The 1,153,433-nt window shown below is 43.5% G+C and overlaps 6 protein-coding genes, 1 long non-coding RNA gene and 2 pseudogenes across 21 annotated transcripts; 7 read left to right on the plus strand and 2 right to left on the minus strand.

Annotated features, from left to right (window-relative positions):
* Positions 1 to 14,774: 14,774 nt before the first annotated feature.
* On the minus strand, positions 14,775 to 14,895 carry LOC125158069 (uncharacterized; annotated as a pseudogene).
* A 12,574-nt stretch (positions 14,896 to 27,469) lies between these two features.
* Positions 27,470 to 50,387, plus strand: MSL3 (MSL complex subunit 3). 5 transcript variants are annotated; one of them, XM_047843674.1, is made up of 14 exons: positions 27,470 to 27,620; positions 28,980 to 29,062; positions 29,444 to 29,539; positions 29,877 to 29,977; positions 30,760 to 30,845; positions 31,463 to 31,585; positions 32,280 to 32,440; positions 33,228 to 33,386; positions 35,285 to 35,547; positions 36,206 to 36,315; positions 39,753 to 39,852; positions 40,300 to 40,384; positions 41,320 to 41,421; positions 47,200 to 50,387. In XM_047843674.1, the coding sequence occupies exons 1-13, from the start codon at positions 27,519 to 27,521 to the stop codon at positions 41,417 to 41,419; spliced, it is 1,569 nt and encodes a 522-aa protein (XP_047699630.1). In that variant the 5' UTR covers positions 27,470 to 27,518; the 3' UTR covers positions 41,420 to 41,421; positions 47,200 to 50,387. The 5 variants fall into 5 exon arrangements, with proteins under 5 accessions (XP_047699630.1, XP_047699631.1, XP_047699632.1 ...); XM_047843675.1 differs by lacking the exon at positions 47,200 to 50,387 and adding an exon at positions 42,943 to 42,961; XM_047843676.1 differs by lacking the exon at positions 47,200 to 50,387 and adding an exon at positions 42,289 to 42,912.
* Positions 50,388 to 51,556: 1,169 nt separating this feature from the next.
* Positions 51,557 to 932,862, plus strand: FRMPD4 (FERM and PDZ domain containing 4). 5 transcript variants are annotated; one of them, XM_047843668.1, is made up of 22 exons: positions 82,149 to 82,225; positions 88,179 to 88,375; positions 96,105 to 96,226; positions 116,191 to 116,302; positions 135,697 to 135,826; positions 150,382 to 150,505; positions 744,621 to 744,737; positions 844,306 to 844,466; positions 849,277 to 849,379; positions 891,119 to 891,164; positions 897,548 to 897,652; positions 900,634 to 900,741; positions 904,588 to 904,719; positions 908,408 to 908,527; positions 914,169 to 914,305; positions 917,040 to 917,166; positions 919,115 to 919,204; positions 919,770 to 919,952; positions 921,901 to 922,039; positions 926,767 to 927,831; positions 928,228 to 929,520; positions 931,128 to 932,862. In XM_047843668.1, the coding sequence occupies exons 5-22, from the start codon at positions 135,760 to 135,762 to the stop codon at positions 932,450 to 932,452; spliced, it is 5,442 nt and encodes a 1,813-aa protein (XP_047699624.1). In that variant the 5' UTR covers positions 82,149 to 82,225; positions 88,179 to 88,375; positions 96,105 to 96,226; positions 116,191 to 116,302; positions 135,697 to 135,759; the 3' UTR covers positions 932,453 to 932,862. The 5 variants fall into 5 exon arrangements, with proteins under 5 accessions (XP_047699627.1, XP_047699624.1, XP_047699628.1 ...); XM_047843672.1 differs by having other exon boundaries at positions 931,123 to 931,241; XM_047843669.1 differs by lacking the exon at positions 82,149 to 82,225 and adding an exon at positions 82,908 to 83,260.
* Positions 838,177 to 856,003, minus strand: LOC125157217 (uncharacterized). Its single transcript, XR_007148910.1, has 3 exons — positions 855,892 to 856,003; positions 845,734 to 845,957; positions 838,177 to 838,288 (listed from the first exon to the last, which is right to left on the minus strand). It is a non-coding gene; the product is annotated as an uncharacterized LOC125157217 (long non-coding RNA).
* A 46,495-nt stretch (positions 932,863 to 979,357) lies between the features above and the next one.
* Positions 979,358 to 1,015,430, plus strand: PRPS2 (phosphoribosyl pyrophosphate synthetase 2). The gene is made up of 7 exons (XM_047843989.1): positions 979,358 to 979,543; positions 985,966 to 986,149; positions 1,002,408 to 1,002,506; positions 1,003,375 to 1,003,499; positions 1,009,074 to 1,009,247; positions 1,010,803 to 1,010,962; positions 1,012,652 to 1,015,430. The coding sequence occupies exons 1-7, from the start codon at positions 979,422 to 979,424 to the stop codon at positions 1,012,742 to 1,012,744; spliced, it is 957 nt and encodes a 318-aa protein (XP_047699945.1). The 5' UTR covers positions 979,358 to 979,421; the 3' UTR covers positions 1,012,745 to 1,015,430.
* On the plus strand, positions 991,393 to 991,491 carry LOC125158057 (uncharacterized; annotated as a pseudogene).
* A 13,726-nt stretch (positions 1,015,431 to 1,029,156) lies between the features above and the next one.
* TLR7 (toll like receptor 7) lies at positions 1,029,157 to 1,053,927 on the plus strand. Of its 3 annotated transcripts, XM_047844946.1 has the most exons (4): positions 1,029,157 to 1,029,320; positions 1,029,601 to 1,029,700; positions 1,030,064 to 1,030,164; positions 1,049,417 to 1,053,927. In XM_047844946.1, the coding sequence occupies exons 3-4, from the start codon at positions 1,030,162 to 1,030,164 to the stop codon at positions 1,052,564 to 1,052,566; spliced, it is 3,153 nt and encodes a 1,050-aa protein (XP_047700902.1). In that variant the 5' UTR covers positions 1,029,157 to 1,029,320; positions 1,029,601 to 1,029,700; positions 1,030,064 to 1,030,161; the 3' UTR covers positions 1,052,567 to 1,053,927. The 3 variants fall into 3 exon arrangements, with proteins under 3 accessions (XP_047700902.1, XP_047700904.1, XP_047700905.1); XM_047844948.1 differs by lacking the exon at positions 1,029,157 to 1,029,320 and having other exon boundaries at positions 1,029,373 to 1,029,700; positions 1,030,088 to 1,030,164; XM_047844949.1 differs by lacking the exons at positions 1,029,157 to 1,029,320; positions 1,029,601 to 1,029,700; positions 1,030,064 to 1,030,164 and adding an exon at positions 1,031,285 to 1,031,556.
* A 17,396-nt stretch (positions 1,053,928 to 1,071,323) lies between these two features.
* On the plus strand, positions 1,071,324 to 1,085,844 carry TLR8 (toll like receptor 8). Of its 5 annotated transcripts, none has more exons than XM_047844124.1 (3): positions 1,071,326 to 1,071,407; positions 1,077,886 to 1,077,985; positions 1,082,664 to 1,085,844. In XM_047844124.1, the coding sequence occupies exons 2-3, from the start codon at positions 1,077,920 to 1,077,922 to the stop codon at positions 1,085,787 to 1,085,789; spliced, it is 3,192 nt and encodes a 1,063-aa protein (XP_047700080.1). In that variant the 5' UTR covers positions 1,071,326 to 1,071,407; positions 1,077,886 to 1,077,919; the 3' UTR covers positions 1,085,790 to 1,085,844. The 5 variants fall into 5 exon arrangements, with proteins under 5 accessions (XP_047700083.1, XP_047700080.1, XP_047700082.1 ...); XM_047844126.1 differs by having other exon boundaries at positions 1,071,391 to 1,071,407; positions 1,077,886 to 1,077,975; XM_047844125.1 differs by lacking the exon at positions 1,071,326 to 1,071,407 and adding an exon at positions 1,071,494 to 1,071,561.
* Positions 1,085,845 to 1,130,563: 44,719 nt separating this feature from the next.
* TMSB4X (thymosin beta 4 X-linked) lies at positions 1,130,564 to 1,132,732 on the plus strand. Its single transcript, XM_047844129.1, has 3 exons — positions 1,130,564 to 1,130,676; positions 1,131,778 to 1,131,891; positions 1,132,293 to 1,132,732. The coding sequence occupies exons 2-3, from the start codon at positions 1,131,792 to 1,131,794 to the stop codon at positions 1,132,325 to 1,132,327; spliced, it is 135 nt and encodes a 44-aa protein (XP_047700085.1). The 5' UTR covers positions 1,130,564 to 1,130,676; positions 1,131,778 to 1,131,791; the 3' UTR covers positions 1,132,328 to 1,132,732.
* Positions 1,132,733 to 1,153,433: the final 20,701 nt, after the last annotated feature.

Raw genomic sequence — 1,153,433 nt, forward strand, 5'->3', positions numbered from 1 at the left:
TCTGTGCAGCGGGCAGCTTGGAGCCTGCTTCGGATCCTCTGTCTCCCTCTCTCCCTGGCCCTCCCCCACTTGTGAGCACGCTCGCTCTCTCTCTCTGTCTCTCTCTCTCTCTCTCTCTCTCAAAATATTAAAGAAAAAAGAAAAATAAAACATTCTTTATAAAAAAAAAAACTACAAAAACAGCCAGAAAACCAAGAATAGCAATACGTACATGCCCATCAATAAGTACTTTAAATGAAATGGACTAAATTCTCCAATCAAAAGACACAGAGCAGCTGAATTAGATTTAAAAAAGAAAACATCTATATACTGCCTATAAGAGATGCACTTTAGAAATAAAAATGCAGAAAAGACTGAAAGTGAAGGGATGGAAAAAGATATTCCATGCAAGTGAAAATGGAAAGAAAGCTGATGTAGCTATGCCAATATCAGACAAAATAGACTTTAAGACAAAAACTGCAATAAAAGACAAATAGGGGCACTACACAATAATAAAGGGCTCATTCCAGCAAGAAGATAAAGCATTCAAAAATATATATGCACCCTCAAAAAAATACATATATGTGTGTATATATATATATATGTATATATACATATATATATATATAAATATATATGTATACACACACACACATACATATACATGTACCCAACACAGAAGCACCAAAATATATAAAGCAAATATTAACAGACCCAAAGGGAGCAAATGACAGTAATATAATGTTAGTAGGGGATTTTATCACCCCATTTACATCAATGGATGGATCATCAAAACAGAAAAATAAATAAGAAAACATCAGCCTTAACACATTAGACCAGGTGGACTTAACAGACATATACAGAACATTTCATCCCAAAACAGTGGAATACACATTGTTGTCAAATGCACATGGAAGATTCTCCAGGATAGATTACATGTTAAGCCACAAAACATGTCTCAATAAATTCAAGACGACTGAAATCATATCAAGCATCTTTTCCAACCACTCATGGACTGCAAAATCATGACCTGAGCTGAAATAGTCCATGAGTTTAAGCCCCACATCGGGCTCTGTGCTGACAGAATGGAGCCTGCTTAGGATTCTCTCTCTCCCTCTATCTCTCCCCTCCCTTGCTCTCTTTCTCTCTCAAAATAAATAAACTTTTTATTTATTTATTTATTATTTTTTTTTTTTAATTTTTTTTTCAACGTTTATTTATTTTTGGGACAGAGAGAGACAGAGCATGAACGGGGGAGGGGCAGAGAGAGGGAGACACAGAATCGGAAACAGGCTCCAGGCTCTGAGCCATCAGCCCAGAGCCCGACGCGGGGCTCGAACTCACGGACCGCGAGATGGTGACCTGGCTGAAGTCGGACGCTTAACCGACTGCGCCACCCAGGCGCCCCAATAAACTTTTTATTTAAAAAAAATATCCCAACACAGAAAAGCCCAGGACCAGATGGTTTCACTGGTAAATTCTACCAAACATTTAAAGAAGAATTTTGGCTAATGCTTCTCAAACTCTTCCTTAAAACTAAAAAGGGGTAGGGGAAGCTTCCAAACTCATTTTATGAGGTCAGCATTATTCTGTGTATGTGTTGCTGAAGCGAGCAGAGGCCAGCATTATTCTGATACCAAAACCAGACAAGGACACCACACACAAAAAAAAGAAAATTACAGGGGAAACCTGGATAGCTCAGTCAGTTGAGTGTCCGACTTGGGCTCAGGTCATGATCTCATGGTTTGTGAGTTCAAGCTCTGCGTGGGGCTCTGTGCCGACAGCTCAGAGCCTGGAGCCTGCTTCGGATTCTGTGTCTCCCTCTCTCTCTCTGCCCCTCCCCTGCTTGCACTCTGCCTCTCTCTCAAAAATAAATAATAAACATTAATAAAAGAAAAAATAAAATTACAAGTCAACATCACTGATGAACACAGATGCAAATACGCTCAACAAAATATTAGCAAACCTAATTCAACAATACATGAAAACGGTCATACACCATGATCATGTGGGAGTCATTCCAGGGATACAAGGATGATTCAATATTCACAAATCAATCAATGCTAATAAAAGATAAAAGTCATATGAAGATCTCAATAGATGCAGAAAAAGTATTTGACAAAAGTCAACATCCATTTATTATAAAAATTCTCAACAAAGCGGGTACAGAGGGAACAAACCTCAACATAAGAAAGGCCACAGATGACAAACCCACAGCTAATATCATACACAATGGTGAAAAGCTGAAAGCTTTTCCTCTAAGATCAGGAATAAGATGGATACCCACTATCCCCCCTTTATTCAACATAGTACTGGAAGTCCTAGGCACAGCAATTAGGCAAGAAAAAGAAATAAAAAGCATACAACTTGGAAAGGAAGAAGTAAAACTGTCACTATTTGCAGATGACATGATAATATATATGGAAAACCTAAGACTCCACCAAAAAACTGTTAGAATAAATGAACTCAGTAAAGTTGCAGGATACAAAATTAAAAGGCAAAAACCTGTCCATACACTATTCCTATAGAGTATATTTCTACACACTAATTTCTATATGCTATTTCTATACACTAATAACACTGATACCAATACACTAATAACTATCAGAGAAATGAAGAAAACAATCCCATTTATAAGTGCATCATAAAGAATAAAATACCTAGAAACAAATTTAACCAAAGCAATCTACAGATTCAGTGAAATCCTATCAAAATTCCAATGACATTTTTCACAGAGCCAGAACAAATCGTGTTAAAATTTGTATGGAATCAAAAAAGACCCCAAACTGCCAAAACAGTCTTGAGAAAGAACAAACCTTTCTCAAGGTATCATGCTCCCTGATTTCAAAGGATATTGCACAGCTATAGTAAACAGCATGGAATTGGCATAAAAACAAACACATTGATCTATGGAACAGAACAGAGAACCCAGAAATAAATCCACACATACCTGGTCAATTAATTCACTACAAAGGAGGCAAGAATATACAATGCAGAGGGCTCCTGGCTGGCTCAGTCAGTAGAACATGTGACTCTTGATATCGGGGTCATGAGTTCAAGCCCATGTTGGGTGTGGAGCCTACTTAAACATATACATATATACAACGGGGAAAGGATAGTCACTTCAGTAAGTGGTGGTGGGAACCTGTCAGAATGGCTAAAATTAACAACTCAGGCAACAACAGATGCTGGCAAGGATGGGGAGAAACGGGAACCCTCTTGCACTGTTGGTGGGAATGCAAACTGGTTCAGGCCACTCTGGAGAACAGTATGGAGGTTCCTCAAAAAACTAAAAGTAGAACTACCCTATGACCCAGCTACTGCACTACTAGGTATTTATCCAAAGGATACAAAAATGCAGATTTGAAGGGGCACATGCACCCCAATGTTTATAGTAGCACTATCAACAATAGCCAAATAATGGACAGAGCCCAAATGTCCATCAACTGATGAATGGTTAAAGACGAGACGTATATATACACACACAGTGGAATATCGGCGATCAAAAAGAATGAAATCTTGCCATCTTCAATGACATGGATGGAGCTAGAATGTATTATGCAAAGCGAAATAAGTCACTCAGAGAAAGATGAATATCATGTGATTTCACTCATATGTGGAATTTAAGAAACACAACAGATGAACATAGGGGAAGGGAAGGAAAAATAAGATAAAAACAGAGAGGGAGGCAAACCATAAGAGACTCTTAAATACAGAGAACAAACTGAGGGTTGCTGGAGGGAGGTGGGTGGGAGGATGGGCTAAATGGGTGATGGGCATTAAGGAGGGAGCTTAGTGGGATGAGCGCTGGGTGTTGTATGTAAGTGATGAATCACTGGGCTCTACTCCTGAAACCGATACTACACTGTATGTTAACTAACTTGAATTTAAATTAAAAAAAAAAAGTGGTGGTGAGAAAACTGAGCCACTATATTACATCATGTATAAAAATTAGGTCAAAATGGATTAAGGACTTGAATGTAAGACCTGAAACCATAACACCCCTAGAAAAAATATAGGTAGTAAGCTCTTTGACATCAGCCTTATTAATATTTTTTTAGATGTGACTCCAAAGGCAAGGAAATTGGAAGGAAAAATAAATAAATGGGACTATATCAAACTACAAAGCTTCTGCACAGCAAAGGAAACCATTAACAAATGAAAAAGGCAACCTACTGAATGAGAGAAGATATTTGCAAATCATACAGATTAGGGGTTAATGTCCAAAATATATAAAGAACTCATATAACTCAATAGAAACAACAATCTGCTTTTAAAAATGGGCAGAGGATCTGAATAGATATTTTTACAAAGACAACATACAGATTATTAACAGGCACATAAAATAATGCTCAACATCACTAATCATCAGGGAAATGCAAATCAAAACCACAACGAGAGGGGTACCTGCCTGGCTCAGCCAGAAGAGCATACGACTCTTGATCTCAGTGTTGTGAGTTCAAGCCCATGTTGGGTGTAGAAATTATACCCAATAAGCTTTAAAAAAAAAAAAAAATGAGAGGACAAATTTTAAACAAACAAAAAAACCCACAACGAGATGTCACCCTACACCTGTCAGAATGGCTAGAATCAAAACGACAAGAAATAAAAAGTGCTAGAGAGGATGTGGAGAAAAAGGAACCCTCACGCAGTGTTGGTGGGAATGCAAATTAGTGCGACCACCACTGAGAACACTATGGAGTTTCCTCAAACAATGAAAAATGGGACTACCATATGACCCACCAACCACACTACTGGGCATCTGTCTGAAAGAAATGTTAATGGGATGCACGCTTCATCTCTTTGAAGAACACAGAGAGGTCAGTGGATTCAAAGAAGAGACACAAGTGTACTTTTTTCCAAAGTTGTATTGCTTGTTGAAATGCTGAGTCAATTCAGAGGGACTCTAAAGATTCAAATCATTTTGGAGACCCCTCCATACGGCCTCTGCATACAAACCGCCGTTATTAAAAAACCTGCAGAGCAGTCATTCAGTTGAGATTTAGAACATACCTGCTAATGTAACTTCCTAGGACACAGCTTGCTTCTCCAGTGTTTTCTGGCCTTTTATCTCCAAATTACAACTCTAGTCCTTTACTATGCCTTTATAAAGTCTTTAAGAGGTTGATGATTGCTATAATTTGGAGGGTAACATGCAAGGCTACTTTCAGTTTGTATATGAAAATGAGATTCAAAGGATTAAAGTGTTCTCAAGACTAAAGATAGGGCCATTAGGAGGAAACAGTGATGTCATGGTTTTGAGATTTATTTTATTTTGATTTCTTCCACTAAATTCATGTTAAAGCCCGCTATCTTCATTTGTCTTCCAGAATAATTTGATAGCTCAGAGTAACTTATTAGCCACGTTGGGTTTTTTGTGGGTTTTTTTTGTTTTTTGTTTTTTGTTTTTTGTTTTTTTTGCTGTTGTTCCTTGGAACTTAAAACCTAGTTTAAACAATGTTGACAAAGTGGTGCCAGCTGGCTCAGTCGGTAGAGCATGCGACTCTTGATCTTGGGGTTGTGAGTTCCAGTCCCATGTTGGGTGAAGAGATTACTTGAAAATAAAATCTCTAAAAAAATTTTTTTAATGTTGATATGGACAATCAATGGTGCGGGCAGAATACAGTCTAATCATACGTAAACTGAAAAAAATACATATGTAATATATATTTCAGTCCATATATTTCATTCTGTAGTTATGAAACAACTTAAAAGTCCAAATACTCTACATTCCGTTGTTTTCATGCTCTTGTTTCAAGGTCTATTGGTCTCAAGTCTGTAAGAGACCAATCTGCAAAATAACCAGCTGTCATGATAAAATCGCCTGGAAAATGTCATTGAAGCTAATAGAAGTGAATTAATGCTTAGACCTGGTTGAAATAACACAGTTTAAACAGTGAGTAAAGAATGCATGACAACATCATCCTTGTCTTGCAGCACAAGTATCTCCTCCAGAAAACCCTCCGCTGACCTTCCAACATGAAGTTGCCTGCTTCTCTGTGCTCCTCTAAGCGCTCTCTACTTCCTTTATCGTTATACTTTTTTTTTCTTTACTGAGTTTGTAAATTTGTCCATCAGGCAAGTCCCTCGTTTCCTGAGGCCAGGGATAAGCATTTGTGCTGTCACCTCCTCAGTTTCTCCTCTAGTATCCAGGACATACTAAGTACTTTTCGGCTGAGTTACTGATCAACAGGACCACGGCGCACAATCCTCTCTTCACTAGTCTTGCTGCCTCTCGGTCACTGTGTTTCTCCTGCTGGGACACACCTCTCAAAATGCAAAATACACATTACAGATTCATTGCAGTATAAATGTTTCCCCTTGGTGTAAAAGTACCATTGGGTAGAAAGGGTGAAGGTCTCTTTATGACTCTTGATTTCTGAATTGTGCCCACTGTACACTTTTATGTGTTCATCTCAGTATTCCATCGATCGGGGAAAGTTCACATGTCTTGTTTGACACATTGTTTACGAGTTTGCCCGCCCGTCCATTCCTACCGAAAAGGAAAGCCTTCAAAATAGTGTTCAGGTCTATGTCTGGGGGTTACATTTGACAGGGGGGAGGGTCGGGAGGGAGGAGGAGAAACAGGGCAAAGGAAAGCAAACAATTCTACTTGCCGGGCACTGTTCTAAGTACTTTATAATATGCTACCATTCAATCTTTGCAGTAACCCTAGTTGTTAGAGAGGAATCTCTTAATTGCCACATATGGAAATTGGGATAGGTGCACACACATGGCGTGCACGTGCACACATTACGCAGAATACGGAACCAGCTCAACCCTAGGTGGAATAAAGTCTCCACCACCTGCTGCTTCTGTGTGCCTCTTAGAACAGAAGCCAGCAGAGGCTTCCCGGGTGCTGCCCCAGCTGTGTTCCTGCAGGGCTCAGTTTGGTTACATAAGCTTTCACTTTACAATAATTTGTAAGCTATATATTTACATTGTATGCAGTTTTTGTATGAATGCAATTCCTTGCAATTAAAAAAAAAGTTTGAAAGACAAAAGGAAGGAAAGAAGGGAATAAGGAGGGGAGATGGAGAAAAAGAGTGACAGGGAGAGGAAGACCCGACAAAGGGAGCATTACGTAATTGTTAGCTATTATTGTCTGAAAACAACTCACTATGCTTTTGGATGCATTTTTGAATGTAGGAACAAGATACTGATCTGTAAGATGTATCGAGTGAAGTATCATGGGCACAAGTAGCTCTTTTGTGGAGGGGTTCTACTTTTGTTTGAAAACAGCACAGTGTTTCACCTCTTCTTCCTGTGTAACTTTTTATTGTAAAATATTACAAACAGAGAAAGTTGAGAATAACAACTATGTGCATACTTACCACACAGCTTTACCAATTCTTTATCTTGTATCCTGTGTCAGTTATTTTAAGTACAAAATAATTAGCTATACAATTATGCAAGTGGAACAACCCCTCCCCAACATGTGCATCTTCCTCCCTCCTGTTTGTCTTCTTTCGGATGGGCATCATCATGAATTTATTGTTTACTGCTGCTGTGCATTTATTAAATTTTTTTAAAATTTTTATTTACTTTTGAGAGCGAGACAGAGAGAGAGAGCAGGGGAGGGGCAGAGAAAGAGGGAGAGAGAGAGAACCTGAGCAGGCTCCGCACTGTCGGTGCAGAGACCGGTGCGGGGCTCGAACTCACAAACCGTGAGATCATGATCTGAGCCGAAATCAAGAGTTGGGACACTTAACTGACTGAGCCACCCAGGTGCCCCTGCTGTGCAGTTTTACACAAATATCATACATCATATATACTGTTTTGCATGTTTTTAAAATTATGTTTTACTCATTGTTATGGTTTTAATACAATGTTTCTGCTATCTTATTTGCTGTATAGTGCTCTATTGTATGAACATGACACATATTTATCCGTTCTCCATCTGTTATGTATTTAGATCATTTTCATATACTTTTTAAATTTCTTTAATGTTTACTTATTTTTGAGACAGAGCGTGAGCAGGGGAGGGGCAGAAAGAGAGGGAGACACAGAATCTGAAACAGGTTCTAGGCTCTGAGCTGTCACCACAGAGCCCAACACGGAGCTCAAACTCATGAACCGTGAGATCATTACCTGAGCCGAAGTCAGACGCTCAACTGACTGAGCCACCCCAATCATTTTCACATATTTCTTTTTTACAACAAGCAATGCTAGAAAAAACATTCTCATACTTGTCTCCTGTTACATAAAGTTAAGAATTTTCTAGATATATTCCTCAAAATGGAATTACAGTACATCTTCAGCTTTACCATCTAAGGCCAAATTGTTCTCCAAACCAGATTTGTCCATTTGCACTCCCACTAAAAGCATATAAGAATTCTCCCCAACTGGTATCTTTTCCAGAACTTTGCATTACGTAGCCTTTACATTTTCGCCAATTTGACAATGTGAAACTGGTATTGTGGTTTGAAGATATATTTCCCTAAATGCTAAAGAAGTGATACATATTTTAAAATGCTTCTGCCATTTCAATTTTCTCCCATGTTGACTGCCTACTTTTGTTTTAGGTCATTAATCTTCTATTTATTAATTCCTAAGCACTCCCTAAAAATTCATCTCTGGTATCTCTTTCTTCTCTGGTAAGCAAATTCTTCAGGCAATTTTTTAAATTGACATATATACACACAGAAAAATACACAAATGGGGCACTGGGTGGCTCAGTCAGTTGAGGGTCCGACTCTTGACTTCAGCTCAGGTCATGACCTCACAGTTTGTGGGCTCAAGCCCCGCATCAGGCTCTGTGCTGACAGCGCAGAGCCTGGAGCCGGCTTCGGATTCTGTGTCTCCCTCTCTCTCTGCCCTTCCCCCGTTCATGCCCTGTCTCTCTCTGTCCCAAAAATAAATAAATGTTGAAAAAAAAAAAACCTTATTAAAAAAAGAAAAATACACAAATAGTAAGTGCACAGGTCAGTAAACTTTCACAAAGGTAACCAAGTGGCCACAGCACAAAATAGGACATTACCAGCACCCAGAATATCCTCTTTTGTTCCTTCTCACAAGGATAAACACTAGCTCAATTCTTAATACTCTGCGTTATTTTTGCCTGTTTTTGAACTTCATGTAAATAGAATTACCCAGTACTTACTGCCTAGCGTGTGTGGCTTCCATTCAATAATATTAGCGAGAGATGCATCTGTTTGTTCTCTGTGATTATATTGTATTGTATTGTATCAATGTATCACAATTTATGTATTCAGTCTACAGTTGAAGGCTATTTAGACAGCTGACAGTCTAGGAGCTCTTTGCAACTTGGGATTATCGGTCTTTTCCGTTTAAGGCATTCTAGTGAGCATGAAATGATTATCTTGGCAATGTGCATCTCCCTGCTGAAGTTCATCACTTTTCAAATATCCTCTCCCACACCGTGACTTGCTTTTCCACTATTTTTATGCTGCCCTTTGATGAACAGAAGTTCTTAATTTCAATGTAGTACACTTTTTTCTTTTTAATTAGTGCTTGTAGGTGGCAATGTTTTGCTACCTCCGAAGTCAGTAAGACATCCTCCTATGCTTTCTTCTAAATGTTTTGTTGTTTTTACCATTCACATATACATCTACAATCCATCTGAGATTGATTTTGGCGTATGGCTGAGTGAGAGGGTCAAGATACCTTTTTCATATGGGCATGGAGTTGACTTAGCATCACTTATTTAAAAGACCATCCCTGGGGCACCTGGCTGGCTCAGTTGGTCGAGCATGTGACTCTTGATTTCAGGGTTGTGAGCTCAAGCCCCACATTGGATGTAGAGATCACTTAAAACTAAAATCTTAAGGGGCGCCTGGGTGGTTCAGTCTGTTAAGCATCCTATTCTTGGTTTCAGCTCAGGTCACGATCTCATAGCTTGTGGGTTTGAGCCCCATGTTGGGCTCTGTGCTGACAGTGCGAAGCCTGCTTGGGGTTCTCTCTCTCTGTTCCTCCCCCGCTCACATGCATGCTTTCTCTCTCAAAATAAATAAATAACCTTTAAAAGTTTTGAAAATAAACTAAAATCTTAAAAGAAAAAAGACCACTCTTGCCCAACCACACTGAAGCTATCCCTTTCTCATAATTCAAGTGACATGTGTGGGTCTATTTCTGGACTCTCTTTTCTGTTCAGTTTGTCTATTTTTCTATTCTTTTTTAAAGTTCAATTATTTTGAGAGAGAAAGAGAGAGAGTGTGGGAGGGGCAGAGAGAGAGAGAAAGGGAGAGAGAGAATTGAAAGCAGGCTCCACACTGTCTGCACAGAGCCCAATGCAGGGCTGGAAATCATGAATCATGAGATCGTGACCTGAGCTGAAACCAAGTCGGCCACTTAACCGACTGAGCCCCCCAGGTGCACCTCTATTTTTCTGTTCTTATGTTCATACCACAGTATCTTAAATCCTGCAGCTTTATAACACGCCATGATATCTGACAATATAAATCCTCCAGGTTTGTCCTTGCTCTTCAAAGTTTTCTCTACAATTGCTGATCCTTTTCTTTCACACAAATTTTAGAATGCGTTTGTCAATTTTTAAAAACCTGCCAGAACTGCACTATTCCTCCATTTACTTAGGTCTTTTTCATTTCTCTCAATAACGATGCACTTTTTGCATCTTTTATTAGATTTATTCCAGGTGTCTGACATTTTTTTATGCTGTTGAAAATGGTATTTCAAATTTCATTTTCTACTTGATTATTGCTGGCATACAGAAATACAACTATTTTTCTGTGCCACAACCTTACTAAATGTACTTATTAATCCTTGTAGTTTATCTACAGATAGAGCTTTGGAATTTTTTTTTTTTTTTTTTTTTTTTTACATAGACAATGGTGTCATTTGAGAATAATGATGGTTTTCTGCCCTTGATCATTTGCCCTTGCCTTACCGTTCTGGCTCAGACCTCAGTACTGAATAGGACTGAGGTACAGTCGGCATCCTGGTCTCATTCCCCACCTCAGAGGAAAAGCTTTCCTAATTCACTGCTAAGGGCAATGTTCCACAATGACCTTTTTCTGCAATGACTTTTTACGCTTAGATCTTTAGTATTCACTAGATGGCTAGTTTGCTGCATTTAAGAAGGTGTTTTTATAAAATGTAACCTTGGTTTTTTTGTTTTAGAAGTCAATACCTGGGGTACCTGGGTGGCTCACTAGGCTCAGGTCATGATCTCACAGTTTGTGAGTTCAAGCCCCCCATTAGGCTCTCTGCTGTCAGCACAGAGCCTGCTTCAGATCCTCCATGCCCTTCCCTCTCTCTCTGTCTCTCTCTCTCTCTCTCTCATTCTCTCTTTCTCTCTGAAAATAAATAAACTTCAAGAAAAAATAAACAAAAGTCACCACCTGATAAATTTCTCACATGTGATTTCCATTTTGAGTGTATATTAAGAAATCTTAACAGGATTTATTTTTTGTTGTTTGGGTATTATCTTTTTACTGTATTTTGAGAAATAAAAGGAAAATAAAAATGTATAGATTTGGATTTATATCAAAGCTATTCAGGCCACTTATCCATGTTTTTAATTTAAATTGAAATCAAGAGGAGTTTTGAAGGCACCGGAGACAGAGTTCCCCTCAAAGAGGTCCTATTACACAGGGAGAGACTGAGACACAGATACCAATCACATGGCATGGGAAGTTCACTGACATATACACGCACGTGGTCACACACAGAGGGGAAGTTGACATCTGTGAAGACTGCATAAGAGGTGGTGCCTGAACTGAAGCTTAAAAGACAAATATAAGTTAATTAAGCAAAAGGGATGTAGAAGTAGAAATATTGCATCAGGAGTAAAAGGCCAAAAGTAAGCAAACAAAACAGCATCATTCATTCATCTTCATCAACAAAAACTTACTGAAGTTTTCTTCTGTCACAGACGTTGCACGGGGCACAAGGTACTGGTAAGTAAAAATAGATCTAGTCCCTGTTCTCCTATGTAGCTCTAACATAAAGGGTAAGAGGCATTCATAAATGATATATAAGCCTTTTGCCTAAATATCTATTCATTTCTAAACACTTTCTTATAATATAGTCTGTATGCTGTTGTATTACTAAGACAAAAGTTAATAACAGGTGTATTGAATAGCTATAATTTAAGAGTTTCTAATTTTTTTACTGGGAGGTCTCAGAAACTCATTTACAGTTTGGTGGTTCTTAAACAATATTTTCTAAATGAAACTATATTATAAATGATGCTTATCAGGTTTACCCACTGGTCCCCCAAGCCTACTTAATGCCTATTACACATGCTATAAAGCATTAATAGTCCTATTTCAAATATACTGAATCACCATTATGTCAAGTGAGTGGAAAACTGGAAGGCTCTAGGAATACGCTGTAAAAGAAAAGACCTGCATCTCATAGAAGGTACAATTAAAAAAAAAAAAAAGAAGAAGGTACAATTTAGTGAGAGACAAATCACTATACAAATGAATGTATAATGATAATCTCAGATGAATGCTAAGATAAAACGAAGGGACCAGTGGACATATAATGAGCCTACTCCTGAGCTCTGGGAAGACCAACCTGGCAACCAGGCAAAGGGGTGAAGGAATTAATGTTTTCATTTGCGGGGGGGGGGGGGGATCCTCAGTAGTGGAATCAATGGATCATATGGTAGTTCTAGCTTTAATTGTTTCAGGAACCTCCATGGTGTCTTCCACAGCGGCTGCACCAGTTTGCATTTCCACCAACAGTGCATCAGAGTGCCTTTGTCTCCACATTCTCGCCAACACTTGTTTCTTATGTTGTTGATATTAGCCATTCTGACAGGTGTGAGGTGATATCTCATTACGTTTTGCTTTGTTTTGTGACAGAAAGAGAGAGCGCGAGAGCACGAGCAGGGGAGAGGGGAGAGGTAGAGTAAGGCAGAATTTTAAGCAGGCTCCACACTCAGTGCAGAGCCCAATGCGGGGCTTGATCCCATGACCCTGGGATCATGACTTGAGCTGAAATCAAGAGTCAGATGCTCGACCAACTGAGCCACCCAGGTGCCCCGTCCTCGGCACATTTTCAATTGTATTTTTTCCCTGGTGCTGAGCTGTGTAAGTTCCTTGTATATTCTGGATATTAACCCCTTATCAAGTAATGTACGGAATTGTTGAATCATTACATTGTATACCTAAAACTCATATAGCACTGTATGTTATTTACACTTCGATAAAAAAAAAAAACAAGGGTGACTAAAGAACATTGTGGATAGGATGTTAAAGGAACAGGGACAAGAACAGCATACATAATGTAAGAAAGGAGTAGAGTACCATGAGAAAGACCATATCCAGACGACACAGACAGAGTCTTGTGAACCATGTCATTTTTTGCTAAGAGCAAAGGGAAGCCCCTGAGAGATCAAAAACAATGGAGTATCATGGCAGATTTACATATTAAACACCCCATCTCATCTGCACCATGGAGAAAAGACTGTACAGAGTCCAGACTAGAAGCAAGGCATCCGGTTACGAGGTTACCGTGCTGATCCAGGAGAGGGGTAGCAGTGGCTCAGACCACTGTGGCAATAGCAGAGATGGAAAAAAATAAAATAAGTTGGACAAGTGTTTAGGTGACAGAACTTGGTGTAGGATTAGTGAGAGGGCAGAGAGAAAGGGGGTGTGAAGGATGACCACAAATTTTTAGAGTTGTTTAGGAAGAACTGATTGAACGGTGAAAGTGAGGAAGAAAAGTGAATAGGTGTTATCCAGACATATGACATGAACGATAGAATGTATAATGATTTAGCCATTGAAATTTACTAAGACACAGCAGCAAGTTTAGGGAGAAAGGTGATGAGTTTCATTTTGGACTCACTGCATTTGAGATATTTTGGGTATTCCATGGGTACAAGACAAGCAGGTAGTTTGAAGACCAGGGTCTGACACTGTGAGTAGAGTGTCTGGAGTAGAGACAAAGGTGTGGGATTCCTGATTTTGCAGGTTACAGTTGGCCCCCTCAGTGGGATTGAGATGGGACTCTGGGGGAATACTACCATTAAGAATTAGGATTGCTGCGGTGCCTGGGTGGCTCAGTCGGTTGAGCATCCAACTCGATTTCCACTCAGGTCATGATTCCAGGGTCGTGAGATCAAGCCCTGCGTAGGACTCCGTGCTAAGCATGGAGCCTGTTTAAGATCATCTCTCTCTCCAACTCTGCCCCTCTCCCCGCCTCGCACTCGCACTCTCCCTCTAAAAATAAAAATAAAGGTGCGTGGGACACCTGGGTGGCTCGGTCGGAGGAGTGTGTGACTCTTGATCTCGGGGTTATGGGTTCAAGCCCCACATTTGGTGTAGAGATTAGTTAAAAATAAGATATTTTTTAAAAAAGAATTAGGGCTGCAGGTCTTACAATCTCTTAAATTAGAACCCAACCTCTTTTCAGCCACATGTTTATACAGTCCCTAAGTAAATCATACCTTGTCTGTGCAAACTCCTCAGGTTTAATTACAACCCTTCCTGGCTGGGTGCTAGTCATTGAGAATCTGATTGAGAATCAGATACACTATTTTCCTCCAATGGAAACCAAGTGCTGAGTAAAGAAAAGCAGAAGAATTTAACATTTTTACCTCTTTCTGTTCCTATATGAGAACTGGTCCTTCTCCATCCTCTCTAGCCTCTTCATGCAACAAACCAACATTCATGAGACCGTATGCACAAGCCAGGCTTGTGCGTGCCACGCTCAGAAAACCATGTGCAAACCGGGGATGTGATTTATCATTATACAGAATAATTATTTGCTATTAAACTTTAATTGCACACCCATACAATGAAAAATTAAATTTGGTATAAGGCTTGTTTGTGGACAACCTTGCACCACGCCAGTACCACCTTTGGTACAATCTTTTATATTTTACATCGTCACAGTGGGATATCGGGAAAAGTTTTCAATTAGCAATAATCACAGCTCAGATAAACCTCATTGACTACAATCCTGCCCCTGTACAAGGCTACAATCCTCTACATTTCAAACGTCATAACAAACGTATTTCAAACGTCTAAAATAATTTGGCTCACTTTCCTGCTTTTGCTACATACAAAAATGGTGGCCCTGTCAGCAGGTATTCAGTATGTTGACTATTACATTCATTAGGACTCCTGGTTGCAAGCGGCAAAAACCCATCTGAAACCAACTTCGAGAAAAAAGAACTATTGCCCTTGATAGCCAGGTAGCTCAATGAACCTAAGCAAAAGCCGCAGAATCGGAAAAATCAGGGAACACCACTACCAAGACGCTTTACCCATTGGGATTTCAACTTGTTTCTGCTTCTCTTTATACGTTAGTTTCACACATTGTTATTGTACATCATCCTCTCCATGGGGTGGGAAAGATGTCACCCCAGTCAGGTTTTGGCTGCTTCCTTTCCACTCAGGTTGCTTTCTCCCCATGTTCAGGTAGCAAGAACAAGGAATGATTCTGTTTGGTGGGGAGACACGATATTTCACTGGGCCAGGCCTGGGCCAGAGAGAGATTTGCCACCACAATAAAGAATGTGGCAACTCTTTTGAGGTCTATCAAAGAAAATCATTACCATACAATCCAGTCATTACCATACAATCCACACAACAGTGATGTTGAAAATCTAATCTTTTGGGTGGCATGAAACAAGCTGTGGCAATACCTCAGAATCATCCTTCTGAATGTGAATTCTCATTGGGGAGTATTGTGCGCATAGACAGAGTAAGATTGGGGGTGGAAGCCTCAATGTCCCCAAGCATCCCTAAAATATCATATTTGTAGTAAATGTCAACCTCTAAAAAATGAGATATGAAAATCATTTTCAGTTACTTTTGAACCCAAACTTGCCAAGTTTAGTCTAGATTTTACTACATGCAAGACAAGTTTAATAAAGAGTAATCTAAACCGGTAACTTTTAATTTGGTGAACAAGCTAATTTTTTCATGATCCATTAATCACATACCCATATGGTATTCTCTTCACAAGATTCTGTTTTTTAAAAACAACATCAGCATGACATCTTATAAACATTAATTACAGATTTGAGTAAAGAGGAAGTATACCTCTAGCCATGATTCCTGGGAGAACTGAAAACTAATGAACATTTACTGTAGCTCAATTCTCTTTACCGGGCCTTCTTCAAAAACAAAAAATTAATTATAGAGACCAAAAAGCCATTTTCCAAACATGATAAAACCAAACAACACTGTTTGCAAGATTCACTTACTGGAATGGGAACACTTAAGTGATCAAGAAACTAATATATTTCATAATATGGTTAACAGCAAAATGTACAGCTTATGTGAATTTTGTTTCCCAGTCAAGGTTCACCAGGAATTCAAAATATACAATTAGTTTTATTATTCACATTACAAAGTCATTTTTATGTAAAACTAGCCTAGAATATGTTTTACGCCGAAATGTCATCTGAGTCTTAAGTAAAGCAAATTTGAGATGAATAAGACATTCAGTGCTCCCTTTAAAATTATTGCACCAAACTTCAATTAGGCTTTAATATTCCAGAGGCCTTGGCATGTGGACTCTATTATGTAAGTCAATTTTTTTAAACACTGATTTGATATTTTGGACCTCATATAAAACTATTTTCTATAAATTTCTCTGGAATTCCAACTCTAAGGAGACTTTTTATTTATTTATTTTACTTTTTAAAATTTATTTGAGAGACAGAGAGTGTGTGTGTGTGTGTGTGTGTGTGTGTGTGTGCGCGCGCGCACGCGCCAGTGGGGGAGAAGGGCATAGAAAGAGGGAGAGAGAATCTTGAGCAGACTCTACGCCCAGCATGAGCCCAATGCAGGGCTTGATCCCATGACCTGAGTCGAAATCAAGACTGGGACACTCAACCAACTCCTAGGCGCCCCTCTAAGGAGACTCTGAATCTGGCCATTGTAGCTGATCTGACTCTCAATATCATGAAGACTGAAACGATTCTCTGACTGTAAGCTCCATGTCCTTTTCTCATGCAAACGATATTCTGTGCAAGTGTGCATTTGATATATCACAGGTGCAGAGAGCATAGATGACATGGTAGTGTAAAGACGGACATTTGAAACCCCTTTAGATTTGTGCATGCCTTTTTTCAAGCTTGTAAAACTTGCTGGAATGTTAACAAGTAAACTGAGAAAGTAGCAGGACATGGGAACTGCAATCAGAATGACACAATCATTGACGTGTCTCCTTGGACAAGTCCTTCACTGTCCCCGTGCCTTAGTTTTGTTTTTAAGTGGAGATAATAGTAGTTACATCAGAGGCTTGTTTGTGGCAATAAATAAAATGATGAATGAAAAACCTGGCATGTAGCCACTTCATAAATAGTTACTGTTATTATTTGGTTCTGTTACAAGGAGTAAGCCTCAGCTTTGAGCATTTAATATTAATTTTGGTTGAGAAACAAAAGTTATTTTTTGGATTTATCACTAGGGACAAACCTAATGCCAACAGTGACTTTACTCAAACTTGCCAATGGATGTATATAAATGTAAAATGTCCAGAAGGAATGTTAAATAGCCATGTCCCACAGTTCTGGATTCCTGAGAACCCAATTCCATGCTGGGTGTTGGCCATTAATATTCTTGATCACACAACAGGAAAGTCTGATAAGCATCTGCCTCGGTTTACCCCTCAAAATGCTAGGCTTAGCCTGTGCAATAAGAGTTCAAATTCCTCAGGTGCCTGGATGGCTCAGTTGGTTAAGCGTTTGGCTCTCAATTTCAGCTTAGGTCATGATCTCACAGTTCATGGTTTTGAACTCATCATCAGGCTCTGTATTAACAGCGCAGAGCCTGCTTGGGATTCTCTCTCTCCCTCTCTCTCTCTCTCTCTTTGCCCCTCCCCACGCAAACACATGAGCTCTCTCTCTCAAAAATAAATAAACATTAAAAAATAAAAAGTTCCTCAGGTGAGCAGAAATCCAAATTGTGTTTTGTAATGCCTTTTGTTGCTACTGTATCATTAGCAGTTTTTCCATGTCAATAAGTATCATTTTACAACATAATTTTAAATGGATTCACAATATAGACGTGCTGCTATAATTTGTTTCAGATTTGTGCTTGGCTTCTAGTTCAGGCAAGGCACCTTGTATATCCTTGCTACTTTGTAAGTAGCAAGTGACCTTGACTTGAGTCTTAATGCCTAGGCACAGCCTTCTTATGGTTTTGTAGACCTGACTGGTTAAGACATCGTGGGCTCTGACGTCAGTCTGAACTCACACCCCAACCTTGGAAAAATTGGTTAGCAATGCCGGTGCCGGTTTGTACATCTGTTAAATAAGGATGATCATAATGCCACCTCATAAGATGGGGGTGATTCAACCTGAATATGTAAAGTACTTAGCACAGTGCCTAGCACAACAAAAACACTCAATAAATCTTAACTATTGACAAAAAAAAAAAAAGAAGAAGAAGAAGAAAAAAGCAGCCTTTGGCACCCATAAGCTAGCCAGGCCTTCCCAGCTGCTTCTGGCTGTTTTCCTACTCACCATAAACGATGTCACAGAGTATTAGACAAGCCCACTTTAGTGACCGCGGCCAGTAGGTGACCCACTCTATAATCCTGCCTGAACATGGACAAAACACAAACGTTGTCCAAACCACAAACGAGGAAACAACCCTTCTCCCAGGCAATGAGCGGCTGCTGCTTCCTTGCCCGTTAGAGCCTCAGCATTACTCTGGTGTCCTCCTAGGTAAGATGTCCTCAAATATCCAACCAGAAAAATCCCTTCTTGTTGGCAGCATCCAATGCAAAGCCAAGCCCCAGTTCCTTACCTCCTCCCCGAATAACCTAACACAAGCCCAAATTCTCTAATAAGCCCTTTCTAACCTCCTCACCGAGGGAGACGCCTCACAGCTCCGCAAGGTATACATTCTCCCTGGCCGCAGCGCACGATAAACCCACCTTGTTCCACTCAAGCTGAACGAGTGTGTTCCCGGTGGTCTTCAGCTGGACGGCACTGCTGGTATTATTCTGGAACCCTTTCTTCATAATGGAACTACAACGTAGGAAGCTTGTTTTCACCTTGGAACTACATCCGTGTATCATTTGGAAAAGCAGAGGTAGGAGCCAAGAAGCAAAGGTCATCTCCACTTGACTTGAGAGAAGCATCAACACAGATTAGGGATTAAGAAGCACTGCAACCTTTGGGCGCCTGGCTGGTTCAGTCGGTGGAGCATGCGACTTGATCTCGGGGTTGTGGGTTCGAGTCCCACGTTGGGTGTAGAGACTAAACATAAAATCTTTAGAAAAAAGAAGAAGCATTGCAACTTTTGTAAAAGGGTCACAACTTTTTATCAGAATATTGTTTAACCACAAAACAGACTGTTAGAATGTTGGCCTGCATATTACTCAAGACTAAAAAGTTTTAAGTGTCTAGCTGTTAAGGCCGTAGGTTGTTCCTAATTTATAAATGGATTGTTCTAGAAATTCACTTAAAGTTCGTTGGTAACAGAGCTTCCAATTTAAACCATATCATAAATGATCATTAGGTTTACTGTCCATCCCCAAAGCCTATTTATTCCTGAATACATGTGAAGTACTATTTCAAATGCCCCATCATTTATGCCTTACTGTCCAGGTAAAAATGCATTCTCACTGTGGGACTTCCGTCTCACCAATATAGCCAAAAATAGCAGTGTATATCATGCTAGGTGCCAGTAACCTAAGTTCCTACAAATGTAGAAACGGTATGCCCAGGACAGGGTTTATCAGAGTGCATAGCAAGAACCTTGGAGTTAAAGCGGCAGGGATGGTTAATTCGGTGAGTCGGGAGCTGAAAAATGTATCAAGAAGTCGAGTGAGCGAGCCCACCCCTAGCTCTCTGCCCTTGTAAGAGTATCATGGCGGGCTGCCGCGCTTAGCCACGTTCCAGCACAGACAATAAAGCCCAGAGAGGAAGACGAGACTTTATGCCAGAGCGATCCCTTCCTGAGGCAGGGGAACCTTCTCTTAGAGAAGTGCTCCCCCCTCCTACAATTTCCGTCACCGTGCAAATTTCTCTCATTGGCCCAGGAGTGTATCACATGACCATGCTGAACCTGACCACCGCAAGAGGTAAAGTTCTCAGAATCACCTGGGAGCTTTGGAAACAAAATTCCAATTCTCAGCAACAGTAGGTTTTAAAAGTTCCCCAGCTGTTCCAAGAGTATACTTAGAAGCCAGGCCTACTGCCCTAGCCTCATCAAGTTTCACCCCTGCCTGGGCTTTGGGGCTCTGCCAGCAGCCGTGGCGCAGGGAACAGCTAAGGCCATGGGTGACCCACGAACTACACCCAGCACGCGGACACACCTTTTGCTATAGCTAAGAAAAGGGGTGTCTGCAGCTCGGTCCACCCGCTAGAAGAAGAAAGTAAAAAGATTTGTTAGAAGAGATCTGACGCCTATCTTAATCCTTAATCCCCTGGAAAAAGTGGAAAATGAAGAAAATACCTTATAAACTTCCACTCCTGAGTGTTGTTCAACATACAAGCCTGTAGACCGAGGTGGCTGTAAGGCTGTGGCACCTTACGGAAGCAAAGCAAAATCTAAGTCTCTAAATGCCTCAAGGTTATGAACTCAAAACGCTACGAACAACCAATCACAAACAGCCAACGAGGCTTGAAGCGGTAGCCCATCCACCATCTCCTGGCTTTGCTTCTGCCTTTCCTCCAGAAAATCTCTCGCCGGAGCTCCGGTCCGCGGAGCCCACCCAACCACTTCCGGTTCGGTGCTGCCACATTCAAAAGGACTTCGGCTCAAATAAACCCTTAAGATTTTTCATATGCCACCGTTTATGTTTGGAGAGTTCTCATCTCAGAGCAGGGAGCCGGAGGAGGCCCCCCACAGCCCCCAGCAGCCCTGTAGGGATGGCGGGCAACCCCCTCGGATCCGGGTTCTGGCTCTGCAGCGGCACCTGCAGCTTCCCGCCTCATGAGCTTTCAGGCGTTAATGGCTTATTTGAGCATTTCTTTTTCCACACGGCTCCAGAAAGCGGCTGGCGTTGGACTGGGTCCGACTTCAAAACCAGACCGGGTCCCGGGCGGACGGGTTCCGCCCTAGAAACTGGTCCCGGAAAGGACTGGGTCCGCCTTAGAAACTGGGCCGGGTCCTGTGGGAGACCTCAGCTGGATAAAATTTTGTCTTAAGGCGGAACAAGTAATAAAGATAATCTTCAGTTACAGTGGCCAGCCACAGTGAAGAACTTTTAACCATCTTAGATAATATTATCAATTTACAAGATACCCTAAAGAAAAAGGGGGCTTCACACTCACTGTAAAGGGGAGACAGAGGGGTGCCCGGAGGCTCAGTTAAGCATCTGACGCTTGATTTCCACTCAGGTCATGATCTCAGGGTTCATGAGTCCAAACCCTATGTTGGGGCTCTGCCATGGCATGATGCAGCCTGCTTGGGATTCTCTCTCCCCCTCTCTCTCTGCCCCTCCCCTGCTAGCCCTCTCACTCAAAAATAAATGAATAAACTTAAAAATAAAGACAAAATTATTTTCCTCCTCTACACTTTCTGGCGACCAGCCTAAGACCCGCAGGGCCACCCCACTCACTCTGGAGCGTACAGACAGCATCGTGGGAAAACTGGCACAAGCCAGCAAAGGGTAAGAATTCTTACCAAAGTCAACTCTCCCAGACCTCTGTTGCCTGGTTGAGAGAAAGTAAATTTCATGTTTTCCCTTCCTTTCCAAATTCAGATTGGCAGAAAATATATCAGTTATTCATCCTTTCTCTCCCAGCGACAGGTATTGTGGCCAGATAAGGCTGGGCAGAAATGCGGATGGCATTCCATTTGCAGCTAGGGTCCTACCAACTGTTACAATACCCCAGCAATTGCGGCTCTCAGGGGGACTGTCCAGGTCTTTCTCTCTATTGGGTATTTTTCACAGTGGCTCTGGATCTTGGGTAACTAGTATCATCTGCACCTCTTTGAGAACCCCTCTTAGCTCCATGGGGTGGTTCAATACTGCCAGAAATATTTACTGTTTGCTCCAGCTGAAACCTGACAAGATACTCAAAAGGATTTTTTTAAGTAGCTCTGTGGTCATAAATTAGCCAAATTGGAAGCTGATATTCAGAGCCTGATAAGAACTTTTTCAGGCCTTCTCCCCTAAGCTAAAACAAAAATGTTTGGCCAGAAGAAAGAAAAGCATTCTAAAGGCACTGTGGAAGGATTTACTAAAATGTTGTAAAGAAACCCAGCTGTAAATCTAGAACATACAAATCGTTTGATTTGTTGCAGATCTTCCTGATACAAAGAAGCAAATGGAGGCTCCCGCACTTCCATGGCTGGGTCAGTGGCTACATATTCAGATTGCAACCTTATTCTTTGAAGAATTAAAAACAAATGCACTACAGTATCAGTCTTTCTAAGAACAGAAATGCAGCTCTAGAAACAATACAAGGCCCACCTATCCTCTCTACCAATCCCAAATCCTCCCCTATTCATCTCAAAAGGCTTGCACATATTGTAAAAGATCTGGCTTTAAGAAACAAAAGCTCCTCTTGGAGAAACATTTTTTTCTCTGTGCCTTTCAGATGCAAATGTTCTACCTAGTTTTCTCTAGGAACTCAGAGCCATCTCTTGAAGTACTGACTTCGGGGAGATAATTCTTACCAGAAAAACAAAAAGAAGCTATTTGGAAATTAGGTGAATGAATCCAGAAATATTAATAAAAGCTCTAGCCATCTGAGCAAGTAACCTTAACTTATTCTATCTGCCAGAAACACAATTTAGATACAACCATTCTTTTTAAACTAGTGAGTTTTGGGGTACCTGGGTGGCTCAGTTGGTTGAGCGTCCAAAATAAATAAATAAACATTAAACAAAATAAAAGCTAGTTTAAGTTTGTCGGTTTAATTAAAACAGGCATTAAACAGAATACTTCAATTCTACCTAGGTTTACTAAAAGTCAAATAAGCTAATATGTTATCTGTGTTACATAATATGTCAGCAAGAACGGTTAACTGGGGCTCAGTCAGTTAAGCATCCAACTCTTGATCCCAGCTCAGGTCTTGATCTCAGGGTCGTGAGTTCAATGAGAATGAAATGGAAATGAAGCCTAGTTAAAAAAAAAAAAAAAAAAAAAAAAAAAAAAAAAAAAAAAAAACAACAATGGTTAGCTGTTTAACATCTCATGAAATTTTCATAAGCACAGTAATCTAAATATAATTGTTAAGAACAAGTGAATTAAATAAATGTAAGTGAAAGTTTTAAAAGATATTTTTCAACAATATATATGGTTTGTGGTAGGTCTACTTAAGATAGTTGCCAAAATCTTGAGAACTTGAAACCTTAATTATACTGAGATAAGTTAAATGAGGGCTATTCACTGACTATCTTAGTCATTCCAAATATGATAAAATACTAAAACAGCAAATACTGAACATGGGTTTATCCACTTTTGCCTTTCTTTTACAGAGGAACTAAATATATTGGGATCTATTAGTAAATATCTTTTGTGCCACACTGAAAATTTTACTATGAGAAAGAAGGTACTTCTAGAAATTGTGAAATGTATTTATAAATTTCCCGAATCCATAGAATGCTAGTGTAACAGACAGTCACATCGCTGACTTCTTAGTTTTCACAAGGAATAAAGGATCCTAAGGGGTAAGAATTCTAATCAACATAATTAGTAATTACAACTACTTGGGAATAATAAGGGTGCAAGGAAACCACTGGGTCTGTCTGTAACCTGAACCGGGCCCTGAACTCTCCTAGTTTCCTCAAATGTCTGGCTACAACCCTCCAGACTGACATTTCCCATTTTCTCCCACCCTTCTGACTTGGAATCACTAAGCACAAAGACTGCCCTGGAATCTCCCTGGAAGAAACCATCCCAGGTCCTTCTCACTGCCGACACCACAGCCAAACTTCAGGGACTGGAACCCTGGGTCCACATCTCCCCATTAAAAAGGGCTCCCCCAGACTCCTGGAACCACACACCGGCTGCAGACCTAAAATTAAAGTTGATTAGGGAGGTTCCTCCCCAGAAGCAGATGGCATCTTGAGGTGGACAGTTCCTCCAAGATCATGGCTCAAGAAGATCTTCATCTCCAATATGAAACCTTTATTCCTTTTGCCTTTCTGCTACTTGCCTCTCCTCCCTGTGAATGCACAGGAAGATGATGCTCTTTAACTCTGGCAACGATCACTGAACGTACTGCTAAGGCCATAGCTACACAACAAACTCTCTGGACTTTCTTGCTAAGATGGTTTCAGATAATAGAACTGCTTTAGCTTACTTCTTGGCTGAAAAAGGAGGAGCTTGTGCCACAGCAAATACCTCCCACAAGACCTGGATCAACACCTCTGGTGTTGCAGCAAATATGATAAATTAACACATCAGCCACTTGGCTAAAGCAGGTTGATGTCCCTTCTTTGATGTATCTGATACCAATTGGTTTGGCTCATGGGGGCCCTGGCTAAGGCTTCTCTATAGTTGTCATCGTAATGTCCCTTGTACACTATGTTCTCTCAAATGCCTTAAATGCATGTTCACAGCCGTCAGCAGTACATACATCGAATGGTCTCGCTGGGCTTGGAGAACCAGAAACAAGATAAACGAGGAGATGAACAGGAAAAACATTTTTTCCATGGATCTGACATCATAACCTAGGAGTTTCACAGTGAGACAAAGAGCAACTTTGATGGTGGCTGAGAGCGGCACTAATACCAAAGTTCTGGTCACTCCTTCACGTAGAAGATGACCAAAAGGGGGGAATGGTTAATTCAACAAGGAGGCTGTTAGACTGAGGTAAGTCTAATGCCTTGGCAGCCTGAAACGTAAGCCTGTGAATGTCTCAATGTTATGAAATAAAATACTAAGGATAGCCAATCACAAACGGCCAACCAGTCTTTACACTGTAGCCAATCAATAACTTCCTTATTTCTGCCTTTTCTCTATAAAGTCTCCCTCTGAGCTCCTGACACTGAAGTGCTCTGAGTGCTTCTGGTTTGGCACTGATTCCGACTGATTTTTGCCTGAATTCTTCAAGATTTTTAATATGTTTCAGTGTATTATTTAACAAGGGAGACTTCCTCTCTGGAGTCTTTTCTGACACTCTCCCTCCTCATAGGGAGATGTAAGCACCTGTGTCTGCTCTCTTCCGTCGTGCTCTGTCAGAGAGCATGTGTGACGTTTGCATTTATTTGTATGCTGCTGCGCCCCTCCTGAAATGTGTCTTCTTCAAGGCCAGGGTTAATATCTGCATTCTACTTTGTGCGTCTAGCATCCAGGACACAGGAGTCGTCATAAATCTTTGTTGAGTGGGGCCTCCTGGCTGGCTCAGCAGGTAGAGCATGTGACTTGATCTCAGGGTTCTGAGTTCAAGCCCTCACACCGGGCATAGAGATTACTTAAAAAAAAAAATACATTTGTTGAATGAATGAATTAGGTCAAGGAGAAATGGCCAAGAAGGTCCTAATATTAATGGCAAGCATTTATCCAAAACCTATTATATGCTAGGCCCTATGCAAATGCAAGTACATGGAGTAGATTTAATCCTGAAACAACCCGATGAGGTAGGAGCCACTATTACCTTTAAATGTAAGAGAACTGCATCTCACAGAGACTAATCACTTGTCTAAGGTCACAAACTAGAAGTGACAGGTGTGGCACTGGATCACAGAGCCCACCAAGTCCTTTACCTTTACACTCAAGAGGGAGAAGGATGCTTCACCCACATTAAAGGAGAAGGCTTCTATAGTGGTTCCTAATCTAGAGAAGGCCTGCAGAGGGGACTGTCACTGGTGGGATTTGTAGCTTTGGGGATCCTGGAGGCTTCTGCATTCTTGGATTGTTTAGGGGGAACAGGGAAGAAGGTGTGGCTCAAGGACATAAGAAGGGGTGGAAATGGAGAGACAAGAAAGGATCTAAAGTCTTGCCCTGCAAGGTTAGAATCTGAAGAGGAAACCTCCATTCTCCCACAAGAAACATTTTTTAAAAAGCTAATATTCAGTTGTGGTTTAGCCACGGCAATTCCTTGTGCCCTGGAGCTTCCCCTGTCATTTATGGGGAACATCACCATCAAGGGCTCATTCCTAATAAGCCACAACCTGAAGAATCACAGCTCCAGTTCTGGTCCACCACTGTATTGTCATTATAGACATAGGTCACTATCTGTCCATTTTCCCCCAACCTGTCCCTCTCACGGCCCTTATTCTGGCCAATGGATCTATTGCTTACTCAAATCATTAGGCCAGAAAATCTGGACCTCTCGAGATTTCTCCTTTCCTCTCCCCCGTCACATCCCATGGGTGACTTGAGTTTTGGGGATTCTATTTCATAAATCTGTAATCTGTTTATTTGTTAAACATTTATTGTGTGCCAGGAATGTGCAGTAATGAACTGGATGAGATTCATCCAGTTCCCCGCAGCTCTGCCCTCCCAGCTTCAAAGAGATGGGCATCTTATGGAGGATATTTTGCAAACGAACAGCCCATTGTACTGCGGAGTACAGTAAACACAAGAAACGGAGAAGTAGAGGGCTGGGAAGGGGTATGTAATTCACCTGGGGAAGCCCGAGGGTTGTTCTCCTGACAGTATCCAAATTGAAATGTGAAGGATGTCTACCAGGAAACCCAGTGAAGCGGAGGACAAGTGCAAATTTCTGGAGGCCAGAACAGAGCCCAGAGTGTGGAGAACCGGCAGTTCACCATGACATCAGAGTCTCAGAGCTGGTCTCTAGGCCGCTCTCAATCCAGTAACTACACTACCCACTTTCCACCTCTCAAAGAAAGCAAAAAACCCAGCACCGTCCTTCCTGTGCCTGCAGGTTTGCCCTTCAAGAGTCTCGGAGCACTTGCCATAGGTTCATCAAAGATGTCCTGAGCACCCCCTCAGCGCAGGTACCTTCCAGGACCAGCCTCACAGTACTTTCCCCCTTTAGGGAGTATTCAATGTATTGCACCAGACCTCGAGGGAGGAACTCTTGAGTGCTGGGGGTTGAAAGACCACGCTGGAAGCGGGACTTAAGATGTTAATGACCAGGCAAGGACTCATGGGCCTCACTGCTCACCCGCTGTCACTGGAGGGCTCCAGGTCTGCCACTACCTTGTCCCAACCCAGGTATGCCCCAGTGCTTTCTTCACTCCCCCTTCCTTCGCATATCTACACCCGACTCCGGCCAGACGTCCTCCTCGCGTAGCCACACTCGGCGGCGCGCAGCTCCGCTAAGATGGCCCACGCGGCGCGGCCAGTGGCTGCTGGAGGGCAGCGGCCGGCAAACCTGCCCGCCGCCAGTGCCCACCCCAGTGAGGCTGTCTCCTGGGCGCCTGCCACCCCCGGGCCAGCCACCTTTCCCACGAGGGCGGGAGGGGCCGTTCTGCCGAAAGACCACCGCCGAGGGCAGCGATCCCCGCCGCAGCCTTCACCGGGCCCGGCGGGGACTCGCGGAGACGCGCTCCGGCGGGAGCGCGCGCGCCCGGAGGCTCCGAGGTCCGGCCGCGGCGCGGGGCGGTCCGAGGCGGGACTGAGGGCGGGGCGGCCGCAGCCTCCGCCATTCCCCGCTCCCTCCCCCCACCCCCGCCGAGGCGCGCCACCTCCCCGCCCCCACCCCCCCTCCCCCACCGCGCGCGCTCCGCCCGCCCCGGAGCCTCGCCCTCCGCCACGATGAGCAAATGAGCGCGAGCGAGGGCATGAAATTTAAATTCCACTCAGGGGAGAAAGTGCTGTGCTTCGAGCCTGACCCCACCAAGGCGCGAGTGCTGTACGATGCCAAGGTGCCGCCGCGGAGGGACAGGGAGGAGGCGCGGGCCGGGGACCCCGGGACGGGTGGCGGAGGCGGATGCGGGTGCGGACGGCGGCGCGGCGCAGGGGAAGTGGCGGGGCCCGGCGCTCCATGCCGGCTGCTGCTCGGCTTGCGCTGCGCCGTGAGTTCAGCAGGGGGCGCTCGCGGGACGCTGCGCGGGGGAGTCGGGGCCCGGGCGGTTCCGCTTCCGCCGGCGCGGGGCCGCGCACGCGCTTTCGGAAACGAAACTTCGCGCGTGAAGTGTCGTGAGGCCGGGGCCGCGACGTTGGTTTGCGCACGCGACGCCAGCGAGGGCTGCGCGTCGAGGAGGCCGTTTGCCGGCGGCCTCTACCTTCGTGTTAACACACCGTTCTGCGCGGTGCATCGTTGCGTGGGCTCCCGTGCGGCACCCTGACTGACCGAGCCAGGTCCTAAACTGTAGCGCCAGAGCACTGGCCATCGACCAGCGACCTCGTTGCTCTGGAGCACCAATCGTGTCGGGGCCCGATACCTCCCGGGCCTCCCGGAACCCCTCCCGGGGCCCCCCTGCCCCACCCGAGGGCAGTGTTGACCCGGAGCTTTGATTCCTCAGCGTCTTGCAGCATTTAGGTTTTCGATCCCCGACTCGCGCCCCGTGCCATCTAAGTTTCGGGGGCTGGGGGAAGGTGGGGGGCGGGGGGGAAAGTGAGCCATAACTGCAGCTCCTGGGGTTTGGATGGCGAGCGGGAGTGGACCCCGTAGGCCGGGGATGGGGGCTGGCCCCGGACCCCAGGTGCGTCTGGGCGACGCCGGCCTTGGGGGAATTCCCGAAGCCTCCGGGCTTTGTGAGTTCCGTGTTCCGGCTCCTACCGCCGCAGCCTTGGCTGTTTGCTATCCCACCTCCCTCCCCTCCTCGAGTCTCCCCAGGGGTGACACGCCCCATCGTTTGCCCCAGGTGTTCCCCCTGGGGACTCCGCTGGGAGGGAGGGCGTAATCCTCTGCCGTCCTGGCCCTGGACGCAGCGGAGCTGGGGAGACTACAACTCCCAGAGGTCTCAGGGCTGCAGCTCTCTTGTGTGGATGGACTCTTGTGTTAGTGACAAGTCGGTCGGCCAATGGCTTCAGGAGCTGAACTCAGTCTCGGTGTCCGAGGCCAATCGTGGGTCGGTTGGAGGGATGTTTCCTATTTTGAGGCATCCACTCAGGAAAAAAAATGGAATTGAAAGGGAAAATGTTTCAACCCAGCTTTCAGTCTAAAAAAGGAGAGAATGCGTTCTTTTCTTTTAAAAAGAGATCTGTGATCTAGTTTTCCTGATCTAGCTTGCACTAGTCTGTGTGTTCTGTCATTTGTGGACAATATTTCCTGGTTTCAGATTGTCGATGTTATTGTTGGGAAAGACGAAAAAGGCAGAAAGATTCCAGAATATCTGATCCATTTTAATGGTTGGAACAGAAGGTGAGTGTATTTGTTAAACGGGATTGAAAATTGGTCATCTTTGCAGCACAAGAACATTGCAAACTTAAGTTTTAGAAACACTTGTAGAGAAGCTTCACTTCCTGTTTCTGCTTTTTTATCAAACCTTTCCTATTCTGAAGAATGATTACTTTCAAGTCAGTTGTGTTTGCATTCTGGAAACCCTAGTTATTTCTGTGCCTGAATGAGTTCCTTTTCCAGTTTATTTGCATCTTTTTTGTGTGAATTTAAAATATTTCAATAGCGTTCTAAAACTTCAGTACTTTTGGGACACTTCTGCTTCTGTGAGGTGCTTTTAGTATTTGTTCACACCAAACTAAAATACTGAATTTTATATCCTTTTCTCTTTTTTTGTTTGATTAGCTGGGATAGATGGGCAGCTGAAGATCATGTCCTTCGTGACACCGATGAAAATCGGAGATTACAGCGTAAATTGGCAAGGAAAGCTGTAGCTCGCCTGTAAGAATACAAAAGTCATGAAATGAATGTTATTTAGTGTGCTTTCTCTTAATGTTTCGAATTTTTTAAATCTGGAAGTAAAAATCCGATAGACCTGGTTTGTTAAATAGTCTTATATGTTTAAAGCGTGTTAATGAGGAGTTGCTATTGTATTCGAACTGCCGTGTTTTCAGAGAGGTTACTATGGAATCTTCTGAGGTGGAGGTTAACATTTATGTTCTAGGATTCAATGATTTTTAGGTCCCTAAGAATCGTTGCCGTTATATCTTGTTTGTACCTCCGGACCCATATCAGGTGGCATCGGAATTTATTTCAGCGGCGTTTGGTTTTCTTTCAGAAGAAGCACAGGAAGAAAGAAGAAACGCTGCAGGTTGCCTGGTGTTGACTCTGTCTTAAAAAGCCTCCCTGTTGAAGACAAGGATGAAAATGATGAAAACTGTGAGTGGCTTGACTTCGTTTTCTCTGGCTGAAAGAACTTTTACCTCGTCCTTTTATGCCACAGGATTGAGGGGAGGATTCGCTGCAATTACAGACAGGGAACCAGTTCAAGCTCGAGCTCGTTGTTACGTGTAATGTCTACCCGTTTTGTTTTTGACAGTAGCAGCCCATAGTATCTCATCAGTCTTGCCTGTGACCACTGCCTTCTCAGCCAGTGTCTTTCTTTGTACGAACCCCTTATGTTTCCTTCTTGCCACTTCCTGGGCCTTGACCCCAGTTACGAATGCAACAGAGAAGCACAGGCTCTCCTAGGTGACCAAACACGTTTAGATCATGAACTTGTGTGGTTTTTACCTTCACTGAAATCGGTGTTATATTTCTCAAAATAAATTTCTTTTCCAAAAGGTCCAGTATTTGTGTTCAGCATATAAAACATATGCAGGGTTGGGGCGCCTGGGTGGCTCAGTCGGTTAAGTGGCCGACCTCGGCTCAGGTCATGATCTCACAGTGTGTGAGTTCGAGCCCTGCGTGGGGCTCTGTGCTGTCGGCTCGGAGCCTGCTTTGGATTCTGTGTGTCCCTCTCTCCCTGCCCCTCCCCTACCTGCAATCTGCCTGTCTCTGTCTCTCAAAAACAGACAAATGTAAAAATAAAATTTTAAATATACGCAGTACAGTTAATTATTGCCAGCGGCAGGACACACGTGCCACCTTAGCGAATTATAAGTGTAAAGGTTAAGGAAGTATATGATGCCGGTTTGCCTGATATTTTCTGTTTTACCTAGCAATAAGCAGTTCCTCTGATGACAGTAGTGAAGAAAAGGATGAAGAAATAAGTGAAGAAAGTGATATTGAAGAAAAGACGGAAGTGGTATGAAGTTTTTATTGTAAAATCTCTGTCTTAGGTATATATTTAGTGGTAAAATTATGTGATAAAATTCTCCACTTGTGGATCATTTTCTAAAAATGCATTTGTTTAACCAGATATTATAGAACTGTACTTGATTTTTATGGGAAAATAACCTTTATTTGTATTTATAGTCACCGTATGAACCTCTTGGTGGCTCTTTTTACCCATAAACTGTTTGCATGAATCATGGTTACTTCTTTCTTTCCAATGAAATCATGAACTTTATTTCTGTGATGGTGATTAGTGTTTAAGTGTATCAGAGTTTAAGTGTATCAGAGTTTAAGTGTATCAGAGTTCCATATCTTCCGCCTGCCTTCGAAGTTAACATGTGTCTCACTGCCAACGCTGAAAGCAGAGAGAAACAAAGTAAGCATTTGCAACATGCTCAGTGCCCTAAAACCCGTAAACCTTGGACCTTTCATGTGCTTTTCTCTAGGACATGTGGCATCATCACTGGTATGAATGTTGAGGATTAACTGCGTTTGTTTCATAGTAGCCTCTCATGTGTTTGTCTTTGGATTTGCACCCCCCCCCCCCCGCCATTATAAGTAGTTAAAGATGCAATTGTGACATTGCAGAAGGAAGGACCGGAGCCACACACAAGAAGGGAAATGGAAGAAAGGACAATAACGATAGAAATCCCAGAAGTTCTGAAGAAGAAGCTCGAGGACGATTGTTACTATATCAACAGGAGGAAACGGGTATACAGGGAGAATACATAAAACGTGGATTTGTAATAGAGCTTTCATTTAGCCATATTTTGCAATCACAGACTCAAATAATTAAAAACCTTGTAAGAATGAAATTCATATTTTAAGTTTTGTACTGAGTCAGGTTCTAAAGTTCCCTGACTGTGGCATTCTTGCTGATTGCATTAAGGCGTGCAGTCTTTCCCAGCCCTGGTTGTCCATTAGAACCATCTAGGGAGCTTTGCCAAACTCCTTATGCCTGGGCTTCATTCAAGAGGTTAAGACGTAATTGATCTGTCATGGAGGCTGACTGCGAACATAGTCTCCCCAGGTGGCCCTAATTGATCACTAAGATGTGAGTCACTGCTTACATTTATTTTGAAAACTTACACTGTGATCTTCATGGGGATATGATTAGTAGAAGCAATCAAGGAGCCTCAAAGTATATTTAAAAGATTCTCCTCAAGCAGAATTGGCTTTATTTTTTTAAGATTTTATTCTTCAGTGATCTCTACACCCAATGTGGGGCATGAACTCACAGCCAAGGTCAAGAGTCGAATGCTCTACTGACTGAGCCAGCCAGGCACCCTGAGAACTGGCTTTATTTTTGAGTTAAAAAGTTTATAGAGACAAGAGCACTGTTTCTTGGAATGTATGATTTACACAGTGAGATGTGTGCATCAGATGTCTATGTTTTCATTAACAGTTAGTGAAGCTTCCGTGCCAGACCAACATCATAACTATTTTGGAGTCCTACGTGAAGCATTTTGCTATCAATGCAGCCTTTTCAGCCAATGAGAGGCCTCGGCACCATCATGCTATGCCACATGCCAATATGAACGTGCACTATATTCCAGCAGAAAAGAAGTGAGTAGTGGGGAGGGGGGGATTGGTGGCTCAGTGGCTCGCTCTCTCTGTGTATTAGAGAAGTGACTTCCATTTAGGATAGGTGACACTCTCCTTTTCTCTAATTTGGAATTCATTTAATACATCACTTAAGAATTAACTAATAATTCATTTAGTAACAAATTTAATATCAAAATATCCCTGTTTCAAAATGCCCAATAACTTTTTAGGTGTCTGGTGTGGATACATTGAGCATATGCACTGCCTCAACACCCAAGACCTGGTTTTCTCAGTGATACAATATAGGGAGATAACTCTTTTTCCTCGAGAAGCACCAGAATGGGGGATAACATTTTGCAAACAGCTTGTTTGCAAACAGGTTTTTATTCCAGTCAGGATTATTATGTTCATGGCCTGTGTTCTGCATGTGGCCCAGCTCGATTAGAGTCCGACAGGCAGAGTATTGGATTTGAAACCAGTATTAGGAGTAGTGCATTGGGCTTGCCCCCTTCAGCTCCCGGTAATTGGGTTCTGTCCACCGTCTGCAGCGCAGGCTGCTTGGGCTGCTCATGTGACACTGAACATAGTCATTTGTGTTCAGTGTGATGTTAAAATCACTAGTGTACTTTTTTCACTTTGTATTATAGTTTTGTGTTTGTGCTTAATTTTCTGTTGACAACATCTATAAACTCTTTATACATATAGGTGTAATGTATAGTGTTTAAAACATCGCCTTCTTAAAAATGTGCAACTTGATTCTGATATTTTGGAAAGTATTTACTGCATCTCTAGTCTCTTACTCTCCTAGCGTTGATCTTTGTAAGGAGATGGTGGATGGATTAAGAATAACTTTTGATTACACGCTCCCACTGGTTTTGCTCTATCCGTATGAACAAGTTCAGTATAAAAAGGTGACTTCATCCAAGTTTTTTCTTCCGATTAAGGAAAGTGCCACAAACACTAACAGGTAAGTTAGCCTGCAGTCTGACTGATGTCAGCAAATAGTTGACTCTGTCTTTGAAGATTTCTATCTGATGCTATGGGGCCAATAGGTTTGGAGGAAGAGATTGAAAGGTGGAGTTTTTTCCTGAGTTAGCCAAGTCGTTCACTTTCAAATGGCTCTGAAAGATTTTACCAAGTGAAGATTCCAGTGTGAGAACTTGGTTGGATTTTGAGCAGCTAACTCGTCTTCCCAAAGACAAGTGGGGTGAAGACACAGGGCTGAGAAGGGCGGAAGATGTGGGTTTGAATTTAGCTCCTTTACTTGCTGGTTGTGTGACGTGTGGAAACGCCTTCTGAGCCTCTTCCTTTTGCCTCTGTTCAATGGAAAGAGCGTTTGCCTCCTCGAGTAGTTATTATTAAATGAGAAAGTTCTCCAAGGGCTGGCCACCTTTTGCTTTGAAGTAAAGGTTAGTTCCTCTGCTGTGTCACCACTTTCTTTCCTCAGTCACCAAGCGTGCCCAAATCTCTATTGTTTGGTTGAGAGAGGAGGGTCGGAGATCTCACCCTGAAGTCTGTACCTTCACTGGACAAGCTACTTCCCTATCTTCCTGGGCCTCTTTTCCTGGGAGAGCGGCGTGTTCTCATGATTTCCGCACCTCCATCTCCGCTCGCCTACCTACCGTCTGCCTCTGTCTACCGCTGCCCCTGCTCACGCTGCTTCCCCAAGAGAGGGTGCTGACAGCTGCCCGCTCGCCAGACGTCATGCTCTGCTCTGGCTACCTTTCCCTTCCATCCCCTTCCTTCCCTTCGTGGCTCCTCGTTCCTGGTTTTCTGCCTGCCTCACGATCATCTCTTTTCAGCCTGCCTGCCTGCCTCCCTGCCTCTCCCATTGGTTTCACCCTACGTGAGAGGCCTCTGCAACTCCTTGGGGACCTGTGTTGATGTCCCCATGCCCTGCTTCAAACCTCAGGGTGGACTGTGTGTTCCACAAAGCTTGGCGGATGCTTGTGGCTTTTCTTTCTAGTCTTGTAGTAGTTACAGCGTAACGGAACGACACGGTATTCCTACGCCTTTTAAAACAAAATCTATTGAAGTATAGCAGACCCAGTGTTACATTACTTTGAGACGAACAGCACAGTGATTGGACAGTTCCATACGTTATGCTGTGTTGCCCACCACAAGCACAGCTGCCGTAGTATTCTTACTCTCTTGAGCAGGGTTTCTCAACCTTGGCCCTATTGACGTTTTGAACAAGATCATTCTCTGTGGTGGGGCTTTCTTGTGCCCTGTGGGATGTTGAGTGGCAGCCTTGGCCTCTCTCCATTAGATGCCAGTAGCGCTCTGCCGGTGGTGACAGCCGAAACGGTGCTGTCTCCAGATAGTGCCAGTGTCCCCTGGCAGGGCGAGACGACGTCCGATTGAGAACCATCGGTATAATATATAAAAGGGGCATCAGGCTTTAATGCCAACATGCCTTGCAGAGTTATCAAGGGGATGTAAATGATTTATTAGGTCTGGTTACTCCCTTTTTTTTTTTTATCTTTTCTTATATTTATTTATTTTTGAGAGAGAGAGAAAGAGCGTGAGTGGGGGAGGCACAGAGAGAGAGGGAGACAGAATCCGAAGCAGGCTCCAGGCTCTGAGCTGTCAGAGCCCGAATGTGGGGCTCAAACCCACGAACCGTGAGATCATGACCTGAGCCAAAGTCAGACGCTTAACCAACTGAGCCAGCCAGGCGCCCCAATCCGTTTGGTTACTCCTTAAGAAAACATTTGTTTTGTCACACTTGAAAGTAAAAGTTTATAAGCCTCCTGGAGGAGAGGCAAGAGTGTTTTCAGTGTGAAGGAGGACATGTAAGAACCGCTCCGGGTTTTGCAGAGGTTATGTGTGCCAGTGTGTGCGATGCTCTCTCTTCTTCCGTAGGAACCAGGAGGAGCTCTCTCCGAGCCCGCCTTTGCTGAATCCGTCCACACCGCAGTCCACGGAAAGTCAGCCCACCTCCGGTGAACCAGCCACCCCCAAGAGGCGCAAGGCCGAGCCGGAAGCCTTGCAGTCTCTGAGGCGGTCCACGCGCCACTCTGCCAACTGTGACAGGCTGTCTGAGAGCAGTGCCTCTCCTCAGCCCAAGCGCCGGCAGCAGGACACGTCCTCCAGCATGCCTAAGCTCTTCCTGCACCTGGAAAAGAGTAGGTCCATTCCCAGGCGCAGGGCAGCCATTCACTTGTGCTTGGCCCGTGCCGGCCGCTGCTGTCCTGAAAGGAAGCTGGCCGGCAAGGGGGGCGGGGAGGGGAGTGGGGGCGAGCGCCCAGTCACAGCCACGTTCGCCCGCTCGCCTGTGGGAGCTCCGCTCAGGAGCTGGCTCCAACCGAGGCTCATGAAGCATTTTGCCTGTGGCCGGGAGAGAGAGGAGCCCCCACGCCTGAGCCCTGCAGTCGGATGCTTGGCACCTGCTGGTGTAGCTGGGTCTCGTGGGTCTGGTAGCGGTAGCTCCCCGTTGCCTCCCCCCAGCCCTAATCCAGCAGCCTGGGTGACCACTGCTTACTTCCCGTCCGGATGGATTTGCCTCTTCCAGGCCTCAATTCCTGTCAATGCGGGTAACGCAGTAAGTGGTCTTTTGTCTGTGGCGTCTTTCGCTCAACGTAATACTTTCAAGGTTCATCACATTGTAACGTACATCAGCACTTGATTTTTTTCCCCAGATAATCGAGGTACCGGCTTTTGTGGTAGCAAAGTCTTCCCGTTAAAGATGAATAACTTCTCTGCCGTTGGTAATGGTCTTCCGGCAGTCTTTGGTTCAGTTCCTGTGACTTACGAGTGAATAATTAACACCTCTTCCTTTCAAAGAGACACCTGTGCACAGCAGATCATCCTCACCTGTCCCGCTGACCCCTAGCAAGGAAGGCAGCGCAGTGTTTGCTGGCTTTGAAGGCAGAAGAACTAACGAAATAAACGAGGTAAAGCGTTGGCATTACTGCTCGGCCTCCTATGGCTGCTTGAGTCCTGTGGAAGGAAGTCGGGTTTCCTGAGAGACAGGATGTCGCTCCTGCTGTGGGTATTAACAAAATGCTTCAGATGATGATGCTGAATGTTGGTTTTGGTTTCTAAAATGAGAAAATCATTAGGATTCCAGCCCTGTGCTTCTGCTCATCTCTCAAGTAAGCACGACTGTTGAAATATGCGTACTTTCATTTTCTGGAACAAGCATCAGCACGCTTGTTGTGTAAAAGGCCAGAGAGTAAGTATTGGAGGCTTTGTGGGCCACGTGGTCTCCTTCAAGAGTACCTGATTCCAAAAGCATCTGTAGACACTATGTAAATGAATGGGCGTGCTGTGTTCCAATAAAACTTTATTTAGAGACACCGAAATTTGAATACTTCATTTTCGTGTTATGAAACATGGTTATTCTTGTGTTTTTCCAGTCATTTAAAAATAAAAAAATTCGTTCTTAATAGTAATATTAGTAGCCATCCCTTTGAGGGCATGCTGTATGTCAGCACCGTGCCAGGCACTTGACCTAAATCACCTCAGATTTTCTAGAACAACCTTGCCACCAGGTTTTCATTTTACAATAGGGAAACTTTTCATTTAAAAATTCTGTTTTTAAGACCGGTTAACTGATGTGTAGGTAGTGAGTGTTTCAGGGGTTCAGGAGGCGTCTTAGTCTACTGGCATATTTTGTGAATCTCACTTAAGTAGGATTTCCTTGTTTCTGTGCACGACTTTACTAGGCAAGGAGAACACTAAGTGATGAAGGTTGGCAAACTTTTTCTGGAAAGGGTCAGATTGTAAACATTTTCAGGGTTGTGTACCATATGGTCTCTTTCGAGGTTAGCCAGCTCTAGTGTCGTGTGAGAGGGCTACAGACCACTCGTAAGTGAAGGGGTATGTCTGTGTGCCCCCACAATTCATTCATGGACACTGGTAATTGAATTTCATATCATTTACACGTCCTGAAATACTATTCGTGTGATTTTACTAGCCATTTAAAAATACGACAACCATTTTTAGCACAAGGGCGTTTGGGCTGGATTTGGCACAAGGCCTTACCTAGTTGGCTGGCCCTTGATAGAAAAACTGGAAAACTTAGTTTGTTTTATGATGACATTGAGGGAAGATTAGGAAATTCCTAGGATGAGCAGTCCCTGACATCCTGTTCCTCAGACACGGCCCTGCAGGTGTTATTCAGGAGAGTCCTGTTTCTCGGAAAAGGCAGGGGAATATTCAGGCAAGGCCATTCCCACTCAGGTGAGCAGTGCGAGCCCACCATCTAGTGGTCACAGGTCCAGCCGCAGGCCCTAGTAGAACAGGATTTCTAGTAAATGGTTGGAGGGTGCAACAGGCTCCCAACAGTGACTCCTGAGGCCTTAGTGAACTCCCCCCTCGTAAGTGCCTCTATCTTCGTGTGTTGTAACGAAAGCCCTGCATCCGCCTCCCCTGAGACTCTCTGCCATTGCCGTTTGCTGGCCTGCATCGGGGGAGAGTCTGGATGCACACCTTTCTCATCAGTACTCACGGGTGGTTCTCTGTACGCCCCTGTGGAGACTGCCTCTGCTAGAAACCTGTTGTCCTCTGTGAGACTTACCTTCAGTTAATAGGAGGTGATACGCTGCATTGAAACGTGCAGTTGAGCGAGTGAGGCCGACTGCCCGCTGACCAGCCGAATGGCCTGCTGTCGTACACACGTGCGTTTCATGGTTCCGGCGATTGCAAATTCCTCCACGTTAACTTTAGGTGTCACTGTCAAGACAGTTGCCGAGTTTCAGGTTGAGGTGCCGGGCGTGGAAGAATGATGCCGAAACCAAATTGCCACCCTCAGTGATCTGCGCCACGGATGGGTGTGGTGGGTGGGTGAAGCCAAAGCCGAAGCTAGGACCTTAGCATGGAGTGCCGCGGAGCCGTGGCGAGACTCACTAGCTTCTCCAGTTTCATCGTGTTAAATTGAGTACATCAGCCTTTCTGGGGTCGTTTGGGCATCCTTCTGCTTTGTCTTGTGGAGGATTTCCTTTGGCTCTACTGTTTCCAGATTAAACTTGATAGATCCCAAAAGGCAAAGCAGCAACTCAGGAGAATAGATCTATAATTTGCTGAAGTATTTCTGTGGAATCTCATCAGAGCGCTTTTATTTATTTATTTTTTTAATGTTTATTGTTTTTGAGAGAGGGGGAGAAGGAGACAGAGGGTCTGAAGCAGGCTCTATGCTGACAGTAGAGAGCCCGACACGGGGCTTGATCTCACAAAGCATGAGATCATGACCTTAGCTCAAGTTGAACGCTCAACCAACTGAGCCCCCCCGGGCGCTCCTCATCAGAGGGTTTTTAAATACAGCTCTGACTTTAACAAAACCTTATATCCATCCCCAGTTCTGAAATTGAAAAAGAAGGAAAAGAAATCAATTCCCAGGGTTTCAGTCTATTTTCACTTGATTCAGTGGGTCAGATTAGTTTCCAAAGTCAATCAAATATATTAGGAGATTAGAAAAACCTTGAAACGTGTCTGGGTTACTTTTTACCACTTCATTCTCTAATATGGCATGATTTTCAAGAAAGGAAAGGAGACGAAATGACCAAAACAGTTACAGCTAATTTATAGGTAGTAGCTGTTGGAATCTCACTTAAGTAGGATTTCCTTGTTTCTGTGAACGACTTCACTAGGCAAGGAGAACATTAAGTGATGAAGGTTGGCAAACTTTTTCTGGAAAGGGTCAGATTGTAAACATTTTCAGGGTTGTTGTAGGAAATCAAATAAATTTATTGTTAGAATTTTTAGGTGATTAGAAGTATCTCCATGTTGCCAAGGAAGGTGGGTCCTCGTGTGCTTGGTTTAAAAGGCAAAAATATTTTGAAAAAGTTGCCGTAGGAAACTATAAGATACATGCTGACACGTAATCCATGTGGGAAACACGTGCCTTTATCCTCCCCAACCCCCTAAATCATAATTCCACCAGTAAGACATGAACATTGAACATTTTGGTATGTACTTCTACTTGGTAATTTTTCTGTATTTACATAATCATACACATCATATTGTGTATTTTTTGCAAGCGTTCTTTTGAGCTTTGTTATTTTGTAGTTTTTGATTCTCTTCAACATAAAGCATTATACTGGCCTACATGCTGAGATCATGCCCTTAAATGGCTTTGTGGGAAAGCTAGAGGAGTGGCTTTCAAACTTCTGCATTGGTTTGTTGTTATTGTTTACTCCCATTTTCTGGTCCAGCTGTGAAGCAACTCATGAGGCACCACAAGGACAGGAAGCTTGGGAGTGAGAATGTCACACTGCATGCGAGACTGAGAACCTCACAGCATGTGTATTTCTGCTGCGATTCCAGATTTTGAGATCTCTTGGTAACAGTGTTAAGATGCAACAATTCATGCAACTCATGCTTTTCCCAGGTCCTCTCCTGGAAACTGGTACCGGACAGTTACCCCCCAAGTGACCAGCCGCCTCCACCCTCTTACATTTATGGGGCACAACACTTGCTACGATTGTTTGGTGAGAAGTCCCTGGCCCCTGCTTTCTTCTTCCTTTTTTTTTCCACTTTGGGTTTTTTTTTAAGGTTATTATTTTTTTTTTTAATAATCAAACTCGTGACCCCAAGATCAAGAGTCGCACATTCTTCCAACTGAGCCAGCCAGGTGCCCCTCCAGTTTGGTTTTCACACCCTTGTTCTTTTATGTACAGCTTGTAATTTTGAGGGTCTAAGAAAAAGCACTGAAAAATGACCTCTTTAAAAAAGGCACTGAATGAATCTTAAATTTCATAAAAATGGTGTTTGTATCATTTGTACCACTACCCTGTGTTCAGTAAGACTTTTTGGTTTTATCTGATAACGTAGATGTTAATTTCAGCTTGAGCAGGATAAATAAGGACCCTCAGTATGTCCTACTCATTGCCAGAGTCTGCTGATTGTAAATGGTTTGGGTTTTATTTTTAATGCAGTGAAACTTCCAGAAATCCTTGGAAAGATGTCCTTTTCTGAGAAGAATCTGAAGGCTTTACTGAAGCACTTTGATCTCTTTCTTAGGTATTTTTATTTCTTTTTTTATTAATTTATCTTTTATATATCTTTTCTGAACTTCTCCGTAACAGCGGTGGAAGCTAATAATCTGTGTGGTATTTTTAATAGTCGCAGTATTACCGAAGTATGATTGGTTCTAACTGTAATCGTAACATAGGGGGGTTTTGGCAATTTTTTTTCTGTAATTTATCTGCGTTCTGAGTCCAGGATGTTCGTTGTATTGAGGTAAAATTTTTTGTGTCACACTAGAAGAATCCAGTTGGGTAATTGTGAATAGAAAATTAAATTTTTACAGTAGAAGTGATTAAGATCGATAGTAATTTAGTTTTACATTTTTTCTTTACAAGTACCTTAAGTATTAGACTTTTTTGTTGTGTGTACATAAACCTAAATATTAGCATTTACAGGTTGGGTTCTTGTGTTTATTTTTTTTTTAAGTTTGTTTATTTTTGAGAGAGCAGGCGCGTGAGAAAGAGAATCCCAAGAGAATCTCCACGCTGTCAGCACAGAGCTCAACGCGGGGCTTGACCTCACGTACTGTGAGATCATGACCTGAGCCAAAATCAAGAGTCAGATACTCTACCGACTGAGCCACCCTGGTGCCCCTATCGTTTGTTTTTATAACATGAAAATGTAGAAGTGGTCAGAACCCTTTTTTGCATGAAGCGTTTGTATAAGGCAGCCTGCCACCTAGTGGAGTTTAGGTTGTTTCTATTTGTACACTTGATAGTGGAAGGGTTCTGATGAAATGGTAATTACTGCAGAAGCCAGATACGTGCAATGAAAGTAATCTGTATATAGAAATCAAAATCACGTTCATTTTTTTTCTTTGGAATACCGAGAAGGGGTGAAATGTTAGAGTGCTTGCAAGTTAAAATTTTGCTTGCTGGTGTTCTGCCCTCGCTGTAATGATCATCGGGGCAATGTTTTTCTTCTTCCAGGTTTTTGGCAGAATACCACGATGACTTCTTCCCAGAGTCTGCCTATGTTGCTGCCTGTGAGGCACACTATAGCACCAAGAACCCCAGGGCGATTTATTAAAGGTTTGATGGTTCTGGAAGAACATCTTGTCTGTCTAGCTTTGTGCTCTAGGTTCGCAGTGAAGAGTGAAGGTCTGGGGAGATGGTGGGCCTTCTTTACAGGGATGAGACAACAGCCACCCCCGGGGCTCTGGCGGAGGTGGGCCCGTTTGTTTGAGTCGCTTACATCCTGTAGTTATTCTGTAAAGGTTTACTTCCTGGGTGCCTGAACAGCCTCCAACATCTGACCCTTGCCACTGTATGCGTCGTCTGTGACAGCAGTTAAAGAACAGCTGTGTTCACAGTGAAACATTAATGGAAGTATGTATAGGTTAGGCTGTTTTAGTAGATGTTGGAATTGTTTGTTAGCAATGACCACGTTTTTTAGTTACTCATTAGCATTAAGCAAAATTGTTTTCCAAACTGTTTTCATTCTTGTGACGAGGCTCAACAGCTCTGTCCACCAAATTTCAGTTTTGCTTGGAAATCACAAAATAGTCCCAAAATATTTTAGAGGGAATTGATATCGATGGCAAAAGAAAATTTGCAGCCCCACACTTGCTTGTTATAGTTCCTTTCGTCCAAAACCTTATTTTTGGTGATCTAAATAAAGCGTTGCCTCTCTTGTTTGAGATTTTACAGCTATACTTTGTTGTGTAATGTTATGGTTCCCTTTCTGTAAAACCTTATTTTTGGTGATCTAAATAAAGTGTTGCCCATCTTGTTGCAAAGAAGCAGGAGTTTTCACTCTGGTCTTGGCCTCTTTGTTGCAGAGGGAGAGTGAGGTCACCTCTTGACTAATAACTTTTTGTTGTACTTTTGTGCCTGCTTTGTTAAGGCCTTTTGTTTTCTATCCCTCTGTGATTTTGCCCCACTTGATGGCTTGACCAGAAGGTGACTACTGGGAGATGCTGCACGCTGGGCTGGGCCAACACGTTTCTCCTCCATCGTTACCAGCTGACAGTCTCTGAAGACACCTTTCTAATCCTCATTATAGTCTCTCGTGTGCCTCCCTCTCCCCCAGGATGCTTCACAAAGTTGTAATTCAATTAAAGGGGTACCAGTACCATACTAGCCTTGACTGTGGTGCCTGCCTATTCTTAACAGCTCAGTTCAGTGGACCTTAACTTCCAAAGACCACTGCTCATGAATGACAAAGGCCACAGGGAATTTTGTTAAGAATCTAAAATGGCTCAATGATTCCATCAAAGAGATTTCTGCATGTACTGACCAGTGAGATTCAGAACCTATAAACCAGAGTAAACATCACCTTAGTGCAGTTAGTTGCTGAGTAAGACTCAAGTCTTTGGTGTCTAATCTGGACTAGAACTATACTTCCTACTGTGTTTCATCCCATTTGGTTTATGCAGTGCCTGTTTAAATCTGGTGTACCTGTAGTGTGCTTGAATTGTTAGAAAACTTTAATCTGTAATTGTGGCCCAAAAAAGATTCCCTTACAAGAATCTCCTTATTAAGTGTCCCCAGTGAAATGAACACAGACTATCTGTTGGAACATTTTTTTAATGTTTATTTTATTTTTGACAGAGTGAGAGCAGGGGAGAGGCAGAGAGAGAAGGGGACACAGAATCTGAAGCAGGCTCCAAGTTCTGAGCTGTCAGCACAGAGCCTGACATGGGGCTCGAACTCACGAACCATGAGATCATGACCTGAGCTGAAGTCGGATGCTTAAGTAACTGAGCCACCCAGGCGCCCCAAGGAACGTTTTTTTTTACTATGAATCTAATTTATTGTCAAATTGACTTACATACAACACCCAGTGTTCATCCCAGCAAGCGCCCTCCTCAGTGCCCATCACCCATTTTCCCCTCTCCTCACCGCCCCCATCCCCCCTCAGTTTGTTCTCTGTATTTGTAGAGTCTCCTGATTTGCCTCCCTCCCTCTCTGTTTGTAACTATTTTTTCTCCTTCCCTTCCCCATGGTCTTCTGTTAAGTTTCTCAAGATCCACATATGAGTGAAAACATGATAATATCTGTCCTTCTCTGACTGACTTATTTCACTTAGCACAATAGCTTCTGGTTCCATCCACATTGCTGCAAATGACAAGGTTTCATTCTTTCTCATTGCCAAGTAGTAGTCCATTGTATATATAAACCACGTCTTCTTTATCCATTCATCAGTTGATGGACATTTAGGCTCTTTCCATAATTTGGCTATAGTTGAGAGCGCTGCTGTAAACATTGAGATACACAATCATCCTCAATGCAGAAAAACTGAGAGCTCTCCCCCCTGAGATCAGGAACACGACAGGGATGTCTGCTCGCAGCGCCGTTGTTTAACATAGTGTTGGAAGTCCTAGCACCAGCAATCAGACAACAAAAGGAAATCAAAGGCATCAAAATTGGCAAAGAAGAAGTCAAACTTTCACTTTCGCAGACAACATGATACTCTACATGGAAAACCCGAAAGACTCCACCAAAAGACTCCGAGAACTGATACATGAATTCAGCAGAGTCACAAGGTACAAAATCAATGTGCAGAAATCAGCTGCATTTTGGGGCGCCTGGGTGGCTCAGTCGGTTAAGCGGCCGACTTCGGCTCAGGTCATGATCTCACGGTCCGTGAGTTCGAGCCCCGCGTCGGGCTCTGTGCTGCCAGCTCAGACCCTGGAGCCTGTTTCAGATTCTGTGTCTCTCTCTCTCTGACCCTCCCCTGTTCATGCTCTTGTCTCTCCCTGTCTCAAAAATAAAGTGTTAAAAAAATTAAAAAAGAAAAAAAAGAAATCAGCTGCATTTTTATACACTAATAATGAAGCAAGAGACAGAGAAATAAACTGATCTCATTTACAATTGCACCAAGGAACATTTTTTTTGTTTATTTTTGAGAGAGGGAGAGGGTGCTTGCGAGCCGGGGAGAGGCCTAGAAAGAGGGACACAGAGGACCTGAAGCAGGCTTTGAGCTATCAGTGCAGAGCCCGACACAGGGCTCAAACTCACAAACTGAGATCATGACCTGAACTGAAGTCAGATACTTAGCCTTCTGAGCTGCCCAGGTGACCCTCTCTTGGAACATTGCAATAATTACACACCTTGAGTTTACGATTTATTCTGTTTCTAGTAATGAGATACTATTTTCTTCCCACAAGGCATTTCCTAACCATAACTTCCTTTAAGCTAATTTTTTGGAGCTTGGGTTGATTTAAATATCTTCAAAATGTCCCTTGATTGTATATTACTGATAATTTTTCAAATAATTCATCACTTAAAAATATGATTTAAGTGTCTGGACAGTTCTCATCAGAATTATACTTCATCCTCTTGTCAATTTTTAAATTGTTACTTGCCTAAACTGCCAAACCTTGCAATTAAGTATCATGTTCATCATGTTAATGTTTTCAAGTCCTTTAAAGATGTATCGAAAATAATATTTTAGCAACTTGTGTATCAGGTCCTTGTACTACCAGGCCCTTGGACTTTGAAAAGGACATTCAAGAACAACGACAAAAACAAAAACACTCCTGAACAGAAGTAGATTTATAAATCATTTCACAGAACAGTGTACACAAAAACAAAAGAAAAAATTATCAGGGCGCCTGCCTGGCTCAGTCGTAAAGCATGTGACTCTTAATTTCAGGGTCATGAGTTCAAGCCCCACATTGGGTGTGGAGCCTACTTAAAATGTAAAAAAACATTTTAAAAAGTATCAATTTATAAAAGTTGAGGTCTGTCATAAGACTTTATTATCAACTCTGTAAACATTTGAGGAAGTGAAGTCACCCAGTTTTTCCATTATTGTTTTAATAAGTCGGTGGCCTCTGCCTTTTAATATTTAGCTTGTCAAATAAGTTTATCAACATTTATTGACAACCACCTCCTGGGATACCAAAAACTGTGCGAGGTATTGGAAACATAAGGGCAAATGAGATATGATCTGGGGCGTCTGGGTGGCTCAGTCGCTTAAGTGAATGACTCTTGGTTTCGACTCAGGTCATGATCTCATGGTTCACGAGTTCGAGCCCCGCATCAGGCTCCACACTGCCAGTACGGAGCCTGCTTGGGATTCTCTCTCTCTGCCCCTGCCCTGTGCTCGTTCTCTCTCTCTCGCTATCTCTCTTGCTCTTTCTCTCCCTCCCTCCCCCTCTCAAAATAAGTAAACTTTTAAAAATTTTCAAAATAAATAAGATACAATCCTTGCTGGGGAATATACTTAAGATTGATTCCTCCTTAACTTCTATATCAAGGAAGTGTGTCACTTTAACCAGTTCTTGATTTTAAACAGTATAATGTAACCATAAATGGCAACATTTTCCAAAATTAACCTTCCCATTGTACAAGAAAGAATGGATAATTCTCTTAATTGATTGGTATGTGGATGTCAGTTTAGGTAGGTTTGATTATTAAGTTTTCACTATTGAAAAATCTGGCAAGATGATGTTAAGGGACTTGATATCCATTGGGGAAAGGAGTTTCAACAGATTAAAATTAAAAGCAGTTGGGGCACCTGGGTGGCTCAGTCGGTTGAGCATCTGACTTCGGCTCAGGTCGTGATCTCACGGTTCATGAGTTTGAGCCCTGTGTCGGGCTCTGTGTGGACAGTTCGGAGCCTGGAGCCTGCTTCCGATTCTGTGTTTCCCTCTCTCTCTGCCCCTTCCCTGCTCATGCTCTGTTTCTCTCTATCAAAAATAAATAAACAATAAAAAAAATTAAAATTAAAAGCAGTAATTTGGGGAGATTGTGTTTACTTCACAATGAGAAAAGACTCCTCAATAAACCAATTAAATCTTTTTTTTTTTTTTTTTAAGCAATGCAATTGGAAAGACACCCTTTTACTCTAGCTTCTTTTTGTCTTAACGCTTGTGCCAAATTCTTCCTGATGCTCACCTGGGACAAATCCTTAGTGCATATTTAAGCTAATTGAGTTGGGTCGTTTTTACCTAGTTTCAGTAAAAAGAGAATGCTACTTCCTGCCTCTCTGTTCTCTGGAATCCACCCAAACTCCAACTGACTTTGCAAATGGCCATTTCTTTGCCTCAGCTTTTCCTCTGATTGATGAGCAGAATGTAAGTGCCCTGTGAACGTCCACAAGGCCTGGGATGAAGCTCCTCTCTAGCCCAGATCATCTTCTCAAGATTCTTCTACATGTTGCCGATGTGCCTCGCGCATTAAAAGCATACATGTTGTATCTGTCCTCACACAGCAAGGGCTACAATTAGCATCAGTGGGTGAATAAGCAAGTGTTCACGTGGTGGTAGACAGTTGGCTGTGAACTCGGGAGAGTGGAGATTTCTGAGGACAAAAGGAAGAGAAAAGCGGCCAAGGGCCTGCTTTACAAAATTGGGGTGTTTGGGCTGGATAGTGCGTGGTGGAAGCCTCCCCCCTAAAGCTCTGTAAGATAACTCTGCTGAAATGTCGACCATTCACTTAAAGCTTGAGGAAATGGAGTTGTGGTCTTGACCCTCTGTGGAGATGGGTTGTCAGGCTGAGACTGACCTCTAGGCAGGAGGGGCAAGAGCCACAGCGCCCCAAGAGTTGGTTCATATGTTCTGTCACTTATCAAAAGGGTTCTAGGAGAAGGCAGGCACAAAAGGTCACATATTATATGATTCCATTTCTACAAAATGTCCAGACTAGGCACACCATAGGGACAGAAGGTAGACCAGTGGTCGTTAGAGGTTGGGGAGAGAGGGGGATTGGAACTGACCGCTAATAGTTCTGATGTCTCCTCGGGGTGGTAGAATATTCTGGAATTAGTCGTGATTGTGTACCACTCTGTGAATTCACTAGAAACCACTGGATTGTCTGCTTTTAAAAGGTGATTTTTACAGTATATGAATTCTATCTCAGTTGAAACAGGGAGATCCAGGGATTGGCTGTGCCTGCAACTCAAGAAAAATCCACCATGAAAATGCATTTTTGAGAACTGCAAAGCTGTTTGCTCCAATACTTCAGCATGGCTTCTTTAACGCACCGTTGCCCCGCGCAGGCCAACGTTCCTTTTCTCACTCCACTGAGTTCACTCTTCACCTGAAGGTCAGACAACCAGTGCTATGCCTTCATACGATTTCCTTTGTGAGCAAATACGGAGTTGACAGGTCTTCAAACTTCTCTGACCTCCAAATTCTGCATGGCAGGGCGGAGGGAGTAAGTAAATACTGATATTATGACATAAGCAAAAAAGGTGCACAAGCAGCAGAGGTTAGTAACCGCAAAAATAGTATGCATTGAGAATAATGCCAGTACGCGTTCACCAGTCTTCATGTTTTGGAATTTCTTTGCAACGTCAATCTTTATCCTTCCAGAAGGTCATGAAAAATCATAGGTAGTAAAGCGTTCGACTGTGTTTTTCTATTGATTGTACTTTTCTCACTCAGATTTACAACTTTCGGTGGAATGATTTAATAAGTCATTTAGAGATCTGCTTTGGCACAAGGTAAATTACACCAGCCTGCTGATTCTATTTACTGCTCCATCTTCACTATTGTAAAGGTGACTTCTGAGACCATTACTCTCCAGAAAATGATTTGGGGTGAGATGACTTGTGAGCTGTATAGAAACACACCTATTAATGTTAGAGGAGAAAGGCTGTTCCAGTGTGTTCGGGCAGTACGTAAGACGAAGTCTAAAGACCAAAAATGCTCTATTGGAGGGAAGCCTAGTAAGATTTTCCTTTGATTTACAATAATTCATCTTATCGTTTATATTCCGTAGCATGTAAAGCTTAACCAATCATAGCATTAAAACCCTTTGTTAATTTTGTGGTCCAGAAGAAGCCATGGTGTGGTAGGTAGATTGAAAAATGTTTCCAAATCTTTACACACAAACACACACACAAACGTGTCTCTATCCTTCATCTTTCAAAGGCGAATTTTTAGTTTCTCTTATCAAGAGTTAGGATCTATTTTCCTTCCCCTTGAATTTGGTCTGGCTTTTATTTCTCTTGGGCTGATGGCTGACTTTCAATAGATCACAGCGAGAGGAGTGTTCTGCCCAGTACAAAACCCAGATTAGTCTGGCCTGGGGATTTGCTCTAGCCAAGAAAATAGGGCGGGAGTGCTTCCCTTCCCTTCTCTCCCTCGGAACCTTGCTGAGATGTGAAACGACCCCGGGCTAACCTGCTGGACGATAAGAGACATATTGCCTAGTTATTCTCTTCTCATCACCCAACCAACTACCGGCCAACTGCCCCACACGCGAATGAAACCCTTTCAGACCAGCCAACCCCCAGCCTACCTACGAGTCCACTATAGATGCGTACATAAGCCACCCCAAATCTGCCAGACCTGGCCTAGGTTAGCAGAACCACCCGGTTGGCCTCTACATTGTTGATCAATAATGAACACTTACTGTTTTAAGCCACTGTGTTTTGGGGCGGTTTGCTATACAGCAATATAGCTGTATCTTTGTGGTGTATATGTTTTGCATCCTATGTATGGAAGAGCGCGAGCTTCATTGCCTTAGCTGAAAGAGCTGAAATTCTGGTATGTTCAGAGGCCATCAGCTAACCAAGGGACCATGTACCTGCTCCTGCTCCCGCTCAGGTAACAAGGAAGAAATGGATAGAGACCGCAACCTATCTTTGGGATTTGGTAGCTAGCACAACGTGGGTTTTATTCTGTAAGAAATTTAGTTTGCAGAAAACTAAAGAGGACATAGAATATGTTTTCACCATAAAATTAACAAGTATTATTATTTTGTAAGATTTGTTTCCAGCCACTGTTTTAAAACCAAATGAAACATTTGTTGCTGCCTGGATCTCAATCCCCAGCCCTTCTCCCAGAGGTGATAATTCCCTGAGTTTGGTGTAGTGTGGACTTGTATTGTGCACATGGGATTTCTCGGTCTCGTACTCTACACCTTGTTCCTGACATGTATTGATGCGTATTTACACATATACATGTACGTATAACAGAAATATGTGTGTATATAAGTACATCAACCTGTGTTTTTACATATATACGTATTTAATTTAATCCTGTTAACTGCCGCAGAAGATGATCACATGGATATAAAACCTTTTATTAATTACCTTACCATTGTTGGACGTTCGGATTGCTTCTGAGTCCCCCTTTTACTAACAGTGCTGCAAAGAACAGTGCTTGTACGCAGGTCCTTGTATTCAAACACCAGTCATTCTGTGGGTCATATGCCCAGAATTGCTGGGTGCTCAGACACATGCTTTTTCACATTTTCTAGAGTCTAGAGTTACCCTGTTGGACAGGGAGCTGGCTTTATCAGAGTTTCTGGGTGTTCAGTTTCAGGGCGGTTGTCTTGTGGGACAGATTTATAACACTGGGAGCTAAAAAGAAACTTGAAAACTTGAAATCTCGGAAACATTCTCCACGTTGCCTCATCTCATATCGCCCGCTCCCCCCTGCCCTGTGTTTTTGTGTAGTGTTGGGGATTATTTGGTGGCCTCATAGAAATGAGAAATAAATAACTTCATGGTGGTACAAAGCAGGGTAGGAGTTGATGATCTGCTACTTTGCTCACAGGGCAACTGTCAATGACACCGTGGAAAGGAGTTGATTGGCCATGTGAGGAATATTTCAAATATTGCATGGAACGGGGCAAATGCACCACATTAGGTCATTTCTGAGGGGTATCAGGTTCATTATTCAATAAGGCAAACCAGGGGCTCTTGGGTGGCCCAGTCGGTTAAGCAGCCAACTTTTGGTTTCGGCTCAGGTATTTCTCTCTGCCCCTTCCTCCCCACCCCCCACCGCTTGTGCTCCATCTTTCAAAGATAAATAAACTTTTTTTTTAAGAATAAGGCAAACCAGTTCTTTTGGCTTTCTCAGTCACGAGGTCAAGTCTAAAACCCGGCATTTTCACATTCCAAGACATGAGATGGTAAACATACTATGCCAGGATCAAGGTTAGGTCAAACAATATCATCTCTGTAAGGGAGAGAAAATCATTCTTGTTGTTTAAGGAGTAAATGGCTGAATGTTCTTAGATTTTACACATCCCCTGTCAAAAGTGAATTAGAACATAAGAAGCCTGTCCTCATAATAAATGTGCTTCTCAACCAATTGTGTGTGCCCTTTGTCCTTTGGGTTCAGTCCAGACCAGCTGATCATAATAGGATGATGTCAACCTCACCTTATTGCTTTCAGTGTGTAACCGTATCCGAGAGCTGCCTGAAGTTTCTCGATTTATGTCAGGTTACATTATAGGTGCTCTGTAACGCAGCTGCTCTTAGTTTAAAAATTTTATAACTGGCGATAAGAATTTCTGGCTAGTGGAAGTAATACTCTATCGTGACTTTTGTATAGCAGAATGAGGAGAAATAAATCTATTGAAAAACTACATCCTTGGGGTGCCTGGGTGGCTCAGTCGGTTGGGTGGCCGACTTCGGCTCAGGTCATGATCTCGCGGTCCGTGAGTTCGAGCCCCGCGTTGGGCTCTGTGCTGACAGCTCAGAGCCTGGAGCCTGTTTCGGATTCTGTGTCTCCCTCTCGCTGACCCTCCCCTGTTCATGCTCTGTCTCTGTCTCAAAAATAAATAAAACATTAAAAAAATTAAAAAAAAAAAAAAAGAAAAACTACATCCTTGTCCTCAAATTTCCATGCTAGGCGGGTCACAAAATCATGATTAAAATGAGCAAGAAGATAATATTAATGAAGTAAACTGCGTGCTCCCAGAAAGCACTCTAATAGGAACATCTGGGGACGCCTGGCTGGCTCACTCGGTACAGCACAGCAAGAGACTCTTGATCTCGGGGTGCGGGGGGGGGGAGGTGGTGAGTTCAAGCCCCACATAAGCCGTAGAGCTTCCTTAAACGGAGTAATACACAATAATAAGAGGAACATCTGATGCTCGTTTTCTAGTTCCGTTCTTTAAGATTTTTGGAAACAAGGCTCTGGTTTGGGAAATAGCCAGCGTATTGTGCACACCTGAGGGAAATTTTATAAAGAGGTTTCAGGTGCTGGCCCGTTTTTCAGTGATGAGCTGGCCGCCCCAAATCCACCGCTCTGGGCTGGGTTCCGTGTTTGCGAAAACGCGACGGTGCAAAGCAAGCTCCGGTGACGCGGGCTTGCTTCCCGTTTCTGCCAGGGGAGGGCGCCCGAGAGCAAGGAAGAGCGGGCGGGCTCGCGTCTCCCCGCCCCCGACGCTAGGGCAGCTGGCCCCCCGCGCGCCCGCGGCCCGCCTGCAGCCCACACCTGCCCTCGGTCCTTCCAGAAGCAGCCTCCTGGGAGGCGCCCCTTCCTCAGAAGCCCCTGCTCTGAAGCCCTGGTCCCAGCAGCGGCCGGGCAGCAGCGCCCCTTCCTGCACAGGTAGCCACATGTCTAAAGGCTTTTAAAGTTCTTGATACATTTGCAAATTGCTTTCCAGATGAGTTCCTATGATTTACACCCTCGCTGGTTATGTGTGAAGATACTTCTGGAAAGCTCTCTCCCACACTATTGGTAAGGAACTCATCACGGTCTTCTGCTGATGTTTTACATTTAACTCTTGAATTCAGAGGTTCCCAAATGCCGGCGGAAATTGAGGGGGTGCGACAGAGACCTATGGCCCGCAAAGCCTAAGCTATGTATTGTCGGGTCCCTGACAGTTCAAGTTCGCCAAACCCGATCTAGATTTTCGAAAACATGACGATTGTGCCTGACTAGTTCGTACATTTCCAAGGCTACTTTTCAGTAGCTGTTCTTAAGGTCCAGTTGAACGCTCAGAATGTCTTTTGGAGGCATTTTCTTTTTTATGGATTACATGTGTCAAAGGCCGTCACTTCCTTTTTTTTGTTTTTGAAGAAATTTGCTCTTGGATTTATAAATAATGCCGTATTTTGGTTTTCTAACGTATTTATTTTTATGTTTTATTTTCTTCTAAATACGTAGACTTAAAAAACCATTTCCTAAAACCTTAACGATTTTATTTATTTATTTATTTATTTAAATTTAAGTTAGTTAGCATACAGTGTAGTATTGGTTTCAGGAGTAGAACCCAGTGATTCATCTCTTACATACAATACCCAGTACTCATCCCAAAAGTACCCTCCTTAATGCCCATCACCCATCTAGCCCATCCCCAAACCCACCTCCCCTCCAGCAACCCTGTTTGTTCTCTGTATTTGTCTCTTAGATTTGCCTCCCTCTTTGTTTTTGTCTTATTTTGCCTTCCCTTACCCTATGTTCATCTGTTTTGTCTCTTAAAGTCCTCATGTGAATGAAAGTCATAGGATGTTTGTCTTTCTCTGACTGACTCATTTCACTTAGCATAATACCCTCCAGTTCCATCCACGCAGTTGCAAATGGCAAGATTTCATTCTTTTTGATTGCCGAGTAATATTCCATTGTGTATATATACCACATCTTCTTTATCCATTCATCTATCAATGGACGTTCCGGCTCTTTCCACACGTTGGCTACTGTCGCTAGTGCTGCTCTAAACATTGGGGTTCGTGTGGCCCTTCAAAACAACACACCTGTATCCCTTGGGTAAATACCTAGTAGTGCCATTGCTGGGTCCTAGGGTAGTTCTATTTTTAATTTTTTGAGGAACCTTCACACTGTTTTGCAGAATGGCTGCACCAGTTTGCATTGCCACCAACAGTGCAAAAGTATTCCCCTTTTTCCACACCCTTGCTAATATCTGTTGTTTCCTGAGTTATTAATATTAGCCATTCTGACCGGTGTGAGGTGGTATCTCATTGCAGTTTTGATTTGTTATTTCCCTGATGATGAGTGATGTTGAGCATTTTTCATGTGTCTGTTAGCCCTCTGGATGTCTTCTTTGGAAAAGTGTCTATTCCTGTCTTCTGCCCATTTCTTCACTGGATTATTTGCTTTTTTTCCGGGGGGGGGGGGTGGGTATTGAGTTTGGTAAGTTCTTTATAGATTTTGGAGACTAACCTTTTTATGTCATTTGCAAATATCTTCTCCTGTTCCGTCAGTTGCCTTTTAGTTTTGTTGATTGTTTCCTTTTCTGTGCAGAAACTTTTTATCTTTTAGTTTTGTTGATTGTTTCCTTTTCTGTGCAGAAACTTTTTATCTTGATGAGGTCCCAATAGTTCATTGTTGCTTTTATTTCCCTTGCCTCCAGAGCCATGTCAGGTAAGAAGTTGCTGTGGCCGAGGTCAAAGAAGTTGTTGCCTGTTTTCTTCTGTAGGATTTTGATGGTTTCCTGTCTCATGTTTAGGTTTTTCATCCATTTTGAGTTTATTTTTGTGTATGGGGTAAGAAAGTGGTCCAGGTTCATTCTTCTTCATGCTGCTGTCCAGTTCTCCCAGCACCATTTGCTGAAAAGACTTTTTTCCATTGGATATTCTCTCCTGCTTTGTCAAAGATTAGTTGGCCATATATTTATTTGGGGGTCCATTTCTGGGTTCTCTGTTCTGTTGATCTATGTGTCTGTTTTTGTGCAAGTACCACACTGTCTTGATGATTACAGCTTTGTAATACAGCTTGAAGTTCGGAATTGTGATGCCTCCTGCTTTGGTTTTCTTTGTCAACATTACTTTGGCTATTCGGGGTCTTTTGTGGTTCCATACAAATTTTAGGATGGTTTGTTCTAGCTCTGTGAAGAATGCTGGTGTTATTTTGATAGGGGTTACATTGGATGTATAGATTGCTTTGGGTAGTATCGATGTTTTAACAATATGTGTTCTTTCAATCCATGAGCATGGAATGTTTTTCCATTTCTTTGTGTGTCTTCTTCAATTTCTTTCATAAGCTTTCTATAGTTTTCAGGGTATAGATCTTTTACCTCTTTGGTTAGGCTTATTCCTAGGTATCTTATGGTTTTTGGTGCACTTATAAATGGGATCAATTCCCTCATATCTCTTTCCGTTGCTTCATTATTGGTGTATAGAAATACAACCGATTTCTGTACATTGATTTTATATCCTGCGACTTTGCTGAATTCATGTATCAGCTCTAGCAGTTTTTTTGGTGGAGTCTTTCAGGATTTCCATGTAGAGTATCATGTCATCTGCCCTCAAGAAGGTCGGGATAGAACGATCATACCTCAACATCATAAAAGCCAGATATGAAAGTCCCACAGCTAATACCATCCTCAATGGGGAAGAACTGAGAGCTTTCCCTCTGAGATCAGGAACACGACAGGGGTGTCCACTCTCACCACTGTTGTTCATCATAGGAAGTCCTAGCCTCAGCAATCAGACAACACAAAGAAATAAAAGACATCCAAGCTGGCAAGGAGGAAGACAAACTTTCACTCTTCACAGATGACATATAACCATTAAGGTTGGTATCATTATTATTCAGCCGAGCAACCCCCATTTCTCTTAAAACCACGATACTAACATGTTCGACCCCCAAAGTAGCACTTGGGTTTAACAACTAAAAGGCACCAACACATCAAAGCACAATTAAAAAAAAGGAAAAAAAAAAAAAACCACCCCTTTCCCCCACCGCCATAGCCACTTGCCATAATCATTTTGGAGGTTTTTTCTTCTAGTCTCCTCTCTGAGGCTCATGCGTTTCAAGGGTCAGTTGGTCACTCTGTCCTCTGAGATTTAAATTCAGTTTGCCTGAGTCCCATTTCCACACCCCATGGGGAATCGAATCCCCTGCTCGAAGTTTCTGTGACTACAAGGGGACTTTTATTCTCTCATCTGTATCAATTTCTTCTCTCATTGCCTTTCTCTCCTTGACCATCCTCTCTTTTTTTTTGTGGGAGTAGTGATCAACTTTAATCCTTTGATCACTAGTCAATTACAATCACCTCTCATCAGCAGACTTGAATTCAGCAGCTATGTTTTTTGTTTCCATGATGTCTTTCCTTCTCCTGACCTGTTTTCTGTTTAATAAGACAAGTGGAATGGAGGGGGAAAAAATGCTTTCTTCAAAGATGAGATTCTGAAATCCCTGACACTGAGACGGTAGATTTAAAACGATCTTTCCAGAGTTTAAAGTGTGATTGTATTTTGTGTCTGATGCTGTTGCTCAGTGATTTTTCTCTTTCTTAAACAATTCTCCATGTCTTACCTATAGTTTAGTAGAAGCGTTTTTCATCCAACCTGCTCACACTGCCATCTGAACAGAATGATGTTTCTTGCTTTTAAGTTATAAAAGAAGATGATGGGGTTGGCTTGTTTTAGAACTGTTTTTAAATATCTTAAAGAAAGTTTTGAAATACTAAATGGGACATCACAACCTTAAGTTGAGTTCATTTAGTGCTGCATAATGACAAAGCTTGGTAGTTTCAAACAACAATTCCTTCTTACCGCTCCCTTATTGCCTAGACAGAGCTAGGCAATTCTGCCCCATAAGGCTGTAGCCCTCCTGTGGTGGCATTCAGCTGGGAGCTCATCTGGGGTGGGAACATCCAAGATGGCTTCACTCAAGACTTGGCACTTCCACTGGGCACTGGCTATGTCTGGGGACTGGCAGGACCCCTCTCTCTAGCAGAGGAGGCAGACTTTCAACGTGGTGACTTGGGGCACCCAGGGCAAAGCAAAAGCCACCAAGCATCGTTTGTCATATTCCGCTATCAAAATAAGTCACGGGGCTGCTGCATATTCAAGGGGAGAGAAAACAAACTTCATATCTTAATCGAGAGAGCAGAATGCAACGCGGTGAGCGGAGGACTCTTTGGCGGCCATATTTGAGGATAATCTACCCGAACCTAATGTAAATCCCATTATGTACATTCAGGAAAACAGCACATTACATATTGAAAATTTACATATCTAGTATTTATTGTACCATGGGGACACTGGGGATAAATAATTAAATGTCTAACGCATTGATTGGTAGAGGGCCAGATAATAAATAATGTAGGCTTTGTGGGCCATACAGTCTCTGCTGCAAGCCAACCTCTGCTATTAGAGTGTGAAAGCAGCCATAGACAATATATAAAAAATAGGCAGAGCTGGGCTGGCGGACAGGATTTGTCCTGTGGGCTGTACCTTGGTGCCCCTGAGTCTAGAGAAATAGTGCTTTTTCTGCATCTAAAGGAATTCAAGGGGCACCTGGCTGGCTCAGTAGAGCATGTGACTCGTGATCTCAGGGTCATGAGTTCAAGCCCCACGTCGGGCGTGGGGCCGACTTAAAAAAAAAAAAAAACTAAAATAAAAACAAATAAAATAAAGGAATTTAAAATTAACCACGTAGGAAGGAGATTTCAGATTCTAGTAATACCCACATAAACGATCTGAAACCACCTGAAGTTAATATAATAATCAACACGTAGTGAGCTTGTACTTGTTATTTTTGTATCAATAACATCACCCCATGCTAATTGCATTGCGCACCATGTGTGGAGCCATTTATTACTTGAGCGTGACACATAGCAGCACATCGTTTTTCCTTACTTGATTACCGCTGCCTTTTACATTCTACAAAATCACTCAGTGTTCTTAGAGAATGTTTGATCCCGTGAGATCCTATTTGGTAAGCAAAAGGCAAACAGTGGGACAGTTGCTATTTTCAAAATACATTTCCTAGCTTTATGTTCTCACAACTCCAAATATACGAGTTCTTCAGTTCTTAATAATGAAGCGCTAGGCAAGGCATGATTGCAGAACCCTCTTGACCACTTCTGTAGTGAATGATTTTTTTGACTTCTGCACTTTTCTGTAACGCCCTCGCCATCTCATATTTTATCCATGGCACGTTAGTGCTTTATGAGGTCATAGTTTGTTGTCTTTGTTCATACGCACACATGTCCATATGTGGGTGGAAGTTGCAGAGAGCTTTTCGTCAGTGTGCATACCATTTAAAAGTACAAGACTGGGGGCCGCCCGCGTGGCTCAGCCTGTTAAGCGTCGGACTCTTGATTTCGGCTCAGGTCATGATCTCACGGTTTGTGGGTTTGAGCCCCACATCAGGCTCTGTGCTGGCAGCAAGGAGCCTGCTTGGAATTCTCTCTCTCTCTCTCTCTCTCTCTCTCTCTCTCTCTCTGCCCTTCCCCTGCTCACACACACACACTCTCTCTCTCTCAAAATAAATAAATAAACTTAAAAAAAAAAGTACAAGGGGGGTCGCCTGGCTGGCTCAGTCAGTGGAACATGTGACTCTTGGTCTCGGGGTTGTGAGTTCAAGCCCCACGGTAGGTGTGGAGATTACTGAAAAAATAAATAAATAAAGTCTTTAAAAGTGCGAGAGATCCCAGGGAAAATCATTTCCATCCTCAGCACCAAAGATACTTCTTTACATACATTTTTATGTACACACATTATATAAATCAAATATCCCATTCTTTTCCTCGCTACAATATGGCTTACATTAAATCCACAGAGAAGTATTCCTTTTTGAAATTCAAATAGGGAAGCTAAGAATATGCAGTCTATTAAAAAGCAAATATTGTAAATGTTTCTCAAAACTGTAGTCATATTATTGCCCTTGACAGCTCTCAGATATTACAGTGCAGTTTTGCTCTTAGTATAGTTTCTTCTCTTTTTTTTAAGTTTACATATTATTTTTTCCCCATAATCTCTACACCCGATGTGGGGCTCGAACTCACGACCCTGAGATCAAGAGTCGCATGCTTCACCGACTGAGCCAGCCAGGCGTCCTTTGCGTAGTTTATTTTCTGCCTGCAAGTGAGACCCCGAAGTAGAAAAGCTCTTCCTTCCCGCCTGGAAGAGCTAATGCGAAAATGCTGTCTTTTGTGGCTGTGTTGTCATATTTTCCAGCGTGCCACCTGGGCCAGGCGGTCACCAGGAGCCCCAGCCCCAGGCTGCAGGCGAAGGGGCTCTGGGCACAGTGGAAAGTGACAAAGCCCCACTTCCCTACAGCCTGGCTTTCTGCTGAGTGCCTGTTTTGTAAGTGCCGCACCCTTGTCTGTGGAGCTCATGTCTGAAACAGTGTCGGCCATCGGGTGGCTTTACGCGGACGACAGGTGAAGTGCTTTGGACTGAAAATGTATACACGACTAGAATAGCGTTTCCTGCCTGGGCTTCTCCTGCCCCTGCCGCAGAAGGTTCCTCCTCTCAGCTCCTCTGCCCACCGCGAGTCTCTCCAGGAACTGCCTCGGAAAGGAAATAAACATAAATAGAATCCGTTCCAAACACCTTCCTGGAGACGCGGGTTTTGCCTCCCTCTTCAGCCCTTTCCAGCCCATACTTCCTTTGTATTATCTTTTCCTTTGGTGATTTTACCCTGCAACCCTGAGCACTTAGCCTGAGGGCTGGCTCCTCCCCTCTGGCTCCTTGGGACCAGGCTTCTAGAACCCAGCACAGAGCCTGGGTCTCTGGGCAGAGCCATTTTTCTTTTATGCTCCCTTCAGGAAAATCATTCCACAGCGTGGCACAGACTTTATTCTAGTCCATCCACCAGCCGGCTGACTGGCACTTTTTAAATACATATGAAGTTTCCATGCATTAGGTTAGTTTCTCTAAGCTTCCTTTTGGAACCATCTCCTTCGATTCTTGTCTTATTTCCTTTTCCACCATCTGTTAAACTATCTTTTTTAGAGATACCGAAATTGAGGCATTAAATACGTTTGTGAGGCTGCTGGCTGATGTTGGAGATTTAAGGCTTGAGAGGGCAGTCGGAGATCCACTCTGAAACAGAAACCTCTTTTTCCTATTTTCCAAAAGGCCCACAGTAGTTTGAAAGTGCCAGTAATGAGCTTTTTGAAGGCTTAGAAATGACAGTTATTTCGTTTTGATTTCCTAGATTACTGTGTAAATTGCCACCTCATAAGGATCCGGGCTTTGGCAGGTGCAAAATGAACACTTTATAACATGCCATTCGCTTTTCAGCCTAGCTGCCTTCGTAGAAAGTTCTGTATGCTTTCCTTGGGCACATCACAGTACATGTTTCTGAGAAATGATTCTTCCAATAGGCTGTCCGGTCCTTCTAAACTGATTATTTTATCTTTAATGTCTCATTGTAAACAATAATCTGAAGAAGGACATTCTTTTCCCGTGTATATATTCCTGCTTCCCAGATTTTCCGTCTAAGTGAACCAAATCTAGTATCTTTTCCTGTGATGCACTGCAAAATTAGCTTGTTATCAGGATATGCAAAGAGAGTGATGTGATGCAAATTAGGTTTTCATGTTGATGACCGAGTTGCGTATTTGGATCAAGTCAACCAAAGAGCATCTGAGCATATTTGAGTTACCTTAAAATATGGAATTATTTAAGACAGCATTACACAGATAATACCTCGTAATTAGTGGCAATCACGTGCTTTTTGCTGCAGACTTGCCTCCAGTCAGGTTGAAAAACGTTTGCATGCGCCCTGGGCCCGTGATGGCCAGGTTGACAAACAATACGTGCTTGGGCCCCTCTGACTGCAACACTGTGTTTCGTAGTTGGCTACTCTGTGGCCAATCTGTCAATGGAGTCTGCTCGAAATTGTATTAAATTAAATGGTTTAACTTAGGCATTGCTACATGATTCTGTAATTTTCTTTTTGCATTGATGTAATAGGGAGATTACAAAACCAAAATCTAAAACAAACAAATACGTCTATCTTTTTTATGGTACCTCTTGAATAGAGGACAAAGAGAGGTTTTGTCTGACCAATGAAATGTGTTTCATATGTTTTATAACAGGAAAGGAGGGTGTAATGATTTTTTTCAACTAAAACGAAAACTACAAATGCATCATTTTTTTAAAATTTGGCTTAAATTTATGAAAGGAATGTATCAAATATGTTTATTTTTAAACTTTTTCTTTTTTAAAAATTTTTTTAGGGGCGCCTGGGTGGCGCAGTCGGTTGAGTGTCTGACTTCAGCCAGGTCACGATCTCGCGGTCCGTGAGTTCGAGCCCCGCGTCGGGCTCTGGGCTGATGGCTCAGAGCCTGGAGCCTGTTTCCGATTCTGTGTCTCCCTCTCTCTCTGCCCCTCCCCCGTTCATGCTCTGTCTCTCTCTGTCCCAAAAATAAATAAATGTTGAAAAAAAAAAATTAAAAAAAAAAAAAGAGAAACTTTTCTTTAACAGCTATTTAATTACTCTGTGGTACAGTTGGTATAGGAAATAATAGTCATTCTTTATACTTAGAATTATAATCCTATCATATGTAGGCTTTTGTATACATATATACATTCATGCACATATGTATACATATGTGTACAGATAGATGGATGAGTGGAGATAAGTATGAAAACTTTGGAGCATTTTCTTATACTTTTACTAGTTGTCCTGAACATCATGTTACTGGTTGTGTAATATTCCACTGAGTTCATGTGACCATTCTTTGTTGGAAATTTGATTTTTTACAATGTTACTCCCAATAGCCTGTCAATTGGAAATATTTTTGCAATAAGCCTTTTTATGGCTTTAAGACTATTTTTTTAAGTTTATTTATTTATTTTGAGAGAGAGCGAGAGAGTGCGCACACAAGTGGGGGAGGGGCAGAGAGAGAGAGAGAGAGAGAGAGAGAGAGAGAATCCCAAGCAGGCTCTGTGCTGTCAGTGCAGAGCCAGATGTGGGGCTTGAACTCGTGAACCCTGAGATCATGACCTGAGCCGAAGTCAGATGCTTAACTGACTGAGCCACCCATGTGCCCCAAGACTATTTAAAAAAATTTTTTTTAATTTTTAACTTAAAAAAATGTTTATTTATTTTGAGAGAGTATGCATACATCGAGGAAGGGAGAGGCAGAGAGAGAAGGAGAGAGAATCCCAAGCAAGCTCCTCACTATTAGCACAGAGACCAACATGGGGCTCAATCTCACAAACCGACCGTGAGATCATAACCTGAGCTGAGATCAAGAGTTGGACGCTCAACTGACTGGGCCACTATTTTTTAGATCAGATTCATAAAACTATAATTGCTGAATCCAAAATTATGGGCATTTTTAAGCCTTGATATATTTTTCTAAATCGCTTGCCAAAAAGAATATGTAGGGCCACCTGACTGGCTCAATCAGGGGAGCATGAGACTTGATCTTGGGGTTGTGAGTTTGAGCCCCACATTGGGTATCGAGATTACTAAAAAATACAATGTTTAATAAAAAAAGGAAGGAAGGAAGGCAGGAAGGAAAGGAAGAAAATGATTTCTCCTGGCAACAGCAAAGTCTGGTCACTATTTGACTGGATTCCTGTCAGAGATCTGTGTTATTTATCTATTCAATACTTGTACACCAAACATTCGTGATGTGCCTACTATGTGTTAGGTGCTGTTCATAAAAAAAACTCAACTTTTTTTTTTTTTTGGTCCGGTCCAATAGTACCTCAGAATATTTTGAAAATTTTAGGTCTACTTTAAAAACAATTCTTGATACGTCTTCTTCTCTACCCTCTGGGTCAGGCAGCCATTGGTTTCCCTCTGCTCACCACCACCACCACCAGCCTTACAGTCTACATCTCCGAACCTTCTCTCTCCATCCGTCTCCTATTTTACTTCTTTTATTTCTTTAAAAGAAAATTGTTTTTAATGTTTATTTTTGAGACAGAGAGAGACAGAGCACGAGCAGGAGAGGGGCAGAGAGAGAGGGAGACACAGAATCTGAAGCAGGCTCTGAACTGTCAGCACAGAGTCCGACGCGGGGCTCAAACTCACAAACCGCGAGGTCATGACCTGAGCTGAAGTCGGGAGGCTTAACCAACAGAGCCACCCAGGCGCCCCTGCTCCTTTTGTTTCTTGTAGGCTGGGAAGGCAGATAACCATACTTGTTAGGACAATGAATTAAATGAGGTGACTTTGATTCATCTACAGCCACCATCCATTCTCGTAAATGGAAGTATAAATCCATTTGTAGGCCATATTTTATTTAGCTTGATTTATTATTTCTCACAAGGATAGTTTTCCCTGAAAGTCCTAGAGGGAAAGCAACCTTGTAAAGATGCAACAAGACATTTTCTAAGGAAGACTCTTTGTAACAGAGACTGTCACCTTCTAAACTGAAGAGACATGCACTGGTTTTGCTTTTGGCAACATTTAGGGTGATAAATTGAGAGCAGAGATTAGGCTTCCCTTAAAGTCGGCATCCCATAGATTACATCTTTAAAGGAACCAGTGGTTAATTCCAGACCAAATCATCAAGTAGATTTGTTTCTTTTGAGGGGCAACTATTTGGGTGGCTTCAAGTTCATTTGAGATAACCATCATCCCCCACTCCGCTCTAAGGGTAACGTAGGAAATTTGCAGTCAGAATAGTAAAAAGAAAATAGCCATTGCCTACAGCCCTGCCACCCAGATGTGATCACAGCACTATTTCAGCTTACATCTGCCATGCAGGTATTACCTTTGGCTGCCTATGGGTCATCCGTCAAGATTTGGAATAGATTATATGTTACATAGTATGAAGTAAGAAAAGAGATGAGAGGCATGGGCACCCCATCCTCCCAATATTCCACAGAAGGGAATGTTCAAGTTAAGGCTTCTTGCTGTCTATGCATCGGATCCACGTTCTAGTGGAACTGCCCTGCCCCTCGTGAGTTTTCATTCTTCCGGGAGAGTGTGAGAGCGAGCGTGTCAAGGGTGGAGTAATCCAGAGGTTGGCACTGGGAAGTCTAGATTTGATAGCCAGATGTTTGCAGGACTTGTCTGGAAACGCTAGCTGCCTGGGACCTGAGGCTTTTGGAGTCCATGGGAACTTCAGTGGGCCTATGGGAAGCTGAGTCGAGGTGACGCCCCTTTCACTGGGAGAAAGAGCAGAAGCATCCTTTTTCCGTAAACCGTGATCCCAACCACTTCATAGTCCAGGTGACCCAGATGGGAGTGGGGGTGGGTTCCTGGGTCATCCTTGTACCCTAATTTTTTTTAACTGATTACGTGTATATGTGCCTATTAATCTCTCTTTCTCTCTCTCTCCACCCCGCACTCCCCCCCCCACAGACATGTTTTCTATTACATGGTTTCTATTTTTTAAATTTTTTAAATGTTTTTATTTATTTTTGAGACAGAGGCAGAGCATGAGCACGGGAGGGACGGAGAGAAAGGGAGACACAGAATCTGAAGCAGGCTCCAGGCTCTGTGCTGTCAGCACAGAGCCCAAAACGGGGCTCGAACTCATGAACTGTAAGATCATGACCAGAGCCGAAGTCAGATGCTCAACTGACTGAGCCACTCAGGCGCCCCACATTTGCACAGTTTCTAAAGTGAATTCTGCAGGCGGGGGGCGGGCACCAGGGTGGCTCAGTCGGTTAAGCGTCTGACTCTTGGTTTCAGCTCAGGTCATGATCTCATGGTTCGTGAGTTTGAGCCCTGCCTTGGGCTCCATGATGACAGTGTGGAGCCCTGCTTGGGATTCTCTCCCTCTCTGCCCCTCCTGTTCACGTGCATTCCTTCTCTAAATCAATCAATCAACTAATCAATCAATCAATAAAGTGAATTCTAGTTCACTTTCTGACTAGAGTTCTTCATAGTATTTCCATAGCTGTAAAGCTTCCTATCAATTCTGCTTTATTTTTAGTATGCTTTTAACTTGAATGGTTTTGTTAGTGTTATATTCCTGTTTTTTAATTAAAACAGCAAATAATCATCTTTAGGTGTATAAGCTTTTGTGTGTATTTGAAAGGTAAACACAGTTTGATCGATGAAAACTTGATTTCTTTGCACCTTTCTAGGGACAGAGTTTTTATGTCAATCACACTATACATTGTGTTAATTTCTATTTGTCTTGTCAAGTCTGGCTACCTCTCCACTGTTGGGGATAAAAATAAGAAAGGGTGAGGTCCAGGCTGTGGCTTATTCGTTTACCTCAATTTATTTCTTTAAAAAAAAAGTTTTTTTTAATGTCTTATTTATTTTTGAGGCAGAGAGAGACAGAGCATGAACGGGGGAGGGTCAAAGAGAGAGGGAGACACAGAATCTGAAGCAGGCTCCAGGCTCTGAGCTGTCAGCCCAGAGCCCGACGTGGGGCTCGAACTCACTACTGTGAGATCATGCCCTGAGCCGAAGTCAGATGCTTAACCGACTGCGCCACCCAGGCGCCCCAACCTCAATTTATTTGTGTCAAAATTGGGATTTTTCCACAGAGAAGCCCCAGGTAGCTAGCTCTGAGACCATAATATGATTCCTGTTTAATCCCTCGCCCAGAGAGAACAAAGCAAGGAGGAGAGTTTTAGAAGCTTAGAACAAGGTCAAGGTGCAAATCTTGATGAAGTGGCCCCTGGAATGTCTGCTGATGCCATCTGACTGGGAGCTTGTATGGAGAGAATGGGAGGAGAGAACTGCTGTCAGTTTACCACGTGCTGAGCCACAGCCTAACACGCATGCTCATTTCAGCCTTCCAACAACTCCTGGAGGGATCTCTGTTCCCATTTAGCAGATGAAGAGATTGAGACACAGGCATGAATACCACGGATAACAATAAGGGGAAAGCAGGAATTTCAACCAGATCTGTCTGTCTCCCAAAGACCATGTATTTTCCACTGCCACAGCTGATGATGCCCTGATGAACCCCATCCTCTGGAAAAAAAAAAGTGTATATATATACATATATATGTACATATTAACAATTATTATATTTTACCATCATTTTGACATAAAGACATATATAATCCAGGCTGGGTTTATTATTATAGGTACATTACTATATATTTTTTCTTCCTATTTTTAAAAATATTTTATCTTTAAGTAATCTCTACACCCAACGTGGGGCTTGAACTCACAACTCTGAGACCAAGAATCACATGCTTCACCAACTAACTGAGCTAGCCAGGTGCCCCCCATTTTTTTAAGTGAGCTCCACACCCATTGTGGGGCTTGAATTCACCACGCTGAGGTCGAGAGTCACATGCTCTACCGACTGAGCCGGCCAGGTGTCCCTCTTCTGTTTTCGAAATAAATTAAAATAATTTTCACGGACCTCTAAACATATTGTGGGCCCTGGACTTACTGTGGCTATTGAAGAAGTTGGTCCTGTCCACTCCAACATGATTCCTCCTTCAATTTTTTTGTTTTATAGGGGAGGGAAAGCTAAGGGAAGCCAGAGCTGTAAGGTCAAGAGAAGTAAAATGAGTCACAGCAGCAGAGAATGTCTAGCACTGAGCAGTTTTAAAATCATCATGAATGGGGCGCCTGGGTGGCGCAGTCGGTTAAGCGTCCGACTTCAGCCAGGTCACGATCTCACGGTCTGTGAGTTCGAGCCCCGCGTCGGGCTCTGGGCTGACCGCTCAGAGCCTGGAGCCTGTTTCCGATTCTGTGTCTCCCTCTTTCTCTGCCCCTCCCCCGTTCATGCTCTGTCTCTCTCTGTCCCAAAAATAAATAAACGTTGGAAAAAAAAATTTGTTTAAATAAATAAATAAATAAAATCATCATGAATAATTATTTTTCAAAATGTTTCTCTAGTGTTAGAACTCTTTGTGGTAAAACGATGAATTCTTACAGGCAGAGTCAATGTATAAAACTGGGCAAAGCGGGCAGATACTGGAGCTCCCATTACTGACCCCCCTCTCATCCCAAGGGGCCCCTAAGGGACCCTCGCTGACCCTTAAGGCACACTGGAATATAATCTGAAACCTCACCTCATTCTCAGGGGAGGGCGGTGAGACCCAGAGAAGGTGGGCGGCTCACAATTGCTCAGCAGATCAATAATTGCACTTGGACCCAGTCTGGTGTTCCCTGGTCCCCAGGCTGGGGCTCTTTGCACTGGCCCTCTCTTCTACCTATGCCTGCCTGAGTCCAAAGACATATCCAGTTTTGAAGCCTCTAAATGTGATTCAACAGGAAGATATGTGAAAATAATGATGGTTACCAACCTTCCCTCCATCTTCCGATGACTTTTTAAGCTTTAGTTGCATGTTCCCTTGACGTATTGTTTGGGGACCAGGAAGTTGTGCTGTCAAGTGGAGGGATCCCAGCCACCCCGCTGTCCTTGCTGTGTCCTGTGCAGTGGGGGCTCGTAGACAGAAGCTGAGCCCAGCCCTGCTGTCAGCCCTCCTATCTGTCTTCTTTCCCTGAGGATCAGCATTCCGAGCGCAGGCACTATCCGCTTGTGATGTGAGAGTCACACATAGGAACAGAGTCCCCCAGATGATAGGTTTTGCTTGGTAGCTGATTCATTAATACTTGAAAATGAATAAAAGAATGCATGGGGAAGACTTTCACACACTGGGAAACATTTGGAATTTCTTTGTGAAGTCTCCTTTGGGCTTGAGCCTCAGGCCTTCAGTCCCCGTTATCCTCCCCGTTACCTTCTGAGATTTGCTACTGAAGATCCTGGGGAAAAATAAAAGGCTGGCAAGGAAGACACTTCATCTGGGGAAAGGCGGAAGACTCTAGAATGTGTCTCCCTTCTCTCAGTGCTAGTTCTTCTCTGGGCTTCATTCTCTTCTGTATCTAGAAGTTTCTAAGGAGAAAGTAAGGTGGGAACTTCAGAAAATACAGACATTTGAATGCTAGCTTTGCTGGGTAACCTTGGGCCAAGTACATAATCCCTCGAAGCTTTGGTTTCCCTGTCTCCCGTGGAAAGCAATGATGCCTAGCTCACAGCACCTCTTAGAAGATCTATTGTGATAATATCTGAAATAGCACTGAGTAATCTCTCCCCTGGATGTATGTCTCGCGGAAATTCTCCCGCAGATACATAAGGAGCATTTTAGAAGATGTTTCTTATGACATTTGTAGTAGAGGAGCATTGGAAATGCCACCATTGGCGTTGCGTGGGTGGGGGGGCGTTATTAGTAAACCATGATGAAAGTATAGTCTGGAATACCTCTTAGCAGTCAGGACCACGCTGGATTTGCACACAGCAACATGGGTAGATCTTAAAACCAGTGCTGCGTGAAAAAAAAAAGTCAGAGAATGCTCTGGGTCTAGATCCCAATGCAGCGCATGTAACATAAAATACATGTACACAAACACACTGCTGGATAAGGTCATATGCGAAATACAAAGGATACACATCACATACATTAGAATGGTGGAATAGGGGAAGGGGGATAGAAAATAAATAAAATGAGGCCTTGTAAAGTTCGATGATGAAAATGTGCCATACACTGGGGTAGTTGCTTAATTCAACCCTCTGCATCTAAAATCCCAAAATCAGATTGCTTAGCAGTGAGCCAGTGACACAGTAGGCCTAGTTGTCCCTCACTAGTTATACGGACACTAGAGCAGAGTTTCTCAGACTCAGCACTACTGGCATTTTGGACGGGATCATTCTTTGTCATGGCGGGCTGGCCTACGCATAGTAGGAAATTTAGCCGCATCTGTGGCCTCTAATAAATACATGCTAATAGCATCCCTCCCCCAGTTGGGTCAATCCAAAATATCTCCAGACATTGCCAAACGTCCCTAGCAGTACAGGGTCAGCCCTGACCGAGAACCACCGACTGACCCAGTGGCCGTAGTGACACTGAGACTGGGCTACCCAAAGCAGTAACATTAGCCTCCTGCTATGTGCTGGGTGAAGTTCTAGGTCAAAAATCTCTATTTGGTCTGAGAAATAGGTCCAGGCAGAGAAGCAAAGAAAGAAAAGAGAAGAACAAAGCATTAACAACCGTCAGACCTCTGTACGGCTAGCAAACCAGAGTTCCCTTTCCGAGGGCACTCACACTGGAAGACACTCGCATATTTCATCCGTATTGAAATTAAGCAAAAGCACTTTGTCATTATTAAGATGTGTGTGTATTTATACACATACACACACACACACACACACGCATGCCCACATATATGATTCTTCTTTCATTCATAAGAAGATAGTATCCTGAATATTCTTGTTTCTTCCCCTGTTGGTTCTGAGCGTGGTGACATATTATACTTTTATTTTGAGTCATCTTCTCAACAGGTAGACCATAATTTGACAGAGTGAAAGCATATTAATTCTTCAGGACAAATTTGGGAACTTTATATCATGCAGTGGGTGCTCAGTAAATACCCACTAGACAATATCTCTCATGATTTTGTCTGCCGTGTGCTACGTGTTTTAATGCGTTCTCGTGTACCTTGTTTTCTGTCACTTGTAATTTATGTCCCTTTGGAAAGGTAGACCTTAGGTTTAAATATATTATTAGCATCCCTTGAAAACATCTGTTTTGTAAACATCCCATCAATTCTGTTTCCACGACATGTTTATGATCAAATTGGAAGATGTTAGAAGAGGTAAAGAAAAGGGGAATAAGGATGTTACAGCTTTCTGAAACTCTGGCTGGTGCTAATTGAAAATGAAGGCACTTTTATTCCCCTTGTCATTTTGATGTATCTCTGAATTTTTGTAAACGGATTTTCTTTTAAGCTTCAGAGATTACGCGCTATGCAGTATTCCACCTCAGCTGGTGTAATTGATTAGCCACATCTTCCATTTTAACAGTGCAGCGGCTAGGGTGAAAAGTAATAGATTATAGTCCCAGCCTTCTAAATTGAACTTCAGTCTGTTACATTTCAGCCTGGGACAAAAGACTTTCCTTAGAGTGTCTAAGTTTCTCTTCAACATCAGCGTTTTCAAGTGTGATGCATACTTAATTTTGCAGAAACTATTCTTTCTACTTCAGTCTATGAAGATGTGCTACTTGGCTTTTCTATAAGCTAAAGTTAGTTCCTAAACTCAGATGGGTAGAAGACCAAAACAGGGCCTCTTCCTTTTTATTTATTAAAAAATATTTTTTTAATGTTTATTTATTTTTGAGAGAGACAGTGTGAGCAGAGGAGGGGCAGAGAGAGGGGGAGACACAGAATCCGAAGCAGGCTCCAGGCTCCGAGCTGTCAGCACAGAGCCCGACGTGGGGCTCGAACCCACAAACCACGAGATCATGACCTGAGCCGAAGTTGGACGCTTATCCGACCGAGCCACCCAGGTACCCCAGGGCCTCTTTATTTTTAGACAGTCAGTTGGTTCAGGGTCAATAAATGTATCTGAAAGAAAATGCTTTTATCAGATAACAGAAAAACTTGTCATCTTCCTGATCTAGTACACTATTTATGAAAATGCATTATTATCTCCTAAGCTTGAGTGTGTAGAATTGTAGCAGTTTAAAGGAAATTTCCATGGGGTGCCTGGCTGGCTCAGTCAGTAGAGCATGTGACTCTTGATCTCAGGGTCATGAGTTCAAGCCCCGTATTGGGCGTGGAGCCTACTTAAAAAAAAAAATTGTAAAGAAAATTTCCATTCAGAAATACACCTCAAAAAACCAAATTGAGAAATGAAGAGATTTCAGTGTATCAAAACTCCAGTATGCCCAAATTGTTATGTAAGGTAGGAATTTTTTCAACTGCTTTTAAAAATATGAAAAAGTGATTTATAAACCTGCTAACCTTTCAGTTCTTTGAACCGTTCCCAAATATTAGCTTTCTCATCACTGTGTTCCTGCTCGTTACACATCATCTCTCAACTTCTGTCCAGAGTGATGGGTGGTAGTGAAGTGTTGGTCCCCTACAGACGGGGGTTTGGAATCTGTGGGGTGGAACATGGGATGCTGAGAGCCACATGGTTTATTTAAGGTCCAAGCCAACGTGGAAGCAGCTGAGGTTCAAACTCCTTGAACTTGCCCTTCAGTAGCAGGGCCAAAGGGTTAGAGGTGGGCTGGGGAGAGGTCAAGACTTCACAGTTCAGAGACCAGTGAGGATAAGATTAGGGATTTGGGACTAGGCAGAATAGAGAGACCATTGTAAGCAGAGTTCCTTGCATGCTCTCAACTGTCCCCCCCCCCCCCATTGCGGTTCATGGACATATGTCACAGTTCTGGGGAGAGGGGACCAAAAGTAGGAGTCTTTTTTGTAAGTGATGGAATGCACCCATGTGCTGCTTGAGGCCTGTTGGGATTGTCCAAAGAGGGGGTCACTGGAGAGGCTTAGGGAACCACAGAGCCAACAACATTTTCAGAGGGGACCATGGCCACCTGGCCACAGAGCCCCACAGCAGGTGATGGAGAGCTGTGCAGCTGTCACGATAGAACACAGATGTAAGACATGTGGGGCTGGTGAGACCACATTGATGAGTACAGGTGAGCTGCAGAGAACGCTGTCTGCTCTTCCTTGTGTGACCTTGTGCCTGCTACTCTCCATGTTATTAGACCCCGCAGAAATAGTGGAAAATGCTAGCCACTTCTTATGACATCTGGCCTCTTTCATGGAAAGTAAATGTTAGTAAAACAGTGCTAGAACACTTGCTGTAGTTTCTTAGGATATTGCTCTATGTGGAACCTTTGGGGGAAAAAATCTAACTTACATTCTATAATCTTAACTCTAAGATTCTGGAAAATTTCTTAAGAGTGGGGAAAACATGGAAGCAGCAATGTATGTTACCCATGGGGAAGACATTTCTACTGAGGCATGATGTGCAGGCAGTGAAATGCAAAGATCTTAAGTGCACAGTTCACTGAGTTTTGACAAAGGAATACATCCATGTACCCATATCCTCAGTCAAGATGGGGAGGGAATATTTCTGTCTCCCCAGAAAGTTCCCTCATGTCCCTTTTCATCCAGATCTACCTCCAAGCTTTCTGCCTCCAATCCTAGGTGACCACTGTTTGATTTCTTCACTATAGAAGCTTTGTCTGTCCTAGAACTTGATGTAAAAAGAACCATACTATATGTACTCTTGCACATCTGGCTTTGTTCACTCGGCATACCGATTTTGAAATTCATTCGTGTTGTCGCGTGTATCATTAGTTTGTTCCTTTTTATTTCTGACTAACATAACATGGTATGAATATACTGCAATTTGATCATCTCATTTGTTGATGGAAGTTAGTTTCCAGTTTTTGGCTACCACGAGTAAAGTTCCTGTGAACATTTACATATGTCTTTGTGTAAACATATGTTTTCATTTCAACTGCAAAACTACCTAGGAGTGGAATACTTTGGAGTAAGAGTAGGGAAGATTTATAAGAAAGTGTGAAAACTGGGGCCCCTGAGTGGCCCAGTCGATTTAGTGTCTGACTCTTGATTTCCGCTCAGGTCATGAAAAAAGAAAGCATCAAGACTGTTTTCCAAATATATCACACGCCATTTTTCACCCCCACCAACAATATGTGAGAATTCCTGTTGCTCCACACCCTAGCTATCACTATTATTAATGCTAATCTTTTCATTTAAGCCATTTAATTGAGTTTATAGCAGTAACTCATTGTGCTTTTAATTTGCATCTCCTAATGACTAATAATGCTGAGTATCTTTTCATATGCTTATTGGCCATCTATTATCTTTTCTTGTGAGGTGTATTTAAAATATTAAGTTGTTTGTCTTTTTGTTATTGATTTGTAGGCGCTGTTTTTATCATGTAGATTCACGTACTTCCTCACGGATTACTATTACAAATCTGATCAAAGTTTGTGGCTTGCCTTTTCATTTTCTTTAAGGTGTCTTTTGGTGAGCAGAGGCAGTTAATTTTGATGAAGCGCATTTATCACTTTTTGTTTTCTGGGTAATGCTTTTTGGGTCCTGTTTAAAGAAATCTTTGCTTGCTACAAGGTCAAGAAGATATTTTCTTTTGATTTCTCAAAAACTTTTATGGTTTTTGCTTTTAGGCCTATGATTCTATGAAGGTATTTCTTATTTACTACTTACATACAAATCTGTCAGCGACATGAAAAACAATTTATATGACAAAACAGTTCTTTGTGAAAATAATGGCATGCAAAACATATGTCCTAAAAATAAGCTATTCAGAGTGGCCTATTAAATTGCAATCATGTATTAGTAAGCAAGTGATTTGGAAAATCAGCTGCCTTTCATTCTGTTGGGAGAGCTTGCTAATTAATGTAAAACCCGCTTTGTAATAATATGGGAAAGATTATCTATCTAGCTGAATTCAGTTTTGCTAACAAAAGAATGTGCAGGTTTTTACATGCATTTCTTTTACACAGATGCATTTCGCAATTTGAAATAATTTCTTATCAATGGCATATTGTCTCTGGAAATAGTTCCGGTTTTGGAAATCTCTTCCCTCAGCTTCTATGCAGAACTCATCAGCCCTTTTCTTTTATGAGTGGCACATGGTGAACCCTCCAAGAGGTGCTGAGAACGGTCTTTATCAGCAGCAAGGCCAGCTGTTATAGATGACTTCCATCTCTATTTCCAAGCAGAAACTCCAGAAAAGTTCGGTTTGCGCATGGAAATTCCTTCCTCTATTCTTCCTTCTGTCCTTCATCAGAAAGAATTATGAAGTAGGGGCGCCTGGGTGGCTCAGTCGGTTCAGCGTCCGACTTCGGCTCAGGTCATGATGTCACAGTTCGTGAGTTCGAGCCCCGCGACGGGCTCTGTGCTGACCGCTTGGAGCCTGGAGCCTGCTTCGGATTCTGTGTCTCCCTTTCTCTCTGCCCCTCCCCCGCTCGTGCTCTGTCTCTTTCTCAAAAATAAATAAACATTAAAAAAATTTTTTTTAAATAAAGCTATAGAAAAAAAGAGGAGCACCAAGGATATTCTCATTCATTAAATGTAATTTTCTTCTTAATTTTTACCTACATGATATATGTGAATAAGTAGCTATATTGGTCAGGTTTTCTAGAAAAACAGAACCAATAGGGTATATGTGTATGTATATGTATATGTGTGTGTCTATATGTGTACGTACATACATACATACATACATACATTTAAAAACTTTATTTTAGGGGCACCTGAGTGACTCAGTCAGTTGAGCATCTGACTCTTGATTTCAGCTCAGGTCATGATCCCACGGTCATGGGATCAAGTCCCGCATCAGGCTCCGTGCTGAGCGTGGAGCCTGCTGAAGATTCTCTCACTCCTTCTCTATCTGCCCCTCTCTCTGGCTCGTGCTCTCTCTCTCTTTCAAACAAAAAATAAAAATTTTTATTGTAAGAAGTTGGCCCGTGTGATTGTAGGGTTTGGCAAATCTGAAATCTATAGGGCAGGCTGGAAACTCAGAAGTTGATGTTGTAGTCCTAAGTTCTAAATGCGTATGGCAGACTAGCAGGCTGGAAACTCAGGCAAGACTGCTCTATTACAGTCTTAAGGCAGAATTCCATCTCTGGGAAACCTGTTTTTGGTCTTAATGCCTTCAACTGATTGGATAAAGCCCACCCACATATTGGAGAGTAATCTCCTTTACTTAAAGACAGCCGATTGTAGATGTTAATCACATGTACAAAATACCTTCACTAAACTAGGGTTTGACCATTCCACCGACAATAGCCTAGACAAGTTGACACATAAAATTTAACCATCACAATAATATTGAGCGGGTATTTGACAATTAGGTTATTTGGAACCAATATGTTTTATAATAAAGTCTAATTTTTCAAAAGTAATACCATTTATCACAAATCTTGTCATAAATAACTATATATATTCAATGCTCCGTATAATGAAAATACCTACTCCTGCTTACTTGAAGATAAACAATGTCTACCATATGCCATAGGCATAAAGTTATGGCTTAGTTTCAATAGAAATGATAAAGAGGGAATGGGAGTCTTTCGCTTAGATCCAGGCAGCAAATATACCTAGTGGTGTGATGTGAAAATGTTGAGGTTCAGAGCAAATGGTCAAGAAAGAATTCTTGAGACATCTTCGGTGCAAAAGGGTGGTTTCATTAAAGCATGGGGACAGGACCCCTAGGCAGAAAGAGCTGCACTGGTGTTGTGAGGGGTGGCTGATTATGTACTTTCAGGTTGAGAGGAGGTTAAGGATAGTGTAAGTCTCTAAAGAATTTGGAAACAAAGTTTCTGGGACCTTGAGGGCTTAGCTGTTGTTAGGAAAAGGTCATTTATTACCGTTTAGTAAAACCTCAGCCATGAGACCCTTCAGATGTATATCAGTGGGCCATATGCTTGGGGTATGATTGCTAACATACATCTTGTGCGGGGGTTGGGGGGTGCGGGGAGTAGAAATAAAGGGAGTTTCCAAAGGAATTTCTTTTTTTTTTTTTTTTCAACGTTTTTATTTATTTTTGGGACAGAGAGAGACAGAGCATGAATGGGGGAGGGGCAGAGAGAGAGGGAGACACAGAATCGGAAACAGGCTCCAGGCTCCGAGCCATCAGCCCAGAGCCTGACGCGGGGCTCGAACTCCCGGACTGCGAGATCGTGACCTGGCTGAAGTCGGACGCTTAACCGACTGCGCCACCCAGGCGCCCCTCGAAAGGAATTTCTATATGTTAAAGGAGACTTACAGGATCCTGGAGGTTGGGATAATGTTAAGATTGCCTTTTGCCATTAGTAGAGTGTCAACCTCGAGGCAGTTGAGTTCCTAGAGGAAGGTTCCTCTGCCTGTTTCAAGGACTTGTCAATGGGCTGTAAGTTGTGAGGAAATTTAATTTTTGCCTTTGCCTTTGTTCTCCACATCATGGTGGATAACCCAAGTCTTGTCTTTTCCATGCTCAGCGCAAAGCCTGATGTGGGGCTCGAACCCACGACCCTGGGATCATGACCTGAGCTGAAATCAAGAGTCAGATGCCCAATCGACTGAGCCACCCAGGCACCCCACCTTATGTGATGATTTAAAATATGTCCACAAACTCTTTGACACATTATTCAATAAGTGGAGTCTAATTCCTCTCCCCTTGAGTGTGGCCTTGACTAAGTGTCTTGCTTCTAATAGATAAAGGTGTAAGTGATGATACATGACTTCTGAGACTACATCATAAAAGGCATGTGGGTAAAAGATGCTCAACATCACTCATCATCAGGGAAATGCAAATCAAAACTACAATGACGTATCACACCTGTCAGAATGGCTAAAATCAAAAGCTCAAGAAACAACAAGTGTTTGGTGAGGATGTGGAGAAGGAACCTTTGTGCACATTTGGAGGGAAAGCAAACCTGTGTAGCTGCTGTAGAAGACAGTATGGAGGTTCCTCAAAAATTTAAAAATGGAACTACCCTATGATCTACTAATCACCCTACTGGGTATTTATCCCAAGAATACAGAAACACTAATTCAAAGGAATATATGCACCCTATGTTTATTAGCAGCATTATTTACAATAGCCATATATATATATGTGTGTGTGTGTATATATATATATATATATATATATATATATATATATATATATAACCTCTTTATCCATTTGTGTATCAATGGACACTTGGGCTGCTTCTATCTATCTATCTATCTATCTATCTATCTATCTATCTATATTATATATGTAGCATATAGATAGGTCTCAAGCATGCAGCTCTTGATCTTGGGGTTGTGAGTTCAAGCCCCACACTGGGTGTAGAGCTTACTTTAAAAAGGGGGGGTGGGGTGCCCAGCTGGCTTAATCAGTAGAGTGTGCAACTCCTGATCTCAGGGCTGTGAGTTCAAGCCCCATGTTGGGTATAGATTACTTAAGAATAAAAAAAAAATCTAAAATATATAAAAGCATAAAAAAAAGAGCACACTTATGATGAACACTGGGAAATAAATGGAATTGTTGAATCACTATATTATACACTTGAAACTAATACAATATCATATGTTAACTATACTGGAACTAAAATAATTAATGAGTTAATTAATTAAATGGCCTGAGGCTTCCTCCTTGCCCACTCTTAAATTGCTCATTCTGGAGAAAGGCAACTGTCATGTCATAAGGGCATGGAAGCAGCCCTTTGAAGAAGTTCATGTAGCAAGGAACTGAGGCCTCCTACCAGTTGCCAGCATCAACTTGTCTACCATATAAGCCTTTTTGGAAATAGATCCTTCAGCCCCAGTGAAACTTTCAGATGACTGTATGACTATATCCCAACTAATATCATGACCGCAGTCTCATGAGAGACCTTGAACCAGAACCAGTCCCCTAAGTTGCTTCCAAGTTCCTTACTCACAGAAACTGTAAGATAATAAACATTTTTAAACTGCTTATTTTTAGGGTAATTTCTTATGTAGCAATAGATACCTAATACACTTTCCTTGGTTGAATCCCAATTTGGGCATTTCCACATCCTCATTCCTTAATAAGTCTTCATCCTGACTCACTCAAGGTTCCTAGGAGCATATCTGCAGTTCCCATTACCTTCGAACATCTCATATTTAAAATAATATTCGTTTCACAAATTCCCTTAAGTTATGCCTTGGATTGATTCTCACATGATCAGTGTTATATTTTCTTCTGGTATTAAGGCTTTACACAATGAAGCATGTTGTTGGAATTCTTCCTCATTCTTCAGAGAGGAATTCCCGTAAGTTGGGGATAGTTTTAATGTATTATGTCTATTCCACATTTTCCTTCCGGATATTAAGAATTCAGTGATATGACTTCATTCTGATAAAGTCCTTTGGACATGAAGGAGACACATCCTCCTACTTTGTGGTCTGTGGTTAAGAAATATAACACATATGCTAAAATTTTACAGCATTAGTTCTCAACCCTAGCTACACATTAGAATAACCTGATGAGGGACGCCTGGCTGGCTCAGTTGGTAGAGCGTGCAACTTTTGATCTCAGGGTTCTGAGTTCGAGCATCACATTTGGTGTAGAGATTACTTAAAAATAAAATCTTAAAAAAAATGGAATCACCTGGTAGTCTTCATAAAAATTTACATCAGAATCTCTGTTGGGGTGGGGACAGGAATTTGTATTTTAATAGGCTTCCATGTGCCTCTATTAGGCAGCCAAAGTTGGGACCACGCTTTGGATCATACCCAGCATAGAATTTAGTCCTTTAGTACCAGCTCTAAAGAAAGCACAGTGCTGGTGGTTCTGCTACTATTTAGCTGTGTCATCTTTAGAAAGTCAATCTACCTCCTGGACATCTGTTTTCTAAAATAGAGCAATGGTTCTAAATCTTGATTATAGTACTGGGGAGATTTAAAAACACTAATGTTTTGAGTCCTACCCCTAGAGATTCTAATATAACTGTTTTGGGATGTGCACTGGACATCAAGATTTTGAAAAGTCCCCCTTGGTGATTCCAAATATTCGGTCAAGGTTGAGAACTAGTAAAGAGATAATTCCTAAGATCCTTTCCAACTCTGTTTTTATTTTCAATGCCAATGATTTTGGTGGCCACAGTCCATAATATGAAAATATTTGACACTCATGGGGAGAAGGCATTCTCAAGCGACATAGCTGACTCTTGACATATAGATACCATTATTCATGAGTTATTTGAAGTTATTCAATGAATAGAGTGGTTGGAACTGGAGAGGGTTAATCATGGAACACTTTCAGAGGAGTTGAGATTTTAGCAAAGTTGGGAAGTCAGGGAAGACTATGTAACAACTAAGAGGAGGTTTCATGGATTGTGCATGAACAAAGACAAAAGGCCAACTTACAAACATTTCCCTAAACTACACACTGACTGATGTTTCCATGGTTGCTCCCCTAACAACCCTAGTTGTTTTTTTTTTTAACTCTAACAACCTTATTGTCTTGATACGGGCACCATGACAACAAATAAAGTACACATCTTTTCTTTTTATTCCTTGAATGGTGTGACAGAGGAGTAGTTGTGCTTTCATTTCTAGAAGCAGGAATGGAAACAGTAATTTCAGTAAGAGATATCTGTAGTAGGTGGTCTCTAAGATGTCTTCAATGATCTCCAGCTCCTGGTGGTCATGCCTTTGTGTAAGTTCCTCCCTTTGAGTATGGGCTGAACCTAGTGATATGCTTCTAACCAACAGAATACAGCAAAAGTGACTGGATGTCCTTCTGGTATTATAAGACTTATTTACAAAATAGTCACACTCTCTTTGACTCACCTCATGGGCCATCTCTGAATGAAGCAAACTGGATGAGGCCAAAGTGGCAAGGAACAAAGGGTGACCTCTGGCCAACTGCCAGTGATGACCTGAGGCTCTCCGTCCAACAGCCCTTGAGGAGGTAAATCTTGTCAACAATCACTTGAGTAAGCTTGGAGGTGGATTCTTCCCCATCAAGCCTTCAGATGGGAGAGGCTCCTGGCAATTACATCACTGGTTCAGACCCTAACCTGTATTTTCCTAAATATGAATTTTCCAGTATGCCAGGCTGCATTTATAACCAATCATTGTGATCTGGATGGGTTATTCCCACCTCCATTTACTGCCACACAAATATAAAAAATGACCCCTCTCCCCCTTAATACACACCAAGGTTTGTGGAGTTATCACCATCACCATCATCATCATGTCTATCATTTCTGTGGAGAGAGCAATAAGCAATGCAACCCCTTCTTTTACTTCTAGTTCCAACTTCAGTTGCTAAAGAACAAAAATCCAATGGAGTAAATTTGAAGACCCATTTGGCTTTATGAAACCATTCACAAATGGGGCAGCATCCCATCCAGCAAATAGAGGGGTTGCTCTGAAGAGATGTACAAAATGGAAGGTTTCTTTCTTTGTTACTTTCTTTTTTAATTTTCATCCAAATTAGTTAGCATATAGTGCAAGAATGATTTCAGGAGTAGATTCCTTAGTGCCCTTTAGCCATTTAGCCCACGCCTCCAACTCACAACCCCTCCAGCAACCCTCAATTTGTTCTCTGTATTTAAGAGTCTCATGTTTTGTCCCCCTCCTTGTTTTTATATTTTTGCTTTCCTTCTCTTATGTTCATCTGTTTTGTATCTTAAATTCCTCATGAGTGAAGTCATATGGTATTTGTCTTTCTCTAATTTCGCTTAGCATAATATCCTCTAGTTCCATCCACGTAGCTGCAAATGGCAAGATTTCATTCTTTTTGATTGCTGAATAATACTCCATTGGGTGTATGTATGTATATGTGTATACATATTCATATATGTATATATGTATATGGTATATGGTATGTATATGTATACATATATATGGTGTGTGTGTGTGTGTGTGTGTGTATATATACACACCCCACAGATACCACATCTTCTTTATCCATTCATCTGTCGATGAACATTTGGGCTCTTTCCATACTTTGGCTATTGTCGATAGCACTGCTATAAACATGGGGGTGCATGTGTCCCTTTGAAGCAGCACACCTGTATCCCGTGGATAAATGCCTAGTAGTGCAATTGTTGGGTCGTAGGGTAGTTCTACAAGATGGAAGGTGTCTATGGAAAAGAAGGTGAGGCAGGGAAATTATTGGCAAAACAAACAAAAAAACATTATTCCAGGCAAGGCTACTTTCTCTTAGGGTTAAGACCAGAAGATATTAGCATGTAGATTACCTGCTGTATCTTTGGTGGGGGATGAAGAGGGCCATGTGACAGATTACCTCATTGGTGCTTATGGGGAAATTTCCCGACTGACCAGTTTTGGACTACATTTCTGGGGGAGGTGGAAATTGCAATTAGGTTAGGTACTAAGCCATGGTTTAGTGTTTGGGCCTAAGTGGCTCCATTTGGGGCCTGTGATTTTCCTTTTAATATTTGGAAATAGGTTTCGTTTTGTTGCATCCACACAACTCTTGAAACAGAATGCTACGGGCACCAGTGACAGTCACAACAAAGTTTATTGCAATGAGAGGCAAGGCCGACCGACACTCTTGATCAGAGTGTGGCCTGGAACAGCCGGGGTACAGAGTTTTTATAGCCGACCACATTGTCTTATCATCACCTGGGAACAAAGAAATAGTTCCCAGATGGGGGTGGAAACAGTTCAGACATGCCCTTGCCCCAATCCAATCAAACACTAATCCAGTTGATTTTCCTTGAACTTTTGTTCCCTTGATTGATAGGACAAGGCTGTTAATCTCTTAACCTAGTGTCAAAACAAAGCTGTTATTTCTCAAGGCTACAGGTTAGCCCTACACTACAATTTAACCCTTACAGTTTTCTTTGCCAATGTTAATTGTTTCGTAGTGGTTGCTGGAACTGAGTGTTGAGAAGGATCCTAAGGAGGCCAAGTCTAGGCTCTGTTACAGGCAAAAAGAGTTGTGATCAGAGATTAGTCGGGGGTAGGGTATACTTGACAAGAATCATTCTCTCTAGTAAACGTGATGACGGGGTTTTGGAGTGGTGTTGGGGGGTGGGGGTCCAGAGCTGATGGCCATGAAAGAATTCTTGAGACATCTTTGGTGCAAAAACGTGATTGTATTAAAGCGTGGGGACAGGACCCGTAGGTAGAAAGAGCAGCACTGGGGTCGTGAAGAATGACTGGTTATATACTATGAGTTTGGGGAGAGATAAAGGCAAAAGGGAGGCCTCCAAAAGGACCTTGATATGCTAAAGAGGATTCCTATAGCTACCTGAGGCCTCACTATTGTCAAGCTAAGGTTGTTTTCCCTCTGGTAAGGTATTAACATTGTAACCGTAAGGAACTCCTGGAAGGCTGTTATACTCGGCCTATCTCAAGTATCTGTCAATGGGCTGCAGGTTGTAAGGAAATTTAATTTAACCTACCACTTCCTTCTGGCCTTTGTTCCCGACATCACTGTGGAGGGGAGGGTGATGCTAGGGCTCAGGAAACTGAGTCTGTAGGTTTCTGGAGATTAGGCTATTGATAAGATTGTCTTCTTCTTATAACTTACTAAGATATTTGTAAACGGATGGAGACTCCTGGCCTGCACGACTGAGATCTTTATCAGTTAACCGTTGGTTTTTCCCTTTCCTTTGTTCCTGGGCGGCCAGGAATACCTGAGGAATGTGAATGCTGGCGGGCGGTGGGGGGCTGCTGCTGGCAGGGTGTCAGCTTGCCTTTTGCTCCCTGACTACTGACTGTCAGGCATCTAGGTTGGAGGACCAATTCTTCCTGGTTTTGTCTGGAACTTTCCTGGTTTTAGCAAGGAAAACCAGGAACACCATCCTGGCACCACCCTCAATCCCAGGCAAAGCGGAACGGCTGATCACCCTATACCCAGGTATCTTTCTCAAAGCCAGGAACACTGGGAATTGGGTGTACTGCAATACCTTGCTACTCAAACGTGATCCAGGGACCAACTGTATCAGTATCCTCTGGGAGTTTATTTACAATGCACAATCTTCGGCCCCACCCCAGACTTACTGAAGCAGAACCTGCACTTTTACAAGGTCTCCTGGGGATATGCCCATTAAAGTCTGAGCAGCTGCCCTGCTGGAGGATCACTGTTTATGGATCAGTGGCTCCCAATCCCTTTTCACTTGGAGCACCCAAAATTGATCACATCACCCATGTGACATAATCTCACATACACACTCCATGCTCTGAAGTGGCCAATGGCACACCTCTTTCCCAGATTTATACGAACAGGAGAGGAGGGAGAAGTGAGGCTATATTACACAGCTATGGTGAAACTGCTCTAATATTTTAGTGACACAGCAGTATGTGGGGGTGCTGTAGAGGGGAACTGCTGCTTGACACTTGCTCCAACAGCATGTTGGCCCTGAGAGAAGGGGAGGTTCATTTGTCCTCTCTTGCTCCGTGTTCACCCTTTGGCCATGGGGTCGGTGGCGTCCGTCCCAAGATCCCCCTTCTAGATACTGGTTGGGGGAGACAGGAATTGGATTTGTGAAGTCTCGGGGTCCTTAGACCAGTGGTTCTCAAACTTGAGCATGCATCGGAATCACCTGGAAGGCTTATAAAAGAGATTAGCGGGGAGCGAGAGTTGCGGGGGCCGCCTGCTGAGCGAGCAGGCGCTCTACGGAGAGAGAAGGAACGCACGGAAGGAGAAAGAAGCCGGAAGATCTCACACCGAAAAGCAACAGTGTAGGAAGCTAGGAAAGAGGAGGTGCCGGCGCTCCCTAAGGCCGCTCACCCCAGTTCCCACGCGCCGGTTTCCCAGGAAGAGGGAGGGGGGCCAGGGGGCGAGCTGGCTGGGTTGATGAGGCGGGGCGGAGCAGGCGCGTTTGGAAGCTGCCCGGAAAGCTAAAGCGCGGGTTGGCGGGGCGGTCTCGGGGGGCGGCTCCTTGGGACCGGAGCGCGAGCTTCTGAAGGAGGGATAACCTCGCGAGCTCTGGTGGCGAAATGCCTTTTAGTAATAGTTAATCTTTTACGATTCTCGAGTTTTACTAGGGCCCGTCTCTCACTATTGGGCGAGGGGTCCTTTAAGGGGGGAAAAAAAGAGAAGCCAATTGCGGAAGTCTCTTGCAGCTCCTCCCCTCCAGCCGGCGCGCGCAGCACGGGCGGGCACGTCCTTGCTGCGCCGGATACGTCATCACGGCCTGCGCCCGGGGCGGAGCGGGGCGGAGCCTCTGGGTCAAGGACGAGCCTGCGCAGAGCGTGGGAAAGGCATGCGTTGTGGCGTCTGACGTATCCGTGGAGACATCTTAAGTTTCCCTCAGTGGGCACGAAAAAAAGCAAGTGTAGGTCTGCTTGTCTCCCGCCTGCATTCCCAGCCGGGCTCTGCAGCCGGCTCCTTGTTTCCGGCGACGGGAATTTCCCGGCGCGATCCCTGAGGGTCCCTGAGGAGCAGCAGGCGCCCCCGCTCCGCCCCCTCGCCGCCCCTCGCCCCCGCCTTCCGGGTTCCGGCCGACCCCGCGGGCCCCCGAACCCTTTCTGTGGCGGTAGCCTTGGGGAGCCGTGGGCGCCTGGCGCTCCACACGGTCAGTTTAGGTCGGATTCACGCCACACTGAGAAAAAAAAAGAGGAAAAAAAAAAACCCCAACCCTCAGAAATATTGAAGTACGGCGCCCCGCTCTGGTATAAGTTTTAGGGGACCTGGACTCTAGCAGTAGCTGCGAATATATAATTACAACGCATTTTGTTACTTTAGCGCTACAGTAGTTAAAATGGGAGTAGTTGTTATTTTGAGGAACAAGTAATTCTTGACACGGTATTCATTATCTGGGCCTTAACTGAGTTAATTTTAGGGATACAACAATGGTTTTTAGAAGACCCTAGTAACTGGCATGTAGATCAGCTCTACTGACGCTGAATGAGAAGGATCTATATTGGATTATCAAAATCGATTATCTGTATGGTTGTCCACAGCTATTTGACTGTAAAAGGGAGGGCCATCCTTTTGAGAAGCCCTGTTGAGGTTAATGTTGTGTCCTTCGTGATGGAAGGATTCAAACTTTGAGAACAACCTTAGGACATCTGGATAATATATCAAAATTTAAAGTGATTTTTAATGTGATTTGAATGATATCTCAGTGAATATAGATGGGAAGATTTAGTGTTCAAAGCCTTGTACAAAGTGACTAAGAAACTTGGCTGCTACAACTGAAGATTTTCTGCCATGTTGGGCAGTAGGTTGATTTAATCTGCCTTCAGGCACCTCAAAACTCCAGACCTTGTGAAGTTATGAGCAGAAACTTAGATGAGGATTTCGTTAAAAAAAAAAAAAAGAAGAAGAAGAAGAGTTTGGTGTAATTGGTCTGGAGATGTCAGCTCTGGTAAATGCTACTGAATTGCAAACTAAGCGAATTTCTTACCCCTAACATCTTTTCTACCTGTTCTGTAGTTAGGTTCAATTAATATTAGATAACTTATGTGGAACCGCTTTAAGACAATAAAAGCACTACGTACATTTTTATTTTTTGGCTAGAATGAATTATTCCATTGGCATTCTTGTCAGTAAACTGAGCTGAGAGAATTAGGGCTTAGTGAGACACTATTTAGGTGAGTGTAACAGGTTTAAGGAAAAGATGTATGGAAAAGTTCTTTGGACTTCTTAAACTATTCTGTTTCCAGGGGCTCCTGGGTGGCTCAGTCCGTTAAGTGTCTGACTTCTGTTCAGGTCATGATCTCACGTTCAGGTCATGATCTCACGTTCAGTGAGTTCAAGCCCCGCCTAGGGCTTGCGCTCTCTCTCTCTCTCTCTCTCTCTCTCTCTCTAAAATAGACAAACATTAAAATTTTTTTAAAAAAACTATTCTTCCAAACCTTTGGGATTGAATAGGTGTTATTTGGAGAGTGGAAGTAAAAAAAGGTTACTAGTCTATACAAATTGAATCTTGAAAAATATTTGCTTTGTATCTAAATATTTTACATTTGTTGAAAAGCCCTGATACTTTTTTTCATTTCAGTTTTCTACATTTTTGTCAAGAAGGTAGCCTTCAAGAACTTAATACGTTCCTCAAGGGGGGAAAAAGGATTAGAGCCATAGGAGATAAACTCAAGAGTGTTTTAAAGTACTTTATTAGGGTTTCAAAAAGAGATTAGTAAGTGAATGTCAATGTACCTTACCCACCTAATTTTTAAAATCAGGATGCTTTTGGTTAATGGATTTGAAGCTAACATTTAAAGTTCTTCCCATAAGTTTAAATAATGGCAAATAACATAATTTCCAGTGCATTATAAAATGTTATTTTACCCTCTTGCGTAAATGTATGCAACGGAATTATTTTCATACCTGTCAACCACTTAAAAAAAGCGAACTAGCTCTTTGATAGTCAAAGCTTTATATTGTATTGCTATTCTATCCTTTATAGCAGTGGTTCTGATTTAGGGACTAGTGCTTCCTGGGGGACATTTGGCAATATCTGAAGACATTTTTGGTGTCATAACTACGGGGTGGAGGCTACTGGCATCTAGTGGGAAGAGGCCAGGGGTATTGCAAAACATCCTACAGTGCATAAGGCAACCCCCAACAACAAGGAATTAACCAGCCCAAAACGTTCTTAGTGCTGTGCTGAGAAGCCCTGACCTACAGAATTCTACTCTTACGTAGTGTGGTTTCAGGAATGAAAGTCTTACTGGTTATCATTCTTTCCTGCAGCAAAAATGTGTGTGTATTTAAATTTATTGCATATCTTGCGGTCGTAAAGTTCTAAATGTTAAGTCAATCCAGAGAAACATTTTTTTTGTAATCATTACAAGTATCCTCTGCTTTTTGAAAGTGTGCGTTATACCACTTTGCTTTTCAAAAGACCTACATTAGCATTTGTTTTTGCTAACTGAAAGAAATCCCAAGAGGATTTTTGCTTTTACTAATAAGGTGAAAAGAGAAAATAGCCTCAGCTGCCCGCCCCCAGCAGGGTTCACGCCGAGGGAGAGTGGCGCCACCAGGCTCCTTCCCCAGGAATAACACTCAGCATCTCAGCATCAAGCAGCCATAGCTTTTGAATAGCAACTCTGCTATATCTTCATCTATTTTGTGCATCTATTGGCGAGATATGTTCTAAGGTATCAGAAAAGCCTAAGAGAAGTGGTTGTTTTGGGTCTGGGCACACTCACAAATTTTTCAATGTAAATTAATGGTAATTGCTTCTTCACTTTATGCCCTTTCGGCTTATGAAAGGTTTCATAGGAATGCTCTACTTTCGGATAGTGAGGGAAACCTGTATAACTATTACTAGTATATAGCTAATTAAAAGTATAAATATCCCAATTTTGAATAACTATGAAAGTAATATTTGATTACAATGTATTTCTTAATGAGATGGGGCTTTTTATCATTTAGCTTAAGTTTCCATGGATAGATAGTATTCATTGCTAGAATCTGACAAGAGTTCAACATCAGTTCTTTCTCTTTTATTTTTATTTATTTAAAAAATATTTTAAATATTTATTTGTTTTTTGAGAGAGAGAGACAGAGTGCGAGCAGGGTGGGAGCAGAGAGAGAGGAAGACAGTATCTGAAGCAGGCTCCAGGCTCTGAGCTGTCAGCACAGACCCCAGTGTGGGGCTCAAACTCACCAACTGTGAAATCATGACCTGAGCCAAAGCCAGATGCTTAACCAACTGAGCCCCCCAGGCGCCCCTATTTTTATTTATTTTTTTAATATTTACTTATTTTGAGAGAGAAAGAGCAGGCATGTGAGGGCATGCGTGAGCAGGGGAGGGGCAGAAAGAGAGAAGGAGAGGGAGAGAGAGAATCCCAAGCAGGCTCCCTGCTGTCAACACAGAGCCCAACATGGGGTTCTATCTCATGAACCCTGAGATCATGACCTGAGCTGAAATCAAGAGTCAGATGCTTAACCGACTGAGCCACCAAGGTGCCCCTCTTTTATTTTTAGTTATGTAAAGGGCAGAACATCTTGTTCATTCAAGTTGATAGGAGCAAAAAGAATTTTAATATAGTAATGTCATCCAATTCTTTTTATTCCTTCTGAGTTCTATGTCAAAAACCATTTAGAGTGATCTATCAGGATAACTTAATGACATATTAGTGACATGCTCCAATTTAATCTGGTTTAGAAGTAAAGTACTAGAATCCCAACTTGAAAAATGATTCTACCTAGCCATCAATTTTCTCAGTATTGACTGTTTAGCACCTGGCAGTTATGTCCTAGAACAATGCACCATAGGAAGATTCGGGATGGGTCAGAAATAATTCCTCTTGTAAAGGCCAAAAGGGCAATCTCTGTGTACCTAAGTACCCAAATGTCTGATTTAAGTGATTGTTTATCAGTAGCTGTTGGACCGGTGGATGGATGAACATTTGAACGAATGAATACTTTAGGATTAAATATTATGGTAATAATCCAAGCTAGAATCATGAGTGATAGCAAGAAAGTTGGGGAGAACATTCTGGGTATACTCTGAAGACAGACGTGACAGAATTTTCTCAAGGTTTGGATGCGAGAGAAGGGGAAGCATCAGCAATCGCTGCATGTTTTTTGTCCTAAACCCCCGGGAGTTACCATTTACTGAGCTGGGGAGAAGGAGGAGGGAAGAACAGGGCAGCTACAAGTGCAGTCCCCTGTGCGTTTTCTCGGTGCCACAGTTGTGTTTCCCAGCTTAACCGAGCTGTTGAAACCTGTGGGTTCTCTATCAAAATACATGTTGTATCGTTACTTCTGGTCTAATTAAAAGACTGATGCAATTGTTTTCCCGCAAAATGATGGAGCCTTTCCCCTTGTTTCGAATTCGGGTGCCTCAAATTCAAACACTTGACAGTATTGTTAACTGTGTTACTAAGTGATGTTAATTATTTGATTTATGTATATTAGATGTTCCTTAAGGACAAGTTTTGTAGTTTAAAGTTGTTAAGTGTTTTAATAGATTATTTTAAAGATTTTATGTTTTGGGGATGCCTGGTGGCTCAATCGGTTGGGCGTCCGACTTCAGCTCAGGTCATGATCTCACGGTCCGGGAGTTTGAGCCCCACCTCGGGCTCTGTGCTGACAGCTCAGGGCCTGGATGGAGCCTCCTTCCGATTCTGTGTCTCCCTCTCTCTCTTCCCCTCCCCCACTCACACTCTGTCTCTCAAAAATGAATAAATGTTAAAAAATTTAAACATTTTATGTTTTTAAGTAATCTCTACACCCAGCAAGGGGCTCGAACCCACAACCCTGAGATCAAGAGTCACATGCTCCACTGACTGAGCCAGTCAGGTGGCCCATAGAATTTTAAACATGAATTTTAAATTAATTAATTAATTAATTAATTAATTAATTTAGAGTGTGTGTGTGTGTGTGTATGTGTGTGTGTGAGAGAGAGAGAGAGAGAAGGAGAGGGGGAGAGATAGAGGGAGAGAGAGAATCCCAAGCAGGGTCCACACTGTCAGTACAGAGCCTGATGCGGGGCTCAAACTCACAAATTGTGAGATCATGACCTAAGCCAAGATCAAGTTGGCTTAACCAACATAGCCACCCAGGCGGTCCCTGTACTGTATTTTAAATCAGTCATCCTCTACAGAGGTATTGTTTAGGACAGATTTAATAGTCAGCAATTGGCTCTTTTGGATATAAAATAGATTTCTCAAACTCCTAAACAGGAGAGCCATGATTTTGCTTCACATAATGGAATCCCAGCTTTCTGACTAGGTCAGAGTAATGCAAATTAGCTCAAATGCAAATGCAACTTGTAATTTATGATTTACGTTGACGCAGATGAACATGCAATGTTGCATAGAGTTTTCCACCTTGACAGGCGAATCCAGAGAGACACGTTTTTCTCTTAGTAAATGTTGAATACTTGTTTTTTTCCCAGTTTGTTTCAGCAGAGAAAATAGTATATGCAAAGACAAAAAAATTAACACCATTTCAACGGGAGGGCACTTACATACCCAGTTGTTAAGACCTTTTGAAAAGTGAACTGGAAATGTGTTTACCTGTGTAATGTTTTCAATACCTATTTTATGGATTGGCATACATACTGAGAATGCTCCTTATTCAGTTCCACCCACGTACAAGATTCTGAGGATGTGGGTTCTTAGAGTTCGAAGGGGGAGACAGATGCATGCGTACCAACTTTATTACCATGTTGGTGGTAAATATGGAAATTGTAAGCAAATATTAAGGAGCATAAACAAGGAAGAAATTCCTGTAGCTACAGATGCCATCTTTGCATCGATCATGCTCCTCTTGGGAGAGGGGTTTGTGCGCACTAAGATAATTTTCCCTGTTTCTGCTGTTTCCCTCCTAAGCCTTGCCTCCCGTGTCTCCTACCTCTTGGCATCTCCGGGCTTGTGCAGGGGTGGTCCTGCTGCCTCTGCAGGATGACGGCACCCGCAGCCCCCGCCGTCCTGAGAGAGCGTGTCAGAAAGCTCCGAGGTCCGCAGCTGCCCTTTCAGAGCAAAAACATCCTCTGGGTAGCTGAAGCTTGGACTTCTTTCTAAGCAAGGTATGTTTTACCAGGATCCCTTCATGGAAGCCACATATATCCATAAAAGACCTGTCATAGACGTCAGCCTAATGGCTGTGCCAATTATGAGGACCAGCCACAGCCGAGGGAGGCCTTTTATGTTTTGCACTCGGGTATCAAACAGAATGTATAGTTAGTGCTCGAAATTAAATGGTTGAGACGTGTCGATTTTTGTTTTTGTTATTTCCTTACAAAAGGGCTTATAAACCCTGTAGGTAAATAATTAAGATTTCCCATTTGGGGGAATTAAAGATTCTGGTCACCAAAATAAACAAACAAGCAAAAACCCAAAATGCCTCTGGGGATGTTCCTGATTCTGTAGGTTGGAGGTGGGACATGAATCTTTGTAGCTCTTGCTCATTCCCAGGCGACCTTGCTGTTCAGAGTGTGGTCCATGGGCCGACAGCATCGGCATCAGCTGGTAGTTTGTTAACAGTGCAGACTCTCACAGATTCTCAGGCCCACGGCAGGCCTCTGTATCAGAATCTGCATTTTAACATGGTGCCAGCTGACGGCTGCACCGTGGCCCCCGGGCCACCAACTGTGAATAGCAAAGGTCGGATAGCCCTGAGAGGTTGTTTCTCCTGTTCCGGTCTTGTTGGAGGTGATGGCGGCCGTTAGAGCTGGCTCCCCCCTGAGCCTTGACTTGCTGGTTGGTCCCTGCCAGTCAGTGACCTGCTCTGTGCCGTCCCCTGCCCCAGTGTGACTTGCCTGCCTTGAAATATTCCTCTGTACATCCCTGAATGGAAATACTACTTGGCTCTGCTCCAGAACATTCGTTCTGAAAAAATGTAAAGAAGGCGAATGCCTAAACATCTGCTTACCTTCCTGCTTCCCTGCTTCCCACTCACTTCCCTCAGCTCCCACCTTGGCTAGCTCTCTTCCTCAGCGTCTTCTGGCAAACATGTGGGAGGCCAGAGCATCACCTCTGCACGGCACCGTGACAGGAAGGCTCCACACAGAGATTTAATGGCCCAGAAGAATGAATGGCGGTCGCGTGCCCGTGCTGGGTATAGTGGGACGTTATTTGGCAAGAGTCGCTGACCATCCTGATGGGTCAGGGCTGCACCTGGTGGTCCCGGACCGAGAGGAATCTACAAACATTCAGAAAGAAAGCAAGGACTGCAGCAATGTAATACATGTTAATGTGCTAGCCCAGCACCACACTGGCTGAAATTGAGCCAATCTTTCTCAGATTTTGCCCCCATCAGCCACCACTCGTTTGTCTGCAAAAGATTATAGAGGCGCCTGGGTGGCACAGTCGGTGAAGTGGCTGACTTCAGCTCAGGTTATGATCTCACAGTTTGTGAGTTCGAGCCCTGCATCATTCTCGGTGCTAATGACTCAGAGCCTCAAGCCTGCTTTGGATTCTCTGTCTCCCTCTCTGCCCCTCCCCTGCTCATGCTGTCTGTCTCTCTCTCAAAAATGAATAAACATTAAAAAAAATTAAAAAGAAGATTATAGAAGTATTATTAAACAATGCAAAGGGTTTGGAAAATAGAATAGCAAATATTCACCCACCATCCCACTGCCCTATTATATAGTTATATTTATATATGTATATTTTTCTACCTGTTGAAAACCGTATGTGATTGGCGGAATAATGGACTCTCAAAGATGTTCATGTCCTAATTCCTTGAGACTGGTAATTTGTCAGGTGACATAAAAATTTGGAAATTAATGTTGCAGCAGGAAAAAGTCTGCTTATTGTTGACTTTAAATATGGAGATTATCCGGGATTATCTGGGTGGGTCCAGTGTAATCACAAGAGTCCTTTAAAGTGGAAGAAAGAGGCAGGAGACTGAGGGAAATGTGACTGGAGGGAAGTCAGAGCAATTTGACGGGAATACTCAACTGGCCTTTGCTGACTTTGAAGGAGGGCAGGGCTGCGGGCCGACGAATGTGCGTGCCCTCCAGAGGTTGTGAAAAGCCAATGGATTCTCTTGTGCAGCCTCCAGAAGAGAAGGTAGCCTGGCTGGATACCTTGACTTTAGCTCAGTAGGACCTGTGTTGTCTAAAGTCCAAAATAGTAAGCTAATAAATATGTGTCATTTCAAGCAGCAGAGTTGTGGTAATGTGTTACAGAAGCGACAGAAAACTAATACGTCATATTTCTCATAGTATATCATGCCTAAATATTTTTTATGTTGCTATAGCTTTTATAATTATTTGAATGGGCATATCTTATTCTCTGGGGCTGAAGTACTGTCATTCCTTAACTCCACCTTCATTTGAACATCAGATGTGTGAAATGCTTTCTGTATTTTCCCTTTTTCATAGGTTTCATTATTTTCTAAGGCTATTGTATCAGAAATTACATCCGGACTTTGAATTTCTTCAAATTTTTTTGTAGTTAACTTAAAAAAAAATCTCCTAAGTCCACATGAAATTTAACTTGATAGCTGACGCAAAATAAGAATATACTTTTTTCCTAATCTATTTTTTCCAACAGCATATGTGACATGATTTTTTCTCTTCTGTTGTTTTTCATGCATTATTAAATCTTCAATTAAAAAATAAGCTCATTTTTGGGCTACTGATTCTCCTCTTGTATTAATTAACTTTTGTCTGTTCTTGAACCACTGCTGCACTACTTGAATTCTTGTTGCTTTATAATACATTTAAGTTCCTGTGAGGACTAGTCTTCTCCCCTATTATACTTAAAAAAATAATTTTTTTGTTAAAGATTTTATTTATTTATTTATTTAAATTCAGAAACGAGTCTATTTTTTTTGTTATGCATCAACTCCTCTACTTTTTATTTATTTGTTTAATTTTATTTTTTTAAATTTACATCCAAATTAGTTAGCATCTAATGCAACAATGATTTCAGAAGTAGATTTCTTAGTGCCCCTTCCCCATTTAGCCCATCCCCCCTCTCACCCCCCTCCAGTAACCCTCTGTTCTCCATATTTATGAGTCTCTTCTGTTTTGTCCCCCTCCCTGTTTTTATATTATTTTTGTTTCCCTTCCCTTATGTTCATCTGTTCTGTCTCTTAAAGTCCTCATGTGAGTGAAGTCATAGGATATTTGTCTTTCTCTGACTGACTAATTTCGCTAAGCATAATACCCTCTAGTTCCATCCACATAGCTGCAAATGGCAAGATTTCATTCTTTTTGATTGCTGAGTAATACTCCATTGTGTGTGTGTGTGTGTGTGTGTGTGTGTGTGTGTGTGTGTGTACCACATCTTTTTTATCCATTCATTCATTAATGGCCATTTGGGCTCTTCCCATACTTTGGCTATTGTCGATAGTGCTGTTATAAACATGGGGGTGCATGTGTCCCTTCGAAACAGCACACCTGTATCCCTTAGATAAATGCCTTGTAGTGCAATTGCTGGGTCGTAGGGTGATTCTATTTTTAGTTTTTTGAGGAACCTCCATACTGTTTTCCAGAGTGGCTACACCAGCTTGCATTCCAATTTATTTATTTTGAATGTTTATTTATTTTTGAGAGAGACAGAATGTGAGGAAGGGGAGGGGCAGAGAGAGAGGGAGACACAGAATCTGAAGCAGGATCCAGGCTCTGAGCTGTCAGCACAGAGCCCGACATGGACCTCGAACTCGCAAACTGTGAGATCATGACCTGAGCTGAAATCAAGAGTCAGGTGCTTAACCCACTGAGCCACCAGGTGCCCCTAAAGATTTTATTTTTAAGTAATCTCTACACCCCGCATGGGGCTCAAACTCACAACCCTGAGATCAAGAGTTGCATGCTCTACTGACTCAGCCAGCCAGGTGCACCTACACTATTTTTTAAAATAGTACATACTTTAAACATTTAAACTTTTTTAAAAAAAATTTGTTTTTCCTTTGAGGTATAGTTGACATATAACTTTATATTAGTTCTTGGACTTACTGTACTTTCACTTATTTTTTTAATTAATATTTTCAGATGAGTCTTAATTTATTGTTTCTAGCTCCTGGGGAAATCCCATTGAGAGTTTTTGGTGTCTGTTGCCTTGGAAAAGCCCTTCAAAACCCATAGGCATGCGGTCAAAGCCCTCAATCTTGTGGTCCCACTTTTCCTATTTCCATTTTTCACCAACTTAAGTTATAACATTAGGCTATGTTTTTTCATAGCTTGATTGTTTTTGATCTTAAGTCTTTGTGTGTCCTTTTCCCAGTCCAGGTTGCACTTTTCACAGTGACGTGATGTGTGATTTGTCTTACAAGCTTTTCCTCAGCCGCTTGGTATGCAAAGAGTGTGAGCTTTGGAATCGGACAGCCCTGGGCTTGAATCTCAGCTCTGCTTCTCACTAGTTGGATGGCCTGGAGTGAGTCACTCGTCTCCTTGAGCATCCCTTTCTTCTTTGGAACGAAGTCAACAGTTTTCTTTGCATGGTTGTCAGTTGGATTATAGCTGATGTATACAAAGAATCTAGGAAGATCCCTGCCACTTAGTAGGCCATCAATTGAATATCACTGTTCATCTTAGGACTTTTTTGGTCTACCCTCATTAAACCATAAATTCTTTTTTTTTTTTAATATATGAAATTTATTGTCAAATTGGTTTCCATACAACACCCAGTGCTCATCCCAAAAGGTGCCCTCCTCAATACCCATCACCCACCCTCCTCTCCCTCCCACCCCCAAACCATAAATTCTTTAAACATAATGACGGTTCATTCTTTTTAAATGTATACCCTATGGAGCCTAGGATATAATAGGTGCTTACTAAACATTTACTATTTCGACCTCATCCTCCCATTCATTTTCCCAGGTTCCTGTTGCAGCCCCATCTCCTTTGTGACTCATCCTCACCACCTTTACCACACTTAACCTGGGTGAGTGAGTACAGTTGATGTAAAATGGAGGATACGGGAGAAAAATAGTGGTTCGTGGAGATGATCCATTGGATCCCTTTTAGCTCTAACTTTTTATGTGATTTTGGAATTTTCTGGGGAAGGAGTTATTACTGAGCTCTTGTTAATGTGCCCAAATGTTCCACATATGCTAGGGCTTGTTGTGCCATTTAAAACTCAACCCAGAATGAGAAAATATTTGCAAAAGACATATCTGATAAAGGACTGCTATCCAAAATATACAAAGAACTCTTAAAACTCAACAATAAGAAAACAACCCAATTAAAAAATGGGCCAAGGACCTTAATAGACACATCACTGAAGACAGTGTGCAGATGGTGAACTAAACATATAAAAAGATGCTCTACATCGTATGTCATCAGGGAAATACAAATGAAAAGAACAACAGGCCTCTTTGGCCAAAATCTGGAACAGTGGCAACACCAAATGCTGGCAAGAATGTGGAGCAACAGGAGCTTTCTCATTCATTACTGGTAGGGATGTGAAGGGCTGTAGCTACTTTGGAAGACAGTTTGGCAGTTTCTTATAAAATCAAGTATACTCTTACCATATGATCCAGCACTTGCATTTGTTGGTATTTATGCAAAGGAGTTGAAAGCTTATGTCCACACAAAAACCTGCAACCACATATAGACAGCAGCTTTATTTGTAATTGCCCAAACTCGGAAGCAACCAAAACGTCTTTCAGTAGGCAAATGGATAAACAAACAGCAGTCCATGCAGACAATAGAATATTATTCAGCACTAAAAAGAAATGAGGTATCAAGCCATGAGAAGCTATGGACGAATCTTCAATGCACGTTACTAAGTGAAAGAAGCTGATCTGTAAAGGGTCCATACTGTAGGATTCCAACTATATGACACTCTGGAAAAGGCAAAACTATAGAGACAGTAAAAAAAAAAGTCAGTGTTTGCCAGGGAGTGGGGCAGAGGGGGTGGGGAACGAATAGGCAGAGCACAGAGAACTTTTAGGATAGTGGAACTACTCTGTATGATACTATAGTAATAGATACGTGTCATTATACATTTGTCAAAACCTATAGAATGTCCGACACCAAGGGTGAACTGTGTGGTAAACTATGGACTTTGGGTGACGACGATGTGTCAGTGTAAGTTCATCATCTGTAACAAATGTACCACTCTGGTGGGGATGTTAAAAATGAGGGAGGCTATGCGTGTGTGGGGCAGAGGATATAAGGGAATTCTTTATACCGTCCTCTCAATTTTGCTGTGAACCTACAACTACTCTAAAAAAATCTTCAAAGAAGATCCCCAAAACTCAACCCAACACTTACATATTATATGCATTTTTAGAATAAGGAAAGGGAAAGACAGAGGTTAAGTGGCAGAAGCAGGACTTTCACCTCGATTTCTCTACTTCCAAAGCCTGCGGTCTTTCTACCCTATCAATCAAAATGGTGCAACACTGACAGTGCCTTGTCTACAACCTCTTGGTTCTCACTCTTCCCATATGTGGCATACATGCCTACAGATTCCTATTGAGAGCCCCTTTGCTTCTCCACTTTCTCAGACTGCAGAGGTGTTCTTGGCCCATGTGCCAGGTAGTCTAGAAAGACCAGGAGTCAATATCTGGGGGATCAGCCCTTGAAAATGGTGGGTGGGTATCAGTGGATAACTGTTCCAACCTCCTCACCCGGTAAGAAAGACAGTGGGCAGTTTTTAAGAATTAGTTCATCATGGGAGTTTGAGAAACGCTATTCTATGGCAAGGAGTTGATAAACTATAGCCGTTGGGGTGGCTGCCTGGTTTTGTAACTAATGTTTTATTGGAACACCGCCATACCCATTCATTTATGTATTATCCATGCTTTTGGTCTACAGTGGCAGAATTGAGCCTTTGTGACAGACAATGTGTGGCTCCCAAAGCCTGAAATATTCACTCTCTGCCCTTACAGGGAAAGTTGAGCCAAGCCCTGTTGTACTCTGTCTCCCCTGGTTCCCCAGCTGGCTTGAGCTCCACAGTGCTAGCTTGCTTGCTAACATACCTTCTATCAACTCTTTTCCCTTCCCTGTCTCATTCTTTCACTCCCTGCCAGTGTTTCCAAAATGTCCTAAAGAAATGACTTATACTCACATTCTTGACCCAAAGTGAAGTTTTGGGGGAGCCCACCCAATGCACACATCACATGCTTGTTTGTGCTGATCCCAGGACAGACAGACTTACGAGCAGAGCAGGGACCACTTTCTAGCCATGTCAACTTAGGAACAACAATTCCCCTATCACATTCCTCCCACCCCCACCGTCCTGTCTCTTCTGTAGCACCATTTGATAATTCAACCTTGTGGGTATGACTTTTTCTGGTTCATATATTCTTTCTTATTGAATACCACTGCTGCACCAGGGATGGTGGAGGAGAGGGTAAGGAGCAGCAGGAGGAAAGAAAACCCCATATTGTCCTAGATAGGATGCTCCCTTTTTACAACAGAAGCCTGCTTGGAGCCGATCCCAAGGTGCCCATGCACCTGAGTCATGGCCAGTTGTTCTCAGCCTCCTAGGACATGGCCAAGTCATTGCTCACCCCCACTGTTATAGCTGCTGCTTTCATTTGTCTCTGTCTACCCCTCCTAATTACTTAGGTCACTTCAGACTTTAATTCTGTCTTCTAAAGTGTAACACAGCCATAATTAGGCCATATGTTAATTAGCAAAATGACGTCTTGTCACTCGTGAGAGATGTGGATCATCCCAGAAAGTACCATAGAAAGGGCAGTTCAGCAGGAAGAGAAAGTCTAAGGAGGCTGAAGTGACTATCTAGCTGAAACCACCTTAGAGAGCAGGGGAAAATGGCAGGATGCAAGAGGGCAAAAGGATGGGGTCGCACAAAGAAAAAGAGCTAGAATTGACCTCTTTTCCACTCCAGGAATGAGATGTAAGCCGGGAGACAAGCCTGAGGCCGAAAAGCCACCCGGGATGGCAGAATCTTCTGAAGGACTGGAGGCGGCCAGGGCTGAGGTCAAGGCCCCGATGGAGGCTACAGGCAAGGTGAGTGTCAGGCATGCTCCCGTCTGTTACTCCTGGAAGCGTGTGGGGATGCCAATCAAACATCAAGGCCATTCTTTGTTTATGTGGCCACTCTGAGTGTCTTCCAGGAAATCTGGAAGAGTGGTGTTCTGGTAGCTTGGAGGCCGTTTCTACATGCTAATTACTTACTTAATGTTCCCCATTTTCTGTTAACTTATTTTGTGACATTCTTGGGAAGACAGAGTTGGAGAGAGGATTGGGCAGGTCATGATAATTTCCTTTTTCAGATAGTGTCACCTTTATCACTCAGGAGACAGTTTTCCAGGAAACTAATTACTCAGGGAATTCACGACTGGGTACAATGACATTTGAATTATTAAGATATTAACCTTCCTCCAGTTTGCTCTCAAAACATGATGTGATGAGAACTTGTTCTGTCATCACCCAACTAATGGATAAAAGGGACCAGGACAGCCGTTTCAAGTTGTGTATTTGCCTGGATTTTAGGAAAAGGCATTTGACATAGGAACTCAAAGCATATCAAAGGGAGAATTTTGAGGGGTAAAGTTTGTGTTAATATTGCTTCTTCTTCTTATTGGATTTATATAGTGGTTCCTACTATGCTCCAAACCTTTACAGGCATTACTTCTCATACTCCTGACAATCCTTAAAGGAAAGTATTATTATTCTCATTCAACGTGAGGCTCACACATGTTGGATCATATTCAAACATCACATTGCCAGCTGAGGTGAACTTGAAATCTATGTTATTTGTCTCTAAACTCTAAAATTTGAGCCCGTATCAGTATGCCGGGGTCAGCAAACTTTTTCAGTAAAGGGCCAGATAGTATTTTCAGTTTGCCGGCCACATGGTATGTGTTGCAACTACTCGTTTCTGCTGGTGGAGCACGTAGGTAGCCATAGACGATACGGCAACGAATGAATATGCCATGCTCTGATAAAACTTTATTTACGCCCACTAAGATTTGTTTTTAACATAATTTTCACATATCATGAGTTATCATTGTCCTTTGGAATTCCGCCCCCCCCCCCAACTATTTAAAAAATGGTAAAGTCATTCTGTTCACGGGCCATACATACTAAAGGCCCAAAGCAGGAGACAGCCCAGGTTTGGCCCATAGGCTGTAGTTGGCCGGGCCCTGCCCTCCACAAAAGTGTGTATCTAGCAATGACTTCTAAAAACAAGTAGAAGCAACTGAGCTGTGTCTTTTACCTGAGGAAGTCAAGTCATCTACAGGAAAGGTTATTAAATCCTTTAGGACACAGAAGCCGTAGGAAACGATACTCCTCATTCTGACTGTGCCATCAAGTTTAATGTAGACATGTAGGTACATCTCAAGAACTTCTGGGTCTCGCTCGCCTCATCTCCTGAATGAGACATACCCCTAACAGCTCCACTGTTCTTTGATTCTACACATAGTATGCCTGCACCAAACGATTTCCATAAAATTGGGATTGAAATCTAAGACAATTCCTTGGACGATGCCATCGTCCACGTGGGGAAGACGGGGGGAGAAGCACGTTCGTGTATGCCAGCAGTAGTTTGGTTGTGGACAAGTTTGAGGCCGTAATAGACATAACCGGAGACAGTTGCATGTAAGAACCTGGGATTGGCAGGGCGAGGCAGGACTACAGATTGTATTTAGAAGTGGTTGGCATGTGCACTGATCTGGGTATATCATAGCATTGAGTAAGAGCTTTTAGGGCAAAATTTCATAACCTTGGCACTATAAACACCTGGGATGGGGATAATTCTTTGTCGTGGGGGCTGTCCCATCCTACAGTCTACAGCGTAGGGTGTCTAGCAGAATCCCTGGCCTCTACCCACCCCACCCCCAGCTGTGACTACCTAAAATGGCTCCAGACACTGCCACATGTCCCGTGGGGTGAAAATCACCCTTGGTTAAGAGAGAATCACTGTCTTAAGGAAAAGGCTGAGGGTGGTCCCAAAGGTCCACAGCTTTGGAGGTCAGAAAGAAGAGGACAAGACGGGAAAAGGGATTGAGAGGAATGGCCGGTGAAGTAGGAGAAAAACCCAGCTGTGAGTCCCCAGCTGTTTAGGCTGGACTTGGTGTAATAGTTGATGAAAGGCAGAGGTGGAGGTAATGGCCCATAGCTCAGGGCTGAGCCCCCCGCTGAGCTCCACCATGTTTCCTTCCTGGGACCCCCAGTGGTAGTAGAAGGGACAAGGGCACATGGAGCATTAAGGTCATACATTTTCTAACTGCACGGAGCCTGAAGACAGTGCGGTGGACAGAGTGTTTTCTGGTAGGGGAACTAAACTAAATAGCAGGTTAAAAGTAACATTTACAAACCAAAGATAGAGACCTTTCTGTGTTTCTTCTTCTTTCTGATTTTATTTTTAGAAATAATCCTCAGAGGATAAAAATGTTATTGTCTGGGTGCAGGAGAAAAGCAAGAACAGAAATAGAGTTGCTATGGTTTTGAGGGAAAGCAAAAGGGACTTAAGACCTGGGGCTTTTGCTGTCCTGAGGTGCAGGATGGATCCTCTTTGTTTTGTGATCTCTTCACTCATTTCGTGTCTAACGGTAGTAAAAAAAAAAAAAAAAAAAAAGTGAAGACGTGTGAACTTGTGTGAACTTTCTTTTTATACATTTGAAAATTGAAGAGCTATGACTTAATGAAGGCCCAATATAAAGATTTTAAAAATCAGTCCCTCATACTGAAATTGATGTCATCAGACAAGAGTTCCCGTTAGGCACATGCCTGATGGTAAAGGACCAAAACAAGGGGAGATGTATGCTTTCTCCTTTTTTTTACATGTGTTCTCATTCCAAAAAGGAGATTGTAAATTTACGTCATGATGTTATTATGTAAAATTGCCTAACAGTGTCTAGTGCCTAGTTGGGCTTTCATAAATGTTTTAAAATAATAACATGTATCCTGGTTGTGGTGGTGGTTACACATGTCTAAACATGTAATAAAATTACATAGAACTAGACACTGAATCCCCACCCCGAAAACAGGATAGCAAAAGAGTGAAATGCAATTAAGGTTATTAGTTAACAGTATTCTATCAATGTCAATTTCTGGTTTTGACAGTGTACTATAATTATGGAAGATGTTCTCATTTGGGGAAGCTGGCTGGCTGCAGGTACACAGAACTCTATATTGTTTTTGCAACTTCTTGTCTTAAACTATGTCAAATAAAAAAGTATTAAAACCCCAAAGAATGAGATTTTAAAATAGATTGAAAAGCGCCTGTTTGTGACTATTGCGCATCTCTGGATCCTTTTGTTTTGTCGTAGATTCATTTTTATTTTATTTTTTATTTCAATGGAGACTCCTATCACGAGTAAACCGAATTAGGAGGTTTTATTTATAAATGACCAAGCAGAATCAAATCACTGTATGTTTAGGCTAATGCAATAGGTTATAACCCAGATCGTGAACCTGAATTGATCTTAATAAATATGCAGTCATGCAGCCCAATGACAGGTGAAAGTCTGAAATTAAACAGGATTACCATTTAGCCTTTAGTCTTGGAATATTTTATTTTTGGATGGTCCAAGACTCATCTAAGTTTGCCAAAGATTGAAATTTTCACACAACACATCCTTAAATTCCCCGAGAAGTAGAAAGTAGAGGTGGCTTACGTACTTTTTTAGGTGAGAATTTCTACTTCAGCAGACTTTGGGGAAGGCAAGCCTCCTCTATCTTGCTGATATGCCTGAGATGTGATCTATTTATATTACAAACCATATGCAGAGCCTGGCAAGCCTTTCTGTAAATGAGCTCATCGGTTCTACCCTAAAATAGGAGGCTGAAAGGAGGGTGCCAAAGACATTAGGGACCTTTCACAACCATTACACCTCTTGGTGGTGATTGAGCAGGAAGGATAAACAAAATCTATGGGTTCTGATAGGAAGGATAAATAATAAATACCTGTCAAGGGGAACAACATGCTTTCCTTGCTCTTTGCCATCAAAGTCAAGTTCTTAAAGACTCGAGTGCTTTTTAATGGATTTTCCTTTTTTGTGTATCGTACAAATTACAAGTAAAGATAATTTCAAATTTGTCATACTGATGGGCCTCCTTCAAAGTGTGATGAGTTTTATCTAGAGCTTCATTCAGAGCAACCAGTATTTATAGAACATTCCATCCAGTGTTAAGTAATTAGATTTATCTGTAAGGAAATAGAGAAGAGCAGTTGCTGACCTTAAAAGGCTCCCAGACAAGTAGGAAAGAGATGAGAAAACAAAGAAGTGCGTTACAAAATGGCAAGCACGGCGAGAGAGGCACATGCAAGGTTCAGAGAAAGGAGTAAGAGGGGGGTCATTAACCACGTAGGACAGCATGGCTCAAACTGGGCCTTCAAAAGCACGCATTCTTGGAGTGTGTCGTTTGCCACAAGAATGTAGAAAGGTTGTGTCTTCGTTAGGGGGAAATTATACGTATGCATATGCACACGTAAATATGTAATTTTTCTAGTTCTCTGGATGCGTGTGTTTGAAAAAATTTCTTTTATTGCAGTAAGAACATTTAACATGAGATCCACCCTCTTAACAAATTTTGAAGTGCACGTTGCAGTAGTGTTGACTGTAGGCACAGTGTCGTACCGCAGGTCTCTAGAGCTCACTCATCTTGCAGAATCGAATCTTTATCCCCGTTGAGTAGGATTTTGCCATTTCCCCCTCCCCCAGCCCCTGGCAACCACTCTTCTACTCTCTGCTTTTATGAGTTTAACTACTCTAAGTTCCTCATATAAGCGGAATCATAAAGTATTTGCCCTTCTGTGACTGGCTCATTTCACTTAGCAGAATGTCCTCCAGGTTCATTTATGTTGTAACAAATGGTAGAATTTCCTTCTTTTTAAAGGCTGAATAACATTCCATTGTATGGATCGACCACACTTTCTCTATCCATCCATCCATCCCTGGACATTTAGGTTGTTTCCATAGCTTTGGTATTGTGATTTGGATGAACCTGTATGTTATTGAATAGCCATGTCCACATGAACTATTCAGACAAGAGTTTTGCTTTAGTTTGGATAGAGGGAAGTGGATAAGAAAACTGACTTATTCCACAGCACAGGGTAGCTGGAAACATGGAATTAAAGAACCTGAACTAGGGGGTATCTGGGTGGCTCGGTTGGTTAAGCGTCTGACTCTTGATTTCAGCTCAGGTCATGATCTTACGATTCTTGAGATCAAGCCCCACCGGAGCTCGGGATTCTCTCTTTCTCTCTCTCCCTCTGCCCCTCCTCTGCTTGCACGTGCACCTGTGTGCTCTCTCTCTCTCTAGATACATAAAACTTAACAACAACAACAACAACAACAACAACAACAAAGAACCTGAACTAGAACATCAGTGGCAAATTGTGAGTTCCAGGGGATGTTCTGCAGAGACACCATCTTTATTTGTTCCAACTAGCAACCCTTCCTTAACAGGACGTGTGGTAGTACCTATTCAGTGAAGAGTTAGTGTACTCCTGACCTCAACCACAACTGGTTAAGAAGTCCATTCAGTTTCTGAATAATGCCCCAGTGCTTACCCTTCCTTTAACTGAACAGGAAAGCTGTGCCTGTGACAGATCCTTTCCCCTCTCCATATTCTTGTAATAAGCAATTTTAATACTTTAATGAAAAGGCCAGAGGAGTTATAGGTACATTGACAGTATATGAATCAGAAATTGCATTCAGCCGCTAGTAATAAAATCCCATAAAAAGGTGGCTTAAAGTATGGCTGTATTAGTCCGGAGTGGGTTGTCTAAGACTGTTATGGTAGTTACATGATATAACTAGGGACCCATACTCCTTTTGACTCTATGCTTTGACATCCTTGTCCTCCTGTTCTCAAAAGGGCTGTCAGAATTCTAGCCGTCGTATGTTCATTTGGGGCATAAAGAAGGGGGAGAGCAAAGAGAAAAGAAGGTATATGCAAACCCCTAAAATTGCCTTCCTAGAAGTCCCCTTCAGTGACTTTTACTTACATCGCATTGACCAGGACTATCTCAAATACTCCTAGTTGTAAAGGAAACAGGAAATGTCATTTTTAGCTCGTCACATTATCCCTTCAAATAATCTCAGGGTTCAAGTAATACAGAAAAGAGAAAATAGATATTTGGTAGACAGCCAGTAGCCTCTGAACATTGAGATCTCATTGTCATTGGACTTTTTTTTTTTTAATTTTTTTTTTCAACATTTATTTATTTTTGGGACGGAGAGAGACAGAGCATGAACGGGGGAGGGGCAGAGAGAGAGGGAGACACAGAATCGGAAACAGGCTCCAGGCTCTGAGCCATCAGCCCAGAGCCTGATGCGGGGCTCAAACTCACGGGCCGCGAGATCGTGACCTGGCTGAAGTCGGACGCTTAACCGACTGCGCCACCCAGGCGCCCCTGGACTTTTGATCCAACTTGAGCAGCTACCTACTTCCAAACTTCTTGATTTATGAAAGGCAAAACCCCTATTCGTTAAAGGTACTGTTATTTAGATGTTTGTTATTTGCAGCTAAACATATTCCTAACTGAAACAAATGTAAACACTGCTTTCAATAACACTTAAAATTGACTCATTTAGGGGTGCCTGGTTGGCTCAGTCGGCTAAGCAGGCAACTCTTGATGTCAGGGTCTTGAGTTTGAGCCCCACATTGGGTGTAAAGATTACTCTCAAAAAAAATTTTTTAAGGGGAGTGGCTCAGTTGGTTAAGCGTCTGACTTCGGCTCAGGTCATGATCTCACAGTTCATGAGTTCGAGCCCCACATTGGGCTCTCTGCTCTTAGCGCAGAGCCTGCTTCAGATCCTCTGTCTCCCTTTCTCTCTGCCCCTTCTCTGATCGTTCTCTCTCTGTCTCTCTGTCTCTCTCCCTCCCTCTCTCTCTCAAAAATAAACATTAAAAATTTTTTTTTTACTGAAAATTGACTACTTTACCAGGAATCACAAATTCAAATATATTCAGAGCTAGATAGGCAATGTGAGTGAGTGATGTTGGTTAGGAAAGAGCTCACGACAACCTGGAGAGCAAGTAGCCAATTTAAAGTGGGCTGCTGCTGGACTAAGAGGGTTGTTTTCATACAGGATGACCGACCCCTGTTACCAGATAAAGACATTTCAAGAGAAGGAGAAAGCTGGATCTTTTTTTTTTCTTTAGTAGATTTTATTTCTAAGTAATCTCTGCACCCAACGTGGGGCTTGAACTCACAATCCTGAGATCAGAAGTCACACGCTCCACCGACTGAGCCAGCCAGGCACTCCAGAAAGCTGGATCTTGATGTGTATCACAGGGTCAGAGAATCCCTTTCACACCACATTGTGGATATGAAGAAATTAAGCTTATTTATATAGTCCATAATTTTGGCCTCTCCCCACTTCCTTCCTCTCGTTAGGGAAAAACCATAAGAAGATACCAGCAACACCTGAGTGTCAATCTTGTGTAAGTGTTACTGCACTCTGAAATTTTAGGAAATGTTGTTTTCTTCTTTTCTAAAGTATTAAGGTATAATTCAAATGCCATAAAATTCACCTTTGAAAGTTTATAATTCAGTGGTTTTTAGTATATTCCTAAAGTTGTACAACAATTGCCACCATCTAATTCTAGAACATTTCATCACCTCAAAAAAAAAAAAAAAAAACAAAAACAAAAAACCCATACCCATTAGTAGTCACTCTCCTCACCCCAGCCCCTGGCCACCACTAATCTACTTTCTGCGTCTATGGATTTGTGTGCCCTAGACATCTCCTATAAATGGAATCATGCGGTATGTGGCTCTTTGTGATTGGCTTCTTTCATTTAGTACAGTGTTTTTTAGCAATTATCCGTGTGTAACATGTATCAATACTTCATTCTTTTTTATGTTGGAATAGTATTGCATTGTATGTGGCTAGACCACATCCTGTTTACCTGTGAGTTGATGGACATTTGAGTTGTTTCCACTTTTTGGCTATTATGAATAATGCTGTTATGAATGTTCACGTATAAGTCTTTATGTAGACATACCTTTTTGCTTCTCTTAGGTATATACCTAGGAGTGAAATTGCTGGGTGAAATAGGAACTTTGTGTTTAACTTTTTGAGGAGCCGCCCAACTGTTTTTCAAAGCAGTTGTACCAATTAACATTCCCTTCAGCAGTGAATGAGGGTTCCAGTTTCTCCCCCTCTTTGCCAACTCTTGTCATTGTCTTTTTGATTATAGCCATCCTAGTGAGTATGAAGTGGTATCTTATTGTGGTTTTGATTTTTTTCCTTCATGGCTTAGGTTGAACATCTTCTTATGTGCTTATTGGCCATTTGTATATCTACTTTGGAGAAATGTCTATTTAAATCCTTTACCTACTTTTAAAAATGGGTTAGGTCTTTTTATTATTGAGTTGTAAGGTTTTTATATAGTTTGAAACATATGTTATTATCATATTTTATGGATGATTTCAACCATTTTAACAAATGGTTGAAAATTGGCAACTAATGTGGTTCTGGTTCAAACTAATATAAAAATACTCAGTCTCCTACTTCTTTTCTCCCTAGAATAGCACTGAGGTTGGTGGGGCAGGGTGTAACTTTTGTAACCTCCTGGCAGGAGGGAAGAGTCAGGCTCTTTGGATCTTCTTCTGGGCTCACTTCTTTGATGGGAAAATTGGTGATGTGGCCACTCTTGGCTCGTGAGGGTCTTGTGTGGCTCTGGCTGCTTTGGCCTTAGATCTCCCTCTGTTGTCACTGCAGATTCATCTGTGGTCTGACCCTGACTTTCATTTGGCCCTTAGTCCATTTGGGCTGCTCTAATAAAATACCAAAGACTGGGTATCTTATAACAACAAAAGTTTATTTCTCACAGTTCTGGGAACTGGAAGTCCAAGATACAGGTGCCAGTATGGTCACATGAGGGTCCTCTTCTGGGTCACAGACTTCTCATTGTATCCTCACATGGTAGCAGAGGCTAGGGAGCCCTGTGAGATCTCTTTATAAGGGCACTAATCTCATTCATAAAGGTTCCAGCCTCATGATCTAATCACCCCAAAGACCCTCCTAATACCATCACCTTTGGGGGTTGAGGTTTTAACATATGATTTGGGGGCAGGTCACAAACATTGAGACCGTAGCAGTCTTGACTTAAGTGGTCTTCTATAGAATCTCCAGTGGCTACCACCTTACCCCCACTACGGCCATTCTCTTTAGGAAACTCTACATCTAGATACTCTGCTGTTTTCCATGTTGGAACCCAGGGCAACTTGAGCAAGCTGAATTTCAGGGTCTTCTCTTGCATGACTTGGTTATCAGGCAAGGTGATATGATTGCACTGCAGAGTGGGGTGAGGAAGCTTCCTCTCAGATTTGTAGATTCTCTCTATTCTCCCACATTTGTCCATGATGTCTCTCCTTTGCCAGGCACAAGATAAAGAAGTCAGGAGACCGAACTCTGCACTTGGCTCTCCTGCTTTTTTCTCTCTTTCTTTCTCACAGTTCCTCAGATCACAAGGCAGGAGGGTGTAATAGTTAGGGTTCTTCAGGAAAACAGAGCCAGTAGGGTGTATGTGTGTGTGTGTATGTGTGTGTGTGTGTGTGTGTGTGTGTGTGTGTGTGTAAAGATATTTACTCTAAGGAGTTGTCTAATGCAATTATGGAGGCTGACAAATCCCAAGATCTATAGGGTGACTTGGCAGGCTAGAGACCCAGGAGAGACAATGATGTGGTTCAAGTCTGAATCCAAAGGACTAAGAATCAGGAGAATCAACAGTGTAGTTCCAGTCTGAAGGCTAGCAGGCTCAAGACCCAGGAAGAGCCAGTGTTTCAGTTAGAGTCCACAGCCGTGAAAAAGCCAATGTCCCGGTTTGAAAGCTATCAGGCCAGAAGAGTTCTCTCTTACTTGGGGAAGGGTCAGCCTTTTTGTTGTCTTTAAGCCTTGCATTGATTGGACAAGGCCTAACCACATTAAGGAGGGCCATCTGCTCTACTTAGTCTACCAGTTTAAGTGTTAACCTTGCTCCAAAACACCCTCCCAGAAATTCTGAGAATAGCGTTGGACCAAATAGCTGAACACCACGTGGCCCAGTCAAGTTGATGTATAAAATTAACCATCACAGAGGGCTGCCCCTTTACTTCCATTAGAACCAGGATGGCCCATAAAATGTATCACGTGACCTGGAACACATTTGAGAGTTGAAAGGAGGCACTGCATGGGTGGGATGAATGGACAAGTGTAACCTGGGACTGTGCAAGCCAAACTGGGCTGTATAGTGACCCTCCTTGTAACGTCCTCTGACTGCCGTAGCGCGTGTCCAGCTGGCTGAGATGGATTGCCTACTGTCAGGCTACTGTAGAAGTCTGTGAGGCTCGGTCCTCAAAGCTTGATCCTTAGCAGACTAAAGAGGGACATAAAGTAATTTAGAAAATCGTCTCTCAAGCAAAGAGCTCGTTTTGGAGGATTAGTGTCCTGCTTTATAAGCCTGATTTTGAAGACCAGGAGATTAATATTTCCTTGGGTTTTCTCTTCAGATTTTTTTCTTTAATGAATTCTAGTCTGTCTCCAGGCAGCTAGATGACTGAACAGGCCAAGGTGATGGTCATGAAATTCAGAAGGCAAAACAATGAAGCACAAAAGAAATAAGAAAATAGTACTTCAGTTACAGGTGAGATTCCTCAGCTTAAAATACTAGGAATCTAATTTATAAATTTCCATTTAAATTAAACGAAAAAACGTCTATGTCGTTGTTCACTCAGGGGCCAACAGTTTGCGATGCTTGCTGGGCAAATCACAGATGAGTTTTGTTATGGAATCAGGCTGGTGGGGACAGTGAAGGATCAGCAGAGGGGAAAGGAGAGGGCGTTACTGCTTCTTTTACAGAATGAAGAGACAAGTGATGGGGCCTTTGGTGGACAGAACATGGAACAGAGAAACAGAAGTGTACTTACTAGCAGCACTGACCAGTGGAGGTCTCGATCTGGAGGTATAACTGCAATATATGCCCAGAGCTAAGTGGGCCCTGATTATAAGTGAAGACATCCTTCTCCCAAATGAGAGAGTTGAAAACAACTCTTTTTTTTTTCAACTTGAATATACAATATTTAAAATTTTTTTTATGTTTATTTACTTTTTTGAGAGAGAGAGCGAGCGAGCAAGCAGGGGAGGGGCAGAGAGAAAGGGAGACCCAGAATCCAAAGCAGGCTCCAGGCTCTGAGCTGTCAACACAGAGCCCGATGTAGGGCTTGAACTCACAAACCGTGGTGAGATCATGACCTGAGCCAAAATCAGATGCTCAACTAACTGAGTCGCGCAGGCGCCCCTTAACATGAATATACAGTAATCAGGGAAGGAGTTTAAATAGCCAAATGTCTACTGACAATATTTAATTGAACTTTAATTATGTCTATATGTTTTAAATCTCATGCTATATAAAATATACAGAACTGTTCTTTTTCACTCACATTTCATGATACAATTTTTTTTCAAACTCCACATATGCACATCGACATTCATTTCTCCTTCATCAAGAGCCACTTGAAGACAGTGCCATATTCGCCTCCACTCAGTTTGATAGCAGCGTTTTTTGAATCTGAGCATGATGCTGCCATTAGAGAGTTTATCATAATTCACACATACCCATTCATTGTAGTAAGCTTCACAGCGTATGCATTTAATGTATTGTAATAAACTGATATTTTAAAAAGGCTTATACGCTGGGGTACCCAGAACTGCAGTTTGAAGTCATTTCTCCAGAAATGGTGACTCAATCTGTGTTAAATTTATTTACCTTCCCCCATCATGTCAAGTGACCTCTATAAGCATTGAAGCTGAGTTTGATTGAGGTCATTTCAGGTTAATGTATCTTCCCCAAATAGCACTTTGTTGTTCAAAAGTAAGTAATTGAGTAATTGAGAGACTGCCTACTGCCTGTAATATGAAAATCTTAATAGGGACTTGATTTTATTTTTTTAGGACTTTATTTATGATGGGATAATTTTGAGGAAAAATCTTGCCTTATATTTGGGTATATACAGAATTTGGGGAAGAAGGGCTCCTGGAGATTTGGGAGTCAGAGAGATAGGTTAAATCTCATTTAGAGTAGCAGAAAATTAATAGAAATTTTATTTTGATAAACCAAGAAGTTGTGACATAAAGCATACTATCTAGAGATACTGTGGCAACTACCAGATGATCAAATACCTGTAATAGTTTCAGTTAGCAGCTTGTAGGGAGCTAGACTGGAACAGGATAAGATCGAGTGAAGAAATTTGTTTTTCATTATAAAAGCACTAAAACTGTAGTATAGTATAACGAAATATGTAAAACTTAAAGCAGGATGTTACAGTAGTCCCAAGCGAGAGACGATGAACCATGTTGTTGGTGATGAGGATGGGAGGAAGAGGCAGATTTTAGAACTGCCTGAAGATAGAGTTGATGGGACTTCATGCCTGGATTATGAAAGTTCATGGAGAGGGAGGAGTACAGGACGACTTCTGATTTCCCAGGTGTGGAGACTGGGTAAATATGGTGCCAAGTTGAAAATGCATGAACAGGGGAGTAAATGACAATGGGATCCATTGTGAGCACCCATACTCTTGGCATCCGTGCCCTGTTTAGGTAGAGGTGAATTGGGAGTGCAGGAGAGAAGCTCTTGGGGAGATAGGCATTTGGGATGCATCAACATGTAAGTGTAGATACAGGCATGGGAGTGGATAGATTGCTCAGCAAAGGTGTTTTATTAGCAAGGCTGGGGACTGGGCTTTGGGAAAACCACCAGTGTTAGAAGGAAGGGGAGAGAATCCAGTGAAGGAGGTTGAGAGAAGATAGGCCGGAGACAAAGAAGGTCAAGACAAGGAAGGTGGGGCGGGGGGTGGGGGGCACCTGGGTGGCTCAGTTTGTTGAGCATCTGACTTCTGCTCAGGTTATGATCTCACGGTTCGTGGGCTCGAGTCCCACGTCGAGCCTGCCCTGGATTCTGTGTCACCCTCTCTCTCTGCTCTACCCTGCTCACACTCTGTCTGCCTGTCTCTCTCTCAAAAATAAATAAACATTAAGAGAATGTTTTTTTAAGGCAAGGAAGAGGAAAGCATCAAAGCAAGAGTATTTAGTATAGATTTCTAAGGAATACCAAGCAAAATAAGGAATGAGCAGTATCCCCTTGACTTGGCAAAATTCTTTTATATTTTCTAAGTAAGGCTGTGAACTTGTTAGAAGATAGATCCTTCTGTCTATAATCAATTTAAAAGAACCTTTTGGAGAAGGAATGATACAGCAATGTTTAGTTGAAATAGGCTCAATAGTCGTCAATAGGACGATGACCCTCCCAAAGAACAAATGAATGTGCTCTTTGCCCATATTTGCCTGTGGCCCTACACAGTGATAACCTTACAAGCACCTAAAGTGAGGTCCTGCCTCTGTCCTTTAGGACCTCAAGGTCACTGTGAGTCTAGCTTGCTGTCTGGTTTTCCCTGATCCCTGCTTCATTTTCTTGAAAAGTCTACCTGTAAGGCAAGGGCTTCACATTTACTGGTGGGATTTCTGTTGAATAGATATTAGATTTGCCTCCAGACACTTACTGCTATCTTTCTGATTCCAGTTGATATATCTAAAGAGTGGGAATTATGGGGAGACAGGTTGGTTCAATGCTAAGATGACTCTCAGGGTGATTTGAGGAGGTATTGAAAGAGTTAATCAAAGAGGCACCAAATTTCCATTCTCTGAAGATCGTCCAGCATAGATTAGATGACCTTTCAGCAGTCATGCCACAGAGAAAAGAATTCATCCATTGGATGACCTTTAAAATCCCTTTTTGTCCTGAGAGTCAGTGGTCTCTCAATATCAAACAGGGCATAGAAATCAGGGAACCTCAGGGTTGGAAGGGACTTTAAGAGGTCATCTGGGGGCGCCTGGGTGGCGCAGTCGGTTAAGCGTCCGACTTCAGCCAGGTCACGATCTCGCGGTCCGTGAGTTCGAGCCCCGCGTCGGGCTCTGGGCTGATGGCTCGGAGCCTGGAGCCTGTTTCTGATTCTGTGTCTCCCTCTCTCTCTCTGCCCCTCCCCTGTTCATGTTCTGTCTCTCTCTGTCCCAAAAATAAATAAAAAAAAAAAGTTGAAAAAAAAAAAAAAAAAGAGGTCATCTGATTCACTTTGTACCGAATAAATACATCCCTTCTACTGCCTTATTGATGAAGAACATCCCTACTTTTTTTATTAATAAACTTTTCTGAGAGCCTTTTAGATTCACAGAAAAATTGAGGGGAAAGCACAGAGAATTCCCATATACCCCCTGCTTGCATACTTCTGTAGCATCACCCACTATCAACACCCCCCAACTAGAGTGGTACATTTGTTACAATTGATGAACCTATATTGATACATCATTATCACCCAGCTATAAAAAGCCATGGAAGAACCTCCTTTCATTTTAGTGCCAAGTAATATTCCATTGTCTGAATATACTACTGTTTATGGATCCATTCGCCTACCGAAGGCCATCTTGGTTGCTTCCAATTTTAGCAATTTTAGATAAAGCTGCTGTAAACATCTATGTGCAGGTTTTTGTATGGGCATAAGTTTTTGATTCATTTGGGTAAATACCAAGGAACACAATCGCTGGATTATATGGTAAGAGTATTTATAATTTTGTACGAAACTGCCAAGCTGTCTTCCAAAGTGGCTGTACCATTTTGCATTCCCACCAGCAATGAATGGGAGAGTTCCTGTTGCTCCACATCCTTGCCCACATGTGGTGTTGTCAGTGTTTTGGGTTTTGGCCATTTCCCAGCTTCTGTTTGAATGCTCAAACAATGGTAATCTACCATGTCAGAAATTCAGAACTTACTTAATGGCTGGCAAGGAAAGCCTTATAAGGTAATAAGCTGAGGTAAAGAATGTGTGTGGCATCTCTGCCTGGAAAGGGTTTTATCTCGGCTGTGGGCAGTGCACCCTCCAATAACTGAGCTCACTGAAGTCCATTTCCTTCCCTGCATTTCCTAGCCTCCCTCATAATTGGGCTGGAGCATATGACTAAGCTCCAAGGAGCTTAGGAGAAGAAGTGAAGCCTCACTTTAGTTCCCGGTCACTTAAGAGTCCATGTGCTCCTGCCTTTTCCTGTTTCTTATATTCAGAGAAATTGGAGCCTCTGTGATACGGTGGAAGCAGCTATAAAGCATGAGACAGACCTCTGTGAGCCTGGACCTCAGAATTACTCTGGGAAACAGAGCTCCCTACCTACCTGCTTTGGAACATGTATTTTTTTGGTAACGTTTATTTATTTTGAGAGACACAGAGAGAGAGGGGGAGAGGGAGGGAGGGAGGGCAGGGCAGAGACCAGTCTCCATGCTGTCAGTACAGAGTCAGCGCAGAGCCCAATGCAGGGCTCGATCCCATGAACGTTGAGACTGTGACCTGAGCCGAAATCAAGAGTTGGATGCTTAACTGACTGAACCACCCAGGCACCCTAGAACGTGTATTTTGAGCAGAAAATAAACTTTGTTGTGTTAAACCACCAAGATTCCAGGGCTAATTTGTTACTTCCACATCGTCTAGCCTAACCTGGCCTCTCTTTGCCGACCCTTAAGTTTTCTCTTGGGGCTCAATCCCTTTCTCTCCATCCAGTTGCAGTTCCTTTCTCTGTTTATGCTAAACTTCAACTTCAGAACTCTTTAGTTATGTTGGGCAACTTGACCCTCTCACAAGGCTTTTGGAATCTGTCCATGTCAATAAGATTTCCCAGTCTCCCAATTCATTCTTTGTAACCAATCTTTGTCTTTGGGCTCTTTGGGAATCTCTTTGCTCACTCTTCTGTCCAGTCCTTCCATTGGCTCTCCGCTGATTTCTCAGAGTCTTACTAATATCGGCATTCTTGGGCTCTCTCAGTGACAATGCCCTTCACTTGACAATTATAAATGGGGTAGCCATTCTTTGTCTAAGAGGAACTAACTGATAGCAGATACCAAGTTTTTCCTTAAGTGAGTTTAATGTGCCTCATGAAAATTGTCTTCTATTTGTTCAGCCTGTATTCTCTGGGCTTGTCAAAATATCTTCTTCTTTTTCCATGGGGTAGACTTCTAGGTAACTGAAGATGGAAAGGTATCATGTTCTTTCTAATTTCTTCTCTTGCGTAGAAGATCTGTTTTTATCCAGATGTATACATATATATTTTTATGAAAGTGAAACCTTGATAATGTGAAAATGGAATGATAGAAGGATATATATTTCAGTACATAAGTATAATTAATATTATACATTTAACACAAGAGAGATGAACTTGTTTAAAAAAACCATAACATGTGTGTAGGCGGTATGATTATACCTATAATCCATCTGCTTTTTATATATCTTTCAGTTTTCTTGGTAAGATTTCACTTAGGGTTGAAACTTGGCAAAGCCTTAGTCTGACAGCAATTTTTAAAATACAAAATGTGAGAAAAGGAGAAAAGGATCTGTTATATTTTTCAATTACAAAAGTACTAGGGCAAGAAATAGCTTGCTTATCTTCTTTTCCTTTTTATGAACTCATAAAGTCAAAAAAAAGGGAGGGTTGGAACAATAAAACCCTAGTGTCTTTTAACTTTTTGAAAAAAACTTGTTCTAGGTATTTAAATGAGAGAAGTAACCAATGACCTCTCAGAAGTCAAGGAGGCCACCATAATTTACAAGTACAGCTGACCCTTGAACAACACTCGTTTCAGCTGCATGGGTCCACTTATATGTAGATATTTTACAGTACAGTACTATAAATGTATTTTCCTTATGATTTTCTTAATAATGTTATCTTTTCTCTAGCTTGCTTTAGCTTAAGAATATAGTATACAGTACACATGAAAACTATGTGTTAATCAACATATGTTATCTGTAAGGCTCCTGGTCAACAGCAGGTTATTAGTAGTGAGTCAAAAGTTATCTGCAGATTTTCTACTGCATGGTGAGGGGTCAGTGCCTCTGATGCCCACATTGTTCAAGGGTCAACTGTGCATTCAAAAGAGCCCATTGTGCCATATTTTCCCAGTGTTTCTTGTCTTCGAAAGCCAGACGGGCTATATATTTCTTTCAAAGTTCGGAGGGGCTCTGGGAGCCTCTTATTGCCATCTTGTTCCATTTAACTCAAATGCCTTTTCCTATTTAATCTCCTCACTATTGGGCTTTCCCTCCCTCATCCTTTTTTCTCCTTATCAAAGCAGCCAGATTACACCAAGCCAGCAGGGTAAAGGGAACAGCTATATTTACACGTATATATATACGTATATGTATATGTATATGTATATTTCTAAAATCAGGGGATGAAAGTAGCATATACAAGGCAGCATTGTGGCTCTGAGGAAGTGGAGAGTGAGCTGGGGCTTTGGGAGGAGCAGAGCCCAGCCAGGGAGCTGGAGGGCCAGGTGGCTGGGGTAGGAAGCCACATGGGGTGAGCCCGGGGATTATTTTCTCTTCTTCCTGCCCTCCCTCTTCCTTTTCCCGCCTTCTTTCCTTTACTTCATTTTCTCTCTTTCCTTTCCCCTATTTCGTCCTTTCTCTGCTTTCCCCAGTTCTTACTATTCTTCTTTCCTGAAGCTTCTGCCCTCTTTTCCCAGTCTGTCACTTGCCATGTGTGCAGGAAGCCTGAGGCTGCCTTCTTTCCAAGGCTGGCCCTTGGCTGGCACCTGGGAACTTTGCGTTTGGGAACATTCTCAAGTGGTGGGCACGAAACACCTCCTCCCTTCTGGAAACCTGGCAGTTTGGCAGTTGTCCTGGGTCATTATGCTGATGTGGCAAACTCCCAAGAAGACCTTGAACTCTGAGTCTCAAGAAGACTTCACGGGGTGGGACACTGGGTACATGTCCCTGCATGCCATTGCTAGAGGAACACATTCCTTCCTGCTGCTGGGGGGTGAGCAGGAAACGTGGGCCCGGGTTTCTCTAGACACCTCCTGATGAGTCCTTCCCCCTTGGTGATTGCTGTAATATGCTATCACCCTGAGTGCAACTCTTTCTGAATCCTGTGAGTCCTTCTAGCAAATCACTGAAGGTATGAGTGGTCTTAGGACTCCTGAAACACATACCAAAGCTAATGTTTTATCTGGTCCATCTTTGTGGCCTTCAAAGTGGCATTTAAAACTCAGAAAAAGGACTGCTGATTTTTTTTCTATCTTGTAAAAATTATTACTCTTCCTCATTGAGAAGAAATTTGTGTTAAAAGAAGAGGCGAGGGGAGTGGATACTGCTATATAGCAGGCACTGTGCTAAGTTCTTTCTACATATTGTGTCATTTAATTAACATCCCTGTGAGGTAGTTCTATCATTCCTACTCTGTGCGAAGTTGACTCACTAAAGATCACAAAGATGGGAGCTGGAGAGGCAAAACATCAACGCTTTAGTTTTGCTTAATCAACACGTATTGAATAACTAATAGATACCAAGCATGTGTTCGGCACCACAGAGAAAGCGATAAATGAGACTAAGAACCGATTATAGAGTTGCTCACTGTTTAGGGAGGAGACAGATAAACCTAACAATTATGCTCCGGTGAAGGCTTAAGACAAATACACACCTGGTGGGCTGTGGAATTTAAAATTAGGCTTTTTCAAGTTCATTATTGCTATGGCCCTCCTTTCTTTCAAGGGACATACATATGAGGAAATGGAAAAGTTCTCTGTTCTTGAATAATTTTTACTAGGTTTTGAAACGTAAAAGAAGTATATGTGCATGACAAAAATGTCTGACAGTCCAAAAAAGCAAAGCAAAAAGTCGAAATCCACATCCATGTTTCAATAATATCCCCCATTCCATCCCTCAGAGAGAACCACTTTTCCATTTTTCTATTGTCCTACTCACTCCTTAATGCCAGGAGATGTCAAATAAAAAGATGTGAGCCCAACAATTCCTAACTTTAATCCTTAAAATAATAAATGACTTTTCTCCCAGCCTTTCCGGGTACAATTAAAGCATCCTGCCAGCCCATGGCCATGTTGGACTGGATATACGTTTGTGACGATGAATTCTATTTCTGACTATAAATTCTATTTCTGACTATGAATTATATTTTAGTTTATCTTTGAGTTCATTTTTAAACTGAAAAAAAAAAGAGTTGTATTTCAATGCATTTCTGTTTTATTTTTAAAAAATCCTACTGGTTAATGCTTTACGTTAGGAATCTCAAATCTTTATGTCGATGTTGGATTTTGAGAAAGCTATTTTGAAATGTTCCTGGATTCAGCTTTTAAAAAGCTGAGATTTTGTGTCTTCTATTCTGGATTTGAAAAAAAAAATCTTACTTTCCTAAGGATTTATTCTTGGTAAAAGAATAGTGTGACAAAAATAGATTTATGCTCAGCTACTACAGAACTAGGTGATAATGGGTAGAAATGATAAATAATAGTCAGGAATAATAGGGGGTCATGATTTATGTTAGAACTGGAAGGAAGCGGGGCGCCTGGGTGGCGCAGTCGGTTAAGCGTCCGACTTCAGCCAGGTCACGATCTCGCGGTCCAGGAGTTCGAGCCCCACGTTGGGCTCTGGGCTGATGGCTCAGAGCCTGGAGCCTGTTTCCGATTCTGTGTCTCCCTCTCTCTCTGACCCTCCCCCGTTCATGTTCTGTCTCTCTCTGTCCCAAAAATAAATAAACGTTGAAAAAAAAAATTAAAAAAAAAACTGGAAGGAAGCTTAGAGCTCATCTGGCACGTCCCCTCATTTTACATGTAGAACTCTCCATGCTGCTAATGATGAAAAGCAGAAATGAATATTAATCCACAATGAGATTACAGCTTGTGGTTTGGGGTTTTTTTTTTTTTGTTTCTTTTTTTAACTTTATTTACTTATTTATTGAGAGAGAGAGAGAGAGAGAGAGAGGCAGAGAGGGAGAGCGAGATCCCAAGTAGGCTCTGTGCTGTCAGTGTGGAGCCTGACACGGGGCTCGATCCAACGAACCTTGAGATCATGATCGGAGCTGAAATCAAGAGTCGGATGCTTAACCTACTGAGCCACCCAGGCACCGGTTGTTTCTTGTTTTTATCCTAGAGTCTACTTTTTGTTTGTCCCTGGATATAAGTATTCTTGTGTATGTTTGCAGAATTCTTCATGATACAAGCTGAGTCATTAAGGAGTAGAAAAGCCACTATGTTTGATCCGATTCAGGAGAATGGCTCGGTTTCACCACGCTTATTCTGATGAACTTAAACCAAGTAAGTTTAGTTCAAATTAACTCATCAATAATTTGTCACAAATTCTTGCCTCATATTTACTTCATCTTATGGGAAATAGGACCCTCAACATGAAAAGTTAGAAAGCAATATCAGAGTTCAAATACAAGACACAAAGCAAAGGTACTAGAAGGATATTCAGACATTTTTATGGGCTGAAGAAGGCAATTTTCTTATTTTTAAATAAAGATTTTGGATTAAATTGACCGAGTGGTTTTCTTTTAATTTTAGTAAATTTACAGAGTTGTATAACCATTATCCCAATCTTCTTTTAGGATTTTCCCATTACCCTCAACATTTTCCTTGAGCCCATTAGTAGGCAAGTCCTAGCCCTATGCCCCCACCCCCGCCCCAACCAGGCCCAGGCAAACACTGATCTGTCTTCTATCTCTAGAATGGAGTTGCCTTTCTGAAATTTCATATACACGGAATCATATAAGATACAGTCTTTTGCATCTTGCTTCTTTTATTTAGCATAATTTTTGAGTTTCATCCATATTGTAGCATGTGTCAGTAGTTTGTTTTTATCGCCAAGCACCACTCCATTGTGTGGGTGCATCACATTGTGTTCATGGAGTCAGCAGTTGATGGGCACTAATTTACTTTGTGACTAGTATGAAGAACGCTGCTATGAACATTCACCTGCAAGTGTTTCTGTGGACATATGTTTTCATTTCTCTTGGGTAGATTCCTGGGAGTAGGCTTGCTGGTTTGTATGATAAATTTAATTTTTAAAGAAACTGCCAAACTGTTTTACAAAGTGGCTGTACCATTTTTTATCCTCCCCAGAAGTATATAAGTGTTCTAGTTTCTCCAAGTGACTGGTGATGTACATCCTTTCATGTGCTTATTACTTATTTGTGTGTCTTTCTTGGTAAAATGACTATTTATGTCTTTTACTCATTTTTACTTTGTTTAATGTTCTGTTTATTTATTTTGAGAGAGAGAGAGAGGGAGAGAGAGATCCCAAGCAGGCTCCATGTTGTCAGTACAGAGCTCAATACGGGGCTCTATCTCAAGAACCGTGAGATCATGACCTGAGCTGAGATCACGAGTTGGGTGCTTGGGGCGGTTAAGCATCCGTCATCGGCTTAGGTCATAATCTCACAGTCTGTGAGTTCAAGCCCTGAGTCGGGCTCTGTGCTGACAGCTCGGAGCCTGGAGCCTGCTTCGGATTCTGTGTCTCCCTCTCTCTCTATGCCCCTCCCCCACTCCCACTCTCTCTTTCTCCCTCTCTCTCTCTCTCAAAAATAAATGAACATTAAAAAAATTTAAAAACAGAGTTGGACACTGAACTGACTGAGCCACCCATGTGCCTCTATCTTTCATTCAGTTTTTAAATTGACTTGTTTTTATTGAGTTGTAAGAGTTCTTTATGTATTCTGGATAGAAAGAACTAAAAAAATAAATATTTAATTTTTGAACTCTTCTTATGGATTTTGTTAACAAAGGATTTGGGGAAATACTTGGGTTTAGCTTAGGTATGATGACAGTAGAAATTTTCAAGAATGGCTAAACTCATACCTTGGAATGCAAATTATATATAGTTTACCTATAATAGCAGGTATAAATATATACAAAAAAACCCCAATTCTAACAGATATACAGTAAGGTTCTGTTCTCAACTTCTGATTCTTTATCACAAGGAAGTTAATGAAATCCTTTCATCTGGTATGGCTAAGAAAAGAGTTGTTGTGGTCCAGTTGCAAGACTTCCTTCTTCATTGTGTATTAGCTGAAAATAAGAGGCCAGCCCAGTTGCCTGAAAAGTGGATATTCTCGTTTGGGCATTTCGTGCCATTTGGGGCACATAGTTATACCTTCTATTTGGGAATGACTTCTATATGAGTAGGAGGAATCACCAGGCTTCATTAGTAAAATGGACCCACTCCATTTTCTCAGAGTCTATGGTGAGAACACCATTTGTACACCTTCACACTTTTCAAATTTATTGTGACTTTAAAAAAATTTTTTTATGTTTATTATTTTTGAGAGAGGGAGAGACAGAGTGCAAGCAGGGGAGGGGCAGAGAGAGAGGGAGACACAGTATCCGAAGCAGGCTCCAGGCTCTGAGCTGTCAGCACAGAGCCCGACGCGGGGCTTGAACTCACGAATGGTGAGACGGTGACCTGAGCCGAACGAAGTCAGACACCCAACCAACTGAGCCCTCCGGGTGCCCCTATTGTGACTTATTTGGTGGCCCAGTCTATAGTCTATCCTGTGGAATGTTTCATGTGTACTTTTTTTTCCATATGTACTTTAAAAGAATACTTACCAGGAAACTCTTATGAAGTTGATTCAGACTGTAAAGTAGCCTGTGAAATGTACTTTGAATGTTTATGATACCCTTGTGTAAATGAGGCTTCTTTCTATTCTCCTAAGGTAAATTTAACAAGGAGATGCATATTTATGATGCAGATTATTACGAAAGCAAATATTATACTTGCAGAAATCCTTAAAAATGTAGCTGTCAAAATAATTTATTTTTTCCTCTCCCTGGTTTTAATAAACAGTTGAAGGTATGAAAATATTATTTCTTCCTCAAAGTGTTCTTCAACATTTGTGTACACAACAGAGGCTTAGTAAGGCCATTCCCATGCCTGAACTAAGCTATTTGACATTTATTTAATTAAAAAATTATTCATTTACTGCACATGGGAAGTAAATGTGGCAGACTATACTGGCAGACAAGGACATAATTATCCAGGATATCAATTTTTATTCTCTGCAGTATGAAGTTGATAATAAGTAAAAGTAGGAAGCACAAAGAGGCAAAGCATAGCATTATGTAATGTTTTGAGGCTTTGTCATGCAGTGTTAAAAAGAAATTTCAGGTTTTCACATGACAAAATTTTGCAAAATATATTTACTTTTGTTCCTTTGAACTTGGAATTGATCATTTTGAGATTTGAACTTGGAATTGATCATTTTCAGAGAAAGTCTTGAGATGAGGTGGACATTTTCCATAGTAATTACAAAAAATAAAATCCATGTTAGGACAACAGAATTCCTTCATTTTGCATAAAGTAAGGAAGACCTCTTTATAAGACTTTGAATTTTTGCCTTTTAATGTTTTAGAAGCTAGATAGTTTAGACTGCTTTATTATTCAATTTATCACTTCTTTAGAAATAATGTTGAAGGTCAGGGAAGAATTACTAAAATTGTTTTCTCCATGTATTTTAAGAGTTTTGCTGGGGTGCCTGGGTAGCTCAGTCTGTTAAGCATTAGACTTTGACTCATGTCATGATCTTGTGGTCCGTGAGTTCCAGCCCTGCATCAGGCTCTCTGCTGTCAGCACAGAGCCCACTTCAGATCCTCTGTCTCCCTCTCTCTCTGCCCTTCCCATGCTCGCTCTCTCTCTCTCTCTCTCTCTCTCTCTCAAAATAAATAAACATTTTGGGGTGCCTGGGTGGCTCAGTCATCCAGCTGATGTTTCAGTGTCCAACTTCGGCTCCAGTCATGATCTCATGGTTTGTGAGTTTGAGCCCCACTTGGGGCCCTACACTGACAGTGCAGAGCCTGCTTCGGATCCTCTGTCTCTGTCTCTCTCTGCCCCTTTCTAATATGCACGCACGCTCTCTCTCTCCCAAAAATAAACATTGGGGAGAGAGAGAGACAGACACAGAGCACCAGCAGGGGATGGGTAGAGACAGAGGGAGACACAGAATCCGAAGCAGGCTCCAGGCTCCGAGCTGTCACCACAGAGCCCGACGCGGGGCTCGAACTCACGAGCTGTGAGATCGTGACCTGGGCCGAAGTCGGATGCTCAACCGACTGAGCCACCCAGGTGCCCCCATAATAAAATCTTTTTTTTTTTTTAAAAAAGCAAAAATATGGGGCACCTGGGTGGCTCAGTCAGTTGGGCGTCAGACTTCGGCACAGGTCACGATCTCACAGCTCGTGAGTTCGAGCCCCGCGTCGGGCTCTGTGGTGACAGCTCGGAGCCTGGAGCCTGCTTCGGATTCTGTGTCTCCCCTTATCTTTGCTTCTTGAGAACCATGCCCATGCTCTGTCTCTGTTTCTCAATAATAAATAAACGTTAAAAAAAATTAAAAACAAAACTCCTTGTTAAAAAAATTATTTTTAATCTTTATTTACTTTTGAGAGAGAGACAGTGTGTGAGCAGGGGAGGAGAAGAGGGAGAGGGAGACACAGAATCTGAAGCAGGCTCCAGGCTCCGAGCTGGCAGCACAGAGCCTGATGCGGGGCTCAAACTCATGAACCGTGAGATCATGACCTGAGCCCAAGTCGGATGCTTAACCGACTGAGCCACCCAGGTGCCCCAGCAAAACTCCTTGTTTAAAATAAATGTTTATTGGGGTGCCTGGGTGGCTCAGTTGGTTGAGTGTTCAACTTCAGCTCAGGTCATGATCTTGCAGTTTGTTGGTTCAAGCCCTGTGTCCGGCTCTGTGCTGATAGCTTAGAGCCTGGACCCTGCTTTTGGATCCTGTCTCTGTCTCTCTTTCTCTCTCTCTCCCCCTTCCCCGCTCGTGCTCTCTCTCTCAGAAATAAATAAACCTTTAAAAATTTTTTTAAATAAATAAATAATAAAGATTTTATTTTTAAGCAATCTGTACACCCAACATGGGGCTCAAACATACAACCCCAAGATCAAGAGTCACATCCTCTATTGACTGCACCCTAAGAGTTTGCTTTTGGAGTTATCTACCACACTGCGTCTGCCCTTGTTACATCAGCTGGCTTACCATCAAGTTTAGGCTAGCTGCTGCTGCTGCCACTTCAAATGAAATAATCCCTTCTGTTTCTTGATGTTTTCACTCTGACTGCGTCCTTCTCCTTCTTTGGAGATATATTCCTATCGTCTGTGTGCTTTGTCTGGTCTTTATATTCAAAAGGATTTGGACTGTCACTTCTATTGACTTTGCTTGACTTTTGCCTCCTGTGTTGCAAACTTCCAAGAATTATGGTTGACTTAATGACTCAAATTAGCAATTAAATGCAACAAGGATACTTCTTGGGACAGTGTAAAATTAAGAACACATTTGCCAGAGCACCTGACAGCTACAAGAATAGGCATATATTGTGGAAATAATAGTTTCTCAATTTATTGTTTTCTCTCCAAGAATGTGTTGCTGTAGTTCTGGGCTGTCTGTTTTATTCTGTGCAAACGTACTACATGTGGTTACTATTTCTCAGGTTGATCACCTTCTTGAGATTGAAGAACTTTCTGTTTGAGGATTTTCTATGGGATGTTGGTCTAAAGTTCAGCTTCTTCCAGAGTGTATCTGGACTGTGTGCTTGAACCACTCCATGCCTCAGGTGGTATTTGTAATCCTGATTCATCCCTTGCAAGCAGTATATTGATACCAGAGAATGTCGCCCGATAATCATCAATGTTCTGTTTGCTCAGACATACTTGGTTTTTCCAGGAAAGAGAGTCGGCAACTTAGAGCCAGTTGGTACCTGACTAGCTAATGGTGATGTGTTCTTTTCCCTCAGTGTGTCAGTTCCCTAAGGGCTCTGTGACAATCACACTTGAATGATATTTAAAAAAGACGAATTTTCTTGGAGAAAACATTTCTGCCTTGAAAGCATCTTATGAGGTTCTTGAAACCTGATTATAAATGAACGCATGAAAGAGATAATTTTATAAAGCAGTTGGATTTTCTCTAAACCAAGTTAGGGATAGATGGTTTGTTCATTGCTTCAGGTATGGTGAGCTGAGTTTTAAGGGCTTTCTATTAAACTCAAATTCCTGGTTATCGGAAGGTAAGGTTATCTTGAAGGTAGGGATTGATTGATCTTCATTTACTACTGATTATTCTTTTATTGAAAAGTTTACAAGGTTCTCTATTTACAGAAGAGTAGAATTAATTTGGAGATTTTCTTTTGAGTCTGATACTCTTGAATTCAACTGAAATACTTTCTCAAAGGATTTAATTTTAAAAACAATATAACAACAGTTATATCTTTGCTTTGAGACTCTTAAGCAAATTCAAGCCATTTAATGATTTGATTTCTTTGTATTAATTGTGGATTTGGTACAAAGCTGAACAAGAGCCAAAGGCCCAACAGAAGATGGAGACTGAGAGCTAAGATGTGTGATATAGAGATAAAAAGGACATAGATAGCTGAAGGGGTTTTAGTAGGATTGTTCAAAGATAAACTGAGGCATATTAACAATTTTAAGACTTTGAGCAAACATCAGTTGGAATTGGGAAGCACCAAACTGAAAGTGGTTAGGAGCCCTTCGCCAACAGGAGCTTGCGGGGCGGGGTGGGGGGGGGGGGGCGGGGGTACTTCTGTAGAGCAAAGGAGGAAGCAACGTAGCAAAGTAAGGAAATTATTGAATGGCTGTACCTCAAAGCCTAGTGGCTGTTTGTGCTTGGTTATCCTTAGTGTTTTGGTTTTATAGGCCTAGATTTTGGTTTCCTTCCATAGCCTGCCACATCATGACAGCCACCTCAGTCTAATGACCTCCTTGTTTCATTAATTTAACAATTTCTCCTTTTGGTCATCCTCTCAGAATGACAGATTGAACATGTCTTGGTATTGGTGGTACTCTTTTTTTTTCTCGTTTTTAACATCTTTTTGAAGTAAACTCCACGCCCAACACGGGGCTCAAATCCACGAGCCCGAGAACAAGAGCCACATGCTCCACCAACTAGCCAGCCACGTGGTTCTCGGTATTAATGCTACTTTTTTTATATACAGTTTATTTATTTATCTTGAGAGAGGGGGTCAGGGGCAGAGAGAGAAAGAGAATCCCAAGCAGGCCCAGCGTTATCAGTGTGGAGCCCAACATGGGGCTCAAACTCACGAACTATGAGATCATGACCTGAGCCAAAATCAAGAGCCTGGCAGTTACCTGACTGAGCCACCCAGGCGCCCCAGTATTAGTACTATTCTTAACCACCATCAGAGTTAAGTTGTTCTTGTCTCACTGTGAAACTCCTAGGTTATGATGTCAGATCCATGAAAGAAATGTTTTTGCTGTTCATCTCATTAATCATCTTGTTTCTGGTTCTCTAAGCCCGGTGAAACCATCTGATGTACTGCTGATGGCTGTGAACATGCATTTAAGACCTTAGAGAGAAAATAGCATACTAGAGGACTAAAATGATGACTTATTATAAGGATAATACCAAAAGATTGAAGTATACTCCTTACTAGGGCCCCCATGAGCCAAATCAATTGGTATCAGATAAATCAAAGAAGGGACATCAACCTGCTTTAGCCAAGTGGCTGATGTGTTAATTTATCATATTTGCTGCAACACCAGAGGTGTTGATCCAGGTCTTGTGGGAGGTATTTGCTGTGGCACAAGCTCCTCCTTTTTCAGCCAAGAAGTAAGCTAAAGCAGTTCTATTATCTGAAACCATCTTAGCAAGAAAGTCCAGAGACTTTGTTGTGTAGCTATGGCCTTAGCAGTACGTTCAGTGATCGTTGCCAGAGTTAAAGAGCATCATCTTCCTGTGCATTCACAGGGAGGAGAGGCAAGTAGCAGAAAGGCAAAAGGAATAAAGGTTTCATATTGGAGATGAAGATCTTCTTGAGCCATGATCTTGGAGGAACTGTCCACCTCAAGATGCCATCTGCTTCTGGGGAGGAACCTCCCTAATCAACTTTAATTTTAGGTCTGCAGCCGGTGTGTGGTTCCAGGAGTCTGGGGGAGCCCTTTTTAATGGGGAGATGTGGACCCAGGGTTCCAGTCCCTGAAGTTTGGCTGTGGTGTCGGCAGTGAGAAGGACCTGGGATGGTTTCTTCCAGGGAGATTCCAGGGCAGTCTTTGTGCTTAGTGATTCCAAGTCAGAAGGGTGGGAGAAAATGGGAAATGTCAGTCTGGAGGGTTGTAGCCAGACATTTGAGGAAACTAGGAGAGTTCAGGGCCCGGTTCAGGTTACAGACAGACCCAGTGGTTTCCTTGCACCCTTATTATTCCCAAGTAGTTGTAATTACTAATTATGTTGATTAGAATTCTTACCCCTTAGGATCCTTTATTCCTTGTGAAAACTAAGAAGTCAGCGATGTGACTGTCTGTTACACTAGCATTCTATGGATTCGGGAAATTTATAAATACATTTCACAATTTCTAGAAGTACCTTCTTTCTCATAGTAAAATTTTCAGTGTGGCACAAAAGGTATTTACTAATAGATCCCAATATATTTAGTTCCTCTGTAAAAGAAAGGCAAAAGTGGATAAACCCATGTTCAGTATTTGCTGTTTTAGTATTTTATCATATTTGGAATGACTAAGATAGTCAGTGAATAGCCCTCATTTAGCTTATCTCAGTATAACCTTCAGGTTTCGAGTTACTAAAAAGATTTTGAAAACTATCTTTTTTGACCCCTCAAAATGTATTAATCATTGATAATCATAATATTAACAAAATCTACAGTGTTTTTTTTTTTAAGTTTATTTATTTATTTTTGAAAGAGAGAGAGAGAGAGAGCACAGATGGGGTATGGGCAGAGAGAAAGAGAGGGAGAAAGAATTCCAAGCAGGCTCCACTCGGTCAGTGTAGAGCCCGACGTGGGGCTCGAACCCACACACTGTGAGATCATGACCTGAGCTGAGATCCAGAACTGTACGCTCAACTGACTAAGCCACCCAGGTGCCTCAAATCTATAGTGTTTTTTATGTTCCAAGCACTTTATATTTAATTTTCATATTGAGTCTATGAAATATGTACTATTAGGGGTGCCTGTCTGGCTCAGTGGGTAGAGCATGTGACTCTTGGTCTCAGGGTCATGAGTTTGAGCCCCACGTTGGGTGTAAATAAATAAAAAAGAAATGTGTACCAATATATGTACACACAAATACATACGTATACACACACACACACACACACACACACACACATAACCCACAGAGAAACATACATATATAATTGCCAAGAATACATATATGGTAAAACCTTAGCTTTCAAGCATAATTTGTTTTGGAAACATGCTCGTAATCCAAAACACTTGTATATCAAAGTGAATTTCAAGAACCATTGGCCCAGTTGTGATCATGTGACATTCAGTGTCACATACTACTCGTATTGCAAGATATCGCTCATTTATTAAGTTAAAATTTATTAGAAATGTTTTCTTGTCTTGCAGAACACTCACAGAACAAGTTACAATCCAAGGTTTTACTGTATTATTGATAATTATATACATAATTTTACATTTGTTTTATATCTTAAAAATAATTTTTTTCCACCACTAAAGTAATAGAACAGATGAGTTTTGGCAAATAAAAATATATACATAAAACACGTAACAAAATTGTACCACAATTCATACTATAAAAATGGCTTGTGGGGCGCTTGGGTGGCGCAGTCGGTTAAGCGTCCGACTTCAGCCAGGTCATGATCTCGCGGTCCGTGAGTTCGAGCCCCACGTCAGGCTCTGGGCTGATGGCTTGGAGCCTGGAGCCTGTTTCCGATTCTGTGTCTCCCTCTCTCTCTGCCCCTCCCCTGTTCATGCTCTGTCTCTCTCTATCCCAAAAATAAATAAACGTTGAAAAAAAAATTAAAAAAAAATGGCTTGAGTTCTTCATTTCATTGTTTTCTTAATATACTATATAGATTTGTTTGCATTATCTTTTTATTTTTATTTATATTTATTTATTTTTATTTTTATTTTTTTAACTGTTTATTTTTGAGAGAGAGATTGAGAGAGAGGGAGAGAGGGAGAGAGAGAGAATGAGTGGGGGAGGGGCAGAGAAAAAGGGAGACACAGAATCCGTAGCAGGCTCCAGGCCCTGAGCTGACAGCACAGAGCCCAATGCAGGGCTCGAACTCATGAGCCGCGAGATCATGACCTGAGCCAGAGTCAGCCGCCAAACTGACTGAGCCACCCAGGCACCCCATCTTTCTATTTTTATTTTTAATTGTACTGTTGGCAGGTAATATTAGTTTCAGGAGTACAACAGTGATTCAACAATAGTAACATTATGAAGTGCTCACCACAAGTGTAGTTACAATCTGTTGCCATACAAAATTATCACAATATTACTGGCTATATTTCCTATGCCATACTTTTCATCCCTGTGTCTTACTTTATAATTGGAAGTTTATACCTTTTAATCTCCTTCACCTGTTTTGCATATCCTCCCACCCCTTGGATTTGGGAAGCTGTTTTTTGGTAGATATATCATTAGGCATAATTATTATTGAAAAGTGCATTTATAAACCTTTATCTTCCTTACATATATTTAATTTACTTATTCTTAATTATGTTTAAATTACTTATGAAAATTTTATAAGGCATTAAACAGCTAAACATCATTCTTGCTGACATATTCTGTAACAGAACTAATATGAGCTTATTCACTTTTAGTAAACCTAGGTAGAACAAAAGTATTATATTTAATGCTGTTGACTCTAAAGGCGTGCTTATTTTAATTAAACTAACACACTTAAACTAATTTCTATTTACCAAAGATTATCCTAGATCACTTTGTACTTGAAAACCATTTGAGTTAGTTCCTATATTTCTGAGAGTATAATGATTTATGTAAATACCTTTTGACTTTAAGCCTATTAAAGAAAGCCCTTTACAAATTAATTTTGGCAATATCATCTGGAGGTAGAAAAATATCATATATCTGTAACATACATAGACATACACAGAAATCTTATAGCTTTCATTTTTAAAAATTTTAGCCATGAGACCAACAGACACATACAAAGATGCTCAACCTCACCAATCATTAGAGAAATTTGCAAATCAAAACCATAATGAGATATCACCTAACACCAGTCAGAATGGCCAGTCCCAAAAAGACAAGAAATAACAAACACTGGCAAGGATGTGGAGAAGAGGGAACCCTCATCCTCTGTTGGTGGGAATGTAAATTGGCACAGCTACTCTGGAAAACAGTATGGAGTTTCCATAAAAAACTAAAAATAAGACCTACCATATGGTCCAATAATTTCACTTCTGGGTATTTACCCAACGAAAATGAAAACACTAATTTGAAGAGATACATACACCTCTATGTTTATTGCAGCATTATTTATAATAGCCAAGATATGGAAGCAACCCAAGTATCCATTAAAACATGAATAGGGCGCCCGGCTGGCTCAGTCCATAGAGCATGTGACTCTTGATCTTGGGGTTGTAAGTTTGAGCCCCACATTGGGTGTAGATATTACTTTTAAAAATCTTTAAAAAAATGAATAAAGAAGATATGGTGTATATACACAATGGAATATTACTCAGCCACAAAAAAAGAGTAAAATACTGCCATTTATGGGGCACCAGGTTGGCTCAGTCGGTTGGGTGTCTGACTTCAGGCCAGGTCATGATCCCGTGCTTTGTGGGTTCAAGCCCTGCATCAGACTCTGTGCTGACAACTCGGGGCCTGGAGCCTGCTTCGGATTCTGTGTGTCCCTCTCTCTCTGCCCCTCCCCTGCTTGCACTCTGTCTCTCTGTCTCCCAAAAATAAGTAAACATTAAAAAAAAAATACTATCATTTGTGACAATATGGATGGACCTAGAGGGTATTGTGCTAAGGGAAATGTAAGAGAAAGACAAATACCATATGAAATCACTTGTATGTGGAATCTAAAAAACAAAACAAAGAAACAATAACAAAACAAAAATAGAAACAGATTCACGGGGCGCCTGGGTGGCGCAGTCGGTTAAGCATCTGACTTCAGCCAGGTCACGATCTCGCGGTCCGGGAGTTCGAGCCCCGCGTCAGGCTCTGGGCTGATGGCTCGGAGCCTGGAGCCTGTTTCCGATTCTGTGTCTCCCTCTCTCTCTGCCCCTCCCCCATTCATGCTCTGTCTCTCTCTGTCCCAAAAATAAATAAACGTTGAAAAAAAAATTAAAAAAAAAAAAAAGAAACAGATTCACAAATATAGAGAACAAACTGGTATTTGGCAGGAGGCAGGGAAGGAAATAGACGAAATAGGTACAGGAGATTAGGGGCTTCCAAGTTATAAAGCTTCCAGTTATAAAATAAATTAGTCATGAGGATAGAAAGTATGGGTACAGAATTTAGTCAATGTAATAACTTTGTATACTGACAGATGGTAACTGCACTTATTGTGGTGAGCATTTCATAATGTTCATAATTGTCATATCACTATGTTGTATACCTGAAATATTATATATCAGCTATACTTAAATTAAAAATACATGGGATACCTGGGTGGCTCAGTTGGTTGAGCATCTGACTTCAGCTCAGGTCATGATCTCACAGCTTGTGAATTAGAGCCCTGCGTTGGGCTCTGTGCTGAACCTGCTTCAGATTCTGTGTCTCCCTCTCTCTCTGCCTCTCCCCCACTTACACTGTGTCTCTTTCTCTCTTGAAAATAAATAAACATTAAAAATTTGTTTTTAAATACAGATAAATTTTGGGGCACCTGGCTGGCTCAGTTGGCAGAGTGTGTGACTCTTGATCTTGGGGTTGTAAGTTCAAGCTCCACGCTGGGTGTAGAAATTACTTAAAAAAAATCTTTAAAAAAATACAGAAAAATTTGAAACAATAAAAATAATAAAAGATGAAAAGAGGTGCTATAAAAATGTAAGATAACATTTTAGCAATTAGGTATGATAATGCAGAACTTTATAAAAGAATGGTTGTATATAAATTGTGTTTCTGGCAGATAGAATAAGTTTGCTTGCTCAGGTGGCTAAAGCTTTTACTAATATTTGTGAAAAAGACTTTTAAGATTTTTCATTTACCTAATTTTCAAATAGCTTCTTTTTTTTTTCAAATTTTTATTTAAATTCTAGTTAGTTAACCTACAGTGCAGTATTGGTTTCAGGATTAGAATTTAGTGATTCATCACTTACAGACAACACCCAATGCTCATCATAACAATTGTCCTCCTTAATACCCATTACCCATCTAGCCTATCCCCCACCCACCTCCCTCCATCAACCCTCAGTTTGTTCTCTATCTGTATTATTATTATTGTTATTAATGTTTATTTTTGAGAGACAGAGTCCGAGTGGGAGAGGGGCAGAGACAGAGGGAGACAGAGAATCCGAAGCAGGCTCCAGGCTCTGAGCTGTCAGCACAGAGCCCAACAGAGGGCTTGAACCCACGAACCACGAGATCATGACCTGAGCTGAAGTGGGACACTTAACCGACTGAGCCACCCAGGCGCCCCTGTTCTCTATCGTTAAGAGTCTCTTATGATTTGTTTCCCTCTCTCTCCCACCTCCCATGTTCATCTGTTTCTTACATTCCGCATATGAGTGAAATCACATGGTATTTGTCTTTCTCTGACTTATTTCACTTAACATAATACACTCTAGCTCCATCTATGTTGTTACAAATGGCAAGATTTCATTCTTTTTGATGGCTGAGTAATATTCAATTGTGTGTGTGTGCATGCGCACGTGCGCACCACATCTTTTTTTTTTAATGTTTATTTATTTTGAGAGAGAGAGAGCACATGAGCTGGGGAGGGGGGCAGAGGGAGAGAAAGAGAAAATCCCAAGCAGGCCCCACATTCAGGGCAGAGCCCGACAGGGGGCTCCATGTCACAACTGTGAGATCATGACCCAAGTCAGTATCAAGAGTTGGATGCTTAACCAAGTGAGCCAACTAGGCTCACTGCTATTATACCACATCTTCTTTATCCATTCATCACTTGATAGACATCAAATAGCTTCTTCTTTTTTTCTTTAATTAGAATTATCTTCCTGAAGTTTGCATTTTAAGATGGCTCTGAGTTCCGGGGCACCTGGGTGGCTCAGTGGGTTGAGTGTCTGACTTAAGTTCAGGTATGATCTCGTAGTTCATGGGTTTGAGCCCTGGGTTGGGTGGGTTGTGTGCTGACGGCTCAGAGCCTGGAGCCTGCTTCAGATTCTGTGTCTCCCTCTCTCTCTGCCCGTCCTCCACTCATGCTCTCTCTCGCTCTGTCTCTCAGTAAATAAATAAACGTTAAAAAAGATGGCTCTGAGTTCCTAGAGAAAACCAGGTGGAACATCTACATCTCAAAGGCACAGAGAAAGGATGTAAGTTTCTCCAAGAAGGGCTTTTGCTGTCTGAATCCAAATCTTTTACAATATCTGCAAGCCTTTGAGATGGATAGAGGGGGATTGGTAGAGAGGATAGCTGGGCTTTGTATTGTTTCTAGAGCTGCATGTCTGTTCTTAGAAAGACTGATACTGTAAGATGAGTACATTTGTTTTTAATTCTTCAAAGAATAAGGTTGCAATCTGAATGTGTAGCCCCTGACCCAGCCATCAAAGTACGGGAGCCTCCATTTGCTTCTTTGTATCAGGGAGAAGATCTGCAACAAATCAAACGATTTGTATGTTCTAGATTTACAGCTGGGTTTCTTTACAACATTTTAGTAAATCCTTCCACAGTGCCTTTACAATGCTTTTCTTTCTTCTGGGTAAATAGTTTCGTTTTAGCTTAGGGGAGAAGGCCTAAAAAAAGTTCTTATCAGGCTCTGAATATCAGCTTCCAATTTGGCTAATTTATGACCACAGAGCTACTTAAAAAAATCCTTTTGAGTATCTTGTCAGGTTTCAGCTGGAGCAAACAGTAAATATTTCTGGCAGTATTGAACCACCCCATGGAGCTAAGAGGGGTTCTCAAAGAGGTGCAGATGATACTAGTTACCCAAATCCAGAGCCACTGTGAAAAATACCCAATAGAGAGAAAGACCTGGACAGTCCCCCTGAGAGCCGCAATTGCTGGGGTATTGTAACAGTTGCTAGGACCCTAGCTGCAAATGGAATGCCATCTGCATTTCTGCCCAGCCTTATCTGGCCACAAATAGGGTGTAACACAGATTTATGTTCAGCCATCTTTTGGGGGCCCCTAATCTGACAGTTGCCTAGCTAAGTTCTCAGGGTACAAAATGAGACAAACAAGAAGGCAATAGTTATCCTTGTTTGAGAAAGGATGGATAACCCATGTTTTTTTCTGCTGATCCAAATTTGGAAAGGAAGGGAAAATGTGAAATTTACCTTCTTATCTTGACCAGGCACCACAGACAGTCATCTGGGAGGGCTGACTTTGGTAAGAATTCTTACCTTTTGCTGACTTCTGCCAGTTTTCCCAGAATGCCTTCTTCATGGCTGCATTGCGAGTGAGGTGTCCCAGCTGGTCTTATCCTGGCCAGCAGAAATTATAGAGGAAGAAGAATAATTTTCCCTCTACTCTTTATAGTGAGTGTCTGGCTGCGACCCTTGTTATCAGGGCACCTTGTGAATTGATAAGATTACCTAAAATGGGTAAAAGTTTCCCACTGAAGCCAGTATAATTGAAGATTATCTTTGGTAAGGTTAACCTACTTGTTCAGTCTTAAAAGAAAGTTTTATTCACCTGAGGCCTCACGTGGGCACCGGTTCATTTAAGTCAGACCTAGTCTGACTCCAGACCCAGTCCAGTTTTTAAGTCCGACCCAGTCCATTTCCAGCAGTTTTGAACCCAGTCCGGAAGTAGAAATGTTGAAATAAAGTGGGAAAGCTCATAACGCGAAAGCTGTGGAACCTGGATCCAGGATCCGAGTAGGACTTGCTCACCGTCTCCACAGGCAGCAGGAAAGCAGCATGCTCCAGGGGCTCATGTTTGCTTTCCGTGTTTGGTTTCTCATTGCTCTGGAACTGGTAAAAGATAAACTGAGGCATATTAAAACACTGTAGAGTTTATCTGAGCAAAAATCAATTCGAATCGCGCTGCACCAAACTAGAAGTGGTTAGAAGCATTCTTTTCACAGGAGCTCGGGGAGAGATTTTTTGTGAAGAAAAGATGGAAGCAAAGTATGGAAATTATTGATGGGCTGTCACTCTAAGCCTAGGTGGCTGTTTGTGATGGGTTACCCTTAGCGTTTTGATTTTATAACTGTGAGGCATTTAGAGACTTAGATTTTGGTTTGCTTTTGTAGGCCACGGCATTAGAGCCTCCTCAGTTTAACAGCCTCCTTGTTTAATAAGATTTTATGTTTCAGTCTCACAAAATATTCATTTATTGGGTCAGTTTCCTATGTCAGCTAATTATACTGTGTGGATTCTCTATGACTACAGCAGTGATGATGTCCTTTCCCAGGTAGTTGGGTTTTTTTTTGCCTTGAGTTTTAGAATCACTATTACCTTGGGTTTGATAGTTCCTGTTATCCTATAATTTTTTTTTTTTAAAGTCAACACAAGGGATGGGCTAAATGGGTGATGGGTACTAAGGAGGGCACTTGTTGTGATGAGCCCTGGGTATTGTATATAAGTGAGGAATCACTAAATTCTCCTGAAACCAATACTACACTATATGTTAACTAACTTGGATTTAAATAAAATTAAAAATAAATAAATGAATAATCAATACAAACATGAAAATAAGAAATAAAAATGGTCTTTAGGCCTTATTTTTAGGCCTGGATCAATAGATATGCACCAGGCCAGAATTTGTCTGTCGTTAATTCATTTGCTTTTTTCAGTTTATCTTTTGCACAATAGTATGGGAAGACACACTTGAAATGTGGACATTCCTCCTTGCGATTTGCTATGGAGATAAAACTTGTAAGAACTAAAGCAAGTAGAAAGTGCTTAATACTCTAAGTACAAGAGTATATGAAGTTCCATGGATGTTCTAAGGAGGGAAAGAACGTTTCCACTAGGGTAGCAGTTAAGTAGATGGGGTGGAGGCAGGAGTTTTGAAGATGGTCTTAACGTTGGGTTGGCATTTCAGAATGACCTTACAGAGTAGGTAAGATCTTAAAAAGAGGTTTTGAGGTGGGAAAAGTATTACAGGGAGGAAATAGTATGAAGGAAAGCATTTTGGTCACCAGTGGGACTGATAGGAAGACCAACGGGTTACTTAGACTAATGTGAAAGTGCCAACAAAGAAAGTGCCAGAAACTAAGTTTACACATGAGTTATGCGGAGATCAGGGAAACTTTGGGTGCCAAACTCAAGGTTTCTTGCACAGGAATAAACTTTTGAATTTCTACGTAGCAGTGGTATACGGGCCCTGAGAATGCACCTCATAGGCCTCCTGCACGGGGGCAGGGGTGCGGGGGTGGGGGGGACAATTGTCCCAGGACCCCAGCCTCCGCCCTCTGGAATCCATTGTAGTTCTTGCCTCCCATGGGCTGCTCCCCAGCAATGACTGAGTGGGGACACTGAAGCATGCTGTTTCAGGACACAAACTCTTTTGTTGGTTGACCTTGGATTAAGAACTCCCAGACAGCTTTGCTGAAGCTTCCTTAGACAGTAAAGGTGGGTCTGTCAGCTCTCTTAACCTTGCCTGACCCCATCTGTTATTTCCCTTTGTGTGGCATTTCTATTAACAAAATGGTCATATATTTTTTTTTAATTTTTTTTTTAACGTTTATTTTTGAGACAGAGCATGAATGGGGGAGGGGCAGAGAGAGAGGGAGACACAGAATCGGAAACAGGCTCCAGGCCCTGAGCCATCAGCCCAGAGCCCGACGCGGGGCTCGAACTCACGGACCGCGAGATGGTGACCTGGCTGAAGTCGGCCGCTTAACCGACTGCGCCACCCAGGCGCCCCGAAAATGCTCATATATTTAATCTTGGCTTGATTCCTGCTCCTTAGATAAAGGACCAGGACTAAATCAAGGTGTTTAAGGGTAGCAACCTGGTTGGAGGTGTAGGACTTGGGAAATTGTCTTGAAGATGTGTTTGTATGGCAAGCACACTGCTTTTATTTACATCACGTAGATATTTGAAGACCCTTTGATGGAACTGGTGGCAATTATAGAGGTCTGTTAGCACCCCCCTAGGTTACCCTGGGTGTTGGCAGTGGGAGTCACTTAATAGTTTTGACTTATTGGGGCACCGTGGTGGGTCAATCAGTTGAGCAACCGACTCTTGGTTTCAGCTCAGGTCATGATCTCAACGGTTCGTGGGATTGAGCCCTGCATCAGGCTCTGTGCTTACAGTGCAGAGCCTGCTTGGAATTTGCTCTCTCCCCCTCTCTCTCTGCCCTTCCTCAACTCATGCTTTCTCTCTCTCTCTCTCTCTCTCTCTCTCTCTCTCTCTCTCTCTCTCACAATGAATAAACATTAAAAAAAACATTTTGACTTACAGGAATGGTGACACAGATTATTTCATAGTTCAGTCATTAACTATTATTACATAATAACACTAATTCTTGCCTCTAGTTCAGCGCTTCTGACTTAGAAAAAAAACTAACGTGTTAAGTGTTTGACAAAGACAGCTTAGAAATTATTTTCTCCATTATTTTTTCTCCTCGGTATCCTTTTAATACATTTTGTCAGGAATTATGGCATGGCTGTACAATTTCTTAATTTGTATGTTCTTTCTTTGTATAATTCATGAAAGAACTCTCGTGGTGGCCAAAAATTACTTTGACTCCATTTAGTATTAATAAAGACATGTGTTAAAGCATGCGCTCTGTTTGCCTGTTACTCAGCTTTGGGTTATGCTTGGTCTTGCATTGAAATAATTCTATGTTAAGGACCTCGCCGTTGGTTGCCTTGGATATCATGGTACTGTCACAACTTTAGGCTGTGACTTTGCTGCAGGTGCTAACAGGAGGAGACAATAGGCTGCCAAGCAGAGGCAGGGAGGGAAAACTGGATTCCCACACATACCGCGGCCTTGGCATGTTGCACACATTGCATGAGTCTGTGAAAATAACTTCTACTGGGAATATGTGCCATAAATAAACAAAGACTGCTCAGAAAGTTAACAAGAATGAAGGAATGAGGGAGGAAGAAGAGAGGAGTCTGGGAGAGGACTGACGGCCCTTGAAGGCCATTGCAGTGGCAGCGCTAAATGGGTGGTCAGACACAGCAGAAGGCCCAGGACGGAGGAAGCCATCTGCGGGACACTAGACCCCACAAGAATAAGCCAAGACCATGAACAGGGTAAGTAGAAGTGAGGGGAAAATGGCCAGTTGTTTTTGAGTCGTGTGCACAACTGGAGAATTGGGAGCTTTTGGCCAAAGCAGCCAGGCCTATTGTCTTTATATGCAAAACCATCCTGTCATTCTTTTGTTGCTCTGGGAACTTCATAGAGAATCAGTGCCTCATTTATCCATGGAGACTTCCATTCATCTGCTAATCCCCTAAGAACAAAGCTGCATTCCAGAATTGAAGAGTTTAATGGACATTTTCCATTGACCTTCTCACTCTGATTTTGTTGGCATTCTTAAGTTCTGTTTATAGTAAAATGTGTTTCCTTGGGTTGTAAAATGGACTTTTTCTCTAGTAAATGTCTGTGCCTGTGTAGAAAAATGTGGAAGAAACTTTATTATTCATTGTTACGAGTAGTTTCATAAAGTTAATCATTATTTAAATTTAGTAGAGATAGGAAAAGTCAAAAGAACATCTGTTTGTGACATTTTCAGGAGATGAGTTCTTGCCATGAGTAAAAGGGAGTGGATTATACTGTTCTTTAAAAATCTGTAACACATTTTGTATGAAGAAGATAATCAAAACCAGATATCATTTATCTCATAGGTGGATGGAAAAGAGACCAAGAAAAAAAAATAAGTGGCTTGGTGACCTAACTTTACCCAGAGAATGGAAAATAAAATGCAAGACTCCAAACCCTGCCCTTCTATTTCATCTTCATTTTGGAAAAATACAGGTGAGTATAGTCATTCTGAAAATTGATCTAGGGGCTGTGAAAACAAAGTCGCCAAGACAGCAGTGCAGATGTGAGTCAAAGAAGTTTTTGGTTTCCTTGCAAATATAATTAGAATGGTATTGTTTTCTTATTCATGAATGTGGAAATGTGCGACTTGATTATTTTTTATTTATTCATTTATTTATTTTTAGTTATTTGAAATTCAAGTTAACATATAGTGTAATGTTGATTTCAGGAAGAGAATTGAGTGATTCATCACTTATGTACAACACCCAGTGCTCCTCCCAACAAGCACCCTCCTTAATGCCCTTCACCTGTCTAGCCGAACCCCTTACCCACCTCTCCTCCAGCAGCCCTCAGTTTGTTCTCTGTATTTAAGAGTCTCTTATGGTTTGCCTCCCTCTCTGTTTTTATCTTATTTTTCCTTCCCTTCCCCTATGGTCATCTGCAGTGTTTCTTAAATTCCACATATGAGTGAAATCATAGGACATCTGTCTTTCGGTGACTGACTTATTTTGCTCGGGATAATACACTCGTTCCATCCGCTTTGTTGCAAGTGGCAAGATTTCATTCTTTTTGATTGCCGAGTAATATTCCATTGTGTGTGTGGGGGGGGGGTGGATATATGTATATACCACATCTTCTTTATCCGTTCATCAGCGACTTCATCAGTAGTTGTACGGGACATATGAAGGTGTGCTAACACAGAACTCGGTCTGCATAGAAAAGGCGACTGTGACAACAGTAATGGTGACAGTCACAGCCTAGGGCGTACTCATTCTATGCTGAACATTGTACTAAGGTGTGCTCCATAGGTTTTCCAATCAATCCTTATAATAAGATTAATTATTTTCAGCATTTTATGAATATGGAAACTGAGGCATAGAGAGGTTAAGACACCGGCTGAGCTTCATGTATCTGGTATAACGAGTCCAGGTTTGTTATCTCTCTCCAAGGAAAATTCTCTTAACCAGGGCAGATTGTATAACTGGTGTACTGAGTGATGATTGGAAAACACCAGCTTCTTTCACACATTTGATTCTTCTGAAAGGATATCCAGATTGTAGAGGAAGCTGAATCAGAATGCGCTGATTCATACAAGGCTTTGGCATAGGAATGACTACTATGCGGCCTGGTCTTACGAGATCTTAGGTCCATCAACTACTTGCTTTTGGAAGAAGGACTTCACCAGGAAGGTTCAGTTTCTAGGCAAGTAGTTGGAGTAATGAAGGACTGCAAACATTGAATTTAGGCAATAGCAGGAGAAACAGGGTGAAAAGCGTAGTTCTCAGTTCATGGGTCCCGGAAATCCAGACAGCATCAAGTTTAGTAAAGTTTTGTAAAGTAATGGACTGAATGTTGTCTCATGGTTTTTTAAAAGTTTTAATTCCAATATACTTAACATACAGTGTTACATTAGTTCCAGGTGTGCAATATAGTGATTCGGCGAATCTGTGCATCGACCCAGTGTTCATCACAAGTGGACTCCTTAATCTGCATCGCCTGTTCCCCCATAGCACCTCCCCACCTTCTGCCCCCCTGGTGACCATCAGTGTGTTTTCTGTAGTTAAGAGGCTGTTTCTTGGTTTGTCTCTCTCTCTTTTTTTTCCTTTGTTCTGTTTCTTAAATTCCACATATGAGTAAAATCAGATGTTATTTGTCTTTCTCTGACTTATTTTGCTTAGTGTAACACTCTTTAGTTCTATTCATGTCTCATGTCATGGTAGACAGCAAGATTTCACTCCTTTTTTATGGCTGAATAATATTCCCCCTACATCTTTATCCATTCATCTATCGATGGACACTTAGCCTGCTTCCTCATGGTTTTTATTTTTACTGAAAAAATATGCTAGTGGTGTGTTTTTATAGTCTGGATATTTAATTTTAAAAGATTTCACAAATTTTGATGACTTTGTGCCACCATTAGCCAATTTCTCAGGTAGAAATATACTTTTGTGGTGCGATTGATGGTTAACAGTAATGGATGTTAATTAATTCATATGTAGGGAGTCTTTTTAATTTTGATGTCCTGTAGCTGATTTCTCCTCAGATCTGATTGCATGAGTATTTTTCAAATACTGCATATCACAACCTATCGTGGGTTATAATAGTAATAGTAACTAATACCAGTTTTTAATAAAATAGAAGGGAAAATGTTAGAGTACGTAATTAAGAGGTATTGTTTTGAGAAACTCTTATCTCGTGTATATACCTATATCTCTATATTTGTAAATACTTACATGTCCATAGATACATATCTAAATACTGAATCAGTATGTGAAATGTGGCAGTCACACTTTTGAAAATATTGAATTAGATCATTATTTTTTACTCAGGACTTGTCATTGTTAAAGAGCTTATGCTAGGTGACAGAGAAAAGTAAACTATTTTCTCTTGTTTTTTAAAAAAAAATTTTAACATTTATTTATCTTGAGAGAGACAGAGAGAGACAGAGTGCGAGTGGGGGAGGGGCAGAGAGCGAGGGAGACACAGAATCTGAAACAGGCTCGAGCCAGTTTCAGCGCAGAGCCCGATGCAGGGCTCGAACTCAAGAACCGTGAGATCCTGACCAGAGCTGAAGTCGGACACTTAACCGACTGAGCCACCCAGGTGCCCCTATTTTCTTTTGTTTTTTTAATGTTTATTTATTTTTGAGAGAGAGACAGAGTGGGGGAGGGGCAAGCAGAGAGGGGGTCAGAGGATTGGAAGCTGGCTCTGCACTGACAGCAGAGAGCCCAATGTGGGGCTCAAACTCACAAACTGTGAAATCACAACCTGAGCTGAAGTTGGATGCTTAGCCGACTGAGCCACCCAGGCACCCCAAACTCTATTTTCTTACTTTTCAATTATGCTTGTGTAATTTGCGTTAGTGTCAGTCCTTGACAAGTAGAGAATATAATCTGTAAATTCACTTAGGTCCACGTTAGGACCTTAGGTCCGCTTAAGGTCCACATCAACGGCAACAGAACAAAAGTATTCCGGGTGCCTGACAGACCCCTTGATAACTCATTTCCCTCGGGAGAGTTCCAGCAACGTACCAGGTTCATGGCCTTTAGACATCCCCACTGAGAGAGAGTGCCACTGACAATCTTTATATGACCTGTTAGCAAAGCTTAATTTCTTTCCTATTATTTTAGACCAAAAAAATGCATTTAAATAAAAGTGCTGATATTTTTATCCTGCACCCCAGTGGATTGTGTTGAGCCACACCCTGTGGAGCACAGTCTCTGCTTTGTAGGCACGTTGTCCACTGGCAGCCACCCCTGCCTTCTGTTCTGACCTCATCTCACACAACTGTCCCTGCTCTGGCCTAATCACACTGAACACACCAAACAGATTCCTGTCTCAGGGCATTTGAACCAGTGGTTCTCTTTACCCGACATGATCCCTATGAGTCTAGCTCTTTGTCATGATGCAAGATTTGGTTCAAAGGATACCTTCTTGAAGAGGCCTTCCTGATTACTGTATTTCACAGAGCCCCCTCCTCTTTCCATAGCCCCCAGTTACTCTCTCTTCTCTTTCTGTTCTATTGCTCTCTTTGATTTATTTATTTTCACAGAACTTACCACTATCTGTTTAATCTCCCTCATACATTCTAAGCCCCTTAGAATGGGATCTTGTCTCTACAGTCCACCCCCCATATCCCCAGGATGTTTTGGGGGCTGGTAAATATTTATGGAGAGATTCAGCATTTCTCCTGTCCCTCTGCGTCACTTGAACCTGTGCCTTTGGATCTAGTTTTTTCATTTGTGTCTGAAAACAGTTCCTCCCCATGACATCAGTTGGCAGAGACACTGTATTAGGAAGGATGGGGTGGTTGATTGTAGGGTAAGCTGGATGCTGTGAGAACTCCCTGGAAGTAATACTTGTGACCTAAGGATTGGGTAGGGATGCTTGTCCTGGAAATCCTGATGACTTATTTCTGGTAATGAAGTGATTAGTCCACTTATGTGTCTGAGAACAGAGACCTTCACAACTGCAGGTGAATTATGCTCTTAGCTCTAAAGGAGATCAAATTTTTGTGTTCCATAGATAATTTCCACGATCAGAAACTTGATCTCCAACTGGAGATGTTTTCTTGAGACACAATTAATAGAGTCTGCTAAATTTTATCCCTGAAGACAAAATATTACACTCTGAATTTGGAGTTAACCAACTGTACCTAAATTCCCTACTATCCTGCCTTATGTCTGGTACTCAGTAGACCCTTAATAGGTATCAGTTAGATGAATAAATAAATAAACATAGTCATGGGGGTTGGGTCTGATCTGGCTCTGACATTATTCAGCTGTGCTACCTAGATCAGGGTCTGACAAACTGTGGTTCATAGGCCAAGTCCAGGCCACCACAGTTTTTATAAATAAAGTTTTATTGGAACACAGTCATGCTCATTTTTTTAAGTATTGCCTTTCACACTATAGTGGCAGAGTTGAGTAGGTGTGACAGAGATGAGATAGCCCACAAAGCTTAAAATATTTACCCTCTGGACATTTACAGGAAAAGTTTGCTGACCCCTGGGCTGGGGAATGCCACTTAACTTCTCCAGGCATTGATTTTGTCATTCATAAAATGAGTTGAATGGACTCAGTGATGTCCAAGGTCCTTCTCAAAGCTTACATCCACATTTTCTAGATTGTAAGATACTATGTTCCTAAAGAAACTCAAAGTGAATGGACTTAAGGTTACCCTCACTGTCTTCTTAGAAAACATGATTTCATGAAGCTGTGTTTTCATTAAATGGAGATACAGGTTTTGCCACATTTATCTGAAAGACATACGGAATGTTGCAGGTTGAGTTCATTTCTCTGGTTTGGTGTTTAAGTGTTTGGAGGAGTAGATGTATTATGCTGCTTAGTACCTTCCCACCGCTTTTGCCAAGGGCTCTGCTGAAGTAAAAGTCAAGAGTTTGTAAAGAAACTGATAAGTGGGTTTGCTTACAATCTATAATGCTTTAAGTGGGGGTCTGGTATATTGAGCTAAGAAGTAAAAAATAACATTAAATATAACATTAAAATCTCAGCTTGGCTTACTGTGAGGTCTTTCATGGTCCAGATAAGAAAATTATTCACTGCTACATGTTGCAGGAGAACAATTCTGGTCTGGGAAGAAACAAAAATTGTCTTTGTTAAGTTAGAATCAATTACTCTATCTTGATTGGTTTTCTTGTTTGGGCTTAAATTATAAGTGCTTAAGTACATAAAAGCCTCGTGGATCCCTTTGAAAGATCATCAGCCCTGCAAAGATTTTGTTCAGGTCACGAAACTTGTAATGGGTATTTCTCCTCATACTTGCCTTCCGCTTGCCTTCCTCCAATTACTGTTGACTGCACGCTTCATCACAGATCACAGAAAATGAGCATCACCATCAGATCACGTAGTCAGGACTTTCTAACAGACTGAACAACAACAAAAATAGAATACATTGAACTTTTATGAGAGGATAAGCAATGAATTGCAATTCTGGGACTCTGTCCCTCCCTCTTTCAACATTTCCTGACCATGTACTATGTGGCAGTTCTATACCAGGAGCTGGAATATCTCAGGTATATGTTATCTTTCACAGATTGCACATCTATAGCAATTTAGAGATTTCACACCATGATCCCACTTGGTTCTCACACGAGACTTTGGGAGGGAATCAGAACAAGGATTCCATCTACCCCTAAGGTTTATGTGGGACCCCTCTGTGGGAATACTGGAGTGAGGGAATGGAGATGGGAGCTCAGCCTGACTGCCTGGAGAAACTCCGGCCTCCTCCATGTGAGGATTTTGTTTTGTTTTGTTTTGTTTTAGAAGGGATCTTGTTGTGCTCTGGCGAACGCCTGGCACCTCCATCTCACTGATCTGAGGGTAGGGAGCAGAAAAAGGTCAGTGACAAGGTACAAGGGCCCTAATTCCTAAGTTCCACCCTACTCTGTCTTCCAACCCCAAGCAGGAGGCTGGATTTTCAGCTCACAGTGAGAGTGGCCCTTCTGAGCCTGCAGAATTCCCAGATAACTCTGGTGCTTCCCCAACACCCCCTCTCCTAACCAAACTCAAAGAGCTCCTTCCTCCTTGGGTGTAGAGTGCTTGCACGGGCATCTCTGAAATGTGAAAATTCTTTGCACATCATCCACCAGTGCTTGATGGTGACCTGGCAGTAATAGAAACCGCATCTTAGACCTGTCAATAGGTAACTCTGCCTTTGGGTAAGTGACTCTCTGAGCTTTAACGCCCTGATTTGTGAAATAGGGGAGTTGGACTAGATTATCTTTGAGGTCTTTCCCGGTTCTTGCTTGCCATGCTTTTTGGACTTACATTTGATTCCCAAATTAACTCAGTTTATATAGGGCTCCTGATCCAGAGATATCACTATAGCAGATGCTGTCACGGCAGTGCGTGTTCATATCCCCTTGGCACTCACCGTTTCTGCAGGCTTTCACTATCGCTCTGCCAGAGGCTTTCATCTGGCTGCCGAGACATGCTTGGCTGCAAATGCTGGGGAATTCAGATCCTCAGGAGTGGTCCTCAATTAATGCCAAATGCGAACTGAAGAAGGATATTGCAGCATCCTTTTTCCTTGGGGGAGACATCTCTCAAGCAGGTTCTTGCTTATCCACAAGCAGTAACTGGTTAGTTAATGTACACTGCATTGACTTCTTCCCTTCCTTCTGTTACATCACCTCCCAAATGAACCACTTGCAATCAGATCCTTAGCTCAGGGCTTGCTTCTGGGGGAATCCACCCTAAGATCAGTCCCAAGCAAATCCTATTGTGATTCGTCTAATAGCACATGCATTGGTTCACAGTGGTCAGTTCCTTGAGGAATGTGTCTTGTTTACCCGGACTAGGGTTACCAGATTTAGCAAATAGAAATACAGGAACTCTAGTTATTTCTCAATTTCAAATACTGTCAAATAATTGCTTAGTGCAAGTATATCCCATCTCAAATATTACATAATGAATACTTATACTAAAAAAAATTCATTGTTTACTTGAAATTCAAATATAATGGGAGTCCTGTCTTTTATCGGTCATCCTTAATCCCAGTTCTCATTGGGAGCAGTGGGCATTGCACCTAGACCAACACCAGGGCTGAGGAAAGGAGGGTGATTGGGATTGGCTTAGAAGATATAGAGCGTAGAGGGAGGGAGGGAGGCAGACCTGAATAGCAATGCTTAGAGATAAAGACATGTTGAGTACCAACTAGTAGATGGGTGTGAGGTGGTAGATAAGGAATGATCAATTCAAAGAGCTGGGGCAAGGAGGCAAAAATGGGGTACAAGAAAACTGCAAGCTGCAGTTTCAAACATTGTGGGGAAGGAGGTGCCAAAGTCAGCGAACTTGCCGAGACGTTATCGATTTCCCTAGCCCTATTGCCTCGCACAGTGCCTGGCTCACTCTGGGTGCTCAATAAACATTAAATGAATGATGGGGTAGGAAGATTGGTGGAAATAAGAAATTCTGCCATTGTGAGCTTTATGGAAAATGGTGCCCACTAAAAAATGCACAGGGCCTTTTAGAGCAATGACTTGCATCTGATTATAGAAGCATAGAAAATATGAATTGCTATGTGAATTCTAAGTAATGAGCTTTTCTAATCCTTTCCTCATTTTTCATTGCAGGTACAATTCAACTTAAATCTTTCATGGCTAGTCGGGTTTTTGAATGCCACTTGTATGTTCAAAGCTAATTTACTTAATAGCTAACTTATCTGAACCTTGACCAATATTATTGGAGCATTTAGATTGACAGAGAGTTTGGGATGAAAATTCCCTATTCAATTTCAGAAGATTGTAATCAATTTATGTTTTTAATGACATTTCCTTTTCTTTCTGCAGGAAGGATAAAATCTCATCCTAGGTCTATTATTTCTAGCTATAAGTTCAAAGTTGAAAAAGATTGGTTTTATCCTCAGCAAGCGATGTGATATTTCCTAACTCTTTGATAGAGAAAATGAAGAGAAATACAAAAATAAACGTCAGCATTTAGATAATAGAAAAGTAGTGCTAACGCATCCTCAATTGTCATTAAAGTCAGCTTTTATTGTTACTAGAGAAAAATGGTTTTTTTTTAATTTTTTTAATGTTTATTCAGTTTTGAAAGACAGAGAGAGACAGAGCACAAGCAGGGGTGGGGCAGAGTTGGGGGGCAGACACAGAATCCGAAGCAGGCTCCAGGCTCTGAGCTGTCAGCACCGTGAGATCATGACCTGAGCCGAAGTTGGATGCTCAACCGACTGAGCCCCCCAGGCGCCCCAAGAAAAACGTTTTTATGAAACAATAAGCAGGCTGGTCTCCAAAGGGTGGTTTCAACTTAAAATCATTTCTTCTGTAGATGATGTATCTTTAGAGTTAATATGCTCATTCTGTGTTAACTGTGTGTCAACTACACGAGAAGGGCAGAAATCTGTATATGGAGAAGTACTAAAAATGCACCTAGGAATTCAAAATAATATACATTTTAATGTAAAATTAAAGATGTACTTGTTCTACGCTTTCTATCAAAAGTAAAAGTCTTCTCCGATGCTATAGAGAAAAGAAAGCAGAAAACCATAAACCCAAAACGGAGTCACTTGTGCTAGGCCCGTGTCACCAAATCAGGGCTTAATACCTAACATAACTGCAGTTTCCGACTTCCCTGGGAGTGTAGTCTTACCGGGTCAGTCTGGAGTTTTCTGGTTAGTACCAGCGAGGTAATCTGCCACATAGAGCCTCTTCTGTCCCCCAAAGGGAGGTGAGGTAATCTGCTCACTCTTTATCGCTGCTCCCTTCCGTCTATAAACGCCTTCCATTTTGTATAGCTCCTTGGGCTCCTTTCTACTTACTAGATGGGATGCTGCCCAATTCATGAATCGTTCAGTAAAGCCAATTAAATCGTCAAGTTTTACTCCACTGTATGTTTGGTATTTGAGGGAGCCGATGATGTTACTTTGAGGTGTATTACCAAATCTGTGTGGTACTCTCATGGAAGTTTGCAGAGGAAGTAAAAGGAGGTCTCCTCTTTCTGAGAGTGGCAGGGTCAGTTATTCAGACCAATTCTCTGGATGAAATCTTTTTAGAAAGCTTAAAATTACTGAAGAGCTGACCAAAGCACAAAAGTGAAGGAAAATGTAAAATATGGTGTAAAATGTGGTGAATTGAAACCCGCTGTGGCATCGCTGTGGGAATGAAAAATGGTGTAGCTGCCGTGGAAAACAGTTTGGCAGTTTCTCAAAAAGTTAAGCAGAGAAATACCATATGATCCAGCAATTTCGCTCCTAGGTGTATATTCAAAAGAACTGAAAGTAGGAACTCAAACATACTTGTACACCAATATTCATAGCAGCATCTGTCACGATATCCAAAAGATGGAAACAACCCAAGTGTCTGTCAGCAGATGAATGGATAAAAATGTGGTCTGTCCATACCGTGGAATATTATTCATCTACAAAAAGGAACGAGGGGGGCGCCTAGGTGGCTCCTTTGATTAAGGGTCTGACTTGGGCTCAGGTCGTGATCTCAAGGTTCATGGGTTCAAGCCCCGCGTCGGGCTCTGTGCTGACAGCTCAGAGCCTTGAGCCTGCTTCGGATTCTGCATCTCCCTCTCTCTCCCTGCCCCTCCCCCGCGCACGCGCGCACACTCTCTCTCAAAAAAGAAATAAACATTAAAAAAAATGAAAAAGGAATGAAATTCTCATACATGTTACAACATGGATGAACTTTGAAGGCATTCTGTTGAGTAAAATAAGCCAAACACTAAAAAACAAATACTGTCTGGCTTCACTTATACCAGATCCCTAGAATAGGCTATTTCATAGAGACAGAAAGTAGAACAGAGAGGACCAGGGGCTGTGGGGAGGGGCAGTTGGGGAGTTGTTGCTTAAGGGGTACAGAGTTTCTTCTGGGGATGATGAAAAAGTTCTGGAAATGGATAGTGGTGATGGCTGCATGGCATTGTGAGTGTACTTAATGTCACTGAATCGTCCATTTAAAAATGGTTAAAACAGCAAATTTAATATTGTGTATATTTAATCACAGAAAAAAAAGAAGGAAAAAAAAAATGAAGGAGAAACCTGACAGGTAAATGAGCACAGAAGCTGCTTTTGACCTGAAGGCATTTACCAATTTTCAGAAAATTAAGACCTGTTCTTCACAGCCTCCTGCAGCAGGAGACAGAAAGCAAAGCACAGAGTCTTTTTGTTGGGTTTTTAATATTCATCTCATTGATTTTATCCTGATTGTGTCCACGAAGTTTCTGAATCAGAGACAGACTGTCATTAGTGTTATTTACATAACAATCATTGCATTGACCGCCCCTTCTTGTCCCAGACCTTACTCCCTGGGGCCTCAAAATGAAAGTCAGGTGGAAAAATCTGTCCTGTGAGGGGCCAGATGATCCATAGGTGAGCAATGGAGAAGAATGGATTTTCTCTGCATATATACTGGAGAATGAAATAGCTGCCTCCTCGCTTCTCTCAAAAAGAGGGAATAAAATTTTGCCTTCTGGGGATGGGATGAAAGGATCCTGGGTTCTCACTCTAACCTTTTAGTATGTGATTAAATCTTTTTAAGGACCAGATAAGCCTGAATGTCTCTGGCTCTCCAAGGCCCTGAGCCTCATTTTTCCCTTGCAATGTTAACACATACCTCCAGAGTTAAGTGAATCTCTCCAGAGTTCTCTCACTATCTATACAGTTCTAAATTACCTTCCCAAGGCTGCTCTTAGCTCTGGATCCCAAGTTTTCAGCAAGATTTATTCAGAAATCCCCACCTCTGCAGAAGCACAAAAATATTTTCTCTGCACCCACACTGTTGAAGACCAGGCTTTAAAAAAATTTCTTTGTTAAAGTCCTGTTTATCAGCTCTTTCTAGTACTTAAGAATGATTTCCCCTTCTCACCACTTCTATTCAACATTGCACTGGAGGTTCCAACAAGTACATTCAGACAAGAGGAAGAAGTGGGGAGAGAAGGACTCGGAGAGGAAGAAGCGAAATTGATTTCATGTGCAGGTTCCACAATCATCTATGTAGAAAATGCTAAAGCATCTACAAGAAGCCTACTAGAACGAACTATAAGTGAGTTTGGCAAAATTGTACACAAGTACCTCTAACCTACGGCAGAACGTGATAGCTGCTTTTATAGAGGTACTGTGTCCTTTAGAAGTACTGAAGTGGGGACATTAATTCTCTTGGAGAAAGTAGAAGACATCATAGGAGGTAAGCTGTGAATCACGTGTTTGAGGAAGGATTGATCTGGGTCAGGAAGAAGGCAGTTGGTGTTCTGATGGAGGACAGGGAAAAACACAAATGTTTGGAGGTGGAAAATCGTGGTGCTGAAATGCCAGACCTGGAATGTCAGACCCCAAATTAAGGACTTTATCTGAACGACTTGAAATAATTTTCCACACCTTCCTTAGAGTGTTATGTAATTATCTTCTCAACTATAAAATAGTAGGCTTACTTCTTTTTCTATTGGCTAGTCAAAAGAGATGATTATGTTCATAAGTAATTTAAATTGACCTTAGTATTTTGAAGCAGGCAAAATAATCCAGTTTGATGTAAAAGCAAATGAAAACATGAAAGGAACATTTTCCAATCTGCTGCTCTTGGATATTTACCATCTTTCTACATAATCCTAGAATATAAGCTTTTCGAGGGTAGCACCATGTGATCTGAGTCTTTCACGTTTGCCACTGTGCAGACCATTCAGTAGGCGTTTAATCCTTGCTCTCCAGCGATGATGTAAAACTGCAATAATCTAGGTGGTAACTCTTGACATTATTAAAAAATGAGTGCTTCCAAGAAAGGAAAAATCCACAGCACACAGCCAAACAATAAATATGGGAAATAGGCTAGAAATAGATTTATTTCTTAAAGCCCCTGCTTCTAGGACCCAGCGCGTAACTGGAGTGTCCTTCCCCCATCCAGGTCACATTGAGCAGCCTGGACATTTCCCAAGGCAGACAGCTTCCTCCTCCTGTAATCCAGTCCGTAGAGGAGGACGTGGTTTTCCCTGATTCCGAACACCATTCTGCTTTATTAAAAACTCTTTTTCTCCTTCCTATCCCAAAGCAGATGGGGCATGCACCTCTCTTTCCCTGCCTATTCAGTACTTTCTCATAGGAGCCTCCGAGCACAAACCTGAGCCCTTCGGAGCCGACCCCTTCACACCAATTTCCAAAATAAGCCCTGGAGTGGACAGACAGCCGTGCAGACACAGTTGACCATGTGAGCAACTCGCCTTCCTTGGGATCACACCCGCTCCTACTCAGAAAGGAAATTCTAAGGCTCTGAACACTGTTCTTTCTCCCAAGACAACTTTCCGTCTGTAAGATTTCTCCCTTAGGCATGCCATTCTTAATGAGAAGATGTCCGCCATCGCCTGTGGACTTGAACTGCACTTTTGCTTTTGAAACCACGTGCCTCATTTTCTCAGTGTTGAATTTAAATAGACTGCTGTTATTGTATTTAGTTGAAAAGACTTTTTTTTTTTTTTTGCACTAATATGAGGCTCATAAGGAAACATCCCAACTGGGTTGGTTAAGGTTACCCGAATAGGCAGGGAATCTATGTCCTCATTATCTCTGCCTTGATTTGGCTGTCAAAGATCTGCTCAGAATAGTTTGCCAGAACAAACCCTACTTGCAATGGGATGACAGAAACTGAGGTAAAATGAAGAATATGTAACAAAGGAGAAACTAGCATATTAAAAAAAATTTAATGTTTATTTATTTTTGAGAGAGAGTGCGCTAGTGGAGAAGGGGCAGAGAGAGAGGGAGACACAGAATCCCAAGCAGGCTCCAGGCTCTGAGCTGTCAGCACAGTGCCCGACGTGGGGCTTGAACCCACGGACCGTGACATCATGACCTGAGTCGAAGCTGGACGCTTAACTGACTAAACCACCCAGGCGCCCCTAGTGTATTTTAAACAGCAGGTTTGGGAGACTTCCAAACTATAGTAGTGTGTTGTTTCGAAACAGAACCAATAGAATACATCCACACACACACACACACATATATTTGGACAAGGGTTCATAGAGCTGTCTTATAAGGAATTGGTTCACACGATTATGGAGGCTGAGAAAACCCCATCATCTGCCATCTGTAAGCTGGAGACCCAAGAGAACCAATGGTATAAGTTCCAGTCAGAGTGCAGGCCCACCCACCCTGGCGAGGGAAATTCCTTTATTCCATCTACTGGTTCAAATGTTAACCCATTGAGATGCACACTCACAGGTACACGTAACATGATGTTTAACCAAATATCTGAGCACCCCACGGCCCAGTCAGGGAGACACAGAATTAGTCATCACAGGTAGTGAGCAGTTTAGCGAAAGTCCATGGAGATTTGATATTCCCCACTTAAAATGTGTGTCAATTTGGACAAATCAAATTGGCCACCTGCATATGAGTCCTGTGGCTCACCCACTTTGACTTGACTTTGCCTGCCACCGGTCTTTGGCATGAGCCTATCTCAAATGTAAATGGCATCTCTCCTCTTTTGAACAACTTCACTAAAGCAATGGGTCTAGAACAGCAGTTTCATCCGGGGGTGATTCTACCTCAAGGGGATATTTGGCAGTGTCCAGAGACATTTCTGGTCATCACAACTGGGGAGATGCTATTGGCTTCTAGTGGTTGGAGGCCAGGGACGCTGCTAAACAACCTCCAGTGTGCAGGGCTGCCCTATAACAAAGAAGTATCCAGCCCAAAATGTCAATGATGCTGAGGCTGAGAAATCCTGTTCTAGAGAGAAAGAGACATTCCACACTGCTCAACACAATATGCCCCACATGTCCCCTGTCTTTGTCATGAGAAACCAATGCTTTCTGAAAGCTTTCTAGATCGGGATTTTTCCACTGAGTTTAAATTACTGGGTAGGATCTAGTGTTAAAATTGGCAACTTTGGAATAACTGCATTAAGGTAGACACGTTACATATCAAATTTGGATGAGATGCAGGAAAGCCACGAGAGAAGTTAAGCGGCACTTTGAAATCTAAGAGAACTGTGTGAATGGTGTGCAGGTGGCTTTATTCCAGCTCATAGCGCAAAATACCCCACAGTGAGTTCTCAGATGAGGAAGAGCAAATACTCATTTTCGTCAGAGGCAAATTGCTGAAACTGCAGTTATGACCTCTTCAGACCTTCAGAAGGTGCCAGTTCCTTCCCAGTATGACACCACTGTGATTCTAACTGCACTGGGTTGTCTTGAGCCAATAGGGGTCAGTGGGCAAAACTTCGGAAATCTTGTTTCTTGACTTGCCCGTTTGTGTGCTCTATTGCAAACCTGATTGCTTTTTTCTTAAATGGGTAACCTGTACATCTTTGCTCATGGTCAGGAAAAAAAAAAGTCCCTGTTAATAATTTACAAAAGACAGAGCTCCTCCTCTCTTGCATCCTCAAATCTCTCAAAACACGTGATCGTCTAAGCATATCTGGTTTCCAAGTAGCTGAGTGAGGAAATATGATTGGCCTCTCAGCATTGATTCCTCCTCTCCTTCCTCTCTCACTCTTCTTGCCTAGCAGTTGTTTGCTACGAGACGGTCATTCTTCCTATAAACGAATAAAGAACAGAGTTCTTTCTTTCCATCCTTAGGAAAAGGTGGGCTTTTTTGCCTTCCTACCATGGACGAGGATCTTGAAGGAGAAACTTGGCAGACCTTTTCCATTCCCTGGGGCTTCGGCCAGGCAGTAGAGGATGAAGGAGGACATACATGCCAGTGAGTAACAGTCCTCAAGTACAAATAGCAGGGGTCCTGTCATTGCTTCCTGAGATTAGCTCCTGGTTTTCAGTAGGATGGATTTATTTGGACAAGGGTTGAAAACCATGTGTCAGAATTATACAAAAATGATGCCTTTGATAGAAAAGCGATGAGATCCTTCTGAGTTTTGTCTCAGTAACTGTAATTTTTACAAAAAGAATATTTGGAGGTGAGGCAGGAATATCCTGCAAAAGAAAAGCATAACGTCATACACTACTCTGGCTGTTTATTTCCTCACGGCTACATGTCCAGAGGCACGCTTTTGGGAAGAGAGAAACTGATTTTAGCTGCTCATCCTTATATATGGTATTCTAATCGGCTATCACTCACAGTAAACTTTTGACTGCACTTGTGCACTTTTTGCAAGAGAAATTGGGTTGTGCTGTGTTTATTTTCTTTTGAAAGTGGTGTCTTCTCAATGACAAATGTATCTATCAAGATGAAAACTTTTCATTGTTAAGCAGAAAATGCTATGTTGGCTATACAAATTAGTTTGTATTTAATTGCTTATCTTCAGTGGTCTTGATAAATAAGTGTTTCTCCCTTGGAAACCTATTTTACACAAAGTGCAGATCCTTGATGAGTGGCTGATGGTTTATAGAAATATGTAATTCTTTCTTGATTTTGTCTAAGTTTCAAGTATTTTGAGATTCTTGAAATTTGTCAGTGCTGCATGCATTTTGGAATGCAAATTGGAAAGTTTCCAGTCATTGTGCTATTCAATGCTTTCTCATTAATCACTGGTACTTGTGAGTTTGTTTAAATGATATTCTTTCGGCAGATTCTGTGATTATCGAGTGTTGCAGCATTGCAATAAGAACGTTATGTGAAGGGGCACCTATAAAGGAACTGCCACAGGTTGAGAGAAGCTCTCCAAATGGGTAGAATTCATTACCCTGGACTTTTATCACTTGGGACTTTGAGCCAAATGTGTTTAGAGTTGCCATCATTTTCCATAATAGTAATCACTTGGTGGCACTATGTGTTTTAAAACAGTTTTGACAGTTTGCATGGGTGCAAATGAAACCTCTTTCCTTTCGTTGTAAGGAAAATTTAGAAAGTGACGTTGTCATTCTTTGGGACTAGAACATACGAAACAGCCTGATGTTTTGGAGCGAGCAACAGTGATCTCCCAAAAACTACTGTTTGCTTATGATGTAATTTCATTGGACAGCTTTTCTTTGTAGTGCACACATTTTCTTCCCGATTTCATACCTGAGAGATGAAATGATTGAATATACTTAGGCTAAAGAGAACAGCCGCTTAAGACAGGATCCTGAGATTTGTGGCTCTTGCTTGTCTGATTAGTACCATGAAACGAAATAGATTCGGCTCCGAGCTCACTGAAGCATGTTGTTTACAGGTTTGGGAGAAAATAGATAATGAAAGGGATAAGGAATATTTTAAATCAGAACACTAAAGACAAACCACTGAATTCCAGTTGGATAGTTTGTTGGCCATACTTTTAACTCCATGTACCCAGTGAAAAGTCTAGTGTGTCTCGTTTTATTAGAATTAGTGCTAGATATGTCTCTAAAGACTGAAGTTCCGTGTTATCCCTGGATGTGCTTAGTCATTAGATGATTCAAGTTAATATATTATTAATTTTAATTTTATACATAAAATACTATTTTATTTTTATGACTCAACACAAAAAGCAACCATTATTATAACTTCAGCTCATTTCTGCAGTGGACAATGCTCTCAGGTATAGAACCATGTAAATGTGGTTCAAGATTCAGTAGGTGGGGACAGTCTTCGTAGAGCAACAAGTGAGGCTGGCCCAATTCCCTCAATCGAGTCTCATTTGAGCCTGCTGACTTTTCACAGGAGTACGATCTAAAATCCTTAGTCTGTCGTCCAGTCAGGCAGCGCAGGCTCCCTCGTCTGGGAGGTCCCTGCAGCCCTTCTCCACGTTGCTCATTGCTGATCCGAAGAAGCTATCATAAGACTGAAGTGAGGACGAGAATGATTCACTTTCCTGAAGTTTGTAACCTTTAAAATTAAAGCGACTTGAGATTGTTTTTGTTGTTGATTAAAGAGCAACTGGTTGCCCAGTAGAGCAGCCACACAGAATGGTCAGGTTTCCGGAACGGGTCTGACCTGGCTGTGTGCCCTGGTGCCTTCATTTATTGCCTATATGGCTTTGGGCAAGTTTGTCAGTTTCATTAAGCCTCAGTCCTCATGTCTGTAAGATGAGGATAATGCCTACCTCATGGGGATGGAGGGCTAAGTTAGTTATTGTAGGAACATCTCCTAGCACAGTGCCTGCCTCAGCCAGTTATCTGATTACCGACGGTCATTCTTAGTATTCGTATTAGTAGCAGTGATAGCGGAGCCTTTCAAAAACAATCTGGATCACAGGCGTTCAGGTTCAGTTTAAGTTTGAGAGAAAGTTATAGGTTATTTGGCTATATCTTCTGGCAGGAAGATCCTAATCTTCTAGTAGGAAAAAGGATTCATTTGGAACCTCACCTACTAGAATGGCAAACAGGGATAACACTGAGAATGCCAAGTGCTAGCCAGGGTATGGAATGACCGGAACTCTCATGGATTGCCCGCACGATGTACCCGCAAAATGGTAGAGCCACTTTTGGAGAGCACTTGGTAACTTCTCCTAAAGCTAAATGTACATTTGCCGTAAAACCCCTACAGTCCCACTCGTGGATATTTCCCCTAGAGAAATGAAAACTCACGTTCACAGAAAAAAACTATCACGAAAGTTTAGAGGAGCTGTATTCAGAATTGCCCTAAACCGGAAACACCGCAGATGTCCTTCAACGGATGCATGGATAAACGAACCGTGTTAAATCCTCACAATGAAATACCACTCGGCAAAAAAACCAGAACAAACTATTGATACACACAACAGTTTTGGATAAATGTCAGAGGCATTATGTTGAGTGCAGGAAGCCAGTTTCAAAAGGTTATATACTGTACGATTCCATTTATATGACATTCTCAAAAAGACAAAGCTATAGTGACAGAGAACAGATCGATGGGTGCCAGGGGTTAGGGGTTGGAGAAGTGTGTGAAAGTACCTTCTGTAATGGAGCTATTTTGTATCCTAATTTTGGTCATGGTTATAAGAACCTATACATGTGATAACATTTATATGGAACAGTATGTCGAAAAGTTAAATTTACTATGTGATAATTTAAAACATGAAAAATGAGAATACCAGCTTTTGGCCCTTGAGGAGTTCATAGGTGCACTGAGGGACAAACACAAATACTTGGGTGAATGCAGTGATCGCAGCACGCTGAGAGAAGAGCTAACACCTGGTGTGGCATGCCGTACTGGTCTGATGGGACTGGGTTACAAGCGTACCCAGATATTGCTGCGCAAGGATTGTGGGGTCCCGAGGCCCGGGCCAGTTGTTTATGGCCATGTGCAGCCTTGTCCCTGTACCCTCAACCGTCTTCTATGTGTACCAAGACCTGAAAAAGTCTGGGGGGGTCCTGGATTAGGGTATGATGAGACCCCTTGGCCTCGTCGCCTGGGAGGAGGAAGGTACCGAGAAACCTCCATAGGGGAGGTGGTGCCCGCAGTGCGAATAAAGGGTAAAAAAGAGAGAGCTAGGCAGAGGCAGCAAGGCAGTCGTTGCCTGACAAAGGCACAGAGGAGAGAAAGTGAGTACAAGTTGGGGGCCCTAGGGTATCCAAGATGACAAGAGTACGAAGTGTGAGGTGTGGCTGGAGAACCGAGACCGGGGACAGGTTTCTGGATAGCCTTGTATAATAAAAGGACATTTGGTTTTATGATAGTGGATTCTGGGCGTATTTAGAGGCACATGGGGGATGAGGCGGCAGAGACAGCAATTTGATGAAAGCGAGAAGAGGCTGCAGGGGTGGGATAATGGGAAGAAGTACAGGGTTTGATCTTAACTGTCAAGTGCTCGAGAACACACTTGTAGCATGTGTAGCATTAATGGCAGACTCTCCCTCCTGGGAAGATCTTTTCACTCATTCGTTCACCACCAATTCATTCAACAAATCATCCACCTGCCTGATAGGCACTATTTTAGGTCCCGGGGATCCAACAGTGAACAAAATCAAGTCCCAGCTCTTGTGGAGCTGATATTTTCAGGGCTAAATGAGCTAAGCTTTGGACAGTTTTGAAGTGTAAAGGGGCTCTGAGGTAATAATGCCTAGTAGACAGGTGCTATAAAGACCAGTCTGAGCTGAAAATTCAAATTGGTGGTCACTGGTACAAAGATAGATATCGGAGCCTTAGAAGTTGATTGAATAATCCATCTTTTGATACTTCAATAAAGCTGGAAAAAACCAATTTTTTTCACCCAAATTCTCAATGATTTGCCATTAAGGCTTGTTTTTCTGTAAGAGGAGGGATCCATCTAGCTTATGCTGTAATCTCAAGGGTGCTCATCCACCCAGATTCCTTTTTTGTGACATCCTGGCAAAGGGTTCTCTAACCTTTCTAGAAGAGACTGTGTTACAATGAACAGATGTGTCTGACGTGTGGAACATTATACTAAGCTCTAGGATGGGGAGGAGATGGAAAAGAAAGAGTAGACCTGGTCCCTCTTCTGAAAACACTGAAAGTCTACAGGGAGAGCTAGCTCCTTAACCCTCTGTAAGTACTTATGGTGCTTGAGAATGGCCATAAGCAAACAAATAGAAATTCTGGGTGGCTCAGGGTGCTGAATCTTACAGTACATATATATACACGGGCAGAGTTGTAAAGCAGTCATCAGTGACTTTCAAAAGAAGTATGTTCTTTTTTAAAAAAAATTTTTTTTAAAATTTTTTTTTCAACGTTTATTTATTTTTGGGACAGAGAGAGACAGAGCATGAACGGGGGAGGGGCAGAGAGAGAGGGAGACACAGAATCGGAAACAGGCTCCAGGCTCTGAGCCATCAGCCCAGAGCCCGACGCGGGGCTCGAACTCCTGGACCGCGAGATTGTGACCTGGCTGAAGTCAGACGCTTAACCGACTGCACCACCCAGGCGCCCCTAAAAATTTTTTTTAATGTTTATTTAGTTTTGAGAGAGAGAGAGAGTGAGAGAGTACGAGGGGGGAGGGGCAGAGAGAGAGAGAGGAAGACACAGAATCTGAAGCAGGCTCCAGGCTGTGAGCTGTCAGCATTGTGCCTGACATGGGGCTCAAACTCATGGACTGTGAGATCATGGCCTGAGCCGAAGTTGGATGTTTAACCGACTGAGCCACCCAGGCGCCCCAAAAGGAGTATGTTCTGAAGCCAGTTATCGATGAACTGGCAATAATTGGAATGACATAGGCCAAATTCTTGGGTTTGACTTTGGACAGCATAAATGGGCACGTGGTATTTTGAAGAGATTCTTTTAATGAAATAGTTTTAACCCGGCTGTGTTGTTAAAGCTGCTGTGACTCAGGTACGTATTCATGCTACCATGAATACGTTGATGTGGCCCCCCAAACCAAAACATTAAAATTCCGACTGTTCTGACAACCAGGAAATAAACAAGTGGTTGTCCTTTCTCCATCATAAGGCCTCATCTCCCTGTGGTGGGTCTGGGATAAGGTGTGAGTCAAAAGTGGGGAGGCAAAAGGGTAGGTTCAGGTACCATCTGGCAGGCAAACTACCCATGACCGGGAATCACGTGCTAACCATTGTCCACAGCTCATAAAGGACTTTTGGTCATTCTGAGCTGAGTGCCCACTCATTTTTGGAGCTGTCATGACAGCTTGGATGGTCTGCATCTCATGTCAATTAATTTCACCTTTAAAATTACAGTGGCTCTACTTGTTTACATATAACAAAGAATTACACGTACTCAACTAAAAATGTGACTTATTTCCTTTTCCATTTGATAATTCAGGGATACACACCTCTGCTATTTAAAGACTTCTTGAGTATACTCAGTTTTATTGACTGGTGTTATGTTGGACACTAAGAGTAAAGAGGAGGAAGAATGTGTTTGTCTTTATTCATTCTCAGCTCCATATTGCACAGCAAATCTTCAAATAAATTTCTAACAGATCTAATATATATTATATTACAATACATACATTCTTTGTATATAAAATTCATTTACTAATGAATTACTAATATTATAAAAATTTCCTTTGAATTGATGTCTTTTTTTTTAAGTTTATTTATTTATTTTGAGAAAGACCCACTGGGGTGGGGCAGAGAGAGAGAATCCCAAGCAGGTTCTGTGCTGTCAGTGCAGAGTCCAATGCAGGGCTTGAACTCACAAACTGTGAGATCATGACCTGAGCTGAAATCAAGAGTAAGATGTTTAACTGACTGAGCCACTCAGGCGCCCCCTGATGCAGATTCTTATCTATTTAAGAATTCTTCTTTGGGGGGGGGGGAATTCTTCTCTGTTAAAGGGCCCATTGCTTTCTTCAGTTCTTCAAAGAGGCATATGACTTCGTCCCCGCCCAAAAAGGCTTAGAAGTGCTGCTCAATGAATTATCTCTATACAATAAACTTAATTATGTACAAAAGCAATTATTTCAAAGTTTTGAGTTGAATATATACCCAAATAAAGCAAAATCTTATTGAGGGACACTTGGCTGGCTCAGTCAGTAGAGCACACGACTCTTAATCTCAGAGTCATGAGTTCTAGCCCCATGTTGGGCGTGGAGCCTACTTTGAAAAAAAAAAAAACATCTTATTGAGGCTCATTTACATGATTTATTATTCCATCTGAACTTTCAGCGGCTGGGATGAATTTATGGCCAAATGCTTATAAAACCAAAGTGCCCTTGTGAGATGCTCAGCTTAGAGGGTGCCTTACTCTACAGGATGCATACGTCCCTGAGGAATCATATTTGTTAGTTTCTCAGCTTTTCTCATGCACATCAAGAAGGTGTATCCAACAGTAATCAATGATTCAAACCCCACTGATTTGTACTCCCCATTCATAATTTTCCTCCAGTATGCACTTCTATTTTCTGAGGTTTTTAAAGATGGTAATTAGGGAGTCTTCTACTCTTTGAGTAAAGTGGATTTCTAGAAGGAAACAGCTGGGAAACATGTTGGAATTACAGAGAGGAGATCGATTTAGACAACCGCCCCCCCCCCTTTTATTCTGGTTACAAAGCACAGACAAACTCAGTGCTTTGAAAAGCAAACAGAGATGTCAGAAGGTCCTTCTCCAGGCAATTCGACATGTACTTGAAGGACCCTTCTCGGACAAGGACTGTGCTTTGCCCTTTCAGAGCCTACTCTCAGGTAAAGATGGTTATCCTGTATTACAGATAATTGCTGATGGGATTGAACACAATCCTCCCAGGAGACTGAGGCTAATGGGTTGGAAGTTCTGTGTGTTTAATATATTTGCTGGGGGGATACCGTCTCCCCTTTCTAATACAAAACTCAAAACCCCGAAGCAGGGAACGTGCACGCACACTCACACACAATGCCAGCTCCAGTAATCACATCTTTCATTTTTTGTTGTTTACTTTTTCTTTTTTGCTTATTCTATTTCTCTATTTTTAACTATTCTATTTCTCTATTTTTGTTGTCATGTGATAATCATTTCTTAATATCACCCTTCCTTTCTGACTCAGCATTTTGTGCAAATCGTTCCCTTCTTCCGGAATGTTTCATCATTCACGTCTGTGTTCACATGTCTCCTTTTTGGAGAAAGCATGCACACGTTGACATTCATTCATTTAATGACTCTATTTACTAACACTGTACCTGGCACTGATCTATATGCTAGTGGAGCCATAACATTATACCATTACTAAGCTGGTCTTCTGTCTCTTTGTGAAAATGTAGACACTTGACTAGGATTTTTTTTTAAGTTTATTTATTTATTTGGAGAAAGAGAGAGAGCACATGGGAGGTGCAGAGAGGGAGAGAGAGAATCCCAAGCAGGCTCTGGGCTGTCAGCACAGATCCTGATGTGAGGCTCAAACCGACAAACTTAGAGACCCTGACCCAGGCCAAAATCAAGAGTCAGATGCTCAACCTAGTGAGCCACCCAGGTGCCCCTCAACTATGATTTTTGATTGAAACTTTCATCTGTAATGGGTACTGTTCTGAGGTCTCACATTACTAGTGTATCAGGAGTGTTTTGTTCCCCTTGAGTTTTCATGGGGAAAGAGGTAGCAAAATGATAACATAGATAAATGGAGTTTTGAGAAGTTGCCTACAAGATTAATTTCTTGTTCTAAAAAAGTAGATTGATTGATTGATTATCCAGTAAAGTTAAAACATGATTTGTAAGTGTATAATTTCCTTACAGGAAATGCTTATAAATATGGTAAAAATAAGTATGATTTTATATTTTCTTGCATCTTATTCTTAAATATTAAACTCATTTTATTGGAATATTATTGGAAAATGTTAATTCTGAGGTTTCACATGACAAATAGCAACCATTTCATACAGCATATTTTCCCAAATGAAGCACATTATGACTGATATGTGGATGAGAGGCCTAAAGGTGATTACTACGTACATCAAATCCTTTATTTCCCAATTCTAGTGTGTGTACGCCTTTCACCTCAAAGTTCTATGTAGTCGTCTTTTGGCTTTACCACTACACCTTCACAATTTTTACCTCCATGACATCTCTGAAATTCTACTGTTTCTCTTTCTGGAGAATATATTCTATAATATCCTTGATCCTCCCAATTCACTAGGTTAGTGAAATAATATATGCCATGTGCCATAGCAATTCATAATTTTAAGAATCTATTTAAAATTGTCATCCTCTGTATAAAGGACTTGGAGAACTTTCTAGGATGTATTTATCGGTAGGGCTGACTTTTTTCAGTTTTCTCTACCAGATGTGATCACCATTGCTCAGTCATTACACACTTGTTTTTACTTCTCCATTTATCTATGTTTAAGTTGAACTTCCTCTATGGGACTGTTCTCTGATAACTCCAGAATATACTAACTGAACTTTTTCTAGGTGTCCATAGAATTTGTTTTTGTAATTTTTTAATGTTTATTTAGTTTCGAGGGAGAGAGAGACAGAATGTGAGCAGGGGAAGGGCAGAGAAACAGGGAGACACAGAATCCAAAGCAGGTTCCAGGCTCCCAGCTGTCAGCACAGAGCCCCACACAGAGCTTGAACTCACAAACCATGAAGTCATGATCTGAGCCGAAGTTGGATGCTTAACTGACAGAGCTACCCAGGTGCCCCAGAATTTTGTTTTTGATGTTAAAATATTTTGATTCCCAAATATATGCTTAGTGCACTATTATTGATTGAAGCATATTTTCTAGTTGTTTTCTTTGTAAAATACTAGTATTCCCAAATCTATTGCAAGTTTCTTAGAATTATGTCTCCAACTTTTCTCACCTTATCCACCAGCTCTAAATAAATATGTATTAAATGGAATTGAATACAGAAAAGAGGTTTTCATGAAGAAGATCTACTCCAAATGTGTGAGTCAGATTTTGCATATATTCTGCCTTCTAGTTGGTAGGCATGTTTCTATATAGTTCTTTAAAAATTTTTTTTTAATGTGTATTATTTTTGAGAGACAGAGAGAGAGAGAGAGACAGAGTGTGAGTGAGGGAGGGGCAGAGAGAGAGGAAGACGCAAAATCTGAAGTAGGCTCCAGGCTCTGAGCTTTCAGCACGGAGCCCAACGCAGGCCTCAAATCCGTGAACTGCGAGATCATGACCTGAGCCGAAGTCGGACGCTTGACTGTCTGAGCCACCCGGGCACCCCTCTGTAATAGTTCTTTCAAGTGTTTTGGCTTTTAAAATTTCTGTTATCTCCTATGCAAGCAGAACATGTATATTTGCTATCAATTGCTGTGTAATGAACCACCCAAAACGTAATAGCTTAAAACAGCAGAGACTTATTATTTTTTTGTAATTTCTGTGGACGGGGCTTAGCACGGTGGTTCATTGGCTGCAGGAGCTCTTATCTGGGGTCACTTGTGAAAGCCAGGAGGTCAGCTGGGGCTGGAATGTCCAAGATGGATACGCTCACATGCCTGGCATCTCAGCTACAGTGCCTAGAGCTGAAGGCTAACTAGTCCTCTCCCTCTTTCCCACTCAGCAGTCTGTCTCAAGCTTTTTTTTTTTTTAAGTTTATTTATTTATTTTGAGAGAAGTAGTGCAAATGGGGACAAGGCAGAGAGAGAGGGAGGAGAGAGAATTCCAAGCAGTCTCTACACTGGCAGTGGCAGTGTGGAGCCCAGTGTGGGGCTCGAACTCACAAACTGTGAGATCATGACCTGAGCTAAAATCAAGAGTCAGTCGCTTAACCGACTGAGCTACCCAGATGCCCTTGGCTCAACCTTGTTTACATGGCAGCTGGGTTCTAAGAAGACAAAAGAGAACTGCCAGGCTTCCTCAGTCCTAGACTTAGAAGTCACATAGCTTTACTTCTGCCACATTGTCATTGTCCGAACAGGTCACAGGACAAGTCAGATTTAAGGGGAGGGGCTCCACCTCTCACTGGGAGCAGCAGTAAAGTCACACCCCAGAAGGACAGGTAGGGAGGGGGGAACTGTTGGCAGCCATTTTTGCAGATAATCTGTCGCAACAGGATAGTGTGGTAGGAGTGTGAAATGATCCAGATACACTTTAAAATTTTTGCAGCTTAGAAAGCTGAAGCCTAGAGAAGTGAGATGGCTTGCCCAAGGTCCCATAGCTGTTTTCCCAGAACTTTGTTACACCAAGTGTGGCCCCTGGACCGACAGCATCAAAACCGGGAGCTCGCCGGAAATGCGGACTCTCAGGCTCCACCCCAGATTTGTTGAACCAGAATCTGCCTTTTCCCAGGATCCCCAGGGGCTCTGAATGCACATCAAATTGTGCTGAAAAGATCTTTTGCGCCTTTTACTTCCAAAACTGAAAACAGAAGACCTAGTTATGAAATAAGAATGTCTTACCATCTGAGACTTGACTCAGCACGACAAAGGTTTTGTTTTACTTAATACCTGTTATATATATTTTTTGAAGCACTTCCCTTAGCTCTTTAAAATTATTATTGAATTTAATTCTCACAATAGCTCTGAAGGGTAATTATTATAATTTACATTTTATAAAAGAGCAGACTGATGCTTAGAGACCCACACTCGTCCATGGTGGGGCTGAATTAAAACCTAGGGTTTTCCGACTCCAAACTCTGTGCTCTTAATTACAGGACCGTATACACTGGCAAGTGCCGTATAGCAGCTGTGAAGGAGTCTAAGTGTTTAGAGGAAGAGATTGTTTGAGGGAAGCCGAGGCATGTGGCTCAGCTTGGTGAGCGGCTGCTTCTCTCCTGATGCCTCCCACTCCCACCTTGCCTAAAGTGAAGAGGCTGGCACGGGCATGTGACAGATGGCGAGACCCTGCTCTGCCGTATGTGCCCTGCTCCCTGTTCCTGGGCACACAGCTGCCTGACACAGACCTTGCCAGTTGGGCAGCTGCCTCTTGAAGTGTCTCCAAGGGCTGTTGCTCAGAGAGTGCAGTCCAGCATTTTTTCTGCTTTCCCTTTTAGACTTGTCTTCCCTCTGCTTCTAGGTCTCCACCCAGAGCAGAGAGTGCTCTTCGGGGACTGAAGGGGAGCCCGGGCCAGACCTTGAGCCGCACATAACAGGTGGCATGTGGACGAAGCTCATCCCGAGGCGGGCCAGCCAAAGCAAGGAGCAGGGGACAGGGCAGGGCTCCTCCTGGATTCCCGCGTCCGGGAGAGCTTGGCGCCTGCCGGAGCTCCTTTCCGACAGCTGTGCGTGGGATGGAAAGGCAATTTCCTCCTTGTTGTTCCCTTTCCAGGAATGAGGAGCAAGTGCAGGCAAGGGCACTCCTCTTCCTAGACCCGGGGGCTGAGGGAAGAGGGGGCCAAGGACAAAAGCTCCAGAATCTTTCCATCTTGGAGTAAAGAGAGCAATATTTATGTTTGCTTTGGTCCGGTCAGCACTTCGTGCCACCGCTGGGCAGGTTAACACTTGCCATCTGACGCTGACAGTGCAGTGTGAGCTAGCTTAGGTAGTGTGATTACCGTGTCTGGAGGAAAATCTACATGCTTTCGCTTTCTTTGGGTAAGTTACTTGATAAGTTTCAAGGTTGTCATCCGGAAACTGGGAATAATAATTTTCTGTCTTCATATGATTGCTGTGAGGGGTAAATGGGAAAATACGTGTAAAGGGATTCATAGCCCAATAACTGGCATTTAATACATATTTGATAAATATTATTTGGTAATGTTAGAATTTTTATGAGGGTAGAAACTGTCTTGTTCGCTGTCATATCCCCAGCTCCCAGAACAGTTTCTGGCACATAGTAGGTACTTGTTCATTATTTGATGAATGAAGGAATGAGTGAATGAATGGATGACTTAAGCGAATTAATGAATATATTCTATGACAGTCTAACAGTTATTTTTGTGCTTTATCAGAGGACTCGATGGCTTTAAGTGTAAACGGTTGAGTGTGATTGTGTTTGTGCACATGTATACATAGCAGGTGTATATATGTATGTATATGGGATAGAGATTTTTCAGATGCTGCCTAGTTAGTCAGAAATGACACGGCCCTTTTTTTCTGGAGCTGTAGCTATCTTCCTGTCCCCCTCTTCCCTTTGCATGCTTGCACACTTGTGTACTCTTGCCCTCACTCTCCCGTGCACTTGCTTCATCTTTTCTTTTCTCTTTTCCTTTCCTCTTCTCTTCTCCTCTCTTCTCTTCCTTTCTTTTTCCTTTCCTTTCTTTTCCCTTCCTTCCTTTCCCTCCCTCCCTACCTGCCCCCTCTTTTTCTTTTTCTTTCTTTCTTTCTTTCTTTCTTTCTTTCTTTCTTTCTTTCTTTCTTTCTTATTTTGGCTTTGGTGTTAAAATCCTTCCTCAGAACCTATCGAAATATATAGCTTTCATACTCACAGTACACCCAAGGTCTTTGCCACGTGAAACAGTATAGCCTTTCTGCTCTGATGATGGTCTTTCAACAGTGTGCTCACTTGCTTTTGTTAAACAGAATTCAAACAAGTAAATTTGGAAATTTAATTGTTTTATTAAATGATTTGTGAATTGGTCAGCATCCCATTTAGCAAGTAGAGGATACCTCCACTGAGCTAAACAAAAGAAAGGTTTTTAAAGGCAGAGATAAGGCATTAAAAAAAAAAGAAATTTATTAGTGAGGAATGCATTGGTTAGGCAAGGTTGCCCTTCTAAGGGGAACGGAAGGGGTCTGTCAGTAAATTTCCAAGTACTGATTGGAATATTCCATGTTGACGGGTTAAAGGTTACATTCCTGGGGCGTGGGGGTTAAGACTGGACTTAGGTTAGGTATTAAGTCTCAGTTTACTGACTTGGGGCCTTAAGTGATACTATTTTGGGCCCATGATTTTCTTTTTACCGGTTGTAATTCAAGTGCCAGGGCAATCATTTTACAGTCCTCCTTGGGTGTGTGAGCCGTCTCCCAGTCTTGGCCTGTTGAAGGCCATGAGGCTCTGACAACCACCCGCTCCTTCACTCCCACATGAGTTGCAAGGAAGACAGGATAAGCACAAAGACACATGTGCACTAGGATACAACCAGAGCCGTAAGAATGAGTAAGTACATAAAAACCTGCTGTGCAGAGAATGGATTTACTCTGTTCAATAATTGAGTTCCGAGATGGTGAAACTGAAGGGACTTTTCACAGTTAAAGAAAGGGCAGGGGCACCTGGGTGGCTCAGTATGTTAAGCGGCCGACTTCAGCTCAGGTCATGATCTCACAGTTCCTGGGGTTGAGCCCCACGTCGGGCTGTGTGCTGACAGCTCAGAGCCTGGAGCCTGCTTTGGATTCTGTGTCTCCCTTTCTCTCTGCCTCTCCCCTGCTTGTGCTCTGTCTCTCTCAAAAATAAACATTAAAAAAAAAAAAAGAAAAAAATTTTTAAAAAAAGACAGTAATCACTAACTGAGTGCTATGAATGAGGTGCTGTCCTCAGTGAGTTGGATATGGTAATGCATTTAACTCTGTGATAGCTTTAGATGTGTCAACTTGGCTAGGCTCCACTATAGTCCAAGGGTTCCCTTCAAGGGAATTGTACTTCTGGTTAGGGCAGGCTACCAGGGGTATTCTCAAAGGCATCAAAGGAAGAAAGGGACACAGTGACTGTTTTGTAGCACATAAGTCTTATCCCAGTTATTCAAACACTAGTCTCGATGCTGCAGTGAAAAGATTTTCAAGATGTGATCAAGACACACAATCAGTTGATTTTAAGTTAATCAAAGGGCAGTTATCCTGGGTGGGCCTGACTTAGCCACCTGGAAGGTCTTTTTTTTTTTTTTTTTCAACGTTTATTTATTTTTGGGACAGAGAGAGACAGAGCATGAACGGGGGAGGGGCAGAGAGAGAGGGAGACACAGAATCGGAAACAGGCTCCAGGCTCCGAGCCATCAGCCCAGAGCCCGAACCGGGGCTCGAACTCACGGAGCGCGAGATCGTGACCTGGCTGAAGTCGGATGCTTAACCGACTGTGCCACCCAGGCGCCCCTGGAAGGTCTTTAAAAGAGAGTTTATGCTTCCCTGAGTCGGAGATGTTATGGACCAGCTGAAGCTTGTGCCCGTGGTCCTGCACCCTGCTTATGATCCTCCCTTCCTGACTGCGTACACTACAGACAGCGGGTCTCATAAGCAGCCTTCACAACTGCATAAACCAATTCCTTGTAAAATACACACACACACACACACACACACACACACACACACACACACACACACAATCTCCTACTGGCTCTGCTTCTCTGATTGAACCCTGACTGATGGGAAGCCTTCTCATATGAGGTAGTTATTCCCATGTGCATCTGGAGAAGCCGAAGCACGAAGAGATTAAATAACTTTTCCGGGATCACATAATCAGTAAATGACAGTTGGAATTCAAACCCAGGGAGTTTAATCCCCAAGCCAAGCTCTTGACTGCTACATTATACTGACTCTTCTACAGGTTGTGAAATGTATAATTGAAAGTAGTCAGTATCAACCATAAGAAGAGTGATTAATCCAGAGTAGTGGTTCTCAACCTGGGCCAAACATTAGAATCTTATGGAAAGTTGTAGACATCCCAGTGCCTGGCGTGAACCCCAGACTGATTACATCAGGCTCTGTGGAGGTGAAGCCCAAGCATCAGTGTTTTTAAAGTTCCCCACAAGATTCCAGTGCACGGCCAAATTCTAGAATCACTGCGCTAGCATAGAACGGCACATCTCAGACTTTGATGTGTGTGAGACTCCCCTGGGCATGGTGTTAAAATGGAGGTTCTAACTCAGTACACCTGGGTAGGGGTACAGCTTCTGCATCTTGTAAGAGGCTCTTCCCCGGGGATTATGATATTGTTGGTGCAGGGACTGCATTTGGGGAGCAGGGCTCTTAAGTGTGCTTCAAAGAGAAGGATATTTGATAAGAGGAGAGGGACTAGAAAAGAGCAGGGTATTCTTGGCTGTGAATAATAGGTATGGAGCAGTCTAGATGGAGCATGTGAGAGAGGGCACTGGGGACAGACCAAGCAAGTGGAGTCACCTGTCTGATGGCTGGACCCAGGCTGGATGTGAGAGCTGGGGGCTCAGGGAGGTTCATTGGTGAAAGGTCTTAGAGCTTCCCCCCAGAAATATGAACTCAAAGGACTGCAAAGATTCCTGAATGGTTGATTTGGACAAGATGATTCTTGTCCTTGCTTGTATAACAGATTATAGTAGAGCGTGGTTTCTTAACAGCGGCACTAATTGATATTTAGGGACAGATGATTCTCTGCTGTGGGGCTGTCCTGTGCATTGGAGGATGTTGAATGGCATCCTTGGCTTCTGTCCTCTCCACACCTGTAGCACCCCCTAGTTGTAACGACCAAAAATGTCTCCAGACATTGCCAAATGTGCCCTGGCTGACAAAATTGCCTCTGGTTGGTGGAGATCCACTGGAATAGACTGAAAATTAGCACAGGGCTGTTGCACTAGGTTCCAAGATCCAGTATTTTCCAATGCCCTCTAATCAAGCTACCCTTCTGGTTTAGATGAATGCGTGAGAGCTGAAGGGTCCTCTCTTTTAGAGGAACTATTCCTTATTGATGCTCTTCGATGTGATTTCTCAATTTTGGACTTCCAGCCACTGGGTTCTGACTGATTTCCCTTGTGCAATTGCACAGATATCCTTCTTGAGCTCTTTAGGCTATTGGAGTTTAGATAATCCAATTAGCTTTCCCTGATCTCAGAGGCATATGTGTTTTTAAGAGAGAATTCAGGGGCGCCTGGGTGACTCAGTCGGTTAAGCATCTGACTTCAGCTCAGGTCATGATCTCACAGTCTGTGAGTTCGAGCCCCGCGTGGGGCTCTGTGCTGACAGCTCAGAGCCTGGAGCCTGTTTGGATTCTGTGTCTCCCTCTCTCCCTCTGTTCCTCCCCACCTCTCAAAAATAAATAAACATTAACAAATTTTTAAAAAGGGAATTCAAACTTGACTACATTCGTTCCTTTCTACTGCAGTATTCCCTCCTTGTCTTTCCACCTTCTAGTGCCAAACTGATGTTTGTAAAGAGGCCAAGCTGATATTAGGAGTCGTTGCTTAGTTTATGTCGAGTGACCAGCAGCAGTGAAATGTGCTCCAGCTGAACCCAGGCACAATAGCCAGAGTGCGACGTGACGACTGCATTACTGAGCCCCTCCTCCTAAGAGTATTTTAACAGGTGCTTCAAAAACCGGAAGGTGCTCACTAATTGCCTGGGCATTTTGTTAAAATGCAGATGCCCATTCAGTAAGTCTGGGACAGGACCTAGGACTCTGCATTTCTAGCAAGTTCCACAGGGATGCTGATGTTTTACCAGTCCCTGGGACAGACCACACTTGGAGTAGTGAGGATTTTTTTTTTTTCAACGTTTATTTATTTTTTTGGGACAGAGAGAGACAGAGCATGAACAGGGGAGGGGCAGAGAGAGAGGGAGACACAGAATCGGAAACAGGCTCCAGGCTCCGAGCCATCAGCTCAGAGCCCGACGCGGGGCTCGAACTCACGGACCGCGAGATCGTGACCTGGCTGAAATCGGACGCTTAACCGACTGCGCCACCCAGGCGCCCCTGGAGTAGTGAGGATTTAAACCGGTCTTGTGGTTGGAGATTTGGAAACTACTAAATTCAGTATTTGAATTAATCTGAGTATAAATTGTTTAATATTCACCCCACCTTACTTTCCTCAAAAACCTTGATAATTATTGTTCCAGCTTTCTACTTTAAGATATGGTATGAACCATGGAGGAACTGCAAAAACATTATGCTGAGCAAAGGAAGCTAGACACAAAAGAGAACATACAGTATGATTTTATTTACATGAAATTCTAGAACAGATGAAGCTAATCTAGAGTGACATAAATTAGATCACTGGTTTCCTGGGGCTGGGGTTGGTAGTGATGGTGGGGTTGTCTAAATTTGTTGGAGGTGATAATGGTCCTTATATTTTAGAGGTAACACTGATATATTTACAAATGAATGATATGATTCCTGGGACCGGCTTTAAAATAATCTGCTGGGGGAAATGGGTGGAGGTGTATGTAAAACAAGAGTGGTCACGTGTTGATAATTGTTGAAGCTGGATATTGGGTATGTGGCCTTCAGTGTACTGTTGTTGACTTCTGTGCGTGTGTGTATATTACCAGAACACTTTTTTTTTTTAAGGCAATTTTCTGTTGAGATGTTTCCTGTCATGATGAATGCCTTTTCCGAAGGTAAGAGATGTTATTATCTCCAGTGACTGCTTTCATTCATTCAACATAGATTCATTGGGCACCTGCTATGTTCCATGCGCTATGTTAGGCAATGGGAATACATCAATGAATGAAGCTCAAAAAAATTCCTACAGCCACATTACTTGTACTCTGGTGCAGAAGTCAGGCCATAACTGATTAAGGTAATAAATATGTACATTGTTTAGTATGTTAGACTAAGTGCTGTGGGAAAACTAGAACAGAGTAAGGGGGGTCACAAGTGGTGGAAGGGCGAGAGGGTGAGAGAGACAGGTGAGGGCTCCTTGAGGAGTTGGGTGCTCAGGGTAGGCCTTCCTGAGAAGATTTCATTTGCATCAAGTCCTGAAGGAAGTGAAGGATTTAGCCCATGCAGATAATGGGAGAGAACATTCTAAGCAAAGAATAACCAGTGAGAAGGCCTCGGGGTGGAGCAGCCAGAGACTGAAGCAAAAAGGAAGAGGCCCTTGTGACTGAATGGGGGGTGGGGAGAGGGCACAGCAAGAAAGAAGATCAGGGTGGTGATAGGTCCAGATGAGTCATTGTAATGACTGACTTTCATTCTGAAATGGCAGCCTCCTGAGAGTTTGGAGCTATGAGTGATAGGACCCTGACTGCTGTCTTGAGAACAAACTCCCGGGGGCAGAGGTGGAAGAAAGAGAGGCTGGCAGGCAGGAGACTTCACTTGCTTGGTCTGTCCCCAGTGCTTTCTCTCACTTGCTGCATGTAGATGGTTCCATATCCTATCATTCACAGCCAAGGATGCTCTCCTCTTTTCTAGTCTCTCTCCTCCTCTCATATATCCTTCAGTTTGAAGCACACTCTAGAGCCTCAGTACCCAAGTGTGGTCCCTGGACCAGCAGCCTCGGCCTCTCCCGGGAGGAGCCTAAGAGATAACCATCACTAATCCAAGTGAGAGACTATGGGAGAGTCAGACAAGATGAAAGTTCCCAAGGTAGAGAGAAGAGTTGAATTCTGGAAATAAGTTGAAAGTAGGACCGACAGGATTTCCTGACCAAACGTATGTGGACTGTGAGAGTACCAGTGAGTGAAGGATGTCTCCAAGGTTGAAGCTTGAGTAAATAGGAAGATGGACTTGCCTTTGAAATGGGAAGACTGCTTTGGGTGTCCAAGTGAGGGTTCGAAGGTTGCTTGATATACCCTCCACTCTTTAGTGAATATAGCATCTAACTACCTTAAAGACTTATGTTTGTGCAATAGCCTCATAAAAACTACCAAGTGGCTTTTCCATCAAAACAAATTTGAAGAGGTTATTGAGGAATGCATGATGTGGGAACTATAAATTTGTGGGACATTTTGTGTGATGCTAGCAGCTAATGGCAATATACTCTACATTCCTCTCTGTAGCATCCTAATTTTTCATGCCTAGAATGCACTTGGGTGATTGAGACTGTATTTGCTTCTTTTCAGGATGTGACTGGTGACTGTAGCAAGAGGAACGTTGTAGAATAATTTGTTAGTACAGAGGAAAATGGTTGAAGGGTTTATTGTAGACTAAAACCTGGCATCAATCCTAATCTTATTTTCAATTGCTGTGACTCAGGAGCAATGTCGACTTGCAGCTGACGCTTTGTGGGGCCAGCCCTCCTTCTCTTTCTTGTTTTTGCCTTTTATTGCCACCCCACTTTCTCTTCTCATGAGAGTTAAGGACTAAGGTTTAAATGATAGGTAATAGAATAAATATTGGTTACTTAGCCATGATCACTGAGTTACCCAATAATACTTTCATATTTATAAGGAGTTTTGAATATAGGTACACATTCACTGAAATGGACTATCACGTGAAGGAATTTTTACACTGCCTACTGGGTCATTTTGCGCCAACAATAGAATGCCCAATTCTAAATGGACGGTATTCTTTCCTTCCCATCACTTTGTTATTCACTATCAGCATAGCATCATATTTCCTTGAATCATTTTCTCCTATTATCACAATCTCACAATAATATAAAAGTGTTGGGTATTAAAGAATTATCCAGATGCGTGGTCTTTGGAAAAATAGTCATTGATTCAGGGGTCCAGGTTTCTGAACAATTTTCTTTCAGGTCTGCCATGAGCTGAGTTCCTTGTTTCTCTTTTGCTTTTTCATCCAGTTGTAAGCAATACTATATGAAAGATGTAATAATTTGACAGAGTATCAAATTGCCTTTCAGTGAGATTTGTTACTTAACTCACCCCTCAGAAAAATACAATTCCTAGGAATCTGCTCTGTGGCTGCTGACACTTGGCATGGGAAATTATCTCTTAGAATGGAATTGGCATGGAAACGGTGGTAGCCTCTTACTTTCCTCTCACACTCAACCGTGAGGGAGAATTCCCAGAAGGAAAATGAATGGCTGAGCCAAGAGCAAAGGCGAGGGCCAGAAGACTGGTTGGGAGGTTGTTGCAGTCACCCAGGGGAGTGCTGAGGCAGACTGGCACACCACTGTGCTTAGCTGGGGAGCTTACGGGAGATGGGTACATTCTGGACATGTTGTAAATACGGGGCTAATGGGATTTGCTGATGGGGTGAAGATATGGTGTGGGTCAAGGGTAACTCTGAAGTTTCGGGCCCGAGTTACGGGAAGAATGAAGTCAATAGGCAGGGTGTTCTTGGAGGCCTTTAGAAAGGAAACTGAGAAAGGCAGGATTTGGAAGAATGAAGTGGCATTGGGCAGGAAGAGCTGCCATTTTTTATTTTGTCTACAGTCTTTGAGGGTGATTACTAGTCTTATCTACCACTGGCCACTTTCCAAAGCTTTCTAATAAATGAAAAATGCTGGGAAAGATAAGTGGTGCATGTTTATATGTCAGTATTGAGCATAGACTTCAACCCCAAAATGGAATATATTGCCCTAGTTTTCTAAACTGTGATATTTTTAACTTTAATATTTATGCTAATATATAATACTTTTTTGAAGAAAAATTGAATCAAACTTTGAAGAGCAAATTGAAGCAAACAATGCTTACATGTAGTCTAAAGTCCTTGAGCCAGAACATCCAGCAAATAATGAGGCTGATTAATAAACCACTTGGAAACCCACTCTTCATTTTTAAGGCCCTACCTCCTCCTCTCCGATTTAAATCCAAATCACAATTCCATTTTGTTCAAGTTCCACCTTTTAAGTTCCATGCTTTCTTGTTTGAAGTAAATAATTTTTTTAATGTTTATTTATTTTTAAGGGAGAGAGAGAGAGAGAAAGAGAGAGAGAGAGAGAGAGAGAGAGATTGAGAGAGCATGAACAGGGGAGGGACAGAGAGAGAGAGGGAGACCCAGGATCCAAAGCAGGCTCCAGGCTCTGAGCTGTCAGCACAGAGCCCGACGCGGGGCTCAAACTCACGAACTGTGAGATCATGACCTGAGCCAAAGTCGGATGCTTAACCGACTGAGCCATCCAGGCGCCCCAAGAAATGTTTAAGTTACAAATTTAAAAGTCATTATATTATATTAGAATCCCAATACTTGAATCATAGTTGTAAATTTAGAGTTTATGTTCTCCAGCCAAAATTCCATAGAATTTTCTCTTTGTAGCCCTACAAGTTGTCTTTTTAACAATTACTGTTATTTTAATTCCTATGCTATTTGAGTTTTAATATATCCTGCTGTTTTGAGTCCAATTTTGAGACTATTAAGTGAAACATCTGGATATTGCAGAAGCATTGTTCATTTATTTTGAAACGGTTACATTTATCCCCTCTGTCTTTCGTTTTCAAATAGGTGGATATAAATAGTCATCATCTGGCTTAAAGCATTGTCACTTTTATGTCTCACAGTGTCTTTCTAGAAAAAGCAGACAGAACCCTCCATCATGAAAGGTAGTCTTCATAAAGTGCTGCTTTACCCACTGAACTCAGGAAACTGAGGAGAGACTTTGCCACTAAGTTTGAGGTGAAGGAAGGGTATTTGTCTCTTTCACCAAATCCTGTTGATCCTTGACCTTTTCAATTGAAGGGCAAGGGACACTGTTAAAATGTTGGCTGCAAGGAAGATAAGAGCTTGATTTGGGTTTTAAATTTAGCATTCAATTCTGTCCAACCATCATTGAGTCAAGTGGTTTTTACACAATTAGCTGAAGTCAATATCGAATTTCCTGTCTTGGTCCTCACTTTCACCCTTCTCAGGAAGCAAGTTGGAATTGACTGCGTCAGCCTTGATTTCCCAGACCCATGGGAGGTCAATACTCATCAGCCACCTTTTAGGAATATCAACAATGACCTTTGATTACTGTTCTCACTTTAATGTTAGGATTCTGAAGTCTTGACCTTGTCCCCATAAGCTCTGGAGCTTTTATAATATGATTATTTTTAAAGATACAACGTAATATCGACATGTAGAGAATAAATCTATTTTTGGTGATAATGGAAGGAGCTCCTCAAATAGCAAGACTGTATTTTTTTCCTATTTCTTTCTGTGGCAAAGTTAGTTCTACCCATAATCACGTTTCCCCTTTCCTCTTGCCACCGGCAACTCGATTTTATTTAGGTGGCAATATACATTCCCACCCCCTGGAAGATGAATCTAAACCAGTGCTCTAAACTCGTGGTCTAAATAAGTGCATGGTCATTCCATTTCCCTTGGACAAATACTCCCTTTTCCACCCCCTCCTGCAAACTAGGCTGTTCGGTGACTTTTGGCCAAGCAGACAGTCTTACGGGGAAGACTGCTGAGGGATATCCAGGAGAGAGTCTACTGCCTGAAAAAAGAGAGTTTAGAAGAGCACCTCCTCGGCACTGCACTTTCCCCCTTCTTCCTGCCTTGAATGTGGTTATGTGATGCTTGGATTTGCAACATCCCTCTTGAAACTACGAGGTTACAAACTAAGGGAAAATGCTGAAGATTGTGAAATGGAAAAGTAAAAATAATCCTGAGACCTTGGTGATTTTGTTGATTTAAGGCAGCAAACCAGCAACTCCCTGCCTTCCTTTATTTTGAGATAATAAAATATATTTGTTTTTCACATTGTTAATAATTCTTTTCCTTAGTAAGAAACATTTCTTATTGGGGTTGCCTCGGTGGCTCAGTCAGTTGGGCTTCCGACTTCAGCTAAAGTCATGATCTCACGGTCTGTGAGTTCGAGCCCCATGTCAGGCTCTGTGCTGACAGCTCGGAGCCTGGATCCTGCTTCAGATTCTGTGTCTCCCTCTCTCTCTGCCCTTCCCCCATTCACGCTCTGTCTCTCTGTGTCTCTCAAAAATGAATAAACGTTTTTAAAAAATTAAAAAAAAAAGAAACATTTCTTATTGATTCAGCTTCTGTTGTGTTCTTCAGGCAAATTACCCATATACTCCATTTTGCAGAAGCAAGTTTTGCCTACTAAAGAGAGCCCTGAATTAGCCCAGACTTGGTCTCTAGTCTTTTTTTTTTTTTAATGTTTATTTATTTTTGAGACAGAGAGAGACAGAGTATGAACGGGAAAGGGTGAGAGAGAGAAGGGGAGACACAGAATCTGAAACAGGCTCCAGGCTCTGAGCTGTCAGCACAGAGCCCAACGTGGGGCTCAAACTCATAGACTGCGAGATCATGACCTGAGCCGACACTTAACCGACTGAGCCACCCAGGCGCCCCTAGTCTTAGAACACTTATATTTGAATGCTGACTATTCATCAGATTCTGTGCTACATATTGGGGATGTTAAGATTGATACTATGTGCTCTTAACCACAAAGGATCTTAGAAACAAGTAGGAGATATCGCCTTTAAATAGATAATTTTGATACAGCGAGTCAAGTATAACAACAGAGGTATCGACTAGAAGTTATTGGAGCAAAATCTGGCATTATGGACTCTATTTTGTAAGGCACAGAGAAAGCTTCTGAATAGAAGCTGATTTTTCTTTTTAAATAAGTTTTATTAAGGTGTAATTTACAAACAAAATTCACCAATTTTAAATGTACATTTTATGTACAGTCATGTAACAGCCATCAAATTCAAGATACAGAGTATGTACATCACTCTGAAAGGTTCCTTGCAATTAATCCTGTCCCCCAATCCTCTGATCCTGGCAAACACTGGCTTTCAGTTTGTCCCCACGATCTTGCCTTTTCTGGAATGTCAAATCAATGTGGTTAGTTCCCTCTCATTTTGAAGGTTAATTTTGCCAAATTTGAATTCTTAGTTTATAGTTTTCTTTTTGTACTTTAAATATATTATCTCACTGCTTTCTAGTCTTCATTATTTATGATAAGAAGTCAGCTTTTTGTTATTTTATTCCTACTCTAGTGAGTTGTTTTCTCTTGCCGCTTTCAAGATTTTTCTTCTTCTGTGGCCTTTAACAGTTTGACTATGGTGTGTTTAGGTACAGATCTCTTTGTCTGTATCTGATTTGGGTTTTGTTCACCTTGTTGGGTCTCTAGATTAATGTGTATTTTCAACTTTGGGAAGGTTGCAATAATTACTTCTTCAAATATTCTATTTATTTCTCTCTTTCATTTCCTTCTGGTACTCCCATTCCATGTACATTGGTACACTTGATATTGTTCCACAAGTCTCTGATACTTGGCTAATTTTTTCTTCCATTTTTTTCTCTCTTTATTCAGATTGGATAATTCTACTGATCTATTTTCAAGTTTATTAATGCTTTCTTCTGCCATCTCAAGTCTGCTGCTAAGACCATCTAGCAAATTTATCATTTCTGTCATTGTACTTTTCAACTCCAGAGTTTTTATTTGGTTATTCTTAATATGATTTCTATTGCTATATTGATAATTCCCCATTTTTTGAGTCATAGTCATTACATTTTTGTTTAATTCTTAAATAAACATGGTTTTTCTTAATTCACTGAGCACATTTATAATAACTGCTTTGAAATCTTCACTGAATCTAGCATCTGGACCCAATCAGAGCCTCAACCCACCCACCCCCCTTTTTTTAAACTCCTTTTGTTTTCCTGTGTATGGGTTATACTTTCCTATTTCTTTGTAGGTCTCGTTTTGTTGTTGTTGCAGCCTGGATTGGGAGCTAGATGTTTTAGGTAATATACTGTAGAAACTATGGGTTCCCTGTTTTTTGCTCTTAGGGTTTTTGTTTTTGCTAATTTATCTTTTTTAGCTTTATTTTATTTAGTAACTTGCTTTGCTAAAGCAAAACTTTGCATTGCTGTGATCTGTGGAATCTTTTCCTCCCCTGTTATTTCCCTTGTTTGTGGCTGCAATGTCTCTGTTGTTTTGTTTTTTCACTTCTAAGTTTTATTTTTATTTTTATTTTTTAAACGTTTATTTATTTTTGAGAGAGAGACAGAGCATGAGTGGGGAAGGGGCAGAGTGAGAGGAAGACACAGAATCTGAAGCAGGCTCCAGGCTCTGAGCAGTCAGCACAGAACCTGACCCAGGGCTCGAACCCACTAACCATTACATCATGATCTGAGCCGAAGTCAGACGCTCAATTGGCTGAGCCACCCAGGCACCCCAGTTTTATTTTTATTTTTATTTTACTTTTGTAAAACTTTTATTTTCATTCCAATGTCATTAACATGTTATATTAGTTTCAGGTGTAAAATGTAGTGACTCAACAATTCCATACATCACTCAGTGCACTCCTTAATCCCCATCACCTATTGTGTCCATCCCACCACCTACCTCCTCTGTGGTAACCATCAGTTCTCAATAGTTAAGAGTCTGTTTCTTGGCTTCTGTTACTCTTTTTTCCTTTGCTCGTTTGTTTTGGTTCTTATATTCTACATACAAGTGAAATCATATGGTATTTCTTTTTCTCTGACTGATTTATTTTGCTTAGCATTACACTCTGTAGCTCCATCCATGTTGTTGTAAATGGCAAGATTTCATTGTTTTTTTTTATGGCTGAATAATATTCCATTGTGTATATGTACCACATCTTCTTTATCCATTCATCTATTGATGGGTGCTTCCATAATTTGGCTATTGTAAATAGCGCTGCTATAAATATAGAGGTGCATGTATCTCTTTGAATTAGTGTTTTTGAATGTTTTTAGTAAATACCCAGTAACATGGTTACTGTATCATGTGGTAATTCTATTTTTAACTTTTTGAGGAGCCTCCATACTGTTTTCCCCAGTGGCTGTCCCAGTTTGCATTCCCACCAACAGAACAGGAGGGTGCCTTTTTCTTCACATCCTCGCCAATGCTTGTCTAAATTTTTGTATGTATGTATATATTTATTTATTTTATGCTCAATGTGGGGCTTGAACTCACAACCCTGACATCAAGAGTTGCATGCTCTATGGACACCCTTGGCACCCCATTTATTTTTAACTTGGCTTCCTATGAGTCACTCTTTTGTCTATATAGCTTTGCTTTCAGTCAGTGATTGGATAGAAATTGTGCTAGAACAACCTACGTCAGTAAGGATTCAACTTTCTGCTGATGGATATGTGTGCGTGTATGGAAACACTTTCAGAGTCTAGGTAGTTTTCAATCTTGTTTAATTTTTGGCCGGGTTCACTTAGGCCTTCTCTGCATGTGCAAGCAGCTTCCTGGTCATCTAGGGATGTATGGAGAGCTTAGACCCACTTAGATTGTCCCCGTGCTTGTACACAATTCTAGCCCCTCTACGCACCTTAATTTTTCGGATCTCTCCGTTAAATTTCTGGCTTTCCAGCTGGACTGTCACTCACTCTCAGTGGGTTTATAGGGTAATATAGCTGTGGACTTTCCTTCTTGGTTTCCTACCATACTTGTAATTTTTACTGACAATACCACTGTTGGTCATGGGTTTTCCACCTTCTGCTCCAGATCAAGGCAGCTCCATCTAGCAATAAGTGTTTTGTTTTATACAACCGAACCCACCTGATACTACTACAGTGTATTACTGTTTCGCTTAATAATCTGGGTGAGTAGATCGGGGTGTGTGTGATCCGTTCCAGGCAAGAATGCCAATGGCTCCTATTATTCTACTCAAAGTTTACCAGTTTCTCATGAATAAATATCTCTCAATTTTTTTTCCTTCCTTTGGCTGATTTTGAGAGCTTTGAAAATGGTTGTTCTGGGCAATTGTCCAGTTTTCTAATTGGATTTTGGGAGGAGATTTGCTGACTGCTTTACTGTGCTATCACTGAAGGTCTTGCTTTTACATTGATTAGTTTTTTTAATGTTAGATCTTACATTCCTAGAATAAACCCTACTTGGTCAAGATATGTTATACTTCTTTATATTGCTGTATTTGATTTACTAACATTTTATTAAGAATCTCCTATCTGTGTTCATAATATTGCGGAAACTGGTCTGGATCACCCGGCAGGAGAACCAAGTGGCGCTCGGAGATCTTGGAAGGAAGGAGGTTTATTTTACACCGGTGGGCTCAGAGGAGATCATTCTCTAGAGATCTGAGCCCCGAATGCAGGTGGGAAGGGTAATTTATAGCGTCATCTTCCTCATTCGTGGAGGCTTTCGCGCGTGGCAAACAGGGCAGGAAGAACCCGGAAGAGGAGTCTCTAAGCTGGGAACTAGAGCTGGTTTTAGTCCTGTCAGCCACCTTATGGTGCAGAACTTTACTTACTTTCCCAACAGTAGTAACTTGGTTCCTGAGGCAAGCTGGGTGGGAACAAGAATCTGGAAGGGAAGTCTTCAGGCAGGGACTGAAATTCCCTTATCAGTCCTGTTGGCCATCATATAACAGATTTTTCCCTAACAATAAGTGATATTTGTCTCTAGGGTTTTTTTTTTTCTTGTACTATCTTTGTTTATTTTGGTATCAGAGTAATGTTAACCTCAAAAAGTTAGTTGGAAACATTCCCCTATCTTCTAGTTTTTGGAAAAGTTCATGTGTAATTGTCTTGTTTCTTCTCCAAATGTTAGGTAGAAGTCACCATTGAAGCTATCTGGGTCTAGAGTTTATTTGGGGGGAAGGTTTCTTTAAAAAAAAACAAACAAGAGACAATCTAATTTCATAGGTATATGTGTGGGGAATCACACAGACATAAAATTCTGAATAAAATGAGGCAACATGAGGCTTATATAAGCTAAGGAGAGGTGTAGTCAGAGTATACAAAGGGGAGTTAGGAAATTAACTGAAAGGTGAGAGATGTTTTACAAAACAAAGTTTGCCCTGTTATGCAGATAAGTCTCTTAGGTAAAGGAGAGAGTCTGTTAATAGCTGTCGTCCTAGCACAGGTTCTCCTTTCCAATGTAAATGTAGGCAGTTGAGGGGCAAGCAGAGAGCTTTTCCTGAATCTGCTGGGTTTTGATTACTTTCAATTTGAAATAATCTTTATGCCAAAGTGGCTCATCTTAGAGAAGCCTGCACTGGGCTCCTATAATTCCCTCCACTGAGGCTTTCTTTTTGGCAAAGGTTTTTAAACTACAAATTGCTCTTCCATTTCGTCTTGAGTGAGCTTTGGTAGTTTGTGTCTTTCAAGGGATTTTTCCATTTTATCCAAGTTTTGAAATATATTGCTATAACATTGGTCATGATAATCCTGTAATATCCTTTAATGTCTGTAGGATCTATGGTGATATCTCCTTTTTCATTCCTGATATTGTTAATATTTGTATTCCCTTATTGTCTTGATCAGTCTGGCTAACTTTTTTTCAATTTTATTTAACTTCTCAGTAATGGTTTCATTGAATTTATTTATTGTCTTTTTTCTATTTAATTGATTTCCATTCTTTTTTAGTTTATTATTTCCTTTTACTTGCTTTGGGTTTCATTTGCTTTTCTCTGCCCCCCTCCCCCTCTACTGCCAGGTTTCCTTGAGTGGAAACTTACAATACTGATTTGAGATCTTTCTTCTTTTGTTAATGTATTTATTTAATGGTACAATTCTCCCTCTAATCACTGCTTTAGCTTCATCCCACAAATTTTGATATGTTGTATCTTCACTTTCAAAATTTAATTTAAAATATTTTCTGACCTCCATTGTGATTTTTTCCTTCAACCTACGAGTTATTTGGGATGGTGCTGCCTAACGAAATATGTGAGAGATTTTCCCAGTATCTATCTTATTGATTTCTAGTGTTGTTTTGTCATAGTCAGAGAACATACTTTTTAATCAATCATCTAAAAATTACTGAGACTTGTGTCCCAGAATATGGTCTATTTTGGTGACTATTCTTACATACTTTAAAAGTATGTGTATCCTTTTGTTGTTGGATGGAAGGTTCTATAAATGACCATCCTATCAAGTTGGTTGATAATGTTTGTCAAGGCTTTTATGTCACTACTGATTTTCTGCTTACCTGTTCAACTTCCAAGACAAAAAATTTCGAAACTTGGGACTGTAATTTTTGATATGTCCATTTCAAGAAATCTTAATATTAAAGATGTGAAGCTTCTCTTCTCATTAATTACATGATTGTAAACAAACCCCTTCAGCCCATGGGACTCAGTTTCTTCATGGTTAAAATGCTAATAATTCTCTTTCTTCCCACCTCAGAGGGTTGCTGTATTCACCAAAATGGATAAATCAGGAAGGAGCATTGTAAACCATATACCACTGTGTAAATGTATTATCTCATTAATACCCACCTTCCAACATTGCATAAGCATAAACATACAAATTTAATAATATAGTAATAGAACACACAACTTTGCATTTGTAATATGATACTCCTACCAAAGTATCAAGCCTTCTTCATAGGTATGCAACATGTTAAGACACAGGGTGATGCCTGGTAGGACTTAAGCGTTTGTCTTTTGTTATTTAATATTAAACATCCATAATAGACATTCAGAATCAACCATTTTCATCATTTTTTTTAAAGCAATGTAGTTTATTTTGCTGTTAAAAAGAAGTGAAAATGTAGCCCTCAAATAAAGTCTGCCAAGAATCCCTGTAGAGGGACTGTCTGTTCTGTTTAAATGTTGTAACAGCATATTTTTGGCTTGTTGTTAGTCTAGCACAAGGGTCAGCAAACACTTCCTGTAAAGGGACAAATAGGAAATATGCTAGGCTTTACGGTCTCTCTCAACCAGTCAAGTCTGCTGCTGTAGTGCAAAAGCAACCATAGACAATATGTGGAGGAATAAGCACAGGTGTGTTCCGATACAACGTTATTTACAGAAACAGGTAGTAGGCCTGATTTGGCCTATTGGGCCATGGTTTGCCAGTCTCTGCTGTAGATAATAACATCGACTTTCCCCTCCCTCAATTCAAACACTGCCTTTGTGTATCTCCATACGTATATTTGGTAACAGAGAGGTAAGAAGATATACTGTTCAGGGAGGGTGACAGGTAGAGAGGAAGAAGGATGAAAGAGGTTAGGATGGCAACTTGGGCTGGTTTTGAAATCCCTGCAGTGAAAGCAATATAGGTGCCAAGGCTAACAAAGTCATTCAAGTACTTTAGGAGACCCTAAGCCCAATTGCAGAAGCTTTGGGGTGCTAACTGCCAAAGTATGGCACCGTGTTGTGGCAAAGGACTTCTCTGTCCTTCTGAATGGACTCCAATTCCATTCTGGCACTTTGGAGAGCATCCAGAGAGAGACTGTGGTTTAATTTTGGTGGGGCCTGATATGTGCTGGCAGCAGGGAGACTTTTGGCGACAGGGGATGGAGACCAGGTTCACAAAAACAAGAAAGAAGGACGGGGTAGATATCTTAGTTGGATTATAGCTGGCAGACATTTTTGTGGACACAGGGGAAGCATCCTCTTGAGAACTGAGAGATACTGTGATGATAATGGTAGGAGAGAGGGCTGGGACTTCTGTCCAGTTGCTTTACGAGTGAGTGTTATTGAGCCAGGAGAAATGTAAGCCATAAGAGGAAAGAGCCAAGATGAGGCAAAGTGGTGCCACAGCGAGATTTGGCCAGAGAAGAGAAGATGGGCCGGGAAGACCTATATACTTTCCCTCAGGGTGCTTTGGTGGTAGCGCGGAGGAGATATTCGGGCTCCGTTTGTGGGTTTAACGGACTGGCTGATTATCTGGAAGAGATTAACAGTACGGAGAGGGAAAAGCTTTCACTGGCTGTTTGAGCTGCATAAGCTGATTTTTCTTCCTCCCAAAGAGGAAGAACATGCCCCTTGGCCTTCTCCATTGAAGCTGGTAGTTAGGGAGAAAGTGAGTTTCTGTGAGCTACTCCCAGATTCTTGTCTTACTCTTTGCTTCTTTGTTTCAAAGTTTTAATAAAACCAGATTGGCCTCACATCTTTCTACGTAGTTTAGCCTTAAGATGTTACCCTTGAAAATGGAAACTCCTGCTTAACAAAAAGGACAAATTGTATTGTCCTTTTCTCAGAAATCAAAAAGGAGATCACTTACCAGAAATATATTTTCCTCCTTGTCTTCCCTCTAAATGACTGATACAATGAACAGATAATTTTAGTTTACTGCTGCTCTTGTAGGTTCCATAGCAAATGGCTTGTTGGTATAATAACACATAAAAGAAATATAAAGGCTCAGATTCTTCTGAGGACAAAAACGCCACTTGACAGATGAGTCCATTGGTCTGACAAGCTAGTGAACTTATTCTGACCTATGGAGAAAAAAAAATCCTATGTATACATGATGACAAAACAAGATTTGGGACTCTGCCTGAGGATTTCCTTTTGGTCGAACAGACTACTTTAAAATGCCCCATCAATTCTTGTAATATTTTTATATGTGGAGGTACTCTGTTATCCAATCACAATTGTAGGACATGACAACAAATTGCGTATTTTCTTTCTTTTTTTTTAATTCTTTTTTTTAAAATTTTTTGAATGTTAATTTATTTTTGAGAGAGAGAGAGACAGAGACAGAGACAGAGACAGAGCATGAGCAGAAGAGGGGCAGAGAGAGGGAGACACAGAATCCGAAGCAGGCTCCAGGCTCTGAGCTGTCAGCACAGAGGCCGATGTGGGGCTCGAACTCACGAGCTGTGAGATCATGACCTGAGCCGAAGTCAGACGCTCAACCGACTGAGCCACCCAGGTGCCCCCAAATTGCTTATTTTCTGATATAGCAGAATAAATGAGATTACAAAACAAGAAGCTTCTGGGGCACCTGGCTGGCTCAGTTGGTAGAGCATGTGACTCTTGATCTCAGAGTCGTGAGTTCGAGCCCCATGTTGAGGGTAGAGTTTACTTTATTGTTTTTTTGTATGAAATTTATTGTCAAATTGGTTTCCATACAACATCCAGTGCTCATCCCAACAGGTGCCCTCCTCAATGCCCATCACCCACTTTCCCCTCCTTCCCACCCCCCATCAACCCTCAGTTTATTCTCAGTTTTTAAGAGTCTCTTATGGTTTGCCTCCTTCCCTCTCTGTAACTTTTTTTCCCCTTTCCCCTCCCCCATGGTCTTCTGTTAAGTTTCTCAGGATCCACATATGAGTGAAAACATATGGTATCTGTCTTTCTCTGCCTGACTTATTTCACTTAGCATAACAGTCTCCAGTTCCATCCACCGTTGCTACAAAAGGCCACGTTTCATTCTTCCTCATTGCCAAATAGTATTCCATTGTGTATATAAACCACAACTTCTTAATCCATTCATCAATTGATGGACATTTAGGCTCTTTCCATAGTTTGGCTATTGTTGAAAGTGCTGCTATAAACATTGGGGTACAAGTGCCCCTATGCATCAGCACTCTTGTATCCCTTGGGTAAATTCCTAGCAGTGCTATTGCTGGGTCATAGGGTAGATCTGTTTTTAATTTTTTGAGGAACCTCCACACTGTTTTCCAGAGTGGCTGCACCAGTTTGCATTCCTGCCAACAGTGTAAGAGGGTTCTCATTTCTCCACATCCTCTCCAGCATCTATAGAGTTTACTTTAAAAAGAGGCTTCTTCTAGATAGTAGCAAAAGAGGGAAGGGAATTAATGGAACATGAACTCTGCCCCAGATATAGGACTGGATGCTATAGTTTTATTACTTCATATTATTTCATTTCTATCTAAAGTCATTACCACTACTCCATTTTAGAGATAAAGAAACTAGGGCACCTGGGTGGCTCGGTCATTTAAATGCCTGACTTGTGATTTTGGGCTCAGGTCATGATCTCATGGTTATGAGATTGAGTCCTGCATCAGGCTCTGTGCTGACAGCTCTCTCTCCATATGCCCCTCCCCCCTCAAAATAAATAAATAGACTTTAAAAAAAAAAACAAAAACTAATGCTAAAGGTTAAGAAACTGACACTTACAGGGGGCCCATGGCCAAGTTGGACTTAATATCTGTATCTGCCTCCAAAGCCAGTTGCCCTTGTAGTGCTGTACTTTTGTCTGGCCTGTGGCTCACAGTCTTTATTGGGCTTACATATTTCAGAGGGAGCTGGGAATATGCAGATTCCTGAACCCTGGCCCCAGAGATCCTAATTCTGTTGCTTTTTAGGGTGTACAGTCAGAAATTCCCATTTTCTAAGCATGCCTTATGATGGTAATGCTGACTGTCTGAACACAGTACTTGGAGGAGTGTTGGTTTGGACCTGAGGTCGTCCATGCTGGCTGCACACTGATCATGTAGGAAGTTGACAAAGTACCAGTGCTTGCCATCTTACCCCAGATTCTCTAGAGTGGGGCCCAGGCATTAGTATGTAAAAATGAAGTCCTGCCCCCTCTGGGTCATGGTCATTTTGACAGACGGTGAGGGTTGTGAATCTCTGGTCTAGGTGTTTCTAGAGTAATTTCATGATCACTGATAGTCCTTCCTCCTCTGTAAGGTATTAGGCCGTGATGGTTAATTTTGTGTCAACTTGACTAGGCTAAGGGATACTCAGGTAGCTAATGAAACATTATTTTGAATTGCGTCTGTGGGGGTGTCTCTGGAAGAGATCTGCGTTGAAACCGGTATACTGAGTAAAGAAGATCTGCCTTCCTCAATGAGGGTGAGCATCATCCAATCCACTGGAGGCCTAAATGGAACAAAAAGGTGCAGCAAGAGCAAATTCTTGACCTCTATAACCACATGAGCCAATTCCTATTATAAATCTCCTCTTATATGTATCTCTCTATATCCTATTGGTTCTGTTTCTCTGGAGAACCCTGACTAATACATGGACTCTCCAACTTGAAGATCTCTTCCAGAAAACCAGGTCTTAGAGGAACACTAGTTGATATTGGATGCATTGTTCATCATTCAGTAAAACTTCCAAGTATACTATATATGGTTTTCTGGAATTAAAATTTTAAATATCATTTTCCTTTTGGCAAATAAGGAGAAATACAATATTTGCTGGTGAAATCTGATTTTGTTTCAACACTTCCTGTAGAATGAAGATCAAGAATTTTCTCAAAGATATGAAATAGAATGGGAGAAGAAGGACAGGGCTGAAGATGGTAGATAGAGTGAGTGAGCAGAGGCAGGGTGTGAACCCAGGTCAAGTTTCCCATTTCAATGGGATGCTCAACAAACTCTGGAGAAAAACATATATGGAGGAAAGAGAATGACAGTATTTTTAGATTTGGCAATTATAATCATTTTAACTACAGTAGATTATGAGAGCTGCTAATACACAGGTCTTGAAGAACACAGGTCTACACCTCCGTATCCCATAAATACAGCTCTGTAATCCATAAGTATTTCCTGGATGAACTAATTTCTCCAAGTTTATAAATGGTTCATAGATGCATAAAGGGAATGTGTCCTTTTTGTTTAAGGGATTAATACATCTACCATGGTAAAGTGAACAGCACATTGCACAGTGTCTTTCAATTATGATGTCATTTGAACATAACTAGGTAGGAATATGACATTTTGGAAAGTGCTTGAGCACTCTGAGTTCCTGTTGTGGAATGCTGCCTAACCCCGGGTTGCAAACTCCAGTGTCTATGGGGATCCAGGCAGGTAACGGAGATAGGAATACCAAGCAGATGTAAAAGAAGGGATAATGGGAACAATGGAATATTTGAACATGCAAGTCCTATCTGAAAGCATTCAAATATACATTTCTGAAAAAACATTGTGTAAGCAGAATAAAACACATTCAAGGGCCACCACTTTGCAACCCCTGATCTAAGCAAAACCAATTAGTATCCGGTCGTGGGCTTATATTGTATAGGTTTAAGACCGTAATCCCTTGAATTATTTGAAAATTCTTTACAACTTTGAACATACCACTTTGTTGCCAGGCTCTCTTCTCTCCCTGGGAAAGAAAACAAAACCCCAAACACACAAACAACCCCGTGTGTTCTTTAAACTGTAGCATCTGGTGACTAAACATATGGGAAAATTATTTCTATGGATATTATCATTCTCTGCACACTGTGCCAAATGGGGGAGAAAAATAAACTTTTTAAAAGGTATATGTTAAATAACATGATATAGACAAAATATATATTGCCTTTGTCACTTAGATATTTTACACTGAGTTGTGAATAATGTTCAGAAATTTATATTAATGTAACTTCTTGATACAGATATCTGCCAAAGTTTTTAAGCATAAATCTACATAGGGCATATTTTTTTTATACTTTTTTAAAAGTTTATTTATTTATTTTGAGAGAGAATGTGTGTGCATCTGCACGTGCACAAGACGGGGAGGGATAGAGAGAGGGGAGAGAGAATCCCAAGCAGGCTCCACGTTGTCAGCTCAGAGCATGATGCGGGGCTCAAACCCATGGAACTGTGAGATCATGACCTGAGCCAGAATCAAGAGTCAGATGCTTAACTGACTGAATCACCCAGGTGCCCCAGGATGCATGTTTTTTTTTTTTTAATGTTTATTTATTTTTGAGAGAGAGACACAGAGCACGAACAGAGGAGAGGCAGAGGGAGAGGGAGACACAGAATCTGAAGCAGGCTCCAGGCTCTGAGCTATCAGCTTAAAGCCCGACATGGGGCTCAAACTCACAAACTGTGAGATCATGACCTGAGTCAAAGTTGGACACTCAACTGACTGAGCCACCCAGGTGCCCCAGGATGTATGTATTTTTAGGGATAAAAGAAAAAAAGAGCTTTATAGCAACACAACACAAATAGCTTTTAAGATTTGCTTGTCTTTACTGTAGTTAACTTTTATTTCCTATTCTGAGGCACATTGTGCTGACATTATAAATGTTATTGTTGATCTATAAATATAACTAAGAATTGTCAATAAGTGGAATTGTATTTGTGAACACAGAGGTCAGATTCTTCTCTAAGCTGCATGAAGTTGCTTGTAATATCAAAAGTAATAAAACAATTTTTTGAGAAGCATTTTCAGTTAGAGTGGTTGAGCAGATTTTACAATAATAGGGATTGTTCCACATACGCTACAAAATGGGAACTCGGGAAAATGGTCTTGTCTGTCAGTTGTAGGGGTAGAAAAAACTGGCCTACATTTTTCTGGCCAAAAAGGAAATAGGCCTGTTTCAATCTAACAAACATCAAAAGTGGATTCTGAACAAGCTGTAGTCCCTGCCCTCATACGGAGATGAATATGATGTAGAACTGTGTTGTCCAGTATGGTAACCAAGAGCCACATGCGGCTGTTTACATGTAAATGAAATTAATTAAAATGAAATAAAATTAAGATTCCAGTTCCTTCATCACAATGGCCCCATTACAAGTGCTTAATAGCCACATGTGGTTAGTGGCTACCATGTTGGAGAACAGAGATATATATACCATGTCCATTATCACAGAGTTCCATTGGACAGCACTAGTGTAGAAATCATGAACTCATCTCTAGAGTCAGCCTAACTGGGTTTGAAACCAAGAAGAGTTCCTAAAGATCACTGTGCCTCAGCATCCCCATCTGTAAAATGGGGATAATAGTTATAAGAGGGCTGCTGTGAGGATTAAATGAGTTTATCATACGTAATTCTTTTATAAATACTTCACCCACAGGAAGTATACAATAGGAACCTCAGTAGAGGTTCAATAGAACTTTCTGAACTCCCAGAAGAGGCAGCAAATTCTGACACAGAGATTGAGAAAGCTTCATGGAAATGGTGGCAGTTAAGTTGGACCTAGAGTGATAAATTTTAACAAGTGAAGAAGGGAAGTGGATGGGGAGGCAGGGTATTCAGGCTGTGCAAAGGCACGGAGGCATGAAATTTTGTGCCACATTGAAGTAATGGCAAATTGCCCACCTTGTGTGTGGAAAAAGGGAAAGCAGAAGGTGAAATTAGGAAGGCAGGTGAAGAAAGACTGTGCAGTGTGCCTTGCATGCCACACTAAAGAGGCCAGATTTTATTTTATAAAAACAAATAAAGAGGGGGACCTGGGTGGCTCAGTCAGTTAAGCATCTGACTCCTGATTTCAGCTCAGGTCATGATGTCACAACTGTGAGGTGGAGCCTGGTGGCATCAGGCTCTATGCACTATCAGCACGGGGCCTGCTTGGGCTTCTCTCTCCCTCTCTCTCTGCTTCTCCCCTGCTCACAGATGCACTCGCTCTCTCTCCCTCCCTCTCAAAATAAATAAATATTTTTAAAAAATAAGGAGCCAACAAAGGATTTTGACATCACATCTAAGTTTTGAAAAGATAAGTATGGTGATATTGTGGAAGATGAATTAAAGTGAGGGTCCAACAATCAGAAAGGGAAAAGGGAGATGATGTAATTGTGAACTAAGGCTGAAAGTCTGGAAGTAAAGGAGAGAGGGATGTTGATAAATCTTGGGGGTGAATCACATGTGGGGAGATGGGGGTCAGGCATGCATCTTCCAAGAAGCCTTCCTTAACCTCTCCACATAGCACTGACTGCTCCTGTTTTGTGTTTCTCTCTCTCCTTCCTTCCTTCCTTCCTTCCTTCCTTCTTTTTTAAAGATTTTATTTTTAAGTAATCTCTACACCCAATGTAGGGTTTGAACCCACAATCCCAAGATCAAGAGTCGCACGCTCCACCAACTGAGCCAGCCAGGTACCCCTATTTTTTTTTGTTTGTGTATAGTTGACGCACAATATTATATTAGTTTCAGGTATACGACTTAGCGATTTGATAGGTTTATACATCATTCTGTGTTTACCACAAGTGTAGCTACCATCTGTCTGGAAATATTGCTATTACAATATCAGCTATATTTCTTATACTGTACCTTTTACCCCATGATTTATTCATTCCATAACTGGAAGGCTGTAGTATCTCCCACTCCCCTTCATCTGTTTTGTCCAACCTCCCCTCCTACCCACCAGTGACCATCAGTTTGTTTTCTGTGTTTATAGGTCAGATTCTGCTTTGTTTATTCATTTTTTTCTGATTCTACTTATGAGTGGAATCATATGGTATTTGTCTTTCTCAGGCTGACTTATTTTACTTAGCATAATACCCTCTAGGTCCTTTCATGTCATCTCAAATGGCGAGTTCTCATCCTTTTTTATGGCTGTGTAACATTCCATTATATTGATCTGTATATATGTAAATATATGTGTATATACATACACATACCCCACATCTTTCTTATTCATTCATCTATTAATATTTATTTATTTTTGAGAGAGAGAGAGACAGAGTATGAGCAGGGAAGGGGCAAAGAGAGAGGGAGACACAGAATCCGAAGCAGGCTCCAGGCTCTGAGCTGTCAACACAGACCCTGACGTGGGACTCAAACCCACGAACTGTGAGATCATGACCTCAGCTGAAGTTGGACGCTTCACCAACTGAGCCACCCAGGCACCCCTTTATCCATTCATCTATTTATGGACATTTAGGTTGCTTTCATATGTTAGCTATTGTAAATAATGGTGCAATAAACATAGGGATGCATATATCTTTTTGAATTAGCATTTTTATTTTGGAGAGGTAAATACTCAATAGTGTAATTATTGGATAATATGGTATTTCTGTTTTTATTTTTTTTGAGGAACCTGCATACTGTTTTCCACCATGGCTGTACCAATTTATATTCCCACCAACAGTGCACAAGGGTTCCTTTTTCTCCACATCCTTGCCAACAATTTTTATTTCTTGTCTTTTCTAGTTTAGCTATTCTAACAGGTGTAAGGTGATAGCTCATTGTGGTTTTACCTGATGTGCATTTACCTGATGATTAGTGAGACTGAGCATCTTTTTGTGTGTCTGTTGGCCATCTGTATGTCTTCTTTAGAAAATGTCTATTTAGGTCCCCTGCCCACTTTTTAATCAGAATTTTTTTTTTTTTGGTGTTGAGTTGTATAAATTCTTTATATATTTTTGAAATTAACCCCTTATCACGAATATCATTTGAAAATATCTTCTACCATTTAGTAGGTTGTCTTTTTGTCTTGTTTATTGTTTCCTTTGCTGTGCAAACACTTTTTATTTTGATGTAGTCTCAATAGTTTATTTTTGCTTTTATTTCCCTTGCCTTAGCAGACATATCTAGAAAGATGTTGCTATAGTCAATGTCAGAGAAATTACTGCCTGTGTTCTCTTCTAGGATTTTTGTGGTTTCAGATCGTACATTTAGGTCATTAATCCGTTTTGAGTTTGTTTTTTGAGTATAGTGTTAGATGCTCTCCAGTTTCATTCTTTTATATGTAGTTGTCCGGTTTTCCCAGCACCATTTATTGAAGAGACTGTCTTTCCCCCATTGTATACTCTTGACTTCTTTGTTATAGATTAATTGACCATATAAGCGTGGGTTTATTTCTTGGCTCTCTGTTCTGTTCTGTTGAACTATGTGCATATTTTTTGCCAGTACCATACTGTTTTGATGATTACAGCTTTGTAGTATATCTGGAATTGTGATACCTCCAGCTTAGTTCTTTTTTCTGAAGATTGCTTTGGCTATTTGGGGTCTTCCGTGGTTCCATACAAATTTTAGTATTATTTGTTCCAGTTCTGTGAAAAATGCTATTTGGTATTTTGATAGGGACTGCGTTGAATCTGTAGATTGCTTTGGGTAGTATGGACATTTTAACCATATAAATTCTTCCAATCCATGAGCGTGGAATATCTTTCCATATGTTTGTGTCATCTTCCATTTCTTTCATCAACATATTATAGTTTTCAGAGTATAGGTCTTTCACATTTTTGGTTTTTATTCCTAGGTATGTTATTCTTTTTGGTGCTATTGTAAATGGGATTGTTTTCTTTCTTTCTTTCTTTTTTAAGTTTATTCATTTATTTATTTTTAGTAATCTCTACACCCATTGTGGGGCTTGAATTCATGACCCCAAAATCAAGAGGTGCATGTTCCTCCAACTGAGCCAGCTAGGTACCCCTGGGATTGTTTTCTTAATTTCTCTTTCTGCTACTTTGTTATTAGTTTATTGAAATGCTACCTATTTATGAGTATTAAATTTGTATCCTGTATCTTTACTGAATTCATTTATTACTTCTAGTAGTTTCTTGGTGGAGTCTAGGATTTTCTATGTATAGTATCACATCATCTGCATATAGTGACAGTTTAACTTCTTCATTACCAATATAGATGCCTTTTATTTTGTTTTCTTGCCTGATTGCTGTGGGTAAGACCTCCAGTACTCTGTTGAATAAAGTTGGCAAGAGTGGATGTCCTTGTCTTATTCCTAATCTTAGAGAGAAAACTCTCCATTTTTCACCATTGAGTATGATGGTAGTTATGGGTCTTTCATATATGGCCTTTATTAGGTTGAGGTATGTTTCCTCTCACTCTACTTTGTTGAGAGTTTTTATCATGAATGCATGTTGAATTTTGTCAGAGGCTTTTTATGCATCTATTGAGATGATCATGTGATTTTTATCCTTTGTTTTGTTGATATGATGTATCATGTTGATTGCTTTGTGAATCTTGAACTTTTTTTGTATCTCTGGAATAAATCCCACCTGATCATGGTGAATGATCTTTCTAATGTATTGTGTATGTGGTTTGGTGATATTCTGCTAAGGAATTTGCATCTGTGTTCATCAGGGATATTGGTCTATAGTTTCTTTTTTTGTGGTGTCTGTCTGGTTTTGGTATCAGGATGCTGTTGGCCTCATAGAATGTAGCTTTCCTTTTCTATTTTTTGGTATAGTTTAAACAGAATAGGTATTAACTTTTCTTTATATGTTTGGTAGAATTCACCTGTGAATCTATTTGGTTTTGGACTTTTATATGTTGGTACTTTTTTGATTACCAATTCAGTTTTGTTAGTTGTAATCAGTTTGTTCAAATTTTCTATTTCTTTCTAATGCACTTTTAGAAGATTGTATGTTTCTAGGAATTCATCCAATTCGTCTAGGTTGTCTAATTTTTTGGTATATAATTTTTCATAATATTCTCTTATACTTTGTATTTCTGTGATGTCAGTTATTATTTCCTCTCATTTCTAAAAATATTTATTAGGATCTTTTTTCTTTTTTTTCTTGGTAAGTCTTGTTAAGGGCTTTCATCTTTTCAACCAAGGTTTCATTAATTTTTATTTTTTTTTAGTATCAATGTCATTTATTTCTGCTCTGATATTTATTATTTACTTTCTTCTATTCATCTTGGATTTGTTTGTTCTATCTCTGGTTCATTTAGGTGTGTAAGATTAGATTGTTTAATTGAGCTTTTTCTTGTATTTTGAGGTAAGCCTGTATCACTATATACTTCCCTCTAAGTAATGCTTTTGCTGTGTCCCAAAGATTTTGGACTGTTATGTGTTATGTTTCCATTTTCATTTCTCTCCATGCATTTTTTTTTTAATTTCTTCTTTGATTGCTTCATTGGCCCATTGGTTGTTTAGTGTCATGTTGTTTAGTCTCCATGTATTTGTGTTTTTTCCAGTTTTTTTCTTGTGATTTATTTGTAGTTTCATACAATTATGTTCAGAAAAGATGCATATGATTTCTATCTTCTTAAATTTATTGAGGCTTATTTTGTGGCCTAATATGTGATTTCTTCTGGAGAATGTTCCACGTGCACTTGAAAAGAATGTGTATTCTGTTGTTTTTGGATGAAATATTCCATATATATCTGTTATGTCCATCTGGTCCAATATGTCATTCAAAGACATGATTTCCTTGTTGGTTTTCTGTCTAGATGATCTATCCATTGATGTAAGTGGGGTGTTAAAGTTCCCCAAGTATTATTGTCTTACCATCAATTTCTCTCTTTATGTCTGTTAATATTTGTTTTATTTTTTAGGTTTTCTAGTGTTGGGTGCATAAATATTTACAATTTTAAATTGTACAATATGTACAATTTACCATGTCCTCCTGTGGGATTGATCCCTTTTTCATTATGTAATGCCCCTTTTGTTGTCTCTTGTTACAGTCTTTGTTTTAAAATCTATTTTGTCTGATATAAACATTGTCACCTTGACCTTTTTTTTTTTTTTTTTTTTTGCTTCCATTTGCATGGTGAAAGTTTTTCTTTCTCTTCACTTTTTAGTCTTCATGTGCCTTTAGGTCTGAGGTGGGTCTCCTGTAGGCAGCATATAGATGAGTCTTGTTTTTAATCCATTCTGCTACCCTGTGTCTTTTGATTGGAGCATTTAGGCCATTTACATTTAAATAAGTATTGAGGGTTGCCTTGGTGGCTTAGTCGGTTAAGCATCTGACTTCAGCTCAGGTCATAATCTCATGGTTCATGAGATCGAGCCCCACATCAGGCTCTGCACTGACAGCGCACAGTCTGCTTGGGATCCTCTCTCTCTCTGCCCCTCTCCAGCTTGCACTCTCTCTCTCTCAAATAAATAGACATTAAAAAAAATTATTGGTAAGTATGTACTTATTGTCATTTTGTTATGTGTTTTCTGGTTGTTTTTATAATTCTTTGTTCTTCTTTTCTTACTCTCTTTCTTTGTGATTGATGAGTTTCTATAGTGTTACATTTGACTTTCTTTCTCTTTCTTTTTTGTGAATCTATTGTCGATTTTGGATTTGTGGTTACCATGTGGTTCGTATACAACATCCTAAGTAAATAGCAGTCTATATTAAATTGATGGTCATTTAAGTTCAAACACATTCTAAAAAAATAAATAAAAATAAGGACAGAAAAAATACAAGGAAAAAACATTTCTTTCTTTCTGTTTTTTTCTTCTTTTCCCTTTTTACTTTCTCCTCCACATTTTACGTATATGTTGTCATATTTTACATCTTTCCATTCACAGTTTTTTTATGTCTAATTATGGACATTTCTTTTCCACTTAAGTCCCTTTAATGTTTCTTGTAAGGCTGGTTTAGTGGTTTATTTGAGAAACTATTCTCTTTGGTTGTTCAGAAACTGTTCAGTTGGCTCTCAGCTCTTCTGCAGGAGGAATTGTTTTTTTATATAGGTGTACTTTGGTGTATTCTGTGGAGGAAGTGGTTTTAGAGTCTTCCTATATTGTCATGTTGGACCAAAACCCCCATCCTTACATTCTTTTTTAAATTTTTTTAATGTTTATTTACTTTTGAGACAGAGTGTCAGAGGGCCAAAGCAGGCTCTGCACTGACAGAAGAGAGCCCAATGTGGGGCTTGAACTCCCGAACCATGAGATCGTGAGCTGAGCCAAAGTTGGACACGTAACTGCCTAAGCTACCCAGGTGTCTCCACTCATCCTTACGTTCTAACTTTAATTGGCAGCTGCTGTCAGCCACCAGTGCTACCCTGTGCTAATCGGATTCTCTCTGCAATAGGCTGTGAGTTCCACGTAGAGAGGACCAGGCAGTGAAAGCACTGTCCTGTGCCTTCTTGTGGAACGTCCCACATTCTCTTTCTTGCTATATAACACACACCCTCCCACTAAAATACCAGATACCTGTGTTCCCAGCCTCCCTTGCCGCTAAGGCATGGACGTGGGCAAGTGATTCAGTCCTGGCCAGTGTGAACTGAGGGAACCATTGGAGCTGAGGCTGGGCAAAAACTTTCTTCTTTAACAGAGGAGAAAGTTTAACAGAGGAGAAAAACAGAATGCTTTAAGACATTATTCTGTGAAAATGTTACAGAGCTCTGGCCACCATACTGTCACAACGAGGCAAATCTGAATAGACCAAAGAAGCTGACTACCATGAAATTGTTGAGGTCCTGGATCAAACATGGCACTGCCCTTCTTCTCTCACCTCCTACCACTTTTTAAATCCCCTTTCAATTGGTGTTGTCTTACATATGTCCCCTTAGATGCCAACTCTCCCCCAGTTGAGGATCGCTGTTCCAGGCAAATGTTTTAGTTATATGGCAAAATCTCAAGAGCAAATAATCGAGACTACACAAATATCTGTTATGAATTACTGGTGAGTCCTTGAGAATCTATCAGTCTAATAGATTGGTTGGTGGGGAGGAGAGCCCCCATGGATGGTGGGAGGCTGTGCACAAGGGTCAGGCGGGCTGGGTGAGATCATGGGTGCTATGGAGGGAGGATTGGTCTGGCTGGAATGTTTCACAGAATTCTTAGGGAGTTAGAGTCAATAGTGGGCTCCATAAAATCATGCTTGACAGTTACCATTGCAGGGATCGATCCAACGACAATTCCTTCCTACTTCAAGAGTTGCATTTGGGGACGACTGTTCAGAGAAAATGCTACCCTCGTCGGGAATTTCACCATGAAAACTAGTTCATGTTTCTAATTCAAGGCTAGTCATTGAAGCCACATCACTCTAGTCAATTCTCTAGGTTTTAAAGCCTGAACAGAGAGAGCATCTTTTCAGACAGGACTTCCCTCCTCCTTGCTTCTCTTCAGAGATTATCTGTTCGTACATGGTACACAGCTCAGGATCCTTGATGGCTTTGCATACTTTCTGCAGGATACATATTAAACTCTTCCGGAATGAGTACTGAATGACTGAAGGACAATGTGGCGATGAAGAATAAGGAAATGGATATTTATTAGTGAGTAAATCTCTTTTTAGGCCTATAATTCCTGAATTAAAAACAATACAGCTGGCATCATTTTATGAAACATTACACAAACACACCAAACTCTCCTCCTTCCCACCATCTATATTCCTATAATTTCCAAAGCCACCCCCCTCTTTTTGTTTCTAATAAAAACAGAGTATTTTTCTTCTGGACCATTGAGATTCTGTATGGCTGAGACCAGCCGGAAAATAAGGGAGAGAAAAAAGCGAAGCATGTTTTCAGCTTTTGCAGTAGCTATGGGCTTCAATCACAATTGATGATTAATGCTAACATCTTTATTTAAATGCCAGTGTTGTTATGACAAGTAAACACCAGTCAGCTGCATAGTGGCCTATTAAATAAATGCAGTGAACCTTTCTTCTTGCCTGAAGGTTGGCTCCAACAGCCTCCCTTCTTCCTTTCCCATCTCCACTCTCTCCAGTCCCCAAACAATTAATCACGGTATCTTCTGTACAGTAATTAGTCCTGTAAGATGAGCTCTGATTTGAAATAATGATTTATGGAACAAAGGAAAATGGCTCTTTTGATAAAACTGATACATATTAAGCTTTAAATTCCCTTCAGGATGGATTTCTTCAGTTCCTAAGAAGACTGTAGGAAGAGAGGAAAATAACATTTGCTGAAAACCTACTGTGTGGTAGGATTTTCTCTCATTTACCTTTCACAGCAACCCTGAGAAGCAGCATTATTCCTATTTGGCAAACACAATAGAACTCAATGAATTGAAATTAGGTTCCAGGGACAAAGTGCTATAGCTATGACACCCATCTCTTCCACTGGGACAGCAGCTCATTCTATAAGGTTTAGGAGCAGAGTCAGCCCTGGACAAATGGAGAAAAGAATGTTTTGCTGTTGGTGCCCCCCAAACTACCTTTCTCCATGTGTTGATCTGGACCCGTTGGGGCATTGGAAAAGTCAGGGTAATACTAACTCACTGCTTTAACAAACATCCCGTGATTTTAGTGGCATGATGTAGTAGATGGTTTAATTGTCCCCTATTGTTTGTTTAGTCTCCTACTTTGTAAGAAGACTGTCATGCTCATCCATCACCATGTAACTTGTAATGCCCCTCTGTGGGGGTGTTTTAGGTTGCTAGAGCCGCCACAACAAAATGCCACAGATTGAGTGGCTTAAACAACAGACATTTATTTGTTTCACAGTTCTGGAGGTTAGATGTCCAAGATCAAGGTGCTGGCAAGTTTGGGTTCCCCTGAGGCCTCTCTCCTTGGTTTGCAAGTGGCCACCTTCTCACTGTGTCCTCATATGACCTACTCCTGGTGTCTCTGCCTGGTATAAGGGCACCCGTCTTACCAGATTAGGACCCTGCCTTTATGGCTTCATTTATCCTTAATTACCTCTTTAAAGGCCATAATAAAGGTCAAATAAAGTCACATCGATGGTTACGGCTTCAACCTATGAGTTTTGCGGGATGAGGGGTGAGTAGAGTTCCCACCCTCGTAACTGAGGCTTGGCCACATGAGCAGCTTTGGCCAATGGAATGCAAGCAAATGCAATGGCTGCCATATCTGAGCAGAAGGTTGAAGAGCCTTGCTTGGCAGCTCTGCTGTTGGCTCATTTTCTCCCAAATGGGAGTGGCTCCTTCAGCCTGGATTCTGAAATAAATAAAATGTAAGGAGCACCGCCATAGCCAAAAAGCAGTTATCATGTAATATGAAGTACAAATAAACATCTGTTGTCGTAAGCTACTGAGACTTTGGGAGCAGTTACCACAGCATAACCTAACAAAGCCTAGCTGATGCATGTAACAACATAAAAATGTATTTCTTGGGGTGCCTGGGTGGCTGTTGGTTAAATGTCCAACTCTTGACTTCAGTTCAGGTCATGATCTCACAGTCTGTGAGATCGAGCCCCACATTGGGCTTTGTGCTAACATTGCAGAGCCTGCTTGGGATTTTCTCTCTGTCTCTCTGCCCCTCCCCCATAGGCAAGCACGTGCAACCGAACACGTTCTCTCAAAATAAACAAATAAACTTAAAAAAATGTATTTCTTGTTCAGTTATAGTCTAATGCAGGTTGGATATCTCTCCTTTATGTTTCTCTTTCCAAATAGTGTCTCAGGAATCTGAGCTCCTTGCATCATAGAGTTCTGTGATCTTGTCCTCATTTCTAGCCATACAGATGGAGGCAAGAGAAAGCCAGTGGTTTCTTGGGAGAATTTAGTGGACAGACCTAGAAATGGAATATCTCACTCTTGTCTTCTTTTTTGTTGACGAGAATTAATCTCATGGTCCAAACTTAAATGTAAGGAAAGCTTAGAAATACGGTTTTCCAGAATGCCCAAAAAAGGGAATATTGGTGAGCATTTTGTCACCATCTGCTTAAGCATCTATCCTCAATGTCTACTTCCTGAGAGGGGTCCTCTCTCCCAGCTGTTAATAATACCCCCAGGGTATTAACTGACAGTGGCATAAAGTGTTAGATACATATCTGTTTTAAAAAAGGACTTTAAAGATTAGAAAGCCTTGTGAACCCCAAAGGAATAAAATGCCAGTAACCTACCTGATAGATGGGTATAGAACCTACATGCATCCATTCATAAGCTAAGCTTGACCCAGCTAGTTCAGTAAGTATCTATTAAGCCCTTAGCTAGGACCACGTAAGACCCTGGACAATGTGCCGTGGAAAGTGAGGAGTGGCTAATTTTGCCTGTGAGGTATTAAGAAGATTGTATGGAAGAGGTGACATCTGAACTGGCCCCAAAGACTTTTTCTTCTGCCAAGGCATGTAGCCAATGGCATTCTAGTCAGAAGGGCACTGGCACGTTATTACTCTCATGTAGAAATGCAAATGAACACAGTGTGTCGTGGGAAGTCCAAGTGGCAAAGAGCGTCCAGATCACAGCATGCCCTGGGCCAGGGACAATGGAGAGAAAGAAATGACATGGGGAAGTGGCGTATAGTCGATTAAATGGTGCCCCCCCCCAAAAGATATTTCCACCTGGAACATGTGGATCTGACCTCATTTGGAAAAGGGGTCTTTGCAGAAGTGAATAGATGAAGGATTTCAAAATGAGATTATATTGGATTACCCAGGTGGGTCCTACATCCAGTAATAAGTGTCCTTATAAGAAGCAGGGGCATGGGGGGGAGGGTGGAAAAGTCAATAAATAAAAACGAAGAGGAGAACACAGACACACAGAAAAGGCCATGTGAAGACAGAGGCAGAGATTGGAGTGATGTAGCCACAAACTGAGGGATACCTGGAGATATCAGAAACTGGAAGAAGCAAGGAAAGATTCTCCCGTAGAAGGGTTCTCCCTTTACTTCAGACTCCTGGCTTCTGAAACTGAGAGAATACATTTCTGTTGTTTCAAGCCATAAAGTTTATGGTAATTTGTTGTGACCACCACAAGAAACTAATACATGAGGATATGAAAAGTCTGTTCTATCTTGCTGAGGAGCGTGGAGCAGGGGGATGGGTAGAGGAGGCAATATTGATGATCTTGAAGATGGAAGTGATACAGTCTGATTTGTACGTCAGAAAGAAAGGCAACTCTGGTGGCTCTCTAGGGTATCGGGTGGTTATTATCGGTCTGGTTGTGTTTAGGGAGATGGATGGTGATGAGCTATGGGTGAGCCCTGCGGTGCAGTGGAGCTAAACTGGAAACATCTACCTCTAGAGACACTGGCTGTGCCTTGGCCATGACATTGCATGGCCTCTTCCCACCGAGTGAGTTGCCCCGGCGCCCTCTCAGGGGATATTTAATGGGCTGCCTTTGTCTAGCTCCCAGAATGACCAGTTCATGACTGGAGGGAGGGGAATGAATTCTTTTTAGTGCCTCTTTTCTGGAAAAAGGCAGGACCTTTGCAATCATCTGGCTGTACGTTGCCTCTTCTGGAAAATTGACCTCAGAAATATTCCGAGTGCAGTGTGTGTGTGGGAGTGTCCCATGGGTGAGCCCTCAAATTCCACTGAGACTTGTTTAGTTATGACTGTATAATAAGCTGTCCCTAAACATAGGGGCTTAAAACAGCAGCACTTTCATTCTGTCTCAGTTCTTTGGGTTGACTGGGCTCAGGTATGCAGCTCTTCTGTGGGCCTTCCTTGGGAATTCTCATGGTTGTCGTCAGATAATGCCGAGCCTAGAGTCATCAGGAGGCTGAGCTGGAACACTGGACTGGGATTGCCTATTAGTTTCAGTACCTCTCCTCTCCAACTGCCTTCTCCAAGAAGTCTCTCCAGAAGAGGAGAGGGGCTTCATACATAGTGGTTTTGGGGTTCTAAGAGGGAGGAAATGGTAACTGGCAGTGCTCTGAAAAGCCAGGTCTGAAATTGGGAAAGCCTGGCTTCTGCTGCATTCTGTTGGTTAAAGCAGTCACAGTAAAGCAGACTCAAGGAAGGAGAAATAACCTCCATTTAAAAAAAAATTTTTTTTTTAATGTTTATTTATTTTTGAGACAGACAGAGACAGAATGTGAGTGGGTTAGGGGCAGAGAGAGACACACACACACACAGAATCCAAAGCAGGCTCCAGGCTCTGAACTGTCAGCACAGAGCCTGACACAGGGCTTGAACTCACAAGCTGTGAGATCATGACCTGAGCCGAAGTTGGACACTCAACCGACTGAGCCACCTAGGCGCCCCATAACCTCCATTTTTTGATGGGAGAAGACAAAGAATGGGCAGCCATCTTGAAGTCCATCTCAAGGCGATTTGCAAAAAGTTGTACTTATATCATTTTCCTTCAGCAGAACAGATGGGAGTGGAAGAGGCACGATGTAGGTATTCAATGAATATTTGATGACTAGACTGAATACATGAATACACACACGCAAAGTCAGCATGTTTCAGAATGTCTACGTTACTTTAAAAAGAGAATTTGATAATAACATGGGCATGGTACTGACATTGCCCAGAGGTATTGTTTGAGGGTTAGATTAGGAAAAAGAGAAAAGCTTCTTGTCTGGTTAAGAGTATAACGTCAGCATAGAGTGGTGTTATTTTTTTTTAATTTTTTAATGTTTATGTATTTTTGAGAGAGAGAGAGACAGAGACAGACAGAGCATGAGTCGGGGAGTGGCAGGGAGAGGAGACACAGAATCTAAAGCAGGTTCTAGGCTCTGAGCTGGCAGCACGGAGCCTGATGTGAGTTCCAACTCACGAACCGCGAGATCATGACCTGAGCTGAAGTTGGACATTCGACTGACTGAGCCACCCAGGTGCCCCTAGAGTGGTGTTATTAATCAATTGTGTTGTTAATTACAGGAGGGGTGTGTGTGTGTGTGTGTGTGTGTGTGTGTGTGTGTGTATTTACATACCACAATGCTAAGGCCCAGGAAGACACTGTTGCTTGCCCCTTACCATTTAGTCAAGATACTCATTATAAAGAAATACTAATGACATTTAGTTTCTTTTTATGAATTCTAATCTAGCAGATAAAACTGCTACAGCATGAATTAAGAAAGATGAGCTATTCACTTAAAAACTTCAAAAAATTAAAAAGCTTTTAAATCAATATATATGCATTTCATCTTGACTGAACAATTCTGCATTCATAAATCATATGTCCTTTGCTTACCTGTTTCTAATCTTTACCTGTTTCTCTTTCCTATGACAGGAATCCTGAAAGTCATACATTTTCTAACCTAAAATACTATGATTGCTTTACTATTATAAATTAAATACTACAGTTGTTTTTTTTTTAATTTTTTAAGAGAGAGACAGAGTAGGGTGCCTGGGTGGCTCAGTCAGTTAAGTGTCCAACTTCTGCTTAGGTCACGATCTTGTGGTTTGTGGGTTCGAGTCCCGCATTGGGCCTTGTGCTGATATGATGTGGAGTCTGCTTGGGATTCTCTCTCTCCCTGTCTCTCTGCCTCTGTCCCACTCTCTCTCTCTGTCTGTCTCTCTCTCTCAAAATGAATAAATAAACTTAAAAAAAAGAGAGATAGAGAGAGACAGAGCATGAGCAGGGAAGGGGCAGAGAGAAAAGGAGACACAGAAGCAGCTCTAGGCTCTGAGCTGTCAGCACAGAGCCTGACACGGGGCTTGAACTCATAGACCATGAGATCATGACCTGAGCCAAAGTCGGTCTTTTCACTGACTGAGCCACCCAGGCACCCCTAAATGGTACTGGTTATATTAATGATTCAGGCATCACACAAAAAAGTATACAAAATGCTGAGGGGAAAGTATCAATCAATAAGTTTTTTGGAAAATGTTATTAAGAGATCAGTCAGCTGTCCAAATGGCCGTGTCATTTTAATGGAGGAATCCCCAGCTGTATAATGTGCAATGAAATTCTTCAACATTCACTTCTTTGAGTTGGGCATCTCAAATCATGGACTAAGATATTAAACACCCAAAGCAAATAGTGTTCTGTGTGAACAAAGGGAGGTCTTCAAAGGCACTGAAGGATAAAATAAGAAACATTCCAAATTGCTTTGAACCCAAGAAGCATGTTCCTCAGTGTCTTTGCCTGGCCTACTCTTTCTCCAAATCCTCCTTTGCCTGGAAGTCACGTATTTGGCAGGACTTGCCCCTCGCTCCATTCAGCGGCCTGCTCACATTCCACCTCACTCACCAGGGTCACCTTTCCTGGCCACCCTTGCTAAAGTAGCATCCCCATTATCCTAAGTCTCGTTCATGGCATACACATGGAGTTGTTCGTTACTTTATAATCTGTCTCTCCCCTGAGAACAGAGACAGTGCTTTCTTCCCTGCCACCTTATGGTGCCTGGCACATAGCAGGTGTGCACCAAATACCTGTGGATTATTCATAAGATCAGGCCCCCAAATATCACTTAATATAATGCACACGAGTCGAGGGCTCACACGCTCCAGAAACAGGTACCCTTTTCCATGATAGGGAAAGATAAACACTGCCGATAGACGTGCCAGCCCCAGAGTCTAACGTGGAGACATCTGCACCAATTGTGGAAAAGGCTGCTGGTTCCAGATTGGCCTTGTTATTCATGGATCATAAAAAAGAATGGTTTCTTCCTCTTGGGAGATGGCTCATCATCAGCACTGATCATTTTGTACTAACCATACCCTTGTAATGGAAGACGGGCTTCCTATCTTCCATGGTACTCCCCACCTGCTTTCACTGGCTGCCCTCCTTTTTGGTATTTAAGCTATGAACTATCTCAGCAACCTCAAATGATTCTTTGGAAATATCTTTCATTTGGATCAGTGAAAGTTTTCCAGATGCAAGGGATTGCAATAACTAGGAAAAAGCAGAAAATTCAAACGTTTTATTTTATTGTTGCAAAATGATTTTCAATCCTTCCTGCGCCCAAAGTGGTGCCCAGGAATTCCAAAGGATTAAAAATGGCACCATCTCGGGGCACCTGGGTGGCTCAGTCAGTTGACAGTCCCGACTCTTAAACTCGGCTCAGGTCATGAACTTATGGTTTGTCCCATCGAGCCCCATGTCAGGCTCTGCACTGATGGTGTGGAGCCTGCTTACGATTCTCTCTCTGCCCCTCCCCTGTTCACCTGTTCCCTCCCCCCGCCCCTCAAAATAAATAAACTTAAAAAAAATGTCACTGTTCTCAGTGCCTGCACCATAAATTCTATTTCAGGAACTGGTTGTACCCACCCACTCTCAACCAGGGAAAATAAATAAATCCATTTGTAGGAGTGAAACTGAGTTTCCAAAATACTTGGTGACGTTATTGAGGTTAGCTTTGTTTCTTTAGGGACGATCAATATCTCTCAAGAATAAATGTAGCATCAAATTGTATTATTTCAGTGGCAGGGCTTCTAATTATGATTCCGTTGATAAATCTGGTGCTAACTAAATGCATGCAATAACCTTGCCTCTTCGTTTATGTTTGCCTCTGTGCTAATTTTCTTTTTAAATTAAACTCTTCAGAAGAGAGCTTAAGGTGTGGAATTTTTATTTCAGTTAAGTAGTCCTGGCTCATTCATGGCCTATACCCAGCTTTCCTGGTCCAGTGCTAGTCATACTTAAAGGGTGGGTGAGTTTATCAAGGTGGTTTGATAATGGCGGGCAACAAGTTTACTAGCTGATAATCTCAATTTCAGAGAATTTCAACCAAGGGGTGTGGACTTAGTTTACTGTGCTGGCTAGATGGGGGTGGGGGGGACCACTTATTGGCTTACTGCATTGGGTGCAAGGACTTGATGTTGTTAAGGTTTTGTCTGCTTGCTTACCTTACTTGGGTCTCTGGAACTTTTAAACTAGGAAAGTGTGGCTGAGTTCTCATATAAGCAAGGTTCTGCCAAACCGCACGGCAGTTGGTCTACATAGAAACAGGGAGTTTGGGGCTGGAAGGAACATCCTCACCCCTACTTCTCCAAGCACAACACCGATACAGAAGTTACTGAGAAATGGGGAGCATCTCTCTGGCTGCTTGAGCTTCTAGTTACAGTGGCTTCTAGACTATGGCCCCTCCCGGGGAAGTCTCCATGGTAAGGGTGGTTTGTCTGAAGTTCCTAAGAGAGAAGACCCTCCTTATAAATGTAAAGGGAGCATTTGGGGGAACATTTTCTGTCCCTACACGAAGACAAAAGCTTCTTTTCTAAAATGATACCTTATTTCTGATTATAAGCTCTTTGAAGTTATGGACAATGTCTGTCTCTCCCACTGCTGTATTCCTAACCTGGGACAGGGTCTGATACCTGGCAGAATGTCAATAAATATTTATAGATTGAATGATGAAGGGATGAATGATATCCTTGAGGTTAATAGCAATTTACCGCCCAAGTTCATTTTTGTTGTTGTTGTTGAGCTTATTCTGTTTGTAGATGAAGAAGAACCTACGCCATATGATGTGAACAAAACACGGGCAAGACAGATTACATGCAGTTGGTGTTTTCTCGTGAATGTTGAAGGTCAAGTTCATATATACCAGTTTGTCAGTAAACTTTTGGCCTTTTGTGATACTGGATTTCTAGCAGTCCAATAAACTCTTGGTGAATTTTTTACAGTATTGTTGGGAGGTTTTAAGAGGTGATTATTATGAGAAATGCCATCTGTTTACCTGTAAGCCAGTCTGGTATCTGCTGGTAAGTGCGTTCCCCACGGCCCTCAGCACTTAGTGAAATAGAGAAGCACTCTGCCCTTCCTCCCCCACAGTTAGCCATATGCCACTTCGTATCTATAGGTAATTCTTCCACATCACTCCCTCTTGGGAAAGGAAAACAGCTCCCATATATGAAGGCCCATTCCAAAATGAGAAGCATGTACAATGTTTAATTTAAGGAATACTTCAGCCTCAAGTATTTAAAAGCTTAAAGGGAGCAGTACCTTTGTTGGAACAAATCCAGTGTTCAAAGTTTGAAAAAATCCAGTAGGTTTCAAACAAGCTTCTGGATTTATCCCCTACTTTGAAAGACTTAGGGAAGGGAGGTGAAGGCCCGGAAGTTATTTTTAGCACTATTGAAATCGTCGAGGGACACATTTATTGCTCTGCAAGTTGAGAAGGTTTTTCTGCTACGCTGAAAACAGGTGTGTTTCTTCCTTCCTAAGGCGATGCTAGCTTCTGATCCAGTGTGTGTAACAGAAGCCCTTGTTAATAATCATCAGTCCTCAACCGTCAGTGGTGACCAGGGGCTTCAGGAAGGACACGCAGTGGAGAGGTGAAGAAAACACATCACCCAGATGCATATGAATGCTAAAGCTTTGCGATGGACAAAGGCTAAACATTATTGCCGATTGGCTTCTGATTTTGATGCATATAAAATAGCAGGTAAAGGCCTTTCTACTGATCCCTCTCAGTAAACCTATCTTCGAAAGAGTTGTGCTTTCATGCGAATTTATGCTAGATTTTGCATTTTATTTTTTTTCTTAGCGATTTTATTTTTAAGTAATCTCTACATGCAATGTGGGGCTTGAACTCAAAACCCGAGAGATCAAGAGTCACACTCTCCACTGACTGATCCAGCCAGGCACCCCAGAGATTTTGCATTTTAATAGGAAGTTTGCTTCAAACTCTGACCCTGTGGAAGTTTTCTGAGCAATTATGTTGATTAGTAATTTAATTGTAAGATGCATTTTAAAATCTATCATTACTGTGGGGCACCTGGCTAGCTCAGTCAGTAGAGCATGCGCCTCTTGATCTTGGGGTTGTAAATTTGAGCCCCACGTTGGGTGCAGAGATGACTTAAAAACAAAATCTTAATGGGGCACCTGGGTGGCTCAGTCTGTTGAGCCTCCGACTTGGGCTCAGGTCATGATCTCGCGGTTGGTGGGCTCCAGCCGCTGCGCGCGCCGCCCCCCCCTCCCCCCCAGGGCTCTGTGCTGACAGCTCAGAGCCTGGAGCCCGCTTCGGATTCTGTGTCTCCCTCTCTCTCTGCCCCTCCCCTGCTCGTGCTCTATCTCTCTCTGTCTCTCAAAACTGGATAAATGTTAAAAAAATTTTTTAAAATCTTAAAGATAGATAAAAACCTATCTTGACTTAAAGAAAAGTATTTAACTTAAAAAGTGTCAAAAATTAGGCACAGAGGAAGTACACATAACATTCTGGCTATGGTAGAATTAAGGGAGAAATAGTAACCTGCCACCTCATGTCAACCAAAATGAGTCAGTAGAAGTTTCACTGAAACGAATATAACACTGTACGTTAACTATACTGGAATTACATTTATTTTTTGGAATTAATTTTTTTTTAAAGAAAGTGGAAGTTTCCCCAAACATAGTGACATTTATTATAAATTTAGGACCAGATATTATGTCTGACAAAGGGGTGTTAGGGATTAGGTTGTCTTCTATAATATTGGTCTCTTATTTTTCAAATAAGTAAAAGGAAAGCACATGGGATCATTGTTTTTTTTTACTGTGGTGAAACACATATAAAATTCACCATTTTAACCATTTTAAAGCGTACAATTCAGAGGCATTTAGCGTATTCACAGGGTGGTGCAACCATCAGCACTAGCTAGTTCCCTAACATTTTCATCACCCCAAAAGAAAACCCTGTACCCATTAAACAGTCACTTCCTATTTCCGCCTCCTCCCAGCCCCTGCAACCAAGTATCAGACTTAGGCAATCAGTAAAATATGCTTTCTATCTCTTTGTATTTACCTATTCAAAATATTTTATATAAATGAGATCAATTTGTTTTAAAGATTTTATTTTTAAGTAATCTCTACGCCCAACGTGGGGCTCAAACTCACAACCCCAAGATCAAGTGTTGCATGCTCCACTGACTGAGCCAGATAGGCGCCCCTGGGATCCATTTTTTAACAGGGGAAAATCCAAGCCAGCAATAGCCATTATTTGATAAGTGGGATATAAGCAAATGGTTGGATTTTACAATCTGGAAACCTTCCTTCTGCCAGCTGGCTACACCAGAGCTGAAGGACAAGCTGGGGAATCTTGATAATTGAGCAGAAAGCAATGCTGGAATACCTAGGCACTGTAGATGAAAGTGTAGGATTTCGGGTGAATTCCCAGGTCTCCAAACCAGAAAATTTGGACAGCATTCCATAGTAGAATCTCAAATTGCTACAGTGACCTAAGTCTGGTGTGAAATCACTAAACTGTGAGAACTCAACTTTCTCCACCTCTCCTACCCTTCCTTCCTTCTTTTGTTTTTCCTCCTCTTCCTCCTCCTCCCCCTTTCCCTCCTCTTCATCCTCTTCCTCCTCCTCCTCCTCTCCTTCTTTCTCCTTTCCCTTCCCTGTTCCCCTTCCTGTCCTCCTCATTCTCTTCCTCCTTCTCCTTCTTCTTCTCCTTCCCTCTCCTTCTCCTTCTTCTTTTTTAAGTAAGCCCAGCATGGGGCTCAAACTAACAACCCCACAATCTCCACCAACTAAGCCGGCCAGGCACCCCCTGTTTTAAAACAAACCTTATTGAGGATGTAGTATGGTCAACACTCTGGAAACAATAGTGTACAAAGCAGGCATTATCTCTACATTCACAGAATGCACACTCATGTGAAGACAGACAATAAAATAAGTAGCTACACTGTGCTGTAGGTGTTGAAGGAAGAGAACACCATATTATGTGTGAGAATATGGAAGCGGGAAGCTCCTTTAGACCAAATACTCAGGAGTGGCCTCTCTGAGAATGTCACGTTCAAGCTAGGAGCTGAAGGCTGCGAAGAAGGCAGCCACGTGAAAAGTAGGATACAAGGTTCCAGGTAGAAGAAACACCACGTATAGTGGCATTGCAGCAAGAAGGCGCATGGCACATTCTATCAAGAAAAGATCGGAAACCTAGTGAGTGAGGTGAGGCTGGAGAACTACCCAAGGGCCCAGTATGCAGAACTTTATAGTCTGTGGTACAGATTTTTTTATAAAAGCAATGGCCAGTCATCAGTATCAAGGAGGAGATTGACTTGAACCAATGTTTTTCACTTGCTGCTATGAGGAGATGGGAATAAGGGGACAAGAGTAGACTAAGGGAGACCAGTTAGAAGGGTAACGAAAAGGTCCAGGTGAAAGACAGTGGTGGCCGGACATAGTGGAGCTACATCTATTCATATCATGGTCACTTACGGAATCCTTTGGCTGTGCTAGGCAGAATGGACTGAGCATGGGTGTTCGCATTGGGATATTTGGTCCACGTAACATCCCTCTAGGGGAGTTGGGGACATAGAAAATGCAAACCAGGAGCCAAGTTGGTAATTGGTTGCAGTTTAATAAACATTTATTGAATACTTCTCTGTGCCAAACAGATGGCACCATTTTTCTTCAGAATTTTAAAGGCATTGCTCCCATGTTTATCTTCTTGGTCCCAGTAGTGCCATTGAGAAGGCCCAGATCCCTTGCTTTGATCTGGTTTTCCTCTCCAGAAGCCGGAGGGATCTTCTCTGTTCTGTTCTTTCACGATGACAGGTTTTAGCCTGGGTCTCTGATCATCCCTTGCGCTGGAAACTCACTGGGCCAATTCTGTGGCAACATTCATGCTTTTCAGTGCCTGAAATTTAAAAAATAATTGTATCAATGATTTGGTGTCTCCCATTTTCTTTTTACTTTCTCCATATCTTATTGTATCCAGATATTGAACCATTAGACTGGTCCTTTGTCTTTTTTTTTTTTTCTAATTTTGGAACATTTACTTAATTTTATCTTCTAACCCATCCATTGAGCTATTTATTTTTAATGCCTATGAACCCTCCTTTTATATATTTAATCTCTGGATGTTGCTTTTATACAGGATCTGAGAACCTGGAAATCTAATTGCTTCTTAAACATACTTTTAATCAACCTACTCCTTTTTTTTTTATAACTCCATCTTCTCCCCAACTCCCTGAGGTACTTGACACTCCCGGTTACTGAGTCTTTGGAGTAATCTAGGCAGGGATCAGCAAACTTTTTCTCTAACGGGCCAGGTAGTTAATATTTTAGGCTTTGTGGACCGAGCAGCTGCTTGACTATCAAATCACATCTCCTCTCAACTGCCCAGCTCTGCTGCCGTGTCAGGAACGGAGCCGTAGACAACACCTACATGAATGGGCGTGCAACCTTCATTTACTCACCCCTGGTGCGTGATATGAATTGGGCCGCGTAGTGGCTTTCCCCGCTGCTGCGTCAGGGTTTCTGCTGCTCGTGGTCGGCTAACTCAGCAGCTCCCCATCCGTCCGCTTTCCAGCTTCCCAAATTTTGTCGCTGTCATTTGTTTCCCCTCTAATCCTTATTTTGAGATTGTATGTTTTTAATCCTTTTACAGTCCTTTCACTGGAGTTTCAGGAGCAAAAGTAAGTAAATACCTTGTGTCTTCTGGCGTCTTGACCTGGGCGCTGCAGTTAAGCATGAGGTGTTAATAGAGGGTAGCATAATAAAGGGGCAGCATGAGGTGTTTACATGACTTAGTTCTGTAATTTGACCCAACCACTGTAGGCCGTGTAAATGATTTTACTCGTCTCACCCTTTTGGGGGGCCCCACTAATTCGGGTTCTTCAATCTTTGTTTCTCTTTCCGGCGACACGAATTTTACTTTTATTTTAGCCTTTGTCAAGAAATCTATTTCCAGCAGTCGGCGGGACTTTAGCATTTGTAATTTCATGTGAAAGTAATACAACATAGATTTGAGGCAGCAGAGCAACACATGAGGGTAACTTGCACGGTAGGTCCGAAAAACAGCTCTCCCGAGGTGAGGCCGCACCAGCCAAATGTGCTCAGGTATCCTGGAGACTGCTGCTTCCATGATCACCTACCACAAGCAGAACCGAGGCCCACAGGAGCCGTTGCTAAGCCTCCCATCCTAGAACCTTGAGCCATGGGAGCAAATCGAACAGGAAGCCACTCTCTGAACCAATACCTCCCGATAAGCTGTGTCTTCAAACCATGGCTAAGTTCCAGAATGCCTTCCCTTCCTCTCCTAGAGCAAAACACCAAGTTCTCAGTGTGCTATTGGCTGAGGAAAGAGGGCTGCAAAATAAACCCACTGTTTCTTCCGACTAGAGAATGCTGTTCCGTGTTGGAGGAAACGCCCTAGCAGCAGTGGCTTTCTAACATGATTACACAATGGTGTCACCTGGGGAGTTTTAGAAATCCTAATGCCCAGGCCTCACTCTAGATTATTTACATCAGACTCTGGGGGAGAGGGCGTGCTGGGCATTAGCATTTTCAAGCTCCTGTGTGAGGTCCTGGTACAGTTTGGGTATCACCCTTTATCAGAGATAGGGTTTGCAAATGCTTTCTCCCATTCTGTGAGTTGTCTTTTCATTTTGTTGATGGTTTCCTTTGCTGTGCAGAAACTTGTTTGTTTGACGTCACCCTGCTTGTCTGTTTTCCTTTTGTTGCCTGTGTCTTTGGTGTCATATCCAAGAAATCATTTCTAAATCTAATGTCATGAAGTTTCTCCCTATGTTTTCTTCTAGGAGTTTTATAGTTTCAGGTCTTACATTTAAGTCTTTAACTCTTTTTGAGTGGATTTTTGTATATGGTATAAGAGAAGGGTCCAATTTCATTCTTTTGCATGTGTATATTCAGTTTTCCCAGCATCATTTGTTGAAGAGACTATCCTTTCCCCATTGTGTATTTCTGGCTCCCGTGTGAAAAATCAGTCGACTGTATATATGCATGGGTTTATTTCTGGACTCTCTATTCTATTCCATTGGCTTATATTTGTGCCTTCACCATGCTGGTGGCCAAAGGATTTGAATAGACATTTCTACAAAGAGGACATACAAATGGTTACCAAAGCTATGGTATATGAAATGGTGCTCAACATCAGGGAAATGCAAATCAAAACTATAATGAGACATCACCTGGCACCTGTTAAAAAAGAAAAGATAACAAATGTTGGGAGACAATGTAGAGAAAGCAGAACCCATGTACACTGTTGGTGGGAATATAAAATGGTGCAGCCACTGAGGAGAACAGTATGGAGTTTCCTTAAAAAATTAAAAATCGAACTCCTATATGATTCAGCAATCCCACTTCTGGGTATACATCTAAAAGAATTGTAATCAGGATCCCAAAGAGATATGTGCACTCCCATGTTAATTGTAGCATTATTCATAATAAATAACCAAGATGTGGAAACAAGCTAAATATCCATCGATGAATGAATGCATAAGGAAGATGTGGTATATACATATATAATGGGATCTTATTCGGCCCTAAAAAAGAAGGAAACCTAGGGCCTGTCTCAGTCAGTTAAACATCTGCCTCTTTTTTTTTTCTCAAGTTTTTAATGTTTATTTATATTTGAGACAGAGCGAGCATGTGTGAGCAGGTTAGGACACAGAATCTGAAGCAGACTCCAGGCTCTGAGCTGTCAGCACAGAGCCCGATGTGGGGTTTGAACCCACAAACCGTGAGATCATGACCTGAGCTGAAGTTGGACGCTTAACCAATTGAGCCACCCAGGCACCCCAGCATCCATCTCTTGATTTTGGCTCAGGTCATGATCTCAAGCTTCATGAGATCAATCCCTGCATTGGGCTCTGCACTGATGGCACGGAGCCTGCTCGGTATTCTCTCTTTCCCTCTCTCTCTGCCCCTCCCCTGCTCATGTGCACAAGTGCTCTCTCTCTCAAAATAAATGAACTTTTTTTTTTTTTTTTTTTTTTTTTACAGAATAGGGGTGCCTGGGTGGCTCAGTCAGTTAAGCATCCGACTTTGGCTCAGGTCATGATCTCACGGTTTGTGAGTTTGAGCCCCACATCGGGCTCTATGGTTACAGCTCAGAGCCTAGAGCTTGCTTCAGATTCTGTGTCTCCCTCTCTCTCTGCCCCTCCTTTCTCTCTCTCTCTCTCAAAAATAGATGTTAAAAAAATTAAAAATAAGTAACAAATAAAAAAAAAAAAGAATAAAACTCTGCCATGCACAACAACATAGATGAGCCTGGAGGACATTATGCTAAGTGAAATCAGCTAGACACAGAAGGGCAGATATGACATGATTCCACTTACACAAGGACTCTAAAATAGTTAAACCCATAGAAGCAGAGAGTAGAATGGTGGTGGCCAAGGGTCGGGGGGAGGGGGAGATGGGGAGTTGTTCAGTGGGTATAAAATTTCAGTTTTGCAAGGTGAATACGTTCTAGAGATCTGCTGTGCAACACGGCACCTATAGACAACAACGCTGTGCTGTACATTTAAAAACATTTGTGAAGAGGGCAGATCTCATGTTAAGTGTTCTTACCACAATAAGACAAAGTCATCAAAAATTAAAGAAAAAAATTAAAATTAAAATTAAAAAAACTATTCCCTGGGTGATTTCAGTGCATAGCCAGGTTGAGACCTCCTGTCTTAAAGCGCACCCTTTTTAGGGAATCTTTCTGCCGGAGTCTGTCTTCCCCACATGGCTGCCATTTTTCCCGTAATCCCAAGCATTCCCTTAGAGCAGTGGTTCTCAAAGTGTGGCCACCAGGCCAGCAGCTTCAGCTTCACCAGGAAACTTGTTAGATATGGAGAATCTTAGGCCCCGTCCGGCCCGCCCAACTGAATCAGAAACTGGAATGGGGCCCAGCTCTGGGAGTTTGAACAAGCCCTCCAGGTGATTGGATACAGAGGCATTTGAGAACCACCGCAAGCTATTTAAAAGTGCAACTGCCCCAGGGTGGGGGTGGGGGAGCACCACGTTTGCTTATCAGCTTCCTTTCCTTGGTGGTAAATTGACACCAGGATGTGACGCAGGACAAAGGAGTGTTTTGACTTGGGAGAGGAAGTGAGGAAACTGTGGAACATAATTTTGGTTTTAGAACATAAGATTTTTTTTTAAAGTGTAAGAATATGAGAATTATGTCATATTTTTAGTTAATAATGAATAACAACTCAAATTTAGGCACTATTTTATGTACTTTCCACAAACTGTCTCGCATTATCCTCGCAGCAACCCTATGAGAGAAGTGTTGTCCTTTTTATATTTTTACCACTAAGGAAACTGAGGCACAGAGAGGTTAAGTGACTTGTCTAAGGTTACACACAGGAAGTAAGTAGCAGAGCTGGGAGTCCATCTCCAGGGTTCAAGGTCATGGTTACACTGCTTCCACATTTAGTTTTTAAGTGGATGATGTCTTTATGAAAAAGAATCAAATTATAATAAAATGAATATAAAACTGAGCAAAAGTACACATCCTTGAGCACAGCACAACTCCCTAATTTTTTATCTTAATTTTGAAATGCCCAAAGCTTGAAAAGCAGACAGTTGTGAAGTTTGGTCCCCACACTCATTTGCCTGTAAGCCCTGAACTGATCAGATATAAGGTCATGCATAATCTCTTCTTACTCTTCGTAGAAATATTCACATTCTTGGTGCACAGTTACTGGGTTTTACTCCTCCTTGCTGTGGCACACTCTGCTGGGTTATATAATATGTAGCTGTGGAAATCTAACGTGTTGTGTACCAAATATTTCCAGCTCTCCACTTCTGGGCACATTGTAGGGTTGTACCTCCCCTCTCCTTTGAAGTTAGGTAAGACCATGTGACTTGATTTGGCCAATGAACTGTGACCAGGTAGAATACCTGTCACTTCTGAGCTGAAGTTTTAGGAGGCAGTTTGCCATCAGCTTTAGCTGTCTTTCCCTCAGGAATTCTGACTAGCAGTGCTGCTTGCTTTCTTTCTTTCTTTCTTTCTTTCTTTCTTTCTTTCTTTCTTTCTTTCTTTCTTTTTAATGTTTATTTATTTTTGAGAGAGAGACAGAGACAGAGCACAAACAGGGGAGGGGCAGAGAGAGAGACACACACACAGAATCCGAAACAGGCTCCAAGCTGTGAGCTGTCAGCACAGAGCCCAACGTGGGGCAGAAGTGGGAGAAGTGGGACGCTTAACCGACTGAGCCACCCAGGCGCCCCTGACTAGCAGTGCTTGTGATACTGTTTCCTGTGACCGTCTGAGCCCTGGAGGGGATGCAGAGCAGAGCCCCTCCCACCTGCATTTTGGAGATCTTTGTTACTAGAGCATACTCTAGCCTATTCTGACAGATACAATGATGTAAGTACCACCTTACCTTTCTAAAATCTGAAAGATTCCGAATTCTGAAACAGGTCCAGTACTGAGGATTTCAGATAAGAGATTGTGGATCTTTATTTGACTATATGAAATTAGCATTTTTTTTTTCCCTGAGCAAATCCAAACTGTGTCGTTGTCTTGAGCATAGCCATTTCCTGAAAAGAGTAAACTAGCAGCTGAGCAATGTTCTCTGGACTGAGCTCTTGAAGTCAGGGACGGTCTCATTTATCTTGGTAGCCTCACTGCCTGATGTGGAGTGAACACTTGGTAAATAGGGGCTGAGACAGTTGGTACCACACAGACAGTTCCTGGAGCTCGAGGCTCCCGGGGAAAGAGCAAAAAGGGAATACATGAGGTGAAGGCAGGCGGCGCCTGGGTGGCTCCGTTGGTTAAGCGTCCCACCCTTGGTTTTGGCTCATGTCATGATCTCACGGTTTGTGAGATCAAGCCCCACATGGGGCTCTGCGCTGACGGTGCGGGGCCTGCTTGGGATTCTCTCTCTCCTCTCTCTCTCTGCCCCTCCCCCGCTTATGCTGTGTGTGTGTGTGTGTCTCTCTCTCTCCAATTAAGTAAAAAAATTTTTAAAAAGGTGGAGGCCGAAGTTCTCTATTTGATCTACTTTACAGTTTGGCCTTGTCCAAAGAATGAACTGAAAACAGAGCAAATCCCGTTTGACAGGACAATACAGGGGCTGGAAGTAAGTGCTCCTGTGTTGATAGCAAGATTAACTGAAGTTATTAGAGCAAGCAAGGCTCTTAGCATAGAATTGGTTTATAGTTAACTTGTGGTAATTCTAGCCATTGATATTAATAAAACAAAATAGGTAGCAATCCTTATGAAACTCTGTGTGAGAAGCTAGCACTATGGTTTCTGAAGTGTGCTTTACTGTGTTCCTTGGACTCGGAAGCACCTTTTAATGTCCCCATGGTGGCCAGTCTCGGAGCCCTGGGGAGGCCAAGGGTGCGTGGGGCTGGAACCATCAGTGTCTGCTCCAACCTCAGCAGCTGTTCTTTACAGCCATCATGGGTTAGTTTCCACATAGGACTGTTTGCTTGAAGAAAGGATCCTATGGATGAAAATGACTTTGAAAGCCATTAGAATAATACATTTTATTTTATTTTTTTACTTTTTAGAGACAGAGCACAAGCAGTGGGGAGAGGAACAGAGGGGAGAGAAAGAGAGAGAGAGAGAGAGAGAGAGAGAGAGAGAGAGAATCTTAAGCAGACTCCATGCTGAGCGTGGAGACAGAGGCAGGGCTCGATCCCACAACCTTGGGATCATGACCCAAGCCGAAATCGAGAGTTGGACACTCAACTGACTGAACCACCCAGGCACCCCTAGAATAATACATTTTAGAGAGATTTTCAGCAGCAAGTGTTGAAAACCAAGGTTTTTTGATAAATTTCATTTTAGAATAAATGAATTAGGTATTCATAGTATGGTACTCTGGCTAATTAAGGCTGTAATGCAACATGTTGACATAACATTAAAAAAAATATTTAATGCTCCAGCAATCATAAGCATATGGATCCTCACATTTTCCCTGCCTCCTCAAAACCCAATGAATAGATTTGGAAATTTGTAGGTTAATCACATGAGAGTTCTGCTGTGTTAGAATTTTATGAGATGTTACTTGAAGCTCCTAAAATGTCCTCCTTGGCTCGTGAATTAGTGGCTCTGAAGGGCACACTATTAGTATTCTGATTTAAGGTAAAATCAGAGACTTTGAGAAAAGGCCATTGCGTGGATTCCATTTTCGAGGGCCCACTTATGTGATAAATGGGATGTCACTGAGTGACATTAGCTCAGTCTGGCTTATGAATTGTGTAGGGTGTTGGGGGTGGGTTATTTGTATGGTTCATGAGACTCTCCCCTCATGAGCTGACTGACCCATGAAGTCTCACAAAAGATGCTTTTCCCAGTCACCCTTCCTCACTGTTGGTACCTCAAGGATTCCTTTTTCAGGAGCCCATGTAGGGAAACAAAAAAGAGACTTGGAACTTTCAGAGAGTATTTGTTCAGAAGTGGAAGAGGAAGGAGGGCTGCTCACAACACTTAACCCATTAGAGACTTTCAGAAGGTGGCAGGTTTCCAAAAACAAATCTGATTGCTTGGAAATTTTGTCTTGAGAGAACCCTGCTAAAGTGTGTATGTGCGTGTCGGTGAGGAGTAGCTAGAAACGGAATGGAATTTTCCTCTTGTCACCTATCCAGAATGTCTCTGATTTCCAGGATTCTCAAGTGAGACCAATATTATTAGAAGTCTCCTTGAGGTCAAGTGCAGGCTCAGCGAGGGCTGCTGTTAGCCCAGGACCATGATGGTCCTGAGCAACGTTATCAGAGGGTGTGGAAAAGTGCAACCTGGGCCCAAACTGGCTAAAATGGACTTTTGAACAAACACTCAGCTCCATGCAGGAAGAAAATCAGTGACACAAATTTTCGCATCTCATGTAATGTAAGTCTCTTCGGTGGTCGTTATTTTTAATATTTTTAAAGATTTTATTTTTTTAAGTGCTCTCTACACCCCATGTGGGGCTCGAACCTACAACCCTGAGATCATGATTCACACGCTCCACCGACTCAGCCAGCCAGGCACCCCATTTCGTGGTAGTTATTAATATGCCCATTTAATAGTTGAAGAAACAGACTTTGTGAGTCTAAATGAGAAAACTTGAGTTCAAGCTAAAAATGTCTGATGCCAGATTCTGCCATTTTTCTCTCACTCATGGGAAAACCCTTCCTAGAATAGAACTGAAAATATTTCCTGTTAATTGTATTAATTTTGTTAGTGTTGTGTACAGAGCCTGATAACACCAAAATCAGGAATCCTCAGAGTGCAGAACTAATAAAATCAAGCAGACTTTTCATGCTTGATTGGTTTGGATGAACTGTCTTGACTATTATATCTACTGTGAGTTTTGTTCACTCTCCCACTCCAGGATTGACTGCTGAGTGGGTTTTTAAGAGGCTTCTGTGTGGCGCTTACTGGAGAAGAGATAGGAGGTAACTTTTAAGACATAGGTATAGCTACCAGTTAGGCTGTTTCTAAAAGGCTGGCAACCAGTTGCTTAAAGGGAAATCACACTCACACTGGCCCAGAGGTCCAAGTAGGGTGGGCTGTGGGTGGGCATACTTGCCTAAGAGTTGCCTGATGGCTTCCATAACATCACGTTCAACTTTTAGACTTCCAGAAAGTGCTAAGTTGTTTTTGTTTTTTTTCGGTGTGTTAATCATTAAAGGCAATTTTATTTCTTTTTTTGTAAAATATTTTTTTTTAATTTTTTTTTCAACGTTTATTTATTTTTTTGGGACAGAGAGAGACAGAGCATGAACGGGGGAGGGGCAGAGAGAGAGGGAGACACAGAATCGGAAACAGGCTCCAGGCTCTGAGCCATCAGCCCAGAGCCTGACGCGGGGCTCGAACCCACGGACCGCGAGATCGTGACCTGGCTGAAGTCGGACGCTTAACCGACTGCGCCACCCAGGCGCCCCTGTAAAATATTTTTTAATGTTTATTCTTGAGAGAGACAGAGACAGAGCACGAGCGGAGGTGGGGCAGAAAGAGAGGGAGACAAAGAATCTGAAGCAGGATCCAGGCTCCGAGCGGTCAGCACAGGGTCCGACGTGGGGCTCGAACCCACGAACCACCAGATCATGACCGGAGCTGAAGTTGGATGCTTAACCAGCTGAGCCACCCAGGTGTCCCTGCAATTTTATTTCTTTTTAAAAATTAATGTATAATTTATATACCACAAAATTCACCATCTTTAAAGTGTCCAATTCAGTGGTTCTTAGTATGTTCAGAAGATTGGGTCTAAGCTGCCTAGCCTCCTGTGTGTGGTGGATGAATTGGCTCTGCGTTCATGAGTATTCTAGTCACTGGTCAGTGATTTGAGTGGACCCAGGGCCCATGGGAGCTATTTCCCGCTTTAAGGGAATAATAGGATGCGGGTTTCTTCCCAGGCGAGCTAAACTTGGTGCTTTATTTTGTGAGGCTGCAAAATCGACACTTCTTGGAACATCAGATTAGGAGCATTAAATCACAGCTGGAAGGAAGGGAGGAGGAAGTAGGAGGGAAGTCCTGTTTATCAGGGTAACCTCCCCCTTAAGTTTATCTGAGATGCTGCAGTTTGCATCCCAGGAGAGCAAAACCTAATCTGCCTCTCCAGATCCCGGTTGGAGTCTTTGAAAGGCATGGGAATTGGCAGCTGTCCAGCCAATGTCTCCCTTGTCCTCCCATCACACGAGGTGGATGCTTGAGACTGAAGTGCTCAAAGCTCAAAAGAGTGCGTTTGAGGGACCCTGAGTTTTTGCATTTTCTCCTGTCCTGGAGTCTCTAGGAGGGTCAAAGCTAACCCCTGGGGACATATTTGCAGCCATCACCCTATGCACATCCTATAGCGTCCTCCTGGAGACCAGTACCTCCCTTGGGGATGGCTGCCCTGGCCAGGGCAAAGGCCATCACCCTTTCACTGATGGTGGAATAATGAATAGACCAGTGGCACTCAAGGTGGGGTCCGTCAACACCATCAGCATCACCCTGAAGCTGGTTCAAAAAGCAAACTTTCAGGGGTGCCTGGGTGGCTCAGTCAGTTGAGCGTCCAACTCTTGATTTTGGCTCAGGTCATGATCTCCTTGTTCGTGAGCTTGAGCCCCACGTCAGGCTCTGTGCTGGTGGTACAGAGCCTGCTTGGGATGCTCTCTCTCTCTCTCTCTCTCTCTCTGCTCCTCACCTCCCCCTCCCCCGTCTCAAAATAAATAAATAAACCTTAAAAAAAAAACAAAATTTCAGGCTCCACCAAAATCAGAAACTGAGGGTGATGTCCAGCAGTTGTGTTTTCACAGGCCTCCAGGAGATTCTTTTGCACGTTAGCATTTGAAATGTGCTGAGATGACCCTGATGAGGTGGGGCTCAGAGTGCTAGACATAATGAGGTGGCCCTGAAAGGCAGCGCAGAATCAACAAAAAGAAATCAGATGACCAACTCCAAACCTCTGAAGGTTGTATACACATGGCCACAACTATGCATGCATTGTTCCATTTTCATATAGGCCACAAATGAACGAGACTTCCTCTCTCCTATCTGTATCTGTTTTCTCATTTGGTAATATCCTTCTTCCTTCAAGAAACTCTTTATTGTTGACTTCATTGCAAGGAGATTAAATTTGAAAAAGAAAAAAATAGTGGGGAGGGAGTGAAAAGAAGGGCTTTTTTTTTTTAATCCTGAGATACTTAGGAGTCTATGATTCCTAACAGTGGTTCTACTTAAAATTTTCACCTAGATTTCCATTGTCAAATAAAACCCAAATCTGGATTTCAGTAAGGCGAGACCTTATTCAAAAGGATTATTGCAACAAGGGGAGGGAACTTTGCAGCGGGCCGGTGGGTGGGGGGGGGGGGGGGTGGGAAGAGGAGTCTGACCATAAGGTCTGCAAGTATCTCAAAAGCCAGGCAGAAAGGAATTTTTTTTAAGTTTTCATTTATTTAAAAATTTTTAAAAATGTTTTACTTGTTTTTGAGGGAGAAAGACAGAATACAAGCAGGGGAGAGGCAGACACAGAGTCCCAAGCAGCTTCCAGACTCTGAGCTGTCAGCACAGAGCCCGACTCGGGGCCCGAACTCACGAACCACGGGATCATGACCTGAGCCAAAGTCAGACGCTTAACCGACTGAGCCATCCAGGTGCTGCTCCTAAAGTTTGTATTTAAAATTCTAGGTAACATACAGTGTAGTATCGGTTTCAGGAGTAGAAATTCAGTGATTCATCACTTACATACAACACCCAGTGCTCATCACAGCAAGTGCCCTCCTGTCACCCATCTAGGCCATCCCCTGCCCACCTCCCCTCCAGCAACCCTCAGTTTGTTCTCTATAGTTAAGATTCTCTTATGGTTTGCCTCCTTCTCTCTCTTTCTCTCTCTCTTTCTCTTTTCCCCCTTCCTTAAGATTCATCTGTTTTGTTTCTTAAATTCTACATATGGGTGAAATCCTATGGTATTTGTCTTTCTCTGGGGAATTTTCTTTTATAAGGAGGGGTAAATAAGGCTAGAAAGAAGCAGAATGGGCTAGAGGGACGAGCAGGTGATAGCAAGAACAGCTGAGCAGGAAATGTCTTTCCTTGGGGTCAGCTGATTCTCATGAGTGGTCAGTAAAGAAGGGTTGGCTGTTGGGCATTTGGGTGCTGTTAGCAGGTGAAGCAGTCCTCTCTTATGGGCCATTTTGCTTTCCGTGGTCTCAGTCACCTGCTGTCAACTGCGGTCTGGGAGCAGAGGCTTCACCTCCTGACTTCTCGTCAGAAGGTCCGCGGTAGCCTAACACTACGTCACAAGCCTACATTACTCACCTCACTGCATCTCACACATGGGTCGTATCATGTCACCTCATCGCAGGAAGGGTGAGTACGGAACAATGAGATTTTGAGAGAGACCCTGTTTACGTGAACTTTTATGACAGTATGGTGTTATACTTGTTCTATTTTATAATTAGTTACTCTTGTTCATGTCTTACTATATCATAAGGATGTGTGTGTAGGACAAAACAGTCTATATAAGGTTTGGTACCACCCCCGGTTGCAGGCACCCCTGGGAGGTCTTGGAACCTCTTTCCCATGGATAAGAGGGGACGACCGTGTTTTGTCCAGACTGGTCAGTGGGTATAAGCAGTCCAGCTAATCATTTACGGCCATGAACAGGAATGTGGAGGGTCTGTATCTGGTGTTGAGCTGGAGGAATTCACAAGTCTTTTTGAAGTCCTATGGGAAAGATAGTTTTCTGTGGAAAGGAAGCCGTTTCCCCAGAATACAAAAAGAATGGAGAGATTTCTTTTTTTTTTTTTAATGTTTATTTTTCAGACAGAGATTGCTTCTCGGCCTTTTGGCTAAGATCAAGTGTAGTATTTTTGAGACAGAGAAAGAGTGTGAGTGGGGGAGGGGCAGAGAGAGAGGGAGACACAGAATCTGAAGCCAGGCTCTGGGCTCTGAGCTGTCAGCACAGAGCTGGATGCGGGGCTTGAACCCGTGAACCATGAGACCATGACCTGAGTTGAAGTCCGTCGCTTAACCGACTGAGCCACCCAGACGCCCCAGAACGCAGAATTTTCTTGACCATTGTTGTTTTCCAGGTCCCCAGGGCTCGGGTAAGGTTTAACGTTGTCACCTGTATCATTGAAACATTTTCAAACACAAACCTCTTAGCATTTCTCCAATAAAGCAATTCTCTTTAAAATAAAATACATTTGTTGACTTCATTTTGGTTCACCTGTGTGTTTTGTAATTAAAGAGAATTGGCTTTCTTGGGTAAATGCTAAACGTTTTTTAGGAGAGGAAACAGTAACCAAAGTTAGCAATAAACACATGCAAATATATAGCACAGATTTTTTAAAAGTACTTTGAGGATAGAGTTGACTGAACTATTTAAAGCTGGCTGCAGGACTTTCAACTGAAAAAGATACTTTTTTCCCCATGTCAGTAAACTGGTATACACAATGTATGACTTTGGTGAACAAAGAATGTCAATCATTACAATAATAAGAGAACAATGTGGCTAAGAGAATGTTCACAAGTTGTCCTATTAGCCCCTCTAAAAATGATCATCATGGCTGAAGTGCTTTTTTCATGCGGAAAGCTTAATAATTACAGCAAAACAATTAAAAGCAGGAGACTCTTTAAGTCGAGGTGAGGGTGGAAAAAAGGTTAATTTTTTTTTTTAATTTTTTTTTCAACATTTTTTATTTATTTTTGGGACAGAGAGAGACAGAGCATGAACAGGGGAGGGGCAGAGAGAGAGGGAGACACAGAATCGGAAACAGGCTCCAGGCTCCGAGCCATCAGCCCAGAGCCTGACGCGGGGCTCGAACTCACGGACCGCGAGATCGTGACCTGGCTGAAGTCGGACGCTTAACCGACTGCGCCACCCAGGCGCCCCAAAAGGTTAATTTTTTAACCCAACATTTCTCAGTGCTGTGGTCCACTGTGACCCTCAGCTGACTGCAACGTCTATAAAATAATGCAAATCCTTTCTAAATATCATCCTGGGGTCTTGCCGTCAGTGTTCTACAGTTTGCGCCGCTGTTGTGTATCATTCTATCGGTATAAAATCATAAACGGGTTGTAGGAACTGCTGCTTTCTCGCTGAGGATTTGTTCTTGACCTTGCTAGTGTCCTTGGGGGTATTTTAGCAGAGTAGAAAAGTCCTATCACCAGGGATTAGTCGAAAACTCCTTCAGAACAACCATACTGACAGCAATGACAGGAAAACCATTTATTAGGAATCAGCCAGACACTGTCTTAGGCAGTGATAAAGTGAATTCTTAAACTGGGACCACAAAACAGGAGGTCGCCCCAGCCCACATAGCAAATGTAAACCTAGGTCAGCCTGCACTTACAGGAAGCACCTCATTGTCAGGGAAACCTAATACCAAACGCCATCTTCCAGCTCTGCTTTAGCTAGCTTCCCTTACCCTAGAAAATAGAAGTTTATACATCTTATTTCATTTAAACCTCACAACTTATTAAGTGGATAGTGTTTGACTCCACAGATGGCAAAATTGAATTTCCAGATTAGTCTCAGTCTTTTCACTATGCTACAGGAAATTTCTAAAATGTATGACAAAGAAAGGGGTCATACATTTAAAAAAAGTGTTTTAGGGACCCCTGGGTGGCTCAGTTGGTTCAGCCTCCGACTTCGGCTCAGGTCATGATCTCACAGCTTGGGAGTTCGAGCCCCACATCGGGCTCTCTGCTGACAGCTCGGAGCCTGGAGCCTGCTTCGGATTCTGTGTCTCCCTCTCTCTCTGCCCCTAACCCACTCGCATTCTGTCTCTGTCTCTCTCAAAAATAAATAAACATTAAAAAAATTTTTTTTAAGTGTTTTATTTATTTTTGAGAGAGAGAGAATGTGTGTGTGTGTGTGTGTGTGTGTGTGTGCGCGCGCGTGTGCACATGAGCAGGGAGGGGACGAGAGAGAGGGAGACAGAGGATCCAAAAGGGCTCTATACTGATAGCAGAGAGCCCCATGCAGGGCTCAAACTCACGAACCGTGAGGTCAGTACTGAGCCACCCAGGTGCCCCAAGAGGTTCCCTTTTGAGCCCAGATTTCTGAAGGATGACCATGGGGGCTATGGAGGGAGTGGGAAGAGGTAGGCCTGCTCTTTCCAGCTCCTTTCAGCTGTGGGCCTTGGTGACTTTACATTTTAGGCTCCTCTTTGCCAAGTTGCAGACACCTGTAGGCAGTATGTTAATGGTTATGGGGTTCAGGATACACTACCCCCACATCTGGCACCTCAGCCTTTGAATATGTGAGGCTGAAGGGATCTGGGGAAAGGCAGGCACGCGAAGGGCTGTCTTCTCTTCCCTTGAAACCGGTCAGAGAACCATGTGAGAGGTGCCCTCCTCCGGCCTGGAGGAAAAGGGGCATCCTTGTCTAGAAAGGTAGAGAGGTACTAAGACCCTGAAAGAATGGGCCTAGCTAGGTTTCCCCTGGATTACTAGCCTTAGCTTGTACCCTTCTGTCCTATCACATTTTTCCATTACTTTCAATTCTTTTTTTAAAAAAGTTTTTTGAAATGTTTATTTATTTATTTTGAGAGAGAGAGCATGCATGTGACCTGGAAAGGGTCTGAGAGAGAAAGAGAGAGAGAGAGAGAGAAAGGGGTCGAGAGAGAGAGAGAGAGAGAGAGAGAGAGAGAGAAAGAATCCCAAGTGAGCTTGGTGCTGTCAGCACAGAGCTCGATGTGGGTCTCGAACTCAGCGAACCCTGAGATCATGACCTGAACAGAAATCAAGAGTCCAGCGCTTAACCGACTGAGCTGCTCAGATGCCCCTCCATGACTCTCAATTCTTTTTTTTAAAAAAAAATTTTTTTTTTCAACATTTATTTATTTTTGGGACAGAGAGAGACAGAGCACGAATGGGGGAGGGTCAGAGAGAGAGGGAGACACAGAATCGGAAACAGGCTCCAGGCTCTGAGCCATCAGCCCAGAGCCCGACGAGGGGCTCGAACTCCCGGACCGCGAGATCGTGACCTGGCTAAAGTCGGACGCTTAACCGATTGCGCCACCCAGGCGCCCCATGACTCTCAATTCTTAAACCAAGTATGAGAGCACTCAGGTGTAACTGTTTCTCCAGGTCTTCATTTCATTATGGAGGCTCCCATATCATATAAAACTTGTATTACTTAATTTTGGATGCTTTTCTTTTGATAATCTGCCGTTTGGTATAGGGGCCTCAGCTGAGAACCTAGAAAGAAGGTTAGAGGAAACAGATATTTTCCCTCCTTGATGGCTCACACCCTCTGGAGTTCTCACTGCCTGCCTCATGCTTGATCATGTGTGTGACCTCAGAGCCAGAGCCTCCCCTCACCCCAGTCCCTGGCCTCCCTCTACCTGGAACTCGTTAGCCAGTTCCACTCAGTCTCCTTGTTGGCACACCATTTTCCTCACTGGGACCGGAGGCCACTCTGTTGTCTATTTCTTGCTTTCCACAAAGTGGGATTAGAATACATTCAATTAAAGATGTATGTGAGGTTTGGAGGGGTGAGGACTACTTTAGAGAACATGAGCTACTCAAGCAGGATGTAGAGCCACTCCCTTAGAAAACACTGAATATAGAGACAAGAGGGGCTCACTTTCTTGTTAGTACATAGATTAACCCTTGGTGGGATTCACCGGTGCTATGGTCCCGTGATAACTGTGTATGCACTTTTTAAAAGACCCTCTAGTATAACCTAGTTCTTCCTTCCATGTAGAAAATTCTTTGAAACTTTCTTTTATATCAGTTTTAAATAGCATCTTTGTTCTCTCTTTTTCATTTTTGGCCTTTCAGAAAATAAACTTAGAGTGTTTCAAGAGCATTAGAATTTTTTTTTCCATGTTAAAGTTAGAAAACTGAGATAGAATTGTCACTGAATAGAAGCAGACAGGCTACTAACATATGTTCCAGAATTCGGCCCTCAGGTTTGGAGTTTCACAAATGGGAATCGTGCGGTACTCAGAGTCAGTCAGCCTTCAACGTAGCCTAACCATACTCCTAGGAGGCTGGTTTATCATCTGTGTCAGAATTTGTTTACCCTGAAAAATCTAGTTTGCGGGAAGGCTAGAGTATCTATTGTATCTGATACTGCATTTTCCCCCTTACAGGAAAGCTGTGGGTTTTCGTAAACTGGAGGAATAAATAAGGAAAACCTGGATGAACTCACTGGCTGGCCCCCTTTCCCTCTAGATTCCTTGAATATTAACTTCCTTGATAAAACGTGTTAAGGGAGAATTTGTAACAATAGGTAAACTCATGACTCTCATACAAATAGAAAATGAACACATAAAATATTTTATGTAGCTCATTAATTAAATGAGGGCCCCAGGAAGATGCTATAGCCAGTTCAAAGTCAAATTTGTATGAAGTAAAATGTTGAAATGAATTTACAAATGGACACAAAACTGGTTTTTCCTAAGGGATATGGTGTAGGGAGTCGATTGAACTGCCACCAGAAAATTTATTTGCATGTCTTGGGCAAGAATTATTTTACATTGCTATTACCTGCAATTTATAGAGTTGTAAAATACCTCAAAGAAAATGAAATGCTAGAATCAGCCCAGAAGATTGTGCTCTACACAACGCGTAGTTTTTCTTTTGGAGATACCCAATAATCTTTTTTGCTTATTCCAGGTGTTTTTTTTTTTTTTTTTTTTTTTTTTTTTTTTAATAAACTTGTCTGATCTCTTCTTCTGGTGGACAGTCATAACCTGGAAGGTCAATTGTAGAACTGCTTTCTCCTGGCCTTGAGACCCCTTTCTTCCCTCCCTTCTACCATCACTGGCACTGAGACTCCTTAGCAACATGCCCCTAAGGAAGTAGCTTTTATGGTTTAAAGCATTCCTCAATTGGTCTTCTGTGCAGTTAAAGTTCAGCACTTAGTACATTTGATTCCCAAACCTGGTTGATCAGGATCATCTTGGATTTTCAGAAATACAGACACCCAGGTCCATCTCTGGATTTTCTGATCCGGGTTCTTCAGCATTGGAGCCTTGGGACATGCAAGTCTTTAACAAAAGCTCACGTTAGGAGTCTGTGGATATACTCTGGGATAGAGATGAAGGGACCTGAAAGGAGGAAACGCGGGCCTTGCTGGAAATCGGGGTTGGGTTAGAGGAATATTTGAGGCGAAAATGGCAAGACTTAGTGACAACTAAATATTGTAGCGGATGGTGGGGGAGGAGCAGGAGTTTTCATGAGTTCAGGGTGACTTCCAGTCACTGAGCAACTTGTTGGATGGTGGTAAGGCTCATTATCATCTTTAGAATGTTTAAAGATGATATTAGTATAGCTTTTCCCTCCACCACCAATCTGGGATTAATTCCAGCAGTTACCATTACTTTAGAAAGTTGCATTTTGTGAGAAAATATGATTCTCTATATTGCATATGCTATTTTATAACAAAAAGCAATATGAAAATAAAAGACATGTTTGGTAGTTTTAGACTCCATTAAATTTAATTAAATGGGCATTAAAAAAAATCATGCAAAAAGGGGCACCTGGCTGGCTCAGGTGGTGGAGCATGAGACTGTTGATGTTGGGGTTGTGAGTTCAGGACTCATGTTGGGCATAGAGCTTACCTTAAAAAAAAAGATTATGGGGGCACCTGGGTGGCTCATTCGGTTTCTGCTCAAGTCATGATCTAATGGTTCCTGAGTTCGAGCCCCACATCAGACTCCTTGCTGACAGTGTGGACCCTGCTTGGGATTCTCTGTCTCTACCCCTCTCTGCGCCTCCGGTGCTCGTGCTCTCTCTCTCTCTCTCTCAGAATAAATAAACTTAAAACATTATTTAAAAAAATCATGTAAAAAAATCAAAATGTAGTTTATGTCCCAAAAATAATCTTAAGGGAAAACCCAAACTAGTATTGCAGGTTGTGTTTGTGGTATTGTGATGTTGGGGAGGAAAAAGTTTTCCTTGACCCTCTTAGGGTCCTTGGCTGGGTCTGAAAATTAAACTGACAGATGAACAGGAGAGAAGCATAACCACATGTATTGAATATAAGCTTTACATGATTCCAGAACCCTCATAAAGAAGTGAAGACCCAAAGAAACTTGGTCCTAAGAATTAAATGAGGGGGGCAGGGGCAAGAGGAGTTAGCAAGACCTCTCCATTCACATTCTCCTCGCTTTGTCTTGAGAGCTATGGACACGGCTTTGCTCCTGGAGTAGGGAGACCCCCCTCGCACTTGAGGTTTTATGAGCTGTTTTAGCGCAGCATGGGATGGGGGCAGGGCCAAGAGTGACCTCCTTGCATCTGCTGTCTCCTCAAACTCCTTCGGCTTCAGTATGCCAAGATGCCATATTTTGCGGCATTGTGTTCGGATCCCATCAGTGATTTATAATAAAAAATATACATTTGATCTTCGTCCCATTCCTGGCCCAGAACTCCTAAAGTCCTAGTTGTTTCCTAAGTGATAGAGTGACAATGCCTTTTGTTATTCATAGCAAGTCCCTTTCAAACACTCCTGAGTTTGCTAATGAAGTAACTTTTGAAAAGCCCCAGGTATCCTAAGGATGGGGGCTGGTTGCCAGGGGAACCCATCTTGATTTGAGGGCTGGAACTTTCAGCGTCCCCTCCCCTCACCTCCGGGGAGGAGAAGAGGGCTGGAGGTTGAGTTAATCACAAACAGCCATTGATTTCACCAGTCATGCTGTGTAATGAAGTGTCCATGAAACCCCTAAAGTCCAGGGTTCCGAGAGCATCCATGTTGGTGAACAAGAAGCGTCCGTATGTAAGAAGAGTGACCTACCCCAAACTCCATGAAGACCGAAGCTCCTGTGCTTGGAAACTTCTGGAGCTACCCCTATGTATCTCTTCATCTGGTTGTTGGTGTGTTCTTTGAATATCTTCTGTGATAGGTCAGTGATCTAGTAAAATTGAGTTCTGTTCAATGAGCTGCTCTAGCAAATTAATTGAACTCAAGGAGGGAGTCCTAGAGACCTCCAGTCAATCAAAAGCACGGGTTGTAAGCTGGAGTTGTTATTGGTGTCTGCAGGGTGGAGGGCGTGTGTGTGTGTGTGTGTGTGTGTGTGTGTGTGTGTGTGTGTGTGTGTCTGTCTGTCTGTGATGGAGTGGGGGGGGGGGGGCATGGCAGAACTGAGGCCCTTAACCCGTGGGATCTGATGTTACTCTAGGTAGATAGTGTCGGAATTGAATTGAAATATGGGACACTGAGCTGGTGTCACAGAATTTGTTCGTGTGTGGAAAACCCACACACCTGGTGTCAGAAGTGAAGCTGTGTCGTTGCAGAGTAGTGAGTCAAGGAGACACAGGAGTGTGTTTTCCTTTATAGCATTTCTTGAAGCACTTTCCATAAGTGAAGCAGACCTGCTTTGTTCTCAACACAACTACTTTCTATAAAGGACATGAAAGGCCTTAAGTAACATATGCTCTACATCCTAGGGGAAAAAAATCACCTCCGCAAACAGTAATCCTTGATGCCTCAGACAGTTCTGTTGGAGGTTCAAGCGTCTCCAATGATGGCGCATCATTCACCAAATTCAGGAAACCCTAATCCATCAGTGTTGAAAAGGAACAACATGCACAGAAAATAGCAGGTGTGTTAGCCTTTCAGCAGATGGGGCGTGCATCCAGAGCGGATCCGCTGTAGTACATACCCTGCGGTACTGGTTATTGCAGTGTTGGGGAATAATATATCGATATGCAGCTGCTTCCTTGTGGAGCGTTTAGGACTTCCTGTGATTCCCCTTTCTTTTCCTTCCTCCAGTTTTCCTTCCCAGCTGCTAGGTGTGTGTGGGCATTGCCAGGGACCATTTGGATTTTAAAGGCTGAAAAGGAAGTCAAGTTCTTTTTTCCCAGGGGTTGACCAGTTACCAGCGCTTCCTTCTTTTGGGTGTCCTTGCGTTCTGTCATTGGCAAGGCCACACATGGCCATCACAGAGAACCTCAGAAGCAGTCTGCAGCTGAAATGCACTGATCCATATCAAGGACTTGTTAAAGACGGTTGCCAGTGATCTGTTTTGTGGCACAATTTTCCAGGGACTCTTATGGCTTTAAGCGTGGTTACAAATGTTGATGTCCACATAGGTACTTGAGGATGTAAATGTCCTACCATACAAAGATGGATGTGCCCTGTCTTTTTTGCAGATTTCTTTTGCCTTTATTCTGTAGTGTAATCCTGTGATTTACTCTTTAAAAAAATTTTTTTAATGTTTATTTATTTTTGAGAGGGCAAGACAGCATGAGCGGGGGAGGGGCAGAGAGCGAGACACACACACACACACACACACACACAGAATCCAATGCAGGCTCCAGGCTCTGAACTGTCAGCACAGAGCCTGATGTGGGGCTCGAAGCCGCAGACTGCAAGATGATGACCTGAGCCGAAATCGGACGCTTAAGTGACTAAGCCACCCAGGCGCCCCAACAGATTACTCTTGATGAAGCTCTGCCTTGTACATGCCATCCGCTTGGCACATCTTGATCGTAGCACTCATCACAGAGTATTGGAGCATGTTAAATTCATGTGTATATGTATCTGCTACCTCTATGGAACTACCTCCCATTCTATTCATTTTTATATCCTCGCTGTCTACACTGGTGCTCAATACTGTTTGAGTTAAATTTAATTTATTCCCTATTGCCTGGAAGGATGAAGTCCAAACTCTTTAGCCCGATAATCAAATCCTTATTTAACTTCTCACTTTACTGTCCTTTGATTACCTACTTATAACCGGTATGTGGAACAAGAAGGACTTAAGGGGTGGAATCCAAAAGCAACTTTCATTTTGCTTCCTTTCTCCCTTTAAGTCTGTTCTGTAAGGTTTTGTTTTACTCTTGTGCGGCAACTCTCGGGTAATACAGATTCCCATGGTCGCTTCAGTTTCACAAGACCATCTCAATCCGGTGATTCAGCTGTCTGGTGCCGCCAGACTTCGCGCCTGAGCTTAAACCTACTGCAGCCAGAGGATGCGTTTGACTTGACGTTTACTCTCTTTGCTCCTCTGAAGCTTCTCCTCCCCTCTCAGGTTGTTAACCATGGTTTCTGATTCTTCCAGAGTGGAAAGAGAGGCAGAAGAGGGGTAGGCAAGAAAACTGTGGGGAGGGGGGAGGGCGGAGGGAAGGAACTTATTTATTCAGAGTGTAACACCGTCTGCTTTGTAAGACTTGAAAAAGAACAAAATGGGATAAATACACAGCTAATACTAAAGATGTTTCAGAGACCTAGGCAGAACTTCCCTCGTAACCCTTTCACAAGTATAAAAAAAGAAAAGTCAAGAGAGTGGGGGCGGGGGGAGGGGCAGCGGTCAACCACCCATTGTCACCGTATTACTTTTCCACCGGCTGGGTACTGACAGCATGTGACCCAGGAGAAGCCCTAGTATGCAGATGAGGACGTGACAGTGAGTTTGGAGTGACCATCAGCTCCGGAGGCCATAGAAGCACCAAACAGAAACTCGTAGAGAAGCTGAACGAAGCTAAAGCATTTTAAAACCTATTAAACAGGTATCACTTCTTATCTTGGAATGCTCTCAAGTATCAATCATGTCACTAGAGAACCTCGTTGGCTGGAAAGAGCAAGGCAGTTATAACCTGGGGACATGAACGACCCTGACGCACCCCGCGTCGACAGGAAGACCAGAAGTGGCTTGTTATAGGCCGTTATGGCACAGAGAACCGCAGTGGCAATGTGGATGTAAGACCGAAAAAAGATGACAGCGAGAGAGCATGGTGCCCCCTCAGCCTATCTTCCGGTCTCCACAGCCATCTGCTCCCCCAGCTCCCACCTAAGGATTGTTGGGGCTGCGGGAATAAGATTTTTTTTTCCCCAACTTCCTTCCTCCTGGTGACTCCTCATGTCACCCTGAGGGCCGTGGTGACTATTTGTCTGGAGTAGGAATTCCTGTGATCTTCTTTTCTCCATCCTCTCTCCTGTACAAAATACAGTATTAAAATGGCCTCTACTGAATGTACTGTCATTTCCAAACGTATTTACATGGTAAGATAAAAATATTCTCTTTAAATATTAAAAAAGGGGGGGAGGTGCCTGGGTGGCTCAGCCGATTGAGTGTCTGACTTCGGCTCGGGTCATGATCTTGCTGTCCATCAGTTCAAGCCCCACGTCGGAGCCTGGAGCTGGTTTCAGATCCTGTGTCTCCCTCTCTCTGACCCTCCCGGACTCCTGCTCTGTCTCTCTCTCTGTCTCTGTCTCTCTGTCAAAGATAAGTAAACATTAAAAAAAAAATAAAAATAAATATAAAGAAAAGTCCAAATTGATGAATAGAATAAATTCAAAAGAAAGAATTTTTTCTGCTGAAAAGGAGAACATTCACTTTGCACAGATGACGGTTCAGCCTACAGCAAGGTGCTTCTGGTCTTCCCGTAGACCCGGGATGCATTGGGGTCGTTCATGTACCTGAGTCATAATTGTCTTCCTTTTTGCGGGCTTTTCAACACATCTGTGTGTTTCCCCAGTAAGTCCCCAATTTTCCTGTAATTGTTCCGGGTTGCACCTAAAACTCTCTGGGGTGGGATTGGGGGTCTGTTCACTACATCTGAGGTCACCGAATATGCACGTCCGTACCTCTTACGAAGTTGATTGGTCTTTGTCTGCTATTCTAAATACCAGGAAATGTCAGCTAGGAGGGAGGGCTCTGCCCGTGCTGAAAGGATACAATGATAATTTTGTATGTCATATCCACTGAATAGCTTTCAGTGATTCCAGAAAGTTCTTACGTGCCTGGTACTGCCAGACAGGTCTAGCCTTGGTATCCTCACTAGGCAGGGATATAAAGTTTATTTGTTTTTGTTTTTGTATCTTGAGCATTTTCATCTGTTCTTGTTACTCATTTGTTAGCCCTGACAAATCTGGAAGTATCTCCAGTTTCTCTCTGCCAAGTCTATTTGCCCCTCCCGGTGGTCCTCTTCTATAGGATTAAAGCGACGCTGTGCCTTCTCACCTTCATTCAACAGCTGACATCTAGTCCTTGGGAAGCACTTCTGCATTATCCTTCCCGACTGACACTGGGAGCTCAGATCCACCCCAGGGTTGCCCTTCACCTTTCGCCCTTCAGATTTTTCAAGTGGGAGTTAGACACTCAAGCTGGAGGGCACTCCTCTTAACTCCCCTGAGGATTCCTTTTGGAGCTCTTTCCCCCAGGTGTCCCTCCACATTCCCCTCCTGATTTGTCTGTCCCGTCGGGAGGAAGAAAGCACACCGGCAGCGTGAACAGAGTATCGCTCTGAAACACTTAACGTTAGTCGTTGACTGCTGAAGAGCTACAAGGTGGCCCCTGGGAAGTAGCCATTGCTAAAAACTACTGCCATCTCTATGGGCTGACAGATCCGAGGGACCAGGTCGCAGGTAGGAGAATTTAGAACCTGAGAGGAAGAGCCTCCAAGAGCTGGCGTCTCTGTGACCCGTGCTTCTGGGAAGGGCACTGTTCAGCCACAGGAACAAACTTCTGCTGCGGTGAAGAGGCATTACTGAGCTCCCACTAGGGAAGTGCACGCCAATGGCTGACCTTCAGCAGAACGCGCGTGTCTTCCTGTTCCAGGCTTCCAGCCTCCCTCTGGTGCCCCTCTTGAAAGAGCCTATTGGGGAGAGGCTGGCAAAGCAGAAGCTGACACGGACATCCGGCATCGCAGAGCAGAGTATGGAAGAGTGGGTTTTCAGCCAGATGACGATGACTTTCTTGGCACAGCAACTCTTGGGGTGGAGCTGGACTCCGGGCACGTCAATAGCACACAGTCTCTTCAACGATCCTTGAAACCCCTCTCAATGAGGCTTGGGGTACCCCGCTGTTCCCCCTGGAGGGGCCCCGGGCTCTCGGCAGAGTTCCTGCCCCCTCCCCGATAGTCTGTGCGGGGGTGGGGGGGGGTGAGGGTTAAGGGCCACGTAGCTGCTTTTTGGATATCTCTTTAAAAATTTTCTGTTACGTTTGGGGTGCCTGGGTGGCTCAGTCGGTTAAGTGTCTGACTCTTGATTTTGGCTCAGGTCATGATCTCACAGTTTGTGAGATCGAGCCCTGCAGAGGGCTCTGTGCTGCTAGTTCCGGAGACTGCTTGGGATTATCTACCTCCTCTCTGCCCCTCCCCCCACTCGTGCGTGCACATGCTCTCTCTCAATAGACGTTTAGAAAAAATTCTCTTATGGTCAAGCACTTTCCTTTAAAATATGATCTCTACTGTTTCTCTTTACCCCGTTTTATAGCTTTAACTAACTCCAGCTGCCTCTGTTTCCTCTATTCTCTCCCTCCTACGAGCCCCTCCCACCACCACCACTAAGCAAAATTTGTGCCTATGTTCTTTCTTGCCTTATCTTCCTTATTTTTTATTTATCTCATTTCTTTCAATACCTGTACTAGGGTAGGTGAGATAAGAGAAAGGATAGAATTATTCGGGCATGAATCAGAGATCTTAATAATTTCTAAGATACAAATTGCGAGGCACAGACAGGGCTGGAACCGCTCAGTTATTGCATGTCTTCTTGTGTAGGATACAGTCTGTTAGAGACTTAACATGTGAGGCTCCAAAGCATGTATGCTGCTATATTGATTATACAGTAGGGCCACAAAACATTTATACTTAGTTACATGGCTTAGATTACCTTTCCAATGCCCTATAAATCAGTAGATTCCAGGCTGTTTGCCGTAAACCATCCTAGACCGATCAGGTATGTCTTGCTGAAAGAATTTTATAAATAAGGAATCTTGCACCAGCCATCAGTTTGCCAGGAGGTCTGTTGTTAGCATCATTTCACAAGGATTTATTCAAGTAAACTTTCTTTTAAGAAAGATGACGGATTGTAGGCCTGCCACCATTTCCTTTCCAATGACCATTTCCTTTGCAGCCAGTGAGATGGAACTGACGAGAATTAATACTAAATATGTTGACTGCAGACGAGCGGAACAGAAAGAACAGAGATGCATGGACAAGCTCATTTATGTTCCATCTGAGACGTGTTTTCCTTAAGAAGGTACGGAGAGTCCAGGCCGCAATTGGTAAGCCTCAGGCAAGGAACTGGAGCAAAGCCAGTAACTCTCCACCCCCCCCCCCCCAGCCCCCGCCATGTGTATTTATTGTGAGAGAGAGAGAGAGCATGGTAGCAAGCTTGAGCATGGGAGGGGCGGAGAGAGGGAGGGAGAGAAGCTGGCTCTGCGCTGTCAGCATGGAGCCTGATGTGGGCTCCATCTCACATGACCTGAGCTGAAATCAAGAGCCTGACCGTCAACCTACTGAGCCACCCAGGCACCCCAAAACTGGTAACTCTTAACTGAATTAAGCAGATAGATTGCAAAGGAGGTTTGGGGGTGGGGGATGATAGGAGGCAGAGCCAGCTTTAAGTTTCCAGACTGCAGAGAGGGAAAAAGTCGCTAGGGATCCTAAAGCCCAAATAAACTGCACTGATGTGCTCCCAAGTTTTTCCAAGTTTGTTAGGTGCGTTGACAGGAGATCTCCTAGGAGGTGTTCCCCAAATTTGGCTGGTCATAAGATTCACCTAGGAGATGGGGAAGCTTTTAAAAACTGCAAAATCCCAGCTCCCACATCAGACCTACTTGGATCAGAATCTGGGGGTGGGGCTGGAATTCAGTATTTTTAAGATGCTCCTGAAGAATGTTCTAATGATCTTTGTGGTTGGGAGACCATTTCCCTGTACTACAGATCAAACACAGTGGGCCTTCCCATGTTGCCCTGTCTGGGAACTAAAACACCCAGTCAGTAAGATTCCAGGCCCTTTGGGAAAGTGAGCCTTTCCCTCAGGGTACCAATATCCTGTGAAACGTGTGGTTCCTACCATCTGGCACTAGGCAGTTACTACTGCAGATAGTTATTTTTCTGTTTATAATTACACTTGTGTTAATTTTCTATTGCTGCCGTGACAAATTACTGCAAACTTAGTGATTTAAAGAATGCACATTTACCGTCTTGGAGGTCAGAAATTGGAAATGGTTCTTATGAGGCTAAAATCTAAGTGTTGGTAGGGCTTCATTCCATTCTGGAGGCTTGAGGAGAGAATTTATCTTCCCATCCTTTCCAGCTTCTAATGGGCAACCCATATTCACTGGCTGGGTCTGCCTCCTGCCATCTGTGGAGCCAGCAACAGCAGGCTGGGTCCTCCCTGCACTACCATTTCTTTGGTTCTTCTCTGCCTCCCTCTTCTACTTTTAGGGATGACAACTACAGGAGTTCCCCCCCGCCCCTTACCAGCCCTGTCGCTTTCCACAGTTTCTGTTACTTGTAGCCCATCACAGTCTGCAAGCAGATGGTCCTTCTCCTGATGCATCATCAGAAGGTCACCAGTAAGGGCGCCTGGGTGGTTCAGTTGGTTAAGCGTCTGACTTTGGCTCAGGTCATGATCTTATATTTCATGGGTTTGAGCCTGCATCGGACTCTGTGCTGACAGCTCAGAGCCTGGAGCCCGCTTCAGATTCTGTGTCTCCTTCTCTCTCTGCCCCTCCCCCCCCCCTCTCTCTCTCTCTCTCTCTCTCTCTCTCTCCCCTTCAAAAATAAACATTGAAAAAAAAAGGTCGCCAGTAGCCTCTTAGGCACAATGCCTACATCATTTACCTCCCTTCATCTTATCACATAGGCACCTTACGTCATGAGAAGGTCGAATATAGTACAATAAAATATTTTAAGAGACCACATTCGTGTAACTTTTGTTACACGTATATTGTAATTTTAGTTTATTATTAGTTGTTAATCTCTTACTGTGCCTAATTTATACACTAAACTATCATGGCTATGTATGTACAGGAAATCCATGACATATACAGATCTTCCCGGACTTATGACGGGGTTATATCCCGATAAATCCATTGTTTGTTGAAGATCTCGAAAGCTGAAATGCATTTAGCACGCCTAACCTGCCAGACATCATAGCTTAGGCTGCAGTTGGGCAAAGTCCTCTCACACAAAGCCTCTTTTATAATAGTGTTGACTATCTCATGTAATTTATTGAATACTGTACTGAAAGTGCCAAACAGATGGTTGTCTGGGTACAGAATGGTTGTCAGTGTATCGGTTGTTGACCCTCGTGATCGCGTGGCTGGCGGGGAACCGCGGCCGGTGCCGCTGCCTGGTATCACAGGAGAGGATCTTCTTGCATATTGTTAGCCCGGGAAAAGATCCAAATTCAAAATTCCAACTACCGTTTCTACCAAATGAGTATTGCTTTCGCACCAGCGTAGTTGAAAAATCGTAAAATTGTAAAGCTGGGAACCATCTGTACAGGGTTTTTGGCACTACAGTGGTTTCCGGCATCCACCAGGGGTCTTAGAAGGCGTCCCTCAGGGATGAGGGGGGACTACTGTATTGTGATTGCATTGGGCTCACCTGGAAAACCCAGGCCACTCTCCCATTGTAAAGTAAGCTGATTACTGCCCTGCAACCTTAAGTCCCTTTGCCATCTAATGGAACACAGTCACAGGTTCTAGGATTAGGGTGTGCACATCTTCCGGGGGGGGGGGGGGAGGGGGGGCGTTATTCTGCCTCCGTCATATCCTGTTTTCCAAATTAGATTCCTAGGAGGACAGGACCACATGCTATCTTAACTAGAAGGGTGTTGTGCCAGAGTAATCATTCAATAATTGATGGTTGAATGGTTGGATGAATTTGAGCTAAATGCTGAATGAAAGTGCCTCCATTTCCAAGTTGTAGTTTTCTGCAGAGGATTCCTTCACGTTACTGAGCTTATACACCAGAATAATTTCATGAAGTACATTGTAATCGGGAATAGAACTCATCAATACGCTAGAACTTATCTCAGTGTCCAAAAAGGTATTACTTCTGCCTGTTTAGATCAATACACGTGCTCCCAAAGCTGTTGTCATTTCTCCAGGATCACCCGCTTCTCCCATTGTTTGCGTAAATGTTTTGCTCCCTGAAGAGTCCCTGGAGTGTCTGGCAGGATGAGTCCAGCAAAATCATCTTCCTGTTTAGTCATGTTTTTGGGAACAGAAATCAGCATTCATTTGTCAGTAGTACATGGTCCCCGTAGGTTGCTTTCCATTCTCTCAGCATCTTAAATTTAAAAAGAAAAAGAAAAACAATACACGAATACAAAGGAAAATGGTGTTGCCCGTTCTCACCCCAGTATGGAACTTGAATAGTGTCTTGATTTGATTGTTATTTAGAAGCAACCTTCTTATGTTCCCAATCAAAAAGTTCTTTCCTTTCTAAAAAGGAGGAAATAATAGCTTTTGGATATCTCTCACAATATTGTCACACTTCCTGAACTCCATATTTTAAAATTCAATGAGTCAATAAGGGAGCATTTTGTAAGCACCGTGCTTGATAAAACACATCTAAGACACAAACCTCACCTGAAAGGGGCTGAAAATCTAGTGGAAATCTATGCAAACCTGGAAGGAAAGAAGCCTTTATACAAAGAGTAGATTTAATTGAACCTTTTCTATGCCACGGAAACATTTGCATCTAATGATCATAATGTTATTTTAGCTGTAATAGCCTCAATTTGCTGTGTAACGAGTTGAAAAGATAGCATGGATATGTAACAATCCTCTATGATTTTTTAAATATTTTAACCAAGACTTAATTTTCTTACCAATTTTAATATTTTTCCAAAGTGAAATCAATAAGGAAAACCAACTCGGTTGAATTTCACCTTCTCCTGTTTAACCTTTCCCGTAACGCCAAGCGACAATTCCTTTGATTCACACAGACTCTCACTTCGATCCAAAATCCTCCTGAATACTTCATCTCTTAAATCTCCAGTTTCACTTATATTTAAGTGCCCAACTTGTATGAATGCGGCTGATTTTTTTCAAGTAGGCTCGATTAAACTTTCTGAGTGGCCACACTTATCTGGATTACACTAGAAGATTCTCTTCTAATGATCCTCATTTCAGCCCCTACTTCCCCAGCCATCAGCAACTAGGTGGCTTGGGTGTGAGTTTTAACTGCTTATCTGAGTTTCTTTTATGCTTTTCGTGGCAAGAGGTAACAGCAATGAAAAATATGAACAATAAAATGAAAAAAGAGTATTATTGCCGTCCTGGCGTTGCAGCCTCAAAAACTTTAGATGTAAAGATACCTTAGGGGCGCCTGGGTGGCTCATTCAGTTAAGCATCTGACTCTTGATTTCGGCTCAGGTCATGATCTCACAGTTTTGTGGGTTTGAGCCCCAAATTGGGCTCTGTGTGGATGCCGTGGAGCCTGCTTGGGATTCTCCCTCTCCCCTCCCCTGCTAGTGCTCTCTCTGTCTCTCTCAAAATAAATAAATAAACTTAAAAAAAAAAAAGATATCTTGCCCATGTCAGGGGCTTCTCCCCATTTCATTGCCTCAGAAAGAGGAGACACTGCCTCTCCCTGTTGTTACTACTGAAAACGTGCGAAGTAATGAACTGTTTTGCCCGGACAGCGCTGTTCTATGATGGTGGGTTGTGAGACCCTGACAGATGCGTTTTTGTTAAGTTGAACTTGAGAGTCCCAATTTACTGCCTCAATTAGAACTGTGCCTTCCAAGTTCCTGCTTGACTTGTATGTGCAAGATGCATTCAAAGCAATAAGCTTTTGAATTTGTACATTCTCAATGCCTTGAGCGCTCACCCTAGGCCCTGATCATTTGCATTTTTGCAATGAACACCTGTTGCAAGTGACTCGGGCCTGCAGGGGCAGCGCACCAGCTTCCTTCAGCTTAGACGGGGACTGTCAGAGCCTGGGATACACTGAGAAGTGGAGGACTCCTCACCAAGTGTGGTAGCAGCTAGAGCAGGTTTGTTCCTTGCGGGTGCTCCTCTCACTGACCTGGTTTCCTCCGAGGAGAAACAGAAGGTCTGTAGGTATCTTCACTGAGGGACACGGCCAACTTCTAGAGTTCTGTACGCCCTTTTTCTTGTGACCGCACAGGTCCACCAGTTCTTCCCATTCCATCTTCCTCTTGCTCTTCCATTCCCTTTTTGAGTGACCAGCTGGGGACCCCTGCACCCCCAACCCCCCTTGTTTGAGCCTTGGTTCTCGTTCACGAGAAAAGCTTTTATGTTTTGGGCCAGGCCCTGTGCTAATACCCTCAACAGCCCAATGAGGTGCTGTTATTGTGTAGTTGTTACAGGGAAGTATTTTTAAAAGGTGGCAGAGGGGCGCCTGGGTGGCGCAGTCGGTTAAGCGTCCGACTTCAGCCAGGTCACGATCTCGCGGTCCGTGAGTTCAAGCCCCGCGTCGGGCTCTGGGCTGATGGCTCAGAGCCTGGAGCCTGTTTCCGATTCTGTGTCTCCCTCTCTCTCTGCCCCTCCCCCGTTCATGCTCTGTCTCTCTCTGTCCCAAAAATAAATAAACGTTGAAAAAAAAATCTTTAAAAAAAAAAATAAAAGGTGGCAGATGGTCCCAAGGAAGACAAGACAAGCGTGAGTTTGCTGGCAGGGGGGATGCCTCTGTTGTCTCATGAGGAAATTTAGGATTGTGGAAAACGGTTTTTCCCTGAAGGTTCTGATGATTCCCTAAGTCACTTGCTAGTTTTGAACTTACTGTGTTTTGGTCAAAAATGCCTGTCATTTATCTCTTATCACAGTAATTGAAGCAGAGAAATCTCTCCCAACCGAAAGTCTCCCAGAAGTTGGATCACGTTTTAGGGCAGTTCGTGGCCTCCAGGTTGTAAAGATACTTATAACAGGATGCTAGGGTGGGAAGACCGTGTGTGAGACCATTTCAGGCAAGGCTATTATTAAAGCAAAGCTTACAACCAGGCAGGCCATGGTTGAATATGAATTGGGGCCTGAACAGTCTGGATAATTGGATCTTGTCTCCAGTTGTATTGTGCCAGTGGAGACTAGACCAAAAACAGAGGCTATTTCTCATCAACGTTTCCTCTCTGCCACAGGACTGCTAAGAGGGACCTCTTGTTGGCTCTCTCTGTGGCAGAGTGCCTTGAAAGTCTTCTTGGGTGACACCTCTAGTATGGCCTCAATCCGTTTCCTGAAACCAGGCCGAGTTGCTGAACTTCCTCATCAATACTGATGACTTCAACTGTGGAGGCACATTACCAAGAACATTACTGATGGGGCAATGTCATCCTGGGGCGGGGAATCACCCGTGCATTTCCATGGGTTTAGACCTTCGATCTGAAAATAGGGAGCCTTTCATCAATGACTTGAAGAATGGAATAAAAGAATCATAGGTATTAAGATTCCAAATGGCCTTAAAGCAACTGTAGGGGGTTGTCCTGCAGCTTGGAATTAGGTCCAAGTTTAAAGCTGCCTTGGGGCGCCTGGCTGGCTCAGTTGGAAGAGGATGCAACTCTTGATCTCAGTCTCCCGGGTGAGTTCGAGCCCCACATTGGGTGTGGAGATTACTTAAACAAATAAACTGAAAAAAAAAAAAATTGCCTTGATGGCATTGGTCATCAAGATCACATAGGAGCCCAAGGCCACCTTGATGTAAACTCACTGATGAATTTAAGTGCAAAATGTTGCAGTCTGTGAAAAGCTGGCTAAATTTGAGATTCGGGAGATGCAGAAAGCCTGGAATCTACATGATTTAACAAAACAATGACTTTGCTGTTGAAAAACTTGTAACAAACATAGCAATTCATTCCTACATCTCTCAAGGTAATTAGTTTCATAGATTAAAAGGGTCTATTCTGCTGCTCCCTGCCTTTATTCCTGCCTCTCTACTCTCACAAATCCTCATTGGACTATCCAAAGCACAGGTAGTCTTGTTATGAGTTACAGTAATAAACCATTGCTAGTACATTCCTCCCCTACCCTCAGATCCAGTAGTTGTGGTATTTGGGGGGTTGCTAGGATCCTGTAGCAAAACCAGGGACAGGTATCATTTGCTGCATTTGGGAACGCTTTACTAATTTTGTGATGCCTCTTGGCACCAAGAGATTAGGCAATTTGAGTCTCTTGCCTAGTTCAAGGAAAGACACTTTTCCAAAGATGTATATTATTAAGGTGCCCTTTCAACTCTGTAACCCTCTGTGCAACCGTCTGGATCACTCTTTTGTGTCTCCATTGCCCACACCTTATGGCCTGTGGTCTGGTTAAATGCTTCATCTCACTGACTCTATCTAGAAAACAGAAGAGAAGGGCTTGGTCCCAGCACTAACTGACTGTGCCCAATCACAAAAATTAACTAAGAATGCTCTAAGCCAATGAGCTGGATCACCACTCTTCATAGATAGGAACTACCCCAAGAACCATCAGGGGAACAGAAAGAGTAGGTGTTTAAGCCAAGTCAGGAATAAAATTTCTGCTGACTGCAAGTCTCTGCCACTTTGGCTGGGTGAAATGATTTTTCCCGGAAGGTTTCAGTGATTGCCTAAAGCACTTGCTAGTTTTGCTAATGTGGTTTGACCTCACTGGGGCTCTCATCACAAATGCCTGTCATTTATCTCATGCTACACATAGCTGAGGCAGAGAATTTATTCCCAGCACCAAGAATCTCCTAGAAATTGGATAATCACCCCTTTGGTTCAATCCAATTTCATTTGATTGTCTCCTGGTTTAAGCCTCCTCTACGAATAAATATAGCATTGATCTGGTGGTCCGTTTGTGTAATTGGCAATTGTTCTTCCCCTCTTCCAGATCATTTGTTTGTCTCACATGGTTTACAATGGCTGGATTTGTCAGAGGTATTCCCATTGGGCCTTCTAGATTTCTGCAGGCCATGATCTGATCCCCAGGGTTTCTTTATTTCCTCCCTTCTGCAATCTGTGAGTCACTGTATGTGTCTTAGCCATGGGCCGGCCTGCCATCCTTATTCCAAAATCGGAATGTGAGTTGCTGCCTTGCTTGCACCAGATTTTGTTAGGAGCAGGGAGACCTGTTTGCTTTCACTTGCAGCGAAGAGTTTTGAGTGTGACATTCCATAGTACACATTAGCTATGGCCTTGACATTTCTTATATTTGATGGGTATTTGCTTATTTGCAGAGTATGACTCAGGAATGATTGCAGTATTGTAACTGTATTACTTATGTAGAGATGTGTGTGTGTGTCTATGTAATTTAACACTGTAAATATCAGCATAGGGTGTGAGCTGTTCCGTGGCTTTCATTTTGATGAATACATAAGTGAACGAATGAATGAATGATGTTGCACTGTGAGATTTTTCTCCTTAGTATGTAGCTAGTAACTTCACATTTCCATTGTCTTCCCAACAGTCGTCCCATCCTCTCTAATGGCAAAAAGCAGTAATGCATTTGGTGCAGGGTTTGGGGCCATTCCAGCTCTAGGGACCATTGTTGACTGGTCTTAGGCCTATTGCCCCAGCGTTAGATACCCAAAAGGGCACACTGGTTTAGGTACCACTGAGAAAAAGTGCAGAAAAACCTTGACAGAACTATACATCAACATGTAACGAAACATGTAACATGTTCATCAAGGTGTATTTTACTTCAGAGCTCTTACAGCATGCAGAATATGCATCTTACAATGCGGGCAATATGGTGAGTTGGTTCAGAGTGAAGCTCAGAACTTTTGTTTGATACTTTGGGGAAGAGACACCCCCCCCCCCCTTCTCAAGTACAAGTGAGGAAGTAGTGTTCTGGCCACCAACATCCTATGACTCTGAGGAGGGCTGCCCCAGATGTGGCCAGTTGAAAAGAAACTGGGTTCTAGGAGCTCCTGGGTGGCTCAGGTGGTTAAGCATCTGACTTTGGCTCAGGTCACAATCTCACAGTCCGTGGGTTCCAGCCCCGCATCAGACTCTGTGCTGACAGCTCAGAGCCTGGAGCCTGCTTTGGATTCTGTGTCTCCGTCTCTCTCTGCTCTTCCCCTGCTCACGCTCTGTTTCTCTTTCTCAAAAATGAATACACATTAAAAAAGAAAGAAAGAAAGAAAGAAAGAAGGAAGGAAGGAAACTGGGTTCCTGACACTGTCCTGTCTTGGCAGTGAGTTCTGCGGTTATGTGTATTAGGACATTTTCTTTATTATTGAAGCCAGTTCCAGTTGGTTTGTTTTTTAATTTGGAACCTAAAGCATCCTGTGTCAAGCATGACTTTTAATAAAGGATACTGAGCTCAAGAGGACGGACCATACACTGGGCAGCAATTAGAATCATAAAGAAAGAAACCCAAAGTGTAACACAGTGTAGGATGTGAAAGAAAGAATGACCTGTACATGGAGCAAAATATCCCTTCTGTGTCCTCACTTTTGCCTCGATTCTCTGATCACACCTGGCTCCTGTTCTTGAGTCCACTTGCAGGCCTTTTCATTAGAATTCCAGAGGAGTTTTCCAGGGAAAGTACATAAAAAAGTAAATGGGAATTATCCAGTTTGGGAGAAAAAAAAAAAAAAACCCAAAACAAAAGAAGTAATAGAGAAGCAGGATAGCAAGTGGTTGAAAGTTTAGGGCTAGCGTTAGGTCCTGATTTCAAATCATGACTCTGTTGCTCACTCCTGAGCCACCTCACTGGCTCCTCCTTGTCTTCTCTCATCTGCCAAATGGGTCCAACCCTTGGCACTGTTAAGAGAATTAAACAAGGTTGATGCATGTAAAGATGTTAATGAATGCCTTACAGATGCTAATTTTTTTTTTTTTTTTTTTTGAGACAGAGACAGAGCATGAACGGGGGAGGGTCAGAGAGAGAGGGAGACACAGAATCTGAAACAGGCTCCAGGCTCTGAGTGCTGACCACTGACGCGGGGCTTGAACTCACGGACCGCGAGATCATGACCTGAGCCGAAGTCGGACGCTTAACCGACTGAGCCACCCAGGCGCCCCCAGATGCTAATTTTTAATACTGGCAAAACTTAGAAATCATTTTCAATTATATACAGTATCCAAAAGAGATTGTAATCCAGTGGCCTTAGCCTCATGAGTATGTAAGAATAAATAAAGACAACTCTTCAGCCAGTAATAGCTGCTAGGCCTCAAGATAGATAATAGACCAGTAAGGTTCTTCATTGTCTAGATTCAGTAAAGTCCTCTCTGGAGTTGTCACAGCACAATCTTTGGAACAGAAGGCTTGACTTTGCCTCCCTCTCCCATGGGCGCATGTCTTTGGGGTTCTTCCGTTCTTTCAGGTACAGACTTCAGTAGCTTTATTTTTGCCTGGTTGTCCAGTAACCTCCACTTCAGTGCCTCTTTTCTTTTGTTTTTTGTTCTTTTTTAATGTTTGTTTATTTTGAGGGAGAGAGCGACAGAGTGTGAGCGGGGGAGGGGCAGAGAGAGAGGGAGACACAGAATCTGAAGCAGGCTCCAGGCTCTGAGCTGTCAGCACAGAGCCTGGGGAGGGGCTCGAATTCACAAACCACCAGATCCGAGGTTGGATGCTTAATGGACTGAGCCACCCAAGGACCTCTCAGTGCCCCCTTTCTAATTCATACTTACTCTATCCATTTCCTCCCTTTGTTGAAAGAAACAACTTCTGTGTTCCCATCCATTGCTATGAATAAGGAAATCATTGTTCAAAAACATGGGGTTTTGTGTAAATGTATTTTAAGATGTGATGTTTCAAAGAAAAGGATTGTGGTCTGAATCACAGACTAGAGCTGTCTAATTTTGTGGGTATTGCTTAAGAAGGAGGTCAGGTTTGGGGCGCCTGGGTAGCTCAGTTGGTTATGTGTCCAACTTCTGCTCAGGGTCACGATCTTGTGGTTCGTGGGTTCTGGCCCCACGTCGGGCTCTGTGCTGACATCTTGGAGGCTGGAGCCTGCTTCAGATTCTGTGTCTCCCTTCCTCTCTGCCCCTCCCCTGCTCACTCTCTGTCTCTCAAAGATGAATAAACATTAAAAAAAAAAAAACACTAAGGTATCTTAATAGTAGATACTAAAAAAAAAAGCCAGTTTTAAGTCCGTCTCCAGGTATGGGTGTATCTAGGGCTTTGCTGCTGAAAGTGTTGACCTTAATGTAGCCAGGACATCACATGGGAGCCTGTTAGAAATACAAAATCCCAGCACCCCTCCCCCACCTGCAAACCAGAATCCCTACATTCACGGGGACTTCAAATGACCTTGACACTGGAGGAACTCTGCTCTCAGAAGCAGAGTGGATGAGGGTAGAGAACGGACTGTGAGGCTCATCTTCTGATTGGAAGAAGGCCTTTGTGTGACTTTATGCTAAGTGTTCATTCTTTGTTTCTGTCTTTTGTATTATTCTCCTTTGTCATGAAGAGAGAAAGCTACTCATTTATTAAGAAAGAAACTACTTCAGAGACCAGCCGTGATAAGGGATGCCCTATAGCACTAGGGAATATGCAATCAAACATGGCCTCTGCCAGAGAAAGCTCAAAGGCTGTAAGGATGGCAGTTAATGAATTCCACTCAAGTCTTCAGGAGAATCAGGATTAGATCCAGCAGCAGTTGGCAATGCTAAAAGATTCCTCTGTACCCTAAGATGAAAGGGGCTCAAGGGAAACAGACCCTGGTCACAGCTCAAGGGGGTGAGTGCAAAGAGTCAGGTCCCCGGAGGGGCTGCGAGCTAGGAGTCAGGCTTGAACTAGAGATCTGGACTGAGTGGTTTCCACTGGACTCTGGTCAGCCCAGAGTTGAAGAGTTGGCAGAGAGAAAAGGTCAAAGTCAAGAGAGAGGGTTATGCAAGTGGCATAGGAAAGAGCAAAGAAAAAGATTGAAAGTCCAAAGCAATAATCAGAAACCAGAAGTGCCCTGGGAGTTGAAGAGGTAGGCAGAAAGGAAAACAGGAGATCTGGGACATCAGCCCTTTGGACACTTTGCTGTTGGTGAGTGCTGGACATTGAGATTTGCCAGGAATCTAAGGTTATTACGAAATGGGGGCTCCTAGCTGGAGCGAGGAGAGAGGGTCATGGAGGGAGACAGGTAGTGACCAGGAGCTGTTGACCCAGGCAGACTTCTGTGCTGTGAGCGGCTGGGCAGGAAGGATGAAGTCCACGAGGTCGAAGATGCTCAAGTGAGAAAGGTTCATGGAGGAGCCCTGGTTTCTCCACTATGCCAGGCCAAGGAGCAAAGAGTTCCTGAAGGATTGTTGGGGGCAGGAAAACAACGGAAGGGCAGCCCAGGTCAAAGAGGCGAGAGGAGTGAGGCAAACAAGGCTGTTGACTGGCATGCCGAGATCTGCCTGTTGGCTCTCTGTGCTCTTTCGTAGAGCCTGATGGGCACAGATGACCCTGAGCATAAATCACAGCACAAAGGAGGGCAGAGGCTTGCGAAGAATGCAAGGTACCTCAAACCAGTAATGTTTGTACTTCGGTTCAGTATTTCAGTTGCTAAAGTCTTAATCCAAGGAAAAGGTTATCATTTTGAATATAGGACCAAGCATGCCATCAAGAAAATGTGCAGGCGTTGCAATCAGACACATGGGGGCTTTGGAAAATTATCTTTGGGCTTTCGTTTCCGTATCCATAAAATTGAGAAAATGCTACCTTCTCTGTAGGGCTCCTGGAAAGGTTTAACACATGTGGAACACCTAACAAGGTAACACCAAATGCATAGCAGGGGGCTTGATGCAGCTGGGGAAGTGTGGGAAGGAGAAAGCATTCATGCTTGTCTGCCTGAGCCTTCTACCTGCTTTTGCTCATTATGGACGTTCCACTATTCCTTTTGTATTTGAGGGCTACTAATTTTTTGTTTTTGTTTTTGTTTTGCATTTGCTGCACGAAGAAGATGATAGTTCTATTTCTGGTAGGTACTGAAAGAGGACAAAAGTACTTAGTTTAAAATAGAATTGACCGAGGGAGAGTTGAACTCTACCTAGAAGCTACACACAGCGCAGCCCTAGGATAGACAGCTGCCATCTACTGCCTGCCTCCCTCCTGGTGGGCAGAGAACCTCAAGGAAAATAAGTCTTATAAGCGCTAACCCTGAAAGTCTAGGTCTGTAAAGGGAGGGCCAACATCTCAGCTTGTATCAAGCCAAAAGCTGCTATTTACTTGGTGAATTATGGAAAGGCCAGCTGCTTTCGAAGCTAGTGGGTGGGTATAGTTAGGTCACTACCCTTTCCAGACAGGACGTTGGCATTTTAACCGGGATCTTCAGAGAAAAATGCCACCATTCAAAGCAGTGACTCTTACACTAAGAAGTTTTGATGCTGTGGCAGATCCACTGGAGAAAAGTTGGGAGACAAGGAGACTTTAGGATATTTCTGTCCTTGGTGCTCCCAAACATTCTCTTTCCGGGTGAGCCTCTCTTCTTCCAAATTGATCCTAAACTTCCCTGATGTCGAGGTGGGGAATGGTTTCTTAAGCTGCTTCCTGGCCTTAGAGTATCTGAATAATGTATAGCTTATCACACTCACACACACACACACACACACACACACACACACACACACACACATTAAAGATAGATTCTCCATGAAAAAGTCAGCCAAAGAAGAAGGGCCTACTGGCCTTTTGATAGTGAAGACCACAGAGGATAAAAGTATTGCCTCTAAAAGATACTGTTTCTTTAAAGAAAAATCATGTAGCTCTGATGTGCTGGTGCTGTCTTTTCAAAACAAAACAAAACCCTTTAAAACACAAACACTGTTGATTACACACCATTCTCAGGTAAGCTGTGGCCTTGATCAATACATTGATTTTTGTTTAAAAGGAGAGGAAAACCTACTTTTTGGCAAGGGCGTCAATCTGGTTGACCCTTTAAATGTGTTAATTACAATTGTCAAAGCAATTGGGAAGACATAGCTTTTAAATATTAGATCAATTGATCAATTATAATGTGATTCCTCCGCTCACACACTCTGTTTTGTATCAAACAAGCCCTTGGCTGTTCAGAGAACAGAATTCATGCCAAACAAATTACCAGTGACTAGCCAATTTAAGAGATTAACCTTGCTTAAAAAGAGCCCCTGAATGGCTGTGATTCAGCGGTCTTCATTAGACTCAGTTCTTTCCTCCTTATTTGCCGTGACTCATCAGCTTTGATGGGACCAATTCTGTGATCATTTTCACTTTGTTTTGTCCTTTCTTGTAAATTGCATCAGATTTTTAAATTTTAATTTTCCATCACACAGGACCATATTTATGGTAGAAGGGCTTTTTCTTCTAAAACAAACGTATAAATTCTGGTTCACGGAAACATTGGAAACCATACTACCTAGCAGGTGGTGTTTTTCTCATGTATAATGAGTAAAAAAATCTTAAGGCATTTAGATTGATAGATTTTGCTGCTGCTTCCTATTTAAAAAGTAGCTAAACAGTGGAAAATAAATGGAGCGAATGGCTGCATTTCTGTAAATTTGCTTTTCAGAATTACTCCAGCATGGTCCTGGGTCTCAGAAATGGAGTCTGTGTCCCAAGTGGAGTCCAGGGCATTGGCCAGCCGGTGTGTTTTTATTCTCGGGTATTCTGATGGGTACTCAGAACGATCTGATGTCATGGTGGCTTCACAGTGGTCCTTCCTCCTAAAAAAGCAAAACCAAAAACAAAAACACCTTTCCAAGGCTGACATCCCCTGTGATTCAAAAGGGATTGGTTATCTTTTTCAAAAGACTACAGTATGTTACATGGTGTTAAGTAGAGGTGTGAGACTTAAAGCTAAGAATCCTGCAGCATATCTACTTTAGCAAGATTGACATATATGGGGCATTTTGCCTGTTAAAAAAAAAAGACAAAACAAAATACATTTGGAATTGGAAACCAATTCAAAGAATATATGCTACCCATCTTTGAGGGGAAGAAAAAGAAATCCTTCTAGTAATTACTGCATGAGAAATCTAAACTGAATCACTGTATTAATGAAATGGTTATTATGAGCACTATAATTCAGTACTGGTAAGAAAATTGGAATCTTAATGAATAGAATGTGTTTGTAGAGAATAAATTGTGCCCCACAAATACAAAAATTTATTTTGAAGCAATTATAAAATTAGGGGACAAAACAAAAGAACATCTTTAAGATTTTAAATTTTTTCCAGCTTCATTGAGATATAATTGACAAAAGTTGTATATATTTAAGGTGTACAAAATGTTTTGATATGTGTACATTTTGAAACTATTACAACAATCAAGCCAATTAGTATATGCATCATCTCACATACGTGTGTGTGTGTGTGTGTGTGTGTGTGTGTGTGTGGTAAGGACACTTGAAATTTGCTACTAGAGAAGATCTTAAGGGGCATCTGGGTTGCTCTTTGGGTTGGGCTTCTGACTCTTGATTTAGGCTCAAGTCATGATCTCACAGTTTGTGAGTTCGAGGCCCATGTTGGGCTCTGCACTGACAGTGAGGAGCCTACTTGGGATTCTCTCTCTCTCTCTCTCTCTCTCTCTCTCAAATGTACAGTACAGTGTTGTTACCTATAGTCAGCTTGCTGTGTATCGGCTCTCCAGAACTTATTCATCCCGCCTAACTGAAACTTTATACCCTTGGTCTAACATCTCCCCATTTCTCTCTGCTTTCATGAGTTCAACCTTTTAAGACTCTACATATAAGCGAGATCATGCAGTATTTGCCTTTCTGTGTCTGGTTTATTTCACTTAGCATACTGTCCCCTACGTTCATCCATGTTGTCACAAGTGGCAGGATTTCTTTCTTTTTTGAGGCTGAGTAATATTCACTGTGTGTGTGTGTGTGTGTGTGTGTGCGTGCGCGCGCGCGTGTGTATGGTACATTTCCTTTATCCATTCATCCATTGATAAGCACTTAGGTTGTTTCCATATTTTGGCATCTTAAAGATCTGAATTCACATCCAAGTGAGTGGTTTCTGTTGAAATCTGGCATATATGTAACTGTAGTATTCCTGGTCTTCTCTCCGTACCACCACTCTCCACTCTAACAACTTACCCTGGGATACATCCCTCTTTATTCCCATAGTACCTTGTTCTTTGTAGCACTAAGCACTTTTGTAATTACTACTATCTCCGAAAATTAATTATGGTGAACTATATCAACACCAGGAAGTGGGATTCACTGGGGGCCATCTTAGAGTCTGTCTGCTACAGGATCTAATCCTTAGTAGCATTTTATTTATTTATTTTTGAAATCTTTTTTTCTTTATTTTGAGACAGAAAGTGTGAGTGGGGGAGGGGCAGAGAGAGAGGGAGAGAGAATCCCAAGCAGGCCAGCACTGTTGGCTCAGAGCCCGACACAGGGCTCCCTCTCATGAAATGTGAGATCATGACCTGAGCCAAAATCAAGAGTCGGATGCTTAAGTGACTGAACCACCCAGACACTGCCTTAATAACATTTAAAAATAAGGTCCGATGTTTCAGACATAAACACTCTGAAGTTAGGATTCCATAAACTAATTGTCACATAAAACAAGGAGCCAGCCTTTTACTGTTGCCTGTAAAGATTCCATGCCTCTGAATCTATTTTATCTTTTTCTGGAAGCAGACTTATATGATAAGATGCCTCGATAAAAGACACGTAGGTGCACACTAGAGCAGAGTTTCTAACTTGGTACCTCTATTCCAACAACAGACAGGGATTTAAATTTAGACCCTAATTGTAGTTGAATAGACTTTTAAAGTCAAGTTTAAGGATAGTGATTGCTTCTAAAACTCCCACCCATCTTACATCCACTTGAATCTGAAGTGTTTCTTCTGTGCTTTGAACAGTAAGAAAAATGATTTCCTTTAAATTTTAGTCATTTGCCTTAGTCCCCTGAAAACATTTCATAATTTGCTCCTCCAAACCAAAGAGCAGACAACCCTGTCTTTGACATTGATAAAGCATGTGTTTCAGTTGAGATCCATTATGAGAGTGCACAAGAGTTGATTTTAGGTTTCCTTGCCCTAATTGCAAAGAGTGGCAATTGAAATCATATTGAAGTTTTACCGCAAGTGCACTCACATCCAGATCACAGGGAACTGTTGTATTTTTATATCTAGACTACTATCCAATGATTTAGAAGATAGATATACTCTAATTTTATTCAGTGTGTTCTTTCTGAGTGCTATAATAGGCTTTTGTTTGCATGCGGGCACCTAATTAAGAGAGGGGGGAAAAATCCCTTGTTAAAATCAGCTGGGAATAATCAGAATGATCATTCTGTGGCTCATAAATATTACATGAGCAATATGGGTGCATCAGTAATATTTAACTGTTTTCCAATTCCACTTAAAACTTTTTGTTCTGAAAGTCTCCAAGCCCAGGAGAAGATTGGTGCTTTAAATTCTTAATCTCAAGAAGAGCTCATGGGATTTCTATTTGCAGCAGTTTGGTTTATTTATACACTTTCAAGGATTACAAAAACCAACATGTTATTGCTGTGGCCACGTGTTTGGTTTCTCAGGCTGGGAATCTAGTGTGGCTTACGCTGAGTCCCAAGGGTGAGGTGCCTACATTTCCTGAGCTATTTCACCACCCATGTCTCATGCCTTAATATTTTGACTGCCCTTTTTTGTTTTGTTTGAATTCTACTGCCTTTAGAGAACTTGGAGAAATGGGACACGGTTATATAAATCTTCAAAAAAAAATTAGATCACAGTTGTCATTCAAAAATTTTAGCTATAATTCCAGAAAAGAGATGCAAAGAGAGAAATAGATGGTAAAGAAATTTACTTACAGAGGGAGGAAGATTTAAGCCCCATCTGAGTTCTCTTTACTGCCCATTTTTTGCCCCCACCTTCTAACATGGTGGCCTCCTTGTGCCCTCAGAAGGCCCTTCAAATGATTACCTGTCTGGGAGCTGCCTCCTCTTGGTAGAGGGCAAGGGGGTAGAGGTAGCTCTCCAGGGTGAGGAAGAGTCTTGAGCACCCTCTGGAGGTTCAAGTGCACAACCAACAGATACTGTGTTCCAACATAATCAATGATTTGTGACTTCTATTGCCATTTTTTTGTTTTTGTTTTTTTGCAAATGTTACAATTCATCCATTTAAAAATAGGATTTTAGGGGCTCCTGGGTGGCTCATTGGGTTAATGTCTGACTTTGGCTTGGGCCAGAATCTCGTGGTTTGTGAGTTCAAGCCCCACGCTGGACTCTCTGTTGTCATCTGGGAGCCTGCTTTGGATGCTCTGTCTCCCCTACCTCTGCCCCTCCCCCACTTGTGTGCATGCACGTGCACCTGCACACACACACTCTCAAAAATAAATAAGAATAGGATTTTGTTCCAACCATACTTGAAGTTTTTGTTTTCCCAAGAATGTTTTAACCAAAAAGAATAATGTTCTTGCTTTGTCTTCTCTTTCCAAAATACTGGATTTTTAAAGTTGATTTATTTATTTGGGTGGGGTGGGGAGAGAAGGAGGGGCAGAGAGAAAGGGAGAGAGAGAATCCCAAGCAGACGCCACACTGTCAGCACAGAGCCTGACACAGGGCTCGATCCCACAAACCGTGAGATCGTGACCTGAGCCAAAATCAAGAGTTGGCCACTTAACTGCTTGAGCCACCCAGGTGTTCCCAAAAGACCGGATTTTTCAGGTAACAGTTACATTGGGTACCTGCAATGGATATAACTCTATACTAAGCATCATGGACAGTAAACAAATGGAGAAGACGTGGGTACCATGCCTAGGTTGTAACCAAATCAGGGGTTATGAGTGAGTGTTCTAATTATGTGTCTAGACAGGGATTTCTCAGCCTTGGCACTATGGATAATTCTATGCATTGTGGGATATTTTCCAGCATCCCTGGTCTCCACCCACTGGCTGTCAGTTACACCCCCTCCCCTCACCCCTCACCCTGTGCCTCTGAGTTGTGATAACCAAAATATGTCTATAAACATTGACAATTGCCCCAGTTGCAAACCACTGGTCTTAGAAAACTATAGGGAATGGAGATGAGGAGTACAAAAATAGAAACAAAAATAAACATTCATTTTAAAATAGTATGTTCTATAGATTACTGTGTCGAACTTGAGCTAGAGACATGCCTCGTACAAGTCAGTGATGTAATATGAGAATTTTCATAAAAACAAAGTTTTTGGATGTTCTTAAAAGTTATTTTTCATTTTAACACTTTTTGTGGTGCAGTGATTTCAAGGGCTACAGTGAGTCTAAGGGAATATAGTCGGTTTTTTGCCCTTTACATTTTCAAGTAGATATTTGTAAATCAGGCTGAGAGCAAAGAATGATGATGTACTGAGTCCTTGTTTGAGAATATTATTCATGTGTCAATTTTTCTTCAGTGAAACAAGAACAAAAGCTCTTGACTGGAGTCCAATTCTGCTAATTATTTTGTGACAAACAGGTTTCCTGTTTTGTTTTGTTTTGTTTTGTTTTTCCAAAGAGTGATTTATGTGCTAATAGCAACTGCACAAGAATAAACAACAAAATCTGAGGCAGTGAATTTAAGATTATTGGTGTTTGCAAGCGAGGCCTATCTTCATGTAGACTGGCAGTTCTTAACTGGTGATTTTGCTCCCCCAACCCCCCTCCCCCCCAAACATTTGACAATGTCTGGGAATTTTTTTTTTTAAGTAGGTTTCATGCCCAGCTCAGAGCCCAACCTGGGGCTTGAACTCAAGACCATAAAATCAAGACCTGAGCTGAGATCAAGAGTGAGATGCTTAACTGACTGAACCACACAGGTGCCTCAGGATTTTTAATTTTCATAACTGAGTAAAAGGATGCTATTGACATCTAGCGGGTGGGAACCAGGGATTCCGCTGAACAGTACACACGGCGAGGAATTCTCCAGCCCCAAACTTCAATAGCGCCAAAGTTGAGAAACCCTGGCATATACATATGAGGAAGGAGGGTTTCAGAAGCACATAAGGAGACTTGAGCCTCAGAAAAGTTATTTATTTGCAGAAATTCCTCCCCTGTTGACCTAGGGGAGTTCATTCCTTTGAGTCTAGCATAGACTTCTCATTCCCTTCTTTTAAAAGGCAGATTGTCCTGGGAGAGCTAAACTATGGAGTTACTCAAACACAGTCAGAACCCTCCAGATGGTTTGTTCTTGTGGTAAGAAGACTGCAGGATAGAGCAAGTACAGCTGCTTTGGGGAGTGCATTTGGGAGTGGGGAGAAGTCTTTGAAATGAGGGAGAAGCTGCTGACTGGGTCTGCGGAGTCTGTGTGGTTCAACTCTAGCCTCGCTTCATTTCCTTATGGTTGGTTGTTTTCAGGAGCGTTCTTTTCTTTTAAGTTTTTACTTAGTTATTTTGAGAGAGAGACCGAGAGAGTGAGCAAGGGAGGGGCAGAGAGAGAGAGAATCCTGAGAAGGCTTTGCACTGTCAGTGCAGAGCCCGATGCGGGGCTCGAAACCACGAACCGTGAGATCGTGACCGGAGCTGAAACCAAGAGTCAGTCGCTCAACGGACTGAGCTCCCCAGGCGCCCCTTTTCAGGAGCATTATTAACGTTTATGAACACACCGAATGGCAAGCTCTTCGTTCAGGGGCGTGTGTGTTGGGGTTGTATTTTAGATTAAATCTAAATGACAATTCCTGTAAAATGAATGTCCCATAGTTTCTAATTCTTCAGCTAATGAGTGATAATGGAGCCTACTCACCCCAATAACTCAACTACTCCAAACTTAACATTTTGCTCATAGACTTCTAGAAGACATCAATTCTGTTGGAAGCTCTCGGCTTAGTCCTTCATTCTAGCTCTGTGCCTATGCTCTCTCTTTTCACTGTTGCATATTTAATCCCACATGTCTGCTCTGAAGGAGGCCTAGAATAATTTGAAATACTGGTAACACTTTAAAAAGCCCTTTTTCCCCAGTCCCTTTTCCACCCAGGACTCCAAAATACTTGGAAAATCCTTGCAACCGCTCTCCTTTTTCTCTCAGAACAGCTTGAATCCGTGGTCCTTGGACCATTTCTTTTCCTCCCAGCTTCTGTGTTCTGGGTACTGAAATGTTTCTGATTTTTAAATTGTAGTTATTTATCATGAGAGGTGGGTTTAATTAAGAGTTTAGCCGAAACTTTCAAAAGCGATCTGAAGACCAAAGACAGTCACACTAGAGTGTCCTACTTGGGGGCACAGCTTGCCCTACAATTTGGGTTTCCTGACATCTGGTTTTTCACAGTGGCATACTGTAGCACTTCATATTTTTTCAGTCACAGATCAGCTGGAAGAGGTCCCAGGGAAATTTAATTTTGTCATTCCATCTTTCCCACTCTTGCTTGGGGCCTGCTATCTTTATTTTCGCAGGTTTCCCATTTTAGTTGCCAATGAGCTGTAAATAGAGTTGAATATTCAACATTTCAGACTTCTTCTCCCACCAACAGGCACAAGGGAAGACTCTACTTTCCTTGGAAAACGCTCCTTAAAATTGAAAGATTGAAAATTGAAGATAATGAATTTTCTGATGCTCTTTCATCAGTTAGATTTTTAGGCATGCAGTTATTTAAAATATTAAGAGAAACTTACTTAAATTGTTAAAATCTCACTGTTAATGTCACCATAATTATTAATATTGTCCTTCTTGATCATTTGAAGACTTTCACCCGACAGGTATATCAGCCCCTCCCTATATTTGGCATCTGTCGTAGCCAGGACCATTGTGGATTTGGACTAAAAGCGTGGGCAAAATCATCTACTTCCACAGTTGGTATCAGATTGCATTGGAATATCTAAGACTCCAGCTCTTAGGTTCATTAAATGTGAGTGAGATATTAGAGTCCGGAAGTGATCTTCAATCAAATTGTACCTTGGTAGACATGGGAAGGCTAATTTTCAGGATCTTGGGGCAATGTTACTTTACAATTCTGCTGTTGAGTTCTATTTCATAATCAACAATAGGACTTTATACCTGGCACATTTGGGGGGAAATTTTAAGGCTTTATTTAGATAGCTTCCCCATTTATAAAAAGAAAAAAAAAAGAGAGAAGACAGTGTCCGTAGAAAATGCCGTTCCATTAGTACGCTGCCTCTTTGATAAATTATGGAAGTTACTATCTTTCTGTCAGATGACAAAGGGGAAAATTAAGAAAATAGATTTAAATATTTGTTTCTGGTAAAGTGGAAAACTATAAATATCGCGCTTTAGCAGAAGATTCCTTCCTCAATGCCCTTTCGGCCCTTCCTCACTGCATTGGCAAAGGAAATAAATAAGAATTGACAGTCACATTCCCAGAGTGGTGGCAGTTAGGTTAAGAAAATTCTCTGGGTAAGACATGATTGCGTCTTTAGGAAATGCATCTATAGTGCTCTGCTTCCATCTTCTTAGTCTGGTAATAGATAGAAATATTTAAAATATATGCAGCAAATAGAAGGAAATTCCTTCAAGGGAAAACAGTAATGCTTCCTTTTATATATTTATTTGTTGTTGTTATAAATTGTAAAGCCCTTGAGGCCATAGGTGATGGCTTATTCATCTTTTTTCAGCCATTATGTATCAGTGCCTGGGACATAGTAGGTGATTAATCCATACATATTGAACAAATGAAAGCCTATTTTGGGGTATCAAACAAACATCCATTGCCTTTTGTGTCCAGCCATTCTGCAAAGAACTTTGATGGGAAAGCCAGAGAGTGGAGTAAACTTTGATGTAGTTCTGGCTTTCGAAGAGATTTCAATTTTTTTTTTCGACGTTTATTTATTTTTGGGACAGAGAGAGACAGAGCATGAACAGGGGAGGGGCAGAGAGAGAGGGAGACACAGAATCGGAAACAGGCTCCAGGCTCTGAGCCATCAGCCCAGAGCCTGATGCGGGGCTCGAACTCACAGACCGCGAGATCGTGACCTGGCTGAAGTCGGACGCTTAACCGACTGCGCCACCCAGGCGCCCCTGGCTTTCGAAGAGATTTCAAGGTAGTTTGGAAGATGAGATATATACATATGCATACATACAAAGTCAGCTTGTAACTAGATGCTCCTGTGATATAGACTAAAAATGTCATAGGAGTGGTACAGTCCTTGCAGCTCTAAGAAGTCTTGGAAGGGTGATTACTACATGAAAGAAAGGTGGCTTAAAAAGAAGCTTTGTAGATGGGCTGAAAAGAAGGAAATAATATTCTAAATGGGGTTCAGGGAGAGAGGTTCTTCTGTCTGATCAAAGATATAGCATAAAGAATTACTCTGGGATGCAAATGGGGAAGAGATTAAAGTACTTGGTGTTTTTTGGAAACAAGGCAGAATTTGAACCTGAAATACGTGGCAACAGGAGACCCTGCAAATTGTGAGAGGAGATATGACGTCAAGGTGGCGTTTGAGAAGAATTGTTGAGACATAGACTTCAGGATGGATTATAACTGAGCAAAACCAGAGTCGGGAATATTGGTTAGGAGGCTGTTCTAGTAATCTAATTCTAAGGAAGGATTACAAGAATATCTCATTGGTGTTTTTGATTTGGAAGAAGGGGTATAAGGTTAGATGGGATGTAAAGATTGTTCTCATATTTCCTAACATGCATGTATTAGTCAGCTATTGCTACAGTAATGCTGTGTAACAAATCACTCCCAAACTAGTAGTTTATAACAACGAGCATTTTCTTTTCTTGCTCATAAGTCTTTGGGTTGGCTAAAGTGATTCTTTTTTAGGCTGCAACTTGGTGGGGCTTGGTTCCAGGTTTTGGAATCCATGGATCAGGCTTTGAACTCCAGGCTTCACATCTGCAGCATGGGTGTTATTGTGGGGCTCAGGCTGAAGTGACAGAAGCTACCTAGAATATGCTCTCCTTGTGGTCATCACAGGAGGGCAAAGTATACTTAAAGGTACTATTAAGACTTACATTCCTTTGGTCAAAGTCAGTCACATGACAAAGCCCAAGTCAATGGGACAGGGATGTATATACTCCACCTCAAGTAGAAGGAAAGTTAAGTAAATATTTTCTGAGCAATAACCCAAACTTTTAACACTGATGTGTGTTTTTTGAAATGCATCTGGACATCATTCAAGTGGCTCCTTACTTGAGTATATGTCCAGCTTCTCAGTGAATAGAGTTCTTCACGATCTGCTCACATTCCCATCCCAGTTCTGCTATGTTCCCACCTCTGTCTTTCACTCTGATCATACTGAGCTATTTGCAGTTCACCATGAAATCTCACGCCTTCTTTTCACACATTGTTCCTTTTTGCCTGGAATGCTCCCCTTCTCCTTTGAATCTTTTCATTCTCAGGCTAAGTGTTGTCTTCTTTCAACGGACTTCCTGACCCTCCCCACCCCCCAAAGGCTGTGATTGATGCCACTTTTCTTTATTCCCTGAAACTTTATGCGTTACTCTGTCATAATACCTATCCTGGATGTTGGGCATGTGACTTGTTTTTCTATATCTCCCTTGCATGTGTTGACTGAATAAGGCTAGGATAATGGGGGAGTCTTTAGAAGGAGTTGAAAACTTGGGAAGGTTTTCTTGGCTTTGTTTTTGTGTTTTGTTTTTGTTTTTGCTGTTGTGTGGGTAGATGAAGGTTAAGAAAATGAAGTGTTCCCTTTGGGCCTTTTTAGCTTTGAGGTGAGGGTGGGATATCCAAGGGGCTCTCCATAGCCAAAAGTCTGGGACTGGAGCAAAGGTGAAAGAAAAGTCTGGAATAGGAAATCCAATTTGGCAACCATCTGCAGTAAAACTTGTAGTGAAATCTTGACTATGATAGTATAGTCTTTTCTGCCTAATTGTCATCTAAAATCCTGTTTTCGGAAGTTCTGCCATAAAAGGGGATTTTTTAAAACCTTTTTTTTTTTTCTGGCAGTCAACCCCTAAATCATGCCTAAATAAATCATAGGAAATGTGTGATTGTTCATGCTTGGAGGAGAAATGATTGTTTCAACTTAACATATCCTACCTCCAAAACTTTTATTTCTAAACAGCTTACATCAGGAACAGCTGCATAGTTACTTAAAAGAACTAGTTGACTAAGTGCTTTTCAGTTTGTATGGGATGATGTTTTTCCTTTGCTTAATAAAAAAAATCTGCTTTGGTTTTTTAAAGCAGGAGTAGCTCAGGGTTGCTATGTAAATGGGCTGTTAGTCTTTGCATAATTTCATAGGTCTATGGGACACACAGTAAATAACAGTTGGTCATCTGACTGCTGGTGTATATGGATCTCATCTAGAAAGCCCTTCCACATGCTACTTCCCAGAGAGGCCTTTGGAGATGGTCACCTATGGAACTACCCCACCTACCTCCTCACTTTATCCTGGGTGCCCACATCCTGCCTATACTCACGTCCACGAGGCTCTCTTGACAGTCGCCATATTTGTCCATGACCTGCCACTCAATCCAAAAGCAATAAAGACATCACTATAAAGATCAAAATGGAAGAGGTCAATTTGCAACTTCTCAATGATAAATGTCTTAAAGAAACTTGAGGAAGAAAGAGATCCAGAAATGGCCCAACCCCACAAATTAACATAGAGTTTTAATAATGAAACACTAACATTAACAATTAAATCAGAAAACTTCCAAGTTAAATAATTTTTTTTTTTTTAGCAACTCTGACAAAAGTTCGTACATTAAGACAAATAACATTGGGTATGTTGCAGTGATTCCCTCAAGATGTCGTTAAAACATGTTTGAAACTTGACGGGGGAAGTTACAGAAGTTACAAGTTCAGCACGACAAGATGAATTGGCTCACGCAAAGTGACGTGTGCACCTGGAACAGTCACTCGGGAACTAGGTCTGTATCTCCCACTGCTCATCACATCAGAGACTCTCAAAAGACAGAAAGCAAGTCTGAATGGGAGATTACAGAAAAACAGGCAGAGGAAGCAATTAGCAAATGGAGTGCTTCAGCTCCCCCAACTGAAAACCTCTTCTTAAAATGATTATGAGCATCTGTGCATGCTGTTGATGGCTGCGTCTGTCTTTGGAGCCCATCAGCGATATTCAAAAAGGGGTAAAGATGAGCCTTTCCTCGTCAACACACCAAGCACATCCTGAAAAGATGTTCTGTGCTTTGAATTCTCTTCTACTCTTTGAGGAAAAGCATTCAACTTAGAAATATGTTAAAAGCCCGTGTTTGAGAATTAAGCTTAAAGTGAAAAAATGATAGACCTTCTCAGATTTATTATTTTTTAATTACACAGAATCATGTATTTCAATGATAGTTTTAAAAACTCACTTTTCTGCATCTTACCTCCTTGACTTTTTCTGCCATCTCAGTTCCACCCTCTCTTTGCTCTTACCACGTTATATCTTTTCTGTAGGTTTTGGTACAAGCTTGGATTATTTTTACCCAGTTAATTTGGCATAGAGTAGGGCTCTGAAAATACCTGTGAGGATTTTGACTTACGCGGAGGTAAGGTGCTACATAAGCCAAAGAAACATAAGCCAAAGAAAACAGCTCTTATTTTATTTATTTTTAAAATTTTATTTAAGTCCAAGTTAGTTAACATGTAGTATAATAATGGTTTTCTACTTGATACAATTTGTAACTCATTGGATGCATCTTAAAAACTGACATAAATCCATTTTTAATCTTGGTTTGTCTTGCCCAGTGTGAACGTTCGTGCATTTAGCTGCTGGAATCTAAACGTGCTTGAATGTTAGGTGCTATTCTAGACCCTCCTGGTGGGTTATGTATTGCATGGTATATGCATTGCTCACCTTTCTAAAATCGGAAGAAAGAGGATGAGTTGAGGTATGCATATGACCCTAAGAGTTCCCGGTAGAGGCTGGCAGATCTCTCCGCGTGCACACCATTCCCTGGCCCAGTACCTATACTTAGTGGGCATTTGCATTAGTTAAGGTTGGCTGTGCTAGCTGCTGTAATAAAGACTGAGAGACAACCACATCCGTTATATGATTCCTAATATTCTTTTAAGGTGCACCACCTGGAATTGAACTGAGTTGAAAGTGCAAGGAGTTTCAGTTAGTTGCCTTTTCCTATGATTTACTTGACAATCACACGAGTGTAATTGAAAATAGAGGAAGGTGATAGATGATAGATAGTTTACATTAAGAAAGAAGGGACGATATGAATGACCATCTATTTGTCAGATATTTTATGAGTGTGGACAAATATTGATTTAAGGGAGCAATGTTGCCGTACCATGTACTCCAGCCCCGAGTGCCAGAAACACAAAGAAACTGACGTTATTAAAAAACAAACAAAGCAATCAAGTTATTGAAGAGGAGGGTGAAAGTTAGCCCATCTAGTACACTCACAACACCAATTTTCACTTTGGAATTTTTCCTCTGAGAGGCTTGTTGGAATGACTTGACCTGCAACTCTGATGCATTTTTATCTTTGTAATGAAATGAGACTTTTGGAATTTTTCCCTGTACGTGAATCCTTCAGAATTGCCATTGAATTAATCCTCCCTCCCCCCTCACTTTTTTCCTGAAGACTATTGGTTTTGAGTAAAGCTTGACGTCCCTTACTTAACAGACTAGGACCAATGCCTAGGCTTTTAGAAAAAACGATCTAGAGTGGGCCATGAATGTATTGTCTGTGTGTAACCAGAATCTAGGAAGTAAATAATCATAACCGTGGTTCTCACTCATCCCAGGGGCCAGCAGAGCATCCATAGACACACAAAGCTCTGTGTTAAACACAGGATTAGGCGGCTCCTCAGAGGCTCATTCTCATAATGCTGGAAAGGAAGATTCAAAATGTGACCACAGAGCATTGGACTGTCTTCTCCGTGCATTCTGTAGAGCATTTATTACCTAAATTCTGGACAATGAAGGATGTGTTTTAATTAACTTTCTCTGTCTCTAGTGAGTTCTTGGACCCCTCACTCCGGTTTATGCGCCCGGAATGATATACAGGAGTAATAGCCTGCCTGCCTGCTTCTGCTCATGTGGGTATAGGGATCCGTTATTTTCCTAGGCTTATTCATAGGCAGGTGGCTTTGACTGTGTGTCAAGTCAGCGATTCGAAGAAACTTGAGAGCATCACTCCTAGAATTGTATTTCTAGTCACAGGACAATGCCACAGACTGATTTAAAGCAAGTATGCAACAGAAAAGCCAAGTAAAATTAAGTAATGTTAGCAGTCAAAAGCTATCATGCTATATTCTTATTCCTCTCTACCTTATGCCTAATTTTTAAGCCCTTAATTTGAGTGCAGTGGTGTTGACAACTGAGAGCCTTTGTGCTCATTGCTATAGCTCTGCTTCCTGGAATTGTGCATCAACTATTTGTTGAAGGAATAAAAAAAAAAAAAAAGTCCCTTAGAAACTGGTGAAGGAATCCCCTGAGCGGTCATGCCTGCATTCATTCATTTTCACTCATTCAAAAGACTATTCTTTTTTTTTCAATATATGAAATTTATTGTCAAATTGGTTTCCGTACAACATCCAGTGCTCATCCCAAAAGGTGCCCTCCTCAATACCCATGTCCCACCCCCCATCAACCTTCAGTTTGTTCTCAGTTTTTAAGAGTCTCTTATGCTTTGGCTCTCTCCCACTCTAACCTCCTTTTTTTTTCCCTTCCCCTCCCCCATGGGTTTCTGTTAAGTTTCTCAGGATCCACATAAGAGTGAAAACATATGGTATCTGTCTTTCTCTGTATGGCTTATTTCACTTAGCATCACACTCTCCAGTTCCATCCACGTTGCTACAAAGGGCCATATTAAGTTCTTTCTCATTGCCATGTAGTACTCCATTGTGTATATAAACCACAATTTCTTTATCCATTCATCAGTTGATGGACATATAGGCTCTTTCCATTATTTGGCTATTGTTGAGAGTGCTGCTATAAACATTGGGGTACAAGTGCCCCTATGCATCAGTACTCCTGTATCCCTTGGGTAAATTCCTAGCAGTGGTATTGCTGGGTCATAGGGTAGGTCTATTTTTAATTTTTTGAGGAACCTCCACACTGTTTTCCAGAGTGGCTGCACCAGTTTGCATTCCCACCAACAGTGCAAGAGGGTTCCCGTTTCTCCACATCCTCTCCAGCATCTATAGTCTCCTGATTTGTTCATTTTGGCCACTGTGACTGGCATGAGGTGATATCTGAGTGTGGTTTTGATTTGTATTTCCCTGATGAGGAGCGTCGTTGAGCATCTTTTCATGTGCCTGTTGGCCATCCGGATGTCTTCTTGAGAGAAGTGTCTATTCATGTTTTCTGCCCATTTCTTCACTGGATTATTTGTTTCTCGGGTGTGGAGTTTGGTGAGCTCTTTATAGATTTTGGATACTAGCCCTTTGTCCGATTCAAAAGACTGTTCTTAAGTTACAATGCATCTCATAGTATTAGGTATTGGGGATGTAATGCTGGAGTTCCTTAAGCCTGGGAGGTAGGATTTGGAACATGTGGACACAGTGACAGAATATACTTACCCAAGTTGCTGTGGTACGTTTCTGTACGTTTCTGTATTCCCACTGATAAAGGAAAGGATGGCGATTTCTCAAAGACTCAGGCTCTGAGACACTAATGGGTGGTTTTAGTAAAAGCAGGGACTGAGTAGGTGTCTACCATGTATTCTAAAAGCTGCTCTTACATTAAGCTCCTCTTATCAAGTCCCCACCCATTTAAGGAACTCAAACTCAAAAACGCAAACTACAATGACCCAGGGACAGCAGCTGCACTGAGCCGGGTCACCCCCTGGCATTCCTACCTGTCCTAGGCCAAGATAGTGGAAGGGGGTCTGAGGTCTGAGGGGATTGATTTGCAATGTTGCCTCTGCAAGTTGCTTTACACTTGTCTGATCCTTGATTTCTTTATCTGTAAAATAGAGATATAATAGGGTAATAGAGTCATGGGACTGAGGAAAGTGGGTCTATTGCACCTTACTAGAACCTGGCACATATACACCCATCAATTTCATTTGGTTTGACAACTACATACTGAGATTCTGCTGAGGAACTGTTCGTTCTCTTCCCCATTTGTCACCTGGTTCCTTTTGTTGGTTCCTCTTACTGTGCCTTTTTTATATACCCGTCATCACCCAAACATACATAATTAACGTTATGAAATGCACAGGTTTTTTTTTTCCATCACACTTGATCTCAGGTTGTTGACAACCTATTGAGGGTGGATATTTCAGGCACATGGGCTCCCAACATAGTTAGCTCAACTGTGGTTCGTCACAGATCAGTCCCTTCCCTCCCTCGCTCTACCTCCCCAAAGACGGGCTGAGCCGAGACTGGCTCTTGATGGTTGGTTCTCTCCCCTTGGTTCTGAATGCTGGCTGCCTACTAGAATGATTTTTGGCGAGCTTCCTAAAACTACTTCTGGGTCCCACCTTCAGCCGTACAATTGATCTGAGCCTGGGCAACACCATATATTAAAAGTGCCAGAGGTTGAGAACCACTGCCTGGGCCAGGGTCTGCCAGCCTGATTCAGGTGAATACTGCTTCTGAGTTCAAGCAGTCGGATCCTGATTCTGCTGCCTCTTGGGCTTGCTCAGTCGTTGTAGAATACACGGGTGAAGTTTCCTTGCTTTGGACACACCAGCGGTGTACTGAATTATGAGCATAGCCTCTGATTTGCATTATCACATTTAATTGCCACACAGTCCACATAGTACCTGTCTGGTTATGTTCACCACGAAGCCTGGCCTGGCCCATACCACACAATGAACCAGTACCTAATAAAGTTAGACCCCTAAATCCTTATATTGTTTATCACCTTGGTGTCGAGCCACTTAAAAATGGAAACAGATTGGAACAGGTTAGATTTTAAGCTGGTGATTTACTGTTTTGTCTTGCTGTCCGCTATCTACAGTTGTTCCCTTATATTTATGTGAACTCTCCAGCTCTGCTTCCTCTCACTGCCAGAGGTACATGTTCTGTCCAGCCCAGCTTGGCCCCTTGGCCTCTGTACTGAGAACAGGAACCATGATCTGGCCCAGCACTCTGCCTGACTTCTTCCCTGTTTTGATCCTGACACCCCACATATGACTGTCATCATCATTTCCTGAAACGTGAAATACACCATCACTAATTTGGGGACAAATTATTTTAGCTGATCTATGAACTTGTCCAGTTTCATTGGTTAGCATTTATTCAGATTCTGTCAAACTCTAGGCAATCTTCTAAATAACTAAATGACACGTGTATTAGGCCTCATTTTATTATACATTGTTTGGAATTAAGCCAGTTGTCTATTTTATTAGTTTTCCTTAGCCACATTCCGAATTGGGGCTTCTCACACTATAGCGTGCTTAAGAATCATCTGGAGAGCTACTTAACACACAGCTTGCTGGACCTCACCCCTAGAGATTCTGATGGAGTCAGGGATGGAGCCCAAGAATTTGCATTACCAACATGCCAGGTGATGCCAGTGCTGCTGATCCACGGACCGTACTTTGAGTAGCACTGGCCTAAATCACAGACATCCCATCTTGGGTTGGCAATTTATATTTGAACTTCAGCTTCACCATTACTGAGGCTCCCCAGCATGAAAAAGTTGTGACAAGATAATCCTTTGCTTGGTTCTCTTTGTTTTGCCATTATACGTTTTTGTAGTCTAGACAGAGTCCATTTCATTTCCAGTGTTTCCTTTAGTTCCTAAGAACCTGGAGATGCCGAACCATTCTGTAGAATTTTATTGTCCTAGTTTTTACCCTGATGAATCATCTTTTAACAGACATGTGAGCCTTCACTAAATGCATTATGTCATTCTTCTGAGCTCTGCGGAGAGAATTGATATGCCTTTGGGTCTGATGTGAAATGAAGGCTTCACTGAGTCCATCATGCAACAACTCTGACTTGAGGGGGTGGCCCAGAAATGTGACAGAAATCCCTGTGGCCAGTGCCAAGTGGGAAAGGGATGGCTTGTGACCCTGTTGCTCAAGCCTCCTACCTCCATGCTTGTGCGAGGAGGTCTGTCTCCTCCCAGGCTGCCACATCCAAAAGTGGGATTTATTTTTAGAGAAGAAATCATTAGTCATTAGACTCTCTCCTGCTTCTTTTTTCCCTTTGGGTAAATTTTAAGAACCTGATCTTTTAAGAAAATGTTCAGGCTGTTAGAAGAAATGGTAAAATGATTATAGCCTTGGAACGATCAACCTATTTGCCTCTCTTCCAGACAAAGGCAGTCTTCACACAGGAGCCCCCTGCTCATGGTCCCTACATCTAAACCAGCTTTATTGTTTAGCTTGATGTGAGAATCCCCCGGCTCTTTTGATTTTCTGGCCCCCTCAAACCTAGGATTTGAAAAACTAATTCTATCAGACACTTAACATTTGCTCTTTAGGCCCATTATAAAATCCATAGTGGAAGTTGAATCTTAGCATAATAGCCCTCTGGAATAGGTATGTACAAATTTTCACTTAAGAACAGAAGGATTTAATAGATACCTATATTGAAGCAGAAATAACTGAAAACAAGATTTCTCTAATATCTCTAAATTTGGGGTTGTATTCAAGAACTTTTTGCATGTTCCCACTGCCTCGGGCGAAATAAATGTCATGTTAATGGATTTACTACCAGAAGGCCACAAAAATAGCCAATTTTTTTAAGTTTATTTATTTACTTTGAGAGAGACAGAGAACGTGTGAGTGGGGGAGGCACAGAGAGAGAGGGAGAATCTCAAGTAGGTTCTGTGCTGTCCGTGAAGAGCCCGAGGCAGGGCTCGAACTCACAAAATGTGAGATTGTGACCTGAGCCAAAGTGAAGAGCCAGACACCCAACTGACTGAGCCACCCAGGCGCCCCACCAATTTTTGTTTTTAAATGCCATGTTAATGGTTTTACTACCAGGAAGCCACCAAAATAGCCAATTTTTGTTTTTAATTAACTTGTATCTATAAATATGGAGTTGGGAATGTCATCATTTTGAAGCATCTCAAAACTTCATCATCACCTGGTAGCTGATAGGCCAAGGATCCCCAGGGAGGGACACAGCACATATCATTATATCCTTCCCTCCCTCCCACAAATGTAACATTTTGTTTCTGCAGTTTAATCTTAGTGAGGCAGAGACCATCAATTTTAGGAAAAGCAGGAGGTAGATTTTGCAGAGGGATATGAGCAACCCAAAGTCCAAAGGGTTTCTGTGGTCTTGAGTCTTAGAGGAAGGACCATGTCACTATGAGGTAGCCAATTGGAACTCTACTTTGCTGAGATGATGGAGAAGGAGAGAGATGTTATTTGAGTATTAGTCTTCTCTTCTACTTTAAGGCAATTAAGTATAAGGGGCATCTGAGTTGGAAGAGCATATGACTGGATTTGGGGTTGTGAGTTTGAGCCCCACGTTGGGTGTGGAGATTACTTAAAAATAAAATCTTTTAGAAACCATGTGGTAAATTGAGACGGCCACACATTTTTTTGTGGTGCCTCTTATTGGAAGGTTCTCTGTCCCCTGCACTTGAATCTGGGTGGGCTTTGTGATGACTTGGACAACAGAATACAGTGGAGTGTTGCTGTGCCAGTTTTCCAGGCCCAAAACTTAAAAGACATGAAGTTTTTGCTTCCTGTCTCTTGTAACACCCATTCTTGAAACCCAGCCTCCATGTTGTGAGGAAGCCCAAGCAGCTCTGTGGACAGACCCACATGGAGAGGGACTGAGGCCAGCTTACAGTTGGCACCAACTTGCTAGTCACATGAATAAGCTGGGTTGGACTTGAATCCTCTGGCTTCAGTAGAACTGCCCCAGCTGCCACGTGTGATACAGAGACCAGCGTTCCTGCTAAGTCCTGCTCAGCTTGCAGATTTGGGAGCGATGTAAATGATGGTCATTATCTCAGACTGGTGCATTTTGAAGTCATTCTCTGTATAGCAGTAGACATCCAGGACAAAGAGCATCTCCTTTTTCTACTCTTTTCCACAATGAGGCATTGCTAAGACTACACAATAGCTCTCATGGCAGGGCCTCTCAGGCGGGGTCCGGCTGGAATTTCCAGAACACACGATACACATGAAACTGGTGTCTTAGTGCCCTCCCAGCTCTCGTTCCTGGCAAATGCTCTGTTCCAGACTGCTTCTCTGGACCAGCTCTGTCATCCGTGCACTGTTCCTCACTGTCATTCGGAGTCTGCTGGTTAACCAAGTAATGTGAGGTCAAAAGCAAGAAGTAACCTGTGATTCCCAGCCTGCTGCTGGTTATCATACCAACAGAAAGCTTTTATGAAGGTTAAAATCTTCTCAGTCTTCTGTATCTGCTCCCTCTCCCCTCTTCCTTAGGTGACATAAATATGCCTTTACAGGTGTAGCTAAGATCTGTGACCTTAAATTCTGAGCAGGGGTTGATGACAATCGGGGAAGAGGAAAGACTGGTCTATTGGTGGCCACAGGATGGGACCCGCCCCCTGACGAGTGCCAGGAGGGTGGGGACACTCACCATTGAGAAGAGGAAGCAGAGATATACTGAAGAAAGAAACAGGAAATGTCGGGGGGCATCAGAAATACACTTAAGAGGTTTATCCCCGAGTCACTGCTTGCCAGGCTGGTGATGCAACAATGCCATGAGGAATACTCATGCTCCTTCTCTGCGATGTAGCCGGGCTTTCTTTGTGCCAGGCGATGTCCCAACTTCCTGTAGGAATCGAGGTGGGTGTTACTAGTATCCCTGACTTACGCCTGAGGAAACTGAGGCATTGGGAGGAGGGGCCATTTGGCCAGGGTCACATGGCACAGCAGTGCATAATCTGAGCCGGAACTTGCATTCAGTCCCAGGGGGCCTGGCTCTGTCATCTGTCACCGCTTACCTCAGGACTGTAGGTGCAGACTGCAGGGAGACCAGTTTGAGTTCCCGTTACACTTGCGTTACCCTTTGGCTCGTGTTGCACATCATGGCACATTCCTGTCACACAGGCAAAGAGATGCCTCATTTTTCTTATTTTAAACACACTTTAATCCCAAATATATCATGTGTCCCTTTGTAGGCTGTTTAACATTATCCCCAGAAGAAGATAGAGTGAAAATAAGCAAATACACAAATGTAGCAAAACTGATGTGAAAGGCAACAGAGTAGTTTGGTGTAATAAGAATGAAGATCTGGGGACCCAACCCATCGCCCAGTTAGCTCACTGGCCTTTACTGTGATAAACCAGGAAACCAGGTCACATTTGCATTAGGTAGGTACTCCTGAATTTACAGGCATTCTAATAACCCTTATTACAGTGACTCAAAAATATTAATCTTGGCTTTTAAATAAATAGATGTAGATTTATTTTAGTCTACAAATATTTATTGGTTGCCCACAGTGAGTTGAATGCACATTTGATGACATGTATTTTGCCAATAGGGTAGCCTCCAGCTCAGAGAACCACCTGCTTATATTGAAACCTTTCATTTGCATTAAATTGCATGCATAATTTAAGCTGACTGGAACACCTCAAAGAGGCTCAAAAACAAATCCATTCTTTCTCACTGGGCAGAAATAAGTAGATTCTCGGTAACTGTAAAGAACGTGACCCATTTCAGAGAAGGGGTTTGTTTTTTGTTTTTTTCAATCCTGCTTGTGTATCAAAACACAATGTAGTTATCTAATATAAATGCAAAGACATTACAAATATTTTTTAAACATTCATGAGTTTACTGTTTAATATATTCAGAATAAAGTCAGAATGTTTTTACAGGAAGACATAAAAACAATTGTCCTATATTCTCCCCGCTCTGCTTTTTCCAATGTTTCCTATCAGCTGTGTAAACAGTCGATACTGAATAGCAAAGAGGTGTTGCTGAGCAGATAATGGACTTAAATTAGACAAAGTTGGCTTGGACAGACTGAACATACCATGGGGGCATATTATTCTTATTTATGGTTTAATCTGATAGCTACTAACTTGAAGTCAATAGCTTTACGATGTTGAATGAAAAAGAGAAAACAATTGCCTTTGTAAGGAGGAAAACGGATCAGGGAGAATCAGTGTGAGCAGGGTGGGAAATGTACATTTTCTGTATCTTTTGAAGTTTTGGAAAAAAAGTTCCCCTCATATTTTGTTTTGGGGGGGGAAGTTATTATTTTTTTGCAAGGCTTTTCATATCTTAATTAAGTTGTAAATTTAATTTTAATTATTTTTTGAATTTAGAAACAAATGTATTTTAAACTGACTAGTTCTGGAAAAAAATGTTTCCATTTCGATGAAAAAGAGCCATGGTTTACCTGAGCCTTGATTATTAATATACTAAGTAGGTATAGATGCATCGTTATCGTTATTTGGGGTTCCATTGGCACCTTAGTTCAATTTAAGGGAAAGCTGGTAAGCACAGGGAGGCAGAATGAGGTAACTTGAAGCCAGAAATTGGAAGATCTGGGTTTATGACCCAGTTTTGCAACTCCTTGCTCGCTGTGTGACCATGTGCCTTAATTTTTCACAGTGTAAAAAGTAGATAATGAGACCTACTTTCTCTGTGTCAGGAAGTTATCTTGACTAGGAGATGGCAAAGTGGGTGGGATACTGTTTGCAAATAGCAAATTGATATACATAAGCAGACACTACTATTCCTTATCAACAAAAAATTCATGTAAAATATTTATGATGATTCTGCCATATGTAGGGCAATGCTGTAGGTTTTGCGAAGATTAAAAAAATAAATAAATCAGATAATTCCTGTAGTCCACTCCAGAAGCTTATAGTAATAGAGGACCAGCAAACTTTCTGTGAAGAGCCAGAGAGGAAATATATGAGGCTTTGCAGGCCAGATGGTCTCTGTTGCTATTATGCAATTCTGCTGTTGTAGGGCAAAAGCAGCCATAGGTAATATGTAAAATAATGAACATGGCTGCGTTCCAATAAAACTTGATTTACAGGAGCATGAAGTGGGCCAGATTTAGTTTACAGACTGTAGTTTGCTGATCTTGGGTCTAATCAGAGATGATTGGCACATGTAACTGTAACATGCGGTCAGAGCACCAAATGTTACGAAATAAATGAAGAGTAAAGGACATCCGGCTGATGCATTACAGTCTTGCAGGAGATTGCAGATTTGAATTAGGCCTTGAAGGATGTGGTCATGTTTGATTTGTAAGGTGGAGGAAGACATTCCCGGCAGAAAAGAGTCCAAGGAAAGGTATAAAGGTGGAAATAAGAAGGAGGCATTTAAAGAAGAGTAAAGTTAGAAGCAAGAATTTACTGGAGTGGGTGTAAGAGAGGAAAAGCATAGATAGTCACTTAAATGTAAGGTTTATTATTTCTGACCTCACCCTGCCCCCTAATGAATACAAGGCTGTAGGTGTTAGGAAAGTATTTCTTATATTTTTGCTGGGTTAGAACTCTTACATGTTTCTGTGTTGCAGAATCATTTTAGGTATTTCGAAGGATAGGCTGCAGCTTGTAATTATTCCCAAGGGTGGTTTGTTCATGGTATTATCCCCCATCAGCCAATGAGGAACTACACACAGGTTGGGTACTCCAGGGACAGAACCATGAGAAGGGATGTCTGATTCAGAGCAGAGACTGGCTCTCTAGGGATATACTGTCCAACACGGTGTCCACTGGCCTCATGTGGCTATTTAAATTTTCAACTTTAAGCTGTTCAGTCATACTAGCCTCATTTACAGTGTCCAATATCAACTTTTGCCTAGTGGTCATTGTATACTGAACTATATACTGAACTATTTTCAGCATTGTGGAAAATTTTATTGGACCATGCTGCTCTTAAGAGATAAGAAGCCGGGGCACCCGGGTGGCTCAGTCAGTTTACTGTCCAACTTCGGCTCAGCTCAGGATCTCACGGTTCATGGGTTCAAGCCCCGTGTTGGATTCTGTGCTGACAGCTTAGAACCTGAAGCCTGCTTCGGATTCTGTCTCTCTCTCTCTCTCTTTCTCCCTTTGCCCCTCTCCTGCTTGCGTTCTGTCTCTCAAAAATGAATAAACATTAAAAAAAATTAAAGACAAAAAAGAGAGATAAGAAGCCAAGCAACCATTATGCATTGGCTTAGGGTCCTGGGACTAGAGATCTGGATGACAGTGACATTTAGTGACTGCCGCTGTTAACAAGTACAGGTTTCCCTGGCTATCCAAAAGTATAAAGCAGCGTAAAGTGTAAAGCAGAGACTTTCCCCTACTTTCCCAAAGTTTGCATTAGGCCACTATGCTTTTATGAAAGACCTATTTTAGTACAGTAATGGCTTTTTTGGTGAAAGTGAAAATTCTGTTTGGATTTCTTTTGATTAGCAAAAATAGGTATTCATGTAGGTCTTTTGTAAAAATCAAGTGGGTTAACACGATCTTTTGGGAAAGCAAGTGATATCTGTACATCAGTTTCTAAGTGGAGTTGACCCTTGGATAATGAGGGGATTAGGGACACCAACCTTCGGCACAGTCAAAAATCCATGTATAACTCTTGACTCCCCTAAAACTTAACTACTAGTAGCCTCTTGTTGGCTGGAAGTCTTATAGATAGCATGAACAGATGATCAATACATATTGGTATATGTATTATATACTATATTCTTACAATGAAATAAGCTGGACAAAAGAAAATGTTATTAAGACAATCGTAAGGAAGAGAAAATACACTTAACAGTACTATAATATGTAATATCGAAAAAACAAAACTTCACCTGTCAGTGGACCTGCACAGTTCAAACCTATGTTTTTCAAGGGTCAATTGTATTAGTTTTGTCATCTGTGATCTGGGTACTAATAGTCCTTATCTTACAGGTGGTTATGAGTATAAAATGATGCACAGCTCTTTGAATGCTGTGAAGTACTTTGTAAATATAAGACATTGCTATTATTTCAATGATACCATATCTGTGTCTTTAGTCAATTTCCATTATTTCCTTGTTTACTTTTTTTTAATGTTGATTTATTTTTGAGAGACAGAGACAGACGGAGTGTGAGCAGGGGAGGGGCAGAGAGAGGGGGAGACACAGAATCCGAAGCAGGCTCCAGGCTCTGAGCTGTCAGCACAGAGCCCAACGTGGGGCTCAATCTCACAAACCATGAGATCATGACCTGAGCTGAAGTCAGTTGCCTAACCGATGGAGCCACCCAGGCGTCCCTCCGTGTGTACTTCTGTGGGCAAAATTATGTCCTTTGCAAATAGAGATAGTTTTGCTTTATTTCCTTTCCAGTTGGATGCCTTTTATTTCACTTTCTTGCCTAATTGCTCTGGCTAAAATTTCCAGTACAATGTTGAATGGAGTGGTTAGAGCAGACATTTGTATCTTATTCCTGATCTTACATGGAAAGTTTTCAGTCTTCTACCATTAAGTATGATCTTATCCATGGATTATTTGTAGATGCCCTTTATCAGGTTGAGGTAGGCCCTTTCTTTTTTTAGTCTCTTGAATTTGTTTTACTTTTTATCATGAAGATGTGTTAGTCCTTACTCCCTTCTGCTCATTCAGTTTATTTTTTTTTTACTTTATATTAACTCCTTCACTTCTGTTTTTCCTCTCTTAGCTCCTTATGGGAGTGGAAACCAGCTGGGTAACTAGTTATACCAAGCATTCCCTAAAGAATTTTCTTTCCAGGAAGGCCACACCAGAGTATATGGAGGAGTTAGACAAATCTCTGGCACCTATGTTAATAAGGCTATTGCTAATGAATCAATGCAGAACTCATGTCCTACCACAGTGGGCGACAGATCTCTTGCCAAAGAACCATATACCCTTAGTGTTTGAAATTTATTATTTTCACATGGAAAACAATAGAACAAATAGAATTTGTTTCTTTTTTTTTCTTTAAAAAATTTTTTTTAACGTTCATTTATTTTTGAGAGAGACAGAGACAGAATGCGAGTGGGTTAGGGGCAGAAAGAGAGGGAGACACAGAAGCAGAAGTAGGCTCCAGGCTCTGAGCTGTCAGCACAGAGCCCGACACGGGGCTTGAACTCACGGACCTCGAGATCATGACCTGAGCCGAAGTCAGACGCCCAACCGACTGAGCCACCCAGGCACCCCAAAAGAATTTGTTTCTTGATGTGATAATGTGGTGGTATGGGGAGAAGAAGATAGAAGATGAAGATTTGAAAAGTATAAGATGAAGCACAGGAAAGGAAGGGACTCTAAATTAGTGAAACTGCATGAACAAAGACAAGGAAGTAGAAATGGCCATAGAATATTCAAGGCCGAGTGAGTGATAAGACAGAGCTGATGTATATGAGTCAGGTGATTTCGCTGCATAAATAGGTAGCACGTGAGTCTGTCCATAAAGGTCCCCTCATAAAACTTTAATTTGTGGACAGATCTAATGAGCTCTGATCTGGAATCCCAGACTGTTGATAGCAGTCTCGTGGTTATGTCTTCCCAGAGTGCAAACATTTAAAAATACCAGGACAGCAAGGAGTGGTGTGGTAAGCAGCTTCTAACACAGTCCCCAGTGAACTCTTTCTCCTGGTAGTCACTCACTTGTGTGATTCCCATCCCTTAGTGTGGGATTAGTTTGGTGTCTTGCTTCTAATGAATAGAATTCAGCAAAGCGACAGAATGTCACTTTTTTGATTACATTACAAGTGATTATAACTTCTGTCTTGCTGGAGACACTATTGCTTTCTATCTTCTTTCTTTAAATGTTTATTTATTTATTTTGAGAGAGAGAGAGAGAAAGAGAGAGAGAGAGAAAGACAGAGAGAATCCCAAACAGGCTGCGCCCTGTCAGCACAGAGCCCAATGTGGGGGCTTGATCTCGCGAACTGTGAGATCATGACCTGATCTGAAATCAAGAGTCGGACGCTTAACTGACCGAGCCACTGGTGCCCCCTCTAATGCTTTCCTGATTGAATGCTTTGGTGAAGCAGGCTGGAGTGCTGGGGTGGGGGGGGGGACCCACATGGCAGGAACTGATAGCCGCCTTTGACCAAGAGCCAGTTAGTAACTGAAGCTCTCGATTTAACAGCATGCAAGGAACTGAATCCTATCAAGTTCTTGATGAGCTTGAAGTGGATCCTCCTCTAGTTGAACCTTCAGATGAATCCCCAGAGCTTGGGCTGACATTGTTGTTTCAGTCTCCTTAGAGATGAGGAAGCAGAGGACTCAGCCAGGTCATATCCAGATCCCTGACTCACAGAAGCTATGACATAATAAATGTGTTTTATTGTTTTAAATGGTACAGTGTTTAAGTCATTAAATTGGGAAGTGATTTGTTATGTAGCAATAAGTCATTAATACAAGTGGACAATACCTAATCCTGAGTAGTGACTTCCTAATGGTGAACTTCCAGATACCTAGAAGCAAGAAAGGCAATATTGTGGAGCAGGGGCTATCCCTGGTGCTGCCCCATGGACACTACTGCTAACTCTTCTTAAACATAATGTCATTTTTATTGGTAGCAGCTAACAACCTTACAGTGCCTAGTAATCAACTCTTTAGGATTTGTTTGGCTCAGTTTACGATTACCTGTAGTATATGAAGCTGACAGGCCAATTGCTGAGGTTATTAGTTTTTTCTTCCTTTATGATTTGACCTCGTTATTGTGTCAATTGACCTGCCCCAGGTTTGGACTCACATAGTTCTGCAACTTGTCAGAATTATTTCACCGGCTTCTCTTTAGCTGTCAGCCACATCCTCCCGCCCCACCCCCCAGCCCGCCCTTACCATTATTAAGAAAATACCTTGTGAGTTTTCTCTTTAAGCCCATTGCCTAAATCACACAGAAGCCATCATGGTCTGAGAACTAAGCTTTATGGAACCGATTTCATACAAATCACAAAATAGTACTTCTTTGCAAATGATCTTCATTCAAATTAGGTACATTATTTAAACTATGTTTTCGTAGCTTTTTTGCGAAGCAAGGACCGTGCTGATCAAAAGCCCAACTAGGCTCAGATCTCACTTTTCTCCTACATGTCCCCCAAGACGAGAATGGAAAGGTGTCTGCTGAGGCTTCCTCCACTCCTTCATCCAGACGACAACAGACAGATTTGGCAGTGCGAGTAATGGCTGTCAGCAATGCCTCGGTGTGTCCCTGATAGGAAGCAGCAAGAAAAAAACGGGGGTGGGAGCTTCGGAAGGTCTGTCACTCACTCTGCTCGACCGGAAAGGGGACAGCCACTGCCATGAAGCCTCAACCCACTGTCCTTCTAACTCATAGCAGTCATCATTCTGTTCAATGAGTAGTAATTGACCTGTTTTTGTACCATTTAGATTTTACAATGTCAGGTGAACGCTGCCTGACTTAATAGTTACAAGTTATTATTTTGGATGCTGTGTTCCAGTTGCTGTGGGCGTCTGGAAGCTTATTTCTACCAGCTCAAATGTTTGACTAGTTCTGACTTGTGTGATAGGATGTGAACATGTCTGTCTGCTCAGTGCCTGTTTTGCAGAATATTAAGCCAGGTGTTGTGGAAAGTAAGAAAGAGAGCAAAAGATAGTGTTCCTCCATCAGAGCCTTTACTGCTTTGAAAGGAAAGCACAGAATAAAAAAAAAAAGTCTATCATTGCAAAAATAGGAATCTGTACATACTTGATTATGTATGTGTAGAGTGTGGGTGTAGGTGTGTGTTTAAGGAATTCTAGAGAGACAGCTGTGCCTGAATAGCTGCTGAAAATACGCAGCATCAAGTGCTCCTTCGTGCTACTGAGTGTGGGCTTCCATGGAAGCAGTAACTGTACAAGGACTACACGCTTGACAGAGAAGTGGGATCCAAGGACGTAGAGGTGCAGTTGTGATGATTAAATTGCAAATCTCCCTCCATTTCCCACCAGATAACAGTGTAAAATAACATTCCAGACCGTAAAGGACAGATACGTTAGCTTGACGAGGACTGTGTGGTTGGACCCAAGGATGTATGAAGGAGGGCAAGAGTGGGTGTCTTTGCTGCATTTCTGGAACTGGCAGCGCTAGGCTGGAGTTTGAAAAAAAGGCTTTTCTTTTTTTCTTTTTTTCCTTTTAATTCCAAGAGTGTGGTTAGACAAAGGGATTGATTTTTATGTAGACTAGCTCCGGCAAGATCGTCATGTACGAGTTTAGGAATTTTAAAAACTCCGCATCTGCCATGTTATAGTTCATTCCATAGTAAGTTTTAAGAGCTTGTTTCCAATTTTGGCTGTTTGGCTATCTCCCAGTTTGAAGGTAGCAAGGAGAAAACACATTGCCCCTAACCTAGTTCACTCCTATTTATTTCGGCGGTTCCACGTGTTAGTTTTTTGTGATCGTCTCATCTTAGCCACACTAGATCACATTGTCCCATTGTACCCTCTCCTGTCTGCTTGTACTTTTCCCACTGACCATTTATGAAAGCTTGTTACTGTATATTTTTGTCATTAGCTTCATGTCTCTCACCAGATAGGTGATATTTATTGCACCCCCCCATTCTTTAAAAAATTTTTTTGGGGGGCACCTGGGTGGCTCAGTTGGTTGAGTGTCCGACTTCAGCTCAGGTCATGATTTCACAGTTCATGAGTTCGAACCCCGCGTCAGGCTCCGTGCTGACAGCTTGCTCAGAGGCTGGAGCCTGCTTTGGATTCTGTGTCTCCCCCTTTCTCTGCCCCTCCCATGCTTATGCTCACTCGCTCACTCTCTCTCTCTCTCTCTCTCTCTCTCTCAATAATAAATAAATGCTAAGAAAAAAAATTTAAAAAAAAGTTAATAAATAAAAAATTGTTTTATGTTTATTTATTTTTGAGAGAGAGAGAGCATGCAAGCAGGGGAGGGGCAGAGTGAGAGGGACACAGAATCTGAAGCAGTTTCCAGGCTCTGAGCTCTCAGCACAGAGCCCGACGCAGGGCTTGAACCCACGAACTGTGAGATCATGACCTGAGCCGAAATCGGACGCTTAACCGACTGAGCCACCCAGGCGCTTCTCCCCCCCCCCCCCCATTCTTTATTGAGATATAATTGACATGTAACATTGTGTATGTTTAAGGTGTGCAACGTGTTGATATTGATACATTTATATGCTGCACTGTGATTACCCCCATAGCCTTAGGTACCATTGTCATCATGTCACGTAATTGCCATTTCTTCTTTGCTGTGAGAACATTTAAAATCTAGCCTCAAAGCAGCTCTGAAGTATATCGTACAGTACTGTTGACCAGACTCGCAATGCTGTGCATTAGATCTCTACAACATACACATCTTCTGGTCGCACGTTTGTGCCCTTTGACCAACATCCACCCAATCCCCCCTCCCCTCAGCCTCTGACAACTCCCATCTTACTCTGTTTCTACAAGTTCATCTTTTTTAGATTCCACATTTCAGTGAGATCCTGCAGTATTTGTCTTTCTCTGCTTTATCTCCCTCAGCACAATGCCCTCAAGCTTCATCCGTGTTGTCACAAATGGCAGCATGGCCGCCTGTCTCATGGCTGAATAATATTCCGTCGTGTGTATATACAAACACCTTTTTATCCGTGTATCCGTTGACAGTTTATTTCCATCTCTTGGCTATTATGAATAATGCTGGAGTATGGCAGTGGAAATCTCTCTCCAATATCCTGTTTTTATTTCCTTTGGGTAAATACTCAGAAGTGGGATCGCTGGATCTTAGGGTAGTTCTTTTTTTTTTTTTTTTAATTTTTTTTTTCAACGTTTATTTATTTTTGGGACAGAGAGAGACAGAGCATGAACGGGGGAGGGGCAGAGAGAGAGGGAGACACAGAATCGGAAACAGGCTCCAGGCTCTGAGCCATCATCAGCCCAGAGCCCGACGCGGGGCTCGAACTCCCGGACCGCGAGATCGTGACCTGGCTGAAGTCGGACGCTTAACCGACTGCGCCACCCAGGCGCCCCAGGGTAGTTCTATTTTTAATTTTTTGAGGAAACTCCATACTGTTTTTGACAGTGGCTGCACCAAGTTACATTTCTACCAAGAGTGCACCAGGACTGCCTTTTCTCCACATCCTCACTGTATTTGTTATCTTTTGTCTTTTTTGATGATAGCCATCCTAACAGATGTGAGATGATCTCTCATTGTGGTTTTCCATTTGCATTTCCCTGATGATTAATGGTGTTGAGCACCTTTTCATGTGCCTGTTGGCCATCTGGATGTCTTTTTTGGAAAAATGCCTATTCAAATCCTCCGCCCATTTTAAGTCCGATTGCTGTTGTTTTGCTATTGGGTTCTTTACACATTTTGGGTATTAATCCCTTGTCAGATATATGACTTGCAAATATTTTCTGCCATTCTGTAGGTCACCTTTTCAATTTGTTGATTGCTTCTTTTGCTGTGTAGCAGCTTTTTGGTTTAATGTAGTCCCACTTGTTGATTTTTGCTTTTGTTGCCTGTGTTATTGCCATTTGAATCCATCTAAAATGACTCTATTTTGTTTGAGGTGGAAAATTTTCTATGTAAAATCTACACTTCCTAGGCTCCTATGCATCTATAGCTGTTCATGGGACATAATTCAGACCATTAAGATGTAGGTAAAATTATACAATGAGGATTTGAGGAGTGCTCTTTTTTATTTATTTACATGTTTATTTACTTTTGAGAGAGAGAGAGAGAGAGAGAGAGAGGGAGAGTGAACACAGGAGACAGAGAATCTGAAGCAGCCTCGGAGCTGCCAGCATGGAGCCCGACATGGGGCTCGAACCCACAAACCGTGAGATCGGGACCCGAGCCAAAGTTGGTCGCCTAAGTGACTGAGCCGCCCAGGTGCCCCAGGGAATGCTCTTTAAAATGGCAATAGACACCTTGGACATGGGTGGCTTTTGCCTGTTAGGCTCCCTCTTCTCCTGCTTCAGGCGCAGTTGCAACTCTGGAAGGGGAGCTGCCGCTTTGCAAGCATGAGGCAGCAATCCGCTTGGCGGATTTTTTTTTTTTTTAATTTTTTTTTCCAACGTTTATTTTTGGGACAGAGAGAGACAGAGCCTGAATGGGGGAGGGGCAGAGAGAGAGGGAGACACAGAATCGGAAACAGGCCCCAGGCTCCGAGCCATCAGCGCAGAGCCCAACGCGGGGCTCGAACTCCCGGACCGCGAGATCGTGACCTGGCTGAAGTCGGACGCTCAACCGACTGCGCCACCCAGGCGCCCCCGCTTGGTGGATTTTCATGGCTTTTTTTTCCCAGTCTCTTCTGTAGTGGTACGCAAGGGTAAACAAAGAAGGGATGCTATGGACTATGTTGCCTAGAGGAAGCTGGGTTTCCTAGACTGAGGAGCGATGTGAGGGAGTCCTCTCCCTTCCTGGGAACTCATGACTGAAGGAGTCAGTAGGGGAGAAGGCCGGGAGGGAGGGCAGCACCCCAATCCAGAAGGGGAAAGCGCTCGTTGAACGAGTTAAGTCAAAGGAAGTGGAGGGGAAGTTATGAGGGTCTGCGGTAAATCTAATGTTCCTGTTATGAAGTGTGGTTGAATCGGAGGAGAGAGGCTCCATGCGGTTAATACACTTATTATGTGCATTAAGCAGACCAGAGTGCATTAAATGTGGAGTGAATTGATTTTACACAACTGGCCACTGCCATCTTTTTAGAAAAATAATGACTAATGCAATCCTGCAAATGTGTTTCTCCGGAAAAGCTTTCGGGGAAGAGAGGCTTATTTTATCTAATCCCTTTCATCTGTGTTATAGATTACTTAGTGTGCTTATTTGACCTTGGGAACTATACTCCTGGCCATTAGGCAAAGGAAGGGTAGCCTAAAAAGGAAAATTACATTGAGCACTAGCCACACAAAATCAGCCATTAAAGTCAACTTTTTCCACCTGTCCTGAAATACAGAGTTCCCCTCCAATAGATGGAAGACTGCTTGTGGAAGGTGAGGTCTGCAGGCCAAAGCACAGTCTGTATCATGGAGCTCAAAACATGGCTTACTTTCTACTTCTCTGCACCACCCCGCCCCCCATTCCTTCCTCCAGACAGATTGTCCCCAATGACTCCAACCGTGGGCATCAGATTGTCCACACCAGGGAAAGGCCCAGACTTCCCACGAAGCAGGCCAAAGCCTCTCATTAGAGGCAAACTCTGGTCTCACTGCTCCAGAGCTTGTATCTGACCTCCTGAGTTTTGCACTGTTTCTCTATTTTCTCCCTTCGCTGGGCTATTGTTCGCCTTAGAATAGCGCTTGCCCCATATACCAGTACTATTTATATCCTCCCACTTCTTGCTGATTGACCTAGCTTTGGAATCCTTACTTGCCCTGATCTTGGATAGTTGTGTACGCTTCCTCACTGGCTCGTCTTGTGGCTTCTGATCCATTTCCTGCTCTGACTTCCAGTATTTGTTTAGTCAGCAACTAACACCCTGTGTCTGCCTCCCCGTTTCCTTGGCTGGGCCCTTGTAACTCATTGAGTTCTTTTGTAGGATTAAATGCAGAGAAGCAGAAAGATGAACTGCTTGGCAGGAAACTCATAAGAGCCCATAACCTGCACATGTCCCATACAGTAGAAGCCAGGCTTCCTGCCTTCCACTGTGTTTATAGAATCCCTTCCTTGGCCAGTCAGGAACTTGTTAATTGCTGGAATCTGATTTTATGACCAGGCTTAATTTCAGATGTCCACATTTTCAGCACTTAGCTAACAATTCTTTTTGTTTTCTTCTTCTTCTTCTTCTTTTCTAACACTTTTATCTCAAAGGAACATCAAAGTCAACCCTTCATAAGAGAGCTTGTTCAGGCCAAATAAATGGTCAATGAAGAGTCAAGAGTCTATTGTTCAAAAATAAGGGAGAAATTTATGGCGCAAAACTATTTTCTCTTGCTTTTTTTTTCTTTTACATTTTTAAAATTAAGACTTTGGGTTTGTTTTAGAGCAATATTAGTTTCACAGCAAAACGAGGGGAAAGTACAGAGATTTGTTATAATTGATGAATCTACATCGACACATCATTGTCACCCAAAGTCCACACTTTACATTATGGTTCAGTCTTGGTGTTACACATCCAATGGGTTTGAAACAATGTATAATGACATGTATCAATCATTGTAATATCATAGAGAGTATTTTCCCTGCCCTAAAAATCCTCTGTGCCCCACTGATTCATTCCTTCCCTTGTAGCCCCTAGAAACCACTGATCATTTTACTGTCTGCACAGTTTTGCCTTTCCCAGAATGTCATAGAGTTGAAATAATATAGTACATAGCCTTTTCACATTGGCTTCTTTCACTTAGTAATACGCTGATAAGGCTTTTCGTGGCTTCATCGTTCATTCCTTTTTGGCACCAAATAATAGTGCATTATGTATCACTATTTATGGATCACAGTTTATGTATGCATTTACCTATTGAAGGCCATCTTGCTTGCTTCCGAGTTTTGGCAACGATGAACACAGCTGGTATAAACATCCATGTACAGGTTTTTGTGTGGACGTAAGTTTTCAGCTCCTTTGGGTAAATACCAAGGAGCATGATTATTGGATCAGATGGTAACTGTATGTTTCGTTTGATAAGAAACTGCCAAACTGTAACCAAGGTGGCTGTGCTGTTCTTGCATTCTTCCCACCAAGGAAGGAGAGTTGCTGTTACTCCATACCCTCACCAGGGTTTAGTGTTACCACTCGTCCTGTGTTTGGCTATTCTAATAGTTGTGTAGCGTCCTATATATTGTTTTGTTTTGCAGTTTATTTCCTATTGACAGTGCTTCTGTTGTTCCTAGGGAACAGAAACTAGAGATTATGTGATTCTCTGTTGCTAGTTCAAATTCAAATCTGCCGGTCCTAATCCTTTCTCAAATGTTTAAATGAATAGAAATCGGTAAAGCAGTACATGTAAAGCATTTGGGAAAGTGTCTGGTACAATATAAGCACTGTACAATTGTTTGGTATTATTTTAAGTAACAGTCCATCTGTATTCATGAGAACTGCTGGCCGCATGCACACCATTAGCCCATTTGCTAGCACAGGAATTTTGCTGAGTTGAACCTTTGTTGGCAGCTAGGCCCATCCACTCGTTGCTGAAAAGACACACATCAAAGATATTCAATACTGGGGCACCTGATTGGCTCAGTTGGTAGAGCGTGTGACTCTTGATCTTGGAGTTGTAGGTCCGATCCCCATGTTGGGGGTAGAGATTACTTAAAAATAAAATCTTTTTTTTCCCCACTCTCCCCACCCCCACTAAAAATAAAACCTTAAAAAAGACTTTCAATACCAGAATTTCTCTCAGAAATGGACTGGAAGATGAAATACTTACAGATTCACTCAGCACCTGATCTTCTCCCTTTACCAGGGGATGCTCACTCATGGGTCATTCTCTGTTGTTCAGTCACCGCAGAGCTGGGCTGGGGCATGGCGCACCAGGCCTTCTCTGTCATGCTCAAGACATCATCAGCATCGTTATGTCTCTGAGAGCCCAGATCTAGATGTCTCCTTGGTCATCTCCCTTAGGACTCGGGCTCTCTCCTGTACTGATGCCTTTAATCATAGCGTTTGTTATAGTTTCTTCCAACCCAAGCAAGAGTTGAGCACCAACAATGTCTTTCTTCTTCTCTCGGTTCAGTCTTTCAGTAGGTTATTCAGTTCAAACTACTTATAAGACCAAATCAAAGTTGAGTAGGAGCCCCTGGGCTCTGGCCAGTGTGCAGCTGGCGGGATCACTCTGTCCCCCTCCCTCCCCTCCTTCCTCACCCACACTCACTGCTTTGATGCCACTATTGATGTGCCTTGAAGCTATCAGATCAAATTTAATCCTGTCCTTTATCCCTGTCGGAACTGGGAGTCACAAGAAGTTCAGACTCCGCCGAGTCATCCCTCATCTCCTGACTCTCCTCCTTACACGTGTCACATGTCATCTTATCAGTGAGTGTTCCTGGTGCTCACCTGCATTATTCTTCTAAATTACCATTGCCTGTCATTTCTCTCCTTGCTTATTGTCTGTGTCCTCCTGCTACAGTATCACCGTCATGAAAGCATTAACTTTGCCTTGTTCTCCATGTCTTTCTAGTGGCAAAAACAGTGCCTGGCGCATGGTAGGAACTTGAAAGACAAGTGTCAAGCAGCTCCCTACTGATAATGGGCACATGGCACTTGGGAATAGATGCTTATACTTCCTCATCCACCTCCAGTAATTCTCCGTTTGTTCTTTTCAGCATCAGCTCCTTTAAATTTGTGTTCAGAGTCTCTGAGCTTAGGTCGCCTCTCCCATCCTAAGTCATAACTACAATGACCATACTCTTGAGGCTCCAGCTTCAGCCTGTGTTTTCCTGGCTAAGCAGTTGCTGAAGAGATGCCCACTCTCTTTTTTTTTCCTTTATGCTTTTTTTTGGGAGGCCAGTGGTGGAAAGGGTAGGGCTAGAAGACGGCTTTCTTTTGAAAGTCACGCAACTACAGTCCAGCCATAAGGTTTGGCCAGCTTCTGAAGCTCTTTCCTCTCCTTGTTTCTTTGTACTAATACAGACTGATCCAAACACCACTTGGCAGTATTCCCTGCCATTTTCTTTCTCCTGCCATTTCTTTGATCAGTAATCTATACTCTAGCTAAGCTCTGAAAGATTGTCTTTTTTTTCAGCCCTCACTGTGAAGGTTGAATTATAGCTATCATTTGTTTATTGCCTGCAATACATTTAGCTATGTGTGCATTTATAGGTGTGTATTTGCATATATGAATGTGTATGTGCATATACATGCATACACACACACACACACATACACATGCATACCACTTTATAGATGAGGAAACTGAAGTTCAGAGAGGTTAGATAATGTCTTCAAGATCACTCAGAAGGTGAAGTAAACTTCTTAAAAGAATACACCCTTCATCAACTCTCTTAATTCCAGTATAATTAACATGCAGTGTTATATTAGTTTCAGGTGTACATTATACTGGTTCAACAATTCTATATGTTACTCGGTGCTCATCATGATGAGTGTACTCATCATCCCCTTCACCTGTTTTGCCTCCCCCCACCCCCATAACTATCAGTTTCTTCTCTATAGTTAAGATAAAATCACTCTTAAAAGATTGCCAAATCTTGTCAGTCTCTGTTAATTTAAAATTTTCACTATGAAACATTTCAAACATATAGGCAAAAACAAAAAACAATATCAGGAATACTCCTGTTTTATCCTATATTTAATTCAAACTTTTAAAAGGAATAATACATTACAGATAAGCTGATGTCTATTATATACTTGTCCCTGATCACATGCCTCCACTTCCTCCCAGGTGTAACTGCTTTCATGAATTTTAAAAAATAGTTCCTATCCTTGCTTTTACATTATTCCTATATACAAATGGGTCTATTAAAAAATACTTAGATTTAGATTTGTATTTTAACTTTTAAATGTTACCTCTTTGTAACAATTGCTTTTACTTAGCTCAACATTATGTTTTTGGAATTTTTCCATGTCGATGGGAGTGTCTTTCTCTTTCATTCATTTTAACTGCTCAGAGTATTCCATTGCATGAATGTGCCATAATTTATTTACCTGGCCTCCTGTTGATGTAGAATTAGACTGTTTCCATATTTTGACTTAAAAAAAATGGTGATGTCACTTTTCAGTCTTCATCTTATTCTACCTCTCAGCAACATGTACCATAGTTAGCCATCTTTATTCTTCTACGTTTTTCTCTCTTGGTTCTGCAACACCAAGAATCTTTATTTTTCTCCATTTCTGCTCATGACTCCTTCTCAGTTTTCCTTCCCTTCCTGCCCTCTTCCATTTAACCTGAAATTTGGGGAGTTCCCTAAAAGTTGGTATTGGACCCTTTACTCTTCTCTCTCCCTCCCACCTCCTTCCTAGATGGTGTCATCTATTTTAGGACTTCAAACACTCACAGTGCTGTCTCCTGCCCACATCTCCCCTCTGAGCTCCAGGCATGAATCATGACAATTGTCTATTTGACACCTTTTCTTGGATATCTTCAGAGGCCACTCAAGTTGACACTTAAGACACCTTGAGAGAGAGAGAGAGAGAGAGAGAGAGAGAGAGAGACTCTTTATTTTTTTCTATCTAATCCTGTGGTAAAGCATTTCTACTATAGTTCTCAATGATCCACCTCCTGGTATTCACATTTTCGTGTAATCTCTTCCCCTGAGTGTGGGCTGGACCTAGTGACTGCTTCTAATGAATAGAGGAGAGCAGTAGCCACGGGCTGTCACTTCCAAGAGTAGGTTAGAAAAGACTGCTATTTTGGGGTGCCCGGGTGGCTCAGTCAGGTAAGCGCCTGACTCTTGGTTTTGGCTCAGGTTGTGATCTCATGGTTTGCGAGTTCGAGCCCTGCTTTGGGCTCTGCACCAGCAGTGTGGAGCCTGCTTGGGATTCTCTCTTTCTCCCTCTCTCTCTGCCCCTCCCCTGCTTGTGCTTTCTCTGTCTCAAAATAAATACATTAAAAAAAAATACTGCTATCTTGCTTGTACTCTCTCTAGCTCTCTTTAAGTTCTCACCCTGATGAAGACATTTGTCATGTTGTGAGCTGCTCAGGGGAGAGACCTACATGACAAGAAACTGAGAGGTGTCTCTGACTAACACAAATGAATAATTGCATTCTATCAACAACTCCATGAGTGTGAACTTGGAGGGTGTCCCTGCTGCAGTTGAGCCTTGTGATGGCTGCAGCCCCTGCTGATGCATGGACTGCACTCTTATGAGGCTCTGAGACCAAGGATCCAGCCAAGCCTCACTGGGATGCCTGACCCGCAGAAACTATGAGACAATAAACACTTGTTGCTCTAAGCTGCTAAGCATTGAAGTAATTTGTTACACAGTGTTAGATAACTAATACAAATCCTCTTCACCTCCCATTGGTCCCCATATCAATAAACCATCCACTTGGTAACTCAGGTTGTAAACTAGCTTCTTCTTTGACTCATTCCTCTTCCTCATCCTCTATAGCAATCCATTTGTTAGTGCTATAGTGTCTGTCTTCAAAACCTAACATAAATACCTCTACTTATTTCTTTATTGATAGACACTAGGCCAAGTCATCATCATTTCTTATTTTGAGGAACAAAGAAGAGGTCTTTGAACAAGCTCCTTAGGGGATATTAAGGTCATTTTATCCTCCTGCCCTTTTATCTTATTGATTTATATGTTTGCCTATTTAATAGATTTTTATTACTGACCTCCTTTTAAGTTCCAGGGATGGTGATCAAAACCTAATATGGTCCCTGAGTCCTAGAGTTTGCAGTAAAACAAGGGGGACACATCTTATAAAATTAACAGAGAAATGTGAAAATTCTCTGAAGAAGAGATATCTGGCCCTGTGAGAATAAGATCCCAGTGTACTTGGGATTTCTCAAGAAGTTGGTATGGTGGATCATTCTTGATCAGAGGGGCTTCCAAACTTGTTTGTTTGAGGCAGAACTGCAGAAAATGTTGGTTGGTAAAGCTATGCATGTACCATTATGTTCTATCATCTGACAAGTTATTCTCTTTCTTAATTCTCCTTCCCATAGATGAATCTCTAGGGACACGGCCTTAAATACCAGGAACTATGGTTGGGTGCGCTTCCCCACCTCTACCTTCAAAGAGTTTGGGCAAATTGGCAAGGTTGCATGATACCTAAGGAAAAAAGGCCTAAAGTTGTTCCTATAATACACAATGAGTGAGCGTTCCAATACAAGCATGTAATGGTGTAGGATGTCTCTTTAAATGATTACATCTTTTTTTCCTTTAGAATCATAAGAACTCTTAGACTTGAAATGGAGACTTGATTGGTCATTGGGTTGACTCCCCTGTGTTATGTAGGAATTTCCCTACAGTCTTCATAACCGGTGATCTTCCAACCACTGCATAATCATTTCTAGTAATTGGCAACTCATTGTCACACAAAACATCCCATTTAATTGTTACAAAGATGAAATTGTTGTAACTTCTTAGATTAATTAGAATTTTCTTTGATTTATGTCTGTGGGGCCTGTTTACTTTGAGGAAAGCTGAGTAATTCTAACCTAGGGTCCATTGCAACTCTGTAGATTTATATCAAAAAGCTTCAACCCCTCATGACTAAGTCTTCTTAGGTGGCTTATTATTTCTGGGTCTCCAAAGTTAACTCCGTGTGTCCTTGCATCGGTTCAATGGATTCTGTATAGCAAGAGACAATCTCAGAACTTGAATTGTGTGAAACTATAATTTCCTCAATCACATAGATATTGGATGCAGTCATCTCATGTGAGTCAGCAATATATGTGAGGAAGACTAGAATCGGCCTGCAACAATTCCTTCCTGTTCCATGGAGGGTGACAGAATGAGCAGCAGAAGTCAATACTCATTCCTCAGTCTTGCTTTCTGAAAACAAATTTGCCTGGGGCACAAATAAGATAAGAGTAAATAAGTATGAAAGATAGTCCTAATTAAAAAAAAAAAGTCAAACAGAAATATCTCAGCTCTTGCTTCCTGTAAATTGGATTTTGTGATGCATTTATAGATTTCTAATGCAATATTTTGAACTAAATTGTACCTTCTTTTTCTAGTCAAAAGTAAAGCTAATATCTGGGATACATTACCTGTGCAGATAAAGTTATTGCTGATAAGTGGTCAGTGTAGTCGTAACTGCATGAGAATCATCTGCTTATAAACTATTACATCTTTTTCTATTGTCGGTGTTTAAACATTGCCCATGCCTTTGAGGCTTCCATAAGACGGAAGAAGCAAGTTAATTAAATACGTCACTGGTCTCCTTCTGTTGCCAACCATTGGATTTCATATTTCAACAATTAAGGTTGCATTAGTTTTCAATTACTGCGTAGCAAATTGCCACAAACTTAGTGGCTTAAAAAGCATCCAGTTTATATGAGTCAGGAGTCTATGCATAGCTTCACTGGGCTCTGTGCTCAGTGTCTCACAAATTCGAAAGCAAAATGTTGAGTGGGCTGTGTTCATTTCCAGAGCTCAGTGTCCACTTCCAAGTTCATGTGGTTGTTGATGCAGTTCAGTTTCTTGCAGGTGTATGACTGGCATCCCCACTTGCTCTTGGCTGTCAGCCAAGGGCTGCAACAGCTTCTAGAGATCCCTGCAGTTCCTTGCCACTTGACTTTCTCACAATATAACAACTTTAGACATCTTCAGAGCCAGCAGGAGAATCTCTCTGATCTCTAAAGCCTCTTTTAAAGGGCTCACCTCTTTAGGTCAGAACCACCCAGGACAATCTCTCTTTTGATTAATTCAGTGTCAGATGATCAGAGATTTAATTATATCTGCAAAACCCCTCTACCCTTGACATATAATGTAACCTAATCATGGGAGTGACAGTCTCATGATATTCACAGGTGATGTCCACATCTAAAGGGAGGGGACTACATAGAGCATGTACACTAGGGCAGTGGAAATCTTGGGGATCATGTTAGAATTCAGCCTACTACATTCCATTTGCTTATTGCTGATCCTTCTGTCTCTGAGCCTCACTTTTATCATCTATCAGGTGAGAATTGTTAGGCATTAGGACCTCACTCCTAGCAGCAACTCTGTGTTTCTCTTTATACTATTGTGGTAAAGATAGAAACTAGTCTGGCTTATCGAATCATAAGAAACTTCCCAGACTTCTTGAGGTACACTGGCATTTTGGAAGGAGAAGGAGAATATTATGTCTTCTAGATCATCTCAAAAGAACAGGCTTTCCAGAAAAGTTAATATCTACACTGTCGCATCTTTCATAGTCCTCTTCCAGTTCAGTGCCACTGCCATTAGCACAATACCCCATGATATGTCAGAGCGACATCCACAAACAGGATGGCAGAGTAAACCTCCAGATGAGACCTTTTCCCCCAGTGAGATCTGTTGGTGTTTGGATTCCTTTCTAGTTCTTTGAGGTGTCTTGACTATGGTCATCATCATGGAAAGTGTCATCTTGAGCTACTTAGTGAGGCCTTATTTCTTGACAGTTGAAATTTCTGCAAATCCAGCATCAATTGGTGAGATACGCAATGAACATGGCATATATTCTCTATGGCAAATCTGGGAAGCACAAGCATCTGACCATTGCTTAGTTCCACAAGGAATGCAGACCATTCGAAGACAAATGGACAGGAAGATTGTTAGAGAAGGCACCATCCTTGAGCACTAATATGGAGAAAAAAGGAAACCAAAAATCAAGTTAGAGCCAGCCATTGACTCACTAGAGATAAGGAAAGACAGAATGTTAGTTGAAACAAAGCAAAAGGGTGAGAAATCCAGCTATGCTTTGATAATAGACATTTTCCCTTCAGCTGAGTGCCCAGTAGGACCCCAAATGGAACTGAGCATTTCCTTTTCGAAGATTCCCTACCAGATGCCAGTAAATACCTCTATAAATGAGCTTGGGTGAGGAACACTGATAATGTTTGTAAAATACCTACCCTAATGCTGGCAGATAACGAATGCACATAGCAAAGGCTAACCTGTAGCAGTTGTAGAAGAAATGGTACGAGGAGTTGACAACACCAGTGTTCACAGTAATCATGGGAGGACTGCAGAGAGGAGGAGTGAATACAGCAAAGTATGTTTCAACATGCCTTGTCAGTTTTCAGTAACGGGAGTGGTTGTGCTTTCCCCCCGCGAGTTCAGTCTTCTGGTAGAAAGTGTAGAGAATAGAAACCTGTATCCTCTGTGTCCACATGATGACTGCTATTCAGAGGAAAGAATTCTTTATTAAGATCTTTTGAAATTAAGTCTGTAAGAGCTATTTGGCAGGTTAAGAAGAAATGTGGAGGAATAGAGGAATGTCAAGAACCGAAGCTCAAAATGTTGAAGAAGATCATGTCCATCGTGGTGAATTTCCCATGAGGCCAGTGGCAAGTGGAAGTGATCAGTGGACAGGAGGAAATGGAAGGGTAACAGCTGAGGAGTCATTTGCTTTCAATTGCTGTAGGCCACTGGTTTTCAACCAGCAGTGGGTGTACGCATCAGGTGCCATTCAGCCATGTTTGGAGACGTTTTCAGTTGTCACAACTGGGTGAGGGGGTTGGGGGTGGGGGAGGAAAGGTGGCACTAGCATCTGGTGGGCAGAGGCCAGGCATGATGCTAAATATCCTACAATGCACAGCACTCTAGAGCAAAGAACTATGTGGCCCTAAAGGTCAATTGTGCCAATGCGTGAAACCCTGCTCTAGGGACTTTAATTCTATTATTGGCCACCACTAAAAATAAACATACAAAATGTAGCACCACATTTATGATTTTATTTTGTATGTATGTATGTAATCTCTACACCAAATGTGGGGCTCAAACTCATGACCCTGAGATGAAGAGCCACATGATCCTCTCACTGAGCCAGCCAGGCACCCCCATGACATTTATGATTTAAAAAAAGATAATGTTGGGGCGCCTGGGTGGCTCAGTCACTTAAGTGTCTGACTTCGACTCAGGTCATGATCTCACAGTTCATGAGTTCAAGCCCCGCGTCAGGCTCTGTGCTGACAGCTCGGAGCCTGGAGCCTGCTTCAGATTCTGTGTCTCCCTCTCTCTCTCTCTGCCCCTCCCCTGCTCATGCTCTGTCTGTCTGTCTGTCTCTTTAAAAAATAAATTAAAAAAAGATATTGTTCATGCCCAACATGAAGCATTTAATGTTAATTTCCTTGCTGATCAAAAAGAATACCCTTTGCTGAGGAATGTTCATACATTTCCTGTTTAATAAGATCCACGTAACAGATCTTCTTTCCCCTTTTGCCTTTAGTAAGTGGCCTTTAGTAAGTGGAACTTCAGGGCAAAACTTGAAACTCAGTTGTGCTTTTTGCGCATTTGAACATGATAGCTAGAATAGTTTGTATCTGTATTTTCTTACATTTCCATTGAATTACTATTCATATAATATTCACATATGTGAATATTATACAGATATTATCTATTCACATATAATACCCGTTATATGATTTTCTCATAATCAGAAAGAACCTCTCTTGCTTTATAGAGTTTCTCCTCATTGTTAACATGAACTACCTGAATTCTACGTAGGTTGTTACTGTGGGTCCCTTCCAAGCAATGTACATTCATGCAATTTTGTGCATTAAATGCATTCTTGGAGTGTCTTGGAATACATCCTTGCATCTCTCACAGTGCTGCTGTGAGAACTATAAGAGAGGTATGACCAGAGAAACACGAAGGATTGCCAGTCAAGGGAATTCTAAAGCCCCGTTAAGGCTGGCTGCCTTCAACGTGATGCCACAAATCCATTCTGTTTTAGATTCTCTGTAGCACTTGTCAGCATCTTAGTGAAGGCAGTGTCATTGTGGAGAGTTTTGTCTACTAGGGCCACCGTTTGGCTAACTGGATCTCAGAAAAGGGGAGTGAAGAAAGGGTGTTGTGGAATAAATGTCCATAAAAATAAATGAAATGGAGAAGGAAGTGAAGATGGGTTGGGGGGTGGCAGATAAGGAGAAAACAGTAGAATGACTAAAGAAACCAAGGTCCCCTCTAAGTGAAAGCATAGCTACATGAAAAAACTGGAGGCGGGGGAAGTCATGGTACGGGGTGGGGGGGCTATCCGAGTTTGAGATTTCGGACACGGAGGTGTTGTGAATGAAGACAAAATAAAAATAAAAATGGGAGAAGGCAGAGGTGAAGCAAAGATGAAGATAGTTGCAGGTGAGCAAGTCAAGGGCGTGAGAGACAAGGTTGTTGGGCGCGATATCCAAATTAATGTGGACTAGAGAGGTAGTCATTGTGGATTTTGAAAGGAGAATCACCTTCATGGAATACGGAGAGAGATTTAAAGGTAATGGCAAGGAGGATGCGAGAGGAAGGTGGTGCTGAGTGTCATCCACAGATGAGGTACTTTAACCAAGGATACAGGATCCGTGACTTCCAGAAGTAGGCTTGTAGCATGACGCGGCCCTGGATCTGTTTCTCTACCACACTGAGATGTGGAGACTCTGCAGATTTCGCTTGACGGACTTGGAGGGAACACATGGAGAAGAAGAAAAAATCAGCCATTATTTCATGGTCCTGAGCAATCACTGTTAACACCTTTTAAGGAGATCGCACTAGAGATGGTGTAAGAATTGGTCCTAGTGTTTGGGCGTGCCAGGCTGGCTCAGTCAGTAGGGAGTGTGATTCTTGATCTCGGGGTTGTGAATTTGAGCCCCACGTCAGGTGTAGAGATTACTTAAAAGTAAAATTAAAAAAAAAAAAACACTGGTCAGAGTGGGGAGACACAACTCAGACAAAAAGGTAATGAAGTCTTTGATCTAGGGCCATGGTTGTTGGGAGAGACAGATGGATACAAGCAAGATCAGAAAAGTTAATTTTCCTGCACTTCGATGCCAATTTCTGAACATTGTGTTCATAAGGGCCAGAAATTCTTTCCGTATTCCTCTTGCTTATCCTTCATTCCGAGCTCCAGTCTATCTAGCTCTTGCCTCCTGCTGCTGCTTTCCATTGAGAGTTGATTTAGCTGAAAACATTTTCATCCAGTTCATAATCCTCTTTTACACGAAGCTTCCGGGGAAGTCAGTATCTTTACCAGAGTTTATTTAGCACTTGCTTATAGAGCACCGATTATAATACAGCTGGACCATTTGCCTCCACCCTTTCTGGTTCTTTCACTGGGAAGGTCCACTCTGTCGCCATCCCTGTAGTTTATTCACGAATTGGATTAGATGTACTTATATAACAGCATGGAGGCATCACTTGAAGGGAATTCCACTGTGGTTAACTGATTTGTCGCTCTGCCAGAACCACAGTGTGTACGCACACACATGCGTGCGTGCGCACAACTGAGAAAAGCAGCCCGTGTTTGAGTGTTTGCTATAACCGTGTGTTCCGGTAGCTTCGGCATCACTGTAAAGAGGATGCGGTGGGGAGTCACCAAGCTGGCAGTGGTCCCTCTACTTCACTCCATGAAGTCAACATGGAGAGCAGTCAGTCTCTTGAGAGTTTATGCCTGGTTCCTAGGATCATTAAAATTCTGTTCCGTTCAGTGTCGCTTCATTTGTACCATCAAAATCTTCATTTTCAGACAAAGCAGTGAAAAGTCTTTAATAAATAGATTTTTACTTGACATCAAGTCTAAGTTGGAGGTTTCTTTCATGTGGGAAATAACAATGTAATTGTGTTTTGGGGGGCATTTCCCCCTCTTCGGCTAGCATTTGTAAGTGCTTTAGGGCTTCCAAAGCCCTTCAGTGCACAAGATGTTTTCTTTCTTTATACAGCCCCACAGAGGTAGTCCTGTGAGCCCTGATTTAAAGATGAGTAACTGGATTTTCAGAAAGGAAAAGTGGATTACCAAAAGCGAGCTTTGAGTAATGGATTTAAGGTAAAAACACCGTTTGTTGTAAACTCTAGGGACCTCTCACTTGTAACATGCTCACCTTCAGCAAGTGGAGTTTCTAGTGTGCTACCAGTTCGTATTGTGATAAAGTGTCTTCAACTTGGTCTCAAACTATATTTCAAGGTTAACACTTTATAAATGGAACTAAATCATTGGAGCTTAGGCCAGGGGCTGAAGGTTTATTTATTGATCTAGTCGGGCCTCTTGGGCTTCTCGATATTTGGTGAGGTGGTACATTTGTCAGTACATTGGAAAAGCATTTTGTTTCTTCCAGAATGAACAGCACCGCTCTTGAATTTTAAACAGAAGAAATGACTGTCCAACAGGGCCTATGGGCACGAAGCATGAACAACAAGCCTCACATTGGTACGGGAAGAAAATTGGCAATTTCTCTAGACCTCTTCTATCAACATATACTTAAATCTATGCCTTAAAAATCATAGAAATGTTATTGGGGCGCCTGGGTGGTTCAGTCAGTCAGGTGTCTGACTTCGGCTCAGGTCATGTTCTCACGGTTTGTGGTTCGAGCCCCGCGTCCGGCTCTGTGCTGACAGCTCAGAGCCTGGAGCCTGCTTCAGATTCTGTGTCTTCCTCTCTTTGGCCCTCCGCTGCTCATGCTCCGTCTCACTCTCTCTCTCAAAAATAAATAAACATTAAAAAACAAAAAATAAATCATAGAAATGTTATGATAGTAAGTAAACAGATTTTTCAATCCTAAAACTATATCAGGTGAGGTTATTAGTGGTTCAATGTGTTTATTTTCAAAGATACACTTTATAATGTCATAGCATTTTAATATTACCATATATATAGGGGCTCTTGGATGGCTCGGTTGGTTGAGCGTCTGACTTCGGCTTGGGTCATGATCTCACAGTTCGTGGGTTTGAGCCCCGCTTCGGGCTCCGTGTCTCCCTCTGTCTCTGCCCTTCCCCCACTCACGCTCTGTCTCTCTCTCAAAAAGAAATATTTAAAAAAAGCGTTAATATTATATATATAATAGAACTAAATTGTGAATTATCATAGTATTTCTACGTGGATTACTTATCAACTACAAAGGGTGAAAGATCCCTTTAACATAGAGAAATCTGACAAACACCACCTACACCAAGTGATCTGAGTTCACAACTTCCAATACCAGGACAAATGATCATCATGTGCGTCCTGATGTGATGTGGGGTGAAGGACACAATATCACGACTTTAGGTACCTGCCTAAAATGCTTAACCGCAATCTAATCATGAAAAACATCGGACAAACCCAGACTGAGGGGCATTTTCCAAAAAAAACCAAAACACTGGCCTCTCCTCTTCAAAATGGAAATATCATGAAAGATAAAGGCAGAGGAACTGTTCCAGATTGAAGGAGTCTGAAGAGGTGTGACAACTAAATGCAATGAGTTTCATCTGGCTCAGAAAAACAAAACTGCTATAAAGGATATTATTAGGAGAATTTGCAAAATAAAAAGTTGAGCCAGGAAAAATAGCAGTATCTTTACAAATAATTGAGAACATTTTGACATTTCTTTAGAAATAATATGAATTGATTTGAACATTATTTTGAAAGCAATCTAGAGCTAAGAAATGAACAGCTTGCAGAGAAGCCTCTGAGTTTGCTTCATGATTTCAAAATGCAATAAAATAAGAGATTCTGCCTATTTCAAATGAAACAAATTTATTACAGAACCTTGTTTCAGCTCAGGCATTACCTAACTTAGATCAATTTTACTTGAATGGAATTTTAAGATTTGGGTAGGGTTTCTTTATTTTCATTTGCTTATCTGTTTTCATCTTTACGTGAGTCATTTGAGAGGCATTTTGATCTTTATATATGATGCCTTTTAAAAACTGTTGATCTGTTTACTGGTTTTGGCAGTACAGTTATATGCGGAGATTCTAGAACAGCCATCCGGACACCATTGACACAGTAGTGTGGGGAATTAGATTAATTCATACATTCTTCCGTGTTCCTATTTCACTATTTAATATTCCTCCTTCACACTTGGAAGAGTTTCTGATTTTGGCAAAGTATCTTAGAAACCTTTATCTGTCCATTTGTTATACAGATATTGATCAAACTGCTATGAGATTATGGCCCTTGGCTGGGAAGCGGAACCCTACAGGTGAATTAGAACATGTCTGGGCACCTGGGTGGCTGAGGCGATTAAGTGTTCCACTCTTGGTTTTCCTTCAGGTCATGATCTCATGGTTTCATAAGTTCGAGGCCCACGTCAGGCTCCGTACTGATGGCGCGGAGCCTGCTTGAGATTCTCTGTCTCCCTCTCTCTCTGCCCCTCCCCCACTCCCTGTCTCGGTCTCTCTCAACATAAATCAATAAACTAAAAAAAAAAAAAAAAAAAAAAAAAGAACCTGTCTATCTCCTCACACAGGCAGTGCATTGACTTGTAGACCTTCTAGGTAGTTTTCCAGTGTTCTCAGCTGGATTATAGATAAATCTTTAGAGTTTTTAGCATGAGAGGATGAGGAAACCTACCTCTTTTTTTTCTTTTTTTTAGTTTTTGTTTATTTAAGTATTCTCCGTACTCAACATGGGGCTTGAACTCGTGACCCCAAGATCAAGAGTTGCAAGTTTCTGTGACTGAGCCAGCCAGGCGCTCTGGAGGAGACGTACTTCTAAACCTCTATTTTCTCATGAGGATTATACTTAACAATCCTCTTTTTTTCCCTTTTGTACCTATTCATTTAAGGTGCATTTCAACAAATGTATACATTCACGTAACCACCATCACAACCAAGATGTAATAGAACATTTCCATCACGCCCAGAAGTTCCCTCTCATTCTTTTACACCTATCCCCTCTTCCCCTCACCCCTGGCCCCTGTTCTGATTTCTGTCCTTACTGTTTTGCACATCGTAGGGTGTGATATAAATGGAAACACACAGTGTGTAAATTTTGGGGGCAGGCTTGTCTAACTTAGCATAGGATTTTTGAGATTCATCCGTGATTGTGTATCAGTAGATTGTTCCTTTTATTGCTAAATAGTATCTTATTGCATGGATGTACTATTTCTTTATCCATTCAAAGATCGATGGTATGTTTGCTTTTCTGGTTTTTGGTTATGAATAAACTTAGGAACGTTTATATGCCAGTCTTTTTTGACATATGATTTCATCTCTCTTGGGTAGTTACCTAGGAGTGGAATTTCTGGGATGTATATTAGATCTATATTTAAGTTTTTAATACATCTGAGATTGTTTTCCAAGGGGGCTGCACCACCTCATGTTCCCACTGACAATGTATGAGATTTCCAGTTATTCCGTATCTACCTTAGTACTTCATATTTTCAGTTCTTTTCACATTAACCATTCTAGGACGTGTGTAGGGGGGGTAACATTATGATCTTCATTTTCCATCCTCATATCCCTTTGTCAGCTCATTTACTTGAGTTGTAATAGTTCTTTATGTATTCAGCATACAAACCCTTTAAGAGATAGGTGTCTTGAAACCATTTCCTCTCAGATCAGTGGAGTGCCTGTTCATTTTCTTACGAGTGTCTTTGGTAGAGTAGAAATCTGATGAAGTCCAACTTACCAACTTTTGTTATAGTTTGTGCTTTTTATGTCTACATCCAATAAATCATTGCCTAACTTGAGTTCACAAAGGTATTCTCCAATGTTTTCTCCTAGGCGACTTCGTTTCCACTCTTGTGCTTGGGTCTGTCATCAAAATGTCTTCTTGAGAATTTGTCTGTTTCATCGAATTTGCATAATATGTTGGTATGAATCTGTTCATAATGCTTTCCTGTAATCCACTTAACTTCCCTAGAGTTGGTAGTGATATCTGTTCATTCGTGAGTTTGGTCATTTATTTCTTCTTTTTTGGCACAGGTTGAGTAGAAACTTGTCAATTTTAGTGATTGATTTTCTTTATTGTTTTTCTGTTTTCCATATGATTGATTTCCCCTATAAACTTTATGATTTTTTTCCTGCTGGCTTTGGATCGAATTTCTCTATTTTTCCCTAATTTCTCAAGGTGGAAACATTATTGGTTTGACACCTTTCTTTTTTTCTTTTTTTTTTTAATTTTTTTTTCAACGTTTTTATTTATTTTTGGGACAGAGAGAGACAGAGCATGAACAGGGGAGGTGCAGAGAGAGAGGGAGACACAGAATTGGAAACAGGCTCCAGGCTCTGAACCACCAGCCCAGAGCCTGACGCGGGGCTCGAACTCCCGGACCGCGAGATCGCGACCTGGCTGAAGTCGGACGCTTAACCGACTGCGCCACCCAGGCGCCCCCTTTCTTTTTTTCTAATATAGGTCTTTAGAACTGTAACCCTAAGTACTACATTAGCTACATCTAATAAATTTTTTTTTTTAATTTTTTTTTTCAACGTTTATTTATTTTTGGGACAGAGAGAGACAGAGCTTGACCGGGGGAGGGGCAGAGAGAGAGGGAGACACAGAATCGGAAACAGGCTCCAGGCTCTGAGCCATCAGCCCAGAGCCCGATGCGGGGCTCGAACTCCCGGACCGCGAGATCGTGACCTGGCTGAAGTCGGACGCTTAACCGACTGCGCCACCCAGGCGCCCCTAATAAATTTTAATATATGTGATTTTATTTTAATTCAGTTAAAATACTTGATGATACCCTTTGTGATTTTTTCTTTGCCTATATATACAGAATTTTTAAAAGCATTATTTAATTTCCAAATAATTAGTGATTTCCTAAATTCTATTGTGTTGTTGTTTTCTAACTTAATTCCATTGTGGTTGGAAAACATACTTTAAATCATCTCATAAGTCTAAATTCACTGAGTTTTTTTTTTTTTTTTTGTGGTCTAGGACAAGGTCTATTCAGAGGAACATTTCATGCATGCTTGGGAAATGTATATTCTGCTTTTGAGTGGAGTGTTCTATAAATGTTAATTAGGTGTGTGTGGTCTTGGTCATTGCTCTTTCTGCGTGTTTTTCCCCCCCTCTAATTGTAATTTTGATCTTGGATATATCGATGCCACAGCTCTGTCTGCATAGCTGAACAGTCAGGCAATGATTGGGCAAAGCTTGTGCTCAGACACCTCAGGCTGCCCATGAATGTGTGTGTGGGCTGGGAGCACATTCAAAGTTCAGGCAATTTGAAAGTCTGCCTTTGCTTTTACCTTCCACAGGGCCCTTTTGGCTCTCCCTGCCCATACACATCATTTTCCCAGTCAGCCAGGGATGTGTGGAGAGCCTCTCTTGCACTTCTGAGGCGATCTCATTTCCAGGACTACCTCCTTGTTGACATTTCTGCCTGGCTTCCCGTTTGCCCTGGAACGGGGACGCTGGCGGGGGTATGGGATTTCTCCTTTGGTTTCCTACTGACCGCTGCTACTCTTACTGACAACACTGCTGGGAATAGATGTTCAGCTCGCCTCCAGATCACGTCCTGGCTCTCAGGCGGTGAGGTGGCTGCTCTTCAATCCAGCGGCACACCTGTACGACGACCATTCTCGTCTACTGAACCAGGCAGGGGAGATGGGAGCGCCCGGGGCCAGCAGGCCACAGACTCTCACAGCTCCAGCCTGTACTGGGAGCTTCTCATCAGTCGGGGCTGCTCTCTTTATCATTTGCCTTTGCTCAGTTTTTGGAGCTCTGATAATGGTTGTTTGTGACCATTTAAAAAAACATATTTTTTAATACTTATTTATTTTTGAGAGAGAGAGAGACAGACAGACAGACAGCACGCCAGCAGGGGAGGGGCAGAGAGAGAGACAGACACAGAATCCGAAGCAGGCTCCAGGCTGTGGGATGTCAGCACAGAGCCCGATGCGGGGCTCGATCTCATGAACCATTGAGATCACGACCTGAGCCGAAGTCAGAGTCTTAACTGACAAAGCCACCCAGGCGCCCCTGTTCATGACCATTTTATGCAGCTTTCTAGGTGTTTGTGGAGGAGAGAATTTGCCACAATCTCTACTCTGTCATAGATGGAAGTTCTGCCAATATATGGGTTTTCAAAGAAAAATGTATGGCTTTTTTTGTGGTGAAGGAAATGATGTATGGCTAATTTAGTGAGGTAATGATGAAAACCAATAAATCAGACAAGAAGATAATTGGAATTGATAAAAATGTAAATTAGAAAGTAAATTCAGCATCAAGTTCACGAAAAGTGGAAAGCTTCTGAAAGAACTGTGTTGATGTGTCATGAGGCTTGCTATCTGGGGAGAGGCGTTTATTAGAGATGCAGAAAAAAAATTTTAATTAAGTTAAAAATTTCACGTTAAAAGAGACCTTGAATACTTTGTAATGCAGTAACCCCCAAAACGGTGGGCCATGGATTTTTAGGGCCTTTGGGGCCTGTGAAATTGTTTTCTCTAATCTGTGGCACAATTTTAAAAATACTAACGATTTAACACACTTTCCATAAAGCTAAGTCTATTTGATTTAAAGGACTGCTTTTTAACTAAAATAACATTGTTTTACCATGTTTGGTATAACGTGTCCTGTCTCTTTTATGAAATGGTGGTGATAGAGGAATGTATATATCCCATTGTTGTTTAGCAACATTAAAATCGATCTATTGCATGTTATTCCCTAGCACTTTGAAATTTTACTGCAAGTCCTGAGATGTTACATTCTTTTCTCAATTTCACTCAGACGGTTTTTTAAAAGGAGAAAATAATATCTTATGATATTATAATATGGTTTGTTCTTCATAAGAAAGGCTTTTATATAACTGACAGGAGAAATGAATTACTGCTTTCCCTTCTGTGTAATTTAGCTATTTGAGTTAATTTTTACCAATTTTCCGAATGATAAAATCTTATTTGGGCTTGGGACAAAATTCACCCACAGTTCTTAAGTCTTTCTTTGCTAAATCAATTTAGCAATGATTAGATGACTTTATAATCAGCAATCCAGAATCCTACTCATAGAATTTCATTAGGCTCTCATCACAACACTTGTATTCTGAAGATCCTGAGCTTTGCATTGGGATGCAAGAGATTTATATAGCACATCGTTCTTCTTGTGTTGTGTGATGAGCGACCAGCTCATTCTTACTCTTGCCACTTGGTCCTGTCTACTGGAAATGCATGAGCTGTGCTCTATGGAGACCACATTCATTTATGTAATAATCTTTGAATGAGCCATTCCCAGGTGTCGGCTTCACTGGTCTAGATACGAGAGAGAGGAAAGTCAACAAGGAACACTCAAGCGAGAGAAAAAAGCAAGTTTGCAGTGCACTGCTAAGTGCTACAGGGAGTACATACGAAGGATAAAGTGAGTGCAGATGACAGAAGCATTAATGCTGGCCAGTCCGGGCGAAGGGTCAAGCAGGAGGTGACCAATTTGAGCTGGATTTTGAATGATGAGGAGGGTTCTCTGTGCCACTCTCCTGGTGTCAGACACTGATCAAGTGACTTGAGCATTTCAGTTCCCAGTTTCCTAAGACCTAGCTCTAAAGTTCTGCTTTCCCAGGTCAGTGCAGATCATCTTCTTTGATCAGTAAAGAGGGGGCTGTGGTCTCCTGTATGATGAGCTCTCTCACTTTGCTGTAAGTGGTACAATAAGAGCTTCCCTGGACTAGACTATCTGCTGGGAAACTTGGTATGAAAAGTATCCTTTTTTTCTTTTTTAGTTTGTTTGAGAGAGAGAGGGCACATGTGCACATGCAAGTAGGAGAGGTGCACAGAGAGAGAAAAAGAGAGAGAGAGAGAAAGAGAGAGAGAGAGAGAGAGAGAGAGAGAATCCCAAGCAGGCTCCACGCTCAGCAAGGAGCCCGATGTGGGGCTCACTCTCCTGAACCTGAGATCATGACCTGAGCTGAAATCAAGAGTCAGACGCTTAACCAACTGAACCATGCAGGTGCCCCCAAAAGTGTACTTTTTAAATTAGTGATTATTGATGCCTCTTAGTTTAATAGTAATAGCAAAGACAGACATTGTTCTCTATACAGTACAAAATATCCTACACCAGGGGTTGGCGAACTTTGGCCTGTGGGCTAATTCTGGTTGGCTGCCTGTTTTTAGACTGCCTAGAATTAGTAGTGCTTTTACATTTATAAATATTGAGAAAGAAATAATATTTATTGACATTGGAAATAACACAAAAGTCAGATTTCAGTGTTCATTAATAAACTCTTATTGGGATACAACTGTACTCATTTGATTATGAGTTGGAGTCCATGATGCTTTCGTCCACTCTATAACGGCCAAGCCAAGTAGTTGCAACAGAGACTATATGGTCCACGAAGCCTAAATCTAATACATGGTCCTTTATAGAAACATTTTGCCAACCTGTATTCTAAACACATAATAAGGAATCTTTTGAAGGCCTAGGTTGAAGCTTATTTGTCTCCACATATGTTTGGATTCCTACCATTCACCAACGATATTTTTATTATTTCTTTCTTGGCTTGGGGTTTGCAAGGATGTTTTTTCTTCACTTCTAGGGGCATTATAAAGATGGAACCATTTTTAATTATGCTCTCTCTGGCTTAGAGAGTCTTACATCACATCAACATTGAACATATGAACCCCGAAGCCATGTGAGGGCTGGTCTGGGATTGCAAATTCGGAAGAAGCCTTCTCTTTGTTTTTCCCTGCAAGAGCCCATGTTGAGATGAACACGTTACCCTGTTTACTTTGGGGATTTTTTGTTAGTCTTGTCTTCATTGCTCACGTCTATAACCCTTCAAGGGTCCTTGGCAAGAAGGAAATTAAACTCAGAATTGAGATTTAAGAAGTAAAAATATCACTAGAAAGGTGGGTAAACCTCAATACTATCACTGTATGAGACAATGTTAATGTATAAATTTTAAGGGCAAATAAGTGAGGGGGAAATAAATTAATGGGTTACAGTGACACACAAAATGGATGGGGCATTTGTGGAGTCAAATTGCTCTAAGGTTCCTTTATTCTTGAGAAAGACATAGTAATGTTGAGTAATTTGTGACAAAATATGCTTTAAGTTAAAAACCACTGTTGAGGATAAAGGGGGTCCTGACACAGTGGGAGACATCTACACATCAACCTAAAGATAGACACACTCTAAACTTTTTTTTTTTTTGTAAGTCAGCTCTATGCTCAACGTGGAGCTTGAACTTGCAACCCTGAGATCAAGAGTCACATGCTTTACCTACTGAGCCAGCCAGGTGTCCCCATTCTAAACTTCTTTGATAAAGTAAGAACATAAATGTATAAAAAGCAACTATTTACAGAATTGCAAGGAGAAACGAACAAATCCATAGTGGGAGATTTTAACACACAATTTATTCTCAGTAAGTGGAACATTTACAACACATGACCAAGAAATAGGTCTCAGCAAATTTCCAAATATCGGTATCATACAGACCCAGTTCTTCAACTATGATGCAGTAAAGTTAACAACAAAAGGGGCACCTGGGTGGCTCAGTTGGTTAAGCTTCCGACTTTGGCTCAGGTAGTGATCCCAAGGTTTGTGAGTTTGAGCCCCACGTTGGGCTCTGTGCTGACAGCTCAGAGTTTGGAGCCTGCTTCAGATTCTATGTCTCCCTCTCTTTCCGCCCCTTCCCTGCTTGTGCTCTCTCTCTTTCTAAAATAAATAAACATTAAAAAAAATTTTTTTAATTTGCAAAAAAAAAAAAACCAAACAAACAAAAAAACCCCAAAAATACAACTGAAAAGTGCCTGTACACTTGGAAATTTAAAAGCACATTTTATTTTTATTCATTTATTTTTTTTAATTTTATTTTTTATTTTTTTTAAATTTACATCCAAATTAGTTAGCATATAGTGCAACAATGATTTCAGGAGTAGATTCCTTAGTGCCCCTTATCTATTTAGCCCATTCCCCCTCCTGAAAAGCTCATTTTAAATTAACCCATGGGGGCACCTGGGTGGCTAAGTTGGTTTAGCATCCTACTCTTGATTTGGGCTTAGGTCATGTTCTCAGTTTGTGAGATCAAGCCCTTGATTGGGCTCTGTGCTAACAGTGTGGAGCCTGCTTGGGATTCTCTCTCTCCCTCTCTCTCTCTGCCCCTCCCCTGCACTCACTCTTTCTCTCAAAATAAATAAAAACATTAAAAAAAATAAACCCATGGATCAAAGAAAGTATAATGAAATTAGAAAACATTTGTAAGTAAGCAATGATAAAACAATGCTATATTTCATAACTTATGAGATGTAGCTGAAGTGAATATTGAAAATTAATAATCCTAAATTCTTTTCCTTTTTGTTTCAAAATTTCTTTTGTGTTTATTCAGTTTTCAGAGAGCACGCGTGCGAGTGAGTGGGGGAGGGACAGAGAGAGAGGGAGACACAGCATCCAAAGCAGGCTCCAGGCTCCGAGCTGTCAGCACAGAGCCCGACACGGGGCTCGAACCCATAAACCGCGAGATCATGACCTGAGCCAAAGTTGGGCGCTTAACCGACTGAACCACCCAGGTACCCCCTAAATTCTTTTCTTAATAAAAAGAAGAAAGCTAGGAATTAAAGAGCTAAACATTTCTATTAAGATGTTAGAGTAAACCCAAAGAAATTAGAAAGAACTAATAAAGAGTAGCAATGAAATGGGAGACAACGATACAATAGGAGAACAAATTAACCAAAATTTCATTGTTTGAACACTGTACACATACACAAATTTATGTGTATATATTTTTATATAAGTGTGTACATATATTTGTGTATCTGTATATAATACACACATACATACTCATGCAAGATTGGTCACATCCAAGCAAACATTATTTCGAATTACACAATTTTTATAATGCAAGAAACAAAACTTTAAAATTTAAAATGTCTATAGGCACCTGGGTGGCTCAGTTGGTTAAACATCCAGCTTTGGCTCAGGTCAGGATCTCCTGGTTTGTTAGTTCCAGCCCTGCACTGGGCTCTGCACCGAACAGTGCAAAGCCTGCCTGGGATTTGCTCTATCCCTCTCTCTGCCCCTCCCCACCTCAAAAACAAAAACAACAGCAACAACCAACAACTGTAGCAGATTAAAAATAAATAAATAAATAAAATTTAAAAATTCTGTATTTTGAAGAAAATACAGGAGCATAATTTGAGACTTTAGGGAAAGATTTCTTAAATAAGATACAAAAAACACAAACCATAAAGGAATAGAGAAATACATTAGCTGCATTAAATGTTATAAGCTCCTATGCATCTTGGGGCTCCTGGCTGGCTCAGTCAGTAGAGCTTGTGACTCTTGATCTCAGGGTTGTAAGTTCAAGCCAGCCCCATGTTGGGTGTAGATATTACTTTAAAAATATATATATGTGTGTGTGTGTGTGTGTGTGTGTATCTGTGTATATATGTACATATATATATATATGTACATATATATATATATAAAATTAAAAAGCTTCTATGCATCAAAATACAGTGTAAAAAAGAAAAGTTAAGCCATAAACTTAGAGATGTTTATTATATATAAAACTGACAACAAATTATTTAGAATGTATTAATTAATATCAATAGGAAAAAACCCCACAAACAATGTAATTCAACTTAACCAAAAAATAGAAACAGCCAATTCACAAAAGGGGGAGCCTAAACAGACAACAGACATGATTATCCTTATTAATAATGAGATAATTACAAATTAAGATACCAGTATGTATCATTGAGATTAAGAAAAATGTCTTTTATTTATCTGAGAGAGACAGAGAGAGAGGGAGTCAGCAGGTGAGGGGCAGAGAGAGAGGGAGACACAGAGTCCAAAGCAGGCTCCAGGCTCTGAGCTGTCAGCACAGAGCCTGACATGGGGCTCGAACCCACAAACCATGAGATCACAACCTGAGCTGAAGTTGGAAGCTTAACTGACTGAGCTACCCAGGCACCCTGTGATCATGTGACTCTTAATCTCAGGGGTTGTGGGTTTGAGGACCACGTTGGGTGTAGAGATTACTTAAAAATAAAATCTTCACGGGGTGCCTGGGTGGTGCAGTCGGTTAAGCGTCAGACATCGGCTGAGGTCATGATCTCACGGTCAGTCTCTGTGCTAACAGCCTGCTCTGGATTCTGTGCTCCCTCCCTCTATGCCCCTCCCCTGCTTGCGTGGTCTCCTCTCTTGCGCCCGCTTTCTCTCTCTCTCTCTCTCTCTCAAAATAAATATTAAGAAAAAAAGTGCTACTTAAAAATACTTGAGGGGCAACTTGGTGGCTCAGTCGGTTAAGCCTCTGACTCTAGGTTTCAGCTCAGGTCATGATCTCACTGTTTGTGAGTTTGAGCCCCACATCAGGCTCTGTGCTGACAGCTTGGAGCCTTCTTGGGATTCTGTCTCCTTCTCTCTCTTCCCTTCCCCCACTTGCTCTCTGTATCTTTTTCAAAATAAATTAAAATAAACTTTAAAAAATTTTTAAAAAATCTTTAAAAAAAGGAAAATTAAAAGTTGATGATAATAAGTCTTGGTGAGGATTTGGAATGATCAGAACTTTCACATGTTGCTGGTGGGCATATAAATTGGTACAGTCACTTTGGAGAACAGTGTGGCAATATCTAGTAAAGCAGAGACATTCGTGTCCTATGACTGGGCCATTTCAGTACTCCCTAAACATTCACATTTGTGCACAAGTACAAGAAGACTTGTACAAGATGTTCATATTAACATTGTGAGAGCTGAATCCTGTAGGCAACATAAATATCCACCAAGAGGAGAATGGATAAATAAGTTATGGTATATTACTACCGTAGAATACCACACAGCAGGAAATACGAATGAGCTAGAGCTATATGTATTAACATGGATAAATGCCATGTTGAAAGACAAAAAAAAAAAGCATGTGCTATAATGATGTATATAGTATAATACCATTTCTGTGAAGTTTAAAATCATGTGAAACAATAGTATTTATGGTTTCGGGATACATGCCACATAGCAAAAAAGTAAAATGGGGGGTATGGAAATGGATAAGCAAGAAATTCAGAATATTGCAAACTTTAAGGTGTATAGGGAGAAGAGTACACAAAGAACTATAAATATATTTGTAATATTTTATTCAGATGGGTGATGGGTACAAAAGTATTTTTTATAATGTCATACTTTATTGGTTAGACTGGGTAGCAAAGGAAACCTTACTATAGAAGGTGTATACTGGGGCGCCTGGGTGGCGCAGTCGGTTAAGCGTCCGACTTCAGCCAGGTCACGATCTCGCGGTCTGTGAGTTCGAGCCCCGCGTCGGGCTCTGGGCTGATGGCTCAGAGCCTGGAGCCTGTTTCCGATTCTGTGTCTCCCTCTCTCTCTCTGCCCCTCCCCCGTTCATGCTCTGTCTCTCTCTGTCCCAAAAATAAATAAACGTTGAAAAAAAAAAAATTAAAAAAAAAAAAAAAAGAAGGTGTATACTAATTTAAAAGGACAACTTGGATAAAACATTGTATGGTGGTGGTGCTTACATGTTATAGATATCACAACCATCCATCCATCCATCCATGAACTAAATAAATGCCCAATATTATACCAATCACCGGGATGGTTAAAGTGATGGAAAATAAAGAAACCATGTTCCATTTTTCCCAAGTCTAGCAGAAGCCGACCTAAGAAAGTAAATAGTTACATCACTTTATGAGTAGAGATATATTTCAAATGCTCCAGAAGTACAGAAGAGGGAAGTAATAACTTGGTCAGTGGAGCAGGTTTTCTGCTGTGTTGAGCGTAGAGAATATAAAACAGTTCTTTTCATTAAATGGAGTCTGCGATTTTGTTCATTAAACATTTAGACATATTTTATGGTGTACCTCAAGGATATTGGTCCAATGATACTCCGCCATTTTGATGTCTCGTGCTAAATAAGGGTATCAAGATTTTACCAGGCTCCGTATTCTTCAGGTTATTTCTGCTAGTTGGAGGTAGATTCAAATGAGTCCTTTATAAATCACTGTGTCAGATTTATAGAGAAGGGAAGCTTGTAAAAGTGTTTCTTGTGGTCATTAAATGCCCTTTGTCTCCTGCCTAGCTTGGTATATTGATGGTCTAACCAACACATCAAAGAAATTTATGGGTTGTATCTTTGATCTCACTCTGAGAGAATAAGTAGGGAGTTGGGGAGGAGAGAGCATCTGAGTACTCAAATAATGTCTTTACAATATTTCTACAAATACAGTGTTTTTTGTTTGTTTTGGTGGGTAAAGGAATATATATTTTGACTCTCATCCAAAATGGGTGGAATAGAAAAGCCCTGAAGGGAAAACCAAGGAACATGAATTCTATTGTTTTGTTAGCTCTGTCACTTTGTGACATTGGGCAAATCAATTGGTCATTCCAAAGCCATCATAGAGTGTCCTAGGTCTCTTTATCTGCTTTATCCACAGCCACCCAATAACCATGTAGACAGGATTTCCTCCAGTATTAGGAATCCTTTCCAAGTCTCTTTAAACATTCTGTCAGTTAATTTATTTTAAACAACCAGCAACAACAAAAAGGCACCTATAATAAATTCCATATTATGGACAGTAATTCCATAATATTAATATTAATAAAACCCTTAAATGCCAGTATTCAGGGCCAAGAACCAAGGTATCAAGGAAGGTAGAGGAGTGTTTCAGGGAAATAAAAAGACTAGTCTACAAGGGTAGTCAACATAAAGGTATTCTAAGCTTGGACCATATTTACTCTGGTTAAATCTATGACCTATTGGAAGATTTGGGATTTTTGTAAAACACTCTGAAGAACTGAACCAAAGGCACAGATTCAGGTGGGAAACAATCAAGGCCTACATATCACAAATGAAAAAGGTGAGAAGAAAATATTTCAGTCAACGACCGAACCATGGCCAGTTCTTAATTGTAAGTGTCTGCAAACTCCCTGGATGATGACACTTGGGAAACAAAGATGAATTGGCATTCAATTCCAATAAAGGCCTCTGGGGTGAGAGGCCTGACTGTCTGTACTTGTGGAGCCACAGACAATAGTTTAAAGGACAAGCAGATGGAAATGGATGACAGACAGATGTCTCCCTTCCCACAAGCCAGTACCCTCCCTCTGCAACTCGGACTTGCGATCAGGAGTTTGGTTAGCTTTTGATTTATCCTGGTTCCTCATAAGTTTGTTTAGTTTCTTCAAAGTCTAATGGACACATGCATACCCCCCCCCATTCTCATTTTCCATTTTTTCTCTTCCTATTCCCCTCCATAGAATTCACTGATTTATTGGGTCTGTTGTTTAAGCATTTGCCTCATCTCCCTAGAATGTAATCTTTATGAGCACATCCATCTTTATTCTGGTCACCAACTGGTCGAGAGAGATTTATTGAATAAAGCTTAATTAAATCTGATCAAATGTCGGTATTTTTAAAAATTCTAGAGGTGTGATGTGAAAAGTCCTAATTTATTAGTGTATAGATGTTTTCTGTCTCCCTACCTGAGCTCACTCCAAGGAGAGAAGACTTCCATCTCGTGACAAAGAGTTTTCTTAGGTGTTTGGGGGTTAACCAGAGACAAACTGGAGGAAAATGAGGCCTACGTGCTTGAGGCATGAGGGCTGAGAGAGATATGGTTTAAGAAAAAAAAAAAAAGCTGCATCTACTTCATCCTGGTTGCCATTGGTCGTAAAAGGCCACAGAGCAGAGAGAAGGGCAGTGGACTGAGGGAAAAGGGGAAGGAAATAGGACTCGTGTCTCTGGGGGGTTCACACTTCAATCCAAAGTGATGTTTACAAGATGTGTAAGTAGACATTTTAGAAATTAGACATTAGAAATGAAGCATTTTCAACAATGATTGTTCTGTGTGCATGGACCCTGTGGGTTCAGGACTCAGAGGGGGTGTACTGAACAAAAGAAAAGAGAAATTCCCCAAGTCCTTCCTTCTACTTATGCCTTCTCCCTAAGGGTTATCTTCATTTAGCAGGTTATTTTTTAATCTTTGTTGTTTTATTTTTACACATCTTGTATTTTGAATTTTTTCTATGCACAAAATATAAATATACACATCATATTTTTAACATAAATGCCATCAAAAAATAAAACAAGGGGTGCCTGGGTGGCTCAGTCAGTTGGGCATCCAAGTCTTGATCTCAGCTCAGGTCATGATCTCTCGGTTTGTGAGTTCAAGCCCTGCACCAGGCTCTGTACTGACACCACGGAGCCTGCTTGGGATTCTCTCTCTCCCCCTCTCTCTCTGCCTCTCCCTCATGTGTTCTTGTGCTCAAGCTCTCTCTTTCTCTCAAAGTAAATAAACTTTAAAATAAAAGTGTCATCAAAATACATTACACATTTTTTCATTCAATGAAATATTATGCATATCCAGGTCAGTACATTCTGAGAAGCTTATTCTTTTTCATGGTCACATAGTATTTTATGATCTGAAGGTACCAAAATTTATTTAACAATCCTTGTATTGATGACTATGTGGGATGTTTCTATGTTTTATTAGAACAAATAATGTTGTAATGATCATCTCTATGTATTTTAGGAATTATGCAATTGAGTCTATTCCAATGACTCTTAAAATAGGTAAAAACTGTGGCACTTGGGTGGCTCAGTCAATTAAGTGTCCGACTTGAGCTCAGGTCATGATCTCGCAGTTTGTGAGTTCAGACCCTGCATTGGGTGGCTCTGTGCTGACATCTCAGAAGCTGGAGCATACTTCAGATTCTGTGTCTCTCTCGCTCTGCACCCCCCCCCTTGCATTCTGTCTGTCTGTCTGTCTGTCTCTCTCTCAAAAATAAACAGTCAAAAAATGTTTTTAATAGTAGAAAACTTACTTGAGAGTAAATTATGTTTTCTTGTCTTTTTTTTTGCCACTGTGTAAGTTTAATTTCTAGTACTTATATTTTCTTTTATTTAGAAAAAAAATTTTTAATACTGTTTTAAAATAATTTTTTAAAATGTTTGTTTATTTTGAGAGAGAGCATGAGCAGGGGAGGGGCAGCGAGAGAGGGAGAGAGAGAATCCCAAGCAGGCTCTGTGCTGCCAGCACAGAGCCCGACATTGGGCTTGAACTCAAGAACTGTGAGATCATGACCTGGGCCGAAAACAAGTCAGACGCTTAACTGACTGAGCCACCCAGGCACCCCTAATTTTACTTTTAAAGTTTATCTAAGCAATCTCTACACGCTACGTGGGGCTCGAACTCACGACCCCAAGATCAAGAGCTGCATGCTCAAACCAATTGAACCAGCCAGGCACCCTGCTAGTACTTATTTTTAGGAAAAAAAAATTGATATTATAAAATTCTCTGAAGCAAAGAATATAAACACCATTCACTAATTGTATGATAAATTTAATGTGTACATAATGAAGATAAGCATTTATTTTAATTACCCAAATTTTGGCAGATGTCCCTTCTGCTTTCATTTGTCAATTAGTTACATTACTGGTAATGGTGTTTTTGGACAGAGCACAATTAGTTTCATCAGCATCACTGAAAAGAATTAAAATCAGAATTACTATTTTTAGTTACTTCTCATGTCACTTCTTTTCTTTGTCATAAGTGGAATATACTTAAATATCTAGATCATGAATTTAGACTTGGATATGTTGTCCTGTGTTATGTATTAATGATATATTTCAAGAGGTGGTGAAATACAGAAAACTGTCCCCTTTTCACTGAGCCTTGTTGGGGACTGAGGCTCAAATGGAATGGGTTTTCAGATAAAATAATTGAAGTTGACTTTTCAAGGGCTCAAATAATCTAAGCATTTTCACAAAAGTTATCCTACATCAGTATTAGTTACCTCCTATAGTATTAGTTTTCCTTTCCAGGTAGCTTAAAACAACATACATTTCTTAACTCACAATTTCTGTGCGTCAGGAGTCCAGGTGTGGGCTTGCTGGGTCCTCTGCTTGGGGCCCCCTCCAGGCGGCCACTGACACAGTACAGAGCATGGAGGCCACCTTACAATACTATCTTTTCAAACAGACCATATTATACTTCATTTGATGTTTCTGAAAAGGTACAAATAATAGCATGAATGTCCATTCGTGTACCTTGTTACAGAAATTAGAATCGTGGTACAGTGCAATTAGTAGCTTTTGAGTTATAGTTACAATCAGTTCTTCTGGCTTGCCTTTTTCTCTTTGCTTTAGGGTTGGTTTCCAGAGGACTGAGTTTACTAGACTATCTATTACTAGGGAAGTAAGCAATTCTTGTTCTGGGCTGGTAGGAAAGAATGCCTACTTCCTCTCACAGTGGATCTATGCACCCTTTACGTTGCTATCCTCACACCATTTCAAATCTTCCAAAGCAGTGGGGTCAGGGCTAATAAATTAAAATTATACAGGGAACACAGAGGGTATCATCTGTCATTCAAAATTAGAAATTACTTCAAGAAATATTGTCATAAGACAGACGGATTATATTTCATATAAGACTCAGTCATCAAATAAAATGACTTCAAGTTCATTGAAGGGTAAGTAGGAAAAGAAATGCTAATAAATAAAAATAGTTCACTGTGAAGTGTTATGTCATTTTTCATGCACTGGTTTCATACATAATTTTTATCAAGTATCATACCACAGGGTTGCTTAGTGTTGGTGGCATAAAAACACATTTCCCCTGCGAACAAATTTGTCCTTTGATTCAGCATTTCTGGAAAGTGGACCACAGATATATTTAAAAAATGTTTATTATACCCTTTGACTGAATCATTCAGCCTGGGAGTTTATCCTAAGAAAATCATAAGTTATCCAAAGAATTTTGTGCGTTTCTTATTTATCATGAAACAAATTAAAAGGTAATCAAATGAAAATATCTAATTATATGTTAATATACGTTGTGATATTGTCAAATCATTAAAAGATGCATTTAGAGAATATTTCATGACAAAGGAGAATGTTCATCAGTTGACAAAGTCAGTGATTTTTCAACCTGGGGCCGTTTTGCATACCCTCCCCCCACTACCAGGAGGTATTTAGCAACGTCCAGAGACATTTTTAGTTGTCATCACTAGGAGACAGGGGTGCTTCTGGCATGTAGTGGGTAGGGATGAGGGTTGCTGGTCAATATTCTGCAGTGCACAGGACAGCCCCCCATAACAAATAATTATCCAACTGAATAGTAGCACCAGTCACTAGTGCTGGGGTTGAGAAATTCTGCACTAAGTGAAAGTAGTTTACTAGATTAAATGTGATTCCAGTAGAGTGAAAAGAGTCTGTCTAAGGATTTTCTAGGCTATGTCTATATCTTTAAAGAATGAAACTCTTTCCCCTTGTCTATAAGTTTAAGCAAAGAACATAAAAGTTGCTGCTAAGTGGATCATTGGCCAGGAATGAAAGAGTAAATCTATGAAGCCTCTAACTGCTTTGTTCTCACCCCTTTTCATCTGCTGTGTGTATTCCCTATTCCCCTTTCTCTGTTCATGTAAAGTCTGTTTAAAAATAATGTGTTTTGGGGTCACCTGGGTGGCTCAGTTGGTTAAACCTCCGACTCTTGATTTCAGATCAGGTCATGATCTCAAGGCTCGTGAGTTCCAGCCCCATGTTGGGCTCTGTGCCCACAGCACAGCCTGCTTGAGATTCTATCTCCCTCTCTCTGCCCCTCCCCCACTTGCTCTGTCTCAAAAACAAACATTAAAAAAACTTTATAAGGGGCGCCTGGGTGGCTCAGTTGGTTAAGCCTCCGACTTGGACTCAGGTCATCATCTTGCCGTTCGTGACTTCGAGCCCCACGTTGGGCTCTGTGCTGACAGCTCAGAGCCTGGAACCTGCTTCAGATTCTGTGTCTCCCTCTCTCTTTCTCTGCCCTACCCCCAGTCGCACTCTGTTTCTCTCTCTCTCTCTCCAAAATAAATATTAAAAAATTTTTTAAAAACTTTATAAGAATAATATATTTTTTAGGTATATCATGTAGTTTTATCTTTGTATTTATGTACAATGAGTCATGATTATATTGGTAATTTAATGTGCTATGTATCCAAATTGGCTGCTACACATTTTCCTGACTCCTTGCTGTCTGGGAATAATAATGACTCACATATTTTACTGCATAGTATTTGCCATGTGCCTCACTTAATCCTCATGTGTAATGGGGAAGATTATTATACCCATTTTTGAGATGAGGAAAGTAAGAAATAGAAATCAAGTTCACCAACTAGGAAGTAATGGAACTACAAGAGCCAAATGGGGTCCTACAATTAGGAGAAAAGACAAAAGTAGCAAACAAAAAGAAAAAAATTAAAGCATGCTTAATTTATGATCACCAAAAGCAAGTGGTATTTTTTTTTGAAACCTGAAAATGAAGATTTCACATTTTTATAGTAACAATACATGTAATGATAGTGATGTTTGTGCTAAAAAATCTATTAAGAAATAATTTACTGGGTATGCCTGGCTGGCTCAGTCAGTAGAGCATGTGACTCTTGATATCAGGGTCATGAGTTCAAGCCCCGTGTTGGGGATGGAGATTACACACACAAAAAAATTTTAATATCTTTATGTACTTTTTTGTTCTATTGTATTAAGGAACATTTTTTTGCTCCCAAAACTCAAAGTCTAACATATATTTATTATAAATCAAGGTGTAGTGAGCTGACAGATGAGGGAGATTTTGTTAAAATCTATTTTGAGGGACACGTGGGTGGCTCAGTCATGATCTCACAGTTCGTGGGTTCAAACCCCATGTCAGGCTCCGCACTGTCAGCCCCTCCAGTTCTTTAAAAAAATGGGGAAAGGAGTGCCTGTCTGGCTCAGGAAGTAGAGCATGCTAGTCTTGATCTCAGGGTTGTGAGTTTAAACCCCACATTAGGTGTAGAGCTTACTTAAAAAAAAAAAAGAGGGACACATGGGTGGCTCATTTGGTTGAGCATCAGACTCTTTTTTTAAAAATTGTTTTAAAATGTTTATTTATTTCTGAGACATAGAGAAACAGAGCACGAGACGGGGAGGGGCAGAGAGAGAGGGAGACACAGAATCCGAAGCAGGCTCCGGGCTCTGAGCTGTCAGCAGAGACCCGGATGCAGGGCTCAAACACACAAACTTTGAGATCATGACCTGAGCCAAAGTCGGATGCTTAACCGACTGAGCCACCCAGGTGCCCCAGCATTAGACTCTTGATTGGGACTCAGGTCATGATCTCTTGGTTCATGGGCTCCAGCCCCGCCCCGCATCAGGCTCTATGCTGACAGTGCAGAACCTGTGTGGGATTCTCTCTCTCCTCTCTCTCCCCATGCCCAGCTTGTGTTCTCTCACTCTCTCTCAAAACAAATAAATAAACTTAAAAAAAAAAAAAGGAAATAGATCATAGGAATCCCTGAAAAGCTATACCAGAAGAAAATTTATTCTAGGGCTAGATAAAGTAGTTAGATGAGCCCTAAGAAAAATTGAAAACATGTTTATTTCAGTGGATTAGTATTACTTTTTAATAAAGATTACTAAAAATTCTCTGGTCTGGTTTAGCAAAAATGAGCTAATTTTTGGAGGAAGTTTATGGTTTGTACCCTTCAAGCTAGTAATAAATACATAGAATTCATATGGTTTTTAAATGTCAGTGTGCATAATTAATAACCCATACTTACTAAATGAAGAGGAGACATTTAACATGAAAATAGAGCAATTAGGCTTCTGTAGTTTGTAAAAGGATGCAAAGATTCCTATTTGCAAATACTATTGACTTTTAAATCATTCTCAATTGGCAAATTGAGTGGGTGTTGTGACTTTTGAGAACTCAGTGAATACTAGAAGGAAATAAATTATTAAGCCTTTAAACAGATTTCTGTGTGAGCTCCAGGTATTCGGATTTATACCTTTCTAACTTAGTTGTCCCTGGCCAGTCTCAGGTACTGATTGACGGAGAGAAGTAGGTATCTGGAAATGCAGTGACTTATAGTGGCGGAAGGCTTGAAAAGCAGAGTATGTGGGGGCACCTGGGTGGCTCAGTCGGTTAAGTGTCTGACTGGCGCAGGTCATGATCTCACTGTTTGTGGGTTCGAGCCCTGCGTCGGACTCTGTGTTGACAGCTCAGAGCCTGGAGCCTACTTTGGATTCTGTCTCCCTCTCTCTCTACTGCTCCCCTGCTTGTGTGTGCGCTCTCTCTCTCTCTCTCTCTCTCTCTCTCTCTCTCTCTCAAAAATAAACAGTAAAAAAAATTTTTTTAACAAATAAAAAATAAAGAGAAAAGAAAAAAAAGAAAAGGAGAGTATGTGTTCACCAGATGCCAAACACTGGCGACAAATTTCACTTTGTCATAAGGGAACTGAGGTTTATTCACATGCCCATTTCAGCACATAGGACAGTTCCATTCAAACGGCATGAGCAGGTGGATTGGCTGTGTCTAGGTGGACCAGTATTGCTCCTTCCTCCCTCCCTCTCCACTTCCATATCAACCCTTGAGGTTACTTATTGAATGTAAGTGTCTCTTCTTTGTATATGTATTCCTGCAGCAATTTACCTACTGTGGCTGCTCTCATTTCTGCTTTTGGCTTTATTCTTCAAGGCTACCTTTGATGATTATTTTAAATAAAATATTCCCTGAATATGAATCCTACAGCAAGAGTTGCAGACTTAGACACACCTTATGGTTTGCCCTTGGTTCTTATACCTTGAGGGATGGTTCTCTTTGTATCAAAGTGATTGTAATGTTTATATGTTTAGTAATCATACCTTGGGACTATGTGGGAGGTTCTTCTTTTTTTTTTTTTTTTTTTTTCCAGCCTGTATATATCTCATTTATGCTATGTCTCTAGTCCTACCCATTCAGGTTTAGAAATCAACCACAAGTGTTGAAACGTATAAATCTAACTGTATTCCTCCTCTGGGAGCTCTATTATGTCACAGCTATTGGGTTAAACTATGAGGTATTTCATATGTTTTGGAAATTTAAATCATTTTGTTGGGACCCAAGATTAACCTGCTAGATAACAACATCCTGCAGTGAATTAAGTTTCGGCAAGTTTCCAATTTTGTTTCTTTCTCCTGCTATTTTTGTTAACTTAAATAAATTAAATTTCTTTCCAGAGAATAACATCCACCCCAGATCCTTCTTTTAGGATGTCTGCTCATGTCATCTTCTGTACCTGAAACTTATACTAGGCAGTTTCAGGCTCTTTATCCATGTGTAGGAGCAAAATGATGAGGCACGGATACCAGATTTGAAGGGGTGTTACCTAGGAAACAAATCAAATTCTAAGACTGTGTTTTCTATAATTGTCCATGATTAGAGATGAACCCTTGAAATTGAACTTCCCAGGGATGTGCCTTTTTGTGAGCATGCTGTGCACAGAAACCAATGAAAGGATCAATTAAGCAAATATATTTGATGAGATATTCAGCATTTCTTTTCTGTCTTTTGCCCTTTAAACAGCTTAAGTTCTGTTTGCCCTGTAACAAATATAACTACTTTGGGCTTGCTGATGGGGAAAGAAAAATTTAATTATGGAGCACTGAGGTTTTTGAATATTTGGGATGCTTGAAGAGTAATAAAAAATACAGGATTCATATAGGCCACCTAAGTTCTTGATATAATGGTTTTTAAAAATTTTTTAACATGTATTTATTTTTGAGAGAGAGAGAGAGATCACGAGTGATGTTGGGGTGGGGGGCAGGGGGTGGACAGAGAGCCAGGGAGACAGAAAATCTGAAGCAGGCCCCAGGCTCAGAGCTGTCAGCACAGAGCCTGATGTGGGGCTTGAACTCATGAACTGTTGTTACAGAACCAGGCTGGACCTCTGGTGGAAAAACCAAGCGACACTTGGAAATCGTGGTGGATCAAAGTTTTATTTTACACCTGCAGGCTCAGGGGAGATCCTTTTCCAGAGATCTGAGCCGAACGCACGTGGGAGGGGTAATTTATAGCGTTATCTCTTCTGCATTCAGGGCAGTTTGCACGTGTGTGGAAAACAGAGCAAGAAGAACCCGGAAGAGGAGTCTCTAAGTTAGGAACTAGAGTTTATGTTACTCCCGTGGGCCATCTTATGGTGCAGAACTTTACTTATTTTCCCAACACTGTGAGATCATGACCTGAGCTGAAGTCGGCCTCTCAACCCACTGAGCCACCCAGGATCCCCTTGAAATAATGTTTTATTATAACTTTAAAACAAATTATGGATGATTTTATTTTTATAGAAACAGTATAAAGCAAGCATTATTGGGGGGGGCACTATTGTAAAACTCAAACTCTAGCTCCTATAGTTTATAACTCCAGATACCATAAAAACTGCAAAACAAAATATAGCAACCCCAAGATTTTAAAGAAACGTTGACCTCCATGACAAGTCTCTTGGCACGGTGAACTTCTTTCACATGAGATGAGAAGATGGCCTGCACACCCTTGTTCCCAGCCCCCCCCTACTGGCCTGCAGGCAGTGTCCAGGTCCCAGAAGTGCCCATGGCCGATCAGGGCTGTCAGTAGTCAGCCCTTCTGGCCTTGGTCACTCAAAGCCAAGCACTAACTACATGGATGATGTTTTATGTAAATAATTTGTATATTCTTGACTTCTGCTGTAGTTTTGGTATGCCTAAGTTGCTGATCCGATGGCTCAAAACAGTACACGTTAGGGAAGCATGGGGTTTAATTGGTTAAGCATCTGACTTCGGCTCAGGTCATGATCTCATTGGTTTGTGAGTTTGAGCCCTACGTTGGGCTCTGTGCTGACAGCCCAGAGCCTGGAGCCTGCTTCCGATTCTGTGTCTCCCTCTGTCTCTGCCCCTCCCCTGCTGGTGCTCTGTCTCTCTCTCTCAAAGATAAATAAACGTTAAAAAAAAAGAAAAAAATAGTATATCTTTTCCTTTTGGTCTCACAGTGAATGACTACTGTAGGCAGTATAATGCCCTTTCTCCAAAAATTTCCATGTCCCAGTCCTGAGTGTTATCTCATGTTGGGGAGCAAGAATTCTTATGCCCTCAAAGGTTATTCTAGCTGGACTAAGAATCAAATTGACACGAGAAAATCTAGTTTAATAGGCATACATATGTACAATAATCCACATAGACATGGGAATTCCAACGACAGACAAAATGAGGTATGTATGTCATTCTGAACTAAGGAGAATGGGTAGAGTTCTGGAATTTTAGAAAAAAGAAATAATGTGTGCTCTACCATACAGATAGGTCACTCAGATAAAGTTTATCTCTGCTAATAGCCCTTATTCTTGTGAAGATCCCCAATTTAGATTCTTCTGTGTAGTTAAGGGAAGGACAAAGGTTTCTTTTGAGCCTGCAGGGTGTCAAGTGCCTTCAGCTCAAAATAATCCATACGCCAAAGTGGCACATTCATCACATGCCAAGGAAACTCTGCAGATGTGATTAAATTAGGGATTTTGAGATGGGAAGATTCTCTTAGATTATCTGTATAGTTCCAATGTAAACACAAGGGTCCTTACAAGAGGGAGGCAGGAGGATCAGAATCAGAGAAGGAGCATAACAGAAGCAGAAGTTGGGGAGGGAGAGGGAGAAAGAGAAAGAGAAAGATTTGATGATGTGATTGTGCTGGCTTTGAAGATGGAGGAAGGGGCCATAAGCCAAGGGATGCAGACAGCCTGTAAAAGCTAGAAGAGGCAAGGAAACAGAGTCTTCCCTAGAACCCCAAGAAAGAACAGCTTTGATTTTAGCTATGTGGGATATATTTTGGACTTGTAGCCTCCAGAAATGTAACATAATAGGTTTGTGTTGCCTTAAGCCACTGAGTTTGTTACAGGAGCAATAGAAAACTAATGCAATGACATGTTCGTGTTTTTTCGAATAGACCACTTTTTTTTTCTGATTATAATAATAAGCTTCGATATTCCAAAAATATTTACTCTTCAGAAAAGTATAAAAGGGGGTGCCTGGGTGGCTCACGCAGTGAAGCACCTGACTCTTGACTCCAGCTCAGGTCATGATGTCTGGATTCATGGCTTTGAGACCTGCATTGGGCTCCATGCTGAGTGTGGAACCTGCTTAGGATTCTCTCTCTCTTTCTCTGCTCCTCCCCCATGCTCACTCTCTCTCTCAAAATAAATATTTTTTTAAAATTCTCTTTAAAAAAATATTGAGGGACAAAGGAAACCATGACTTAGAGAACACAGCAGTTCTGTTGAAGATTGATCTGTGTTGGGACCTTCTGACCCTCAACCCCTAACCCCTCCTTTCTTACTGTCAGAGTCTAATGAACACCTTATGCCATAAACTATGGAACTGGACTGCTTATTTTTTGAACTTTCCCCTTAAGTGTGAGATCTTAGAGCTCCGTTTTCTTCCATTGTGTTCCTGGCTTTTAGCAAAATTCTTAACACACAGTAGGTCCACAGTCAACAATTGCTGAACTCATTGATTAGTTGATTAACTGATGCAGTGCTATTAAAACAGTCCTTGTTAAATATTTCATTTGATACTTAGTAAATATTTAACATCTGTTGAGTATCTATTGTGTGTGAGGCTCAATCCTAGGCACTGGGAAGTTCCTTCCCCTGAGGTGCTTATATTTGGAGGGGATGCACAGACAACAAAGAAACAAGAAAAACAAATGAATACACAGCTGTATCAGTGCTTTGAAGGAAAATAAATGGCTTGTGGAAAGGAGGGGGTTGGGTTGCTGATTAGATAGGGAAACAGAGAAGACCACTTGAAGAAGGTGACATTGGAGTAGAACCTGAAAGACATGAGGAAGTGGGCAGTGTTATTAACCCAACTAAGAGCAAGGGTCCTGAGTCGGGAGGATGCTTGGCATATTCAATGAGCCACAAAGTGATGCCTGCGGATAGAGCCCAGTAAATGAATGGCAGACTGTTGGCAGAGAGATTGGAGAGGTAAATTGGGCCGGTCCTGAGGGCCATGGTTAGGACATTGACTTCTACTCTGAGTAGCACAGGAAGCTTCAGGAGGCGTGATCTGATGGTCTATAAATACCACTCTGCCTGCTGCATGGAGATTAGGCTATAGGCAGAGAGAATAGGAGTCCAGGCAAGCGATAATGTTGGTTTAGATCCCAGTTGCTGTGGCAAAGGTGGTGCGAAGTCACCATATTTTGGATATATTTCTAAGCAAGTGCTAATCGGATTTTCTCATGAATTGGATGTGAGATAACAGGATATGAATCTGGAGTTCTGAGAAGAGGTCCAGGCTGAAGACCTGAATTTTGGAAGCATCAGTGGATAGATGGAAGAGATCTGGGCTCAGAGCACCACAATGTTTGCAGGTAAAGGAAATGAGGACACTGAGAGGGATTTTCATTGTTGACCTTGAATGAGCAGTTCAGATAGAATGGTGGAGAAAAACACCTGATTGCAGTAGGTCCAGGGAGAATAGGTAGGCAGGAGGTGGAGAAAGTGTAGGCCACCAATCTAGAAATTTAGCTACAAATGCAAACACTTAGGCAGTAGCTGGAGAATGATGTGGGACCACAGAAGGCCTTTTACTTTTAACACAGGAGATGTTACAGGATATTTGAATGCAGGTAGTGATGATCAAATAGAGGTGGGGGGGGGGTTGAAGGTGCAGGAGGCGTGCGCGTCCTTGCTAAAGTGATCCACTTGAGTGATCAAAAAGTGGGGGTGGGGCCCAAGGGTCCTGTGAAAAGCTTGACCTTAAAAGTGATGAAGGAACAAATCACATATTTTCTGAAAAATTGACAGGGACATATATTTTAACAAAAGGATTTTTATGCCAGTTTTTAGTGTGAGAGGCTTTTCAAAATTTGTAGCTTTCATACAAAAAAGAGAAATACAGAAACTTGTGGAAATTTTCCTGATTTCGAGGGGATAACAGGATGTAACATGTTTTAAAAGCCTGGGCTTTCAGGGGTGCCTGGGTGGCTCAGTCGGCTAAGCGTCTGACTTCAGCTCAGGTCATGAGCTCATGGCTCATGAGTTTGAGCCCCATGTTGGGCTCTGTGCTGACAGCTTGTAGCCTGGAGCCTGCTTCACATTCTGTGTCTCCCTCTCCTGCTCAGCCCTGTCTATCTCTCTCTCAAAAATAAATAAACATTAAAAAAAATTTTTTTTAAAGCCTGGGCTTTCAGAGGAAACCCCTATATACCGACACCTATCTAACTGTCAGTTATTATATCTGGTTTAGCTCATTTTGTTAGAATCGTAAGTTGAGGCCATGGTTCAAGGTTCCAATCCGATGTAGTTCTGTGGGCTTTGAACAGAGAAACAATTGTTCTGTAGCTGTGGATTGCACCACCAAAGCGAGCCATATAAATAAACGTTGGGGAGCTTGAGCACATGAGGCTGATTCATCTCAGGCTCCTCCAAGCCACTGGAAAAAATCCAGCTCCAGTGACAGTGCGTTAGCATCCTTATCTCATATAAAAGATGGCCCTCTGGGCCAAAAAATAGATATATATTGTGGAACTGATATTGTCAATGTAATGAAACAGCCTTTTCAAAGATGAGATACAAGTGAGCTAAATCATTTAAAGTTGTGAAACTTGGAGCTTCTTGGGCATTTGCATTGCAGACCACTCTGTTCCCTCGTCGCACTAGGCTCTATCGGTCACTGAGAATGTCCAGGGGAGCGTGTGCTCTGGATTTATTTTGGGGAGTCAATTTTTCATCTCAGAAAATTACTTTGCAGTATTTTTGAGAGACTGGTTAAATTATCTACACACTGCAGGTGACAATAATAAGATGGTTCAGTTACCTGCCCAGAGCCCATAAATAGTGCTGATAAGAATGGGTCTCTGAGACCTCGTCAAGATTTACCTTTGGAGGCAGGAGACAGGCTTCATTCCCTCCTTCCCTCCCCCTTTCCTCCTTCCCTCACTTCTTGCTTTTCTTCCCCCTTCATCTTTCTCTCCCTTCCCCCTTTGTCTCCCTTCTCCCTACCTCCTGCACTTTCCCTGCGTACCTCCCTTTTCTCTTTCCTTCCTTCCCTCCCTCTTGCCTCCCTCCCCTTTGTAAATCCCATGAACCATGACATACACCACACAGATCACTGGAAATGTTCTCACTAAGTTGCACAGTGCACAAAGCAGCTGGTGGAACAGCTACTATTTTTTACTGAACTTAACCCTTTCTAAAGCATGTTTGCAGAAAATTTCCTTGAAAACATTCCACAATCCTGTGGGTTAGATAGTACCCTTATTAGCTTACAGTTTCAGTCATTTGGCCTTGGAGAATACAAGATGCTCACCCAGGGTTGCACAGACAGCGAGTGGCAGCGCTGATAACAAAATCCAGGTTTCCTGGCTCCAAGAATCTTGCCCTAATGCTGCATAATCTCTCCTCCTCGTCGCCTCCTCATTAGTGAAGGCAAACAGGCACCATCGTGAGGCTGATAGAGCCTGACAGAATAGCCGTGCCTGCTGCTTTCTCCATAAAATTTCCGAGAGCGGTCAAAACTTTTCCAGGGCTCCACCTCCACCCTGACCAGCAAAAGGAAGGACCCACCAGGCAGTTGTTTGACCCAGCAGTGAGTGATTATACAGCAACATGAGTTTCCACGAACACTCGCTGGCACCAGCGAGCCTCAACCTGCCCGGCGGTAAAATAGATGGTGTAAGTTTCCCACCACGTCTGACATCGTTCTCATTAGTACTTAATCATGCTTCGTAGCTCTATCCTTCTCGACTTATAGCCGGGAAGAGCACATTGCTATTTCGTTTCCTGATACTGCTGTTGGAAACGGAGCTATTTTTCACTCACCGTGTCTGGGAAATGTGCACTCTTTATTAACAGAGGGGTGATTGGGAAATGCGCACTCCCCACGAAATATATTGCTACTGAATCTCTTTTCTGTTTCCGTCTCTGTTCCAATATTCATAAAAGATTTGTCTAGGGTTTCAGCAATTATTTTGTCACCCATACCCTATGGTGTCACAGTAATTAGGTGGATGGTGGGAGAACACAGCTTTATGGACTATGTAATTAATCATGCCTGCTGGTGTGCATTGCCTAGTATCCAACAATGCAGGGCTGACACTAACCAAACCTCCCACCTGACTGCCTTCCCCCAGTGTTATGTAATTCAAAGGGCATTTACAGAAAAGGTTGTGGTCAGCTGAAAATGTGGACAATGGAAATAATAGCTATCGGGGTAATTTTGTAATTCTGAGATCATATTTTAAATTGCGAAAATAGTTCATACATTTCAAAGGTATGGATCACATTGCAGTAAACACACATACACCCATAATAAATGTATTGTTTTTTAAAATTTGCTACCAGTACTTTTTTTTTTCTTTTCAAGGCAATAGAGCATTATAGATGCAGATGAAGGTCTCCATCCCATTGCCCTCTCCTCCTCTGCAGAAATAACTGGCATCCTCAGAGTGTTTATTTTTATACTTTTAGTCTCTCTTTATATATATACATATATATACATATCCATATACCATATATTGTATCATTTAAGGTTTTTCAGAATGTATCTAAATGGTTTTATCCTGTATTCTTTTGCAACATTTGCCCTGCATGCAGCATTGAGTATTTGAGGTTTGTCCAAATTGATACATGTAGGTCGATTATTTAAAACCTATTAGAGTTCATTGTATAAATAAACTAAGATTCATTTATCCAGTCACTTCTTTTTTTTTTTTTTATTTTTTTTCAACATTTTTAATTTATTTTTGGGACAGAGAGAGACAGAGCATGAACGGGGGAGGGGCAGAGAGAGAGGGAGACACAGAATCGGAAACAGGCCCAGGCTCCGAGCCATCAGCCCAGAGCCTGATGCGGGGCTCGAACTCACGGACAGCGAGATCGTGACCTGGCTGATGTCGGACGCTTAGCCGACTGCGCCACCCAGGCGCCCCTATCCAGTCACTTCTTAATGAACGTTCGTATTACTTCAAGTTTCTTTCCAATACAAACAACACCCCAGTGAACACTCTCGCACACACGTATGAGAGTTTCTCTACGGCCAGAGTCTACAGTTTTTTTTTTTTTTTTGTAAAGGACCAGATAGTAAATATTTTCACCTTTGCAGTTTTATGTCACCTCTGTCACAACTACTAAACTCTGTCCTGGTAGCGTGAAAACACTATGGACATCATGTAAAGAAATGGGCATGGCTGTGCGCCAATGAAACTCTATTTATGGATGCTGACATGTGAATTTCGTATCATTTTCATGTGTCATTATTACGCATTTGATATCTGTCCTTGGCTACTTAAAAATGTTAAAAAACATTTTGAGGGTCACCTGGGTGGCTCAGTCAGTTAAGCATCCAACTTCGGCTCATGTCATGATCTCACGGCTCGTGAGTTTGAGCCCCTCGTCAGCCTCTCTGCTGTCAGCGCAGAGCCTGCTTTGGATCCTCTGTCTCTTTCTCTTTCTCTCTGCCCCTTCCCCACTAGCTCTCGCTCTCCTTCAAACATAAATAAACATTAAAAAATGTTTTGAGCTCATGGGCTATATAAAAACAGGCATTGGGCTGGATTTGGCCCAAATGATGATTTGCTTCCCCTTGCTCTAAGGAGTATGCCTAGAATGGGGCATTACTGTACCAAATGGCAAGTGGGGCTCCTTCTTTACTAGATAGTGCCAGATTACTCTCTAAAATGGGTGTATTCATTTATCGTTGTACTCTTGTCTACATTTTCCAATAGCCTCGTCTACACTTGTCATTATCAGACTTTTTGCGTATTGCCAATCACATGTGTGGGAAATTGTGTGTCCTTTTTGTTTTAATAGTTGTTTTCTACAAATGGGCATTTCCATCATTTTATTCAGGATTACTAGATAATACTTCATGTGTTCATTGACTTCTTAGTTTCTTTCCTTTTTTGTTTTATTGATTTGCCTGTTTCCTTTTCAAGTGTTTCACTGGGTTGTTGGCCTTTTTTAAAAAACCAATTTGTAGGACTCTATATACTCTGCATACGAATTCTTTGACACAAATAAATGCTGTATTGAAAATGTCTCAAGTTTGTGTACACTGGAATAGTTCACATGAAATTCATCAATATTTTATTCATAGGCTGTATTTTTTGTAAAAGAAACTTCCAGAGTAATTTACTTGCTTTAAAGTCATTGCTGTGTGCAGCTCCCACTCCAAAATCGAGAAGGAGGTGACACTTCTCTTAGCCGAGCCCATCCTCCTGACTTTTCTTCCTGTGTCTTCCCTCCAGCCCCCACCTCCCAGAACTGCCCCTTCCTCTCCTCCTTCTGTGCGCCTTCTGTGTCCAAGTAAATCCTGTTCTCAGGTCCTCACTTAGATACAAATCCCTCATGCCTGCGTAGAGATTTTTCCTAAGAGATCAATGTCTTCACCCAAAGTGATAATTGATGCAAAATTTCAAGGATCAGTCAGCTTAAAAAAAAAAAGGAGGATTTTCTCGATTCCCTGAAATCAAGCCAGTTAGACTGCAGTAGACCTGCCTTACTACTGCAAGATAGGTGAGATTATTCCTTCAATGCAGCATATTACTGATTTAACGTATGGTTCTTATATTCTACTAATGAAATTTGAGATATAAGAAGATGTAAGTGTTGCAAAAACGCATTGCATGTTTTTCTAGCTTTTCTCTAGTGACAAGAGATTGAAACCACTTTTACTCTGCATGGGTTTGCACGATGTAGAGTGCAAGAATTAAGATAACTTCTCTTTTTCTTAAGTTTATTTATTTTGAGAGAGAGAGACCATGAGCAGAGGGGAAAGAGAGAGGGAGAGAGAGAATCCCAAGCAGGCTCTGTGCTGTCTGTGGCTGGAACCCACAAACTGTGAGATCATGACCTGCGTTGAAACCAAGAGTTGGACGCTCAGCTGACTAAGCCCCCCCGGATGCCCATAAGATCATCTCTTTTATCCTGTAACTCTTACAACAGTGTTCAGAAACATTCTTCTCCAAATGTTTTATTTCTTTTTTTACCAAATGTTTTAATTTACGGTCTTTGTAAAGAGAAGTGCAGTGTTTGTGAAGGGAAGAAGGATCTTGCAGCCTCTGTAGGTGTAGAGGATTGTAACCAATGATAAAGAGGTTGAGAGAAAAAAATTTTTTAAAGGGGCACCTTGGTGGCTCAGTCAATTGAGCATCTGACTCTTGATTTCAGCTCAAGTCATGATCCCAGGGTTGTGGGATCGATCCCCGTGTTGCACTCCACATTTAGGGTGAAGCCTGCTTGAGATACACTCTCTCTCTCTCTCTCTCTCTCTCTCTCTCCCTCTCCCCCTCTCCCCCTCTCTCTCTCCCCCTCTCTCTCTCCCCCTCTCTCTCCCCCTCCCTCTCCCTCCGTCCGCCTCCATCCCCTCCCCTGTGCGCTCTCTCTCTTTCTATATATAAAATAAAATTTAAAAAAGAATTTAAATAAGTTGAGGAGTAATAAGCTTACAGGTGGAGGAAGGCAATTTACTTGGCCAGATCATGTCAGAAACAGGTGCGAGTGGGTCTGATGCCTATGAAGGCTATAATTTGAATCTACCCTTGAGCCCGGTGACTGAGCATGTCTACTACCTGGAGATATTCCACGGCTTTGCCTGGGCATAGAACAAACCAGGTAGTGCTTCATTTTGCTCTTTAATTTTTTAGATCGGAAATTATTATCTGTATATGCCTGTGTTCATTGAGCATGAGAGGTGGCCAGAGACCAAAAACTTTGGGCCAAATGTACTATCAATGCTATTGAAGTTTGGGAGGGCACGGGCTGTGGTGGAACATCTCATAAGTTGCTGCCTGGAGGTTTCTGGAAAGACCACAGGAATGGTGATGGTGACATTTGGGAAGAAACCAAAGATACCTTTCAGAGAACTCTGGAAGTCATTTTCTTCCTACCTATAAGGAGAGAATAACGATACAACTCAGGACCACAGAGTAGAGGGAAGAAAGAGTGGAAGTCTGAAAAAAAAAAAAAAACCCAGATCTAAACAGATTTTTTCCTCCTGGGTCAAGGATGTTCTAGATGCCACCAGGCAACGTCAGGGAATGAATGTACCAAGACTCTCCAGCCTGAGTCTTAGAAGGAAAGAGAAGGACAGTCAGCTCAGCAGCCTGGATTGAGGGATGTGCTCAAGATACAACTATTCATGGTAAAAATCCTGTATGAGGACCCAGGGAGGAAGAAGAGCCTTCCTTGCACTGGATGTCACAAGACAGAGAGATAGAAACGGAAGCTTTTAACCTTCTCGAGATTTAACGTCTATATCCATTTCATAGTGGTGGGGGTGCTGGTGGGGATGTTGATGGTAACGATGGTAGTAAATGATGACTCCCAAGGGGGGATGGACAAGACTTCACCGCTACACACAGAATACAGTATTGGTGGGGCTGAGAGCTGAATAGTGCCCACAGGTCTCGAAGCTCAGACCTGTATTTGTGACCTGGGGATTTCATAAAAGGGATGGTCAACGCAAGTGCTATCATTAGATGCGACTTTGAAATGGAGACTTGACACTCCTTCACTGGAACCGAGCTTGCTTCCCCCTTCAGTCTATCTCAGCAGCCTTGGTTAAGAAACTAGGAGGGGAAGATAAACACCTGCTCTCTATGAACTCACCATCTCGAAGAGGAAAGAGAGAAACACGTAACGACAGTCCAGTGGACAGTGCTGTGCGAGGAGCTTGCCGTTGGGCTGTAACGCCTCAGATTTCCCCTGCCCCTCTGTTCCAAACCACTTCTGTCCTCCCCATGTGCACCCATAGATAAAGTGGCTCTTTTCCTCATGGACCCTGCCAGTGACCAAAATAGCCAGGTCAAGAAGATAGATTGAGAGGTCTGGTGGTCTTTTTAAAAAGTCAATTGTGGGGCGTCTGGCTGGCTCATTTGGAAGAGCATGGGACTCTTGATCTTGGAGTCATGAGTTCGAGGCCCACTTTGGGTGTCGAGATAAATAAACTTTATTTAAAAAGTCAGTCATGGGGCGCCTGGGTGGTTGGTCGGTTAAGCGTCCGACTTCGGCTCAGGTCATGATCTCACGGTCTGTGAGTTTGAGCCCCACGTCGAGCTCTGTGCTGACAGCTCAGAGCCTAGAGCCTGTTTCAGATTCTGTGTCTCCCTCTCTCTCTGCCCCTCCCCTGTTCATGCTCTGTCTCTCTCTGTCTCAAAAATAAATAAACGTTAAAAAAATTTTTTTTAAATTAAAAACCAAAGTCATGTTATCAACATAAACAATTAAATCTGTACATGATAACTTATATAAAAGGGTACTTATAATCTGCCAAACACCGTGTTGAGCACTGTACTTAGAGTATGTAATTTATTCCTCACAATGTAGGTTTTTAAAAAACAAAATTTTTTTTTTGGGAGAGAGAGCGAGTGCAAGTAGCAGGGAGAGGGGGCCGCGGGAGAGGGAGGTAGGGAATCCCAAGCAGGCTCCACACTCTGCCCCTTCACAACCGACTGTGAGACCATGACCTGAGCTGAAACCAAGAGTTGGACATGCAAGTTGCCCAGCCATCCAGGCGCCCCTTCTCACAATGTTTTAAAGCAGATGCAACATGGGGCACCTGGGTGGCTCGGTCGGTTGAGCGTCCGGCTTCTGCTCAGGTCATGATCTCGCGGTTTGTGAGTTCGAGCCCCGCGTTGGGCTCTGTGCTGACAGCTCGGAGCCTGGAGCCTGCTTTGAATTCTGTGTCTCCCTCTCTCTCTGCTCCTCCCCCACTCATGCTTTGTCTCTCTCTCTCTCCTTCAAAAATAAAAACACTAAAAAAAATTTTTTTTTAAATAAAGCAGATGCAACAGTGCCTCTTCACTTTATCCGTCCTTCATGATCCTCTGTCTTTGAAAGGCAAGGAAAAAGAGGCTCAGTTTAAGAGAGCTGCTGAAAGAAACACAGCTAGTGCTGGTCACAGCCAAGGACCACAGTGGGTGCCGGATTAGTTTGCCTGAACGGAACTGAGCTTTCCGTGGGTCTGGAGTCAAAGAGCCCTGGGAAAATGAATCTGGAAATGCAAACTAAGACATTTCTCACTTGGCAAGTCCTTTCCTTCCCCTGCCCTGTTGTTAGCAGTGCCTGAACCCCAAATTCTGGCCTCTGCTTCATAATAAACACTTCATGAAATCATTCCGGGAGTTCTTTCCAAAATCGTTGCTTGCATTTTGTTTTGTTCTTTTGAAACAACTGTAATGAATGATTTTCGGTGCTTTCTTCCCTGTCTTGTGAGTAGACCCTTGGGATAGATGATTAAGAACATCTCTCCTTTCTATAGGAGGTTGACTAAAGCATATTAATGTATGAATAAAGCATTTGGCCCCTCTCACTGACTGTTAACCTCTACACAGTAGCACCAACTAGTGTTTTCCACTGGCAAGTTGGTAGTCCTTAGATGGCATAATACTGGAGAAAGCATCAACTGTAGCTTCAACCCTTTCCTGAGAGAGACCGAGAGAGAGAGAGAGAGAAAGGGTGAGGGGTTGGAGAGAGGTATCCTGACCTATTGCCAGGATTCATAAGTGTGCCTGCAGTCTTGAGGCAGAAATCTTCTCTCAAAGAGTAAAAATTCCCTTCAAATCCTGAGGTTCATTTGTTAGAAGTAAGGATGGTTGAGAAACCACTCTCTTAGCAGCTTAAGTGCCCTATTCGAAAACTACAGGTGATCAGACATCTGCTGTTCCCCACTTTGATCTGGAAAGTTCAGATTTTCCCTTGGCAGCCCAGAGAGATCAAAGTCCCCGAGGGCAGAGCCGCTGAAGGCCCTCCGATTTTCCTTTCTCTCTGTAGAGAGAAAGTTTGCCCCACTTAGTCTACTTACTGATGACTTTTCTTTCGCACTTAACCCTGACTGTTCGTGTATCCAGAAACTCCTTGCTCAAATTCCACAAAATGGCTCTATATTCATTCTCTCCCTGCTTCTCTGAGTAGACTTTTCTTCTTGGCTCCCCGCTCTCCCACATCTATGCTCCTCCTCCTCTTCCTCCTCCTCTTCCTCCTCCTCCTCCTCCTCTTCCTCCTCCTCTTCTTCCTCCTCCTCTTCCTCCTCCTCCTCTTCCTCCTCCTCCCCTTCCTCCTCCTCCCCTTCCTCCTCCTCCCCTTCCTCCTCCTCCCCTTCCTCCTCCTCCCCTTCCTCCTCCTCCCCTTCCTCCTCTTCCTCCTCTTCCTCCTCTTCTTCCTCTTCCTCTTCTTCCTCCTCTTCCTCCTCTTCCTCCTCTTCCTCCTCCTCCTCTTCCTCCTCCTCCTCTTCCTCCTCCTCCTCTTCTTCCTCCTCCTCTTCCTCCTCTTTCTCCTCTTTCTCCTCTTCCTCCTCCTCCTCCTCTTCCTCCTCCTCCTCCTCCTCCTCTTCCTCCTCTTCCTCCTCTTCCTCCTCCTCCTCCTCCTCTTCCTCCTCCTCCTCTTCCTCCTCCTCTTCCTCCTCCTCCTCCTCCTCTTCCTCCTCTTCCTCCTCCTCCTCCTCTTCCTCCTCCTCCTCCTCTTCCTCCTCCTCCTCCTCTTCCTCCTCTTCTCCTCCTCTTCCTCCTCCTCCTCTTCCTCCTCTTCCTCCTCCTCCTCCTCCTCCTCTTCCTCCTCCTCCTCTTCCTCCTCTTCCTCCTCCTCCTCCTCTTCCTCCTCCTCCTCCTCTTCCTCCTCCTCCTCCTCTTCCTCCTCTTCCTCCTCCTCCTCCTCCTCTTCCCCCTCCCTCACTGCCTCCAGACTTAGATAGATTCGTATCACCTATCTAAGTCATATCAAGTTTGTGTTACCTCAGTAAACTGGCCTCTACTTCTCTTTTAGTCACACCATGCATCATTTTTTCCTTAATTTGTTTCCTCAGCTCTACGAGCACCCTTCTCATTCTCTTCTTTTTTATTTTTATTATGAATTTTTCTTCTGGTTTTAGCCTGTCTTTTCTTTCATTTCTCTCAGCATTTGAATCGCTGAAAATGGTCTGTTGTTTCCTGGAATAAATCTTCCCCTGATTATTCACATCATCTGCCTTCTCCTTCCAAAAGGCACTCATTCCGTTACAAGCGCTTTTGTTTAGACCCCACATGTGTTTTTTATTGCTTTGTGGGCTTCGTGCTGGGCCAGTTCTGCTGGCACCCACCCCTTTTGCCTCCATAAGCAGCACCAACAGTTTCCTTGATTCACGTGTGTTGTTGCGTGAACACTATTCGAATCTTCCTCTTGGAACCCCACGTAGAGGGCTGGGGCCTGCTGTTTGTGTTCAGCCCCTCAGTTTCCTATAGGAATGAGGAGAGGGTGTGGGGCTTTTCAGCTGGAAATGGAGAATTCCATCTCCTTGAGATTTCCCTCCCTGCCTGTTAAAACTGCACCGCCAGGGGGTTCCTGTGTCAGGCCACACAGCATGGTGCTCTTACTCACTTAGGGGTGATTAGTCACGTTGGAGAGAAAATGGGTGAGAGTGGAACCTGGAGGGTTTTCCATAATTTTGTTTGGTGAAACCGTGGAATTTTCTACGTGCAGCTTCCTTTATCCAGTGCTGTCAATTGGCCTCCAGGTGCCATTTTACAGTGATCCTAAGCCCATGCAACACCCCTGAACCTTCTTTCTCTCAGTCAGAAAGTCAGATCAATAAAGGAGAGTGGTGGATGGCTCCACGCATTTTCTTTAGCACCAGGGACACCGCTCTTCCATGCTGAGTTCATCCTGTCGCTGCGTAGCCAATGACCGGCTTAAAACAACACACTATGTCACCGTTCCTGTGGGTCATGTTCGAGCACAGCTTAACGAGGTCTTTGGCTTGGGGCCTCCCAGCCTGTGATTCTTGAATCAGCCAGGGCTGCAGTGTCATTTGCAGCTTGACCAGAGAAAGACCTTCTCCAAAATTTCCTCAGCTTTTCAGCAGATCATTTCCTGAGCTTTTAGGACTGAGGTTCCTGGCTTTTTATCGCCCATCAGCTGAAGGCTGTCCTTGGGCCCTAGACGTCTCTTAGAAGTTCCTAGACATGTGGCCCACTTCATAGTCAGCTCACAACATGACAGCTTACTTCTTCAAGGCCAGAAGGAGAATTTCTCATTTCAGTCTTCGGAGACTGAGTCTTCTGTAATGAAATATAATCGTGAGAGTAACATCCCATTGGCTTTTCCAAATTATATTAGTTAGAAGCAAGCTACAGGTCCCAGCCACACATAAGAGGACGGGACTCTGCAAGGTTGTGGCTCACTGGAGGTCATGTTAGGGTGTAAAGAATAAGAGGCTGGCCATTTTTTCTTACAGTCCCTCAGAATTTCCTCCCTTCTGGTGCCTGGGTGGCTCAGTTGGTGAAGTATCCAACTCTGGATTTCAGCTCAGGTCATGATCTCCCGGTTGGTGAGATCAAGCCCCATGTCGGGCTCTGCGCTGACAGCACAGAGCCTGCTTGGGATTCTCTCTCTCTCTCTTTCTCCCTCTCTCTCTCAATCTCTCTCTCTCTGCCCCGCCCCTCATGCATGGGGGTGTACACGTACACACTTTGTCAATAAATAAACATTAAAAAAAATACCCAATGGAGGTCTGTTAGCATAATGAGAACTTCTTAAAACCTTCTCTAGAACTGTTGTCTACCGTAGTTAGAGTGGGGGTCCATTGATCTTTTCCTTAGTGTTAGTTGCTTCTGAAAATCTGAATTAATATTTTATTGATGACTTAACCCTGCTCAAGTTCCCCTCATACTGTTTTAATTAATATCCTTATCCAAATTTATGCTGTTTTTTGTTCCTCTTTTGTATTCTTCTATTTTACCATCTAGCTTTAAAATTAGAAGCCTCCTATTTTAACTTCCCACCCATTCTAATTTGCCCACTTATTGAGTGTTTTTAATTTTTAATCCATCTTTATTTTTTTGTTTTTATTTTTTTAAAGTTTATTTTGAGGGAGACAGACACAGTGTGAGTGGAGGGGAGGGGCGCAGAGAGAGAGAGAGAGGGAGAGAGAGAATTCCAAGCAAATCCATGCTGCCAACACAGAGCCTGATGTGGAACTTGAACCCATGAAGCCATGAGATCATGACCTGAGCCGAAACCAAGTCTGATGCTTAGCCGACTGAGCCACCCAGGTGCCCCAGTCAATCTTTATTTTTAATATCAATCTGCTTCTTTAAATCTTAATTTATTTCATTAAAAAAATTCTTCTTGACATGAATAGACACTTTTCCAAAGAAGACATCCAAATGGCAAAGAGACACATGAAAAGATGCTCAACATCACTCATCATCTGGGAAATACAAATCAAAACCACACTGAGATACCACCTGACACCTGTCAGAATGGCTAACATTAACAACACAGGAAACAACAGATGTGGCAAGGCTGTGGAGAAAGAGGAACGCTCTTGCACTATTGGTGGGAATGCAAGCCACTCTGGAAAACAGTGTGGAGGTTCCTCAAAAAACTAAAAAGAAAATTACCCTACAACCCAGCAATTGCACTACTAGGAATTTATCGAAAGGATACAGGAGTGCTGATTTGAAGGGGCACATGCACCCCAATGTTTATAGTAGTGCTATCAACAATAGCCACGTTATGGAAAGAGCCCAATGTCCATCAACTAATGAATGGATTAAGAAGATGTGGTACTTAAATATATATATATATATAATATATATTATATTATATATATTTATATACACACGCACACACACACGTTTGTGTGTGTGTGTGCATGTGTAATGGAATACTATTTGGCAATGAAAAATAATGAAATCTTGCCATTTGCAACAACGTGGATGGAACTGGAGGGCATTATGCTAAGGGAAATAAGTCAGAGAAAGACAGATATATGGTTTCACTGATAGGTGGAATTTGAGAAACTTAACAGATGATCATAGGGGAAGGGTAGGAAAAATAAGCTAAAAACAGAGAAGGAGGCAAACCATAAGCGACTTTTAAATACAGAGAACAAACTGAGGGTTGATGAGTGTGGGAGGGTGAGGAAAATGAGTGATGGGCATTAAGGAGGGCACTTGTTGGGATGAGCACTGGGTGTTACGTGTAAGTGATGAATCACTGGAATCTACTCCTGAAGCCACGACCATACTGTATGTTAGCTAAATTGAGAATAAAAAAAGTAATTGAAAAGAATTTCCTCCCTCCCTTCCTCTGCCAGAAACACCTTCTGAAGGTCCTGCGACACTTTGAATGGGGAGCATCAAACTTCAGCTGCAGTACATTCCCACAATCAGGAAACTAATTATAAAGGTATCTGATGTTACAGCCCATAGGCATCAACGTAAACTGGGTTGTATGAGTTATCAAATGGGTGGGTTCCATCCCAACAAAATCACTTGGAAGTAACAGGCTGATGCCTAGGATAGGATTTCTCAACTGCAACACTACTGACATTTGAGGCTGGGTAATTCTTTGTTGTTGGAGACCGTTCTGTGTATTGTAGGATCTTTAACAACACGCCTGGCCCTCCTCGCCTCCCAGGGATGTATCAACTAAAGATGTCTCCAGACATTGCCAAGTGTCCCTTGTAGGGATGGGCGCCTCATCGACCCCAGTTGAGATCCATTAAGCTAGGGTCTTTCCCCAGGTTGCCATTAAGGAGACAGTGGGCATCTCCTGATGGCAATAAAATCCATGCAGTGTAATTTCATGGGACCATAATTAGGATGGAATTGCTATGAATGTAGCTGTGAGTCCACCCTGCTGCATTACAGCTGATGATATGAGGTAGTGGGAAACTTAGAGCCGGGCTTCTGGCAGCCTAGTGGGGTCTAACGGGTTTTATTTCTCCTTTGGCCTGTGACTTCTCTAAACCCAGGTCACTTCACCTGTAGAATTGTCTACATTTCCGTAAAAGAAGGGCATTATAACCACAGAAATGGTACTTTCATTTGGAAAGGGCTGCTGCATCTACTGACAATCCCCCCGCCCCCACCAAGATGCCTGGCAGTTGGAATATCTGAAGTTACCATTTACAATCTCAGGGCGTTTCTTTTGATTGCGGAAAGAATGAAATTTCACAACTTACATAATTAAACAATGATAAAAAACTCTTGTAAAGCCTCCAATTTGCTTATTGAATCTCTGCACACGTTCCATTTTCCAGACGTTTGCTTCTGTCCCCGTTTTTGCAGTTTAAGACTCCAATTTTCTAGCCCTTCAAATGATAATAAAATGTACAAAACAGGAAATGAACGTCCTCAGACACATGTTTGGCAATCCATTAGGAACTGCAGTTTGTATGGCTGACCCCATAAATCTAAACTATTGGCACTCGTGAAGGAGCATTTCCATTTATTTTGTTTTATTATGTAATTTTTTTCATTCAAATTGAGGTTAGTAGTAAGTCCTGCCAGTTCTGTAGTCATAACCTGATGATTTCATTTATTTTGTAAATATCTGCAGTCTTGACCCACCTCTTCAGGTCATCCCGCTATTGGCAGCATTAATTGAAAAATATTCTGCAACCAAGGTCTTAAAATAGAGAAGGCCCATTTAATAATCTATAGTACAAATTGGCTAGAAACATGAATATCTCTTTGTATTCCAGAGTTTAAATAAAAAGTAAAATCAAAGATATATCATAACTTAATGTACCATTTGGATCATTTACACATTTGTGTAGAAATGAAGTTCTTCCATTTTGAAAATTGTCACTAAACCGATTACTTTTGGAAACTCGTGGAATTCAGGCACCATATCCTTTCAATCAGTAATGTGCTTTATTCTCTGAGTACAAATAGAACGAGGACGTCTTCCCCAATGAGGAGAGAATGATAGCGTTACTTACCAAGGCCAGGACTTTCTCTGTTCTCATCTCCACAAGTTAACAAATTCTATTTCTTGCTTCACTTCAGTTACCCAGGGACAAATTCTCAATTTCTAACTTTAATACCTAGAATGGCCATACATCCCTGTTTGGCCAGAACAGTCCTGGTTTACATCTGTTTTCTGGGTGTCTTTATTTTCCAAATTTCCACTTGCTTTCACAAGCATTTTGGTTTAGACCGTAATGTACATGGTCCTGTTCCTAACCATCACTTCTTGAAGGAGTCTGGAGAAAAGGCTGTTCATGTTTCCTTTTCGGTGGTATTGCCATAGATGCCCACCAGGAGTACTCTTGTTTCTGGCTTACATCCCTCAGTCAGAGAAGGTTTTTTCCTCCTGACAGGTCTTAAGAGAGAAGCTAACCCACGGATGTCTGTGAGAAGACATTAGCTGGGCACACAGCTCTCAGTAGAGCTTCTAAAAGTTGGAAGCAGAGGGGCGCCTGGCTGGCTCAGTGGGAATAGTATGCGATTCTTGATCTCGAGTTGTGAGTTTGAGCCCCATGTTGGGTGTGGAGATTACTAGGAAAATAAATAAACTGTAAAGGATCCTTTTCTCAAAGACGTTAAAAAAAATCAGAAGCAGAAAACAAAAGCAACGTCTACGTTAAAAACACCAGAAAATATCAGAGCCTAAAGAAGGGCTAGAAGACTGTTGTTGAGAAGAAATAATAAGAGGAAGCATCTAGAATTCTAGAAATTATGTTGTGATTACTTGGGAATTATAATTCAAAGAGAATGTATGGCCATGTCCCTTTCAGTAGTGATTACACCTGCTTTTCTAGGTAACTGTAGAAGGTCAATACAATATCATTATAGATTTTTTTTTAGCAACTCAGCTAAATAATGCAAAGCTGAATTATTTCTTTATAAAGGCATCAATATCACATTTTATTATCTTCTGAAAATGTATCAGACTCAACTCCTGTGAATTATTTACCTATTTGTCTGTCTTTCCTCCTATTTAAATGGCTGCCGATTCAAAGCTACCCACTGGAAACTTGATCATGGCAAATCTTTCCTGACTTTCTCACTTTGGTTCTTTTCATGAGCTAAGTCACCTTAGAGTAATTTGCACATGACCAAAAATTAAGTTGTCCTGTTCTGCCATGGCTTGCTGCCCAACACAAAACCCTGGTCCTCCCATGGACTAAGACCACAGAGAATGAAACTAAGCTTTCCTGTGTTGCCTTTATCTTTGTTTCGCTTGTAGATACAAGTTAGGCATTAGGACTTGGTTGAGGTTCGTGCCAACAACATTTTCTTCCCATCTAGGATCATGGTATCTTTCTTTTTTCAACTAAGATTTGCCCAGAAGCTACACTGTAAGAGGACTGCACCTATTTTTGCTTACAGTTTAATACGAACAGAGTAGTCTTTGTCAGGCAGTCTTGAGGTCATGGTTTTGTAAGTAGTGAGCTTGTCATTACTTGTGATTTCTCTTTTGCCAGACCGCTTTCTCAGCTGTGAATTTGACTGTGGTCTTATATACTCTAAGTACTTAACTGGGAGGAAGGAAGCTCATAGATCTAGTAACAGGATGAAAACGAACAGCAAAGCTGCCCAGCCTTTCCTATGCCTGATGACACTTGAGTTGCTGTTTTTAGATTGCCAGTTTCTTCTATTTAATTCTTTGAGTATAATTTTAGATTCTAATGGGGAAGGAGAAATATATGACCATGGACTCTTGTAGGAGTTGTGCTTTTCATTTTTTACTACATTTGAAATCCCCTAATGTCACCAGAATTGACAGCTTCTACCCTCGAAAATTTCATCAGTATTCTATGCTGTGTATGAAACAAATTTCCTCGTTCCTGTGAAATTTATGATGCAAGGAAGGAACCACCATAAATATTCTTCCTTCTCACAGTGACATTATTCAGACACTCTGTGAGTTATACTTTCGAAATTGCCCGATATAGCCCGACTCATGATATTTTTAGTTTGTTTCTTCCAGGAATCAAGAGCAAGTCATTTTCTTTAGGAGACTAATTAATTTTTAAAGAAAATAAGTTTTTAACCAAGTGGGATGATAATGTAAGATACAGCTAATTCCTTATTTATTATTTATGGTTTCTTTGAGAACCTCTAATCATATTTATAGGTGCCTGTGTGAGTGTGTGTGCGCGTGCACACATTTTAAAGCACCCTTCATTTTGCAAAAAGCTTATATTTCACAATGAGTAAATATATGAAGTTATCTAGATGATTTCGGGGCTCTGAAGGAGTGATGGGGAATTTCTGATGTTAATATGGAGTCCTATTTGTGGCCATCAAAAGAGAGCTAGACATTTTGGTGGTTTCATTATCTAAAATAATGAATAATGTCCAACATGTCAGCAAAACCGGTAAGCATTGGATTTTCAAATTTCTTGCCTCTCTACTCTGAATGAAAGCAGAATGGCATAATAGCTACTTAAAGTAATCTTCTTCTGGTGTAGGAAAGTGCCAGAAGAGAGAAGCCACATTGGGTGGAAGCTTTGGAAAGGCCATTGACTTGGGCGTGAGATCCCCTTGTGTGTGGGGGACTCAATGTCACACAGATTTGGTCAGGAGAATAAACAGAACTGCAACGCAAGCTCACATATGACATCCTGAATTTTGGTAGAGCCCAGAAATGTTGAGGAAAAATGTTGATGTTTGGATATCGTCAGGGGATCACAAATATTGGAAGAACAAATAAAATGCTTTTAGTCTGAACCTCGCTTATTTACAACTCAGTGCTCGGGATAAAAGAAATCATGAAACACTAATCTCAAATAATGAACTCTGATAATGGTATTTACTAATGCCCCATAATAGCAGATATATGCTATTACCATATTAGCAGATGGTTAATTTTACCCAGTAAACGTGGCTTCAAAGAATTCAATTAAATGAAGTCTTTTTGTGAACTGACCATAGAGCAATTATTGCACTGAACGTGTGTATTTCAAATTTTAAAAATGGAAACATAATTTAAATGCATGAGGAGGTTAACCTTTTATAGGAACCTGTGGACATCTTTTGAATACTGATAAGAATTGATCGTATTGTCTTGAGAATAATCATCCCTTAATTAAATTAAATTAAAATAATTTCTGGGGGCACCTGGGTGGCTCAGTCGGTTAAGCATGCAACTCTTGATTTCAGCTCAGGTCATGATCTCACGGTTCGTGAGTTCAAGCCCCACGTCGAGCTCTGCGCTGACAGTGCAGAGCCTGCTTGGGATACTCTCTCTTTCTCTCTCTCTCTCTCTGCCCCTCCCCTGCTTGTTCTCTCTCTTTCAAAATAAATTAATTAAAAAAAATAATAATTCCTGGATCAAGATGGATACATGCTAGTTATTCTAATTTTTGTATCTTTTAAAAATGATTTGCAAGCAATAAGAATCATAGAGGAGACAAGTAAATACCCGTATACTCATTGTTACATAATAACTACTGTTATAACTACTATTATTTATAGACATTCAATTTGAATATCTTCTAGTTATTTTTGTATGTGCGTGTCTGCCTGCCTGCCTGCCTGCCTGCCATCTAGGTTGGTGTCCTGTAAGATTCCACACACATACACACGAAAGCACACCCACTGAAAGGAGAAGGGAAATGGCCCTCTAGTCAAATACGCTACACAAATGCTATGTGCGTATCTCCTTTTGTGAACGCTCCAATTTCTTCAGGGTGTCCCAAGCTCTAAAACTCCTGCAGTAAAACAAAACAAAACAGCTTGGTTAACTTTGCTTTGCTCAGCATTTCCCAAACATGTGGGAACACAATTCCCCAAACACAGAATTGCTGTTGTTGTGTTTTGTGTTTTTCTATAATAATTCACAACTCAGGGAGCACATCTGGAAAAATCCTGAGGTTTTCTATTGAAAAGTTTATATTCCTGGGATGGATAGATGACAAGGTCACTAATGCTTAATTATTAATCAGTCTATCAGAGACAAACAATTGTCTTTAAGGTTCTGGAGAAACAAGCATTTCTCTCTCAGGCTCTGTTTGAGGACAGAGGTTTTCGTGAGAGCCTCTTTCAAAGTTTGGACGAAGATAGGGAGGTTTGGGTGCATTGTGACAGGAGGGCCCAGAGAAGTCAAGCTAATCCTGGGAGCACTGGATTTGTTTTCTCCCCTGCCCCACGCCAGCTTTCTCAAGATATAATTGGCCTATGACATTGTAGAAGTTTAAGCTGTGCCATGTGTTCATTTGATACATTCCCTTGTGCAACGTGGTTACCACTATAGCGTTAGCGAACCCATCCGTCCTGTCACATAATTACCATGTCTGCTTTGTGGTGAGTACATTTAAGGTTTACTCTTTTAGCAACTTTCAAGTACATAATACAACATTATTAGCTATCATCACCCTGCTGTATATCAGATCCCCAGATCTGACAATCTTATAACAGAAGGTCTGTACCCTTTGACCATATCTCTCCATCTTGTCCACCAACCAGCCTCTGGTAACTACTGCTCTACTTTCTGAGTTTGGCTTTTTCACATTTCACATACAAGTGTGATCATATAGTATTTGCCTTTCTCTGACGTATTTCACATAGCACAGTGCCCTCAAGTTTCATGTAAGTTGTCACGAACGGCAGGATTCTTTTTTTCTCATGGCTGATTAAGATTTCACTGTGTATATGTATCTTCACATCTTCTTTATCCAGGCATCTGTGGATGGACACTTAGGTTGTTTCCAGATCTTGGCTGTTTTCAATCAATGCTGCTGTAAACAGGAGTATGCAAACATCTCTTTGAGATCCTGCTTTCATTTCCCATGGATATATACCTAGAAGTGAAGTTACTGGATCATATGATAGTTCTATTTTTACTTTTTTGAGGAACCTCCATACTGTTTTCCACAGTGGCTGCACCAGTTTGCATTCCCGCCAGCAGCGCATGAGGGTTTCTGTTTCTCCACATCCTCGCCAACGCTTGTTATCTTCTGGGTGTTTTTGATACTGGCCATTCTGACAGGTGTGAGGTGACGTCTCCTTGTGGATTTGATTTGTATTTCCCCGATGATTAATGTTGTCGAGCGTCTTGTTGGCCATTGCATATTTTCTTTAGGAAAATGTCTATTCAGGCCCTTGGCCTAATTTTTAATTGGGTTGTTTGTGTTTTTGCTGTTGAGTTGTATGAGTTGTTTTTGTATTTGGGGTATTAACCCCCTATCAGAAATACGATTTGCAAATGTTTCTCCCATTCTGTCGGTTGCCTTTTCATTCTGTTGATGGTTTCCTTGCTGTGCAGAAGCTTTTTAGTTTGATGTGGTTCCACTGGTTTACTTTTTGCCTCTGTTTCTTGTACCCTCGGTGCGATACCTAGGAAATCACTGCCAAGACCAATGTCAAAAAGTTTTTTCCCTGTGTTTTCTTCTAGGAATTTTTATGGTTTTAGATCTTATGTTGAAGTCTTTAATATCCATTTCAAATTATTTTGTGTGAGTTAGGTATAAGGAAGGAGTCCAGTTTCATTCTTCTGCGTGTGGTTATTTAGTTTTCCCGGCACCATTTTTGGAAGAGACCACCTTTCCCCATTGAGTATTCTTGGGTCCCTTGTCAAATACTAGTTAACCATGTCCATGAAGATTTATTTCTGGGCTCTTGATTCTATTCCATTGTATCATGTGTCTGTTTTTATGCCAGCACCATACTGTTTTGATTACTGTTGCATTGTAATGGAGTTTGAAATCAGGAAGTGTGATGCCTCCAGCATTGCTCTTTTTTCTCAGGATTGCTTTGGCTCTTTGGGGTCTTTTGTGGCTCCATACGAATTTTACAACTCTTCTCTTTCTGAGAAAAATGTCATTGAAATTTTGAAAGGGATTGCATTGAATCTGTAGATGGCTTTGGGTAATATGGACATTTTAACAATATTAAGTCTTCTGATCTGTGAACATGAGATGTCTTCCCGTTTTTTTTGTGTCTCCTTCAGATTTTTGGTCGAACTCTTAAAGTTTGCAGTGTGCACATGTTTTTTTTTTTTTTTTTTTTTAATTTTTTTTTTCAACGTTTATTTATTTTTGGGACAGAGAGAGACAGAGCATGAATGGGGGAGGGGCAGAGAGAGAGGGAGACACAGAATCAGAAACAGGCTCCAGGCTCTGAGCCATCAGCCCAGAGCCCGACACGGGGCTCGAACTCCCGGACCGCGAGATCGTGACCTGGCTGAAGTCGGACGCTTAACCGACTGCGCCACCCAGGCGCCCCAGTGTGCACATGTTTTATCTGCTTGGTTAAATTTATTCCTAAGTATTTTATTGTTTTTGATCCTATATTGTGAATGGGATTGATTTTTTAAAATTTCTTTTCCAGATGTTTTGTTGTTAGCTATAGAAATGCAACTGTTTTCTGTATGTTGATTTCATATCCTGCAACTTTACTGAATTTGTTGATTATTTCTAGCAGTGTTTTGGTGGAATCTTTAGAAATTCCTCTCTATAAAATCATATCATCTGCAATCAAGAACAATTCCACTTCTTCCTTTCCTGTTTGGATGCCTTTTACTTCTTTTTCTCACCTGATTGCTATGGCTAGGATTTCTAGTACCCTGTTGAATAGGAACACTGAGAATGGCCACCCTTGTCTTGTTCCTGGTCTTAGAGAGAAAGCTTTCAACCTTTCACCGCTGAACATGGTGTTAGCTGTCGCCTTGTCAAATATGGCCTTTATTATGTGCCTTCTATACCCAGTTTGTTGAGAGTTTTTCTTTTTTTATCATGAAAGATGTTGAATTTTATCACATTTCTTTTCTGCTGCTATGGAGATGATCATGCGATTTTTATCTTTCATTCTACTAATGTGATATATCGCATTTATTGATTTACGTATGTTGAAGCATCCTTGCCTCCCCGGGGGGGGGGAAAATTCCACTTGATTGTGGGGTATGATCCTTTCAATGTGCTGTTGAATTCAGTTTGCTAATATTTTGTTGAGAATTTTTGCATCTGTATTCATCAAGGATATTTGTCTGTAGTTTTCTTGTAGTGTGTCCTTATCTTGTTTTAGTAACAAGGTGAATGTTGGCCTTGTAAAATTGGTTTGGCAGTATTCTCTCCTCTTCAGTTTTTGTTTGTTTGTTTGTTTTTGAAGAATTTGGGAAGGATTGGCCTTAATTCTTTAACTGTTGGGTATAATTCATCAGTGAAAATGTCTTGTCCTAGGCTTTTCTATAGTGGGAGGATTTTGATTACTGGTTCAATTTACATACTCAGTATTGGTTTGTCGAGATTTTCTATCTCTTCTATCTACTCTGATTTAGTCTTGGTAGGCTGTGTTTCCAGGAGTTTATTCATTTCTTCTGGCTTATCTAGTTTGTTGGCATATAATTATTCATAGTAGTTTCTCCTGTTCCTTTGTATTTCCGCGGTATCGGTTGTAATAGGTCCTTTTTCACTTCTGATCTAATTTGAGTTCTCTCTTTTATCTGAGTTGGTCTAGCTAAAAGTTTGTTGATTTTGTTTATCTGTTAAAAAATTAGCTCTTAGTTTCACTGATCTATTGTATTGTGTTTCTGGTCACTATTTCATTTATTTCTGCTCTGAACTTTGTTATTTAATTCCTAGTGTTACCTTTGGGCTTAGTTTGTTTTTCTTTTCTGGTTCCTTGAGGTGTAAACTTAGGTTGTTTATTCGAGATTTCTTTCTTTCTCTCGTCCTTTCGCTCATCATTAGGTTTGCTTTATTTTTTATTCTATCCTATCACTATTGCCTCTCTCCTCAATAGAGATATATTTTATTTTTTTGAGATATATTTCTTCATGTAGTCATTTACCACTATAAACTTCTCTTTTAGAACCGCTTTTGCAGCACCTCATGGGTTTTAATATGTTATGCTTCCATTTTTATTTGTTGCAAGATATTTCTTTATTTCCCTTTTGATTTATTCTCTGACCCATTGGTTGTTGAGGACCATGTGGTTTAATCTCCAGACATTTATGAAATTTCTCGCTTTCCTCCTGTTATTGTGTGTTTGTTTTCTGTTGCTCTGTAATAAGTTACCACAAACTTGGCAGCTTAAAACAACACATGTTTAGTGTCTTACACTTTCGGTGGGTCAGGAGTACAGTCATGGCTGAGGTGGGTCCTCTGCTCCTCGTCTCACGTGGCTGCCATCATGGTGTCAACTGGCCTGCCTTACTTTCCCGGATCCCCTTCCGAACTCACCCGCTTGTTGGCAGAACTGTGGCTTGGCATTGTGGAAGTGAGGTCCCTGCATTTCTTTTTTTTTTTTTTCTTTTTTTTTTAATGTTTATTTTTCAGAGCAAAAGAGAGAGAGAGACAGAGACAGTGTGTGTGGGAGGGGCAGAGAGAGAGGGAGACACAGAATCCAAAACAGGCTCCAGGCTCTGAGCCTACTGCAGGGCTCGAACTCACAGACTGTGAGATCATGACCCGAGCTGACGTCGGATGCTTAACCCGACTGAGCCACCCAGGCACCCTGAGGTCCCCACATATCTTGCCAGCTGTCAGCTGGAGCTGCTGTCACGCCTAGAGGATGCCTGCATTCCTCGCCATGAGGCCCTCTCACGACATGGCAGATTGCTTCTTCAGGGTCAGTCAGAGAGTCTGTCACTCCAGCCTCCTAAGATGGAGTCTTACGTAACATCCCATCACCTTTGCCTTTGCTTAATCAGTGGAGTGACATCTACCATCTTTGTCGTATTCTGTTGGTGACAAGCAGATTATACATCCTATTTGCACTGAAGAGGAAGGGATTATACATGGTATGACTCTTTGGGGGTCACCTCAGAGTATGTCCATTAAAAGCGCCGAGGGCCTGGGGCGCCTGGGTGGCTCACTTGGTTAAGTGGCTGGCTCTTGATTGTGGCTCAGGTCACGATATCATGGTTCATGGGTTTGAGTCCGCATTGGGCTCTGCGCGGAGGATTCTCTCTGTCCCTCACTCTCTGCCTGTCCCCCACTCAGCTCTCTCTGTCTCAAAAAATAAATAAATAAACAAAAATAAAAAACTAATAAAAAAAAATAAAAGCCCTAGGGGCCTCAAGATGGGGGTGGGGAGGAGAGGTGGCAGCTGAGAGGTTAGGGGAAAATCAAAGAGAAGAGAGAAGTTCCGAATATGGCAATAACAGGCTTTCTCAGCCAACTTCCCCCCTCTTTCATAATTGGATTCCGTTCCATCCTGCTCTGCTGCCTGTATTTGATGTACAGGTTGATGCACTCAGCGCTCTCCTCTTAGAATTCCTTGCTCATTGTTGATATCACCCAGGGTCAGCATCGAGATGCAGGAAGCCTCCCAGGTAGCTAGGTTTGTTTCCCCGGGTAGGTTATGTAATACTTCGGCCTCTTTTGTAACCTCACCTCCTTCTCGGCATCAGTATGCATTAAGTAGAGAAAGAATACAAAAGCCTTGTGCAAGGAAGAATAAAAAAATATACTCACATCATTAATTTAAACGTGTTTTCCTTGAGTACAAAGCATAGATTTTTTTTTTTGCCTTCAGAATGACAAGGCAAATAACTGCCGCTTGCAAGACTTTCCTCTTTCTTCCCCCCAAAGCATGTAACAACCCTACAACACAATGTACCATATAATTATTAACCAAGTACTAGGTTGTGATTCTGCTGTTTAGCTACAGAAATTAGCACATACACAGAGTGTGCAAGAAACAGTTGGCCCCAAAGAAAATTAAGAAATGTATCCTCTTTGATTAAGTTCATGTCAAGTTTTCACAGAAAAGTGTGGTGACCGAGAGCTCGTGGTACCTTTGCAGCAGGTACTATGTGTGTTGTGCTCCAAGGATAATCGGCCTCCCCAGGAGGGTGTAAACTGTGGACCTTTCCTGTGGAGCTTTGGTAATTCCTAGCAAACGGGAGGCAAGAGTGTAACTGGAGGCAGGCTTCTGGGACCTCACTCTTAGCTGTGAATTCACTGCCTGGTCTCAGACTAACAACTTGGCTCTTAGAGTCTGTTTTCTAGTCTATAAAATGAAGTTCTTCCCAGTTCCCAGTGCTGAGTTCTGTGTAAAGAATGACAAGTACCAGTGTGTTTAGCAAAAGCCTGGAGGTGCTAAGTTGGTACTGGTGAATGGAAGGGTTTTAGTGAGCCTGTGAGTGCAGCATTATAGTTTGTTCTGCAGGCAATGGTGACTCTGGGACCCACGTACTATGTACAAAACAGAAAGTACCTGGAAGGAAAGGTGAATATTGCTAATTTACTCCTCATTAAATCAACCAGAGTAATTTAAATTTATATTGAAGGGTAGTCTACATGTAAAAAGTCTACATATTTTGGGGTGCATGGGTGGCTTAGTCAGTCAGCATCTGACTCTTGATTTCAGCTCAGGTCATGATCTCATGGTTCATGGGATCAACCCCCGTGTTGGGCTCTGTGCTGACAGCACGGAGCCTGCTTGGGATTCGCACGCGTGCGCGCCCTCTCTCTCTCTCTCTCTCTCTCTCTCTCTCTCTCAAAATAAACATTAAAAAAAATTTTTTTTAAAAAGGTACATATTTAATTTCACAACTCAATAAATTTTCACAAATTGAACACACCCATATAACCAACACTCAGATAAAAAACAAAATAGAACATTAGCACTCATCTGTGAGGAGATCTCTCATACCCCCTCTGCAAGAATAACCATTTTCTTAACTTGTAACACCATAGGTTTGTTCACTAGGTTTTGTACTCCATACAAACTGGATCATACACTATGTGCCCTTTTCTGTCTGAATTCTTTCGCTCAATATTAGGTTTGTGAAATTCATCTATACCCATGGGAATATTGGATATTGTTCCTCTTCTTTGCTGTATCAGATTCCATTAGAAGAATGTAGATATTTCTTTATTCATTCTACTTAATCAGCATTTAGGTGGTTTTTACCTTTTGGCAATTATGAACGGTATTACTATGAAAGTTCTAGTATTTAACTTTTAATGAACATATGCATGCATTTTTTGTGGAGAATAAACCAAGGAGTGGAATTGCTTATTCACAGGATGTGCTTATGTTGAGATAGGGCCACAGGAAGAAAAGTACCCATGCTGACACGTGGAGAATAGATGGGAATTAGAGAAGCAGAAACAACCCAAGCAAACGCTAGGGGATAGGCAAGAATCTAATTTGATCAACAGCGAGGTTCCGGGTCTAGTTGGGGTGGGCAGATTTCTGGTGAGGATATACAGTTGACCTTTGGACGATGTGGGGTTTGGAGGGCCCCGATCCTCCACATAGTCCAAAATCCACCGTATAACTGTTGACTCACCAAAAACTTAACTAACAATCATCTCCTGTTGACCAGAAGCCTTATGGATAGCATAAACAATCGATGAACACATATTTTGTATGGTGTATGTATTATATACTGTATTGTTACAATAAAGTAACCTGCAGAAAAGAAGATGTGATTCTTAAGGAAGAGAAAATACATTTACAGTACTGGATAGTATTTACATAAAAAAAAAAATCCTCGCATAAGTGGACCCACACAATTCAAGCCTATGTTGTCTGAGGGTCAACTGTATACACATGTAGGCCTACATAAATGTACATTATTACCTGAAAGCCTTTCCTTTATAGCAGTTTTTAAATGAGACAGTAAATGAAGAAAGCATAGACTTTCTGGATCTGAAATGGCCAGAAAGTACATAAAGCCCATATTAATTTCACTATAAATTTGTATTTCTCCTCTTGGGTTTTCCATCAGATAGTTTAAACTCATATTTTTCAAAGGCTTTTGATTCTCCCCTTCTTTCTTTGAAATTAGCACGTCAAATATTAGAAATGATCGGAGGGGAGAGATTAAGAAGTTGATTGGATGTGAGAAATTTTATTCTTTTCCCAGCAGATTTTATAGTTATATAAATCAGCTCCTTAAGTCGTAATATCAACATGTTTTCTTTGTTTCCCCTCGAAAAGCATAATGCATAGGGTGCCTGGGTGGCTCACTCTTGATGTCGGCTCAGGTCATGATCTCCCAGTTCATGAGGTCAAGCCCCGAGTAAGGCTCCATGCTGACAGGGCACAGCCTGCTCAGGATTCTTTCCCCCCAACCTCTCTCTGTACCTCCCGGGCTCCTGCGCATGCTCACTCGCTCTCTCACTCTCTCAAAATAAATAAACACAAAAAGTATCATCATGCGAACATGTATCAAGTACCTACACATCCCAGGGACTGTTCTGAACGCATCATATGTCTTTATTCACTGAATCCTCACAACAGTCTTGTGAGTTTGTCACCGTTACCATCAGCCCCATTGACTGATTAGTAAGCTGAAGCATCAGGAGGTTTGAGGACCTTGCAGCAAAACATTGGTGATAATCAGCCGAACTAGGATTTAAAACCAAGCAGCCTACCTCCAGATCCTACGTGTGCTATAAACCAAGGATCGACCACGTCGGCTGAGAAGGGACAGGTAGTAAATATTGAAGGCTTGGTGGGTCATGCTAATTCTGTCTCAGCTACTCAAGTCTGCCTTTGTAGTGTGAAAGCAGCCATAGACAATAATGCAAACGATGCGCCTGTCTACGTTTCAGTAAAACTTTAGTCACAAAAACAAGTGGTGAGATGGATTTGACCTGTGCGCCGCCATGCGCTGACCTCTGCTGTAAATTGTAAAGACATACCCCCCCTTACGTGTGCAAAAGATTTAAGTCGCCTTTGTTTTTTACTGCCTTTGATCTCTTGTTTCCTGGTCAGACATCAGTGGTTCTCAACCTGGAGTGATTGAGCCTCCCAGGGGACGTTTGGCAATGTCTGGAGACATTTTTGTTTATCACAACTGGGCGGGGCAGGTTGCTACTGTATCTAGTGTGTATAGGTCATGAATCACGTTAAACATTTTACAGTGTGCAGGGCAGGACCCCTAGAGCAAAGAATTGCATGACCCCGATGTCAACTGTGCCACTTTTGCGTAACCCTCGACTAGTCGAACCAGATTCGTCTTTTCAACCTGTGGAGTGTCCCCTCTTCTCTCTTTCCCTCAGTGTGATGGGACTCTTCCCTCTTACTGCCTCTGAGGCAGATCAACCCTTCCAAGTGACAGTGATGATGATGGTGGTGGTAGTGACAGCTGACGTCCATCGAGTGCCCATTATAGACGGGATAGTTGTACATGATAGGATCCTGCTCTTAAAATATCCTGATTCATTCTAAAACAAATTCGTAAAGTAGGGATTATGATTTTGTTTCTTCGTATGAAGAAGTGAAAGTGCCTGTATCCAAGGTCTGGGTCTTCTCATTCTACCCGGCTGCCTCTTTCTTCTTGTTATAATGAATTATATCGTTGGACATAAGGACTTCACAAAGTTTGGACAATCCCCTTGTACACCATCTATGCCTAGGAAGCAGTGCCGGATTTGTGTATTAGAGTTTTATTTGTAAAGTTGCGTCTCTGACCATCATTAGCTCAAAAATAGCTTTTAAGAGAGTCTGGGATTGAAAATTTGATGTTTGCCTCCTTTTTCCACATCAAGAAATAAGGTCAATGGTCAACCCCATGCCTTCCCTGTTGATAATAGCTTTTGCCTTCTATTAATACATGCAGGCATTTTCCCTTTCTGTTGCGTTCCCTCCTGCTTAATTTGCCTTGGGATGGAGCTCCCACAGTCCTGAAAGAGAGAACAGAGTTTACCAAAGGAAAATCCACAGGAAGAACAGAGCAACTGTGGACTCTGGAGGAGGCCATGAACATTAGATTAGAGCAACAGCCCAAAGGCCAACCAGGAAAAGCAGTGGGGCTTGAGGCTCATGAGCCGAGCCTCACTCCCACCTCACCATGCTGCCTTAGTTGTGTTCATTCATCCAACAAACCTTCAGTGAGCCCCACGCTGCATTGCCTGGCAGTCTTGTGGGTGCAACGACACGGCAGTGATCGGGACCGGACAAAAATGCCAGCTGCGAGAGCCTGTAAACTCAAAGTAACCTTTATAGTATAATGAAAGGTGAAGAGCACCATGGAGAAAAATCAGTCAACAGGACAGGGCGTGCCGGAAGGGAGACTGCAGACTGTCGATGAGGTGTTAGGATGGGTCTGCCTGTGAAGGTGACTTTGGGCAGATTTGAAGGAGGTGAAGAAGCGAGCCACCGGGATGGCCAGGGGGAGAAGTTCCAGGAGGAGGGAACCAGAGGGGTACAGACTCCCAAGGGCGGAAGGTATGTGGTAAATTGGAGGAGGAGGAAGGAGACACATGTGGCTAGACGGCAGTGAGCCACAGATAGAGGTCAGAGAGGTGGTTGGGCAAAAGGCCAGATGGTACGGTGTCTGTAGGTCACAGGGAGGATTGTGGCTTTTGCTCTAGGCAGGATGGGGAATCATCTGGAAGGTTACAAACAGGGGAGCAATGATAGCTTCCCTGTTTGAAAATGGAGCTTTCTGGATGCCAGCTTGAGAAGAGAATGTCTGTTCTGTGGGAAGAGGGATCTAGTCTTGTAAATTTATTTGTCCTTTGAGACTCCGTCTCCTTCCCCACTGCCCCCAGCAAACTAAGGAGCAGTCACCTGTATAAGAGTCTACTTGGGAATTAGAACAGTGGTCTTTCTCTAAATCTCAAGGCCAGAAGAGACGTTAATGACCATCTCTTCCTGTTCTCTCACTGTCCTGATAAGCAAACCAAGGATAGTTTATTGTTTATGGTTATTGCCTGTTTATTGGGAGCCCACACCTTGCCCAGCTTTGTAGTCATTACAGACGAGCTCATGACAAAAACAAATCGTGCCCTTTAGAAATGTCCATTTGCCAGATGGGCAAATCAACTATTTCAAACAGGCATGTGTGGTATGATAGAGGTGTGTGTGGTACTGCTGAGGCACAGAGGAGAGACCTCCAACTCTGCCTGCAAATCAGGGAAGGCCTCATAGACGAGGTGACCAAAAATCAGTGTCCTGCTTCCGTACTGAGCCGGGCCTCAGCTCTCCTGCCTTGTCCGTCCAGCTCCCGTCTTTCTCCTGCCTGCTGCCTCCTGGCAGGCAGAAGATAGCCTTCGTGCAAGGGAGTTCCTGCTCCGATCACTTAGAGAAAAGACAGCACAAGGACCCAAACTGGTCCTGTCATTCATTCCTCTGACAGAGTTGCAATTTGACAGAACTAGGAAAGAGATTTCAAAGATTGCAATCTTGTGGCTTTCCAGGTCTTTTCAGTCACAGTGGCCATTGTGACTTGGCCTTTAGACTTGATTTTCTCAGGGTGGTAGGAATAGTTCTGAGAATAATTACTACACAGTTGCTTGTCTGCAAACCCACCCAAAGACCAGGAGAGTGAGCAGTTTAATAAATGCAAGAGTAAGTACAAATCAGCCGTCCTGTTGTACTTCTTGGCTTGTTTGGTTCCATCTAAAGTCCTCCAGCCGTTTATGGGCAGTAGCTCATGAAGCTTGCAGCCTCGGGGGGTGGGTTTAGTACGGGGCTCGTGAGGCAGACTGAGCTCTGCTCCCAGCGCTTCCCTCTTGTGCGTGTGGCTGGGTTCCTAACAGCTCCGTCTCAGCTTTCATGGTGCACACCTGCCTTCTAGGTTTGTTGATGGACCGAAAGGATATCCAGAAAAATGATTCTGGAGCCTGGCTGCCTGTGTTCAAATCCCAGTTCGTCACTTTGTTGCTGTGAAACATTCTCTATGCTTTGGTCTCAATTAATGTGAGCCATAGTTAGAATTATTGGCTAAGAGCAGAGGAGTTCAAAAAGACACGCCTTGGGGCGCCAGGCTGGTTCTGTAGGTAGAGCATGCGACTCTTGATCTCGGACTTGTGAGTTTGAGTCCCACACTGGGTGTAGAGATTACTTAAAAATTAAACAAAAGAAAATACCCCCACAAACCTTTAAAAGGACACTCCTTGGGGCACCTGGGTGGCTTACTCGGTTGAGCACCCAACTTTGGCTCAGGTCATGATCTCACAGTTCATGGTTCGAGCCCCGCGTCGGGCTCTGTGCTGACAGCTCAGAGCCTGGAGCCTGCTTCAGATTCTGTGTCTCCCTCTCTCTCTGCCCCTCTCCCATTTGCACGTGCGCGCTCTCTCTCTCTCTCTCTCTCAAAAATAAATAAAATGTTAAAAAAAAAATTTTAAAGGACGCTCCTTGTCTCTCAGGTTTTCCTCAAGCTCAGAGTCATAAAACTCAAAGCAAACTCCATCTCATCAGGCACTGGGAAACGACATCCTGTCGGCTAAATCTGGCCCACTGCCTGTATGTTCACAGTCCACAGGCTAAGACTTGTTGGAGAAAAAAATCGAAAGAATAATATTTCATGACACGTGAAGATTATATTAAATTCAAATTTCAGGGTCAATAAATGAAGTTTTATTGGCACAGCGTCATGTTAATTGATTTCTGTATTAGCTGTGGTTCTTTCTTGGTACAGTGGTGCAGCTGAATAGTTGCAACAGACAATGTAGACTGAAAAGCCTAAAATGTTTCCCCTTTGGCCCTTACAGGGCCTGGTCTGACACCTGATCTAGTCGAACACAAAGGTCACCGGCTCGGAGGCTTTTTGTGTTGGCCGATTACTTTATTAAGCCACCTCCTCTGTTGTCCAGGGAAGTTCTCACAAATATCCCCACAGAAAGTCTGCCTCCTGGGGCGCCCCGGGGGGCTCAGTCGGTTAAGCATCTGACTCTTGATTTCAGCTCAGGTCATGATCCCATGGTTCCTGAGTTCCAGCCCCCAAGTCGGTCTCTGTGCTACCAGTGCATGGCCTGCTTGGGATCCGCTCTCCCCCTCTCTCTCCTCCCCTCCCCCACTTGCCCTCTGTCTCAAAATAAATAAAATGAACCTTTAAAAAGAACATAAGAAAGTCTGCCTCCTTGGAATTTCTCCTTGTTGGTCCTAATTCTTTGAAATAACAAATATAAGAGTTGTTCTTTATCCACATAATGACACTTCAGCCACACCCCAAAAAATCTTCTCTTGTCTAAATTACCCATCCCTAGGTCTCTCAACTATGCCTTACTGTTTCCAGATCCTCCCCGCTGAGGTCACCTTCCTCTGAAGGAACGCCAAGGCTAGGGCCACCCTTATCTGCTCTCATTAGCTCTCCCCTCTTCCTTTGAATGCTGGTGATGACGGACTCAAAACCTGCCTTCACAAGGACCAAGACTTTGTTTCCTTGTGTTGTCCTATATTCCCAGTACCCAGCGTGGCGTCTGACACTGAGGCCTCAATTATTTGTTGAAGGCTGTTGAATGGCATGTAAAACCCACTGACTTCTTTTAAGTGAGTGAGTGTGAATCTGGGTCTCCTTCATTGTGTTCATGTGAAATGGATTTATTGAACTTTTATATCTAATTTTAATTTTATTTTGTTTATTTCAGCGCTTCGTTCCAACTTATCAAGATACTTTTTAATCTTCTCTCTATTAGCTAATGTATTCTCTGCTCCTCCTAGTTTTGAGTAACAAATTGAATGAGGACCCTGGCTTCAGCAATGTTGATAACAGACATGGTCCTGTGGCAAGCCACAGGAATCTTCCCTCCAGCTTGATCAAAATCCATTAATCAAAACACTTTGTTTAGTATACATTTGACAGGAACTGTTAGAATCAACGCCTGAGCCAAAAAGAAGGGAGTTGGGGACAGAACAGCAAGGGGAACTCTGGGGGTATGGGGACTTCAAATGCTCCTGAATCCTCCAGAAAGTAGCTACCACCTACTCCACTGGAGTAAATTGATCTGGGATTCCATTATAATGTCACTGCAACAATGAAATCAGAACCTGTAAAACTTGGTATCTTCTCTGCCTCATTAAGTTTGAGGATGCAGAGGGATGCCTGGCATCGGTTAAGCATCTGACTCTTGGTTTCAGCTCAGGTCATGATCTTGCAGTTTGTGAGTTCTAGCCCTGCCAGTGTGGATCCTGCTTGGGGTTCTCTGTCAATAAATAAATAAACTTAAAGCAATTTTTTTTGAGGATGCAGAGAATATTAGAATAGCAGGTGACGTAGAGACACGGGCAAATCTTTTATTGTTGAGGCTTATAGTTAGGCCTCATGAACGGAAGGACAGTAGAAGCTTACAGACTGTGTTTATAGCCTGGTAGGTGGACCTCCATTTTCATTCAGGAGAAGTTTCATCTAGCCCTGAGCAATAAATATTTTTAACAACTTTAATGAGATAGAAATTATAAATCATAGCTGGCGAGGTGTGGAGAAACGAGAACCCTCTTACACTGTTGGCGGGAATGCAAACTGGTGCAGCTGCTCTGGAAAACAGTGTGGAGGTTCCTCAAAAAATTAAAAATAGAAGTACCCCATGACCCAGCAATAGCACTGCTAGGAATTTATCCAAGGGATACAGGAGTGCTGATGCAGAGGGGCACGTGTACCCCAATGTTTATAGCAGCGCTCTCAACAATAGCCAAATTATGGAAAGAGCCTAAATGTCCGTCAACTGATGAATGGATAAAGAAGATGTGGTTTATGTATACAGTGGAATACTCGTTGGCAATGAGAAGGAATGAAATCCTGCCATTTGCAGCAATGTGGATGGAACTGGAAGGTATTATGCTGAGTGACATAAGTCAGTCAGAGAAGGACAGATACCATATGTTTTCACTCATATATGGATCCTGAGAAACTTAACAGAAGTCCATGGGGGAAGGGACGGGGGAAAAATAGTTACAGAGAGGGAGGGAGGGAAACTACCACAGAGAACAAACTGAGGGTTGATGGGGGTGCGGGGGAGAGGGGAAAGTGGGTGATGGGCATTGAGGAGGGCACCTGTTGGGATGAGCACTGGGTGTTATATGTAAGCCAATTTGACAATAAATTATATTAAAAAATAAAAAAAAATACAAATCATAAAATTAACTCATTTAAAGTGTATAATTTAATAATTGTTAGTTTATTTACAAAATTGTGCAACCATCACTGTGTTCTAATTTTAGAACATTTTCATCAGCCTAAAAAGCTTAATACATATTGGGACCTGCTCCCCATCCTTACCCCCCACATGCATATCCAGCCCTGGCTAATATAATTTCTGTCTCTAGAGATTTGCCTATTCTGGACATTTCCGATAAATGGTATCATACAGTGTGTGGCCTTTGTGTCTGGCTTCCTTCACTCAGCATTGGGTTTTCCAGGTTCATCCATGGTATACAGGCGTCAGGACTTCGTTCCTTTTTACTGCTGAAGAATATTCCATTGTATGGGTGCACCACATTTGGGTTCTGTTCACTTTTTGGCTATTATGAATAATGCTGTTCTTTGAGTCTAAGTCTTTGTGTCAACATTTGTTTTCCCTCTTCCTAGGTAGATACGTAAGAGCAGAATTGCTGGGTCTTGTGATAAATGATGTTTTAACTTTTTAAGAAACTGCCAACCTATTTTCAAAGTAGCTGCACCATTTTGCCATCCTGCTAACAATATATGACAGTTCCAATTTTTCTACATCTTGGCCAATGCTTGTTCTTGTCTAGACCTAGGTAGTATTTTAAATGATGCCAGAATGACATTTTGTCTGAGGACTGGTTACTTTTTATTATGTATTTCAGGTAATTGATTTTAGTTAGGGAAGGCTGGAGGTGATAGAAGTTTTAAAAGACGGTTATTAGGGGGGTACCTGGGTGGCTCAGTCGGTTAAGCATCTAACTTCGGCTCAGGTCATGATCTCATGGTTCCTGGGTTCGAGCCCCACATCAGGCTCTGTGCTGACATCTCAGAGCCTGGAGTGTGCTTCCTATTCTATGTCTCCCCCTCTCTCTGCCCCTCCTCTACTCACACCCTGTCTCTCTCTCTCTCTCTCTCAAAAATAAATAAACATGAACAAAAGATGGTTATTATGAATTCCAAGATCATTTAAAATGTATAAAAAACAGGATGAAAAAGAAAAAAAATCAGGGAAAAAATGTTGATCCATTGAGCATTAATATTGACATAAAACCTATTATAGTGAGTGACAAGTGATATTTGATACTATAAAAAATATCAGGAAAGCATGTTAGTGCATACTTAAGATTTGCAAGGAGTTCAGAGCTACAACATAATGGCTACACTTGAGTAAAAAAGGTGAAGCTATGAGTGGGCCCATGGTCCTTAAATAAAGCAGAACAAAAGTGCTCTAACGAGAGCTTACGTGGACTTTTCTTTGCCATTTTTTTGGATTGAGTGTTAAGGTAAAGCCAATGCCAGATGAGTTAGGTTCTGCCCCGGGCAACTTTGCCCGCCAGGGAACAGTTGGCAGTGTCTGCAGACATTTTCCATCGTCATGATTGGGGGTAGGCTATTACTGACATCTAGTGGGTAGAGGCCAGGCCTGCTGTCCCATGTCCTGCAATGCACAGGGCAGCAACTCCCACAACAAAGATTTATCCAGCTTAGGAGTGTCAGTCGTGTTCAAGGGGAGAATCTCAGTATTAACCAATGCTTCTGAAGGTGAAATACTTAGAATCACTTCTTAAGTGTTTTTTCCCCTTACTTTGCTTCCTAAGTGCAAGGGCCAAGTCATTTCCTGACCCTCCCTGGGGGGGTTGAAGCTTCAGCTGGTGGAGGTGAAGCCTGGATGGTATATTTGTGGTAGATATTTCCAGTTATTTCTGTCAGTGTCTCTTTCTCCGTTCCTTCTCCTTGCAACCCAATGGAAAACTACTACTCTTAGGTATTTTGTAAATGCCTGTGGCCCATCTTTAAAGGAAATTAACGTTAGCATACATAATTGGAAGAATGGATACTTTTTTTTCATTTTCATTTTATTTTTTTAATTTAAATCCAAGTTGGTTAACATATAGTGCAACAATGATTTCAGGAGTAGATTCCTTAATGCCCCTTATCCATTTACCCATTTAGCCCATCCCCCCTCCCACAACCCCTCCAGGAAGAGTCTCTTATGTTCATCCCCCTCCCTGTTTTGGTATTATTTTTGCTTCCCTTCCCTTATGTTCATCTGTTCCATGTCTTAAAGTGCTCATATGAGTGAAGTCATATGATATTTGTCTTTCTCTGACTGACTCATTTCGCTTAGCCTAATACCCTCCAGTTCCATCCACGTAGTTGCAAATGGCAAGATTGCATTCTTTTTGATTGCCGAGTAATACTCCATTGTATGTATATACACCACATCTTCTTTATCCATTCATCCATCGATGGACATTTGGGCTCTTTCCATACTATGGCTATTGTTGGTAGTGCTGTGGGATACTTTTTTTCTTAAATGTGTATTTATTTAATTTGAGAGAAAGAGAGGGACAGAGAGCACAAGCAGGGGAGAGGCAGAGAGAGAGAGAGAGAGAGAGTGAATCCCAAGCAGGTTTCATGCTGTCATCACAGAGCCCAACTCGGGGCTTGATCTTACAAACCGTGAGATCATGCCCTGAGCCAAAGTCAAGAGTCGGATACTTAACGGACTGAGCCACCCAGACGCCCCAAGAATGGATACTTTCTTATTCCTGTTTCTTATCCCACGAAGAACCAATCATTCAGTTCCTTTCTTTGTGGCAATGCCCTGGATTTTGGGGACGTATCTCTGGGTTATTGGAGCCCAAATAAGAAAACATTTATTTGTATTTTCAAGGAAATGCAAGTTAAAATTATTTTTTGACATGAATATAATAACTCTTCACTTGATTTTGGCAATACCAAGGTCTCACTAAAATAATACCAGCAAACTCTTCTGAGACTGCAAAGTTTACAGTGAGTGTGGGCCCTAGTAGAATCTTGATCTGTTCTACTTGAATTCTTTGGGCACCGTTTCTGTTCTGCAGCAATTGTGTATTTAGGTGAGTGGAATTTCTTCTCTGAACCATAAATCCTGTATTTAAATGACTGCAAAAGGTATAATGCCAATTAACACAACGCAGCGTGGAGGAAAGTACATGAGCTCTGGGACATATGGTTCTCAAACCCCAGGTCTGCCGCTTACGAGCTAAGTGACTGAGCATTGGTTGCTGGTAATAGGCGCGCGAGCGCTTTGAGCAATAGCTTTTTCATTTGTAATTTGGGAATACTATCCAGGTCAGAGGTCAACAAATTACTGCCCACAAGCCAAGTCTGGACTGCTTTGATAAATCAGGTTGTATGGGGACACAGTCATGCCCATTCATGTACATATTGCCTATAGTTGCTTTTGGACTACTGAGGCAGAATTCAGTAGTTTCAATAGAGAGTATACATTTGTAAAGCCTAAAATCTTTACTGTTTGGCCCTTTGCAGAACAAGTGTCAAGTGAAGCTCTAGGTCAGAGATTTGATGGACTTGGGGCGCCTGGGTGGCTCAGTCGATTAAGTGTCTGCCTCTTGATATCCGTTCAGGTCATGATCTTGCAGTTCATGGCTTCAAGCCCTGCACAGGGCTCTGTGCCAGCCGATGGGCCTGCTTGGAACTCTCTCTCTCTCCTCTCTTTCTCCCTCTGCCTCTCTCTTTCTCTCAAAATAAGTACATAAACTTAAAAAAAAAAAGATTTGATGGACTTAAGTAGAGTTAGTATATGTAAATCTCATCTCAGACAGGATCTCAGAAAAATATCCGTACCTATTCCTTTTTAGAGCCAATAAGCTATTTTTAACAATACCCATAATACCAAAGCCAGGATGTATTCAACACCTGTGAGTATGTACCTATATGTAAGAAAATATTTAATTCTTACAACAGCCTGGGTAAGTATAATCCTCATTTTGTATATGAAAAAGTGGAGTTTTGGAGAGATTAAGTAACTTCTTCCACATCATACAGCTAATTAGGGGAATTGATGATAAAATATAGGTGTTTTGGTTTTTCTTTTCCTTCTATTTAAACAACCCATTTATACCATGTAAGACCTTTTGCAGGACAGTTTTTTTAACGTTTATTTATTTTGAGAGAATGAGAGAGTGTGTGCCTCCATATTTTAGCAGGCGGAGAGAGAGAGAACAGGCTCCCTGCTGTCAGTGCAGAGCCTAACGTGGGGCTCAATCCTACAAACCTTAAGATCATGACCTGAGCCAAAATCGAGTCAGACGCTTAACCGACTGAGCCACCCAGGCGCCCCTGTAGGACAGTTTTTGAAGCATTTAAAAAAAGCAGCTGACTATTTAGGCAAGTGACTAAACCTCAAAGGCCAGACTGTAAATTTATTTTGAATGTTTGCCATCCGTTGTTTCCTACAAGCTTTTATATGTGTATTAATTTGTTGCTATGTTTCTCGTTCTCCATACTTTATCATCCCTTGTTTCTCCTCTTTGATCTTGTGTTTTCTTCTTTCTTGAAACTCTCCCCTTTCTTTCTTAATTGAAAGCATTTTTTAAAACTTTTTTTTAACGTTTATTTATTTTTGAAAGACAGAATGAGCGGGGGAGGGGCAAAGGGAGAGGCAGACACAGAATCCAAAACAGACTCCAGGCTCTGAGAGTCAGCACAGAGCCTGACGTGGGGGCTCAAACCCATGAACTGTGAGATCATGACCTGAGCCAAAGTTGGCCGCTTAACCGACTGAGCCACCCAGGCGCCCCAACTGAAAGCATTTTTTAAAGGGAGGGTCATGCGCGTCTCCTGCATCTGTGAAGCCATAAACCAAGTGCTTGAAAGGAACAGCTGAGCATTACCATGTGGCTCTTCTGAAGCTAATTGTCACCAGTGCTGTTGGATCCAAGGCATTTTTCATATTCATAAAACACTGCTGCCCCTACAGACAGGCTATTGGCTTTGTGGCTTATTATTTTAGGACATATCTCAAAGCTCCAAGGAATGTCTTTAAGGATGGAAAACCAACTTTATGGTCGCTTCTTATGATGGGTTGTGGGCAGGAAGGACATTCCGCATGGGCAGAGTCTGTCTTATATGGCCATTGGTACCTGGCTGTGTATTTGCATGTATGGTCGGTCATTCGGCATCTGGAGATGTGTTTCCACGCTGGTTGTCTAACATCTGGGGTTGTGTTTCTATAGATGGTCATTTGGGAGTGTGCGTCCACAGAGAGGGAGCTCTGTTAAGCTTTTTAGCACACTCTCATCTTGGGAAAGTATTTCTTTCTCGAAGTGAGCTTCAGTGAACCTCCCTTTACTTTTCTACCTATTGGTCCTTGGACAACTCTCTGAAGGTACCCCCAGACTAAAGTTTCATCCCTCCCCTACATAGCTGTTCATTAGTATATTTGGTGAAACTTACCTCATTCTCCAGAGCCTTCAGTATTTCCATGATCAAAATTGCACAGTCCTTCCAGTGTTTCTCATAAGACAAAATTCTGACCTTATCAGGGGGATGCTTATATTGATCCATTCTAGTGCATCGCTGTTTTTCTTTTCCCAATATAAGTTTTTTCTGACTTCAAAGAAAATGAATATTCATTATAAAAAACCTGGACAATGTATAACTCCAAAAGAAAGGAAGGAAGAAAAGGAAGGAAGGGAGAAAGGAAGAAAGTTGCCCTTTATCCCACTACCCCCAAAACACTCAAAAATTTTAGTCCTTGTTTTCCAGTCTGTGCATGTATGAGTGAATAGTGTGTGTGTTTACCACAGTATTCACGAACATTGTCCTCAAGACTACATTTCACTCTTTGTATAGATACACGAGAATTGCTCTATGCCCTTTTTGAAGTGTGACTGACAGAGGCCATCACAGTGTTCTAAGCTGAACTGACCTTGGCAGAGAGGCAGTGGGACTGGCCCCTGCCCTGCCCTGAGTCTACTTCTATTCTCATACACATAAATGGGGGTCTTGAAAGTAATTTAGTTTTCTTTGTTCTGAAGTCAAGCCTATCTTTGGCATCTAAGCATGTTTCACCCATCGATCTATAGGGGAGAGGCACATTTCCAACCGTGATGCATATATATATATATATATATATATATATATATATAGGCTATAAAACATCCCAGAGACAGAGTAATAAATAGGAAAATAATAAAAAGGAATTTTAATAGGTCTTACCACTCCATTTTCAATCATCTTATTCTCTCTTCCTCCTCAGTATCTGTTCCTTTCAAAGTGATAACCTATATATTTAAATGTTGGCTTTTTCTGTTTTGTTCACGTAAATGTGAGCTTTTTAGAAAATTTAGTGGCACAGTTTATCTGCTGCATTACATGTTTCGGACTCCTGGGTTATTCTGTGTACTCCAAATAAGTAGGAAATACAGTGTTTGTGTGTGTGTGCATGTGTGCGTGTGTGTGTGTGTGTGTGTGTGTGTGTTTTAATGCTTTAAAGCAAGGGTTCTTAACCAAGGGTTTATAGATGCCTTAGAATCAATGGGTATTTGAGGAGCAATGGTTTATGAATCCTTGGAATTTTTACTCAAATTTGTGTATGCGCATTTTCCCCTTGAAATAGGGCCCTTACCAGAGTTTCTTGTGGCCCGTGATGATTGCTCCAAAGAGTAACTTAGCAAAACCGTCCTGAAAGGCTTAGTTGGTGTTCTCAGAGTGTTGCTGTCGTCTCAGGAAAACAATGGCTAAGATGAGGGTGTAATTTGAGAGTGCATTAAACTTTCAAAGTGGTGGCCTTTTTGTTTATATGACTTGTCTCATGGCATATCAGGTATCAGTGTGTATCTGAGAGTGTGCTGCCCGCATCCAACAAAGCCTTTTCTCTCAATTATTTCTGAGATTTTTCCAGGAGGTATCTTGAAAGCGTTGAGATAACCCCCACCCCCAGTTTGCCCAGAGGGCTAAACTTCAAGACAAACATTCGCGCTCCTGCCACCCTCGCCGCCTGTCGCAATGACAGCGTCTAATGCAAACACTCATCAACCGACCTTCCTCTGCCGAAGTCCTGGGGGGGTCTCACGTGCCTTCCTAGGCCGAGCGGAGAGGTGAAGGTGAGGGGCAGCTGGATGCACTAGGATAGGAAGGAGCCATCTACGCTGGGGTAGGAGGGGCACGCGCACTCACAGAAACTTTCATTCTAGTGTTTCGCACGCACTATGCCATCCAAAAACATAGCTATGGCAAGACATCATAGGTGGGCCAGGAGTTTGTGACTTGTGTCTTAAGGAAAACCATATTCTTGGCATATTCTTCAAGACAAAATGCCGCAACATAAAATCCTAAATTTTAGAAGACTGAGGTGTCTCAGAGGTCATGCAGTAGGGCTCCTTTTTAATTCCAGAGTTGGGCTGCTTGGTTAAGGGCACAAGGCCTGGAGCTTGGATTTCCTGGGTCTGTTCCTGTCAAATTCAACAAACGACATTGGACAAGGCACACTGACACCTCATCGATACTATGGAAATAATAATAGAATTTCCACTTCAGGGCTGTCATGGTAACTCAATTAGTTAATATTTGTAAACCACTTAGAATAGTGCCTGGTACGTAGTAAACACTCAGTAAAAATAAACCAACCTTCCTTCCTTCTCTGCCTGTCTCTTTCTTTAAATGACTTGTCCAAGCTATCGCATAGACAGTGGCCCATTTGTAATAAGTATTTCATAATGGGCAAGCCAGGCTTGAGAATTTGCTTCAGACTAACTCAGGGTCAACACATTCTAAAGAGCTAAATAGTCAATATTTTAGGCTTTGTGGGCCATGAAATCTCTTGTGACTCCTCAACTCTGCCTTTGTAGTGCCAAAGCAGCCCTGGACAATACACAAACAAAGGGGTGTGGCTGTGTTACAATAAAGCTTTATTTACAAAAGCAAGGAATGGACAGAATAGTTTGCAGGCTCTTTTTTTCCCCTCCTGCTTAGATCAAATAAGAAGATACTACTTAAATATCTTCTGTTCCATAATGTAGAAGTTACATATATATGTATATGTGTGTGTGTATACATATATATATGATATATATATATATATCATATATATATATATATATCATATATATATAGTAAGAATATACATAAAAGTTATATATAGGGGTACCTGGGTGACTCAGTTGGTTAAGCATCTGACTTCAGCTCAGGTCATGATCTCATGGTTTGTGAGTTCAAGCCCTATGTCAGGCTCTGTGCTGACAGCTCAGAGCCTGGAGCCTGCTTCAGATTCTATGTCTCCCTCTCTCTCTCTGCCCCTCCCCTGCTCACACTCTGTCTCTCTCTCTCAAAAATAAATAAACATTTTTAAAAAAAGGAAAAAAAAGGTTAGATATAGGGGGACGCCTGGGTGCATCAGTTGGTTAAGTGTCCGACTTCGACCCAGGTCATGATCTTGTGGTTCATGGGTTCGAACCCCGTGTCGGGTTCTGTGCTGACGGCTCAGAACCTGGAGCCTGCTTTGGATTCTGTGTCTCCATGTCTTTCTGTTCCTTCCCCACTTGTGCTCTGTCTCTGTCTCTCTCAAAAATAAACAAACATTAAAAAAAAATTTAAGTTATATATAGAAATTAAAATTTATAAATTAGCTACTAAAAATCTTGAAAAGTAAACATCACCTATATTCTGCCACCCAGAGATAACTAGAGTTCACATTTTGGTGAATAGTCAATGAATATTCTTTTTTAAAAGTTTTTATTTTTAAGTAATTTCTATACCCAACATGGGGCTTGAACTCACAACCCCGAGATCAAAAGTCACGTGCTCCACCAACTGAGCCAGCCAGGGGCCCCAAAGAATATTTCTGTAGTAGAAAGAGGCTATTCTCAGGGCACCTGGGTGGCTCAGTCGGTGGAGCATCCAACTCTTGATTTTGGCTCAGGTCATGGCTCATGGTCATGAGATGGAGCTCCTGCCCGTGTCAGGCTCCACGCTGGGGATTCTCTCGGTCTCCCTCTGCCCCGCCCCTGCTCATGCACACTCTTTCTTAAAAACAAAAACAAAAAAGATGCTGTTCTCAAACGCTTCCGTCTGTAAATCTCTGAGAACTTGGTTTATTTGTGATTGGCTTAACCTTAAGGTTTAAATCTGATAATTGGCAGGCAGGGCCACTGTCTGGGTCCAGTACCTGTGGCACTAAAGGCCAGGGGATGGGTGGAGAACTAAAAGATAATAGATTTACTCTTTTTGGAGTTGTCTTCTCTCTTCATTGAATAGCAGACTTCCTTAGGTGATTGTCATGCCGGTTGCTTCAAAACTATTTAATCGACGGGGCCTGGACCTATGTCACCATGTTACGTATCAGCGAAAACCTTTTGATCCTTGTCTCGCAAGTTTTATACATGCACACAATAGATAGTTGAATTTCTTAGTGATTTTACAAGTTAATGTGGGGGCACACACATGTACTCATCTTTGTTCTTGTCATACTTCCACTCCTGAGACTCATTCATGATTTACTGAGCACTTGCTGTATACTGGACAGCAGACTGAATACTTGGCGCGTGTCTTTCCCTTGCATCCTTCCCCCAACGTTATGATATATGCATACCGTTCTCATTTTACAGACCAGAAAACTGAGGCTTCCATAGGTTGACTCACTTGTCCAGGACAACGCAGAGTCAGTGGCAACCGGGGATTGGCACTCGCGTCCATGGACTCCTTTTCGCTCTGCATACTCGCTCTAGCTTTGTCCGGTGCTAGTTATCCCCTTCGTTTTTGCTTCAGATGGTGGTCTTCTTTAGAGGAGGGCAAGTTAAAATTCCAGCTGTGAATTACTTCTGTCACTTGACGGGCAGAGATGCACTTAAGACAGAGTTCAGTTATTTGCATAGTTATTAGTATGCGGCTGAAGTCCCCTCCTTACACTTGTGATTCCTTCCATCACATTTGCCATTCCATTTCGCACAGGGGAAAAGCCGTCTCTCTCTTCTGGGCGAGGCGGACTTTTTGTCTCTGCTTTTGTTGATTGAGACGTCCCAGCCCTGCTTTCCTTGCTACTTTGCTCTCCAGTTATGGTGTTGGCACAAACCATAACTGCAGCATCATGTTACTCTCCTGTGCTAAAAATAACCGCGATCCTGGGTGAGACTTCATATATAATTCATGGTTTTGATTTATTAATCTCTCCATTAAGTCAGAAAATGACATTTTTGCTGGCGGCATTCTAATCTGCATTCTCTTAGACATTTAGAATTTGCATTAACTTGAATACCTTCCGTGTGTGTATTTACATGCATGTGTGTGTTTGTGGTTGGAGTAACATCAGAATCATTGCTGTGTATAATTCCTTTAATCTTTCACTTAACCCCTGACTTCAGATTCATAACATGAACGTACTATCAGAAAGAAGCAAGCGTCAAATGGATGTTGATGATAATAAAAATGCAGAAGCCGAATGGAAAAGGATAGTTGTGCCTTTTTGTATAGGCTTAAAGTCAAATCTATATTCGGCGAGCGAGAAAGGGCAACACTTTGAAGCCCATTTACTCATTCAGTGTGTGTTTATAGAGCTCCTCCTAAGTGCTGGGACCCGGTAGGCTGATCAAGAGGATGAAGGTGCTATAGTTAATAGATCAACTTTTCTACTACCCTCTAAGTCTTTCAAGTAGATTAAAAGCCTGTCCTACTCCTACTCATGCATCAGACTTGGTTTCATTCACCTGAGATTTTAAAAGATACCTCGAGGGGCCACTGGGTGATTCCCTCCGTTGAGCGTCTCCTCTCGATTTTGCCTCAGGTCATGATCTCACGGTTCGTGAGTTCGAGCCCGGCATCGGGCTCTATGCTGACAGCTTGGAGCCTGCTTGGGATTCTCTCTCTCCCTCTCTCTGCCCTTTCCCCACTCACTTGCTGGATTGATCTCTCTCTCTCTCTCTCTCTCTCTCAAAATAAATTTTAAAACATTTAAAAAATAAATAAATTAAAGACACCTCGAAAAAAGTGAACACATTTTAATTGCTTTATGACACATCTCTGAGCGCTAGACCCCGACAGTTATTCCAGCGCCTTCCATGAAACCTTTGCCACTACCACCACTTTTCTTTGGGCGTGGCCAGGCTCTTCAAAGCAGGAAGGGAGGACACAGTGATAACAGATCAGTAAATGAAGGAGGAGACTCACTCATCAGAGAGTCCTGATGTTCTCCCATCTCATTCTACCAACCATCAACTCTTTGGAATTCTGACACCCTGCCATCCCAGGTGCCCTTTGAACAGTGGCCATGTCCCTACAGGGGCAGTCCCGCCTTGGATTGAAAACCATGCCACTTAGATATAGCATTTTACTATGGTTTTACCTGTTATTTATGCAATAATTGCCCTTTTTGCTGCTGAGTTACCAAATTCACTTATTAACTTAGACCAAGCTAATTTTTTTAGGAGCCGTATCCATCATGGGGGTGATGGGTGATGGTGGATCAAGGGCATTAATGAAACCACACGTGAAATCAAAGTCTGGAATATTATTTTCATATTATAATAATGTTTTTAAAAAGTTAGAATCAGGGCACCTGGCTGGCTCAGTCAGTAGAGCAGGCAGCTCTTGATCTTGGAGTCATGAGTTCAAGTCCCATGTTAAAGGTAGAGTTTACTTAAAAAAAAAAAAAAAATATATATATATATATATATATATACATACATGTATATGTGTGTGTGTGTATGCACATACATACATATAGTCAATAGCCAAGAGAAGTGCATTAATAATGAATTTTTTGATCAAATACTGAATATGTACTTTTGAAATAGTATGTTTGTTCCCACTGGTAGCTATGATTCTCATTTCCTCAATATCCTTTCCTTTCCCCTCTCCTGTTAACAGCACTTTTCTTTCTTGTGGGGACCCAAGTCTATATGGTTTCTATGGGGCTGACCCTTCCCCATCCTCCTTGCTGCAAACACAAGAGTGAGAGGACCAAGACCTGGCAAATGAAAGTACTGCATACCCTGAGCTAAAGAATTAGTTCCAGGAAAAGGTGTGACCTCTTCCAAGCCAGTGAGATTCCCCCCTGGGCTTTTCTTTATTATGGTGGGGGGAAAGCTCTGGGTTTTCTTCTGGGGTTGTCAGGTTTAAGCAGGGCCACCACACGGTACAGCTCAAGCCTTGAACCACCTATGTTTATCTCTTCTATGACATGGGGAGGAACTGGCTGAAAATGAGACTGGCACAGAGGAAAGCCCTGTTTAGAGATCATTGTCATGGACAGGTTCACGTCAGTTGAACCACTGGATTGAAATGGGCTGGAAGTTAGCTGTACTCTTTGAACTGCCTGGTTACATGAGTGTATGAGTTTGTTCTTGCTGCTGTAACAACTAATCATACACTTAGTGGTTTTAGACAACACATATTCATTAGCTCATAATTTGGAGGCCAGAAATGTCAAACAGGTCCGCAGGGCTACGTTCTTTCTGGGGATTTTAGAGGAGAATCCATTTCCTTGCCTTTTCCACCTTCTAGGGACTGCTCACATGCCTTGGGTCCTCATCGCTTTGACCTCTGCTTCTTCCATCACGTCTTTCTCTTTCTCTGCTTCTGACTCTCCTGCTCGCCTCCCTGTTTTCCCTTATAAGGCCCCTACTGATTATATGGAACTTGCCCCAGATAATCCCAGATAATCATCTCCTCTCAAAACCCTTAACTTAGTCACATCAGGAAAATTCCCTTTGGCATCTAAGGAAGCATATTTTCAGATTCTGGGGATTAGGATATGGACACCTTTGGGAACTTACCATAATGAACCAATTCAGTCCTTTTTAGTTAAATATGGTCTGAGTTGGAATACTGTCATTGGCAATCAAGAGCCTTAAAAAGCACTATATTAAAGAAAATGAAATACTGGGGCAATTTAAGGACATTTATATAGATATTTGGAGTTAGGAAGCATTTTTTTTCCCCGGAAAGATGAAAGAATTGTACAGAACATTAAATTATACGTATAACTTTAAATGGCTCCAGTATTTTCCTGTCCTTTAATCTCTTTATATCTTTTTAGACCATCTTTTTCACTTCTTTTAAGCTACCAACTGGGAATTTTCTGTCACATGCTCTTGTTCTCATTCAAGTTCACCTTTAAAATGTCTTGCTTCCTATAGCCTGTTACATGCTACAGAGCCTTTCTGCAATATTTTTTCGTCCTGTTAGCCATTTTTCTTTTTCCTTCTCAACTATCTCTTCTCTCATTTTTCAGAATATTCATCTTTTCCTTTCTTAAATTTCAACAGTTTTCCCTTGTTCACTGTTTCTGTGAATATTTGTTTTCTGTATGTCTTTGAGGGTGGGAAATCGGCTCACAGGTTTTGGTTTGTTTGTCTTTTAAAGAAAATTGTATTCTTCTGTTGTTCCAGAAAATATTTTATGATAATTCTCTTGGCTGGTATCACAGAAACATGAATTCCCATTTCACAATAAATGAAGAAACAAATCTTTCTTCTCCAAAATTGTTCTTATTCTTTCCTATTTCTGAGTAAATAATATAGCCCAGATTACTTTCCTGAAAAGCTTTTAAAATCATATTTTTAATCTTTACTTGTGCATATTTCAATTGCATCTTATTTTTTATTGAAATATTATTTTACCAGGCCATTTTGACTTTTTGCTCATTAGAATACATAAGGCAAGGAAAAGTTTTCCTGAGCCTTTTAGGGTCCTTGACTGGGTCTGAAAAGTAAACTGACAATGACAGGTTATCAGGAGAAAGCACACACATCAATTTAATGTAAGTTTTACGTGGCACAGGAGACTTGATGAGGAAATGAAGCCTCAAAGAAACAGCTTTGTGTATCGTGCTGAGTTTGATAACGAGGGGGCAGATGTGGAGAAATAGGTAGGTTAAGGAGGAGTGTAAGGCAAGTATAGGAACTGGGGGAGGCGAGGCCTCTTTGCTGGGATTCTTCTCAGTGTCCCTTTGTCTTTGGAGATCTGTATGCTCCTTTCCTCGGGGTATGCGGGTGGACCCTCGCACCTGAGGTCTCAGGGCCTGTTTCTGGGGAGAAGAGCAAGGAGGGGAGGAGTTCACATTGATCTCCCTGCTCCTGCTGTTCACTCAAGCTCCTTCAGCTCGGAAGAATTTGCCAAGGTGCCATATTTTGGGCAGTGGGTCCGGAGTCCCATCAAAGACATTACACAAACTCTTTCGTGATGCAGTGGAGTTTAACTACATTATCTCTGGCACTTTAATCCAACAAATGAAATTTGTTTTCTCATTGTCCTAATGTGTGAGAAATGACTGTTCTAGATTTTATTTTTAGTCACCATTTGACCATCTTCAAAATAAACAAATTATGAAATAGTAAAAATAAATGAATTTTTAAATGATCTTATTTATCTGTATGATTCTCTTCATTTAAGCTTTTTTATTTATTTAAGTAATCTCTGCCCCCACCTAGGGCTCGAACTCAACCCCGAGATCGAGAGTCACATGCTCTTCTGACTGAGCCAGCCAGGCCCCTCCCCCCCCCCCCCATCGGTATGATTCTATGACTGCTTTCCACTTCTTGTTCTGGTACATTCATGGTTGTTTTTTTTTTCTTTTTCCTTTATTCATGTAAATTTTTTGTATATCTATTTGGTCCACAGTGTACCATATTGTTACACATATGACCTGTAACTATATCCCAGCTTTGCTCACTTGTGAGGTGTCTTTTCTGGGTTTTTTTCTTCTGCTTTGTTTGTTTATGCAGTGGACAGTGCAACTATAACCAGTCTTAAATATATTTTTAAGTAATTCCTTGGAATATATTCCTAAAGGTAGTAGACCAGGCCAAACCATATGGTCATAATTAATTATGTCTAGTAGACTTTCAGTGCTGTCAGAGTAAATATCCCAGACAGTACATGAGATTTTGATGGAAGAAAGCTTACACAAAGAAGCAAGGAGACGACGTTATTCTTTGTCATATGAATAATATCGGAAGAAGTGTTTATTGTTTTTAAATGAGACTAGGATCTGAGGAATTTGAGGGGAAAAGAAATAAGATGTATCTCCTTGGGAGAATGTTTCTGGTCTTTGTGATTACTTTCTCTCTTTCTCTCTCTCTCTCTCCCTCCCTCCCTCCCTCCCTCCCTCCCTCCCTCCCTCTCTCCCCCTCCCTCTCTCCCTCCCCCTCCCTCCCTCCCTCCTTCCCTCCTTTTATTTTCACACTTTATTTTTAAGTAATCTGTCCACCCAACGTGGGGCTTGAACTCACAACCCTGAGATCAAGAGTCGCATGCTCCACCAACTGAGCCAGCCAGACACCCCTACTATCTCTTCTTTAAGTGTCCCTTTTCTCCAGTGTTGTATGCCACCCCCCCCCCCCCAACACACACACCCATGGTGTTGCATCTCTGATACTCTCTTCCTGCCCCTCTGTCCCTCTGTTGGCTCCTTTCCTCACTGTATCCCCCAGTGCTGGTCTCTCCATTCTCTTCCTCATTCACTCCACACTGTGCCTTTATGTTTCACATATTGGGATAATTCTGTAGATCTGAGATCGACTCACAACCCTTCCCTTAGCCTTATTATCATTCCTACAATGTCTTCTCCTCCCCACTGCTGCTACCACTCCCTTTTTGCAAAACCTTATCATTTATCACCTAGGTGATTTAAATTCATTTCTGGATGGTTTCCTTGCTTCCTGGTGGTTTCAATCTTCACTCTTCCCTTGCAAGCTGTGCTTGTCTACACTAGTCACTTAACATTTTTGAGTCTTGATTTATGTACGTAGAGTCATGGATGAATAGCTCATTGCCCCTGACATGTCATATATATTTCGTCCTTTCCCTACTATTCTAGTCTTTCCTTCTTATAACTCATTCCCCATCAGTTTTCCTGTTGTGACAAATAAGCCTGATCATGTCACTCTTAAACTTTTCTAACTTCAGTGACTTTCCAGGATGTAGAGGGGTAAGGTCTAAGCTCTGTGAGAACATATCAGACCCTCCATGGCCTGTTCACATTTCGCACCGTATCATCTGCCCTCAACTGTTAGACTCACCATCCGCACCCAGCCTTATCACTCTTCTCGCCATTTCCCCAGCATGCCAAGCCCTTCCAGCCTCTGTCTTTGGACATGATGATCTTTATTTGAAAGACAATTCTACCCCCAATGTGGGGCTCGAACTCACGACCCCAAGATCAACAGTCACTCTACCAACTCAGCAGGCCGGGCGCCCCCATGATGATCTCGTTTTTGCCAAACGTACAAAATTCCCTGTTTTTTTTCAAGATCCATTTTAAAGCAACCCTGTTTAAAGCCTTCACAGATACTTGAACTCTCTCCATGCTCCTGGGACTGTAAATCTTGAGCAAGTAAAGCAATAAGTTCAGAACAAAGGCAGTGAGTAGTGGGTGGCGGAGACCATCTTGTTCTGGTGCCTTCTGCTCAGCCCCCAGACAACCTTTTTCATTTCTTCTTTTCCTTTTCTTTTTTTTTTAAGAGAGAGAGGGAGAGAGCACAAGCAGGGGAGAGGAGCAGAAGGAGAGAGAGAATATTAAGCAGGTGCCACACCCAGCATAGAGCCTGACGGGGGCTTGACCCCCTCACCCTGAGATCATGACCTGAGCCAAAATGAAGAGTCAGACTCTCAAACGACTGAGCCACCCACGTGCCCCCAGACCCTTTTTCAATTGGGGTGTCTCACCTAAGCCACAGAAAATGATTTGAGTGACAGTTTTCTCAGTTCTGCCAGAGATGGCACATAACTAGTATCATTTTATTACTTTTTTTCCTTTTAAGATTTTATTTTTAAGTAACCTCGGCACCCAACATGGGGCTTGAACTCCATGACCCCAAGATCGAGAGTCACATGCTCTACTGACTGAGCTGGCCAGGCGCCCCAACCACTACCATTTTAGATGCATAGGAGAGCAGTGAGGCCATTATACACAATGTGTGCGTTATATGTAACGGTTGAGCTTAATTTTCTCAAGGAACTCAGGTTGGAAAGACTGCTCCGGGGCATTTTTGGATCTGTCATCCTTTTAAGCCTCACCCTCCAAGCTCTCACTGATGGGGTGAGCACCTGGTATTAGGATAAATTAATTCCCTTGATGCCTAAGATAACTACATTCAGTTTGGGTTGCTAATAAATATGACCCTTTTCTGCTATAGCAGCATCAGAGAATATGTATTTGTTTGTGTTTATTGAATTCGATGGATACACCGTTGGAAGTCCTCCATTTTCTTTTTTCCCTGTACCAAGTCAGTCACCACACACATTACTCTTTATTTTCATTGTCACTCAGAGGCTACCTTTTCTTTTTGTTTCTACTACCACCATCCTTGTCTAGGTGTTTCTCATGTCGACCCGCATTCCCGCGGCCGCCTCCTGATGCCACCATTTACGTCTTTCACTCCCTCCCCTTCAACGATACTGAACTCATGTCAATTTTTCCCCCAAACAGAAGGCCATAATATCATTTCTCTCCCAAATACTATAGCGCTGACTTTCACATTATGTTAAAACTCACAGGCCTGGCACTCAGGGTGTCCTATGAATTGGCCCCGTAAATGGAGTGCAGCTTGCTTCCTTCACTTCACTCTGAGAGGTTTCTCTGCTGTGAAGACTTGTCTGCTTATGGTGTACGACCATCCCTTCATTTCTGCAACCTCTATTAACATTTAAAAAATGTATCAGGGGCTCCTGGGTGGCTCAGTCGGTTAAGTGTCCAACTTCGGCTCAGGTCATGATCTCACAGTTCATGGGTCCGAGCCCCTTGTTGGGCTCTGTGCTGACAGCTCAGAGGCTGGAGCCTGCTTCGGATTCTGTGTCTCCCTCTCTCTCTGTGCCTCCCCCACTCATGCTCTGTCTGTCTCTCTCTCAAAAGTAAACATTAAAAAAAATTTTTTTAATCAGATTTGGGACACCTGGGTGTTTCAGTTGGTGGAGCATGTGACTCTTGGTCTCGAGGTTGTGAGTTCAGGCCCCACATTGGGTGTGAAGATTACTTAAAAATAAAATCTTAGGGGCACCTGGGTGGCTCAGTGGGTTGAGCCTCTGACTTCAGCTCAGGACATGATCTCCTTGTTTGTGGGTTTGAACCCCTTGTCGGGCTCTGTGCTTATAGCTTGGAGCCTGGAGCCTGCTTCTGATTCCGTGTCTCCCTCTCTCTTTGTCCCTCCCCCACTCATGCTCTGTCTCTCCCTCTCTCTCAAAAAATAAATAAACATTAAAAACAAAATAAAATCTTTAAAAAATTATCACATTTTACCAAATGATCTTCCCAATGTCCATGTTCCAACCATTTTGTCTTCTGAGCCTTATAACCTGTATTAATTGCTTCTTTTCTTTCTGATTTGCTTTTTATTTTTCTATTTTACATACATCATTTCATCTGGGTGATTCTTTTATGTTTAAAATTATTTTACTCTTAATATAACACACATACAGTGATTAGGAAAAATAAGCAAAGGATGAATTTTAGACTGTTCAAAAAAATTTTTTAAATCATTACTGCCTTCTAAAACACCTTAAAACCATGTCAAAATCTACCTCCTTCCCAAAGCCTACTTGACTCTTAGATCTAAATACTCTTTACTAATTTTATTTCTTACACTCCATTATTGCCTTGTCTACATACTAGTAAGTGGAATTATCCACTGGAACTCTCTTCATCAAGAACCATTAATTAACCTGTTAAGTACTTAAGTGGACAGCAAAGAGGAGACTTTTCTGAAAGTGTTCAGAAGTATTCTTACCCCAGTTTCTTTTCTTTCTTGGAACAAATTTCTAAATACAGTAGTCCCCCTTTATTGGTGGTTTTGCTTCCTGTGATTTCACTTACCCATGGTCAGCCATGGCCTAGAAGCAGATGATCCCCCTGATGAATCATCAAAAGGTCAGTAGTAGCCTTGTGCTGTCACATGCCTATGTAATTCATCTCACTTCATCTTGTCACACAGACATTTTATCTCCTATCATCATAGAAGAAGGGTTGTGTACAGGGCAGTATGATATTTTGAAAGAGAGACTGCATTCACATGACTTTTATTACACTATATTGTTATAATTGTTCCATTTAATTATTGTTGTTAATCTCTTATTGTGCCTAATTGATAAATTCTATCATAGATATGTATGGATAAGAAAAGAAAACATTGTGTGTATACACACACACACACACACACACACACACACACATCTCCATAGGTTTGGTACTATCCATGGTTTCAAGCACCTAGTGGAGGTCTTGGAATGTGTCCATCATGGATAAGTGGGGATTACTATACTTTTTCTGAAAGAAAGAAAGAAAGAAAGAAAGAAAGAAAGAAAGAAAGAAAGAAAAAGAAAGGAAGGAAGGAAGAAAATTAAAATCCACAACAGATCACTGCTGACTGTTAACAAATATAGTAACAGGCAAAACCATTTTCAAGTCACTGTTGGGTCATTGGTATTGTCAATGGAAACAAAAAGGCCTTCTGCGTGTGTGTAGGAGATTCAATGAGAACACCTTCTGCCACTGAAGAGTGAAGGTGGGGGCAGGATTGTCTTAGGTGTCCAGTGCTGTATCAGACTTGGAGCATCATGCATATCCTACCTAAGTTGTCTGGTGATGAAGATGGTCTTGGCTGGGGCTCATTTGGCTGCAAGAGTTAGAAATATGCTCAAACTAGTTCATGGAAATAAGGGAGTTGTAGTATATTTACACTATGTAATCGCTCAGACACAGGAATCAAAGGTGGCCAAGCTTCTGGAGAATGGGAGAAGGGAAGGTCCTAGGACTGACTGACTCTGTCCCTCTTGAATACTTTGTTCAAGATTATAGGATCTCTTCCACTTCTGCTTCTCTTGGTCTCTGCTCTCCAACAATGTTGACCATTTATAAAGGGCTCAAAAGGGCCCAAGTTACATGACCTTACAGCTCTATGACCCTCCATTGGCTGACTGCAGTTTTGTGACTCTGAGTTCAACTTCTCAAGTGGCAGAATTTGGCTAATCTTTGGTGGTTGACCTTAGGCTAAGTGGTCATCATTGGTCCACCACCCTGTGTCTAGGATTGGGGCCACAGATTATAAAAATAAACACTTGGTCCTATACTTTCAAGGGAGATTTGAGTGGAGTCACACATAGTTTCCAAAGTTTCTACTATAAAAAGTTCAGTGTGGTATATGTATTTGCGATTGCTCGTTGAGTAATAATATAAAGGAATAATTTCTTTAAGACCCTATGGCTATTTCTTTGCCTTCTTCCAATTTTAGTAGCTAGTTCACTGTGATATAAGAGAGGAATTGTCAGTTTAATCTTAAAATTAACATGTTACTGATGACTGATATCATCAGTACAAAATGAAAACAATTATGAATTATTATAGTCACATGAGCTGTGTGTTACATGGTTAAAAATCAAACTTATTAGAGGCTGGGTACAATTTGGGCCTGCACATTTAAAAGAGAAGATGGAAGAATTGGAGGGAGTCTATGGAAAGCTAAGGAAAAGATGAAAGAAATTAAAATGTGAGTTTCAAATTAAGGAAGATGATAGGCTTATTTAGCCTGGAGAAGAGAAGACAGAGTAATGATGTGAGAATTTGCCCAAACATATGAAGGTGAAACAGGGATATATTGAGCTTGTCTCTATTGCCTTGATATAATATATACAAGAGAATATAGGTTTTAATGACAGCATAAACTCAACCTTTCAAACTGCATTGCTATGTGTGGAGAAATTCACGGGCTCTCTTTATGTATAAGATGTATAAATGTATCTGTAGGAGCAGAATGTGCTATCATAGTCACAGGTGTATAAATCAGACAATGACTTTGAGATTGCCTCAAGTTCTCTGAGGCTGAGGTCAGTTCTATGCTATTTAGCAGAAATGAAAGACAGAAGTAAAGAAATTTCGTAATCACGTTTTTCTTAATCAGTTATTCCAGGCATGGCCAAATGAATTGTGCTCTCTGAGGGGCATTCAAAGGAACAGTAAGAGTGACCGATCTCTGAAGTTTCTTTTGTAGAGTGGGAGTTATAAACTAAGGGTGATAGCTACATTTTCCGCCATAATAAAGTGGGATTCTAAGTGACTCTGTGAGAAGATAGAAAGGAGAGATGGAGTGACCAGAAATGGGGAAAAAGATGGTGGAAATTTCAGTTAGGGAAATTAACATACTTTCTCGTAAATAGTGTGTGGTATGAGTCATTTTTCTCCATCCCTCTCCCTTGAGAATTCTCATAAAATATTTGTCTGTTGGTTATTGAGTCATGGAGTTGAATCTGTGTTAGGATGCATAGAAGATGCTGAGTATGGCCTCAAGGTGGGATTGGATGAGAGCTGAGGTCACTTGTGGAAGGTCTGCTATATTCAGATTATCTGTTTTCATTAAATTAATAGTGGAGCACATGGATATTTCAGTATAGTATCTGGGCCAAGTAAGAATTTTGATTGGGTAGAAGGAAACCCAAGATTGGGATTCCAGAAAGATTCATTCTGTGACCTTGGGCGAAACCAGTAAACTCTTCATGCATGTTTCTTCTTCAAATGAAGATAATGTGGGATGCCTGGGTGGCTCAGTTGGTTAAGCATCTGACTTTGGTTCAGGTCATGATCTCACAGTTCACAAGTTCAAGCCCCGCGTCGGTCTCTGTGCTAATAGCTCAGAGCCTAGAGCCTGCTTCGGATTCTGCGTCTCCCTCTCTCTCTGCCCCTCCCCTGCTCGTGCTCTGTCTCTCTCAAAAATAAATAAACATTAAAAAAAATTTTTTAATAAAACAAATTAAGATAATGCGTATACCACATCTACCTCAGGATACAATAAGGTATGATCACTCAAAATAAAACACAGGCCATTAATACTACAAGTCTCATCCAATACAGAGAACCGTTTAGAAGTGAGCAAGCACTGGGCGCTGTGGCATGGTCCAGCACTTCCATTTGAAATGTGTGCTGGGATCCTGAGGGTCCTTAAAACTCATTTGATGGTGAGGCACAGGGTCAAAATTACTTTTACAATAATATTAAGACTTTGCTCTTTTCAATGTCATTCTGTCATGAATGCCTGGTGGAATTTTCTGGAGCCTAAAGAATGATGGCGAACGATGTCTCAACAGATTGAGTGCAGAAGCAAATATGAGAATACAGCTGTCCTCTTTAAGCTAGATCTCAAAGAGATTTCAAAAATTTAAAACAGTGCTAGTCTACTTATTAATTTTTTTATTTTGAAAATATAGCTATTTATCATTAAAAATGTTACTTTTTTACTTTATGTTAACATGTAAAGGTTTCTTCTTATTTTTAAATAACTCGTAAATAAACATTTTCAGTTCTAATTTCTAGCATAGTAAATATCAATAGGTATTTCTCATGCAAAAAAATTTTTTTGAGGTCTAGTATTTTTTTCATGTTTATTATTTTGAGAGAGAGAGAGAGAGAGAGTGAGTTGTGAGCAAGGATGGGGCAGAGAGAGAGAGGGAGATACAGAATCCAAAGCAGACTCCAAGCTCTGAGCTGTCGGCGCAGAGTCCGACATGGGGCTCGAACTCACAAACCGTGAGATCATGACCTGAGCTGAAGTCGGACGCTTAACGGACTGAACCACCCTGGTGCCCCTTTTCTATTATTTTTAATGAAATGAAATTGTTGGAGAACCACTGCTCTACCAGTTCACCTTGGCAAAGTGACTTTGTGTAAGGTGACCCATGCACATTCTAACTTTCTCTCCTCCTCCCAAAGTCTTCTGCTGAGTGATGGGGGACCCTCAGGAGAATCCCTCAGAGAATGCATACATTTGGGGTCCCTCTCCAGCTGACACAAAATGAAGCAAACGGTGTGCTTGGTTCCCTAGGCAATACCATCCTATCCAAACCTCACAAAATATCCCATTCTTGTGGTGTAGAGATTCTTCAAGGTTACTCTCCTCTGGGTGACAGAGATTGATGAAGAAAGGGTCCTGGGGAAGATCCGGGCTTGATGACAAAGCCTGGTCTTGTAACACTAGCAGCCTTCTTCTGCACATCTCAGCATGTGCATCGTCAGAATGTTCAAGTGTCAGCCTCAGAATAGCTGTTATCGACACTCATGCCTTGAGAGACATTGTTCTAGGCAATTTCCATGTATTACATCTCACAACACGCTCAGGAGATAAGGATAATTATTACCTCAATTTTATGTACGAGGAAACTGAGGCCAACATTTAAGGAAATTTGCCGAAAGTCTCACAGCTAGAAAATAGCAGGAGTCAGATTCAAACATATTTGGGCTCCAGGTTTTATGGCATTAAACACCATATTTTATTACCCTCCCTATAGATATGATGGGTATATAAGACCCCCCCCCCCTTCGCAATGTACTAGGAAGGGTAGGCTAACTGCTATAACAACCAATCTAAATGTTACAAAAATCTAATACAACAGTTTTTCCTTTGTGTACTAGTACAAAGTGGGTTGGTGAGGGCTCCATATAGTCACTTGGAGAGCCACGATCTTTCCATCTTATGGCTCCATTTTTTTCTGCAGGCCCTTGGGGTTCTCTGCTTCAGCCAGTTGATGGGTAAAGAGAGGATGCAAAACTTCACATAGGAGGTTTTTATAGGTCGAGCTGACACCTCCACTAATATTTCATGGCCTTAAATCACTCGTGTGGCTATACCCAATGGTGAGGGATGCTGGGAAATATAGTCTAGCTGCCCAGAAGGAAAAGGGAAGAGTTGAGCAAACAATTACATGAACATTCTGAAGGTTGTTGTTGTTGTTGTTGTTGTTTGTAGTTTATTTATTTTGAGAGAGAGAGAGAACAGGTGCATGAGTGGTGGAGGGGTAGAGAAGGAGAGAGAAAATCCTGAACAGGCCCCTTACTGTCAGTGCAGAGCCCAGCACAGGGCTCGATCTCAGGAACTGTGAGATGATTACCTGAGCCCAAGTCAAGAGTCGGCTGCTTAACTGGCTGAGCCACCCAGGCTCCCTCTTCCTCTAATTTCTACTTATCCTTCAATGCACAGAACGTATCATTTACTTCAGGAAAACTTGCCCTAACACTCTCCTCCTCCCAAGACAAAGTTAGGTCCTGAGTTCAATGCTCATTGAACATTCTGTGCATTCTCTTCCTCACTAATATTGTATTTGAAAATATATACAATATTGGATAATTAAGTATTTTCTCTGTCACACTAAGAGGTACATTCCATGACAGGAGAGCCCATTGGGGTTGCCAGATCTATTACATGTGACCAAATACCAAGGGCCTATATATATATATATATATAACTTAAATCACAGTAACAAATTGAATGTTTTATTCTGAATAAAATTCAATATAAATATTTTGAAAATCCTTTCAAGAATTGTATGGCAATGTCTATTTATTGTGTGATGAGGGTGCATTTTAATCTTTTGTTTTTAGTTAGTTAGCTGATTATTTACTTATTTATTTTGAGAGAGAGAGCACAAGGAAGGGCAGAGAGAGAGGGAGAGAGAGAATCCCAAGCAGGCTCTGCACCGTCAGCACAGAGCCTGACGCGGGGCTCAATCCCATGAGCCGTGAGATCACGACCTGAACCAAAATCAAGAGTTGGATGCTTAACCGACTGAGCCACCCAGGCGCCCAGCATTTCAATATTCTCGATACAGTGTGGGGTGGTTGTGGTGGCAGTGATGGAGCCCCAAAGCGGAGCATCTCCTAGAGGGTCAAGGTCCTAGAAGCTGCATCTATTTATAGGTCACAGTTAGAACCAGAGAGTCTTATACAGTGCCTTCCATGCGGTAATTGGTCAATAAATATTTATTGAATGAAAGAATGAGTGAATCAACGAATCAGTGAATGCTCTTTACTGTCAAAACCCACTGCTCCAGTAATTTCTGCGTTGCATAGTTTGTTTTCCAGCTGAAAACAAATCAGCTGAAAACCTTTTCACCCTCATTTCTGTCAAGACACAGTGACCTGCCGGAACAGTCCCACAGCCTAGCTGGCTTCCTAAATCATCGTGTAAATGATGGGTCAGTGATACTGAGAGCATAGTTGGGGCCATAGGGCCTTTATAAAAGCTATGTCAGCTCTTACAGTGAGTCCATACTGAGGATCCAGATCTCTCCTCCACTGTGTTAACATCCTGACATATGGCCATAGCTTTTGTTTGTGTGCCAGTGTAGGTCATGCCAATTTTCCAGAAGATTCTCCTGGAGTCTAGTCATCCTGAGCTGTCAGACATCTGGAGTTAGAAGGATATCCCTAGGTTTTACAACACTGGAAAGAAATCATATCTGGAAGGCTTTCCAGGGGTATTATCAGAAAGAAAGTCATCTCGTTATTGGCTAATCTCAAATATATAGGAAGTCCAGAGGACAGTGCCCATTACTTTTCTCACTGAGGAATCTTTCCGGCTTGGCAGTCAGCCTCTGGTAGGTACTTGGGAGGTTTTCCCTCCCTGGTCTCCCTTCTCTGAATTCTTCTACCCCTGGTTCCTTTCTGGAGCCTTCCTGGCAAGCACGTTGGGATCAGGTGGGTAGAAGCTGTGTTTCCTATCTCTCTTCTGGAAGAGATCCAATATATCCCTCCATAGGTGAAGTCCTTCACAGGAATAGATTTACGTCCTTGTGTCCCTTCGAATAACCCTGAGTAGAATAACCCTGAGACAAACTTCCCACTTGCCACCATTGATAGCCTCTCATAACAAGAATACAAATGTTATTAAGCTTAAACGAACAGGCACAAAGTTTTCTCAGGGTGAGGAGGGCCAGGGCTGAGTAGGGTGAGGGGCCCGGAAAACCACCATGCCACACCAAACGACCCTGAAGAATCTAGCTTGGTGGCCCGTCTCCATTTCCCACACTTCTGTTCTCTCAGCTCTCCCCTCTTACCTAGTATTTTACTCCACCCCTCTCAGCTGACCCCTCCCCAGAATCCAAGGGCTTTCCCAAGATCAAGCATGCATGGGCGAATTCGCATCATTCCGTATACGAGTTCCCTAACAATTGCAATGACATTTTGCTAGATTACTTCTGGGTGATGACAGACAAGGCCTCAGTAATAATACCTTGCAAGTGTAACATGTCTGTAATTAGACTGTCCTGTAATTAGGGAGCTGACAACTTAGCCACTGCTTATCACTAGCCAGTGACACAGCAGGACACAGGAAGAACCATAGAGAAGGACATCTGTCTGACGATTGATGGTAAGGATCCCGAGGAAAGCCACAAGGAATAACATAATAATAACTGTAACAGAAAGCCATAGAGTGGAGAAGATCACATGTCTTGATTAGAGACAAAGCTTGTGCATCAGGAAGAATGAGGTCACGGATCTCCCTCTGTCCTCCCGCGATGAAGGATAATGTGTGAGAGGTAGATTTTAGTGTCTCACAGCCAGGCACACAGCTAAGGATGGGTCCAAAATTTTGGTGGTGACTTTGAGCAGTGTGAGAGAGAGGTTCCACGTTTGTGCACGTGGACCAATATCTCTGCCATTTCCCTGAACCTGCTTCTATTGAATTCTTTGAAGTCTCATTTGGTTTCTCCCTTCCACACCATCTCTCACACCCAGTAGGCAAGTCCAGCCACCATCCCAACTCCATCATCTCTTCCACTGTGGATGCCCATCACACACTCTGTTGTCACATCACCCTTCCTGGCTCCTGCTGTCTGGGCTCTCTTTTCTCCATCATGTACCCAGAGCTGTATTAGAAGAGTTCAGTCTTCTGTTGTGACCGCCCCTACAGTCTCTCTTCTAGCATTGCTGGTGGAGCCCCATTGCCTACTGAAATACACTCTTTGGCATGAAATTGAAGACCTGGTTTCAGAATTCTTGTGTCCATAATACCTTTTGTTTCCCTCGCTCTCCCTCTCGTTCTCTCCTCTCTCTCTCCCTCTCTCTCTCTCTGTCTTGTTCAGTATATTCTGCATCTTCCTTTTTTCATCTTTGTGACATTCTCTTTCTGTGGAGTAGTCTTTCCTCTGACATTTTCCTGAATTCCCATCCATCCTTTAAGGCCCAGCTCAAAAGGCATCGCTTCTTTAGGAGGGTCACCTTGTTTCACCACCTGATAAGTTTCCCCCTCTCAACATTGTCTACGCCTCTCTCCCCTCTTCCCTCCCTGCTCCCAGGGGTTCCTCAGGCCCCATGGCCATTGTGCTGACTGAAGTGGCTCCAGGCCGGCTGAAAGCTCCAGACACTCGAAATTGGGATACATCTGTTTGCAGGCCGCTGCTGCTTAGTTTGCTGGTCACGCAATCTCTAGCAAGTGGCTCAACCACATAGAACCCCAGTATTATCATTTACAGATTGGAGGTAATAATCCCTGCCTCACAGGATTGTTGTAAAACCTGAGATGATATGTACAGAAACTTTATTTATTTATTTTGTTTGTTTGTTTATTTATTTATTTTCCCTTCCCTCTCTCCAGAAACCTTTTTTAGATTGGAAAGTATTATACCAATGTGGGATACCATAATGCTCTCTCTTCTAGTTATTTAGATAATTGCCTTATTGCATCTAAACACTATAGGTATTTGCGAAATTTGGCCTCCTTCTCCCACAACCAGTGTTAACTCCTGAATCAGTTAGTTAGGCATGCATTCGGCTCAAGGCTTGCAGACCTCATTGGGAGACTGGAAGCACTGTGGGGCTAGAGGGCTTACCGGTTCAGAGGTGGGCCCTCCCGTGGCCCTAAGATGGATTTCATTTCCATATGAAAAGAGAACTTGCCCGTAGAGTAGGCAACCGTGTCTACCACAGCCCTTGAAGACAGGAATCAGGTCTTAGTTCCTCTGACTTCCTCCCTACAGTGCCTGGTATATAGTAGGTGGCATGTGGAAGGTGTTCAATAAATATTAATTGAATGAATTAATAAGGAATCAATACATGCATGAGAATTCAAAAACCTGAAATGACTGGTCTCAGCTCAGCCATTTTTGCGCATACATCTTCCTTAAAGTTCACGCTCATAATAGCCTTCAGGATTAGAGCAATTTACCCTTCAAGCGGAAGTGCTGTTATTCAAAGTGATTTGATTCGTTTTTGTCTAGTCGGAGGCTAAGATGTAGGAACATTATGTTAGAAAGACAGCATAAAAGTGAGTCTGGATCTGAGAGGTTTAAAATGAGTCTGAAATATTAAAATATGTCTCAGACAACACGAACCTTTATGGTTTTCTTTTTATACGCTGTTGCATAGGAATTCAAAATATTGTTACAGGGTATATCACAGTAAGAATTTATATGCGGAAAATTGTACACCAGCAGAATCTTTTAAATGACCTCCTCCCTCCTTTTCTTTCCATACCTCATCAGACACGAGGAGATTCGTGGGAAAGCAGTAATTATAATCCTTGCCACATTGACAGACTTGTGGCATATGCCTGAGCAGAACGGTGAGAGAGGGTGGGGATAAAGATATAAAGGAAATTAGGTGACCTAATATGGCCTAGTGGAAGGTACATTTAGCAAATGTGGTTCTTATCCTTGAATAAAGTTCAGCTAAAAGGAGGGTAGACTAATAATTTCCTATTTTATTGATATATAAATGACTGGTAAAAATCTGATCTTGAATTTGTTCCTGTAGAACCTAGCCTTTTTAAAAATTTTATATTTAAAAATTTGTATCTTAAAAAAATTGAGATGTAATTGACCTGTAACATTGTATTAGTTTTAAAGGTACAATGTCATGAGTTGATACATGTATATATTGTGAAATGATCACTATAATAAATTTAGTTAACTTAGTCATTGGATACAATAAGTTTAGTTAGGAGTTAGATAACTTAATAAGTCTATCATCATATAGACTTGCAACTTTTTGTGTGATGAGAACTTTTAGGATCTACCCTTTTCATAACTTTCAAATATACATTACAGTATTAACTGTAGTGATCGTGTTACACATTATATTCTCAGAACTTACTTATCTCATAACTGGAAGTGTGTACCTTCTAATGCCCTTCACCCATTTCACCCACCGCTGACGCCAGCCACAAGTGCTAATCTCTTCTCTGTATCTATGACTTAGTTCAGTTTCTTTGTTTGTTTGTTTTAGTCCCACATATAGGTGAGATCATAGAGTACTTGTCTTGCTCTGTTTGAATTACTTCACGTACCGTAATGCCTTCAAGATCCATCCAGGTTGTAGTAAATGGCAGGATTTCCTTCTTTTTATGACTGAAGAATATTGCATTCCATATATATGTGCACCACATTTTATTTATCCATTCATCCGTCAGTGGACCCTTAGGTTGTTTCCATGTCTTGGCTATTATAAATAATGCTGCGATGAACACAGGGCTGCACTATCTTTTCTTGATTACACAGTTACCAAAATACGTGGGATCTCAAAATATCTTCTAAATTTATTCTAACCCGCAAAGTTGACAGATGAGGAAGTTAACACCAAGAAAAGTTAAATAGTATCTCAAGGGTCGCTTGTATTTACACACTTGGGAATGGAACCAAGAAATCTTAGTGCCTTGTCTGTTGTCTTTTCTAATGCCTCATGTGACACCTTTACTTTTTGAGTCTGATGTGAGAGAATAAAACAAAAGAGGGAAAAAATGAATTATACTGATAGAACTTGAGAGCTTTTTGTTCCATAAGTCTTGATTTAAAAGCTATTGTACTGAGGTGCCTGTGGGGCTCAGTCGGTTAGGCGTCACATTCTTGATTTCAGCTCAGGTCATGATCTCACAGTCATGGGATCAAGCCCCTAGCTCAGTGCTGGGTGTGGAGTGTGCTTAAGATTCTCTCTCCTTCTGCCCTTCCTTCGCTTGTGTTCTCTCTTTCTGTCTCTAAAAAAAAAGAAAGGAAAAAATGCTATCCTACTAGTATTAACTTATCCTCAGGAACCAATGCTTCTTATAATAATCCTCATACTTTGTAGAAATTATTATCATCACTGAGCTTTTCTGGTCTCACCTTTTGTCATAACTAAAATGGAATAATAATAACTTCTTGTGTAACTTGTAGGGCTATTTTAAAGACTAATGTAACAAAAGCATTTAGAAAAACAAAAACTTACAAATGTACAGCATGATTCTTGTCCTTATCACTAATAAGCATAATCATCTTTTTTATTAAGTAATCTCTACATCCAACGTTGGGCTTGAACTCATAACACTGAGGTCAAGAGTCACATGTTCTATGGACTGAGCCAGCCAGGCACCCCGAGTATAATAATGTTAAGGGGGGGCCTGGTGGCTCAGTTGGTTAAGCATCTGACTCTTGATTTCAGCTGAGGTCATGATCCCTCATGGGATTGAGCCCCGTGTCAGGCTCTGCTGAGTGTGGAGACTGCTTGAGATTCTCTTGCTCTCCCTCCTGCCCCTCTCCCTTGCTCACACTCACTCACTCTCTCTAAATAATAATAATAATAATAATAATAATAATAATAATAATGATGATGTTTAAAACCAGCTTGTCTTGGCTTCCAACCTCTAGCCTCATCCCTCACCCTTGTAGAATACTAAGATTTACATGCAAGGTCCAAAGTTAAAAATGAAAAGAAAGAAAGAAAATTAAAGTAATCCTTCTTTTGCTACTTTTGTTCATTTTTTTACTTCATTTCTCAAGAATCCCATTGTCTTTGTGTTTCTTTATTTTATTTATTTTTTATTATTCTTGAAGTACAGTTGACATATGTTAGTTTCAGGTATGCAACATAGTGATTCGACAATTCTATACATTACTCAGTGCTGACTACAGTAAGTGTAGTCACCATCTGTCACCATACAGTGTTATTACAATATCATTCACCGTTTTCCCTCTGCTGTATTTTCATCTCCATGACTTATTTATTCGATAACGGAAGTTTGTATCTCTTCATCTCCTTCACTCATTTCATTCATGTCCCCCCACCCCCTTCCCAAGCATCCCGCTGTCTTTAGATGCCTAGTTCATCTCTGAGAATGCGACTTCATTATTCATACCCATTGTGAAAACGTTTGGCAGCTCACTGACATATCACAACTTCCCTTTAGGTTTAGACACGTACACATAACATCCTGTGGACATAACCCATTCAAATTCAGCAACACATCACAAAGCGAACTTCTTGTCTTTCCCTTAAAGCTGTTTCTGAGGCACCCCTGGTCTCGGGAGCATCTCCAGTGGCACAGGCATCCAAGTTAGACACCTGGAGAGTTCCTCGACCCTCCCCCACTTGCTACTCCCATATACAATCACATATGTAGTCCTGGGATTTTTTTCCCCAACAGACTTCTCCATCCTTTGTGCCATAGACTCCTTATATATTCTCTTAACTGACCTTCTTATGTCCATTCTTCTCACCATCTTAAGAAGGATCCAACTACAGTAACTCTCTGACCAGATCATCTACTTCATGCCAGTCAGTGACTCGTATCACTGGCACCATGGTTCTCACATGGGTTCATATGGAGCCCATGGGAATGCCTTGGTTGGAAAGCAGTAAGAAGGCAAAGGGGATGCTATTTGTGCTGGGGTCTACATTACCACTTCAAACAAGAAAATCCCACTCTGTATTTGCTTTCTGCATTGAGGTTCTTGAAAATAATTGCTTCGGGACAAAATACTTTGCTATTAAAGTTGGAAGCCCACTGACCATAAGGTACGGTCCATGTACCTGACCCCTGCCTGCTTCTTAAGCTTTATCTCTCTCCTCTCCCTTTTTCTCACTGTAGAATCAAGCAACATCAAACTGACCACACCTCCTGTATTTACAACACTGTTTCATACCTCTGTTTTATGGTGTTGTGCCTTCCACCGTGAGAGCCCTCTGTACCCACATCGCTACCTTTAGGGTAACTAAATTTCATGTACCTTTCAAGGCACACTATTACCACCTTTGGGAAGCACTCCTTCTTCACCCCCAGTTGCCGCTTCTCTCCCTAACAATCTATCCATTATGCACTAGTTGAGATATGAGAAGTATTAGATGGGATAGTACAAAGCACACTGGGTTCTTCTGATCTTCATTCTACTACTCACTATATGTAGGACTCTAAATAATTCACTTTATCTCTATGGAACATAGTTCATTCATTCATTCCTTCATTCATTCATCCAACAATGTATGTTGATTCCCTTTGCCACCTTTATGGAGCTTACATTCTGATAGGGGAAATAGGAAATTAAAAACAAATTAAAATTATCCTAGAGTATGGAAGCACTATGGAAAAAAATAAAGAGGAGTAAGGAGTTTGGAAGGTATCTCTATTTGAAATGGCATGTTACAAAAGAAAGACCTCTCTGATATCTGGGAGAAGAACTTTCCTGGCAGAGAGAACACGTGCAAACGCCTCATGGCCAACTAGTGTAGCAACTAAGTGGTTGGTATGAGCGAGGGAAAGAGGGACAGTTTTTGTGATTTTGTTTTGTTTCGTTTTTTAAATGTTTATTTTGAGAGCAAGAGAGGGAGAGAGAGATACATGCGAGCAGAGGGAGGGGCAGAGAGAGAGGAGAGAGAGAGAATCCCAAGCAGCCTCCGTGCTGTCAGCACAAAGCCTGATGAGGGCTCGGTATCACAGACCAGAGATCATGACCTGAGCCGAAATCAGGAGTTCAACACTTAACCGACTGAGCCACCCAGGCGTCCCAAGAGGGACAGTTTATGAAATCAGAAAGGAGCGAGGAACCATGTCACCTATGCCCTCGTGAGTGAGAAGGGGAAGCTATTGGAGGTTATAAGCAGAGAAATGGCATGATCTTCCTACTGTTTTGAGAGAAGCCTGCTAGTTATGGAGCGTAGGGGCTCTTGGGGGAGCAAGGAAACTACTTGGCAGGCCACTGCAATTATCCAGGAGAGTGATGGTGGCTTGGACTTAAGTGGTTGTGGTTGAATTTGTGAGATGTGTATATAGTGTGGATCTTTTTGAAGGTAGAATTGAAAGATGTGATGATGGGTTTGACGTGAAGTTTAAGAGAGGGAAAAAAGGCAAAGGTGGTGCCACGATTTTGGAAGTAAGCAACTAGAAAAGTAGAGTTGACATTAGTGAAGATGGAAATGACTGTAGGGAGGAGTCTCCCCTATGGGAATTAGTTTTCAGATATGTGAAGTTCGAGGTGCCAAGTAGACATCGGATGGAGATGTTAAGTAGGTGGTCTGGACTTGAGGGATAGGGGCCAGAGATGAAAATGTGGGGCTTGTCAGCATATAAGACATCATAAAACTCAATGTGATTACCTAGGAAGTAGGTGTAGACATTCAGAGGAAAGAAGGTCTAGGGCTAAATCCTGGGACGTTGCAATGTTTAGAGTTTGGCAAGATGGAGCACAGGGACAGAAGAGTAACAAAAGATATCGAGAAGGAGCAAGCAGCAAGGAAGGAAGAAAACCATCAAAGTGTGATGTCTGCCAAGCCAAGTGAAGAACATGTTTCACGAAAGAGGGAATGGTCAGCTGGGTCAAGTACTAGCACTAAACCATGAGTCGTTGGACCGAGCTCCACGATGGCCCTGGTTATCTCAAGAAGAATCGTTTCAGTGAACTGGTGATTGTAAGAGTGATGAGAAAACGCAGGTGGAGTAGATTCAGGATGTACTGAGAGCACATAGAGACCGTTTTTTTGAGAACTTTCGCTGTAAGGACAAGCAGAAGAATGAGACTTGGCTGAAGGCGACTGGGGGTAGGTGTTGAGAGACTTGTTTAAAGGATGGGATGGGGGCGCTGGGGTGGCTCAGTCAGCTGAGTGTCCCAACTCATGGTTTCGGCTCAAGTCATGATTTGGCAGCTTTGTGGGTTCGAGCCCTGCATTGGGCTAAGATTTTTTTTTAAAAAGGAATGGTTATTCAGAGTATAAATCCGATTTTGCCACTTCATGCTGAAAACCCTCTAGTGGATCCCCATCCCACAATAAAAGGCCAATGACTTCCCGTGGCCTGTTGTGCCGCACGTGATTACGCCCCTGCCTACCCAGACAAATTCACCCACTCTCCGTCCATTTCACACTGCATCCTTCAGGCACACTGGCTCACTTCTGATTCTTCAAACATACAACAGTTCCTGACTCAGGGACTCTGTTACTGTTTTTCCCTCACTGACCATCCTGTGTGGAATGTGTTTCCACATGAATGTCGAGTGGCAGTCTCCGTCCTGTTCATCATATCTCATTTTATTTATTTTTATGTTGTTAAACTGTGTTTGTTTTGAGAAAGAGAGAGTATGAATGAAGAGGGGCAGAGAATAGAGGGAGAGCAGAGAATCTGAAGCAGGTGCTGTGCTGTCAGTGCAGAACCTGATATGGGGCTTAAACCCGCTAACTGTGAGATCATGACCTAAGCCAAAATCAAGAGACACTTAACTGACTGAGCCACCCAGGTGCCCCATCATACCTCATTTTAAATGTCGCCCACATACAGGGGCACCTGGTTCCTCGGTCGGTGGAGCCTGTGACTCTTCATCTTGGGGTTATGAGTTTGAGTCCCACACTGGGTGTAGAGATTACTTAAAAATTGGGTGTAACTGGCGCACCTGGATGGCTCAGTCGGTTAAGCATCTGACTCTTGATTTCTACTCAGGTCATGATCTCATGGTTTGTGGATTTGAGCCCTTTCTTGGGCTGCACGCTGACAGTGCAGAGCCTGCTTGGGATTCTCTTTCTCTCTCTGCTGCTGCTCTCCCTCTTCCTCTCCCTCTCTCTCCCTCAAACTCAATAAATAAACTTAAAAAAGAATCTTTAGGGGCACCTGGGTGCTCAGTTGGTTAAATGTGTGACTTCAGCTCAGTTCGTGATCTTGCAGTTCGTGGGTTTGAGCCCCACGTTGGGCTCTGTGCTGACAGCTCAGAGCCTGGAGCCTGCTTCAAATTCTGTGTCTCCCTCTCTCACTGTCCCTCCTCCTCTTGTGCTCTGTCTCTGTCTCTCTCTCAAAAATCAATAAACATTATGTCACCTACATAGAGAGGTGTTCCTTGACCATCGGACCTTAGTCACCTAGTCACTCCCTTTCAATAGAAATAACTTTAATTCTCTGGAGGCGCCTGGGTGGCTCAGTTGGTTAAGCATCCAACTCTTGATTTGAGCTCAGGTCATGATCTCATGGTTCGTGAGTTCGAGCCCCCCGTCCAGCTCTGTGCTGACAGAGTGGAGCTTGCTTGGGGTTCTCTCCCTCTCTCTCTGCCCCTCCTTCTCTCTCTCTCAACATAAATAAATAAATAAGCATGTAAAAAATGATTTTAATTCTCTGCATATCACCATCTGCTATTCTTCTCTTATTTTACTATTTATCATCTGTCTTTCCATTTAGAACGCAAAGTCTGTGAGAGCAGAAACTTGTTGCCCAGTGTATTCTCCACTGCCTATAATAGCGCCTGGCTCATAGGGGAAGTTTCATGAATATTTGTTGAGTTAATAGATACATTGCTTTTGTTTACTCACTTCGGTTTTGAAGACTGTGATGAGATGGTCAGGATGTACCTGAAAAGTGCATGGGGCTCTATCTTCCAGAATTTGCAGCAAAAGAATGCTAAGCTGCCGTCCTGTACAGAACATCTGGCCCAATAGCAAATTCCTGACATCAGCTTGAGTTAGAGCCTTACTAGTGATGAAGAAATTCCTCCTTCTTTACCCTGAGCCCACAGAGCATAAAGGATGCTACTGCTCAGGGCTTTGGTGACTGGCTAGGCAACAATGAGGTTGATTTTTAGACAAAACAACCAACCTATGATCCATCAAAGCAAAGGTTTTCACCTTCAAAGTAGTGGTCTTAGCAGCTGAAACTTACCCTAATGGTCCAGATGGTCCCTGACTTAGGATGGTTTGACTTGAGATTTTTCAGCTTTACGACGGTACAGAAGTGATACTCAGTACAAACTGTATGTTGAATTTTGATCCTTTCCTGGGCTAGCGCTATGTGCTCCGATCCTCTCTTGTGATTCCGGGCAGTGGTACTGGGCCATGGCTCCCAGCCAGCCACAAGATCACGAGGGTCAACACCTCACCATTCTGTACCCAGGTCAGTTTTGGTACAGTATTCAATAAATTACATGAGACAGTCAACACTTTAGTATGAAATAGGCCTCGTGTGAGATGATTTTGCCCAACTGTCATCTAATGTAAATATTCTGAGCACATTTAAGGTTGGCTAAGTTAGGATATTTGGTGGGTTAGGCATACCCCATCATAAGTCGAGGAAGAAGTGGAAATCCTTGTGAGGTTAATATCCATGTGGCTCAGTTCACAACTATATGGCTCTGAATTGGTGTTCAACTTCAAGGGCTCATTCTTTGTTGTTGTTGTTTTTAATTTTTTTAATGTTTATTTATTTTTGAGAGAGACAGACAGAGTGTGAGAGGGGGAGGTGCAGAGAGAGAGGGAGACACAGAATCCGAAGCAGGCTCCAGGCTCCGAGCTGTCAGCACAGAGCCCGATGTGGGGCTTGAACTCATGGACTGTGAGATCATGACCTGAGCCGAAGTAGGACTCTCAGCCGACTGAGCCACCCAGGCACCCCTTCAAGAGCTCATTCTTTTTTTTTTTTTTTTTTTAATTTTTTTTTTCAACGTTTATTTATTTTTGGGACAGAGAGAGACAGAGCATGAACGGGGGAGGGGGCAGAGAGAGGGAGACACAGAATCGGAAACAGGCTCCAGGCTCTGAGCCATCAGCCCAGAGCCCGACGCGGGGCTCGAACTCACGGACCGCGAGATCGTGACCTGGCTGAAGTCGGACGCTTAACCGACTGCGCCACCCAGGCGCCCCTTCAAGAGCTCATTCTATGTAAGGTAGGAGTGTATTACCATCTCTATTATATAAGTGGAGAAACTGAGTCTCAGCAAGTTAAATGACTTGCTTTGGGTGTGCTGCCCCTGAGTCTCTTATTCACGAATACATTCAACAGTGTTTGAAAGTGTGTTTGGTTTTCAGAAATGACCAAATGTCACTTGGATCCAAGTGAAGCAAATTAAATAGATTCTCCAGGCTAGATAATACAGTTTCCAGTGAGTAAATCTCTACAAGTTCTAGAAGGGGCCTTAGAGAGTATCCAGGCTGAAAATAAAACTTCCGAAAATCACATATGTACTCAAATGCCACTCATTGGTTTTTGTTTGTCTTAGGCAGATCCATTTCACGCTAGATAAAGAAACCCATCCCAATCTCGGCCACACACACCTGGCACAGAGAGGGAACAGAGCTGAGAGACCAGCTACTCAGATCTTTGCCTCTCTGCCAGATGGGCTTAAAGATATAAACTGGCTGTGTTAGCATGTTTGGGGGGGGGGGGAGCGGATTCTTCCATTTGTATGTTAATGAAGAACAAAGGAGAGGGAGAATCTCTTTGCCTTAAAAAAAGACATCCGTCCGTTAGAAAACATAATAGGTAATTAATATTTCCAAGGAGTATAAAGACCTCGAGGAGCCAGTTGTTTCTCCTGGTAGCTGTTAGGCTGTGGAGTCGGCGTCTGCACCATTCATAACCGTGGTGCACGAATTGGCACAGATTGAAGTCCGAGCAGCAAGCTGTTCCAGGTAGACCAGATGTCTTAAAGGAAGGCTGTGTCTCTACAAGTAAACACAATGCCTGTTTCCTGTCATTTTCACCGTTGAATAGCTGGCTATTTGATAATAGGAATAATTCTTGATTGATAGCATTCTGTTTTCAAGAAGGGTAACCCAACTGTTCTCAGAAGGAAGCGCTTTTTCAAAACACATTCTCCACAGGCATGACTTTATCTCCCTTTCCCCATCAGGGGCTGGTCTCGTGCTGCTGGATGTTGACCCAGAGATGAGGGAAGGTGTTGGTGGCCACTGTCTTGGGGAACGGTAGAGAGGGTGGAGGGGAAAGATAACTGGCGAATATGAGAGGGCCTCCACTGACGTCGTCAGCAATCGAAAGGAGGAAGAAGGGTGTTGGGGATGCGAGCAGTAGTGGGGACGTGGACAAATACCAGCGATGGGCTCAGAGAGGGAATGGTATCCAGCACTGGCTTGACTGTGAATCTAACAAGCCCAAAATGCATTCATTGAACACATATTTATTAAGGTCCTTCTATTCCCAAGGAGCTATTCTAGGCATTTGGGATCCATCTGTGACAAACAAACAAACAAACAAACAAACAAATCCCTACCCTTGTGGAGCTTTTATTCCAGAGAGGGCATCAGAGAGGAAATAAGAAACAGAAGACATAAAAACAAATTATACAAAGCATTAGTGGGTGATAAGTGCTATGGAAGCAAACAAAAACAAAAAAAGTTAACGGGTCCTGGAATCCGGGGCATGGGGGCCTCACAATTTTACGTAGGCTTTTCAGGGGTGGCTTGCTAAAAGCGATATTGGTACGAACACTCGGTGTGGTGAAGAAGCCGTTCGGGCAATTATCTGAGGAAAGAGCGTTCCGGGCTGAGGCAACAACGATTGCGAAGAGCCAAGCGTGGAAGGGTACCTGGAGAGTTTGAAGAACGGCCAGGAGGCCCAGGAAGTGTTGAGCGGGGATGGGGCAGCAGATGAGCGGGAGAAAGCGAGGTGAGGAGTAGCATGTCAGAGAGCCCACGGGCAGGGCAAGGCGCCTGGGCCCTTCTCGGTCATGTAGGAGTACAACTTTAGCTCAAAGGGCAATAGAGAGCTTTCGCAGAGTTTCGATTAGACAAATAACCTTATCTGACCCACATTTAAAACCCATCTCTCTCTAGTACATGGAGAATAGATTGTGGCATAAAAATAAAAGAATTGTCTTTTTTAAACATGCTGCCTTACTTCTACGACAGGGTTGCTATGGGACTCAAATGCAAAAAATAAATAAGTAAATCAATAAAACGCTTTAAAGAAGATACAGGACAGTGCAGACCCAAACTATCATTATTTTACACAAACAACAGGGGGTTCAAAAGCCAGGGTCCCCCTTGCCTCCTCTGACCATGTGTGGTAACCCCGTTCGTGAAATGAAACTAGTCTGTCTGTAAGAAGCTAAAGGCAAATTGATTCTATTTTAAAGAATGTAATTTTATGCCTGAGTTTCACATCATTTAGATTTTTCAGACTGCTACTGATTTTATATTTAATTTTTAAAAGAAATGCCTTTAAAAAAAAGAAGTGGAAATCCTAGACTCGAATGCTGAAGACTTTAAATACAGCAACAGACCTGGAGAGGAGCAGAAGTCTGGGAACTTTAAACCTATTTCCTTTTCCCTAATCCCCTCAGAGAGCTAAAAGCGCACTGGCCAGATCCTCCAACATTTCGGGGGTGGCATCTTTTCTTTGCAGTGGCCCTGCCATCAGGTGAACGCTTCTGGGTGGGAGAACACACACTTTGTGCAACCATCTGACCTTCAGAGAGTCTGGGGAGAGATTTTAAAGGATTTCGGAGAAGAGGCCTTGAGACTCCAAGAGAAAGAACAGGAATAAGAGGCCCGGAGAAGCCTGAGCCTCCGGGGAGATGGAACTGAGTTAATGAAGAGGGGTGATTATCCAAGATAATTATGTAAAAGGGAAGGCTAGGAGTTCTACATGGCTGCAACTTGGAGTTTACTCTGCCTAAGGTGAGTGTTTATGTTTCCGTGTTTTTGTTTTTATGAGTAAGGTTTTTTGCTTTTTTTTTTTTTTCCTTTTTTACCGGCTGCTCAATTTGAGAAAGCATCTCAGCTGCCTTCCAGACCCCCATTCTCGTCCCTTCTCTTCCTTTAGATTCTGAACCCCGCTCATCATAGTCCCGTCCCCCCTCCCCCCCCCCCCCCGCCTCCACCCCCACGCCCCGCCACTGGCTCCTGGGACCCTCCTCTCCGTACCCCTGTAGTGAGAAGCAGCTGTGTGTACCCTCCGCCCCTCCAGACGCTTCCCGGTCTTATTTTCTGATTTCTCCAACGCTCCCCCTGTGCCGATGTCCAAAGACACACCTTCCCAGCCAGCCCAGCTGTCGCGGCTAGCTCCAGTGGTTGGGGGAAGCGGTGGGACCTCTGTGCTCTCCCAACCGAGCCCCGCTGTGCTGGGCACCTCCCTCCCCTTCCCCTTGACGGTCCACCCAGCCTGGATCATCCCTGCTCCTTCCCCATCGCTAGTTTTGTTTATGGCACATACCAAGGCTTTGGGCGACCTGCGGTTGCACGGCTCTCCTTTGGTTTGGGGAGGGAGGGGGTAGCGTTCCCTGTCCCCGGTGTGCCCGAGACTGTGAGATCAATCTTTCGGATCTGGAGGCACACGCAGCTGGTGACAGGAGAGCCCCCCCCCCTCCCCGCGGGTGGGGGTGGGGAGAGGAGAAGGGACTCAGCTTGGGGAAGGAGGCAGGGAGGCAGCTGCAGTGCCGCGAGGGGTGCGTGTGCGTGTGCCAGGCTCGCCCGCCACCTCCCGGCTCAGTCTGCGCTCCTCCGCTCGCGGGGCAGCCGGGGCCGGCGGGCTGGGGAGCGGGAGCGAGCGCCCCTCGCCCGGGCCTCGCCTCCCCAGGGCGCCCGGCGGTCCCCGAGGCCGGGGCGCACCCGCCCGGGCCACGCGCCCCGCGCCCCCCGCCCCTTGCACCCTCCCCGGCCCCCTCTCCATTGAGTTTTCCAACACGGGCGCCCGTCAATGGTCCTGCTCTGGGATGCACACGCAGCTCGCGGCCGGAGGGGGGTAGCAGCCACCGCCTCCAGGTGCGGGCTCTCCAGGTCCGCCGCCGCCACCCACCGTCGCCGCCACTCGAGCCCCAGGGCGCGCTGAGGTCCCCGGCCGGCCATGGGGCTGCCGTTGCTGGCGTGAGAAGGGGCGCCGCAGCCTCCGTGCTTGGGGTGCCCGGCTGCCTGCATGGATGTCTTCAGCTTTGTGAAGATTGCAAAGCTCTCGAGGTAGGGGCTGCGCCGGTTCATTTGCACCCAGGGCCGCCGCAGCCGGCAACTTGGTGCTTTATTTTTCGGGAGGCTTGGGGACTAGCAGAAGCTGGAGAGAGCAGCGGGGCTTAAGAAAGGACTGAGACGAGGTGGCCAGGGGCTGCTGCGTTCAACTTCTCTCCCACTGGCCGGTGGGGCTCGTGCATCGGCGGGTGTAGACCACACACACACACACACACACACACACACACTCCCTCAGGCACACACCAATATTCATGACAGTTTCTTTTCCCTTAGGAAAAGCCCCGGTGGTGCTTGGGGTCACATGTATAATTCAGGGCCACCAGAAGATGGTTGTAATTGCTACTGCAAGGGAAAGCCAGAAGTGCGTAGAGTTTGGGTCCGTGCTTTCCAAGCGGCAGCGATCAAAAGTGGCCCCCTGGCCCCCACCCCTAAATTAGACCTCTACACCCTGAAAATTCAGCTTGTAGGTTGACAGGGGTAAGTAACTGTTCTGTGTTCCCAGCAGTGACCTAGATGCTGAAGACAGGGAGCTGGAAGAGAAAGACCTTTAGCCTTTCCCTGGGTAACTGTGTAGTCCCAAGCCTTAAAGATTTAGGAATTTGCTTCCAAGTGGCCATGTTGTTAAAACAGAAGAAAAATCATCAATTCGGGCAGATTTCTCTGGCAGTGCGGGTAGAGGAAGAATATTTCCACTTTTTGGCCTCCTAGGTATCACCTGGTCAGAGCATTCGCCCTAGGTTTTCTGCCCTGCTTAGGCTTCCAAAGTCTTCCTGGAGCCCTGGGAGTAGGTTTGTGCTTCTTGCAGTGTGGCATTAACTGGGACGTGACTGGTATCAGAAGTCTTAGAGGACCGTGCTCCACCTTTTCCGCCCACGTCTTTGGAAGGAGGAGCATTCTGCCCCTTGAGCTAGGCTCTTTGTAACAGTTGCCACCATGACCTTAGGAGGTAGGCAGTAAGAGTTTTCCAGGATGCAGTTTAGACTCCTTTGCAATTACAAGAGAATAGTTCTAGGTTTTCCTTTATTGCTTAGTGTCAGGGTGGGATGTGTTGATTGCACCAGGCAAAGATGAGCAGCCTGGCATAGCCCCAATCAGAAAGGTATGTTGACTTTGCTTTGCTACATCACATTTGGGCCATTTCAGAAACATTCGGTTAGGACGTTGCTCTTCGGACGTGCCTTTGACCAACACCTACAGGTCTTTATTTGTTCTTCTTGCCCGTCTCCACCTTCCCTCTCTCCTTGCACGAGTCACTCTTAATGTCACAGCAGATTTTCCAGGGAAAGGGCTCCAGTGGAACTTGTCTGGGTAGACATGAGGTATAGAGCTGATGGGTAAATGTATCTGTCTTGGAGCAGCCCACGAAGAGGTGTTTCCCCGCACAGCAGAAGGCGAAGGCGGATATGTCAAAGGGTGGACGATTGTAGTGTGGCAAACTGTTCGGTTTCACGTCAATATCATAGAGGGCCGTGGCTTCACACCTCTGTTCTCTTAACTTCCTGCATGCTTCTGCCCATGGCTGGTTTGTAAACAGCTGTCAAGTCACAGACCATGGACGGTAAACGGCTGTGAGCAACAGTTAGTGATTGCCTGGTGCCATCTGTGTGATGGACAGAGATTGCCGAAGGGAAGGAGAAGTTCAACGGTACAGTTCAAAGTAACCAAGATAGATTTTGGTGGCCTCAAATGCTAAAAATGATAAATGTTAAAACCATCTAGAGCCTAGATTTAGTCCTTAAACTTTGGAGTTTGGGAGCGGAACAGTGCCGTACGTCCGTGAAAAGATGGTTTATGTTCCTTTTGCTAAATTCTAGGATGCCTTCATGATACCCACAAATCTGAGCTTTTGCAAAACCCAAGCCAGGCTGTGGGGGATTAGTATCTTATTTTAAAGAGAGGTTAGAATTTAGTAAATGAGTGTGAATTTCACTTTCTGTCCTCAACGTGATCCAAATCGAGTGTTTATTCTAAAGAGAGAAGCTGCACATGTTCTGAGCTTATGTGCCCATTAAGAAATCCTTCATCCATAGGCATTCTTCTTGTTGCTCGGGGTGAGCTCAGCGATGGTCCCCAAGCTGAAATAGCAGTGCGTGTAGAGGGTCAGCAGCGCGCAGAAACACATGTTTACAGCGGCTGCTTCCTGCCCTTGTAGGAATAAAGTCTTGGGTGTGTGTTTTAAACACTGTTACAGAAACCAAGTTCTTTTCTCAGAGGTGAAGTATAAAAGTGCTTACAGTGCAGGATTTTCCTGATTTCAGAATGGATAATCTTCCTAAAGGATTTAGCTTTGATCAGCGTAGTTACTTGAGTGCTTAAAATTCTCGTGGTTTAGAGGTGAACACACAGTTACGCCGGGCCTTAGCCTTGTCTTTGGTTCCCAAGAACTGGAGTTCCTAAATGTTAATTCAGAAAGCGTCTGCTGTAGAAAGCATACCTTCTACTTGCTAAATGTCCTGTCTGTGAGTAAAGACAGTGGTAATTACAGAGGATTCTGAGAGAATATTAATCCACTTTTAACCACTTGTTCCCAGAATCGAGGCCCTCTTAGTCGTGTGAAAAATCAGAATTCAAACTGCCCCTCAAGAATTCGGTACCATCTTATGACCGGCATTAAAAAAAAAAAAAAAAAAAAAAAAAAAAAAGATGCTGCTGAGTGTCAGAATAGCCGGCAAGTTCCGACCCTTTACACCTTTTTGACTTGTGACCCTTGATCGCGTCTGTCGTGGGTGGCATAGCGTATCCTGGTTCTGTCTGGAGCTGTTTTTTCTCGTTCTTCTAATTTTCTGGTTATTAAACTGTTTGATAGTTTACATGCAATTTTACTTCACTGTTTCCTTGGTAACAGTTATATATCATTTTTCATCCTTGTAGATGAGAGCATTACAGATGATTGCCTTATAAACCAGTAATAGTATAAAAATAGGCATATATTTTTATTGTTACTGCTCTTAGTATCGACGATTTCATTTGTAAAGCAGCTGCACTTTTTGAAATGTTTATAGAAGAATGCAGTTCAGTAGAAAAACATATGATTATGCCCCCTTCGCCTGAGGGAAGTGATTTGAAACCCAAAACACATAGGGGTGTTATTAAACTGAGGGATACTTTCAGGGATTGAATAGCTTGACTTCATTTCGTCTCTTGATGCACAATGGCCCACTTTGAGATAACGATTGGGTCCCAATTATTAATACGGAGATTATTTCTTATAGTGGTAGGTAAACTTGTAGGCTGCTCTGTTTCACGTTGTCACGCAGTTGCATGGGCTATTTTGTGGCATATGGCAGTGACTGATATCTGTAATGATAATTTTGTTACAAGTGTCATACATTTGAGGAAGGATAAAAATACGTAGTTACGGCTTCCTCAGATTTTTATGTAAAACCTATTTAGAGACTATTGAACTTCTGTTTTTTACCTTTACTTTTTTCAGAATTCAGTATTTCCTGGGGGGAAAGGGAAGTTAAAGAAGCAACGCAAAAGGTCATATTCCTCGCATCTCTTCTCTTTTTACCCGAGTAATTGCATTAATATTGCTGATAATAGTGAGCTCTAGAGGCTAGCAACCAAAAAACCCCCAAAGACTCTGGATTTGAATTTTATTAAAAATGCTACTTGCTCGTCATCTGAGTCCTTTCTGAGTTCTGCTGATTTCCGTGGCTGTCAGGAGGTGAAATGATGAACAGTTTCATAACAGAACTAGATTCCTGTCTTAGGAATATTTAACTCGACTTTCCCAGGGGTTGGTGGTTTGCAGCTGTGAAAGTCTAGTTGGTAGCAATTCTGGGGGGAAGATGTCTAGTTCAGGCTATATAACATTTCAAGCATCTCTCTCTTTTCCTCCCTCCTCCCTCCTCCCTCCTCCCTCCTCCCTCCTCCCTCCCTCTCCCTCTCCCTCTCCCTCTCCCTCTCCCTCTCCCTCTCCCTCTCCTTCTCCCTCTCCCTCTCCCTCTCCCTCCCTTTCTTTGGGGCCAGTGAATTTCACCTGCTTGCTCTCAGAATTTGATAGAGATTGTCACCTGCGGTGAAATTTACTTGTTTGTTAAATGCATGAGCTAAAAATTATCACTTTCTGCTTATGGACCTTATAGATATTCATTCTTCTCTCTCTCTGTCTCTCTCTCACACACACATACACACACACGCACACACACACACACACACATACAGATGCACTGTTCAACTTTATTACTTTATTATTCCATTTGGAGTTTTCCATGGAAGTTTAGCTGTGACAGAATATACATTATTGATGAGCTAGAAATTTATCTTTAATAATTGACTTAAAATCACTGATTTCGTAGTTGGCTTGAGAGGAAAAATGGAAAGCCAGAATACAGTTCCAAAATCTACTAACCTTACCATCAAATGATCTTGAGCTTTGGGAGCTGATCATAGCAAAGGAAGAAAAGTATAAATAGGTTAACCCAGGGGGTGGCAAACTAATGGCCTGTGGGCCAAATCTGGCTTGCTGACTGTTTTCATATAGAATGTGAGCTAAGAATGGTTCTTAAAATGAAAAATTGTTTTCGTGGTTAAGAGAAATCAAAGGGAGAATGGTATGGAATTCAAGTGGCAGCATCCATGAATAAAGTTTTATTACAACACAGCTCTGTTCCTGCATGTGGATATTGTCTGTGGCTACATTTGCTCTACAACAGCAAAGTTCAGTAGATGTACAAGACCTTATGGCCCACAAAACCTAAAGGATTTACTACCTGGTCTTTCATAGGAAGTTTGCCAACGCCTGGGCTAAATAATGCCTTTTCCTGTTTTTTCTTCTTTACATCACCAGCACGTGTGCGTGGGCACTAGTATAGCCAATTACACACTGCCAAAGAACAGCAAAAGCCAGGCACTACTTAAAGCAGTAAGGACAGATTTTCATCAGTAAGAAAAGTATTGTAATAGGGAAGAGTCCAGTGTAAATTCAACCCAACTTCAATTTGTACAGAGGTGACTGGGCATCTTAAAGGCACAATGAGGGAATAGGGAAGGGGGTGAGCTGGGACTCAGTAGAGGCAGGGAAGTGAACAAGTACCAAAACCGAAGGGGGAGTTGGTCCAGGCGAAACCCTCTGGGTTTGCTAACTGGCACTTATCCAAGGTAGGCTCCTACCCTCCCACAGAGGCTGGGAGACAGGGGCCCTGTCTTCAGGTGTTGACTGGAACAAACAGTACATTCTTTTGGCAGCCTTGAATTTTCTCAGGCAGGCACTTTAAAGGGGTGCTGGCAGGAGGGGATGGGGAGGCCGGAGTCATCCTAGGGATGTGCCCTTGAAATGTTCGAAACTAAGTTAGTGTTTGTTCAGCCTCGTTGAGAAAGGACTCAAAGGAGCCTGGCTAGAGTTTGGTTCAGGAGAGAAACTGTCAGCACAAAATTTAGCATATTGAATACATGAATTCAGTAACGTACATTCACCATTAGTGTAGACCTCCTTTTTATTTAAACTTCTGATCTCAAATTATTTATTTCACTCTTGGACACCAACCATTAGAAGTGAACAGAATTGCCCTTCTGGTATTTGTAGCACTGGGGACACTTTTGCATACTTACTCCCCGGTCACTAGGTTGGCCTGCTTTCTTTGTGTTGGGGAGTTACTTGTGAGAGTGACGCTTGCCTTCGGTAGGCCTTTACACTTCTGCTTTAACACGGATGGAAAATACAGTAGGACACCGACGTGCACCCGTGAGCTGATAAACAAGTCCGTGGGAGGATGTCTGGTATTTCCTTACAGTGTACTTGAGCCCTCCGGTCCCAATGGCTGATGACCTTCAGTAATCTTTTTCCAAATGGAAAGAAAACGAGATAAGTGCGTTTAGTTGTAGGCAGAAGACTGGAAGGAGGCTGCATTAATTTGGAGTTGAGTTTAACCCAACTTTCTTAGGATTTGATTGAGGGCATTGTAACGAAAGACCATAGGCCGCATTGGGCACGGCCAAAACATCTCAGAAGTATGCTGCCTTACTTGTGAGCGATTTAGGTCATTATGTACTAATGCTGCGAAAATCATCTTGAAGAAATCTAAGCCTTCGTTTTAGATAACAAAGTTAACATTCCCATGTTTTCCTGGCAAAGAGATGAGAAGGGTTTCCTGCCTGAATTCTTGCTTTTGAAATACATTTTCAAGTGTGGTTTACGGGATTTGGCATACAATAAATACTCTCTACTAAATAATTAGTGAGTACAGTTCTACACGACCCATTCTAATACTTCGTGCAAGTAAATCCTCATAATTTGTTTAGCTGAACCATTATCATGATCAGTAACTCAGAAGTGTAAAGGAGTACACACATTAAAAATAAATGGACTGCTTTTGGACTAGGTCTTGGAGAATAAACTTTTATTTCTGTTTTGACCTTTGAAGCATTTTTTTTTTTCTGCGATTGATGGTTAAAAAGTCACCAACTTGGACTGCTAAGAAATCTGCGTGTTACTGTTAACAGCTCCACAAGCAATGTTATGGTTGTGCTAAATGGGTTTTTATAGATGTCAGTATGTTTTTATTTTAGGAAGCCCTTTTTGAATGATAGGAAAATACTATCATTTTTATGAAAGAAATATTTCTCAAGTTTGAAAAGGAAAAGCACTTGCCCTACAATTACAATTTACTGTAGGGTTTTAGTTTTTTACTTCAGTCATTTTCAGATGTTTCATAAATTGTGTGAGATTTGCTTAATTAAAAATAAGGACATGACAGGGGTGCCTGGGTGGCTCAGTCAGTTAAGCGTCTGACTTTGGCTCAGGTCATTCATGATCTCCCAGTTCATGGGGTCAAGCCTCATGTCAGGCTCTGTGCTGACAGCTTGGAGCCTGGAGCCTGCTTGGGATTCTCTCCCTGTCTCTCTGCCTCTGTCTCTTCTCTCTCTCTCTCGATAATAAACAAACATGAAAAAAAAAAAAAAGGTAAAAAAAATAAAAACATGGTAATTTTCTGACAGAGATGAGCTTTAAAGAAACAATAGGCCAGAGATCCTAAAATTGTGAAACTGCCCGGCGCCTGTAGGAAGGAGTGTATTTATACGCTTAGCTGGCCGACTCTTGACTGGCGGGAGACTGCCGTGGTGGGGAACGTGAAGCCATCTGGCTAAGTCATGCCTCTTGTGTTGATGCTGCCTTGGCTCATCCATTTTACAACAGGGTGATTTTACAACGGGCCTTCTAACTCAAGTCCATGGTGCTGGTCGCTCCTGAAACTCCTTGTCGTAAGCCCCTCAGGTGACCAACTGAATCGCGGCCGAGGGCAGTATTTCCCTCTGTGGCCCTGGCCACCTGATTTGTTTACCTTGCTTATATATATATTTTTTATTGCTTTTAATTTTTTTACCTTGCTTATATTTTTATTTGCTTATAAGAGCTTTGCTACCAATGTTTATGAATAAAGTTTTATTAAAACACAGCCATGTTTCTATGCTGTCTGTGGTGGCTTTCAGCAGGGCTGAATAGTCATGACAGAGACCACATGGCTGGCAAAGCCTACCCTTTCACCCACTGCCCTTCATAGGAGGATTTTACTCTTTTGCTCAGTCTGCACATTCCCTTCGGGGGGGGCTCGAGGTGTGTCCCAGGCGTTTGCCCCAGGGTGTGTTGCTGGGATGGGGAAGGGTGGATGTGGTGGTGGGGGGGGGTGACCCACACCCAGCTAACCTTGCCATCTTCTCTCTGGGGGTCTTCACCTCTCAGGACTCATGATACCAGTGGAGGGTGAATTTAGAAGTTTTCTCAACTACGAATCTATGCTATCTCCTCACTCCTCACTGCCTTTAGGGCAAACTCCCCATTCTTTATCTCCGCCCTTTTGGGGTTGGCCTTGTTTGCTCTGGCCACCTTACTTCTGGACATGTGTGAGTTTTCTTTCCCAGCCTTAACTTCCTACTCAATCGCCGAAGGCACATGTGCACACGTGTTCACACATCAACACATACGTGCACACACAGACCCCACCTCTATGTTGAACTATTTATTTGTTTATTTATTTATTTGTATGCTGAATGTTAGAAGTCCTAAATGATATCACACCTCTGAGCCTTTGTATATACTCTTCATTTTGTCTAAAACGATCTTCACCTTGCCTCTTTTTCACCTGAAAAAGTACTATTTGTCTTTTATGTTTTAAGGTGTGTGTTTTTTGTTTTGTTTTGTATTTTTGTATGTTTTCCATTTTCAATCTAAGATTGTTCCCTGTAGCCTTCTCCAACTTTCCAACCCTGGCTTAAATGACTTGCATCTTTTGTTAGTTTAGATAAGACCTGGAGCCCCAAACAGGTGCTCCTGATGGGAGGGACTCTGTGAGACTCATTCAGAGAACCTGCCCCATGGGGACTCTTTCATCATCAGCTTGAGATTCAAGGTGGATCTGCCCATCAACATAGAGCTGACAGATGAGCAGGGAGAAATGGGGAAAGATTGGCTGGGAGGTTTTGAAAGGCCATGCCTGGAATTGAAATGTATCATTCTACCCACACTCCATTAACCAAGACCCTGGTTACATCCAACTGCAAGGATCGCTAGGAAAATGTAGTCCACCTGTGTACACAGTGTGCTGGACATCTTGTGTCCTGACTTCGTTGTAACATTTCTTCACTATGTGGTAGATTGCTCCTTGTTCCCAATTCTCTCTCTCTCTCTCTCTCTTTTTTTTTTTTTTTTTGAGAGTGAGAGCAATGGGCAGGGGGCAAGACTCTTAAGCAGGCTCCATGCTCAGCACGGAGTCCAGGGTGGGGCTCGATCTCACAACGCTGGGATCATGACCTGAGCCAACATCAAGGGTCAGACGCTTAACAGCCTGAGCCACCCAGGTGCCCCAGTTGTTCCCAATTCTTAAACACTCCTAAGTCCAGGCCTCTTCTGTGTGACATACAGTTCCTCCTGCTGGAGGTGGAGTGACCTTGCCTGCCCCATTGCTGTTGGGCTTGTGACTTGTTTTGGCCAACAAAAGGTGGGCCAGGGTCACAGAGTGTCAATTTCGGTAGAAGGCCTTAAGAGGCAGCGTGCATTTCTTTTTTGCATCTAGCATTGCCATATAAAGAACTGCCCGGGGTAGCATGTTGGTCCCAGAAGCTAGATTCACATGGTGCAGCACCATCCTGCACACCTGTGACCAGGAAAACGTGCTTATTGTTGGCTGACGCCGAGTTTCGGGCATTTTGTTACACAGCATTACCGCGGCAATAGTTGACTAGCGCACAGTGTATTACAATTCACTGCAGTTTCGGATTATGTCCCCTGGGCTGTTTGAGGGAAGACCCCCTTTATGTGGCACCTCCTTGGTTCAGAGCAGATATTAAGTATTTGGTGAATCTCCAATGAGTCAGAGTGAAACCATGCTGTCACATGGCGTCAGGTACGGATTATCACAGTGATGGCTGCTTTCGTGCTTCATTCAGCAAAGCCTACTGCTCCTGACTTTGAGGGTCTGCCTCCAGTGCTTGCGCTGTTGGACACTAAGCAGGGAACTCTGCCGACCGCTGTGGCTTCCACCAGAACCTCTCATTCTCGCATTTGTTTTCTTTCCTTTCCTTCTCCTAGTCTGCCCCAGTTACACACATTGTTCCTCTACCGCCACAGGAGAATTGTGCATAATGTTTGTAACATACTTAAAGATCTGATAATGAGACTTTTGTGTACTTACATGTCATATTAAAGAATCTATGATCAGGGTATCTTGCATACAGTACATTGAGTAAACAAAATAAATGGAAAGGGGACTACTCACTATACCAAATGAAAGGCACTGTCTTGCTGAAGTGCACATATTTCGGGGCGCCTGGGTGGCTCACTCGGTTAAGCATCCGATTTCAGCTCAGGTCATGATCTCGAGACTTGTGGGTTCGAGCCCTACCCATGTCGGGTTCTGTGCTGACAGCTCAGAGCCTGGAACCTGCTTTGGATTCTGTGTCTCCCTCTCTCTCTGCTCCTCCACCTCTCATGCTCTCTCTGTCTCTCAAAAATAAATAGACATTCAAAATTTTTTTTCAAATTTCCAGTGCACATATTTAGGGGCGCTTGGCTGGCTTAGGTGGTGGCACATACTACTCTTGGGGTTATGAGTTCCAGCCCCACGTTGGATGTAGAGATCACTTAAAAATCTTAAAAATAAATAAATAAAGTGCACATATTTGACCAACAGTTTTCATATCACCCTTTTATTTTATTGTATTAAGTTTATTTCTTTTGAGCGAGCGTGTGTGTGTGTGCAGTGAAGGGGCAGAGAGGGACAATCCCAAGCAGGCTCCATGCTGTCAGCATGGATCCCAAAGAAGGGTTCGATCCCATGACCCGCATGAGGTCATGACCTGAGCGGAAATCATGAGTCGGTTGCTTAACCAACTGAGCCACCCAGGCGCCCCTATTTTATTTTTTTAAATAAGCTCTACGCTCAGTGTGGGCTTGTACGCACGACCCCAAGATCCGGAGTCACATGCTCCATTGACTGAGCCAGTCAGGCACCCATGGCTATATTTATTGTTAGGTGAGAAGAGTAAGGTATAAAACTGTTTACAAATGAGGGAGGATTAAACATGTATTTTTTCTTGTGTTTCGCTAAAAATGACTGGAAGGATACACAAAGACCAATAACAGAATGTAACTCTATAAATCCCGGATACAGGGGATTATATGCAAGAGGGACTGCTCCCCATGTCCCCATTCATACTTTATATTTTATTTTGATTTTTTAGCCCTAGGATGATATGAACTATTAACAAGTAACTTTGAATTGCAAAAAAGCTAATAGGATACTTACATAAATCCAAGGGTCCAGACAACTTCAGCAGGTATTTTAACATGTTTTTCTGATTGTAAAAGTGATGTAACCGTTTTGAAGAAAGTTTTGAGAATAGAGAATATATAAAGGAAAATATATATAAATATTTGAAATTTCACCAGCCAGATATGATCTCTGTTATCTATTTTCTTTAGCCTTTTCATCTATTTTACATAGTTAATATCACGTATATACAATTCCATATTTAACATTTTTATAAAATATTGCTTTTATATCATTGAAAATTCTTTACAAATATAAAATGCATAGCTACACATGCTACGGTTTACTGAATGACTTCCTATTTGATTAACATTTACATCATTTCTAGTGTTTTGCCTTGGATGAACACTGTGACATAATGAATATCTTTACAGCTAAGTCTTTGGATTATGGACATTTTTTATGACAATAATAGCATACTGAGTATTTCAAAACTCATAAAAATCAGAAGGTATTTTGAGATGCCATTAAATGATATTCAACTTTTATGCTAAAATTGTGGGCATTCTAGTTCCTCACAGGTATTAGAATGGACAAGCAGAATTTGTCCTGGACATGAGCCTCATGACAAGACACGGAGCAGGTGCTGTCGGGGAAAGCTTGACTAATGGTTGGAACTTCAGGTGGATTTTGAGCAAGTCAAGGCTTTGTTTCCTTACACTGTATAAAGGGGAAATTGTGTGATATCCTCTCTCTATTTAATTCGATTTGTAAAATGCCATCATTTTACCATAGAATAAGTAATTTCTAAGTCCATGTAGGAGAATTTACATTAAAATAGCATGAAACACTATGCAGTTGTAAAAAAGAACATTCTACGCAGTGATTTAAAATGATCTCCAGAATATATTTATTAAGTGAAAACAAAAAAAATTATACAGTAGTAAGCATGCTTGTATTTACATAAAAACAATGAAATGATACGTAAGAAAATACTAAAAATGTTATGAGAATGGGGGGAGGTAGGGGTGGCTCAGTCAGTAGAACATGCCACTCTGGATCTCAGGGTCGTGAGTTCAAGCCCCACGTTGGGCGTGGAGCCTACTTGAAAAACTAAAAAAGAAGCAGGGAGGTAGGGAGACAAAGTTTACTTGGACAAAAGAAAGAAATTGGGTAAATGTGATCCTTTCAAATAGGATAAAATGGTGAAAAATCTGCTCTGGATGAAAATATAAATTGCTAAGTCAGGCCATTCTAATCTAATAAGTTCCTAGTTTTCTGTATTCAGAACTTATGAAAATAAGAGCTATTTCAATACGTTAAGGATATATATCCAAAAAGTATCATAGAAATTTGAGATCTATAAAACTTTCATGGTAATTTTTGTTAGTAAATGCAGGTCAAGCTGGACGATGATATCATTTAAAAAGTGGTATCGTTTTGTATAGAACTGAGTACTCCGAGACAAAATTCCTTCAGTTTTTCTATCTGGACCAGCTTTTCTTGGATAGGAATATAAACAGAAAAATATTTTTCTTTTGTTCTGCACTTCCCAACAAGGGATGCTTATGTCATATGTTTTTAAACTTAAATTTTATTAGTTTTTGACAGCAATAGTCTCTTCTCTTCTCTTCTGATAATCTCACTCACCAAAAGGGACAACTTGGTGTGTTTTGGAGAACCACATTCTAGGGATGTATTGATGGATATTTCCTGTAGGACTCTGATTTGATTATGATGCCATTATTTCATAATTTGGCTTTCCGGTTGAGATCATGTTGACACACTGAAGAATAGAGGGCTATTTAACTAAGTAGATGGAATGCATGCAGGAGGCAATAAAGTGCCTAATCCTTCTCTACTGGTTAATTTTTTAGTTGACCTCACTGTAGTGCTGTTGCGGTCATGTATAACTCCCTAAACTTCCATTGATCTAGCATATAGAGACGTGTTCAATCAGATTGTTTATTACAGGTATATGTGTTAACGCTTGTAGAAGATAATCAGAACACAAGAAGATACATGCATAAAAGTAGACCGGGGGATGATTTCATAGTTTTATTTCTGACCGAGAAGTCATTTCTGATTTTTTTTTCCTGTGTCCCAGTTAGGGATCGGGGGCTGGCCAGGTACAGCCTACGGACCAAATCCAACTTGTTGCCTATGTTTGTGTAAAGCTAAGACTGATTTTTACATTTAAATGGTTCCCCCAAATCAAAAGGAGAATACTGTTTCATGACATGTGAAAAGTGTGTGAAAATCAAATTTAAGTGCCCATAAATAGTTTTCTCGGCACACAGCCATGCCCATTATGTATTGTCTGTGTCTGCTTCCCTGATACAATAGGAGAGCTAAATGGTTGCTATGGGAAAGCATATATGATCCACAAAGCCTAAAATATCTGCCCCTCTACAGAAAGTTTGCTGAGTCTTGTACTACGTTATCGAATATCAAGTGGTGCTTGGTGAGAAGAGAATTAAAAACGAATATGTAGATGCAGATTTAGATATACAAATATTTCTATCTTTTTGAGGTTTTGGAAATTCTGCATAGGTGGGATGCTAGACAGTATCACTTTGCACTTACAGGTGACTCTACGTAGAAATGTTCTTACTGTGCACAATCCTGTCTCTTCTCCAGTAGATGTCAGATGCCTTCAATGGAAATCATCTTGTAAATAGTTAAATCCTCCTGCTGTGCTCACTTTCTTTCTCACAAAGCAGATGTAATAATCCACATGTGCGACGTAGCGAAGGATTCGAAGCAAAAGGCTGGCAGACTGTTTCCCCTTTGTTTATCGGTGGTTTTGCTACAACAGGTGGAGGCTTTGAAGGGAAGTGTAGGAACCACACTGGAAAAGTAGACATAGGAGGATAGAAGAAATAGAAGAGAACGTGCCCCTCCACCGCAGCCAGCCCCGCTCAGTTATCCTCCCACGTCTACTAACTAGGAATTGTACATCAAAACTCCACTACAACGTGGACAGTTTATTTAGGGACACCTGTACTTAGTAGTTCTTGTATAACCTAAATAGCTTCTATGTTTTAAGGTTAAAAATGTCATCCTTATTATGCTCTCTTGTTATGTGTATCAGTTAGGATATATATTTTTTAACATTTAAATTTACATCCGAGTTAGTTAGCATATAGTGCAACAATGATTTCAGGAGTAGGTTCCTTAATGCCCCTTACCATTTAGCCAATTCCCCCTCCCACAACCCTCCCCCCAGCAACCCCTTATTCTCTATATTTAAGAGTCACTTATATTTTGTCCCCCTCCCTGTTTTTATATTATTTTGGCATCCCTTCCCTTGTGTTCATCTGTTTTGTATTTTAAATTCCTCATATGAGTGAAGTCGTATGGTATTTGTCTTTCTCTGACTAATTTCGCTTAGCATAATACCCTCTATCCATGTAGTTGCAAATGGCACGATTTCATTCTTTTTGATTGCCGAGTAATACTCCATTGTATATATATATACCACATCTTCTTTATCCATTCATCGTCAGTGGACATTTGGGCTCTTTCTATACTTTGGCTCTTGTCGATAGCGCTGCTATAAACATGGGGGTGCATGTGCCCCTTCGAAACAGCATACCCCTATCCCTTGGATAAATACCAAGTAGTGCAGTTGCTGGGTCATACGGTAGTTCTACCCTAGTTCAATTTTTGAGGAACCTCCATACTGTTTTCCACAGTGGCTGCACCAGTTTGCATTCCTACCAGCAGTGCAAAAGAAATCCTCTTTCTCCACATCCTCGCCAACATCTGTTGTTGCCTGAGTTGTTAATGTTAGCATTCTGACAGGTGTGAGGTGGTATCCCTTTGTGGTTTTGATTTGTGTTTCCCTGATGATGAGTGATGTGGAGCATTTTTTCATGGGTCGGTTGGCCATCTGGATGTCTTGTTTGGAGAAGTGTCTATTCATGTCTTTTGCCCATTTCTTCACTGGATTATTCGTTTTTTGGGTGTTGAGTTTGATAAGTTCTTTATAGATTTTAGATGCTAACCCTTTATCTGATATGTCATTTGCAAATATCTTCTCCCATTCCGTCAGTTGCCTTTTAGTTTTTCTGATGGTTTCCTTCGCTGTGCAGAAGCTTTTTATTTTGATGAGGCCCCAATAGTTCATTTTTGCTTTTGTTTCCCTTGCCTCCGGAGACGTGTTGAGTAAGAAGTTGCTGTGGCCGAGGTCAAAGAGGTTTTTGCCTGCTTTCTCCTCAAGGATTTTGATGGCTTCCTGTGTTACATTGAGGTCTTTCATCCATTTTAAGTTTATCTTTGTGTATGGGGTAAGAAAGTGGTCCAGGTTCATTCTTGTGCATGTCGCTGTCCAGTTTTCCCAGCACCACTTGCTGAAGAGACTGTCTTTATTCCGTTGGATATTCTTTCCTGCTTTGTTAAAGATTAGTTGGCCATATGTTTGTGGGTCCATTTCTGGGTTCTCTATTCTGTTCCACTGATCTGAATGTCTGCTTTTGTGCCAGTACCATACTGTCTTGATGATTACAGCTTTGTAATACAGCTTGAAGTCTGGGATTGTGATGCCTCCAGCTTCGGGTTTCTTTTTCAAGATTGCTTTGGCTATTCGGGGTCTTTTCTGGTTCCGTGCAAATTTTAGTCAGGATATTTTAGCTGCAAGTAAAGGAATGCCTCGCTAGAAATGGCTTACACGGTGTATTTCTAGAGGTAGGTGGTTCCTGGATTGGGCTCCATTGACTCAGGCTCTTTCCTTCTTTCTGCTCCACCAGCTTTATGCTTGTTACCTCATGTGTGTAAAGTGGTTGCCACAGCTCCAGGCATCATATCATCATATGACTGGGTCCAAAGGCAGGAAACAGGGTAGCTGGAGCATTGTGAACATCTTCCTTGTCTCTCTCTTGTATCATGGAAGAACATCTTCTGCAAAAGCTGAGGATCTTCCCTTACAGTGGCCTTCACCAGAATGGGTCCCACGGGCACACCTAGCAAAGGGCAATCAGATGTTCATTTCTGACTCATCTCTCTGGAGATCCTAACACTCAGAATCAGAGTTCTAATAGCATGGAAAAAGAAAGGAAGAGAAATTGAGAAAGCAATCGACATGCTATTCTTCTTCAATATTTCCTCTTTTATTCAGAGCTGCACTTGGAGAACAGCAACAAGGCCATTGTTTGCAGAAGAAACACTTGAATTTGGGGGATGGCTCTCAAATGTCCATTTGGACCCTATACTCATATTCTGGTAGAATTATGTGGCCCTTATTACAGTGTGATCAGACTATAAGTGTAGTATTTAGGATGCTGTCAGCAGCAAGTAGTAGACAACTTAACTCCAAGGAGCTTGAAGAAGAGGCCCATTTATTTTCTCACACAAGAATTGCAGAGGTAGGGGGCTCCTGGCTGGCTCCATCAGCAGAGGGTGCAACTCTTGATCTTAGGGTCATGAGTTTGAGTCCCACGTTGGGTGTGGAGATTACTGAAAAAAGAAAAGAGAGAGAAACAGAAGAAATCCCGAGGGAGGGCCATTTTAGGGTTGGTTAACTGGATTCAAGGGTTCTGGGTCTTGTCATCTTTTTCATGCACCATCTCAGCGTGTGGCCTGCATGTCTTGTGGTCACAGAGTGACTCTGCAACATCTCCAGCTATCCTATCTTCACACCTAAAGAAAACAAAGGTGATGGGGCGCCCGGCCGGCTCAGTCGGTGGAGCCTGCGACTCTTGATCTCAGGGTTGTGAGTTCAGGTGCCATGCTGGGTGTAGAGATTCCTTTAAAAGAAAATCTTAAAAAAAAATGACGAGAGGGGAGCAGCATATGTTGTTTCTCTGCCTCTCTTTTTGAGAGTGTGGAAAAATGTCCCTGAAACCTCATAGCAGAGTCCCTTGATCTTGCATTGTCCAGAATTGTCATTGTGTCTCATCTGTCTTACATCTGTCTGGTGAAGGGAATCACCGTGGCTGGTTTAGGCATGCAGACATTGACAAAGTGTGCTCTGAGGACCAAATGCATCCTATCACCTGTTTTTGTAAATAAAGTTTTATTCGAATACAGCCATGCCCATTCATAGACTTACAACTTATGGCCACTTTTGCACTACAACAGCTGAGTTGAGTAGTTCCAACAGAGACCATATGGCCCACAAAGCTCAAAAGATTTACTCCGGGCCTTTAAAGAAAGAGTTTGCTGACTCCTAGTTTAGAGCACCAATGGTCTCAAATGGGGGACAGGTATTGGGCAATGCCCCTGAGCATTCCAGTTGTTTATAATGTTGGAGCCAGTGTTCCTAGGGGCATAGAGTGGGGAGGGACCAGGGATACAATGTATCCTAACATGAGCAGAATAGTTGTGTATGATGAAGAGCTGTCCCACTCAAAATAGCTGTGGTACCCCCACATTGACAAACACTGACTTATGTTAATTAAGAGTCAGTTTCTAGCATGGGAGAGGGCCTCAGTTCCTGCTACCCCCATCTTACCCCCAGCCCGGTATATGGCCATCTGACACCTCTGCAAAATTGAGACTGGGAGGAAATGACTGCTGGTTATGCAACCAAAAGTGTTGGCTCTGGAGAGCAGAGAGGATTTGCTACATTGATACCCAGGAAGGGACACTTGCAGGGGACCTGGTAATTATGGACTGACTCATCAGTTGAGGACAGTGGTTGCCCTTGATGGGGAGCAGCTCATAGTGCTGGAGTTTTACATGAGTGGAAAATGTGCTTCCCTGCATCCCCTATACTACAGGATTGGAGTTTACGTGAACGGAAAAGGGCTTTTTTTTTTTTTTCTTTTCCATGCTGTTCTGTAATGAACACATTATTTCCAACAAGAATGTGTTAACCATATGATTGAAAGTAAGGTTTAAAAGATAATTATAAACAAGTAATTTAAAATAAATTTTCTTGGTGTTTATGATAAAACCAATTAATGTGTTAGACACTTTTCACTGAAAAGAAATTTACAGTTGTGCACTTCTTACCCCTAACAGTTTTGTCGTTGAGTGAATCAGGTGTAACAGTGCATAATAAAAAATGTCTCAAAAAAATGTCTCGGCTATACTTTTTTGGATATGTATAGCCATAATCACATTAGATGAAGGCATGGGGTTAGATATGAAACATATACAGAGTATTCCCATGAATAGGTAAGTGTAGATGCTTAAATGCTAAACAAATCTGATGTTTGATGATTGCCTAGAATATGGTAATACTCTGATTTGTTTTTGAAAAAAAATGTAATGTTTATTTATTTTTTTTTTTAATTTTTTTTTCAACGTTTTTAATTTATTTTTGGGACAGAGAGAGACAGAGCATGAACGGGGGAGGGGCAGAGAGAGAGGGAGACACAGAATCGGAAACAGGCTCCAGGCTCCAAGCCATCAGCCCAGAGCCTGACGCGGGGCTCGAACTCCTGGACCGCGAGATCATGACCTGGCTGAAGTCGGACGCTTAACCGACTGCGCCACCCAGGTGCCCCAGTAATGTTTATTTTTGAGAGAGAGTGAGAGAGAGAGAGAGCGAGCAGGGAGGGTGCAGAGAGAGAAGGAGACAGAGAATCCGAAGCCAGCTCCAGGCTCCGAGCTGTTAGCACAGAACCCGACGCAGGCGCAAACCCATGAATCACGAGATCGTGACCCGAGCTGAAGTTGGGTGCTCGACTGAGCCACCCAAGTGCCCCAGTACTCTGATTTTGTTTTCAACCAAAACTCACAGTGAGAAACTTGTTTTCCATCGTTACCAGTACACGCAAATACCACACGTGTGCACACGAACACATACACACACAATTAAAACAAGTTTCACAAAATAATGATTTGGACACAATCTGACTCTGTTCTGTTTCATCATGTTTCATTTTTTTATTCTGATTTGCAGCTCACTAAACTATAGTTGACCCTTCAACAATGCAAAGGTTAGTGGTGCCGACCCCCCATGCAGTCAGAAATCTGCCTACAACTTTGGACTCCCCAAAACTGAACTACTGACAACCACTGTTGGCCAAAAGTCTTACCCATAGCATAAACAATTGATTAACACATATTTTGTATATGCTCTGTATTATATACTGCATTCTTAAAATAAGCTAGAGAAAACATGTTAAGAAAATCATAAATACATTTGTAGTACTGAATTTTTCGAAAAGAATCTGCATATGATTGGAGCCATGCAGTTCAAACCTGTGTTGTTGAAGGGTCAGCTGTAATTTCTTTTGTGCATATTCCTAGGAGAACTGCTAACTCTGTAACTGTCTTTTGTAGTCACTCCTGTTTCTCCTCTCGCTGGACTGTAAATTCTTTATTGGAGAGCCAGTCTTATTCACTCTCATCTAACCCCTACGCTTTTCAGAGAAGCTGTTGTACAGAGTGCACAGACTTCTTGAACGTTCCTGAAAAGGTCCTGCGTGAACCCTTTAGCATGTAAGCCAGGTAAGACAAAAGTGCTCAGGCAGGTTCTGGTGGCTAGCCCATCTGGACTTAGTAAGGTAAAGCTGCTGTAACAAAATACGTCCAAATGCGTAATGCATCCAATACCAGAATCGTGTCTTGCTCTCATAAGGTCTCCTGCCAGGGGTGATACCGGAACCTCAGTTCCTTCTGTCTGTGGCTCCTTCAACTTCGGCCAATTTTGAAGGGAGGACAGAGTGGACAGGAAGGCCTGGGGCGCCTGGGTGGCTCAGTGAGTTAAGCACCTGACTTCAGCTCAGGTCATGATCTCGCTGTTTGTGGGCTCGAGTCCCGCAGAGGGCTCTGTGCCGACAGCTCGGAGCCTGGAGCCTGCTTCGGATTCGGTGTCTCCCTCTCTCTCTGCCCCTTCCCTGCTCATGCTCTGTCTCTCTTTCTCTCTCTCTCTCTCTCTCTCTCTCTCTCTCTCTCTCTCTCTGAAAAATAAACATTAAAAAAATTTTTTTTAAAAGAAGGCTTAAGCATCACCTCTGCTTTCATCCATTAGTGAGAACTTGTTCTTAGGCTGTTCTAACCACACTGGTTGTGGGGAGACGCAGGGGATCGTAGTCTCGTGGGTATCCTAAACAAGAGAAACTGCTCTGGTGACCCGCTGGCCAGTCTCTGCCACACAGTCCCCTCATGCTTATCTAAGAGCCTGTTTCCTTCCCAGTGCCCTCTCCTCCTCTGACGGGTGAGAGAAGGCTTGATCTTAAAGACCACCACAGTTTCCTTCTGACAGTTGCTCTGGGCCACCACAGTCTCCACCGCCTATAATCCTTTACAGAAGTTTGGCAGGTCACATTTCTGTCTTATGCTGGGGAAGATTTAGAAGATAGATGCGGCCAGTTCTGCTATAATGCAACATAGGCATTCTTGAAATTACAGCATGATTGCAAAGTCCTGTAATAAAACCACCAGGCTTGTAGGGAAAATGGGTGAAGGGCACGGCCCTTAAAATATGAAAAAACTCTATTAGTGACACAATTAAAAACAAAAGACAGGGCCTAATAAAAATGGTAGCACAGTTCTCCACAAGTCAAGTGCTTAAGAGATACATGGGTGCGACAGTACACATGTCGCTTTCCCTTGAAAAGTCGTGGTTGGCTCGCCGAAGTGGAAGCAGGGAGGGCTGCGGCTTGCCTGCTACTGGGAAGGGGTGGAGGAGAGGGTGATCTCTGGAGGTTATAGCAGGAGGTGTGAACGGGCGGGGCTCCTAACACAGGCTGTGAACTGTAGAGCCTGAAGGGGGGGGGGGGGGATGTGTGTGTGCACGTGCACGCCATGTGTATTCCAGTACAGCATTCTTGGGCTGGATACAGCTTTCTCAGTTGAAAGTGCTTCTCCTAGATGAAATTGTGCGTCAGCCAACGGGAAATTTGTACCGCCCTCAAATCCTTCCCCGGTGTATCAACCCCAGTGAAACAAATTCACGCTTACAAAACAAGCGCCATACCAGAACGGACTGTACCAGGAGAGTGCAGGTGACTCCAAGAAGACGTAAGGTGGCCTCTGTTCATTGCAAGAAAGTTCCTGTTAGGACACATCTTCTTGTATGTGGATGTTTTTGCAGAATGTTTTTGACTGCCGTCATTCTCAAACCAGGTAGCTTGCTTCTAGGGAATCAGGAATTGTCTATAGTTTGAAAACTATTGCTGCTAGAGGAATATGCTGATGTCTTTGTTTCAGGTGTCTTCCTCTGTGTTCCTTTCAGAGTAGTGTTTTCTCCTCATTGGTAATCAACACAACTCATAAATAACCTTTACTGTAATGGTTCCTCTGTGGCTTTGATTCCCTTTAATCTGTGTGAAGATTGCTCTCTGTTTTCCTAATATTGCTCCAAGATACAATTATCTTCTTTGAGAAGAAGGCAATAGAGTATCACACTCTTTAAAATACCCCTGTGTTCAAAATAAATGATAATTTTGGGTACAAAATGGGTCAGTTTTATATTGCATTATTTTTATTGACTCTGTGATGGTTTTCAGGGCCGAAAATATTAGTATAATTATGAATACTGGTAATTTTAATATTGTTTGTGTTACTAATCACCAATGATACTATTAGAAATGGTACTATTAGGGTACCTGGGTGGCTCAGTCGGTTAAGTGTCCTGCTTCAGCTCAGGTCATGATCTCACGGCTCGTGGGTTCAAGCCCCACATCGGGCTCTGTGCTCACAGCTCAGAGCCTGGAGCTTGCTTCAGATTCCGTGTCTCTCTCTCTCTCTGCCCCTCCCCCGTTCATGCTTTGTCTCTTTCTGTCTCTCAAAAATAAACACTAAAAAAAAAAAAAAAAAAAGGAAATGTTGCTATTAGCATTAATAAGAGTATTACTAATATTGCTACTAATATTAATATTAACATTAATATTGTTACTTAGCTCTGCAATTTTACTATTACAGTATTTTTTACTCTTTATTTTTTTTTTAAGGAAGGCTTCTTTTTTTTTTTAAGTTTATTTATTTATTTTTGAGAGAGAGCAAGCACAGGCAGATGAGGGGCAGGGAGAAAGAGGGAGACACAGAATCCGAAGCAGGCTCCAGGCTCCGAGCTGGCAGTACAGAGCCCGATGCGGGGCTCAAGCTCACAAGCCGCGAGGATCACGACCTGAGCCGAAGTTGGCTCTTAACCAACTGAGCCACCCGGGCACCACGACTATTTATAGTAATTATTTTACCATTTCCAAAACCTATGGGTGATACCACTCCATCTGCTACCATGACTACCTAAAATGTATTGAGGGCTTATTATGTCCCAGGCACTTTGATAAGCATTTTATCAACAATAGCTCAAGTATCTCATCTTCATAACCACTCAGTGAGGTAGGTTCTATTGTTTTTCCCATTTTGTAGTCGATGACACTGTGGGACAGAGAAGGTAAATAACTTGGCCAAGGAAGAATAGCCAGCGTTGCAGCATCGTCACACAACGATTAAGAAAGAATTCTTGAGGGGCGCCTGGGTGGCTCAGTGGGTTGGGTAGCCGACTCTTGGTTGCAGTTCAGGTCATGATCTCTCGGTTCGTGAGATCGAGCCCTGCATCAGGCTCTGCACTGACAGCACGGAGCCTGCTTGGGGTTCTCTCTCTCCCTCTCTCTCTCTTTCTCTCTCTGCCCCTCCCCTGCTTGCTCTCTCTCTCTCTCTCTCTCTCTCTCTCTCTCTCTCTCTCTCAAAATAAATAAATAAACTTTAAAAAGAAAAGAAGTCTTTAGACGTTGTATGGTGCAGTTAGTAAGTTCATTTAAGTAGCCCTGGGACAGGACCCATGGGCAGAAAGAGCTCATTTTTGCTCTATGGAGCTGGTGGTTATCTGCTTTGTGCTTAAGGGAGAGGGGACGTGCAGGGAGTATTAGATCATAAATGTCTTCAAATTTCTGCTTGTAAACTACTTTTGCAAGATTTCTCTGGTGCTTATCATTCAGTTCAGTATTAACTATCAGTGAGATTTACAGGCAGTCATGAGACCTTTTAAGAACGAAGCAAATTGGGTGCCTGGCTGGCTCAGTCGGAAGAGCATGTGGCTCTTGATCTCAGGGTCATGAGTTTGAGCCCCATGTTGGGTAGAGAAATAAAACTTAAAGAAAAAAAAAAAGGAAGAAGAAGGTAGTAACCAGAATGTGTTTTATCCTTATCAGAACTGTGCAGGCTATAGGTCAGCCTTCTGGGCTAAGAGTGAACATTTTTCTGCTTCTGTCCCTCCTCATCCTGACCATTGCTGCAGAGTCCCTCCTTGGAACCACCATGCATGCTGAGTAAACTCATGCCACTTTGACGTAGGTCTCGTTTGCCTCCTATGATCACATGGAACTGCCTTTACAGATAATACTATATTATGGCAAAGAGAATATTTATAATATTCTTTGTCATATCTTAGTATTTCCAAAGCTATAGAATCAAAATAGTCTCATTTCCAACAGTGTGGCCATTAATGAAAATGGTTTCTTCCCTCTCTTTTTAAAAATATTTTTTAAAATGTTTGTTTATTTATTTTGAGAGAGAGAATCGCAAGCAGCCTCCGTGCTGTGTGCGCAGAGCCTGATGCGGGGCTTGATCTCAAGAACTGCGAGATCATGACCTGAGCCGAAATCAAGAGTCAGACACTTAACCGCCTGAGCCAGCCAGGTGCCCCTCTTCACTTCCTCTTAAAGCAGAATGGTTATCACTACCACCAAAGGACATAGAGCAGGTTGGCATTTCACAAATCCTTAGTAACCCTCTTTCTAGATAACCATGTCATTGTATATTCCCTACTTTCTTTTGAACCTATACTGCCTTTGTACATTTTGTATCTGAATTAGATGAATGCAGTCTACTCAAAAGAACCACAGCTATCATGAGATATCAGAGAATGTAAAGAAGCCTGCGCTGTGGAGGTAATCTAAAATTGTAGGTAAAACTGGTTATTTTCCTCCTGGAATAATTGTTGGAGGTTCTGATTAAGAATTCTTAGTGGCGTGTATAATTAACTCCAGGGTGGGAACAGGTTTCTCATATTTAACAATGTTTATCCAGTTGGGAACAATGTAGAACTCAGAATTAATTACGTGGAGTTGTGTGGTCCATTTTGGGCAGCACCATATCGAGTTGCTGGTGGTTTTTAAGAACAAGATAAAGAGCCTTGAAGGAACAGAGGCTTTGAAATTACTGCAGCAGCTTCTCATTGGAACAGATGTGGCTGCATGAGGCGTGTTCGTTGGAAGACCAGATTCCCCACTCTGAATGCAATAGTAAATTGAATCCAGACTGTTCTATAAGGAGATGGTTTTTGTTTTTTTTTTTGGTGACATTTATAATTAGTGCCCTTGAAACTGAGGACCACGAGTGCCAGGAAAAGTTCGTCTGTGTAGCACTGAGTCACAGTGGTGATAACATATGCCTTGGGATTCACTGCCCACCAAAGACACCCTGACGGGAGCATCTGGGATTGAGTCCCGGGCAAACCTGGGAAGACTCTTCTGCTTCTACCCCTAGTGGGTGGCATGTCCCCTCCCCTGGGGTGAACATGGCATTTTCAGGTCAGGGAGATTCCTTCTTGACCCAACACACGAGCTGCTTATGCTATTTGATAGATTTCTTTTCTCTCTAATTTCAAATGTTATGATGAGCGATAGACCTTATTCAACTACCTTTTTAAACTTTTGTGAATTTCTCTACCATTAAAAGGTCTGGATTGATGGAGAGTGAGGATTCTCCTTTCTCGCTCATAACATATTTTGATGCCTACCCCTTAGGTCACGTCACGAAAGGAGGAGGATGGAGGGAAGAGAAGGCACATTTTTGTGTGTGCACAGGTAAAAATGAAATAGATGATTGCCAGAAGATGGTTTCCAAATGATAAATTGAGCTATTAGGTTCCAATTAGGGACTCTAACCTCCCCAGTGCATGGGTAACCCAAAACAGAGATATCCAAGATCTAAGGATTTTTGTTGGTGACATTTTCCTGGGACTTTGAACAAGATAAACTATTCCAATTATTCCTTCTCCTTCTCTGGAGTGGTGTTTCTCCCTGTGTTTCCCACTCTTTGGGCCTAACATTATCACTATTATTATTTTCGCTTATATGCCCATTATTACTTGATCGTTCTGGATTGTCACAATTGGATTTATTCGCTCCAATGACCTTTGTGGAAAAAAAAAAGTGCTGCTTGAGAGCTTGGGATTTCAAAGTTTGGCTTCATGGGCAGCCTTTGTTCTAAGTCCTCTCAGCCAGGTGAATTGTAACCATTAGGGTTTTGGTGCCATACCAGGCGGTGTTTATTTACACTCAGTGCATTATGCCTTTCACCTCTACAATGGATGACTCCATGGGCTCCAATCTGTGCCAGTTGTAGGCAAAGCATTATTGGTTTAATTATACTACTCTTTCCTAAGCAACCAGTCAATGTTGGGAGGGGGAGGGGGAACACAAAAAGATGTAGGCCTGCCTTTGATTACTTTTAGCAGCTTTGCACCAGCAAGAGTGAGAGGTAATACTGTTTCAAGTGAATTAGGATCATAAAAGTAATTAAGGATCCCAACATTTGGCTTATAAGAACCATATTTACACTCTCGTGGCATTTGTTCTCACTTATAGAAGTGGTTTGGGCATAGATTATGGCCTTCCATTGGAGAGAAGATGGCAGGATAGTGGATTTTAAAGGGAAGAGGAATGTGGTACTCATTGGGATCTAGAAACACTCCAAGAGGAATCCATTTTACTCAGGCTTTTAAAGACTTTTTATGGGATTCATGGATGGAGGTTGTTCCTGCGGCCAATGGAATGGTTCTGAAATGCTTATGAAGTAATTCAAGGCAGGAAGAAAGGGCACCTGCTTCTTGTGGGAAGATAATATAATGGACTTTCCAGCTGAGCGCCTCGTGTCCAACAGCTTTTGGAATCACGTGCCATGTATACTACATGACCAAAGATAACCTGGCTTAATGTTAAAAAACCTTCTGAAATAAACATTACTAGTCCTTGAATCAATGGAACACATAATCTCTGATGAGTGGTAATGTTTTTGAGTAAGTCACTGGTTCTCACCGTTAGGTTGGGGGGAAGACTGTTGTGCCCCCAGGAGACCTTTACCAATGTCTGGAGATACCTTTTTTGTTTGTCACACCCTCGGGGAGGGGTGCTATTGGTACCTAGTGGATAGAGGCCAGGGATGCTGGTAAACACCTTATAATGCCAGGGACAGCTCCCTACACAAAAAACGACCAGGTCCCAAAAGTCAGCACCACCAATATTGAGAAATCCTTGCCTAAAAGGTTTAGAGGAGGGACGCCTGGGTGGCTCATTCTGTTAAGCATCTGACTCTTGATTTTGGTTCACATCATGAGATGGAGCCCCTCGTCTGCACTGACAGCACAGAGCCCGCTTGGGATTTTCTCTCTCGCTCTCTCTCTCTCCCCTTCCCCAACTCGCACTCGCTCACACACGTTCTCTCTCTCTCTCTCTTTCTCTCTTTCAAAAGAAATATTTTAAAAAAGAAAATAAATTTAAAAAATAAATAAATTAAAAGTTTAGAGGAGGCGGAGCCCCCAGATGGAAGATGCCTGGGACCCTGAACAATAGTGTAGAGCAAAACACACCCACACACCTTGCCTACCTCTCTGTGATTTCACTAGACTAGTGAAAACTGACTTGGACTGAGTTCAACCACAGACACTTTGGGATTGTTCTGTGGTGGCAAATGGCCTCTCCTGCTAATAGCAATTCAAAGCTAGGTTGAAAAAAACATTCTCTCTAACCTGTCATGTGATCAAAATGCCATATGCATCAACTGATTTTTTTTTTTTTGTAATGTTTGTTTATTTTTGAGAGAGTGTGAGCAGGGAAGTAGCAGAGAGAGAGAGAGAGAGAGAGAGAGAGAGAGAGACAGAATCCAAAGCAGGCTCCAGGCTCCGAGCTGTCAGTAAAGAGCCTGATGTGGGGCTCAAACCCACGAATCGTGAGATTATGACCGAGCTGAAGTCAGACGCTCAACCCACAGCCACCCAGGAGCCCCGCCCACCATATGCATGCAACTTAGATGAACAACCTTGTTGTCATCAAAAACAAAAGAGTAGGGGCACCTGACTGGCTCAGTTGGTGGAGCGTGCAACTCTTGATCTCAGGGTTGTATGTTTGAGGCCCACATTGGGTATAGAGATTACTTAAAAATAAAATCTTTAAAAACAAAAGAGGAAAAGAAGAAAATTTAATAAGATTTGTAAATGCTCATGTCTGAAGCAGGAGAAACAGATTTTATTAGAGAATAAGGAAATGTAAGTTTCTGAGAGTTATTTTGCACCCTCTTGAGAATCTCAGGAGGTGAAGACATGAACTCTTTATTACCCCTATTTCACTTCAGAGTGTTTGTTTCATCTTGTTTGACAAAACACATCCTGACATGGCTACTGAAGTTATTATTCATGAGGATGCTCACATTTTGACTCACGTGGAGGTGGCTTTCTAATGCTACTAGACAAGAACTTTAGAAGAAAGAGTAGTAAAGAGTCTAGGAATACGTACATGCACAAGGACGTTTGCTTTGTGATTAGTGAAATCTAGAAGAAAGGGGAAGTATTTGGTATGTATGATCCCCCCAAATAGGAAGGAAAGAGGTGGTGGGAAATAAAGATGTAGGTTTTTTTCCTGGACTAGCCATAGTTGGTGACATTGGCATGTACCTCAAATTTTATGGAATACAAGAGTTCATCAATTGCTAGGCATCTTTTTGTGTGCACCGCTAGGAAATTAAGACATAATGTTTTAATACTTTGATCGTCGGTTTGCAAATTGACCTGTGGGTCAAATCTGGCCCACTGCCTGTTTTTATAAATAAAGTGTTTGGGCACAGAGCCACACCCATTCATTTACATATCATCTAGGGCTGCTTTTCTGTTACAGTGGCAAATTAAGTTGCCACAAAAGAGATTGTATGACCTACAGAGCTCAAACTCTTTTCTATATGGTCATTTACAGAAAAAGTTTGACAAGCCCTTATACTTTTATTTTGTATTTCCTGAGCTCTTAGTTTTTTTCTTTAAAAATTGGTTTTTAATGTTTGTTTTTAAGACAGAGAGACAGAGAGAGAGAGAGAGAGAGAGCAGGGGAGGGGCAGAGAGAGAGGGGCAGAATCCGAAGCAGGCTCCAGGCTCTGAGCTGTCTACAACAGAGCCCTACATAGGGATCAAAATCACGAGCTGAGCCATGAACTCATGACCTGAGTCGAAGTCGGACGCTTAACTGACTGAGCCGCCCTGGTGCCCCTCTTAAAATTTTTTTATGCTTATTTTTGAGAGAGAGACAAAGTGAGGGGGTGCAGGCAGAGAGAGAGAGAGGTAAATAGAGAATCCCAAGCAGACTCCAACACTGTCTGAGCAGAGCTTGATGAACAGGCCTCTAGCTCACCATCGTGAGCCGAAATCAAGAGTGGGATGCTTAACCGACTAAGCAATCAGGCTCCCCGTTGAGCTAACTTTTAGACGTAGGCATAGATTGTAATCGTATCATTCGAAAAGTGAAATATAAGCAAACAACTTAGTTAAGGTATTCCTCAGCCTTTTGTAGATGTAACTTAGAGAGCCTGACCCATTTGAATCACTCTTCAATGCAGTAAGTGGTATCCACGATTTTCCACAAAATGTTTTCCCCAGTGCCATGGACACCATCAGCGGTGCAGCATTTCTTGAACGCGTACTTCATTATTGCCTCGAAGATTTTCTTCCAAGTTGCCAAAACCAGTTCTACGATGTTTTGATGCAGACGCTTTCTTGATTTTCCCAGAAGTTTTCAACAATTATTTTTTCATTGACAACCAAGTCTTCTATTCCTTCCTCAAGTGGTCTTTCAATAGTCTGTTGGCCGGATCAGTGAGGAAATGTGGTTGTCCAGTCGTGACTCCAGAATTAACCAAACAATTGTGCGTGCTCCAGAAGGCCAGGGTTCAAAAATGCCATTCGTTGTAAGAGGAACCCAGGGACTGGGGCGCCTGGGTGGCTCACTCAGTTAAGCGTCCCACTCTTGATTTTGCTCGGGTCACGATCTCTTGGTTTGTGGGATTGAGCCCCGTGTTGGGCTCTGTGTTGACAGTGGGGAGCCTGCTTGGGATTCTCTCTGTGTGTCTCTCTCTCTGTCTCTCTTTCTCTCTCTCTTAAAATAGATAAACGTTAAAAAAAAAAAAAAAGGAACCTGGAGACTTGACAATGTGAAAGGCATGTGCTTCTTATAATTCATAAAATACCTTAGCTTGTTTGTTTCCCAGCAGGTGGGCAACGGCTTAGTTTCTGGTTAATTGAGGGCAGGGAAGGAGAAAAGGCTCCAGTTTCGTGTTCCTGCAGGTCTTTTGTAAGCCAGGCACTATTTGTATACTTGAGATTTTCTGTCCAGTCTTTGCTTTATTTTATCAAGCCAAATAGACTTCCTCCCCAGGCTCAAAGTGAAACCTCACGGAAATGGACGTTCTTCTTCCTGAGCCTCGAGATTTTCCGCGGCCCCGCTCCCCTGGGGCCGCGGTGATTCAGATTGATTGCGGTGGAGCTTAGCGCTTCGACGGGGCTGGAGTCCCTCAGCTCAGGCAGCCTGGCCCTGGAGCCTCCATCAGGCTTCTGCCCGGGCAGCTGCGGGACCAGCGGTGAAAACTTGACAAGTTCCCTCAGCCCTCCCCGCTTTCCTGTGTGGAGGGAGCATCAGTGTCCTGTGGAAGGTCTAGAAACCCCTTGTCGGGTTAACAGGGTGAGGTCATTCTTTGAGCGGCTCTCCATTCACTGGTGTGTTTAAAAAGAGTTGTGCCTCACGCACAGGTGTCCCCACTCTCTCTCTCTGAATTTCTAGCCGCTGGGGCCACACTTCAGAGAGGTTTCTCACAGGGAACGTTAGAAAGCATCTGAGGGTCTGTTAAGTTGTTTTTCTCAGGACACGCCAGCATGTGGGGGTCTACAAACCCCTTTTTAATTTCCCCGACGGCTGGGGTTATAATACTATGTAACCCCAAACACAGTGGAGAGAGGGCTACCAATTTTCAGAACTCTCCCTGTGGAGGAGACCTTGCAAACTGAAGAGGTAAATGATCCAAGCCAATGGGAGGCCTCGTGAGCGGAGCCAGGTTTCAGATGCACCAGGTAAGGACCAGGGTTTGGTGCTCGGGCCTTTCTGCCGGTTGTGCGGTCCAGTGCGGTCTATACGTTCTTTTTTTTTTTTCCTTTATGCCAGCTATGGTTATGTGAGCAGCTTTCAAAATGAAAAATAAAGCCTTCGCTTTTCCTATACTCTGCTTTTGTGGGATCCTCAAGGCCTTTCAAAGAGCTGGGGCCGTTTCCACAGCCAAAGAACAGCAGAGAGATCAGTTGTACTTGAGAGCTTGGTGTGTGCGTCGCTAACTTGTTCGGGCTGAAGAGCTCCCTTCAACTTGGCAAGACAGGAGAGATAAAAGGCAGTGTTGCGGCACTGCGGTAGTTACAGATTCATTATTTTAGAGCCCAAAAGAGGCAGGCGAAAGCCGTCACAGACTCCGAAGCCAAAACCTGGTTGAGCTGTTCTCCTTGCAGGCGGGTGAGGCTGGGCCTTCGTGCCTCCCGGTCACCATGACTTGGTAGCCAAAGATTTCTTGGGTTCACCAACCGGTGGAAGCAAAGAAGGTCCTATCGACAGTTACCAGAGCCTTGGGGGTGAAAGAAGGGACTAACGGTAGGGAAAGCGAACCTGGCTATTGGTTAAGGCCATAAGCAGAAGTCCAGAGGCTGGCCCCAGAGGCTTTGTTTCTGATTGCCTCCTACCACAAGTCCTGATTGCCTCCAGAATTTGAATCCAAAAGCTGGGGACAAAGGGCAGCCAAGTCTGTCACAGATAAGAAACTTTTCTTGAAAACCAGCATGATCTGCAGGGATGCACCATTACCTCAGGTCGCCACCATGGCAGTCTTAGCGTTTCAAACTTCTCCCCGACTCGTTAGAGTCTCCATTTCACGTTTGCTTAACTAAGTGTTCCATGCAAGCACCTTTGGCCAAAAATAACGTAATTGTGTCTCCAAAGCATATATCCCCCTTCTACCCAGAAGAACCCCGAGTTGCCGTAGCTTTTGGTTCCAAAGATATAGAATCCGACCTTGGGGTCAGGCCTAAGCTCAAGGTCTCTGACTTTTTTTTCCCCCCCCCTGGCCAGAAGTTTCTGGAAATGGGAAGGTTTTCTATGATGAGGAAGCCTTAAGTGACTTCTGCTTAAAATAGCTATGGTTGTCTGAGGCAGGTAATTGGAAGATATTAACAGATCCTGCACCCAGAGTGTAGTAGTAAATTAAATCTGGGCTGTTCTCCAGCAGATATATTTGGAGCAAGGCAGGGGTGCCTGGCAACCAACCCCAGTGGGGTGCGGTGCTGAGACCGAGGCCACAGGTGTGCTTACACATCTTGCTCCAGGGATCACCAGCTTTTCCCTCTGGCTGTGTGTCAGTAAGGCCAGAAAGAAAAATGGCTTTTAATATTCAAATTCAAGGAGAGCCAACCAAAGAGAAGGTCATCTGAAGTCTGAGCAGAGTGTGGGGGAAACTAAGGTGTATCAGGAAATTCCACATTTCTCTTTTGCTAAATCAAATTCTACCTGGCTTAGCCATCACCTGCCCTACAGGAGGAGTGCATAGTGGGGACAGAGTCCCTACTCCCATACTTGGGCTTCTTAGGACCGTGCAGGTGGGGCCTCTGGTCTGTATTTCATCGTGACTGCTATTGTTGCGACACTCAGGGTCCAAGATGGTGTTGGAAGGCGGGTGGGTGCCTTTCCTGATGATGGCCTGCTCTCCCACCTGGTCACTTTGGCCTCTGAGCCTTCCCTGCAGCACACAAAGCCACAGATCCTGGTAGCCTTTCTCTGAGCCCTTGACCAGATGGTCCCAGGAAACACCTGCTGCCTCTGGGGCCCAGACAGGGGCTGAGACTAGGTTTCCGGGTCTCCGAGGGCTCCATTGTACATGGAAGCCACCAGTTGGCTGACCCAGGCTGGGGGACTCTAACTATGCCTGGGGTCGGGTCCCTCCTTTCTCCCTTACCCTCTAGAGTCTTCTCTAGCTCCAGACTTTGACAGCCTTAGCCTTTAGAATGAGGGTCAGCAAACTGTTCTGTCAAGGACCAGCTTTGCTGGCCACAGTCGCAGGTGCGACTACTCAACTCTGCCACTGTCGCCTGAAAGCAGCCACAGACAATTTGTAAATGAATGAGTTTGCTGTGTTCCAATAAACCTTTTTCATGGACATCGAAATTTGAATTTCATGTAACTTTCATGCGTCACAAAATATTACTCTTTCATTTTTTCCAATCATTTAAAAATTTAAAACCATTTCAAAACCGTTCCCAAGCATTCAGAAACCATTCTTCCCTTGTACGTGGTACAAAAGCGGGCGGTAGGCCCGATTTGGCCAGTAGGCTGCAGTGTGCTGTTCCCTGCTTTAGAAAACCAAAGCTTTTTGACTTTCCTCGGGGGCAGTGGATGCCCAGATGGCCAGGAGGAGGTATGAACAATTCCTCAGTTTTTGGTTTCATTTACTTGTTTTTGTTTTGTTTTTTAAGATTTTATTTTTAACTAATCTCTAGACCCATTGTGGGGCGTGAACCCACAACCCCGAGATCAAGTGTCGCAAATTCACGTCCTCTCTACTCCGGGTCTTCCTGCCATCAGGGACCCTTGATGCTGGTCTAGCACCTCATGTCTGGTGATGATACTGAGTCCGTGGTCCTCTGACTCTGGCGTCCCTCAGAATCACCTGGAGCACCAGGAAGGAACACAGAGGTCCCCAGAAAAGGCCTGAACATCTGTATTTTGACCAAGTTCCCCAAGTAATTCCCTCCTGATTTTGAGACAGCACCCCCCACTGCCTCGGCTTCAGTGTGGTTTCATACCATTCTGCTCTTAAACCAGCTGTTTGCTTTGCCTGGAATAGTTATCTCCATCCTTCCTCTGGTCCACTTTACCTACAGTTACTTTGTAAAAACAAACAGAAAACATATGTCAACTAGTAGTGCCTCTGGGCAGACTCCCTGATCCCCTATCTTAGTTTGGGCTCCTGAAACAAGCTGCGTATAACTTTTTGATGGCACAATTACCAGACCTTACTTTGAGCGGATGTGTATTTGCTTGTCTTCTCAATCACTGTGGAAGCTTCTAGACTGGACCTGGTCCCCTTCGATTTTTTTTTTTATCTTTTATTTCTAACCTTATATCATACCAAACATAATACAGACTCAGTAACCGATGGTGGAATGAATGTGTGAATACACTCAGAGAATGGACGGCAAGTGATAAGGAATGGGCAGGAGTTGAAAGGCGTGAATAGAGACTTCTAGTGTTTAGGTCTTATTCTCCAGCTTTTACTGTGAGCTGTGGTCTATCTGGGTTTCTTTTGCTGGATTTCTCCTCTCAATGGCTAGGATTAAGTGGTCCTCCAGTCAGTTCACACTCATTAAATGACCTACACCAGTGGTTCTTAAGATGTGGTCCCTGAACCAGTTTCACCAACCTCACCTGTGAGAACTGCAACTTTTGCAGCTGTACCCCAGATTCATGGAGTCAGAAACTCTATCGGTGTTTTAGCAAGCCCTCCAAGTGATTCTGATGAGCCCTCAGTAAGGACCACAGTGTCTGGATCAGTGGCTCTCAAATGTGGCCGAACATTGAAACCATCTAGAGAGCTTTAAAAACTGATGCCGTGGCGCCTGGGTGGCTCAGCCAGTTAAGCATCCGACTTCTGCTCAGGTCATGGTCTCGAAGTTCGTGGGTTCGAGCCCGACATCGGGCTCCTTGCTGCTAGCTCCGAGCCTGGAGCCTGCTTCAGATCCTCTGTCTCCCTCTCTGTCCCTCGCTCAGAAATCAACAAACATTAAAAAGAAAAAAAAAGTACTGATGCCTGTGTCTGTGCCCCCATTCCACTGATGTGCCAGTAAGTGTTTCACAACGGACTCCCTGGAAAATAAAGAGCCCCAGTTTATAGTGTGTGCCCATTTCTGTAGTATAAATACTCCACCATTGCACTTTCAGGCGACTAACATTAACGTCACTGAATATAGGGTCGGGGAGCCATGCACGACTGGCTCTTGGGAGCTACTAGGAGCAAGCTGGCTTCAGCACACATTGGTTCCGTCCCCAGAGGTCCAGATTAATCGGTCCAGATCATGACCTGGGTGTCAGGATGATTTAGAAATGCCCCAGGTGATCCCAATATGGAGCAAAGTTTGAGCTCCATAGCAGTAGAGTAGGTGTGAAGTAAATGAGTGAACCCGAGTCCTCTCACCCAGTCATGGGCAAAGCACTTACAGTTTTCTTAATTTCATCTTTTCCATACTATGACGAAACAGGTTTTGTAGGGAAGTCATTGATATTCATACCAAAAAAAAAAAAAAAAAACCTCGTATAAAAACTATGCATTTCTCCAAATTTTCTTCTCAAAAGTGTGGAAATATAAGGCTAAATGTGGGTTAATCATCTGTATAATTACAATCAAATTTAGTTTACATTCAGTCATCTAAATCAAATTTTTTTGATCATCAAATACTATATTTTAAACAATGTTGTTGTTTTGTTTTGTTTTGTTTTTAATTTTTTTTAACGTTTATTTATTTTTGAGACACAGAGAGACCGAGCATGAACAGGGGAGGGGCAGAGAGAGAGGGAGACACAGAATCTGAAACAGGCTCCAGGCTCTGAGCTGTCAGCCCAGAGCCCGACGCGGGGCTCGAACTCACGGATAGTGAGATCATGACCTGAGCTGAAGTCAGACGCTTAACCGACCAAGCCACCCAGGCGTCCCTACAATGTTGTTGTTTTGTAAACAAAACAGTAGCAACACTTTTATCTGTCTGTGCAAGTATAAAGTTGCAGTGAAAACCAGACATTTTGTGTTTTCAAATTAAGATTTTTTTAGAAGAGGAACATTTTAGGTCTTTTTTGAAAGTTTATGTATTTTTAAATTGTTTATTTTATTTTTGAGACAGAGAGTGTGCTTGTGAGCAGGGGAGGGGAAGAGAGGGGGACAGAGGATCCGAAGCAGGCTCTGTGCTGACAGCAGAGAGCCCAGCCTGGGGCTTGAACTCACGAACCACGAGATCAGGACCTGAACTGAAGTCAGATGCTTAACTGACTGAGCCACCCAGACACCCCAGTTTATTTATTTCTGAGAAAGAGAGAGAGAGAGAGAGCGCATGCGCATGAGGGGAGAAAGGGCAGAGAAAGAGGAAGAGAGAGAATCTCAAGCAGGCTCTGTGCTGGGAGCACAGAGCCCTACTTGGGGCTTGATCCCTTGAACCATGAGATCATGACCTGAGTCGAAGTCAAGAGTCGGATGTTTAACCGATTGAGCCACCCAGATACCCCAGTTTCAAATATGCTAAACTTAGGCAAAATAGCAATATTTTGTATTCTGAACATTAGAATAAACCACAATTGGGATATATAGTTTGACTAAAAGGCACAGAAAATATAAAGATGTGGCATTTTGAAAAATCTAGTACTAGTAGAAAAGATAAGCCATAAGGTGATTTTCTTTTATGTGGCTTGTTGTAGTCATGTTTGAAAAATGCAATTTCTCAGATCCTCGGGAAGAAAAATGGCCATATATATATATATATATATATATATATATATATATATATGAAATTGATTAAAATAAAGATGAATAATTTATTCTAGTGTGACATTTGGTTTTCTGTGCATGAATAAAAATAAAGGGTCATAATGCATGGGTTATTCCTCATATACTTAGATGAAGTCATCGCTAATGAAAAGATGCTCTTAATTAGTGTCCATTAAATACAAATAAATCTGGAAGCCTCACCTACTAGATTATAGGTGATAGTGATTAACTGGATCTTAAGCCAATTATTCATTCCAAAATACTCCTACAGTGAGAAAGGAGACAAAGTTGATATGGTTTTCATGAAACAAGATTGGCCAAGAGTGGATGATTATTAAAGCAGAGTGGTAGTCACGTAGAGATTCATTAAATTATTCTCCACTTTTATGCATGTTTGAAATTTTCCATAGTAAAAGGTTTAAAATACTCATTTCCGTTTTATTGTTTATACCTGGTGTCCTAGGCAGAGGGGCGGGGAAAATACAGAAAGAACAAGGAACTGGGGCTGTACCATTGAATAAAGGAGACCAGAACCCCCGCCCTCATGGCATTTTTATTCCACTGGCTGTTGGTGTGTTTAGGTCAGGGTAGGTGAGAACTTTGAATAAGAAGATACACCAAAGAGTTCCAAGTGCTGTACTTTTTCTGGCTGTTATGTCTGTTCTTTGTAGTTAATTTCATCGGTCTCCTTTCACCTTCTATGTTGTCACTTTTGTTACCTCTCAGCCTACTGGGATTTTTTTTTTTTTTAATTAGTTGATGTAGGCTTTCTTGCCTAGCATTTGGGTCATTGCTATTGGAGTCTGCACGATATGATCACTAGATTTGTGATCTAGTAAGACACAGTAGATTTTGAGTGAATTCCTGAGTTGCAAGTGAGTGGCTCTTGCTTCTTGCCTTGCCGTCTTCTTCTCCACCCCCACCCCCCAATTATTTTTGTGTTTCTAGATAGCTAAGGTCCTTAAATACATGAGGCATTCGTTTGGCAGTTAATAGTTACTAAGCACCTACTATGTGCCAAATGCTATTCTAGGAGCTGGGGATACAGGATATAAAATATGAATGTGATATATGCCCTGAGAGCTAGGAGAAGGTACAAGAGTTTTTAATACGCTGTGCTAGACAGAAAAGCATTTGCAAAGGCACCTCACCAGGCTGGGTGTGGGGGCTTTAGGGAAGGGTGTGGAATCTGGAAGGGGATGAGGGCACGTCTCACTGTGAACTTGGAACGTTTATCGTGCTTCTGAGACGTGCAAGTGGAGACATCTGGGAGAGAGCTGGCATTCCTATTATCTCTCACCGTATAACAAACTGCCCTAAAACTTAATGGCTTCAAATAACAAGGTATTATTTCTCACAATTCATTGGGTTTTCTGGACAGTTCTGCTGGTTTCGCTTGAGCTCACTCATATGGCCGCATTCATCCCGGACAGCAGCTAGGCTGGAAGGACCAGTCGAGCCTCACATGCTTGTTTGGCAGTGGCTCCCTGCTTGGCTAGGGGACCTCGGTTCTTCTCCATGTGGTCTCTGATCCTGCGGGACACCAGATTGGCTTTCTTCCTTTCCTGGTCTCGGAGCAGCATTCCAAGGCTGTGGAAGCAGAAATGGCTAGGCTTCTTTGGGCCCAGCTTTGGAAGACCCATAATGTAATTTCAGCTACAGGCCGTTTTCAAGACCAGCCCGGGTTTCAGGGATTGGGAAATAGACTCATTTTCTTACAGGGAGGAGAAGCAAAGGCACTTGCAAAGGGTCATGGGAAGAAGTCATGGCCACATTTTGTGATCTATTGCAGTTGCATAGATGCCTCTGAAGCTCAAGTGATTTGGATGAAAGATAGAGATTTGGATGTTAACAATGTACATATTGAAGGCTTCAAAAAAATAAATAAATAAAGGCTTCTAAATCCTGGCTGCACATCAGATTCCCCTGTGGAACAGGGGCGGTTTTCCATATGCTCCACATGCAATAATGGTGATTCTTATGCAAGAAGGAGATGCCCCCCACCCCCACCCCCACTCCGGGGCGCCTGGTTGGCTCAGTCGGTAGAATATGATGCGGCTCATGCGGCACCTGGGTGGCTCACTTGGTTAAGCGACCTACTTCGGCTCAGGTCATGATCTCACGGCTTGTGAGTTCGAGCCCCACATTGCACTCTGTGCTGACAGCTCAGAGCCTGGAGCCTGCTTCAGATTCTGTGTCTCCCTCTCTGTCTCTGCTCCTCCCCCACTTGTGCTCTGTCTCTCTCTCTCAAAAATGAATAAACATTAAAAAAATTAAAAAACAAATATGCAGCTCTTGATCTCGGGGTCTTGAGTTCAAGCCCCACATTGGGCATAGAGCTTCCTTAAAAAAAATAAAAGAGATACCCCAAAATGTTGGGTGGGAGAACACAGGACTTCAGAGAAAAAATGAAACTTACTAGATACCAAGAAGTAAAGAATTCAGTCTCGCTTCCCACAGTGATTCCGTGGAAACTAGGTTAACACAATTGGCTTTATTCCCTAGTCCTAACAACAAAGTTCAGTGCCCACACATGGATTTATTGGGTTCAATAAAGATTTGTAATAAAATCAAAACTTAATGAATTCGTAAATAGTTTCTATCTTCTAGTATGCATGCTGTCTTGCCAACCTCACCTTAAAAAAAGAAAAATAGTGGGTTTGTTTCTTTCCCAGAATCCATTCAGACATGAGCTGGGTTCTGAGCCCTTATTTGCCATTAACTATCTTTGACGAGATTGACTTTAGCCTACCAGTCATCTGTTGGTACTGGATACCAGAGAAATGAGGGAATTCTCTCAAGGTGGATATAGGGAGAGTCTCTTAAGAGCCCTGAACAAGAAAATGTTGCTTAGAGAGAATGGAACTTTCTTAGTGTTTTTAACTCCCTAATGCTGTCATTTTCACTACAGTAGTACTAGCCACGTGTTCATATTCATATTAATTTTCAATTCACTGTCGTACATTAAATTAAAATGAGTTCCTCATTTGTACCAGCCATCTATCTATATATCTATATCTGTATCTATATCTGTATCTATAGATACCTATATACCTATATATCTAGAGATACAGATAGATCTAGATCGATCTATATATAGATCTGTCTGTAGATAGATCTATAGATAGATATAGATCTATGTATAAAATATATAGAGATATATATAAAATATCTATATCTATATATCTATAAAATATATTTTTATCTATATATATCTATACCTATATATATCTATATCTAGATATAGATATATCTAGATATAGATGTATAGATATAGATATAAAAAAAAAGTAGGTTCTGTATCCAACGTGGGGCTTAAACTCACAACCCTGAGATTAAGAGCTGCATGCGCTACTGATTGAGACAGCCAGGCGCCCCATACCAGTCATATTTCAAGTGCTCAATAGCTACATGTGGCCAGAGGGTACCATCTTGGACAGTGCAAATGGACATTTTCCATCAACGTGGAAAGTTTTACCAGACAGCACCTTTCTGACATGTCTAGTTAAGAATAAAACAGGTAATGCCATTGTTAGATCCCCATGTTGTGGATTGAAATTAAGGGTAAGGGTAATTTCCTATGTGATTAAAAATACCCATTGCAATGCATTATAGATCAATTAAAACATTTTAGGTGAAGACTGTGGATAAGGAATACAACATAATTATGTTTGAGACAATTTGTAGATTAAGAGTTAAAATTTTTTTTAATGTTTATTATTTTGACGGAGAGAGAGAGAGAGAGAGAGACAGAGTGCGAGCAGGGGAGGGGCAGAGAGAGGGAGACACAGAATCTGAGGCAGGCTTCAGGCTCTGAACTGCCAGCACAGAGCCTGATGAGGGGCTTGAACTCATGAACCGCAAGACAATGACCTGAGCCGAAGTCAGATGCTTAATCGACTGAGCCACCCAGGTGCCCCTAAAAGAGTTTAGATATAGGTTACATACTGATGGAATTAGAGAAAATCTAACTAAGCTGGAATGAAGGGCCCAAACTAACAAAATAAAACCTAACAAGGCTAAATTTATATTGTTGACTTAAGTCAGGGCTTGACAAATATTTTCTGTAAACAGCCAGTTAATAAATATTTTAGACTTTGCAAGCCTGCCAGTTTCTGTTGTAACTACTCCACTCTGATATAATAGCATGAATGCAACCATAGACAGTATGTAAACAATTGTACTGGGCTGTGTTCCAATAAAACTTTATTTACCAAGAAACAGTGGTGGGCCGGATTTGGTTTGCTGGCTGTAGTTTGTTGACCCCTGCACTTGGTCAGTTGTTCAAGTGCAAAATGAGGTGGTTTGGCCTGACAGCTATTCAGCTGACAGTGTCCTGGAGGTCTTTAGTTGGCTTGGGGTTTCGCTTGAGCCAGTTGCCTTAGGTAATGCCATTTGTCTGTGCTAATAGACGTGTTCCATCAAAGTCAGGGAATGAAGAATTCTACTGTAGTTTATAATGGGAGTTTGTATTCGGTTTGAATGTTGACAATCTGCATATCGCATGGGATGTTCAAGATTTGGAAACTGAATAGAAGGAGAATGGAAGGAACTGGGGCCTAACTTAACAATGGTGAATTATTGCTAGATGTGAGTATGCTGTCTTCAAGTATGTAGAGTTCTGCCATGTGGCAGCAAGTGTTATTTATCTGAATAATTCTAGAGATTAGAAATAGAACCATGGTGGGCAGCGGGGGGGGGGGGGGGGGGGGCGGTGCGCCTGGGTGTCTCAGTCAGTTGAGCATTCGAATCTTCATTTTTGTCTCAGGTCATGACCTCATGGTTTGTGGGGGCGAGCCCCACACAGGCTCAGTCCTGACCAGTGCGTAGCCTGCTTGGGATTCTCTCTCTCCCTCTCTCTGCCCCTCCCCAACTTGTGCTCACTCTCAGTATCTCTCTCAAAATAAAATTTAAAAAAAACAACCAATAGGCCCAAGTTTATAAAAGGGGAGCTTTAAGAATATTACAGTTGTTACAAAATGGGCTACCTTGCAAAGTAGTTACTTTTCCACCACAGAAAGTCTGTGGAACTGAGTTGATTAAAGAATTTGTTCTAGAATGGGGTGGAAGGTTGTAAAGATGGTCGTCTAAGTTGTTCTGCTATCAGAACTAAGTTGCATATAGAGAAATCTCAACCCGAGATGGTTAAAGAAAAAAGAAAATCTGTTGGCTCACACAACTCAAAGTTCCCAGGGCAGGTCTGACTTCAGACGTGGCTGGGTCCAGAGGTCTTACCAAAGTCTTGAGGTCAGACTGGCTCCACAATATGGGGGACCTAGTACAAAATAAAAAGGCAGGCTCCCTTGGTCAAAAAATAAGAATGTCAGAATGGTGATAGCACAGCGTTCAATCAAGGGCGAGGGCCTTTCCGAATGGAAGGGCCCTATGAACCGGCATAGTCTGCGTACCCAAGAGTCACTGCCTTCAGGTTATGGTCTCTCCATCTTTGCCTCTCACTTCTAGTTTTTTCTAGATTAGTCCCATTTTCAGCAGCTTTTCTTCACTGGCAGCTCAAGGCTTGCCTTTGTTTTAGCTGCAAAAGAGTGTTCCTCTCCCCTGGTAATAGCAGCAAATTATACCAGATAATTTCAAGTAAACTTTTCTTATCTCTGATTTCACATGCATGGCGGCGCTCCCTTTGACCACGACTGGGTGGCATGTTTAACCCTGAAGCTGAGAGTAGAGTCACCAGTACTCAAACCATATGGACCAAGAGAGAAAGGGATAGTTCCAAAATGAAAACTGTGGGGGCGCCTGGGTGGCTCAGTCCAACGTCTGACTTCAGCTCAGGTCATGGTCTCAAGGTTCATGGGCTTGAGCCCCACATCGGGACTACAGATCATCTGTCCCCCTTTCTCTCTGTCCCTCCTCCGCTCATTCTCTTTCTCTCTCTCTCAAAAAATAAACTTAAAAAAAAAAAAAGAAAAGCATGGAGGAATTACTTGGAGAAAGGGTAATGAAGAAAAAGTACAGAATGCAGAGTAGTCCAATAATAAATGTCTGCCCTGTTTAGCAAACCATTGTGAGCAGTCATGAGTTGACTCAGAGGAAGGAAAAGTCTTAATTCAGAAATCTTGTCAATAATTGGACACATTCCTTTTACTCTAAAGAGTTTGCCAAATTTAAAAATTCTGTTTTCTCAGGTATGGAAGCAAGATTTTTCCTGTCTCATGTATATTCAGTATAACATTTGTATTCTTAGCCTGATTCTTACTTAAAAAACTGTCAACATTCTGAGATCCAACCCTTATTGCCCTGCCTTGAAATTATTTTAATCAATGACTATTCCCTGGGACGCTATTATGTTTCTCAAGCACACCTTGCATTCAAAACTTGGTTCAGGTTCTTAGAAGAGGAAATCTATTTATCTGTATGTATATACACATATGTGTCAGTCATTACTTTGTGTTGGTCAGTCCTGCTGCTGAACCAGCACATTGTTTAATAAGCTCTGCTCAGACCTTGACATTTTTGGTGAAATCGTGAGGCGAATGCCCGGAAAGGTGAAGAGAACCAGGTAGCACCAGGACCACGTACAGTTGGCATTATAATGGAGTCGCCACACTTGCAAATCAGTTCAGCCCAGGTATCCAATCTAATCCCGTGATATCTGACTTTATCTTTCTCGTCACACCTGACACTTTTGGGCGTCTGACTTAACTAACAATTTTATTCCCGTCGGTTTGTCAGGAGAGGCAGGGGAGAATTGAGTACAGTCTGCCCCCGCTATAGTTCCAAGCAGCTCCTGGAGAACCCTTTCCTGAAGTCCGCTGTACCGAGGCAGAAGTTAAACACCAGGTATCTGGAGCTGGACCTCTGGGGTTTGATCCCCGGTCCTGCCATTCACAAGCTGTGTTTTCTCGGATGAATCTGCCTGAGCTTTCTTTTTCTTGTCTGTAGAAATGTCATTGTTGCTATCTATGTATCAGCCCACAGCATGAAAACATGAGAAAGAACTTGTTTCCCAGGTCTGCCACACCTGCTGAGATTCACAGGGTACATTTTTCTGGGTCATTCAACTAGGATGCTAGCATAGAAAATGAAATGGGAATGCCTTGATTTCCTCTTAATATAAATAAGTTACCAATTACTAATGTGCTTGGTGAAGCATCCATTGGCCTACATGTACATTGGTTGACTTCTGCCTAACATCTGTCCTGAATCAGCATGGTTCATCCTCCCCAAATCTGTGAGGCATAAATTTACATTAATTGAAAGTTCAAGGAAGGCTTAATTTTCTGATCTCTAACCTGCACATTGAAATCTGGTCTAATCATTACATCAAATCATTTGCTCCCCAAATATATGGATTTTTCCACTCTACAGGTTTGTGCTTAGCTTTGGTTGACCTTAAAGATTTTTTTTAATGTTTTTTTTTTTTATGTTTATTCATTTTTGAAAGACAGAGACAGAGCACAAGCAGGGGTGAGGCAGAGGGAGAGGGGGACACAGAATCCGAAGCAGGCTCCGGGCTCTGAGCTGGCAGCACAGAGCCCAACGTGGGGCTCGAACTCCACGAAGCGTGAGATCATGACCTGACCTGAAGTCAGTGGCTCAACCAGCTGAGCCACCCAGGTGTCCCTGGTCTTAAAGATTTTTAATATAAACTGTAGTGTATGGGTGTGGTCCCTTCCTTCTATCTTCCAAGGAGGTAACTTTAACATTTCTTTCTTCCCACCGATAGGCACACAGGATCCACAGCCTTTTTTTTTTTTAATGTTTGTTTTTGAGAGAGAAAGAGAGAGAGATGAGTGCACAAGCCGGGGAAGGGCAGAGAGAGAGGGAGACACAGAATCCCAAGCAGGGTCCAGGCCCTGAGCTGTCAGCACGGAGCCCGACGTGGGGCTCGAACCGACGAACTGTGAGATCGAGACCTGAACCGAAGTCGGATGTTCAACCGACTGAGCCACCCAGGTGTCCCACAGAGTTCATGGCTTTTTAAGACCAGCACACCAGTCTAGTGTTTTTCAGAATATAAATAGAGACATTGAAAACACACTTGGAGCCTTCTAAATTGACTTCCCTGAACTAAGTTAGAAATTAAAGTTGGGCTGAGGTGCCTGTTTTTGACTCATTAAGTCTCGTGGTGTTTTCTCTGAAACGGCAGGTCTCCTGGGACCAATCGGCAAACTGTTCTCTTTAAATTCCCTGAAAATCAGAAGGCACAATTTTCTGATAATTTTTAATTATTCTTTACTAGGACTACATACTGAAAATGGAGCACATCACCTGGGTAGATAAAGGAGACACATGAAAGAAAGGAAAGAAGGAAAGAAACATTTCTGTGTGAGTTCGCAAAGCAGTCTGCGGCACAGATTTTTTTAAAAGTCCCAAGCTACTGTCCTATCTTTGCTAACAGAACTACACTGATTTAAAACATACCACAGCTTTAGGGAACGGGAATAAAAATCCTGCACATCAAACAAATGCACATCGGGGAGCAGCCTTTTGAAAAATATTTGCCTGACTAGACACACAGAGATGGCCCTGGGCTTCCCATGAATTCCTGGACATACCTGCATTGTGCAGGAGACCATCATCGAGTTTGATTTCAAAGTTCAAGTCACTGTCTCCAGTGGCCACTCACATACTGAAAGGGATAAATACCCCCACTACATGCTCAGCCTTGAAACAAATTATAATAAAAACCGTCACTCGTAGCTATAAAAAATTACAAGAAGAGTTCTGCCAGTCCGTTTTGCGTCCATAAGCCAGGGAGCGAGTGCACCAAGGCACGTTTACCCCCGGAAGTGCTCATGTAAAAACTAACGTTTGTCTGTGTAAGAATATTTCATGGCAAGCAGATGAGGCAACATGTAACTCCTCCCCTTCTACTGATACTCAGCATGGAAGCGGTTATGGACCACAGACAAGCAAAGGACTCACGTGTGGAGATTTTCTAGAGTATAGGTGCCCACCCCACATCCACCAAATCAGAATTCTGGGCATGGTGTTCCGGCCTGGGTACAAAGTTAACGCCCCGCAAGTGAATCTCATTAAGAATTACTGGCGCCAGATGAAGCCAAAAGAACCTTCTCGTCCACCATTAGACCTCATGCCAGGGCTGATGCTTCCAATGGTCCTTCTACATCCGTAATCACCCATCTTCCCCCCCCCCCCCCCCGCCCCGCCCCGTCTTTCTTTTTTTTCCCTTGACTTACTCTTACAATTCCTGGAATGGAAAACACCTTAAAGGGGCAACCTGTTCACAGATCCATTTTTAAAATGTCATTGCAAATGGAAGCAGTTCTGGCCTCACATCAGTCACAAAGGGAAACAAATGGAGTGCTAATGGTGGTGATAGTTTAAGGAACTCAATTTGCTCCCAGGGGCTCCATGTATCAAGTCCCGCTATAGCTTTATTGCATATTCACCAGAAATCATTACATTTTGGTAGTTTTTGAATTACATTACCCGGGGTCATAAAATTCCCTCTAATAAGAAATCACGGCTGTCAAGTCCAGTCTGATTAAAGAGAATGACACATGATCTGCAGCCTTGCAGATGATGTTTTTGGCCGCCCAGTACTCCACATTTGAAAGATGATTAAGTGATTATAAAAGGAAACCCATAGGTACAATTACAGGGACCCCACACCATAAATAATTTTAAAGGTGAGTAATCTGTATTTTTCATGTCTTTTATTGTTTGCATACAGTTCCTTGAACTGCCTCCTATCCCAAGGCATTTCACTGCTATACTTCATGTAAGACACCTGTTAAAATTCTCACCAGCGATGCACACCATGACCAGAAGACTAGAATTAGTCTTCCCTGCTAATGATCTAGAATGCCTGTGTTTTGTGAAGCATGGCATACTCTTCAAACAAGAAAGCAGGGGTAGTCTCTTCTTCCTTCTTACTGTCTTTCTATTGTAGTACTTGAGAGTGGCTGGGATCTTTCATTTTAACAAGTGGCTCCATATAATTATTATTATTTTTTTTAAAACTTTTTTTTTTCAACGTTTATTTATTTTTGGGACAGAGAGAGACAGAGCATGAACGGGGGAGGGGCAGAGAGAGAGGGAGACACAGAATCGGAAGCAGGCTCCAGGCTCTGAGCCATCAGCCCAGAGCCCGACGCGGGGCTCGAACTCACGGACCGCAAGATCGTGACCTGGCTGAAGTCGGACGCTTAACCGACTGCGCCACCCAGGCGCCCCTAATTATTATTATTTTTTAAATGGAATCTCCCAGGGGCGCCCAAGTAGCTCAGGTTGAGCATCCAATTCGATTTTGGCTCAGGTCATGATCTCACGGGTTCTTGGGTTCAAGCCCCACATTGGGGTCTATGGTGACAGCATGGAGCCTGCTTGGGATTCTCTGTCTCCCTCTCTCTGCCTCTGTCCCACTCACGTGACCCCCTTCACTCAAAATTAACTTTAAAAAATGGCTCCATGTAATTATTTTTTAAATGGAGTCTCCCAGGGGCACCTGGTTGGCTCAGTTGGTGAAACGTGCGACACTTGATCTCGGGGTTGTGAGTTTGAGCCCCACGTTGGGTATTTTACTTAAAAATAAAAATCTTTGAATGAAATCTCCCAAAGTGCTTGTTGGTGCTGTTTTCTGTTTTACTTACTGTATGTCATGTAATAATATGATAGTATCCCAAAGAAAGTACTTAAATAATTTTTGGTGATGATAGCAATAGTATATTTTGATACCTTGGCTATTCAAAATTGGTAACAATGACTCCTAACAAAATACTGAATAAAGCCAAGGCTCAAATGTGTCTTTGGTATGTGACATGATGATAGAGAATTTCATCAAGAGGAATATAAATAATAATGCTTTCATTCATAGAATGAAAACTGGGCTGTGAGTTCTGGGAAGGAAATAAAACTATGTTATAACTTTTTTTTTAAATGGTATTTTCTCACTCTCTTCTACGTCGCACGATATCCTTTTTCTCCAACTGTTAAGAGAAAGTTAGACGCATCCACAAACGCATCAATGCGTCTTCATATTTTCCTTGTAATCTTCCGTGTGTATCTCCTCAAACACCATGCACAGCAGGGGGGATTAGGGAGCTAAATTAAGGAGTTTTTGTGAGGGGCATCTGGACAATCTGAATGTATCTTACCTGTATAGGAAAATGCAGCATAATTTTCTCCCCTCTGATCATTAAAAGAAGAGAATAGAGTGGAAAAGGTTGCAATAATGTAAGGAAGTAGGATTTTTGGAAAAACTGTTTTAGAAGACACAGACCACCTGATAATAAACAAGATGTATACCCAGGTTCTCATGCCTTGAATGCATGCCCCCATTTGCCTCCATTCCTATTGGTCCTTCTCAACCAGATCCAGTGTTTTTTAGGGGGCCTTCCCCTACTCTTCCCTACTCTGATGTATTTTACAGTATCCCTTCATAAATGTTTCACATTATCAGCCATGTCACACTGTGTTTTAGTTGTTTCCAAGGCAGTCTTCTCTAAACAAGTCGATGAAATTTACTTTCGTTTCCATAACAAAACCAGACTTGGCTTTTTTTTTTTTAACGTTTTATTTATTTTTGAGACAGAGCAGGAAGAGGAAGGGCAGAGAGAGAGAGAGGGAGACAGAGGGCCTGAAGCAGGTTCCCCACTGCTGACAACAGTGAGCCTGATGTGGAGCTTGAACTCACAAACTATGAGATCATGTCGTGAGCCAAAGTCAGACACTAAACTGAGTGAGGCACCCAGGCGCCCCCAGAGTTGGTTCTTTGAAAATACCAGTAAAATCAATAAGCCTCCAGCTAGGCTAACTAAGAAAAAAAAAGAGAAGATGCAAATTACTGATGTCAGAATTGAAAGAGGGTACATCACTACAGACCCATGGACATTAAAAGGATTATAAAAAATATTATGAAAACCTCTGTGCTGACAGATAGGTTAACCTCAATGAAATGGACCAATTTCTTGAAGGACACAATCTGCCAAATCTCACACAAGAAGAAATAATCCGAATAGGCCTATAACTATTAAAGATATTGAATCAATAATTAATAACCTTCCCAAATAGGAAGCACCAGGTCCAGATAAATGGTGAATCCCACTACCGAACATTTAAGGAAGAAATTAGACCAGTTCTCTACAATCCCTTCCAGAAGATAGAAGCAGAGGGAATGCTTCCCAACTCTTTCTGAAGCCAACATAGCCCTAATATAAAAACCAGACAAAGACATTGCAGGAGGGGCACCTGGGTGGCTCAGTCAGCTAAGCATCCAACTTCAGCCCAGGTCATGATCTCACAGTTTGTGAGTTCAAGTCCCACATCGGGTTCTGTGCTGTCAGCCCAGAGCCTGCTTCAGAGCCTCTGCCTCCCTCTCTCACTCTGTCCCTCCCCGCCCCCCACCCCGTCTCTCTCTCTCTCAGAAATAAATGAAAACATTAAAAAAAAAAAGACATTGCAAGAAAACTAGAGGGGCACCTGGGTGGCTCAGTCGGTTGAGTGTCTGACTTCGGCTCAGGTCATGATCTCACGGTTCATGAGTTCGAGCCCCTCATCGGGCTCTGTGCTGTCAGGATGGAGCCCGTTTCGGATCCTCTGTCCCCTTCTCTCTCTGTACCTCCCCCGCTCACGATGGGATCTCTCTCTCTCTCAAAAATAAAAACATTAAAAAAAATAAAACTGTAGACTGATAACCCTCATGAACATAGATGCAAAAATACTCAACAAAATATTACCACATCGAATCTAACAGTGTATAAAAAGAATTATACACCATGACCAAGTGGGATTTATCCCAGGTAAGCAAGGCTGGTTCAACGTTCGAAAATCAATGTCGTCAATCACATCAACAGGCTTAAAACAGAAAACTCACATGACTGTTTCAATAGATTCAGAAAAAGCATTTCACAAAAACCAACACCCATTTATATAGGAACTCTCCATACCTTCTGCTCAATTTTGCTATAAACTGAAAACTACTCTAAAGACTATTAAAAAATTAATTAAACCAAAAATTGGGGCACCTGGCTGGCTTAGTCAGTGAAGCGTGCGATGCTTGGTCTGAGGGTTGTGGGTTCGAGCCCCATGCTGGGTGTAGAGATTACTTAAAAATAAAGTCTTTAAAAAGCATTGCTTATGAATCAACTCTTTCCTTACTAGAGAGCTTTCCCCTCAAGGTCTGCTTCGGGTTTCGTTTGAATGAGCTGTCTCTTCTGTGCTGGCTAAATCAACTTTATCACGTTTTGAAACACAACCAAAATTTCTGGGCACATTCTTCAAACTGGGGCTCAGAGCCCTGTGGTGGCACTGCTGTGACTGGCCTCCATGCCACTGGATGCCATGTGACCCCGACATCCACGATGATTTAATTAACCTGCCTTGGTTATTTCTGCACTGGTGTACAGGAGAGGTAGTAGCCTTTAGTTACCAACAGGTGTTTTGAAGCTTTGCCCGTAGCAAGCTGTAGGAGTGGCTGAGCACGGGGGAGCGTGTGCAAGATGGCACCTGCATGGACACTGAAGCAGGGTCTGACACGGTGGCAGTGGCGGGAAGGATGTCGTGAATGTTGCATGATCGCTTCTGCTTCGTTTACCAGTCAAGCCTGACAGACAATGATCCTCCTTATCATCTGCTTCTCCCCCCTCGACAAGATGACAATTGGGGTACATCTGCAGTAAGTGTTTCCAAGTTTACCTAGGTGTGTGTCAAATGTTGAATAGTGATTTCCAAGCTTTAGTGTCCATCCGAATCACCTGCAGGGCTTTTTATAATCAGACCCTGGACCCATCCCCAGGGCCTCTGATTCATTAGGTGTGGGGTTGGGCCTGAGAATTTGCCTTTTACCAGTTTCCAAATGATGCTGATGCTGCTGGTCTAGGGACCACATCTTAAGAACTTCTGCTCTGGGGGGCACGTGGCCGGCTCAGTCGGTGGAGCGTGCGGCTCTTGATCTCGGGCTTGTGGTTTTGAGCCCCACGTTGGGTGTAGAGATTACTTAAAAATAAATAATAAACTCTTAAAAAGAAAAAAAAGAACATCTGCTCTAGAAGACGTTTACCTAGACAACAGAGGAAGAACTCAGTAGAAGGTGGTAAGACACCAGAAAGTAGCATCCGTGTTTATCTGACCTTTTGCTAATGGATAAGTAGCTCAGACCAGTTTGTCTTGAAAGAAAATATGAGTGTTCCAGATGAAAAAAATAGAGTGTGCATCTTCCTTTTAAGGCATGGGCAGAAATGGTATGAAATGAGAGCAAAGAGCCAGCAGGAGGTGGAGAGCCATGTCAAATGTGAAACATGAGAACTTTTGGTGCCTGGTTCCCAAATCAGTTCTTACGATTTTTTTACCTATTTGTCTCAGGATGGCTAGATGGTTTCCTCCGTTGTGCTACCTGCATGGCTTATCCGCAACACATAATAGGCTTCTAAAATAAATATGTTGACTTTGAAAACTTTTTCTGTCTGTCTTTCGGATTCATTTTTACGTAATCGCTACACCCAAGCCGGGGCTTGAACCCACAACCCCGTGATCAAGAGTCACATGCTCTACTGACCGAGCCAGCCGCACCCACCCCCCCCCACCCCCCGCCTCCGTCATTTTCTGAATATGGCTTTTGATGAGCCGCTTGAATCCTTGGTAACCAGTTCCTAGTTTTCCTGCAAAAGATTATCAAACGTTCCTTTAATGTCAAAAATATCCAGGTGCTATATGTTGTTGTTGTAACAGACATCTATGCCTTTCAGAGATCATAGGGCCCCGGGCCAGTGTCAAGTAGCAGGTGACGGAGTAGTTGTGAGAAGATTTATGCTAATTGGATAATTGGAGGGTGTTTGTTTCTTTGGTAAAAGTCTGACAAATAGAGGTAGGTGAGATCTCCATCTCTTTCTTCCATAACCCGGCATGTGGGTGGTGTGTTAGGATGCTAGAGTGAAAGCGAGTCTCAGATCAGCGTTTGTCTAGATATTAATTAGCTGGCAGAAAGAAAGAAAGAGAAAAAGGGAACAGATTTACTACCTCTTCTTGGCGAGGTTGGTGACAGCCCCGTGCAGTAGCCACCTAGAGTTCTCTTGGAAACAGGCCTGGCGTCAGGTGTCTAGCTGGACTGGGCGAGGAGCCCTCTGTCAAGTGAGAGGCGGGTGAGGGTGAGGGCTTGGGCGCAAGACCAGATGGTCTGGCAGAACTGAGAGCGTGGCTCATGGGCGTTCGGCCGCTGGTATTGCCCACTTCTTATTCTCGTCTCCCGCAAGGGCGGTGGAACCCGTGGAGTCGTCCTGGCGAGCCCGTTTCTGCCACGCCACCCATTTCTGCAGAGAACGGGGAGGTCTGACACCTCTTAGGCTGATTAGCAAACGCTCCGGTGCAGATTTGGATGACACATTTGGAGTGCTTGCCTCGGCTGCCTCTGAGGTGTGGATTCCCGACTAGGGGCCCTTCCATACGACCTGATCCGCTTTAGGATATGGGTGGAAATGAACTTAGGTGCTCACACAGATATCACTGTTTCATACCCATAAAAGAAAGCTAGAAGAGGTGAGGTATAAAGTTCTACAGGTTAATTACGGAGAGGCTTCAAAAATTTGGGAGGTGATGCCCCTGTATCAAGTGTACGTGTTATAGGGGTTGGAGGTAAAGAAAGAAGTTTGGGGACTGTTAGTGTTTACTAAAGTATCATTCTATAAAATTTGGATGTTTTGTGTATGATTTAGGTTACTATTTAAGAGAATGTTATAAAAGTGATCTTAGTGTTTTTTCTCTCTCTCTTTTTTTTTTAAGTAAACTCTACCCCCAACACGGGGCTCCAACTCACGACCCCAAGTTCTAGAGTCACATGCTCTACCAACTGAGCAAGCCAGGTGCCCCAATTTTAGGGTGTTTTAATTCCATCTTAAAGACCTAGGATTTTCGATTCTGTAAGGGAAAAAACAGCTAGCAAGAGCAAAGCCATGCTGAAAAAGCGGGATCTTTTCACATGTTTCTATTCCTAGCACAACACTTGGGTAATGCTGATAGCAAGCCCTGCATTTAATTATTGAAAACAATGCCAACACGAAATGAAGTTCCCAGTGCTGGCTTTTCCCCTTTATCTGAGATCATTTAATTTGCCAAATAACTTGAATGAAAGGCTGAGGTCGAAAGGTTAAGAAAAGACATGTCGCCCTTGGCTGAATTCTATCTTTTCTCTTTATGCCATTTGATGGACAGCTTAAACTTATAAATTCAGTGACAGGACGATATGTATGTGTATGTGTGTCTATATACATATGTGTGTATTTAAATACTGCTTAGATTTTCTGGTTTTTAAAAAACACTGAGCATACAGGCAGGTGAGTCAAAATTCAAATGAACTTGGAAAAGTAATTTATTTAACCTAATTTAAAATTTTATTTTATCTCAAACTTTCAAATTCACTGACTAGTTGTCTCCAACAGCATAATGTATAAATACCGATCCAAATAGTAGACTATTGGGACAGTGCCATTGTTTTGGGGTCCAAAAGACTACCTGCATGGGGGTGACTGGCTGGCTCAGTAGAGCACGTGGCTTTTTTTTTTAAGTTTATTTTATTTATTTTGAAAGAGAGAGCAAGTGCGAGCAGGGGAGGGGCAGAGACTGAGAATCCCAAGCAGGCTCTGTGCTATCAGCTCAGAGCCCAACACGGGGCTCGAACTCATGAACTGTGAAATCATGACCTACGCCGAAATCAAGAGTCAGATGCTCAACTGACTGAGTCACCGAGGCGCCCTGAACGTGTGGCTCTTGATCTCAGGGTTGTGAGTTCAAGACCAACGCTGTGTGTGGAGACTACTTAAAAAAAGGGGGGGTGGGCAAAAGACTACATATTTGGCATTTTTCTATAAGGGCTCATCAGAAGATTCCTGCATATGGTTTAATTTATTTATTATTATTTTTATTTTTAATGTTTACTTATTTTTGAGAGAGAGAGAGAGCATGAGTGGGAGAGGACAGAGAGAGAGAGGGGGGAGGGAGACACAGAATCCGAAGCAGGCTCCAAGCTCTGAGCTGTCACCACAGAGCCCGACGTGAGGCTCGAACCCATGAACCGGGAGATCATGACCTGAGCCCAAGTCGAACACTTAACCAACTGAGCCACCCTGGTGCCCCTATTTATTTATTTATTTATCGCTGTTCCACAGCAAGGATGCACACTAGAACCAGTGAGAGGGGAAAGCACAGGCAGCTTCTTGCACTGTCCCTGAATGAGGTCACCCAGAGCCCTCTCTCCCCCAGCAGGACAGCGCACAAGTCCTGTACGATGTTTCTGCCGAGGAAAGGCCGTCTGAGCCTCGGTGCCTAGGGTTTTTATTGGTGTTTGGTCACGTCATCACAACGACCTGCCAGTATTTCTGAAAGTCGGGATTCCCCCAAGGAAAGCAGGTGTTTCGAGCCCCAGGTAGGCAAAACGAGCTGCTAGCTAAGGGAAGTCTTCCGAAGCTGAGACCCCAGAAGCCAGCCAAGGGCGAGCCCTACAGCTGACCTTCCTGAAGATAACAGCTCAGGCCTGCGAAGTTAACCCTTTCCTGCAGAGATGTGTGCTGTTTTGAGTACTATTGTAGTATTTTTCGTGTAATAATCTAGAAATGTGTGCTTGCTTGAATGAATACATCACACCATCAGCTCCTTGAGGGCCGATGTCACAGCCTGTTTATCTGTGTTTCGGTGGCACCCAGCATGACAGACGTGAAGAGAAACCTGAAGGTTGTTTCTGGAAACATGAATGAATGCATCCGTGGAAAGTGGGGTTTTAGTCTTGTGTGTAAATTACAAGTTGGATATTTCTTAGATTATAATTTAACTGTAGATATCATTTATAGATGATAAGATTCTTATTTTCTGAACAGAATTCTGGTAGTCTAGCCACAGTAATCTTTTTAAAAAAATTTTTTTAACATTTATTTATTTTTGAGACAGAGAGAGAGTATGAACAGGGGAGAGTCAGAGAGAGGGAGGCACAGAATCAAAAGCAGGCTCCAGACTCTGAGCTGTCAGCACAGTGCCCGACGTGGGGCTTGAACTCACGGACCGCGAGATCATGACCTGAGCTGAAGTCGGACGCTTAACCGACTAAGCCACCCAGGCGCCCCTAGCCACAGTAATCTTAATATGACCTCACTTCTAGACTCTCCAAGCTAACCACTAAGTACTTACAGTGTTGTGTATTTTCCAACTTTGGAGGGGTCATACAGCGCTGATCGCGAGCATCACGGGGGGGCCAGGATGGGTGCTGTACTTCTGTAGGTCACAGAGCTGCCTGCCTTGGCCCAGGTCCCTGCTGCCATCGTGTTTGGCCTCTGGCTTTGGATGGAGCAAACCATCATTGCAAGAAGAGCTTCCGTTTAGGACACAGTATCACAGTAATCACATCAGGGAGGAAGAAAGGAAATCGCAGAAGAGGATATGGCTGTTTACCCACCACATCTGGGCCAGTTGAAGCTCTGGACTGTTTGCAGGAGCCTGAAGCAGATTTAGTACAGACTTCTTATCCAGAACGTTTGTTGTGCCAAAAGAAGCTGTGTGTGTGTGTGTGTGTGTGTGTGTGTGTGTGTGTGCGCGCGCACACACACACGTGCGGGTGTGTGTATACATACATGCTAAAAAGAACATGAAAGTGTGTGTGACCACTGAAGGATGGAGTACAAATTATTTATGACACAGAGCCTCTGAATAGGAAATTAAGACATTTGAATCTGTGTGTTTCTTTCCCTTTTTAAATTTAACTATGTAGGGGTGCCTGGTAGCTCAGTTGGCTGGGCTTCTGACTCTTGCTTTCGGTTCAGGTCATGATATCATGGTTCATGAGCTCGAGCCCCACATCGAGCTTTGTACTGACAGCATGGAGCCTGCTTGGGATTCTCTCTGCCCCACTCTCTGTGCCTCTCTCTCTCTCTCTCCCCACTCTTCTCTCCTTCCCTCCCCTGAGTGCAAGCGCACACTCTGTCTCGAAAGGAATAAAAAACTTAAAAAAAAAAAAGATTTGACTGCCTAGAATGTAGATAGAAACACACTTAAAACGGAATTGAATTGTTAGGCAAGTTTGGAGTCTCTTTAACTTTCTAGCAACTGTCCTTACAGATGTGTCGGAAACACTATTATTGAGCCCCATCGTGATATGGAATGTTCTAGTGTTAAAAGGTAAACTGAGGCATATTACAACTCACTTCAAATTGGGTGGTACCAAACTGGAAGTGGTTAGGAGCATTCCTCGACAGGAGCCAGGGGAAGGAATTATCTAGAGAAGGCATGGAAGCAAATAAAGGAAATTGTGGATTGGCTCTAACTTGAAGCCTAGTTGGCTGTTTGTGATTGGTTGTCCTTAGATACTGATTTCATAACCTAGAGGCTTAGAGTTTGGCTTGTTGACATGGGCCACCACGGCATTAGAGCCGCCTCGCTCTAATGGCCTCCTTGTTTCATTAATTTAGCATTAGCTTATCCCATATTACAGTTTAGCAAAAGTTAGCATGTGTGTGTCACGTACATCGCCTGTTTTCAAATACACATATTTGTGTATTTTTTAAATTCAGGATTCCCGTTGGGGTTTTCTCTGAATGTATGTGGACTGTGAATGTCCAGGGGTAACAATAGGGCTCCGTCATGACGCTTTAAGCCTTCGTTTCCTCATCTACGAAATGGGGTTATACAGACCAAATAAAGCAAAGACTCCTAATTTACCAGCCGTGAAATACTGATATAAGGGATTCTTGCTGTTGTCATAGCACTAGCAGTGAGACATTTGACAAGCCCAGAAATGTGTTCGCTCTCGGTCTTTTGCTTTGTTTCCATTGACTGCTTGTTGTATAGAAGCAGGAAAGCTGGGAGAAGGTGAAAGGGAAGCGGGGGCATGAGTTGAGTGGAAGCTCAAGGAGGCTGCCAACAAGGGTAAGCTTCCTCATGGCGCTTCTAGGTTCTCAAAGACGCTGCTGCAGCATCTGGCTGTAAACGTGATTTTGTTGTGTGTGTGTGTGTGTCGAGGTGACTTTGGTACATAGAAAAGATTATTTTATAAAGTCTTTCTTTTTCATGTTTATTTATTTTTGAGACACAGCATGGGCAGGGGAGGGGCAGAGAGAGAGGGAGACACAAAATGTGAAGCAGGCTCCAGGCTCTGAGCGGTCAGCACAGAACCCGACGCGGGGCTCGAACCCCCGGACTGTGAGATCATGACCTGAGTCGAAGTCGGATGCTTAACCGACTGAGCCACCCAGGTGCCCCATAGAAAGATTATTTGAGGACAAGGTTTTGGACTAACTTGGTAACCAGTATATTCAACTTATGTATTCAAAATCCTGTTTCTTCCTTTAAAAAAATTTTTTAGGGGTTCCTGCATGGCTCAGTCGGTTAAGCACCCAACTTAGACTCAGGTCATGATCTCCCAGTTCACGAGTTTGAGTCCCACATCAGGCTCTGCACTGACAGTGTGGTGCCTGCTTGGGATTCTGTCTCTCTCCCTCGCTCTCTGCCCCTTCCCCACTTGCACGCACTCGCTGTTTCAAACTTTAAAAAAATTTTTTTTTAAAGTTTCAACCCGACAAAATTTCATAGTCACTTTTATGAAGACTTATAATGAAATTCTCTCATGCATTTAAAATGGCATTTCTGTATTTCTTTGACAGTCCTTCCGGTGTCTAACAAATCCTTCCGTGTATTTAAATTACTCTTATAAAGTTAATGTTTTAAGCTTCTAGATACAAGTGTTTCGTTCTCTTGAACGTTCCAGCCCCATTTACAAAATGTCATTTAACGTATAAATCCAAATCTCTTGAATGCACAACCCCAAGATGAAGAGTTGCATGCTCTTCCCACTGAGCCAGCCGGGTGCCCCGCAAGTATACATTTTGAATTAGAATTCCAAGGCTAACCTTTTAGATATTCTCTATGCCAAATTCTCTTAAATAATATAAAGTATTTGGGGCGCCTGGGTGGCGCAGTCGGTTAAGCGTCCGACTTCAGCCAGGTCACGATCTCGCGGTCCGTGAGTTCGAGCCCCGTGTCAGGCTCTGGGCTGATGGCTCGGAGCCTGGAGCCTGCTTCCGATTCTGTGTCTCCCTCTCTCTCTGCCCCTCCCCCGTTCATGCTCTGTCTCTCTCTGTCCCAAAAATAAATAAATGTTGAAAAAAAAATTAAAAAAAATAATATAAAGTATTTATAATGTGAAATATATGCAGATTAACTCTAAACTTAATGCGAGGGTATTAATGCTGTGGGATTGATTTACTCCCATCATTTCCATATTTGATTCTAAATCTTTCTGGGGTTAAAAGACATTCCAGGAAGGAAAAAAATTCATTCTCACCAAGGCAACTTGGGGTTCCCATCTCCATTCACCCAGCTTTTCATTCAGCGAGGGGGGCGTAGGTCTGGGGTTGATTCATTCTCCTGCCCCTGATGAGAAATACCGATCACTGTTAATACCCCTAGTTCCTGACCACCGCTTCTCAATCTTTAACGTGCACACGAGTCCCCTGGGCGTCTCGTGGAAATGAAGCTTCTGATTCTGTTTTGCTTATTTATTTTTGTAATGTTTGTTTATTTTTGAGAGAGGGAGAGCATGAGCGGGGGAGGGGCAGAAAGAGGGATCCAAAGCGGGCTTTGCGCTGATGGCAGAGAGCCTGATGCGGGGCTCGAACGCACGATCCGATCCGTGAGATCATGCCCTTGAGCCCAAGTCGGGCGCCTCTGAAGCTTTCGGTTCTGAAGGTGTGGGCGGGTCTGGGATTCTGCATTTCTCACGGAGAAATCTACCTTCCCTCGCAGTGTGGTTGGTTTTCCATTTCCTTGACTCTCTTGAGATGTTCAAATGTCATCCCCAGTAGACTCTGCAGACTTCTCCGGGCTTTGTGTCACTGTTGTCAGAAAATTAAAAGAACCTTGAAGAGTAAAATTACTCTGACTCATCTAGAAGGAAAAACTGTTGTGAAACGAATGCATAGAAATAATTCACTAGGAAAAAACAAATTAGAAAGAATGGGGATAATGTTGCCAGGGTGATAACGTGAACTCCCTTGAGTTTTAGAAATAGAAGGTAAAGCATTTTTAAAAGTTGGTTCCTGGAAAAAAAAAAAAAGTTGGTTCCTGTATCTAAGTGATTTCTTAGATTGTTTTCAGACACTCTGTATTGATTGAAGATATTAATACAGATGTGGAGTTTGGGGGGTTTATTTGTTTTCACGTAATGGCTATGCCCGCTCTCCCCTCTCCGCTGGGTCCTTGTTTGATTGTCAAGGAATACAGCTTGCTCGGTGACTTTTTCTGTCTGTTATATGAGATACAAGGCACCTCCAGAGCAAGCTCTTTATTTAAACTAGCTAATCCTGGGCCAAATTTCTCACTGACATTTCTTTACTCAATAAATTAGGCAATTTAAATTTTCAGAAAACTCTCTGTACGTGTGAGAGAGAGCGAGCGAGCGGGAGAGAGTGCGAGCCTGTGGTATTGAGAACTTGGGGGCAGGCAGTGAGCACACTTCAGATCCCATCACAGATCATCGCCATGGCCTTACCGAGGCCCGGGTAACATGTTCCTGCTGCCTGCCTGGCCTTTTGGGCAATTAAGTTTGCCACTCTACTAGAAATAGATCCACACAGGGTGTTCCACTTCTAGAAATCTGCCAGAAGAATTAATTGGACAGGTGTGCAGTTTTGTTCAAGGATGTTCATGGTGGTAGCGTTCACCATAGCAAAATATTAGAAATTACCTAAAGGGCCATCAATAGGGAACATTCATGTAGTGGGAATAATCTGCATTCGTTACAAATCTATATTACCGTCATGGAAAAGCGCTTTGTTCAAAGACTAAAGCAGGCTACAACGAAGTAGTTAGAGTGGGATCACATTTTTCGTAAAAAATTAAATGCGTATTAAATTTTCCAAACCAAGTAAAATGACTCTTACACAAATATAGAATGAACGCGTGTTAAGCATTTTTATTTCACTCCTCATTCGTGAGGGAATCACTAGGATGTGCAAATGGTTGCGAAACTGGCCTCTTCAGCAGCAGGAAAGGGAGCCATTGCCCCTGCACCTTACAGCATTTATTTACTTGTCTATAGAAAAGTATTATTCCTCATTGCTTTCCGTCGTATATGCCTTCCAGGGTCGCAAAATAGTTCAAAGGCAATCACAGGGGCAGAACCACCATGGAGTCAGAATCAACTTAGAAAGGCGGGTTCTAAAGTTCAGTGTCTAAACAGTGCGTAAGTTTTTCTTCAGATACACCTGTTTCCCATGTGTACGTATGTGTTCGAGTCTGAAATGAGAACGGAAAAATGTTGGTGTCCATGGATGGTAGGTTTTTCTGTACTGTCCCAGTATTTCTAAAAGAGCATGTAATATTTTTTTTTATAATCAGAACAAAATGAACCCCTACTTCCATATTTCAGAACAACCAGAAACCCCCCTCTTATGCCGTTGCTAAATCCTTCAGCAACCACAACAAGAGCCGCGGATGTGGCACCGCTGTGCTGGGATTAAGATGAAGCACGAGAGCGAGGGCAGGGAATGCGGGCTGGTCCACGATCCCCTTGCTGACCTGCTATTCCTCAGTGGTCCTCCGGTTGATGGCTTCGCCTTCCGTCCCAAAATACCCCCACTTACAGGACGTGGTGATGAAACCAGGGCGCACTGGCGTGTCAGAGGCTCTTCTGGCTTTACGTCGGTGAATAAAGTGCCAAGAAGCTGCTGACGTTTTCTGTCGAGTCAGGAAAAGCCCTGTTTGCTAACAAGCAACTTCCGGGTGGGAGAGGGGAGAAGGACAGTGGCTCCGCGTGGTCGTGGTGTGTCGGAAGGAAAGATGCTTCCCCTAACTGTGTGATGACATTTATTCACCAAGAGCTGTTTCTGACCGCATGCAGCCTCCTTCGGGTTAATGTGTTTATTTATAGAACTCATTTGAAAAATTAAACAGAGCTGTTTCTCTCCCCAGTTGTTGTGAAGAGATAATAAACATGCTGGTGGCATATATTCTTTCGTAAGTATTTGCCTAGGTATCGACTATTGCCCAGAGATCTGTTGTCTTTCACTGCCCTGGGTGTTTTTTTCTTGTTTTCTCTTCTTCTCCCTCTCAGGCCACTGTGCTTCTGGCTGTAATCCTCATGTCCTTCCAGCCTGCCAAACGGCAGCTTCTTTTCGGTGCCAGGTTTTTCTTATAATCCTCATTCTGACTGATGGGAGATTTGCAGACAAGCTGGCCCACACATACAATACAGTGTGGATCTTACTGACGGCGCACACGGAACCTTTTGGATAACCCTAGAAGGTTACACTCATCGCCCGTTGTACGGAAGTGATTAAGATTGCGTCAGTAATTAAACGGCAGTGTCTTGTTCTTCTTGGGTTTAGCTCAGAGCTGTGTGCGTGTCGGTGCCAGAATATTTTTGTTGAATGAATGAACTGAATAATGTGTATGTATATCAAGTGCTGTGTCACCTTTCTGGAGCAGCACTGTGTCTGGCTGTGGAAGCGTCCTGCTCTTTGAAGGAATAACTTCGCCTATTCATTTCATTTCATTTGGAGGTTGAGTTGTAAAACCATTGCATTTGGTACAGTGCTGGGCAGACCTCCCATGATGCTCAGGGCACCACCCGTAGGGCGGGACTAGCCTTGGGAGAGAAGGAGCGAGAGGGGCTCGGAGGCCTCTACCGGAGGGAGGAGTGTCCTCCTAAGCTTCAGGTCCTGGTAACCATGAATATGACCTTACTTGGAAATGGATTCTTTGCAGAGGTCGTGAAATTAAGATGAGGTCGTGTTGGATTAGCGTGTGCCCTAATCTAATGACAGCGTAGGAGGGCATGTGAAGACACGGACGCAGACACAGAGACACCGAGAGAAGGTGACAGATGGACGTAATGTAGCCGCAAACCAAGGGATGTCAAGGCTTGCGGGCAACTACTAGAAAATAGGAGGGAACAGGAAGGATTATTCATCTAGGACTTTTCCCTAGCCTTCAGAGGGAGCATGGCCCTGCCGATACCTTGATTTGAGACTTCTGGCTTCCAGACCGTGAGAGAACACATGTCTGTTGTTTTAAGACCCCCGATTTGGGGTCATTTATTATCCAGCCCTAGGAAACTAATACAGTGTCCCTACTTCCAGGCGGTGTCCCCCTTTCTTAGTGTCTGTCACTCCCCTGGTCTCCCACGCCCTTATCGTATAGCTTCACCCGTATAGGAGTCAGGATTCAATAAGGTAAGTGGAAACTACTCTAAAGTATATTGAGCAGGAAGGGATTGAATAGACCGAATTATCAGCTTGTGCCCTGTTGGAAGAATTAGGTATCAGAGGTCAGGGAAATCTTTCTAGTATCCAGAGGTTGGGAAGTACAGGGAAGACAAGAAACCACGACCTGGTATTTTAGCAGCCTTCTGCACTGAATGGGGTGATTCTCAGGAAGCTTCTTGGAAGATCCCAGCAAAACTCTACATTTATCATCTGCCCATGCCCACGCTTCTGCTCCTGCTACTGCCCATGAATAATGCCTTCTCTCTCTTCCCCTACCAGGTCTCTGTGAATGGCTTCCACTGGTAGAATGTAAATGGAGCCTTGCTGCTAAGGGGTGCTGGGAAATGTAGTTTCCAGGCATTTAGCCCCACGGCACTATGGAGACTGTTGAAGGGCAGGGACAGAACTAACTACAGATGATGATATCTTGGGGCTCCTGGGTGGCTCAGTCGGTTAAGCATTTCACTCTTGATTTTGGCTCAGGTCATGAGTTCAATCCCTGCATGGAGCTCTGTGCTGACAGCTTGGAGCCTGCATGGGATTCTCTGTCTCCCTCTCTCTGCCCCTCCCCTGCTCACTTTCTATCTCTCTCTTTCTCTCTCTCTCTCTCTCTCTCAGAATAAATAAATAAAACGTTAAAAAAAAAGATGATATCTTGCTTACTCATCTCAATTTGTCCCCTCAAAACAAGCACAACAAAAAGTACTTATTTCTCTGGAGGATTCTGATGATCTATTCATTTACACCAAAGGTATTAAGGACCAATAATAAAATGTTCGTTCTCCCACAACTCTTTTTGCACTTTAATAAGATCAAAGATTTAATTCGAAGAAGTGAATCAGTTTATTTGACCCTTAGTTGGAACAGGGACACACTAACAGCAGTGTTTTCGGCGGAGTCCTCAGAGATACGAAGAAATTTTAGGGGGCAGCCTCTGCTCTACAGGATTTGAATCCAGTTTGGCTTTCCCTTTGTGCACGCAATGGCATTCTGTTTTGTTGCTCTCCTTTTGTTTTTATACAAATACATACGTGAGAGCCAGATTCATTCTGGTTAAATGGTTACATTCCTCCAAATAGTCTGTTAGTGGTGGATATCGGTGGGGCAATTTTACCCCCCCCCCCACCTCCCACCTGCCGTCTCCCCAGAGCACACGGTGCAGTGTCTACAGACCTTTTTGGTGTTCGCACCTGGAGTCGAGGGGGATGCTACTGGCCTTGAGTGGGTAGAGGTCAGGGATGCTGCTAAACATCCTGCAGCACACAGAACAGCCCCACAAAAAAGAACGATCCTGCCCCGTATGTGGTCAAAGGGAAGAGAAGGGGTGAAGTAGATCTTTAGCATTGTGACCCTTTTCTAACCTCAGGTGATTTCTGATGCTGCCGCCGCCAGTGTTGTCCAATGTTCACTGCCTTAACCCCCTCACTGTCCTCTGAGGTAGGCAGCCTTGGCGAAAGGCGAGGCCGGCGTTCTCCCCCTGGCCGCCCAGTGCAGAACCAACGTGCTGGCAGCGCGTCCCCTCCCTTTTAACCCCTCTTTGGGTTTGTTCCATTCTGAGATCCCCTCTCTTTCAAAGCCTTCTTCCTCCCACAGTGTGGAAACAGCGTGTCAGTTTGCCCCACTTTTCTGAAGGGTCTCAGGGTCTCATCACACGACTGGGAGGCTCGTTCTGTTCTCTTCCCTTTATCGCTCTCCCCTTCACCCCTGCCCTTTGCCAAATGATCTGTGTCCTCACATTCTGGACGTTCTCATCTTCACTGCATCAGCTGGAGGAAAGCTGATGCTGTAGCAATCCGCTCTTCTCCCCAAATCCCACCCTGCTCATTGACACACACTTGCTCCCCTACGCCCAGGGTGCGATCCTCAATTTGCACAGGTTGTAAATTGCCCCATTTGTGAATTGGGCTAATTGTATTCATTTGTTCATTTGCTTAAAGCTGGAGGAGTCACTTCTCTGGATTACTCAAGACGAATTTCTTAGAGGGCAAAAACAAGGTCCCTGTAGGGCTTTTCCACCAACCCGGTCGCAAAATCAGGGCTAATTAGATGCTAAAGGAAGACTCTCTGACGATGAAGGTGATGATAACCGAGGCTGGAAGGGACCTTGGAAACCCCTGAAGCCTGTTCGCGGTGCACGCAGGCAGACGGCCTCCCATCATCCAAGACAGATGACGATCTGTCCACTTTCAAAGATTTCCAGAGAGGAAAATTTCGCAACCTGTTTCGGCTATTAAGTACCGGGCGTGAAGTGCTTCCCTCTAATCTAACCTACATCTCCAGCCTCTTAAGGAATCAACATTGTGTAAAAATATAGAGCAATGCGTTTTGAAATACGAGTTAGGATTTTCTTTATATATGAGAAATGTATATAGTACAATTTCCCTTCAAGTTAAGAGGATTTTTATTTTTATCCGAAAAAAATTGCTAAGCTAGGGCTTTTGGCAAAGTTTAAGTCTTTCTCTTTACGCTCGGGGTGCTTCCCCACAGCTGACTTCGGATGCCCACGGCTCTTTTAGGATGACTCATATATTGGGGTGTTGATTTCTCGAAAGACGTCACCTCTCCTTCTGTATTAAAGTGGTGCATTGTACTGTTTCCTTCGTAACTTCCTACAGGGCAGCTGTTAAATTATGCAACTTCACAGGGCACTTCTGTCTACCTCAGCATTTCCCCTTGCAGCGCAGAAATGAATTCTCAAGATTTGCGCAGTTTATTCAGCAAACAAGGACTCAGCTTCTCTCGTGTGCTCTGGCACCGTGTGGGCTAATTATAGAATGGGAGACGCCGCTTTGGAGTCGAGCGGGGAATTTAGACACGTGATGGGAAGTTCGGGAAAGGACCGTGGGCTCCGGGTAGCCGTATGTTCAAGATCAAATGGGAACTATTTCGTGTACGATTTTCCAGTCAGGTATGCCTTTCTGCATTTTTCAAGAACATATGCCTTTAAACCAGGAGAAACCTGGTGACAAGTCTGGTCTCCGTGGCTGTGTGATCTTTCTGAACTTCGGAATATACCCTTGCAAATGGAAAGAAATCACATGTGCCTTAAAGACCATTGCGATGATGAAATTAGGTCAAATTCAGTTAGGTTAGATTCAGTGAGATAACAGCCTTTGAAAGTGCTAAGCAAAGGGCCTAATACCGAGTGCTTAATAAATGTTGTTTATATCCTCTCTCTTTGGTCGCTCAAAGATACTGTAAAGGACTTTTATTCTTCTCTTGGGGGGAGCAGGTCACCTGGTTTCAAGACTACCTTCCCGCAGGTGGGGACTCTTCCAAGTCATGAGGCAGAGCCCACCCTACCACAGAATCTGAAGATGCCACAGACTCCTTCCCATCCTTCCTTGCAGCCAGCGGTGGGGCGTGTGGCCGATCAGACACACCAGCCCCTGTCCTTGAATTAATGGCTCTTGGTTTGGAGAAGCAGGGGCCACAAGAATCCGTTCCGATGCTAAGTCACGCTGGTCGTAGCCCGTGTACCTGGCCGTTCGAGGTCTCAGTTGCTGCAGCTCTCGCAGAGACAGCTCAAGTCCACACTGGTGGCATCCACCATGCAAGTTTCAGTGTCTGTCCTCAGTGGTGACAGTAGTGGTGTCTTTTTTTTTTTTTCTTTTTAAGTGTATTTATTTATTTTGAGAGAGAGAGAGAGAGTATGAGCGGGGGAAAGCCAGAGAGAGGAGAGAGAGGGAATGCCAAGCAGGCTCTGCCCTGACGGCACGGAACCCGATGCCGGGCTTGAACCCGTGAACCGTGAGATCACGACCTGAGCCAAAACCAAGACTTGGACGCTCAACCCACTGAGCCACCCAGGTGCCCCAGTGGTGGTATCTTTAGTGTTTCGATTTGTGATGTGACTTCTAAAGATCTTTTTTTGTATTTAAAATTTTTGTTTAAATGATTATTCATTTTTGAGAGAGAGCGAGCGAGAGTGAGAGAGAGAGAGAGAGAACATGAGCAGGAGCAGGGGAGGAGCAGAGAGAGGAAGACCCAGAAACCTAAGCAGGCTCTGGGCTCTGGGCTGTCAACAGAGAGCCCCGTACGGGGCTCGAACTCACGAACCTTGAGATCAAGACCTGAGCTGAAGCCAGATGTGCACTGACTGAGCCACCCAGGCGCCCCTGGGATGTGTCTTTTCATGTTGACCCTGGGGGCATTGCCTCTAATCCTGGTTTTCAAGACCTTCATGAACAGTCATGTTTCATTAATCCCTCTGAGCTTATTTTTTATTTTCTCAATGTTTATTTTTGAGAGAGAGCGAGAGAGAGAGAGAGCGCGTACAAGCTGGTGAAGGGCAGAGAGAGAGAGAGAGAGGAGAACAGAGGATCTGAAGCCAACGCTGCGCTGATAGCAGAGAGCCGGATGTGTGGCTCACGCTCGCAAACCGTGAGATCATGACCTGAGCTGACGTCCCACGCTCAACCGACTGAGCCACTCAGGCACCCCTGAGGTTATTTTATTTAAGTTCATTTATTTATTTAAGTACTCTCCACACCAAGCATGGGGCTCGAACTCACAACTCCAAGATCAAGAGTCACATGCTCTACCGACTGAGTCAGCCAGGCACCCCCCTTTGAGCTTATGTTTATCCACATTTTGTTTCTGATGCTCACAACTCGAACCGGAATGGTAAAAACACTGTTATAATTACCATAATGAGTTTTTTGGTTATGCAATGATACCTGATATGCTATCAAAGAAGGAAAGACTGTTCAATTCTATATTATTATTTAAAAAAAAATTTTTTTTAACGTTTATTTATTTTTGAGACAGAGAGAGACAGAGCATGAACGGGGGAGGGGCAGAGAGAGAGGGAGACACAGAATCGGAAGCAGGCTCCAGGCTCTGAGCCGTCAGCCCCGAGCCCGATGCAGGGCTCGAACTCATGGACCGCGAGATTGTGACCTGGGCCGAAGTCGGACGCTTAACCGACTGAGCCACCCAGGCGCCCCTGTTCCATTCTATATTAAATTGACCCTTATAACCATCCTTTTTCAGTTAGTTTCCCTTTTCTATTTTTAGTCTTTCTGCGTCTTTCTATTGTTACGTGTTATTTCTTATTAGAAAAATAACCGTGTCCCAGAGTTTCCATTCTTTTGGTGCTATAGATCTACATGACAGGAAGATATACCTTGTAGAATTGCCAAAACCTGTAATGCCATATGCAGAGAGCAGACAATTGTGACTTTCTGTTTTTGGTGTGAAAAGCAATGCGTCACTATTCTTCATCAATATTCTATTTTAAACCCCAACTATTAAGCCCCAAAGCTCTTTGCTATAGATAGAAATTTTGCAATATTTTAACCAAAGCTGCGATTTAGAGAAAAGAAAAAAAAAATAGTACCTCTTTAATTAAAAAAACAACAACAGGGGTGCCTGGCTGGTTCAGCATGCGACTCTTGGTCTCAGGGTCATGAGTTCAAGCCCCACACTGGGCATACAGCTTACTAAAAAATTCAAAAAAAAAAAACATTACACAGTAATCAGTCAATCAAAACTAAATCTCTGAGGTTTTTGTTCCAGCATTGGCAGTGTATTATACTATCATTGGACTAACCATTTTGCTGATGACAGTTATAAATTCGCAATCCTAAACTGGAAAAACAAGTGTTTAAAAGCTGTCTGGAGAACAACAATAGCAAACAGGAACTGCAGGGCATGTGACCCTTCACAGAACAGGAGCACATTGGGTGAGATCTACACTTAACTCTTCCCCATTCATGTGGCACACAGGCACGGACCTAATGCAGAAAGTGGTCCTCTAATTAAGCGGAGGACTCAGCGGTTAGAGTTCAGGGCTGCTGAAACACCTGGAGATTGAGAGGCAATCCTGGAAAGTGGGACCCCAAAATCTCCTTACAAATCCCCAATCGATTTCTAAATTGTGCGTGTGCAGGTATGGCTCCGAGAAACACGACAGAAAACAGTAGTTGAGGAGTTAAAGACCTGAGCAGAGATTTCACCAGTTCCCTGGTGCTGGGGAAACAGAGATTGATAAACAGGTTTTCTTTGAAACCCTCTAGTAGCCACCTTAGGAGTAAGGACTGTGTCCAGGAATGAGGACCAGGCCCTTGAAATAAGGACAAAACTGAAATAGACCCATCCTAAGGGACCAAAAACCAGGACTCTATAGAGTTAAAGAAGTGATCCTCTATTAATATAATTGCCTGCTACAACAAAAATTAACACTTTTCGGAGGAAGATAACAGAATCCAGACGGTATACAACATATACATAATACATAAAATGTAACCCATGATCAAGAAAAAAACAAATCAGGGTGCCTGGGTGGCTCAGTCGGTTAAGTGTCTGACTCTTGATTTTGGCTCAGGTCATGAACTTGCAGTTTGTGAGATCAAGCCCCACGTGGAACTCTGCACTGTGAGTGCCTAACCTGCTTGGGATTCTCTCTCTCTCTCCCTCTCTCCCCACCTCCCTTGCTTGTGAGCATGCTCTCTCCCTCTAAATAAATAAACTTAAAAAAAAAATCTAAAATGTAAAGAGTAAAATTATGGAAAAATTCTATTTGGGAAATCTTTGGTAAAATTATGAAATAATTGGAAGAAACTACAATGATTGTGATCATTCTCGTAGGGTGGTTTTGCCAATTTAGAATTAGCTAACCGAAGTAAGTTAGCTCTCAATAGGTATTTAATTTGTTGGTTTTAATCATTGGGTATAAAAACTATGTATGACATTAAGAATCATAAAACCCGGCACAATTAAACTCTAATGGACTTTTGTCATTTTAAATTTTTTTTTTTTTAATTTTTTTTTTCAACATTTATTTATTTTTGGGACAGAGAGAGACAGAGCATGAACGGGGGAAGGGCAGAGAGAGAGGGAGACACAGAATCGGAAACAGGCTCCAGGCTCTGAGCCATCAGCCCAGAGCCCGACGCGGGGCTCGAACTCACGGACCGCAAGATCGTGACCTGGCTGAAGTCGGACGCTTAACCGACTGCGCCACCCAGGTGCCCCTGGACTTTTGTCATTTTAAATTGGTGTAGTTGCTATACTATCTTGTTTTTTCAGCCCTCCTGTGAATCGGTCCAGTGTATCTTGCATCAATATATAAATTATTTCCAATCATAAGATATTTCCCTAATTATCTATAATGTAGTACAGACATTTTTAATCTGGAATTCATAAAACTAAGAGCAGACATCCCTATATATATTTTTTAATTTTACAGAGTAATGTCAAAAAGTATATTTTCTGAAAAGTATATTTTTTGAGATGAACTCTAATTTTTTTTTGTCAGTTTTATGTTGGATATTTGAAAGAGCAAACCAAAAACCAATACCAGGTATTATCTTCACTTCATAAAGGAAACAATGCTACAGAACCAAAAATTAATTGAAGAAACCATAATAACAAGAGAAACTGAAATCCTCTATAAGCAAGAGCTGTAGACATTTTATAGCCACATGTATATATATATATATATATATATACCACATAGACATTATTATTATTTTTCTTTTTCTGCTGCAGAATATTGGACATCTCCTCCCTTAACCCAAATCTACAGCTTACCATTTGCAAACCCTTGCTGTAGTGTTAGGGGTTTCGGTGTAGTCGGTGGGTATAGTGAGTGGGAGTGGGTAGGTCTGTGAGTCCCTTGAACGTGTTTGCAAAAATTTATCTATCTAGGGGCACCTGGGTGGCTCAGACAGTTCAGCATCCTGACTCTTGATTTTGGCTCAGGCCATGATTTCATGGGTTTGTGGGCTCGAGCCCCGCACCAGACTCTGCGGGGACAGCACAGAACCTGCTTGGGATTCGCCCTCCCTCTCTCTTCCTGCCCCTCCCTCACTTGCATGCTCTCTCTCTCTCTCTCTGTCTCTGAAAAATATATAAATAGAAAGAAAAATTTTTTTTTCAATGTTTATTTATTTTTGGGACAGAGAGAGACAGAGCATGAACGGGGGAGGGGCAGAGAGAGAGGGAGACACAGAATCGGAAACAGGCTCCAGGCTCTGAGCCGTCAGCCCAGAGCCTGACGCGGGGCTCGAACTCCCGGACCGCGAGATCGTGACCTGGCTGAAGTCGGACGCTTAACCGACTGCGCCACCCAGGCGCCCCAGAAAGAAAATTTTTAAAAATTTATCTATCAATACACGTTGGTCCTTTTCTGGGAACAGGGTTTGTAACTTTCAGATGATTATCAATTGTGTCTTTGGTTCCAAAAAGGCTAAGAATCTCTACGAATAGTCTTTTCCCGTATTGACAGTGGTGAATTTCTTTCATTTCCTCATTGCTTCTAACTTTTAATAAATGACAAAAGAAGTCGGTTTAAAGAGATAGTCATTTGGTCATTTCTTAGAATTATTTCACTTATCAAAAACGGAGATGAGGGGTGCCTTGGTGGCTCAGAGGGTTAAGCGTCTGACTTCGGCTCAGGTCATGATGTCACGGTTCATGAGTTGGAGCCCTGCATCAGGCTCTCTGCTCTCAGCACGCAGCCCGCTTCGGATCCTCTGTCCCCCTCTCTCTCTTCCCCTCCCCTGCTCACGCGTGTGCGCTTGCTTTCTCAAAAATAAACAAATACAAAAAAAACTGAGGTGAATCTTTTCAGTTATCAGATGTTGCTGTTGTAAACTATGAAAGCTGCTGCCATATTCTCATAGGTTCCACTTAAGTGACAGTTGCTTGGCTTTCTTTCTGCAGTAGTGCCTTTGGGAATAATTATTGGCTCTGTGACTTTGAGCACATCAATGTATTTATGACCCACCTTACTCAAGAAAGGATTTCACGCTGTTCCTAAATACGTGCGCAAAACAATAAGGCAGAATCTGAAGTATGTGATAAAAGCAAGTATGCAAGAAACTTAGATCAGAAAGATGATAGGAAGCCAAATATTAGTGCATAAAACATGTGCCTCAAGTGACCTCGCTTTTGCTGGACACACAATTCAAAATTGGACCAGTCTTCCGAGTAATCAGCACAAAGGGGAAAGTTAGTTGAGTTAGAGGGGGAAAGAATGCAAGTTAGCAAAACTGGCTTGAACCAGCCGAATTCCGCTTGCACGAGCACAAGCCTGCATGGGCTGGCACAAGCCAGTAGGAACCGGTTAGAAGCGCGCGAGTACAGTATCCTTCCCCCAGATGGTGGAGTGCCTCTGGCTTCTGTTCTCACGGAGGGCCTCTGGGACCGAGAGCCAGGGCACATCCAGAAGAACTTCTGGAGCCCTGGGAGTCTCTCCCACCCCTCTCCTGCCCCTCCGGCCCACTGTCTCATCACTGGCTGTCTCCTTCCCTCCTTTCCATTCTTCTGTAAATTTTGCCTGAGCCCCTGTGGCACCAGGTGCTGTGCTGGACACGGGATATAGCAGAGTGAGGAAGTTTGCCTCTGGGGCGCCTGGTCATGATCTCACAGTTCATGGGTTCGAGCCCTGCGTTGGGCTCTGCACCGTCCCTGCGGGCTCTGCTTGGAATTCTCTGTCTCTCTCTGCCCCTCTCCCAGTCGTGCACGCGTGTTCTTTCTCTGTCTCAGGATAAAAAAAAAGTTTGCTTCTGAGGAAGCCGGCAGTCTTCTAGAGAAGTCAGCTGTGACACACTGTGAAAAGTGATCTAAGGCAGGCAAAGGGTACCCAGGGAACCCGCCTTCACACTGGCATGTGTTTCTCTGGAAATGATTGGAATATTTGGCAAAGAGAAATCCACATATTTGAGGGACTTTAGATCTGCCCTGACCAGGTACCGCTGGAGCCTGAAATAACCCCCAATTTACATATGTGCCGGCCATCTCACTGGGACTTTCTGAAGGGGCCGGCCAGGTGACAAGGGTGGACCAGGATGTCCTCGTCTTTCCTAAAAGATGAGGGGGTGTAGCTTCTTAACACACAGTTACAAAGAGCTTGGCAGTGCTCCCAACGAGCACAGTCTGATGTTCTGGAGACTCTGCGGGCAGTCACCGTGTGTCACTGTTGGAACCCTTCCCTCTCGGACACCAACACGCACACGCTCGAAAACAGGGAAATAAAAGCAGACGACCTGCAGTTTGGATTTAGACGTATGACAGAAAGTGACAGCCTTACCATTCGCCAACTTTAAAGAGACAACATGAAATGGTAAGTTGTATTTTGAAAGATCAAACACCGAAATGTTAGACTTTCAGAAATACACAGGTTTTAAAATGTCAAAATGAGGCATTAAAAAAAAAAAAGTTATATAGTTTCAAAGTGACAAAAGGAAACTGAATATTTTTGGGGAAAGGTACTTCTGTGAAAATCAGAGTGTTTGATTCCGGTGGGGGTGATTGTCTCGGTGCTCTGGCTTTTATTTTGCGTTCTCAGCAAGGACCCAGGGGAGGACAGCTTCATGTAATGTGGCAGAGTTGGAGTGACTGGCATTTTTGTAGTTCTCATTAACGGGATTGAATCCACAAATGGAGCTAGTTGCTTGAGCCTCTGGCTATACTCGAATTTTCTTTGATAAGCAATGAAAGGCGGAGCTCTGGCAAGAAGTGGTGGGACTCAAGTTTGGCGAAAGCAGCGGTATCTTCTCTAGACTTGGATGGAGTCTCCTGCTTGCTCCCGTTCTAGGGCTCAGCCCCCACTGTCCTTGGGCTCCACTTGATGTCACAGGGACGCCTGTGTGTATGGAAAGGATCATTTACAGTAACTGTGCTTTGAACCTCAGTGAATCCATTTTATTAGTCCATTTTATTTTTGAATCTAGTAAAATAAAGGCGATCGCCTTTGTCTTTTCTTTGCCTGATATTGAATTCAAGCCAAACAAATGATGCTTATTTAAATAATCGAGACCATTTTCGAAGGTAGTTCATTAGATTCTTTTGAATGTTTTACACCGCTGTCCTGCATTTAATATGTGATATTTTCCTTTCCAGTGTTCCCAGTGACTGACCGGACAGCTGGATGTGCAAACTAAGCACTTAAGAGGGCTCTTACAGTAAATTAAACTTACAAAGCAAACAACCTATGTGAAATGTCCTAATCCTGTTTCAAAATTATCAATTTTCTTACTCTTTTCAGCTTAAAATGGGAAGGCGGATATGATAGGGTTTCTTTTTTCTTTTCCTTTTTAAATTTATTTTGAGAGAGAGAGAGCATGTGGTGGAGAAGGGCAGAGAGAGAGGGAGAGCGAGAATGCCAAGCAGGCTCCACACTGATAGCCTGACACGGGGCTTGATCCCAAGACCCTGGGACCGTGACCTGAGCCGAAATCAAGAGTTGGACGCCTAACCGACTGAGCCACCCAGGCGCCCCTGTTAGAGTTTCTTAAGTCATTTATGTAACAAATATAGGTTGTTCATAAAATTTACTAAAAGATACTAATTGTATGACCTCGTGTGATTTGAGTTGTTTACTTAATTCTAAATATTCCCCGTGTTGAATATTCCACTCTGGCAGAAACTTCCAGTTCTTCTGTATCTTCCTTTCCTCCGTAACAGGCGTTGGCAAACTTTTTCTGTGAAAGGCCAGAGAGTAAATATTTTAGGCTTCGTGGAGCACACACAGTCTCTGTCACATTTATCCTTTCTCTTTCTTTTCTTAACAATCATTTTAAAATGTAAAAACCATTCTTAACCCTCTGGCCCTAAAAACACAATGGGCTGAACTTGGTCTGTGAGTTGTAGTTTGTTGACTCCTGTTCCATAATTTTAAAATCTTAACAAAAATTTTTCTTATGTGAGCTCTACACCCATGGTGGGGCTCGAAGTCACGACCCCAAGGTCAAGAGTCGCACGCTCTACTGACTGAACCAGCCAGGCGCCCCCAATCCAAGAAATTTTAGGGGAGCGTGGCTGGCTCAGTCCATGGAGCATGTGACTCTTGATCTCAGGTTCATAGGTTTAAGCCCGACATTGGGTGTAGAGATTACTTAAAAAATAAAATCTTGAAAAACATTCTTTGGTTTTTTTTTGAGCGCGACACATTTCCCAGACTCCTTGCCGCTCGGCCAGATTAATTTCTGTCCTCCTTCCCTCAGAATGGAATGCAGACCTAGTGGTGTACCATCTTGGACCCATGGTCAAGGACAGCGTGGTGGGAATGGCAGAGCGTCAAGATAAAAGGAGGCTGGTCCTGGGGCAGCGGGATGCTGCCACGCGCCCACAACTTCACCCAGCGGTGTTGACATACCAGCCTAGCCTTTTATGTAAAAGTAAATTCTATTCAGCTGAAGTCTTTATAGCCAAATAAAGCCAAATCTAGTTTTTAAAATTATTTTTTAACGTTTATTCATTTTTGAGAGATGGGAATGAGTGGGGGAGGGGCAGAGAGAGAGGGAGACACAGAATCCAAAGCAGGGTCCAGGCTCTGAGCTGGCAGCACAGAGTCCGATGAGGGGCTCGAACCCACAGACCGCGAGATCATGACCCGAGCTGAAGCTGGATGTTTAATCGACTAAGTCACCCAGGGGCCCCCAAATCTATTTTTTTTAACTAATCCACTTTCTAAGGGGACAGATTTCATAATGCAAGGGATCTCAGGTTAGTGAGTCAAAAGTTCCTAATCACCTTATGGTTGTCATTAGAATGAACTAGGTCTTCAGTAATTGCTAGTTGCTTTCACCTTTTTCTCATTTTCATGCTAAAATCCTGTATCCCTCACCCAGGTGTACAGAAATTTTAATGCAATTTCGTTGGATGTTTAAATTCTCTTCATGGCTTATTAGAAGTCCCAATGACATTGGGGTGCCTGTCTGGCTCTGTCAGTAGGGCATGCAGTGCTCCATCTTGGGGTCGTGAGTTCAAAGCCCTGCGTTGGGCACGGAGCCTTGAAAACAAAAGGCCCAGTGACATTGCTTCGGTGCCTTGTTTTGTGTGTTGGCTTGTTTGACTGGTTTCTTCTAAGAAGGCAGGACTTTTGGGTGTGAGAACATGAAGATCCTGGCTCCTTCTCTTAAAAATTGTGACTGAGATGCGGGGCTCTCTGGGATTGAGAACCACCAAATGTGAGCCGACCCAATGGAGTGGAGGCCGGTGGCGCTGGCGGTGAAAGAGTTCCCCCAAGGCAGAACAGAAGAGATAGATGTTTATTAAATACACCACCTGAGAGCGGCCGGCAGGACCGTGAGGGAGAGACTGTCTCCCGCGGGCGGTGGTGAGGGGCCACGGTTATAGGACAGAGTGGGGGAGTATGGAAACTTACAGAGTGTTCCTTTTTTTTAAAATTTTTTTTTTTTCAACGTTTATTTATTTTTGGGACAGAGAGAGACAGAGCATGAACGGGGGAGGGGCAGAGAGAGAGGGAGACACAGAATCGCAAACAGGCTCCAGGCTCTGAGCCATCAGCCCAGAGCCCGACGTGGGGCTCGAACTCACAGACCGCGAGATCGTGACCTGGCTGAAGTCGGACGCTTAACCGACTGCGCCACCCAGGCGCCCCCAGAGTGTTCCTTTTTTTAGGAACTGTGCCTGGTTGTGATGGGTCAGTTAGGGCCTATGGCAGTTTCCAGACGGGTTTCTTAATGAGCCTGTTTGCATACGGGTGGGTGGTCGCAGTGGCCCCTTTGGCCTTGATCACATTTTCATTGCTCAACCTGTTGCCTAAAAGCAGCCTCCACAAGAGGCGTGAAGGACATTTGGACTCTACTCTTAAGACCCTGGATCAAGTCTCCCTCACTGCCTTCTTCCTGAGACCCAGTGCCTGAACTGGCCGTGGCCATAGCTGCGTTTCTTCCTGGTTCCTTTTTCTGACCCTCAGCTTTGATTGATTTGCTCTGAATTCTCAGGTTCTCGAGCTCTGGCTTATGTTTGCCAGGTTCCTTCCAAAATGGAATCCACCGTGCACTCTTCATCTGTGATACGGTCCCCTTCAGGATGGCGTGTCTGCCACGCAGCAGAGGCTCCATAAAAAGTTCCTTCTCTTACTCCTGTTGCTTTTGAAAATTAGAACCAAATCATAACTTTGGGTGACACTTCTCATTTTTGGCCTTGAAAATAAAAGCATACCATATAAATGCATTTTGCCAGAATTAATTGGTCTCTTCACACATAAAAGTTGAAGGATGGGTGGAAAGCATCTAGAATTTATGGAAAATATTTTGTCCTGAAGAAGCTGGGACATATTTTCCTCAGAAGAGGAATTCACCCCTCTGAGAATACGTTTTTTTTGTGTTTTATTTTTTGGGGATATTTTTTTTGTTTGTTTGCTGATTTTTGCTGTAAGTTCTAAATGACGGATGGGAATTTAATCATCTTTGCTTGCTACATGTTTTTCAGTGGGGGTTCTTGTCGGATGAGTACTGACTTACCTTGAAAAATGGCTTGTATATCAATTTTCGGAGTGTGGGCTTTCCATATTTCGGAAAGCTTTCACGCGGTGCTTTTTACCTGCAATCTCAGGGTACTTTACTTTCTTTGTGGAAAAGAGGAAAGGGTGAAAATGTGTGGCTTAACCAAGTTCCGCTAAGGTAACTTATCGTATCATTTATAAAACTGGAAATGGCTTAAGTGTTGGTCCGCGGTTATTCGTTTCATCCAGTGTCCTGAAAACCTCTGTCATATTTAGGTAGGCATATATTGAAGAGCGCATATCTCCTGGTACATTTATTTCACTTGCCTTTGGGATACATCTTTTAAAGATCTAGTCAAAAGTGGAGTTAGAGGGCTGCCTGGCTGGCTCAGTCGGTAGAGCGTGTGACTCTTGATCTCGCGGTCCTGAGTTCAAGGCCCAGGTTGGGGGTAGAGCTTACTGAAAAAAACAATAAAATCAATACTTAGAAAAAGTGGAGTTAGAAATGTTTATTGAGAATCTGTAGCTACTTTATTTTGGAACATTGAAATTTAAGGGAATATTATAACATATTTCAAATACTTTCCTAGGTTCTTATGTTATATTAACTTAATAAGAATGATTTATTAAATTCTTTATCAAGTTCAAAGTTAATTAAAAATAAAAGCTTTCTAGCAGTATGAACAGTTGAAGTTTTTCTCTGTATATATATTTTTTCTTAGCAAATGGCATTTTGAAATAGTTTGTTGCTGATTATTGACCTTTCAAAATACCAATAAACTTGCCTAAGAAGTATAGGCTTTATGCAGTATGATACTCTCTTGCCATCAGATACATAATATTTTCCTTTTAAAGTCTGATGTCACTTAGCTTTATAGAATCCCACGTTCCAGACTAGGGATAAGTTGGAGCTTAATTTGTACCGAAACTCAATGTATATATATATTTCTTTATCTGCTATGATTTATACCTTGTTGTAGATCAACTTACTACCGACCAATGAATCACAGCTAAAGACACGATATAAAATTTATTCCTTGTTTGTAAGAAATCTAAAGAGTTAAAAGAAACCTGAGGGCAAAGAGTGATTTTACTCAGATATGGCTCTAGAGCACAAATGTCACAGAATTCTTTTGTCACCTTTTATGTAGAGGATCATGTCGTTGTAGATGTCCCTCCTAAACTTTTGGTGTTTCTTATGAAACTAATCACTGTATCTTCACATGGATAATTTTGGGTTGCATATGGCAATGCACATCTTCTACAGTAATGAGTGGGTGGGTTTGTAAGCATCCTTTAAAAATCTTTCTTACAGGGTCACCTGGGTGGCTCAGTCAGTTAAGCATCCAGCTTCGGCTCAGGTCATGATCTCACAGCTCGTGGGTTCGAGCCCTGTGTTGGGCTCTGTGCTGACAGCTCAGAGCCTGGAGCCTGCTTCAAATTCTGTGTCTCCTCCTCTCTCGCCCCTACCCTGCTTGTACTCCGTCTCTCTCTCAAAAATAAACATTAAAAAAAATTTTTTTTAATCTCTCTTATAAAAATGACCTTAATTTTATGAGAAAATACTTAAGAGATCATGTTTAAGTAAAAAACCGATAAATAAATATGTGACATATAATTTTGTTATATGTGTTGATATTTCTATCATTCCTTTATAGTAAGTATAAAATATCATAAAATATTAGAAATATTTATTAATATTTACAGGTAAAATATTATTTTCCCCCTTAGTATATATACATATATATGTGTGTGTGTATATACGTGTTATGTGTATGTTGTATAATGTCAATACTCTGCTAAGTCAAACAACATAAAATTGTTGTGATTCAACCTTTTTTTTGTCCTGCAAAAATGGCAATTTTATTTTTTTTTAAGTTAAAAAAATTTTTTTAATGTTTATTTATTCTTAACGCAGAGAGAGAGTCTGTGCGAGCAGGGGAGGGTCAGAGAGAGAGAGGGAGACACAGAATCCGAAGCAGGCTCCAGGCTCTAAGCTGTCAGCACAGAGCCCGATGTGGGGCTCGAGCTCACTAACTGTGAGATCATGAGCTGAGCTGAAGTCAGACACTTAACTGACTGAACCACCCAGGCGCCCCACAGAAATGGCAATTTTATATGGTTCAGGAAAGTAGCATTGATTATTTCTGAATAGTGAGACTGCATGAGATTTTTCTTTTTCTTTTTTTTTTTAAGTGTTTATTTATTTATTTTGAGAGAGAGAGAGAGAGAGAAAGAGCAAGAGAGCAGGGGAGGGACAGAGAGAGTGAGAAAAAGAATCCCAAGCAGGCTCCGCACTGTTAGTGTAGAGCCCGATGTGGGGCTCAATCTCAGGTACCGTGAGATCATGACCTGAGCTGAAATCAAGAGTCGGACGCTTAACTGACTGAGCCACCCAGGCACCCAAGATTTTTTTTTTTTTAAGTTTATTTAAAAAATTTAAAAAACATTTTTTTAGTAATTTCTACACCCAACGTGGGGCTCGAACTCACAACTCCAAGATCAAGAGTTTCACGCTCTTCCAATTGAGCCAGCCAGGCACCCCTGCATGAAATTTTCTCAACATAGTTATGTTTCCTTTGCTTCAGGATACAGGGTTGTTATCAGGTGCGTTTCTAATCAGGAAGAAACATCCAAGACTGTTGTTAAATGAAACCTAAAGGCCACCCCTGCTTTTCTCCCTCTCTCTGACACTGGCATCTTCCCGTCCCAGTTGGCCGTGTTCGTCTCTTTCTAGACATCAGTGCTCATGGTCTCCCCAGGTCTCCCCGAACATACCCTGACTTCTCCTCTCCTCCCCTTGCTCTAAGGCCTGTATGTGGCATCTAAGGTCACGTATACTAAGTAACCTAAGAGGTAGATAGGAGTATTATCTCCCATTTTAACATGAGATGACAAAACTGAGTTAAGTGGCTTGCCAAGAGGTCATCTGGATCAATAGGCCACATCCTTAAGTACCACGTTGTCCTGATCTCTGAGTACCTTTGTTTGCCTCATTTAAGAGTAGTTTCTGTAATTTTTGGAATTAACAGCCACGTTTCTGCCTCTGGGCCTAACATCGGGTTTCTTCCTTTGCCTGGAATTAGGGGTCAGCAGACTATGTACTGTAGACCAGCCCCGCAGGCCTGTTTTTATAAATAAAATTTTATTAGAACCTTGTCACACCCGTTCGTCTACCTATCGCCTGGCTGCTTTCTCAGTACAACAGTAGAGTTGAGTAGTTGTGACCCATATCACATGTCCTCCAAAGCCTTGAATATCTACCTTGTAGTCATTTAAAGAAAAAGTTTGCTGACCCCTGGTCTGCAATACAGTTTTTAGGGGCACCTGGCTGGCTTAGTTGGAAGAAAATGCCACTCTTGATCTCGCGGTTGTGAGTTCGAGCCCCACATTGGGTGTAGAGATTGCTTAAAAATGAAATCTACCAAAAAATACAGTTTTTATATCTAACCATTCTCGTTACCCTGGCTGAATGTCAAATTGTAAGGAGGGTATGAGGTGCAATATATATTGCTGTGACCATGTCTGGAATATAAAATTACCACCCCCACCCACCTACCTGTCTTTAACTCTAGACATCCCCCAGGACCTTAACAGGGAGATCGGTTAGGGTCCTAGGCTAACAAGTATTCTGCCATGTGCTCCCTCCTCTCTGAAACCTTCGCTTTGTAGCTGGAAGTCACAGTCATCGTTTCCCCATCCTCTGTTAGTAGAAAACATCTGTGATGTTGTGCTTTCTAAAAACATATTTTGGTCATGCATATGAGCAAAATGTATTTCTCCTATATGGTCTTCATCCCCGGTTCCTGCTCACAGCTCCCCAAACCCTTGGCATTTCCTGAGTGATAAGAGCATCTTTTGTTATAATATTGGCTCTCAGGTCCTCAGTGCCTGAAATCCCTTCAGCACCACAGAGGTGTAATGGATGTCTTGTTATTCATAACAAGCCCCTTTCCACCACAATGGGATTTATGTTAATGAGGTGAGTTTTGGAAAACACCTTAGGATGGGGGCTGGTTGCTAGGGAAACCGACCTCTAATGAGGGGTGGGAACTTTCAGTTCCACCCCTTGATTTCTGGGGCCGGGAGAAGGAGTACTAGAAGTTGAACCAATCACCATTGGTCGTGATTTAATCAATTGCGTCTCTGTAATGGAGCCTCCATAAAACCCAATAGGTTGGAGCTCAGAGAGCTTCCGGGATGGTGAACACATCGGGGTTGTGGGGGAAGTGGCCCGCCTGGACGGCCTTGGAGGCCACATGCCCTTTTCCTATGCCTCGCCCTATGAAGCTCTTCCATTTGGCTGTTCCTGCATTATATCCTGTGATCTAGTAAGTCAAATGTTTCTCTGATTTCTGAGTTCTGTGAGCCACTCTAGCAAATTAATAGAACCCAAGGAGAGGGTTGTGGGAATCTGATGTATAGCCGGTTATCAGAAGCACAGGTGACATACTTGGATTTGCAGTTGGCCCCAGAAATCAGGGGGGCGGGCAGTTTTATAGGATTGAGCCTCTAATTTATCCATCCGATGCTGCCTCTGGGTAGGTCTACTGTCGGGATTGAGTTGAACTGTAGGACACCCACCTGGTGTCCCAAGAATTGTTTGCTGATGTCGGGATGCTGCCCCCTTCCCACATTGAAATTGGGTCCCTGGACCCAAGTAACATCAAAATCTTAATCTAAGCCCTGAGGATTACTCCCAGCCTCTAGCTGTGGTTTTTTTTTGTGAGTGTTCTAATCGGTGTGTTTGTTTTTCTGAGTCAGAATCAAATTTTAGAAATCTGGAAGTGACTGCTCTTCCTCTTTGTGCTTAAGCAAGGCCTGTGCTGTGCCCAGCGATTAAACGTCGGACTCTTGATTTCTGCTCAAGTCATGATCTCGTGGTTCCGAGTTCGAACCCCACCACGGGCTCTCCGCTGTCAGAGTCCGCTTCAGGTCCTCTGTCTCCCCCCCCCATCTCTGTCCCTCCCCCGCTCTTGCGTGCGCACGTGCTTTCGCTCTCTCAAAAATAAACATTAAATTTTTTTTTTCTTTTTAAATGTTCAATACCCCTTTGGGCAGTCTGCAGAAATTCTATGTAAAAGGGATGTATGTGTGATAGGAGTGGACCAGGAGACTTCCCTTGGACATGAATGTGTGTCTATGGACGTTAAGACACTTGTGGGTGGTGGAATTGATGTCTTTCTGTCATCCCTTCGAAGGTTCTGCTACTGACTTCCTTATGTTTGGACTAACCTCTTTGCCAGGTATGATTTTTCCTTATCTTTGGGGAGTAAGGTTCTGCAGGGTTCCTCTGAGATTTACCACCTAAGTCAGAGGTCAGCAGACACAGCCCTCCCTCCACCTGCTTTCGTAAATGAAGTTTTAGTGGAACTCAGTCTAGCCCATTCGTTTATGTGTTGTCTTTGGCTGCTTTTGCACGACAGTGACAGGATTGAGCAGGTGTAAGAGACATCTTATGGTCTGCGAAGCGAAATATTTACTCTGGACATTTCCCGAAAGCGCTTGCTGATCTAAAACATGTGTTGCCCCTTGAACTAATTTCGTAGGTTTCTTTTTCCATTTAGTTGACAGCTAATACAGTGAATCGATCCCACGGAAAACTTTATTAATTAATTTTTTCAGTGTTTATTTTTGAGAGAGAGCGCGGGGGGGGGGGGGGTGAGGGGCAGCGAAAGGGGAGGGGACAGAGGATCTGAAGCGGGCTCCTCACCAACAGCCCCGACGCGGGGCTCAAACTCACGAACCTGAGAGAGATCATGACCTGAGCCGAAGTCGGAGGGTTCAACGACCGAGCCCCCCAGGCGCCCCTCACACGGCAAATTTTAGTAGGGCTGTCTTTAACTTTACATTGAATTATGTATTTAGACAATATAAAAGTATCAGGAGAAACCAAGATACCTCTTCCTTCTGGTACTCGTCTGACTGGAGCTGAGAAGTAAGCTGTCTAAAAAAGGAATGTGGTCTTAAGTGTTCATTCCCATCGTTAACTTTTTTTTAAACATTTTCAAATAATTAATGAGAAAAAAAATAAGAGGTCAAGACAAGAAGTTATGAATCTGTGAGATTGAGCTCTTTAGAAAATGCAATTATTAATAACATCCCATTAACGTACAATGATATTTGGTTAAAAGAAACGCGTGGAGAGGTTTCTAATGGCTTTCCAGAATGGCTGCAGCAGGGGCCCTCGCCCGTAAGGACAGAATGTTAGGCAGAGAGCAGGTAGCCCCACGGGGGCCAGGCGTGCTGGGCAGGAGAGGCTAGCGCCTATGAACTCCAGGAAGGGCAGAAATCTTCCTAGTTGAAGCACGCAAGTTGTCTCAGAATTTAGGTACGGTAGTTCATGGGGTCCACGGTCAGGGTTAATAGATCTGTGGAACTGCTGTGTCTCCCCTTCTAGCACAAGCTGCCCTCTTCTCCAAACGGGAGGCAGAGGAAATAAGTCCGCTCTACACGTAGGAAAATCAATGGTAGAGTCGACTTTAATTAAAGGCATTTGAGGGTGATAATCATGAGTGTCCAAATTTCAAGAAAGAGGGAGCCTAAGAGAGGAGCTAGACCGGAGATGGTGAACTCTGCTCCTGGGTCTAGGTTCTGTGGGTCCTGCGGGGCACCTTCAGGGGCCCTTGAGGTTGGAGGCCCAGGGGGTGGCTCAGGGTCCCTTCCCCTCCCTCTCTCCTTCCCACCGAAACGCTATGCTTTTGTTTCCTGTGTACTGCCTTGCACAGAAGATTTGCTTTATGAATAGTTTTCAGTAAAGTGTTTTGAAACCATAGATCGTAGGCCAGCTCTTCACATTCTGTAGATGAAGAGACGGAAGTTACAGTAATTCGGAGGACTTCACCAGGCTCCTGCCGGCCCCTGTGGTGAATTATAATAGCTTTTCTCTATGATTTGCATAACCAGGAGGAGCCAGCCCCCAGGCCTGAATCCACTGAGACACGGGGTAAACCTTTGCCTTTTTGATACCCTTACTAAAGGCTATTAAAACAATAGTTTAGTATTTGTCAGCTATTGTGACTTTTGTCATCACAGTATAATAATAGTTCTCGAGTTTTTGTGTACATAATTACCGGGGAACTCAGAAAAAAAAAAAAAAAAAGAAAGAAAAAAGAAATCAGGTTCCCATCCATCCTTCTTAGAAATTCTGCTGTGGAATATCTGTACTTTAATCAAACACCCCAAATGTCTCTGATACAATGGTCCGTGCACCATACTTACAAAAGTCCTGTGCTAAAGCTTTGCAGTTGGATCTTGAAGGTACCATGGGAACCGTTGGAGGTGAACTGTTACAAAGTAGATGATGTTAGCATATTAGACTGTACAGTAACCGCTCCCATTTTTGGCATTCGACCGGGGCTGCTTGTATGTTGCAACTCTGTCATCAAAAAACATGTGGTGTCCGAAGTGGCCAAGAAGGGGAGAACAGACATACAGAGATACAGAGATGAGCACAATCGCACAGTCCTTGAGTGTGCAGCTGAATGGATTTTCACAGCTGAGCACACTTTTTAACTAGCCAGATCAAGAAACAGAACTTAAACCTTTTGTTTCCTTCTCCAGTCTTTACTCACCTCCAGCTCGAGTAAGTGTAGCTAACGTATGGGAGTTTTTAAGATTTTGTTTTATTTTTTAATCTCTACACCCAATGTAGGGATTGAACCCACAACTCTGAGATCAAGAGTCTCCACAGACTGAGCCAGCCAGGCACCCCTAATATGAAGGATTTTTTGCTGAGTTCAGGTTTAGAAGTAACTTATGTCTCTTTCTACCACACTCCATTGGCCAGAACAATGACATGTGCACCTCAGCCTAACTACAGAGCGTACTGGGAAATGTGTCCTTTGTTTCCAGGAAGTGAATCAGTGTGGTTAACATACAATATTTTATCTGTTACAGTTAGGCTTATAATCTAGAATATAATCTCGTGGTCCAAACAATGATACTTTTTAAAATGTTTAAATGTTTATTTAGCCCCGGTGTGGGGCTTGAACTCACAAACCGTGAGATCATGACCTGAGCTGAAATCAATAGTCAGACGCTTAACCGACTGAGCCACCCAGGTGCCGCAAATAATGATACTTCCTATGCTTATCTGTGGGTGTGGCAGATTAAATAAAAGCTTACATTTTTTCTTTTTTAAAGATTTTATTTTTAAGTAATCTCTATACCCCTTGTGGGGTCCAAACCTATAACCCTGAGATGGAGACTTGTATGCTTCACTGACTGAGCCAGCTAGGCACCCAAAACCTTACATACTTTCTAACTTAATTCTTCTTTTTTCTTTAATTTTCTTTAGACATTAAATTCATTCGCAAATAGCTATATATTTATATTCATGATTACTTGAATATGATTACATGGAGTTGTGGATGGCTGATAATTTATTTATTTTTCTTCTTAAAAATTTTTTAACGTTTATTTATTACTGAGAAACTGAGAGACACAGAGCGTGAGCAGGGGAGGGTAGAGAGAGAGAGGGAGACACAGAATCCGAAGCAGGCTCCGGGCTCCGAGCGGTCAGCCCAGAGCCCGACGCGGGGCTCGAACTCACAAACTCCGAGATCATGACCTGAGCCGAAGTCGGTTGCTTAACCAACTGAGCCACCCAGGCGCCCCTGGATGGCTGATAATTTAGAAAAGGTAAAATAGGGGCGCCTGGGTGGCTCGGTCGGTTAAGCAACCGACTTCAGCTCAGGTCACGATCTCACAGTCCGTGAGTTCGAGCCCCGCGTCGGGCTCTGGGCTGACCGCTCAGAGCCTGGGGCCTGTTTCGGATTCTGTGTCTCCCTCTCTCTCTGCCCCTCCCCTGTTCATGCTCTGTCTCCCTCTGTCTGAAAAATAAATAAACGTTAAAAAAAAAAATTTAGAAAAAAAAGAAAGAAAAGGTAAAATAATGTGTACTTCTAGGGACAATTCGTTTTTCAGACATGTCCCAAATATATTAATTTGATGGGAATGAACATTAATCCCTGTGGGTTCTGGGCTCCTGAAGAATGTCCTGGTATGTACTAGTTGTGTCTTTCTTTAGATCACAAGATAAATTTCTCCACTTTACTTTCTTAACCATTGCTCTTTGACATTTGGAATTGGTAGTCGTCTTTCCAATCTTTGTGAAACACTTACGCTTGCTCCTTAAACACTCGGTGGTCAGCTGTGTCGTTTCACACAGCAGTGTTTGTTCCTTTTTATTGTTTAGTAGTATTCTATTGTAGGGATGTACTACACTTTTATTTCTTCACCAGATGTTGGACATTTGGATTGTTCCCAGTGATTAGCTATTATGAATAAAGTTGCTGTGTACATGTGCATAGAAGTCTTTGTACAGACTTGGACGCACAACCCCGAGGTCAAGAGTCGCGTGCTCCATCAACTGAGCCAGCCAGGCCCCCCTGCCTACAACTTTTGACTCCCTCCCGAGTTAACTGTTGACCAGGATACTTACAGATTACACAGTCAATTAACACATATTTTGTATGTTGTATGTATATATACTGTATTCTTAAAATGAGTAAGCTAGAGAGAAGAAAATGGTTTTAAAATCCTAAGGAAGAGAAAACGCATTTACAGTCCTGTACCGTATTTACTAAAAATCAATATCCACGTCTAAGTGGTCCTGCGCCGTTCAAACCCATGTCGTTCAGGGGTTTTTCCACCATCCTGTTAGCGATATAATATCCTTTGTTGTGTTCCTTTCTGAAATGTATCCAGAAGTCTCTGTTGGTAAGTGGGGGGACCAAATACCTTTTGTGATTCAGTTTGGCTCTGATTTTGTGTTCTTAAGTTCCACCTTTCCGTGTGCTCCTCTGTTCAGAGAGGTTTTATTTTTCTTACTTGGAATTATCTTCCGAGAATGAATATCTATGAATAGTATTACTGGGATAAAGGGCATGACTCTTAAAATTCATTTTAATATGTATTACCTCTTTGTTTTCTAAACTCGTACCAGTTAGGAAATGGCCATTTCCAATTTGTAGAGGCCCTACTCTACCAAAGATAGTCTCTGAATAAAGTGTTCTTTCTCTACATCTTGAGAAGCAGCTGTGCCGGTTTGTAAGCCTCTAACAGTAATAACTTCTCCTTTCTTAAAGATCCTATATATGAAACAAACAGTATGCTAAGTCAGAATTCTAGTGCTAAATAAAATCCCCACAACAGATTAAGATTTGAAGTGTGGAAAGAAAGGAAATGAGTTTAAAAAGATAAATCTGTTGGTGCACACGGAGTAAGGATAGTATTTTATGCAGTAACGCCTCCTTAAGTAAACATTTGATGGAAGGAATAAAATCTTACTTGGCACATAAATCTTTTTTATTAACAGCAAGGTTGTGTACCCAAGGGAAGAGGAAATAGAAGGAGTGATTATGGCAAAATGAGATGAGGGCAGAACTGTTTCACTGTCATAAATTGGTCCAAAATTGTTTAACCAAAACCGAGGAAGGATAGACGGCCATCCTGATGGCACTTTTACGGAGCACAGTGAAGCTAATACTTAATCAGTAGCAACTTTCTCTTAAGGGCTCCGCGTGCTCTAAACTCCTAATGTGATTTGGGTATAAATGGAAAGCCTGCCCTGCCCCGCTTTTTGATTTCCTTAGCTTAACTGAAAATGGAACAACAGAAATCCACACCTCAGATGTAGGTTGGGGAAGGTAGCTCAGTTTCTTTTATACACAGCGGCGCGTTTCAGTGGGTGGGATTCTCCACAGTGCTGTGAGATTCATTTTGAAGACCTTTGGACCAGAAAGAGCCTGCCTCTTGCCCCGATTCTCGAGTTGTAGCAGTTTGTGGCATTTCACAAGCAAGGTCCCTTTTTGCACGTGTGAACACTGAGAGGTAGTAGATGAAGGAAGGGAGAGGAAGAAGAAATGACGATGAAAGCCGGTTGGGCCCCCAAGTGGCGGGCTCTCTTCGGGTTCAGTGCATGCGGGGTGGCGGGCCCGTTGGGTCCCTATGGCATCAGCCTACCTGGTTGGAACGGTAGTAACTACCTCCTAGGGGTGTTTCCGGTGTTCAGTGAAAAAGCCAGTGCCTGGCACGAGAACTCCGTAAGTTTCAAGTATATATTATTGTTGCCTTTTTTTTTTTAATCTAGGAAATTTAGGGCCTCCAGTGAGTTGGAGGGAGATTCATCGCAAAGACAAATGGCTCAGGTGTCAAGGTCTCATCCATGCTGAGGAGGGGCACTCTTTAGGAGTAAAGTGGAGAATTTCACTTGGATTTTTTCTAGTTTAGTTCCAAAATCTGCATTTAGATCTTAATTCCGGACAGTAGGCTCCTAAATATAGGCTCCTATCTAGATCTACGAAGGGTTGGGCGCCTGGGTGGCTCAGGGTGTTGGGCTTCTGACTCTTGATTTTGGCTCAGGTCATGTGATCACACAGTTCGTGAGTTCGAGCCCCAAGTCGGGCTCTGCGCTGGCAGCTTGGGGCCTGCTTAGGATCCTGTCTCTCACTCCCTCTCTGCCCTTCGTCTGCTTGTGCACTCTCTCACCAAATAAAGAAATAAACATTAAACAATTTGAAGGGAAAAAAAGATCTATGAAGGGTTAGAAAATTTTTTTAAGGAGGTGAACATTTTTTAAAAACTTACTGATTTTTTAGTAATCTCTACATCCAACGTGGGGCTCAAACTCACCATCCTGAGATCAAGAGTCACATGCTCTTCCTACTGAGCCAGACAGGCACCGCTCCGTCCCGGCTCAGAGATCGTCTTTCCTTACTTGCAAGCTAACAAGGTAGCCTGCTATAGCTTCATGGATGCTGGCAGAAGACACAACACCTGTGTCAGAGACAAAGGACTGTTTACTGCTCACAGCCAAGCCGTAGCCAGGGTCTCAGTGTTAGTGTCTGCTCCCTGAGTGCCAGTTGTCACAGGTCAACATGAAGAGGAGCAGATGGATGGCAGGACACGCTGTGGTTTCCGTTACAGGAAAGGAGCCCTGAGCTCAGAGGACCCCAGCCTCTTCTAGGGGGCAATCATGGTGTGTATCCTTTGCTCCAGAGGCTGGGACTATCTCTACTTTCCCAGGCTGCAAGCAAACCTGTCCTCTGCTTGGGAGGGAGGGAGGCACTATGCCTCAAAGTAGCATCAGGGGTGCCTGGTGGTACCTTAGTGGAACCGCATGGGAAGCAGCTCTTTCATGGCCTTGGGGAGGCAGTGAGGAGGGGCCTCTCCACAGATGTGCAGCCGAGAGAGGAGTACGTGGTGGGTAATGCATTGGGGCAAACAGGAATTATTCAAGAGCCTATAGGCACTTGTTGAGGGGTCCTAGAAGCAATGGGAGGCAGGTCTGTTAGGGACTGTGAGCTCCCCAGCAGTTGAGGGGAGTGAGATTCAGTAGAACACGGGTTAGATGGATAATGGCTCTGGCTACTCGCGATTTAAAAGACTTGTTTCTATGGTGTGTAAATGTGTGTAGAAATGGAAATTTGGTAAGGAAAAAATGAACAATGATGAAATGGTGATACAAATTGATGTCCCCGTGTCCACTGGTTTTCTGATTCGTTTCCGGTCCAGATTTTATCAATGATACGTAATTACTAATTGTCTATTTCAGTGCTCCCAAAGTATATTTTGGGGTACCCTAGGATATCCTTTCAGTTCCACTACCTTTGGTCCAATGCATTTTGAAAATGCTGGATATCATAGCCTTCCCTCTTGGAGATTTATACTTCACAGTAACATATTAAAGACTCTTAGTTTTTCTGCCTTTAAGGATGCTCATGGGGGCGCCTGGGTGGCTCAGTGGGTTAAGCGTCCCACTTCGGCTCAGGTCACCATCTCACCGTTCTTGGGTTCGAGTCCCAAGTCGGGCTCTGTGCAGACAGCTCAGAGCCTGGAGCCTGCTTTGGATTCTGCATCTCCCTCTCTCTCTACCCCTCCTCTGCTCATACTCTGTGTGTCTCTCTCTCAAAAATACATACACATTAAACAATTAAAAAAAAAAAGGATGCTCATGAACTTTGTTTAAATTGACTTTTGCTAAATTCACCTGATCACAGAATCCTATTTTTGCATAACATTCACGAAAATCTCATGCAACTAATGCCTGGGAGAGCACATTGCAGAAACTGCCTTCCAGTAACGTGATATCACTGTCACAATTGAAGTAGTAATAAATAATACAAGAAACTTGCAGATTACTTAAGACCTTTTCAGTGATACCCGTTGTTTTTCACTTGTTGCTTGTGTCTAAGGTCAGTTACAAACATAAAATCTTTCAATCCTGGCACTGCATTGTAATTATGACCGGCGAGAAGCTCTGGTCCACCAGACATGATCTAGGATTTCTGATACTGATGTGAGAAGCTAATCCGAGCTTTTAATAAGCCACGGTGACCGCATTGAGGTGATACGAATCTGGCGAAAGGCAAACATGGTTGGCATTTCGTAGAGCTTGAGCAGTCTTATGGGGGTAGATTCCCATTTTTGCAACAGGTTTATGGAATATTAAAACGTGCTGACAATCATTTAAATTCCTTGACCGTGTGGGTGGGACACAAGTTTGGTCACCACTGGATAAGAGCATCTTTCTCTCGGATCTGTGTGGGGTTTTTATGACTTTGTCTTTGTTGCCAGGTAAAGTATTAAGAATGTAGTTAAGACTTGGAGAGTGGCCTTGGTTTTCATGTTGAGAAAGCTGTATCAATTGGTGGATTTATTGGGTGTTTTTCATTATGTTTAGTGGAAGATAAATTAGTTTTTTATCTCGTGTTTGCATAAATCATCTATCAAATTTTATGCATGACAGCTGCTTCTTTTGTCGTTATCTCTTAAACAGGAAGTGAGATAAGACCGAGCCGGTGGAATTGGCTAAAAGTGCGACGTGGATAAATTTTTCCCCTAGTAACATCTTTCCCTTTCCTGTTTTATCATGCATTCAAGGCTAGGAGATAGGGAGGTTTCTGTTTCGATCCTGGGGCCACCGTAGAAACTCACTTAATATTTATGAGCCTCAGTTTCATCTTTTGGAAGACTCATTTGGGTGAACTTTAAAAAATGGATACATTTCTGGGCCCCGCCCAGATTTGCTAGTTAAGAACCCTCTCGTGTAGGAGGAATAATGTGCTTCTGTGTGCTTTGAAACCTCCCGGAGCCTAGGTGATTCTCCTGTGAAGCTAGGCTTTTCCACCAGGATTGCGAGCCAACAGATGAGATTAAAAACCCCAGTACTTCCCGCCTTATGAGTCAGTTATTCCAGTTTCTAGTTATTGAGTGGAGCGCTGATTAGCTGGCGTGAATGTCTCTGTCATGGCCATTCTGAGGATAAACATTTGTGTGCTCTACTGGCTATTTCTATGCTACCTTCCTACTCAACATGAGTTGTTGAGTGTTAAGTGAGTGGGATGACCATCCAATCCAGGGTACTTCTGGAGTGTAAGAAAAACTGTTGACAATTACCCGGGACAACAGACGTAAAGCAGAGTTGGCCCAAGCAAACAGGGATGGTCCCCCATAAGGACCTGGCCTAAACCAAAGGAGAGAGAACGAGAGAACGCATTGAAGAAATCACATCGGAGTAGTAGATCTGCCATGTTTTTTCTTCCGCTTCTCTCCTTTCTGTTACATTGTTTGGTGCCCAAGGGAACATACTGGTTTTGCTTAGGGAGATTCGATTGTCAGACGTCACCGTTGGGTGGGATTGGGGCAGGGAGGGAACGATATCAGGATGATCTGTGAATTAGATTATGCAGAGTTGTGCCGCCTTTGAATTCAATCCAGACAGAACAACTCAGTCAACCACAAGAGGGAGTAACTATTCATGCTCACTCACCACATGTGAGGATGTGCTGGGCTCTGGGGCACCAGAATCCACGTAAACCCAGAAATAATATTCAACAGGACCCCAACCACTACCAGGAACCTCATCAAAATTCTCCATTGTTTCCCTGGCCTCTTCTATGTCTTTACTTTTGGTGGCCATTTTGAATTTCTGAATATGTTTTATAATCCTAAATTCTATGTGGCCTTATTCAGTACTAAAGATATAAATGCTTTAAGTTCTAAATTCTCCTGCTCTGTGCTCTTGTACCTGTTCACAAGTCCAGTTTTCTGGGGCCATTTATGTGTGGTGAATACTGTTTATAATAATTGATGTGACGGTGTGACCCTCTTAGGGACTACTTTTAATTTAAAAGCAAGATATCTTGGGGGGCCTGGGTGGCTCAGTCAGTTGAGTGTCCTACTCTTGTTCAGCTCAGGTCATGATCCTGGGGTTGTGGGATCAAGCCGCACGTCAGTCTCTGTGCTGACAGCACAGAGCCTGCTTGGGATTCTGTCTCTCACTCTCTGCCCTTCCCCTGTTGGTTCTCTCTCTGTCTCTCTCTCTCAAAATAAATAATAAACCATTAAAAAGTGAGATACGTTAACCCAAATGAGTCTCAAAATGGCCTATTTGTAAGGTCAGATTTAACAAATAAAAGTAGAAAAGATGCTCAGTTAAATTTGAATGTCAGGTAAACAGTGAATAACTTTTTTTTTTTTTTTTTTTTTTTTTTTTTTTTTTTTTTAGCAGGGATATGTGTTGTGGAGTATTGGGGATATACTTATACTAAAATTAATTCACTGTTTATCTGACATTCAAATTTAACCTGGTGTTGTATGTTTCTCTCTTTTTAAACGTTTAGTTATTTCTGAGAGAGAGAGCACAAGCAGGGGAGGGGCAGAGAGAGACAGGGAGACACAGAGTCTGAAGCAGGCTCCAGGCTCTGAGCTGTCAGCACAGAGCCCAACGAGGGGCTCCAACCCATGAACGGTGAGATCATGACCTGAGCCGAAGACAGACACTTAACCGACTGAGTCCCCCGGGGGCCCCTGGGTGTTCTATATTTTATCTGGCAGCCCTCCATACCTGGAGAGCTATGTTGGAAGCTTCCTGAAACTCTTTGATTTGGTCATTATTTTTATAACCTTAGCCCTAACCATGCCCCACCATGAGATTATTTTCTTTCATTTTTTTCAAACATAATTCATTATTCCTACTGTAGTTTAGGACTCCGAGATACAGAGGTCGCTGTGATGAGTGGGAGTGAACAGTGAAGTTGCCGAATGGGAAGTCTAGGTTCAAGTGTGTGTGGTTGGCTTGCACCTGTAAGCAGTGTGGCTTTACTGAAGCTTCCATGGAAGGCAGTCAGTGGCCGGAGTGGGGTGGAGGAGGACCAGGATCGGGAAGTAGGTTTGGAAATGGAGACAGACAACTATGGACCATGTAAATAAGGCAGGGAAACTTCTCGAAGGCAGGACTTGGGCTATGTTAATTTTGCATTGCCACATGGCTCACACAGTCCTTGCACGTAGCAACGATTCAAATATTTGGTGGATTAAATTGCCTCTTCCAAGGGGCTATCTTCTGATTTTTTTTCCTTCTGTATAATCCACTGGGAAATGAAATACTTGGCTAATTTATTTCTTAGCTGCCTCCTGCATTTGTGTGCTTCCCTTACTTAAGTTTATAAATGGCCCCATGGGGTTAGGCAGAAGTATCAGTATGAGCAAGAATGGACTGGTAGACTGTGTGGCCAGCCATCGTAGGCAGAGGGCTACTTTTAACATTAGGGCTGAATGGGAGGGTGTGTGTGTGTGTGTGTGTGTGTGTGTGTAAAGTGATAGAGCGCGAGCACCGTGCTGAAGATAGATTGCTGTATACAGTATAAAACTTTCATTAGATCCTTTGAAGTATAGAGTAATTACAAAATGAGCCAAAGTCACTTGTGAAGGTGAGAAATGCCAGTGTTACAAGCCATGCGGTGGGCGGCTGAGCATTTGCTCCGGCTTAAGCCGAGAGGTGCGTAAATGCCAACGAGAGATGATTGCACTCAGCAGCGCTCCTCGTTTTCGTCCCCTGCTGCACTGCTTGGCAGCTCTGATTTGCAGCCTTCTGGAATGTTGCCAGCCATCTCCAGGGGTGTTAAGAAGTATCCAAAACAAAATTAAAATACATTCACTTTGATTTAAAATGCAATTTTATATATGTAACACTTTCAGGAGCAGTGGGATTGGGTGTTAGAAAACCAGACGAAGCGATGCGGTAGCAATTACAAAGTTGGGAAGGGAAAAAAAAAAGCCATGCTAACAACTTGCTAATGGATTGGACATTGCTTGGGGAGGAGAGAGAAACCAGGACTAAAACCAGCCTCTCCATTTAGTTTTAATCAAACTCCTGGGGCTTCATCAGTATTCTTGCCTTCTTTCATTTTTTTTTTTTTTTGAGAGAGAATGAATGGGGAAGGGGCAGAGAGAGAGAGAGAGAGAGAGAGAGAGAGAGGGGATATGTTCTGACTTGAAGAGAGAAGATGAATTGTTCTCTTACAAACTAAATTTAATTGTAGTTAATAGCAGTTGACTTTCCCCATGCCTTTCCTGTTGGAAGAGAGGCCTTCCAAACTCTGAGTATAATCACACCAAAATAGAGGCCAGGGTTACTCAAGATTTTAGGTAATCTGATTTTTTTTTGGCTGACCATCAGATAAGTAAATTTTTTTTCATTTAAAAAACTTTTTGGGGGCCCCTAGGTGGCTCAGTTGGTTAAGCGACTGACTTCGGCTCAGGTCATGATCTCATAGTTCGTGAGTTCGACCCCTGTGTCAGGCTCTGTGCTGACAGCTCAGAGCCCGGAGCCTGCTTCAGATTCTGTCTGTCTGTCTGTCTGTCTCTCTCTCTCTCTCTCTGCCCCTCCCCTTCTCATGTGTGCACGTGCGCTCTCTCTCTCTCTCTCTCAAAAATAAACATTAAAAAAATTGAAAACGCTTTTTTTAATTGGGCAAAAAACATTTTCTTTATATGAACTGTTAGTAGATGCTAAATATGAGATGTATTTTAAAATGAAATCGTCTGTGTGTAGTTGTAATCATAAAGGTAAGTACACTAATCAAAAGCTGTACAGCATTAACAGCAAATCCAAATACAAATGAAGGTAATCTTCTGCATTCCATGTTTCATCGGGCATCAAAACCCACCAATCTTTGAGTCCTTTCTGATACATTATTCTGTATTCACATTCCCTGCATCTGATTGGATCCCTGGATTCTATTTCATTTTCCGTGTGACCTTCTTCACAGATACAGGTCACTGGCTGCTACTTTGAGAGTTAAACTCCTTCCTGGTGTCCATGGACAGTCTCTCCAAATCCCACTAGCCGATTCCCTCCTCACACGGCCCAGAGAAACTTCTCGAAACTCTATGCTTCTAAACAGATTCTGATTTGTTGCTCTCTAAAACATTTCTTTAGATATTAAGATTCATGCTTTCTCAATACCAGAAAAACAAAGGAAAATTAGGTTTTTGGCATGTATAACTAATGCGGTAATTAGTGCTATTAAGTTGCTTTAGAAGATTAAACCGTCAGTAATTATGAAAGTAAGTATAAATTGAAGGGCAGTGTTTAGATTTCAGTGTAGTATTTTATATCCAGTATTCAGTAATTAATTTTATTTTATCTAGAGACCTTACTCAACGCATACATTTGAAAGTCAGAGAAGAGTCATAGGAGGATCCTGGCTTTTTATCAGAATATAGAGAAACAAGAAGAAAAACTATGGCACTAAGAATAGATGTGTACATGTTTTAAAAAAAAATATTTAAATAACTCAGTAAAGATATTTTTTAATGTAGTGTAAGTCCAAAGAATGATACAACATACAACCATGTATCCACAACTCAAATGTGTGTATCTTTTTATAATCCTACTACAAAAATGATACAGTGAAGTTAAGAAAACTAAGTTCAGGGGCGCCTGGGTGGCGCAGTCGGTTGAGCGTCCGACTTCAGCCAGGTCACGATCTCGCGGTCCGGGAGTTCGAGCCCTGCGTCGGGCTCTGGGCTGATGGCTCAGAGCCTGGAGCCTGTTTCCGATTCTGTGTCTCCCTCTCTCTCTGCCCCTCCCCTGCTCATGCTCTGTCTCTTTCTGTCCCAGAAATAAATAAACGTTGAAAAAAAAAAAAAAAAGAAAACTAAGTTCAAAAAAAAAGAAATCAGAAGCAAGTAGAAATGAAAGAGGAGAAACCATTCAAAAGTAATTTCTGCATTTGGAAATTAGGCACCAAAAATAAATAAATAAATGAAACTCCTTCAAGGATATATCTTCTATATTTTCTATAAAAAATTACAATGACAAATTTGCATTGAAAAAATTATTTCATTGGAAATAACTTCATTAGAATTGTTTTATGTATTTATACGCAACTTATATGTAATATATATAATAATTTATATATGATTTGAAATAATTTCATTGGAAAAGTGCTTTAAACTTATTTATTTATTTAAAAGCTTATTTTTTTTTAAGTTTATGTATTTTGAGAGAGAGAGAGAGAGAGAGAGAGAGAGAGAGAGAGAGAATCCTGAGTAGGCTCCACACTGACAGTGCAGAGCCCTATGTGGGGCTCAAACTCAAAAACCTTGGGATCATGACCTGAGCCAAAGCCAAGAGTTCGATGCTTAGCTGACCGAACCACCCAGGTGCCCCCAGAAAAATGCTTTATATTTAAATCCTGAATCCTGGGGGGTCTGGCTGGCTCAGTTGGTGAAATGTGCGGCTCTTGATCTTAGGATTGTAAGTTCGAGGCCCATGTTGGGTGTAGAGCTTACTTAAAAGTAAAATCTTAGGGGAGCCTGGGTGGCTCAGTGTAGAGCCTGCTTGGGATTCTTCCTCTCTCCCCCTTTGCCCCTTTCCCCCACTTGTGATCTCTCTCTCTCTAAAATAAAATTAAAAGGAAAAAGAAAAAAAAGGTCATGAATCCTGAGCATGTATGTTTTAAGAAATGAAAAAATGTAAGAGAAAAGGAACATTTTTAGTCATCTTGGGTAGTTTATGACTTTTTTTTTTCTCTTTTTCTGAAATGCATTAGAGACACTATCCTTGTCTTGCCAATGTGTTTCTCTGTAAATTATTGGAATGTTTGGCAAGATGAAATCCACATTTTTGAGGAACTTTTGGTTTCCACTGACTTATACAGGCTCCACTGTGGAGCCTGAAATAACCCCCAAATGAAATATGCACCAATCTGATCCGAAAGAATGCTTCACAACAAGCTTGGGTATACATTAGGAATTCCTAATGACAGTACCTTGTTATGGTCATGGCTTAGGAAATCTCATCCACTTCTGTAAGCCTGCAGGTCCTAGCTTCTTGCAATGCTGATGGATGTTTATTTCTCGGATATTACAACGTGAACTGATCTCTACCGGTTGTTTTCAGCTGGAGATGATGTTGCCCCCAGGGCACACTGGGCCATTCCTGGAGACATTTTGGGTTGTCACAAGTGTCGCAAGGGTGTTGCTCCTGGCATCTAGAAAGTTAAGGTCAGGGATGTTATTATACCTCCTACGATACACACAGCAACCCGCCACGGAGAATTACTTTGCCCAAAGTGTGAATAGTGCTGAGGCTTAGCTTGATCTACAGAAAACAAGAACAAGGATTTAACTGTATTTCCTAAAAATAATGTGAATGTGGATATTTCTTATGCATAGTTTTTCTTTTTTTTTTTTAATTTTTTTTAATGTTTATTTATTTTTGAGAGAGAGACAGAGCTTGAGAGGGGGAGGGGCAGAGAGAGGAAGACACAGGATCTGAAGCAGGCTCCAGGCTTTGAGCTGTCAGCACAGAACCCGAGGTGGGGCTCAAACTCACCAGCTGGGAGATCATGACCTGAGCCGATGCCAGATGCTTACCCGACTGAGCCACCCAGGCACCCCGCATAGTTTTTCTTCTAATAATAATAGAATAAAATTTATTTTTAGAAGTTTGTCTTTATATCTAAGAACTATATTTTTGCATCATTTTTCCAATATATATATCTAAGTTTCATAGCATATGTTCTGTTTTTCCCATTTGTTTTGCAGCTGTATCAGAAAATGGATGATTTAGTGTGTTCAGACATGCTCCATTCATCCTGATCATAAATGAAATGTCAGAAAAGGAGCATTTCATACCATATTTTTGGTGATCAGTGTTGCTCTGTTTCAGGTGTACTCTTAGCATTTGAACAAGTCTCTTCCATATTCACGGGGAGGAAGGTTTATTAAAAGATTGCCAATTACGTTGTATTTCAATTCTTGGTGCCAACATATTTATTTACTTGGTGCCAACATATTGTATTATATGAGTTTCATACTTGATACATTCCAAAAGAGAGGCTACAGTTAGATACTCTGGAAATTTTTCCATTAAATTATTTTCTACTACCGCTTTCTCTTTGATATTTGCTCCAGAGGTTTTTATTTACCCTGATCCCGTTCTCAACAATCCTCTTGGTTTTTGTTTGTTTGTTTGTTTGTTCGTTTGTTTTTAAGTAGACACCACGCCCAACATGGGGCTTGAGCTCAGGACCCTGAGATTAAGAGTCACACGCTCTACCCACTGAGCTGGTCAGGTGCCACAACTATCCTCATGTTAATTGCACCTAAACATTAACAACTATTGAATATCACTCATGCATTTGGTGTCCAAATTTTTAATTGTTTAATTTTTTTTTTTTTTGCAATTTGTTTATTTGAATTAGAGTCCAAATAAAGCCTACACATTATAGGTGATTGATGTACCTCTTAAGTGTCTTTTAATCCATATAGGTTCCCTCATCTCTCTCCTTTTCTCTTATAATGCTTTTTGTTGGTTTGTTTTTTGTTTGTTTGTTTTAAGTAACTGGGTCGTTTATCCTGTAGAATTTCTGGATATTGCTGATTCAGTTCCATGGCAAGGCTTAACAGGTTTCTTTGTTCTTCGTATTTTCTGTAAATTGATAGTTGAATCAAGACATGATTCACTCTTAAAATTAAAATCAAGACAGAAAAACCATTCTCATGTGTTTGCAAAATCTTTTTGAAAGTCTGTTTTTGCAGAGGGGTAATGACTCGACCCACATTTCCAGAAACTGGATAGACAATTAAAGTATATCGTTATGTATTTCCTAATGTTTATAGTCCTTAGAATTTTCTTCCTAAATACCAGTGGTTTAACCAGGTGAGGCAACTACTTTTTTTTTCCTTTCAAGTTTTTATTTAAATTCAAGCTAGTTAACATACAGTGCAATATTGGTTTCAAGAGCACAACTTAGGGCTCACCACTTACATACAACACCTAGTGCTGAACTCAACAAGTGCCCTCCTTAATGCCCATCACCCACTTAGCCCATCCCCCCACCCAAGGCCACTAATATTTTAATATACTCTTTTAGGTTACCACCGGGAATCTGTACAACGGGAGTTGACAAACTGGCAAGGGCAGGAACCTGTTTTTGTAAGTCAAGTTTTACTGGGTCGCAGCCAAGTTTTACTGGGTCATATAGCAACGGCAGAGTTGAATAGTTGCTGCAGAGGTACAGTGGCCCACAAAGCTGAAAATATTTACTATCTACCCTAAAAAAAAAAAAAAAAAAAAGGCTTGTCAACCCTAGCAGTATGAGGTTAGGCCTTTTAAAAAGTGATCTGCGAAAAAAAATGATCTGTAGTCTAGTATAAACTTTTTCTAAAATAGATAAAATTTTTCTGAAAAAGGTTAAGTGTCCTTATTATCTGTCACAGTATATAATTTAAGTGATCGTAATTCAATCATGATACATTTGTACTTTATCATCCTAATGTTAGTTTTATAGCCCTTCTCACACATCAAAAGTTTGCATATTTAAAAATTCAGGGGCGCCTGGGTGGCTCAGTCGGTTAAGCGTCCAGCTTCGGCTCAGATCATGATCTCACGGTCTGTGAGTTCGAGCCCCGCGTCGGGCTCTGGGCTGCCAGCTCAGAGCCTGGAGCCTGCTTTGGATGCTGTGTCTCCCTCTCTCTCTGTCCCTCCCCTGCTCATGCTCTGTCTCTCTCTGTCTCAAAAATAAATAAAACATTAAAAAAAAAATTTTTTTTTTTAACTCAGTGCAGGGACCCCTGGGTGGCTCAGTCAGTTAAGCATCCAACTCTTGATTTCGGTTCAGGTGTTGATCTCACGGTTTATGAGATCTGCGCTGTCATCACAAAGCCCACTTTGAATCCTCTGTCTCCCTCTCTCTGCCCCTCCCCCACTCAACCTCTGTCTCTCTTCCTGTCTCAAAAGTAAATAAACATTTAAAAAGATTTAAAAAAAAGAAAACTATTAGGAATACAAGCTGGTGCAGCCACTCTGGAAAACAGTATGGAGGTTCCTCAAAAGACTAAAAATAGAATGACCCTGTGACCCAGCAATGGCACTACTAGGCATTTGTCCACGGGATACAGGTGTGCTGTTTCGAAGGGACACATGCACCCCCATGTTTCTAGCAGCGCTATCGACAATAGCCTAAGTATGGAAAGAGCCCAACTGGCCATCGATGGATGAATGGATAAAGAACATGTGGTATATGTATATAATGGAGTATTACTCGGCGATCAAAAAGAATGAAATCTTGCCATTTGCAACTACGTGGATGGAACTGGAGGGTATTACGCTAAGTGAAATGAGTCAGTCTGAGAAAGACAAAAATCATATGACTTCACTCATATGAGGACTTTAAGAGACAAAACAGATGAACATAAGGGAAAGAGAAACAAAAATAATATAAAAACAGGGAGGGGGACAAAACAGAAGAGACTCATAAATATGGAGAACAAACCGAGGGTTATGGGAGGGGTTGTGGGAGGGGGGATGGGCTAAATGGGGAAGGGGCACTAAGGAATCTGCTCCTGAAATCATTGTTGCACTATATGCTAACTATTTTGGATATAAATTTTTAAAAATTAAAAATAAAATAGAAAAATTAAAAAAAAAAGAAAACGGTGTGTATTCTCAGATAATATAGTCTATAGTCTTCAAATAGACTATAAATATTTTTATTAATCTTTTCTGTACACTTCTACTGTCCTTAAATATTCTTTTTAACGTTAGCTGTGCAGGTATAAAATCTATAAAATGAGGAATGTTAGAGGGCTTAATTATAGTGTCTGTTCTTGAGTATTTTTTGGATGGCAGAATAATGCTTTTAGGAACAGTATTTTCCAAATTGCATGAAACGGTCTGTTTTGTGGTTCTCTCTGTAGGAAAAAAAAGACTTACTGGTATATCATGTATACAAATTATGTGCTATCAGTTCATCCCATTAAGTCAGAATTGCACCATTGCCAAGAATGAAATTGGGCCTTCTTTGTTTTAGACAGGTACCACTTCTGTTCTCAGGTATCCATCCTTTAGAAATTGGTCACTAGCAGGATTTGTCTGAAAAAATCTTGGGGAGTTATCCCATCAGATTATCCTTGACACGTGTTAAAAAGGGTGAAGGGCACAGTGCCTGGGTGGCTCAGTTGGTTAAGCGTCCGACTTCGGCTCAGGTCCTGATCTCACGGTCCGTGAGTTCGAGCCCCGCGTCGGGCTCTGTGCTGACAGCTCAGAGCCTGGAGGCTGCTTTGGATTCTGTGTCTCCCGATCTCTCTCTGCCCCTCCCCCGCTTGCACTGTCTGTCTGTCTGTCTTTCAAAACTAAATGAACATTAAAAAAATTTTTTTTAATGTTTTTATTTATTTTTGAGACAGAGAGAGAGGCAGCATGAGTAGGGGAGGGTCAGAGAGAGAGGGAGACACAGAATCAGAAACAGGCTCCAGGCTCTGAGCCGTCAGCCCAGAGCCCGACGCGGGGCTCGAACTCACGGACCGTGAGATCAGGACCTGAGCCGAAGCTGGACGCTTAACCGACTGAGCCACCCAGACACCCAAACTTTAAAAAAAATTTTAAAAAGGGTGAGGGGAAGAGGCAGGAGACCAGTATAAAAGCAATTGCCTGCTTAAAAACTGTAAATAGGCTTTAACTTCAGGAAAATCTGCATGCTGAAGTTTGTCACAAGGACCTACCTAGATGGGGGCGTGCATGTTTCTCCAAGGAAAGTCCTTATTCCTTTCTGAAACAGTTTGTATGATAATCTGCTTTCATGATGGTCAAGATTCTGCAATTCTTTCTGTATTAGTCAGGGTATTCCCACTGTAGTCACAAACTCAGAGGCTTCACACAATAAACCCTATTTCTTACTCATGTCCTCGTCCGATGGCGGGACTGTGGGGTTGGCCGAGAAGAGTCTTACACAGACCCTTGCCTGGTCTTTTAGTCTACCAGGGCCAACTATGGCCTCTGGGCTAAGCACAGTTTTTGCATTTTTTCTGATGTGTAAATGGTTTAAAAATAACAAAAGAATAATATCTTGTGACACATGAAAATTATATGCAGCTCGAATTTCTGTGTCCATCATTTGTGGTTTGACTGGGACACGCTACGCTCATTTGTCTCCTTACAGTCTGTGGCTGCTTTCATGGTATTGTGGCAGGTTGAGTGTTTATGGCCTACGAAGTCTAAATATTTTCTCTCTGCACCTTTATAGAAAAAACTTGGCAACCCCAGGGGTTGGTCATCTTCTCCGGTCTCTTCCTACCGTACTGGAGAGAGAAGAGAGAGTGAACACGGTGGATCTTTCTAGGGGTTTCAAGACGAGGGTAGCATGCGCACTGCCTATCCCATCGGCCACAACACCCATGTGTCCCTGGTACCTGCGAGGGAAGCTGGTAAATGAGGTCTAGCAAAGGGCCATGGAAGAGAGAACACAGATACTCCTGGACAGCAGTCAGTGTCCACCATTTTTTTTTTTTAATTTTTTTTTTCCAACGTTTAATTTTATTTTTGGGACAGAGAGAGACAGAGCATGAACGGGGGAGGGGCAGAGAGAGAGGGAGACACAGAATCGGAAACAGGCTCCAGGCTCGGAGCCATCAGCCCAGAGCCCGACGCGGGGCTCGAACTCACGGACCGCGAGATCGTGACCTGGCTGAAGTCGGACGCTTAACCGACTGCGCCACCCAGGCGCCCCTGGTGTCCACCATTTTATACGAGAGATGTTTTTTTGTAGACTCATTCTTGAACCCTGGCCTCACACTCTGACCTCACATGATGTTAAGTGTTTATAAATACATGAGCTCTTTTCTTTACCTTCTCCATGCTGTCATTAATTTCAGCTCATCACACTTTATTTCCTGAATGCGCATAGTCACAAAATGAAAGACGGGTTGTTTGGTTTTTGTTTATGGATTTTTTTTTTTTTTTTAGATCAAGATGAGCAATCTGATAAAAACAGCAGGGGTGTCCAATAATTGAGTTGGGTTTGGCAGGCTCATTTGTGTATTTACTGAACTAGTCATGCAATAGGTGTTTGAAATATCGATCAAAGCAGTGTTTTAGTTTTCTGGATCCTGTCGTCTTTCCTTTTGGTCTGATTGCACCTGCTGATGTTTGTGAATTATTGTCAAATGGGCACCTTCCCAAAGGGTAATGTTTCATGGGAGTATAAATTTCACGAGAGAGTAGGAGTTCCTATAAATTCAAAGACTGTGATCAGCCAGATTTTCCTTTTAAGACAGAAGAAAGAGCCAACACGAATACAGCAGTCAGGGTTGTATATGTCTAAAGGGAGAACTTTCATAATTAAACCCAAGAGGATACTTAAATTTTGGGGGGTTCCTGGGAAACTTCTGACATCAGATATAACTTTTAAAGAGCTGGCAACAGGAGAAATTACAAAGATCTATCGGTTACACCAAAGGTGGTGTACAGAATTGGTGTGTAACGTATTGTGTTCTGGAGATTTATCGCTTTTGGATTCCAGTTGGAGCAGGACTGACTCAGACCTTGTCCAAGTGGGTCACTTTTTTGTGGTGAGCATTGGGTCAGTAGGAGTTCTCGGAGGGCTTTGGATAAATCACGGCTGCACGGAGAGTGGGAGGCAGAGGTGTGTGTGGATTAGTCACTCAATATTGCCTGGCTGCGGACCTGTGAGCGGGTCAATTACTTCTTTACTCGTCATTTCCTTGGTGTCATGTATATTCTTTCAGACCGTTCCAGCCTGGACTTCCTTTGGTCCCCATGTGCCGCTGGAGGGTTTTCAGTCTTCCGCAAATGCCTAGTCCCAAACCACCCAGTAGGGCCCAGGTTCTTCCAGCGCACCATATGTATGCATCAACAAGGGCTCACAGCTATGGGCCTCCCTTTTCTGACTCCAGGCTACTTTCGTGATGGCTTCTGAGGCCTCTGGTGGCTGAGACCAAGCGGTATGTAGCTTCCATCTATGTCAGTGGTTCTGAGCTGGGGTAGTTGCGTCCCTGGAGACTTTTCAGGTGTCTTGTCAGGTGTGCAAGGGGTGTGATCATAGTGGCATCTTGCAGGTGGAGGCCAAGCCCCTTCAGATAGGTCATAATACCACGATTTAGTGGATGTGAGAAGGTTTCTTTTTTCCACCTGAGGTCTCCCTTCTGTTTAGGCAGCAGAAGAAATCTTCATTTTGCAGGTTACGGAAAGATTTTACTGTGGACGGTGAAGTTCACTGGTGTCCAAGTTCTGATTTATAGGAGACACGTTCAGTCCGAACGCCTGTGTATCGATCGTTAACACATTTTGTTGTCAGAGGAGGGCAGAATGGGGGGCATAAGTGTGGGGCTGAAATCCAGTCTAGCTGTGCCTTCTTGCTCTGGACATGGCATCAGTGTAGACTTTAGTCCAGCAAGAAAGCAGAGCAGCGCTGTCTGGTAGAAATCTATCGCCGTCCACAAGTGTGAGCCACGTAGGTAAGTGGAAATTTTCTTGTAGCCATATTGAAAGGCAAAAAGATGGGGCACCTGGGTGGCTCATTTGGTTAAGCGTCCGTCCGTCTTGCTCTCCTGGTTCATGGGTTCAAGCCCCGTGTCGGGTTCTGTGCTGACAGTGCAGAGCCTCCTTCAGATTCTGTGTCTCCCTCTCTCTCTCTGTCCCTCCCCGGCTCCTGCTGTCTCTCACTCTCTCTCAAAAATAAACAAACGTTAAAAGAATTTCAAAACAAGAAAGGCAAAAAGAAGAGGGGGACTTAATTCTAATAACATTGTATCTTATCCAGTGTATCCCAAATATTTCATTAGCTAATCAGTATAAAAGTAATGAGCTGTTTTGTACTAAGGCTTTGAAATCTTGTGAGAATTTGGCACATAAAGCGCGTCTCAGTTTGGGCCAGCCACATTTTAAGTGCTCAGTTGCCGCGTGTGGCTGGTGGGTGGCTCCTGTGGTGGACAATTCTGGAAGGCCCACTTTGGTTCTCCTGTAGGTGCTCCTCTTCCCACGCTTCAGGGAATTTGCGGATCCAAGGGGATGTGTCCTCAGCGCATACCCTCCGGCCCACAGCCTATGTTTGTACATCGAAGTTTTGGGGGGGAACCCAGCCACAATCCATCATTTACATATTATCTCTGACTGATACTGACTCACAAAATAGGCTCCTTACAGGAAACATGTACGAGCTTCTGTTTTAGCTTCTGTTTTGGAGATCTGGGGCCTTGGAATTTTCTTGCCCTAATAGTCTTGAGCCTTCTTACAGGCTCCTAGGGGTAGGACCCCACCAAAGAATGATCGATCGAGTGTGGCTGTTGGCAAAGAGAAGGCAGACAGAGGTGGGGTGCGTGGGCTCAAGCATGGGAGCTGTGGCATGGGAGCTCCAAGGAGTCTAAAATTGCTAAATTTGAACGTGTCTCGCGTGTTATTACAAAGGTACATTTGTCAAATTAGGAGGCTAGAACACCTATTTGATTTAGCAGATTATTCGCTTGGTTTGGAACTTTTACGTATGTAGACGTGTAGTCTGGGGGGCGCCACTCCTGTTCTGGCCCAGACTGGCAAATGTTGAGGATAAGCCCGCACAGAATAGGGGTAGAGGTGCTGTTGTACGTTGGGAGGTAGCTCCTGGCTGAACCCCCTCTTTCATCGGACCCTGCCTGACTTTTACTGTAACCCTGCCCTGAGTTGATAAAGCAGGGAGATAGTGGGTTGGGATTCTTCCCTCACTGGAGAACTGTGTCTGTGGCCTGCCCGGAGGCTCATTAAGCCCATAAATTTCTTGTCAAGGGGAAGAGAACCCAAGGGTTGAGGAGTGCCAGATACTTACTGTGTCTTCACCCAGAGCAGTAGTAATGGACATGACCTACTCAGTCTCTCTTTCCAAACGTGTCTCCTTGCTCACACACTGATCTTTCCTTTCTCCGGGTTCTTGGATCCATCCCATAGAGGATGTCCAAATACCGTCACCGTGGATGGATTGCCACAGAGTCGCCTGGTTGGAAGTACGGTTCCTGTGCCTTCTGATCCAGCCAGACATGCCGATATTGTCCTTTTCCCCCTTGGGCTTTGCACACAGATGTTTTGACAGCTCATCATTGCTGCTTGTGATTCATTTCCTTGGAATTACTGAACCCTGGCCCCCGTGGGGGTACTGAAGAGAAGCCTTCGCAGTCTGATTGCTGCTCTGTTAAAAGTCAGAGAAGTGTTGTTTACATTGCATCAAAATCAGGTGACCAGTCCTTCTTTTTCTCAAAGCTGACTCTCTGCATTCACTTGGCCGAAACGAAGAGTTTCAGTTTCCCACCATCTTCCGACACCTAAAGGTTACGTCTCTGCGCCTCTTAGCAGGCAGAATGCTAAGGTGGTAGAAAAATACCTGTACGATTATTCAGCTCTTGGCATCATTTCTTCACCAGTGGTCCAGGGTACAGTGACCTGCCAACGGAGCGGAGCCACTGTGAATTCCAAGATGAGCCTTTTCGGGCTTTTGGTGTTCACGTCCTTGAAATTGGAGTGAGACTGGTGTGAGGTTGTTTTTAAGGATATCTTTTTCACATTCTCTGATGATGCTGTTAAACCACGTAGAGTCCTTGGAAAAAGCCATATTTTTCTTTGCATAATTCTTATGGTAATTTCTGTTCTTTTTTTCCTACCGATAAGAAATAGTGCAGACAAAAGGAGATGCATATTGCATGAGATTCCTGAGTCAGTTTAGATTTTTTTTTTTTTTTTAGCCCATTTTAGTGTAATCTTTCCTGGACACCTTAAAATTGAGGTCTCACTTTCCATTAACGTGATGGCCATAGAGTACCGTTACATCTGCCAACAGATGGGGTTCCTGTAATTTTAAAAGAAGGGGCTGAAAAATTGAGAAGCCAGATTTCTATCACCCTAAGTCTGTGATTTAAAACTAGAAGCGCTGGCAACTAAAAAGCCTAGGAGGAAATTTTTTGGTCTAATGGACCAGCAGTTGGTGCCAACTGGACTCTTAAGGGGATTTGCAGAGTAGGTGAAATTTGATTTTTCCTGCCTCCCTCTTTCTTTCCCCACTTCCTTCTGTCTAGAGCAGGGATTGTCAACCTCAGCACTAGTGACAGTTAGGGCGGGATGACTGTCGGGAGGGCTCTCCTGTGCATTGTAGGCTGTTCAGGCTGCTCCTTTCTAGGCGTCAATAGCATCCTCTCCCAGTTCTGACAACCAAAAGGGTCTCCGGACCTTGTCAAATGTTCCCTGGGGAAGAGGAACAAAACCCTTCCTGGGTGAGAATTTCTTCTCTAATGGCTGCCAGTTGCCAGCGAGCCCATGCTCCAGAGTCCTTGCTCCCCCTCACCCCCCCGCCAAAACCATGACCCTCATGGAGAGAGGGTATGCTTTGTCACCTGTTGAAAGTGCTTCTATTACATGGAAGTCTCTTGGACTGAGCTCAGACCAACATATTACATTTTATTTATTTATTAAGAAAAAAAAATTTTAATGTTTATTTTTGAGAGAGAGAGACAGAGTGCGAGCTGGGAAGGGGCAGAGACAGAGAGGGAGACACGGAGTCTGAAGCAGGCTCCAGGCTCCGAGCTGTCAGCACAGAGCCCGACGCGGGGCTCGAACTCACGAACCGCGAGATCGTGGCCTGAGCTGGAGTCGGACGCTTAACCAACCGAGCCACCCGGGCGCCCCCAACATACTGCATTTTAAAAGAGGAGCCTGTGGAATGAAATGTGTAGTCAGTAAGAAAAATAAAAATAAATAAAAAAAATAAGAAGCCATTTATAGCATTACTACTTGTCACTTAGTCTTTTTTTGAGACTTTACACAAATTGTATCCAATGGGTAAGGTTATAGGAGAAGAAATTGAGACAGCAGGGAGATTATGTAATTTGAACAAGATCACACAGCTCCCTATAACAAAACAGGAATGCCATTCTGGTCTCTTGGATTGTAGCCTGGTGTTCGAGGTATTGGGAAATACCAAGAGAGTCCCTCTCGATGCTCCCCCACTGCCCCAAGTGGTCACTAACACTCTTCCTTTCTACCTTCCCCCGACATAGAAAAACATCTTCTTTCATACCATGTATTGTTCTGTATAAGTCACGAAAAGTGCTCAGGAGGTGAAAGCCTAAGAAACTGAGTTGGGCGGGGATGGTAATTCAAAGTCTGCTCACTCTAGCTGCTGACACTCGTAATTGTCTGTAAAGGCATCTCTTTCCAGTTTCAAGCATCACTTACTGCAAACAAAAGCAGGAACCAGCTCTTCTTCGTACTACTTTTCTAGGAGAGGATGACATGTTCACCATCAGATGTGCTCTCGCAGAGCACTTTTCACAAGAGCTACTGTGATGGTCCTTGGACAGTCCAGTTGACTAACCTGGTAGTTGATTTCTTGGTTTGTGAGGGACATGTTAAAGGGTCCTAGCTAGGGGCGCCTGGGTGGCTTAGTCGGTTAAGCGTCCGACTCCAGCTCAGGTCATGATCTCGCGGTTCGTGAGTTCGAGCCCCGCGTCAGGCTCTGTGCTGACAGCTTGGAGCCTGGAGCCTGCTTCAGATTCTGTGTCTCCCTCTCCCTCTGCCCCTCCTCCACTCACACTCTGTCTCTCAAAAATAGATAAACATTAAAAAACATTTTTTTTTAATTAAAAAGGGTCCTGTAACATGTTAGTCACCTTCCAAAATCTGGGAAAAGTTAAGGGCCATGTCTGTTTCATATTTAACAGCTATGAGATTAGTATTGAAGATTTACTCTGTTTATAATTCTACTGTAGCAAATTTGGAAACAGTGTGAAACAACAAATAGTAGAGCAAATTACCCATAATCCCACTGCTCAGTCATAATCACTGGTGACATTTTAGTGTCTGTCCTCAGTCTTTTCGTTTTTCCTCATCATGTACGTATATTAAGAAAACAAACACATTGGAATCATAGTGGTCATAGTATTTTTATGCATACAAGATACAGGCATGTTCTAGAATTATGTATTTCGTTATGGTGACTGAATGTGCTCTGTTTTATGTCCTGTCATATGCTCTAGGTATTTGAATATATTCTTCTGTTAAAAATCTTGAACAGGGGTGCCTGGGTGGCGCAGTCGGTTAAGCGTCCGACTTCAGCCAGGTCACGATCTCGCGGTCCGGGAGTTCGAGCCCCGCGTCAGGCTCTGGGCTGATGGCTCGGAGCCTGGAGCCTGTTTCAGATTCTGTGTCTCCCTCTCTCTCTGCCCCTCCCCCGTTCATGCTCTGTCTCTCTCTGTCCCAAAAATAAATAAACGTTGAAAAAATTAAAAAAAAAAATCTTGAACATAATAGACACGAATGACGTAAAAGACATCTTGAGGGGTATGATGTGGGTCCCTTGTGGTAAATTTTGTCAGGAAATTCAAGTTTTGTCAGGAAAATATGGAGAAAGTAGAGGGAAGCACGGGTACCTGGATTTGGGGGTTTGTGAAAGGCACAGGTCCAACAGGGTTCCATAGAGAAGAGTCAGTGTCAACCTCACCTGTCAGACCCATAGTAGGGCAGCAGCGCTTGACTGGAGCAGTGTGGGCAGGGTTGGCTGGCAGTTAATTGGAGGAAGGGTAACCCAAGAAAGATGGGCTCCTTTTAACTGGGGCCACTGCTGGGCATCGGTGCCCTGGAGCAGCAGCCGGAGGGAGAGGAAAGGGGAGAGCGATTTGCTTACTAGCTGATGACGCTTTCTGGGACGAGAAGTGCCTCCTCAACACACATTTATTGACCGTTTTCTCTGGTGAACCTCCAAGGAAAGTGGGATGCGTTCAAAGTGCATCCCCTGTTTCAGGGGCACCTGGGTGGCCCACGGTTGAACGTCCCACTCTTGATTTCGGCTCCCCTGCATCGGGCTCCGCAATGCGCATGGAGCCCGCGTAGGATTCTCTCACTTTCCCTCTGCACCTCTCCCCCCGCTCACACTCTCTCTCTCTTAAAAAATGTTTACTAGAAAGGGGGGGGGGTCTTAGTGATAAGCAGAAACGTATTGAAAGAGACCATTTGGGCAGTTTTTATAGAGATTTAAGACCTCCAAATCATTGCCTCAGAAACTTTGCTAACTCATCAGAAGACACCAAAGGGTATTACTGAGTTATTTAATGGTGGTTAAAACGGCTATGTTAATTTTAGGGCCAAACAACCCCGCACGAGTTTGCATTGTGCAGTTCCGTGTATAATGAGTATCAGTATGCTGATCCCCCGCGATCAGTCTGCTCATTTGGTAGGACTTAGTTTAGAGTGTAATTTTTACTGGGCAGAGTATACATATTTAAGCTTATTTTGTATTATTTATTATTATTATCATATAGATGAATGATATCCTCAAACTTTTAAATATAGTAGGTACAAAAGGCACAAAAGGTTGTTTTTGTTTTTGTTTTTTGCTCTTGGTTTGGTTTGGGTTTTTTTTTGGTGTGCTGCAGGTCCCTTGTGATATTATTCTGGGAGGGAGGTTTGCTTTAGTGACTTAATTTTCAGGAACACACTGTGATACCAACTGGAAACTGTTTGTCCGTGGAGCGAATTATAATTGGGACTTTACCGATGTCCTCTGCCACCCCCAAATGAGGTTTGAGGGTTGTTTTTCTTAGCATTTTCATTTGGCAGTGTTTATATTTTTCACAGCGAAATAGACTGATGTGATCACCAAACATATCTAAACCTGTGATGAGTAGGTTATAACATCTTACGGGTTCTTAAGGTACTTTCCGTCAGAATACCATATGTAAGTAGTTCAGTATCAAATCAGATTTTCGGGTCGACCAGATGTTTCTTTGGCAGGATTCACTGCTGATGCATACTGGAAAGGGAATAGATCTTTGGGGGAGACTTGGGGGCATCTTACAGAATTAATTTCGTAGAACAAAGCAGAATATAGAAATCTCTTAAGTGGATGGGTTCTGTATCTGTCCAATGGAGTACCCTAGAGAAAGAAAATTAAGATTTCCCTAAAGTAGTGAAAATGAAAATTCACTGAAATTAACTTAGAGTCCTCATGCTGTCACATTTTTCCCTTTGGCGTAGAACTGCTATTAGAAAGAGAGATCAGTACTGAAAAAACCACAAATACAGAGACTTTTGCTCCCCTGATTCTCAAATGGTCCTGCCGGTTCATCCACAGGCCAAAGTGCTTTGCCTTAATTAAAAAAAAAAAAAAAGAAGAAGAAGAAGAGGAAGAAGAAGAAGAAAGAAAGAAAGAAAGAAAGAAAGAAAATCTAAAGTAACAGGGTCAAGTTCAAGCAGTGCTTCTTCTGTGAGAGTTATGGAAACGCAGACAAAAAATCCAGAAAGTATACACTGTATCTAGTTCATGCTTCAGGTCAGATGTCCCCACTTGGAGCTCTATTGGCCAAGAGCCCCTTGACTTTCACCCTTCTGTTCTCTTGCTCCTGCTGGAGGAGAGAGGCCTTTGCTCCCAGAGAGTCCAGCTGGGCTGCAGACCTACCCTCCTGTTGTCATCTGGCTTCAAACCAAAGCACTCAGCTATGGTTTTGCTGTTCCCCTGTTTAAAACTAGTGTCACGGGGCACCTGGGTGGCTCAGTCGGTTCAGCGTCCGACTTCAGCTCTGGCCATGATCTCTCAGCTTGTGAGTTGGGAGCCCCACATCGGGCTCGCTGCCGTCAACCTGTGAGCACAGAGCCCGCTCCGGATCCTCTGTCCCCCTCTCTCTGCTCCTCCCCTTCTTGCGCTCTCCCAAACAGAAAGAAATATATTTTTTAAAATGTTTATTTATTTTTGAGAGAGAGAGACAGAATGCAAGCAGGGGAGGGGAAGAGAGAGGGAGAAACAGAATCCGAAGCAGGCTCCAGGCTCCGAGCTGTCCGCACAGAGCCCCACGTGGGGCTCTAACGCACTAACTGTGAGATCATGACCTGAGCTGAAGTCAGTCAGCTGAGCCACCCAGGTGCCCCAAGAAAGAAATATTCAAAACAAAACAAAACAAAACTAGCCTCACTGAGTGCTGATCGGCCATGAAAAGCGTGACAATGCCAAACATTACTGATGGCGTTTAAGATTGGGGAAAATTGCCCGATGTTCAGAAATGCCCTTTAATGAGTCCCAGTCTCTGCCAGTTCCCTCCAAGACCTAGGAGACCGGAGCGATCAAAGAGCAAGGAGCAGGTGTCATCCACAGGGAAACTGGGCAAATGGCCTGTGGTTCCAGGTGGGACAGACCAAGGCACGGTCTGCCTGGCCCCTTCGTAGACTTTTTGCTATTTTTGTGCCCTCCTTTAACTCCTTCCTTCTGGCCTTCCTTCCTTCCTTCCTTCTGTTCTTTTTTAAGGTTTTTAGCTTTAGGTAATCTGTACCCAACGTGGGGCTTGAACTCACAACCCCGGGATTTAGGGTCACACGCTCCACCCGCTGAGCCAGCCAGGCGCCCCTCCTTTAACCTTCCCTTGGTGATTTTTCTCTCAAGCACTAGCGCCCACTTTGAACACACTTGGCTTGATGGAATAGAAAGCTCGAGTACCTGGGAATATATGCCCCCCGCCCCCCGCCCCCCGCCATGCCATACACACAAACCCGTAGCTCTTGACCAATGACTGGCTGGTGGGTATAACTCCCACTCCCGCATCCCCTGTGGGAATCGGGGGGCTGCAGTTAGCTGTGAGCACCCAAGGCAGGCTATCCTGGGGGCTGTCCCTCTGGGCTTCCTCCCCTTCCCTGCGCGGCTTCTCCTCACCACATGTCCCTAGGGACTAGTGCCCGCACGGTCGGTTCCACGCAAGCCCCGCTTTCAGTGTTTGCTCCCGGAGAACTCGGACTAAGACAGTCAGTCAGCACATATATTTGGGGAATTGGAGAGAGCCTAGCAAGCATTGAACCAACAACGCCAAGTCACACGCGTGGCCAGTGGTCAAGAGCAGAAGCTGTCGACTCCCAGAAACCTCGGTTCCACTCCCAGCTTTTCCTCTGTTAGCTGTGGAACTTGAGGCGAAGTGGCCAACCTCTCTGAGCTTTCCTTTCCTGGCAAAGGGGAGGAAAAATTAGAAGCAAACTAATAAAGTTGGTGTGAAGAAATAATACTCGAAAGCATTTGTTCATGGCACATCGTAAACCCTCGGTAAATGTCAGCTCTCTAGAAAACCCTGCTCTTAAGATGCAAAGGAGTCCATATGGTTAGATCATTCTCCATAGCACAACTCAAGGAAGCCTTCGGAGACCGAGCAGCAGCACATGTACCCATTTTGTGGGTAAGCAGATGGGCTCCGTGCTGTTGTGAGTGTGTGTGAAGTCGTATGGTCTGCTGTGGTCTGTAACCAGGAACCAGGGATCTGGACCAGCAGGGCACTGCTCCATCCGGGGCGCACATGGCCTCGAGGCCTCCAGTGGCCTGACAATTGGGAAATGTGTTTGCTTGAACCATTGAGCACATTGGCTTCCAACTATGAAAGTGGACATGAGATTTTTTTTTTTTTTTTTTTTTTTTAAATTTTTTTTTCAACGTTTATTTATTTTTGGGACAGAGAGATACAGAGCATGAACAGGCGAGGGGCAGAGAGAGAGGGAGACACAGAATCGGAAACAGGCTCCAGGTTCTGAGCCATCAGCCCAGAGCCCGACGTGGGGCTCGAACTCACGGACCGCGAGATTGTGACCTGGCTGAAGTCGGACGCTTAACCGACTGCGCCACCCAGGCGCCCCAGGACATGAGATTTTTAAGAAACGAGAAATAGTCTATCACTAAGGAAAGCGGTATGAGACGAAAGAAGAACACAGTAAGAGAATGTTTCAATGCCACAAGCATTGTTTCAATGCCACAAGCAATGACGATATTTCAGGAGACGAGATACTCTCTTCCTTTCAAATGATTCCAATCTCTGGTATTGATTCTTCTACCTTAGCTTACGGAAGTGAAATGATTTTTAGATGATGGTGTTCGCAGAGGCTCTTAAATCTGTGAATTTGAAAATGTCACATGGAAAATGTGAAGGTCATGTGCATAAATTTACATATGATTGAATTTATGTATGTGTTAATTACTCCCAAAGAAATTAAGATCAGACATATGGAAAACCATATGTACTGGGAGGAAAAAAAACTCAGGTGTGTTCAGTCTATCACAGCACAGAAATCTTACCTGGTCTGACTGATATTGGAGGGCACGTGTGAGTCAAGCCTTGAACGCAGAACAGAGAACAAGGGACTGTATCCTACTACTTTAGGTAGGACGCTCAAGGGTAGGGAATCTATTTATAAATAGGACTTTGAATAATAAAGGACTTCAAATTATATTTGAGTTTCCTGGAGGGCTTGAGGCTGCCAGATCTGAGAGACTTCAGCCATCTGAGAACATCCAGAGGACAGAGCAGTTGGGCCAGGAAAGACACAAAATAATGTCATATAAATAAGAGGTCTCTATGGATTGTTTATTTGAGGCAAGGTTCAAATACAAACAAGACATCCGGGAGTGTAGGAATGATGTCTCCTGTTCTCCATCACTAGAGGTGTTTCCCGCTTAGCTAGGATAGAAAGCTCCGGGTAAGACCTGACTCTCCCTGACTTCTATGAATATTTCATTTTAATTTTCATAATCATTTGTGGCCCTTATAATTAAAACATAGGCAATGTCCTTAGTAGGATATTTTTAAAGTGTCCTGAATTTTGTGCCCTTGTGATTTCTGTGAGTCTAGTTAAGAAGCTGTGTCTTGAGTCAAATACACCACATATGATGTCATTACCCTCTACTGAAAGCAATGGATATTAATTATTGATGCTACTTCTCCTATAAAAATGAAGATGATCTTTTTTCAAATGGACAGAATTATTCCAACCATATTTTTAGTTAAAGTAATTGGAACATGTGTGTGTAGTGTAATAATATCTTCTGAGTGCTGGCGGGGAGAGACAGATGGAGGGAGGGAGGGACTCCACACCAATAATTATATGTCCAGAAACGCTGTTTCTCAAGGATGGATTGAAGTAAAAGATACTTTCTGCCAAACAAAATACAAGAGATTTTCTACTAAGAGATACCAAGTAGAGAGTGTACTACAGGAACAAGGTAATATTATTGGGAGAGCCTGTAAATAAGTTTTTTCTTTCTCCTTTCTCCAGAAAGGGAAAGTCACCATGAAGGAGTAAGTCCCGGTTCCCCATCAGTTCAGTGATAGGATCACCGAGTCAGAATATATATGTCTATATTCTACATATAAAATATGCTGGTACAGTATTTCTTGGAAAAAAATGAGATTGGACAAAGGCAAGAGTGGCGGTAGAGAGCCCGGTAGTAGGCTAGTAGAAATGGTTTAGGCTTTGGAGGAAGAGGAGTACAGAAAGTAGGGACGTAAAATGTTAGGATCGATGGAACTCTGCGACTTACAAGATAGGGGGAGTAAAAGTCTAGTCAGTAGGCCATGATGAGCACCTAAGCAGGTGCTGGTGCCTTTTAGCAAGATAGGAGGCAGACAGGCTTGGGGACAGTTCTGAGTTGTTCTGAGTTCTTTTTTTTTTTTTTTTAATTTTTTTAAATGTTTTTTTATTTTTAAGAGACAGAGCATGAGTGGGGGAGGGGCAGAGAGAGAGAGAGAGAGAGAGAGAGAGAGGGAGGGAGACACAGAATCCGAAGCAGGCTCCAGGCTCTGGGCTGTCAGCACAGAGCCCGACGCGGGGCTCAAACTCGTGAACCACGAGATCATGACCTGAGCTGAAGTTGGACACTTAATCAACTGATCCACCCAGGCGCCCCAAGTTGTCCTGAGTTCTGAGTTTAGGGCTGAGACCGGTGAGGATATGTGTGTCCATGAGGCATACGATGAAGATGTCCAATGGGCAGTTGAACATACTGGTACATGTCATACCAGTGAGGCGCCTGAGATAACTTGCTTTTGGGATCCAAATGAAATTATGTGGGACCCTAGTCAACACCAAGGCCACTGCCCTCCCGGTCTCTGCGATTCTTGATAGCAGGGCTGGTGGTAGGGAGGCAGGCATGCAAATTGTTTTCTGCTCTTCTCAGTCTGAATTTTTTTTTTTTTTTTTTAAATTTTTTTTTTCAACATTTATTTATTTTTTGGGACAGAGAGAGACAAAGCATGAACGGGGGAGGGGCAGAGAGAGAGGGAGACACAGAATCGGAAGCAGGTTCCAGGCTCTGAGCCATCAGCCCAGAGCCCGACGCGGGGCTCGAACTCACGGACCGCGAGATCGTGACCTGGCTGAAGTCGGACGCTTAACCGACTGCGCCACCCAGGTGCCCCTCAGTCTGAATTTCTGCTGCTTCTGTTGAATTTGTTCAAGAGATGGATTGTCTCCTTGTCTTTGTGTGCCGTATTTCTCTTCTTCTACATGGTCTCAAGTGTGGAAGAGAGTCCTATTTTTTATAAATGTTTATTTTTGAGAGAGAGAGAGACAGAGAGACAGAGACAGAGAGAGAGGGAAAGTGAGGGGCGGGGAGGGGCAGAGAGAGAGGGAGACACAAAATCCGAAGCAGGCTCCAGGTGCTGAGCTGTCAGCACAGAGCCCGACGCAGGGCTCGAACTCACAAACCGCGAGATCATGACCTGAGCTGAAGTCGGACGCTTAACTGACTGAGCCACCCAGGCGCCCCTAGAAAGTCCTATTTTCATTGAGAACATCAACAATTATTCACACAAGGAATTTATTTAGCAAACTTCAAGTTAGGTCTTGAAGATCTAACATTAGATCAATTGCTTTCCAACTTCCTTGTGTTTCTGCCTTCCTACCAGATTGTTCCGCCGTGTCTTTCTTCAGGACTCTTTGTGTCACTGTTTTCTGGATCCTTCCTGTAGACTCATGTGTCACTGTTTTCTGGATCCTTCCTGCAGACTCTTCTGGGAGTCAGTTTTCCTCACTCTGGACATCACAGTACTTTTAGCTCCGCCCTTACTCCTACCTTTCCCAAGACTCCTCAACACCATCCCCTCCACTGAGATCCAGGCCCTGTCCTGCTGTAGCCCAGGACTGCCATAGGGGTGAAGATTCAGCATTGTCCTTCCTGGGGTTGAGCTGAAAGCATGTCACTTTCTCCTTTGAATGAAATATGGCAAAAGGAAGCAATGATTTTGATGTTAGGTAACTTCTATTCCATCCAACATTGGGTCTTGAGTTCAAAAAAGAAAGTGGGACTAGGGATATGATTTGAGATGACCAGCACGCGGGTCACGAAAAGGGGTGTGGATGGGATGGGCGATGGCATCTAGGCACAAGGTAGAAACACAGAAGAGAATTGTCAGAGTTTTCTGCTCAGTTTGCAGAAGGGGAAAACTGGAGCTTTTCTTTGCAGAGGGGGGGCTCCAGTCATATTTGCCAAGAGAACCTTGCCGGAGGGGGGGCATGGGAAGGGGAGTATAGGGCAATTTCATGGTTGGAATCTTGAAGAAGAAATATTGCCAGATTATAGACCATGATTTATCAACTGCTGTATCATCTCTGTTATTAGAAATGGGAAAATATTTTATGAAGCACTGTGTTTCTGGAATATCAACTCAATTCAATTTCTGTGGTATACAGGCTTTTCTTTAAAGACTCGAGATATTCAATGGATACATAAGTATCCCGTCTGTGCTTATTTTTAAATACTGTGTAAGGGGGCGCCTGGGTGGCGCAGTTGGTTAAGCGTCCGACTTCAGCCAGGTCACGATCTCGCGGTCAGTGAGTTCGAGCCCCGCGTCGGGCTCTGGGCTGATGGCTCAGAGCCTGGAGCCTGTTTCAGATTCTGTGTCTCCCTCTCTCTCTGCCCCTCCCCTGTTCATGCTCTCTCTCTGTCCCAAAAATAAATAAACGTTGAAAAAAAAAATTAAAAAAAAAAAAAAATAAATAAATACTGTGTAAGTTAAAAAAATTAAGTTCCAGTATTTTAGTTATGCAAAACAAAGTGTCATTCTCCAGTGCAGTTAAAAGGAGAATTTGGCCATGTAATCGAATGTCTGTTCATTGAGGTAACAGGTTTGCAGGTAGAGGAAAGAAGCCTCTTTCTTGTTTTGGTGTCCATCAAAGTGGCCATGCTGCACGTGGGTGTTACGCTGTTAACTTTGTTTTGTGAGATGGATGCAAGGGCTGGAAAGAGGGCAAAGCCACGGGCAGTGGTACCGGTCCAGGCATTCCCTGTGTCGTGGGGACTTGCTTCTTGAAGCTGAAAGCCAAATCCTATTTTCGTGGGTCAGATCAGCAACCTGACCTCGCCAGGTGCACAGGCTAGATCTAGAGGTTGGATGCCAATAGCAAAGGCAGGTGGCTAGTTATAACCACATGTGCTCGACCATCACGCTACTGGGAGGCCTGATAGAGTGAAATGTGGGCGTGTAATAAATGTTAGATTTCTGGAGTGGTTGGTCTTTGTGAATTTCTAACCCAAAGCCCTGGAGTGCTCCTTGACAAGTTCCACGGGGATGTTGGCAACACAAATCTCACATCGTTTTTTCCATGCTTCATCCAGAAATGGCCCTGCCCCAGCCAGTGCCCTTTCCCACAAATAGGAGAGAGGAATGTAGAACGTGAGATGGTAGACTGGGTCTACGGATCACCAGGTACACACAGCTGGATCTGTGCCCTGGGAATCCAGCCAGGATTTCCTGTACACTAGGTAGGTCCACAAGCAGGTCCCGGGGACCTGTGCTAATCGCTCCCCGGGTTGGGGGTGAGGCCAAGGTTTGAACCTGGTCAAGTGTGGCTGAGTGACTGTAAGCCTTGGGCCCTCATGGCAGGTGTTCTTGATTAACCTTGTAGTTGACTTGGGTGGTCTCAAAGACCTATGACCAGGAAACAGTCATAAGCAGGTCCTGTGCAAGTGGCCTGTTCCTAAAGTCCTGTTCATGAGGGCAATAGCTCTATTTGTGGATGTGTTAGTTCCAGCCTTTTTACGTCACGACCAAGGCAGAATCCAGTAATTAGATGAGGTTATTTGTGGGAGAAGGTATAGACCCAGAGGCTCCGACTTTCCTAGGCCACTTCTTCTGGTTAAACATCTGGTTAAGAATCTCCGGTTACGTGTCTCTGCACACTTACCATTCATGGCGCACCAGCGTACTTCGATATTGTACGTTATCCCACAATCCTTCCCGATTCCCTGAATCTTTGTTCACCACTGTGGATGAAATCAAATTGTTGTCTCAGTGTTCTCATTTGTTTAATGACCAAGGTGTGGCAACTCTGTACAAATATTTCCCAGAAAAGATGTTCACTGCCAAGTGTTAGAAATACCATCCGGTTTCTCATTTAAATTTTAATGATCATACTAGTTGAAATGACTCTTCATCGTAGATGTTTCTTACTTGGTTTTACTGCTGTGGTGTCTCTTGCCAACATTTTCATTTTCTTTATGCTATAATCGTTTGGTGCTTACAAGTCATTATGTTTCACCAACATTTGGCTTTATGACCTTTCTTTGCAAACGCTTAAGACCCACCCCACGTGCCTGGATGAGGGTAGTCTCCTGACTGAAAATGTTATGTTAGGTTTTATTGCACTCGTGGCTTCTGTTTGTTTTTTGATTTTTTTTTTCTTCCTTTCCTACCACCTTACAAATTCTAGGTATGTGATTTACTCCTTCCTGTGCCTCTAACACCAAAACCAAGAAAAGGTCATGCTTTGATTCTTGAATCATTTTCAATGTATTGATGGTTGAGGCCAAAGACTTTCTTGTTATTTTATTATCTTGCGATTTCCAGCTTCATGGAAGTCAGAATAAATCTTTCGTTTGGTTTGATTTTTTTTTTCCCTTTCTGTTTTTTGCCCATTGGAGCATGAGAAATGTTAGGGTAAACAAAATTAGATGAGAGGCTCCTCTAATCTACCGGGTGCATTAGAAAGGACATGAGATTTTGTTTTTGTTTGGCTAAATGAACCTGGGTTCTGGTCTTGACTCTATTATTTATTAACTTTATGACCTTGGAAAAGAACTTAGGTTCTGAGTCATTTCTTCACCTGAAACAAAGGAGATCCTACTGCTTGCTTCGTGTATCTTGAGGAATTGTTTTAAAGAGTACATGAGAAAACACTTACAATTATCTTGTTCTGTGCCGATGGCCATAGTAGAGGTCAATGATTATCGTGTATGCTCTTGTGGTCTTTTCTACTTAGAAAGACCTCCATACCTGCTTCCCTCCAGTTTCAGAGGGTAAGGTGTCCCTTCTTTATTTGAAGTCCCCCCCCCCACTTCTGTATTCCTGATTCCATCCCCTCTCACCTTCTCCAGGGTCTTGATGTTGATGAGGAAGTGGAAGATGGTGGGTATTGAGTGCCTCGCAAGTTGCTTGATGCCTGTTACCTCAAACCCTCACAACAGCCCTGCCAAGTAGGGATTTTTGTCTCGTCTCATGACGCTGTCCTCGTAGCTCAGTTCATTTTATTTCTCTGCCCCCACCTAACTCTCTTGGGTTTCTGTGCAGTAATAGATCATATATACATTGATGTCTGTCCCTGATTTTGGCACGGAGCTCCTAAATCCCTTGGAGTTTCCTGGTTTTTGTTCTGATGAGGTGACTCTTGGTGGGCTGCTGGATGGGGATTGTCACCCAAAACATCAAGTCATGATTAGAAGCTTGGAATTTTCAGCCCTACTCCTTATTCTCTGTATAGAAGCTACAAATTGAGTTAATGATCGACTGTTACTGCATGATGAAGCCTCCAGAAAAATCTCAAAAGTAAGAAGTTTGGGAACTTCTGGTAAGTGAAGGACGTGGAGGTGCGGGGAAAAAACATGGACGTTCCCGCCCCTTCCCATATACCTTGCCTTCTGTATCTCTTCCATCTGGCTGTCCCCGAGTTGTGTCCTTTTGTAAGAAAAACTGGTAATCTAGTAAGCAAATCATTTTCCTGAGTTCTGTGAGACACTGTAGTAAATTAATCGAGATGGAACCTCGGGTCTGTAGCTGGTTGGTCAGAGCACAGTGAGCGCCGTGACTGGTATGGAAGTAGAGGGAGGGGCAGTCTGAGTATTGCTTCTTTGTTACTCTTAAAAAAAAAACACCATTTTTCTTCTTGAAATGTTGACATACAACGTTATATTTCAGGTGTACGGGGTTGTGTGATTTGACAATTATGTACATTACACAGTGCTCACCACTCTTAGTTATTACCCCACCCCCTTACCCCTCTGGCAACCCCTGGGTATTTACCCAGAGAAAATGAACACACTAATTCTAAGAGGTTTCTGCACCCCTGTGTTTATTGCAGCATTTATGTACAATAGCCAAGATACGGTAACAGCCTAGGTGTCCATCGATAGGTGAATGGATAGAGAAGATGTCACATGTATCCACAACAGAATATTCCTGCGCGATTAAAAAAAAAAAAAGGATGAGATCATGCCATTTGTGATAATATGGGTGGACCTAGAGAATATTATCCTGAGTAAAGTAAGTCGGACAGAGAAAGATAATACCATACGATTACACTTTTACGTGGAATATTTGTACTCTTGTAGGTTTTTCTCATATCTGTGCCTTGCCTTTGGGTGTTTCCTGGCTCTGACCTTGGTCTTTGTTCCTTCTTAGTCAACACGAATTCCCTTAGTGACTTTATCCTTTTGTGGTTTACTTGTGCCTATGTGTTGATGACTCCAAAATCTAAGTCTCCATACCTGAGTTGCAGAATGATATGTGCAGTTACCTAGTACATCTATCCCAGACACACCTGAAACCCAACCTCTCCCAAGAGGTACTTCTCTAATTTCATCCTAAGAACTTCCTTCCTTCTGTATTCTCACAGTGAGTGACACCACCCAGTCACCCAAAACAGAAAACTAGTGGTAACTGTCAGTTCTTCTGGCCCCTTACCGATGTTACCTTCCCTCTCTAACTTTAAATTTGCTCCCTCCACTTCTGAGCATCCGTAGCCTGGTTCTGTCCCGTTATTCCTCACTGGACTTGTTTTCAGTCGCTTTTGATGTTCTCCCTGTTAATCTTGTGTCCTTCAAATCCATTACCCACACAGTAGCAGAATGTTCTGTCTGCAATGTGAGCTGTAGGTACTTGTTCCCAATTCACTCACCGGTGACCCCTTACTGCACCGGTGCAGACTCCTTAGCATGGCCTAGAAGGCTGTGCATGACGTCCTCTCCGTGACTCTTCAGCCTCCTGTTCTGCCCTTAGCCCTGTACTTTATGCTCCAGTGATAACAAACTGTTCTCCTCCCAACATGCCATGCTGTTTCACTGCTCTATGCCTTTGCGGACGGGCTTCTCCCTAGAGAAGCTTCTCCCTAGATGCCCTCTCTTCTTCGTGGCGCTAACTCCTCTTATGCTTCAAGGCAACTCAGGTGTCTGTTCTTACTGTGCCTTGAACTTGGCTCACATCGCCCTCCTCTTGGCTCTCCTCACACCCTATGCTTCTCTGTATTTTTCTACTTGCAGAGAGGTATACAGAATCCCCGTTTATGTGTCTCCTGCCAAGAGTTGATTCCCTGAGGACAGGGAAACATGTCCTAGGTAGGACCTGACGTGGTAGTTTGTGGAGCACAGTAGATGCTGAATACATATTTGCTGGTGGGAGCTGAGCTTCTAACAGAGGATATGGATCGAGATTTTGAGCCTGGACGCGATCACAGGTGATGGTTCGTCGCCCTCACACCCCAAAGGATAAAAATGATGCCTTACTTAGGAAAAATCCATGAAAATTGCATTTCAGAATCATTAAAGATGCCATGCATAGAATGCAAAATGTACAAATCTCTAAATTCTGTCTGATTCCGTGGGTTTTATTGATTTAAGGGGGGGAAAAAGGCAACATTGTTTTGATGCTTTGTAGAACCTCTGACTTCAAAAGCTGGTGATTTGCATCCTCTTAAAATGCCCCCAGTGCATCCTTCCTGCCCAAGAGCCTACCAGCAGGACTTGACATTTAGGGAAGAGGCTATCAGAAGCTAAAAGACGGGCAGACGTTCTTTTGGTGATAAAAACTGTGAACAGCTTATTCCACCTAGAGGTCAGGAGAAAAGCAGAGCTGCCCAAGGAACTTTGGATACCGTGCACATCGTATTCAACAGAAATTAAGGTTTTCATCATTTTAACTCTTTGTTAAGAACATTTTGAGCATGCGTTAAGTAACCAGTAGTATCAGGGCAACCCTTCCCAATATCCAGCTTCAGCCACGATCAGCATTCTGCCATTTCTGAATCCCCTGTGTACCCAGACATTTGCCACCCCCAAGTTCTTTTCTTTTGTGGTGAAACTGTGGCTTTCATTTTGTCTGCTCAGAAGTACAAGGCCGGTATATCTATGTTAAAAATAGTTCCAGCACGAAATTCATAATATTATAAATAACGAAATATTAGATTTGTATTGCTTTACATCATAGCAGTATAGCTACAGACAGAATTTAGAGCTTTGTACATTTTGCATTCCATGCACAGCGTCTCTAATGATTCTGAAATGCAATTTTCATGGATTTTTCCTAAGTAAGGCATCATTTGTCTCCTTTGGGGTGTGAGGGTGATGAACCGTCACCCGTGGTCACTTGATAAAACATGGCCCCAAAAGAAAAAAACCCTCAGAAAAATAATCATTGCTCCTGTGAATGGTATTATATCCATTTCTAAATTCTTTCAGGAAGTTCTTTAGTATAGTGGTTTAGAGTAAAAGCCAAGTGCATCCCAACCCATGGACCAAATCTGGCCCCGCCTGTTTTTGAAAGTCAAGTTTTGTTGGAACACAAGCCATGGCCCATGCCTTCGTGTAATGTCTGTGACTGCTCTTGGGCTGCAGTGACAGGGTTGAGTATCCGTCACGGACTGTGTGGCCCACAAAGCCTAAAACATATTCCATTTGGCTCTTTAAAGGTAAAGTTTGACAACTCCTGGTTTAAGAGTAGAAACTTCCTCTTATCGCCTATGTGCCCTTAGCTGAGTCACTTAATCTCTTCGAGGTAATTTAATAACCTGTAAATGGAAATGAAAAGTCTATTTTAATGGGGTTGTTTTGAGGTTCCAAAGAGTTTTAGCACATGTGAACACTGGCAAGGCTGCTTGGCACATAATAAGCACGGTTAGCTTTGTCATTGCTGTCACTGTCGATATTATTGGTGACGGAGTGGTACTGTACTATTCGAGCCCTGTAAACCGGTGGTGGGCTTCGAGTTCCAGCTGTGCCGCTTAGGAATTGGGGAAGCAAGTTTTCCGGCCCAGCCTGTTTCTGTATCTGCAAAAGGGAGATAATTAGTTCTCTCCCTGGGAGGTTAACAAAGCCTTGGGAGGTGCCAAAGGTTCAGGAACCAGGGGGGCCGTTGTTGTTCCTGTGTTTCTGTAGGCATTCTCTGTTTGGACGGAGGTACTGGGCACCTGGGTCCTTGTGCAGATGTGGCCGACAGGTACTCGAGACCTCCAGGGATAATACTCTAAATCGTGCTTCATTTGCTATAGTCCAGCGTCTAGGCCCCAGCTGTGAAGGTCAGGAGCCTTATTTTCTTATTTCTCCAAGAGTAAGCTCCTCCCTCTTGAATAGACTTCGGGTCATGACACTGATCTATAAACCTGGGTAGTGAGTTTGTACACTTGTGCTTAGAACTGGGACCTCTCTATGGGGCGCCTGGGTGGCTCAGTCGGTTAAGCGTCCGACTTCGGCTCAGGTCATGATCTCACGGTTTCATGGGTTCGAGCCCTGCGTCGGGCTTGCTGCTGTCCGTTCCGAGCCTGGAGCCTGCTTCAGATTCTGTGTCTCCCTCTCTCTGCCCCTCCCCTGCTTGCGTTCTCTCTCTCTCTCTCTCTCTCAAAAATAAATAAACAAATTGAAACAAAACAAAACTGGGACCTCTACAGAGATTGGGTGCAGCACCTCTGGGCTGCACAAGTGAGATCCATACCCCTCCGTGGAAGTTTTCAAATAGATTCAAAACAAGGCACAGATTCAGACAAAGCTGGGATGGGAAGTGCTAGCCTTTGATTGTTTGAGTCTATTTCCAGCAGACTGGGGCTTGATTGGGATTCTTTCTTTGACGATGTACTTGTAGTGAATCCGATTATGGTCTACCCTGCACAACTGTGAGCCAGTCCGGGGAGCCCTGGGGTGCAGAACGGGGTGCACGGGGTGACAGTTACGCACTGTTGCGCAAGGAGCTTCATATTTTACCCTGGGATTTGGTGTGCTGGTTGATGAGCAGAATGTGCCTGGAATTTTATAAGTCTCAAACGCTTGATGGAAAAATATATCCAGAAAGTGAACTCAAAGCCAATATTCATAATAGGGGGGAAAAAGAAGAAAGCTGTTAGGAATGTTCCCATTTATCTTCATGAAGTAAACATTTGCCTCTTAAAATGAGATATTTATTTGGGAGGAAAACAGACTCCATCAGTATATCCTTGCAATAAACTAGATTTGCTTATGAAACCAGTTGTGGGTGAAATGAGGTGATTGTGGTTTCTCATATGCGTTGTACCTGATATACTACCGGTCTTTAATGACAATAAAATGTATTGTACATCTTCCTCCGGCTTGGATGAGTTGTTCACGTCATTAGGATGTTGTTGGTAGATAGATTATAATAATTAATTTATACTATGCTTGGGGAAAAAAAATCTCATTGTGCTTTTTTCAAAAAATTGGATTTTAATGCATATAAATGCCAGAACAAATAGCAAAATGCCTTTTATGTCACACTAAGTGGCTACCTTTCAGTCCATGCTTTCTAAGTAGACTTGGCTCAAATTTCAAGTTTATTTTCTCCCCCAATCACTAAATTTCCTAGGTACCATGGATTTTTCGAATCTCATTGATGAGCTCTCAATATCACTAAGGAGGGACCCTGAGCCAGTATTGTCATCTCGAAACAGTATTGTCCTCTTGGGTTTGTCAGTATTCCCTGGAATATTATTACACAGCAGAAACAAGTATTTCATTCAGCAAATGATTACTGAGCGCCTACCGTGTGCCAGGCGCCGTGCTAGATTCTGGGAATACGGCAGTACGTGAAACAGCCCCCATGGGCTTATCTTCCGGTGGAGGGAGTCAGAGATGAAACTAAAGAAATAACTAAACGTAGAGCATGGTAGATGATGATAGGGCTCTGCGAGGAAGGAAGCGAGAAATTGGGAGAGTGATTGTCGAGAAGGGGAAAAGCAGTCCATTCCGACCTAACAGCCAGTGAAGGTGTCTGAGAGCGGGAGAGACAGGGTGACCTGGTTGGGCCAGCGCTTACTGGTAGTTAGCACGGAAGGTCCTGCGTCCCAGGAACCTTCTCAGTTCCTGATAAACCTGGATGTTGGGGATCTTACAGGCGAGAGCTGCGCGGCATAGATCAGGAGGCCGACCCGCGCCCGTGTGGCTGGAGTGGGTGTGCCCCCCGTGCTGGGGGAGGTGACAAACAGTGAGATCCGAGGCGAGAAGAAGCATCAAAAGCATAGGGCCTCGTCAGCATTTTGAGGACTGGCTTCGACTTGGACGGAAGTGCAAAGCCAGTGGAGCGTTGGCATTAGAGCGACACGGGTTGATGTCTCTTACTGAGAGCCCACGTTGGCTTCTGTTTCGAGAGTCGCAGAGGGAGCCAGGACCGCCACAGGGAAGCACTTTTGGATGCCCCGCGGTGACCTAGGCTCGGGGATGATGGCAGCTCAGGCCCAAGCTGGGAGAAGCTGCCATAGTGACTCGGGAGCCAAGACGGTGTTGGCTCAGGCCACGGGCAGGGTGACCACGGGAGCGAGAAGTGGTGGCATTCTGGGGGTGGGTCGAGGGGGAAACCGTGGCTCCGGGATGTGGATGCGGAGGCCAAAGAACGAGAACGGTCCGGGGTGATGCTTGAGCTTTCGTCCCGCGTTCCCGCCAGGAGAAAATGGCCCTTTCCCGAGACCGAGAGGAACAGCTTTTTCAAGGGAAGGATCAGGAGTCAAGACTGGGGTGCCGGTTCCATATGCACGTGCGAGTGGCACGTAGGCAGTCGGCTTTGGAAGCCCGGGGTTCAGAAGGGAGGACAGGGCTGTTACCACGGGGGGCTCCAGACCTTCCCCACGCTCTCCGTTCGTGATGGGGGGGGAGGGGGTTGCTATTTCACACCACAGCTGCTTTCTGCAAACGTTTCCTTCCCGTTCTGTCCTATGTGAATCTGTCTACGAATGCAGTGTGATAATAAATCTATCTCCCCACAACAGGTGTTGATTGGAATTAAGTGAGGTGTAAGTGTAGGCTACCGTATGTTTGTTTTCCCACAAGACTTTAATGAGTTTGTCTATTAGTTTAACAGAACAAATTTTTGAATCCCAGGAGACAGTTCATTATGCCATAGTTGTTGGAGAATGCCTCAAGCTACCGTTTGGTTGATTGAAACGCGTTCTCTTCCTAATTTCCAAGAGACCATGATTTTCAGTCGCTCTGAATTGGGGGGCATTTGGATGAGGGACTACGGAGTTGGGTTGTATGAAGCCTAGTGTCTACTGTGAAATCGATTCGAGTCCACTTTGCTGTTCTCCCTCCGTCTCCGAAGTAAGCTGTGCTGCAAAGTGGTGCCAGTTTTCCGCAGACGAACATTAAGGCCTGATGCCTCACAATCCCAGGCTAAATATCTCAGGAGAGAAAGGGCGCCTTGCTGACTCTGTTTTAGCAGAAAAGCCTGTGTTTTGGTTGCAGCCTGTGCCCGTAATCAAAGACAAAGTACTTGTCTACCTTGGCTGCCCTTCGTGATAATCTGGGGGTGCTTCAAAACTACCTGGGTGCCACCCTCAATGACTGTGATTTAATTGGCCTGGGGTGTGACCTGGGTGTCACAGCTTTTCCAGCCCCCGGAGGGGATCGTGACGTGCCGCCAGATCCGAGAGTCTCTGGTCCGGAACACGTCCCGATCCTGTGTGTTGCTGGTTCGTCGACGTTGGGAAGATGTTTATGGCAACTGAATCACATTCTCGGAAGGAAAAGGAAGCCCACCCAGTAAGTGTAATAAGAGTCTTCCGTGTTCGTGTAGGTTCTAATTAATTAGAAGACCTAGGGGGGTGTATTTAAACCTTTGAAATATGGTAGGCATGGTCCATGCATGTTTGCATGTCGTTATCCTTTCCTCTGGAAATAATGTGGGAGATGTATTTCCCACGATTATATGTTCCGAGCGGCCCATAGCAGATTTGTGAGACTGAATTAGATGTCTATGTAATTAACCACTGTTCCTCTTCTGCACGCCATAGGTCTTACCTACTTAGGTGAAAGAAATATTTCAAGCAGGACTTTAAAAGCACCTTGTAATTTCCCCAGATTTCCTCCTGAATACAAAGTACTAGCAATGTTACTAAGCTTGGCTATTATGACAGCTTATTCTCCCCCGCCCCACCACCACCTTTTACAATATAAAAAAAGTACGTAGTGCTCCAAATAGCTTCTTCTCTTTGCTAAGACAGATGGGATGCTTGGAAGTGAAATCTTGAAACATGGTTATTAGTGTGAGTTACTGATCAATGCAGTAACAAATTGTTGGTTCACTTTTGGGTTACTGCTCTTGGCAGAGAGATGGTAAGGTGTTACTTATCTTGTTGGTTTACACGTATTTCTCCGTACAGAAGATGTCTGGGAACGGGGGTTGGCATGGATGTTATGGGGTCCCCCATAGTTTTGGGCGGTGAAACAAGTGTTTATTGCCTCAAAGTCTGCTCTCGCTAGGAGTGTTGCTGAGGAGATGGCTAAAGTGGAAAGCCCTTGACAAGTGAAATATTTGAGCAGAGCTAGAAAGGGTTTTCTGATCCTGCCTGCCTGCCTGCTGGGCTCCCGGACACCAGCTGGAGACTGTCCTTGGGAATCTACAGAGGATGTCAACAACAGCCAACAACAGCAGCAACAAAAGATTAGTTCCTTAGGATGTACAGCCTTTACAAGGAGTTGTGTTTGTAATTTGGGGGCCCTAACTGCAGTACTGATGGAGTTTTGATGTAAATGTCAGTTTGAGTCTTACCTTCTTGTTGCGAATAGTTTTTTTTTTTTTTCCCAAGTTTAGTTTTTGAGAGAGAGATGGTGGCGGGGGGTGGGGGGAAGGGGCAGAGAGAGAGGGAGACAGAATCCCAAGCAGGTTCCATGCTGATAGTGGAGAGCCCCATGTGGGGCTCAAACTCGTGAACCGCGAGATCACGACCTGAGCCGAAGTCGGACGCTTAACCGACGGAGCCACCCAGGTGCCCTGAAAATAGTTCTAAGGGTTCCTTAGAATTCCTCACTTTTTTTGTGACAAAGATTCTGCAGTCCTTTCTTTCCACCGGCCGTTTGGTCCCAACCGGCCCATAGGGTGAAATTTGTTATTTTTGGCTATGTTGCCATTTTTATCTTTTATTTATCACTATTCTTTGCTATTGCTTACCAGTATGGAAGACTGGGGTTGTGGCTTTGTATCGCACGAATAGGTAATCTACAGCCTATCGATAAAGTGGTTACTTATTAAATTATGGGGAAAACAATGGGGGAGAAGCCAAGGAGACCTTCCAGGGAATCACACAGCTTGGCTGGTTGGGTTGTGGTGGGAAAATACCTAACCTTTTCAGAGGACCTCAGTGTCTACATTAATAAAAGAAAAAAGTAGTCTTCTCTGAAGCTCTTAAACCTTCCAGCGGTAGGCTCCATTATATATGTCTGTTGACTGGCAAGGGTGGGGGGAAACTTTTTTAATGCTGGAATGGAAAACTTGGAACATCTTTGGGGTCCACTCACATCACTGATAGGTACTGTTTCTAGTCACTTCACACTATTTCTAGTTTATCGTTAAAAGGACTGAGTTTTTGTTTGAAGGAGCATGTGAGTAATACCATTGTAGCCATGGTAACTTTGCCCCCTCCCCCCCAACAAACAATTGCAGTGACTAGAGACATTTTTGGTTGTCTGGTGGGCGAGGCCAGGGAGGCTGTCCCACCCCTACAGCGCACAGGATGTCCCCACCCACCCCCCAGCAAAGAGTTATTGCCTCCAAGTGTCGATGATGCTAAATCTGAGAAACTTGGGATTTGAGACAGAATGCGTAGTCTCAAATTCCCCAGCTCCATGCCATTAGGACGAGGGGATGCCTGTTCAGGAGGAAACGGGTATGTGAACCATGTGTAACCTAGAGTTGGGCATAGATAGATGAGGGGAGAGAGAGATATGGGGACCAGTGAGAAGGTGTCCCTCAAAATCATGTACTGAATTGATAACTTTAATTCCCAGAGTTCTAATGGACCAGTAGGAAGTTCTGTCTGGTGAAATTGCGGATTCTTGGATCCTTCAGAGAGAACTTCCAGATGCAGAGATACCCACATGCCTTTTTATTATTTTATTATTTTATTTTTATTTTTTTAATGTTTATTTATTTTTGAGAGAGAGACAGAGTGTGACCAGGGGAGGGGCGGAGAGAGAGAGAGAGAGAGAGAGCGAGCGAGCGAGCAGGTGAGGGGCAGAGAGAGAGAGGGAGACACAGAATCTGAAGCAGGCTCCAGGCTCTGAGCTGTCAGCACAGGGCCCGACACGGGGCTCGAACTCATGAACCGTGAGATCATGACCTGAGTCGAGCATGCCACCCAAGCACCCCGCCACGTGTCTTTTTAAAAGATCGTTTTGATGAGGAATATTAGTTAGCATACCAAATGCTATTGCGTTGTTTTCAAAAAAATGCTTTAAAGGTTACCTTTCTTGGTTTGTTTTGGATGAACTGCATACTTGAGCCGTGTGTCCAATAATTTTCTACTCTCTTAAAATTCGATGACCATCTGGTTGATTCATAACTCCTTTGAACACCTTAATCCGTTGATTAATTTTACATAAGGAATTGCAAGAGAGGAGAAGATACAGAGCAATCTCAGTATTGCAGTTAGATAAGCGTTAGGACTAAATGATTATGAGCAGGTTAGGTGACAATGTCATGAACAGGAAGTTACTTTGCAGGTTCACCCGATGATGTTTTGCTCTTAAATTTCAGATAGGCAGTTAGAGATACAGATAAGTACACATACATACATGTGTGTATCTGCCTATAGATTTATATGTATACATGTATAAATTCATGTATATATATAGAGTAAGAATAAGGTCTAACGGTAAAAAATTCAGCGGCGTGTTTTTATCGTATTCGTTTATGCCTGACAGTTTCTTTGGTAACTCTGCGAGAGGGCCACAAGGTATGCCAATGGTAGCTAAGGCAGAATATTCATAGTTGGATTCTCCATAGAGTCTACAGTAAATAGTATTGTGCCAGTGTCAGTTTCCAGGTTTGGACACTACCCTATGGTTACGGAAGATTGAGTTACCGTCCAGAGAAGCTGGGTTGAGGGTACATGGAAGCTGTCTATTATTTTTGCAGATGGTGAGTCTAAAATAAAATGTGAAAAAAAAAAAAATCAAAACAACTAGGAAGACCTTCCTGCTTCCAACAGTAAGAACGTATAAATAGTTTTCCTAAAAAGGAGGACATCTTGCTTTTTGGTTGGAAAATGCAACAATACCCCCCTATGTACTGTGTGATTCCTCACACTTAGTTATAAACACGATTATGTCGCATCTGTTAATGAGCCTATTTTATAGAAATATTCCTTTCTTTTTAGGTAAACTTTCATCCACATACAACATGCATGCAGAAATCCCAAGTCCACAGCTCCTGAATGTTCACAAATCGAATGCACTCATATAATCAGCACCCAGATCGGGATACCCAGAGCTGCCACCGTCACCACCCCGTCACCGGTGCCCCTTCTGATCCCTACCTGGGCCCCACCCTTGCCAAGGGGAACCACATCCTCCTTTCTGGTACCGTAGATTCGCTTTAACTGTTGCTGACTTTGGCCTAGGGAGATTTCGAGTGCCTCACATTGTCTGCCAGGAGAGAGATGTGGGTCCAGCACGGCAGCCACCATCAGGCAGGCTGTGTGCTGCACCAGTCGAGAGGTTTCCATTCGTGCACCATGTGCGAAGAGCTGCCCTCCATCTCTTCTCTGCTGCTTACCTGTGCCAGGTGAACGAACGTAGGGCTGGCTACCCCATGTTTTCCTTAATTTTTATAACTTGGGTGTGTGACTTCTGCTTGTCATTTTAAGATATGAGCAGGAGCTTTTATTCAGATGAAAGTGAGAGGTTTTGCCTGGTGATCAGGAAGTCAGTCCTGCATCTGGGGCGTTCAGTCGGCTCAGGTCACGATCACGCGGTTCGGGGGTTCGAGCCCTGCCTTGGGCTCTCTGCTGTCAGCGCGGAGCCCACTTTGGATCCTCTTTCTCCCTTTCTCTGCCCCTCCTTCGTGCTTTCTCTCTCTCAAAAATAAAAATAAGCATTAAAAAAAAAAAGTCAGTACTGCATCTTTGGTCAGTAATGAGTTACTTAGACCAGTGCAAGCCAGACTTTGTGAGCCTTCGGCTCCCCTGGGGATCTCTTTAACATGCAGACTCTGTAGGTCTTTGGCGCTTTGGCGGAGTTGTGAATTCTGCCTTTCTACGAAGCTCCTCTTCCTGACACTGATGCAGTGGGTACAAGGACCACACTGATGTAGACATCTCCCTCCCTCCCTCCCTCCCTCCCTCCCTCCCTCCCTCCCTTCCTTTCATTTGATTATAGTGGACACACTATGTTAGTTTCAGGTGTCCAACATAGCGATTCAACAAATTTATATGTTACACCTTGTTCACCACAAGTGTAGCCACCATCTGTCACCACATGATACTGTTACAATCCCTAATGTAGACAATTTCTTTTTTTTTTCCTGAGTTATTTATTGTGAGAGAGACAGAAAGCGTGAGTGGGGGAGGGGCAGAGAGAGGGGGGAAGAGAGAGAGAGAATCCCAAGCAGGCTCTGCACTGCCAGCACACAGCCCGATGTAGGGCTCGAAACCATGAACCGTGAGATCATGACCTGAGCCGAAGCCAAGAGTCAGACGCTCAACTGACTGAGCCACCCAGGTGCCCCTAGACATTTGCTTATAACCAGGGACAGCATTGTGTGGTGGTTGACGACAGGGACCTGGGCCAGATTGTCCAGATTCAAATCCTTGTTCTGCTATCTACCCGTGGATGGTAAATAAAATTTCCTAATCTTTCTCTGCCTCAGCTTATACATCTGCCGAATGGGACACTCATAGTAGGGTTTTGTGAGGATTGCGCGACACTGTGCACGTAAAGTGCTTCAAGCAGTGCCTGGCACATAGTGAGTACTCAGTAAATCATCATCAGTCAATGATTGGGCAGTGGAATATTCTCCGTTAATCACGGACATCGAACTTGGAACCATTTGGCTTTCTGGGTAGGTCTGTACGTATTTCTGGGAGAAGTGTTGAGGGTAGAGGTCAGTCTCGGCATTTGGATTTGGAGGGCGTCACGAAGGCGTTGACGGTCCTGCGGAACCTGGAGTGAAATAAATGACACGGGAGTGATTGGAATCTTCCAAGCAGTGAAAGAGTATAGGCTCTTGTTACCTGAGCAACACCTGATGAAATAAATGATTACGGTCGTTTGGTTTAGGATGGCTTGTCCAAGCGGCAGTTTGTGGGGCTTTTTATTCATCTTCTCTTTAGATCATCTGATGTCAACGTTTGAAGGTTGAACCGTGACCTATTTGCAATCTGTAACAGTTCTTAGCTAGTAATGAGAAATAAGTCAAGGTGGAAAATAAACACCACGCTCCAGACATTTTTACGAGAAAACACGTTCCTGTGGGAAACCACAACTTGAAGAAAAACGCCTATTGTTTTAGTTGACAGTGATACTGACATACACACTTAGTCTTTGGTTTTCCAAAATCCGGCTCATGCCCCCTGCCAGTCGTGGTCTTGTTCTTCTAGATAAAGATGACTTTATGGAATAGTGGGTATATTTTGTTTGCATTTGTTGTACAAAATGAATGTGGATCAATAGCATTCAGAGAATGCCTAGGAACAGGAGATTTTCTAAGTATTAAGTAAATGCCTAAAATTGTTAAAGAAGAAGGTTACAGTCCATTGTACTCCATTTGCTTGTAATTTATATTTTCTGTCAAAGTGCAGCACAACATCTGTTTTTTCTTTAGCACTTAGGGTAATTTGGCTTTCAAATCCAACACATTCAGAGACACTAAAAAGTTTGCAGTCATAAAAGTTGACATAGATTTGTTTTCCAAATACAGACCGTATCATGAATTTAAAAAATTGAAAATGATATCAATAATGTTCTGGGTAAATGAAGTGTTTAATCATAGGGTATGCTAAGATGATAGCATGCTCTTGCTTTGTAGAAGCTTCTGGTTCTTCTCAGTGCCAGTCTGGTTGTGGGGGGAGGTACTTTAGTGGAAGCACACTAGTGCGTATAGTTTTGCTCTTGTAATATTTGCCCAGCCGAGAGCACGAAAGTCTGTATGTGGCTTTTTAACGCTTCGTGTACCAGGAATTAGTTTGAGAAGCTTTTCTTTTTGTACTACCTTTGCATTGTGGGTATCGAAGCCTCCTTGACTTAAATACTTTTTCACTGGGTTGTCACTGGCACTTGGGGTTTCTTCACAGAGGTGACACTATTTCCACGTCGCTATGCCGTTTCTGTAAAATTGCCTGTTATTCATTATGAAAGAGGAGAGCATCACAGCTTTTCAGCCATATATTAATTCATTTAGTTATTGATTGATTCATTGATTCAGTAAGTGTTATAAACTTTCTGTGTGTGGAAGGGGGGACCTACTAAGAAGAGAATGTGGAGTCAACATATTCCTGTGGGTTGGGGGGGGCCCTAAATGGCGTTTAGGATCTCTCTATCTCTATGTAGATCTCTCTCTCTCTCTCTCTCTCTCTCTCTCTCTCTCTCTATCTAAATATCTATATCTCTATCTTGAGGAAGATTGATAGATAGAGATAGATAGATAGGCAGATAATTGAAAAAAAAAGAGCCTAGGTATCTGCCGTTTGTAGTTAAAAATTAAAGGAGAACTAAAATCAGGCACAGATCCAGGTTTTGTGGAGCTAGAAGCTGTTATATTATGAAAACCCTCTTTGGGAAGAATAATCCAAAATTATGAATACAAATTGGCAGTACTGGCCCAGAACCTCCAAAGGAACCCTGCAATTAGGGAGACGTCATTAGCCTCTCCGTCGATCTACTTCAGAATGAAAACGGGCCACTTTACTCTTAACAAGTGCATGTTCGTTCTTAACTTCTGTAAAAAAGAGATAGCACGGAGAGAACAATAAAGCGAAGCAATGACATGATTGAGTTTTATGGCTTGTGTCAGCAGCCAAATAATCCACTGAGCACAGCCTTCACTTGGTGCATATATCCCTTCTGTAGGGTTTGTTTCTGGAGAAGGTGTTAGAAGAAGGAAGCCAGCACCGGGCTGGTCTGAGGCGCTTTGCCATACAAAGATGGCCCCTGCTTTTCAGCAGTGAGTTCTGGAGAGGAGACGTGCACGTAAATAACCATTGCCCAAGATAGGATGCGTTTCCTTTTTAGAAGGCAGCGAGATGGGGTGTTACAGGAACCCAGAAGAGCTAAGATTACTGCCAGCTGAGGAAATACAAGCTCTCACAGGCAAGGTAACATTTCAGCGTGACTTTGATTGACGGGTGACATTTGAAGGTGTGGGGATGGAGCAAAATGGGATTTCAACCAGAAGACTTGACACAAGTCTTGGAAGAAGGAAAGGCACGAGGCCAGCTCCCTGAGACAGAAATGCAGGGAACGGAGACGAAAAGTGGGAAAGGAGTCCTCTCCGTGGACAGACAGCAGGGCTAGGCGGGACTGTCCTCTCGTTGAAGTGGGTAATGGGAAACGCACGAAGAAAATTGAGTTGGGGGTGACCAGGACCTTTGAGGAAGATTAATTGATGGTATTCAGGTGATTGGAGGTCAGTTTACCTCAACCTCTGACTTAACTGATGAACAAACTTGGGCCCAGGAGGGGCAGCGACTTGTCAAAACCCAGAGCGAATTGGGGAGTTCACCTTGGTCTCTAGATGGACAATTCTTTCTTGCCATTAAGACATTAGGGGTGAAGATCGATCTCCAGCCCTATAACATTTTCTTGTCTAGAGCAAGCACTGTGCCCAACGTGGGGCATGAACTCAGGACTCTGAGTACAAGGGTCACATGTTCTACTGAGTGAGCCAGCCAGGTGCCCTTCCAGTCCTAGAACTTGATTCACAAAAACTTTTCCCCTCCATATACCACGATGGAGGTAGAAGAGGACAAGATAAAACTGATGCTTAGCTAAAATACCAGATTTTTGTTTGATCGTAAATATTAATTTTCTTATGTATGTATATATGTATGTATTTATTTATTTCTCTATCTATTTAAAGCTTTTATTTATTTTTTTTAAATTTTTTTTTTCAACGTTTATTTATTTTTGGGACAGAGAGAGACAGAGCATGAATGGGGGAGGGGCAGAGAGAGAGGGAGACACAGAATCGGAAACAGGCTCCAGGCTCTGAGCCATCAGCCCAGAGCCTGACGCGGGGCTCGAACTCACGGACCACGAGATCATGACCTGGCTGAAGTCGGATGCTTAACCGACTGCGCCACCCAGGCGCCCCTAAAGCTTTTATTTTTAAGTAATCTATACACCTGACGTGGGGCTCAACCTCACCAACCCTGAGTTCTGGAGTTGAATGCTGACTAAGCCAGCCACGTACCCCCATAAATACCAATTTTCAAGGCTTCTTTTTTTAAAAGTTTTTTTTAGTTTTGAGAGAGAGCGTGCGCAAGCGGGAGAGGGGTCAGAGAGAGAGAGGGAGAGAGGATCCCAAGCAGGCTGTGCACTGACACAATGTGGCTGGAACTCATGAGCCATGAGATCAAGATCTGAGCCGAAATCAAGAGTCAGATGCTTAAGTGACTGAGGCACCCAGTGATCCAAGGTGGTTGTTTTTTTTTTTTTTTTTTTTAACCTAAAGTAGTACTATCCGGTAGAAATGAGACACATAAGAAATTAAAAATTTCCCAATAGTCATATTTAATTTCATATATATATATATATATATATATAGTGAAATTAATTTTAATAACATACTTGACTTAACCCAGTAGATCTAAAGCAGGATCATTTCCATGTGTAATCCAATTTTAGTATATGTGCTGCCGAAGCGAGCACTCAATGTGTAATCCATATGAAATGTAACATTGGGGCACCTGGGTGGCTCAGTCGGTTGAGTGTCTGACTTCAGCTCAGGTCATGATCCCACGGTTCGTGAGTTCAAGCCCCACATCGGGCTCTGTGCGGACAGCTCAGAGCCTGGAGGCTGCTTCAGATTCTATGTCTTCCTGTCTCTCTGTCCCTTCCCCACTGATGCTCTCTCTCTCAAAAATAAACAAACATTAAAAAAATTTTTTTAAAGTTTTACTGCTGTTTTGTTTTTAAACTAAGTATTTGTAATTGTACAATTATGGCACATCTCTGTTTGGACTCTCCACCTTATAAGAGCTCAATAGCCATCTGGGGCTGTTGCTACCATATTGAACAACACAGAAAGCCTTAGACTAAGGTGTACAAGAAGGTGATTTCTGAATTTCCAGGATGGCATTTCATATTCTAATTGGTCTTACTTTTGTCTGATATAGCTACTATTAGGAATTGCAAGAAATAGCTGAATAAATGTCCCCAAAGTCAGACCTCTGTGTGAAAGGTAGAATCTCACTTTTTATTCTCTAGTTAAAAATCTGGGTGAAGGCTCTGCGTAGGTCTCAAGTCCATGGCCAATCTTACCCTTAGCTGGTCTCAGAGGGTCCATTTTTTTCCCAAGAAGGTGGTGCCCTTTCTTAATAAAAATGATGCCACCTAAAATTCGGCAGAAAAGAGTTGTGCCCCCCACCCCTGAAGTCCAAAGAAGTACCAAGTTTATTTTTATTTTCTGACAGGAAACACCGGGAAGGAGTTTTTCCCCCCCACCCCCACCCCAGCCTCTATTTGATTTTCACCCATTTCAGCTGCTACTTCTGGTCACAAATGCTTCCAGCCACCTGTTCTCTGAATATATTATTTTCCCAACTGGCTTCCCATTTGTTTTGATATTGGCAAAGCAGATTCCAACCATCACTCATTTATTAAGCCCATTCAATCTGAAAAGCTTTGTCCACATGCAGCCAGGAAGAAAAAGTCACAGGCATCATTTCCAAATCTAATTCAAAAAAAAAAAAAAAAAAAAAAAAAAAAAAAAAAGAAAAAAGAAAAAGCCCATCAATTCATCTAGCCTGCAGCTTAACTCCTAAGGGGAAAACATCTCTCATTGGAGCTGAAGTGGGGGGCTTTATGGTGCCCTGATGTTTATGTTGCCTAGATGATAGGGTATAGTAAATGCTTTCATGGCCCTGCAGGAAAACCCTAGATAGTCCCTGTACCTGGACATGCTGAGGGCTCCCTTTTGGAAGCACCTGGGGTTCACTGTGTGCGAACTTTCTCTGTTTTGCTCTTTAACAGGGAAAGTCAAAAGTGCTAGGCAGTTGACCTTTCTGGGAGCAGCCCTGAGCTACTGACAGTTGGCTCTTGGAGTATAAATACCCCTGCTCCCTCCCTCCTCATGTAGAACAACTCGCAGGCATGTTCTACAGAGTCTCCCACGAGTGCCCAACGGGTCTGAGCTCCAGTTGCCCACCACAGATACTTGCTTATCCACATTCCTTTTCTTGCCTTGATTTTCACTTCTCCACTCTTTCCATCAGAGCTTCCTGGAGCCCTCTCACAGATAAAGTGGTTTCACCCCAATCTTTGCCTCTAGGGTCTGCTTGCCAGGAAGCCAGCCTAAGACATCTGCCCTTGCCATCATGGCCAGAAATCCATCGTGTTTGTTTCCAGAGCATACACATTGGTCTTGGGCTCTGAGTACCTCGAGTATAACATTCAGAGCTCCAAGGCTTATCTATCCCATCCCTTCTCTTCACAACAGCACCCGGGGACGGGTGCAGCATTCTTCTCAGTGGACGTAACCTTCCCTTGCCGTCACTTGTGCAGCCTCCCCTCTGCTGCCACCCTGGCCCCCTCTGGTTCATGGCCGTGCAGTATGTGCTACCTCCCTGCTGGCCTGGGTGCTCTTGGACTCCTCGAGCTGTCCTCTTTCAAGCATTTGTTTTCAGGTATCGCAGTGCTTTTTATAGGCTTTCAAAGAGAATGATGTTGGTCTCTGCTTCTTGAAGACCACCTGGTATAGACTCATGCATGTTAGCCATTCCTAACAGGTTCCTCTCAAGCCACTGGGGACAGGTTCCTTCGGGGCTGACAGGGGAACACCTTGCCTTGTATCTCCTCTGCAAAACTGTCCTCTTCTCTATTCTCAACCCTTTTCTCTTCCATGTGAGGTCCTGCTCTCCTCAGGCCTGGTCCAACATACCAGGGGATTTCGTCACTATCCATCACGACGTCCTAGGGAATGAAATATCCTCATTTCCCATCATCTCAAGAGGTTCCCAGGTGCAGAGATGGCTGGCAGGGTGAGCCAAAGAGCACAATGACCAAGATACACACTCTGAACAGAACCACACCGACTGGGCTCAAATCCCTACTCTGTGTCTTCCTGGCAGGTGCCCCAGGTGCCCCCATGCCTCAGTTCCCTTATTTATGAAACGAGGATAATGACATGACTCACCTTGTAGGGTTGTCAGGAAGATTAAATGAGGTCACACATGTAACATATACTGTGCACAGGGCACACCGGTGGCTTGTTATTTACCACACACATGCACACACATCTACCCGTGAATCTCAGACACACTGGCACGCAACCTTGGGGTAAAAAGAATCGCCTTAATTGGTTCAGGGTTCTAGTCTAAGCTTTGGCTGCCAGTGCTTCATATTTCGTAAAGCTGATTAACAAAGAAAAAGATAATAAAACCAAGTTTATGAGAGAAAAACAAAGCTGTCCAAAGAAACACATCTCTGGAGTAAATGTTGAATCAGAGGTGGCTCTGATGTGAAGACCCAGGTTCTTTGTCTGCAGCACTGGTCGGGGAAGGGGGGATTTCAGGTTCACTTCCTTGGACTTGAACCTCTGGGGTGGAGCCTGAAAGAATACCTATGCCATCCCTGGGAGCCAGACCTCCCCCTCCTGGTAAACTCTCATACCCTACTCTCTAATACAGAGTGTTAATCTGCAGAAAAAGTCACTTTAATTCATTGGAGCCATAATGGCCATAAGGATACTAATTCTGTTCATGTATCTGGAAGCCCCACCACCTTATCGGGGAGCAGCACCCCCAGGCTCCTGAGAGGGGTTGCTTTCCATGCTGCCGCCTTGGCATTTTGGTGTCCTCATCCAGAGGACGGGACACCTTCCCATCCCAGGTGCTCACCTTCCCAGTCACTCCCCATGACTTAATACAAGCTCCTCTACCATTCAGCCTGGTCACCTGCAGCTTGGAGGTACGGATAGCAGACTTGCAGGTGACCCCGTCAGACTTGCAGGTGACCCCATCGTCGCCAGAGTCCCTGTCAGTGCGGTCTGGCATCTCATTTTCAACGGCCCCGCTGGGTCTCCAGTGAGGAGTCCTACCTGCCCTGATACTGCTTCCTGAGGATCCTGGCTTATACCAATTCTTTTCCTTTGCTTCTGCCTTCCATTTCCTGGGGGAAAATAAAAGAAGGTCCAAGGCTTATTAGGGAACAAGGAAACAAAACAAAGCAGAAACAACTGGCAGGCAGTTGTATCTGCTTTGTTTTCCGTAGTGAGTGCTGATCACTTCCCAGGTGGCAGGGAAGTTTGAGCGACCTGAGACCAACTGGTCCTTTTCCCACTTTCTGTAGAAAGTTCCCTGGTGGGTGGGGGATGGGTGAAATAGGTGATGGGGATTAAGGAGTGCACTTGCCTTGATGAGCACCGCGTGATGCAGGGAAGTATTGAATCACTATATTACTAATATTAAACTGCACGCTAAGTACAGTAGAATTAAAGAGAAATAAAATGGAATTAAAAAAAGGAAAGTTCCACAGAGAAGCTGAATTACAACTTTCTTTCCTGTGGAATTTCATCTCCCAAACAAAGGAATTGCACAAGAGAATAGGGAATCTGCCATGATCCACATGAATTAAGTTTTCAAAGCTAAGAATTCCAAACCCCTTGAATCTTTAAGTAAAAAAAAAACAAAAAAAACCCAAAAACAACTTCCTTTCATTCCAGCAACCTTTTGCCGTTTTTGTTAATATTAGTAATGGGATTTATTTCATGAAGGACATTGTGCTTTGCAGACATTATCTTATTTAACTGCCGTCACAATCTGGTCAGGTAGTTATTATTCTATTTCAGTGAGTCATTTGAAAATTGGGATTCAAAGATATTAAATAACATTCCCAAGGTCACAGTTAGCAGTAGACCCAAGATTTAAACCTGAGTTAATGAGATTCCAAAGCCTCTGCTCTTGATCTGAGATTCTCTTCCATACTCACCCTGTATGTACCCACAAGTTCTGTAGTTTGATTACTATCTGTCATGTTACCTAGGAAACAGTCATTAATGGACTGTTGATACAGATGCCATCATAAACGAAGAGGCCTGAGGGATCTCTCTAGTCTATCCTTCCATTTTGAGTCCAAGCATTTTGAAAACAAATGATCACAGATGTCGCCAAAATGGAATTTATGCCCAGGCTAAATGAATAGGATGGTTCCTGCACTGTGAAGCCCCTCACCCTTTCCCTGACTCACAGACCTTTCCACCTGCCAAAGGGCCCACAGGAAGTCACAGATCTTAGAAAACTGGAGGCCCAGGCCCAGGCCCAGGCCCAGGCCACGGATCGTGGCAGGAAGCCAGTGCCAGCTTCCCCATGCGGCACAGGGCGGAAAGACCGTAATATTTTGAATTCTTTTAAATCCTAAAGAGAAAATCAAACTTATAGGTCAAAGAAAAGATTTTAATATATACTAATAATCTATTTGAAATCTTTCTGCCGATACGGTTTTAAACTCTAGTTTTGAATACTTTTGTATGGATGAAGGGGTATGCAAGGGCAAAAGTGAACGTGCCTTGGGCGCCTGGAAAGTATCGTGGCACTCGGTAATGGAAAACAAAGCCTGAAACAAAAACTAGCCTCATGCAAACTCAGTTGTACTATTTTGAATGCTTTTTATGGGCATTTGAACTCTCCTGGGGCAATAACACGACAAACTCCTTTAGAAAGGAAATTAGAATCATCTGGGATGGGAGGGGCTTAATCATGTTGCTCTTGGCTGGACCAGTTAGCCAGACAAACTCTATGCTTTAGTACTGCATGGCAAACGGGTCCCCATCATCCGGACAAGTCTACAGTGGGGACGCCCAAAAAGCTTCAAATCTCTTAGTGTCTATACCTGCACTGTCCAATACGTAGCCAAAAGCTATGTGGCTATTGAAATTTACATTTAATTAAAATGAATATAATTAAAAGCTCAGTTCCTCCGCTACACTGCCACAATTTAATACCTACGTGGGGCCAGGGGCTACCTATTGGACAATGCAGATCTAGAACATTCCCATCACTGCAGAAAGTTCCATTGGACGGTGCCGATCTCTATACCGTATTAAAAACCTCTTTAAGATGGTGGGCGTTGTGGTTTTCCAGGAGCGAAACCTTAGGTTACAGACCCCGCGGAGAAGAATCTTCAGGCTACCAAATCTTCTTTCTGCTGGTATCAGCATCTTTCTGCTGCTCTTGCGATGGCCCATCTGTTGCTGTGATGATCCAACGTTTTAGGGAGGAGGCCAAGTGGAAAACCAAGTAGGCATGCCTGTTTACTGAAAAGATAGGAATGATTTGCAATCAGTTCCGTCGTTATTTCTAAGTGAGTGCTTTTCAAGTCCTTGAGATCATTTTGTTCTCATGGGCAAATGAAGCACGTCTTTGGAAACCTCATTTGTGCCCTTGAACTGATGAATGCGTGCTTCATAGTGCGGGGCTACATTTCGGCTGAGGCAGGGTCGACCAATGCCATGTGCGAAATTGATGGGCTCTTAATTAATGAGGTTTTAGTGGAACTATCATCTTCTCTAGTAAACATTTCATTTCTGTTGAGTTTTCAGAGGTTGCCTAAGTGACTAATTAACACGTCAGATACACTGGATTTCTCTGTAAGTATGTGAACAGTTTTTTTTTTTCATTGCTAATATTTGTTTTCACATCCGTTTCCCAGACTGGCACAAAGTAACGATGAATAACACCCCAGACAGGCCCATGAGCTTACGTATAATATTTGTGTGTTTTTAGGACTCTTGTTCCTGGCGTTCCTATAACATAGATTTAAGAAATTCCGAAAAATCTGTTTGAATGGAAACAAATTATTAGTGGCTTTTGTTGTGTGGATAGCTCAGGAACTGTGTCTTGTAATTCATTTTCCCAAACTGTGCTTTGAGGTAACCAGCTGTTCCGTGAACTGTGATAACGGGTTTTCAGAAAAAAAATTTATAGAACCCCATGGACAAGCCATGTGGCAAACGTTGCCCGTGAATCTAATAGAGTTTGTGGTAAATGAATCTATTGAAGATGTTCTTATTCAGCTTTTCTTATGTTTCTTTGGTTACAGATCGCTGCATCTTAAAGTCCATGAACAGTACGTTAGTGTAATTTCCTGAAACTTCAGAAATATAATATGGGCCTCCAGACAAACTAATGAACTCTCCTCCTTCTCTTCCCTAACTCCCTCTGAAGTAGGCACCCCCAGGTTGGAATCTTTGTTTAGCTAAAACATTCCTTCTGTAAGGTACCCCGGATGCCTTCCTGCTCCCCCATGCCCTTTCTTGTCCCCTCAAACTCTCTATGTTCCCTGGCTAGTGCCTGGTTAGGTTACCCCTTGTGCCAAGAGGAATTGTAGACTGTAGACAGAACTGTCCTTTCCCAAAGTGTCGTAGGCGGGGGTTAGGAAAGCGGAACCAGCCTCAAACTCTGCTACAGCCCAGTGCCTTCTGGGGCTGAGCCTGGGTTTACAGCACTCTTACCCTGTGAATTCGTGTTCCCCTTAGAATCTATCCATCTCCTGTGACTGCGTGTGAAGTTGTAGCCTGCCCGAGTGTGCGGAACCTGGCATCTATCCGTGTTACGCTTTATCTTGCCAGATTTGGCCTGTCCTTTCCAGCTGTCGAAATCCTAAAAGGCCGCTCAGTGACGAAGTTAAGAACACAGACCTCTCTAGACAGCCTGTTTTCTACTTCTGTCTGCTTCCTCCCGAGCTTTGAGAGCTTGGTAAATTTTCACATTTCTCTAGGCCTCAGTGCTCTTATCTGTAAGATGGGGAAACTAAGATGACCTACATCCTAAGGCTGTTGGGAAGACTGTGTAAGTTTATTAATGTGAAGCATGTAAAAGTACGGGGGCGCCTGGGTGGCTCAGTTGGTTAAGTGGTCAACTTCTGCTGGGGTCATGGTCTCATGATTTGTGGGTTTGAGCCTCATGTCAGGCTCTGCGCTGACACAGACTGGAGCCTGCTTCAGATTCTGTGTGTCTCTCTCTGTGTCCCTCTTGTGCTCTCTCTCTCTCTCTCTCTCTCTCTCTCTCTCAAAATAAATAATCTCTCTTTAAATAAATACACATTAAAAAAAATTTTAAATAAGTATTCATGGTATATAATAGGTGATAAGTTAGGCACTGATTATTATTATTTTGAGCTTGACCTTTGGTGAATGTATTATTCAACTATCCTACCTTTTCACCCACTCTAGATTTGATCGGGTTTGATCTAGATTTGATTCAGAAGTACTGAATGGGCAGGGCGGGGCTGGGGGCAATATTTGCCCCTCTGGGGTCCTACCTAGGTGATGGAAACAGGCCTAGTCATTGTTCACCCCCCTTTGAGCTTGGCCATTCATTCAGATAGAAATCTTCAGTAGTTCTAACACACATGGCTCCATCTTGTATCTAAGGAGCAAGGAGGATCTCATCAAATGTAACATTTGTTAACAATGGCCAACATCAACTCAACTAATTTGAGATCATGCTTGTTACAGTGACGGAGAGGGTTGGGTATCAGACTCATCAGGGAAAACCTTGAGTCTATTATTTTCCATTTTGTGTTTTGAGATGTAGTAGAGGACTTTAGGAGCAAAAAGAGTGAGATGAGCAAACACATATTATTGTGTATGATATGTTGGGGAAACTGACGTAGGCAGTTTGATGTGTCTGTGTGTGTGGCTTATGTGTCTCATATAGGCAAGGATAGGAGAGAAGAGGTGGGCGAATTGGGAGAGTATAGAGTGAAGTAAGCTTGGGCAGAAAGGGCCAGTCTGGAGGACTAAAGGTTAAGTGGGTTCTTTGGGCCATTGGTGACCCACATATTTTAAGTAAGGAATCCTCTAATCAAACTCTGGAGAAAGATTATGGAGGAATATTTGAATACTCTCTTGCATTTTAATTCTCTTCTCAGAAGAATTTTCTTCTGATAGGCCTTTTTTTCTTCTTTTTGAGTTTATTTCTTTATTTTGAGAGAGGGAGATCCCAACCAGGCTCTGCACTGTCAGCGCAGAGCTGGATGCAGGAGTCAAACTCACGAACCATGAGATCATGACCTGAGCCGAAATCGAGTCGGACACTTAACCGACTGAGCCACCCAGGTGCCCTGATAGGCTTCTTACCGAAGTCCAGCACCCGGTGGTAGAGATGTCAGGTATATCTCAGGACTAAATGCACATGGGTTGCACTTACCCCATGGTAAACCTCATGTAACCCACTACATGTACTCAAATTTAGGGAAATTCTGTGGACAAATGGGTCTGACATAGGAAATTTCCTGGTTTGGGTTTTATACCCAATAGTGGTATAAATAGATCAGCCCGCATGAAATTTCCCTGTTAGTTAAGTATGTTGTGACACATCCCATTGTCACTAAATCCAGCATCAGCAGGAAATAATAGCCTACTTCATCGCTGATGGATCTTTCCATTTAAATGAGCAAAATACCTTTTGTATACATGCCAGTGCCTACTAAAGAAGCCAAAGTAGGTTAAAGTAACACTTTAATGTATTATAAAGGGTATCACACATATATACACACACAAAGACACTTATATTCAGACACTTAACTGTACTTGAGAGATGAACTTTGGAGTGATTATTTGCATTCTAGAAGGATTTTGGTTTCAGTGAAAAGATCTTGCTACCATTTTCCTCTTAATCACGGACCTTCCCAGTATATATAAAAATAAGCATTGTAAATTCAGCCCAGTTTGCTCATCTATAATAGGAGCAGGACCCCTGCTATGATGTGAATGGTATTGGTGGTGCAATATGCCCAGAATTTGAGGCACTGAATTAGGCATCGCTTTGAACTCTATGATTTCTAGGAGGCTTTTGATGAAATTTATGAAGCTTGCACTTATGCTTTGAGAAGGTTTCATGTATTATCTTGCAATTTTGTGATTGGCAGAATATGGGAATGTGGACATGGGACGCTCTGCTTTTTTGTGCCTTATGAGGATGTCAATATTGTTATAGCCTTGATAAAAATTGGTCATAGATTGAGGGGAGAAATGTATCTTGGGATAGACTTTAGGGGCCTGATTTGTCATTGTGTAGACCACAGTGAGCTAATCAGAATAATCTAGAGAATTTGGAGATTTAAGAGAGTCAAGTGTGTAACATTTTGATACCCTCTAAAGAATGAAAAAAATGGTCCATTGATTTTGTTGTCGTTGTTGTTCATTATAGCAAATGCAGAAATGAAAATACTAGGGCCATTTGGCACATTTCATACACTTGGCCTTCAGGAACTTTGAGTCTGCATGGCAGAAAACCCTCTCTGGAAGGTATCAGTCCTGACTTGGCCTAAGTCATGAACACTTAGGAAAATGGGTCAGTTCGATATGGTATCTTTATTGATTCACATTTGAGGCAGGATGGGAAAGAGGATCCACCCACTCATGTGTTCGTTCAGTATTGTTCATGTAAAGAATTTCTGATCTGTTCTTGGCTCTGTGTAGGTGCAGGAAACACAGTGATGAACAAAGCAAGGCTCAGTGTTTGTCCTTAAGGAGATGACTGGGTTGGGGGTGGAGGGGTTGGGAGAAGACAAGTAAAAATAGGCAGTTATGAAGTTAAAGGAAGAATAGTACAAGGTGGGAGCTCTTAAGAGGGGCAGCTAAACCAGGTCTGGATTAGTCTGGAAGGCTTCCTTTCTAGTGGGACTAGTGACAAAGATGAGCCCCAAGGCCCAAGAAGGGGTTATGCTCAATGGGGGTTAGAGGTAGGGTCAGCTTCCCAGGTGAAGATTTTATGCCAAGAATTGGCAACACAGGTGACCATGGCACATTTAGGGGCCTTGTCAGAATGACTGCAGCAAGAGGCATGGCTGGAAGCCATCAAGGGCCAGATCATGGAGGACTTTATATGCCTGGCAAGGAGTTTGGATTCTACCTGGATGGCAGTTGGGAGTCACTGGGGGAATTTAAAACAGAAAATGTCTCTTTTTGATTTGGATAGAGGTTTAGAAGCACTAAGCCAAGTGCTGAGTTTGTTAAATTGAGACAAGTCTTCTAGGATGGATGTGATGGGTCAAGTTTTATTCTAGATTGTATAGAAAGATAGAGTCAAGAGCTACTAAAGACTTCATTAGGGGTATAGACTGAAAGATAGTTTTATGCTGCTAAATAATGATACATATTTCATTGTTGAGGATAGTTTAGCTGCTAGGGAAAAGTACCCGATTAACAGTGGCCAAGTATTAAATGCCTTTATGACTCTCACATATTAAAAAATTTGGATGTTGTTAGTAGAGTTGCTCCATGATGTCTGGGCTCTGGCTTCGCCAAAGTCCATTTGACTTTTGTCTCAGGATACAAGGTGGCTGCCACCCTTCCAAGGAGCTTGCCCTCCTAGGATGGCATCCAAAAGCAAGCAGATGGGGTGCTTTTCTCCTTACTCATTTCTCATGGAGTTGAATATTCCCTTAAGACTTCTTCCATCGTCTCATTGGCTATTATAATGTATAATATATATTAATGTATATATTATATAATGTATATTATAATGTATATATTAATGTATATATTAATGTATATATTATAATGTATAATATATATTAATGGCAGGACTGGTAGGATTACTGTGATTGCTGTGGACAAATTAAGATACATTCTTTGAGTATAATGCCATTGAAATTCTGAACAAAATCAGTTCTTTTAACAGGGATGAAGGAGAACCTGGCTATGGTTTGGCCATCCAACATAGTATTTCAAAACTATTGATGATGCTTCTTTAAAAACATTGTTTTTAATGTTCATTTTTGAGAGAGAGAGAGAGCATGCGTGCGTGCGTGCATGAGCAGGGGAGGGGCAGAGAGAGAGAGAGGGCAACACAGAATCCGAAGCAGGTTGCAGGCTCTTAGCTGTCAGCACAGAGCCCGACTTGGGTCTTGAACTCACGAACTCATGAGCTCAAGTTGTACGCTTAACTGACTGAGCCACCCAGGCACCCCAAAATTATTGATTCTCAACCAGAGTAGTAGAGTGGCTTAAACTAGAGTTTCCAGTAAAAACTAAGAAAGACATTCTCACCTATTCCTCTCTAAAGTACCAAATATCTTCACCCAAATGGTTTTGTAGTAGAATGCTAGTGTTCAGGCATAATGAGTGGGGATTTGGTGTGCCTGCCTTAGATGAGTGATATTATAGGGATGTACAATTTGAGTTTCCAGTGGTACCCAATGGAAGAAATTAACAAGCTTCACTGCCCTGGAGAAATTATACTTCCTAGTCCCTAAATTCATTGTATCATTTCAATTTTGTATGAAATGTTACGGCCCTATTCTTCTAGAGTTTTTCTCTGCCAAGACCTAGCGTCTCCAGTTTATCCCAGATCAGCCTTCTCTTGGTGAGCAATGAGCTATGCTCCTAGGGTGAATATGTTGTACTTTATCATTCGGCTTGGAAAAGTGCTATTCTCTAACTGAACTGAGTAGTAAGCAGTATTTATTCCTCCACTTAAAAAGAGTGCTTTGATAATTTTTTATTATTTATAAAAATTTTTTTATTCCCACATATTCAAATTTGGCTGTGAATCTTGGGGAAGGCATGGGCACATGGATGTTGACCAATATGGTGCATATGGTGCATGATTTCCAGCTTTGATGGCAAGGGGATGGTGTCTCCCTGGCGGTGTATAAAATGGGGCTAATAATAAGTCCTGCATCGCAGGTGTGTTGGGAGAGGAGTTGACACGGCACGGTGCTAGGATGAGCTCAAAAAATGATGAATATTTTTGTATTGTATATATTTATTTCCCTAGTTTTCTGAGTAAATGAATTGGGTGGGAGGAGGGCGTGGTTTTTACCTTACTTTCTTGTTTTGTTTTGTTTTTTTCTGGGCCATTATTCCCCTCCATGCCTCACAGCCATGAAGTTTCTCTGTTCCTTGGATTTATCTTCACCTAACCTCACTTCCTGTTCCTTCTTCAGTCTTTCTGTTTGTTGGTTTTTATGTTTTTAAAGATATTTTTAATTTTTAAGTAATCTCTCCATCCAACATGGGGCTCAAACCCACATCCCTGAGACCAAGAGTCTCATGTGCCATCAACTGAGCCAGCCAGGTGCCCCCAGACTGTTTTTTTTAATGCCAGCCTCTGGGTGCCTGGCCGACTCAGTCAGTGGAGCGTGTGACTCCTGATTGCGGGGTTGTAGGTTTGAGCCCCAAATTGGCTGGAGAGATTACTTACAAATAAAATCTGAAAGGGCACCTGGGTAGCCCAGTCAGTTAAACGTCCAACTTTGGCTCAGGTCATCATCTCATGGTTCGTGGGTTTGAGCCCCACATCAGGCTCTTTGCAGACAGCTCAGAGCCTGAAGCCTGCTTGGGATTCTGTCTCCCTCTCTCTCTGCCACTCCCCCACTCATGCTCAGTCTCTCTCTCAAAAATATTAAAAATCTGAAAAAGAAATAAACAAATGCCAACCTCACCAGAAAGAGTTCAAAATGTTAGTGTTCAAAGAATACATTAGTATTATTTACCTTTTTTTCAGTCTCTAAAACAAGCTTTTTGACCTTTTTCCCATTTGCCTTGCATTTTGTCTCCTATTTATCGTTGGAATTGAGTCATTTTTGGTTTACATTGTATTCTAATTTCAAATATAACAGTTGCTAGCTCACATGTAGCTACTGAAATGGCATGTTAATAACACTAAACAAAATATAAAAATTGTGTTCCTGGGGAGCCTGGCTGTCTCAGTAGGGGGAGCATGCAACTCTTGATCTCAGGGTCGTGAGTTCGAGCCCCACGTTGGATGTAGAGATTACTAAGTAAGTAAGTAAGTAAATAAATAAATGTGAAAATAATAAAATAAAAATTGTGTTCCTCTGTTGCACCAGCCGCAACTCAATGCTTTACATGAACATATAGCTAGTGGCCATCGTGCCGGGCGATCCAATGCGAACATTTTCATTGTTGCTGAAAATTGTGTCGGAATGTGCCTCTCTAGATGCTTGCTAGTCTTGCCTTTTTTTTTTTTTTATTCTTTTGGGATGTTTGGGGTATGCAGGGTACAAGATAGTAAGATGAGTCTCCTTACATGAGCTAGTGTCAGGGTCTTTGGGGGAGTGTTGGAGGAAGAGCAGGACCTTGCCCTGGATTGGATGCTTCAGAAGTAGGGGCAATTCTAAAAGTGTAGATAGGATTGACACCCTGGATCTAGAAGGCTTAAGGATGCGGAGAAAGAATAGTGGAGGCTTCAATTAATTAGCGAAGAAGCTGTAGTCATTTTTATTGGCCATGCTAGTGACGTTTGGCCAACTTTGCGGTTTGGGCAGTGTTCTTGTTTCGTCCGTATACAAACATGATCGCGGCGGACCCTTGTTTCTGTCGTGTTTCACTGTGGTCCCAGAGTAGCTTTGTGTGGTATCGATGGCCTGAGGTTGTTCGTGTCGGACAGGAGAACCCCCAGGCCAACCCGTGAATGTCTACCAGCACCCCGATGTCAGGGCTACTTTCTTTTCGCCTTTAGCCCACCGGTTCCAGTGGGTCTCTCTAGAATTCTCTGACCTTGACACACACTCTCCTACTCGCTTCTACCGTTTTCAGTGCTTTGAGTCCTGTATTTTTGCCACAGAGGAAGTCTGATAATTTTCTTAACCATACCATGACATTTCTTGCCTTCCGGCCATTGACATTCTCTGGAAATGGACCCTCATTATCGGTCCTGTATTTCTGGCTGGAAAATGCAAAATTGTCAAGTGTCTCCTCAGCAGAGTTATGGCCCTCCCTCCCTTGCACCATAGTGTATTGCTTTCCCTCTCTGTATTACGACCCTTCCCCAGCCAATAACTTGCCACCTGTACAGCTCTGAGCTGGCCACTTAACCTTCAACTTCTTCAGTTTGCTTCTTTGTTAAATATGAATAATAGCAATCAACCCAAAAGTGGTGTTCGGGGTACATATGTACTAGATGCTTGGAGCATTGCCCAGGCTATAGTGAATAACAAAGAAGTGTTATCTGTTACCCTTTTTTGGTGGTGTGGGTGGCTTAGGGCAGTGTTGCTGTATAGGGAAGACCAAATTCTTTCTCTACCCTTTGGGGTCTTTCAGCTGAACTCAGAATTAAATTTGTATGAGACAGAAGGAACAAAAAACAACCAGGTTTATTGTGTATGCCGGGAGGCCTACTATTGAAATAGAGACCTAAGGAAATGACCAAGGCAGGCAGTTTTTATGCTTTTTTAGACAAAGAGACAGTTTATTTGTGAGAAATTGACTGGATAAAGGAAACAGATGTTGGGGAGTTTTAATTGGCGCGGGATTGTAAGCAGAATTCGTGCTGTGTGAGTAGATTACTTCAGAAGGTACCAGGATTGTTTATACAGATTTCTCGGCCGTAAAGTTGCCATCTCTGGTGATGAGGATATCTTTTCCCTTCTTTGTTATAGGCAGGGTACCTTTCCTATGGGAAGATTTCTCTCCTGCTTTTAGGGGGTTGGTGGAGGTGTGAATGTCCTTGCAATTGATCGTTTCCTCTGTAACTTTTATTTGAAATAAGCAGTATGCCAGTGTGGCACTTTTTGGGGTGGCTTGCCCTTAGCCCCTGACATTTCCTAGTTTTATTATTGCTTTAACAGTGTTTCAACAGCGAATTAATTCCGTGCCTGACCCACAAAAAGGTGGTGGAATAAACGTTTTGTGTTTCCATGTTTCCTCTGCAATGTTAAGTATTTGTGTGTTCGTTATGTGACTTAGATGTAGGGTAGTGTAAGGTAATTCTTCACGCCCGCTTTATAGTTGAGGAAACCAGTGTGACGTCATTAGCTGGTCTGCTCATGATCGCACTCAAAAAAATTGAGGTATGAGACTCACACACAATTCAGTGTTTTTCAAACGGAGCATGTCGATTTAAATGACGACGTTGCCACACGAATCACTGTATTCAAACCGTGCTTCCCAGGTTGTGAAGTCTCTTGACCTACATTAGGGAAAAGAGTGAATGATCTCAGTCATCTTAGTATATTGGAGTCTAACTGAGAAAATGGAGCCAAAGGTTGGTTCTCTTCAATGAAACTAATCCAAGTATAAAGGCTTTTGGTGTATGGGTACATTCACCCAGGCACGTATACATATTTTAATCTTCTTGTACGCGATACAGAATGGATTTTTATTTTATTTTATTTTATTTATTTATTAAAAAAATTTTTTTTCAACGTTTATTTATTTTGGGGACAGAGAGAGACAGAGCATGAACGGGGGAGGGACAGAGAGAGAGGGAGTCACAGAATCGGAAACAGGCTCCAGGCTCTGAGCCATCAGCCCAGAGCCCGACGCGGGGCTCGAACTCACGGACCGTGAGATCGTGACCTGGCTGAAGTCGGACGCTTAACCGACTGCGCCACCCAGGCGCCCCCAGAATGGATTTTTTAAATGACAATTTGACAGTACTTGTGACTGCATTTGATGTCTCCGTCACCTCGCAGATTGTTAATACTTAGTGACTGGTCTGTTGTTAGGAAAATTTCAGCTATATTGGTGGCTGACTCATATGTGTACTTCTAGAACTTTGCTGCTGGAAGGAGAAGTTAGCAGCTTACAATGAGAGCATAGAATTGTTGAAAGCAGGGCTGGAGAAAAGAATACTAAGAATTATGACGCAGAAATAGATCAGTTCTGGCAAATAGATTTATCACAGGGGAGTCCATTTGCAGTGTTAAGACTGGTATGCAGTGTAAATCATTGCCTGGAGAGGGGGAACAATTTGAAACCCAATCGCAGAGAATAAATATGCAAATTGTTCCATTCTTTGAAATAGCACGAAAGAATTATACCTTAATTCGTTTGTGGTGTCACTGTCCATTTTAATTCTTACGGAAACACTGGATTCTTTTTACATTTAATTTGTTCGTTGCCTTTGCTTAAATTATTCTTGTTGAAGTGGTTGGCCACTGTTGTAGAGGGAGAAAGACTAATAAATTAAGATTGACAGACTTGTATTGCATACGCCAACGCCGCTGACTTTGGAATTAATATCAAGTAATTTTGCTTGAAGTTAGTGCAAGTCAACTGTTGTGACTTTTAAGTATTATCAGCTGTAGAATTCAGGTGGCAATGATTTTAAATTTTATTTAGCATTTTAGTAATAATTGTGCTATCATTTATTTATTTATTAAAAAAAAATTTTTTTTTTTCAACGTTTATTTATTTTTGGGACAGAGAGAGACAGAGCATGAACGGGGGAGGGGCAGAGAGAGAGGGAGACACAGAATCCGAAACAGGCTCCAGGCTCTGAGCCATCAGCCCAGAGCCCGACGCGGGGCTCGAACTCACGGACCGCGATATCGTGACCTGGCTGAAGTCGGACGCTTAACCGACTGCGCCACCCAGGCGCCCCTAATTGTGCTATCATTTAAACATTTCTACTTTTGTCTTTCAGTTACATACTATTGGATATGACCCAGCATAGGAGTTATTTTACAAAGCTCGCTTTCTCGACACATAGAGTGATTGAACATTTTATGTATTTGTCAATATGTGTCATTTTCATTAACAGTGTCTTAGACACGAATAACAGAGGAACCATTAGAGTAGGGTCCTGCACTTGCAGAATGAATAGACTCTGCAGTCACCAAGTATTTGCTGGGTACTCACTGGTCTAAGGTGGTGAGTAAGTGCTGAAAACACAGCGGGAGACGTAGGCCTTTGAACTTTCGTTTATGGTCTACACCAGTGTTTGGTAAATCTCTTCCTCTCCTTTCTTCCTGTCTCAGAATCTGTTTTGCAAACAAGAGAGCACCAATGTGCTGTTGCAAGGAAGCAGGTTCCAGGGGATCAGGAAAAGGAAGGTCCCTGGCCTGCCTGGGGAGCCGGGAAGGGTGTTCTTAGAACTCTGAAGCCCCTTGGAGTAAGGCGTGAAGACTTGCTCCACATGATGAAGTAAGATGCCCATATGAAAAGCTTATGTGAGTTCCTAGGGGCAAAGGATGCACCCCAATGAGGGACAGACATACAGAGTCCAACAGGAGTTAGAAAATGAACCACGAGGGGAGTGTGGGTGGCTCAGTCAGTTAAGTGTGTGACTGTTGAGCTCAGCTCAGGTCCATGGGTTCAAGCCCCTCGTTGGGCACCACGCTAACAGCATGGAAACTGCTTGGGATTCTTTCTCTCCCTCTCCGTCTCTCTCTGCCCCTTCCCTGCTCATGCGGGTGCTCTCTCTCTCTCTCTCTCTCTCTCTCAACATAAAAAAAAGAAACCTTAAAAGAAAAAGGAAATGAGCCATGAGATCTAAGGAATTAAACTTATCAAAGGAAGGATTTGAAACATTATATGAATATTAAACACTTTAGAAAACACGGTCGTTAACCCATCGCTGTGAACACGCACATGCACACACACACACACACACACACACCTTTGTAATGGGTTTTTCTTCTCCTTGGTATGTAGCAGTATAGTCTTTTGGACCAAGGCACTACCTCCTATGTGATGTGTCTGTGTCACAGGGATTTCACTGCATGGTGTGTGATCTTTTCCGGGATGTCTTTGGTCTCATTTCTAAAAGGTCACTGATAAGGTTGGGGCCTGTCCCACTAGAGGTGGGATCTCTGCCTAGGTATCTCCGTGATGATTTCTCAGTGCAGTCTCTGGTCAATATCTATTAAATGAATACGTAAATTCAGAAGGCCAGGTGATAGCCCTGATGGAGGAAATGATCTTCAACTGTATAATTTGGGAATTCAAGTTGGTTTCATACTGAGTAAAAACTGGCCTCTGAAGGATGATAGAATGGAATCCTGTTTGTCTAGTTCATAAAGTTAAAGTATAAATTTACATATTTCATATATTTATGTAAACACCAGAGATTATATATATATATAATTTCTTCTATTGAAATGTCAATGCATGAATCTCATAAGAAGGAAATACAGTTCTCAAACAGACTGGAATATTCACTTTCTCATATCAATACCTTCCTTCCGTGTAGGAGAGCCTTTGATAAGTTAACTTATAATCAGACTTGCAGTTTATCAAAGTGTAATGAGAAATTTTGAGTCAACTGGAGGGTTCATGTCAGTTTGACCTGCTCACTGTTTCCTTACAGAGAATCTGCAGGAGAAACCAATTTATCAAAAGGCTACTTTGGTGATATTGGAGTCCAAATAGGGGTTGTGAGTCATATCAGTTGATTGTCTAATTACGTCAGGCTTTTCCCCTTCTGGACATACCTGTCAGGAAAGGGGTATTTGTTTGTGTGGAGGGAGCCTGTCGTTTCTAGCCAGTGTATGGACTGTGCTATGGTCTGCCTTCGAGAAAGTACCGTTTCTTTTTTTATTAAAGAATTTTTTAATGTTTTATTTATTTTTGAGAGAGCATGAGCCGGGGAGGGGCAGAGTGAGGGGGGTACAGAAGATCCAAAGTGGGCTCTTCGCTGACAGCAGCGAGCCCGATGCAGGGCTCGAACTCCCTAAACCTGAGATCATGACCTGAGCCCAAGTCAGACACTCAACCGACCGAGCCACCCAAGTGCCCCAAGAACTGTTTCTTAGAACAGTAATAACCTCATACAAGTTTTGTGAGGATCAGATGACACAAACTTTGTAAGGTACTTCCTGGGCATTTAATAAATATTTGCTGTTTGAGTAGGTTGAATTCATCATAGCCTTTTAAAAACCCTTTCGTTGAGAGCAGGCCTTAATGGTATTTGAGTTAAAATTTGGGGCTGGATCATTCTTCGTTGTGGAGGCTGTCCCGTATCTTGTAGCACGTGTGACCACCAAGTGGAGTGGACTGTGTGAACCGTACTCTGCTGGTGGGACACATTTTGGTTAACACATATACAGGCTAAACACTTAAGAAATACTTTAGACTTCAGAAAAGTCATAGGCAGGCAAGACAAATATACATTTAAAGACATAATTGTGGGAGAAGATGGGGAACTGAGGGAGAGAATAGAATTGTGGGAGAAATGAGGAACTGGGGGAAGGAACGGAGAATTGTGGGATAGTTCAGGGAATTGTGGGAGACATGTAGAATTATTGGAGAGATGAGGAATTCTTGGAGAAAATAGAATTATGGGAAGGGATGGAGATTTGTGGGAAAGAACCAAGGATTTTGGGAGAGCGGGAGTAGCACGAGAGAACAAAGGATTGTGGGATAGAATGGACCATCTTGGGATGGAAAAAGGAATTGGGGGCATGGACTTGATTGTGGGACAGAAGGGAGGATTATGGGAAAGAATAGGGAATTGTGAGAGAAAGCAGAGTGTTGTAGGTAAAAAGAAAGCATGGTGGGACATCTGACATACTGTGGAAGAGAACAGAAATTGGCCCTCTGGGGCTTCATCTCTCCAGCTGGGCCACGCTCCTGAGTGTTCCCTCCTTACCAGCCACCTAACCAACCCCCTTCTGCATCCCCCTCCCCCTTTCAGCTCCTCTCCTGCCAGGGCCATACCTGCCCAATCAAGCCTTGCTCCTGATGCATCCATGTTTTTTTTTTTTTCTTCCTCTCCCTGGCTAGGAAGGACAAAAAATGTAATGTAATTCAAAACACTTCTCTATCACAACTCTCAACGTTTTTCGTACTCCAGTTTATGATTAGGATTGGTCATTTCAGTTTTATTCAACAATCAAATATTCATGGGCCATGAAAAATAAGAAGATGAACAAAATATATTCCCTGCCTTTATAGGAAGTTTCAAGGTTGTAGGACACAAAAGTAAATCGTGTTGGCAATAGATGTGTGTAAAGAATGTGAATAAAATGGCATCCGAGCCCAGGCCAAGGCAAGAACCTAAAGTAATTAGATTCAATGAGTCAGTTATGAAACTTTACAGCAAAAGCAAAAGAAAGGAAAAGTTTCTCAAAGGAGGTAATCGAGATAGACCTAGAACAATAGCACAAATATTTAAAGGTGGGTAAAAAGAATGAAGGGGCGCCTGGCTGGTTCAGACCAGGAGGAACGCGACTCTCAATCTCTTGGGGTTGAGTTCTCTTGGAGTTGAGTTCGAGCCCCACGTTGGGGATAGAGATGACTTCAAAAACATTAATTAAAAAAAAAAAAAGAAAGCTCATGGTATTGAATTTAAGGAAGCAGTGTGAAAACAAACACACACAGAAGAGAGAGGTGGAATGGAGCCCACTTGCAGGGACTAGCAGGTAGGATGGCTCAGAGGTGGGTGGGGGGGGGCATCGGTGTAGACGTTAGTGTTCAAAAGCCAAGTGAGGTTCAGATCTTAGAGGACGGGGTGCTATGAAGATTTCAGTGTGGTGATGACTCCAATGCAAATGTCAAGAAGGAGGGTAATGGAAGGTAGGAACAGCATTGGGACTGAGAGCTTTCCTGGTCCCCATTGGGCTGGCAGCCCCCAGGGCCTGGAACCACCAAGGGAGTGCCAGAGGCTCTGGAGGCAGGTCTGAAGTGTCAAGGCTACTTTTAGCCTCTGGCTAAAATGGTACTTACCATCCAGTAGCTGTTCAATGAGTATTTAAGATCAAATTCAGCTAACTTTTGAAATATCCTTACTATATGACAGACACCTCATCATAGGTAACAATGGAAGCTCAATGTGAGCCTTTGGGCCTTGGAGTGAAACCTAGAGAAGGAAATATTTAAGGATAGATAAACAAGTCAAGCTTCATCATGACAATTTAATTTTTTTAACGTTTATTTATTTTTGAGAGACAGAGAGATCACAAGCAGGGGAGGGGCAGAGGGACAAGGAGACACGGAATCCGAAGCAGGCTCCAGGCTCTGAGCTGTCAGCACAGAGCCTGACCCAGGGCTCAAACTCACAAACTGTGAGAGCATGACCTGAGCCGAAGTCGGACGCTTAACCGACCGAGCCACCCAGGTGCCCTCCAACTTCGCAAATTTTATAGGTAGAATATGTACTCCTAAGAAGGAGTTTCTATGCAGCAGTCCGGACAGATCCTGATTGTTGGCATCTAAGCAGGTACAGAGAAATTCACTAAAATATACAAGCACGAGGTTTTCTTCTCAGAAAATGACATGACGTATTTATTTAGATGTGTGAACAATAAAAGTAACGATGCCAGTTTACGAAGGTCACTGCCAAATATCCTCTCCCGTGTACTACGTTCTAAGTTGCTAATTCTCATAATGGGAAGCTAGGGAGGAATTTGGGGCCCATTACCCCAAAGCCTTGCGTAATTAAAGTGGTGACATGACGTAAAAATAGGATCTCTTAACTTTTGCACTATTGACATCTGAGGCCTGATAACTCTTTATTGGGGGAGTGACTGTCCTGTCCGTCGTAGGATGCTTCACCTCCACCTACCAGATGCCCGTACCCCTCCTCCACCAAATTAGGACAAGCGAACATGTCTGCAGACGTTGCCTAATGTCCGGTGGGGAGCAAAGTCACCTGTGGTTAAAAACCACCGCTTTATAGTAAGCCTATGACGACCCAGCCTATAGCTTCCTTTAGGTCCTAAGATAAGAAAAGCAAGAAAATAAGTTGGCGATGAGGGGTGCCTGGGTGGCTCAGTCGGTTAAGGGTCTGACTCTTGGTTTCAGTTCAGGTCATGATCTCCTGGTTCACGAGTTCAAGCCCCATCGGGCGCCGTGCTGGCAGTGCAGAGCCTGCTTGTGATTCATTTTCTCTCCCTCCCTCCCTCCCTCCCTCTCCCTCTCTCTTTCTCATTCTCTCTCTGTTCTTCCTCCCCCCCCCCACTGCTTGCTCTCTCTCTCTCTCTCAAGATAAATAAATAAATGTGAAAAACAAAAAAGAAAAAAAAAGAAGTTGGTGATGACACCTTGGAGGTGTAGAGTTCCTGTCACTGTTCCTTGCGTGGAGACAGAACACCTTCTCTGCCTCCGCCCAGTGCACCTGTTGTAAGGCAGCCCTATCCCCTCACTTAATTCACTCTCTTGAGGTGGAAGCCACTCTGGGCACATTTTTATTTTACCGTCAAATATAAACTATAGGTTCCTGGTGCATGATTTTGAATTTTGAGTCCATGTGTGTCATATGGGATGAATGATTTATGATGAAGACCTGCTACGATCTATTGTAGAACAATATGCCATAGAGAACCTTATTAATTGGGTGACTATCAATAAAATATGAACATTGTAGGTCAGATCTTACTCTGCCATTTTACCAATTAGTTCCAGCCCAATGCAAAACGACGTGTAAAGATGATTAGAACCCAGAAATTGGGAAGCAATACTGATGAAAAAAAGATCCTGTGTGTGCCCTGTCTCATATATAACTCCTCAGTAGGAAACCGTTTTTGTTTTTTTTTTTAAGTTTATTAATTTTGAGAGAGAGCGAGAGCCTGCATGAGTGGGGAGGGAGCAGAGAGAGAGGAAGAGAGAAAATCTCAAGCAGGCTCTGCTGTGTCCGCCCCTGAGAGTCGATTGTGATGAACCCACTGAGCCACGCGGGTGCCCCAGGAACCCGTCTTCATAAGGATTTTCCCCTGACTTTATGCACAGAGGTATATTTGCACATGTTACACTGAGAGCGCTGAAGCGAGTTCTCTCATGGCAAGCAAGTGGCCCCAAGGACTTACGGGGGAAGAGTTAGAATCCTGAACTTGTCCCCTGAGGGCAATGGTAGTGACAGACAACCAAAATCTGATGCCGAGATCTTCATCCATGTGCGGAAGTATCCCGGGCAGCAAAACGTTTAAATAATTTCACATTTAAATGATTTAACCATTGACATCCCTCCGTACTTCTTTGTAGAGCGATGTTTGCAAATTCCTGCACAGGTTTACCATACAAAGCCATGATGACTGTATCTGGGCTATTTTTCAAGGTTCCAAGGGTGACTAGACGCAAAGTTAAGACCCCATAGCCACCTGAGCTGGATTTCCATTTTATAGTTTTGCAGGAAGTTTTGGTCAGTGATTTTGCCAAGTTACTCTGCGCTTCAAACAAATCCTCCAAGAGCGCGACCCAAGAGCAGTTAGCTGATGTGTCAGCATGGATTCTAAATTGACGTTGGCTCTTTTTACAGAAATTCTTTGCACAACCAGAAATACTAATTGTAATTCTTGTGGGTCTCAAAAAGCTTTCCTTATGTGCTTTCTATTTCCTCTGAAGATTTCTCAAACCCAATATTTCCACTGATTATTCTATTCTTACCCGTTTATTTTCCTCAGTGGAATGTGAGATTCTTGAGGACGAAGTTTCCAGTCTTCGGTCCCCACACCCCCCACAGCTCCCAGCTCTGGGCTTTGCTGTGGTCAGTATTTAGAAGCAGAAGGAATGAATATTCATTAGGAGATTGCAGACTGAACAGAACCAATGATCCTTCTCTGCTAATTCTTTTCTTTCTTTTATTATGCCCACAAAAGCCAATGTCTTTTAAAGCCTTGTTTTATGAACATTAACCAAAAAATGGAATACCATCCCACGAATTGCCTTCCTCTTCACTTGCTAAATTCACTCACTGCTTAAGTGATTAAATGATGTATCTGAGTATTTACTTACCGAGAAAGAATTCCGCTAACCCAAGAAGAATGTCCCTAGGAGTGAAGTACAAGTTTGAGAATGGCAGCTGACCCTCCATTCTGTTCTGTTCCGTTCTCCACGTAATTATCATGAAGAAGTCACCCTGGTTAGCACCACTATGCCACGGGACATAGTTGCACAGTGTTCAAATGTTCTGGTCTTCCAAGAAGGAAGATAGGATGTTTTCTCAAGACTTTTTTTTTTTTAAGTTTATATATTTATTTTGAGAGAGAGAGAGAGAGAGAGAGAATGAGCAGGGGAGGGGCAGAGAGGGAGACAAAGGATCCCAAGCAAGCTCCACGCTGTCAACACAGAACCTGGCTCGGGGCTTGAGCTCACTACCTGTGAGATCATGACCTGAGCCGGAATCAAGAGTCAGACGCTTAACCGACTGAGCCACTCAGATTCCCCTGTTTTCAGGTGGCTTCTTGGAGGACCTGTCATTTTTATATGAACCCGGAAGGTTATGGATGTTTTCCATAGGCCTAAATGCAAGGAGTAGGGAGGGGGCATTCATGGCCAAAGCCACCACAAAAACAAAGGCCCCCGAGTGGGAAAGCGAGTGGGGTATGCTTGAGCACCGGGGAGAATTTGTCTGAAACGGCACAATCGTGGATGGCAGAGATGGGCCACAGAGGCTGGACGGTAAATCAGATGCAGTAGCAGAAACTCTTCAACGTTAGAATGAGGAGACGATTTTTTTTTTAACATTTATTTATTTTTGAGACAGAGAAAGACAGAGCATGAACGGGGGAGGGTCAGAGAGAGAGGGAGACACAGAATCCGAAACAGGCTCCAGGCTCTGAGCTGTCCGCACAGAGCCCGATGCAGGGCTCGAACTCACGAACCGTGAGATCATGACCTGAACCGAAGTCGGACGCTTAACTGACTGAGCCACCCAGGCGCCCCGAGGAGACGATTTTTATCTAGAAAGCCAGTGAGAAGCTATTGGTACCTGGTATGCTACGGAGTCCTATAATGGCAGCTTTGTAAGTTCGGCAGTTTGTACAAGAACCAATGGTGGGGAAGAGACTGGGAGTCGGAGACCAATAAAAGGCCACCGTGGGCTTTATGCATTGCAGCCCTGAACTGCAAACAGCTTCCATGTCCATTAGCAGTAAAATAGATAAATACATTGTCCTCTAGTGGCCTGCGGTAGAAATATACCACAGTGCGTCCTCACTCCATGCCACAACTCGGATGAATCTCCTGGACCGTGTGGAGCAAAGAAGTCCTCACAAATCATTCCATTCGTATGAAGTTTGGGAACAGGCGACACTGCTCTGTAGTGTTGGCCGTAAGGAGAGCGTCTTACCGTTGGGAAGAGTCCTGATTATAGAAAAGGGTGTGAGGTAGTTTTCTAAGGTCTGGGAAAGGAATCTGTAGCCATGAGCGTATCCATAGGTAAAAATCCATCAAACTGCACACTTAAGATCTGTGCCCTTGGCTGCACGTATGTTGCGTGGCCATGAAACAAACAGGCCTAGAGCAAAAGAAAAATAAAGGAAACTTAAAAAAAAAAAAAAAACAAACCCGCGTCATTGGGCAGACAGAACCCGGGGCTTGGCAAGCCACGGGCACGAGGACTCCGAGAAGGGAGAGGAGTTGAAGCAGACGCTGAAGTTTTCAGGGGCGGGTACATGTAAGTAAAGGTGTGTGTGTCCGTGTGCGGGTGTGCGCAGGTGTGCCCGCGTGCACTCGCGCCCGCACACCTGCCTGCTACCGTAGTAACCCATACGGGGGGATGATCACGGTGTGTTAGGAACCATAGAGTTAGGATGACCTTTTGCTTTTCAGTGCCACCAACCCTGGCAGAATTTACTTTGGCTCTGAGGTCTGTTCCCTTTGCTCACGCCTGTAGAAATAGAAGGGCGTCCTGGAGGTGCCGTACGTCCCGCAATCTTCTGCATCCCGTTAGCATCCCCCTTGTATGCCGTATGGAGCCCACACTTCACTCCGAGAAAATTAAATGCGGTCTCACTGAGGTTATTGCAAAGCTTCCACAGACACCGCTCCACATCCAGAAGATTCTGTGGTCGGCGGTTATGGGCAGTTTTCTCTTTTCAGGGTCACTGGGAGCCGAGAAATTTTGATGCTCTCTAGCCAAAGTTTCAAAGGCTACTGGAATTCTGTTACCGCCAAAGGTCATGAATATGCGCTTCCTGTTCCTGTCTGTTCTATGTGTACAGCTGGGCCCTGGAGAAATGGGTTTTGGGCTCCACACGTGGCCAATTAGCTGTGTTTGGGGCCTTTGAATTTGAATGGAACAGTAAGTGTTTGAAGGAGCAAGTGCACTGGCAGTCATTGGGGGCTCTCTAATGAGCCAGCAGAGAATGGCGGGACAGGCCTTGTAGGGTGATGGATGACAAAGAGGCCGGGCCGTCCCCGGAAGCCAGGGGCATTGAGAAACGACTGGGAATACCTTGCACGCTTTAGAGAAACGCTCTGACCCTGGCTCACCAAAGCCATCTAGGTGTTCCAGCTGCCCCGGGAGCACTTGATAAGGAAGAAAGGTGGGCCGGGTTTAATCACATGAAGAGAACTGTTTTGTTTTCATAGAAGTCTTGATGAAATGACTCTCTAGCCGACTCTACAAAGCCAGCTTGGTGCGTAGCAGCTGCTGACGGGGCTTCGTGCCCGTGGCTGTCCCACATCTGTGCGTGGGGGCTAAACCCATGTTAGGTGCGCCTGAGAACGCCCCTCCCTGCATTCTGTCAAGAACCAACTTTTCCTGTAAGGGACCGCATGGTAAACAACATTTGGTTTTGACACCTATGGGATCGCTGTTGGAGCTCCTCAACTCCTTTGTCATAGCGTGGCCCGATGCCATTGCCGATACGTTAGCGGATGAGCAAGGCTGTATTCCAGTCGCTTTATTTACAAAATTCAGTGGCCGTGAGATTTTGTCTGTGGGCCGTGGTCTGCCCAGAGTCACATTCTGGTGACCACTGTGGTCAGGCCTCTACGTGCTGCCACTGAGTGTTGTGGAAAGGTTGTTCACATGGAGTTATCTCTGAGAGACCCCTGGAAAGTTAACCCTCACTGTTTAGAGATTAAAAGGTAAACGGTGGGTGGAAAATCACCAAAAAATGAGGTGTAGGGATTCTTGAGGCCAAATGTGTTTGCAGACCATTGGACACCTAGCTCGTAGTCCGAGATGCACAAGAAATGAATTAGGGAATAAATATCGAATGGATTAAGAAATGGGGCCTGCAGATACGATGGTCTGCCGTTTTCGACGAGTTCCTTTGGAAGCAAATTGCTGTAATAGACTTCCAGTGGACAAACCCTGCTGTCCTTCCTCTGGGCCGCCTCGGAGGAGCCCCGGGGCTGGGCATCCTTGCATTGTGTTCTGGTGTTCCAGATTTGCTCTGCTCTGTTGACACAGGCTTGCTGATTCCGCGCCCCCCCCCCCCATGGAAGAGTTGCTGATTGGATTAGAAAGGACATCTGTGCTGGTGCAGGAGAGTAGGGCTAACTGGTCCCCGCAGATTGGATTCTGCTCGTTTGCGTTCTGAGCGCTGTCCTTCCGGCCTAATGAGCTGAGCCAAGTCAACATAACTCTTTACTGGGCTTGGTCCTAGTCAGTCCCCTCAGTAAAAAAAAATGAAGGCCGGATGTGCAAATGAAACTCAGAAGCCAGCGCCGGTCCGGGATTGTGCGTTCTGTCCAATGAATAAAGACCATTGCCATTAAACCAAACCAATAGTTTTTCTTGTGGTGTGTCCCATCTAAAATTGCGTTCATACAGAGTGAAGAAGGAGGGACTGTTTATAAAGCTCTATTATCCCCCAGCCAGTGCGGCTGGGTTTAACTTAATTTGAGAAGTTGGTCATAATGGGTAACTGTTTTCAACTTGAGTAGTAGCATACCCTAATATAACCAGAAATCCTTATCTGCCCAGCAGGGAAGAAGATCAATAATTAGTTTAAATTTTCCACTCTATTTCTGCTCTTAGGTTGATGCTCCCCTCTAGATTTCCTCATGCTCTATTTATCGTCTCACTTTATTTTGCGGTCTTCAATTTTATGTCTTTTATAAGCAGCATAAAGTTGAAAGTTTGAAATATTAATTCTGAGTTTTATCCCTTCACGTGAGCATTTATTTCATTTACATTTAATGTGATTAAAGACGTTTATACGCACAGATTGAAATCTACCCCCTTATTCTGTACCTTGTATTTGTCTCCACGATTCCACGTTCCTTGTTTCTCGTTTCTTGCCTTAACTTTTTGGAAGGAGGGGTGGGATCTGGGCTTACCAATGTCAGGCCCTTCTTGCCACCTTAGGTGACGTGAAGGCTGGGCATGGGTGTGGCATTCCACGGTCATCCATTCTCAGGGCTAGTTGGTTTATTAGCAGGTGTTGATCCTTGTAGTGGTTACCATGGGGGGGGGGGGCAAAACATGAATTGTTAGCTATCAAAGTGTGAAGTTAATATTTTTATTCTCTCCTTACGGGCTAAAAAGAATATTTAAGCTCCATTTGCTTGCCCTTTTCCTTCCAAACCTACATGCTGTTATTGTTACTGTACATTTTAACTTACCCCCCAAATAAGATGATTTTGCTCGATACACTCAGTGTTTGTTAAGAGTTACCCAAATATCTGCTACTTTCTGTACTTTTCTTTCCACATCTTGTACATTTCTTCTGGCATCTTTTCTCTCCTTTTTGTTTTTTGTTTTTTGTTTTTAGTTTATTCATTGAGAGAGAGAGAGAGAGGGGACGAGCAGGGGGGAGGGGCAGAGAGAGAGAGAGACTCCCAGTCAAGCTCCATGCTGAGCCCAAAGTGGGGCTCAGTCTCACAACTATGAGATAATGACCTGAACCGAAACCAAGAGTTGGACGCTTAAGCGACTGAGCCGCCCAAGCGCCCCAAAATATGTACTTTCTTCCATATGTAGACTATTCTTCTCTGTTTGTTTTTTTTTTTTTTTCTTTGTTAACCTGGTTGATGTATATGCTTTAGAATTTCATTTAGACTGGCTCCGTTGGTAGTTAACTATTTTCCTCTGGCTACACATGTATTTATTTTGCTTTTATTCTCAAAAGGTACTTTTGCTGTTTGTCTTATTATTCTAGGTTGGCAATTTTCTCTCCCTTCATTAAGGGTATTATTCTACTTTCTTGGAACTTCCATTGTTGTTGAGAACTGAGATTTAATTCTATATATAGTTCTTTGGAAGACGGCCTCTCTTTTACTCTGGTTCCTTTTTAGGATCTATGCATTTCTTGGTGTGCATTTTAAAAATTTTATCTTTGACAATATGGGAGGGGGGATTTCTTCCAACTGTGGACTGTTGTCTTTTATCTGAACAAGAGATTCTCAGATATTATCTCTTGAAATAGTGCCTCTGCTCAGTATTCATTTGTAAATGTAGGCCAGGTCCTCTAATGGGATCCTGTGTATCCTTTACCCTCTCTTGTATTTACCAACTTGTTGTCTCTCTCTGCTACAGTCTGAGTAATTAAATCTAATTTATCTTCCAGTCCCCTCATTCTTCTTTCAGCTTTGTCTGATCTTCTGTTAAACCTGTCCACTGAGTTTTTAAATTGAGCTTTTCTCTTTTCGTTTGCATAATTCCTATTTGTTTCTTTCTCAAATCTGCTCCATTGCTTGTTACAGTTTCCTGTTCCTTGTAGATTTAAGGTGATGTGTTTATTTACATGTTTGCCCTTTTTCCAGTTGTCGTCATCTTGAAGACTGACCCAAATGACTGAACTGCTCCTTATTGGAAACTGGATGCCCTTGCTTCAGGCATTCTTTCCCCTATTTTGGGAGACAGCATCCTGCAGTACTCGATTTCATCATCCTAATCACAGACTCACCGCGAGTGTAAATGGCCTCTTTCGAGAGGCCGTGCATTTAGTTAAGGCGGGCTTCATCTGCAAACTGATAGCCACCCTTGTCTTCATTTCACCATCAGCAGTCGGTCAGTATGCACCCAGGGTGCAGGGGGAGAACAAAAAGAAAAGGCCAGAGCCTTATCAGGGAAGGCCCTCTTGGGGGAGTGATGGGTGAAGGATGGATTTGGTCACCCAGTAGAACGTGTCACTGAAGAAGAGCAAAAGACCAAGTCTGGAAAATCTTTATGCTTTATGGGTGAGGTGGGGAAAGAAAGGACCAAAAAGGAGACCGAGAAGTGTTATTTACAAATCAGGACAATGGGGCCGCATATGCGGGGAGGTGGGGACTAGTTTATTTTATTTGTTATTTTTTAAATGCTTATTGATTTTTGAGACAGAGAGAGAGGGAGAGAGAGAGCACGAGTGGAGAAAGGGCAGGGAGAGAGGGAGGCACAGAATCCAAAGCAGGCTCCAGGCTCTGAGCTGTCAGCACAGAGCCCGATGTGGGGCTCGAACCCACGGACCGCGAGATCATGCCGGGAGCCGAAGTTGGACGCTTAAGCGACTGAACCACTCAGGTGCCTTGGGACTATTTTAATACTTGGGAAAGCTAATACTGAAACAGGTAACCAGGGAACACGATCAGGCAGTTTGGTGGTCATGGATGACCTTTGTGAGAACACTGTCAGAATCGGGAGGTAGGAGTCAGGACTGCTGTGGTCAGGGGTAGCAACATAGGAGAGGATTTATAGTTTAACACCTGGAACCACGAGCAGCACTCTTGAAACTGAACCCAGGTCTGTCTGCAAAGCCGATCACTGGGACCTCAGGTACGCGGCAAGGAAAAGGTTTATTTGAGAGGCAGCCAAATGAGGCAGGAGGGCGAACTTCAGATCTGTCCTCCTGAGGGGGAAGAGAATGCTTTTTATAATCACAAGGGTTGAGATTACTTACATATTGGTGAAAAGGAGGGAGAAGTTTATGCCAATTCACGTGGAAAGATAGAACATGCGCATTGAGTAGATACATGTAACATACACCCCATGTTCACTTTGGGGTGGAGACTGAACATCAGAGAACAGCAAATTTCAGCCCCTGACATCAAGAAGGGGTATCTTAGGCCAAGGGGAAGGGGCTATGGGTAACGTATGAGAGACTCTATCAACTGGATGGGCCCTTGCGTTCCTTATCTCAGGTAAGAAATACAAAGACCTTGCCTGCTTGAGAACAGCCTGAGGGCTGGAACAATATCAGTTGACCTTGAGTCCAGGCTTCTGTAGCGGCAGCCAATAGATTTATTAGTGAGGTCTAAAAAGAAACGATAGCTGATTAGGGAGCGACAGTTCTCTGAAAAACAAGCTTTAAATTTTCTGTTAGTTTCAACCTCATTAACTTTACGGGGGCACGGTTTCACTTCCAGAGATGGCCTCAGGCTTTGGCAAACTATGGCCTGCAGGCCAAATCTAGCCAACTGCCTGTTTTGTAAATAAAGTTTTATTGGAATGTAGCTCTGCCTATTTCTTTCTTCTTTCGTCTTTTTTCTTTTTCTTTTTCTTTCTTTTTTTTTTTTTTTTACCTATAGTCTACAGAAAGTTGAGTAGTTGGAACAGATTGTATGACACACGAAGCTAAAAATATTTACTATCCGGCTCTTCACAGAAGATGTTTGCTGATCCCTGAATCACACCAAAGGAGTCGAGTTTTGCTTGTTTTCTTTCCAGTAGTACGGACTAGCATGTTTCAGGCAAACTCCAAGGGAAAAGTGGAGGGGAGAGGTCATAGTAGGAGAGTTGTCTAATTGAGGAGTGTGGTTCTCAAGAAAATGGGATGTGGCCACTGGGGGACAGATCAGCTTTTAAGGTGTTAGGAGTTGCCCTGAGTCACTAAAGGCACACGGGAGAGGAGAGATTGAATATATCTACCAAAAGTTGAAATTGAAAAGTGGGAATGTTGAGAAGGCTCCTGACCAGAGTTCAGAGATCTTTATCTTCTTGTAATGTAAAATAGCCAGGAAGTTGAAAAATCTCATCCCTTTGAAGGGGTAAGGCTTTGTGAGTTCTTCCCTGCATTTCCTGTATCTTTATATAACCAACTCCTTTTAATAATCCTGAGCAGGGGATAGTGTCATTTCTATTGTATACGTGTATTTCCTGATTTGAGCTTTCCACTCTTTTTGATTTCTGTTTTTTCCCTCTTACTGTATTCTTATTCATTCCCATAAAATTTTCAGAATTCCTCTGGCTTTAAAAGTTTAAATGGAGCCTCTCCAATATCGAAGGTAATGTGTGTAGCATAATGTAAATGCTGTAAACCACAAAATGGAAGTCCACACCAAAGAGTGGAAGATGGCTGTAAACACGTATCTGGAAGCTGTATTACAGCTGCTCTGGAGTTCAAAGTTGGCAAATATTTCTGGAATTCACGATAAAACCCGATACATAAAAACTTAACCCTCAGTCTCGCAAAGGTGGAAGTATTTATGCAATCAAACAATTATTAATTGCCTTCTATCTATGTCTTCTATCCTTCTTCTGTGGAGAAATGTGTAAATCTAAGGCAGTCTCTTTAAGTAATTGATAGTGAAGAGGGAAGACATAACTGGATCAATTCCACTACAGATAATAAGAGCCGTGATAATGAGCGAACTCTGGGCACCTTGGAAATAGGAAAGATGGGCATTTGAGAAGTCAGCTTTGAGAAGTTGGATCTAATTTTTTTAATGTGTATTTATTTATTTTGAGAGAGAGACAGAGAGTAAGCAGGAGAGTGCAGGAGGGGGAGGAACACACACACACACACACACACACACACAGAGAGAGAGAGAGAGAGAGAGACAGAGACAGAGAGAGAGAGAGAGAGAGAGAGAGAGAGAGAGAATCCCAACCATGAGATCATCACCTGAAGCGAAATCAGTAGTGGGACACTTAACCGACTGAGCCACCCAGTGGACTGGACCTAAATGGTTTTAAAGCTTAGGGCACCAAAGAATCACCTGGAGAACTCAGAAAATATGCACTGCCAGACTCCTCCCAGGTCTTCTAGATCATCTTGAGCAGTACATCTGAGCGCTTTTCACCTGGTGGTCTGTGCGCCCTACCCTGGGGCCGGTGGGCTAGAAAGGAGGCATGGAGGTTGCCTGGCATTCCTTGAGATGATACCTTGTCAAGATGCTTAGAACATAAAAATCTCAATTTCAAATGATCCTCTAGCTGCTGTGGGCAAATCTGAGATTATGAACATGGAGTGCGTACGGTTTATGTGTGTTTTTATGACTTTTATTTTTTTCGCGTGGCAAGAGACCCGTTAGACCTGTGTGTGTGTGTGTCTCTCTCTTCAGGGTGGTGGTCGACTGCAGGGACACGTGACTGAGGGACAGCCTGATTAGAGAGGGACTCTAATTAGTGACACAGCTAACACCGTGAAAGCGGTGGCATCTGCTGCAGTTGCTAAATATAATTGCTAGAGAAAAGTTTATAAATATTCATTTAAATGTATTTCTCAAAGGCTCATGTTTGGAACCACAGCTGCTGGGTTGCCCGAAGAAACCCAAATGCACCACGATGAGTGCATTCTTAGCGCTAGGAAAAAAAACGCTTTATCTTTAACATGCAGGCATTTCAGTAAATACCATGGATCAGCGATTTCTGTAGCTAACATTTTGCATGTCATATTTATTAGTCGGTGTTACTACTTCTACTTTAGATATTCAGTACTTTCTCTGATTATGGCTTTCTCTATTTAACAGTTATAAATTGAACTTGCGTCGAGTGACTAATATACTATTTAATGTCTTGTGTGATTAAGTTTTGAGTTTGCTTGCCAGAAAATTTGGCTAACGACTGTTGAAATGAATTTCAGTTTCTTTTCCAGCAGCGATCTGGAAAACTCCTTTCCTTTTAATATTGCAAACCAAGGTTGTTTTTCTGTTTGTAAAAATGTCTGGGGTTAATCTTCCCTTTTGTTATCTTGAAACGAGTGCAGTAATATTTATGCATTGACCACTTACACCAATCTGTCTCCAAATAAGAATGAAATGACAACATTCCACGGACAGTCTCCTAGTGAAGGGGAGGAAAAAAATTCTTTTTTCTTTGCTCTCTTAGGTTCTGTAGCTGGGACCATGTGGATGGGACTGAGAAAAGACAGATTGACAAGAGAAGAACATCCAAATTTAGTTAGTGTAAGTGTTGTGTGACATGAGAGCCTTCATAAGGACATGGAGACTCCAAGAAAGAGTTCAACCTAAGCATTTTTATGCTAGGTTTGATGAGGTGTGCAGCGCCATGGGAAAATGTGGTAGGGCAAAGGACAGGAGGGAACAGTCGTAACTTAGAGCAAACATAGCAAGGCTTATTTGTTGACTTCCCCTCTGCATCTCCCTATCTTTAGTTGTAACGAGGCTCCTTCAGGGTGTTGGAAGGGCATCTTTGACATGAAGGACTTGGACCTGTTTCAGGGGGGAAGTAGGAGGTCAGAGAGTCCTTCCTGAATCTGGTGGTTCAATATGCCAGGACGCCATATTTTGACTAGGGTGTTCTGAACTCTACCAACGTCATCTCCTCTACAGAATTTGGTGGATTTGCCAGAGGGCACAGAGCGAAGACCGAGAGGCTGTGACTGGCCTGTGAAAACCAGCTGGTGATCCTTGGGGAGACATGCAGGGGCCTGAGAATAGCGAGAGCCAGGCATGGATTAAAAATGGGCAGGACTCAACAGGTAAAGGCAGCGGGACGTAGCAACGGCTTCCTTTCCAGAGCTCGGAGCAAGGGAAAAGAGTACCTGTTGAACGGAAGGCCATCAGAGCTAGGTACCAACAAACAAACATTGTCATCTAAGCTTCATAGAAGGGAGCTCCTGTCACTCAGGGAACATTTGGCAGCGTCTCCAGACATTTTGGGTTGTCCCAATCAGGAGGGAGGGCGAGGTGCTACTGGCTTGTAGTCGAGTAGAGTCCAGGGAGGCCGCCAAATCAGGAGAGAAGCACAAAATTAAAAATATTCTCAACCGTGGAGTGTTTGAAGATGACACAACCATAGTAGTGTTAGGAAGGGAAGAAAAAAACTTACACTGCCCTTAAGGTTCTGCCAGGTGATTTAAGAATAAGTTGACATGAGACAGAGTAACAGGGGAATCACCAACAAAAGCCCAGCAGTAAGTATACCTCCAGTATCCTTGGGAGACGTCCAAGAAAACAGAATAACGGTCTAGAACGCCCAAAGGCATCAGCCTCAATACCTTCTTGAGCCAAATACAAAAGATGTTGGAGGTGGGGAGTCCATCCTGGCACCTAACCAGGGAAAACACAGCACCTAAGTGTATGGATATAATGCAGATTCGAGGCGTTGTCTTCTCTACTAGTTTCTTGACATTTAGAGTCTTCCTGTGCTTCCTGGTACAGCCAAGGGGGACACCCTTACAAATGGAGGTTTCCCTTAAACTTGTAACTTCTAAGAGGAGTGACTTCTATTCAGTTTTTAGAGCTTCTCTTGTGTTTGCAGTTTCCTAAAAATCATCATCCGAAGCGCTCGGTATGCCAAAGAGGCATTATCTTGGGGTGGCAGAATTTGCTCCCCTATTACAATAGCTTTTATTAAACTCCGATGAATTCTTAGTTATAGTATTTCCCCCTGAGCCACCCGAGATCCATTCCAAGACCCCCAGTGGGTGCCTTCAACCACGGATCGCGTACGGATTGCAACCACTGAACCCTGTGTAATGGTTTTTTTTCCCGTACACGCACACCTACAAGAAAGTGTAATACATAAATTATGCACAATAGTGAGGACACAACAATAACTAATAATAAAATCGAACGATTGGAGCAGTGCACTGTACCAAAAGTTTCATGAATGTGATTTCTCTCTCCGTATGTCTTCTTGTCCTGTCCGCACGCTTCTTGTGATGATCTACTTTTGGACCGCCCTTGATCACAGTTAACGGAAACTGAGGCAAGCCAAGTCCTGGGTACAGGAGGACTACTTGTTTTTTTGTATCAGACATAAACAGTTGTGTGGATAGTTTCCGCATTTCCCTTTTCTTATTATTTTAGCTCCACTTAGGAAACGTATTCCTTCACAAGGGTATCCAGGTAAATCCACTGCTCCCCGTGCTTGCTTTTAGCATTACAAAGAGTGCCATAAAAATCCTCCAGGGTTCTAGGCCTTTCTTTTACATTACAAAGCTTGCTTTAAAGACAGGCACATAACTGCCAGAATGTACTGATCACACTGTCTGGTTTGGAAGGGAAAAAAGTCTTTTATAGTTATGGGGATCATCATTGACAATGGTATGTACAGTTTTGCACTTTTTAAATGTTACTAAAATTGTTCAAATTCATATTCTTCACTGAAGAAGCTTTAGTTCTCTCCTTTATTGGCTTTTTGAAATCTCAAGCCAGCAGTCATTTGAATTTTAAGGTCTTTGATGACTGTGGGGAAGGAAACAACTTCCCCTCCACCCTTCTTGGTTGTGGGCTGAGACCACGTTGTAATAAAAGAAAGATCAACGGGACAGAAATGGAAGCTTAATAACATGTATAACTCTCGCATGTATGCTAGAGACCCTGAGAACTTGAGTTAACTCCCTGAAATGACCAAAGCCGTTACCCTAAATACCATCTTCAGGTAAAGACAAGATTTTGGGGGTGCAGAGTCAGGTCTGGAAAGTAAACAGGCAAAGCGCAGTAAACGTGGGTAAGGTTGTGATGCAGATTTGAGTCATTGGTTTTTCATTTTGGTAAGAGTTTCTAGAGATTTGGTCTTCCCCCTTTTCCTGGTGCACACTTGGAGACACCCTTACAAATGGAGATTTTCCTTATAAATGTAAATGTCTCTTCAACAAAAGAGTAACTTCTCCAGGGTTCTTAGAGCTTCTCCCCTGTGTGCAGTTTCTTAAAAATAACCAGCTTAAAATAATCCTTCTGCCAAAGAACCATATCTTGTGGGAATCACATATCCTGCTCACCTTCAACTGCATAAAGTGGAAATCCTTTATTCTGTTTTGATGAGAACTTGGGGAAAATATCAGGAATATTTAGGTGAATTGTCAACTTGAAAATTGTAAGTTTTGGGGTCTCTTGACTCCCTTGTCCCTAAAATATCTAAGTTCCTTGAGATTACAATGCAGCGTCTTTGTCGGAACTGTGCCTACTTAGAGCACACACGTAAAATGAGAGACGGACTTCATGTCACTGCTCTGCCATTTGGTAGTGGGCGTCTTGCAGTTCTAGAGGCTTCAGAAGCACGGTAGCTAAGGGGGCAACATGTGGATCGCGTGCGGGGCCTTAGGTGTGCTTTTCTTCCTTAGAAACTTCTGTAACGTGTAAGATACGGTTGCGTGTTGGTCAGTGGTACGTGTTCAGGTTTCACACGTGAAGGAGTTTTGTTTTGTTTTTGTTGTTGTTGTTGTTTTTAACGTTTATTTCTTTTTGAGAGAGAGAGAGAGACAGTGTGAGCTGGGGAAGGGGCAGAGAGAGAGGGAGACACAGAATCTGAAGCAGGCTCCAGGCTCTGAGCCGTGAGCACGGAGCCCGACGTGGGGCTTGAACTCAACGCACTGCGAGATCTTGATCTGAGCCGGAGTTGGACGCTTAAGCGACTGAGCCACCCTGACGCCTTCCTAATATGAAGGAGTTGTTAACTGTGCTGACTCTCCCTTCCTTTTGGCTGGTGGCAGTGGGCTCTCAGTGGAACATGTCACCACTGACATCCTGTGGGATGTCGGTACAGTGTCTAGTTTAATTAAAACATACCTTTAAGGGGCCACTGGTTGGCTCACGTGATAGAGCCTGCAAGTCTTGATCACATGGTCTTGAGTTCAAGCCCCGCATCGGGTATAGAGCTTACATAAAAACGCAACAAACCAAAAACATACTTGTAAATAGTTGATGCTTTACTCTTCTTAGTAATGAGTAGGGACACGGACAGGAAAATCTGTAGAGGCTTGCTTTTTATCCCATGGCAAAATACTTCTTAAAAACTGTCACTTTTGTTTTCCAAAGTTTCTTTTCCCTATATGCCAGCAGGGTATACTATCTAGTAGATTCTTTTTTTTTTTTTTTTTTTTTTTTTGAGAGACCTAAGCGTATTTTGTCTGTTATTTTCAGAGAAAAAAACACTTATACAGCAAACAAGCAATTAACTCCTTTTCAAGAGAAACATATTTGAAATTCTGGACGATTTTGCAAATGGATGTCGATCAGTGTTTCCAATAGTGTATCTTCTGAAATGAATATATATTGTGAATGAAAATGATGAGTATTATCTATCCATACTCTCCTAGCTGCTTGCTTCCGATTCTTGGCAACAGAACGTTCTAATCCACTTTAAACAAAGCTTCTAGATTTGAGGTTTCACTGGGTTCTGACATCATGTATTAAAAATACGAAAATGAACACATACCAGTTAGGTTCCAGGACAGCTAACTGTGGCCAGGGAAGGTAGGCATTTCCTGTCTGAGGGTCAACAGAAACAATCACCTGGTTCGTGGGCATGGGTTGGAAACTGAGAATCATCGGTTGGAAAATTCAGCCGTACAGCATTTGGGTCAATATATCTCTGTCAAGGTTTTCCTCCAGTCTGAGAGCCGCTGATCCAAGTTTCGCAATGAATTTCGTGCCAGACCTTCAGATTGCTGTATCATGGAGTATGAATCTAAGTTTTTCAAAATTAATTAAACCTTTTAAAATGAATTGCTCTCCATAAAAACTATTAGCAGGGATGGTTCCACAGGAGCACATTCTGTACTGTTAATAATAAAACATGTAGTTAAAGATACATCTATTTTTTCCGTTTATTAATTTTCATCCGTGTGTGTTTTATAATGTAAATAGCATTGGTACAGTGAGACGGGTTTAGTTTGGCACAGACTAGGTCGGGGGGGCCAGCAAAATAGGGCTTAGGTGCCCAAAGAGGCCCTGTGCCCCCTAATTTACATATTGCCTATGGCTGCTTTTTTACCTTGTGGCCCGCCAACCTGAAAATGTTCATAAGCTGGCCTTTGGCAGACATTTTTCTGACCCTTGGTCTAGCTTAATAAGGCCACAATGGGAAAGAGATGTCCTGCCCTGTCTTTCACTCAAGTGTACCATTCTGAATGCCTTGGTGCACGTATTCTCGTACCTGGCCGTGCATTGTGATGGTTCTGTGAGTTTGAAACAAATACCGATGCGTGGCCAAACCCTTAGGGATCCCGACGGAGAGAGTATGGGGTAGGACCCGGACACCAGGACGTTTTCAAGCTCTCCCTCGTAATCTCATGTGCAGCCACATTTGGGAACCAATGCCTTATGGTACTGGACGCTCCTGGTGGGGGGTAAATTTCTCTTTGTAGCTTTGAGATGCCCCCAAGTAGCAATACAGGAACCATTCTTGCCTGCCTGCCTTTCCTAGCTAAGTCATGCTTGGGGTGAGCCGGCCCCACGTTTAGCCGACAGAGGACAGGCTTGGGACCGGTAGCCCATCTTCAAACAAACTTCTTAGGACTGAGGCGAGATGGAAGGAGATCGAGATTCTCCAGACTTCAGGACTTCCTTGCTCCCTTTTTTTCAGTGTTTTCCTTGGCCCTCCGGTGCCTGTTTCCGCCACTAAACAAAGAAATTCTTTTGGCAACTCTCTTGGTCATTCTTTTCCAATCAAATGTCAATGGAAGATGATCTGTAGTTCTAGAAGTTTGGACGTGGTCGATTTCTTTTCCTGCATGGTTCAGGAACTAAGGATTATTTCAGTAAAACCCTCTTTCTGAATGCCTGCCACATAATGTTATTTTGTAGCTCTGCTCATGGCTGTCGTTGTAAACACTGTTTATAGAACCTTTATCAGCGTTTGCCTCTGGAATTTATAAAGCACTTAATATAATTTGCTGTGAAAACACTTGCTCTGTTGTTTGTTTGTTTATTTGCTTCTTTAGCTTAATAGAGTGGCACATATGGAGTATTGGGAAGATAGTAGTTTACATCCTATACAATGGCTTTCAACTCGGAAGCACTTTTATCTTAGCCATTTAAAAGGATTGGTTAGTAAGTTCACACTGCCAGGTACTATTCTTATTTTACAAGTTGGGGGAAAGCAGCAAAAGGAGGACTTGGAGACACATTCGAGGACATGCCCCAAGGCGGGGCCAATGGAGTCTTGCCTGGAGCTCAAGGTCCCCAGCCCCGCGTTCCCCCCCCCCCCCCCATGCCCCCCATCCACTGCCAGGCTGTTATAAAGCCCTCCCTGGATATAGAACCTCCCAGGCAGATGCTTTTGTAGTAAAACACAGAACGAAATCTCTGCTCTTGCCGTAAGGAAAACTTCTTCAAATTTGGAAAGGCATAAACGCAAATAGATCCATTGAGAAAGGGAGATTTTGCTTTTCAAAATGAAACCAGGGACCGTGGATAGGTGGACTGATGTACGCAGCGGTTGTGAATTAATGCCACCGATGTTCTACAGGAGAAGGTGATAATCGGTCGTGTGTTTTCTCAGTGGTATGATTTAGCATTTGGTTCTGCGGTTTATTTCATTTAGAATGCTTTTGAAAGAGGTGCGGTGGAAACTTGATTAGCCAGGAGATAAGATGAATAGAAATATTCCCAACTTTATGGTACCTGGAAAGAATAAAATCGTGAAAAAAAAGGCCTTGTTAGTTTATTAAAAAATTTAATTTCTAGACTAAGTTCCAACGGAGAACCTCCTTGTGTACAATGGAATCATGTTTAATATTCATGGCAGTGACCCTGAGGAAAAGCAATACACTCAATTATCAAACAAGATTTACTTGTCTTTCTGTACTTTCTTTGGCAGCAGGATAAATTTTTTAAATTATCTTAAATATTCTGTAACCATGGCCAAGCCATGTTTATTCACCCAGAACTCTAGTAAATCGAGTATATATGTATTTTTTTATGCTTTAACTGTAAGCATCTCTAACTGTAGGTATTTATTATCTCAAGCAAAGTCTTGTGTCAACCAACACAGTTCCGGAGAACACAGTTTTGTAAAATGAGACCTTTTTGGCCACTAATAAAATGGCTAGAGGGTACCTGGATGGCTCAGTCGGTTAAGCGCCCTACTTGAGCTCAGGTCATGAAATCACGGTTCGTGGGTTCGAGCCCCGTGTCAGGCTCTGTGCTGACAGCTCAGAGCCTGGAGCCTGCTTCGGATTCTGTGTCTCCCTCTCTCTCTGCCCCTCCTCTGCTCATGCGCGCTCTCTCTCTCAAAAATAAACATTTTAAAAAATTAAAAAAAAAAAAAAACATGGCTAAGAATTTCTATAGCGGGGACTTAACTGGATAAAGAAGTAAATTATAGCAGTTGTAAATTATAAACCTAGTGGACAGAAGTATACATTCATACTACCGATTTTAGCATGACCTGATCTCTGTCCTCAGGACGGTTTCAGTCTCATTGCGGGGCAGGGGGAGTTTGGTAATAAGCGGAGGACCAGTAAGTCAAGCTGTGGTTAATGCTGTAAACCCGTGAGCTGCCAGGCTGGCTTTCCCAGTTGCATCAATTAAATCTGTAAGGAAACAGGAAGCCTAAATGGATTTAGTCGGCTACTATTCCGGGCTCGGCAAATTCTCCTTGGGTCCCTTGCCCCCTAAGTTCCACAGGGTCATGTGGAAGCTTCTGGATACATGCTAGGCCCCACAGTAGGTGTGAGTCTCAGCTTAGAGAAACACAGAGCCTAGGAAACTCCCAACTTATAACCAATTTATATGCAGACCTACCCATCCTCCCTTCTGAGAGAGATTCCCTTTCTCACCCTGGAAGCTGAACAGATCGTCTTTGGGGAGAGACTTTCCAATCCTTTCATGCCTCAGAGTACAGCGCAGGTCGGTTGGGGGGAGGTCCGCCCTCTCTGTCTTGGTCAGGAAACAAATCGGTGACCCAGGGCTACGCTGTCTCCAGGTTTTAGGCTGTTTGATTTCTCAACATCCTTGGACAGAGGTCTCCGTGCCCTTGACTCACGAGACATGCAAAATTAGCACCACCCCCCCCGCCCCCCCAACCTGGAAGTGAGGTGATGTGATGGAAGCAGCTTAAAGGGTGTCAGAGGGAAGGGAGTCAACCTCAGAGCTGATCCAGGAAGACAGAGGAAACGACAGCAGTAAGGCAGGAAGGGCATTTCAAGAGAGGACACCATGAGGTGGGCATACCGCCTGGTGTGTTCACGGGACTTCAGGAAGAGCGGCATGGCTGGAGCTTCGTGGACGAGCAGGGAGGTGGGCCAGGTTCAGGAAGTGCAAAGGTCGGGTCACTCAGGGCCTGGTGTGCCGTGGTCTGAGTTGGGCCTCCTTCTTGAGATGGGAAGCCTGTGCCTAACTGCTCGCACACAGGGGACCTTCTGCATTTTCAGAGCCTGGCTTTGGGGCAGGCAGTAGGTAAATAAATCAATGTAGCGGGTCGCAGCACAATTTTTAAATACTGAAATTGGACAGAATGGATGAGAGTGCCTTATATGTAACATATCGAGGATTGTTCTGTGAACTTTTTTTTTTTAACGTTAATTAATTAATTTATTTATTTAAAATTTTTTTTTTTTTAACATTTATTTATTTTTGAGACAGAGAGAGACAGAGCATGAACGGGGGGAGGGTCAGAGAGAGAGGGAGACACAGAATCCGAAACAGGCTCCAGGCTCTGAGCGGTCAGCACAGAGCCTGATGCGGGGCTTGAACTCACGGACAGGACCGTGAGATCATGACCTGAGATCATGACCTGAGCCGAAGTCGGCCGCTTAACCGACTGAGCCACCCAGGCGCCCCTAACGTTTATTTATTTTTGAGACAGAGAGAGACAAAGCATGAACGGGGGAGGGTCAGGGAGAGGGAGACACAGAATCTGAAACAGGCTCCGGGCTCTGAGCTGTCAGCACAGAGCCCGACGCGGGGCTCGAACTCACGGACCGCGAGATCATGACCTGGGCCGAAGTCGGCCGCTCAACCGACTGAGCCACCCAGGCACCCCTCTGTGAACCTTTTAATATTTCCTTTATATTAAGTGCACGTTTTCCCAGTTTTGACGTGTCGTCTACAATCATGGCGGGGCTCGTGATCAATGACGTCACGAGTTGATAAAATATGGCATCAGTGTGCATGTGTGAAGCAGGCTGTTATGCAATATTATTTCTAACGGTGAGTCGCAGTCAGTACTTTACTTCTAGGGCCCCAGCTCATGATAGCGGGTTTGGGGCAGCCTGAGGGAGGTAGAATATACCATATAGAATGGGATACTCCCATTCTGAGTGAGGTTATTCAGAGGAGACGGAAGCAAATACAGTTGTTTCTCAGTCTAACTCTATCAGGTGAGCATGTTCCAGCCAACAGGCTTCAGCATCATCAACCAAGTGTAACAAGAAGGGAGGATGCCCGGTGGACAGAGGGAGCCCACCGTGCACTGGTGGGAAATCAGCAGGCATAAAGATAGCCTTTAGCTTTGACCAAGATGAGGCCTTTGGTAGAAGAAGCAGGTGCAAGGCTCCTTACAAAGCATGGGGCAGACAGTATGTCACACTGGGGAGCCAGCGTCAGGAGGGGGAGGCTGCCCCTTCCTGGGGTCCCCTCTGAGCACTTCTTACCCAGACAGAACATGTGGCTTGCTCACTGCTGCTTCTTTCCATCGGTGTCTCAATTGCCCCTACAAAGGGGTTACGTAGAGTATGTTCAGGGAGAGATTCTGCCTGACTGTGCTTTGGGAGAGTCAGGTTTGGGGCCGGAGTTTCTGGGACTAAATGGAAGACAGGCCAAGGTCTTTCTAGTAGCAAGGGCGAGTGGAGTCCGACACTGTTGGATCGGGCTTAGGTAAGTGCCATCTGCATACACCTGAGTTCAGTTGCTTTAAAGGTAAGAGTGAGCCTCTAAGGTAGATCAGTTGATTTAAGGAAGAGGAGGAATGCCTTGGCCAGAATAGTGGCGGAGCTTACCCCAACTCCTCCCAGGAGAGGATGGAAATAATGGATGGGCAGGCCAGTGACCACAGGTGGGTGGAGCCAACCAATAGAAGGAGGACAGAAGTATCTGTGTGGCGTGCTTTGGAAGTCAAGCCCTGTGCTGCTTTTTCCCTCTCCAAGTTCCGTCTGCTGAAAGCCGATCTTCATTTCTGTAATGTAGACAGGAAGAGGGAACAAAGAATGATCTTTTCAGCATTCTGATAATGTGTAGTTCAAGTTGTGTAACCTTTTCCCAAGGAACTGAATGTAGTCCTAACATACCATTTTCCGACATGTACTACACAATATGCCCTTTATTAATTTTCAGCAGATTATGACCAAAATTAATCAAGTTGCTGAAGGCTACCCAGGGCCGGTAAATTAGCATGTGGTAATTTGTTCCTCACTTAATTCTTCATTCAAACCATAGCTTCTGCCCTTACAGCTGGGCTTTACGACATCACAAGGTATTTCTGGAGCTTGACAAAGTGACACATTTTGCTTGTGTTTGTTAACTGTTCTCTGGGATAAACGTTAGTGTTTGTAAATATAATTTTAATGCGTTATGGACAGAAACTGCCGTTTCAATGTATTATGAAACAGAAGCTGCTGGTTAACTAAATAAGCGCTTTAAAAATAAACACTGTTACAGTGAAAGTCTTCTCCTTTTCTTATTTTGGCTTATCTCTAACAAATTGACTGCTTTATGTTCTTAAATATTAAGGTCTCTAATTATTTCATTTCTCTTTTTTACTGACATTAGACTACATTCATGAGTAGATACGTTGATACACAAAAATTAATTACCTTCTCCTTCATCATTATATTTAGAAAGCACTTTCTATTACTAATAGCATTTTCCAATTAAGCAAGATAATGGATGTGGTTTTTTTTTTTTTCATAATAGACTTTTGCTTAGCAGAATCTGGTATTTTATTGTGTTTTAATATTGGAATGACAAGAGAAGTTCTACACATTCACTAAAATTTTGCGAGGACAGAAAACAGTTTGGTTTGATTCTTTGTCAAAGCTATAAGCCATTTAATGTAATCTCATTTGGGTTTGTTTTTATTTCTATGATGTTTCCCTTACCCAAAACACAAATTAAAATATGCCAGAAGAGGAAAATATTTCAAACTAATCTAATTTGTTTTCCTTTTTCTACTCTGCAAAAGTAGTATTTGCTGTATAACATTATGTCACAGTTTCGTATATTATTTTGAGGTTTTTTAAATAATTTTTTGAATGCTTAGTCTTGAGAGAGAGTGAGAGAGACAGAGCGTGAGTGGGGGAGGGGCAGGCAGAGAGAGGGAGACACAAAATCTGAAGCAGGCTCCAGGCTCTGAGCCGTCAGCACAGAGCCTGACACGGGGCTCGAACCCACGGACCGCGAGATCGTGACCTGGCTGAAGTCGGACGCTTAACCGACTGCGCCACCCAGGCGCCCCACGTTTATTTATTTTTGAGACAGAGAGAGACAGAGCATGAACGGGGAAGGGTCAGAGAGAGGGAGACACAGAATCTGAAACAGGCTCCAGGCTCTGAGCCGTCAGCACAGAGCCTGACACGGGGCTCGAACCCACGGACCGCGAGATCGTGACCTGAGCCGAAGTCAGATCCTCAACCGACTGAGCCACCCAGGCGCCCCAGAATTCGAGTATTTAGAATGATTACACTCGCAGGCTGTGTGGTCTCTGGGGTAACTACTAAACTCTGCCCCATAGCACAAAAACAGCCATAGATAATACATAAACAAGTGGATGTGGCTGTGTTCCAATAAAACTTTATTTACAAAAACAGGCTGCAGGCTAGATTTGGCCCCTGTAGTTTCCCAACCTCTTCAAACCCTTGTTATTTATCAAAAGAAGAGGTCCTCTGCCACTTTAGGAAGTCAGATGATTAGATTAGGCTCCACCTCAGTCCTTCTGAATCAGAGTCTACGTTTTAATAAGATCTGAAGGAAACTACTCTGCTCCTTAAAGTTGGAAGAAAATTGCCCCAAATGACCCTTCAAAGAGAAGCAAAAATAGCTCAGAGAAGGTTCTGGGAAATGAATAGTGTGTTGACTGGCTTAACTCTAGGCTGAGTGGGTAGGGACCAAGTGCTAGAATGTGGAGATCTTTATCTGAGGCACCAGTAACCCCTATTTCCTGCCCTAGATATTCTCAGGGTTTACCCCGTTTTTAAGGGAAGAATCACGTAATTTCTTGCCCTTGAAAATATTGGCTTCGGGCACTTGTGCATGAGAGAGTCGGTGGGGTGATTTTTTTTTTTTTTTTTTTTTTTTTACATACAGATGTTGACATTTCCTTTTCTTTTCAGGCCCTGTGTCACCCCATTCTGTACCTGGCATTGCCAAGTCCCCCCTTTGTGTCATTTTCCCAGTTCGATCAACCTTCCCATCCATTAATCCCTTTGACTGTATCTATGCTGCCCAGTCTCTGTCACCACAGGGGTTCTCAGCCTTCACATTAGGGCCTTTTGGGGCCAGACTCATCCTTGTTGTGATAGTCAAAAATGACCCCAGTAATTGCTTAATGTGCTTTCTGGGGACAAAACTGCCCCAGGTTGGGAACCACTGAGTCACAGGGATACTAAGAAAGAAAGGTCTTGCTCTGTGATCTCGGTGCAGCCAGAAGCCCCGGACATTGGCCTCCAGGCTCAAACATTGTCTGCTCTCATCCAGTGAGGTATGATAATGTTATTTTCCATGTGAGTCATAAAAAGCCACAGCATCCCTGCCCTGTTTCTCCAGGCCCTGCCCCTCCATTAGGTCTTTATTCTCTCCACACTGTCGGCCCCTCTCCAGCTGCCGGGCATCCTCTTTCCTGTTTTCTCTCTTCCTATCGGTTCTTGTTCCTTTTTCTTCTTTATATTCACTTTCAACAATCTCAAGTGGAAAAAGATAAGTATGTATTGTCTGTCTAGAATTTTGAACTGGAATCTCTCATCATAGTATTCTATAAGATAATGTACTAGGGACTGGGAAACAGCTTGACTTTTATACTTTAGGGATTTTCTTTCAAATTAGAAATTTGCTATTGCTTAGTGTTCATTATGTAGTCCATACATCTAGGTACTGTGTTTTAAAAAATCATCATCAAACCACTTAAATTGTGTAGCTGATTTCCGTGACAGGCTCGTCACAAGTCAGGCTCGTAATTTGACAGTTAGTTGTGAGGAAGAGAGCTGGCGTTTGCTCAGTTTTGTGTGAATAACGACGGCCCTCAGAAAATATTCCCGATCTCATCATGCAGAATTCATTTACTCCTGTAAAACAAACAAACAAACAAAAAAAACACCACTGCATATTATGCCATGATTAAAATATTAAGATTCCAAATATTGAACTTTATTTTCTATTTGGTTATTTCCTGAACTTGCGATATGCAAATTTGCTGTTCATTCAATCGGCCCAACTAACCGTTGCCAGAATGAGTGAGTCTGGGTCAGCCAGAGATCTGACTCAAATGTACTACCTGAGATGAAAGTACTTCATAGCAGATCTGATTTTCAGTGTCATTTGGCTATTTAATCACTTCCCAAAGAGAAACAGATGATTACATCTGTACCGGCACTCCCGCTAGTACATTCCATGCCTTTGTGAATGTCAGAGATTGATTACAAAATTGGTTCCATCCATGTTCCTTTCACAGTGACATTTCAGTCTTTGTGCCATCGTGGGAGTTGATATTTCCTCCCATTGAGCGTGGGATGGCCTTGTGGCTTGCTTTGACCGATGGAATGCAGGTGCAGTAATGCTGCACCTGTTCTGAGTCATCTCCCTAAGAGTCCCTGCACATCTGTTCTGTCTTTGTTTTGGGACAGTGCCCAGCTCCCAGGAGAATAAGCCAGAGTAGCCTGCTGGAACATGATAGACCCCGTGGGATAGACACGAGCCATCCCAGCTGAAGACACCAGTCCTAGCCGACCCAATACTGGCTGCGGATGCTTGAGTGAGCCCAGCTAAGACTAGAAGGCCTGCCTCGCGGAGCCCAGCTCGGTTGCGAGCGTGCAGAGCTGTGATATGTGGTTGTTGTTTTAAGCCACCACATTGGGGGTGATGAGTTATCTAGGGAAAGATAATTAAAACAGTGAGAATGGGAAAGCAGTATCCTTATTGGTGTATGAGTTAGATAATGGCTCCCTTACTCTGGCACAGGCCTTTCCAGAGCGCACGCCATTACTTCCTCCCTCGGTTTTCTTGTGCAAGACCGCAGCGTTCCCAATTGGCAGGAGGAACCACGAAATCTAGTGTCAGGGTGCTGCACCCCACTCTGGGCACACGTATAAGAGAAGCCTCGTGGTCTCCAGGAGCGAACATCATGTCTATCATCCTCTGACCACCGGAAAGTACTCACTGGCTACCAGAAATTACTCACCTGAGGCTTTTGTTTAAAGGCAACAGATAAGGTGCGTCAAGAGAAAGCAAATGTGGGCAGGCAGTGGAAGCTGAGAGGCATTGGCATTGGCATTGTTGGAAATGCCTCTCAGACTTTTCTTTGAGGGCCCAGGGCTGTACTGAATCGCTGGCTTCAATGCCAAGATCTGTGTGAGGGATCTTGGCTTTGGGATAGTTCAGAGTCACTGTTAGCGCTCCGCACTCCTGAATCCTCTTGGTCATAATCCAGCTAGTTTCTTCAAATTGGTTAGGTTCTTGCACATGATCGATCAAGAACCTGACCAGGGGCGTTTCTAACCATAAAAAAAAAAAAAAAAAATACACCATGAATCCCATTGCCCTTATCTTGCCCATGAGTCAAAAGCCATCCTTGCAGATAAGACGGAGTTTTCCCTTCCAATTGGAAATACTTCCATCTACAGTGCCTCAGTTTCCTTATTTGTGAAATGGCGTTAACTTACAAACCTTCCAGTAGGATTGCTGTGAGGATTGTATGACGTGATTCCCACAGAATACTTTTAACAAGTGCCTGCAACTGGGTAAACACTCAAAAATACTGTTCCTAATTAAATGAAGAACACTCAACCAGGAGCCAGGCATTGAATTCAAGCAATGTGACCTTGGACACAGCACCTCAGCTACCTGGGCCTCAAGTTGCTCGTATGATCATGGCTGTCCCATTCCATGATTATGTTATGTACACTTTCTATTGAAATAATGCCTGAAAACCCAGGTAAGAGAGCGCTTATGTTATCAGGAGTGGATGCAGGCTGACATGTAATAGGCGGAAGAGCTAGAGAAATGCCTTATTTGTTCTAACTCTGAAGGGATAGTGTATAATTATGTGAATAACCTAGTAAGCGAACTTCTGAGAACAAGTAAACCGGAGGAGGCTTGAGTTGTAGGGAAAGTCATCGAGAAGAGGGAAGAGGGTTGAGAAACTTGGCCTTGAAAATCTGGGCGTCACAGAGAAAAATCTTTCTTGGGTTTGGTGTTGGGACTCCATTGTGGTCCATGAACCACGGGTGATGAGTGAGTTTGTGCTACGCGAGACCCTTAAGTTGGGGTGTCACTTCTGAAACACCCCTGAGCATATGAAAGTAGAAAAAAAGGGTGAGTGAAAATCTTGGTTTGCCCAGTGCCCTTCTTAACTAATCCTTGATTTCACCTTTGAAACAATATTTTACATGTACATAAATAACAGAATTATCTATCTATGTATCTATGTATCTATCTATGTATCTATGTATCTATGTATCTATCTATAAAGCTCCCGCATATACCTTAAGAGGTTGGCATTTGGTTATTTAAAGTAAAACTTTTATTAGGTAAAAGTTTAATTGCTTGATGCCAAAAACTTGTTTTTAGAACTGCCAAGATAGAGAAACAGCAGCCTCATTCAATCTAAATCTAAAGAAACAAGTGAGTTGATCAAATGTGGTCATTGGATCCACAATGAGTAGATGAAATCTGAATACTTACACAAAAATATGATTCAGTGCAATTTGTGTCCCAGATTACTTCAGTATTTGTACTGGGATTTAGTTTGAGGAAAGAGATAAATTGTCATTTGTTTATTGTCATTCGAACCTCAATTAGAGCTAATATTAATACTTAAGCTACTAGTTAATTGATAATCCTGAAATTAGGGGTTGGGTTGTTTTGTTTTTTTTTTTCCTGCCCCTGGCATTTTTAAAAAATAGAATTTTCAAATTGCTTCGCAATATAATTTAACATTTATAAAGTAAAATGAAATCCACTGGTAAATCCCACTATATTGTTCTTTCCTCTTGAAGAGGTCACAGAAAAGCTACTGCCTCAGTAAGCAAGGTGCCCTTGCAATCTGAAAACAACATATGGGCACAGTAAATATAATCCCGATTAAGCTCTATTTTATATAGAATGGCAATATAGCCAGACATTTTAAATACCTGCAACTTGTCAGCCCCTAATTTGTGGTTTTCCACAGGACCAGCACAGTATACTATATTTTTCCTAACTACAGATGTTTGTCATTTTTTACCATAATAAACGTACCAAAAGTTTTCAAAGCATTATATTTTTCTATCCCATTTAAATATAAACATCTGCCTTAAAATTGGAATAAAGTCTATGAGTCATCGAAAAAGTGACATATTTTGTGGGCCATATTGCACTCACTCTAGAAATGGGCTAATTTTCAAAAATTATTATGGACAGGCAATTATGTGCTTGAGATTTTGCAAGCACGTATGATTCATTACCTAATCCACACTGAGTCACTTTTGCGTTCAGAATGTTTTTGTGAGGAGACAGGCGCTAGGGAATGTTTTGTTTTGTTTTGTTTTATTGTTTTGTTTTTTCTACTCCTCCCTCCACCCCCCCCCCCCCCATGGACTCGTTGAGAGTGGACATGATAAAAAGTAACTGAGATTAGCCTATGTTTAGGAAAAAGGAACTGTGGTAGCTTCAGACATACCATTGCTGACAAAATGAATTCTTCTTCGTACAAGTTAATCAGAAAAAGAAATTTGTCAGGATGCTCTAAAGCCTGCGATATGTTCTCCCTTGTGAACATTAAAATCTGGGCTACAGATTGATATTGTTATACTTTCCAGTTTCTGCAAAATTTGGGTTAACCTTTCACGCCCCTTGTGGTCTATGATGTCTAGCCCAGTAAACTTGTAACCATAACTTTTTCCACAAAAGATTAGACACAAGATCCAGCCCCTTTTTATGCTTTAATGCCACGCGACCAAAGTTTGTGTGTGGACAGTATTTAATTGGACCTGGGGAGTCCTTCCAATGTTCCACGTAATTTATATAGAAATCCTGCATGCTCCTTGCTGGAAGAAACATTCACACATGTACCTTTTTATTGTTGTGATTACCTACAAATTTGTTTTCTTTTGGGTCAAAAAACCACAGTAATGTCCACTCACAAGATCATCGGTGCATCAGGTATAAGTAGTGAACAGGCTTTCCCGGGTCCTTAGATAATGTGTAGACTTTTCAGGCGTGGAAGATACAACAAACTTCTGTGGTTCTTTATCCTTTTCCTTGGAAAGATCCCTGTTTTATACTGAGTAATCATATCCTCTTATCAGGAGATCACTGAAAGGGCCTTTATGTCTCTTGCCCTTTTAATGGCAAAATGTCACGGAAGTATCATTAGTATCTACCTTTTCGCTGGCAAGTAGTTTGAGAATAACTCCTGTCTTATTTTCTTATTCGGGGAAAAGTCCTGCCTTCAGTTGCTTTAAATGTATGAATTGACTAGCTTCAACCTAGTCACCTAATTTTCATGCAAATCAAGTTGCCTCCAACCCTGCGTATCTTCTCCTCTTTCTTCCTTTCCTTCATTCTTCCATTCTTCTCTCTTTGTTACTTATATTTTCGTTCTCAGCTTGATGTCAGGTGCAGACTATCTATGTATCTGGCACTTCAAACCTTCACCCCCTCAAGGATCTGGCCTCGTGGCAACGTAGAGGAGGCACTGAGAAGTCCGTGGATCTGACAAGTCAAGGTCAATGACAAGAGTTGAATGCTGTGCAAATTCATTGTAACTGTAGACTTCTTCTAAAGGCATACGTTCTTGGGAAATGAGGAAGTTTCTATACCGTCTAAGCTGTTAAGCTTCTTCTCTGCTCCTCAGTATAAGCAAGTACGGTATTCGTGGAACTATATTCATTGATAAATGAGACACTTTATATAATGGTAGGTAATAGAGATATCGCGGCCCTTGTGAATGTTAAGTGACAGTTTCAATTCTTTCAATTCAATCCAGCAAACATTTATTGTGCACCTGAATGTGACAGCAGTGGTAGGAGGTTGGACGGTACATAGCACTCACCCCCAAGGAGCTCACAAGTGGCAAAGGGAAAGAGATACAAAGATACCATAGTACACCTTGGACAATGAGTATTACTTACTTGCTAAAATGAAACCTTCATGATTTTTATTGTCCCATTGCCAGATGATACAGTTGAGGTTAAATAATTCTTTGAAAGCCAGAACACCCTTGCATTCCTGCCTCACTTATGACTAACCCAGAGGGCTGTTGGTTTTCCATTTTCATGGGGAAGACACTGCATTGGGATTCAGAGCTCTGGGCTAGTTTGTGCAACCTCCTTAACCTCTTGACTTTTTAGAAAGTTGTTTTGGCTTTACCTAAGAATTTTGTTTCAAATAATCTATCAGCTCTCCCCCAACACAAACAATCTATTATGGGTCTCTCCTCTTAGACTAAGGATAGCCCACATTTATTTTCTGGGACCATTTCTCTCCCCACTGACACACTTTTACTAGCAACTCTCTTCTGCTAATTCTAGGATCCTCAAAGGTCAATTTCTATGAGGAGTAGAATGGGCGTTCTTATTGCCTGTTCCTGCAGAGCACATTTTTGTCTTCTCAGCCTCTCCATAGCATTAAAGGGGAGCTGAGGTTTTCATCCTCACATTCCACTAAACTATTTCCCCAGACAAAGGAGTCGCTCTCTCCCAAGGAGGAATGTGGCTTTTTTTTTCTTTTTTAAGAGTAATTAGCTTCCAATAGCATCAGCTCTGACAGTGCCATATAGTTTGTCCTCTGTCACCTCACTTGTAACTCTCATTTGCACAAAGACATTGACTGCATCTTTTGAAGAGAACTGAAGGACTCACTGTAATGTTCATTGTTGGTGACTTGAGCCTTCCTGGTTGGGGTTTTAAATGCAAAGGCTTCTATCGAGTGTATCATATTATTTCTCTGCGAGTGACCTGGTTTAAGGAAATGAACTTTCTCATTTTCAAGATTTTTTTTTTCTATTATAAAGGACAGAGAGATGGCAGGAAGTAAGACTGGTGGCCATTTTAATCATAGATTGAAATCCTCCCCAGTTTTGAGGATTGATATGCTAAGGACTTGTTTTTTTCTGTATCTTCTTTTGGGTAACTGGTCTAGGCATAATAAGGTATGGAATTCAGCTGAATGTTGCCATTGCAGTCCCAGACACGCCTTCTGAAGAGGGGGAGGTCAAGGCAGATACCTCTTTTTTTTTTATTTGAAAAAAATTTTTAACGTTTACTCATTTTTGAGAGAGCGCGCGCGCATGCACGTGAGTGGGAGAGGGGCAGAGAGAGAGGGAGATTCAGAATCCAAGGCAGGCTCCAGGCTCTGAGCTGTCAGCACAGAGCCCGATGCAGGGCTTGAACCCACGAATCGTGAGATCGTGACCTGAGCTGAAGTAGGACCCTTAACTGACTGAGCCACCCAGGCGCCCCAAGATACATCTTTTCTTAAATCGGGGCACAGAGCAATGCCCGACACGTAGGTGATTCACGACTGCAGCTAGATCAGCGGACATCACAGATACTGTTTACAGAACTCTAACATTTCACACAGGAAACCTTATCTTGGGGAAAAGGCCAGAGGATCTTTCCTTAGAAGATCCTTTGTGGACTTCTAAAAACCGTTTTGGATTTAGCTGAGCAAATTTGTCCCATGCTGGGCATGAAAGGTCATACAGTTGGTCCAGGAAAAAAATGTCCCTGCTTCAAAATCAAGCTTTTCTCATTCTTCTGCTTTGAGGAGAGGAGAGGAGATTGAAGAAGGCAAGCAACGTGCTGGAGAGCTATGAGGTTTTTGTTTTGTTTTGTTTTGTTTTGTAAAGTTTATTTATTTATTTTGAGAGAGAGAGAGAGAGAGAGAGAGAGAGAGGGAGAGAATGTGTGTGTCGGGGAAGGGCAGAGAGAGAGAGAGAGAGAGAGAATCTGAAGCAGGCTCCGCACTGTCAGCACAGAGCCTGATGTGGGACTCAAACTCACCAATCATGAGATCAAGAGTTGGATGCTTAACCGACTGAGCCCCCCCAGGCACCCTGAGAGTTGTGAGCTGTTGATGGGCAACAGGTCTGTGTTGTGGGGTAGTGAGTGGTATGCTGTCAGGCCTCCCCGGGGACCAGACGCCCCGGAATGGCACAAGCTTCTGTGTGATGGGACAGGCAAGCGGGGAGTGGAGAGAAGTTCGTGTTTTCAGTGGTTAGGATGGCAGTACAGACTGAAGGTGTGAAAAATAAATCTGTCCACAATGCCCCAACTGGGGAGCAATTCTAGCAACTCAAACATGACAAAAATGATCATTAAGTTCATGCAGTATATATTCCTTAGCTTATGGTTAATGCCAGAATTAAAGATGATCTTTTTTCAGAGGCAAGTATTCATTAAGAGACTCTTATGTTTATTAGTTCAATATCTTTTTAATTGCAAAAGTGAGATAAAAATTATCAGTCCTCCCTTTGTTCAAGAACATGGAGCTATTTAGAATCGTTAATTGAGGATCCTGAGAGAGGTTGGATGTACCTGACTAGAAACAACTCAGTTAGGGGGCACCTGGGTAGCTCAGTCTGTTAAGCATCTGACTCTTGATCTCCACTAAGGTCATGATCTCATGGTCTGTGGGTTCAAGCCCCGCGCTGGCCTCTGTGCTGACAGTGCGGAGCCTGCTTGGGATTCTCTCTGTCCTTCTCTCTGCTCCTCCCTCGTTCACGCTCTCTCTGACTCTCTCTTAAAAATAAATAAACATTAAAAAAAAAAAGAAAAGAGGTAATGGGTGAACATCCTTCCTTTATATGGTTATTTGGTTTACCATCAATTTATAATGCCCGAGCCCACCTTAATGATGAAAGCAGCTTTAAAAGGGGGGATTAGCATATCATCTGTATAAATTTGCTTTTGACTTTGCCTCCGACTGAAAAATCCACCTACATTATTCATCCTGTCGTCCCTTCGCTCAGTAAACATTTCTTGAGTTCCCATTGTCAGCATTGATTGAATACCTACTACGTTACTGTCACTTTTTGGTGTAATACAAACAGAAAAGAAATCTCTTATCTGGAAGCATTCACGCACCGTTGGAAGAAATAGTTCAACTACAAACTGGTAAGCGTTAGAAAGACATAGAAAGTATTTCAGAAATTCAGGAATGGTTGCTTGAAGTTATCCAGGTGCATGAAGCCATTAGGAGGGAAGGTACCGATGTGGAGTAGATACTACCCGGTCAAGCTTTGCCAGGCACGGGGTGTGGTATTTTAAGTTTTACAAGGACCATCAGATGGCATCATTGTGGCCTTTTTTTTTTTTTTTTTTTTTTTAAAGGGAAGGGAGGCTTCCAGAGCGGAAGCCACTCACGCCAGAGCAAATGCCCAACCAGGACTAGAGCCAGGATTTCAGTCTCCGTTCAGTTCGTTCAGGAGACCATCTTGCCACTGTTTCATGTGGGCTTTTGAAGGGTAAGTTAGAGTGCACTGTTCAGTGAGTAGAGAAAAGGAAATTTCGACCTGAGAACAGAGCTAGGGGAAAGGCACTGAAATGTCAGAACATTGTTGACTTGGGCCAAGCTTTTTGGTGGAAGGGCAGCAGGACCTAAGATCATTTTATTGGACCAAATCATGGCTTTTGAAAGTTACAAGGCCCTTTGCCTCTGTTGGGCAGGATACGTATAGTTCTTTTTCAGATACCAGACTTCTCTGTGTGGACTATGGCTCGTTGCTGGTTTTTCCTTTGTTCTTGCCTTTATGCCTCGATGTTTTATATCGCTAATCTTCGTAACCTATGGTAAACCCGTGTCTGTGTGTACATCCACAATTTGCTCCTTACTGTCTGACAGATTTTATTCTCTTGGCATTTCTAGGATCGTACGAAGTAAGAGAGCAGGCATAACGTGACCAACTTGCTGACATAACAAGGTATCATTAGAAAAATTTTAGATTAGGTAATATACAAATTTGGGTGCATTCCACTGTCTCAATGGCAAAGGAGGTTTCTTTTTTTTTAGAAGTTCCTTTTAACGTTTATTCATTTTCGAGAGACAGAGCGTGAGTGGGGGGAGGGTTAGAGGGAGAGGGAGACACAGAATCCGAAGCAGGCTCCAGACTCCGAGCCATCAGCCCGGAGCCCGACATGGGGCTCGAACTCATGGACTGTGAGATCATGACCTGAGCCGAAGTCAGAGGCTCAACCTACTGAGCCACCCAGATGCCCCAAGCTGATTTTGTTTTAAAAGATGTTAACAATCCCTCGAGTGACATTTTTGCAGTGAAAGTCAGTACAACATTTCAGTACTCAATGCTTTTCAAACCTACTTCCATAGTTTCATAAACATTTACTTACGAGGAAAATGGTCTATGGACTGTCATCAAAAAAATAAAGAAGACAGACTGGAGCCAGCAGAGGGAACAATCAGTCTAGGAACACTGAAGGTTGGTTGGCATTTTGGGGGGAAAACTGAGAAGATTGCTGACAAAGAGGTCAAAGTGAGAATTTTGTCCTTTTCCAAGCCAATAGCCATCAAAAGAAACCATCTATGTTCTTACAGATTCTGAGGAAAATCTTGAGGTTTGAGCTGAGAAGTACAAATGACTCGTCTCTGTGTGAAGCTGGGTATAGTTCGTAGATCTTGATTTTAGGCTCTTGTGTGCCTTTAAACGTTTTTTTTTTTTTTTTCAACGTTTATTTATTTTTGGGACAGAGAGAGACAGAGCATGAACAGGGGAGGGGCAGAGAGAGTGGGAGACACAGAATCGGAAGCAGGCTCCAGGCTCTGAGCCGTCAGCCCAGAGCCCGACGCGGGGCTCGAACTCACGGACCGCGAGATTGTGACCTGAGCTGAAGTCGGACGCTTAACCGACTGAGCCACCCAGGCGCCCCTCTTGTGTGCCTTTAAGCGTTTTGATTCTTGCCATCAACATTCATTTTCCGTGAGCTCCAAACGTGCCTTGCCAGTGCTGGTAACATTACCTTTGGGAGATACACATCTGTGTAACCAATAGCCGACCTAAATGGTTTGTTTCAAAGAAATGACTTGTGTTTTTTTTAATGTTTGTTCATTTTTTGAGAGAGAGAGAGAGAGAGAGAGAGAGAGAGCGCACGCGTGCGTGCACGAGTGTGCGGGGGAGGGGCTGAGAGAGAGGGGGACAGAATCTGAAGCAGGTTCCAAGCTCTGAGCTGTCAGCACAGAGCCCCATGCGGGGCTTGAACTCACAAGCCACGAGATCATGACCTGAGTGGAAGTCAGATGCTTGACCAACTGAGCCACTCAGACACCCCTCAAAGACATGACTTCTTAATGCTTACTTTCCCATTACTGCACCAAAAAGCCAATGGCATTCAAGTCATATTAGGTGAACTTTCTGCAGTCAGCGTGCTGGCCTGATAATTGGGATCTCATACGTTGCAAACTTCCTGTTCATTTATAAGCTTCATGCCTCCAGTCTTCAGCTTAGGTTAGATTTTGGGGTTTTAGTTTTCTCTGTTTGCCTTGTTTTTATTTTCAAATCGATTTCCTTATTTGTGAAATGACTGGGCCTGAGGCCATGATATTTCAGGTTCTTTAAGCTTTGGATTCTGTGTGCCTAGAATGATCCTTCATGAAGGTGAAGGGTCTTTGCTTCCCTTCATCTTCACGGCACGAAATAATTTCTCAGAATTGCATTGTTTTAAGAATCGGATCTAAACCGTGATCAGAAAGTAATGATGCAAAGAAGAGAAGCATCCTGAACCTTTGGTCTTTTTTTCTTTGTGGGTACGTTGTTGATTTTACTAAAACCCACAAGGTGAACCCAAACTCGGTTGCTCTCTAATTCATGGGGACTTTTGTGTCTTGATTACGGGCTCTAGAGGACTGGTTTTCCCAATTTGTTTTCCCATTTTATTTCTCAATAAACTGGTTTCCCAATTTATTATTATCGTGTTAGTTTTATTAACATATACCATTTACGGAGCGTGTGTTTGTGTTGCAGGCACTCTCTTGTTGGACCAGACAGTTTGTACTGTCTTCGCTCACAGTTAAGGAACCTGAGGCACAGAGCAGTCAGTGACATGAGGTCACATAACTGGCAAGTGACAGATTCAAGGCTGTATCTGTGACTCAAAACCTTGAGCGCTTAATTGTCTGCCATATTTGTTTTTTGGGGATCAGTTATACCTGTTGCACATAGTTCTGTATTGTTTCAGATCTCCTGACAAAGTGGATGGACCATCCTTGATTCCAGGATCTTGTCAAAAAGTCCTCCTGTCAGATATTTTCATTGCCCTTGGAATTAAAATTCTAAAAGTCCTGGGGCATCATAATTAAATGGAGCTCTAAGCTCATGTAGAATTGCTTTCTGCAGGAGTCCTAGAGGGAACCTTTTTGAAAAGGGTAATTGGAAAGAAAATATTTCATTAACAAAATATTGATTTTTGTCTCTGGATTTTGCCACATATCTTGAATCTTTTAGAATTGACATTCCGTGCAGTCGAGGAACTCAGATTTGTCAGCCTGACCCACACATCCCCTATGTTTGAACTACTAATGCACGTGAGCTGACCAATTGATACTCATTCATTTAACAAACACTTGGCTTTGGTAGTGCCTTCTTGGAGCCGGTTACAGAGCAAGACACTGGAAAAGGAATTGAAACAGCTTTTGTATTCTGGCTTTCACAGTCTAAAAGTGGGAGACGTGTCTGAAAGTAAATAGGCGTATTTCTAAAACCAATCGCTAGGACTTACTGAATGTTTTTCCGAGCCCGCTACTGTTCCATGTTCTGTACAAACACTGTCTCATGTAGTGCTCACAACACTATAAACAAGGTGCTATTTTAATCCCCATTTTGTATTTGAGGAAGAAACTGAGGAGTTTAAATGACTTGCCCAGGGTCACGCAGCTATTGGGGGTAGAAGCAGAAGCTTCACATCAGGCCACATGACCCGGAACCTGTACCCTAAATGGGGTCTTCGGTGGGTGTGAACTCTAGCTGATAAGCTTTGCCGAGGAGGGGGCTTCGAAATTTGGTTGTGATTGACAAGTTGACCCTGCCCTCCAGATTGCGAGACCGGGGATGGGAAGGGCACTCCAACCTGAGGAAATAAATATTTGTAACATAACGGAGGTGGAAAGTAGATAGAAAATGTCTGTGAAGAAGTCAACCCGGTTAGGAATGCCTTGTGTGTAAGTGATGGGGCCCGAAGGTGGGTGGAGGTCAGTTGGTCGAGGTCACCCATGGCCAAACGAGGCAAACTGTCTGAAAACTACACACAACGGACCACGCACCGTCTTAACTACATTACTTCTTATATTTCTCATCATCAGGTCGTGTAGTATTATAACCACGCCCATTTCACACATCAGGGAACTAAGGATACAGAGATTAACGTGCCCGACGGCCCAAGACTAGTAAGAAGAGGTACAGCTGGGAGTCAAAATGAGGAAGCGGGGTTTTAGAGACCGTGCATTTTTTTTTAAGTTTATTTAATAATTTTTGAGAGAGAGTATGCGCGGGGGAGGGGCAGAGGCAGAGGTAGAGAGAGAATCCCACACAGGCTTCCTGCACTGTCAGCGCAGTGCCTGACATGGGACTCGAACCCACAAACTGCGAGATCATGACCTCAGCCGAAATCAAGAGAGGTTAGCGACGTTACTGGAGCTGGGTTGGGATCTGGAAGTGGGAGCTCTAAGTTGGAATTTTGGCCCTGCCCTTCTTTGGTCGCCGTGTGACCTTGGACAAATGGCTGAACTCCTCTGCCCTGATCTGCTCATTCACGGAGCGGCACATGCCACAGAGCTGGGGTAATTAATTCTGTTTTGGCTGCACTGATCGGCGGGTCTCATCAGGCCACCCATCTGGCCCTGCCACTGAGTCAGTTGGAAATGCGCGTCCGCAGCTCAGACAAAAGCGGTCCAGGCTCTGAGCGGGACGGGACTCGGGAGGCATCTCCAGGGATGTGCTTGAAATTGCTAAGTGGGGATGAGCAGAGGGACGAGAGGAGGGAGGGCTGACGGAGCCCACATGCCTGCTCCTGAGATCAGGTCAGGATTGAGAAGCAGGTTCCCCAGGAGCACATCCCATTTTTCTAGGCCACGCGTTCCACAGTCGCTATCTTTCCCGAGATGTGAGACTGTGGCTGCCCTCTTTCCACACTTCAGTGTCTTTTGTCTCCGCATTCTCTCTCAGGAGCTTGAGGGTGCACTTGCTAATGACCCTTCTTTATTGGTTTCCACATTTACTATTCCTTTTGTCTGTTTCTTTGTTTCTGTTTTTGAGGGAGAGAGAGCATGGGAGTGGTTGCCTGCGTGCCCACTGACGCGGGGCTCAAACTCCCGAACCGCGAGGTCGTGACCTGAGCCGAAGTCGGACGTTTAACCGACTGAGCCACCCAGGCGCCCCCGAAACATTTTTTTTATTTTTAGACGTATTTAATTGTTGTGTTGTTGACGTACATCTTTTCACTGTTGACGTCCCAGAGTCCTTTGCGTTTCTAAGGGGCATGGCGTGTTGCTAGTGAAATTACGGTGACGTTCTATTAACGCATTTATTCTGTTAATTTAATGTCATGGGTTTAATGTTGGGAATTTGAAATGTAGTGTGTGACCAAAGGTGTCTCAAGGAGCCGTAGCCCCAAGTTGCACATTTCAGTAATGGACTTTCAATTTCTTCTGTTCCTGCCGTGTTTGGTTTTTGCCCCGAAGGCCCCGGCCCGCCTGGCTCCCGTGGAGCTTGCCAGCCCGTTCTGGCCTCAAGGCTCCCCAGAGCAGGTTGTGCCCTTCGGAAGAAACAAGCACCCCCTCAGGAAGCCTTACAGAGGTGGAGGAAGTCCTGTCTGGAGGTCTGAGGCCTGGTATGTGTGGCTTGTGGGGGCCTCATGGCTTACTGCAAACCTCCCCCATACCCTCCCTGTCGTCCTTCTCTCTCCAAGTTCCAGTCCTGTGCAGCCCTGCTCGGGTCCCTGCCTTTTCTTCTCCCTTGTTCTGTCCCCCACACAGCCTGGCCTTGCCCACTTTTTATAGCCTCTGGACGTTCTCCCTGACTTCCGTCTCCTTTGCAAGTGCACTTGAGGCACCCCTCCAAACCGGTGCATTTTCTTTATCATTCGTCATCGGTAGGAAGGAGGGAGGGGAGGAAGAATGGGAAGGCTTCCTCCCTGTCATGCAAATGTTGATTGTATCATGCTAATTATTGAGAGAGAACTGAGCCTCCTTGAATAAATTATGTAGGATGTATTCATAGTAGAACAGCACTTGTGCCTTTGAACTGGAGTCAGATTTGACTGACCTTTGCGGACTGGTGGTGCTGACCAACTTCCCTTGGGGTCTGTTTTCCGGGTTCAAGTTGCTTTCGTTTTGTTTTGCGGTTTTGTTTTTTCCAGACTTCAGTATATGGCGGGTGCTAAATGTACGAAGTATTTGTAGAGCTCCCAGTGTCTACAATGGCTGGGAGGGGAGGCAAATCTAATTCCGAAATTCTCCTCTGCCCCCTCCCTCAGGACACAGAAAGCAAGAAGAAAATGGTCCTAGAGATGCCTTCTATGTTTCTTGTTTGTTTAAAGACACAAGCTCAACTGGGTTAATAACGGACAAATGAAAATCTCAGTATGATCCGAGTAGGCATTGAGTGGCTAGATGGGTGATGGAGGACGGATGGCTGGGTGGGTGGGAGATAGTGAATGGATGGGTTGGTGGGTGAGTGGATAGGCGAACGGATGATGGAGGACATCGGAGGGACGGTCAGATGGTTTGATGGATTGTTGTCTGGAGGACAGGGGATGGGTGGATGGGTGGGGAGAAGTGTGGGTAGATGGAAGATGGATATGTGTACTGGTGGTGGAGGGCTGATGGATGGATAGCTGGACAGAATGTGTGAAAGCAGGTGGTTTACCCTCGCCCTTTCCTGTCAGAGGTGAGCGGGTGCCAATGGTCCGGTTATGCATGTATGTGAGTTTGCGCTTAAGATCTGTCTAGCATCCGTTCAAGAAAACCCAACCATGTCTTCTAACAGTTGTACCTCTGGCCCTTTTCCCACCCAATTTAGGAAGGCTGAGGAACGTTCCCAATGACCCAGGCCAATTAGTGGCAGACCTAGCTAGGCTTTCCATGCAGAGAATTGGGAGCCGTCCACCAGGGTTAATAATGGTGAATTCTGGGAGAATTCAGGAACCTTTGCAATTAGTCATGTTGTTGACTCGTATTACTCCCTGCTAGTTTCCCAGTGGTCAGGCCTACACTTTGTCATAAGGATGCATGATTTGTGGCATATTGGGAGGCTGGGAGGGATACTCTCACAAAATCTAATCTGTTTCTAATTTAGCCAATTTAGTTCAGTCCTATTAATTCTGTACTTTATTGAACACTAAATCTACTCACATGTTATAAAACATTAGTAATCTCTCTCACTTTTAAAAATACAACGATATATGATATGCTTAAGGCATAGAAACTTGACAGAGAGCCCAGAAATATTTTTTTTCTCTGAATTTATAAAAAGCATTTGTTAAGCTACTCTCTGAACAAGAAATCGATAAGGCGAAAGAATAGGAATCTTCTTTAGTGTCTTAAGCCTCGCAGTACAATTTCGCCTTTGAAATACATTTTCCATCAGAATTGGAAGAAAGGTACAGTTCAAAGTAAATGCTTAGTGAAGATTAATGTAATTGAATTACTCAACATTATGAAGCTAATTATGGAAAAGCAAACGAGTAAGCAAACATGTTCGTATGTCGCTGGGATTGCAAATTGATGGTTCATTGAATGTTATCAGTGCTGAAATATCATTATGATTCACCAAGTGAAGAATACAAAGTGTTTCTTGGGAATGTCAACTTCTGCAGGAAAAAATTAGGTTGCATTGGGTTTCTGTAACTAAAGGACAGAAAAGCAGAGCCCAGTCTGAAGTTATCATATTTGGGGATTGCCAATTCTTGACAAGGCTCAACCATGATTGTTTAGAAGAGAGTCCGTGGTCAGAATTTTCGATCTCTCACTGATTCCTGCTGAATCATTGGCAAAGTTATGTAATTACTTTGCCTAGATTTCCGTATCTGTAAAATTGGCAGGATAATACCTTCTTTAGGGAATTGCTGTGTATGGTATTAATTCTACAGCAATTCTTTTCAGCCTAACTCTTGTCCATACTTAGCTGATTTCCAGTACTCCTTAACAAATACTTAGTAGTCTCCCTCCCAGTTTTGGTGAAAATGGAATATACACTTTGAAGAATTTTCCATTCGCCTTCTTGTTTTGCCCCTTTGTATTTTGAGAGAGGGTACTGATTCCTTGATAGTTTTCCTTGTTTTGTTTGGAAATTAAAGAGAAAAATCCCAATGTTTAGTGGTTCAGATGGATGCTGTCATGATTTTCTCGAAAAATATAATAATAATTACCCCTTCCAAAAAAAAGAAAAAGAGTGTCTTAAGTCTTAAAAAGATTTTTTCATTAGTTCATACTACTAGGATTGGGATTTAAAAATTGGATGTAAATTTATGTGGGTTCTGTTATCCAATATTCTGAGACAAGTAGTTAAGTAATGTTTTTCACTGTCTCAGTGGTTATATAATTTTCTTTTTATGTAATTAATTGAGAGTAGTTTTGATAATGTGGTGATTCAGCCTAGTTAGGAATATTCTGTTTAGTCCAATAATCCAATGGAAGAAACGCTGCTTTTTCTTGATTGGGACACAGGAATGCGGGCGGGGTAAATTCGATATTTCTTCTGAAACATATTCCCTCTCTTGAAAATATGCCTTTAATATTTTATCACCCTTTTCCATGACCTTTGTTATAAAAATTTTGGCAGTATTTATTATCTTTTAGAAGCTAGAATTACAAAAGAAACCTTATTAATACAAAATTTTCACCCTACTATTAGTTCATTTTGACATCTGAAAATATAGTTGATTATTTTTGAGAAGAAATAGAAATAAATACTACGTATGGGGCACCTGGGTGGCTCAGTCGGTTGATCTCACAGCATGTGAGTTTGAGCCCCGCGTTGGGCTCTGTGTTGACAGCTCAGAGCCTGGAGCCTGTTTTGGATTCTGTGTCCCTCTCTCCCTCTGCTCCCCCCACCCCACCCCCCTGCTCATGCTCTCACTCTCTCTCTCTCAAGAATAAATTTAAGGGGTGCCTGGGTGGCTCCGTTGGTTGGGTGACTGGAGCCTGCTTCAGATTCTGTGTCTCCCTCTCTCTCTACCCCTCCCCTGCTCACATCCTGTGTCTGTCTCTCAATAATGAATAAACATTAAAAAAATTTTTTTTTAATTAAAAAAAATTTAAAATAAATAATACATAATACTACTATTCCTAATTTGTATAGAAGTTTCAAAATATTAAATCTTTTAATCTAAGGTGGTGTCAGTTTACTTAAGTTATTGAAAGAGTTCATCAAGGTGAAAATAGTTATTTTAGAATTAAACGACATCTGACTGATGCTATTTTTATATTTTCCGTTTATTTGATGTTTTGTTTTTATATGTACAGAAATTCCAGTTCTTACAATTTTTTCTAAGAATGATTATATATTTTAAATGAATACCATCAATTTTCATGTGATGTATCTCTTACGTGAGGGTAGGTAAATTTGACCCTTCCTTCTTGCTGGGATAATCTATTTTATGAATAACTGTTTAGAGAAAACACTTGTGTGTTAAGGATAGATTTTACTAGGTTAAATTAGTCTAAGCTGGTAACGTTATTTCTTTATAGTCATTTAAAAATATTTACAAACACTTACACTGCATGGTAGCACCTTATTTTTTTTTTTTTAATTTTTTTTTTCAATGTTTATTTATTTTTGGGACAGAGAGAGACAGAGCATGAACGGGGGAGGGGCAGAGAGAGAGGGAGACACAGAATCGGAAACAGGCTCCAGGCTCTGAGCCATCAGCCCGGAGCCTGACGCGGGGCTCGAACTCCCGGACCGCGAGATCGTGACCTGGCTGAAGTCGGACGCTTAACCGACTGCGCCACCCAGGCGCCCCCGTAGCACCTTATTTTAACAATGAACCCATGTGAAAAATAAACTATAGATTTAATATTGATCAAGTTTTCAATGACCCCATTGAAATATCTGGCCAGGACTCTCCATGCACTAAAGCTGACCTCCGAAGATTCTTAGGGTGTAAGTAAAGGAAAATATAAGGCATGCTTCTGTTATTTGCCGTATTTCCATGAGCAAGATGGAAACAGAGAATGAGGGTGCATTGTGATTCTGCTTCTCAAGCTCGGAGAGGAGGGAGAGACAAAATTGGAGCGCCCCAGGAATTCCAGACCACCAGGAAAGGGTAGAGGGATCGGGAAGAACCAAGTGTTTCTCATCTCTTTCTGGCATTAGAACCAAAGACACTGACCCAGGGTCTCCCCGTTCCAATCAGCAGGTGGTAAAGGAAGTTCTTTGAGAAAGAAGTTGGCCTTGATTATTTACTGGCCAAATGGCTTCTGCAACTTTGTGAACCAAATGGAAGAATCAGTACTGCACACGCAAAGGCCAGGTCCCACTTTACTGACTCCTCCAGGTTTCTAAATGGAATAATTGGAGAAATTTGCCTCATTCTGCCAAGTAGAGTGTCCTGATCCCAGTGGTCCCCTCATAAGCTAGTGGAAAAGACAATTCTTTTTAATGTTTGTTTATTTTTGAGAGAGAGAGAGCGCGAGCACGTGAGCAGAGGAGGGACAGAGAGAGAGGGAGACACAGAATCTGAAGCAGGCTCCGGGCTCCCAGCTGTCAGCACAGAGCCCTCTGCGGGGCTCGAACTCACGAACCGGGAGATCATGACCTGAGCCAAGTCGGACGCTTAACCGACTGAGCCACCCAGGCGCCCCACAAGACAATTCTAAGCTGAGAAGTGAATCCTGTCTTTGATGAAATCAGGGAAGCAAGCTATGGTGTTTTGTGACACAAGTCCCCAACTGTCGACCGCAGGAGGGATTTGCCACAGGGAATTGGAGAGGCCCCACAGAGATCTACATCTTAAGGAAGGGTGCTTGTTATATATATGGGGGACTGCATGGTTGAAGGGGCCTGTATGTGTCCCCCAAAGAACAGGACTGAGGCCTGGGTAACTCCTGTCCCTGCCAGAGACCAAAGGGTGAGATAGGGTGGCTGGAAGAGTGGCCCTGTGAAACATAGACAGTGGGTGGTACTCAGTTTTGCAGCGGCTAATCTCCATCAAAGTTGGTAAATAAATTTTAAAACTTGGAATCACCAAAAATACACAGAAGTCTTAAATTTTTTTTAATGTTTATTTATTTTTGAGAGAGAGACAGAGAGACAGAGTGCGAGCGGGGAGGGACAGAGAGCGAGAGACAGAGACGCAGAATCCGAAGCAGGCTTCAGGTTCTGGGCTGTCAGCACAGAGCCCGACGCGGGGCCCGAACTTATGAACCGTGAGACTGTGGCCTGAACCGAAGTCAGACGCTCAACTGACTGAGCCACCCAGGTACCCCCAAAATGCACAGAAATCTTGTGACGTACAGGGCTTCCCTGCAAGTCATTTACAGACCTTCTGCTTGCCTGGAAGTTTCGAGTAGGATAAAGACTTCTATGAGCCCTCCAGCAATCAAGCAAGTCTCCTGGGTAGGGGTCCATATCACCGTCTAGCAGGAAGGCTGCTTATAGAATTCTCCATAGGGAAGCTCAGTGTCAAATTAGCCTGATATGTACAATATTAGGCTCAGAAAGACAATGGTGGAGCCTGAGAATCATGCTTAGCCAAGCTGTCATTCACATACAAAGGCAAATGTGAGACATTAAAAAAAATTTTTTTTTCCAGCTTTTATTTATTTTGGAGAGAGAGAGAGAGAGACAGAGACAGAGTGTGAGTGGGGGAGGGGCAGAAAGAGAGAGAGACACAAAATACGAAGCAGGCTCCAGGCTCCAAGCTGTCAGCACAGAGCCCGACGTGGGGCTATATTTCCTGAACCATGAGATCATGACCTGAGCCAAAGTCAGAGTTTTAACCAACTGAGCCACCCAGCGGCCCCAAGAGACATTTTTGAGTGTGCAAGTGAGTATGACCTCTGTGAGTTCATCTTGAAATAAAAAACTTAATTTTGAGATTTCCTTAACCATTCATTAATAGACATGCTGAAACGAGTATTAAGCCCATTTCAATATAAAAATCTAAACAATTGTGCCAATTTAGGTTTCAGCAGAGAAGGGAAATGTTTCATGTCTTCCTAATGGATCATTAATATAATTTATTTAACTTAATGAGCAAAAATCCAGAGCAGGATAAAATATTTGAGAAGTTTAGACATGTCTATTTCCTCATGTTTAATAAGGAAGAATAAAAAATTACTGCCTAAAATGAATACATTAAGCAATGGAGGCTTAAATCATACTATAAATGTATTGCTTAAAAGTACCAAGATAGAGGCACTTGGGTAGCTCAGTCGAGTGAGTGGCCGACTCTTGATTTCAGCTCAGGTCATGATCCCAGGGTCATGGGATTGAGCCCTGCATTGGGCTCCACACCGAGTGTGCAGCCTGCTTAATGTTCATTCTTTCTCTCTCTCTCCCCCCGCCTCCGTCCCCCCACCCCACTTTCCTGCCCCTTGCCCATTTTCCCCACTTGCACCTGCGCTCTCTCTCTTTCTCTTTCTCCCTCTCTGAAATAAAGCAAAACAACAACAAAAACCCATGCATATCCTTTTAAAAGAAAAAAAAAAGTACAGATACCTAGTAGAGGAACCAAAATCATAATATAATCGGGCAAAAATTTCAAGTGCAGGAAGGAGGGACGTGAGGAAGAAAGGTCCATGCATTTATTTCCCTTAGAGTTGATAGTTAATAACTCTTGTCTGAGATTAGTAATGCGTGAAACAGATATTTGGGTATACAATACACTTAGAAAGGTATCCAATGAAAAGTTGACTGCCTAAGGAAAACAGAATATATACCAAGATAGTGTTCTGGTTGTATGAGTTGAATACGGTATCAGACAGAGGGAGAATCACTTTGACTTTTGTTCCATGTCCAGTTTATTCTGTAGGATTTGATTTCTAATTTTTATTAATATCACGGGTCTGTTTTATTTTGATTGTTACCAAAAGAATAAAAATAGGTGATATTGTTTCCCAGTGTTCAAGTCCCAGATTTGCATGAATGCTTGCATTATTGTTTTCTAAGTACAAAATTTCTGGGTTGTCTTTTTTTTTTTTTTTTTTCTTTTGCCAGATTTCAGTAGAGGAACCTCTAGTTTCATATGTGAGAATTGTTTATAGAGCCCCAAATCTGCCTTGGTCATTGTGACCTCATCTTTATTGAGAAGGAAAGTTGTTTTGGAACCACAATAGTCGGTAGAGATACACTGTCTCATATCTAATTAAATTTTCTAAGTCTTTTTGATTAAAGCTACCCTGATAAGAACTGTATGTTGAAACAGGTTAGACATTTCAGATTAACTTTGTAATAAGTTAAAAACAGGTCAAGAGACAGGAAATGAAAACTGGAGGCGAGCAAAGAAAATCTCAGGGTTCATGGGCAGTTCTTCCAGAATGAGTGTTGTGAAAATCCTTGGTAGAGGAGGCATCATGAGAGATGAAGATGTGCGCAAAATAGAAGACAGCAAAAAATGCGAAAGAGCGTGTGTGCTCATCGTGAGTGATTTTTGCCTCAGTTCCTTCCATAGAGCCCTGTGAATGGAGACTCCAGCGGGCATGTCCTTGTGTTGGCTCAGAGAGAGGATGCTGGTCTGACATGGACCCACCGGCCTAGATAGAAGTAGGTGTCACATGCCTACTGCCACCATTAATGTGCCTGCCATTGACCAACACAAGCGCACAGATTGGCTTTTGGAAACAATGGATCTGACTAATTCTAGAGGCTGTGTCTCATCACGCAGGCACTGTCCTCTCTCTGCCTCGGGTCCTGCCATTTTAGTTCATCACTTAACATCTGCTTCAGAGTCCTATTTTTATCCATCCACATGACAGTCTTCCCAGCAGAGTGACTTCTGCCTTGTGGCTAGAAGCCAGTCACGCTGGACTCACCAGCTGAAGCTTAAAATATTTGGGGTGCTCACCAGAAAGTTGTGTGGGGACAAATTTACCATGAAGTTGCTGACCGTTAAGTTTTAGAGGTTTTCATTGCACAGGCTCCATATAAGATTCTGTGTCTAATTTCGTATTCTTGCTCGTAAAGCAGTCCTGGGCCAATTGAATAAACTTCAGGTCCCATGTAACATGGATCAGAACCGTGCTTCAGATGTATAGCATGTGGCTTGGTGTTTAAATTTTATTTTATTTTAAAATTCGTTTTATTTTGCCTTTGGGCAGTGACTTGGGAATTCAAATAGGCTAATGATTCTTCGCGACAGAATGCTACAATTAGTTGTGAAGTGGTTTCTGTTTAATGAGAATACTGGCCGCTATTTGTTGAGTGCTCATTTTGTGCTCAGTAGTCGTGTGAACAGGCTTTCATTTGACATTCTTGGTACGCCTGGGACAGACTATTAAATTAGTCACTTTTGAAAGGATTTGCCATGGACTTGTTTCTAGAGAGTGGTATTGCCGGTGTGTTTATATTAATAATGAGCTACTAAAATGTTTAAATGATTTCCTGTTGCAAACCCATGTATATCACAAATTCACAAGCAAGCCCAGTATTGGTTCCACTTGACCAACACGCATGTTCTCTGTTGGGAAATAACTGTGTCTAACCCAAGCTCATGGCATCCAGGCCATGTTCTCTGATGGTTCTTCCACAACAGGCAGTATGTTCACGTGTAGACATCAGCCATTTTCACGTGCAGGACAAAATTTAAGAACTGCTGAGCCAGAATTCCTGGCTGCCTTGGTTACAGAAGGTCGGCTTGGCTGCCCCTCTCTGAGGAGTGGGGAGGATCGGTCTGCAGTTTAATGCAGCGTCCCTTGCCTGTTCGGCCTCCGAATCAGCTGACCTAAGGGGTAACTTCCAGATCTTGACAAGCATGGAAGAAGTGGCCACATGAAAACCTGGCCCACCCTGAAATCATTTCCATGGTTTCGATGGTCTTTCCCACTTTACTCCGTTTGGCCAAAGAGTTTAGTTTGTACCAGTGGACAGCATAGAAGTAATCTTGAGCTTTGGATTTGGGCCAAGATTTTATTCCTTTGCCCCTTAATGAAAAACATTCCTGGTTTTATAGACCCAAATCAGATCTTGCTCGTGGTGATTTCGGCCTTTCGAATATGTAGTGCATTGGCAGTGTTTTTTAAGTAGCTGTATGATCACTAACGTAAATCCATTTGCTGAAGATCCCGTTAAATGATGCAAAAGAATTCTCACCAGAACTATAGAATCTGTCCATTGGTGTCCAGTAACAGAGCCAGATGTCATTTCCCATTTTTTTCCCTACTGAAGGAACAGGCATTGAAATGTAGCGAGATGAAAGACGTTTGGGACAGAATCTCGCCAAATCTCAGCTTAATGTGTGCAATTTTTACTTATGGCAGGCTTCTCAGTTTGGGTTTTCCTTGATGTAATACACGTGCATGTAATGTACAGGAATGAAAAAATGACTTGGAAAACTTGCCCTATGGATAGTATGGTAGCTTCCCTCTAAAGCAGATGTGATGGAACAGTTTTCCGTCCTGGTAATTCAGTTTCCTCTTAGCGCATTATGGACACATTTTCTGCACTGAGGTCTGCACCTGCAATGTTCTTCTATTAGTGGGATACTACTTTAAACATTTCATACTTTAAAACGTTCTTTAAAATTCATGCACTTCCATATATACTTAAAGCATATTTTACAGCTCGCAAAGTAGCTGCAAAGTTTTATTAAAAGTATGGCAAATGGCAAACGGCAGATTTTATTATATTAGGAATGGGGAAAGTGGAAGCAATCAGTGAATTTTCTTCCTTCAGAATGAAAGATACATTTTCCAGATGCATGTGGGTAGGGGAACTATTTGATTCCTCTCCAGTCTCGCTTGGAATAGGACTGTACTTTTCCTGTAATAGGAAGAAATTTGTGAGTTTCATATTAGTTTTGTGCATTTAATGTAGTAGCACAGTCAAAGCCATTATAAAAAAAGTGGCCTAGGTGAAAGAGAGATCCTTGGCATGAGTCCTCGCATTTGAACATGAGCTCTGTAACGTGTTGTGTCACGGTGAGGAAGTCACGTACTCCAAGTGCACAACCTCAAGCAACGTGAAGCTACACTCATAAAGGGTGGTGTGAGTTCCTGTTATTTTCATATCTTCAATGTCAAAGGAAAATATAATTCAGTTTCCTTTACATAGAAAAGAGGTTGACAGACAACAAAAGGAAAAAAAAAGAGATAGATTGGACTTGATCAAAATAAAAAATTTTTTGTATCAAAAGACGCTTTGGGGACACCTGGCTGGCTCAGGCAGCGGAGCGTCTGACTCTTCTTTTTTTTTTTTTTTTTTAATGTTAATTTCTTTTTGAGAGAGAGAGCGAGAGACAGTGCATGGGGGGGGTGGGCAGAGAGAGAGGGAGAGACAGAATCTGAATGGAGCATGCAACTCTTGATCTCAGAGTTGTTCGTTTGTGCCCCACTTTGGGTGTAGAGATTACCTAAAAAATAAAATCTTAAAACAAATGCTATCCAAATGGTGAGAAGACAACGTCCAGAATGGGAGAAAATATTTGTATAGCATATATCTAATGAGAGATTGCAATCCAGAATTTCGATTGAGTTAAAGACTGCAACTCAACAAAAAACTCAACGAACCTGATGAAAATAGGAGCAAAAGACTGGGGTGGATATTTCCCCAAAGATGATATACAAGTGGCCAATAATCACAGGAAAAGATGCTCAGCGTAGCTAACATTAGGGAAATGCAAATCTGAATCACAACGAGCTATCACTTCACACCCGTTAGGAAATTGGAACCCTGTGTACTGCTCTCGTGAATGTGACGTTGTGCAGCCTCCGTGTAAATGATGTGGTTAGTTCTCAAAAAAATTAAACATAGAATTGCCACAGCATACATCATTTCCCCTATCGGGTGTATGCCCCAAGGAAACGAGAGCAGACACTCAAAAACAGAGATTGGTACATTCGTTTTAAAAGCAACATTATTCACAATAACCAAAAGGTAAAGGCAACCCAGGTGTTCATTGACAGACGAAGGGATAAACAAAATGTGATTTATACAAATGAAGGAGTATATTATTTAGGCTTAACAGCTGAGGAATGTCTGACCCATGCTACAACATGGATGTAGCTCAAAGACATTATGGCAGGTGAAACAATCCAGTCATAGGTGGAAAAATAATGCCTAGTTCCTCTTGCAAGAGGCACCTAGAGTACTTAAATTCATAGAGGTAGAAAATAGAAAGGTGTTTGCCAGGGTCTGCCACAAGGCAGGAATGAGGCGGTCCTGTTTAATGGGCCTAGAGCTTACGTTTTGAATGATTAAAAACCGCTGGAGATGAACGCTGTTGATTGTTGCACAACAGCGTGGTTGTACTCAAAGGCACACGCTTGTACACTGGAAAATACTTCAAGTGGGGAGTTTTATGTTATATATATTTGATAAGGATAGCCATAAAAAAAAAAGAGAGTCATTGATAGGCTCAGATCACAGTCATTCCTAGCTACTTTGTCTTGGGGGGTTTGTAGAGGAAACAGCAAAATTGTAACTTGGGCTAGGTACCTTGAGGAGCCCAACGTCTAGGGTATTTCAGTAGTAACAACTCTGTCTTGGATGCTTGGCTTAGCATCTGTTTGTTCTGGACTTTCCTGGGCACCCCAGGGCATGATGTACTATGAAGCGTAGATTCTGGGGAAGTAGCAATGAATATGGGAGGTTTTGTGCTATGGGAATGGGTGTCTACGTACCAGTGATCAAGACCAATGTTTGAAGCCTTTCTTGATGCTCAAGAGCAGTGCTGTCCAAAGTGGTAGCTACTAGAGATGAGGTGTGCTTCACTTTCAATTGAGTAAAATGAAAGCAAATGAACAATCTAGTTCCTCAGTTGCCCCACGCGCATTTCAAATGATTGTTTGCAGTACATTCCATCAGCTGATTAATGGATCAAATAATATGGTCTATTTATACAATAGAATATTATTATTCCATCAAAGGGCATAAAGCCTTGATATATGTACGGCTGGATTGAACCTTGAAAACATTATGCTATGTGAGGGAAGCCAGGCACAAAATCCCACGTATTGTATGAATCCAGTTGTATGAAATGCCCTTAATAGGCAAATCCGTAGAGCTAGGAAGTAGATTAGCGATTGCCTAACGCTGGGGGGAGAGAGAATTAGGAGTGACTATTAATGGATATGGGATTCCTGATGGGGTGATCAAAATGTTCTGCAATTAGTGGTGATTGGTTTCACGACCTTATGAATATAAACACCAGTGAATCCACCGACTTCATGGTATGTGAATTATATCTCCCTAAAGATACTAAGTAATGTTATTTACTTATGTAAATTGTATGTAACTGTCAAATGCATGTTATTATTTTGAGTGCAAGTGTCCTTTTAATTTACATAAATACTGTAGTGTTGTTTATTCAAAGAAAATGTATTTACACGTGCCTAGTGTCTGTTGTATTGGACAGAAGAGGTCTGGAACATTTCCATCATCTCAGTAGGTGCTACTGGGAAGCCCTCCTCAGCAGAGAAAACACTGTTTTACAGGTAATAGATTCTCAGAATATCATCCCGGCTTCTCTCCGCACTTCCTTTCTGGACTTCACTGCGAAGCATATACATTTGTTGAAATGGCAGTTTTGAAATCACCTATAAGGTTTGTTTCAGCTCTAATAACATTCTTCCGGAAATCTCTGTGGGAAAGAAATTGTTTTTTCCCCACCATCTTTCTCCAACTCTTCTGATTTTTAAGATTTTCCTTGGAGTCTTTGGAAATTTCATACGTGACGTATGGCCAGAAGCGGCTGATTTCATCCCAGTAAAGGACACCTGGACTGTGTTTAAACTAGACAGGTTAACATTTTGATGATTTACGTGTCTGTTTCCTTTTGTTCCAAGGTTCCTTATGTGAGTATTTCTGAGGTTTGGCCATGTTCTGGTTCTTTCAAGCCATGGCCAGACAGGTTATCATTTCTGTTCAAATGTCATGATCTTATCTATAGCCCACTCTGCCAGGATAAGAGAACACAGAGTTACTATCTCTGTAGGCTTCAGTAGTTCTAAATATTTCAAAGGAAATACTGACTTCATTGGAATTTATTGGGTTTTTGAAGATATACAAAATTTTATTTTTTTTTTCAGGACTAATTTTATAAATAACCTCATTATAAGGGAACATTGTTAGCTCTATGAAAATGACAGGGAAGAACCTTGAACGGATCTTGCCGAGTGAAAGAGACAAACCTAAAAAAGCTGTATACGTTATGACTCTGGCTACGTGACATTCTGGAAAAGGCAAAACTATGGAGAGAGTCAAATGATCAGTGGTTACAGGTGTATGAGGGTGAGAGAGACATGAATAGGTCAGGCGCAAGGGACTTCAGGTCGGGGAAGCTATTCCGTATGATCCTTTGACGGTAGATACGTGACAATATGCATTTGCCAAAGTCCATGGAATGTGCAGCAGAAGAATTGATCCCTCCTGGTAATTTGAACGTTGTTTAATAATGATGTGTTCATGTTGGGTCGTCGGTCGCATGAAATGTAGCTCTCTGCTCACGATGCTGATGATGGAGAGGCTGTTCAGGGGCTGAGTGGAAGCTATGTGACATCTCTTTTTTTTTTCCCATCTCGCTGTGAAGCTGAAATTGCTCTAAGATATAACGTCTATTCAATTGAAAAACTCACTCATGCCATTAAAAAGCTGTAACGTAACTGAATTTGTAATTATTTTTTACACTTTTGTTTCAGTTTATTATTATTATTTTCATAGGCTCTATGCCCAAGGTGGGACTTGAACTCCCAACCCTGAGATTAAGAGTCCTGTGCTCTACTGACTGAGCCAGCCAGACACCCCATTCAGTTAATTTTCTTGTTCAATTTAGTAGCATACTGTGTATATGATATAGATACTGATTTTTATTTTTTTCCTTTTTCTGTCATTTGTGTATTTGAATAATACTAAGGAATTCCAGTGATATCCTCTAAATCACTAGATACTTTTCCAGTAATGGGTTTAAAATTTTACATTATATCATTGGTAAAAATCAGTAACATTTTCATTGGAAAACTTAGCTCTTAATTTTTTTTTTAATTATTTAACTGTGCTCACAGGAAGAAAGAAGCACTAAGGAACATATTGAATGAGCTCTGTGTCCCCCGCCTTGCTTCTTAGTGAGTCTTGTATATTTGGTACCTCATTTAATCCTAACAACTGTTGGTTAGGTACTATTATCCCCCTTTTCCGGACAAATGTGAACTGGGACATGATCTTTAGCTTCTGTGGTCTGAATTACAACTGTCTTCAGTCCAGCTTATCCACATCCAGGAGAGGTGGTCATGGCATTGGATGCTGTCCACTCTTGACCACAGCAAGTGAAATCTCACGAAACTGTAGCTGATGCACTTTCCGCGGTGGTCACAGGTCCTGGCCATTTACTTGGGAATTTACAATGTCTCTCAGAATAGGGAGCATAGAAAGAAAGCAACTGTATTTCAGGACCGGATGTGCATCCTGAGCTCAGAAGACCGCCTCTGAAGGAAGATCTTCAAGAAGCACGTTTAGCCTGTCTTAGTCCTTTAAGGCCGTGCTCCTTCGTAGTTGTGGGTTTTTTTAAACATCATTTAGGTATAATCACAAAGTGTACAGGTCACCCACGGTTCATGTATAAATCAGTGGGGTTTTAGTAAATGGGTCGAGTTGTGCAAACCTCAGTGTAATCCAGATTAAGATCTCTAGTGCATTTCCATTTCACCCTGGTTCCTCCGTGTGGTGCTGGCGACTATCACTCTCCTTCCTGTCTCTGTCGATTTTTCGTTTTCGGAATGGTTTTCGTAAATAGGACCATCCAGGATGTCCTTTGTGACTGCCTTCTTTCACCTAGCAGAATGTGTTCGAGGTTTACACCTGCTGTCGCATGTCTCTGCGCTGTGTTCTTTCTCGTTGCTGCATTGGATTTGTCGATCCATTCTCCACTTTATGAATATAGTGTTGTGTCCATTTTCCTGGCTATTGGTAATAATGCTGCTGTGATGGTATTTTTGACTTACTAATGCTTTCCCGGATAATGTAGTTAGTGCACCGACTTCTGATTTTTCTCACAAGCCTCTCCTGTGTGTAGACAAGGAATACACCCAGACCCCAAGGCCAGCATGAATCTAGCAGGAATATTTCCTGCCTGGAGAAATGGCTTGTGAGTGGAAGTCCAGGTGTCTTGGATGCTACAGACAATTATACATTTGGAAGAGCGACTGTGTTATTTTGTACTTTCTTCTGTGCTATTTGTTGACACAGGAAATGCATTAGTTCCCATATTGGTGACTCCATATCTCCGCATTACAGAATTGCGCAGTAAAAGTGCTCATATTGTACGTGGACTTTATAATTCTGCCCGAAGACTCCCAAATTGTTCTTACGGTGGTTTTACTCATCCTTTCTAAATCCCGTCCTTTCATAATTAATTTTGGAGTTCAGTCATTGGGAGCCTCTGAGGCAGTCTTTACAGACCATAATTGAAATTCAAGGAGGCAATAAATTGTGAAACATAGAGAAAGAGAATTTAATTATGGTTCTCAAAGCAGAAAAGGCTGGCTTCAAAAACTCAGTGCTGGGTGTCTATACGAACAGGTGGGTGAAAGTCTACTCAAAATGTTCAGAGCACCAGGTATCCCATGCTTGTTCTGTTTTTCATGAGTTGATTTTTACCTCACCTGACTTGCCATTCCTAATGACATTTAACTGGATTTCCGGATTGACATTACTTCTCTAACTTCAACAATATTGCAAAATATGTTGCAACGCTTGCCCTGAAGGGAGCCACTGCCTGTGAAAAAATTTTTTTCTAACAAGGGTACAAAATGCTGGAAGCTATCATCAATGTTGGATGGAGAGAATGTGATGTCTGTTTCCATGATGCTATAAATGTGATTGCTGGTAGATCTATTAATAGCCCAGAGTTGATTTTTGACCTTGGATTTGTGAAATTAAAGAAGCTGTATAAAAATGGAGATGAACAAAATGAACTGGAGAAAATCCAGGGCACCTAAGAGTCTTCACTCATGAATATTTAGCATATTGCATTTGAAGATGTAAATATATATAAGTGTGTGTGTGTATGTAGATTTGTGTTTTGTCATTAAACCATTAGAGAATATAAATATTACGTGGAAGTTAATCTGATGGGAAATAATACATCTTGTAGAGTTGATTACCCTTCTCCTTCTACCATTTTGTTTTCCAAGAACCATTCCTATGCCAACGTTATCCTGGAGGGCAGGAAGAAGTGGGGGGGGGGGCGGGGGCTGTGTTCTTCTCTATCTTCTGCTTATGCAACTGGTTATAATCCATGTGTTGGGGGAAAGGCTGGAGACCTAAGTGTCTTTATGTTCCATCAAAGTCTCCACTTCATGTATTGCTGGCTACCATAGAGTTTGTAGGCCGGGGGTTCTATGAAGCCTGTTGAAGCTTCCCCTTGTGATATTCATGGTTTGGCTTAATGCTACTTTTCTATATTTAGAGAATAGACTTTGATGATTCAATGTTGGCTTTTGCTTTTATTTTTATTTTTTCTGGCTGGTTTACCTGGCAAAGGTTGTAAAAATAATGGTCCACGTACATACCACGTTTGGTATTTGTTACTCAAGTATGAGTGAGTTCATGTCATTGTATTCTGAATCTGACTGGGACTAAGGGGCATGGAGATCAAATCCCACTTGCTATAAAATTTTGCAAAACGTTGGCCTCCTCTGTAAAATGAGTTGGAAGTAATAACATATGGTTTATTTGGACATATGGGGCTGGTTTCATGGAGGGCAACCATCCATGTATGTACATTGGCAAGCCTGATGTTTTCAATCTCATTTTTTATATCAAAATTAAACATGCAGAAAAAAATGAAAGAAAGATTCCTGTGTCATCACCCACTTCTGCATATTCCAATTGTGTACAAGTCTTAGTCACTATTGGTTGCCAGTATTTTTAGTCTTTAAGTGTAGTCACAAATTGTCATGTATGTTTCAGTTAAAGGTGGGGAGAGAGGGTGAGAGTAGTCATGTAGGCAACTGAGAGAAATTCCTTTTCACCTTCCCATGACCTAAACTGGTGTTACATGACCATCTTGCCCAGGTTCATTTCTGACATTGCTTTACTAGTTAAAAACTGGTTGGTTGCCAAATTTGGTATATTGTTTTTAATTTTATTTTTTATTTTTTAAAATTTACATCGAAATTAGTTCGCATATAGTGCAACAATGATTTCAGGAGTAGATGCCTTAGTGCCCCTTACCCATTTAGCCCATCTCCCCTCCCACAACCCTCCCATAACCCTCAGTTTGTTCTCCATATTTATGAGTCTCTTCTGTTTTGTTCTCCTCCCTGTTTTTATATTATTTTTATTTCCCCTTCCCTTATGTTCATCTGTTTTGTCTCTTAAAGTCCTCAGATGAATGAAGTCATATGATTTTTGTCTTTCTCAGACTGACTCATTTCACTTAGCATAATATCATCCAGTTCCATCCACATAGTTGCAAATGGCAAGATTTCATTCGTTTTGATTGCTGAGTAATACTCCACTGTATGTATGTATGTGTATGTATGTATATATATATATATATATATATATACATATATATACATATATATGTATATATACACACCACATCTTCTTTCTCCATTCCTCCATCGATAGAGATTTGGGCTCTTTCCGTACTTTGGCTATTGTTGATAGTGCTGTTATAAACATGGGGGTGCATGTGTCCCTTTGAAATAGCACACCTGTATCCCATGGATAAATACCTAGTAGTGCAACTGCTGGGTCGTAGGGTCGTTCTATTTTTAGTTTTTTGAGGAACCTCCATCCTGTTTTCCAGAATGGCTGCACCAGCTTGCACTGCCACCAACAATGCAAAAGGGATCTTCTTTCTCCGCATCCTCGCCAACATCTGTTGTTGCCTGAGTTGTGAATGTTAGCGATTCTGACAGGTGTAAGGTAGTATCTCAGGTGGTTTTGATTTGTGTTTCCCTGATGATGAGTGATGTTGAGCATTTTTTCATGGGTCGGTTGGCCATCTGGATGTCTTCTTTGGAGAATTGTCTGTTCATGTCTTTTGCCCATTTCTTCATTGGATTATTTGTTTTTTGGGTGTTGAGTTTGATAAGTTCTTTGTAGCTTTTGGATACTAACCCTTTATCTGATATGTCATTTGGAAATATCTTCTCCCATTCTGTCGGTTGCCTTTTAGTTTTTCTGATTGTTTCCTTCTCAGTGCAAAAGCTTTTTATTTTGATGAGGTCCCAGTAGTTCATTTTTGCTTTTGTTTCCCTTGCCTCTGGAGACGTGTTGAGTAAGAAGTTGCTGTGGCCAAGGTCAAAGAGGTTCTTGCCTGCTTTCTCCTCGAGGATTTTGATGGCTTCCTGTCTTACTTTAGGTCTTTCATCCATTTTGAGTTTATTTTTGTGTATGGGGTAAGAAAGTGTTCCAGGTTCATTCTTGTGCATTTCGCTGTCCAGTTTTCCCAGCACCACTTGCTGAAGAGACTGTCTTTATTCCATTGGATATTCTTTCCTGCTTTGTCAAAGATGAGTTGGCCATACATTCTTGGGTCTGCTTCTGGGTTCTCTATTCTCATTGATCTGAGTGTCTGTTCTTGTGCCACTACGATACTGTCTTGATGATTACAGCTTTGTGGGATACCTTGAAGTCTGGTATTGTTATGCCTCTGCCAAATTTGTTTTAATTGCTTATTTATTTTTGAGAGAGTACAGTCAGGGTAGGGGCAGGGGGAGAGAGAGAGAGAGAGAGAGAGAGAGAAGAAGAAGAAGAAGAAGAAGAAAGGAAAGAAAGGAAAGAAAGAAAGAAAGAAAGAAAGAAAGAAAGAAAGAAAGAAAGAAAATCCCAAGTAGTCTCCGTGCTGTCAGCACAGAGCCCATTGCAGGGCTCAAACTCATGAACCATGAGCTCATGACCTGAGTGGAAGTCAGATGCTCAACTGACTGAGCCACCCAGGTGCCCCATGGTTGCCAAATCCTTTGTGCATGCTGCATAGTCTTCCATAGAGAAAGTGACCATATCTTTTAACAGCAATTTCAGGAAATAAGTATATTTAGGAATTAGTTTATTGCTCTGTCAATATTCTTTTCTTTTTTCTTTTTTTTTCTAATTTTTTTAAGGTTTATTTATTTTTGAGAGAGAGACAGAGTTCTAGTGGGGGAGGGGCAGAGAGAGAGGGAGACCCAGAATCTGAAGCAGGCTCCAGGCTCTGAGCTGTCAGCACAGAGCCCGATGCGGGGCTCAAACTCATGAACCGCCAGATCATGACCTGAGCCGAAGTCAGACGTGCAACTGACTGAGCCACCCAGGCGCCCCAATATCATTCGTTTCTCATACAGTTCTGCTTTATATGTTCATTTATTTTGTTATCATTAGAGGGCAACACAGGCGCTTGTGTCATCTTCTATTTTATGGCTCTTTTGCTCACATATTAAGTTATGTAAAGAAGAAACCAGTAAGTATTTTGAAGTCTGGAGACCTGAGCGGAGCTCTGAGGCTTTGGAGAACGATCACCAAAGTCACTGAACATTACTCTAGTTTTGTCACCTCAGAGTGATTTAAAGGAACGTGGAGTTTCTCTGGGGGGGGCGGGGGGGGAGTTAATGCAATGGAATAGTTGAGTTTAATAGCCTTGTCTCCCAAAATAATGGAAATCAGCTCTTTCTTTAACTCTGTGAGAGTGTAATCCTGACGTGGCATTTTTCTGACTCTAACATGTAATTGTAAAGAATATTTATGTATTGGTTAAGAGATGGCTTTTACAAATAGCCAGAGCAATGAAAGTTCAGTTGGAACATTAAAGACATCTTCCCTATACAATATATAAGCAATAAAATAAAATTGTCATGGGGAAAAATGGGTCCACCAGCTCTGGAAGGATTCCAGGCTAATGTTGACATCAACTGCATGTGATAATTTAGAGGTCACAGGGGCAGGCTTTCCTTCATACAGAAGAACAGGCAGATGAAACCCCAGTCTTTGCTGAGAACAATGATCCTGTCTTTCTATTTGGTGTCCCATAAGATCTAATCCTTTAGCTTTTTCTGACTGTAGGAGCGAGAGCTTGGTGCAGTAGTTGAACACAGTGAATGTCAAATAGTTTTCGATGGGGACACCTTTTGGCATTATTATTTGTGCTTATGGACTTCGGATGTACATGTGACAGAATATTAGTTTACAGTGGTGTCTGTAACCAAGTGGTTGGGTTAAAATGATAGAAAGGTATTCTCTCACAATTCTGGAGGGCCTAAGTCTAAAATCAAGATGGTGGCAGGGTCACTCTCCCTGTGAAGTTTCTAGGGGTTAGAAACTGCCAAACCTCTTCTTCTTATGGGGGCTCCAGGAATCTTTCCTCTTAGGTAAACATGATTCCAGTTTCTGGATCTGTCTTCTACATACCCTTCCCTTGTGCGTTTTTCCTGTCTCTGCCTTTTCTTTTTATAGGGACACCTGTCACTGAATTTAGGGCCCAGTCAGATAATCCAGGAGTTTCCCATCTCGAGATCTGAAACTTAATTATATATCCAAATATCCCTCTTTCAGATAATTCACAATCTTTGGGTACTAGGAATTGGAACTTTGATACATCTTATGGTTCACATTTCAACCCACTGCACATAGCAAAGCAGACTCGATGAAATTAGTATTTAAGAGAAATCTGTCCATTTATTTTCTTCCCACTCATGTAGGCAATCTTAATCTTCTCTGGGTCTCTCAAAGTATTACCAGAAAAGCTTCTCACCTGGAAACGTTCTTTATCCTAACTTATAGTCTCATAATTCTAAACTATATTTCTACTGGTGGAATAGCTTATTCTTTAAAAACACTTGCCTTGATGCAATATTACAGTTTCACAGGCAGTGTGTGAAGTATTGGCTAGATAGCTGCATTTCCCTTTCAATCGTGGGATATATGGGCCTCCACGGACATCGGAATTAGCAGCGACCACACCGCAGACTGTGGACATCATAGTACCTTAGCCATGGGGCTCACATCTTCCCAAGGCCGTATTGCGCCATCCGGTGTGCACCCTACATGCAATTATCTGGATGTGTCATGGCTGTCATCTGGCCCATGAAACTATTCAGACAGCCGACGTTTGAGTCACTGTGACGTGGTGCATGCCATTGTTGTGGTGTGTGTTTTCTTAAGGAAGAACTTGACAGCCTCTGTAGGGAGTGAAGTGACAAGCTGTCAGCATGACAGCCCCGAAAGTGGCATCTTGCAAATGGAGAGGAAGGTGATGTCCTTGGCCTTCGCTCCGCACGGTTGGAAGCATGAGAGCATATCAGGTGATAGAAAACACTTTAGAATGCAGTCGGCAGACAAGTCCCATTGAAATATCTGTGTGGCAGGTTCATTGTGGCCCAGAAGGAGCCTCACTTGTTTATATTTGGTGTGTATGCAGTGTTGGGAACTTGTATGTTTACAGATCAAGGGAAAAATGGAACCTCCATTTTCCCTCAAGATACCTAGAGAATGAGACCCTCCACCTCACCTCCCCCCCCCACCTTCACCACATACACGGAATTCTAAAATGAATGGTGTTAATAGAAAATTTGAGGTATATTCAGGGTAATAGATCAGGAGGTGATTGCCATTGAACAGGTACGTTATGACTCGCCGTTGCTAAGAAGAAGGGGCCCTGCCATGCCATTTTGGGCCACGTGAGGAAGCACCAGGGTTGGCCAAGAGGTAGAAAGAGCAGATGAACTGTGGCCAGAGACTTTATTGTGTTTTTTCTAGGAAGGACTGGGTGAGGCCGGGCACACCATCTTAGGACTGACAACTTGAATAATTTGAACCCATTTCGGCACATAAGGGCTGTCTGTAGTTTTCTCCAGCTTCATCTTGGGGTAATCAAGGCACGAGAATAATGGCCCCGTGTGTGAGAGCTACATAGAAGAGGTGGTTAGGGGCGTGGGCCTTGTTTTGGTTGGATTGCATTTGAAGTGTGCTTCCTGGAGGAGCACTCCTTGGGAGGATTACATACAGACTACGAGGGAGGAAGAAGGCAGAGGCGCAGTGAGTCCTGCCTGTTGTTGGTTTGTCCAATCAAGGAGTGTCTGGCACATGTATATAGCGCAGATGTTCAAGCACCAAGTTCACGGAAGCCAGGAACCTGGTTAATACACATACACTTACACTGTTATCCAAAGTTCTCTTCCAGAAGGGAGAAGCCAGTTTGGAATCTCGATGCCTCAATTATAAAGTAGCAAAGACTGGGTTAGGGAGGCTCACAGAAGATTCCTTGGTTGGAAACTCCTTGAACTATAGAGTTTCTCATTAATTAGCTGATTCTTCCTCCCTCCTCCCCTCCCTCCCTCTGTCACTCCCCCCAGGCCAGGAAGCTGTTCGAGAAGTCGGCTTTCAGCTCCACTAGTCCTGTTCTAGAGTCTTCTTGCGTGTAGCAAGTGTTCTACTGAGATAGGGCCCTTACTGTGATTCCGTATCTTTGCAAACAGCCCGTGTGACAGTGGATTTGTGGCTGGTAGACTTAGTTCAAGGGGATAGACAGGAAGCAGAACCCCGGAGATGGTGGCCCACTTGAATCACTTGCCTGGGCTGAAGCATTCTTTGCCTTTCTCTGTAGCTTCTTGATGCTGAGACTTCTTGTGGGAGTTAAGGCGGGGTAGAAGAAGCATGACATTTGGGACAGAAGGCCTACGTTTCAGTCAGAGCCCTACAGTTTTGTTCGATGGGGCCTTGGACAAGACATGCCTCTCGGCCGTGGTCTGTCAGCTCTGAAATATGTGTGACACTGGTTCGTGTTGGAGGGGTTGATGAGTTAATTTTGGGAAGTGGTTTTGCAAACGAGCCAGAGCTCTCTTCATGTCTCTCTTGGTTTTGGTTCCTGGTCCCATTGTGGTAGGGACAGGCAGCTGTGAAATAGTGAGCTTGCTTTCTTCAGTACCCTTGGCTTCCATTTTGCTCCTGCTTTTCCTTCATTCCTTGGCTGTGTTTCCTGGGTTCTGGGACCTTCTTGCTGTCTTCCGTCTGGACCTGTCTCTGGTTCTCGTTGTATGCTCCCAGCTTCATTGGCGGTATGTGCCCCCATCTCCTCCTCTGTTCTTCAGAGTTCACCTGGTTGACCCCGTTCCATGAGGCCAGTACAGATGGGGGATGACTGCCCTTGCCACCTCGGGGAAGGGACCGGCAGCCGTTGAGCTGAGGACTCAGGCAGGCGAGCGCCAGGAGTTTGCTGGTCTTTTCCTAAGCTTTCCACCTCATCCCTCCTGCCTTTGCCCCGTCTTATTTCCCACTGCATTATTTTCTGCTTCATTTTCCTATTTTCTGCTACATTTCCTCCTCCCTAAGTCATTCCTGGTTTTCATTTGCGCACTCACTCATTCATTCAATAGCTGCACGCGGCAGGCTCTGTACCCGGCCCTGGAAACAGAGATAAATAACCACCGTATCGCCCTCAGAAGCTCAGATTCACAAATAAATAAGTAACGGTCTTACTTGGTGTTGTGAGAGAGGATTGTAGAAGGTCAGGGCAGAGATCTACTAACTGTGGGTTTTAGGAGAACTTGTGTGCTGGCCAAGCAAGGCTTGGGTGGGGCTTGCCAGGCCAAGAAGGGGTGAGGACATTTCTATCAAGGTAAAGATTATGTGCAGCCTTGTAAGGGCTGTAGCAGAAGTCAGTGAAGGTCGACATAGCGTTGGGACCTGGGTGCCAGGGGACATTAATCCAAAGGTGAGGCTGCGTGATGGAGAAAGTCCTACACCAGAATCAGGGACCCTAACTGTGTCCCACAGCGTTTTGGTGGCAGGTAGGATCGAGCAGGGGAGAAAATCGGACTGGATTATGTTAGGAAAACCAAACTCTAGTGGCAGTGCAGAGGGCGGACTGGAGTGCTCAGAGACTAGTTCCAGAATCTAGAGGCTATGGCAATTGTCCAGAAGAGAGGTGAAGTGATATAAATTAACCCTGGCATTAGCAATGTTCTTGCATGTGTTCATCTATCAGAAATGGTGGAGTCCCTAGATGTGAACACACCCACCCAGGGTGTCCCTATGGGCCAGATTGTATGTCAGATCAAGAAATATGACATGAAGCAAAAGTGACACAGTCCCTGTTCCAATGGACGCAGGAGGGGGCATCGACTCTGACGGGCACACCTCTAAGTGGAGCGTGCCAGTGGCTTTGACTGCATTGAAGGAATCCTGAAAGGGCTGTGGGGGCCCGTCCTTGGGCACTGGGTTGAGACTGGCATTCCAGAAGGGCTGTGAGCCAGTGCCTCTTGGGCTGACTGTTGAAGGGGCTGCGAGTGCCTTGGCCAAGTGAAAGGAGAGCCTTGTGTCAACAGCAAGGGCCGCCTTGCTGCAGAATCCCCTGAGGGGGCTGCAGTTCTGAGCATCAACCACCAAGGGCACCAGCCCGGCCCAGAGAGCAAGGTGGGCATCCTGCCCCTGGCCTTGTGGGGTGGCCCCTTCTGTGTTCATCCTCTATCTGATTGCGGTGCGATCTGGGAAGATGCCAAGGTGGGAGCATAATCGAAGAGCAGGTACGAGAACACTGTGGGCGTCCACAGACTGGGCCTTTGCTTTTTCGAGACCGTGGCTTGTTCTTGATGTGCTTTCAGAGCAGTGGTAGGGATTCGGAGCCGATGGCCAAGAAAGAAAACTCTTGAGACATCTTTGGTGCAAAAAGGTGATTTTATTAAAGCACAGGGACAGGGCCCATGGGCAGAAAGAGTTGCTCTGGGGTTGTGAGGAGGGACTGGTTATATACTGTGCAGTTGGGGGAGATAAAGTCAAGAGGAAGTTTCTTCAAGGGATTTCCATGCACTAATGAAGACTCCCAGGATACTGGAGACCTAGCTATTGTCAAGCTAAAGCTGTTTTTCCCTCTAGGAAAGCATTATCATTAAGGAGTTAAGCATTATCATAGGGAGTTCCTGGAGATTAAGCTATTGATAAGATTGTCCTTTTCTTGTTATATTACTAAGATATTTGTAAACCGGAGACTCTTACCAGTTTAGCCATTTGTTTTCTTTTCTTTCCTTTGTTCTTGGGCAGCCAGGAGTGCCTGAGGAATATCACACCCATCCCACCTGGGCAGGCTTGTCCTTGGCCTTCAGCTTGCCTTATGCTCCCTCATCATTCTTAACCCAGGTGGAGGTGAAACAATATGGAAATATACAACCTTGCTTCTTGATGCCCCTACCTGCCCCAATCCTTGGGAGAAGAACAGAATGTTTAGAAGTTCTCAGAATTTTTTAAAATTTATTTTTCAGAGAGAGGGAGAGGAGAGAGGGATCTGAAGTGGGCTTTGCACTGACAGCACAGAGCCCGATGGAGGGCTTGAACTCAGGAGCCTCAAAATCATGAGCTGAGCCAACGTTCGACGCTCAACCGACTGAGCCATCCAGGCACTCTGTGTCTTGTTACTATTTTAAAGAGTTTAGACTCAGTCGTTGTTAGTAAACTAAATCATCAATTCAGAGTATTGATTTTCCTCCTGTATCTTACATATTATATGTAATTTTTGCCTCCTCGTGAGTCTTAATTGGTCTATTTTGGATTGGCTTGACGTTTTGCATGTGAAAAAGTTCTCTGGTATTGAGCAAATGCTCTTTTTCTCCTTGTAATGTTCCTGTTTTAAAGAAAAGAAAAGCCATATCGGCTAACATAATTCACGTGCCCATAGGGAACTTGCTTCACTTTGGTGCCTTTGTTCATACGTGTAGTACTGGGGAAGTTTTGTAGCTCCTTCACGCTGGGAGCTCCCAGCAGTAGTCCGGGACTGCAGGGACTCTCTGCCCTCGGGCTTGGCCTTGTGGTGGAGGCAGGAGTCCTTGCTTGGGGGCAGTGCTGTGGGAGCCCAGTGTGGCCCCAGGGCAGCACCTCTCTCAGGCCCTCATCCCTTGTGCTAGGAACATCGAGTCACTTGAAAAGGTAAGGTTTCTGGGAGACGCTTGCAAAATGTTCCAAGTGTACATGACAAAGGTGTTAGGTGAGAATAAGGAAAGTTTCCTTCGGACTTTGGGCTGTAATAAGAATCGTTCAAGTTTTAGACAGCCAGACACCCGGTCATTTCTACAATTGCTAGAACCCAAACATGTTTCCTTAGTATGTTTCTTGATTGCTTTGTCTTCAGGGATTGTATCCTTAAAAATATTTGGTTGGCGCCTGGGTGGCTCAGTCCGATAAGCTTTGGACTTTCGATCTCAGCTCAGGTCTGGATCTTGGGGTGAGTTCAACCTCCACGCCCAGGGTGGAGCCTGCTTAAAAAGTCAAAGAGGGCCACCTCGGTGTCTCTGTCAGTTAAGTGTTAGACTCTTGATTTTGGCTCAGGTCATGATCTCTGGGTCCTGAGGTGGAGTATCCCCCGTTCCCCTGCCCCCAGTGGGGCTTGTTGCTACGCCTGGAGCCTGCTTAAGATTCTGTCTCTTCCTCTGCCCCCCTCTGCAGATTGCACACGCTCTCTCTCTCTCTCTCAACTAAAACACAATTTAAAAAAAGAAAGGAATATTTGGAACCCAGAATTCTTCTGTATGATTAGGAAAATACAAAAACAGATCCAGTCTACTATGTTGTCTGGGGAGCCAGGTGATGCATGAATCTTCTTGCCCGGTGGGATTTCTCTGTCCTGATGGTGTGTTCACTGGTATTAGACAGGGAACTTGGTTATAGAATGAGTGTCCCTTTTTGCCTCAAATGCCTTACATTTTCCCACTAGATTGCCACGGCTGTCCTCAGCTTAGGTTTTCTTGCAAAATGATCTCCTTTGCTTTGCTTTGAATGTTTTTGAAAATTTTTTAAATGTTTATTTTTGAGAGAGAGAGAGAGAGAGAAAGAGAGAGAGAGAGAGAGAGAGAGAGAGAACGAGCTCAAGCAGGGGAGGGGCAGAGAGAGACAGAGACACAGGATCTGAAGCAGGCTCCAGGCTCCAAGCTGTCAGCACAGAGCCAGACGCAGGGCTTGAACCCATAAACTGCGAGATCATGACCGGAGCCAAAGTTGGAAGCCCAAACAACCAAGCCACCCAGTCGCCCCCTTTGCTTCGAATTTTGCACCTTATACCTATTTTGGTGATTTTTTTTTTTAAATCATCTTTGCCTCTTTGTATACGTTCTCTAAATAACGTGTAGATTACAAATAATTACAATGATGAATTAGCTCCCCGTATCCCATCGCCTGATGTCCCTGGTCCCCACCAAGGCACAGCCAGATCATATGGTGATGGTTACATCTGATAATTGTGGCAGGCCAAGATAACATGTTTGAGACACACGTGGAATGACAAGATTGGGGGAGGGGGAGGCATAGGAAATTGGGGAGCAATGTCTCTAATTAAATATTATTTTCGGAATGAACCTACGTGTAGGTTGAAGAGCTGAGTCTGAAATTCCTGTATTAAGACTTTGTTTTGGTTCCATTTTAATAGGAGTATGACAAACAGCTCAGTGAAATCAGCTTGTTAAGTAGTCATGACCATGGCGATTACAAGCCTTTATGTGCCAGGCACTGGCTTCGTGCTCTGTAGAGCCTTTCTTGATTCTCATTGGTTCTCATTGGAATCAACAAGAAACCAAACTCCCTTTTTAGCGGGGCAGTGAGGCTGATAAAGACTCACTTTTCATTGCAAGGTGCAAGGAAGTGATTGAGTTGGTGCGCATGCCTAGGACCTCGCAATTAACCTGTGCCTACTCCACAGGAGGAAGGCTAGCTGTCGGGCCTTCAGGTAAAGAGATCTTCCTGGCTCAGTCTTCATATGTGGTCTCTGGGACGCTGAAGGGTGCTTCGGTATGCTAAATGCTTAGCATAGTCAATGCCACATGAGATCAATATATATGCCTGCGATAACAGCTTAAGCGAAAATAGGAGTTCAGGTCCCGCCTGGATGTAGTGAGTAAAATTACAGGATGCGTAGTGAACTTGAATTTGAGATGAATAACAAATAATGCTTTTTGGCACTAGTCTGGCCCATCCAATATGTGGGACATATTTTTAATAAAGGGTGTTATCCCATGCATTATTTGGGAGATACACAAAAACTTTTTAAGATAAACAATATCGTATGTGGGCGGCCATGCCGCGTTTCATCATACAATCCAAGAGAAGAATAACTGGGGAGTGGTGGCCTGTGATAGATGTTGAGATACTTCCAGAAAGAGCCCTACTTCTCTGTGGAGAAGATTCAGCCACTCAGTGTCTCTGGTACTGACCAATGAGAAGCGTGGACTCCATCAGAGTTTCTTGATTTGATTTCGGTCTTCTGTCTTTATGCTTAAATTATCTTCCATCGCATACAACGTCTTGGTATTTGGTATACAAATACAAAATACAAATATGAAAAAATATGGTGACTTCTGGAAATGGCTGGAGATCTGTCAGACTTACACTGGTGTTTCCCAACCTTGTTTGGATGTTAGTAACACCTGATGCCCAGGATCCAGCCTAGACCAATTATGTCAGTCTCTCTGGGGCGGGACAAGGCGTGAATATTCTTAATGCTTCCTACAGGATTCCTAGTGCATGGCCTGGAGTGAGAACCACACCCTAGGCTCACAGGCCCTCTGTCCTTGAGCCCACCACAAGCATGTCAACCCCTCCTAGCCCCTTCTCCATCATTCTTTCTAGGATTCTGTTTCAATCTCGAGGCCATCCCTGCCATGACCCTCTAACGTTCAATTCTCGATGAAGCTGCAAAGCTGGTGTCTTGGGTTCACATAACACTTTGTTTGGGTTAGACCATTGCGTTTTACTCCTGGTGCTGTGAACTTGGGCCTGCAAATGGTTAAAAGAATTTGAAAAGACTCCTAGGAAAATGCCCCCTCTTTGCCCCATGCTGACAGAGCTGGCCTTTCATTCATTTGGGTTTGAGGCTCTTTCTCAGAGAAGGAAAGCGAGCTCAAGAGTTCGAAAATGTCCATGTCTGAATAAATAAGGACATCAGTCCCAGAGCACCATGGGATCTGAGAAGCAGTTACTGGAAGGATCCGCCCATGACCACGAGGCGCCATGAAGTCATAGAGATGCCATTGGGAAACCAGACCTGGTGGGTTAGCTCTTCCTACTGCCTCACCAGATAATTGTACAGTCACAGGACAGTTTCAGTCTGTTTTGGTATTCCTCGGGTTGGAAACGTACAAGTTAGCCTTGGATTTGTAGAGTCATGTGTATCATTGCAATATGCTCAACTTCCTGTTTTCCCGGGGCAAGCTGGTGTGGTCTGAATTATTGGAGGTGTAAGTGAGTGCTTAGGAGAAAGGAAATAATTCATTTTGCGGAGAGAATGTTACATTTCCCTTGCTTTCACCTGAGTATTTAAAAATGCAAACTCTCATGACATTCTGTTCCCTTCTTTGCATTTTAATTATTGTGGAGCCCTTAAGAGTCATTAAGTACTAATCAGATGCTGATTGCTTAAACTCTACAAAGTGTTTGATTTTAAAAAATCTCAGTCCCAGATAATACATGGTGGCAGTTTATCAAAGCAAGTGGCATATACTTTTCCTCTCTATTTTGATTCAGAGGTGTAACAATTTCTACCTGCTGATTTAAATTGGCCCTGAGAACACCTTTTGTGTTAAGCCCACTCACAGCTAGAAGGAACCAACATCAACCTGACAATGAAATAATATCTCCCAACTAAACAAAGCCAAAAAGCCAATGGGACAAATTGTTCTGTCGATAATCCAAAGCCAAAACTGTGTGGTCCCCTGCTATTTTTAGAACTGGAGGGAAAAAGAATCCTCCTTATTGTAAAAATGATACAATTAAATACGGAGTCGGCCACTGGGAAACTCAGAGTTCCCTTTGAGCACCATTTTGGAGACCAATGTTCTGCTTTTATGAAAGCAGAAAATGAGGCCCACAAAAATGATAGTGCTTCAAAGGAGGAACAGAGGGTTCTGTGATCACTGGGTAACCTGTGCACACAGGTCAGTTGGTGGTTCCGGAAAGCTGCGTGAACCACCTGTGTGAACTTGGGGAAGTAGCTTGACCTCATTATGCTAAGAATACAGAAAAACTCTGATTTTGCTGTCCCTGAGTGTAACCATAGCCTTAAATTCAGTTCAACTTTCCTCCTAGTTCGGTTTGATTTTCACAAAGGGAGCTCTGTCGATTTTCTGGATTGAAATTATTCAAATTTAATAGGAAAGCAGGTTAATACTTTGAATAGGCCTAAAGAAAATCAAACTGAACATTTGTAAATCTTTTGAAACCTGGGAATCTTGGACTCGATGTTAAGACTGGATAGAAATCAGACAGATGTTCGTGTAGGCCCAGAATTAGAAAGCTTCAGTTCACACAGCAAACGATTTTACTGTTGAGCTATGTCAGAATGAGCCACGCTGGACTTGAACTAATTCCTGTCCCTGCCTGACACCCCACCCCCCCCACCCCCCCACTGCCTGGTCCACTCGGCTTGGTCTTTATTAGGGTAAGCTAAGTGATGTAGTCGGCTGGTGCGCAAAATATACGAGGGTGCCCCAAAGTGCCTTGCCAAGATGAACAATATTTTAACACAATATGCCAAAAAAAAAAAATCAAAATGGCTGTGACAAAATCCAAAGTGAACACCACGTCAACATTTTTGATAAAGAGAGAATCCCATGTGGTTGCAAAGATGCAAGGTGAGATAAGCATGGTCATGCATATGCAGGGCTGGATCCTGTCTGTAGAGATAGGTAGGTAGGTAGGTAGGTAGGTAGATAGATGATAGATAGATAGATAGATAGGTGATAGAAAGAATGGATAGATGATAGATAGATAGATAGATAGATAGATAGAATGGATGGATGATGGATGGATAGATGGATAGATATAGGGATGGATGGATGGTTAGATAGATAGATAGATAGATAGATAGATAGATAGATAGATATTGGGATGGGTAGATGGTTACATAGATGGGTGGATAGATAGATAGATAGATAGATAGAGGGATGGATGGATGGATAGATAGATGGATGATTGATAGACAAGTGGGTCGGTAGGTAGATGGATGGATGGATGGATGGGTGATATAGATAGATGGATAAATAGAGATAACATGTTTATATTTTGGTAGTAATTGATCTTTCGTCTAGGTATATAGTGCCTATACAAAGGTGGTAGCTTGGATATTCACAACATCTGTGGCTCAGGGTCCCCCACCTCTCAGCCCCGTGCCTCCAAATGGAAGGGATGACTTTATTCTCTGCTCCTGGCATCTCAGTTCTGTGTTTTCTTTTACTTACTTGCCCCATCTCCTTCAATCTATTATAACACCCTTGAAGGCAAAGATCCTGCTTTTCTTGTCTCCGAGTCCCCAGAAGCTAACACAATATCTGGCACTTGTTTGCAGCATGCTTCCCCCTCCCCTCCATCAGTCCTAGAAGCCTGTTCCCACTCCTCGGGTGTCCCTGTGCTGACCTAGCATCTTTCTGGGCTTGGCTTGTCTGTGCAGTGACATCTGTGGCACTGGTAGGGATCACTCTCCCCCAGGATGAGCCAAATGAATGGAGACAGTCTGCAAAGGGGATTGATTAGTTTGTAGAAGATCACCCACCTAAGCCACAGGCATAGCTGGCTCATCAGAGGTCTGCTGTGTAACAAATTACACAGTGACTTCACACGTCCCCATTTATTTTCTCACAAATTGTATTTCTATGTCAGAGGTTCTGCATGCCATGGCTCGCTTAGGGTCTTACCTGGCTAAATTCAAGGTGTCAGCCAGGACTGTGGCCCTCAGCCTGTAGAGCATGGGTGCTCCTTCAGGCTTCCAGTTTGTTGGCAAAAGTCCGTTCTTCGCATCTGTAGGACCGGGGTCTACATTTTTTCTGATTTGTGCCCCCTTCTTCTTCAAGCCAACAATGCTACACTGAATCCTCCTCAGGCTTTGAGTCTCTAACGTCCTCTTCCATTTTCTCCTTTGCCCTTTAGTGCTTAAGTAATTCCATTGGACCCACTCAGGCCATCCAGGACTATCTTCCTAGTATAAGACAAGCTGAGTTATAGTGTGACATTAATAACCTTACTGCAGTCACATCTGCACAATCTCTTTTGCCACCTAACCCATCCACAGTCTGATACCAGAAGGTGAAGGAGACAGCCAATTATTTACAGTTCCTGCTGGTAGTTCAGGGACCAATCATCCTTGGTGTTTTCTCAGATTCTCTCCCCAAGGTGTTTGGGAAGACTGAGTTCAGGTGTTAGAACCACGGGATATTCCTGTTGGGGGAGTCCTACAATGTCATTTTCTGGGATTTTGGCCGAAGTATTCCTTTGGGAAATGAGGAAAGGCATCCTGAGTTCTAAGATCATTAGCCCCATCTGGTCAGAAGGAATGATCTATTCCTCGTTTCTGTGTCCCCTGATGGCCAACAAGGAATATGGCCCATGGGAGGCAGTTGCGAAATGCTATGTGAAGAAATGAATGGATAAGTGAATTGATCAATCCCGAGAATCTTCTAGAAAGTGTTTTTGAACTGATATTTATAGTCCTCACTGCCTACCAGACATTTCCATATTTGCCCAAATGTTGGAAGGTATCCTCCAATTTTTTAGGCTATCCATGAGCAATCATAATCATAAATCCCATGTGGAAATGTGGGTTGGAATGTTTGCCCAAATCTTTTCTTTCCTAATCATTGGTGCTAACATGCGTACCTGTGTCTCGTTCCCATCACCACTCATGCTTCGCAGTCTTATACTAATGGTTTTGACTCTGTGCTAGGATTAGAAATTGAATGTGTATAGTTTTGGCCTATTGTTGAGTCTCCCAACTTACTATATTTTACCTTTGTGATCTATGAAATGTTCACTTAAAAAAAAAAAAAACTCTTTTGGTCATACTTTTAATTTCTCCTTGCCTTATTGGGCGAGACTTCCATAACTTGATATTTATGCTCATAGAAGGTAATGTTGCCCTGTAACAAATGTTGTACTTGCTTTTGTACTAGATTTATTTTTTTCTTTCTTTTGAAGAATGTCATCGCCTACAACAGAAATCCCAAGTAATAATAACCCACCCCCTGCGATCTCAAATCTAGGAGAAAAGGCAGAGAAGTGGGTCAAGCTTGCTGGGTCGATGTGAAAATTCTGGTCCTTTGAAAGACCCTGCTCTTGTCATACATTATTTATTGGGCAAATTTTACCCTATAAATTACCATCTGTTTCATACATCAATCTCTTGTGAGTGTGATTAGCATGACTTTCCAGAGATCTGCAGAAGCCCTCAGTACAGTGATCCCATTGTTGCTTGGCCCGCCGATCGGAGCACAATTCCTTGGACCACGGTGGCCCCATTAACGCAGTGTTCCCTGTGCGGTGCTTGCCACCCTCCTGGTGCCTCTGGCAGCCTCGGTGATCTCAGTCCCTATAACACAAGTCACAGGAAGAGCTCCCCGATACATCCCAGATCCATGTTATCTAAACACAGAGCTTGCAGGAGAAGGTCGGGGTCGGTCCCAGACAGAATCTGTCCTGAACGCCTGAGTCCCAAGGCCCATAGTAAAACACGACCCTGCAGGTGTCGTTCCCAAACCATGCTAGACAGCGGGGCCAACTTGGAGCAAGAAAAATGAGCAGTGTAACAGTAGTGCCTTTTCAACTCAATCAATTATGAACTATATGTGAGGGGGAAATGTAAAATTAAATGTACCGAGAAGACCGGTTCTCCATCACTGCCGGGAGCAGGTCGTTTTAATCAGATGGGATGTTGGCCGTGGCCTGGTAGGCACACGTTATTATGTTATATAACATCACACGCTTTTTGTACAGTGGGATTGTATTAGGCTTTTATTTCATGTTATACGTGAAGGAAGAATTCAGGCTCTGGGGGTCCGTTTTCATGAATCCCTTTCTAATAAAGGCCCACCGAGCAGGCACTTGTCGGGATAAAGCGGACACACCGTGGTACGCCTGGTGCTCATTTTCCCCAGTCCCGAAAGTGGCTGACTGAAAGGGAAATGGAAGCAAGGCAGAGTCCGCTCACTCAACAATCGCATCGGTCCGAGCGTCCCCGGGTGCCTGTGGACGCTCGTGGTGTCTCAGGTGCCTGCGTGTGGATGGGAGGTCGCCCTGAAGGCCCAGGGCTCGCAGAAGGGCAGCGGGTGCTGGCGGAGGCTCGGCGGTGAAACGTAAGCCAGCCGTGTAATAAAAGCTCCTGGGAATGCACAGGATGCCTGGGCATTAGGCATGCTGCTCGGGTTTCACATAAATGCATCCCGTTCTCCGGAGCGGAGGGGCCTTGCGTTTGCGCTGGCTCATTCAAATTGAATGTAGGTAAAAGGAGAGTCCTGAGCAAACAGAGCAGTCTGGCTTTTCTGAAGGCAGGAGCAAGGTTAAGCTGTCGGCTGCGTTCTCTGTTGTTTATTGGATGTTTGTTTGCTCTCCTTTTGCACACCCAAGGCACGTTGCAAAGAGGCAGCGCTAGGCTGACTGATGCGTGTGCGGCACAGGCACCCATGCTATTCTGCCTGGGCTCTTCTGGGCAGTCGAGTTCAAGCCTTCGTACGTGGCTTCACCTGTTGTCCCCAACCCTGGTGGGGGTAATGTTTTGCTGGAAGAGAAAGCTCCTCTGGAGGGGGCAGCTTGTATTTTGTTTTTCCTTTTGTTCTTTACCCGAGTTCCAGCTGTAACTTTGTCACAGCAAGAGTGAGGAGAGCGAGCCTGTAAAGGGCTGTTTGCAGCATGCTTTTTCCATTAGTTCTAACAAGAGCGGAGCATCACCGGCGGCAGCGGCTTGCTCGCTCTCTAGTCTTGTGCTGTGAGGAATAAAGACTCTGTAGGGCAGTGAACCTGAACTTGGCCCGTTCATCCATACCGTGTAGAGGGATTGCATGGAATGGAGTCAAATGCCACTTGGGGGTGAACAGCACGCGTCAACTCGCATTCCTGCTGGATATCGTAGGAAGAACGCTTGACAGAATCCAGTAATTAAAAGGTAAACCGTGAAGTGTGTGCTCCGTGTAGGAAAATGTGGGCTGAGGGGCGATGTACGGGTGAACAGAGACTTGTTTCAGTTTGTTCGGAGTGATGCGTTCCTTAGATGTTATTGCCAGTGGCGCGGCAGAAGAAGGGGGGAGATTTCAACTTGCCATTGACTTATGGTGTGGTACAATCCAGAAGTTACTCTTACACATGATGGTGACTCTTCTTGTCCCCGAGCACTCAGAAATGTGTTGCGTTTTTGTCCTGGAAGCAGGAATGTTCTCAGTGGGAATCTGGGGGAAAAGCAAAGTTCTGACCTAGGAAATGAAATGTACCCTCTGTGTCTCGTTTTCTTTCGTGTGACATCTTTGGAATTCGTTTGGTTATTTCTGTCTGGTGGCTCTGTTTGTTTTTCTAAAACCTGTCAAGAAGTGGCTTTCGGAGACACAGAAAGACTGAGAAAGTTCATTTTCACTCAGGTTCGTTCCTAAAGATGCAAACAGTTAGCATAGTCCCATAGGGGAAATCTTGATGAGTGGCTGAAGCTCTAAGTCAAAGCATGTTATCTGCTCAGTGCTAGTTAGTCCTGTCCGTTGTAAACCATTCTTAACACGTGTTGGCTTCCGGACTATCTGAAGTAAGCAGTGTCTCTTAGCAATGTGTGTTCAGTGCAAGCTATTTGATCTCTTTCACAAGCTGCCTGAGAAATAGGAAGCTGAAATTGTATTTGCCCTCAGGAATCCGAAATGCAGTTATGTGGGCGCGTGGACAATGTGATTCCATTGTTCCTAAAAGACTGGTCATGTAAGTTACAATTTTAAAATAAGTCAGCTGCTCTCTGGGTCTTTGAGGTATTGTTTTTCTTATCACCCCACAGAAGTATCTGTTGCAATTAACACTCAAATTTTATGAACGATAATGGTAATTTGTGATATCATATATGTATACCCTTTATCCATTTACATACACATGATGCATCGATACAGTATGTGTGTTTGTGTGTGTGTGTGTGTGTGTGTGTGCGTGTGTGCGCATATATGTACCTTCCAGAAGATTTTGTTCAAATGGTTAGATCAGGGGCATTAAAAGACCTGTTGGAACCTCACTTGAGAAACAGTGCTGGTGATTACCCAGGCACACAGATCGTTGTTTCTACGCCAAAAACTACGCATCTGATTTGAGCATGAGAGTTTGGAAATAGGGGCAAAGATTAAGAGAAGGAGCTATACGTTGTTTGTGGGAAATCACTCTCAGATATACTGTAGGTGCTTCTAATGGCATCCGTGCTGGCACAGGGATCGATGTATGGTGACATTACAGGAAAACTAATTTTGATTGGTGGTAGGTTCTTCATCATTCTGAGCCTACAAAATTATGTTCACCACTATTCTTGTTTTAGTAACTTAGTCTTTTACTGAAGGTATCAAGTTTTTCCAAGGAATACTTTTTTGCTGAGGTTTATCATAGAGTGTTCTGGAAGGGTTTTATAGTAACATGTCAACGTGAAAAGCAAGTAGGGTATAAAGGCTAAGTAAATTTTCAGAAATAGAGTTTTGAGTAATCAGTACTGAGTTTAGAAAAAGGCAAGGGATGCCTGGGTGCCTCAGTGGGTTAAGCATGTAACTCTTGGTTTTGGCTCAGGTCATGGTCTCAGGGTTCCTGAAATCGAGCCCAGTGTTGGGCTCCCCACCGAATGTAGGGGGCCTGCTTGGGAACCTTTCTCTCTCTGTCATTCTCTGCCCCTCTCCCACTTCCTGACTCAAGTGCTCGCTCTCTAAATAAATAAATAAATAGGCATTAGAAAAGGGCAAGATGTAAGAGCATAGCATAGAAGGAATCATACCGGTTTTCCTTCATTGTCATTTAAAATTTTGTTATCTTAATGCCTTTAATTAGAGAATGTGGTGCTGTGTCAAAGTGGAGAGTAGGGCCAGTCACCTAGGCCTATATTCTAGAATGTTTCAGCCAGTTGAGATGAACCGAGGTTTTGTTGTAGGGACTGTTTTCCTTGAGCCAAAAGGAAGCGTCCAGTCCATTGGAGAACGGTGTCCAAAATCTCACTGGCATCAAAGCTTGTTGCAGCTTTCAGTTATTTGAGGGTCCAGCCTGGACTTGTTAAAACAGACAGCAAGAGGCCCGTGACGTTGGAAGTCCGGACTGTCTGGGCCTGATTTCTTTGCTGGAGTGAGTTATCAAAGCAGTTTTGATTATCTTCTGTTTACAGAGCCACCTTTTGTGAAGAGCTCAGTGTATTTTGGACAGTATCTAATCATCAGAATGCCACAGTGAAAGAGCCCACGCTATCTCTCTTCTACAGGTGAGATTACGGAGGGACAGAGAGGCCGGGCCACTTATCAAAGGTGGTTCAGAAAAACCCTGACACACAGCTAGGAAATGGGTGAGCCAGAGTGAGCTCTGGGGATGGCTGTCAGTGTGCCCGTGGGCATTCCCAAGCTCAAGAGGAACCCGTTCCAACTGAACTTCACGGACCCCATCCCAATACGTTGTGGTTGTGGGATCTCTGTGTTCTGTGACATTCGTGATGGCCAAATGGAATGAAAGCAATGAAGGACAAGGCTGTGGGCTGCAAAACGGGGCTTGCAGAAGTAGCCATCGTCACTAGGGGTCTTTACAGACAGTGCAGAAAACAACAGGACCCAGGGCCATTACCCCGTGTTTAGAGTTGAAAAAGTTTGAACCCTCTCCAGAAGCTCATCATCTTGTTGAGCATAGAGTTGGGTTGGCTTCCCTTGCTTCATACAGGAACCGCTAAAATGACAGGCAACCTGCTTCTTTTGTTTCATTTCGAGTATTTCAGCTTTTAGGCACTAAGGCCGGCTAAGCTTGCTCAAAGTTGAATTAACATTATTGAGTTAATTAGATACAAATTGTCACCATACATTCATGAGGAATGTGTTCTTTTTTTCATGCTCTGTTAAGTGGCGGTTTTGGAGGAAACTATGTCCGTTACAAAATAAGAAAATGATTTCACATATACAGACATTATGTATGGCCTGTATTTGTGTGTGTGTGTGTGTGTGTGTGTGTGTGTGATTTCAGCTTAGAAATAGGGATGCAAGGAGTTGCTTAGATTCACAATCACTTGAATGGCGAAGCAAGGACTTTACACACCATTGCAAATAGAGACTGTCCTGCCTCTGGTCAGATTGAAAATGTGCTACTGACAGTGCTATCCAGTGGTCGAGTCTGGGCAGATGGATGCTAGGAGAATGTTCCACAAAATGGAGTAACTATACTAGGGGATTTGATAGAAGCGTCCATAAGAAGGCCACAGTTCTGGTCTGGAACCCTAAGGTGCTCTCCCATGCTAGATCTTTCTCTGAAAAGGGGTGGGGTGCGCCCAAGTGAGGGAGGAGCCCCTGAGGAGAGCAGAGAAGTCCTGGAAAGGTTTTTCCAGCAGGAGGGGAGACCAAAGAAAGGGGGTAGAATACAAGGTCTGGTGCAGATCGAAGAAACCCAAGGGATCCAGACAGACCTGGGTACTGGCAGTTAGGTATAGAATCTCGAGCGCTGGCAGAGAACTTGGCTGCTTGCCACCCCAGGGAAAAAGCGGATGTGATGCAAGAGAATTTCTGAGAACAGGATGTGAGGAAGTCAGTTTTCAAAGCTCCATGAAAATGAAGCACCTAGGGAAAACGGGGGAGAGAGAAAGCACCCTATTTTCCTGTGATCACAGGTCCTGAGGCACGTAGCCTGGAGAAAGCGGGGGGTGGGAGGACAGTCTAGGAGATGACCCAGATGTGGAGGACAGAGATCCAGGGGAGACCTTTGGAGCTAGGGTTGGCTCATGGGGAGGCAAGTGTTGAAGGTTTAAGTGTCCGGTGCCCAGGGGAGCTGGGGCCTTTTCTCTCCTGCCTTGGTGGACTCCCCTGGTAGCACATATTCATTCTTTACTGACGAAAAGCCACACTTTGTTTTTTTTTTTAATGTTTATTTATTTTTGAGAGAGAGAGAGAGAGAGAGAGAGAGAGCGAGAGAGACAGAGTGCAAGTGGAGGAGGGACAGAGAGAGAGAGAGACAGAGAGGGAGGGAGACACAGAATCCAAAGCAGGTTCCAGGCTCCAAGCTGTCAGCACAGAGTCCGATGCGGGGCTTGAACTCACGAGCCGTGAGATCATGACCTGAGCTGAAGTCGGACGCTCATCTGACTGAGCCCCCCAGGTGCCCCGAAAAGCCACGCTTTGTACTCTATGCTGCTCACTTGTAATAGCCCATGTCGTCTGTAAGGTCAACCTTGTGTGACTGGGGGAGGTAGGGAATGACTTGTCCCTTTAAAATTGCACCCTGCACCCTTCCCAGCATTCCCTACGACTCCCTCTTGCTTTCTTGGAACCAGAGGCATCCTGTGCCATGTCACACGGCGTGTGTTTTCACTATCTGTTAAACACTAGAATGGAGTCTCCATCCCGGTAGCAGTGACCCAGCTTGTACACTGTCTTCTTTCCAGATCCCCCAATAGAACCACTAATAGAATCGGGAATGTTCATTGAGTGAGTAACTTGCTCCTAACTCATTTGATTACACCCCTTCTGGAACTTTCCCCACCTGACCAGTAGTGGAGGTATTCGGTGTTCCATCTGCTCCCCTAAACAAGACAGGCAGAGAATTCTGTTATACTAATGTTTTAAGGCCCTTAGTGAATCAGATAGCACCTTAAACTTGTGGAGGTACTTAATAAATAATTGCAAAATTGCAATTTGACCAAAAAAGGAGGATATAATTGCTATCCTTAGGATTTTATGGTCAGACTCATTTAGAACAGAGCACACAGATAGAAAATTCTCTAACAATAAAAGAATATAGTTAAATCAGTGGTTGTCAAATCAGGGTGATTTGGCTACTCTCTCCCCAGTGCATGTGTGGAAAGGTCTGGAGACACGTTTGTTGTCCTGTCTGCTGGTTGTAGGGGTGTGCTACTGGCATCTAGTGGATAAAGACCGGGGAACATTCTACAGTGCCCAAGACAGCTCCCCCAAGAGAATCCTCAGGCCCCAGATGTCAATAGTGCCGAAGCAGAGAAGCTCCGATTTAAAATAAAACCTTTATGGCAATTCTTATTTGTCTGTGTTTTCGATTCAAGCAGTGGTTCGTCTTACACATGTTTGTGTTGCCCAGGTTCACAAGGACACCTGGCATGTATTAGCCTTTTCATAAATAACGGTTGAACTGACGACTGAATGAATATTAATGATGCCAGAAAAAGATGCTCCAGTATCCTCTTTGGAAGAACATTATAATTCGAAACTGCATTTCTAATCAAGGGCTCGACAGGACATAATCAATAGGGTCAGTGGTAGGTTGTACAAGCAGAGGCACAGCAGCCACACATTCTTGTCCATGAAAATGCTCACGGAACATTAGCAGTGAAGGGGGCTCGAGGGGTCATTCATTCCAACAGTCTGAAATTACACGTGAGGCGATTGAAACCCAGGAATCAGCAATGACTCGCATGAGGTCTCACAGGTAAAGGGTAGAAACAAGACCAGAATGGTTTCTAACTCTTAGTCTTGGCATGTCTTCATCATGCTAAGTTATCACCGATATATCGGCATGACGGAAACTGGGTACAACAGATTGGGTGTAGTGATTAGATAAGGCAGCACCCCAATGTCGTATTGAACGTAACACATAAACATTCTCTCTCTATGGCCTTGTTCAATTTGACCTGAAACGAGTGTGCTGGTTATTTTCATTTTCAATACAGAAGTTAAAGTAATGGAATGTTAGGTTTCAATGAAATTTTGGTATAACCAGCTGCTCAACACCTACATTCTGGAAAGGAGTAAAGTGGGGGGCGGGTGTGTATGTATGTGTGTGCGTGCGTGTGTGTGTGTGTGTGTGTGTGTGTGTGTGTGTGTATGTACGTGTGGGCGGGCATAGAGTTCAGGAGCTTTACCTAGAGTCGCAGAAAGGGGGCGCTGGACCTCTCTATTCTGTGCTCTTCACCATAAGAGTGTTCCTAAATGGAGTACTATTTGCAAAGGGATATTACGTGAAAACAGGGTTACATGGTCAGATAAATTTAGAAAATGCAAGTGTAAACAATCATAAGCAGGCCTGTTTGCACAAGGACACCTCCGAGGTTTTCATTCGTGGTCTACATCTCCAAGAGGGACCTTTAATACATGGCTCCTGTCATAATTACTAAGTAGGAGATCATTTCTATTACACCACCTGTGGTCCTCTGAATATACTTTGAAAAATACCGTATTACCTCTTCTAGTCGGTTTAATTGGTAGAAATGGCGTCAGGGCTGCTTAGGGTTCAGAGGGAATTTGAGGGTAGATTCTTGGTTGGCCCAAGTTTGCTCCCTACCTCCCCATTCTTCCATGTCTTCTTGTAAAAGCCAGCCAAGGCAGTTTGAATCGGTATATTCTGTTCCCTGCAGTCGGTTTCCCAGTCTCAAGACAAGGTTTCAGATAGTCGTTCCTGTGAACGGTCTCGCAGAAATAGGTATTGATGCCTCGTAGAGCCAAAAGACCTCGGGCTGCAAGTCAGAGAACGTTGCCTTGACAAATCAGCTAACATCTATTGAGTTTTCAGTGATTTCCCAAGCAATTACACGCAGCGTTTCAGTGTGATGAGGGGAGACGGTAGGCATAGTAGTTTTTATATTTTGTACCTGTGTAGTTACACTTAGTATCACTGTATATTTTGTATGAGTGTCACAAGGGTCACATTTAAATCGACTTGCATTTCCCATAAGCAAGCGAAACAAACTCTGCCCGTTTTATCCGGTGAACACCTTATCAAAAAGTGTGTGTTTCACAAATATGGTTACTTACAAGAGCCTTTAGTGAATTGACGGAAAGTAAATTAGCATGCAATCAACAACAGCGAAAGAAAGAGAGCTTATAGAGCTTCTAAGAATAGTCCAGATTAGCATGGAGCCAAATGATAGATTAAAAACCTGCCAGTTATCTTACAAGAAAAGCAGTGCAAAGAGAATGAAGGAGTATTATTTGAAAAAACTGTCCGAAGGAGTTTAAATCTTGCCTTGTGTTTCTCCCGAGTTTTCTCTTAATTGTAATCCGAGGCCATAAAAACCATCCTACCGACAGTAGTTTCAAAACCTCCAGAAGTTTACGGATAAATAAGGACTCTGCGCTTTCAAGTGAGTTTGGAGTTGTTTCACTTTTTGCTTCTCTTTATTAAAGTTGGTGACTTTTAAGTTCTCCATGATCAAAAGCTTACTTAGGAAATCACGTGAAGAACACAGGTGTCTGTCTCATGTTAGGAATTATTGATCCTAGCCCTCCACACTGGTTTTTTTTTTTTTCCTTCGTGAGCCCTCATAACATCTGGAAAGATCTCAGTGCAGCTGAAATTACCACCACATGAGCCCCCCCCCCCCAATGATGTAGGACAAAGCAACAACCCATTTCCATGGGAAATTACACAAGGGGCAAAGCTTGGGAGAGACGGCACCCAAATATACACTAAATGGTTTATGCAGTGAGTGAGCACAGGGAAATTTATGAGCAACCAAGGACAAAAGTGTGTGGATGGATTGATCAAGAGGGACTTTTTGTAATTTTCATGGCTCAGCCTTGAGTTTGATAAATGGGCTCCTCAAAGCGTTGTGGGGTGTACCCAACCCTCTCAGAGTGAGTCTATCACGGCCGATTGCTGGTTCAGTAGGTACACCCTTTACCTGTTCCGTTTGCTTTGAGGAAATAAAAAGAACCTGAGTGAATTATCTGCTTGTTTTACAGTAGCCAATTCATAATCACCTTCACATGAAAACGCCTCAGGCACTGCTTGTATGTTGACTGAATCTGTCCTAGGCTGCAGAGAGCTGGTCCCGGAGAATCAAGACGGGTAGCTCATGGCACAAAGGCTGTTTTTTTCATCTATAGTAGTGAATGGTGATGGAGATAAGTAGATGAAAGGGCAAGGAATTACTATTAAAAAAGGAACTTGTAATGAAGAGATACAGCTATTTTTATGGAGTGCAGGCTCAGCCTAAAGAATCATTCTGGAAAATTTGTTTTTTTGTGCTAATTATTCATATCGAGAGAAAAACATTTGGTTAGCATTTTGCAGTTATACTAGAAAGGAATCAAAACATGCAATTATTGGCAAACAAGACATAAAGCAAAGCTTCCTTCATTTTATTGTTGGCTATTTTTCTATACTGTATTTAGTTTTCAGTCCATGTTCACGGACTTGTTCTTTTCTGTTAACTAACAGGTTAAGAATATCATAAAACAATAGGGAAGCCATCCTTTGTCTCGGTGCGAGACGCATGTCTAATGATATCAGAAAGCATTTAATCACAAAATTTGCAATGAAACCGTGATAAATATTTTCCACTGTTTTGGATCCCGCAAATGTTCCCCGAGGACTCAGGTACATTAAACTAGGGTTAACACCATTTCCGGCAAACCTGGTGATTAAAGCCTGTTCATTTCTATTTTACGACATTAAATCTCTAAGCCCCTAGGAAATGCTAAGACAGATTAAATAACGTGAAAGCAGCCGGCTGAAAGATGCACCAAGGAGCACAAGGCTTATCGATTATAAAGTGAAATGAATCTCACTCAGAAGCAAGAAGATTGCGGAAGGAGAGTTATGTCTATGAAGAAACCTTTTTAATAAGGTGTCATGATTGAAGAGAGAAGTTTAAATCAGGTAAAGAAAAGCACAATTAAAACAAATTAATCATGCATCAACATCGGGTCAGAAATCTCTCCTGCTGATGAGAGTTAATAAAAATTATATTAATAATGTTACTCTTCCAAATTTGATGTCCTTGTATCATTTCGGGACCATTTGTTTTTTTCTTCGAAAACAAGTGTTTGAGCACCAAATATGTAGAACAGTGTGATATGAAACAAATTCTGAGGTCATCTAGTATGTTCTGCCCCTTTCCCTTCGTCCCCATGCATATGATCAGTTTGTCTTCTTGGTTGGGGTATTAAGTAGGTCTGATAGCCAGTGTCTGTGTCTAACTGAGGTGTAAGAGTCTAATGGTCACCTCAGTTGTCATTGTGACAATTCTTCTCTTGCTAGCTTTACATGATCTCTGGTCTGTAGGATCCCCCTCACCCCCAACAAGTAGTAGTTTAGTTCATGATGAAATAACTGTAGGGCAGCACAGAGAAGCCAGATAGAAGTTTATGTGCTGTGTGATTCCCGTTTAGCTGAAGAATAAAGACAAGTTCAGCTAATTTACGGTGATAGAAGTCAGAATCATGGGTTCTTCTTCTTCTTCTTCTTCTTCTTCTTCTTCTTCTTCTTCTCCTTCTTCTTCTTCTTTTTGTATTTTTATTTATTTTGAGAGAGTGAGAGAGAAAGAGCACGAGCAGGGGAGGGGCAGAGAGAGTGGGAGAGAGAGACTCAGCACGGAACCCGACGTGGGGCTTGATCCCATGTGATCCCATGATCTGAACCGCAAGATCATGACCCGAGCTGAAACCAAGAGTCAGACGCCTAACCGACTGAGCCCCCCGCCGCCTGCCAGGCGCCTCTGAATAATGGGTACTTCTGAGTGCCAGGTGGCTATGAACTAGAAATGTATATGACACAAACTTGTGGGTGCTGAACACCGTCTATATCCTGGCATGGGTGTTGGTTGCACGGGTGCATACATAGGTGAAAAGTCACTTTGATATACAGTTAAGGTTTTACCTGTTTTATTGTATATGTTAGACTTTAATGAAAAAAATAGAAAAACTAATCGCATATTTTATCATAAGGTGCATTCTTGTGAGTGTGTAGAAGAGATTACTTTCTAAGCAAGATAAAGTTCCCTGACTTGTGACTACGCTATTATTTTATATAATTAGTAACAGTAGCAGGGACCATCCATAACACTTTGCATCTGTTTCCTCGTTTCCCATTCCCATTTTCTATGTTGCCACTAAGAATAGTTCACTGTTGGCTCTCCTGCAGCGGCCGAGAGAGGGGAACAGAGAGAGAGAGAGAGAGAGAGAGAGAGAGAATGAATCTTAAGCAGTCTGAATGCTCAGCGTGGAGCTCCATGCGGTGCTCAATCCCCCGACCCCGGAAACATGACCCAAGCCAAAATTAAGAGTCTGATGCTCAACCAACTGAGCCACCCAGGCGCCTCTGATAAATTACTAACTTTGATTGTTGTAGTTTCTATTATTTCTAGAATATTCCCCATGTAGCTAACATAGGTACGAGGCTGCTATATTAAACTTTACCTTTGTGATGGAGGAATAATGTGGTGCGGGGAATCAAAGGAGGGTTACCCAAATGCGAGCCATTACAGTTTCATTTCATTTGGTCCAAGTGTTCCATCTGTCAGCGGCATAAAGGGGAAAGTGTCAATTTCATAAAGAAAAAGAAAAACTGCATGAAATATAAATTAAATCATTTGAAAATAACGAAGGGGTGAGGTTTTTCTCTTCACTTGGCCATGACCCCCTGTTACCTTTGTGGGGGTTACTCAAACACCCCCATTGATACCAAGTCTTTGTGAGATGATCACTTTTGGTGTGAACTTTTTACCCTTTAACGAAAGTGTAGGTTTCCACTCAGTGTGAATTCTGCATTGCTTGTACCCTCTAGAATGTTTGATGCGCCTACATAAATGTAAGAAAGTAGGGTTACTCCACTTCAGAGGTCGTTTTGTCATTCTGCCTAGATGTCACGATAGTGCCCTGGGACCGGGTCCTTAGCAATCACGTTTGGGACCATGTCACTTCAGAGGAGGCTGGAAGTAGGTGTCCCCAAAAGTACATTACTTTGTTCTTGGCTATATTGCTCAGGAGTGATGAAGGCAATTCTGGAATGAATGAATGACTTGTGATGTTTATGACAAGTCATACCAACGTTCTCTGAATTTCTAAGGTCTCCCTCACCTTTCCGAAATCCTGTCCCATTTGCTTTCTTCTCAAACATTTCTGATATCAACTTAGGGCCTCAAGAGGTTCTTCAAAATGCAGCCAAGAGCATGTTGATGGAAACCTTCTATTAAATTCATTGCTTCTTTTGTCTCACAGAGTTCACTGTGGTTCAGTAATCTCTGAGGTTTCAGAACAGCATGGAAAGAATTATCTGTAGGTGACAGTCAGTCTTGGCACACAAGGAGTGTAAGAGACGCTCCACCAAAATCCCTTATCTTAGAGTGAGACCATTTGAAACTCAGAATCATAAACTTCTCATAGACTAGTTCCTAAGGGAAAATTTTGGAATTCTTTTTTTTTAAGTTAATTTATCTATTTTGAGTGAGACAGAGAAAGAGAGAGAGAGAGAGAGAGAGAGAGAGAGAGAGAGAGAAAGCTGAGGAGGGACAGAGAGAGGGAGAGAGAGAGAAAGAATCCAACATGGAGTGCGATCTCAGGAACCAGGAGATCAAGAGTCAGAGGCTTAATAGACTGAGCCACCCAGGTGCCCCTTGAATTCTTTGAATCAGGAAAATTCTCTAAGGAGAATGATAATCCTTACTGTGGAGGCATTGGTTACCACCCCCCCCCTTATTTACATGATTGAAATGGGGAAGGGGAGAGGAGAATAACAGAAATCAGGCTATTGACGTTTAAAGTCTTTACTTTGTCAAGGAAGAGACAAAGCTCTTCTCCAGGGCGTCGTTCTGAACAGAAGTTATTGCTCCCTGCAGTATGCTCCCTGCTCCTATGAGTACCGAGTGCCCAGCAGGGCCCTTTGGGAACTCACTGGGTTTCCATGATGGCTGCAAACAAATTAGGCAGATTGCATTTCCAGTTATCAGCTAGACTCACTCAGGCTCCCTGTTCCTCCTGTCCCCCAACGCTGTGTACTCACAACCTGATACATGCCATTTGGGAGCCAGAGAAACTTTTAGAAATCATCCCTTTTCTGGCCCTCAGTTTTGAAATGAGGAAACGAAGGTAAACTGAAGTAAAGGAACTTACTAGTGGGCAGAGAGTTGATCTGGAAGCCGGGTTCTCTGACTCCTGCACCAGGGCTCTGCCCTCCCTCGCTTTACCCTTCCACATGGTTAAAATCTCTTTCTGGAACTTCCTGAGGCGTGAGGAGCATCTGGACGCCATAGGACCACAGGGGCCCCACCTAGGATAGAACTGCGAAAACAAAATTGGTGGCCAAGAGGAGCATTACTTTGAGGCTTGGTGAGTCCGGAACACTCCTTCTAAACGATGGCGGCCTCATGGGATTGTACGCTCTTACTGGACTCCTAGGCAACTTTGTCCCATAAAACTTTCTGCAGTGGTAACAACCTATGATAATAGCCATATGTTGCCATTCAGTGCTTGAAGTCAAATGTTGTACAAGTGACAAACCAAATTTTCTATTTTATTTAATTTTAATTAATCTAAATATAAGGAGCCACATGTGCCTAAGACTTACCATCTTGGGCACAAATTCTTCTATGAATTTCCAACTGAGATCGAAGTGGCTTCATTATTTTCTTTTTCCTTCCCATATCCTGGTGATAAAAGCATTGCATTTGTTTCAAACTAAGTCTAGCCATCATTATTACATCACTGTACATATAACGTCATTTTTGAAGGTAACAAATTGAAAAGTTGATAGACAAGATTTTAATGAATTATGTAGGACAGAGACCTACAAATCCAGTTTGGAATGTTTGGAACTTTCTTATTTGTGACTTATAGGTTTATCAGGCTATAGGTTTACCAGGCTTACCTTGATTTCTTTCTTTCTTTCTTTCTTTCTTTCTTTCTTTCTTTCTCTCTCTCTCTCTCTCTCTCTCTCTCTCTCTCTCTCTCTCTTGATTATGGGCACCTGGGAGAGGGGTAACTGGTAAACTTATTAACACACATTTTTAAAACATTTATTCTGTTTTTTTATTTCTTTTTGTTGCTTCAAGGAGAGAGGAAAAAAATGGAGACATTCTTAGAGAAATTTCTATGATCTTTCTTTTTCATTCATATTTCCCTAATAGGGTATTCTTGACTATAGAGGTAATTTTTTAAAAGAAACATGATTAATCTAAATTAAGATAGGCCTGGCCTATCTTACCCTCTGGTGTGTAAGATAATTAAGCAGGCATTGAACTGAAATGTGAATTATAAAGAGTCATTATATATCATTAATGTCCATTGTACATTGTCTATGTGTTTACAGGCCCCAGTCTTAAAATAACCAAGCTATTGATCAATTACTCTTCTTAAGGCAAGAGTATTTTTTTGTGGGTTTTTTTTTTTTGGTATTTTTAGAACAAATATAATGAGGTTTTCAAGAAAATTAGTGGAGATTACATTTCTTATTGACTAATGTCTGTCTCTGAGAAGGATGGGAATTTGCACATACTTTTTCTCAAGTAATACGATTGTCTAGATAGCATTTTCACCCGAGGGAGTAGAAGGTAATAAAATATTTTGGTATAGATCGAACACATGTATTTTCAAAAATCAGAGCTTTCTTTTTTTCTTTTTTTTTAATAAAAATTTCTTTTTTTAATGTTTATTTATTTTTGAGACAGAGGGAGACAGAGCATGAGCAGGGGAGGGGCAGAGAGAGAGGGAGGCACAGAAGCTGAAGCAGGCTCCAGGCTCTGAGCTGTCAGCACAGAGACCGACGCAGGGCTCGAACTCACGGACTGCGAGATCATGACCTGAGCTGAAGTCAGATGCTTCACCGACTGAGCCACCCAGGCACCCCTTGTCACTTCTCATTTAAGTATTCTTTTAGTTGCATTTCGAAACAAAATAAAAAAATACAGTTCCTAAGAAATGGCTTGAAATGGTATTAGTTGTTCCTACCAGACCAAGAACTGTAGAATTCTGTGGACAAACACAGGATATCAGGGGTTATCTTCTCTTTCTCCCTCTCTCTCTCTCTCCCCCTCTTCCTCCCTCTCTGTCTCCCCTTTTCTTCTTCCCTTCTTCCTTCCTTCCTTCCTTCCTTCCTTCCTTCCTTCCCACCTCCCTCCCTCCATCCTGCTCTAGCTTGCTTCTTCCTCCAGTGTGGCAGTTGAAAAGTCTTTTGTTTTTATCACTAAGGCACAATATTGAACGGTCTGGAAAGCATTACGGTAGATTGTTTTCATCCCCATGCTTGAATTTATTTGTGTCCTGACTCAAAATGCTGGTCCATGAAAGATACACAGTGCAGAATACTTCTTTATAAAGATTTTGGGGGTAATGTGGCACACAAGATTTGCATCAGTTGTGCAAGGGATGTGTTGTAGATGAGTGAAATGTTCGGGTACATTGTGTGCATCCAGCATATTGTAGGTTGGCAATTCCAGGATTCAGAGAAACCTGGATCCAGCTTGCCACATCTGAAGCTTGAAATTCCCTATTTACCTGGCTGTGTTGACAAGTTTAACTAACAGACATCTGTTGGTGTAGGTGTTGGGCACTGACCAATAACAATTATATCCTCCAACTGTTAGTTTGAGGCACGGTGCAGACTTAGTTAAGCCCTGCTGACAAGCATACCAGTTGATTAATTAGTTCTTGGTGACTCCTCTGGAAAACTGGAGGTTTGTGGAATGGTAGCAACATAGGCCTCCAAGGAAACCTTTCCTCAGGACTGGCTTGACTTGGAGAATTAAAAGGAGTTCCTTTGGGGATATCAAAGGCGTTAAATTGGCCCCTTTTGTGTTTGGGTATTTTTCCACAAAGAGGATGCTATGGATTATATCTTTTTTTTTTTTTAACTCTAGTAATTTTAGTTTTTTTTTTTAAAATTTTTTTTTTTCAACGTTTATTTATTTTTGGGACAGAGAGAGACAGAGCATGAACGGGGGAGGGGCAGAGAGAGAGGGAGACACAGAATCGGAAACAGGCTCCAGGCTCCGAGCCATCAGCCCAGAGCCCGACGCGGGGCTCGAACTCCCGGACTGCGAGATCGTGACCTGGCTGAAGTCGGACGCTTAACCGACTGCGCCACCCAGGCGCCCCTAGTAATTTTAGTTTTTTAATTTACATCCAAATTAGTTAGCATCTAGTGCAACAATGATTTCAGGAGTAGATTCCTTAGTGCCCCTTCCCCATTTAGCCCATCCCCCCTCCCACAACCCCTCCAGCAACCCTCTGTTTGTTCTCCATATTTAAGAGTCTCTTATGTTTTGTCCCCCTCCCTGTTTTTATATTATTTTTGCTTCCCTTCCTTTATGTTCATCTGTCTGTGTCTTGAAAGTCTTCATATGAGTGAAGTCATTTGATATTTGTCTTTCTCTGACTCACTAATTTTGCTTAGCCTAACACCCTCCAGTTCCATCCATGTAGTTGCAAATAGCAAGATTTCATTCTTTTTGATTGCCAAGTAATACTCCATTGTGTATATATAACACATCTTCTTTATGCATTCATCTATCGATGGCCATTTGGGCTCTTTCCATACTTTGGCTATTGTCAATAGCACTGCTGTAAACATTGGGGCGCATGTGTCCCTTCGAAACAGCACATCTGTATGTATCCCTTGGATAAATACCTACTAGTGCAATTGCTGGGTGGTAGGGTAGTTCTATTTTTAATTTTTTGAGGAACCTCCATACCGTTTTCTAGAGTGGCTTACCAGTTTGCATTCCCACCAGCAGTGCAAAAGAGATCCTCTTTCTCTGCATCCTCGCCAACATCTGTTGTTGCCTGAGTTGTTCGTGTTACCCATTCTGACAGGGGTGAGGTGGTATCTCATTGTGGTTTCGATTTGTATTTCCCTGATGATGACTGATACTGAGCATCTTTTCATGTGCCTGTTGGCCATCGGGATGTCTTCTTTGGAGAAGTGTCTGTTCATGTCTTTTGCCCATTTCTTCACTGGATTATTTACTTTTTGGGTGTTGAGCTATGAACTGTATCTTAATTACAAACTAACAAAGTTTACAAACTACAAAATTAACGTGAAAATTTGTTTCCAGCTACTCATGTAATAAAGGATGAATTTATTAAATGTTTAAACGATTATGTGGATATTATTAATAGGTGGTTTATGCACATTACCTGGAAAATATCCATTTACATCTGTCTACCCTTCCTTGAATATTTTCCCTTGAGACTTTATTTGAGGCTCTGCGACCCTTTCTTTAACTTGGCTGTAGTTTTGGATGGATATGTTACTGAATGTCTGTTTATAGTTTGATATTGCTTTAAACTGACTTCAATGATGATGAGTGTGTTTTTAAAAGAACATGTAACCTCACAAGGTAGACAAAGGTGAAGAATTTCAGAGCTCCTTAAAGTTAAGCAGTGTTTCCATTTTAGTTTATTCCACTTTTGTTGGGATGTTCACAGATGAGAGTGTATTCAATTTTACACTCATAGTATGATATCCTCCTATGTAAGGAGCAGAATTGCATGCTAGTGTTTTGTATAGATTAATTGTATATTATTTAGAGTAATAATGGTGCCTATGACACTCATAATCCAGGCTTAAAACAGTAGAAGCCTAGGTCTCCACAAATATAAAGTCCCATCAGTTAAGGGCGTGTCGGGTGGCCTTTTCCTCCATTTGGTCATTCAGTCACCAAGGCTGAGGGAAGCTTTGCTGTCTTCAATACCTGTGGCTTCTGGGGTTTCCCTGGGCATTGCTTGTCAGGAGACAGATGTAGAAAGAGAAAGCATGGAGACTTGGCCGGTTTTGTGGGCCAGGCATGGGAGCGGTAGACATGATTTTATCCGTATCCCATTGCCCCGAATGAAGTCCCATGCCTTCCCCAGATATCAGGCAGGCTGGAAAAGATAGTCCCTGGATGGCCAGCTGTATCTATCCCAGCTATAACTCTGCAGCGTGGAAGGGCCATGACTATTTGGTGGACAGCTAGCCCTCTTGCACATAAATGGTTTAAAAGAAACCTATTTATGGTAGTCAAAGCTGGTATGGGATTGTCATTGTCTTAGGGCTAAGGGCCTTTTACTGCCTCTTGTTTTCCTGGTCAGTCGCCTGGTCTTTGCTGTTTCCAAGTCTTCTTAGGAAACTGCTGTCAGATTGTAGTTGATAGCACTCATATCTGCTTGCTGGACTGAGGAACCTTAAAAATACAAGTGCTTATTATTTCTCTTGAAGAAAATTTGTGCTCATTAAAGATAATCACAAAAACATAGAAAAGCGGAGAGGAAGAGCAAAGAGAGTCCACAAATTGCATTGTCCAAGCACAGTCAGTGGTATGAGCGTTTGGTTCATTTCTTGCCTTTTTGTTCAACCTGGGTTTGGAGCTTTTTCAGAAGACTTTTATTCACCCTGAAACCATAATTACCATTTTATGTTGTCTCTCTCTCTCTCTCTTTTTTTTTTTTAACTTTATTCATTTATTTTTGAGTGAAAGAGAGAGAGAGAGAGAGAGAGAGAGAGAGAGAGAGAGAGCACAAGCAGGGGAGGAGCAGAGACAGAGAGGGACAAAGGATCCGAAGTGGGCTCTGTGCTGACAGCAGAGAGCCAATGCTGTGCTCGAACTCACGAACCGTCAGGTCATGACCCAAGCCGAAGTTGGATGCTTCACTTACTGAGCCCACTGTGTTGTGCTTCTTTAACATTTGGATTTGAGCATTTTTATGGCAGTGTATTCTTTTCAAAAGCACATGTTGTAATGATTTTTGCTTATCCCATTAATACATGTCCTGTAATTTGTTTATTCATTAACCTATCATTGGGTATTTAGATTGAGTCCCAATTTGTAGTCTTATTTATATGTCAGCGGGATATATCTGTGTGTGCAATGAAGTGTTTTTAGAGAATGAAAGATAAATTGTTTGAAAATGGCATGAGTTCAAAAAGGTATAAACGGTTTTGGGGTATATACGTATACACAGGCATGCATAGTATGTATTTATTGATATGTGCCTGTCTTTATATTACTTTGGAAAGGGGTTCCTTACTTCCACTGCTAAAATCGATTTGTAATAGTTCTTTTTTTTTAAATTTTTTTTAACGTTTATTTATTTTTGAGACAGAGAGAGAGGCAGAGTATGAACGGCGGAGGGTCAGAGAGAGAGGGAGACACAGAATCTGAAACAGGCTCCAGGCTCTGAGCTGTCAGCACAGAGCCTGACGCGGGGCTCGAACTCACTGGCTGCGAGATCATGACCTGAGCCGAAGTCGGACGCTCAACCAACTGAGCCACTCAGGCGCCCCTGTAATAGTTCTTTTAAACCACCATCTTACCAACATTGAGTATTTTCATCTTTACCAATATAGAAAGAAAATCTCATTTTAATCCATTTTCCTTATACTTGTGATGTAAGCATTTGATTTTTTTTTTTTTTTTTTTTGGCTGCTTAAATCATTTTCAGTGTATCTTGTGATGATGTCCATAAACTGCAGGAATGTTATTTCCCAGGTGCCAAAGAACCCAGTACGACGCTGGCTACCATGACTTCACAAGTATGTATGCATGAAATAGTTCAATAGGACTGTCGTTACAAGCATTACCCTGACTCTTGGCCCTTCACCCTCACACGACCACAGTCCCCATCCTGAAGAAAAGGCACAAACTGAGGGTGTGTTCTACGTCCCCCAGACTTGTGTAGCAGCTCTCTAAACTTGGAACACAAGAGCGAAGGATTGGCCGTGTTTTTCAAAATCTTGTCATTCAAGAAACCTGGGAATTTAGAAACAAACGTACATCTCTCTGAACTAGCATTGTGTCGCATCCATTTTGGGAAACACACACCGTGTTATAACAGTCAACTGAAGTATATAGGTGGTGATAAAGCAATGTGAGTAACCGAATAGATTTCAGATTACAAGACAAGTGTACGTTTCAGCCGTTCAAAATATACAATTTTGGAAAATTGATCCAGAAGTCAGGTTTTTTTTTTTTTTTTACTGCAACAAGGATATGAAACAAAACATGTGTCTGTAAGGTAGATGATATTCTTGGTTTCTTTGATTGTCTTTAGGAAAAGGCTTTCTGCTCATGTCTTGTTAGGCTATGACTTAGGTGGCTGTAAGCAAAGATGAGACACTGGGGACCTCAGCCTCCCTTCTGTCTTCTTCTACCCCTTGTTGGCACCAAGGTCATTCTGCAGTGTCCTTCTCGTGAGGACTGGAGTAATGCGAATCCTTCTATAGATGTGTTAGAGCCTATATAAATGTTTCAAAGTCCGGTTGGTATGCATATTAATAGTACATCAAAGAATAAAGAATTTGAACTCCATGAGAGCAAGGGATTTTGTCTATTTTCTCTGCTTTATCACCTGCCGCTAGAGTCAACACCAAGCCAGCTATTTGGTAAATGGATTAACCTACTTGTGTGCATGTATCAGTTTACATTACTATTTGCTCCATAAATGAAGACCGCAGTCTGAGACTAAGGCTGTCGGAGGCATCACCTCTTCTCTCTCCTTTATCTGATGGCCCTTTTGTCCCTATAAGTTAAATGGCATTGGCTATGACTTCCTTGGTTTAACCCCTTTGAAAACCTCTTCTCCTTTTTAAAAAAAATTTTTTTTAAATTGATTTTATTATTGATAGAAAAAGAGAGCACAATCTGGGGTGGGGCAGACACACACACACACACACACACACACACACACACACAGAATCCGAAGTAGGCTCTAGGCTCTGACCTGTCAGCACAGTGCCTGCCGCGAGGCTCGAACTCACCAACCGTGAGATCATCACCTGAGCTGAAGTCAGGCACCCCTGTTCGTCCTTCCTTCCTTCCTTCCTTCCTTCCTTCCTTCCTTCCTCTTTCTTTCTTTCTTTCTTTCTTTCTTTCTTTCTTTCTTTCTTATTTAGAGAGTCAGAGCTTGTGAACGAGTAGGGCGGCGGCAGAGAGAAGGACAGAGGGAGGATCCCAAGTAGGCTCTGCATTGCCAGCTGGGAGCCTCATGTGGGGCTCGAACCCCTGAACATTGAGATCATGACCTGAGCCGAAACCAAGAGTCATTCAGTCAACCGACTGAGCCACTCAGGCACCCCACCTCTTCAATTCTGTAATTAATGTACCAAGTGGGTACATCTTGGTGTATCACATTTCTTAACTGAACTTTCTCAAAATTTAAACCTGAGAGAAGTTCCCTTCAGCGTTTACCTCTGCCATGGTTTAGTAACCAAGAAGATGGAACGAACATGGGATATTTCTGATTTCCTTGTGAGGTGAAATTAATTTAGAAACCATTCTCGACAGCCTGGCCATTTTCAACAAAGAGATCTGTGTCTATCTTCCCTTTGGCTTCCAGGAGAAAAGGTGATGGGGGTACCTGGTTATAGGGTTAATCAGCAGTGATGGTTGATTGGCTTGTATATACTGTGTGGTTCTGGGTCCGTGGCTAGGAGAGTCGCATATTTTAGTAGCAACTTGAATTGTTTTGTGTTGTTTTTGTGCTTTTGGCCTCACAAAAGTGTTCATACAGCCCAAGTTAGTTTGGGGGATAGATAGAGTGAGGAGTCAATTTATGGCGCTATGTCTCGTTTCCGCGTCCTAAATCACGATCTCCGGTTTCGTTGTTGTGAGATGAGCTCCAGAAAAGTTTACTCACTTTGGAAGAAATTATCAAGGGAGAAGAGAAAACCAGTATTTGAAAATAAGGGGAAAAAATAAAACGTATCCAAAAAACGAGTGTTGCCTTGTTGTAGCAACTACATTGCTAGGAAATCTGCAGGTCCGTATTAGGCTGTAATTATTTTACATGTCATAACAATGACATTCTTTTCATTTGCACGACATGGGTGTTCTGTGTGTTATGGTCCCTTTTGTAAGAGGCTGACAGTGATTTCACATGTATCTGTAGACCTGCCTCAAGGCTGTATCAGTAAACACTTGATACCTCGGTTCCGTGTGCGAGGCAGTAATACGAAGAAAGCCATAGCCCCACTGTGAGCGAGGCCTTTCCTTTAAGATCGTTGCATTTCCACTAGTCCCCTTCACCCAGTTAGTTTCTTTTCGGATTCTACATCTTAATATAGACAGCGTGCGTGCTAAGATGATGTCTTCCCTTAGCCTCCTCAGCCTGGTATAGCTGTTTGTTTATGTAAATCTCCCTTGTTCTGCGCAGACTTCCATTTGAATGTTGGTTAAACTATGTGTTTGTCGTATGAGCCTCGAGGCAGTGAGTTCTATGAAATGACATCGTGTCTACCTGCCTCCCTGGTATACGTTTAGTCCTTACAGCACTCAGTAGATTCTATAAGGATGACAAAATATATGTCAGTGAAGGGAAGGAAGGGGGTGTTGAGCTAGAGATGTGGATAGATTTGTAGATATTTGATAAATAGATTTGTAAAAACAGAAGAATGCATCTTAGAGTTCATCAAGGCCACAAAATGTGAAAAAAGGGTGGACGCTGAAACCTTTTCCCAAATATTTATGTTTTAACATTTCACTTTCGTTTTTATTTGTTCTGGAACTTAAGCTTCTGCGGCTATTCCTTAGGTTTAATAGAGTTGTCCCATATTGATTTCTTAAATCTTCATCTGAAAGGTATTTTTTTTTGGCAAAATAGCCTTAGAAGGAAATCAATGCAAATGCTTCCATATGCTTCTGATTCCTTTTGTGGGGGGTGTAACACAGGTCAACTGCCCATTCCACATTTATTAATAAATCTCTTTTCGTGGGAGGTGCCGCGTGGCAGTGTTCTGGTCCCATATCGAAGTGAAATTAAGTCCATGTAAAATGATTAGTAACATTAACCTTCAGTGAGATTTTCAGAACGTGCGTTCAACCATCTGCTTCTTCCTATTTGTCATATTTAATTTATGACGATGGCTTTTTGATTAGAAAATGGGCAGCCATTGGAGGAGTGGTCATTCTAGTGGTCCCCACCTTGGGTGTCACTCCGTGTTTGAATGTAGCAAGCTCCATGACACACGGGGATCAATTTCATTTGGTTTAAAGGACCGGTGCATTAATAATCATCGTTTCACGACTCTAACGTGTGATTTCGTCAGTCCTACTTTACGTGCATTTTATCCTCCTCCCCTTGGGATTATTAGTGCCCTTTTCCACCTGGGATGGATGCCAAGCCACCACTTAAATTTATACGACTATTCTGCCCTTTGTGTTTGATTTCCAGGTTGGTTTACAAATCAGTTCAGGCCAAATATTAAGATGACGAAAGGGTTTCATTTTCTTGAAGTACAGTTTGTCTTATTACTATTTCTGTTTCGATAGTTCATGGTAATGAAAGGTCTTGCGATAGCCCTCAATGTGAAAGAACATAGGAAAGGCATATTATGGCCAAAAATTTAAAGAAGCACAGAGACTCCTGAAACTAAAAATCTCCTAATTGCAATGAAAGTCTCACAGAAAGGGTTAATGCTCCAATTTTGTTAGAAGAACTTAATGAGATTGCATGTCTCTTAGCTTCAGCCAGATCTTAACGGAAGGAAATATGTCTTTAAAAGGAAATCTAATGTTCACGTTACATGGTCATTTAATTTTTTAATAGAAAATTGGACAACTGAAATATAGTTGAAATCAATTTATTGGCTGAACTTACAACCTTCTATGTTGATCAGACTGGAAAAGTGAGTTAATTTCAATCTTTCTCTTTTTTCTCTCCCCCCCCCCCCCACTCCCATTTTCTGCCTCTCCGGAGAATATTATTCTCCATCTATGCAAATAAAAAACGTGCATTCAGATGCTGGACTATTTCAGCAGCTCACGGCAGGTTGAGCGAGGACATTCCGAGGACAGTTGCTTCTAAGAGTTTTTGGCTTATGTTAATCTTCATTTCAGGTCTTCCTCGTGTTCCAGATTTTCCTTGTTATTCTTATCCCCCAGAACTCTCTCCCTGTCTATGGGAGGACCAAATGTGCCAGAGATAAATGTGGAAACAAGAAAAGAGGAGTAAATATCCAACATAAGTTGGATATGTTAGTTAAATTGGCACAGATGATAAAGATATTGGTTTTGTACAGTTAATTGGCCATTAGGTATATTATAGTATGGTTCTTTTTTTGATATAATAATGATTAATGTGACACCGTGAGAAATCTGAAGCCTTCTGGTTCCGATGGTTTCAGATTCGTTCATTCCACAAATAGCCTGTTTGCAAAGTACTGCAACGTGTTGTTAATTCATTTATGTAGAAAGTCATGTACCAGATGCTGTAGTCCAGTGGAGAGGTGACCACAGATGCACTGTGTGTACCAGAAAATCAACTCCTGCTTCGGGTCGGCGTGGTCCTAGAGGATGAGAATGAGGTTAATTTGGGCCACTGGGCCTCCTCGCATGTAGGTGGCTTCATGCTTGGCGGGGGAGCCCATGGTTCCTTGTCCTGCGTTGGGGAATTGAAAGGTGAGACTCCCAAGGTGGCCAAGAAGAAGAGGAAATGTGACGGGGAAGCAAGACACTGGTTGTGCTAAATACAACGAGCGTTTTGTAAATGCCATGCCTACGTTTGGCAAGAAGGGACCCCCTGCTACCTCTCAGATCCTGAGTAATCCTGGCTTTCTCTAACAAAGCCAATTATTGATGCCCATTTCCTGCTGCTTCCCCATCCTGAGAAAGTAGAGTCGTTAGGACAGTATGTTCTGTGCAAGTGGCTTTTTCGATGACATCAGACCAATGAGATTAAGGGAAGAAAGGGTCTAGAAAGAAAGAGCCAATAGAAATCCAGGGACCTTGAGGCAGGATAAAGCTTCAGGTGTTCCAGAAAGAAAACAAATTGCTTTTAAGATGAATACAATCTCCCCGTTTCAGTGAATTGTATCACTTTAGACATGCAGGTCAAACCTCACAGTCCTCCCTGCCTCCCATCTCCCTCTCACTGATTTCCCCACGTCGCATGTGTTAACTAGACTGGAATTTGCCCTTTTTGATAACCTCTACTATTAGTAACCAAGGTCCACCTGTAAAATGCACCTGGGTCACTGCACCTGCTTCTTTATTTCCCTTCATGCTTCAACACTTTACAATTCACTTTTTTTGGACCAGCCAGAAAGTTCTTTCAAGAACAGAATTTCGATCCTGCCATGGTTCTGCTTCTAATGCTTCTAATCAACTCTGAAATCTATGTCAGGCTCTACATGGTTGTGCTGCTTTGGCCCCTGCCTACCTTTCCTGCCATCGTCGGGATCACTGTCCCCACCACCCTTGCACTGTGTGTACTTTTTGCAACACATCAAGTTTATTCCTGTCTCAGGGTCTTTGGCCTGTGTCTCCTCTTCTTAGAACATGTCTTTCCTTAGATCTTCGTACTCTGGTCTCCTGGAAAATGCCAGAGTATCCTGACCGCTCAATCTGAAGTAATTCCCTGCCTTTCTACTCTATTACCTCTATCCCATCTCCTAGTTTTGCTTTCCATATGGCTTTTAGGATCTTAGATATTTGTATTTATTGTCTTGTCCATCACCCCGCCCACTCTCCCCTCTGCTCCTCCTACGGCTTGGAATATCCCTGCAAGCCACGCACATAGTGTGGATCGCTGTCCGTCCAGCATCTAAAACAGGACCTGAACACCCAGTAAATACATGAATAACACAGGTCCCCTTGCAATCCACCAGCAATCCAGCAAGGACCATGCTATCCTGGTGAAGGGACACTGTCTGCTCCATTCTTCCTATTCTTTGGCCTTGATGTCTGGGAACTTCAGTCTCCCATTCCTGTCTTGATAGGTCTTCTCTTCAGGTAGTTGATGGCGTTGGCCCATTTCTTACTGTGTTGGTATGCTGAGTCTGACGCTAGTGAGTCGGTAACCTTTCACCAGTCTCTGACCTCCTATTTGTGTTGTGGATGTGGCCAGATTGTAAACTTGCTTAGATTTTTCATCATGGGCATTTTCTCAGGGCACCTGGGTGGCTCATTCAGTTGTGCATCTGACTTGGGCTCAGGGCATGGTCTCACAGTTCGTGGGTTCGAGCCCCGCATTGGGCTCTGTGCTGACAGCTCATAGCCTGGAGCCTGCTTCGGATTCTGTGTCTCCCTCTCTCTCTGTCCCTCCCCTGCTCATACTCTCTTTCTCTGTCTCTGTCTCTCTCTTTCTCTCTCTCTCTCTCTCATACACACACACACACAACATTTTTTAAAAAGTACAGAGAGAATGGTATGACGACACCTAAATGCCTGTCTTATCTTGGTATCACTTAGGTTTAAGCATTATTCAGGTTTTGCGATATTTGCATTGTATGTGAAGGAAATATTTTAAAACAAATTACAGAAGTCATGATTACATACTGTATAATATATTCGCTTACATATACACAATAGGTTTTTCACACCTAGATAAACAATGCCTTCAAATCATGTAATACCCAGTTTGTGTTCAAACGTTCCCAGTTGTTCCCCAAACACCTGTCTAAATTAGAATCCAAAAATGGCCCATAATTCTAGGTTCCCCTTCATATAGACTAACTGCCTGTCCTTTACCTAATGGCAGTGTTTGAAGAAGTTAGGTCCTGCGGAGTATCTCAACTTCTGGATTTGTATAATTGCATTGTTGTGGTTTTGTTTAACATTTTCTTTTTTATCATCTATAATTTCTGTTATGGGGAAAGTACAATGGAAGGCATGAGTGAAGTGCAAACAACCCTGTTGGGAAAGTTGCCATAAAGCACGTTGTTGGTCTTACATCTCAAATTACATCTGGGTGAGCACAGTTTCTCTTTGTTCCACCATTTGATGCAGGTGATGAAAGCTCGGTCTTTCTCCTGTACGCTGTTTCTTCTTACAATCAGCCAATAATCTGTGGGTTAAATAAACTTTTTTTCTTAAGCAATTCCTCTGCTAGCTTCAATGATTTACAGCAGGGTTCAGAAGCTGTTTCGGGAAAGGATCAGAGAGAAAATAATTCTGACTTTGCCAGCCAGAAAGTATCTGTTCAACTATGCTGATAAGCCACGAAAGTAGCCATAGATAATATGGAAACAAATGAATGTGGCTATATTCCAATAAAACTTTATTTACAAAGATAGGTGGCTGGTGGATTTGGCCTGCATGTTCTAGTATGCTGACCCCTCATTCAAATATAGGCGCTCAGCCCAGGAGATCAATAACCCTTGAAGAATTCTAAAAAATAATGATGTTCATCGTACTGCCCACCACCCCCACCTCCCCAATCCGTTCATCTGTTGTCTCTGGGGGTAGGGCCTTGGCATTAGTTTTAGTGTTTGTGTTTTAAGACTTTATTTCTTAGAGCCACATAAGGTTCACAGCAAAGTTAAGGGTATTATACAGAGATGGTCCATATTTCCCCTGTCCCCATGCACCCGTAGCCACTCTTATTATCGTAGCCCCTATCAGGGTAGTGGAGTTGTTATAATTGGTGAACCTACATTGATCCATCATAATCGTTCAATGTCAATACTTTAGATGGCATGGTAGTTCACCATCAGCGTTGTACATTCTGTGGGTTTGGTCAAATTTATGATGACATGTATGCGCCATTATAGTATTCCACAGAACAGTGTTGCATCCCCCCAAATCCTCTGTGGTCCACCCTTTCATCCCTCTCTCCCTGCAACCCATGGCAACCACTAATCATTTTACTGTCTCCATCATTTTGCTTTTTCCAGAATGGCCTACAGTATGCCCTCTTCACGTCCTGGCTTCTTTCACCTACTAATGAACTTTTATGTTTCCTCTATGTCTTTCATGTCTTTCTTTCATGTCTTTATAGCTCATTTCCTTTTAAGTTTTTTTTAATGTTTATTTATTTTGAGATAGAGATAGAGCATGAACAGTGGAGGGTCAGAGAGAGAGGGAGACACAGAATCCAAAGTGGGCTCCAGGCTCCAAGCTGTCAGCACAGAGCCGGACGCGGGGCTCGAACTCACAGACCGTGAGATCATGACCTGAGCCAAAGTCGGACGCTCAACCCACTGAGCCACCCAGGCGCCCCAATAGCTCACTTCTTTTTAGCACCAAATACTGTTCTACTGTTTGCATGTAACACACTTTATTTATCCCTTCCCCTACTGAAGCACATCTTGGTTGTTAAGTTCAGGCAGTTAGGAACAAAACTTCTATGGACATCCATGTGCAAGGTTTTTCCTGAATATAAGTTTTCAACTGCTTTTACTAAATATCAAGTTTATGGGATCATATGGTAAGAGTATGATTAACTTTTTAAGGAATTGCCAAACTATTCCAAAGTGTCTGTATTATTTTGTATTTGTACCAGCAGTGAATGGGAGTTACTGTTGCTTCATGGTTACTTTCAAAAGCTCTCCACGTAATTTTAGTGCATAGATATTGTTGAAAATGCCTGGTTTAAAAGGAATTATCTCCACTGGAGACATTGAGGACCCAAGGTGAAATAGTTGGGCATGTGAACAACTAAATCTGATAAAAGACCTAGTAAAATAATTGTTAAGAACAAGGGGCGGGGACACCTCAGGGGCTCAGTCTGTTAAGCGTCCATCCCTTGGTTTTGGCTCAAGTCATGACCCCCGGGTCTTGAGATCTTGCTAAGCATGGAGCCTGCTTGGGGATTTCTCTCTCACTGTCTCTCTGCCCCTCTACCGCTTTGTGTGTTGCCTCTTTCTCCCTCAAAATAAATAAACAAAAAACAAACAAATAAATAAAAATTTTAAAAAATAAAAAAAAAAAAGGTTGCCCATAGAAAGAAGGAAGGGAGCATCAGAAATGTTTCTCCAGAGACTGTCACTGTAGCCATCCTTGAATTCCGAATAGGTTTATGTTTGTGCAGACACACTAGCCATCTCTTGTCAACTTTCTGAAAAGTCCTTTGTTAATGTGAAATCAGGACTAGAATGAAGAATTAAGTCCCATTTCCTGGAACCTTTGTTTATTTGCATCTCATCATTATGCTACTCTTCTGGAATTAACACATCAATGACTAATAGCAAATGACTATTTAAATCATATTTAATCCAATATCAGGGATTTTTAAGGAATAGAAAATAAAACCCTAGTATCTGCAAAACCATCTGGAGACAATGGTATGGGTTCTATGGGCTAGCACGGAATTCATTTTCCCAATTTTATTTCCCCAATGCCAATGGTTCTTATATTTATTCACATTTGATTGGTGGGGATTCTTGGCAGTGTTGAGGGTCATAGACATACATAACAACAAGATGGAAATAAGCTTGTCTGGGATCCTGGTAGTCGTTTTCAACTAGGGCAGATTTGGCCCTTCGAGGGACATTTGGCAATGTGTGTAGACATTGTTGTTTGTTGTGAGTGGGAACTGGTGGTGTTAATGGCATCTGGTGGGTATGGGCCGGGGATACTCCTAAGCGACCATCACTACATAGGCCAGCCCCACAACGAAGAACTATGTGGTCCTAAAAGTCAGTAGAAACATTCCTGCGAAACACTGGCATAGGCTAATTTATTTAGACACACAGCTTTTCAGGAAAATTTTTGTGTAATATTTTCCAGAGTATTTATTGTCCCCATAGCTCGGGTTTGTAATCATCTCTGACGTCACAATGATATCTTTTAACAAGGTAGCGGGCGGTGGCACTAATATATCTGGAAATAAAAAAATTTGCTTTTGGTTGCTAGAAGGAAAAAATCAGATTAGAGTAAGTCCCAGTCCTATAAAAAAAAGAAAAACTGCCTCATTACTTGTTTTGACCTTGGGCCAACACAGCTCTTGGGCAAGCTAGCTTGCTTATGTTTTTCTTTTCTCTTTCCGTATCTGTGCGGCTCTAACTATCTATCAATTCCACTCCCAGCATGGTGTGTTAGTCTTCAGGGAAGATATGCAGAATTCAATGGTATTTCATTTAGTGGGGGTTAAGTTTATTTTTGGAGAGAGAGAGAGGGAGAGAGACAGAGAAAGAGACAGACAGAGAGAGAGAGAGAAAGAGAGAGAGATATTGAGAGAGAGAGGGAGAATCCCAAGCAGGCTCCGCGCTATCAGTGTTGAGCCCAACACAGGGTTCGATCTCACTAAGCGTGAGATCATGACCTGAGCAGAAATCAGGAGTTGGTCGCTTAAGACTGAGCCACCCAGGTGCCCCTCAATTCAATACAGAGTCATTCTCTCTATTCCTCTTTTTCGGTTTCTAGGTAGTTCCTTAGCCCCATGGTTATTTATCAGCTGGAATCCCATCTAACTGAGCATCACAGTGCTCTGTGAATCTTTAGTCTTTAGCTTGATTTAGAGTAAGTATTTCTGTTGCTTCTATTTTGTATCAAGTGTGGCTGAAGTGAGTAAAATAGGACTTGTGTTTTCATTTCCTATGGGTGCTGTAACAAAACACCACGAACTTATTATCACAAACACCAATTTATTATCTTAAAGTCTTGAAGGTCAGCAGTCCAAAGTGGCCTTCCCTGAGTGAAGATGAAGGTTCGCACGGGGCTGGTTCCTCCTCCAGGCTCTAGTAGAGAATCCATTTTCTTTCCTTTTCCAGATCCTAGGGACTGCCCACATTCCTTGCTCTGTATCCCTCATCACTCTGGTTTCTTTCTTTCTTTCCTTTTTAAGTTTATTTATTTTTGAGAGAGCACAAGCAAGGGAGGGGCAGAGAGAAGGAGAGAGAGAATCCCAGGCAGGCTCCACAGCATCAGCACAGAGCCCGATGTGGGACTCGAACTTACGAACCTTGAGATCATGACCTGAGCTGAGATTAAGAGACGCTTAATCAACTGCGCCACTCAGGCACCCCTAATTTCTGATCTCATCATCACATCTGTTCTCCATGCCTCTCATGTCTTCCTCTTTCACTAATCAGGATCTTGTGATTACATTGGACCCACCTTGATTATCTAGTGTTCTTTATTTCAAAACACTACACTTAATTACTCTAACAACCTCCTTGTTGCCATGGCATGTACCACATTTGTAACCATGGAGATTAGGACGTGGGTATCCTTGGGGTCCTTTCTCTGTCTACCTTAGCTTTAATGTTACCAAATATGGTGTCAGTTGGTCAGATATTTTAATTTTACTACTCAGAGAAAGGAGCTGAATTCCCATACTGGCTCTTCAGTCTTTGAGCTATGTGGATAAAAGAAAATTACTTCAACTTGCCTCAGTTTCCCTATCCCTAAAATGGGCTTTCCAAAAATTACTTGCAAGGGTTATTGTTGCAGGCTATAATGAAATAATGTACTCATACTAGGAAGTATAACACCTGCCGCGTAATAATTGTTCAATATACCTTAGCTGTTATGAGGATTAAACAAGATAATTGACGGGTCAGCAGAACTTTTTGTAAAGGGCCACGCAGTAAATACTTTTGGGTTTGCAGAGCAGGCAGTTTCTGTCACAACTTTTGAACGTTTAAAATAAGGTAAAAGTGGGTACAGACAGTGTGTCAATGAATTGATGTGGCTGCCTTCCAATAAAACTTTGTTTTTAAATGCAGTCAGCAAAGTGGATATGGCATGTGGAGGTCATAGTTGGCTAATCCCTACTCTAGAATAGTGTAAATAGACTAAACCCTAGCTACATATTGGTATCCCCTGAAGAGCTTTGAAAGACAGAGAATTGTACCACGTGTAATTTTCAGCTTTCTTCTAATTACAAAATACAATTTCTCTTATTTTTTCACTCCTGATTAAGAGTGCTTGGAGACTGCTTTGCAAATAGTAGGGCTTTAACACTACTTTGTTGAAAACACTGATAGTTCCGAGGCCCGACCTCAGCCATATTGAAACATAATCTCCGGGCAAGGTCTAGGCATGGGAATCTTGAAAATGCGCTTCGCATGGCGCTCCCACCAGCCTGAATGAGAAAGCTCCATGTCCTTGCTTCTGTTTTCCATACCAAGAAGAGGGCCTGTCATATCCTGGGCTCTGGATTAGTATTTACTGAGTATGGGTGGGTATTACACGCCATTCACACAATGCCCAGACCATAATTAATCCCAGTAAATTGCAGTTCATCATTTTGGGCCCTTTGACAGGCAACAATAATATCCCAAGCTGGCTAATTTAGTCAATATAGGAAATTATTAGCAAGATATGGAGGGCACCCAAAGAAGATTATCAGAAGGTTGTTACGGACTGCTTGTGGGTCGAGGTCAGGAAAGCCGCAAAAGATCCAACAAGGTTTCCACACCAAAGTATCATGTAGCCCCCAGTGTCAGTCGGGCTGAGGTTGAGAAAGCCTGGTGCATGGTAAAGTACGGGTTATCTGTTGTGTTGATGCGGTTTTCCTAGTTTCGGCGAAATGTGGTTTTCCTAGTCCTTAAACTCTTCCTGTGTATGTCCCACACCCTTACTTTAGCGGTCAAGTTGGATTGAAAAGAGGGGTACTGGAATCTGTGGGTTTATTGAAGACGACCGACTCTGAGGAGGTTATGAAGTTGAAAGTAGAGCAGAGTGATGCAGGGAAATAGAAAGTATGGGACACATTTCCAAAATTTCCCTCTATGACGTGAACCAAGGATTGTGCTAACTGTAAGTTAGCAAAGACATTTGCAGTGACATTTGCAGTGAAATGAGGAAACACATGTTAATGGAATGCAGAAGAATATTTTCATGGTCAAATAGAAATGATTTTAAAATAAAGTCATTTAAAAAAAATTTTTTTTTCAACATTTTTTATTTATTTTTGGGACAGAGAGAGACAGAGCATGAACGGGGGAGGGGCAGAGAGAGAGGGAGACACAGAATCGGAAACAGGCTCCAGGCTCTGAGCCATCAGCCCAGAGCCTGACGCGGGGCTCGAACTCACGGACCGCGAGATCATGACCTGGCTGAAGTCGGACGCTTAACCGACTGCGCCACCCAGGCGCCCCCTAAAATAAAGTCATTTCAAAAGATTCAGTCTTACGTTCTTCAACATTACTACAGGAATTATTACATGCAAAAATCCCGGAATGTAATGAGATCTCAGTTACTATTTTTGGCGGGAACAAAAGGTACATATTAAGTTCATTGGTGTTCAGTAAATATTTTAACTCCTTCTTATGTATAAAATAGTTTTACAATATGGTACTGGCACCCCTTTTTTTCTATTTTATTTTATTTACAAAGTTTTTTTAATGTTTTATTTTTGAGAGAGAGAGACAGAGCATGAGCAGGGAAGGGGCAGAGAGAGAGGGATACACAGAATCCGAAGCAGGCTCCAGGCTCTGAGCTGTCAGCACGAGCCTGACGCGGGGCTCGAACTCGAGAACTGGGAGATCATGACCTGAGCGGAAGTCGGACGCTTAACCCACTGAAGCACCCAGGCGCCCCTTTTTCAAAAAAATTTTTCGTTAATGTTTTATTTATTTGTGAGCCTTCCTTTCTCTTTGAAACGTTAGGTACATAGGGCTTTAAAATATCTCACAGAAGCTTTATGTTAGTCGCCCTTCGAACTTTTAATTTAAGCTGAAACTTTTTTCACGAGGGCGCATCAGATTAAGTTAATTCTTTTATCAGTTTCTGACACATTATCATCACTGATTATTAGACTTCCTCATGTGGTTCGTAGAAGAAATCATTTATTTCCCTTTCTCCCTATGCCACCACCATTTACATAACCAGGTACTTTTTCTACTCTTTTTAATGTAGATCTTTTTGTATGCATTTGTTTTTGCAAATGAGTGTTATTGTTGTACATTCGTTCTTTAATGGGTGATAAGTATCATTGTGTGTATTTTCTGAGCCCTGGGATTTTAAGATATTTATGCTTCTGTATACTTCTGCTCTATGTACTTCTTTGGTTTTGTTGTCTGTTAGTTTTTGAGCGGGAGGGAGAGAGGGAGAGAAAGGGGATCTTAAGTGACCTCGTCCCTCATTGCAGAGCCTGGATGCAAGGCTCAATCCCTCGACCCTGGGATCCTGACCTGAGCTGAAATCCAGAGTCCGATGCTCCACCAACTGAGTTGCCCATGTTCCCCTGCTCTACTTCTAATCTGTTACTTTTTCTAACGGTGGCAGAATGCTTCTTGGTGTTCAGAATACTTGGTTTTTGAGATACAGTCGCTTTGCACTAGTAACTTACGGTTCTATCTTTGCCCCTTTCATGATAGTCACAAATGTGTAATCAAAGAAAAAGTACTAGTTGTGAATAGCACTTAAAATGTCAATTGCAGGTTCCTCAAAACCGGTTCGGCCCATAGCCCCTTAAAATGTTCTTGCTTTTAAACCTATAGAAGAAAAATCTCTGAATGCCCAAGCGTTACTAAATTCTTTAGAGATAATTTTGCTAAGGCAGATAACTGTTCAAAATGCCCCTTAAAAATAAAGGTTTAGGTAGTCGCCTTTCCTTCCTGATGACTTTTATTGCGCTCTTTTCTTGGTATTACTGACATAGGGAATTGGTGTCTGAATTGTCCTGTCAACTTGTCCCTTTCAGCTTTACAGATCTTTTAGTTGCAGAGTTTTTATCTTGTATTACTCTGGAACATATGTGGAAAAGGACATCTAGGGGCACCCTGGATGGCTCGGTCGGTTAAGCGTCTGACTCCGGCTCGGGTCACGATCTCGCGGTTCATGAGTTCGAGCCCCGTGTCGGGCTCTGTGCTTCCAGCTCGGAGCCTGGCGCCTGCTTCGGATTCTGAGTCTCCCTGTCTCTCTGCCCCTCCCCTATTTGTGCGCACTCTCTCTCTCTCTCTCAAAAAATAAAAAAATAAATATGAAACATGTTAACACTGGCTTGTTCTTATTTGGAAGGGATAGGCAATACTTTTGTAAGTGTGTCAGTAGCACACTGTAACACAGCTTCATCTACTCGTGTGGCTATTTTTCTGTCTTAGGTCCCGAATGCCTTTCTTGTTTCGTCCGGTGTTTTGTAAACAGGTTCACTTCTTCCACAATGAATATTTGCTTTTCTAGTATCAAATTCATGGCCTATGGTGCTGTTTCCATGCCTTCTTATTTTTAGTTCATTTCAATTTCAATATTGAATCATAGCGTAGTCTTTGGAGAGACCTTTTATTTTTATTTATTTTAAAAAGAATTTTGTTTAACATTTATTTGTTGTTGAGAGACAGAGACAGAGTATGAACAGGGAAGGGGCAGAGAGAGAGAGAGAGAGAGAGAGAGAGAGAGAGAGGGAGACACAGAATCTGAAGCAGCGTCCAGGCTCCGAGATGTCAGCACAGAGCCCGATGTGGGGCTCAAACTCATGAACTGTGAGATCATGACCTGAGCTGAAGTCAGACGCTTAACCGACTGAGCCACCCAGGCGCCCCTTGAAAGACATTTTAAATGGGATTTAAACTTAACCGGAGGGGCGCCTGGAAGGCTCCATCAGTTAATCGTCCCACTTCGGCTCAGCTCATGATCTCACGCTTCGTGACTTTGAGCCCCACGACAGGCTCTGTGCTGACAGCTCAGAGCTTGGAACCAGCTTCAGATTGTGTGTCTCCTTCTTCCTCTACCCCTCCCCACTCACGCTCTGTCTCTGTCTCTCAAAAATGAATAAACATTAAAACAAAGTTTATAAAAAATAAACTTAACTGGAGTGGTGTCAACACTAGACCTAATTCAATACAAATATGAGTACATTGTTCACACACATGCAGGGCAAACCACTAGTGTTCGATGGTCAGCAATTTAAAATCCCCAGCAATTGTACTTTTCTTCCCAATTTCAAAAATGTTCAAGTGTGGAAATCATGCAACTTTTGTAGGACACATCCAGAGGTATGTTCCAAAAATTCAATATGGTAGCTCCATTGTCCGTCATAGAACTGAGGTTCTTCTTCTCTGCTGTTCCATCTTTACCACATGGTATCTAGTGTCAAGGTGACTGTAGGATCCGTATTGACTTACTAATCTCCAGACCTTACGTCCAGTCAGAAAGAAAAGTCAAAAAGGAGCTACAACTCATGGGGTACCTCTCATTTGAAAGGAGGTTGTCTAGGAAATGCAGCCTTTTATCTGGGCATGTGTGTGCCATGGGAACCAGTTGGGTGTTGTTATTAGTAGAGAGAACGGATGGTGACTCATCAACTAGGGATGTCGTCACCACAGCATTTTGAAAGGTGCAATCCCCATGGAACCTGATGGACAGCCCACTTCAGCCTACTTTAAATGACAGGACAATCAATGCGTAATGCTTAAGGAAAAATCTTAACATTTTGTTCTCACCATAATATTCAATTTAAAATTAAGCACATCTGTACTAATTGGCACTTCATGTGGCATAACCACTCTTGCCTGATGAGTCTTCTCCATCTCAGTCACCTGTTCAACCCACCTCCCACCTGGTTGCCCACTGTCCAAATTAGCTTTCACACAACAAATCCTCCATTCTTGGATTTGAGGTCATCTGGTTTTGGTGGCCTGGATACGTGTTTGCTACCTCTAGCCGATTTGGTGTTAGAGGTTCCCTCTTTGAGTCCACGAGGAATTTAGTAAATGCAGCAGCTTGAGGAGAGGAAATATCTAGGGTTTGCTCATCTCCTTTGGCAAACATTTAATCCACGTTGTGGCCGGCCTCGCTTTTGGGTCAGGCATCTCCATAGCCTTGATAATACAGAAAATCAGCGACAACCTATTGTGGGATTTTTAGGGTCATGCCCAAAATGACAGCCAAGGGAGAGGCAGTGGATTTTCTGAATAAAGACTCTGGTTCCTGGAGTTTGTGTTTTGGGCTGGTGGTACTTTGCGCTGCTTCTCACAGATCTCTTAGTGCACAGAAGCACCTAACACCCAATTGCTCAGTGTGAAACTCTCTGAATATGATTGATCCTAGTGATGATCATTTAATGTTATGGAATAGCTTCTCTGCTGGGAGAAGCAACTTGGTCCTGGTTGCAGGACATAGACAAAGAGACCTGGTAAACGCTGTCCAATGCCTACTTGGGTAGCAAGAACTCTTTCCATTTGCCATACACTGTTCTGTGCACTTTCTATACACGAATTCATCCAGTGCACTCACACCCCTTGCATCATACCATGTCATTGTGTCCTAGAAGACTTCCAGCAGCCTGTATCTGAATCCACATGACTTTGGCATTTTCCTGAAGTGTTGTTGTTGCTGTCCTTTTGTCCAGGAGTATCTCAGAAACGACGGATAAGGGCTTGGTGTATAAATACCCCAATTCCCTTGCTCCCAAAAAGTATTTTAGAGATGTGCGTTTCGAACCATTCCCGGAGTTTCGCGGTGGGTATGAGCTCCAATTACCCACTGTGGTAGCTAGTTGGATAATATGCTAAAACCTTGGGTTGCAAGTAACTTGTTTTGCAAGTGTTGCGCAAGACGAGCAAACATTTCTCATGAATTTTAACTTGATAAACGGGTGATGACTCACAACAAGCCTAGTCTGGGACGTCAAACGTCACATGATGTCAACTGAGCCAATGATTTTTGAAGTTCACTTTGATATACGAGTGCTTTGGATTACAAGCATCTTTCTAGAACAAATTATGCCTGCAAATCAAGGTTTTACTATGTATTGTTTATTGAGGGCTTTCTCTTCCCATTATAGGTAGCTCCCACAGCTTTTCACTAGAATCTTTGTCATAGGGTCTACTTTCGGGAAACCCAAATTAAGACACATACTATTATCAACCCCGTTTATTAGATACCGGTATTACATTGATTTTAGAGACAAGGAAATTGAAACAGAGGTAAAGGAAAGTGGCAGAGGTGGAAATCTAATACTCCCAATGAGCCTGCCCTCTAGTCACACCACATGCGTGCTACATCAGCTATGCAATGATTTAGTTACATTTCCGAAGGAGAATCGTGTTGTCCAATGTGGACGGTGGGTAATGCGCTATTGTGTTTATGACTTGGTCCCTGGAACATTTGAGAAATGCCAGTCTTTAAATGTGCAACCTTTTCTTTTTGAGGACCTGGTGTTTCCACCGATCCAACCGCTTGGAGGGTTGATTTTAAATCAGGTCCTATTTCGGGGTTGCTCAGCTCTCCCAGCCAAAAACCCTTCATAATCGTCGGCAATCTAGAAGGTGATATTTTTGTCTTTTATTTCCTCCCAACTCTGTTAGTGCCTGGATGATAAATGTCTTTTAATGAAAGCCTATAGGGCTATGGATTTACTGGTCTTCACTGGTAAACCGACCTTTGTCAGTATGTCTATAAATACGAGTTTCAGTAGTTTCATATGAGTGTATCTTGGCTAAGTGAAAGGGAGTTAAAAAGTTACCGCTGGAGGGGCGCCTGGGTGGCGCAGTCGGTTAAGCGTCCGACTTCAGCCAGGTCACGATCTCGCGGTCCGTGAGTTCGAGCCCCGCATCGGGCTCTGGGCTGATGGCTCAGAGCCTGGAGCCTGTTTCCGATTCTGTGTCTCCCTCTCTCTCTGCCCCTCCCCCGTTCATGCTCTGTCTCTCTCTGTCCCAAAAATAAATAAACGTTGAAAAAAAAAAAAAGTTACCGCTGGAAAACTTCCTTCAATAACGGTTACTTCTGCTTTTCAGTCTTAATATCCCCATGTCGTGATTCCAATAGGGCTCTCCTAATCCTACCCCCTTAAGATACAAGCCATTAACAGGTTCCTATCAATGTAACTTTTATCTGCCTGTTTTCAATTTTTGGATTGTCCATTTCCTTTCAGATTATGATTCAAAAGGCCTACCATTGATCCTGCATGACTTTCGGTTTTGAGGCAAAGATTTATTTAAGTTGCTGGAAAAGCTTTGTATGTATTGAAGAAGTTGTTTCTTAGCCTAAATTGTTTCTTATTTTATTTTACTATTTGATCCCTCTCAATTTAATAATGATGTCATCCTGAAAATACTTTGTGTCAGTGTAGAGAGCAATGGGATATTTATATTTTCCATTCCTAAATTCCTGGGGAATTCTCGAACCCAAGATTCTGCTTCTCTCGGGTGTTGAGGCACCATTCTCTTGTACATAGAGGGTATGGAATGTTACAGAAGAGGGAGCCCAAAAGAAATGAAGGAGAAAGTCCAATCCTGGGAGGACCTCACGTTTATTAAGAAAGCCATCAGTTCTGAGCCTTACCCTGCTGCTTTACATATCATTTCATTTCGTCTCAAACTACAAGGAGATTAAGTTACTTTCCCATGTTGGTGATAATACTAGAGAAATTTTTGAGTTATTCAAATACAGGTCTGTCTGACTCCGCAGTTCTGTTTCCACACATGAGTCCCAGATTGTCTTGAAAGCCTCCATGGTAAGTGGTAGAGTTTTTGTTTGTTAGATGAATGGGAATGTGTAGTCCTTTTTGGTAACCCTTAGATGACATCATGAAGCAAATTGTGTGAATTTCAGGGTACTCCACATGCTTCATTTAGGTGGCCACCATTGTAAAGGTTGGGAGCACGTTGACGGCCTGGGAAAGCATTCTCAATGCCTTGGCGGTCCCCGTTGTTCCGTGGAAGTCATTCTAAATGACACATTTGACTCTTGGTGTACCCATGTTCTATTTGGACAGTAGAATCCTGCTTGGGTGGTGGTTTGTCTCCCACTGGAATTACTGAACACACCTGAAACTTGAGAAGAAGGGTGTCTGAATTACAGGTTCAGCTGTACTGAATATCTAAGGATGGGTGACGTTGCCCTGGAGAAACAATATTGTTGGACAGTATGCGTGGCTTTCGTAGAGAGATTCCTGAGCCTTGCAACCCTCACCATCTTAATCCATTCTTTCTTTATCAATAGAACGTTCTCAGTTCTTTAGTTCTTAGTGTAATGTATTTGGAGATAAAATGATGAAAGGACTTTGTGTCACAAATCCTCCACCAACACCCCTTCGGCCCCCCCCAGCTCAATTTTCTATTCAACCTGAATGATATTTTCGCGCTATATTTTAACAAGAGGATTTTGTTCTTAATCTTCCCCACTCAGCCCGCACTATCAATGGTGGAAGTTCCAAGGAGGGTTATGTGTGGTTTCCTCTTAGGGAGTAATTGGCTGTAAGAAAACAATAACCAAAGAGTTTCCCCTTAGGTGTTGATTAAAATGAAAGTAGCTGGGGTCTTCCAGAGCAGAATTTGCAAACCAGTGAAATGTGACTTTAGGTTTTTCTATTTCCTTTCCTGTTCTTTGTTTTTTACTACAATCGCAAAGGGGATAAGGTTGATTCCTAAGGCTCCGCCCATTCCTAAATTAAGAGGACCAGCACCCAGTTGCCATTTACATATTATGAATATAAAGATTATAAAATATTTGTAAGGAACTCTTTCCCGCGTTGGGTTGGTTATAACACCTCGTTTTGTATGCGGATGTATTTCACGGCTTTGTAGTTTATGGATCATGTAGCAAAACCTGCTGTTTACAAATGGCTGGGGTTTAGGGGAAGGCTGATCATTAGTACCCAAAAATACACTGGCCATTCACTTTGAAGTATGTTTTGTAATAGTGTCGTTTACCTGTGACTGTGATCATTCCATGTCATAGTCCCTTATCACTACTTACAAGAGTCCACAGAAGCTGAGGCTTCAGGCAAGTTGCTGGTTTTTTAGAATTCTTCGTGAACATGTGAAGAAACTTCGAGTCTTTTGGCTACCATATATAACGTTCAAGGGAGTGAACTTGTCCATCTTGTGGTAAATGCCAAAGTGCTAAACAGCAAGCTATTAGGAAAACGCTAACATTAATTGAGCATCTATTTTGTTCCAAGTCTTGTCCATATTCTCTCGCTCCCTCCTTCCCTCCTCTCTCTCCATATCCCTCCCTCTCTCTCTCCATCTTTTCTGTTGGCCTTTCTTTTTCCCTGTCTCCTCCCTTCTTCCTTTCTCCCCTTCCCCACTCCCTCCTTTTGTTCTTTGCTGGATATAAATGGTACTGAGTTAGAGTTCCAAAACAACACTCTGCCTCCTGAGGTGAGTAAGTGGTTCTTGGCGGCTTGATGGTCTGTTTCTCCCTGTGCACCCTGTCACCTGGTCTCCTTGATGGCCAGCGCTTTCTACTTCTGTTCTAGTTGTGGGAGGCCATCTCTTCCTGGTCCGTTAACAATTTGTTTGATGTTGTCTTTGAAGGTGGGGAGCGACTTCTTAAATTCGAATTTATGCTTCTCAAATGAAAGTTTTGATAATCAATACCTTTTAGATTTACATCAGTTCTTACATCTATAATGACCTTGACATTCTTGCAAGGTAAATTTTCACGAGACTGAATTCTAGGTTCTGATGTTCAAATAAAAAATATGTGTTTCGGGGGCGTTTTAATTGGTGTCTTATGACTCCTTAGTTTATACTTTTTACCTCTTTGGAGATTTGATTACAGTTTGTTTGCTTCCTTTTTGGGTAAGGAAAAAAATAAGGAGGGATCTGGCTTGTTTGAGACGAGGGATATTTGCTGTATGTGCATCGTATGCTCATTTTTTCCTTCAGCCTCTTAGAAGAGAGGTTACTAATACCGTGTATTTTGTCCCTGTTTCTTTAAAATCCCTTGCTTTTGAAACACCAGGAAAAGGTTTTTCACAAGATTTTGTCTGAGCCTCGCGTAATCTCTTTCTGTAGTCATCCTGAGACTATCCCTACTTAATTGAAAAAAATTTTTTTGCTTAATTTATAGATAAGGATGACCTCTCCATGACCTGAGGGCTCAGCTCAGATACCATCTTCTCCTAGAAGCTGTTTCTAGGCTAAGAGACCCTCCTCTGTATCCAGTAGCTTGAGTGTGTTCTCTACTTCGATATTTCTTCAGTCTATTCGATTTCTCTCTTAATAGGTTCTCCTTCCCCATTAAACTGTGCACTTCTGTCTATATTGCCAGCAGTCACCCCCACACTGGACACGTGTATCCCACTACTAGTACTTAGAAATAGTGCTAGATCTTTCTTTGGAAAGTGATAACTATAATGCATGCTTTTTCTGTATTATAAATTTAGTTTTTAAGGGGTAGTAACTATATTTTAATGTAATTGATGGCCTCTGCAATTCTCTCTGTTTTATTTTTTGCATTTAAAACATTGTTCTGGTGGGGCACCTGGGTGGCCCAGCTGGTCGAGCGTCCGACTTCGGCTCAGGTCATGGTCTCGTGGTTCGTGGGTTCGAGCCCCGCGTCGGGCTCTGTGCTGACAGCTCAGAGCCTGGAGCCTGCTTCCGATTCTGTGTCTCCCTCTCTCTCTGCCCCTCCCCTGCTTGTGCTATATCTCTCTCTCTTCCTGCCTCCCCCATTTATCTATCTCAACAATAAACCCATGTTAAAAATTTAAGAAAATCAAATAAAACATTGTTCTGGGAAGGAGTCAGAGGCTTCAGCAGACTGCCACAGGCTCTCGTGGCACGCAGGAGGCCGGGAGTATCTGCTGGAACAATGTGTCCCACAATTAAGAGACCTCTCCACACGGTCTGAGTGGATGGTTTTACATGCCCTTGTCATGGCATCCCCACTTATCGTCACTCTGGAGAAGGCTTTTGGACCTGTGGCTGGTGCAAAGAAGAGCAGGGATTGGGTGAGACCGCCTGCCCTTTCAGGTCAGGCTGATACTTGGCGGATTTGAGCTTCCATCGGTGTTTCTGTTTGTAAACAGTATTTGTTTCTATGTGACATGGTTGGTATATGCGCAGAAGAAAAGTGCTGGGGAGCCAGACATAATCATGTTACTCTCTGGCTGCATCCGATGATAATACCATTATTGGTAGTTTGCAAGAAGCTGAAAATAGCCACCGCTTTTTTGACTTTTCTCCCGAAAGGCCAAAGATGTTGCTTTTCTTTTGCTGTTTCTTTTAAAACCTTTGGCATGAATTTTCCTCTTCCAGGTGGCCTCACAAAGTCTCTCCAAGCACAAGTGCCTTTTGCGGCATCTCGTGTGCATTTTTCCGAGCACACCTCATTGTGTCGGAGGAAAGGGTCGGTTGATTAGTCTTGCTCAGACATTCTCTAGGCGTTTGACATTTTTGACCTCTCCCTCGTGATCCTACTTTTCAGGGAATGTAGACCCTACTGGTTGAAAAGTCCCTCATCCTTTTGCCTTCAAAGGTACTCACTTATTTACAGCCACACCCAGGGTCACCGACCTGCTCTCATTACGATGCAAGGGCAGCTTGTTGTATTTTCAGGTTTCTGGGTGAGGCAGACTTTCTGTATTGCATCCTACTTCTTGTCATACGGCCACACTTGGCATACTAGAGTAGATAGGGGAGACCCATTTTCATCCATCAAGCTGTACATAACACAGTTGTATCTGGAAACATGCTCTTCTTCTCCCCACATGCTTTTGTTTGGGGAAATATTGTTGTGTTGTATAAGAAGATATTACTTATTCATGGAGGTATTGTTATATTTAAATGAATTAATAAACATTTGGAGCGTTTTCCCATTTTAACTTCTAGTGCGGTTTAAAAAAATTTTTTTTAATTTTTTTTTACATTTATTTCTTTTTGAGAGAGAGAGAGAGAGGGAGAGAGCACGCGAGCGAGCGGGGGAGGGGCAGAGAGAGAGGGAGACACAGAATCCGAAGCAGACTCCAGGCTCTGAGCCGTCAGCACAGAGCCCGACGTGGGGCTCGAACCCATGAGCTCAGGGATCGTGACCCGAGCCGAAGTCCAGTGCTCAACCGACTGAGTCACCTAGGCACCCACTAATTGCCAGTGCACTTTTATCAATAGATATGAACAACATGAGGCAAAGAGCTTTGACTAGGCCATCAGTAATGTTCGGAAGCAGAAAGGAGTCAAGAGGCCAGAACGATGGTCTTGGTCTACTCTTACTGACCATACTTCTTCACCTCCAATCCTTGCCGTGATCCTATGTGATGTGGCTTCTACCCTCATCAGTACGCTGAACCTATTGGCTCCAAAGTCACTGAATTCAGTGGGCAAGTGCTTACTAGACCTGGGAAATCATTCCACACTGTTCTTGACCATTTTCTGGACGTGCTTTTATATTGATTCAGGGAAGTCAAGAGAGGAGCGTCAAGCTCAACTCCTGGTGTTCCTTCTCTCACCACCAGTCCTCCTCTGTCTCCTTCTTGTGCTTCCCTTTCTGTGACCACTCTTGAAGGTAAGTAACCCTTGGGGGTCTGGCCTCCTCCCTTGCTACCTGGACAATCCCATTGCTTTGTTGTTTGCAGTGACCATTTCTGGATTGATGAAAGCTGTGTCTTTATCCTTGATTCCCTCCCCACTCTTTGGACCTGAATATTGAACAGCTTGCTTGGATACCTCTACTTGGATATTCCATCAGCACTTACATTGTAATTCGTCACGACCTGCTCCTTCATCAGTATTTCCTTGGCCCATCTTTCATCTAGTTGCCAAATCTAGATTAGACTTTCTTCTCAAAGGAAGCCTTTCTTTGCCCGCATCCTCCTCCTTATCCTAGCAGTACCTATTCATGGAAAGAGGAAGTCCACATTTTTATAAGTACTTTTTTGTTGTAAGGTACAGCAATTACCCTGATTTTTCCATTGTCAAGTAATCATAGAGTGCCTTGAACAGAGAAAAGCAGTGATTTCAGAATTTACCAAATACAACATTCATCGTTTCCCTAAGCCCCGGGTATAATTTCATCTACCGCCCACCAGAAAGACCTAAGAAAGAACACCGATGCGCTGGGGTGGTAGTTGGAGGTGGGCAACATGTTGACCGGGTTCAAAACTTCTGTCTGAACAGAAGGAGGGTGGTTGTAATGAATGAGGATGTGATAAGAACATTTTTTGAGATGACTATGTCACAAAAATAATTCCATTGTTTTTTTTTTTTCTTTCCAGAAATGGTTTTAAATTCTAAAACCCCTAACTAGAAATATGGTGCTTCCATTTAACTGTTTTATCCTGCCTGTGAACAAATGAAACTATAGAATTTATCATAGCACATAAATTCTCTATTAACGTTATCTGGTAGGTCAGGAAGCCCGAGGGAAACAGGGTTTCATGCTAACTTTGCATTTCAGAAAAAGTAAAATATTTCCAATAGAAGTAAAAGGGTTTTTCTCATTTGTTTCTTTTTCATAGATCTGTATCATTTCTAGTCCATTGCAGAAAACGCTAATGCGATTTAAAGATAGATCATGTAACAAGGGTATTCGAGTTTCTGCTTTGTCGTCTTCCTGCATTCCATTCATATGCCCTTTCCATTGTATTTCCATTATTGTCGATAATTGTATTCTATTCCCACTAGTGTGGACGGGTTGAGAGATCTTCATTTCCTTCCAATCATAAACCCTTATGACGTCAATGTGCAATGTTTTCGATTCTTTGAAATCAGGGTTTGTTTATAAAGCATTTCCTTCTGGTATTATAATTTTAGTCATTAATCCTGGAATTTATAAATGATTATGGCTTTCGGCTTAGCTCCTTTGTCTCTTGTGTGCTGCGTTTTCCTCGTTATCCAGCGAATGAAGACCCTGGTCTACAGATCCATTCAGTTGAACAAATATGTAATGGGCATCTTCTAGAAAGACATTGCATAGGATGTTAGGGGCAGACGACAGGCCATCACATTCAGTGTATAAAACCTGATTAGAGGAGGGTTTTTGTCTAATTACTTTCTCTTCCTTCCGCCCCACTTTCTTCATCTGAATAATGGGAAAAATGATACCTATTTTTCAGAAGTATATGAAGAATTAAATTATAGAACGCCCATAAAGTGCCTAGCTCAGTGCTTGGGGCACAGTCAGAATTCAATCAATAATAGCCTTATGAGCAAGATTACAAAAGATTAGGACAGATTCCACGGGATTCCACAGTAAGCTACAGAGAGGTATTTTGTTTTCATCCGAAGTGCGATACATAGACGTTTGCGAAGCAAATGAGGATGCTTCCGTTGGATTGGGAAAGAGGCCAGTGTCTCTCTGAAATTAGCATTTTGACTCTTGTGGTGTCTTCTAATATTCATGAAGGTGATCCGCTGCCAGACTTGAGTGACAGCTCTCTCGCATGTTGGTTTTAGTTGCTTTATTGTTCACGCTTGTCCCTTTTTAAAGGCAGAATAGGGCCAGAAATGCAAACGATGTGACTTTATCCCTAGTGCCGTTGTTTACTGGGAAGGGCAGTCCACCTATGTAGATGGTGTTTGTGCAAAGTGAGCTCAGCTGTTGAGAAGAAAGCTTTCACCAGCAGCTGAGTGTTTCATAACCTGCCTGTGGAAACCCAGTAGGGTTCCAGAAGCAACATCTAGAGGCAATAACCTTGTGTTCCTGGCATTCTCATGTAAAAGGATTATTTTCTGGGTTTGGGAGAGAAAAACACCTTTTGAAAAAGTCCTGCTCCTGAACTACATCTGTGCGGGAGCTCATCCTGAGCCGGGTCATTTGGTCTCGTAAGACCTACTCTTAACACTGTTCAAGCGCACACCCCAAATTGTTCCTTTCGGAGGTCTTGAAAAAAATATCAAGATTAGGGTTTGAAAAGAATGGAACCTTAAATGAGTGTTCCTCCTTAATTATGTTTTCTGCTCCCACTGCAAGGATTATGGACTTTTAAGCTTCTAATCTTCCACCTTTTTGATATGTTTCCTGTTATAATATTATTGCTGCCTTAGTAGGGGGAAAAACGGCTGGAGAGGAAAATGAACCCGTTCGATGTAACTGAGGTGTTTTGTCTCTGGTTCAATCGTTGTCTTTATTTTATTTTAAGAGATTTTTATAATTGCCTTTTAATTACATGAGATTGTTTTTCTTTAAAACAATTTTTTTAATGTTTATTTTTGACAGAGGGAGAGAGAAAGAGAGAGAGAGAGCATGAGCGGGGGAGGGGCAGAGAGAGAGGGAGACCCAGAATTCGGAAGCAGGCTCCAGGCTCCCAGCTGTCAGCACGGAGCCTGACGCGGGGTTCGAACTCACAGACCTCGAGATCATGACCTGAGCCGAAGTCGGACACTCAACCGACTGAGCCAGCCAGGCACCCCTCATGAGATTGTTTTTCATGTAGTGAACTAATTTCCTGCTATGTAGTGATGTTCTTTAATTTCCTGCATGAAACCTTGACTCATCATTTTAAAAGAAGAGCAGTCTTCTTTTAGTGGTGTTACTGTGGGTTGACTACTGCCAAGGCCCCCCAGTCTCCTGGTTTCAAAAGTTTAAATAAAAGCATTCAACCGTCTGGATCACCTAAGCTTGTCAGCAGATGCTAACAAGTATCACCTGTTGTCTTAAGCTCTTAAAAAACAAATTAAGTGGTAAAGAAGGAAGGAACCAAGGAAGGAAGAGAAGCTTTGAAAACCAATGCTCTTTTTGGTTGAAGGGGCCACGTTGAGTTTTTAATGACTTTTTATTTACTTGTTAACGGTGACAGAGCATTGTGTATGTTTGTGTGGAAGAACTGAAACACGTCACCAGTGAGAGATGATGGAGAGTGTCCCATGTGGGTACAGTAACTGATCAGAGAGCAGATTTTTAGAACTTGCAGTATGGCCCTTGTCAATTCTTTTCCAGTGGATTTCTTCTCCTATGTCTAATCAGCCAGTAATGCTTGCCATTGAAAACCGTTTTACTAATATTGGTTTTGTTTTCTCTTGTTACATTTTAAAAAAAAATTTTTTTTAACGTTTATTTATTTTTGAGACAGAGAGAGAGACAGAACATGAACGGGGGAGGGGCAGAGAGAGAGGGAGACACAGAATCGGAGGCAGGCTCCAGGCTCCGAGCCATCAGCCCAGAGCCCGACGCGGGGCTCGAACTCACGGACCGCGAGATCGTGACCTGAGCCGAAGTCGGACGCTTAACTGACCGAGCCACCCAGGTGCCCCTCTCTTGTTACATTTTGTATATGATATAGTATTCCTGGAATATCAAAAGTTCTTTCAAAAATTTTTTTTTCCTATTTTCCAAGAAGTTTTTAAAAGAATATTATGAAAAAATTTTTGTCTTGGTTATCACAAAAAGTTTTACACAATTGTCTTTTTTTTTAAGTTTATTTATTTTGAGAGAGAGAGAGAGAGAGAGAGCGAGCAAGCAAACAGGGGAGGGGCAGAGAGAGAGAGAGAGAGAGAGAGAGAGAGAGAGAATCCCAAGCAGGCTCCACACCGCCAGCACAGAGCTCGACGTGTGGTCGATCGAACTCACGAACTGAGAGATCATGACCTGATCCGAAGCCAAGAGTCGGACACCTAACCGATGGAGCCACCCTGGTGCCCCTATACAATTGTCTTAAGTGATAAAATTGAAGTGTCCAAAGCAGTGCTTCTCAAAGTTTAATGAGTATGATCATTACCTTGGTATGTTGGTAAAATGTAGATTCTGATTAAATGTATCTGGGTCAGGTCATGAGCTTCTGAGTTTTCTCTGAGCTCCCAGGTGATGCTGAAGATGCCAGTCCATAGACCACACTGTGAGAAGAAAGGTTGAAGTCCAAGTCTGAAGGTCATGTTCCATTTCACCCTCACTGCATACACAAGAAGTGAGTGTGTATCCCCCTACCGTCTCAGTCTGTCCATGTGGGAAAAGTTACATTGTCACATCATGAAACTAGGAAAATTCCTCTAACGGTTTTTGAGTTACTCAAGCATTCTCATTTCACATGTCCTCGATCTGGGGTAAAGGTAGTGTTGTTCATATAATGCTTTGGTGTTCTCAAAAACAGGCCGTGGTGTAAAAACAAATCCCGCCATAACTCATTTCTAATTTTTCCCAAGTGTTTTGGACTGAATGTTGGTGTCCCTTCAAAATTCCTAGGTTGAAGCCCTAACGCCCAAGGTGATGGTGCTTGGTGTGAAACCTTTTGGAGGTGAGGAGGTTTAGATGAGGTTGTGAATGTAGTCCTCATAATGGGATTAGTGTCTTTATAAGAGGAGCGAGAGAAACCAGAATGCTCTCTCTTCCAGCCTTCTCGGTTTTCTGGAAGCCTCAAAAAGTGTTCTCTCCAGGTATAGAATCTGCTCCCACCTTGATCGTGCACTTCCCAGGCTCCAGACGTGAGAAATCCACGTCTGTTGTTTAAGCCTGACAGTCTAGGGTATCTTCTAAGTCAGTGCAAGCTGACTTATATGGCAAAGGATGTTTTTAGGCGTTGAATATGTGAAGTCCCTCTTACAAAAATTCCTAAACCACTTTAAACAAGTTTTCCCATTGTTGCTAGTTAGTCCCCTGTTCTGCTGTCATTCTCGAAGACAAAATAAAAATGAACTAGACCCTTGGTGTTCTTTGCTAAACAGGCTTATCTACTGAACTTGTGTTAATGCTTAGCTGTCTTTTAAAACTCTATTCTTCTATTTGGTTAGACCACATTCTTCAAAGAAATGCCACCTCCCTTCTGTTTACTGTTTTAGCTTTGTGTTTTGCAATGTTCTTATGTGTCCTTGGCAAGGTAGTTCTCAAAGTTATTAGAAATTGCCAGTAAACCAAAGTTGGATTTCTCTTCCTTCTCTTCTGTGTTCACGAAAACATAAATAAAGATTACATGTAAAAAGGCACTCTCTTAAGTTTTCTTAGAACTCTGGGTTGGCTAAATCCTGTTCTTGTTCATTGCTGAATGAATCTGTGATCATCATATTATAGATAGCAAACAATTTGTTGTATAAAAAGTACTAAAAATTGAAATCAAAATTGAATAGTTTCATGATAATAGGTTTTACATTTTTTACGTTTCCTTCAGTGGTTCTCAATTGGAGGCCGTGGTCAGGACAAGGACAGTTTGGCTCTCACAGGGACATGGGCAATGTCTGACATTTGGGTGGGCAGGACTGAGGGTGGATGGGGGATGCTGACTTCTTGTGGGTCAAGGTCAGGCATGTTGTTAAGCCTTCCACATTTGTTGTGGCACATTTCTACACAACAAAGAATTATGTGAACCCAAATCTCCAGAGTGCCAAGGGTAAGAAATCCTGGTTTACTGGGGCACCTGGGTGGCTCAGTCCATTAAGCGTTTGACTTCAGCTCAGGTCATGATCTCACGAGTCATGGGTTCGAGCCCCGCGTTGGGCTCTGTGCTGATAGCTCGGAGCCTGGAGCCTGCTTTGGTTTCTGTGTCTCCCTCTCTCTCTGCCCCTCCCCTGCTTGTGCTCTGTTTCTCTCTCAGAAATAAAGAAAAGATTTAAAAAACAAAGAATTCCTGCTTTACTATTACTTCATATATTGTTGCCCGCTTACTGTTTTAGTGTGTGAGGGAATTAGCCATGTGATTCACATCAGATAAAGAAGAATCGTGTATTCTTTGGCAACAAAATTGGATTCTTTGTGATATTTTGATATACTTTGCATAGGTAATTTTTTATGTTCTTAATGACAGGATATATCTGTATATACTAAACCATTAAACGTTTCTCTAATTTCTTTTTCAACTCATAAATACCGTACAACTCTGTCATTTTGTCCTATTTATTTAAAAATACAGTTTTGTAACAACTATCCCTCGAGAAAGACTAGGGTCCCTCAGACTACAGCGAATGGTCCCTATTTCTGGGCAGAATATGGAGTTATGTTTTCTGTCAAAGTATTGTGATGTGACATTGCAAGGTATACATTGTAGAAAGAAGATCACTCTTATTGAATCACGTTGATCCTGAGTCTCTGTGGACAAGATGGCCGACCATTCTGCCAGTGTTCCCAGAGTCTTCCACTGTCCAGGGTGAGCCAGCTTGAGGGATATTTGGGACCAGCCCCCTCACCGTAGAGCTCCGTATTGGCAGTTGGCCACTATTAACCATGGCAACGGTAATGAGATTATATAAAGCAAAGGCTGAGCCCTGAAATCAATGACCTAATTTAAGCCAATATGCACAGGCTCGGTTTGCATAAGGCCTTTTTATCCTTTTTCATCTGAGCTGCTGACTTTTAGAAGGACCTCTGTAGGCCACTCTCCTGCCTCCACCTTCAGTAGGCCTTAGAAAAAGCACCAGGGAACAAGAAACGGAGTCCACCTCACCCCAAACTGAGAAACAAAGCCACGAGACAAAAATGCCAGAGCAGAGGGCAATTAGACGGAGTGATTAAGTAGCTCTGTTGGTCCTTCCAGAAGCACAGACTTCTGCTTTTATGCTGGTTCATGAAGAACACTGTGTCATTCTGTTCATTTCATGCCCTCTGGGAAACCTCTGTCAATTCTGCTCTTTTAGCTATACCTTTCAATCTTTCCTTGGAAATAAAACGTACTCAATCTCGTCTCTATTCCTTAGGGTTTTCGGCTATAGAATTTAGTGTTTGTCGAGTGGGTTCACATCCTTGCTGTCACCCACTGTGTGACCTCAGATAAGGTATATAATCTCTCTGTGCCTCTTCTCGTTGAAAATGAATCCAATAATAGTCAACACATTGGTATTAATCAGCTAAATTCATGCTGGTAAACCTTTTAAGATGATGTCTGACACATTATAAGGACAATGTAAACATTAGCTGTCGTGATTTGTAGATTTAAAAGCTAACTTCTGTTTGAACACCTTAGTCATTAATTTTGTTTTGATGTAATGATAATTAATTGGTCTTGAAATGCCTTTTCCAGTACTTTATCACCACATATGTGAGAACGTTCGATGTCCCTCATACAAAACCTCATGTTTGTCACAAGCCCGGCTTCTCTACCAGTTGTATTTTTGTCTTTCCGTGTCTCTAGTAGAAAAAAGCAAACAATCAAGCAATCAGAATTTTGCTGGCTCAATTCAAGATGCCGGCCAGTGCACACCTAATTCTCAGGGGTAGGCCAGTTCTGTACAGTCACCTCAAGCTAAAGGTCCCAGATGAGCAACTGAGTGACAATGAAATTACAAGGTATAGAAAACCTAGGAGAATAACGCCTCAGCGCCAAAGTGAAAGGAAGCAAGACTTGGGTCAGTCTTTTTGGGGTGTGGGCTTGGGAGATAAAAGGGAGAAAACAGGAAGATGGCGCTCATGCGCTGAGACAAGGCCAAGTTCTTGCCCTCACCACCGGCTAAAGCTACCCTATATCCAGGTGCCGTCTCCAGTCAACAGTGAACGTGACCAATGCCACAAAGGGTGATTTCTGCGAGTCCATCTGGTAAAAGATGCTATTGTTTCTATTTTTATCCAAGATTTTAATTACCAATCATTTTTAACATATGATCGTCCTAAACGGATTATGATACAAAAACCGAAGTCTGTCACTTCCTTTCCCCTGCTTTGCTCTCCCCTGAAGCAAATACATTTACTGTGGTTTAGTTATTCTGTTATTTAGAAGTACATTTTTTTAACATAATGCAGAAATTGCTATCCTGCTTATTCATCCAGGTTTAGCCATTATCTTGTGACCTTTTATTATGACAGATTTTAACCACATCTTTATTTTTGTTACGTCGGCAGAGTGTTTTATTATGGTGTTGATTTAAAGATTATTCTGCCCTAATCTCGGTGTCTTATTGGGATTACGTTTCTTTCCGTGAAGAATTGTTTTGATCTTAAAATTGCCATGGTTTGTTGGTTTGTTTGTTTCTTAATCATCTGGAAAAGTCTTCATACACCCCTAAGAATTCTTGAAACTACCTCTCACCATAGTTTTCCCTAGGGTCCAGTAGGTCAGATAATTGATCAGTTTCTATTTTTTTTCCTGAATTACTGTACCTTCCATCAATCTTGGGCTACTCTGAAGCTCTCATTTTGACTGGGTTCTCACATTTCCATTAAGTCATTCTATAGGTAGCTGGTGTATTGACTTAGTCAATGGGGATGCAGACCCAGGTGAATAAAGCTCTTTCTAGGGATCATCAGTCAAAGGCCTCTTCCTGGAGAGTTGCCTCACCCTTCTTTCCCTTGTAACCTGTGCCTCTGCTTCTTTAAATTCTTGGGAGTGATGAGGAAGTAAAGTGCTTGCTTCTGCCATTTTCACCCTAACTCCTCAAACCAAAGCATCTGGATTCTTCTCTCTGCTAAGTTCCTTTAGCTTTCCTCCAGTTGATTGCTGTAATTTAGAATTGAGGTGCTCCTAAGTTGTTGGAGATTTGTCCTGTTTCTTCAACAGTTCTGAGTTTAATGTCTTTCTTCTTTAAAGTATGACTCTGATGCCCTTTTGTGTGCTTTGAATTTCAGGTGGTAAGCGTTGTCTTGGCCCTTCCTCAAAGGGTCAGTTAATGGACTCCAATGATTTGCAACAAAACTAAGGGTTGTTATGATCTCATTTCCCTTAATCCTATTATGACAAATTCTCTTGTCTTTCCATATCAACTCATTTACCCTTCCCCAGAGTTGCTGTGTACCTTTCGGTAGTTCAAGGAAAACCCGTTCTCAATGTGACTTTCAGGAAAAAAGCTACGTCTTCCTTGTTTTTTGTCTTGAATGGTGTTAACTCTTGGCAACTAGTCCTGCCTTCTCTTTAATCCCATTGTTTGCACATCAGTCTCCAGAACTGCTTCAGGGAGAGACATCATCTCATTTGTTTATTTACCTCTGTGTCTTCCATGACTGCAGAGTTCCTTCCTTAGAGCAGGTGCTCAATCATATGTTCAATGAATGGATGAAGCATACTTTTTTCCGATGATAGCCCTCTAAAAGACAAAGACCATCTCTATCTTATTGCCTTGTTTGGCCTGTTCTGGTGCTAATGTCAGCTTCAGCAGTAGCTGTGGATGGATAATCTCAATGACAAGAGGGAAAAGTTGTTGCTGAAACCCACTTCTGATTAGTGAATTACCTTCTTGAGTTTTACACCCTTTTTTCCACAGTTTTATTGTATCACGAATCGGTTTATCCACACCCTTTGTTTTCTTGATCTTCAAATTTTTAAACATTTTCTTACATCTCTCAGATAGATGTAGCTCTGTCTTTAGGGGAAAAAAATGACATTATTGAAGTCTTCTGTAGATGAAAAACATTCTCTGAAGCATTTAACTGCTGCTGTTAGTTTTCCAGAAAAATATTTCCATTACATTTAGGGTTTAGAAGAGTATTTATATTCAAACTGCACAGAGCAATTCAGTCTTTTCCTTGAGTAACAAATCAAATTGCATCTTAAATATTATATTTAAGAGAGACATAGCTTTCCATTTTGGCTTTTAGGAACATATCTTCAATCCATTTATTCATTCATTTATGCAAACATTTATTGAAAACTATTATGAGTCAAGCAATTTGGGGGATTTAGGTATGCATATGTAAATACGATATGTTCTCTACTCCAAAGGAGTCTTGGAGCGAAAAAACCCATAATTTACAAGCAAAATACAAGGCATTCCATGTGGCTATATAATGGTTCATGGGACCAGTGTAAAAGGACATGAATGCGCTATCTGATGACTGAGCTTCATTAAAGAGGAAATCTGTAATCTTGCTGTTCTCAACAAGTTTTTGAATAGCCCGAATGTCAAACCTGTTCAAGCAAAATTTAGGTTATAATCCATCAACCCTGTATCGACTACTCACTATATGTTAGGTGAGGGTCCCATTGTTTACACATATCTAATAAAACTAGTAGCATGAGTTAAGGTACGTTTGATATTTATAACAGAATGGAGTGAACTAAGTAGGGAAATAGGAAGAATTGGAATTTTCCATTCACTTCCATTCCCATTGGGATTTTGTGGTTGTTTCAAAAGTCTGTGCAGACTAGACTGTGGAGTTCTAATAGAGGTCCATTCCTCTTTTTGTGGTGGCGATTAAGTGTTTGTGTATTCATGAATTACAATACATGATTGTTGTGCCCAAGATCATCTGTGATAAACTGCTTGGTTGATCACTTTATTTACTCTGGTTCATGTCACATCATTGGAAACACAAAAAAGCGATACGTTTAAGAAGGTGTCATTTGTCCTTCATCTGGTGTGACATTTGCTTTTTCTTGAGGATACAAATTTTGCCAAGGAACTTCAGGTTACGTCAAGGCGAACAGGAAGAAACAAGCACAAGGTCTACTTATAGGCAGAGTCAGGCTGGCCAGAGCTGGAAGTCCCCTCCCTGCATTCCGTTAACTTAGGGTTCTAAATTTGTTTTAGATTGATCTTTGCCAGAGTTGGGCATTTCAAGCCCACCTCTAACTTAGGCCTGTGAATTTCTTCGCACTTTGTAGAAAGCACTTCCTCCATATATGAGCACTGTCTTCAGTTCTACACTAACGTGTTTCTTCACAGAGTTCCTCACTGATCGTTCCTGAAGAAACAGGAGCCCTACTTCCACTCTGGCACCTGTTACACTCTTTATCTTTATCCATAGTACTGAACATCCAAAATATCATGTCTTAGTTACCCATTGTTATGTAACAAATTATTCTAAAATTTAGTGACTGAAAACAACTAACATTTAGGGTTAACACAGTTTCGGTTGGTTGGGGATCTGGGCATTGCTTGACTTAGATCTCTGGCTAAGGGTCTGTCACAAGGCTGCAATCAAGGTTTCCACCATGACCACAGTCATCTCAACTTTACATTGTGCTTCCGTGATCATCTACTCAACTCTCATGGGATTCAGTTCCTCCAGGTTATTTGACTGATGTCCTTACTATTTCACTGGTTATGGTTCAGAGGCAACCTAAGCTGTTCCATTAGACTCCCTCTGGAGCAGCCCAAAACATTGCAGCTGATGTCATCAATGTGAGCAGGCAAGCTGCAGTGAGCGAGTGCCCGTGTGATGAAGTCCATGGTCTTCTAAAACTTAACCTCAAAAGTGAATTCCCAACGCTTTTGATGAATTCTTTCATCATAAGTTACCGACTCCTGTCCACACACAGGGATTGTGGATTATACAAGGACATGAATTGTAATCATGTTGGAGGTAAAGATTGTGGGGAGCCATCTTAGAAGGCTGGCTACTAAATTCCTTATATTATTAATTATTTTCCATCTTGTCCTCCAGAAACCGAAATATAAACTCAAGGAGAGCTGGGATTTTGCCTGTTATGTTCATTGCTAATTCTCTGTTACTCAAAGTGTGGGGAAATTACGTGGATATTTGTTGAATGTTGCGTTTCATACAATAAGGGAGCTTTTGGAATGAATGTTAGTATAATTTTTCTAGATGTTTACACTATAGCATTGTATCCCTCTTCTTTAACAAGTGGAGACTCATGAATAACTTCTTGAATTTCTTCCCCCCTCCTCATAATACCCACTTTTGCATTCCAAGCTTTCTGTGCGGGACTTATTTTCAGTTCCCACATGGTAACAAAGTGTTATGGACATTGTAACAAAATCTTCTCACACATAGATTCCTCATCCAAACTTCTCCTCCTCCCAAAGTAGTTAGAGGTACATTTTTCATTCCTCCATCTATCCTCTATGAAACTTAAGATGATATGCTTAATCCTTTGGTTCTTGTCTCACACACTTGAGTATTCACTGAGACTCAACTTGATAATATAAGGATACTATTTCAACTAGCATTTCCTGGATAATATCTCAATGGATTTTTTTCCCCTCCCATCTAACATCTCTTGTTCCCTTATGATAAGGTGTAGCATCACTTCTTTAGCTGAATTTTTGAGATTTTTTTGTTTTCTGTTGTCAGTTGTAAATATCAATGATTAGAAATCATTTGCATGCCTTTGCTTATCCTCTCATAATTGGTTCTTTGAAATGATCCTTCAGGGTTTAATGTTTGTACGCATTTAAAATTCTCGAGACCTATTGGGAAACTGCTTCACCAAAATTATATCTACTTGATCTCCTAGTATCTATCTCCTTTATGATTCCATAGCCTGCATTTTGTAATGTCATCTTTATGGTGTTTTCCAGACTGATAAATTGAAAACAATTTCACACTTAAAGCTATTCAACTCCCAGTGCAATTGACTGGTTTTAATATCGATATTCACATTTCTTTGTCTTGTGAATTAAGTGTTCATTCAGTGATTATTCTTTTTACTTGGGGTATTAGTCTTTTTCTTCTTCTTCTTGGTTTTAATGTTTGCTTATTTAAAGAAGAGAGAGAGCGCATAAGCAAGGGGAGGGGCAGAAAAAGAGCAAGAGAGAGAGTCTTTTTCATATTGATTTGTAAGCACTGTTTGTATATTATGGAATCCATTTTCTCTTGTCAACATTTGTTACCATTAGGTTATCCAGTTTGTCACGTATTTTTGTATGTTGTGATGTGTTGATATAAAAATCGATGTTCAGTTTTCGTACAGTTTAATGTAGCAGTCTTTTGTTTTGTTTTGTTTTGTTTTTTTGTTTATTGATTTTGAGAGAGAGAGCGCGTGAGTAGGGTAGGGGCTGAGATAGAGGAGAGAGCAAGCATCCGAAGCAGGCTCTTCACAGACAGCGTGGAACCAGACACTGGGCTAGAACTCACCAACCGCGAGATTATGACCTAAACCTAAGTCAGACACTTACCAACTGAGCCACCACTCAGGCTCCCCAAGTCTTTTTTTTTTCCTTTAATACATTCTCCAGTGTATGTACTTAGACCTTAGCCTCGAATACATATTTAAATTGAAGTCTTTTACATTTGGAATGACTTTCTTTATTTTTAGGGGCCACTTAGGATTTCTGAACCTTGACACTGTTGTCACTGGATGCGAATACCATTTTTCTTTTTTTGAGAGACAGAGAGAGATAGAGAGCAAGGAGGGGAGGGGCAGAGAGAGAGGGGGAGAGAGAAAATCCCAAGCAGGCTCCACACTGTCAGCACAGAGCCCGATGCAGGGCTCGAACCCATAAATCATGAATTCATGACCCAAGCCAAAACCAAGAGTCGGATGCCCCCCCGACTGAGCCACCCAGGCACCCCAGGAGTGGATAGCATTTTATTTGGAGGAAGCAGGCTCTCCTGTGACTTGTAGAATGTTCAGCAACATTCCCAGCCTCTACTGAACAGCTGTCAGCAGCTGTCTCTTCTTCTCCCAACAATCAAACTTGCTTCCGGTTATTGACCAATGTCCGTGGATGGGATTAAGTGTGCAAAATAGTCCACAGCTCAGAACCACTGTGCCTGAACAATAGGTCATGTAAACTGGGGACAGAGGGGGAACGTATGGGGTGAAGTGCATGTAGAAAGGAATTTTATGTACTATAAACGGAGACACAGTTATTTTTAGTTAGCTTCTAAAGAATATTCTTTTGTAAACAGATTTTTTTTCTCTTTGAAATATGAGGCGTCATGCTCATTCTTTTTGGATCCCATAATAGCAGGTTCGTGAATCTTTGATGAAAATATAGCCAAATGCCTGCTCATTCAATAAAGCACATTTTAACTTGTCACAGACTTTGTGAATGAAGCTTTAAAATAGTCTTTTAATTCATTTAATCACATTCTCAATTTCCTGGCGGTTGATGAACATGTTATGATTAAGTAGGGTTTTTAAAATCAGCCCGTTTAAGCTCTGGTTTAAGTTCACTAATAACTAATGGTAATTATAGTTTTATGTATGGAAAGTTAATTGCATTTTTCTGGTATGTGATGTGAGAATTAGCCACAGAGAGTTGTGAAAACAATATTTCAAAAAGGGAGATGTCAAGGTAAGTATGTGCGGCATTAATATAATTAGGTATCCTACCTCTTTTCAAGTTTTATTGGTTAACATCTGAGTTATGGTAATCATTGTTATTTTAAAAAAGGCACCTAGGTAAGCTTTCAGGAAGAGGGAAGGAGTTTATTATCTTGTAGTTTGTTTTTGTAAATGAAGTCATGGGCAGTATCAAACAGTAGAGAGCAAAAAACAATCTGTTTCTGCTGCCTTGGAAAGGCAATAAATAGGATTAAGCCTGGGGATTGTCATCTCCTGTACTCCCGGGACACAACAGCGCCCCAGGGTACAAATGATTTCCCTGGGTCTAAAAATGTGGAGATTGAATTGCCATCTTGCTGCTGGGGAGATATTAGTCTGCAGAGGTTAGCCACAATTCATCGCTACATCTTCTGAGTCAGCCGATCAAAGGGGAATGAGCAGGTTGTACAATATGGGGGCAAGTTAAAGGTAACCAGGAGTGGAGTCCGGCCTGAAGATATTGAGATACGAGGAAAATCTAGTTAGAAGGAAGACGGTCCAAAAAGCACGATCCCAGAAATCCAATTCTTTTAATCATATTTTCTGAGAGCTTCCTCTGTTGAATGTGTACAGGAACAGAAAGGTATGATGCCTTACTTCTTGTTTCCAGATGGGTTACAATTTATTTGGAAAGAGGATGTGTATTTGAAATGTTAAGCAGAAACAGATCTCAACAGCAGCAGAAGAGACCACATGGAAATACATCTGCAATTGATGTCAGAATGAAGGGAGGGCTCTAGAGAAGGGAAAGAGATGAGTCGTCTAGCGGATCACAGCTAGGTGCTGGCGAAGAAGTAAAAACCTCGGCTGTGTTTTCAAGATGACAGCGTGGTAGGGGATAGGCTGGGGGCCTTCCCAGTCAGTAGAATAGTAGAAATTTATTTAGAAGCTTGTTTATTTGAAAATACAAAGTGTGTTCCAGAGCAGAGAGAGACCTCAGGTTTCCGGAGAGAATGCATGTAGGAGAGTGCTTAATGGGCCTGACTTGCCGAGAATCTCTGAAGATCTTGGTTGATCTGTGCTCCCCAGGCCCTGGTCTATACCAGCTTCTCTTCCACCCCTGTCTCTTCCTTTTTTGTTTCTCTTATTTGCATGCCTGTGCTTTAATTTACATACACCGAATCTTGTTTTCAAGACCCCTTGAGAATTGCTGTGTAGGGAGACCCTGTGATGAATAGTTACGTCTCATTGTATTCAGGAGGGTAATTTTGTAAACATAAAATTTCACAACTTGTTATAAGGGGTGTTTGAGTTGGCTTGACCGGGTGCTGGTGACTGTGTTTCCCTGTAATGGTCTTTACTCCTGTCTCCTCGCTGATGGCGTCATTCTCACACTGATTTCAAGATGCTCACGGAGGGCGATCTGTTCCCATGGCCATGCCACAAAATATCAAAATGAGGGAACACTCTGTTGACTATAACTCTTCAGGCACTGTCTTCTTTCTAGAAGCACCCAGGAATGTTTCCCTGCAGCCTCGTTGGTCTGAATTGTGTCATATACCCTTTCCTGAACCAGCCTCTACCAGATTGGGAATGCCATACCCTGACTGGCTGAGGTCTGGCTTTTGAAACCACATTCCTGCCGGAGTCATGAAATAGACCTAATTGATCTTGGTCACTCGTGGCCATTCCAGGTGTTGGACTTTGATGTGGCAGCTGTACGGTGGAGGGACAGAATGAATGTTGGAGAAAATCAAGAGGCCCAAGTATTCATGGGTTAACTGTGGCACAAATATAGAATTTCACATAATAAGTTTTGCCTTCAAAAACTGTCTTTGCTATTCTGGCACATTTACTCCCCCGTGTGAATTTTCAGATCTTTTAGCTAAGTGCCAGCAAAAGTCTTCTTCAGATTTTGAATGAGATTTTAGTTCAAATAAGAGAATTGACCCCTGAATGGATTTGATCGTTCTCCTCCTTGAACAAATTATGGTACTCTCTTCCTTTTATTTCTGTTAAACCCTTACACTTGTCTTCATATATGCTTCCCCATGAGTGATTTCTTTATAACATAAGTTTTTCATAGCATTCATACCAAGATATTTTATATTGTTTCTTACTATTGGAAACAGGATCTGTTTTTCCATTACATATTCTAACCGGTTAGAATGTGATATTTGAGGCCATTCAGATCTTACTGATTGTTGTGGGGTTTTTTTTGTTTGTTTGTTTGTTTTGGGTAAGATTGTATTTATTTAATTTGAGAGACAGAGCGCACGCCCAGGAGCAGCTCAGGGGCAAAGAGAGAGGAGGAGAGAGAGAATCCCAAGCAGGCTCCATGCTTTCAGCACAGAGCCCAACGCGGGTCTCATGTCACAAAATCATGAGATCATGACCTGAGCCGAAATCAAGAATAGAACACTTAACCCACCAAGCCACCCGGGCACCACTGATTGTTGTATGTTAATTCTTGTGCAGAATTCACTTGTGACTTGTAATTATGCCATGATTATCTTGACAAGTACGTTATCCTTAACTACTGGAAATATGGTCCCTTCTTTCATAATTCTAAACCTCTTACTAATTTAAAAAAATCGCTTTTTTAGGTGGAGTGTCTAGTTCAGTGATGCATGTTTGTTGAATATATGTTGGCACAGGTTTTTAGCTATTTCTGGATATTCACTGGAATACGTCTTCAGTTTAACTACTCTGTACATTGTTTTTCGTACTTTTTACTATGTACCCTTTTACTGACGTAAGAGTATTCATTCTTTCATATTATAAATCTTTATCATGAATAGGTAGTAGATTGCACCATATATTCCTACTGCTTTAATCAGGATTATTTTTACACGTGAATTAGTATGTAAGTTTGTTGTTCTTTTCCAATGTTACTTTTCTTTGGTTTAGGTGTCATAGTTACAGTAGCCTTTTGAAACAAGTTGATAGGCTTGACATCTTTTAACAAATATAAAGCAGGAATTGTAAGACAGAAGTCAATTTAGCAGAAGTTTAGTCTCCATCCAATAAAATCACTCACCTCAGTGCGACTTTTTGTAGTTACTTGGATTACTGGTTTAATCACTTTAATTTCCTAGGTTTTCCATTTTTGTGGGCAAGATTGTATGTAGTGTTTCCATTTTTGACTACAGCATCTATACTTACACCCTTCGTTTTAAGCTTTATTATTTTTGCCTTTTCTCTTTGCTTTTTTTTTCCTCTTTGTAGATTTTTAGGTGTTTCATTAGAATTTCCTACAACCAACATTAGATTCAGTGAACTATTTGGTTGGGAATTCGGTTGTTTTTATCCTTTGTAACTTTTTTCTTCATTTGGCACTTTGTAGCTTTAACAGTTGATTACTTAATTTATTTTTACCTTTTGTCTTTGTTAAAAAAGAAAAACATTTGGGGGCGTCTGGATGGCTCGGTCAGTTGAATGTCCAACTCTTGATTTCATCTCAGGTCATGATCTCAGGGTTGCAGGGTCGAGCCCCACGTCAGGCTTAGCACTGAGAGTGGAATCTGCTTGAGATTCTCTCTCTTTCCCTCTAGCTTTGCGTGTCCTCTCTGTCTGATAAATAAATAAGCATGTATTTACTATTTTAGTCCATCTCACTAATAACTGGTTTTCAATAAAGTTCTGTACTAAATATTATATGATATATGTTTCATTCTTCTTTAACTTTGAGTTATTTAGTCCATCTCGCTAATAACTGGTTTTCAGTAAAGTTCTGTGCTAAATATTGTATGATATATGTTTCATTCCTCTTTAACTTTGAATTATTTAGTCATAAATTTTTGGTTTAAAATGTTTGGGAGTTGAAATCTTTTTCATTCGTTGCATTGTGATAATTGATAATACATAGTCAGTAGGACATCAATTTTGAAATTATGCAGGAATTATTTTGTGTTACTACATAAATGACTTTTTCACAGGCTGCTTATCTGTCTTTTAGTAGGTAGGCTCAACTGATCCAGATTTGTTAGAGGTGGTGAGATAGATACTTGGACTTCTTTGAGTTTCCCTGTATTTTTATGTTTTTTTCTTTTCTGATTTTTTCTTTTCTGAATTGTTTCTTTTTAGCTCCTTAGAAGCTATACATTACATTTTAATTACCTGTGCTTATTTTTTTGATAACTTGCTAACATAATATTTTTCTACCAAAATCTAAAAATCAAAAAGTTAGAGTTTGCTCTCTCAAACAACACACTTTAGTTTGTGTTCATTTTCCCAATCTTGAACCTACTACCAACTCCATAAATACTATGACTTTGAGTTTAGAATTTTCATCGCAGCTGATTATTACACACACACTCACGCACACACACACACCTACACACTCAGTTTCGAAACAGTATTTATTTAGTTTTAGCAATTTATTGTATTTTATTTTGTTTTTCTTCCTGTAGGTCTCTCTCATGTCTTTCTTCATTTTATGCTTTATTTTATTTTATTTTTAAATTTAATATTTATTTATCTTTGAGAGATAGAAAGAGAGGGAGACACAGAATCCAGAGCGGGCTCAAGGCTCTGAGCTAGCCACACAGAGCCTGACGCGGGGCTCGAACTCACGAACCATGAAATCATGACCTGAGCGGGAGTCAGATGCTTAATTGACTGAGCCACCCAGGTGCCCCCCATTTTATGTTTTAAATACACGGTGGCATCAGTTCTAATTTTCTACCCTCATAGATGGGTTTATCAGTTCAAAACGTTTTGAGTTTTACCGTGCCTGAGAATGTCTTTATTTCATTCTTACTTTTGAATGATGGTTTTGAGTTTTAGGTTTCTTCCCGTCCTGAACTTTCTCTGTTTACTAAGCCCATTAAAAGTGTTACTCCGTTATGTTCTGTCTTTTCGTGGTCCTTATCCATCGGAGTGTCATAGTTATTAACCATCTGCCGTTGCCTCTTTTCCTTTGGGGATTCTCTCATACACTCGATTTTATGATGTTTTTGCATGAAGTCTCTGAGACGCAAGTGAGTTTTCCTAGTAGTTTAGACACTTTGTTCTTTTCCTAGGATTCGATGTGAAGTTAGCCTATATTATGCTTCGAAAAGCAAGCCATTGGTTATGTATAAATACAAAGTATAATAATGGTTTGCTTTGTGATTTCTGTTCAAAATCAAGGATCAGAATTTCTTGATGAAAAATGGTATGAGAGTACTCCCATCCATCTTTTTCCTAATCCTAGAAAATAAGGAAGAGAAATAGATACATCAATGCTTCCTCTGGCCTTTGGAGATTTATTATCTTGTGACTTGCCAGCTCTAAAAAGAATTAAAAGCTCTTTGGATTATAGGCAACTGTATTATTTAACAAGTGAGAATATCAGGAAACCAGTGTATAAAAGATTTTCAGATGAACTTTTGCGAAAAATTATCTCCACTGTTTTAGGAAAGCTATATAAGTCATTTGAATCAGATCCAGCATACAAATATGGTGAAATTAGAAATCTCAGAGCAGAATATCAATGAAGTCACTTCACTTCCTGTATCATCCTTGATGCAGTTCGGGATCGGATATGAAATTGGACTACGTCCTTGGTCGTTAAAGTATGCTAGCCCTTTAATAAATGTTGGGCAATACTAGATTTATAGACTTATATGCTCATTATTCCTAATAAAGCTGTGGCCATAGTAAAGCTTTTCTTCTCTGAGAGAGAAGGAAGCCTCAGAGATTCAGGATGTTTGTCCAATAAGAGAAGTTAGATGAAGTTCATGATTGTGTCACCTTAAACTTGTGAAGCCCAAGGCACTTTCTCCTTCCTCAGGTGCTTTTAGTTATATGCCATTATACAGCCAGTTTCAAGGAGGCAAGAAACGGAACTCATCCACATAAGAGGAGATTTTCTAAACACAAGGTGAAGCAGAACCCTATGAGTTAGAATCTATTTTTTCTCACATATAGACAAGGATTCCAAGTCTTAGTGCTGGGAGACAATTCTCCGTGCATCTGTCACCTTCCCACATGGTCTTATGACCATAGACACGGATTATCCTTTTGCTAAAATATCTTTACACGACTGTGTAGAGAAGAAGCTTGGACGGCAGGGTGGTGGCTCTATCCAGAGGAAGTGTACGTTTGTGTGTTGTCAAGTATCATGAGGATAGTAGCTCCTTCCGGGCAAAGAGGAGACAGGCTTTAATGTCCATTGAAACGATGCAAGTTCCCTACATTCAGTGTTCCTGCCCTGTAATGAATTGTATGTAGGTATCATGGGATTTCTTTGTGACTGCCATTGGGGTTTAGGGGTCTGCAGGTGGCACAAATGGTGTCAGTCTCGCTATTGTTATAGCTATTAGTAATAAATTCTTTTTATGTTTGATCCACTGTCTAGTGTCTCGTGCAAGGAAACCCAACACTGCATCCGATTAACGTGTTGTTATCTTGCTAATCGAGTTAAATCTCCGCTCTTCCTCAGATCATAGGCTTATGAAGACTCAAAGCCATTTAGCTAGGAAGTAGTGGGGTTTGAACCCGTGCCTGAAGGAGCCCAGAACCAAAGCTCCCAAACTCCACTTTGTACTGGTTTGTGTGGAAACAGGAATAATCTCGGCAAGAGCCCACAATGTAACTCTAAGTAGTTTATTAGTACATTCTGAACTGATAAAGGCCAGACCTCATTTCGTTGTCTTCCTTTAAATTCTAGCCAACTTTATGCAAAGGCCTTGGAAATGGGTCGTTTACAATGTGTGAGCATTAGACCACTGTCACCTGTCAGCGGATGAGATGTTTTCCTTGTGAATAATTCACATTTTTCAATTAAGGCATTGTTTATTAAAATGCCATTTTTGAAGTTGGCTCAACACACCGAGTGGTAATTGGCAACTGGAACCTTAGGTTTAATTAGTTTGCCGAGTTTTATTTTCCAACAGGAAAGTTGAAAAGTACAGGATTTTAACAAAATGAGACGACAAAACAAAATAGTAAAAATTCCCATATGTGAAACGGAAAACTGCGAAGTCGTTTGTGACCTTTGACAACTCAGGAGAATTCCCTAAACTTGAAATAATTATTTTAATGAGTTGCTGTGAGGGTGTAATAGAAAAGGACACTGGCTTCGGGATACAAAAATACTTTCCATCCATTTGTATTTCAGTTTCAAAGAATAATTTCGTGTGAGCATGTCACATACACTAAACAAATTGTTGTGTACCTCGAATTCAAATTTAATTGGGTGTCCTAGATTGTATTTGCAACCCTATAGAAAGATAATATGTATATTAAATCAACCTTGACTTGATGTCTGTTCGGATGGTTTATTAAGGCACTGCTCCCAGGGAATAGTGTCAGCCATATCTACTACGCTGCTCTAGAAAACCACAGAATACTGAGTCGTTTATAACAACAAATTGACGGGACGTGGGAGACAGGACTCAGTTAAGAAACTGTCTTCTGTTCATGCTGAGATAACAGAATCTCATAGACTAACTTATGAATAATAAAACTTGTAGTTCTGAGCGACCTGAAGACTAGAATACCGGAATCACATTTAGCGACAGATTTCAATGCCTGGTGAGATCCTCGGTCCTGGCTCTTGGACAGCTGTTTTGTCACCGTGTCTTCACCCAGTTGAAGGGCAAGAGAGCTCTCCAGGGTCTGTTCCAACAAGGGCACTAATCCCATCAAGTGGTCACCAGCATTTGGACTTAAATCACTTCCCAAGGGCCACGCCATCTAGTACTACCCCTGTGTGTTTTTTTGTTTTGTTGTTTTAAACTGTGAGGTACTTAAATTTTTTTAATGTTTATTTTTGAGAGAGAGAGAGACAGCACTAGTGGGGGAGGGGCAGAGAGAGGGAGACACAGCATCCAAAACAGGCTCCAGGCTCTGAGCTGTCAGCACAGAGCCCGACGCGGGGCTTGAAGTCACGAACTGTGACATCGCGACCTGAGTCAAAGTTGGCGCTTAACCGACTGAGCCACCCAGGTGCCCCTAGTACTGCCCCTTTGGATGGTAGGATTTCAACATATAAATCAGAAGCGCGGGGCGCAAACGTTCCAACCACAACAAAACCCTAAGAGATACAGGACCTACTTCCCCAAAGATAAGTATCACAATTCTCAGGACACTTGTTTTTCTAGATTGGACTGCTCATTTAGCGCTGTGGATAGTATCTCTTCTCTATTTTATTTGCACATAACTATGACAAAATGAGCATTCCTTGAATCCAGAGAGGAACAGCCTCCTACTTACTGTGGTATTGAAAGCCCAGTTGGAGTTGACTATAAACATACAATCTACAATCTTTGCGGGGCATCTCATGGGGGGATTACAGGGCATAATTTGGAAGGCCACGAAATGCTACATGGCTTTGTGTGAAAAATCATGGAGAGAAGTTGAATGGCCTTAAACTGATGCCCAAATTGCACATTAAAACCCTGTAATTTTAAGGAAGTCTTCCCAGGATGCTGTATGCTTCGCTCGGCCCATAAGACTCAATATTAAAATTAAAAATTGCTTACTGCAGAACTGGAAAAGAGAATTTCTATTGAAATCATTATTTCTTTTATTTGATTACTTTTTGCCCTTTCTCTTTCTTTCAAACAATAACTCTACCACAAAAGCATCCTCTCATGTCATATTCGCTCCCACCCACTCAAGGGTGAGACTCCCAGGATGCAAAATAATAGAGTGCGGGGCAGGGCATTTGGCCACAGTCTTGGGCATCATTTAGAGGCGAATAGGAGAAAATGGAGATGCAAATTGAAGAGTTAAAGAGCCTTTGGAAGGAAGGCACAGGAGAGGTGTTTTTTTTGTTTGTTTGTTTTTTGTTTTAAACTGAGTGGTTGGGGGGGGGGATGTATTTTGTTGGAATAAAGCACAGGAAAAGGTCTCCCAACGGTTAGGGTGTTTCTAAACGTAACGTAATAAAGCTCCTTCTGGGGAGGTAGAGCTTTCTGGCGCAAGCTTCCCAACCAGTGCGCCACAAGTGGATTATAAGGAGGACGATCATATGTCACAGTTTGCCAGGACATTTTTTGTTTATGCCTGAAGTGTTAGCATAATTATTAATATTTGCTCTATTTGTCAGGGTACCTCCACTCGCTGGGCACAGCATGGTTATAAAATCTGCCATGGAGAGACAAGTGGGTTTTTAGGTTGGAGGTGAAGCCAGGAGACAGAATATTAATATCAAGAATCCATGTGAAAACACCAAACGGTCCATGCGGGTTTGACAAATTAAAGCACTGGTGGCAACTCTATAAAACATCTAACCCAGCGCCGTGAAATGAAAATATATTGCAATTCAAACCTCAGTGACATACCACTTCCCCTTGCCTAGGACTCCAAACATGCCAAGTTCGATAAAGACAGGTTTTAATGATTAGGTGGGGAAATTTCAACCCTTAGACACTGCTGGTGGAAATACAGAATGGTGCGGCTTTTTTAACAAACTGATTGAAGGTTCCCCGAAGTGTTAATTGTAGCATTATGGTGTGGCACAGCAATTCTACCTACGTGTGTACCCATGTGACACGGCGCCACATGTACACTCACAAACTTGTACGTGAATATTCACAGCAACGATGTTCATGAAAGCCAGCATGTGGCAACAATACAGATGTCCGTTAAACGATGAGTGGGTGAAGCAAATGTGGTCTCTCCATATTATGGAACATTCTCTGGCCATAAAAATAACAAATTACTGGTACAGGCTACCACATTGATGGACCTAGGCGACGTTATGCTAAGTGAAAGAAGCCAATTGCAAAAGGTCACAAATTGTACAATATTACATCTCAGAAATGTTTAGGATAGGCAAGTCCTTAGAGACAGAAAGTACATTAGTTTCCATGGGTCAATGGGAGGGTTAATGGGGAGAGAGTGTTAATGGGTATAGGGGTATTTTGTGGGTTGATGAAAATGTTCTGATAATAAAATGTGGCGACGATTACCCAACTTCTGTTAATATAGTAAAAACCGGGGGTGCCCGGGCGGCTCAGTCAATTTAAGTCAGACTCTTCAATTTGCCTCAGGTGATGATCCCAGGGTATTTGGACCTCCTTAAGACTTTTTTTCTCTCTCTCTGCCTATGCCCTGTGTGCTCATGCATTCTCTCTCTGTCTAAAACAAAAAGAATTTTTAAAATCATAGTAAAAACCACTGCCCTGTATAGTTGAAAGGTGGAATTTTATGGTATGTAAATGATGTCAATAATGGGTTGATATTCTCTCTGTGTATAACGTAAGCCACACGCATTAGTATAAATTTTGTCGCATACACATTAAGAAAGGTATAACGAAAGAGGTAAAAATAATTCTAGTAATATAGTTTATTTAACTTAATATGTCCAAAATGCCATCTTAAGGTCTATCGATATTTCTGAAATTACTAAAACATTTTCCATTCATGGTCTCGTACCATGGTCTTACGAGTGCCGTTTGTATTCTATACGCAGAAGGACACTCATTTCAGGCTTGCCACATTTCAGAGACTTTGGATTCGTGGCTGCCTTCGTGGTGACTGTGCATCTTCCCAACATTCATTAATTAATAGCTGCTTGCTTCAGGGTTTTGTGTGTCCAGTATAATAAAGTTACAACAGGAGGCTGAAATAACCTAATCTGTTGTGTGAGATCAACCTAAGTGGAAACAAAGGAAAACATGATTTCATTGGGTTTTGTGTATTCTTAGGGCCAGCTTGTTTGTAATTCTTGCACTATCTGTTGTGCCTCAAATAAACATGGGATGCAGATGTTTTTGCTTTAGAGGAAAATAGCAAAGCCACAGCTAGCAACTGCATCCATTCACATTTATAGTTTGGTCTTCCAGAAAAGTGTGGCCCCGCCATAGGGGGGGGGGGAAGAGCTTCCTTTGAACAACTTCAGCTTCCATGTCATTGGCATTGATTCTCACTTCTGTCAAAATTGGCCTAATGCTCATGTCAGCACTAACTCAGCTCAGAACCTGATTTTTCAATTTCCAATTTTCTGTCCACCTGGTGGTTTTGATGCCCTCCTATCTCAACAGCGTGGCATAGAATACATCTTAACTCCTTGTAGATGATCCTGCTTAGCCCCTAATTTGAGAGAGATACAGGATTTGCAGTATCCTGTGGGTTGACCTGGGGGCTATTTGTGAAGCAGAGAAAGGGAAAAAATAACCTGCGGGAAATATGCTCGTCTGTTTCCTGACATTGAGATTTTCTAAGGATAGGGAAAAAAGGTTCTCAAGGGAAAATTCGTGCCCAAAATAAAGCAGAATTATGCCTGTCATTAATTTTTTTAATGTTTATTTATTTTTGAGGAAGAGAGAGAGAGTGTGTGAGCTGGGGAGGGGCAGAGAGAGAGGGAGACACAGAATCCTAAGCAGGCTCTAGGCTCTGAGCTGTCAGCACAGAGCCTGATGCAGGACTCGAACTCACACACTGTGAGATCATGACCTGAGCCAAAGTCAGACACTCAACTGACTGACTGAGCCACCCAGGAGCCCCTAAGTTTTTTTTTTTTTTAAAGTAAACTCCTCACCCAAAATTGGTCTTGAACTCATAACCCTGAGATCAAGTGTCACATGCTCTCCCAGCTAAGCCTGCCGGGTTCTCCCAGGCATTAATTTTTTGATTCTGTGTTCGTGTTGACAGTTGGGAATAAAGGGGTGGTAAGAGATGCTTGGAGCAAAACTCCACAGCGCCTAGGACAGTGTCTTAGGAACATGACAGAGACTGACCTTTGCCCCTTAGTCTAGGAATGGAGACACAGTGTTTGCTTTTTTCCTGGAAAGCTGCTAAAATATATAAAACAATAATGTTGATTTTCTGACTTGCCTGAGTCTAACTTAGGTCAGGACACTTAATCCTAGAAGAAGTGGAATATAAACTGGCAAATGACAGGAGCGTTTCATCTTGTTCAGCATTATTGTTTTATATATTTTAGCAGCTTCCCTATATCTCAGCTCAGCTGCTTTTGATCCGTTCCTGGTGGATTTGCTGTGACTGGGCAGTTCTTCTTGTAATGGCAGCTGCGTTAGTTTTCATAGAAGTCCAGGTAGAATAGTGGTTCTTCAACACTGGACGGAGGTCATGGGCATCACCTTGGCACTGGGTGCAAGTGAAAGCTTGAGGACCCCTTTCCAGATCCGTTGCATCAGGAGTTGCGTTTTAAACAGCCCTTCCTGTGATTGTAGTCTTAGGCCTACATTTGAGAATGCTGATGTTGAGCATTTGATACTATGGATATATTAGCTTCCGTTCCATTTTAGGGGCTGTAAAAATAAATAGCCATGAAACCATGGGAGAAGTCAGGCTTTAAAAGTTTCAATAGCAGAAGTAGAGAACAGATACGTTAATCGAGGTTTGACACTGATGAATCATTCGTTCAATGCCTATGCTGTGGAAGACACTCATCTGCCATGTTTTACAGACATTCTTTCCAGTCTTAAGAAATCTGAAAGGTTGGTGGCATATATCCCATTATATTCCTATTTTATAGCTGAAGAAAGTAGTATTCCAAGAGGTTCATGAATTCGCCCAGCGATGGCCTCTGATAAGAGGCAGCGTTTAAATGGCAGTTGAGTTGCCTTTTGTGCACTTTGTAAGCTTACAGAGGTATAGTGTTGTCACCATTTGTTTCTATTATGAAAGCATTTAATAGATGGCGGAGCATTTCCTGCCCTTTTCCAAGTGCCCGTGTAGAGCTTGCCAGAAGGGTTTTCCAACTGTAGCAAAGAATGCAAGTTTACACATATCTCACACGTTCTTTTTTTTTTTTTTTTAATGTTTGTTTATTTCGAAAGAGGGCGATTGGGAGAAGAGCAGAGAGAGGGAGAAAGAGAGAATCCTAAGCAGGCTTCACGCTGTTAGCATAGCACCAGACACTTGGCTCGAACCCACAAATTATGAGATCGCGACCTGAGCGGAAATCAAGAGTCGGACGCTTAACCAACTGAGCCACCCAGGCGCCCCAAGATCTCATGCGTTCTTACATTTGATGACATGTGTTGTTTGGAATGTGAAAATGAGAGATGGCTCTCCAGTGCAGTGGGCTTCTTGCTGGTGATGTGACTTTGTCTTTGTTCTCAAGGATGAGGGAGTCCTATAGAGAGAGAGATTATAAAGTTAGTCTCTGGATCAGTGCAGAGATCGGAGATGACTGTGTAGACCCGTGGCTGTCATCTCTCTTGGTCAAGAGTCATAGTTGGAAGCACATCTTGCGATACATTTGAGGACAGAAATAACTTGATGGATCTGTTTGTAAAACCACCAAACCTTCAGAGAGACAATACTTCGGTTAGTAGGTATCATGGACCCTGATGTTTGCCATTCTATTTCTTTTGTGTTAGCCACCACCCCCTGTCCTGATTCAGCATTCCACTGATCAGTACCAACTTGCAATGTTGAAAATATTGTAATGTTGGAAAACATTGTCTGCTGCACGCGTTTTGGGGTACTCTAGGATGCTTCGAGTGCCTGGAACAGATAATAAATGTTTTTCAAATGGGAAGAAGAGGATTAATAATCCTGAAACTAATCAGAAAGAGTGGATTCTGGCTCCTAGTGCCCTTTGTTGGGGTTTTTGAACTTCACAGTCGTGGGTAGTAAGGAGATGTGGGTGGTTTCTCACCAGGGGTGTTTCTGTTCCTTTTGGGGGCATTTGGAATTAGCCGTGGGCATGATGTCTGTGAACACTCCTGGCGTTTCCTCATCAGAGTAAATGAATACTGATCTGATGAGGACAATGGGGCTGTGTTGCACTGCAGAGTTTTTACTGCCAAACTTGCCCCTTTAGCTCCAATGGAGAAATGTGATGGGTTTTTCATTGCCAAGAAGATCGCCTGGTCGCCTGCGGCATGGGACGTTGGTAAAGCAGCCAAAGACTAAATCTGTGCGAGTCTTTGGGCTAAGCTCTTGTTTCAAATGACTAAATCAGGGGCACCTGGCTGGCTCAGTTGGGGGAGCATATGGCTCATGGTCTCTGAGTCTTGAGTTTGGGCCCTTTGTTGAGTGTAGAGATTACGTAAATAAGTACAATTACTGAATGAACAATTCCTTCGTAACTCAGGGATGCAAGGACAGCCAAGATGGACGCAGCAGGGATGGCCCAAGGTGGAATTGCTTATTATCTGTGACACCACCGACATTTGGAGCGAGATAATTCCTTGTTCCGGGACCTGTGAAGGTCAAAAATGTTTGTAAATATTGCCACGTGTGCCATAGAGGGCAAAGTCGCCCTTGTTGACAACCACTTGTCTAATAAGGAGATCCATACACAACTTTTAAAATAAATTGCATATAAGAATAGGAAGATCACAAGTAGCTTGCCCAGAACAAGCCTGTCTCCTGCATAAGAGTCACTTAAGGCCCCTTGATGAGGCATAAACCGTGGAAGACTTTTTCTCTTTCCCCTAGAATCACATGTCTTATACCTTCTGTGGTAAACTGTTAGAGATGACAAAATTTAAAGTGATGTGTAAAAACCAACGAAAGTCCAGTCTGTCTCTGCTCTGAAGGGAAATCAATTCCTGTGGAACCAGTACATTAGGAGTTTGTAGTCTTTTTTTGTTTGTTTAATGTTTATTTATTTTTGAGAGAGAAATAGAGAGACAGAGAGACAGAGTGGCAGTCGGGGAGGGGCAGAGAGAGAGGGAGACACAGAATCCGAAGCAGGCTCCAGGCTCTGAGCTGTCAGCACAGAGCTCTATGTGGGGCTCAAACCCATGAACTGCGAGATCTTGACTTGAACAGTCAGAAGCTTAACCGACTGAGCCACCAGGTGCCCCAGGGGTCCGTAGTCTTTAAGAGTGTGATGGGGGAGGGGCGCCTGGGTGGCGCAGTCTGTTAAGCCTCCGACTTCAGCCAGGTCACCATCTCGCGGTCCGTGAGTTCGAGCCCCGCGTCAGGCTCTGGGCTGATGGCTCGGAGCCTGCAGCCTGTTTCCGATTCTGTGTCTCCCTCTCTCTCTGCCCCTCCCCCGTTCATGCTCTGTCTCTCTCTGTCCCAAAAATAAATAAAAAACGTTGAAAAAAAAAATTAAAAAAAAAAAAAAGATGAAATGAAGAATTTAAAAAAAAAAAAAAAAAGAGTGTGATGGGGGTAATGCTTCTTTTAAGTCTCATGTTTCTAGGTGGATAGCTAATCATTTCACAGCTTAACCCCATCATGGATCCAGGGCTTTATCTGTTTACTTACGTTTAGAATAAATATGTAAATTGCAGTCTGCATAGATTCCCGGTGATATCCTCTTTGAAGGAATAATGACAATTTTGTGACCGGTAGTGCTAAGGATATTTGCACTTATTATCAAAACAACATGCTTAAAAAAAATAAGTCTCTTCCCTGTGCTAAGTTCACTTGATTTTCACCCTTTTGTTGTTTTCAATTTTATTTCATCAAACTAAATGTAGTATCGCCTTTGAATGTCAGCTTTCACAATGTAGAGCTGTCTTCCCAATAAGGATCCTACTTCCACCTCTTCTAGGAAATCTCCTTTAGGTTTCTGTAAGAAGGGTGGCAACCGTCCTGGTTGTACAAAGGCGATATTTATAGGATGGGAATTAATTGCGTGCAACAAATATTGCTTGAATGTCTTTAGAATCCACTGACTGTGCATATCTAGGGAATGATGGAGTATTTGTGTACTCAGTTAATCAAAGTGCAAATGTCTTGTTTCCAAACAGAACAAGCTTCTCTTAAAATTTATTAATGGAGAGTTCCTAATGTGGAGAAATGAAATGATCTAGGCAGTTGTGAGAACTTTGTTCTGTTTTAAAGATAACTACGTGTGTAGCTGAGAAGAATAGAAGTTTATTCTTTAAAATTCATGTTGTTGGCCAATAAGATCAGAGCATTTACATGAAAAAAAGAAGGAAAAGACCTACCTAATTTTTGAGCCTGAAACACTTCAATAAACGAAATGAGCACCATTCCTTTAAATAAACATTGCTAAAATGTGTGATGTAGTCTGGCTAAATTCACCCACTGGGTACAGTTTTGCCCCATGTGAAATTCCTGGGTTATGCCTGGGAAATACTCAATTATCCAGGCAAATGGGTTTGCTTTGTCATTCTTTTTTTCTTTTCTTTTTTTTTTTTTCAACGTTTATTTATTTTTGGGACAGAGAGAGACAGAGCATGAACGGGGGAGGGGCAGAGAGAGAGGGAGACACAGAATCGGAAACAGGCTCCAGGCTCTGAGCCATCAGCCCAGAGCCTGACGCGGGGCTCGAACTCACGGACCGCGAGATGGTGACCTGGCTGAAGTCGGACGCTTAACCGACTGCGCCACCCAGGCGCCCCATGTCATTCTTTTTTTCTATTGATGTTTTTTAATGTTTACTTTTACTGTTGGGAGAGAGAGAGAGAGAGAGAGAGAGAGAGAGAGAGAGAGAGAGGAGCGAGCATGAGTGGGGTGGGGCACAGAGAGGGCGACAGAGGATCCAAAGTGGGCAGGATAGTTCACAAGAGTTGGCTCTTATACACGTGAGAAAGCCTAATAAGAATTATTGCTGTCTTTGTGGGAAACACAGGGATGAGAGATGGCTCACGTTGAAAGAAAATGGAGGAGTGTCTCTTATGTATAGTCAACATTTACATATTTGACGTGAAGTGAACTGATAGGCCTAAGATTAAGTATCTCTTGCTGACGTGCGTGTTAGAAGATAGATCTGATCTCAAACCAGTTTTTTTCCCCCATTGAGCACCACTACTAATGCAGGAAGCAGCCCGTCCAACTGTCCGTGTCGAGCACATTTAGAGTCAGACTCCCCTATGGTTTGTGCGTGTAACTCTGAACCTTCCTCTGCCCAGAAAGCTTGTCTCTCTCATGGCCAGGTACTGTGACTGTTAGACGTAAACGAGTTAATTCTCTGACTATTTCAGCCCTGGCTGATCTATCCACTTAGGCAGAGACCCATGGATGAACCCTGTTACTTGGATTTCTGAGCCAAGGGACTTTCTCAATACTTCTTTATCCAAACTGGTTGTGGTCGTCCCCGTGCTGAGAATCGTTCTGCGGGGAAAACATTCTGGGATTAGAACAAACATTGGAGTTTGCATTCAGAAGAGCCCCCTCTAAAACTTCCCTCCTCCCTTCCCGATCGAGTACCCTTGTATAAATTGCTCAAACTGTTTGGTCCTGGGTGTCCTCAAGCGTTAAGTGAGGGGAACCATTTTAACTGCTCTAGATTTCAATATTGTAAGTATTTGGACGGTAATACATCTCAAAGGGCCTTCCAAATGAAAGATCATATTGTCCTTTCTTAGTAATTGTAGTCGTGTTGTCAGAATGGCTAGGCTTGTGGAATGAACCATAAATATTTTTCTTAAGGTAATGACACAAAATCTAATACTCACACAAATCATCCCGGGACCAATAACAATGCCTGAACCGATGATAAGTTTGTTACTTTTATTACATCGTAGTTTATCCTTGTCACAATAAAATGAGATGCTTATTATTCCCTGCAGTTCTAAAATGTGAACCCATTTGCATACGCTGTAAGAGGAGGCAATTCGGAATGAATTTTACATGGAATAATTTCCCCTGACTTTGGTGACGTATGTGGTGTTTCTTTCCAATGGCCACGGCTTATACTACTCCGTGCGTTAATTTGAGCAATGTTCATAGCCCTGCTACGGGCGTCCTGTGCACGGGATCGAGGTGACCACTGAGCCCGGTTACGGGCAGTCCCGCCAATTAGTGTCTAGTCTTAGATTCTCCCTCAGTGGTTCGCTACTCAGTGTCCTTAATTATGGGCAGTGCCGTTTATTTGAACCGGCACTCGTTTTCCCTCTGAAGAGATTTTCTAAATTGGTGATAGTTATTTCGGGTGAGAGATTGGATGTATTATTTAAAGGCCAACAAAAAAAAAAGAAAGGTCGCAAAAAGAAAGAGAGAAAGGTGCCTGCAGGGTTTACCCGACCCTCGTCCTCCCAAACTTTTATGGGCAAGACAAACTTCTTTTTACAATACTGTTTGATTAATAGCTTATCTCCTAATACATGCAATGGAACCGAATTCTAACAGTTACCATATATCAGCTTCATGTTTTTGGCTCCAACTTCCTTCCTTCCTTCCTTCCTTCCTTCCATCCTTCCTTCCTCCCTTTCTGTTTTTTTTTTTTTTTAATTTTTTTTAACGTTTATTTATTTTTGAGACAGAGAGAGGCAGAGCATGAACGGGGGAGGGTCAGAGAGAGGGAGACACAGAATCTGAAGCAGGCTCCAGGCTCTGAGCTGTCAGCACAGAGCCCGACGCGGGGCTCGAACTCACGAACCGGGAGATCATGACCTGAGCCGAAGCCGGACGCTTAACCGACTGAGCCACCCAGGCGCCCCTCCCTTTCTGTTTTATCATTTCTTTGACCTTGAAATAACACATCCATCTCTCCCTCGAAATAACTACCACCACTTTAGAAAATCTCTTCAGAGGGAAAAAGAGTGCCAATTGCTTTCGACGTTCAGTTCATTTGATCTTCTTTTTTTTTTTTTTTTTTTTTTAAATTTTTTTTTCAACGTTTATTTATTTTTGGGACAGAGAGAGACAGAGCATGAACGGGGGAGGGGCAGAGAGAGAGGGAGACACAGAATCGGAAACAGGCTCCAGGCTCTGAGCCATCAGCCCAGAGCCCGACGCGGGGCTCAAACTCACGGACGGCAAGATCGTGACCTGGCTGAAGTCGGACGCCCAACCGACTGCGCCACCCAGGCGCCCCCATTTGATCTTCTAAGATGGCCTGTGCTCTGACCATATTGACCTCTGGTTCCGGAGAGGAAACGGGGGATGGAGAGAGGGGTCGGGATGAGCAGATGGCATGCCATTCCCAGCTTCACCCGCCTTTCTGAGAAATCCCACTCGACACTTTTCCCTGCAGTCTCATTGATTGGAACGTAATCGCGTGGCCTCAACACGTTCTTTCACTAAGTAGGAGGGGGAGGTTCCTACTGGGAAGCAGAATCCGCCATACAACCCCCATGGTAAGGGACACTCTGTTAAACTGAGATAGAGCGTTTGGGGGGCGGATTTCTTTGCCCTAAATAATTCCCACCAAAGCAGTGAGGACACCTACCTTTGGTTTGGACTCAATGTTGTAAAATTTATCCCAGTGAAGGAGAGAGATAAAATGAAGAGAGCCCATGAAGCAAGTGGCTCCCTGCCTTACTTGAGGAAAAAGCCAAAGTCCTTTGCATGAAAAATGCAGAGGGCCCTCCGGGAACCGGCCTCGTCACATCCCCTCCTGCTCGTTCTGTTTCAGACACAGCAACCTTGAACATGCCAAGCGGGCCTCTGCCATCGGATCCGTGCCGTGGCTGCTCCGCTGGGCCTGAACTGCTCCCCGGGGTCCCGGCTTGGTTCCTTCCCTTTCAGCCTTCAAGCCTTTGTTGCGGTTGTCTCTTTTTAGGAAAACCTTAATATTGTGATATTGTGATTTGTAGTAAGAAATGTGTATTTGGCCTTCATCCCCTTTTCTGTCCTAGAGCTCCTAAAAACCTTTATGACGAGAACAATGAAGGTGGCTCTTTTTATGTTAATGATGTCATTTTTGGAGAGTTCCTAAGGGTGGGGGCTCCTTGTCAAGGGATCCGACCATGTAATTAGAGGGCTGCACTTTACTATTGTCTTTTTTTTTACTTGAGGTTTTTATTAGTAATATTAGTGTTGGGTGTCCAAGTAGCGATTCATCACTTCCATACGTCACCCGGTACTCACCAGGACAAGGGCACTCGTTACTCCCCATCCCCTGTTTCCCACGTCCCCCCACCCCTCTATATTCTGGTGACTCTCAGTTCCACCTCCCCGACCTCCAGCGAGGGGAGAAGGGCTAGAGATTGACTTCAGTGGCCAGTTATTGAATCTGTTCTATGTAATGAAGCCTCCATATATTCCCCAAAGCCTAGAAAGTGTTTCCAGAGCTTCCCCATCGGTGAAGACATGGATGTCCTGGGAGAGGGGTGCCCTGGAGAGGGCGTGGAGACTCCTTGTCCCTTTCCCCGTGACTTCCCCTATGCATCTCTTCAATCTGGCCGTTCCTGAAGGTTATATCCTTTTATAATTAAGTGGTAATCAAGGAAGTAAAATGTTTCTCTGAGTTTTGTGAGCTGGTCCAGCAAATTAATCAAATCCAAGCAGGTGGTTTTTGGAACGCCAGATCTACAGCTGGTGACAGGCACAGATCACATCTTGGACTAGCCTCTGGCATCTGAAATAGGCGGGGGGTAGGCAGTCTAGTGGGACACAGTTTTCAGTCTTTGGAATCTGATGCTGTCTCCTGGTAGATAGTGGCCGAATTGGATTGAGGTCCAGAATACCCAGCTGGTGTGGTGAAATTGCTTGTTGGAACGGGCCCCCTCCCCAACCCACCCCACGGTGTTATTGGGTATCAGAATTTTTAGCCTACCTTGACCTAGAGTGTGCAAAATTACCACTTTTCCTCATAGTGTTCCATCCCTCATAAAAGAAATAAATGGAGGCCCCTGGGTGGCTCAGTTGGTTAAGCATGCGACTTCGACTCAGGTCATGATCTTGCGGTTCATGGGTTCGAGTCCCGTGTCAGGCTCTGTGCTGACTGCCCAGAGCCTGGAGCCTTCTTCAGATTCTATGTCTCCCTCTCTTGCCACCACTCCCCTGCTCACGCTATCTCTCTCTGTCTCTCAAAAATAAATAAAGTTAAAAAATTTTTTTTTCATGAAAAAACAATGAAAGAAATGACAGCACTTTGCCTTTTTTCAGATTGTTTGTGACATCGATGAAGAACCTCTTTTGGTTTTCTAACGTTTTCCTTACATGAGAAACTTTTTTCTCCTGGTTAATTGTGCAGGGAGTTCTGGAGAAGGGGATTTTCAAAGAGGGTGTGGCCTTGAAGGACAGGGAGAAAAATAGCAAACAAATGTCACAAATTCTGTCTGATACTTCTTTTTATGTGTATATGAATAGGCTAACAGGATGAAACCGAGGGAAAAAGTCTATTTAAATGTCTATTGTCTTTGGGGCACCTGGGTGGCGTAGTCGGTTAAGCGTCCGACTTCAGCCAGGTCACGATCTCGCGGTCCATGAGTTCGAGCCCCGCGTCAGGCTCTGGGCTGATGGCTCGGAGCCTGGAGCCTGCTTCCGATTCTGTGTCTCCCTCTCTCTCTGCCCCTCCCCCGTTCATGCTCTGTCTCTCTCTGTCCCAAAAATAAATAAAACGTTGAAAAAAAATTAAAAAAAAATATAAATATCTATTGTCTTTGTATGTAATGTTTCAGACTGTTCTCACAGTCATTTCTTAATTTTTCTTGTAAAATCTGGTTTTCCAATTACCTGTTCCTCAGACTTTCCCATTTGTTGATACCCTCAGTGATGTGCGTGTGTGTGTGTGACCCATGTGAATTCTCTTTTCTCTTTTCCATGCTTTTGTAGCTAACAAATCTTGACATATTGAAGAAATTCTCCATATTTTTCTCCGCGTGTATACTCACTCGTTAACTTCCTTATTTTCTCTGAATTGTTTCTCATCCTCGCCTTGAGTTGTTGAACTGTCTCCTCGCTTCTCTTTTCTTTTTTGTCTTCTTACTAGTGCGTCACTATCCTTCAATTGAGTACAAGGAGACCCTGTGTGAACGGTATTAGGACTCATGTCATGTGATTTTCTTAGTTGCATAGTCTCTCCTCTGCTAAGTCCTTGTGACTCCTTTACAGTGATGATTATGTCAGTGAAAATCAGCACCCTAATTGCAAAACCAAGACCAAGAAGTACCACTGTATCTGAAAACATGACATTAACCAGAGAACATCTGTATCTGTACAGAAGAAATACGAATAGCTAATTTTTGCAAAATCTTGCGTTTAAATTGTTATTCCTCGATGAGTGGTCATTTTAATTGTTCTTCTAAGATGCATTTTATAACTTGGAATCAAAATGTGATGTGCAGATGGAGTATGATGTATACCTACTTGGTCATGCATTGCATTATGTGTAGAGTAAGTTTTTAATATTTTTGATATATTCATGGCCACGAGTACTATCTTGACTTTTCGTTAAGTACCTAGAGGAGATGAGCAAAGGGGAGTAATCAAGAAATTGTGCCGGGGCACCTGGGTGGCTCAGTCGGTTGGGCGGCCGACTTCGGCTCAGGTCATGATCTTGCGGTCTGTGAGTTCGAGCCCCGCATCAGGCTCCGTGCTGACAGCTTGGAGCCTAGAGCCTGCTTCGGATTCTGTGTCTCCCTCTCTCTCTGCCCCTTCCCCATTCACACTCTGTCTCTCTCTGTCTTTCAAAAATGAATAAATGGTAAAAAAAATTAAACAGAAATTGTGCCATATTCCACAGAAAACAGCTGTTATACCTGGAGAATGCCAATTGCCCAACATGGCAGTGGTCTTCATTGTCAGTGCCCCGAACCATGTCATTCTCTGTTCTGTTTTAGCCACTGCCATCTATGTGCCTTGTGGTCTGCATTTTAACGAAGTATGTATATCATAAGAAACCCTAAAATACCCGAATATCTCAGACATGGGGTATCGGTTAAAAGCCAAGCCTATTTTTAATATTAATATTCATTTTTTAATGTGAAATTGTCATAACTTTTTATGTCCACTTATAAATGTTGAAGCAGGCCCATGATTCAGCACCATTAAATCATTCGTAAATTACCACTGATGAGGCTAAAATTGCTAGTTCTAAAAACCTACTGCTGTGAAGGCTTCCTGTAGTTCTGTGAATTACTACCTCAAACTCCATTACTAGTTGCTCCCACTGTCTGGTCAGACCTGATGAATGCCTGATGGCTGCTGTCCTGGAGCTACGAATGGCAAGACCAGGCTTCTAGCCCAGCATGGACATAATTACTGCTACTTCTGATTTGGGTAGAGTACAGCGTTCAAAAAGCGTAATTGTATAATGTGATTCTCATTAACTTAAAAAAAAATCAGACACGTATTTTTCATTGTTTCTTAAATGTCAAGGAGTATGGAACCAGTCAACGGTTATGTTCTGTTTTGTTATCCATTGGAAGACCTTGTGTTGATATCCTGTTGTTTTTTTTTTTCAAAGCTCTACAATATGTAGAACAAATGAAGAAAATAAAAGAGAGAGTTTGGCCTTGATAACCACTCAAACTGTAACATGTCCTACTTCTTGAAAAGAAAATACACTTGTAAAACAAAATAGCTACTGAAGGTCTATGTTTTAATTAGTTTTTTTTAATGTATGTTTGTTTATTTTTGAGGGGGGGGGAGAGGTGGCGAGCAGGGGAGAGCAGACAGAAGGAGACAGAGGATCTGAAGCAGGCTCCATGCTCTGATAGTGGAGAGCCTGACGTGGGGCTAGATCCTACAAACAACCAGACCATGACCCAAGCCAAAGTCAGACACTCAACCGACTAAGCCACCCAGGCACCCCTACATGGTTCCTTTATAATGTCTTCTTAAGAGAACCAAAATCTTCCCACATAATTCCGAAGTAGTATTCCTTGATCTTATTGGAGGCAGTAAAAATGTAACGATAGAGCCTTGAGTTCCTTGGTTAGGGTATCATACCTCAGAATCCACTCTGAATGGCATTAATGTCCATGACTATGGCCAGGTTATAGGAAGTTGGTGTTTGCTACTAGGAATAGGTCAGCACCAAATTTTATCATTCATTTTTTCCTTGATTTAGAACCATGTTTTAAGCGCTTGTATGTGACAAGGTAATGTAAAAATAGAGCTTGATTTTACTGTATAGTAGGGAATCTCTTGACTTATACTTTAATGTTTCCCAACTCCCTTAGCGAGCCTAGCAACATACTATGACAATAGATAGCTATTCAAATTTTATTACTCTGTATTATCATAGAAGATTGTTATTTTTATTTGTTGTGTCTTGAAAATAGAGAGGAAATAAATATAGCAAAGGAATTCTTTGGTCGTGAATGGATTTCCTTCTTGTCCACATATTTTTTTTTTTATGAAGGAGAAGAAAAGTAATCTTTATTATTACTTCTTAGAATATTCAACATCTACAGTACTAGTGACCTTGCTAAAAGTTGGTCATTAGATGCATATGTTTCTGTTTGAATGCTGACATTTAAAATAAGTTGTGTTTCTAGAAATGAATCTTTGAGTAAGCTGCTCCCATTTGTAAAATTTCAGTGATGTATCTTTAAGCTTTATTTGTTTTTTAAGAATCCAGTGAGGTTTTAGATAAAATATCTTTAGATAGTTAGATAAAATATCTTTATTTTTTTTTTTCAACATTTATTTATTTTTGGGACAGAGAGAGACAGAGCATGAACGGGGGAGGGGCAGAGGGAGAGGGAGTCGCAGAATCGGAAACAGGCTCCAGGCTCTGAGCCATCAGCCCAGAGCCTGACGCGGGGCTCGAACTCACGGACCGCGAGATCGTGACCTGGCTGAAGTCGGACGCTTAACCGACTGCGCCACCCAGGCGCCCCTCAAATATCTTGAAAGGAAGGTGTTTAAGCAACTTTTGCATGACAAATTTGTATTTTCTAAGCTAAGAAGACTTTTCTTGCTCTATAATCATTTCTAAAAGTCATGTGTGCATTGAACACAATGAGATTTCTGGAAGCACTCCACAATACTGTACAATTCCGCAATGCAATTAAGAATCATCACATGATCATGGACTGCAGAGAATATTAAATGTCAAAGAATGGCTGGAGGGAGATTTTGTAAAGGAAAATGACCTTTTTGATGATCAAGACCAGTTCTGCCAACATAGGTTTATAACAAAAAGAAAGAAGCCCATGTGAGGAGTGATTTTCTAGACATACTGGTGATAGGTTGTAAGAGAGAACTTAGATGTTGAGCTTTGCTGCAGATTATTAGGGATACATTTTAATCCATTACTCACAATTGATCTAGTCAGTATAATGGGAAATCCTTTTATTTTGGAGACAATGAGGTTCAGTGAGTTTAAAGAAAGCCTGTGATTTGGTATTAAGGGTTTTGTATCAGCTCTACCCAATGTTTTAATCTTGAAGAAGTCTCAACTTCCTTATCTGTTTAATGAAGTATTAGTATCCTACCAATCTCATAGGGTTGATGCAAGGTCTTAGGACATGACACACACTGTCTCATTATTTGATGGATAAGTACTACAAGGGCTTTGGAGAAAATAAGAGGTAAAATTTATCTCTTGGCCATCACAAATCTCTCAGTGTTATGTTGGGTTCCCTTAAGTAGCTTAGCATTGTTTCCAATTTGGATGGAACACTTCTTCTGTGCAAACTATTGTGTCTTGCGTTATACATGTGGTAATATCATCTCGGTCATTCCTCCCACCAACCCAGCAAGTTGAGAACTATGTTTGTAAGGCTTAGAGAGGTTAGATTATTTGTGTATGTAAGGTCAACTTCAGTGGCACACGGTATTTCCAACCTGAGATTGCTGATTCCAAAACTTGTGTCCTTAACCATGGCCCATAATACCCACTCCCACCATGTAGAAGAGAACTTGTTCTTGGCTTGTTGCTGGCTGTCTGCATTGTAATTGGCTTTCTACCTTGTCACCAGCGTTTTGGGAATCAGCTAAGAAGAAATGGAAGGTAGATAAACCTCATTGTTACTGATTCTTCTATGAAGTGTTTCATCGCTTCTACTCATATTTTATTGGCCCAAGGAAATTGTTTGTGCAAGCCTGAGTACAACGGGGTGAGGAGATTAATTTGCCCCTAGGGAAAGATCATGTATATAGTGTTCCAAATCACCCTCTGGTTTGATAGATAATCTGTACTGTTGACCTTTAAACAACTCAGGCCTCAGATCTCCACTCACCGAAAATTTAACGGCTAATAGCCTATTGTTCTCTGGGAGCTTTGTCAATAATGCAGTCGATTAACACATATTTTATATGTATATTTATTATATACACCGTTCTTTTAATAAAGTAAGCAAAAAAAAAGAGAAAAAAAATTTTTATGTCTTTATTTTATTTTGAGAGAGATGCAGAGTGCCAGCAGGGGAAGGGGCAGAGAGAGAGAGGGAGACCCGGAATCTGAAGCGGGCTCCAGGCTCTGAGCTCTCAGCACAGAGTTGATGCGGGGCTTGAATTCCTGGACTGTGAGATCATGACCTGAGCTGAAGTTGGACGCTTAACTGAGTGAGCCACCCAGGTGCCCCCCCCCTTTTTTTTATTTTTTGTCTTTATTTTTTAAAAGTGAAAATGTTTTTAAGGAAACCTTAAGGAAAAGAAAATATATTTATAGTATAATGCTGTATTTATCAAAAAAGTCTATATATCAATGGACCCATGGAGTTCAAACTTACTGTGTTCAAGGGCTAACTGTATTAGTTTATCTTACAAATGAAATGCATGCAGGCAAGAAATGCGATAAAAATGAGAAGGAAATACAAAACAATATATATAGGTCCATCCACCATCAAATTTGAAACAGATGATTGTTTTCATAGAGGAAAAGAGAAGACAGTGAATATTATGGATATTTAAAATTGTTTTTGTGGAAACAATACTTAACGCTTTGGGAGCCTCTGCTGTGGTTGGGATCCTTATATTTGACCATGAGCTTAGTAACTCTTCATTACCAATTTTGTTCGGTTACAGATCCTTTAAGCCCTTATGGAAAATCATCAAATATTTGCCCACTTTTTATATTCTCATTATTCAATCAACCTAAATAGACTAATGCACTCTCTTAAAGTGGAGTTTACTCAGTCCACTCTCTTGTCTAGGTTTCGGTGAGTGACATGGTTCATTCCAGTCTACATCTATTAGTAAATGAAGTTGCTATTAAGGTCCTATGTAACCGTTATCAAAGGGAGAGTGGTATATTTTTCTATTGCTATTGTAAGCCAAGGGATGGTGTGTATGGCTGAAACCAAACGCACCCTCCATCCATGAAAATCGGCTAAAAAATTAAATTCTAAGAATCCGATGAACTGAAAAAATGGCTTCATGAAGCCCTGAAGAGGCTTCCGTCTCCTGGTTGCCTCGTTTTGAGCAGGGATCCCCACCTGTGGTTGGTGGACACTAAATCTCGGTAGAGGATGGATAGACTAGGTCTTAGCACCATTTTCGAACACTGCTTGAAAAGCATATGGCTTGCCATCACCACCAAGTCCATTTCTTCTTCATTGATGTACCTGGAGGCGCTGTCCTTCCTGGTCTGTAGCCCTTCGTGGACACAGCGTGTTCCCCTGTCATAATTTCCCCTTAAATAAATGAGGATTCTGAGGTTCAGAATATAAAAGTGATGTAATTTACTCTCAGACTCCAATAAGCCTAGGTTGCGTGGTTGTGGTTTTAACCTAATTACCGTCTTTTGGGAAGCATCCATTTCTACCGCAACCAGCGTACCGTGGGCATTGTTGATCTTGCGTGCTTCCCTCATTACTTTTGTCAACAGACACTGAGTATATGCCTGTGTCTGTAACGTGAGAGAAGGATGTGAGAGCAAATAGTTCATTTGGGAGGTTATTCTAGAGAGCAGGAAGTGGTTAGTGCTACGTTAGCGGGAAAAATGAGAGAGGGATGGCAGAAAATGAAAACAAGAGGAATGAGGTAGGTTGACGGTGCGGGCATCTGAGGCCCCAACCATTTTGGAATTTCTATGAAATCCTATAGAACACAGGTCAACTAATGACATGCTGTAGGCCAACCCTGGCTGGCTTTTTGTAAATAGGTTTTATTGGCCTGCGCTTGTTCTCGTGCTAAAATGGTAGAGTTTAGTAGTTGTGATAGAGACCCTGTGGCCTACAACATCAAATAAAGTACATAAACATATTTGGGTCCATACTGCAAAAGTCTGCTGACCCCTGATCTAGAAATTACCCCACACTTGACCGCTTGAAAGATGAAAGGAGACTATTTATTCACTATTTATTACCATAAGCCACAAGTTTTTCTCACCAACATATGAACTGCATTTAAACAACTTAAATGAAACCTTGGAAACATAAAAGTGGGGAGGCCGTTCAACAAGGACCGTTGGTGCGAGACCACCAGTGGACATCGAACTGTCCACCATAGCTACACTACAATCAAAGACTGGCCAACAAGGAAGCATTATGGATTAGCTTCTTCTCACCCGCCAACATTTGTTTTTATTTGATCAACCAAAAGCTTTGTTGTCCCTTTACCATCATTCAGGATGTTCTGGTTATCCTAGATATCCCGGTTTCAAATGTTAATTGTGTGAGTGTGTTGGCGTTTACATGTTCCCCAGGACATTTTGTTTTGTTTTGTTTTGTTTGTTTTTTTAAGTTCTGTGAAAGAAATTAGACAGACAATTTTACCAAGTTAGAGCCTCTATTTATAGCCACAGGGTAAGGGACAGAATTGACCGGACCCCCTGTCCAACTGATAGCTTCTAAACAATGCATGTAACCTGCCAGCAAGGGTAAGGTCCATGGAGCGGAATATCTCCTAGAACAATTTCCTGTTTGATGTTGCTTTAGATGCTCATTATCTGTAATTATGTACAGACCTAACTATTTTCATAATCCAATTAAGAGATACTTTGGAGTTGGGTTATATAAGAATGACAGGTGGGTTAGGTCCTGCAGTGTTGCACTGGAACTAAAAATGGAGTCATTTTGAGTAGGCAAAGTAATGGATTCAAGATGAAAACAAAAGGTGAATTTCAGGAAACGGAGCCCCCTCCTTTAACATTACCCCGAGTGAGAGTTTATGGCCAATGGTTTCTTCAAGGTATTATCTGCTATAGATAATAACCACTTATGTCATAAATTGCAATGTATATTTTTCAGAATGAACATTTTGAGCCTATATGCAGAGCATTTCTTTTAATTGACTGCCTCTTAAAAATAGAATATAGAACTTGAGAAATCTAGGGAGAGTGGGACCCTGCCACATACTCAAACTTTATTTTCCAAGCAGGAACGTTATCCCCTGAAATTATAGTGAATGGAAACAGCCTAGGAGGTGGTTTTAATTCTTTGTCATTCTCTCCATGATCTACTGCATAGAAGAAACAAAATGTCACTGATTTGGAAAAAAAGTAAATGATCCCAAAGTAGGAAGTGTTTCCACTGTTAGAATCGATTGTCAATGGGAAAGATCTCGTAGAGTGGTCCCTGATTGTATGTTGCTTAATCAGTTAATATCCTGATGGCCTCAAGGGTCCCAGCCTAGTGATACTAGGGCTGCATGGAGAGCATACAACAATGATGGCTAGAGTAGGATGCTTCTCCCAAATCTAATAGGAATTTCACATTCCATTGCTTAGAAGTACCCACGTTTTCACTGTCCTCTGTGTCTCAAAAGGAATGGTGTCTCTGATTTCAGTTGGGTTCTAGATGTTTAATTGAATCATTTTTGATGTTGGACCTTTTATATTTGAAGATACATCATTTAATAAGCATTTGCTTGAGAGTTTTGAGTTGTAAGAGTACATGAAGGAAGAGTAATAAACAAATGACTAATAAATGTGGTGCCTCAAATGTACAGTTTTTGCTGGTTGTAGTTGTTATGGATAACATGTCAAAATAAGGATAATAGTATTTAATGTAAAAAAGAACTTCTGACAGTAATATCGTTCTTGCCACGTCTGTTTGGAAACATAGTAAGGACAGAGAGAATGGGTATCTTTTGCTGTGAGATTGGCACCCCCGGTTCCTTGGGTCTGTTGAAGCATCAAATTACCTCCACCATGGCCCCTTTCTTTCTCCGGAGAATGCCCGGTGTTCAGTTGCATTTTCTTCCTAAAAGGTTGTAGGTATATATAAAGCACATCGAAATTCAATTCTGCGCAGGATATGTTCAGTTTTATTCCCCAAAGAGCTGTTGGCTGTATTTCGAACCGATGGACAGGGAGGGAAGCCAGAATGGTGAAAGTGGATTTCCACTTTGAATATTTTTGGATTTATCAGTATGAATTGCATTGATACTCACGGAGCGCTAGGAGTGCAAATGTAGCTGTTTTTCCGAGAATGAGCCTTTTTGGTTTGCCTTCTCTGCACTGCCTGTGAGACGAAACAGACAAACACGATGTTTTGCCAGGAATGAGCATAGTTGACATTTTTCTCATCATGGCTTGTTCCCCTCAGAAGTGCCTGCAAAAAAACCCAAATGATGAGGGTCATACGTTTAAGCCTTGTGATTAAGAAACTTGTTTTCTTCCCAAATATCTTCGTGGTCATTACTCACAAGGACTAATGGAGAGCTTTCTGGTTTTCTTTTTGATTTCTACTTGCCTACAAATTTCTTTCCTGTCATCTGTTCTTACTCTTGTCTGTTCTCTGAAAACCCATCGGCTTTTTCAGACTGTCAAATGTAAAAAGAACTTCTTCCATTTTTGAATGCCTGCATTCCTCGAATCACAGGGGCAGACAGGAAGAATGGAGAGCGAGAAGCCCTGTTAGGGAAGGACACAGAAAATAGTCTTTTGTGGGTACCTAAAGACCACGCTTCAGGGATCGGACAGGAAGCCCTACATCACTGTTCAGGGCAGTTTCTTTCCTCCTAAAGGAAAAGCCCCCATGGGAATGGCCAGAGTCAGGCAGGAGTTAATTTGGCTGGCGTATTGGGAAGGCTGGGATCAATATAAGGGGCATCAAAATGTGTTTTACAAGTGTTGATAGATTGGAAGCAGCTAATTTTTGGAGACTTATGGCTAGTTTCAGATCCTTTCTTCTTCTCTCAGAATTGGCATTTGTCTCCAACAATGGGGTCAACTAAGTGCCTGCACGTGTGTTTGTGTTACTACAGAAATGTCATTGGGTCCCTGTTATGAGAGTGCATGTCTGATTGCTTGCTCAGCCATACTAATGGTGCAGCCCTAAGGTAGTTGTTGCAAATATCAGTCAACAGATACCTAGGCTTTCTGTCCATATGCTCGGCAAAAAAAATAAAAAAAGAAGAAGAAGAAGAAAAGTAATTTGCATGCATAGACCTTCTCCAGATCAAGTAAGCACAACAGGGCTTCGCTCCAACACAAGCTCCATTGAAACAGACCAACCTGTGCTGTGCAATCCAGCTTGTTGATCACATTTCCAGCACGGTTTCTGCTTATAGAGGGGGGCCGCATTTCACTTCGGGCCGCAAGGCTTAAAGAAGGACTCTTAAAGTCTTTGACACAGCAGAGCATTTTGGGGGGTCTATTCAAAAAGTGTTCATTTCCCGACAAATTGTCCCTTCACGTCATTATGGAAGACCACCCCGGGGGGCATTTGAACTGCCTATCCCCACCAGAGAAACTCCACTGCTGGGTGGTTGTCAAAGTAATATGGCTTCATTGTCAAGCGATGCATGATACATAACTGGTTCATAGCACAACCATGCCTGGTCCGACATAGCGAAATAGATTTAGATAAGACTCTAGTTTATGAGCCATTAGGAAAAAGGGTCTGGTTTACTTCTAAGAAATTAAAAGTGCTTGTTGCATTTCAGCCAAAAGACAGAACACTCCTATCTTTTAATTAAGAGGACGTGTCACGTATTTCCGTGCAAAATTAGGTTAATCCGTTCCAGTTTAATGCAAAGAAGGGGAAAGGAAGACAGGTATAGCGTTCTACGTCAGATCCTTTGTGTGGGTGATGTCTCGCGGAGGGATTGGATTTTACAGCAGATGAAGGGTTGAAGGTGACACTGAATCAGAGCTCCCATAAGTAAAATACAGTGTCCAAAGTAAGACGAAGAGGCTCTTGTTTACATGACACTTGTTGGAAACCAGTTTCTAATTTACTTTTCTACTGATGTGCTACAAAGTACTAATGTACTTTTGCCTTTTCTTCATGGACACCTCCATTTTGTGCAGAGCAGAGAGTAACAGATGACAGCCATGTCGGAAAATGGAATGGTTAAAATAAAATTAGCGGAGATGTGAGCTGGTGAATGTGTAAGAGTTTGTGAGTTTTTGTGAATTGCTTAGAAATCCCATTTACTCACGTTACCCCCCACATAGCTGAATTTGGGGCCTTGTATGAATTTCATCTCAGTGGAGTGACTGCACGGAAGGAGCATTTCCGTCACTTTATTTTTAGCAAGCGTGTGTCAATTTTCTGTCAAGAATAAATAAATGGTTTGGATTCAAGTGTATCTACTTGGGATGGTATCGAAGCACTAGATAGAATAAATCATGCTTTTAAATAGGAAGTGTTTTCGAACAGAGCACAAAGGAGATACTTTGTAAAGTTGGCAAAATCTAACAGCACTAAGGCGTGCAATGGAGATTTAACAGGAACTTACATGGAGGTGTCGCGTCCCAGGTTGATATTCCAGCCATTATGCCTATGCTTAGGGAAATTTATGTGACCTGATACTCGGCGCTTATTACGTGTCCATATTCAGGCCCCATGAATAATCAAGGCGTTGGCTGCTCCTGCAGAAAGGGAATCATTTGGCTAAAGGTATTTAATTCCCGGAAACACCTCATTGGTTGTGGGGAACGTATGACTTGTGGAGTGCGCGTGACAGATGTGCCCCATATTGGACCCAAGTGAAGAGAATATTCTATCCATATCATCACATTCTTACAAAGGGATCCCCAGCATAAGTCACCTTGCCATCCACTTGACAGTCCTATAGAAATTTATGGAGAGATGTTCATAGGGAATGAAATGTCCTAAAAGCCCTCACCGATCTTCTAAGGAAAAGTGTGTTATATATGTGCTTAACACTGTTACACAATGTCTGGATAGGACACAGTGGATGCTAGCATGGCCAAATCGGAGTCCATTAACGTTTGGTACAGCCTGAGGGAAAACTTCAGCCAAATTTGGAGGGGGGGAAGAAAACAGCACATTGATTGCTAAATGAAGTGTCCATTTTGAAAGTGATTTTTTTAGCTCTTTTCTATCTTAAAATTAAAACTGAGTCATGTCCTTTCCTTTGAATGACCTGGACATTTTGATAGAGTGTTACAGGTCTAAAATTTTGGTGAACATTCTGTGGGAAATTAGGACATAGAGCTTAATAGTTCGGTTATTTGGATCTAATATCGATTAATTTTTCCTTCCTTCCTCCTTTTGATGCTGCCTGCCTTCGCTCCCATCCCTCCCTTTTCTTTTTTAATCTCTTCTTTTTGTTTTTCTTTTTAGTCAATGATCTTGTCAAACTGTATCTGTGCAGGGAAAAAATGCTTAGTTGCAGGGGGTCATGATATTTCAGGTTGAGGTAGTCTGGCTGTTATAATTACCTTCTTGAAGCTATGCTAAGCCCTGGCAAATACCCAACAGGTGATGAGTGTTTCAGCCTTTAAATAAGAATGATGGGAGTTGGAAATCTTTGTAGTCCTTTCAAATAAATTATCCATATTTGGCTTTTCATTGGCGAATGTTTGCTGAGAAATAGGAAGTCATCCATTAAGTAAAAATATCCCACAATGCCTGACCCTCTACTGAGAGTGTGTTTTGTCAGGTAGTTAACATGGAATAGTGGGAACACTGGTGCACTCTTATCCAAGAATCCACGTATCCGAAACACTCGTATCCACGAGACTATGAACCTTTTAGTTTGGGACTAGTCCAGTTAGCCCCTTTCAAAGGGAAAGGGTGATACAGCCTCTGTGCTCTCGCAGTTAGGGGCAGATGAAATGAAGGTGTTGAAACACTTCTTAAAGTGAACGCTGTGGTCCAAAATACTCATAGCATGACTCTCAACACTACACTTGCATTATGTTTGTTGTATCGTTACCTCTCTCTATTTGTGTTGGTATCGCGTACTAACGTGTTCTCATTGTGAAATCCAGTAAGGAGCCAATCACAATGGAGCCACAATTAAAACCAGTGTATCAGTGAGTAAAAAGCTGTTCGTTTCCAGTCACTTAATGACTAGTAAAAATCATGATCTCTCAGAAGGTAGGAGTCTTAGGATTTCCGTTTAAATACAATTGGAAATTGAGGGAAATCTTTATATTCTTAATTTGTTTTCTCCCCATGTAATAGCCATCTAACTAATGATCTAATGCCATTATTTTCATAATAAATAAATGTAGTTACAGTCACTTGATGCGCCCCCCCTTTGGGGAGTATGTAAGACCCACTTCTTCTGTATAAACCCACTCATTAAGTTGCAGTTGCATAGGGGATAAATGAATTATTCATTAACATTACTGATTGACTACAATAATTATGATGTTTTCCTTCTAGCCACAAAGATAGAATGGCCTAAAGTCTTTCATGCTAAGCATGAAGTAAGTAATTCTTGTATTGTTATAATAATTTGTAAATATAGTAAAAACCAATGGAATAGAAAACGGTCTCCACAATTCCTTTGGGAAAGTACAATTATCTTTTTCTTAGGCCCTTATGAACAGATCAGGTTGAGTTAATAAGGTCTCCCTTTCAGATATCCCTTCCTGATAGTATTTTTATGTATCTTCTACACCTGTCACATTAGGTAGGTGTTGTTCCTTGTTACAGTCATTCAGCTTCTCCCTGCTGTAAAGCCAGAAACCTAGCTTTGTGCTTCTCTTCATTGATTACGACTCTTAGATGTGTCTGTTCGTCTGTCCATCTGTCCATCCATCCATCCATCCAAGAAGCAAATATTTATTTAGCATGGAATGCCTTCTACTAGATCCTTTCAAAGACCCTCATTCAAGGACTCCTTTTCCTATTGATATTTTCTTCATGGAAACTTTCCTCCTCGGCTTTCCATCAAAGCAGTTGCGATTTTCCAAATCAACCTTCCCAAACATTCTCCTCACCTGGTCTCTCCAAGTTTCCGTGGATAGGCTGCCATTTCATGACCTAAGTGAATTTTGACCTCCCTAAGAGGAGAGGAGCTTGGCAACAGGGGACCTACTTGAGCAGGAACTGCTTTGTGACAAACCACATTCCACCCTAGGGAAAGGTGCTCAGGGATTCAGAAACTCGAAACCTGGTTTTATGGAGCTTACAACTACTGAAGCAAGAATAAATACAGTGAGATACACCTAAAATACTCTCATAGAAGACATCTGAGGTGAAGATGTTTCAGTTTTATAAGTCTTTAGTAAAGTCCACAGAATGGTTTCTACTAGGAAGTTAGATGATGGTGATCAGGGACTAATCGGAAAAGATGTGTAGCATGCTGACATTGCCGGGTTTGGAATGATAAGGGTCAGGGTTGATTTCATGTGGAAGTTCTTAAGTGCAGATGAGAATTCAAGCAGTGTCAGAAGCACAGATAGGCAGAAATTTGCTTGGTTTGCATTGAGGACAGTGAACAGGGAGATTTGGTGTTGGTGAGTTTGCAGAGCTCATCGTTGTCCTTTTCTTTCATTCTTTCTTTATTTAAATGTTTCTTTATTTATTTTTGAGAGAGAGAGAGAGAGAGAGAGAGAGAGCACAAGTAGGGAAGGGGCAGGGAGAGAGACACAGAATGTGAAGCAGGCTCCAGGCTCTGCACTATGAGCGCAGATCCTGACACGTGGCTCCAACTCATGAACCGTGAGATCCTGACCTGAGCAGAAGACGCGTTGTACTTTTATTGAGGAGAATAGTGCTCATCCTCTATCTGTAATCACCAGAACCTCAGGAAGTAGCAGTTGGCCATGCACAGGATTGAAGACTGAAGCTCAATCCACCTTGAAGCTCCATTATATGCCAGAAACAGCGCCTAGACTCAACCTCAGGTCTTCCTGACTCCCAGACCCCCTGCCCACTTTTCCTCCTCTCTCTGGAGCAGGGCTTTTCAATCTTGGCACTCTTATTAGCATTGGTGCCTCAGTCATGCTTTGCTGCGGGGGAGCTGTCCTACGCACTGGAGGATGATTATAGCATCTCTGGCCTCTACCCACTAGGTGCTAATAGTAGCCCCCCCATTTGTGACAACCAAAAATGTCTCCAGAAATTGGGAAGTATTTCCTAGGTAGGTGAGGCAGACAAGTAGGGACAAGCAAGAGTACCCCTAGGGAAAAACTATTGTTCTCGAATATTAGAAGAGTTTTGCAAATTTTTATGTAAGCTTGAATTTTCTCCTAGTTTTAGCCACACTCACGAGTGCACAAGAGAAACCAGAAACCCGTGTGAAAGCCACGTTTACCCAACTCAAAATTCTTAAGTCAGTCACCCGGTTTTGTTCAGTTTTTCTCTAAACCTGATGATTATATAAAAGAGGACTTGTTTCAAGTACATTATGTGTTGTGAGGCCAACACAGAGCCCGAGGACAGAAGTTATGGAGCCAAGCCTTGAGCAGGGTTATTCTGGGGGCTTCCTGTGTAGAATTATAGTATCGAAGGAGCTGCTCACCTCGCCATAAATCATTTGGAGGCCCTGCCATGCTGGGAACGTGAGAAGAAATGCTGGGCAGCCATCGGTATTTTCATCCAGGTTGCGCCCAGCTGCCTCATTGAATACAAATGCCAATTCTGAATATTGAAAGCTCCTTGAGAATAGCACCGTGTGTTAGACACAGTGGGGTTATTAAGAAGCATAGCTCATAATTAGCAATAAATGGGTTGGTATTACAGTCTGTTGTTGACACGTGTTCAGTCCTTGTTAAATAGAAATCAAACACTGTAAGGAGTCTATATACCTATTCACCATCATGATTATTTGGATACTTATCTCCAAAAGTTTTTCATATTGTTTTTGTAGCAATAGAAAAAATAGAGTTTGTAAAGTATTTTTTTAATGTTTATTTCTGAGAGAGAGAGAGAGACAGAGAGAGAATGCAGGGGAGGAGAGTGGTAGAGAGAGAGGGAGACACAGGATCCAAAGCAAGCTCCAGGCTCTGAGCTATCAGCACTGAGCCCAACATGAGGCTCGAACCCAGGAACTACGAGATCATGACCTGAGCCGAAGTCAAATGCTTAACCAACAGAGCCACCCAGGCACCCTGTGTTTGTAAGGTATTTAAGCAAAATAATTAGGAAGGTGATTGCCCCAACTGGAGAATGTCATGCCATTCGAATCCAACCCACTCCTGTTACCTAATTTCCATATACGATGATCAATGTGGCCTGAAATCTAATTGTCTTGTCCTGTCATTGGGATCACACCCAATACATGTACACCGGAAAAATGGTCATGTATTTCTACCCTTGGCAATGGATGCAATATGTGGCTTGAACCCTCAAGTTTATAAGCTCTTCAAAGCAAATATTAATGTGAAAACACCTCCTGAAAGCAGGCCCTTACACGTCTAATACCAGCACGGGGTAATTAGAAAATGTGGATTAAGCTGCTTCATAACACAGACCTTGAAAACAGGACTTACATTGCCTCGCTTTGAGTCTACTTCTGTTGATCTCTCAGAGCGCTCATCTGCGACCTGGAAAGTAGTGTTAGCTGTGTGTTTGGATGACTTTCCTCCACTTGGTTTCAAAGTTCACTATTGAAGTACTGTGCTCAGGCACCCGTTGGCAATGTCGTAAACATACAGACTTTGAATGCTGGCAGAGGGCTTGTGTTTAAAAAGACTTGACTTTCTGCAGTTCCCTATTCCAGATAACCTACCCATATCTAATTATTGAGTTATTACATCTTTAAGGAATATTGCCTTTGCAGATAATTGCAGGGGAGGCTGGATGATGAGATAATTAGATCAGTAGGGAAGCAAGATTTCTTCCTTCATATTCTCTCTTTGAAATGATATGAAAACTTTCCACATTTCCCTTTTTACTGCATTGTTAATAATTATTGCCCATCTCTTATTTATGGCAACACAATATATAATCGTTTCATACAAACTATGTATGTGCATGAGGGGGCATTTGTTTCTAGATTAAAAGGGCCGAACAAGCATCTTAAGGGACTTGTATTATAGCATTTTATCTGTCTTGTTTTTCTTATCTCCAAGAAGAAATGTGTAAAGAACTCCACGTTTGTTTCCCCTTACAATGCTAAAATAATTTCAGAGTTTCTTCCCTAGGGAACCCCCTGAATGATTGATGCAGTCCACAGCCTGTGGCAAGATAGAGACAGGCCAGGAAAGTGCCCCAGGCTCTGAACTTCCCCTTGCCCTTGGCAACACTTGGCCAAGAGAGTATTTACTGTCTTGCCTCTCAGGGACCAGTATTTCAAGTATGAAGGAAAATGATGAGCACAGTGTGTCCCTTCGTGGGTGTTTCTATTCACATGGGAAGGCAGTCCACAGTCGCAAGTTCTTGGTTACCAGGAAGGGACCATTCCACAGTGAGGTGTTGGCTGTGCCACAGAGGCCACAACAAACGTTGGTGAACGGTGATGGCGAGGGGGCAGTAATCCTTTTCTTCAGTGTTTGAAATAAATGTAGTTACACAAAACACAAGTGGAGACCCTGACTTTCAATTCGACCAACTGGGTTGAAATTCGAGTTCCACCCACTTAGGAGCTAGATTACAGTGGACAAGTTGTCTAATGGTTTTCTCATCATTCGAAGCTGCTTAGGAGTAGTGTTATAATAGGGATTTTTAGACGATTGAATGCAAAGATTGTTCTAATGTGTTTGAAAAAAATGTGTAGCCCAAAAGGTCCGAAGACCTAACAACATAGCTAATTTGGACACTCAAGCAGCTTGGTCACATCTTTCGGTTTGTTGACACCACCTGCCCCATTGATCACAATGGGTGGGGAGGAGAGAGGTGTGGCTCTAAGCTTTTTCCTTATAAAGTTCTTAAACACCATCAAGGAAATCTGGGTAAAACCACTAATAATATAGGAGTAGAGAAAGTGAGATGATCGCGGAGCTCTCTAAGAAACCAGGAAAGCATATGACACCGAGCGCAAAAGTAGAATTTATGGGTCTCCTGCTTGCTTCTGTGGATAGAACAGACAAATCTTGATCTTGGCCTTCTGAAATGGAGCTCTTCGTTGGGGGCACAGGTTTCTTAAAAATCAGTCAATCGATCAATCAATCACGGTTCTGTTTCTTCCCCCTTTGTGCCTCTACAACATGAAAGAGCAGCAGATTATAAACTAGATATGTAATAAGTAGTTAGTCTCAAGGGATGAGTCAGCCTTTTGTGTTTGGTAAAAAAATGAAGGATGAGACTCCTAAGGAAAAAGGGAGAATTAAAATAATGGGCTCTGTTGTGATGTAAATGAGTCCCCATCCCTTTCTGGGTCTTTAAGGCTAAGAATGCAGCTGTCTTTACCCTCTGGTGTTTGTACTGGGAAATAGGTCCCCTGATTTTCAGAGCAGAGGAGAAAAAGATGAGATACCGTCTGGTGTAGTGGCCTAAGCTCCTTGGGTGAGGACCCCTTTGCAAGTGAACACTTTGATCATCTTGACTATATGTGCCTCTGTGAAATACTGCCAAAGAGAACAAGGGGAGCCTGCCAGAAAGAGAAATTTCCTAGGGCAAGAGATGAAAAAGAAATGGAACGAAGGGTGAGATTAAAAAAAAGAAGAAGAAAGGAAAAGTAATTGCAAGAAAGAAATTAGAACAATTACATAAACAGAGATTGGCTTCAAGGACACATGGCCAAAATCCCAGAATCAGACGAAGGCAGGTACTGGGTTTGGAGAAAAACACAACAAAGACCTTTGAGAGTTAGAATGTCGAATTCTCCAGTGGTGATCAGAGAAGTTTTGAGAATAGAAGCTTCTGGTAGGCTCTAGTAAAAAACAAAAAAAGAAGTGATACTGGAAAAGTAAAATGTTCAGTTTCCCTTTACACGTGTGACTCCTTTCTCTCCCATAAGAGCTATTTTGATCATAAGATCCCAAGTATCAATCGGAGGAATGCATATGGAATATAATGGAACATATCTAGTAATCATGGATTGTGCATCTTGGTAACGAATTCTCTTGTATGCAGGGTCTGTTCCTTTTTAAGTCTTTCACTCATGTTCTAGAGGAAGCTTCTTTTAGCTCTCTTCTTAGCACTAAAATGAGATTGGCCTGTATCAGGTTATCTTGTGCGTCGTGATTGATGGCTGGCATTCTGTGAATAACACAAATGATCTTAAGGATGCTGGGAGCTCCCATCAGAAACGTTTATCCCAGTGGTGGAGCTAACCTGGACTGTGAGCCTATAAATAATGACGAATTGGACAACCAACCGGCTTTTGAGTTTTCTAAAACAAAAACAAAATGGCCTAAGAAGAAACATACGTTTTGATGTTAATGTTTTTATTAAATCTTTGCAGTTCAGTTGTGTTCTTGGTTGGTCCTTTATAAATTAAGATTGTTTACTTTCCTCCAAAGAGCATCATGATCTGTACAGAATCGGTGACTTGGGATTTTGAGACACGGTCCTGGAGCTAGATGATTCACTGGGTGTAGTAATACACAATCCCTGTTGGGCAGTCCTTCCTTGCCCCTTACTGTATAGAGGAGGAAAGAGAAGAGAGGGTGAGTCCCTGGAAACAGCCCTTCCTGTATACTGGCTTCCTGAGGAGTGTGTGGGAAACTTGCCTAAGGTGCTTTTGGGAGTTTGCCAACACTCCCAGTAAGGTGTCTCTTCTTCCCCCTTCTCACCTGTGGCCCCAGCCCCTGCCCTCGGTCTTTCTCTTCTGAGGGCAGAGATCCCACATTTGTACCTGATTGAAGGAGTCCACTAAGTTCCATAGTTCTTCTTCTGCATCAGGCCCACTCAGCAGAACTTGTAAGGAACTTTTTTAGCTTCCTATTCATTGAATGGATAATGACTTTTCAGGTGATAGCATTTACTGAGTCTTGTGGAAGACCAGAAGGAAAACAAGGCATTTGTTGTTAAATATCCGAGAAAGAAAAAGACAATCTTTTAATAATCCATATTAGATATTTCACTCACTGAATTTAGAAGGGCTGGTGGAGATAATGTATGTTAATCTGTCACAGTCTTCGTGACCTAGGAGGGGGAGGTGACTGAAATTCTTGTTTCTTGATTCTTATTGGAGTTCTTGTCATTCAACAACCATACGTGAATGTTTCCTATGGGTATCATCCTGACCAAGACAACAAGGTCGCTGCTTCAAGCAGCTAACAGAACTCAGAACGCATACAGAAGCCACCTGGGAAATTAAGACAACGAATGGGAGACAGAAACGAATCTGTGGGAAGATCACCTGACCCTCTCCCAGAAGTCTCGAACAGGACAGTCCAATAATAATCTGAGCCACATGTGTTATTTTAATTTTTCTGCCAGCCACATTTTACAATTAAAAAGGAACTGGAGAAATTAACTTGAATAGTATATTTTGCATAGCCCAATTTATATTTAAAATAGCATTGTTTTTTTTTTAAATAGCATTGTTTCAATATATAATGAATTTATAAAAATTTCTGGAATCATTTTATATTCCTTTTTTGCTATTAAATCTTTGAAATCTTACATATATTTTACACATATACCACATCTTCGTGAGTACTCACTAAATTTGCAGTGTTTAATAACTATATGTTGTGTGGGGCACCTGGCTGGCTCAGTCGGTGAACCATGCCACTCTTGATCTCACGGTTAACCGTCAGTTCAAGCCCCATGTTGAGTGTAGAGATTACTTAAGTATAAAATCATCTTAAAAAGTAACTATATGTGGTGTGTGGCTACCATTTTGGACAAAGCAGGTTGACAGAAAGTTTGATGGAGGATGAACCATTAGGCCAAGGTCATTCGGGAATGTGTATTGGAGAGCACTTGTCTGCTTGAGGATTTAGGAAGCTTAAACACTCAAAGGCAAGAGAAGGCAGGCATCTTCCAAGGAATGCATTTGAATTCACTGTAGCCTCTCCGAGTACGAGGTTTGCCACTTATACAATGGGAATTTGTGTGGATGGGGATATTAGGCAGGGGAGTAGGTCTGAAGGAAAGGTCATGAGTTCAATTTGGATGTATTGAATTTGAGTACCTGTGGATGACCAGGTGGAGGAGTTAGATGGTAAAAAGTATAGGAATTTGGAGCCCCCAGCCTGTACTGGACTAGAGCAAGGAAGCTTCAGCAGGGAGGGGAGAATTTTACAGCAGTTTCAAGGATGGGTCTAGCCAGTTCCATTTACCCTACAGAGAGTATGGTTTCCATTTGGTTAGAGCTCTTAGTTTTTGCCATTCACCACAGAGAAACAAAGTTAATTTTGTGAACTATCAAACATTTCTGTCCACCAATTTAGCCTGTATGTATCCTTCATACCTCATCATCTTCTAAATAAAGTAGGTGTTCTTGTTACAGTTGAATGACATTTGGATATAGGGTACCAGATCTTTCATTGCAATATTTATATTCCCATCTTTTATGAAATCAAGGCCCATTCCATGTCCTTTAGGAATTTTATAAATTTTAGAAAAATTCATTTACTGACATGTATAGTTTTTACTGTATAATTTTTTCTTCCATGTCTTTGTCAAGTAAATTAAATTTAAGCATCATACTGGAGCGCCTGGCTGGCTCAGTAGATGGAGCATGAGACTCTTGATTGCACAATCATGAGTTCGAGGACCATGTTGGGTGTAAAGCACCATGCTTACTAGTCTTTTCTATCCAAATTGTTTCTAAGTTTAAAAAAGGCTTTCTATGTTTATGTACTGCTTTTTTCTTTTGCATTTTATTTATAAGTAATCTCTACACCCAAGACGAGGCTCAAACTTTCAACATTGAGATCAAGAGTTGAATGTTCTCCCAACAGAGACTGTCAGGTGCCCCTATATATTAAATTTTGATATAGAAACCGGGTATGGTAAGATTTAAATTTTTTCATTGTTTTTTTTTAGTGGGGGGAAACAAATGAAATAACATGCTTTGTCCATAAATACGAACTTTAAATAAATATTTAAAAAGCAAAAAAGTGGGGTACCTGTGTAGTTCTGTTGGTTAAGCGTCCAACTTTGGCTCAGGTCATGATTTCATGGTTCGTGAGTTTGAGTCCCGCTTCAGGCTCTCTGCTGACAGCTCAGAGCCTGTAGCCTGCTTCAGATTCTGTGTCTCCCTCTCTCTCTGCCCCTCTCTTCTCTCTCTCTCTCTCTCTCTCTCTCTCTCTCTCTCTCTCTCTCTCAAATAAATAAACACTAAAAACATAAATAAGTAGCAAGCAAAAAAGTCACCAGCACCTTGTGAACTCTTTCATTCTGTGATATTAGTGACTAATAGTACTTGTGTGGGTCACAGGACTCACAGTTGTAAAAGTGTGGAGTTTGTTGGAAATGAATGAAATGCTGAGCACCAGAACATACACTAGATGCATACTGTAATTTGGAAAGGATTATGTTCAGTCTTCTTTCTAGTGGCAGTGACAAAAGGTGTATATTTTTGTTTTGTTTCTAAGGATTGGTGAACATAAAGGAGTAAATCTTAAAAGGAGAAGAAAAGTTAATTGCTTACAAAGTGCAATTACTGCCTCTTCTTCCTGCTAGGTCCTTGGAGACTAGCTAAGATTATAAAATAACAGATGAATGGGGGTACAAGAACAGAAGGAGAAATACACAGCCCATAAACCAGCCTGGAAAGGGCTGAGCTTCTGGGTTGTTCGCATTGGAAAGGACAGAGACTGTGTTCTTTATCTCTGCTGTGGCTTAGAAGATGCACCGTTTGGTAGTCCTAATATCGAGCATTTTATGGCGGCAATTCATTATGGAACCTCTTGTAAAATCCTGGTGAAACAAAATGGCTGTAAGAGCCATTTTCATTTTGCTGCCAAAAGCACCATTTGGTTTGTGTTAATTTAGTTACAGGTATAATCAGATGTTTGCTTGCTGCTCTTAGTCATTTCTTCACCCTAAATATCATGGCTTTATTTTTTGCCACAGATCGTTTCGTTCAGCCGTACTGGTTGAGCTCCATGTTTAGGTGAATCCTTGTGCTGGTCATCTCCGACTTCTTCAGATATAACCAGGTTCAGAACCTGCAAGAGAACTGTATCCCTGTAGGATAAAGTGTCATTTATAATGCGAATCATGTTGTCTGGGCTTGTGCACCTGCCTACTTCTGGACCTCGCTTGCTCTCTCTTTCTCTTCTGTCTCCCTCCCTCTCGCCTTCCCCCCTCCTTAGTCTTGAGTGGATTTGAATACAAGACACAATGGAAATTTTGTCAGGATGGTAATTAATTACTAGTCTAGATGAGGGGTTCACAAAGTCTTTCTGTAAAGATCGAGATAGTAAATATTTTAGCCATTGTACACCGTAAGGTTTCTTCCACCCTATTCAATTCTGTCATTGTCTCGAAAAAGCAACCGTACACAATACTTAAATCAATGGGCGTGGCCATATTCCAATAAAATTGTATTCATGAAAACAGGTGGTGGTCCAAACCCATGGGCTGTAATTTACTGTCCACTGATATGGGGAACAGAGGGGAGACACCATTGCTACATGAGATATTTAAGCTTTTGTGAAAGAGGTTGCACAAGAAATGGTTCTAATCAGATGTATATTGTTTTTTGGGGATTCTCATTCTAGATTATTCTTTGATGTTCTTAAATTATGTTATGTATAACAGCTACCTGTCATCAAGTCTTGTATATGTTCTGTGAGAATAGGCGATCGGATTATGTTCGTAGAGAGTTTAGTGGGTTTGTAAGATAAATATGTGCTCAATAAAGTCTTTCAGTCAGGAGTAGGGTTGGATCTTCAAGGAAGGTTTCCCAGAGCTTCAAAACTCTGCTTTTCTAAGGAGCCAAAGCCATGGCCAAAGATGAGGGCCATGCCAGTCTTGTGTACTGTCTCAAGAGTTGTGGATTGTGTTATAGTTTCTGAGATAGACACTTTCCCATAATCTTGCCCAGTTGAGTGAGCCTTTTAAATCCAGACTATAAGTGAGGCTCTCCAGTTTTGAATGGAAATGATTTAGAGCTCAACTTACTGGGTGATCACCATACTCATATAGTAAATCTAAGATGACCACAAATGTGAAGTACCACTTTTATTCATGAGACATATTTTTGGTTTGTTTTCTTTTGTTTTCTTTATTCACACCGGTTCTCCCAGACTCTTTTGCTTTGACCTGAGTCTCCAAAGGTCAGTGTTCAGTAAAGAGTGATTATTGACTTATATCCTGTCAAATACCTGCCAGTCCAACCTCAATGGACTCAGATACAACTGTGACACTATCTACTAGGAGCCCCAAGTTACAAAGTCTAGCAGTGATAGTTTACTTTCTGTTTCAGAAGCATGTTTAAGCCTGCTACTCCCGCTGGGCACCTTGGACCAGCGCCAGCACCGCCACCTGGGATTCTGTAGAAATGTGGAATCTTCAGCCCCAACCTGTACTGTTGAATCTGAATCTTGTCTTTTAACAAGATGCTCAGCTAATATGTATGCATGTTAATGTTGGAGAAGCCGTGTTTTAAGGGACACTTTTCATTATGAAAGGCTTTCCAGTTCTTTTCTCAGAATCGTATCCTGTAGTTGCTAACGTCTCTTATACCTAATAATATTCATGGTCGTAGTATCTATTAGCATTATCAGAGGAGCAGATTTTTAGAACTTGTTTAATAAAAACTGAGCATGTCATACTTGGTTATAATATAGCACTTTCCAATAATTTGGAAGGCTGCACAGTTTGTAAATAAGTGTCTTTCTTGCTGTGGAAGTAATTACTCCGTGATGTAGCAATATTCAGAGCTTATAGTCTTCCCAGTGTTTTGTGTCATTTCTTCTTTATGACATATCGTAGGGAAATGACATGATGGTTTTGATTCTGATTTATAAAATGATCATATGTCTATCCATAAAATGGTTGCAGAGTTTACTTGTGTTCATTTCTCGAGCTGGGGCAGGGATCTCTGGACCTTTTTCTGTGTTCAGTGTTAATATATCTGTATTAGGAACAGTTGGAATGAAAACTATGAATGAAATTAATGGAAAGTGAAAAAGATGGGCAAAAATGAAGCAGCCCTAATATTTTTAGTAATGTCACCATTTATCTTGCTATTGGTTTTCTTGTAACATTCATGATAACTATAATTGTTATCCCGTCTCTTATGAAAACGTACAGGCCAAATGGGAAATGCTGATAATTATTCAAACAATATAGACCTTCCCTTTCACTTGCAGGGTTTTAGGTAGACTCCTGCTCTCAGAACTTTTCTAAACACATAAGTGATCATCATGGCTCCCCCACGTGGAGTCTGGAGACGGCATATGTAGGTTTCAAGCCCATGCTCAGCATCTCCTCCCTGCCCTATTTTTTATTAGTTTGTTCCTTGAGGACAGGGTTTACCGTCTTCATCTGTTGCGATTGTACTCGCGAAATGGTGATTAATAAATGGGATGTTGGAGGCACAGAGCCAAAATACATATGAAGAGGGTCAATACTGGTTGTGAAGCATCAGCAATTGGCTTCCATTCCTACCTGAAAGTTTTCAAATCATCTTTAGCACATATTTTCTCCCTATGATCTTCACAATTGGATAAAGATCCTCCCACCCAAAAAGTAGTAGGACGTCCCTGAGGGATAGATTGCCCCGATGTTTATAGCAGCATTATCAACCATAGCCAAATTATGGAAAGATTCCCAATGTCCATTGACTGATAAATGGATAAAGAAGGTGTGGGTGTGGGTGTGGGTGTGGGTGTGTAATGGAATATTACTCAGACATCAAAAAGAGTGAAACCTTGCCATTTGAAAGACGTGGATGGAGTTAAGAGTGTATTGTGCTAAGCGAAGTAAGTCAGAGAAAGACAAACACCATATGATTTCACTCATAAATGGAATTTACATTTTTTTAAGTAGGTGCCACACTCAGCCTGGAACCCAATGTGGGGCTTGAAGTGATGAATTACTAAATTCCACTCCTGAAGCCAGTGTTACACTGTATGTCAACTAATTAAAATGTAAATAAAAACTTAAGGAAAAATTTTAAAAAATGTGTATGTCTCCTATGAAGCTTTTGTACTTTTCTATTCTAATGTATTTTTGGTGACCTTGGCAGTGTGCAGACACCGAGAAATCTAATGAAATAATGTATTCCCCTTTGTTATTTAAGCATAGTGTTAATGAAATCATTTTAATTTGCTGCACTTAACATTCCGTGTACCTTTGTTGCTTCTACATTAATAGTTTAGGAAAGTGAAGAGAAGCCACGGAAATGCATTTGAATTCAGGGTTGTGATGGGGAGTGCCAACAGTTATGTAAGGGCAGGAAGAAAGCCTGCCATCTCTGTATTAAATGGCTTTCAATGAAATGTCACCAGAAATTTTCCTAGAATTAGATGAAAATAAAGTACACTAGGTTCATGTGTTTTGTTTATATATTTATAACCCATTAACAGCATTAGAAATGCAATCTAACTCTGGGGAAAGAAACCACACAGCACATTTCAGTGCGCCAGTGTCCTTAGGTGGACCTAAATGTATTATTCCCTTCCCTTGTTAAGAATGTCAGCAGGTATTGGATAAACACCTGTTCTTTCGGGATTATAATTCATCGTAAATAAAAAAACAGTTGCCAGCAGACACTGAGATAGCAAACCAAAGTCAAGCATGTTTTTGATTGAAAATAGACTTATTTCCACTTGGAAGATAAATGGCCTTTGGTAGGTTAGAATTTGTGAATAGGTCTCGAACAGCAGTAATGTTATTAGTCATCATACTATTTGGTCTTAAAACCGTATTATAATATCACATTTGAAAACCCTAAAACAATCAGCCTGTGAACTGTTTATATAAGTCACAAAGAATCTTTATTTGAATTCTGGAAAGCAACCACTAGAGTGAGTTTTCCCATTATGGTTTTAGACTGCCTACATATTGCATATTTGAAATACCATTCATCCAGATAGTGGCCCTATTTAGAAGACAAGATAAATGGTTCAGAGATTTAAATCTCCCCATAAATATTCAGGTATGTGATGGATTGAAGTATAAGATTTTATCTTTGGCTCAAATGCTGTGTAAAATAGGAATCTTGTTCACTTTTTGTGACTGTTGAAGTGTTACCTGTGTGTAAAAACAGTCTTGTAGAATGTATCCGTGTGGGTCTCGTACAATCCTGTCAACGGTTGTGGCCTTTGAGAAAGAGACCTATTTATTTTTGAGGGTGAACATTTGGGTAGTAAAGGAACCTCAGAATCATGTGATCCAGCACTTTAATTTTATGATTAAGAAAACCAAGGTGCAAAAGTATAAATGACTCTTCCATGGTGTCATTGTAAATCAGATCAGCAAACTATGGCCTATAGGCCGAATGTCAACTTTCTTTTCTAGATAAAGTTTTATTGGAACATAGCCACTTCTGTTAGTTTCCTTAGTGTCTGACTACTTAGATATCACGGCAGAGTTCTGTAGATACAACATAAACCCAGTTACCGTATGACCCTTAAAGCTGAAAATACTTATTATCTGGGTTTTTAGATCAAAGTTTGCTCATCTCTGTTATCAATGGCCAATGTGTAACTTACTCTCTGGCCTTCCAGGCTCGTGTTCTTCCATTTATATTCTTTCTTCCTGTCCGTTCACAAATGGTCCGTATGGAGTCATATCTGTTCCTTCCTCTGTCTCTCACTTTCTGTTTAGTAATCTTTCCTTTTTATTTCTAATAGTACCAAAGTGAGGATAATTTTTAAATAATATTTTATTATCTTACTTGGAAAATTTTAAAAAACTAATGAATTGGGAGATAGGTAACAGATATACTTTGAACATTCTATTCAAAAAGTCATAAAGTAAGGCTAAGAAGGTTAAGAAAACTACAGTCTATAAAAGCAAATCCTTTATATGGTAATCCGTAAACACTGAAAACTGATCAAAAGATATGTGGGTATCCTCAACAAACAGTGAAAGTATAAGTTTCAGAATGGATAAGTAACTTGGGAAATGTTTGATGTTTTCATCTACCATTCGTGAGGATGTTCAGAGGGACACCAGTTGGATTTGGCTAAGCTTGGTGAGTAGCAGTATTCGGTTATGAGTCATCTATTAAAATGTCAAATGTGAACAGGAATCTGCTTCTCAAATTGAGGAGTGTTTGCAAAAGTGTTTTAACAACACATTGGAAAATTTGATTAGGCCATTTGGCAGATTTTGCCGATAGTGGGTTTTATTAATTTTATAATCACTGTCAAGAGCTATGATGATGCATTTTGGTGGGTCCCAAGGCATTTTTGCCTTCCATATTATAAGGGACAGAAAAAAGTCTGACCCCTCAATAAAGTAGGAAAAAAGCATTTAATTGTCAGTATGGGTGAAATAATTGGCTTGTGGGCCAATTGAGAGGTATAAGGAAGAGTTCCTTGTCTCCTGATACTTGAATTTCCTAGCATGGGACTCCTATCTGAGGAGTTTGAATGAAAGCTCAGGGTGCCTGGATCAACCCGAGCCTGTACCCAACCTGTCGAACTTGGGCGAGCTGTGATATATTGCATGTCTCAGGCTGTCGTGTTCTCAATTCCATGTGGGCAAGCATCCTATCTGCTTGTCACAGCCCTATTCCCATACAGTGACTGACATGAAAGTCCTCAATGAAATGTTTTGAACGATTGAGGGATTCAACTGAGTGTCTTGGGGCACTGGCTGCCTAAAATAGAAAAAAGTTCTAGAACTACTTTATAACCCAGAGAGTAGGAACCATATATTATAGCGTTGCTAGTTCACACATGGTGGACCACAGAACCTTGGAGAAAGGAGTCCATAGCAGTGAATGGTTGTTGACTCACTGGAACGACCTCTTTGTGTAGAGGTTTAGCTTGTAGAATGCCTTGTGTGTCTACTCTGAGTCTTCTGGTAGTCCAGATTGGCAAACCTTTTCCCAACTCCTCAGCCAAAGCAAACTCTTGACTGTCTTTTCCAAAGATTCTTTTGCCACCTCAGATCCTTTCATGGGAGAGGAAGGACAAAATGGACAGATAGGTGTCTGGCCTTCCTCAGACAATGTGACCAGCCTAGTCAACGTGTGCACTGGGTTCATAGCACATCGAGACATCTGTGAGGGGCTGTCTAGTTGAAGCGGAATGTTCTTTGATTTCCAAGCCCTTGTCTGGGCGGCTGTTGCGTGCTGTTGCCACACTCTTATCTGTCTGCCTTCATTGCCATACAACATTTTGGGACCGCTTACTACTGACTGTATATTTTCCTCGTCATAAATTCTAGGCCACTCTGTTTGTTGGTAATTTGGTACTTCATGTTCTCATCTTGGCCTCTGCCTTTACAAAATCTGAGGAGTCTTTGGGACCCTTTCTGCCTTGTCCTAATCATGGTCTTGCAAACTGGCTTCCACCAACTTATATGCCTGCTCAGTCAACGAACGCTCTCTGTTGGGCCACTATCATTGCTTGGCACTTTGTGGACTGCAAGCACTTTGTGAACTCTGGGAGTCTCATTTGTATCAAGTCTATTGTGTGATGTACAAACATTGGTCATCGTTGTTTCTTTGGTGTGAAAAGGCAGCCTCATTTTTTCTGGTCTCAAATTTATGATACTTTTGCCACCTTACATCATGATTTAATAAAGGGACAGCATAACTAAATGGAAGGCATATAGAGCTTGTTTGCATACTGAACCAAACAGAAAACCTGTAAAAGTGGAAGTGTAATTGGGGAAATAGAGATATGGGGTATATACAATATTGTGTCAATATTAAATTTGAGTTTGATAGGCTATTGTGGTTTTATTTTTTTATTTTATTTTATTGTATTTTTTTCAATATATGAAGTTTATTTTCAAATTGGTTTCCATACAACACCCAGTGCTCATCCCAAAAGGTGCCCTCCTCAATACCCATCTCCCACCCCCCATCAACCCTCAGTCTGTTCTCAGTTTTTAAGAGTCTCTTATGCTTTGGCTCTCTCCCACTCTAACCTCCTTTTTTTTTCCCTTCCCCTCCCCCATGGGTTTCTGTTAAGTTTCTCAGGATCCACATAAGAGTGAAAACATATGGTATCTGTCTTTCTCTGTATGGCTTATTTCACTTAGCATCACACTCTCCAGTTCCATCCACGTTGCTACAAAGGGCCAGATTTCGTTCTTTCTCATTGCCACGTAGTATTCCATTGTGTATATAAACCACAATTTCTTTATCCATTCATCAGTTGATGGACATTTAGGCTCTTTCCATAATTTGGCTATTGTTGAGAGTGCTGCTATAAACATTGGGGTACAAGTGCCCCTATGCATCAGTACTCTTGTATCCCTTGGGTAAATTCCTAGCAGTGCTATTGCTGGGTCATAGGGTAGGTCTATTTTTAATTTTTTGAGGAACCTCCACACTGTTTTCCAGAGTGGCTGCACCAATTTGCATTCCCACCAACAGTGCAAGAGGGTTCCCGTTTCTCCACATCCTCTCCAGCATCTATAGTCTCCTGATTTGTTCATTTTGGCCACTCTGACTGGCGTGAGGTGATATCTGAGTGTGGTTTTGATTTGTATTTCCCTGATGAGGAGTGACGTTGAGCATCTTTTCATGTGCCTGTTGGCCATCCGGATGTCTTCTTGAGAGAAGTGTCTATTCATGTTTTCTGCCCATTTCTTCAGTGGGTTATTCGTTTTTCAGGTGTGGAGTTTGGTGAGCTCTTTATAGATTTTGGATACTAGCCCTTTGTCCGCTATGTCATTTGCAAATATCTTTTCCCATTCCGTTGGTTGCCTTTTAGTTTTGTTGGTTGTTTCCTTTGCTGTGCAGAAGCTTTTTATCTTCATAAGGTCCCAATAGTTCATTTTTGCTTTTAATTCCCTTGCCTTTGGGGATGTGTCAAGTAAGAAATTGCTACGGCTGAGGTCAGAGAGGTCTTTTCCTGCTTTCTCCTCTAGGGTTTTGATGGTTTCCTGTCTCACATTCAGGTCCTTTATCCATTTTGAGTTTATTTTTGTGAATGGTGTGAGCAAGTGGTCTAGTTTCAATCTTCTGCATGTTGCTGTCCAGTTCTCCCAGCACCATTTGTTAAAGAGACTGTCTTTTTTCCTTTGGATGTTCTTTCCTGCTTTGTCAAAGATTAGTTGGCCATATGTTTGTGGGTCTAGTTCTGGGGTTTCTATTCTATTCCATTGGTCTGTGTGTCTGTTTATGTGCCAATACCATGCTGTCTTGATGATGACAGCTTTGTAGTAGAGGCTAAAGTCTGGGATTGTGATGCCTCCTGCTTTGGTCTTCTTCAAAATTACTTTGGCTATTCGGGGCCTTTTGTGGTTCCATATGAATTTTAGGATTGCTTGTTCTAGTTTCGAGAAGAATGGTGCAATTTTGATTGGGATTGCATTGAATGTGTAGATAGTTTTGGGTAGTATTGACATTTTGACAATATTTATTCTTCCAATCCATGAGCACAGAATGTTTTTCCATTTCTTTATATCTTCTTCAATTTCCTTCATAAGCTTTCTATAGTTTTCAGCATACAGATCTTTTACATCTTTGGTTAGATTTATTCCTAGGTATTTTATGCTTCTTGGTGCAATTGTGAATGGGATCAGTTTCTTTATTTGTCTTTCTGTTGCTTCATTACTAGTGTATAAGAATGCAACTGATTTCTGTACATTGATTTTGTATCCTGCAACTTTGCTAAATTCATGTATCAGTTCTAGCAGACTTTTGGTGGAGTCTATCGGATTTTCCATGTATAATATCATGTCATCCTCTTCCGTGGGCCTCTCGTCTGTACTTGGCTCCAGAGACTCCGTTCTGCTAGTCTTCTGGCGGTTTTCTGGGTTATTTAGGCAGGTGTAGGTGGAATCTAAGTGATCAGCAGGACGTGCGGTGAGCCCAGCGTCCTCCTATGCCGCCATCTTCCCAGGATCCTAGGCTATTGTGGTTTTAAAGGACTGTGTCCTTTTTCTTAAGAGATACATGCTACAGAATTTGGGGGGGGGGGGGAGTGTCCTGATATCTGTTATTTAATATCAAATGTTTCAAGTAAACATTTCACATATATGAAGAGAGGGGAGAAATACTTTTTTACTTGGAGGGAGGCTGTAGCAGCATCCTTGGTCTTTACCCACTACATGCCAGTCGCATTTCACCACCCCCAGTTGTTGTGACTGACAATGTCTCTAGACATTGTCAAATGTCCACTGGGGGGCAAAATCGTCTCTTGTTGAGAGCCACTTCTCTAGGAGAAGATTCCAAGGATGGCTAACTGTACTCTTTCTACTTTTCTATGTGATTGAAATTTCTCAAAATGGTAAGTCAGGGACACCATCACGGTTGGGACTATAAGCTCGCCATGAATGAAGAGCCATTTCCCACTAAGGGATCCCTGAACAGAAATAATGAAAGCAAGTTCATATCAAGGAACTTAATCAAGGCCTAATAATTTAACATCAGTAAACTTTAGATTTAAAACATTTGCTTTCCATCTGGGTCCTCCGAATTGTGGTGCTGTCTTTACAAAACCAGGAGGCTTTCAAGAATGTCAAGTTACGAAGTGGCTGTTGATTCTAAGGTGTTCCATTCTGGGCTCCAGCGTCCTTCTCTTGCAATCCTGGCCTCTCCTGGGCACGCTCGTATTGCTCATTTTGGAGGACACTACAGAGTTGACTGCTATTCATTCATTTGTTTGTTCAAACAAATGCTACTATAAAATGGTTTCCATTTGCCAGATTATGCCCTGAATACTTAGATAAAGAGTGGTTGTGGATTTCGATGCAGTTCTACAGAACTGCTTGGTGAATATTGCTGACCGGAGAGGTGAGGGTTGTTGGCCTAGGAGTCCCATGAATCCTCTGTGTGGACATTCTCATCATGCACAGATACATCCACCTGGCCATTCAATAACAGAAGGCAATATTAAGAGGTTATGTTATTGCTTTCATGTGTTTATTGCCCACCTCCAAAAGCAATTGCTAAATTTCCCACATCTGTACAATTTTGAAGCAGCTAGTAAACGAAGCGTAACGGGAAAACTTGTGTACCAGCTCATTTAAGACACAGGATGTATTGCACAGCCACCATGGCCAAGTTCTGTGTGAAGTCCAGGGAGATAAAGATGAGGGAGATTCACCCCTGACCTTATGATAATCACAATCAGCTTGGCAATATAAGAGATAAAGAAGAGATTATTCCTATTCAAGGTGTCAAGGCAAATGAGAAGAACTCAAGGTGCAATAAATATATTAGGACACAAGTGTTTGGTGTTTTTTTTGAAATTGTATCAACTCTCAGGAGCTTATCGTCTAGGATTCACACAGTTATTGGTAATTCAGTAGCGTGGATGTCACCTCTATCGTGCAAACCGTTATTTCCAATCATCACGGGGAAGTGAGATAAATCATTTCAAGGGGGTATTCAGGGATTGCTTTATGCAGTTAGTGGCATTTGAGATGAGTTTTGGAGGAGGGATCAAGTGTTACAGGTATGCCGAGGTATGTGGAGTTGGAATAGAAGAAGAAGCGTGTTTGAGCCCAAGGGACTAGCAGGAACAAAGACCTGGACTGTGAACATGAAAAATATGTGTGTTCAGGGAATGATTAGGTAAATTAGTCTAAAAGTCACACAATAGCCTTATACAAATTTAATGTGATGCTAAGTCACACACACACACACACACAGATGTGATGAGTTGATTGGGATGTTTATTTCCTGCATTGATGAGTCTTATTTTCATCATCTGTTTTGTTCACTGATGCATTGCAAGTACCTTCAACAGCCTGTGGCATATACTAGATATTCAATCATTATTAGCTATGTGCATCTATACATACAAGCTATAACCATGGCACCCAATTTCACCACTCGATCATTGTGTTCCTTACAACAGTCCTACAAGGTGGTTAGGATTATCCATAGCGTCCAGATGATAAAGCTGTGGTGCCAAGTTTTAACGCCGTTGTGTTTGAATCTAGACTCTAAGGGTTAGTCTTAGGTGAACTTTTTTAACTCCCTGATTTTATTTTATTTTATTTTATTTTTTAAGGTTTATTTATTTTTGAGAGATTCAGAGCACCAGCCAGCGTGGGGGGGGGGGGGGTCAGAAAGAGAGAGGGAGACATAGAATCTGAAGCAGGCTCCAGGTTCTGAGCTGTCAGCACAGGGCCCGTTGCGGGGCTCGAACCCATGAACCGTGAGCTCATGACCTGAGCTGAGGTCGAATGATTAACCGACTGAGCCACCCGGGCACCCCTAACTCCCTGATTTTAGTGAAATGGTAGTAAGCTGTGTATCTTTCTTCATTTTGTCTGTATTTAATTTTCCCCTTTAGATCAGTATAAAGCAAATCTTTGGGGTTTTTTTTTGTTTTTTGTTTTGTTTTGTTTTTTTAATTTTTTTTTCAACGTTTTTTATTTATTTTTGGGACAGAGAGAGACAGAGCATGAACGGGGCAGGGGCAGAGAGAGAGGGAGACACAGAATCGGAAACAGGCTACAGGCTCCAGGCTCCGAGCCATCAGCCCAGAGCCTGACGCGGGGCTCGAACTCACGGACCGCGAGATCGTGACCTGGCTGAAGTCGGACGCTTAACCGACTGCGCCACCCAGGCGCCCCAAGCAAATCTTTGTTTTTTATAGGCGCTCAGTGTTTTACTTTGTGTCATAGTTTTTGAATCCCTCCCATCCTGATGGGGGCCCAGAGGGTAGACACATTTGTAAATTGGATAGAAGCTGCTAAATTGTTCTCCATAGGGGATTGTTGAAATGCTCTCTGAACGGTATATTATCATGCATATTTACTCATGGCCTCACAGACACCTTGTTTCCAAACTTTCACTACTGCCTTTCTTCAATTTCTCCCCTGAACCCACCAGAAATCCATATGAAATCCTATCCTTTTCTCATTTTCTTTTGTTTAACATAAATTTTTATTTACAAACATAATGCAGTTTTATTACAGGATATAAGTAAAGACACAAGCAGAGTAAACCCACTCCCCACCCCCCAACCTCCCCCAAAAAACACCTGAATCTTGTGAAGGCAGGGAGCCACAGTTTTAATGCCTAAGATTCTGTTTTAGAAGCATCATGTACCTTGGTTTCCTCTTATTAATTCACTTCCCGCTGAGGATCTCTTATTTGCTAGACACTAGTGTGAATAGAAGAGATAGAATGGAGAAAAAGACCCCCTTTGCAGGCCCTCGCCCAGCTCAGCATGCCCACTTGACATCACATGCTTACCTGGGAGCTAGGACTCTGAACTATTGAGCTAGAATGACAGCACTCCAGCAAAAGTGGATCCAATCTTGACTTGTCCAGTCTGTGTCTGTTTCCTTTTGAGTAGTACAGGGCTGATTATAATTGTCCTTCCTGATTCACAGAATTCGTGAATTTAGCGAGCAGATGAATGCAAATGCACTTCGCAAATATCAGAAGTTTAATTGAAGGCAAACCTACAGGTACCCTTAATGGCCGCCACTCTGTGCAACGTTTAGGGACTCTAGGTATGGGTAGCAGGTGAAAGTAATCAGAAAAATGTTTAAATTTGGTTATCAAAATATATATCCAAATGTCTTTTGGCACAGTCAAACTCTTGATTAAGAATACACTCCCGTTTGACTAAAATGACTTTGGAATTTATATATTTTCTCCGTTTATGAGGTTTGACAGGAATAATCAGTTGTTAACTGCCTGCTTTTCCCTTTTTACTGTATTTTTTTCTTCATATTCCTAGTTAACACAGAAGTGAAATCTTATAAACGATGGGTAGGGTGAGTTTTACTTGTGTCTGGAAGGCTTTGATATCATTTTGATTATCGATCAAGCTTTCTACACACGCACCGGCACCGGATGCATCTACAAAAGGGCAGTTGGATGGAAAGCTCTTGTCTCATGTGTGTGAGCTTAATACTGTGACTTTTGTACTGAAGCCTGATTGCATGAAGAGAGTTATGTTCTGAGTTAGCACACTGCATGACTAACTGGAAGGAAAAGACTTCTCCAGTCCTCATCCATGGAGGCAAGAACCTTTGCAGCACAGGGCCCCTCTCGTCCAATTAGGGCACATCAAGGCTGCCACCAAACGTGGAGTGTTTTGAATTCACCCAGAACAATTCTTTATTCGTTTCTCCCAATTCCTTTCCACTTCCTTTACCGTAAACCATCTGGCATGTCAGTGTACAAGATACTTTGTATATCACCTGCTTGCGCATCATTAGGATTTGAAGTTAGGAGTTCTGTGGATTTTGGGGAACTACAACGTATCCACCACTGAAAGCCATAGAAATGAGAAAATGCTTTATATTTTGTAACATCATCTGTAACAGTGTATAACCTTGGGGTATTCTGAAAACAATCCTTGCGAGTCCAGAGAGACAAGGATGATCAAATTCTGGGTCACAATTTGATTTCGTTGGATTTTTGAAGTCATTATATGTCGAGGATGAATAACCAAATACACGTGGCTTAGGTTTTACCGTATCCGAAATGGACGTAATAATAACTTTCTCAACACCACTCTCAAAGGATGCGGGTTGATTCTGGCCAGTGGTCCTAAATATTACCAGGTTTATAAATAAGCCCATGAGTCACACTTCAGTATGACACTGTGTAAGGAATATGGAACTTGGGGTGGGAAGCCCTGGGTTCAGCTGTGTCAGCGAAGCTCCTTCCTCGCTGTGTCAAAGCAGTAGGAACGCTGCATAGGGTGCTTTTTGGGAGGCTGTACCCTCTTCCCCACTAATGCTTCAGCAGGCATTTTGTTGCATGATGAAACCAACTAGTGAATATCAAAAGAAATTCTGTATATAGAAGTGCTCTTGAAACTCCAAAATCAAATACAAAAATTACCTTCCTTGCAATGATAAGCACTTATAACAACAGCATTTGATGAGACTCTTCTCAATGAGTCAGCGACTGTACCTTAGGACTTGGCATAGATCATTCACGTGTGTGACATCACTGAGAGCTGGATGTTGGTGTTTTGATTTTTACGCACAGAAATACAACCCAGAGAGGCCAACCACTTGGTTCCATTACCCCAAGCCGTGAAGCTATTCACTGGCACACCTGGGGTTTGAAGTCTTTCATTCTGATGGAAAGACACATTCTGCTTTCCTTAATTTGACTTTAAGTGGAAACACTGAGAATGCTTGGCGTTTTTTGTTTGCTTGGTTTTCAACCGAAGTGTTTTGAGCACCAGGTATCTATCCAATAATGTGGTAAGAATTGTACATTCATCGTTTTGTTTCTTTTTGTTGTTGTTGTTAAAGTTTATTTATTTATTTTGAGAGGGAAAGAGAGAAAGAGAAGGAGTAGAGGAGGGGCAGAGAGAGAGAGAGAGAGTGGGGGAGTGGCAGAGATAGAGGGGGAGAGAGAAAATCCCAAGCAGGCTCCACACTGTAGGTGCAGAGTGCGACTTGGGGCTAGAACACATGAACCATGAGATCCTGACCTGAGCCGAGATCAAGAGTCAGACGCTTAACCGACTGAGCCACCCCAGCGCCCCCATCATTTTGTTTCTTATTCCCAACAAGTTCATAAGTCAAGCAGGGGCGCTGTTGTCACTTGGTCTTTGTGGAGGGGGCCAGGTCTTGTGCACTGCATGCCTTGTAACCACTACATGGCTCTGAGTGGCACCATTTGAATCTGTTTGAGTCAGGACTTTGGAACCAGACCTCACCTTCCTTGTCGCCAACATTATGCCCTTCTCTGATGTTGAGGTGTGTTTCTAAGAACTCAGGTCACTGTATTGGCCTTCATGTGGTTTCTAAGAGCCTGCCTTCTCCTTGGACAGATTTGCCATCACGATTGGGTCCAGGGCCAGAGACGCGCACGTGTACTTCATGGCTACTCTCACTTCATATCATCTGTGAAGATCTTTTTTGTCCAGGACATTTTCAGTCTGTTGCAAGCAATAGATGTAAGAAGCACAAAGTTGCAAACCAGTTCAGTCATCGGTCAGGAATTTCTGGACTGACTGAAATAGCCTTCGCAATGTAGGTCGCTATTTTTACGGCTGAGCTAAGTGTTTGAAAGTGGTTCACACAACCATGATCTCAGGTTGAAGCGAGAGAACGTTGTGGTTGCAAGAAATCTCAAGGCGTGGCCTGAGACCAGTGGAGACTGGCCCTCTGTACCCAGCATCACACACAGCTGGGGTTATTGGCTCCCCGGGTAAAACTTTCTGATGTTTTCGGCAGCTTTGAGAACAGCTGAACTCAACTCGTGACCTTGTAAGAAGGTATAACTGGCTTGATTCAGCCCCTTCTTGCCCTGTTCCTGCCAGACTGAAGAATAGAAGACTGAGCCTTTCACCCTTTTTCTATTTAGAGAGTGAATAAAGCCACCTATTCCTGCATAACCCCTCAAAATCCTGTATTGTCCCAAGTGCTGGGTTGAGATTTTGCCAGCAGAGACCTTTTAGTGTACTGAGCGCTATACAAAACTACCTTAATATTTTCCCAAGGACCCAGATGTATTACCGCCATTTCCAAACTGGCTGGGACCAGGTAGGTTAGAGGTCGAGGAACTTGGTCAAGATTATGGAAAAGAAATGGCAGAACTTGGATTAAAGGCAGTCTGATTGCAACCCAGTGGTTCTCAAAGCTGAATGGGCACCAGTATTGCCTGGAGGCCCGTTAAACAGAGGTTACTGGGTCAGCCCCATCACCTCAGAGGTTTGTGCCTGGTAGTCTTGGGTTGTGCCCAAGAATTTGCATCTGTGACAGATTGCTTGGTGCTGCTGTAATGTACAGGCTCTTGAGTGCCAGACCTTCCTCCTCTGATGCAATCGGCTCAAGTACAATGGTGGAATTACCTTTCCCGGTGGGCCGCCATCTTGGGGTGAGATACCAATGCCTGCGCCTCATCCTCTGACACTCTGAGTCACTTGGGTTGGCCTTGGTCTCAGGCATCTGGAGTTAACAAGTTTCACCACGTGATTCCAGTGTGCAGCCAGGCTTCACATTGGAAACCACTAACTCGGTCTGCACTTAGGAAACTTTCATGCGTTTCTTAATCGCTTGAAGATCTCGATAAAATACAGCTTACACATTATGCAAAAATCCAAAGATGTGCTTGTGCTGCTGGATATGTTCCAAACCCCATGGTTGCCTGATAAACTACAGGCTTTCCAGTTGAATCTGGATTTTCAGTAAACTGCAAATATTTTTTTTTTCCTACCGATATATCCCAAGTATTTTCATGGGACATACTTATATTAAAAATTATTCATTGGTAAATCTAGCAATCTTACCCCCAAAATAATAATTATGTGAATCGCTTCTTTCAACTCTCTCCCTCTCTCTCTCTCACTCGCTCACTTACTCACTCATAGATTCCTGGTTCTAATCCAGACCTGCTGAACCGTAATTTCTAGGATGTGGTAGTCTTTATAGTTATCCAGCACTGCAAGGGGATTCTTATCCGCTCAATATGGGAAATAAACTTACACCACATGCCTACTTGTAATCCCCCTGTCACCCCCACTGGCACGTAAGGGGCGTGCTCTTTGGTCAGTGAGCAAGCTGAGTGTGCTTCTTACCACATCATAGACTCTGTGATGGTAGGATTTGGTCCCACTACTAGGTGAGGGCAAATCTTAAAGATTCTGGGCTGTGATATTTTAATTCCATCGATAAGCTGTCCTCTTTGATTCTGTGAGAGAATCTGGGTATCCATGTATTTGAGGGGCTAGTGTAGATTTTGCAGATAAAATGCAGGATTCCTGGTACAATTTGAGTATCAGATAAATGATGAATCAATTTTTTTAGAATTTGTTTCCCCCAAATATTATATGAGATATCCTTCTGTGAAAAGATTGTTGTGTATGCAAAATTCCCATTGAACTTGGTGTCCTGTATCTACAGGTGGCAAACCTGGCAACCCTAGGCTGGGGGACATTCTTGCAAATGATCTCAGTCGAGCCAACCTGCTTGCCATCCTCTGTAGTGCTGACAGCTGAGCGGAACTGGAGGTTCCTACTTCTAAAATAGTCTTAGGGTGCCATAGAAGTGGTCAAGAGGGACTTAGTGGCTGATAGGAACTGGGACAAGAAAAGTAGGACATTCTCTGAAGACGAGAAATCACAAAAGGTGTCAGCACCTGGGAAGAATGCCTCCGAGTGGACTCTCAAGGAGGTGGGTGTGGGGAATAAAGGGCATGCACCCCACACTGGGACACAGAGTCAGCATTATTTCCAGAACTGAGGAGTTCTGTACAGAGCGGTGTCGACATAGGTGTAATGCATGCATCAGAGAGGCTTCTAAAGCAAGGCAGGAAGTGAACTCTACTTCAACAAGCACTGGCGCTTCTGCTGCTCTGCAAGATGTCACCTCTTTGCATTCCGGGTAGAACAATCTATGTCTTTTGTGGCAGTTATGGGATGGGGGCATTTGCAAGTGGTGCAGAGTTTAGTGAAGACACAGAGGTTGGAGCCAGGGGAAGAGGTCCCCAGAGCATCTCCCTCGTAAACTGAGAGCAAACCACCAGGTTCCAAGGGTAGATATTGTGGGGAAGGTGTGTGTTCGGGGGAAACCTCCAGCAATCTCCCTCACAGAAGGAAGAGCCCAAATCCCTCCATCATTATGACTCTTTTCCTTAATTTTTGTCAAGACTCTTACGGTTAGATACTTAGGATGGTTTTTTTTTTTGTTGTTGTTCTTTGTGCATTTTAATTGGCCAAGTTCTCCTAATTCCTTCCCAAGCCATTTTTTTTATGTGAACACGTTAACAGATAGACATACAGACGTGTCTGATTTTCGTTATGCAATTTTGTTCTATCAGCTGACGTCCCTTGAACGAATAAGCGTTTGTAGACTATTCTAGTATTAGCTGGCAAAAGGCTTTATTGAAAAACATCTTGGTGAACTGTTGTTCTGTGCTTCCTGAACATACTGGACGGGGAAGAATGTACTTTATGATAAAATTCAGGCTCACTCCAGTTTGTTATAATACCGTATTTTTATGTGTCCATTATATTAGGAAGCCTTCTGTGTCTTTCTTTTAGTGTTTTTGACATTGCTGGGTGTGGCCAAGAAAAGAGAAGAATACCTAAAAGTGTAGACAGTTTGTTTTGAATAGGTTTGCCCCCTCTGAGAACGAGTAACATTATGATACAGCGCATAATGTAGTCACGAAGAATAAATAGTTAACGTTGTTTGCATAGACCACTTTTCACTAGACTAATCTTTGTATCACCTCTTACTGTAGTGTTGTTTTTGGAAAACTTTTTAATAACAGGATATGCTGTATTTATACCAATAAGGACTTTTGTCCTTTGTCCAACCTTAGAAAGCACTCTAAATGCGTTCTCTGGTACCTGAGAGAAATTGGCGTTTATTTGGTATTGCCGCGAGGTGGAAACTCTGTGTGCTCTCCAACTGCCGGGAAGCAGCACGTTTTTATAAAACGTCCAGAGGAAATTGCCACTGCTGAATTTTGCGCGAGTAAGAGGAACAGAAAGTGTGGCCTTGCCTTTTCTTTTAATAGTCAAGGGGCAAGAATGACTCCTATAATGGGATTCTAAATTTGCCAGACCTGTATTAGATTTGTGAACTCTTGCTCACCACACTTCATGAAGGATGTGGAAAAACTGAAAGGAAGGTTGAAAAAAAGCAACAAAGGTGGTTTCAATGAGGCAACAGAGTTCCTCCCTAGAAATCTTACAGGAAATGGGCGTCTTTCACCCACGCCTGGAGAAGTGTTGGGTGTATGATCAGATGTCTGAGTTGGGTGCACGACGGGGGTGAGTTGCCCTGTGTTCTGGGGAAGTAAAAGTTGCGTCCCCACAGCAAAGGTGACACCCCCAAATTGCCTGCTTGCTGCCCTAGAGCTGTCACATACACCTGTGCACATCACGGGTGTCATGCCTAGTGTCCCATAAGAGGCTCCCAGGCGCAGTGCCGAGATGCTGACTGCAAGGCCCTGGAAATGCCATCACTGCTTATCCCCTACAGGGGTTGACCTCAGTTTGCGATTTGGAAGTGCCCCAATCTTCTCGGTCATCCAGGAAGGAAATTCACGTGGCGTGAATGGAGCAAATGAGGAGGGATGTTGGTCGACTCAAAAATGGCTCTACGTATTTCGTGGCCATGGCTCTGCTCCAAAGCAGTTTTGCATGTCCTTGAAAATGGTGGAAGCCCTGCCTGTCACAAGGGCTTATCACATGCAATTACTTCCCCTTCCCTTTTGTTTTGGGAATGCAGGCTTGTAGAAAATACTCTGTAGCCTACCCTTCCCTTTTCCTGATGATTGAAATGTAAGGTTTGGACTGGAAAGTGTCAAAGCTAATGTGTGGATCTCCACTGCAACTTACTTAAATGGAGAGTTTGTCTCCAGTTTTATGACTCACATTGACTGGTGTGTGGTTTATATGAGTGGAAAGTTTGCGCTTTGGTTAGAGGAGTCCAGGAAACTGTGGCTTCGTGTTATGTGCTTAATATCCATCAAAACCGGGGCGCCTGGGTGGCTCAGTTGGTTAAGTGTCCTCCTTTGGCAAAGGTCATCTCACGGCTCGTGGGTTTGAACCCTGCAGTGGGCTCTGTGCTGACAGCTCGGAGCCTGCAGCCTGCTTCGGATTCTGCGTCTCCCTCTCTCTCTGCCCCTCTCCTGCTCATGCTCTGTCTCTCTCCTTCGCTCTTAAAAATAAACATTAAAACAATTTTTAAAAAATCCATAAAAACAGTGCTCACATGTATGTATTTATATTGTGGCAGGATATCTATTTATGTGCTGCGCTTCCTAATGTATGGTATCAGGGTTGTGAAGTGCCATGGAAAGTGTAGAAAACTTCTGTTCAAAATGGCTAGTAGGTCCTTGTCAAGTTACTTCATCTTTCTGAGCCTTTTGTTGTTTCCTCGTCTGTACAATGGAATACGTGTGACGGAATGCATGTATTTAGCTGCTAGCGTGTCTGTGACAAAGGAAGGAAGACAATATAAAGAAAACTGATGAGCGCGGTACCTGTCACAAAAACGTTCTTTATAATTATTCATTTAACCAGGTGAGGACACGGCCCGCAGCCGAAAGGAGCGAGTGCTGTGCTCCACCTGGAGTTTGTTTCCAAAGACATGTTCACCTGTCAGGTGGAATGATGCTCTTCTTTTTCTCTCTTTGTTTCCAGCCACAGGACGAAGTCTTCAGGCTGGCCACCTCCCTCGGGAACCTGGGGCTTGAACCAGGTACCCCCCTATGGATGGGAGATGACTGCGAACCGGGATGGCCGGGACTGCTTCATCAAGTAGGTAGAACTGACGCCGTGAACAGTGAACTCTTTGCTTTTTCCATGTCTCTTTTTCAAGCCATGACTCAGTCACTTAACTTTGCATTAGGGTCTCAGAGACATTGGGAGGCCATTACGCAAAGCATCTTAATCTCCTGTGTCTTCTATGTCTTCCGACATGAGGTTGCTTCATCATTGGTCGTGTGCCATGTGAGAGTAATAAGTCGGGGTATAGTAAGGGCATTCTGGGACGGAGAAACAGTGTTCAGTAGTAAATCTGAGGCCAGTTGTACTCGCTGTCTGAGGCTAGAACTAAAGTGTGACATGGAGGTGTAGCATTTCAATTGCTTTCTAGAAATGGTCAAGACAGAAATGTTACTAGCTCATTCGTAACTTAAAACATCAGCTGCAAGAATTGTGTGCGTTACTGGTTGACTCATAAGTTTCTCACACTAACACTGGCTAAAGTTTTGGAGTTTTGTGGTATATTTTTTTGTGTGTTACAACGCATATAACAGAATGGTAAATTTTATGTAACATCTTAACCATTTTTTGGTGTATAATTCCGTGATATTAGGTACATTCAGAAGGTTATACAACCATTACCACTGTCTGTTTCTAGAACTTTTTCATCATCCCCAACAGAAACTCTGTACCCATTAAATAACTTCCCATTCCCCCTCTTCCAGCTTCTGGTAACCTCTGTTCTACTTTCTGTCTCTATGAATCTGCCTATTTTCTTTAATTTTCTTAAATGTTTGTTTATTTTTGAGAGAGAGAGGGAGAGAGAATGAATGAGCAAGCAGGGGAGGGACAGAGAGAGAGGGAGACAGAATCCAAAGCAGGCTCCAGGCTCTGAGCTGGCAGCACAGAGCCCAACATGGGGCTCAAACTCATGAACCACGAGATAACGACCTGAGCCAAAGTTGAACACTCAACCGAGACACCCAGGCACGCCTGAATCTGCCTATTGTAGATATCTCATATAATGTGAAATCCTAAAGTATTTGTTGTTTTGTGTGTAGCTCATTTCACTTAGCATAATGTCCTCAACATTCATCCATGGTATAGTGTATAGAATGATTTTATTCCTTTTCAAGGCTGAATTATTTTCCTTTGTCTGTATTCTATTGTATGGATACACCTGATTTGTTTAACCATTCATCTGTCAATGGAACTTTGGGTGGTGTCTACCTTTTGATTCTTATGAATAATGCTGCCATCAACATGGCTTTACAAGTATCTGTTTGAGTCCCTGCTTACCATTCTTGTGGGTATATACCGAGCAGTGAAATGACCAGATCATAAGGTAGTTGTATGTTTACCTTTTGGAGGAACCACCAAACTATTTTGGAGGAACCAGTCACTATAGTTTTCTGGTTTTTTGTAATTGAATGAGATGAGTTTTTTTTTTATTCTGATCTTTATTTTTTTAATATAATTTATTGTCAAATTGGCTTCCATACAACACCCAGTGCTCATCCCAGCAAGTGCTCTCCTCAGTGCCCATCACCCACTTTCCCGTCTCCCCCACCTCCCATCCCCCCTCAGTTTGTTCTCTGTATTTAAAAGTCTTCTGGTTTGCCTCCCTCCCTCTCTATTTGTAACTATTTGTTTTCTCCTTCCCTTCCCCCATGATCTTCTGTTAAGTTTGTCAAGATCCACATATGGGTGAAAACATACAATATCTGTCCTTCTCTGACTGACTTATTTCACTCAGCATAATACCTTCTGGTTCCATCCACGTGGCTGTAAATGGCATGATTTCATTCTTTCTCATTGCCAAGTAGTATGGGTAAAGAAGATGTGGTTTATATATACAGTGGAGACGAGTTCTTATATTGCACTCATCAAAAAAGCAGTCAATCACCCCACTTACTTTTACAACCCAAGTGAATCATTCTTTTTGTGTTTTTAAGTTTATTTATTTTTGAGAGAGAGAGACGAAGTGAGAGAGGGGCAGAGAGAGAGGAAGACAGAGCATCCCATGCAGGCTCTTCTCTGCCAGCACAGAGCCTGACCCAGTGATTGAACTCATGAACCACGAGGTCATGACCCGAACCAAAATTAAGAATCTGTCGCTTAACCGACTGAGCCACCAAGGTACCCCAAATATTCTTAAATATCAGAATTAAAAAAATAGATGTGAGATCATTAAGCATGGTTGATCCTAGCCTAATACACCTGAGCAGAGATTGGAGGCCAAAGGAAACTTTTTTAGACCATGGGCTGCATTCTTTGTTCTAGTCAGTCTTACTGGGGACTGACAAGCAGATAGAGTCACTATCAAGGTGCGGGATCATGTTTATAAAGATAAAAATATTTCCAAGATTGTTTTGGGGGATTTGGTCGTTGGACAGCCTAGCACCTCCCAGTGATTATTGGAAGGTATTTACATGAAAAACACATGAATGTTGTGGTCAGGTTTTTGGTCTCTGTGGTTGCAATCTCTCCTCTGTTTTGAATTTCCTGCGAAGGGGAAAGGTGGTGCCTTCAGAGTACAATTTGTTCCTGGGGGGCTTGCCTTCTGGGAAGATTGAAGTGGCCCTTGAACATGACCCACCTCAGGGAGCCTATGGCAGTGGCCCTCTGGCTCTTCAACGCTTTCCTGAGGATGTGCTCCCCTAGAAACTACCCAGGAAATGGTAGTGGAATGGTAGTAGAATCTCCCAGAAAGCTCCAAGACTGGCAGAAAGGCCAACAATTTTGCACATACCCTAGATTCTGAATTGCTCATTTCGTACAGTTCACCCAAGTCCCTTCTATTGCTGGAGAGATGATATTTTGTCATATTCTAGTGTGCCATCTATTTTGTAACATGGTTATACATTTTTGTAATTGGCTCAGTTGAGGTGGCCTGGATGCTTTGACCCAAAACCATAAAAATTTCTGCCAAAGAAATGTACTTCGTACAAGATACAGATGATACATGTATGCAGGTATATCTTAGACTTTTCCGATGGAAATGGATTTTGCTTTTTCCCTCGCTAGATCCGGGCTCCCATACGTTCCGAACCATTTGATCAATATACGTGAAGTCAAACCAAGGCCTATTGGTTATACAGTCCAGACATCCTAGCTAGCTCTGGCCACATGCGTTTTTCCTTGGTGTCATTGACATTTTCAAGGGCAAGCCCAGGTGTAAATTTAACATTTACACTGGCCTAATGCCAGCTGTTAAAACCTGTAAGAGCAAATCAGCAACTTAATGGAAGACACCTGCACTGATTACTAAATAGCAACTCTGAAAACCAATGTCACCAGTGTCACTTTTTCAAATCTCTAGGGTTTGTTTAGTTGAAAAGTAAATTTCCACACGTCTCTCAGACTCATTGTTTTCCCATGTCAAGAACAGTACTTCTTTCAAAAGTGTTTGTTCTTTCTTTATCACTAGTGAGTTTTATAAATGAGAATCATTCTGGTGGGGTGTTTTTTTCTTATCCCTTACAGAGAAATACTCTAATTACGAAAGTTTCTGGGGCACTCTGGTTTGCAGTTTGGAATATATCTCTACTCGTTAGTTTTCTAAGTTAAAAGAACAATTTGAAAATTAAACTGTGACTATTAATTATCACCTTTGCAGTTAATTTTTCACTCTTTTACATATTCTCTTTGAAAGAGATTAGATGTCTTCCCTTTTTTTATCTTAGGATCCAAATGATATCCCACATCAGACAATTGGTTTTGACAGAGGTACAACTTCTTTCAAGTTATTAATAAAGCTATGGGAAAAACCAGGCTTCACACGTTCAAAGTTAGATTCTTCTAGCTCAATAATGAGCTATTTCTAGCATGATGAGTCCTTCAGAATATAGCCCCGGCTCGTTAACTGTGTTCAAGTTTCCTCTTCCCTTTCCCTTCCCCAATTATTTAGGGTAGGACCAAGAAGTTAAATTCCATAGAGAGTTGGTAACACATAGGGTTAATCATTTTTTTTAAATGTCACTATGCACATGGAAATAATTTGAGGAACAGTAGAAACGGCTGATGCCTGGTTGTCCTAGTCTGTTTGGGCCTTTAGAATAAAACACCACAGACTGGGTGGTTTACAGAGAGAAATTTATGTGCATACTTTTTGAGGCTTGGAAATCCAAGATCGGTGTGCCAGTTTGGTTGGGTTCTTGGTAAAGGCCCTTTGCTTGGCTTGCAGATAGTTTCCTTTGCTCTGTACCCTCACATGACAGTAAGAGAGAGACACACAGAGAGAGGGATCATGTCTCTAAGTCTCTTCTTAGAAGGGCACTAATTCTATTGGGGATTAGGGCTTTAACAAATGGATTTTGGAGGAACACAAACATTCAGTGCATATTCCTTGATGTTGGGGTGGAGCCAAGAAATAGAGTTTCAGAAACTCCCCAGGTGATTCTAATGAACAGCAGTGGTTGTTGATGTGCAGCATTTTCCTGTACATGAACTTATTTAATTGACGAATAATGATCCCCTTTCCAGATGATAGAAGGAGACTCAGACTAATCACATGTTGCTTTCCAAAGTTTTTCACATGCTTACCTAGTCCCCACACATCGCACGTTCAAATACACCAAACTCTGCATCAGAAAAAGGACAACGTTTGTTGCTCTTCTTAGAAAAATATGAAATACATTGGTTTGAGCAACAGAGAATATTGTTTAAGAAACATGGGAGATGTAGGAGCGCCTAGGTGGTTCAGTCAGTTACGGGTCCAACTCTTGGTTTCAGCTCAGGTCATGATTTCCCAATTTGTGAGTTTAAGCCCCACGTTGGGCTCTGCGTTGTTGCTGCAGAGCTTGCTTGGGATTCTCTGTCTCTCCCTCTCCCTCTCTCTGCCCCTCCACCCCCCCCATCCCCCGTCAGAATAAATAAACTTAAAAATAAACGTGGGAGATGTAAAAGAAGACTTTCTCAGTTGCTTATTATTACCATTTAAGAGAGAGAACAAAGCAGGGGAAAGGAGAGAGACAGACGGGGAGAGAGAAACTAGATCGAAAGGGAAGAGTCTCAGGACACTGTTGTGTTAAGAAATGGGTGAGAGAGGGAGAGATGGACGGAAAGAGAAAGACCTACACAGAAAATGAGGCACTCTGAGATGTTTGCTATAGTCACAGCATCAATAAATATGTCGGTGTAGATGTAAATATAGATATTTACATAGCTACTGATACAGATGTACAGAGATACAAGATGTAGTTCTGGATATAGATATAAATGGATATAGAATATAGGTATAGATTATAGAAGTGTGTGGATATAGAGGCGTACAACCGTGTCTGCCCAGAAGGGTCCTGGTTTATGAGTATTGTTCCGACATGATTACTGAGACTATATCCTTTTGCTCTAAATATGTTCTCATTTGGGTGAACCACGTTTAGAAAATTCTTGGGAGACCTAAGGTTTCATGAAACCTTGACACCTGACCTGTGAGATAGTGAAGGTACATTGAGGAATCTACTTTTATGAAAAAAGGTGAGTTTCACAGGAAGTGGGGTTGCCACATCCTGTGTCTAGTCAACCAGCATTTGGTCCCCATCATCAGACTATAAGACCTCGGTTGTTTTGGCTTGGTAATGGAGTCCAACCCATGCCAAACCTCCTATGTTATGTAGCTTCAATCATCACCCCTAGGGTTACCCAGCCCTATCGATGTGTGTTCAGCTCAGTTCACCTCCACCCTTCCCTGTCATACCTTCCCCACTCAGCATCTTTAGTAATGGCTATCAGCCTCTTTGTCTGGCCATGTGCTTCCTATAAAAGCACTCCTTGGCCCGCCCCACATAAGTCCACCAAACATTTATTGAGCACTACTATATGCTGAAGATTCCAAGATTAGTATGGCAATTTCTTAGCTTCCAGGATCTCAAGAGTATGGTGGTCATGATAGGCCTGCCATCATTCTCAAGTGAGCAAGATCTGTTTAACCTCCTTAGAGACACATAATATGTATGACAGAGACAAGGGAGCCCTGTGTGTTAGTAATGTACCATTTTTGAGTTAAATGGGAGCAAAAACATGCCTGTTGGACTGTGTGGCTGGGGATGCTTCATGGAACAGTGATGTGCCTCATAAATCTGGCACTTTGGCTTTTGAAGACTGAATGAGTAAGTAAAACATGATCAAAACAAGTATTAGAACACCAGGTGGCAAGGTAGACGATGATGAAGACTCAGCCCCGTTGGAGTCTGGGGATCGAAATGTAGGGGATAGGAAGTGAGTTTTCAAGTTCTACATTTGAGAGGCTGCTTTGTTTTCTTCTTCTTTTGTCTAGCTCCACAAAAGAATAATCTGAGGAAATGAAAGCCGTTTGCATGCCCCACCTCCCTTTTTTATTAATCACAGCAGAAGCAGCACGTCCATGATGATAGGACTCTGTCATCCTGGAAAATGGAAATAGCCTATTTTTACCTCTCCGTGCTTGTGAACCCAAGAATCATCCCCCTTGGTTGTACCTACTTAGTATAATTCACATGTCCCTGAGAGGAAAGAAGCAATTGATTATCAGGCATTCTTTGGTACTTTTAATGTTATTCTTTGGGTGTTGTCTTGCTTTGTTTTTACCCCAAGATATCGTAAGAGAGTCTTATTATAAGAATACTTACCGTATTCTGTCGATAAGTCCCTTAATCTGTTCTCTTTTAAGAGTTCTCTTAAACTTTTCCTTCTCTAAAAATTAAAAAAATAGAAAGGCAACAAGAATGAAGTTGTGTAGTCGGATTTGGACATTGTGGTGGTACCCACCATTCCCCGTAATATTTGTGTATTTGAAATAGATGTCAATTTCCTACTTTACTGATCCTGCATTATTAAAAGACCTCCAACAGGGGCACCTGGGTGGCTCAGTCAGTTAAGGGTCTGACTTTTGGTTTCTGCTCAGGTCACGATCTCACAGTTCGTGGGTTCAAGCCCCACTTTGGGCTCTGCGCTGACAGCGCGGAGCCTGCTTTGGATCCTCTGTCTCCCCCTCTCTCTGCCCTTCGGCTCCCCCCCCCCAAAAAAATAAATACACATACATTTTTTTAAAAATCGACATCCAACAAAGGAAAAATGGATCTGAGTGATTACACAAGTTGTTACCCTTTGATTCTGGGAATGAAATATGCAAGGTTTTTATGAAAATTTAAAGGTGTGCCAAGGATACAAATAGGAGAGATTTATTTCAGGGGGCTTGCTATATTATGTTGTGACTTTTCAACTGTTCAGAGTTACGAATTAGCATTATGTTGGAGAAGAAACAGTTTGCCTCATTTTTTGTGTTTCTGATGAAGAATTCTTAAATAAAATACATTGCTTCCAAGTATACACAATGAATTCTTCATAAAACGCAAAAAATTTCCTCATGGCAAGAGCAAATGCCATTTAGTTAAATGAGTTCCTTTAGGATCCCAAGCATCCATTTAAGTGAGGGAGGTATATTATAATTTTGGAATCGGAGGAACAAACTAAATGTGATAACATCATTACATGCAATGAAAGGTAATTATGTCGTGTCAATGCAAAAGCTTTCCCGGCTGAACATTAGGGGCTGTTTATTCCCTCCATTGGAACAGATTTGTTTTCTTTCGAATCTGACAAAGCACCTATCTGCTGAGTTAATAATTACTGCTCCCAGCTGGAAGATAAGTTTGCAGAGTTGATGGAAGTGCTTTTAAAAGGAAGCCTCCGAAATGACGCTATCATTCCTGTTCTAACCTGGCATATGGCTCACAGAGCTGCGCTAGGCAGGCTTCTCCTGTATCAGAGTCTGTTTCGATTTCTCTGTACATTTGTTCTAGACATTTTGCTGGGTTACTGAATCTGTCCATCACTTGTGCATACATATCTCAAACTCTTGGCTTTTTTTGTCCAGCCCAGCCAAAGTATTGTAATGACCTGAATTTCCTTGGGCCGCTTGATGACAGGGAGAGTTGGGACACACACAGTCAAGCAGAGCTGGGGACAGCAGGTTGGGTGGCGAACAGGATTGGTTCCTTCTTCTACTGAGCGTTTTTGCAGCCTCTAGGGATGTCTGTGAAGTGGGTCACGAAGGCCGTTCATGATCACAGGGACAGCCAAACTGTGAAAAGGAGGAGCACCTGGAGGACCAGGTTTGTGTCACAGCCTGTAATTGAAATAGTTGCTTGAGGCTGCTACCACCTCTTGATTCTTTTGAGTGGCCTCTGGAGCTCTTTCGGGATTGAGCCAGCCCTCGCAGAGAGCAATTTTGATATCATCACCTAAGGCCGGGGCCCAGGCAGGAGATTCTGGCCTGTGCCAAATGCCAAGTGGCCTGTGTGGGTGTTTCTGCCATGTAAATTGGCTGACCTGAAGGGAACACGGTATGACCTTTGTGGCACACGTCTTCTCCCTGTGGTCTGCACGTGTGCATCAGAGCAGGAGAGCACGGCTGCTTATGGAGAGTCTCACTGTGGTCCCTCAGGGCTTTGAAACCACAGTCCCTGCCACGCCCTTGTCCTCTCTCTCCTCTCAAAGCCTCCATGAATCCTTGTTATCAACGGCCATTTTCTGGAGAAGAGTCTCTTCAGTTGGGCGGATGATGACGAATGGCAGTACTTGTTTGTGCCGGTGGTCGCGCGGATGAGCCTGGGTCCAGAGTAGGCATGTCACTCTGCCGTTTCATGGAGGATGTCCCTCTGTGACTCCAGGAGCACAGGCTGGGCATCGGCAGTTCAGATGGTGAAGGCCGCGAGAGACTCTCTAAGACGACTATTTGATCTAACAGATGCCCGTGAGTATACAGGGCCAAACACATGATTTTCAGCACCCACTGCAGACCGAAAATCAGCTCCCTCCCTCAAAGAGCTGGATAAATGTGCTCATAACGGTACTAAAATCTCTAGGTTTTCCCTTCTGTGGTGTGCCAGTATTTCCTACTTTTACATTTGACACCATTCTATGTAAGGAAAAGTAAAAATTTTGAATTATTAGCATGAATCTTACTGATGACTTTTTGATGGAAATGTAAGAGCTTTTCACTCGTATGCAGAATCACTGACATTACACAATTTGTATTTCGTGGCTTATACGTTTATATGTGTTTCATTCCAACCCAAAAAGCAGAAATGGTATACGAAATTCACTTAAGAGTTTTTCTTTTACTTCTCGGTATGAGGACACTCGACCCAAACTCCCTACCTTTGGCTAGGTCTTAGGTCAAGAAGAACTGAAAGGAAATGTAACTATGGGTTGCCCTATCTTTCCCTTTCCTTCTCTGTCTTCATTTTCGGTAGGTCAATGGCCAATACAGGGAAGGAAGACAAGTAAGAAAGGATGTGACAGGATTGCTTGGTCATTCATTTTTCTTAGAAGGCTATAACTGCTAAAGACTGATTAGCCTTCAGCCCTCACCTCCCAAGATCACCTATTGATTTTTTTTTTTTATCATTTTCTTCATGTGGTCTTTTCAATAGATACCTAGCAAAGAGGACAGATTACTTCTGGGTATTGACTCCCTCAGAAAGTTCTCTCTCTGCCCTGTTAATGATGTGATTTCTCACCAAAGGATAGACACTTTTCTTCCTCCACCCCGATGCTTATTTCTGTAGGCCAAATCAGCAAACCTTTTCTGTAAAAGGTCACATTATATATATTTTAGGCTTTGGAAGCAATGTGGTGGCTATCACAACTCAAAGCAATGCAACCCTGCCATTGTAGTGTGAACACAGCCATAAGAAATATGTCAATAAATGGATATGTAAACAAATGTATAAATAAACTGTGTTCTAATAAAACTTTATTTACAAAAGCAAGCTGGGGGCCAAATTTGTCTTGTGGGGTGGAATTTTTTCGCACCCTCACTCTAGAGTACCTTGCATTTGACCCCATTCTTATTATTTCTAGTTCACTATCTGATAAATTTTTACAACCCTCCCGTGAAATGGGAAGCTGCCATTTATTTTATGCACAATGGAATTTATGGTAGACATTGGTAAAGTGCCTTTTCTCAGGTACTGTTAGTAATGCAAAGTTCCATGGTATATTTATTGTAAGTAAGGACTTCTTGCACAGCTCTCACATTCGTGACCTACCTCTAAGTAGGGTTGTAGGAATAGCACCATCAAAATTCAACAGAGAAGTAAAACCTTCACTGTTAGAATGTCATGACTCTCTCCACTTCCTCGTGGTGGGGGCTGAGGGAGAGGAGGCCAGCCGATCACAGGGTTTGCAGCTGCTCCCATAGCCACTCAGACCTTTGTGGGAGGGGTTGAAGGGAAAGCAACAATAGCAACCTAAAACCCAGTCACAATGGAATGCTAAAAGCGAGTGCAAATAATTATTAGGGAAGTGAAAATTACATAGCAACTTGTCACTAGTGGTCCACAGAGAAACAGACCCATTGTATTTTGAAAAAGTTAATTGTCCATAGTGTTTTGAACTAATACTGCTCATTTTCCTTGAGGAATTTTATAATGCTCCCATATAAAAGTCCCCAATTCACTTCTGGTGATGTTCTGTTCTAAGATATTCTCTTGGCTTCTGTGACATCATTCCCTTCCTTTTGCCGCAAACTCACTGCTTCTCTTGTCTCCTCAGCTAGTTCTTCTTTTTGAGCTCAATGATTAAAGTTCAGTTTCCCACATTATCATGCCTACATTTCTACTTGGAACTCACAAAACATTTAAGGGATTTTTTTGATTTCAATATCTTGATACTATTTCATTTCAGTCCTCAAAGTACTGGAAACTCATGACTGTGCCCCTACAAGAGATGAAGGAGGTTAATCAGGGTTGGGTTGCATGCCTAGAATTTTTTCTGGGCCCTGGTAGGTAGTCAATAAATACTTTTGAGAAAAATGTTTAGGTGTATGTATATATAAGTAGATAGACGGGTGACTTAATGGATGCATGAATAGAACTTTTTCTGAAGCATTATATTCAGTAGATTCTTCGGAATAATTCTGATGGTTAACTCAGTTAACATAGTATCCCAATAATATTCTGCTGTATAAATTTCACTACCAGAATTTGAGCACATAGATAAAGCCCTATATTTCCTAAAAGAACCTTGAGACCTTGAAAGGTCATCATGTCCTTGTCACTGATTCGTATCATAGTGTGCCTGTTTATCAAATATCCAAAATTCAGAATGTAATGAAAGGGAATTTCGGAAGTAGTGTAACTACACTGTATCCCATCAGCAAGTGGATTAGAACCCTAAAAGACAGAAATTGGGTGGTCAGAACTCTTGGGCTAGGATCCCAGCTCTTCTCAGTACTAGTTGTGTAATGGTGGGTAATCATTTGGAGACTGTAGGCCTCGCCTCACTTATGTCATTAGAAAATAGTGTGTTTGGACTAGAAAACAGTGCAATTTGGGAATCTAGTGAGTTATGAGCAACAGAAAATTCCTAACAAATTTGGCTTTAATAATGAAAAGAATTTTTTGTTTTATGTCACTAAAAGGTAGTGGTAAGACGCTCATAGGTAAGAGAAGCCTAAGAAAATATGATGACTAAATGTGATGTGATACCCTGGGTGGCACTGTAGAACAGATAAAGGACATTAGGTGTAAAGCCACGGGTAATCTGAATGAAATATGAGCTTTAACTAGTAATAACATATCAGTATTGGTGCACTGATTGTGAAAATTTTCCCATGCTACTGTAAGATGTTAACAGTAGACAAAACTGAATGTCACATAAAGGAGAACTCTATAATTTTATCAAAGTGGTCTAAAATAAGTGTGTATATAAGAAGTACTCAAAGTGGGGTGATGCCAACAAGATACCAGTCCATGATGCTTTGCCACCTCACTCTCCCACAGAGAAACTGTGTTTCTATTATGGAGGAATATACCTTTGTGAGAGTCGTAGAGACCAATTAAGAAGTCGTAGTACCCTGACCAATGTAAAGCAAAGAAAGAATTCAGCAAAAGAGATAGTTAAATTCATGTTCGTGTGCGTACCTGTCCATGTTCCTCCTCCTATGTGAACTACTGTGGTGCAACTAGCAAGACACCACCTACACCAAAGATCCTTACTCAGGACAGAAACAACAGAGCAGTCCTTGCACCCAGTGTTCTAGCTTGTCTTGGGGCTTCCTGGGGGACTGTAATCCTTCTCCCCTGACTTGGAGTGCTGATTGGACTAAAGATTTTGTTTGAAAGCTCTTGAAAACAGATGCTATTGGTATGGACCCTTAGAACTTCAGATCCATTGGCAGGTGTCTGGAGGAACAAGATATCATGGGTTTCTGAGAAGTCAGAACAAGCTGCCCCCTGAATTTCAAATGACTAAAATCAGGGGCACCTGGCTGGCTCAGTCGGATAAAAATACGACTTCAGCTCAGGTCATGATCTCACAGTTCATGGGTTTGAGCCCTGAGTCAGGCTTCATGCTGACAGCTCAGAGCCTAGATCCTGTTCTGGGTTCTGTGCCTCCCTCTTTCTCTGTCCCTCCCCTACTTGCACTTGATCTCTCTCTGTCTCTCAAAAATAAATAAACCTAAAAAAATTTTTTTTTAAATAAAATGACTTTAAAAATCACACTCACAAGTCCAGAGAAGACACATCCTCAGGAAATGGTTGAAATATTCTAGGGTCTCTATCCGGGCTGACCAGTGAAGTATTTCCCTGGATAAAACCCGTCTATAAAGGCTGGAAGAGATTTTTTTCACCCCAAATGCCCACTTCTCAACAACAATAAAGAACAGTGGCATACTAAGATACAGGGAAAGTGGGCCAAATGTAACAACAAAATTAAATGCTAGAAACTGGCTCTAATGAAATACACATTCATGTGCGTGTCTTTGTTTCACATATCATAATAACTGTCATAAAATGTGCCATGAGCTAAATGAGAACAGAGATAGAGACAGCTAAATGAAACAAGGAAAACACTGCGTGAACAAAATGAGAATATCAATAAAGAGATAGAAACTATGACATACTCCCAATGGAAATTCTGGTGTTGGAAAATACAATAACTGCAATGAAAAGAACACTAGAGTAGATGAACAGCAGACTTGATCAGGTAGAAAAAAAACTGGGTGAAATTGAAGACACATTTGAAATTGTGGAGTCAAAGTAGAAGAAAGGAAAGTAGAATGAAGAAACAGGAAGACAGGCTTAGAGACCATGAGACACTAGTAAGCAACGTTGTATTCATTTTGGAAATCCAGAATGAGAAGAGGGTCAGAAGTGGGCCGGGACTTTATGTGAACAAGTAGTAGTGAAAACTTCCCAAATTTAAAGAAATATCCATAGTTATTAAAGAACCTCAAGTAACTTTAATCTAGGATAAATTCAAAAAGTCACACAGCTAGTCAGATAATAATCAAACTGTAAAAGTTGAAGGCAAAGAGAAAAGTGTTAACAAGCAGGAAAAAAACCTCATCATGTACAATGAAGTTTTTATAAGGTTATGAGTGAATTGTTCAGCAAAAACATTATAGGCTAGAACGAGCAAGATGATACATTTAAATTGCTGAAATAAAAAACATAGTTTTCAACCAGAATACTGTATCCAGGAAACCTGTCCTTCAAAAATGAACAAATCAAGACATTCTAAGAAAAACAATTCCTGAGGAAATTCATTACCACAAGGCCTAGTCTTTAAGAAATATTGAAAGGAATATTTCAAGGTGAAACAAAATGATGCTAAACCTTAACCAAAAGTCAAATGAAATTATAAAGTTCTCCAGTAAGGTAAGCATGTTGACAAAAGTAGCTTCTTCTCTTAATGTCATCTTCATGCATCAGTTCGGTTTTAATTCTTGTATAGAACTTAAATAATGAAAACATTTTTAAAAAGCACTAAGTCTATGCAAATGAGTATGTAACATGTAAAGATGTGATGTGGAACATCAATAACATAATGTGCCAGGAGAGGGTGGAGCTATTGAGTGGCTTTTTTATACAATTGGAATCAGGTTGTTATGAGTTTAAAATAGAATGTTATAATATTACAATGTTTTATGTAATTGTAATGATAACCACAAAGAAATTACCTATAAGATATATAATAAAATGGCATTAAGAAGGGAATGAAAGCATGCGTGTATAAAACTCCATGAAACACAAAGGAAGCTAGTAAAACAGGGAAAGAGAGATTAAAAAAAATACAGCTCATATAGCAAAAGTTAAGTCCTTCTATGCCAGTAATTACTTAAAAGTACAAATAGATTAAACTCCCCAACTAAAAACATAGGTAGAAGGTGTTTTAGAAACACAGACTCTGAGTATGTGCTGTCTGTAAGAAACTCACTTTTGATGCAATGATAAAGTGAAAGTATGGGGAAAACTTAAATGCAGTCTGTACTCAGAGAAGCAGTGGCCATCCTAATGTCACACAGAATAGATTTTAAGTCCAAAAGTGTTTCAGGAGACAAAGAAGGATATTATATTATGATAAAATGACAATTGTCCAAGAAGATGTAATAATTACAAGTATTTATGTAACAAACATGGAAGCTTCTAAATATATGAAGCAAACATTGACAGCATTCAAGAAAGAAATATATAGCAACACAGTGATAGTTCGAGACTTTCAATAGCCCACTTCAATAATAGATAGAAAGAAGATAAATAAGGAAACAGTAATTGCACCTAGCAGTCATAACCAGAATATTGTGCCCAACCACAGCACAATATACATTCTTAAGGAATCTTTCAAACATTATCCAAGATAGACTATATGTTAGGCCCAAGAGAACTCGCAATAAATTTTAGAAGAATGCAATTATACAAAATATCTTTTCAGATAACAATGGAATGGAAATAGAAATCAGCAAAAGAAGGAAAACTGGGAGACTGAGGAGTATGTAAAAATTAAACAGTGCACATAACCAACTAATTGGTCAAAGGAAATGTATCCAGGGAAATTATAAAATACAGATTGACAAGTTAAACATGAAAACTCAACGTATTAAAACTTATGTGATACAATGAATGCAGACCTAACAGGGAAGTTTATAGCTTGAAAATATATACTGAAAAAAAAAAAAAGGAAAATATTCTGAAATCAATAAGCTACCTTTACACCTCAATGAGCTAGGAAAACATGAACAAATTAATCCTAAAGCTAGCAGAAGGAAGCGAATAATAAAGATGACACCACAGATTAATGAAATGGAAAATAATAAACCAAGAGAAAAAATTCAATAAAACCAAAGTCGCGCTACTTTTAAAAGATCGATGTTATTGGCAAGCTTTTATCTAGATTAGTAAAAAGGAGAGAAGGCTTAAATAAATAAACTCAGAAATGAAAGAGGTGACATTAGAGTCAATGTCACAGAAATGAAAAGGAATACTAGAGAATACTTTCAACAACTGTATGTCAACAGATTGGATAACAAATGGGCTGCTACCCACAAAACAAAACAAAAGAAAAAAGAAGAAGAGAAAAAATAAATAAAGCTAGAACTTGTAAATATGGGGCCCATGGGTATTTCAGTCATTTAAGCGTCTGAGTCTTGGATTCCACTCAGGTCATGATCTCATGATCCCTGGGTTTGTGCCCCGTATCGGGCTCCATGCTGACGGTGCAGAGCCTGCTCTGGATTCTCTCCCTCCTTGCTCCTCCCCTGTTTGCACTCTCTCTTGCTCTCTCTCTGTCTTCAAATAAATAAATAAACTTAAGAAAACTTGAATAGTGTTTACTACTGTCTGTGGTAAGGACAGAGAGTTGTTTTTCAATGAGTATATATATTCAGTTCTGAATGGTGTCTCAATTCTGGAACTGTTTCCCAACAATGTAAATATACATAACACTAGTGAATTGTGCACTTTAAAATGTTCAAGATGGAAAGTTTCACCATACATGGTTTTTCCATGATAAAAAAAAAAATCTATACCAAGTATTAGCACCAGCTTCGGAAGAGGTTTAAGGAGCACACAGAGGTATCAGGGCTTTGCTCCCCATCTCTGAATTCTCTCTGTTCTGTCTTCACCCTCCAGTTTCATTTCTCTTGAATCCAGTCCCCTCCGGTACTAGCATTCACCATCCACAAGAGAGAGATAAGCTGTGTCCCCACATTCTGCAAATCAACCCCTGGGCTCTCACTGCTGGAACTGGTGGAGGCCACGCACAATCCCCTTTCAGCAAATCACAATGGGTGGAGGTACGGGAAATGCTGGTTGGCTTACAACCAACAGGGCTTGCCCTGGAAGTGTAAGTAGAGTCAGTCCGGCCTGTACCAGTCGGGAGAAGGGTCATTTTCTGCTGATACCAGGGGTCAACAAATTTCTGTACTGGGGCCATATTAGAATTACTTTTCCTTTGCCGGTCATGTGGTTTCCCTGCAGCTATTCAATTCTGCCATGATAGCATGAAAGCAGCCATAGACCTTAAATAAATGAATGTGGCCATATTCCAGTAAAACTTTACAGATACTCAAACTTGGATTTCATATAATTTTCATCTATCATGAAATGTCATACTTTGTTTTTTCTTAACCATTTAAAAATGTAAAACCATCTTAGCTCACAGATGGCTGGTAGGATTTGGCCCACAGGCTGGAGCTTGCAGATTCCCTGTTCAAGATAATCTGTCCAAATGCCTTTTAGCTCTTGAACAAAGGCATTTCTGTGTGAGTTGCAGCAAGGCGTCTGGAAGGTCACGCAATCTCTTTTTCTTTTACCTCGTGCACTGAATTGTCATAACTTTTGGTTGACATAGAACACTTGGCACAGACAGGACAATACACTGTTCAATATTAGGCAGAATGACTCTTCTCCACCATTATTGGAAATTAAAGGGATATCTTCAAATCTGCAGGTACAAATTAGAGACTTAGGTTCAAACTATTGTCGGGTTGCAATGCAATCGATCTCCTGTTTCTGTTCACTTTTACACATGTCTTTTTGTCTGGCTTAAATATTTAGTAGACTCCAGCTGTCTTGAGAAAGATCTATTTCTTAATGGCTTTATTTTCCAGTCACTGATCAGAGGGCCATTATGTAAATGATCGAAATAAGTATTCAAAATGTGGGTTTCAAGTACTTTAGTGTCACAGGGTGACACTGGAGAGAGAGGAATTGGAGATAGAGCTGAACAGTAAGGAGCAGAGGAAGAATAAAGTCAAGGAAGCTTTTAATTTCCTACAAGGAGAGGGTTTATCTGGATCTCTGGAGGAAGATGAAAAGAAAACAGGCTTGGGAGCGAACAAACTTCATTGGAATAGCATTGGTGCTGTAGGAGTGCAATGATCTGTTTTAAAACTAAAATTGGCAACCGTGGAATGATTTGGTCAGATGTATTTTGGCAGCCTTTGAATTGCAGTCCAAATACTTTAGCACATATAATGACTTTTTAAATTTGTTCACTGTTTATGTCCCTCCTACTTGTAAAAAATATCTGCCTCAACCAACTTGTGGGGCTCTCAGTGTGAATTATGATGGCACAGAATTTGCACTCTTGTGTACAGTTTGTGGCACCTTTGTGATATTATTCAAGCTTTCCTGCAAGAAAGCTAGATTTCAAGCACAATGTGGTTCTTTGGCTAAGCTCCAATTGTAGGGGCTCTAATCTGAGGTGGTTCATGATAAAAGACACCTGATTGGGTGGTGCACATGAATCGTTGTTTCCCTGGTGTAATTTTCAAACAGGGTCAAAATGCCACTGAGGGACAGGACGGTGAAGGACTAGGTGAGATTCACCTTCATCGGCAATAATGTATGTATCAAATAGGGATCAAACTGTGTGCTCTTCACAAAGCTCACTTGTCCTAATACCAGCAGATTAAAATTATAAACTGTAGAATTTTTTTTATAGCAATTGCTTGAACATGAAGATTTCCTCGTGCCTAGTAAACAGTTCCTTCCTTTCAAGCTCTTCTGAGCCGCCCTTATGAGATAAACTCAAAGAACGTAGTGAGGGTTAGTTTTGATCCTAGATCTAAATGTTCCCATGATGGTTTTGCTGATTATCTGTTTTCTCTAGGTTTCATTATTGCATTTTTATTTCCTTTCTTTTCTTTTCTAAATTGGAGGATTCCCACATTCCATGGGAATAGTAGCTCCTCCCCAAAATATCCTACAGCCTGCTTCCCTTTCAATTTATACTTTATAATCTCCTAACGACTAGGAAGCCAGTTGAATGAGGTTGTTAGAATTATAAATAAATTAAACATTAATAGTCTGTAAGCTAGATCCTCATGGTCTCTCAGGAAACAAGAGACAAGTTTAGTGGTAAGGTTGTGTATATTTCCTTGATCTCCTCAGAGACTCTTTTGGTTTACCTTGCCATATCCTTTCCAAGACTTGATTTTTGTATTCCATCTAGTTGCGTTGATAGGAAAGTGACTTCCAATTAATGTTATTATACAGGGTTTTTTATTAGTTGGGGGAAAGAAAGCTAAGATAGAGGAAACCTTGGTGGTTAGGAGTGTAACCTCTGGAGTTAGGCTGCTGGCGCTGAATCTTCCATTTCACTTTCTGGTCCTATGATGTTCGACAAGATGTATAATCTTCCTGCCTTCTTTTACGCATCTGTCGAAAGAGCATAATAGTAGCTCATATTTCACTGAATATTAAGAAGATTAAATGCCTTATTCATTTTATGGTATGAATAGGAAATATTCATGTTAACATTATTATGATGAGTATTATCATCATCATCATTATTATTATTTTCATTGGGAAGAGAACGAGTTGGGGAAAAAGTAAGAAAGCGGGCTCTCCCTACAGACTTCAAGTTAAATATCATCGCTGGGAATGGTGCCTTGAGACATAGGATCTGTACTTTTCTTTCCTACTACCTGTCTTTTTGAAATATACATACTTCCAAATAAAGCATGATATTAGTAAATATATTAATCAGCAGTCTGCAGAGAAATGGAACTCATAGGACGATCTGTTATCTGCAAGCTGGAGACTCAGGAAAGCAATGGTGCAATTTTAGTTCCAGGCAAACTGAGTCAATAAGTACCATTGTGAACCTGAGGCCTGACAAACGGGCATGCCAACGTCCAAGGACAGGAAGAGAAATGGGTGTTTCTGCTCAAGCACTGACAGCAAATGTGCCCTTTATTCCCCTGTTGGTTATATTCAGGCCCTCACTGGATTGGATCATGCCTCCCTGCATTGGTTAGGATGATTTTCTTGATGCAGTCTACCAATTGAACTTCTGGCATCAAAACACTTATCTCATCTGAAAACATCATCAAAGACACACCCAGAAATAATTTTAGCCATTATCTGGGCATTTCCTAGCCCATCCCAGTTGACATGAAATGCACAGAGTTTACGGGAGAAACTGAGAATAATGCAGTGATAGTCGGGGATTATAATGACCCACTTTCATCAGTGGATGGATCACCTAGGCAGAGAATTAATGGGGAAATAGCAGACTTTAATAGCGGACCAGGTGTTCCTAACAGACATGCGCTGTGTGCCATCCAGCAGTAGCAGAGTATATTTTCTCAGGCATGCATGCAGCATTTTCCAAGATGGATCAAAAGTTGGACTGTGGAATAGGTCTTGACAAAACTGGAAAGATTGAAATCATATCTAGTATCTTTCCACACAGTGGTATGAAACTAGAAATCAGTAGCAGGGGAAAATGGGAAAATTCACAAATGTCTGGAAAATGGACTGCACACTCCTGGAAAGCCAGTAAGTCAAGGAATGAATCAAAAGCGTATCTTGCCATAGGGAGAAATGGAAACACAACATGACAGAACATGTGCGTCGCAACAAGGGTAGTTCTAAGAGGGAAGTTTGTAACAATAAGAAAAGTTTCAAATAGGCAAGCTGACTATGCCACGAGGGATGAGAAGACTGGGCTTGGCCCAGACTTGGCAGAGGAAGAGAAATGGTAAAGACTAGAGGAGAGATAAATGTAATAGAGACTAGAGACACAATAGATAGGATCAACGAAGCTGGGACTTTGTTTTGTGGAAGGATGGACAGAATTGAGAAGTCTTTAGGTAGAATAACCAAAAGAAAAAGAAGACTCAAGTGAAGGAAATAATGAATAAAATATGGGACACTACAGCTGATAATTGCAGAGGCATAGAGGATTATAAGAGACTACTCTAAACATTTATATACTGATGAATTGAATGACGTAGCACATGTGGATAGAAACACACAGCCTGCCAGAACAATCTTCAAGAAATAAAAAATCTGAATAGGCAAATAATGAGTAAGAAGATTGATTCAAAACCTCCCAACAAAGAAAAGTCTGGGACCAGAAGGCTTAGTGATCAATTCCACCAAATGTTTAAAGAAGAATTAATGCAAATCCTTCTCAAATTCTTGCAGAAATTGAACAAGGGGAAAGGATTCCAAATTCATTTTACAAGGCCAGCACTACCCTCACACCAAAGCCAGATAAGGACACTACAAGAAGAGAATATAGCAACATGATTCTAAAAGTCCTCAAGAAAATACTAGCAAATCTAATTCAACTGCATATCATGAGACAAATCAGTATGCAACAATGAGTTTCACTTTTATTTTTTTTTTTTTTTTTAAATTTTTTTTTTTTTCAACGTTTATTTATTTTTGGGACAGAGAGAGACAGAGCATGAACGGGGGAGGGGCAGAGAGAGAGGGAGTCACAGAATCGGAAACAGGCTCCAGGCTCTGAGCCATCAGCCCAGAGCCCGACGCGGGGCTCGAACTCACGGACCGCGAGATCGTGACCTGGCTGAAGTCGGACGCTTAACCGACTGCGCCACCCAGGCGCCCCTGAGTTTCACTTTTATACACAATGAACTCTCTGTTAGAGAAGTTAAGAACACAATTGCATTTTAGTACATTGAAAAGATTATACACCTTGACCAACTGGGATTTATCTCTGGATGCAAGGATGGTTTAACATCCACAAATCAATAAACATTATACAACACATTAAAAGAATGGATAATATCAAACATATGATCAACTCAATAGATTAAAATGCATCTATAAACTTCAGCATCCTCTCATTATAAAAGCTCTCAACATGCTAAGTATCGAAGGAATGTGCTTTATTATTTTTTTTTTTAATATTTCTTTCTGAGAAAGAGCGAGAAGGAGGGGAGGGGCAGAGAGAGAGAGAGAGAGAGATGGTCTGAAGCAGGCTCTGCGCTGACAATGGAGAGCCCAATTTGGGACTTGAATCCATGGAACCCCGAGATCATGATCTGAGCTGAAGTCAGAGGCTTAACTGATCCCCAACTTAACCACGCAGGCCCCCCGAAGGAATGTAATTGAACATGACATAGCCCATATATGGCAGGTCCACAGCTAACATCATACTCAGTGATGAAAAGCCGAAAGGTTTTCTCTAAGATCAGCAATGAGATAAATATGCCTAGTCTTACCATTCCTAGTCAACATAGTATTCAAGTTCTCACCATAGTAGTTAGGCAAAAAAGGAAATAAAGGTGTCCGATTTGCAAAAGAAGTTAACTTGTCTCTGTCTGCAGGTGACAGGATCTTACATAGAGAAAACCCTAAAGACCTCCTTGCCCCCCCCCCCAAAAAAAACTGTAAGAATAAATCTATTCAGTAAAGTTGTAGAAAATAAAATCAATATATAAAAATCAGTTGCATTTCTATATACTAAAAATAAACTATCTGAAAAAGCAAATGAGAACAACATACTTAGGAATAAATTTAAATAAGGAGTTAAAAAAATATGTTAACAAAAACTTTGATTAAAGAAATTGTTGAAGACACAAATAAATGGAAATGTATATCCTGTGCATTAACTGGGATAGTTAATATTGTTAGAATGTCTACACTACCCAAAGCAATCTACAGATTTAATTGAATTCCTATGAAAATTTAAATGGCATTTTTCCATAAGAACAGAAAAATCAATCATATAATTGGTATAGAAATACAAAACACACCAAAGTAGCCAAAGGAATCTTGAGAAAGAGGAACAAAGCTAAAGACATTACACTTCCTAATGTCAAACTATATCACAATGCATTAATAACGAAAACAGTATGGTACCATCATAAAAACAGACACATAAACCAATGGAACAGAATGGTGAGCTTTTAAATGAATCCCTGTTTATATAGTCAGATAATGTTTGACAAGTGGATCAAGAGCATTCAACAAATGGTATTGGGAAAGGAAACATACATGCAAAAGAATGAAATTGGGCCCTTACACCATACATAAAAATTGACTAGATATGGATTAAATACTTGAATTTAAGGTCTTAATCCATAAAATTTCTACAAGATGCCACAAGAAAAAAACTCCTCGATATTGATCTTGGCAATAATTTTTTGGATAGAACACAAAAGACTCAGGCAACAAAAGCAAAAATAAAGAAGTAGGATTGCCTCAAACCGAGAAGCTTCTGTATAGCAAAGGATGGCTAAAAAAATAAATAAACAAATGACCTATAGAATAGGAAAAAAGAGTTGCAAAGCTTATATCTGATAAGGGTTTAGTATTTAAAATATGTAAGTAATTTTTACAGCTCACTAGCAAAAATTGAAACAACCAAATTGAAAACGGGCACAGTATGAAAATAGTCATTTTCTCAAAGAAGACATACAAGGGATATCAGGGATATCAAAAGGTGTCCGACCCCACTAATCATCAGGGAAATTCAAATAAAAACTGCAGTGAGATACTGCACACCTGATAGAATGGCTAGTCTAAAAAGACAAGAGGTAAATGTTGGTGAAGATGTGAAGAAAAGGGAACCCTTGTGCACCGTCGGTAGGTATGCAAACTGCAACGTCCAGTATCGGAAACCCTGTGGAGGGTCGTCAACAATTAAAAATAGAACTATCGTATGAGCCACCAATCCCATTTCTGGGTAAATGGCCAAAGGAAATTAAATCAGAATCTTCAAGACGTATATGGTGTCCCTTGTTCATCATATTCTCATTCACAATAATCGAGATATGGAAATAACCTAAGTGTCCACCGAGCGATGAAAGTCAAATTCTAAAAATAGAGTAAGATGGCCAGAGTTTGGGGAGGAAATGGGGAAATGTTGGTGAAAGGTTACAAACTTTCAGTTTTGAGATGAATAAGTTCTGGGAATCTAATATAAGCATGCTTATTGTAGATAATAATACTGTATTATATATTTGAAGTTTGCTATGACAAGATCTTATGTGTCCTTACCCCCCCCCCCACACACAAACAAAATGGTAACTTTGTGAGGTTATGGATGTGTTAATTAACATGATTGTGATAATAATTTCACAATGTGAGTGTTTCTCAAATCTTCGTTTTGTACTCCCTTTTAAAAACGGAAATTTAAAATGTAATGATAGAAAGGAAAGAGAACCTTCCCTGAGGAATGGATCTAATAGAACCAGCCATATTAGAGTCTGAATTACTGAGGAGCCAAGGTACTGTGCTTCCCAGGCGTGTTTGCATTTTATTAAAGGTACAATGCCTTTAACCATATAATTAAACCTAACAGTTAAAGTTCTGGTCTCAGTGTCCTTCCTCACTACGATCTTTCATTTTTCTGCTCACCCACCAACCTACGTTCCTATATATATAAATACACTCTTACCTCCGCTTAACCCCTTTGGTCTCATCGTTTTAAAAGAGGAAGCCCCCATTCATCAGAACCCGTTGCTTTCTCGATCCCAAGATGCAAACCCTGCCACCGTGTTTGGAACCTGATTTCCTGTATGATGCCATCTCTTTGCTCTGTATTTAGTAGCTGTGATCCAGGCAACTTCAAGTCATTATTTAAACATAGAAAAGTTAGTATATTAGAAAAGTAAATGTATAATTAAGGGAAACCGCTTTTCCCTTACAGCCTGCTTTGTACCTGTAACTTTTCTTTCTCTATGTAAAATTATTGAAATTAATGACTCCGCTGTCTCCCCCGCCTTGACACCATTCTAGGTCACTAGAGGCTGGCTAGCCACAATGTGCCCAATGAACTGCCTTCACCAAGGTATTAAATGTAGTGAACACGTTTAATTAATTTTTATTGGAAATGTAAACCCCGACACAGAAATCGTGATACCGGTGCATTCAGTACAGCAGTCTCAACTAGAATGTTGAATGGGAAAACATGTTGCCGAAGAATGTCTACGATATGCCGTTTTATAACGTCTTTAAGCCTGGAAAATATACACTGAGTATAGATATATACACCTGTAATAGATGTCTTTCTTTTCCCTTATTCAAACGTAACTTAACATTCTATAACATTGGCGTATTTTGAGAGTACAGTTCAATGCCTTTTAGTAAATTTGTGCTTGTGTAACTGTCACCACAGTCTAGTTTTAGAACAGTTTTATTACTCCCAGTATAATTTTCTGCCCATTTGCAAGTTACTCCCTATCTTCACCATCAACCTCCAGGCATCCGCTATTCTGCTTTTGTCTGTGTGCATTTCTTTGTTCCTTCTAGACACATCATATAAGTGGAATCATATCACGTCTGATCTGTCGCGCCTGGCTTCTCTCCCGTAGCATAAATGTTTTTATGTTTCATCCTTATTTTTACATGTACCAGTATCACATTCCTCTCTGTGGCCGATTACCATTCCATTGTATGAATGTATATCACATTTTGTTTATCTGTCTGTTAGATGATAAACATTTGGGCTGCTTCTGGTGTTTGAACATTCATGAACAAGTCTTCATATGTGAAGATACAACATTATTTCCCTTGGGAGGCGTACCAGGGTTGGAATTACTGGATCATATGGTAACTCTATGTCAATGAAACTGCCGGTTGGTTTCTATTTTACATTTTAGCCAGCACTGCACGAGCGTGCCAGTGTTTCTTCATATTCACCAATACTTGTGATGATCTGTCTTTTTGAATATAGCCCTCCTAGTGGGCCTCAAGTGCTATTTCACTGTTGTTTTGCTTTGCATTTTCCTGATGATTAAGGATAGTCGTAGGCATAGTGTCCATTTGCATATCTTATCTGCAGAAATATTTATTCAGATCTTTTATCCCTTTTAAAGTAGGATCATCTGCAGTTTCTGGGTTTGAGCCCTTCGTCAGGCTCTCTGCGGACAGCTCAGAGTTGTAAGAGTTGTAAGCGTCCCTTATATATTCTGCATAAAACATTTGTTTCTATTTCCTGAAACATTTTGTCATATATTTTTCTCCATCTAAGTGTGCTATAGTGAGGCAATTTAAACTTTGCGGGCCTTCACAGTGCCTCCTTGTGGGTGCACCACTGATTAGCAATTCCCACCAGCACATAAGCCATCTGCAGGCTCCCCTGGTGGCTTCATTCCCTTGGTGTGACCAGTTCATCAAAGTGCACTTTGTCAGTGTCAGTTTCCCAAAAGCAAGAGCTGGTGGGTCTGACATTGGCTGTCATCTGCCCTGAATTGTAATTTTAGGCACCTTTAGTTCTGATGTTGGCTCACACCCAGAGTGACAGGAACCTATAATGAGATCCTTTCCTGGTGTGTTTTGTGTTGTTTTGTTTTGTTTTGTTTTGTTTTGTTTTGTTTTTGAGAGAGAGAGAGCCCGAGCAGGGGAGGGGCAGAGAGAGAGGGAGAGAGAGAGATTCCTAAGCAGTTTCCGCACCAGCAGCCCTGAGCCCGACATGGGGCTCGAACCCATGTGAGATCATGACCCTAGCCAATTAGGTAGCTCAACCCACCGAGCCATCTAGATGCCCCCGGTGTATTATTCTTAGTACATTCGCAAGGAGCCACTTGGGGCAAGCGCGGTGTTAGCCACGGAGCTGGGGAGAGCATGACTCACCTACTGGAGAGAAGTACATTCCTAACGGACTCGAGAGTAATCCTGATGGCATTTCCACTCACCACACGTCTCCCCGTGCATTCTTTTCCCTTTGCCCTCCAGTGCCAACCTTCATAACACTGTCTCTAAATCTTTTACTTATGTGAGCATCGGCCATCTGGTGGTCAAATGTGCATTAAACGTGGCTTTGACAGCGTTGTGGAAATTGTTAATTCATGAACCACGTTGTGTTTCCAAGAGAACTGAGGGGCGATAACAGGTTTTTAATTTCTAGAGGAAGTCATATGAGAAAGCGGTCTGATTTTCTGCTACGCCAAAAAGATTTCTTATGCTTTATAATAATACTGTTTTCTTATACCTACATCAGCATACGTATCATTTGGTTGTAAAGACTCCCCTTCTTACCTATAGTCTGTCTTCATTGCTACATCCAGCTCATGAGTTCATGAGTTTGGAAAGCTCCAAAAAATTAGTACAGCAATCCCTGAAGAAAATAATGGCCTTAGTTGATCATTTTATTTTTTTTAGTTATAAACTCCTAGTCAGTACATCTCTAGAGAGAGAAATATCGGTTGAGTAACTACAATAGCCCCACATACCTCACAGTGCTTAATTAAAGCTTTTACTGGGTTTTTTTTTTGTTTTTTTTTTTTTTACTTGCTGGAAAATGACCTGTAAGTGGCATGTTTCTGCCTGAGTCTGTGCCCAGAGAAGCCACTAGAGGTGTTTCCATTGTGTGGCCTTCTATTTCTGTTTATTTTATTGGCCGTGCTTCTGTTACTGTAAGAAAGCCTTGTGAATCTTTTGGGCTTAGGGCTTGCAGTATTAATTAGTCCCTACCCAACATCAGAGGTCTGAGTCACAGTTTGTTTTTTGTCTTCCTTCTTTGCGAAGCACAAGAAAATCACCCTCCTTGAAATGTGGGTGTTTTCTTATTTGTTGGCCTGTTGGTTGATTTGGCTTTGCATTTCCAAGGGCTCCTCCAATCAAGAAAACAATCCTTTCCCCATCTTAACCATCTTCTGTGCGGCAGTAAAATGTATACAATTCCAACTCAGAATTGGGTCATCATACCGGAAACACCTATGCAACATTCAGTTCCTAACTATCTGGAAGTGAACCACCATAATGCGTGTGTTACGTTCATTTATTATATAAGTAAAATTTACTTGCAGAACTGAGATGTCATGGTTGAAATTTTCCTAAGGTGTTCAGATGAGGCATCTCAAATTTTCATTCCAAAAAAAAAAAAAAAAAAAACAAGTGTTCAAGCTTAGGAAGTGATTTCGGCTTAGTGGAGAGGTGGAAATGTTTTCTCATGCCATCCTTATTGGTATTGAAAAAATGTTGTGTGTTATCCATCAATTCTGTTAATCAACATGAATCTATTGAGCCATTAATGTATGTCAAAAGACATGTTAGGTATCTTAAGAAATAGGAAAAAATACAGAAAATGTGGCTCTGGCTTCATGAGCCGAAATTTGTTCATTTATTCTTTCATTCATTTTGCTAATGGTTATTAAACAACCAGTGTGTGCCAGACACATAATTGAGTTGAGGCAAAATAAGCACGCTGTGCATCTAAGAGCTCTACAGGAGATCAAAGAGGACAAGCCTCCAGGAAGAAGTAGCTGGCTGAAGTCTTATCCCCCTCACAATAGCTAATCTTCTGGTGGCTTCTTTCACTTGTGATGTGTCGGCAAAGCCTCCCTGACCTGACCTAGCCTGCACTGGGTTCCTCACATTACAAATACCTGCCAGGGTGAGAAGAAAAATCGCAGCATTGCTAAGTAGAAGTCTCTTGTTGGAAGTATCTTAACCTCGGGTCCAAGGAATAAGCCTTCACAGCCTAGATGCAGTGTATATAAAAATCCAGCATCGGGATTCCTAAAATAAATTTCACCTTAAAACAACTCTTTTTCATACTCACATTTAACCCAGCATCCAAGATCATCCATAACTATCCTTGAGTCATTTTTATTTGTCAGCACACTCAGATTGCTATTCTTATTGTATTCGTTGTCTTTGCAGTAGTAAATGAACCCAAAATGTAGTGGCTTATAATAATACACATTTATTATTTCACAGTTTCTGTGGGTCAGCCATTCGGACATGACTAAGATGGTTCCTTCACCCCAGCTTTTCTCACTGGGTTGCACCCAAAAACTCGGCTGATGCTTGGGGCCTCATTTGGACGTTAGAGTAGTTCCTCATTGGCTGATGGGCCTGAGAAGTTGCCCTCTGTTGCTCACCGTGTGGGCCTCCCTAGGACAACCTCTCACTTCGTCATAACATACGATCCATATAGGCCATAGTGACAGTCTGCTAGCAATATGGAAATTATAAGTTTTGTAATCTAATCATAATAGTCGAATCACCTCAACGTTGCATATTTTGTTAGAAGCAAGTTGCTCAAAGGGAGGAGATCATGCAAGGCAGTTAATACCACGAGGTAGAGAGTGTTTGCAGACATCTTAGAAGTCGGATCCATAATTATTTCATTCAGCAAACTCGTCAATCATCCATGTTGTCACTAGGGTGAAACTGTGATAATAAGTGGCTTTTGCCCCCAAGACTCTCACAATCAGTTTGTGAACATGAGCACATCAGCCTTTAACTTTAACATGGAAAATTTTACACTAAATCAAGTTCAAAAGACAATAAGCATATGGAAAAAAAGGGATATCTTTGTTCATGAGTGATCCCACCATCGGAATGCCATTTTCTCTCACAGTTAAAAATAAACACGCTGTCACTTGGTCTGTGGAACTTTATATGGCACTACTCTTTTTCCCAGAAGAGTTGCCTGTTGAGATTGCTGCTATGAAACCAAGTAAGTAGGAAGGGCTTTCCAGGTGTCAAACATAGCACAATGAAAGGCATAGAGAGATGGTATCATTTGACACATTCCAGGAGTAGTGGAACTTATAACTAGAATGTTATGAACTTATGGCTAGAGTGTTGGGGATATGTTTAGGGATAGGGAGTTATTATAGCATAAAATGTGTCTAGGAAGATGAATTGGCGTTATAGGAAAGATACATTAAATTCTATAACGTGGGGTGTGGGTATTACCGTATAGAAAGCAAGGGCCACTGATGTTCTCAAATTCATAGAATTATGTGCTGAGATAGATGCCTTAGAAAAGAACTATAGGAGTAGGATAGAACATTTGCTGGACATACACGATAAGAAAGAAAGATAATATTCCGGTGAGAGTTGATTATGATGTAAAATAAGATAAAGAAAAAAGAAAGCCAAGGAAATGGGATGTTCAAGATTAGTTGTTGTTTCAGGGCTGGAATTGACAGGATTGCCAGATACAGAGAGTCATCCAGAATGAGGGAGGGGCATGGAAGAACCAAGTTTTTCTCTGGAATTTCCATTTTAAGAGAATGGAAGCTTCTTAAAAAGGAACATTGTGCTATTTGAGAACGGAATGTCAATATTTTCATGGTGCCTAGTACTTGATTGTTGGCACTCAGTGGGTTGACAGAAGAGTAGATGATGTATGCTTGATAGATGGATGAATGGAAAAATGGCAGATGGGTGGGATGGGTCTATGGATTGTATTGTTGGTCATCCAAAGGAACACAGCAGAGAAATCAGTTTTGGGGATATGTGAGGAAATGCATAGAAAAAAGGAGTAAGAACTTCAGATGCCCAAAGTGACAGTGGAAAGATTTAGGATAGCAATTAGAAACTTAACTCATGTCTCTTATTCATGTTAACCCATGCTTTCATAGTTTTCATCAGGAATTTGTTATTCCATCTGCTTCCACGAATCTTAAGAATGAACAGTTTCGTTAGAGAATAAAACTCTTTAGGGAGACCATATGACTATTTCAGAAACCTATTACATTTCTCAGCACTTTATTCTAAATATGAAAAGCAACTACCAGTCTGGTCACTGGAGTCATCTAGCATCCCTTCAGTTTTAGTTAGGGACATGGGCTTATTGAATCAATTTTTCCAGAAACTCAAATCAAAAATGTTTTTTCTTTTCATATCCTACACTAACCTTACCTTCAACTTTCTATCAATGGCATACCCATACTTCTTGTCAATTGGGAGGTTTTTTGGACATCAGATTTTCTGATGCAGTGCTTCTGAACCTTTAAAGTGCATCATCTGGGGATGTAGTTAAAATGTGGATTCTGACTTTGAGGTCTGAGTTGGGGCTTGACAGTCTCTTTTTCTAACAAGCTTCTAGGCATTTCTCATGCTGCTGATCACCCTTTGAATGGCACGGATGGTAAGGTATCGTTCAATATTGGTGACTTGGCTGACATCAACTATTTTTGGTGACACAGTGAGGTTGTAAGCTGCCTTTCAATCCATAATTTCATTTACCTCCTGCCCTTGTTCATAGCCTCCCTGTGTGAGTTTTTATTATCTATCCCTTCCCTAATGCTTCTAGCTCATCCAACTTAATAATATGTGAGGATAGCTCCAGCTTGCTATCTTTGCCTTCCTCTAGATCCCTAATGAAGCTGTCAAAGCTGACCTTCTCACCATTCCCTCTGCTTTCCCTCACCATTTTTTACCTTAATGCTTTGTTTACAGTTCTTAGATTTAGTCTTCAGTCTCTTGCTCCTTGAAGTCTTCAAACATCCACAATCAATTAAGGTTCAGAGGTCAGAGATCAAGTCTATTTTTTTTTTAAGGAAGAAATTGAGATCTGATAATTGGCGATGTTGGGGAGGTCCGCGGTGAGTGTAATGAAAGCAAATGAGAAAAGCAGCCAGTGTTGATCACTAGGGAATGTTGGTTCAGCTCAAAACAAGGCAGCTCTAGTCTCAACCCTTCTGCTAAACAATTACATGACCTTGAGGAAATTGCTTACCCTTCCTGAGCCAACGTTTTGTCGGCTGTAAAATAGTACATTAAATTTAAATGATCCTCTATGGTCTGTTAAAATTGATTATATAGAGGCTGATTGAGCCTCATTTCTTCCTTATGTGTCTGAACTAAAAGAGAGTTTCCTAACATGAGGTTCCTGGATCTCCAAGAACTCTCTGAATAGAAGTCGGAGAGTACATGAACCTTGATTTGCCAAGGAGGAGGGGTATGGAATTATATTTTTACTTTCACTGCCCTCTGGCTGTTGATGAGCATCTTCTTTAATCAGGAATATAAATGACAGAGCATCATTGTATTTGAAGCGTGTGTGACTTCGTCACCAGTATGAATCACAAGTACATATTATGTCACGTTACGGTTTTTGTAGATATCAAACTATCACAATATTTGCCCTCCACATCAACATTTTGGTGCTTCCTAGATCTTCCACTACCTTTTCTCATTGAACATGCTAGTGGAGAAGTACATCTATGCACAAGACAGTCCCCTCACTGGAAAGACTTAGCAGTCCCAAATCTCCATAGTGCTGAGATTGAGAAACCTACTGTAGGCTTTTAAGAAACATTATGGTGACTCTCTTTTAGTATAATTAATTTCCTTTGTAACCCTGTGTATTTTATTTTATGCCTTTCCGAACGCTGTTCTTAGAAGGGTTCTCATAGCCTTGCCAGACTGTCATAGGGGTCCGTGGCTCAAAATATGTTAAAAACCTCAGTATGGGAAGGAGATAGTAAAGGTCATCTGGATTCAGATCTTCTGGTTTGTAGACTAGGAAACTGAAGCTCAACTATCGGGTCCCCAAGGCAGCCTGACACACTGAAATAAGATAAGGTTCAAGTGCCTGTTTCGCCCATATAGCTTAACAGGACTTTTGTCAAATCATTTATATTTTCTTGGTCTTCGTACATTTGGACCTCTGTAACAAGCTACCAGAGACTGAGTGGCTTGAACAATAGAAATCTATTTTCCACACTTCTGGAGACTTTGAAGTCCAAGATCAAGGCACTGGTACGTTTGTTGTCTGGTTAGAACCTATTTTTTGGTTCATGGTGGGTACATTCTACCTATGTCCTTACACTGTAGAAGAAACAAATCAGTTCTTTGTGGCCTCCTTTATAAAAGCACTAATCCCCATCCTGAGGACTCTACCCTCCTGACCTACTCACTTTCCAAAGTCCCGCCTCATAATGCCATCAATTTGAGGGTTAGGATTTCCACATATGAAATTTGGAGTGACACAACCATTCAGACCATAGCATCTTGGAATCTGTTTTCTCATTTACACGATGGATAAAATTGTCCTTTACCCAGAACCTGCAAACTAGGGCCCAAGGGCCAATTTCAGCCTACAGCCTGGTTTTGTCCACATCTGCTTTTACCGTACAATGGCAGACTTTGTTTGCAACATGGACCATGCAGCCCACAACGCCCAAAATATTTACTATCGGTCCTTTCTCAGAAAAAGTTTGGTCATTGCTCGCTTAGAATACAGCTGTAAGGATGAAAGGACACAGGACATAAAGATTTAGCTCATTCCCTTGTCCAGGCTGAGCCACCTAATAGGATTTTTGTCACCTTTCACTTGTTGGTATAAGATCTTTGTGGGTCTAAAGGCAGCTTTTATTTACAGAAGAGGTTCCTCGGGGGCTTGTCCTGTTCAAATAATCATCTTTCCATGCCTTACATGTTAACTAAATTTATTTAGATTTCAAGTTTAAATGAAAAGACTATTTATCTTCATAGGTCAAGTTCCTTTAATTCTTATAAGGCCATCTAACACCGAATTTGTGCAGACGCTTTTACCAAGAAATACTGATATGGTTATTTTCAGTCTCTCTGTTATTTCGGCTTTCAGTTCTAAAGCTTCCCAGGTTTTAAACATGCTGGACACTTAGGAAGTGAAATGCAGTGTCAGTTTCTGAGTCTTTTGACTAGAGATTTCAACACATCCAGAGCGATTTTTTTTTTCTTTTACACAAACTAACATACTGTCCCATGAAATCTGTGGGTTGCCTTCTCAGCTCACTGGCGATTTTGACCAACCAGCAATTTCAGCCGGGAACTCCCCACCAGATCCTTCTCAGGAACCTTAATGGGTTGTCCTATTCCCGTGTGCCTGGATGCTGTCCTGAAGCCCACAGATTTACAGCAGCGTGATCAGGCCGCCCAGCTCCCTGGAGTTGAATTGTATATAATAACTAGTCCTTTCTTCTCCATTGGCACTGAAAATCCCACCCAGATGAATCCACTTGATTGGAATTCCCAGAGTTTCGCTTCTGTGTAAGTGGAAATGCCCTTTCTGTGTTAACTGGAGCATTTTTGAACTTGGGGCAAAATATTGTTTCTTTTATATTCTTAGCACCCACCATGTTCTTGGATATTTAAATCCGATCCTCTTGACTTGTCTACCTGGCTGTCCAGCCTGTTAACCAAAACTTGCAAAGCTCTTTTGTTAGCATATCGAATCATAGAATTTTGTTGATTCTAAAGACGTTCTCTGCTCCTTCAAACTCCGGCATCCATTCCCCCTGGATCGGCTGCAGAATAAGTGCTTTTCTCATTTATATCGTCTTGTCATCAGGACCAAAGATCAAGATAATGATATTTGGTGACGAAATTGCAAGGGGACAAGCAGAGAGGAGAGGAAGACGGCATGGAGTAAGCTTTCTGTACTTGAATCCATGAGCCAAATCTTTATGAAAATACCCTTTCCAGTTTAGGGCTCTGCAGCTTAAGGAAAGTTTGAAAAAATAAGAGACAAGTGCCAGCCAGTGGCACGTCGTGAAAGCAGGGCTGAAAACGCTCTAATTATCAGTTAGCCACCTGACGGATCTTTATTGTGCCGCAGTTAGCCGTGCTGCTTAAAGCCACTGCTAGAAACAGCTGGAAAAACGGTGATTGGTGAAATGTCATTGAAAGTCATCGTCTCAAGCTGCAGTTTCAATATGTCAATAAAAGAGTCATCCACATTTTGGCATGGCGTTTCCTAATGAATGTTAGTTTTATGCCAGCCATCGTTTTATGAAATATATTGAATCCCAAATTGTTAGAGCTTTCTTTCTTGCCAACAGCCTTTCTTCCTGTTCTCAGTATCCCACAGGCAGCTGTATTACAGTGTGTCCTTATTACCCGAATGTTTTCCAATGAGTGGTTTGTAATCCCCAGATTGGAAGGTAGAATGTAATTTTCCATAGAAATAATGTTAAAAGTGGTGGCAAAGGTCCAGGCTGGCCAACAAAAGGTACTTGGTTAACATATAATTTAGCAACGTTTGGGAATGCAGAATCTTTTGCCCGTATTTTTCCCATGCGACAATGTATTATGACCCATTAATTTCAACTCTGCTTACCCCTGGGGCAGAAAGGGCCAATGAGTCAACCCAGCAAAACCCACAGAGCTGGGTCCAGCTGAGGCTTTATCAGCCACTGCCCACATCCTCCACCCAGGCACTGGTACCTGACTTGTGTCATCATGGTGGGGTTTCTATGTAAATAGGACAAGATCAATCATAAAAAGAGATAACGTTTATTAAATGTTTCTTACGTGTCCATTACTGATTAGGTCACCCTTACAACATTCCTACAGAGTGGTGCTACTTCTGTATTTCACATGTGAGGAACTGAGGCGCAGAAATGTCCAGTAACTTGCTCGAGGCCATAGAGCTTTCAGACAGCTGAATCGGTTGACACTCAAGTGGTCTGGCTTCAGAAACAAGACTCTTGTTTACTATAGTGCAGTGGTCAGCAAACTATAGCCCACGGTCTCTTACTGTATGGCAGGCAAGCTAACTGTGGTTTTACCATTTTTAAAGGTTTGGGAGGGGCGAAGGAGAATATTGCCTGGCATGTGAAAATCATATGGAATTTAAATTCCCTTTTTCATAAAGGCATATTGGAACACAACACATAGCAATTCATATGCATATTGTCTATAGCTGCTTTGAGGCCAGAATGGCAGAACTGAGTAGTTATGACCCTGTGGCCTGGCCTGCAAAGCTTAAAACAGTATCTGGCCCTGGGGCACCTGAGTGGCTCAGTACCTGGAGCGCCTGTTGATTTCGGCTCAGGTCATGATCCCAGAGTTGTGGGATCAAGCCCTGCGTCAGGCTCTACACTGAGCATGGAGCCTGCTTAAGATTCTCCCTCTCCCTCTCCTCTCTCTCTGTCTCTCTCTACCTCTCCCTCTACCTCCCTCCCCTGCTTGTGCACACACTCTCTCACTCTCTGTCTAAAATAAAACATAAACAAACAAACAAACAAATAAATAAGCTGGCCCTTTTCAAGAAGTTTGCCAATCTCTGCTATAGTGCATGAAAAGTTTTTGGACCCAATGTCTATATTATTGTTAATCCGCAATAAATATTGGCATTTAGAAAACCAAATTTGTATCCCTCCCAGTGTTGGAACTAGTGTGTAAGGGTCTCCCATTTAGAAGGTGCCAGACAGCCCAATCCCAGATTTCACTAGCCCTGTAACAGCACCTCCTTGCAAGCCCACGCTGGCTTCTTCCAATGGCAGAGCTCTCTCAACGGCTTTGATCTGGAGGCTTTGCTTGCACTTGTAGTGACAACAGTTACCAAGACATTTACCTTTGACCCATTAGGCCTGACAGCTCCAGGTGGACAGCAGCATTTTCTGGGGGACTATTGGGACTCTAAATCCAGCTGCCTTGGAGGGGCTTAAGGTATTGACAAGAAGGGACACTTGCAATCCGTTCCTAAACAGAGGGTAACTGCCCAGCCTGTAACAATGTAGCCTCTATCATTGAGGAGTTTAATATCTAGCCAAAGAGGTGGTTACTCCTGGAAGGCTCTTACACATGTGTGTTAGGAGATTGCACAAAAGTATTCAGAGCAGCATTTTTATAGCAAAAACCTGGGTACAGTCCCAGTGGTGATGGGGCAGGAGAATAAATAAATAATTGTGGCTCACTCCATTGCATTCTTCCAATCTTTACTGAAATATCTTAAGAAAGAAATCTACCCTGTTGCATAGTCTCTCTCTTACACACGCGCGCGCACACGCGCACCCAAGGGAGTCAGCAGAATATGTATTAGCAAATCCGGGTCAGGTTGGAATTTCGACGTCCATTTTTCTGTGGTTCCAGCTGAGGTAGTGATGACATCTCCCTTCACCTCTGCTCAGCTGTGACCAAGAATCACCGGAGTCTTTGCTCTAATATATGGATGAATCAATTCTCCGCACCCTACACTTTTGTACCCCTGGCACGCGCACTAAAACTTAGCACAATAAGATTTAATGTCAGATGTAACTTGACTGCTGCCTCAACCAAATGCATCTCGGTGAAATAACGCTAAATACTAGAGCTCTGTTCATTTCCAAATTCTGGTGTATCCTCTGAGATCAATTATCTGAAAACTTCAAGTCAAAGTAAGTGGACGAATGAACTTACATGGAGTTGTTATTTATATGCCAATTATTAGGGATTTTGAAAAATTTGTGACCTAAAATTACTGTTTTAATACTATAAACGATACAGTAGGAAAAATAATATTTCATTCCCTTTGGCCTAGTAGAACTACTTCAAGGGTTAAACAGAAAATACTGGAAAAATACACCAAAAAATTAACAATTGGATATAGAAATATGAGTGATTTTTTAAAATCTATTTTCTTCCTTCTCTCCAATGATCACGTATGGCTTTTGCAATAACAAGGTGAACTTTAAAAAGTAAGTAGGATAGCACAGGATAGGTTAATTTTTCAAAGAATACAAGAGATCGTAACTGAGAAAAACAAGTAGTCCTTAATGAAAGACTCTGGGGTCAATGTTTCTAACTGTACCTTGTACATTTTAGTAACCTTTGTATGTAAATAACTTGCGAGGAATTAAAAATTGCCAAAGGTACATTACATGTACCTTTAAAACATTTTTATTACACTTATTTTATTTTATTTTATTTTATTTTATTTTATTTTAATTTTGTTTAAAAAAAATTTTTTTTAAGTAATCTCTGTGCCCAACGTGGGGCTTGAACTCATGACACAGAGATCAAGAGTTGTATGCTTTTCCAGCAGAGCCAGCCAGGTGCCCCTTTGTTCATTATAAGAATTTTTTTTTTTAATAGGCTTAACACCCAGCACAGAGCCCATTGTGGGGGCCTGAACTCATTACCCTGAGATCAAGATCTGAGCTGAGATCAAGCATTAAATAACTCAACCCTCTGAGCCACCCAGGCACCCTTCATTACAAGAATTTTAAACAACACATTCATAAGTATGATCTTCATTTATTTCTGAGTATCTCTATTTTCCATTAATATCCTTATTAATTCTAAAATAGGGAGAAATGTGGACTTTAAGATAGTTTCTTTCATCATTAATAAGCTTCTTAATATGCTTACCCTAAAGAGAAATTTTGCCCCATTGGGTATACTGCCCTACTATGTTATTATTATTGAAATGCAATATGTCAAAAGAGATCACCTCACTAAATTATAACTAAAGATGAAAGTGTCTCATTGATATCTGGGCATTGTACAACAGGAAGAAAAAAATGGGTAAATGTAAAGGATTTTAGGGGCTGCTGGGTGACTCAGGTCACGATCTCTTGGTTCGTGAGTTCTAGCCCCATGTCGGGCTCTGTGCTGACAGCTCAGAGCCTGGAGCCTGCTTTGGATTCTGTGTCTCCCTCTACCCACCACTTCTCAAATAAAAATAAATAAACATTAAAAAATTAAAAAAGAGAGAGAGAGAGAGAGGGAGGACCTTTTACTAGTATACAGATCCAGCTCTGTAAGGTATGTGTTCCTACCTCATGTCATTCAATTATTGCTACATAGTAATTTAATGCTTTCTTAAATTTGAACCTCAAAAAAGTTGACTTGCCCAAAGTCATATAGCTGCTAAATGCTACCGTCTGGAATCGCATCCAGTTCTATGGAAAATGCGAGTCTAACTGCAGTGACTTGTTCCCTTTACCGTCCCCTGGTTCTCATTAAAGGGTGTCATTCCATCATGGCCTCCTTTCCAGATATTTTCTCCACCTCTCTGTGGACTGCTTGAATGGGAAGTAATCTAAAGGGAACCCATAGGGAACTGGGCAGCTAGTCTAGAGCATGGCACACAGTCAATAATTGAAGGGACAGGAGACAGGCTACTGACAATAGATAGTAGACAATGTCTTGTCCAGTTGGGCCAGGCAGAATATGTAGGTTTTAATCACAGTAAGGTGGGCATGGGTCTGGGAAGCGGTTAGGTAAGCCTTTTTTGAGAAGCAAAAATTAGACTGGTGAAGAAAGCAAATAAGGCCCAGGCAGCTCAGCTCAGGGGCTTGACTCTTCATGATGATGTTCTGCTGGAGGCGGCTCAGAACCATGGATAGTGCCTAGGACAGTAAAGGTTAACTGTTCACCCCAGCTCGATTTTTGTGTGTGTGTGTGCAAAACGTTATTTCTTTTATAATATTTATTTATTTATTTATTTATTTTTGAGAGAGAGTGAGAGCACATGCGAGCCGGGGGTGGAGGGGAAGAGAGAGGGGGAGACAGAGAATCCCAAGCAGGCTCCACACATCAGCACAGATTGGGTTTCCCCCAATAGCTTTGCTCTCCTAGGTCAGCTCATATAGTAAAAGCCAGCCTCCTCTTTGGAAGATCCCAAGGAGAAGTTGTTTCATTGATTTCACAGATCTCCCCCCAACAATGTGCGCATTCAAAAATCCTATTTCTTCTCTCATATTGATTGTTCTTTATTTCCTGTAAAATTAGATTGCTCAAATTGTATATCTTTTTCATTTATCTTCTATAGGGGAGGTTAATGTTTCTTTTCTTGATTAATTCTTAAAATTTTATATAAGTCATTTTAATACAAAACCCCCATTGTATCTTTGTAGAAGTACTTTTTTTTTTCCTCTAAATTTGCTAACCTCTGCATCTGGCTCAGAAAATGGAAGTTCTGAGTCACAGCTACAGAAAGATCTAATGGGTTCCATGCTGCTGGATCTCATTACCTATCATTGGCAGTATCCAGGCACCAGTAGACCAGCATTTCCCAAAGTGTGGTTCACTGAGCACGAGTCCTACAAAAAACTCTCTGAAAGCAAAGACTTCCAAGGAATAGAAGTTTGGAAACTCTGCCTTCACTTTCTGCTTTTTTGGAGAATTGCAATACTCATTAGCGTTATATGTTCTGAATAAAAAAATCCATTTCACAATCTTCAATCCAGTATTTTCCCAATCCTTTGAACCACAGAACCCCCTTTCTTTCTTTTTTTTCAATATATGTAATTTATTGTCAAATTGGTTTCCATACAACACCCAGTGCTCATCCCAAAAGGTGCCCTCCTCAATACCCATCACCCACCCTCCCCTCCCTCCCACCCCCCATCAACCCTCAGTTTAGAACCCACTTTCTTTATAAGCAATACTCTCAATATCTCCCTGAGCTGTGATTTACTCTAAAACTCTCTTAAATACAGTCAGTTTATAGGAATATGATTGAGGGGATAATGCATCTAATACATCAAGTTAGCGAGATTTCTATCTTCTAACCTCAGGATATGGATTTTTTTGTTATCCTAGCTTAAATATTTACCTGTGACAGGGTCCATTTTAGCTAGAATCAAAAGAAATTGCATTTGTGTCTTTCTTAAATAGAGCCTTTTGGAAGTTGGGGCAACACTTTCCCTAACAGGGAAGAGGTATAGCCACATATTAGAAAGTGACAGGTCTGTAATAGAGGCTTCAGAATCCTGAGTTTTTCAAACCATAATTAAAATCTATGCTACTGATAGACAGTTAGCTCTATTGATATTCCAGTGTAGAGTTCTGTGCTAGCTCTGGAAAATAACCCAGCTCAGATTTCTGGAATAAACGCACACATAATGACCTTCAAGATGTTAGTTAGCATCTTCCTTGAAGACTGAAACGCATACAAACAAAATAAATAAATAAACAAGACCATTAGGTCCGATGTTTTTCCACGGGAAAGAGTAGAATGATTTATTTTGGGTTCACTGAGGTGTGTAGTATTGTATATTGCACAATAGCAGGCCAAGTGCAAGAACCGTAGTACTGTGTTTGCTGCTCCAACTTTGAAAGCCGTTTTCCAATCCATTTGTTAAAGAGTATTCATTTTCTGAGCCAAATGATGTAGCAAAAAAAATTGTTCTCTGTATAGACACAGACTTTTTTTCCTCTGGGTCCTTGGGTGAGGAAGATTGATTTCATAATACTCCTCAACTCGTAGAACATTAATCATTTTTGATCCACATAATGTCCCCCGATATGCATGCTCATATGTATATCTTTGTACCTCCATATGTAAATATTCCGTTTTACAGTGAGCATAATATATATGAATATGGGGTCTATATTGCCATATATTTCTATATTAGTATATTTCATTTTGTGTAGATATACATCATATACATGTGTTTTTGTGAATATTGGTATATATATTTTATTTGATTCTCTCCTAGGGAAAGACTAGAGATGTTTGGTTACAGTTCTGTGCCTTCGATTTAATTCAAATGTTTCCTTTGTTTACTCTTAGTCACCAACTCAATTCAATTCACAGTTATATTCTGTTTTTTCCTTTGCTTTTATTTATAAATTTTTAAATTTAATCTTGTTCTATAACTACTTAAAACATATACCTGGTCCCAGAGCACGATGTCCAAAATGAGATGTATTCAAAGATGAAATTTTCTCTCTGTCCTTTCTACCTTCTTCAGTCTCTCCCTCAGAGGTAATTTTTCCCCTCATTTTTGTTCCATATCTGGTTTAAGGATAAACTGAGGCCTATTAAAAAGTTGGAGTTTGGGGCGCCTGGGTGGCGCAGTCGGTTAAGCGTCCGACTTCAGCCAGGTCACGATCTCGCGGCCCGTGAGTTCGAGCCCCGCGTCAGGCTCTGGGCTGATGGCTCAGAGCCTGGAGCCTGTTTCTGATTCTGTGTCTCCCTCTCTCTCTGCCCCTCCCCCATTCATGCTCTGTCTCTCTCTGTCCCAAAAATAAATAAATGTTGAAAAAAAAAATTAAAAAAAAAAAAAAAGTTGGAGTTTATTTCGACACAAATCGATCCCAGTGATAGCTAGGGAAAGACTTCGGGAGAAAAGGCTAAGCAAAGTAGGAAAATGACTGATGGGCTGTCCTTTCAAGCCTCCTTGGCTCTTTGTGTTTGGTTGTTCTTAGTATTTGGATTTCATAACCCGGAGGCATAGATATTGGTTTACTTACGTAGACCTCCAGGACGTTAGATCTTGCTCAGTCTACTGGTCTCTTTGTTTTATTAATTTAACACCTCTCTTTGACTTTAAACCTGAGCCCAGGTATGTCTACATATATGTCCAGTTTTAAAATGAACCTTAGTGGGGACACCTGGGTGGCTCAGTAGGTTAAGCCTCTGACCCTTGATCTCAGCTCAGGTCATGATCTCTTGGTTCATGGAATTGAGCCCTGCATCAGATGCTGCACTGAAAGCACGGAGCCTGCTTGGGATTCTCTCTCTCCCCAAATAAATAAACTTAAGAAAACATTTTTTTTTTAAATAAAATACACAGTCGCATATATAACATGCTTTGTTCCATGTTTCCCACGTTCCCATATATCCTAGAGATCACTCACTACAGAACTATAGAAGCAGTCCTGACTCTCTTTGGCGGCTGCAGAGAATACTAATGTACATTTGTGTTGTTTCTAGTCTTGTACTACTACTAATAGTACGCTAACTTTGAGATTTATCCATATCCCAAAATGTACATCTGGTCTTCTACTTGTAACTGCATCAATGGACTCCACATGTGTTTGCCTTCAACTCAGTGCCCCTTCCCCAGGGTCCCAGGTCTTTCCACAACCTCTCGAAGCTGTAGTTGGCATTGAACTTCTAGGCCCAGGTCCTGCTAAATTAAATAAAAGTCTAGGCCCATGATAGCTGGAGTCTTAGTTGAGTCCATTATCTTGCCCAGCCCCTTCATGAAGAAGCATTTCAGGAGAAACATCTCTTTATTATAAGCATTTAAAATAGCTGTGCTTCTGTTAAAAGCTCTGACTTTTCTCGAATAGACCATGTGAGTTGTGTATCTGGTGAGATTTCCCTCCACATTTGCTTTGGGAAAGCTTAGTACCTAATTTATGACCCACTCACAGCAATATGTGAAACTACATGTTTGCATTTTCCCTTCTTTCACTGAAGTAATTTAAAAAAAAATCAGTATTCTGGTGATTATAGTTTTTTTAGGAGATCAAATAATTCTAGTTCTATCGAGCCAAAGTCTTGCTGCAATATACCCATTTTATTTCTAGGCTACATCAGTATTCTAGGAGGACATATGCATATATATAATGTTATTCTATTTAAGAGGATGTTTACAAACATCAGTGCCCTTGAAAAATGTTTCTGACTGCCACTTTCCAATATTCTGTAAAGCACACTTCTCTACTGTTGATGACATTTTGAGGGGATTTCAGAAAAAAAAAATAGTGACCTGACCTACGAAGCTGTGGGGTCAGGGGTTTTATATAGAAAAATATAAATCATGGAATGTAGAGACCTCCTTCATGATTTCACATATTGACAGTACGGGGTAGGGGGATGGGGAAAGTGGTTACTTTGGGGTTTTTCTTTATTATGAACATGTGCTTGCCTTTGTATATGTATAAATCAAAGAACATATTAAGAGACATGTACATATTTTAGAATTTGGCAAGTAGTTAACTCTGCTTTAAAAAACGTATTATCTGGGGGCCCAGTCGGTTGAACGTCTGACTTTGGCTCAGGTCATGATCTCACAGCTCATGAGATCAAGCCCTGCATCGGGCTCCATGCTGACAGCTCAGAGCCTGGAACCTGCTTCATATTCTGTGTCTCCATCTATCTCTCTCTCTCTCTCTCTCTCTCTCTCTCTCTCTCTCTCAAAAAAAAAAAAAAAATTAAATTTTAAAAACTGTACTGTGTTAAACTTATATGTATATATATTTACATTTAATATTAAGCTTTAGCTTGTGTTATTTTCACGTCAAAGATACGATCTAGGGAAATCTGCCTTTGTGTAATAGAGTCTTTTATATAAACTCTTGACATATACATAGTGTGTTTTATTAGCATCTTTGACAAAGTAGATAAGCTATAGAAAAGAGTTTTTTGGGTTCCAGGAGGAGGTTATCTCCAATGCAAGGCCCCCTAATGCATTCAGGAGCTGCCCCAATGCAAGGGATGGTGGTTCGTATGCCAAGAAAAGATTGACAAAGGGGTCCTTGGTTTTCAAAAGGTGGCCAACGCCTGTTAGTAACTCATGGCCTCAGTTTGTTGTGGAATGATCTATCACAGCTGCTAACTCAGGAAAGAAATTGGTGAGCCCTGGTGCTGCACAGCCAATGGCTCTGTCCCCGGGAACCCCGAGGGGTCCAGACCAATGTAAAGCATAGCCCCTGGCCGGCTTTGCCATCAGTGTTGCCAAAGAAGATTTATTTCAAGTACCTGTATGCTGGAGAGGTGGCAGCCTCAAGTCTTAACAGGTGACTTCTCGGCCTTCCAGGTGGACACCTAGGGTTAGATAGGAGAGCACATGATCCTGGGTGGAGGGTCCATGCATGCTCAGCCCATGATCATGGGTCGGGAAAGGTCTTGCGGGGTGTGGTCTTAGAGGCATTCTGTTGCTATCAGGTTTTTTCCTGTCTGGTGGCTGGGATGTTCCAGGTCAAAATACCTTAATCAAAGCCTCAGGAAAGTGCGATAAGAGATAAGCACAATGAGGGGCACCTGCCTGGCTCAGTTGGTAGAGTGGGCGACTCCAGGTGTTAGGGTCATAAGTTCCAGTCCCGGGTTGAGTGTAGAGATTTCTTTAATTAATTAATTACATAAATAAATCAATAATATCAATCAATCGATCTTTAAGCACAGTGAGGTTTAATTGGAGCTTGAGTGAAGCAGTCTTGTCTGTTTCTGGTTTTAACTGTTGGGGTCCATAGTTGAGCAAGAGTGTTCGCGAACAAATTCGATTAAGTCACAACCAACATTTCAATATACGACCTAATGGGGTGCCTGACTGGCTCGTAGGTAGAGCATTAGCTCTCGATCTCAGGATTGTGAGTTCAAGCCCCACGTAGGGACTGAAGCCTATTTTAAAATTATACTAATAAACAAATAAAACTGCGACCTGGATTCAAATTGAGAATCAAGTGCCTTGTGCATAGCATAAAATTTTTTTTGAATAATTTTTGTTTCTCTGTTAAACAAATATGCATATATGCATACTAGGTCTTGTGGGCAGCAATCAAGGAAGTTAGAAGGCGCCCACTCCAGGTGGTTGGGGGTCACCAAGTCAGTGTCATATGAACTTCCTGTGGGTTCCTTTCTCTCCTTTTGGTGCCAAAGCTGCATCCAAAATATGCATCTTCTTCTTTCTTCTTTTCATTTCTCTTCCTGTTTATTTAAAATGTTGTATCTCATGACTGTTCCTGATTTTAGGGGAAAAAAGAAATCTATCCTATTCTCATCCTGTCACTGAACCTCCACCCCCACTTTGAACTCCCACATCACCTGATGAATGTCAGCGTGGATTTCAGGCCTTTGTGCCTTTTGTGTCAGTCCATAGAACTTAAATGGTTTTCTTTCTTACTTATTGTTTAAATTTGTTTTTATGCTATTATAGATGTCAGTAGACTTCATTATAATTTTGCATTTTTTTTTGAGATTCAATATGTAAATTCACTAACATATATGTTACTTTTTCTTTTACTAAACTTAAGAGTGAAATTGAAATACATTGGGAAATTGTATTTTATATGGCCTGACACATTGATGGAATCAGAAGCATTCCTTTTATAGGGAAGGAAAAGTAACTTTTTCTCCATCTTTCTGGGTTTGTGGCTAAGACACCCATACAATTAAAGATAGAGTAACAAGGGGGCACCTGGGTGGTCCAATCTGTTAAGCGCCCGACTTGGGCTTAGGTCATGAAATCATGGTTCATGAGTTGAGCCCCGTCTTGGGCTCAGAGCCTACCCTGTTTCGATTCTGTGACTCAGGCTCTCTCAGCCCCTCCCCAACGAGTGCTCTCTCTTTCTCAAAAGTAAATAAACAAACAAACAAAAAGAGTAACAAGGGGGAAAAAGCAGAATTTTTGTAAGGTTTACCTATTGTATACTGGGAAAATTAGTGACTCCCCCAAATGGCCCAAGTCAAAGCCTTAAATACCATCTTTAGCTAAAGGTGAAAGAAAGACATGGGGGCGTGGGGGGGGCAGGGAGGAAGGCAGGTATTGTAATTTACCAGGATAAGTACAGTGAACAAGGGTCAGTTTGCTATGCACGTTCAGTTGTGGGCCTTCTCCATTGATAAGATTCTTTTCTGACTTGGAGCGATCTGTCTCTTCTTGGTACCCTTACAAATGGAGATGACCTTTGTAAACATAAATTTTTGGTACAAAACAGCGAGAGATTCTTTTGTGTCTTCCCTTCTTGAAGATAACCCTCATGCCAGAAGCATATTTTGATATGACATGTTCTGCTTCCCTTTGTTAAAAGGTACACTGAGGCATATTAAGAATTATAAGGGTTTGTTTGAGCCAAAATCGAATCAAATTGAACAGGGCCAAACCAGAAGTTGTTAGGAGTGTTCTGTCATTCCAGGAGACACGGGGAAGGCATGTAAAGAAACAAAGTTATTAACCTATTGCTTAAAGCCTGCTTAGCTCCTTGTGATTGGTTGTCCTTAGCATTTTGATTTTGTAAGCTTGAGACCTTTATGGGCTTAGGTTTGAGCCACATCACCCTTATTTAATTAATTTATCACCTTCAATCTCCTGAAACAGGGAGTTTACCTGGTTCAGAGGGGGGCTAGACCTGTAAGAAGAAAACAATAAGTCATCTTTGGAAGCCTTCTATGGATCAAGTTCTGTAATATTCAGTCAACTTATTTAATTTTACCAGCATCATCTGGATTAGACATTTTCCCCCCCTTTCTTAGAAATAAGATGACAGTCGCAAGGATACAAAGTCACCCAAAGACATATACTTGGCATCAAGTCTTGTTTTCACTCTATACTAAGCCTGAAGGATTCCAAAAAGCCAGTCTCTTGCCAACCCATTGTGCAATTAGAGACGAACGGCATGTCAAACTTTGCACGTTCTTCCCCAAAGTTACCAACTAAACCATTCGTGAGTGACAATAATGGCTGCCGTTTGTACATCCCTTCTTTGGCTGCAATTAACCTGTATGGGTTTCATTGATCTCACAAAGCTGATTGATCTTGCAAAACTGCCATATGCTTTCCCCTTAAAGACAAGTTGAGAGCATATAATCTGTAAGTGAAAAAGAATAAAAAGAAAGAGGAAAGAAAAAGGCCTTGGGACACTTAGATCACCAACGTTGTTGTTTTGTAAACAAAATAAAAGCGACACTATTATCGATTTCTGCAAGTATAAAGTTACAGTGAAAACCAGACATTTTGTGTTTCTAAATTAAAAAAAAATTAGAAGAGGAATATTTTAAATCTTTCTTGTTTAATTTATTTATTGAGAGAGAGAGAACATGTGCTCGCGGGGGAGCCAGGGAGAAGCAAATAGAGAGAGGGAGAGAGAGAAAATCCCCAGCAGGCTCCATGTCACCAGCATAGAGTTCGACATGGGGCTCGATCCCATGAACCATGAAATGATGACCCGAACTGAAATCAAGAGTTGGACGCTTAACTGGCTGAGCCATCCAGGTGCCCCAACATTTGGTGTTTTTAATTCAAGACCTATCCTCAGGAAATTTTCTGCATTTAAAATATAAATTGGTGTTACTAAATGACATTTGTGAAAGCGTGATACAGGTCAACTTTCTTCAAAAGGAGATAACAGACAAAATGCACACTTCTTGTTTCCTTACACGTAAGAAGGCTGAGCAAAAGTAGTATCTTTTAGGAGACGTAACCATAGTTATTCAATGTACTTATTCAAATAAGGAAAGCGTTAAAATAATCTCACTGAAAAGGGCAAGTTCAGGGCATGAAAAGGTTGGGGAGGAAAATATTTCTCTACTGTACAAAGGTTTTTCTGGCTGGTCTGAGAAATTTTATTATTTTTTTTTAATGTTTATTTATTTTTGAGACAGACACAGAGAACAAGTGGGGGAGGGTCAGAGAGAGAAGGAGACACAGAATCCGTTGCAGGCTCCGGGCTCTGAGCTGTCAGCCCAGAGCCTGATGCGGGGCTCGATCCCACGAACTGTGAGATCATGACCTGAGCTGAAGTCGGACGTTTAACCGACTGAGCCACCCAGGTGCCCTGGTCTAAGAATTAAATTGACGTGACACAGATTAACTTGCAAAAATCAAATTTAATTTCATTCATACAGGGACTGCACATATCTGAGAAGTTCAATGACGGAAATGTAAAGTGAAGTATCTGTACCCTCCTAAGCTGAACAACAGGGAAGCCTAGGGCATCTAAGGGTAGGCTGGCATTTCACAGGGCGATACTAGAAAGAGAAGATGTGTGGTAATTAGGTGTGTGCCCTTCCATACAGATCGGTCACTCAGATAAAACGTACCTCTGGTAATAACTCTCGTTCTAGAAAAGACCGCAGTTCAGATTCTTTTGTGTCGTTAAGGGAGGGGCAGAAGTTTCTGTGGAGCCCGTAGGCTCTCAGTCGCCTTCAGCTCAAAGTACTCCGTGTGCCAAAGTGGCACATTTCTGGGAGACTTTTGGGGGCTCTGAAGCCCTTTAGTGCTATTTTATAGATTTTTACGCTTGAGTTTTATATTGGCATCGAGATTTGAACCATAAGGAATCCGTTAAGTGGTAGAATTTTCCATTTTGAAACTGACAAAATTTGCCTGTGCCGTATCCAAGATAATTCTTAAGCATGGAAAAGTTATTTGGGCTGCACATCCTATACGGTGCCCGATTTCGGTTGAGAAATGGTTTATTGGTGAACTGATGCAGTAGTAAACATACCTTCTAGCCTATCAGTAGTATGTTTGAGAAGACAAAGGAAAAAAGACAAACAGAGGAGTGGAAAGAACTACATGGAGAAATGCTTCGGTAAAGTGCAAGTAGTTACCAAGAATAAGGAGACTTGGAAAAGTGGCAAAAATTGCACACTGTGTGGAAATATTCACATAACCCTTATTTGAGCAAAACTACCTTCCTCAAACAAACATTTAGTTACACACATTTGTGTAGTGTAGGGCACTTGTGACTTGCTTGGTTGAGCAATTATTTTAAATTTTAAATTTAGGGAAGAGAAAGCTGATGTCTTCAAATTAGATCTTGTTCTCGGAAGAATAAAAACATCTCGTCTATTTTCGATATGCCCTGCCTCTTTTCAGTGCACTATACCCAAGGTCTGGTTCAGAGAGAAAATAGAGGGTTTTGGTTTTTTTCGAAATGCATCCCAATTACAGTGCATTCAAATAGATCTTTTACTGAGTTGAGGAAGTCACCAAATTTATTAAGTAACAATTCACAAGACTTTCTTCAAAATCCACTGAAGAAAATATTGATTTGACTCTCACAGTAAATAACAGGCAGCACATGCACAGTTTGGAACTGTTTTCCTTTAAATACAAAAGTCTGTGAGTGTGTAATTAATATTTTTCCCTTGTCAAAATCTGTATTCAAATAGACGATTCTCTTTTCTTATCTGAAGTTCGTTGCTCTTCGAGTTGCCGAAACCATGTATAACAGAGTTGAAAACTCAAGGATCTGCAAAGGAGCACAGCCTGGATTGACGGAGGGAAAGACAACTCAGCAGGAGGGAATTTAGAAGGAACCAGAATAGGCCCTGGTCCTCCTAAGGACCTCAAAGGAGGGATATTGACTTGACTTTACAGTATTTTGACTTCATAACGATGACTCTGAATTTAAAAAAAATTGCAAATAGCCCATACTTTCTTGAAAACCACAAAATAGCAATGGCGTACCTTTGGGAAAATCCTCCTGGAAACCCAGGAAAATAAAATTTTGGAGCTAAAAAGAATTCAGTTTCATTGCCTGCAAATATGGATTATGTGCAATGATTCTCAATAAATTTTTGCTATAGTTTTCTAAATCTGACATGACATGTGTCTGGACAATCATCGGTGCATCTAACATCAATTTCTCAGTCAAATCGAAATTGTGAGTATTGCTTACCTGCTTTTCCTTTTCGTGGCCTTCAGGAAATTAGGAAGTCTAAGTGTCTAAAAATCTGCAGGTTTTCTCCTTTTTCAATTCGTTGATGACTGAAAAAAAAATGCAATGTAGCATTCAAGATTGCAATGATTTAGCTACAATCATCATAAATTACAAACTCCAAGAATTTTGTATTTCACCTCAGAGAATTTTCTGTTTCTGTCAAATGAAACCACATATTGTAAACACACTTATCTATATTTAATTTCACTGCAGGGTGCTAACTTTGGAATCAATTCACGTCCTGTGTTAACACAATCACATTGACCGTGTTTACGAGTATATCTATCCTATTCAGGTCACTATCCTAGGGTTTGTAAAATATTTTTGAAAGTAACCTTTACTCTCAAAAAGCTTTAAATCCGGTTGTCATACACCCCAAATTAACAATAGAAAGTAGTGGGTGGTGCATACCGAGTACAAAAGATTGGCAGTGTTTTAGGAGTTGGAAGTATGCATCATTATAATGATAGCAGTTAATATTGATCTGTTCCAGGTACTGTGTGAATCCCATTGTCCCAACAGACCGGGAACGTAGCTTTTTCTTTGTCAAGACTCTTCTGGTTACAAGTGGCAGAAACTCGAACTCCAAGTGCTTTGAGAACAAAGAGGGCTTTGGTGGCTCCTATCCAGTGGTCGGTCTGGATCCAGGGGGCTCCAACAATCCTCATCACAATTCAGTGTCTTCTTCGCCTTGTCTTAGCTCAGCTTCCCTCTAGGCTGGCTTCATTTTCTGGCAGATACATATTGCAGACTTTGTATCTGACAGCCACAGTGTCTCTCCTTCCCCAGTGTACATCCCACACAAGGTATAGGTCTAACGATCTCGATTGCTGTGGTGTCTGTTACTGAACTGTTACCTGTGGCGGGCAGCATGAGACGCAGGGCTGACCTCACGGGTGCGCAACGTGGGCAAACAGGACCCTGTCCTTAGAAGGGTTCCGTGCTCGTTTTAATCTTCTGCTGTTAACCGTGTTGAACTCCGTATTGATTTTTGAACAAGGGGTCCTGCGTTTTCATTTTATTTGTGTTTAAAGCTTATTCACTTTTTAAGTAGTCTCTATTCCCAATGTGGGGCTCAAACTTGTGACCCCAAGATCAAGACTTGCATAGTCTTCCAACCGAGGGAGCCCAGCGCCCCCATTTCATTTTATTTATTATGTTTTTAATGTTTGTTTTTGAGAGACAGAGCATGAGCGGGGGAGGGGCAGAGAGAGAGGGAGACACAGAATCCGAAGCAGGCTCCAGGCTCTGAGCTGTCGGCACAGAGCCTGACGCGGGGCTTGAACTCACAAACTGTGAGATCGTGACCTGAGCCGAGTCAGACACTTAACCGACTGAGCCACCCAGGCGCCCCTCGCATTTTCATTTTAAACTGTGTCCCACAAATCATGTCACTAATCCTGGTGGGCTGTGATCATTGGCCTACGTCCTATGACCAACACGGGAGCCAGGTTTCGGGGGTCACCTCGACATGGACGTGGGTGCAAGGGGACGCAAGTGGTTCTCTGAAAGAAAACTTGTGGGAAGGTGGAGTGTGCCTGGCAAAGCCCATCAGCTGTCTCCAGAAAAAACATTATTTTTATCACCATTACTCAAAAGCAGATATCTAATAGTAGCGAGGCCGAGACTACCTGCCATCTAAAGCACAAACATAAAGATTATGCCATGGTACTAGTGTGTGTATTTTCCTGATCTATGTCATGGAAGAAAAGGAGACTTCCAAGGAGAAAAGACAACCAAATCAAAGCTGATGATGCCATGAACAGGTTGATGACAAGGAAATAACTTTAGGTATTTTGAGGAAGAGTGAGGAACATGCATCCAGTACAAACTTCATGGCGTTGCTGAGATGGTGGACGATATGGTTGTGCGAGTAAATTTGAGGCTGGCGTGCTGGGCGATGGCCCCAACACTGCTGGCTTCCGCATGGTTAGAGCTGAACTGAGCAGAAGCCGTAGGCAGTGAACTGGACAGAAGGACTCGGTTGTGACCCTGCAGACTGGACATTCTCAATGGAGGTTGTCATCACCCTGACGTGGGCAAGATTTGCTTCTTTTTTTATTTAAAAAAAAATTTTTTTTTAGCATTTAATTTTATTTTTTGAGAGACAGAAAGAGACAGAGTGTGAGCAGGGGAGGGGCAGAGAGAGAAGGAGACACAGAATCCGAAGCAGGCTCGAGGCTCCGAGCCATCAGCACAGAGCCCGACGTGGGGCTCGAACCCATGAACATGAGATCATGACCTGAGCCAAAGTCGGATGCTCAGTCGACTGAGCCACCCAGACACCCCGAGATTTGCTTCGTAGAGACAAAAATCTTTTATCCTTTTCTTGTATAAAGCACAGATGAATATAGTACATAAACAATTTATAATAAATCTTTGGTGAAATCTCATGCGTGGGGTAGGTCTGTTAGGAAAAATGTCTAAAAAGGCTCCTCAGGGACAATAATGAAAAAAGACTGACAATCGCTGCTTTAGACCAAGACTTCTTCATTTGGGTCCCAGATACTTTTGGCGAATCGGATGATAGTAAGGAGCCTGTTTCTAGATCGTGCGTACACAGAATTGTGCATGGTCTTGTGCAAGTGTGTACATTCCCAGCTAAAGCTATAGCCACCAGGCTGGTTTCTGGTAAAAACAGCAAACCTGAAATCCTTGAGCAACAGTGACTCTTTGATGGCCCTCCGAGCATTGCTTTACAGCAAGCACATTTTGTGAGCCAGAGGAAATGGTGTTTTCAAGATTAACACTGGATAGACAATAAGGATCAGAAGTATGGGGAAACTATGGCACATTATATTTGAAAAGAATCAAAAATAAAGAAAGCTATTTCTCTGTGAATATCTCTAAGAGAAAAAGCTCTCACTGACGTGATGACAGATTTTAAGCAATCATGAAGCCAAAGGGCAAATACACATCCCTCACTATAGTAGGTGTATAGAAACTGGGGAGATTTTTCTTTTTTCTCTAATGGACATCAGCCAACTCAAGTCATACCCATCCAGCACTCAATTTTCACACGCTACCCATAACCACTTCAGTCTCTTTCAGCAAAATGAATGTGTTCAAGGATTTCGACTTCATTTTTCAGTAGTTAATGTACATGATTTGGGTTTCAAAATCTACCTCCAGGTTGGATGAACCTATTTGTTTGCGGGGGTGAGGGGAGTTATTTCCCAGAGAGGGTTGACAATAAATGATAATCTTTCTATAACTTGAAATATTATTTTCTTAAGGTACTGTCTTCTTACAGGGATTTCCTCTTACTGTTTTACAAAAGAATTGCCTAACTCAAATGATCTGGTCAAACTTTTGACTATCGCGCTCTATGATATCCAGGAAATTAGCCCGTATTGCTCCTTTCTGGTACTGGCCATAGGCAGAAATCTCTCCAGTTCCATTTCCCTCATTTGGACAATTATGAAAATACTTGCAGTCTATCTACTTAAGAGACTTCTTTCTCAATCTCTGTGGAACCCAGTGTGAAGTCCTTTCATCTCCTTGGGAGGAAAAAAGGAGGAAAAGAAGTACAACGTGTTATGATTAGTTCTTTTATTCTTTTCAGCGGTGTTAGTTGAAAGAGGAAACAAAATGAAACACAGGAAATTGAGGGGAAACTTCACATGTACACACACACTCTGTGAACTGACCGTGTATGCTGAGGCCCAGAGTGAAACGCCATTGAAAGAATTGGTCATGAGGCATGGGGCAGAAGAAAATCTTGGTCTGTTTTGTGTTTGCATGCAATAAGGTAAAGACATTTTTCCCAGGTGAAAGCTTGGAGGTTAGGATGTTTGATGTTTCTCATCATGGGTGATACTCAGCATTTTAATGGCATTTATAGTATACATGCATAGAAATCAGGGGAAACACCGTATCACCAAACCAGGGGGTGTGTATGGAAACACAGTCCTGGTTTTCTTGGGGTATTGGTTTTCATTCTTGAGTCTAAAGCTGTAAAGTGTCTGAAATGTTACTCTCAAGCTACCACATCAGCCTGTCACTGTCATATGTGTATGTGTTTATACACACCACACATACATACCACAGACCTCTGGATCAGATATAGACTGCTCGCATAGACACTTTTCCCAGAGCCCCAATTCTTCCAGGGCAATTCAGTGAAAGCCAGGTGTATCTAGCTGTGTATAGAAGCTTTCCACCACAGCAGAAGAACTCCAGAATTGTGACACCCAGAGCTTATTACATAGGAACTACTAACACATCTGTCCTTCTTCCCCTCTAGAAAGAGAGGATTTCATTGCTCGGAAATGTAGCCAGATCCTCTCTAGGAGAGGAGGCAAAGATCTCCACATCAGTACTCTGGATTGTCGACCCAGGGTCTACATAAGACCGTGTCATTATGGACGCCTGGATCCTTGGGGCTGCTCTACAGTTAGTCTTTAACCCAGGGGCCAGTACTGTTTTCTTAGGAAGGCTTGACCATGCCAAACATGAAAAATATTCATGGCGCATTTGTTTTGGATACATGTTAACTGCCCACTGGAAATCCCGGGAAACTTGACTTCCCATTAATGCTGATGCCCTTAAATGCTTTCCAGATTGGAATAAATGTTCTGATGTAAACATTTACACAACCTGAGTTTAATTGGATAATTTTTGAAATCTGAATGGCTCAGATTTCTGTTTTATGGTAAAATAATAACAAAAGATAAAACGTGCGTTGATCGAGTTTGTTCCATCCGGCAAAAAATTTTTCAGCCATGTGTCATTGTGTGAAGGCACTATTTAATTTTAAGTGCTAATGCTGCACTTAATGATAACTGCATTGACTTCCCCAAAAACGAGCCTTGTCCAGAACCTGCCATTTCACAATTTAATATTTAATTTTAGTAAGCAGGTACTTAGTGAGTTTAATGAGTGCATTTTATACTCCACAAGCCATAATACTGGCATCAAGAAGCAGGATCAAGGCAGGTTAAGGCACATGACTTTTTTTTTTAATGTTTATGTATTTATTTTGAGAGAGAGAGTGAGTGAGTGGGAGAAGGGCAGAAAGAGAAGGCGAGAGAGAATCCCAAGCAGGCTTAATGCTCAGTAAGCCCTGTGTGGGGCTATATCCCACGTAGGTGAGACCATGACGTAAGCCAAAATCAAGAGTCAGACATTCCATTGACTGACCCACTCAGGCACCCCAAGGCACATGGCTCTTATTAAGGCCTGTATTAAACTGAAAGGATTATACCATTTTCCAATATAAGGAAGCAGGGCTCCTTATAGAAATGGCTGATTTGGGGATCCAAAGAGGGAAAATACAGGATAAACCTACAACATCTTGTTGCACTGGAAACTTTGGAAGTGTTTTTTAAAAAAATAAACGAAGGGGTGCCTGGGGGCTCAGTCTTTTAAGCCTCTGACTCTTCATTTCCTCAGGTCATATTCTCACAGTTCGAGAGGTCAAGCCCCACGTTTGGCTCTGTGCTGACTGCATGGAACCTGCTTGGGATTCTCTTTCTCTCCCCCTCTCTCTGCCCCTTCCCTGCTCGCGTGTGCACGCGTGTTCTCTCTCCCTCCCTCTCTCTCAAAATAAATAAACTTAAAAACATAATTTTAAAAAAATGAAGATAAATCCAAGGGACACAGAAGCTGGCCTTAAAGTGCGCCCAAGGGCCAAACCTGGAAAATTTGAGCAAGAAAATAATAGTGTAGTATTACATTGTAACCAAATACAAACAGTAAATAGACATGACTCCATCCTGATATAAATGAATACTTTAATAAACAATGACAAAGGAGACAAATATTCCTTACCAAAGAATTCCAAATAATTTACATAAATATTTCCTCCAGGAGGTGGAGTTTAGCCACCACCGCCTGCCCCACCCCCGTCCTTGATTTGTAAGCTGCGCTTTGTGAGTTACTGCCAAAAAGCAGAATATGTAGACAAATAAACAAACAAACCTTTACAGTGGAGAGAGTTGGCAAGCACTACCTTGGCCAGGTGATCAAGGTTAATATCAGCAGTGATAAGTCATGTTGAGAGCATGTACTGTTGACATAATGTAATAAGAAAGGCATATCACCATAGCGATATTCTTTCCAAAAATCCATAACCCAGTCTAATCGTGAAAAAAATGTCACACCAACCCAATTTTTGAGACATTCTATCAAATCCCCGACCAGTACTCCTCAAAACTGTCAAGGTCATGAAAAATAAGGAAAGACCGAGAAACTGTCAGACCAGAGGAGACTAAAGAGATGTGACAACCGAATGTCATGTGGCACCCCACAATGCATCCTGGAACAGGAAAAGAACATTAATGGGAAAACTTTAGAAATCCAAATAGAGCCTGGAGTTTAGTTCATAGTAACATACGTGTTGCCAATGGGCGAAATGGTGAGGGATTACCTGGAGCTATCTTCATGACTTTACGACAAATCTAGAATCTTTCCAAAATACAAAGTGGGTTAACATGATGGAGTGAAGCTTTAGCCCCTTAACCAGAAACCCAATCTTCTGGATCACTTCAGTCATTCCAGAGGCAAGGCATTTTGTAATCCGGAGACAAGGATGATGTTGGGTGAATTGGGGGAGTGGCCAGGAAACAGTGCTGAGTAGAGAGGTCATCAAAGAGTAAGAGACCCGGAGCACCTACAAGGCAGGGACTGAAAACTGTCTTCTCTGGTGTGACCCAGCGTCCTACACAGAGTGTCAGGCAGCTATAGAATCAAAATGCAATTCAGTGTGGGATCATGTGAATACAATGGGGCCTTGAAAACTCGGGGAAATGCAGCACAAAAGATTTGTAATGGGCTTCTCGTGCTCTAACACGTTGGTCGTATTGGTCGTATTTGAGCCTTTGCTTGACCTGGTCTGCTCTAATCCCCTGGGAGCCCTAGGGAAGACTCCTGCTTTTCAAAGAATTTTGTGATTATGTTCATCAGGCTGCCAGAAATGAAATGAAGGAAAGATGCCTTTCCCCCCTGGAATTTCAAGACAATAAAAACAGCAGCTGTGAGATGAACCGTCTTAAATGTATGAAAGTTGAAGGAGTAAAAATGAATAAGAAATTATCTAAAGTCTTTAATTCACCTTCCTCTTGAGGTGGGAGGGTGGGATTTTTCACATAGCAGATCGTGTTAATAACTGCTCACTGTTCTTTGGATTTAGGAATTGAGTCTTGGGGCACACGTCTGTTTGAGGAGTATTTTGGAATCATTTAGGAAATAGCAGAAACTGCCTTTTTCCCAAGTTCACACACCGAACTGGCCCTCGCGCGTATCTCTTGGTGATGAGAAAGCCACCTTTCTTTTCGCATGTGCAGTACCTCATTCTTATCTTGGTTATAACCCAAAGTTCAGTGATAACAAATAGGAAGTAATGCTGATTTCCTTCATTCTATTTCAGTATACTTTCCCCACCAAGATAGGTAAGCCATTACACATTTTCCTCTTTGTCCTAGATTTAAAAGGAAACATTTTTTTTCTTCACTAAATTCTCCTCCCTCAGCCTATTCTGCCTCGCACAGCCACAGTCAGAACTGCTGGTGATTTCCATTGTCAGAGTTATAATAAATAACTGTCTTCTTACTGCTCTGGGTTACTGAGGAAGGTGGGCTTCTGGTACCTGGGGCTTCAAGGTCAACGATTTGTACAACACTTCTTTTCCAGCAGCCCTCCACTGCTGGCTGTCCTAGGGCCATTTGAAGTCAAGGTAGGCTTTTATTGGAAGTGAAATGTCTGTATCTCTTTGTGATGTTTCCATGACATAGAATTTCTAAGAAAACAGAACCTAAAAATCCTTGCTCCCTCTAACTATTCATTCATGCATGTTTGGACTCATCCATTCCTTAAACACACGGTGGCTACTGTGTGGTAGGATTTAAAAATGAATATAAAGCAAGGGGCTCTACACTAAATAGTTTACTATTTCGTGGAGGGAATCAATATACTATAAGAAGATAATCACCTTAGAGTGTAGCCAGGGCTGAACTAGAGAAATGACCAGAATTGGAGATGGTTTGAGTAGATGAGATGATGCTCACATGATGAGCAGGAATTCACTCTCCATAGTTAAGCCAAGGACTTTGTGGAAAGAGGGAATAGCATGGACTGTCAGGGTCATGACAGGGCTTTGGTGTTCCCCATGCCGGGATCAGTGTCCCTGGATCTTAGTGAGTCACCATGCCAGATTATCGTGGAACAGACAGGTTGAGGCAGGTTCTGAAGAGCCTAGCTCACTATCCAGAAGACACTGGACTTTTCCTCTCCGGCTTGTGAACCGATCGAGGTTTTTGCGGTATCATCGGCCTCAGCATATAATAATGTCTTCATATCTTGGACTGTTTTAAGAACGACCAATTATGTGTATTTAAAGCATTACCCACAATTTTAGAAAGATCCTCTGAAAAATAAGTCTACTGATGACAGCCACGAAGTGGAGAGGCCTCTTTGCTGCCCTCCAGAGTCAGCCAGGGCTCAGTGCTTCTGAAAACATAAGTCGAATCTGCACACACACTTCATTTCGGTGAGCGAGAAAATATTGGCATTAGGAAAAGTTTCAGATAACCAGATCAATGTATAGCATCTTGAATGAGAAACCAGTACAGAAAGCTGCTACACGTTATTGGTAATTGCTTGGCATTTCCAAGTCTTTTAACTTTTAGTTTTATAGTTCATTTGGTTTTCCTGCACAGTTTATTCACCTAAGAGTCCTTCTTCATATACCTTAAGCTGGCAATAAGTATTGCACTTAACAGTAACTTTCAAAATTTAAATAGATGAAGATCAAATACCAAAACCAATGTAAAAGGGAACTGGGAAAATATTTACAATACATATGATCAATTAAAGGCTAAATTAGTACACCTTGAAGAGTTTTCCATAGACCTCTCTCCTCCTTTTTATTTTTATTTTATTTTTTTTTCAACGTTTATTTATTTTTGGGACAAAGAGAGACAGAGCATGAACGGGGGAGGGGCAGAGAGAGAGAGGGAGACACAGAATCGGAAACAGGCTCCAGGCTCTGAGCCATCAGCCCAGAGCCTGACGCGGGGCTCGAACCCACGGACCGCGAGATCGTGACCTGGCTGAAGTCGGACGCTTAACCGACTGTGCCACCCAGGCGCCCCTCTCCTCCTTTTTAAAAGCTACAGAGAATTCCATTGGTTGTGAATTTTGGTATGTCATTAAAATGGCCATTGGAAGGTACACTAGAAAGGCTTAATGCCGATATCTCCTGGGCATTGGGCTGGGGTCTGGAGAACCAGGGCAAGGTCCATATTTTCCATTTTACAGTTTCAGAGTTAGCTGGTCTACAAAAATCACGTCTAAATTTCAAATACCAAAGAAGTTCCTCGAAGGTGAAGTTTCAGGATATGTCCAGAGAACATTTAGGTAAACTAAATTGTGGTAAAGAAAACTATTGATATTAATGCAAGTTTGTGGGCAAATGCTTTCAAGCTGGCTTTCATGAGACTCAGAGTTTCAAATTTCTCTCTTGATTTGAAGCATTAAGCATGTAAGAAGATACTTACAATATAAGGGTAATTAAATATTACGATATTTCTTCTCTATGCCTCGGGTTATCAATAAGCAGAATGGGAATGACCGTATTCACCTATATCAATGAGAGACCAGCATTTTTTATGTATTATTTAAGGTTTTAGAAGTTCAGATTGAGACTTGAAAAATAGGATTTTGAAAGAACATATTCCTAATTTTCTGTCTGCTGCTGTTAGGTTTTACTGCGTTTCTATTGGTAAAATAACATTCAAATTCTGATATTTCTCTTGGTCTAGTGACATAGGAATGTAGATTAGAAACACGATATATGTCAATGGGAAGAAATGAGCACTAGTAAATGTGCTTATTAAATTGGAGAGATCGGAGACATTAGTTTTTTTGTTTTTTTTTTTTTTTTTAATTTTTTTTTTCAACGTTTATTTATTTTGGGGACAGAGAGAGACAGAGCTTGAACGGGGGAGGGACAGAGAGAGAGGGAGACACAGAATCGGAAACAGGCTCCAGGCTCTGAGCCATCAGCCCAGAGCCCGACGCGGGGCTCGAACTCCCGGACCGCGAGATCGTGACCTGGCTGAAGTCGGACGCTTAACCGACTGCGCCACCCAGGCGCCCCAGGAGACATTAGTTTTGATGCTTCACTCTGGAAGTAAATGCCTTAAGTCCAAAATGAATAGAACATATTCATTTAGCTGTAGCAGTATCTGGTACAGCATTAGATATATTAGTAGGTATGTAATAATTACCTATTAAAAGATCATTTTCAGAACAAGGTAAAATCATGACTCTTGTACGGATATAAAATTAACCCCTGTAAAGGATTTTATTTAACTCATTAATTAAGAAGGTGCTGTGATGTTACGAGTACTCCAAAGGAGAATCCAAGAAACAGATACACGTACAGATCAGGAATATTGAAAGAAATCTGCAAATAGAGGCGAAGTCAGCTTGCACTGTCGTGAAGGCAGTCAGTAGAACGGCCCTGACCTTGCAGGAGTTATAAAATAGCTCCCATAGAATCCGGTAACCAGGATCGGTGTGTTCCAGGCAGTTTTTCCCACTGAAGCACAGGCTCCCCCTGTCGATCCTGATGGAATTTTCTATTGATCTAGAAGTGTGAACACGTGTGCACTGAGGCCCTCTCCTAAAGAACACTGCATTTTCCTGGTTCAGAGAAGAAGACCCAAGAAAGACGAGCGGAGGCTGTAGTGACTCCGCTCAGTGCCGGCGGGATGGCGAAACCTATCTGTCACCCGAGCTGGGGTCCAGCCCTCGCTGCCGGGATTCATGTATTATTGCCTATAGATGACTGAGGATCGGAGGGCAGTTAATGTGACAACTATATGGGCTGTTCTCCCAAGAAATGAGAGAGGTCAAAACCATTTCTCGAATGCCTGCTCTGTGCCCAGCACCTCCTTGGCATTTTATAATCCTAGGCTCATTTAAACTTCACCGTGATCCTCAGCTAAGAAAACAAAGGCGTAAAAACAAAGTCAGTTTCACTACCCAACGGGGGGAATCTGACAAGCTGACCCCCAAATCCCTGGTCTTTCTCCACTTATAGCAATACTACTCCAATCATTATGTGACTGAATGAATCTGGAAAAAGAGAAATGAAAATAGATCAATTTTTACCGGCTTGGGAGGGGAGAATATTTGAGGAGGGAACAAAATTAGGTAAAATTTGTCAAGGTTTACAGCATCACCTGTACTGCCTAAACCCCAGTCACTGCCATTTATGAAGCACCTGTTGTGTGTTAGGCGCTGTCCACTAATTGACCTGATGTGAGTCGTCCTGACAACCCGGTGACGTATTATCCCGATTTTACAGATGAGAAACCAAGGTGCGGAAATGGTCAGGAAACGTCCCACAGGCGGTCAGTGGGGTTGCAATCTAGGTTTGGCCGATTTCAAAGCTGGTTGCTTTTGTCCGGAGCCGTCCCCTTCCTAGCCTATCTCCGGGTGCCATGCCATACCCCCAGATGGCTAAATGCTCTGCAACAGCCTGCAATGTGGCCTTGGCCTTGGGAGGCTCCACTGGCCCAACAGGCCTCTCCCTAAGTGCTTGCGGGGCCTTCAGAGTACTTTCTCTCCTGCCTTGCAAGCCCACTCAGCAGAAGCCCCTGGGCCCCCCAGCGCCTCTACTGCCTTCATGGGGGCTGCTCTTCACAGCTGTTTCTCCAAGGCTGTCCCCCCAAAAACCCAAACAACAACGACAACAAAAAAACCCCCGCCGTGAATGGACGCACAGAAGTTCCTGCCCCTTTGCTGGGGAGGGTAGCTACCTCAGTCTTGGAGACATACTCTGCTTCCCCCCTGGAGAGGCAAGGAGGGCCATAGTGGTGTCACAGTACTTCTAGTGATCATCCCAAAGAATTCCCTGCCTACTAATTGGCATAAATAATGTCTCTCCCTTCCCCACGCCCTTTGCTTTCCTAATCTAAATCCAACAAGTCCCCTGTAGTGCTGTACTCTGGCTCCCCCTCTGAGCTGCCTCTTACTAAGATCCGGTGTCTTAAAAAGAGCTCACGTGTGGAACGCGATATGCACTGAGTACCTTCAAATCGCTTCCGTTACCCTCCGTTCCAGTGTTTGCCTTATACTCTTAATTTAGACTCCTTGGCTGTTTAACTTTAAAAGATCGAATAGCCCTTTATGGTTGTTTTTACATTGTTATCCCTTTTGAGTACTTGTAAATTTCCCAAGCATTGCCTGGAGGTAAAGCCACTGGCAGGAGGTAGCCCAGGGCATCTCCTGGTAAATCCGGAGCCTTTCGGGCCTTGCCTTCGGGCAGCATCCAGAAGATGCCTGGGAGACGGGGAGAACTCCACACTCTTAGCTTGAGGACTAAACACGTATCTACCTTCAGCTTTTCCCCGCAACACCCACAGTACAAAACACAGAAGTACTGTTATCGCAGGAAGTAAAAATAAATGTCATTTTCGTTTGAAATGTCTCTAAGTTACTTGCATCCAAATCCAAACTTTGAGGTCAAGATTCTCTCCCCGATCGTTAAGCCTGACCTTCATTTATTGAACTATTGCGCTCCCTTCTCCCACAATGAATAATTCACTCTTCAACCAAGCATGTCTGTGAATTAATTAAATGAAAACTACACAAATGATCATAAGAAAACCCTTATTAAGTTGCATATAAAATATATTTATGCTGTTTACAGATAGATGTTGCTATGGGAACAATTTGTTTTTTTTTTAAATGTTTTATTTATTTTTGAGGGTGAGAGAGACAGAGGGCAAGCAGGGGAGGGGAAGAGACAGAGGGAGACACAGAATCCAAAGCAGGCTCCAGGCTCCGAGCTGTCAGCACAGAGCCCGATGCGAGGCCTGAACCCACAAACCGAGAGATCATGACCTGAGCCGAAGTCGGACACTTAACCCACTGAGCCACCCAGGTGCCCGGGAACAATTTGTTATCTAATTTTTGACTATTTGGCACACGAATTGAAGTATGGGCAGTGTGCAGTTTCTTTCAAGTATGCATTTATATGACATCGAACATGGCAATGGCTTAATGACAACTAGACTGGGGTGGGTTTTTCCCTCTCCTTTCCTGCTTGTTTCCCCTTCCTTGCATGATCCATTTCAGGCTTTATATCTTGATGAACTATCTTTTGGTGGTTCAAGACTACAGCTCACAACAGTAATTCTGGTCTCATAATTGATAAATGTTCATTCTGCTTTGTAATTGGAAGTAATCAGGCCATGTCCTGGCTTTTCTGGAGTACTCCACGAGAGGCCCATGACCTACTCTTTCCTACCCTTCCAGGCAAGCATCTGTCCGCAACTTGTCACCATCTGAATGACTGTGTCTACATTTACATGATATGATATATGTTCTCAAATCTGAAGGACTTTGTAAAGGGGTTGCCTAATTATTATTGTTCACTTGATTGAAAATTTCCCAGCTCTAAAGCTATGGTCTGTCAATGACGATGTCACCAAAACTTTAATCTGCTTCAACTAGGGTCATGTTGTGTGGTCAGTAGTGAACATTTGTATACTATAATAGTGATTTTATTTCTGTTTCTCGTAAAGGTGATATTTTCTAAATTGAAGAAAACAGCAAGAAAAAATTAGTAAGATTCATGAGCTTTTTGCTTCATATATATAAAATTCTGAAAAACAACTTGCGTTGTCTTCAAAAGACAGATATTCCAGGTGTTCCTAAGGGACTCCTGGTGACAGGGCTCCCTAAAGAACGTAATCACTGTTCCCAAAATGCCATACCTTATACACTGCTTTTTGAGGTTCTCAGTTTGTTCTAGACTTTAAAAACCTCTGATGGTTCCATGGGCGCCCGGGTGGCTCAGTCGGTTAAGTGTCTGACTTCAGCTCAGGTCATGAGCTCACAGTTTGTGGGTTCGAGCCCAGTGTCAGGCTCTGTGCTGACAGCTCGGAGCCTGGAACCTGCTTCTTATTCTGTGTCTCCCTCTCTCTCTGCCCCTCCCCTGCTCACACTCTGTCTGTCTGTCTCTCTCTCTCTCAAAAAACTAAAACATTATAGAAAAATTGAAAGAAAAACAAACAAAAAACATCTGGTGATTCCTGCAACAGCAAACCCCGTTTACTCTTTTTCAAACTTAGATTCACACACTGCCTCCCCAATAACTCTTAGACCCTGTGTTCAATTGACATGTTAAAGTGAGCTCACAATGCACTCCGCCGTTTTCAAATCTTACAAACATTCTAAGCCGATCATATTAGGGTTCTAAAAACTCCTTCAGAGATACGATCGGAGGAGAAGTGAGGAAGGTCCCGTTGAAGAAAGCAGAATAAATGCCACTTTCAGAAAAAAGACGGGCCCTCGTTCTAAGATGAAAGTGAAAGCCAAAGTCATTCCTTGTAGCCAAGAGTCGCAGTTGCGGTGCTATTGACGACTGAGGCCCTGGGCTTCTTCGTCCTGGGGGCCTGGGCTGCATGGCGTGGAACAGCATTCCCGGGCTCTACCACTAGAGGCCAGTAGCACGTCCCACCCCCAGCCCGGGCAGCCAGAATGGTCTCCAGACACTGCCAAGGGTACCCAAATGTACCGCGGGGCATAAAATTGCCCCCTGTGGGAACAACTGCCTAAGAGCCTCCCCACAGCGGATAGCCAACAGATCTTTTTTTTTTTTGGGGGGACAGAGAGAGACAGAGCATGAACGGGGGAGGGGCAGAGAGAGAGGGAGACACAGAATTGGAAACAGGCTCCAGGCTCTGAGCCATCAGCCCAGAGCCCGACGCGGGGCTCGAACTCACGGACCGCGAGATCGTGACCTGGCTGAAGTCGGGCGCTTAACCGACTGCGCCACCCAGGCACCCCCAGATCATTTTCTATGTGAACTAACCACAGTTGTTGAAAATCTGACCTGCTCCCTCCCAGCAAGGTCGAATATTTAAGGTAGAACCGCAGAAAACATTTGAAGTTAGTTGCGTAATATAATTGAGAGGCGAGGCCAGGAAATTTCCAAAGGGGACATTGATGGAGTACTTTGGTTTTGTACCTTTAAAGCATAATGTTGCTCTACCTGTTTTACTTATTGAAAGGGGCTTCAAGGGAAACCTGTTTTTATTTGTAGCTCACTGGTTCAACGAACGCCACTTAAAACGCTTCCACTTCAACAAAATCTCAGAGGACAACGAAGGGTAAAAAGTCAACCAGCCCTATGGAGAGGGCATGGTAGAGAAACGAAGGTAGAACAGCCCCCAGAGACTTCCTGAGAGACCAGACCCCCCAAAACACTTCCTGTTACTCCCAGCTTTAAAGGCAAAATTCGGTGTCTCCTGACTGGCTCGGTCAGTGGAGCGTGCGACTCTTGATCTTGGGGTCCCGGTTCGAACTCCTCGTTGGGTAGAGAGATTACTTTTAGAAAAAAAGACTAAATGCGGTTACAGTCATAACATGGAATCCTAGAACAAAACTTTGCTTTTTAAAAAAAATTGTGTTAATGTTTTATTTCTATAATTTGATAGAGAGAGGGGGAGAGAGAGAAGGAATCCCAAGCAGGCTCCAAGCTGCCCGCACAGATCCTGACGGGAGGCTTGAACTCACGAACGGTGAGATCGTGACCTGAGCGGAAATCAAGAGTCAGACGCTTAACCGACCGAGCCCCCCGGGTGCCCCAAAACTTTGCTTGTTAACACAGCTGTTCTCTGACTTCAGCCTCAGCACATATTCTGTGCAACCCATAAGTTTGTCCTTTCTCGGGGGTCCATATCTCCCTGGTGAGAACCGCTAGATCAGCTGTTCTCCAAGTGTGACCTGAGGACCCCAGGGAGTTTGGAAGACCCATCAGGGGGTCCAGGATATTGAAACTATTTGCATAATAACGCTGAGGTTTTAGTTGCCCTTTTTCCTCTCAGTCTGTCACAAGCACACAGTGACATTTTCTGCAAGTGCGATCTCACAAGAGATGGAATACAGAAGCAGAGACGAGCAACCAGCTGTCTTGTGTTAATCCAGGCATTAAAGAGATTTGTGAAAGTGGAAATCAATCCTACCCTCCTCACTAATTTGTCTTGTTTGCGACAATGGTTATATTTTACAAATGTGTGGCTTGTGTTAAAATATATGGCTTTATTTTTTTTTTAAAGGGCAAAGTGATGTTTATTTATTTTTGAGAGAGAGAGAGAGACAGACAGAGCATGAGCAGAGGAGGGGCAGAGAGAGAGGGAGACACAGAATCCGAAACAGGCTTCAGGCTCCGAGCTGTCAGCACAGAGCCCAACGTGGGGCTTGAACCCAAGAACCATGAGATCATGACCTGAGCTGAAGTCAGACGCTTAACCAACTGAGCCACCCAGACGCCCCTAAATGGCTTTATTATTGTTCTTATATATTAATAAGCATTTTAGAAAATTTTCTCAGCTTCTGTTTCCAACATGGTAAAGCTCAACAAATACAACGCATATACGTGAAAGCTCTTTGAAGTCCCCAGCAATTCATAAGCAGATACAAGGGGGTCCTGAGTCCAAGGACCTCAGTCCTCGAGTCTCAAGAGAATGAGAATATTCTGTTGGGTGTATGTGGACAGCGAAAGATCAGACTCAAAGGAACCTGCAGCATGGCGGGGGCTGGGGGGGAACATTTTAAATCCACACTGAAAGGGAGTTAGAAGTCTCAGGGCTGGGATTCATTAACATCTTCAACGCAATAAAATGCCCCATTAAAAATGAGGTTTCTCTTCTGACACTCTCCTATCTCCTGAGGGTACTCATTAAACAGGAAAATCAATAAAGGGACTCTCCTTCCTGACAGCTTTTGTATCGTCTCCACCTTCTCCTTACTCATAAAGAGAAGCTCTGATTTCACAAGAGGGACTGCGGGTCCCTGGGCTGCCTGGTTGTCCCCTCCACCCGATCCATCGTTCCCTGCTGGAAATGACAGATCAAGGCAGCCCCTCAAGTGATGCCGTTCATGGAGAACTAATTAATGTGTATGATTATTCGAAGTTGGGTTGTTGGGGGGGGGGGGCACCCGGAAAGCCCGCTTATGGCTAGCTCATCAGAATTTGCTGTCTTGCCATGAATATGGCAGGTTCATCACCCTTATGTTCCCCGTTTGTTAAGTAGGTTACAAAACCATCCAGAAAACTTCATTTCGTGATGGGCTAAAAAGGAAGCTGTGAATTGATTTTTAAAGCCCGATCTTTCAAGACTATATCTTACCTCGCTTGTGACCCTCTCTGTTACTCAGGCCTGATAAAGTCGAGGCCCACGTGGATGAGCTTAAATCCCTTACCTGGGAACACACAGCAGGTCAGTTACAGTCTTAGCATCAAGCTGTTTTAGTGTTTCAAGAAACCTTTTAGCACTGAACCCAAGTGCTTCTTAAATTGCCCTTCGAAGATCTGTTCACAGCTAGTAACCCGTTCCCCCAGAAAGATGCATTTGGTAGGTAGCATAATGGCCCTCCAAAGAGTTTCATGCCCTCATCCCCCAGAATCTGTAAATACGTTATATAACACGGCAAGGAGGAAATCTTGGTTGCTTGTGAAATCAAGGTGTCTCATCAGCTGACCTTAAAACAGGGAGATCGGCCTGGATCATTCCGGTTCACAAGACCCATTGCATGTGCGAGAGGGAAGCAGAAAGGTGTCAGAGTGATGCAACGTGAAACAGTTGGGAAACTGACGATGATGAAATGTGAACCAATTGTTCGCCATTGGTGACTTTGAAAATCAAAGGAGGCCGCAAGCCAAGGAATACCGGTGGCCTCTAGAATCTTGAAAAGACCAGGAAACCAATTTCCCCCTGGAGCCTCTCCATAGGGTACAATCCAGCAGACACATTGATTTTAGCTCAGTGAGACCTATTTCAGACTTCTGAACTCCGGAAGTATTTGCGGCTAAGTTCAGAGTCCAAGTGGGCTGGTTCTATGTGCTTCTCATAAAAAGAAGGGCTTTCACTTCATGTTGGATGGATTTCTTTGTGCATATATATAATGAAAGCAAAATCGGGAAAAGAGGTTCATTTCAGACTTCTTTGTAATTAATCATGCTGAGGTTGGGGGGAGGAACAGTACCAGAGATTCCCGCTCTGCGCAGAGGCCACATCAATGCAGACACTGAGATATGTCTGGGCCTGCAAGGACACTGGAGGCGGTCCATCTGTCCAGGGGCATTTTCCTTTATATCGTAGTGCATTCTCGGCTGCTTAAGGCCTCCAGGAGACGTTCGTGAAAGTGGAAACCTGTCAGTCCCTTCCTTCCTTCCCGGCAGCACCCTCAGGCACTCTTGTGGGAATCCGAGGGAGCAAAACAAATCCGTTGTCAAGGTTGCAGGAGGCAGGCAGAGTCCTGAGTCCTGGCGCAACGAAGTCCTTGGAGGGCACCTTCTCCGTGGTGCCCTGGGTGCTGTAGGGAGCTCTTCCCCACCCAACCCCATGGCAGCCCACTGGTACCCGGGTCGTGTTTCAAATCTGAGCAATCTTGTTTGCGAACTGAAGAGGAAAGAAAGGAGGATCATTTAATTTGAAGGATCCGTCACTGTTGGGCCACTTTCTGTCTATCGGAAGAACATATGTAGGGGTCGCCATTCCCTCTGAGGCCAGTTGGATGTGCTGTGTCTTTCCTCTGGGCTGGCCAGAGGTCTTTGAGAGACAGAGATGCCTGAATCTCATGAGGGCTGTCCCTGGAAGCCCCTTTGATTCTTGTTAAATTGTGAATCCAGGGACCTGTCTTAAGACACCTACTGAATTCTAAGCCCCTTAAGGAAAAAAAATCATGTCTTCTCATTATCCTTCGATTCCTGCAGAAGCCAAAGCCTCATACCTAGGGGAGAGATGACATTGTGTTAGGTACTCTGCGTTTCTAAAATAAATCCCCCCAAAACAACCTTCTCCTGGAGAGGGCTGCATCTCGGTAGAAGAGGGGAGACCCTTATGCAGACCGCTGTCACGTGAGCCAAGTAAGAGCAGTCCAGTTGGAGAAGTAGAAACGAAGCCAGGAGAGGAGGGGGGGCGGCGGGCTGCGCGATGGAGAGGCCTTATTTGCAGAGTGAGCCTTTGGAAGCTTTGGGGGAAGAGGCTCTGAGTTGGTTGTTGCTGTCTGCACGATTTTATCTCACACAAGGATGGTGGTGAGACATTCCACAATCGGAGGGCTCTGTGGGCATAGAGGTGAGAGACTGTGGGGAGCCTGAAGCCATCACGTTTGGCCAAAGTTGAGGTACCTGCGTGGGAGAGGGGGACAGAGTTCCTAGGAACCCAATAGAACCTAAGAGGGCGGCTTGGATTGGGGCGCAGGCTGCGCACACTTGAGTGTTGCTGATGAGATGCGACGCACTGAGTTCTGCCCAGAACTAGCCTTGTGCGGTTTTTCTCCACTGTGGGAAGTGGTAATCACTTCCCACACGTAGGTTGGAGCATACGTAGCTTTTAAGGCGATCATCGTATTAAACTCACAGATTCACACAGAACACCCAAATGATATAAAGACAGTTATAGATATAAAATCTGTGTCTATCTATATAGCTATAATTGTCTATAGCTAATATGTATCCTGAGATACCTATGTGTGCGTGTGCTGATGTCCGTGTTTCTCAATTTTTTTCATTATTTCCTCCCAAGTAAAAGAAGCTTTCTTTAACGTTTTTTTTTTTCCCTAATTGCCCCTCCATTTAATTTTGATAACACAGGTAATTCTACTGTATACAAGTTTATATATTGCATGTATATCTGTTCTCTCTATATAAGAAGAGTAAGATTTTTTTTTTTTTTTGCCTCTCAAGAACCAATTTCCACCCTCTTAGGAGCGGTATCACCCCTACTGAGAACACATAATATATATGTCTATGTATCTAAGTAGTCATTTGTGTGTTAGCTCATTGCACAAAAGAGTTAGGATGCCAAATCAAATGTTACTTATTCATTCACAATAGAAAGTGTTACTTTCCAAAGGAACGAATACTCCCACCTTCCAACCACCTACCAGGAAAATGGAAGTAGTCGATGGAGGGGGAAAAAAAAGACCGCTTAAAGACCATTGAGTTAAAGAAGGTAATGTGGATAGTCATGGAGAGTAATTCTTCCAAGGTATAGAAATACCTGATGAACTATTCCTCTCTCTTAGCATGTAAAATCTTACTTTAGTGAAACAAGACGTCTATCTGCGATGGATAAAATATTGCTATCTCTTTGACCATGCGGAACGAATTTTCAAAATCTGCTTTTTTCGTTCTGGTTTTTCTAGATACCCTTCATAGCACCCTTCCAATTTTATGATAACACAGCAATTGTCTCATACTTGTTGTAATGCAGGTCAGTTGTTGATAGCCCTTGAGACCATCTTTGTTTTCTTAATTGGATTAGACTGCAGATTCTAGTATCATCAGGGACACACTGCAGAGCCATCTACCAGGGAGAGTTACCTCAGCAGATCCATTATGTGCTGTCTGGAGTCATTTCATGAGTCAGGGAGCGGACGGAATATGTTATACTCAACGTGGTTGCTGATGTTTAGCCTGAAACTTTTGTCATTATATAATAATGCTTTTTTGATATTTTATTTTTTAAAAATCTATGGATTTTATAGACACAAATCCATTTTAATCCATCAGGAGCTAATTAGTTAGTGCCTTCTTTAAATTTGTATTGCACTGAGAAGTTGGATCTAGCTCCTTTCATGAATGCTTCATTGCAGTTCAAAAATATTCCCAGTAAGGAAAATAAGCCTCAATACGCTTCCTTGTTAGGGGGTTTAGAAAAAATCAAGGTTGAAAGAAAAGATGTTGAAAGTAGGAGATAAAATATCTTTGGAAAATAAAATGAAACCTCAGTCCATGAGAAAGCAAGACATTGGAATAGGTGACAAGTTCAAGTTGCAGATTTATTTTAAAAATAATGGGGCTCTGGGGTGGCTCAGTCAGGTAAGCATCTGACTTCGGCCCAGGTCATGATCTCACGGTTTGTGGGTTTGAACCCTGCATTAGGCTCTGTGCTGACAGCTCGGAGCCTGGAGCCTGCTTCGGATTCTGTGTCTCCCTCTCTCTCTGACTCTCCTCTGCTCTCTCTCTCTCTCTCTCTCTCTCTCTCAAAAATAAAAAATAAACATTAAAAAATAAAAATAAAATGGGCTTCTTTTTCCAGTATGGCCAAAGAAATTTCTCCTAGACTTATTTTCCTCTATACCGTAACTATTAATTCTAGACACGATAAGAAAAAAATTTAAACACCTACCACAGGCATTGGAAAATGAACAGAAGTAAGAAGATCCTGGAGGGGTGTTGACACTTTGAAGAAAGGAATGGCAAGGGATGTTTGCCAGTTTTTATGGCTTTTCATCTAAGGGCACGTTACAGTTGGCCCCATGTCAAGTGGCTAAAATTCCAGTTGGAAAAAAACAAAACAAAACTCCTTCATTCTCTCTATAAACCCTGCCCAGATCTCTAGTAGATTCCTAAACCACACACTAGAAGCAGTCTAGCCAAGGTTAAGAGAACCAAACTGAAATTTGAGCTGATGCCTAAGTGATAGAGTATGCAGTTTGAGCCTAACCAAGATAATTGATTGAAATAAATGCTTTTTAGAGAAATACAACAGAACACAGACACCACAATATAATATCACAATGTCCAGGATATAATCTGAAATTACTTGACATATAATCAATAGAGACCAGTATTGGTGATGACTATGAGCATAACCGTGCTCAATGACCTCAAAGAAAATATATGTATGGTAAATGAAAGGCTAGTAACTCTCGGGAGAGTGCTAGAATTCATTAAAAATAATGGAAGTTATACAATTGAAAAATGTGGTATCTGAAAAATAAGTATGGCACAATGACTTTAAGGTTTTTTTTAATGTTTATTTATTTTTGAGAGAGAGATAGACAGTGTTGAACAGGAGAGGGCAGAGAGGGGCACAGAATCCAAAGCAGGCTCCAGGCTCTAAGCCATCAGCACAGAGCCCGATGCGGGGCTCAAACTCACGAACCATGAGATTATGACCTGAGCCGAAGTCGGACGCTCAACCGACTGAGCCACCCAGGCATCCCAACTTTAAGATTTATATAAAAGTGCCACATTAATTGTCAAGAACTCTTGCTTTAAGTAACAGCCAAAGATCATTTGTAACCTGCTTAATAATTTTAAGTAAATATACTATGCCAGTGTGGTAGCTAAAGTTTTAAGAAAAGATTAAAGGGTCTTATACACTCTTTTATTGTTCACTAAGTTGTTTGTTAAATCTCTTATTTTTTATAGAGTACAGTAACAAATTTCATCCAGTGTATGTCCGAGTTATTACAGCTTTTGAGCAGGATAAAAATTGGTATAATGTAACTGTATCTGTGAATTCTTATTGTCCTAAAATGGATTATTTTCTTGCTGTCCTTCATTTGTGTAGATGATGTCTTGTTGTAATGACTTTTTATTAAAGCCAATAACCCGATGGCATTGACTAAAGAGAAATATATGAATTCTCCTTCACCTCTAGAGATGGGATATTTGCTTCTTGTCCTTTTGGCTGAGATCAAGTATAGAGATGGGACACTTGAAAGGAGTTTGGTTATTGACTCTGGGTATCTGGATCTAGTTTGCTTGAGAGGAGACTTTGTTTTCTAGTTTCTGTTGCCAGCAGAGACACTGATTAGCCCAGCTCATCTCTTAGTGCTGGGCCAAATCACAGGACCAGTGGTCAGCCTATGAATTGGATTCCCTTGCATTAGGTGTCTATCCCTATCCAATGAGATGTGGCCCGGTGATAGAGTAGGAGTGACATGGTTCAGGGAATGTAGGCATCGTAGTTCATCGTCTTAGAAAGAGCTATAAGTGGGGCAGACACTAATAGTAACTTTTTTAGGTCTAAATCCTCGTTCTGACCGAATCTTGGAGTAAATTCCTATTTCCCATAAGGCAGTGATCTCGCCAATTGTCATGGACCTTTTTGCAAGATTAGGAGTTCAGTGCAGAACCCAACATGAAGAGTGGAGTTGACAATAGTTCATTTTCTGTCGGAGTTTGTCACGTAAGTGGGCATTGAGAATGTTCTCTTGGCATTTATTCCAGAAATATTTATGGAGCACCTACCATGTCCTAGAAACTGTAACAAATGCTATAGCTCCTGACATTGAACCTGTGGCCCTTGCCATCCAGTATCTCATAGTCTTGTAGGAGACAATGACAGTAGAGCAAGAAGGTCAGCTCTGTGTCATCCAAAGTTTATAGAAAGTAAACTCGGGCTCAACCAGGAGCCCCCAAAGGAGGGAAGTCCCCTAATTTGGCCTGGGGTACAGGGAGCCAAACAAGGTTTCTTGGTTTTGTTTTGCCTTTTTTTTTGTTTAGGTTTATTTATTTATTTTGAGAGAGACCCAGAGAGTGGGAGCACGGGAGGGGCAGGGAGAGAGATTTCCAAGAAGGCTCTGCCATGTCAGTGCTCAAACCCAAGAAACTGAGATCATGACCTGAGCCAAAACCAAGAGTTGGACCCTTAACCGACTGAGCCACCCAGGCGCCCCCCAAAGATTTCTTAACAAAAGTGGTAACAGCACTGAGAGCTGAGAGAGCAGGAAGTGTTAGGCGAATAGATGAGGGGTGGGAACAGTATTCCATAGGAAGGGAAACATGAGGAAAGCAGGGAGCAGGCAGGCCTTCGAGCTCCTGGGCCTGTAACAGTGCCCCCAGTGCCGCGTGTGATGTCGAGGACCTGGCGAATGTATGAGGGAGTGAGGCTCCTAACCCAGCCCTGTGTGGTGGGCCAGCCCGCCCTGATTCCCAGTAGAGTGCTCTATGGCCCACCCCCCTCAGCCCATCACCTGCCTGGGATTCTTCAAGCATGCCTGGTACCTTCCAGCTGTTTCGTTTGCGTTTCTCCACACCGCTTCTTAGCCCCTCCCATTAGGTATTGTCGATTTCCGTATTTTATTGTCCGGCTCACTAAAATGTGAGCTCCCCTGCTGTTTGTTACCTGCTCTCCCTACAGTTCTTAGAACAATGCTCGGCATCTAGTAGGTTAATAAAAACGTTCATGAAATGCGTGAATGAGTGAAAGACCTTTTTCTACCTCCTTGTCCAATATGCCATCACCGTGAATTAACTACCATACTTTCACTGTACGCCCCTGACTCCGAAACTCGGATGTTAAAGTAGATCCCGGAGGATACGGTGGTTTCCTTTCGAGACAGAGAATAGAAATGATCAAACGGATTGGTTTGCCCTGATAAGTTAATAATAATGGCCTGATGAAAACTTATCCGCTCCCCGCCTGCATGAAATGAAGTATGTGTCTCACGTCCGACGATGCAAGGCTCCAGGACGTGGCCCTCGTCTCGGGTTGCATCTTTTTTTTTTTTTCAACGTTTATTTTTATTTTTGGGGACAGAGAGAGACAGAGCATGAACGGGGGAGGGGCAGAGAGAGAGGGAGACACAGAATCGGAAACAGGCTCCAGGCTCTGAGCCATCAGCCCAGAGCCTGACGCGGGGCTCGAACTCACAGACCGCGAGATCGCGACCTGGCTGAAGTCGGACGCTTAACCGACTGCGCCACCCAGGCGCCCCTCGGGTTGCATCTTTAGAGGTAAAACCTGGGACGAGGATTTCTGGCGAGGTGAGTTAGTGGAAAGTTTTCCAGGAGAATCCCGCCGTGGGAGTCAGGAAGCGTAGAGGGATACAGGTCATGGGCCACTGCCAGCATCTATGCCCTTGTAGCCTTCTTCTTACTATTCTCTGGTTGCCCCGATCCCTCCCTACCCCGGGCCTCCCCTCCTGCCATGCTTACTCATCCCGTAAGTCTGATTTCCTCTGCTACCTTCTCAATCAGGCTTTTCCTGGGCCCCAGAACCTCATGGCGCTTTCATTGTTGCCAACCCTCGTCACATGCTCGACCCTGGGAGCTGCCCTTACCCGTGTCACAAAATGGCTATTTGTCTCTGCACAAGTCACTGTGTCCAGATACCCATCTGTCAAGGGTGTGCAGTCTGACCACTGAAATCCCTTCCAGGGCAAAAAATTCTCTGATGCTGTGACTTAGCCATATTCCCGTGTATTAAAATCATGAACGCATGCGTTGGCGTTCGCCAGACTGCAAACTTCTAAGAATGAGAATAGTTTGCTTTCGGAGCTACACCTGTGTCTTCTGAAAATCGGAAATATTAATCAATTCCTGGGCTTCACAACCTAGGAATAATGTATGCATAGGGCCGGGTGCGTACAACTCTCTTGAAATAGATGGTCAATATATTGATATGTCTTTGGGCTTCATGAAGAGCCTGTTACACTGTCTTGTACGTTAGAGGCATTCGAGAAATATTTGCTGCATTATGGAAAGAGAAACTGAAAGCTGACGCGACTGAGTAACAAAGCCAGGCCCCCTCCCACTGCATGCTGTGACCTTCCCTACTCTTCCTTGTTGTCAGAGCCAGGAGTTGATTAAATACTGGACAGGGAGCTTTGGGCAGATATTAAAAGAACTAAAAACCCACATGGAAGCTATCCCAAATCGCTTTGAACCTCTGCCCAACTGCTGGTTCCAGAACAGTCGACTTTCAGTCTTAATCGCTCTCAAAGTTTATCCTTTGCTTTTATTAAAAACAGGAAGTAGGGATCTAACGCCAAAGAGATCATATCCTGTGGTTCCTCAAAAAAAAGTGACCTCTGTGGTGTCTGATGTTTGTATCTTGGTCTCTCTTTGCATGCTGTTCGTATTTTCTGCAGAGTTTAACATTCATCGGCGCCGGCCGCCCACTGAAAGGTTTGATCTGAATCAGTGGCCTCTCTTCTTGAATCTAGCTATTGACATTACTGAGCAGAGAATGCAGACATTAAGCTTTCGCGGTCGCTGTCCGCTCATTGATACACAGGAAGTATGAGGACCAAAAGGTAATTCTGCAGGAAGAAGTCTCCTGCCCAGAATCACAGACGCAATGTATCAGACCCAGAACCTGCCCAAACAGTACCGAGAAACCTTCCAGTACCGGGTAGGATTCATTGTGTCTTTTCTTTCAGATTGTTCCTTCTTGAATACCCTACCCACCTCCTAACTCTCCCCATCCCCTTCCTTAGAAAAGAGCATGTGAATAATGTTTCAGGAAACTGAGTACTTGGACTTTGCACAAGAACATTCATTTCTTTTTAATATTATCCTTCCCTCCTAGGGAGTGCCCCATGGGAGCGTGAAGGGGGACAAGGGGAGTGGAGGGAGCAAATTAGCCCCTCAAAATGAAGTACTTGAGTGCATTTTCTTGCTGTGGTAAAACACCCATAGCCTAAAATTTACCAGTAGTGACATTTGTACATTCAGAACAGCTATGCTCCTGTGCCCTGTTCCACAGTGTGAGACTTTTCCCCACGCCACCGAGCAATTCTCTGACACCTGCTGGGCGTCCTCAACTCAGTTCTGTCTGGAGGTGTCCTCAGATTCCATTGTTGAAGGGCTCAGTTTCACCAGACTGTCCTGACTGTCCTCTCGCCTTCAGGGGCCAGTCCCTGTGCCGGCCGTCCCCTGCGCTTCTGACCAACCTATATGCAACGTCCCCTCCTTGGGTTCGATTAATTTGCTAAAGCGGCTCACAGAACCCGGAGAAACATTGTGCTTCCTGGATCACCGGATTATTAGAAAAGAATGTCACTCAAGAACAGCCAGGTGGAAGAGATACAGAGTAAGGTCTGGGGAGAGGGCGTGAAGTTTCCATGATCTCTCTGTCTCTGCTCTAGGTGGCTTCCTTCATTTGACGGAATGTTTTCGAGGTCTGTCCATGTTGTGGCATCGACCAGGACCTCACTGGTTTTTCGGGCTGAATAATGCTCTATTATATATGTATGTATGCGTGTGTATGTGTTCATATGTCTATATATATGGATAGTAGCACTGTGTACAATAAGGAGCAGGTGTTACCAGCCCAAATTTCCATTAATAGATCAATGATTATATCATAAATAGCAATGCTGTAAACACTTTATGCGCAATTTTTGTGTGTGAGCACTCATTTTCAGTTCGTTTTGGTACCACCTAGGAGTGGGGTTGCTGAGTCATATGTAAACTCTATGTTCAACTTACTGAGGAACTGCAACTTTCGAGACCATTCTGGCTTGGTCTATAGAATTCTTATGTCTTTAATTTGATTTCGGTGGTAGGTAAAGGACAGTAATTAAGAGAATTGTTAACTGAAATGATGAAGGTGTCTTCACGAATCGCAACCTGTCAGAGCCCGGGATTTCCTGCCTTTGGGTATAAAAGACGAAACGAGCGAGTGCCATCTCACACACCCTAGTCTGTTACGGATCTGGCTTTCTCTCTCCGCTAAAAGTAATGCAGAGGGTTCTCCATGATGGAGAGAAGTCAGTATATTTCCAATTCGGTGTACTTATTTTGTGAGGAAACCCTGCATCCGACAACTATGTCGGTTTGCTTAGAACAGTCAGTTGCTTGCCAGTATATTTCATTTAAGTTTATTTATTTATTTTGATTGAGAGAGAGAATGTGCACGCACAGAAGAGGGGCAGAGAGAGATCATGACCTGAGCTAAAATCATCCAGCTGAGCCACCCAGACGCCCCACTTACCAGTGTACTTCAAATGCATCTTCTTTTCAAATATGCTTCAGCTTGTTTCAAATATGTGTGCATGTATGTGTATATATGTATATATATGTGTATGTATATATGTATACATATATTATTTTTGATGGAGAACTGTCAACATTTATAAATATAATTTATAATTTATAAATATACACTTCTTATAAAAAGTACTCTGGCTCCAATGCTCTTATGTATTGTCTAAGAATTTGGGAGGATAATTATTTATCGTCAGCTTTTACTGGATAAAGGGTTTTCCCTAGTCAATATTATCCAAATATTTGGTCGAAAACACATTGAAATATTTTAGACTATTTACTGAGTGTGTTGGATTATTTTCATAATGTAGACCTAGGCATTTTCGAACCACTAATATTTGATAGGTTTGAATGTTAGAATCTTTGAGATAACTTAACCCAATGTGTTTTAAATTAAGCCAATGGCCAACATGACTTTTTCCTTTAGCCCAAAGGCAAGTGTTTCATTTGAAGCTTTTATGGTCTAATGATAATATTCGTGAAAGCGGCAACGCACTTACCTTTCCAGACATCAAACCACTCACTGTTCATTCAGCTGCTTCTTAACAAATTTGCAGAATTCAAGGAGAAAGCTGTGGGGAGAGAAACTTACAGGTGTGAACAGTTTCAGATTTTAACATCTCTGAAATTGAATAGTAAAAGTGATACATTCTGTTTCGCAATAATCGTCACACACAGGAAACGTTTATCTTTTTATGCAACCTAGGTACAATAAAAAGTGTTAGGGATTTTATTATTATCATCTACAAACCCCTAAATTTGATGTGAGCAGGGAACAAGTGTTGAAACTCTTTGTCGCCATAACCTCCATTTTCATTAAACACTTTCAGAGACAGGCCTATGAAAAGTGAATTGTGGCCTTTCCATGCTTAATTTGTTTCTTAATTGTGCATGATTTTATAATGCCCATAAAATAATATTTATAGCCATAACATTTCAAAGGCAGCACTTTTCCTAAAAGGAGAGTTAGCTTTATTTCCAGATGTTTCTACCAAACATTTTCTTTTTTCTTTCCCTCACCCTACACTCCAATTTCATGGTTGTGATTAACAGGGCAGAGCTCCATAGCAAAAATTCATCAGCTGATTCCTTCCACCTACAGAATCCACATTTTTCAGGGCTCAATTTGAGACATAATGAAAGTCTACTTTGCATAATTATCATGTGAGACTATCTATAATTAAATGATGAAGTGTGGTTCTGCTCCAGTGTATAGACAAGGCTGTATGTGAACTACAATCACAAAATTTTATTTCTTTGCTTTAACTTTCCTTTGGTGTTGGGAAGGGGGGGTGTAATATAAATAAGCAATTCATTTCTAACACAGTTTAAGTTCCCATGGGAGCCTTTTTCTTTTTTTAAATTTTCATGAGAGAAGGCAATTCCTTGAATTGATGAATCACTGGAAACTTGAATATGATTGCCTCTTCAATGTTAATAGATATCACTCTCAAACTTTAGAAAGTGCTTATCATCAGCAGTGCATTTTGAGTTTTGCCTTAAAAATATTTTTCTTTTTTCTTTCTTTTTTTTTTTTTTTTAAGAGAGAGCATGAGCACGCACCAGCAGGGAAGAGGGGCAGAGAGAGAGAGTGAGAGAGAGAGAGAGAGAGAGAGAGAGAGAGAGAGAGAGAGAGAATTTTAAGCAGGCCCCATGCTCAATACAGAGCCCAATGATGATCCCACAGCCCTGGGATCATGACCTGAGCCAAAATCAAGAGTCAAGTCGTGTGTTCAACCTACTGAGCCACCCAGGCGCCCTGCCTTAAACATATTTTTAAAAGATTTTACGATAGCTTTTGAAATACCTATACAAAAGGACCTGTTATTCATCATGCAATTCTACAGCCTGAAGTGAACCTTACAAAAGTTTCTAACCCTGATTCATCGTCTTGCTTTATACTCCTTCTGTTTCTTCTAACTAGATAAAGCAAAGCTGGCTATGCCAAGTTCAAAATTAAAAAAAGGGCTCTAAAATTTCATGTGGGGAGTTAACATCTCTGGAATTCTTTGTGAAACATCATAAAATATTATTAACTTAAACTGAGTGTGCCTGAATTGATAAGTTTGGCTGTTATATCTGCATTTTCCAAGTGTGCTTTGCACACCGACTGTATCCCTTCCATTGTGGCAGACAGAGACTGAAATTACATAGACATCATGCAACTTTCAAGGAGTTTATTTATTTTTTAAGATTTTATTTTCTTAAGTAATTTCTATATCCAACGTGAGGCTCGAACCTACAACCCTGAGATCAAGAGTTGTGTGCCCTTCCAACTGAGCCAGCCAGGCGGCGCTTAAGGATTTCAGAACCTAGTGGTATTCAGTTCTAAGATTGCCAAGGGGATGCATTTATCAGTGATTTACCAGGACAAATACTGGAAGAAAGCTTAAATTTAAGTACATTTTGGTCACTGATCTTTCCTGTCCTTAATACTGGGAAAAAGCTTCCATTGTTTAATATTAGTGGAGCATTTCTGTTCTTGACGGGACTTTACGAATCAAGGAAAAGCATTCCTCCTAGGAGCTAAATGAAAAAGTAAATTTAATGTCTTTAATGTCTCTCTCATCTTTAAAATCATGCTCTGTAGTGTTTGTAGTGCGATGATTTCCCCTGTGTATTTAGATCTGGGCTCAGCAAACTATGGCCATTTGCCTGTTTTTGTAAATAAAGTTTTACTGTAACGCAGTCATATTCATTCTTTATACATTTTTTTCATGGCTGCTTTTGTGCCACTTCAGCAAAGTTGAGTAGCAAAGTTGAGTAGTTGCGATCAAGACCATATGACCTAAAAAGGCTTACCGTGTGGGGGCGCCTGGGTGGCTCGCTCATTCGGTTAAACATCCGAGTCTTGGTTTTGGCTCAGGTCACGATGTCACAGTTTGTGCGTTTGAGCCTCACATGGGGCTCTGCACTGGCAGCTCAGAGCCTGCTTATGACCCTCTCTCTCTTTCTCTCTCTGCCCCTCTCCTGCTCGCGCACGCTCTCTCTCTCTCAAAATAAAGAAACTTAAAAAAGATAAATAATTAAAATAAAATAATTACCATCTGGCCCCTTACAGGAAACTACCTGCCAACTCCTGCTCTACGTATTCTGCTTAAACTGGTAGTTCCAAGATTGGCAACTTTAGACCTGATCTACTGTTGCTCGTTCTGTCACATACTGGCTCGATTAGAGGGAGCATTCCCTACCTCCTTCTAGTGCTCCTCTTTTCTCAGGATAGTTGTTACTGTCACTTATCTTTGTGACTTTAATTGATAGACCATACCTTCATTTCTTTTTCCTTACACTGTGAACAGCATGTCCTGACACTACCAACTTCCACTTGGTGAAATGAAAATATATTTCAGGCGCCCTTCTAGCTCCTTACCCTTCTCCTTAACCCCCTTCTTTCCCATATATATATATATTTTTAAACATATTTTGTCCTTAATAATGCAAAGTTTGAAAACTTTTACAGTTGTTCTGTAATCATTACTGAGTCTTTTGGGCCCTATCTGTAGGTTGATTCTACAAGCTCGCTGATAAGTTTTAATTTTTATCATGACTATATGGTATTCGTTGTAGCACTAATTATTGCTGGTTATATTGCCACTACTTTGAAGTTGTTGTTTTTTTTTATTTTTTTTCAACATTTATTTATTTTTGGGACAGAGAGAGACAGAGCATGAACGGGGGAGGGGCAGAGAGAGAGGGAGACACAGAATCGGAAACAGGCTCCAGGCTCCGAGCCATCAGCCCAGAGCCTGACGCGGGGCTTGAACTCCCGGACCGCGAGATCGTGACCTGGCTGAAGTCGGCCGCTTAACCGACTGCGCCACCCAGGTGCCCCAGTTTTTTTTTAATTTTTATTTTCTAGCAGTCTCTGTGTTTTCATTTCCCCCCTTGCATGTCCTGTCTTAAATACTTTGTCCTTCTCAATGGTAGTCAAATCTCTGGAACCACCTTCCTTCCCAACCTTGTCCCCACTGAATTCTTCATCCTGCCGTGATCTGGAATGATGATTTTCTGAGCTACCAACCAAACTGTCATCTTATGACTTTGCTTCCTTCTTTCCTGTGTTGGAGCCCTGACTTTCTTGACCTCTCTCTCTCTTGATTTTATTAGAGTCCATCCTCTGGCCATTTTCTTAGAGAAGATGTGTGAGCGGGCAGTAACCTCTGTAAATCTTTGCATGTCGTGGGCATGTCTTTACTCTGCCCTCTCACTTGACATAGAAATCTCGGTGGAAAAGTATTTTCCCACGGATGTTTTAATTCAAGCTACATTGCCTTCCAGCCTTCAGTCCTTGTAGTCCGATAATGATCTGATTCTCACTCCTTTATCCTCAATGTATCTTTTCTCTGTATAGCTTTAAAGATAATTTCTTCATCTTTAGTGTATTAAAATTTCATAGTGATGCATCCAGGTGTGAAGGTGCTTTTATTGTGAGGCTAAAGGCTTTCCAGCTAAGTTCTCAGTTCATTCAGCTCAGAGACGATTTGGAATCATTTGATAATTCCTTTCTCCCTATTGTTTTTTCACTTTTTGGTTTTAGAAATCCTTACCAATTTTGTGTTGGCTCTTCTGAATTGATCATTTGTAATTTTTTTGTTATTGTTGTTGCCTTTATGTTTCCAACACCTTGTCTTGTTATTCTGATGTCTGAAAGAATTTTTAAAATTTTATCCTTCAAGCTTTCTAGTGAATTGCCTGTGAAAGTATATAGTTTTTCATTTTTGAGAGAGAGTGAGAGAGAGAGAACAAGCGGGGGAGGGACAGAGAGAGAGGGAGACACGGAATCTGAAGCAGACTCCAGGCTCTGGGCTGTCAGCACAGAGCCGAACACAGGGCTTGAACTCATGAACCGCCAAGATCATGACCTGACCTGACGTCTGATGCTCAACTGACTGAGCCACCCAGGCGCCCCCTGAAAGAATATATTTAATTTGCAAGAGCACTGCCTTATTCTCCTCTTCTCCCCCTATTTTTGTTTTCAATAAAGTGCTGCAGTGCACATCCTTAGGTACACAGCACTACCCAGTTATCTTACAGGACACAGGCCTCGAAAGAAAATTGTTGAGACCCATAATATACGGCATGTAAATTTTGGAAGCTTATGACGGCCCTCCCAGAACAGGTTGCAACACCTTATATCTTTATATCAAGGGGAAAAAAGTGATATAGCAGTATTTTACTTTGCGTTTATCAGTGAGACTATCTTTCAGAACGTTCTCGGCCATTTCTATGATTTTCATCTATATCCCTGATCATATACTTCACCATTTTTTATTGGATTAGCTCTGGTTTCTGAATCGTGCAAACTCTTTATCTATTACGTACATTTTACATTTGTTTGTTCTGTATGATTTGCACACATCTTCTGACAGCATTTTGTCTTGCAACTTTGCTTATGGTATTGCCCTTTTAAATTACCGTGTAGTTGAACCTGTTTGTCTTTTCCTGTGTCGCTCTTGGATTTCACATTATACTTGGAAATTCCTGTTCTGCCGCAAGGCTCTAAATGTATTCTTTAGTATGTTTCAAAAAAAAAAAAAAAAGACAGAATTCAACTGAGTAAATTTGAAGATCTAATTGGCTTTATTCAATGACTCCTGACTCGGGCAGCAGTCCATCCAGCAAAGAGAAAGAAGCTCCAAAGAACTGCACAAAATAAAAGGCTTCTACGGACAGAAGGGGTAGGAAAAAGAAATTTCTAGCAAAGATTGTTGCAGACAAAGCCTCCTTCCTAAGGGGGATGGGAGACGGGCAGGGTCTATCAGGTCGATTGCCTCAGTAGTGCTGACCATGCAATTCCAAATAGAGTGGAGAGGTTACATTCCTGGGAGAGGCTGAAACTGTGGTTAGGTTACGTATTCAGCTGTGGTTTGCTGACCTGGGACTTCATACAAGTGACTCCATTTTGAACTTTTTTAAAGAAGTATTTTCGGGGCGCCTGGGTGGCTTGGTCGGTTAAGCGTCCAACTTCGGCTCAGGTTGCGATCTCACGGTCCGTGAGTTCGAGCCCCGCGTCGGGCTCTGTGCTGACAGCTCAGAGCCTGGAGCCTGTTTCGGATTCTGCGTCTCCCTCTCTCTCTGCTCCTCCCCTGTTCATGCTCTGTCTCTCTCTGTCTCAAAAATAAATAAAACATTAAAAAAAAAAAAAAGTATTTTCTTCTAGTACTTTCATAGCTGAAACGTCACCACTCTCTGAGGCGCCTGAGTGGCTCAGTCGGTTAAGCGTCCAACTTCGGCTCAGGTCGCAATCTCACGGTCCGTGAGTTCAAGCCTCGCATCAGACTCTGTGCTGACTGCTCAGAGCCTGGAGCCTGCTTCAGATTCTGTGTCTCCCTCTCTCTCTGCCCCTCCCCCACTCACTCACATGCTCTCTCTCTCTCAAAAATAAATAAATAACAATAATAAATGTGACTGCTCTGTTCCTCAGTGCCCTCAAGTATAGACGATACAAATATTACCCACCTAGTGGCTTCATGGCGAGGATAAATGCAGTGCGTATATATAATTGCAAACAGTGTTTGGCAAGCTCAGTGCATGTTAGCAGCATCTCTTCCTTTTATCGTAAGAGTTCTTTTCCTCGGGGCCCAGCACAGTGCCCGATTAACAGACTGACGTAAAGATTAGGTAAATGAGGGGCACCTGGGTGGCCCAGCCGGTTAAGTGTCCAACTCTTAGTTTCGGCTCAGGTCGTGGTCTCACGGCTGGTGAGTTCAAGCCCCACATCTGGCTCTGCACTGACGGTGTGGAGCCTGCTTGGGATTCTCTCTGCCCCCCTCACACTCACACTCTGAATGAATGAATGAATGAATGAATGAATGAATGAATGAATGAATGATTAGGTAAATGAGTATAAATTATTGAAGAGAATTGAAACTACCTGTGAAGAAGAGGACAGCATGTTATTTCTTTTTTTAAGTTTATTTATTTATTTTGAGAGAGCAAGTGTGTGAGCAGAGGATGGAGAGAGAGAGAGAGAGAGAGAGAGAGAGAGAGAGAGAGAGAATCCCAAGCAGGCCCCGCACTGTCAGGACAGAGCCCAGCGCCCAGCCCGGGGCTCGATCCCACAAACCGTGAGGTCATGACCTGAGCCGAAATCTAGAGTCAGATCTTTAACCCACTGAACCCCCCAGGCGCCCCTTGAAAGCCCATTTTTAAAGGTGAAGAAGGATTGAGGCAGACTCTCCCAGTTTTATCTTGGCTTTTTGACTTGTTTATCCCCATGGTTTGTGTGGCCCAGAAAACAAATGTCACACTAATAAAAGCTGAAAACACTTTTTAGCCCTTCAATTGAGTTAAATGAACACTGCTGTGACAACGTTAATTAGGCATACATAAAATTGCTAAATATATGTCATGGAAAATGCCTATGTTTCATATTTTGTTAAACATCAATTATGATCACAAGAAATCTGCATCTAGTAAAATGGATACTGCTGACACATGTTAATTATTTTCAAAAATAATTGAGCTTTTAGAAAGTTTCAGTATAGATTGAAGCATGTGTGTCCTCTGAAGGCTTGAGCTATTTTGAGTTTATCCAAATGAATCCTAACTATATGAAACAAGGTAAAATTTTGCCTCAAGTTCTCTTTGTAAGACGAAGGGCGACGCCACGTGCACCGGCCAAGGTCTATAAAACGAACTTGGTTTAGACTCCAGATGTTCAGGTAGGAATGTTGTCAAGTCTCAGCAGATCTGGTCTGCGAAGGAGCAGCACAGTAAGATAAAACAAAACAATGAAAAGCTATTTCCTTTGTCCAGGAGTGGATGGCGCACACCAGTTCTCAACCGGGCCGCGTACAATAGGCTTTCGAGAGGCATGTCTCTAATCTATATGCTTTTCACTCCTTGAGAATGTTCCGGACTCGTGCTAATATAATGGCAAATGTTCGTTCTAGCCACGAGATTGTTTTTCATCGCAAATTGCTTTTGCCTCCCACAAATGCTTCTCCATCTGGGAACTCGGATTCTCAAGACAGTCACCGGGAAAAAGATGTAAAGAGGCTGGTAACTACAGCAAGCAAACTGGAAAATATATGGAGGTTGGCTGTCTGTTTTATCCCTGACGCTTCTTCCTAGGATGTGTCCCCCTGACCCAATGGTTTTCACAGTGTGGTCCTGAATCCTGCACCAGAATCACCTGGAAGGCCCTTTTCTGAAAGCACGGATGCCTGGGTAATGCTAGATTAACTAATGGGGAAGAATTTGAAGTATGATTTAGCTTATCATCTAAATCGGGTCTGAAAAATGAAATAGGTTTAAGCAAATAGCATTCAAGGAGAGATGGAAAATATCAGAGTATTGCCGTACTTTCTTGAATGGTTCTGTTTAATTAATATTTTGTTTTGAAACGGAGACCCATGGTGGGAAATTCACTGTCTTGGAATATACTGGCCATTCTTCTCCCGGTGCCTATTCTCTTCATACTGAAATCGAAGGCCTTCCCGGCTTGAATGGGGTCTGAACAACGACATCCTCTGGTTTCTTCCCAGTCTACTTTCCTGTTGCTCACCAGCACCTCGAGTCTAGCTTGACTGCACCCTTCAAACCTTAGGACCACATACCAAGTGTCATGGGAGGAACATGGTCGTACGCTGAAGATCCCCACTTCTGGGTCCTAGTCAGGGTTGAGAATGGAAAGTTGGGCTGACTGCTAAGTCATTTTCTAAACAATACATTCTCCAGGAATAGATTTCCATAGTGGTATTGAAGTGTTCTATAGCCTCCTCTCAATTCGATTCACATGAACTTACACTCCCCCAAGTGTCCCGCTGTCTATGCAGATGATGGCCAAACATATGATTCGGAGCATTTATTGTGGGGCTACCTTCCTCTTTTATTTGTCTTTTAAATTTTTAATCACCCATAAATCCTAATCTAAGGTTCCTTGGGAGTAATGCATACCTGGAGTTGATGGTGTGAGGTGATTATTATTGCCCCTGACACATGAGAGTGTCATTAACATAAAAGTCATCCCTTAAACACATTGAACCGGACTCAATTAATGTAATTGATTACCAGCCTAGCTGTAGGGATCTTGCAGCTTTAGGGAAACCGACAAACATTTTGCCCTTTTAGATCCTACAATTAGATTCACACGGCACAGTCGATAAGCATTTTGCAGGCGCTGAATTCATCATCTTTAACGATGACAAAAATCTGGGTAGATGAACTGGCTGTTGATAAAAGACTAATTGTTGAAGTGGTTTTCAATAGTGGTATTGACAAATAGAACTGAGTCCTTGGAAGATAAATCTGATCATGAATTAATGGAACCTATTTTGGACATCTCATTTGCTAAAGCTGAAGGTATGACTGGAAAATGTTATCAGTCTGGATTCTGTTTAAACTGTGTAATCCTTTGAACTGTAACCCTCAAAATGAACAACAGTGTGATTAATAAATAAAATTAATAGTATACACATTTAAGTTAATACTTAAAACTACGTTGGCCTTATTTTCTAAGGCACTCTACTTTTGGGGCACCTGGGTGGCTCAATCAGTTAAGCGTCCAACTCTTGGTTTGGGCTCAGGTCATGATCTCACGCTCCGTGAGATTGAGCCCCGTGTCGGGCTCTGAGCTGATGGCAGGGAGCCTGCTTGGGATTCTCTCTCCTCTCTTTCTCTAGCCCTCCCGACCCCCTGCTCGCTTGCCCATGCTCACTTGCTCTCTCTCTCTCTCTCTCTCTCTAAATAAATAAATAAACATTTTTAAAAACTTTTTTATTCTACTTTCATCTCCTGGGATGTGGAGAGAATTTCAGGATTTTTACTTTTCCTACCCAGTGCATACCAGATCCTAAGCAAGTGATAGATTTTAGAGCCTGTGATCTTTCCAGGAAGGATGTGCTCATCCTTACATAAAGGGTGTGTGTCTGATACCAGACAGCATTCTAACATGGCTTGTAGGGTTTTTTTTTTCTTGTTTTTTTTTAATTTTTTTTAACGTTTATTTATTTTTGAGACAGAGAGACAGAGCATGAACAGGGGAGGGGCAGAGAGAGAGGGAGACACAGAATCGGAAACAGGCTCCAGGCTCTGAGCGGTCAGCACAGAGCCCGACGCGGGGCTCGAACTCACGGACCGTGAGATCATGACCTGAGCCAAAGTCGGACGCTTAACCAACCAAGCCACCCAGGCGCCCCATGGCTTGTAGTTTTCTTGATACTTCTCTCTCTCTTAAACATTCTCCCCCATTACCCAACAAGTAACACTTACACTTGTCCCAAACACCGGTTTCTTTAATGCCTCTATGGCTCTGCTTCCTGTTCCCTTGGATTGGAATGTAATTCCCTTCCTTGTCCATCCGGTAGTTTCCACTTCACATCTCTAGACTCATCCCCTGGGCATCTACTCTGTGAGGTCTTTCCCAGTCCCCACTGACTGCCCTTAGGTTAGATCAAGTATCCCCATGGAAGGTACCCCCAAAGTATGGGGTGTATGTTTCAGGGGCACCTGCCTCTAGTCGTCTGTTATACTCAGATGTTTGTATCCGTCACTCCTATGGGATTGGAATTTCTTTGAGGGCACAGAACCAAGGAGAGCTTCACAGCACATTGAACTAAAACTTGTTTGAATAAAGGAACAAATGCATGAGTAGACCAATGGCTCGGAGACTATTCTCTCAAGGCCTTTATGCATCTCTCTTCCCTCTGCCTGAGATAGTTGACCCAGGGATCACTTCCCAACGCGTTCCCTCACTTCGTGCAGGTCTCAGAGGTAAACTCCTTAGAGAGGCCTCCCCTCGTGTCTTGTTAAAACAATCCACCCCCTTTCATTCTCTATCCTGCTGTATTTTTGTTCGTAAAAGCTATCAGCCACCAACAATATGAGATATAGTGTATGTTTATTGGATTTTTATTGCCTCTGTCCTTCCACTGGAAGAAGGTTTGTCAAACCTTTTTCTGTAAAGGACCAGATAGTAAAGATTTCAGGCTTTGTGGGCCAGAAAGCCTCCGTCACCACCAGCAAACTCTGCCTTGGTGACATGAAAGCAGCTGCAATGCGTAAATAAAGGGGCATGGTTGTGTTCCAATAAAACTTTATTTACTGAAACAGGCAGAGGCTAGATTTGGCCCATGGGCTATAATTTCCTGACACCTGTGCTAGAATACATACATGTTGGTCTGAATCACAGTCACATCCCAGGTCCCAGACACGTAGAAAGGTTCCATTAAATAGTTGTTGAACTAGTAGCGGTTCAAATTTGATCCATCATAAATAAGCAAAGAGACTGCTTTTGACCAAATTTGAGCAGTCACTTCCTGCCAGCCTGAGAGAAGATGGGAGACAGAATCTTCCAGTGAGCATATCAACTCTTCTAAAGCATGAAAGTGGCGACCCTGTGGGTAACGTTGACCAGAAACAAATGTTTACTCTGAACACTTTCACAGAGACAACCAGAGAAAATGCCTCAGTTAAGAAAAAAGAAGATCGCTTTTCATTTAAAGTAGGCAAATGGAAATTAGTTCTACAGTGGTCAGTACATGAAGCTGAAGTCTTCTATGTGGAAAATGTGTTTCATCCAGAAAGAAATATGTTTCTTTAATAGGTACTTGTTTGGGATTTATTTGTTTTTGAGAACCGTTGGTATAAATATAGGTATGGTTGATATAGTATAAATAAATATTAGTTGAATAATTGATCTCACTACTGCTCTCAATGCAGAAATGTTTATTGTTCTTGGCTAAGAATCAAAGCTGAAGTTGTAATTACATTTTTCAGTGGGAGTCAGGATGAGGACACTCCCCATCAGCGCTATTCCCGAGGCAGCATTTGTTTTGGGAACTTAGAAGCTTTCTAAATTGGAGAGAGGGATGGTGTGCGGTTGAGTCCTGGCAGGGAATGGATAAATGTAGGCACAGATAAAGACGTCAACAAGTCCCACTGAGGCACGCAGAGACTAGCAGCACCTGGGACCTGGGCAAGGGGCCCACGTGATGCCGCCCACAAGGGCAGAGCTCCCACTGCACAGAGCAGGTAGAGACGAAGCCAGGCCTGGATCTGGGGCCGGGATAGAGAGGTTCAGTTCATGTGTATGGAGCTTAGAAGAGAAGAAACACAAGCAAACACACACAACTCAGAACAGGAAAGATACGTAACTTTGGGCAGTAATGGAGATCAACGTCTAAGGAAACTAAATTCTCTAGGTAGGGGCTGAGAATAATTACGTTAGTGCAGAAAAGATTAGGAGATCACAATTTCTTAATTAAAATAGAACTGTTAGCTGAAACCTTTGATTCTGTGAAATCCTTGCCGGCTTCTTTTAACTTCTATCAGAAGTTAGTCATCAAAGGAACCCTTACCACTTAATCACTTTTTCAAATCCTTTGTGTAAAGATTATAAAATCATGAAATTTATAAAGTGTGGCTAATCATCTCTCTAAATGTGTCTTTTTAAAAAATCAATTCATGGGGTTTTTTTAATCCCCCCATTTTATTTATTTCTTTATTTACTGTAAGTAAACTCTGTGCCTAATGTGGGGCTTGAACTCACGACCCCGAAACCAAGAGTCCTAGTCTCTACCAACCGAGCCAGCCAGATGCCGCAAAATCAATTCATGTTTTTAAATATTGTCTTAGATCACGGTTTCTATAACACACACTCTTGTAGTTTGAATCTACAAACCCATGGGATTGTTTTCACTTTCCAAGTATAAAACTATAAAAGAAATTTTCAAATGTACCCAGATCACAGAAATATACAATAGCCCCTTGGGATGGGGAACGGACCCCCTATATCTTCAACCCTCTGCTTCCCCATGTACTGCCCTAAAGTAGGGATAGAATCTAGTTTGATGGAGACAAACTTACAGGCCCACAGGGATGATTTTAACAGGTTTGAGAAAGGCTTTGCTCATTGTTATCAAGTCTTTTGTTCAAAAATGGATTTTCCTATAGGCACAAAAAAATAAGGGTAATCGCTCATGATGAAAAAGTCTCCCGGGCCCTGCCCTGTCCTGTAATACGTCATGCTCTATAAACAATAGGTGCCAAATGAAACAGAAAGATTTGGGGTGGTTGTGTTTCCAACCCCCAAAGGGTTCAACCTTCTGGAGCCCAAAGCAAGAGCACGTGTAATAACCATCAATTTGCCTATCGTTTGGTCACCCAAACCTAGGGCCACCCTGTTTTATCTCGCCTGATGGGATTAGCAAGGATTAGACAAGCAGAATGGAAATGTGCTGCTTCCCGACTTCATTTGTAGGTTTTTATTTTTTTAATGCTTATTTATTTATTTTTGAGACAGAGAAACCCAAGCAGGTTCCGCGCTGTCAGCACAGAGCCACATACGGGGCTGGAACCCACGAGCCGCAAGATCTTGCCCTGTGCCGAAACCAAGAGTCAGACCCTTAGCCGTCTGAGCCACCCAGGCACCTCCACTTGTAGGGGTCTAGAAATGCTTCAGAACAGATCAGAATGTGAGAGCTGGACTTTTTAAGGGCTATGCTGAGCTTTGTAGTAGCAATGATTTTTGTCCATCATGTTTGAGTATGTAAAACATTTTTTGGGTCCGCAGCCTAAGTCAGATTATACAGAATAGAAATCTCCAGTTTCTGCTTTTGTATTCCATTCCTATTAGTAAAAAAGCAAATTCTGAATATGTATTAATTTATTTGTAACACATATATATATATGTATATATATGTACATATACACACCACCCAACTGTAAATGAAATATGGAAGGCATAAAGCATATGTGCAAAAGATGTTACGTTAAGATGAGTTGACGGTGACATACATTTTAATCACTTGTAAACATTTTGCTGTCACTGCTGCATTACAGACTATTCAATATTTTAATGACAGCAAAGTGATTGAGGATCCTTATTTATTTTTGAGCGTCTTAGTTTACCACTTCATCGAATAAAAGTTTCAGGGTCTGTCTGCAAGTTCAGCTTTTTTCTTTGCTTGGTTTTAATCACTGCCATTGGAGGAAAAAAGGAACCGCAGAAACGTAACAATCTCATCTACGCAAGTGACTGTTGAAATTCAGCCAGAGGGGCGCCTGGGTGGCTCGTGATCTCATGGTTCTCTCTCCCTTGCTCTCTCTGCCCCTCCCCCACTTGTGCTGTCCCTCTCTCAAAACAAATAAACTTTAGAAAGAAAGAAAGAAAGAAAGAAAGAAAGAAGGAAAGAAAGAAGGAAAGAAGGAAAGAAAGAAAGAAATTCACCCAGAAAGTTCCCATGTTCCTTAACGTCCCTCAACTGTTCTCACAAACCAAATGGAAGATGTTTCGTTTTATTATATTTAACAAATGAGTTCAACTCATTTAACAAATGAGTCCACTGAAATGCTTCATTTGAGGATTTTTAAACAGGTTAGAAAAATTCATTTCCCCATTTTCCAAGGCTGCTGTTTTTATAGATACATATTTGCATAATTTTCAATAAAACAAGCACATCACGGTAGGATCATTTCTAAACATCTGTTTCCCTACATTCTTACCACAACCCAAGTTTCTTTTAAAAAATTGGTTACTTCCTCATTCATTGTTATGACATCTCCTTTACTGGGAAGAGACCACTCTTTTAGTTCACTGTCACCAGGTAGCAGCCAACAACCTCTGTGTTGGACAAAAGACTTAATGGTTTTGTTTCAAAGCCAACTATATCATTGACATGCTGAAGTACTTCTGTTTCTTTGGTGCCTAGCTTGTGTTCAATTTTTTTTGAGTGTCTAAATTTACCCTGGAACACTTGCTTTGTCCCAGTCAAAGCTGTGACTCCCCCATTTTATCCTTTTCTATATTTGTGCCAGTGTCAGAGCATCCGAAGAGTTGTCATTTCATAATAGGGTCCGGTATTCTTGTCGGGCTAGACAAGCAGTGTTTTTTTCTCGTTCAAAGTGTTCTTTTATATGATCATATAAAATTGAGAATTCTCTTTGTTGCATTCGTTAAAGCGGACTGTTGAAAATATCTTTATTGGATGGCATTCAATCTGTAAATTAGGTTGATGTCAATGGAGATTTTCGTCTTTCGTCTGCCTATTAAGGAGTCCCATTGATTTCAAGCCCTCATAAAATTCTCCAACAGGATTCCTCTAAACATTTTGTGTGTTTTCAGTGTGGGCATTCGGGATGCTCTTAGCTTTTCAAGTACTGCATAAGCTTCCAGGCCTGACTAAACTTTTGTAAATCTTTCTTTTTTTTAATTTAATGTTTTTAATGTTTATTTATTTTTGAGAGAGAGCGAGCAGGGGAAGGACAGAGAGAGAGAGAGAGAGAGAGAGAGAGAGAGACTCTGAAGCAGACTCCAGGCTCCAAGCTGGCAGCACAGAGCCCGATGCGGGGCTCAAACTTATGGACTGTGAGATCATGACCTGAGCCAAAGTCAGATGCTTAACTAACTGAGCCACCCAGGCGCCCCAACACTTATAAATCTTTAAATCCTCCTGATGTGTTATGGAATTGAGTGACAGTGGCCTGTGGACCTGATGAGTGAAGGTTAAGTTCTTCTGAACCCCCAATATGTGTATTCATGAAAGTGAAACGCATGAGACTCAGTATGTTATGTGAGCTGGAAACACATTATGTGCACTTATTTATTTTTATGTTAAAGTTAACTTCTCTCCAGTGGCAGCGTATGGTTGGGCCTTTTTGATCCCCCAAGGGCAGAGGCTTGCCCAGATTTGCTTTCAGAAACATAGGATTTAGTGTCAAAATGCATGTGTCATCAGAGGGATGGGATCCCATGGGCATACGAGAATGGAACTGTAGAGTGGCTGACTAGGAGGTCGTTCCAGATACAAGGGAGTTTCCGGATCTCCTGGTGTGATGTCCCTGCACAGGATGGGTTCCCTCCAAGCTCAGTCACTTCTCTTCCAGCTCCCCTCTCTCCTTCCCCTCAGAGATGCTGTTTACTCACACTGTTTTCTCACTTAGCATACAGATCTTCTCCCTAAAGTCATGTGCGAGTATCACCATATTACATTCCTGTTGGTTGGCAATTGGAATATCATCGTGTTGAATATTCAGAAGTCCTCTGGATCTATGTAGAGCAGAAATTTAAGCAGGCCTCTGCGGTCTTCTCAGTACCTGAGACACCCTAGCCCAAGACTAAGTGGTTCCCTGAAGTTCACGGACTCTGTCATTTCTTTAGGCTCAGCCTGTGGATCTTGGTGTTTCGTTAGACATACCACCAATGTCCTCTCTCCTGAAGTTTCTACCACCTCACAGGGACCATCTGCCCTTGCCTCCTTAGCCATGCCACTCAGACTTTCAGGAAACAAAAGTCGGGAAAGAGGGTTATCTGCAGTCAGTTTTTGCTCTGGACCCTGTAAATGCATCTTCCCTAAGGGAAGGGACTGCCAACCCCTGTCTTTCTCATCAGACCCAGTAGAGGAAAAAACTCCATGAGAACCAAGCAAAAATTACTTTCAGAATGTTATTTTACCATACATATCATCATAATATTGACTTGCTGGAAACCCATGGAGGGGTCTAATCTACTCCGTGACCTCTCTTAGTTCTAATCTATCAGCTGTAATAATCCATACTTCAGCTTTCTTTTTCTTTCCTTGTTCTTGTTCTGAGGAATTCTGGTTTGCCTCATTTAGAGTCATTAGTTTTTTTTGGAGAGACAGAGAACACAAGCGGGGGGGGTGGGGGGGGTGGGCAATGAATCTTAAGCAGGCTCCACACTCAGCACAGAGCCCAACGCGGGGCTTGATTGCATGTCCCTGGGATCATGACCTGAGCCGAAATCAAGAGTCCAACACTCAACCGACTGAGCCTCCCAGGCACCCCTAGAACTCTTGTTCAGAGCTTTTCTTATTAGACCCCCCCTCACAGGCCATGGTAGGGCTTGTGAAGTTTGACCCATGCATTGAGAGCCACTGCTAGTCAAGTCCAATCAGGGATATGAGAAAGTCATGAAGAATAGACCATAGGGTTCCTGTGGATGTCATGTCAACTGAGATACCGAGTGGGAAAGTTTCCTTTGGAAGTGTCTCTTATGTTGTAAAATGTAACGTTCGGTCATAAATGGTGTGGAGAATAAGGTTGCTAGAACCCTCTGGGATGTGAAATTCCAGAGTTTTAAAATAATATGGAAATCACTACAGATTGTATGAGTGAGCTTTTGGTGCATAACAAACATCCTCCAAATTCAGTGCCATAGAGTCATTATTTCTTAGCTCTTGTTCAGCTGCCTGATCTAGGTCGGGGGGGCAGGGAAGCTCTGCTACACTTGGCTCCTTACTGAGTTGCCTGTTCTGGTCCATTCCCCATGGGTCTGTTCTGCAGTCCAAGCTGAAGGGGCGGCAGCTTCCTCGCGACGGTCTTCTCATGGTGTTGACGAAGCAGCGCTAGCACATGCCCAACCACAGGGGCATTTTTTTGTTCGTCACATGTGGGCTCAGCCGTGTGATACGCTTTGGGCTGTGAGATGCGAGCAGAGTCCAGGGGCGGTGAAATATGTAGCATACAGTGGGAGGCTCTGAAAAGCGTTGTGGCATATGGTGGCCGATCACATCCTGGGGAGCAAATGAAGAATAATTCAGTCTATCGCAGAGAACAGTACTGCCAAGATGCTCTCATGTAATCACGGCTGGCCATCCCTGAAAAGTAACCCCAACCACGACCTTCTCGAGTAGAGCTCAGACACATATGTTTATTTATACTTCTTTTCCTTCCAGTCTTCATTCCCCAGGTGCCCTCTCTGCCACCGTCTCCCTACGTTTTTAAATTTTACAACAAACATAATGACTTCTAAATTTAGTTTTTCCTTCCAGAATCTGACCGCTCAGCCCATAGTCCATAAAAGGACCTCGCTGGCTCTAATGAGCACATGGAAAAATGGAATCATCTCAGAGCATTCTATCTACTAGTCCAAGCAACTCTTTGTGACACATTGGAGGTATCAGTCTTTTATTTCTGTGGAGGAAGAAAAGCTCCCAGTGATCAAAGAAAGCCCTGTCCTTTTGTTTTTTTTTTAATCTTTTATTTTTAATGTTTATTTTTAAGAGAGAGAGACAGAGCACGAGTGAGGGAGGGGCAGAGAAAGAGAGGGAGGCGCAGAATCCGAAGCAGGCTCCAGGCTCTGAGCTGTCAGCACAGAGCCCGATGCGAGGCCTGAGCCCACGAACCGTGAGCTCATGACCTGAGCCGAAGCCGGACGTTTCACCGACTGAGCCACCCAGGCGCCCCAAGCCCTGTCCTTTTGTTGTGGACAGCAAGATCGCCATCATTCCTTTTAAAATGAAGCTGTCAGAAACAGGAAGATTATTCTTTCAATCTCAATGGACACGTCTTCCTGGGCTTTCAGGTCCATAGGTTTCTGGCCTATCTGTGTGTGTTTGTTGCAAAAGGTTGGGAGCAGGGGGTGGGGGGTTGTGTAGCTCATCAGTTGTGTTCCGCCAGCCTCAGCACCAGAATTCACTGAAGCATATTGAGCAGGTAGAAGAGATGTTGCTTTCTCGGCTCATTGCAAAGGGACTCAAGCATCTTTCTAAGAAATACTGCAAGGAGAAAGCCAAGAAGTGCTTGCCTTCATACAAAGAACAAAATGATGTTTCATGGGGGAGCATTTTAGTGTGGAGCCATTCCTGGTGGAAAAAAGACAGCGGTTGATTATTTTTAGATCACTTATTTGGAAAATGCCACCTGTAGAGCAAGAAAATAATAATGCCATCGGAACGTTATCCTCAAAATGCAGACAAAACAGGACAAAAAACTATAAACAAAGACGAAAATGCTAGAACAGGCATCAACCACAAAATACACATGCAGTGGAGTTTCAAACGTTGTTTGAGTGGGGGAACAACAATGCAGGGAGGCAGACCCATGTCACGTTGTCTATGTCACTTTGCCCACAATGTGGGTTCCTGAGGCAGCGCTGGTCTCAGCGTTCACTTAGGGTTCTAGAAACATGGCAGAGGAAGACTCACTGATTCAATCCTTGGAGAGCCTGGATTTTATTCTTTCTTCTTTGTCTGTATTCTGGTATAGAATTGACTCATGTGAATCAGTTCATATTTGTGTTTATTGTGTCATTGCTTTTGATAAGACTTTTCACACGAAAGGTCTCAGAGCTTCGCTAGGGTTTGTGTGGCATTTCACCGAGAATTGGGCCATCGGCATTTGAAACGATACTGAGTTTGTTTTCATATTTTAAGAGTGAATGAGTTCATAACATATGAAACCTATTCCTTTCCATTCACTGACCTCAAGAGATGAAAAGGGCAGCTAACGCTTCCCGCGTGGTTCCTGCGTGCCAGACCTCTTGCTACGTGCTTCCCTTCTGTTCATTCGTGTAATTTTTACAGCTGCCTTGTGCGATTGTTACTCTTATCATCACCACTTTTCAGAGGAAGAAACTGAGGCACGCAGTGAAGAAGTGATTTGTGCAGGGCACCCTTCCGGGAAGTGGAGGGGCCAGGACTCGGCTTTAGAGAGTCTGGCTCTAAAGTCTGACTTGCAAAGTACCTTCTCAGTCTCACGTTTGCCCTCTACCTGGGCACTTACATTGGTGTGTCTCTGGTCAAACCATAAAGTGTTAGCTCCTTGAAGAGAAAATGTCTCCTGCGATTTGGAGCCAGCAGGATACAGGAGTCGCTTTAGACAACGTGTAATATGGCCGCCCTCACTTGCAATGTCCTGTGTGTGCAGGAAGGCTTCAGAGTAGGAGTCCCAGCCCCTCTCTGTTGGAGTGGCCTCTGAATACACTAAAACCCCAACGATGTCTCTGCCACTCTGCCATTTTGATAGCAGGATATCAAAAAAAATCCTGATATTTTGTCAGGATTGGTGCAGTGGGTCCTAAGAAGCTTTCCCCGCCCCGCCAGTGCCCCTCCCGTCTGTCTTCTTTAGAGCAGCCGTCAGTCACCTCGCTTTTCCACTCAGAATCTTCCAAAGGCTGCCTGTTTCACTCAGAACAAAACACGAAGCCCTTCAAGAGCCTGTGTGATCTGTGACCTGCCGCCCCATCACTTCCTTAACCAGCGCCCTCCCTGCCTCCCACTGCCTCCTCCCACTGGCCCTCGGGCTACCTGTTAGGCACACCCTCCCCAGGCACAGACCATGTCAGGACCTCAGCCCTTGGTGGCCCCTCTGCCCAAAATGCTCCTCCCCCAGATATTTTTCTGCCCCCCGATAGAATCACGAAGTGTCTCCACCCCGTGACTCTCCCCTTCCTCCCAGCATTATTTTTTTCCTCAGTGCTTCTAAAGACCTGATATGCCATGCGTTTTCCTAATTTATTAGTTCATTTTCTGTCTCTGAACACTAGAGTGAATATTGTATTATTTTCATTCTGCTTTGGTTCCTATTGTATTCCTGGAACCGAGAAGCCCGTGGGCGTTCAATAAGTATTTGTTGACTGAATGAATGCATTATGGAGTTGTTTCGGAGAATTAAATGAACTAACGTATGGAAATAATTTCAAAAATTGCCTAGCATGAAATTAGTGTTTAATAAATGTCAGGTATTAATAAAATAATAATATGATAGTTCTTGAATGAATGACGAATTAAAAATTGGAGGCTATTACTTTATCATGTAGCGGAAAGAGAATAATCAAGCTCCAAACGCTTTAAATATTCTAACTTACATTTGCAGTAGACGCCAGAGGAAGCGGTCCAGGACATCATTTGTGTTCTCTTTTCCTATTACCTCGAAGGAGAGCTAGAAACCACCCTTCCCTGAGCAGGAAATGGTCCCCAAACCTTGCTTCACTTTGGGATTGCCTAGGGATCCTTTCAAAATTGATCCTGGCTCACACGTCCCGATATTGTGATGTGATTGGTCTGGGGTGAAGCCTGAGCATTAGGACTTTTCCATCCTTCCCTGGTGATTCTGACCGTGCAGCCGAGTTTGGGGGCCAGTGCTGGAAGTTTTTCACAGAAGTGGCAATCGTAGAGGGGAAAAGCCTTCCCCAGTCCCTTTCTAAACTTGGAATTGAAAGTTTGGCCAACTGGGGCGCCTGGGTGGCTCAGCCGGTTAAGTGTCCAACTTTGGCTCAGGTCATGATCTCCCGCTTTATGAGTTTGATCCCCACGTCGTCGTGCTCTGTGCAGATAGCTAGAAGCCTGGGGCCTGCTTCAGATTCTGTGTCTCCCTCTCTCTCTGCCCCTCTCCCACTCATACTCTGTCTGTCTGTCTGTCTGTCTCTCTCTCTCTCTCTCTCAAAGATAAACATGAAAATTTTTTTAAAACTAAAAAAAAAGAAAGTTTGGCCAACTAGGGCTCACTTCTCTGCTCTGCAACCCATGCGACCACGAGCAGGTCACTTTACAGTCTTCTTCATGTCGAACGTCTTCTGTGGATTATGGTGCAAACTAAGAGCTCAAGGCCAGGCCCTAAAAATGTGGATATCCCCTCCCTTTTTTTCCCTGTGGTTCCATCTGGGGCTAAAAGGAGAGGCTCATTTCCAAGGGTAGCTCAAGAACCGCATGCTCTGAGGTGATGCTGTCTTATAAAGAAGGCAAGAGAACGGAACAGTGGCCGCCGTGCCTCGGTGGCCCCTTTCTTCACCCAGGCACACAGAGCCATGCCTCTTTCAGGCCTGTGAGGGATCCATGTCAGAGGGTCAAGTTCCCAAGAGCCCTGTCTGAGGCTGCTGTCCTGGACACTGGGGCTCACCCTGCATCAATTGTGCTGATTTCATCAGGGCTTCGAGTTCTGTCCTTTAGCCTGCCAGGCTTCGTCCTGTGACCTTGTGCCGGCCTGAGGTCTGCCCACTGCAGTAGCCATGTCTAATCTCTGGGTCCAGACTTCACAGAAGACAGCCCCTCCCCTTTGACCCTGTAACACCGCCACTCTGGGCTTGGACTTTTCTAGAAAGGCAGTGGGAACGCTGGGGATAGCACACTCCCCGGGGCCCTGGGATGGGTTTCCCATTCCTCTGCCTTGAAGTTCTTAAGTATGTTTAAATGAGGGTTCCCACGTTTTTATTTTGCACTGTCATTGCAAATTAGGGAGCTGGTCAAGCGCATGACATTTAGGAGACCTGGTATGAATTGCACCTGCCTTACATCTGAGAAGCATGTGACCTTGACCCGGTTATTCTTTCTCTTTTGGCATTTGCCATGGGGAGGTAGTGGGGTCAAACCGCCCTGCCTGTGGGGTATTCTGAAGACGAAATAAGAGAACAGATGAGTGTTGGCCTATGCAGCACATAATATGTTTGCCCTCCATTCATTCTTCTCTTGTTCATAGCATTCCAGGCTGCTTAATCGAAGACATCTTTCCTTTCTGTCTATATTTTTTTATGCTTTATTTATTTTTGAGAGAGAGAGCACAAGCAGGGGAAGGGCAGAGAGTGAGGGGGACAGAGGATTCAAAGTGGGCTCCCCGCCTACAGCAGGGAGCCCAATGCGGGGCTCGAACTCACGAACCGGGAGATCATGACCTGAGCCAAAGTCAGACTCTCCCCTGAATGAGCCCCCCAAGGCGCCCCTTTTCCTTTCTGTTTAAAGGGGATTTTAAACTTTTATTTTCTTAGTGGCATATGTGTAAAGAACAGATCCTAGAAGGTTTCCGTTTTTTCTCACCTTATTCATTGCACAAAAGGACCACAGAATTCGTCCTCCTCAGTCTTTTTTTTTTTTTTTCTCCATTTGGACAATATGTTGTGCAGATGGCATAAAGAATAGTGTCTTTCAAGGTATTTAAAAATGATCTTTTACAAAATTATTGAGGATGAGAAAGAGAGAAAATTGAATAAAGTCCCTGTCATTGAGGTAATAGTGCCTCACATTACTTAAAGGAGATTTCTGGTGTCCAAACTAATAACTCTTCCCTCAAGAAAGGCTGCCTTGGATAATGTCCATGAGTGAAGACTTCATTAAGAGTCCCAGGAGGTGGTTTGTGACCCGACACTCTGGCATACAAGGCGTGGGCCCTGAGGGACAATAAGGCACTATTTTGACTTCAGCTTCCGTGCTCTTCTGAGGCTCTTTCTCAGCTTATCGGTTATCAGTTGATAGTGTTCCACAAAGAAGTATCTTTTCCTCTACTTCTTCATTCGATTATTTCTTAAGAAATCCACTCTACGCCGGGTACTGTTCCAGGCAGCTGGGATAAATCGGTGAATGAAGCAAAGTTCCTTGCCCTCGCGGAGCCTACGCTCGAGTGTGGCGGGCAGAAACGAGACAAAGATGTGCGTTCTGTAGCACGTAGGCAGGGGCTGAGTGTTGTGACACAAACGTAGAAGAGGCTACAGGGAGCAGGCTTGCTGCGTTCCAGCGTGTGGCCACAGGGGTCGCCTGTGAGCAGAGACTTCGGAGCGCGGCGGTTGAGCCACACGTGTAGCTGCAGGACCAGCATTGGGGTTGGGGGAACAGCCAGTGGAAAGGCCAAAAGCAGAAGTGGAGCTCGTGTTTTCAAGGAATAAGGAGGGCACGCAAAAGGCGTGATGAGGCGTCTCCCCACATCTTCCCCACTGTCTCCCAAATAGCGAGTGGAAAGTTTCGAAGGAGAGGATGTGATTGCCAAGCCATCGTCAAAAGCTTACACTGATGCCTCTTTTCCTTTGTGTGTGCTTTTCCCACAGTCACATGACGCAGGCCATCCCCTTTGACGACCCTCGGTTGGAGAGCTACCAAATCGTCCCTCCGGCCCCACGGAGTGTGGAGATGAGGAGGGACCCCGTGCTGGGGTTTGGTTTCGTGGCGGGGAGTGAAAAGCCGGTAGTCGTTCGCTCTGTAACACCAGGTAAGCACCCGGCCCACTCCCCGTCTCCCAGGGTTGCCTGCCACACCCTGTCCGGGTGACTGGCGCTCTTTCTGGAATTTTCAAGCTGCTCCTTGTCTAACTGTGGAGCCTGGCTGAGTGTTTGCAACATCCAGATGGCGTCAGACCACCAGAGGGACACAAAGGGCTCTTCAAGCTAGGTTTAAACTGCCAAACGCATCCTATCTCTTGACTTAGGAAGACACTGATCTATCTTTTGTAACCATGGAAATGACCCACTTCTTAAAGTATGAATGTGAAGAAAGAGGCAGGCGCTGTACTGTATTTCACTAAGTTCGTGATAAACTCCTTAGTGAGAAAAAGCAGAAAGTGACACTGAAGTCACAGAAGGATTTTAGTCACTGGAGCGGACAGACAGCTTTATGAAATGCACACTATGCAGAATATATTTCCCTTCCCTGTTGCTGTTGAGCCAGACCAGGTCACTGACTTCAGCCAATGGCGTATTACCAAAGATGACCTGGAAATGCTTGAAAAGTGCTTGTACGGTTGCCCTGCTTTATTGGGCTTCTGCCCTGGGAGTCGAAAGAGCGTTTCCCTCAAGTGACTGTGACCCTTTCAGCCTCGGCCCCAAAACGAACACAAGAGGCTAGCAGCCTGCCATCTAGAGACGAATGTGGCCCGATCTGCGGCGTGAAGCCAGAAGATCAGCCAATCGGTGCTCATCCTAAAGGCCCGTGAGCTTGAGAAGAAGTGATTATTGGACAGCCGACTGAGTTTCAGGGTGATCTGTTATACAGCCATGGCTGACTGACAGAGTATACGGCAAGTCTCTTAAATTCTACAGTACGATCAGATCACGAGAATACATGGCCTCAGTCTCCCTCATTAGACTATGCAGACGTTCGACTGTCAACACAGGTGAACATAACGGACTATGATGTGCTTGCCCGAAATGGGCTGCGATTGCCTTTCCAGAAACAAGGCTCTCTTAATTCTTTCTTTCTTTACAATAAGTATTTGTGTACTTTTTTTTTTAAGATTTATTTTATTTTGAGAGAGAGAGAGAGAGAGAGAGAGAAAGAGAGAGAGAATCCGAAGCAGGCTCCATGCTCAGCACGGAGCCTGACATGGGGTTTGATCCCATAACCATGGGGGGGTCACGACCTGAGCCAAAGTCAAGACTCAGACGCTCAACAGACTGAACCATCCAGGCGCCCCTCATGTATTTCTTTTAATGAGCTTCTATTGGTTTTATTTTCACACAAAACGAAACTCTCTTCCTTACCAGTTCCTCTTTGGAATTTGGCAGGTCGGTGACAGAGGTCAGTAGTAACGTCCTGGGGTTACGAACGTGGACTCCGGCAGCCGATTGCCTGGGTTTGATGGATTTGGAGGTTGCCTCTGCCCCATATTAGACTGTTTGTAGCTTTCATGTTAATTCCTCTGCATTTCAGTTTGACGGACACTTCTCTATGTCCTCTGGATAATGGGGATCGTGGTTGTATCCATCTTTAAGGGCGAGGGAGAGAATGAGATAACGTTAAAAGAGTGCCAGGTACATAGTTCTCATTCCAAAAATATTTTTATTGTGATTATTGTTATTGTTATTAGTAGTAAACTCTAAAATATTTGGGCCACCAAGCCTGCCAGCTAAGGAAAATGAAAGGCATCTGGTGAGTAGGACACATTTCAAAAGTCGATGTCATTTTTCATTCTTTTGACCTAATGTGGCCCAGGGTAAAGCACTGCAGATACGGTCGACCACGTCGCAGACTTGTATGGAGAAAAGTCGGTTTCCTTTTCTTTCCCACCACTGCCTCACCACACAGCTTCTTACCTGTTTGCCAAGCTTTTCGTTTTATTAGCTGTAGGTCCTATCTTCATTCTCTAGGTGGGATTGTGGAGACTGAGGCCAGTTGCGAATTTTATGCTTAAAATGAAAGAGGTTTGTTGCTTGCTACAATAATAAAATAATACAGATGCATCGCACAAAACATACAACATAGATAGTACAGAGGAGAAAGTTAAAAAAAAAAAAACAAAATCACCCGAGCTGCCGCTGCTGAAAGTGAACCACTATTGACATGTGCATAGAGAGTCTATGGAAAGTAGACGATTCTGTGCATATGTATGTATATGTCATGTATCCTATCTATGAGATATATAATGTATTATATGTGCATGTGGACACATTTTTTTTTTCCTAAGCAAGACACCATTTGGCATGCTGCTTTCTAACACTGGGACCCTTGAACATCTCTGGTTCTGAGATTCTCTAAAGTGTGGTTCCTCCCCAGAGGTGACCGGGGATTTGATTGTTGTTTTCCATGGTCTTATATTGCCTCACTGTTCCTTCAAGCTCTTCCCTTCCCTGCCCTCCATGCTCCTTTCGCTTCAGACACTAGCACCTAATATTCAACAATTTCAAGAGTAGTAGACAAAAGTGAAAACAGGTCAAAGAGTACTGTTGCCAGTAATTTTTCGGTGTGAAAATGCTGGTCAGATAAACTGTGTCTTTCATAACAGTGACTCTGCGGAGGTTCCGATAATTTCTTTGGCATGACCAGATTTTCTCTACTTGACAATGCAGCCTTCAGCGCACAGGGCACGAGACGATTCTCTGAAGGGCGCCACTGGTTCATATCTTGGAAGGAACTGTCTTTCCTCCCTCTGAAATGCTTGGTTTCAGTTGCTTGATGAAACACAAATATTTCCATTTGATCAAACAAGTGGGGTCAGAGGTGAAAGGATGTCCTATTAATCTGCAAGTGGTTTGCCCACGAAAGTAGTTAACATCCATCAGCCAGTTAGTATGAACATTTTTCAGTCTGTGATCAGCGTTTGATTTCTAACCATTTGTTTGACTGAACGTGAGTGAATGCTTGCAGATAATCCAATGGTTATATCAACTCTCTCAAGGGATTTTCAGAATTTCTTATGTGTGCAAACACCGAATCTCAGTTCCCGCATCTTGCATTGAATATTTTTTTTTATCACCGACATGAGGAAGCGTTAAGGTTTTCCTCGCTTTTTTTTCTACCCAGGAAGATTAGTTTATGCTGCAGCTTGAGTGACATATATGCCAAGTGTCTCGGTGGGTGGGAAACAACTGACTCACTTCGAGATCCATCTCTGCGTGTGAAGTGTTCATTTCAATTACTAAATAAAGCAATAGCAATAATATTTGAAAGGTAATGTTTGAGCTGCTGCCTATTACCCAGTGGCAGACCTGGGAATAAAGTTAAAATTATCGTACCCTATGAATATGCGGGGACGTAATTCCATTAGACACGTGGATAACGGAAGTATTTATTTATGGGTTTTATTTCATTCAGATGTGTGCTGCATGCAGATGTGGCTTTATGTGTCCAGAAACCTGGCAGTGACCAGTTTTTAAATTATGGGAGCAAGTTCCAAGCAGGTGTTGGCCACCCTGAACTTGGAAGAGTCCACAGACCTAAGCTGAGACACAGTTCTACTCTTTCATCGGGTTCTTTAACCTATGTGAACCTCGGGCATCTCATTATCTGACAGGGAGTCAAGTGTCAGTGGGATTCAAGGCCAAGCAGCCTGGCACATAATAAATACTCAGCAAATATTAGTTCCCTACCTCCTTGCAAAAACTCCTCCACATCTGCTGAGAAAAAGACCATGCTGGATCAAGACAAAAACAAGAGTCCTCTGTCATCACATGTGAGCACAGACGCACACTCCCAGGCACAGTCCCAGCCACAAAAATGACCAAACACCCTCATCTCCAAGCTGATACGAGTGTCTGCTGTTTCCTGATGAATCCCAGCTTGAGTTCTGCTTCCTTCCCCAGACCTTTTATTTTTGTATTTATGTTTAATGTTTATTGATTTATTTTGAGAGAGAAGAGAACATGTGTGTGCACGAGTGGGGGCAGGCAGAGAGAGAGAGGGAGAGAGAGAATCCCAAGCGGGCTCCCTGCTGTTAGCACAGAGCCCGACGCGGGGCTTGATCCCATGAGTCGTGAGATCATAACCTGAGCCGAAACCAAGAGTCGGACACTCAACCGACTGAGCCACCAAGGCGTCCCCCCCTTCCCCCAACCTCTTAGACAAGAATGATTAAGATGCTCCCACTTCTCAAACCTTCCCCAAAAGTATGGAACATAAGGACAAATCCTGTCAGTCTTTCCTAACACCCTCTGATGTGCTGATTGGCCACCCGTTTGGGGAATACCTTCTTCTAGGGGCTTCGATACTCAAGGTATGGTCAGTTGACCAGCAGCATCAGCAGGCCTTGGGATCCTGTGAAAAATCTATGACCTCACCCTCAGCAGACCTCCAAATCTGCTGAGTCAGTCTGCAGGGCAGTAAGGTCCCCAGGGGGTGCATGTGCCCATTAAAGTGTGAGAGGAGCTGCTAGGCTGCCGTGTCTCAAACTTGCCTGGAAAAGTTCTGGAGAAATGCTGATGCCGAAGTCTCCCCTCCAGAGATTCTGATTTAATTGGCCAGCGTGTAGCCTGGACTTACCTAGTGCAGCTTATCCAGAGCCTCTGAGTTCGTTCTTTTTTTTTTTTTTTTTTAAAGTAAGCTCTACTCCCAGCTTGGGGCTCGAACTCATGATGCTGAGATCAAGATTCACATGCTCTACCGACACAGCCAGCTGGGTGCCCCTCCCCAGTTCTTTGCAATGTGCAGCCAGGGCTGGGAAGGACCCATGTGGAGAACACGCGGGTGCGGTCGGGTTTTGTGTCGCCAGACAGCACCAGGTGCTTACAATGAATCGTGATGGGGAACGGAGGACACGGATGGATGAGCGACAGTCTTCTCACCTGTACTTCATTCTCATTTGTCTCCAGGTGGCCCCTCCGAAGGCAAGCTGATTCCGGGAGATCAGATTGTAATGATTAATGATGAGCCCGTCAGCGCTGCGCCGAGGGAGCGGGTCATCGACCTGGTCAGGTGCGTGGCTCACTCCCCAGGGCCCCGTCCTGCTGTGAAGGCTATTCCACAGCCCTGAGACCTCAGCCAGCAGAGGAAGGGCTTCCCACGAGCCACTTTAGGGCAGAAACGCAAGCCCGCGCGTTCACCTTGAAAATGCTGGTGCCATTGACCTCTAACATAAAAACCCATGCCCCCTAAACACAAAACACGGGCACCTTGACTGTTAACACAACGTGGTGACTCCTTTTCCCATCACTATAGCCAAAGGTCGCCTTTTGTTCCCCTTCCCAAACTACTAACGCGTTGCTATTGCATAATCAAGGAGGTAAAAATGCAATGCCCAAGTTCAGTATGAGTGATGAGTAATTTTATATAATCCCATGGATACACAAACATATAGTTCACTGAGTTTTCATACTTGCCTGAGTGATTCATTACCGAATTGTGAAATCATCAACCGACGGAAAAGGATAATTAGGTCAAAGCTGCGACAGTTTAAAAATGTGCTTGGTTTATTGGTTTAGCTTGATCCTAGATAGCAAGCGATTTGTTGTGTGATATTCTAAGTGGGGCACCAGGAAATATATTTTATGTGATGTTACCGTATTGGTCCAGAATCTCCTTAAGAGCCCCCTGGAGTTTCTCTCCCACAGTGTAGTCAGGGCAAAAAGGGGTCATTAGAAGTTTTCCAAATGAAGCCATGCCTATTTTATGAGTGAAGCCGCTTGTGTTCCGGGGGTGTAGGGGGATAATGGGTATGTGACACCCGTCTTTTGTAAATCGATCTTTTCAAGCATCATTGACGCAGAAGCTAAAGCTATCACAACACTTTAAACTGAGAAGGGGGTCTTCTAACATTTATGCTCTTTCATGACAAAAAGTACCCCTGCGCTTCGAAATGGCCTTAAATGGAAGTGTTTCTGGGGTTTTCCGGAGAAAGTTTCTTGCCCAAGCTTCGCTCGGCTTCTGCTTCGTGGAAAAGCACTGGCTGGTCATGCATCCTTGGAAGAACTGGGAGGAGGGTAAGACAGAGAAATAGAAATAGAGGAAGCTTATTTTTCAGGTGAGCAACGGTTCCAGTTTTAGGGCGGGAAGGCCCACATCCTGGGAAACCTCTCCGTCCTCGAACGGCTGGTCACCCTCACGTAGTGTAGGCCTTTTATACTGGAGCCTTTGCAGCTGGCTGGCAGAGTGCTTTGGTGGGGTGTCCGCATCTCCCCGGGGTGTGCCTCCCCCGGGCCCTGAGGCTCGTGTCCGACTCCCCCTGCATCAGGAATGAGACCTCTGATTTTCCCATGGGGCAAGAATGTATGACTCAGGAGTCGCTGGGTACTTTCAAGCCCTGGGGAGGGAGGTGCAGTGTTACCATTTGGAGTCACTTCTTTCTTGAGATGCTTGTGGCTGTCGGCGGGGACAGACCTCATCCAAGCAGGCTCTGAGCCTCCTATAGCCTTGCATCCAGAGTACCTTGTTTGGGCCTGATGGCAGGCCACACGGTTATTTTGTTTTCTCCTAGGTACACGCCTCTATAATCAGTTCTATTGATTTGTGTGTCCGGAGGATCATAGAAGAAAGAAAATGTCTGTGTTTGGGTTTCCTTGGACTGAATTGCTTGCTGTGGGACAGAGACAGAGCCAAAGCTGTCTAAAAGCATGATCATTTCTTAGCAATCCTACGGGGGGGGGGGGGGGGCATCTAAAAAGAACCCCCCCCCCATTTTTCCCTTCTGCTTTAACACATTACGAAGGAAGTGGCCTCTCCGTAAACAAAATCGCTGTAGGTCTTTATGGGCAACAGGGTTTGGTGAATATTCGTTGGCTAAATGCACGACAGCTCACACTCCATACCCAGCCTGCCACCTGTTTCTGCACCGCCTAGGAGCTAAGAATGGTTTTTACCATTTTTAAATGGTTGGGGGGAAAAGGGAGACTATTTTGTGACACACGCCAACCATGTGAAAGTCAAATTCCAGAGTCCGCAAATAACGTCTTGTTGGAAAACAGCCACACTCGGTCATGTGCGTGTTGCCCAAAGGTCTTGTCTCCCTATGGCAGCAGAGTCGAGCACTCGTGATAGAGACCCATCTAGCCCTTTACAGGAAAGGTTTGTCAACCCCTGTTTTAGGAGATCTTGCAGGAACTAATTGCATTTTCTTTGGTGATTACTGCAACATTCCCACACACTTGATGAAGAGGTTCCATTTGAAATGGAATGCATGTACGCTTTTTAAACATCATGAAGTACTTCGGGTGCATAAAACTTCCTGTCATGTGTCAAGGCCCACCCTCCGGGTTGGAGATCGAGAGGGCAATAGGAGAGAGCCGAGGTCTCCTTTGTTCCTCTGACTGGCATTGGCTGTTGACTCCCTTTCTGTCATCCATCCGTAAAAGCTCACTGTCCTGTGAAGTCCATGCATGAATTCTTTGGGGGTGAGAAAGGAGGGCATCCCGGGAGCCACTCGTAGGGCATACTGGGAGCACGGTACCGAGCATGGGGGGTCTGGCGCCGACAAGACCAGCTACCGTTCAGGTGATCTGCTTGACCCCATCACAGAGGCCAGGAGGTACCCTCTGCCCGGATCTCGACCCTCTGACAATGCCAAAGTTCTAGATTTCTTACGTGGACTGGAGGAGTGAAGGGGGGGAGGGGAGGTGCTGGCTGGCAATAAAAGATTACATTGTACCTCTTCCTAGAAAGTTCTCGGGGGTCGCACTTGTTCGCAGCTCACTTTGGAATGGGGCCTGAGTGTCTCTTTGCAAGTGTCTCACTAGTATATGAGAAGAGCACAGTTTCATTCCGGAATGTGGCCTGATGTCGTGGAATCAGGATCCACCTAAGTTCCATGAGAAAAGAGACCTTGTCTGTGTTGTCCCCTCACGTGTCCCCATGACCCGGCCGCAGGCCGGGCTCACAGGAGGCACTCAGTAACAATGCGTTGAGTAAGCGGGCAGGCTCTGAAGAACACTCTGTGAAGAGTATTGACTTCGATGGTTTCCCCCAGCCCTTCCTTCAGCTCGTGTTCTGCAAGTGTGAATGTCAGCTGAGGGCTTTCATTCACTGATTTATCAAACCTTTTTAGGCACCCAGTGCATGCAGGACCCAGAGCTAGGCACCAGCCACAGGGGGCTCACAGTCCTCACTACCCTAATGAGTCATGGTGGACCTCCTCAAGACAGACAAGACCCCCACATCGAACCCTTGGGTGAATTTCTCAGAGTCAAAAAAATTTTGCTAGTGAGGAAAGCACCTAGGCCCTGGACGCTATTGAGATGGCCATCTAAAGATAAATGTATTGCGCTGAGATTAAAGGGAGCAATACATTTATCTTTAGAAGAGTAACAAGGTGCTTTCTTTTAACCTAAGAAAGCCTAGTGCGATAACACGGTGCAGTTCCCCGGGATGGAACGCCCTTGGTTGTAGCGTTCCTTTGGTGGCCGATGCCTTCCAACTCATTAAGCCAGAATTTGGAAATAATGCATTTCTCACTAATGAAAAAAGTTCAAGTATTAGAAGATGTTCCTGTGCCTTCCCATGAGCTCAGTCGTCTGTCCGCCATATGCATACTAACCTAAAAATGTAGCTTGTGTACCATCGTCTCTGGGCTTCTCAGTCGATATGTGTTTTAATGTCTGTATCTTACACAAGATAAATTCCCTTTCTGTTCAATAAAATATCCCATTTTCTTAGCCACTAAGGAAATTCGGAAAAACACTCATCATTTTAATAAGCCTGTAAAATTCGCTCTTTAAAAATTGGCATCCATTTACTCCTGTAAGTGGTTCAGTCTTGTTTTGTTCTTTTTTTTCCCTCCCAGTACAGCATTTGCTCGTGAATCACTTTTTGTTTCCAGATACTTTTGTGTTTCTTTGTGCGTTCTTTTTCTTATCATTTGGTTGCTCTATGATAGCAAATTATTTATTTTTCTAGAGAAAATAAAAGAGTTTCTCGGAGACCAATTTACTACTATAGTAACCACATTTGGGGTTTTTCATGTAGCCTCAAAAAGCTGTAATTGCTGTGCTGAAATTAGACGAGTTCTGTTCATTTCACAGTTGTCTAAGTTGTTAACTCTCGCTCATACTTTCGAGTGGTTGAGGAGCAAAATCTTTGAAGAATCCGTGCCCTTTGCAAATTACCAGATCTTTCTTCTTTAGAAGTATCCAAGGATAATTTCCCTTGGCTTTTCATAATTAGGCAAATTAACTTAAAAGAGTTCCCAACATTTTATTTTTGAAATCTATGGAGTATAATTGCTCATAGGCGTTATGAATTGTGCCCCATCCCTCAAGGCTAGCCAATCCAGTTGAATTTATTTGACTTCAGCAAACAATTATTGAGCATTAGCTGGGTACCAAACGTCATGTAGGATACTGGCGATGCATAAATACCAAAGACGTGATTCCTGCACTAAAGGAGGAGACTTCTAACTAACTGCACTGTATTTACTAGTGTTGCAAGGCTGCGGGGGAGGGTAGTGTTCGGTGGGAATGTTTGGTGAGGGCAGATGGGGATGTGCAGGAATGTAGTGAAGTTGTAAAGGGTGGCTGTTGACCCTGAGTGGCAGGGCAGGTTATGGCTGGAGAGGGGGCTGTAAAATCGATCTCACCTTTGTCCCCCGAACCCCCAGAGCCTCCTGATGGACACTTCCTTTCCAGCGTGCAGTTACGAAGATACACATTGCTAATGTGGCTGTCCTAAACCACAACCTCAAAATCTGGTCCTGCAGCCGCCCCTCTAATGCGGCAACAAAGCTGCTGGCTTGCTTTAGACTGGAGGCACTGGTCTTTTGTGATTCAAGATTGGATAAAAAGCATGGACTTCTGCTTCCTCCACCCAGGAGAATCCGCGTGCGCACGCAGTTTCGCATAGAGTCAGAATGTTCCTGGAGTCCCAGCAGGCCAATCCCAGTCTTCGAGCCCTGGCAGCAGAATCTGAACGTGCTGGCTCCCTTCCGTCCCTTTTGTTTCTTTCCGAGTCTGAAGGTAACGGTGAAGAGCCAGATATGCGAGCAGCTCAGTCTTCCCCACCCTTCCAGCAGAGCAGTGAAAGCTGAGGGTTGCCCAGCCCGTGATGAGAAGGCACAAGGGTTGAACTGGAAACTAGCTCCCCTTCTCCCAACTCTGCGACAGGGCAGCTCACCATCCCTCCATCTGTCTTCTGTCACCACCCAGGTTGATTATGCCTGTTGGTCTATGTAATGAGCTGTGCTCCAGGTACAGCCACATCTAGAGAAGATTGTCCACATCTCTCGGACGCATCAGCCTTTCTATACTAATGTTCTGTGATTGCGGAGCAGTAGGGTTCTTCCAGTAAGTATAATAAGAATAAGACTAGATGGTAAATTACTAGCCATCACTTTAATTCACAAAGGACAAACACTAATTTTTAGCGGCATTCCTTTTCCCTAAGTGACTATAATATATAAAAACACGCCAGGCAATGTACAAATTTCCTTCTAAAAAAAATTTTTTTTTTAGTGTTTTTTTTTTTTTTGAGAGAGAGAGAGAGATACAGTGCAAGTGGAGGAGGGGCAGACAGAGAGGGAGACACAGAATCCGAAGCAGGCTCCAGGCTCCAAGCTGTCGGCACAGAGCCCGATGCGGGGCTCGAACCTACGAACTGCGAGATCATGGCCCGAGCCGAAGTTGGAAGCTTAACCGACTGAGCCACCCAGGCGCCCCTGTACATATTTCCTTCTATGGTCAGGAAGATTATTCCAATAATTATGACCAGAATGCCCAAAAGCACAACTCATGTCTTCCCTAGAACACGTACCTCTCAACAAGACGGATGAGCCAACTCACCCCCACAATCACAGCCAGAGCTCTGTGTATAGCTTTGAAGGGTAACGTTTTTGACATTCAGGAGGAAAAAAGAGAATATTATCAATCACATCCCGACTAATGATGAGAGTTAATATGTATTAAGTCCTTCTTATATGCTAGACCCTTTCATTCCTTCATACGAAGACCAGACAACACTTAGACGGCGCTCCCAATACGCTGTCCTGTGTACATTTTGTATAGTAACTCATTCAGTCCTCACAGTGATTAATGGATGCAGTGGTTACCTCTGATTTACAGATGGGGAAACTGAGGTGCAGAAAGGTTAAGGGAAGTGCCACCATCCCGCAGCTAGTAAGGGGTGGAGTGAAACCCAGTCTGGCTCCTGTAGTGACTGCTTTTAACCTGCTCATCACGTGTACTGCTTAGAACAGCCCTGTGAGCAAGGAGTGTTGATAGTACCCCATTACAGAATGGGAAAGGGGCTTAAAGAAGTTAAAGCACTTGCTCAGGGCGAGGAAGGAGGCGCACAGTGGGGGGTGGAAGAAGCCAGTATGAATTACCTGGACCTGTTCGTACCGAGGGGACCAGCCTGGTTATCTGGCATACAGAGTCCTCACTCCGTAGGCCCAACAGACAGCAGAGCTATACTTGGCCTCTAGAACCCGGATCTTAGCACCCACACCCTCCATTTGGGGATTGTACGCAAAGAGCCCGTCTCCCGTCCCAGGTTGGCCAAGCACTCACTTTGATTTTAGCAGGAAGTGCTCAGGAGTACCTGGCTGTTGTAATTCGTGGAAGACCGGCAAGCTTAATAAGGGCGAGAGAAACCATTTAGAAGGGACCTGTCGAAAAATTAGATCTCAGCCCATCTGTCTTCTTATCAGTCTCTCTCCTCATCAGAATTATAATGGAAAGTCAAATCAGATCATGTTCCAGGGGCGCTGTGTCTGCAAAAGAATATATTAGGAGGGTCACCTTCCTGTCTAATTTCGGCTGGGCTTAGATGCATCACGATGCTGCTTAGTAAAATAACAAAGCCAAGAACATCTACGGAGCATCGGGCATATAAAATATGCATGATGATGTATGATACAATAAGGCCTTATTATGGAAAGACCAGCAAGCAATTTCAGTGAAAACACGAAAGAACAGCCCCTTGGTATGCTGACACCACACCTTGTAGACTTACCTGATACGTTTTCTGACAATTGCAAATTACAGAGCCTGGGGAGAAAGAGGTCGGCAGTTCTAGAAAATGGAACGTGTGCGAAAACATTCTAATAAGGACAAAGTAGAAAAGGCGATTTGGGTCCATAGTTCATAAAGGTGATAATGAAAGTTAAGAAGAAAAATGGTGTCGTTCAGATTATTTCAACATCCCCTATATTTTGTTAACGAGCACCGCCAACTCTCTCGGCACATCTCGCCATTACCGTACATGCTCATGTGCAACTCGTGTGTGGAAAACGGGCGTCGAAGATTGAAGAGTCACAAAAAGTTTTAAACTAGGGCATGTTCTCAATTAGCTCATATGGTTGACACTACTGAATATCTTAACATCTTATCTATATTAAGAAAAAAATGGTAGGGGCACCTGGATGGCAACCAACTCTTGATTTTGGCTCAGGTCGTGATCTCACGGTGTGTGGGTTTGAGCCCCGCGTTGAGCTCTTCACTGACAATACAGATTCTCTTTCTCCTTCTCTCTCTGCCTCTCTCTCTCTCTCTCTCTCTCTCTCTCTCTCTCTCTTTCACTCACTCAAAATAAATAAACTTAAAAAGCAAAAATCAAATATTAAAAAAAAAATGGTAGAAGATGATTATTGGCCCTATGCTGTGTTCTGTTAATCCTTTTGAAGTACAAGTTTATAAATTAGTCCACACACTTTCTATATATAAGTACTGAAAAGACCAAACAAAAATCTTGGTGAGCCTTCAGTCAGAACGTGACCAGGACCAACTCTAAGCCCCATTCCCTAGAGATTTTACTAGAAGGTCTCAAACGCTCAGCACCAGAGCCCATCTCTTCAGGCAAACCAGTGGGTGGGCAAGAGTCTCTGTCCCAATGCTCAGATGTGCAAGAAGCGTATTTTTTTTTTAAGTAAGCACTATGCCTGGGGCACCTGGGTGGCTAAGTCGGTTGAGCGTCCGACTTCAGCTCAGATCATGACCTCACGGTTTGTAACGGTTATAACTCTTTAATATATGAATATCCTAGTATTTAAACATCTCTGGAGATCTTCTTTTTAGTCTTGGTCATGTTCATCCAGGAAAATGACAAGTTCCCCTGGAGAAAGAAGGCTTAGGGGAGATTCTGAGTTTTGCCACATACCAATTCATTAATTCTAGGGTATTTCCTCAAGCATACCCTTTCTTCATTAAAAAGTTCTGCATCTAGGGGAGCCTGGGTGGCTCAGTCAGTTAAGCATCCGACTTCAGCTCAGGTCATGATCTCAGAGTTCATGGGTTTAAGCCCGTGTCGGGCTCTGTGCTGACAGCTCGGAGCCTGGAGCCTGCTTCGGATTCTGTGTCTCCCTCTCTCTCTGCCCCTCCCCTGCTCGTGCTCTGTCTCTCTCTGTCTTTCAATAATAAATAAACGTTAAAAAAATTTTTTTTAAGTAAGCACTCTGCCCAATGAGGGGCTTGAACTCAAAATTCCAAGATCAAGAGTTGTGTGCTCTACTGACTGAGCCCCAGAAGTGTATTGTTATTTATCCATTATATAATAATCCGAATTTTATTCCAAATCCCCACCCTAGTGTCCGATCGGTTCATTCCCTTGCCACAGTGCCGAGTCTCCATCTGGGGGCATTGCCGCAGCAGGAGGAGGCACTGGGGGAGGTGAAGCGTGTCCCCTCTGCCCGCATCATCCATTTTGCTAGAACTTGTTGGGATATCTTTGTGCCCAGCTGGTCTGCCTTTGCTCAGTCACCTAGGCGCGGAGCTGCCGTGGCATCCCTTGTTCACCACTGTCGGCTCTTCCTTAGCCACCTCTCCGTCATCGTGGGTGTGCTTACCCCTCCTGAGCCAAACTGGGACATAGACTACTCTCGGGGGCTCTTTTCCTCCAAGATCTGGTCCCCCCTCCCAGAGTTCTGACTACGAAAGAAAGCCCAGATCATTGTAGTCTTTAGTTCCACCAGACTATTTGAAGGTTCCCAGTGGAATCTTCCTGGAGGAAAAGCTCTTGAAAAGAGGGGAAGGATGCCTGCTCTTGGATAGGCACCCACAATTTGGTGCTTTTCTGCACACCCTAAGATCCACTCTGTTCCCCCACCCTCTGACCAGTGTCCATGCCGGAGAGGAGGAAGCTTTCCTCTGATTTGCTGAATGTCCTTCCCAGCCTTTAGTTTTTATCTTCAGTTCTTAGAGCCTAGATATTTTTCCACTTCTGTCACAGCCCTGTCCTGGACTGATGAGTGGCGTGTGATCTGGCTGACCCCACGGGCAAAGAAATGAGAGGAGAATGTCGGTGAATATTCCAAAATATTATCCTGCTCCCTGATGACAAGACCTGTTGTGGCATAGAAATCAGAGCAATTTGATTTCAAATGCCACCTCTGAAATGGATTAGCTGTGTCTGATGTTGGACAAGGGCTTAATTTATAGTAATCCTGTGTCTTGACCCATAAAACGAAGATCTGTTGTAAGAATTAGATAAACCAGAATGAGAGAATGTATGTGAGAACACTGTGCGACTTGTAATCGGTTAGGTCTTTGTGTCAGATGTTGTCATTAATGCTCTTGACGTTGCAGAGTAGGAGGTTGGAGCACCATCCAGATATCCCGTCCAAACCATGGAGAGGAACCTGAAATTTAGTTCCAAGGAAGAGAACTAGGAATTTAGTCTTTCAGGATAAAGAGAACTTGAGGAACGATGAAAAAACCCAGAAGGCCGTCAGTTGGTTTGCCGAGGCTGGCCCCCAGAGCTCTAGAACCCAGCAGTGCTAATCGTGAACTTGACTTGGGGATCCACACAGGTGTGCAGCCGTGCGTTGGATGAGGTGCTGGCCAGAACATGAGGGATTTAACTGTTGTGTCCTATGTGTGAGGTGGTTGTGGGGCTATTGGCATGTGCCTTGCTGAGGTTAAGATTAGGTTAGGAACGTCCTAAATCAGGAGTCGGCAAACTTTTTCTGCAAAGGACCAGGTTGTAAATATTTTAGGCATTGCCGGCCATATGGTCTCTGTCACAGCAACCCGATTCTGCCGTTGTAGCACGTGAGCAGCCATAAATAATATGTAAACAAAGTGGGGGACCAGATTTAGCACCCCCCCCCCAGCTGCCTGCCTGTTTGCTAGGGATCATCATAAACAAAGCAAATATTGTGGACTCCCTGGCCACCTAAAATCCTTTTTGGAAAGTGGAGAGATGGGGGGAAAAGTAAGAAAACAAGCAAACAGGTAAACATCACAGACTTCTGTAGCGTTTTCACTTATCCTCCCTAGTCAGCCCCCAAAGTTAATTACTCCCGTATCTTCAGCCGCTGAAATGTACATACATCTTTATTATAATCTATACCACACAAGGTTATCTGTGTTTGTGAACTTGTCCGTCTTTGTCACAAGTGTGTGTTTTTGTTTTGTTTTGAGAGAGAGAGGGCAGGGAAAGAGAGAGAGAGAGAGAGAGAGAGAGAGAGAGAGAGGATCCCAAGCAGGCTCTGCACTATCAGCTCAAAGCCTGACGCAGGGCTTGAACTCATGAACCCCGAGATCATGACCCGAGCCAAAATGAAGAGCCTGATGCTTAACCGACTGGAGCCACCCAGGCGCCCCACAAATGTGTGTTCCTTAGTGACAAAGACCAGGATTAGGATAACACTAGCTGCTGTGACAAACCCCAGACTCTACGGTGCTTCAGTCACAATAGGAATTTGTCAATCACATAAGGTCCGTAATGAGTGTTCCTGATGGGCGGACCGCTCTCCTTCCGCGGAGAGTCCAGGGACCCAACCCAGACCCTACCTGTTTTGTGACTGGCCATCTTCAGCACACGGCTTCCGGTTTGTCCTTGTCAGACTGCACAAGGGGAAGAGCTTGGAAGGGCACGTGGAAGGGTTGCCTGGGCCAGGCCCGGAAGGGGCGGGGCGGGGCCGAAACGGCACTTCCAGTCTCCTTCCTTTGGCAAGAAGCCAGCCACATGGATGACCCTACCTGCACAGGAAGCTCTGTGCTGTCCGGGAGCCTGATCGGTGGCGGGAGCGGGCATGCAGAGCCCAGAGCCACTTTCTGCACAGACGCGATTTTATGTGTCACGCTAGCCTTCCTGCCTGGTGCAGTGCTCAACGCAAAACTGAAAAGAGATTTTTTTTTTTTTTTTTTTTTTTTTAGGACTACCTCTAAAAGCGAGTGTAACACAGACCTGCCTTTTAAAAGATTATGTGCAATTTGTCTCATTAGTCTTTTCATCAAACCTAAACAAGCCGATAACCTTTTCAGCAGTGGCGCCAGAAGCAGGTGCATTGTTTGTCCCCCGCTTTCACATATGTGTTGGTTTTAGTCTTGCCACCTGTGTTCCAAACGTCTCCACCACTTCACCAGCATGGCTCACGGTCTTATCTCTATCCGCCTCACTTTTACTGGCTGCATTCTTTCTTCTCAACCGCCTCACACCACCTTAGACTCTGCTCGTAGATTTGAAATGAGGCGTCTAGGGAGTGGTTTCAGTTACCGTTCTGAAATTCAACTACCCTTTCTGCAGCGTCAGGTCTCGTACCCAGCATAACCAGAGTTACATTTATGCCTACGCTGAAGGTGACCTCTGGTGACTTATCTTTTCTTGAAGAAAAGCAGCGGGGGGCTCTAAAGGTTGTATTTATGCCTTCTCTGCATTGTTTACATGTGAACTTGCAGACCAACCTCCTCCCTTCCTAACTGAGTCGGCATCCTAGCTACGGGATCTCCATGTGCCCCCTTGGCGTGGCTTTGCAGAATGTAGTGGCGTGAAACAGGCAGCTCTCAGCCAGCTGTCAGTCGGGGCGGGTAACAGCTTTAGAGTCCCCATCCCCCAGAAGTTTGTGATGGAAGATGATGGGTGTTTTGTGGGAGGCCATTCTTCACCACGCAGGTCTGTCCTTGAATGGAAGGAAACTTAACATCTGTGGCCCCATCTGCTAAATCCTAGTGGTGCTCCCCAACACTTGGGGATGTTCTCACCCCATTGAGGACCACTGGAGATGACAGTTACGAAGTCTCGCCTTAAGCGTACTATGATCGGTAGTCGACCCAACTCACCTTCTTCTCAGAGGGTGCAGTTCCAAATCCCTGCAAATGAACGATTCCCCGGCGAGTGGGAATGTCCAAAGATGGTGAAATATCCGTGAAATGGTTGAGAAGAGAAGAGGGGAGGTAATGAGGCAAGTCCTGTCCCGTTCCCAAGCAACAGAGCACGGAGCAGGGAGGCAGCAATTACCAAGAGCCACCCTCTCCCTGCTGGGAGTCCAGATGGTATGGTAGCAGAGACCCCGTGTTCATAAACTAAATGGTAAGACAGTGAATTTTAGTTATAAATAGGATCTATAAAAATGTATTGGCTTATAAATCTCCGGCAGAAAAAGATTCTTTGAACAAGTAAGATGCAGGCAGAGATTTTGTCCTCCCTTGCCACTCTTTCGCTACCGTGTTTTTTCAAGCAAACAAAGTCTGCTGGAAGAGGCACTGGAACCAAATTTTTGAAGACAGGAAAAGTGAAGCAAGCACCATTTTTTGAGCCCACCCGTGTGCCACATACACCAAATCCTAGCACACCTCTGTGATCGGGAGGAAGGAGAGTCATTTACAGTTAAAAAAAAAAAAAAACAAACACGGTTAAACACATGCTGACTGTATGCTAGGCTCCAAGCTTCGCTAGTGAGTTCCGGAATTTGCTCAAGGTCACTTAGCCATACTTGAGGAAGCCAGGAAGTCAGTCCAGTGTCCATCTATGGTACTCTCTGTTACTCCATGTTGTCCCTTGGTGCCTGAGTCACATCCCCAGGACCCTTGCATGACCTGAACAAGACGGGAACTCTCCCAGGACACAACTGAGAATATGTTTCCCGCCAGGTCACTGGGTAGGAATTATTTTTTAATTTTTTTTTTTTATCTTTTAAAGTTTATTTTTTGAGAGAGAGAGAGAGAGAGAGGGAGGAGTGCACACTCACATGAGTGGGGGAGGAGGAGAAGGAGAGAGAGAGAGTCCCAAGCAGGCTCCCCACCTAGAGCACAGAGCCCGACGTGGGGCTCAAACCCACACACCATGAGACCATGACCCGAGCCGAAGTCGGACACTTAACCTCCTGAGCCACTCAGGTGCCCCAGAAATATTTTTCAAAAGGATGTTTTTTATAACTGGTCTTAGGGGGTTACCATTTTGTACACACTACCTAGTCTCTTTTTTATGTTAGACAACATGCATACCCACGGAAAACGGAGACTGTCTTTGACACCATTTGCCCGCTCTGAAATAATTTTTGATTCCACATGCAAACATATGAGCCTATCAAATCGGCTTTTATTTCATCATTTTTGCATATTAGTATCCTGTATATTATAAATCAGTCTTTACTAAGCGTACCAAATTATATTCCACGACGTAGTAGTCATTAAAAAGCAGTTAATAAGCCATTTGATTACAACTTAAAAGATGAAATAGGAACTCGTTTACTCTGTGAGTTACTTCTGTTTGGACAGGCAAGTACAAAAAAAAATGCGGATCTTGGCATTTAGACAGAAGAGGGTGTAATTTATTATTATTCTGAACAAGATTCCACTTCTATTTCAACACCTTTGCCTTTTTGTATTCTGAGTATTTCCCATGTAAACAACCAAGGCAAAATTCATTGCTGATTCTAGATCAAATAATAAAGGATCCAGCAAACAAAAGATTTGTTAGTTTCCCCCCATATGAGAACTTATCACTATTAAACATCTTTCTTTTCCTTTTACCTCCGTGGTGACGTCTATTTATATTTTTATGCACAAAAGAGGCTACATCTCTGTGTCTAATAAATGGGATTGCTCTGTGGACTGAGCATTCTTGGGTTTTTACAAGAAGCATGTCAAAGCTGAATTTTCATCACCCGCTCTGAAACTCTGCCCCAGGGTGTTTTCATTTATATTTAATGTTAAATCAAGTATATTAGAGGTGGAACAGACTGTTCTTTATCGAACCCAATCAACAGTATCAGCTCACTTTGAATTCCCGGAAATCACATAGGGAATGTTCTTTCTCATAGAGCACTTCAGGGTATCTGGGTGACTTGGAGCTTGGTAATTTCAAAACTGAATAGCCAAACACAGGAACAAAGGAAACCTCTCTTGGGATTTATAATAAAAAATAAATAAATAAAAAATACCAAGCTTGCGGAAAGATTCCAAAAGTGTGAAAATTTCGAAAAAAACGCACGCGCGTTTCTCACCCTTTAATTTCCTGCATATATTATGTTTCTGAAACACAGCGAGGTACCAGTTTCCATTATTTTGCAAAGTAATACGATACGTGGGAGGCCCCTAAAAGTGCGTTTCCTCTGTAATTTGTTTTCTTTTCTCCATGAAGCCCCTTTCCTTGGGCTCTCGAATATACAGTTTGTCTTATAAGTAGCACAGCTGTGATTACTAAGAGCCTTTCAGGTAGAAGTGAAACATAGTTCAAACTGGCTTAAGTGAGAAAGCGAGTCTACTGGCTGATGGAAGTCAAACGGACCTAGGGTGGAGCTGGCCAGGCATACGGGGAGGCAGCTGCTGAAACCCGATGGTACCATGAATCCTTTGCCCCCCATCTCTTGCCTTGGCCCACTTTCCCGTGTGGGCTTCTTTAGGAGAGCTCTCTCCCAGTAATAAGGCTAAATCAGAGCTCTAGGTTTGCATGCCACCACCTCAACAGCTCAGAGGGGTGAAAGACCACCATTTCCCACAAAAACGACCCCAACAGAGCTTTTACTTGTCCACTAAGGTGACTGTCTACCCCTAAATAAATCACTGGCACTAAGGGAGTAGACTCTGCCTCCCGTGCAGAGCCGGGGTGGCGGGGGGGGGGGGGGCATTTTTAGAATCCAAGAGTTGGAGAGGTGGGTTCTGCCAAGGAAATCTGGGGGCCATTGCTAAAAGAATGGACCGGATCCTGGTCAAGCAAAGGAAACACCTGCCACTATTACTGGTCGCTTGAGGCTACAGGTTGTTTTGGAAACGTTTGATTATGGAAAACCTTGAAAAGGATCATAAGTGTAGAGAAAAGTATAGTCAACCCATGCTCCCATCACCCAGCTTCAACAGTCATCAACTCATGGCCAATCATCCATACCCCAAGACACCCCCCCCTTACTCTTTCATGATATTGAAGCAAACCCCACATATCATACCATTCCGTCTATAATAATTCAATATGTATCTCTAAGAGATCAGCATTCTTTATAAAAATTACAAACCCAGGGGCGCCAGGGTGGCTCAGTCAGTTAAGCGTCTTGAGTCTTGTTTTTGGTTCAGGTCATGATCTCATGGTTCATGAGATAGAGCCCCTCGTCGGTCTCTGTGCCAACAGCCCTGAACCTGCTTAGGATTCTCTCTCTCTCTCTCTCTCTCTCTCTCTCTGTCCCTCCCCTGCTTGGGTGCACACACTGTCTCTCTCTCTCTCAAAATAAATAAATAAACATTAAAAAAAATTAAAAACCCATAATAGCATTATCACACCTAACAGTATACAATATAATCAAATATTCACAGTATTCCTATTTCTTCCATGGTGTCTCATAGCATAATTTCTTGTTATGGTATATGTTTTTTTTTATGTTTATTTATTTATTTTTTTTTTAATTTTTTTTAACGTTTTATTTTGTTTTTTTTGAGACACAGAGAGACAGAGCATGAACAGGGGAGGGTCAGAGAGAGGGAGACACAGAATCTGAAACAGACTCCAGGCTCTGAGCTGTCAGCACAGAGCCCTACGCGGGGCTCGAACTCACGGACCGCGAGATCATGACCTGAGCCGAGGTCGGCCGCTTAACCGACTGAGCCACCCAGGCGCCCCTGTTTATTTATTTTGAGAGAGACACAGAGAGCATGAGCAGGGAAGGGCCAGAGGGAGGAGGAGAGAGAATCCCAACCAGGCTCCACGCTGCCAACGCAGACCCCCACATGAGGCTGCATCCCATGAACCAGGAGACCATGACCTGAGCCAAAATCAAGAGTCGGAGGCTCAACTGACTGAGCCACCCAGGTGCCCCATTATCAGAATAACTTAAAAGAGAAAATATTTGGTTACCCTGGTGAACAATTCAGTTTTCAAAACGAGTTGTTTCACTGTCATTTCTCCCCACCCCCAATTTTTTTAAATGTTTATTTTTGAGAGAGAGAGAGAGAGAGAGCACAAGCAGGGGAGGGGCAGAGAGAGAAGGAGAATCGCAAGTAGGCTCCGTGCTATCAGCACAGAGCCTGACGCAGGGCTTGAACCCACAGACATGTGGGAGCTGGACTGGAACTGAAATCAAGAATCAGAGGCTCAATGGACTGAGCCACCCAGGTGCCCCAGGACAAAAAGGTTTTATCTAATCCCATCTATCTTTAATCTTTATCTCCTTTTTCTCAAACTAAATCCCAGTTCTCGGTGACCCTATCATGATTTCTCAGCTTTATCCCACACCACACACATTCCGGCCTCAGAATAACAATGCTGCCACAAATAACCTGATTACCCAACTCGAACTTGAAGATATTTTTGTTGCCGTTCTATTTGTCTTTATGTCCTATCTCACAAGGATGCTCAAAATACTGTTTTAAAACCACTTGGGACAGTTCCTCTCTTTGTCACTCTGCCTCTAATTATGTGCGGCTATAACCATGCGTCCAACAGGATACACGGGCTCTTTATTTCATTTTACAAGCAATATTTAGGGATTTTATTTAGCTGTGTTTTATAATTATGTCTGTTTTCATGATTCCCCAGCCAAAGCTACAAAATGTATGTCCAGGGAAGTGTAAATTCTGTCCATGTCCTCTCCTTCCCTATTTCCTCCCATATATATGTAACGCTTATTTTTTTTATTTTAGGTTGTGGTTCATTCTTCCACTGTTTAATATGAGCACATGCTCCCAATTTCTCTCCATTCTTAGAAATAATAGTGAACTAGACATACTTTTTTCACTTAACTATATATCCTAGCGATCAATACCTCATGTCATCATGTTTTTTACACACACACGTGTCTGTTTGCTGGTGACTCATCATAATTAGGAAGACGTGTATTTTTATTCAGGTGGTTGTCGTTAGACCGATGCCTTTATGTAATGACCTAGTCTCCCCGCCACAAGCACACCCCCACCATTTTTTATTTGTTTGTTACCTATTGGTGTCCTACTCTCAACATTTTTTCAATTAGCTAATAACCTCATCTTTGCCCTTCTTGCCATCTCCTTGAACATTTAACTTGAACTAATATCTTTATACTCACAATCCATGTTCATACTCAGAAGGCCTGCGTCTGCCTACCTCTGCTCTCTGTCACCTTTCCTTTTTCTCTCCTCATTTTTAGATAGATGTATTAGATACCCACCTCGTAGAATCGAGCCAACACAGGGGCTCCCTGTCACCCAGCATCAGAGTGGTAGTTGTACAGGGACCGTGAGCTTGTGCCCCACTGCTCCGTAGACATGTCTATGGCGTGTGCTCCCTGGATGGGCATCTCTCACTTCTTGGGAAGACCTGTAGGCAATTCCAAGGTTTTTCTGGTCTCTGAGCCTACCCCTTTGTCATCCCTCCAGTTCCTCCCACACAGACACCATTGGTTTGATTTGGGCACCCATGGCGATATCTCACACCTAGTTTTGCTGGGATGTTGTCATGGGTTTTTGGCTTTGCTGTCTGAGTTGCTTTCCCTCTTTTTGTGGGGTGACAGCATGATTCCAATACTATTTCACCAACTTCGCGTAATCCTCCAATGGCAGCAGGTTTTATCAAAAAGCATGACATCTGGAGAACTATTTACAAATATTCAGCCTCTCTTCTGATCACGTAGCTCTTGAATTTCAGGAAGTCTCTTGCAGTCCTAGCAAACATACGATCAAAGGGTAACGATCATGGGTTCGGGTGAACTCCTGCTCTTTTTCATAAAGCAGAAACGATCGTATATTACGGAAAAAACAAAAAAACGTAGCTGTTTTGTTGGAAACAAATGTTTTCTTTTTTCCTTGGACGTGAACAGCAGACCAGTTCTTATGGCACGCCTATCATTTGCCATCTGAAGTTTAAATGCTGAGAATTTTTTACTCGTGGACATCAAACAAGGCATAGGTTTAAAAATTTGACTTCCGGGGCGCCTGGGTGGCGCAGTTGGTTAAGCGTCCGACTTCAGCCAGGTCACGATCTCGCGGTCCGTGAGTTCGAGCCCCGCGTCAGGCTCTGGGCTGATGGCTCGGAGCCTGGAGCCTGTTTCCGATTCTGTGTCTCCCTCTCTCTCTGCCCCTCCCCCGTTCATGCTCTGTCTCTCTCTGTCCCAAAAATAAATAAAAACGTTGGAAAAAAAAAAAAAAAATTTGACTTCCTACAATGTAAAGAGTCTATTCATAAAGTAGTGTGGGAAATATTTGATCCCCTGAAGGCACTGCCTCCTGCCAGTGCTATTTTCATGCTATATGTTCTGTGATTAACATATGTGAGTGAGTAGCAGACTCACGGTAAAGATTTCCTTTATTTTCAGAATGATGATTTAGAGGCTCAAAGGATACAGTATTTTCTTGAAGGTATGCAGTTGTCAATAGCAGAGCCCAGAGTCTAAAACTGATGCTAAGTGGAACGAAAATGGAGAACCATTGAACCGGGCCAGGCAGAAGCTATGCACACCATTTTCCACACAAGAAGGGATTCTAGCAGTTTCCATTGGAGAAGAGGCCCTGTACTTTTCATTTGCCCCAAGGATGGTGAGGAGAGGAGGGGGAATGAGAAGCTTGTTGAAAGGCTCGGGTAGTCTAAACATTGCGGTTCAATAGATCTCTCTCTCTCTTTTTTTTCTCCCAAGTTTTATAAGCTATAATTCAGAGAGGCACTAGGGTGGTATCTGCCCACCTCTGGATTGAAAAAGAAACACGGAATCAAGGCTATTTTAGGCATCTGTCAGGCTGTAATTACCTCTTTGCTCAGAGAAATCTTTATGTAAGACTAATGCAGATTGGCATTCCTTCGGTTTAAAAGAACATTTCCAGTTATCCTTTTAAAAGAAGGATCCTTATTAATGATGGGTCTTTCAATATGTTTTGATAGAGAGAAAATGTTCCCAAGATGGCCTTGACGTGGGAGATTTTACTTTTAATCTGGTCGGTTTCTTATTTACTGGCAAGCCCCAAATACTTTGAATTTTCTTCTTCAACTCTTTCTAGTTCAGAAATCCTCGAACGGCATTTATTCAAACCTGGACTTGTCCATTTAAACCCTCTACAGAACGTTTGCCTGCATTGTGACCACTTGTTTGCTGGTCTTGGGTCGGGCTTCCAGAAGTTCACCCTGAGAGGCGGATCCATGTGCCAGTGATGTCATAGGAAGGGTTCCCAGGAAAAATAAATAGGGGAGTGGGGGAATTCGGACTTAGAAGAAAAGGAGGCCAAACAAAGATGCCATGTCAAGCCAGATTCCAGATCGGTGTCTTTGGCTCACTCCCCAAGGGAGCAGAGCCACCTGCTATCCTCCTCTACCACAGGATAGTTACTGGCCAGCGTCTGCCCCCAGAACATGTAAATTCCCATTGAGGCAGTGGCCAACTCCGTAGCATAAGGATGTTTCCTGGATGTTTCCTGAACAAAGGGTCAAGTCCAGTCGCTGGATGATGGGAGTCAAAGCCCTGGGGATCAGCATATGCGCTGGATACTGACTGCTGGTGCTGCTTCCGCTCGGCTCTCTCGAGCAGACAAGGGTGCATAAGAAATGCAAGTTCAGCCGTGTTTTCCAGAAACACATCCGATATCAGAGACCCCCTGTACCTAATCCAACATTTGTTTCTAGCCCAACGTTCCATACTTACTGACCATTATCTCTAGAAAAAGGACTTGAGAGTGAATTAATCTAACTAGAAAAAAGACCTGATATAAAAAGAAAAACATGCTTTTCTAATCTTTAACTCACACCATAAATATGCGACTAAAGCAGCCTGAATGTTTTGACTGGGGTGATAGATCCCCAGCTACTTGAATGCCGCTGGAAAGAGTGGATGGTTTTTAAAAGAAATGATCCTATCCATTAACTGTAACCGTGTCGAAGAGAGCCGAATGCAAGGAAAATGTCTGAGTCCGAGCACTATCCCTGGGTGCTTGAAATATTTAAGCAACACGGCCATCCTGATACAAGCCAAAAGTCAAATCCTATTGTTACTGCCATTTTAGAGGTGAGAAAACTTAAGACTCAAAGAAACAAAATGTGTTCATTCGATAACTATTTATGAGGCACCCGCCGTGTGCCAGACCTGGTGGTATTTGCTGGGTATGGAGTAGCGAACACAGACCCGGGCCCTTCCTTCCTTCCTCGAGCCTGTGATCTAGTGAGGAAGTTGGACAGTAAGTGGTGAAGCGAGCAAATATATAGATAATTACACGCACGCTAAGTGCCGTGAAGGAAGAGAAAGTGACACTAACAGGAAGAATGATGGCATAGGAGTAGGAGACTCAGGGAAATCCTGAGTGATGAGGTACATTTAAGTTGTTCCTGAGAGGGTGGGAGAAGTCAACCAGGCAGAGTGGAGGGAAGAAATGAGCTTCGAGAAAAATAGGACAGTGTGGCTGTCATTGACCCGCAAAGGGAAATGTGGTATGAAAAGGCTAGAGAGAGAGAGAGAGAGAGAGAGAGAGAGACAGGAACTGAGTGGTGGAGGTCTTCTAGAGTGTGGGTTAGCTCATTGTGCGCCAAGAGCCAAATCTGGCCCTTTGCTTGTTTTTGTAAATCAAGTTTTGTTGGAACATAGCCACGGACCATATTGTCTGTGGCTACTTTTGTGCTGTGACTACAGGCTAGAGACCATCTGGCCCACAAAGCCTAAAATATTGACTGTCTGGCCCTTTACAGAACACGTGTGCTGGCCTTTGATCTTGACTATGAAAAAGAGTCTGAATTTTGTTCTAGGAAAGAGGGCACCATTGGAGGGCTTTAAGCAGTAGTTAAAGGACCCAACTTACACTTTTACAACATCACTCCGTCTGCACTGTGCGGAGACATGAGTGGAGGCGCGAGCGGAGACAGAGAAGCCATTAGAGGTTCTTGAAAGAGTCCAGGTGAGAAACTACACCTAGAGAACTGACCCAGAGTAGTCCTCAGGATTTATGAAAGCTGTGTCAGAGAGGAAGCATCAGTAGGACTTGGTGGTATATTTGATGTGGAGATTGAGAGACCAGGAGAAACGGAGGGCAACTCCCGAGTTTCTTGCTTGAGCTGTGGGCAAATGATAGCTCCAGGAAATGAGATAAGCCAACGGGAGTTAGCGGAAGTAATTTAGGTGAATAAGTAAGTTTAAGTTCATAAAGCCTGCGTTGGAGACCAACGCGTCATGATTTTCTGATAAAACCACGTGGTCTTCCATAGGCATCATCACATGGCTTTTAACCCTCAGTTGAATGAGTGCCTCTGGCATAAGGTAAGCAATAATAAATCTTTTCACTGCTGACACTTGGAGCGATTGTGTAATCGGGCCCCAAAGAAATGGTCAGAGTGCTCTGATTTAGGCAGATATGCCTATAATTGTGTGGCCTTGTCTTTATACTTGACAGAGTTTATGTCTAATTTATATGATGCATAAGCAGGAGCTAATTTGGAGCTTCATCTTGAAGAGAAAAAAAAAACATTTCAGGCCATCGATTAGAATCTTTTGGTCATGAATTATATATGTACCCACCACACACTGCAGAGAGCATCTTTGGGGATGTACAGTATAGGATTCAGAATAGTCGTGGGGCCCTTGCCACTATAACGTTTATTTTGTGTCTGACAGCTGTGGGAGACCCACTCACCATGTCTCAGGTCCTGATTTGAAATCAGGAGATTCTAGAATTGTGCTGAGCCATAGGCTGGCCAGGAGTAGCTCTGAGGGCCCCACGCCTAAACGAGACCTCCCACGTGTGAGTCATCTTCTCATCTAGGCAGGTGGCAGGGCAGTAAGGGGTGTTTTCCTTCGGCGGCCTCACCGCTTCTCTCAGGTGGAAAGGAATTTTAAGCCCCATCATACCTCCACCCAAGTCTTCTTAAGCAGCAGAGCTGGCCCAGGTTGGAACGTGGGGATCTATATGGAGGACTTTCGGGGCGCCTGGGTGGCACAGTCGGTTAAGCGTCCGACTTCAGCCAGGTCACGATCTCGCGGTCCGGGAGTTCGAGCCCCGCGTCGGGCTCTGGGCTGACGGCTCGGAGCCTGGAGCCTGTTTCCGATTCTGTGTCTCCCTCTCTCTCTGCCCCTCCCCCGTTCATGCTCTGTCTCTCTCTGTCCCAAAAATAAATAAAAAACGTTGAAAAAAAAATTTATATGGAGGACTTTCATTTCCCCTTCTTTAAATGAACAGCCGGTCAGAATTCCCCCTACCAATCTTACAGGGCATACGTTTAAAGACATGTTTATATGATACATTACATGAGTTTCAAAGGAGCCATTAATGTCCCATTTGGGCAAAGAAAACGCAGTTTTTAAAAGAACTCCTAATGTGTGTTTGTATAATTGTCTCTCGTGGTATTTTTAATGTCACTACTGTTTATCAAATATGAAAAATAAGACTTTACCATATACTATCAAAATAATATTCACCCAGCAATAGTCTCCTACCTATTTTCTATTGCCGGCTAATAATCTCACTTTGTTTCCAAAATGCTGTGATCCATTCGGACCTTGTTGTGTTTTATTTCATGTTATTTTTCTATGCACGGTACGTTGTATTATGCTATGGGTAATTTTGAGAACTCTTGCTCTTTAACTCAGTTTTCGTATTTCCCTTTTCTTATCTTCCTCACCACCCTCGAGGATGTTTTTTCTCTTTTACATAGTTTAATATCCATCCTCCTGGAACATAATGAAACTCAAGAGAAAAAAAAAACACAGTGTAAGGGACAATTTGTTCCTGTCCTTAAGATTGTTACATACATTTTGATTTGCATAATTTTTAGGTGACTCTGGTTATGGACACGCTTCCATTTGGTGGCAGGACTGAAAAGTCTAGGATGATTAAAAACAGAAATCACCGGGGCGCCTGGGTGGCGCAGTCGGTTGAGCGTCCGACTTCAGCCAGGTCACGATCTCGCGGTCCGTGAGTTCGAGCCCCGCGTCGGGCTCTGGCCTGATGGCTCAGAGCCTGGAGCCTGTTTCCGATTCTGTGTCTCCCTCTCTCTCTGCCCCTCCCCCGTTCATGCTCTGTCTCTCTCTGTCCCAAAAATAAATAAAAAACATTGAAAAAAAAAATTTAAAAAAAAAAAAAAACAGAAATCACCAACTTCGCCTGCCGTTCTTAATAGCCTTGAAAGTAGAAAATGGCAATGGTTCTCCTGAAACTCTAATCTCTTATTATATTGGGGATATACTGGGAAATGATCTAAGCCACCCTGTTAGGTTCTATAGGAAGGAAGCTGTTTCACTACTTAGGTTTGTTTGCTGTTTGTTTTCAACCCCAGTGGATACCTGCATTTGAAAAGTAATCTTTGTATGATGCTTCATGGAGTAATTAGATAGCTCTTGAGAGTGAAATACTTTCTTTCTTCATATCAGCAGCCCAAATGTAGACTCTAAACCCTATTAATTCAAAGCAGAAAGGTCTTGAAATTCAGTGGCAAGGTTAGGGCAGTCCAAGTGCATGTTCAAAGCAGGATTTCCCAATAGACAGGAAAACAAGATTTCTCTCTGCCTTGCCATGGATTAATTTATAAATAGTTCTCTTCGGTTGAGGCTAAATTCAGACGTGGCAGGCACACTTCAAAAATTTAGTCTAAATCCCACAACCTCTTTCCATCAGTGAAATATTATCATGGTTGACTGAAAATCTGTCAACTTTTAGAGAGGATTAGGGCATTGCTAGGTTTTCTGAGATCTGGGCTGTTGTTTCAGGCTAGCTGTTGGAGCTCCGTACCTAGTCTTCCTTAACCTGATTTTTCCTCCTAGCAGGAAGGCACAGTCTGTCTTATAGCTGTTTACAAACAGTCTCTGTATGTGCCATGTTAGAATTACAGCTGTTTCACCGGCATTACCTCTATTCCTTGCCAACATCAAAAATAGTATTTCCCGGGGCTCCTGGGTGCCTCATTCGGTGAAGCATCCTACTCTTGGTTTCAGCTCAGGTTATGATCGCACGGTTCATGAGTTCAAGCCCCACGTTGGGCTCCACACTGACCGCGCCGAGCCTGCTTGGGATTCTCTCCATCTCTCTCTGCCTCTCTTTCTCTCTCTCTCAAAATAAATAAATAAACTTACAAAAAAATTTTAAAAATGTATTTTCTCTACGCGTGCCCCTGTTCGTTAACACGCATATGAAAGTTAGCAACTGGGACAAGAGTTCAGAGACTACCATCACCTTGTTAATATTCAAGCACAAGTTCAATCCCTGTAGAGCCCACATAGTTCCAGTCCCGATACATGTAGACTAGGAGTTAGTGACTAGGATCATTAGCCCTTAGGGACACCTGGGAGCCCCAGCTCCTCCTGGCTCGAGAACAACCTTCTACATAGGTTCTATTTCACTAACTCCATCTGTGCCTTTCAGCTTTTCGTTCTTGGACACCATTCGGATTGCCTCGGAGGCCTATGGACTCCAGCTTCCTCTAAATCGTCCTTACATCTCACTTCCTCTTCACCATTTCTGCATCTTTGGTTTAAGTCATCATTTCACCTTACCTGGGACATGGCAAGGGCTTCATCACTGAGTCCCCTTCTCCCCACGCCCCTGACGTGGGCCTGCGCAGTTGGCCGAGTGAACTTTTAAAAACCAAGCTGATTGTCTATGTTAACTAACTGGACTTTAAATAAAAACTTAACAACAACAACAACAAAGCTGACTGTATCAGTCCCCAGCTTCAAGAGCCCACCTCAGGGTCACTGTCATCTGAGATAAGGTGCATGCTGCTTCCGTAGATTCAAGGCATGCCGTTCTCTCCCACCTCATTTCCTTTGGACTTTCTACTCCAGGTGCGTAACATCTCCTTCATTTCCCTGCCCACCTGGTAAACTCTTCCTGAAGACCAGTTGAGGCATCTTCCTTCTTTGCAAATGCTTCCCTGAGTGTAACTTCCCTCCCAGCCACCCTGGAAAGAGGGGACCCCTTTCCTCTTCATGCCTCCACATGTACCCATATATGCTTCTATGTGGAATAACTTCTATTCCAGTTATATTTATCCGTGAATTGGGGCTGTGGGCTTCTTGAGGGCAGAGAACCTGTTATATTCCTCATATTCCTATAGCCTAGCGTGCTTCCGGGTACGTGAATGTTTATGGAATCAAAAAAAAAAAGTGAATGAATGAATATATGAGTGAATGAGATCCAGATTTGGCTGGTTGGTTTTGAAAACCTTTGCTCTTGTGTCTGGCTTCCTTTGGAAAACAGTGTATTTCTTCTGGATTCTGATAGCAGCAACAGGCATTCTACAGCTTTCCTTGCTGCATGACACCCACTAAAAACACAAATTGCAGCCATACATTTAAATGTGCACCTGTAACCCCACTTGCTTTCCTTTGCATGGGATCATTTCTGCCAGCTATTTCCCATTCAGTAATGACTCTGCTACCGAAGGGTGGTTCTCACCAGGTTTCTGCGCATCAACTGGGTCTTCCTCACCTGTGCCCGGTGTTCCTTTCCAGCCTTCTTTCCCACCTTGCATCCTTGTTATGTTTGGAAATACACTATTCCCTAACCAGCCCCAAAGCATTCCTGCCCGTAGAACCGTTTTCACCTTCAGTGTTCTGGACACTACTTTTCTTACCGAGCTCTCACCCATCCATGAAGATCCAGCTCAAAAGCTGCCTTCTGTGTGGTTCTCCACTGATGGTCATCCTGGCTCTTACAAGTTGCGTTGTTCTCTTGCCGTTCTGTGTTTCCAGGACATCTGCAGTCGCTCTGCTTTATAGCTGCCAATCCTTGCTCTGCAGGATGAGGTGCATAAACCGCTCAGCCTCTCTGGGCCATCGTTTAGCTGACCACCGAACGGAGGAAGTGATACTTCCTTGTCACTAGTGTTATGGAAATCCAAAGAAACAATATGGCGACATGCTGTGGGGCCTGTAAGATATACCCAACATGTGTCTTTAGTAGGCAGCTCTAGTGAGCCACCAGAGAAAGGTAAAGCTTTGGGGTGTGGGCACTCTGAACACTGATAATGACTTTACCAAGGATGGAGGGGAAAAAGTGTTGGTGCACATGGCCTGGGTTGGATTCCTGGCTCCTCCTCAAATGAGCAGTGTAGCCTTGGATGAGATGTTTAACCTCTTTGAAGAGAGCCTGTCTTCGCACATGCAAGTGGAAATAATGAAAACTCCCTGGCAGAGTTATTTTAAAGAGAAGAGATAATGAGGGTCATGCAGCCTGACCCAGGCCTGGTACAGTCAGTGATGAATAATAAATGGAAACTGCCACGGCTCTGATGACCTGAACTCAAATGGTTTCCGGTGTTCCCTCATCTCCTACATGGACCATACCAGCCGAGGCCCACACTCCGGGCAAGAGACAGTGTTATGTGACTGGACAGGGGCCTGGGAAAGAGTGCTCGTGAGACCCGTGAGACTAAAGTCCATCTTAGGAGGCTGCCGACCTGGACAAGGGTCAGGTTCTCCTGATTTAGAAACCTACTTGGCCAACCAGCACACTCCCAGGCTTCCCGAGTCATGGGTGAGAGCATTCTAGAGCATCCTATCAGCTCCTGCAAGAGTTCTCCTCAGGAACTCTGCGATGGTGAGCTCAGACAGAAGCTCTAACAGTATGCAGCGTGCATGGTGGGGGAAGAGCAGTTCTTTGTGTTGCAGTGAAATGAGCCAACTCCCTCACTGGGCTAGAGTGTCCTCTGTGTCTTCCAGAATGTTCTCCCTCTGGGCTCTGGGGACAGGAGTTAATGATAAGGAAAACAGGAATGGTTGAAATGACAGCAACAGCAGGCACCGCCATCTCCAAAGACCTACGGGTCAGGGTAGTGTGCAATGCATCAGTCGTGACCCGTGACCCAGATTCTGCCCCAGGGTTGAGCCTGTGACTGCGTCTATAGCAAGGACCCTTCCACAGCAGGATGGCAGGACTGGATACATGTGGTAAATGAGGATTTCTTTTTCCTCTGGCACCCGGGCTCAAAGTATTTTCATCTCCAGATCCTCTGTATCTTCATCTCTAAATGGGAATAATAACAACTCATTCCTAATGTGCTTAAAGGGAGTACAGGAGAGATACTGGGTATGAAGTGCTTTACACAGTCCCTAGCATACAGTAGATGTGAAATAAATGCTCAGTTATACTGGTACTTCCTCTAGGAATGTTGCCAGCTGGCCCCACATAGATCCTGGCCATCTCCATTGCTATCCACACTGGAACCTTCTGCCGAGTAGCCTTCTGATAAAAAACATCCAAGTCTTGTGACTCCAGGTAGCAAAAGAACGTGCTTCTCTCTTTTCCCAATTTGTTCCCTCTTTTCTTTAAGGAGAGTCAGTCTCTCCTCCCACTTGCCCTTGCAGAGCTGTCTCTGAATGTTGAACGGTTGCCATGGACACCAGCAGGTTTGGAGGCAGATGGGGTAATCTGGGAAGACTTCAAGGGAGTGATTCTTGGAGAGAGTTCTGAAGAAAGAGGCTGGGTATCACTTGTCAACGAAAAGGTTTCAGGAAGTTTTGGGTAACTAACATTGAACAGAGCAGATTGATTAATGTAGGGGACGGAAAGAGTAACTGGCATTGGGTCTCTGGGAGGGACACTTGTCATCTGAGATTCTGTCCAGTTTCTGCATCTTCTGGATGAGAACGCAAATGGCCAGAGGTATGAGGGACTTGCTCACACCCACGTGGGGCCGACCAGGGAATCCCCTGCTCGATGCGCAAGTCCCGGATGATTCCATAGAATGGCAACTGCAGGCAGGCAGGGATTCGTTTTTGTTTTGTTCACTGATGTATCCATGTGGCCTCGAACAGTCTTTGGTGCATAGTAGGGACTTGTCAAACATTTGTTCAATAAATTCCAGCGGTTTTTATTTTTTTATTTTTATTCATTTATGTATTTACTTATTTTTTGAGAGAGAGAGAGAGAGAAAGAGCAAGAGCGCATGAGCAGGGGAAGGCAAAGAGACAGGGAGACACAGAATCCGAAGCAGGCTCCAGGCTCCGAGCTGTCAGCCCAGAGCCCGACATGGAGCTCGAACTCACGAACCGTGAGATCGCGACCTGAGCCGAGATCGGACACTTAACTGACGGAGCCACCCAGGCGCTCCAAATTCCAGTGGTTTTGAAAGCTGAAATGTAAGTTAAGTGGAGAGCTACGGGGTTGTCCTCTACTGGGAGACAAAGATTAGGAAGCCTACTTGAAGAGACAATGCAGTTGGAAATCATTATGGTACTTTGAGAAGAGAAGTGGTATATGATCAACAGAATACCTCAGTGACATGGTTCAAATCGCTTCCAAATAGACCAGAAGGAAAGGAGACAGGAGACATCCCACTTCTTGATAAAAAAAAAAGCTCTTTATTCCAAATATGATTATGAAGCGAATTAACTCGAAGGCCGGCCCATGTATTGGTTGTTTGAACGCCGTCAGCTTCTCGTTATCATCACATCTGACAAAGGCGAATGTATCCACGGAGTCCAAGAGAAGTTCTTTTCACTGCAAACAGCAGCAGGCCAACTTTCGGCCCTGCCTTCTGAAATGGTCAATGTCAAACAAGCGTCGCACCCACTGGCCTTGGCGCGCACATCTCCTAGAGCACAGAGTATCAGCGTCAGCCTCTGGGACCAGGCGTTTAGAGTTGCTTGCAGATCTTCTTGGTGGATGCAGTGTCGGAAGTGAAGGCAATAGCTGCGTCAACAAGATGGAGAGGATTTGGTTAGCGAAATGGATGCAACATCTACATACTTCCTGGGTGGGAGCAGGGGCGAGGGTGGGATCCCGTGAGCACTTCACCCCTCCGTCGTTGTGGGCCCAAGTAGAGAAAGTTTAGTCAAGCAAATGCAATGGCCAAGAAGTACTTCTCTCTAGCACTTGCTTCTCGAAATTATTTTTTCTCCCTTTCCTCCCTCAATCCCTGTTCTCATCCACCCACTAGGATCTTTTTTTTTTTTTTTTTTTTTTGGCAGTCTTCAAGGAAAAATAATGAAAAGAAAAAGAACTAGAATTTACATAATACCTTTGTGCCAAGATATTAAAAGCAATTCACCCATCTATAATTTGTCCTACTCACAACAACTCCCTGAACAGGCCTGTTATTATTATTACCATTATTATTATTTCCATTTTGTGGTCACATGGCTTGCCGCTGCGATTTTTGGCTAACACCTCATGTCTTGAACAATTTGAGCCCCTCCGCTTGTGTATAAAAAAAGGCTTTAACTGCCACCTCCCGGTTGTGATGCTTCCCCATACTCCATTACAGTCCCTGGCTTTCTGTTTAATTCTGTCGTTTAAAAATATATGAAATCCCCGTATTGTAAGGGCGCTGTGGGCCTGGTGCACAGAAGGTACAGTGAGAGGGCAGAATCAAACGTAAATATCTTTGGAACTAAGAAATGGAAAGCAACTCTCAAGGCAAATTGATTTGAATTGCATAACAATGTGATTTTTTTTTTTTTTTTGCAAGAATCGACTGGGGACATGAACTATTCTCTCTAACAGCTTCAACTTGGCAGCTGACATTCCCTGTCTCTTTCTAATTAATCTCTTGCAGTCTTTTGGGCCCCAAATTTGTATTGGCTTAGCATTTTTTAATGGTTTGAAAGTGATTCGAGCTGCCTGGATTTTTTTTCTTGTCCCTTCATATGCTCCACGATGGCAGTGCCTCCACGGGAGTGACCCTGAGATGGGACGAGCCACTTCCGAATGGGCTCTTTTCACCGCCCCATCCATCAGTTCCTTCCTTGACCCACTACCCAATGGTTTACTTTTCACATAGGGAGATTTTATTCAGCAGACCAGATATTGAGTCTGATGTTTTCCCCTTCTTCCTACCCCCGCATAACCTTTAATCTACTTTCTGGCTCTATGAATCTGCCTATTCCGGAGATTTCCTAAGTGGAATCTTATGATGGTTGTCCTTTTTTGCCTGGATAAGCATTTCTCTCTCATGTATCTGAAAACTGGTTGGGGTGGTTCTGCTGATCTTGGCCAGAAGGCCTGCCTGGAAACTGCAGATTACGATCAGGTCCACCTGGACCTCTCATATCCTCCCGGGACCAGGGGCCTGGCTAGGGTCCAGTAGGTCGGTGCTGACACAGGGCATAGGCGGGCAAGCGGGAACACATACGGCCTCTAAAAGAGCAGGCTCTGATTTGGCACACTGTCGCTTCTGTACCTCTTGCACTGGCCAAAGCACGTCCTGGCCAAGCCCGAAGTCTAGGGTCAGGAAAGTAAAGCCACTGTAACCTGTCTGAGCCTCATTTTCTTATCAGGAAGATGGGGATCATAGTTTTATCTATTAGAGCGATGTGACTATTACTGAAATGCTCTGCATTTGCAATGTGAAGCGGCAGGCAGTATCATTGTCATTCTTAAAATATAAAGAGCAGAAAAGCGACCTCATCCAATGAAAGTTTACTTTTTTTTTTTTTTTTTTGCTATTTTTTGTCAACTTTATTTTTCATTGAGAGACCAAAAAAAAGAAGTTGAAGTTGAAGCCAGAAGAGTTGGAGCTGGGCACCTTCATGGAAATTCAGAAGGAGATTTAGGATTACAGATTGAGGCCTTTTGGAATTTGATGAGCCGGTAGCAATCTTTTTGTCCACTGGCTTTGTTGTTTGCTTTTAACAGCGGCGCCCTTTCTTCCACAGAAACCTGCCCCCCAATCCCAGTGCGTAAAGCCGTTGGAGAGGCCCTGCCTCGGAAGGGTTGCGTGGGGTGTGGTTTGAAAACTGAGATTCCCAATCATTTTTGATACAATTTGCACGATTTAGTTGGGGTGAGTTGAATGTTGCACGCTCCTTCCGTGTTGCGCCCCTCTAAGATGACAGAGTTTTAACTCCCTCTAAGTAACTTTAAGACATTCTTGGTGCTCAGTCAGACACAAAGAAGAGTAGAAGAAGGTAACAGAAGGCTAGTAGAGTTCATCAGAAGAGATATCTGTGTCACAGGACGGCAAAAGAATGGCATGGCCAAATAACACAATCTTCTTCGCCTGAACATATCAGCCCCACTCCTAGGAATTACCAAGTAGAAGTGCACATGTAGTGTCACCGAAAGACATATGCAAGAATATTAAAGAGCAATACTGTTTCTACAGCTCCAATCGCTCCCTTTATTCTATGGCGCATGCTCATTGCAAAGCCCGCAAAAGGGGAAGAGGAAGAAGAGCCAGGAAGAGAAGCGTCTAAAGGTTTGGGACTCCATTCTGAGCGGGATGGTGTGTACCTATTGCCAGTAGGTTGTAAACCTGTTAACCGGACAGCACTTTTATTTAGTAATTCTGAAAATGAATCGTCTCCCTGCCTTCTCACAAATGGAAAACCACCCAAACGTTCATCAGTTGGTAAAAGGGATTTAAAAATGGTGGCACATTCACACATCCGCACGTGGCCATTCGGATGACTCTCCGACCCAGTGTCGAGTGAAAGAAGAAAGAAAAGTAAATAGCTTATGTTATGGGAGTATATTGATGCACTGTTCCCAATGGGATCCAACTCTTCCATGGTGTTAGAAGTCAGGATAATGATTATTCCTGAGGGGTAGGTTTGACATAGCCCGGGCTCTCTCGATCTTGACGCTACTGACATTTCCTGCTGAAAATTCTTCGTCACAGCGGGCTGTGCCGTGCACTGTGATATTTGGCATCGTCCCAGCCCTCTACCTACGAGATGCCAGTAGCTCCCAATTGTGATACCCATAAATGTCTCCAGTCATTGCCAGACGCCCTCTGGGGGGCAAAATCGTTCCCCATTGAGAATCACTGATGTTATCAGTAAATACTTATCAAAGGAACGTATGAGGTGAGAGCTCTTCAGTATCATATGTGTATACAAAATAATTGAAATTTTTTCTCAAGAGCTCCCTCTGCCCTTTATAAAGCTTAAATGTAAGTACGAGTTTCATCCATTAGTTAAAGGTAAGTAGTTCAAAGGCCAAAGACAACATTCATTCAGCAGAAAATGAATTAAATAGACGGAAAATTTAGGTCAGCCTGAAAACAGTTTCCAAATCGAGAGTGCCTAACCTCAAATTTTACTGCAGCAGTTTAAAAAATATAACAAAATAAAGTGCTTGAAATGGGACACTCTCATTAAAATGTTAATTTTGATAATCACTGCATCGTTTATGTGAAGTTTAACCTAATGACCCAATATTCTTCACAAAGAAAAGCCCAGTGGAAGCCTTAAATACATTCATTAAAATGTGAATTCGATTTTGCAAAGAATTCTGGTTTCTCCCTGGGTTTATATTTAAGTCGTTGGTTGTATGGACTCATTTAATTCTATGCCTCAAATTACAATGTGCTTTAATCCTTGCTCTGCCAAGTTCAAACACATACCCGAGGATACACCGCCAGTTGTGCCCTCAAAATTCTTCTTTATAGTGAAGCACTTTTAGTCCAAGACTCTGGTAGGGTCTTTTCTTCTCTCCTAAATTTGTTAGTTCTTTTTCCTCCACCCTAGTCTCCAAAATCTGCAATTGAGCTCAGTTTGTATGACAGACATTTTATTTTTAAAAAAATTTTTTGATGTGTATTTATCTATTTTGAGAGAGAGAGAGAGAGAGAGAGAGAGAGAGAGAGAGAGAGAAAGAGAGAACACAAGCAGGGAAGAGGCAGAGAGAGAGGGAGAAAGAATCCCAAGCAGGCTCCGCGCTGTCAGCACAGAGCCAGGAGCGTGGCTCCAACTCACGATCCATGAAATCGTGACCTGAGCTGAAAACAAGTCAGACGCTTAACTGACTGAGCCATCCAGGCACACCCCCTGACATTTTAGTTTTTAATTTTTTTTAATGTTCATTTGTTTTTGAGAGAGAGAGTGCGTGTGAGCAGGGGAGGGGTAGAGAGAGAGGGGACAGAGGATCCAAAGAGGCTCTGTGCTGTCAGTGCAAAGCCCGATGTGGGGCTCAAACCCACAAACTGTGAGATCAAGACAATTTATTTTTAAGTGTGACTCTGCACTACAGCATTCTGGAGAGCCATTAGATTGGACACTTTGATAAGGGAGACATGTTCAATTTCAAAATCATCTGAGCCCTTTGACTGACTATTATTTAAAAAAACATATTTTCGGGGGGCACCTGGGTGGCTCAGTCCATTAAGCATCCAACTCTTGATTTTAGCACAGGTCACGATCTCCCGGTTCGTGGGTTTGAGCCCTGCATCGGGCACTGCGCTGACAGCGCGGAACCTGCTTGGGATTCTTGCTCTCCTCTCTCTGCCCCTCCCCGCCTTCTCGAAATAAATAAATAATCATTTAAAGGAAAACACGTGGTTTTCGAAATCTTTGTGGACAGATGGTATTGCTGCCCAACAAATGAAATGGCTTCAGATAGTTCTCACTGATATCACTCGTGTGGCTACTGTCAAGAACCAATGAGAGCTATTGCCATATATGGGCTCGTTTGACTCGGACATCCAAGGTGGCTTCTTCATTCACACATTGTTGCCTGGACTCAGGCAGCTGACAGAGTTGCAGCTGGCCAGGCAGGTCCCCTGTCTCCACATGGCCAGCTTCCTCACATCATGGTGGTTCCAGGGTCGTTGGCCTTCTTCCCTGGTAGCTGGCTTCTCTGAGTGAGCCTTCTAAGATACCCAGGGAATGGGTCTCTGTAAGGCTTCTAAGCTTCTTCTAAACAAGGCCTAGGAGGCCTGCAGTGTCACTTCCACACTATTCTATTTCTCAAAAGTAAGTCACAGAAGTAGCCCCGATTCAAGGGAAGGAGACTACACAAGGTGCAGACGCCAAAAGGCTTGGTTCATTGAGGGCCATGTCTGGGGCCTCTGTCGCACAGATTAGAGAAGATGAACAGTTCAATCACCCAGTGTTTCAGGGTGGAGTCTTTACCGTATTGCACAAGAAGGGTCTTGTCTCAAATTCTCCTCATTTGTCCCCTTGGCTACCAAGCTGGTGGTATTTTTCACTCAGCTGTAGAACCCCTCTCTCAAGGGTAAAATGGTACCGGGAGAGAGAGATTGTAGAATCCGTAGAAGCCCAGCCAGTGCTACTGGACAAGTGGATTCTCTGGTCTATCTCTTCTGTCTTTTTGGCCCTGATGACTAGAGTGGCTTCATTATGCACATTTTCTTTGTCAGCATCCCCTGAACAAAACGGAGAAATAACAAATAGTCTCATTCTTCTTTGCATTTATCAAAGTAAAGGCTCCATTCAGCAACAACCTGTAGAGTGTTAATGTTTCCCAAAGTCCACGACGGATCACCCTTAGCCTTAATGTGTTGATCTGGTTTGAGTGCTTAGTCATTTGCTAGCTGCTTCCGTTCTCTCCAGCTAATGGCTTCAGCACATGTTAGGAATGGATACAATGCATAATCAGAGTCTCTGTTCAGGGCGTCGGAAAGGTCAACTAGATGAAGCATTAAACCTCCATTCCAAGTAGTCCTGTGACAACTTCTCTAAAAGTGAAGGGCAGCATTATTTCCTCCAGCTTTGTCAGCGAGTGACCAGGCAGACTATGTTATGGCTGCTTATCAGATCATAACAATCTTAATGTTCTTTCCACATCTCCTGGTTCAGATAAGAAGAAAAAATAGAAAGGAAGCCACAGCGATACCGATACCCTAGGATTGCAGAAGGGCTCTTCTGAGCACAGAGTCACTGCAGAAATGCTGTTCGTTTCATTATTTCTTATTTCCATCATCAGTTGCTGTCCAGCAGCAGAGTGTGAGCGCTGAGGCGCACACACTAGCTTGCAGAAAAGAATATTTTGCTGATCTCTTTGAAGAACGCTGAAGTGCGAAAAGAAGAAAGAATATGATGTGTGCATGTGTTTACCTTAGTAGGGAGAGTTCAAATGCCCCTTCTCTGTGCCTTACCACCTCTCTTGCCAAATAAAAATACCGCCCATCAATCTTTTGAATTATGTTAGAATGTCATTTTACAGTTTAAAAAATCCTTTCATATATGGCCCTAAATTTCCTCTTCATTTTGCCTTTCAGAAGCCTAACCTTTCAGCCTCTGTGGATTGAGTCTTTACTTCACTTTGAACTTTAAAACCTTATAGTTAACGTATTTGGGCTTTTTTTTTCTTTTTTTAAAGCAAGACTCTTGAATTTTGACATACAGTATTTTCCTATATAATAGTTATTTTGGTTTGTTTTGGTTTGGTTTTCCCAATCTCTGAGGAAATCTCCATGCTCTTCACATATGTACATATGTACCGATCTCTGAGTTGTTCAAGGGACCTGTTTAGTTGGTGTAGAAGGAAATATACAATAGCGCGTGCCGATATGATTATATATTGCGATATTAAGTTCATGTAAATAGGAAGTGAGAGAGGCAGCGCTAAGAAAAAAGAAAGTAGGCTGATGGTTGCCAGGCCTGGAGAGAGGGAGAAATCGAGAGTAACTGACTGCTAACAATGGGATGTGTTGCCAAAGCACGATGTGCAAACACTGATGCTGGATGTCCCAAGCGTGTTTCAAGCAACTCCATCACAAAGGGGTACAAAGAGATTTTTGTGGCAGAATTGAAGGCAAATTTGATAGCAGCAGTTATATTTTCTTCTGCAGGTCAACACTGTGATGCAGGGATTAAGGTGGTGTTTTGAACAAACTCAACAATTTCAAAACTCTTGATACTACAGTCTTGAAAGTGTTCTTCAAAAGTGGAAAATTCACTTCTGATTTATTATGAAATAACACTTCTCTAAGCATGCCCCGAACTCTATTTTTTAATGTCCCTGGCTGTTTTAGGCCTTCATAAAAAGAAGTTATCTGCTTACTTGAATGGAGTACCTCCCATTCTCATTTCTTTTTTTTTTTTAATTTTTTTAAATGTTTATTTATTCTGAGAGAGGCAGAGTGCCAGCAGAGGAGGGGCAGAGAGAGAGGAGACACAGAATCCGAAGCCGATTCTAGACACAGAGCCCAATGTGGGGTTCAAACTTACAAGCCGTGAGCTCATGAACTCATGAGCCATGAAACCATGGCCTGAGCCGAAGTCAGACACGCAACTGACTGAGCCACCCCGGTGCCTGTTCCATTCGCAGTTCTAATCTCTCTGTTGAAGTGATTTTTTAAATGGCTTAGATCTATTTCCCACTCACCACCCCCGTCCCTCTCCCCTGTCCAGGATCTAAGGGTTAGGAATTCTCAGAGATCCAAAACATCATGAAGTTAATTCTTCTTGTCTGGCAGGTCATAATGAAATAATTAAAGATAAGAGAAGCAGAAGAAAAGCACATCTCCAGTCTGGATGATTAATAACATACTGGAATGTGGGATGCCTGGGTGGCTCAGTCAGTTGAGTGACCGACTTTGGCTCGGGTCACAATCTCATTCATGAGTTCAAGTCCCACATTGGGCTCTGTGCTGACAGCTCAGAGCCTGGAGCCTGCTTTGGATTCTCTGTCTCCCTCTCTCTCTGCCCCTCCCTGCTCATGCTTGCTCACTCTCTCTCTCTCTCCCTCTCTCTCTCAAAAATAAATAAACATTAAACAAATTATAAAAAAAATAAAATAACATACTGGAATGTTTTATTTCAATTCAGATAACTTCATTTACTCATTCATTGGTAAAATTAAAATCAATCTAGGTTATGTTTCAAGCACTTTGCAGAGAATTACTATAGGCACAAAAACTTGAAATGCCCTCCATATAACGTACATATTTTGAAACATGTTTCCCATTTTTATTTATTTTTTTATATTTATTTCTTTGGGGGAAAGCTCCAGTGGGGGAGGGGCAGAGAGAGGGGGACACAGGATCCTAAGTGGGCTTTCTGCTAGCAGGCTGACAGCAGCAGCAAGCCAGATGTGGGGCTCAAACCCAGAAACTGCCGAGATCATGGTCTGAGGCAAGGTCCAGCCACTCAACTGACTGAGCCACCGAGGTGCCCCTCCCATTTTCAAATTAACATACTGAAAAATGCTTTTCCCTGATGTCGCTGACCAAAAGAAAAAAAAAAGTCTCATGTGAGGTGACTTCACGGGTGGAGACCACTTTCAAGGTACTTACAGTTTACTTGACTATGAATCCTTCTGTTAGTGTGTCAAACAGAATCTAACGTGGCCCCCAATAATCCTCGCTTCTGGCTATTCATACCTTTGTGTATTCCCCTGTCTTTTCATCTGGGTGGGGCTTTTGATGTGCTTCTCACCAACAGAATGTGGCAAAGGTGATGGGATGTCATTTCTGTGATTATGTTACAGAAGACTGTAACTTCCAATCTTCCAAAGGAGAGTTTGCTGGTTATGATGAAGCAAGTTGCCATGTTGGGGACACCCATGTGGCAAGACACTAAGAGTGACCTCTGTCCAACCACAAGCAAGGAACGGAGGTCCTTGGTACAACAGCTCAAAAAGGAATTTAATCCTGCCAAAAACCACAAATGTGTGCTTGGAAGTGGATCCTTCCCGGTCGAGATTTCAGATGAGACCTCAGCCCTGGACAACACTTTGATGGCAGTCTCATGAGAGAAATTGTAAAAGATAACCAAGTGAAGCCATGCTCGTATTTCTGCCTCCTAAAAACTGTGAGATAATAAATGTGTGTCGTTTTAAGCCGCTAAGTTTGTGGTAATCTGTTATGTAGCACTAGATCAGTAATAAAGCTAGCGTCTGTGGTAGCACAGAATAATGTTCCCACCCGCAAAGATGTCCACATCCTAATCCCCAGAGCCTGTGACTCTATATGTGATTCAGTTAAGAATGGGGTGATTATCCTGGACTGTCTGGGTGGACCCAATGTAATCAGAAGGGTCTTTATAATGGAAAGAGGAAGGCAGGAAAGATCCAGGGAGAAATGTGAAGATGCTACACTGCTGGTTTTGAAGGGGCCACGAACCGAGGAATACAGGAAGGCTCTAGAAGCTGGAAAAGGTTCCAGAATGAGTGCAGCCCTGCTGACACCCTGATTTTAGCCTAGAGAGACCCTATTTTAGACTTTTGACTTCCTTTCTTTGTAATGTAATAAATTTGTGTTGTTTTAAGCCACTAAGTTGGTGGCAATTTATTACAGCAGCAATCGGAAGCTAATACAGTGTCTGTGCTGATTTTCTTAGCGTCTGAGCCACATACCAGGTGTCCTTCTCCAGGCACTTACCCACTCCTAGCAGACTGCACTGGAGCTGGGACTATCTGCTTCCCTTTCCAGAAGGGAACAAATAAATACAGTGCCACTGGGCATTGCTCTAGAGGAAATTAGCATTTTTCCCACAGCCTTGTGTGCCCATCTATCCTCACTCTTGTGTTTACCTTTATTGTTTCTTCTGAGAGCCCTGAGCACTCACTGTCTTAGTCAAGGATTGTTTGGACTCCAAGAATATGATCTGTTCAAGTTAGTTTAAGGAACGAGAAATTAGAGATGAGTGTAGCACGCAGCCCTCAGAGGGTAGAATCCTATCGCACTTGTGTTCTTCTTCCCTGCTGCCCATCCATGACAGCTCTTCAGGGCCAGCGCTTCCTTGGCCTTCAATAAACTCCCAGGCAGGCCCCATATGTGGATTTAGCAGGTTTAGAAAAACTCTCCAGTCACTCGTACACTTGGAATCACGACAACTTGTAATCTGTGATTTCAACGTGTAATTGTCATGTCATAGTCCAAACTCCCAACTCCACGAGATGCCTTCCTTACCCCTTATTCCCCACCTGGGAAGCCTACGGTGGGTTAAGGGGCATCCCCCAACCTTCTTCTCTAGCTTTGGCTCCTTCCACATTAACATGGAAACAGGACAGTGAGTTAAAAAGCCAGAAAGTTCTCCCTTGGTTGGCACCCGTGTCACCTGGCATTGGTTTCCTCTATTCATGGGGTTTAATAAAAGTTGACTCTTTCTCCCCAGCTTCTGTATGTTTCTACTAAGGCTCTCTCACCTGTAGAGAGGCTCAGTTGGGCAAGACGCCTTTGTTAAATGACTCCAGGGTACCATTTCTACTGCATCTCCCACCTATTGGTGCCAGGAATTGCACACTTTGGGCCTGCCTCAGTGGAAAGGGAGTAATTTCCCAAATGTAGCGTCTGTTCTTTGGGCGTGTGTTGCTTCCGCCAGCCTTCCCCAGTCGCCTTTTTGTTGTTGTTGTTGTTTTTAATTGAGTGATGAGTCAGGCTCCAAGGTGCATAAGGGGTTAAGGGTCCCAAACTCTGGTTTTCAGTGCCTCCTTTGAAAGTCCTGTAGCACCTTGCTCTAACATGCAAGGGTGATTGGCGTCTGCTGGCATGAGGCCTCGGCTGAATCTGCCTCAGTCGTCCTAGCATCCTATAACATATGAACACATATGGCTTCCGGTTCCCCCCCCCCCGCCCTTCCTGGGATTGAGTTAGGAATCCTAAGGGATCCGCAGCACTATGGAGTTCATTCTTCACATCTGGCAGGTGATAATTAAGTACTTGTAGATGAGAGAAAACAGAGATAAAAGCCTATTCGCACAACTGATGATAGTTATATTGAGATTTTTTTTTTCCATCTTATTTGATTTCTAACAGAATGGTGAGTCTTATTCAGCCGTGCCTGGGACTCAGCTCCCAACCCTCTGTGCTGCTTCTGATTCTGCAGAGAAGGAAATCTGATTGGCTCACTCCAACCTCCGCGTCCGATCAGCTGTGCCCAGAGCATGAAACCCCGGGACCCAGTGCCTGCTACTGAGGGCCCTGGGAGCAGAATGGGGCAGAAAAGGCCCACTGCCGTGGCACATGCACAAACGCCAGAGGTCCCTTTGTTCCTGTTTGTGTTGCTTTCTGCCTATGTGCTCCTCGTATGCAGAGGTCTGGGTGGAATCAGTGTGGGCTGTGCCATTGTGTTACATCCACTGAGTGAGTGGTAGTTGTTTGCAGTGGAACAGCCCCAAAGAGTGGGGAGGCTGGCTGTCCCTTGTCCTGGTGAGCAAATTAGGGATTACGTCAGAGGTTTCTGGGAGCCGCCTCTCCTTAAGCAGTTTGTAAGTTTGCTGACCTGTGTCTACCCCAAATTTCTTCATCCGCTTTCAGATTGTGAGTTTTTTAATTAAGCCATACGTGCAGAGAGTCAAATTAATCAAACTCATCACTTTATGGTATAAAGGATCGTCATCGTAGACCCACGCCATGCCCCTCTCCTCTGATTTTACTTGTTTAGATTCACACCCACTCCTATCCCCCCCGCGAGAAAAACTATTCCAACATGTTGAGTGCGCACCCCGTCCTTTCTTATTGCATTCTTCCAGATGTGTGCTGCTGTTTTGTGCACACGTGTTCTGAGCTTTTGCGAATGGTATTACGTTTTCTATCTCATCTGGTTTCTTACACTACCTTTGAAGCCCCATCCTAGTAGTTACCAGGCACATCTAAGCTTCTGCCTCCTCTTGCTGGATCATTCTGTGGTACGCACTTCCACGCAGTCCCTAAAGGCTAACGGCAGACTTTCTCTGTGATATAAGCCAGAATGGAACGGCTGAGTCATGGTGCATGTGATACTGACGTTTGCCTGATGATGCCAGACTGCTCCCCTCAACCACCACATGTGTCCGCACACCCAGCAGCAAAATGCACGATCGTTCATCTTAGCCACTCAATTCTGGCATCGTTATACTGTTGCTCTAGGCCTCTAATGAAAATGCTGGCTGCCTACTTGAGCTGCTGGAGCTTTCTGCCAACCCTTGGCAACTGGGAACTCATGGGAGCATGGGGGCCACAGTCAACCGTGTGCCGTCCCCACCCTGCCACCATGACCATCATCCTAATCTCTGATACTTTGAGTTTCTTGAGTTGTGTTCCTCCTTTCTCTGCTCCATTGATTTCTCTCCTCCCCCACCGTATTCCCTACCTCACTCCCTACACCGCCCGCCCCACCACCCCTCCCACCCCGCGCCGCCGTGGTCCAGTTAGTAGAACCTGGTCCAACCCAGCCTGATGCGGGCACATTTAGCCACCATGCAGTTATTGCCAGAAATACGATTTGCAGTGGCTTCTTCTGGGGAACAGCCTTGCAACAGATCCCCTTTACTTTACCCATTCGGACAGTAAATCACAAAAGCAGGTAATTAATGAAAACCTAACATAGGAAAAGTCAGCGTCTCCTCAACAAAGTGGCAACTGACCTTTCTCCTACTCAGATTAAAAAGGGAAGGAAGGAAGGAAAACTATTCCCTGAGGGGTTGAGTTCTTTGCTGGGATTGAGTTATTGTTCAACGTGTTCCCCCTCATGAACAAGATCTCCCAAAAAGTGCCCATCTGAATACGTGTCAGTGCAATGTCCTGGGCGTTGTTACCATGGACTTTGTGAGCCACACAGTATGGGGATGTGATGTTTGCTGGGGTGCTGTTTGCACACAAGCAACCTACACTGACCGTTTTCTGTCATGACGGTGGCCCTGAGAAGATACCGCTGTTACGAATTTTTAAAAATGGATTCCTTTTCTAGAAAATTAAAATGAAATGGCGAGACTCAATTTTGAGAGCCGGGGAAAGTGCAGAGACTGATTGAGATGAGGCTCCTAAAACAGCCCTTCCCCCCGGCGAGTGTTATTTGAAGGTCCTGCTGCTCAGCATAAACCACACGGGAAGCTTTCCATCAGGCTGTTTGTTACACTGGCTGAGCACTTGACTTTGGTTTTCTCCACGGTCTGAAAGCCCACTTTTGAGCTTTTTGATTTACGCTGCCTGGGAGCCCAAGAAACGTTCGCCAATATCTCACACGTTTCATTTCAAAAGAACGCTGTCACTGTTAAGAGTCCGGCCTCTGTGCATTTCGTAAATATGTTTGTTTCTTTTCTCTTTCAGAAGCTGCAAAGAATCAATCCTCCTCACTGTCATTCAGCCTTACCCTGTAAGTGTCCTGTGAGTAAAAGTGCCACTGTATGACCCCAGGATTCCATCTCCTCGTCCCAGTCCCAGTGAAACCATGACGTTGAGTAACAGCAGAGAAAAACCGCATGCGTTTACAGTTCGAGTTCAGAAATCTTCAGTGCTTGTATTTTATACACCGTGATAGCAAACCCACTCATTGGAGAGAAAGGAAAGGAACACACTTTCTTGTGTGTTACCAGCTTAAGAATCACAAATGTAATGGGAATATTTAATTGTAGGACATTCTAGCATCATCCTTTTTCATATCCTCTTCTAAATAATTTGGTACATATTTCAGGGAGACTCCCCTTTAAGGGTGGTTGTCAGAGGAAATACGGCTGTCAGAATGTGATTTCAGCAGCCTTGGTCAGGAAGGTGGGGAGCAATTAAAGTCTTACTGCCTTCATTTGCCATGATTTTTTTTTATAACAACGTTACCGTGGTATGATTTGTGTATCCTGAAATCCACCCATTTTAAGTGTACAATTCAATGATCTTTAGCAAATTTACTGAGGTATGCAGCCATCACCACAAGGCAGTTTGAGAACAATTCCTTCAGCCAGTGAGATCTCTCGTTCCCATTTACAGTGACTGCTTCCTCCCCACCCTTAGTCCCAGGCAACGACGAACTGACTTTCTATTTCTATAGATTTGCTGTTGCTTGTGAATCCCATACATTGGCAGTTGAGCTAAAAAAAAATACCCTAGCAAATTCCTGCAGATTTTCCCCCAAACGTTGACCATCGCTACCTTGTGTGGCCTTTGCGAGGATTGGCAAAGATTCCCACCTGTTTACGCTTGTGTTTTCTTCCCCATGCAGTTGGGGGCTCTGCTCTTTGCCACACTCCATCTCCTGACCAACCTCTTCATCTCCCATGTTCCAGCATTTTCCTCCTAAACACCACGGCCTAAGCATTGTCGGCGTGAAAAAAATATGTATTCAAGATTCTGATAAGATGACGAATAGAATTAGCCAAGTAAACAATTAGCCAAGTAAACAAACTGTGCCATCCAGGACATAAGTACCTGTAATAAAAGCTTAGTTTACCAGTGACCGTTACTTTTAGTCCCTTCTCTTTGATTCCTTCCAAACCGCTAGTCTCTTTTTACATTGTTTACCAAGTTAACCAAACTGTCACTCACACCCTCTTCAAATCTGTCCACGCTCTCTCATTTCTTCACAGTGGACAAATACGTTAGGTGAAGCCAATGGGAATGTCTGCAATAACCAAGTGGCTGACCAACCGTAACTTCCTGGTGGAACTTCAAGTTTATATGGTCTTTCCTGAATTCTCTCTTCCCACTTTATAACCTATTACACAGCAAGATCAGAACCGTTTTATGGCAAACCAGGTTATTCTGGCAATGTGACGTAATGTTTCATGCCGTGCCATAAACCTGGAGAAAGAGCAAGGGTTTTGCCACTTAAGTGTGGGGTTGTGCCTTGTGGCTTTGCTTGCTGTTTTTGCCAGTTGAGGGTGCATGAATACTCACAGGTTAGTCATATGAACACTCACTGTTATCAGTGGGTCATGGAACTTGCTGTAATAGATGATCTGGAACTTTCCACGAGTTCAGGTGGCTGTTGATACTGTGCCATATGGAAGGTGAACATTTAGCCGCAACATTTAGGAGCAAGTGTTGCCTGCTTTGCTGGCCAATAGCTGTACCCCTGCTTTCGGCAGCACTCTCCCCCTGCCCGGCCGCTGTGAGGGAATCCTCATCTTTGACTTGCCTTGACCAGCCCTCCTTCCTGAAATGCCCACCGCATCCTCCAGCCCAACACGTCCTTAGCCTAGCCAGACCCTTCTCACCTTCCAAGCCTCCGCGCAAACTCTCAATGCTACCTCAGCGTTCTTTACCGTCACCACTGCCGACACTGGGGCTGGAGATCTCCGCGTTCTGTGGCGCCATTCTGGGCACTGTACGATACTTAGCGGTATCTCTGGCCTCTACCCACTAGATGCCTGTAGCACCCTCTCCCCAAGTTGTGACAACCAAAAATGTCTCCAGACATTGCCAAGTGTCCCTTGGGGGGGGGGGGGAGGGGTGGATTGCCGCCACTTGGGAACCACTGCCCCACCTAGAGTCTTCCCTTACTGATCTGGCCCAAAGTGGCTTTCTCCTCTGAAATGTGGGAACAGAAATGAGGGAGTAGAACCCCCAAGTCATTTCAACAGATCGATTGGACTCAGAGAGAAAAGAAGGCGGGAGAAGAGCCTACACGTTGTTACTTACATTTTTATGTTTGGATTTCCCTACCAGCGCGTTGCTTTTTAAAATACAGAAACATATGGGATCCGTGTATTTGCTGAACATTCTCTCAGCAGCCAGGATTGACCTATCGAAACAGATGAGCCACCAGACCGAAAGAAAGTGTATAAAGTCTACTTCATTGCGGAGAGTGAAAATTAGCATTTTAATTTGTTTTGTCACTTGCTGGCCAACCTTTGTTATGTCGCATTTCCCCTGCATAACAAGGTCCAGTCAAGACAGAGAGTTGATGTTTACCCCTTCTCGCCTCCCTGGACTTGGTCCCAGGGCACCCAAAGCGAGCCCAGCCATGGAAATCAGTCTTTCCTGAGGCCCAGCTCCAGCGGGCCCGGGAGAAGAGTCTCACAATTCCCGAAGTTTTTGGAGAAGTCCTTCCTAACAGGCTGCTGCCTCGTTTTTAAAGTATTGTAGACGGTTCTCTCCTTCCCCCCATTTTGACGTGATGGAAGTACAGAAGGAGACACAGACGCAAGAAGATAAGTATGAACACATCTTTTCCCCGGAGGCAGCCAGTGTCAGTAGTGGAGATCTTTTACATACAGCTTCATTCTGCTTCTTTCACTTAGCGGATCAGAAGCATGTTTCCATATCATCCAGAATGCCTTCTAAGCACCATATACATGGCTGTAAAACATTATACTAAACCAAGATTTACTTAACCGACACCCTATTACCAAACGCTTCATACTGACTTTGATCGTTTACTCTTCTGCTTGTGCACACAGCACCTTCGTGGATAAATCTTCATCTGTATTTAGTAGTATTTCCCCATTCTATGACGATGGCATTTTAGGAAAGGAATTTCCAGATTTCTTGGGGACTTTATTTGTTTTCTTCTGACCTACCATCTCCTTTCCTTGCGCTGTTTCCATTTATTAGAGAGCTTTCTTGGCCAGATCCTTCCTGCTTTCCTTTGACCCTGCCTTCCACAGTTCCCAAGTCTAGAACTTCCAGAACTCCCTAGTTCTGACGCGGCCTGAGACAGAGATTATTGGAAGAGTCTCGATTACCTCCCCTCACACAGTCCCAGCTCAGTGGGACTTGAGAGAAGTCGGTCTCGGTGCTGTTGCCCTGGAGCTACCACGATTCCCATGAACTTGGGTTGTTTCTAGGCCAAAGAGGAGACAGACCTGTTTGCCTGCTTCTCACTTCCTGCCCTGCTTCCACTCCGTCCCACGCACCCGAGGGAGGCCCAGTGTATCAGATGGCATCGGCACCCAGGCCACATCTTCTTGGCATGTGTCACGTGGAGCACGCCAGCCCAATTGCCAGCTGAGAGACCGGTGATTGTCTGTGGGGTTTTTTTCTGGCCACAGGCAGATGCCCGTGCAGCAGGCCAGAGGTACTGAGGAGTCCTCATTCCCAAAAGAGCAGCCACTCCATCACTGACTGACAGGAGCTGGTGAACACATGCCCTAGCTCTCTGTCTCCTCCTCGGACATGATAACTCTGATGACTGTGGTCTGCCTCATTCCTGGAGTTTCCCAACAGGGTTAAGCCCCAGTTGCTTACGGTGGTGACGGACTTACAGAATGCTTCATTGGCTTCCTCTTCTGCCCCGTCTCCCTTTCTCCTGCTCGCCTCTGCATGCTTCCTTGAAGCACCTCCCATAACTGTTCCCTGCCCATGATTCCTTGTCTCGGGTTCTGCTTTGGGGGAACTCCAAGCTAAGTTACCCCGTGATGACTGTGGCTAGTTAGACCCCACCAAACATTTACTCAGTGTCTACTCTGCCAATAGTACTGTAGACGTAGAGAGACTGCAAATTCAAGACCTTACGCTTCAGTTTCAGAAATGTCTCTTATTCGTGTGATTTTTTTTCAAACAATGTTCTAGTGACTTCTAAGAGCAACTAAAAGCATCAGGAGCACACCATACGTCTACTCTGGCCACCTTAGCAACAGCAAATTTGGAAAGAGGTGCAGAGACTGATTAGAGCCCTTCTGATCTCAAAATTAATTAACAGCAAAAGAATCTGATTATTCTAGATGGTAATTACTTGTCATTTCCACCACAGGATATGAAGTGCTTGTGATCAGCACCCACAGGTCTACAGGTTGCTAAGAATTAATTCCTTGGGTTTCTGAGTGGTGTACATTGTATGTTTTTTTGAGCCGCAAAAAGAGATCTGAGTAAAAAACACAGTCCTGCCTGGTTTACATACCCCGTGTGCCAGAAATAACTCCAGCCAGTGGAATAAGCCATTATCTTGTTGACTCTAATTCAGTCACCTTCAGACATGAAGAGCTTATGTTGTTATGGTCAAAAAGTAATTTTTCAAATGGATGTTGATTGCATGGAATAGTCACAAGTCCACAACAAGAAAAATGCACTTGTATGAATTCTTGGACTTTGATCCCCAAGTCTGTTGACTTGCAAATACACATAGAACAGTATTTACTTGACTAACCACCTTGGCTATCTAGTCTCCTTGCTGGTTTTCCAGGTTTGTCATTAGGGCACGGTAAATAAATATGGGAGCAAGGAGGCCATAAGAGATGGGCATGCTATAGCTACAGAGAGAAGAGAGGAACACCCCCAGCTTGACAAGTTCTGCTCTATGGGGCCACTGACTTTAGGGGCTAATCACCTTACCACTTCCATGAAAACATCAATCCCTTCTAAGATTATATACCAAATGATATGCATAAGACAAACTAAGTTCTGTTAAGTACTTTTTTATTGAGGCAAGGAGTGATGTAGACCATTTTAGAAAAATCTGGCCAAACAGCACATTTACAAATTCAGACGCACAGAGGGATCCACCTCAGTATCCGCCATGTTGAACACGTGTGCGACCCTTCCTTCCCAACCAGTGCTGGAGCAGCGGCTGCTTCATCGTTGAAGCACCTCGCCTAATTAGTAGTGTCTGTTCTGGGTAGCTTTCTTACAGCCGCTTCACTTGTGCTAAACCCGTTATGCCAACGTAAATATCTCCTGCTTAAAACCATTAAGGGAGAATAATGTTTTCCCTTCAGCTAAAAAATGGCACATTGACAGCAAATGAACTCACGGCTGTACGATTTGTTAATCGTTACTAAACTTGGCCTGTAATTACAGAGATACTGAGGAGAACACCACTGTCACATCCCTTTAGCTCTGTAGTAGGACTTTTTTTTTTAATGTTTATTTATTTTGAAAGAGAGAGAGAGAGAGCGGGAGAGAGGGGAGAGAGAATCCCAAGCAGGCTCTGTGCTCCATCTCATGGCCCTGAGATTATGACCTGAGCCAAAGGTGGACGCTGACAGCCCGGAGCCTGCTTAGGATTCTCTCTCTCCCTCTCTCTCTGTGTCCCTCCCCTGCTCGTGCTCACTCTCTCTTTTTCCAAATACATACATAAATATGTTTTTAAAAAGCCAGGCTTCTGTCCTTTCACAGCCATCATTTAAAAAGATCCTTGGAAGGGCGCCTGGGTGGCTCAGTCGGTTGAGCGTTCGACTTTGGCTTAGGTCATGATCTCGCAGTTCATGGGTTCGAGCCCTGTGTTGGGCTCTGCGCTGGCGCGTCCAGAGCCTGGAGCCTGCTTTGGATTCTGTGTCTCCCTCTCTCTGTGCCCCTCCCCTGCTTGCGTTCTGTCTCTCTGTCTCTCAAAAATAAATAAACATTAAAAAAATTTTTTTAAAGATCTTTGTAGGGGCACCTAGGTGGCTCAGTCGGTTAAGCTTCTGACTCTTGATTTTGGCTCAGGTCATGATCTCACGGTTCGTGAGACTGAGCCCCATCTTGGGCTCTGTGCTGATAGCATGGAGCCTGCTTGGGCTTCTCTCTCTCTCTCTCTCTCTCTCTCTCTCTCTCCCTCTCCACCCCTCCCTTGCTCACGCCCTGTCTCTCAACATAAATAAACTTTTTTTAAAAATTTTAAAAAACAAAAAATCGAAAGATCCTTGGAAATGTGCTCAGTAAGAACATGGAACGTGCTGTTTGCAGTTTGGTCTGCTAAGTCAAACTTACTACTTTATGCGCATGACAGGGTTTTGATTGCATCCGTAATTCGTGTTTTACATTTTTGAGAAGACAAGATAGAAAACAACTGGTACAAGGTCTGCATTATGTTACCAATAATCCTGTCAAATGTTTTCTTGTTTCTAGTCTCCCAAATCAGCATTTATTAGTGCTGCAAAAAAGGCAAGATTAAAGTCCAATCCAGTCAAAGTGCGATTCTCCGAGGAGGTCATCATCAATGGCCAAGTGTCGGTGAGTTGACCGTTGTCTGCTTGTGACTCAGAGAGAGTCGCTGAAACAGGGGCCTTTTACTAGGCAAGGCCAGTCGCTCTTCTGGAATGATCAATTTAGAAGTCTTTGTTGGATTTCACAGGGCTGTTGACATGTTCCCTCTGGTGTATCCACGATACGTAGTAGTCCAGTGTTTTCTTCGAATGATTCCAGTGTTAGAGACCTCGCTACTTTGCAAAGGAGTTTGTTTGATTTGAGATCACTGGCGTTGCCTCATATTCAGTAAAATACACCTCTTTGTAACTTCCGCCTACTTCTTCCCATTCTGCCAACTAAGCATCCTCCCCTTATATATTTTGAGAAAGGTTTCCCTAAGTTTTTCCTTACTCAAAATTAAATGTCTCTTTCCTTTCAATTAATCAAAATGGAGACAAGTTAAAGTAATGGGGAAGTTTCATATATGCAACCAGAAGTGAGGAAATACTGCCCGGATCTCTGTCAATGGGTCTCAATAGAAATCATGATTACTCAGGCACATAATTGATCTTCAAAATGAATAGCGCCAACATCAATAAGTTGCTGTATTTTCGATTCTTTTTTGCCCAAGAAAATCTAGCATAGTGTTTTTTGCTTTTCGAAAGCTGTCATCTAAGGCACTAATAGTTTTTGGACTTCTGAAATACCAGCTTTGGCTGTTCGGGTTTTGTTGTTGCTGGTGGTAGTGTTTAAACAGAGTCACAAGGATAAAATCTCATCCATGACATGCTCGTTAGGGGTCACAGACTCTTCCCTGAGGGTGGTCCTGGATCTGGATTTGCAGATGTAGGCTTGCACATCCTGAGCTAGGCACTCCCGGTCCAAGTGTCTTTCCAGAACTTGCTGACCTGTGCCTTCCCCACTTGGGAGTCCGGGAGTCAGCTGGCCAATCTGTGAAACTATGTGATGCTTGCAGGGGGGACCTAGGGCTGTCATTGCGCTGCCCTGTGAGCATTTCAGCTGTGGTCTTGTCCTCCCGGTTGCCACGTCCCAGCCCATCCTCTCGGCCCCCTTTCACCCCACGTTGTCCTGCTCACCACAGGGCATCCCTGTCTTCCTGAAAGCACTTAGCATCCATTACCATCTCACAAGACTATCCCAGTTTAAGGCCGGAAGGTTCCAGTCGCAGAGGAATTGTGATATCACAGAAGGTCATCTGAAACTTACCCCATCTTTTCTCAAGCTTCCGAGCATGAGATTGGGTCATCAGTGTATGCATCTATTTTGTTTTAATGTTTATTTACTTTCTGAGAAAGAGAGAGCACGTGTGGGGAGGGGCAGAGAGAGAGGGAGACACAGAATCTGAAGCAGGATCCCGGCTCTGAGCTGTCAGCAAGTGCCCGACGTGGGGCTCGAACTCATGAGATGTGAGATCGTGACCTGAGCTGAAGTCGGACGCCCAACCCACTGAGCCATCCAGGTGCCCCAGTGTATGTGTCTTTAGAGAGAATAGGAGACTAGAAGCTTCTGTGGCTATTTTTGCCCTGGATATACCAGGTCCATTCAAGGTAGCTGGTGTGTGAGGACAGCTCTTGGGGTCAGTCATCACCCGCAGCTCCTCTGCCTCATCACAGGCCTGTGTGTGGCAGGGACCTTCAGTCTCAGGTCGGCTCCTCAACCTTTGGGACCATCTTCATTTTCCATCTGCTCTTGCTCTGCTGAGTCATCGAGTATTATTTCGTGTCGAGTTGGAGGCAAACCAACTCAGTGAATCGGGTAGTAGGAAAGTCATGTGTGAAGTCCACAGGAGAAAGGAGAGGGAGGAAATTCAGAGAAAGGAACAGGAAGCGAAAGCCACGGAGCCTCTTCTGGAAATGCTCAGGGACTGAGTTCCATTGGATTCGCGGTAGGACATTAGCCAGTCTCTGGACATCTTGTCTTCAGTTTCTTCATCTGTAAACAAGGGACATGTGGTTTCAGGATTGCCGAGTTCCACTTGACCCCTATGACTTCGTGACCGGCTACATGTGAGAAACACAGTTCACTCCAAGGATTGGCAGAACTCCTCCAACATGCCTTCCTTCTTCCCCTGCCCTCTCCCCCTATTTCCAATTAAAGAGAAAATTCAAAGGACTATGTTTCTGCTGTTTACTTTTGGTCATGTCTCCAGCATCTGTTTTTAAATTATTTTTAAGTTATGATGTTTGTTAGAGACTTAGTTTTTTTTTTTTAATTTTTTAATGTTTATTCTTGAGAGAGAGAGGCAGAGTGCAAGTGAGGGAGGGGCAGAGAGAGAGGGAGACACAGAATCTAAAGCAGGCTCCAGGCTCTGAGCTGTCGACACAGAGCCCGAGGCAGGGCTCGAACCCATGTGAACCTTGAGATCGTGACCTGAGCCAAAGTCGGACACTTAACCGACTAAGCCCCCTAGGTGCCCCTAGACTTAGTATTTTAATCTCTAACACACTACCTCATTCCTTATATGTCCCCTTTGAGTTTAAGGAACATTCCTAAATGGGTTAAAAATTATTTCATAAAATAACTTTATACTTAAAGCTTGTGAATGCTCGGTACTCCCTTTTCATGACTTCTGCCAAGTTCAAACGTCATCATTGCTGGCCCTCGTTCTTTTCTAGGTAGCCTGCTCTGCTAAAGTCTGTGCGTGTTGTCCTAAGCATTGTGGCTTAATTGCAAAGGCATCATGTCTGTCATTGTGTGTTCTACTGGGAAACCTTGATTGAGGAAAAAAAAAAAAAAAAAAGAAATTCATCTGATTTGTTTTCTGATGGAAAAACGTTCTTTCATTTGAATCGACTGAGTTATTTGCAGCTGGAAAAGAAGAGATTTCCTCTGAACAACTAAACTCAGATATCACCAGAGAGACCCCTTTTAGCCTTAGAGAGTTCAGTTGGTGGTGGCGGTGTTTTATGTCGTGATTAGAATAAATTGTAGGTAGGTGCTGTTTCTGCAAAGAGCGGAATTCTACTTTGATCTTCTTTGTTGTTGTTGTTGTCGTTGTTAAACAGGAAACTGTTAAGGATAATTCACTTCTTTTTATGCCAAATGTTTTGAAAGTGTATCTGGAAAATGGGCAGACCAAATCATTTCGCTTTGACTGCAGCACCTCCATAAAGGTAAGCGGACCCGCTAAACTCTCCACCTGGACACCGGCAGGTACGGTCTCGTGTGACAGCACCTTCTCTCAGAACTACCTGTTTATTGCTGAGATTTCTTTGGTGGCTTCCAAATAAGGGCGCGTATGAATATTTAAAAAGAAACCAAAACCAGAAGCTTTAATTAAGAAGGTTCTGCTGCGTGTGTGTGTGTGTGTGTGTGTGTGTGTTGCAAAATGATATAACATGCTATCACTGACAGATCGCTAGGGTTAGTCACTTTAATGCAACTCCAGTTTAATTAAAATAGTGTGGCTGTCCCCAAGAAGGCTTGGCACCCTGCCCCAAAGCCAGTATGATTTCGTAGCGATGTCCGCCACCGAGAGGATGAAGACGTTAGCCGTTCATTGAGTATCTGTTACTGTGGTGTCCAGCAAAAACGAGGGCGAGAGTAATGTAAAGATAACATTTACTTTTAATTGCTGTCACCAATTTCATGGAAATAATGCATAAAAAGGCAGAAACGAGGCGTGCTTCTCAGGAGAAGGGGTGAAAAGGAAGAGGCGCAAAACAGTCCTATTATTGCAAAGCCACAGGTGAGTTTTACATAATGGGTATTATAACAAAGCAAATGGGTTCTTTCCCTCCATGCTTCCTTCCTGGGGAAGAAAAGTGCATATTCTATTTTTTATTGGACAAAAGTGTGTTCCGAAATTGATTGTTCCCTAATGCCTCCAGCAGCCTAAAATAGGCTTTCTTCAAATGGCACAATAAAAGAGGTTTTATTGAGGTTTAAAAAAAAAAAAACCTAGTGATGATCTGTACAATAATGTATCAAGAGAACATCAAGTCTGTGATAAAAACGTCTATCAATAGTCAACCCCTCATTCTCGGCGTTTAAATTAATCAGCATAGGCCTTATAAGTGGCAGCATTTCTGCGAAGGCCCACTCACTGTGCATTCTTCCTGCCACGATACTAGCAGGTGGCCTGTTTGGAATTGCTTTGAATAGGTGGCGATCTAGCAGGTCATAGAGCAGACCATGTTCTAGATTGATGACGGAGGGTGTAAGCCATCCTTAAAATCCTTCCACGGCAAGCGTCAACTCCGTGCAAAGCTGCTCGTTTTAAATACCGATGACTGACAGAAGCCCTTTTCCTTTATTCCTACTCACGATCCTTGTACGGTGAGGTGTTACTCTCATTATTGATCCGCTAGCCTAGAGGTGGGCAGGCTTTTGCTCAGATTTTTTTCTCACAAAAAAATCACGGCGTTTACATAGACTATCTACTATCTATCTGACCACCAGCTAAAGACACTTCTAGCAGGCAGTACGCTCCAAGGGCTTACAGTTCACCTCCCGAGAGCCAGGAGCAAAGAGACAGACCTTTCTTCGGGCAGGACTAATCCTTTTCTACACAGACCATATGGAAATGAGTGGGCATGGCCAGACGTAGTCTGAAGGCCTCGAGCTGCATTATTACAACCCCTCTGAAGCTCCAGCTTGTTCTCTGATACCCAGTGGTCAGGAAAGCGCCTTGCCATTGCTCCCCGCCACCCCACCTGAAGATACGCGTAAAGACTTGAATGCATTCCTTAACAGAAATACGCGTAAATGTAAAGGAGAGCCCTGTTGTTAATTCCCTGCGGGCTCTGTATTATGGGAACCCACACGAGACTGAGGTTGACTTCCCCGAGGGTGGCAGATGGCGAGGAGAAAACAGGCAACAGTGCAGAGTTCACGGCGAACGATATGATGGTGTTTAACAACATTTGCCAAAATTCTTGCTACAGTATCGCAGTGGAGAAAAGCTGTTGCTATCGATTTTCCAGTGTCCTCTCGGGTGATTCAGGAGAATATTTTACAACATGCTTGTTGCCACACAAAGGCTGGTTTTGTTCGTTCTTTTCTGGGCCTTGAACAAAAATTAGGAAGCCGAGGACCTTTTTATGAAATTCAGTATAGTCGAGGCATTTGTGTTGAATGCCACTCTTGGGTGGTGAGTGGGTGTGGGGATCTTTGTTTTGTAGGGGTCTGAAGAAACTGAGAAAGGTCTATAGGGAAGAATCAAAATTTCAGAGAGATCACTTCAAAAAAAAAAAAAAAACCTCCATGTCATTACAGGGTTTTTCCATCTTGGCATTGTTGATACTTTGTTTGGAGCAGGGAATTCTTTTTTTTTTTTTTTTTTTAATGTTTATTTATTTTTGAGACAATGTGAGAGACAGACTGCAAGCAGCGGACGGTCAGAGAGAGGGAGACACAGAATCTGAAACGGGCTCCAGGCTCCCAGCTGTCAGCCCAGAGCCCGACGCGGGGCTTGAACCCACGAACCCTGAGATCGTGACCTAAGCCGTAGTCAGATGCTCAACCGACTGAGCCATTCAGGCGCCCCCGGAGCAGGGAATTCTTTATTGTGGGGGCTGTCCTGTGCACTGTAAGATGTTCAGCCACATCCCTCAATGTCAATAGCCTCTCCAACCCCATTGTGACAACCAAAATGGTCTCCAGAAGCGGCCAAATGTTGCTGTAGGGCACAATTGCCTTAGGATGAAAAGCACTGTTCTTTGGAGTTTTTAGCGACGGCGTGTAAATTATCCCGAGAGATCACTTAGTTTTTGAGGACATGGAAAAAAAAAAGTAATGGGTTTGTTTTTTTTTAATTTCATTTCAAACGAGAGCTCATTTACTAGTTTTCAGATCATGAAAAAAATAAGTCACGTTTTTTTTTTTCATTTTCAAAGACACCTATCTGATCCTAAAGGTTTAATCCTTTAAAGGATTGCTTGTTCATTGTACCCTCCCCAGAGATTCAGAATAAAAGCTAATAGGGGCGCCTGGGTGGCGCAGTCGGTCAAGCGTCCGACTTCAGCCAGGTCACGATCTCGCGGCCCGGGAGTTCGAGCCCCGCGTCAGGCTCTGGGCTGATGGCTCAGAGCCTGGAGCCTGTTTCCGATTCTGTGTCTCCCTCTCTCTCTGCCCCTCCCCCGTTCATGCTCTGTCTCTCTCTGTCCCAAAAATAAATAAATGTTGAAAAAAAAAAAGAATAAAAGCTAATATATGTATATTGTTCTAGTGCCCTACCTCTGTCAAACAGTGCCACAATAAATGTGTTCTCTGTATGAACTCATTCAGTCCTTGTATCTGTTCTGACCTATAAGGTATTCTCATCATCCCTGGGTTATAGATAAGGGCATTAAGACACTTCCGAGTTTGATAACTTGCACGGAGGTGCACAGCTAACGTGAAGTCGAGCCGGGTGTGGAAACCAGATTCTTTCCAGATCCCACATTCCAACCATTACCGCATGCTCTTAACAGAAGGGTAGACTAAGGGTCAGCAAACGTTCTCTGTACAGGACCAGGGAGCAAATATTTTAGGCTTCACAGACCATACAATCTCGGTTGCCGATGCAAGGGGCAAAAGCAGCCATCGACACTATGTAACCAAATGAGTGTGACTGTGTTTATACAAACAGGTGGGGGGGAGCAGATTTGGCATACAGGGGGTATTCTGCCCACCCCTGGGGTAGACCACTTTCCAAGGTGGTTTAATTGCCCCCCCCCCATCTAGAAGAAGGGGAACCGAACCCACTCCACTGCACAAGTTATTGATAAGCTTTCCAAGTTAAGACAAGCGAGCACCTCCCCCAGCTAGTCCCCCCGTTGCCTCCCTGTTTCTGAACTCCATAACGATCCGGGGTGGTGGGAGAGGTCAGGAAAAAGGAATATCAAGCTTCAGGATCCAGGCATCGTATAAAACTTACAGATCCGAAGCCTATTCGAGCAACACTTTTCGGTCGTGGTAAACTCTGCAAGAGAGCCGTGTTGGTTTTGATAGCATCTTGTCAATGTTTCCTCTGTAAGGATGTCATCTTAACTCTTCAAGAGAAGCTCTCCATCAAAGGCATCGAACACTTCTCCCTCATGCTGGAGCAGAGGACGGAAGGGGCCGGAACCAAGCTGCTGTTGCTTCATGAACAGGAGACTCTAACTCAGGTGTGTGACATCACACTCGCAGGTGAGAGCAGAAATTATGCCTGCCGGTGAGAGCCGAGGCCATCTGGCCCCAGAATTCCCCTGTCCTCTCCTCCCTTCAATGTACTCACTGAGGCCCTGGGGATCCCCACTAAAGAAAGCTCTGGCATTCACAATGGGTTGTACACCTCAAGGTGACGCTTCTCTATTTTGTTCATTTTTCTGTAGCCCGTCAGTCGGCGTCACGTGCGGAGTTGCTAAAGACTCGGCACGTACTTGTAAGGGTTAAATTGTAGTGTAGGGCTAACGCTTAGCTTGAAAAATAACAACTTTGTTCTGACACTGAAGGTCAAAAGATAACAGCCTTGCTTTTACTCTTGTAAATCATACTTCATACTCTTGTGAATCAGGCTTTACCAATGAAGGAAACAAAAGCTCAAAACAAGAGCATCAGAGACAGGGTCAAGGAGATCCACTGGTTGCAACTTAGCGGCAGAAAGTCTAAAATAATCACCTCATTCGATAACTGTTTCTGACTCATCTGGCAACTGTTTCTAACTCATCTGGGAACTGTTTCTCTGTTCTGTTCCCAGATAACGATAAAACGATGTGATCGGCTTTAAAAACTCTGTACCCCGGCTGTTCGGAGCCACACTCTTATCAAGAGCGTTGGTCCCGATCGGTTGGCCTTGCCTCTCGTTGTAATAAACTTTGTTGCGACTGTCACCGGTGCCCGTAGCATTCTGTTTCAGGAGTCCTGTGGATGCAACATACTCACTGGGAATGTGGCTCCGCAGAATCATGTTTTATGTCATGAGAAGGACTTGTTCGCCTGCTTTGACAATGCATCTCTCGAAACCGTTGAAAAGAAATGGCTTCTGAGATTATTTAAATTAAATCAGAATCCTAGTTAGTTGTCTTAAGTTCTGGGTGCACACTTGCCTGTTTGTGGAGGCTTGAAATGCCCACCCCAGTGCTGCTCACTGTCAGTGTTGGATCCACCAGTGCATCCCAGTTCCTGGCCACCCCCATCTGTTCCCTGGGGAGACAGGCAGGCTGCTTGGCTGCTGAATTCAGCGTGGCACCCTCCTTTCTCTCGTGATTCCGCACACGCAGTCTTTGCCGGAGGTAGAAGGGATCTCAGCCGACTCCTCTTACGGAGGAGAGCTCTGTGAGTGAGGAGGGAACTTTAGGGAGGGGGAGACCAGGAGGAGGAGCAGGAGGTGCCCCCCAGACAGACGGGGTAGCAGAAAGCGTTGTCGCATTTAAGTCTTCGCGGTTGCCGCGTAATTAAAAGCTGGTGCCCCGCGAGTTGGGTCCCACGACATGCCTAAGTCTCTTGATTCAGTCCAACTCAGTGCAGGGAATTAGTTATAAAGCTGTCGTTTGTGTACATTTACAGCCCTCGATCTACACTTGACCTATTTTTCTCAGGTTTGAATCTACCTGGAGATACTTTAAACCGCTTCTAATGATCATTTCTTGTTTTAACCTGTGCCAAAACTCCCTTGGAAACCGATGAGTTACTTTATGCTTTGTTACAGGGGAGCAACCCCCGATATTCAGAATCCCACATGGGCAAGATCACTGTTTGGCTCGGAGTTCCTCCCGAAGCCGAACTTAAGACAAGGGTTTGGGTGCCCGTGGTTTATGGGGAGGAGAGATCCGGAAACACTGGGAGAGGGAGGGAAGTGGGGCAGGGCCGTCTTCCGGCTGGTGGTGGTGTGGGCTGCTTCCGAGGACGGGTGCTCCCTGGCCGCGCAGGGTCGCCTGGTGCTGGCCAGTGGTCACCGGTGTTTGCAGGAAGTAGCCTTCAGCTCGTGGTCATAAATGCCAAGGGGATATGGGCCGACAGCCAGTAAGTAGGAGTCTAGTGAAACTTCCCACAACCTTTTGATATTGCTAGATGCACTCTCCCTCTGAACTTCTATCTACCGCACAGCCTTTATGGGAAAGCTTCTTGCTGGTTTAGCAGGACAAAGATTCTTTCAACGTGTCTTCTGGAGCTAGGCAACCATGACTTCTCATTCCAGACTGATCTCCAGGTTTTTAAATTCCCGTTAAAATGTTAGAAGGAAGCAGAAAGCCTGCAACACTGATTTTTCCCTTCTCTTTGTAGAAGTGGCTGTGTTTATCAGAACGAAAAGCAAAGTGTTAAAACTTCAAGTATGCTCCCTAGAAAAGAAAACTTATGGATTTAAATATCCTGAAACGAATCAGCTATATGCCTTTGAAATCACTGCATTTGAAAAGCTAGATCAATAAAGTATTTATAGGCATGGTAGGAAATGAGAGTAAGTATAAGAAATGTGTACGTTTCCAGGAAATTGTTTTCTTGTTTTAGGGACTGTTATTTTTATGGGCTGCTGTTTCTAATGAGTCTAAAGCACTTTTTTTGCATTACATTATTGCCCAAAACTAGTGTAGCCTACTGACGATAAAAATAGGCTCAAGGTCGCTTGTGGAAAATTCAGGAAAGATGGATTCTAAGCAGTAATGAAAGGATCTGGAGATAAATGATACCTGACTTTCGAACATCAGCACAGACCTTCAGACAAAATACCCTAGGACATCCCCATAAAACCCCACAGCAGACCCGAGCCACACTACTGGTCGCTTAGGTGCCCGTATTTTCTTCTTCCTGGTTTGCTTGACCACCAGCCAGCGATGAGCAGCCCCCGGCCCATGGGCTCGTGAGTCCACTTGGCTTTGTGATCCTGCCCACAGCCAGAAAGCTGGGTCAGGGTTTCTACTTCTCAGTATGCCTTTAAAAGGAGTATGTGTTTTCCCATTGAAATTCTTCTACTCAACACAATTAGCAATGTAAACTGTAAGAATACACACACACACACACACACACACACACACACACAACACGGGGTTCAATGAGGCTATTGCTGTTCCTGTTTCGAATTTTAAATTCCAGTTCATGAACACTTTTATTTTGCCAGATTTGTCCTCTAAAAAACAAAAGTAGTTACAAGTCCGTGAAACTGCATACAGATCCATAGAAAACACATTCAAGGGCAATGCACTCATTCACCTGTTTATTAAGCACCTACTATTCATCGGCCGATTCCCTTTTGTTGCAAAAGGAATTACGAATTACGAAACCTAACCGCTAGTAGCCGGCGCATGCTGCGCTGGGTAAAAGGAAGAACAAAACGGTCCCTGGTCCTCAGCCCCGAAGAACCTGTGGAGTATTTGAAGCTCCTTTGAACGATTTGAACGATGTCGTGATACCAAAAAGTGCGGGGTAGTTTGGAAACTTGTGGATTCCAGAATTAGTGCACGGCCCCAAACTTGCATCTTCCTAGTTTCCAGTCTTCTTCAGAGGGCCAACCTCAGACCCCTGGCACCCGTTCCGTCCACATCAGGAAACTCCCATCCCCCTGGGACGGCCCGGAACCAAGGACTTTTCAGTGGTCCGGTGGCTCCGTGATGAGGGTTATTGCCTTTGTTTAGTGTCCTCTCCTGCCTGACCTGCTTCGCCCACTCCCTTACTGGCCTCTCCTGGGAGCAGTTCTTTAGTAAGACCCTCATGTCAGGGTCTGCTTCTGGGGAGCAAGACCCAGGGTCTGAGCAGTTTTCGGGGAGTGAGTATCTATGACACAGAGTAAAAGACCTTCCACCACCTCCTTCTCTGGCGTTCAAACAAAGTTGCCTTTGCCTGCACTGAAGGATTCTCGCGATCCGTCTGCTCTTCTAGGTGACACAGCGGCCCAGCTCCCATAAGATGAGGTGTCTTTTCCGCATTAGCTTTGTCCCGAAGGATCCAATTGACCTTTTACGGAGAGATCCAGTTGCATTCGAGTATCTCTACGTTCAGGTATGTGAGAATTTGGGCATGTTTTATATGAATATTGGGGGATAAATTGAATTTGGGGTTTTTTTCCCCTAAATTCCTTCATTTGGAATCTTCTTTCTCTTTGGCCCCCACCCCACGCTCAGTGCATCATGAGATGACTCTGTTTTGCCACTTTCACTTTTGAAATAATTTCATAAGTATGAACACGTGCTCACCTCCCTGTCCCGCGCCCCAACACACACACACACACACCCACACACACACCCACACACACACACACACACACACACAAGTTCATTTACCAAATCATGGTCATTGATTTGGTAAATGAATGTCATTTACCAAGTCATGTTCATTTACCCCTAACTACCTCAGTGTGTATTTTCTAATAACGAGGAAACTGTCTTATATAATCATGGTCCAATTAACAAAATAAGGAAATGTAACACCGATGCATTGCTGTCCTCGTGTGCAACCTATATCCAGATTCTTCCCACTGTCCCCAAAATGGCCTTTATGTCAGTTTTTTTTTTTTTTCTAGAACAGGATCCACTTTAATCTCCTTAAGTCCAGAACATTCCTCGTTCTTTCTTTGACTTTCAAGACTTCGACACTTTTGAGGAGTGCTGACCAGTTATTTTGTAGAAATCTCGGAATTCGAGTTCCTCTGATGTTTCTCTCCTGATTAGGTTGAGGGTATGTCATTTGGGCAGAGGCATATGATGATGTCAGTCTGTCCCCTTCATGACGAGGTTAACTTTGACTCTTGGTTAAGGCAACGTTCTCCAAGTTTATCCATCCAGAAGTTACTACTTTTTTTGTGATTGACAGGTAATTTGTGGAGAGTAATTAATACCCTTTCACTCACCAGTTTCAGTATTCATTCATGCGTCTTGCCTGAATCCGTTATTACTGCAATGGTTTTAAAATGATGATTTTTCTAATTCCATTATTTCTTCTTCATTGATTAATTGGCATTCTGCTACGAAAAAGATTTTTTTCCCTTTGCCCTTTATTTACTCATTTATGCACTCATTTATTTGGTGCTTAGACTGTTCTGAAATAGGATATTCCTTATAATGGAATAATTCATTTCAAGGCAATAAGACTTTAAAAAAAAAGTATCCTTTGCAGACTGACTATATCTAATTCTGGGTTATAATTCTCAAAAAACAAGGCTTCCAGAGATGAGTCTTTCGCTAGTTTGCCCCAAAGGGAATTTATTCGTCTGACTTTAGGAGATGTTCTTGTATTTTTCCCTAACTGCTACCCATTACTCTCGCTTAAATTCCCAGTACAATCACATTAAACAGTAAGAACCCATTTACCTGAAGTTTAAGCATCTCACATTAGAAACTATTCAGAGATTGTAAACCTAAATGTAACCTCCCCTGACAAAAAAGGGAGAAAGTGCCAAAGTGAGGCAAAAAACAACAACAAAACCCCAAAGACGTGCCCCCTTTGGTTAGACATACCTGTGTAAGGCCAAGACTTCTGGAGCCATAAGAAATAAAAAACAAAGAAGGTGGGAAAAGAAAAAAAAAGAAACATTTGTTCAGCCTAGGTAGTTGATACACTGGTTTTGTTTTACTAGTCTCAGTATTTTCTTGTATATTTCAAAGCTCCCGTAGTCTTTAAAACATTGAGTGGGAAAAGAAAACAGGTAGAAGATGGCACAGAGACAGAGGCCAGGTGCATGCCAGAGGTTGGGAATGGGGACATAAATTAAAGTGGCAAGAATCCCTGGAGAACAGAAATTAAACCGAAGGCAAAAGAAGCCGGACGTACTAGAACATTCTAGCACGTAGGGCACTAAACGCAAGGCTCACTTAAACGTCCCCCACCTCAGTGCTCTTCGGAAGAGATTCTGGTACTTACAGCTCAGTAGGATGATTGACGTTCATGAAGATAATCCTGAGTCATCTGGAAAAGGCAAGTAAAGATATGTGCAGTGTACTTTATACCGTTTCCTACCCAGAACAGTGAAACTGTCATGACCTGGGTTTTTTAAATGTTAAACTTGGGCCACCCGGACCCCTCAACTCTATCCCCTGTTCCCCAGCAGGCCAAGTGACCCAGAGGTGACTGCCTGCTTCTCAGCCGATGCGTTACTGCCTCTTCCCCTAGCCCTGCTGAGAACCAAGCTGGGGCTCTGCCGTGGCTGCTCAGATGATGTGCTACGTTTTTTGGCTTGTTAGTTGCAATTAAATAGTTACACAGGTGCCAGTCAGTGCGTGGCTGTAGACAGATGCGTTCACTTGTCAATCGCTGTAATTATGTACTCACCCCATTCACAAGGTGCTGCTTCGAAACTGTTCTACTCTGCTTCTGCTCTAAACATCCCATTTTAAAACGCCCCTGGCCTTTACGAAAAAGGAATGTGGTTGTGTTTCTCCTGGGAAGGACCGACCTCTTAGGTAGACCAGGAGGACTGCTAAGCACAATTCTGTTTAAGGTGTGTCGATTCAAATCTAATGCAGTTCGTCGAGATCTTCCTGATTCAAAAGAGACACTTTTTATACGTGTGGGGCTGTTCTGCGAAGCAGAGATCCTGCCCAGCGATCTTGCCCCGGGGGACTGGCAAAAGACCGATGACATTTCTACTGTCCCCCCTTGGGTGTTGCACGGGTGGTGGACTAGCCCGCCACCCCTTCGAGGATTAGCCAGTGGAGGGAGGAAAGGAGGTGGGAAGCCATGTGTGCTGGGCCAAAATTAAGCTACCATCGTCTCATATGTCCTCCGCTGAGAATAAGAAATGAGAATTTCTTGGCATCCGACTCTGTTTCACAGAATGCGAGGTATGTCCAAAATAACTTCTCTGTCGAACAGAAGTCAGTGGATCTGCAAATGGCGCTGTGTGCCCATGTCGATTTTAAGGTACCAAAAAGACGCCGTAAAATTAGCCTAGAGAACAAAAGAGTAAGCAGAAGCCATATGTACATTACAGTGTATATTACCATATACATTACTCTATATAATGTGCAATGTACATTGCAAAGACGAAATTCAAGTCAACCTTGTGGGTTGCTGTTGAGGACAATAGCCATTGACTAGATGAACCTTGGCAATGGAAATAGAGGCTTGAGGGTGATAACATCTGTTAATCACCTACTCATTACTGGGCCACGAGGTATTCTGCAGATGTGAGTATATATAGTGACAGAAAGCCCTGGTAATTCACACTGTTGTAATTCATAATTACCTGTCCAATATCTACGAAGAAAAAGATGGTTACACCAATTAGTAAATGGGACAACACCTGAGAGGCTACGAAATATTTTAAAACACTTGAACAGCCTCGGTTGCCTTTTTAATACCTAACATGTTCATGATAAATGAACTTTCTGTGGGCCTAAAGTAGTCTATCGGGACCTCTATTTGGCAAAACAATGACCACCATTTGCTTGTGTTAACTGTATTTTAAGTAATGTGATTATGAGTAATAAAAGTATGATTCGTGCCATAAAATATATATATATATATATATATATATATATATATATATATATATATCAGACTTCACACTAATTCTCCAGGATCAGTCTGAACTAATTATATAATGTAATTAAGTGACTAATCACCTTGACAAAGAACTCACCCAGAAGTCTGGTTAAATACAGGGTATGAAAGGGAAAAAACTATCCCAGTCACAACTCTTAGGAGAAGTCCTAGTGGTGACTCAGCCTAATAAAGCACATTCCAGTCTGTGAAACATCCTTAGAGATGTACCAGCAACCTTGAGAGTGAGCCCATTTTTCAGGTAAGAAAACAGACTCGAGAGAGAGGAAATGCCATGTTCGAGGCCGTTTGATGAGTAGCTGACAGAGCCTAGGACTACACCTGGAGTCTTTGTCTCTAAATCCTGTGCTCTAATCCTGTGTCGAGTGCTTATTGTGACCTGGTGCTGTGCCAAGTGGCTTCCTCTCCCTCATCCTTCATGAGACTGTAAGATGAGCCTCAACCCCATGGTGTCCCTTTATGGACACCCCTAGGCGTGTCCCTTGGAAATAACTGGTAAACCCAACAGCAAAACAAAATGGCTGCCTTCACTCAGACCACCCTATCTCCCACCTCATACCGGACCTGCTTCCAATAAGGAGTGCTGTGCAATCCAGATAGGTGTGAGCTTTTCAGGAGGAGCGAAGGTAGAAGCCCATGTTAAAGATGGAGGCAGGGAGAGGAGGTGACTTCCCTCTTAGGAGCAAGGGGACAAGCTGAGAGGCACGAGCCTGGAGCCCGGGGACAGAGTGTGCATTGCATGGCACCAGTAGGGCATGGGTAAGTATTTGAAGGGTAAACGTTGTGTGCAGAAACCATTCAGGGGTACATGTTCCCATTTGGTAAAGTCAATGCATGATGGGGTCACAAATGTGCTTTGCTGGGAAAAGAGGTACATGTTCTGATACAGTTTTGCATTTGAAATCTTCTTGGGACAAGGCAAAGCAGGAAGAAAGAGGCTAAATATCATAGTTTCTAGCCCCAAAGCCTAGTTTTCCAGAACAAAAATAAGTGTGTGTGTGTGTACGCACACGCGCGCACACACGCACACACACACACACACACACACACAAAATATGCTGAAGCTACGCTGTGCTTCCAGGTGACGTATAGCTCAGTGCTTTGCCCCTAACGAGCAAGCATGCCCGGTGAGAACCAGTCACTGTGGTCACACTAGACTTTGCAAGTTGCAACACGCTCTCAGCCACCCTTGCGTTTGATGCTCACCACACACCCTGTGAGGTAGGCGTCTCCCTTTTACAGATGAGCAAACTGAGGCCCAGAGATGTGGCGTGACTCCCTCAGAGTCGCAGCAGGGGCGGGTCACCGCTGGAGTGAACTGAGGGTTTTAATGGCTACGCTTCAGTGAGTGCACATTCAGTATTGGCACTGCTCCAGCGGCGTCATTAGTGTGAGTCCCCATCGCACAGACGAGCCAACTGAGGCTGCAAGAGTAAAGTGGTTGAAGCTACAGGCACAGGTGGGCATTGGCAAAGCCACGATTCCGAAGCAGGTGGGTGTGAGGCCAGGGCTGCTGCTGTCCTACCCCTTGCTAAACCTGCCTCCCCCCTGAACTGCTCTCGAGAGCTAAATGGAAGTTAATGACATTGGTGATGACCGCGGTTGACGCGTATGAGCACTCACGGCTTCCCAGGGCTTCACATTGTTAGCCCGTGTCCTCCTCACCACAGCCCTGTGAATGGGGAAGCACTACTGTGCCCGATTTACAAAGGAGGAAACCGAGGCACGGCACAATTCAGGGATTTGCCCAAGTTCCCACCCCTGTGGAGGCGGAGGAATAGGATTCGAACCCGAGATTCCAAGCCCAGCACAAGTCGCATGCTGCTATCAGTGCTTTGCGCGTTCAGTTGCAGCACCTGTGTTTGGAAATTTCGTACCTGAATTCCTAATTATTTTTACCAAAAGCTAAATATTTAAATAGCAGCTCATTTGTCGGTGAATGTTAAATGTTTTGTGCGGTCCCTGTGTTTGTGCATGTAATTAAATACTGACTGGGTTCCAAGCAGCCTGGTGGAAATGTTTCCACATTTAGCCCCCTTGCCTTTGACGGGAAGCTGGAACACTGGGTCACCTGTTCCTCGGAGGCAGCGCGCCGGCCGCCGGTTCTTTGACACGCTGCGCCCTCTGCTGGTCTCTTTTGCAGAGTTGTAACGACGTGGTTCAGGAGCGATTTGGGCCCGAGCTGAAATACGACATAGCCCTGCGGCTGGCAGCCTTGCAAATGTACATCGCAACCGTCACCACCAAGCAAACACAGAAAATCTCCCTCAAATACATTGAGTAAGTGTTGGCTCTCGGAGCCATTTCAGGCACAAAGATGCTGCCTCCGTAACGCCCAAGTGTATTTTCGATGCATGTCTCGATTTCCAAAATTGATCCTGCTCGTGGCAGGGCATTTGTTATAAACATGGGCAAAATATATGAACGTCATGTTCATTTTTGGTGGAAGAGATCCATTTCTTACATAACCCACCTTTAGAGAATTGTTTAAAATGAGGACCAGATTGAAAGCGAAGCGTACGTTTTAAAATTCCTAAACGGACTTGATTCCAAGCCAAGCTTTGGTCTCCGTGCTTCTCAGACATTAAGCTCTTTAATTCTCACGACATCCCTAGGAGATCAGTAGGATTTTAGCTGTATTTTACAGATGAGCAAACCCAGGCACATAATGACTAAGGAATGTGCCCAAGTCACACAGCTGCAAACTAGAGGGGTCCGGATTCGAACCCAGGCAGTGGGACTCCATCTTGTGCTATAGGTCGTGTGATCAGTAGAAGCACCTGTGTTAAGACTGCGGCCTGTGTAACCTGAGATTGCTTTAGATTGCTAAGATACGGTATGAAAGTAATGCTCTTAGCCGTAATCAGGAAGGATGGTATCTGTGGTAAAGAAATGTGGCCGCCGGAAAGGATGCCATACAATCAAATTTTGTTTCACGATTCGAATGTTGGCCAGAGAAGATTCCCTGTTAGAAAAAGGCAGTCGTGTTGCCCTCAGGTCTGTTGAAGGGTCATCCTTTCAAAGAGAGCCCTCTGTCGCCCCGTCTGTATGCTTCCCGTTGGCAGGTGGCTCAGAAGCCGAGAGCAGCCATGCTGCTCTCTTAATCATGGCCGCTCTAACGCTAAGAGAGAGGAACGCTCCTATTTCAAAGTTCGTGGCAGGACCGAAGCCACATCTCCACGTAACACTCAAAGCCCTAGAGCCCTCTCCGCCTACACAAGTGATATGCAAGCTAATTGAAATCCCACCTTCCAAAGAAGCTTCCCATGGGCTGCCTATTAAGCCTTTCTAACTTCCCAAGGTGCCAGGCGGACCCACCAGGGAGCAAAATGGCTTCTTCCCAATGAGTTCAGGAGCCCGCGCTGGGGAGGATCAGAGCCCCGGTTTGCTGATTCCGAGGCCACTGTTCTCAAAAGTCTCGGTTCTCCTGTCTACGCCGACGGACAGATCCTTGTGTGCGATTTGAGAGCCTCAGGCCTTCCATTCTCCACCCAGTCTTTTTCACAGATGCCTTATCTGTTGCCACACAGGCCATGACTATCTCCTGAGAGAGACTCCGCCCACAAAGAGGTCTTCCGCTCAGTCAGACACATTCAGCCCCTCCTCCGTTCCCCTTCCTTATGTTTCCCGGGGGTGGAAGATACTGGCTTCCATATGAAAAGGTGGCCTGTCCAACTTGACACGGTTTTCGGACAACTTAGATGCCTTTCTCTTCCCGTTGCCTGTACACACGTTTTACCAGTTTGAATATGGTACAGTCAGAAGCCTCCCAGAGATAACTGGCTTGAGGAAGAATCTTACAGAGTCCACAATAAGGTTCTCACTAATCAGTCCACTCACCGGACAACTGTTCACTGAGCCTTTTGTGTGGTATTCACACTAGGACGGTAGAAAGTTCAAGTAAGTATAAATTGTAATCCTCAGCATCAAAGAACGTGTGGTCTGATTTTACAGATACAAAAAGTAATGATCTAAAATAATGATACAAGCGGAATTCCCAGGCACCCCAGAAGGAGTGCCAGATGATGGGGAGAAATCATAAATACAAGTGGAAGAGGGGGAGGAGGAGGAAGAAACGGTGATCATGAAAAACACCATCATCATGATTGATCAAGTGGGGGAAGGCTGTCTTCCTACCCTTCTCTGGAGAGGATCTGGAGTAGGAGAAATAACTAAACCTTCTTGAAGATCTTCTTAACTTAGGAGACACTGCTTGGGCACATGACCAATCCGGATAGAGTTTGTAGAGTTCAAAATATGGAAACTTGTTGGGGTAGGGTTGTAGTCATTGCTGGGGAAATAGGACCTCTGTACGCATATATTAGCCCAGTTTTATCTGTTTTTCTTGTATATCCACCCCTATTTGTGATGTTTGCGCCTCCCCACCACTGCCACACATACTTAAGGATCACGAACCCCACCCTGATGCCACACCAGAGGCACTCCTCGTTCACACACACACACACACACACGCACACGCAGCAAGAAATGTTGATTGAAGGAGCCAGATCTTCTGGCCGGGAGAGAAGTGTGTGTTTCTAGTGAAGTAGCCGTTGGTGAAGGAGAAGGGGAGGGCAGAATGGTTTGGGGGCATGAAGGGGTTGCATGGGCCCTTCTAAGTGAAGAGACAAAGCCACAGTGTGGGCAGACAGGGAGCAAAAGACAAAGGAATGGAGAGAAATTGTATTGGAACTACATACTCGGAGATGTGAATGAATTCAACGAGACTCAGAGGTGGGTTGGATAAATTGTCTCTTCAGTTCCCATTGGTCCCAAACGCATTCTCTCTGGAGAGGGAAGAATACGTTTCCTTTAGAATGCAAACAGATGTACTAATGATCAGCTAGTATGTTTCCTGAGTGTAAATTCAAAGCTGCCTCCCTAATCGGGCACCTATCTCCATTTCCTGCCTTTCCCCGAGTTCATTTGTTCCATCGAACATCAGAGCGCCATTTTGCCTTAGATAACTAATCATCACAAGGATGTGAAATTAAAGATCTGCTCTTTATTGCAGAAAAGAATGGGGATTAGAGACTTTTCTTCCCTCTGCTGTGCTGCAAAGCATGAAAGAGAAGAACATAAAGAAAGCACTTTCACACCTTGTCAAAGCAAATCAAAACTTGGTACCACCGGGTAAAAAGGTATCACATTTGCATCTTAATAGAAAATGGATTTTAAAGAGAAAGGCTTGCATGCATTTTTAAAAATGTTTAAAATTAGCCCGTGAATAAAATACTTAGTACCACTTTTTCAGAAGCAGTAACACTGTATAACCCCAGCCCCCCCCCCCTTTTTTTTGACTATTAACCTGTTTCTAAGACTAGTGACAGCTAAGTGTTCTTCTGGAAGCTTATTTATTTCTTGTAAGCTACGGACTCCTTCTTGTACCAAGTGTGTGCACATTCACGTGCACGTGCAAGAGAACCTTGCATAGCCACTGAGACCTTGTGATTAGAGAATAGGATTGCAAGTTCCCATCCCATCAGGCTCCCGCTTACCACGCAGACCAGCTTAAATGCACAGCAGGCAGCAAGGGTCCTTGTGACCAGACACCACCACTGTTGGCATTTGGAATCATTCTTTGCGGGGGGGGGGGGGGGGGGGGGGGGGGTTGTTCCGGCGCATTGTGTGGTATTCAGCTGATCCCTGCTCTCTGCCCCCAAGATGCCCTCGATTATGTCAAAGAAAAATGTCTTCAGACATTGCCAAATGTGCCCTGGGGAACAAGATCGGCCCTGGTTGACAACCACTGAATTAAATCTTACTTTTGAAGGGAAGATAAAATTATTTCTACCATTCACCATCATTACTGTTAAAATCTCCGTCCTTTTTTTTTTTTTTTTTTAAATCAGAAGAAACACAAAGGCCACGTTCAAATAGATTGTTGGTCAGAATAGAGAGTTATGTTCATAGGGAATCGAAAGCAAAAGGTTTCAAGAACCAGAAAGAGGAACCTTAAAATACTGGCCTTATAAAATTGGAAGCAGTGAAACCAACCCAGAACACTTAACAATTGATACCGGCCATAGAAACGTGGGTAACTCTGATAAGTCATTTTTACTGGCTGAAACGTACTTATTTCTGTTCCCTCCTCACCCCATGGCTTTTTAAAAGGTAAAATCAGGTTTGACACACTATCAGCCACCATCGCCTTACTTCCTCGTTTCTGTGATCATTCCACTCACGGAAATATAGCTGGACGGCGTGGATCAGTCGGTAGAACATGAGGCTCTTGATCTCGGGGTTGTGATTTCGAGCCCCCCGTCGGGTGTAGAGATGACTAAATAAATAAACTTAAACCCGAAAGATTTTTTTTAATTTCTGTTCTGATTGGCCCAAAGCTAATTTTTTTTTTTAATTGGCCTGATATGATTTTTTTCATGCATGGCCCACTGGTTTTGTAATAATTGGGATAACTGCTCTAAGATCTATTCATCACTGTTTTTCTATAAAGGTCAGTTTTTCTAGCCAAGAGTAAGTGGTTTGCTTTCAAATCGATTTGCAAAATGCTTTGGGCTTTTGAAGGAAGTGGGATGACTGAACAGTGCTAACAATTGCATGAAGGGTAGTGCATTTTGGTATAGTTAATATTCCAGTATTTTTAAAAAAATTTTTTAATGTTTTATGTTATTTTTTGAGAGACTGAGAGAAAGAGAGAGAGAGAGAGAGCGCACGAGCGGGGGTGAGGCAGACAGAGAGGGAGACACAAAATCCGAAGCAGGCTCCAGGCTCCGAGCTGCCAGCACAGAGCCCAACACGGGGCTCGAACTCACGAACTATGAGATCATGACCTGAGCCGAAGGTGGTCACTCAACCGACTGAGCCATCCAGTCACCCCTACAATCCAGCACTTTTTTTTATGATGCGTTCAAAATGGCTCCCCCAAACTCTGTGTACAGGTGAGTCTCCTGGACGCAGCCCGCCCCGTCCCTACCCGCGATTGGAAAGCACCACTGGACTCTTGGAGTCCCCGATGACCGATGGTTCGGTGGGAAAACTTACCATCTTGTTTTCATTCGTTGAGCACCCTGGCCCAGTATGACCCACCCCCAATGGAATTAACACCTGAGGTTTCTTTTCTCTCCTCAGCTCTCTGCACTGCAAGCCAAGGTCCATTATCTCAAGTTCCTCAGTGATCTTCGACTGTACGGGGGTCGTGTGTTCAAGGCAACATTAGTGGTAATTGCTTTTTCTTGCTTTCTCTTGGAAGCCACAGAAGCCTGCAAAATGTCACTGCCATAGGCTGTCTTGGATGAGCTGCCTTTGATGACAAAAGCAAATCAGCTGTGAATCTTTTCCAGCCTTCATTTCTAATCGACTGCACCACAGTCTGAAACTATGAGAAGAAATGTTAAACCAGATAACGCCGCTGCAGAATGCCCTAGAAAAAGAAACATGAAGAACCGAGAGAATTCATGCACGCTAACAATGGCCTTCTTTTAAATCATTGGGCCAGAAGTTGCTTTCCTATTAAAAATGAAAAAAAAAAATCCCCGTTTCTAGAAGTGTCTCATGATTACGAAAATATGCGCTATGATAACATTTGCTTTCTACATTATTCATAATTTAGCAGAGTCTCGATGCAATCATAATGTCTGGTTCTTCTAATTGGATGATTTGGTGCAATATCACCGAAAAATCCTGTCTAAAGAAAATGTAATCTTATAAGAACAGATTCTCAGGTTCAACTCTGCGTGGTGCTTTAGAGGTCTAGAACTTTTATATTTTTGTCACTATCTCTCAGCAGGCAGAAAAGCGCTCAGAAGTGACTCTTCTGGTGGGGCCCCGATATGGCATAAGCCATGTCATAAACACCAAAACCAATCTGGTGGCTCTTTTAGCTGACTTCAGCCACGTCAACAGGATCGAGATGTTTACCGAGGAAGAAAGCTTGGTGAGGGTAGAGCTCCATGTGTTGGATGTGAAGGTAAGTCTTTCAGATGTTGACACAGGGCCTCGATCTGAACAGCTCATTTGTGATAACACCGCTGATATTTACAAAGCAGTCAAACTTTCAGTGTGTGCAAAGGGTCAGAAATGTGACAAGGTGAGGGGTGGCAGGGGCGGTAGGGGGTGGGTTGGGAGGGACGAAAATCCACCCAACCCAGGCCTGAGGGCTCCAGCCCTCAGTAAAGAGCTGTGTGATTTGAGGACAGAGTACATGAATCACAGAGAATGGGGAGATTTTTCCCTGCTAACCTTCTAGAATATTCATGTACAGAGAGTCAGGGAGATTTTTCCCAACTTTATTTAGAACTCCCATTCCCTTTTGTCAGATTGAGTCCGTATGTGTTTATTCTTTGGGAAAAGCTGAGTATTTCAGTCAGTCTGTCTTTTTGTGGTATAGCAATTAGTACCGACAGCACATCGGGCCCTATGAATGTCATGGCCATTCCATTTAAAATAATAATCTGAGATTGTCGTCAAAGGGGAGAACTTTATTCCAGAAACAGGAAATTGATAGGAAATAATCCGGGTCCCCTGTCCCTACCTTCTTGTCCCAGTAGTAGACAAGTCATTGGATTTGGGCCACGGTAACGTGGCTGTGTTTCCACGGAGAAAAGGAAAGAGCATGGACCAGGGGGAGTGCTGTGAGAACAGGCAGGGAGGACCCACTCCCACCAGGGCTCTGTCTACACAGCAAACTGAAAAGCCTCAGTGTCCTCTGCAGCAGGAAGAAGTGACCATGGAAGGGAGAGTATGGAGCTCAGACATGGTGGCCACGGCTCGTGGCATTTCATGGGCTGACTCCAGGTCTCCGGTTGACTCCATAACAGTGGAAGTGCAAGAACAGATTTGGAATGCCTGGCCCCGTCTGCGAGCAAAGATGCTAAGAACAATGCCCCGCCCCCCGTGGAAAAAGAGTAGGAGAAAGAGTGAATTGGATGCAGTCATCACATACCTGATAACGGGATAATCTGGCCCGACGGAAGTAGGTGGCAAGACCCTACCGGTGGTTTCCTGCTTACATGAAAGAATTGTGGGGTGCCTTGAGGGGAGACCTCACCTGAAATGGAAAGAGAAGGCAGTTCGTCACGTAGTATGTGGGCTTTTCGTGGGAAGTTAGATTCCAGAGCCAGGGCCATCAGACCTGGCCAGGATCCTCTACCCGGGAATGAAAGCAAGAGCCGGTCACGGACGTTTCTGTGTCTCTCTGGGTGTCGGCTTTTGTCTTGCTCCCTTGTTCCTCTCTCAAGTTCTCTCTCTTTCAACAAGAACAGACCAGTCGGTCATCCTTTCTAATTCAACAAGAATGAATGCTTCAACTGAACACTTCCTTCACCATATGCGCAGGACTCCTCTCCAATTACATGAGAACCTCATTGTTTCCAGAAGGTTTTAGCAAGGCCTTTTCTTAACTCCCACCTCTGTTTTCCTCTCCTGTGAATTTGCAGTTTCTTTTACAAGCATCCTTTTCCTGGACCTTTTTGTCACTTTGCGTTCAGTCTTAGAAGTAATTTCCGCTGGAATTTTTACTTCTTTTCAACACTAATTTTCACTATGAACCCAAACTTAATCTTCCTGTGATTTTTTTTTTTTTGCTCCCAGATCATGGGTTCAAATTTGGTAACTGACTCCTTAACTATCAAGTTTTAAAATGTTAACTATTTGGAAACGAAACCAATGTGACCTTTTTTCCTCCCCTTCCCATATTACTTGAAAAGATTCAAAATGCCTGTGTTTTCAAGATGGTGTCACCTAAATGTTTTTCAGTAAGGCTCTCGGCGTGACTTCTGACCTTTCGTGTTTGTCCGATGACATGATTGCGCGGTAACTTTCTTCGTTACATTTCATAAGCATGAATCCAAGTGTTGTCACCTGAGGGAGCTTATTGAGGAGGGATGGCTTTAACCAAAATATTCTCTTTTGCATAGCCCATCACGCTCCTGATGGAATCATCAGATGCCATGAACCTGGCCTGCTTAACTGCTGGCTACTACCGGCTACTTGTGGATTCCAGGAGGTCAATATTTAACATGGCCAATAAGAAAAACACAGGGACCCAGGAAACAGGTACTCTCTTCCTGAACTCAGGAAGCACTGACCCTCCCCTCCCCCACCCCACCTGACAACAATAAAGATGTATCTTGAAAAGTTAAAATGGTACTCCTACAAAAATCTAGTGTCCAAATGTAATGCAAAAGCCTTCAGATAATTCTGATATGGTCGAATGTTTTAAATGAAAATGTCGATTTTTCCATCATATTTTACACATCACTCAGAAGTGCTGGGGAATATGTTTCAAAGGCAGTGATTTTCTTATTCTGAAGGGAGTGAACATCTGTCTTTATGACTGAGTTTTCACTGCCTCGCTCTTACAGAAGTCAGGATGCAGAGAACTAATGACACAGGATGCCCAGCAGGAGTTACGAGCCCCCACCTTTAGGGCTTGTCCCTCCTTAAGGGGCCCTAGGCCTCAGTGTCTGGGCACCTCCTCCTACATCAGACTTACATCCGGGATCCTGGGAGCTCTACCAACAGGACTTGGATATCACCCAGCACTTGGACTTGGGCCTGTAGATGGGACCCCAGCAGCCACCTTAGCTCTGTAGGGGGAGCAGGAAGATGGCAAAGGCCTCAGACAAGTTCAGCCACTTGACAGGATGAGATAGCTCACGAGTGAGGACAAGGAGGGCTGCAGTGTTAAGGGTTGCTTTGAGGGTGGGTGGTTTTCATTTGTTTTAGATTTTTTTTTCTTTAGTGTCTGATTATTTTCCTACATCTACAGTGGACACCCAGTAAATGTGGCTGATGGACAGGCACTAGCATTCAAACCAGAGCTGCTGACCCATGACAAACTTAGAATCGTGGGGCGCCTGGGTGGCTCAGTCGGTTGAGCGCCCGACTTCGGCTCAGGTCATGATCTTGCAGTTTGTGAGTTTGAGCCCCACATCGGACTCGCTGCTGTCATCATGAAGCCCGCTTCAGATCCCTCTGTCCGCCCACCCTCCCTCTGCCCCTCCTCCACTTGTGCTCTCTCTCCCTCAAAAATAAATAAACATTTAAAAAAATTATAATCAGGGTTTCTTTTAAAAGAAAGGGAAATTCTTAAGAACAAATTCCATTGTCACTGTTTCTGAAAGAGAGAGGGGGGAAGGAAAATCCTCTCACCTGTCGCCTTAGCAGAAAACATAAATGATCATTCCGTAAATATATGGTAGGTTATTGATAGACACACGCAACCCAACAGATTTGTGCCCAGTTTGTGATGATGGCTGGTCAGGTGGAAACACTCATAGGAAAAGGGAAACCTGAGAGAAACAGAGAGAGGTAGACAAAGCATGCCAGAAGGCAACTTCGAATTATAACTAGATGTGATCCAGCCCCACCTAGGAGTGTCATTTATTTGCTTGTTTGTTTCTTTGTTTATTTATTTCTTTTATTTTATTTCTCTGTGTCTGGGTTTTCTCAGTTGTAACATCGGAATTGGGAACCTAGCTTGCAAGGAAAGGGTTAGGAAGAAAGTTCCGCACCACACCCAGAAGGATGCCCAGTACTTCTGTCAACAACTGGCAGGGAAGCAGGAGTGGAAATACTTGAGCGTGAAAGTGACGGGGAAGGAACCAAAAGGTGGTGGCGAGAGGGCGCTGGCGTTGGTGGTGAACATTTGTGGGATCACGCGTTTTCACTGAGCTAGGAGATTGTGGACAATTCACCGCTGGCCTGGGAAATTGCGAAGATCAGTTCAGTGGGGTAACGCCATCCTTTTGTTCGGAAAACCAGTTTTCGGCTTTCTATTTTCAAATCTGCGAGTTTATCTTGAAAATCAAACCTTTTCCTCATGGACTCTTAAGATTGTCCAGGTGCATGAAGAAAACTAAATCCACCATTTCAAAAGCAGTCACAGGAACAAGGGCTCCTGTTCTGTCCAGTTTATAGTGGCTCACAATGTAATGTTTCATCAAATTTTGAGGGGCAAAAGCTTATCCCCATGGGGAAGGAATGGAACTTCAACCTTTCAGCAATCTCTCCCCATTCTCTACACTGAGAATGAGGGTGAGGGCGTGTGCCCCAAATAGCTAGGGGATTCGCATCCTCTGATGGTGGCAAATTCACTCTCCTCTTCAGAAACTCCCCCTGAGACCCAAGAAGTATAGAGCGCGAAGTCTGTTTAGACCAGTTCATCCCTGGTCCGCACTGCCCCCCCCCCCCCCCCCGCTTTATGGGAAACCAGGCCCTGGTATAGACCCCAGTTCCTAACCCACATCTTTCTGTGTCTCTAAAATCATCCCAAAAGCCAAGTCCCTACACCCTTCTAGAAGGAAGCCAAGATTGAGTATTTTCTTGTCTCAAATTGATCAGACCTTAGTCAAGATCTCTAACAAGGAACAGTAAGCCTGCGTTTCTTCCCTATCTTGAAAATTAATCTTTGATTACTTGGATTACTTTCAAAGTCCCTGAACCCACATATCTATGCACCTCTGTGCATTAGGAGGGTCTGAGTTAAGTATCTATTAACTTGTTTTAGCCTGCTGATCTATTCAGCTTTCATGTTATACTAAAGCAGAAGTTGGCAAACGATGGCTCATGGATCAAGTCTTGTTCTTATAAATAAAGTTTTATTGGTACTCGCCATGCACATTGTATTTGTTTCCTAGGGCTGCCGTGACCGATTGGCACAAACCCTGGGGCTTAACATAACAGGAACTCATTCTCTCACAGTTTGGGTGGCTACTGATCCAAAATCTAGGCAGTGGCAGAGCCATACCCCTCCAAAGTCCCAAGGGGAGAACCTTTTCTTGCCTCTTCCATCTTTACATGGCCTTCCCTGCTTTTCTGTGGGGCCCAAATCTCCCTCTGCTTTTCTCCTATAGGGACAATTGTCATTGGATTTAGGGCCCTCACGGATAATCTGGATGAACTCCTCTCAAGGTCCATAATTGAATTACACTTGCAAAGGCTCTTTTTTCCAAGAAGGTCATACTCACAGAGTGGATATATCTTTGAAGAGGCCACCATTCAACCTACTCCATGCATTTGTTTATGCGTCATCTATGGCTACATTCGAGTTCCCATGGCAGAGTTGAGTGGTTGCTCAACTGAGCACTTGGCCCACAAAACCTAAAACGTCTACTACCTAGCCCCCCCTTTACAGGCAAATTTTGCCAACCACAAGTTTAAACCTAGAGCCCTGTCACAGCTTCGCTAAACTACTATCCCTCTCCCAGCAATTTACGTTCCCGACATACACGAGCGTGTGCGTCCACACACACATACACCCCCTACACACAGTCCTAATCGAAATCGTTCATAAAACAATGCTGAACCCCCATAGGAATATTTATTATAAGGTAACATGTAAATAGGGCTCTTGTGTAGCTCAGTGCCTTCAAAAGTATATCTTTCTTGCTATTCATGAAAATAAATGCATTTAGCAAATGACTTGGAACAACATTCAGCATTGAGTTTATTGTGTATAACTGGGGGGCGAAGGGAGTGAAAACGTCTCCAGTAAAACTGATTTTTTTCCCATATGCCTTGTACATTCGATGTCAGTATCATCCAAACTTGGGCCAGGGGGCGATTTGAGGGTACTAATGGGAGATTATGTGGCCCTAACACTTCCTCATTAAATTTCCTTATTAAATTTCAGAGCAAACTCTCCACATCAAAATTCCCTATTGGGAGACCCCTGAGGAACAAACAAAACCATGATTTTTAAATTAGGGTTTTGCAATTTTCATTCACGGGAACTTCCAACAAATCTTCAGGAGTTCTCATGCTCCAAATAAAAATTGAAATCAGCCAAACTATTAACTATGTCTACAAATAGCAGAGAGGCAGGGTGCCTGGGTGGCTCAGTCGGTTAAGCATCCTACTCTTGGTTTCAGAGCAGGTCGTGATGTCATGGTTCATGAGATTGAGCCCCGCGTTGGGCTATGCGCTAGCAGCACGGAGCCTGCTTGGGATTCTCTGTCTCCCTCTCTCTCAGTCCCTCCCCTGCTCGAGCTCTCTGTCTCTCTCAAAGTAAAGAAATAAACATTTTTTAAAAATCTCCTTAAAAAAAATAGAAAGGAGTGCATTACCTGTGACGTCCCAACTTACGCATCGTACATGCATGCATGCGCGCACACACATACAGGCATCCATGCTGACGTTTATACATGAATATATTAACACCCACTAGGATATAAAAAGTCTCAAGATAGAGGTTTTATGCTATCATTACAATATGATTACGTTATATTTTTATGTGTATATTAGATCATTTTTATTATAACATTATTACATCATCATTACAATATTTCCTAAAATGTGTGGCAGAAGTCTCAGGCTCCTTGACTTTCTCTTAACTCGATAAGGAAAAAGTCCAACATCTTCCTCTACATAGTGGGCAACGTTAGATCTCACTTTACAACGAAAAGGAGAATCTATTTTCTGGAATAACAGCCTATTAGACTATCGCCTTTATGGATTTTTAAAGACACGTTATATGTTCACATTCACAGACATAAATGAGGTCTTCTAATAATAGAACCGAGAGTCACGTGGGATTAAGCTGTAGCTCCCTATTCTTGGATGGTATTCTGTTTGATCAAATAGCAGTTGTGTCTCATGAGCGATCAATTTTGGTAATGTCGGTTCTCATGACCAAGAAATCCTTACACCTGACGCCTAAATTGACGGGTACCATATCTGGGAAGCTGAATAACGGTATTTACAAAACTGATGCTACAAGCCATTAAATTAAGAAATCAGGTCTCACAGTAACGTGTCTTTGCCTGATTCTTTCTCTTTAGGAACTGAAAATAAAGGAAAGCATAACCTCCTTGGCCCAGATTGGAACTGTATACCCCAGATGACCACCTTTATTGGCGAAGGGGAACAAGAAGCCCAGATAACATATATAGATTCAAAACAGAAAACGGTTGATATTACGGATGGCGCCTTGTGTCCCAAAGACCACCGGCACCTGTATCTAGACAACACCTATAACCCAGATGAACTCAACCAGCCACTGACCCAGCCGGGAGATGCTCCGTGTGAGGCAGACTACAGAAGTCTCACTCAGCGGTCCCTGTTGACCCTCTCAGGACCAGACGCTCTGAAGAAAGCACAGGAGTCTCCGAGAGGAGCTAAAGTGTCCTTTATTTTCGGAGATCTTGCCTTGGATGACGGTAGGAATCCCCCGACTCTTGGCTACGAAAGACTATTGGAGGAGAGCCCAGAACTGCTGGAGAAGCAGAGGAATCTCTACATCAGCGGTGCCAACGATATGAAGGGCCTGGATCTCGCCCCGGATGCGGAGAGCATCCAGTTTGTGGCAAATTCTGTTTATGCAAACATAGGTGACGTGAAACACTTTGAGGCCGCCGAGGGGATAGAGGAACCCCTCCTGCACGACATCTGTTACGCAGAGAACACCGATGACGCGGAGGATGAGGACGAGGTGAGCTGTGAGGAGGACCTCGTGGTAGGGGCGATGAGCCAGCCGGCCATCCTCAACCTGTCTGGGTCCAGTGATGACATCATTGACCTCACGTCCCTGCCCCCTCCAGAAGGGGATGACAACGAGGATGACTTCCTGTTGCGTTCCTTGAACATGGCCATCGCCGCGCCCCCACCTGGCTTCAGAGATAGTTCAGACGAGGAAGACTCTCAGAGCCAGGCCGCCGCCTTCCTCGAGGACAAGGAGCCAGGCAGGAGTCTGCAAAATGACGAGATCCCTGTGTCCCTCATTGACGCTGTGCCCACCAGCGCCGAGGGGAAGTGTGAGAAGGGCCTGGGTAACACCGTGGTTTCCACGCTCGAAGCTCTAGAAGCTCTGTCCGTGTCAGAGGAACAGCAGACCAGTGACAATTCAGGTTCTTTCACGATTGTTACATTTATTCACTGATAACCCTGCATTTCATCCTCTCAAGCCATTTACCCTTGGAGTCCTGTTATGTGCTGTTGTCCATTTCACACATGTCCCATTTCATAAGTGGGCAGAAACTACCATCGTGGGGTTTTCATGTATGTGGTTTCCTTTGTTACTTTTTTTTAATATGTAGCACATTCCCCCCCCCCCCCCCCCCCATTTCTGGAACAATTGTGCAATAAACTCAGAGTCCTTACTGAAAAGGGAGAAACTTGGTTTTTGGTTTTTGGTTTCTGGTGTGTTTTTTTTTTTTTTAATAACAATGAGTCCCATTTTCTTACGTGTCTCCTAGTGCCTCTGACGCCTCCATTAATCGGTTCTTGTTTTTCACGGCATGCAGGTGTAGCCATCTTGCGGGCTTATAGTCCCGAGTCTTCGTCAGACTCGGGCAATGAGACTAACTCTTCCGAAATGACTGAGAGCTCTGAACTGGCCACAGCACAGAAGCAGTCAGAAAGCCTCTCCCGCATGTTCTTGGCCGCTCACGAAGGCTACCACCCCCTTGCAGAAGAGCAGACAGAGTTCCCCACCTCCAAAACCCCTGCTGGGGGCTTGCCTCCCAAGTCCTCGCACGCCCTGGCCGCCCGTCCGGTGACCGACCTCCCGCCCAAAGTTGTGCCTTCCAAGCAGATACTTCACCCAGACCCCATGGAGATGGAGCCCGAAACCATGGAGACCAAGTCGGTCACTGACTATTTCAGCAAACTGCACATGGGGTCGGTGGTGTACTCGTGCACCAGCAAAAGGAAAAGCAAGCTGGCCGACGGGGAGGGGAAGGCACCCCCTAGTGGGAACATGCCAGGGAAGAAACAGCAGGGGACCAAAACAGCTGAGGCAGAGGAGGACGCCAAAGGTAAATTTGGTACTGTGTCTTCAAGGGACAGTCAACAACACCTAAGCACTTTTAACCTGGAAAGAACTGCCTTTCGCAAGGACAGCCAAAGATGGTACGTGGCCACCGAGGGGGCAGTGGCTGAGAAAAGTGGATTGGAAGCGGCAGCCGGGATAACATTTCCAAGAGCTTCCGGTCTGGGGACGAGGGAGGCAGAAGAGAAGGATGAAGGGGCTCCTGATGGAGAAGCCGGTGAGGTTTCAGGACTTGGCCAGCGGGACCACTTCTTAACGGACGTGACCTGTGTATCTTCAGCCAAAGACTTAGACGACCCAGGGGATACTGACCCGTCTACCTGTGACCATCCTTCCAAGCTTCCTGAGGCGGAGGAGAGCGTGGCCCGCCTTTGTGACTACCACCTGGCCAAGCGGATGTCATCATTACCAAGCGAGTGCCATTTTTCTCTACAGAGCTCTCAAGGCTCTTCGGTGGACGCAGGCTGTGGCACAGGCAGTAGCAGCAGCACCTGTCCCACACCTGTGGAGTCCCCCCTCTGCCCCTCCATGGGGAAGCACCTGATTCCAGAGACTGCGGGGAAAGGCATGGGTTATGTTCCTGCGGAGGAGAGAGCCGCTGGGCTTCCCAACCATGGCGCCACCTTCAAGGAATTGCACCCACAGGCAGAAGGGATGTGTCCGCGGATGACAGTGCCCGCTCTGCACACAGCTATTAATGCGGAACCCCTGTTTGGCACTTTGAGAGATGGATGTCATCGGCTCCCCAAGATTAAGGAAACCACAGGTACAGCAATGATGGATTTAGCGCTTTGCACTGCACGCCCGAAGCCTATAAACCAGATTTACAACAAACCTAAAAATATAAAGTTTGGACAAAAAGTCAAAGTTAGAATTGTTTTTGAAAGGTTGCAGAGCTATGGCCGGGTTAAGTGTCCCTCATGGATCCCCCAGTGTTTAGTCAATACTGAAGTTTCTAGATCTGGAACAGCAGTGGAAATGGCATTTGCTCTTTAGAACCTTGCTCCGTGCTTGCTTTCAAACTCTGAAGGGAGCGATCATTTTTTTTCTAAATCCTAAATGTAGATTTTCAGCCGCGCTCGATGCTCAGCGGTGTCTCTAGTTGCAAGACAGTATTACGTAGAGTCACAAACGTTTGATTTCCTTCTCAACACCTCACATTTCTACTTTTGCCCTTTCGTTATTGAGAGGCAAAGAAGGATAATAGAGCGGGGTTGCAGGGAGATGGAAGGGGCTTGGGAAGACCGTTTTCCTTTCAGCAATACTTAACAGATCCCTCCCTCCTCTGTAAGACTCTCTTAAAGACATATTCTGAAGTATCTGGCACACTTTGGTGTCAGGAAGTCTTTCGGGGTACGCGTGATGAGTTGCCTTGTTTTCTGCGAAATAATAAGATATAGGCACAGGGAGAAACAAGAACACAGTCACCTTCTGTGTCCATCTACACCATGCTGTAACTTGGTGGGGACATAGTCCTCTCACCGATCCACTTGGCCAGCCATCACGTGGCAAAAACATGTTCTTTCATACTCTCAAATATCAGAGTATATCAGTAATATCTCTTCCGTATTAGGTCAGTAGGTGGTAGTGAGATCTTACATTGGTTCGCTTTCATTCCCCCCCTTTTAAGATTATCTGCTTTCACGACACCCGCCACTGGCGTCACCTGCCTTGGGAAACCCGTCTTTGAATGGCCTTTAAGCACACCGTTTAATCTTTTGTGGTTTACAAAGAACTTTCACCAAACTTACCTCTTCTCACAAAAATTCTGTGAGACGGAAATGTGTTCTTCACATGACCACTTTTTTGAGAAAAGTTGAGCAACTCGCCCAGGGTCTCTGCTTCAAACCCCGTACCAGGCCAACCCCTGGGGTCCTCTTGAAAAGTTGACCTTATTTAGTGCATATTAATTAAGTTAGTCCACTTTAAAAAAAAAAGGTAACTAATACCAGGATTAACCTAACTCCCTTGAAATGAACTTATATGTCATAAATATGTTGGAATAGTGGAGGTCTAGGAGGTCTAGGATGTGTGTTTTCTAATTATGCGTCTAAGCACTGATAGGTAAATACTGGGGACAAGGAAGTCATGAAATGCCATTGTTTCTGAAAATGATTGTGATGGCTAGACAATTCCAAATAAATGAGTCGTTTCGGAAATAGCAGATTCCTGGTATTTCTTGAAATGTACTGAAATGGAAATCTTAGGAGAGCTCAGGAGGCGGTCCTTGAAAAGGAGGGTGATCCTGACGAATTGTAGCCCTTCTAGAATACATCCTTGGGAAATGACAACCATCACATAGAGGTTCAGTGAAAATGACCACCCATGAGATGCTTAATGATTCTCTCTGTTTTTCTGCTACCCCTAGTGTAGCTTTGACAGAGCCTGGGAAGGAGAGACGAGGAGGCATGCCTTCAGCTTGGTCTCAACATCCTGAAGCTGATCCCATCCTGCTACCATCCAACATTCACTCGGAATCAAAGGTGCCAATTCCAAATCAAGACCCTAATGATTTCTCCCAAGCAAATCTGGCATACGGAGAGGCTGTGAACTGGCGGCCACTGGATCTGAGAGGGGGGAGCCTCGGAACATCCCCCAGCCAGAGGGCTCTGAGACGTAGCAGCAGTATCCTCTCGGGATCTGTAGGTATGGAGACCTTCCAGGAGAGAACCAAGGGTGCGGTCAGCTTAAAGTGTCCAGGTATCACAGAAGCACAGGAGGCCAGTTCAGAAAGGCGAGCAGAACTCCCCCTGGGGAAGAAGCTCACCAAAAGTTTTTCCCAAAGCTCGATGTTCTTTAGCTCTGAGGGAAAAGTTCACAGAAGGTCCCCGGTGGCTCACAAAGACTCAAAGCTGTATAGGACATTACCCTTGCGCAAGCTGGAAGGCAGCAACTGGAGATGCCGGGGACCTTTCAGCTACTGCTTCCTGAACCGAGGGCAGGAGGAAGACGGTGATGAGGATGAAGAGGAGCGAGAGGCCACCCGCCGGGTCTCTTGCCTCTTTCGACCACAGATGACTCAAGCCATGCCAGAACCAATCAGCCCACCCCTGGCTGTTGGCATTCAGAAGCAAGGAGGGGAGCTGACCAGAGGTTCAGTGCTGAAGGTCTGGGCGGAAGATCTGAGTGGCCCGGATGATGCGGACTTCAGCAACCTGGCCTTTGATGCCCGGATTGCAAGAATAAATGCCCTAAAAGAGAGCACATATGCAATGCCTGATGGGTTCCTCGCAGCCCAAAATGATGCCAATGAGCTGCTCTGCCTCGTCAGGGCCACGAAGGGAAAGAGAGAGGAGTCACGCCCTGAGGCATATGACCTTACGCTTTCTCAGTACAAGCAACTGTTATCCATCGAGTCCAGACAGTTGGGAAGTGCCTGTAGGAAAATGGCTATGGCCGAGAAAAGCCCAGAGGAGATGCTTCTAGCTATGACCTCCAGCTTTCAAGTGCTCTGTTGCCTAACGGAAGCTTGCATGCGATTAGTTAAAGTCGTGAACTCAGAAACGCAGCGGCAGGAAATCGTAGCGAAGATCAATGAAGTGGTCATAAACTACATTTGTCTCCTGAAAGCTGCAGAGGCAGCCACTGGAAAGACCACTGGGGATCCTAATGTTGGACTCTCGGCGCGACATTCAACCACCATGGCCGCCCTCGTAAGCACACTAACACGTTCTCTCAAGATGCTTTTAAATAAATAAAATATGAAAGTCACATCATAATCTACCTTTGCAAAGCCATACATGAACTTTTATTTACTTTATGTGTACGATGAACAGATGTCTCCTTTCTTCTCTCTGTATATTTTGTTATTTTATATAAAATAGGAGATAAAAGTCACATTGATGAAATGTTGAAATGTACTAATCAGATGTATTCTGTTTATATTATACATATATATACGTAAAAGAAATATACAAGAAAGTGATGACATTTGGCTATTTTTCGTATAGTTGAAACTCCAGGTATATGATGTGAAATTTTAAACTCTCAGCAAAACCGTGTTAGAGCAGAACAATGAATCCTCTCCCCTTTCCTTCCAAGCAGATACTTGGAGACCATATCATTCATACATAGAAGTTAAAAAGAGAGAGAGAAAGAAAGAAAGAGAGAGAGAGAAAGAAAGAGAGGTAGAAAGAAAGAGGGAGAGAGAAAGATCACAATGTATATAAATCAATACTTATGTTTTAAAATTATGATTTTTAAGCATTGGAAATAGCAGAAAGACATTTAAAATCTGAGAAGCTATTATGAATTATTAGAGAATATATATAATAAATTAATTTTTTGCTCATAGTGTTTGGTTATCTGATGCTTTCTTCCAAGAATCCTACATGAAATTTGATTTTCGCTTATGCCATTTGGGCTAGAAATGGGGTGGGGGCGGATTCTATTGTGTCAATACAAATGCTCTTCATGATGTTTCTATAATTAAAATATTTCCCCAAAAGAACAGAAGTAATGATGGGCAGGTTCCTAGGTAAAATGTCTAGAGTTAGAGATTATCTAATTACGTAAAATGAAAGGAATAATGTCAAAATTAAAATGTTTGATGAAAAGAGAGATCTCCTTTGATTAAATGTCAAAATATATAAACCAAAGACATCATCTTCCTCCCCACCCCAACTCAACCGTGAGACGTAGAATTCCATTAAGAGCGACAGAACATTTAGTGAAGTATTTGCAAAATTACAAAAAGCAACATTCAGTGATCATCATAGTTAAGTGCAGATCCAGTAATGGGAGTCAAGGCATAGAACTTCGTGCGTCACCTCTATAGGGGCCGATGCTTCCAACCAAATTTGAAATTCCAGCCTACCACTGGGACAGTTTCAAATCTGGAGTGTTCCAGAAAATCAGGGAGAGAGGGCTCCTCTAATATGGAAGCCAGGATGAAGAAATAAAGCATTTAGCGAATGTTCTAATTTGGATTGGTAGATTGAAATATGAAAGCTGGGGCGGGGGGCAGGGGTGCGGAAAGACAAGTGGTAAATTTTGACCACTGTGGGCAAAACTGGTGGAATGCAAAGGAGTTCCGAACTGTCCTCTGTCTAAAAATGTATCTCTGGGTCAAAGCAAAAGGATGCGAAACGCAGTTGTCAAAGAAAATTGATATGTACATATGTACTTCATGGGTCATTTAGTGCTTAAGCTATACATACTCCTGTTTATGTAGATGGCTCCTTAAAATATGACAGGAGTATGGCAGGTGCAAATACTTCATTTCTGTAGCCTACCGGGCAGGAGGCATCACAGTCTCTTGTCAGTCGTTCCATAGAGACTCAGTAACAAAAGTCACACATATTTATAGATGGTAGCAAACAAAAGGAGTTTAGATGTGTGTTATTATAAATAATGTTTAAATAATACAACATTATTTTCTTATAATTATAAATATTGGTGTTTGATATTGATAAATATTAATGGTGTTTACTGTGGCAATTTTTGGTAAATATTCTGTGTACTAAAATACTAACATGAATAGGATGTGTGTTGTATGTCAGACAATGTGCTAAACATACCACATATATTACTCAATCATCACAACGATCTTATGGTTTGGACACTATTGTTAATTCCCGACGGAGGCAATATGGTGTAATAGTTAAGGACGCGGGGCCTGGGGTCAGCAACTTCCTGATTTAAATTTGGACTCTGCCATTTCCTATCCCTTTCATCTTGGGAAAGTTGATCAATTTTTTTCTGAGTCTCAACTTGCTTACAGTAAAATGAAAATCGATTTCCACAGGATTGTCATGACTTGGAAGTAAAATCGTGTATGTAAAGGTTTTGCCGCAATGCGGGCATACCTGGCAGGGTATATACTTCCTGTTAAGATCTTATCATCATGGTCAGTACGTTAAATATATTGCCCAAGATAATGTATGGGGGATGTTTGCTTTATATGCATATCGTCTCCTGCCTGTATATGCAGGATGTGGTATGTGCGTTGCGTGTGTATAAAAGAAGTGTCCAAGGAAATAGCCATCCTCGTTCAAATCCTATCCAGTTAGAACAGCTTCCCAGTCCATTCTAGTTCTTTGAGAGGCCTCAGTAAAACAGCTCTGGGTCCTTCCAAACCACCTCCCATGACCTATGGGTGCTCCAGTACGTTTCTGTTTCTTATAGACAACCTCCTTAGTACGTAGAAAACCTCAAGCCCCCCCGCCTGTTCACTACACATGGGGCTCCTAAGTGGGGTCCAGGTCCACTAGAGTGTAGGAAGAACATGTTAGAATGATCCTTGTGTTTCTTTTTATCTAGCTTTTTTTATGTTTGTGTATGTTTTATAATGGCGTAATAGTACGGTGGTATATGTACATCATTTTAAATAAATAAATCAATTAATAAGCATATGCCTGGTGCATGTATGCAAAAATCTTGTCGCAGGTAGGGTGGCACTGACACGAGTTGCGAGGCCACTGAACTTGGGAATACAACTTCCTTGGACTCGAGGTCCTTTGTGTTTAGTCCCCAGCCTGGTTTTCCAAGTGTATCGCCTATCATTTTTATGATAAAACTTTGAAACATATACAAAAGTAGACACAATCACATAATGAATCAATATGTACTTCTCACACACCAATTCATTTAGTAAGAACTTCCTATAGACGAGAACTTATCAACAGAACCGCAATGCCACTTTCACACTTTCGTGTTTTTTAACGTGTGCGGATTTATTTTGAAAGAGAGAGAGAGAGCGAGCCCGACGCGGGGCTCTATCTCACGAACCGCAAGATCACGACCTGAGCCCAGATCAAGAGTCGATCGCTTAACCAGCTGAGCCACCCAGGCGCCCCCATTTTCACACTTTTAAAAATTTTTTTTTCAACGTTTATTTATTTTTGGGACAGAGAGAGACAGAGCATGAACGGGGGAGGGGCAGAGAGAGAGGGAGACACAGAATCGGAAACAGGCTCCAGGCTCTGAGCCATCAGCCCAGAGCCTGACGCGGGGCTCGAACTCACGGACGGCGAGATCGTGACCTGGCTGAAGTCGGACGCTTAACCGACTGCGCCACCCAGGCGCCCCAAAAAATCAAGAATTTCTTAATGTTATCGAGTAAATACTACAGAAGTAACGAAGACGGGGAAAATTCCTTCAAACCCAAACCCCAAAGACAGTCCTGGTCAACGATTTGGGGCGTCTTCTTTTGGGTTTATACATACTGATGTTAGTATTACTGTGTGGGTCTATGAGTTTAATTTTGACTCAGAGTTGATCTGACTCCATTCGCCCTTCTACCTGAAAGTTCCAGCATGTTTTAAGTAAGTGGATTGGGCCTGAATTTGCTCTGAATTTCATCTTCCATGATGATTTGTCTTAGGAAAGACAGTCTTCATTTGTTTATATTCCTTTTTCATATATTTCCAAATGCCGGTTATTCTCTGAATGATACTTCTAAGCTACTGAGGAGGTCACTCTAGTTTATTTCTCCTGGATTACTCTTGGTTCGGCAATAGGAGACGCCCGCTGTCTGGTTTCCCATTCGTAATTGTGTTAACGGATTTTTAAACTGAAAAATGAGCAAATCGTGCATGCTCGGTGATTTTCTTTTCCAAACGCTTAGAAATCTTCATAGGGATCAAAATACAAACATAATACATTGTTTCTTTCTAACCTATTTTGGGAGGTGGAGGGGTACATAGAAGTGGGCGGTGTTTGAGTAGTTGTGTGTGTTGGGGGGGGGGGTGTGGAAGAGTAGTTTTCAGTTTGGCTTTACAGATTCCATTGCTGGTTTCCCCTGTGGCCGTCCAAAAACTATGATAAAACGTCCTGTGTATAACATCCCAAGTCTTCCTTTAAGGCTATATTGCGGATGTAGCTTCTCTGCTTTTGAAAGATCAGAGTCGGAACCTAAGCTTTTGAACTGAATTTTTATTCATAAGAACTTGAACATCACTAAGTTGGATACTTTTTAGTTATGTCACCTGTTCCTGGCCTACCCCTCTCACTTTTTAGTTTCAAAGCCTATACATGTCTTTATCAAATGTTTCCGCCGCACCAAATAATGGAGTGAATTAAATCCTGGGTCACTGAGAGAAGCAGATAACCGATTACCCCACGTAGCTCATGTCGCCATTCAGCTTGAAATTAACCTGCTGCCTTCAGCTGAACTGTCTCCAATCTTTCCTCTATACTTACCATTGCACCTCAGTTTTCTGTTACGCATTAACTTCAAAGCATTGAGTTGTTTGTGGGTCTGTTTGGGTTTTGTTTTCCATTCTACGTGTTCGTTCTCATTTTCCACTCTACAGTCTGGAACAGAATTCCGTTTGTGGCATCATCACGCACAACTTTAGGCAGAATTAGCTCTGACGGTGAAGATATGTGGGATTCGGGAAGCTGAGCCTTCTTGTTAACCTCTGAGCAAGTAACGTTTCTCCTGTCTTCATTCTGATGAGTACCCTTTGCACGTTTGCCCTTTCACTAAACAATCCATGGCTCCCTTCTGTCACCCACTTAAAGAGGCAAGATGAGTCCACTCATTCAAATTACTATTAACAGCTTCCTTGGTCCTTGCCAAAGCTGGAACACCCATTCTAGAATGAGTGATCACTTGTCATCCCTCAAGAAAGGAGGGGCTCCTAGAGGGTCAGCATGGCAGGCAATCCTCACCTCGCATGGCGGTGCAGGGCTGGAAAGATGACCAACAAGACCGAAATGTACAAAGTGATCTTAAGAGTCAACGAGATGGGCTCCCGGTGGCTCAGTCAGTTGAGCGTCTGACTCTTGATCTTGGCTCAGGTCTTGATCTTGGGGTTGTGAGTTCAGGCCCCACCTTGGGCTCCCGGCTGGCTGTGAGTCCTGTTTAAAAAAAAAAAGAAAGAAAAAGAGCCAATGAGAAAAAAAACTACAATTGTTCCATGACCTATAAAATATTTTTGTCCAAACATTACTATCTTGCTGTCAATTATAAATAATAGAGACATGGAAAATATGGTAAAACTGCTATTTATTTAGTACACGGTAATTTAAAACATTGGAAACCTTGAGAATTCAAGTGGGCCTTTTTTGTAAAGCCTTATAAAGGATCGTTTGAACAGTGCTTGTCTTTTATTCATCATTCAACTTCTAACATGGAGTGAGCGTCTTTTCTATGCTTTCACAAATTGTCCTACTCCTTTTAAATTTGGATCGGCTTCCCATATTTTATCGTTCGTGCTTTCGATGCTGTGAAATGGCTCCCAGAGTTCCTTTAATGTAAGTGGGTTTCTTTTCCAGCGTCACATCCTCCGGGACAGCTTCGCCCTTTTCGTCACAACCACCGTCCTTGCTCATGGCAATAAATTCGCCTTCGCTGCATTCCTCAGGCCAGTCTCGAGTGAAGGCAGTGTTCGTATTCCCATAGTCAGCTACTTCCTCTGTCGCTCCATTTACATTGGATTTTCATTTCACTTCCAGCATAATCGCTTGCTGCTTCTTTGCTGCACTTTGCATCTTTGGCCAGTTCCCTCATTCAGTCATCCATGTTTATAAAATGTTATGTGGCTTCATCAAGCAGGGGGAAAGGGGCATAGCACAACTACATGCTTTGCTGTCTGCACATGAGCTGAAGAGCATCGACTTAGTGATCAATCACCAACAGGCTTTGAAAGATGTAATATGATGTATATAGTGATTTTTGGATTGAAGAAGCTAATAACAAAAGTATGTACTTTGTGCAATGATTCACAGTTAACATGCCATGGTAACTGACATTTAAACCAGGTTGTGGGGGGACTGATGTCTAGCTAAGCCATGGTAAACTGAAATTCGTGCATATCAGACCCATGCAGAATGAGAACTGCCTATATACAAATGTTTAAAAAAATTTTTTTAATGTTTACTTATTTTTGAGAGAGAGACAGAGTGTGAGTGGGGGAGGAGCAGAGAGGGAGGGAGACACAGAATCCAAAGCAGGCTCCAGGCTCTGAGCTGTCAGCACAGAGCCCGACGGGGGCTCAAACTCACGAACCGCGAGATCGTGACCCGAATGAAGTCGGACGCCTACCGACCGAGCCACCCAGGCGCCCCTATATACAAATGTTTAAAGGGTCTGAAGCCACTGGTGAAAATAGCTGGGTGGGCAGCGTTTGGCATGGTCCGATCGAATTTCCTACAATCATGGACATTTGCTAAATCTGTGATGCACAATATGGTAGCAAATGGCCATATGTGGCCCTTGTGTATTTCCACTGTGGCCAGATGACTAAGCAACTGAATCTTTAAGTTAATATAATTTAATTAACTTAAAATGTAAAACCCACCTGTGCCTACTGACATGTGCAAGTCTAGTGGGCCAGCAGGCAAAGAAGAGAAAAAAATAAACACAAAACTGACAGACTGCAGTAAGTTCTAAGAGGGAATTTGATAGGCTGCTGAGAAAGGGACTATATCTAAGTCAGGACTTTGTCTAGATTTGGAATGAAGGAGCCAATTCTGATCAGTTAGTACACGACACCCATTGCACACAGGCCCTGCTAAAGATATTTCAATGGTATATGCAGGGCCCCTGGGTGGCTCAGTCAGTTGAGCGTCTGACTTTGGCTCAGGTCATGATCTTGGTGGTTCGTGGGTTTGAGCCCCGTGTCGGGCTCTGTGCTGACAGCTCAGAGCCTGGAGCCTGTTTCAGATTCTGTGTCTCCCTCTCTCTCTGCCCCTGCCCTGCTCATGCTCTCTCTCAAAAATAAACATTAAAAACAAAACTCTAATGGTATATGCGATAGAGACAGTAGCAAATACTCTCCCTCATTAGACCACAAGTTCTGACTTACTCAAATCTTTCCCTCAGCTCCAGGTAAGTCCTAGGTCAAAAGATAACCGAGTACTCCCTGAATAATGTGCACACGCGTGCACGCGCGCATACACACACACACACACACACACACTTGTTCTTAGCCTTTGGGTGCCTTAGATGATGATGTGTGATTTGCACGAATAACTATTTCTTCCCCAAGATCTGAAAATCTGCTGTAGAATTTTGAGGGCAAATTAGTTCGTGAATGATTGACAAATGCACAGGGGTGTGGGAAGTGTGGTGGCAAATATTGACCTAATAGCCAGCAGAAGCAATCTGTTCCCTAAAACATGTCCTTCCCAGCATAGTCTGACTCCACACTAGCCCTTAGCCCACAGCTGGAACTTTCCTCTGCTTTTCCTCATCTTTCTACCAGTTCTTGGGCCCAAGTTGTTTCTTGGTTGGGTTCCAAGCCTGCACCCAAGTCCACTCAGATGTGACCCAAAACGTTCTGCAGTCGAAAATATACATAGGGTAAGGAATAAAGGAAGATGCACACTCAGAGCTTGATGAAAGCCAATTTAAATTTTTTTCAATGTTTATTTTTGAGAGAGAGAGGCAGATCGTGAGCAGGGGAGGGCCAGAGAGAGAGGGAGACACAGAATCTGAAGCAGGCTCCAGGCTCCGAGCTGTCAGCACAGAGCCCAGTAGGGGGCTTGAACTCATGAGCAGTGAGATCATGACCTGAGCCAAAGTCACCCAACCGACTGAGCCACTCAGGCACCCCAAAGCCAATTTAAATTTAATCTCCACTATACATTATTTCCTCCCCTTTCTTTCCTCTCTTTATCTTTCCCCACACTCCCCATCTCACCCCTCTATAATAGTTTTGTATTGCTGTGTAACAAGTTAATACAAACTTAATGGTACATTTATTATCTCACAGTTTCTGGAGGTCAGGAGTCTGGGAACAGCGTACCTGGGTCATCTGCTCAGGGTCTCACAAGTTTGCAAAGTTTGGGCTGGGTTGCATTCTCATCTGAAGACTCAGCTGGGGGTGAATCTGCTTCCAAGCTCATTCAGATTGTTAAAATAATTCAATTTCTTTCAGCTATAGGGCTGGCAAGTAGACCTGGTGTTTTACTGCTGGAGGCTGGAGGCTGCCCTTGGGTCATAGAGGCTGCCCACAGTTCCTTCCTACAGGGCATCTCCAACATGGCTGCTTATTTTATCAAGCCCACAAGGAGAAACTCTGACCTCAGGGAGGGTCCAGCCCCTCTTTTATGAGTTTTCACCTGATTAAGTCAGGCCAACTCAGGATAATGTCTCTTTTGATTATCTCAAAATCAACTGAGTTGGGGGGTGCCTGGCTATCTCAGTTGGCGGGGCATGCAACTCTTGGTCTCAGGGTTGTGGGTTCGAGTGCCATGTTGGGTGTAGGGATTACTTAAAAATAAAATTTTTAAGGGGCACCTGGGTGGCTCAGTCGGTTAAGCATCCGACTTCAGCTCAGGTCATGATCTCACAGTTCATGAGTTTGAGCCCCACGTTGGGCTCTGTGTTGACAGCATGGAGCCTACTTCGGATCCTCTGTCTCCCTCTCTCTCTGCCTCTCCCCTGATTGCTCACTCTCTTTCTCTCAAAACTAAACGTTAAAAAATAAAACTAAAATAAAATCTTTAAAACAAAAAATTAACTGGGGCACTTGGGTGGCTTAGTCGGTTGAGCGTCCGACTTCCGCTCAGGTCATGATCTCACGGTCTGTGAGTTCAAGCCCTGCATCGGGCTCTGTGCTGACAGCTCAGAGCCTGGAGCCTGCTTCAGTTTCTGTGTCTCCCTCTCTCTCTCTCTGCCCCTCCTCGGCTTGTACTCTGTCTCTTGAAAACAAACATTAAAATTTAAAAAAAAAATAACTGAGTTGGGACCCTAAGTACATCTCCAACATTACTTCACTGTTGCCACATTCTGTTGCTTAGAAGCATGTCACAGATTCTGCCCACACTCAGGAGGAGAGGGCTGCACGGGGCATGAACACTAGGAGGCAGAAATCATGAGGGACCGCCTTAGGTTCTGTCCGCCATGCCCTCTAAGGCTCTTCCCTCAGCTACAAACTCAACAGATCACATATTCCTCTGGACAGAAGAAAAGTGTAGACACTTGAAATACAGACTTGAAAGTCTTTCAGGACCCGCAGCCCTCGGTCTTCTCGGCCCTGGCCCAGGACCATCCTCAAGACATATTTCCCTGTTCATATGCCAAGTTGCTCTGGGGCTGCAAACGCCAATAATTATGATGTACTGACCTGTGCAGGTCAGAATTTTATTAGTGTTCAGTCCATAGGTAAGCTTTCTGTGGCAATATGCCTTTTTTCATCGCGCTCATTTTAGAGTCAAGTTATGACTTCAAGATCAGGTTAGATCATATAATTCAACCGGCAGATGAATTATTAAAGATGCTGAACTTTAACCAGTATAACCATGCCTTTCTCAAGTATTTATGAGAAGGGAAATGAGTTGACTCAGACTCCTTGCTCCTATGTTTTTCAGCTGGGAGTGGAGCCCAATCATTCCAGTTCAACTCTCCACCATGACCCCCACTCGGAACTCCTGGTCAGAGTACCCTGAAAGGATGTTGCTTCCTCCATGTGGGTTCCAGCAGAGATGAATCCAGAACAGGGCCCGTTTCTTTCTAGATTCTGTGATCCTTCTTTTTCTCCCTTTATTTCCCAAAGCTATACTGTTGAATCAGACTTTACTGAAGTCCTCCTTTAGTACTCCCTGGATTTCTGAGAAGGGAGCAACAAGGCACACACACACACACACACACACACACTGGATCACAAGGTATACTCAATATGACCAAGATGGTGGCACCTGTCTACACTCCCACAGGGCATTGGTTGACGTCCCAACAGTGTGCATTATCCAGCCTTCTGACGTTGCCTATTTGATGGATTAATATTTCTTTGTTGTTTTAATTTGCATTCACTGATTGATAAAGGGTTTGAGCTCCTCTTCGTATGGTTGTTGACCATTCGGGTTCCTTTTCCTCTAATTGCCTTTTCGTGTCTTTTGCCCAATTTGCAATTAAGTTTTCGATTTTTCTATGTTGATTTCCAGATTTTTTATGTATTTATGTATGAGGCCCTCGTTGGTTCGGGACACTGCAAATACCTTTTCCCAATCCATCATTTGTAATCTTAGTCCATAGCTTCCTTTCAAAAACAGAAAGCCTTCGTATGGAAGTAACCAATACGATTCTTTAATCGTATGATGTGTGTCTTAAGGGTTCTGTTTAAAAGTCCTTCCTGGGGCGCCTGGGTGGCGCAGTCGGTTAAGCGTCCGACTTCAGCCAGGTCACGATCTCGCGGTCCGTGAGTTCGAGCCCCGCGTCGGGCTCTGGGCTGATGGCTCGGAGCCTGGAGCCTGTTTCCGATTCTGTGTCTCCCTCTCTCTCTGCCCCTCCCCCGCTCATGCTCTGTCTCTCTCTGTCCCAAAAATAAATAAACGTTGAAAAAAAAAATTAAAAAAAAAAAAATAAATAAATAAATAAATAAAAGTCCTTCCTCAGTCCCTAATGGGAAATGTATTTTTCCATCCTCTTCTATTTACTTTATGGTTCACCATTCATATTTAGGTCTTTAATCCATTTGAAATTCACCTTTTCATATGATGTCAGGTAGAAATCTACTTTTACTTTTCTCCATAGATGTAGACCATTTCCTCAACATCAAATCGCTGCTCAGATCCTGGGGGACAAGCAGCATATGTTGGGGCTCAGATGGCAAAGTGTGGACAGGTTGGGGATGGTGATTGGTATCACTTATAAGTTATACACATTCTGCCTCTGGTTTACTTGGGACTCTTTGGAGGGAACACCTTTGGCCACGACACAGGGAGCAGATCACAAAGGGGATGAACCGAAGCAGAAGAACATGGCGGATGTTACACGTTCTGGGCAGAGCTGTTCGTCAACGCATGTGAGGTACCATCACGAACTCCCAGGAGAAACTGGGTGGGACATTAACAGCAAAGAAAAGCCCTGCATTACGAGGTAGGCACAAGACCAACCAAGCCATGGTTTATTGCTATTAAGTCGATCCCTTCCATAACCACACAGTTGATGGGATCAGGGAAATAGAACAATGTACGTAAATTGCATTCTCTGCTGTGTGGTGGGGTGAAACTACCATTTATTTTCAGGTTCATTAAATAAGAATTACATTCCTGGGAGTAAATTGCAGTTTGAAAAGAAAAAAATTTTATTCTTGAAACCAAAGCTGTATATGTCCCCTATTCATGTTGTTATGAGTGAAAGATGACTCTATATTTTAGAATTATTTTTCTATTACACAATATTTATACTGTTAAAGGCAAATGGATATGAAACAAGACATTATAATTATAACATTTAATCATGTAAAAATATCCCTAAATCACACGTGAATGTGTCTTAAATAAAATAGCATAATGGAAAAAGTAAATTCGGGAAGACATCTTTATCTGCCTTTGAGAATATAGAACAGAAGGCAGAGCGGAGGTCACAGGTGCCTGGGGAAACACAAGAATAAGGGCAGATTAGAAGTATAATAATGGATTTTTTTGACAAATACTTCTTGAATTTGTAACTATAATTTTAAGTGACCTTTTTTTCAAGGAAAATAACTCTCCATCTTGAAGTGCTTTCTCTGCTTTGTCCAACTAATGAAGTCCTATTTGTTTTTCAAATCACACCGCAGAGGTCACCTCCCCAGACAGCCCTCTGTGATTGGCCCTCCAACCCTTCTCCAGAGCTAACAACTCCTCTTCTGAGCTCCTGGTGTGGTGTTAATGCTTCACTGCAATCCTCACACAGTATGATTTGTTTCGGTTTCGTTTTTAATCTGTTTAATCTTATTCATGTTTTATTCCTGGTGCTTAGAACAATACAGCAGGCACCATATAAATGGGTTTTCTTGGGGTGGGGGTGGGGGGGGCCTCACTGCCTCAGTCAGCAAAGCATGTGACTCTTGATCTTGGAGTCGTGAGTTCGAGCCCCATATTGGGTGGAGATTACTTAAAGAAATGAAAAAATAAATGTCTTTCAAAAAAAATTGAACCGAAATGCCAAGGACTTTCTTTACGTATTGACATAAACTTGAACGTGCCTATGAATCACCTGGGCATTCGTTAACGTGCAGAAAATGACTGGGGCCGTCTGGGGCAAGCCTGAGAGTCTGCATTTCTAATAAGCTGCCACGTGATACAATGTTTTTGAGTCACCGGCCAAGACACGAAGTTGCAGGAATCTAGTCCCCACTGCCAATCACATGCATGAAACATATTTACAACAGGTGGACGGCTGATCAAGAGGCAAACGAATGTGAAAGTTGACTTTTCCAACCGTCGAAGACGGTGGTTCACAAACCAGTTCCACCAGCATCACCTGGAGGGCTTGTTAGAGCACACAGGTGGCTGGGCTCAGCACCCAGTGCTCCCGATGCAGTAAGTCTGGGCCGGGCTCGGGAACTTGCACTCCCAAAGGGTTCTCAGATGAGGTTGTCGCTGCTGGTCCAGGGACCACACTTTGAGAACCTTTGCTCTACAAGTCACTTTGAAGCCATCGTAATCAATGGCCAACTCATCCATAATCGTCAGAATCCAATCATTCGCGCAGCTGATATTAGAGGACCAGATTGGAGCGCCTCAGAACCGTGTGTCACGTGACAATGAGTCGGTGGCCCGTGATATTAGAGATCCGTCCGCGCTGGGCTTCCCATGCCGGCTTCCAGGTCTGAGTCTTGAACCTGTGACTTCCATCCCCTTGGGAGATTCCGAACCTCCCCAAGCCTCAATTTCTCCGTGTCCTTGAACACTGAGCTGCGCAGCCCTGCCCTGCCCACCTACCAGAACTCCCCGAGACCATTCCGACCTTCCAGCTCCCTGGCCCTTTGGCCTCTCTTCTCCAGTAGTAGGACGGCGGGTCTTTATCTCTGGCGCAACCAAAAGACTCTGAGTCCCTTGAGGGCAGAGATGAGTTTTATTTTTATTTATTCTCAAGCATCTAGAGATACCCCTGGCAAAGAGCAGGTCCTCATTAAATGTTTGCTATTGAATGAATAAAAGTAATAAACCCTGGGCTCCAAATGGCCCTTTAGGCCCTGGCTTTATGCTAATTCTCTAATTTTAGCTGCTTTGAAGTATGGCTAGAATGGAATGCCCCACCAAGTAGCGCTGGTAATGAGAGACTCATAATTCAATGCTGAATACGACTCTCCTGAGACGGATCCGTGGTTGCCGAGCCATAAATGATTTTTTTTTAATTTTCAGATTTAATGATACATAGAATTATTTTTGCGGGCAAGTATTTTTACGGCTGCTCTTCATCACAAGCTTTATTAAGAAAAGTTTTCCTAGAGGGCCCTGCTTTTATAAATAAACCGGGGCTTTTAGTAGTGTAAAAGTTTGCATTAATAAGAGAAATCCTTTGGCACTTAGGTGTTTGTTGTTTAGGTTTTCGAAGTTATTTTTTAGTTAGTTACAGACATGTTCCTGGTGAATAGAGTGATAAATCCGGATTTCTCTCCCCGCCCTGCCGCGTCCCAGGTGTGACTTTGGGTGAGGCCCCTGGGTTTTCTTGTCTCTACGACGGGGATAAAGCAGCCGGTGTGTATAAGTCTGATACGATTGCAGAGCCCCTTGTTTATGACAAAAATGGAGTTGTTTTTCTGAGTGAAGCTGTTTTGCTAGAAGAGGGACGTCAGCTGAGACAGGGCTGGCGTCACCTTGTCACCCACCTTGTCACCTCCTCCGCGGGCAGTTTGGAAGCGCTCAGGACCTCAGCCCCGGAGGGGCCCCGCTGGGGCTCGGTCTGGGCCAGGCCTCACTTCTAGATCTAGAAAGCTCTCCAAAGACCTTGGGGCATTAGCTCCTGCTTCTCGCTGTCACCACCGGGGCCTCGATCCTTAGCAACGCGCTCTAGCAACGGGGGGCTGGACGCCAGCTCTGGGTTACCCCCCAGCCCCCCACCCCCACCCCCCACCCCCGCCGGCTCTGCTACCAAGTCGGATAAGGGAACAGCGCAACTGAAATTTGAACTTTATTCCTTTCGTCTCCCCTTGGCTGGAACAATGGTGTGATTAATCTGTTGGTGGTTTGGAGTATGTTATTTCTTTATTGGCTTATTAAGAGACATTATGCTGTATGCTATTGGCTTCTGAAATTCCCGCAGTAAACCTGTGTGAAATAAATTACTGGCAAAGGCAAACTCCGTCTCTGAGCGTGAATTTGCTTCCCGAAACAAAACAACCGCTCCTACCGTATGGCTTTCATAAGAAATACATGAGTTAATGGGTGTCTTTAGAAGAGCGGCTGGCTTATAAGTCCTAATAAATGTTTGCTATTATTATGTTAAGATTGAGCAAAACAAGCACATTTGAAGGAAGGTGTGGGCTTTCTAACCGTAGCCACAGGCGATATTCGCCCCCACCCGGATCCCCCACCCAGATCACGAGCCCGGAGCGGGTCTTGTTTGGGTAGTTGCCTCGAGTGCTCCCAAAGTTGAGCCTCCCCTCCATCATTCAGCTGGTGGAGTCTCTCCTTTTGTTCACGGCTTCAGACACAGTGCTTCTCCAAGTCCGGTTTTTCCCAACTCTCTCTGTCTTAGGGGTTCATGAGATCTGCACCTCCATGTTCGTGGCAGCCCTGTTCACAATAGCCAAGACGTGGAAACGACCTAAGTGTCCACCGACAGATGACTGGATAAAGAAAATGCAGTATATGTGCGTGTGTGTGTATATGTATGTATGTATATGAGGCACACACACCCTGGAATATTGTTCAGCCACAAAAAAGAAGGAAGTCCCGCCCCATCCAAACACATGGATGAGTCTAGAGGACATTTGCTAAGTGAAATAAGCCAATCACAGAAGGAGAGATAGCGGCATGATTCTACTTATATGAGGACTCTAAAATAGTCAAACTCGCAGAAGCACAGGGTAGAACAGTGATTGCCAGGAGCTGGGGGAAGGGCAAATGGGCAGTTTTGCAAGAAGTAAAGCGTTTCAGTTACGCAAGATGAGTAAGTCCTAGAGATCTGCTGTACCGTGCACTTGAAAATTTAAGAAGGCGGTTCTCATGTTGTGCCCTCACCACAATTTTGAAAAATGATCCATTAGGCTTATACAGTGTTTTGATTTACGAAGGGCGTTCTCAATTGTCCTCTTTTAGTCTCCCAAACAATTGTTATCTCTCTTTCACGCCAAGGAAATGATCTATAAAGAGGCAGAGAGGTTGAAGGATGTGCTCAGGGGTCTATGAAGAGGGAAGGATGGGAGGCAGAAATGGGGCTCTGGTCTATGACTCAGAGTCCTGAGCTCACATCCCAAAACCACCCCGCGTTACAGCACAAGTCATGACCTGTGGACATATCAGGGCTGTAAACTCATCTGTTTTCCAACATAAAGATTCAGATATTGACTAATAGCCCTCATTGGAATCCACCAAAACTTCCTCTGCTATTTTCCCTTTGCTCACTGTATAGTAGAGGTTGCTACCCACTGGAAGTATCGCCATTCAGGGGTAGGGGCAGGTGGGGAGAGAGGAGAGAAAAATCAGGAAGCCAGGCTGGGCAGAACAGAACTAAGGATTAAAGGGGGTGGTTTCAGTTACCCTAATAGTCTGAGCCCCACGAATTAAGGACAAGTAGGTAGTCGTAATAGCCCACAGGCTGGGACTTTGGCCACACTCAGAAGCTTGGGCGGGGTTGGCTTCTGTCCTTAGGCACACTGCCTCCTGTGGCTGCGTGGCCTAAGGCCAGGAGCACTTGCCCAAAAGCGCACCAGCAGGCAAAGGCAAGAAAACCAGCTAGAAGCCCAGGTTGCCTGAAAATGCCCTATCAGGAAGCCGGAACTATTGTCCAGAGTCAAGGTGTTGCCATGGTAGATAATGGAGGTAATGAAGAAAAGGTGAAGTTAATGGCAAACCAGGGATAGAAGCCCCGGAGGGTGTCGTGATAATGCAGCAGCCTGGCCCATAGGCTAAACACTCAGCACCTGGGAAATCTCAGGCGAGTCTTCTGGGTGAGGAGAGACGCTTGGCCCTGTTGCCCCAATGGGCGACCTCCAGGAACAGAAGGGCCCGGGTGACCTGTCGCTGACCACAGCTACACGAGAGAACCCAGCTGCCACCGTGCCCAGCCTACAGAGCAAACCCAAAGAACCGTGAGGTAAGTAAATGGCCGTTGCATTAAGGCACCAAGTGCCTTTGGGTGTTTGGTCCACAGCAACTGGTAACGGATCCAGGGAACAATTATGGCAATTCAAATATGGACTAGATATCATATGGTACCAGGACCTTATTAACTTTCCTAAGTGTGGTAAGTTATTGTGATTATATACAAAATATATCCTTATTTTTAGGAGCTACAGGAGTGATATGTGATAACACCTGCAGCGTTCAAGAGATTCAGCAAAAAATATAGGTCGCTTGATAAGTAGAGCCAACATGGTAAAATGTCAATTGTTGAATCTAAGTGATGGCTAGGGTGACTGTTGCATAATTCTTTTTCAACTTTGCTATATATTTGAAAATTTTCACAGTAGGAAGTTGGAAAATAAACTGTTGAAAAATCACCCATATTCCACACTAAACACATATTTAGAATGAAATCGTTTTTACAATTGGCTTTTGAAGTTGGTTATGAGTAATCATTCAATTACCCTTTGCTTATAATATCTTGCCTCTTTTCATAAACACTCAGGAATGTCATGGGGAAGAAAATCTAATTTATGAGTTGTTTTCAAATGCACGGAAATTTCTACAAAATTTATGAATTTTTGTGCACCAAATTTGGTTACCAAATTTAACAAGGTGGCATATTAAATCTCGCAGCCATTTAATAGAATGCTTATTAGTTGATATTTTTTTAATTTGAGAGAGAGCAAGCAAGGAAGAGAGAGCGGGGGAGAGTGAGTGGGGGAGGAGCAGAAGAAGGAGAGAGAGTGAGAGGGAGAAAGGGAGAGAGAGAGAGACAGAGAGAGACAGAGAGAGAGAGAATCTTAAGCAGGCTCCACACACAGCACAGAGCTCAACACGGGGCTCGATCCCATGACCGTGAGATCATGACCTGGGCTGAAATCAAGAGTCAGACACTCAACTGACTGAGCCACCCAGGGGCCCCTATTAATTGACTTGACTTGGCAGTTTTATTTGTCCATTTGGGAGCCGGTCATTTTCCTCAGCCCTAGAAGGCTTATCATGGGCTGTGTACGAATAGTGGGTAAAGGACATGGCCATCAGCTCTGTTCCTTAATCACCTGTGAGAAGAAGCCAAATACTTCTGTTGACAGAGGCCGTAGAGAGAGTCATTTCGTGTCAGGGACCAGGGAACCCTGGAACTGTGCTCATGGGAGCCAGACAGACCTGAGTTCAAATCCTAGGTATGCTATTTTCCGGGAAGCCTCTTAACCACTCCGAGCCCCACCCAGACTGAGGTTTAAAATGGAGTTAATAATGACTATGTGACTAGATTGTCATGGTGACAGACTGAGAGAATCACCTGTGAGGAGGGCCTTGTGCGTCAGTTCTTGAGCCACCATGGTTTTATTTCCTTGAAATCAAATGAGTGCGGAGAAGGAAGACATCTGTTGGGGTTTTCCGCTCAGCCCGCATGGGTCTTGGTGGGCTTGGGATGGAACCGTACAGGAGGGTGTGCAGCGGCACCTTCCAGATCAGCACAGTCCAACCCAGCAGGAAGGGGGGCCGGCCCCCCGGGGAAGCCTCAATAAATGGCTGCCAAATAAATTAATGGGACTTGGCACTACAATCTACACTCCTTGGAAGAGTATTGCATTTGGGGGATGGTCTGGAGGCAAGAGCTGGGATATTGTTAGCAGAAGGAGCGAGAACACAGCCACTTAATTAACCCCGTCACCGCTAGGGTTGCCATTAGTCCAGATGATATCTATGTGCAAATTAGATAAAGGTACACCTTCCCGGGGACGCTCTACCTTACCCGTTGGAAAATTGCTGAAATACATTGAATCTTTTTTAGGCCAACACAATTTATTATTGTCTGCTAGGAAATTGTCATAATAAATACACAAATTAATTATACCTACCTTGTGAACTATGGGTAGACATGTTATTTACTTGTCTGTGTAAATAGACAATTGTCTATGGCAATACCGTGGAATTCACATCGTCTCTTCCCTGAGCAGCTGGGAAAGTAGAAAGTATCAGTAAAATGTAAGAGACGGATGGGACTAAACTCAGAAGAAAGGAAAAGCAGAATCAATAAAAATATACATACCCTCTCTCTCTCTCTCTCTCTCATAAAACGATTCCTTCTCAGACCTTTTTGGGCACAGACCAGCATTTGTTCCTGGTTTTATTTTTGACCTTCCTGAAAAAAAAAAATACATTTTAGTTTTCATTCCTTTTTTTTTAATGTTTATTTATGTTTGGAAGAGACAGAGAGCGAGCAGGGGAGGGGCAAAGAGAAGAGGGAGACAGAGCCTGATGCAGGGCTCGAACCCTCAAGCCATGAGATCATGACCTGAGCTGATGTCAGCCACTTAACTGACTGAGCCACCCAGGCGCTCCATTCATTTTTGTTCCTATGGAGCTGTGACCATTCCCAAAAGACGACAGAAAGCAGCCTAGCTGAATTCAGTAGTTTCCCAACGTGACCCAACCTCACGATCACTTGGGAAGCCATCGGGGAAAAAAAAGTAACAGAGAAAGAAATAACACAGACCCAAGCTTCTCACTAGCTTTGGGATGCATTGGTCTAAGTAAACAGTCGAGTAGGAAAAGATAAGACGGTGATGTCACCTGGAGGCCCTGAGTGCCTTCCTCTCGCAACTCCCCTTCCATTTCCTCTCCAGAACCAGCTGGGCTGCCTACAGAGTCTGGTGGCACCTAGAGCCTCAGCCGGGACAGGGATCTCTAAGCTAGGGGTCTACAAAATGTGGTGCCAACACTCCAGGAGTCATACAAGACCGTTCACTGGGGTGCAAGAAGAAAACCATATTTATACTTTCTCATCTTCTAGTATATTGTACACTTGCTATATTAAGTGATTTATTTGTTTATTTTTAGTTTTTGTTAGAGAGAGCATGCACGAGCGGGGGAGAGGGGCAGAGGGAGAGAGAATCCTTAGCAGGCTCCGTGCCCAGCGCAGAGCCTGACCCGGGGCTTGAGCCCACGACCTTGAGATCTTGAGATCATGACATGAGCTGAAATCAAGAGCCAGATGCTCAAGCAACTGAGCCACCCAGGTGCCTCACGTGATCCATGTATTTAATTTATAAGTAAATGCATGTGATATTTTTGACTTGTGAATGGAATGGTACACGTATGTAATTTCTAAGTGAGCACATTGATGTACGTAAGTATGTATGCATTTCTGAGGATGCTGAAATTGTGTTTTACAAAGGGAGCTAGTACCTGCCATCCCAGAGGAAACGATGGTCACAGGACTTTGTTTTCCAGTGAACCAGGAGACAAAAGACAGAGCTACCTGGCCCCAAATTAGAACCCTACGTATCCCTGGGGAGGAAGTGTGTTAAGGTTTTCAGAGAAAGAGAACCAATAGAATGTGTACATATGCAGAAAGAGACTTATGACAAGGAATTGGCTCATGCGATTACAGAAGCTGGCCCACGTCCGGGGGGGGGGGGGGGGGGGGGGGGAGCCCAACCGCCAGGAGGCTGCTATCGAGCCAGGAAGATCCAATGTCCCAGTTTGGCCCGCAGGCAGGAGAATCCTCTTAACCAGGGGCGGGTTCAGCCTTTTGTTCTGTTCAGCCCTTCAACTGATCTGGTTGGGGCCCTCCCACGTTAGGGAGGGCAATCTGCTTTCCTCAGTCTACCCATTTAAATGCTTACCCTCACAGAAACACCCAAAATCGTGTTTGACCAAATGTCTGGGCAGCCATGGCCCAGTCAAGCGGGCACATAAAGCTAGCCACTCCTGTTCCCCGACACCACCTTCAAACTTCCGCATCGTCATTTTTTCTTTGTGCTGCTCCCCAAGGGGCCACGCTGCCCCCTCTCCCTGAAGAGGGAGACCGGAGAGAACTTCTCCATAAACATTGGGTTAAGTTTTCAAGTCACCCAGAGCTTTGGTGTAGCTCAGAGCAAGCTTTGCAGACATTTCACGCAGATTCTCTTTCTCAGGAACAGAAGGCGCAAAATACGTTCTAATGAAAAATGTAGAAGTGATAATAGGAACAAAATCTTCTGAAGTTGCTGACGCATGAATCCTTTCCAAGACGTGTGTTACCTGCCTCTGTGAGTATTAACCTAGGCCGGCCCACTGGCTCTTTCTTCTGCCAAAGGCTTCCTCCCCCAAGAGCTTACCTGAGGGTCCACCTTACCCCATCAGTGGGGGGACTGAGTCTTGCCGCCCCCGGGGTGGGGGGAGGGGGGGAGACACCAACAGGATCACATGACGGCAGAAGGCGACCTCTCAGCAAATAGAGCCCAGTAACCCCAGAGAGGGAGACCAAAAGCCCTAGGTGAGGTAGCCTCTAGCGAACGACATTAAATGGAAGAGGCATCTGACCTCTAACTGAAAAAGAGAATCAAAGGGAAGACTTAGAGAAATGTGATTTCAGCGTCAGAAAAAGATTTTCTGGAGCTAAAGTCAGACGTAACAAATGATTTCTAAGTTTTAAGAAGAGAACGTGTGGGTGTTGTTCGCTGGCCTATGTTCCTGCTCATTACACGCTTACACAAATATTCAGTGGATAAATGAATAAAAGTCAATAGGTAAAACAGAAGAGGCAAGGGGAACCAACGAGAAGAGAATCAGTAGCCTCCGAGTAGACCAAAGATGCCAAAACAAATGAAGGAAACGAAAATCAAAATCCCAAGGAGATACCACTTCACACCCAGTAGTTTGATGGCTATTATTTTAAAAACAACAACAACAACAAAAATACAAAAAAAAAAAACAACAACAACAACAAAAACAAAGCAAAACCAAACATAACGAGTGTTGGCGAGGATGTGAAGAAAATGGAATCCTTCCGCGTTGCTGGAGGGAATGTGAAATGGTGCCGCCAATTTGGAAAGCAGTTTGATGGTTCCTCAAAAATTAAACATAGAGGGGCGCCTGGGTGGCGCAGTCGGTTAAGCGTCCGACTTCAGCCAGGTCACGATCTCGCGGCCCGTGAGTTCGAGCCCCGCGTCAGGCTCTGGGCTGATGGCTCAGAGCCTGGAGCCTGTTTCCGATTCTGTGTCTCCCTCTCTCTCTGCCCCTCCCCCGTTCATGCTCTGTCTCTCTCTGTCCCAAAAATAAATAAATGTTGAAAAAAAAATTAAAAAAAAAAAAATTAAACATAGAGTCAGAAGACCCGGGATTCCCCTTCTGGGTTTACACCCAAAATAAACGAAGGCGAGGATTGGAGCAGGTGCAGAACAGCATTAGTCACAACAGTTCAAAGGTGGAAACGCCCCAAGTGTCCACCAACAGATGAATGTATAGCGAAAGTGTGGTCTATCCATACAATGGAATATTATTTAGCCTAAAAAAGAAAGGAAATCCCAACACATACTACAACATGGATGAGCCTTGAGGGCGTTATGGTCGTTGAAAGAAGCCAGACACCAAGGGGCAAATACTATATGATCCCGCTTAATGTGAGGTATCTAAAAATTTTTTAAGTAAACTCTGCATCCAACGTGGGGCTCAAAATCACAACCCCGAGATCGAGAGTCACATGCTCTACAGGCCAAGCCAGTCAGTCACCCCCCCCTTTTCTTTAATATATGTTTTTTGTGAGGTATCTAAAAGAGTCAAATTCATAGAGATGGAAGAAAATACAATGGGGGTGGGGGCTGGGAGAGTGAATTGTTTAAGGGGCATAAAGTTCCAGTTTGGGACAATGAAAAAGTTCTGGAGGAAAAAAAATACCAAAGCAGAATTTAGGAGGAAGAAGATACGATACATGAAGACAAGAGGCTGGGGACTCTAGTATGTAAGTAACAGTTCTAGAAGCAGAAAGAGAACAAAAGGGAAGTGAATAATTAAAGAGATCATAAAAGCATGATTTTCCTGTTCTGAGGAAAGACAAGTCTGCAGACCGAAAGGGTCCACTGAGGTGCAGACAGGATTAATGAAAATCAAAGGCCCTTTCTTAGCAACGTCTTGATAACATTCCTGAGTTCCATCCAGAGGCACAGAGACAATCTTAGGAGCATTGTTCAGACTCAAATTTGTACTTCAGTTACGAAGGCAGAAGAATCAGACAGCCATCAGATTTCTTATAAACAACATTTAAAATTAGAAGGATGTTAAATAACATCCATAAATGATGGGGCAAGAAAGAACTACAGTTGAAGAACCCAATAGCCAGCCAAGATGGTATTGAACTGCCAGGCTGACATATACGTGGCAATAGGTACGTGATATATAAACAGCAAATGCACCGAGTGCTTACTGTGTTCTAGGTGCTCTATCAGCAGCATAGACAATACTCCTTTAAGCCTCCCAACGACCCGAGGGGTAAATACTTGTAGCATGATCCCAATATTACAGATGAGGAGATACACAAAGAAATGACGACAGATGTCTGCGATCACGCAACCCGGAAGCAGCAAAGCCCAAATTCAGAGTTGTCTTCGGGGCGCCTGGGTGGCTCAGTCGGTTAAGCGTCCAACTTCGGCTCACGGTCCGTGAGTTCGAGCCCCGCGTCGGGCTCTGTGCCGGCAGCTCGGAGCCTGGCGCCTGCTTCAGATTCTGTGTCTCCCTCTCTCTCTGCCCCTCCCCCGTTCATGCTCTGTCTCTCTCTGTCTCAAAAATAAATAAACATTAAAAAATTTAAAAAAAAAATTAGTTGTCTTCATGACAAGTCGAGAAAGGGCAGGGGGAGAAAAGTGTGCGGGGTGGGGGCTTAGGGACAGAAGAGCGGCCGGTGGGAAAGAATGCATATTGTAATACACACGGGGCACATCAAACACAAAATGCTGTAAAACAGTTCGTTGCAAATATATAAAAATTGAAGGTACATATTGAGAAGAAGTAGGAGTTCACACGAGAACACAAATTTGATCTTGAACAGTCTGGGAGTCACTTTACTCTTGGATTTCTGTTGTTTCAACAGAGGGTCTGTAATCGCGCGTTCAAAAAGGACAAGAGTTCTGACTTGGGGGACAAGACCGTCTGCCTTCTGATTCTCCTTCTAGTTACTTAGCCGTTGTGATCTGGGGCGGCTTTGGGGTGTTTCACTTTGAGGGAAAGGAGTTGGGGTCTCCAACCTCTGCCCCCATCAGTCATCAGCTGCGGCCGCCCCAGAGGGATGGGTGCCGTGACCCGTCCTGATGTGAAGTTGCTGTGGCTCCAGCAGCCCATCAGTAGAGCTCACACAAGGTCGCTGGTGTAACTGGGGAGTTAGCTGCAACACTCACGGGAACTGGAGAAGTAGCCCGTGGAACCAGGAAAGTGTCTCCGAGGAAATTTGGGCAGAACACTGAGACGTCCGTATGTTCTTTCTCTCCCCTCACCACAAACACAGAGGCGAGCAGTTGGAAGAGGGAGATCGGGGGATGGTAACGCTACCAAGAGACCTAGCGTGCTGGCTTTTGGCTTTAGAGGTTGAGACGCTGCTCAGGTTCCCGACGGAACATGCGTGTTTCCAGCGGAAAGTGGGAAAGGATGACAGCCAAAAGGTCTTCCCCGCCAGAACCGGAAGAAGTGCTCACCCCCCACCCCAAACCAGTCAGTGGCCAAAGGGAAGGAGGTCCCCCATGCTGATTTAGACTAATCAGGAGTCATCCCCTGGTGCTGGGGCTGAGACTCCTTGTATCAGCAGTGCCGTGGCTGGTGGGTTGGCTGTCAGCAGTCCTTGCCGTTACCCTGTCCCCTAATTGAGACCATGGGACTAATGGGGGTGATGCCATCCGAGGAGAGAGCAGGTAGGAGTCGATGCAGTTTTATGCCCTAGTCTCAGGAGTCATGAAGCCTCACCCCTGCTGTTGTTTGTTCGAAGTGAGCTGTATTCAATAGCTCTCAACCAGAGCCAAGGTCAAGGATTTCCGGGCCTGTGTTAAACCTACCACACCAGGACAAGGCTACAGTTGCCCGGGAGCTCCCAGGCCAGGGATACAAGTTCCTTCAGTGCAGTTACAGGATAGAAAGGATCCCTCGAATAATCTACCCACAGAAGGAGTCCAGGCGCGCCCCCAACTGGAGAGGGGCAAGCTTCACTCAACTTCACCTCCCCCCAAGTCGCCCAGCTGATCAAAGAGAGGAGGAATTGGTCGTGTTTTTCCAGAAATTCATGTTTACCGTTCCCTCTGGGTTTCTCACATTCTCTAGCTGGCATCCCCATGCTACCAAATTTCCTGGAGCCCTACCCAAGCAGGTGCAAGCTACCGCATTATTCCTGGCGTTTACTGCAAACCCCAGCGATCTAAGGTCACCTCTGCAGACTGGTCTCTGCTAGCCGGCCCCGGCCTCAGGGCTGCCCACGGCCCTTCAGGCACCTTTCTTATCTCAAATCTATACCCTGCCTGTTTCCAAAGGCTCTGAGGCTCCTCACGTGGGGTAACTAGACAATAAAGAGACCCAGTGACAAAGGAAACCGAGAATTATTGTGCAGCTCTAAGCTTCCAGGCAGGGACACCAAAAAGGCAGAGCTCGGTTTACATTTTTCTTTTCTTTCTTCTTTTTTTTTTTTTTTATTCCTCTTCGGAAGCAAACTTTTTGCCGAAAGTAAGCTCGTTTATCACAACAGTCGACGCACGTTTAACTACAGTTATGTAACAGTCATTGACTGTCTGCATGATGGATTCTGGAATTGACCCTTTATAAAGATTAAAGATACACTATGCCCATTAGCCTGTCTCTGCCAATATTATGTGTCTTAAGTGAGTCTTGCTTAGGTTCCTTCTCTGAAAAATTTATTGAGTATCTTCAGTATGTTAGACACTGTGCCGGCTGCTAAAATAGCAGTCAGTTCATCCGGGAGCCCTCTAAGACAGTACCTCTCAAACTTGAGTGCACAAAGCGATCCCCTGGGGAGCTTGTTAAAACTCTGGGCCCATCTCTAGGGTTTCTGGTTTGCTAGGTCTGGATCGGGCCCAAGCATTTGCATTTCCAACATGTTCCCAGGTGACATTAATGCTGGGTGCAGGGCCCACACTTTGAGAACCATTCCCCCCTTTTTTGTTTTTTTAAGATTTTGTTTTTAGGTCCTCTCCACACTAAACACGGGGCTCCAACTCACAACCCCAAGATCAAGAGTCGTACGCTCCACCGACTGAGGCAGCCAAGGTGCCCCGAGAACCACTACTCTGAAGTCACCTGTGAAGGTATGTATGCTAAGACGCGGTCTGAAGTTTGTTAAACACTTTGGATGTGAGATTTGAGAGAGGAGTGGAAGAATGCACGTGCATCCGAGGAAAACTAAAAGGCGGGCTTTGTTTCTAGCTACGTGGAAAATGAATTCACTTCATGAACAGTGTGGGAAATAGTGGGGCCCGTTACAGGACGAGCGGTAGTTTTTCTCAGCTGAGAACTTGGGATCTTTTTAAAAAATGTATAAGGTCCTAAAGTTGCTGCCACACAGCATGGAAGAGGAGTATTTAGGCTGAAAATCGTTTGAAACATCTGTTTCCTTCGTAGCTTAGTCTGCACGAGAACCCCACTGCTGCCTCTGAGAATATTCTAGCTTTATGAACAATGTCACCTTGATGGACGTGTGGGGATGAATTAAGTGCAAAATGCACTTCTGCGGTCATTTAATGGGAGGTTAAAACATTCCAGCGCTTCCTTAGGACACATTCTCCAGGTAATTCTCACCAATCCATCATTTGCTATGCAGACCTCAAAGCAGTTCGTTGAAATACAGAGATTTGGTGCTAATTCAAAACTCTGTGAGTATATTTATGAAAATGCTTGAAATGGACTACTAGGGCGAATGTGACTCCTTTTCAAAGGACCCTGGGTACGTTTTGAAAAAAAAAAATCACATTTTTGAATTTGCACTCTCTTTTGATCTCTGCTGAAACACACAAATATCAATTTAAGGACCAGGTTTCCAGCTAAAAACGGTGCATTAAAATTCAGCACTTTACTCGCTTCCGTTCCAAAGCCCCCTAGGCTAAGAATAGGGATTTTGTTTTCAGTTGTATTGAGATACAATTGACATATAACGTTGTGTGAGTTTAAGGTGTGTGACACGGTGATTTATGTCACTGCATTCCTTGGCTCTCTGACTCTCTCTCTCTCCTGCCTTCCTCTTTCATCTGTAAGGACCCTTGGGAATACACTGGGCTCACCTGGAGTGTCCGGGGTCATCTCTCCGTCTCAAGGTCCTTAGCCACATGTGCTGAGTGCCCTTTTGCTGTGTAAAAGTAACATATTCTCAGGCTCCAGAGCGGAGGGTGAGGACACCTTAGGGAGCCATTATTCTGCTTACCAGCCATGTGTCATCACTCTCAGTGAAACCCTCGGTTGACAAGCCCCTCTCTTTGCCGCCGTGTCTTAAATATCAGCAGACAGTTTAGATACCTGAGCCTCGGTGTCCTCATCTCTAATAGCCCCTTCCACTTAGGATTATTAAGATTAAGTAAGTTAATATGTGTGAAGTACTTGAAAGACTTTCTGCCAGACAGTAAGTACTATAAAAATGTTAGCTTTTATGATTGGATATTATTATCATCAAAGGAAACCTTCGAATGTGAAAATTCAAGAACAAAGCAATCAGGCAGAGGGAAAAAACTGGAGGGAAAAGACTGCATAGGAAGATGAAAACATACAAAAAAAAAAAAAATCTGCCGTTAACATTTCCTCAGAGAGAAGAAAGAAATCGTATCCGGGGCACCTGGGTGGCTCAGTCACTTGAACGTCGGACTCTTGATTTCAGCTCAGGTCATGATCCCGGAATCGTACTGAGCCCCGTGTCGGGCTGCTCACTGAGTGTGGAGCCTGCATGAGATTCTCTCCCTTTGCCCCTCTCCCCTGCTCGCATGTGTACTTTTTCTCTCTCTAAAAATTTTAAAAAAAGAAAGAAAGAAATCCTATCTATGAAATGAGAACCGGACGCTATCAAAATGAAGGGAAACAGCCAGAAAATAAGTGTGTGCTTTCAGAAATTCAAAATATCTGAAGCATATGAAATTGCCATTTTTTGAGATCGAGAGCCATCAAATATTAGCCATTTCATATGGCTCAATCTCACATGAACACAGAAACCAAAAACTCAATAGAAGAAAACGCTGAGAAAATTTCGCAGTAGAACAGGAAGGTAAAGACGTGGAAAATAGAAATGATGTAAAAAGCATCTCTCCACCAGGTCCAACAGATGAAGTCAAAGAGATGCTCACAGAAGCTTCGAGAGGAAAAGTGGGGGTAGAAACAACCTCATGCCAAAGATCAGAAGTTGAAATGCTTGGAGCTTCTCAACAGAAACCACAAAAGCCAGAAGTACTAAGCAGTCCCCCCTTATCCGCAGTTTCGCTATCCGCGGTCTGGGTTACCCAAAGTCAACTCCGCTCTGGAAGCAGATCCTCCTCCTTCTGACCCATCGGCAGAAAGTCAACAGTAGCCTAAGGCTGCGTCCCAGCGCCCGCGACATTCACCTGGCTTCATCGCCTCACGCAGTTGTTTTATTATGTCACCTCATCACAAGGAAAAGGGTGAGTACAGCGCGTTCACGGGACTGTGCTTTGATTACGGTATATTGTTAGAATTGTTCCGTTTTATTATTCTTGCTGCTCCTCTCTTACTGTGCCTAACTTAGAAATTGAACTCTATCCAGGTATGTGGGTATAGGACAAAACAAAGCGTGTCTAGCGTTCGGTACTCGCTGTGGTGTCAGGCATCCACCAGAGGTCTTGGAGCGAATCCCCTGCGGATAAAGGGGAACTACTGTTTCAGGAACGAAGCCTTTCAAATGTTGGGAGAAAACAATTGCCAATTAACAGTTCTGCAGCCAGCCAAGTTTGGAGTTAAGTGTGAATGATGTATGCTGAAGACATTTTCAGACTGGCAGAACCGCAGAAACTTCTTTCCTATGCGTTATTTCTCAGGAAGTTACTGGAAGACAGGCTCCCACCGCCCCCCGCCCCCCCGCTCCAACTGAGGGAGTGGGTCCCAAAGAAAGAAAGAAAGATGGGTCCAGGAAAATTCTGGAACTGGCGATATAAAGGTGCGGCTAGTAGCAGGAAGACTGGGCTTAAGAGAAAAGCAAACATATCTTAAAACAAGGTTTTACAATACGTTGTAAATAATGCAACAGAGAAAACCCTCTGGAGCGGGGGTCTCATACTTGCACGCAAATTGCCTGGAGGGTCTGTTGAAGCAGCCCACCCTTCCCGGGCAGTAATCGTTCTGTGTATATGTTGTGGAGAGATGCGGAGGTTCATTGGGGGAAGAAACGGAAAGGTTGAAAGTGGTTGTATCTGCAGAAGAAACGCTGGTACAGGAAACTCTGATAATCACCAAAGCCGGCCCTGCCAGAAAAATATCTGGCCCTTTAAACCCTTGGTCAGCATTGCTAAGGCGGGTGAGCCAGCTGCCTATTGTTGGGAATGCAGTTTTCCGGGCACACAGCCACACCCATTTGTTTGCGTATTGTCTCTGGTCGGTTTTCCACCATGAGGGTAGACTTTGGTCGTTGGGAGGGTCCCCGTGGCCTGCAGAGCCTAAAATATTCACCATCTGGCTCTTAAAAAAAATTAATCTTTATGTATTTTTGAGAGAGAGACAGAGCCCAAGCAGGGGAGGGGCAGAGAGAGAAGGAGACAGAATCCGAAGCAGGCTCCAGGCTCCAAGCTGTCGGCACAGAGCCCGACGTGGGGGCTCGAACTCATGAACCGTGAGATCATGACCCGAGCCAAAGTCTACCGCTTAACCGACTGAGCCACCCAGGCACCCCCATTTTGAATATTTCTTAAACATTTCTTCATTTCTTCTCCATCATGAGCACAGGGACATACATTTTAAAGCTTTTTAAAAAAATTTTTTAACGATGATTATTGAGAGCTAGAGACAGAGCACGAGCATGGGAGGGGCAGAAAGAGAAGGAGACATAGAATCCAAAGCAGGCTCCAGGCTCCGAGCTGTCGGCACAGAGCCCGGCGCGGGGCTCGAACTCACGGACTGCGAGATCATGGCCTGAGCTGAAGTCAGAGGCTTGACAGAGTCACCCAGGTGACCCTACCCTCTGGCCAGCATGTCTATACCTGAAACCAACACAATATTTCTGACGATGATTGAACAAGAATAATTAATTTAGAAAGTCGGTGTTCATCAAACTGAAAACTAAAGTAAAGAAAACGCAAAGACCAAAAACTGAATGACTGCAGAGTCCTAAAATCTCAGCCCTGGAAGAGATCACCTGCGACTGCATTGTTTTACGTGGGAGGAGACTGGGGTGCGCTCCCCGACACTGGTCCCAGGTCCAGGGATGGGCGGGGGACCTTGGGGCGTGCCCCCGCAGCTCTGTTGTCACCAGGCCGCTGCTATCTCCCCCCCCCTCCACCATCTAGCGCTGTGTTTCAGTGGCTTTCCATCTAGGCGGGTCATAAGAAGTCACTAGAGTAAGGTTTCGGGAATGCAATTTGGTGTGTGACTGGGGTCGTGGGGCGCTGTGATTCAGCGTTCCACGACGCAAGCCCAGAGCCCTGAAAGTCATGCAGAACTGACCATTCCAAACTTCAAGATCACGGAGGATGCACAATCAATGCTCTGTTATAGGCGAACCGCTGTAACGAGTGAGTCCAGAATGTAACGGCTCGTGCAGATTTCCAGAACACTTTGTTTCTGATTCCCAGAACACTTTGAAGGGGTAGGAGTGGAGGGACGGGAGGGGGTGCAGCGTGCAAGGTTGGTGGGGACAGGGGAGGGAGGGGCTGTGCTCTGTGCAGTCACGGGGGGGGGGCGGAGCCGCGCTGATGGCCGCACGGTCATCTTCAGCATGTGGCTTCCAGCCCCACGGCAGCTGCCACGGTTCCCACCAGTAGGAAGTGAGGAGGGCCGTGGGGGAGTATGTGATGCTCAGTGTCACTTCTGCTCCAGTTCCAGTGGCTAGAACTTGGCCACATGCCCGCACCTGAGGTAAAGGCAACCGGGAAATTTGCGCCTATCTGAAAAACCAGGGAACATAGGACGGACTTACTTTATTCTTTCATTGTTTAAATGTTTATTTATTTTTGAGAGAGAGAGAGAGAGAGAGAGAGAATGCACAAGCAGGGGTGGGGCAGACAGAGAGCAGGACAGAGGATCCCCCGCAGGCTCTGTGCTGACAGCAGAGAGCCTGATGCGGGGCTCGAACCCACGAACTGGGAGAAGATGCCCTGAGCTGAAGTCGGACGTTCAACCTCCTGAGCCACCCAGCGCCCCAGGAAGGGCTTACTTTAAAACAATATTTTGTATACATTTTCAAATAACACGCTCGATATGTTTTCTCCGACTTGCAAACACCGGTCTTCCCCATTCTTGTTGCTAAAGGTGACATTAGCCACCAACGCTGGTAAAGCAGCATGGCCTTGGTATCACCTACCTCCTTCCTCCACCAGAAAGTGGAAATGAGTCACGGGGGTGTTCTGCAGATGCCTTTTGTCCCGCCTTAACTGTCAAAGACACTGAGTCGTTGCCTTAGAAGGGAGTTTCACTCGACAACTTGGGGGCTGAAAATTAGTAGGTGGGGCTTTTCGTCGAGACTTGAAAAGGACATAGTCTGTCCAAGGACCCGACCTGATCGGAGGCTAAAACACTAAAGCAGAAAAAGCCATATTCACCCGCTAGCCCTGACAGGGAATGGCCGGGGATGAAGCGAACTACTTTTCTCTTCCACACCTGCCATAGTTCAGATGTGGAGACGACCCTGACCCCAGGTAACGCGCATGTGGCTGCCTCCACTGCTCACGTGAGCATATGCGTCCCGGATCCTGCAGCAGAAAACTCGCTGTCACCTCCGTCTTGCATAAACTGGCCGGGGAGGGGCGGGATCCCTACAGGCATCACAGATAAATGGCACTTGCCTTAAAATACTGCCTGAGCCTGTCCTGTCCTCATCCAGGGGCCATTCACTCGCTTTTGTAGTAAAAATGCTTTGATTCATCATCGGCTTCGGGGAGATGTTCGCTTTGATTTACAAGTTCCTGCCATCTAGTGGCTACATGAAGAACCCATCGTCTCTTTGGAACAAGGATCCGATCCTTGAAATGTGAGCTGCTTTTTAACTGCCTAATGCACAGTAGATGTTCGAAACTATTCGATGCGAAGCGTAGTTCAACCAAAAGTTTCAAGATATGGTGTATGAAACACACAAGAATGTGAAAGAAAGTGGACGGAATTGGTGGCTAAGCTCTTGTCTGTGTTCTAGTCCAGTAAAGATCTCTGCTCGGAGAGCTTTGTCTGGAGACCCTGGGTGGAGGGGCGGGGGGAGGACTGGACTACCCCAGCGGCTTTGACATCTGTCTGCACATTACCATCACCTGGGACCTTTTAAAAATCCCAAAGCCCAGGCCACATCCCAGAGCAATGTCCTGCATTTACAAAAAAAAAAAAAAAACAAAAAAAAAATGTACTTTATTTAAAGCAAAACAAAGGCAGGAAAATCCAAATTTTTCTAATTATATGAGGTACGATTATTTACTTTGTGAAAGGCTTCCTCTCTTTTATGAAAAATTCACCACAAGATTTCTTAAGATAACTGACTCCTTTTCTATATTGTAAATTAGTCAGTTAAAAAAAAAAACCCAGTTGTATATTCACCTACCTTGCAACCCTTCTTTAGGTTAAAGCTAGGCACATCAAAATATTTGTCCGAGTCATTGGCTCTTTAGGTTTGTACTTGTCCATCCAGCAGACAAGCAAACAGAAAGAGGAACTTTCCAAAACCCAGAGAGACTCCCCTCCCTCGGGGCTGCTATGTATGGGTACACGGGTTGTGCACTGCACAACTCCAGGCGGCCCGTGGCACATGGACGGCGATGTGAATCACAGTCCCCTTTGTTTGTACAACATGGTGGGGCTGCTCTGATGGCAGGTGTCACAGAAGGAAGAAGCGGGGCGGGGTGGCGGGGATGCCTGTGTTGACTTGTGTTTCTTACACGAGAGCTGACGCACCACCAGCTCACTTTTGCAAGACCCCACAGCCCAACCCAGGGGCCGTCACTTCAAGGCTGTCACTTCAAGTACCGTTTCTCCCGGGATGCCTTCAGGCTGGTTCACGCCGTTTCTCCAGGTAGAGGAAGAACGTCTCTTTTCTTTTTCTCCTTCTAAAAACTCCTTTCTCTGAGAACATGTTTTTAAAAGACCCGTTCCAGCTCATCCATATTCAAGAGAACTTTGTGCCTTGTGCTCTAAACATGAAAACCTCAGCTAACAGATCTTTACTCCCCGGAACAGGCACCATGACTCCTTGTCAACCTTCAGTGTCGATCTTGCCTTTCTTCTTCTGAGCAAATACCGAGCCTCCCCACCCCCCACCCCCCATATTCGAATACAAGTTTAAAGTCTTCTCTCAAAAATATTATCAGTTTTGTGTCTCAAGTGGCCTTTGAAATGGGCTTACCTGTAAGTGTGAGCCTCTCTCAGCTGGGAATCACAGCACAGAGCCTGATGCAGGGCTCCAACTCAACAAACCGTGAGATCATAACCTGAGCCGAAATCAAGAGCTGGATGCTGAACCGACTGGACCACCCTGGCACCCATCACATGTAACCATTTATCAAGTACTCTTGTCGAATCATACCACCGGGTCTTTGGAATCTTGTAGGTTCAGTTTTCGCATTTCTAACTCCGAGCCTCTGCGACCTGGTTATGAGCCAGACACTGGGGAAGCAAGAGACCCCCGCTTCCTGCTCATGGAAACGGGGACAGAAACATGCTCTTGCTGGCTTTTCTCTTCGCGCGTGGGAATAAGAAATGCAAACACAGCCCAGTGCTTGGAGAAAGCATAATCTGGACTTAATATATATTATAACCAAATACGATAAATAGAGGTTGATCGTTTTGTTTCCAGCAGGAAGCTGGACAGCACCACGTGACCGGCTGTTTTATTATTCATCATTCTAATAGAAGGAACGATTAAAATTGTTCTCCTTCGTGAAAAGGCGTGGAGGCTATGGAAAGAAGAACTTCCAGGAAAACCTTATTTCCCTCTTGAGGAGTTTCCCCGGTGTTTTTTCCTGAATTCTGGTATCTCGTAACGTAACTGGACTAAAGCCCTAGTTTAATAAGACAGTTAAAGGTGTGATTCGCATATAGTGATCTTTAACTCAAGATCATGAAATGCTCTCCTGGGGGTTTCTTTCCTAAATTAAAAAATTAAAATATATTTCCGAAGTAACCGCTACTTGGGGAGTGGAGATAACCTGCCTTGAGTCCGAAGGGAAAAAAAGATAGCCAACCAAGGGTATCTGAAGCAAAAACCGAAATGGAGACAATTCTGTTACTTTTGTTCTTAGCGATGCATTATTTGTTTTGATTGCGATTACATTTAACTCCCTAAAAGTGCAAGGCGGGTGGGAACAGATCCTGTGTCATCCGGAGCACGTCTACTCATCAGCGTGGATCTCCATTCCCCCCACCTCAGCCCAGCTGCCAAGGTCGGTTCAGACGGTGCAGAATCACCTACTTAACAATCGCCTCCACATTAAGGCAACATTTATACAGACCTATTCAAAACACTCTTTGTTGCTGTTGTTTTTCCTTCAACAGTAAAAGCACACTGCCTCCCCGGGAGGATGATTAAATTCTCCAGATGCACGCGCGTCCCGAGCTGCGGGTCCAGGATAATCGGAGCCGGGTAGCTATTTGTCCTTTAATTTAAATGAGTCCTAAGGCTTAGAGGTAGACAAGGAGAATCAGCCCAGCCGCCTGCGGGAACCAAGACAGGGATGGAAATGTGCGACTAGGGCATGGCATAATGACAAACGGACCAGAAAGGCACTAGCCTTGACTAGGGGGTAAACAATTGTGGGTCGATGCCAGAGTAGGACCAGAGCTTCAGATCTCTGGATTTTTATTTTTTAAGAGACAGAGAGCGCAGAGGGAGAGACTCTTAAGCAGGCCCCACGCTCAGCCTGCTGATGCTGAGATCGTGACCTGAGCCAAAATCGAGAGCCAGATGCTGAGCTGAGCCACCCAGGTGCCCCCAGACTTCATTTTGAAAGAAAGTACATAAAATAACATGTGTGAAATATGTTCGAGTAGTTCATTCGTAATACACCTATTGAACAACCGCGGTGTCCGGGAACATCACCCGTGGTAAGTGTAGCGAGTAGGAAGTAAGAGTGAAAACACGGCCGAGTTCAGGCATGGGCTAAGGTAAAAATTCCAGAAAAAACAAGATATCTTAACACAAGCAGGTAAACCATTGTGGGTGGGGCAGAGGGTCTGTTAGGGGAGGATTTTGGTGAAAAGTCTGAAAAAACATGAAGGCCAGCTGTTACAGACCCGGATTCTGTGTGGACAGTAGACAATGGCATCATTCATTTGTTATCTCTTTACTTAAACATTGTTGTTTTTTTTTTAATGTTTACTGATTTATTTTTGAGAGAGAGAGAGTGAGAACAGGCAGAAGAGGAGCAGCGAGAGAGAATCCCAAGCAGGCTCCACACTGTCAGCGCAGAGCCTGATGCAGGGGTCAAACTCACCAACTGTGAGATCGTGACCTGAGCTGAAATCAAGAGTCGGATGGTTAACTGATGGAGCCACCCAGGTGCCCTGTTTTTTTTTTTTTTTAATGTTTATTTATTTTTGAGAGAGAGAGAGAGACAGAGTGTGAATAGGGGAGGAACAGAGAGATAGGGAGACCAAATCAGAAGCAGGCTCCAGGCTCTGAGCCGTCAACACAGAGCCCGACGCGGGGCTCGAACTCACAAGCTGCGAGATCATGACCTGAGCTGAAGTCAGACGCTCAACTGACTGAGTCACCCAGGCACCCCAGGTGCCCCGTTTTTTTTAAGTAGGCTCCGCAGCTAATGTGGGATTTGAACTCATGACCCTGAGATCAAGAGTCACATGCTCCACTGACTGAGCCAGCCAGGGGTTCCAGATATCGTTTTATAATCACGGTAGGATTTCTCTATCCGTTTGTGGTCTACCCATTTCCTAGCTTATGATTTTCTTTGCCAAGTTAATGAAAACTGTAAGGTGGGTCCTAGTCAAGATGAAACAAACAGATGCCAGTAATAGCCCGCAAGTTGCAGCAAACAGAACCGTCTCCAGACATTTTCACGTGTCTCCCGCGGGGGGGGGGGGGGCACTGAACTGCCCCTGTTTGAGAACCAGTGGCCAAGAGAGAAGCAAATTTACCTAAATCAGGGAACGTGTCCCACAGGCACACCCAGTACTGCCATTTGAGTTGTTAGAACCGTCCGGTGGAAATAGTTGCATATCAGCAATTTCGTAAGTTTCAACCTGACATTGACATATGTGTCTACTGGTTGGCAGATGGCAAAATAGTGACTGCTAGTCGTAGTGAAAATAGTGAATAAGTGGCCTTCGAATACAAACTTGTGAGTGGAAGGTAATCATCATATTAATATCCCAACTGGGAACAGCAGCTGAAAAAATGTTTTCATCCGTTTGCTGTTGGATCATCAGAAGCTGAGAGTGAATTCAGTGCCGAGAAGAATGTCGCTGCCGTTAACATGTATTTTCTGCTGATTAGATAAGGAGTCACCAGATAACAGAGCTTACTGGCAGTTTCGAAGGCGGGCAATGGGGTGTGGGGGCGGTGCTGGTATCGGGTACCTGGTGATGGCATTGGGGTGGGGGTGCCCAGAAGGCTGCTGCAAGGGGTATTGGTGGCCCCGTGGTCTGCAGAGCCACAGTTCGGGTCCACACCGTGTGGAAAGCTGTGGTATTCACAGGCTCTGCCACCTGAGATCCAGGGCACCCAGCATGGTGGTCCCTGGGCTGCAACGAATCCAAGATCTGGGATTGGGGCCCTAATAACATCCATGTAAGGGGAACAGCACTAGATGAGTTTGAGGTGGTTCCTTGTGTGAAATCACCGCTCAGACCTCTAGAAGCATCATTTAGCTGGTCAGAGCTGTGTCAAACAAACAAAAAAATCAGGAATGATTTAGAAATTATTAGAATGTCTAATGAGCATTATGCTAGCGCTTAGATGACTGGGTAAATAGTTAGGGGTTGGTATAGTTTCATTTACTCAGAGTATACAGGGAGCACATTTATAATTTTATGTATGTATTGATTTTTACATTAATGTTCTTCCCACTGTAGTTGTAGATATATTTATTCACCTGTGGCTATTATCAGATGTCTGGAGTCCCACTGGGTCCCAAAGGCGAGCTCACCCTATCCAAGATTGAAGACTGAGCAATCATTTTCCGTGTTTCAACATATAAAAAGGAGGCGCCTGGGTGGCTCAGGTGGGTGGGTGTCTGGCTCTTGATTTCGGCTCAGGTCACGATCTCACGGTTCATGGGATCAAGCCCCGTGTCGGGCTCTGCACTGACAGCTTGGAGCCTGCTTGGGATTCTCTCTCTCCCTCTCTCTTTGCCCCTCCCCTGCTTGCTCTCTCTCTCTCTCTCTCTCTCTCTCTGTCTCTCTCTCTGTCTCTCTCTGTCAAATACATAGACTTAAAAAAATATTTAAAAATCAAACGTAGAAACAGAAGACAGAGAAGGGAGTTCAAAGTGTTGCCCACCACTAACCTCGGATGCCTTGCTAACCTTCTCTGAGCCTCAGTTTTCTCATCTGTGCTGTTTGGCCAGAGCCAGTGGGCTTGGGGAAAGAGCTAAATGTCTCCAGGTGAAAGAATGTTGCACGTAGTAGGGACTCATGTTCCCTCCGGGGTTTCCATTAATGAAGGAATTAATGAGCAACCTTTTTCTATATTAAACCGAAATGATGTATGCCTAATGCTTTGTATTTCACTCGATAGGAGTGTTTATTAAATGTATGTTATGGACTGAATTCAAGCACCTTGTAAGGGTCTAAATACTCCAGAGGAGTGTGTTTGCACTAAAATTCCTGGTCGCGGCTACAGTCTGTCTCTTACCTAAGATCGTGTAACCTTGAAGGAGTGCCAGGGGGGTTAATAATTTACTAAGCATGGCTTTTTCCCCAAAGACACTTGAGCTGAGGCTTTTTTCAAGGCTGAAGAAGGTCACATCATTCTTCTTTTAAAAGATCAAGAAAATCACATCGTGTTTTGGAGAACTGATATGTAGACAGTTGTCGTGAGTTGGCATTCAGAGAAATGAACAGTTTTATTTTTGTTAAGAAGCTGTCCTTGTAATTCAAATTGTTACATATGATAAATCTTCAGAAAGTACATTCCGAACTCTTTCTCCCCCTTTAGAGTTCTTTGCTGGAGAAAAAGAAAAAGGTTTCAAAAATTATTCGTTTTCTTTGTAAAAAAGAAACACTATTTTTGAAAATAATTTTTCAAGTTTATTTACTTATTTTGAGAGAGACAGTGTGAGCGGAGGAGGGGTAGAGAGAGAGGGAGAGAGAGAATCCCGAGCAGGCTCCGCAATGCCAGCACAGAACCCGTCGTGGGGCTCGAACTCACGAAACCGTGAGATCACCACCGGAGCTGAAACCAAGGGTCGGACGCTCAAACGACTAAGCCACCCAGGGGCCCCTCAAATAATGTTTTTTGACAAACATGAAGAACCGTGGATTTCAACATTTCCCCACTACGTTTGCTAAATTAATTAGGTGGCATAAACACTTTGTGTCTTTTTAACGGGCACCTCTGAGCCCAAGGAACAAAAGAGCTTTAGGACGGGACAAGAAAGAGAAATTGTGTTACCTTCACAGCCCTGATGACAGGGTACCTGGGGGGTCAGTCGGCTGAGGGTCCGACTTGGTTTCAGCTCAGGTTGGTGAGTTCAAGCCCCACGTCGGGCTCTTCACTGATAGCGCGGAGCCTTCTTGGGATTCTCTCCCTACCTCTCGCTCTGCCCCTCCCCCGCGCACATACACACACTCTCTCAAAATAAGTAAATAAACTTTAAAACAATTTAAAAAAGAATGAAACCAGCACCAGCAAGAACACGTATACTGCTGATGGGGGTGCTGTTCTCATGGTCACGACCCACTCCTCCAAGGAAAAGGATCTTAGTGTTCTGGAGAAAGAGAAGAAAAGGTTGGGGCAGTTCAGGATCCAGGGGGACAGAAAGCCAATGGTAGAACTGGAAAGATTTTGGGGGGGGGTGTGTCCCTTATGATACAATGATCAGATGGATGTGTTTTGTTATTTGCCGTCTACGATCTCTCTAAGAAGTTTCTAGGGGTCGCTTGATATTACTTCCTATTTTATTACTGGAGTATTTATGAGAGTGGCCGTGTCTGCACAGCGTAGAGGGAAGTGGTTCCTTAGGAAGATGCCAAACTCTGAAGGGGCTTTTGGTTTCTGTCTATATTGAACGGGTCAACTGCAAGAGAACCGCATTTTTATTTAACCAGGTGCTGTGCCCTCTCAGAATGCACATTTAAGGAGTTTTGGTTGGAGAACATTTCTCATGTTTAAGCTCTGCCCGGCACATCTTCTTTATTTCCAAAAAAAGAAAAGAAGGAAAAAGTTGTGAGAATCTGCCAAGGAATGTGCTAGATGAGGGGCTTGCAAACCACTTATGACCAAATGCCTCTGCACAGCCTTGGAGCTAAGAATGTTTCTTACATTTTAAGTGGTTGGAGGCAAAAAACAAAACAAAACAAAACAAAACACCCCAAAGATTAATATATCATGATACATTGAATAAAATGACAGTTACATGACAGTGTCTGTAACTGAAGGTCTGTGGACACACAGCTGCTATCTGGCCAACTCCTATGCTGGACTTTGGGTCCATCTTGGTCACAGCTTTGTCCTCAATCTCTGACTCTGTGCTGCTTACAGTCTAGGGGCACACGGACTCAACATGCACATAAAAGCAACAAATGATAGCTAGAGATTAAGATAAATGCTATGACGGCAGTTACCGTAGGTGGCGATGAGAAAAAGAGACACCGGAGTTGGGGTGGGGGGAGGAAGGAGACTTGCGGTTTGAGGGGAGATTAAAGAAATGACATTTATAAGCTGGCACCAAGAGATCAAAGGAGCCAAGCCTGTGATGGAGGAGCCAGTGGAAAGAGCTCTCTGAGAGAGGAAGGTGCATATGCAAAGGTCCTGTGGCCGGAAGGTTTGTTTGTGTTTTAGGCAGGAGACTAGAGAGGCTGACGGTCAGGGAGGGAAGGGCATATGAAGCTGACAGATTAGACATGGGCCAGTTCCAAGTACCGTGGGAAGCCATAGGCGGGTTTTAAGCAGGAGGGTGACATTATACAATTAGCTTTGATTAAAAAAAAAAACTCTTTCTGACTGCTGTATGGAAAGGGACGGGAGGAGGCTAAGATACTGAAAATGTTGTAGAGGAGGTCCAAGCCCAGGGTGGCTGGTGACCATGGAGGTGGAGAGAAGAGAACAGGCTTGGATGGAGACTTTGCAAACGGAACCAACAGCCTCAGCACATAAAAAGCAGTGGGAAGGTGAGGATCAAGGATGATTTACATATTTTTGACTCAACTGGATAGTTAGTGGTGCTGTGTACTGAGGGAAGAATGGGTTGTTGGGAGGAGAACCATTGAGTCAACAGCTAAATGGAAAGCACACACACACACACACACACACACACAGACACACACACAACATGGATGGATCTTGAGGGCATTATGTGAAGTGGAATAAGCCACTGAGAAAGGCAGATACTGTGCGATCTCACTTATTATTACTATTATTATTTATTTTAGAGAGAGAGAGAGAGAGAAAGCACGTGTGAGCAGGGTAGAGGGCCAGAGGAAGAGAGAGAACGAATCCCAAGCAGGTTCCACCCTTGGCTCAGAGCCCGATGTGGGGCTTGATCCTATGACCCTAGGATCATAACCTGAGCCGAAATCAAGAGTTGGGTGCTCAACCGACCGAGCCACCCAGGCGCCCCTGTATGATCTCACTTATATGTGGAATCTAAAAAGGCGAAAGAGGTGCATGGCCGGCTCAGTTGGAAAAGCATGAGACCCTTGATGTCGGGGTCGTGAGTTCAAACCCCACATTGGGCAAAGAGCTTACTAACTAACTAACTAACTAAGTGAGCCGAACTCAGAACGACACAGAGTAGAGTGGTGGTTACCAGGGACTGTGGGGGGAAATGGAGACATGTTGCTCAAAGGGTACAGACTTCCAATTATAAGATGAATGAGCCCTGGGGATCAAATGTACAGCATGGTGATTCTAGTTAATAACACTGTCTTATATACTTGAAAGTGGCTAAGAGAGTGGATCTAAATTGTTGTTACCACAAAACAGAATGGTAATTACGTGACGTGATAGAGGTCATTTTGCAATACGTAAGTGTATCAAATTGACACTTTGTGCGCCTTAAACATACAGAAGTTCTAGGCCAATTATATCTCAGTGGCACTGGAGGGAAAAAATGCTTCTCATTGGAGAGGCCCAGCGTCTTCTGTAAAGAACCAAGTAGTAAATATTTACACTTTAGAGCCACGTGATTTCTGGCCAACTCCTCAACTCTGTCCTGGGGGCACAGAGCAGCCGTAGACAACGGGTAAGTGGGTGAATGTGCAAAACTTTATTTACAAAACAGGCCATGAACAGGATTAGTTTGCCAACCCGTGCCGTGGAGTTGGATGTTCAAGTCTAGCCCTGGAGAGAGGGGTTGGAGCTGGGGATATAAACACGTTAAGTCATCATCAGGATTCGGTCATGGACCTAGATGACCATAAGGAGAGCTTATAAAAAGGACAAAGAGGGGCGCCTGGGTGGCGCAGTCGGTTAACCGTCTGACTTCAGCCAGGTCACGATCTCGCGGTCCGGGAGTTCGAGCCCCGCGTCGGGCTCTGGGCTGATGGCTCAGAGCCTGGAGCCTGTTTCCGATTCTGTGTCTCCCTCTCTCTCTGCCCCTCCCCCGTTCATGCTCTGTCTCTCTCTGTCCCAAAAATAAATAAAAAACGTTGAAAAAAAAATTAAAAAAAAAAAGGACAAAGAGGACAAGAAAGCCCAGGATCGTGCTTGGAAGGCATTCCGACAACATTCCAAAAAATGTTGGGTGGGTGGGACAATCCTTATCAAAATGGTGTTACTGAGATTGCTTAGGAGCGGAAAACATGGTCATGGAGAAGAAGTACTCTTTTTGTGCACCGAGTGATCTAAAATGGGAAGCCTTCTTCAACTGCTCCCACTTACATGCCGATACGAAGCTCAGTTTAACTTAACTTACTTTATGTTACTCCTATCATCAGAACATTAGCCCACCTTCTCACAACATTGCAAATGCCGTGTCCCATTTAAGAAACTTCTAGCTCCACTGTTGTAAAACTCCCTCACACTCCCAGCTCCACCCTGGCTGCTTGAATAATGGATGCTGGATCTAGCTCTCTTAAGCTCACTGAGGGCACCAGAGTCTTTATCTTTGATCGAATTTCCAGAAGTGACGGATCGGACCTACATGGAAAGGGCATTCCTCTGGAAGGCATCAAATGCCATGCAATTACTCAAGAAATCAGCTAATTCCACCTTCACCTTGCCTCTAAAGAAAACTTACTCTTGGGCCGCCTGGGTGGCTCAGTCAGGTAAGCATCCAACTCTTGATTTCACCTCTGTCAATCGTGAGATCGAGCCCCGCGTCTAGCTCTGCGCTGAGGGTAGAGCCTGCTTAAGATTCTCTCTCTCTCTCTCTCTCTCTCTCTCTCTCTCTCTCTCTCTTTCTGCCCCTCTCTCCACCCTCTCAAAAATAAAAACAAAAATAAAAAACAGAAAGCTTACTCCTTAATGACCACTGAATTCAAGGGCAATTTACTTTTGTTTGTTTTGTTCTGGTTTTCATTTAACTGACTACCATCATAGACTCACTGATTTTTAGGTATTTGGTACATTTTAGGCAATTATCATTCCACGAATGGTTGCAAATTGATAAAGGGAAGAAAATGAAACTTTTATCTTGCTTCTCCAGTACAAACTGTATTTTGGGATAACAAAGCAGCCCCAGAGGGTGAAGGAAAGCTCTTTTTTGTTTTTTAATTATTTATTTTTTTTTTCGCTTTTTTCGCTTTTCTTTGCTGAGGAGCTCCAGCTAATGTTTGTAGACAGTAAGGGATGATAGAACTAGAAAACTGGCATTTTGCAGAGTAGAAAGCCTTATTATGGAGAAATCAGGCTGTCACCACCTTAAAGCAGTGATCGATCTCAATATGTCTTAGACATATTAATTTGTTAGACAATGTCTGACATGTTAATATGGAAGATATGATCACAGTGTTGGAATCACGAAGAAAAATGTCCTTATCTTTTTTATGTAGCAGCTCTTACTGTGATAGCACTTATGTACTGTTCAGTTCACCCATTTAAAGTGTAAAATTCAATGGCTTTTAGTGTATTGCCTGTTCCGAAAACGGAATCACGCAACATGTGGTCCTTCGTGGTAACCGGCCTCTTTCACTCAGCGTACTGTTTTTAAGGTTCACCCATGTCATAGCATTGTAGTAGAACCTCATGGCTGAGTGATGTTCTATTGTGTGGGCAGGTCACATTTTGTTTGGCCACTCATCGGTTCTTGGACATCGGTGTTGTTTGTTTCTTTTGACTATTGTGAATTGTACTCTATGAACGTTCATGCAGACTATTTACTTGAGTACCTGTTTTCGATTCTGGGCTCTGCCCCTAGGAGTCAAGTTGCTGGGTCACATGGTAATTCTATGATTAACTGTTTGAGGAACTGCCAGATGGTTTTCCAAAGCAGAGGCGCCATTTTAAATTCCCGCCAGCATTGTGTGAAGGTTCTAGTTTCTCTACATCTTCATCAACATTTGTCTTATCTTTTTTTTATAACTAATTTTTTAAATGACAGACTAAGATTATGTATTCATAGCTTATATGATGGGTAAGAGATATTTGGCCCTTACATACAAAGAAGGCTTATATATTTAAAATGCAATAATTTAATAGAAAAAAAATCAAAGGTCATAAATAGGTAATAGATGGAAAAAACGTATATGTATATATTTTTTCTTTTTTTTAACTTTATTTTTTCTTTTTTAAAATTTACATCCAAATTATTTAGCACATAGTGAAACAATGATTTCAGGAGTAGCTATCCTTAATGCTCCTGACCCATTAAGCCCATCCCCCCTCCCCCCTCCAGCAACCCTCAGTTTGTTCTCCATATTTATGAGTCTCTTCTGTTTTGTCCCCCTCCCTGTTTTTATATTATTTTTGTTTCCCTTCCCTTATGTTCATCTGTTTTGTTTCTTAAAGTCCTCATATGAGTGAAGTCATATGATTTTTGTCTTTCTCTAATTTCACTTAGCATAATCCCCTCCAGTTCCATCCATGTAGTTGCAAATGGCAAGATTTCATTCTTTTTGATTGCCAAGTAATACTCCATTGTATATATATACCATATTTTCTTTATCCATTCATCCATCGATGGACATTTGGGCTCTTTCCATACTTTGGCTATTGTGGATAGTGCTGCTAGAAACATGGGGGTGCATGTGCCCCTTCGAAACAGCACACCTGTATCCCTTGGATAAATGCCTAGTAGTGCCATTGCTGGGTCGTAGGGTCGTTCTATTTTTAGTTTTTGGAGGAACCTCCATACTGTTTCCCAGAGTGGCTGTACCGGTTTGCATTCCCACCAGCAGTGCACAAGAGATCCTCTCTCTCCGCATCCTCGCCAACATCTGTTGTTGCCTGAGTTGTGAATGTTAGCCATTCTGACAGGTGTAAGGTGGTATCTCATTGTGGTTTTGATTTGTATTTTCCTGATGATGGGTGATGTTGAGCATTTTTTCATGGGTCGGTTGGCCATCTGGATGTCTTCCTTGGAGAAGTGTCTGTTCATGTCTGCAAATATTTAGAGCTCTTTCTATATTCAGAGATCTCGGCAAAATGATGTGTGGAATACAGGATGTGAGAACGGTTCGCAAAGTCAAATCGGTGTTTGCTCGCATCAGCCCTACTGATGAGTCAGTGAAGGTAGAAGCCAACAATGGAAATCCCTTATCATTCTTATATTCTCCGCTAATATTTTATGTTAGAATAATGAATATCGTCCAACTGCCCCAAGTCTGAGACCACATATACACATGGCATATGTTCTCTTCATCCTGAGTCTTGAGTCTTTGTATACGTGTCCCATTTTCCTGAAGGCTCTCTCAACTTCACATTCTGTCCAAGCAGTGCACTGTGGTTGAGAACTGGTGGACCGTTGGACCTAGTATTGATGCCTGTATGTTGTCCCATACCCTACTGATGCTAGTTTGGCCACGTGACTTGCTTTGGCCAATGGGACATTAGCAAATAAGATAATACCAGAGGCCTGTGAAGTTCTTGCTCATTGAGGCTTATCTTCTTGGAACACTCCTTCTTGGAACTGTACAGCCATTCTGTGAGGAAGCCGGAAAAGCCCTGAGGAGAGGCCCACAGAGAGGAAAGGAACAGGGGTTTGTTCAGACAAGCCGTTCTCAGTCTGGTGTGATTTTACGCCTTAGGGGACACTTGGCAATGACTGGAGACACTTGGTTGTCACGACTGGCGAATAGGTGCTATTGGCATCTAGTGGGTAGAGGCCTGGGATGTTGCTAAACGTCCTACGGTGAACAGGACAGCACCGTCACAAAGGCTTACCCAGCCCACGTGGCAGGAGCGCCAAGGTTGAGAAACCTGCAAAACACCAAGGTTTCCTCACAACACCCTGGGTCCTTTGGGTCAAGGATAAAGGGGCTTGGGAGAGAAAGTGTTCACACTTCAATAAAATCGTCTATAGCTGATCTTTGAAGCCTGTGCATTTACCAGTGACAGCTTTCCGGGCAGTCTGCGACTCAGGATGATTTTCCATGGTCCCCATGTTACATTTCTCCTTGTTTCCTTCCCCTCAGCATCTAAGCCTGGTAACTCATCAAAGGGCTGAGCCAACCACGATTTTGTTGGTTGCCCCAGCCTACATATTGTTTCTCCCTGGCAGCATTGAAGTCATAGTTTGTGAGGATTCCACCCTAGCTTCCAAACCCCTGACCATTAACATACTCAGAGACCAGGGGCTTTCACTCACTTCTGCTGCGTTCGAGAGTGCATCAGTTTTGTTGCCAAAGAACCATGGTCCTGCCCTGCTGACAAGAGGCCACTTTCCCGCTGAGAAGAACATGTATATAGCTTGTCTCTGAGAAAAAAAGTTTAAGGACCTAAAAATTACAGCAATATTGTTAGTAGAAAATGTTATTAGGAGAGTTTAAAAATAATTACATTAGGAGACTCATTCAGTAAAAATTTTAGACATATGGTTGAGTATGAGCATAAATCTCATTGCCATGGTAATTAACTGTAAAACGCAGAGATAACAACTCACTGCAAGGAGGGCTGGGTTGTTCTTTTCTTTTTTAATAATAGAGCACATACACGTCCCCAGGAAGAATGGAAAATGCTGCCAGAATGGGTGCTTTGGACAACTTTTGGGTAAACAGGCGGATTCAGGAGTTTAAAGAAAAGTACATGGACCCAGATGAAACATCCCAATTACATGAATAATCCCAAGAATCCCCCAAATCCCAATAATATGAGGTCAGTTTACAGCGGGCTACAAGCTGCCTTCTGTGTGGACGGAGGGCCAATTGTTGGCGGGGGGGGGGGGGGGGGGGGGGGGGGGGGGGGGGGGGATACCCAGCCATTTATCCGACTTGTTTAATCTGTTGTCATTGAGAAGCATTAAATTGGCCAGCAGGACTAGCACGTGGGGCCCACATTCTCATGTAATACATTCCTTTCCTCTGCATTTGATTTGTGCACAGAGGTTGGCATTTGCTTGGGAAAACCTTTCTTGCTCCCTTCTGCAGGGGGAGAGGGGAAGGAGCAGGCTCAGGGGCTATGGAGAGCGGTGGCTGGGGACCACCTGGTGGGAGTGGGCAGGGGGCAGGGTGAGGTTCCTGGGGTCAGGCCAGGAGAACCGACTGGCTGGACGTTGCAAAACTGGCCTGAGGACTACCTAAAGACGGGGAATCTAGAGGGGCCTCGGTTTGCTCCCATTCACCATCAGCATGAAGAGTAACCCTGCCCCTCCATGTGTGGTCAGGTCTCAGATGGCCACTGGCATCGGCGGCTTTTTTCAAGGGCAGCGGGCAATTTTGTAGCAGTTGAGGCACCAGCGAATTTTGACTAAGGACTAGATAGTACATAATTTAGGCTTTGCGGGCCACGAGGCAAAATGGGAGAGGTTATTACGTAGGTGCTCACATAACAAGAGAGACAAATTTTCACAGTGGTTTTATGGCCAAAATACAAAAAAATAAAAATAATTTAGTACAGCTTTTTGCAGTGCGCACCTACTAAAGAGAGGAAAGGATTTATTTATTTATTTATTTATTTATTTATTTATTTATTTATTTATTTATTAAGGGGATACTATTTTTCTTAACTGGGGTGCGATGGCAGGACAGGTAACGATCACACAGATTGCAAATGCTCCTGTTTAGCGCTCCGGTAGAAACAGGCAGCGCTGCGGTTCCGGCCCCGCGGGTCAGAGTTTTACAGATCCCTGGAGCTGAACACCAGTCGTCTGCAATGGGTATGGGGGTATTCCGTGTTGGGGGGGCTCGCTCCGGTTGCTAGATACGTCCACAGCCTCTTCCCGCACCCTCCCGCGGTGCCCAGTTAATCGGGCTCATTGGCCCTCCCTCTCGAGGCTGGACGGGAAGGTCTAGAACGGGGCCGAGCGCTCTCCCTCTACAGCCCCTCCTCCCCAGCTCCGCTCCCTCCAGCTCCCCCAGCTCCTCCTCCTCCTCCCCCCGGGTCCCGCCGCGGCGCGTTCCGGCTCCGCCGCCCCGCTCCGGGTCCACCAAGCCCCGCCCCCTCGAGCCCGGCTCCGACTCCGCCCCTGCAGCTCCGCCCCCTCCAGCTACTTTCCACTCCGCTCCTCCCTTGGTCGACAGCCGCGCTTTCCCGCTCGCGTCGCAGCCTCCGGTGCCACCGCCGCCTCCGCCATGCCCAACATCGTGCTCTTCAGCGGCAGCTCGCACCAGGACCTGTCCCAGCGCGTGGCCGACCGCCTGGGCCTGGAGCTGGGCAAGGTGGTCACTAAGAAGTTCAGCAACCAGGAGACCAGGTGGGGGCCGCGCCGGCGGCCGGGCCGGGCCGGGCCGGGCCGGGCCGGGGAGGGCGCCGGGCGCGCGGCTGCGGGGCCGGGCCGGGCCGGTCGCCGCCCCCCCCACCCCCCGCTCCCCACCCCGGACCACTCCGCGGCCGCCCGCTCCCCCTTCCGGGGCGGGACGGCCACGACGCGGCCTCCGCGCCACCGCTGCGGCGCCCAGGAGACGCGGAGGAGGGCGGCCCGGGGCCCGGAAGGGCGACCTCGGGGCGGTCACCAGCGTCGAGGAGAGGTGGGCGCAGCCGGCGGGAACCGCCTGGGTGCAGGGCACGCGGCGACGGACGCCTCTGGGTGTGCTCGCCCGGTGCTCCCGGATCCGCGCCTGGCCGGTCCTCTACCCGGCTCCGCCCACGTCCTCTGCCCGCCTGTGCCCTGCACTCACCTGGGGCCCGTCCGAAAGCCGCGTCCCCTCCCTGCCCGGGAGCTCTGATCCCCGCGGCGGGCGGGGCGGGGCGGGGGGGGGGCGTGGGTGTTGTAAAAGCTCCCGGGTGACCCTCCGGAGCAGCCGGGGTGCAGAAGTCTGGGTTAGCCAGAGGGGGTGTCTGTGCGGAGGGCTTGAAGAGCGCGAGAGCTCCAGAGGGCACGTGCTGGTGCCCCTGAGCGTCCTCTTCAGTTTTCTGCCCCGAACACGACACACACTTTCATCCTCTTCGTAGGCCTGGGACTCTGCTGTCTCCAGCAGCAAGGCCACGCATGGTTCGGGCGTAACTGCCACCTGTGTCTCAGGTCCAGGAGATGCGGTCACCTCTGTTCAGTGACGTCAGGCTGGTGGCCACCCTCGGAAGCGCGACAGGGGCCCCGTTTTCCACCTGCCTGAGTCCGCCCAACTCTTTGAACAATTTCAAATTGCTCTCCTGTTTTTCTTCTCCCCCTTAAATGCTGAGCCCTGTACACACTAATCATGTGTGTATCTTTGGCAAAGATCCAGTGCAACGAACACTTTCAGCAAGCGATTCTGGAACAATTGATGCAGGCTGCCAAAAACAAACAAACAAAAAACAAACAAACAAAAAACAAAAGCAAAAAAAACCCAACAACAGTCCTCCATCTATACTTCTCACCATGTCAAAAATGACCCTGAGAGGGGTTGCAGACTTAAAATGTAAAACCTGGAACGAAGCATTTCTAGAAGAAAGCATGGGAGAAAACCTTGATGGCCTTTGGCTTAGTCAAAAATTTCTGAGCTCCTGGGGAGTTCTGTTAATACATACGGGGAAAATGGTGTCTGTTGAGTCAACTTTTTAGGCTATATGAAGCCCCTTCTTCCGGGTGGGAAATCGCAACACATAGTCCTGTTGATTCTGTAAGTGAAGAAACGTTTGGGAATGGGTAACAGGTGGCATAAATGCCAGGAGTCCTTCAGCCAAAGATTTCCGCTTTGTGGAGTTTCAGGCAGAAGCCCTGGAGGGCTCTGGAGAAGGAGAGCGTAGCTGGGTTTGAATGTTGTGATGTCTGGCCAGTCCTGTTTAGGTCTCAGGAGCTCTAAGAAGAATGGGGTGATAGTTTCTGTTCAAGAGCTGGCGTCGTGTAAGTAGGGGAGAAATGTCTGGGCGAAGTAGATTTTGAAAGCAAATTTGTTGCCCTCCTGTGTTATCTCCGGGCAACGCGATCCTGTGCTGCCGAAGAGCAGCAAATCTAGCTCGGAAGTCCGTCGTGAAGTCATTGTTGGATTTCTGTTCCAAATACTGGATGTACTGTTGGGTGCAACTCATTCAGGCATTGAAGTATGATTGTCTGTTTGTTTTAACTCAGGTTTATTTGCTTTCCAGTATTTTGTCACCACCACCTGATAAGTAGAAATCGTGAGGTCTGGAAAACCACGAAACAGGAACTCTGGGAATTGCTTCTACAGTCAGATTATATGTTTTTTGTTTTGTTTTGTTTTGTTTTTAAGTAATCTCTACGTCCAAGGTGGGGCTCAGACCCATGACCCGGAGATCAAGAGTCTCCCGCTCTACTGACTGAGCCACCCAGGTGCCCCAATATTATATGTTTTTAGTACTTAGAATATAAAACGTTAGCTTCCTGACTTTTCTCCTTCCCATAAACTGTCTAGGCCCAGGGGTTGATTTGTACAAACAGTCCTGTCTATGCTAGGTGTTGTACTAGTGATCTGGTTTTTACTGTGTGGTCCCAGGGATGAGACACAGGGTTAAAGCAAGAGAAAAATGATTCAGCTCACCTTAAGACGCCCCTTCCTGAACGTCTCCCCTCAGCTGGGACCAGAAATCTGCTTTGATGTCCTGCTTATCACTCCTTCCGTTCCCCACTTTTTTTTTTTTTTAATTTTTTTTTGTACGGAGTCTCTACATGGGGCTCGAACTCACAACCCTGAGATCAGGAGTTGCCCACTCCACCGACCGAGCCAGCCGGGCATGCCCACCCCCATCCCCCACCTCATCGGACACACAGGGCCTCCTGATTTTCCCTTCTCATCTCTGAATCATTTGAGGTACAGCAGAGAGATGCCCGCCCCAGCTTCGCTATAGACCACTGAAGTCCCACCGTGAAGGTGTCTGCGGGTCTGTTCTAACATTTTAGCCCCGGTCACTTAACCTGCCCACGGGGTCGTTCGCTGATACCGAGAGACCCGACATTCTGGTTATCTATTGCTGTGTCACAAGTCACCCGGAATTCAACAGCTTAAGACAGCAATTGTTTATTTCACTCCCACACCCACAGCCCGGGCAGCGCCCCGTGTGCTGGCATCTGGGGCAGTTAACTGGGGATGGCGGGTCCACTTTGAAGACGGCTCGCTCACACGGCTGGTGATTTGGTGCTAGCTTTTGCCTGGGAGCGGCTACTTGAGCTTTCCCATAGCACGGGAGGCAGGAAGTGGCCGCAGCCAGTCTCTTAAGGTCTGGACCCTGAAGTCAGTGCATTGTCGCCTCTGTCACAATCGGTTGTCGGGCAGAGTCCTCCCAAATCCAGTGGGGGGGGGGGAGGGGCAGAGAAAGAGGGAGACACAGAATCAGAAGCAGGCTCCAGGCTGCAAGCTGTCAGCATGGAGCCTGATGCGGGGCTCAAACCCACAGACCGTGAGATCCTGACCTGAGCTGAAGTCGGCTGCCTAACCGACTGAGCCACCCAGGCGCCAATCCCCTTCTTGATGGGAAGAGTTTCAAAGCATCTCTGCAGCCGCCTTTTCATCAATGAGCACACTCACTCATTGTTGAGTCAGATAAACTCATCTGCCTTCTTATTGGCGGATCAGTGAAGATTCTCCATCTGAATGGCAAATGGATGCTGCCTTCTGGCCACAAGTGTTTGAAATTAAGCCCCTACACTAAAGATTGGTCGTGATCATCTTTAGGAGTAGAAGCAGGAAAAAAAGTTGCCATGGTGATAGGATTTCTTTCAGCCTCTGCCGGACTGCTGGTCATGCGGGCCCTGAGGTTCCCCAAGAAAAATAGGCCAAAGAAGCAGGTCTTTTGGGATAAAGCGTCATAACACCAGAGGGTAGCAAGTTTTTTCTGTAACAGGCCAGGCGGTAAGTGGTTTAGGCTTGGCAGGCCCGTGCCCTCTGGGTCACTGCCACATCTTCCGGTTGTGTGGGGTAGAGGTCTGTCACGGGTCACTGCAGTCCTTTCTGGAAGCTCGAGGGGAGAAGCCGTTCCCTTGCCTTTCTCAGCTTCTAGAGGCTGCCTGTGGCCCTTGATTCCTTCTTCCATCTTCCAAAGCCAGCAACGTAGCATCTCTCTGACGCTGCTTCAGTCCTCGTATGTCTCCCTCTCCCATCTTCAAGGACCCTTGTGATTGCCTTGGGCCAACTGGAATACTCCAGGAAAATCCCCCTATTTTCAGGTCTGCTGATGAGTAACCATAATTCCATCTGCTGACTTGTTTCCCCTTTGCCATGGAACTAACATTTTCAGGGGTTCTGGGGCTTAGGACATAGACCTCTTTGCAGGGCCATTCTGCCTACCATGCTGATTTCCAAATTGACTTGATTCCACAGTTGAGAGGATGCTCACAAAGGAATTACATTTAGCCCCTGAGAACTCGAAATAGGAGGGAGCACGTAGAATTGTGTCTCTCTCACCCTGGGGGTGGCGTCAGACTGGTTCAACTTGAAGTGGGTCATCATTTTCCACTGTTACCAAAAGTCATTTTCAGATCGGCTCAACTTGAAAGCCTTCATTTTTGTGTTTCGAGAGCCCGACGCGGGGCTCGAACTCACGGACCGTGAGATCATGACCTGAGCCGAAGTCGGACGCTCAAACGACTGAGCCCCCCAGGCGCCCCTGTGTTCCGATTATTCTAGTTGAGGTTGGGTAGAAGCTTCTGTTGACTCAATAGACTACTGCATGGATTCCAAATACGGACTCCTTTAATTTTTTTTTTTTTTATTTTTAAGAAAGAATCGGCTCTTTAGAGAAAACAATATGATTGGGTCTAGTTGTCATTTAAAATAAGATTCACGATATTTCTTTTTAGAGGGAGCCCCTTTGCAGCTGGTCTTACTGGAATGCTTTCCTAAAAATCATCGTGCTGTGCAGAGTCCTACAATAAAGACCACAGGGCTTATGGGGGAAATGGGGCTGGTTGGGGGTGCAGTGATCAAAACTTCAGCAACGTTTTAAAAAGACGTGAATGTCATAGAAATGGTAAAGCACTTTATACACGTTACAGGCTTAGAAAGCGTAAGCGCTGTCGTAAGTATGGCCCTTTCCTTGGGGGAATGATTCCGGGGGGGGGGGGGCTGTAGCTTTGGGGTTCTCGTGAGGCGATGGAGGGAGTCTGAAGTGGTATGTCGAGTGGTGATACCAGATGCGGGCGGGTGTGGCCGTTGTCCTGGGGAGGGGGGGCGGCGGCGGCATCGGGGGAGGATTTCTGAGCGGCTTCTCCATCCAGCTGGGCGCCGTCCAGTTTGCTGCAGTCAGTCTTATCTCGGGACGAAAGACGGTGGGCAAGCCAACGCGGCCTTCGCGTTCGGCTCGCATTGTTCCTGAGGTATCACTTGGAAGAAGATTAGGCTTTTCAAACCCAGCATCGTAGCAGAGCTGAAGGTCTCCCGGGCGCCTGGCAGTGCCGTCAAGGATGTGCCCCGGTACGTGCCAGGGACGGGCTGGCCTGCGGGCGTGTTGAGCGCTCAGGATTCTCCGCCCACAAAACAGAAATTGTCCAACATGCAACTTTCAAAGACACGGTGGGAATGTAGACTGTCAGCCAAGCGTTTAAGTCGGAATTTGGAATCACTACTCAGAAAACTTAGCAGGTGAAAAGGTAGGACAACACACTCCAGGGAGAACAAAGCACCGAAAGTTGTGTGTAAAAGGGAAATATAAACTTGGATTGAAGTTTACTTTGTGGCTCGGCTCCAAGTAGCATTTACACAGTTAACGGTAGCTGTCGTATTTGGTTGGAGTATTGATCTCCGTTGGGATGGTGGGACCAGAAGGCTGCAGGTGGTACAGGCAATGGGGGATGGGGGGTTGGCGGGGGATAGACTTATGTCCTCGTCTTCATAGCACGATGACCACACGTGATGCTTAAAATGAAAAATCAAAATGAAGCTATACGAAGTTACTAGTTGGAGGCTTGAAGGGAAATGCCTAAAAACCATATCAAGAGTCCAAATTGGTTGCCTCTGGGATGTTTGTTACAAGGCTTACAGAATGACTTCGCTTTGTTTTGTTGTTGTTGTTGTTGTTGTTTTTAATTTATTTTGAGAGAGAGAGACAGAGAGAGAATCCCAAGCAGTCTCCGCACTGTCAGCGTGGAGCCCGACGTGGGGCTCAACGTCATGAACCCTGAGATCATGACCTGAGCTGAAATCAAGAGTCAGACGCTTAACTGACTGAGCCCCCCAGGCGCCCCCAGAATGACTTGAATTTTTTAAGCAGTGTGTATATGTAACTTTAATAAAAGTAAAAACTCAATATACTATTTAGCAGAAAGAAGTCAATGGAACAGGACTGAGACCTATTTCTAACGAGCATAGTGGACCCTCTCCTACATGAAAAGTTCTGCTCACAAGGTGGTCCTCAGCTAGCCTTTGGGAACTTCGTTTTGGAAACGGCTCTCCCCCCCATTCCCAGATACGAACAGCTCACCCTACTAACCTGTGAGAACAGTGTGGTTAGTGCGGAACACCTGGGGGTCCGGAACTTTGGTACGTGCCGGGCAGATGGAGCCCGTGTGACCAGCCCCCCGATCGTACCCTAGACACCGATGCGTTTCCTTGGTGGACAGCACTTCACGAGTGCTGTCACGGCTTGTTGCTCGGGGACTCTGAGCTCAGCCTGTAATAAATCATAGCCAGGAGTGCGCCTGTATGGTGAATCCTGGCCACTCATCACACCTAACGGTGCTCCAGGGGACCTCGAAGACAGCAAATATACTTGACTATTAACAGATGGCATTTTTTTTTTTCCCAGCGTCGAGATCGGTGAGAGCGTGAGGGGCGAAGATGTCTACATCATCCAGAGTGGCTGTGGAGAAATCAACGACAACCTCATGGAGCTTCTCATCATGATCAACGCCTGTAAGATCGCGTCATCTTCCAGGGTGACTGCTGTGATCCCGTGTTTTCCGTATGCTCGACAAGACAAAAAGGACAAGGTAGGAGATTTGGGTCCTGTTGGAGGAACCCGCTCTGGGTGAACATCAGCCTTTTTTCCTCCCCTCCCAGAGTAACTCAGAGTATCTGGGAAACATTTGCTTTCTATTTTAAGGACTGTGTAAATATGGTATCTCATCGTGGCTTTTCAAAGGTTTGTCTTTGAACCCGCCATTACATATTAATATTTACACATCTACATACAGATAAGGCATATTTTTGCATGTATTACAATACCATATAGCCCTGGTGACAAAACTGTTGTCTATCTCGATGGTGGTGGGCAGAACTAAATAATGCCACCCGCTGAGTACAGAAAACTGGGGAACGGGAATCACATCGCTGGAGCATATCAACGCCAGTATCTCGGTTGTGACTCTATACTATAATTTTGCAAGATGTTCCCATGAGCCCAAACTGGGTAAAGGGCACAACGGGACCTTTGAATTGAGGTGAGTCTACAGCTCTCTCAAGATAAAACATGTAATTTAAAAAGATACACCGTTACCTCTTTGTAACCGTTCAAGAAGAACGAAGGTTGACATCGTTGAATGTTTTCTTTTAGCAACAGTAGCACTAGAGGAGGCTGTGTGGGTTTCTAGAAGAAATTAAAGATCTAGACCTTGCCTTTGAGGACAAAGAGAGAAGTTGGAATTTCTGGGGAGCTTTAGAAGGGATTGTATTAGTTTCCCACGGCTGCTGTAACACATCACCACACGCTGGGTGGCCTAAAACAACAGAAACATGTTCTGTCACCATTCTGGAGGCCAAGCGTCAGAGAACAAGGTGTCGGCAGGGCCACGCTCCTTCTGGATACTCCGTGCGGGAAGCCTTCTTTGCCTCTTCCGGTTTCCGGTGGCTCCTGGCATTCCTCGGCTTCTGGAAGCGTCACTCTCACCTCTGCCTCTTTCTTCACATGGCCGTCTTCCCTGTGTCCGTGTGTACTTTTCTTTTATAAAAGGACAGTCGTTGGGTTAGAACCCATCCTGATCCAGAGTGATCTCATTTTGATCTTTGCCTTACTTCTATCTGCAAACACCCTATTTTTATTTTTATTTTTTTATTGTTATTTTTAAATTCTCTTTGTACACCCAAGGTGGGGCTCGAACTCACGACCCCGAGCTCAAGAGTGGCAATCTCTTCTGACTGAGCCAGCCAGGCGCCCCTGCAAACACCCTATTTTTAAATGAGGTCACATTCTGAGGCTCTGGGTAGACAAGTTTTAGGGGGATATCACTCAAACCACGATAGGGATCAACCCCTAAGCTTTTATCTGCTTTATATCTTACGAATATGTAGCTGTTCAGTCGGGTTCCGTGTGAATCCTTCCATTTTGGAAGACACACGGCTGTTCTGTGATATGGTGACTAATCACGAGAAGGGTTCCCCCCGATACACCTCCATTTATCACCCTAATTTATTTTCTGAAACAACACAGATTTCCAAACAGCATACAAGATTCCCTCATATATGAAAAAAATCCCTTTATAAAGTTTTTTTTCATGTTTATGTATTTATTTTGCAAGAGAGAGAGAGAGAGAGAGAGGGAGAGAATGAATGAATGAATGAATGAATCCCAAGCAGGCTCAGCACTGTCAGCATGGAACACGACATGGGACTTGATCCCACGAACCATGAGATCGTGACCTGAGCTGAAATCGAGAGTCTGAGGCTTACCCGGCTGAGCCACCCAGGTGCCCCCAAAATTCCTTTATAAATTTGAATTCCCATACTGAGGTCCCCCTAAATTATAATGCCTCTTCAGATGTGGTTCCCAGGCCCCATGCCGAATACAGCTGTCTGTTAATTTCTCACTAGAAATTTGATCTCCAGAACTCGATTCTGCAGTTGAGATATGATTTACCCTGTATCGATTAGAAGGGGTCAGCATCGTTTTTCTGTAAAGGGGTGTCTGGTCTCTGTGGCAGCAGCTGAACTTGGGTTGTAAATGGCGGGTGTGGCTGGATTCCAGTGCAACCTTTATTTATGGAGACTGAAATGTGAATTTCATACAATTGTCACTTGCCATAAAACGTTCTTCTTTTGTTTTTTTTTTTTTTCCTTTTCATCCAGCTATTTACTCCTGTAAAAACCATTACTACCTCACAAGCAGCACAAAAACAAGTGGCTGGTCATGAGAGTGGGTGTGTGTGACGTCGTGACCGTGTGTCTGTATCACTTTGTGACGTAGCTTTAGCTGAGGGCAGCGAGAACCTTAAGTCCCATGTGCTGCTCTGAAGTTTTCTCTGTCTGCATCTTTAGCTATTAAAGTTCCATTCATTTTTGTCCCCTAAGTATGATCTCTTGTCTTAGGTATTCCTCCCATTTGTGCGTTTCCATGGGACTGTTAGCATCTTCACTTGTGTCCATATCACAAAGGAGCCAATGATATTCTGCTGTTTCTCGTCTGTGTAGCAAGAAGTTTAGTAAATTCGGTATTCTGTGATTTGCAATCGGGTTCTCCTTTTGCTTTGGCATTCAGTGCTAAGATAAGCAGTGCATTGTATCTTCTTGGGTAAATGATTCCTTTCATTGTTACGCGGCCCCTGTCCCGCATGCACGTGGCCCTAACTTTTCCTTCACTGATACCAGTCGAGACTGCTGCATGTTTTGCCTGCGAGCATCCAGTTTGCCGTTACTTCTGTTTCCAAGGTTGTGTTTTTCAGACTGTGTTGCTCACGTTCATTCATAATGAACTCTTTGTCGTGTAGACAAACCGGCACTGCTTGGCCCTGGTCCTTTGTGTGCGCCCGGCTCCTGCTTTCCGGGGGGTGTGACCACACTCCTGGCCTCCGGGCTCTGCCAGTGGTGTCCCCCATCCCCCCACCGTGCTGATGAGGAGAGCCCTACAGAGTTGCTCAGACACTAGTGGGTTTACCTCTTCTGTGGCACCTGCCTCACTCTTTACCCTCTCTCCTGGTGTCGGACACTTGGGTGCGTGTTCCGTTTGGGGCCATTTTGCACACCTGTTTCCTTTCATGCCGTCTGCATCACATGGGTGTAAGTGTGTGTCTTGAAACAACCTGGTACCTATTTTTAGTGTTTCCTTGTATTTTTTTAATTTATTTTTAAAGTAATCTTGCACCCCATGTGGGACTCGAACTCACGACCCTGAGGTCTAGAGTCGCGTGCTCTTCTGACTGAACCAGCCAGGCGCCCTTTTTTTTTTTTTTAGGTTTTTATAAAAGCTGTTTTTCGTTTTTAACCCCATCGGACAGTTCCACACTTGGCCAAGCTTAACTGCTGATGGAAGAGATAAGACGTTCATTGTCAACAACGCACAGGCATGGATGTGGATAGCCATTGAGAGACTGCACGGAGAGCAGCGGAGGGAGGCCTGAGTTCAGAAATTGTGTGGCTTATTGTTAGAGATAACTTACTAGAAAAGAAGGACTCGCGGACGGTTGTTGGCGTCCGGTTTCTTTTGCTGCTGTAATAAATTACTATAAACTGGGGGGCTTAAAACAACCCAAATGTTCTCTCCTGCCGTCCTGGAGGCCGGAGGTCGAGAACCGAGGTGTGACAGAGCTGTGCCGGCTGCAGGCTCCAGGGAAGGATCCCGCCTGCCTCTTCCAGCTTCTGGGGGTGGCCTCGCTCCTTGGCTCAAGGCCACATCCCTCCAGCCTCTGCTCTGTCTTCTCTTGGCTTCTCTGATCTCCATGAAACCTCCTTGGAAGGAGCCTACCAAGGGATTCAGAAGTGCCTGAGAGAAGTGGCCTGAGCCCGTGAGCAAACTTCATTTACCAGGAACTGGGCTGAGCGATGAGACCCCGAATGTGGGAAAACCCTTCTCCCCACTTTTCACTTTGCTTAGATCGGCTAGAGGCCCTACAGTGTTTGAATGTGACGGGAAGTCATGGGCCACCCTTGCTCTCTGGGCTCAGAAAGAAAATTCTCCTCAGCTACCGGGGGGATCCCTGGGCTGTATCCAGCCCACTGGGTTTCTCTCGTCCTTTTCCTTCCCATAGGATTGTGCTACCCATGATGTCTGAGACATGATGAAATTCTGTGTAATTGACCTATTCAGAGTTATGTGCAAAGAAGCCTATCTATCTATCTATCTATCTATATATATATATATAGGCTGTAGCTTTATATATGTATACACGTGTGTGTATGTATATATATATATATGTGTGTGTGTGCGTATATATACACACACACACACATATATATATATATGTATATTTTAAACGTTTATTCACTTTTTGAGAAACAGAGACAGAGTGCAAATAGGGCAGGGGCAGAGAGAGAAAGAGACACAGAATTCGAAGTAGGCTCCAGGCTCTGAGCTGTCAGCACAGAGCCCGACGTGGGGCTCGAACTCGCGAACCGTGAGATCATGACCTGAGCCAAAGTCGGACGCTTAACCGACTGAGCCACCCAGGCGCCCCGCCCCAGCCTTTCACCCTAATTCAAAACCTGCTTCATGATGTTTAATCTTCCTGCTTCTTTTGAAGCAAGGCCCACACACCTGTAAAATTTTATTTTTGGTTTCATCTGTATGTGCAAAAAGCCAGGGACTAGCTCGGACAGTGAAGGAAAACTTACGGTTTCGTAAGCCATTACACATCAGCACAATGAGCTGCTAACACGGAGAAAGGAAGCTGATGTAGTAATTGGAAAATGCCTGGTGTATTGTAGTCTGAGCTCTGGGATCACAACCTTGGAATCAAGTGGACTCAGGTTTGAATTTCAGTACCACCATTGACTCCTTTCGTCCTTTGTAACAGTAGCTTAAACTCTCAGTTTTTAGCTCACCTGTATATTAAGGATAGTACTGGCTACTTTTTCTGAAGTACTTAGCATATAATAAACATGTGGGTAGACAGACTTTTTCCAAAAAGAGCCGGGTGTCAAATTTTTACACTCTGTGGACCACCAGATCTCTTGGTCAGCTCCACCATTTTGGCATGAAAGCAGCCGTATATGATATGTAGATGAAGGGCTATGTGTCCGTGTTCCAATAAGATTTTATTGTTGGACATTGCTCTGTGAGTTTCATGTGTCTTTCAGACATCACAAAGTGTTCTTCGTTGGATTGTTTTTCAACCTGTTAAGAACGTAAAACCCATTCTCAGCTCATAGGTTGTGCAGAAACAGACCACAGCCTGGGTTTGTCTCCTGGGCCGCACTTGGCCGATGCCTGCTGTGGTGGACACTCAATAATTGCTAGTTTCCTTCCCTGGTAAAAACAGTATGACGTGGGCAAAGCTGGAAATCATTACATCTGAGAGGGCAGAAGATTGCTTCTTGGCCTTTTGGCTAAGATCAAGTGTAGTATCTGAGAGGATAGAGGACTTGAGGCTTTTTTCAAAATCATTTTCAAGGTTATGTTCTCTTTTCAATTATCAAATTGTTTCGACTTTTTGCCTGGAAAAAGTGAGCACAGTTATCCTGATGTTAGTTTCTGTAATCTTGTAAATTTCTACCGCTTGTCAAATGTATGCTTTTAGCAGGGCAGCGTCTGATACATTGATTAAGATCTGGAGCATCCAGAGAATCTTGGTCATGGCTGGGCCGCCTCACAAAATGTTTGACTTTTCTCCATTTTTCATCAGGGAGTTGAACGTTTTACTTTTGGTTGCTGTTCCTTAACGCTACCTTTGTTGAAATGCCATGCTGATTGTTCTCATAGTGGCTGTAAAGTCGGTTAACTCGCAAATCTTTCCTGCAAGGTTTAGTCGGCTCTTGAGCCAAACTCATAGGACAAAACCCAAATTTGTAAACAAGGTCTGGAGAAGGAAATCAGAAAGTATGAGTTTAGAAACGACCTGTGGTTTGGATCTCAGAAGGAGCAAATGCGAGATACCACAGAGGAATGTTTTTGCCCGTTATAGAATTGTAGGAAGAGCCCCACTTTGATTAGCGTCGAGAATCAGATTGTATTACAGAGAAGTCCCGGTGATCAATTTGTTCTTCTAATTATCCTGAAATTGTGTTAAGCTAAATCATTCTCACAGTCATTGAGGCAGATAACTAAGCCTTGAAAACTCGACGTGGTAGAGTTTGTGTTATTAGATGTTTTCACTTTCTGGAAACCTCCACTGTTCACATTTTGAGGCTGGAAAGAATGTATGTGCATGTTATATATGTATTGCTGACCTCAAAAGTAAAACTGCCAGTTATTTTACTGCAAAAGGTGGGTTTATTCAAGAATTAAAAAACAAACAAGCAAGCAAACAAAAAAACGTAGGCAGGGCACCTGGGTGGCTCAGTCGGTTAAGCGTCTGACTTCAGCCCAGGTCACGATCCCACGGTTTGTGAGTTCAGGCCCCGCGTCGGGCTCCGTGCTGACAGCTCGGAGCCCGGAGCCTGCTTCAGATTCTGTGTCTCCCTCTCTCTCTGCCCCTCCCCTGCTCATGCGCTGTCTCTCTCTGTCTCTCGAAAATAAATAAACGTTAAACAACTAAACAAACAAAAGTAGGCAATTCTGGAGGACACAGGAAAGGTACGCTTTAGAAGGAGCAAAGGGGGGTAGTTGGGTTGTGATGAGTTAACAACTTCAAGTCAATTGGAGAAAACTGGGGGTTTGAAGTATGGTGGCTCTTCATCGGCGGAGCTGTTGTCAGGGATGAGGAAAACATTTCTCCCTCCTGCTGGAGTAGTGGAATAGTCAGTGTCCATGTGCAAGGTCGAGTCCGCCTCTTCCCGTTGAGTCTGCAATGGACAAGGCATATGGAAAGGCATGAGAGCTCCCCCTCCCGAAACCTCCCGAGTCCATTTTCGTGGGGGTTCCCATTACTGCTGTTCACATTCCCCCCTTTTGATCAGGATCTTTCCTTGGAAGCATCGCAGATCAGCGGTCAGGTTCTCTGCATTTAGTGGTTTTATCTCTCGGTGCCAGGAAGGACCTTCTCTGGTGGTCACGTTCTCACCTCGGAGGGCGAGTACACAGCAGTTGGAAACCACTTAAGCCACATTGAGCAACAGGGAGGGTTAGGAGGGACAGCCCTCAGGCATTTTCCCATCTGAAGTCTGTATCTTCTCAAGACGGTGAGCACTGAGCCAGCATCAGCTTAGGGGGCACATCCTTTCTGCGGGGGATTGATAGACAGCAAGTGCACGGTCAGAAGCAACGTGACCGTTCCAAAGTGTATGTTGGTTCTAAACCAGAACCCTGGGTCTGAAGATATTTACAGGCCCTGTTTGGACTTAGGGAAGAAAGGTTTCTCGCTGTGAAGGCCATCCCGGGGTCATGTTGCGTCCCGAAAGTCGTCTCCTAAAGTGGCTATGCACCAAAATCGTGAACTACTGTAAGAGCACGTGGAACCGAGTGCATTTGGGAACCTAGGGCCCACGTGTAACCATGAAGCAGTAGTTAATGAGCCCTTTTGCGAGAATAGCAACACTTTAAGGACATTTTAAAACCCTATTGTTCTCTCAGAAGAGCTGTTTAGAGCCATGTGTGTTGTCAGTAACAGCCCATGAAGTTGTGGATTCAGAAACCGTGAGTCTGGATAAGAATCCAGAGTCCGTTCCTAGTTTAGACAAAAGAAAGGCTTTTGTGGGTTCTGAGCTTCCTAACCTTTCGGAAACGCTCACAAGATCGAAATGAGGCGGTTGCTGGAAAGGTCATCATCAAAAGAGGTTTCCCCCTTTGTAAGAGATTGGGAAATGCTGATAAAGGGCATTTTCTTTCTTCAAAAGAAGTGACAGTGAGAAAAAAGTACACAGGCCTGGGCCGGACAGCTTGGGAAAGCAGTCTCCCCAGATGTTGTCGGCTTCGATTCCAGGAAATCATGTCACCAGATGGTGTGCAGGTCCCGTCAGGGTTTGGGGCTTTCTTTAGATGTGTCACGTGGATCTAAGCGTCGGCACAGGGGTTGGTGAACAGATCCTGATAAGGGCCTTTCCAACGAGTTTGAAGACTCTTCATGGAGGTGGTGTCTTTCCCAACAGACAGATCCTCCAGGTGGCAAAGTGTGAGCAGTTAAGATCGTTGTCTCCTGTGCGCCAGGAAAAGATTGCTCTAGCAGAGCATGGGTATGTTTAATAGAAGCAGCCGGACCTTTACAGTGCTGAAGATGTCTCCTTTTATCAACTGTGGGTCAAAGAGGGAGGGGCCAGAATGCACGGTCGTTCCTCTATCTCCAAGGGTGACAATGTATGAGTTCCAAAAGGGGGAGGATCTGAGACACAGTCATTTTTTCTCACCAAACTTTAGCCGCAGAAGAGGCACTGGCCTGTCTACTGGGGACGCTTTGGTCCAGTGAGGAAACATACAAACCATGACTGAAACATACTTCTATCCACGAGATGGGGGGTAGCTGCATGAAATCCATTTGCCAAACCTCAGTTGGTCCACTGAGACAAGCCAAGTAAACTAGACCCTTTTTGCGGCCTTCCTCATATGTTCCCATCGATATGGGTTCATGAATGCTATCATTCTGTCAGTACGCCGATGGTTGAATGTGTGCGTGGTGGGACATAGAGGGAGCTTTAGAATTTCCGGGAGGACCAGATCGTGATTTGGTCCAAACCCGAGCTTGCTTTCTTTATTCAACTGATAGTTGTAGATTTCCAGATATTGACTCTCCTCCTCTGGGGCTAATTGTTGGGCATCTCCGGTCAATTTTTCTCATTTGTCATTTGAAAGAACGTCCCTTTGGAACATGCCAGAGGTCTGGGTGTCAGTCTCCTTGAGAGCAGCACGTGGAAATACCAGCAAGGTGGTATCCCTTGGCCCCCAGGGGGTCGCGTCTGGAACCCCTGGGAACCTTCGTAGCCAGAGCGGCCAGCAAAAGTATGGTACCCAATAGATGTTGGATGTAGGGGCCATTTTTAATCTCATCCCCGCTGGGGGTAAGGAAACCTTGTTGCCGCTGTCACATTCCAGAATAATGAGCTACCCCAAAGGCATACTGACTATCAGTATAAATGTTTGTGGTTTTGCCCTCGGCTAAAATACAGGCTTGAGTAAGAGCATATAAGTGAGCCTTGTTGGCCGAAGAGGCTGAAGATAAAGGTGACAGGCCTCAGGGACTTCAAAGGGAGTTGTAGTAGCATGTCCAGCATGGTATTTACCATTTTTACTCTTTTTTTTTTTTTTTTAATGTTTGTTTATTTTTGAGACAGAGCATGAGCAGGGAAGGGGCAGAGAGAGAGAGGGAGGGAGACAGAGAATCCCAAGCAGGCTGTGTGCTGAGAGCAAAGAGCCCGATGCAGGGCTTGAACCCACGGCTTGTGAGATCACGACCTGAACCGAAACCTTGTGAGATCACGACCTGAGCCGAAACCAAGAGTCAGACACTTAACTGGCTGAGCCACCCAGGTGCCCCTCCCATTTTTATTCTTTAAGAACCCTTAGTAAGCTGGGAAAAGTGTGTATCCTGAGAGGTGTTTCCTATAAGTTGTCACCGGGAGTCCAAAGGTGATCTGTCAGCCTTAGGCACTTGGGAGGGGCTTCATCAGGGGAGGGGGGGAGAAGGTGGCCCAGGTAAGGCTCTCGCAGTGAGAGTTACTTGGATGAGGAGTAGTTAGCAGGGGTGTCTATTAGGTTTGCTCTTTCTATTTCATCAGTGGCCTGGACTAAGAGGACAGTGGCGGGAATGACCCTGGGGCAAGGGGACTGTCCCCCAGCCAGAGGGGCTGGTTGGCTGTAATACCCTTTGGGATGATGTTGGGGGAGGACTCAAGGGCATCCCCTCACGTCTCGCTCACAAAAAGGCAGGTTGCTGGGGCGCCTGGGTGGCGCAGTCGGTTAAGCGTCCGACTTCAGCCAGGTCACGATCTCGCGGTCCGGGAGTTCGAGCCCCGCGTCAGGCTCTGGGCTGATGGCTCAGAGCCTGGATCCTGTTTCCGATTCTGTGTCTCCCTCTCTCTCTGCCCCTCCCCCGTTCATGCTCTGTCTCTCTCTGTCCCCCCCCCCCCCCAAAAAAAAAAGGCAGGTTGCTAATTAGGATGTCTGAGGGCAGGGGCTTTTGGTAGACTTCGCTTTCAAGTCTCAAGGGGCTGTGTCCTCCCCCTCTTTGCAAATAGTAGGGTTAGGTTTGTTATTTTTTAGTAAAGCGCACAGAGGCTGAGCCGTGCGAGGGACGTTCGGAATCCAGTTTCGACAATAGCCAGCCAGTGCAAGAAAGCCTTGTGATTGGCACTTAGTTTTAGGTTTGGAGAAATTGAGGATGCCTTAGAGTCTACCTGGATCCAAATCTGGTCTGTGTTCTGAGATCATGTACCCTAAATATCAAACCTGAGTTTGAACAAACTGTCAGTTTTGTCTGCGGAGACTTTCATGTCCCTTTAAGGCCAAAGGTTTTAACAGGTGGATGTTGTCTTCCCATGTAGAGGTTTGAGAACGGGGACAGAAGCAAAGGGCCTGTGTATTGTGACAAGATAGAGCCGGCAGAAAACTTTGTGTCATTCAAATCATTTTTTAAGGTTTGTGAAGGGTTAAGGACTCTGTGTAACCCTGGGGCATTACTTTCCGGGTGTCTTTCCATCCTTCCGAAATGAAGGTAAAAAGATACTCGCTATCCTTATCAACTGGCATATGGGAACAGATCCGTGGGAATGGATGTCAGTAGCCCGTGAGGGTTGGGAACAGTGGGGTGCCCTGGGACCCCGGTGCTGTTCAGTGCTCAGAGGTCCTGGATAGAGTTCTGTCCTTGGCCGTTGGGTTTTCTCACAGGTAGAATTGGGGTGTTACAGGGACCAGTGCAGGGGATAATGAGGCCCTGAGCCTTGTCATCCTCTGCGGTGGGCATGATGCCTTGAAAGGCTTCTTTGTGTGTAGGCTATTAATTCTAGGGATCAGTTTGAATCTTGATGGGAGGTACCCTGTGGATGCTGCTGGTGTCCGTTGAAGACTTTACCCATAAAGACGACGGTAGCTGAGCCAGTAGGAATAAATGATCAGCGATCAGTACCCCCAGCCTATTTTTCTAAGAAATCTGGGCCCAGTGAATGAGTAGGGAGGGGTGGAGGAACCAGGGAAGAAAGGGTGTATATCTCTAAAAGGGCCATGACAAAAGGGAGCCGGTTCGGAGATGGGAGCCTGTTGAGGTTGACCAGAGACCCCCACTGTTGGAAGTGTTTTAGCGCTCCGGGGCAGGGGCTGCTTTATGGCGGTGTCGGGAACGACAGAGACAGACTTCTTCCCAATCTGGATAGTCGTTGCTGCGAGCTGATCAAGAGGGATGATTGGGAAGAACGCCTGGAGCTCCTGGCAGCCCCACTGTAGACAGCAAGACGGAGTCACTCCTGTCCAGCAGGGGCCTGCGTCGAGCAATGATACGAGCGGCTGAGGGTACTAACAACGATGAGCTCTCCCCGAGACCGGCACCGGCTGACGACGCCCCAGAACCGATCAGCAGCAGAAGCAGGGGAGGGGTGCAGGCGCCTAGGACTGACCAAATCCCTTTAAAAGGGGGAGGGCTTTTGCAGCGGTCGGGCCCCGCAGACGTGACCCTCTGCGTCTGAGCGCCTGAAAAGGCAGGGGCCGCCGAAGGCTCCGGCTAAGGAGAACGGAGAGCCTCCACCGCTTGAACAGAAGGAGCGGGAGGGCCGAGCGCGGACCCGGCCCGGGGCCTCCTCTCAGCTGCGCGCCCACACACGGACTTGGCGGCGGCCTCGTTCACTTCCTACCGCCTGTGTTATCTCGATCGTCGTGTGCCTCCTCTTAGGTCCTGCGCCCTGTGCGGGGAAGAGGCCAAGTTAATCACGGGCTCCAATGTCACTGGGTCTGGAATCCCGAACCCGCTTTCTCATTACGTTCACCTTGCTTTAGGACCGAGCACCGCTGGCGCTGCGCAAAGACCCAACTCGTGCGTGTGCCTTCACGGCGTGCTCGCGACAGTTGGCGTGGTCGGCAGGGAACTGAGTCACAGCCGAGACCAGAGGAGATTGCCTCAGAAAGGCACTTGGAGGGTTAAGAAGGATTAAACCGTTTGGGGACGTTGCAAAGATAAATGCCACTACTGGCCAAGTTAGCCTAGAACTTGGCAGAAAGACGCAAACAGAAAATGTGGAAAAACCTGTATACACATGCGAGGTATAAGTGGGAAATAGAGCCGCACACGGTTCAGAAGTTGTGAATAGCAGCCAGTAGGTTGCAAAAAAGAAAGAAAGAAAGATCCGGGCACTCGGTAAATACCTAAAAACGATGGTGAAAAGGGCAAAGCCCTTCGTGTCCCAGGCACCCATTGCACGGGTACCTACCTTACTGATGAGAACCATCCCACAGTTAGACTAGGAACAGAAAAGGGGCGAAGAGCTAGCTAATAGACTAATAAGGAAGGACAAAGCCATGAATAGTTTAAGTTTCAAGGACGAAACACCCTTGGGACCCCGGGACCCCCATCTTGAGGACCCAGGAGACCATGATGACCCCTAGGGGGGTGATTATCAAATCAGACTCTGCTTCTGCGGGTTAGGGGCTTTGGGGTGTCAGCTGGTACTGGTCTTGGTGATAATCTTGTAGCTGCAGTGCCCTTAACTGTTGGCATCATTGCTGGATACAGGCTCCTGCTTGACATGAGTGACTCCATCTTGCTGTCTGCACCCATCATGGGGAATTAGGACGTTGGAAAGGAAACGGTAGCAGAAACTACGCTTCTGGTTTTGTTTAGGAGCCTTCATTTGTTGGAGCTGAACACTGAAAATTTTAGCCCTCTTTCTTCTAGGTGACTCACCTAGGCAAGCTAGTTTGCCAGGTTAGTCGAATCTGAAGTGGTCAGTTGCCCATCCCATCCTGGTCATCTTAACGAAAGGGGAAAGAGCCTGCGGCAGTGATTCATAAACATAGACTTAAATGTTACCCCGATGGATTCAGCACCTAAAGGAAGACCAGAATTTTCTTTAAAGATAGTTTGGGGTCGATTATAATAATCGTGAATGGATTCATCAAGCTTCTGTGTATAAGCCTGAATTTTGTTCCAGTCAACAGGCTTAGGAAAAGCCATTATAATTGCTTACTGGCGATTTCCAGCAAGTTTTCTAGCATCTTGCCAAAGGGTAGGGGTCTGTTTCTCTAAATCCCGCTCAGGATTTTCCCACTGGGCTAGTTTCGCCCAACGAAACTAAGTTTGAATATTTGGTGGTGGGAGGGTGCGGGGTGGAGAAGAGGCCCCAGAAGCCTTTTTTTCTTTTTAATTGTTTGCCTCCTTCAGTTTATAAATTGTATCTTGGAGAGAGGCAATTTTAGATTCCCGAGAGTGTTTGGAAGCTTCAAAATACCAATTAAAATAGAAATCCCATTCAGTTTTGTCATTTTCGAACCATGGTTGTTGTCCAATTCAGCTTTGAGAAAATTAAGTTTGGGGAGATTGAAAGTTCCCCATAGTGGCCATTGAAGTTCTAAATTACTTCTGGTTAAGTCAGTCCATTTATTTATAAATGTGCGTGTGGAGGGCCCATAGTGCTTAAACTTAAAACCGGCCAGAGTCCCAGTGGGTGGCGGGGCGGTGGGTGTCCTCAAAGCGCTCAAAACATTTCGGTGACTGGGATCCCATTTCTTAGAGGGTTTTCGGGAGCCAGCCTGGTTCCAGAAGGAATCGGATGAAAGTCCCGCACAGCTCTGGGAGGCGCAGTTCCAGTGGAAAGTGTGATTTTGAAAATGAAATCAGACCGAGGGCCAGCCTGGTTCTGAAAGAGGACTTCAACCGTCTGCATTCTGTCCTCAGTCTACTTTCTAATTAAGTTCTCCTCTCCAGCTTATCTCTTTTGTTTTATTATTTTTTTAATGTTTTATTTAGTTTTGAGAGGGCATCAGTGGGGGAGGGGCAGCGAGAAGGGGGGAGACAGAGGATCCAAAGCGGGCTCTGCGCTGGCAGCAGCAAGCCGGACGCGGGGCTCGAACTCACAAACCGGGAGATCGTGACCTGAGCCCAAGTCTGACGCTCAACCAACTGATCCACCCAGGCGCCCCTCCAGCTTCTCTCTTAACTCGGGCAGAACACCCTGAGGGCACAGCATCCCCTGATGGGAACCCAAACTTACCGCTCAAGCAGTAAGGACCTCCCTGTGCCAGCAAGACCCCCGTGATGGACCCCAAGACAAATGATTGGTTGCCCTGACCTTCACTACCCACCTGCACGTACCCCCCACCTTCGCCCCGCATTTTCCTTACTTAAACCTAGAAGTGTTCCTGGCACTTTGCAGACAGTCTCTGAGATGCTGGTCCGCTGTCTTCCCGGTGGTGACTTCGCTCAACTAAATCCCTTTCTTGTTTCACTACCGCTCGTCCCTCTGCCTTTGGATTTTGTCAGTGGCCAGTGGCCGAACCTGCTCCGTGGGTAGTGCACCTGTTTGCTCACCCGCCCCGCAGCTGTCGGGGGTCCTCTCTGGATCTCCCCTCTGATCACCAAGTAACATTTAACTTTAAAAATAGACACCGCCAGGGACTCCTGGGTGGCTCAGTCGGTTGAGCATCCGACTTCGGCTCAGGTCATGATCTCACGGCTCATGGGTTCGAGTCCCATGTCGGGCTCTGTGCTGACAGCTCAGAGCTTGGAGCCTCCTTCAGATTCTGTGTCTCTCTCTGGCTTCTCCTCCCCCACTTGTGCTCTCTCAAAAATAAATAAATATAAAAAAAAATAGACACTGCTAGTTATTTTACCAGCAACAGATGGGTTTATTCAGGAATAAAAGAGAATTGCGAACAAAAAAGCTGTGACAAGATTGTAGGCAAGTCCGGGACATAAAGGAAAGGTAGGCTTTTGAAGGAGACAAGGGGGGAGTTGGGGGGCTCTTAGGAACTAAAAGTCCATTGGAGGAAACTGGGGGTTCAAAGAGTGGTGGCTTCTCATTTTCTGAACTGTTTCCTGGGCACGGGAAAAGCGCCTCTTCCTTCTGGAGTAGCAGAGCAGTATCCATGTGCAAGGTCAAGTCTGTGCAAGGTCACATCCGCCCCTTTGGTTGTGTCTGCAATTGACTAGGAGTGGGAGGGTGGGAAAGCTTCCCCTCCCAAATCTCCCGACTCCATTTTTGTGGGGATTCCCGTTACGAATGTCCACAGTATGTTATTATAAAGTAATGTTTGTTTGCTTTTTAAAAGAGTATGGTGTGTCAGAGAAAGTACACATGATCTGTTGACTTTATGATGTAATTCCTTCCCGTGTATGCTTTTACATGAATCTACTCTATACTCTGTGTATTTTGTAGGGATGGTTCATTTGTTACTATTGTGATTGAAATGTTTTCTTGTTGCCAGTTTGAGGTGTAATTGACATAACATTGGGTGAGTCTGAATGAAATCTTTTAAGCTTTTATATATATATATATATATATATATATATATATATATATATTTTTTTTTTTTTGGGGGGGGTTGGTATATGAGCATATTCCTGTTTACAGTAAAATGCTGACCTCTTTTCCTAGCTTCAGTCTCTGTGTAGTCTTTTATGTAATTTTTGATGTAGACAGTTATTGGCCAGGATTTATGATGGCGGAACTACAGCTATGGAGAAGTTAGGTAACTTTAAAGAAGATACAGTGTCAATAAATCACCTTGTATCCCTTCTTGAAAAACCAAAGTTTTAATCACCTGAAGTTGTTCTTTCTTCAGTCTGGTTTTCGTGTAGTAATTCGTGACAGCATTCGGCTTCCAGCTGCAGTATATCAAGTCTTCTTGAAGACCTGACCTTGGCTTTCAGCTGGCCCCTGCCTCCCTTGCCAGTATTCCCTTACACTCCCTCTTGGACCAGTGCCTGTGGCCACCCAGCTTTCAGTCCCCAGATGTGACCTCCTGGCCTCGGTGCCGTCACACGTGCTGCTCTTTCTGGAACACTGGTTTCTCCCCTCTGCTGGCCACACCTTAAAAGCAGTTTCCTCCAAGGGGCCTCTGATGATAACCAGTCTCTCTCTCTCCTTTTTTTGAATGTTTATTTATTTTGAGAGAGAGAAAGAGAGCACAAAGAGAAGAGAGAGGGAAGCGAGAAGAGAGGCAGAGACAGAAGTACAGCAAAAATCCCAAGCAGGCTCCACGTGGTCGGTGCAGAGCCTGACATGGGGCTCGATCCCACGGTTCATGAGATCATGACCTGAGCTGAAATCAAGGTTGGATGCTTAACCGACTGTTTCATTGTTTGTTTCTTTGATACTTGTTCTCGCTGCACAGTGTCAAGCTGGTAACATTGGGTGAAATAAATGGAATGAAGAACTTTTGTTGTTATGATGTAAATTTCTTCCTTGTTATTAGGAATTAATTAATGTAAATGATTAAAGTCTTAAATGACTTTAAGTGGTTAATGCCGATTTTGTTCACATATCTCTTCCCTTCTCTTCTGCTGTTATAAAACCTCTGCCTTTATTTTTTAGAGCCGTGCTCCGATTTCTGCGAAACTTGTGGCCAATATGCTGTCAGTGGCTGGGGCAGATCACATCATCACCATGGACCTGCACGCCTCTCAGATCCAGGTTCCCGCCTTTTCTTTCTTGCCCTCGGTTGTGATCGGGGGCTTAGTGCAAGTGGTTAAATCCTGATTCTGTTCAACTGTTTTCGAGGGAGGTAACGTTACTCGTGGTCGCGTTTGCATACGGTGGCTCTCTGGGATTTTCGTCTTTATTGAACTTGAGACTATAGTTCAATGTAGTTATCCCCTGACTCTGCCACCAACCTCTGTCCAAACAGTTTTGGGGCGGTGGGAATGGCTTCTTGGTAGTAAACTGTATAATTCCATCTCAGCTTCTCGACAATCATGAGAATGGCAGAGTTGTAATGTATGTTTTTTAACCTCTTCATAACTGAGTTCCTTTATCTATGAAACAGGCCGAATTGTACTGTCCCTACTCTGTAATACAGCGAACGTGAAACATTTAGCTTATAATAAGGTGCTTGAGACACAACAAATCTCTTCACTCCCTTGCAAAGCCATTCTATTGCTTAGAATACAGGCAGGGGGCGCCTGGGTGGCTCAGTCGGTTAAGCGTCCGACTTCGGCTCAGGTCATGATCTCACGGCTTGTGAGTTCGAGCCCCGCGTGGGGCTCTGTGCTGACAGCTCAGAGCCTGGAGCCTGCTTCAGATTCTGTGTCTCCCTCTCTCTCTGACCCTCCCCCGTTCATGCTCCGTCTCTCTCTGTCTCAAAAATAAATAAACGTTAAAAAAAAAAAAACACAGGCAGTCATAATATAATAGAATGTGTCTCCAAACATAATGGATGGGACTGAAGTAGGCTCCTGGAACATATCTGTCTTTTGATTTAATTCTGTTAAAATTCAGAGAAGGGAGTCTGCTGAAAAGGCTTCTTTTGAATGCAAAATTCAAGTTTTACTGCTCTCCGTAGGGATTCTTTGACATCCCCGTGGATAATTTGTACGCGGAGCCCGCAGTCCTGCAGTGGATCCGGGAGAACATCGCCGAGTGGAAGAACTGTATCATAGTTTCACCCGACGCCGGGGGAGCCAAAAGGTAGCCAAGTGCGCGTCGTTTTTCTTTTCCTTTTTCTTAACGTGTTAGGTAAGGAAGCACGTGTTTTAAATTACTTAATGCTCTATTTTCGTAAATGAATAAGGGGTCTACAGTCTTGCAGAGAAGGGTGCCGTCAACTTTAACATTTCCTCCTTCATGAGAGAAGCACACACACACATTTGTTTCCAGCAAAGAACATGTTTTACTTGAGGTATTTTTTCAGTTATGTTTTCCTAAACAAATTTCATTTTAAGGTTTATTGTTGAGAGAGACGGAGAGAGGCAGAGCGTGAGCGGGGAAAGGGCAGAGAGAGGGAGACACAGAATCCCAGGCGGGCTCCGGGCTCCGAGCCGGCAGCACAGAGCCCCATGCGGGGCTCGAACTCCGGGACCGTGAGATCATGACCTGAGCTGAGGTCGGAGGCTTAACCGACTGAGCCCCCCAGGTGCCCTGAGTTACGTTTTTCTGATTAAGAAAGAAAACTGTGTCTATCGAGCACCGAGGACAAAGGAGGTATCCGGGACCAGGAAGTGAAGAAGGGCTGAAAACCATGCTCGAGTGGCCTGGGGGTTTGGGTATCAGATCCAGGAAGAGGCTGGTAATTTAAGTGTTAGCTGTCCCCATAGAGGTCTCCAGAGAGAAGGGAGGGAGACAGTCTTCATTCAGGCCTTTGGGGGTTGGGGGGGGACAAATTAGCCACCCGTGAGAAATCAAACTGAGAGCCTGTGCCGTGTGCAGATACACGTCAAACTCTGCATCCTGCCCCTGTGCCCGCCCCACCCCCGCACAATGTGGGGCAGGAGAGTCCCTACGCTGAGAAAATTTACACAAAAATTGATCCCAGGCTACAGAGCTCCTGCAGTGGGAGAATCCCACCAGCCCGGCTGCTCAGTAAGCACTCCGCACTGAAGACAACCTCATGCCTGATGATGCAAGTTCAAAAACCGGGAGGGTGCAGCCCACCCAGAGCCAGCGTGTGCAGATAACACGGCGGCGGGCCGCCAGCACCGTGGGGGTGACGGAACGATTACTGGACTGTAAAATTACTGAGTTGGACAGAAATTGACGTGGTGCTAAAAGCACGGTACGGAGCTGCAAATCTCGCGGGCTTTGCAGACTCCGGGAGTTAAGGAGCAGTCGGTACCGAGTTCACGATGAAGGGTGACGATGATAGAACGTTGATTCGGTACGGGGTGCTTTACTGCGGCCTGAGGCTTGCTGACCTTGTAGAAGTGTGCGGCGGCCAACTGCGAGAGGAAGACAGGGTGGCATGGGGCTGAGTGCCCAGGTAGGGGTCTCCATCAGGAAGGGAGAGGAGCAGAAGAGCTCTGTCCATCAGTCCGGTGCAAAAGGCAACCAGCTGCTACATGTGCCGGGAGAGTGACCTGTGACGGTTGACCTTCAGGACGTCTTTAAAATGCAGATGCCTCATTTGGCTCCCTCGTCCACCTGCAGCCCAGTGAGGGGCCTAGAATGAAACTTAAAAGCTTATGAGGAGCCCAGGAAGCTGTCCTAAAGGCCACGCAGGGAAGCGAAGGTCCTAATTCTCAGAAGAGCCTCGGTGAGCGCCGAGCTGCTGTCTTGACAGTTCGGTTCCCCGCTCTGGAGAAGGGGACGACCAGGTGGGGCTGGGCCTCCGACAGCAGCAGGAAGTGGCAGTTGACAGGAAGGAGACACAAATACATAAAAGCCAGAAACAGAAAGTTATCTTGCAAAGACCCCAGCCGGGCAGCAGCAGGGCCCTCAGCCGGGACCTCCAGGTCAAAGCACAGCGAGTGTTGTCTGCTTAAGAACACCGGGGAACGGGAGTGACATTGTGCAGTTCCTCGTGCTGGAAACGATTGTGGTTTACTTGGAAACTTCCATTAAGTGCCGCCGTGGAATCTGCATTCATATACGGGGACTCCTCCGGCCTGATACAGGGTTACAGAGCTGAACAAGTGGCCGCTTTTTAAAATTTTTTTTTATGTTTATTTGTTTTTGAGAGAGAGACAGCATGAGCAGGGGAGGGCAGAGACAGAGGGAGACACAGAATCCGAAGCAGGCTCCAGGCGCTGAGCTGTCGGCACAGAGCCCGACGCGGGGCTCGAACTCCCGGACCGCGAGATCATGACCTGAGCCGAAGTCAGACACTTCACCGGCTGAGCCCCCCAGGCGCCCCAGAATCCACCTATTTAAAGTGCACAGCTCAGTGGTTTTCAGCGTATTCAGTGTACCCCTCACTACTGTCACATTCCAGAACATTTTCACCACCCCAAAAAGAAACCTGTACCCACAGCCAGTGACTCCGTGTTCCCGCTCCCCCCAGCCACCCCTGATCTACTTTCTGTCTTGCCTTCCTGTGTTGCCTGTCTGGACATTTCGTATGGACGGATCGTGTAATACGTGGTCGTTGTGTCTGGCGTATTCCTTTTCCTTAAGCAGAACAAGACAGACTTTGGCAGCTGATCAACCAAAAGAATAGATTCCATACATTTGTGTGGCCTTTCCTATCCCAATGCTGTTTTTTATAGAGAGTCTAAAAATACACGTGCTGTTAGCAAACCTTCAAATTGGGTAACGTCCCCCATTTCCTTCTTTAGAGACCTCAGTTCTTCCCAGTTTCAGAATTCTGTTGTTTGCACACGTCTCCCTTTTTATTTGACACAAAGGGTGATGTGCTGTGCACAGTTCTTCAGTCTCCAGTCTCCACGCCACTTCCTTGTTCGGTCTTAGCAGTGTTTCATCGTTCTTTTTTTTTTTTTTTTTTTTAGTGTTTGTTTATTTTTGAGAGAGACAGAGCACAAAGGGGGGAGGGGCAGAGAGAGAGGGAGACACAGAATCGGAAGCAGGGTCCAGGCTCCGAGCTGCCAGCACAGACCCCGATGCGGGGTTCGAACTTGCGAACATGAGACCATGACCTGAGCCAAAGTCAGATACTTAACCGATGAGCCACCCAGGCGCCCCAAATGCTTCATCGTTCTTTATAGCTGAGGGGTACGTCCTTTGTGTGCATGTGTCCTATTTCCTTTCACATGACCCCCCCCCCCCCACACTTGTAGGAACTGTGTTTTGTACTCTGACGCGCACTCCTACAGCACAAACTTCCTACCTTGGGTACGCATTTGCAAGCAGGATACGTTCCGAGGGCAGTTGCCAAGTCTTTCACTTGGCAAGATAGACCGGTCGACAGTCCCAAGTATGAATGCCGGTGACTTTATTAACCAGATAGTGATAATATGGTCTCTTTTCCTGTTAATTCTGGTTGCTGTGGATAAGGTCACGCACCCTTTCTCGCATGTTTATTTTCCAAGATGGCCTATTCGGCCTATTCGTACCTTCCTGTGTTGTCTTATTGGCTGGAGGCCTTTCCCTTTGACTCATTAGGAGTTTTGTGGAGGCAGGATTTCTTGCCTTGGTGCATTTTTATTCCCCGCAGCACTTTTAGAACATTCTTCTGTACTCATTTATCTCCTTTTCACGTTATGGCTTCTGGGTTTAGGAAGAATTCACCCTTCTGTCGATCTTTCTTCTCCCACGAGTTCATATATTTGAAAGTAAATTGCCCTTTTCCTTTTTAACGTTCCAGTTTTTCTTCCATCTGGTATTTGTTTTGGAGCTAAGAGTGAAGAAGAATCCCTGTTGATTTGAGACACCATCTTATATACCAAATCCCCCCATCCACTTGCCAACCCTTGCTTTTCAAAATGCAGAATCAACTAACCAGAGTTCACGGCCAGCTGTTTTTTTCAGATCCCCTTTAAACCACCCCTATTACCTCTGCCAGGAAAAGTCCAGCTTTTTGGGGGCACACGTTGTAGATTTTTTTGCCACCTCCTCTCCTTTTCTTCTTCCTATTCTGGACTAAGCTGTTCCCCACCTGGCAGGACAACCGCACAGGTAACGCAGGGTACATGCACTTGACATTATTGGCGCCATCTTTGCGTGATGCAAAAAAGCCATTTCATGAAAGAAAATAATCTAATTGATTATCTGATCAATTAGAACTTAATGCCTTAGTAAAAGCTTTAAAGGCTGACTTGTTGCAGGTAAAACTTAATATTGCCACAAGAGGTCACTCTTGGATTGTCTTTGAAGCTCGATTGGGCGGACAGCTAAGGAAAAAGAAACCTTAGAAGGTAACACCACCGCTGAGATAGTCTGCGTTCACCTGACACTGCTGTGGGACGTTGGTGAAACGAAATCATTGAGATTTGGGGGCAAAGAATGGAAAGACGGGTTTAGAAGAAGTGGAAATGAAAATATGTATGTTATTTTTGTTCCAGCTTTTCCTGCCTAAGATTTCTGCGTGATACGTTGTCTCCACATCATTTGTTAGGAGTAAGTCTTAACTCTCGTATACAAGGAAAAGAAGAGTTGTATACCAAGTGCCTCACCGATAAGCCTGGCCTGCCACCTTGTCTTTCTCTTGCCCGCTCTGCCCTTTTTGAGGGGATGACTTTGGAGCATTTGCCATAGATGAGCAGAGAAACGCCTGGTTTACAAATCTCAAGGCCCCGAGTGTAGTGAAAGCCATTTGCAGAAGCTGACGTGTTAACATGGATTTATTTGTGAGCCCCCTGGCTACACCCCAGACTGAGCAAACGGCAGTTTCTGAATAACTGCATTTTCCTTGTGCCCGTAATTTTTTGTTTTCACATACACTGTGTTTTCGTGCTGGTAAACACACGGCTGTTGTCTTAGGCCTTTTTTTTTTTTTTTGAAGTTGTTGTTTGAATTCCAGTTAGTTAACATACAGTGTCATGTTAGTTTCAGGTGTACAGCCTTGTAATTCAACACATGCCCGTGATCTCTTTTTTCTTTTTTAAAGTTTATTGACTTATTTTGAGAGAGAGAGAGCACAAGTGGGGGAGGGTCAGAAGGAGAGGCAGAACCCCAAGCAGGCTCCACACCATCAGCACAGAGCCTGATGTGGGGCTCGAACTCCGGACTCAGGAGATCCTGACCTGGACCGAGATTAAGAGTCGGACGCTGATTTTAAAAGGCGGAAGAGGGGCGCCTGGGTGGCTCAGTTGGTTAAGCGTCCGACTTCGGCTCAGGTCATGATCTCGCGGTCTGTGGGTTCGAGCCCCGCGTCGGGCTCTGTGCTGACAGCTCGGAGCTTGGAGCCTGCTTCCGATTCTGTGTCTCCCTCTCTCTCTGCCCCTCCCCTGTTCATGCTGATTCTCTCTCCGTCTCAAAAATAAATAAATGTTAAAAAAAATTTTTTTTAAAAGAAAAAAAAAGGCGGAAGAGTCTTGTGTGTGTGATTTTTAAAAAGTACGCACAAACACTAACAAATGGCACACCGCTTTCTCATCTGGTACTTTTATCCAGTGGTCCAGGCACCTGGCATTCATCCCCAACTGCCACAAACACAAGGCCCACTTGTCCCCGTGGTTTGCCTACTGTGCATCCCAGGCCGGGCCTGGCTTTTCTAGTGAGAGCTGATTATCTCCGGATCTTGGGTGTGGTTGGTTACCGCGTTCCTAAACTACAGCTTGAAACTACCGTGTTCCTAAACTACAGCTTTTGTTAACGCTGACAGTGTTTAACTCGTCTGTCCTCTGTCGGCGTCTCGGTGTCTCGGAGCAGGGTCACCTCGATTGCGGACAGGCTGAATGTGGAATTTGCCCTGATTCACAAAGAGAGGAAGAAAGCAAACGAAGTGGACCGGATGGTTCTGGTGGGCGACGTGAAGGACCGCGTGGCCATCCTCGTGGACGACATGGCGGACACGTGTGGCACCATCTGCCACGCTGCGGACAAGTACGTGGACGGTTTGGGCAAACGGGAGAACGTGTCATTAAGAAAGGAAAAGTGGCAGCTTTATTTTTTTTTTTTAATTAATTTTTTTTTTTAACGTTTATTTATTTTTGAGACAGAGATAGAGCATGAACGGGGGAGGGTCAGAGAGAGAGGGAGACACAGAATCTGAAACAGGCTCCAGGCTCTGAGCAGTCAGCACAGAGCCCGACGCGGGGCTCGAACTCACATACCGCGAGATCGTGACCTGAGCCGAAGTCGGACGCTTAACCGACTGAGCCACCCAGGCGCCCCAAGTGGCAGCTTTAAAAAAAATAAAAGGGGGCCTGTTTCTACTAATTCTTGCTGCGGTGGCTTGGGCGTGGTCTTTCAGACCAAAGGATGTTCTAGGCCCATTTATTATTTTGTTTCTTGGTGGGGAAAAAAAAAAAAAGTACAGGCCTTTATGGCCCGGTTTTCACTTTTAAGGATGCGCTTTCAGTGTATTTGAAAAAGGGTCAGAGAGGGCGCTGCCCCTGAAACCGAGCACAGAAGAAAAGAGACCGTGTTGCGGGTGTCTCTGGGCCTTGGCCCCTTCTGTTCCGCCTTCGTTCCAGCTGCCTCAGCTGCTGGCTCCGGAAGGATTGAGAGCGGCGCTGTGGGGAGTGGGGGCCACCCCACCCCCCAGCCACGTGTGGCCCTGGGACACTTGGGGTGCGGCCAGTGTGCACACCAGGTTTCAAAGACAGCACGAAACAAAGAATGCAGACTGTCGCAGTAATCATTTTATAGTGACGTGTGCTCTCTGGGGGACATTCGACGGTGTCGGCAGACTTTTTTGGTTGTCACAACTGAGGGGAGGGCGTGGCTAGTGGGGTGAGGCCGGGGATGCTGCTCAGTGAAGAATTGTGTGGGCCCAAGGCCAAGGTTGATAATCCCTCATTTAATGGAATACAAAGTGTCTTGCCAGTACACAGCTTAAAAGATTCTTTTTTAGGCTAATACACGTGAGTGAAATTCGTTTTTGGTTTTTGTGGAATGCACTTTTTGCTTTTTTTTTTTTTTTTGAGAGAGAGAGAGAGAGAGTGAGCGAGCTTGAGCAAGCAGGGGAGGGGCAGGGAGAGAGAGGGAGAGAGAGAATCTCAAGCAGGCTCCGCACCCAGCATGGAACCCCATGCAGCTCGATCCCACCACCGTGAGATCATGACCTGAGCCGAAATCAAGAGTCGGATATGTAACCGACTGAGCTACACAGGCACCCCCACGCTTTTTGCTTTTTGTTTGTTTGTTTGTTTGTTTAACGTTTGTTTATTTTTGACAGCGAGAGAGCATAAGCGGGGAAGGGGCAGAGAGAGACGGGGGCCAGAGGATCCGAAGCAGGCTCCGTGCTGACACCAGAGAGCCTGATGGGGGGGCTCGAACTCATGAACCGTGAGATCATGACCTGAGCCAAAGTCAGGCGCTTAACTGACTGAGCCACCCAGGGCGCCCCACACTTCTTGCTTCTTAACTCACCCTAAGGGGAGGATGTTTCAAGAATACGTGTGTACCCTTAATTTTTCTGTTTCCTGTTCCACAGGCTACTCTCAGCTGGAGCCACCAAAGTTTATGCTATCCTGACGCACGGGATCTTCTCTGGGCCAGCTATTTCCAGAATAAATAATGCCGCCTTTGAAGCTGTTGTGGTCACAAACACCATTCCGCAAGAGGACAAAATGAGACACTGTCCCAAGATTCAGGTACTTCTACAGTGTAGGCAGAACGAAGCCACGAGGAACCTGCATCCGATCCCCCAAGATAGCTTTGAGTCCTTCTGCGTGTGACGGCAAACGCAGGGAGAGCTGGCAGAGGTCACGGCTGCCTGTAACACAGGGCGCGATTCACGCGAGGTCTGGGAAAGGCTGGGGTCGGCGGGGGTCAAAGTCAGAAGTAGGCAGGCAGCCAGACCACCCTGGAAAGGCAGTAAAAAACGGGCCGTGCCAAAGCTAAGCAGAATGACCATCTGACCCAGTAAATCTGCCTCCGGAGCCCCAAACTTGAAAATGGACGTGCATCCAGAAACATGTGCACACACGTTCATAAACCACGCTATTCGCAGTAGCCAAAGGCTAGAAGCAGCCAACTAAATGTCCATCCATGGGTGAATGGACAACCGAGGCGTGGTCCATCCGTCCAGTGGAATAGTATTCTCCCTTAAAAAGGAGGGACGTTCTGACACGTTGGGACAACGTGGATGAACTTGGAAAACGTTATGCTAAGTGAAAGCGAGCAGACTCACCAGGACACACGGCGTGTGATCCCGCCCCTCTGAGGGACCTAGAGCAGTCCAGTGTGGAGGCAGAAACTAGGGTGGTGGGTGCCAAGGACTGGGGGGGGGGGTGGGGCTGGGGATACAGTGTTTACTGGGGACGGTTTCTGTTGGGGATGACGAAAACAGCTTGGAAATGGGTAATAGCCATGGCTACACAACATTGAGAATGCACTTAAAGCCACTGTGGTTAAAATGGCAATTTTTAGGTTATATGTATTTTACCACAACTTTTTTTAATGTGTATTTATTATTGAGAGACAAAAAGACAGAGTATGAGCAGGGGAGGGGCAGAGAGAGAGAGGGAGACACAGAATCCGAAGCAGGCTCCAGGCTCCGAGCTGTCAGCACAGAGCCCGAGGCGGGGCTCGAACCCACGAACCGTGAGATCATGACCCGAGCTGAAGTCGGGCACTTAACCGACTGAGCCACCCAGGCGCCCCCACAGTTTTTAAAAATGGAGGGAAAAAACACACACGACGCTAAGGATCTTTAGAGCTTTCCTTCTTCCTGTCCTTCCTGACTTGGGAGGCCATTAGAGAATTGGTGATAATCATGTTCTACCAACTGCCCTGAGCGAAGTTAAAAGGATTTGGGTCCCCGTTTTGGGACACACCCACACTTATCCATCTGTGGATGGTCTGTGGCTGTCGTCAGGCTACAGTGACTGAGTTCAGTGTGGCCTGCAAAGCTGAAAATATTTACTACTGGGCCCTTTACTGATCGCTGACCCCTGAGTTAGGTGATCCCAGCCGTGCTGTTAAGGGACACAGTCACTGTGTTTTTGGAAACCAAGAGACAAAAGAACCATCCATGTAACGATTGAGTAAAATGAATCTAAAAACAACCAACACCCCAAGAAAAGGGTGTCTCTGATTTACAGCGACTCTGAAAAGCCTCTGAGTATCTGTACTGAAAATCTCGCTTCCGGGATCCCGTATGTGTTTGTAAGTTGAAGATAGACCCACACTGTCTCTCAGAAGAAATGGGTGTAGAAGACTGACGGTAGCACGTCTTGGTGGCCTGGAGAAATCGTTTCTCAGCTCTCTGGCTTTTAAGTTTTTAATTAAATATGACTGAGATGTCCCACTGTCCTCTCCCCTTTTCTGTTGGCGTTTAGGTTATTGATATCTCGATGATCTTGGCAGAGGCGATCCGAAGAACACACAACGGTGAATCTGTGTCTTACCTGTTCAGCCACGTCCCGCTATAGATCCCGGACGTGGGGTACGGAGCAGGCCTGTTCTGGCTGCTGGCTTGTGTGCATTTGTCTCTTCTTAGTTTTAGGACTCAGCAATTATAGGATAATGCAAAAAGCATTCGATCTTTGTATACCGCAGGAGCCATGGTTTTTCTCCTCCTCAAGCTCAAGACCATTTATTTCCAGTTTGGGGTGAGGGTGGTGGTTATTTCATCTTGTTAAGTGAACTGTCATTAATGAGCTATGTTTTGTCATCCCGACTTGTTCTAGTAGGTGACCTTTTTGTTTTTGTTTTTTTTTCTTCAGTATTTTGAGGCCACAACTCAAAATATATATAATTCCACTGTGTAAGTTCATAGTTTATATATTTTGAGGTTGCCAAAGGTGACTTCAGATTAAAGCCTTCTGTGTAAATAATGATAATGCCTATGGACATTTGGGTAAAACCCTGTATACAGAATTAGCCTTTTACTTCGGAGTGAATCTTAGAAAATTTATAATACCCTGAATTTTGATTTTTTTTTTTTTAAGTAACCAGATGTCAAATGAACCATTGTGGTTATTGTGCTTAATTTGACCAAATTTTATGTGGCTTAAGATGGCCACGGACACGTTTACCTTTTGATAAACGTTAGCCGTATCAGAGGCAATGTAGTTTGGTGTCTTTTTTGTTATTGCCACTTCTGAAAAACATGGTGTAACTATCACTTACCTGCAGTGTCACGTTCTGAAATTGCAAAATTTGTGTTTGGCAACAGATCTGATTGAGAAAGTGTCGAGATAGACCCTGTGGGCTGACTGGTGGCCCTCACGCTGTGCTCTGGCCATCCCAGGGGGACAGCTCTTTGAGCGGCTCCTGTCCCGCCATCTTATTTTACGGCCTGTTTTTAGCTCTAGCTTTCACGTTGCCTTTTTTGCGAGAATTTCATGTTGTGGGGTTCCACCAAAGCACAGCCTCCCCTAAGCCCCCTCAAACGCACTAGTCTGATTGTTATTTTGTTTTTAACATAATAAAAAGGTGAATTTTTGTGACAGCCACCAAATGAGTAGTTGAACATTCCATCCTTCATTTGAATTTCATATGCCTTTGCCTCAAAAGTAGCAAGTCTCCTAGTCAACTGATTATTTTAACTAAAACTGTTAAATGAAAAATGTGGGTAAGGCTGATGACAAAAAGCACAAATAAGTAAGCATTAATTGCTCTATTAAGATCATGTCAACACGGTGGCAGATGCCTCGCGGAGGATGTTGTGACTTTTGTTAGATGCACCTTGGTGCACAACCACCTGAATTTTTCAGCCCCGAAAGAGGAGAATCTGCCTCAGAGACAAAGCCCTGGTTATAGTAACAGTCTCTCCCTCTGCCCAATCTCAAAACTCAAAGAGAGGAGACCCTCTGCTCTAAATTCTGCAGGTGAGAAAATCCGATCTTTAAGTCATTAAGAGACTTGAACCACAGTCTTTAAGCTTTCAGACTTCACTGCAGCAGAGGTCGAGATTTAAAATTTTTTTTTTTTTTAACGTTTATTTATTTTTGGGACAGAGAGAGACAGAGCATGAATGGGGGAGGGGCAGAGAGAGAGGGAGACACAGAATTGGAAACAGGCTCCAGGCTCTGAGCCATCAGCCCAGAGCCCGACGCGGGGCTCGAACTCACGGACCGCGAGATCGTGACCTGGCTGAAGTCGGACGCTTAACCGACTGCGCCACCCAGGCGCCCCATGAGATTTAAAAGGATCATTTCGGTCAGTGCATTGTGCTGTACCTTAAAATGGCTTCTGAGAAAACAGTGGTATTACAGCCTGTTAGCATCAGCCCTACGATATGGACTGGCTCTATCTAGGAAGAGTTGACTGGAGATCTGGAAAGAGCCTATTTCGATGTATGTGATTTTTAGTTTCAATAAATGAGTGCTGTCTCTTTCTGGGAATTCCTACGCACAGGCAACTGAAAATGTAGCCACGAGTGCGCGTGGGTAGACGGCCTTGGGATACTAGTGTAGACGCGTTGACGTGACTGCAGAAAGTTGAGTTAAAGGTAATCATTTCATCTTAAGATGGACTCTAAGATCTAGAGCTAGTTTTAAAATCTTCACATAAAAAAAATCTGCATGGTCATTATCATGAACTGATTGTTTCTCTCATTTAGCCTCACTTTTTGTTTTCAAGTACTTCTGGTACATTAACTGATTAGGCTAGACTTGGCCACACACAGTGGCAATGTAGTCCTTAACCGTTTGATGGTTTCACTTCAAGAAGGATGACGAAGGTGACCTCAGGAGTGGCCCGATCCCAGAACTTGGGTATCCCCTGCTGCTTGCCTGGAAACAGCGAAGTGATGATGAATTGAAGTGATGATGAATTGAAGTGATGATGAATTGAAGTGATGGATGAATTGAAGTGATGAATGAATGAGCCCAGTAGATTGGTTCTGTCCAATTCTGCTGAACGGGGCTGGACTCCCATATATCCAGCCAAAAGGGGAGTGAGAGAAATACAGAAATACCAAAGCTGCTCATCTTCCAACTTAAATTATATTAATCAGCTTACGGATGCTCGTATTAGAACTTGCCTCTGTTAGATGTCAACTAGATTCAAGAAAATATAATTTGCAGTGCTTGTATTTTTTTAGAATATAGGGTTTTAAGATTGTCCCAACACTGTACTAAACCACATCAATAAAATCATGCTACTACTTTCTGCCGTGGTTTGTATTGTCATCGCGGAGTGCTGTGTTTCGAAGGAGGGATGTGTTTTGATGGGGGTACCTCAACGTGTTTGCTACTTCACGATGATAGCCTGGCGTCTAAAATTACAGTAAAGCCAGAAGTTGGGTGGAGTTCAGCTTGTCTCCCTGTTGAAGGTATTTCTTTCAGGGCTGGCCAGCAGTCTCCTTGTCCCAAAGTTTAACAGCTGTGCCACGTAAGGCATCCAAGTTGATAATTCTAGATGTTGCCTGTGAAATTGGAGATTGCACGGTGTGCTTACACGTTAAAGTAGTCATGTTCAGTGTCCATAGATTGGAGCAGACCAATCTTACATGTAGGCCCCACAGAGGTTTTTCACGGGCTGTGCTTTGAGTAGCACCAAAAAGAGTTTCCTGCTCCCATAAAGCAACTAGCTACTCAGTGATGCTTTAAGTTACTTGCATGGGGCAAAGCAAATGTATAATTATGTTCTCTGGCTAAAGCTGAGCCTCGAAGTGTGGATAATGCCGAGAGTGGTGACATTTTGTCTTCAAAGTCTCGATAAAATATGAAGCGCTAAAACCAAGTCTGCAGGAGAAGATCACAGTTTAAGGCACAACATGGTGAAATATACCGGAAAGGAGGAAGAACACGAAGGAGAGGTGGACACTCCAAAAACTCTTCAACTTGACAATTACACCTAATAATGCCGCCACACCTCTTCAGTTCGTGTGGCAGGCCTTCCAAATCCACCAGCTGGGCTACAGGGAGGAGAGGCTAAGTGTCAAAGGGAAAGAGGAAATACTTAAGGGGTTCGGAAGATCGAATCAGGCTAGGGAGGCCAGAAAGGGCTTTGTGAACGGACTGCCATGATGGATGATAATTCATGGCGGAATTTTCCAGAACCAGATGGCTGTATTTCAGCAGGGGCTGAAGCAGGACAGCATCGGGCATTTGGTACACCATATGTCGGAGTGAAGATGGCCAACGAAGATGGGAAGCTGAGGGCTGAAACGTATCCCCATATCCGTCACGTATATTGCACAGAGAAGTCAACAGAACCCTCCTTTTCACTACAGATCTTCACCTTATGATTTATTTCCCTGTATCTTGGGAATACAGCCCTCCACCTTCTCCTTGCCCTTGCGTCCCAGAGATCCATTGTAAATTGGTTGGCTGTACTGCAGTCTCTGAGCTGTATTTTTCTCCCCTGAAAGCGTGTGATGCTCAGAAACAGACCTCACCACTTAGTAGAGTTAAAACAACAAAAGCTCTTTGGGAGGGTTGCTTCACCTCCCTTGTGCCTCAGTTTCCACAGACACGAAACGGGACAATAGTGCCTCTCGTAGGTATGGGATGAGGATTAAATGAGGCCTCTGACGTGCTTAGAACTGATTGTTTTGGGGGCGCCTGGGTGGCTCAGTCACTTAAGTGTCTGACTTCGGCTCAGGTCATGATCTCACGGCTCATGAGTTCGAGCCCCGCATCGGGCTCTGTGCTGACAGCTCGGAGCCTGGAGCCTGCTTCATATTCTGTGTCTCCCTCTCTCTCTCTGCTCCTCCCCCACTCATGCTCTGTCTCTCTCTCAAAAATAAATAAACATTTAAAAAAAGTAAAAAGAACTGATTGTTTTGTACATTAATTTCAACTTTTAGAGCAGGCATCTTGCATGTTCCCTTTGAAAGAATATAAGTAGATGGGAAGAAGCAAGATTGTCACGCATTTTCTAGCTGTGAAGCCACGTGCCTGTGATCTGGTCATAAGCGTGATCCCCTCACCCAAGGCACTGTGAATTGGGGAAGAATGCCATACAATAACGGAGACAGGGATCAGTCGAGGCCATTCACAACAACCCGATTCGATTCACCTCCTCAGCATAACGACAACCAAAAGTGGTGCCCGATACAAGCAGTAAGGGCACGGGGCCCCTGGGTGGCTCAGTCGGTTGAGGGTCTGACTCTTGATTTCAGCTCAGGTCATGATCCCAGAGTCGCGAGATTGAGCCCTGGGTCTGGCTCTGTGCTGAGCGTGGGGCCTGCGTGAGATTCTCCCCTCCCCTCCCCCCAGCAAAAACAACAACAACAACAACGACAGCAACAACAACAACAAAACCGTAAGGGCCGTCTACACTTTTTCCCCCCAGCTAAGGATTTATTGGCGTAAATGCCATCCCCAACCCAGGCCCTAAGACCCCCTTCTGAGTGGGGGAAGGAGGAGAAGGGAGAGCCCCAACAGTGCCCAAGAACACCGCAGCCCCTGGGCTCGTGCAGGGCCGGTTTGGCCCAGGTGGGAGGAGACAGGTGCCCCTTCAGCAGGTACTGGGACTCGGGGCTGGTGGAGAAGCCCATTCTCTTGTGGCAGAGAGGGAGCCAGTATGGAAGTAGGCCACCAGGGCATGCACGTGGTCATTCCGCTTCACTTGCAGGCAGGAGGGAGGGGTGAAGGTCAAGTCTGCCACTCTGACGGTGTGGATGACCACCTCCACCAGGGGCTCCTTGATGGCCGTGTCTTTGATGCGAGCATGTGAAAGCCGTATACGTTCTTCCACCGGTGGGTCTTGTAGTCTTTGTACTGTCGATCTTTGGTGGTCGTCACGTACAGTGTGGCTCGGTGCGGGAAGATGAGAACGTCAGATGCCAGCCACTTGTCCCTGTGCCCGAGCCCACGTCCAGCACCACCTCGTCCTTGAAGAGATGTCGGTTGCGAAACCTGGAGTGTGGGTACGTGAAGCCCAATGCTCCTGCTGCTGAGACTGATTCTTGCATTTTGCACTTTAAAGGGGCGATAAAAAGAGACTGGGAAAGCAAACGATGGCATGCAGTGGACAGAATCCTAAATCGGGAGTGTGGCAACGTAGAGTCTGGTTCCTGACGTGCCACTAGCAAGCTGTGTGACCTTGGGAAAATGTCTACACCACTCTGGGTCTGAGTATCTCTGCAAAAATGAGAGGGTAGCTGATTGCTGAAGTCCCCAGAAGTTTTAATAGGCTATGCTATCCCTTCTAGATCTAGTTGGAATATCTAGTAACCGAAGGTTGTGCTTCCAAAGAGGCAAAGATGTTTACAGCCCCATCAGGTGAACCACTTGTTTTGGCTTGCCGGGAAGTTTCTCCATTTTAGCACTGAAAGCCCTACATTCCAGGAAGCCCCTCAAGTCCTGAGCAGACCAGGATGCTGGGTCACCCTCGTTGGATCTTCTAAGGTAGATGGTTCTGGATCCCCAGCACTGCCTTAGCTAAGGTATCCCATGGGCATGGCTCTGATTTCGTGCTGCAACAGAAAGCAGGCTATGTGACAAGCCCAACAACGTGCCAGTGAGTGACCTGTGGCATCATGGTTCTTATTAAATACGCTGTCACTGAACTGTAGAAGCTGAAGGCTTGTAGGAGGGAATAGGGAGACATTTTGAGAAAACGCATTCGAGACCTGGCTTGACGGCCAGTCCTTTAGCACAGCTGCCCTCAATGCTGTTTTAAGTGGTCTTTAGAGACCCCAGGGCACAGTCCAAGCAGTCCAAACAGAAGACAGAGCATTGAGGAGGTGGTCAGAGATCTGTAAGCACTTGGCCGTGTCTGAAGATAGTCTTCTCTGATTGTCCCTAGACAAGGGAGCGATAGATTCAGTATCTTTTTTTTTTTTTTTAACATTTATTTATTTTTTGAGAAACAGAGACAGAGCATGAGCTGGAGAGGGGACAGAGAGAGGGGGAGTCACAAGATTCCAAAGCAGGCTCCAGGCTCCGAGCTGTCAGCACAGAGCCCAACGTGGGGCTCGAACTCATGAACCATGAGATCACGACCTGAGCTGAAGTTGGACGCCTAACCGTCTGAGCCACCCAGGCGCCCCTAGGTTCAGTATCTTCTTGTACTGACACCAAGACTATGAATCACAGAAAAAAAAAAAAAAAAAATTAAGGACTGAAACTGAATTTGTGTTCCTCTTTAAAATCATCAGGGTGATTCGTTGGGGGCACATTTTGCAGTCAAATGCTCTTACCCTGATGTCGGGGGCACATTTTGATGTATATTTGCTATAGAATGAACTCAGGAAGTGCCATCAATAGGTACTCACTCATCTGAGTGACCAAGGAACAAACCCTAAGTTTCTTTAAGCCCCAGAATAGCCTCTGTTTAGGACCAGGGCTGCTGAGCAGTCTCTGAAAGTGTTAGGATACTTTATTGTTTTAGGGACATTCGAGTGGCTCAGTCGGTTGAGTGACTCTTGATTTCAGCTTAGGTCATGATCTCATGGTTCGTGGGTTTGAGCCTGGTGCAGGGCTCTGCACTGGCAGTGTGGACCCTGCTTGGGATTCTGTCTTCCTCTCTCTGCCCCTCCCCTGCTCACTCTCTCTCAAAATAAATAAACAAACTTAAAAATATATACTTGATTGTTTTAGTAGCCATTTCTGGTGTGCTTCTGCTGTTAAGCAACCTTTTTTCCCTACAATGACTAGCTTCTTCTGTTTATCACATATTTTCCTCAGAGCCAGTTTTATCCCCAAGAAGTGTCTCAAGGTCCCTGATGGAGGCATTTTGGAATGGGGCACGGAAGGCCACAGGTGAGGAAGGGAAGCAGGGAGAGGGTGGGGGTTGCCGAGGGGAGGGCAGGGAAGCTCTCTGAGCTATCGAGGATCAGCCTGTCCCTGGGCTCGCACACCTCTCCCCAGGGACACAACCCCTCTGCTCCCTCCTTTTTGTCCCTCTGGCCATTTTCTTTTGCTCCCCCAGGAGAACCGATGTCAGGGTTTCTCGACCTCAGCGCTATTCATATTTTGGGCTGGATCGTTCTTTGTGGCGGGGGCTGTGTTGTGCACGTGTTGTAACAATCAAAAAAGGGTCTCCAAACATTGCCACACAGTCCCTGGGGGGAAAGTCATCCCTGGTTGAGAACCGCTGATTGATTCTAACCAGGACCTTCTTCCTTCACCCTCTTTCCTGACTTCTGGACCAATTTCAAGTAGAAAAGCGTTCTGGAACAAGGGGAACAAGGCAATGGCAATCACCAAAATTGAGCAGCAGTGTTTTGGTAGGACATGAAATTAACACTGATCCCCTACATCTGCCATGAGCTGGGTGAGATTTGGGTCAGTGGCTAAGTTATTGGCTTTGTCAGTTTCCTCTTACAGTTCCAGCCTTAGAATGGGGCATGGGGTGTGTTTTTTTGTTTCTGTTTTAAAGTTGATTTATTTATTTTTGAGACAGCCAGAGATGGTGCAAGTGGGGAAAGGTCGGAGAGAGAGGGAGAGAGACCAGGGAGGGGCGGAGAGAGAGGGAGAGAGACCAGGGAGGGGCGGAGAGAGAGGGAATCCCAAGCAGGCTCCGCACTGTCAGCACAGACCCCGATGTGGGGCTCAAACCCACAAAATCATGAGATCATGATCTGAGCCCAACTCAAGAGTTGGACACTTAACCGACTGAGCCACCCAGGCGTCCCCAAAATAGAGCTTGGCTCTATTGAAATGCTACTCTTAGGATCTAACCCTATGAATAGAAGCCCATGCTAGCTAGCTACGTGGAAAAAAAAAAAAGAGAGAGAGAGAGAGAGACAAAGGTCACAGCCTCCCGACCTTCCCCACTGGGACACCAGACATGAACAAAGCCATCTGACTGCAACCTCATAGGAGACCCAATAGAGACCGACAGAATAGCCCAGCAAAGCCCCATCCAATGCACAGACCTGTAAACAAATGAAACGGTTGCCCTTGTAAGCCAACACGTTATGGAGCGGTTTGTTATCAGGAATAGAGAATCAAAACGGGACAGCATCTCCTATGAATATCAATATGAATATCATCATCGATACGCAAAACAAATCTTTAGAATCACAGACTCCAAAAGGACGTTTTGTTGTTATCTGGGTTAAATTGACGAGATGCTGGCTGATGAGATGACAGAACATGGGCAGCAGAGTCACAAAACGTGAATTGTAACCCAGTTTCGCATCTTACTAGACGTACGCGTCCCCTGGGTATCAGTTTCCTTGTGGGCAAATCATACCTCGCAGGGGTTTTATTCTCAAGCGTTGTGAATGACGGTGCTTCTAACCCAACAGACTCATCAGTAGGATGAAGGAACATACAGATGGGACTTGGCATTTTTATGAGCTAGTGCTGTCCCTCCAATCCCAAGCGAGTGTCTTTCTGCTGTCCCTCGCTACTAACGAATCCACTAGGGCTGATTTTCCAAGGCAGAACTTCCATAAATAGCCTTTTCTCTTTTTAACCACATCATCTCCTCCATTATTTGCATCTGGGGCCTTTTTTCAAAGCACCCGCCCCTTTGGACTCGTCTGGCGAACTCTAATACATACATGGGGATTAGAGTTCAAAAACGAAAGAAGGGTTTTGTTATATGAATTTGCATATCCTGTCAAGGACGTCTTCAGAACACTTTCATTTCCGGTGAAATGAAACTTACAGGACTAAGCAGAGAGGCACTACATATTTTAGTGTTTTTTGGGGGGGGGGGCGGCAGTGAGAAACAAAAAAAACAAGGTTAATTATGATACTGGGGCTTTACGATGCTAAAAATACACGGTAGACAAAAGAGTGATGTAGGCTGTGTTCTGTTTCCACGTCTCACTTACATGGAGCAGGCTCACGGTGTCCGCAACTTTCTAACAGAGAATGTTATTTCGAAACGGTCATGGTTGTATCTGACTGGAGGGGTTAGAACTTCAGACTTGTTGCAAAAATACCATGATGCTTGCCACGAAAGCCTGCTGTTCGTTCTATCAAGCAGACCCTGACTTTCAGCATCTGAGAGGGGAGACGGCAAAAATTGGGGAAGCAGTGGGGTGAATACCTTCCTCTCGCTCACACGCTCACCCAAATCAAGCAACTCGCCTACAGAAACAAGACATTTGACTTCCCTGCGCTGGGAACACAGCATTGGGCAGACAGGAGTAGTTTAACGGGCTTATTTAGGTTCCCATAAGCCTTAGGAGGGTGTGTATGATGCTAAGTTTCTGCAGAATTACTTTGATGTCCGTGTCAGAGTCAAATGGTGGCACTAGGACCCAAACCCGGGGCTTCTGTCCCCGGCTGTCTGCCTGGGCAGGCGCCACCCTGGACGCCGGCTTACGTCTGCACTTCCTTTGAACTTCAGAGGCTCGATCCCGGGAGTTCTGCAATGTTTAAATCGCTAGATTAAAATATGACCCTAAACTGGGGCTGCCAGATAAAATACAGGATACCCGATTAAATTTGAGTTTCAGATAAATTGTTTTCTTCAGAAAGAATTTTTCCAGAAGCACATGTTTAGCACATGCCTGTCCCAGCTTCCTAAACCCTAACGAGCCACCGAGGGCCATTCCCGATCCTCTCTATTTCCACCAAAAAGGAGCGAAAGAAATGCAGTTAGACTGAGAAACCCAAGTACGAGGAATCCAGCCAGTGAGAGGCCTGATCTCACGGGCCAGCTAGAAGCGATCTCTTGCGCAGAGCATCATTCATAGTTCAAGGTTAGCCGCTGCGGAAGGGGTGGAAAGTAACTGTTAACAAAGCATCCCGTAGCCGAACCCAAGTTCGGCTGGCCGTTGCCCAAAAGGCCATCACTCAAGAGACAAGTTTTGCCTGGAAAGGAATAGGAGCTTTATTCAGGAGGCTGGTACCTTGGGGAGAAGGCGGACTCTTGTCCGAAGGCCAACTCTGAGGTTTCTGCCCAGCTCAGAGGTTTTGAAAGGGGTTTAGGGCAGTTAATCAGCAGAGGGAGTGCACTGGCCTGCAGCATTCCTTGATTTCATGCGGACTCAATGGTGCCAACTACAAACCTTATCTCAGAGCTCGGGGGTGAGCGAGGGATGTCCCGTTCCTGTTTCGTGATGTTCTTTCTGCAAAGGGGGGCAAGGTCTACAGATACACAAAGGGAGGTTGATAAAATCATCTGTGTGACCGAAAACAAGGAAAAAACATTGTGCTAAAAAAGTAGCGAGGCTAATCAGAAAGCCGAGGCCGCCTCCGACAGACTTGCTGGCTTCTGTAGCCCCGGGAACGTTCTGTTCCTTCACTCCCCAAGACCAGTGGTCTGTAAGTCTCCAAGAAATTAAATTACTTGTGTTACAGATCAAGGGCCTGAGGTCAGCAAATAAGGTGTGTGTTACCTTAAAGCAAGTTAACCCTTAAGACTGCTCGGAGTGTGGTTACAATACCTGTGGGTAAAAAAGGAGGGGGCAGGGGCACCTGGGTGGCTCAGTCGGTTAAGCGTCCGACTTTGGCTCAGGTCATGATCTCACGGCTTGTGAGTTCGAGCCCCGCGTGGGGCTCTGTGCTGACAGCTCAGAGCCTGGAGCCTGCTTCAGATTCTGTCTCTCTGTCTCTCTCTCTCTCTCTCTCCCCCTCCCCCATTTGTGCTCTCTCTCTCTCTCTCTCTCTCTCTGCCCCTCCCCCCCACTTGTGCTCTGTCTCTCTCAAAAATAAATCGTAAAAAAAAATTTTTTTTTAAAGGAGGGGGATTAGAATATAAAGAAACTTTGGCAGGACCCATAAGGGTAAACCACAAATAATGGCTTCTTGTATCTTATCTGCGAACGGATGTGTGTAGGTTATCTCTGCGGAAGAGTTAACACAGCAGGCTGGAGACTGCTGGCATCAGAAAGGCCTGTATTCTGGCAACTTGGATTTCTAGTGGGTTCTCACCGTTCCCAGAACGGATAAGGGTGGCTCACTGCAACTGAACTGTTTTTGTAAACGATACGATTTACGTCCAACACCTGCTATCGGTCTGGGAGTCTGGAATTTTGGCCCGTGCTAGGCAGAGGGTGCCTCCGTGACCAGTCCCCAGTAAAAACCCTCGTTGCTGCGTCTCTAATGAGTTCCCCTGGTAGACAATATTTTACATGTGCCTTGTCGACTGGTTGTGGGGGGAATTAAGTGCTTCCTGTAGGAAGCTTGTGCCTGGCTTGTGCCAGTTATTACCCCACGGGCCTTTTCTCTATACTGATTTTGGTTTGTGTCCTTTCACTATAAAGAATCATAGCCTGGGGGGGGGGGGTTGCCTGGGTGGCTTAGTTGGCTAAGTGTCCGACTCTTGGTTTTGGCTCAGGCCATGATCTCACAGTTTGTGAGGTCGAGCCCCATATGGGGCTCTGTGCTAATAGTGTAGACCCTGCTTGGAATTCTCTCTGTCTCTCTCTCTCTCTCTCTCTCTCTCTGTCCCTCCTCTCTCTTTCTCCCTCTTTCTCTAAATAAACTTTAAAAGAGAAAAAAAAATGGAATCATAGCTGTGACTCCTCCTTACGAATCATTGCACCTGGGGGTGGCCTTGGAGACCCCAACCCAATTTCTGCCCCTCTCTCTATCTATAAAAGTTCCAAACCACATACATATATTACCTAGGAAAATTTAAAAAAAATGAAAGTCCTTTATATTTGCCTAAAAGCCCCATTCAATCTATCTCCCTTCCTTCCTTTCTTTTTTTCTTTCTTCTTCTGTTTTCTATACATTAGATCTTGCCTCATGAGTATGTATTTTCCATTAAAATTAAAGAAAAGGTTAAAGTCTATTGCCTTGCCTTATATTTACCCAACTAAAAGCCCCAGCCAAAATATTTTCAGAGAGGGGAACGTGGCCGGGGGCGGGGTGGGGAAGAGAGAAGAAACCCAAAAGAAAAGAATACAACAAATTTTGCTGCCTCGATCTCTAAGGGGACAGAAAATTCTTGTAGTTTTTAAATGGGGCAGTGTTAGTTCTTTTTTGTTTCATAAAAAAGCTTTTTCAGCTTTTACACATTCATGTTTCAAAATCTTAGGGCGTTGTTCTGGAAACATTTGTCCATCTTTATATATATATAAAACAGTCCAGCCCGTAGCTGGAAATACAGCTCTGTCATTCAGGAGTACATTTTTGTCACAGAGCTTAAAGTCACCTTTGGGGGTGGTACCACACCTTAAAAAGAAAAAAAGCTTTTATACAAAGAAAGGGTGTAAAAAGATTACAGAGATATAAGCAAACTCACTGTGTGAACACTGAGTGACTCCTGAATCAGAAAAAACAAGAACATCTATAAAGGATGGCCTGGGGACAAATTGGGGAAATTTAAATGTAGAATCAACATGAGATGGTGTTACGGGATCATTGTAAATTCTTTTAGGGGTCATCCCTATTTTAGAAGATACAGGCTTATGTGCTTGGAGCTAAAATGTCATGTTGTTTGCAACTTACAAGTGATTATGAAAACAAATACGTACGTAAATATCCACATACGAAGACAGAAAACCGATGGGGCTCACTTTCACGCAGGCAGCAGGCATCCAGGCTGCATGGGACAATTCTACCCACTCCTCTGTAGAGCTGAAGGTTTTCAAGATAAAGTTGGGCAGAAAAAAGAAAGATTTTATTTAAACAAACAGGCTGTTGATATAATTGAAGTTAAAGTAGAATGGTATCGTATCCATTATTAGAAAAATCAATAACCACTCTGCTACTGAATTCACCACATTGATTTAGGGAGGACTTGGTATCTTTTTGAGTAAAAAAACCCCAAAAAACCATGGACTCTCTTTACACTTGACTACTGGACAAGTAGCATTTGAACTGGTTAAACAGCTAGTGAAACGAATCAGATGACTGGTCACTTCAATTGATTAATCTGTTTAACCACCTTCCTCTCAAAATTAACCTAAGGTGAATTCTTCAGCCCCTGCTATGGACAGGACGCTGGGGACAACACATTCCTAACTGTGGGGTCTGTAGTATCACTGGGGAGCTACGAGATACAAATCAAAGGTCAATATAAGAAAGCATAATCTATATGCTCAATACAGAGTGTCATTTCTCAGGATCTCACCGTATGAAGCCTGGTCAGTGTTCACTGATCACAAAGCCTCACCCCTCCGTTACAGATGAGAGAGTAGATTGAATTTTATGTAGTCAGAGGTTTTTTTTTTTTTTAATTTTTTTTTTTTTAATGTTTTATTTTTATTTTTGAGACAGAGAGAGACAGAGCATGAACGGGGGAGGGGCACAGAGAGAGGGAGACATAGAATCAGAAACAGGCTCCAGGCTCTGAGCCATCAGCCCAGAGCCTGACGCGGGGCTCGAACTCCCGGACCGCGAGATCGTGACCTGGCTGAAGTCGGACGCTTAACCGACTGCGCCACCCAGGCGCCCCTGTAGTCAGAGTTTTTAATGTTTCCTTTAAGACACTGGGGTTGTTGCTGTTGGGTATTTTCTCGTTGTCATCATCATATGTAGAACAAGTTTCTCCTTTTAAGATTATAGATTTCTCTATGGTTTCTTCTAATACTTTCAATGTTCAGTGTCTTATACTTAAATTTTTGAACCATCTGGGGGCACCTGGGTGGCTCTGTAGGTTAAGTGTCCGATGTTGGCTCAGGTCATGATCTCACAGTTCGTGGGTTTGAGCCCTGCATTGGGCTCTATGCTGACAGCTCAGAGCCTGGAGCCTGCTTCGAATTCTGGGTCTCCCTCTCTCTCTACCCCCTCCCCCGCCTGCCCCCTCCCCCCCCCCCCCCCCCGCTCATGCTCTGTCTCTTTCTCTCTCTCTCAAAAATAAACGTTGAAAAAAAATTATTTGGACCATCTGAAAAATAAAAAAAAATATTTGGACCATCTGAAATTAATTTTGATGTAAGAAGCAAGGTAGGACAGCTATAAGAAATGAGGTAGAATAGCTTAATTTTTTCTGAACTTTAAGCCAGCTGCCCAACATTATTTTAATAATTTCGTTTGCCACTGATGTGATTTTATTTATTTTTAAACATACTTTTAATTTTTTAAGTTTATTTATTTTGAGAGAGAGACAGAGACAGTAAGCACGAACAGGGGAGAGGCAGAGGGAGAGGGAGAGAGAGAGAATCACAGGCAGGCTCTGTGCTGTCAGCTCAAACTCACGAGCCGTGGGATCATGACCTGAGCTGAAACCAAGAGTCAGATGCTTAATCGACTGAGCCACCCAGGCGCCCTGCTATTGATGTGACTTTAAACTAATGTCCCTGGGACGCCTGGGTGGCTCAGTCGGTTAAGCGGCCGACTTCAGCTCAGGTTATGATCTCTCGGTCTGTGAGTTCGAGCCCCGCGTCGGGCTCTGTGCTGACAGCTCAGAGCCTGGAGCCTGTTTCAGATTCTGTGTCTCCCTCTCTCTGATCCTCCCCCGTTCATGCTGTGTCTCTCCCTGTCTCAAAAATAAACAAAACATTAAACTAATGTCCCATACGTGCCTTTACTCAATTCTGATACCCCCTCTCTTTCGTTGACGTGCTGGTACCATGTCACAGGTGATGGGCGTTATACTGCATTGACACATCGGGAAGCGAAATCCCCCCTGTGTTACTTTTCCATTTAGAAAGTACCTGGCTATTCCCATATGTGGTCTCACCCCGGTCAGCTCCAATGCCTCATTTCCGGAACAAATGTTTACTAAATGAAAGGAGATGACATTGGGGACAAATTGGGGAAATTTGAATACAAAATCAACAGGGATTACTGTTCATCCTCCTAGGTATCATCCTTATTTTAGGAGCTAACCCTAATCTTTGAGATGAACAAACATGCCCGACTGATTTCCAGATTGCCTCCCGGTTTAGAGTCGATCTGGCAAGCGCCCCTTGAAATCCTGTCGGCCTGTGGTTGGGATTGCACGGCACTTACAAATCAACTTAAGCACAGTTTCCATCTTTTACAATGTTGTGGACTCTAGCCCAGGCAACGATGTTTTTCTCTTCATTTATTTACTTCTTCTCATGCATCTTCGCAACCCCAGGCCTACGACGGCAAGGGGAAGGAGCAATCAGTGAAATTCAGCAAGAGTGTTCCTGAGGAGAGCGGCACCTAACCAGCTTGCAGCCAACCCACAGCCTTGCAAGGGGCGGGAGCCAGGGGCGTAAATACCCTGACCCCTCTCCACACGGGCCAAACCCAACCAGCAGCCTTTGGCACCCAGTTGGTCAAGTTCATACAGCTCCGCCTCCTGGGACACGGAGTGGAATGCAAAAGCTTGCAGGGCGGACCTGGGGTCAAGTGGAAAGCCCACAGCAGCGGGCAGGGTAGAGCGTTAGAGTCTCCTGCCTTTCTACTATCTCCTTCGTTCCTAAGCGTTCTCCGCCGGTTTCCTTCCCAGGTAGTTCCTATTTGTGTTGCTGTTTTCTATAGGATCCCCCTTCCTATCACCACTGCGTCAGTTGTCGTCTATACGTAGGAAAGCTATTGATCCATACCGATTGTTTGCATAGCAAATTGGCTCGATAAGAAGGTATTTGACGTTTACTGCCTGTGTAGCTATCACTTATGTGGTATGTGCGTTAATTCCATTACTTGTAAAGAAATAATACCGTTTTCTTTGTTTTTTTCTTTTTTGTTTTTTTTTTGTTTTTTTTTTTTTGGTACTTAATGAGATAACACATACAAAGCAGTAAAAACAGTGTTTGGCTCCTAACAACCCCCTCGGAAAGATCTCCGTTTTTATTCTAATAGGTTTATCAGCTGATCCGGGGTACCAGGGACTTTTCAGTATATTAACCCTGATCACTCTCAGCTGATTTCCCCCACGCCAACCTGCAGTTTTCCAATTCTCTCCGGGTCGACGAGGTGGACCGAAGAACTTTAAACATAACTACGGATGTTTTGACTGTCCCCACAAAAGGACCCAATAATCCGTTAAGAAAGGAACAGTTCTCGCGAGGACCCCAGTTCCAGAAACAGGGCTTTATATGACACTAGACTCCAAATGCAGCTGACCTTTTCTCCTGAAGTGAGTCAACCAGCCGGCAGATCTGTCTCTCAGGGGGGCCTAAGACAGAGCAAGGTAAATTTAGACCTGTCTCTCAGATATCTATCTACAGAACAGTGGTTCTCAACCCGGGGTGCCTTAGCTCCCCAGGGGATATTTCGCAACGTCTGGAGACATCTGTGGTTGTCACAACTGGAAGGGCAGCGCTACTGGCATCTGGTGAGTATAGGTCAGGGATGCTGGTCAACATCTTTCAACGCAACAAAGAATTCTCTCACCGAAAAGGTCAGACAGTGGTGAGGCTGAGAAAGTCACCTACAAAAAAGGAAGGAAGGTTGGTCAACCGGGTTGTTTGGATTTAGACAAGGCACTGCCCTGGGTATGGTGGGAGAAGTAAGAGGAACCTGGTGCTTCTGCAAACTTCATGTCTCGGGTGGTTGAAGTAGTTATGCTCCTCCCCTAACACCCCCAACTTTGTCTTTGCACTTGGAAACTCTAGGGCTGGCAGCCTGGAGCCTCTGGGACTCCATGCTTCCTGAAGACCATCTCTTCATCTCAGAAGCCTCCAGACATAGATCACTCCATGCAACCAAAAAAAGGTATTTTGAGCATAGGGACAAATTTGGATAATGTAACTAATTAGGTGTATGAGCCATTCTCAGTGGGGAAGGGAGGGGAGGGAACCCAAATCATATGCCAAAAAAAAAAAAAATCCTCTTTAAATCTAAAGAAAAATTTTGGTAGTCTAAAATGTCAGTTCCTTGAAGATAAAGCCAGATGTTTAAGAATAATAGAAATGGTTTTCTGGAGCGTATCTCTAGTTTACATAACTCGGAGGAAGGAAACACCATTGATGGCTGTTTGCAACAGCACGTTTTAGAGTGATGTCCCCAGCAAATTTTGGAGCTACAGTATGTTACCATCTTTGAAATGCACAATTTGGTATTTTCTCTTTATCTTAGTTGATGCTTTTGGGTCCATCTCAGGCCGATCGTGACACCTTTCACGCTCTGCTCTCTCCAACCGGACTTGTAGATTTCATCGTGGAGGAAGACTGAACATGGTAAGAACAGCCGAGAGATTCCCTAAAGAAGTGTTATCTGTAATCCTTGGGGGGAAGTACTGAAACCAGCTGGCAAGAGAGATGTTTAAGAATTTGTATTTTGGTTATTGGCGGAGGAAACTTCTTCGTGGTATTTCATAATCAGGATTAACCATGGGAGCATTTCATAATTGCAGATTAATCAAGGCGAGGTCTGTCCAACTTCCTGCAAGCGTTCAGGCGGGCTGTAGTGAGGACGAACAGATGTTTGAATTGGGGAAATCACTTCTGTGGGTCTAATTTGTTCATCCTACGTCGTTGGCTTTGAAACCGTACAAATCACTGAAGTTACTGGACAGCCGTTACGGCTTGCAACCACGGGTTTTGTTCAGGAACGAATGGAACTGGGGGAAAAGAGGCCTCGGTACAGAACTGGACTCCGTTGCCAGCATAGCACGGCCATGTGGGGATTTATAGCCAAGGAGCAGAGTGGCGGTCTGTGGGTAGAAAATGACTAAGACAAAACATCAGGGGTGGGGGTGGCTTCTGGATAAGTGGGCTTACCAGGATTCTTGCAGAAGGCAGGCCAGGGAGATTGGCTGTCACCTGGAGGATGTTAGGGGATGAGGGACTGTGTCAGATACCCGGGATGATCAGAGATCAATGGTGAGGGATTCTCGTTAAATGGACCTAAGAGGATTCATGCTAAAACTGGGCAGATGGACACAGAAACACAAAAGTCAAGGCCTAGTGACTGAGAGGTGCGTTCCAGGGCTGTTGTGAGGCTCAAGTAACAGGCTACGTGTTTGAGCTCTTCGTGGGCAGTGTGAGCTATTAGGGATGCCAAAAATTAATCAGAAAAGGACATCAGTGGCCTTTTGCTGAAATGATTTTGTCACCCAAAGTAGATATGATGGCGTGCATTCAGTGGGAGCCCACTCTGGTTTCTAGATGTCCATGTTGGCGTCAAGGCTCATTTTGTGTCTACGGTCTAATGAAGAGTTAACCACGGTGTGAGGGGAGGGGAACTATGTTACAAAGGAAACCGCTGCTTACAGTTTCATTTCCTAGAAACTCAGAGGTCTGTTTTTATGCAAACCCCTGCCCACATCTGCCTTTGCCCCTTGAGGGATGGAATAAGGGGACTGGTGATAATAAAGACCGTTCGCATTTACTGACCACTTACTAGACATCCAGCGTCATGCTAAGGGTTTGATGTCTGTGGATCTGTTTCAGCTTCAGAGCAGCCTTGTGAGGCACAGATGAGGGAACTGGGGCTTCGGGAGGTTCGAGAGCTTGAGTGGTCTTGGCTGGATGGCCTGATTCCAGGAGCCACGCTGTAGCCCCATAAATGTGAACTTCCATTATGATACCTTACCGCTGAAGAGAAAGAGAGAAACTGGTATATCTTTGGTAAGAAAACAAGTGGAAACAATTTGCAAAAGAAGACCTACAAAAGGCCAGAAAGCCCCGGGGAAATTTATTCAACCTTATTAATAGTTATATGTCCTATCCTTTGATCTGGAAACTCCACTTCTAGAAACCCTTCTTAAAGACATGATCAAGGAGGTGGCAAATAATTTATGAAGATGGTCTATGCAGCATGGCAAAGAGAATATGTCATGCCGGATGTTGAGGAGGGGTTACTTAATCGTGGTCACCCATTAAATGGAATGTTGTGTAACCACCAAATCATGTTTTTTAAAAGAACACTGAGAGACCTAAGAAAGTACTTATAATATAGTGGCAAATGAAAACGGCAAACTAGAAATTGATAAGTAGCATATATTTCTCGTGTGTTTTTTTTTAATTTGAGAGAGAGAGAGCAGGGTAGGGGCAGGGGGCAGAGAGAGAGAGAGAGAGAGAGAGAGAGAGAGAGAGAATCTCAAGTAGGTTCCATGCTCAGTACTCAGCTCGGAGCCCAACGCAGGGCTTGATCCCACAACCCCAGGATCATGACCTGAGCCAAAACCAAGAGTTGGACGCTTAACCAATTGAGCACCCCCAGGCATCCCTTCCTGATGTTTTTAATCTGTGCACACTAGATGCTTCCTCACTGTTGGTTAATCTGTGAAGATGGTTTACATGAACACATGTGTTACCTATTTGTGTTAATAGTTTCACAAAAGAGCCCTGCATTCTAACCATTTTACAGTTGAGAAATCAAGAGGCTCTTGAGGTAAACTGATCCACCAAAGTGAGAGGGCTCTCATGTGGCTGAATAAGAATTTAAAATCCAACCTTTCAGGAGCTCATGGGGCGCTCAGTCAGTTAAGCATCTGACTTCAGCTCAGGTCATGATCTCCTGGTTTGTGAGTTCGAGCCCTGTGTCAGGCTCTGTGCTGACAGCTCAGAGCCTGGAGCCTGCTTCGGATTCTGTGTCTCCCTCTCTCTCTCTGCCCCTCCCCTGCTCATGCTCTCTCTCTCTCTCTCTGTCTCTCTCTCTCTCTCTCAAAAGTAAATAATAAAATATTTAAAAATTTTCAATCCAATCTTTCCACCAAAAAAGCTCTAGCTAAGGCTAGAATGCTCCTCACTCTGTGTAATAGACACAGGACACGGAGAGCAGTATTAGAAAGACATGTGCTGATATGTAACCGTAGTCTGGTAGTTTTAAAGTAAAACATTATTCCACTCTTCACTGTAGCAAATTTCTTTGTGCCGAAGCAAAGAGGTAACCAGAAATTTATTTACTAAATTAAAGAAATCTCATCATTTAGAAATTTGAAAGATTGTGCTAAAATTAAAAGCAATCATTACAGATTAACCAACCAGTGTCTTCACACCCCAAGAACAGCTCGCTTCTGTCTCAGAAGCTTGCCAAATCTTAGGGCTGGGCGGTGCGCCATGGCCGGTCCCCAGCTTGCCGCCTATGTCTGTACAGCCTACAAGCTAAGAAAGCTTTTATGTTGTTGTTTTTTTAATGTTTATTTTTACTTTTGAGACAGAGAACGAGAATGAGAGCGTGAGCAGGGGAGGGGCAGAGAGAGAGGGAGACAGAGACAGGGGATCTGAAGCAGGTTCCAGGCTCTGAGCTGTCAGCACAGAGCCCGACTCGGGATTCGAACCCACGAACCGTGAGATGGTGACCACGGACGCTCAACTGACTGAGCCACCCAGGCGCCCTGAAAATTTTGATGTTTTTAAGTGATTGAAAAAGTCAAAGGAAGAATAGTATTTTATGACCCATCCTAGGTATGTTAAATTCAAACTTCGGTGCCCACAAATAGTTTTCTTGTTTGTTCAGATATTGTCTATAATGGCTTTCACGCTACAATGGCAACCTACTCGTTGGTTGAGTGGTTGTGACAGAGACCATACGGCCTGCAAAACAGAAAATACTTGCTAACTGGCCCCATACAGGAAAAGCGTACCGTGGTGGATTCTGGAAAACAAGTGGATAGAGTATATGATCAAATAAGACTTAATATCTCCTGGTCTTTAGTGCCTGTTGTAACGTGTAATAGCTGTTGAGTACCTAATTTATGTAAGACTACTATATAGCATTTTATTCTTTTATTTTGAAAACTAAGTCTGTTGGGCTAAAAATGATAGGAAGTAAATGATGAAAAGTCTATTTTTAAAGTAGGTGGGTTATAGCCTTACACTTACTTTTGTTTTGTTTTGTTTTTGATTACATAATGAGACTTTGGTATTTAAGATAATTACACTTTCCAGAGATCAGCCTACAATGAGAAATGTTTTTGAAATTTGCAAAAAACAAAAAAAAAGGGAGGGGGAGCTATTTTGTCATAAATTTATTAGGGAAATTCCAAGTGGAGGCTCAGTCTACCAAACGAATAGAAAAACAAGGAAATCAGAGGCTCCTGAAGTAAAATGATTCACCAGAGTGAAGTAACTTCCTTGCTCATGGTGTTTGGTTAGCACCCAGGGTGATGTCCATATCACTCTCCAGTTATCAAACAATTCAGGGCCCTACCCAGTTAATGGGAGTTCCCTCCTTGGTGAGTTACAGATAGACTACACCAGGTGGTGTGGTCACACTAAGAAAACTTTATTTGCAGCAAATAAGGAGACCACGGGGAATGACTTTCAAAGCCCCTAAGTGGATGTGAGTGGGTTCCTTTTACTTAGGGTTAGGATGAATATTCAGAAAGGGGAGCTTTGTCATCACAGGTCAAGGTGGACACAAGGTTGCAAAACAGGTGTACTTAGAAAACAGACGTACAGGAGCATCTTATGTTAAGCGTGTGCTCCTCCTGGGACGGAGACTTTAACACTTTAAGGCAGCAGGGGTAACTGTCGGACACGGGGAAAGGGCTGTAGAAGTTGCGGGTGTAAACTGAGCAGGGTCTTGGGCTCCTGATCTCCAGCAAGGAATACAGGGCCTTGCTGGTTCACCGGCTAGAACCACATCAGTTGACCTTGAGGAAAAAACAATTGTCTGAAAACAAGCTTTAGACTTTCTGGTACTTCCAATCCCATGGCGCGGTTTCAATATCGACAGGGCAACAGGTTAGTGACTTCAAATTCATGGGTGTCCAACGACTGCTCTTCTACTCACTCCTTGCCTCTCCTGTGTCCCTTTCCCATTATTTTCCAGCTGGCCATCAGCTCTGGTTCAACCCAGCCTGGCCACTCGCAGCATCCCCGCTGTAATATGAAATCCTTCGCTTCCCCAGCTTGCCTTCAGCACCCCCACCACCAGAAATGCATATTCCAATAATTCCTTTTCAACTTGGGCCACTTGGCTCTTTTCCTGCCCGTGTGATCTTGCAGATAGACTGGAGGAGCAGGTGAACCCATGGGGCTGTTGCCCCCCCTGGCACCTAGTAGCCCCCAGGGGCACTCAGTATGTTGGCCTTCAGATGGGTTGGCTGGTAAAGGCGTCGCGGTGAGCAGAACAGTAACTGTTCCCAGGCTTCCAATATTCCCATCTCAAGGTGGATTTCCTTCTGAGAGGAATTTTGCTGAGAGGAATTAAATCTAAGCAGAGTGTAGCCATGCAGAGTGTGTGAGAAAGGCCCCAAGGGGAAGGCAAATTACCTGCAAAAAGATGAGGGGGTTGGGGGTGGTTCCTTGTTGCCAGCAGGTAATCACACTGATTTCCTCGTGCAGTGTCTGCCTGGGCCTCCAGGAGGGTCCTGTCCTCCTTCTCCTCTGTCTTCCACATCTGCTGTCTTCTCACTCATAGCTGCTAAGCTTGCTTCCCACTTCACCGAGAACACTGCAGCCATTGGAAGAGGATATCCACATGTTCCCTCCTCCTTGTGCACCTACCTAGAGCTTCTGTACCTGGATGTCCTGCCAGACCACCTATCCAGTTCCCCGTCGCTGCCTAACACATCACCCCAAAATGCATTGGTGTAAAACAACCACAATCATATACTTTTTTTTAAAAGTTTTTTTACTTATTTATTTAGAGAGTGAATGAGCAGGGGAGGAGCAGAGAGAGAGGGTGAGAGAGAATCCCAAGCAGGCTCTGCGATGTCAGCAAAGAGCCTGATTTGGGGCTCGATCCTATGAACCATGAGATCATGACCTGAGCCAACATCAAGAATTGGATGCTTAACCAACTGAGCCACCCAGGCATCCCACAATCATATACTCTTATGTGTGGTGGGCTCAAGGGCCAACTGAGCTCAGTTAGGTGGCTCTGATGCTGGGTCTTTCACACCGTTACAGTCAGTGCCCAGGGCTGGACTCACCTGAAAACTTGCTCCCTCACAGGTCTGTGCCCAGGCAGGGAGACTCAACGGCTGCCAGCTGGGGTTGCTCAGGGGGGGTCTCTGTCTCCATGTAGTCTCACCAATATGGCGGCTGCAGTGTAGCCAAGTTTCTTACAAGGCTGGTGGCTCAGGGCTTTAAAGAAAGTGGGGAGAGAGACAGAGAGATCAAGAGAGAACGAGCACTAGGTGAGGGGGAAACCCTATCACCTTTTTTCTGTCCTAGCCTTGGAAGTCCTGTGGCATCACTTCTGCTGCTCTCTGTGCAAATTCTCACAAAAACCTCAAAGGAGGATAGGAGATTTGTCAACAAATGTGTGGACTCTTCTACTGAGGATGAGAGTTTTTTCTGTTCCTAGCTAAGACCAGTCTCCATGCTGGTGTGCTAGGTGTCCTCCCTGCTCTCCTGCTCAGGATCAGTGTTTGAGTACTCATCATCATCATCATCATCAATGCTTTTTGGTGGGTTTTTTTTTTGTTTTTTCATTCTCACCAGCATCACAACATGCTATTATTTCTCTTGTCCTAAAATAAATCCTCTTGACCCTCCTGGCCCTGGGAACACCTGCCAGTGTTTTTGTTCCCCTTTGCAGGAAATTTCCCAGAAATGTTTGCTGTTTCCAATCCGTCATCCTTCTAAGAACTTTGAAGTCGTATTTTCTTTGGCTTCACCTTCAAAATGTAATCCAGTATCTGGCACGTTCTTACCACCTCCACCCTTGCCAACTGGGCCTTTTGCTTCAATTGCTGTCCTAGCGTCTTGACTGGTCTCAGTCCTTCCACCTTCACCCCCTCACGGTCTCTTCTCAACACAGCACAACAGCACAGATCTTCTAAAATGTAAGTCAGGCCACATCACTCTTCAGCTCATAAGCTTGACACGGAACCGCATTCCACTCAGAGGAAAACCATCATCCTTGGAATGGTTGGCAAGGCCCTTCGTGCTTGGTGAGAGGCTGGGGGCCCTCCCTCTTTGACCTTATCTCCTATCATTCTTCAACTCCCCTTGCTCAGGGCACACCAGTCTTGCCATCATCCTTTGAATATTCCAGCATGTTTCCACCTTGGGGGCCTTTGCATTAGGCTTGTCCCTCTGCCTGGAATGCTTCCCCCCCGCCCCCAACTCCCTTAATGGAGCTGCATGGTCAACTTCCTCCTTTCCTTGAGATGTAGGCTCAAATGTCAACTTCTCAATGATGTCCCCCCAAACCACTGTATTTATGGCCACAAGCCCACCCTGCTCTTCCTTTTTCTATAACCTTGTCACCTAACATTGATATGATGATTATAGTTCTATACTTTTTGTTTATTATTTGGAGAATGTAAGCTTCAGAAGAGCAGGAATCTTTTCTATTTGGTCCACTGATGTGACCCAACGCTTAGAAGTGGGTACCTGGCACATAGCAGGTATCAATACATGTTGAAATTTTCATTTTTCACAATTTACTTTCACGTTATTATAATAAGGTTTTATTACATGCTCTGCAATCTTTAATTTTTTTAAGTGTGTATTTATTTTTGAGAGAGAGAGAGACAGAGTGTGAGCATAGGAGGGGCAGAGAGAGGGAGACACAGAATCTGAAGCAGGCTCCATGCTGTCAGCACAGAGCCCAATGCGGGGCCCAAATTCACGAACTGTGAGATCATGACCTGAGTCGAAGTCAGACGCTTAACCAACTGAGCCACACAGGCGCCCCTGCTATGCAAATTTTAAGATGTTTTTAAAAATAAAAGGAATACCTGTTCTTTATTTAAAAACTCAAAGAATAGAGGATATAGCATGTTCTTTCCTACCCCGCAGAGGCTCCCTTTCTTACCCCTTCCCAGAAAATATCACTGTTGAGTTTCTAATGTGTCCTTCTGTACTTTTCGCTGCAAGTACAAATCAAATATTTGTATCTTTATTCATCATAAAGGGTTCATATGCTATATGTTATTTTCATGCCTTAAAAATTCATTTTGTTTATAACTGAATAACATATCTTGTGCAGCTTTTCATGTCAATACCTATAGGTCTACCACATTCTTTTTATTTTGAGTTTTTAAAGTTTATTTTATTTAGAGAGAGAGAGAGCACAGGAGGCGCTGAGAGAGAGGGAGAGAGAGAGAATCCCAAGAGGCTCCCCACTGTCAGCACAGAGCCTGACCCGGGGCTCGAACTCAGGGACTCTGAGATCAGGACCTGAGCCAAAATCAAGAGCTGGATTCTTAAGTGACTGAGCCCCCCAGGCGCCCCCACATTCTTTTTAAAGAGATGTTTGGTGTTCCGCTATGGGTGGTTTCTCAGTTTTAACCATTTCCTCCAGTTGATAGATCCTCATCCAGTTCTTCCCAGCCTTACTGTTTCAGAAAGCTGAATAAAACTCACAAAACAGTGTCACCTGAAGACATATAAGGCTTATTATAAAAAGATGTGCTAGTTGTTGTTTTCTCATCTCTGTGGAATCCTTAGGGGCTCATGGTGGTTGGAAGCCTTGCTTAGATCATTTTGAAATGGCAGCAGCCTGAGCTTCTGGGGATCTAGGAAGACTCACAGCTGAGGTCAGACGCAGGCAGATAAGTTTCAGGGGGCTCCAGGCCAAGGCTCAGAAGCATCGAGTAAGCACAATAGAAAAGGAGCGTGGAGGGGCGCCTGGGTGGCGCAGTCGGTTAAGCGTCCGACTTCAGCCAGGTCACGATCTTGCGGTCCGGGAGTTCGAGCCCCGCGTCAGGCTCTGGGCTGATGGCTCGGAGCCTGGAGCCTGTTTCCGATTCTGTGTCTCCCTCTCTCTCTGCCCCTCGCCCATTCATGCTCTGTCTCTCTCTGTCCCAAAAATAAATAAACGTTGAAAAGGAGCGTGGAGGTCCGTTAGCTCAACCCACACAGTTTGTGGATGAGAAAGTCAAGGTTTACGAGTGTTTAGTCAGTAGCCCTGCAGCAGATTGAGAGGCTGACTCCGTTCCCAGCTTCCTGGACAGCGTGTTTCCCTATTTGCCATCCTAGCCTCCAGCCTTAGACCTGCGGGTGGGAAGCAAATGTGGGTCGCAGATCAGGAGAACTCGGTTCTGAAGGCAAGTTCAAGTCCTGCCAGGAAATGGATGCAGCCACAAGGATGTGTTTTGGCACTTTGAAGGGTTTCTTCAAGCTTCTGTTTGAAGGGGAGGCAGGCAGCATTACCTTTCGGCCTGACTAGCCTTTGTCTGCAACATTGTTTGCCCCACCTGGATTGCCCTGACAGCAGAGATCTCCCAGCTCAGGAGACACACGTGGCCTCTGAGCGGCAGTAGTAGAGGGATTTGGTTCCTAGCTGGGCAGGAATGGTGTCCGACTCCCCAGTATTCCCCTCCTTGGCCTAGCACAGTCTTTTGTGTAGGTTACATACCCAGTATGTGTGTTGGATAGCTGTGTGAGCATATAATTCTTTTGTGAATGTAAACCTGAGCATGCCTGTAAGTTTACAGATTCATGAGCTACCCTGACCTAGCATTGCTGGACAGCAGATGGAATCCATCAGAAGTGTATCATCCGAAAAGGCTCTCTTTTTCCCTCAAGTTGGTCCTACTCAAATTGTAAATCCCTCCTTTTGGTATTTGGCAGATTTCTTTATGAAAACTCTAAGTAGCATAATATGGACACATCACAGTGCTAAGAATCCTTGAACCGAAGGAGAAATACACTAAGATACAGACACAGGCCAAGTGCGTTTGCTGTAACTGTGTGAAGCACCTTGAAGATGATTGCTCAGCATATGCACTTGGACGCTTGGTTCGAAGTTGCTTCTCTGATCTCTGCCTCTTCATCAGTGAGATGGGAATATTTATATGTCCTTTCAACTTTATTGTCAGGGCTTAGTGATGTCCTAGCAACACTGTGTCTCCTTCAGCATCTGGCACGTAATAAGCACACGTGAAAAGGCCACGCCATTGTTTAAAAAAAAAAAAAAGCAAATGGCCGTCTGGTGACTGTTCAGTGTGAATTCGACATTTTCCATTTTCACAAGAAGAGGCGATTTACTGAGAGAATAGAACACCTGTGCATACAAAATCAAACATTCCCTTTTTGACCAGTTAGCTCGCTAATTGAGCATCCGGATTTACCCAGTGGATTTGCATGTGTAGTTAGCTGGGATTTGCAGCCGAAGCTGAGCCTGGTGTATGTCATGGTGTATTACGTTAGTTTACAAATCACGTTACTGAAAGGCACATGTCTTTAGGCAATCGTGGCCCAAAAATCAAAACAAAACAAAATAACGTGAATTATTTGTAGCAGATGAAAATATAGGGCCGGCTCAACACTGAGTGAGCTCTGTTTGAAGACTTTTACTTACTTACTTACTTATTTTAAGTAATCTCTACACCCAATGTAGGGCTTGAACTCAATGACCCTGAGATCAAGAGTTGGATGCTCTATGGACTGAGCCACCCAGGAGCCCCTTTGGCACTGAGCAAACTCTTATATTGAATTTTGTTGAAGCTAAGGTCCCCACTTTACTGTTAAGCAGGTAGTTCCCAGTGGTTTGAAAGGGGACATTTCCACTTAAGGAAGAAAGGAAAACTTCACATCTTTCAATCATCTTCTCAAGAATATTTTTTAGGGGCGCCTGGGTGGCGCAGTCGGTTAAGCGTCCGACTTCAGCCAGGTCACGATCTCGCGGTCCGTGAGTTCGAGCCCCGCGTCAGGCTCTGGGCTGATGGCTCAGAGCCTGGAGCCTGTTTCCGATTCTGTGTCTCCCTCTCTCTCTGCCCCTCCCCCGTTCATGCTCTGTCTCTCTCTGTCCCAAAAATAAAAAAAAATAAAAAAAAAAAGAATATTTTTTAAATTTGGAAGCCTCAAAAGGTATTATTTCTCTTTATCGTTTTAAAAAATACTTATTTTATTTTTGAGAGAGAGAGCATGAGCAGGGTAGGAGCAGAGAAAGAGGGAAACAGAGGATCTGAGGCAGGCTCTGCGCTGACAGCGGAGAGTCCGATGCGGGGCTCAAACTCAGAAACTGTGAGATCATGACCTCAGCCGAGGTCGGACGCTTAACCGACAGAGCCACCCAGGTGCTCCTTATTTCTCTTTAACACATTTGGGAAGGTTTTCTTCCTTGAGTCAATTTTTCCCCCTCCTTTGCTTCTTCAGAACCCAGCCTGTCACTGTCTATCTGCTATCTCTGAGTTCCAAGCTCCTGGTACAGCCGGCACAGAGAGCCAGGAGACGGCCCATCTGCCATAGGACATTCCAAGGGCCAGCTGGGCTGAGGCTCAACTACTGAGCATAGGACAGGGACAGTCCCGTTCCGGGTATGCCTGTTCCCAGGAGAGACAAATGAGCTCGCCATTCTTACTGGGGTTTCAGGTTCAAGGCGACAGAACTGAGAAAGGATCAAGGAAGGGGCCTTCTGCAGTTTCACTTCCCATGCCTTCCTCTGACACTGTCCCCTTTCCTTCTGGGGTACTTTCCCACTTCACCCCTTCTTTTTAGAGGTGCCAAGCCCTCCTGGTGTCTCCTCGCTTCCTTGTCAACAGTCTGACCTTTGGAATACTTTACCATTTATGATCATTCAATGTGTGTCTTCCATGGGATTTTAAGAAAGTTCAAAGCCTTGATTTATTCAGCAAATACTTATGTCATACTCACCACGTGGCAGGCCATCGTAACGATAGAGTACATGTAAAGACAAGCAAGGTTCCGGACATAAGAGTGTTCACCACCCAGAGGGAGGATTGCATGCCTTGACATGGAGCCTGCTGGAAAAGTAGCAAAACAAAGCAGCCAAGAGCACAAGCTCTGAGTCGTGCCCTCTGCTTTACACTCTCTTCGTAAACAAACCTAGTTCTTAGCATTGGAATGACGAGGAAATCATTCGCTAAATGCCATTGGTGGAAATTAGCGGTGCGTGAACGTGCTTAACAGGCTTTCAAAGCAGTATAATTTCTTTTAATATTTGGCAGGCTTGGGTTAAATTTGCTTAGAGTTAATTCTATGCATGAGTTTCGTACAGCCTAAGATTTTGTCTAGGCCAGGGGTTTGCAAACTACGGCCTTTGGGCCAACTCTGACCACCTGTTTTGTATTGTTCGTGAGCTAAGGATGGTTTTTATAACTTTAATGAGTCACATTCTTAATGGTAATTGAAGTACCCACATGATCGCCTCAATTTTGCCTAAAATATTTACTCTCTAGCCCCTTCTGGAAAAAGTTTGCCATCCCGTGGTCTAGACCAGTGCTCTCTAATAGAATTTTCTACAGTATGCCTGCACACTCGAATACTGTAACCTCGAGCTTACTGTGCCTTTTGAGCACCTGAAATACAGTTAGTGTAGCTGAGACACTGAATTTTAAAATTGCATTTAATTTTAATTAATTTAAATTCAAATGGCCACACATGACTGGTGGCTATCATATCAGACCGAGCAGCTCTAGACCATTTTATTTATTAGTTTTTTAAATTTCTTTTAAGTTTATTTATTTTGAGAGACAGAGAGAACAGATGAGAGGGAGAGAGAGAAACCCAGGCAGGCTCTATGCTGTCAACGCAGAGCCCGATGTGGGGCTCGAACTCACGAACCACTCATGAACCATGAAATCATGACCCAAGCTGAAACCAAGAGTTGGACGCTTACCCGACTGAGCCACCCAGCTCCCCTAGACCATTTTAAGTGAAAAGATTCTGTATTCTGTCAATGTTCCTCATTCTCAATTTCATCAACTCCCCAGAGGCTGTAGGAGTCAAGGGCAAGGCAGCACTGCTAGTCAGATTCTTGCCCTGGACTGACTTTCATTGTCTGCTAGAAAATACTTAATGGAAAGTGCTGGAAAAATGCATGTGAGCACTCGCGCTCTCTTAGGGCTGCTCTTGATTCTGTCCATTCATCTGCCTTCATTTGCGGTAAAGCAGTGGGCTTTTTCAACCCTGCCCGGCCCCAAATTAAGGAAGGCTTAATCAACTTTAGAGTTCAGGCTGCCGGCAGAGAAAACCTCACTTCCTTCCATCACTGCTCGCAGATGCTAACTTCAGCCATAGCTCATGCCTCTCCTAAGACTGCTAAAAACAGTAAGAAGCCATCAACACGCATCATGAATATTGCCAAACCGTTTCCCCTAAGAGTAAAGCCACAAGTCAACAGTTGGCGTTCATGGTGACTGTAGTTCACAATACTGAATTGTATTTTGGAAAGTTGCTAAGGGAATAGGTCTTAAACGTTGCCATCACAAGAAAAACAGCTGTCACGATATGAGGTGATGGATGTTCACTAGACTTGTTATAATCATTTTACAATATACACCTATATCTTGCTCATCGCCTGATACCAACATCCCATATTTTAGGTTCTCCCACAAGCAGCAATTTACTGCCAAGTTCTGAATTCCACAGTGGCTAACAGTGGGTTTACATTGGTAGAGTAGAAAAGCCAATGAACACGGGCTTAGTATAACAATTTTGTGATTTCTCAGAAGCTCCTAGAGGTTAGCAGCTCAGCGTCCTGATTTGTACTATGCTCTGGGAGGTCATGCAAGGATCTGGCGACTCGAGATCACCTACCCTGTTGCTTCACCACCCCCGTCACGTTGTCCATGGAGATTACTCAAAAAATAAAATAAAATCAGGGGTGACCGGGTGGCTCAGTCAGTTAGGCATCGACTTCAGCTCAGGTCATGACCTCTTGGTTCACGAGTTCGAGCCCCGCATTGAGCTCTCTGTTGTCAGTGCGGAGCCCTCTCTGAATCCCCCATCTCTCTCTCTCTCTCTGCCCTTCCCCTGCTCACTTGCTTCCTCGCTCTCAAAAATAAACATTAAAAACAGAAGTTTAAAAAAAATAATAAAAACTGGGGCACCTGGGTGGCTCAGTTGGTTAACCATTCTGACTTCAGCTCAGGTCATGATCTCACGGTCTGTGGGTTCGAGCCCCACATCAGGCTCTATGCTGAACAGCTCAGAGCCTGGAGCCTGCTTCGGATTCTGTGTCTTCCTCTTTCTCTCTGCCCCTCCCCTGCTCATGCTCTGTCTCTTTCCATCTCTGAAAAATGAATAAACATTAAAAAATTTTTTTTAAAATCTTTAAAAATAAATACAATACAATACAATACAATACAATTTGGAAATATCATTAGTTCTTTCCAGACAAGATGCTGACACTTCTATATGTGTAGTTTAATTGTATGTTCTTATTCCATGGGCTATTTTTTGATACTTGCAATTAATTATTTTTATCATCCTCATCAAGTCCAGAGATTGTTCTATATCTCCCAATATCTTTTTCTTCTTTTTTGTTTTGATGGAGAGAGAGCATGAGCTGGGGAGGGGCAGAAGGTTGGAGGGAGGAAGAGAGAGAGAGAGACTCTTAAGCAGGCTCCATGCCCAGTGCAGAACCCAATGTGAGGCTCAACCGTGAAATCATGACCTGGGCCGAAATCAGGAGTCGGAATCTTAGGAGACTAACAACCCTGGGGACCCCTTCCCTTTATTTCATCTCATACTGATAGAATCGCCATTTATAATTGGGCATATACCACTCAGAAAAAAAGATTATATTTCCCAGGCTCCCTTGCAGCTAAACATGGCGTGTGACTAAGGTAAAGCTAATGTGATGTGAGAGGAAGTGAAATAGGCAATTTGGGGGGTGTATCCTTAAATGGTGGGGCTGTTCCCCTTCTTCCTATCTGCTTCCATCTGGCTTCTTGTAACATGGATGTTGTAGCCACCTATCTTGAATGATGCAAAGGCAGACAACGTGCCAAGAGTGGTGAAGTGACAAGGTAGATCACACAGTTCTTCCAACCGTCGATCCAGAGCTGGGTTGATCTGGCCAGAGTTGGTACTTCTGTCTGGGTTGATCCCAGAGAGTGTCCTCAAGAACGTGGGTTTGAATCCCCGGGCAAATAGAAGAGATAGAATGTTATCCCCTGGGGAGTCTGGGGCTGTAGCCTAAAGCAGTTGACTCCAAAGGGAAATTTCTTTGAAATATTTTGCTTTATTTCATTCATGCATGCATTCACTCTTTTATTCATGTGTTTATCAACGTTTATTTTATTTTGGGACAGAGAGAGACAGAGCATGAACGGGGGAGGGGCAGAGAGAGAGGGAGACACAGAATCGGAAACAGGCTCCAGGCTCTGAGCCATCAGCCCAGAGCCCGACGCGGGGCTCGAACTCACGGACCGCGAGATCGTGACCTGGCTGAAGTCGGACGCTTAACCGACTGCGCCACCCAGGCGCCCCTCATGTGTTTATCAAACATAGTGCAACACAAATTAAGTGCCAGGCATTGTTTTACACAAGGGCACACAAAGCCCTGCTCTCTTGGTGCTTATATTCTCATGCAAGATACACATTAAACAGATAAGCGCATAAATTATCAGCAAGATAATTGCTGATTGTGTTAAGGGCCATGAAGGAAATAAAGCAGAGTAGTCTAGTACAGAGTATATATACCTCTCTGTGCCTCAATGGACTCATCTGAAAAATGGAAATAATAATAGAGGTCTGTAATTCCAAAACCTCCAAACTGAAAGCTTTGTCTTCACTCAGTCAACGGCAAACATACGACTTGAATTCATTTGGATGTGAATCTTGATCTGAACTTGAGTAAGTTAGTTTTCTTTCTTCCTTCCTTCCTTCCTCCCTTCCTTCCTTCCTCCCTTCCTTCCTTCCTTCCTTCCTTCCTTCCTTCCTTCCTTCCCTTGATTTTTCTTCCTCCCTCCCTCCCTGCCTTCCTTCCTTCCTTCCTTTCCCACTTAGTGTGGATAATTCTTTGTTTCACTGCACAAAATTTCAAGTGTTTGGTGATGGGATACTGCCCCAGGCCCCAGTAGGAACATTACATAACATGTGGATCCATATATCCTATTGCCTTCTAAGATCTGAAAATTCTTAGTTCCAAAACACATCTAGCCCCAGAGGTTTTGGGTAAGGATTGAGGGTCTGTAGTACCACTCACATGTGGTTCTTACGAGTTAATATATCGAAACATTGAAAATGATGCTCAGAATATAGCAAGTGCTGCTTACTAGAGAAAGCCTGACTGAGTGTGTGTTATGTATGTAGACACCTGAGGGATGAGAATGACCTGGCTGTGGGAAGAGGAAGGGAACGATAATTTCAGGAAGAGGGAACAGCAGGTGCCAAGACTGGTTCGAATGCAGAACAGAAAATAGGCCAGATGTCTGGTGTGTGGTCAAAACAGGGGAAGGATGGTTCAAGGTCATGGAAGTAGGGTGGGAGTCAGAACATGCATGATGTAAGCAATAATAAGGATTCAAAGTGTAATAGGAAGTCACTGTAGTTGATGTGACTCATATTTATAATGAATGCTTTCATGCTGTTTGATGAATGGCTTGTAGAGGAGACAGAGAATTGGGGGACCATTTTGGAGCCTCTTGTGGTAGTCTGGGTAAGACCTAATGGCTAATGGGGGTAAGGAGGTGGCAGTAGACATGGAGAAAAGTGGACGAGTGCAAGAAAAAGTTTAGAAATATGGAAGGATAAGAGACTTTTTGATTAATTTTCCATTCTAGTTTATACTATGTCCATATGTAGAGTCATTTCACGGTCGTTGTCTCAGGTATGTTAAGGTCAGGGTTTGCTGGACCCAGCTCATACAGGCTTGCCAGAGCAATTCTGCACATCCCTCCCCAACTCTGCACTGAACGGCATCACACTGGCAGTTCCAAATTGGCCATGGTGGGAGTCTTTACACTATGGGAATTTGCAAATGCTGCAGATCAGGACTTAACGAATCAGAGATGTGGGCGGGGGAAGGACAGCGGTTGTTAAACCACTCTTATTATGCCTATAACTCAACTGCCTTCATCTTAGAGCATTCGTTTCCCCCCATCATAGAAATACTTAAACTAGGCATATTCCAGAGAACTCAGTTGATGGCTGTCACTTCATGTTTTTAACTCTCTAATTTAGGGATCCCCCCAGTTCTTCCCAGGATCTCATCTAGGTTCATGGGAGGGGGCTCATAAGAGGGTACCTGGTTCACAATTTGTCCCTTATTCATTTGGCCCCATTTAGAATACAACTAACCTCCAGGTCAACAGTAACACCCTTCGCAGCATTACTTATTACCTTCCGATAGTGGGGTTCACGAACTCATCATGTCTTCTGGCAGAAGCATGGCTGGAGATGGGGTCCAGGGTCTGGGATCCCATAATCAGGGACCATAAAAATAGCTCCCTCTGCATCTCTCCTTTTCCCATCTTGACTCAACCCCTCCTCCCTGAGTGATGAACATTTCTCCTAAATCTTTGAGTAAGATTGATGCTCAAGGGAGATATACCACGTTTATCTATGAGCTTCCTATAACCCCTGGCCAATTGCCATATCTCCCCAGGGATCTGAGTGCTCCACATTGGGGAGTATAGCCTGAAAGGATAACTAGAATTTTGATGGGTGGAAATGGTAGAACAGACTAGTCCAGGTGAAAAGACTTGCAAGTCAGGGAGCTACACATTGGGCTTGGGGTTAGTGACTAGAGAAGCTGAGAGGGGCGTTGTATGAGGTGAGCCTGGACAAGTAGGTATAAATAAAGCCAATTACCAGAAGACTTTGGATGCCATGACACAAAGTTAGGGCTCATTCTGTAAAAAAGGGGGAAAGAAAGAAAATAATTTGAAAGACTTCAGAGTAATGTAATCTGATTAATCTTAGGGAAGCTTAATAGTTTGGGTGGGTTGGAAGAACAAGAGCCTGAGATCAAGGATGATGTTTTAGCTAAAATGGCAAAGCAAGGAGGATGTCAAGGAGGTCAATGAAGAACGTCAACTGGACTCAGTGAATGGTTTTAATGAGGAAGAGGAGGAGACAGGGTAGTGAAAGAGAAAAAAAAGAGACAATGTTGTGCCTCTAACTTCAACTCTAAGCATCTCAAGATGCATGAAGAAGCTCTTTGAGATCCTTCTGAACCATCTTTCATTAGAGAAAAAGAAAGCTGGGGGGAAATTTGCTTATTTACCTTGTATTAGAGGAATTAAGGGAAGTAGGCATTTGGTTTATTCGATATCACCATATTTGGTTGATTCAGTCAATGGGGAAGACAAAAGCATTAATTGATCTAGAAGCTTGTTGTAGAGACACAGGCTACATCATTCCATAGATAAGCACCTGTTAAACTAAAACCAGTGTTCTGGAGTAAAATATTGATAGAGATCCTGAAACTTGAGGGCAAGTCCCTGGTTAAACCACCCTCTAAGCAGGGCAAGTTCAAGTTAATATGGTGATTAGCAAAGCTCTTTAGTACTTCCCATATTACCTTTTAAGGTCTTTCTCCCCCGGGTCCCAGTTTCTCCCCTGATAAATCTGGATGCCCAAGAATCAGCATTATGGGTAGGTTTCCATATGTCCCAGTTTGCCTAAGAGAGTCTTGGTTTTCTGGCAATAGTCTTAGCGTAATTATATATTTTTTTCTTAAAGTTTATTTATTTATTTTTAGAGAGAGAGAGAGAGGGAGAGAGAGCAAGCACATGAGTGGGAGAAGGGCAGAGAGAGGGAGAGAGAGAATCCCAAGCAGGCTCTGCATTGTCACCACAGAGCCCAACGCAGGGCTCAATTTCATGGACAGTGAGATCATGACCTGAGCCACAATCGAGACTGGGATGCTTAACTAACCAAGCCACCCAGGTACCCCTAGTCTTAGCATAATTCCTAATAGGTCTGCCTTCCTTTCACTCTCATAAGTATCCTCTTTTTTAAAATTTTTAAAAATGTTTTATTTCTTTTTGAAACGGAGAGAGAGGCAGAGCGCAAGTGAGGAAGGGGCAGAGAAAGGGAGATACACAGAGTCCGAAGCAAGCTCCAGGCCCTGAGCTGTCAGGACAGAGCCCGATGCAGAGCTCCAACTCATGAACCATGAGATCGTGACCTGAGCTGAAGTCAGAAGCTTAACTGACCGAGCCACCCAGGCGTCCCCATAAGTGTCCTCTTTGATCAATCAGGAGTCACCCAGACGGTTCCCTGACTGTCTGCTCTGCTCTCTCCTTTCCACATTTCTGTAATGTAAACCCAATGTGTATGGGATTCTATGTATCTCCCTCTCTCTGCCCCTTCCTCACTTGTGCTCTGTCCATCCCCAAATCATCTTGGATTTCCAAAAACAATCCAAGAGGAAAGCCAGCTCATAGAATGGCAGTGCTACTTAGGATATTGAGAGCCTTGAATACTGTGAGGTGTAATGTGCAATGTGTACCAGAGCGGGCTTAGCCCGCAAACAGTAATTGCACTAAAGTCTTAATGTGTTATTTGTCCCAGTGTATTTTCATTTTAATATTCTTTCATCCCCAAATTTCAGACTTTGGCAGCTAGTTGATAGCTCTTCCATTGCACTATTTTTAAATAATAGTGAATAGGAAAGTGTGCGTCTATCACTTTGAAAGCTATGTAACTGAAAGGCTAAGATGCTAAAAGCTAAAAATGTAACTAAATTATTAGGAACCTTAGTAGTAGACAAACACAGTCACGGAGTGGGAGATGTCGTCCAGGCAATGGAGAATAAGACTTGATTTGTTTATTTTAAACTGTAGCAAAAGAGAGGCAGCAAATAGGAATTTTCAAATCTGATTCTTGGTGTATTTTAGAACGATTTAGAATGATGGTGATTTGTTCTTTCTTATACTTTCAGGTGTTTCCAATGTGGACATTGAAGAGACAGTCCCTTATCCTTTTTAACATAATCCTAATTTCCAAACTCCTTGGAGCTAGATGGTTTCCCAAAACTCTGCCCTGTGATGTCACTCTGGATGCTCCAAAGGCCCATGTGATTGTGGACTGCACAGACAAGCATTTGACAGAAATTCCTGAAGGTATTCCTACCAATGCCACCAACCTCACCCTCACCATCAACCACATACCTGGTATCTCTCCAGCTTCCTTCCACCAGCTGGACTACCTGGTAGAGATCGATTTCAGATGCAACTGTATACCTATTCGACTTGGGCCAAAAGACAATATGTGTCCCAGGAGGCTGCAGATTAAACCCAGAAGCTTTAGTAGACTCACTTACTTAAAATCCCTTTATCTGGATGGAAACCAGCTTCTAGAAATACCTGAGGGTCTTCCCCCCAACTTGCAGCTGCTGAGCCTTGAGGCCAACAGTATCTTTTGTATCATGAAGAATAACCTAACAGAACTGACCAACATAGAAAAACTCTACTTGGGCCAAAACTGTTATTTTCGCAATCCTTGCAACGTTTCATTTTTCATAGAAAAAGATGCTTTCCTGAGTCTGAAAAATCTAAAATTGCTCTCCCTAAAAGATAACAATATCACATATGTCCCCACTACATTGCCATCCACTTTAACAGAACTCCATCTTTATAACAACGCCATTGCAAAAATCCAAGAAGATGATTTTCATAACCTCAATCAACTGCAAATTCTTGACCTAGGTGGAAACTGCCCTCGTTGTTACAATGTCCCGTTTCCTTGTACACCCTGTGAGAATAATTCTCCCCTACAGATCCACATGAAGGCTTTTGATGCATTGACAGAATTACAAGTTTTACGTCTATACAGTAACTCTCTTCAGCATGTGCCCCAAAGATGGTTTAAAAACATTAAAAAACTTAAGGAGCTAGATCTTTCACAAAACTTCTTGGCCAAAGAAATTGGGGATGCCAAATTTTTGCTTCTTCTTCACAACCTTGTCCAATTGGATCTGTCTTTCAATTATGAACTTCAGGTCTATCGTGCAACTCTGAATCTGTCGGATGCATTTTCTTCACTGAAAAACCTGAAAGTTTTACGGATCAAAGGATACGTCTTTAAGGAGCTGAGCAGCCATAACCTCTCCCCGTTACGTGGTCTCTCCAATCTTGAAGTTCTTGATCTTGGCACTAACTTCATAAAAATCGCTGACCTCAGCATATTCGAACAATTTAAAACATTGAAAGTCATAGATCTTTCAATGAATAAAATATCACCTTCAGGAGATTCAAGTGAAGTTGGCTTCTGCTCTAACACCAGAACTTCTGTAGATGGTAATGCACCTCAGGTCCTTGAAACATTACATTATTTCAGATATGATGAGTATGCAAGGAGTTGCAGGTTCAAAAACAAAGAGACTCCCTCTTTCTTGCCTTTTAATAAAGATTGTTATGTGTATGGGCAGGCCTTGGACCTAAGTAGAAATAATATATTTTTTGTCAAGTCCTCTGATTTTCAGCATCTGTCTTTCCTCAAATGCCTGAACTTGTCAGGAAATACCATTGGCCAAACTCTCAATGGCAGCGAATTTCAGCCTTTAGTGGAGTTGAAGTATTTGGACTTCTCTAACAACCGGCTTGATTTACTCTACTCAACAGCGTTTGAGGAGCTACGCAACCTGGAAATTCTAGATATAAGTAGTAATAGCCATTACTTTCAATCAGAAGGCATTACTCACATGCTAAACTTCACCAAGAACCTAAAAGTTCTGAAGAAACTCATGATGAACAACAATGACATCTCTATGTCCACCAGCAGGACCATGGAGAGTGAGTCTCTTAGAATTCTGGAATTCAGAGGAAATCATTTGGATGTTTTATGGAGAGATGGTGATAACAGGTACTTAAAATTCTTCAAGAATCTGCTAAACTTAGAGGAGTTAGACATCTCTGAAAATTCCCTGAGTTTCTTGCCTTCTGGCGTTTTTGATGGCATGCCTCCAAAACTAAAGACTCTCTCCTTGGTCAAAAATGGGCTCAAGTCCTTCAACTGGGGAAGACTCCAGTATCTGAAGAATCTAGAAACTTTGGACCTCAGCTACAATGAGCTGAAGAGTGTCCCTGAGAGATTATACAACTGTTCCAGAAGTCTCAAGAAACTGATTCTCAAGTACAATCAAATCAGGCATCTGACAAAGCATTTTCTACAAGATGCTTTCCAGTTGCGATACCTGGACCTCAGCTCAAATAAAATCCAGATTATCCAGAAGACTAGCTTTCCAGAAAATGTCCTCAATAATCTGGAGATGTTACTTTTGCATCATAATCGGTTTCTGTGCACCTGTGATGCTGTGTGGTTTGTCTGGTGGGTTAACCATACAGAGGTGACTATTCCTTACTTGGCCACAGATGTGACTTGTGTGGGGCCAGGAGCACACAGGGGCCAAAGTGTGGTCTCTCTGGATCTGTATACCTGTGAGGTAGATCTGACTAACCTGATCCTGTTTTCACTTTCCGTATCGGTGGCTCTTTCTCTGATGGTGATTACAACAGCAAACCACCTCTATTTCTGGGATGTGTGGTATAGTTACCATTTCTGTAAGGCCAAAATAAAGGGGTATCAGCGTCTGACATCACTGGATTCTTGCTACGATGCCTTTGTTGTGTATGACACTAAAGACCCAGCAGTGACAGAGTGGGTTTTGGATGAGCTGGTGGCCAAGTTGGAAGACCCAAGAGAGAAACATTTTAATCTGTGTCTTGAGGAAAGGGATTGGCTACCAGGGCAGCCAGTTCTGGAAAACCTTTCCCAGAGCATCCAGCTTAGCAAAAAGACGGTGTTTGTGATGACAAACAAGTATGCAAAGACCGAGAACTTTAAGATCGCATTTTACTTATCCCATCAGAGGCTCATGGATGAAAAAGTAGACGTAATTATCTTGATATTCCTTGAGAAGCCCCTTCAGAAATCCAAGTTCCTCCAGCTCCGGAAGAGGCTGTGTAAGAGTTCCGTCCTTGAGTGGCCGACAAACCCACAGGCCCACCCGTACTTCTGGCAGTGTCTGAAAAATGCCCTGGCCACAGACAATCACGTGACCTATAGTCAGGTGTTCAAAGAGACGGTCTAGCCCTTCTTTGCCAAGCGTGACTGCCTGACCTACCAAGGAAAAGCTTGGCTGTCTAGATTGTCCCATGAATGCCTCACTAAAAGGGTGTTGTTAAAGTCTCCAAGACCTGGGATTGTCCACATCAGAGAGGAGAGTCACAGTGTATGACAAAGGAATTGGAAAAATGGAATTTCTATAATGCATCACATCATCTTTCCGATCTCTCTGTGACTCCATTGGCACTTGAGTCTCCCCTTTCTGTTTCTGTATAAGACACGACTGGGAGAAGGGCGGCAAGGAGAGGACATAAGGCTCTGATTCTCCTGTAATTCTCTTGTGATTATTAAATACACACGCAATCACGAAATTCAGAGGAATCGTGCTTCTACTCCTAAGAAGTACCGCTATGTATGGAAATAGGGTAAAAGATGCTCAGGGCCTACGTGTAGGACATCACAATGTTACTAGAGTTAGTGAAATGAAAACACAGGGAACGCAACTGATTGCTTCTGCATCACCTAGCGCCCCCTTCTGCACAGATCGACTGTTGCCCTCTCCAGAACCAGGCGGCACAGGCCCTCTGACCCTGGATGTCTGTCCTTTGGAACTGTGAGAAAAAAGTGTTAAGTCATCCAGCTGATGATATTTTGTTATACAGCCTCCTGAGCGGACTCAAACAAAGATTTTTATCTGCATTGCAAAAGGACTATAGCCAAAGTAAAATTGCCTCATCCAATGGTCTTTGAAACTGCTTTGCTAACTAATATCGTATATCTGTAATTATCTGCCAACTTGATCCATCAACATTAGGTGGTTTTTATTATTATTATTATTTTTTTTAACATTGGATGGTTTTGATGGTAAACTCTGAAGGAGGACCCCCAAGAACATTTATTTATTTATAGTTATCAGGCAGGGATGACAATTCTTTGGATTCCTTTAAATGGCATGGGGGAGGAGAAGCCAAGGTTTACAGACCTCAGCACTCAGAAAGCTTCAGTCTTGAACCCCAGCTTTCGCCCTCAATGGCAGCAATAGAAAGGACCAAGACATTCTGAAGACACACATACTTTCAACTGGGTATAAAGCCACATGAGCTCAAAGTTTGAAACCTGATCACTTTGCTTTCTTTCAGGAAAACAGTGACCTACCGAGGTGTCTGTGCCCTTTGGAAAATAGTGTGCGTGGGTTCAAATCTCAGAGCATTAGTTGGGAGATATTGTATTTTCCTCATGTATCAAAATGCCAAGGGTTGTAAGTATAGCTGTAAATACACAGTATATGAATTATTTCCAAATAATTGACTTGTAATCAATAAGGGTCACAAATTCCCAAATTAATCTCTGGATGAGATGAATAAAGACATAAGCTCCAAGAACCAACTATTTGTCAATGTCTTTAAGCTTTATTGTACTTAACAGATGCCTTTCTTCTTCAGTGAAAACAAAGGTAATATCATAACAATCGGCTCTTGGCCATCGTAAAGTTTCTTCTATCACAACACATCTACACATAATGTTGAGGTTATTTTGGTGATTTATAAACCATAAAGCACTTGGAGACAACTTAAACATCTTCTGAAATGGGTTAAGAGGAAGGGAAACTGAAAATCATGCATCTCGGAAACCACAGCATATTTTGACATGAGGCTATGTACAGGGTTTATTGTAGAAAACAACTGAAAGGACATCAATTACATTCTTTGTAATCTTGGTTAATCACTCTTAACCTTCTGAGAGCTCTGTGTGGAGTTCTGTACTGCCAGGTGCCCTCCAAAGCTCTGAATGTCCTGCTTCTCGGCTGACACCCGTCTGGTTGGCTCCATTCTGGAAGGGACTCTGGACTCTCCATAGATCCCACACCACTGTCAAGGCTTGGCCCCCAGTTCCTTTCACCTCTGGACCTGCGAGGTTGTGTCCTTCCTCCTCAGACACATCCCGTGCCTCAGCAAGACTTGGGCATTGGCGGGATCCAAGCCAAGGGGGAGCATTTGGCAGGGCAAATATTATGGCTGACAGAAGGCGAAGCAAGTGTCTGTGGTCTCTAGAGGAGAGAGGGGATCAGTGTGACCACAGCTCTGTGTCTGCGTCGGGTCTCCTGGCCCCATCCTCACGTCTATTTCCAGCTCTGTTTGGACACTCTTAGGCCTGCGTAGATGGTCTCTTAAACGTAGTCAGAAAACATAGGGTACATGAGGAGGATGGTAACTTGAGAACCTGGGCGTGTTGCTCCCCAGGCTCACAGGAAACTAATGGGCCTAGCAAGAAACAGGTTGCACATCCTGCGAGGTATTTTATTTTTTATTTCTTAATAATGTTAATACATGTAGTAATGCTTATTAATTTATTTATTTTGAGAGAGAGCACAAGCAGGGGTGGGGGCAGAGAGAGAGGGAGAGACAGACAATCCCAAGCAGGCTCTACGCTGTCAGCACAGAGCCCAGCTCGGCAGTCGATCTCACGAACCGTGAGATCATGACCTGAGCTGAAATCAAGAGTCAGAAACCTAACCCACCGAGCCGCCCAGGCACCCCTATGGCTCCATTTTAACACAGGGGTGGGGATAAGGTTTGATTTGTCCTCTGCCTCTTCTGCACGTGCTAAAGGCATATTTACCAGACAGGCTTTGGGGCGCGTCCCTCCTTGGAGCTTTGGGCGTCAGTACTCAAGAGCAGTTGGTACATGGGACACACCACCAGTCGCATCCGCTAGAAGATGGAGCTCTTGACCCTAAAGAACACCGGGAACCACTTTGGAGAACACCAGGCCCGAAAATTAACCCATCTGACTGAGTTCATGTGATGAGGGAGAACAGGGGACTGACCAACCAACCAACCAAGTGAAGGGGAAAGTGGAAAAGAAAAAGTCATGACGTGACGGTACGCAGTGGCCGGCTGACACGGGGGTCACGCGTGCACCGTGCTGGCGACAGCGTGATGACCACAGGGCAGGCTCACGCTGTTTTAGGTTTTACGTCTCTCTCATCTTTCTGCTTTTGCTTCCCCCCCCCCCCTCCCTCTCAGTTTCCTTTTTGGCCTTAGACGCCCACGGCAAGCCTCGTGGAGTGCACAAGAACAAAGAGAAAGAGCAGTGGTTGCAGGTGGGGATCTTTGGTTTGGAAGCAGTGGTTTTGTGTGTGCTACTGGCTTAAAACCGATCTCTTTCCCCCACACACCCGGAGTCAATCCCCATCTGTCTCAGTGAGCACGGCCTTCCACGATCAGCTCGGCAAGACCTTCCCTGGGTCACACTGGCCGGACTCTGCTCTTTGCCACCTTCAAATTCATATTCTTTCTACTTCTCTCACATTTTAGCCATGTGAGTTAAGAAATGGGATAAGATCCGGTACTCTGCCTTTCAGATTACCTTCATCTTGGGTCGTAACCAATTTCTTTTTTTTTTTTTTTAAATATTTATTTATTTTTGAGAGAGAGAGAGAGAGTGTGTGTGTGTGTGTGTGTAGGGCAGAGAGAGAGGGGACAGAGGATCAGAAGCAGGCTTCGCAATGACAGCAGAGAGCCCGACATGGGGCTTGAACTTGGGCCCATGAGATTGAACCATGAGATCATGACCTGAGCCGAAGTGGGATGCTTAACTGACTGAGCCACCCAGGTGCCCCAGGTTGTAGTCAATTTCTAACATGTTTGTTATACAGTTCAATGGTTTTATTTCTCCCTCTTTCTCTCTCTCTCTAGATAGATAGATATCTATGGATAGATAGATATAGATAGATATCTATAATCTTGGAGATTTATATTAATTAAATGTTTTGGGGGAGCCCACCCTTAAACTGACTGAGGAGGTTGGAGTTCTAGTGTCTTACAAGGAGCTTCGTCTAGAAACAGCAGTCTGGTAGGATCTAGAAGGAAAGAGGAAGTCCTGGTGGCCCCGTGGCAGTTTTCTGACATCCCTAGAGCCCACCAGTGGGCAGGCTGAGGTCGGCAGCTGCTTCCACACACGGAAAACGGTTCTTCGTGTGGCAAGGCCCGAGGGCCAAGGCCAGACAGGCACAGCCAAGTAGGATGTCACATTTGTCTTGTATGATACACATGACTGCTTCACGTCTCACTGGCCAAGGCGATGCGGTGGGTCGTAGATTCCAGGGGTTTTTACAACGGCGAATTGCATGAGTTGACATCTTGAGCAAAAGTGTAGTAACACCTGCATGCACCCCACAAACGAGGCTCATTGTCTAGGGGTCCACACTGCTAAGAACAGTACTTCGGCTGTTTTGGAAATTAGAACCAGTCTGCTGTCCTGTAGTCACCCCTGGGACCGTGGGGAACACCCCAGGGCCAGGTCCAAATGGAAGCCCACCAAGCAGGACTCTGTTACCAGGGATTATGTTAACACATTACTCTTCTCCGTTAACACATCATGATGGATTCATTTGCGAGATAATCAACTCTCCAGAGCAGGCCACCTAAGTAAACAGAGCACAGGAAATGTGTTCTGAACGGAGAGCACACGAATCTGAAATGATCACAAGTTTGGCTCCTATTCGTGAGGGCAGGTCCCCAAAGGGGATGATAGGGCAAGGAGAGAGTGAGGAGGATCTTAAGAAGAACAGTGTAAGATGAAGTTACTGGGACCCGGACAGTGTTATGGAATGGAGTGTGGAGGAGGAAGAGGGGGAGGAGGGAAGGAAGTCACATTTCTTAAGCAGCAAATGCAAACTAATGCTTCATTCATTCCATTAAATCTTCACATCGCCTCTACGAGGCTGGTATTAGGAGCTCGATCTTGAAGATGATGGGGGTAACTCAGAGCTATAGGTGAGATCAGAGGGGTTGGGTCAACTACCCAGGGTCACAGAGGAGGTAGGTGGTCCCCCCAAAAACTGACCCAGCTCTGTCCAAGCAGTTGAATTGGTTCTCCAATTTTACCCGGGACCAGAATCAGTCTCCGGAGCTTGGAAACCACACCAGAGAGCCTGATCTCTGGGACCCAGGAATCTACACTTCTACAACTAGCCCGCGTGCTTCTGACGCAGCTGGTCCACAGAGCCCAGTTTAAGAAGTACCACAGACTGTTAATAGAGGGCTCACTTCAGCAAGGAAAGCCTGAGTTGCCCCAGGTATGCTCAGTGTCTCCTTCTCTACAGAACCCTCGGTGCTCTTAACCCACTGCTAGGGAGCGGAGCTGCACTTAAATTGTTCCCCCCAGGCACCTGTTTTGGAGGGGTATAATTTACATTGGATTGGAAGTTCTGTTCAAGGCTAAAATGCGAAGACAATTTGGACAAGTACACTGGACAGATTTAGGCAGAGACAAGTAAGTGGCCAACTGATTCGCAGTCCCTGAAGTCCTGACAAATAGAGGTGCTGCTTACATTCGCAATTTAAAGGTGTCTTTAGTCCAATTTTCCTAGCATCTGACTGAATTAGTGGTTCTATGCATATGGCGAAGAGTGCCACCTGGCAGAAACTCATGGCTGTTGATGTTCACTTCCTGAGACCCTTGGCTGGGTCTTCAAAGCGAGGTGTAGGAAGAAAATATAAAAATAGATACAATCATCTTTTCCAAAGTGTGTTTGGGGCTATTTTATCATATACCCATTGTATTAATACAGAAATATGTAGGGGTGTGTGTTCACTGTTGTCCATCGATGAGAAGACAGTATAAAAAATGTTGAAGACCATAGATGATCGAATCTTGGTTTTGACCATTTATTTCCATTGCCCCCAGTGTTACGCTGTGGTTTAAGCAAAGATGGAATCCCCCTTAGTATGTCTCCCGCTCTCTCACTCTCAACCTCTCTCGCTGAGTGCCCCCACTCATATTTCTGAATCATCTAACCACTAACCGTTCTCTCTTGCCACTGCTCCTACCCCACCAGCCCATAAACGGCGTCTTTGAAGCCTGCTGAGATTTCATAGTTTGAGGGTTTGTTGTCTTTTTCATCTACTGAACTGTGAGTTCATGAAAACTGTCACTGGGTGGGCATGACACTGGGGTGTCAGAGTCAAAGATGATGGAATGCTCATTTGCTTATATATATATATATGGCTTAAACATATATATATATACATACACATATGTATGTATATATATATATATATACACACACATATATATATCCATTCATACATAATGTGTGCCTTTATGTGTATATGTATATATATGCATGGGTGTGTATATTTGTGTTTATGTGTATGTATGTGTGTGTTTTAGAATTGCTAAGTCTAACTTGTACATAGGTTAGTTGTAAAACGAAGTGATATAATCCATGAAAAGTACTCAGCATGGGGTCTGATATCTACCAAGTGCTCCATAAATATTAGCTTATGTTATTTTTTTTATTTTATTATGTTAGATATATGATCAATTTTATATGCCTGAAAGACTAACTCTATGTTCCTCATACGGTGAATATTCTTAATCCTTTGCACACACAGTATCTGAGAATTTTCTTGTACTCACCATTTCTGCTGTGCAATAAGGTTTATGCTCAACATTTCATGTACTATGTTCACACAGCATTTAAAAATTTTTTTCACGTAAGGAACAACATTCAGTTTGTTAGCTCTTCCATTCATTACCTATTCCCAATCACTGTTTGGTCTACTCTTGTTTTCCTTGGCTACGAATCCATCAAACTTTCCAGAAACGCCTCAGACACCCAGAGCTCATTTCTGTAGGCTTTTTAAAACACGTAATTTCTCATTTTCCATAATATTCTTTCTAACCACGAGAATGCTGACCACTTCCTGCTTGAAATTTATTTGAGGAAAGTCCCTTTTTGTTGACCCAAGTTCCGATATTTCCCTATTTCTGCTTTTCCCCATGATCCTGCAAGAAGAAAAAAAAGAAAACCCAAAAGTATGGGGTGGTGCCACGTGTTGGTTTGCATGAAGCCCTGTGATGGTTCTTCACTGTTAAGAATCCGAATCGAGTTCTGATATTTGCCCAGACTCTGGGTGTAGCTGGTCTTCTCCATTGTCGTGCGGGACTCGACACTTTTCCTGATAGAATCTGTTTTCGTGAAACTTCACTCACAAAGCCTTCTTGAGAGAGACCACATCCAGGCTTAAATCCGAAAGTCTAAATAAAGTGCTTTCTTCCGAGAATGTGACGTGCAGGGCTTAATCTGTCCCGAAGAGGCGCTGGTCGCCCACGTTGAACGACACGCGACCTTGGTGAAGCTCCCTTGGAGGGGTAGAATTCCACTCAGGAAGTCCGCAGGTGACAGGATTGCTGGGGCCTGGGGGACCAGGCCACTCGCATCTCTCTGCAGCTGAGCAACACGCCCTGGTGCCAGGTGGGGTTAAGATCCAGCATTTGTCACATTTGTCAAATTTGTCAAGTCCATCGCTTGGACTTGCATTGCGACGCTCCAATTCCCCGACTCAGGTGAGATGGCCCGCGCAGGCGCAGGTGGAAAAACAGAAGTGCGGGCCTTTGGTCCAGAGTGAGGGCTCCCTGCCACCCAGAGCTTACCGGAGGGCAGCAGAAGCAAAGACAGGGTCTCAGCAGCGTCCCACGACACCAAGAGCTGGGAGACTGGAGCAAACACGAGCTGTGACCATTCCCCCACTGTGGCCAACCTGACAAATCGCTCCGTCTGCCGTGACAAGCAGAGGGAGGGGTCAAGGACAAACAGGACGAGTTCCCACGCTTCACTGTGATTTTGATTTCCACTTCCCTGATGATTAGCACCTTTCCATATATATATGTTGGCTGTTTCTATAGCTTCTTTGGAAAAAATACCAGTTCAGTACCCGTGCCCATTTTTAAATTGTTTTTTTGGTTTGCTTGTTTTGTTGCGTTGGGTTTTGTTGTCGTTGTTTTGCTGTTGAGCTATAGGAGTTCTGGTGTGTTTTAAATATCAACCCCTGAGGGGCGCCTGGGTGGCGCAGTCGGTTAAGCGTCCGACTTCAGCCAGGTCACGATCTCGCGGTCCGGGAGTTCGAGCCCCGCGTCAGGCTCCGGGCTGGTGGCTCGGAGCCTGGAGCCAGTTTCCGATTCTGTGTCTCCCTCTCTCTCTGCCCCTCCCCCGTTCATGCTCTGTCTCTCTCTGTCCCAAAAATAAATAAACGTTGAAAAAAAAATTAAAAAAAAAAAAATATTAACCCCTGATCAGATATACAGCTTGCAAATGTTTTCTCCCATTCTGTAGGGACTGCCTTTTCGCTTCGTTGCTCCCTTCGCTGCTCAGCAGCTTTTTAGTTTGATGGACCCCTGCTGGTTCACATTTGACTTGGTTGCCTGTAATTCTGGTATCATCGCTAAAAAAAAAAAAAAAAAAAAAAATCATTGCCAAGACCAGTGTCAAGGAGCTTTCCCCCTATGTTTTCTTTAAGGAGTTTTAGGGTCTCGGTTCCTCCATTTAAGTCTTTAATCCATGCAGGCCCACAGGTGGGAGATGACTCTGGCCCATGAATAACAATCGTTGCAAGGGCCCGAGATTCTCAGGCTACCGGGATATCTCCGCAGGGAGGACATGTTTACTGTGAGATGGTCCCAGAGATTTAGGCCTCCCCTCCCCCACCCGCCGCAGTAGGTTCTTCATCTTGGTTGCACCTTGAAATTAACTAGGGAACCTTAAAAATCCCCGTGCCTGGGCCTCACTTATGCAGACTGTGACTCAATGGGTCTGGGGTTCAGCCAGGGCTTTGGGGTTTGAAAGCACACAGGTGATTCCACTGCTCGGGCCAAGTCGAGAACCACCACTTTCGAGTAACTGCTCAATTGCAATTGGTTCTTAGACTCCAGCATGCCTCAGAGTCACCTGGGGGACTGCCGAGACCTCAGATTGCTCAGTCCCGCACCAGTTTCTGATTCAGTAGGTCTGGACCTAGAGCCCAGGAATTTGCATCTTGAACAAGCTGGGCCCACGGGATGCTGTTGCTGCTGGGCCGGGAACCGCGCTTTGAGAACGCGGGCTCTGCTAAGTGATTCCCAAACGTCATTGGCTTCGGTGGCCCCGCCCTGGAGCCCCTGGGTCAGTATATTTGAGTCCCGACAGCTGCATGTTAAATAGGAGCCAGGTGGTCCCCAAACAAGTGATCTAAAGACAAATCTGTGCAAAACCACGCTCTGGACACAGAGATGACACTCCTTTCCCTTTGCTCCCATCCAAGCCGAACTTCAGCTCTGTGCTTGTTGCCCTGTGGACACGTGTGGGGTAAGTTATTTGGATTTTGTCTTCTAAAGGCCCAATGTCTTAGGGGCGTTTGTGGAGGTAAAGCTACAGAAGGACATCTGGGTCTCCCGGAAGGGCGAGGGGAGAAGGCTGCTTCTCACCTGGTTTGAAGAGGGAAGGGAGGGAAGGGGGTAGGAGGGCCGGGGAGGCCCGTGGATTCTGAAAGTGTGAGTTAAGTTTTGGGAGAGTCAGTGGGACGAAAGCTCAGAGATGAAAAGAAAACAGCGCTAGAGGGGCGCCCGGGTGGCTTCGCTCGTTGGGCGTCTGACCCTTGATTTCGGCTCGGGTCATGATCTCAGAGTTTGTGAGTTCTAGCCCCACGTCGGGCTCTGTGCTGACAGCACGGAACCTGCTTGGGATTCTCTCTCTCTCTCTCTCTCTCTCTCTCTCTCTCTCTTTCTCTCTCTGCCCCTCCCCTGCTCATGCTCTCTCTCAAAATAAATAAAGAAACGTACAAAGAAAAAGAGTCCTAGAAAATCAAGTTCTCTTTCTGCACGCTGCGGTGGGCAGGCGGAGATTCCCTCCAGACACATGAGCCATACGTTCAACTGCTTGAACAGTTGCCAGCTGGCTCCATTTCCTACATAACCTGGTTTTGTTTCCTCAAAATCTCACTTAGTAAGTGGATTTAGAATGAATATTGGGACGTGTGAGCTTTGTCGCCGATCATTCGTGATTTATGGATTTCATAGCCTCCTCTAGGTCATTGCTTAGTCGACATTCTCTACCTCTTCCCAAACGGGGAAGCAACAGCTTGTTTCACGGTGTTTGTTCTTCACTCACAAACCCTTTTGAGACCCATAGGCCACATGACGAATAAAAATTCTTTTTACTTAGAAATTTGCGTTGCTGTCCCTGAAACTGCCCCCGGAACTAGAAATAAAGCTTTTTCTTATACGTGTGCAGATTTTTACTGACTTCATTTTTAAGTTTATTTATTTATTTTGAGAGAGCGAGAGAGAGAGAGAGAGAGAGTAAGCACGAACAGGGGAGAGGCAGAGAGAGAGAGAGAGAGAGAGAGAGAGAGAAAATCCCCAGTAGGCTCCACCTTTCCAGTGCAGAGCCCAATCTCACGACCTTGAGATCATGACCTGAGCCAAAACCAAGAGTCGGACGTTTAACCGACTGAACCTCCCACATGCCCCCCGATTTTTATTAACTTTTACAGATAGTTAACATTTCATACTCCTTTGTACGTTATCCTACCAAAATGACTCCCCCCCCCCCCCCCCACCCCGGCCGGGTCAGGAAGGCCAAAATATTGGGCTTGGAGCGCCACCTGGTGGCAGGATGGTTCTGAACTCCTTTGCCCTGGGCTGGATCTTCCAGAGGTAACTTCTGCCCCCTTGAAGGTGTTTCTGCAGGTGTACATGCAGAAAGGATGGTTTTCTCCAACTCTAGAAACACCACCGCGAGAGGGATGGAGATCAGAAAAAGCAAATTAGAAGACAAGGGACAAGAAAACCTATTGGGGGAGGGAGAAGGGAAAGGGAAGAGGTACTTGGCATTGTGAGGAATCAAATCAAGACTTTCTGGAGTCTTCCTCTCCACTGGAGCCCTGGGCCTCCACCCTACACAGACCCTTGTCCTGCTTTCAGAGTGCCCTCGTATTTGAATTAAATGCCTGTTCCCCAAACCTTCCTGCACGTTTTCAGGCTGTGGTATATCGACCCCTTCCCCTCGGCAGACGTCACCACCCCCAGTACTCAACCTCACCTCCTACATCACAGAGAAACTGGGGGCCCCCTGACGTGCACCGTCTTCACCATCTCAAAAAACGAGATTCTTCCCCCAAAGAGCCTGTCCACCGAGATGCCTATCCTATTCCTCAAGGAGAGGGGGCCCTCCCTTTGGGGTCCCTTCCCCTTGGGAAGTGAAAACCCCACCCAGCCTGCTCCTGGCTCCCTTCCTTAGGCCGGCTTGGAACACCTGCCCAATCAGGTATACTCCATCTTGTGGAACCGCGCTTTGCCCTCCTGCGGGCGCTTCTCCTCACCTGACCGGGGGGTCTTTCAAAGTCATTTTCCTTCCAGGGCTGTTCGTTGTGGCATTGTTTGTGATTAAAAAAAATTAATAATAAGGACAAACCCAAATGTCAGTCAATAGGGGGTTCATTAAGTAAAATGTTACATCCGCACAACGTGTACAGCTTCGCCACTAAAAATAATAATAAGGGGGACCTGGGGGGGCTCAGGCGGTTAAGCGTCCGACCCTTGATTTCGCCTCAGGCGGTGACCTCACGGGTTCGCGAGTTCGAGCCCTGAGGCAGGTTCTGCGATGACAACGTGGAACCTGCTTGGGATTCTCTCTCTCTCCCTCTCCCTCTCAAAAAGAAACATTTAGAAAAAAATTCAAAACGGGGCTATAGCTGGAAAAATTGGTACAGAGCAGTGCTCCTCATATCCCGTTTTTGCAAAAGAATTGTCCGTAATTCCATGTCCGTATCTACCGAGGAAAGACCTCGAGGGTCATGAACCACAGCGTTAATAATGATTTTCTTTAAGGAGTGCAGTTTGGAGGACTTTCATCTTCTGTGTTCTCCATTCCCGAATTTGAATGTTTAGAACTACGTAGGAATCCTCTAATCGGGAGAGATTTAGATACAAGAAAACTTCCCTTAATTTTACCGCTATAATCCTCTGGGTCTCCCTTCCATTTTTACCCACATTTATCAACTGATACGTGCCCAGGGCTGAGCTGGATGAATAAAACGGCCCTCGGACTCAAAGGGGACGCTGTCGGTTTAGGTGGGCAAGGTGGCAGAACTTTTGCGAGCCTGCTTCGTCCTCTAAGAATGGGTACTGTGATCGCCACCGCAGGCGGACGTGGGCTGCAAATGGGTAGAGCCCCGGATGGGTGCCCGGGATGCCAGGAGAAGAGGGGCCTGGGGACTGACGACGCGGGGTGGAGGCCCGCGCGAGCAGGGGGCCGGTGGAGCCGGGCAGGGCACCGGGAGCTCCCGACTGAAAGGCCCCGGCAGATCACTGGGTGCTCCCGTGACTTTCAAAAGTGGGGTGAAGGGCGGGCAGGCGGAGAAGGCCTCAGGGTCGGGACTAACTTGGGGCCTCCCTCTGGGGAGTGCGTGCGAGGTCCAGGAGCGCTGAGAGGGGAAGTAGGGAAGAGGCAGGATCTGGATCCCAAAGGAGAGGGTCTACCGGCTGCCGGGCCCAGGCTTCCTACGGTGGTTGGGGCCGAGATGAGTCATTCTGGAAGGTTCCGCGGCGTGCGGCCCGGCTAGCCGCTGAGCGGGACCGGTGACCGCGCGATGCCCTCCCCCGTAGCGTGAAATCCCTCATAACCTGGCTTTTGATTCTTCCACTCAAAACGACTTGGTCGAACGTCACCGGTAATCCTCCGTTTGCCAAATGAGGCGACTTTTTCTAGACCCCGCGATCTTTTCTGCTGCTGGGATATCTGAGGGCGGTCAAAAGCATGATGCTGCAGCCAGAGTCACCTGACTGTTTTAACCTCTGTGGGCTTTAGTTCCACATCTATGACGTGAGACCAGCCAGTCCCCCCCCCCCCCACCTCAGGGGGTTCCTGGCAGAGGTGAGTCGGGAAAGGACAGAGGGCAGCTCTCCCCCAGGCTCAGCCGCGGCTCCCGAACCCTTCCTTTCTTCCCCAACTCTCCTCGCTTCTCTCTCCATCCCCTCCTCCCTTTATTCCAGAAACATCTACGGAACTGCCACTATCCCACGGCCACTGGGTCGGGTGCATGGGGACGCAGGGATAAAGTCCCTGCCCTCGGGGGCTCCCAGTCCCGAGCGGGCACACACGAATCAATGCACAAATGCTAAGCGTTTGATGAAAGGAGAGCAGAGGTGGCTCGGCCCTTCCGGAGTGTGGAGCACGGGCCGCCGGCTCTGTGGGAGGCGGTCTAGACCAGGCCGGCCCACGGGTGAAGTCCAAGCTGAGTCCCGGGGGAGTCTCAGAAGCGAGCCAGGTTTGGGCAGAGGAGTGACGTGGGGGCAGAGTCGGACTGGGGAGGGGAGGTGGAAGAGTGGGTCAGAGGCAGGGGCCTTGCCCTTGGGGAGCTGGAAGGGACAGAGCTGGTGGCAACAGTCCTCTGTTTTGGATCTGTAGGCCTGCCCTTCTCCTTCCCCCTCTTCTTCCGTGCCCCTCCTCCTCTTCCCCTCCTCCCTTCCCCCTTTCCCTTCCTCCCCCTCCCCCTCCCCCTCCCCCTCCCTCTTCCCTCCTCCCCCTCCCTCTCCCCTCCTCCCCCTCCCCCTCCTCCTTCTCCCCCTCCCCCTGTGCCTTCTCCCCCTCCTCCCCCTCCCTCTCCCCCCTCCCCCTCCCCCTCCTCCTCCTCCTTCTCCCCCCTGTTCCTCCTCCCCCTCCTCCTCCTCTCTGTCCTCCCCCCCTCCTCCCCCTTGCTCCTCCTCCCCCTCCTCTTCCCCCTCCTCTCCACCCCTCCCCCTCCTCCCCCTCCCTCTCCCCTCCTCCCCCTCCCCCTCCTCCTCCCCCTCCCCCTGTGCCTTCTCCCCCTCCTCCCCTCCCCCTCCTCCCCTCCCTCTCCCCCCTCCCCCTCCTCCTTCTTCCCCCTGTTCCTCCTCCCCCTCCTCCTCCTCTCTGTCCTCCTCCCCCTTGCTCCTCCTCCCCCTCCTCTCCCCCCTTCTCCCCACCCCTCCCCCTCCTCCCCCTCCCTCTCCCCTCCTCCCCCTCCCCCTCCTCCTCCCCCTCCCCCTGTGTCTTCTCCCCCTCCTCCCCTCCCCCTCCTCCCCTCCCTCTCCCCCCTCCCCCTCCTCCTTCTTCCCCCTGTTCCTCCTCCCCCTCCTCCTCCTCTCTGTCCTCCCCCTCCTCCTCCCCCTTGCTCCTCCTCCCCCTCCTCCTCCCCTTCTCCCCACCCCTCTTCCTTCTCCCCCTCCCCCTCCCCTCCTCCCCCTCCTCCCCCTCCTCTTCCCCCCTCCCCCTCCTCCTCCCCTTCCCCCCTCCCCCTCCCCCTCCTCCTCTTCCTCCTCCTCCCCCATTCCCCCTTCCTCCTCCCTCCTTTGCCTCCTCCCCTGTTTCTCATCTTCCCCTTCCACCCTGCCTCCCCTCCTTCCTTCTTCATCATCCTCCTCCTCCCCCTCCTCCTCCCGCTCCTCCTCCACCTGGCTCTGCTGTACACGTTGTATGGATGTGACATTTGACCTAACAAACCTCCTATTGATTGACATTTGGCTTTGTCCTGAGTTTTAACCCAAATTACAAGTAGTGTCACAACAAACACCTTTGGAGGGGAAACGACACCTCATGAATGTCCACACCTTCTGCCTTGTGCTTCTCTTTGGAAAAACGTTTGCTTCGTCTCTCTCCTTCTATCGTTCTAAGCAGGAACATTCACCTTTTATTTTATATATATTTAAAAATTTTGTTAATGTTTATGTATTTTTGAGAGACCGAGTGTGAGCAGAGGAAGGGCAGAGAGAGAGGGAGACACAGAATCCGAAGCAGGCTCCAGGCTCCGAGCCGCCAGCCCAGAGCCCGACGCGGGGCTCGAACTCCCGGACCGCGAGATCGTGACCTGAGCCGAAGTCGGACGCTCACCCGACTGCGCCACCCAGGCGCCCTTATTTTATATATATTTACAGACATATGCATATACAGAGAATCTTAACCTAGCTCGGATAGTCATTTGGTTTCTTTGTACTATTTAAGCAAACCTTTTATTGCAGGCTGGCTTTCGATTTAGGAAAGAGTCGCCAAGATCGTACAGGCAGTGGCTATGCAGCCCACACCCAGTTTGTCCGGTATTTCGTAGATTACCCCTCAACGTGGGTTTGTCTTTCCCTTTTTTTTTTTTTTTACAGTTATTTATTTAATTTATTAAATACAAGTACGTGTTAAGCTACATACGGGTTCACACTGAGATCTCCAACCAACCCAGTGGCGCGTGGTCCCTTCTAGTTGAACTTTATAAAGACTCGCCCCTGCCCAACGGCTACTGCTTAAGGCTTTACGAGCTAGAATATCCTCTCCGTCCCACTGCAGGCCCAACGGGACAGTCGCACAGGATGGTCATCAACCAACTCACTCAGCTGTGCGGCCATCGGTGCACACTGCCCCCCAGTGCCCTGGCCCTACAACCCGACCTTGACCCCCCTCCCCCCCCCATCGGTGTGTCCGCCAGCCTCACTCTCTTCTCGGGAGCAGCTCCCTCCGCGCCACTGTGGGGTTTGGGGCAAACCCCGGCAGCTGCGTCAGGCCTTCTTTGCCCCAGAACTCCGCACCGCTCTCGGCTACAGCGTGGTGAGGAAAATTCCAGACACAGCCTCTTCCTACGACTCCAGCTGGGCTGTGAGGAGGAGGCTGCCCCTACTCCCGATTCCGAAATCTTACCTGTGGCTTCGGGGCCTCTCCTGAACTTACCACAGGCCAGGCCTTGTCTGAGACCCAACTGGCCTCCCTCTCTGTCGTGCTGTTCCCTGACCATCCCGTCCTCTTCAGGCTGGGTGAGTGACGCCTGGTCGCCGAAGAGAGAAACCGGATGATGAGGACATGTGAACAGAAGGGGTGTGGAGGAGGGACGCGGAGTTGGTGGGAGCCAGAAAACTCCCCCTCCCGCTCTTGTCAAAACGGTGATGGGAGGCTTGATCCCGTTTGGCTTTTCGCTGTGGGCCTTCGTGAAGGGACGAGTCAAAAGCGTGCACAGCAGAAGCCGAGTGCCGAGTTCTGATGTTCCTCTCTACTGTCACTGCTCTCTTGACCTTTGCCTTCAGTTCCCACGTCCCTGCAAGAAGGTGACCTTGCAGCTCTAAAGTGCTATGGCTTCTTGTGCCGTCTTGGCCCGTTACTTGAGACACTGACTTCAGGAAACACAGGAATGGGTTGCCGCTGACGGAAAGACAGGTTTTCAGATCATTGGTTTATAACCTGGGACTGTCTCAAGAAGGGAGTCTGCAGGGGACTGCTGAGACCTTGCCCTGCCCCTGCTTGTGCAGTCAGACATTCTGTTGAAAGGGGATAGTCCTATTCATCAGGCTGAAACCAGCTTCCGTTTGGTTTAGCTGAGCCACCATGTACAGTTGCACAGGTTGTTCACTGCTCAAGACTGGTTGGCCATATGGGCAGACGAGGCGGTAATCCAGCCCTCCCTCTTCTTACCTAGCTCTGTGCCCTGATCTGGGGCTCTGATAAGCCACAGGGAGAGTGCCTTTAGCTAAATTTTTCATCCAGAGGGCTGCCATTTTCTTTTATTTTTTAAGGTCATTTATTTCTTGGAGAGACAGAGTGAGCAGGGGAGGGGAAGAGAGAGAGAGAGAGCGAGAGAGAGAATCTCAAGCAGGCTCTGTGCTTGGGCCCAAACCCATGAACTGTGAGATCATGACCGGAGCCAAAATCAAGAGTCAGACACTTAACCGACTGAGCCACCCAGGCGCCTCGAGATATTGTATAGACTACACTTTAAGCTTTTGTTTGAAATGAGAAATAATAGTACAAATGGAGAACGGTGGTTGGGAATGAGCATAACTGGGCAGGTGTAATTACGAGTGCGAATACCGCGTGCTCTGGAAGGGTGGGCCAAGGGAGTCGGGAGTCAGGGAGGAAGGAGGAGTCAGGAAAAAGCTACGGAACTGTTGGGAACAGGTGTGGGAGGACCATGAGATGGGCAGTGGCTGCTACCTGCGACGGAGTCCCGTGGCCCTTCCTGCCTGTGTCCGCGCCGAGCGGGAAGGGCCGCCTGCTTGGAGCCACCACGGGAAGCTTCACCGGGACTCCCGGACGCGGCCACGGCACCCATGCGCTCAGGGTCTCCGCGCCTCGATGCCCAACCAGGATGGGCTCACATCAGATCCGGCCTTTGTGTAGAGGAATCCTCTTGTGCATTTCTGCATCCGAATCCCTTGCTGAAGACCTGTTTCTTTTACGTGACTCCTTCCACGGTAGGCTTTTCTAGAGCTCGTGTTGATTTTCTTTGGTTGGTTGCTTGGTTTTTGACAAACAACGGATGCCAGGTACCTGGTGCTGTCCTAGGTCTTGAGCCTTCTGTAGGGCTCCACGGTGTTTCTGTATGTGGCACTTTGCTGTGGCCTTGACGTGGCAGAGCCATCCGCTGCCCTGCGAACGCTCTGGTGCTCGCTGACAACAGAGGAGAAGGTCACGGCCCAGAGGTGAGCGAAGTCCACGACGAGAGAGTCCTGATCATACTATCCCTACTCCGTGAGTGTTTACTCTGGGCCGGGTACTGTTCTCAGGGCTCCACAAGCGTGACTTAATCTTCAAAGCCACCGTATGAGGAAGTTGCTGTTATTTTTATCCCCGTTTGAGAGACGGGAAAACCGAGGCTCGGAGACGCTCATCTGGGGTGTGTATGTTGCCTCACTGGAGTGCTTAATGGCAGATCGTCTCCATTTTGAAATAAAGACCTGTGTCAGCATGTGTGGCAAGGGGAAGAACAAGAAGGTGGTGGCCAAGACTTTGTACCCTCACGGGGCAGGGCAACTTTCCACGTGGGACTAAACTTCTGGTTCGCGGTGACCGTCCTGCCCTGGTGTCGATTTCGTTTTCATCTTTCATGGTTACTGGTTGTGCGGATAAACCTGTAAGGACTAGACCCAACCAGGCGCCCCGCTTTCCGAGATCCCAGCTGGTCTGTCATTCACTGACATTTCGTGGCCCGGAAGCCAGGGCACGTGTGTGTCTGGCTTTTCTAGAAAGGCGGACCCGCTCTTCAGCCTGAAGTTCAGCCCACTACGAGAAGTCATGTGCCCTTACTTTTTAAAACTTGATTTCTGAGCAAATGGTTCCTGATCTCTGGGCTCACTATCATGAAGGCTTCTGGGAAGGCCTTGAACCGCCAGATGGAGAGGTTAGACAAGGAAGGGACAGCAAAGAGGGGACAGAATAATAGTGTGTGTGTGTGTGTAAATGTCACCCCCTCCCCACCCTGCTCCCAGTGTGGTCTCTTCCAATTCAAGGAGTATAGGCCGTGATAAAACACCCTACCCTATTCCAAATGGTTCTCTTGGCCCAGGAGTCAGCAAATGTTTTCTGTGAGGTAAAGATTTCAGGCTTTGCGGGTCAAGAGGCACATTGAAGGGGCGCGTGGGTGGCTCAGTCGGTCGAGCGTCCGACTTCAGCTCAGGTCATGAGCTCGCAATTCTCACGAGATGAGAACATTCTGTCTAACCGGAGCGTAAAGCTAGCGGCCTTTATCAGATTGATTGCAAATGTTTATTTGTAAAAGTTATTCTTTACCCCCACCCCACATCCCGGGCTGGCTTTGGCCCACATGCTATAGTTGCTGACCCCTGTGCTTAAACCTTCTGAGGCCTTCTGAGAGCCCCAAATCCAATTCACTTATCAATCTGATAAAGACCACTAACTTTACGCTCCAGTTAGACGGAATGTTCTCATCCCCTGAAAGAATACCATTCTTGTCATTAGTAGACCTGCAGGACAAAGAAGTGCCCCCAATTATGATATTTGGAATTTTAACAATTAAAAACTTTGTACCAGTTATGTAAATCATTTTACAAATGACTTTTCCACCCTGAATTTCAGTTTTGAAATTTTAAAGCACAGTCAATAAATGATTTGGCAACAGTTAAGAAATCGCAAGTTCCCTTCTTCCCACATCGACTTCTGCAAACCACGTGAGAGGTTCCGCTGATGGTAAGGCAGCCAAGTTCAGGAAGTTGGTCAGTTTCTTTCCCCAGAGTGTGCCTACTGCACACAGGGTACCGTCCGCTGTGCTGCAGGTGACGGAATGAGAAATTAAGACGACGACAGAACAGCGGTAAGCCACTTCCACTCTTTTGGCAAGTGTTTCCAACAGAATACATGGTTTCTGACTCCGGAATGTGGTTCGGTGGCGAATGGTGTGAACCGAGAAAAGTGATGAATGGGGCCGAGAGGTATAAAAAAGGTGAAGAATCGAAACAATTCTAAAGGTAGGCAATGTGGCCTGATAGGCAGTCAGTTTCGAAAATCAAATGCAGGGGTCTTATTAATTTGCACAGGACAGCAAGCACGTTCCAAGTTCGGAGTTGACGATCACTCTCTGGTCCTGCCAGAAACGATGTCCTCTTCTAGAACTGAAGGGTTGGAAGTCAAGTGGGCGGAGAAGTGTTTTTCCTTTGCTACCTCCGCAGAGAAGGGCAAGCTGTGTGATCTCACATGCATGAGTCACTTCGTAGGGCCTAGGCAAAGCCTGGAATTAATATACTCCTAGAAGCTTAGTGTTCAAAATCGCTTGCTACTTTGCTTGTTCAGTATGTTGAGGCGAACACGTTACCACCTTCTACGATTGCGTTCTACTGTGTTCTACAGCGTTTAGATCTAGCAGGTGCTCAGTTTTTGTTATTGTTGAGAACTGTCAGATTGAAAATCAGACTTTACAGTTTGAAGAAGTGATGTGTTTTCTTCTTTTTTTAAGTTTATTTATTTATTTTTGGGAGAGAGAGAACAAGCTGGGCAGGGGCAGAGAGAGAGAGAGGGAGACACAGAATCCGAAGCAGGCTCCAGGCTCTGAGCCGTCACGGCAGAGCCCGACGCGGGGCTCGAACCCACGAACGGCGAGATCATGACCTGAGCCAAAGCCCGATGCTTAGCCCACTGAGCCACCCAGGCGCCCAGTTTCTTGGCTTATCTCTCTGTTTCTCTCCCCCCCCCACCCCGCCTTTGCTCATATGTTTGGTCTTTTAAACTTCATACGCGTGAAATCATAAATTTGTTTCTCTCTGACTTATTTCACTTAGCATCATGCCCTCTCGATCCATACGTGCCATTACAAACGGCAAGCTTTCATTCTTTTTTGTGGCCGTGTGAAGTTAATTTTTCAATCCATGTAATGCCCATTTTAAGCTTATTTATTTATTTATTTTGAGAGAGAGAGCATGAGCATGAGCAGGGGAGGAGAGAGAGAGGGAGAGAGAGAGAAAGGGAGAGAGGGAGAGAGAGAGAATCCCAAGCAGACTGTACTGCCAGCACGGAGCCTGACGGGGGGCTCGAACTCACGAACCATGAGATCATGACCTGATCCGAAATCAAGAGTCGGACGCTCAAGTGACTGAGCCACCCAGGTGCCCCGCATTTAATGCCCCTTTTAGATCTTGAAAGTAAATTAAGTCTGTACCGAAATTTTATGGTGCTTTATAAGATGACTACAGTGGCCCACACAGCCGGTGGTCGATATGGAAATGCAAACGAAGTTATCCAACCGCTACCTGATACTTGTAAGCCGCCGTGGTAGCCGCCACCAATATAATTGTATTATAAGAAAGTGAAAATAGGGGCGCCTGGGTGGCCCAGTCGGTTAGGCGTCTGACTTCAGCTCAGGTCACGATCTCGCTGCTCGTGGGCTGGAGCCCCGTGTCGGGCTCTCTGCGGTCAGCGCGGGGCCTGCCTCGGTTCCTGTCTCCCTCTCTCTCTCTGCCCCTCCCCAGCTCGTGCTTTCTCTCTCAAAAGTAAATAAAAACATACAAAAAATTAACAACAACAACAACAAAGAGAGTGAAAATAGAATAGTAATAAAATCAGACTAAGCTTGTTCAAGTGCCCTGCCTCCCTCCCATGGGTGAAGGGTATCTCAGCAGGTGCCCAAGAGGAGAGCCATGGCCTTGTGGCAGCACCGGATGGCTCTTTGGTCCTTTCCTTCAAGAGCACAGTCCTTTTTCAGAGGGTGAGGGGGCCCCAGGAAGACCTGAAGCGTATTCATCAGTCCCTCGGTTTGATTTCAGAAAGCAAAAGCAAAGCTCCAAGTACGCCTGACCTGAAAAGCCGAGGCTGTGGCTCAGGGGGAGGGCAGGGGAGGCCTCTCGTTCTCCCCTGGTGGCCCCCTCTCATCCTGTCATGTACGAATCCTAAAATCTGCACGGCGTGTGTGAGGGGGAGGCAGGCAGGTGGCAAACCCAGGCTCAGGGGGGATCGAGGCGAGTGTCGAGGGGGAGGATGTTGCTACTCACGGGTGGTCTTTGAAACTCAGTTGGCTATTACTTGTGAGTGTCTTAGGGTCACCTCCAGAGTCCGCTGAGGGGGCCTTCATTCCCACGGAATGTCTGGAGTTCAGCTGAGTTACTCAGCGGAGCTGAGGAATTTGTTAACGTTTTAAACTCTGATCTCTAGTTTATGCCTATTCGGGGCTATAAACGCAAAGTAAATCTGAACGTACAGCCTGTTGGTTGTGGATCGACCTTAGCAAGTACAGGCTGTGTTGACTTCTCGGACGGTTACACGTAGCTCCTGGTGGGTGCACGCGTCTACCATCACTGGGTTCCAGTTGTTCTCTGGATACAGAGACGCTGAAAGAGCCCGGGGGCACTGCCACTTTGCAGAAAGGCAAGGTGGATGATCCGCCCCAGGCATTTGGATCCGGAAGGTTCCAGGTATGGCTCCGAGGTCTCTGGTGATAATTGAAACCAGATCCTTGCCGACCAGCTGCTTGCTGCCAGCCCTACCGATTTGCTAACTACTCGGGGATCTCTAGGCTCAATTTCAGCTCACCCGGCGGGGACACTCCCTTTGCATCCAGCACGTTCTCTTGCTGTCCTGCCTACAGCCCTCACCCCAGGGGGCTGGGTCCCTGGGGGTGGCCCCTCACCTCTGCCTGCCTCTCCTCAGCCAAGGCAGACTTTTCTGAGCCGTCCCGCACGCCGCACTGGTCTTCTAAAACTGCGCTTTTGGTGTCCGTTGGGGTCCAAGCAGAGAAGGAAGGTGTGAGGGGGGGACTGAGATGGGTTTGTGTTCGTTGTGGGATTCGGTTCCTTCAGAGCGCGAAGGAGAGAACTGGCCTGTGGTGTGCCCGTGGACCCAACCAAAGAACTGATTATGCACGGAAAAGAGGAAAGCGGTTGTGAAATAGTGGCTTCCTCGGTAGCTGTATTTGTCAGGGAAGGGGAAGTGAAGCAGGCGTGTGTGTGTGTGTGTGTGTGTGTGTGTGTGTGTGTGTGTGTAATTCACGTGCTTTCTGTAACAGGTCCTGGCTTGTTCTAAGTGTTCCAAGGCAGCACCCAGTTAGCAATCCAGACCGCGCAGACCCAGTCACCTTCAGCGGGGCGTCTCTCAGTTCTGGAGGCCAGAAGTCCAAAATCAAGGTGTTAACGGCACGATTGGTTCCTTCCTGGGGGGCTCAGAGGGAGAAGTCCCAGGCAGGTGTGTCCCCAGCTCCCCCAGCCCTGGGTCCGAGCCCCAGGACAACATCATAGACAACCAGGGCTGACTTCTTTTTAGAGACGGCCTCGGCCCAGTGAAACTTTAAAGAAAGGGTTTGTTTTCTTTAAAATCGGGAAAATAACAGAATCCAGCCTAGCTTATGTTTGTCTTTATACCAACACGGTCATAAAATACCATTTTTTAATGATTTTTTTTGGCTGGAGGAAGGGGCCCCCAAGGGCCAAAGCGCTTTGGGCCCATGAAAATCGTCACTTGGCCCCGTTGACAAGCACACTCTGCTTTCCGCCTTACCAGATATGCCAAGGAAACTTCAGGAATTGCCAGTGTGTCCCCAGTGAAGGAGATTTAAGTATTGATCCACAATCCCTGATCTGAAACCTGTGGGCCAGCATGGTGTCAGAGTTCAGAATGCGTATTTTAGCAAGACGGTGCATAGATGATACCTTACAAAACCCTTCTGACGGGCCCAGGTCACGTGCATGGCTATTTCTGCCCTGAAACAAGAATGGTCCCGCTAAGTAGATAGATAGAGATTATAAGAGCCTTAGGTCAGTTCCGGTCAGGTTTTGCTACCAAATAAGTTACAAAAAAACAAACGAAGTCTTCCGGTGCTCAGATTTTTTTTAGGATTTCAGACTCGCATGGGGGGGTGGGTACTGAGAATCTGGGCAAGAGAGGACCTGCACTGAGAAAATAAACCAGGGGCGCCTGGGTGGTTCCGTCAGTTGAGCGTCTGATTTTGGCTCAGATCATGATCTCAAAGCTCGTGGGTTCGAGCCCCCATCGGGCTCTGTGCTGACAGCTCGGAGCCTGGAGCCTGCTTGGGATCCTGCGTCTCCCTCTCTCTCTCTGCCCCTCCCCTGCTCATGCTCTGTCTCTCTCTCGTCTCAAAAATAAATAAACTTTAAAAAAAAAAAAGGAAAGGAAAGAAACCATAAACCACTGACTTGGGTGCCAGAAGGCACGATTCTATCAATCCCTGTGTCTGATTTTTTTTTTTCCTTTGTCCTTGTGTCGATAGCTCTCATGGTAGGTGATTCCCTTAGGTGATTGGTACCGGCTATTATTTCATACTCACGGCTGGGGCACCACATAGCTGACTGGCAGCTCCAGGCTCAAGGACGGGGCTTCCCAACAGATGCGTCTCAGCCCAAGATGAACGCCTGCGAGTCGCTTTTGGTCAGAGCGTGCCAATGTGATCATAGATGTTTTCTGTGGTGCAGGGCTGAGACCAGGGTGAGTAGAGTGAGACACACGTTTGGGTGCAAAATTTAAGGAGGACAGGAGATCGGAAAGCTCAGTAAGGAAGATACGTAATATTTTAAGGTTCTATTTAAAAAGTCAAACTGGCCGACTCCAGCCTGCAGACCGGTTGCCTGTTTTATGAATAAAGTTTTATCGGCACCAGGGCTGGGATCAGGGTGAGGCGAGCACAGGGCGCCTTGCGAATGCAGGCTTGCGTTCTGCCCTTATGTCAAGTGTTGACTATGTAGCCCACCCGGGATTTTAAGTTGTGAAACCCCCGTTCGTCTTGATGACTAAGTTTTGGGGTGCCCCCTTTAATTTCGCACCCACAGCCCAGCTGCCGTGCTTGTCCATTTTCCCAGGGGGACGCCCCCGTCTCCTGTTGGGGTGCCGTCCGAGTCCGCAGGGCCGGGGAAGCAGGGGATGGGGCTCCCTGCTCTAGATGCGGGCTGTCCTTTCTCCTTGGCGGTTCGCCCCTGCCTTCACTTGTGCCCAGAGTCTTGAACCCGGGGCTCCGGATTCAACCTTTTGAGTCAGTGTCAGGGAGGGAGGACCGGGCCGGAGGGGGGTGGGGTGGACAGCAGAAGTAAGTGTCCTTTCTTCTCTCTGCCTCAGGTTCGCTTTTATTTGCATAGTTGCACTTTCTATCTTACTTGCACGATTACCCCCGTTCCCCTCAATCGTCTCTGCAGAGTTGCCATTTTCTCTTCTGCCGGGCGGGATGGTTTGTTGCTCGTTGGCGGGAGGGTGTTTTGCTCGTTGGCGACACCTTAATGAGGTGAATTCTCCCTGGCGCCCTTCTCACTCCATCTGGGATCCGGTTCCCTCTGAGGTTCTTCTGGAAGCACGGCTCTGGGTACCCCAAGACAGGGGTGTGGCCAAGAGGAGGGGGGGGGCGGGTCTCGAGGGTCTCCTCAGCTCCAGCTGGACGAGTGAGCTCAGGTTCACTCTGTCCGCCCTTGCCCAGTGGCCTGCCCACGGGCCTCAGCCCAGCACCCCGGGGAGATGATGGGCCTTCGCCGTCCGTTCGCCTCTCCCGTGGATGGGGAGGCTTGGCCGGTTGGGGATTTGTCCTCAGCTCCTGGGCTGGCTGGCTGCTCACCACTTCCCGCTCTCCCGCCCCAAGTGCGACCCTTGGAAGGGTGGGGTTAGGAATCTCAAGCTCCTCGCTCGCAAATCCCCCGAATATTCTGATCCCTTCTATGGCCCAGCTTTCTGGGAGGCCTTTTTCACCCCGAAAAGAATGATGAATTTCAAAAAGCTCACCTCCTCATCTTCAGTGCCTCCTAGAGGCTTTTCAGCTCACTTGTTCCTTGTATGAGGGAGACCCTAGCACCTGGAATTAGACGCGGAGGCCTTGACTTGAGGCTGCACGGGTCAGCCCTGGCCGCCGGGCCTGCCCAAGTAAAACCACCGGAAAATGCCTCTCCTCCCATCGTGCTAAGGGAAGAGTCTACCCTCTGTTCCTCGTGGGCCGCATGTAAAGATTAATTTTGAAATTGGTGTGAATTTATCATGAAAAATGACAGCAGAAACCTGACAGGCACTGCCTCAGCCAGGTGCTGCTCGTATGTGCCTTTGGTGCGATGGGACCAGAGTGGCACGTGGCTTGTGTGGTCTTCGTCCCCAAGACCCATCGCCCCAGGTGCATCGGGAGAGAAACGACAAATTCCAATGGAGGGACAGTCTGCATAACCGTCCCGTTGCTTGTTTTTATTGGCCTCCATAGTAACTCCCACCATCTATCACGCTCTCAGTTACTGCCGTGAGGGTCTATCGTTAGGACCTGCTTCTAGGAATTGCTGAGTTTACATTGATTGACACTTTTGATAACTATCACGAATCTCTTTCTGTCTTAGAGGTGGCACTAATTTAGACTCCTACCAGCAAAATATGAGAGCACCTGTTTCGCCACATCCTCATCTACACAGTAGAATTGGTAAAAAATGGTATGTCATGGTACGTTTTTGAGTGAAGTCGAATATCTCTTCCTATCCTTATGAGCTGTTTGTGTTTCTTGTTTCTGTGAGCTGTCTTTGAATAGATCTTCGTCCATTTTTCTGTCGGGTTATTTGTCTTCTCACTTATGCATGAAATGTCTACGTATCAAATATCTTACTTCCTTATCTGTGATATAAACGGCAGATATTTCCTCCCAATTTACTGTTTCGCTTTTGGCATTGTTTACCAGGTTTTCTGTGAGGCGAAACTCTTAACTTGCGTGTGGTTGGATCGGTCAGGTTTTTGTTTCCTTTTTTGGCCTCTGTTCTCTTTTTTGTTGTTCTGGAGTAGATAGCGCAATTAGACAATGAAAATACATTCGACTGCATAAAGGGTGTTAGGAATATAATCATTATTTGCAGATAGGTTAATGGCTTACCCAAGACAGTCACATGGGGAAACAACTATTCGAAATAATCAGAGAACTTAGTATAGTGATCTGGCATAAAATTAAGTTATAGAAATCAGTAGTGCTAATGGATACCAGCATGGCCTCTGTCATTCTTAAAAACATGGGGTTCTAGCACATCAGTGATGACCAGATGGATGAAGCAGAGAGTCTAGAGATAGATCCAAATACGCAGGAAAGTTAATATATGATAGAAGGAACATATCAAGTTGGTGAGAACAGCAGTATTCAACACACGATGTTGCACCTCAATGAAACCAAAAAGCAACCAACTGAACGGGAGAAGGTATTTGCAAAAGGGTATGTTCAATAAAGGGATGATATCCAAAATATATAAAGGACTTACGCAACTCAACACCAAAAAATAAATAAATAAATAAATAAATAAATAAATAAATAATTAATTTGATTAAAAATGGGCAGAGGACCTGAATAGACATTTTCCCAAAGAAGACATCTGGATGGCCGACATCACTCATCATCAGGGTGATGCAAATCAAAGCCGCCATGAGATATCACCTCACATCTGTCAAAGTGGCTAAAACAAAACACACACACACACACACACACATATGCGCGCGCGCGCGCGAAAAAAACACATTGATGGGGATGCGGAAAACAGGGAACCCTCATGCACTGTTGGTGGGGATGTAAATTGGTGCAACCGATGTGAAAAACAGTAATGAGGTTTCTCGGAAAATGAAAAATAGAAATGCTATATGATCCAGGAATTTCACTACTGGGTCTCAACCCAAAGAAAATGAAAACACTAATTTTTAAAAAAAATACACCTCTATGTGCATTACAGCATTATTTATAATAGCCGAGATGTGGAAGCAACCCAAGTGTCCATTGATAGATGAGTGGATAAAGAAGATGATGTCGTGTACACCCACAGCAAAAACAAAACAAAACAAAACACAATGACCTCTTGCCATTTGCGACAACATGGATGGACCTAGCGGGTATTATGCTAAATGAAATAAGTCAAAGACAAATTTCACGTATATGTGGAATCTAAGAAACAAAACAAACCAACAAATAAAAGAAACAGACCCATAAATACAGAGAACAAAGTAGTAGTTGACAGAGGGGAGGGTGGAGGTTGGGGCATGAACAAAAGGAGCCAAGGGAAGTGGGAGCTACAGGCTTCCAGTTAATAACTGATGAGAAGGAAAGGTACAGCGTGGGGAATAGTCACTGGTAGCGTCATAGCGCTGCATGGTGACAGATGGTGGCTACCTTGTGGCGAGCACATACCGTATAGAATTGTGGAATCGCTATGCTGTATGCCTGAAACTAATGTGACATTGTGTGTCGACTATATTCAGTGAAAGTAAATAAATAAGTAAATACAAAAATGATGTTGGGGCAACCAGATCTCCATGTAGAAAAAAAATAATGTGGGTCTGCCCCTCACGTTTTATGGTAAAACAATCCCAGTAGGATAAGATATCTCCATGTGAGAAAATGAAATCATAAAACTACTAAAAGAAAAGATGAGAAAATTGTTGATAGAACCTGAAGTGTAGAATATCCTTTATGGCGTTCACTTCCCTGGATGATCTGATTCATACATGCGTACTTGTACAAGTTCATATGTGGCTATACTGGCCACAACTCCCAAGTTCATCCTTCGACGAGAACTCTCCTCTGAGCCAAAGGGGCATATATGTAACTGCCTCCTGGACATCACTGGGAGATCACAAACTCAAATTTAACATGTCAAATTAATATTATTAGAGGCTTCCAACAATACCCATTTATTAGCTCAAATTTCTGTAGGTTAAGATGTGGCTGGATTCTGATCTCCAGGCTCTAAATAAGGATCCATTTCTAAGTTCATTCTGGTTGTCAGTCTGTTTTAGTTCTCTGTGGCTGTAGGATGGGGTAGAGGGCCTTTCCTTGCCGACTGTCAGCAGAGAACCACTCTCAGCTTCTAAAGCCTGCCTGCATTCCTCGTCGGTGGCCCCCTCTGCTTTTAAGTCAGCAATAGTGCGTCAAATATTCTCCAGCTTCTACTCTCTCTGATTCTCCTTTCTGCTGCTAGCCAGAGAAAACTACGCTTTTAAAAGGCACATGCGAGGGGTGCCTGGGTGGCTCAGTTGGTTGAGCGTCCAACTTGAGCTCAGGTCATGATCTCACAGTCTGTGGGTTTGAGCCCCATGTGGGGCTCTGTGCTAACAGCTCAGAGCCTGGAGCCTGCTTCGGATTCTGTGTCTCCCTCTCTCTCTGCCCCTCCCCTGATCATGCTCTGTCTCTCTCTGTCTCAAAAATAAATAAAAACATTAAAAAAGAATTTTTTTAAAGGCACATGCAATTAAATTAGGCCCATCTAGATGATCTCCCTTTTGCCACATGACATAGCATAATTACAGCAGTAATACGAGGGGGCAAAGGTGAGAGGGGCCATCTTGAAATCCTGCTGACGAAACCAGATAAAGCAGGGATTTCTTCTGGTAAAAGTAGAACATTAGCCAGCAGCATCTAGATAGTGCTGTATTTGGAAAATAGCCCAAAGTAACTGCAAATGCCCTGGGAGTCCTGTTTCACTCTACTGTTCATCTCATAAGGAGCTGGCTCTTCCCCGACTGCTATAAACTGGCAACGATGATTGATCCTCTGAATAATCACCATCCACATAAAAATCTTTCATGGCAGAATAAGGGTGTGGCAGTGACTATTCATTAACCCTAAATTTTAGAAGAATTCAAAAAGGGAGCTCTTACCTGGCTTAACTCACAATAAGGGCATGAGTTGGGCGTTAACGAAAAATGTAATTTTGCGAAGGTTGGTCTCCATACTCCGTGAAATAAGATTTTGAGGGTTCTTTTGATCACAGCCCTCATCAGACCAATCACACGAATCCGTTTATTGCATTGTATAATTACCAAAAGCAAGATACCCAGCCCTCTAGTAAGAGAGAGTTGCAGAAAGTGAGGCAGTCTACTAAGTGTTCCAGAGGATGTCTTCCCTACCGAAGTTTACAATGTTAGCCAGCGAATAGCCATTAATGCCAATGTCCATATGATAAGGAACATATGAGTTCTAGTAGCCAGTCCACAACATTTTTTTTTTTGAGTGCTGTCTGCATGTGAGGTACTGTTCTGGCACGAAGACTTCAGAATGAGATTGCATAGCATGATGGCTACTGGTTAAAACATGATGCTGGAATCAGAATGACTGGAATCCAGCTCTATGACATGTCGTCCTTCTGAAAGCCACTGAAGTCTCTGAGTTCGTTTCTTCATCCACAAAACGTGGATAATATAGGACCTATCTCATTGTGTTGGGACGAGCATTAATGTGGATAAGAAAATGTTTGTGGTTAGCACAATACCTGACACTTTGTTCTGCTTATCAACAGAAGGTGTCCACTTTCTTGTCAGGCGGGAACATAAGAGATCTTGATACGTGCCACCAGAGAGGTATGGAAAAATTGCAGGAAATGCCAGTAAGAGATATGGTTGTGTAGAGAGATAGCTGTGGAGATAAGGTAGAGGTGACTCTGGCTTGGAGATCTTAGGTGATACCATAATGAAACCTGGATCTGAAATCTCCTTGGGATGGGCCAACTTTCCTCAAGAGTTATGCTAATAGGCTGAAGCTATGAATATATAACTTGCTGTGCTACAGCTCTAGCATGAACCATAGCTATGGGCCAGCATCAGACGTCTTATGCTGATGGGGCATCTTGATGAATGCCTCCGCAAAAGCTTCCCAGGCTTTCTCATCATCATCATCTCAGATAGCTTCTTCTCCAACTTCTTTTAGCACCGTGAAGCTGAATGCAGTGAGCCATTCAAATTGTTCTGAACTTGGGGGCTCCTAGGTGGCTCAGTTGGTTAAGCGACCGACCTTAGGTTAGGTCATGATCTCATGGTTCGTGGGTTCGAGCCCCACGTCAGGCTCTGTGTCAGCTCCGAGCCTGGAGCCTGTTTTGGATTCTGTGTCTCCTTCTTCTCTCCATCCCTCCCCTGCTCATGCTCTGTCTCTCTCTCTCTCTCTCTCTCTCTCTCTCTCTCTCAAAAAGTGAATAAACATCAAAAGAAGAAACAATTTTAAAAAAATATTCTGAACCTGACTTCATGCAATTTGCTTAGTTGTTAAGGAAACTCACACTTGAAAACACATGCACAGTGTGATGAAACACTGTTAATTTCATCATAAAATGCCTGGTAACTACTGCTTCTCTAACATTGTGCCTCCACTTTTGATTTCCCCTAGGAAAACATGAGCCTTCAGTCTTTGCTTCTGACCTGCCTTTTCCTGCTGATCTCTGATTCCCATGAGTTCTTCACTGAAGCAAATTATTCTAGAAGCTATCCTTGCGACGAGAAAAGACAAAATGGCTCTATTATTGCACAGTGCAATGACCGTCGACTGCGAGAAGTTCCCCAAACAGTGAGCAAATATGTGACAGCACTAGACCTGTCTTATAATTTCATCACACACATAACAAACGAATCATTTCAAGGGCTGCAAAATCTTACTAGAATAAATCTAAACCACAATGCCAATCAACAGCACCTGAATGAAAACCCTGATATAAACAGAAGTGGCATGAATATTACAGATGGGGCATTCCTCAACCTACAAAATCTAAACCAGCTACTGCTTGAAGACAACCAGTTAGACCAAATACCTGCTGGTTTGCCGGGGTCTTTGAGGGAACTTAGTCTAATTCAAAACAACATAATTTGGGTAGCTAAAAAGAATACTTCTGGACTTACGAATCTGGAAAGACTCTATTTGAGCTGGAACTGCTATTTTGGCAATAATTGTAATAACAAAACTTTCGACATAGAAGATGGGACGTTTGAAAGTCTTACAAATTTGCAGGTGCTGTCACTGTCTTTTAATAAACTTGTCCATGTGCCACCTAAACTGCCAAACTCCCTAACAGAACTTTACCTTAGCAATGCCAAGATTAAAGTCATCAGTCAGGAAGACTTCAAGGGATTGACAAACTTAAGAGTGCTAGATTTAAGCGGGAACTGTCCAAGGTGTTTCAACGCGCCATTTCCCTGTACACCTTGTGAAGGAGGCTCTTCAATTCAGATCCATCCTCTTGCTTTCCAAACCCTGACGGAACTTCGCTACCTAAACCTCTCTAGCACTTCCCTCCAGAAGATTCCTGCAATGTGGTTTCAAAGTATGCATAATCTGAAGGTGCTACATCTGGAATTCAACTATTTAGTTGACGAAATAGCCTCTGGGGAATTTTTAACGAAACTGCCCTCCTTAGAAATTCTTGACCTATCTTACAACTATGTAAAGGCGAAATATCCAAGATATATTAACATTTCTCAAAACTTCTCTCATCTGAAGTTGCTCCAGACATTGCACTTGAGAGGTTATGTGTTCCAGGAACTTAGAGCAGAAGATTTCCAGCCCCTCATGAATCTCTCAAACTTAAAGACTATCAACTTGGGCATTAACTTTATTAAGCAAATTAATTTTACCCTTTTCCAAAATTTCTCCAACCTGAGCATCATTTACTTGTCAGAAAACAGAATATCACCCTTGGTAAATGATATCAAGCAAAACGATATGAGTGGTTCCTCTTTTCAAAGTCATATCCGTAGGCTACGCTCAGCAGATACTGAGTTTGACCCACATTCAAATTTTTATCATAACACCAACCCTTTAATAAAGCCACAGTGTACAGTTTATGGCAAAGCCTTAGATTTAAGCCTGAACAGTATTTTCTTTATTGGGCGAGAGCAATTCAAAGCTTTTCATGACATTGCCTGCTTAAATCTGTCTTCTAATGGCAACGGCCAAGTGTTACACGGGACTGAATTTTCAGCTGTACCTCACATCAAATATTTGGATTTGACAAACAATAGACTGGACTTTGATGATGATAATGCTCTCAGTGACCTGCCAGAGTTAGAAGTTCTAGATCTCAGCTACAACGCACACTATTTCCGAATAGCAGGGGTAACGCACCGCTTAGGATTTATTCAAAATTTAACACAACTAAAAGTTTTAAACTTGAGCCACAACAGCATTTATACTTTAACGGAGCAAGACCTGAGAAGCATGTCCCTGAAAGAGTTAGTTTTCAGTGGAAACCGCCTTGACATTTTGTGGAACGCCGAAGGTGACAAGTACTGGAAAATTTTTACAAATCTCGGGAATCTGACATGGCTTGATTTGTCCTCAAATAACCTTAGGCACATCCCGAATGAAGCTTTCCTTAACTTGCCCCAGAGCCTCACCAAACTATACATAAGAGATAATGTGTTAAATTCCTTTAACTGGACACTGCTCCAGCTGTTTCCTCATCTCCAGTTGCTCGACTTAAGTGGAAACAGGCTGTCCTCTTTGACCAACAGCCTCTCTAAATTCACGCCTTCTCTTCGCACGCTGCTACTGCGTCGAAACAGGATTTCCCACCTGCCCTCCAACTTTCTTTCTGAAGCCAGCAGTCTGATACACCTCGATTTAAGTTCCAACCTGCTGAAGATGATCAACAAATCCACACTTCAAACTAAGACCGCCACCAACCTAACCATTTTGGAACTAGGTAGGAACCCTTTTGACTGTACCTGTGACATTGGAGATTTTCGAAGATGGATGGATGAAAATCTGGATGTCACCATTCCTAGATTGGCAGACGTCATTTGCTCTAGCCCGGGGGATCAAAGAGGGAAGAGCATCGTGAGTCTAGAGCTAACAACTTGTGTTTCAGACACCATTGCGGCGATACTGTGTTTCTTCACGTTCTTTATCACCATCACGGTTATGTTGGCTGCCCTGGGTCACCATTGGTTTTACTGGGATGTTTGGTTTATCTATCATGTGTGTTTAGCTAAGGTAAAAGGCTACAGGTCTCTTTCCACATCCCAAACTTTCTATGATGCCTACGTTTCTTATGACACCAAAGACGCCTCTGTTACCGACTGGGTGATAAATGAGCTACGCTTCCACCTAGAAGAGAGCGAAGAAAAAAATGTGCTCCTCTGTTTAGAGGAGAGGGACTGGGACCCGGGCTTAGCCATCATCGATAACCTCATCCAGAGCATAAACCAAAGCAAGAAAACGATATTTGTCTTAACCAAAAAGTATGCCAAAAACTGGAACTTTAAAACGGCATTCTACTTGGCCTTGCAGAGGCTCATGGATGAGAACATGGATGTGATTATATTTATTCTGCTGGAGCCAGTGCTACAGAATTCTCAGTATCTGAGGCTGCGCCAAAGGATCTGCAAGAGCTCCATCCTTCAATGGCCTGACAACCCCAAGGCGGAAGGCTTGTTTTGGCAAAGTCTGAAGAACGTGGTCTTAACTGAAAATGATTCACGGTATAACAATCTGTATGTTGATTCCATTAAACAATACTAACTGATGTTAAGTCATGGTTCACCAACATAATAAAAATTACCCTCTGTCTTAGGTATTTATTGCTGTGTAACAAATTGATTATCCCAAAACCCGGTAATTAGAAATTATCCAAACATAGGGGCACCTGGGTGGCTCAGTCAGTTGAGCGGCCGACTTCAGCTCAGGTCATGATCTCATGGTTCATGAGTTCGGGCCCTGCGTTGGGCTCTGTGCTGACAGCTTGGAGCCGAGAGCCTACTTGGGATTCTGTGTCTCCCTCTGTCTCTGTCCTCCCCCTCTCGCACTCTGTGTCTGTCTCAAAAATAAAATAAACGTTAAAAAAAAATTTTAGAAATTTTCCAAGCATAAAAAAATAAATAAAGCCCCTTCAGAAGGAAAAGAAGAAAGGGGCACCTGGGTGGCTTAGTCAGTTAAGTGTCCAACTTTGGCTCAGGTCATGATCTCACGGTTCATGAGTTTGAGCCCCGCATCGGGCTCTGTGCTGACAGCTCAGCGCCTGGAACCTACATCAGATTCTGTGTCTCCCTCTCTCTCTGCCCCTCCTCTGCTCACACTGTTTCTCTCTTACTCTCAAGAATAAATAAACATTAAAAAAAAATTTTTTTTAAAGAAAAGAAGAAAAATCCCCAATGCACCATCCATACTTTCTTAAGTAGTCTCTTAGTTAATCTTGCAGGATGATTTATCTTTAATTATGAGTTTCTAAGGAACTGAACAAAATGGTATGTTACAGTGTTGTTTAATAAGGACAAAGTAGAAATCAGCACAAAGTGTCCAAGGACAACTTCATCTTCGTCACTTTGGACCCTGTTCTGTGACCTTGATGTTTATAGGAAGATGCTTTTGCTTGAGCTTGTTGAGGCATGGGGACAAGAATCTACAAGCAGGATAATTGTAGGAAGGTATACCCTAAAAAGAAGGTATGGGGCAGTTACAGCTCATTCCTGTTAATGCCACGTTTGTTTGTTGTCTGATTGTTTTGGTAAAATAAAAATGTAGGTTTTTTTTTTTTTTTAGTAGCAATTACAGATCTATGTTAGGCTCACACACTTTGGTAGTGTTCTGTTGAGAATCAAAAGCTTATGAAGGCCACAGTTTTCCCCTCTTAGCAAATATCTTCCTAAAGAAATGATAGTGTAATTAGTGGTTAATAAAAACGTGTTTCTGAAACTCACCTTTTCTCATTTAAGCTACTGGTATGGGAAAATTGGAGCTGTAATTTCTTTTCTTTTTAAAATGTTTTTATTTATTTTTGAGAGAGAGAGAGAGAGAGAGACAGAGCACGAGCTCGGGAGGGGCTGAGAGAGAGGGAGACACAGAATCCCAAGAAGGCTCCAGGCTCCGAGCTGTCAGCACAGAGCCCGACGCGGGGCTCGAACTCACGGACCGCGAGATCATGACCTGAGCTGAAGTCAGATGTTCAACCAACTGAGTCACCCAGGCACCTCTGGAGCTATAATTTCTTAAAGAGAAGGTAAACATTGTTCTGTTATTATTTTACAATGAATATATGCAAATACCTACATATAGGTTTTTTAAAATTCAAATTTTACAAAAGGATGTACAATGAAATTTATCCCTCTCTTTTTTAATTTTTAGTTCTTCTTAAAAAATTTTAAGTAAACTCTATGCCCAATGTGGGCTCGAACTCACAACCCTGAGAGTAAGAGTCGCATGCTCCACCAACTGAATCAGCCAGATGCCCCTAAATCTCTCTCTCAATACAACTTTACCTCCTAGAGACCATCACTCGTAAAGATTCTTGTGTATTCTTTTTTTTTTTTTAATTTTTTTTTAACGTTTATTTTTGAGACAGAGAGAGACAGAGCATGAACGGGGGAGGGTCAGAGAGAAAGGGAGACACAGAATCTGAAACAGGCTCCAGGCTCCGAGCTGTCAGCACAGAGCCCGACGCGGGGCTTGAACTCACGGACCGCGAGATCATGACCTGAGCGGAAGTAGGCTGCCCAACCGACTGAGCCACCCAGGTGTCCCTCTTGTGTATTCTTTTGTATTGTCAGTGTAAAAGTTCAACCAAAAGACCCAACAATATGGAAGTTTACTTCTCTATTCTATATGCTATGGCCTGAATGTTTGTGTCCTCCCAAAATCCATATGTTGAAATCTAACCCCCAAGGTGATGATGGTGTCAGCTAGTGAGGCCTTCAGGAGGTGACTAGGCCACAAGAGTGGACTGATGCTGTTATAAACGTGGCCCTTTCAATGATAATAGTTTAGTTTGGCGAGGCAGCTCTCTCAACATGGCCATCCAAGATCCCGTCTTCCTTTTCTCGTGTTGCTAAGCTGTCCTGTAGGGAATTGGCATCAGCAGCATGGTCCAGGTTGGGGCGCCATTGCAGTTGGGTTCCAACTGAGGCAAGGGGGGGAATAATAAGGAAGAATACCCAGACCAGCATCTTAAGGCGGAGACTCAACAGTGGCACCCACCTTCTGCTCGCCTTCTAAGAGGGAGGACCTATCCGGCCCCTCATAACTGCACGGTATGCTGGGCAATATGCCTGGCAGAAAGTCTACAACTGTGGGAGAAAGGGAGAAGAAATTTGGTAGACAGCTAGCAAGCACTCTTGGCCATGACTTCTAATTTTCAGTTTGTACATCTAAGCCCATAATTGCTCTTTTACGACGAAGGAGCAGGTTGTACAATGCCACTCTATGTTTCACCCTTTTCACTTAATATTTCTCAGAGTCCCATCTTTCTTTCTGATGGCTGAATAGTACTGCCGTAGGTGAATATACCGTAAGGTATTTTCCCAGTACTTTACTGCTGAACATGTAGGTTGTTTCCAATCATTGGATATTGTAAATGAGTCTATAACCCTTGTGTCAATATGCTTACATGGAGGTGTATTTATGAAATAAGTTCTTTTAGAACAGTGGCACTAAAACAGTAGTCTGCAGACTGGTGCTGATCTCTGATCTAGATGTTGCTTGGTTTTGATGAGATAGAGAAATTGAGAGTTTTATCAGTTTAATATAAGTAAGAGATACATGTTTAGAGATCGATACATTTGGGCATTTTAAAAACATGGTCTTCTCTCACAGATGGTTGGGAGACTACTAGTCTAGAAGTGGAATTACTGAGTCCAAGGGCTTATGCATTTTAATGTTTGCTTATAGATACAGCCCAGTTCTGCAAAGTGGTTGTTCAGGTGGAATCCCCACCAAGAGTTGTTTTTTTTTTCTTCTTTTATTTTTTTTTAAATTTGTTTACTGTTTATTTATATTTTTGAGAGAGAGAGAGAGAGACAGAGTGCAAGCAGGGGAGGGGGAGAGAGAGACAGAGACAGAATCTGAAGCAGGCTCCAGGCTCCGAGCTATCAGCACAGAGCCTGATGGGACTCGAACTCATGAGCCGTGAGATCATGACCTGAGCTGAAGTCAGACGCTTAACCGACTGAGCCACCCGGGTGCCCCAACTTCTTTTATTTTTTAAATTTACATCCAAGGTAGTTAGCACCTAGTGCAACAATGATTTCAGGAGTAGATTCCTTAATGCCCCTTACCCATTTAGCCCATTCTCCTTCCCATAACCCCTCCAGTAACCCTCAGTTTGTTCTCCGTATTTGTCTCTTATGTTTTGTCCCCCTCCTGTTTTTATATTATTTTTGCTTCCCTTCCCTTATGTTCATCTGTTCTGTATCCTAAAGTCCTCGTATGAGTCATATTTGTCTTTCTCTGACTAATTTCACTTAGCATAATACCCCTGGTTCCATCCACGTAGTTGCAAGTGGCAAGATTTCATTCTTTTTGATTGCCGAGTAATACCCCATTGTATATATATACCACAACTTCTTTATCTGTTTGTCCATCGATGGACATTTGGGGTCTTTCCATACTTTGGCTATTGTTGATAGCGCTGCTATAAACATTGGGGTGCATGTGTCCCTTCGAAACAGCACATCTGTATCCCTTGGATAAATACTTAGTGCAATTGCTGGGTCGCAGGGTCATTCTATTTTTAATTTTTTGAGGAACCTCCTGTTTTCCAGAGTGGCTGCACCAGTTTGCATTCCCACCAGCAGTTCAAAAGAGATCCTCTTTCTCCACATCCTCATCAACATCTGTTGTTGCCTAAGTTGTTGTTACCCATTCTGACAGGTGTGAGGTGGTATCTCATTGTGGTTTTGATTTTTATTTCCTGGATGATGAGTGATGTTGAGCATTTTTTCATGTGTCAGTTGGCCATCTGGATGTCTTCTTTGGAGAAGTGTCTGTTCTGTCTTCTTCCCATTTCTTCACTGGATTATTTTCTTTTGGGGTGCTGAGTTTGATAAATTCTTTATAGATTTTGGATACTACCCCTTTATCTGATATGTTGTTTGCAAATATCTTCTCCCATTCTGATGGCTGCCTTTTAGTTTTTCTGATTGTTTCCTTCACTGTGCAGAAGCTTTTTATTTTGATGAGGTCCCAATAGTTCATTTTTGCTTTTGTTTCCCTTGCCTCTGGAGACGTTTTGGGTAAGAAGTTGCTGTGGCCAAGGTCAAAGAGGTTTTTGCCTGCTTTATCCTCAAGGATTTTGATGGCTTCCTGTTTTACATTTAGGTCTTTCATCCATTTTGAGTTTATTTTTGTGTATGGGGTAAGAAAGTGGTCCAGGTTCATTTTTCTGCATGTTGCTGTCCAGTTTTCCCAGCACCACTTGCTGAAGAGAACTGTCTTTATTTCATTGGATATTCTTTCTTGCTTCGTCAAAGATTAGTTGGACATATATTTGTGGGTCCGTTTCTGGGTTCCATATTCTGTTCCATTGATCTGAGTGTCTATTTTTGTGCCAGTACCATACTGTCTTGATGATTACAGCTTTGGAATACAGCTTGAAGTCTGGGATTGTGATGCCTCCTGCTTTGGTTTTCTTTTTCAAGATTGTTTTGGCTATTGAGGGTCTTTTCTGGTTCCAAACAAATTTTAGGATTGTTCTAGATCTGTGAAGAATGCTGGTGTTATTTTGATAGGGATTGCATTGAATATGTAGATTGTTTTGGGTAGTATTGACATTTTAACAATATTTGTTCTTCCTATCTAGGAGCATGGAATATTTTTCCTTTTGTGTGTGTGCGTGTGTCTTCTTCAATTTCTTTCATAAGCTTTCTATAGTTTTCATTGTATAGATTTTTTTACCTCTCTGGTTAGATTTATTCCTAGGTATTTTATGGGTTTTGGTGCAATTGTAAATGGGATCGATTCCTTAATTTCTCTTTCTGTTGCTTCATTGTTGGTGTATAGGAATGCAACCAATTTCTGTGCATTGATTTTATATCCTGCGACTTTGCTGAATTCATGGATCAGTTCTAGCAGTTTGTTGGTGGAATCTTTTGGGTTTTCCATATAGAGTATCATGTCATCTGCAAAGAATGAAAGTTTGACCTCCTCCTGGTCGATTTGGATGCCTTTTATTCCTTTGTGTTGTCTGATTGCTGAGGCTAAGACTTCCAATACTATGTTGAATAACAGTGGCGAGAGTGGACATCCCTGTCATGTTCCTGACCTTAGGGGGAAAACTCTCATTTTTTCCCCAATCAGGATGATATTAGCAGTGGGTCTTTCATATATGGCTTTTATGATCTTGAGGTATGATCCTTCTATCGCTACTTTCTTGAGGGTTTTTTTTTATCAAGAAAGGATGCTGTGTTTTGCCAAATGCTTTCTCTGCATCTATTGAAAGGATCATGTGGCTCTTGTCCTTTCTTTTATCAATGTGATGTATCACATTGATTGCTTTGCGGACATTGAACCAGCCCTGCATCCCAGGTGTAAATCCCACTTGGCCGTGGAGAATAATTCTTTTCATGTATCGTTGGATACCATTGGCTAGTATCTTGTTGAGGATTTTGCATCCATGTTCATCAGGGAAATTGGTGTATAGTTCTCCTTTTTAGTGGGGTCTTTGTCTGGTTTTGGAATCAAGGTAATGCTGGCTTCATAGAAAGAGTTTAGAAGTTCTCCTTCTATTTCTATTTTTTGGGAACAGCTTCAAGAGAATAGGTGTTAACTCTTCCTTAAATGTTTGGTAGAATTCCCCTGGAAAGCTATCTGGCCCTGGACTCGTTTTTTGGGAGATTTTTGATTACTAATTATATTTCTTTACTGGTTATGGATCTGTTCAAATTTTCTATTTCTTCCCGTTTCAGTTTTGGTAGTTTATATGTTTCTAGGAATTTGTCCATTTCTTCCAGATTGTCCATTTTATTGGCATATAATTGCTCATAATATTCTCTTATTATTGTTTTTATTTCTGCTGTGTTGGTTGCGATCTCTCCTCTTTCATTCTTGATTTTATTTATTTGGGTCCTTTACTTTTTCTTTTTTATCAAACTGGCTAATGGTTTATCAATTTTGTTAATTCTTTCAAACAAACAACAAGCTTCTGGTTTCATTGATCTTTTCTGGGGTTTTTTGTTGTTGTTGTTTCAATAGCATTAATTTCTGCTCTAATTTTTATTATTTCCTGTCTTCTGCTGGTTTGGGGTTTTATTGCTGTTCTTTTCCCAGCTCCTTAAGGTTTAAGGTTAGGCTGTGTATCTGAGATCTTTCTTCCTTCTTTAGGAAGGCCTGGATTGCTATATACTTCCCTCTTATGACTGCCTTTGCTGCGTCCCAGAGGTTTTGGGCTGTGGTTGTTATCATTTTCATTGGCTTCCATGTACTTTTTAATTTCCTCTTTAACTTCTTGGTTAGCCCATTCATTCTTTAGTAGGATGTTCTTTAGTCTCCAAGTATTTGTTACCTTTCCAAATTTTTTCTTGTGGTTGATTTCGAGTTTCATAGCATTGTGGTCTAAAAATATACATGGTGTGATCTCGATCTTTTTGTATTTGTTGAGGGCTGATTTGTGTCCCAGTATGTGGTCTATTCTGGAGAATGTTCCATGTGTACTGGAGAAGAATGTACATTCTGCTGCTTTAGGATGAAATGTTCGGAATATATCTGTTAAGTCTATCTGGTCCAGTGTGTCATTCAAAGCCATTGTTTCCTTGCTGATTTTCTGATTAGATGATCTGTCTATTACTGTAAGTAGGGTGTTGAAGTCCCCTACTATTATGGTATTATTATCAATGAGTTTCTTTATGTTTGTGATTAATTGATTTATATATTTGGGTGTTTCCACATTTGGCACATAAGTGTTTACAATTGTTAGGTCTTCTTGGTGGATAGACCCCTTATTTATGATATAATGCCCTTCTTCATCTCTTGTTACATTCCTTATTTTAAAGTCTAGATTGTCTGATATAAGTATGGCTACTCCGGCTTTCTTTTGTCGACAATTAGCATGATAGATGGTTCTCCATCCCCTTTCTTTCAATCTGAAAGTGTCTTTAGGGCTAAAGTTGGTCTCTTGTAAACAGCATATTGATGGATCTTGTTTTCTTATCCATTCTGTTACCCTATGTCTTTTGATTGGAGCGTTTAGTCCATTGACATTTAGAGTGAGTACTGAAAGATATGAATTTATTGCCATTATGTTGCTTGTAGAGCTGGAGTTTCTGGTGGTGTTCTCTGGTTCTTTCTAGTCTTTGTTGCTTTTGGTATTTATTTATTTAGTTAGTTAGTTATTTTTGTCTTTTCTCCCCTCAGAGAGTCCCTCTTAAAATTTCTTGCAGGGCTGGTTTAGTGGTCATGAACTCCTTTAATTTTTATTTGTCTGGGAAACTTTTTTAAAAAATTTTTTTTATGTTTATTCATTTTTGAAAGACAGAGAAAGACAGTGCACAAGCAGGGGTGGGGCAGAGACAGAGGGGAACACAGAATCTGAAGCAGGCTCCAGGCTCTGAGCTGTCAGCACAGAACCCGATGCAGGGCTCGAACTCACAAACTGCGAGATCATGACCTGAACCGAAGTCGGACGCTCAACCAACTGAGCCACCCAGGCGCCCCTGTCTGGGAAACTTTTAATTTCTCTTTCTGTTTTGAATTACAGCCTTGCTGGATAAAGAATTCTTGGCTGCATATTTTCATGATTCAGGACATTGAATATATCCTGCCACTCCTTTCTGGGCTGCCAAGTTTCTGTAGATAGGTCTGCTGCAAATCTGATCCGTCTTCCCTTTTAGGTTAAGAACTTTTTTCCCTTGTTGTTTTCATGATTCTTTCCTTGCCTGAATATTTTGTGAATTTGACTGTGATATGCCTTGTTGACGGTTGGTTTTTGTTGAATCCTATGGGAGTCCTCTGTGCTTCCTGGATTTTGATGTCTGTGTCTTTCCCCAGGTTAGGAAAGTTTTCTGCTATGATTTGCTCACATAACCCTTCTACCTCTTTTTCTCTCTCTTCATCTTCTGGGACCCCTATGATTCTGATGTTGTTCCTTTTTAATGAGTCACTGATTTCTCTAATTCTTAAATTGTGCTCTTTTGCCTTAGTCTCCCTCTTTTTTCCTGCTTCATTATTCTCTATAAGTTTGTCCTCTATATCACTGATTCTCTGTTCTGCCTCATCCGTCCTTGCCGCTGTGGCATCCATTCAAGATTGCAGCTCAGTTATAGCATTTTTTATTTCATCCTGACTAGCTTTTATGTCTTTTATGTCCACAGAAAGGGATTCTAATCTATTTTTGACTCCAGCTAGTATTCTTATTATCATGATTCTAAATTCTGGTTCAGAAATTTTGCTTGTATCTGTGTTGGTTAAGTCCCTGGCTGTTGTTTCTTCCTGCTCTTTCTTTTGGGGTAAATTCCTTCGTTTCATCATTTTGAAGGGAGAAAAGGAATGAATGAGGTAAAAAAAAAAAGTTAAAATTAGAAACAACACACACACAAATCAAATAAATGATGCTATACCCTAGGTGTGTTTTGGTCTGGGTGTTGAAAGTGGCTTGATAGATTAGAGAAAAAAAGGGGAAAGAAAAAAAAGGAAATAGTTTGAAAATTTGAAAAAAATGAATACACTGAAATAGAATAAAATGAAATGATGGAAGTAAAATAGAATTTGAAAAAATTTACACAAAAGTAAAAAATATAGTAGAAGAAAAATTAAAGAAATATATCTTTAATAAAAGTTGAAAATAAAAATAAATTTTCTCTTTCTGTATTCAAAAAAAAGAAAAATTAAAAAGAGAAAAAAAAGAAAATTGAATAGATGGACCAGCGAACGGACTGAAATATGACTGAAATTACTTTCTTTTCCTCTAGAAGTCAAACTATGAAGCACTTTATAGTCCACAAACTAAGCAGGCAGAAAGACTTGTGTTGTTCCTGAAGAGCAAGGTTGGCCCAGTTGGGCGGGGCTTAGTGTAACAGCTCCATTCTCCACTAGAGGGCGCTGCTTAGCTTACTGGGGTGGATTGTTGTGGCGCTTGTAGGTGTGTATGCGCATGCGCGGGAACAGTGAAAATGGCATCACCCAGCTAACTGGTCTCCAGGATGGAAACTCTGTTCTCCTGGATCAGCAATCACGCACCTGTCCTTTGTCTTCGTCTTCCATCCACTCCCTGCTTTTACACTGTCCGTGACCAAGCCCCAAGCAGCACCTCCCTCCTGAGTTTTATCTCAGATGCAGCTGTTTTTCCCGACCCCTCACTTCTGAGGGACTGCGGCTTTGACCCGTTCTGCCCTTCTGCAGGAGGGTCTCACCAAGCAATGGCTGAGTGCCAGCTGCACCCAGGAACGTTCATGGGACCGTGCTGCTTCCAATGCCCAGAGACTGTGGCGGGGTGCCATCCCGCCCCAGAAAAAGTTCATGCAATCATGTAGCAGCAGCATTTCAGGGATTATGGAAAATCACAACATACATCTGGCACCAGGCTTTACCCTTAATGACCTGTTCAGTGAATGTGGTTGTTCACCCGGGTCCACTGGGGCCTTTGCCTCTTGGGGGGCCACACAGCCTCTACCAGATGTCCTTCCAGCAGGGGAACTGTCTCTCCCCGTGTGGCCCCAAGACCCCTGGACTTCACTCTGCTCCTGAGGATTCACCCTTCCCACCAGAGCACCACCAGATATCAAGCTGCAGAGTTTCAGACTCTGTGCTCCCCCTGTTTATAGAGTCTTAATGGAATTTAAACCCTTTCCTTTCTCCTTTCTCCCTTTTTAGTTCAGTCCCTGTGGCTGTTTCCACTTTTCCACTTTCTCTCCAGCCCCTTTTGTGGGGGAGTTCTTTTCCCATATTCTCCCCCCGTCTCTGTCCTCTCTCCACAAGCAAAAATAGCTCCATGCCCTATGTTGCTTCTCTCTCTCCCCTAATTCACCTCTCTGCACTGTGTACCTGCTGAGTTCTGTGTTTCAGGTTGTGCACATTGTTGTGTTAATCCTCAAATCAGTTTTCTACGTGTGCAGGATGGTTTGGTGTTGGTCTGGCTATATTTCATGGATGTGAGATGCGAAAAAACTTCCATACTGTTTGAGGTTCTTAAATTAGTCATCCTAGACTCTGGGATTTCATCTGATCGTTTACATCATCCGTGGGGTGGTGGCCATCACGGTGCTTGTAGGCATCTTCACCAAGCTCCCCACCAAGAGTTTTGATGGAAAGAGTTATAGAATTAGGGTCAAATAAAAGTTGATGATTGTCTTTTTCCAATTTAAGGTTCCTTCCTGAGGAATTAGAAGTGATAAATCTGGCATGGATTTAAATGGATTTAATTAAAACATGCTCTAACCATAGGTGTGATATAAAAGTCTACAGCCTTCCTGGCAGGTGTGGAATCCATTGGGAAGGAGGAGAGGGCATTAGGGAAGCCTATTTAGCATGTGTCTTGCCTTTATAATAGAAACTACACCATGCAAAATTTCATACCATATTACTGACTGATGGTGATCCATGGAATGAGGAGTGAGGAACTCTGAGGGGAGACATTGGTTGAGGATCCCGGAGATAAGGTTACTCAGTTTAATGTGACTAATTAACTGAGTAAGGACACAGGGAGTGTTACATGATGACAGTGGAGGAGGAGCCTGAGGCAACAAAGATCTGACATGTGGCCCAGGACAGGTACTCAGTTTGTTGCTTCTTTATGCATTCGCTTTTCCTTTTATGATCTCTGGCTCGGAATAAGAATAGATGTAGAACCTGGTTCCATAGAGCTCCAGAAATAGGCTTCCCTGATGCTGTTAGAAATCTAACATCTTCTCAGGGAAATGCTGGGGCTTGTTTGCTTTGAAATCGACCCAGATATTAGAACTACCAGTCGAACCAAGTGCTTTCTACTGTCCTCAGCATAGGACATATGAGTGAGAAGAAAGGTAGAGTCTTTTCCTGGGAGAGACATCTGTCAGGATGGCATTTTGCCAGCAACCTGGGGAGTCAGACCCAGGTAGATCCTCCTTCCCACTTCCAGAAACTTTTCCTACCAAGTGGAGACTCTGTCAGAGGAATTCTCTACCGTTTTGTTGTTGGTTCTTAGATGTTTATTTATTTATTTTGAGAGAGAGAGAGAGAGAGAGAAGGAATTCCAAGTAGGCTCCACACTGTCCCACACAGGGCTCAAGCCCGCGAACCATGAGATTATGACCTGAGGCAAAATTAAGAGTCGGATGCTTAACCCACTGAGCCACCCAGGTGCCCCTATCCACTCTTTTGATATAGCTCATTCTTACGATGTTCGTGCAACTAAAATTGAGTGAGCGCCTACAATGTACACCAGTTGTCACTGTGTCCAAGTGCACTTGCAGAGAGTCATGGAACCAATGGTGACCAGTCTTCCCTCTTCTCTACAAGACCAGGCCTCAGGTGAACATGTATCCTTGGGGTGAAAAAGAAAACTCCTGTGGGAAGGGGGAGCCATGTTGTAGCAGTCAACATCTATGTGTGTGAAGGACTTTCTGGAAGGTCTACCCAGCCTCCATGCTCCATTTGGTCCTGCCATAATACTTAAAACCATCCACACGTTGCTCATCGCTATGTGCTAAAGAAAACGAGACCTAGGGGCACCTGGGTGGCTCAGTTGGTTAAGCGTCCGACTTTGGCTCAGGTCCTGATCGCACAGTTCATGGGTTCAAGCCCTGCATAGGGCTCTGTGCTGACAGCTCGGAGTCTGGAACCTGCTTCAGATTCTGTGTCTCCCTCTCTCTCTGCCCCTCCCCCGCTCATACTCTGCCTCTCTCTGTCTCTCTCTCTCAAAAATAAAAACACTTAAAAAACAAAGACAACAAGAGGTAAATCATTAACACTTCAGCTGTAATTAGATCCTCTGTCTCCTTCTATTAAGAAAGAATAGGTCTCTTGGGGCGCCTGGGTGGCGCAGTCAGTTAAGCGTCCGACTTCGGCCAGGTCACGATCTCGCGGTCCGTGAGTTCGAGCCCCGCGTCAGGGTCTGGGCTGATGGCTCAGAGCCTGGAGCCTGTTTCCGATTCTGTGTTTCCCTCTCTCTCTGCCCCTCCCCCATTCATGCTCTGTCTCTCTCTGTCCCAAAAATAAATAAACGTTGGAAAAAAAAAAAAAAAAAGAAAGAAAGAAAGAATAGGTCTCATACATTCCAAACCTCTTTTATCTTTTTAAAGGCTTCATCCTCCCCTATGACCAGCTTTGGTAAGAATATAAAATCATCAGGCCTGGAATATGTCATATAACATCGCACTTATCTTCCTCTTCAATTTAAAATGTATACTTAATAAACAAATGCCTTTTGAACAACTAATATGCACTGGATCCTAAGGTGGGTTCAAACATGGCCCAAATCCACCAACTGGTCAATGGATGAATGAAATGTGATCTCTCCACACAGTGGAAAGAAGCCAGGCACAAGAGACCACAAGTTTTATGAGTCCATCTATACAAAAATGTCCAAAAGAGGCAAATCCATAGAGGCGGAAAGTGGTTGCCTGGGCCTGGGGGTTAAGAGAAGATAGAAAGGGTTAATGGGCACAGGATTTGTTGTTGGAATGATGCACGTGTTCTGAGTGTAGTGATGGTCGCACAACCTTGACTCTACTGACAGCCTTATTTCTCTTCTTTTATTTTGGGTGGCAGTACTAGCATGGCCCCACCATGTCAGAAGCTGCTAGCAATTCTACCCTATACTCTTGAAGTCCTATCAGCTCTCTTTGGTTCTCTGCTTTTTTCTTGGAGCTGGCAAAGATTTGCCAAATCCCTGTTTGGCACTGATCTCTGATTATTGGCCTCTGTAAAGAACCCTGAACCACAGAGACTGGAATGCCCAGTTCTGGTCATAGTGAAGGAACTGGGTGACTCTGGGGAAAATCACTCCACCTTTCTGAGCATGATTATTCATTTGTAGAGTGGCCTAAATGATCCCCAAGGTATTTTCAAATATTACTACTGTATTAGTTTCCTAGGGCCACCATAACAGAGTACCACAGACTAGGTGGCTTAAAACATTAAAAGTATACTGTCTCGTAGCTCTAGAGGCTAGAAGTCGGAAATTCAGCTTCCTCTGAAACCTCTATGGGAGGGTCCCACCCTGCCTCTCCTAGCTTCTGGTGTTTGCTGGCAATCCTTGGTGTGGTTTAGTTTGTAGATGCGTCACTCCAGTCTCGGCCTCCAGTGTCACATGGCTCTCTTCCTTCCATGTCACCTCCTCTTCTTTTTAAAAAATTTTTTTAATGTTTATATTTTTATTTTTAATGTTTATGTATAATGTTTATTGAGAGAGAGACAGTGTGAGCAGGGCAGGGGCAGAGAGAGAGGGAGACACAGAATCCGAAGCAGGCTCCAGGCTCTGAGCTGTCAGCACAGAGCCAGGTGCGGGGCTCGAACCCACAAACTGTGAGATCATGACCTGAGCCAAAGTCGGATGCTCAACCAACTGAGCCACCCAGGCGCTCCTCTCTCCTCTTCTTATATGGACATCAGTCATATTGGATTAAGGCTTCCACCCTACTCCAATGTGGCTTCATCCTAACTAATAACATCTACAATAGCCCTATTTTCAAAAGAGATCACATTCAGAGGTACTGAGGGTTAGGGCTTAGACATAAAATTTGTGGCAGGTCAGGGGACACAACTCAACCCATAACAGCCATGGCTTTTCTTCTTTAGCAATGACTTCGAATTCCATGAAAATTGAAAAAGTCCTTGTGAATGGGAAAGTCTTTTATGATGGTTGAAAGAATAGGCAATTTCCCTCCCAGCTGTTAATAAAGCTATTATGGTGATATGGCCAGGTTTCCACTGTCATTATCCTTGAACTTAAAGCCATAATAGTATCCATTATTTCCAATGAGTACAAAAGAAGGTCACACAATTGTGTTCTCTTCCTCTCTGCCCTTGAGTGCTTTTAGGGAATGGGGGACTTGATGAAGCCCCGTGTCTTACTCAACAATCACGTAGCCTTAGAGGATACAGGGCAACAGATAACTGTTTTGAACCTGAAGTGGACATCTCAGGACTTCCTGTGCCAATGACCCCGAATGGAAAATGGTCTTCATAAATGTCCCCCCAGGGGTGCCTGAGTGGCTTGGTCGGTTAAGCGTCTGATTCTTGGTTATGACTCAGGTCATGATCTCACAGTTTTGTGGTTTTGAGCCCTGTGTTGGGCTCTGAGCTGGCAGCTCAGAACCTGCTTGGGATTCTCTTTCCCCCCAACTCTGCCACTCCCCCACTCACACACTCTCTCTCAAAATAAATAAATAAACTTAAAAAAAATAATTATAAAAAATAAATGTCCCTCCAGTGCACAAAGAGATTTCAAATACGTAAGATATTAACAGAAAAACAAAAACCAAAACGCCAATTATGATAGCAGAATATTGTCATCGGGAAACTGTTGGAGGTTTTTTTGCTTCTTTCCTGTGGGAAATACATTTCCGGGGGTCGAGAGAAAAGACCCCTCTGTCATATTGTCCCAGTGTTCTTCTCCTCTGACATTATACCTGTACTGTTCTGGGGATAAGTCCCTAGTTACGATAACACCAGAGGATCACGGACGATCAAGAGCAATGTCTGGGCTTTTGCAGGAAAAGCCCCAAATGCAGTTGCCAAAAGCCAAAAATCTGAGGCTCGTTGACTCTACCATGTCCCTCCCACCGGCAACCATTTATATGTTTATTTTTTTTAAGTTTTACTTATTTATTTTGAGTGAGAGAGAGTGTGTGTGTGTGTGTGTGTGTGTGAGCAGGGGAGAGGCAGGGAGAGAGAGAAGCCTAAGCAGGCTCTGCGCTGTCAGCACAGAGCCTGATGCAGGGCTCCAACTCAACAAACCGTGAGATCATAACCTGAGCCGAAATCAAGAGCTGGATGCTGAACCGACTGGACCACCCTGGCACCCGTCACATGTAACCATTTATCAAGTACTCTTGATTTGACCTCCTAAATTTCTCTCCCATCCATCTTCCATTTCCATCATCGGCACCCCTTGTCCCAGTCAGCATTTCCCATTGGCTTCTGGATCTCCGTTCTGGTCCCTCCAATTCAGTTCCAACCGCCAGAGTGATTCTTGTAAAAGGTGTGACTTCTGAATTAAGTTTGAAATCTTAACTCCTGAACAAGATGCAGAAGAGCCTCTGTGACCTCCCCTTTGCCTGCCCCTCCAGCCTCTGCTCGAAGTACCCTCATCACTAGCCTTTGGTTCCTACTGAGAACACACCAAATTCTCTTGCCTCAGCAATTATACACACACTAGTGCCCTGAGTCACCACTTCCTCCAGACTTCACTTAGCTAATTCCTGCTCCTCCTACAAGAAGTGGTTAAATGTCTCTTAGAGAGGCTTTCCCCTAATTTCCAAATTTCACTTAGCTGCCCCCTTATATATCATCTTAGCATTTATCACAAGTTTTGTTGGGTAGATAATAGTGAAATGGATGGAGTGGTATTAACACATGGGTGTTCCTTTGGACTGTAGGCTTCAGAGATGAGGGAAGGTGCCTTTTGCCCATGACTCTGTCCTTAATATTCATTACTATGCCTGATACACAATAAGCATTCTCAAGAAATAGTTTTCAAGTGATTGAATGAATGAATGAATGAATGTTTAGAGAGACTTGTCGAGCTGCACACCAGGACAGATGTGGTGTGAGTAGGAGGTCACACTGCAGCATCTATGGAGGGGGGAAGGACTTCTTCCCTCTCCATTTCCCACCTTCCCACTCCCAGGAGCAAGCATGCCGGTTGTGTCTTGGGTACCATACAGCGCCAACAATCTCGGAGGCCATGATGCTGACTCCATGAGGCTCTGAGCCTGGGCAAGAATTATTTGCATTCTTATCTGAATGTTGGGCTGTGGTTCAAAGCAGGTAAAGCATAGACAAAGAAGGAACCAAGGGAAGATATCATGAAACAGAAGTAAGTTGACTACAAACTGTATATAGAGACCATGCGATAGTCCACAAACAAATACAGCAAGTCTGAAATCAGGCCCCCAGAAGGTGGTTCCTGACTGTATCAGCAGGTTTGCAGGTGCTGTGGCAGCATTCTGAGCAAAATCTCCCCAAGTTAGCCCCATACCACGTTAGTAAGTACTCCACCAAAAATGTTCCTGAGGTCAAATAAGTTTGGGAGCTGCTTGGTCATTATATTATTTCTTTGTTGGTTGGTTGGTTTTGTTGTAGAGAGAGAAAAAGAGAAGGGACTGGGACAGAGTGAGAGAGAGAGGGGGGGGAGAGAGAGAGAGAGAGAGAGAGAGAGAGAGAGAGAATCTTAAGCAAGTTCCACCCTCAGTGTGGAGCCTGACACAGGGTTTGATCATACTCCCCTGGGGTCTTGACCTGAGCCAAAATCAAGAGCTGGACGCTCAACCAACTGAGCCACCCAGGGACCCCATTATAGTATTTCTAATAGGCATTGTGATCTCCAAGAGGGAGCGATATTACACTGCGTCCCAACTTATTAGACCATGGATTCCTTTTTTTTTTTTTTTTTTTGCAAGGCAACTGTTGAATTTACTGTTCTCTCTCTTCCTCTTTGGAACTGCTGATGTGAAGGCCTGATAGAGAGTCAGCCACGCTAGTGAGCCCGTGGAAGTGTTTCCAGATATATGTTGACAGTTACTATTCTGCTATGAATTGTGTGTGTTTTTTTAAGTTTATTTATTTATTATTTAGAGAGAGCAGGGGAGGGGCAGAGAGAGGGAGAGACAGAATCCCAAGCAGGCTCCACGCTATCAGGGAGGAGCCTGACTCAGGGCTCAAACTCACAACTGTGAGATCGTGATCTGAGCCAAGATCAAGTCGGATGCTTAACAGACTGAGCCACTCGGGTGTCCTGGATTTTTGTGTTTTAAAAGCAGAAAAAAAAATAATTTAGGCCACATGCCTTGAGGCCTTTATTGCCCCCTGATTGGCTCCTTGAACTGGGCGCACTAGGTCTCCAGAAGGAACATTATTGCTTCTAAAGAGAGAAGTGACAATAAAGCAGATTATAATGCAGAAGCAGTAAATAATGAAACTGTAAAAATGAGAACACACCAAATTCTCTAGTATAAGATGAAGTGGTTAATATTCATTTCTAAAACATTATTAGCCATATAAAGGATAATTTTAGTACTCGAACTGAAAAGAGACATGATACTAATCTTTGCTGTGGCTGAACGTGCTCTCTAGTGACTTAAGGAATATTGTGGTTTTGAAGATGTTAAATCCAGTGGAAATGACTAAAGTGGTTAGTCTCTAATCTTGAAGGAATTTCCACCATTAAATCAGCAAACCAGATCCAACCAAGACTGGATACTCTAGTGATACTGCTTGCATTGGAAACACTATGATATGCGTACATGTATGTAAAATATATACATACAGATACATGCAGAGAAGTATCTATATATAGATAAAGAGAGTCATTAATGACTGGTCAGTAGATATTAAGATACTAAGGGGGCATCTGGGTGGCTCAGTCAGTTAAACATCCAACTCTTTTTTTTTAATATGAAATTTATTGTCAAATTGGTTTCCATATAACACCCAGTGCTCATCCCAACAGGTGCCCTCCTCAATGCCCATCACCCACTTTCCCCTCTCCCCCACCCCCTATCAACCCTCAGTTTATTCTCAGTTTTTAAGAGCCTCCTTCCCTCTCTGTAACTTTTTTTCCCCTTCCCCTCCCCCATGGTCTTCTGTTAAGTTTCTCAGGATCCACATAAGAATGAAAACATATGGTATCTGTCTTTCTCTGTATGACTTATTTCACTTAGTATCACACTCTCCAGTTCCATCCATGCTGCTACAAAAGGCCATGTTTCATTCTTTCTCATTGCCAAGTAGTATTCTATTGTATATATAAACCACAACTTCTTTATCCATTCATCAGTTGATGGACATTTAGGCTCTTTCCATAATTTGGCTATTGTTGAAAGTGCTGCTATAAACATTGGGGTACAAGTGCCCCTATGCCTCAGCACTCCTGTATCCCTTGGGTAAATTCCTAGCAGTGCTATTGCTGGGTCATAGGGTAGGTCTATTTTTAATTTTTTTTGAGGAACCTCCACACTGTTTTCCAGAGCGGCTGCACCAGTTTGTATTCCCACCGACAGTGCAAGAGGGTTCCCGTTTCTCCACATCCTCGCCAGCATCTATAGTCTCCTGATTTGTTCATTTTAGCCACTCTGACCGGCATGAGGTGATATCTGAGTGTGGTTTTGATTTGTATTTCCCTGATGAGGAGTGACGTTGAGCATTTTTTCATGTGCCTGTTGGCCATCTGGATGTCTTCTTTAGAGAAGTGTCTATTCATGTCTTCTGCCCATTTCTTCACTGGATTATTTGCTTTTTCGTGTGGAGTTTGGTGAGTTTTTTTTTTTTAGTTATTTTCTTTTTACATTTATTTATTTTTGAGAGACAGAGAGAGACAGTGTGAGCAGGGGAGGGGCAGAGAGAGAGAGGGAGACACAGAATCCAAAGCAGCCTCCAGGCTCCGAGCTGTCAGCACAGAGCCCAATGCGGGGCTCGAACCCACGAACTGTGAGATCATGACCTGAGCCAAAGTCAGACGCTTAACCAACTGAGCCACCCAGGTGCCCCTGGTGAGTTCTTTATAGATTTTAGATATAACCCTTTGTTCGATATGTCATCTGCAAATATCTTTTCCCATTCCGTCAGTTGCCTTTTAGTTTTGTTGAAAGTTGGGATAGAAGGAACATACTTAAACATCATAAAAGCCATTTATGAAAAGCCCACAGCGAATATCATCCTCAATGGGGAAAAACTGAGAGCTTTCCTCCTGAGATCAGGAACACGGCAGGGATGTCCACTCTCACCGCTGTTGTTTAACATAGTATTGGAAGTTCTAGCATCAGCAATCAGACAACAAAAGGAAATCAAAGGCATCAAAATTGGCAAAGAAGAAGTCAAGCTTTCACTTTTTGCAGATGACATGATAATATACACGGAAAACCCTATAGACTCCACCAAAAGTCTGCTAGAACTGATACATGAATTCAGCAAAGTCTCAGGATACAAAATTAATGTGCAGAAATCAATTGCATTCTTATACACTAACAATGAAGCAACAGAAAGACAAATAAAGAAACTGATCCCATTCACAACTGCACCAAGAATCATAAAATACCTAGGAATAAACCTAACCAAAGATGTCAAAGATCTGTACGCTGATCACTATAGAAAGCTTATGAAGGATATTGAAGAAGATACAAAGAAATGGAAAAACATTCCGTGCCCATGGATTGGAAGAATTAATATTGTTAAGCATCCAACTCTTGATCTCAGCTCATGGTTTGTGAGTTCAAGCCCTAAGTCAGGCCCATTGCTGACAGTGAGGAGCCTGCTTGGGATTCTCTCTCTGCCCCTCCCCTGCTTGTGCTTGAGCTCTCTCTCTCACACATACACAAAAGAAATAAACTTAAAAAGAACATACTAATTGAATGAAATTTAAAATAAAGAAATTAGGAACACAAGATGCCACAACATCTCATTTTTATTTAATGAAGAATTTGTTTATTTAAAATCATTTACTTATTTTAAATAAAGAAATTCTGAGGAAATTGCATGCCACAGCAATTTCTCTATTTCCCTTTAAATGATTTTTCCACCCTCCATTTTGTAACGGCAGAGTCACTGAAAAGCATCATCTCATCAAAAAGAAAACACAAAAAAGACAAAAATCCCAGGAGCACCTGGGCGGTTCAGTCATTTAAGCGTCTGACTCTTGGTTTCAGCTCAGGTCGTGATCTCACAGTTCCTGGGACGGAGCCCCGAGTTGGGCTCTGCACTGAGCAGGGAGCCTTCTTGGGATTCTCTCCCTCTACCCCTCTCCACCCTGTGAGCATGCATGTGCGCTCTCTCTCACACAAAAAATAAATAAATAAAATAAATAGATGAAAACAAAACAAAAAAAGAAAGACAAAATCCTGAAGATGCCCTCAGAGGTATTTCTTCTTCTGGTTCAGTGCATACACTAAAAAGTGGCTAAAGGTGAACAGGTATCTGCTGTGTAAGCTGGTGAACAAGAGAAGAAAGAACTGGGAGGATGGGGTGAGGGTGCAGGTCAGAGAAGAAGCAAGGCTGGGGTGAGAGGGAAAAACCAGTGGAGGGAAGGAGCAGAAAATAGCTCCACCTCACAGGCTGTGATAACCCACAAACCACCTGTGATCTTTATAGGACTTACTGTTTGACAGATATATGAACGAATTAAGGGGTAAGAAGTACATAACAAAGATGTTTGAGTGGAACTTCCAAAAGAAAGTTTAAAATTTATGTCAGTATATTGATCCTTCCTTCATGAAGCATGTTTAATTCAGATAAAATTTGCCATAGTAACATACATGTTCAAAGATACATTTTTAGGTTTATTTTGAGAAAGAGAATGTGTGTGTGTGTGTGTGTGTGTGTGTGCGCGCGCGTGCCCGCATGTGCGTGAGTGGGGGAAGGGCAGAGAGAGTGGGAGAGAGAGAATCCAAAGCAGGCTCCGCCCTGTCAGTACAGAGCCGGATGTGGGGTTTGAACCCATGAACTGTGAGATCATGACCTGAGCCAAAGTCAAGAACCTGATGCTTAACCAACCGAGCCACCCAGGCGCCCCCAACAATGCATTTAAATTTTATGTATATGTTTTCTTTTTTTTTTTTTTATTTTTTTTTCAACGTTTATTTATTTTTTGGGGGACAGAGAGAGACAGAGCATGAACGGGGGAGGGGCAGAGAGAGAGGGAGACACAGAATCGGAAACAGGCTCCAGGCTCTGAGCCATCAGCCCAGAGCCCGACGCGGGGCTCGAACTCGCGGACCGCGAGATCGTGACCTGGCTGAAGTCGGACGCTTAACCGACTGCGCCACCCAGGCGCCCCTTTATGTATATGTTTTCATTTAATAATCAGAAATTTGTGTTTGTGTTGAGCCAGAGTTCTTTCTCCGTAGTATTCCACCTATGGGGCACCATCTGGACATGAGTCTTCCTGAATTCCGGAAGCACAGACCCAGCAGAGATGACCCTGGACAAATCGCAATGGGGAGTGATGCCTGGTTAGGGCTGGTGAGGACGGGAATGCATGAATCAGACGCACGTTGTAAGGCGACAATCTGCACACTGTGCAGACTGAATGGATTTATGGAGCAACACTCAGGCAGGCTTCGAGGCAACACTAAAGCCTTTGGCCTGACAAAGTTGGGGTGACAAGGAGGAACCAATTGTAGAAACAGGCAAGCTTGGGGAGAAGCAGTCTTGTGTTCCAACACGTTGACTTTGGGGTGACAGTGAGATACCGTAGGGTGGGGTTTCCCAACCTTGCCCCTCCAGGGATTTTGGACTAGATAATTCTTTTGGGGGGGGGGGTGTCCTGTCCACTGTAGGAGGTTTAGCAGGTCCCTGGTGTCTGCCCACCCCATGCCGGGACCCCTTTCCCAGTTTTTGTGCTACACGTATAAGGAAAAAATATACTAAATTCTTTTTTTGCTTTGTAATTGTTTTTAACACTTATTTATTTTTGAGAGAGACAGAGCATGAGCGAGGGAGGGGGAGAGAGAGAGGAGGAAAGAGACATAGAATCAGAAGCAGGCTCCGGGCTTTGAGCTGTCAGCACAGAGCCTGACATGGGGCTCGAACCCCCGAACCGTGAGATCATGACCTGAGCCAAAGTCAGACACTCAACCAACTGAGCCACCCAGGTGCTCCTAGTAAATTCTTAAAAGAGTCCAAGTCTCTATCCAATAGCCATAGGTTATCAAAAGTTGCCCATTTTTGTCCTTAAACTTGGGAAAAAGAGGGGAGGGTTTATGTACATCTGTTCCCCAAAAGTGACTTGTTTGGAGGAGAAAGTAAGATGTTCACCAGTGTTTATGTGCGACTTAGCTTTCTCAATAACTCTTTTATTTGTTTATTTATTTATTTATTTAGCTGTAGGGAGACAGAGAACGTGCGAGCGGGGGAAGGGGTGGAGAAAGAACCTATTTTATTTTTTATTTTTTGTTTAATAACAAAAAAGGGGAGAGGGGCAGAGGGAGAGAAAGAATCTTAAGCAGGCTCCACGCTCAGCATGAAACCCAATGAGGGGCTCCATCCCACGACCCTGGGATCATGACTTGAGCCGATTCAAGAGTCGAATGCTCAACCGACTGAGCCACCCAGGCGCCCCTTGATATTTCTTGATTTTCAATTCCATCTGTTCCGGCTCTGCCTCAGTGGCTGCCATTTTCAAACCAAACCAATGGAGGCCCCCACAGTCCCACATATGGTAAAACCCAGAAATGCTAATCCATCTATAAACAGTGAGAAGGCATCTGTTGTGGAAACTGTAGGGTGAAGGGGCGCCTTCAGTGACTGTGGCTCAGTCACTTAAGCGTCCAACTTGGGCTCAAGTCATGACCTCATGGTTTGTGAGCTGGAGCCCCACATCCGGCTCTGTGCTGACAGCACGGAGCCCGCTTTCGATCCTCTGTCCCTCTCTCTCTGCCCCTCCCCTGCTTGTGCTCTCTCTCTCTCTCAAAGACAAATTTAAAAACTTAAAAAAAAAAATGTGGGGTGAGGACACCAGCCCAGGACTGAGAGTCTCCTGAAACCCAAGCGGCAGCCTCCCATCCACAGTCAAGCGTGGGTTTTCTCATGGGCAACAGGGGATCGTAGAAATAACATATAGAAATAATAGCCATTTGGTGAGGAACAACCCACCAAATTATATGTCTCCTGTCTAAACCCCCCAATAGTGAGGATTCGTACCCAACGCTTCTTGCCCCCAAACTTAACCTTCCTGCACTCCCTTCTCTGTCTCGTGTCCCATTGCTGTAAAGGCCAAATGAGATACTAGGGGGTAAATCACAACGCAAATGTAAGGGATCAGTAGTATGAATGCCCTCCCGCCATCCCTTAATTATAAAAGTACTATGTGTTTGCGGGCCCTCTTTCTCTCTCATAGCATCTTCTCTTTGAGGCACTGAATCTTCAACTTGGGCCTGTGCGCCGCCCAGAGGGCTGATTAAAACCGTCCGGGGCGAGCCCGAGAATCCGCATTTCTAACTAGTGCCCAGGTGGTGTTGCGGCTGCCCGTCGGGGACCGGCGCTGAGAACCGCTGGTCTAAACATCGCCCAAGTCCCACAGCCACAGTCAAGGATTTCCATGTCCACATTCGACAGCACTTTGCATGGCGGCACTTGCTCGTTCTGTCCCGGTCCCGGTCATTCCGCCTCCCTCCCCGACAAGACTGTGGATCCCTTGAGGGCCCGGACCACAGTTTATTCACACCCACAGTGTCACCCAGGGCGTCGCACAGGGTAAATCTTAGCTCGCAGCTGTTTAAAAAAAAAAAAAAAAAATGGGGGCTAAAATTCTGGAAGGTGATCTGATAAACATCGCTATGACGAATTATCCCCAATAACACCATTATTGTATAAATGATGCGCACATTAACCTTTTCAGCGATTTCAGAGATAACTGAGGGCAGCATCTTGAAACCGAATGAGCGTGTTTCTAACGATGTCCCTCCGAGCAAAGTTGAAGGGAAAACAGTACAAAGGGAAGGCTCGCGGGGCGCCTGGGCCGCTCAGTCGATGAAGCGTCCGGCTTCGGCTCAGGTCATGGTCTCGGGGTTCATGGGGTCGAGCCCCACGTCGGGCTCTGTGCTGAGAACTCGGAGCCTGGAGCGTGCTCCGGATTCTGGGTCTGCCTCCCTCTCTGCCCCTCCCCGGCTTGTGCGCGTGGGCTCTCTCTCCCTCTCTCTCTCTCTCAAAAATAAACATTTTTTTTAAAGGAAGGCTCATTTAGGATTCACACGAACACGGTCCAGAGAGCCCATAAACTACCAGGGGAGCGCATCTCCCTGGTCTCATTACCCCATCTGATACATTTGAGGGCAAAGCCCTTTCTGCTAAGGCCAGGCTAGTGCAGGAGATGGTCCAGCTGGGGGGGTTTACCGCCACCAGGGGGCATGCGACTCTTTCTGGCGAGTCAACACCACTCACGGCCGGTAGGGGACAGCAACACTCTGCCTAAAGCTTTGGGTTTCCCTTCACAGAGAGCTCAGGGTGTGGAGCGCTCATTGTTTGCTCTGAAACCGGGCTTCTCACCTGCCTGGGGACTCCAATTTTCCTCCAAGTGGCACAACAGCCCCGGGGCCAACGTGTTGGAACCAAGCTCATGAAAGGCTGCATCTAGTGCAAAGCGGACAGTGAACTCTGTCTCATTAAAAAACACACAAGTTTTTGGGGGAGGGGGGTCCTAATCCTGCAAGGTTTGTCCAGCTGTGTCTAAGTCTCATCCATTTCGACATTGACTGGTCAACTCAATTGGAAGTTCTTTATTGGCTCCTGGTGATGTCACACGAGGCTGGGAGAACAGGTTTTCTAGGTGTGGGGCTTTAACTTAATCCCTGAACCATCTAGAAAAAAAAAAAAAAAAGCCCTAAGGCCTTTCACCTCCTTCCGAGCCAGGGCCTCTGGTGGTAAGTAGATACTAAGCTTTTCCCAAGTGCTCCTAATAAACAACAGAAAAGCCAAGAAACGGCAATGCGAAGCGAGAGTGAGGAAAGTAAACTCTAGGGAGGAGGCTCTTACCTTTGCTGCCTGGAAGCCACTTGGGAGTTTAATGGGCTCGAGCCGTTGCCAGGGCCCCGCCCCAGGTTCTGATCAACTGGTCTGGATACTACGTGGGCGGCTGGAGTTTGGAAAGATCCCCGGGAGCTCCCAGTGAACAGCCAGGCCCGAGAGCCATTGTTCGATGTGCAACGTTTGCTCCCATGTTAATGGGATCCTCACACCCACTAACTAGATTAGGTTCCTTATGCCTCGAGCACATTTAAAATAAAACCCAAGACTTGGTAAGAAAAAGTTAGCACTTGGGGCGCCCGGGTGGCTGAGTCGGTTGAGTGAAGGACTTCGGTTCAGGTCATGAACTCACGGTTAGTGGGTTCAAGCTCCGCGTCGGGATCTGCGCTGGCAGCTCGGAGCTTGGAGCCTGCTTGGGATTCTGTCTCCCTCTCTCTCTGCCCCTCCCCGGCTCTCGCTTTGTCTCTCTCTCTCTCTCAAACAGAAACATTAAAAGAAATTTTTTTGAAAAAGAAAAAGCACAGGAGAGAGGAATAGGAACCTGATGAAAATTGAGCATAAAACAGAGTCAGGTTCTCTGTCTCTCTCTTTCCCAAATTGCCACCATTAACTGCTCCCAAAGAATACCGGCCTGCTATTTACTTTATTCATTTTTGAATGAAGCGTTTGTATTAGCTGACCTTCAAACACTTCCGGGTTGTCTAAAAGGAAGCCATGGGGCACTTTGACTTTTGAGTTACCTGGCAGTTTGTATCAAATCCCTTTAAACCCCCCCCCAACTGAGAATTACCGTTGTAGGCTGTTGTATTCTCTGGAGTACGAGGCTCCAGACACAATTTAGGTCAAGTCCATTTAAAGGTTACTACACGGAGGCCACGACTGTGAGTGGGTGAGCTCCATCCACAAAATGGCCATCTGTCATCTCGGGGGGATGGGGTGCCAGTTACGTTTTTGAACATGCTGTTAAGTCCCATAATTCTCTTCGGGAAGTCAGAGTAACGGTGCTCTCCAGGGCAGGCAGGGTCAGAGGGGTAGCGTGGCGGGGCGGGTGTGGTGGGAGGAACTAAAGCCGACAGCGTGACACCAGGCAGGTTTTTCACTGTCTCCGAACTTCACTTTGCTCGTCTCTACTCTAAGGGAATAATAACCATGTCAGGTAGTTTTTCTTTTAAAGTTTACTTATTTATCTTTTTTTTTTTAATTTTTTTTAACATTTATTTATTTTTGAGACAGAGAGAGACAGAGCATGAACGGGGGAGGGGCAGAGAGAGAGGGAGACACAGAATCGGAAGCAGGCTCCAGGCTCCGAGCCATCAGCCCAGAGCCCGACGCAGGGCTCGAACTCGTGGACCGTGAGATCGTGACCTGAGCCGAAGTCGGATGCTCAACCGACTGAGCCACCCAGGCACCCCTAAAGTTTACTTATTTATCTTGAGAGAGAGAATGAGGGCGTGAGCAGGGGAGTGGCAGAGGGAGAGGGTGAGGGAGGGAATCCCAAGCAGGCTCTGCACTGACAGTGTGGAGCCCGACTTCGGGCTCAATCTCACACCCTTGAAATCACGACCTGAGCCGAAATCAGAAGTCGAGGACGTTTAAGCGACTGAACCACCCAGGTGCCGGCACCGCCCCGGGTCGTTTTTCTTAAAAGGGATAGACCCAGACGCGCTAGTGACTGGTTCTTGGGGAGGGGCGATGTGTGGGGTTTGCAGGTGTCTGCGGTGTAAATCCTCCCACAATGGCTGATTTCAGGCTGCCAGCATGACACCAGCAAACACGGCCTTGGGACAGACGTGCACCACCGGAGACGGGCCATCTTAGGGAGCCTTCCAGGGTGCACCAGGCACTCGCAACCCATCACATCCCCGCTGTCTTCACCCAACAGGGGCCCCTGTGCTGACATAGGGTTTTACCATTTTTCAGACATTTTTACGGGTCCTCTCATTAAATTCTCGGGCAACATTGTGAAATGGCAGGGTGGCCCTTACTGGTTGTACAGACGAGAAGGCGCAGGCTCAGAGGGACGGGAACAAATTGCTGAAGGCCACAGGGTAAGTAATCTATAAAATGGGTACAGTGAGCAGAATAACGGTTCCCCCCCTAGAGAAGTCCGCATCCTAGTCCCCGGAACGCGTGAATGTCTGGGCGGCCAGGCAACCGGAAATTCAGGTTGCAGCTGGAACGAAGGCTGCTAGTCAGCGGGCCTGGAAGTAGGGAGCGGCCTCAATTACCCAGGTGGGGCCAGTGTTCTCACAAGGGTCCTGAGCCGGGCGAGAGGGAGGCAGAACAGGAGGACGGGAGGGAAACGTACCAGGGCAGGAGAGAGGCAACATTGCTGGCTTTGAGGACAAAGGAAGGCTCTGTAAGCCTAAAGGCAAGAAAGGAGATGCCCCCTGGAGCCTCCAGAGAGGGACACAGCCTTCCAGTGCCTTGACCTTGGCCCGGTGAGACCCGCGTGGGACTTGTGACCTCCGGAACCGTAAGAGAATACATTTGTGTTGCTTAAGTTGAGAAACGGATGGCAACTGTGACGGTGGCCGAAGAGCTGAGCAGGCAATTAGGCCTCCTCCTCCTTCAAGTCTCAGGGCACATTCCAGCTCCGGTGGGGGGTGAGAGGGGGCGCGGGAGGCCTCTTTCTTCCTCGATCTTTCTTTCTAGGCCCGGGCTTTCTCCCCCAAGTTGTCATGATCCGTGGCTTTTAGCACTTCCTGCGGCGGTAATGCTCCGCATCAGTCAGCCTAACCCCCCAGGGCAAGATACCATTCTCTCCCCCTCCTGCTTGCCCTCCACCAGCTTCTTCCCCAAGAGCAGGGCATCAGCGCCGGTGCAACACGCGTGAGTGTGTGCCTAAGGGACTGAATGCTCCACTCTGACCTCAGCAGTAGCGCTGACCCGTTGCCGCCACCAGAAATCGGGGCGCTGAACTCTCAGTGTTGCGGGACCATGAAAAGCTGCTCTTGGTAGCGTCGGGACCCACCTCCCCCGCTCCCTGGAGTGCAATCCGCGAGCCACAGGAAAGGTCAAGACCGCCCCTCTCCCCATGGCCCCACAGAAGCAGCCTTTCCTCCAGCTGGCGTGGGTCAGCCTCTTTGGCAGAGGAAGGAGGGTTGTGGCTCACGACCCGAGAGAAACAGGCGTGACGGACGGGCTCATGGCGCACCCGTCTCTGATGTCGCCGTCTTGGTCTCAGCAACGCTTGTGTTGGATTTGGGCCTTCGGGCTAGGCACTGGCTTACTCTGTCCTCATTGATCCAATGTGAAAAGTCCCAGGCTCGGTGCTCTGCTTACTTTTCAAGGCTTGTGAAAAAGGAATGGAGAGAGGTATGGGCGAGCCTTGAGTACTGACTGTCACAGGGTTAATACGCTAGGAGCAGATGTGACCACGTGCTGAGAGCCGGGGCTACGTAGGAAAGTTCACATTCTCACGGGAAGTGAAAGTGAGTTGCGTCACTTTCTGTCATGTGACGGCTGTGTGCTGCTGATCAAGTCACTGGGCCCCTGTTTCCTCACACATGACCTGGGGAGCCTGATACGTTCCATTTATTGATTACTTCCACGCATCCCACCCGTTCCAAGCCCTTGGCCATGACCCGTATCTTACAGTCCTATCGTTTCTCAGTGTCAGAATTGGGACCGGCTACATAGCTTGTGAGCCCTCCTTCAGAACTGGTTACATTTCCCCATGGCAGCAGCAGGACATTAAACCAAGCCTGGGGCCCTGCTGAGCGCAGGCCCCTGTGTGACCACACAGGTTGCACACCCATGAAGCCGACCCTGGGCCGTGTGACTCCAGAGCAGGGCGAGAGCACCCCCTAGAGGAAGCTGTTGCAACAACACTCCAGGGGCACAGTGGGGAGGGGCTCGTGGAGAAGAGGTGAGAGGTATGTTGGTGGGGGGAACCGGGGAAGGGTGGATGACTTAGGGGTAAGTGGAAATGTCAAGTTTGGGTTACAAATCTGGATATCCTGGACGGCAAAGTGGCGGTGGGGGGAGGAGTGCAGTGGGTAGAAAAAACCTGCTGACGCCTGACGGCCTAGCCCTTTGTTTTGAGGACATCGGGCCAATCCTGGGGGTGTCATCACATGCACAAACGTTGCCTTTGGGCACACAGCAAACAGGATACATTTTTTCAGGAAGTGGAAACGCTTTGAGAAGAAAACAAATCCATTTAATTTCCTAAAAAGAACAGCTGTTAGTGTCATTTCTCAGTTTGGGCTTTTTCCCCCCGGAACATTCCCTTCCAATTTTCAGAGGCATGATCAGTTCTCTGATTACTCTGTGATCATATGTCATATCTATCGTGTTTGCATGTAATTATGTCATATAATAATTGTACATTTCAGAGGAAACAAGCCAGGCAATTAAAACAAAACAAAACCAGAAAAAGAAAAAAACAAAAATCTTCCAAGTCTCTCCCAGATTCTTCTCTCAAACTTGGTAGGGGCCCGAGAAGTGAGGCACCTCAAGCCTGAGACTGCCTGGGTTCAAATCCCAGCTCCTACCCACTAAAAATGGGACTTTGGACAAGTTAGGTAACCTGGGTCCCTTCTATAAAGTGGGGGTAAGCATACTAGTTCTCACCTCAATCCTCCTGTGTTACCTTGTTCTGAAGATTGAATGAGAAATACCTTGACTAGTCCCTCATCAAGGTGCCATCATCCACTGACACTGCGGTGGTGAGGTTGGGTTGAGCCTTCTGACCACCCCGGAGGTCTAGCAAGAAGGGCTCGTGGGTGCTTCTTCCCACAAGGGCTCACAATAGAGTTTTTGACAGATTCAGCAACCTGAGGCAAGCAAGGCCACGGAAGAGAGGGGAAGCTGCCCCATATCTGTACCTGTTTTGAAAGAGGAGCTCTCTGGATGAATAAGAATCTCCCGGGGCGCCTGGGTAGCTCAGTCAGTTAAGCGTCCGACTTCGGCTCAGGTCATGATCTCACGGGGTGGTGAGTTTGAGCCCCGTGTCGGGCTCTGTGCTGACAGCTCAGAACCTGGAGCCTGCTTCGGATTCTGTGTCTCCCCCCTTTGCCCCTCCCCTGCTCACTCTCTGTCTCTCTCGAAAATAAATAAACCTTCAAAAATAATAATAATAACAATCTCCCTACTTTTCGTGATTCAGGGCTGGAATTCTGCCCCAGTATAGTTCTTGGGTAAGCATTCATCAAGCGTTTTTTCAGGCCCCTTGCTGTTATGCATTGGAGACGCAGAGGGAAACCAGCCCAGGCCTACCACTGAGGAGAGCCAGCCCGACTGGGAGAGTGGCAGGGAACAAACAAATGGCAACAGGGACAAATGTTGCAACAGAAGGCTTTCCTCCAGAGGCCTGGGGGTGTGAGGATAGCATTCTGCCTCAGGGAGTGGAGACAGCTTCCCACCTCAGGTCACATTTAAGCACAAGTCTCTAAAATGGCTGCCAGACAGGGAACTTCCGGGGCTGATGGAAACATTCTGTATCTCATCTGGGAGGGTGGTTACACCGCCATACACGGCCGTCAGCCCCCGTGGAAAGCACACGTAAAATGAATGCACTCTGTTTCATGTGAATGAAACGTCAATCAGGTTGATTGTAAACAGTCTGCAGGCCCGGGCGCCATGTTGTCACGTCAGCACGCTGCCTGGCACTCGGTGGATTCTCTGCTGAATGAGACCCTGAAGGGCCGAGTGTGTCCCCAGGAGCCGGCTCCGTGTTGCTCCCGGTTCTGAATCCTGCCTTTGTGCGGCCACCAGGAGCTGAGGGCTGAGGCCAGCCTCTGCAGGGGAGGAGCCTCAGCTAAATGCATTGACCTTGCCAGGCCTTGGGGAGTTCAGGGAAGTCTTTCTGCTTCCTCCTCTTGGCAGGGGGCTCTTCTGGTCTGAATGCAGGGCCCTATTGGCTGACCAGTTCCAGGCTCTGAAGGCACATTTATCATGTTCGTGGCTCCCATGTGCCCTTAGAGTTTGTTGACTAGTCTCTTCCGGGCTGAGCTCTCAGCCGCCTCCTCCAATGCTGTTCTCTTCTGAACCCCCCACCCTCTCTCCTTGACCCTCCCTGATCCCCCTCCCCTCTACCCCCTCCCTCCCCCAGGCCGAGGACCCAGCTGGGGCTGGGCTGCCAAGAGACCCCAGGCCAGAGCCTTGAGGCCTGAGACTTACCAAGGCCCATGTGTGTCTGTGTTTGGGTAGATCTGGATGGACAGAGAGCTGAAGTGACGATCGATTTTGGGAACGGGTCTCAGTTTCCCCCCTCAAGGTAGGGCTACCAGACAAAACACAGGAGTCCTCGTTAAAGTGGAATTTCAGGTAAATCATAATTTTTTAACTACGTCTCAAATATTGCATGGGGTAACGCACTCGAAAGTGTTTGTCATTCGTCTGAAATTCCAGCGGAGCGGGATTTTGGCTACATCTAGCAGCCCTGCTCGGCGTGGGGGGCAGCAGTGGGAGAGGGCGAAGAGAGCACACAGCCCTCTGGGGGGGGCAAGGGCGGCCAAGCCTTCTCGGTGCTTCCCCCAGGGCATCGGAATGGCAGGGACCACGGTGACAAGGGTGTGTGAGGTGTGAGGCTGCTTTCCACCAAAGCCATTATCCGATGAGCCTGATAATTGGGAAAGAAGGGGATGGGCTGTGAAGGTGCTTCGTTTCCTCCCCCACTGTGGGGCTCCTTCTCCCTCCCCATGAGGCCAGCTGAGGTAGCCAGGTGGGGCACCGAGAGGCTGACAGGGCGGCCAGACTTCTGTCCGGCCTCCTCACCCGCTTTCCCGGGCCTCCCCATCCTCGCGAGACCCACGTGGCACCCCCCCCCCCCTTAGGACCTTCACCCCATGACTCCACGGGCACCGAACTGTCTAGGCAGGCATGGGAGGAGTCAGCGGAGAGTTACTTGCATATAAACCAGTGGACGGATGATGAAACCCCAGGAAACCACGGCTCCTCCCAGCCGGGGCCCCAGGCAAAAGCCAGCCTGCCAGGCTTGGGACCCGCTTCTGGCCTCACTACATGCCCAGAGACCTTGGACCAGTCCCTTACCGTGTGCCCTGTCTCTTCATTTGTAGCCGGGGTGCCAGCTGCCCTCCCCCACCCTTTTCCAGTGCTGCCAGGAGGCAGGAGTGAGCTGGCAGGTGCAAAGTGATGGCAACATTTAAAAATGAAACACCTGGGGGTGCCCGGGTGGCTCAGTCGGGTAAGCGTCCGACTCTTGATCTCGCTCAGGTCACCATCTCAGGGTTCGTGCACCCGAGCCCCGCGTCAGGCTCTGCGCCGACAGCGTGGAGCCTGCTTAGGGTTCTTTCCTCGCTCCCTGCCCCTCCCCCACTTGTTTTCTCTCTGTGTCTCTGTCTCTGTCTCTGTCTCTCTCTCTCTCTCAAAATAAATAAATAAATAACTAAAGTGGGGCGCCTGGGTGGCTCAGTCAGTTTGAGCGTCTGACTTCAGCTCAGGTCATGATCTCACGGCTCGTGAGTTCAAGCCCCGCGTGGGGCTCTGTGCTGACAGCTCAGAGCCTGGAGCCTGCTTCGGATTCTGTGTCTCCCTCTCTCTCTGCCCCTAACCCACTCACATTCTGTCTCTCTCTCTCTCTCTCAAAAAAATACATAAATAAATAAATGCACATTAAAAAAATTGTTTTCAAACAATAAAAAATAAACTTTAAAACAATTAAAAATGAAGCCTCTGTACAAATGTACCTTTTTATGGTGGTTCAACCTGGCTACAGGTGCTTCTGCTTTGAGAAATGCAATACGTGAATATTCAGGCACCTACACACATCGCCGGGAGATTCAAACAGCAGCTCCTCTGAAAATATGAATCGATTCACCAAAAGGTAGCGTTGTGCTCGCATTTGACGGGAAAACATCTAAGACCCAGCTTCTGTAGCTGGGACGGCTCTTCATTGGGCATGTGGTAGGCTGGTTGCCTGCACTCGATGTGCTTGGGTTGCATTCTAGAAAGGAGGCCTGTGGTTGACCTGTCTACAGTCCATTTGCTTTAGGATTATGAGCGTCATAGTCTTAGTAACTGTCCTCCTGCCCCTTTAAGAACAGAAGTTCCCTCGGTACAGAAAAGCAGGAAGTGTCCCTGCTCTATCTTGGCTGGGAGTTTCACTTCCTTCCAGAAGTGTTTTCGTACTAAAGAAACCCCAAGTCCAAGGTCTCATCTCTTTCTTTCAAAGGCAGCCTTAACTGCCTTTGTGTTGGGTTTTATGAAATTTCTTGGGCAGGAAAATATGCAAATATATTTTTTTACTTTTTAGTTTTAAATAGCCTTTATTTTTTAGAGAAGTTTTACATCCACAGCAAAACTGAGTGGAAGGTACAGAGATTTCCCATATAGCCTCTGCCCACACACACACACATGCAGAGCCTCCCCCATTGCCGACACAGATAATATATTCTTTTCAAAGTTTTATTTGTTCTGGGACAGAGAGAGGCAGAGAAATAGAGGGAAAGAGAAGTGGGGGGGGCGGGGGCAAGCAGGGAGCCCGACGCGGGGCTCGAACTCACAAACCCTGAGATCATGACCTGAGCCGAGATCAAGAGTCAGACGCTTAAGCAACTGAGCCACCCAGGCGCCCCGACACAAATAATGTTTGTTAAATATATAAAAGGTGAAAGTGAAACATAACATGATATTTTTAATATTTTAAAATATGAAAGTAATACATGCTTCTGGTAAAATGTAAACGGTTGAGGATTCCCCAGAGGTAACTTCCGTTCATAGTTCTTAAAATTCCCTTCTGGAAATTGTCTCCGTAACCTCACTTTATTTATCGCACAGAGATAGAAGATACGACATTTAGAAGGTTCTCTTTTTTCCATTTAGGGTTATACTTTGGGGGAGCCTGGCTGCCTCGGTTGGTGGAGCATGTGACTCTTGATGTCCGGGTTGTAGGTTCAAGCCCCACATTGGGTTTCTTTCTTCTCTTTCTTTCTTTTCTTTCTTTCTTTCTTTCTTTTTATTTATTTCAAGAGAGAGAGCTCGAGCTGGGGAGGAGCAGAGGGAGAGAGGGAGAGAAAAATCCCAAGTAGCCTCGGGGCCTGAACCTGCGAACCCAAGGATCATGATTTGAGCCAAAACCAAGAGCCAGATGCCGCCCAGGCACCCCTGCCTTAGTCTCTTTTCCTAATGGCTGTGTAATTTTCCATCGTTTGCGTATCTGTCACATATTTAACTAACTCCCTAATTAATATACACTTGGGCTAATCCTAGCTCTTCGTCTTATGTACAATGCTATGGGGACAGATATACGTGCATGGATCAAATGGGAAATGCTGGTTTATTTGTGAGGGCCCCTGGTAGCTCTGAGAAAGTCTACACCAGCTCACGCTTCCAACAAGGGCATGTGAGAGCTGCTCTCAGCCTTCCTTCCCTGCCTTCGGACCAACCTCAGACATTACTTAACCTTTACATTTTTGTCAGTGGGCAAGGGGCTGAGAGGGCCTGCTTGTTTGATTTGCATTTGAAAGCCTGCCAGCCAGGGGCATCTTCCTGCTCGAATCCTGGCTCAGAGGGGAGGGGCTTAGAGGCCAGACTTGGAACCTGAGAGAGAGAGAGAGAGAGAGAGAGAGAGAGCCCGCGCGCGCTGGATTCGATCCCAGTGCCGGCACCTGCCGACGTGATGTCTGGAGCCTCAGTTTGTCCATCTGTAAAGTAAGCATCCTAAGCCCAAGCCCATGGGGTTATGGAAAGCCTCCGACAAGTGGCCAGCACGACAAATGTGAATGGGCTTCCCATCGAAGCAAAACAAAACCGCGAAAAGCCAATTTCGACTGGCCCAGTCCGAGGCCCAGGAACAGTTTTCTGCGGTATCTGAGATCTCACCTTCTTACGCGCTGCCCCTGCTTGAGGGAGGAAAATGCAAATAAAACGCTGCAGGAGAAAACTTTAGCGATCCCGTCAAATGGTCCGTGTGCCTAGTGAGTGAGCCGGCGCATGTTACATGTTGGAGCCCCAGTTTCTTCTCTGTAGGCTGGGGTGTTCGCTTTACCTACCCACCCGGGTCGCTCGGGGAATGAGAAGGGACATGAGAAGGGACTGGCTCTGGATGACCCTTGTCATCCCAGCCACGGATCCCCCTAACTGCTCCGCCCATGTCCCCCAGCGGGACAGGTGAAGCATAGAGTCCCCTCCACTACAGGTGATTCTCAACATTTACTAGGTGCCGGGCTAGCTGAAGACCCTTTGGGACTATAAACCCTGCAGGAGGGGACTGGCGGAAGGGCAGCCCCCAACTTTCTGGCCTGCCCTTTGGGATGGAATTATATATCCTGCAATGCTCAGCAAGCTGGGTGCGAGCGAACGGTGCCCATTACCCCATTTTCTAGAGTTTGATAAAACCTTCATGGGCCTGCTTTGTGAAACTATATCTCCCATGTTTCTTTCTTCCTTTTTTTTTTTTTTTTTTTGGTCTCCTTTGGAAGCTGGGTGCACTCTGAACCTAAGTGACACGTAAGTGGAGACGTCACTGACATGGTTTCTCCGGTGACGTCCGTGCCGCAGACTCTCGCTTGTGCGGGGTGGAGGTGGGGTGGGGGGGGGGGAGGAGTTTGTATCTCCCCAAACTTCAGGTGTTGAAATCGTAACCCCCATGATGATGGTATCAGGAGGTGGGCCTTCGGGAGGTGCCTACTAGGTCATGAGGGGAGAGCCTTCCTGAATGGGATCAGTGCCCTCTTTTATGAGAGGCCCTGTAGAGCTCCCTCACCTTTCCACTGGGACTGGGAAGAGGGCCCTCACGGGACCGTGCTGGCCCCCTGCTGTCACACGTCCAGCCTCCAGAAGTGTGAGAATAAACGCCTATTGTTTGTAAGCCCCCCAGTCGGTGGGATTTCCTTGTAGCAGCCTGAAGGAACCAAGACCCTGACCGAGGAGCTGTTTGTGCAGACAGCTGACATGGCCCCGCCATCTTAGGAACAGAGATAAAGTAAAGAGTATGTCACAAAAACGAACAGCTTCGCCGTGGAGAAACCCGGCAGACGGCACCTTCGTCCAGCGATCAAAGTTAACACCCCCAATCGTGGTACAAGCCAACGTCATGAGCCTCCTGATTCGAGACACCGAGAAGGTCACAGCATCCCTCATGCAGCATTCCTGCCAAAAAGGCAAAGCCCAAATCCAATCACGAGGAAACACCAGACAGACCTAACTCAAGGGAAATTCCACAGAACAACTGGCCCGTCGCCTTCAAAAATATTAGTGTCCTGGAAGACCGAGAGAGGCTGAGGAAGTTCTAAACTCAAAGACACTGAAGGGACATAACGTCTACATGGGACGCGTGCTCCTGGATCGCAACCTGGACCGGAAGGAAAATTTGTTAGAAGGACATTATCAGGCCGATAGGCAACATTTGAATGAGATTTGTAGATTAGATAGCAGTTTTGTAGCAACGGGAACCTTCCTAGTACTGGTAATTGTACAGTGACTGTGCTGGGGAACGTCCTTGTGTTTAGTAAATGCACACCGAGTATCCGGGAGCAAAAAGGCGTTATATTCGCGACTTGCTCTCGGGGGGGTTTAGAAGATACATAGAGAGAGAGAGAATGATAAAGCAAATGTAGCAAAGTAGTAACAGTTGATGAATCTGGGTGCAGGGTACACAGGAATTCTTCACTGTGTTTTTGCAACTTTTCTGTAAGCCACCTCGTTATCATAAGCAATCAGACATTGTCCAAGGGGCGCACCAGGAATAACAAAGACCGTGCAACCACTTGGGAAACACCAAGGGTTTAGAGGCTACCTCGCAGGAACCAGGAACCAGGGACCAAGGCCAGCCACATTATTATGCAAACCGGATCCTGTATTCTAGCTAGAAAAGTAAGGCATTTATGCAAATAGAGCCTGAGAGTACAAAATATACTATTCAAACATTAAAATACCTCCTCCTGGCCCAAACTAAAATTGTGTCCCAGTCTATAAATAGACAGAAAAATAGAAAGAGTTAAGTCCAAACATGTGCTTTCTCTTCCTGCCAAGGACTACTGGTAGTTAAGATAGAGAGTGTGTGTGTGTGTGTGTGTGTGTGTGTGTGTATGTGTGTGTGCGCGCGCGCGGTGCGGGGGGGGGGGGGGTTGCGGCTTATGTCGGGGACGCCATTTTCGTGAAGGAGTCACTGTGGGTCTTTGGAAGCCAGGCACGCAGGTTCAAATCTGAGAAATGGATTCATGGAGGATAAAACTAACCAAACGCACGGCCGTCACTGCCACGGCCACGGCCACGGCCACAACAGAATCGGGTGCTGTTTACTTAGCGTCGGGAACACTTCCAGTACCAATAAATCATCCTGGAGTTAGCAACACTACTCTCACACGACCGACGTTCATAAACCACGGCATCTGGCTCCGTTTCATCCTATATAATCTGCTTCCTGAGGTGTTTGAGCTCCCGCGCCTAAAATCACGCCTCCAGGGCTAGGGGCCCACCGCAGAAAGTAAGGCGCTTTGCTTTCTGCCCTTGGCTCTGCTGAGCAGCTGAATGCCGCTGGGCAAGTCGCTTCCCCTCTCTGTGCTGGCTTTCATCCACTGCAAAATCCTGATGCCAATACCTAGTCCCTTTATCTGCCCAAGGCCGCCTTCAGGAGAAAATGACACACAAGATGAAGAAACCGCATCGACAAAGTTCACAAACACCAGACAAATGTGACTCGCGTTACCTAAGGAATTACCGGAGCCCCAAACGTAAGGTGACACTTATAAGCTGGCCTTTCTTCCAACTGTTGTCCAGTTTACTGGTCGCTCTGAGCTCACGCCTAAGCCCTTGTGAGTAAGTTGCTAGTACGGCCTAGAATCTAGGCCAGGCCGAGAACACGCAGGAGGCAGTGGTAGGTTACCTTCCCAAAGCAGATATTCGTTGGTTTGTCTGCTTCATTGATAGCCACACCATGATCCCTTCCATTCTGTCTCAGAAATTCTGTTGGTGACTTTTTCTGGGTCCAGAGACCCCCTCCCTTAGATAGGCTCGGGTCCACGGCCATCCGAGAGGGCCTTGGAGGGACCCCAGGGAGTCCCTGAACTTAGAAAGGAAAAAAAACTTACATCCTTTCATTAACCTCGAACTGAGCGTTAGCATTTCCTTCCAGCAGATCTACGGGCGGGCGAGGCTCTGAGCACCGGCCGCTGTCACAAAATAGCACAGACCTAGCGGCTTAAACGACACACACGTTATTTCTCACCGCCCTGGAGGCTGGGAAGTCGAAGATCAGGGCGCAGGCACATTTAGTTCCTGGGGAGAACCTGTTTCTCGTCTGGCTCACGGACAAGCTGCCGTCCTTCTCGGCAAGGAAGGTCTGTAGCCTTGGCGGTTCCCGTGACTGGGTCACCAAGACACCGCAGATATTTTTATATCTGTTCACCCTCTGCAGATATCTACACGCTCCTCACGACTTTGAATTTATGCCGGCCAGGGGACCGACCGACTACTGGATTGTGTTATTTAATGCCTAAAGCAGCATGTCTATTACTCCTGCACAGTGTTTACACTTCTCTTGGTAACTGCATGGAAATACACTTGTTTTCGCTCTTGATCTCAGGTTTTTCTTTAAGTGTATTTATTTGCTTAGAGAGAGAGAGAGAGAGAGAGAGAGAGAAGCAGCGGAGGAGGGGCAGAGAGAAAGGGGGACAGAGGATCTTAACCGGCTGAACCCCCCCCCAGGAGCCCCTAGGCTTTTCTTTCCTTTTCTTTTCTGCATTTTCATGATTCTGAGAAAAGGTCTGGGGGCTTCATCAAATTGGTGCAGCACGGAAAGAGTTAAGAACCAGACTTTCACTCCACCCCCAACCAGACACTGGGGTGTGAGGAAATGGGCCTATGATTTACTTTTTCTTTCTTTTTTTTTCTGTCTCTCCACCAGCCCGCGCCGCCTCCCCCCCCCCGCTTTCTTAATCGAGGTAAAAATTCACATAACATAAAATGAACAGTTTTAAAGCGAACAATTCAGTGGCATTTCAGACGTCCAGGGTGTTGTGCAACCGACCTGCTGTCTCGTTCCCAAACGTTTCCATCACGCTAAAATGAAACCTTGGACCTATTCAGTGGTCATTCCCCTGGGCTCCCTCCCCTCAGCCCTTGGCAACCTCTAATCTCTTTCTCTCTCTCTATGGATTTGTCTCTACTCTGGATGTTTCCCGTAAATGGGATCAGACGACACGTCAAGGTCCTCCCATGTCGTAGCGCCCACCAGGGCTCCGTTCCTTTTTATGGCTGGACACTGTCCCCTCGTGTGGCTACACCACATTTCCTTCACGCGGTCGTCCGCCGACGGGCATGTGGCTGGCTCTACCTTTTGGCCGTCGGCTGTGAATGGTGTTGCTGCGAACAAGAAGACGAGTATTTGTTCGGATGCGTGGCCTTGACGGAACCGATTCGCTAAAGTGAGTTTTGGTAACCGTAGTGTCTATGAATCTCAAGTGTCCGTATCGTCTTGACCCCCTCAGGCAGTGGAGTCCTGGCTCTAAATTGCGCGGTGAAAACCTGGACCTCGGGGCGCCTGGGTGGCTTGGTCGACTAAGCGCCTGATTCTTGATCTTGATCTCGGCTCAGGTCATGATCTCACTGACAGTACATCTAGCCTGCTTGCGATTCTCTCTGTCCCTCTCTCTCGCTGTCCCTCCCCCACTCACATGCCTTTTCTCTCTCTCTCTCTCTCTCTCTCAGAATAAATAAACTTAAAAAAAAAAACCACCTTGAACGCAAGCATCCTTTTCTGGTGTTTCCATCGGCCTTGTGTGTGGCCTTTGTGTGAGAAAATGACATCCTCCTCTTCATGCTTTGTTGCAAATTCTATCTGGGGAATTCTTTCCCAGGGAAGCCTCCTGTGAGAGAAGGCGGCAGAGAGAATTGGAGCAGTGGGCAGTGCTGCTGGCACAGGCTTGCTCCCTCATCGGCCCTGGAACCTGCCAGGCGGTTCTCACGTACAAGTAAGCTAAGAGCTGCAGGCATCCCGAGGGCAGAGAAAAAGAGCCAGGCAGCAAGGAACGGAAGAGAACTGGGGTTGACACCTGGCGCAGGCCCTAGAAAAGGGTGGTGGCCGCCAGCTCCCAGGGCAACTAGGCTCAGGTTGAGGCCTAGCAGAGGGTGCAGAGGCCGAACCGTCCTGTGCCCCTTGCTCAGACCTTTTCACGCTCGGGCAGCATAGGTGGGAAGGATCAGAGAGGGAGGGCATTGTAGGCCCAGGAAGGGGCCCAGGAGTAGATGGGCCCCTTCCTGGGTCCTAGGAAAAGCCAGGGCACTGGGGGTGCACAGGGAATGAGAACGAAAGGGGCAGGACTAGCTTCATAACCCGGGGACACGGTACAAAATGAAAGCGCGGGGCCCTTCGTTGAAAATTAACGATTTCAAGATGGCGGCCGGGGAGCACGAAGCCACGCCAAGGGTCTTTGTGAGCGCGGGGCCTTGTACCTCTGCATAGGTCCCATGCCCTTGGAGCCAGCCCTGCAGAGGGGGAATGGTCCGGGTCATCCAAGGAGGTCGAACTTGGCCTACGTGAGGTAGCCTCTCAAATCTAGTGCCCACCTTGATTTTCCTTACCGTAAAGCCGTTAGCCACCTTCTGCTGATGGTGTGGGAGACACATTCTATTTAAAAAGCTTTGACGTCCGCCGAAGCCGCACATTAAAATACGGGGAACACTTGTTACTTGCGGATGATAACTTCCGCTTGGCAGCGGAGTAAAAAGTTGATCATTTCTTTTTTACACATAAGTCCAGCGGGAGTAGGCGGAGCCTCCCCTTTCAATATATTGTTATTTGACCTGCTAATTTTTTGTCACCACTGTAATGGGAATGACCTCTGGGGAAAATACTGAAGTCGTGCAAAGCTGTGCGAAAGTGCCAACACTGAAGATAACGTAATCGTTTTAATTTTCAAATTTAGTTGCTATGCTATGTGACTGCGATATCCGTGTTTCAAAGTTTTCGTGCCGGAAAAATGAATTGCGATGGGATAAAACTTCACCCTTATCGGGCCTGTGGAACAAAGCCTAAGGGCCTTTGGATTCTAGAAAAGCATAGTGTTTAAATGAAGCAGCTTCTGAACCAACCCTGCCTCTGGTTTCCATCGGGTGGTTTTGGGTAAATCCTTTAATCCCCCCAGGGCTCCCTCAACTGCAGAGGTGCCTCTGTCACAGGTTGGGTAAGGATTTGGGGAGATTACGCATGGAGAGCTCCCCTGTATACGGCGAGCACGCAAAAAACGTTATCATTACGGTCACGACTGCTGCTTCTACTGCTGTTCTTATCGACGACGACGGTGATGATCGCGAGGGTTGACTCTGGCCGCTGCCTGCTTCTCAACCTTATTTCCTGTTACTTTCTCTCGTTCTGCGCAAGCCCCGGCCAGACTAAGCGACGCACCGCCCCCTGCACATACTTGACGGTTCTCTGCCTTCTTTTTGGTGCCCTTGCTGTGCAGAGACTGAGTAACCACTTGGAGGGGATGTTGTAGAGGCGAATTCAAGCCACAGAAGGGAACTGGGTTGAATGAAATCCCCTTTAAAGTTCCCTTTGGCGCTAAGATCCCATCAGATCAACAAAGCGAACGGGAAGGTGAGCGGCACGTTTGCCCTTCCCCAGAGTGATCTGCGACTCTGCTCTGCTTGGCCTCCTCTGCTCGTTTTTTTGTTTTGTTTTTGTTTTTGTTTTTTTTGTTAGTGCCCCTTGCAGCCGGTGAGAGTTGAACTAGATAGGCCACTCAATACCCCTTCCCTGTCATTAGGGGGTGGGGACTCGGGCATTGTCTGTGGGGGATTTAGATGAACAGATGGCGTGGGGCCACCGGGGAAAGTGGGTTGCAGGCAGGTAGGGCAGCTGGTGGGCGGCCCTGGAACCCGGACACAGGGACGCCGGGCTTGAGAAGGCCAAGGGTGGGGAACCTTGCTGCTGTCACTTCTGTTCCTTCTCTTCTTGTTCTGGCCAGTGCTCTGCCCAGAACTTAATAGGTTAAAAAGATGAGGACTGGTTTGCATGAACCCAGACTTCCCTGGCTGTTTGTCCAGCTTTGAAAATAGCTACAAACCCGTCCCGGGGCCATCCCTGGAAAGGAAAATGAAACACAGTGTGGTCCGACACCTCTTCCTGGTTCCACGGGGCATGGGCTTTGGAGGTGGGCCGCCGCCCAGTGCAGGCTCTCTCGGCGCATTTTTCACAGGGGGCTGTGGCCCATGAGCCGAGGAAGGCCTGGCCGGCGCCAGGTGGGTGCCTTACCAGAGTCTTCCACCGGAGAGCCCTGGGCGGGGTGGGTGCACCCTGAAGTTCTGTAGTCACTCAAAGCCGCCATCTTTTCAAGTGGGACGGAAAACCCCCACCTCCACGGTGGCTGTGCCCGGCCCACTTAAAATGGTAGCTTCGGTGAGGTGGGAATTATCCGGGACATCTGAAACATGGACGCTGAGGGGTTTGAATCATCTGGGGGAGGAAGGCAAGGTGGTTAGCGCCACAGGTTCAAAGTTGGGCCCAGCCGGGTTCAAGGACCTTCCTCACTGAAGTAAGTCAGCTCTGCCAGGCATTCTGGGAAACAGAGCGGCCTGCCCCCTCCTCACACGCTTCCTGAGGATTCTCCGGCACAGACCTGGGGGACGGGGGTGAAGACTTTTATGCACCCCTCAGCACAAATAACACAAATAACTCCCGCCTGAGTTACCGCAACAATGGATCTCTAGCCTCAGTTTCCCCATCTGTGAACCTCTCCTCCCGGACGGGCAGCGGGCAGGACAGGCAGAAGCAAGTCTAAAGCACGTCTGACGATGCCTGACGCTTACAAGGCATCAACCAAGGGGAGATGCGATTTTTTTATTTGCTGTAAAACTAACACGAGATTTCATTTATCCCGGTACTTTATGAAAACATCGAAAATTTGCAATTCCAAACACCGAACATTCATTTATTTTTTCCCTCCACTTGCCATCCTAAATGAGAATAACAGTACAAAGCACTTCCTAAGGCTTCAGGCCCCCCAGCCACCCCGTGAGGTCCGTACAACTGCAATGGCCCCATTTTGCAGACGAGAAAGCTCGGGCACGGAAACATGAATTCACGTGGCCAGGGGCACCTAACTCTGAAGAATATTCCTCCAGTTCGCGTTTCCCTTCATCTGCCTCCCCCTGTCTTTCCATTCTCTCTGGGTCCCAGACAAGGTGTCAGGACAGGCCGGGCACAGTAGACACCCTTCCTTTTAGTGTGTCCCCTTCCTCTCTGTCTGTCCATATCTAAACACCACGGAAGGCTGCTTGCTCGAAACTGGAAACTAGAAAGATTCTCCGGGCAGTTCCAAATTTCCACTCCTCTGTCTCTTCTGGAGACATTGCTCTGGCAGGCCTAACCCTTTCTAAGCAAAAGGCCTTGGGGAGAAGGACTGGGCCTTGTGGTCCTTTGTACCGGGAGACACTGCAGGGGAGGGGGGTGGAAGGGGCGGCGGGAAGCAGTGACTTTTGACAGCAGCCGGGTGAGGCAAAATGGAATCCCGGAACCCACAGAAATGGTGTCAGTATCTGAAACGGGCCAGAAAGTCACCCTGCATGATCTTTTCTGAGCTTCCACGACCAAGGGGACTCAACTAGGGTAGGGCCGGGGGGAGGTGTAATCAGAGAGGTGACATCCTGTTTAGAGAACAGAATGGCAGCCACCCAGCAGAGCATGAACTGGGGAGCCAGACAGTCACCTGCCCTTCCCCACCCCCTCCTGCTTTCCCCCCCCCACCGCCCACCCCGGGAAGAAGGAAGTCAAGTGGATAAAGAAATGGGGAAGTCGGAGGTGCTCCTGCAATGGCTTTTAAGGGCCTATATAACACTTGTCTTTAATCCCCAGGAGACAAAAGCCACTGCCCTACACATGATTAGTAAGGGGTTTCTGGAAATATTTCCTCAGGATGCAGAAAGGGATAAAAAGTATCATGCATACTGTTTCGCAGCTCAAAATAATCTCAGGTAGTTCTTTTCCAACCCGCCGGTCTTTTTCCTTTCACCTGCCACTCGCAGGCACAGGGCACGGGGTCTGTAGCTAATTTCGGCGGCAAGGGGGTCACGGTACTAGCAGGCAAGGTGCCATTTTGAAAACTGCTCGTCTCCACCGAAATCTCCCATTTCCGGATGTAACTTAGAAGGGCCCTTCAATAATGTCTTGGGCTGGAAAGGCTCTCTTCGAAACGGAATGAGATTTTTAAATTTAATCTTTCGATTTTAGAAATGATGGGACTGCAGTCTTTGGCATTGGGCCTCCTTAGCAATCACTTGTATATTTAGGAAAATAAGAAACAGGACAGTAAAAGAACTTCCTTATTGTCAGGCAGCAAGTCAATAGCAGAGCTTGAACTTGACTTATTTTTCTAAGGCGGGGGGGGGGGGGCGTTGTACCCTATAAAATACGGATAAATTAACCTCCAAGCGGCCAATATTCCGGTTTTTTGATTCCACTGCTCGCAAAAATTATAGCGATGAAGAAAATACGCATGTTACAGTAAGGAACCTTGAAAACAAAATCCCTTCACGGTGTTTTACCTCCCACCCAATTCGAGGAGAAGCCGAGCGAGGAGACAAAGAGGGCCGGGGTGGGGCGCGGGCCCTCGGCTGGTCCGAAAGCTGAGTCACAGGAATCGCACCCCTGCAGTGGGCGAGGCCCTCCCGCGCGGCCACCGCACCCTGGCTTGGGGATGTCCGCCCCAGACAAAGCCAGCTTCGCAGTAAAGGAATGCCTGTCCCCCACCCCCACCCCCACCCCCCGTAGGTACCACCCTAGACCCTTAGTTATCATGCCCCGGTCCGCAAGAGCATGCTTCCGCGGCTGTTGCAAAGATCCACGATGCTAAAATAGACACGAAGAGGGAAAATGCATTATGCAGGAAGTGCTGGAGGGTGGGGGGGCTTGGGCCCGTTTTAATTTTCCGCCGTCGTTGCGGTCAGGGTGCACTGGTGCACACGGGGCGGGGGTCCCCCAAACGCCAGGCAGGGTGAGGAGCCGGGGCGCGAAGGGGTTAAGTGGGCCGGCGGGTGACATCACCTCATTTACATAGGAGCGCGCATATAGCGGCGCGCGGCGCGTCCCGCCCGGCATTCGGCGGCGGCCACTGCGCAGATCGGACTTCCCTCGTTCGTGTACCTCGCTCCGGTGAGCCCCAGGGCCCCTGCCTCCTGCCCTCCCGTCCCTTCCCCGCCCCGCGCCCGCGCTCGCCCCTCGGCGGCCGCCTTCCTCCCGAGGCGTCCCTGCAGCCCGAGCCCAAACGGTCCTCCCGGGGAGGCCTGCCTTGGGGGCCTGGGGGTGCCAGACCCTGCCAGATGCTGGGGGGACGGGGTCGGGAACTCGGTGATTTTAAAAAAACGACCCCCCCCCCCCCCAAACCGGACCTTTGGCCGTACAGCTTCGAGGGAACATTTTTTTCTCCCCCGCCCGAGGCATTCTACATTGTCTCTTAGGCGGTGATTAGTCAGGAACAGAAAGATCCTTTGTTCCAACTCACACCCACCCGAACCCGGAGCTTCAACAATTACATTTTTTCTTGTAGCCTCCGAGGGCTTCTTGGGCTCCTATCTGTCCAGATTCAGCCGGCTGGGCTCCACTGTGAGATGGAAAAAAAAAAAAAAAGGGGGGGGGTCAGCCCTTCTTGCGGGGGCTGCCGAATGGCCCCTGCGTGCCGATCACCACCGGTCGATGGGGTGTGGGGCAGCTTTGTGTGCAGCCGGCGGCATTGTTGAGCGCCAGCGAGGAAGCGGTAGGGCGGTGGTCGGAGCGCCGGCCGCAGCTGCCGCCTTTGTGAGCAGAGAAGAAAGCACGGGCGCGCATCTTCGGCGCACAGAGCGCGCATGGAAAATGGCAGCGCTGTGCAGCCCGGGATTCATTTTAAGAATTTTTACTCGATCCCATCCCCCCTTGAAATGGCTTCACCGTGTTCCCCTTTTAACCAGCCTTGAATGGTTACACATTGCAATTCACAACCCGCCGTGGTCAATTTCATTATTCCGAAAGATTCGCCCCCCCCTAATGGGGGAGCGATCTTGCCGGTTTGGGCCCCGGCATTTGGAAATAATGAGGGGGGGGGTTCTTTTTTGTATAGAAAGAGGAAGCTTTAGCCTTGAATGAAAGCGGAAGGAGACAGAGGTGGGGGTTTCAGGCAGGGGACGCGAGGGCAAAAGCGCATTTCTGAGCCGGGAGAGACAAGGGTGGGTCGCTCCTCGCGCGATCTCACCCTCCCTCTTGGCTTTGTATATGCAGCTTCCTCTGCAACCATGTCTGACAAACCCGATATGGCTGAGATTGAGAAATTCGATAAGTCGAAATTGAAGAAGACAGAAACGCAAGAGAAAAATCCGCTGCCTTCAAAAGAAAGTAAGTCTCCCCCCTACCGCCCCCCCCCCCACCACCTTGAGAAAAGGCTGGGCGGGAGGATGGGGAGGGGCTGGGAGGGGAGGGCGGGGGAGTGCGGGGGAGGAGCTGACAGCTCTTAATGATGAATGTGGCCTGCAAAGGCTAATTAAAAATTGTTTTGCAGCCAACCAATAAGGCTTTAATAATTTAATAATGGGATGTTTACAATATATTACGATGCAGTATGTATTCCATTTTATCTGTTCAAATGGTCTTTTTAATGTACATGTTTTCGTGGTGGAACGGCTTGATACTTGGGATATGGGAAGCGATCGGTAAAAGAAAGTGCAATCATCTGACACTAGGCTACACTGAGTCCCCCTAATGAGCTCTTCTCTTTCTTTTTTTCTTTCCTGTCACAGCGATTGAGCAGGAGAAGCAAGCAGGCGAATCGTAATGAGGCGTGCGCCGCCAATATGCACTGTACATTCCACAAGCATTGCCTTCTTATTTTACTTCTTTTAGCTGTTTAACTTTGTAAGATGCAAAGAGGTTGGATCGAGTTTAAATGACTGTGCTGCCCCCTTTTCACATCAAAGAATCGAGAACTACTGACAAACGAAGGCGCCTGCCTCTCCCATCTGCCTGTCTGGCTGGCAGCGAAGGAAAAGAACTTGCATGTTGGTGAAGGAAGAAGCTGGGTGGGAGGACAGTGAAATCTAGAGTAAAAACCAAGCTGGTCCAAGGTGTCCTGCAGGCTGTAAAATGCAGTTTAATCAGAGTGCCATTTTTTTGTTCAAATGATTTTAATTATTGGAATGCACAATTTTTTTAATATGCAAATAAAAAGTTTTAAAACCTGGCTGGTGTGACTGTGGTGTCTGGAAGGAGCGGCTTATTCACACACGAACGCTTTGCCAAAGGGCCGAGAGCGGTCTCGCGGGGGAACGATGATGAGTAACAAACATCGGGTAGTTGGGGGTAAAATCAGAGACGGCGTAGAAATGAATTTCATCCAGGAATGTGAAACACCTCGTGTGTCCTAGGTGATGGGAAGATTATTTCTTGAGGCTGCTTGAATTCCTAGTATGAGTTGTAGGAAAACAAAAATACATTTGCAGTTCTTGCCTTTCATAGGGTTCGATAAGCCAGGGCCGAATTTATTGCATTAATGGAGGTGGTGGTAATTCACAGCACAATCTTTGATTCAGGAGTCAAGGTGAACTTGCTTACTTAGCCAGTTACCAGCATTGACACAAATAGGATTTAAGCAGTTTGGTCATGAGGAAAAACTACATTTTTAACAGCTCCTTTATAAAAGAATGCAAAATGTGCTTCCTTGTCTAATGGCCGGTTTCAATACTCAAAATTGTTTTTATAAAATGATGGGTGCCTTTATGATTAATGAATATCATTTTTAAATAAAGAGGACCTCTTTGGATTTAAACGACGTCAGGACAAGGATGGAATCTATGTTAAATTTAAAGTCCATGGGATTTAATTGGTTCATCTCGAGGGTTTGCCTTTCCTGAGGCTGATAACTTCTTTGAAGTACCTGTTTTAACTGGTGGGGAAAAGCCAAGCCCTTGTTTGGGGCCGTTTAGGTACAGAAAAAGGGAATCGAAATCTCAGGATTTTTTTTTTTTTTAATACAAAGGATATCATTCTCAAATGTCCTTAACGGATTCCTCTGCTTTGTAAGGACGGGTGCAAATATCTTTTTCAAAAATCCTACCAACGTTCTCAAGTGGCAGCAGCCTTTAAGGATGCCAGTTCACCCAGTAAGTATCTCAGCAAAGCTAAGCCTTGGCATGCAGATGTCCAGGAAGTTCAACTGACCCCCCCCCCCCCCCGCCCAATCCCTGCCCCCAAGACTGAAGAAAATGCCCCTCCTGAAGGAGGGGGTGGAGGGCAGATTGTTGATCAGTATTAAACCGGTTGATTTCATTTCCTTTGCTCAACACTTATTTTGAGAAATGCACAGGAAACCATTTACCTGTGGTTTAGACAATCAACCAGACCATCAGCTACAAGCGTATCTGCAGCGCCAGGGAAGGGATGTGTGCCGGTTGGCTGCAAAACCCGAATGCCACAGTCTGCTCAGCCGGCCCTCCAGCCCCGCATTTTCTTTTCCCTCCTGCAAGGAAGGGTGTGGGCAAAATGAAAACACCCAAGGCACAAAGAGAGGCCAAGCCCACGTGGGTTTTCGCTGTGTCCGTTTTTCAAACCATGCGGAGATGAAATGAGCGTTAAGGGGAAAGGAAAAAAAAAAAAGTAAAAATGAAAAATCTGGTAATGATTGAGTTTTGGCGGGGTGGTGTGTGGGATGGGGAAATTCAGAAGCTTCTGTACATATCACACTGTGCACTTAACTACTGCACGTGGGGATGGGGGGGTAGGAGTGGCTACTTTTGTAAAAAAATCTGATGAGTACATTCTGTTTTCTTCCCAAGAGAGGATCTTCCCAGAAGGGCCTGGGCTATCTGTGAATCCATATGGGAATGTATACTGTTATTAGGAGCTTGGAGTAGACGGTCTTTTTCACAGACACGGAGAGTGAGGTCCCCGTTAGAATGAGGGACTGCTCGAATTGAAGGAGGCCATAGCCACCGCATCTTTGACCCTCTCTCCTCCCCCAGGAGGAAAGAGGCCAAGGTTGCTTATGTAAGAGCCTAGGGTCACACAGTCCTGTCCGGGACTTCTGCAAATTTTCAATTGATCCGGACGAATCAAGCAAAAACAGAGGAAGTAAAAACAGACTCACCCAGAGACTCTCAAACAAAACCACCCCAAGCTGGAGCCTTTCTGAGTTCCAGATTATAAATCGAAACATTATTTCATAAAATTGCAAGCACTTAGCACTTGATTTCCCCTCGTAGGGTTCACTGAGCTGGCAAGAGAATAAGAAAAACACCCTGCCCAGCTCCCCCCACCCCCGCATATTTCTCACTTTTAAGAGCGTCTTACAGTGCAATCTAAGAGAATTGAACACACGGATTTGAAGTTCGACTCTATTTTATTTGAATGTTGTAAGAGGCTAGATGACAAATCGAAGACACAGATGTGCAGTGCAGCAAGCTAAGAAGAAAATAATGTTTCCATGGCTTAAATTTGCCTGGCTTATGTGCTCCCTGGATAATTGTACTATATAGCCTCTGACCTCTCTTGTGATACCGTTGGCTTCTGAGACTTGCGGGCAGGGTACGTGTGTGCCCTAAGTTCATACTCCTGTGATTTTCCGTGTCCAATGAGGCCTCGCCTGGTAAGGGGCACATCTTAGGGCTGCAATATCCACTTTTCTTGTCTTAATTGATGCAGACTTTATGTAACATGATGGTTTCGGGGTACCTTTGAATGTGGGAACGTCATAGTGAATAGCACGATTTCAGATGTGTATATATTTTTGGTTACTGATAAACAAATAAATGGTTGCCAGTAGCCAATGGCCAAATACAGCCATAACTTAGAAGCAGTCTTACTAAACACCATGGACTGTTTTTCCTTTTTCTGTGACGGTCTCAGACTAGAATGGCCAGCCAAGGACATTGGCGTTGATTCCACATATTAAGCCTCACTACACTTCTCCTTGGCCTCACATATATATTTTTAAAATATATTTTTGGGGGCGCCTGGGCGGCTCAGTCGGTTAAGCGTCCGACTTCAGCTCAGGTCACCATCTCACGGTCTGTGAGTTCGAGCCCCGTGTCGGGCTCTGTGCTAACTCAGGGCCGGGAGCCTGCTTCGGATTCTGTGTCTCCCCCTCTCTCTGCCCCTCCCCCGCTCATGTTCTGTCTCTCTCTCTCTCAAAAATAAGTAAACAGATTAAACAAATAGATAAAATATATTTTTTAATCAATATTATACAGGGATGTCATCCTCAATATTTATTTGTAATAACCACCTAAATGTAATGAAAGGAAAATCACACATTATGTGGACTCTCCACCTCGTGAAACTTAAAAATTATTTTACAAATAATATTTAAAGAGCTGTGAGCAGTGGCTAATTTGCCACTGTTCTTGGTTGTGCTGATTTTGAATCAACACTTAGAGCCAACTACATTAAGCCAGAGTGCTGGGTCATTAGTTCACCCCACCAATATTTATCAACAGAATAGTCCATGCCGGGCGTTTGTTGATTATTATTATTATATTTGCCACCGAGATCCCTGACCTCATGTGTGTTCCCTTGGCTAAAGATGTTCTTTTCATCTAAATCTGAGCAGAAAATGCTAAGAAATTATTCCTATTCATTTTTAGGGTGAATGATGAACCCAAGGGCCTTGAGGTTTTTAATTCTTTTTCATAAAAAAAAAAATATATATATATATATATATTTTACTAAGTAAACTCTGGACACAACAGGGGGCTTGAACTCATGACGTCAACCAAGATCAAGAGTCACATGCTCTGCCAGCCAGGTGCCCTAGGGCTTTGAGTTTTTAAATACATCTAAACATGTATTCTTTGCTTTACTGTGGACGCTTTCCCCAAATGTATCTATAATGATTCCATTCTAACCCCTCCCAAAGATCTGTGGTGAGTGAAATTTGATGGAAACCAACTGATTCTTTGCACCACAAGAAAATATTTTATTAGCATAGAAAGATTGGGCATAATAATTCTTGCCTGTTATCTTTTTATTTGTTTTATTTATTATTTTTTAAATGTTTATTATTTTTGAGAGAGACAGAGATAGAGTTCGAGCAGGGGAGGGGCAGAGAGAGAGAGAGAGACACAGAATCTGAAGTGGGCTCCAGGCTCTGAGCTGTCAGCACAGAGCCTGATGCGGGGCTGGAACTCACAAACTATGAGATCATGACCTGAGCCAAAGTCAGAGGCTTAACCGACTGAGGCACGCAGGCACCCCTTTATTTTATTTTATATTTTATTTTATTTTATTTTATTTTATTTTATGTTTTGTTTTGTTTTATTCTATTCTATTCTATTCTATGTAATCTCTACACCCAATGTGGGGCTCGAACTCACGACCCTGAGATCAAATGTCGCAAGCTCTACCGACTGCGCCAGCCAGCTGCCCCTTGCCCGTTATCTTTTGATAATCCTTTATGAAGAATGCCCAAGATTCTCGAATGGACTGAATGGATATTATTTTAAAAATCTTTTTCTAGGATTTTAGGATTTTGATGCTGAATTTCTAGAGCAACACTTCTTCTTGCTAAAGCCTTACCCTTCTTTAGCCTCCTTTCTCTAATTTGACAGTAACATTGTTGGGGGCAGAAACAGTCCCTTGAATTTTGAACCCTCTCCCCCTCCCCCCCCAAGAAGATAGCCAGATCCCGACCGCATCAGGATATCTGTAAGTATAGCACTTCTCTGACTGGCAGCTGGGTCACATTTGTTGAGTAGGATTCCACGGCTTTCGACAGAGAGGGACAAGTTATGCTCATGATCTTTTCAAAGCAGCTGGAGCTATATTCCTGGGACATTATTGTCAAACCACCGGAAATTAGGCCTTTCCTCATGACCACACACAGCTCTGTAAGTGCCTGATAGATACCCTTTGGCTACACAGAGACTTCCCGATAGTGTTTTCCCGATCGAGAAACCAAAATAGTTCCCAAGATTAAAAAACATATTTATATATCATCTCGAGTGTCATGTAGGTATTTCAATCTAAAGCAATGGCTTGCAAATAATAATAATAATAATGATAAATGTAATGGCTCGCATGAAGGGTGGAAAGAATCATTCTTCGTTGACGCACCAAGCATCTGTTGAGTACCTCCAGCGTGCCCGGCCCTTTCCCGGTTGCTGGGAATAGAGAGATGAATCAGACCTGGGCCTGATGGGAGAGGCAGACCCGAGAGAGTGAAGGGGTGATACACAGCCACGGGTCTGCTCCTTTGCCCAGCATCTGTTCTCTGAGCTATTTTTGCTCAGCGACACCCTGGGCTGGGAGATACACTGGAACTGGTAAAGGGCTGTGTGACTGAGGGGCTTGAAAATCACCCTCGGGCCGTCCGGAGATATCAGAAGTAAAATCACGTCACCCACGAGACCGAGCGCAGACTCTTCCTGTACAGAAACAGAGCCATCTGGAGGGTAGGGCGAAGAAGCTGTTCGTACTTGTTATGGCAAAAGCAGATTATCGCTGTTACGTGAACCTCGTAGGGGAAGGTAATAAATCATGCTTTTATTGGTATTTCTTAGTCTACGTCTCAATAAGACAGGCTGTAGTGGCTCCACCTGATAAACACTTTTCCTGTTCATTTGCTACCAAGTTTTACACTGGTGCGGACAGAAGATTAATATGTTTGAAATGGTTAAAATTACATTTTTTGCGTGGGACCGCCGAGATTTGCAGCGCTTTGTACTGGGGTTTGCGCGTTCAAAGCGGGCCTTCGGTCGTGTATTGGTTTCCTGACGGCTGCTGTAACAAAGCACCATAAATCCAGGGGCTTAAAACAATACAAATTCATTCGCTCACAGTTCCGTAGGTCAGGAGTCCAACGTCAAGGTACGGGCAGGCCACGTCCCCTCCCAAGGCTCTAGGGGACAATCCTTCTTGCCCCTTCCAGCCTCTGGCGGCTCGGGATAGTCCTTGGCTTGTGGTGGCGTAAATCCGGTGTTGGCCTGTGTCTTCACGTGGCCCTCTCTGTCTCGGTGTCTTGTCCTCTATCTCTTCTAAGGATGCTTGTCATTGGGCTTAGGGCCCACCTGGGTAATCAAGGATGATCTCATCTCAAGATGGTTAACTACATCCTCGAAGACTCCTTTTCCCAATAGGCTCACATTCCCAGGTTGCAGGGATGTGACGTGGGCCAAGCTCATTGGCGGGGCCGCCATTCGACCCGCTAGGAATCATGACCGGTAGGTCTTCTGGTGGAAGCATTGCACTGGGATGGTTGGGGCGGTACGTTGGCGAGCAGCACAGTGGGCAGGGACCTTTTGCGGAACAAGTGGGTTTGTGGAAGGAGAGAGGATAGTCGCGGGGTTCGCATTTTAATCAGAAAGTTACTCCACGTTCTAAGGATCAATATGGAAAACCGGAGCTGTGGGTGAGTGGAGACAAAGGGGCACAGAACGGAAGGAACATCAAAGGTTTGGAATCGCTTATGTGCTTGCTGTGATCACAGAGATCAGTAACATGGGTGGTCACAGAAGAAAGCAATTGTGTGGGTACGGTAATTTGAAATGTCCTCAAGGTGAGTGAAAAATAACATTGGGGAAAATAAGTATATATGCTATTGTAAGCAGTTGGCGAGGCCAGTCCTGAAAATTAAAAAGGAAATAATAAAGCTAAAAGAACAGAAAATGGATGATTTAAAATTTTTTTTTTTTCAACATTTTTTATTTATTTTTGGGACAGAGAGAGACAGAGCATGAACGGGGGAGGGGCAGAGAGAGAGGGAGACACAGAATCGGAAACAGGCTCCAGGCTCCGAGCCATCAGCCCAGAGCCCGACGCGGGGCTCGAACTCACGGACCGCGAGATCGTGACCTGGCTGAAGTCGGACGCTTAACCGACTGCGCCACCCAGGCGCCCCAGAAAATGGATGATTTAAAGAAAGAACTATAACAGATAACCCTCAGCTTGTCATTTCAGAACCGATTATCGGGGCGCCCGGCTGGCTCAGTTGGTTGAGCGTCTGACTCTTGATTGTGGCTCAGGTCATGGTCCCAGGGTCGTGGGATCGAGCCCCTCGGGGATCGAGCCCCTCGTCGGGCTCCACGCTGAACATGGAGCCTGCTTGAGGTTCTCTCTCTCTCCCTCTGCCCCTTCCCCTCTTGTTCTCTCCAAGGAAATAAAATAAACATTTAAAAAAAAATTGGGGTGCCTGGGTGGCTCAGTCATTCGAGCGTCCATCTTCGGCTCAGGTCATGATCTCGCAGTTCGTGAGTTCGGGCCATGGAAGGGGCTCTGTGCTGACAGCTCGGAGCCTGGAGCCTGCTTCGGATCCTGGGTCTCCCTCTCTCTCTGCCCCTCCCCCGCTCATGCTCTCCCTTTCACACAAATAAACATTGAAAACACAAATACACAAAAAATAAAAATAAGTAAGACAGTTGCCAACGTTGAGCTGAGTTGATGACAGCCCTGTGAATTCATAAATGCAAACAGAAATTCTCGAAGCCACTCATAGATGCCTAAGGTATTCCTCCAAGATCCCACTGACTTTCGCTTTAAAAGCTCTGTATTGTAACAGAGAGGCGCGACTGCACACACGCACCGAGAGCAGACACACTCGCAACTAAATGCTGGGAACCTTCGTCCAATCAGGGCTGCTTTCCTGAAATAGGTCATGAAGTTTCCGAACAGGAGAGACGGGTACCCCGAAGCAAATTTATTTAGGTCCTTAGCCCAAGTTTCAAGGAATGCGTTCTTCAGACTAAAAAGAGGTGAGGCCAATCAACTCTAACTCAGACATTAAGACCCATCTACCTGCCTTCTGGGCTACGCCACCCTCTTGGCCGTATTCCTTTGAAACAGGTAGCTTTTATTTTCTCCCTCCTCCCTCAGCCCTGCGAGCTGACGCCTATGCATACTGACGGCGGCGGCTACGTACATCCAGAATTTCTTAGACCCTCCCTGGGCTTGACCGACCCCAGGTGTGACTTAGCCCCCTGCCGCAGGGGTTTCCAATCAGGGCCTCATTAAGCTTCGAGGGAGGGCGTGAGGTCTCGGGACCAGGTGAACAAACCCCGCGCAGGGGGCCGAGGCTGAGCTGAGCAAGGCAGGCTGGAGGGGGTGGCGCCACACAGGACAGCCGACTCCCCCCCCCGCCGGGCACTGCCACCCTCGGGCCACACCTCAGAGCGGGGCTTTCAAACCACAGGCCGCGTCCCCTTGCGGTCCCAGGAAGTCAACGTAGCTGATGCTCGCCAGCATTCAAAACAAAAATGCAAAAACAGCGAACAAGCTAACACCAACGACTAACGAGAAACAGAACAGGAACGACCAGACTCTCCTGCGTGGTAAGGGTCGGTGTTGTTTAATCCAACTTCTGTGTCAGTTCCTTGTGTGGGAGACGGTGTGTGTTTACCGGCCTGTGATGTCAAATGTTTTCTTTTTGAGCGTGAGTCAGAGTCACGCTTATCAAGACACCCATTCCCCAACCTCCTGCCTCCCCGCAGCTTGGTTTCTTTTCTCAGGCCCCTTTCCCCTCCTAATCAGTCCCTTCACATTGGTTCGAAACCTTCTCCGCCCCGTGCCTTGCTGCATACCCCGGTCGGGAATCCTGAATCCACTCCGAGAGCCTGTTTCCCATTCGTCCATCCAGGCTCCCACGGGCTAACACAACGACACGCTATGCCATGCGGTTGCCGCTGAACTTGGCACCTGTCCCTGGCCGGCTCCCTGTTAGCTGTGCAACCTTGCCGACGCCTCACTGCTTCTCTGAGCTGTGCTTTTCTCCTCCGCAAAGTAGGGGAGGGGATGGTCCCCACACACGGGCTCGCGGCGAGGGTTGAGAGAAGTCTGTGCTCCTGGAACATTCTAGGTGCTCAGTAGGTGGTCGCTTTTCTAATCAGGACGTTCTCTTACATAACCGTAGGACGGTGATCAAAGTCAGGAAATTTCACATCAGTGAAATAGAACATGAATGTCTTTAATGGCAGCTTTTTCCCTCCTCACTGGGGATCCGGTCGGGCCTCACACACAGCGTTTAGCTGTCCTGTCTCTTTAATCTGAAACAACCCTTCTGTTCTTTGTCTTTCGAGGCATTCACATTTCCGAAGGATACAGACCAGCTGGTTTGTAGAATTTCTCTCACTTAGGGTTTGCCTGAAGTCTTCTCATGGTTAGAATCAGATACTTTTGGGTAGGAATGTCTTCGAAGGATGTCGTGTCCTTCTCGATGCCCCTCATAGGAGGCACATGATGTCAACTTGTCCCACTTAATGACAGTAACTGTGATTGCTTGTGGACATGGCTGGCACCAGGTTTCTGGTCTGTAAAACCGACCTTTTTCCTTTTCCCTTTGTTACTAATCAATAACCTGTGGGGAGACCCTGTTTGTTTTGGGCTTTTAAAAAATATTTATTTGTTTTTGAGAGAGAGAGAGAGACAGTATGAGCAGGGGAGGGGCAGAGAGAGAGAGAGAGAGAGAGAGAGAGAGAGAGGAAACACAGGATCCGAAGCAGGCTCCAGGCTCTGAGCTGTCAGCACAGAGTCCGACGTGGGGCTCGAACTCACGAACCGACAGATCGTGACCCAAGCAGAAGTCAGACGCTTAACGGATTGAGTCACCCAGGAGCCCCTACGGGGACACACTTTAAGACTCAAGGGGTGCCTGGGTGGCTCAGTCGGTTAAGCCTCTGACTTCGGCTCGGGTCATGATCTCACAGCTTGTGAGTTCGAGCTCCGCGTCAAGCTCTGTGCTGACAGCTCAGAGCCTGGAACCTGCCTCAGGTTCTGTGTCTCCCCTCTCTCTCTGCCTCTCCCCTGCTCACGCTTTGTCTCTCAATAATAAATAAACGTTAAAAAAAAATTCCTTAAAAAAAAGTCTCAAGTCTTCTGCTCATCAAGCTGTCACCAAATAGCTTTGGCATTTATTGATGATTCTTGCTTGCCTGTATCGATTATTTCTCTGATATCAGCAAAGGAGGTGAATTTCCAACTCTATCTTTCCTTCTCATGTGACTTCTCATGTTTGGGTTCCACCTTCTAGAATAAACCAATGAATGCAATTTCAAAATTTCCATGCTAACAATGTTGAAAATAAAAGCAGCTTCTACACGTGGGCCTGCGGGCTTGTTCTGTCCGACTAGACTCAACATTACAGAGGTGCCGTGTTCTGAGGAGTATGTCCACATGCCCTTTCAAGGTATGGCTCATGCAGGCAGGCCTGTGGTGTCATTTCGTCTTTAAGAGTCAGCTTAGGGCCTGTCTGCCACCAACCTTCTCACCTGGTGTGGCTGTGATCTTAAAGAGGGGTACAGACCCGTATGGATAAGTCCTTTACCTTCCGTTCAAATCAGATCTTTAATGTTCACTTGGATCTACTAAACATATTATTCATGATCTGGCAGAGAAGGTGCTCGTTATTAGTTCGGCGCGGACAGCAAAGGCTTGAGGGCCGGTAGGGGCGGATCCTTTGCAGGTTCCCGACGGACAAGGGATGTTTGCGTTATAGAGGAACAGCAAACACAGCTGGAAGAGTAGGGCACGGACCTCCACGGAAGAGAGCTTCTGCTCTTTCTCGAAGAACTTCAGAGTTGCACGTTTGACTTCGGTCAGGTGCCCCTGTTTCAACAAACCTTAAACATCACCTGTTCTACTGGTCAAACACCTTCCCGATACCGGTGGGGGTGGGGGCAGGAACAAAAGGCAGGAGAGCTTCAAGAATGTCTGGCCTGCCTCCATTGTCTACCTGGAAAGAATGTCTTCGCCCCAATGCTGCTGTTTGCTTATAACTTGTGCCCTCTCCTATCTTGCGTCTTGAGGTCAGTGCTGAAGCAGCTGTGTCCCTGAACAGTGACTCACCCCCGAAGTCATTTTAAGGACACCCGGACCACATATTTGTTATGAAAACCAGGGAAAAGTCTGTGGTTTCAGTAGGGGCATATCCTCAAAAGAGTCAGAGGCTCCAATATGTAATCAGAAATGATAAACATTTTCTTCTGTGTTTTGGGGGAAGTAGGAAGGTAGCTGTTGACCTTTTAAAAGTGTTTCTGGGGGGCGCCTGGGTGGCGCAGTCGGTTAGGCATCCGACTTCAGCCAGGTCACGATCTCGCGGTCCGGGAGTTCGAGCCCCGCGTCGGGCTCTGGGCTGATGGCTCAGAGCCTGGAGCCTGTTTCCGATTCTGTGTCTCCCTCTCTCTCTGCCCCTCCCCCGTTCATGCTCTGTCTCTCTCTGTCCCAAAAATAAATAAATGTTGAAAAAAAAAAATTAAAAAAAAAAAAAGTGTTTCTGGGACACCTGGGTGACTTAGTTAAGTGCCTGACTCTTGATTTTTGGCTCAGGTCATGATTTCACAGTTTTGTGAGTTCGAGCCCCGTGCCCGGCTCTGTGCTGATGGCACAGAGTCTGCTTCGGATTCTTTCTCTCTCTCTCTCTCTCTCTTCCCCCCATCAAAATAAATGAATAAACTTATGCTGTTAATTTCCCCAAGACTCTAGTTATTTTCTCTAACCCAGTGACTCTGTGTCTCCCTTGGACTCCATCTGGCTAGACATCTCTACATGACCATTGTTTAAAGTCATCCTGTCTGTGAAACTTGTCCTCCTAAGTTGGTCAGCGGCACTATTGTGGTTCAAGTCACAGGACAAGTCAATTGCACCTTGTTCCTCCGAGCTCCCATCCATTACTTACCAGCGCAGGGGGTCTAATCCAAATGTCCTCCTCTACGAACCTCGGGCTCTGTCCCTAGGTTCAGGATTTTGCTTCTTTCTGTCAAGCTCTCTCTTCATCCCAGTCACCTTCCAAGGCCCAAGTCATTTCACAGTCTCCGAGAGGCCTCCCTAGATCCTCGTGCAGATGAATTCTGCCCCCTTCCCGGCGCCCACCCCCCCCAACTATGACATTCTGCTGGTACTTTCTGTGAAGGCCTAGAGCCCGTGCCGAATTAACTAAACCTCTGTTTTCCTCACCAGATTGGAGGCCCTTATCTGGACTGGGAAGAACAGAACAGATCCTAGCATGGAGCTCTGTGGAGTATGTGCTCGAGAAACGTGAGTTGAGTTGTTTTCTGTAGAGTTTACGTACTGCATCTAGGAACATCGCCAATGAAAGGTGGAGGGGAGAGCAAGTGTTCTCCACCTCTGGGGTCACAAGCTCATGTGTCTACAGGTGCCCGGCAGGTCATGTAAACGACCGGAGAGGCCAAGCTCTGTCAAGAGGGGAGGCAGCCCTTTCTTGCCTCCAGCCGTTTACCATAAGGAAACATGGACCCAGAGTTGCCAAATCTGATTTCCTGAGAGGAGGCAGAAATAGAGAGATTTAAATATGCAGTCTTAAGGGTTTTAATTATTGGCTAACTCATTAAAAACATGGTAACCTTTTCACTGTAAAACAAAAAAGTAAACTGCCAAAAATAATGCGTCGCTTAACGCGTTATCGTAAGGCAAGCATCCAATTCTCGTAACCATCACCCAGGGCAAGTAATAGAACTTTGCCACCTGCCCCAGGAGCCCCACATGGGCCCCATTCTAGTCTCGACGCCCCCGCATTAATCACTTCCCTACTTTTATACCGATAATTTCCTTTTGCTTCCTTATGGTTTTCTCATCTAGGTGTGCATCCCTAGGTGCTATATTCTTACTAAAAACAAGTTGAGTCTTACTCATTCTTTGAAACTTTTGTCTTCTCATCTACGGCTCGCCCCTCTAGCCCTTCCTTAAGGTTTTTCTGTTGACGTCCTTGGGGTATTTGACCTGTAAACTTTCCCACAGTCTGGATTTTGCTGATGTTTACTGAACGGTGTGGCTCAACACGTGGCCTGTACTACCTGCCTCTTGGCAACTGGATCCAAAACGTACTATGCACAATCATCCCGCTGCTGACCATACGCATTACGTGTAGTGACTCCTTTGATCCCGTAACATGGGCCACATAGGGATGCTTTAAAGGGAAACAACCAGGCATCCTGCCAGAGACTGATTTGTTTTTAGCCAGATGGTTCTCTGGGTAGGATTCGGCCAAGACACCAGACTTTCCCTCACCAGGTGACAGGGTTTCCTCCAACCCTGGCACATACTGGGTTAAAAGAGAACTCTAGAACCACTTCCCACACATGGGATGACTCTTACTCCCGGTGCCCAAAGTCAGGAAGTTCAAAGGCAAGGGGCGGGAGGGTTCGAGGTATGATGTGAATACAGCCGCAGGGAAAGGGAGTCCGTCCGACAGACACAGTCATACACAGGACCTATGTCTTCCACAGGGTGAAAGGGGTACACACACACACACACACACACACCCCACACACCCCACAACACAACGAGGGGGAGAAGGATCTAGACAACAGAACGATGCCATTGACCTAAATGTCCTAGATGGGAAAATGTCGTCCCCGTCAATGAAAGGGCCCAGTGAACAAAGCTGAAGTTGTGCATTTGTGGATGTATGTACTTAATCATTACCATTTAAGCCGCCTGATCGTTTCAGGTAAAAGTTTGTCCCTCGTGGTAGATTGCTGCCCAAATAAAACTTTTTGTTACAAGTCCAAGACGAAGAACTCAAACACATAAAGCATAATGACCCTTGATTAGCGGACTAACAACCAGGGAAAAACCTGCCTCTAGGTCAGTTGACCTGTACAGCTTCTGCCCTGGGGGCGCCGCCTCTCCTGTTGAGTGCACATAATGTCTCTTGGCAGGTAATTACCGATTATAACAGCAGGTAGACGCCTCATCTGGCCTCACCCCTCTCTTCTCCTTTCCAGCCTCTTTACTTCTTTGTGAGAGACTCTTTCATTGCTTAGCCTACCTCAGGTCCGCCGGTGATTGGACAGTGAAATGTCTGATTGCACGTAGGTGGCTAGGTGAGATTTTCCTAAAAGAACATAGAGTTCAGTATCTGGCAAGAAATGACTTTCGTGAGCATGGCTCTCTAATGAACTACTGACCTTCAAGAGAAGCGTTCTCTGAATGAAAATTTGCCTGGTCATCACGCTTTGGGCATTAAAAGATCACATCGTGGGGGCAAAGGCAGAAACATGGTTCTTCCTTACAGAATAATTCCAAATTCCGTGTATAGATCCTCCCCTCCCACCCTCCCGGAAGAGGCTATTTCCTCCCCCTGCCCCACCGGGTAAGAGTTTGTGACTCACTCGCAAAGACCAGTGTATGAACAAGGAAATCGGTGATTTCTTTGTAGCGAAGAAACTTGGCAGACAGCACCTTCAGTAAGCGATGAAGGGTAACACCACCTGCGATGTCCAGTGGATTTCAGGTACCTTCCCTTAGGTTGTCCCCATAGGAGGGGAGCTTGGCGTCTTCCCCAAAACGCATGGCCCCAGTCTGATGAGAAAAGCAAAGCATCAGGCCAATCCACGTTGAGGGCCACTGTACAAAATTCAGGACCGGCACTATTGAAAATGGTCAAGGTCATGCAAAATAGGGAAAGGTACGGAAACCATCACAGCCCAGGGGAGACTAAGGAGACGTGGCGATTAAATGCAGGGTGGTGTCCTGGGTGACAACCGCCCCTAGGACCGAAAGAGGAGGTTTAATAGAAAAACACGTGAAGTGTGAATGAAGCCTTACGTTCAGTTCACAGCAACGTACCGTTGTTGGTTTCTCAGTTGTGATGAGTGTACCGTGCTGTTGTAAGAGGTTAACAATGGGAAAAGTCGGGTGCGGGATAAACGGGAACTTTGCCCTCTTTTTTGCAACTTTTCCATAAATGGAAAATTATTCCAACGTAACGTCTCTTTAAAGAGAGGAGACAAAACCCCAAAAGAGCATCTTCTAGTTGGGTACTGAGTATTCAACATAGATTTATTTTCATCATTCAATATTTCTCATACCTTATTCTTGCACAGACCAACTGGGCTTTTTTGTTTGTTTTTTTCCTTCTATACCGAGATGCCCGGGGTGTATCTCTTCTCTTTTTGAGTTTATTTATTTAAGTAATCTCTACACCCAATGAGGGGCTCGAACCCACCACCCCGAGATCAAGTCATGCCCTTCCGGCTGAGCCAGCCACGTGCCCCTCCACCGTTAACATAGTAAAGACCTCCCTTCCATTTGTAATAGTTCACGGCAGGCCGTTTAGTGAATAAAGCAGCTAAAATCAAGACTATGAGCTTTCCCGTGGGCTCGTTGATTCTGTTTAATGCCACAGCCATCATCCCTCTTCCAGTTCTGTCTAGCGAGGTCTTGTGCAAATGTACACTCAATCAGGGTGGGTAAATGCTGTGGTTCCCCTGGGCCCCAGAAAATAACGAAACACACATGTTCTCTAGAAGGCGAGCCAACGGTGCTGTCTTTCCATAGGAAGATCTGCTTGATTATAATTAAAACTTTCATTTGACTATTAAAATTAAAGAACAGCTATAAATTAAGGTAACAATATTAAAACCTCTGGGGGGAGAGTCTGAAAATCCTCTCTGTAATTAGAGAGCTACGAAACTTAAGGAACACTAATTCTTTTCAGCATCAAGGTCTCATTTTGTAAGGAAGCTGGTATTTTGTAAATCACAGCTCTTCCAGGGCTGAGGCCAGATTTTGGTTCTTACCAAGCGTTATTGCCTGAAATACTTTGCCTTTTCTGGGCTAGCCTACCGAGTTAGACTGATCTCTTAGCCTGATTGGATATGTGAGAGTCTGGGTGGTCTCTGTCCTGTCACGGCCTTTCTAGATGAGAGTTTCCATCGCCCTACAGTTAGATGTTGGGTTATCAACATTATTTGACTCGTTCGGTTCAAAAAGGTTGGGGTTTTTATTGTAATAATGAAAATAATACCTCCTACCGCAACCTCTCCTTAAGAAGAGAAGGTATGAGTTATCTTTGAGTGGTAGGCTTGGTTATTCGTGGTGTATATATTCTCCTGCCTACTTGTCGATATTTTCCAAATGTGTGTATGTGTGTGTATAGTGATGTATCACTTTAAGATCATGGAAAATTAAATAGCTGAAGATGTAACAAGGACAAATACTAACAGATTTTTCATGAAGACTTACCGAGCTAAACAAAGGTGCTATGCTCAGGTGGACCTTAATCTTTCACGTCAGTGAAAATTTTGCCAGGACAGTCTGAAAGTTGAACTTGGCCTTCAGGCCATTCCCTGACTATTTTTTTCCATTTGCCAGTCTTAATATTTGCACTCTGTCTTTATAGATCTTACTCCTCCGTTTTTATCTCTCTCTCTCTCTCTCTCTTTTTTTTTTCCATTGGATTAAAACAAACAATGAGCTTTAAAAAGCACATTCCTCATGGTAGATATCTCCAGAGAGTTTAAATTTACTTCAAACCGAAGTCTCGCCAGACCACCCAAGTGGATACCCCTGATTTTTCATTATCCATCAACACATTACGCTTTAGCGGACACAATCGCATAAAAATGGTGCGGTCAGGCAAAACCCTGAATAGCCCGACAGGACAGCACAAAACCATGAAAAACCATTTTTCTATCTGGTTCTAGAAAAATAATTCCTACTTTTTCTTCCTCCCTCCTTCCTGCCTTCCTTTCCTTCCCCTTTTGAGGCTTGTAAAAGGCAAAATTATGGATATGGTCGTTCGGGTCCTATGAATGGGGACTCTGAGTAAGGCACTGTCATTTGCCGTGTTTCCGCTTAGTTCATGAGATTCCTTTCCTAAGGATATGCAAACACTGTAATCCAGTCTTTTGTATTTTATAGTTCTACTTGGGTGTTATTTATTTTTTTTTTTTACTTTTTAATTTTTTTTTTAATGTTTATTTTATTTTATTTTTATTTTTATTTTTAAAAATTTTTTTTTTTTATTTTCAACGTTTATTTATTTTTGGGACAGAGAGAGACAGAGCATGAACGGGGGAGGGGCAGAGAGAGAGGGAGACACAGAATCGGAAACAGGCTCTGAGCCATCAGCCCAGAGCCCGACGCGGGGCTCGAACTCACGGACCGCGAGATCGTGACCTGGCTGAAGTCGGACGCTTAATCGACTGTGCCACCCAGGGGCCCCTTAATGTTTATTTTAGAAAGAGAGAGAGTGAGTGTGTGCACATGAGCTGGGGAGGGGCAGAGAGAGAGAGGGAGACGGAGAATCTGAAGTGGGCTCTGTAATGTCAATGCAAAGCCTGACATGGGACTCGAACCCACCAACCGTGAGATCGTGACCTGAGCTAAAGTCAGTGGCTCAACTGACCGAGCCACCCAGGTACCCCCTCTACTTGTTTATTGTATAACATAATGCCCAGCATGATGTGTCTGAGACTAAAACTGTGTATTTTGTGTTCAGAGTGACGAACGACGAAATGGACATTTGAGTTTGCCCATGATTATCTTAATTCCCCAGAACCTGGATGTGGCTGAGTCCCTTCTGGTTTGATTATCTTGGCTGACGGCCACCAATCATATCTAAGGATTCTGCCATCACAGGGCGTTTTTTTTATAATACTGATAGGTGTATGTTAAATAGTGTAAAGGACTCTGGTAATATTAACCTAGTGTTTGGGCCTTCAATCGTAGGAACCACACGGTCCATCCCAGGTTTGTGAGTTTATTGTGTAGAGTGAAATGCATGTACAGGACCAGTTCCCACCCCCCCTCTTTTTTTAAAATCTTTTAAAAAAGTTTTTAAATTTAAGTTTATTCATTTTTGAGAGAGAGTGTGGGAGGGGTAGAGAGACAGAGAGAATCCCAAGCAGGCCCTGCGCTGTCAGCACGGAGCCCGATGCAGGGCTCAAACCTATGAACCGCGAGACCATGACCTGAGCCGAAACAGAGAGTCAGATGCCCGACCAACTAAGCCACCCAGGCACCCCCAGGACCGGTTCTGTTAGCAGAAGTAAAAATCGGTGTCCTCTGTGATGATCTGGCATGATTTGTGAACCTGACCCCTGTAAGGACATGTGTCCCAATTTAATATATGTCTATATATATATATGTGTGTGTGTGTGTGTGTGTATACACATATACATGTGTATATATGTATACACATATATATGTGTATATATATGTATATGTATATATGTATGTATGTAAATATATTTATTTATATATTGCTATTTTTCATCCATATTTTCATTCCAAAAAGAGAAAAAATCTTTTTAATGATTAATACACTAACCCTGATAATATCTCTCTACAAACGGGGAGCCCGCAAACTCTGGCCCGAGGGCCACATATGGCCAGCTGCCTGTGTTTCTACAGTCCCAGAGCTAGGATGCTATTTCCATTTGTAAATGGCTGGAAAGTAGGTCAAAAGAAGAAATACTATGTCTCGGCATGCACAAATTATAGAAAACCCAAATTTCGGTGTCTGTAAATAAGGTTTCATGGCCACACTCATTCATTCGTGGCTTGTCCGTGGCTGCTTCCACGTTCAGTGGCAGCCTGGGTAGCTGTGACGGAGACTATCTGGCCCGCAAGACAGAAAAATATTTACTGGGTGGCCCATTTCAGAAAAAGTGTGCTGCTCCCCGGTAAAGGTAAGGCTCTCTTCAGAAGGAGAACTGAGGCATAGCATAAAATGTGTAGGCACAGAAAATTTGCCACAGTGAACGAACCGGCTCGGGGTGTAAGTGAAATGTCTCATGTGAGTTAATTTCTGATGAGGCATCTTGTATAAGCAGGGAAGATAGAAACCTGGTGATTAAAAAACAAAACTTAAAGACCGGAAATTTGTGTGATGGGCAAGTTTGAAGAACAAACCCCAAAGATCGAAGGCATTTGAGAAAATAATATTGCCAACGTGTGCCCATTCTGGACCGCATGCTTCCCTTCCTAAAAGCCGAGCCATACAGCCCTCGGCGATCTCTAACCCTTGCTGACTGGCTGTTGGGTGAGAAACACCCGGCTTTGAGTCTGGTCGGAGTAGGCAGTGATGAGGACGACCTTTGGATGTCTAGGGTCTCAAAGCAGACCTACTTTGGTGGGGGCGGTGCGGGGGTGGGGGTCCCATGAAAAGGCTGAGTATGCGTCCTTTCATACATGGCCCCCCCTAGAAGTGCTACAGTCAGGTTCTTAAAAAGCTTGTGTATTCCTTTTATTTTGGACATATTTTAGTCCATTTGAAAGGGGATAGCTATGCTCAGAGTTTCAATACTTGTTAGAACCTCTACAGCAGTGGTGGAGGAGGGGCATGACTAAGAACAGTGGCTATCCTGGGGCGCCTGGGGGGGCTCAGTGGGCGGAGCATCCATCCGACTCTTGATTTCAGCTCAGGTCATGATCTCACGGCTCAAGAGTTCGAGGCCCACGTCGGGCTTTGCACTGACGGTGTGGAGCCTGCTTGGGATTCTCTCTCTCTGCCCCTCTCCTGCTCGTCTTCTCTCTTTCTCTCTCTCCCTCAAGATAAATAAACCTCAAAAGAAAACAATAGCTATCCATTGTTTTTTCCAGCTGGGGTGTGTATGTGTGTCTAGAGTGTTTTACTCGGGGGTCCTCGCTTGGCGTAGTAGTTCTTAAATGTCATTTATAAATATGTGTTATTTTTATATGTGCGCTCGAACGTTTATTGAGAGGCTTATTTGTGTTATCGAGGCGTTTGTACACTGGGCCTAATTTTCTATTGTCGCGTAACAAATCACCACAAATCTAGTGACTTAAAGCAGCATGTCTTTTACCTCACAGATTTCTTCCCTCAGGACTCTGGGAACGGCTTAGCCAGATCCCGGGGTCAGGGTCTCACAAGGCTGCGATCAGGGTGTCGACCGGGGCCGTGTCCTCACCTGGAAGCTTGGACCCCTTCCAAACTCGAGTAGTTGTTGACAGAATTCTTTGTCTGCAAGCTGTAGAACCTATGGCCGCCTGCTTCTGCAAGGTTATCAGGATCCAGTCTCCAGGATTCAGAGAAGGCCTAGCACCTCTTTTGAAGGATGCCTGATGAAGTCAGACCGCCCCCTAGGATAATTTCCCTTTTGATTACTTAAAGTCAACTGATTTGGGACATGAATTACACACGCAAAATCCCTTTCACCTTGCCATATGACGTAACGTCATCAAGAGAGTGACCTCCATCACCCTTTCACATAACATGACCTCATCATGGTACGACACCACGGGGCTGAGATCACAGGTGCCATCTTGGGACTTTGGCGACCCCACTGTGGGCAAGAAAAGCATGGCTCCGGGAGCCACAGGGGGCCATCTTGGAATTCTGGCTCTCGCTTACTCGCTGTACAAGTAACTTGACTCTCTGTGTCTCAGTGCTTTTACCAGTACACTGCAGATCATTCTAGCAACATTTTAGCATCCTAGCACCTACCACTTTGAGCTGATGCCAAAATTATTATTTTTTTAATGCCTGTTTATTTTTGAGGGAGGGAGAGAGAGAGAGTGCATGTTCACGAGTGAGTGGGGGAGGGGCAGAGAGAGAGAGGGAGACACAGAATCTGAAACAGGCTCCCGGCTGCGAGCCATCAGCACAGAGCCCGACGCAGGGCTCGAACTCACGAACTGTTAGATCACGACCTGAGCCGAAGTCAGACGCTTAACCAACTGAGCCACCCAGGCGCCCCAGTGAATCTTGGCTTTATGAGCACAAAGGGCTTACTCTGGGGATGATGAAGGACAGAGTAGTTCAGAAAACGGTGCTGTAATGCCCCGTAACGTACTGTATGTGAAAGTACTCGCTCCCAACAAACAGTAATGGAATTTGAACCTGGACCGAAGTAAATGTTTAAGAGTTGTCCATGGATTAATTGACGTGATTATTTTGGTTGTAAAGTCAAATCCTTTGCTTCACCAAATGGCTTCTTTGCCTTTACCGCTGCCCGCAGAGCTACGGGAACGTGACAAACGTTTAATTTGTCACATGGCTCCTCCCTTCTTTCCTGACCTAAGGTAAGCTCTGTTAATATGAAACCAATAGAGTCAACGTGGAAGGACTTTCGCCAGAGACCTTGATGAAGCATGGTGTGTGGCCAATGGAGAAACACACATATCACACTCAGGACCTGTAGTTTCAGTACTGAAAAACAGTTCCCAGCTACCTCCTGTTTCAAGTTAAGAAGCCT

The sequence above is a fragment of the Prionailurus viverrinus genome, chromosome X, assembly GCF_022837055.1.
Source record: "Prionailurus viverrinus isolate Anna chromosome X, UM_Priviv_1.0, whole genome shotgun sequence".
Classification (NCBI taxonomy): domain Eukaryota; kingdom Metazoa; phylum Chordata; class Mammalia; order Carnivora; family Felidae; genus Prionailurus; species Prionailurus viverrinus.

Bases quoted from the DNA above. Each gene is read 5' to 3' on its own strand.
- MSL3 (XM_047843674.1), top strand. From the start codon at position 27,519: ATGAGCGCGAGCGAGGGCATGAAATTTAAATTCCACTCAGGGGAGAAA. The intron at 29,540-29,876 runs GTAAGAATACAA...GTTTTCTTTCAG, and splicing joins AGGAAAGCTGTAGCTCGCCT to AAGAAGCACAGGAAGAAAGA. The intron at 31,586-32,279 runs GTATACAGGGAG...TTTCATTAACAG, and splicing joins ATATCAACAGGAGGAAACGG to TTAGTGAAGCTTCCGTGCCA.
- FRMPD4 (XM_047843671.1), top strand. From the start codon at position 135,760: ATGGAAAATAAAATGCAAGACTCCAAACCCTGCCCTTCTATTTCATCT. The intron at 900,742-904,587 runs GTAAGCGGACCC...TTCCTCTGTAAG, and splicing joins ACTGCAGCACCTCCATAAAG to GATGTCATCTTAACTCTTCA. The intron at 929,521-931,127 runs GTACAGCAATGA...CCCCTAGTGTAG, and splicing joins CAAGATTAAGGAAACCACAG to CTTTGACAGAGCCTGGGAAG.
- PRPS2 (XM_047843989.1), top strand. From the start codon at position 979,422: ATGCCCAACATCGTGCTCTTCAGCGGCAGCTCGCACCAGGACCTGTCC. The intron at 1,002,507-1,003,374 runs GTTCCCGCCTTT...TGCTCTCCGTAG, and splicing joins TGCACGCCTCTCAGATCCAG to GGATTCTTTGACATCCCCGT. The intron at 1,003,500-1,009,073 runs GTAGCCAAGTGC...GTCTCGGAGCAG, and splicing joins GACGCCGGGGGAGCCAAAAG to GGTCACCTCGATTGCGGACA.
- TLR8 (XM_047844124.1), top strand. From the start codon at position 1,077,920: ATGAGAGCACCTGTTTCGCCACATCCTCATCTACACAGTAGAATTGGT. The intron at 1,077,986-1,082,663 runs GTACGTTTTTGA...GATTTCCCCTAG, and splicing joins GTAAAAAATGGTATGTCATG to GAAAACATGAGCCTTCAGTC.
- TMSB4X (XM_047844129.1), top strand. From the start codon at position 1,131,792: ATGTCTGACAAACCCGATATGGCTGAGATTGAGAAATTCGATAAGTCG. The intron at 1,131,892-1,132,292 runs GTAAGTCTCCCC...TTCCTGTCACAG, and splicing joins TCCGCTGCCTTCAAAAGAAA to CGATTGAGCAGGAGAAGCAA.